The sequence below is a fragment of the Mustela lutreola genome, chromosome 4, assembly GCF_030435805.1.
Source record: "Mustela lutreola isolate mMusLut2 chromosome 4, mMusLut2.pri, whole genome shotgun sequence".
Taxonomy (NCBI): domain Eukaryota; kingdom Metazoa; phylum Chordata; class Mammalia; order Carnivora; family Mustelidae; genus Mustela; species Mustela lutreola.
The window spans coordinates 164,950,442-166,103,874 of record NC_081293.1 but is presented as its reverse complement, the minus strand read 5'-3'; the positions used below and the strand labels follow the sequence as shown (position 1 = coordinate 166,103,874).

The window sequence follows — 1,153,433 nt, the reverse complement described above, 5'->3', positions numbered from 1 at the left end:
AGTGTCCACTCCTATACCTGGCACGTATGAGGTATTTAGTAAATATTGCTTGAACAAATGAATCCATTGATTAGCCAGTCATTTCTAGGATGGGTTTGACATCATCTTCTCCTGACTTCTCTCTTCTTCACATTTGTCATCCATAAAACTGAAGTAATATTATGAAGAGGTTTAAGAGTAGCCTGAACATGACTCTCGCTCTGTTGCTGTTTTGTCAACACAATGCTGTCATAGTGCCCAGTGTTACTTTTAAGTTCTCCACGATCAGTGGTTTTTCAGAAGCGTAGAAGCAACTTGCATACCAAGCAGGAAGAGCATTAAGAAGCTGCCGGATACTGAACTGTGCAGAACACTGCATTACACTCTGAACATCACAGCATCTTATTTCCCTCCCTCACGTAAAAGGGCTAATTTGCCATCCGATAAGCATTCAGCTGGTTCTGCCACACTGTACCCATAATAGAAAGCCAGGAAGATCAACCGTGATACTGAATCTGTAGGTGCAATTCCATGCTCCAGAAGTAGTTTTTGCCTGACCTGAGAATTATATAATAAACATAGCTCTTGATTGCTTTTTTTCCTCAAAGAATTTCTTCATAAAGCTATGAAAAAATACTGTATTTCTGTATTTCATGAAATATTCACAGATAATGACATTTCTGCTAAAATTATGTAATCAGCCATTCCTAAATTGTGCCGTTATAATTAATGTTTATTTGAGAATCCTCAGAGAAGGACAGAAGATACGTCTCCAGTTTTGTAATGATCAGAGGTTATTCTCCTGGATGCTCTTCCAAACACCTGGGTTAACACATATGTAAATCAGATAATGCTAATGTGTGCATATTCATGAAGGTCAAGCTTTACTGTTCCCACAGCTGATTTTTTTTAAAAACTAATTTCCTCCTTTTGACAGTAGTATTACCAACAGATTCTTGTCCTTGCAGATCCAAAGATAATGGTAAAGAATAGCGACCTCCTCCCTTATACTTCCAATGCTTCATCTCTTTTATTTTAAGATACTCTTGATTGCTGGTTCCAGTAGTTTGATCTGATGTGTTGCAAAAAGCCTGATATCACACAAGCAACCTGGATTTTCAGGGTATCTTGTTTTCCTTCAGAAAACCTGGATTTCAATTCTTTAGCTACATTAAAGACAATCACTTCTCTTTTGAACTGTGATTTTCACATCCCCAAAGAAAAGATGACAGCTTGGTGACAGTGACCTTTATAAAGCCAGTTGCTACGTTTGCTATAAAAAGAAAAAAGAAAACAAACAAACAAGCAAAAAAACAAGACAAACAAAAATCAAAACAACAACCAGAAAATAACAAGTGTTGGCGAGGCTGTGGAAAAATTAAAACCCTTGTACACTCTTGGTGGGAATGTAAAATGGTGCCAATGCTATGGAACAGAGTATGGTAGTTTCTCAAAAACTTAGAAATAGAACTACCTTATGGCTCAGTAATTCCATATCTGTTTATATACTCCAAATAATTAAAAACAGCATACAGAAAAGATATTTGTAAGCCACATTTATAACAGCATTATTCACAATAGTCAAATAATCATTCATTAGTAGATGAACAGATAAATGAAATGTGATATATACATACAATGAAACATTTTTCAGTCCTTAAAAGAAAGCAAATTTGGACAAATGTTACACAGAGGTAGACCTTGAGGACATTATTCTAGGTGATATAAGCCAGTCACAAAAAATACAAGTACAGTATGATTTCACCTAGATGAGACACCAAGAACAATCAAATTCATAAGAAGAGACAGTAGAATAGTTGTTGGCAAGTCCAAGGGGTAAGAAGAGCTGGAGAGTTGCTGTTTAATGGGTATAGAATTTCAGTTTTGCAAGGTGAAAAAGTTCTGGGGATTGGTTGCACAACATGGTTATTGTTATGGATAAACTTGTGTATAAATGTGGGTAATGTGGATTACTTAACAAAGTGGATAAACATAACACTAGTATACTCTACAGTTAAAAATAGGTAAGAAATTAAAACAATAAGATATCACTACACACCTATTAGAATGGCCAAAATCCAGAACACTGACACCACCAGATGCTGGTGAGGATGTGGAGGGGGTAGGGGTAGTACTCATTTACTTCTGGTGGGAATACAAAATAGCACAGCCATTTCAGAAGACTGTTTGGTAGTTTCTTACAAAACTAAAATATATACTCTTCCCACATGATCTAGCAACCAATCTCTTTGGTATTACCCAAAGGCATAAAAAATTTATGTACACACCAAAAACTATATACAGATGTTTATGAAAGTTTTATTCACAACTGCCCAAGCCCAAATTCAAACAAGATGTCCTAAATTAGTATATCCAGTCAATGGAATATTATTCCACATTAAAAAGAAATGAGCTATCAAGCCAAAAAAAGACATGGAGGAATCTTAAATGTATATAAGTTAGAGAAAGAAGCCAATCTAAAGAGGCTACATATTATATGATTCCAACGATATGACATTGTGAAAAGGCAAAACTATGGAGACAGTAAAATTATCAGTGGTTGTCTAGACTAGAGGGAGGGAGGGACGAATAGGTAAAACACAGAAAACTTTTTAGATCAATGAAAACATTCTGTGTGATATTATAACAGTAGAAATGTATCATTATAAATTACATTATAAATTAAAATGTGTAACACCAAGAGTGAAGCCTAATGTGAACTATGGACTTTGGGTGATAAGATGTGTCAATGCAGGTTCATCAGTTATAATGAATGTACCCCTCTGGGGGTGGGATAAAGCTACACATATATGAACGCAGGTGTATATGGGATATCTCTGTAGCTTTCTCCCCATTTGCTGTGAAGCTATGATTCCTCTAAAAAATAAAGTCTCTCAACTGAAGAAGAAAAGTTATATAATTGTACAACAAATTATAAAACAGTTGTAAGAAGCAGGCCCCACCAGCGTGTTGAGAGACTATTTGCCACAGTAGTCTTCCTCTCCTCCTCCCCCTCTTCCTTCCGCCCCACCCCCTCCAATCTAGAGGGGAAGACTCTTGAATGCAGAAACCAAGAGAAGGAAGTGGCTTTTTCTGGAGGCCCCAAAGACAACTACTGCGACAGTTCAACCATTCTCTGGAGAATTCAACAAACAGCCAGTTAGAAATGGGTTTTTTTGCTTTTTCTTTCTTTTCTTTTTTTGCCTTCCTGGTCATAAAGGAAAAACCACAGTGATAAATCAGTCTGGTTCTCTTTCCTTTACAGGTGGGTTCCATTGTGAAGGAGGTCACATTTCTCTTCTGTTGAGCCCTGTAGCTCCACCCACCATGACCACAGCGCCAAGCGCAAGCGCTTTCTCTGTGTTGGCCCCATTTTCAGAGAGGATCTCCACCCACTAGGCCAGCCCTCCCCTCATTGCTTTCTATACTCTGAATACAAACAGCAGATTCTGAATCTTTCCCATTTCTGCCTCTCATCCCTCTGCCCCAGAAATCAAAGCTTTTCTCTGTACTAGGTCTCTCAGACTAATGACAAACTGTCATTAAGCTGTCATTCTGGTTTACACTAGGTTTCTGATTGTTGATTAGGACTTACCTCCAGAATAATTTCCATTTTAGAACATCATTCAATACCCAAACATAAAGTATTCATAAACCTAAGGTGAGACTCCCTGGCACTGTATTATATCCTGCCCAATTAAGGGACCAGGCGGTCTTTCTATTTCTAGGGCCTTTCAAATCATGTCACATGATTCTCAGCGGGCTCTGCTCTGCAAAGAGGCATCTTTACCCTTTGTCCCTGCAGTTGTTCATTTATTTTGTTTTTGTTTTTGTTTTTTTAAGATCGTATTTATTTATTTGCGAGAGACAGAGAGAGAGAAAGTGACAGGGATGATGAGAGAGCACAAGCAGGAAGGAGAGGGAGAAGCCAGCCCCCCCTGCTGAGCACGGGCTGTCCACTCAGGTCATGATCTCAGGGCCCTGGGATCAGACCCAGCCCCAAGCCAGGCTGCCTCTCCCTCTGCTGCTCCCCCTGCTTGTGCTATCCTGCGCTCTCTGTCAAATAAATAAATAAAATCTTTTAAAAAGTTGAAAATAAATAAAATGCCCATAAAGACACAGAAAAAAGAAACATGACTACACCGATCATTCAGTCAGAAGCTAGCCTGACTCCGAGGAAAAGAGCAACACTAATTCGAAAGCAGAGTGAGATTGGTAGAAACATCTTCTCAGAAGACTTTCCCCCTTTGAATCTATAGAAAAAATGTCCTGGGTGAAAGGAAGGAGAGTACTAAAGAGTGCATTGCTTTTGAGGCATGTAGCCTAACATCAAGTTTAGAAGGCAGTGGAGATTTTACACAAGTCATTAGGATTCAAGATAAAAAGTGTTTTCACATTTCATGTTGCCTTGCTGTCCACATAGGTATGGTTCTTCAAGCCTCTGCATATACAATGTTCATGTATCTCTGGGTTTAAAATCCAGTACTGTATTTAAACAGATTTTAATTTCTTCATTTTTATATTTTACTGTTTAGTGAATCCTTTAAATAAAATGATAATAAATTCAGCATATTGTTGCAAAATTTGGATAGATAATTGCCTCATGTACGCGTTCTCTTTTTTGATAACAACATTTCATGGCTGACTCACATGGAGTTTGAAGTATGCTAACACTCTCAGAGCTTACAGAGTTATTTTCCAATACTACCACTAAATATTCTACCCCTGTAACTGATTTTCACTGGTTTCTGCCAGTCCTAGATTTTTAAAATAGTATCTGAAGCATAAAGCAGTTGCCCAATCAATACAATTCAAGTTAATTTGTTTTTCAAGTGGAGAGCACCTATAAAGTGTGGTATAAGTAAAAAACAAAAGCTGACCTCTGTTCTCAAGCAAATTCCACATTCAAAAAACCAGTTGTTACCTGGAAGCATTTGAACCAAATTAACAATTACTGGTGATGACAATAAACTGACATGAAAATTGCCTGAATTCATCCATCTGGAGGTAAGAAAACAGAAAGAAGACAGTCATCGTTTTAAGATATAAAAGATTATTTAAAAATTATACCAAATAGCAAACGTGTTTAAAAATGTACTCTCATTTATAGATGAAGAAACAGAAGTGTTCATCCTTGATCAATACAGGGAGAGGAATAGGAAGTTTTCTGAAGTTGAGAGGTTTTTGTTTGTTTTAGGTCTTGGACTCCAGCCAATATTCCACTTCTCCATTTTAAATGCATCCCCAAATAGACAGAATGCAAAAAATAAGGACGTGAACAGACACCTAAGACTAAAATGACAAAAGAACAAAATAGGAACATATAAATGAGTAGCTTAAGCGAAGTAGTATTTTCAAGAAAAAATTTTGTGGATGGTAATAAGCCAGCATATGGCTACAAAGTACTGAATGTTCAGTAGCTGACTCTAAAATAATGTCATGGAAAACTTTCTCTTTATGGCACCTTGTCTTTTATTAAGAATTATGTGCCATAGGCCAGATGTAAATCTGACCTACCTTTTTTGTACAAGATAGCCCAAGAGAATGCTAGAAAAGCTAAATATCAGGACTACACAGAGCCAAAATTAGCTGAGCTTGGATAAAAGTATGAAAAGAAATACCACAAATTGCTAACAGTGGTTGCCACTAGAGGATGGACTTAAAGCTGGGGAAAGATTGGAATTACCAATTTTATACCATGCATTTTCTGCTTGAGTACTTTTAATTAGTTATAATGGTTATATGTTACTTTCATAATTTAAAAATTAATTATTAAAATTTTTGGCCAGATGTCAAATAATGCTACTTGTCAGTTCAAGCAATTTCTGACTTTGAGAAACAGCACTTACTAATGACCCACAAATTCCACTCCTGGATTCCTACCCTTTCTCCCTTCTGGTGGACATGCTGCCATGCCCACAGCAAAGTTTCAGAACTACTTGCCAGGTGGCCTCTTGGAGAGTATAGAAAAGGAGGAGTGTGGGTAGGTTGGGTTTTTTTTTTTTTTTTTTTTTTTTTTGACAACCTGTGTATTTGGAGTAAGGGAAGAAGCTGTGAAAATTATGAACAGGCCCTGAAACCAGATTTCCAAACTGAGCTTTTTGCCTAAGGATTGTCTGTCCCACATGGCCTCCCCAAGACTTTCTGGTTTGGTTGGGTTTTTTGCACTACAGTTTTTAGCACCCATGGAATTCTACCAAAAAGGTCATCTTTTTGCTTACATCTTTCTTTGAAATACAAATACCTTTGGAAAGAGTAAAGTGCTATCTCTATGCTATTAGTGGATGCTATTCCTATTAGTAAATGTTAGCTTCATTTTATGTCCTCAAAACAGCCAATTGATCCTAGAGTTGCTGAGTGGGGATATATGGTTTGTAAGCATATTGGCCATGGGAGATCTGGATGTTGAAGGGAAGACGTGGTACAGTAGAGAGCATGGAAGTCTGGGAATCACAAAAGAGACCCAGAAGTCATGAAGGAAGCGGAGTCATAAAAGAAGGTGGTCAATACCAAAATACTGGGGGCTACTTAGAAAAGCACCCAATGAGAAAAAATAAACTCCTTTTGCTCCTTTCATTTGCTTCTCCTCTTTCCTCTCCTTCCTTCCTTTTTAATTCAAATACTGAGCAAGAATTAGTGTCTCAAGCGAGTTATATACAATACTAACTAAATTTTGGTTGATGCTCCCTCCTCCATCCCTACACTCCCAATGACTTCCCACTCCTTCTCACGGCCTCCGCAAGCCATCGTTTGTGCACTGCCCAGGAAAAGGTTTGCAAAACAGCCTGTCAGTCAGAAGTACATTTGTCAATGGCATTTCTACAGACTGAATGTTTGTGTGTCCCCAAAACTCATGTTGAGAAAGCTAATCTCCAGTGTGATTGTATTTGGAGGTGGGGTCCTTGGGAGGTGATTAGGTCATAAGAATGAAACCCTCATGAAAAGCACCAGAACCCTTATAAAAGTTACCCTGGAGAGGTCCTTGTGTCCCCTCCCCCCCACTGAGTTTACAGAGAGAGGACAGCTGTCTATAAACCAGGAAGAAGGCCTTCACCAGACACCAAATCTGGCACCTTAGTCCTTGGACATTCCATCCTCCAGAATAGGAAGAAATACATTTCTGTTCTTGTAAGCCACCCAGTTCGATGTTCATTATAGGAGCCTGAATGGACTAAGTCAGGTCTGTACACCCAGATGGCTGGTTCGTTACCAAGATGGAAATGAAAGCCGAGAGGAAGAGCTGAATTGCCAGGGCTAGGTGAGGGGAAAGGCAGGGCTTGGGTGGAGGACTGGAGGGGAGAAGACTGGGCAGGCGAGAGGCACAGAGGTGGGGGAGCGTATGGCGCCCCCTAACAGGAAATGTTATCAAGTCTCTGTTTTGTCCTGTGCAGTCTGAGTCCCCTTCTCAACTGCCTACTAAATCCTCGGGAAAATATCTGCTCCTCATAATCGGAATTAGCCACCTTTTGCAGATAAAGTATGCAGTTGAGCAAGGTTAAGTGCAAAATAAAACAAAGGCTTCTCCTCAGGACTCCACTTACATGTATACAAGTACATATGCTTATGACACAATAAAAAGAAAGATGTTTCAATAGAATGATGACAATCTATTATTTTCTTTTCCGTCGTTATTATCATGCAGTTTTATAATACATAAATATTTTGTTTCCAAGAAAGGATTTTGAATGCAGTGTATATATACTCGTGCCGAGTGGAAGGTTCCTGCAAGGTACTCTCTCCAGCCTGACCTGAGTCACATCTCCTCTGCCACAGACTCATCTGATGCCCTCCCTGAAGGTTTTAGAGCTCTTCAGAACACAGTCCCCAGGCAGACTCAGGGCTTCAGAGACAAATCTTGGGTGTATCTGAAAGACACAGCGAGGCTGCCAGGCCCAGAGATGGCTGTGCCCTATAAAACCACAGCTGTGAAATTTAAGCAGCACCCAGCCAGCAATCGAGAACTCACATTACACACCATCAAAATGGTTGATAAAGTGAGCGAAATGAAAGAGTGACATTCTCTAGTCGTGTTTCCTGGTTTTCCAGCATGGTTTTTCACTTAAGGACCTCCAGCACATTTAAGGAGAACAGTGAAGATAAGTGAGAAAGTGTATAAATTGAGTTTTCAAAGCACTCAATTCAATAACATGTATCCTAGGACTAGCCAGGAAATATTTACTGAAAGCAGCAGGGCCTATAGGAATCCAGCTTTTGAAAACAGATCTCAAAAATCATTTAACAATTTTTAATCACCAGTTTACACTTACTTCACTTATGCTTCTGATTTCCCTGCACCTTCACCTCTTTCTTCCTCTCAGTATCAGTGCATTAAAAGAATAGAAGCATCCTGCTAAAGCCAAAATAGTTAAAGCATTCTGGCAGGCAAGCGTTTTATATGAAAACGAAATCTAAAGGCCCTGCGGAAACAGAGCTCATGTAGCTTCTTTTTGGGTACACACTGGTTTCTCTTCCAGCCTTTCTGATCCTAAGCTCAATTTTTATTTTACAGTTTAATTAACTCAATAATTTGGAAACTCCACTGTTCATCTAGCATGTTCAGGAGGTGAGAGATGATAACTCCAGTCTCCTGATGCACCAAGAAAAAAACATTCGGAGATCACAGAAGTTGCAGAGTAGTGGTTAACCCAGAGCCACACTGTCCAGATTCAGACCCCAACTCTTCCTCTCACTCCCTGTGTGACTATGGACAAGTTACGTTGCCTCCCTGCATCTCAGTATCCTCATTTATAACATCAGGATAATAAGCACCTGTTTTACAAAGTTGGATAAGTTGAGTAAATGTACATGAAGTGCTTAGGAAATTGTCTAACATATAGGAAAACCATCAATAAACTTGACCACTAACATTGGAGTATCAAATGAACTTTCATGGCATGTTAGGACCTCTTACATGGCTTATGTGGGGTTGTCACTGGAAGGTAGAAAGGGGCAGTCTTTACCTTCTTGACCCTTTGATTTCAACTTATAAATGAAAATAAATATAAAGGTGTTTCATAATAATAATGATTCCATAATAATAATGCACAAAAGTTATTATTTACTTATAAGTCAATGAGATTTAGTTATCAGTGTGAATACTGAAGGAGGAAAAAAGAACAGAAACTTCATTCTCGGCTGACAATGTGAATTTTAGTGCTGGAAATGACTTTTTACTTCTTTGCATAACTATAGCAAGGGTATAATCGTTGAAAGATTTCTGATTTTTCATAACTTTTGGCTCAACCCCAGTGAAGGGAAACAAATAGAAATACATGAGGATACATGATTTAAAAACTGCAGTGGGAAAAGAATTATTTATTTATATTTTAGTGAGAAAAGAATAATGTTTAACACTAGAAAAATCACCATTTTACCTGGAAGTTGAAGATCCTGCATACAAATGAGATAGAACCTCACCCCTGAGGATAAGACAGAGTGGGCCAGAGAAACAGATATTGGACAAATATGTAAAACGACACTTGGCAAACAGAAAAAGACAAAGAATGACTGCAAATGTTCTGTGGCTGGTCATCTGAGTCTGCAGTAGGGGGCAAGTACAAGTAAAGAGGAAAATATGGAGACATGTGACGGGCTACTGAAATACAGCTCCGTAGCTGTAGGAATGTGAAACATCTTTTTAAAAGCAACAGAAATTTTCCAAACATGCTGGATTCCCAAATATTGCTTACTAACAATATTGGATGCAATCATACTATTACTCTAGCAAAGAGGAGTAATCTCTGCAGCATCAAGCTTTCTTGCTCTCTCCAAACACGCACACATAAGACTTCAGGCTTAAGGGGATGACAAAACCAGAATGCATGGGAAAATTCCAGAGTTGAAGAAATCCAATGATGCTCATATGACTCTGTTTCAGGCTCTTTGATCTCCATGGGTCTACTCCATCCTTAGCCCATCTCTCTCACCTAGAGAAGAGGGACAGTGAAAACCCCTCATTCAAGAAGGACTCCAGGGCAGGACCCAATCAGTGAAGAGAAAGTATGTGACTTTCCTTACAAAGAGTGACACCAATTCAGTATGTCCCTATTCATGAGAATGTTGTTATTGGGAGCATTTCCTTGTAAGGATTCCTATTGCCAGTTGATCACCAGTACAAAACGCTTTATGTATAGTTGTATTTGTTGTTAATTTTCTTTTTTGTTTTTGTTGCTGTTGTATACTTCTTTTCTTTTCTTTCTTTTCAGTATTTCAGAATTCATTGTTTATGCACCACACCCAGTGCTCCACGCAATGCGTGCCCGCCATAATAGCCACCACCAGGCCCTCCCAACACCCCACCTCCTCCCCTCCAAAACCCTCAGTTTGTTTCTCAGAGTCCACAGTCTCTCATGGCTTGTCTCCCCCTCCAATTTCCCCCAACTCACTTCTCCTCTCCATCTCCCTATGTCCTCCGTGTTATTCCTTATGCTCCACAAGTAAGTGAAACCATATGATAATTGACTCTCTCTGCTTGACTTATTTCACTCAGCATAATCTCTTCCAGTCCCATCCATGTTGATACAAAAGTTGGGTATTCATCCTTTCTGATGGAGGCATAAGGCTTCATTGCATATATGGACCATATCTTCTTTATCCATTCGTTCATTGAAGGGCAACTTGGTTCTCTCCACAGTTTGACGACTGTGGTCATTGCTGCTATGAACATTGGGGTACAGATGGCCCTTTTTTTCACTACATCAGTATCTTTGGGGTTGTTATTTAAAAAAAAAAAACAAAAAACATGCATGGTGATGAAAATAGCTGGATGTAGTCAAGTTCAAATAGTCTAAACTACGCTCCCAAACTTTAAACTGACTTGAATTAAATGATGTTTTTAGAGCTTAAAATAGGAAGTACAAGTGTGGTATTATAATAAAGTAGATTTTAGTTAAAATATCTTAGTAAAATCTAAAAGTCAAATGTAAGCAAAATAATAAAACATCTAAATACTAAAGTAGTTTTCTCTTTAGTTTGATCCCATATTGATATTTTAAATGTACATGGCACCTTCATGATTATGAACTATTCATCAACATTCTATTCTCTCTAAGTTTTTGCCTATCTTAACTTAAAATAATCTTATAAATGTAATATTTTAAACTAAATTTTTCCACTTTCACATTTTTGCAATTCTTTTAATCTGTCACTGAGGTTAAGGAAACTTTAAAAATATTTTCACACCTTGAATGGGTAGCATTATTCTATTTATTTATTTATTTATTTATTTATTGAGACAGAGTGTGTATGGGTGCAGAGAGAGAAGGTGAGAAAGAATTGAGTACAGAGTTCGAATCAGGTTTAATCCCAGGAATATAAGATAATGACCTGAGCAAAAGTCAAGAGTCAGATGTTTAACCAACTGAGCCACCCAGGTTCCCCATGTTGCTCTTATTCATAAGGTGCTTTTACTCAGAGATAATTGATAACAGAATTATATTTATGAGGCCCCAAGGCCCAAAGTATCAAATGAGCACATTTACATTTTATGCAGTTCATTACAGAGTTTGGAGAGAATGGGTAAACACTTTCTCCATGAAAATAATTAAATAAGGAGTGGAGGAGTGGGGTAACTGGGTGATGGACATTGAGGAGGGTACATGTTGTAATGAGCACTGGGTATTATATAAGATTGATGAATCACAGGTCTGTACCCCTGAAACAAATAGTACATTATATGTTAATCAATTGAATTTAAATAAAATTGTTTTTAAAAGAAAAATAGAAGTTGAAAAATGATTAATAATAGTATACATTCATGCTATCTTGTGGTTCAGAACTTTGAGAAAATATTTTGACTTTGGAAACTTTTATGGTCAATGTCATTAGGTCTAAATAAAATTTATCAGGCCAAATTAAAGTATAAATATGATAAGAAACTTTAGTAATCAATCTTTGGTTTATTGAAGCTATCAAATTATTTATTCATGAATAACAGACCAATTTGAAAGACTCATATCTTTCAGCCATACATTTCCCAAATACGTGTGTGGAGGAATAGCAGTAATTGTTCAATATGCTGCTAATAACATTTGTTTTATTTTCACACAAATAGACTTTACATCAATTTGTTTCTCATTTTTAATCTTTTTCCTTTCTTGTAAAAAAAAAAAAAAAAAAGAGGAATATGTGCTTTCAGTCATCTGCATTCACGGCCAGGTTTTTTTATAGGTCAGTTAATTGGTGGGTCCGTACTATTACTTGGGATCATCATCAGTTCTTTCTTTTAGGCATTTATCTCATCAAGGTGTATACAGCAAATGGTCGTTTGCCAAAGTAATCAAGATTCTTGAGGGCAAATTAAATGTTTTCTTGTATCTCTAAGGAAAAATAGGATACCGCATGCAAAGAAATCAAAACAGTAATTATCTACAAAACAGTAAAAATTTAAAGCTAAATGATTTTAAATCCTACTAAGAAATAGCATGTGTGTGAATAGAATGTCTCCTTTTATGCAAAGATACTGCTAGACTTAGCTACCTCTCATTAAGCCTTGATATTTTAAAATTAAGGTTCTCCCATAGTTATGCAGTCAATAAGCTTCCATCTCTAAATATACTAACCCCTTGTATCCATGCGACCTGGGTCAGAGGAGACCAATGTGTACTAGTTGCAGATGGATAACTCACACAGGTGCAGTTTTTTAGATAATTGTGATTGGTGCTATCCTGGGGGTATGGAAGGGAGAAGAGTTTGCCAGACGCATAGAGCCAACTGGACATGCATGGCTCTCAGATGCTTGTGATACCACTGAGTGCATGAGGGCACGCACAGAGGAGCATACACAGAGCGTGCAGTGATGTATGTGCAAGAGCTCATTGGCTGTTGCTATGGAGGCAGCCAGTAATGGCGTAGAGGGAGCAAACTGAAGGACATAAAAAGAAATGACTGTGTTACATATACTGAGAAGGAAACCTGTGAAATCCTCTCCTCTCATTGGCTATTACTATGGAGACAGCCTTTGAAAGCCTCTAGGAGATGGAAATTAGATTCTGATTTAAACACACACACACACACACACACACACACACACATCTCATACTGGGGAGTATCAGCATGAAAATATTTAAGCCATTTTCCAGAACAATTGCTAACATAGAGCAAGAAAATCCCCCTGGGTACAATACTGGCATTATTGAATGATGATCAAGAATGTCATTTTTCCCTGCCCTGGTATTCATTTCAAAAAGTTATCTAACTCATCCATTTTTATCTCCAAGTTGTATGTCAGATTCTCATACCACTGGATCCCATCGACAGGTCACTCTTTGAAGCAATGAATGCAGTCCCTCGATGCACAGGAAGTGCTTAAAGACCTTGGAAAACTGATGTTTGGCAGGTAGACATATCTCAAGTTTTATCAGCTCTTCATACCTTGGGAAAATGTTTTTCAGTGGTGCCTTATTAACAAGGATCCTTGACACCCTGTTATGTGAAAAAAAAAAAGAAAAAAAAGTTGAATTTTAACAGGTGCTCCTGAAGAGTAAATGAAATCATTGCCTCCTAAATTATTCTCTTCTGCTTCTTTTGGGTGATAGCAGTTTGCCCTGACTCAATTACCAGAATAACCATCATCTCTTGAATCCTTTTCAGTGTTTCATTTGTTCTGAACCCCTGCTGTGTGTGGTAGCTAAACTACTTAAAATTTACATTTATCCTGGTTCAAAAAAATACATAGAAATATATAATTTGGTCTAAGGAAATGTATATTGGAGGAAAAAATATGCCTTTAGAATACGGAAATTAATAGCCACTACTTATATACCGAGAAAGATACCCAGCAAATTAAAAAGTTAAATGGCTATTATGTAAAATAAGTTAAAGGATTTTTTCTTCTTCTTTTTGTAACATAAACTAGGTAATAGAATGGGGAAGAGCTTTGGTTTGAATCTTCTAGACACTACATACTGAGACAGAATTATCTCTGTGGCTGAATTCTTCAGGAGGTATGAAACAAGTGTTATAAAGTGGACAATTGAAGTGGCTTAGAGGCTCATTGATTACTCTTTGCAAGGACTGTTCTAGTCATGGAAAGGGGCATGAGAGACAGTCACAGGTAGCAAAACTCTGTTTTTCTCCTGGAAACGTTAAAGTAAGAAATTCTACAACCAAGGGAGGCACACACTTTTATTGCAAAAGTCAAAATATTAGCAGAGGTATTAATTACTACAATTGTTATGGGTCACCCCCAGAGCTGGGTAGAAGGAATATGTCTTCTGCTGAGAAAGAGAGCACTAGAGAAAGTCCCAAATAACCATAGACTGTGCACCAATTCCCTGCAACCAAACATTTAACACAAAGCCTTCTGCCTTACAAACAAGGTAGTCTAGGGGAACTTAACTGAGTCCTCATTAAAAGTCAAGATGCTTGGGCACCTGAGTGGCTCAGTGGGTTAAGCCTCTGCCTTCAGCTTTGGGTCGTGATCCCAGGGTCCTGGGATCGAGCCCCGCATCAGGCTCTCTGCTCAGCAGGGAGCCTGCTTCCTCCTCTCTCTCTGCCTGCCTCTTTGCCTACTTGTGATCTCTCTCTCTCTGTCAAATAAATAAATAAAATATTTTTTTAAAAAAGTCAAGATGCTCTATCTAGAATTACAGATTTTCTTGGCTAGGAATCAGTCTGTATTTGGAAACGGTAAAGTTCTGTCTACGCCCTTGGTGTCAGAAGCAATCCTGAACCCAGTGTACCTTAACATTTGTCAAATACATCTGCTGCAAGCTGCCTACACAACAGTGTGACAAATAAAGAAATACCGGAACTATTAAGACGATAGATCTCATCTGTGAGACGGAAAGGTGTGCTTATACAGCATCTGAAATGTTCCTCAGTGTCTCACTTTTTTCTTTCTTTGATGCCTAAAAATGTGATTCAGGCTTCAAGCATTACTGATTTGGTATTTTCAAGCAGAGGGAGAAATCTGGTTCAATGTAAATATTAAATATTACTATTTACAAAGATCTTTTGAGTGCAGGATTTGACCTGAACTTTTAGCAAGATGTGAAGCACAGTGTCTCATTCCTTTGACCCTACACATTATCCTTAAAAATTCTATTTGCAGGGGTGCCTGGGTGGCTCAGTGGGTTAAAGCCTCTGCCTTCAGGCTCAGGTCATGATCTCAGGGTCCTGGGATTGAGCCCCACATAGGGCTCTCTGCTCCGTGGGGAACCCATCTTCCCCTCTCTCTCTCTGCTGGCCTCTCTGCCTACTTGTGATCTCTCTCTGTCAAATAAATAAATAAAATCTTTGAAAAAAAAATTCTACTTGAAGAATGATTTTCCTGAGGAGTCTAATTCTCTTGTTTTAGATTATTACACACAGAGATCGTTAATTTTTTCTAAGTTAATTGACCTTTCATGCTGTAACTTCAGTGCTACCACATAGCTCTCCAGTTGCAAGGAAAGCCCTCTGAGGATTATTTCCTCCAAGTTACATACCTGATATTCCTGTAATTAGCTAGTCAAAGAATGGGAGCCCCTGGGCTAGCCTCCAAATCCAAGCAGTCTAACTTTCTACGGGCAATTACTTTGTGATAAAAATATAACATTTATTTATACTCGATTGTGTTATTTTTATGAAAGATTTACTCATATTATGATATTGTATTTCAGCAGTAAAAATAGCAATGTTTCAACATTCCTACAAGTATGTTCCTCAGATTAGTAAAAAAAAGACCTAAAATGTGTGTGACTGAATCGAGTCCATAAGATGATGGCTGAAAAATATGTTCGATCTCACCAGCATTCAAATACACAAAATAAAATATGAAATATTTTTGCACAGCATAGTAAAATTGCCTGAAATTGCCCCAAATAAATAATCACATATCTTAAATATATTATATATAAATTATATATCTATAATTTATAGATTATAAAACTTAGGCCAACAAAGAAAATGATGAACACTCGATTTTAAAGATTACATCATTCAGATCAAACTTTAAAGGATTATAAATACTTGGGCATAATTTGAGAGCATCTTCATTAATTTGTAATAATCATGAATGTTAATCCCACTTTTCCGTTCCCTACTGATATAAATAGAATGTTCTTTTTCTCAAGTTTTGGAAGTCTGGAATTCTTCAACTATCGGAGTTACAATTTTACTACACCTTTTTTCATTGTTTTAAAAATGACTTGTTTATTTTAGAGAGAGAGAGCAAGGGAGAAGGGCAAGAGAGAATCTCAAGCAGATTCCGCACGGAGCCCAACACAGGGGCTCCATCTCACCACCCTGAGATCACAGCCTGGGCTGAAAGCAAGAGTCAGACACTTAACCAAGTGCACCCCCCAGGTACCCCTGTACATTTTTTCATTTTAATAGTTACTTATAATTTCAGCTTACCTTTGAGTTGGCTAGTGAAGTAATTCCTCAGAGGTTTAACTCCCTTTGCCTCAGAGTTTTAACTTTTCCTTCCTTACAAGATTTGACAGAAAGAGACCAGGTTGAATATGTCCTATATTTCCCAGTATAACTTCCATGTAACAGCATTTTTCAAATCAGCAGAAAAACTTCTTCTCACCATGTTTCTTCTTCAGGCCCATCCTTCTTCCTTTTTGAAGCCAGGGTTGGTTGAAATCTAAATTTGTACCGTATACTTTGGCTCACGTTGCATTTTCCCTTGGTAGTGGGTCTAACAGGCCTTAGCTCACCTATAAATCTACCTGTTTTGTGGTTGTATTAAAAAAAAATGTCCTTTGCCTTTTGGAACAGAGTATAACATAATTTAAACAGATACATAAGACTGTTTCTTTCTCTATACCCACTAAATTGTCCTCACAGTTGCTCAGAAGCACCGATTTAATGTAGTAACAACATTTTCCTAATTCAGTGCTCCTAGAAAACAAATTATAATATTCAGAAATTTTATCATACTTCTTACTGTACTACTACATTTAGATTTTCATAAAACAAATAATGTTATATGAGCAGAAACAGATACGATAAAATATCTGTGATCCCATACTAGCTTACAAGACACTTTTAGTTATTAAAAACGGATGCTCTGTATTTTCAGCAATTAAATTACTGTTTGAATTTCCTATTTAGATAGCCCCTTAGTAAAATTAAAGATTCTAAAGATAATAAGTATAATATATTCTTCTGCATTTTCAGTCAAAATGTTTTCATTTAGATGGTTTCTTTTATTTATCCAGAATAATACTCTAGTTTTGTCATAATAGGGGGAAAATATTATGTCTGCAGTCTCATTTACTGCTAACCCTTCCCTATTCACTGTTATACTAACCTGCCTGAAATGCTTTTTGGCTTTCTTTTTGCATTTGGCACATTCATAATCATTTCTTAGGACTAACTCAAAGGTCCTTAGGAAGCCATCATAACAACCAGCTTTGAGTCCCTCATTGCGCTATCTGTAATCCCCTAGGTCTTTGCACACTTCTTTTTGAACACCTAACATCTTTTATGGTAGTTCATTTCACATACGTCCACAGCTCCTTCTAGAGTGTGAGATCCTTAAAGGCAAGGTAGCTGGTACAAAATCAATACCACATAGACATTTAATGAAAAAAATATATCAAACCAGTAGTACTGAGATTTGGAACACAGGCAGAGCTATAAGACCTGAAAGGAAGCAGAATACTTCTTCCCCTGAAATAGGAGGAATGAAGTTGTACATACATAGGATTGCTCCTTCATGAAGGTGCTTCTCCATTTCAAAGGTAAGGTAAAAAATCTTAGGGAAGAAACAGGTTCTGCTGATTATGAATTTGTGTCCAAGGCACTACACAGTTTGGCTAACCTGCAAATAGAGAGGATAGATTTCACAAGATATTCTCCAAGAAAGCAAGAATAATAATCAAAAAAATGATTCAGAAAATTTGAGAATATATTAACTAAGGAATTAAAATAGAAACTTTAAAAAATTAGAGAATAACTCAGTGAGGTGATTAACATCCCATCCATCATCAGACTAGACTGTCCTGAGGAAAAACACACTCTGCTTAATCCTATTTTAGGAGCAAGGTTGAGAAACAAGTCTATGAAAATGAATGTCTGCACTTCCCAAACGTACAGGTATCTTCTTCTTCTTTGAGGGCACTGAGTACAGCCTTTATTTTGGCTGAAACTGGTGAGTGAGCTAGAAAGGTGTGATATGGTGATTTGTAATCAGAAACATATCTTCGGTGTTCATCACCATTTCTGGCAAGAGCTCCTGAAACCCTAGGAATTTCCTAAGGGCTGAGAACCTTACAGATGTCTTTTCTTATGTTAATGAGGTGGAAAGCCCTGGGGTAACCTAAGAATGTGGCTGGTTGCCCCTGGAGCCAACCCTGTGTTTGGAGGTTGGCACTTCCAGTCCCCCTCCATCCTCTATCCCTGGGGAAGGAAAAGGAGCTGGAGATTGAATTCAGTCACTAATGGCCAATGAGTTAATCAGGCATGCCCATGTAATGAAGTCTCCATAAAAACCCAAAAGGATGGGGTTTGGAAGGCTTCCAGGTTGGTGAGCTCTGTGGAGATTCGAGGAGAGGGGCTGAGCCTGGAGAGGGCAAGGATGCTCTGTACCTTTTCCCCACACCTTGTCCTATGCTTTTCCATCCAGCCGTTCCTGAGTCATATCCTTTCATAACAAGTCTGTGATCTAGTAAGTAAAATGTTTCTCTGAGTTTTTGCAAGCTGCTCTAGCAAATTAACAGAAACCAGGCAGGGGGTTGTGGGAACCTCTCATCTATAGCCGGTGGGTCAGAAGTACAAGTGATAAATAACCCAGGCCTGTGACCGGCATCCTCACTGGGCAGGGTTTGTTGAAACTGTAATCAAAGGAGCGAGACTGATACAAAGTGAAGGTCAAGCAAAGCTTTATTTCATGCCAAGCATCGAGAATCAAACCAACCGTTCAGGGCAGCCTTTCTTACAGAAAGGGAGACCCCACCCTGCCTTGCCGACTAACTTTTCTAGAGCAAAAACCATGTGGTTGAGCCTGGCCACACACAGGTGGCCAGTTGAATTACAATTCACCCCATAGTAGCTATTTGAACTAGCCTATCACCTTGGTCAGGATTGGCGCCCAAAAGGCAGGGCCCACACTCCTTGGTAGCTAGGGAGACAAGTTTGCACACTTTACTGACTGGATGTCTCCACCTGGCTTGACTCATCCCTACATCCGGGCTCTGTTACCTCCACCTGACCTGACCCGCCTTTGTATTTGGGCTCTGTTATCAGGGACTGGTAGACCATATTCTATGGTTTCCCCGACTTGCTTTTAAGTAAATTCCCCTGGGGCGGGGGGAGCAGGGTCAGTTTAAGTTTTACTGCATAAACAACAAAATAGCTGTTCAAATAGCTGTTCAATCAAGGTGGAGCCTCTCTGGCTAAATAGGCCCTTAGAGAAACCTCCAACTTGGAGCATTAGTCAGAAGGGCAGGTAACAACCTAGCATTTGACTGGCCTCTGAAATAAGGGGCTGGATGAGGAGCAGCCTTGCAGGACTGAGCCCTTGATGCTGTCTCTAGGTAGCTGGTGTCAGAATTGAGTTGAACAGTAGGACACCCAGCTATGTCCTGAGCATTGCTTGCTGGTGTGTGGGAAACCACCTGCCTTCCCCAACACATATTGGTATTGGGTTAAGAAACCCAAAGGGAGAAGATTCTAGTTCTAAACTGGGTTCTAAATTACTTCTTATTCCTTAAGCTAGTGAGAAGTCCATTCTCCAACACAAGCAATTGTAAAACTGTGCAGATGCTCAGATCAGAGTACACAAAGTGTGAGTAAAAACACACACAGACCCTTGCCCTCATTCTCCAGGTCCCTTCAGATGGATACTTCCTCTTCTGTAAATCAAACTGTCTTAGGTAGGTTTTCGTTATCATTAATTAACCTCTAGCTCCTTTCACATTTAATCACTTAATTATAGTTCTAGACCCAGGTCTAACTTGGACCAATAAAATACCCATAGATTTGCTAATTTAATCAATTGTGTGAAGATTTTAGTAATTCTGCTCTTAGAATTCCATGCTCTTTGTCCCAGTTCTGAGATCATCTCATTCTAGCCTTTGGTACACTGCCTCTCCTTCTCAGTGAATTAAGCTCATTGTGTCTGCACACACCGAATGTTACAAAATCTTTGCCAACACTGCAATTGTCAAAAATAAGTTCTTTAGGCCTCTATCATGACCATTACCCAAAATCAAGTCCATTTTTGCAGAAAGGGAAGGTTTTTGCAAAACCTGACAAGGCCCAGGTTAGGCAGTTTGTTCAGCAACCCTGAAGTATAGGATACCCAGTCATCATTAATTGAGGACTCTTCCAAGATTTATTTGTTCAAATTGGATATTCTTTTTTTTTTAAAGGTTTTATTTATTTATTTGACAGAGATCACAAGTAGACAGAGAGGCAGACAAAGAGAGATAGGAAGAAGCAGACTCCCTGCTGAGCAGAGACCCCCCGATGTGGGGCTCGATCCCAGGACCCTGGGATCATGACCCAAGCCAAAGGCAGAGATTTTAACCACTGAGCCACCCAGGCGCCCCTTATTTGTTCAACCTGGATATTCTAACCCTCGGAATTTTCTGATGTATCACAGAGACACTGTTTTCTGGGGCTCCAGAAAATAATACCTTAGCTGTAAGAGCTACCAAATATTATCTTAGAAGCTTCTGTATCATTTCCCTTGGAATTGTCCTTGAGCCTCTCATTTTCCCATAGCTACACTGTATCTTCAGAAAATCTTGATGGGTCGGCCCTGAAAATATATTAGAATCTAACTGCCTCTCACTCCTCCCCTTCTCCCTTAGTCATGCTGGCACTGATCTAGGCCACCTTGGATTCTTAAACCCTGAATTATAATTGCCTCCAAAGGGCTCTGTTTCTATCCTTTCTATGTTATAGTCTCTTCTCAACACAGAAACCACAGAGATCATTTTAAAACATTTGACTGCTCTGCTCTCCTCAAAACCCTACAAGGGTACTCCATTTCACTCAGAGTAAAAGCCAAAGTCCTCACAGTGGCAGTAAGTACTTACATGGTCTCCTTCTCACTTTACCTCCCACCTCACCTCCCTGACCTCGTGCTCCAACTCACTCCACCTAAACTGCATCCGGCTCCTTGCTGTTTCCCAAACATACCAGCCATTTGGTCACTTCAGGCCTCCAGGTAACCTGTGCCACCCACCTGCCATGATCCTGTACTTCCTTCAAATCTGTGTTCAGTATCACTTATTCAATCAAGCTACACCATGACACTGTTTAAAATGGCAACTTTGCTTTCTCCCCGGCACTAATGTTGCTCATCCTTCTCATAGCATGTATCATTTTGTAATGAACTAAATAATGAATGTGTTTGTTATATTTATTACTTGTGGTTTGTCCATCACATCTGTAGTATAAATTTTTGGGAACAGATCTCTTCATTTTATGTAACCATACTTGCCAACCACCTAAAACTGCACCTGGTACACAATAAGTCTACAACAAATACTTGTTGAATTAAAGAACTAATAAGTTGGTAACAGTGGGCACCTGGGTGGCTTAGTTGGTTGGGCAACTGCCTTCGGCTCAGGTCCTGATCCCAGAGTCCCGGGATCGAGTCCTTTATCGGGCTCCCAGCTCCATGGAGAGTCTGCTTCTCCCTCTGACCTTCTCTCTCTCATGCTCTTTCTCTCTCTCTCTCAAATAAATGAATAATTATTTTTTAAAAAATGAATTGGTAACAGGAAAATATTTCTTTTACTACCTGAATCAGTTAAAGATCCAGAGTTCAGATGTATGTAATAGAAACATGACTACTGCAATTTATAAAGGCGTTAATTTTTCTCATGTAAAGTAGGCAATCCCAGTTAGTGCCTTCTTTCTTTTCCTTATCTTTTCTTTTTGTTGTTGTTGTTGTCCAATACCCTATGATTTTTTTTAATTTAAATTCAATTAGTCAACATGGTACATTATTAGTTTCAGATGTAGGGTTCAATAATTAGTCAGTTGTATATAACACCCAGTGCTCATCACATCATGCTATTGCCTTATTTCTTATGCCTTCTTACCTCATGACCCTCAGCACAGGGTTCCTTTCTTACAACCTTAAAAGGGCTGCTTCTCTTTCAGTCACTGTCCACTGAGTCTGTGCCTTTTTGGATTCCTCATCCGATGACTTCTGATTATGTCTCACAAGCCAGAACTAGAGCACATGGCCATTCATAGCTGCAAAGAAAATTGAGAAGTGTCCATAGTTTCAAATAGCCATAATGCGGCCCATGACAGAAGACTGGAACCAACACGTGTAAATGCTTAGAACCATGCATGGCGAGTAAATGGCATGAACATATCAGCTATTGCTGTCACCTTTGTCTTTTATTTTTTAAATTCCTAAAGTCTTCTGTGAATACTAAGCCAATAAGGAAATCAATATATTATAATATGACTACATTGAACTAATGCTGTTAATTTATTAAAGCTTTTCATTTAAATAAAAGAATAGTTAAAATAGCTAGAATGAATTCGCTTTAAAGAGCACAATTTATGATAGGATCTTAGAGTTCAATTATGCAAAATATCTACAAATTAAATGCTTCTTTGTTCTGAATCAGGCTCAAGTTCATACAGATAAAATCATACTTATGTACATTTTCCAAACTCGGCCAATTCATTTATGTCTAAATGTCTATTGTGTGCCAAGCACCGCACCATTCTATGCACTGTCTTACACTCTTGGACAAAACAATAAATGGGCAAAAAGGTGTTTCCAGAGTTCAGATTTTAATGATCATAATAATAATAATAATAATGAGTTTATAGCATTAAAAACTCTGTCTGTACTTCCATTTCCAAATGACTTCCTAAATTAATTTATCTAATGCTTGACTAACAGAAAACTAAAGTAAGCAATTATTTAAAAGTAAGTTTGTGGCTCCTGGGTGGCTCAGTCAGTTAAGCGTCTGCCTTTAGCTTAGGTCATGATCTCAGGGTCTTGGGATAGAGCCCCACATCAGGCTCCCCTTCAGCTGGCAGCCTGCTTCTCCCTCTGCCTGCCACTCCCCCTGCTTGTGCTCTCTCTCTCTCTCTCTCTGTCTCTGTCAGTAAATAAAAAATCTTAAAAATAATAAGTTTCTTTATATCATAAAACTTAAAGAAAACTATCATGCAAAATACATTTTTCTTCTTCACTTTTACAGTAGAGCCAGGCTATTTTTTTCCCCATATTTCAATAGTGTACTTGCACATTTATACCAATTCTTAAGGAAGTTGTTTTCGTTTTTGCTTCAGTGTACTATTCATAACATAAGTTTCTCTTATAACATTCATGTCTGTAAATGTTTTAAACATAAAGAACTTCTTGGTCTAGGCTGGGGGAAATTATTTCTGAAATTATTTCACAGTCAAAAATATTAAGTACTGTTCCTTTAAATTACCCACAGATACATAGGATGGTTTGGCAAAATGGGGAGAAAATTGAAAAGGCTCACCACTGAAAAAAGTATCATTTTGAACTGGTCTGAAACCATTTTCTTTCTTAGGTTAGGTCAAGTCTAAAGAATGGGAAGCAAACATTTGTGAAGGAAATACATGATACATCTCAGAAATCCTGTGAGAAAACATTCAAGAAAATGTTTATTTCAAAATATTATGTTCCCATATTCCAGTGGGGAATGGGCCTTACAAAGGTCTACTTCCTGGTTCTGTGGGGCCTCAGAATCACCTTCTAGTCCCTACTTCTACCCTAAACTTTCTGGGAGTCATTCCTAACTAACACAACTGTCTCTACTTGGGCTCAGTCACTTCAGGCCTGAATATTTTTGCTCCCCATTATAGGTCTATTTGGTAGAGATGGTCAGAGTTATCTCTGTCCTGTTTTCAGTTATGAGCTGGGTGCATAGTTTCTTCTCAATGTTTTTCCCTTTGCCCATGATAGAAGCAAAAAGGTTTTTTATAAAAGGCTCAATCAAATACCTAGAATGACCCAATTATGTTATTTTATCAGACTTTAACCTTAAAGTAATATGTCAGAAAGTCTGAAAAACTGATTAACCTGTTACCTTTTCCCCAAATTGTTCACAAAATTGCAGTGTTTCAATCATAGTTATAAATCCTAAGCCTTTCAGACAGAGTTCAGTAAGAATGCTTGAAATAGCCATAATTCTTTTTCTTTTTTGTTCAATACAGTCATTGCCTAAATAATATACACATGTCTAGTCTATCCATTCGGCTTTGTATAGAAATAAACTTTTGCAAGATACTTCACCTTTTGGCACTGAATTTTGTGGAGAATCAATAAATAATATATATGTCCATATCTTTGCTGCCTATTTCAAATTAGGGTGTGTATGTGTGTGTGTGTGTGTGTGTGGTGTGGTGTGTTTAAGGGTAAGGGAAAACTGTTAGAAATAATGAGAAACTCATAAGACTACAGATTACACACTTAATATTAAAAATACATCACATTTTAATATTCAAATAATAACCAGACAGAAACTATATGGGAAAGAATGATCCCATTTATAAAAACAATAAAAAGAAAGTACCTAACTATAAATTATCAGGAAACATGCAGAACCTATAGGCCTAAGGCTTTAAAACAATACTGGGGAACATATAAAAAGATTTAACTAATTATAAGACACACACACACCCTTGTCTACAAAGGAGATAATGTTATAAAGATGTCATTTCTCCTGTAAATTACTCAATAAGTTAAATGCAATGACAAAACACCAAAAGAATTTATTTTTTCAACTGGACAAAATTATGCTAAAGATCATCTGAAAAACTAAATATGCAAAGACAAGTCAAACAAATTCTAAAAGGGAAGAATGAGAGAGTTTAGTCCTACTAACTCTTAAGACACAGTGCAGCTTCCATAATTAGACAGTTCAGAACCTGAGAAGAAATAGATCAATGGAAGAGAAGAAAACAAATAGAGTACAATTATGTAACAGGGTAGAAATGTTAGCTAATGCTAAGGTAGTAATCATATCGCAATATATAAATGCATCAAATCAACACCTTATATACCCTAAACTTGCACAATGTTATGTATCAGTTACATCTCAAAAAAATATATATATATATTAGTGGGACATAGGTAAAGAGATTTCCTTTATGTTAAAGTTGTGTTTCAAATCAATGTGGAAAAATTTCTGGATGGTGAAAACTAAAATTATAACTATAAGCAAAGTCAAACAATATGTAAGGAAAAAGTATTTGTAACATGTAAAAAGGGATTAATTTCCTTAATTTATAAAGAACTCCTATAAATCAATAAGAACAAGACAACAAGACGGTCATTTTGTGAGAAAGAGAGAAGAATATTTTCTTCCAAAACAGAGCAGGTAAATGGTACCTACTCAGGAGTATGACCAAAAAAGCCAAACTCAAACAAACCAAAACAAAACAACCCCCCCCTCCAAAGAAAACCTAAAAATTAAAACAAAGAAAGCCTGGGGTTGTGAGTAAAGATATTTGGAAGGGAAATGGGAAAGTGAGGCTTTCATCTTCCAGTTTGATCTTTCTCTACAGCATGGATTTTTCTATCATCCAAGGATTTATTTACCTGACATGCCAACAGATTGCCTGGGCAATGGAATTATAGATCAGTATTTATTTTCATTATTTTTATCTGTATTAAAAATAAAACCAAAATTATTTCTATTTTAACATTTTAAAGAAATTATTCAAAATTATCTATAATTTACTCTAGGATTCTCCTGTGTAGATAGTCACATATATGAGTTTCAGTTTAATTCTACCCCATAAGCAGGTAATTATCATTTGAAGTGTCCTAATCAGAAACATACACTTCATAGGTTGTGGGGTCCTTTGAGTAGCTCTATCCATAGCATACAATCCAGAGGCTATTATACAAGCCTTTCAAGTATCTTTATTTCCAATCAACACCAGAGTCTTTGTTAGAGGTTAGAAGTGAACCTCTAGTGAAATGGTGTTAAAGATGTATGCAGAATATTGTACAGATGTTCCCACCTTTGAATGAATAGCCTAGTACTTAGGAAACTCAATATTCTACACCTTTTAGAATAAAGCCTTGGTTTAAGATTATGAATAAATTATTTGGTGGCCTAATGAAAGATTCTGTCACCTGGCTGTAACTAAAATGTTAGTTACACTTGACATTAAAATATAGTTACATTCATCTATATTGAAGCTTATATGCAAGGTGTAGCAGAGTGCCAAAAATGATGCAATTTATAGAACAGTTGTATGACATTTTCTCAATAAATATTGCTGTGTAATGTTCTTATGTGTGGCAAATTTAGTTTTGCTTTCATTGTAACATATCACCTTATGATGAAATTGTGGAGGAGAAGACCTATAAAGCTCATTTGACTTTTACTGGAGGTCACTCTACATATCTACCCCAAAAATGAATTACTATAAACAATTAAATTACTTATATTAATTCTGAAAATTTATAATGGAGTGAGTAGGGTAGGAGCTTTGAGAAGGCAAAAACTTAGAAACAAACTAAGCATCATATTCTCCCTCCTAATTATCATACCTGGATCCCAGAAGTGCAAATGTAGAATTTGAGATATACAACTTAATCATGGCATTGATGTGGGTCTTTGTATTTCTTTAGCAAGCTTAAAGAGTTTTCTACCCCACCCTTCTTGTGTCCTGTGTAAATTACTTGTGTTCTCCTGTAAATTACTCAATAAGTTAAATGCAATGACAAAACACCAAAAGAATTTATTTTTTCAGCTGGACAAAATTATGCTAAAGATAATCTGAGGTCACTATTATATTCCCAATTCTCCACCTATTAAGCCTCTTTGTCAGGTGTATTATCATATGGACATAACCTAAAAGCTGTGACACAATCTGCTGACTGCAAAATATTCCGAATTCAGTCAAAATAGAGTTCTTTATAAGGTAAGTTTCTCTATTTTCATTCCACTTGTCCAAATGTAGCAATATCAGCCTACCTGTATTATCTGAAATAATAGTTGCACATTTGGACAAGATTACTTTATTGCCAGTTTTACTTTTGGGGAGTCACTTTTTAATTTCCTGTACAAAAATTTAAGACATCTAATCCTTTGTATCATTTGTTAGTTGACTCTTGGAATTTCATCCCCTTCAGATCTACTTAAAAGGATTTTTTACTTAACATTCAAGGTAATGTCAAGAAGAGTTCACATAAGGGCCAGTTCAGTTGGCTGAGCATCCAACTCTTGGTTTTGGTTCAGGTCAGGATCTCAAGGTCATGGGATCAAGCCTTGAGCACTCAGCAGGGACTCCGCCTGAGATTCTCCTTTTTCCTCTGGCCCTCCCCCAGCTTGCATGCATAAATTCTCTCTAAAATAAATAAATAAACCTAAAAAAAAAAAAAGAATAGTTCACATAAATTTGAATACCCAGTCTCTGTAAATCTAAATCTTCTATATATTTGATGGATGATTTTAGCCTTGGTATCACTCTAGCGTTACACATTTTAAAAATATTCAGCATTTCTCAGGCTCATATGTAGTGTCCTTTAACAAAACTCTAACTCAAAACATTAATATCATATTCTTTGATCCGCAGAAAGACACCATGCTCTACATTGTAAATTAACTCTTGGCTTGGAAAAATTACCAACCAAATTTAATTCCTTTCATCTGAATATAGTTCATTGTACATCTTGCCATGAATTGCACATGTGCTTCAAGATCACAGAATATCTGTAAAAACAGAAGCCTAACAATTATTAGAAATACAAAATCTGCTAAAGACCTCAGAGACATCTGCTTCAATATCCTATATTTAGAGGATTTCAGAAAAATTTAGTAAGTTGCTCAGATACCCAAAAAGTTAGTATCAAAGTTGAATCCAAACCCCAGACTTCCTGACTTGAACCATTTCTCCCCAAAGACACTACACAACTTCCTCATTCAATTGTCTGAATCATTAAATTTTTTTCTGAAACAGTCTGGAAAAACTAACATTTCATCAGCAAAATATGGTAAATTTGAACTAAAATCTAGATGGAAATTTTAAGCTCCATTGTTCAGATCTAGATAACTGCCCTAAGGAAGAGAAAAATTAACTCTTTGACTTTTTTTAATAACAACAAAATCAACAGCAAAAATCCTATCTCTTTTATACATTCTCTTTTATATTCCTGGATTACAGTTTTTTACTTGTCTTTGATCTCTATGAGATCACCATATAAAATTAGGAACTCTTAAGATCTTGTGCTGATTGAGCCATTCCTGAATCATCTTTTCCTTTTTTTCTTTTATTTCAAATTATAGAAATATAGTTGACATACAATGTTCTGTTAGTTTCAGGTGTAAAACATAGTGATTCAACAATTCTATACGTTACTCAATGTTTACCACAGTAAGTATAGTCACTATTTGTCACCAATGTTATTACAATACTATTGAGTAAATTTCTCATGTGGTACTTCTCATCTCCATGACTTGTTTTATAACTAGAAGTTTATATCTTTTAATGCCCTTCATCTATATTGCACACATCCCTGTACCCACCTCTCCTCTGGCAACCACCAATGTCTTCTCTGAGGTTAAAAGTCCGTTTTGTAGTTGTTTGTTTTACTTTTTAGATTCACATATAAGTGAAATCTATAATATTTGTCTTTCTATGTGACCTATTTCATTTACTATGATGGAACTAACATAATCCCAGAGTCCAAAATATACTGCAAATCTATAATAATCAAAACAGTATGGTAGTGGCACAAAATAGACACATAGATGAATGGAACAGAGTAAAAAAGCCCAGCAATAAGTCCACACTTACATGGTGAATCAATCTTTAACAAAGGACACAAGCATATGCAATGGGGAAAAAGAGTGTCTTCAACAAATGATGTTGGGAAAACTGGTCAGCTACATGCAAAAGAATGAAACTGGACCACTTTGTCACACCATACACAAAAAGAAACTAAAATGGATTAAAGACCAATATGTGAAATCTGAAGTCATGAAACTCCCAAAAGAAAACAGACAGTAAACTCAGACATCAGCTTTAGCAGCACCTTTACAGATATATCTCCTTAGGCAAGGGAACAAAAGTAAAATGAACTATTGGGACTAGACGAGAAACATCCTTTTCACAGATCATTCTTTGAATAATAATTTTGCGTCTAACGCTAAAACTGTTGATTTCCTTCCCTATCCCTTTTTTCAACTTTACATGAATTGTCAACGAACAGATAGGTCCATAAATAAATGAGACTGTAAAGTAGATTCTTCCATCTCAAAACCCAGATAATTTTTCAGTTTGATACACTTAATACTTTCTGGTAATCGCCAAAGAACCCAAATAGTACTGCATCCAAATGACTTGGTTCGATAGCATCAGAAAGTATGGTGATCCTATGATGCATGCTATCCAGCAAAAGCAAAGGTTTTACACCTGCCGAGCTATTTATGAAATCTAACAACTGCTAGAGCCATGCAAGGTGCAAAGTAATTTAGTTAAGGTGTACAATAACTTAGAATAGTCTAAACATTGTTAAATGTTGCTGATTAAATTTTAAAAGATTTAGCTTGGCATTTTCTTGTTTTCTTTGACCATATGTTTTGTATTGAGCTTTTTAGTATCTCTCTCTAAAACTCAAGGTATTTCTGCTATCCAGTCCGTACTGTCATTGAAATCCCACTTCTTACTCCTACTTCTCACTTCTTACTCTCATAGTGTAGTGTGTGTGTGTGTGTGTGTGTGTGTGTGTGTGTGTGTGTGTGTGTTTAGTTCAAGTACCAGAAACAAAAATTAACCATTTGCAAACAGGGGGCTTTTTCTGAGTTTCTATGTACATGGGATATGATATGCTTAGAGAAATGGTTTATCAAAGAGGCATGTTTACCATTGAATTGAGACATGGGGAAATAAAAAATGATTTAAAATGTTTTTTCCCTTCTTTGGGGAATCTCTGTAATCAGTTTCTATGAACTTTTCCTCATGTATAAAATAGGGATGCTAGGGGCATTGGGTGGCTCAGGAAGTTAAGCGTCTGCCTTCGGCTCAGGTCATGATCCCAGGGAATCAAGTCCCACGTCAGGATACTTGCTCAGCCGGGAGTGGTCTTCTCCCTCTCTCTCTCCCTTTCTCTCTCTCTCTCTCTCTCTAATTAATTAATTTTTTAATAATAAAATAGGCATGCTAAAGTATATAATCTAAAATCTAATTAGAGAAGATTTAAGTACCCATTTATGGTATTCCATGGTAATATCATCAGTTAATAATGTGGCTTAGCAAATTGTTAGCCACCAAATGCATCTCCCCTTTCACCCTGCATATCTAAACTCAGGTTTTCAATGAACATCACTTCCTATTGGCCTATAAATGTCTAGATATGAGGTTTTTCCACTATGGTGGCAGGGCTACCAAAGAAATGAAGCCATGGTCTCTTTAAATACAAAATCACAATGCATGTTTTACAATGAACACTGTGGTTAGCCCAATCAACTTCCTAGAAAATATTTAGGATTTTAAAGATGAAATAAGGTAACCATCCCCTAAAGTTGCAGTTGCCTAATACATTCAAGTCCCTCTTTCCCCTTCTTAGATTTAAAACTATTTCCTTTGTGTTGCTAAAACTGAGTTAAAAACTGACAGTAAGTCGGCATTATGCCATACCATATAATAAAACACTAAGTACAATATCATACATTGCTATTATAGAATTCTATAAAATCAATTATAGTGTTGTGTTATAGATTCTAGTGATAAAACAGGTTTTTGTTTTATTTTGTTTTGTTTTTTGGCTTGTTTGGTTGCTTAGCAACATTAGCAATATACACACAGGAACTAAACTATGTTCCTAAAAACTTCCCCCCTTGTCAAAAGTAAACACAGGAAAAATAGTGAAAGATTCCTTACTCTGTCTAATATCTGGAGTTCAGTGATGCCTACTTTGAAGAGAAACTTAAGTGGGACATTTGGCATTACATGAACCCAAAGTAAGTTTTTTGTTCTTTTTTTTTTTTTAAGATTTTACTTATTTATTTGACAGGGAGCAAGAAGGAAAGAGAGAGAAGCAGAGGGAGAAGGAGATGCAGACTCCCCACTGAGCACAGAGCACAATATGGGACTCGATCCCAGGACCCTGAGATCATGACCTGAAGGCAGACACTTAACTGACTGAGTCACCCAGGCGTCCTGCTGACACATTCCAAAAATACAATAACTGAGATATTGCTTTTCATTCTCAGATTTTCCACGTTTCTTGAGAATTTCTGAATCATTCAAGAAATCTTAAAAATCAGGTCCTATCTTGTAAATATGAATGATCTCAAAATATAAACAAAAGGGAAAGGAAGAGAAAATTTAAGGAAAAATAGTATTTTCTGGTCAAAGAGTTCTAAATAGCTATTAGTTATCAATCTTAGTAATTAACATCAAAGGTTGAATAATGAATAGTCAAGAAAATTTCAATTTTGATGTATCAGACTGCTCAAGCTGCCACAACAGAGTCCCACAGATGGGATGGCTTAAACAACAGAAATTAATTTTCTCACAGAAGTCCATGATCAAGGTGCTGGCAAATTGAGTTTCTGGTAAGAGCTCTATTCCTGGCTTGCAAAGAACCACATTTTCTCTGTGTCCTTCCAAAGTCTTTCCTCTGTGCGGGTGTGCAGAAATTAAAAGAGAGAGTGATATAGTGACAGAGAGCTCTGGTGTCTCTTCCTCTTCTTATAAGGACACCAGTCCTACTAGATTACTCCACCCCTACTATCCCATTTGCTTAATTACCTCCTTAAAGGCCTTATCTTCAACTGCAATTGGAGGTAGGGATTTAACACAATAATTTTGTGGGGACACAGGTCAGTCCATAATACTTGATATCTACTGTAAATCCCTCACAATATTGGTTTCTCTAATTCAAATAATGTTAGAAATAATTGGCATAAGATGTTCATTAATTATTCCAATCACAAGTATTTTTAATCAGCAGGAACATCTCCACAGTCTTATATCATGATTTTATCCTTTAGCTCCAGAAAAGGCAATATAGGAACATTATAACACAACCTTTTTGGCAAATTTATATTGAAATGAGAATTTGGCCACTCCCTTTTTAAAAATAATCTCAGTTCCTCTACTATGACCATGCCTTCCATAATTCCTGTTATTTCATGAAGAAGGATTATAAAATGATAGCATTGATAGGAAAATTTGTCCTTATAATAATGGTAACAGTACTGTAATTTCAGAGAAGCTAGTCTCAGACTAAATCTCTTACAGATACTTATCAAAAATCCTGAAAAAATACACACACACACACACATACACACACCATTTGAAGGCAAGATATAGTGATCAAATGTAAGCAGGAACTGGGGAAGAATTCAACACTTGAAAGAAGAAGGAACTGGCACTCGAAGAGACCCGTACTTTTACATTCCCCCCGCGAGGAGATGAAGCAATTAGAACATAAGAATTTGGGCCTTCCAAAGTAACTGAAAATTTAGGGGATTAGTCCAGGGGGGCAAAAAGGCCATAAAGGGCCACGCTCCAAAATCTTTATATAAACTACCTTTAAACCCTTGGGGAATCCCCAAATTGCATATGTTTTGGACAGCTACAAGGAGATGAGGAGAAAGCAACAGTTAAAAGGTTAAAAGAAAAAAAGTGAAACAAAGTGAGCAAGGAATCCAGCTGTTGGCTACCTCATGAAATTGGACTTTAGAGTTTGAGTCAAGTCAAAGTGAAATGCTATGTAAACACCTCAAGCTTTCCATTGAAATCCTAGAACAATCATGATTGTTGATATAAAGACTACTTTTAGGAATAAATTGTATATCCTAAGACTAAGGGCAAAATTAATTCCTAATATTATGGGCAAAACCTTCCCTAACAAAGTGTAAAAACCAAGCCTCCACAAGTTCATGGTGATCAGTCAGTAGCTAAATTGCCTGGTCACACAAAAATAAATATTTCCTTGAGAACTATAATGAAATCAAGATACAATGCATCATTTGCAATATCCAGTGCACACTCCTAAAGTACTAGACATGCCAAGAAACAGAGGAGTATAATCCTTAGTCAAAAGAAAAAAGACTTAGTAGAAAGAGATCCCAAGTTGACCTAGATGTTAAAATGGCAGACAAGGGCTTAAAAGAAATAATTATGAAGATGTTCATGACTTAAGATGATAAAAATAAGTAAACAATGGTCAAATCTTATCAAAGAAAAGAAACTATATTAAAAAAATGAAAATTCTATTTATTTATTTTTTAATGTTTTAAAGATTTATTTATTTATTACAGAGAAAGACAGAAAGCCTGGGGGCAGGGACTATAGGGAAAGAGGGAGAAGGAGAGAGAGAGAATCCCAAGAAGACTCTCTGATGAGTACAGAGCCTGACATGGGTCTCCATCTCATGACCCTGAGGTCATGACATGAGCTGAAATCAGGAGTGTGTTGCTTAACTGACCACCAGGTGCCTCTGGAAATTTTAGAACTGAAATGTTCAATAAGCATATGAAAAAGTGCTCAGCTTTATTAGTAATCAGGAAAGGGTGAATTTCAAACACAATGAAATACTTTCTCATATTCTTTGAAATAGCTAAAATTTAAAAGATGACAATACCAAACGTTAGCAAGGATTTAGAGCAACTGGAACTTTCAGATATGCCAATATAAGTATACAATGAAGCAGTCACTTTGTAAAAAAAGATTTGGCAGGTTTTTTTTTAAATAAAATGTATACCTATCTTATGGCCTAGCATTTCCATTCCTCAGTATTTATTCAAGAGAAATTAAAACATATGCATACAAAAATACTTGAAAACAAATGTTAGAGACACCTGGGTGGCTCAGTTGGTTAAGTGTCTGCCTTCGGCTCAGGTCATGGTCCCAAGGCCCTGGAATTAAGTCTGCATAGGGCTCCTTGCTTAGTAGGGAGCCTGCTTCTCCCTCTGCCTGCCTCTCTCCATGCTTGTGCTCTCTCTCTCTCTCTCTCTGAAAAATAAATAAAATTAATCTTAAAAACAAAACAAAAAAAATTATTAGTAGCAGAAACATCTCAAATGACCATCATTAGGTGAATAACTAATTATGATCTATTTACACGATAGAATACTACTCAACAACATGAAAGTAATATACTATTGTATAACATGAATAAATATGGAAGACATTATGTCATTTGAAAGAAGGCAGACACAAAAGATCACCTATTGCACGATTCCTTTTATATGAAGCTCAAGAACAGGAAAACTATTACTATAGTGATACAGTCAAAACACCAGTTATATGTGCTAACTGGAGACTGACAGGAAGGGGCACAATGTAGCTTTCCAGGGTGATGAAAATGTTCCTTATCTTGTTTGAATTAATGCTTACATGAATGTATTCATCTGTTGCAACTCACCAGATTGTAAGTATATTTTACCTCAAAAAAATGGTACCAGAAAATATCTATATAGATCCCTTCCTTATAAAATTTATCTCAACACCATCAGAGAATGTGAGCCTATTGCATATATATATATCCTACATGAAAATTTATCACTATATGTAGTTCTCCATGCCATAAAATATAAATACTAAATGTAGAAAGCAATAAAAATACAAAAAAAAAAAAAAAAGAAATTCTCCAATCTTACAGAAAGTGTTTACTTGGGAAAAGGAAACTACCAAAGATATTTTCTGTTCCTTGTTAAAATTCTTTTTGCCTTCAAGACTCAAATTTACATTCTAAGTGGAAGAGAATTCAAATTTGTCCACTCCTTTGGAATGGATCCTATGCCTAGTGAGGCAGAATAAATCCCTATCACTTGGCATTTTGTGCATATTTTATTGTATATTCCTTTATCCTAAAATCTGTAAGTTAAAAAGCAAATGCTGTAGTGACTCACTAAGAGCTAACACACCTTAATAGGAAAAGTTGTCACTAGAGATGCATGGTTAAAGAAAAAAAAAAAAAAGGATTGTATCATTCTAAAACAATGGTCCTCAACCCAAGCTGTACATTGGCATCAGCTAGGCAGATATTTAAATACTGTATACTAAGCCTCACTAATTAAAGCAGAATATATGAGGTATTATACTCACTGAAATATGAACTTCACACAGGCAGGGGTTTTTTTGTTTTTGTTTGTTTGTTTGTTTCTATCTTGCTCAGTCTTATATTCCCAGAGCCTGGGGATTTCTCAAAATTTGATGAATGAAGGAATGAGTGATAAGTTAGTTATTATAAGTCAAGGAAAAATTTTGGTCTTATACATAATGGCAGAATTCATCTAGATGGTGCATAGCACAGCAGTGCAAAACAGTTGTTTTACCAAAAAAAGTTTGACAATTTGTATTAATTTTAGCTGAAGATTATTAAGAATTTTTCATGCATCTCCTATGGGTCAAGAATTATGCTCAGAGTAAGGTATATAAATGTGAATAAAACATGGCCTGCATTTGAGAAGCTCCCAGTCTATTAGGGATTAGTGGTGAAGTGAAAGTCTAGCACGTAAACATTCATTAACTTATTCATTAATTCAATATCCATTCATTAAACTCTTATTATGTGCTATGCACATATGTGCCAGGATATGTAGTAGCAAATATGGCAAATGTGATACCTGTCCTCAAGGAGCTTACTGTTTAGTGACTTAATAAACAAAGAAATAATTTGTGTAAATATTATGAAGGATTACGAAGGTAAATATTGTTATAATGTGATAAAGAATTTTGGTCAGATGGAGGGCACTATTTTATACTTAATGGACATAAAATACCTCTTTAGGGAGGAAATATTTATGTTAAGACTTTACTGATGAGAAGATGACAAGAATGCAAAGGGCATAAAAGGTTTCTAGCAGGGGAAATAACATGTTCAAAATACTCAAGTTTGGAAAAAAATGTGGCATGGTTAAGAGCCCCAAAGAATTCAGTGGCTGGAATATAAACAGAAAGTAGAACAAGATGAAAGTAGAAAAAATAGGAATAATTCAGTAAGAGGTATTAAATTCATAGCCTGGTAGCCTATGGTAGAGAGTTTGGGTTTTATAAGGGCAATATGAATCTCTTAAATGATTTTCATCAACAAAATGGCATGACACAATTTATATATATATTTAATATATATAAATAGATTTCTTGGCCTGTTTATTTCATTCCATTTTACAGTATTAATGTATAGTGCCCACATAGCTCATAGGTATAGTTTTTATAGGAGGAAGAATGATTGGCCCCGTTCAGGTGTCTGTTCCAAACCCCTACTTTGAGAAAGTGCAAAACCTGGGGTTGTTTTGATTGAAAGCACAGTTTCAATACACCCACACATAAGAAGTAAAGTCACAAGACTTGTTTTTTACAAATTCCAGAAATGGGTAGGCGGGGGGCGGGGGCAGTGGGGCTGCTGTGACTAGGGAAAGGCAGTCCACTGTTACAGATCATGAGTGAGAAAGAGATAGAGAGCAAGGTAGCAAACACCTATGACTTACAAGGTGTTTGGGTTGGAGGTTACTAACTTCTGGGGGGCTTTCCTCTAAATGGTACTCCAGGAAAACAAAGCAAGAACTTTTGGCAGAAATCCCAAACTCAAATCCTATTTAAATGTCCAGACTCTGGGTGTGAGGAAGGTTGTCATTCTGTAAAATCCCAAGGCAGCCATTCAGAAAACCAAAAGTTGCTTTTCAGATGTTTCAAAAACTCAGAAAACTAAAAATTTTTCTTATCCCAGAGATCCACTTCTGTGGATCAGCATTCAAACTCATAAAAGAATTTTTTTAGAAGTCAGGCAGGCAGTTCTCAAACCATGAAGACACAGGAAGATTTTTTTAAAAAACATGAAAGTAATATTATCAAACTGCTCATTTAAAAAGTAACCCCAGCAGCAACATAAAGAATAGATAAGGAACAGAGACTAATTAGATTCAGAGAGGTAAATTGAATTAGGAAACTACTAAGAAAAATTACGAGTAAAAAATAATAAGAACCTTGTTTGGGACAGCAATAGCAACAGTAATGGAAAAGCACAGACAGATACCAGACACATTTCAGAGGTTGAATGGACCAGACTTAACATATAGGCAGCAAGGAAAGGTGAAAAAGAAAAGATTATTCCAAGATTTCTAGTTTTGACAATAGAGTAAATAGGATTGCTGATAACGGAGACACACAAAACAGGAAAAGAAACAAACAAAAAGGTCTGAGGGGGCAACATAGAGAATGAGGAGATACTGTAAATCCAATGACATAGCGAAAGCTCAAGAAAGAGTTGAGAGAGCAGGGCACATGGGTGGCTCTGTGGGTTAAAGCCTCTGCCTTCGGCTCTGGTCATGATCCCAGGATCGAGTCCCACATAGCATCCAGCTTTCTGCTCAGCGGGGAGTCTGCTTCCTCCTCTCTCTCTGCCTGCCTCTCTGCCTACTTGTGATCTCTCTCTGTCAAATAAATAAAGTCTTGAAAGAATGAAAGAAAGATAGAAAGAGTTGAGAAATCAGTATTTGAGAAGAACATGGGTAATAGAACTTTAGGATTGTATGCAGTCAATCAGGAAAATCATGTAGGGTGATTGCCTTGGAAAACTCCAGTAGCAGAGATGAAACAAGGAAAAAACTATAAAGAGCCATCAGAGCCATACAGGAAGAATAAGAGATAAGCATGGCTTTGAGTCAAGAAAGAGATTTACAAGTTAGAAACAACCATCAATATCAAATTATGCTGGGAGGAAAAGTGAGCAGAGAGCTGAAAAGAGGCTAATGTACTTGAGAGTCACATCATTGTTGACCTTCTCCGAGCAGTTTCAGCGGAGTGGAGGTGGAGGCCAGATTGTGGTAGATTGAAAAGCCACTGAGAGAAGAGGAAGTAAAAGCCTCACTTATGACCTGCCCTTCCAGAAAGTTGTGTATAAACTCGTATATATATCAGTATATAATAACTTATGCTATTAAAACATTTTATCACAGTGTGGGTAGGACTAAAACTATATTATTGATAAAGCTTCCAAATGAAGCATGGTTTCCCGACCACAGGTATATAGAGATCACCTTATTTTTAGGTGGGATAATTCTGTGGCCTGTTAGAGAAACAGATCCAATGATATTGTGTCTCATCTTTATTTTCATGCCATTGTCTTTAATGATTTCTTCCACCATCATTCCTTTTTACTCAATCTTGGCTCTCAGATACATGACCTTTTTGCCAATCTCATTAACGCTTTGCTCATTTTCTCAAGTTTCCCTTCTATTTGGATAATTGCTTCCTACACAAAACCCAGTCTTCTATTAACCGGCTCATTACCTTAAGTTAAAAGTTCAGAAACTTCTTCAAACTGAAATCACTGCACTGTCCCGAAAAGAAAACTACTTTTGAAGATGCTGACACATCTGTAAACCGAGACTTTTTTTCTGGATTAAATACACTGTTTCACAAATCCTTTGTATTCCATGTCAAGTTTCTGTTTGCACCTGTTTTCCTCTCTCATTGCAATGGTCGTTTACTACTCTTTGAGTCACAATAGTGGCAAAGCAGTAGAGTACAAAATGAGTTAATAGCTGTGTTGCTAGAGCTAATGTAGTTCAGAAAAGGAATACCATTAAAGTTCCTCTAGTCCTCTCTTTCAGTCGAAGACAATTAGGTTTATAAACATTTATATTCATTATTTCCATGCTAACTAGTTTTATCTTTGCATTTTCTAGACTTACCTCACTGATGCTGAACATTCTAAAAAGCCTTTACTTATTTGGATCAGTGAGAAAAGACCAAGAGATATGAATTGGGGAGGGGGGGGAAGATGTTAAAAATGTAGTAAAATAAACGCTCTGAATTCATTATGCTTAATGAGTAATTTAAATTCTTCTTTGGTAGTATAGGTAAATACTCTTCTCAAATACACTTTTAAAAGCATTATGTAATTTCCAGACATATATCACTTCAAATGGAATAATATCTTCTGAAAAGGAACCAAAATGCCCTAGTGTGCCCTAGCACACACTAGATGGTGGGCACTGATGCAGAGATACAGACTTTGGTTTGTGTCCTCAAGAACCATACCATGGGTTGAGGAGATAGGACAAGCCATTTATAGGAAAATAAATGGTAATATAAAACAGCACATTTTCAGTGAGAAATGAATAGTATAGGTACTAAGAGCTATCAGATTTCAAAAGGGAAGGCTACCATAACAATATAGAATAATTAGAAAAATCTCATGAAGGAAGTGCTCCTTGTGCTGGATCATGGAGGGAGAAATATAAGAGGTGGGTTAACAAAAAGGCCTGGGGAAGGGATTAGAGGTAGAGGAGACAATTTGATGACCTAAAGGAGAGGTAGAACTGCTTAGACTTGTTAGGCAAGTCTGGCCACAAAAAGGCTAGAAGTGTCTTGTGCTCTGAGGGGAGTTAGTGAACTTTCATGCTGTAAGTGAACATACCATGTTGTAAGAAGTCCAACATATGGAGCCCCTGTGGAGAGGTCAGGTAGAGAGCTGAGGCCATTTGACCCAAGCTCCCAACTGAAACAGGCAGGCACCTCAGTACCAGCAATGCGAGTGAGACCATCTTGGAAGTGGTCTTCTAGGATCGGTTGAGTTACCCACCTAATACGATTACTGAGCCCTGCCTTAATTTCAGAAATTTGAGCAAATAAATGATTGATATTGTTTTAAATCACAAAATTTTGTTGTGAATAAGCACCTTTTTTCTTCAGATGGGTTAAAAGTGTGACATAAGCAAAGTTTATCTGTGAGGACCTCTTGCTTCACTATTATTCACATTCCCAACTTTGTTTTCTCTCCCCCTTTACCATAAATATTTATGCTAAAAATCCATGTCATATAACGACTGGTTAATTTACTTTTTACAAAAAGTTCAAAGTGTCCCTTTTAATGTTATGTATCTTTTAACAAAGGAAGACAGGAATATCTTTAAGATGCAAGCGCTGAAAAGATGGGGGGTAAGAGCAGGTATGTAATAAAGAAGAAAGAAAAAAATACATAAAATCACATTTTTGTTTATTTTTGTTTTTAAGATTTTATTTTTAAGTAATCTTTACATTCAGCATGGGAGTTGAACCTACAATTCTGAGATCAAGAGTGACATATTTGGGGTGCCTGGGTGGCTCAGTGGGTTAAAGCCTCTGCCTTCAGCTCAGGTCATAATCCCAGGGTCCTAGGATCGAGTCCCACATCGGGCTCTCTGCTCAGTGGGGAGCCTGCTTCCTCCTCTCTCTCTGCCAGCTTCTCTGCCTACTTGTGATTTCCGTCTGTCAAAAAAATAAATAAAATCTTCAAAAAAAAAGAAAAAAAGAGTGACATGTTCTACTGACTGAGCCAGCCAGGCACCCCAGATATTTTTTTTTAATTGATAAAAGTTAATTACTATCTCATATGCCAGTTTATTATAGGTTGAGATCAACTTGGCAGATAACTATTTCCAAATAACTAACAAAAGCCTTTCTCCATCTGGTGCTTTTCCTCAAACATATAAAGTGAATCAAAGAACAAAACAAAAAAAATATATTTCTCTTCAACTAGTCTACCGCTAGTTCTCTTGAACTGGTGTGAAACCTCAATGGGAAATTTTCTTTAAAAAACATATGCTCCTACAATTAAGTAGCACATATTTTAACCTAGCACAAAAATCAAAGTAATATTTTCAGTTCCTGTAACTATCAACTATTTGGAATTAGGACACATTAAGAATTTATAATGTTGCTTATCATTTTCTGTTTTAGAGTCGCAGGCATTGGTAAGAAACTAAAATTCAATAATCATTTGTTATCTCTTTCTTTTATTTTTACATATCTTCTCGGTTAACAAATAGTCCTTGTTTCTATGGCCATACCACCCTGAACGCGCCCAATCTCATCTGATCTTGGAAGCTAAGCAGGGTTGGGTCTGGTTAGTACTTGGATGGGAGACAAGTAGTCCTTGATACTTTCACACTAAGTTGATCACTTAGCTGATTTAGGTAGCAAAAGAGGTAACCAGTCTGTATCAAATTTCCACTTACTTTGTTTTATAAATAGTAAAAAATTAGAATTTCACTGGTCTATGTCCTATTACTAGTAATTGTCAACTTTATAAGAATATAAATAATATTGGGGTGTCTGGGTGGCTTAGGCCATTCAGTGTCCAACTTTGGCTCAGATCGCGGTTCCAGGGTCCTGGGATTGAGCCCTGCATCAGGCTCCTCGCTCTGTGGGGAGACAACTTCTCCCTCTGCCTGCTCCTCCCCCTGCTTGTGCTCTCTCCTCTGCCAAATAAATAAAATAAAATCATATATATATACACATATATATGTATATATATATGTATATACACACACACACACACAATGTCTTTGTTTTTCCACTGAAGCCACAATACCTGGCATATAATAGATGCTAAATTTATTATTTTATACAGCTTTACTGAGGTATAATAAATATATAATAAAATGTATACATTTGAAGTGTACCATTTGATAAATTTTTATAAATTTAAAGTCATAAAACTATTACAAAAATCAAGATATTAAAAACTTACAAAAGTTGCCTCTTTCCCCTTTTTAATCCCTCCTATCCACTTCTCCTTACCCCACCTTTATAACCTCCTTATGTACATTCCGCCACTATAGGCTAATTTGCTTTCTGAAGTTTTACATAGGTAAAAATCGTATAGTATATTATTGTTTTTTGTCTGACTCTGACATCCAGCATGAATTATTTTGGGATTAATTCATGTTGTCATGTAAATCAACAGTTTATTTTTTGTTATTGTTGACTAGTATTCTATTGTATAGTTAAGCCACAGTTTTTCATTCATCTGTTGATAGACATTTGGGTTGTTTTCAGTTTGGGGCTGTTATAGACATAGCTACTGTAAACCTTTACACACACACACACACACACACGCACGCACACACATTTATAAAGTATATATATACACACACTTCCATTAGTCTTACGTAAATACTTAGGAGTGGGATGATTGAATCATATGGTAGGTATATGTTTAACTTTTTTAAGAGACTGCCAGACTGTTTTTCAAAGTGGTTGTGCCATTTAAGATTTGCACCTGAACTGTAGGAGAGTTCCCTTACCTCTAGGTTCCAGCCAGTACTTTGTATGGCCAGTCTTTTTAATTTAGATATTTAAATAGGTGTGAAGTGTGTAACTCATGTGCTTTTAATTTGTTTTATTCCTAGTGACTAATAATATTAAACACTTTTTCGTGTACTTTTTGCTGTCTGTACATCATCTTTAGGGAAGTTTTTCATATCTTCTTCCCCTTTGGTGAAGGAGGGAAGTTATTTGTTTTCTTACCATTCAGTTTTGGGAGTTCTTTATATATTCTGGATATAAGCCTTTTATGAGACATAATAATTTCAAATGTTTTCTCCCACTCAGTGGCTTGTCTTCTGATTCCCTTAGCAGTGTCTTTTGAAGAGAGGCAAGTCTAATTTTTGTGAAATCCAAGTTATTTTTTCCATTGTGAGTTGTACTTTATGTAATCTCTAAAAGATAACTTGCCTAACACAAGGTCAAAAAGGTTTTCCTCCAGAACTTTTAGTTTTAGGTTTTATATTTAGGTCTGTGTTCCATTTTGAGTTAATTTTCATATATGACATGAGACATGGGCTGAACTTCCTTTTTTTTTTTTTTTTTTTTTGCGTATAAATGTCCACTTGTTCCAGCATCATTTATTGAAAAAAACTATACTTTCTCTACTAAGTGTCTTTGCAACTTTGTGAAAAAAATCAGTTGTCTATACAAGCGTGGGTCTATTTCTGAACTACTCTTCTAGTCCATTGATCTACTTTTTTATCTTTATGTTTTACATTGTGGGCTCAGGACACTTAAACATATACTATACATATATAAATATAGACACTTACATGTAATTAGGACACAAGTTCTACCAGACAATACTTACCTTCATTAAGTACAATAATAGGTGGTGGTATTTTCAGTTCTATTTTAGTTTTTAAAACTGTGGAGCACACTCCATTGATTTTATGGTCCACTATTGAATATTAGCCTAAAATTTGGAAAACACTACCAATTTAAAAGATCTCTTTCAACCTCCATACCACTATAACTGTGACTCACTTTAATTTTCTGAACACTGTGAGATGTACCTTGCCATATGGCAGCTACTCAGATCCTTTTGAACAACATTTTTACATTTGGGACATTTCCTCTGGCATGAATGCCAGCCTAGAAAAGAGACTTAGACTCTGCTAACTATAATCTCTGGAGTGAACTCTCTATTCAGAGAAGTGCAAAACAATGAAGCAGAAGCTGCAGGGAATCCTTTGGTTTGTTAAGGGAGAGTGTGGAGGTGTGGGTATTTCAGTATTACAGTGACTGAAGTTCCATCATTTAATGTCCAACATTTGCCCTGTAAGCCAAGAAACAGTCAGTGGGGTTTGACTTAGATGCTGATCCAAGCTGTGTAGTCCCCAAATATGCCTCTTTAGTCCTTCTGGAGTGTGCGGGGCACCTAATATTCTTTAGTAGTATTTTCTTTTCTTTCCTGATGATTAATGATGTTGAGCACCTTTTCTTGTATCTGTTGGCCATTTGCATGTCTTTCAAGATAAATAGGTAAAATGTATTACTTAAAAAATGTGTTTCTTACTGTGTGTCGTGGTAAAAAAGAATATTGAAAAACACGAGTCAAATCTAACCTCTTCATTTAACATATAAAGAAGAAAAAATAAACCTAGAGCAATCAAGTGATTAATGTCCTGGTGGTTAATGAAAAGCTGAAATCAGGATGCAGAAAATCTCTTAGTCCTCTGCTCCATTATAAGAACATCATCTATCACCTGGAAGAATACTTCCCATTTTCTATGTAGATATCTTCCTATATTAGTCCGGTTTGAAAATTAAATGAATTCCATTAATATATTGCAAAAATGTTGTAAATTTTATCATTGCATTAGGTTTTCACATGTTCTAGTTAATGCTGGTCTTAACACGATTCTGCATGTTAACTCTGTAAAGAGAGGTAATCTGTGCTGTTTTAAAGAATGAGGATGAGAAACCAAGTTATCAGGGGTTTAGTGCAGTCATTTGAAAAAATGCCTCTTCCTCCCAGACTGGTTTATCCTGCTCAGTGAATACTGTTGTATTCTGACATCCCTTTTTCCAACAGCCATTTAAAATAATAATGAGAGGGTGCCTGGGTAGCTCAGCTGCTTAAGCTTCTGCCTTTGGCTTAGGTCTTGGTCCCAAGGTTCTGGGATCGAGCCCTGCATCGGGCTCCCTGCTCAGGGGGAGCTTGCCTCTCTTTCTCCCTCTCCCTCTGCTGCTACCCCCCCACTCTCTCTCTATCTCTCCCTCTCTCAAATAAGAAAAAAAAAAAAAAAACCTCAAATAATGAGAGAATTTTTTAAAAAATTAAGATATTTATGATATATGAAATCCTGTCATCACATGGGAGGCAAAGGTGTCGATATTTTCCTGCACATAGAATAAGCTCGTGGCACCAAACATACTTCCCGCAGAGAACCCCTCTTAGCAGCAACTGGAATGTTTTACTTAAATGGAAAATACCATTACCATTCTTCTGCAACTCTAACAGATAGAAAGCTTTTTCTAATACTATTAATCACACCAGAGGAAGGTTATAAACTTCCTTTTAAACTGTGGTCTATGACTGGTTGCCATAGTCCTCCTAAGAAAAGTCAATATTGGTTATATTGGCCTTTGCCCTATTTGAATTCATGCAAATTCAGAATAGAATCCAGCTTTTCAATTTCCTTCTTGAGTTGCTTCTCAGGAAAGTATGAAACCAAAAGGCACATTTAAATTATTGTACTTGGGCCTGGGTGGCTCAATGGGTTAAAGCCTCTGCCTTCAGCTCAGGTCATGGTCTCAGGGTCCTGGGATTGAGCCCCACATGGGGCTCTCAGCTCAGCAGGGAGCTGCTTCCTCCTCTCTCTCTGCCTTCCTCTCTGCCTACTTGCGATCTCTGTGAAACAAATAAATAAAATCTTTAAATTACTGTGCTCTTTAATTTGCTTGAAAAATGACAACTAGAGAGTCTTGAATAAGTTCCTTTTATTTGTTCTTAAATTAATATTCAATGTTAATATTATACCAGCCAGAATTGCTAGTTAAAAAAGTGAAAAGTTCCACGTGTCTCTTACAAACAAAGACCTTTAAAAAAAACTCATTAATGATTTTGTCAGTTGTAACACATATATTTGATGAGGGTGCAGTGAAATAGACATTCATATATACTGGTAGAGGTGACAAAAACTGCCACCACCTTTCAAACAAGACATTTGACAATATATGTTAAAAACTTTAACAAAGGGGTGCCTGGGTGGCTCAGTCAGTTAAGGGTCTGCCTTCGGCTTGGGTCATGATCCCAGAGTCCTGACATTGAGCTGTGGCTGGGCTCCCTGCTTGGTGAAGAGTCTTCTTATCCCTCTTTCTCTCCTGTGCCTGCCATTCTGCCTACTTGTGCTCTCTATCCCTCTGTCAAATAAATAAATAAAATCTTTAAAATAAAATAAAAACTTTAACATGTTTTCATTAAAAATTTGACCCTTTGATTAAAAAATTTGACTTTCAGAAATTTAGCCTATTGAAATGTATAATGAAATAGACAAACATTTGTGTACAAGGGTGTTCATCACAGCATTATTTGGAACATGAAAAAACTGGAAACAACATACATACACTATGTTTTGAATTGGTGACTAAAGTGAGAGGCTATTGATATAATAGATTACCTTACATCCATCAAAAATAATCCCATTTGAAATAAAGACATACAAGCAAAGAAAAAAAATGTTAACAGTTGCTATCTCCCAATGGTAGGTTTTCAGGTGACTTCTACCTTCCCCCGCCCCGCTTTCCTGAGATACAATTGACACCTTACATTGCGTAAGTATAAGGTGCACAATATCTTAACTTGATACTTTTGTAAAATGTAAAATGATTACTATTATCAAATTAGCTAACACCTCTATCCCATCACATAACTACCACTTCTTTGTGATGAGAACACTCAAGATCTTCTCTCTTAGCAATTTTATTTTACTCCCATCTCTATTTTCCAAATTTCCTTCAGTATACACCTCTACAAGTGTATAGAGGTTTTTAAGGACATTAAAATTCATTTGCATGTAGTAGCAGGGTGAGTTTGTTTTTTTTTTTTAGTACAGTTCAGTATAAATGAAATGTAATGCCTCTTTACAATGGTTGTAATTTCCGAAAATTTGCACATCTTTTCACCTCCCATATATATTAAAATATGGAAAGAGCCAAAACAACTCATTAAAACGTCTTTCTTCCCAAATGAAAAGCCCCCAAATAAGACCACGATAGCCTCAATTTATTACACATCTGTGTGTAACTTCATTATAATTAGTTCTTTTGAAGTTATCTGTATTTGATCTGTGTGTTTACTGCGCAGGTAGGAATACATCTTCCATCATTATATTCCACCGATCATCTCCATTTCTCCCCTCCTGTTCTTCCTATGTTCTAGAGAGTGTACAAGGCTTTGCTCTTCAGGGTCTTTATTACTGAGCAGGTGGCATATAAAAGTTACTTAATGCAAGCTTTATTTATACTCATAAAATCATTGGTTAGAAAGTTTTTGCAACATTTTACAAACATGTAACCAACAACTGCAGTTCGGGGGTACTCTACAACCCAATACAATCCTTTAAGAGCTCTCAGCCTTTCGAGCAGAAACGTCAAGAACTAATACAGCCGACATCTCTCTGGGGAGCAGGGATGGAAATCAACAACTATGCTCCTCAGGAATTTCCAAAAGAGAAGGGCAAGGAGGGGCGCTGGTGATGGTATAGGTTGCCAAACCCACTCAGGCACACTTCACGTAGACTAACCCACCAAATTAAAGGACAGAACACCCAAGCCCAACTTTAAAAGCACTCAGTTCGGATCCAAATTAAATCAGGGTACATTCCCTGGGACACCTGGGCCACCACAAAAGTTCCTGAGGGCAGGTGTTGAGGGTTCTCCATCTTTCCTTTTCTCTCCACTATTACCTTCTACCGCTTTTCCTGATTCTCTCGTTTTCCCATTTCCTATGTCCCTGGCCCAGCTCTGGCACTAAAGGCATTAAGCACGGGCGGCCGGTGAATTAAGTCACTACTTGGTAGACCGCGCCCGCCAATGAAAGCATCACTGCTTGGGTCCCTCGAAGTGCAAAATTCCTGTGCTGTCGAGTCATCTCAAAAGCGCTTCCCCGCGCTATGCAGCTAAAAAGAACCTATAAGTGACAAAGCACAGCAGGGGTACAGGTAGAGGACCCTAACCGCTGAGCGTTAGAACACAATTCTCAAGGGATGGAAAAGCCGGAAGACGCGAGAAGGCTGGGGGTAGAACCGAGCCCCTACTCAGCAAACTCAGACGCGCAAGCGCGTCGCTCACAGCGCCTGCGCACAGAATCTGGAGAGGGGTGGGGAGCAGAAAGGAGCTTTGGGGCCCAGCGCTCCCACTGCCTCAGCTCCCCCGCCTCCTCCAGCTGCTCGCGGTCCCAAACAACCGGGTGCGCCGCCGGCGCTCTCCATCCATTGGCCTTTAGGCTTTTCCGTTTCCGCCCAGCCCTCCACAGTCCGCCAATCAGCTTGAGCGTTTGGGAAAGGGGCCACCTCCGAGGCCGACGCTTTGGCTCCTCTGCCTCCCCCCGCTGCTGCCTCCGCTGCTGCCACCTCCTCCGTCAGGCAGGCGTCTGCGGGGGCCCGAGGGGCGGCGGCGGCAGCGGCGGCGGCAGCGGCGGCAGCGATATGGAGCCGGAGGCCGGCGGCCGAAGCAGTGCTCGCAGGCATGGGGCTGGGCCCCCGAGCACTCCGCCGCCTCGGGAGCAGGAGCGGAAGCTGGAGCAGGAGAAGCTGTCCGGGGTGGTGAAGAGCGTCCACCGGCGGCTCCGCAAGAAGTACCGGGAAGGTAAACAGCGAGCTTGAGCGAGGGGGGAGGGGAGGCCTCATCGCCCCCAGCCCCTTGTCACCTCTCCCCTCCCCCAAGGGGCCACCATTGCAACCTGAAGGAGCTGCACGTCAGCCCCTGCCAGCGCCGCTCTCCCAGGCCCGGACGCCCCCTTCTTGGTCGAGTCCTCAGTCGGCGTCAGACGCGCTCCTCCCGCCCCTTTTTCTTCGAGGGCCCTTCAGGAGAGTTCCAGGGCTGTGGAGGAACTGAGTCCCCACCCTTTCCAATCCCCTCTCCCCAGTCGGGGTGCTGAGATTGTTGTCACTACACACACAAACACACGCGCCCTCCCAGAAGAGGTGGAGGTCGCTCGTCGCGAGAAAGGTGAAGGTAAAACACGAAGGCAGGTAAAAGCCATTTGGGAAAGATCGAAGGAAGCGTGAGTTGCCACTCTCTCCCTGCGCTTGACCAGGCTGCGTGATTGGCTGCCCCGACAGACACCCCCCACCACCACCCCTTGCCTGTGGGTTTACCGGGCAGTGCTGGAGCTTCCTCGCGTTGGTTTCCAGGGCTGCGAAGTCAGCAGGCCTTCTAGCTGACTGGACCTCACCTTGTCAGAGGGGGGAGGGGCGCCATTCATAACCCCCCTCCGCCCTTCTCCAAAACCTTGATTTCGGTGGGGAAGGAAAAGATCTGGGGCAGGTTCTGAAAATATTGTTTAGCTTTGAATAGTCTGTGTAACCACCGAGCCTCCTAGGGACGCAGATGCCGGTGAAGCTGGGAACCTGCCCTATGGAAGATCTGAAGCAAAGGAAGAAGCTTTGAGAGGAGCGTTTATAGTGGGGGTCTGCAGTTATCCTCGGTGTTTTTAAATATAGGCTTCTTAACAGAGCTGTTTTCTAGGTCACTTGACATTGGAGATTCCCAGTTTTTTACACACTCAGGAGAAATTTCTTCAGTATCGAAATGAGGGATAGCCTTCTACTTGCTCTCACTTTAGCTTAATTGCAAACTGAAAGTCAGCAGTCTTCTAGTGTTAGTTTTATAGTGAGTTAAATTTAGGATTAGACGCAACGTATGTTACAGTAACATGTAGCATCATGTTACTTTTGATTTACAAACACTTTTCAATTACTCTAGAAGATTAAAAAGAAGTATCTTTTGTTCCTTTGAATGTAGTTGATGTGTTTCCTTTCTCAAACTTTTAATTCAAAGTTTTCCTCCCTTGGCAACTCAAGCCTAGCTTTTTAAATAGCTGTTTAAATAGTCATCCTCAAAGATGGCTTATAGTTATTGTTTAATAGGTGACAATAGAAAGAGACTTATCAGGCATAGTTAAGATGTTGACATGTGTTTTTTTAAAAGAACGCTTTAACCCCCAACCCACAATTTATTCAATAAAATGAGTAGTTGTCATGGCAACCATTGCATCATTCTTGATATTCAAAGAATGCACTTACATAATGGCACTCACTGTAGATTGGAGAAATCCACTGGAGAAATGAAGAAATAAATGTACACAATTTAATTTATCATGCTATTTTGTACAGCTCTAAGTCAGTACATCTTTTTAAAGAAAAAGTTGACTAGCATATAATTGTTTCCATTTCTACCTTTTTATAATATTATTAATTCATTGGTAAATGAAGAAGTTCCACTTAAATCAACACACTAGTAATGTGTCATCGTGTGTTCAAGTGCTGTTTATACTTGATTAGTTCCCACATGTTGAAACATGTCTTTATACTTGAATATTAACCAAGGGAACTTTTGTTTATAATGAGAATTGGTCATTGGAAGTTACCAGAGCTAGAAGAGATACATGTTGTTCATAAATGAATGATCTAGTGTGCTTCTGAGCAGGTCAAGTCCTGGCAGTCTGTAAACATTTGAGTGAGACTGTTCTTTAGGCATTTTAATGCCCTGAATTCCATCAATGATCTAGATTTCTCTAGGCTTTATTCCAGGGATACACAAAGCCCCACCAGTGAACTAGCAAAGTAAGAGATCCTAATGAGCATGCACTTCCTACTTTTATTTCTGACGTGTAAGTCAAATCTTAGTTGTGATTGGACAGAGATCTGTGAAAAGGCCATCTGTGGAAAAGTCTAATTATGTACATAATCCCAAGAAAATAATTTTTTAGTGTTCTCCTTTGAGGTTTTAGTATTATAATACTGGTGGTCCACAGTGTGCAAACATACAAGTTCATTTGCAAGTCACCAGTGGTCATAAAATAATGATGTAAGTGGAGCTTAGGTGCTAGGTCAGGTTATACAGGCCTATTTAAACAGTACCTGTAAGACAATCAATGATATAAACTATACACATTTTATAACAATATTTCTATTAGAAAATGCAGTGAAAATTCCAGCTTAGAATCTTGGAATGTTAGACTAGAAGGAACCTTAGCATTTATCATTGATTCCCAAATATGACTGATCATCTGTGTGCCATTTAGAAAATTCTTGTCTTCTACCTTTGGTAGATAGTTTCATAATCCTTGTCAATGGGGCCTGGAAATTTGCCAGCCAATCTTTGGAATGCATTCCTTTTACACATGAGTGAGCCAAATCCCAAAAATATTGAAACAATTTGCTTGAAGTTTGGATAGTTCATCATTAGTACTATACATAACTTTATGAAAATAATTTTTTCTTCCCAATTGCACACCTAATGGTAACTCCACATGTTGGTGAAATAGGAGGAAAATGGGAAGCAGGAATTTGTGTTAGGTAAAATGATGTAAATTGATGAGAATGGAGTAATCCATGGGATAGGTATGATGAGCTGAGTTGGGACTATATGAAGTATGGGTTTTGGGGCGAGAAATGGCAGGAGTGAGCATTGGATAGCAAGTGTACAGTTAGATAATGTAGTTTTCCCTTCCCTTATATCTGGTACTGAAATTGAAAATGAATCAAGAATAACAGTGAAAATAAGATTTTCCTGCTGTGGCAGAAAAAATTTCTCTCCATCCTTTCTAGTCCATTTGCCCAACTGATTCTTGTTGATGGGGATGAGCAGGCTTGGGGTTGGTGGTAGTGGATAGAATGGTAAAGACTAGCTGGTGGATTTAGTGCACTCTTTTTTTTTTTTTTTTTTTACCACTTTTGTCCCTCTTTACTCCATTTACTGCCTGTTCTCTGTCACCACTTAGAGATCCTTTGCCAATTTGTATAAAGTAAGAATTGGAGATAATGGTCAGTGTTCTCAGCAGTGCTGTTATCTTAAGTAGTTATCAAGAGGAAATGGTAGGGAAATACCTAGCAGTGGTGAGAAGAGGTGTTTGTAGTGTCAGCCATTTATAGCTAAGGGATAGTCCTTTAGATTGAGTTTATATAAATGGAAACATGTTTGCAGATATAGGTGTTTTCTGTCTTTGCTATACAAAATCTTAAAAATAACACCGTCATATAAGCCAGAAATATTTTAAATGTATCATAAGAGTTGTAGACAGCTTTTTAATGAGAAACAGCTAATTTTGCTTTCCAAACAGGGATTTCATTGTTTAATTTGATCTGCCTGATGAGTACATATCTAATTGAGAACTGAAGTAGAGCCATGTGTATTTTCAGTTGTCTTTGTATGTTTTTTCCCATAATCCTAGTCACATAATCCTGTTCTTAAAATGATTATTATTATGCTTGGCCATCTCTTTTTCCAAACTTAAAGTTTCATGTAAAAAAATGAGAAAATGTAAAGGCTGCAGTTGTTAGAAATAAAAGTATGATTTCCATTCCGTTCAGATTTGATTTTTTAACCCATCTGTGAATGTCTTTAGTAAATTTCATCAATTTATTCACTCTGAATACTCTGAATTTACTTATTCTGTAGGCCAAAACAAATTAAAACAGTTCATCACACAAACCCATGTAGCTTATAAGCCAATCAGAGAAAAGTAAAAATGCATAATAATCTGTTAACAGTGATATTCTTAAGGTCCCTGAATTATGGGTGATCTTTATTGTAGTTTCCCATATTAAAATCAGTGTTAGTAATAGCAATGATGATATTATAAAAGCAGTTAAGACAGATTACTGATACTGAAGCACAAAAGGAGAATACAGGGTATGTTGGTTCTATAGACTATGTCCAGAAAAAATTATGTTTTGAAGATAAATAGTTGTGAGCAGCATGTTAAGAAGCAACTACTACATAGTCTAGTTGAGATGTTTAATTTTATTGATTACTCACATTCTTCATAGTTTGAGAGAAGGGGTGAGCTAGAGTAACAGTTTAGGATAGTCTGAAAAATTACTATTGTGATTGTTATTCTTTAACAAACACATGAAAGAGAATTGGCAGGGAGGGAAAAACTTTAATTAGAAATTTTTTTTTTAAAGATTTTATTTATTTATTTATTTGACACAGAGAGAGATCACAAGTAGGCAGAGAGGCAGGCAGAGAGAGAGAGGAGGAAACAGGCTCCCTGCCAAGCAGAGAGCCCGATGCGGTACTCGATCCCAGGACCCTGAGATCATGACCCAAACTGAAGGCAGAGGCCCAACCCACTGAGCCACCCAGGTGCCCCTGCATTAGAAATATTTTTAAACTAACACCAAAAGGTCTAAAAATGAAAGAATGAATATAATATTACTGGTTTTCCTGAAACAAAGTTTTGAAATTGTTTTTAATATTAGGATAACAGACTTTTTAATTGAAATTTCTTAATTTTTTTTCCTTCTATGGCCTTCAACACTACTTTAAAATACTAACCAACTCCATGACCCCAAAAAACTTAGAACAGGTTTTCTTTCTTTCTTTTTTTTTCTCTTTTTTAAAGTGAAGTTTTACTCTGTTTTTTTTCCCTTTGTTTTTAGTCATGCCCATTCTGATATAGAATCAGAAAGTGCTGCTTTGTGATAGAATGTTTATTTAGTTAGCAAAATAAGTAAGGTGAACACTTTCCACAGAAGAGCTTTCTTAACTTTACACAAGGAGAGTGGGAATTGCCATTCTCTCAGGGAGAAAAAATGAAGGGTTTAATAATTAGTAACGCTAAAAGAGAACATTGATTGGTAAATAGTCATTTCAGTGAGAGGCATATAGTATATTAACTATTTGATTTTGTTATTATTGGTCATCATTGTAGTAAGGTATCTTTTTAGGGTTTTGGTTTTTTTACATTTCAAAAGGTACAGTAAAATTAAGTAGATCCTCTTGATTGGTGTAGAGCCTTTTCATTGTTTTGTGGGGAAAAAAAATAACAAATGCAATGGATCTTAGCCTTGGTTCCACATCATTATCATCTGTGGAAATTTGTGAAACATAGGCATATGTATTTGAAAGCTCCATAGGTTATATAATGAACAGAGGAGCTAAGGAACGCTGAACTCTAAAGTACTGTAGAGTAAGAAAGAACCGGAAGAAAGGAGATCACCTAGGAGACCCTTAAACTGATCTGATTTAGAGTTAATCATAGCATCAATAACAACAGTTATCATGAATACAGAGAAAGATACACCAAAGAATTTTTGAAGGTCAGAGTGAGTAGTTTCAGTGAAGGTAAAGGGGAAGGGTCAGAGATGATGTCAAGGTTTGTTTTCCGGGAAAATTTAAGTACCCATTTTCCTCTCTTTTGGAAATGTGTATGGGTTGGGATGGGAACAGGGAGAACAGAGTAAACAGGTTGGTTTGTCATAGGGTTGGTGTAATTATTTAGTTCGAAATATATCCTTTGGAAGTATAGGATTGGAAGGCCTTCTGTGGAAATTGAAGTTTGAGGCCATATGAACTGACCCACAGAGTGATGATAATGTGTAATTGAGTACAGATCCTTGGAAGACACCAGTGGTGTCCAATTTTACATTAGCGTCCCTCTTTCTGTCTTGTGCTCCCATACCACAGTTGTGCTTGCCTTTATTGTATTTATCCCTTACCAGTTCAGTTACCTGTCTTTCCCACTAACTTTAGTTCCTTGAGTAGGACTCTGCCTTTTGTTTTTGTATCCCTAGTATGTAGCATTATGCTTATAAATTTAAAGTACACACAAAAAGAAAGATGCTTATGTAGCTATTTCCAGATAGTTGGGTTTAATCTTTTTTTTTTTTTAAAGATTTTATGTATTTATTTGACAGAGATTACAAATAGGCAGGCAGAGAGAGATAGGAGGAAGCAGACTCCCTGCTGAGCAGAGAGCCTGATGCGGGGCTCAATCCCAGGACCCTGGGATCATGACCTGAGCGGAAGGCAGAGGCTTTAACCCACTGAGCCGCCCAGGCGCCCCAGGTTTAATCTTTTTATAATCATTTGTATTTTTAAATTGTAAATTTGGGGTACAGTTTTTTTTGTAAAGAATTTATGGTCATGGCTTCTTGTATTTAGTAGTTAGATTAGTTTTACTCTTCTAAAAATGCTTGAAATTATCAATGTAAAATATTGCTTTTCTATAGTTAAACTGTAAATAGTGGAGAATATGGATCCTGTAAAATGCCTTGTTCTTAACATTTGGTAAATGTTCGTGGAATCACCTTGCCTTATTTTACTGTATACTGTGAATTTCTCTGTTGTTTGCTACTCCTCTTTCCCTACCTATTGGTTCCTACATACTAGTGTCAGCCAAAGATTAAAAAAAATAAAAAAATAAAAAGTTTTATCCAAACACAAAAATGAGAACTATTAAGGTTATTGTATTGTGTCTGTGTGTGTTAGTATTAGAAGATGTAATAATTTTGTTTGAGTGTATATTTACTTATGTACTGTAACTTCAAAGATAAAAGTCTTTCAGCCCCAATATCAACCTCCTAAATTTTGGGGGTGAAATTTGCACTAATTGCAAAATGCAAACATCTGAGAACCACTGATATAAACTATACTAATTTATTATGCTCTAAGTGTGGGTATATTGATGCCCGTTGCAAGGGTTATTTTAAAATAGATGGCTAATCACCATGCATCTGATCATCCCCTTTTCTCATTTATAAAGCAATTTCTCTACTTAATATAGAAATTATTAGTCCAATTTATACAGAAATTAATTCTCAGAAGGTTGTTCATAAGTCCTTTGTTTACACTAAACAAGTAATCTCTGTGGTTGTACATATATCAGTAAATTTGTTTTATAAGGGAATAACAGATGTTGATGCCATTGATTCTGACTTTTCTTAATTTCTTTCCATCTCATGTATAGGATATATTCAGAGTTTTACATTTTGAATTAACTATTTTTATCATAAATATGTTTATAATAAGAGAATACTCCAAACACAAGATAGACTGTAGACTAAAATACATTTGTAGATACTGAGTTTTATCCATGCAGTGTTTTGTTTTTTAATTAAATTTGACTCTTCAGGATGCCCTAACCCTCACTAATCTATATATTATTTCAAGAGATGTTTGAGTTTACAGTCTTATCACAGACCTGTGGTTTTGAGCCATCACTGCACAGTGGCTTTATCTGAGGAGCATTAAAATAACCAGTTCGCACTCCTGATCAACTAATTTAAACTTCTGGGTGATTTCAGCGTGCAGCCAGAGTTGAAATCATTGCCAGAAATCTAACAATTAATGCAGTAGCATAGACTAAATAATTACATTTGACTGACAAAAGACCATTTGTTTGTAGCAAGTAGTGTCAGTGCTACTTGTTCTGGTGCAAAGCTTTGCTCATATCTGTGAACATTCATAAATTAAAAACTGGTAAAGAGAAGCAAGGTGGTGTGGTGGTTAGAAGCATGGACTTTGGCAGTTGACTGCTATGTTTGATGTGTACCCTTGAGAAGTTTACTTAATGTCTCTGTACTTCAGTTTCCTTATCTGTAAAGTAAAAGATCTGCCTCAGTGGGTTGGTATTAGAATTAAATGAGTTAATATTTGTGAAGTACTTAAAACAGTATTTGCAACATAGGAAGCATTAAATTTGTTACATACATGGTTTAAGAAAGTAAAACGTATATCTTAACTATACTGCCTGGGTGCATTTAAGGGCTATAACATTGAAGATTATTGGCTGGTTCCTGGAATTTCTACCAAGACTGCTCTGTAGTCTTTGTCTTCTTCAGTATTAGAATGGCTGTAACATGTTTTTTCGCCCCCACCCCCCCCACCAGCCCTGACTGCTTTGCTTCTTATATTTCTGTTTTTATAAGAAAGGTCTGACCTTAGAACATCACAGTATTGGGTTTTTTCCCTCATCAGAAAAATGACTAGTCATGACATGTTGGATATAAGATGCAGGTTTTCAGGTGTTCTATGTTTGAATCTCAGAAGCTCCTTCTACACCACACACCATGGATGTTTTGTTCCCCTTTAGGTGTGTCACTGTATAAGGTACTCAGGAATCCTGAGAAGCCTGGTTTAACTGTGTTTGTGAGACACTCTAGACCTGAACACTTGTCTTAATGCCATAGAGTGGCTGTTGAACTTGTTTTCACTTGGTCATGAGTTATCTGCTTATCTCATATTAGAGAAAATGATCTTTAAAGGTTCTTGAAATGTGAATTTGGTAATCTGGTCATCTATAGGTGAAGTATCTTACTGTCCATATTTGATAATGTACCGAAGTAAAAATTAAGTAGATTTTTAGTTCTGAATTTCCACAAGGTCAAGATTTGTTTGTGATACTCAAATTGTTTTTTTTTTTTAAGAGAAGTTAATGAGCCTCAAATTTAATGAAATACATATTTTTTTAATGTTTTAACTTTTTACTGTGCTCATGGCATATAATATTTTTAAATGAAACTTATTGAGGAACAATTTATGTACAATAAACTGAACCCATTTAAAGTGTACAATTCAATGGGTTTTGGCAGATGTATACTCCTGTGAAGCATTGCTACATTCAAGATACAGAACATTTCTATTGTTTCCAAATTTCCTTATGCTCCTCTGTAGTCACACCTCTCTCACTCTGTACTCCATGTCCACTGATCTCTTCTGACTATACATTTGTCTTCTTTTTTTTAGAGTTTTGTGACTATGGAATCATGTGATTTGTTTTGTATTCCATGTAAGAACCACAATAGTGCGGCATTGATCTATGACATTATGACTCAGAAGGGTAAATCACTAAGAATAATTTACATGCTATTCTTATCTAAATTTGGCCTCAGATTTACACTTAACAAAATTCCTTATTTTCTGTGCTTTATCTTTTTAAAGTGAGAAAATTAGGAGTTACTGAGAAAATTATATTATTTGTAGCATACTTATAAACATCAAATGGTCCTAGCATGTAAAAATGCATCTGTCTTTTTTTTAAGCATAGATAACACCATCTATCTTTTTTTTCACATAAAATAGCTCATCTATTTAAATAGTGGTGTTACCAATAATTTCTCTTTAAGCGTATAGCTTTTCCTAGGATATATGTACTGTTGGGTTTTTTTTTCTATTTCAGTAGAAAATGCCATTTGAATATTTTTTGTTTTTTTCAAATTTTTATTTAGAAATCCGTACAGTTATCAAAGAACTTAATGGATACAATTGCATTTCCAGCTGCAAATTTTTCTTTTGACAGTAACATAAAGTAAAAAATACATACATAAAGTGCATAAAACAGTGAAGCTTCCAGAAAATTGACTTTGAATCTATTGTTTTTCCAAGCCTCTTGTAACTCTTATTTTGAGAACATTATTTTGAAGTATTCAGATTTTACTTTTTTCATCACTATTATCCACTGACAGTTGTCAACTCTAGTTTTAATTTTACTCTGGTACTGAATTTATAATTTTGATGTTTTGTGTATTTTTTGAACATGGCAAAAATGTAAAACTTTTTCCCCCAATAATGGGGCACCATCACTAACTCCAATAGCTTATATAAGTTTTAAATCAAAAAGTCTTTGCCTTTCAATTTATACTTTCTAAATTGCCATCTTATGGTCTTAATAGACAATATCCATAAACAAGTGACAAAGTACTATAAGGATTGCAGATACATATATGAAGTAATTGTAAGATGATCAAGTAAGAAGCAGATGGTCCCTTTTGAATATGTGAATTCAGTTATGATTTGAAGGAAAGAAATTTGCTTGTAACAAATGGCAGGAGAGAAGTTAATTCAAAAAGGAAAAATAGTATCAAATTAAATAGGGGATTCCATTGGTTCACTTAAGTTTGGACCTGTTCTTGAGGTTATTTAGAAGAGTAAAGATGAATAACTGCTTAACACCATTATACTTGGTTCTTAAAAGACACCAGAGGCACCAGGGTAGCTCAGTTCCTTAAGCGTCTGCCTTCAGCTCAGGTTGTGGGTCCCTGGGATCAAGCCCTGAATTGGGCTCCCTGCTTGGTGGGGAGCCTGGTTCTCCCTCTCCCACTCACCCCGCTTGTGTTCCCTCTCTCGGTGTGTGTCTCTCTGTCAAATAAAGTCTTAAACAAAACAAAACAAAAAGACATTTGCACTCAAAGTAATAATATATATATATATATATATTTAAGAGTTTATTTATTTAACAGAGAGAGAGAGATATCACAAGTAGGCAGAGAGGCAGGCAGGGGGCAAGGGGGCGTGGGGCGTGGAGAGCAGAGAGCTCCATGTGGGACTCAATCCCAGGACCCTGAGAGCGTGACCTGAGCTGAAGGCAGAGGTTTAACCTACTGAGCCACCCAGGCAGCCCAAAGTAATAATACCTTAAACTGATCACTAAATTATTAAAAATGGAACTTACTTTCTTTCTTTTTTTTTTTTTACATCCTTGTGACTTATTTATTTTATAACTGAAAGTTTGTATCTTTTTACCCCCTTCACCCATTTCTCCCACACCCCATCCCACACTTCTAGTGACCACCAATCTGCTGTCTATATCTGTCAGCTGGTTTTTTTGTTTTTGTTTTAGATTCCATGGAACTCTGTCTTTTGAATTAATGAATTAATGTGCTATTAATTTTTTCCTAGTTGTTACTGTTAACCACTTTTTATAAGGAGTAGCTCATATTTTTTTTCTTTTAGTTGTCACATAAAATGTTTGTAGAGGTGAATTTAGTCAGTAATTATGATACTCTCTTGATTTTTAGGACCAATCTTCCAAAATAACTTGGTTCATTGATTTCTGTTACTGAACTTAGTTTGACAACTTAAATTGGCATCAGTTGTGTTTTAAATTATTAACTAGTTTTTTTTAAATTACTGTTTTAAAAAATTTGTAAGAATATAATAAATAGAAGTCATGTTAACAGTTCAGAATCTTATTAGGCAAATTGATGACTTTATCTTTTTTTAAAATTTTTTTTTAAAAATTTTATTTATTTGACAGAGAGAAATCACAAGTAAACAGAGAGGCAGGCAGAGAGAGGAGGAAGCAGGCTCCTGGCTGAGCAGAGAGCCTGATACGGAGCTCAATCCCAGGACCCTGGGCAGAGGCATTAACCCACTGAACCACCCAGGCGCCCCAATGACTTTATCTTTTAGATGAAGCAGAGCTTTAACATGATCTTTAAAACTATGTACTTGAACAAATGATTACTGATTTCTTCTTTATATTCATTTAGTTTGGCCATAAATATCCACTAATTATTAATTTTAAGTTAGGCCAGAGGACATATATGTATATTATTTTTTTAAAGATTTTATTTATTTATTTATTTATTTGACAGAGAGATTGAGATCACAAGTAGGCAGAGAGGCAGGCAGAGAGAGAGGGGGAAGCAGGCTCCCTGCTGAACAGAGAGCCCCACCCGAGGTGGGGCTGGATCTGTGGACCCTGAGATCTTGACCTTAGCCAAAGGCAGAGACTTTAACCCACTGAGCCATTCAGGTGTCCCAGGAGGACATATATTTTTAATTGTGCTTTCTAAAAATAATTTTTGAATTCTCTGTATTTGGGGAAAATGAAATGTATGTATTTATTGGAAATTTAGCTCTCCTTCCCTTCCTCTTCCTCCTTTATCTCTTTCTTGAAAAAGATACATTCATACTTCTAGAGGATGTCTAAGAAGTGGGCAAGAAAATAGATATTAATCACAATGATTTTGAGTCATCACAAATGCCAATATCCTTGTAAAATAATTATATGACTAATTACTAATTCATTGAGAACCTCTGATTGAGCTTGAATACTTAAGCATTTCTGATTCTGTTGACTAGATCTTTGATGCAGACCTCAGGAAGTTCTTAGTTCCTAATTTGCTATTGGTAATGAAAAAGTATTATGCTTTTAAATAATTCAATCTTTTAGATGTTAGTTGGCCTAAATTCTAAAAGATAACTAAAAATTCTTAGAATCAAGTATTAACATATTTTTTGTGTAAAAATTTTGACCACGTTAGCAGGAGGATTTTGATTATGGATACTGGGCACTGGTCAACCTTAACTGGTGTTGGCTTTTAGATCTCAAATCATAAATTATTTTGAAAATACTTTGCTTAAAAGATAAATACCATTATTTTGAATACTGTAAAAACAGAGAATGGACTGTTGTGGGAAAAAAAAGTGAATTTGCCCATTCTGTTTGTTTAACAAGCTTTCAAGAGTATTCTAGAAAGTAGAATTTTTTTAATAACTGGTTGGCAGTGTTTTTTCTTCAGCTTTGTAACCACTGTTTAACATAGTGTCTTCTTGATACATTCTTCTTGTATATGATTTAAAAGTTCTGGGTCCAGGATGCCTTACATTGGACATGGGGAACATAATCTGGTTCATATAGCATCTACCACATCTTGTGACATTTCTTCTTCCCTTTCTTTGTTGCCAGTGCTAGCTCATTAACTTTGTTATCCTGGGTAATGTTTTGATATAGAGTATTTTTTTTTTCAGCAAATCCACTGAAAGAATGAAAAATATATACAATTACATTGTTTAGTCTCAATTATATATAAGGGTACTACACTTTACTAATCATGCATCAGTTTCAGTATCATCATAGTTGGAGAGAGTTTGGAGACTTAAATGTTAGCAAAGACATAAAATTGAAAGTTCTCTGCAAACAGTTTGAGTTAAATAAGCTTCACAGACAAAATTTGAATCCTTCCTCAAAACTTCAGTGGAGCAGATACTAAGCTTTAAAACTGTACAAGATACTAATATTATGTACACAGAATTTTGTTGAATGTGGTAAACTATGGGTCTTAAAAGCTGAATAGTAGTAGGTTTCTGTATATGTGCAGTTGTCTTTGTATATGTACAGTTGCCTTTGCAACTCTAGTTAATTCTAGGGTAAATTGAATTTCACAGTGTACAGTGATACAGAGTTGTAGTAGATGCTTTTGGTGCCCCAACATAATGTACCCTTGGTCTTCAGCTGTGGCGGACAAACTGTGAGCTTAGAGATTTCCAGCCCTAACAAAGTTGCACTTTAACTGAGTGCTGCTTTCCACTATTCTTCAACACTGCTGGACCCCACTAAGGATGTCACCTTACTCAGTGCCTAAGTGCAAACTAGAAGTAGAGGTTCTCATCAACTCTCAGTTAATTGGGGATTGTAGCTGATGCATAAAATGTCCTAGCCTCCTGTCTTTTAGGTGCAAAATTCCAGATTCATATGCTTCTTTAGCCCACAGCAGCAGAACTCAATAGTGTACCTTTGTATTAGCATTTTTTTCCTGCCTTGGCTTATTCTCCCCACTCCCTCACTCCTGTTTCCTAGGATTCTCTCCCAAATAAACTACTTACACCCAGGTCTTTGTCTTATGTTGTATCTTCTGTAGAATCTAAGCTAAAAAGTCTTACAGAAAAGAAATCTGTTTAAATATGTTAAACATAGCTTTTCCCAGATATATTTGGCCATACAGCTTTTGTTTGAATGATTGTTATTACCAACAAATATAGTAATTTTATGTATTTATTTTTCATGTTAGAGCAGTGAAACTTAGAAGTTCAAACAAAAAGCCTTTTAGAATTGAAGATATCCATCTTAATAAAAGATAAAGCACCTCTAAAATGATACTATTCCTTAATGAACCATTTGATATCAAGTCTGATGAATAGTTAGGAAGAGTTAGGAACCATCATAGGTTTATTAATGTATCATTAATCAAAATATTTTTTTCAAAGACTTTACTTCCTGTAGTTCTATTAGAGATTTGGTAAATTACTCTATCTAAAAGATGTTGCTAAAACTGAGGAGTTTTTCTTTAAGAATTTAGGAAATCTGTTTGCCTGCTTGTTTTAGTGGATGGTTATTGCAGTTCACTATATAACAAATTGACAGCTAGCTCTGTCACTACACAAATATTACTGGTTAATGAAAATATTGTTGTGTAAATACATAACCCTCCAAAAGAGAAACCTTCATCCCTTTTGGGTTTACAGTCGGTATTCAGGCCAATATTGAGACTGTGATATGTAATCATTTTAACACTGTGTGTATAGGCATGTATGTACCTTTATTGCTGTTTCTCAGTTTAGTCAAACTAAAGGGCTAGTATTTTGATTTTCAACTCAGTCCTTCTTGGTCTCTGTGCTTACAGTAATAAGGTTTTTGAAATTTTGAGTAAGTCAGTCTTGATGTATTTGAACTTTTTAAATTATTTTTCTGTGTTAAAAAACAAACATTTCTTAAATGCTAGAATGTAATAGTCTTAACTGGGGAGAGAATTGGACTATGATCTTCAAATTTGGCTGTTTTATTTTATGTTTTTTATTTTATTCTGCCACCAAACAATTGCCTACATTTGAACATAAGGCAATAAAACTTAATCTTAAGACTAAGGATGTTGAGTGAAGCCACCACGATAATTTTTGTTTATCCTTTTGTTTATTCTTTTCCCTTACAATTATGATAATGCTCATTTATTTGGCCATAGCATTCTCATTTCATATTTTATCAGAACACACATTGCTCTGTCAGATTTCATATTAAAAGTGGTGACTGATTTAATGTTTTTAAAAAGGTGATGGCAAATATAGTCAGCTTATAATTTTTATTCAGAACATTTTATAAAGACTTGAAGCTTTGGAGGGGCTTCCAAGATAATTTCTCTAGCAGCATTTTTGCCCAAGGATAATAATTTTTTAAAGTACTGTATGCCAAGAGCATGTCCAAGTAAGTAAATAAAAATATTTAGCTTGCTTGCTAATTTATGTTACCATCTCACCTATCAACCCCTTTTTAATATAGAAAACTGTATGTAAAGATCCAAGAAAATAACAGGCAAGAAAAAAGCTTAAGTAACTTTACTCTGCGCTGCAAGGTCATATTGCCCAAGGGTAGCAAGATAATTAATGCTTGAATGCCCAGCCATAATTGTTCCCTCTTTGTGTGTTTTTGGTTTATAAACTAATAACTCATACCTATGTCTGCTTATATTTATTAGTTTGAGCTTCACAAATCCATCTGTTTAAAATGGTAAAATTTATTTGATTTAACATATCATCATAGTTAAAATGTTGCATCTTTTCATAAAGGACCTTTTAAAATTAAAAAGTTTAAGTTTCATGAAATTGGATTTCATGATTTTGCTTTTCTCATTTTTAAGTAATTATAGGTTATGTAGAAATAAACTTTTTAAAAGCCTTAGATATTTTTAAGTGAAATTAACTTAATTCATTTTTCCCCTTGTTTTTAGTGGGAGATTTTGATAAGATCTGGCGAGAACATTGTGAGGATGAGGAAACCCTTTGTGAATATGCTGTTGCAATGAAAAATTTGGCAGATAACCATTGGGCAAAAACTTGTGAGGGCGAAGGTCGTATTGAATGGTGTTGTAGGTGAGTGTTTTTATGAACTAACATTTTTGGTTTCTAATGTACTGTTTAAACTCTTAAATCCAAGTAATGCTTTGTATAATTCACTGCACCAAAATAGAGCTGTTTTTAAACAGATTATATCTTTTAGATAACTTTTCCCCCTTGACTCTCTTTCCCTAGGTTCATATTATTCATCTCTTTTTCATCAAAATGTTTTTCTCGGATATAACTTTTAATTTTGTTTAAACTTTTTTAAAACATAGCTCTAAAAATAAATAAAAGTATAATTTTAAATGCATTTAATATACTTAAACACTAATACATTTAAAATAGTTTTAACATTTAACTCTTCATTAATAAGTTATAGTATAGAAATTTCATAATTATATTTGGATTCAAGTATAAGTGAATATGTTTCTATAATTTAAAGTTTGAAAACATCTTAAAAGTGTTAAAAGCCTGAATTTTGATTGTATGACTTAGAGTGTTGTAGCACTTAAATTTATTTTGGATAATGTTTATCTTATCATAGTTTAAATTAATAGTATAAATTCTAACATTTAAAATATCAGAAAGTGAAATACTTCCTGTCAGTTCTCTCAAGGTGGTAAAATGAGGAGAATAGATATGTATATTGACTGAATTTAAAAATGAACTCTTAGGGGTGGCTGGGTGGTTCAGTCCCTTAAGCAACTGACTTTTGATTTTGGCTTACAGCATGACCTCAGGGTTGTGAGATAGAGCTCTAGGGCTCTGCACTGGGGGTGGAGTCTACTTAGGATTCTTTCTCTCTTCCTCATTATGCCCCTCCTCTCTCTTATTCTCTCTCTCTAAAAAAATAAATAAACAAAAAATTAATAAAAAATGAAGTCCCAGAAAACAAAGTATTTCCTTTTTATGTGGACAATAAGTTTATGATAACTTCTGGTTTATATTTCATTGTAGTTATTCTATCCAAAATTTCTGTTTTAATATCATTTAAAAGTTATGTAATAATGCGTATTTCATTCATTCAACAAATAATCCAGAGAAAAAATTAAATATATTTAATTATTTTGTTCATCTCATAATAATTTTTAATGATTGTCTACTATGTACTAGTCACATCATAGGCACTGAGAATACAATAATCCACCAAAATCCTTGCTGTCTTGCTCTCTCTTTCATGCTAATAGAGGCAAGAAACAATATATAAGTTAAATATATGCTAAGTCAGATACAGTAAGTGCTATGAGAAAAGTGAAGCAAGGAAAAATAGAACGATTTTAAGTAGGGTAGACAGGGTCGGCCTCACTGAAGTGATATGTATAAAAAACACGAAAAAAGTGAGAGACCAAGCCTAAGAATTCTGAAGGCTTTGAGGTACAGACTATTGCTGGGCTGTTTCTGAAACAGTAAGGAAACCAGTTTGGCTAGAGCAAAATATGAGGAGAAGAAGAGTGGTAGAGAGTAAGATAATGAACAGCTAGAGTCTGTAAAATTTTGTAAACCATTGTAAAGACATTGGCTTTTGTTCTGTGTGAATGAGTCACTGGATGTTTTAAGAAGATTAACAGGATTTTATTAACCTTTTATAATGTGTCTGGAATTCTTAAGAATTAATTGCTGTGTTAAGATAGACTATAGGAAGGGGAGGGTGTAACTAAGGAAATCAGGAAGCTAATGTAATAATCGAGGTATAAAGTTGTAGGGAAACAGTTTTTTAAGAGAGTGAGAAAGTGAATGGGCAGAACATTAGTATAATAAGATTAATGCTCAAATGAATATAATGATTCAAGAGAGGGGTAGGGAAATGATGGTATATATATTGTGGTGATTATAATGATATATAAATATGAGTTGGATGTGGGGAGTGAAAGGGTGGTATCACCCACCAATGGATTGTGGATGCCAAGAACTGTGGAGTTGGAGAACTGAAGAAAGGAGCCAGAATAGTAGGAAATAAGATGCTTGGAATTAAAATGTTTTGGGGTTTTTTCATTTGATTGGTTCTGGAGGGAAAATGGTTATAAATCTGACTTACCCACAATACAGATTTTCTTCCTCAAGCTAAGAAACACAAAATGAGATATACTGCTGAACCATGTATTTCTTTTATTGCACAGAGTAATAATGTAATCCAGTCAGAAAATCAGCGCCATCACTATTTAAGATCACCATTCTTGGCTTTTAGCAGCAGCACTGCTTTAAAATTAGTATTCAAATACACTAAGCAAACTCTCAGACTTTATTTTCTTAAATGGACTTTGATAGGTGGTACTCTCATAGGAGCATTTGCTTGTACCTTCCTTGAATAATGAATCTGCCTCACATTTCACTCTGTTTTTCCTTGGATTTGTGGTTTTTATCAATAGTTATTGTATCTACATGTGTTCTGAAAGAGGTCATTTTTAGGTCAAACTGCTGAAAAGGAACATTCATAAGAATTGAGGTCAAACTAAAAGAACAGTGGCAAAATATTGTAAACTAATCTTACTGTGGGATTTAATCCATGAGGAGTTTTATAATGTCTTTAAAGTTTAAACGAGCTTGAGGGAAAAGGCTTCAAAACAGTATTGAATTTTGAAACTTGATTTATCTGCAGTTTTAACTTGGGTTATATATAATTCATTTCTCTGTTGATAATTCTAAGAAAGCAGTGGTAATTTGAAAGCTAAAGTGGGTTTTAAAAAGGATCTAACAGAAGTTTCTTTCCAGTTAATTATACTTAAAACTTCATAGGAATTTGATATGTGAGTTAAGCCTTACTGACATTACCCTTCTAAGATTTTATTGGCTGTTTAGCTAAATGAATTCTACATATGATTTCCTGCCAAAAAAAATAAAATAAAATAAAATTTGACTTATAGGATGAAATACTAAAAACTAGAAATAAGACACAAACGTATAGTCATTATGTTTAATAAAAGAATTTGCTTTTTTAAGTCTTTGTACATAGAAACACATTGTTTCTGAATCATTTGCAGGTAAATTGCAGAAAACATGACTTTCATTCCCACACATCTCCTAAGAATAAGGACATTCTTCTCCATAACCACCATACCATCATCACATTAAGATAATTAACAGTAGTTTTCTCATTTCCTAAAAATTTTATTTCAAAAATTCAGATTTTTTTTAGAATTGTCCCCAAAATGTCCTTTTAATTTATTTTTCTAAAATTAGGGCTCTGCATGACATTTGGTGGTTACATTTCTTTAGATTCTTGTTTTTATTTGTGTTTTTAGAGAAATGTCAGTTTATGTGTAAAATATCCCACATTCTCTCTTCTGTGGTTTTTGGTTTCAAGATGGTTGATAGTACTGTTCAGAATATCTGTATATCCTTACCGATTTTTTTTTTTTTTTTGGCTTTTTGTTCTGTCTGTTACCAAGAGAGATATTTTCACGATACCATTTTCTCAATTTTTCTATAATAATTATTTGGTTCATCTTTTAGAGATTTCGTTTTTCTTTTGAAGTTCTAATCAGTTAACCTTTTTCTGAATTAAAAGAATTATAACAATTATTTTAAAGTCTTTGTTTATTCCAACATGTTTTATCTAGATCTTCTTTTGGCTATTTTTTTCTTTTGGCTGTTATGGATCATTTTCCTGCTTCATTGTATGTCTGGTAATTTTTAAATATATATATATGTGTGTGTACACACACACACACGAACACACAAACACTGTGTTTTGAAGAGACTGGCATAAATACTACTTTTCCCTAGTGATGGCATGCTTCCCCCTCCCTCCCCCCTCCATTGAGTGGCTGCTAGGATGGGAGACTGACACTTCGATCCATCAGGGGTTAAAATGGATCACATAGTTTCATTTCACCTCTGGCTTCAAATGCTTTGAGGGTGAGTTCTGTCTTGTGTATAAAACAAGAACATTTCTCTGGCAAGACTCTGAGACCTTAGCCTACAGAAGAGTGCAAAGAATTTTCTCTGCTTTTTAGTCACACTCCATGCCTCTAGTGCTGCCCCACTGCCTTTTTCATATTTGAAAATCAAGACCTATGTGGGGTGGGGCAGTTGCAGGAGTAGAACAGGGAGAACAATCTCTGCATTTGGGTTTCTTAAAGATTCCAGTTAGTCACACTATTCTAAGCAACCGTTAAAAGTTCTGCTGGTTTCCCTTTAATCAAGCAGAATCCTTCTACTATGGAAGACGTGATCCTTTACTACCCATGTACCTTTTCAACAAATGTACAAAGTGCCTGTGATCTCTTCTCATCTAGGTCTTTCTTTTAGTTCCTTTCGACCTTTGTATCTTTAGCTCTCTTAATTTCTTAATACATTGTTTTTCAGATTGTATAGTTCTTTTCTCCCAGTAACAGCTTAACCAGGTCCCTCTGAGTAGCTAACAGGTTTATTTGTTTATTAAATAAACTGTTTCATTTGGGTTTGTAAAATGTTTGTTCAAATTGTATCATTCTTTGCTTTTATTAGCTTCTGTAAATAAAAGCTTTTCTTTATGAACAGGGAATAATAACCTATTCTTCAGAAAGGCTGGGTAAAAATATACATACATGTATACCTAATTTTTTTTTGTTTAATTAGCAATTTTCTCAATAAGAAATTGGTATAATTGTTACAATTGTAATGAGTAAATTTTTTGGTTTTGAGGGCTTTTTTTTTTTTAATTTTTGCAATATCACTGTAGCCTCTGATATTAGTTATTTATTCAGTCTTCCATCAGTCTTTTGTTGTTGTTGTTGGGAGGGGGGGAAGATGTTCAGATTATTTTATATGTAGTCGGTGGGAGCCCCTTCCAAGCTGGATTCTATGTTCTGACATCACCTGTGCGCACTTTCTTAACTCTCTAGGACAATATGAATCTTTACTTTTGCTCTCTGAGACTTAGAATCAAACTATTTCTTCACAGGGCCCTACTTTCTTTTAGTGGGAAATGGCATTTAGAAGATAAAGTAAGATCTGGGCACTAGGTCTGCTGCTAAAGGACTTAGTTCTGAATAATATTAATGCATTTGCTTTTGTCCTATAGTTCACATAAAGTGGTTTGAAAATTACAGTGCCAGTTTTACATTTAACAATAAACTGGATGAAGTTTAAAATTTCTTTGCAGTTCTTTTGTCTTTAGAACATAATTCCACTAAGGGTCAGGATCCTATGTTTAAAAGTTACTTGAAATAGTTCTTTTGTGTATGGTTGTGTTCACTTTTCTTTCATTTTTATGAGTTTTCCCCTATTTTAATTTGTGGGAATATGAAACATTTATATGGTTCAAAACTCAAAACTTTATAAAAAGTTGTATTCATAAAATGCTCCCATCCTTTTTCTTCATTTGTTTTATCCTTGGTTTTTTTTTTTTTTTAAAGAATTAACCAAATTCACATACACATATATATCCACCTATTCTTCTGTGTTCAAGTGATATATGTTACATACACTGTTTTATACCTTTCTATTTTATTTAATAATATCTCATGAAGATCACTCTTTGGTATTGTACTGGTCAGGGTTCTCCAGAGAATTGACTCCTGTTTATGGAGGCTGACAAATCCCAAAATCTGCAGGATGAGTTGACATGCTAGAGACCCAGGAGAACCAGTGGTGTAGTTACAGTCTTAAACCTGGCAGGCTTGAAGCCTAGGAAGAGCGGATGTTTTAGTCTGAGTCTGAAGGCAGGAAAAATTCAGTGTCCTTGTGCTAAGGCAGTCAGGCTGGAGGAGGCTTTCATACTCTGGGTAAGGTTAACCTTTTGTTCTATGCAAACCTTAAAGTCATTGGATGAGGCCCACCCCGTTATGAAGGACAGTCTGCTTTACTCAGTTTACTAATTTAAATGTTAATCTCATTCATAAACATCCTCACTGGAACACTTAGAATGTTTAGCCAGATATCCAGGCACCCCTTGGCCCAGTCAAGTTGACAGCATAAATTAACCAATCACAAGTATATAGATATCTTCCTCATTTTGGTCAGTTATTTATAAGCTTTTCCTGTTACAAATACTGCTATAGTGGATACCCTAGTACGTATTCATTTTGAATTTTTGGCATTGTATCTTTTTAGTTTCCTGGATGTGGAACTGCAGGGTAGAAGAGCAAATGTATATGTGATTTTGTTAGATATTGTCAAATCACCTTAGATAACCTTAAATAAGGTTAAATTATTTTGCAGTTCCACCAGCAAAAAACAAGAATACCTATTTCTTCACAGTCTCACCTACCTTTTAAAGTTTTGCCAGTTTGATAGGTGGCAACTGGTATCTGTGTGGTTTTATTTTCTCTTGTGAGTGAGGTTAGTATGTTTCATATATTTAAAAATTACCCTTTTTTTGTGAGTTATATGTTTATGGTTTGGATACCTTTTTTTCCCATTCCTTTTGATTCCTTTTATCTTTTTTTTTTCATAGTTTTTTTTTTATATGATTTACAGATATGTGCCCTTTTTCTTTGACTCTTTATATCTTTTGCCATGCAGGCTTTTATTTTGCCATGTAGAAGAATTGTTTTTACATAATCAGATATGTACCTCTTTCATTGCTTACAGATTTCAGTTGTCTTAGAAAAGCTCTTCTGATTCCCAGACTATAAGAATTCCTAAGAGTAGTTTACTCATTTACTTAGTTTTCTTCTAGTAGTTGAATGATACCATTTTTTATGTTTAGATCTCTGACCTGTTTAGAATTCATTCTGGTATTTGTTGGGAAGTATAGCTCTAACTCCCCCCACCAAGTAATTATCCATTTCCCCAACATGATTTATGAAAAAGTCCCCCTTTTCTGCAGTGATTTGGCATGACATTTTTATGCCAAATTGGCCAACTATATGCTAGAGTTGGTTCTGTTTTAGGACTTCGTTGCTTTTCATTGTCTCTATTATTTAATCTATGTTACTCTGTAACATCATCCCCCTACCTCACCCCACCACCTGCACTTCCTTCTCAGGGTTTTCTTGATTCTTCTTCTCTCCTTTTTGTTTTGCTTTTTTGTTTTGTTTTGTTTTGTTTTTTGGCATGTATTTTAGAACCAACTCTTATAACTCAATTTGTAAGTTTTTATTTTTATTGGATTTATATTATATTTTTTAATAACTACAGAAAACTGACATCTTTGTAATGTTGAATCATGTCCATGAAAAAGTTATGTATGTATCTTTCCATTTGATCCACTCTGCTTTTGAGTTGTTCAATAGTATCTTACAATTTTCTGAATATGGGTTATGTGCATTTAACATTATATTGCTGTTGTAAATATGATCTTCCCTTCCATTATATTAAGAAAGGCTAATATATGTATATATATATTATATATATATATACATGTATATTATATATACAGACGTTTTTAATTTTTGTATGTTTTACATCTTGTTTTACTGAATCATCTTACTGTTGATACTGGTTTCTTATAGAGTCTTTTGGGTTGTCTAGGTAAACTCATCTGTGACTATACAGAATTTTCTTTCTTTCTCTCTAGTTTTTTTTTTGGTTTGTTTGTTTTTTCCCTTTTTCTTTAAAAAATTTTTTTGTCTTACTAACATGTATTATTTGCCCCAGGGGTACAGGTCTGTGAATTGTCAGGTTTACACATTTCACAGCACTCACCATATCACATACCCTCCCCAATGTCCATAACCCAACCACCCTCTCCACCACCACCCCCAGCAACCCTCAGTCTCTTTTGTGAGATTAAGAGTCTCTTATGGTGTTTGTCTCCTTCCCAATCCCATCTTGTTTCATTTTTTCCTTCCCTACCCCCAAACCCCTTACTCTGCCTCTCAAATTCCTCATATCAGAGAGATCATATGATAATTGTCTTTCTCTGATTGACTTATTTCACTCAACACAATACCCTCTAGTTCCATCCACATCATTGCAAATGGCAAGATTTCATTTCTTTTGATGGCTGCATAGTATTCCATCATACATATAAACCACATCATCTTTATACATTCATCTGTTAATGGTCATCTAGGCTCCTTCCATAGTCTGGCTGTTGTGGACATTGCTGCTATAAACATTCAGGTACACGTGCCCCCTTGGATCAATACATTAGTATCTTTAGGGTAAATACCCAGTAGTGCGATTGCTGGGTCGTAGGATAGCTCTATTTTCAACTTGCTGAGGAACCTCTGTGCTGTTTTGCCGAGTGGCTGCACCAGCTTCCATTCCCACCAGCAGTGTAGGAGGGTTCCCCTTTCTCTGCATCCTCGCCAGCATCTGTCGTCTCCTGAGTTGCTAATTTTAGCTATTATGACTGGCGTGAGGTGGTATCTCACTGTGGTTTTGATTTGTATTTCCCTGATGCTGTGTGATGTGGAGCACTTTTTCATGTGTCTGTTGACCATCTGGATATCTTCTTTGCAGAAATGTCTGTTCATGTCCTCTACTCATTTCTGGATTGGGTTATTTGTTCTTTGGGTGTTGAGTTTGGTAAGTTCTTTATAGATTTTGGATAGTAGCCCTTTATCTGATAATGTCATTTGCGAATATCTTCTCCCATTCAGTCAGTTGTCTTTTGGTTTTGTTGACTGTTTCCTTTGCTATGCATAAGCTTTTGATCTCGATGAAGTCCCAATAGTGCATTTTTTCCCTTGCTTCCCTTGCCTTTGGGGATGTTTCTAGGAAGAAGTTGCTGTGGCTGAGGTCGAAGAGGTTGCTGCCTGTGTTCTCCTCAAGGATTTTGATGGATTCCTTTCTCACATTGAGGCCCTTCATCCATTTTGAGTCTATTTTTGTGTGTGGTGTATGGAAATCGTCCAGTTTCATTTTTTTCATTTTCTCAACACCATTTGTGGAAGAAACTGTCTTTTTTCCATTGGACATTCTTTCCTGCTTTGTGGAAGATTAGTTGACCATAGAGTTGAGGGTCTATTTCTGGGCTCTCTATTCTGTTCCATTGATCTGTGTGTCTGTTTCTGTGCCAATACCATACTGTGTTGATGATGACAGCTTTGTAATAGAGCTTGAAGTCTGGAATTGTGATGCCATCGACTTTGGCTTTCTTTTTCAACATTCCTCTGGCTATTCGGGGTTTTTTCTGGTTCCATATAAATTTTAGGAGTAGTCGTGCCATTTCTTCAAAAACATTGATGGTATTTTGATAGGGATTGCATTAAATGTGTAGATGGCTTTAGGTAGCATAGACATTTTCAAAATATTTGTTCTTCCAATCCATGAGCATGGAACATTTTTCCATTTCTTTGTGTCTTCCTCAGTTTCTTTCATGAGTACTTTATATAGTTTTCTGAGTACAGATTCTTTGCCTCTTTGGTTAGGTTTATTCCTAGGTATCTTATGGTTTTGAGTGCCATTGTAAATGGGATTGACTCCTTAATTTCTCTTTGTTCTGTCTTGTGGTTGGTGTATAGAAATGCAACTGATTTCTGTGCATTGATTTTATATCCTGCCACTTGACTGAATTCCTGTATGAGTTCTAGCAGTTGTGGAGTGGAGTCTTTCGGGTTTTCCACACAAAGTATCATATCTGCAAAGAGTGATAGTTTCACTACTTCTTTGCCGATTTGGATTCCTTTAATTTCTTTTTGTTGTCTGATTGCTGAGGATAGGACTTCTAGTAGTACATTGAATAGCAGTGGTGACAGTGGCTATCCCTGCCGTGTTCCTGACCATAGGGGAAACGTTCTCAGTTTTTCCCCATTGAGAATGGTATTCGCTGTGGGTTTCTCATAGATGGCTTTGATGGTATAGAGGTATGAACCCTCTATCCCTACACTTTGAAGAGTTTTGGTCAAGAAAGGATGCTGTACTTTGTCAAATGCTTTCTCAGCATCTATTTAGAGGATCATGTGGTTCTTGTTCTTTATTTTGTATTGTATCACGTTGATTGATTTGCGAATGTTAGACCAACCTTGCAGTCCAGGAATAAATCCCTCTTGGTCGTGGTTAATAGTCCTTTTAATGTACTGTTGGATCCTATTGGCTAATATTTTGGTGATAATTTTCGCATCTGTTTAGCAAGGTTATTGGTCTTTAATTCTCCTTTTTTGGCAGGGTCTTTGTCTGGTTTTGGGATCAATGTGATGCTGGCCTCATAAAATGAGTTTGGAAGTTTTCCTCCATTTCTATTTTTTGGAACAGTGTCAGGAGAATAGGTATTAATTCTTCTTGAAATGTTTGGGAGAATTCCCCCGGGAAGCCGTCTAACCCTGGGCTCTTGTTTGTTGGGAGATTTTTGATGACTGCGTCAATCTCCTTGCTGGTTATGGTCTGTTCAGGTTTTCTGTTTCTTCCGGGTTCAGTTTTGGTAGTTTATATGTCTCTAGGAATGCATCCATTTCTTCCAGATTGTCAGATTTTTGGCATATAGTTGCTCATCATCTGTTCTTATAATTTTTTGTATTTCTTTGGTGTTGGTTGTGATCTCTCCTCTTTCTTTCATGATCTTTTTTAACTTGGGTCCTTTCTCTTTTCTTTTTGATAAATCTGGCCAGGGGTTTGTCAATCCCATTAATTCTTTCAACGAATCAACTCCTAGTTTCGTTGATTTGTTCTACTGTTCTTTTGGTTTCTATTTCATTGATTTGTGCTCTGATCTTTATGATTTCCCTTCTGCTGCTGGGTTTAGGCTTTCTTTGCTGTTCTTTCTACAGCTCCTTTAGATGTAGGGTTAGGTTGTGTCCTTGAGAACTTTCTTGTTTCTTGAGAAAGGCTTGTATTGCTATGTACTTTACTCTCAGGACTGCCTTTGCTGTGTCCCACAGATTTGAACAGTTGTGTTATTATCATTTGTTTCCATGAAGTTTTTCAATTCTTCTTTAATTTCCTGGTTGACCCATTCATTCTTTAGTAGTATGCTCTTTAGCCTCCAGGTATTTGAGTTCTTTCCTCTTGTGGCTGAGTTCTAGCTTCAGAGCATTGTGGTCTGAAAATATGCAGGGATTGATCCCAATCTTTTCGTACCAGTTGAAGCCTGATGTGTGACCATGGTATGATCTATTTTGGAGAATGTTCCATGTGTACTAGAGAAGAATGTGTAATCTTTTGCTTTGGGATGGAATGTTCTGAATATATCTGTGATGTCTGTCAGGTCCAGTTTGTCATTTAAGGCCTTTATTTCCTTGTTTATCTTTTCTTTGGATGATCTGTCCATTTCAGTGAGGGGAGTGTTAAACTCCCCTACTATTATGTCTTATTGTCAATGTGTTTCTTTGATTTTGTTTTTAATTGGTTTATATAGTCGGCTGCTCCCATGTTAGGGGTGTAGATATTTAATGTTGTTAGATCTTCTTGTTGAACAGACCCTTTGAGTATGATATAGTGTCCTTCCTCATCTCTTATTATAGTCTTTGGCTTAAAATCTTAAGGATTGCCACCCCAGCTCTTTGTTTGATGGTGCTTAGCATGGACAATTGTTTTCTACCCCCTCACTTTAAATCTGGAGGTGTCTTTGGGTCTAAAATGAATTTCTTATAGATAGCATATTGATGGGTTTTGGCTTTTTATCCATTCTAATACCTTGTGTCTTTTGATTGGGGCATTTAGCCCTGTTACATTCAGGGTAACTATTGAAAGATATGATTTTAGTGCCATTGTATTGCCTGTAAGGTGACAGTTACCTATACATTGTCTCTGTTCCTTTCTGTTCTATTTTACGCTCTCTCTTTGCTTAGAGGACCCCTTTCAATATTTCCTGTAGGACTAGCTTGACGTTTGCAAATTGTTTTAGTTTTTGTTTGTCCTGGAAGATTTTTATCTCTCCTTCTATTTTCAATGATAGCCTAGCTGGATATCGTATTCTTGGCTGCAGGTTTTTCTCATTTAGTGCTCTGAATAAATCATGCCAGTTCTTTCTGGCCTGCCAGATAGGTCTCTGTGGATAGGTCTGCTGCCAGTCTAATATTTTTATCATTGTATATTACAGACTTCTTGTCCTGAGGTGCTTTCAGGATTTTCTCTTTGTCACTAAGACTTGTAAGTTTTACTATTAGATGATGGGGCATGGACCTATTTTTATTGATTTTGAGGGGGTTCTCTGTGCCTCCTGGATTTTATTGGTTGTTCCCTTTGCCATATTAGGGAAATTCTCCACTATAATTTGCTCCTGTATACCTTCTGCTCCCCTCTCTCTTTCCTCTTCTTCTGGAATCCCCATTATTTTAATACTGTTTCATCTTATAGTATCACTTATCTCTCAGATTCTCCCCTCGTGGTCCAGTAGTTGTCTCTCTTTTGTTCAGCTTCTTTATTCTCCATGGTTTGGTCTTCTATATCACTAAATCTCTCTTATGCCTCATTTATCCTAGCAGTAAGAGCCTCTGTTTTTTATTGCACCTTATTAATACCTTTTTTGATAACAGCTTGGTTAGATTTTAGTTTTTTTATTTCTCCAGAAAGGGCTTTTATTTCTCCAGACAGGGTTTCTCTAATATATTCCATGCCTTTTTCGAGCCCTCTTAGCACCTAGAGAATTGTCATTCTGAACACTAGTTCTGACATATTCTTAATGTCCATATTGATTAGGTCCCTAGCCTTCAGTACTTCCTATTGCTCTTTATTTTGTGGTGAGTTTTTCCACATTGTAATTTAATCCAGATAAGAATATATGAATGAGAGAATAAAATACTAAAAGGGTGGCAAAGACCCCAGAGAAATGTATGCTAACGAAATCAGATGAGATCCCAAATTGGGGGGAGAAAAAAGGGGTTAAAATGTAATTTTAAAAAATTCAAAAATGCATACATATATATAATATATGTATAATATATGTACATATACATAATACATATATTTACATATACATACATACATACATACATTTATATTAGACTGGTGAGTAGAACTGAGCCAATTTGGGTTTATTTTGGTCTCTTGGAAGAAACTACCTCTCAAACATTTTAAAGAAAGAAAAACATATATATACCAAAATAAGAGTAAACATGATGAAGGGATGGAATATGACTGTAAAGATGAAGATAAAAATAAATTCTGAGAAAGGAATTGGTAAGATAAGTTGGTTGGAAAAAGAAAAAGAAAGTGGAGAGAATTTGCTCGGGCTTGAGACTTAGAACAAAGCCCTTTGGTCGATTTAGGGTATATTTTGATCTGTTGGAAGATATTGTATCCCAAAGGTTTTTTTTTTTTTTTAATAAGAAAAAGCCCTCTATGTATACAAAAAATAAAGTTAGATACAATGAAGGATAAAATAATGAAGGTTTATATAAATATTTTTTTTAAAAAAAGGTATTGTTAAGATAAACTAAGAATGTTAAAAAAGGAAAGAGGAAAAGTTAAAAAAAATTAGAATAAGTAAAAAATAAAATTAAAGAAATTTAATTAACTTTGCAAGACTAAAGAATCATGGGGAGAAAGCTATGAATTCCATGCTTTGCTTTCTCCTCCTCTGAAATTCCTCTGTTCTCCTTGGTCAGTGAGCCTGGTCATGGCTGGCTCTTCTTGCTCATCTTCTGGGGGAGGTGCCTGTTGCAGTGAATTTGAAATGTCTTTGCCCAAGGCAGAATTGCTCAGCCCTTGCCAGGGAGCGGGCTAATTAATTTGCTCAGGTTTGCTCTCGGGAACCTTTGTTACCTGAATGGTTTTCATAGAGCTCTGGAGGATGGGAATGAAAATGGTGGCCTCCCAATCTCTGGCCCGGAGGAGCAGAGAGCTCAGGCCCCCACTCCTCCTTGTGCCTTTGGAGAAAGGTGGTCTATCACTCCCGTCTCCCTGGTCTCTGGCCACGCTCCAAGTTCACCCGGCCTGTGACCGAGCGTTTCTGTCTCTGACACACAGTCCATTTGGAGTCTCCAAACCCAGCAGCTTCTTGCCTCCAGAGAAGGAAGGTGAGTCTCCCCAGATCGGACACTTGTGGTTTTCCTGCTCAACTGTGCTGTTTATGGTAACCCCAGGCTGAGAGAGCTCACTCAGTAGTCGGTTTCCCTGCTCTGATACCTGTGAGCTCTGCTACACTCAAGCCACCCCCATCCTTCTGTAACCCCGCGGGACCTGAAACCACACTGTCCCCATGAGGGCTCCACCCCCACTCTGGAGCGATGTCCCTCAGTGAAGCAGACTTCTAACAGTTCAGATTTTGTGCTCAATTGCTCCACCGCTTGTTGGGAGCCAGCCCCATCCCTGTGGTCTCTCTTCCTGTAGCTTTGGATTGGCTTCTCCGCAAGATCTACCTTTCAGAAAGTGGTCAATTTTCTGTTTCTAGAATTGTTGCTCTTCTCGTTGATCTCCTGTTGGGTTTGTAGGTGTTCAGAATGGTTTGATAACTATCTAGCTGAACTCCTGTCACCTGATGTCGTCTCAGTCTGCTACTCCTCTGCTATTTTGACTCCTCTTCTCTTTCTCTCTAGTTCTTTTGACCAATGCTTTTTTCTGTTGCATACTTTTGCCTTATAAATTTAGCAATCATGTGTTTGGTGTGTCACCATTAAAAACATTACTGGCTTTTTGGCTGATATGTATGTATAATTTTACAGTTAGGAAGTATTCACCAATGCCTATTTTACTGAGTGTTTTTATTAGGAATAGGTGTTGAATTTGCTGAATGTCCTTTCAGCATCTGTGGAAATGAATATGAGTCTCTGTAAATATATGAATGCAGTGAATTATATTAATGGATTTAAATTTATAGGTGAAGGACTTTTTGTTTTATTTTGTTCTGCTTTTATTGCATTATGATTGGATGATTTCATCTGTTTTATTATTTTTCTGTGACTCTTACTGTGGTTTTCTTCATGACATAATACATATGTATGGTAATTTTTATGAATATTCAGTGTGCACTCAAAAAGAAGCTATACTTTCTATTAGAGAGCAGAGTTTGTTATGTTAATAAGATAAACTTTATTCTGCTCCTTCTGGCTTTTCTGCTCTTGCCTAATATTCATTCAGTTGATTGAATTGTGTCTTAAAGTTCCCTATTGTTAGTTGTGTCTATTTCTCCATGCATCTCATGGAGTTTCTGCTTTGTGAAGATGGCTGCTATGATAAATGGCACATAAATATTCATAACTATTGCATTTTCTTTGGAAATTGTGGCCTTCAGCATTATAAAGTTTCCCGTTTTTATTCATTACCAGTCTCTTCATTAACATTTCTCAGTCATCTCATGGATGAAATTCATCTTCCAGTAAATCCTTTAAGAGCAGCTTGCAACTATGATGTTCCCTGAGTTCTTACATACCAAAAGCCGTCTTTCTATAGTTTTGTTACAAATTGCACAGCTTAGCTAGATAAAAATCCTTGAGTCACACCTTCTTTCCTTCAGCTTCTGAAAACAATGTTTCTCTGCTTTAGTCTTATTTTCTGTCTTCTTTCCATGTACTCCCTACCCTCTCCTCTTTTCCCCTTCATTCTCTGCTGAACTGTTTGGGAGTCAGTTCCAGAAATCAGAAGACTTTCATTCCTAGTACTTTAAATTGTGTCATTGCACTTAGTTGAGGCAAATTCTCTAGCTTTCTCTCTTCCTCTTTCTCTCTCACTTTCTCTCTCTCTCTCTTTTTGTTTCAAGTTTTTATTTAAATTCTAGTTAGTTAACATATAGTGTAATATTAGTTGCAGGAGTAGAATTAGTGATTCATCACTTAAATTTAATGCCCTGTGCTCCTCACAACAGATGCCCTCCTTAATACCCATCACCCATTTTATTTATTTATTTATTAAGATTATAGTCATTTTTTAGAGATTTATTTATTTAAAAATTTTTTAAAGATTTTATTTATTTACTTGAGAAAGAGCAAGAGTGAGAGTGAGTACACAGAGGGAAAAGGAGAAGTTGACTCCCCACTGAGCAGAGAGCCTGACGCAGGGCTCAATCCCAGGACCCCCAAGATCATGACCTGAGTCAAAGGCAGACGCTTAACCAACTGAGCCACCCAAGCACCACATAAAGATTCATTTATTTATTTGAGAGAGAATGTGTGTGTGAGCTGGGGGAGGAGTAGAGAGAGAATCCTAAAGCCAACTTCCAGGTGCATTGGGCTTGATCCCAGGACTGAGCAGAAATCAAGAGTCAACCGCTTAATGGAGTGATCACCTAGGTGCCCCCCCCTTTTTAAGATTTTATTTATTTGAGAGAGAGAGAGAGCAAGCATGAGTGGGGTAAGGGTCAGCAAGAAAAAAGCAGACTCCGCATTAAGCAGGGAGCCCACCACCTTAACCAACTGAGCCCATCCAGGCACACCACCCATCACCCATTTAGCCCATCCCTCTACCCACCTTCCCTCCAGCAACTCTGTTTGTCTCTTGTTAAGCAAAATAAGTCAGAGAAAAACAATACCATATGATTTCCCTCATATGTGGAATCTCCTTTTTTTTCTTTATCTTTTATAAAATTTTACAAGTTTTACAGACTCTCAGTTTGGATTTGTATGGTTGTTTTTTTGTCATTAGATTTAAGTATATTAGCAGGAATATCACATAGGTGGTATTGTGTCCTCAGTGTATTTCATCAGGGGGCATGTGAGATCTGTTCTGAACTGAGGGTTTTTTCCTTTCAAGTAAACTTTATTTTTTAGTGCAATTTTAGGGTCACAGTAATATTGAGCAGAAAGCACAATTCCCATGTACACCCAACCCACACATACGCACAATATCCTCCAGTATCAACATAGTGGTACACTAGAGTAGTACATTTATTGTAATTGATGAACCACATTGACATATCATTATCACCCGGAGTCCATAGTTTGTTTACATTAGGGCTTGCTTTTGGTGTTGTGTATTCTGTGGGTTTTGACAAATGTATAATGATAAGTATTCACCAGTATAGTATCACACAGAATATTTTCACTGCCCTAAAAATCCTCTCTACTTTATCTGCATATCCCTTCTTTCGCCATACTCCTGACAATCACAGATGTTTTTAACTCTTTCCATAGTCCTGCATTTTGGAATGTCAAAAAGTTGGAATCACAATATATAGCCTTTTCATATTGGCATCTTCATTTAATAATGTGCATTTAAGGTTCTTCATTGTCTTTTCATGGCTCAATAGCTCATTTCTTTTTAGCACTAAATAATAATCCATTGTTTTGCTATACCACAAGTTCTTTCTTTACTCATCTACTAAAGGACATCTTGATTGCTTCCAAGTTTTGGCAGTTATGAATAAAATTGCTGTAAACATCAATCTGCAGGTTTTTGTGTGGAAGTGAGTTTTCCTTTTGTGGGGGGGGGGGCAAATATCAAGGAGTGTGATTGCTGTATTGTATGGTAAAAATGTGTTTACTTTTTCACTTTGTATTCCCACTAGTAACGAATAAGAGTTCTTATTGCCCCACATCTTTATCAGCAGTTGGTGTTTTGTTTGTTTGTTTGTTTGTTTAAAGATTTTCTTTATTTATTTGACAGAGAGAGGTCACAAGTAGGCAGAAGCAGGCAGAGAGAGAGGAGGAAGCAGACTCTCCACTGAGTAGAGAGCCCAATGCGGGGCTTGATCCCAGGACCCTGAGATCATGACCTGAGCCGAAGGCAGAGGCTTAACCCACTGAGCCACCCAGGCACCCCAGCAGTTGGTGGTTTTAATGTTCAGGATTTTGTCTATGCTATTTGTGTGTAGTAGTAAATTGCAATTTTAATTTGCATTTCCCTAGTGACATATGACCTGGAGCATCTTTTCATATGCTTATTTCCTATCTGTATATCTTCTGTGGTAAGGTATCTTTTTTTTTTTTTTAATTTATTTATTTTTTTCAGCGTAACAGTATTCATTGTTTTTGCACCACACCAGTGCTCCATGCAATTCGTGCCCTCTCCAATACCCACCACCTGGTTCCCCCAACCTCCCACCCTCCGCCCCGTCAAAACCCTCAAATTGTTTTTCATAGTCTCTTATAGTTCACCTCCCCTTCCAATTTCCCTCAACTCCTTTCTCCTCTCCATCTCCTCTTATCCTCCATGCTATTTGTTATGCTTGTGGTAAGGTATCTGTTCAGGGTTGGGGTTTTTTTGTTTGTTTGTTTATTTTCTTAATATTAAGTTTTAAGAGTTCTTCATATATTTCAGATAGGAGTCCTTCATCAGCTATGCCTTTGCAGGGATTTTCTCTCAGTCTGTGGCTTGTGTTCTCATTCTTTTCTCATTCTCTCATTCTCTTCTGCAAAGCAGTTTTTAATTCTAATGAAGTCTAATTCTCAGTTCTTTCTCTCATGGATCTTGACTTTGGTGTTATATCAGAAAAGTCATTGCCAAGCCCAGGGTCACCCAGATTTTCTCCTAGAAAATTTATAAAACCCTTTAAGATAGGTTTGTGTTTTACTGTGATCCATTTTGAGTAAATTGTTGTGAAGGGTGTAATGTCTATGTTTAGGTTCATTTTTTGGTATTTAGTTGTCATTCCAGCAACATTTGGTGAAAAGACTGTCTTTACCCCCATTGCATTGCTTTGCTCTTTTGTTCCATGGATCTAGTTGCCCATTCTTTCACCAACACCACACTCTTCTGATCACTGTAACTTTATAGTAAGTTACAGGAAGTCAGATAGTGGTCAGTCCTTCAATATTGTATTGGCTATTCTGGGTCTTTTACCTCTCCATATAAACTTTAAAATTGGTTTGTTGGTATCCACAAAATAATTTGCTGTGATTTTGATTGGGATTGTATTAAATTTGTAGATCAATTTGGGAAGGACTGCTGTTGTGACTGTATTGTATCTTCCTATTCATATTTATGGAATATCTCTCCATTATTTATTCCTTTTTGCTCTGTTTTATTTCAGATTTGAAATATTCTTTCATATATGCAGTTGCTTACTAAATTATGTGTAATTTTCTCTTTTATTTTTCTCTTTTATGGCTGTTTTTGGCTCTGTGTTTTTGAGAATTTTCATTCACTTAAAAGTTTTGATTATTTTTCTCTTTCCCTCTAATAGAACCTTTTCTGGTTTCTGGGTTCATTGGGCAGGTAGGTAGATAGGAGTTTGTGTGGATTACTCTGTTCTTTAAATCCAAAGAACCTTGCTTGTTTGCCACAAATACAAGAGTATGGTTCCCTTAATAAATATTGTCCTCTTTTGGTCTGATATATGATTTTCTTACTATGTGTAGATTATAACATCTCATTATCCTTAATTGCTTCATTTTTTTCCTTTATCACCAAGTCTCCAGAGATACTTCCTTTTTTCAAGGTGCCTCTTTTCTTTCCCGGAAGCAGTTTTTTCAAGGCTCTTCTTTTTGGAGACATATACTTTTTGTGTATGTCTGTGTATGATGTCCTCTTGACCTTCCAGTGGCTAATGCTCTAGTTCACAATGTCCCAAATCTTTTCTTAAAATTTCCCACTCAGAGTTGGACCCCTCTCTTGGATGGTATATCTTACTGGTGTTAATCTGTTTTTTTGCCACTTTTAAGACCCCTTGATATCTTACCCTCTTTTTATAGAGTCATCATCTGACTGTACTTTGGGGGACTCCAAAGCCAGTTCAGTTGGCCTCTGGTTTTTATTTTCCATTTACATTTAAACATTTACATCTAAAATGAAGTGCTATTCTGGTTCCTAGTTATGCCATAGGCATGAACTGTATATGCTTTTATTGCTATACTGAAATATCTATATATTCTTTGGAAAGTATATAGGGAGATTGGAATTTAGATGGCTGATATTTTATGAGAATCTGGAATTCTAGCTCTGTAAGTATTTCGCTACGAAGTTTCTAGATAACTATGATGTTAAACCATGTAAAATTGCTATTTTTATAATTCAGGAATTCTTGAATATCAGTAGTTGTATATGGTGCTACCCAATAAAAAGGTAAGCAAGCTCTTTACTCTTGTGTTTCATGCCTTAGTGAAATGTTACATATTGGAGAGGCATTGTTTTTAGTATTCATTCTAAGGTTGTAAAGGCTACATTTTTTTATCAATTTTACTGAGGTTTAATTATATACAACAAAATGGCATCAATTTTAGCATACAATTCAGTGGATATGGACAATTTTTACACTTCTGTAACCATCACCACCACTGTATTTCCATCACATTAAAAAGCTCCATTCAGCACTTTTGCAGTTTTAGCCCCACCTCAGGAAATCTGTAAACTGCTTTCTGTCATTAAATTAGATGTCTGAAGTCTACATCTTTAAATTAGCCTTTGAATCTTGCCATATTTGAGGCTTGCTTATTCCAGTATCAACTAGTTTCCTTTCCCTGCTATATTTGTGTTGGCCTCAGGGCATTTTTACTTGTGAGTCCATCCATCCGTTTTCTACTGGGCACTTTACCTTTCACGTACCTTGAATGGGTGTCCGTCTCTGCAGGATCCATGAAGTTTTTTATTTTCTGTGCTTTTACTCATGCTATTCTCTTAGCCAGGAAATCACTTACCCCTAAACTAACATTCTTCCTTGCCTGATTTATTCCTACTCATATTTTTAATGTCAGCGTATATTACTGATTGGGTTGTTTATCAATTGTATTTTGTCTTTATCAATTTTGTTTTCTTTATTGTTGTATAATTGTCATCATTACTCTGAACTCCTTGGGGACAGCAGTGACTTCTTCAATTTGTTTTCACATCACAGATGTGCCTGGCACATGGGAGCTCTCTGTTCTTAATATTTAATAAATATTTGATTTATGATTAATGGGTTTTAACTCCTGCATATAAGAATTAAAACTAAGTCTACATAGGAAAAATTAAAGAAGTCTTTTTTTTTTTTTTTTCTAAAAAGTCTTCATAGTAGTTACTAAAAAAACTAAAGTTGAACGAATAGCATCCTTTAGGAGGAGAGGTGGGCATTAAACCGTAGTTCTGCTTGCAGAAACCAGTTTTAAGTTAATGCTTCAATTCTTCTTTTGCCATATATTTCTAGAAATTCACCGAGCAGTGTCTGTGGAGAAAAATAGTCTAGCTTTGTTCAAATATGATCTCTATGTACTAATAATGTGTTTTAAAGATCTAAAAAGAAAAATTTTCAAGATTCCATTCTCCTACATTTTCAGTAGCTTTGATAATTATATCAGTTGTTTTCACATGTGTATTTCCTATCACAGTGTAAACTCAAGGGCCAGAGCTAGATTAGTCTATTTTACCTTAAGATTCCTTTCTTTAATAGCTAATAAATATTTGATTTGATTCTTTGATTCATGTTTGTTGTCCTATTACATACCCAGGCATTTTACCCTACTATATTCACTCTAAAATTGTATTAGGTATGAAGAAAATTGTTTATAAAGTTGTATCAGTCATCAGTTTCTGATTCTCGATAGCAACCTGATGTGTTCTAAACTGTGTGATCTTAAAATGATACAGCTTCAAAAACGCTTCATTTTAATAGTGAAAGAATTGGGACAGGAATGATCTCTTCTTGATGGTTAAGAATACTTTCCAGGTGTTACAGAAACCACTCTTACATTCAAACTTTTGTTCTCTGAATGTTTACCTGTAATGACAGTACCATTTTTACCTGAACTAGATTTTTGTTCCCTTCTCTCACAGCAAATAAGAAGATTAATGATTCTTAATATGTTGACATCCTGATTTTGTTTTCATAAACCAGCAGGGATCTAAGAAACAACTATTAGGGTATCTGTCTATCACCAGCAAAGCTAGCTCAGAATTAACTGTAATGACTATTCTTTTTGTATGCTCTCACTGAATAGCAGAGCTATCTAAGCTTTTCTGGAGGAACTCAAGTTTTAGTTAAGAATACAGTTCAGCAAAACATACAGACACAGCAGTACCCTTGAAAACATACTTTTTTTTTTTTTTTTAATGAGAGAGAGAGCACACAAATGGGAGAGACAGAGGGATAGAATCCAAAGCAGACTCTGCTGAGCATGGAGATCTCATGCTCAATCTCATAACCCTGAGATAACCACCTGAGCTGAAACCAAATCAGATGCGAACCAACTGTGCGTCCCAGGCGCTCCAACATACTCTTTATTTATTAAATATAATCTAGATTATGCTTTGTTGTATGGTAGTTAAAAGTGCTACAGGTGCTCAAACTTAACCTGTATGTGACATTTTCTTTCTTTCTTTCTTTTTTAATTTATGCATTTGACAGAGAGAGAGATCATAAGTAGGCAGAGAGAGAGAGGGAAGCAGGCTCCCTGGTGAGCAGAGAGCCCCATGTGGGGCTGATGTGGGGCTCGATCCCAGCACCCTGGGATCAGGACCTAAGCCAAAGGCAGAGGCTTTAACCCACTGAGCCACCCAGGTGTCCCTCTATGTGACATTTTCAAAGTAAGAATTTATAATTGAAATTTCTCATTTTGATTAATAAAGGCTAATGTTTTCGTACTTTGTTTTATATTTATCTTTAGTGTTTTAAAATATAATTTCATTTTGCCTTGTAGTGTATGCAGAGAATATTTCCAAAATGGTGGGAAGAGAAAAGCACTTGAAAAAGATGAAAAAAGAGCTGTACTCGCCACTAAGACCACTCCAGCCTTAAATACACACGAGTCTTCTAAACTTGAAGGTCATTTAACCAACCTCAGCTTTACAAACCCTGAATTTATAACTGAGTAAGTATACGTTTTCTACTCCAGTTATTAACATCATCCTGGATAGCTGTATAAATAATGTAAAATAGTGTAATGATTTACCATAAGTAGTGGGCTGTTTGCTTGCTCCCCTGATAATAGATTAGGCTGAAAAATACATATTTGTAATATTACTAGGTGGAAAACTAGCATAAATTTTAAGGGATATCTGGAAAACTAGTGGTTCTTTAATAGATTATATTCAGGAAAAATGAAAAAGAATAGTTTCTTAAATGTAATCACTCTTATGGGAATCAAAGAATCAAAATAACAAAATCCATTTTAAACTGTGTTAAAGTCAGTATCCACTAATTAAAAAATCACAAGGAATAATGGAAGATTATTAATAGAGCCAATTGCCATTGTTTTATTGTTAATAGGAAAATCTGCCTACTAGTAATATATGTATGCGTAGGCACAAATTTTACTTATTTAGTAAGTAATTGGATATTTTCCAGTTTTATTGAGATAAAATATTGTGTAAGTTTAAGGTATACAACGTGACTTGATATATGTAAATATTGTAAAATGATTACAAGTTTGGTTACTATCCATCACCTCACAGTTATAATTTTTTTTCTTGTGATAACTTTTAAGATCCATTCTTTTAGCAACTTTGAAATATACAATGTAGTGTTAACTATAGTTGTCATGGTATACCGTTCATCCCTTTAACTTACATTATAACTGAAAGTTTGTATCTTTCACCCAATTTCTCTACTCCAGCCCTTATCACCCCCTCTAGTAACCACGGTTACATCTGTTTCTATGAGTTTAGCTTCTCTTAGATTCCATATATAAGTATTTGTCTTAGATTGTCTTTCTCTGACTTAATTCACTTAGCATAATGGCCTGAAGATCTGTCCATGTTATTAAAAATGGCAGGATTTCGTTCTTTTTTATGGGTGAATAGTATTTTGTTCTATATTTATATATATAAGCACATAAGTATTACAATCTAATGAATAGTAGTATTAAAATTATTTATATACCTTAGTACCAGAATTGTAGTATCAAGTAATACTTTATTAATCTCTTGAAAATGCTACACTTGAATAATTCTAGAAACATTCTTGATAGACACTGAAAGCTAACCATGAAAATAAAATGTATTAGCTTTTTAACAATTTAATTTTACAGATATCGAACATAGTGTTACCTCTGGCTACTTTGATTTTACACCATGTTGACAATACTCTCTAATCAGTTGTAAGCAGTTTCATTTGAAAACTAATTGAATACATTTGATTAGTTCAGTAGGAAAGGATTAAGGCATCTTTTTTTTACCTTTTTTCAAAGGTTACTACAGAGCTTACAAAGCATAGTGACTTACTGAACATCCTGTAACTCAGAGTGTTATGAACATTCTTTTTTTTTTTTTTTTTTTTAAGATTTTATTTATTTATTTGACAGAGAAATCACAAGTAGATGGAGAGGCAGACAGAGAGAGAGAGGGAAGCAGGCTCCCCGCTGAGCAGAGAGCCCGATGCGGGACTCGATCCCAGGACTCTGAGATCATGACCTGAGCCGAAGGCAGCTTGAATATTTTTTAAATGACAATATAAAAATATAGTTACACTGTTATCAAAGACAGGTACATCTAGAAAATATCAACCCTTGAGTTTCTATATGGTTCTTTTTTATAGTATTTTACTGTTGAGATTACCTTACTTGTATCACTGTCATCATATTTTTCTTTACTTCTCTAAACATGTTTTCTTTTAATTCTTGGAACATTTTTATAATAGTTAATTTGAAGTCTTTGTTAAATTCAACATTTGAGCTTACTCAGAGTAATTTTTTTATTTTACTATTTTTCCTGGGTATGGACCACACTTTCCTGTTTTTGTTTGTATGTCTCATAATTTGTTAAAAGTGACCCAGTGTATTTTTGATAATACATTGTGGAAACTCTCATTTGGGGTTTTTCCCCAAAGTAGGATGGTGGTGGTGGTTTTTTAGTAATTTGCTAGGGCTAGGGCTTAATCTGTGGGATCTGCCTTCTTTGCAGCTTGTATGGTATTGTCGTTTTTACTTTTTAGGCTTGTTTCCTCTGCATAGTATAGTGGTCATTGATAGCACAGGTTCTACCCAAATATCTCAAGCCAGATAGGCTTCTGCCCTCTACGAGTGGGTGTGTGTTGATTAGGGAGTGCTTTAAAAACTTAGGCAGTTTTCCAGACTCCCTAACCATATACTTTTCACCAGACCCTCTTGGAGCTCCTGTGCATGTTCACTTAGTCTCCAGATCATTCAAGGCTATGTGGAGACCTTATGCAGCCCCTATATGCCTTTCTCATTTTCAGGACTTTCTGGTTAAATTTTTTACTAATTCTCCAGTAGCTCAGCCCAACTAAAGCTGCAACCTCAGACTAGCATAGCTGCTGACTTTGTTTGTTTTCTACTTTTACTGATAATGCCCTGTGTGGGTTTTTGACCCTTTGCTTCAAATCAAGTTAGCCCCTTCCAGCAGTGAAGCTGTTGACTTTCATAACCATCCCTGTCCTTGAAGAATTTCTATATCAACTAACCAAGGGGGGGGAGGGGATAAGAGTGGCTTTAGGCAAATAGACCCTACTGTTCTTAACTTAGGATCAGCTTGTTTGAATGAATAAACAATTCTCAAATTGTTTGCCTTTGTTTGAGTATAAAACTCAAGGAGTTTCTTAAGGAGTGGATTTGCACTTCTACCCTGCCAGAATCAAGAAAAGAGAATCTGAAGCAGATCCCATGTTGAGTGCAGAGCCCAAGATGGGGCTTGATCTTGAAACCCTGAGATCATCACCTGAGCAGAAACCAAGAATCTGCTGCTTAATTGATTGTGCCACCCAGCTGCCCCTCCAGTTTATTTTAAAGGAGAAAAATTAGTTAGGTTTAAGTATTTGAAAGAAAGTTTCCAAACATGATTGTTGTGGGTCAAAAGTTACTTAGTATTGAAATTAAACATTGAAACAAGTTATCTAACCTGGCTAGGTTTAGATTTTCTTCATTCTAAAAACTCTGGACTCCTTCATATACCATCTGGACCCAGCACGTGTATGTAAACATTATTCCTCCTGCTTTTGCCATTTTTGCAGCCTTTATTCTAGTCATATAGAACTGTTTAAATTCCCCTAGTGGTACATGCTTGCTCTTACTTTCTGGCAGTTGAAAGAATAACATGTCCTCTTTCTGATAAACTGTTGCTGTATTATATTAGGCTATATTTGAAATACCTTGCATCCCAGACCTTAATTCAAACTTCCCAAAAGAAATGATAACTCTTTGATACCAATATTAAATGTTTTTATAAATAGTTCTATTAGTGTACTTATAATATTGTACTAAAACCACTATTGAATATTTTTCTTGTTACAAATGAAGTAAGATCACAGTGTAAAAAATTTGCATGTAAAGAAGACTGTGGCTGTAGAAAAATTACTGTTCAGTCGCAGTTAAGTTTAGGCACATTTCTTTCCAGTCTTTTTAATGGGCATTGTTTTTTACACAATAGAGACCATGTAGTATAAAGAATTTTGTTAACTGCTCTTCCCATGCTATTAAAACACTCATTCTGCATTATATTTTTTTAAATTATTTTTATTAATATATGATGAATTATTTGTCCCAGGGGTACAGGTCTGTGAATCGTCAGGATTACACACTTCACAGCACTCACCATATCACATACCCTCCCCAATGTCCATAACCCAACCACCCTCTCCACCACCCCCCCAGCAACCCTCGTCTGTTTTGTAAGAGTCTCTTATGGTTTGTCTCCCTCCCAATCCCATCTTGTTTCATTTTTTCCTTCCCTAGCTGCCCCCCCAAATCCCTCACTTTGCCTCTCAAATTCCTCATATCAGAGAGATCATACGATAATTATCTTTCTCTGATTGGCTTATTTCGCTCAGCACATACCTTCTAGTTCCATCCACATCATTGCAAATGGCAAGATTTCATTTCTTTAGATGGCTGCTTAGTATTCCATTGTATATATATACCACATCTTCTTTTTCCATTCATCTGTTTATGGACATCTAGGTTCTTTCCGTAGTTTGGCTATTGTGGACATTGCTGCTGTAAACATTGGGGTGCATGTACCCCTTTGGATCACTATATTTGTATCTTTAGGGTAAATACCCAGTACTGAAATTGCTGGGTCATGGGGTGGCTCTATTTTCATCTTTCTGAGGAATCTCCATGCTGTTTTCCAGAGTGGCTGCACCAGCTTGCATTCCTACCAACAGTGTAAGAGGGTTCCCCTTTCTCTGTATCCGCGCCAACATCTGTCATTTCCTGACTTGTTCATTTTAGCCATTCTGACTGGTGTGAGGTGGTATCTCACTGTGGTTTGGATTTGTATTTTCCTGATGCTGAGTGATGTGGAGCACTTTTTCATGTGTCTATTGGCCATCTGGATGTCTTCTTTGCAGAAATGTCTGTTCATGTCCTCTGCTCATTTCTGGATTGGGTTATTTGTTCTTTGGATGTTGAGCTTCGAAATTTCTTTATAGATTTTGGGTACTAGCCCTTTGTCTGATAATGTCATTTGCAAATATCTTTTCCCATTCTGTCAGTTGTCCTTTGGTTTTGTTGACTGTTTCCTTTGATCTCGATGAAGTCCCAGTAGTTCATTTTTGCCCTTGCTTCCCTTGCCTTTGGTGATGTTTCTAGGAAGAAGTTGCTGTGGTGGAGGTCGAAGCAGTTGCTGCCTGTGTTCTCCTCAAGGATTTTGATGGATTCCTTTCTCACATTGAGGCCCTTCATCCATTTTGAGTCTATTTTTGTGTGTGGTGTATGGAAATGGTCCAGTTTAATTTTTTCATTTTCTCAACACCATTTGTGGAAGAGACTGTCTTTTTTCCATTGGACATTCTTTCCTGCTTTGTGGAAGATTAGTTGACCATAGAGTCGAGGGTCTATTTCTGGGCTCTCTATTCTGTTCCATTGATCTGTGTGTCTGTTTCTGTGCCAATACCATACTGTGTTGATGATGACAGCTTTGTAATAGAGCTTGAAGTCTGGAATTGTGATGCCACCGACTTTGGCTTTCTTTTTCAACATTCCTCTGGCTATTCGGGGTCTTTTCTGGTTCCATATAAATTTTAGGAGTAGTTATGCCATTTCTTCAAAAACATTGATGGTATTTTGATAGGGATTGCATTAAATGTGTAGATGGCTTTAGGTAGCATAGACATTTTCAAAATATTTGTTCTTCCAATCCATGAGCATGGAACATTCTTCCATTTCTTTGTGTCTTCTTCAATTTCTTTCATGAGTACTTTATATAGTTTTCTGAGTACAGATTCTTTGCCTCTTTGGTTAGGTTTACTCCTAGGTATCTTATGGTTTTGAGTGCCATTGTAAATGGGATTGACTCCTTAATTTCTCTTTGTTCTGTCTTGTGGTTGGTGTATAGAAATGCAACTGATTTCTGTGCATTGATTTTATATCCTGCCACTTGACTGAATTCCTGAGTTCTAGCAGTTGTGGAGTGGAGTACCATATCGTCTGCAAAGAGTGATAGTTTCACTACTTCTTTGCCGATTTGGATTCCTTTAATTTCTTTTTGTTGTCTAATTGCTGAGGATAGGACTTCTAGTAGTACATTGAATAGCAGTGGTGACAGTGGCTATCCCTGCCGTGTTCCTGACCATAGGGGAAAAGTTCTCAGTTTTTCCCCATTGAGAATGGTATTCGCTGTGGGTTTCTCATAGATGGCTTTGATGGTATAGAGGTATGTATCCTCTATCCCTACACTTTGAAGAGTTTTGATCAAGAAAGGATGCTGTACTTTGTCAAATGCTTTCTCAGCATCTATTTAGAGGATCATGTGGTTCTTGTTCTTTTATTTTGTATTGTATCACGTTGATTGATTTGCGAATGTTGGACCAACCTTGCAGCCCAGGAATAAATCCCTCTTGGTCGTGGTGAATAGTCCTTTTAATGTACTGTTGGATCCTATTGGCTAATATTTTGGTGAGAATTTTCGCATCTGTTTAGCAAGGTCATTGGTCTTTAATTCTCCTTTTTGGCAGGGTCTTTGTCTGGTTTTGGGATCAAGGTAATGCTGGCCTCATAAAATGAGTTTGGAAGTTTTCCTTCCATTTCTATTTTTTGGAACAGTGTCAGGAGAATAGGTATTAATTCTTCTTGAAATGTTTGGGAGAATACCCCCCAGGAAGCCATCTAACCCTGGGCTCTTGTTTGTTGGTTGTTGATTTTTTTAAAAAAATATTTTATTTATTTATTTGATACAGAGAGATCACAAGTAGGCAGAGAGGCAGGCAGAGAGAGGAGGGGGAAGCAGGCTTCCCGCTGAGCAGAGAGCCTGATGCGGTACTTGATCCCAGGACCCTGAGATCATGACCAAAGCCGAAGGCAGAGGCTTAACCCACTGAGCCACCCAGGTGCCCTGTTGTGAGATTTTGATGACTGCTTCAATCTCCTTACTGATTATTGGTCTGTTCAGGTTTTCTGTTTCTTCCTGGTTCAGTTTTGGTAGTTTATATGTCTCTAGAAATGCATCCATTTCTTCCAGAATGTCAAATTTGCTGGCGTATAGTTGTTCATCATATCCTCTTATAATTGTTTGCATTTCTTTTGTGTTGGTTGTGATCTCTCCACCTTCATTCATTTTATTAATTTGGCCCCTTTCTCTTTTCTTTTTGATAAGTCTGGCCAGGGGTTTATCAATCTCATTAATTCTTTCAAGGAATCAACTCCTAGTTTCATTGATTTGTTCTACTGTTCTTTTGGTTTCTATTTCATTGATTTGTTCTCTGATCTTTATGATTTCTCTTCTGCTGCTGGGTTTAGTCTTTCTTTGCTGTTCTTTCTTCAGCTCCTTTAGGTGTAGGGTTAGGTTGTGTCCTTGAGAACTTTCTTATTTCTTGAGAAAGGCTTGTATTGCTATACACTTTACTCTCAGGACTGCCTTTGCTGTGTCCCAAAGATTTTGGACAGTTGTGTTTTCATTTTCATTTGTTTCCATGAATTTTTAAAATTCTTTCATTTCCTTTCTTGTTTCTTGAGAAAGGCTAGTATCACTGTATACTTTCTTCTCAGGACTGCCTTTGCTGTGTCCCACAGAGTTTGAATAGTTCTCTTCTCATTATCATTTGTTTCCATGATTTTTTTCAATTCTTCTTTAATTTCCTGGTTGACCCATTAATTCTTTAGTAGGATCCTCTTTAGCCTCCAGGTATTTGAGTTCTTTCCAACTTTCCTCTTGTGGCTGACTTCTAGCTTCAGAGCATTGTGGTTTGAAAATATGCAGGGAATGATCCCAATCTTTTGGTACTGGTTGAGACCTCATTTATGACCCAGGATGTGATCTGTTCTGGAGAATGTTCTATGTGTACCAGAGAAGAATTTGTATTCTGTTGCTTTGGGATGGAATGTTCTGAATATATCTGTGGTGTCCATCTGGTCCAGTGTGTCATTTAAGGCCTCTATTTCTTTATTGATCCTTTGCTTGGATGATCTGTCCATTTCAGTGAGGGGATTGTTAAATTCCCCTAATATTATAGTATTATTATCAATGTGTTCCTTTGATTTTGTTATTAATTGGTTTATGTGAGTGGCTGCTTCCATGTAGCGGGCATAGATATTTAAAATTGTTAGATCTTCTTGTTGAACAGACCTTTTGAGTATCATATAGTGCCCTTCCTTATCTCTTATTATAGTCTTTGGCTTAATATCTAATTGATCTAATATAAGGATTGCCACCCCAGCTTTCTTTTTATGTCCTTTAGCATGGTAAATTGTTTTCCATCCTGTCACTTTAAATCTGGAGGTGTCTTTTGGTCCAAAATGAGTTTCTTGTAAACAGCATATTGATGGGTTTTGGTTTTTTATCCATTCTGATACCCTGTGTCTTTTGATTGGGGCATTTAGCCCATTTACATTCAGAGTAACTATTGAGAGATATGAATTTAGTGCCATTGTATTGCCTGTAAGGTAACTATTACTGTATATTGTCTCTGTTCCTTTCTGGTGTACTACTTTTAGGCTCTCTCTTTACTTAGAGGATCCCTTTTGATATTTCCTGTAGGGCTGGTTGATGTTTGCTAATTCTTTTAATTTTTGATTTTTGTTTGTCCTGGAAGCTTTTTATCTCTCCTTCTATTTTCAGTGATAGCCTAGCTTGGGTATAGTATTCTTGGCTGCATATATTTCTCATTTAGTGCTCTGAATATGTCATGCCAGTTCCTTCTGGGCTTCCAGGCCTCTGTGGATAGGTCTGCTACCAATCTAATATTTCTATCACTATATGTTAGAGACTTCTTGTCCTGAGGTGCTCTCAGGATTTTCTCTTTGTCAGTAATACTTTTACACTTGTTCCCTTTGCTATATTAGAGAAATTCTCCACTATAATTCACTCTGGTATACCTTCTGTCCCCTCCCTTTCTTCTTCTTCTGGAATCCAAATTATTTTGATATTGTTTCATCTACTGGTATCACTTATCTCTTGAATTTTCCCCTCGTAGTCCAGTAGTTGTTTGTCTCTCTTTTGCTCAGCTTCTTTATTCTCCATTATTTGGCCTTTATATCACTAATTCTCTCTTCTGCCTTCTTTATCCTATCAGTAAGAGCCTCTATTTTTCATTGCAACTCATTAATAGCTTTTTTTATTTGTTTGGTTAAATTTTACTTCTTTTATTTCTCCATGCTTTTTTCGAGCCCAGCTAGCACCTTGAGAATTGTCATTCTGAGCTCTAGTTCTGACATATTCTCAATGTCTATATAGATTAGGTCCCTAGCCATCGGTACTGCCTCTTCTTCTTTTTTTTGTGGTTTTTCTGCCTTGTCATTTTATCCAGATAAGAATATATGAATGAGAGAATAAAATACTAAAAGGGTGGAAAAGACCCCAGAAAAATGTACGCTAACCAAATCAGAAGAGATCCAAACCCCAGGGGAGAAGAAGGGGGGGGATAAAATTGGGGGGGAATATATATATATATATATTTCCAATCTAATATATATAGATAGATAGATCTATATATATCTATAATATATACATCTAATATATATATATAATGTATCTATCTATATATCTATTATATATATATCTAATATAGCTAATATGTATATCTAATATATCTATCTATCCATATATATATATATTAGATTGGTGAATAGAACAAAGCTACCCACTTGATTTTGGGTGTATTTTGGTATCTTTGAAGAAATTGCCTGGCAAAATTTCAAGGAGAGAAAAATTTATATATATATATATATATATATATATATATATACACACACACACACACAATGAAGGGATGAATATGACTGCAAAAATGAAAATTTTAAAAAAAATTCTAAGAAAGCAATTGATAAGTTGGTTGGAAACAGAAAATATAAAAGGAGGGAATATGCTCAGGCTGGAGACTAGAACAAAGCTATGTGCTATATTATGGTATATTTTGATGTCTTAGAAGAAATTGTATCCCAAAATTTTTTAGGGGAAAAAAAACACCTATATGTATACAAAAAATAAGGTTAAATACAACAAAGTGATAAAATATGACTGTAACAATGAAAGTTTAAAAAGATTTCTTTTTAGAAAGGTATTGTTTAGATAAACTGTTTAAAAAACACTAAAAGAGGAAAGAGGAAGAGTTAAAAAAAAAAAAAAACAGAATGAGAAAACAAAATAAAATTAAAAAAATTTAACTTTGTGAGACTAATGGATCATGGGGGAAGAGCCATGAATTCTATGCATTGCTTTCCCATAGCTCTGGAGTTCCTCTGTTCTCCTTGATCAGTGATCTTGGTCTTGACTGGATGTTCTTGCTGATCTACTGGAAGAGGGGCCTGTTGCAGTGATTCTCAAATGTCTTTGCCAGAGGCGGAATTGCACTGCTCTTGCCATGGACTGGGCTAAGTAATCTGCTCATGTTCACTCTCCAAGCTTTTGTTCCCTGAATGCTTTCCATGGAGCTTTGAAGGATGGGAATGAAGATGGCGGCATCCCAATCTGTGGTCCCAAGGAGTCTAGAGCTAAGGGCCCCAGTCCTCAGTGCGCCCTCAGAGATAAGCATTCACTCCTGTCTCTCTGGTCTCTGGCTGCACTCTGAGCTTACGTGGCCCGTGACCAAGTGTTTCTATATCTGGCGCACGGCCCCATTTGGAGTCTCTAAGCCCAGCAGATTCCCACGGGAGCAGGAAGGTGAGTTTCCCCAGGTTTGCCACTTTTGGGGTCCCTGCTAGAAGAGCAGTGGTCCGACAATGCCTTGGATCATGGTTTAAGGTAACCCCGACCTGAAAGCTCACTCTTTGACTCTGTCTCTGTAGTCACCTTCCCTGCTCAGATACCTGGCAAGCTCTGCCACACTCAGACACCCCCAATCTTTCTGTGACCCACGGTACCTGAAACCACACTGTCCCCATGAGGACTCCACCCCTGCTTAGCCTTTGGAGCGATATCCCTCAGTGGAGCAGACTTCTAAAATTTCTCATTTGGTGTTCCACTGCCCCACTGCTTGCCAGGGAGCCAGCCCCTCCTGCCATGATCTATCTTCCCATCTCTTCAGATTAACTTCACATGTCCTACCTTTCAGAAAGTGGTTGATTTTCTGTTCCTAGAATTGCTGCTTCACTTCTCTTCTGTCTCTCTTGTGTTTGTACATGTTCGGAATGGTTGATACCTAGATAACTCCTGGGATCTGATGTCGTTTCAGTCTGCTACTCCTCTGCCATCTTGCTTCTCTCCTTCTGCATTATATTTCACCACAAAAACGTGTCGGTATATGTGTCTAAGTAAGGTGGTTCTGAGTACACAGTAATATTCAATTTGCCCAAAGAGAATTGCAGTCTCCTCTCCTCTCTTAGGTAGATGAAATAATCAAGAGTCACATGTTGAGTTATAGTTATTATATGGGAAAATACATATTCTTTACCATCCAAATCTACTTGGCTTCTGACTTCGGATAACAAGTTTAGATAGCAAGGGTTTTCTTTTTCCCAGTCTTCTCTTAAAGTGTGTATTCAAGTCATTCTGATTTCTGGGTGCAGGTAATAAGAACTTAGATGGCAAAAATACATAATTTTTTGTACTTATATTTCATGAAAAGCAAATTAATACCAGATGTCTGTTACTGTTAGAATCCCTTTTTAAGTCATCTATATCTCAAAATTGAGATGTGATAATTTTTGGATTTGGATAGAATGTGATTAGAAATTCTAGCTCAGATTGTAACTACCCATTCTTCCTACTATTAAGATATCTGTGTCCCAACCTGCTTTTGCTACCTTTTAAAAATACTTATGTTTTTTGAAAACATTCAAATGACCATATTCTGGGCCATAAAACACTTAACAAATTTTAAAAGGTAGATTGAAGTATTTTTGTCAGAACATAGAATAAAACTAGAAATCATTAGCAGGAAGAGACCTAGAAAATCCCAAAACATTGCTCAGCAACACATTTCTAATTAGCACACAGGTCAAAGAAGTCATCTTAAGAAATTTCAAAATATTTTGCACTAAATGAAAATGAAAATGTTTCTTACCAATTTTATGGAGTGTAATGAAAACAGTGCTTGGAGGGAAATTTGTAGTATGGAGTGCATCTATTAAAAAAGAAGAAAGATTAAAATCAGTACTATAAGCCCCTACCTTAGGAAAGTAGGAAAACAAGAGCAAAATAGGTCCAGAGTAAGCAGAGGAAAAGAAATAATGGAAGTTACTACAGAAGTCAATGAAACTGAAAACAGGAAAAGAGTAGAGAACGTAAGTGAAACTGAAAGCTGGTTTCTTAGGACATTAATAAAATTGATAAACTTTATCTGCTCTAACCAAGAAAAACAAGAAAGAGAAATACAAATTACTAATACCAGAAATGAAAGCGCTGCCATCACTACTGATCTCATGGACAGTAAAAGGATACTGTAGGAATATTATGCCCACAGATTTGATAACTTAGATGAAATGGACCAATTCCCTGAAAGACAAAACTCATACAAGGGGAAACAGAAAATCAGATCAGTCTATACATATTAAGGAAATTGAGTCAATAATGAATAGCCTTCCAAAACACAAAGCACAAGGCCCATTTGGTTTCACTGATATACCAAACATTTGGGCGCCTGGGTGGCTTAGTGGGTTAAGCCTCTGCCTTCGGCTCAGGTCATGATCTCAGGGTCCTGGGATGGAGTCCCATATCGGGCTTTCTGCTTAGCAGGGAGTCTGCTTCCCTTCCTCTCTCTCTCTGTCTGCCTCTCTCTAATAAATAAGTAAATAAATCTTTAAATATATATATGCCAAACATTTAAGGGAAAAACTGATAACAGTTCTGCAGTCTGTTCCAGAAGATGGAATTAGAAAGAACACTTCCTAATTGGTGCTGTGGGACCAGCAGAATGTAGTTTAGGGTGCCAAAGCAGTCTTCCCATTACCTGTTCTGAAGTAACATTGAAGTGTTCCTGACTGACTATATAAACATGATTAGATAATGACTGTATTGGGGGTTTAAGTTATGCTTTAGTTGCTTGTGATGGAAACATGTCTAAGGTGAGAAAGAGACTGGAGAATTCATCTAATTGTCTCATCATGTTTCTTTTTAATACGATCTTTGTAAGAAAACATCTTCCAATTAAAACTGTAAAATTATACTTTTCATATAATTACTAAATCTGTACAAAATCTGTACTAAAACCCCCTTTTGTCAAGTTCATCAAGTAGCCTTTCAATAAGTGAGCAGCCAAGCTACATTGTGTGATGTCATTTTGGGCTAATGATAGTTTTTCTCAGGTAGCACTTTATTGATCAAAGTAAAGAAATTGAGAGGCCTCAATAGTGTAGACTTTGTAAGGACTCAAATATAATGCCCTCTTTTTGAAGGATAATAGTTTAAAGTTTGGACATTTAGGTTCTTTTCTTTCTCACAGTTCTTTCATCTCACAATTAAGTATCTCTTTTTGCTTATATTTTTGTGTTCTTGGGATGGATTTCCAGAAGTGGATTTCTAGGTTAAAGAGTTTGAGTGACTCAGAGTACTCGTACATATTACTGAATGAATTTCCAGAAAAAAAGATACTACCATTACTTCTAGCAGCATAAGTGCCCACTTTGCCCAAACTCATGAGCACTGAGTATTTCTATTTATTTATTTATTTTGCTCTTTATTAATGTGATGGTATAAAATGGCAGCCTGTGTTAATAGGCACTTCTAACAGATACAAGTAAAAGAAGGAAAAGGAAATTTATAAAATAAAAGAAAGGAAAATTATATTAAATCAGGAAGATAAATTTCATTCTATGTAGTGCTAGTACTTGACATGGCATTGAAACTTGGCACGCATGCTGTTATTATACTTTCCAAAAATAATAAAAGACTTTTAATTAGATGGTCCCTGCTGAACCAAGAATCTTACCATAGGCCTTATCTCCATTCTGCCTTAGAATGTAAGATAAATTGGTCATGTACAGTGTGTGATGGAAGGAATATAATACTAAAGAAGACCTAATTACACATATTACTGCCAGTCTGGGGAGTTCAGTTTGTAACAAACAGTGATCTTGAATACCATTTTAATATTCTCTTTTTTCCTTAAGTTTTAATTTAGTTTCTATTCAATTTTAGCATTCATTTATTTTATTTTATTAGGCTTTTTAATATTGAAGGTTATTCTAGTAAGTAAAAGGTGTTACAGTGATAAAGGAAGAATTGGTAAAGTTAAATGTCTTTTGAACATAATTCAATAAATTAAAAATTTTAAGTGTTTCAGTTGTGACTTTCAATAGTGTTTTGTCTTTATTTTGAAATGTATTACATATTAATCAAAGTATATATATAAATGCAAATTTGAACCTGAAACTAAAATTCTTCATTTATTTTACTGAAATGTTAATAGAGTAAATTACAATTACACATTCCAGATCTGGAGTTTTAGTAATAGTATCAAAATATTAGGTCCCATTTAAAGCCATGTATATTATAATGTTTTAAAGCTATTTCTACAGAAACCATGTATATTATCAATTTTATGTTATAAAGTTTTCCTCCATAAATTTTCTTGGTTTAAAATAGATAAATTGAAAATTATGAATAAGCTGACTGCAAATAATCCTGCTTATTAGTTGCTCCTTTCTGAAAAGTTAAAAAGATAGTTCCTTTCATAATTTTAACACAGGCTCAGAGAATAACCTCAGGGAAATATCTAACATTCCTGTCTCCTTTTCCTTATAAAAGTAAAATATTACTGTATGGGCTTATAGCTACTAAAAAAAATATGGGAAGAACAAATGTTTTGTAAAAACCCCAAAGCTCTGAGTTTTCAGGTAAATCACCCAAAGTACTGAGAATGAAAGTAGTGGGGATTATATACGTTCAAAACATAATTTGGATAACAGCTCAATTGGTGAATCATCACAATACCATGATCTAGAATTCTGTAATTTTACTGTACATAAAGAAAAATGATGACTACAATATGTTTTCTACCAAAAGAGATTATACCTGGAGAGATCTTTGAGTAAATGTCCTTCCATAAAGCATTCACTGGGCACTTTAATGGCTCTAGTTAAGCCTCTGCCTTTGGCTTAGGTCATGATCCCAGGGTCCTGGGATAGAACTTGCATGGGGCTCCCTGCTCAGCTGGGAGCCTGCTTCCTCCTCTCCCCTGCTGCTCCCCTGCTTGTGTTCTCCTGCTCATGCTCTCAAATAAATAAATAAAATCTTCAAAAAACAAAACAAAACATACAGCATTCAAAAAATTGTTTCTATTAATAAGTTTATAAGATTTTATAATATTATAAGTTTATAAGATTCTTAATGTAGTTCTGTGCACTGTGTTCTCAACTATTAAATATTTAGCATTGTTTATAAACCCGGCTGTCTATTATTTTATAACTGGAATTGAATCTAATTTGATCAAAAAAATATATAAAGCTAATGAGACTTATATGGGAGATTATAGAAAGATAATTTAGGAAATGGAGTTTTCATTTTTTGCTTTAACTAGCAAATTACAATTTTCTAAATGTATTACCTAAAACCCTTCCTGAAACAAGTATCAATGAATGTTACTCATTTTGTGGGAGTGTCAGAGGCATGTGCTATCATTATGTACTATCTTATGAGTCTTAATGGTAATTTGGTGATTATTAATCAACTTCTTCCATATACTTCTCCTATCACTGCAATGTTGTCTTTAAAAAATATCTTCATCTTAATTCATGTGCTGTAAGAATGTGTCCTTTTATCACTCCATTTACTTGTGCCTTCCTAATAGCAATTCATTCCCTTTCTCTTCCTGTCTCTTAAATGCTGGTCCTGGGGCTCTCTCCTTTTCTCCGTTAGCTTATCTTCCCATGACAGATTAATTTACTCCCATAGCTTTGGTTAACACATTTATGCCAGTGATTCCAAATCTGTATCTCCAGTTCAGATCTCTTACCTGAATTTCACATATCTAGTTGCTTATTAGACATCTGTTTGTGCCTGTGAGATACCACGACTGAGCTAATTATTACTCCCCTTTCCTGCTCTATGAACCGCCCAAATCTATTCCTCTTCCACTTTTCCCTGTTTCATTAAATGTTATCTGGTTGCCTAAGCTAGAAACTTTAAGACTTATTAACTCCTCCCTTATCTAACTTCCCATATCTAGATAGTCACCAAGTCTTACTATCAGTTCTAAGTTCTCAATATGCTTCAGTCTATCTCCTGTCTCCACTCTCATGTCTTACAAGGGCTCTTGCAGTAGTCTCCTACTTCTAGTTTTTCTACAATCCATTCTCTACAGTACAATTTGAGAACTTTTTCTGAAACACAAACCTGATAATATCAACTCTCTCACTTAAAATTTTCAGTGATTTCCCTTGAAACAAAATCTAAACTTCTAACAAAAATAATCTAACATAAAAAAATCCTCTATGATAGACTTTTGTCTCCCTCATTTCTCAGTACTTTTTCTTTTTAACTATACAACTCAATAATATTGATCTCTCTTTTATTCGTGTAGAGTTCCAGTTCCTGCCTGGTATTATTCCTTCCGTCTTAGAACATTCTCACACAATTTGCCACCTCTAAATTTGCAGTTTATCCTTACACACTATCTTAAACATTCATCTTTCTCAGAAGAACTTCCTTTACTCCTAGAATTACTTGGTATCATTAACAAGGCCATATACTCCTGTAACACAGCAGATCTCAAAGTGTGGTCTGTGGATCTCTAGGAGTCTCTGAGGCCCTGGGGGAATAGCCATGAATTAAAAATATTTCCATGTTAAGATATTGATCTTTTTTACTATGTTGTCTTTGTACTGATAGTTCAAAAGCATTGGTGGATAAAATTGGAGCATCTTAGCACATTAAAGCAGTGACACCAAAGTATGTTAATAGTCATTGTATTCTTTACCATGCACTCAACATTTTCAGAAAAAGCCGTTTCACGTGGCTCAGTTGGTTGGGCAGCTGCCTTCGGCTCAGGTCATGATCCCAGCGTCCTGGGATCGAGTCCCATGTCGGGCTCCTTGCTCGGCAGGGAGTCTGCTTCTCCCTCTGCCTCTGCCTGCCGTTCTGTCTGCCTGTGTTCGCGCTCTCTCTCTCTCTGACAAATAAATTAAAAAATCTAAAAAAAAAAAAAAAGAATGTCATTGGGATGAAGCAGTGAAAGATACAAATATTATTAAACTGAACTCGTAAGCAGTTGTCTTCTTAACATGCTGTATGATGTGAAGTAAACAAAGTGTTTCCGCTGCATACTAAAGTAAAGCCATGATGTCGAGATGATTACCCAACTATTTCTATTTAGCCAAACTTCAGAAATTTGCAAAAAAGGGTGGGAAAAGGGAAAATGACTCTTCTCATCACATTTTTTTTTATTTTGGAAAATAAGGTTTTTGTTTAAATGTATATATGATTTTATTGTTGCTATTTTTATGAGTAAATTTAAAAATTCTCAACTATAATTTCTTTTTTGTTATAGATTTATTTATTTGAGAGAAAAAGCATACATACATGCTTGTGAGTGGGCAGAGGGAGAGAATTTTCAAGCAGACTCCCCACTGAACTTGGAGCCCCTTATAGAGCTCAGTCTCACGACCCATGAGATCATGACCTTAGCTGAAATCAAGAGTTGGGAGCTCAACAGAATGAGCCAGCTGGGCATCCCTTAGCTATAATTCCCAATACAATTAATATAAATAAATATAACCCATATAAACAACAGTTCTTCGGATTTGCTGTGATTTTTAAGAGTCCAAAGGGATTCTGAGACTAAAGTTTGAAAATCTCTGCTCTAACACATTGTATTTCCCTGATTTTGTTCATGGTTTGTCTTTCTGTGAAGATAACATCCATATTGCTTTGTGGGTAACTCAGCTCCTAGCATAGTGTCAGTGCATACTAGGCCCCCAATGAGTACTCATTAAATTAATGAATTCAACAAGCATATGTTGATTATGATCTTGCATATTATTGAAAATATGAGTCTGAAGGTAAGAAAGGAATTCAAAAAATCAGAAAATAGAGAAGTCTCATCTGCATTTGAAGACTTTTTTTGACTGATGGAATGACATGATACTATTTGGATAAACAGCATATTACCAGAATCAGTCTGGAGAAAGACAATAGAGTAAAAAGAGGAGAGGGATAAACATTAGTTAAGGAACTTAAGGGAATGCTCACATATAACAGGAACGAAAAGGAAGCTACAGTGAATATAAGAGTGCACAGGGATAATCATCAGTAGGCTACAGATTAAGAGGATCATTCATTGGAAGTTTCTAATGATACTCTAAAGTATGAAAGTGGGTACAAAGATTAAGATAGGATAATGTCCTTAGGGAAATTCAGATCAGTTCTACCCAAGTAACTATAACACACTTAGGTTATATTTTTAAATCTGTAAAGTTTTTTATTATCTTGAATCCCTGAAATAAGAATTTAACTGAATTTATTTGTGATGCAGGTAAAACAGCATTAACAAAATTAGGGAATGGTAAAGAGAGTAGCATTTGGCTAAAACCAAGGAAGAGAAGGGGTGTGTGTGTGTGTGTGTACACACACATACATATAGAGTTGGGTGGGTTGAAGAATAAATCATGTTTTTAGTGCTACAACTAAAGTCATCACCTCTGTATCCTTAGGAGGATCACTTTCTTAATAAAATAATCTATTTAGTACTTCTCCAAAAGAAATACTTTACCTTAAAGCTTTGCTCTTATTTCCCTTCATTTGCAGATCGGTCTTTCTGGTCCATCATTTTTTTCTTTAATTTCTTAAAATTACTGATTATACTCAGAGAATGGATTTTCCATTAGTTCATGCTATCCTGCATAGTTAAGTGGGATAACTTGATTTCTTGGTATTCAGCCTCAGAAAACATTCACTAATTTTATATGGGGTATTGGAGAGTGATGCTACCTATGTTTTGACCTTTTTTTTCTTAAATTACTTGCATTTTGATAAATGTAACTAATTCCTTATCACAAGATTTTGATACAAAAGTGTCAAGATATTGCATGGTAACTATCATGATTAAGGGTAGTCCTATACAGATTTTTACTAGTGATGCCATACCTATAATACCAATTTTCAGAGATTTTAGATAAATCTGGATACATTTCATGCTATACTATATTGAACATAGTTGGATATGTCTAACTAAGAAAATGAAGAATCATGCTTCAGTTACTAAAAAGGAAAGTCTGGACAAATTTAACCTGGTGGAATGCTTAACCATCAGTTTGTACTATAATTTTTATTTTGCTATGGTACCTATAAATAGAGTGACCATATGCCCTGGTTTGTCTTATACAGTGCTGCTTTATGCTTGTGATAGTGTTTACTTTTATTTTCAGAAGTGTCCAAGTTTGGACTATAAACTATATGGCAATCCTACCTATAAAACAAGGAACCAATAATATAGCCATAGCTTAGTTAGAAATATGCAATAAAGAGGGCATGTGATCTGGTGAACACTGGGTGTTAATATGAAGCTGATAACGTACTGAACACATCTGAAAATCATGACATACTATAAGTTGGCTAGTTGAATTTAAATTTAAAAAAAAAAGAAATATACAGTAAGGAGGAATAGATTTAGAGAACAAAGAGACAAGTAAATAAACATCATGACTTAGCTAATAGCTTCACTTCTCCCAAGCAGTAAGAACTGGGTGATTTTTTTCATGGCGTAGAAGAGCAAACAAACAGAAAAGGTAGAGACTAATGGAATTGAAAACAGACATTCAGTCTGAAAATCTATAATTAAAAGACAGAAATACTAGTGACCAGTAGAGTGAGGCATCATGTGGCCTCAGCAATCAGAACACCTAGCAGGTAAATTTTCAGTCATTCAAAAAAGTATTTGCTGAATGCTACTGTATTTCTAGCTGTCTGTGCTATGTAACATGGAAAATAGGAAAAAAAAGATTTTTTAAAAACATAGCATAATACTAAGATATATATGTAAAAGTACTAGATGGCTTTGTTTACATTTAATTCTTCAACTGTATATTTCTGTATTTGTTACTCTTGGTTGCTTTAATAGTAAATGCAGTAGTTTACAAGTATAAGGTGTTCCTAGAGCAAGCCATTATTCTCCATGTTTTGCTTTTAAATATTAATAATATTCAATAGTCAAATCTAATGGACTAGTTTGCATTTTAATTTAAATGAAGTTCTCTTAGGAGTGTAGGAAAAAAAGATCTTGTGCTTTTGAGAATCATTATGCCTTATTTTATAATTTATCCATGCAGGAGTATTACTCAAAAAAAAGTTTTGATACATGCAAATCATATTACAGTAGCAAAGACAAAGATGTAGAACAGATTAATTTTACTTAGACTCTAATGCACTAAATGGCATTATGCCTGTAGACCTATAACCACTTTGTGTGCATGTAATTCTTTTTCATCATGAAGAATTCCTGAAAAATGTTTAAAAAGAGTCAAATGAATTCATATAAAAGCTGGATAGTTATAAAAGGTCTTTTGTTCCCATTCTATTAAAAAATAAAATTCTTAATTATACCTTATCCTTTAAACAGAATTATTGACAATATATTTCCTGTATGCTATACCTGTTCTTTAATAATTATAAAATCAAGTAAACAATTTAATTTTAGCTTTTCAATTATATATCAAGTGGGTATAAAATTGAGAGGGTAGAAATTCACTGTGTTAAGCAGGCTGAGTGAATTTTATCTTTGTCTCAGTTGTGCTAAAACTGGTAACTTAGTTCCTTGTCATGTCACTGGTATTTTAATTTACTATCATTTACATAAAATACTGGACAGTGCAATAAATTGTGTTTAATTGATAATGGCATATATGGGGGAAAATATGAACCCCAGTTTTTAAATACCTTCATCTAGTATTATTTAACAATCTCTGTACTTTGCTTGACAATATCATTCTTTTGAGAAAGTGTAATTATAACATTATTTGAAAGCCATTCCTTGGAGGTAGGGGGAAAGTATGAATAAATTTGAAGGTTACTGTTAATTGTAAAACAAAGAAGGGAATTTTAAAACTTTCCTGAGCTCTAGTACTCATGCCTGGACAGAATCTATTGTTTGAGAGCTAGAGGAAAGAATAAGGTTAGTGTCTTTGGCTTTCTAAACCTTCTACCATGAAGTTTATGGGGAAGCTGCTATTTAAAGAGATACAATTGGAGCTGAAACTCTATAATCAGCATAAGAGCCTTCTTGAGTTTCAGCCTACTCCTTCCCTGACCTCTTCTGTTTCACCAGGCAGCAGCTGTTGTAGACACAGGCAGCTGATCACTGGATCTCATTCTCTTCCTCCTCTGGCTCTCTCCATTCTCTGTGCTTCAGGTGGCTGGAGGAGACTGACCTACCTTTGGATCTGCCAAAGTCAGAGCTGATTTCTTTAGATTAGCCACAGTGTTGCAAAGAATTCTGAAATGGTTTCCCTGCACCAAATTTAACAGCACATTATGTACTAAGTTTACTCTTATTATACTGACAGCAGCCAAATTCATCATATTAGATAACTGCTTGGACCAAAATGAATACTTCATTCCTCAAGTCATATTATTTCTGATTTTTTTATGAAGTGATATTCTTCATGTAGTACTATATATTTTTATTCTGTTGGGTATGTTTCCCATTCTCGATACATGCAAATCATATTACAGTAGCAAAGAAAAAGATGCAGAACAGATTAATTTTACTTGTAGACTCTAGTATACTAAGTGGCATTATGCCTGTAGATCTATAACCACTTTGTGTAAGGTAATTCTTTTTCACCATGAATTTCTGAAAAATGTTTTAAAAGAGTCAAATGAGAGACTATGGACTCTGAAAAACAATCTGAGGGGTTTGAAGTGGCGGGGGTGTGGGAGGTTGGGGTACCAGGTGGTGGGTATTATAGAGGGCACGGATTGCATGGAGCACTGGGTGTGGTGAAAAAATAATGAGTACTGTTTTTCTGAAAATAAATAAATTGAAAAAATTTAAATAAATAAATAAATGTTTTGTGAAATTCAACTAAAAAAAAGAGTCAAATGAATTCATATAAAAGTTGGATAGTTATAAAAGGTCTTTTATTGTAGTTCAGTTGTCACTTACAGAAAGACATGTGAAAATAATTCATAATATATTTTAATTATATAGCAATTACTACATTGTATTCTGGCTGTGTAAATTTAAGGAGAATAACTTTGACTTGATTATCACTGACACCCATGGAATACCTAGCACATTAATACACAGTATATATTTGAATAAATAAAAGAAAATACGAAAACTGTTGAGTAATCTAATACGGAATGTTGGAGCTCATTGCTTTACTTCTGGAGAATGTTTTAAAATTAAAAGCATGGCCTTAAGAACTTGAGATAAAATGTAAACTTCAGGTGGAATCCTTCTTTGAAATATGTATGTTGTCAAAGAACTTTGGATTCTGTCCTACCTTAGTTTTTCAAAGAAGTAGTTTTTAGACTTAAAATATTGTTGCCTGCATTAATTTTTGTCTAAAGCAACAGTGATTAAGGTCAGAGCACAAAACTTAAAGCTATAAATGTAAGTGTAGAGTAGTCAAGTAGTTCAGAATTACATTGTCTACCTAATTCAATCTCTAAACCTTTAGGCAATGTTTCTTTGCTTTAAGAACCATTTAAGAGGAGGGGCACCTGGGTGGCTCGGTGTGTTGGGCCGCTGCCTTTGGCTCGGGTCGTGATCTCAGGGTCCTGGGATCGAGTCCCGCGTCAGGCTCTCTGCTCAGCAGGGAGCCTGCTTCCCTTTCTCTCTGCCTGCCTCTCTGCCTACTTGTGATCTCTCTCTGTCAAATAGATAATAAAATCTTAAAAAAAAAAAAAAAACATTAAGAGGAAAAGCCTATTACTCTCAAGATCTCTGTACAATTATGGATTAACTCTAGGTTGAATATATCTTCTCAAAGGTAGAAACAATTTTCAAAACATGGGAAGGTCTGTAGTTTGACAGAATTCACAGTATTCAAGTAAATTAATCCACTCTATCATAAAGTCACCAGAGAACCTGTGTCCGGAGGCCAAGTTTTCTTAAGGCCTGAGTATTAGTTGAGAACTTAAGAAAATGTTGGAAAATTCTAAAAGCATTAAGTTGTTTACTTAGTTACTGGCCCAAGGACCATCATAATCTTCCTTACCACTGTAATTTTACAAACCAGTGTTCTAGTATATAAAACCCCATGAGCACAGATACTGCAGCTGTTTTATTCTCGGCTATAATTCTGGGGCCTAGCACAGTAGCCTTAAATATAAAGGAACCTAGTAAAGGAGTGAATGAATGAATTCTCTATTAAAAGGGACTGTAGAATTCATTTTAAGCAAAATTCTCCAGTAATATTAATCTCATGATTAATATAACTCTGACCTTAGAACATAGAGATGACTTAATTGAAATGGATAATGAAAGTTAGAAATGGAGAACTAATAGTAACAGTTATCCCTTGAACAACATGAGTTTGAACTGCATCAGTCCATTTACATGCAGTCTTCTTTTTATACGTACAGAACTATAAATGTATATGCTCTTATGAATTTATTAATTACATTCTTTTCTATAGCTTACTTTATTGTAAGAATACAGATATTATAATACATATACAAAATACATGTTAATTATGTTATCAGTAAGGCTTTTGTTCAACAGTAGGCTAATAGTAGTGAAGTTTCGGGGGAATCCAAAGTTGTATGTGGATTTTCAACTTGCAGGAGGGTTGGCAACTTTAACCCCCATGTTACTCTGGGCTCAACAGTACTCTATTTCCTTTGTTTTCATCCCTAGAATATTTGTTTTCAGTTCTCTATATTGAATTAGATAATGTTGGCCCAAAGTATTTTAAAGCAGTATGGATCCATAAATACATCAGATTATAGATCCCAAGAAGAAAAACAAAGAAAATATTAGAAGTAGAGTGAGGTTTTAAAAAGAGGGTGCTTTCCATCGGAATACATTGGTACTCTAATACCTCTGTCCTACTTGACTTCTTACCATTGTTAATATAAGACAGCGTATCCAGTTTCAGCCAACTTATATTTAAACATCTTGAATAAAGATGAGATGAGTTCAAGTAATTGCCAGGGAACTAGGACCTCATATACAACAGTGAAGAGGAAGAAACAAAAAGGGAAGGGGAGGAATTTTCAAAGCATAGCAGATTAAAGACTTCAAGAACAAGAACGGTCAAATATATAATAACAAAATGTGAAAGAAAAAAGACCAAGTAAAAAGCAACAAATGATTCTAGAAACATAAGCATATTTATTGTAGGGACAGTCTTATACATCTATACAAATTATGATTATAATGAATGACCCTATTGTCAAGAAAAGATAGTGCTCACTAAGTCATTTTTAAGAAGACAGGTAAGTCTGTAACAACTGTTAAAAGATTTCTTTTTCAGGGGCACCTGAATAGCTTAGCAGGTTAAGAGTCCCAACTCTTGATTTCGGCTTAGGTCCTAATCTCAGGGTTGTGAAATCAAGCCCTGCATTGGTCTCCATGTTTAGCAGGGAGTCTGCTTGAGATTCTTTCCCTCTCCTTCTGCCCTCTCCCCGTTCCATATGCTCATGTGTGCAGGCTCTTTCTCTCTCTAAAATAAACAAATAAATCTTTAAAAAAAAAAAATTCCATTACATAAAAAATACATTTTCATTCAAGCACTAGATCCTTGCCCTTAAAGAATCACAAAAATTGTGAGTTATTAAAAAGTACTGAAGTGATGGATAAAGAAGATGTGTGTGTGTGTGTGTGTGTGTGTGTGTATGTATGTATAAAAAGAAATATTACACAGCCATCAAAGAATGAAATCTTGCCATTTGCAAAACATGGATGGAACTAGAGGGTATTATGCTAAGCAAATTAAGTCCAAGAAAGAGAGTTATCATACGATCTCACTGATATGAAGAATTTAAGAAACAAGGCAGAGGATCGTAGGAGAAGAAGAAAAAAATGAAACAAGATGAAATGAGAGAGGGAAACAAACTCTTAATCATAGGAAACAAATTGAAGGTTGCTGGAGGGGAAAAGGGTAGAGGAATGGGGTAACTGTGTGATGGGCATTGAGGCGAGTATGTGTTGAAATGAGCAGTGGGTATTAGATAAGACTGATGAATCAAAGACCTGTACCCCTGAACCAAATAATACATTATAGGTTAATTAATTGAATTTAAATTTAAAAAATTTTTTAAAGTACTGAAATATGGGTTATCAGTAAGTTGTCATAAATAATAACATGAAATAGTTGAAATAAACAGTATTTAGAAATACCTTATTAGTTATAGTAGCTTTCCTGTCATGTTAACTGGTATCTTAAGACACAATTACTTAGGACAGGGTAGTTATTAAATATAAATCTGCATTTATCCAAGTTTTTCCAGATCTGATATAGTCATTTTTACTAGGAATAGAAATGTCAGATCTGTTGGGATTTTTTTTTTTTTTTTTTTTTTTTTGGTAATTCCATTGTATTTGCATTTTTCCATTATCTTCAATCTTGAATTTCTTTGCCAGGAATCTTAATAAGCTACTCTTTCATGAGGCTTAGCTTAAAAGTAATAATTCAGTACATCTGTTCACTCACCTGGGAGCAAGGAAACTTAGGATGTTGTGCTTTGCTGCTAGGAAACAAATAGTAGTGATAAGCCAGTGTCATTCCTCCATGTTTTGGAACTCCTCCTCATCCTTCAAGTAACCCTGCACAACAATTGGAAGCGTGGTCACTAAACACAGACACTCTGTGGGCTGTGTATCAGAATTTTCCAAAAGTTTTCCATACTCATGTGTGAGTATGTATATAGAGAGACAGAGTCAGAATTTATTTTAAGGAATTGGCTCCCATGATTGTGAGGGCTGGCCAGTGCAAAATCTACAGCGTAGACCAGGAGGTTGAAGACCCAGGCAAGAGGTGTGTTGCATCTTGAGTCTATAGGCAGTCTGGAGGCAGATTTTTATTGTTTCTTCTATTAAGGCCTTCAGTTTTCATGATAGAGGATAATTTGCTTTACTCAGTCTGCCAATTTTTTAAAATTATTCATTTATATATTTTTTAACTGTATAGAAACTCTTTATTATATGGGCGAGGGTCCTCAAGCCAGTGACACTTGGATTTCAGTTACACTAAGGATTTTGCTATTGGTATTTGCCAAACAGCCACAGACCCAACATGCCACTTAGTCCTGACCTCCCTGTAGGTTCACATACTTTATACCTGTCTGCCACCTGATTCTTTTTTTTTTTAATTTTTTAATTTTTTATTAATATGTAATGTATTATTATCCCCAGGGGTACAGGCCTGTGAATCATCAGACTTACACACTTCACTGTACTCAACATAGCATATATCCTTCCCAATGTCCATAACCCAGTCACCCTCTCTCTAACCCCCTCCCCCCAGCAACCGTCGGTCTTTTTTTGTGAGATTAAGAGTCTCTTATGGTTTGTCTCCCTCCCAATCCCATCTTGTTTCATTTTTTCCTTCCCTACCCCCCAGACCCTCCATGTTGACTCTCAAATTCCTCATATTAGGGAGATTCTATGATAATTGTCTTTCCCCAACAGGCTTATTTTGCTCAGGAGAGTACCCTCTAGTTCCATCCATGCCATTGCAAATGGCAAGATTTCATTTCTTTTGATGGCTGCATAGTACTCCATTATATGTATGTGTGTATATATATATATATATATATATATATATATATATATATATATATATTTTCATCCATTCATCTGTTGACGGACATCTAGGTTCTTCATCCATTCATCTGTTGACGGACATCTAGGTTCTTTCCATAGCTTGACTGTTGTGGACGTTGCTGCTGTAAACATTTGGGTACACGTGCCCCTTGGATCACTACATTTTTATCTTTAGGGTAAATACCCAGTAGTGCAATTGCTGGGTCGTAGGGTAACTCTATATTTTCAACTTTTTGAGGAACCTCCGTGCTATTTTGCAGAGTGGCTGTACCAGCTTGCATTCCCACCAACAGTGTAGGAGGGTTCTCCTTTCTCCGCATCCTCGCTAACATCTGTCGTTTCCTGACTTGTTAATTTTAGCTATTCTGACTGGTGTGAGGTGGTATCTCACCGTGGTTTTGATTTGTATTTCCCTGATGCCGAGTGATGTGGAGCACTTTTTCATGTGTCTATTGGCCATCTGGATGTCTTCTTTGCAGAAATGTCTGTTCATGTCCTCTACTCATTTCTGGATTGGGTTATTTGTTCTTTGGGTGTTGAGCTTCGTAAGTTCTTTATAAATTTTGGATATTAGCCCTTTATCTGATAATGTCATTTGCGAATATCTTCTCCCATTCAGTCAGTTGTCTTTTGGTTTTGTTGACTGTTTCCTTTGCTATGCATAAGCTTTTGATCTCGATGAAGTCCCAATAGTGCATTTTTTCCCTTGCTTCCCTTGCCTTTGGGGATGTTTCTAGGAAGAAGTTGCTGTGGCTGAGGTCGAAGAGGTTGCTGCCTGTGTTCTCCTCAAGGATTTTGATGGATTCCTTTCTCACATTGAGGCCCTTCATCCATTTTGAGTCTATTTTTGTGTGTGGTGTATGGAAATCGTCCAGTTTCATTTTTTTCATTTTCTCAACACCATTTGTGGAAGAGACTGTCTTTTTTCCATTGGACATTCTTTCCTGCTTTGTGGAAGATTAGTTGACCATAGAGTCGAGGGTCTATTTCTGGGCTCTCTATTCTGTTCCATTGATCTATGTGTCTGTTTCTGTGCCAGTACCATACTGTGTTGATGATGACAGCTTTGTAATAGAGCTTGAAGTCTGGAATTGTGATGCCACCGACTTTGGCTTTCTTTTTCAACATTCCTCTGGCTATTTGGGGTCTTTTCTGGTTCCATATAAATTTTAGGATTATTTGTTCCATTTCTTCAAAAACATTGATGGTATTTTGATAGGGATTGCATTAAATGTGTAGATGGCTTTAGGTAGCATAGACATTTTCACAATATTTGTTCTTCCAGTCCATGAGCATGGAACATTTTTCCATTTCTTTGTGTCTTCCTCAGTTTCTTTCATGAGTACTTTATATAGTTTTCTGAGTACAGATTCTTTGCCTCTTTGGTTAGGTTTATTCCTAGGTATCTTATGGTTTTGAGTGCCATTGTAAATGGGATTGACTTCTTAATTTCTCTTTGTTCTGTCTTGTGGTTGGTGTGTAGAAATGCAACTGATTTCTGTGCATTGATTTTATATCCTGCCACTTGACTGAATTCCTGTATGAGTTCTAGCAGTTGTGGAGTGGAGTCTTTCGGGTTTTCCACACAAAGTATCATATCTGCAAAGAGTGATAGTTTCACTACTTCTTTGCTAATTTGGATTCCTTTAATTTCTTTTTGTTGTCTAATTGCTGAGGATAGGACTTCTAGTAGTACATTGAATAGCAGTGATGACAGTGGCTATCCCTGCCATGTTCCTGACCATAGGAGAAAGCTCTCGGTTTTTCCCCATTGAGAATGGTATTCGCTGTGGGTTTCTCATAGATGGCTTTGATGGTATAGAGGTATGTATCCTCTATCCCTACACTTTGAAGAGTTTTGATCAAGAAAGGATACTGTACTTTGTCAAATGCTTTCTCAGCATCTATTTAGAGGATCATGTGGTTCTTGTTCTTTTATTTTGTATTGTATCACATTGATTGATTTGCGAATGTTGAACCAACCTTGCAGCCCAGGAATAAATCCCAGCTTGGTCGTGGTGAATAGTCCTTTTAATGTACTGTTGGATCCTATTGGCTAATATTTTGGTGAGAATTTTTGCATCTCTGTTTATCAAGGATATTGGTATGTAAGTCTCCTTTCTGGCAGGGTCTTTGTCTGGTTTTGGGATCAAGGTGATGCTGGCCTCAGAAAATGAGTTTGGAAGTTTTCCTCCATTTCTATTTTTTGGAACAGTGTCAGGAGAATAGGTATTAATTCTTCTTGAAATGTTTGGGAGAATACCCCCAGGAAGCCATTTGGCCCTGGGCTCTTGTTTGTTGGGAGATTTCTGATGACTGCTTCAATCTCCTTACTGGTTATTGGTCTGTTCAGGTTTTCTGTTTCTTCCTGGTTCAGTTTTGGTAGTTTATATGTCTCTAGGAATGCATCCATTTCTTCCAGATTGTCAAATTTGCTGGTGTATAGTTGTTCATCATATCTTCTTATAATTTTATTTCTTTTGTGTTGGTTGTGATCTCTCCTCCTTCATTCATGATTTTATTTTTGGGGGTCTTTCTCTCTCAGTCTGCCAATTTAAATGTTAATCTCATCTTTAATTTAATCACAGTGACATCCAGACTGGTGTTTGACCAAATACCTGTTTACTGTCACCTAGTCAAAATAACACATAAAAATAACCATCACAGAATGTCAGTGTCAATTCATGTGCCAGTAGAGTTTAATTTCTTATTATAGAAATAAAAATCTCAGGTAAATAGAAGTTCCGATATTGGCTTCCTATACTGCCAGATGATTTTTTAATTTTCTCTACTTTTAGGAACACTGTAGTGGGTGTCCTTTACAAATAACTTTAAGGGACACCTGGGTGGCTCAGTTGTTAAGCGTCTGCCTTCAGCTCAGGTCATGATCCCAGGGTTCTGGGATCAAGCCCAGCATCGCATCGGGCTGCCTGCTCAGCGGGAGGCCTACTTCTCCCTCTCCCATTCCCCTTGCTTGTGTTCCCTGTCTCTCTCTGTCAAATTAATAAATAAAATCTTTAAAAAAATAAAATAACCTTAATTGTTAACACTCACAGAAAATACTTATGAATGTTTCATTAAGTATATGAGCTTTCAGAAGTAAATCTCTGACATATAATAAAGCCTCATTAATTTGAAATTCATGATTATTAATATGTCATGAAAAATTCATCTTTGATGTAACTGGGATTTTTAAACAAACTATTACAGTTGGGATATTTAAACATTTAAGAATGGAAACTTCAGACTTTAAAAAAAAGTCATTATAGACATTTAAAAAACATTCTTTAATGATTTCACCATCTCTAAATTATTCGTACCTTTCATTTGCATATATGGTTTTACATTGGTGCTCTCAATGTGTGTGTGTGTGTGTGTGTGTGTGTGTGTGTGTATTCTGTTTTCACTGGCTGGGAAAACATGGGTCTGCTGTGGTCTTCCTATTTATTAGCTATATTTTAATTCATCAAATTCATGTTTGATATGTTCTGTCATGTCCTTAAAACTTAGTGATAATAGTACAAGTTGAAAGATATGAATATTTCAGTGTTCTTGCTAAATATTTCCATTTTGTTCTACAAAAAGTTATAAAAGTTTGCTACAAGTAATATTCAGGTCGTGTACTATAAAACACATTACATCACAAGAGAGAATCATTCTCATGGTTGGCATATACACTAAATTAAGTGAGAGTGGATGGTGTTGTAACCTCCTGTCTTACCTTGACAAAAGAGAACCCTGTCATCTATAAAATATATATATAAATACACACACACACACACACACGCATATGTATATGCATATATATTTTATATAAAAATATAAAATATTTTATATTTATATATAAAATATATATAAATACACACATTGCCTGTTTTATCCCATCCATATCAGGCATCCCAGGGGTTACCACTCTCTCCTGCTTGCTCTCTGGAGGCCCAGTGTTTGCTAACCTACCACAGTGACACTGACAAGCTCATCTCATGAAGGTGTAATAGAGGTTATAAAGGATCTCTAAAGTGTGTGTACTTCACACAGTCTGGGGTGTGTTTGCATATATTTGCACAGCCTGGTTGCTTCTCTTTGGCTCTGGAAAGTCTCTCTGGGCAGAACCAGGATGGGCTGCAGCATTCAGTTGTTTAATTTATGCAATAATATACTATCTCAATATTTTTTTATTTTAAGGAAGGTTACTTTTTCTGTAAATCACAAAGACACCATGTAGACGAGCACAACTCAGGAATTTTATCATTTTTCATTGTCATTAGTGTGACAATCATGTATGTAAACTTCACTTTGACCTCAGTAAGTACAAATTATTTTTATAATTTTTGCAGTCTGCACTTTTAGATGTATATTTGTATTTGTTTTTTTTTTTTTTATTGCTTGTGTGGGTTAATATTATTGGGTTTTAGTTCCTTTTAGCATTTCCCTCATTCCTTTACATCATTTTCCCATTTATATCTAAATATACCTACTCATAAGAACTTCACTGATGAATAGGAGCCATTGTTATATGCTTACAGTGATCACCATGATGGCAGCTTAAAGAACGTTGTCTTTAAGAGCACGAATCTTGTCATTCCTCTGAAAGCATGGCTGAGATCTTTTCACTTAATGCTTTATACCCCTCTCTGATCTCTGTATATGGAGTTTCTGGGTTATCTGTTCAGTTTCTTCAGATGTTTTGCCTAGAAACTAGATCTCCATGGCCATTCTCTTGTCTCCAATTATCCTGTCTTTTCCTGTCTCCAAGCTCATAAGTTACCCAGAAAAGTTCTATAAAATAGGTAATAATTGAAAGGGTAGTAATTGAAAAGGGAGTTTGTCAGCAAAATAAATTTGGGAAAATATTGAACTACAAAAATTAAATTGAATTTCTTTATTATAGAGTTATTATATATGTAAGTGCCTATAGTTTTTTAAAAAGAGAATACATTTCCTACACTCACTAATACATTAACAGAGGTGCATCCTTTAAGACTGTTTCAGGAAATCTGCTTGGGTAGCCAACAACACTTGTCTTCTCTTCCCTTGTTAAAGCTGACTTCCTCTACCTAATGCAGATTATTTAGTTTATAAGCAATCATTACTCACCACACTTAATCTCCCTCCAATATATTCTTTGTGCTAAGTGATAAGAATGTGTTGTAAAAAAGATAATCTTGATCAGAGTTAGAAGTTGTCTGTCTATTCTACCTATTTTTCTGCTGTTTCTTGAAGAAATGATTGAGACAAGGATAGTTAGAATTAATGCTTCTTACGTGATCCACACTATCTAGTAATTTTTACCTGCTTACTTGTCATCTATAAACTCTAAAAGTTGGCTTTAGAAAATTTTCTCATGTATATTTGACTCATGGATTCAAGAAGTGATAATGCTATTTATACATATACTCTAAAAATGTGTTTTGTCTTGTGTTTTTCCCTCAAAAAGATATGAGATAGAAACCCAGTTTTCCCTTTCCCTTACTTCAAACCAGCAGGGTTAATAAGGTCTAGAGCATTGATTTTGACCATTTTAACCATAAAAACTTTTTTTTTAAAGAAACAGTTTATGGTCTGGTCAAAGGGTGTAGAAGTTGTAGCCTCTCAGTATCTCTTATGTCTGCTTTGTTGGCCCTTGATTAGGCTCTAGAAAATATCTACAACTCTGTAGAAAGCACTTTGAAAAAACTACTGTTGTAAACTATACATTTGGGTAAATATTACCAGCTTCTCTTACGAAATGAGTAAAAAATTATACATAGAGAATACATTTCCCTCTTAATATATCTGAGACATTTAAGATGCTGTTGTTGACACTGGCAGCATGCCAGAGAGAAAATTATATAGGAAATTAAATCCTGTATTTCCTTACTAAACTGTTTAACCATGCAGGGTGGGAATTGTGGGGAAAAGAGTAAAGAAATACGATTTTATACTATAACTTGTTGAAAAAGAGAACAAAGACAATATTGAATAAAAAACAATGTGGGAGGGGCACCTGGGTGGCTCAGTGGGTTAAGCCGCTGTCTTCGGCTCAGGTCATGATTTCAGGGTCCTGGGATCGAGTCCCGCATCGGGCTCTCTGCTCGGCAGGAAGCCTGCTTCCTCCTCTCTCTCTCTCTGCCTGCCTCTCTGCCTACTTGTGATCTCTGTCAAATAAATAAATAAAATCTTAAAAAAAAAAAAAACAATGTGGGAATTTTAAATAGAAGGTTATTTGAACAGGCTATACATTTATGCATATAAGGGTTTTTCTTAATTTTAAATTTAAATTTAAAAAATTTTAAAAATGTTTTCTAATAATGAAATTTTAAGACTCTCTTTATAAGAGTCCCTATATAAGTTTTTATAAAGAAACCAAAAAATGAAAATTTACTGAGGAATTGAACATTTCAAAGAGCCATTAGGATGTAAAGGAAGCATATTCGTGCCTGGGTGGCTTAGTTGGTTATGTGACTGCCTTTGGATCAGGTCATTGTTTGGGGTCCTGGGATTGAGTCCTGTGTTGGGCTCCCTGCTTAGTGAGAAGCCTGCTTATCCCTCTTCCATTCTCCCTGCTTGTGCGATCTCTCTGTCAAATAAATAAATAATCTTTAAAAAAAAAAAAAAAAGATGTAAAAGAAGCATAAAAGATAAATTTTTTAACCGAAATTTTTTTTAAGATTTTATTTTTTAATTAGAGAGAGTATAAGCAAGTCAGGGGAAGAACAGAGGGGAAGGGAGAGAGAATTTGAAGCTGACTCCACGTTCAGCATGGAGCCCAACATGGGGCTTGATCCCACAACCACGATATCACGACCTAGGCTGAAACCAAGAGTCGGATATTTAACCAACTGAGCCATCCCGGTGCCCCGCCAAATTTTGTTTTCTAATCAGTATGTTTTATCACCTGACAGAATGTAAATGAGGAGAGGTAATATAGATATGCTGAAAATAGAAACTAGTCCAACAGTATTTTCCTTGTTGAAAAAGTCCTTCAGGAAATCATTTGCTTCCTAATAACCTCTTGACCTGTTTTCTAGTAAGAAAAAGCTAATTTTCCACAAATTTGCATTACTATCAGTAATATATGCAGCAGATTTTTTAGTTGTGTTTCTCTTAAGGTATGGTAATAGATATTTTTTTAATAGCTCAAATCTTTCCACAGTCACATTTTGCATGTGGAAAAAATAGCTTTATATAGAGTACATTTAGAAAAATGTGTCCAAATACCCCCAGAATACTATCCAGAGAACATACACATATTTCTAAAGTACTGTCATATACCACAAAATTTATTAAGACTGTTTAATATGTTATCATACCTACTGCACATTCTTTTTGAACATTCTTAATTTTGGTCATTTGTCTATTGTGGTTGAATTTGGTGTTAATTTTGTAGCGATGTTTCAGAAAATTATATGGCTGTGATGAGTCATAGATTGCTATGGGAAGAGTATGGAAAGTGAAACCTGAGAAAAGCCATCTGAGAGTAATAGGTGTCTTGTAAGGGAATTTAAGGAGCTCATCCTAACAGTGCTAAACAGGAATTCAGAGAAGGAATCACAAATACTAATATTTATAATCAATTCGATGGGGCCGCTTAATATTTCTAGTTTGTATCTTGGCTATACGTCAATACTAAGTACTATAAACTGAAGTAAGAACTAATTATACTTTAATAATATGGTCCAGCGATACAAGACTATGTCTACTTTAGTAAGTCATCAGAGTCCAGAAAATTTTTGGTAGGCAACTGAGGCAGCTTTCTGAAAGGGAGGAAGACAGAAAAGTTTCTGCTTAGTGACTCCTCCATTCTCATGAAGACCACCTGTACTTATTAAAATTGAATTTCACCAGATACCTTTTAATATTTAAAGAAAATCCTTATTTTGCTTAAGCTGGTTTAGTGGTTTTCTGTTCTTGCTGCTAAACTGTAGCAGATCAAGACAGTGATTCTGTAAACCTTGTCTTCATCATCACTACCTATACGTAGAAGTTCAGGATGATGCAAGTGGGAATCTGTGAACCATTCTGAATTGTATCAAAATGTGATTTGTGTGTTGTATGTGCATTGTTTCTAGGGGTGGAGAGAGCCATAGATTTCTTCAGATGCTCAGAGAAGTCTTTTACTCAAAAAGATAAAGAATACTGGTAGAATACTGTACCCCTTCCCTCCCCAGTGACAGAGTCCCTTTCTGTCTCTGTATTGAAACAGAGGCAACCTTTGGTTTATTATATCTGGATCTCACAGTGCCATAATTAAGCAAGTTTATATCCTATATATGGCATATTGAAAAGGGAGCCGCTTGGAGCTTTTCTGCTGTTAGGTATATAATCTGATAGATGTTTATAGAATTTGGCCCTTAAATATACTAGGTTGTAATTTTTTTCCTAAGAAGTCTTAATTTTTGTTCATTTGATTATTTACAGCTAGAAGTTGGTATGGACAAATTTGAATCAGTCAGAGGAGTGCTGTTTTATTCTCTCAAGATCTGATCTAAAACTCAGAATGGCCTTTGGAGGTCATCTACTCCAGCTTTTTATTTTTTTTTGATGAGGAAACTGAGATGGAAAAAAATCACTAAAATTTCTAAGGTCACTTGTTAGTAAAGCATGAGTAAAGATGGAGTTCTGTTGATTATCTGTCTGTAGAGTCTTTTTTATTGTATCTAACTTTTGATACTGTGTTTTGGTTTTTTTTGTTTTTTTGTTTTTTACTTTTAATTCAGTTAAGTTAACATACAGTATTATATTAGTTTCAGGCGTATAATACAGTGATTCAACAATTCTTTACATTTCTCAGTGCTCATCATTATATGTACTCTCAATTTCCTTCACTTATTTTTCCTATCTTTCCATCCATCACCCCTCTGGCAACCATTAGCTTGTTTATAGTTAAGAGTCTGTTGCTTTCTCCTTTTTTGTTGTTCATTTGTTTTGTTTCTTAAAATGAGTGAAATCATATGGTTATTTATCTTTCTCTGACTTATTTCACTTAGAATTATACTCTCTAGATGCATCCCTATTGTCACAAATGGCAGTATTTCATTCTTTTTTTTTTTTATACCTGAGTAATACTGCATTCTCTATAGAGCACATCTTCTTTATTCATACATCTATACTAATGGACTCTTGTGTTGCTTTCATATCTTGGCTATTATAAATAATGCTGCATTAAACATAGGGGTTCATATGTCTTTTTAAATTGGTGTTATCATATTCTTTGGGTAAATACCTAGCAGTGGAATTATTGGATTATGTGGTAGTTCTACTTTTTAATCTTTTAGGAAACTTCATACTATTTTCCACAGTGGTTATGTCAGTTTGCATTCCCACCAACAGTGACAAGGGTTCCTTTTTCCTCCACATCATCTCCAAACTTTGTTTGTTCGTTTGTTTTTTAATTTTAGCCATTCTGACAGGTGTGAGGTGATACCTCTTTGGTTTTTTTTGTTTTTGTTTTTGTTTTTTTAAGATTTTATTTATTTGACAGAGAAAAATCACAAGTAAGCAGAGAGGCAGGCAGAGAGAGGAGGAAGCAGGCTCCCCACGGAGCAGAGAGCCCGATGTGGGGCTCGATCCCAGGACCCTGAGATCATGACCTGAGCCGAAGGCAGAGGCTTTAACCCACTGAGCCACCCAGGCGCCCAATACCTCTTTGGTTTTTATATGCATTTTCCTGATAAGTGATGTTGAGCATCTTTGCATGTATCTATTAGTCATCTATATGTCTTCCACCAGTGTTCTTTTACTCCTGTAACATTTTATACACTCCTCTAGAATGCAGTCATTGCATTTTATTCATGTTACATAATTGCATGTGTGTCTTCTTCATTGCACTGAATTCCTTGGGTGTCAGGACTCTTACTGAACTTGTTATTGTATGCTCCTAACCAAAGACCGACAGGTGCAGTAGATATTCATTAAATGTTTGTCATATTTTAGATATGTATACATTTGAAGCTATTTTTTAATGATACTAAATTAGATCTTTGGATTTTTTTGTAAGAGATTTTAAATCTGTTCAGATAAGTAAATTCAAATGACTTCTAATACTAAGCAGTCTTTACTATATATGATTATGGCTTTTTATTATAAACTTTTAAAAATTGCCTCCCAATTTAAAATTTACATCACCAGAGTTGTTCAAAAAAATTCAGACCATGAATTTATTTAGAGAAAAGTGGTCGTACAATGGTGGTATCCTTGGTTGCCTGACAGAAGCAAAAATCAATACTTCTCAAAAATCTTCATATATAACAAAAATAAACCACTCAGAGTAAATAATTAAGCGTGTATGTGAACAAAGTGCCATGATCTAAAGCCAGCAGACAGCAAAAACAGATCTAGAAAGGCCTCAGATACTAGAATTTATAGCATATTTTATAAAATAAACTATATTTAAAAGGGAAAAGAGGGACACCTGGGTGGCTTAGTTGGTTAAGTATCTGACTCTTGATCTCTGCTCAGATCATTGTCTCGGGGTTGTCAGATCAAGCCCCAAGTCAGGCTCTGCACTGCGAGTGGAGCCTGCTTAGAATTCCCTCTACCCCTTTGCCATTCCCCACTCCCTCTCTTAAAAAAAAAAAAAAAATGTACTTGAAAATTTCTACAGGGACTAGAAATGTTAAGGACTTGTTAGCCCTTTCCAAAGCTAAAATTAAAAACTAGAACTTGTAGGGGGACCTGGGTGGCTCAGTCATTAAGCATCAGCCTTCAGCTCAGGTCATGATCCCGGAGCCCTGGGTTCGAGCCTGCTTCAGGCCCTCCCACCCGACCTGTTTGTGTTCCCTCTCTCCCTGTCTCTCACTCTCTGTCAAATAAATAAAATCTTTTAAAAAATAAAAACTAGAACTTGCAGAAAAAATAAAATAATTAAAGTAACTCAGTACAGAGCATGAATTGAAGAGGAAACTATTGAATTGGATGAGACAGAGTAAGTGAAATTATTCACAATACCATGTACAGACAGTATTCAAAAAATAGAATTAAGGGGCACCTGGGTGGCTCAGTGGGTTAAAGCCTCAGCCTTCGGCTCAGGTCATGATCCCAGCGTACTGGGATGGAGCCCCAAATCGGGCTCTCTGCTCAGCAGGGAGACTTCCCCCCGGCCCTCTCTCTGCCTACTTGTGATCTCTATCAAATCAATAAAGTCTTTAAAAAAAATCAAAATGCTGAAAGACACAGATAAAATGATGAGAAAATCTAACCTCTTATTAGAGTTGCAGAAGGAGAGGAAAAAAATGGGAAAGCAAACCCTTACTAAAAGAAATCTAAGGATGCATTTTAGGCAGACAGAAAATGAACCCAGATGGAAAGCCTGAGGTAAAAGAAGGAATGAAGAAGCAAAAAACTGGTAAATTTGTTGTAAATATAGATATTTATAAAATGGAATACACAGAAAGACTAACATTAGTTGTGTGTGATAGATTTAAGTATCCTGAAGCTTTTGTATGGTCTAGAAGAAGGCTACAGTTATTCAGTAGTTAAATATACATTTTCCTAAAAGAATAGAAATTGTAAAATTTTCAAATCAGCAAAATGAATGAATATACATACACACACATACACACACACACACACACACACACGTGTGTGTGTGTTAAAATTTTAAAGGAAGAATCTAAAACCAGTTCTTAACTTTGCCTATACAATGGATGCACTTGGGGAACTGTTAAGAATCCTAATTCCCAGACTTCATCCTACACCAGTTAAATCAGGATGTCTGAGATTTTAAAGTTCTCAGGGTGAAAAGAAACAGAACAGGTGAACAAATGGAAAAGTGTAAAGAAAGATAATAGATATAAATCAACATATGTCAGTAAATGACATCAAAATCTAGGTGGCTCAGTCTTTCAAGCATCTGACTCTTGGTTTCGGCTCAGATCATGATCTCACGGACATGAGATCAAGACCCTAGTTGTGGTCTGCCCTTTCATAGCTTGTTCCTCTCCCTCCCCCGTGCCGTACCCTCTGTGCATGTACGCGCTCGCTCTCTCTCTCTCTCTCTCACTCTCACTCTCAAATAAATACATAAAACTTATTTATGTATTTATTTGAGAGTGAGAGAGAGTATATCAGGCTCCATGACTACTGCAGAGTCTGCTTGAGTTTCTTTCTCCCTCTACCCCTCTCCCTCATGTGTACATTCTCATTCTCATTCCCTGTGGCATAGATGCGTGTTAAACATTTGATAGACATACTACACAGATCATACTGTGTTCTCAGTGTAAGAGGGCACGTGTTATTTTGTCCCATTCTCAGTGATACTAAATTAAATCATTTGACTAAAGTGGTATCTACCACATTTCTTCACTACAAAGGTTTTGTTTGTTTTTTAAATTTATTTATTTGACAGAGAAGAGAACAAGAGAGGGGACACAAGCAGCGGGGGTGGGAGAGGGAGAAGAAACAGACTTTCCCGCTGAGCAGAGAGCCCAATGTAGGACCAGAACCCTCGGATCATGACCTGAGCAAAAAGTGCCCAACCATCTGAGCCACTCAGGCACCCGTTGGATAAATTTTCATAAAACATTTTATAAAAGTTACATGTATGGGTGAAATGAATATTACTTTGCAGTTTTGAGGTGCACTTTCTATTTTTAGCCATTAGAGCAAGTTTGTTAATCATGTTCAAATGTTCTTCACTGCTTTTTAATGCTTGGTCTCTCAGTTCTTGAGAAGGTATTAAAAGTCATCCATTTGTGGCCGCCTGGGTGGCTCAGTGGGTTGAGCCTCTGCCTTCGGTTCTGGTCATGGTCTCAGCGTCCTGGGATTGGGCCCACGTCAGGCTCTCTGCTCAGCGGGAAGCCTGCTTCCTCCTCTCTCTGTCTGCCTACTTGGGATTTCTCGCTCTGTCAAATAAATAATTCTTTAAAGAAGAAAAAAGTCATCCATTTGTTTTTAAGAAAGCAGAAAAGAACGATCTCTGTAAATTGATTTGAAAGGAATTTTTTTTCATTTTTGCAAAACAAAACCCCTCAGGATGGAAAATCAGAATTAATAAAACCTCAGAGGATTTGGAAATGAGGTGGAGGATTTTAAGGAAGGGATGGGACATCTAAGTACACCTTCCTTTGTATCCCTGCTTTGTAGTTCAGACCTTTTAAAGTCTATAATGTTTTACATATTCAAAAAATAAAATTAAATCATAGGGATAATTAAAAACACAGAACAAAAAGAAGAGAAAGTAAGGAACCTAGTATGTATCAAGTAACAGAGAGGAAAAAAATTAAGTAGCTTCTGAATATAGCATTCTGACTATAATAATCTTAACAAGGCAATATTTTAAGGAAAAGAGAAATGCAAAGAAATCCTGAATTTTACTTAGTATGTTGCTGTACTACTGCCTGGTAGAGGCAAAAGGGAAGTTTTCTGTACAGAAGAGTGAGAACCAATGAATATATAAGCTAATAAGATTTTGAAAAATTACCATTTTCTAACAACTACAATAAAACAAACTTGATAATAAGCAAAATCTTTAATGGATGCTAAAGCCACTGGTGAAAATTACCAAGGAACAGGAAATTCATTCAGTGTTCACGCATAACCCCACAGTATACAGAAACCTTTATATTGGAGGTGCCTGGGTGGCTCAGTGGTTAAGTGTCTACCTTAGGCTTGGGTCCTGATCCCAAGGTCCTGGATTTGAGCCCAGTGCTGGGCCCCCTGCTCAGCAGGGAGCCTGCTTCTCCATCTCCCTCTGCTGTTCCCCCTGCTTGTGCTATTTCATTCTCTGTCAAAGAAATAAAATCTTTTTTTTAAAAAAAAAAAGTATAAAACAAATGTGAGTCAAATGAGTATATTCACTATTTTTTTTTAATTCAAATATAGTTGACACACAATGTTAACGTTAATTTCAAGGGGACAGCGTAGTGATTTGACAACTCCATACCTTAGGCTATGCTCACAATAAGTATGCTTCCCAGCTGTCACCATACAATGCTAGCACAATACTGTTGACTATATATTCCCTATGCTATGCGTTTTATCTCTGTAACTTACTCTATAAATGGAAGCCTCTATCTCCCACTGCCACTTCACCCATTTTATGCACCTCCCCTTCTCTGGCAACCGTCATTTTTCTGTATTTTGGGGTCTATTTCTGGTTTTTGTTTATTGATTCATTTGCTCTTTAGATTTCACATGTAAATGAAATTATGAAACTTTTCCTCCTCTTTCTGACTTACTTCACTTAGCTTAATATCCTCTAGGTCTATCCATGTTGTTGCTTTGGCAAGATTTCTTTTTTTATAGCTAATACTCCATTGTGTGTATGTATGTGTACACATGCACACATACATATATACTATTGTATGTATTATAAAATATATATGTATTTATTGATTATGCGTGTATACATACACATATATATGTATATGTATGTGTGTATATATATATATATAATCAATCACATCTTTATCCATTCATCTGCCAGTCAGAAACTAGGAGTTGCTTTTGTATCATGGCTATTTTAAATAACACTGAAATAAACATAGGGATGCACATTTTTTCAAATAAATATTTTCATCTTCTTTGAGTAAATACCCAGCAGTGGAATTACTGGGTCATATGATATTTCTATTTTTAATATTTTGAGGAGTTTCCATACTGTTTTCGCAGTGGCTAACCCAGTTTCCATTCCCACCAGCAGTGCATAAGGATCCCTTTTTCTCCATGTCATTGCCAACACTGTTCTAGTCATTTTGGCAAATGTAAGTTAATAGCTCAACTGTGGTTTTGATTTGCATTTCCTGAATTAGTGATGTTGAACTTGTTTTATGTATCTGTATGGCCATCTATGTGTCATCTTTGGAAAAATGTCTGTTCATTTTCTCTGGCCAATTTTTAATTGTATTATTTGGTTTTTTGGTGTTGAGATGTATGCCTGAGGAAATAGATAAACAAAAATGTCGATAGGACCCATGTCAAAGAGATTACAGCCCATGTTTTCTTTTAGAAATTTTATGGTTTTATGTCTCACATTAGGTCTTTAATCAATTTTGAATTTCTTTGTGTATGGTGTAAGAAAGTTGTTGAGTCCTTTTTTTTTTTAATTTAATTTTATTTTGTCAGTGTTCCAAGATTGTTTATGCACCACACCCAGTGCTCCATGCAATACATGTCCTCCTTAATACCCACCACCAGGCCCTCCCAACCCCCCAGCCCACCCTCAAACCCTCAGTTTGTTTCTCAGAGTCCACAGTCTCTCATGGTTCATCTCCCCCCCTGATTTCCTCCAACTCACTTATCCTCTTCTTCACCCAATGTCCTCTGTGTTATTCCTTATGCTCCATAAGTAAGTGAAACCATATGATAATTGACTCTCTCTGCTTGACTAATTTCACCCAGCATAATTTTCTCCAGTCCCATCCATGTTGATTAAAAAGTTGGGTATTCATCCTTTCTGATGGAGGGATAATACTTCATTATATATATGGACCATATCACCTTTTTGCATATAGCTGTCTGGTGTTCCCATTTATTGAAGAGATGATCTTTTTTCCATTGTATAATTTTTGCCTTCTTTGTCGTAGATTAATTGACCATTTTGGCTTGCATTGGTTTCTCAACTCTTTTCTTTTCTGTTGATCTATATGTCTGATTTTGTGCCAGTATCATACTGCTTTGAGTAGTACAGCTCTGTAGTAGTATACCTTGAAATTTGGGATTTTGATACCCTCAGCTTTTTCTTTCTAAAGTTCTTCAGGGTCTTTTGTGGTTCCATACAAATATTAGTATTATTTGTGCTAGTTCTGTGAAAAATGTTGTTGGTATTTTGACAGGGATTGCATTGAATCTGTACATTGCTTTGGGTAGTATGGAGATTTTAACAGCATTAATTCTTCCATGGGTATGGACTATCTTTCCATTAGTCTGTGTTTTCTTCATTTTCTTTCAACAATATTCAATAGTTTTCAGAGTACAGGTCTTTCCCCTCCTTGGTTAAGTTTATTCCTAGGTATTTTATACTTTTGGGTGTGATGGTAGATGGGATTATTTTCTTAATTTCTTTTTCTGCTACTTTTGTGGAAACACAGCCATTCTATATATTAATTTTGTATCATGAAACTCCACTGAATTTATTCTGGTAGTTTTTTGGTGTGATCTTTAGGACTTTTTATTTATACTATCATGTCATCTGCAAATAATGAGTTTTACACATCTTTCATTTCCTCGTGTGATTGCAGTGGCTGGGATTTCCAGTACTGTGGTACATAAAAGTGGTGAGAGTGGACATCCTTGTCTCCTTCCTGATCTTAAAGGAAAAGCTTTCAGTGTTTCCACCATTGAGTATGATGTTAGCTGTGGGTTCTTCATATATGGCCTTTATTTTACTGAGGTTTTTCCCTCCACACTGATTTTGAGAGTTTTTATCACAGATGTTATGTTTTGTCAGGCATGTTTCCTCCCTCTGTTGAAATAAGATTTTTATCCTTTTTGTTGATGTGTTGTATCACATTAATTTGCAAATAATATAGCATACTTGCATCCCTGAAATAGTTCTGCTTGATCATGGTGAATGACCCTTTTTTTTAATGGATTGTTGAATGCGAGATTTGCTAATATTTGGTTGAGGTTATTTGCATCTATGTTTATCAGTGATGTTGGCCTATAGTTTTCTATTTTGTAGTGTTTTTGTCTGGTTTTGGTATCAGGCTAATGTTGGCCTTGTACAAAGGTTTTGGGAATCTTTCTTCCTAATCAGGTTTTTGGAATAGTTTGAAGATTACAAGTATTAACTTTTCTTTAAACGTTGGTGGAATTCACCTGTGAGTCCATCTAGTCCTGGACTTCTGTTTATTGGTTTGGGGTTTTATTGGTTTTGTTTTTGTTTTTAGCTGATTGAATTTTATTACTAAAAAATCAGGGTATTCAGATTTTCTATGTTTCAGTCAGTTCTGGTTGTTTATATCTAGGAATTTATTTTTTTTCTAGGTTTTCCAGTTTGGGGCATATAATTTTTTATAATATTGTCTTAAAATCTGTTGTTACTTCTCTTTCATTTCTGATTTTATTTATTTGAATCATTTCTGATTTTATTTGAATCATTTCTGATTTTATTTGAGTCCTCTTTTCTTTCTTGATAAAATTGATAAGTCTTTAGCCAGACTTGTTTATATTTTCAAAGAACCAGCTCTTGGTTTTATTGTTTTCCTTTGTCAGGTCTCTTCAATTTATTTTTTAACTAATCTTTGTTATTTCCTTTCTTGTACTAACCCTGACCTTTGTTCTTTTTTCTTCTTTTTAAGTTTAAGATTAGATTGTTTGAGCTTTTTGTTTTTTGTGGTAAGCCAGTATCACTATAAATTTCCCTTTTAGAACTCCAAAGATTATGTGGACCACTGTGGTTTTGTTTTCGTTTTTCTCCACATCCCTTTGATTTCTTTAGCAACTCATTGGCTGTTGAGTAGCATATTGTTTAATCACCACTTGTCTTTTTTCCAGTTTCTTCCTTGTGACTGGTTTCTCATTTCATACCATTGTGGTCAGAAAAGATGCACGATATAATTTTACTCTTAAATTTATTGAGACTTGTTTTGTGGAATAACGTGATCTGTCCTAGAGAATGTTTCCAGTGCACGTGAAAAGAATGTGTATTCTGTTGTTTTTGGATGAAATGTTCTGTGTATATCTCTTAAGTCCATCTGGTCTGATGTGTTGCTCACAGTTTTCTTGTTGATTTTCTGCCTGTATAATCTATCCATTGATGTAGGTAGGGTGTTGTTAAAGGCCTACCGTTGTATTACTCTCAAGCTTTTCCATTTATGTCTTTTTTTTTTTTTTTTTTTTTTTTTTTTTGACATACAGAAGTCACAAGTAGGCAGAGAGAGAGGAAGAAGCAGGCTCCCTACTGAGCAGGGAGCCCAATGCGGGGTTTGATCCCAGGGCCCTGTGATCATGACCCGAGCCAAAGGCCAAGGCTTCAACCCAGGTTGAAGCTGGGTTAAAACTGAGCCACCCAGGTGCCCCATTTTGTTAATTTTTTTCCTGTATTTTGTAGTTCTTCTCTATTCCTCTTCTCTTGCTCTCTTTACTTGTGACTAAGACTTTCTGTAGTATTATGCTTTTCTTTCTCCTTACTTTTTTCTGTTGTAGGTTTTGGGTTTGTGGTTACCATGAGGTTCACATAAAGCATCTTAAGTATATCAGTGAAAACCAGGACTGTTTTAAGTTCTTGATAGTAGATTTTTTCCTTTCAGTTTTTTAAAATATATCATGTCTTCTCTGTCTTGGAAAGTTTCTCCTGAAAAATCAGCTGATCACCTTATGAGGTTTCCCTTGTATGTGATTTTTTTACTTCTTTCTTGCTTCATTTCTCTATCTCCAGCCTTTAACATTTTTTTTTCAGCCTTTAACATTTTAATTACTATGTGTGACAGTATGGACCTCCTTTATGTAACCAGCAGTGAAGCATGGTATTTTTAAAAGTAACAGTTATATCGGGGCACCTGGGTGGCTCAGTGGGTTAAAGCCTCTGCCTTCTGCTCTGGTCATGATATCAGGGTCTTGAGATTGAGTCCTGCCTCAGGCTCAATGCTCAGCAGGGAGCCTGCCCCCTCACCTCTCTCTCAGCCTGCCTCTCTGCCTCTCTGTCAAATGAATAAATAAAACCTTAAAAAAAAATAAAAGTAACATTTATCCATAATGGGAAAATGGTAATACCATCAAAAAATGAGATACCAAGAAATACAAATCCAACAAAAGATATGAGAGACAATTTAAAAAAAAAAAACTAAATAGAGGGAGAACTATGCCATGTCCATGAATTAAAAGATTCTCAGTATGGTAAAGCTGTGAATTCTCCCAAAATGATCTTTACACTTAGTGTCCTTCTCAAAAATCCCAGTGGGATATAGTGTACGCAGTTACTACTATACAGCAATTAATGTTAATTAACTGGAGAAGTGCAGATGACTCTTACAAACAATATGAAATGAAAGAATGTCACAGAAGCAAAATACAGTATAAAACTGTATTGTTTAGGGGTGCCTGGGTGACCCAGTTGGGTAAGCATCTGCCTTTGACTCAGGTCGTGATCCCAGGGTCCTGGGATTGAGCCAAGTGTCAGGCTCCTGACTTAGTGGGAAGCCTGTTTCTCCATCTCCCTCTGTTCTTCCCCTGGCTCATGCTCTCTCAGTCTCTCTCAAATAAATAAAATCTTTAAAAAAAAATGTTTTTAACTCTCTCTTCCTCTCCCTCTGTGCATCCCCACTGCCCACTCTCACACTCTATTTCAAAAAAACAAAAACATACTGCTTAGGCATGTGGTCATAGGTCGTAAGACTATAAAAGGAAATGCAGAGAATGATTACCATGAAATCAGGATAGTGGCTGCATTTACACAGAGGGATGAAGGATGTCCTCAGGGAGGGTTATGCTTTCAGAGTGTGGGCAGTGTTTCATTTCTTGACCTGGATGGTAATTACTTGGATGTCACTTTGTGATTATTCTTTAAACTGTACATATGTTTGATGAAAATAAAAAATTAAGAAGCTGGACTAAAGAATTTGAAATGGACCTAGGTACATACTGAGAATAAATCCATTATACTATTATGGGTGGTTGTATCATAATGTTGAATTAACTTGAATGATTTAGAATACTCCATCCAGATAGAAAATTTAATTTATGAGAACTTTTTAAGAGACCGCCAGGAATTTGCTAGCCAGTTTACCAGAATCTACTAGCATATAATTTAATATGAGGCAAATTCTGCTCTTACTATGTTCAGGAAGATCATTACTGGATTAACCACAAAAAAATTCCATCTGTAACATTAACAGCTAACAATATTTACCACTTTTGAGCACTTGCCATATAGCAAATATTGGTGAAGCATTATAAATGCATTATCTATTTAATCCTGGAAACAACTCATAACTGTGGGCACCATAATGGTCCCCATTTTACACAGGTAAAGGACAGAATCAGGTTTTGATCCTTATTTCTTGTTCTTAGTCCCTGCAATCCTTACTTGAGGCTGGGGTATCTAAGAGTGTATATGTTATTATTGTTACAGATATTCATTTATTCTGACTGGTTATGATTTGGGTATTCAAATTTGTGTTCAGCAGCAGATGTCAGCTAAATGCCAGGCATTTCTATGACCCCTATCTACTGGATCATTTGTTCTGTTTAGCAGCTTGGACCCTGTTCCACATATGTTTTCTGGTGTCTTTCTGCCTTGGAACCTAGTATATTGTGATATATCAAGTATCACCAAACTTAATTCAACTTTACATATCTTTTTTTGTTATATGCATCATCCAAGCTACATATTAAGCTGCTTTCTTGGGCTGCAGTACTGGAAATTACCTCTTTGAGCAGCTCTTTTCACTGGCAGAGCTGCTAGCTATCCCTTTCAAGAATGGACATTAATCTAGAGGGCATTATCAGAGGTATTGAGTCTTTTTATGGATAGGGAAAATGAAAGCCCTCTATACCCTGCCACATACTCTATCAAATGAGTCCTATTCATTTATTATCAAACGGTGATGGTAGTCATTTCTATAAAGTGTTGGGCATTATGCTCTTCATAAAAAATATGACTCTTATTTATTGCCAACTTTGTTATTTTGACTTACAGTAGGTTTTTCAGGAGCTTAAACTTCTGTCTATAGTTTTAACGTCTCCCAGTGGATCCAAAGGAAACTGGTAGCCAAGGTATAAGGAAGAGAAGCTGGACTGGTTCACTCTGCCCTTTATACAAGATTCATGTTTTCTTTCCTTTGTATTTTTAAAGGAAATTATCAAAGGAAATATGTCTAAAGTTTAATTTTAATTATTGCTTTAATATCTGAAAACTAGGACTACAGGCTTAGGTCCAATAAAATCCAGTTTCCTTTATCCTTACTTGCTGCTACATAAATTGATGGTGCTTTTAGATGACCAACTTTATACAATAGTAGAAAAAGAAGATATACAAAACCAGAAATGACTATTTTTGGCCATGAGGAAAGCTCTTGCACATGCATAAAAATTTTTCACAATTTTAAAAATACTATTTATAATGTTCTTTTGGTTCCTTTAAAATTTCTGAGACAAAGTGAAGGCCAAGGACATTGTTAAATTGACTAATGAGATTTGATTGGTGTATGCATTCTTTTATCTACAAGGACAGTTTTCAAAGTGTGGTCTTGGGATTTGAGACCCTTCCAGGATCTCTGTGGGTGAAAAATTATTTTAATAATATTGAGATGTCATTTGTCTCTATTACTCTTTCTCTCCTGAGTGTAGAGTGGAGTCTTCCAAACCACATGGCATGTGATGTTACAACAACATATACACAAAAGCCCTTATGAGAATTCTTGTCCTCTATTAAACCAGACATTAAGACATTTGAAAAAATAAAACAATGCCTCACTTTTTATTATCTAGCTAATGTAGATTTTTCATATTAAGAATATAATTTACATTTCTTAGAAAGCCTATTGTAGCATGTTAAATAAATGAATTAATGTTTTTTCACTATTCAATTTTAATTTCAGATATGGTATTATTGGTAACCTACAACCCACATGTATGAAAGGTCTTTAGGGCCCTCAGTAATTTTTAAATGTTTTAAAGGGATCTTGAGACCAAAAATTTAGCCAATGATTTATGTAATCTTTTTCTCAAATACTTGAACTTTTCCTTTGTTTTATCCTATAAAAGGTGAACTGAAAATCCTCTATTTTTAGGTTGCTACAGACCTCAGGAAAGATCAGATTACTTGATGTTGGCAGCTGCTTTAACCCATTTCTGAAGTTTGAAGAATTTCTAACTGTTGGCATAGACATTGTACCTGCTGTAGAGGTATGCATAGTTATGTTTTGTTTTGAAGATCTTACCAAGGAAAAGCATTGTCTTTACAGCCCTAAAAGAGCAAGAGTGTTTTCTATGAAAAAGTTGGTAAGAAATTTCTGTTCAGAAGCAAATAAATGTTCTGTGAAAATTTTTGAGCATTTAGTTAACAAATATGGTACTGGTCAAATAATACTGGTTTTTATTTGTTTCCTGTTTATCTGTTGTTTTAATCAGAGACTTTGGTAGATTGCAATGATTTCCAGATAGCTGTAAGATTGGGCTTTTTATTTGTTTGAGGTATCTTTTTCTGAAGTGTACTGTGATGTAGAGCCATTAAGGAATAATATCAAGAGTAGGGGCTTTTGATACAGTTAAAACTTCATGAAACCCCAGCTATTTGTAGATAAAACTACTTAAATGTTTCCTCTGTTTTTAAAATTAGATTATTTTTCTTAATGACAAATTCATGTTTGCCATTTACTTTTCATAAAGCATTAGGCACCAAAATTTTTTATAAATTGCATTTTTAATGTTATAAAGAGAATGTGTTACAGTGTAAATTTTTCACCCTGCTGCTATATTCCTGGCACGGAGAAGAGTGCCTAGTACATACTCATTAGCTACATGATGAATAAAAGAATAGAATCTTATTTCAACCTGGGGTTGCAACTCTGAGGCAGTTTTCTTATCTCTGTGATGGGGTTAGTATGGACTCTATTTCATAGGACAGTTGTAATGTCTAGTTAAGAAGTAATTAAAACAGCACAGTGTCTGTTACATAGAGAGTGTTAAAGAAATGTTTACCATTAGTATTGAAAAGTTCCGGAGATTAAACTTTCATATGAATCCTTTGAATTTTGGTGAAAAAATGCTAACAAACTATTACCATTATCTCTACTTCTGAAAGGTGGACAGATGTTCGCTTTATGGTAAAATAGCTGTTTTTAGCTGGTCACTGCAAAGAATTCCTGTGCCATCAGGACCTGTACTTTAAAATGCATTTGGCTTTGTACATGGATTTTCTTCCTTCCTCAAGAAACACATTAGAGATATCCTTTAGGGACTGCTGAAATGTGATAACCATTTGATCTAAACTTTGGGCTCAAATAAATACTAAACTTGTTTATATAGAGAGCCATGAACTTTAAAGTAATTGGGGAAGGCAAAAGAACTGCTATATATAAGTTCAGTAACAGAATCAGACTTTCACTTCCAGGCAAAATGGAGTAACAAGGATCAGATTGTTCTTTCCACCCTACCAAAAGCAACAGAAAGTGGACAAAATATAAGTAATTTACAAGACATTGAATATCAGGTGATAAAGAACAATGATCACTGAAAACAAATGAGTTGAGCCCTGCTATTGCACCAGCATTTGCCCTTCAGGGAGTTTCTAGGGTATGACACGGGGAATCCCAGGCATAGCCCAGCTGATTCTGAGCTGAGAGCACTAAACATAGATGGCTAGGGTCCAGAGAACACAGTACCAGTTATGTGATAGCTGCACAGAGGGAAAACTGTTGAGTGTGGAGGGCAAAGATGAGGACTCAGCTGAGTACTGGTCACTACATTACATGTGTGAGAAAACAACATGAGACTCAAACTGCACTTGAAAGGAGTGGAGGTTATAGTGCCTGGCACTCAACATAGGATGAAAATAGTACTAATTCCCATCAGGCATACTGGAAACCTAAACAATCACAGTACCTTAAGTAGAGTATACAGAAGAGTCTTACCTGAGTACTGGAAAATATTTAGCATTAAACCAAACTGTGGTCCAGTCCCACCTAACAAATCTCAGAAGACCCAAAAAGATCAGTGTCTCCAGGTAATTTAACTACATCCCAGAACAAAGCTTAAGAATATTCATAGCGATTCAATGCCATCCAGTGCCCAAAAACGTAAAAATCCACCATGTTAGACATCCAATAAGAAATAACAGGCTATGATCAACAAAGACCAACCCTGAATTGACACAGATGTTAAAATTAGGAAACAAGGACATTAAAATAGGCACAGGATGACTGTATTCTGTATGTACAAAAAGTTTAGAGACATAGGACATACTTAAAAATACCAAATCTAACTTCCAGAAAGGGATACTACCATGTAGGACATGAAGTACATACTAGATGGAATTAAGGCATGCTAGATATTGCAGAAGAAAAATTAAATTGAAGACATGACAATAGAAACTATCCAAAATTAAATACAAAAAGAATTTAAGCTGGAAGAACATCAGTGAGCAATGACATAATATCAAGTGGCCAAATACAGGCATAACTGTAGTCCCTCCCACAAGGCAGGGAGATTAAAGAAATAATGGCCTAAAATTTTCCAGACTTGATAACAAGCTATAAATATACAAATCCAAGAAGCTCAACAAACAAGAAACAAGATTATACCAAAGCACATGGTAATCAACCCCCCCAACACATAACACAAAATCAAGCACAGTGATAAAGAGAAATTCTTAAAAGCAACCAGACTTTTTTAAAGGGCATGTTAAAATAGTGAAGGATAATAATTTGTCACCAAGCAAAAATATCTTTCAAAAATAAAAACAAAATATTTTTCATGCATTCAAAAGCTTTAGGGATTCAACATCAGCCAGTTTACATTTCAAGAAATGTTAAGGAAGAAGGGCTTCAACCAGGTGCAAATATAAATCTACACAAAATGATGAGGAATATAGGAAGTGATAACTACAAAGTTGTTAGAAATGCAGTTTTTTTAAATTAAACTCTCTGAAAGACACCAGACCATTATTATGGGTTGAATTCTGTCCTGTTCGTCCTTGAAAACATATGTGAAGTCCTAACTTTCGGTGTGTTACTTTATTTGGAAATATGGTCTTTACAGAGATAATCAAGTTAAAATGAGGTTATTAGGGTGGGGCCTAATTCAGTATGATTATAATATTATAAAAAGAAATTCTGGCTTAGAAACACACATACAGGGAAAATGTCATGTGAAGGCAGAGGGGTGATGGTTCTAATAAGCCAAAGAACATGAAGATTGCCAACAGCCAGTAGCTAGAATAAAGGCATGAACAGATTTTCCTTCACAGCCCTCAAAATGACCAACCCTATAGACCCCTTGATCTCAGACTTTTAGCCTTTAGAACTGTGACAAAATACATTTCTGTTTAAGCCATCCAGTTTACAGTATTGTGTTACAGCGGTCTTTGCAAACTAATACATCCATTTAAACAAGAATAATATGGAGTGTGGTTTATAAGTTTAAAAAAAAAAGTCTGACAATAATAGCACAAAGGATGAAATTAGAGAAGGAAAATATACTATTTTAAGGTTTTTGTATTAAAGTGGTGAAATACTTGAAGGTAGATTATTAAAGATATATACATTAAATCCTAAAGCAATCACTGAAATAACAAAAGAGTTAAAGCTAATAAGCCAATGGGGTGATAAGATAAAATCATAAATTTATTTAATTCAAAAGATGGAAGAAAGAGATCAAAGGCTATAATGAAGAGGGGGCAAAGTAAAAAGGAATTACAGATCTAAACCTTAGTGTATCAATAATTACATTAAATAGGCTGCAAACTTGATCTCCTGGCTGAGGCCAAGGGAGCATGTATTCCTTCTGTGGCACTGTAATAGTCAGTGTCCCCAAAAAGGAGCTCATACCCCCTGTCTGGCATTTCAGTTTTTGCAACTGCTGCCAGGGTCTGTCTCTGCATCCCTGGCTCTGTTGGCCAGTAAGTCTTACACTTACGGGTCCCACAGAACTGTAATTAGTGAAGAAAATTCCTTAACAGCTGTGCCACCTAGGGCACAGCAGGAGGCATCAGACCAAGGAGCTCTGTCTTACAGTGAAGGAAAATTATTAGGTAATCATCACAACTACAGCCTGAGTGGCAGACTTCTAATTAAACACGTATCTTGGGGCTGACTGTAATCCTTTCCGGAGATTTTTATGGGTGGGCCCTATCTTTGAGCTCACTCTCTGCTATGTTCCCACATGCCAGTGTCTCCTGGAGGGGAGCTGTACACGCATCTGGTGCCCTAGTTTGTGTAGATGCCTTCAGGGAACACCCCTTGCTCACCTGGCTCTCGTGCCTGGGATGGGGAGTGGAGAGCTAGCATTCTTGGATCCCATGGGACAGTGGCACTTGGAGAGATTGTTCTGAGCAGACTAGCAGCCTACCACCCCCCCGGGCACTGCAGACAGCAGACTGAGGCACACTGCCCAGTCTTTCTGTGAAGGAGGCATCCTTGCTTGGTCTGGTTGGCTTTAGGGACCTCCTTTAGGCACACATTGATTGTCATACAGATCTGCTCCCAAGGCACATAGGCTGAGGACACCATCTTGCATTTTCCATTTGCCTTGCTCCATCCCATTACTATTACCCAGGAAAGACCCTGTACACTTGCCTGGAGCCCTGATTGCTTTGCCACCCAGGGGATACATCCAGATGGCCTGCTTCTCAGTGAAGCCTTACACTTGTTTTCCCACAGGACTGTAATATATTTACATGCTTTTAAAAGCTGAAGCCTGGAGGTCTGGCTTCCAGTCAGCCTGAGTCTAGGTGCTGACATCATCCCTTACAAGGACACTTACAGGTCTTGGCATATCCTCAACTACTGGGAGCTATTAAAAATGTAATAGGCTGCTTGAACAAGCATAAAGGTTTGAAAGACAAACCAAGAACTGAGACAGAGTTGAATAACAAGTTTCATCTCCTACATGAGGCCACTCCTTCAAACTGGAAGAGGCTGTGGTGTCATCTGCTATATAGAAACCAACACAGAGAGTCAAAATGAAGAGAGGAATATGTTTCAAATGGAAAGAAAAAAAATAAATAAAACTTCCAGGGGAAAAAAATTAATGAAATAGAGGTAAGTAATTTACCTACTAAAGAATTCAAAGTAATGGTCATGAAGATACTTACAAAAGTGGAGAGAAGAATGAATTAACACAGTGAGAACTTCAACAAAGAGATGGAAGATAGGAGAAGGTACCAAGTATAAGTCACAGAGCTGAAAAATATAACTAAACTGAAAAATACGTAAGAGGCATTCAACAGACTAGAAACAGCAGAAGCATCAATGTGAAGACAACACAGCAGCAAAAAAAAGGAATGGAAAATGGAGAAAATAGTAAAAGCAGCAAGTAAAAAGCAACTTCCTGCATACAAATGAACTCCCATAAATCTCTCAGCAGAAACTTTGCAGGCCAGAAGGGTATACCACTTTATGTTCAAAAGGCTGAAAGAAAAGATATTGCCATCCAAGAATACTCTACCTGGCCAAGTTATTCAAAAGTGAAGGAGACACAAACACCGATGAAAGAAAAATGAAGGTGACACAAAGAAATGGAAAGATATTCCATGCTCATGAATCAGGAGAACAAATATTTTAAAATTCTCTACTACCTAAAGAAGTCTACAGATTTAATGCAGTCCTTATCAAAATACCAATAGCATTTTTCACAGAACTAGAACAAACCTAAAATGTGTATGGAACCACAGAAGACCCCAGATAGCCAAAGCAGTCTTGAAAAACAGAAACAGGATGGGATTGGGAGGGAGACAAACCATAAGTGACTCTTAATCTCACAAAACAAACTGAGGGTTGCTGGGGGGAGGGGGTTAGGAGAAGGGGGGTGGGGTTATGGTGAGTGCTGTGAAGTGTGTAAACCTGGCGATTCACAGACCTCTACCCCTGGGGATAAAAATATATGTTTATAAAAAAATTAAAAATTAAAAATATATATATAGTAAAAAAATAGAAGAGGTATTACAATTCCAGATTTCCAAGTTAAAATACAAAGCTATGCTAATCAAACAGTGGAGTACATACATAAATATAGACACGTGGATTGTTGGAATGGAATAGAAAACCTAGAAATAAACCCACAATTATATGGTCAATCTTCAACAAAGGAGGAATTTATATATAATAGGAAAAAGAGACTCTTCCACAAATGGTCTTGGGAAAACTGGGCAGCTACAGCAAAAGAATGAAATTGGGCCACTTTCTCACACCATCCACAAAAATAAATTCAAAACAGATTCAAGATCTAAATGCAAGACCTGAAACCATAAAAACCCTAGAAAAGACGAGGCAGTCATTTCCCTGATATGGGCCATAGCAACATTTTTCTAGGTAACTCTCCTAAGGCTGGGGGAGAAAAAAGCAAAAAATAAACTGTTGAGAATACATCAAAAATAAAGTTTCTGCACAGTAAAATAAATGATCAACAAAAAGACAAGCTACTGAATGGTAGAAGATATTTGCAACTGACATATCTATTAAAGGGTTAGTATCCAAAATATATAAAGAACTTATACAACTCAACACCAAAACCACAAATATTCTTATTTAAAAATGGACAGAAGACGTGAAATTTCTCCAAAGAAGACATCAGATGGTTAATAGGCACATGAAAAGATACTCAATATCACTCATCAGGGAAAGGCAAATCAAAACTACAACAAAATATCACCTCACACCTGTCAGAATGGCAAAAGTCAAGAAGAAAAGAAACAAGGGTAGGCAAGGATGTGGAGAAAAAGAAACTGTCATGCAGATGGGAATGTAAACTCATGCAGTTACGGTGGAAGACATTATGGAGATTCCTCAAAAAACTTAAAAATAGAACTGCCCTACAATCCAGCAATCACACTACTGGATATTTACCCAAAAAATACACAACCACTAATTCAAACAGCTATATGCATCTCTGTTTATAGCAACATTATTTACGATTAAACTATGGCAGCACACAAAGTGTCCATCAATAGGTGAATGGATAAAGAATAAGTGATAGATAGATAGATATGCAATGAAATACTCGTCAAGAGGTTCCTGGGTGGCTCAGTTGGTTAAGCATCAGATACTTGATCTCAGCTCAGGTCTTGATCTTAGGGTCATGAGTTCAAGCCCCACGTTGGGTTCCACACTGTGAGTTCAAGCCCCACGTTGGGCTCCACACTGGGTGTGGAACCTACTTATGAGAAAAAGAGAGAGAGAGATAACCAAAGAGAGAAAGAATCTGTACACAGAAAACTATAAAATACTCATGAAAGAAATTGAGGAAGACACAAAGAAATGGAAAAATGTTCCATGCTTATGGATTGGAAGAACAAGTATTGTGAAAATGTCTATGCTACCTAAAGCAATCTACATGTTTAATGCAATCCCTATCAAAATACCATCAATTTTTTTGAAGAAATGGGACAAATAATCCTAAAATTTATATGGAACCAGAAAAGACCCCGAATGGCCAGAGGAATGTTGAAAAAGAAAGCCAAAGTAGGTGGCATCACAATTCCAGACTTCAAACTCTATTACAAAGCTGTCATCATCAACACAGTATGGTACTGGCACAGAAACAGACACATAGATCAATGGAACAGAATAGAGAGCCCAGAAATTAGACCCTCAACTCTATGGTCAACTAATCTTCGACAAAGCAGGAAAGAATGTCCAATGGAGAAAAGACAGTCTCTTCCACAAATGATGTTGGGACAACTGGACAGCTCTGTGCAGAAAAATGAAACTGGACGATTTCCATACACCACACACAAAAATAGACTCAAAATGGATGAAGGGCCTCAGTGTGAGAAAGGAATTCATCAAAATCCTTGAGGAGAACACAGGCAGCAACCTCTTCGACCTCAGCCACATCAGCTTCTTCCTAGAAACATCCCCAAAGGCAAGGGAAGCAAGGGCAAAAATGATGAACTATTGGGACTTCATTGAGATCAAAAGCTTTTGCACAGCAAAGGAAACAGTCAACAAAACCAAAAGACAGCTGACAAATGGGAGAAGATATTTGCAAATGACATGTCAGATAAAGGGCTACTATCCAAAATCTATAAAGAACTTACCAAACTCAATACCCAAAGAACAAATAATCCAATCAAGAAATGAGCAGAGTGCATGAACAGACATTTCTGCAAAGAAGACATCCAGGTGGCCAACAGACACATGAAAAAGTGCTCCACATCACTCGGCATCAGGGAAATACAAATCAAAACCACGGTGAGATACCACCTCACACCAGTCAGAATGGCTAAAATGAACAAGTCAGGAAATGACAGATGTTGGCGCGGATACAGAGAAAGGGGAACCCTCCTACACTGTTGGTGGGAATGCACCCTGGTGTGGCCACTCTGCAAAACAGCATGGAGGTTCCTCAAAAAGTGGAAAATAGAGCTACCCTACAACCCAGTAATCACACTACTGAGTATTTACCCTAAATATACAAATGTGGTGATCTGAAGGGGCACGTGCACCTGAACGTTGATAGCAGCAATGTCCACAATAGCCAAACTATGGAAAGAAATTAGATGTCCATCAACAGATGAATGGATAAAGAAGAAGTGCCATGTATATATATATATATATATATATATATACATACATACATATATATGGCAGCCATCAAAAGAAATAAAATCTTGCCATTTGCAGCAACATGGATAGAATTAGAGGACATTATGCTGAGCAAAGTAAGTCACTCAGGGAAAGACATAAAAAGAAACAAAATCTTTCCATCTGTAACAACATGGATGAAGCTGGAGAGTATAATATAATGCAAAGTGAAATAATTTAGTCAGAGAAGACAAATACTGTTTGATCTCATATGTGGAATTTAAACAAAACAAATGAGCAAATGGGGAAAAAAAAGGAGAGTGAGCAAACCAAGAAATAGACTCTTCACTATAGAGAAAAAACTGATAGTTAATCAGAGGTGAGGTGAATCAACAGTCCAAGAGACAGTGGGGATTAAAGAGTGCACCTATCATAGTAAGAAAATCATTTGGGGCATAATTGTGGAAATTTGGGTATGTACTGCTTATTTAAAATCCAGCAATAAATGTCTTAGACGTGACTTTAAAAAAGGGGGGGTAGGGGGAGGAGAGAGAGTTTCCAGACAAGCAAAGCTAAAGTTCATCACCACTTAACTGGCCATTGGAGACATGTGAAAGGAACTTCTTTAAGCTGAAAATAGAAGGCACTAGTTAGTATTTAAAAAAAAAAAAAAAATAGGAAAGAATACATCTCATTGGAAAGGTTTATGTATGGTAAATATAGTGGATTAATCACTTTAAAGTATGAAAATTAAAAGACAAAAGTAGCAAAAATAAGTGTGGTTATAGTAGTTAAAGGACACAGATTAAAAGATATAAAATGTGATGTAAAATATAAAAAACCTAAAATAAAAAACAAAAAAGCATAAAATATGGGGATGGATAATAATGTTAAGCATTACAGTGTGAACAGTTTAAGTTGTTTTCATCTTAGAATAGAGTGTTAGAGATCTGAGTTGTTATATCTAAGCCTCATAGGGACCACAAAGCAGAAATTTATAGTAAATACACGAAAGATAAAGAGACAGGAATATAACCATACCACTAATAAAGTCAGACCACTAAGAGAGAGAGCAATAAAAAGAAAGGAACAAAGTGGAACTACAAAAACAACCAGAAAATAATTATCAAAACAGAAATAAGCATGTATCTCTCGATAATTAAATATAAATGCATTAACTTCTTCAGTAAAGAAAAAAGTTTGTTGAATGGATAAAATAAACAAGACCCATTTATAGGCTACCTGAAAGACTAAATTTAGGTGTAAGGGGAAACACAGACAATAAATGAAGGGCTGGAAAAAGATATTCTATGCAAATGAAATCCAAAGGAAAGCTGGAATCGCTATACTTTTATCAGACAACAGACTTTAAAGCAAAAACTAATAAGAGTCAGAGAAGGTTATCAGCAGGGAGCCTGCTTCCCTCGCTCTCTGCCTGCCTCTATGCCTACTTGTGATCTCTGTCAAATAAGTAAATAAAACCTTTAAAAAGGGGGGGGGGCACCTGGGTGGCTCAGTGGGTTAAAGCCTCTGCCTTCAGCTCAGGTCATGGTCTTGGGGTCCTGGGATCGAGCCCCACATCCGGCTCTCTGCTCAGCAGGGAGCCTGCTCCCCTCGCTCTCTTCCTGCCTCTATGCCTACTTGTGATCTCTGTCAAATAAATAAATAAAATCTTAAAAAAAAAAAAAAGAGTCAGAGAAGGTTATCAAAAATGATAAATGAGTCAATCCAATGAGAAAATATAACATTTATGAATATGTGTTCCACATAAGAGCAGCTGTGTAAGGCAAATATATATTTAGATCAAAAGGGAGAAATAGCAATACAATAATAATAAGTGACTTTAGTCACTTACATCAACAGATAGCTCACTGGCCTGATGTACTTAATAGATATTTGCAGAACAGTTCATTTAAAACAACAGAATTCACCTGTGCTTAAGAATACAGATAATATGTCTTAGAAATACTTGTATTATATCATATTTAAGAGGATTAAAATCATATCAACCACCTTTTCCAACCATGGTATGAAAGGAAACATTACTTACACAAAACTAGAAAATTTACACATGTGGAGATTAAAAATGCTATTAAACAACTGGTAGGTCAAAGAAGAAATCAAAAGAGAAATAAAAATAATTTGAGACCAATAAAAATAGAAATGGAACACATTAAAATTTATGGGATGCAGGAAAAGCAATTCTAAGAAGTTCATAGTCATAAATGCTTACCTCAAGAAACAAGAAAAGTTTCAAACAACCTAACTGTACCTCTCATGGAACTTGGTAAAGTACAAAAAAAAGTCCAAAGATAGAAAGAGGGAAATGAAGATCAGAGCAGACATAAATGGAATAGAGACTAAAAAGACAAATAGAAAAGATTACTGAAAGTAAAAGCTGGTTTTTGGAAAAACTTAACAAACCTTTAGGTATACTCACCAAGAAAGAAAAAAAATGATAAACAATTGTATGCTAACAAACTGGACAATCTGTAAGAAATGAATAAATTCCTAGAAACATACAACCTATCAAGACTGAATTAAGATGAAATAGAACATCTGAACAGACTGGCTCCTACTTAGTGTGTTGAATCAGTAATCAAAAACCTTCCAACATGAAAGACCTCAGTGTGAGACAGGAATACATCCAAACCTAGAGGACAAAATAGGCAACCTCTTTGACCTTGGCTGCAGCAACTTCTTGCTACACACGTTTTCAAAGCCAAGAAACAAAAGCAAAAATGAACTATTGGTTCTTGATCAAGATAAAAATCTTTCGCACAGCAAAGGAAAGACTCAACAGAACCAGAAAAGAACCCACAGAATGGGAGAAGATATTTGCAAATGACATATCAGATAAAGGACTAGTATCTAAAATCTATAGAGAATTTCTCAAACTCAACACCCAAAGAACAAATAATCCAATCAAGAAATGGGCAGAAGACATGAACAGACATTTCTCCAAAGAAAACATACAAACGGCCAATAAATACATGAAAAAATGCTGAACATCACTAGGCGTCAGGGAAATAGATATCAAAACTGTGATGAGGTACCACCTCATGCCAGTCAGAATGGCTAAAATTAACAAGTCAGGAAACAGATGTTGGCAAGGATGTGGACAAAGGGGAACCTTTTTAGAATGTTGTTGGGAATGCAAACTGGTGCAGCCACTTTGGAAAACAGTATGAAGTTTTCTCAAAAAGTCAGAAATAGGGCTCCCCTCCAACCCAGTAATTGCTCTTCTAGGTACTCTTCCAGAGGATACAAACATAGTGATTTGAAGTCTGTATAGCAGCAGTGGCACAGTAGCCAAACTATGAGAAGAGCCCAGATGTCCATCAACAGGTGAACAGATGAAGGATATGGTATAAACAAAGGAATATTACTTAGCCATCAAAAAGGATGAAATCTTGCCATTTACAATGATGTGGATGGAACTAGAGGGTATTATGCTAAGTGAAATAAGTCAGAGAAAGACAAATATCATATGCTTTCACTCATATGGAATTTAAGAAATAAAACATGAACATGGGGGAAGAGAAGGTAAAATAAGATGAAATCAGAGAGGGAGACAAACCATAAGAGACTCTAAACTAGGAAACAAACTGAGGGTTGCTGAAGGGATGTGGTTGGGAGGATGGGGTAACTCAGTGATGGATATTAAGGACAATACTTGATATAATGAGCAGTGGGTGTTCTATGCAACTGATGAATCACTAAATTCTACCTCTGAAACTAATAATAGTTGTGTTTAACTATATGTTAATTGATTTTAAATGTTTTTAAAATGAATGCTTAAAAAAAAAAAAAAAAAAAAAACCTTACAACAATCAAAAATCCCCCTCAAACTTCCAAAAAATAAGAAGAGGAGGAAACTCTTCCAAACTCATTTTATAAGGAAAGCATAGATAGATTTTTTGAAGTTGAGGAATGTTCCCTCTATCACTATACTCTGAAGTGTTTTAATCAGGAACGGATGCTGTATCTTGTCAAATGCTTTTTCTGCATCAGCTGAGAGGACCATGTGGTTCTTCTCTTTTCTCTTACTGATTTGTTCTATCACATTGATTTGCAAATGTTGAACCACCCTTGCATCATCCCATGGATAAATCCCACCTGTTCATGGTGGATAATCTTTTTAATGTACTGTTGGATCCTATTAGCTAGGATCTTGTTGAGAATCTTGGCATCCATATTCATCCGGGATATTGGTCTGAAATTCTCCTTTTTGATGGGGTCTTTTCCTGGTTTGGGGATCGAGGTAATGCTGGCTTCACAGAAAGAGTCTGGAAGTTTTCCTTCTGTTTCTATTTTTTGAAGCAGCTTCAGGAGAATAGGTATTATTTCTTCTTTGAATGTTTGGTAGAATTCTCCAGGGAATCTGTCAGGTCCTGGGCTCTTGTTTTTTGGGAGGTTTGTGATCACTGCTTCAGTCTCATTACTGATACCAAAACCGGACAAGGATTCCACAAGAAAAGAAAAAAAAATTACGGGAACAGTGTCCCTAACACATAGATACAAAAATCCCCAACAAAATATAAGCAAACTGAATTCTGTAGAACATTAAAAGAATGTATCAAGTGGGATTTATTCCAAGGATGCAAGGATGGTTTAACATCTACTAAATCAATATAACACACCTTAGTAACAAAATAAAGGATAAAAATCATTTCATTTTGATAGATGTGGGAAAGGATTTAATAAAATACAACATAAAAACTCTCAACAAAATGGTTAGGGAGAGAACGTACTTCAACATAGTAGAAAGGCGAAGTATGACCAGCCCACAGCTAACATCATGTTCAGCTGTGAAAAGCTTTTCAGTTTTTCTGCTAAGATCAGGAACAAGACAAGGATACCCACTCTTTCCACTTTTATTCAGTAGAGGGTAAGTACTGCCAAGGCATTTAAGCAAGAAAAGAGGCATCCAAATTGGAAAGAAAGAAGTAAAGCTGGCACTATTTGGAGATAACATATACTATACCTAAAAATCCTAAAGATTAAAATCTGGAAACTGTTAGAATAAAGAAATCCAGTAAAGTTGCAAGATAAAAAATCAACACATTGTATTTTTATACATAAATAGTAAAATATTTAAAAAAAAAGAAATTAGGGCGCCTGGGTGGCTCAGTGGGTTAAGCCGCTGCCTTCGGCTCAGGTCATGATCTCAGGGTCCTGGGATCGAGTCCCGCATCGGGCTCTCTGCTCAGAGCCTGCTTCCCTCTCTCTCTCTCTGCCTGCTTCTCCGACTACTTGTGATTTCTCTCTGTCAAATAAATAAATAAAATCTTAAAAAAAAAAAAAAAAAAAGAAATTAAGAAAACAATTCCATTTATAAATGTGTCCAACAGAATAAAGTACCAAGGAATAAATCTGACCAAGGAGGTGAAAGACTTGTATATTGAAAATTACAATAATAAAAGAAACTGAATATATAAATAAATGGCAAGATGATCTGTGCTTATAGATTCAAAGAATGTTATTTAATATCATACTACCCAAACCAGTTCACAGATTCAGTGCAATCCCTATCACAATTGCAGTGTCATTTTTCACAGAAACAGAACAGTTTTAAAATTTAATTGGAATCATCAGAGACCCCCAAATAGTGAAAATGGTCTTGGCAAAGAAGGAACTGGAGGCATTACACTACCTGATTTCAAACTATATTACAAAGCTATGATGATTAAATCTCTAGGATACTAGTATTAAAATCTACACATAGAACAAATAGAATAGAGGGCCTAGAAATAAACCCATGTATATATGATCCATTAATTTATAACAAAGGAGCAGAGAATATACAGAGGGAAAGAGGTCAGTCTCTTCAATAAATGGTACTGAGAAAACTGGACATCACATGCAAAGGAATGAAATGGCACCACTACACACCAAAACTAAAAATGGATTAAGGACTTGAACATGGATCGGAAGCCATAAAACTCCTCTGAGAAAACTTGGGTGTAATCATCTTGATTATTAGTCATGGTGATATTTTAAATCTGATTACCAAAACCAAAGGCAACAAATGCAAAAATAAACAAACGAGACTACATCAAACTAAAAAGCTTCTACAAAGGAAACCAATAACAGCATGAAAAGGCAACCTACAGAATGGAAGAAAGTATCTGCAAATTATTTTACATCAGATGAGGGACTACCATCTAAAATATATTTTAAAACTCACAATTCAATAACAAAGAATAAACTGTCAATAGATTCTATTAAACAATTAATACCTGACTTAAAATACGTATTAAAGTCAACTTACATGATGGGAACTACCGTAATGAAGTGAATATACAGCACTGCATAATTTGCTGAATGTTACAACTTCATGGAAATGATTCAGAATAAATATCCTAGCAGCACAGTAGAGTCAGGAATAAAGCAATACTAGGCATCAAGATTGGAAAGAACCGAAACTGTCTTTATTCATATATGATCATTAAATTATTCCTTGGAATATACAGAGAAGCTACTAGAATAAATGAGTTTAGCAGGGTTGCAAGATAGGAGATCAATATACAAGAGTCAACTGGTATAGATGATATATATAGATGCAAAAGAGTGGATGAATCTCAAAATAATTGTATTGTGTGGAAGAAGCCAAGCAAATCAAGAAGACATTATTCTGTCTTACTCCATTCACATAAAATTTTATGAAATACAAAGTAAATCTGGGGCGCCTGGGTGGCTCAGTGGATTAAGCCACTGCCTTCAGCTCAGGTCATGGTCTCAGGGTCCTGGGATCAAGCCCCAAGTCGGGCTCTTTGCTCAGCGGGGAGCCTACTTCTCTCTCTCTGGCTGCCTCTCTGCCTGCTTGTGATCTTTCTCGGTCAAATAAATAAATAAAATCTTTTTTAAAAAAAATACAAACTAAATCTGTAATGATAGAAATCACATGAACAATTGCCTGGTAGCCAGGAAGAACAAAAAGGGTACCAGGAGGGGATTATAAAGGCTCAGGGAGGAAGCTTTTGGGGGTCTTAGGTCTATTCATTAAATTGATTGTCGTTTCATAGTTTCATGAATGTTTAATGACAAAACTTATCAATAAGTACCCTTTAAATATACTTCTGTGTCAGTTCTCCTTGTTTGTACATCAGTATACTGAAGTAAAGTTATCTTAAGAGGAGAAAAAGGTGGAGGTGCCTAGGTGCTCCAACTTTTGGTTTTGGTTCAGGTCATGGATTATAAGACCCAACCCTGTGCTGGGCTCCCTGCTCAGGGAAAGTCTGCTTGATGATTCTCTCCCTCTGCCCCTCCTCCCATTTGGCATGTACTCTCACACCCTCCAGTCATTTAAAGAAAGAAAAAAAAAATGGAGGGAGGGGAAGCAATGGGTAGAAGAAAAGCATTTTTCTTTTTTTGTATTATGTGTTACTTTCTCTAATAGTCCACATAATTATGTGCTCAGCTTGTCTACCTACTAGCAAGAATGAGGGAATAAAGTATCAGTCCATATCATTGTTAGTTAATAACTATTATATTAAAAGAACACTAATTTTTATCTAATTTTAAAACTTTTTATTCTGGATGTTTAATAGAATAAATGTAATACTAAAAATATTTTTAAGATGATTCGAGCTAATGGTTTAAAGACATTTTTCATGACCTTGAAAAGTTTTGGTGCTCTGCTTTTACAAATGCATAGTGCCTCTTTCATTATCCTTTTTGATTCATCTTTATTTAGTAGTATTGTTTAAAGTTTTTATATTGGACTTTGTTAATTATAAATGTTGAAGTGAAAGTAAATATGACTAAGTTTAGATAAATCTTTCTGGTAAGCTCTTATCCAAATTAAATTTCAAATTATTAGGCAGAAATATTTAGTTTTTTAATGAGGAGAAGAAATTCTCTGGGCTTGATTATAATCTCTTTGAAATTTTATTGAGTAAAAGTTTAGTTTGAATGTCTGCAAGTGGAATCACATAGAAGGGAAAAATTAAGAATTAAAGCTTGGATAATGTAGAAATGCTGTGACACAGTGTGGTATAAAATCTGTGTAATAGGGTGGAAGTGATCTTCAGATTCTGAATATGCCTTGTTTTTCCCTTTCTGCAGAGTGTATATAAATGTGACTTCCTGAACTTGCAACTTCAGCAGCCCCTCCAGCTTGCACAGGATGCTATAGATGCCTTTTTGAAGCAGCTGAAAAATCCTATTGATTCTCTTCCTGGAGAACTTTTCCATGTAGTGGTTTTCTCTCTCCTCCTTTCTTATTTTCCATCGCCTTACCAACGATGGATTTGCTGCAAGAAAGCCCATGAACTGTTAGTGTTAAATGGTTTATTGCTTATCATCACACCTGATTCCTCCCATCAGAACCGTCATGCTATGATGATGAAAAGCTGGAAGATTGCTATAGAATCCCTGGGCTTTAAACGTTTCAAGTATTCAAAATTTTCACATATGCATTTGATGGCATTTAGAAAAATCTCCCTAAAAACTACAAGTGACTTGGTTAGTAGGAACTACCCAGGGATGTTATATATTCCTCAAGATTTCAACAGTATAGAAGAAGAGGAATATTCTAACCCTTCCTGCTACGTTCGATCAGATATGGAAGATGAACAACTAGCATATGGTTTCACAGAGCTCCCTGATGCTCCATACGACTCAGATTCTGGAGAAAGTCAAGCCAGCTCTATTCCTTTCTATGAGCTAGAAGATCCCATATTACTTTTAAGTTAATATCAAAGCAAAAGACCCTTTCAGTCCAGACTTCTAAACTAATTCCTTACACTAATCAGAAATACTAACATGAACTCAGTACTTAAAACCTGGTTTGCATAGAAGAAATGCAAAGGTTTACAGAGTTTGCTATTTTTTTCTACTTCCGGATTTTAAAATTTATTCTTATATAGAAAGCTTAAAGTTTCATGCAGAGTGACTCCTGTCATAGCAGAAACCACTGTTACTTTAGCATTTAGCACTAAGATACTATAGAAAGGTACCTTTTTTCTTTAGTGCTGTTGTGAAAATGAAATGTAACTTGCTATGTATTTTTCTTTTTTAATCTTTTCAGTGTTGACTTTAAACCATTGCAATGAGAAAGATATGTAGAAAGCTGTAGCTTGCACTTTGATTACTCACAAGTTAAATGTGACAGAGATAGATTGGTTTAGTTGTTTTGTGATGCACTTATTCTCTTTTCTAGCTAAATTGTTATCTGTTACAGAAAGCCATTTTCTGTTCAGTTTTGTCTGGTGATCCAGCGTTTCTTCAACTTTCTGGAATTGATTTTTTTTTTTTCTTTTTTGCTCATTTGGCAGCATCAGACATTTGGGGAAAGATTTCCCCCAAGTATGTATTCTAATTTCATTAGTACAGTACAATAAACACCATTGCCAAAGTAGAATGTTCATATCTTTCATATTGTTTTAGGCCTTGGTGTTAAGTATATTTAACTGTGAGAGTTCACTCTTACCTTTTTTAATTTTAGGCTTCATTTACAAAATTTTCTATTTAAGCAAGGAATAATACTCGATCCTGACCTGAAACACCTTTGTGAAAGGGTTTGCACTTGTAAGAGTTTATGTTCTGTCTAGACCAACCTTATTAGGGTTCTCACCTTTCCATTAAGGAGGTGTGCTGCACTACAAGTCTGGAATTCTATAGAAAATTTTTAAATTAACCCTCTGCTAGCAATCTCATAAAATGGTTTTGACCTTTCGGTATTCTAGTTTCTATCAAAATTCTAGCAGAAAATTTTCTTTGAATATATAAACCATTAGTTGGCTGTGGGAATTTTCCCTTTCCACATTGATAAATGACTTTCTGTGTTTCTGAATCAGAAGCAAATGATTAAGGAGAAAAATATGTCCAAACAAGACAAGATTAGTTTAAATAGCTAAGAACATTTGGTCCACATTGTCTTGTCAGCCAGCAATTGTCATGTAAACTGTCGTTTTTAAGAGTGCCACTGTGTGGATTTTTTTTTCAAGTGGTTATTACATTAAAATTACCTCATACTGAGGTTTTTGCACTGAAGTATCACAGTTTCAGAATCCATGGTTAATGTTATGTGTGCGCGTGTGTGTGTATGTTCTTCAAGGAAACTTGCATTTTCGATAGTTGATCCTAAATTTCATAAACTGCACTTCTTTACTCTGGTAAAATTGATGTTTTTGTGCTTATTGTGAGTTGCTGTAGTTAACTTTGAATGTCAGACTTTATTTAGAAATACAAAATTACCCTTTAAGATATCAGTGTTTGGGTATATATACCCGATATTTCAAATTAAATTTCATGTTCTAAATTAATGAAAGTAACAGGATTGTAATTAACCTAAAAAGTCAGTTGAATGAATGCAATAAATATTGATTGCTCAAATATGCCAAAAGTAACTAGAAATGTTTCATTTACTTTCAATAGCCTCAGAGCCCTTAATAATTAAGATTTGACTTTTCTTTCCAATTAAGCACTATAGGTCCCATCTTTATCTCCCCCAAAAGAAGGGGAAAAAACCCACTCTATTCAGGTAACACAAAACTGTGTTTACTATGTTTTGGTAGTACCTCTTTTACCCATATTGCCCATTTCCTTTGATTTGGCTAAATATAATCTTAAGGGCAAAGAAAACAATATAGCTAATTAAAGTGCTTTGAAAGTAAATGAAAGCCGGGCTTTTGAGAGGCTGGTGTAAGTATGACCTTGGAGTCAGCCTTTGTGTTACAGCTAACATGTTGGTGCTATAAATTTTTCTGATTGTTTACAGATGTTGATTCTGCTTATGCTCCAAAGTGTGCATGATATATTTTAAGTAGTACTTTAAAGAAAAGTCTCTTTATAAAACCTACTCCCACTTAGTATGAATTTGTTTGGATTTATAAATGTCATTTGTTATTGTAAATTCAGCTTCAAATTAGGTTGGTACAGGATTTAAACTAATACATATTCCACCAAAGCCAGTTTAACATTTATGTGTTAAAATAGAAGCAGTCCTGTGGCTTGGTGCCAGAAGATATATGTAATGACAAGAGAAGTTAACAGAGCCTTTTAATACTGAATGGGTACTCTTGAGAATGATTTCATATAGATATAAATAAGTTTTAAGGGGTCTCCTGTCTCACAACAGGATTCTGCAAAATAATTTGGAGTTTCAGAAATAAATGATCATTTGATTAGATTCTTCAGGATCATGACTTGATAAAAAATGGTTTATATCATAGTTGCCAAATGGTGGGAGATGGCATATCTGAAAATGTATGTTTGTGTTTGTTGTATTTTTTCACATTTTGTGAACAAAGCACATTTATTAAAAATTTTAAATTTTCTAATATTCATTGTCTATTACTTAAAACCTGAAAGTGCTATGCTCTTTGACTTTTATACTAAGCGATTTCAAAATTGGGAAGCATTTTAAAATTTGACCTCCAGAAGCTAGGTTCACCTACTCAAATTCCTTAATTTCAGGAATTGATGCACAAAATACAGAGAGTTCAAGTGACTACGATATTGTTACACAGTGTCATGCTGTTTATCAAAGAAACGGGGACAACAGCCTCCATAAATTCTGGTTCATTGTAGGTCTCCTTCTTTCCTTGAAAGTTACTTTCATCAAAGATAGTTAAGTGTATTAGTTATTTTATGGCAGCAGATGGCTTTCTCATGATGTCAAACAGTTCTTAATCCACTGAACGAATGTTTGAACTTTACCATATACGGTATGCTGGGGAAACATTAGGATTGGGGTGGTCATAGTCCCCTGCTTCTGTGGAGCTGATGATCTAACAGAAAAGACAAGCATCCTATATAGAGTTAACATCTCTATCTAGGAATGTTTGTCTACTGAATTTGTTTACCAAAAATGAAACAGAATCCAAAAATTTTTAAAGACAACTGTTCGACAAATTATAAACACATTGTGGGTAAGAGGAATGTATTGTTCATCTATCTAGAAAAGTGCAAGCTACAAACCAATTCTGATTGTAAAAGGTGGGTAAAAAAAGGGGGGGAACCAAGCTGTCACTCCATTTCCCCCACATTTTTCTGAGCACAGTGCTAGAATGGTATTCCTCTTCAGGGGTCCACACACTAACATTTGGTTCCGTTTTGGTGTTACAAATTGTTAGGCAACAGCAAAGGTGGAAAACAAATTTTTCTTACTTAAACATTTATTACAAAGAATGTATTTTTAAAACTTGATTTTTCCAAAAAAACCTGAATTGCACTAATCTCCATAATTTCATGTCCATGATCCACTGCCAACAAAAAGTTCCCCAAGATTAGTGGTAGCCTATATTACACAATATTCAATAAACAAAGAAGCTAACAATTTCATTAAGTGAAACAAACAACAGCTAACAATTTCATTAAGTACCTCTAAATATTATAAAAGGAGGGAAGTATTGGGTTTTCTAAACCCTATTTTTCTTATTAGAGAAATTAGTATCCCAAAATTGGAAGACTTTATCTTTAACTTAGATTTAGATGTTTTATCATCCAAAATTTAAGAATGTGTTTAGTATGCATTTTTCAACTAAGAATCTTGTTAGATCTAGCGCTGTTGAGTGCCAACTTTGGTCAACTTCAGCAGTGTTCAAATTAATTTGAATTTTTTTAACCATAACACTTTTGTCCAATTAATAGAAGGCTATTGTACTTTTTGCCATATAAAACATTTGTGATTAATGTTCCTGCATGATTTTAGTACTCAGAAATATTGATAACTACTTAATATCATAGGTTTTAACAATTTCTAAAATTGGGTCCATCAGTGGTCCAAAATGTACCTTTTTTTAAATTAAAATTTAAACAATTTTAATATTTTAAAAATTTCAAAAATGTTTTTAAATTTTAAAATTTAAAAAAATTAAAAATTCAATTTAAATTTAAAAATTAAATTTTAAGTTTTAAATTTTAAAATTTAAATTAAAATTCAAAGAATTAGGTCATAGATATTGACTGCAGAATCGTTTCTCAAATTTGTCATAAATAATGAAAAGGCTATAAAGCAAATTTGTTCATATTACTGGATTAGAATGCCCATGTAAACCATTAAAATGGAACAGAGCATTGCTCAAAATATAAAACAATGCCAATAGTTTTTGAAGCTCTTTAAGGAGAAAAGTCAGGAGAATATACTTGCATACTTTTATTGCATATATGTCTCACTTACTAAAGGCAGCCACAACCAAGTAAATCATTCAGTGGTGTGCTGATAACATTCTGTTGGTCTTTGAGCTGGCATGGGGAAAACAGATATCCAGAAGAAAATGATTTGTAGGCACAGAGACACTATACGAAGCTATTGTAGAATCCACATTTAAGCCCTTTGTAATTGTTCCCTACACCTACAAATCTTTCTTACAGCTAATTAATGCCAGACTTCAGCTAGGCTTATTGCCCTATACCTAAGAAAAAGGATACAAATTTGGCCCTGGCCAGTATTAATTTAGTTCTTCAAACTCTTGTTCTGTAACACATCCTTTTTGGATGAGAGAATTTGCCGACACAGGTTAAATGTAGAGAAGATAAAGTCAGTAACAGCAACAACAACAAACCGACTCCTAATTAACACAGGCCTTTTCACTAGGAAGCCAAGAACTAACAACATTTCCCAAAACCAAGCATGGATGAACCAACCCTTCCCTGAAAATAAGATACATGGGCGATTGCTGACAAGAAGAGAGGCAGGTGGACCAAATTCCTAGAGCCTCCCTGCAAGAAGAAATGCTGAAGGAAACAGACCTAAGAGGGGCTACGGCTTAACTGTAAAAACACAGATTTGTTTTCTAAACTCACTGAAGCATTAGCACCAATTAATGTCCCAGAGAGGTTGCTGTGCAAACAGTAAGGACCTGGGAATTTTAATGAAGAAAACAATGATCAAGAGGAAACATGATCATTTGGAGGTTGTGTAACCAGTATTACCAAGAAGTATTACCAAGTATTACCACTGGGGACCCCAGTGGCATGGAGAATGGTGCCAGTTAGAATTAAAAGCTATGGAATGGGAGTTAGGATGTCATAAATCATCTTTTTAGTCTTGCCTGTGACTGGACACATAAAAACTGCTAATATCAATTTTATACTTCAAGAAGTCAAAACAAGTCCTTTTAATGAACAAATGTTTTTCTCCCTAAAAGCAACACCATTTTAACATCCTTGGTGTAGAGATAGTATTACAGACAAATATGGGGAATAATAATCATCTATAGATTAAGTTCACTTTCCAAAGAATGTGAAGCATGAAATTCAGAAGAGAGCAAGCCTAGGTATTTTAACAGGTCATTTTAGATTATATACAAATTTACTTAAGAAATAAACTTGGAGTTGTTTTGAGTAATGACGAATTTTCACAACTAGCCCTTGTGGTCCCTAAACAGTGATAAGGATTATTTGTGAAATAGGTAATTCGAGTTAGGAATACAGTTTGTGGCAGTGTTTAAAAGCAAAGTTATTTTGACCATTCACTCAATACTGACTCATAAGTTGAGATCTAACTACTGCACTATTACACTGGACCAGGTCCTATAAGGAATGGATGTGTGTTCAGGGCTGACAACGTAAATTTTTTAAAAAATGCATTAGCTTTAATATGAGGCAACAAAAACTTTAAAATTGCAGAATACCATACTGCACTGCAGCAGCTGGTGGTACATAACGAAATCTGTTCACATGACCTTTGACATTATGTTATGTTCATCACCAATCTAGATGCAATTTACTCAAATATGGATAGCCCTCATCATCCAAGTGCCAAATGTCAACAAGCCTGTGCACACCTTTGTACTAGCTAGTCCTTCTGCCTAGAATTTCTTCCTCTTACCTTGGATTTGTAGGAGTAGTTCATTTTTGTTATCCAGGTCTTAGCTTACATGTCACCTCCTAGGGCGTGCTTCCCAGTCCACATTATCAAGTAGTCTTCACATCATGGTAAATTCTCTGCATAACCAATTATCTGATGTTTATCTTTTTCCTTATCTATATGTGTGGCCAAGGCCCTCATCTATTCTGTATCTTCAGTCTAGCAAAGTGCCTTGCAACAAAGCAGGTGATCAGTAAGTATAAATAAATTTATATATTATAAATAAATTCATCTTCCCTTATAAAATCCAACTGAGAGGACGCAGGACCATGGCTGATATTTAGATTAAGCTTATGAATTTTGTAGGGTGGTCCAGTTTTGTTTATTAATACATTCTCAAAATTAGGATATAGGTCAATTTATACTTTAGAAAAGTCTGAATTGGTTTGTAGAAAATGTCACTTAGATCAATATTAAGTGATTTAGAGCCATAGGATTTTTCTCTCTACTTACTCCTGCCCATTTAAATTTGTTCTATCTTAATCTCAGATCATACTTCCTCACCACGTCTCTATCAATGCTATCCAATCCCTACCTCCCTCTCATTGACAATAAAGAATTGAAGCTTGTACACAATCATTAGCTTTGCTATATCTAAGGAAGATTCAGCGAGTTGACCTCTGTGGTTCCACAAGAGAAGTAGTGCTCCAGCCGCTTTTTAATTCATGTAAGGGATACAGTATGCCAACCACTTTGCAGATAGGTTTCTTCCACTAAACACTGAAATTTGGGGCAAATTTCTTCATAAGACCTGTTTCTTAATCCACAAAATTCACTTACAGGGTTACTTTGATAGTGTTACCAAGTTTCCGTAAAGCAAATAACACACTCTTATCACATAGTATGATCAGCACACAGTTTATATTATTTATTTTAGCAAATAGCCATTAATAGTCCTCTTCCTCTTTTCTTAGTCCTATTCTATGCCTCCCATGCGCATTGACCATCTTATCTCCACCACCCACCACCAATTCAAAATCTAATATCCACTCCTCAGAATCTTACTGAGCAATTAAATAGTCGGCTTTCAATTTTCTCATCTTCAATTTTCTCCCCTATGACATAATTTCCTCCCAGAAAATGACATAAAAGATACCCAATCCACTACAGCCTATCCTGCAAGATTTCAATGGAAACTACAAAACAAACCTCAACATAAGATTTTGTCTCTTTATAAGATGAATTCATCAAGAGGGGTAACCACTTCCTCAGGATGTTTGATTCAACTATCCATTAATCATCAAAGAGTTTCCATAAATATAAAGGACAGCAGTTTATATGAGGTAGCTGTTGGTTCACAACCCTCTCAAGAGCTTCCTGGAAGTAATCTGAAACAGGCCCTGAATCTGAAGGGCAGGTAGAGACCAAAGAAAGAGGCCACTCCAGTCTGGTAGGTGGCAGTTTTAATAAGCAAAGGGAACTTATTACACGAGGTTTGTCGTGGGCAGCAGCAAGACAAATGGATCCCTGCACCTGCTCACGAAATCTTGGGCGCTTATAAAAAGGCCTTAACTGGATTCAGTCATGCCTATCGTTCAGGTGTTCTCAACACCACCACATCAGTATCTCAAGGCTATGTCCTTGGAGCAGCCTGTGGTAGTGGGAAAGGCAAGCAGAATGCGCATTCCAAGAGAAAGGGAGGGTGTGAGGAGTCTCCAATCCCCCAGATCCAGCTCATAGATCAACTGGCAGGCACACCTTTTCGATAACCTTTCCCAACAGCAGTATAACCAAGTTATGTAAGAGAAGGAAGAGATTAGGGTTATTTCATCATTAAGTGGGAAGAAAACCCTTGAAACATAGTTCAGTTTCTAAAGGACTGACTTCTCTAGGTCCACAAAAGCACATTCACTATTGCTTTTATTACATTCCAAGTGATGAATAAAACTCTACATGGGAATACTTGTCTGAATCCACCAACTAACGTACGGCACTACAGAAGCCTTGAACAGATTGGAGAATTACCTGAAAGCCTAGATAATTACAAGACCAACAGAGAAGACCCATTTTTGAAAAACACTGTTCAGTTCTAAGTAAAGTCCTTTTGATAGTCATGATAATAACAAGCATCACTTATTAAGCAACTATTAAGCATTAGATACTATGCTAAGCGCTCTACAAACAATGCCTCGTTTTCATTTTCTCAAACAGCCTACAAAGTACTATTATCACTATGGTTCTAGTGAGGACAGTAGGTCTCCGAAATGCTTAGCACCTGTCTAAAGTTGCAGAGTTAGAAAAGTAGCTCAGCCACTATGCAACTTGAGTCTGACTGCAAAGCTTCTGCTCATTCACCACATTACTGGAATTGCCTAATCAACGTGGCTGCCTGAGTGAGTACATGTATTTGAAACTAGTTTCATAAACAATGGGCACAAAAGTGAATAAAACATGCATATAGTAAGTGTTTGCATTTCACTGTGTCAGGTATTCTTTTACATACTAAGTTCTGATACCCAGATAAATCAGATTATGCCTTCAAGAAGCTTCCTTCCATCTAATAAGACAAAACATATTCCTGAAAAGTATAACGTAGAAAAAGGGATGTCGAAATTGAAAGGGGAATCAAATATTTTCTCCTTTAAAAAGGTATGAGAGGAGTGCCTAGGGGGCTCACTTGGTTGAGCGTCCAACTCGGGATTTCAGCTCAGGTCATATCTCATGGTCCCTGAGCCCCGCAGCAGGCTTTCTGCTCAGTGGGGAGTTAGCTGGAGGATCCTCTCACTCTTCGCCCCCTCAAATAAATATTTTTTAAAGCATAAAAACCACAATATTATAAGTAAATTTTATCGAACTTCTGTGAGTTTTTTTTTCCTAAAATCTGTTCTAAAGCACTGAAAAAAAATTGTAAAGAAAAAGGGCACTTTGAACTATAACTGATTCAAATTTAGAGAGCACACAGATAAAATGACAAGAGATACTAATTTTCTATTGCTGCTGTAACAAATTGCCACAGACTTATTGGCTTAAAGAAATATATTATCTTACAGTTTTGTAGGTCAGAACTCTGACATGGCCTCACTGGAGTAAAGTCAAGGTGTTCTGTTCCCTCTGGCGGTTCCAAGGAAGAATCCATTTCCTTGCCATTTCCAGCTGGAGGCTACGTGATTTCCTGGGATCCTAGCTCTCTTCTTGCATCTTTAGAACCATCAATATCAGGTCAAGTCCTGCTCATATCATAGCTCTGAACCTCCTTCCACCATCAGCGTTTCTCTCTCCGAATCTAACTGCAGCTGGAAAAGGTTTTCCCCTTTTAAGGACTCGTGATTAGACTGGGCCAATGAGAATAATCCAGGATAATCACCCTATCAGAAGGTGTTTAACCTGAAACACTTGTGCAAAGTTCCTTTACCAAGTGAAGTTGTCTATTCACAGGGTTCCATGAAGTGGAAACTCTTTGCAAGGCCATTTTTCCGCCAAACTCACAGGCCATTTCAGCTATCACTATGAATGCAAAACTAGTAAAGAAAACACTGAGGAAAAAAACAATAAAAAGTCATATATTGACACAATTCAGTAATATCAAAGAGAACTCTTTTTCTTCCAAGAATGAATTCAGGCAAAGAATAATGTAAGTCACTCTATCCACTAATTAAAGAAAAAAAACAAAAACAAAACCATGGTCATCTGGATCCTGAGAAAAGCGTTTATTATATCCAATACCCCTTCATAAGTAAGCTTTTAGAGTAATAAAAGAGTCTTCTTAACATGACAAAAGAATCTACAAGAAACCTATAGGAAACCTCATAATGAAGAAACGCTAGAAACCTTTCATTAAGGGCAAGAAGAATAACAATAATGTATGCACCATGTTGCACCATGACTATTCAATGCACAGATTCGATGAAGTAAAATGTTGGCAAACATGTTTGCAAGCACTAAAAACATAGATGTAATAACAAAAAACTGGAAAGTCTAAAAATCCTTCAAAGGAAAAAATAGTTAACGTGAAACTTAGTACATTCATCCCATACAGTCGTTGAAAAAAATTTTAGGGGCTCCTCGGTGGCTCAGTTGGTTAAGCATCTGCCTTCAGCTCAGGTTATGAACCTGGGGTCCTGGAATTGAGCCCCACCTCGGGCTCCCTGCGCAGTGGGGAGCCTGCTTCTGCCTCTGTGCCTCCTCTCCCCGCTAAGATGCTGTCTCTCTCTCTACCTCTTTCTCTCTAAATTCTTTAAAAAATTTCTTTTTAAACCAAGCCCCACAGGGATCTCTGTGCCCCGTAGTGAGAACATCTCCAAGATAATCGCTAAAAACAAAACAACAAAAAAAGTTGAATTAACAGCAGAAGAAACACAAGCACACCAAAAACAAAATCACAAATTTGTATAAGAACTCCTATTGACACCTGGAAGAGGATAAATCAATGACTCACAAAACTTAGTATGATTAGGAATGACCAAATGGCAGCGTCCTACGTGACATTTCCCTGAGACTGTGATTCAGTAGGTCTGGCCTAATGCAAAGACACCTCCATCTTTAACAAGCTCCCAGGTGATTTCAGTGAGAGAGCCTATGGCCAGCATCTTGAGAAATCCCGACTTAGAAACAGTTTATCGAAGGAATATTATTTACCTGCAGGCTCCTGAGTGGCTTTGGCAAAGGACTGAAGGGGAACTTCTAAACTACACTACACGGTATGGTTTAAGTTGTTTAGATTGTGTAAATTAGTATAGTTGGTACATTTTTTTCTTAGCTTTATTTTGGATAGAAAGAGCACGAGTGGGAGGAGCAGAAGGAGAGGGAATTTTAAGCAGACTCCACACTGAATGCAGAGCCCACCGCCAGGCTACATTTCATCACCCTGGGATCACAATGAGAGCTGGAACCAAGACTGGGTTGCTCAACCAACCATGCTGCCCAGGTGCCCCAGTTTATATGTTTTAAAGTAATGAGAACAACCACCAGGAAAGAAAAACATGAAAAAAGAGAGTGAGGTGTCTTTAGTCCCCTCACATAAAACCTATGAGAAATCCAAGGAGGAAAACATTTTCACCTGGGTAATCAAGAAAGGTTCCTAGAGGAAGTGGCTTTTAAAATGATCTTGGAAGGAAAAGCTAAGATTAGAACGAGTAAAACTGAGGGAGAAGTATTCTAGATAGAGGAGTGTGATAAGAACACACAGGAGAAAATAAGGATTTTGAATTAGGGAATATTTCCATTTCATAGAATTTAGGGCACTGAAGAGAAATTATTAGGAATTAAGAGTTTCATAGTTAAGACACTATTTTTGGAGAATCTTGGTTATAGGGCTAAATATTTTAACTCTACAATTAGTGAAAAAAAACTGGAAGATTTCAAGCCTAAGAACCATGTAATAGACTAATATTCTAAGAGGGTTCACTGGAGACCAGGTGCACTGAAGGGCAGAAACTGGAAGCTGGATGCTACAGTCCTTTGCAAAAGAAATGAGCACGAATTGTGGCAGAGACATGGAGACAGGCAGAAGGAGGCCCGGCTCTGAGTAGAGAATACTGGAGGGAGAGGTAAGGAGAGAGAAGTTTGCCCTGAGAGGTTCTGCATTTGGGGAAGTATAAAATGTGGCCAGATTTCGGAAGCACCTAAAGATAGGCTTGGGGATCGGCTGCAGAGAAGTCAAAATTAACATCAAGATCGAGCTTAAGGGTGCAGAGAAACGAAAAAAGGAGCAAAATGGAGTTTAGAGAAAAACCTCTTCAGGAGGTAGTAGACCAATTTTTAAAACAATTCCAGCAAAGGAAAGAACAAGTAGTCGGATGTAGGATGAGAAGTAGAACACGGATCTCGGTCAAGCACACCACCACCTCTCCACCACGACCCTCACTGGCCTGGAAATTGTTTCATTTTTCTATTGGCTAGAAAAGTGGTTCCCAAATATCGCACTTAACCAGAATCACCTGGGAATGAGGACGTTAAACCAAAGACTACTAGGATGGAGGGAGCAACCCTACAACTTACTATTCAGTAGGTTTTATGCGGCATCTCAAATTCGGTGTATTTAAAAGTTCCCTCATGGTTTGGGGGCCATTACACCAGATAGAATTTGGAATAGAGGATGAAAGGAAAGGTAGCAAAGACCGAAACCAAATTAGCCCACATAAATAAAGCATAAATAACTTCCATAAAAATTGTTACACATTTCAAAGAAAACTATTAAATTCCTAGGATATATGGGAAAGTAATAATTAGAGGAGAAAGGCAAAGCTGAGCTAAATTTTTCTTCCCTTCAAAAAGTCAAAAGTTTGTGTTTTGTCTTTGTTTTTATAATTAGATGTGACAAAGATGAAAGAAAGGGTATTACATTTTGAGTATTTGTACGCTTCTCCCTTCCCCTTATTTCCTCACAAGGTTTCTGGCCCCTTGCTGAGCTCAGGGTATTAAGTAGCTGATCTAAAAAATTAGAGAAGGGGAAAACTAAAGGAAGCCCTGAGAGGCTGTACTGATCTGTAAAAATGAAAATGGCTGGGACGCCTGGGTGGCTCAGTGGGTTAAGCGGCTGCCTTTGGCTAAGGTCATGATCCCAGGGTCCTGGGATCGAGTCCCACATCGCGCTCCTTGCTCAGGAGGGAGCCTGCTTCTCCCTCTGCCTCTGCCTGCCACTCTGTCTGCCTGTGCTCGCTCACTCTCTCTCCCTCTGTCTCTGACAAATAAATAAAAATCTTTATAAAAAAAATAAATGAAAATGGCTTAGTAATGGAGAACCTACTCAGTGTCAGGCATTGTTCCAAATACTTGACATACATTAACTCATTTAATCCTCACAGCAAGCCTATGAATAAATACTACTTCCATTTTACAAACGGGGCTAGTCAGAGTTTCAAACAGAATCGAATTCAGACAGTCCAGCTCCAGAACACTCGGTCTTTAACCACTACCCTGTCCTGCTTCTCATAAGAAATACCAAACAGCTAAGCCAAGGAGTAAAGCCACGAGGACAAGAAACCAGCGCAACACTTGGAACAAGATATTTTGGGAAAGTACATGTGGAACAGAAAAATAAAAGATATCCAATAAGTTCTCAAAAATTAAATTTTTTTCAAAAATTAAATTTATAAATGAAATTTGCGAACTGATAGGGCATACTTTTTTAAACTACCAGCTTAGGAAATCTTGATTAAATGGTCAGTGTTCTGAAAAAATATGCATTACTAAAATAAACTCAAGGAGGAATAAAAATCTGAAAGACCAGTGGGCATAGAATATATTCTAGTAGCAAAGATTTAAAAATTAAGCAGCATAATAAGTGGAAAAAAATAAGTGATTATTATTATGTTTAGGGGGAAAAGTGCTTAATATTAAAAAATTTAGTGAGACGGTCAAATGCTTTAAAATGTAATATGTTTTCTAGGAAGTAATACTCAGAAAATAAAAACTAAATTCGAGAAGACCATATCAGCATATGCAATAATAGCTCCTTCCTATGTGGACTCCAGAGAAATACAAGAGAATATGTTTTAAATCATTTGATATAAATATAGGTACACTGAAAATTAGAAGGTAAGTTTCCAGAGAACTGTGAGCCCTCTTTAAGAATGGAAAGCAAACAATACTTTTTCAGTCTAAAAGACTAAAACGAAAAGACTCAGGGACCACAGCTGGGAAGCCGCAGCAGCAAAGAGAGATGAAGCTCCTGAGACCTGAAAGAAAGTCACCGCCATGAAAGACGGCAGATCCAACAAATGGAAGAACTTCGAAGCTGATGAAATGGAGTCAAAGGAGCATTCAGAACACCCTTAAAACAGCTATGTTTAGTATCTTTAAAGGAGGAAAATACCATAAAATAACCAAGAGGTCCTTAAAGGGTAGCAGATACTTCCCCCTCTCTTTCTGCCTGCCTCTCTGCCTCTGCAGGGAAGGAAGGAAGGAGAAAAAGAACGTAGAAGCCAAGGAAAAAATTTTTAAATAGTCTAAGAAATAAATTACTGGCCATAAGATTAAACCGAAGAATTCTTCCAGAAAAAAGCGCGAAGAAGAAAAGAGGTAAAAAATAGGAAAGAAACATGAAGATTAGATACAATTCCAACATAGTTCAGAAATCAGAGTTCCAGATACTAGAGAAAAAGAAAAGAAAATATGGAAAAAAATAATGCCAACATTTTTCCAGAATTTAAGAATGTTTAAAATCCTGTAATAAACTAGGATTGCTAAATAAAAATATGGGGTTTTTCTAAATGTCCACATATGAAATTTTGGAAGATTTAGAATAAGGAGAGTTTTCTCAAAGCTAGGAGAAAAGACATACAGAGGAATGGGAATCAGATTGGCGCCAGACTTTTTATCAGCATCTTTGGATTTCAAGAATCTATGCAAAGAAAATGCATTTTTTATTTTTATTTTTATTTTTTTAAAGATTTACTTATTTATTTATTTGACAGAGATCACAAGTAGGCAGAGAGGCCAGCAGAGACAGAGGAGGGGAAGCAGGCTCCTGCTGAGCAGAGATCCTGATGTGGGGCTGGATTCCAGAACTCTGAGATCAGGACCTGAGCCAAAGGCAGAGGCTTCAACCCACTGAGCCACCCAGGCACGCCGAAATGCATTTTTTAAAAGGTTATTTTTATTTTATATTTTTATATTTTTATTTTTTTTTAATTTTTTATTTTTTATAAACATATATTTTTATCCCCAGGGGTACAGGTCTGTGAATCACCAGGTTTACACATTTCACAGCACTCACCAAAGCACATACCCTCCCCAATGTCCATAATCCCACCCCCTTCTCCCAAACCCCCTCCCCCCAGCAACCCTCAGTTTGTTTTGTGAGAAAAGGTTATTTTTAAAATGTTAAATACTGTAAAATAAAAAAAAATTTAAAGACAAAGTTTTCTGTTGCCAAAAGTTTAGTTAATTGACAGCGGGACCACAGAATGGTTTCTTTCTGGTAAGAAAATCAGCCGTAAGAATTAAGAGCCTTAAAAATGTTCATATTCTTTAACCTATTAGGAATCTATTCCGAAAGGATGGTCAGAAGTGTAACATATCACAAGTGCAATAAACCTAAGTTGCAGAATTTGATCAAATCAAAAATATTCTAAATTTCCCAAATTAAGGAAAAGGTTAACTAAATCATGGCTGAGCTACATGATGCAATATTTGCCATGGTTAATACAGTGTAAAATGCTAACGAGAGAAGCTGCCTTAGTTGAAAGGGCAAGTCAAAAGGGGTTCGGACAATAATAACACCTATTATCTGACTTAAGAATTTGGGGTGTAAGGAAAAACACTGCTTGCTGCCATCCTGATTTCGGCTTCCTTCTTTGTAAAAGAGAATTCTGATTATTTAAAGATTTTTTTTCTTGATTTGAGAGAGAGGGAGAGAGAGTATGGAGGTGGGGTAGGGACAGAGGGAGAGGGATAAGCAGACTCCACACTGAGAGCTTAGCGGTGAGCCATCCCAGGACCCTGGTATCATGACCTGAGCTGAAGTCAGATGTGCCACCCAGGCGCCCCAAGAACTGTGATTTTTAGATGGGCATATAACTACCCCCAAATTTACCACTTCTCCAGATTCTATAAATACTAAATACCAGTCAAAGTGATGTTAAGCTGAAGTGTTTCATGTAAGTCCAAGAAGTGTCTAAAGTAAGGGTGGGGGACTACACTTGCCTCTTGTAGTCCCTCCTTTCTCTTGACTAGAATTCAGAAGTGATGGCTGGAAATGAAGCAGACATCTTGCACTATGAGGAGGAAGCCATGTTCTTAGTGGAAGGGAAATAAGAGAAAAGAAATCAGGATCTTTAACACCAAGAAACACCACATCTGCTCTAGAATACCTATCTCTAGACTTTTTATGTGAAAAATAAACTGGTATTAAGCCATGGTTGTTGAGCTTTTTGATATATGCACCTAATCCTAAAATCTGGGCTCTACCCTTAGAATTTCTGATTCAGTAGATCTGGAGGGTGGGGCTGATAATTTGCATTTCTAACTAGTTTCCAGATGATGCTGATACCTCTGGCCTAGGGAACCACACTTGTAGAACCACTGCACTGATATCAATAACCCAGTGGTTCTCAAAACTTGCTTTACATTAGAATCACTGGGGAGTGGGGGAGGCACCCAGCAGGGCAGGAAGAATCTTTAATAAAACACACCATCTACCTGGGACTCACTCCACAGAAGACTGGTTTAATTGATCTGCACTGGGCCTGGGTATGGGAGGTTAAGAATCTTCCAGAGGATTCTGAGGAGTATGCCAGAACTGAACACTGTAACATTTTCCTGCTTACTGTTTATAGTAATAATGAGACAGAAATACCTGTGTTCCCCCCCAGAGGGAAATGATATTTAGAAAGTTGCACTTGATGACTTGAAGCGGAAAGATTGAGGTTTAAGCCACTGCTCAGGACAGTGTACTTTCTCTGGACCTTGGTTATTTTACCTGTAAAATGATGATGGTGATATTTACATCATCAGCTTTTACAGAGATTGAATGATAGCACATAGGTGAAAGCACTTTGTAATCTCAAAGTACTACACAGAAATAACAAGGGAGTAGACCCAGCAGATCATGTATGAAGATCCTGAGTTGGTTCAGCTCTGGAGATTGGAAAGAAGTAGGAGGAAAAACAAGAAAGAAGATGGGAAGAAACAATGTAGGACTCCTCTGTGACTCCCTGCCAGAGAGGACTGAAATAGAAATCATCATCCATTTATCCTGCCCCAGGTTCTGCCTCCCCTCCTCCCTTGATTTAAGGGAAAAAAAGGTATTTCCACAGGTGTTCCTAGACTGACATAATTCCTCTGGGTGAGATATTCGGCCTGGAGCGCACACACCATGCCTGCATGGAAACGAGGGTTGAAGAATGGCTGTTCCTGCCATTAGGATCAGGACACTGCCATTGGTAACAGCAGCTGGAGCTCTCCTGTCACTGAGGCAGTTCCGAAGCGGCTGCTTGAGAGCCAGGTGTCTGGCTGAGGATGTGCCAGATGTCAGGAACTGGCCCTAATTCTTCTAATTTCAGGATAAATGTTGCCAGGCAGAGTGGTGTTTAGTTCATCTTTGGAGGGCCTCAGGTGCCAGGAGAAGGGGGTTGGACTTGATCCTGTAGCCTGCAGAAGTCACTGGCTTTAATCTAAGAAGTGACACAGAATGGCGCTCTGAGAGTATCAGTTACGGTAATGGATTAGACGGGGGTGAGGCTGGCTTTGAAAGGACAAACCGCAGAAGTTGCTTAAGTAATTCAGGGGTTAGGACCTCAACTAGGGTAGTGACAGTGGAATTTTGAAAAGAAATGATTAAGAAGTGGAGTGAATGAAGACGAACAATACTTGGCCTTCACAATGGTCAGGTTCTTCTAGTCGATACTGGCAGCCTTCAGCAACTAACGATGGATGAGAGCTCCCCTCTCCCTGGACTACTAGGTGGTGTCCTCGCGTGAAACCCAGTCTCAGACTTCATACAACTGCACAGATGAATATTTATCAACAAGCAGACACACACACACACAAACAAAACAAAACACTACACAAAAAATATTTCGTGCCACAGTACTAAACAGCGTTCTAGATTCGGGAGCCATTCTGAAGCTGTCAGTAGGCCACATTCAGAAGCTTCTTACACATACTCCATTTAGGCAAGAACAAAAGTGCCTGTACAACATTCTAGCCAGCCACATATCTTGAACACCTGTTATTTCCACAATGAAAAATTATTTATCATCTTTTATGTTAATTAACATACCTCTAGTGCAGATTAACAGTGATCATGGAAGCGTTTATGCATCCAACTTTATAGTGAAGATTCCTGATTAGTCTTTCAAATGCTAATTATCCACCCTGGAGTGTGCAGATGAAAGTTAACTCTCAAACACATACACATCTCACTGAAGTATTCTGAAGTATACTGACAAGATAACAAGCATCAAAGATAGTTTCAAGGTCACAAGGCTGTGGATCATGTTTGAGGAAGATGAAAAAGCACTGTTTTAATGAGAGACCTTCATGCTAAGGAACAGGAAACAGCTGTGGCTGATTTCAGCCAAAAACAAATTTATTGGAGGATACTGGGGTAGCTCAGAGGATGGCTGGAAACAAAGCTTGGACCTGCGTGGTCAGAGAGTACAACCAGTGACAACACACACTGAACTGATGGGAGACCGCTTTAGGGTTGCTGTAGGCATGTGCAGGAAGCTTTAGTCACTGACACCACTAACCCTGGATGCTGGAGGCCAGCTGCTAAAACCACTCTATTGTCCCAGGAGCCTACCTCGCTATGCTTCTGCAGTTACTCAGGAAGCATGGCTTTCTGTGTTTGCTTTTTTGAGTCCCACAGCTCCCAGCTGGTGTACATGACTGGTAGAACAAGAATGTAGCATTTCAGATTCAGCCACTAGACTCCTAAGGTGGGGAATTCTCCAAACACAGAATGGTGGTGGGAACACAAAACCAACCAACCAACCCACAAATTATATATGTATAAATAAATTTAATTAAAAGGAAATTGAATTAGAAGTGATGGCAATGTACTCAAGTAGAAACATCTAGTAGGTAGTTGGAAATGTGACAGGTGTTCTGCAAAGACAGTTACAGATTTGGGAATTGGCTAGTGACTGCTTTTAGAGTCAAGACAGGAGTCTGGACAGAGTCTCACACTTCTTATTTACATAGGAGGAATCTGAGTCTGAGAGTTCTTTATCACTATTGATCTGCTGCCTACCCCAACCCCCTAACATCTATTAAATGAAAATGAAGAAATTCACAGCAAAAATAAGAATAAAGTATCGTTGATATAAAAGTATAGATGATACTAACAGAAAATAAATGGGAGAGAACTAATGATTGTTGGAGGTCTATTGTGTTCTATCATTTTATTTAACACATGTTTAAGTAACAACTATTGTAGCACACCAAGTCGATTTAATCTTGAGCAAAACTGGACATGCCCTGGCATTTGAGGAAATGAAAGCAGACTAGGGTGCAGACAACTGGGGGAGTGTTGTGGGAGTCAAGCTGGAGGTAAAAAAAGGGCCAGGCTACAGAACTTGTCCATACCTGTTAAAGGATTTTGAGCTTTGTCCTAAAGTGGATAAAACATCTTAAAGTTTTAAGGTATTTGTTTACATACATGATTTCATTTAATCCCTACAACAGACAGCCCTGTGAGGTGGGTGTTATTAACACATGAGAAAACTGGGGTTCAGAGAGATTAACTGACCTAAGAGCTACAAGGAGCAGAAAATGATGGAAGAGATAGAAGACAGGCAGAAAGGGAGGGCTTCTTAGAAAGGGGAAAGGAATTCATAGTTTTTTGAAGGCCTACCTTCTGCCAGAAAAAAAAAAATACTATTTACACAATATCTTTGCAAGGAAGGTTTAGTTACCTTTTTTTTTTTTTTTTTTTAACAGACCAACACCGGTTGCACATAGAAAAGAGGAAGAACCAGGATCCAAACTCCAAAACCACCGGACTCCGCTGTTGTGAAGCGCTGCCTCCCTTACATTTATTCAGTTTGTTCGAGTACAAATAAGAATCAGGCCTGGGCGACTGATTAATCACAGACCGGTACCCCTAAAGCCAATAATACATTACATGTTAATTTTAAAAATGAAAAATTAAAAAATAATAAGAAGAACAAGGTTGGTGAACGTCTAAGGGGAGGTGGAAGAAGGGGAAAGGAACAAGCCAGGCTTGGGGAGCTCAGTGCTGTGTCGGTGGAGTGAAGACCCAGGCGGTGATTTTTTAAAAGGAGACTTCATTAGAAAAGGAGGGGAGAAGGGCTTTGCAGGCGAGCCTAAGGAGCTTGGGCTTCAGCTAGTCCGGCGGACACAAAGCCACGCATTATGCCATAGGTACCGAAGAACAGCAACGCCTCCTGCGGTATTTACAGCCCACGTGCGGACCGTCCCGCCGGTCCTGGCCCAGTTTCGGTCCAGCTCCCGGCGGCGGCCTAGAGGCCTCACGGTCACGGTCTACGTGATCCTTGGTGGTCCTCCCGCTCCCTGTTGGCCCGCCGATCCTAAGTCCCAGAAGGCGAAGGAAACTGGACTCAGTAGGCACCCTAGGTAGGGGGTGCGTGAGTGCTATCGCAACGCAAGGCACACCTGCCGCGGCGGCGGCGGCACGGACAGTTTGGGCGGGGAGGGGGCCGGGCCTCAGGGAGGAAGCGCGCTGCGCGGTTTGACCCCGGCGGCGTTCCGTACCGTCGTGGATTCGGCGGCAGGAACATGGCGGCCGCGGTCGAACCGGTAACGGAGAAAGTTTCCAACGAGGCTGGCCTGTGTTAGTGCCTGTGGCCTCCGGCCCTCGACCCCCCACTCCCCGGCGTGCCACCTCCCAGCGCCGAGTCGCATGCTCAGCCCCAAGGGCCCTCCCTTTACTGTATTGGCCCCAGAGCCGACTCGGGGGGGTTGAGAGAGCGTTGGTGGCGGCGGCCGAGTCAGGTAGGGGGGTCGGGGTGAACAGCGGGGTGGCAAGACCTGAGCACAGACGCTGCCCAGGGCTCTGCATATTTCGAGAGCCTAGCTCCGCACAGCCGGTCACCCGGGGGAGAGCTGGTGATACCTGACCCGGGAGTAGTTGACGGTGGGGTTTGAGGATGAAAGGTGGGGTGCTCCATATCCCCCGTGGTACCCCAGGCAGTTGGGCCCCCAGTTATGGTTGCCTTCTCCCAAAGTAGAGGGGTGGTAGAGAACAGGCAGGTTCTTTCTGGAAGAATTGCTCTTGTTGCCCCAGTACTAAGAGATTGAATATTTAAGTTGACATTGTCCTCGTTTGTAATGGGCCCAAAGAGTTAACATGAGTTCATAGAATCAAAGCACGGGAATTCCCCGACCTTGGGTGCTCCGTATGGTTCTTTCAGGTTTTGACGTCTCTCCTAGATGGGACGGAAATAGTTTCTGAGTCCAAAGCTGATGGAGGTGATAGAGTGTGTATGTAGTGGCTCTAGTGAGCCATTCCTTAGAGGTAGGTCACGGAAGAGAACTAACTGGTTTGGAGGAATTTGGAGGAATTAAGTGAAGGCTGAAGTAGGCGAAAAGAGAAAGAGGCCAAACATTCATGGACTCTTCTTAGTTCTGTTACTTATGAGCTGTGGGATATTACACTTTATTCTCTTACGTTAATAAGCATCCAATAACTGGCATTGTTATTAAATATAATTATTTCTGTATTAGTCTCAGTTTCTTACACAGGTGCTTGTTGAATATCTACTTGGTGCCAAATTTTCTGCTAAGACATGAGTACACAGTATTAAAGCCCAACTTTCAGAGACCTTATTGATGTAGTAGGGAATGCAGACCTTAAACAAATGAGAATCAGCATTTTCTTATTATAGAAGAAGTGCAGGGATCATATAAATGAGTCAGGGGTAATCTCACCAAGAAAGTGATTTTAGTGAGACTTGAAGAGTAGGAGTGAGCCAGGTATGAGGACCGGGATGGGTCTAGGAAGAGGGAAGAAGTGTACCTGCAAAGGGGATAGCAGTGATAGACTTCAGAATTGAAAGGTCAGTACTGCTGGAATACAAAGTCTAAGAGGAAAAAAGATGCAGTAGGAAAGCTATTCATATCCAGAGGCCTTATAAGGCGTTTTAAGGAGTTTAGGCTTTATTGCTTAAGATGATGGGAAGAGATTGGAGGGTTTTTATATAACAGAGTGAACTAACAATTTTTTTTTTATTTTACAAGGGACACTTCTTGGAGAGAGCCGTGGTAGATATAGGGAGACATTCAAGCATGACATGATGGTGGCCAAAATTGGGATTTTGACTTTGGGGATGGAAATAGAAACATTTAAGATATGTATAGGAAGACGAGTGGATGGGACTTGGTGAGGACTCAATATAGGTGGTGAAGGAGAGGAGGGTTAGAGTAGTATGCGGGGTTATATAAAACAGATTCTGGGAGTTCCCCTATGTCTATTGACTCTTCTGTGCTCCATTTTTCTCTCTCTGGCAAGTAATTTCTCATTGAATCAAGTAATGGCAGACCAGTTGAAAAGTCTGTGATGCTTTGTTGTTCTACTCTCTGATTCAGTTTGTCCTTGGAAGAAGTTCAGAATGTGGAAAGACTTGTAAATTAGCCATTTAGAAATATTCTACATGTTGATTTTGACAGTGTGGTAATATATATTCTATAATATGGATGTTATGGGTATAATTTACATGTTTACCTTTTTTCAAATTATTTGTTTGCAAGAAAGAGCACGAGCACAGTGAGAGTAGAAGGAGAAGCAGATTCCCACTGATCAAGGAGTCGGATGTGGGGCTCAATCCCAGGACCCCGAGATCATGACCTGAGCTGAAGTAGCCACTTAACTGACTGAGCCACCCAGGCATCCTTGTTTACCATTTTTCTAGCATTTTACCTCTAAGAGAGTTGGTGCTTTTATATCTGTCAGGTAGATTGATATATGTATATCATTAAGGAGAGAGAATAATTGAAGACATGGAAATAGATGAGATTGCTCATAGAAAGTATACAATGAGAGAAAAGCCTAGGCCTGGGATTGAACATCTAAGAAATGGATTGAGAATCAAGAGTCTGCAAGAAGACAGAGGAGGAGAGGTCACTAAATTAGGAAGAAAATCTGAATGTTGGTCTTTGAAAGCTTAAGGAAAGTTAGGTTTCAGAAATCGAGAGAAGCCTACAGTGTCAAAGGTTGCTTGAAGAAAGTGCAGGATAATAAGTAAAAAGGATGCATTGTTTTTAGGAGCTTATAGGTCATTTTAGAATTTGGCAGAGCAGTTTGTCGTATGGTGGGAACCATTGTTGAGTGGTGTGGGAGGTGAAGCAATCAAATAGTAGCTGTCAAAAGAGGATAGAAGATTGAACTTGGAAGAGAATATGGGGGTGCATGAAGATTGGTTTTGTTTCTGGTTGGGTTTTTTTTTTTTTCTTGTATTTTTAAAAAGAGCTTTGCAAATATTTAAGTGCTAATGGATAAGAAAGAGTGGGAGTTTGAAGAGCGAGGAGATTGTGAAGTTCTGAAGGGGTAGAGGGGAAAAGTTATCCAGTATGGCTGAAAGATTTAGTCTTGGATAGGGAAGGGATACCCTTCTTGCCCTGTATCAGCAGATGTCGGTAGAGGTGGGTTTGTGGTGTTGGAAACTCAAGTAAGCTCTCTTCTGACAACTCTGTTGGAGGCAGTCATCTAGTGAGAGTGCAGTGAGTGGGAAGTGGGTGTCAGAGATTTGAGAATAAGGAAGAGGTTGGATAGTCAAAAAGAATGGGAGAGTGGTGACCAAAGAAACAGAACGATGTCTCATGAACTGAGTGGCAGCCATTGAGCCTGGTGTGTGATTATTTTTTTTCTTTAGCAGTGTTCAGTTGTCTAAGTCCAGACCGTGCCAACAACCCTTTGAGGATCTATATTCCAGCGTATTTATTGAACGATTATATTACAGGAGTGATGTTTAAAAAAATGCAAAGCCCTCTAGATTTTTATCAATGTCTAACATATAGGCAAAACAGGTAAAGCCAAAATGTACCAAAGGCAGATATTTTCTTTAGCAGTGTATGGTATCTTAAGAAATGATTGGGTGAAAATGTAATTGAGGAAAATCAGGATACTTAAGTAGGCTTATTTGTAAAAAAAAAAAAAAAAAAAATCCTTGTTGAAGTAGAATTAGTAATAGTACTTAGAACATCCCAGAGACTTTAAGATTGTCACTCAGTAAAATTCTTCTCTAACCAAATGGCTAATTAAGGGTTAATTCCAGGTTATCATATTTCTGTCAAGTCTTTCTTTTAGTGTCCTACTATTTTTTTTTTTTCAAGATTTTATTTGTCAGAGAGAGAAGGCACATAAGCAGGGGGATCTACAGGCAGAGGGAGAAAAGTGAGTGAGAACTGGGCTCCCTGCAAAGCAAGGAGCCCAGTGCGGGCTCAATCCCAGGACCAGGGGATTATGACCTGAGCTGAAGGTAGACGATAATGGACTGAGCCACCCAGGCACCCCTCATGTTTCCTACTATTAAAAAAATATAATAAGCTGATTACAAACAAGTCATTTTTTGAATTTTTGTCTGGTTGAATTCTCTGTGGATATTTAGTGTGACTGTGAGCTGTTGAATGGATCAGTTCTGAAACAGTATACCAGAAACTTTGAAGAATTATCTGGTAGATAGGTAAAGCACTTTTTGACCACTGTCATGTTTTAAGTGCAATTTGTGGGGGCACGCAAAGATTAAAATAATTATCTGAGTTTTTTAGCAAATAATTGTTAACTTTTTAAAAGTAAAAGTATAAAGTTTAATTTACAGTAAATATTGGTTAGCATTCTCACTTTACAATTTTGACTAGAAAGTTCAGGAAGTGGTTTGCTACAGAGATAGTATTTAGATCTAGAAAGGTTTGATAATCCAAGTAATTTAGTAGTGCTAAAAGTACAGGGAAAATTATGGGTTAGCTTTAGGGATGCACTTTGATACAGTTAAGCTTTACTTCTGGTAAGTTTATTAGTTAAACAATGTAAAGACTAAAATTTTATAGCCTGTTAGAGCTGCCTTGTAAAAAGATGGAGAGGATTTTAGGCAGGTAGGAACAGTTGCTATTATTGGATACTGGTGCTTTTCAAATTAGACATAAATCATTCGGTTAGCTGCTGAGTAGTTTTAGATGGTGCCAAATCCATCTTCTACAATCTAAGCCAGGTTGGGAATCTCACATTTGCACATAGTAGTTGAAAAACCAACCACTGAAGTAAGAATGGCTTAGTCTTTGGAAAAACAGTTTCACTGATGGTGATTTAGTCATACTTCTTAGCATATGTTAAATAGAAGACGCTGTCATTTTTATTTGGATAAACTGAGTTTTTAAACCAAAAACAATTACAATTAAAATACGTGCAAGTCAAATTTAAAATTGAGTTTCCAGAAGAAACTTTATTTCTGACTTATTATTTTGTACAAAGAAGAGAGATATAACAGATAAATTATATAAAATTAACACTGACATATTTTTTCTTCTTTCTAGACCACTATAAACAAAAATTCCACCAAGAGGAAATGTTGAAATAGGAGTTACGGATACGTTGGATTTGCTGGATGAAAATCAAGCAGTTAATTTTTCTACCACGGGGAGAAAGCCCAAATTGCCAGATTACATGTGTAAATCACTGCGTTACTGCTTTAGTCATTGTCTGTATTTAGCAATGACAAGACTGGAAGAAGTCAACAGAGAAGTGAATATGCATTCTTCAGTGCGTTATCTTGGCTATTTAGCCAGAATCAATTTATTGGTTGCTATATGCTTAGGTCTTTATGTAAGATGGGAAAAAACAGCAAATTCCTTAATTTTGGTAATTTTTATTCTTGGTCTTTTCGTTCTTGGAATTGCCAGCATACTCTATTATTATTTTTCAATGGAAGCAGCAAGTTTAAGTCTCTCCAATCTTTGGTTTGGATTCTTGCTTGGCCTCCTATGTTTTCTTGACAATTCATCCTTTAAAAATGACGTGAAAGAAGAATCAACCAAATATTTGCTTCTAACTTCCATAGTATTAAGGATATTATGTGCTTTGGTGGAGAGAATTTCTGGATATGTCCGTCATCGACCCACTTTACTAACCACAGTTGAATTTCTGGAACTTGTTGGATTTGCTATTGCCAGCACAACCATGTTGGTAGAGAAGTCTCTGAGTGTCATTTTACTTGTTGTAGCTTTGGCCATGCTGATTATTGACCTGAGAATGAAGTCTTTCTTAGCTATTCCAAACTTAGTTATTTTTGCAGTCTTGCTGTTTTTCTCCTCATTGGAAACTCCTAAAAATCCAGTTGCTTTTGCATGTTTTTTTATCTGCCTGATAACTGACCCTTTCCTTGACATTTATTTTAGTGGACTTTCAGTGACTGAAAGGTGGAAACCCTTTTTGTACCGCGGAAGAATATGCAGAAGACTTTCAGTGGTTTTCACAGGAATGATTGAGCTTACCTTTTTTATTCTTTCAGCATTTAAACTCAGAGACACTCACCTCTGGTATTTTGTAATTCCAGGCTTTTCCATTTTTGGAATTTTCTGGATGATTTGCCATATTATTTTTCTCTTAACTCTTTGGGGATTCCATACCAAATTAAATGACTGCCATAAAGTATATTTCACCCACAGGGTAGATAACAATAGCCTTGATAGAATCATGGCATCCAAAGGAATGCGTCACTTTTGCTTAATTTCAGAGCAGTTAGTTTTTTTCAGTCTTCTTGCAACAGCGATTTTAGGAGCAGTTTCCTGGCAGGTAAGCATATAGTTTGTTTTATTATGTCAGTGCCTATGACGTGTGATTAAATGCTTGCTTCAAGAGTTAAATTATTAGAATCAAAAAGTGACGTTCCCAATTTCAAAAGGAGACTCTTTTGTGATGCTTGTTTTTGTTCATGGATTTGAAGTACTGAATGAATATTGACAGTATAATTTAGTTTTATCTCTAGCAAAGAGATACCAAAATGTTAGGAATACTCAGCAAGTGAAATGCTCCTGCCTTCCAATTGTTTATTAGTTAAACACTGAGAGATTAAAGATCCTTAAATATTAACATTTGAAGGGTGCTTAAAAATTGCACATTAATCCTACAGGTTAGGAAACTTGAATGCCTGAGAAGACAACATTTAGAGACTCTGGGACTAGCCCTAACCAGGTTACCCAGCTTCTCTAGTCCAGTGGTCTTTCACATTTCTTTTATATAGCCACTTCCCATTTATGTCAAAGGTGATTAGATATATAATGTATCAGGTTCTTTATTAGATGAGTGGCTCTCATAAGAAAGAAAAATTGAGTTTTACAATACATTTGCTGCCCATGATATGTTAAAGAAATTTAGAAGTTCTTTTGTAGACAAAGATATTTAAATTGCATGGTTGGAATTTATATTTATAATATTAACAAGCCTAGTCTTCTATTTGAATTTCATTGACTACAGGATATGTCATATATTGTACTGGCTGCTGAAGATTACAAGATGAATAAGAAATGTCTGTCTTAAGCCACAATCTCTAATGGGCTTGAGAAGAGGCAGCATGTAAATAATTAATACGGCATGAGAAATGTAATTTGAGTACATCAGATTAAGGTGTAGGGGGAAAAGTACGGTCCCCTGTGCTTGGTACAGTTTTCTGCTTTGGTTCAGTTACTTGCTACACAGTGATTTTTAGATGTGAGTGTTTGAAGGGAGATGTGGAGACTTGCCTGGGCATGGTACCTTTTTGTCCATGTGGGCTAGGGCAGAGAGCTTGTGTGGGAGTCGAGTAAATGATAAAAAAACATTGTGGGTGTTGCCTGAGGCTATCTTCCTCACTTTACTTGCTAGTTCCGGGGACTGTCAGAATCCAGATGATGATGATGGAGGATGATGTCAGAAACTCTTAAGAGTTCTGTTTCCTTCCTTCACCTTTTCCTGTTAGGTCCTTTTCCAGCCCTAACCAACCCCGCCCCTGCATCAGCCTCATTCATGCTTGACACCTTTCCAGAGCATCAAGTCCTGTGAACCAGTTATTGTCTAAGCCACCATATCTTTCTTATTTTCTTATACCAGTGGTCTTCAAATATTGTGTGTGCACCATTGCAAGTACACAAAAGCTTTCCAAAGACTAGGTCAGCAAAAATCAGAGAATCAGTTTCCAGCTTCTGTCCTTCCGTTCTATTCTTATTTTAATGTTGATGTATTTGAGAATGCCTCTCAATTTGGGTGTGGAGTGCTATCTCATTGTGGTTTTATTTTGTATGTCTCTAATGACTAATGATGTTGAGCATCATTTAATGTGTATTAGTCATTCACTTATCTTTGTTTTTGAAATATCTGAATCTTTTACCCATTGTAAATTGAGTTACTTCTCTACTTATGATTGAACTTTAAGGGTCCTTTTTATATTCTGGATAAGGGCATTGGTCAGATGATTGGGAAATGTTTTCTCCCAGTCTGTGAGTTATCCTTTTTTTTTTTTTTTTTTTAAGATTAGGCTTGCTCATTCTTTGTTATTACCTACATACATTATCTGCATAGTACTAAATTATTTCCAGACCTTTTTTCTTAATGACAGTTTGAAGAGTATAGGTTTTTAATTCCATGAAGACCAATTTATTAACTTATTCTTTATGTACTGTGTTTTTAGTATATCTAAGAAGTCTTTGCTTAATCCTAGGTCACAAAGATTTTTCTTCTATAGCAATTTTCTTCTAGTGGTTTTATTATTTCAACTTTTACATTTAGGTGTATGATCTAATTTGAAAAAATTTTTGTCTATGATATGATGTAAAGATCTAATTATTTTAAAATAGGACTTTCTAATTGTTTCGGGAAAAGACTATCCTTTTCCCTGTTGAATTGCCTTGATACCTTTGTCCAAAGTCAGTGAAATATAAGGCTTTATTTCTGAGCTTTCTTTTTTGTTCTATTGATCGGTGTGTCTGATCTTATACTAGGAGTGTGCTGTCTCACAAGATATTTTCTAATTACCCTTGAAATTTCTTCTTTGACCTTTGTTATTTAAATTGGTTGTCTGACAATGGGATATTTGAGGGATTTCCCACATTTCCTTGTTATTGATTTCTAATTTAATTACATCTAATTGGAGAACATAATTTGTATGGTTTAGTTCTTTTATTAAGACTTGTTTTGGGGCCTGGCATGTTTTATTCTGGAGAATACACCATGTTCACTTGAAAAGAATGAGCATTCTACTGCTACTGGGTAGAGATTTTATAAATACCAGCTAGGTCAAGCTGGTGGGTTTTCTTCCTAAATCTCTATCCTTGCTGATTTTCTGTCTATTTCTGTTAGGACTTAGAGAGGAATATTAAAAATCTTCATTGTAAGTGGATAAATTGTGAGTTTGTCCTTTCAGTTGTATCATTTTGTTGTTTCATGTATTTTTGTGGCTCTGTTCCAGGTGTGTATCTACATCTTTAATTACTATACCTTCTTAACATATAGACCTTTTTAAATCATAATAAACACCCTTGTTGAGTACAACAGAGACCTCATGGCTCACAAAACCTAAAATAGTATCTCTCTGGCTCTTTACAGAAAGTTTGCCAACTCCTATTGTAGGCCAGTGCTTCTCAACCTTTAATGTGCATTGAAATCATATGGGGGATGTCGTTATATTTCTGAAGTTTGAAATTGATTTTGGGAGACAGCTTGAACAGTTAAAGGTGATACAGAAACTCCTGGTCAAAAGTATACCCATTGAGTAACAAGGTACTAATTTAGCTTTTAAGACTAACATGCATCGTACCTGAGTTGTGTCTATTGTTAGTCGCTATTTGGTAACTGCTGCCTATGGTGTAGGCATTGCGTCTTCGATGCTGTTAAATTTTAGCTTAATTAATCTTCTATTTAAAGATTTCTCAAACTGTGCTCTGCCAGGTGTTCTGTGAGATGTTAATGAGTGTCCTCAGAGAAAAAGTGTCAAAGAAAGAAACATTTCCAAACTTAACCAGGAAATCCTTGACCATATTCCTCATTAACCACCTCTTCCCACTGCACCTGTTAACCTCTCTGTGAAACATAATTTAGGAAATATTCCATTGGATTTACATAAAGTCCCAACCCTTTTGGCTGATGAAAACATCAGAAATTTAGATAGTGAAAGGCAAAAAATTAAGAGTTTTGTAAGGCCAGGACTATTTTTGGCATCACATCATTGTTAATACAAGTAAGTCCTAAGCCCTATCTCAAATTCTTTAGATTTTGTTTTGTAGAACGTGAACAATGTTTAACAGTCCTAAATCATACAGATACTGATTAGCTTTTTAACAATATACCCATTTTTTTTTTTTTTTTTTTAGTTTATTAGTGATCAGGCGGTTGTCAGGGAAGTTTTTTTTTTTTTTTTTTTTTTTAAGATTTTATTTATCTATTTGACAGATGGAGATCATAAGCAGGCAGAGAGAGAGGAGGAAGCAGGCTCCCTGCTGAGCAGAGAGCCCAGTGCGGGGCTTGATCCCAGAACCCTGGGATCTTGACCTGAGCCGAAGGCAGAGGCTTTAACCCACTGAGCCACCCAGGCGCCCCATACCCATTTTTATTTTTAACAATAAACCCATTTCTTCACATTTCTGTGAGAGTAATTCAGATGTAAAGTGGTATTTTCCATTATCTCATTAAAATTTCCTTTATTGGATTTCTACTGGAAAAATAGTTCCACTGATTGGGTGGGTACAGACCCAGTGTGGCAGGAAAAAAAAAGACAAAGTTACTTAAACCTTTTGAGCACATCATTCAGCCAAAGATAAAATCAGTGAAAGTAGAGATAGCCTCAAATCAAGTGTAGCTAGCTAGGAGCAAAAATAAGGACCCTAAGGTGAGAGTCTTACCCTTAGCACAGCATTTTCCCCCTAATATCTTGTTGTGAAGTATAATATAAAGAGAACTTGGAATAAGTTGATGAAATGTAGAGTTGAATAATGTTCTGATATGGTAGTCTAAAAATGTAAAAAAAAAAAAAAAAAAAAATGCTGAAAGAATAAAGAGAGCAGTTGGGAATGTAGAATGATGGATTTCTTTGAGTTAATGACCTAGCAGGCATTTGGAATGAACAAAATATTTTATAGTAGGTTTTTTATATTTAAAAAATATGCTTTTTTAAAGTATATTTTTAAGCAGTCCAATGTACTGTTATTTTACTACTAGAGGAGTGAAATCAAACAAAAGCATAGGATTAATCTGTCTTGAGCACAACTGTAGCTTGGACTTTAATTTTCAAAGATGGGCTTAGCTACTTTTTCTTATTTTAAGCTTATTTGCATGTTAGTTTTGGGTTTTGCTAGTTTTACTTAGCTTAATAATATATAAATTTTTTTTAAGGAAAAATTTGCATTTAGTAATAGTCATGCTTTTTTGTGTATAATTTTGCAGTTTTGACAAACACAAATAGTTGTATGACTACCACTACCACAGTCAAAATATAGAGCAGTTGCATTACTCTTCGGAATTCCCTCCTGTTCCTTTGTCATCAAATCCCGGTAGCTGGCAACCACTGATCTGTTTTCTGTCCCTAGCCACTTTTCTCTTGCAGAATGTCATATACAAGTTGTACATTATATAGTTGTTGGGATCTGGCTTCTTTCACTTAGCATAATTTATATAGATTCATCTATGTTGTGTATATGTTTATTCCTTTGTATTGCAGAGCAGTGTTGCATTTTACAGGTATCTCACAGTTTAATCGTTGAGGGATGCTGAAATTAGTTTTTGGTAATTATAAAAGTTGCTAGAAACATTCATAGACGGGGTGTTTTGTTAAGGTAAATTTTTATTTTACTTGGTGTGGGATTGCTGGGTCATGTGATAAACATGAATCATTTTAACTTTTAAGAAACTACCACACTGTTTTCAGAGTGGCTGTACCATTTTGCATTCCAACCAGCAGTGTATAGGAGTTCCTTTTTTTTTTTTTTTTTAAAGCTTTTATTTATTAATTTGACAGAGAGAAATCACAAGTAGATGGAGAGGCAGCCAGAGAGAGAGAGAGAGAGAGGAAAGCAGGCTCCCTGCTGACCAGAGAGCCTGATGTGGGACTCGATCCCAGGACCCTGAGATCATGACCTGAGCCGAAGGCAGCGGCTTAACCCACTGAGCCACCCAGGTGCCCCTAGGAGTTCCTTTTGCTCCACATAATAACCAGTGCTTGATATTGTCTATTTGTTTTTGTTTTTTCAACCATTCTAATAGGTGTCTAGTGGTAATTCATTGTGATCTTATTTTCTATTACCCCAGTAACTACTGATGTTTATCTTTTTTTGTGCTTAACTTGCTATGGTAGGTCTTCTCTGGTGAAGTACCTATTCAGATCTCTTGGCAATTTTTTAAAATGTGGATTGTGTGCTTTCTTTATAGTCAGTTCCGAGAATTCTTTATATAGTCTAGATACGAGTCCTTTATCAGATATAGGACTTGGAAATATTTCCTCCTAGTGTGTGGCTTCTCTCTTACCGTGTTTTCTGAAGAGCAGAAGTTCTAAATTTTGCCACAGTCCACTTTATCAATTTTTATCTTTTATGAATCTTTTGATGTCCTACCTAAGAAATCTTTGGCTGCATTTGAATAGAATCCTAACTAATCCCACATGGATAGCTTTGTTCTTTGTTTTTCCATAGTTTTACGGAGTTTAACAACATTCTTAGAATGAGTCAGTAGTATCATTCTAAGTCACTTACATTAAAAATCTGGAATTTACCATTAACTTGTTGTGTTCTATTCATAATCTCATTCTAACTTTAAAATGGAACATTGCAGCTGTTGTTTCCTGCAATTTGTATTATGTTTATTGAATGTACTATTTGCTTTCCTCTTTTATCCTTGTTTTTTAAAAATATAAGTCAGTGAGACAGACTGAATACCACAGCATTTGGTATTAGTATTATTACTCAGCTATAAGTTTTTCAGAAATTGTGATAATTGATTATTCATATAAGAATAAAAGGGGAGGAAAACATCCAGATACCCAAGGAATATACCCCATGGCTCACTCTTTGGTTTAGAGATTCTCTCTGATATCATTCACATGAGATTTTATATGCCTTTCCTTGCCAGCCATTGTTATTTGCAGTTTCCATGGGAGTATGATATAACTTTTTGTGGAAGCCTTTTGACCCATACCAGAAAAACCATAATCACAGCTGATTTCTCTATAGGGAAGAGCAATGGCAATCACTGGGTGGGACAGATGGAACAAGATCAGCCTCACGTCCAATAAAGAGATGAAATCCACAGATGCAGCAGTTTCATTTCTGGCAAGATGGCAGGATCAGCCATATTATTGCACTTGGCATGGGGAACAGGGAGTTTTCAAACCTGCTGCCAAAACTAGAAGTGCACATGTTTCATAATTTTTTGTTTTGTTTCATTTCTCTTTCTAAAGTTTTGAGCTATTTTAGTCTAGATTGTGGGGGGGACACTAATTTTTTTTTTTTTTTTTTTTTAGCTTAAGGGCATTCTTTTAATTTGATGTTTTTTCATTTCTGCTAGAATACTATGAAACAGGAGTACTTTTTTCCCCCTAAAAAAACCAACAATGGTCCTAATTTTGTTTTTCTTGAAGTAAAAACAAGGTTTTTCTTTTTTCTCCAGATGATTTTCCAGCTTTTAAAAATGTTAATGACCACAGAGAATTTTTTCCATTTAATAAGATTTACTATTTATTAACTGTTGTCCATGTGCTCTACATCATTCTATGTACTTTCTGTGTTTACTTAATCCTTATGACACTCTGAGATGGGTACCGTTATTATTCCCATTTCATAGATAAGAAATACATGGGAGAGATTAGGAAGCTTGCTCAAGGCTGCAGAGCTGGTAAGAATCCAGGCAATCTGCCTTCACAGCACTTAACCACTTTACTTAGTTCCATGTATTTTTAGAGTTGGAAATGAGCATAGAGATTATTTAATGTAACCTCTTTATTCTGCCCATGGGAAAAGTAAAATTCAGTGGACTTCCTGTTTGATTCCCATACCACTGTTGTTTTACCTATATCATCTAAAAAATGTCTGTTTTTTTCTATCTGTATTTGAGATTACTCAAAAAAGATTCCTAATACATTTACTAGAGCCTTAACTATACATCAGTATCTCCTATATGGTAATAGTCATTTAGCTTTTTGTTGTCTTGCTCATAATGACTTCAATTTAAAAATGCTTCACTGCAAATTACAACTACCATTTATTGTGCTAGCCATGTTCACATATTTCTAATCTATACAACAAGCTCACAAAATAAATAGTAGTTCCTTTTTATAGATAGTGACTCAAAAGGTAAATTAATTTGCTTATGTACTCACAGATGGTAAATGGCTGAGCTAGGTTTGAACCAGTCTAACTCCAAAGCTTAAGTCCTTTGCACTAGACCCTATTGCCTCTGTATAAAGAAATCATTGGCTTTAAAACTGAGGTAGCTTTCTAATGTTCTTAAAATTTCCTCTACTGAGCAAATTTTTGGAGGTTGCCCATTGTTTCTTAAATATGGGCTTCTCATATTAAAGAGCATGTTACCTTCATTTATATATTGCTTTCTAATAATACATTTATATATTCTGTTTCTTAGTTGGGCTTCATTTACTTTTTTTTCTTTTTTTTTTTTTAAAGATTTTATTTATTTATTTGACAGAGAGAAATCACAAGTAGATGGAGAGGCAGCCAGAGAGAGAGAGAGAGAGGGAAGCAGGCTCCCTGCTGAGCAGAGAGCCCGATGTGGGACTCGATCCCAGGACCCTGAGATCATGACCTGAGCCGAAGGCAGCGGCTTAACCCACTGAGCCACCCAGGCGCCCTGGGCTTCATTTTCTTTAGACTTCCATGTGTACTATTTTTCAGACTGGTTTACTTAAGATGACGCTACGAAAATACTTCTAAACAATAATTTTATCTCTTATGTAAATGCCAGATTTTTAAAAATGAAATTCCAACATTCATGTCTGTATATTACATAAAGATTTTGTTCCGATTATCTGAGAAATTTTATGATATGAAAGTGTTGAATGTTTTGACCCTGATTCAAAAGCCCAGCTGAACAGAGAATAGCTAGTAACTACTTTTCTACAAAGGATATTACTTAGAGTTGTTTATTGGTCTGATAGTATGTTCAGATTCTGCCTGCTTTGAAATTTGCATCATGTCCTATAGTTTGATAGTGAGCTTAGTGTGATTTGGAGAAATGGAGGAAGAAACGTACCTATACTTAATAGTTTTGTTTAGGTAAATTGATCGTATTTATTACAGGGAGTTGTTTAAAATATGAGGAGTACATCAAAGTCACAAATGACTTTCCGGTTAAAGCTGTAAATGTTTGCATGCCAGTAAAATTGAAGCTTTCTGAAAGTGCCACGTGGATAAAACATCCTAAATTTATTTTTTCTCCCCCTGGACATATTTACCATCTGTTCAGTTAAGATTACTAATTCTTTGTGTTGCCAAACTGCTCACTTTTATTTATGTGTTATCTTCAGAGTATACTCAAAACTGTTTAAGCTTGCTTACTCAAAATAATACAAATATTTAATGTTTTCTGTTAAATTTGACTTAAAAATTAATGACAACATAAAATTATCAGTTTTCACCTAAGATCATAAAAATAACAGATCATCTGTTGTATATGAATTATCAGTAACCTTTTGAGTATCTGCTTATTTATTCCTATTAAATATTACTATCAGTGTTGTATAACTGACATGAGAGTATTGAATAACACCACTATCAGTTAACATTTTAATTAGATTTTTAAATTATTTAATAAGGCTTCCTACTGGAGTCATGTACAGACTGATTTGCAATTGAAGTTTATCATTAAATAGTTTATAATTTGTCAGTGAACTGCATTAATGCAATGTTTTTTCTAATGGTAAAACTATGATACAATTTCACAGTCAAAAACTTGGTTGGTTTATAAAATTCTTTAAGGTAATACAGAAGTCAGTAATAACCACTGATATTGTATGCATATGAATATTTAAAGAAAGGCTAGTCTATATATACCCTTGACATAATTTGATAAGTAGGGCCAAATTTAAATATGTCTGGGCCACTTTCAGAAATGGGAATTTCCATTCTCTTTAAGACATAGGGAAGATGGGAAGATAGCAAGTTAATGAATAGTCTTAAATAAAGGAAAATGGTTTGATTAAACAAAATGAAGAGTTAACATTTTTTTCATGGTACAACATTCTATTACATGTCAAAATTTAGTTCCTCACTCCAGAATATCAAATTCCTTGTTTAGAAAAATCTTTATGTATCTATGTCATGAAATTTCCTACTAACTCTTAGTACAGAAAGGCTGTGTATAAAACTGAACTTCTCATTCTTCTAGAAAGTATCCTGATTTTTGGAATAAGGCGCAGGGACTTTTTTTTTTTTTTTAGAAGGTGCTGTTTTTTTTTAAGAAGGTGCTTTTTTTTTTGTAATTCTGTTTTGTAATTATATCTCTATAGCAGAATAAAACATGCCTGTAAGATTGAGTAGAGCAGCTTTATTTAGGCAGAACTATTTTTTAAAAATATGTGCCTTTAATAAGTGAACCAAAGACAAATACTGCATGATTTCACTTATATGTGGAATCTAAACAAAACTAACAAACTGGCGGTTGCCACAGGGGAGGTGGGTAGGATGATAGGCAAAAGGGATATACAGGATTAAGAGGTACAAACTTCCAGTTTTAAAATAAACAAGTCACAGAGATGAAAATAGAGCATAGGGAATATAAATAATATCATGGTAATGTTGTAGGGTAACTACACTTACCCAGGTGAGCACTGAGTAATGTATGGAATTATTGAATCACTATGTTGTACACCTGAAACTAATACAACTGTGTGTCAGTTACACTTCAGTTTTTTTAAATGCCTTAAAAAAATGTATGCTTTTAGGCAACAGTGCACTTTCTCTTTAGAATCCTTACCACTGTTTATCACAGCTGCTTCACATACCACTTTTCTGGCCCTGAAGGTTTTTGTGACTTTTGCTATAAATTATAACATGGTGAATTATGTAGTTTCTTTCATTGCTATCTTGATCAGAAAAGTACTAGTTATATAAAGTTAAAGGTAGAAATAATCAAGTTGTCATATTGGTCATGTTATTTAGTAATTCTTTTATATGAATGGCTGACATAATGTAGAAGTAATCCTTTGATGAATTAAACCCCTAAAACAAAATGTTTTTTGTTATCTTGGAGCAACATATGCAATAGAAGGTATAGAAGAAAAAGAAAGTAATGAAATTATTAGTATTTGTAGGTAAGATGATTACCTGGCAAACCTAAGAGTTAACCGGGAAGTCAATTGAAAATGCTGTCCTACCAGTTGTGAGAATTATGCTGCATCTTTAACCTTGTAAACTCTGTCATGAAAAGTTGATTTGTGGATAGTTACCATTAACCTAGCCACTATAAAAACTATGTAAATTTTCTTGGAATTGTAGGATGTAGGTAATATAAGAAGAAATAAATGATGTATCGTGGGAGTATATATTTTTAATACATTTAGGTGACAAAAAACATGTAAATATACCAGAGTCAATGTCCTAGAAGTGCATAATCAGAAAATGTAATGGAAATCACTCCATTCATAGAACAACATAAAATGAAAAAGGTTTAAAAGAAACTTAGGATATTTTTACAAAGAAATTTAAAACTCCACTGAGGATTTTGAAAGAAGACTTGAGTAAATGAAAATATATATTATACTTTCGGGGATAGTAATACTCAACAGTGTTCCCTGTGAACATGTTTAAAACTGAAGAAGGAAGGTTTAAAGTTGAGCTGCACCCCTAGTACCATCAAAAGCAAAAACCGAAGCCCAGAACTTCAGAGGTGGGGTCTTTGGTAACTTAATTACCTCCCATTTTAAGAAGACACACTGAAGGAAAAGGGTGGAACCATGTCCATTACAGCGCTGTCATGAATTTGCATTCTGACAGTTTCCTTTGAGTGATGTGACTCGGATTAAGTGGTCAAACCTGGATTAAAATACTGAGTTGTAATGCCCCCAGCTCTTTGGAAGAAACGAACAAAAATCCACTTGGAGAAAGGTATCATCATCCTAGGCTTGAAATGGGTCCTGTGAGTATGTATATATATGTAGTTATATAATTATAGGACTCATTTCAGGCCTAGGATAATTTTATATATACACATATACATACATATATACACACACATATATATGCAAGTACATATATATACACACATGTATGTATTTTTGTATAGTGTTCAGATCATAAATATAACCAGGTACACACACAGCATCAAGAGCAATAAGCAGCAGCACCAACAAGCAAGAGATGGCCAGAAAGTCTTGATAAACCATATTTACCCAGTTGAAAATGATAAAAGCAAAGGTAGTATATAATGGTAGGAAGATGAAAACTATAAAATAGTAACAAGGCAGATTTGAAAAAAAATAAGTTTTAGAGTCAGAAAATAAAATACCTGAAATTCAGTGTGCAAGACTAATAGATAAAGCTGAAAGTGAGCATTAGTAAATTGGAAGGTACATTTCAGAAGAAATTACACAAGAAGGAGCACAAAAGAAAAACAGGGAAAATACAAAAGACTGACTCAAAGAGGATACAGTGAGAAGATCTCTATTTTACTGGAGTCCCAGAAGAAAGGAGGAAATAAAGGCCAAAGGAAATATTTGAACGGACAGGCAGACTAATGGAACAGAATAGAGTATAAGAACAAATCCCATAATACTTGATGTATGGCAGAGATGGCACTGTAGAGTAATGTGGAGTTGTTGAGATTTTCAGTGATTGGTAATTGTACAAATAGCAAAAATGGAATTGGACCATAAACAAATACTAATTACATTTGGATTATAGACCTAAAAATGGGAAGAGCAAAACAATAAAGCCTTCAAGGGTAATGTAAAACAATCTTTCTTGATCTTTGGGTAGAGGAAGATTTCTTTAACTTACACAGAGTGACATTACAATTAAAAACATGCTAAGCAAGGGGTTCCTGGGTGGCTCGGTTAAAATTTGAGACTTAGATTCTGCGCAGGTCTTGATCTCAGGGTTGTGAGATCAAGCCTGTAGTTGGGCTCTGTGCTTTGCTTAGAATCTGCTTGTCCCTCTCCCTCCCCCTCTGCCCTTACACCCTGTGCATGTACACTCTCTCTCAAGTAAATGAATAAAATCTTCAAAAAAAAAAAAAAAAGCTAAGCAAAAAAAAAACAAAAAACAAAAACATTAGGGGGGGGGAGCATTCATCATATAACCCACAAAAGTCAAATATACTGAGAGCAAAACAAAGCTGTAATAATAAAAAGGCAGCCCCATGGAAAAATTAGTAAAGTATTTAACACTTCACCAGAGATGAAACTCAGATTATCAAAGCGATTTAAAAATTGTAAGAGAACTTCATACTTATTCTGGTTTTATTAAAATAGAAAAGTAAATGGAATCTAAATAGCAATAGTAGGGAATCAGCTAATTAAAAATTTATACATATGATAGAAATGCCATTCTCTTTTTTTTTTTTTCTTTTCGACAGACACAGGGAGAGAGGGTACACAAGCAGGGGGAGTGGGAAAGGGATAAACAGGCCTCCCACCGAGCAAGGAGCCCTACGCAGGGCCCAATGATCCCAGGATCCCAGGTACATGACCCAAGCCAAAGGGCAGACACCCAACAACTGAGGCACCCAGGTGCCCCAGCAATGCCATTGTTTTTTTTTTTTTTTTTAAGATTTTATTTATTTATTTGACAGAGATCACAAGTAAGCAGGAGGCAGGCAGAGAAAGAGGAAGGGAAGCAGGCTCCCTGCTGAGCAGAGAGCCTGATGCGGGACTCGATCCCAGGACCATGAGATCCTGACCTGAGCCGAAGGCAGTGGCTTAACCCACTGAGCCACCCAGGCACCCAGGAATGCCATTCTTTACAAATGATTAACATTATACTAATAGGCTTATAGTACATTAGTGTACAGAACATTATCCTACTGTGATAAAAAAAAAAAAAGTGTATATAATGTGAAGTCAGGTATTTCAGAAAGCATGTGTGGAGGACGGTACATGCAATGATTTTAATCACTTATCAATTATATTTTCTAATGTTTCTAAATTGAGCATGTACTATATTTTATGCAATTGATAGCAAACAGCATACCCAAAATAGGGCATTATATCCATTTTTCTGTTATGAGAATCACCCATTTTTTATTATAATTCTGAAGGAATTAGAGAAATACATTTTCATGAACAGAAGCAAGCATATAACTATATAGTATGTGCAGTAGCAACACAAAGAATGGGGAATACTACTGGTATTGTGAAGCTATAGATCAGGACTGAGTGATTATCACCCATTTTCTTTTCACTTAAATGGGTCCTTTATTTTTTCTGGGTTTTTTGTTTTTGGGGTTTTTTTTGCCTCCCTTTTTCTCTTTTGCTTTTAGGATGCTTAAATGCCCTTTATGTGTATAGAACGTATATACACACACATACACTTTTTTTTTTTTTTGCAACTTTGAATTTACAGAGTCTAGAGCTTTTCAAAGGAAGACTTTATTAAAAGTTTAAGACTGGGATTCATTTTGATAGCTTTAGAATCTTAAATTTTCTATAAGATTTTATTTTCTTTAATTTTGGGCTTTTCACAGGAAAAAAACGAGCCCTTTCTAAAGTAACTTTTCCGATAAAATAAATGAGTATGTTATTTGAAAAGTGATTTAGAATATGTTGGTTTTTTAACAGGAAAGGATTTGTTTTCTGGCCTTTAGTGTCATACCAAGAGGGTTTTCTTTTGTTTTTTTAGTTTGGGTAGGATGTTACCAGGCAAATTAAAAAAAATAGGATGTGCTGTGTTTGTTTTGCCACAACTTTCTTTTTTTTTTTTTTTTTTTTTTAAAGATTTTATTTATTTATTTGAGAGAGAGAAATCACAAGTAGATGGAGAGACAGAGAGAGAGAGAGAGAGAGGGAAGCAGGCTCCCTGCTGAGCAGAGAGCCCGATGCGGGACTCGATCCCAGAACCCTGAGACCATGACCTGAGCCGAAGGCAGCGGCTTAACCCACTGAGCCACCCAGGCGCCCTTTTTTTTTTTTTTTTTTAAAGATTTTATTTATTTATTTGAGAGAGAGAAATCACAAGTAGATGGAGAGACAGACAGAGAGAGAGAGAGAGGGAAGCAGGCTCCCTGCTGAGCAGAGAGCCCGAGTTTTGCCACAACTTTCAAGAAACTTCCAGATTAATTTAGGTTTCATTGCTCAGCTTTATATACTTTATCTGATTCAACCTGTAATTGTTTTAGGTTATTTATTGTTCTTTTATCTTTTTTTGGAAGTGAGGCAAATGTATGTACATAAATATATATATGCACACACATAAGTGCAGTCACACATGCGGTATAAATATGCTTTTTTGAACTTCTTTTAGCCAACAAATGGAATCTTCTTGAGCATGTTTCTGATAGTTTTACCACTGGAATCCATGGCTCATGGTCTCTTCCATGAATTGGGTAACTGTTTAGGAGGAACATCCGTTGGATATGCTATTGTGATTCCCACCAACTTCTGCAGGTACAGTAATCTAGTATAATTAGTAATGACTACTTGACTCTTAATATTTTCCTAATATTTGTATGAATTTGAATATAAAACATGATTGCTCATTTTTTCAGAAGTATAGTATTTTCAAAATATAATGCATTGCAGTTTTTTTCATTTACCCCAAATGTTTAAAAACTTTTATTAGCTCTGCATAATGATGTAATCCTCAGGATTCAATTTAAATATTTTCTTGATAAATGTGATTAGCTTATACTTAGTTAAAAAAATGAGAAAATATGAATGATGCTTCCAAGGAAAGGTCCTACCCTTTCTTTAGAAAAAGGTCCTATCCTTTCTTTAGAAAAGGTTATCTTGTTTAAGAAAATGTCCTATGAAACAACATGGTGAAATTTAATAGAAACAACCTGATGAAATTTAATAGAGTCCTAAATACTAGTTCTGTGTTAACCCTAAGCAAATCATAACTTCTCTGAACTTCAGTGTTTTTACCTAAAATGCCAATGACAGGGATGTCTGGGTAGCTCAGTTGGCTAAGCATCCAACTCTGGATTTCAGCTCACATCATCATCTCAAGGTGGTGAGATCAAGCCCCACGTTGGGCTCTACGCTGGGCATGGAGCCTGTTTAAGATCCTCTCTTTCCCTCTGCCTTTGCCCCTCCCCCCCTCAAAAAATGCAAATGACACTACCTATTCTTCCCATCTCAGAGGAACCTATTATGAAGAGCTAATGAGAATATGAATGTAAAAGTACTCTGCTCACTGGAAAATGTTACCAAAAAGTTGGGAATGAAGTTAAACATGTATTTGTTTCATTGTAGTTTGATTCCAAAATAATTTTTGTCCTTAAATGTGTGGCAAATCTTTTTGAATCTGTAAATATTGCCACATTAAAAAAATTTTTATAGTAAGTACCTTTGAAATAGAAAAAAATAGTTATTTGCTGTTAATGAATTTTGATTACAAAGTATTCATAATTTCCTTTGTGATTTTTGGGGTGGGGAGAGGGAAGACTTGAAATAAAAAATTTATTTCAAATAGTTGTCATAAAAACCAAAAACAGTATTTGTAGTAAATATTTTTCTTTGTGTTAAGGGCTTTATAAAAAGTTGCAAATTCTTATGAGACGTAAAAGGAATAGATTTAAAAGGGTCACATAAAGTAAGATGTGACAGTTTAGCCAAGAGAATATGTGAAATAATAATTTGCACTAACTTTTGTTAATGTTTTGCTTATTCTTTTACTGTTTGTGACTGCTAAATGTTACATATACAGCACAAAGTGTCTTACTATTTTAATGAAAACTAGTGTCATTAGAATAGTACTGATAAAACTTAAAAAAAAAAAAGAATAGTACTGATAATATATGAAGCAAAATGTAAGGTTTTCAAAACTACTGAAAGAACTTCCTTTTCTGGGTAGGAGTGATGATTTTTTTTTTCTTCCTGAATAATGGTATTTTGATTCTGCTAGCTTTAAGACATGGTTTTTCATCTTTACTACAGTACCATTTTATGTTCGTTCTAGGATCAGATCTGCCTTCAGTTGTTCAGCAGTATAAGGCATTGAAACAGTATAACTGTTTCAAAATGTCATTTACCAACAATTTCTTCTGTCATTTGTGTTCCTTAGTAGAACTTGAATGCAACCTTATAAAGTCTTTTTCAATATAGAAATATAAAGCATACTGCTTCCATAAAGTTTTTTGTCAAGGAAAGAAAGTTCTTTCATTATAGTTCCCACCTGGGTGTTCTTGAAATGCAGGGTAAAATCAGTATGATCTTGCTTTTAAAAAGTCTTATTCAGTATCTGTCATTTGGTAAAAGAATATGAATACAGAACAAAGAACAGTCTTATCTACATTTGAAGATCTTTTCCCAGCTTTCAGTCTGGTGACTATTTTATTGGTTAGAGAAAAGTTATATAGAAATGTAACTTTTAGTAATTAGGCTCTGATGTTCAAGCTTAATTTTTAGTACTTTAGAAAAGAGGGTTTTAAAAAATTCTGCTATTTGGTTAGCAGCAGCTGTTATGATGCTTAATTACAAATAAAGAGTAAGAATGTGACATAGAATGTACACTCTTTAAACACCAAAATAATTTTTTTTCCTTCAGTCCTGATGGCCAGCCAACACTTCTTCCACCAGAACATGTGCAGGAGTTAAATTTGAGGTCTACTGGCATGCTCAATGCTATCCAAAGATTTTTTGCATATCATATGATTGAGACCTATGGATGTGACTACTCCACAAGTGGACTGTCTTTTGATACTCTACATTCCAAACTGAAAGCTTTCCTTGAACTTCGGACTGTGGATGGACCTAGACATGATACGTATGTTTTGTATTACAGTGGGCACACCCATGGCACAGGAGAGTGGGCTCTTGCAGGTAAATGTACCTCTGGCAATTTCACTGTTATAAAGATAGATCTATTTATGGAAAGCTACCCTTCACACTGCAGCATTATTTCCAGATTTCCAAAATTCTTAATTTTCTGCTTCACAGTTTACTAAGTATACAGGTGATTCTGTTTTGTTTTTGTTTTCTCTGGCATACCTGTTTAGCATAGTATTAGTAATCTCTAAAGGTTTTGAGAATTTTATCTTGTATTGATTGGAAGAAAAAATCTGCTTAGTCTAAGAAATTATCAGTTTCCCTTTAATATATTTTCAGAATTATTAAACTTAGTTTCATTTTTCAGAAGCTAATTAACTTGACCAGTACTTCTAAGTCTTTAAATGTTAGGAGTGCTGATTTCAATAGTTCTGCACATATACAGTTTATGTTAGAAAGCTTATAAGGATTAAGCAAGTGAGGTGATATGGTGAGAGTAGTGCTTAGGTCAGGAGACCTTGGTTCTTGTCCTGATTTTGTCTTAACAGTGTTATTTTTGTCAAGTTACCTAACTTCTCTCAGTTTCAGTTCTCTCCTCTGTAAAATGATGGGGTAATATTAAATCTTCTTGCTAACTGTAAAATGAGATCTATTTTAGATGTAAATTTGTTCATTGGGCTTCCCAACTAGAATAGAGACCACATAAGTCACGGGCTTTGTTTTGTTAATTATTTGCTTAGTGCCTAGAACAGAGCCTGGCAGATCCCTAGTAGGGTTCCTTAAGTAACAGACAGATGGAAGAAATCATTGAATGAGGGCGCCTGGGTATCTTTGTCCTTAAATGTCTGCCTTCTGCTCAGGTCATGATCCCAGGACCCTGGGATCCAGCCCTACATCAGGTTCCCTGCCTGGCAGGAAGCCTGCTTCTCCCTCTTCCACTCCCCCTGCTTGTGTTCCCTCTCTTGCTGTGTCTGTTTCTGTCAAATAAATAAATAAAGTGGTTCCAAAAAAAAAAAAAAAAAATCATTGAATGAATCATGAAAAAAAAGGTAATTTTATTTTATGTTAGAAATAGTTCTTTTAGAACTTAATTCTATCCTGCTTTTTCTTTAACTATTATAGGTGTTTTAGACTAAGAATACTTACAAATAATAAAATAGACAGAAGTAGAAATAGATACTCAGATCAAGGACGAATATAAGCAGAAGCATTCTGGAAGGACAGAGGTAGAGCTCCCAACATAAGAACTCTAAGTGGGGATGATTAAAGGTTAAAGTTGAGATGATTTTAAACCATCATGGTTTCCCTAATCACATGCTAGATTTGAAATAAGGGTTTTATCATAAAAATACATTGTAATTTTTGGTTTTGTGAATAAATTAATGGCTGTCTAGGAGTAAAAGCAAATATTTATTGGGCATATTTGAAGCAGCTACTATGCTTAGTACTCTATATACATTAAATTTAATCTTCACTTAAGCTTTCAAGTAAGTACTATCACCTCTATCATCTTCATTTTTCAAAGAATAAAATGAAAACCTAAAGTTGTTACATATCTGTGGTCATAAAGCTGGTAAGTGATGGAACCATAATTCAAATCCAGACCTGCCTAACCCCTTAAAGTGTATTTTCCCCCATTGTACCATGTGCTGCCAAGGCTAAAACCATTAAGGTAGAGAAAATTGGGGGCACCTGGGTGGCTCAGTGGGTTAAAGCCTCTGCCTTTGGCTCAGGTCATGATCTCAGGGTCCTGGGATCGAGCTCTGCATCGGGCTCTCTGCTTAGCAGGGAGCCTGCTTCCTCCTCTCTCTCTGCCTGCCTCTCAGCCTACTTGTGATCTCTGTCAAATAAACAAATAAAAATCTTTAAAAAAGGTAGAGAAAATTGCATGTTCTGGTTTAGTAGATATTTTTTATAGCACTGTTCACCCTTTTCCTAAACACTGTTGAAGAAGGTAGTCAACATCAAAATTACTTAAATATAGTTTGTAAAATCTTTTACTTGACCTGTAAGTTATTAATAATTCAATGTAGAAAACTTTTTAAGCCTTTTTGGCTATTTTAATTCTAGGTAAAGTATACCAGTCTGTGTACTTGGCCTTAGAGCACAGAAAAAAAGGTTCTAGTCAATTCAAAAATCCTGAAAGAAATAGCATTTCAGATCTAAAACCTGGGATTGATTATTAAAAATTTACTGTATTCCTTATAATACTGAACTCTTCCCAAATCAAATGGAAAAAGACATAATTTTGGTGGTTATGCATATATCCCTGGTTATTTGTAAGTATTTTAAGAAAATAATTTTAAAAGTAAGCTTGTTATATGTTAACATATAGAATATATTAATAAATAATAAATTAATAAATTAATAATAAACAAGGATTTATTAATATAAACATTTTTCAGAAACTTTGTATTTTTCCACTTAAATCTTTTAAAAATTTATTTCAAGTATCTTTTAAAAGATGGCTTTGGAAGTAAATTCTAGATGTATAGTTTCCTACTATTTATATCAACTTTTTCTTTTCCTAGGAAAAATAATAGACACCAAGTAACATATATATATCAGTGTTCTTAAATTTTCACTCACTGTGAGTTAGCAATAATTTATGAAGACTTATAAACTCCATAAAGTGTGGCTATATTTTAGGTTAATATCTAGCAATTATATTCTGGAATGGTATCTTTATAATATTTTTTTAATATATCACCAATGAGTTGACCATTATAGAATTCCTCTCTTAGCCAAGAAGATTTGTTCTTCTATGTGTAACTTTCTTTTTGGAGACTTAATCGTAAAAAGTAGAACACAATGAAGAAAGCACATGACCCTGCCTCCTCCAAGAAGGGCAGGTTCATCCCATAATTCAGCAACGCTCTACTCTCTCAGCTTGAGGCACCAAGCCCCCTTGGAGGTAACCAGGTTGAACTGGGGATAGAGGCTGAGCCTTCCTTTCTCTCAGTTCTCTCCCATGTGATAGAGAGCTTTGAGCTCGGAGAATTACATCTTTCTAAAAACCTGTAAAATAGGAAATATCATGTCTGGATTTTACATGGGAGTTAGCAAGTAAGAGCAGGTCCAGAACTAAGTACCACTGTGAGAAAGAGAATCTCTATTTGCCCTTATATCACATACCTTGACTCACAGTATTTCTTAGAATATATAGTAGTCTCCTTAATTTATGGAGTTTCATAAGATGGAATCAGTTATTTTAGCCTCTTTGTTTCAGAGTAAAAAACAATTATGATAATGACAAGAGAGAATTAAATGAAAAAAATGTAGATAATCTATAAAGCAGTTTATCACAGATAAACAAAGCCTTTAAAAAGCAGTCTCAATTACTTTAACTGCATCAGATGGCTGTTAGCTGAGATAAATGTAAGTACTTTGCATCTGGGCCAAAAGCCAAATGCAACATAGAACCTATTCATAGGAGAAAGCAGAGCAAAACAAAACAGGAGAAGAGAAATAGTTGAAAAGGCTTTAATGCTCCTTTAAGTCTCTTATTGATATCTAAAGAGCATGTATACAAGAGAATTAGTTTAGAATGTGCTTTTAGGATATTTATTGAAATAGTTGTAGAAGGCAAGTTAGACAATGATGTTTTGTGGCAGATGGATTTTGTATAATAGCTCTTGTAATCTCCGTCATTCTCTGATCTCTATGAGAAAATGAATAGAACTGGCAATAATGAAAAGTTAACATTTTACCATATAATGAAAGGTATCTTCTGGAGCTCTCTGTGAAGCAACACATTAGTAATACACAGAGACCATGCATTGAGATAGTGCCTCTGAAATGATAAGCAGGAGTCTAAGAACAATTCATGAAATAGCTTTTTCATTGTCAAAAGCCCAAGCTATAGTAGGCTGATGAATAAAAGAATATTAATTGTTCATAAAGAATGTGTTATTATGCCCTGGCTTCAGGGGTCACATTACTAATAGAAACCAAATACTAAAGGATTCTCTCTCTCTCTCCAGTGTCATTTTGATAGTTTAGCAGAGAATGATTGCTCTAGGTAGAGATGTGTATCTGAAATTGTTGGAGCTTGTGCCGTCATCTCCCTCAACATAGAGATTATACCATGTTAAGACTTTGTTCTGATCATTAAAGTAACATATGCTCAGTGTAAAAATGGTCAAAAATATAGGAAGGTGTAACAAAAACTACCTGAAATCCAAACACCCAGCAATAACCACTGCTGTTTTTGTAGATACACTTCCATGCCATGCTTTTTCTCCTAGTATTATAGACATTTTCTTGTCAATAGAATTTTTTTTAAATACCATTTTATTAGAATTCTCTCATAATTTCCATTCCTCCTGGTTGTTTCAGATTTTACACTATCATAGATAGCAGTGGGCAGAAGATCTTTGTATGTAATTTTTGTCCCCATTTCTGCCCTTTCCTTAGGATAAATTCCCTAGAATTGGAATGATTCTATGAATATTAATGTACCATTGAAACACAGCCAAGAGTAGAGTGAGTAAGGATAGCACTTGCTTGGGTCACAGAATTTAAGAGGATGCCAAAAATTAAATAGTCAAGATAGTATTTTAGTGCCATATATTTAAAAATCAAAATTAATACAAAAAGGCCTATTATAATGAACTAGATGTAAAACCTACTAGCTTTAAGATAAATATGCTTTAGACTTTTCTGGGTATGTATTTTTTTTTAATCCTGTGTTGTTTTCAGGTAATAAAATACATTTAGAGGTGCCTGGGTGGCTCAGTCAGTTAGGTGGCTGCCTTCAACTCAGGTCATGATTGCAGGTTCTTAGGATTGAGCTCCGCATCGGGCTCCCTGCTCAGTGGAGAGCCTGCTTCTCCCTCTCCCTCTGCCTGCTGCTCTGCTTACTTGTGCTCTCTCTCTCTCTCTCTGTGTCAAATAAATAAAATCTTTAAAAAATCCACTTCTTCCTACCACGATACAGGTAGGAAGAGTTTCTTTTTCCCTCAATAGGTGTCTATGTATAAGGCAAGGTAACATTAATTTATCAGTGATCAGTGATTTTCAAAAGACCCAACAAACTTTTTCTCTAAAGGGCAATGTATTTTTGGCTTAGTAGTCATAAGGTCCCTATTGTAACTGGTCAGCGCAGGCACTATAGAACAAAAGCAGCCATAGACAGAATGCACATTAATGTTATTTATGGAAATAAGAAGAAGAAAAATTTAAGTTTCTTGTATTTTCACATGTCACAAACTTCTGTTCTTTTGATTTTTAACCATGTAAAAATGTAAATCAGTTCTTAGTTCTCAGGCCGTACAAACACAGATGACTGGATTGGCCCATGAGCCATAATTTGCTGCCTGTGATAGAGAATATTGACTTTTCATTTTTTTCACTAAATTTAACTTCATAAATATAATTTTCTTAATTTATTATAACCTATTCCTTTTTCAATGTAACAAGGATTTTTTTTTTTTTTTTTTTACCCAAAGTTGAAAGTCTGTTTTTAAAAACTCTTCTGACGAGATACTTTGAAAGGAAGGCTCCATCTATTTTTTTGGCCTACATATTTAATTCTAGGAACTTAAACTATACTTAAGAGGAGGCTTCAGAAATTATTACTCTATTGAATTTTCTTTTGTTCACAGGTGGAGACATACTGCGCCTTGACACACTTTTAGAATGGTGGAGAGAAAAGAATGCCTCCTTCTGTTCTCGCCTTATTATCGTATTAGACAGTGAGAATTCAACTCCGTGGGTGAAAGAAGTGAGAAAAATCAATGATCAGTACATTGCAGTGCAAGGAGCAGAGATGACAAAGACCATAGATATTGAAGAAGCTGACCCACCACAGCTGGGTGACTTTACAAAAGACTGGGTAGAATATAACTGCAACCCCAGTAATAACATCTGCTGGACTGAAAAGGGCCGCACTGTGAAAGCCGTCTACGGTGTGTCAAAGCGATGGAGTGACTACACTCTGCACCTGCCAACAGGCAGCGACGTGGCCAAGCACTGGATGTTACACTTTCCTCGTATTACGTATCCTCTGGTGCATTTGGCAAATTGGTTGTGCGGTCTGAACCTTTTTTGGATCTGCAAAAGTTGTTTTAGGTGTTTGAAAAGATTAAAAATGAGTTGGTTTCTTCCTACTGTGCTGGACACAGGACAAGGCTTCAAACTTGTCAAATCTTAATTTGGAACCCAAAGTGGAATATTATTGAGAGTTCATACTACAGTTATCACTAACTTGCCATTTTTGTATATTTTTTTTTATTTGTGGAAAAAAAAAAACCTTGCTACTTCTGTAGCTGCTCTCACTTTGTCTTTTCTCAAGTAATTATGGTGTTTGTGAGATGTTGGGAATAAGCATTTTATCCTACAAGTATGTAAGGAGTCATAAATGCTCATGCTGTGTAAATGCATAACAGAGGTTAAAAATAACAATGCACTTTGAGGAATGTTTGTATATGCCTCTGATTAGAAAGAAAACACTTGTCTATGCTCTGCAGTGGCCAATGAAGAATTAATAATGCCTTATTTTCTAGGCATAGATTAGAGAACGTAGACCAGACAGCTTGTTTACTATTATAAGAAAACTTCAATTTGCTTACAAAAGTTTTTTTGTGTGTGTGGACAGTAGGTTTGAATCCAAGACCATTTGAACAATTACAAACTCTTTCTTAAAAAAAGGATAAAGGGAGAAGCCTGAAATGAATGCAAAAATGCGCTTATAGTCTACCATTCAGATGTCTTGGTTGTGGCCTTTTAATCAGTGTAGTAGTACCCAAACGATTGTTGAGTTCAAAACTTTCTTCATGTAGGTAACGATAAGAAGCTAGAAGCCTACAAATCGCTCCTTCCTGCATTGTTGGGGTGGAGGGAGGTTCTGAAAGCACTGGCAATTTTAAGAGTCTTTCTCAGGTAACTGTTTTAATGAACAATGTTTCCAGCTACAAATTCCTCCCATATAAATTGTCTTCCCTTTAAAAAAGTAAACTCTTAAAAAATTTAGCAATTTCTCATTGATTCAGGCTGTTTTCACTATTCAGAAATGATTTTGATCCCTATGGAATTAATGCTCTGCCATGAAAATTCTCTTTCAGATCTCTCATTAGTGATGACTTTTTTTTCTACTGAAGGTCAAAGGATTGGAAACAGGTCATTTTTTTCTTGTATACATGTAATGTATTATGTAAAAAAAAAAAAAGTATTCATATGGCAATTTTAGTTATGCATAATGGTGTGGTTGTAATTTTTAAAACTTAATTCAGTGTTTTGTCTGATTAAAGCAGGCACTGACCAGGGTATCCCCTAAGAGGTAGTTTACCTCCCATTCCCTTCCAGTAATCCTTACATTCTAAATTTTCTTATCTGAGAAGTAACAAGAGGGGAGTAGAATTAAATTAGGGGATAATCTAATCTTTGTTGTTTAAAATGTGACTTCTCACCATTGAAGCCATTTTTACAGCCTCAGAGAGAAAATAATGCCTCTACCATTTTCTACCTGGTGACTTGAAAATTGAAGTTTTTGTTAGGTAGAAGTCACTTAGTGTCAGGGAACTTGTGAACCACTATCTATGCAGCATTGTTACAGTCTGATTATTTCTGTGTTTTGAATATGATTTTCCTAATGCTTTGAATAAAATTTAAAAAATTAATTTTTCATTTAATGTGCAAAAAACAGTTACTGAATAATTTTAATATATTAAAAGTGATAGTCATAATAAATGCCCATTTATTAGAGTTCATGGTTGGTAACAAGTTGATTTGAAATTTTCCAATATTTGGTTACATATTTATATCAACATTATCCAAATGAAATACTGTAATGTTTCATTACTGTTCAGAATTTGTGTAGCAGAAAAGCCAGTGGTAAAATTATGAGCTTATAGCTACAAAAAAGTTAAATTAGCATTAAGTAAAATCTTTTAAATTTCCAAGCCAATATTGAGCAAATTAGCTTTAAATAAAGCATATATCTTTATTCTGAGAAAGCCAAATATAAAGGTATATTCTGTGTTCTTTATAACATAATATTAAGATGGTACTAAAAATCAGATTCAAAAGGTAGCAGACTTTATGGCCACAAAACTAGTGTTCTGATACACATTTTCTGTGACCAAAAAAAGTTCTGAACTAAAAATGTGACTCGAGCCAATTTATTAACCACAGAGAATACCCACTTTTTGAATTCTCCTCCCATACAAAAAATTATAAAATGACAGTTAAGAGGTGGCATCCTAAATTAAAGCTGCCATTTTAAAACATTAACTGACAATATAATATGGAGAAAAAATATTATAGGAAAGAAATTGATTGGCTACTCTAACTTAAAAGATTAAAAACTAGATGTGGCAATTAGTAAGGATAATTTTCTTATGGCTTTCATTTTATATACCATATGTTTATGAAGGAGTTACTGGGAATGATAGGAATTACTTCAGGGCAAAACTTTATCAGCCAACAAAAAATAGTTAAAATGGAGATTTTTTTAATATAATGTTGATTTAATTTGTTTTCTTACATGATACCTTTCTGAAACCACAAAAGCACTACACCCTAAAAACATCTCTTTAAAAACTATATACTGTTCTATGATGAATTAAGGGAGTCAAATTCTTTCTCTTCCTACAATTTTTCAGTTATGCCATTATTTCATTAAAAACTTTTGTTTTCGTTTTCTCTGACTAAACTCTTCTTCCCTGGGATATTTGGATTTATCTTTGCATAGCTCTCTATCTTGCTCTTCTTAATAAATACAGAATTGTACAGAAGACCATTTTTATGACCAGTGTTTTTCATAAGTCTATTAAAAATTGCATTGCTAATTAAAATGCATTTATATTTAATGCATTAGTGGGTAGGTTGTTTTTTTTCCAGTAAAATCTTCATTAGAATCTATTTGTCACTGTACATTTTGTTTGTAAATTTTGGCTTAAATATATTTGCTGTTTTGGGTACTGCCTTTTTATATGTATTCTTTCCCATTTAGAGTTTAGTCTCCTTCAAAGTAATGTTCTACATTACCTTTCCACAGAGGATAGCTCACATTGTGTATGCCAGAAGAAAATGGTTGATTTTAAGAATGTTGCTTGGTATATTTCATAGTGAATGCTCAAAGGATTTGGATCTGTCAGTATCTTTGAACATGTCCTCTATTGAAAACATACTACAATTACCCACAAATGTGCCTTGTCCCATAATAGAAGGTATTAAAAGAATATTTTTGACTGAGTGAATTTAGAATCCTAAGGAGAAATTGGAATAACTTGATTTTAATTTATTTCATTTTCTTATAATTTTAAGTGGCTATTATTTCATTAAATTAATAATTACTAAAGACTATTACAGAATCAATGAAAGGAAAACATTTCACATTTTTAAAAATATATTTTTCTTATTAAGTAAACTCCACACCCAAACATAGGGCTCACACTCACAACCCCAATATCCACAGACCCATACTCTCTATTGGCTGAGCCAGCCAGGTGCCCCAAACATTTCACATTTTTTAAAAGTAGTGTCAGGATTAAAGAAGGAAAAATGGGTTTGAATGAAAATATAGCTCATGTCGCAAAAAGAAAGCTTTTTGTTGGCTGAGTTCATTTTCATCAGGACTCTGATAAAATAAAGATTGAATCTTTCATTGATTTCCCATTAGAAATATATACACAAATTGGAGACTTAATCACAAATGGAAATTATTAAAAGGAAGTGATGAACAAAGAAGAAAGTTGACTGTGCTCATCAGTAACAACTAGACTGTAAAGTCAGAAAAAATTTGGCCTTTAACAAACATGTTCAGGCTAGGTTCAAAGCCAGGGAAACTACAACTATCTCACTTTTGGGGTATCTTCCCTACCTACTAGTTGTATTACATAAAGTATGAAACAATGACGTTTAAGTAGTAGTAATTTTGAGAAACTGTCTCATTGACAGTAATTTATATTTATGTGTATTAGGAAGTACTGTTGCTATTATTATTCTGTATTGACCAAAGCTGATTCAAAATTGAAATCCATAGGTTAGTCACTAAGTTTTTAAATATTTATACATAAAACCCATTTTAATTAATTAAAATATAAAATCGACCAGTCACCTTGTGTGATTACCTCACAGCATTTTTAAGTCTTAATTAGAATAAGTAAATAGTTTTAGTCAATTTTTGTTGTTACTATTTGGTCTGTACCTATAAATATTGATCTATCCCAAACTGAAGATTTCTGTTTTAAAGATTTTATTTATTTGTCAGAGACAATGTGTATGAGTAGGAGGAGAAGCAGGCTCCCTATAGAGCAAGGAGTCATGTGGAACTTGATCCCAGGACTCTGGGATCATGAGCTGAGCTGAAGGCAGATGCTTAACCATCTAGGCCACTCAGGTGTCCCAAGACTGAAGATTTTTAGTAGTGTGCCAAGGATTAGAGAGGAACATGGTATATCTTCCTAGACCAGCAATGTTTACTCCATGTAGAGCACACGTATTTTTATATCAAGACATAACAGTGTATTGATAAGCAGGATTTACATTAATTTTTAGTTTAAGTCAGAAGACTTCAAAGCAGTTTTATTTTTGTAGCAGGTCTTTTGTTCTATCCTTCTAACCCCAGGACATTGAAGATTCTTTAGTTATAATATTGGATATTAATGACACTCTATAGAGATTTTTTTTTTCAAGAAATCCTTTGTCTTCTGGATTAGAAATGCAAATAGCACGATGAATTTTCTCAAAACAATTTTGTTTCTGTATATATGGAATTTCAGTTGGGTGCCATTATATATATTGATTTCTTCTTCTCCAGAAGAAGGTATTAGTAAGGAAAATAGGGTGAGGATTTTAATTTGTAATCCATATCCACCTACATTGATACCCATTCTCACCTATTTCTCTTCTACCATACTCCTCTTTTTTTTTTCAAACACCTAACCTTTGGATTCCTTTCTACATAAAGCAACTAATTCATCAGTCACAATAAAAATGACAATGGCTATCGATTTTTTTTTTTTATGTTCTAGGAACTGTGCAAAGCACTTATTTATACATTATTTCATTAAGTCCTCACAACCACCTCTTATGATGGACATACTTTTATGAGTGAGTCATAATGGTATTTGTCTTTCTCTGACTGACCTATTTTAACTATTTTGTCAAGGGGCCAAACACCTGGCTATAAGCTCATAAACATACCCAAGAAGAGCAACTGCCAATATAAAGACCTTCAATTATTAATTGTACTAATATCACCCTCACTTTTTAGCCCCTCCCTTAGTTTTCCAGCAATCGTTGATGCTAGAGCCCTTCTAGGATTGCTCTGAACTGATCAGAGGTTCCTCTCCAGAAGCATCTTCTGTGAAGCTACTAGGCTACAGCTTGCTTCACTCTGGCTCCCCAGTTCAATATTCTTCTAACCATTTTGCCTTCTGGATGTGTACTGAAATCACTGGTCTGGTGAGAAGGCTCCTCCCTTTCTCCACATCTTGATGGTACCATGTACTTGTTCCTTTACTAGTAATTTAATAGGAACTGCAGGAGAAGATACAAAGGCATGTGTTCACTATCTTGAACTTGAAGCAAATATAAATTTCATTTTTATAAAAACAGTGAAATTGACATCCACTTCTGATTAGGATGTGAAATACAAAAGAACTTTGGTTCAGTGGAAGCATGAGAAAAATTCCAGATAAAAGCATACAATTTATTGGAGCTATTGCAGAGTAGTATATACAAGCAAGTCTAGGTGCAATAAATCTAAAGAGAAATGAGTTCTACATAAGCAAGCAGAGACTGGAGCAGCTTCTAGAGCTGGGGCACATGCCTGTCTGAGTGCTGAGGTCTTAGAAATGGAACTTCCATAGATGAGAAGATTTTGCTGAAGAAAAGAAACTGATTGAACTTTTGAGGATGTTGTGGGCTGGTGAGATGGACCTCAAAGGTCATTAGAAGATTGATTCAAAAAGCATGCCTCTTTGCACTAAAATTCTGCCAAGAAACTGGCAGTGGAAGAGGACTGAGAGACAAAGAGCATTTATGTAGCTTTGTGAATCACAATTGCCAGAGTTGGAATCACATTTGAATCTTAACTATCTAAAAGTGAAACAACTCTTATTCCAGTTTAAATACTAAAATAACCAAATTGTTCAGTCTCTTGAGGGATTCAGCATGGGAGATTAGGGACAGGGCTAAGTGAAGGTGAACTCAATCTAATTAAAGCTCCAGCCCAGCTCCAGCCCAGTTCAACTTGTGGAGAATTCTGAAGGATAAGTTCCTCACCCTAATCACAGAATGAAAGGCGTGCACTCCCTCAATAGACACAAACTTACACTTTACTCTCCACTGTTCTTTTATGTACAATACAGAACACATTTTTAAAAATTCTCGGACATTAAGAGGGGAGGAATTGGACCTATTATCAAGAGTAAGCAGTCAATGGGAAGGACTAGCCACAGCAATCAGACAAGAAAAAGGAATGAAGGGCATCCAAATTGGTAAGGAAGAAGTAAAACTTTGACCATTTGCAGATGGCATGATACTATGTTGACTCCACCAAAAAAACTACTACAACTGATAAATGAATTCAGTAAGGCCACAGGATACAAAATCAATATACAGAAATCCATTGCATTTCTATACACTAATAAGTAGCAAAAAGAGAAATTAAGAAAATAGTCTCAATCATAATGGCACCAAAAACACCTAGGAATACACTTACCTAAAGAGGTGAAAGACCTATGTGACAACTATAAAACACTGGTGAAAGAAATTGAAGATGACACAAACAAGTGGAAAGATATTCCATGCTCATGAATTGGGAAAACAAATACTGTTTACATGTCCATACTACCCAAAGCAATCTACAGATTTTTTTTTAATTTTTTTATTTTTTATAAACATATTTTTATCCCCAGGGGTACAGGTCTGTGAATCACCAGGTTTACACACTTCACAGCACTCACCAAAGCACATACCCTCCCCAATGTCCATAATCCCACCCCCTTCTCCCAAACCCCCTCCCCCCAGCAACCCTCAGTTTGTTTTGTGAGATTAAGAGTCACTTATGGTTTGTCTCCCTCCCAATCCCATCTTGTTTCATATTCTTCTCCTACCCACTTAAGCCCCCATGTTGCATCACCACTTGCAATCTACAGATTTAATGCAAACCCTATCAAAATACCAATAGCATTTTTTCACAAAACTAAAATAATCATAAAATTAGTATGGAACCACAAAAGACCTCAAATAGTCAAAGCAATCTTTAAAAAGAACAAAACTAGAAGTATCACAATTATAGATAGCAAGATATACTATAAAACTGTAGTAACCAAAACAGTATGGTAGTGACACAAAAATAGACACATAGATCAATGGAGCAGATAAAGAGCCCAGAAATAAAACCATAATTATACAGTCAATTAATCTTCAACAAAGCAGGAAAGAATATGCAATGGGAAAAAGACAATCTCTTCAACAAATGTTGTTGGGATAACTGGAAAGCTATGTGCAAAGGAATGAAACTGGACCACTTTTTTCACCATACATAAAAATAAATTCCAAATGGATTAAAAATCTCAGTGTGAGGCCTGTGACTATAAATATCCTAGAAAATAACACAAGCAGTCATTTCTCTGACAAGGGCCATAACATTTTCCTAGATAAGTCTTAAAAGGTGAGGGAAATAAAAGCAAAAATAGACAATTGGAAGTACATCAAAATAAGTTTCTGCACAGCAAAAGAAATGATCAACAAAAAGACAGCCTACTGAATGGGAGATGATATTTGCAACTGATGTATCTGTTAAAGCATTAGTATCCAAAATATATAAAGAGCTTATACAACTCAACACCAAAACCACAAAATCTTATTTTAAAATGAGCAGAAGACATGAATAGACATTACTCCAAAGAAGACATACAGATGGCCAACAGACTCATGAATTCATAAGAAGCTCAACATCACTCATCATTAAGGAAATGCAAATCAAAACCACAATGAGATATTGCCTCACACCTATCAGAGTGGCTAAAATCAAAAACACAAGAAACAATAAATATTGGAGAGGATATGGAGAAAAAAAGGAACCCTCATGCACTGTTGGTGGGAATGCAAACTGGTGCAGCCACTGTGGAAAGCAGAAAAAAAGGAACCCTCATGCACTGTTGGTGGGAATGCAAACTGGTGCAGCCACTGTGGAAAACAGCAAGGAGGTTCCTTAGAAAATTAAAAAAGAACTACTATATGATGTATAATTCCACTACTGGGTATTTACCCAAAGAATACAAAAACACTACTCTAAAAACATATATGCACCCCTATGTTTATTGCAGCATTATTTGTAATAGCCAAATTATGGAAGCAGTCCAAGTGCCCATCAATAGGTAAATGGATAAAGATATAATATATATACACACACACACATATATGTGTGTGTGTGTGTGTGTGTCTATGCATGAATATTACTCAGCTATAAAAGAAATAAAATCCTATCATTTGCAATAACATGCATGGATCTAGAAGGTATAATGTTAAGTGAAATAAGTCAGAAGAAGACAAATACTGTGTGATTTCACTCATGTGAAATTAAGAAACAAATGAAGAAAAAAAATAGACAAATACAAAAACACTCTTAATAACAGAGAACAAACAGATGGTTACCAGAGTAGGTTGGTAGGGGCATGGGTGAAATAGGTGAAGAGGATTAAGAGTATAAGCATCATGATGAGCACTGAGTGGTGTACTGAATTGTTGAATCACTATATTGTACACCTGAAACTGATACAACTAGGTGATGTTACTGGAGTTAAAATAATAAAAGAGACAATAAAAAAGGTAAACATTTTTAAAAAAGAATAAGCAGTCAAGAGACCCTTGTAGATTACCAACAAACAAGAATGTTTTAAAAAACTAAGGTGTGTTGAAGAATTTACAGGAAAGGATGGATACAATGGGCACAGAGGAAATTTCAGAACAAAACAGATATTCTAGGACTGATAAATATATTATAAATAAAAAATCCCTGGATGGCACTCATGGTGGGGTGTATAGTCCTTGCCATGGGATGTCATAATGAGTTAGAACCACAAAAAGGGGTGATCTGGTATGTGCTAAGAAGGGGAGACTAAGGATAAGGGAAAGAGGATAATGGGATATTGGTTACACAAGAGAGATTTATCAAATATAAAAATATATTAAGGATTATAGAAGCATATTTTCTGTTCAAAAGGGAATTGCAAATATGAAAATGGAGACATCTAGAATGATCTCTAAGATGTTGGGTTGGAATAGGAAGTAATTGATAGAGAAATTAATAGAGAAGTAAGGATGTTTAAACATTTATGTGTGCATGTTTTTATACATATAATTTTTAGCTTTGCCTGTAAGAGAGCCTGAGATTGCTAATGCCCCCAAAGTAATGAATAGACCTAGATCCCATATTGTGTCTTCTTAATATTATTCTCCCCTTAAAAAAAAACAGGGTTCTTTGGAGAAGTAACTGATTACTTCTTATAACATTTGCTGAAACAGCAAAAAACAAGATAAGCCTGGAATATCTATTAGCTTCAGAAAGCAATCGCTCAAAGAACATGAGGTAACTGTTAAAAAAAGGCACATATGTCAGCTTAAAGCAACTCCCAATGGCCAGATCTTAGATGATTTGAACATAAACAATGATAATAGCAGACTTTAAGCCATTGAGTAAACTAGGAAACTATATGCCCTAATGATGTAAATGCATACATACACAAAAGTTTCAAATTTCAAATTTCTCCTAGAAAAGGAGAAGGAAGAAACAAAGAACCAATAGGACAATAGAAAACAAATACCAAGATACCAGATTTAAAGTTAGCCTTACTGATAATTACATTAAATGTAAGTGGATTAATTCTTCAATTAAAAGTCAGAGATTGTCAAACTAAATATGCCCTGCGGAACAAAGTCACTCGTGGTTGAGAACCACCTCACTAGATGAAAAACAAGACTCAACAATATGCTATTTACCAGAAACATATGTTAAATATAAAGACACCAAAAGTTTTCAAGGAAAAAATGGGGAAAAGATGCAAATATTAATCATAAGAAGGCTGGTGTGACTATGTTAGTATCAGATAATGCAAATTTGAAAACAAAGAAATTTTCAGAAATAGAGATGTTTCAAATTGACAAAAAGACATACCTATTCAAAGGGCTTAAATGTGCTTGCACCTAATAGCAGAAGTGTTCAAATACAGAGGTGTTCAAATAGCAGAGGTATTCAAAATACTGGAAGCATAAATTGACAGAAACAAAGTAAAGATCTACAATCAAATTGGGAGATTTAAACACTGCTCTTTCAGTAATTGCCAGAATAACTTGATGATAATCAGTAAGATTATAGAACATTTGAACACTTTTAAAGACTTATTTATATTATTCTATTTTTTTATTTTATTTTATTTTATTATTTTATTTATTTTATTTTTAGAGAAAGAGAGAAAACATGCACAAAGAAAAGGGCAGAATATGGGGAGGAAGAGAAATCTCAAGCAGACTCTGTGTTGAGCATGGAGCCCAACAAAGGACCAGACTCACTACCCTGAGAGCATGACCTGAGCCAAAACCAAGAGTTGGATGCTTAACCAAATGAGCCACCCAGGTGCCCCTGAACAACACTTTTAACAAACTTGACTTAGTGATATTTTCAGAATAGTGCACTCAATATTCTTTTCAAGTGCACCCAGAATTTTCACCAAGATAGAACATATGCTGAGCCAAAAAACAAGTCTCATTAAAATACAATGGCTGTCCTCAAAATATTTTCTATGACCATAACAGATATGAATTAAAAATCAATCATAAAATACATCTAGAAAAATCCCCAAATACTATAAAATAACAAACTCCTCAGTAAATCCTGGGTCAACGTCACAAGGGAAATTTTAAAATATTTTAATTAAATAGCAAACTTCTTCAAAATACTTTGTTTTTATATCCCAGCTTTGCTGGTAGATTAAGCAAATGCTAGAGTAAAGCCAGCATTGAGGCAAGATTATTTACATTGTCCATACACCAAATATAGAAGTTCACTTTTAACTACACTTATAGGTCAAATGACATCTGGAAAGAGTTTGTCAATTAACATATATGGTAAAGGCATATTTTAGATAACAACCAAATCACAGAGATTTCTCCAAGGATATATAAGATATACAAGAAACCTGAGGCCATTTTTCGATCCAGGGTCCCTGGGGTTCCCCCTTGTGGAGGATTACAGAACCATGAAGGATAAAACCACCAATACACCAATGCATGCAGACCCTCCTCACATGGAACAATTCTCCCCATCTCTTGAAAGAAGACAATGTTTCAAAAGAATGCCTGGGCCGACTTTAAGAAACAATTCTTCCGCTTGCATACAGTTACTGAAGCCCCTTATGAATAGGACCATTTTATCAAGAGATGCAGCCAAGTTTCTTCTGGCACTTAAAACTAGACATTCCTACCATAGACTAGGGATAACAGCTTTGTCCTGCCTGAGATAAAAGGCTTCTAAGGTAAGAATTTCAACAAGATCCACAATTGCTTTGGAGTCTCCTGGAGGCATGGGAAGTACTCTGCCTCAGGTCTTTTCATCTGGCCCTTCTGGATAACACATGAATTCCACCATTTAACACCATGTCATACTTGCCAACACTTTGGTGGGTCACACTTGTTACAGTAGATTTAAAAAAATGTTTTTCAGCCCAATAGACTTTCTGTAGTCAAAAAGAGTTCAATAAAACCATTCAATTGCTTTTCTTGCATCCTTGGGCAGTCACTTACCCTTAATTTTCAACCTCCTGCCTGTAGGAGTAGAAAGCTAAAAAAAAGTAACAAGTGTTCTATTCACATTCTGTTATCCAGAAGAGAGGTGCAAAATAAATTTTAAAATTTCAATGTTCCTTTATTTTGTAAGTCAAAAAATTGTTTTGAGTGTAGTAGGTGTTAAAATTGTAGAAAATGGTGTTTAAAACTAGATTTTTGCAGATGGGGGTTCTAACTAGGAATGAGCTTATAACTTTAGCTATGATGTAGAAAGGAATTATTTTAGATGGATTATTTCAGATGGATTCTGAACAGGTTGAAATTTAAAAAAAAAAAAAAAAAGAAAAATCTACATCCAGACTTTCATAATGAAATTTCAGAAAAAAAAACAAAGAGAAATCTAAAGCAGTTCATTTTTTTAAGTATCTTCAAAGTGGAAAATGTATACTAATAAGCTCTCTTTCAGTAACAGCAACAAAAAAATCAAAGGACAAAAATTATATAATCAATATCCTGAGAGAAAATAATAATCAACATCTATACCCAGCAAAGATATCCTTCAGGAATGAAGATATTGTAAGGACATTACAGGCAAAAACTGACAGGATTTGCTACCAGTAGATCTTCAGGAAGGAAGGAACTATATTCTTTGGACAGAAAATGACACCAGTTAGAAGGCAGACTGTAGAAAGGAAGAATTCCAAAGACAGCCATATATAAGTGGGTGAAGTTAAATGAACACAGACTCTGTCAAGTCATAATAAGTCTCATGGGGTGTAAAATACAGAGAAAATGAAAAAAAAAGAACATATACCAATAATAGCATATTGGTTGATTTTCCTGTACTAGGGTTAAAATACGAATTAACTTGTAATTTCTGGGGCAAAAAATGGCATAGATTTATTCCCATAAAATAAGGGAACATTTTCAGATGGATAGAGGGGGAAAAAACGGAATAAAAAAAAAAAAACACAGTGATTCCAAAAGAAAGCAAGAAAGAGAGAAAAACAGAACATATAAAAGGCATGATACATAAAAATAAGGTAGATTTAAACTCACATTTACTGTTCTAAGACTTCTGAGGATAGTACATGGGAGTATGACAGAAGAAAGTAATAAATTTAGTCAAACGGCTTGCTTGTCTTAGGAGACAAGACATCCTTTTTAATAAGATCCCATAAAGTTTAAAAATCACTCTTCTTGAGTATTTCAGGAATCCAGAGCACCAGCAAGTCACTCTCATCTATCTTTTTTATCATCACCATGAACTTGCAAGTTAAGTTTTTTTTATCCCCAGTTCAGAGATGAGGCTTGCCTAAGGTTGCTCAGATAGTAAATGATAAAACAGGATTCAAACCAGTTCAGATTCATCCCAACCTCCAAACACATCTCACTATGACAGAATTTCCACCACTGAGTAAACACACAGTAGTCATGTTATTTAAATATAACCTAAGTTCTTAATTGCCTACAAGAACAGATGGACAAAAATTTTGCAACAAACCCCATTTTTAAAAAATTCGAATTCCTAAGATTTCTTAAGTTACAAATAAATAGATCCTTAAAACAAATGTACCAAACTTAGCCTACAGTCATATGTGCAGCTACTCATATTATAAGCATTTTGGGGATGCCATGCATCCTATATTTTTCCATTTTGTGGTCCGCAATGCATATGCATTTCAGTTTCTATTTGGATCTCCATTTAATTCTACTAAGACTATGCATTCATTTCTTGTTAAAACTAGACTTTTCATTTCTGAAATGATTTATACTAGAAGACAATGTAATTACATCAGAAAACATTTTAATTTGCAAATTTGTTTCCAGCCAAGATTTGTCCAAAATAAAATCTAATTTATGCCAAAGAATATCAAACCTGCTAATCAATTCTCTTTTAATGACTTCCCAGGAAGAAACTGATGCTGGCTATGATTCTTTACACAGCATGGTTATAGTCCAACCATCTTGCTTTTTAAAAGTATTCAATCTATTTTTATAAACTTTCAGAAATGAGGAATGTGTTATCTACCACAAAATGAGAACTTTGTTGCCTAAATGGTTAAAAAAAGAAAGAAAGAAAGAAAAGGAAGACTTTGATAGTTTTCCCACAGGTCACTTATTTCCAGGTCCATTCACTTTTATTTTCCTCTTTTTAAAAATTTCTAATTAAAAAAATTTAATTTCTAATGCCTTCTATTTTGGTTTTTTCACTGTATTTTAATATACAATATAATGCTGAAACAACCATAGCTTGTTCTAAGACTATTACAAGAGAACAAGTTGGAGAAAGAAAAACTGTCCCTAGAAAAAAATAAATGGATGACATGCTGGCCCTTAAACTCTGTTTCTAATGGGAAATCCCATGCAACAGACGAAAAATAACCAGAAAACATGAACTGCCTCATTAATTTTATGCCCAAATTCTATCAGCAATTGATTTTTAATGCCTATATTCATCATTTATGAGCTTCTACCATCCATTATATACACTTTAAATTAAGCTTTATAAGATGAACTAGTTACATTGTGAGGCTCACTGTATTATCTATATAAAGCATCCCAAAGAGGAATTCACAAAGAAACAAAAAGCTGATGAGCCAGTGTTGTTTTGTGATACAAATTACTAATTATGAAATGTCAAATGTGGCAGCTATAATTGCTACTTGATTTGAATTGACCTTAAAAATGGCAACATATCATGAAGATACTTTTGGAAAATGAAGATACCATTGCTTTCTTTGAGCGTGTTTTCACGGCATCTTTCAGCCAAGTTTTCTGACAATCCCAGTCAGGCCATCTGCATCACTAGGTATTTGTTGTCGATAGAAAGATAACAGATTTGGAAACTGTTGCACATCAAAACAAAGCAGATTAAAATAAGCCAAATATATTAAATTTCAAAGTGGAAGCTGGAGATGACGTTTCATAATCTAGCGATTCATTAAGGTTTGTAGAGTTCCTTGGAATAGTTTTAAAAAATAAAGAGAAAATAAGGTTTTAAACATGGTTTTGTAAGTTTACTCTCCACGTAGGGCAAAACTGTTAAGCCTAGCTTTGCCGTTACCAGAACTGAGTTAAAAATAAATTTCCAGAAGCCAGATTAATTTGGAAGAGATTTTTGAATTTACCACTAGAGAATAGTTAACACTGACTAACAGCCAACCTCTGTTGAAAGCCATGACATGTGTTAACCCATTTAATCTCCCAACAACCTATGAAGGAGATATTATCATTACTGATATTTTAGGGATGAGAGAATGTGTCAGGGAGATAGTCGAGCCTGCCTGCCTCACTCAGTAGGAAAAGATGGTTCTAACCTGGGTGTTCTGCTCTCCGAAGCCTGATTCTAACCACGGTCCTAAGCAGTCTCTGTTCAACTGAAGTGTTCGAATTGAGTGTAAAATGTCTTCTTTTGTTAAAGACAGAGAAGAACCCGGGGTGAAGTCCTAGCATATGCAGGAAGCCTTAAATAATGTTCAAAATGGAGTCAATCATTAACTTGATTGGTGGACTTTCCCTGGATTCTTCCCGAAAAAACTACCCTGTAGACTTTCCGCTTCTGACATTTAAATCCTTGCTCAGGGCTCTATGATCTCATTTAAAAAATTCTCCCAACAACCCTATAGACTACAGTGGTATATTTTCATTTAAATTAACACCTGAGGGGCACCTGGGTAGCTCAATTGATTAAGCCTCTGCCTTTGGCTCAGGTCATGATCCCAGGGTCCTGGGATGGAGCCCTGCAGTGGGCTCCCTGCTCAGCAGGGAGTCTGCTTCTCCCTCTTCTTCTGCCCCTCTGTTCCTGTTCTCTCTCTCTCAAGTAAATAAAATCTTTAAAATAAATAACGAACAAATAGACATGCACACAGGACATGGACATTTTGTAAATGAGGGCAGAGGACACAACAGATATTCTAAAAATGCCAAGGGCTTAATGTATTTCTACATCCTTTCATAGATTTCCTCATGAAAAGTTTTACCTTCAGAACTTGAGCCTGCAGGGCCACCTGGCTGGCTACATGCAGAGCATGTGGCTCTCCAGCTCAGGCTCATGAGCCCGAGCCCCATGTGGGCAGTCGAGTTTACCTCAAAATAAAGAAATTTAAAAAAACAAAACAAAAACAGCAAAACTTGAGGCCAGAGCAACATAAAGGTATTCTGATAACTAAGTTTTTCTAACATAGATAATACAGGAGACATACGGGAGAGTAATGGTCAGAGAATGCGGGAATTGGGATGGTTCAAAGACTGTTTTCCCAACTCAAGGGAGTCTGAAACTGCAGGAGTAGAACACAAATCTCATCAGGAAAAGGAAAAGCCCTCACCTGGGCTGCTGACCTGGCAGGATGAAATTTTTTAGCTGTACTATAGAAAAATTAGAAACAAGAGTCTGTACTCAGGGCCCTGTCCCCGGAGAACTGCCCTTCCCCAGGACAGCTCTCCTGTCTCCTGTGCCCACTCTTTGGGCAGCCCCACAGACTCTGATCTCCATGCCCCTTGGCCCTGTCTCAGTAGGACTAGTCCTTACCTCATTACATTGTGTCCTCATTCCTAACTCATTGTTTTGTGCACTCTAATATTCTCTGAGACAGATTCCAGTCCCACTGAGCTGCCTGCCTTGATGAGCCATTTTAATGCCCGCGATCAATGACTTTTTGTTAGTGCTGTTCATTGTTATTTAAGACAGCTCATAATGCAAAATAATAAAAAAAAAATCACAAATATCATCAGATGGAAAATCTTTTTGTACGGGGTAACATCTTTTCTGATAATCCAATTCTCTACCTCCATGTTTCCTTCTTCCACTGGTTATAAACCTGGTGTGTGGGGGGAGAGCAGATATCAAAGTCACCTAGGAAAAGTTTTTAAGAACCCATACTAGTTACCCTTCCACCATTCCTAAAAGAACAAAGAAACAAAACAAAAACCCACCACTCTTGTAAAGTATGGAGGATAGCGTCTATTTCTCTAATCCCTCAAAAATCTTAAATATAATAACAATTTCAAGATCCTTTGGAATTTATAGACCATATATATATATATTTTTTTAATGACTAGGAGGAGGGCTCTCTGCTTTTTTAAAAGCAGGTTATGTAACCAAGCTTTCCTGGCATAAGTAAAAACATCCTGTTTTATGTTAAGTACCATGACATAACAAGATGTATCAGTATATAGTTTTGTAGGCATTTTAAAGATTCATAACTAAATTAACAAAGAGCCTGTTAGTTTTTAAAATCTTGGCTAAAGGGGAAAAAGTAATTGAAGATTCTTCCTTTTAATGTACCAAAAATTGTTCAACAGTATTCTAAAGTTTTTCAGAGAGTAAAATTATTTCCACCTTGCTTTTAATTTGAAGAAATCTTAGCTCTATTACTTTAGATACAGATGTCCTTAATCATTTTTTGTATCTCCAAAGAGGTTTTTCCATCCAGAAATTGGAAGGCACTGCACATGTAGGCTGGATGGTCCTCACGTGACTGAGAAATGCAGGTGAGATTCAAGAAATGATGCTCTATTTGCTCTGTCCTTTCTTTCTTTCATCATCTCCTGCGATCTAACTGGAAATATCCACCATTAAAATTATATTCCCCTCCCCAGATCAGACACTTAGGGAATGATTGGGAATCTCTTTTATTAGTTGGCACAGCTTATTTTTATTTATTTACCATCTATATTCCATATATCTCCAACATATTTGAGGTGGCTAACAATAAGATTAGGTCCATTATGGAAATGAAAAGCAACCCCTTCCCTTTTTTCCTCCTAATCCCTCCAAATAATAGAAAGTTTGAGTCAACTTTGATTCAACCTTTTTTAAAATTATAGGAAACCATAAACCACAATAACATTTGATTATTTTATATTGGAATATCCCAGTGATATTAAGTACTTAGGCAACAAATATAGTGAGTAGGTAGGGGAAAGATTTTATTGAGAATTAAATGACGATGTCAGTTCCTAAGCTTTTGTTTCTCAGCACCAAACCTAAACTTTCTATTGTGTTACATGATGTCAAAATGCAGATTTTGCAAACTACATTTCTGCTTTGCCAGCTGGCTCCCTATTAGGCTCTGCCAACTGCAGTGTGTGAATGGGTCTGTGTTGGTAGTAGTTGTGTATTTGGGGTTTGTGTGTATGTGGTGAGTGCACGTAGTATGTGTATGTGGTAATGTGTGTGTATGCGGTGATATCTGTGCATATGGTGATGTGTGTGTACATGGTTGTGTGTTTTTATGTTTGGTAATATGTGTGTCTATGTGGTATATGTATATGTGTTTGTGGTGTGTATGTATGATGGTTATATTGTGGTGGCAGTAATGTGGAGGGGGTTGTGGGGGAGTGTGTTTGCATGGACAGGTGACAGAGGGAGTGTTAGACAGAAGCAAAAAGAAAAACTGCTTTCTTTCAGTGTGTTTCCTGTTCCTGGGAGCATCAACCCAGCAACATTTCTGTGCCCCAAGACGGCAGTTTCTTCCCATAACATACACTTGCACAACCATAACAACACTTCGTATAAGCACGCTTTCTCAGAGCTACCCAGGACCAGTGGCCTGAAGACCCCTCCTGAGAAATCCGAGTTTCAGTTCCCTGTGGCTTCTTCACCAAGCTTTTAAGTTTTCATACCATCCACCTTTTCCCTTTGTTTACCCAATCCTAGATGGGGAAGATGCTTCTTGTAGTAGCTTTCTTATTTTTTCTGTTTGCCTTTTGGGTCACATAATTAACTTCATACCTAATTGGTAATTTTTGTGTTATAGTCTCTCTGTTAAATGGCCAGTGTGACTGTGTCCTGACTAGATCTTAACGGATAGAAGGGACTCCGGCCATGTCCTTCATTATGTTCACTTACACGAAACAGTACGTCTTCTAAGACAGTCACATACTCTTCCTGAGCTATTAAAAAAATGGTCTCCTGATATCCAATTTTTGTTAGAGGTAATGTTTCTTTTAACAAGGAAGCACATAAAACAGTTTTACTCCCTTTTTAATTTTTGGAAAAATGCTTATTGTAAAGATTATAATTTGCATTCTTTGAATGTATGAATGAGTTATGTTAAACCCATGACTGCATGAGTCATGTATGGGTCAGAAAAAGCCCCATATGCCAGGGCTAATTTTTATATGTGATAGCTTAGTAAATAAAATGAAGACAGTGGTCCTAGCATCTTAAAAATTAAATCTAACCAGAAGACTGGTTTCTTTAATAATTTGCTATCAGAGTATTTAAAAACTAAAAATTTGAAAGGTTGGTAGAAAGATGGCTATTTCTCTAAAAAGAAGGTAATTGTGCCAAGAGTCAATGATTGTATTTTCTCATGGAGTTTTTCTGGCAAGCCATAGCAACAGCACTTCTTTTATGAACAAGTAACAAAATTATTTTCTCCCAGAGATTAGTCTGTGTATAATGGGGAGGCACAATTGCCTAAGCTCAGGAGTTTTCAGGACTAACAGGAAACACAAGCCAAGAGAGCCCAGCACAGGATGATATAAAGACCAGAATTGTAGGCTAGAAAGGACCCGATTTTGAGTTCAAAAAGAAAGTGGAAGCCAAATTTGCTTAGGATTGCCTTACCAGTAGAGGGAAGAAGATAGTAAAGGAATATACTCAAAGTACTACAGAGAAAAAACTACACAGCCAAGAATTCTGTACCCAGAAAAGTGTGATAGAGCTTAGATCTACCTAAAAAGAAATACTAAAGAAAGTCCTTCATACTGATAAGAGTGACTGAGGATGGTAACCTGAATCTACAAAAAGAAACCAGGAACACCAGAAATGGTAAATATGTAGGTAACTACCAAAAAAAAAAGTAGAAATATTCTTTCTTTCCTTCTTTTAATTACCTTAAGAGACATGAAATGAGATTATGTAAAGCAGTAATTATAACACTGTATTGCTGAGTTTATAAACTAAATTGATACCTCAATTTAAAAAGAAATGTCTATATGACAACAATAGTACAAAAAAAGGAGAAAGGAAAAGAGGCTGTATTGGAGCTGAATTACTTTATTTTACCAGAATAAAGTCTATATTAACCTGACACAGATCATGATGAATTATAACTTATATAATCTCTAACACAACCACCAAGAAAATAACTCCACAAGTGTACTTTAAAAAATTGGCAAAGGTATTTAAATGATACACTATATGATATTTGGCATAGACAGCCATAAAGGAGGAACATATAAACAAGAAATTCATGAAACTAGAAGGCAGATAGCAAAAACAGACATATTTCCAACAAAATCAATAATTGCATTACTGTGATTACACTCTAATCAAAAAGAGTTGTCAGACTGGGTTTAAACAGCACTGCCCTGCTATATGCTGTCTCGAAGAGACACAGTACATATGGCAAGACACAAATAGTTGAAAATAAAAGGATATTAATCAAGTTGAGTGGTTACATTAAGAAAAAATGAACTTTAAGAAGTCTTACCAAAAACAGAGATATTTTATAGTAATAATAGTCTACACATCATGAAAATAAAGCAATTTTTAATTTATACTCCCAATAAAAAAGCCTCCAATCAGAAGAAATAAAAACTGACAAAATTCAAAGGACAGAGAGACAACTATAATTAGAGATTTCAATGTCCCAGTGTCAGTAGTGGATAGAATGACTAGACATAAAAATTAAAATGGATATAGGAAAATTGAACACTATCAATCCATTTAACATGATATAGATTATAACAAGTTAAGATACATAAAGCAACACACCTTCCACCCAATAGAGAAAGTCATTTCAAGTACATGGGGAACATTCTCTAGGACAGACCATATGGTAAACCAGAAAACAATCTGAGTGTGTCCTCTGACTTCAATTAAGTTCAATTACAAAACAATAGCAGAAATAAGTGAGAAATTGCCAAATATTTGGAATTAAATAACGAGTTTATAATTAATCTGTAAGACTAAGAAGAAATCACAAGGCAAATTAGAAAATTTTTTAAGCTTAATGAAAAAGCACATTTCAAATGTATGGGATGAAGTTAAGACAGTAATTAAAAATAAGAATATAGGTCTAAATATTAAAAGAAAAGAAAAGAAGTATCAAATCAATAATGTAAATTTCTTGCATAATAATAATAGACAAAGAGCAAATTAAACCCAAAACAGAAGAAAAGCAGTAATGACTAGGAAAATAACGAGGAGGGAAATTTTCCAAACCCATTCAAAGAGGCTAGTTGTACCTTGATACCAATAACAAAGCTTTCATAAGAAAGAAGAAAAACAGACCAGCATAAACAGACACAAAAATTCCTAACAAAATACTACAGATTAAATTTAGCAACATATTAAAAAAAAAAAAAATCACACACCATGACCAAATGGGATTTATCTCAGAAATGCAAACTTGGTTAACAAATGAAGACCAGCTAATGTAATACAGCATGTTAATAGAATAAATGCAAAAACACCTAATTATCTCAATAAACTGAATAAAACATTCAACAAAGTCCAGCTTCAATTAATGACAAAAACTCTTAAACTAGAAGTAGAAGATTGCTTCCTCAGCCTGTAGAGGAAGTCTACAAGATTCGTTAATTGCCTCCCCTTCACTCCATTGGCAAGGCGGGATTATTACCCCAGGTTTTTGGGGTGACTGAACACATAAACCTGAACTTGAAAGATGAGATCATTTGCAGTTTATTAATCACATATGCTCACAGTCCAGGGGAGGAGGATACTACATGCCATTAAGAGCCACACAGTAGTTGCAGTGGGGAACAGAGTGAACAATCAGGCTTTGTAGTATCACAAGAATGAAGTGCCGCCATGGTGCCTGCAGGAGAATGTGATTGGCTTGTTTGAATGAATTCATGGGCTGGCAGGGAACTGAAACCCTATACTGAGAGATAAGATAAGCATGAACTTCTCCTGGCCTGTTTGATAAGGAGGACTGTTTAGCTGGGGACCTTAATCCTTGGCGACAGAATGAGGAGGAGAACTTGTGGTTAGGCAATTTGAGGTGTTCCTAATTTTACAAGATAACACGTAATGCTGAAAATGTTCATCTTTACATCAATAAAATAAAAACAAAAACAAAAAAAAAGCCACAAAAAAACCCCACAAGCCCCCCCAAAACCCAAAAGCACAACCATATCGCTAACATATACTTAATATATACTTATATATAAGATATTAAGTATACATATTAAGTATACTTAACACTTCACAGAGGAAGAATAGATGTTTTCTTCCTGGAATCAGGGGGAAAAATGGAAGGATATAAACTCATATAGCTCCCATTCAACATTGTACCAGAGGTTTAGCCATCATAACAAGGCAAGAGGACAATTAAAGTCATTCAGATTAGAAAGAAAGATATAAAACTCTATTTGCAGATTACATGGTGTTATATGTAGAAAACCCTAAAGAATCTATACACACACAAAAAACTACTAAAACAAATCTGTGTAGCAGGTTTTCAGGATATAAGACAAAAAATAAATTATATTTCTATGTGCAAGCTGTGAACAATCTGAAAACAAACACCTGCATTCACAGTATCATTAAAAAGAATAAAATATTTAGGAACAAATTTAGCAAAAAAGACATATACCTGTACCCCTGTGAACTTTGCTTAAAGAAATAAAAGACCTAAATAAATAGAGACACATAACATGTCTGTAGTTTGGAAGATTCAAAATTATTAAAATAGAAATTCTTCCCAAGTTGGTCTACGGAGTTGAGTCAAATCAATGTCAACTCTATCAAAAACTCAGCAAGAAGGGTAGCTGGGTGGTTCAGTAGGTTAAACATCTGCCTCTGGCTCAGGTCATGATCTCAGAGTCCTGGAACAGAGCCCCACATTGGGCTCCTTGCTCAGCGGGAAACCTGCTTCTCCCTCTACCTCTGCTTCTACCTGCTGCTTCCCCTGCTTGTGCTCTCTCTTGATTGCTCTCTCCCTCTCAGTCAAAATAAATAAATCCTAAAAAATATATATATTAAAAAAAAAAAAAAAACTCGGCAAGGCTTTGTTTTGTTTTGTTTCATATGAATGGACAGGTCAATATTAAACTTACATGGAAATGTAAAGAACCAGGAATAACCAAAACAATTCTGAAGAACAAAAGTTGGAGGCCTTACTCTTTATTTCAGAGCTTAGTATAAAATCACAGTGATCAAAATAACGTAATGCTGACATGAGAATAGACGTATAGATCAATACAATAAAAGAGAAAGAAACTTAAACATTTATAGTCAACTGATTTTTTGACAAAGTGCTAAGCAATTCAATAGGAAAAGTCTTCTCAGCAAATGATGCTAAAACACCTGCATATTCATAGGCGAAAAAGGTTAACTTAGACCCTTAGCTGACACCATACAAAAAAAATAAACCCAAAATGAATCGTAGACCTAAATAGGTGAGCTACAAATATAAAACTTCTAGAAGAAAATATAGGAGAAAATCTTTGTGATATTGAATTAGAAAAGATTTCTTAGAAATAACATGACCCATAAAAGAAAAAGTTGGTAATTTGGACTATAAATTTTTAAATTTAAATTTCAAACTTGCTCTTCAAAAAGTATCATTAACAATATGCTAAGCCACAGATTAGTAGAAAACATTTACAAATCATATCTGATAAAGGGTTTATATTCAATATATATAAAGAACTCTTAAAGCTCAGTTATAAGAATAAAAATAACCCAGTTTAAAAGTGGGCAAAAGGTTTGAACAGATATTTCACTACTAAAATATATGAATAGCTAGTAAGTCCATGAGAGGATACTGAACATCTTTAGTCATTAAAATGCAAAATAAAGTGAGATACTGTTCTGTACCCATCAGAATGACTAAAAAGAAAAAGACTGTAAATACAAGTGTTAGCAAATGCTCAATTAGCAAATGAAAAAAATCTGGAATCCCCTTAGATTGTTGGTGGGAATGTAAAATGGCACAGCCAATTTGGAAAACATTTTGGCAATTACTTCAAAAGTTAAACACTAACTACTATGATAGTTAACTTACAATTACCTAGCAATTTTACTCCAAAGTATCCACCCAAGAAAATGAAACTTTATACCCATATAAAGACTTGTACGTGAATATGCATAGCAATATTATTCATAGTAGCCAAGGACTGGAAATAATCCAAATGTCCACTGGCCAGTGAATGGATAAATAAAGATACAGTGTATTCTCATCAAGACAAGGATTCCTATGTTGCCTTTTTATAACCACAGTCTACTCCCCCTGCTACTGTACCTCCTCCCCCACTCCCTGCCTTCATCTCCTGTCTGCCCCACAACTACCACTAATGTGCCCTCCATTTTTTAAATTTGGTGATTTAAAAAATGTTATATAAAGGAATCATATACATAGCATGTAACCTGTTGGGACTGGCTTTTTATTTTACTCAGTGTAATTCCCTGGTGAGTCATCCAAGTTGTTCGGTATCTCAATAAACCATTCTTTTTATTTCTAAGTGGCAAATGTACCACAGTTTGTTTAACCACTCACTCAATGAAGAATATTTGGTTATTTCCCACTGTTGGGTTATTATGAATAAAGATGTTAGAGATATTCATTTATAAGTTTTTATATGAGAAGTTTTTATTTCTCTAAGATAAATGCACAACAGTATAACTACTGGACTGTATGGTAATTGCATATTTAGTTTTTTAAGAAATTGCCTAACTGTTTTCCAGAGTGGTTGAGAATTACTATCTTTCAAAAAGTAGTTCTGTTCATTGTTAACTCTGACCACACAACAGAAAGAAAAGGAAAGCCCATTTTTATTCAAGCTTAGGTCTCATTGCTTCTCTGCCTTTTGGCTAAGATCAAGTGTATTCAAGCTTAGGTCTTTAACAAGAATAGGACACTAGAATTCTATTAAGATCCTCTTATCATAATTAATTAATGAGAAAGATGACTGCAGTATGATGAAGTATCTTTGAAAGAAAAGCAATTTGTTAATAATGTAAATGAAGATTTAAGTATTTTTAACACTGACCTAGGAGCTCAGTATCAGTAGTACTTACATGATATATTGATGTAATATTTGGCATGGAGCAGCTTCTGAATATTTAATCTAACATTTTTAAATTAAAATACAGGAAATATACTCCATATGTTCCCAATATGAATGACTAAAAACATGATTGTTCATGTTGGTTTACTTTTATTTAAAAAACAAGCTCTCCGAGATATAGAAGCATTTTCTCTTCCCAAAACAAGATATACCACAACATTTGAGGTTGAAAAATAAAAATTTCAGAAGATTTCTGAATAATTTAGGACATTCTAAAACTTGAGACATAACATTCCCATTATGGCATTATTACTGCACAGCAAGTAATTTTGGCCCAGTCTGTTCTTTTGAAATCTGAAACCCAAAGGAGTTATGTGCAGAAGATGTTCATGATATTCATTTATAAGTTTTTATATGAGAAATTTTTATTTCTCTAAGATAAATGCACAACAGTGTAACAGTGTAACTGCTGGACTATATGGTAATTGCATACTTAGTTTTTTAAGAAACTGCCAAACCATTTTCCAGAGTGGCTGAAAATTACTATTTTTCAGTGTGCAAGGCCACTCCCACCTTGAAGTTTTCAGTTCATTAAGTATTTATCCCTTCTAAACCATATTTAAAAGTCATCATGGGAATCAACCTGCATGCACACTATTCAGTATTTTCTTCTTTCTCCATTTACCAGCTCCTAAGCTTCCCACCCATTCCAGTTTAGCATTTTGTGCTATTCTCTATGAACTCTATTCAACCACATCGGAGTATCTGAGTGTAGGGAGGTTATAGCTTCAAAGTCATTTGGTGGAGGACAGGTCCCTGGAAATCCTATTAACAATCACTGTGAGGTTTGCTGGATCCTCCTATAGAAAGATTACTTCCCATCCTTAATGACATTTCCACCACCAGTCTTCCCATGTTGGAGCTGCTACAGTGTTTTTCTCTGTTCCTATCACTTATCGACATTAATTCTCCCCGGTAACATTTGTATTAATTCACTATTGTCACCTAAACAATGAAAGTTTTAGTTACGTTATTTTTTCTAGATAGCCCACTAGTACTCCTTCCTTTTCCACAATTACACCCTTCATGGCTACCATTTCCACTGTGATCTCTCAGCAAAGTCTGTGGTGAGAAAGCTGGATACAGTTCCTGCCTTAATGGAGCTTACAATCTAGTGGTAGAAACAGACAGTAAGCAGATCATCACACAGGTAATTAACTACATTAATAGCAAGCATAAGGGAAAAAAATACTAGAAATGTGTACTTCAAGGGACTCATGTTGATGTGGCAGGAATTGTAGACTAGAAAAAAAAAAAATGATGTTCTTCCTGATATTTGAGCATGAGTTGAGTCAAATGGAAGAGGACAACTGTCACTTGAGTGAAAGAGACAGGCATAGGTTAGAATGCTCTGAAAGTCACTGGGCCCGGAACTCAGAGTCAAGAAGACAAAGTTGGGGAGGAGAACAGAAGCAAGACCCTGCTGGGTCTGGCGGGCTCCATATTACTAGATCAACGTTGGTGGCATCACAATTCTGGACTTCAAGCTCTATTACAAAGCTGTCATCATCAAGACAGCATGGTACTGGCACAAAAACAGACACATAGATCAATGGAACAGAATAGAGAGCCCAGAAATAGACCCTCAAATCTATGGTCAACTAATCTTCAACAAAGCAGGAAAGAATGTCCAATGGAAAAAAGCCTCTTCAATAAATGGTGCTGGGAAAATTGGACAGCCACATGCAGAAAAATGAAATTGGACCACTTCCTTACACCACACACAAAATAGACTCAAAATGGATGAAGGACCTCAATGTGCAAAAGGAATCCATCAAAATCCTTGAGGATAACACAGGCAGCAACCTCTTTGACCTCAGCCGCAGCAACATCTTCCTAGGAACAACGCCAAAGGCTACGGAAGCAAGGGCAAAAATGAACTATTGGGATTTCATCAAGATCAAAAGCTTTTGCACAGCAAAGGAAACAGTTAACAAAATCAAAAGACAACTGACAGAATGGGAGAAGATATTTGCAAACGACATATCAGATAAAGGACTAGTGTCCAGAATCTATAAAGAACTTAGCAAACTCAACACTCAAAGAACAAATAATCCAATCAAGAAATGGGCAGAGGACATGAACAGACATTTCTGCAAAGAAGACATCCAGATGGCCAACAGACACATGAAAAAGTGTTCCATATCACTCGGCATCAGGGAAATACAAATCAAAACCACAATGAGATATCACCTCACACCAGTCAGAATGGCTAAAATCAACAAGTCAGGAAATGACAGATGCTGGCGAGGATGCAGAGAAAGGGGAACCTACACTGTTGGTGGGAATGCAAGCTGGTGCAGCCACTCTGGAAAACAGCATGGAGGTTCCTCAAAATGTTGAAAATAGAACTGCCCTATGGAAGATGGCGGAGAAGTAGCAAGCTGAGACTGCTTCAGCTAGCCGGAGATCAGCTAGATAGCTTATCTAAAGATTGCAAACACCTGAAAATCCATCGGCAGATCGAAGAGAAGAAGAACAGCAATTCTGGAAACAGAAAAACAACCACTTTCTGAAAGGTAGGACCGGCGGAGAAGTGAATCCAAAGCGACGGGAAGATAGACCCCGGGGGGAGGGGCCGGCTCCCGGCAAGCAGTGGAGCAACCGTGCACAAAATCAGGACTTTTAAAAGTCTGTTCCACTGAGGGACATCGCTCCAGAGGCTAAACCGGGGCGAAGCCCACGCGGGGTCAGCGTGGCCTCAGGTCCCGCAGGGTCACAGAAGGATCGGGGGTGTCTGAGTGTCGCAGAGCTTGCGGGTATTGGAACGGGAAAGCCGGCTACAGAGACAGAGCTGACCGTAAGCTCACAGCTCCGTGTTACCTTGAACCGGTCGCAGGCTCGGTGAGCTCGGAGCGCGGCCGGAGGTCAGGCAGACGGGAGTAACTGGGCGCTGTTCTCTGAGGGCACACTGAGGAGTGGGGCCCTGGGCTCTCAGCTCCTCCGGGCCGGAGACCAGGAGGCCGCCATTTGTATTCCCGTCCTCCGGAACTCTACGGAAAGCGCTCAGGTAACAAAAGCTCCTGAAAGCAAACCCGAGCGGATTACTCACCCTGGCCCCGGTTAAGGGCGGTGTAATTCCGCCTGGGGCAAAGACACTTGAGAATCACTACACCAGGCCCCTCCCCCAGAAGATCAACAAGAAATCCAGCCGAGACCAAGTTCACCTACCAAGGAGTGCGGTTTCAATACCAAGGAGAGCAGCAGAATTCCAGAGGAGGAGAAAGCCAAACACGGAACTCATGGCTTTTTTCCTGTGATTTTTTTTAGTCTTGCAGTTAATTTAATTTTTTCTTTTTCATTTTTTTTTTTTTCTCGCCTTCGGGTAAAATTTTTTTTTTAACTGTTACCTTTTTCTTTTTTAACGATTTTTTACTAGTTTATCTAATATATATATTTTTTCTTTCTTACATTTTTCTTAGGTGTTTTCTTTTTTTAAAAATTCTTTTCTTTTCTTTTCTTTTTTTTTTTTTTCTTTTCTTTTTCTTTTTTTTTTCTTTCTTCCTTTTTGAACCTCTTTTTATCCCCTTTCTCCCCACTCACGATTTTGGATCTCTTCTAATTTGGTTAAAGCATATTTTCCTGGGGTTGTTGCCACCCTTTTAGTATTTTACTTGCCCCTTCATTTACTCTTATCTGGACAAAATGACAAGACATAAAAATTCAACACAAAAAAAAGAACAAGAGGCAGTACCGAAGGCTAGGGACCTAATCAATACAGACATCGGTAATATGTCAGATCTAGAGTTCAGAATGACAATTCTCAAGGTTCTAGCCGGGCTCGAAAAAGGCATGGAAGATATTAGAGAAACCCTCTCGAGAGATATAAAAGCCCTTTCTGGAGAAATAAAAGAACTAAAATCTAACCAAGGTGAAATCAAAAAAGCTATTAATGAGGTGCAATCAAAAATGGAGGCTCTAACTGCTAGGATAAATGAGGCAGAAGAAAGAATTAGTGATATAGAAGACCAAATGACAGAGAATAAAGAAGCTGAGCAAAAGAGGGACAAACAGCTACTGGACCACGAGGGGAGAATTCGAGAGATAAGTGACACCATAAGACGAAACAACATTAGAATAATTGGGATTCCAGAAGAAGAAGAAAGTGAGAGGGGAGCAGAAGGTATACTGGAGAGAATTATTGGGGAGAATTTCCCCAATATGGCAAAGGGAACGAGCATCAAAATTCAGGAGGTTCAGAGAACGCCCCTCAAAAATCAATAAGAATAGGCCCACACCCCGTCACCTAATAGTAAAATTTACAAGTCTCAATGACAAAGAGAAAATCCTGAAAGCAGCCCGGGAAAAGAAGTCTGTAACATACAATGGTAAAAATATTAGATTGGCAGCTGACTTATCCACAGAGACCTGGCAGGCCAGAAAGAGCTGGCATGATATTTTCAGAGCACTAAACGAGAAAAACATGCAGCCAAGAATACTATATCCAGCTAGGCTATCATTGAAAATAGAAGGAGAGATTAAAAGCTTCCAGGACAAACAACAACTGAAAGAATTTGCAAATACCAAACCAGCTCTACAGGAAATATTGAAAGGGGTCCTCTAAGCAAAGAGAGAGCCTACAAGTGGTAGATCAGAAAGGAACAGAGACCATATACAGTAACAGTCACCTTACAGGCAATACAATGGCACTAAATTCATATCTCTCAATAGTTACCCTGAATGTGAATGGGCTAAATGCCCCTGTCAAAAGACACAGGGTATCAGAATGGATAAAAAAACAAAACCCATCTATATGTTGCCTCCAAGAAACACATTTTAAGCCCGAAGACACCTCCAGATTTAAAGTGAGGGGGTGGAAAAGAATTTACCATGCTAATGGACATCAGAAGAAAGCAGGAGTGGCAATCCTTATATCAGATCAATTAGATTTTAAGCCAAAGACTATAATAAGAGATGAGGAAGGACACTATATCATACTCAAAGGGTCTGTCCAACAAGAAGATTTAACAATTTTAAATATCTATGCCCCCAATGTGGGAGCAGCCAACTATATAAACCAATTAATAACAAAATCAAAGAAACACATCAACAATAATACAATAATAGTAGGGGACTTTAACACTCCCCTCACTGAAATGGACAGGTCATCCAAGCAAAAGATCAGCAAGGAAATAAAGGCCTTAAACGACACACTGGACCAGATGGACATCACAGATATATTCAGAACATTTCATCCCAAAGCAACAGAATACACATTCTTCTCTAGTGCACATGGAACATTCTCCAGAATAGATCACATCCTCGGTCCTAAATCAGGATTCAACCGGTATCAAAAGATTGGGATCATTCCCTGCATATTTTCAGACCACAATGCTCTAAAGCTAGAACTCAACCACAAAAGGAAGTTTGGAAAGAACCCAAATACATGGAGACTAAACAGTATCCTTCTAAAGAATGAATGGGTCAACCGGGAAATTAAAGAAGAATTGAAAAAAATCATGGAAACAAATGATAATGAAAATACAACGGTTCAAAATCTGTGGGACACAACAAAGGCAGTCCTGAGAGGAAAATATATAGCGGTACAAGCCTTTCTCAAGAAACAAGAAAGGTCTCAGGTACACAACCTAACCCTACACCTAAAGGAGCTGGAGAAAGAACAAGAAAGAAACCCTAAGCCCAGCAGGAGAAGAGAAATCATAAAGATCAGAGCAGAAATCAATGAAATAGAAACCAAAAAAACAATAGAACAAATCAACGAAACTAGGAGCTGGTTCTTTGAAAGAATTAATAAAATTGATAAACCCATGGCCCGACTTATCAAAAAGAAAAGAGAAAGGACCCAAATAAATAAAATCATGAATGAAAGAGGAGAGATCACAACTAACACCAAAGAAATACAAACTGTTATAAGAACATACTATGAGCAACTCTACGGCAATAAATTTGACAATCTGCAAGAAATGGATGCATTCCTAGAAACATATAAACTACCACAACTGAACCAGGAAGAAATAGAAAGCCTGAACAGACCCATAACCAGTAAGGAGATTGAAACAGTCATTAAAAATCTCCAAACAAACAAAAGCCCAGGGCCAGACGGCTTCCCGGGGGAATTCTACCAAACATTTAAAGAAGAACTAATTCCTATTCTCCTGAAACTGTTCCAAAAAATAGAAATGGAAGGAAAACTTCCAAACTCATTTTATGAAGCCAGCATCACCTTGATCCCAAAACCAGACAAGGATCCCACCAAAAAAGAGAGCTATAGACCGATATCCTTGATGAACACAGATGCGAAACTACTCAACAAAATACTAGCCAATAAGATTCAACAGTACATTAAAAAGATTATTCACCACGACCAAGTGGGATTTATTCCAGGGCTGCAAGGTTGGTTCAACATCCGCAAATCAGTCAATGTGATACAACACATCAATAAAAGAAAGAACAAGAACCATATGATACTCTCAATAGATGCTGAAAAAGCATTTGACAAAGTACAACATCCCTTCCTGATCAAAACTCTTCAAAGTGTAGGGATAGAGGGCACATACCTCAATATCATCAAAGCCATCTATGAAAAACCCACCGCAAATATCATTCTCAATGGAGAAAAACTGAAAGCTTTTCCGCTAAGGTCAGGAACACGGCAGGGATGTCCATGATCACCACTGCTATTCAACATCGTACTAGAGGTCCTAGCCTCAGCAATCAGACAACAAAAGGAAATTAAAGGCATCCAAATCGGCAAAGAAGAAGTCAAATTATCACTCTTCGCAGATGATATGATACTATATGTGGAAAACCCAAAAGACTCCACTCCAAAACTGCTAGAACTTATACAGGAATTCAGTAAAGTGTCAGGATATAAAATCAATGCACAGAAATCAGTTGCATTTCTCTACACCAACAGCAAGACAGAAGAAAGAGATATTAAGGAGTCAATCCCATTTACAATTGCATCCAAAACCATAAGATACCTAGGAATAAACCTAACCAAAGAGACACAGAATCTATACTCAGAAAACTATAAAGTACTCATGAAAGAAATTGAGGAAGACACAAAGAAATGGAAAAATGTTCCATGCTCCTGGATTGGAAGAATAAATATTGTGAAAATGTCTATGCTACCTAAAGCAATCTACACATTTAATGCAATTCCTATCAAAGTACCATCCATCTTTTTCAAAGAAATGGAACAAATAATGCTAAAATTTATATGGAACCAGAAAAGACCTCGAATAGCCAAAGGGATATTGAAAAAGAAAGCCAACGTTGGTGGCATCACAATTCCGGACTTCAAGCTCTATTACAAAGCTGTCATCCTCAAGACAGCGTGGTACTGGCACAAAAACAGACACATAGATCAATGGAACAGAATAGAGAGCCCAGAAATAGACCCTCAAATCTATGGTCAACTAATCTTCGACAAAGCAGGAAAGAATGTCCAATGGAAAAAAGACAGCCTCTTCAATAAATGGTGCTGGGAAAATTGGACAGACACATGCAGAAAAATGAAATTGGACCATTTCCTTACACCACACACAAAAATAGACTCAAAATGGATGAAGGACCTCAATGTACGAAAGGAATCCATCAAAATCCTTGAGGAGAACACGGGCAGCAACCTCTTCGACCTCTGCCGCAGCAACATCTTCCTAGGAACAACGCAAAAGGCAAGGGAAGCAAGGGAAAAAATGAACTACTGGGATTTCATCAAGATCAAAAGCTTTTGCACAGCAAAGGAAACAGTTAACAAAATCAAAAGACAACTGACAGAATGGGAGAAGATATTTGCAAACGACATATCAGATAAAGGACTAGTGTCCAGAATCTATAAAGAACTTAGCAAACTCAACACCCAAGGAACAAATAATCCAATCAAGAAATGGGCAGAGGACATGAACAGACATTTCTGCAAAGAAGACATCCAGATGGCGAACAGACACATGAAAAAGTGCTCCATATCACTCGGCATCAGGGAAATACAAATCAAAACCACAATGAGATATCACCTCACACCAGTCAGAATGGCTAAAATCAACAAGTCAGGAAATGACAGATGCTGGCGAGGATGCGGAGAAAGGGGAACCCTCCTACACTGTTGGTGGGAATGCAAGCTGGTGCAGCCACTCTGGAAAACAGCATGGAGGTTCCTCAAAATGTTGAAAATAGAACTGCCCTATGACCCAGCAATTGCACTATTGGGTATTTACCCTAAAGATACAAATGTAGTGATCCAAAGGGGCACATGCACCCGAATGTCTATAGCAGCAATGTCCACAATAGCCAAACTATGGAAAGAACCTAGATGTCCATCAACAGATGAATGGATCAAGAAGATGTGGTATATATACACAATGGAATACTATGCAGCCATCAAAAGAAATGAAATCTTGCCATTTGCAACAACATGGATGGAACTAGAGCGTATCATGCTTAGCGAAATAAGTCAAGCAGAGAAAGACAACTATCATATGATCTCCCTGATATGAGGAAGTGGTGATGCAACATGGAGGCTTAAGTGGGTAGAAGAAAAATAAATGAAACAAGATGGGATTGGGAGGGAGACAAACCATAAGTGACTCTTAATCTCACAAAACAAACTGAGGGTTGCCGGGGGGAGGGGGTTTGGGACAAGGGGGTGGGATTATGGACATTGGGGAGGGCATGTGATTTGGTGAGTGCTGTGAAGTGTGTAAACCTGGTGATTCACAGACCTGTACCCCTGGGGATAAAAATATATGTTTATAAAAAAAAAAAAAAAAGAATGAGAACCCCTGGGTCTGGGGATTCTGAGAAAGACAAAAAAAAAATAAATAAATAAAAATAAATAAAATGATCACTTTCTATAAATAAATAAGCAAATAAATAAATGGAACACTCTTAGAAAATGAAATAAAGTAACATTCAAGCTTAGCATGGAGGAGGGAAAAAACAGAGGGAAGCCAGTGAGGAAACTCTTATAGATGCTCAGGGAGAAGGACAGATTTCTTGAATCAATGTGTTGGCACCGAAGAGGAAAAATACCTTAGAGGTAAAGCGAGTAAGCTGTGGTTTTTAGCCAGAGCAACCGATTGGTGTGGATAGGTTTAGGGTATATGGCTTCGGTTTGGGACATACTGAGTATGGGCTAGAATGTGAATTCCACAAAGACAGGTGTTTTTGCCTATTTTGTTCACTGCTACATCCCAGTGCCTCAAGAGACATTCAAGTGGAGATGTTCAATGGGCAGATTAACTATACAGATTTGTAGCCCAGAAGAGAGGTTTGGGTTGGAATTTGAAATGTGGGAGTCAGCAAGATGCTCTCAGGAGCCAGGAGAATGCCAAGCAGGAAAAGTGGAAAAGGCAAGATCAAATGTGGTGTCCAGCTGACTTGCTAACAGCTTTCTGCAGCATCCTGTGCTTGTCAAAGCATTCAGTGATCACTCCCTCCCATGTGAGGTGAGTGTGCCCCCACTTAGTCTATGCTCAGAAGGGGTCCTGACAGTGTGAAGGCCCAGTGACTCCCATGTGCTTTCAGCTTTGGCATGTCCTACAAGAATACTAAGCCCTTTTCCTGTGTTATAATTCCTCTCTCCCTACTTCTTTCAGGAGAAGTGGGTGGGAAGACATTAGGAAAATGATTAGTTCTAAAATGCAACATGGTCATATGGCTGAACTATCATGGAAGATAGAGATTTAATGCTTTAACATTTCCAACTATCTGGTCACGATTTAGGCCAACAGGATATACTTTTAGCCAGAAAGACATTTCTATGTTCTTTATTAACTCAGCTGCTTTCTCTACCTATCTGCATCAAAGTCTTTCCTTCTTCTAGTTCTTCGGAAAGAAGTCCTCTCTCCTATTTCTCCCTCTTCTTATGCACCCAGAGCAGAAAGAGATTTGATGATCTCCTATATACATTTGACATATCAGTTAACTAAATTCATTGTGGGGGAAGAAAATTATATTTACATGAAGATGGGTGTCATCAGCATCCTTGATCCTTGATGAATGTATACATTTTACATATAATTTCTCCTTAATAAAATATTTAATAAAATAACTTACACATATATAATATGTATATATTATATACAATTTATATATAATAAAATATATATTTTACATATAATTTCTCCTAAATAAAATATTTAATAAAATAACTTTTCATAGCATGACCATTGTTAAAGATGCAAATCTTTTCAAAACCAAACCGGTCAAAACCAGTTTAGAACCAGCTTCATTTTTAGAATTATTTTTTTTTTAGAGAGAGAGAGAGCACATGAGGAGGGGGAGACGGGGGGAGAGAGAGAGAACCTTAAGCAGGCTCCATGTCTAGCACAGAGCCTGATGCAGGGCTCAATCTCATGACCCTGAGATCATGACCAGAACCAAAATCAAGAGTCAGATGCACCAAAAATTACTTATCTTTTATAACAATTAATTCAAAAATGTAATTTATTTATTCTATCCAAGTCTCAATGTCATTTTCTTGGATAATGTGCTTATTTGAATGCAAACTGTCCTAGGTGAATCAATCTAAATCATCACCAAAATGGAGCAACCAAAAGTCATTGAAAGTTAAATTAAAAAAAAAAAAAACATAGAATCTTCTGCTCTGTGTCTACAATAATTAAACATTTCTTTCATAATCAAGAGAAATTATTTCTTTTCCAAAGATAGAGATTATAGACACATTGTTAAGGACCCACTTGCTGGTATACGAACACCTACAAATCTCTAGGAAATAAAGTTCATTGAATGAATGTGACGATAAGCATAACTGATTTTCTATCACAAGTTGAAAAGGTTTTAAAATTTTCCCAAATACTCTTAGCACACTCATCACATGATCTTAAAAAATATATACTGTTGGTCTAATGAATGCATTGTTAGCCCAGTGATCCACAAACAGGTTATTCTATAAAAATGGGAATAATAATGCTTGCCTCATAAGACTGCTATGAGAATTTAATAAATTAATGCTTGGAAAGCACTCAGAACAGCTTCTGACACATAGCAAGCCCAAGTAGCATTGGCTGCTCTGAATGCTGTGATCACTTACAAACATAGGTCATGTTTCTCTGTGTTTGAGATCTCAGGGTGGGGACCACAGCTATGTGGGAATTCGCTTTATTATTTTGGGTAGATCACATTGATCAAGAATCAGAAATTCTGTATATATATCAAACTATTTTTAAGGGACTATAAGAGCCACTTTCAAAAGACTTCTTTACACACAGACCTGCTTTGTCAAGAATGCTGAAGGTGCCCTTAAGAAAGTGAATTTCCCTCCTGTCACTACATTGCTCTGGCAGTCCTTTCCCTTTGCCTCCCGTGACAGCTGCTTGAGGACAGTTTGAGTGTGGGTTAGAAGGGAGTATGTTGCAAGAGCAGAGACGGCAAACGCCCTTGGCTAATACATCTTGCAAGTCTGAACATTGTTTATTTCCTTTTTCCATCATCAGTCATTCTTACCTTTCCTGACGTGGTCATATGCTACTTCTTGGTCTCCTTTCCCTCCCGTCTGTTTTTCCCTGTGCCCACTCAGAGTTTGTCCTGCCCCCTTCAGTGTTTCCTGGACTATCAGGTCAGGAGGACCCCTGGACTTGATCTCTGAACTGCTCAACCCTCTCCCTTGATTCCATATTCTCTATTCAGAACCTGTGGCAGTTGCTTCAGTGCCGCCCTCCTGTCTCTACAATTCTGCCTGTTGCTGGCTACACCCTAGCAGGAAAGAGAGCTGAGGAAATTGCTGTGGCCTCACAGGCTTCTGGATCTTCGATAAGCTGGAAGTCCTCCTGAACTCTTCTCTTGCGTCCTGTCCTGGATCGTCTTCCCCTACTTGAGATTTTTATATTAAAAAATCCAAAGGGGGCGCCTGGGTGGCTCAGTGGGTTAAGCCTCTGCCTTCGGCTCAGGTCATGATCCCAGGGGCCTGGGATCGAGTCCCGCATTGGGCTCTCTGCTCAGCAGGGAGCCTGCTTCTCCTCATCTCTCTCTCTGTCTGTCTCTCTGCCTATTTGTGATCTCTCTCTCTGTCAAATAAATAAATAAAATCTTAAAAAAAAATTTTTTTAATTTAAAAAAAAAATCCAAGGGATGACGAGCATGCTTGCGGATAGTTGTGAATTATTATTACCAATTTCAAAGCAGTTTTCTCCCCCTGTCTCTCCCCATATAATAGAATATTTACTGAAGAGCTGAGTTATTTTCTTTCTTTGCTCCCATGATGAAGAGGGATCCAACCTTGGCCAGAATGAATTGATCAAGTTTTTCCAAAATGAATCAAGAAGAAAAGCCCCTCAGTATGGCTCAATTCCCCAACGTGCACACCAGTGTAACCACCAGGGAGCGCAGTCCACTGGCCAGGTTTTCTGCCTCCCCAAAGTCACAAACTAAAATAAGTTAGATTCACAGTCCCACTTCTAGTAAGAGCTTTACTCACTTCTGTGGAATGATCCAAACTTAAGGATTATTGATGCTTCTGAATCTGCACTGACTTACGGCTGTTGAGCCAAATCTCAAGAGGCAAGGAGAGGTCTTTTCCGCTCTTCCATTACGCTTTAGCTGCAAAATGGTTAGAGCCCACTCAACTGAAGAGAATCTACCACTGATTTTCTCAGATGAGCCAACCAATGAAACATTCAGCAATACAAAGAAATGAATTACTGATAACGTGCACCAACATTGATGAATCCTGATATAATTATACCGAGTGGAAGGCAGACAAAATAAGAGTATATACTGTATTATTCCACTTACATAAAATTCTAGAACAAGCAAACTAACCTATGGTATAGAAAGTTGTCACAGGAAGTTGTGGAGGGACCACGAGAAAGAAAAGGAAGAAAGGATCACAAAGTAGCACAAGGAAACTTTTGGAAGTGATGGATAGTCGTCTTATTTTGACTGTGGTGTTGGTTTCATAGGGGTTCATGTGTCAAAACTTACCCAAGTATCCAGTTTAAATATGTACTACTTATTGTAGGTTAATTTTATTACCATAAAGCTATTTAAAAAGTATATATCCACCCCCAACTATTAGTATGGCATACAATATTACTAAATTTCCTAATATTAAACCAACATCAGTAAAATAAATCTCACATCATCACAAATATTAGTTTTTCAATGTGGTATTAAATTCTCTTTGCTAATAACTCATGTTTGCATTTTTTTATCTTTCATTTCTTTCAATAGCTACTTTATATTCAATATCAGATAATTCCACTTTCTGAATTCCTTATGATTTAGACCTATTGTTTGTCATGTTTGCTGGTTTTCTCTCATTAGAGCTTGGTTTTCTTACATTTGATAATTTTGCACTGGGAATTTTTATTTGTCTTAATCAAATACATAGGAATTCTGAAGCCTCAAGTAGGAGAGACTTTCTCTAGGATTAATATTTGCTTATGCCAGGCACCAGGGAGCAATTCCAATCCCCGACTCCTTATTTTTCAGTTTGCAATTTTCCTGCTTGTGGGTAATATAAATTCAATGCAGAGTATAAATAAAAAGCCCCAAATCACAAATGGATAGGGTTAAAAATTCTCATAAGAGATGATGTGTTTGTTTTTAGCCCAGTGCTACAACCCAGGCAAATTTCCTCTCAGCTGCTCTTTGCTGACTGTCCGATGTTCCTCTTGCACACTATTTCCTGGAGGTCATATAACCCCTTCAACAGGTTTTGACTTCATATATGCATTTCAAGTTCTGTTTCCTTCATTTTCACGGCCACAAATCTGACCCTTTCCTTTCCTTAGTAATTATAAATCCCAGCGCTCTGGATTTCCGGTATCACTGTTTGTTCTGGGGGAGTTAGGCCTCTACGTTCATTTGCTGCCCAGATGTCAACTTACAGCTGTTTCTTTTGGTTCTTGGGAATTTTCCTTACTTTCTTGCAAACTCAGCCATTTTTTAGAAGTGTATTTGTTGTTTAAGACCTATGTGTATTTCAGCAAAATGACTTATCAGATATTTGACCCATAAGAATGCTCAAAGTATGGAGTGCCTGGGTGGCTCAGTGGGTTAAGCTTCTGCCTTCGGCTCAGGTCATGATCTCGGGGTCCTGGGATCGAGCCCCACATAGGGCTCTCTGCTCAGCAGGGAGCCTGCTTTCCCCCTCTATCTCTACCTGCCTCTCTGCCTACTTGTGACTTCTCTCTGTCAAATAAATAAATAAATAAAATCTTAAGGAAAAAAAAAAAGAATGGTCAAAGTAGATCCCCACTCTTTCTTTGTATGAAACTTTTCTCTTCACTCAAGTGGACCTCTGTGTAACATCTAGTGTGGTCAGAAAACAATCAGGAGGTGACTACAAGTCTCATCCACATTTCCTAAGGCTATGCCATTGGGCTTCTTAAGATCCTTAAGACCTTTAGTATCGGTATTACTCCTTCCAGAATTTTCCATACAGCTGATTGTGGCCAGCGGGAATGGAAGGCACAGATACCAAATACTGATGGTACTCTTCTGTCTTGCTCAGGTAGGTACCAGTCACTAAGATTTGCACACTTTAATGACTAGTTATTCACTGCATCATGACCAGTGACTACTGGTGACTACACGACTAAAACAATAAACTCTATCTCAGAGGACCATGGAAATCCAGCTGGCTTTCTCACAGTAAAACATTATCTTTGCTTTAGCATCATTGTGAGTTTACTGAAATCTGAAATATTCTTAAGAGGTTGAACTGGATAAATCAAGTCAAGCTAAGTAGTTCTCATCAACCTGCCACAAGGTATGCAGATCATGTCTGAGCAGCTACCCTCCTAGTTCACAGGTCAATCAAAGTTTTCATTTCCCATCTATGGTGGAAAATCCAAGCCAGCAAAAGGGTCAAGACCAGGCTTAATGCTTGGCACGGTGCAATTATTAAGGGTAACAACTAAGTGCTACACCTGTTCTTAGTTACAAAGTCTTGATTTATTTTTTTCAGATTTTATTTACTTATTTAAGAGAGAGCTGGGGGAGGGGCAGAGGAAGAGGAAGAAGCAGACTCCCTGCTGAGTGTGGGGCTCCGCCCCAGGACCCTGAGAATAAGACCTGAGCTACAGTCAGACGTTTAACCAACTGAGCCACCCAGGTGCCCCTGAAGTCTTAAATTTTTTTAAGCCATTCTCAACTACCTTTCCGTGTAAGTCTGTGTGTGTGTGTCTTTTTCTAGGCCAGATCTAACCAGATACAGAATATTCCCATCTGAGAAACAACGGAACAAAGCCAAGGAGAGAGGCCACTATGCCCAGTCAGTGCCTATGTCCTGACCCTGCTGTGGCCCAGCCTGTCCTCTTCATGCCGGACTCTTCCTCTAGTGGTGCTCAAATTCTTGTGTGCATTAAGATCACAGGGAAACTTGCTAAAAATGTGTTTTAAAGGTCCTGGTTCTATTTTAAGACTAGTGAGAAACTGAGGGTGGGGTTGGGAGTGTTTAGTGGGTTTCTGAGGTGACCACACAGTTGGTCCCAGCACCACACGCACAGCAACCCTTCAGTCGGGGTTCTGGATGCTGGAATTACTCTTGGCCCTCTGATATTTGCTCACCTTGTTTGCCTGATCGCCTATGTATGTCTGTTTGAACTGATCTGTTTGACCCTGCCCCCCATTTCCTCTCCAGCTTTTATCCAACCCAGCTATAGGTCCTTGCTTCAGCTGCCCTACTTCTGAGCCGGCTTTATCCATGCACCCTGGCACTGTCCCCACAGCTCATCCCAACTGGGCTGGCTGAAGAGTCCAACTCTTGACCCCAAACCTGGATGTGGGTTTTCAGGCCTGACCACAGACAACTACAAAGTCTTTACCTGGCTGGTCTTGTGGGAAATGCTGGCCTCTCCATACTAGGCTTGGTGTATAGTCAATGCATTAGCATCCCTGAAAGGAGCTTCAGTCAAGGACTCAAGCCCTTCTGGCCAGCCAGGCTCTTATGTATACTTGCAATTCTAGCTCAGGCACCCTTCAGCCACGGTGACTTGGCGGAGGCCTCCTTATTAGAGAAGGACCCTGAAGACACTTTTCTTCCCCTCTCAGACCAAGCACCCTAAACTAGACTCCTAGCTTTTATTTCCACTCCTGCTTCCCCCTTAACAGGCACATTGTGCCATGGGGGAAAATGGAACTGGGAGAGTCTTCACTTCTCTGGTTTTAGCTTCTTTTATTACTGCCATAAGTGATTAAGGGCTTCACTGTTAGTTGCATTTTGCTCTGCTGCTTTAAACTGAAATCCTAACAGCTCAGCTCCCTCTCCAGGTCAGCCGAGCTCCGGAGAGTCGAGATCCCGAGCCAAAACAACTTACTTTTGGAAACTGGGAGATAATGTAATGAATTTGGGGTTTGTCAGTTTTTAAGCTATTAATTTGTTACACAGCATTAGATAGTACTATTATCTTTCTCACTTACTTTCTTCTGTATATTTGGACTTTGAACTGTTTCAAGTGGTTTTCATATCCATTACCCCCCTTCTTCCTAAATACAATACCTAACATTTATAGAAAACTTAACTTTATGCCAGGCACTGTATTATATTAAACAAGCGATATCTGAGTAAATTGTGACAACTCTGAGATGGATCCTTTTACTACCTCTGATTTATCGAGGAGGAGATTAAGGCTAAATAACTTGGCCCAAATCACATGTATACAGAGTGAAGTTAACATTCAAACCCTAGCTCTTACCACTGCAAGAAATTCTAGCCCAAAGAATTGATGCTACTTAGGTAAGGCCACACGGCAGCCTAGTACTGGAGGCAAAACCAGGACTCCGGTCCCGATTCCCTCCAGGAGTCTGAGATAACTGCCAAGGACAATGAACAGACTTGGAAATCATCTTCAGCGGCCAGCTAGGCAGAGAGACGTGCTGAGAGGGTTGGTGGCAAAGTCTTGTGTACCTCTGTGCCTTCATCCAAACCCTGGGGACAATAATCTGACTGATGACCTGGATCAAGTCTTCTCACATCTCTACTACTCACTTCAGCATGACAGGAGAGATAGTAAAGAAAACACAAAATAAAGATACAGTTGGGATTGTTTCAAGCCCATGGACTCCATGAGACGATGTACCCCACGGGGGTACCATAAAACTGCAGAGCAAAGAGGGATGGTTTTCTGGAATTAAAATTTCACCAATTTTAGACTTAAAAAATTGGAATTCATGGTAATTCTGGGGAGCACTGAGCTAAAGCTACACATCATGGTATCATAAGGAACTGTATTTGCCGTGTATTTACAGGATACTACTAAAAGGAAGTGCTTTGACTCTTTGAAATAACAAAGACTACAAATTCCTAAATTCTTTGCTGCACTTGAAATGCCCTCTAAAGGGGTTTGCAGAAAATCAGATTCTTAGTCCTTGTGTTCAGATCCTGACTTCAGAGACAGCCCGTGGGCCTAGGCAGCTAGTTCTTAAAGCACCACCAGGTGATTCTGATGCAGCCGATTCATGCACAATCATTTGGGGAATCTCTGCTAAGTCCACACCATTTATTATCTATTATTTATTAACAGAGACCTTAAGGACTTCCAGTCCCATAATAATTGAAATTTGGAAATGCTTTCAGAAATGCTTTGCGAAGTCTGTGGCTACCAGTGGCTCTCACTGGAACTTTATTGATTTATCACCACTGTCATTATATCAGACTAGTAAAATGTCGTTTTCAACTTGCACACCCCCATTCTGCACAGACCTTATCATGAGGACAGAGTTCCTGGAACTGGAAGACTCAGCCTCACTCCAGGCTCTCAAAACAGCCATTAATCAGTAGAATTTAAGAAATAAATGACCACACTACCTTCTATCTAGACGTCCTGGAAATGGTCTTTGTTCCAGTCCCACGCGTTGAGTCCCAAATCCAACAGCAGAAGCCATGCATTCTCGTCCTGACACAGGGGTCTCTCTGGTTCCTTTTTTCATTTCATCAGCGATATTTTTTGTGTGTGCTCTGATCCCAAGGGCTGAAACTCTATCAGTAAGCTAGCAGTGGGTCTTTTGAGCGTCCTGGCTTGACCTCTAACCTTTACTTCTGCAAGTTTTCCCTGTCTTGACTGATTACCTTTTATCATCCATCAGGGTAATTTCCCGAATCACCTGCCAACCTCTGCTGGGTCTATCTGTTCTCCCTCCCCCAATCCAGTTCAAGCTCTGACAGAGATTGTGGTTTTTACACTCTTGGATATCCCTAAACATACAGGTTTTCTGAGACAATCTCTTTGGCATATTTAAGAGACATTAAATCTCTTGGGTTATAATCACTTACAAATAAAACAAAAACTTCTGAACCAACTTGACAAATAAAATGAACTATCAAAATCAAACGCTCACATTTTTAACAGAATTTTAATATTCTGTTTTTAGGGGAAAACCCTTTGTATTTCATTCATCATGAATAATGGATGACATTTAAGATGTCTCATTATGCTTGCAACATACAAATATACAGCTTCTTAAAATGGCCTCCTGTCAAATACATATGATTTCTATTTGTCTGCTGTTAATGTAATTGACTAAACACCAGAGTCTACTGATTATGCTTTTCCTTGTAAACCACTTACTTTATAGGCATAAGCAGCTGTGTTTATGCTTCTGTGATTTTCGGGTTTCATTATGAAGTTTCAGCATGTGATTCAAGAGCCATAGGCAGTATAAGCACCCAGGCAGCAGCTGGCAACTTTTACCAACAAAGGGAATATTCCATCAACACTTGCATACGTCGTAGTGTAGCAGGATACACAGATGTGTATGTTATACCCCTGCAGCCACATTAACTGTGAGATGTGAACAGGCATATCTATGGGCCTGTGTCATCCAAGGTTCTGCCAGAGAAACAACCTCTTAATGACCATGGGACACGCAGTGATAGCCTCTCTTTCATTTCTGAAACTAGTATTTGTGTCTTCTCTTTTTTCTTTATCAGCTGAATAGAGTTTTATCAATTTTATTGATCTTTTCCAAGAACCAAATTTGGTTTTATTGATTTTCTCTACTAATTTTCTGTTTTCAGTTTCATTGATTTATGCTACAATGTTTATTGTCTCTTCTGGTCGCTCTAGGTTTATATTACTTTTCTCCCTCTCTTTTCCTGAAATGGAAGCTTAAATTATTGATTACAGATCTTTCTTGTCTACTGTTCATTCAATGCTAAAAAAAAAAAAAAAAGACCCCAAGACCAGCTTCCATGGCATCCGCAAATTTTGGGATTTTCCAGCTCTTTCCAAAGTTGATTTCTAGTTTAATTTCATTGTAATTTAAGAGCATACTTTGTTTGATTTTCTTCTTTCAGATGTGTTGAGGTGTGTTTTATTTGGCTTACCGGAATATCATCTATCCGGGTAAATGTTCCATGTGACCTTGAGAAGAATATTTGTTCTGTTGTTGGATGAAGGGTTCCATGGATGTCCCGGAGACATATAGATTGATGGTACTGTTCAGTTTAACTACATTCTTACCGATTTTCTGCCTGCTGGAACTGTCAGCTACTGAGAGAGGAGCGTTGAAGTCTCCAGTGATAATAGATTTCTCTATTTCTCCTTGCAGTTCCATCAATTTTTGCCCATTGTGATGTTCTGTTCGGAGGCAAGTGGACAGGAAGGATTGTTACGTGTTCTTGAAGAATTGACCCCTTTTGATCATTATGAATGAATGCTCTTTATCCCTGATAATTGCCCTTGCTCTGAAGTCTGCTTTGTCTGCGATTAGTCCAGCTACTTCGGCTCTCTTTCGATTGGTATGAACTGTGGCCTATCTTTCCCATTGCTTTACTTTAAATTATCTTTTCATTTAAAGTGGTTTCTTGTACACAGTATATAGTCGGTCTTGTTTTTGTATCCACTCTGTTTCTGTCTTTTAATTGGTGTATTCAGACCATTCACATATTCAGCGATTATTGATGGATGCATATTGATCATTTTTGTAACTGTTTTCTGTTCGATTGTATGTATTGTTGCTATTGTTGTTGTTTCTCTTCTTTCTTTCTTCTCTCCCTCCTCATCCTGCACCTTCCTCTTCCTCTTCCTCGTGTCTTTGTTTTCTGCCTTCTCTGATTTCTGCTTTTATTTTTTAATTAAAATTCAATTACATTAACATAGAGTGTATTATTAGTTTCAGAGGTAGAGTTTCATGATTTGGTTTCTGCTTTTAACTTACCATGTTTTATCATTCCATTCCTCTTCACTTTTAGCCTATCAATAATACTTCTTAATGTTTTTTAGTGGTTACCCTAGAGTTTACAATATATATTTTCAAGTAATTCAAGTCTACTTTCATATAATAGTATATTGCCTCATGGACAATGTGGGAGCTTTATTTTTTTTTAAGATTTTATTTATTTGAGAGAGAGAGAAAGAGTGAGCACAAATTCGGGGGGAGAGAAGAGGGAGAAGCAGGCTCCCCACAGCAGGGCCCCATCCCAGGACCCCGAGATCATGACCTGAGTTAAAGGCAGACACTTAACCGACAGAGCCACCCAACCACCCATAGTGCGGGTACTTTATAATAAATAAATAAAGTACTTTATGATAAAATATTCCTAATCCCTCCTGTCCACTATAATATTACTGTAATTTACTTCACTTTTTCATATGCTATAATCATCAAATACATTGCTGCTATTATTATTTTGAACAAACTGTTCTCTGTTAGATTAGTTAAGGAAAAGAAGACTTTATTTGACCTTTATTCCTTCCCTAGCATTCTTCTTTGTTTATGGAGGTCTAATTTTTTGCTCTATATGATTTTTCTTCTTTCTAAGGAACTTCTTTTACCATTTGCAACATAAGTCCACAGGCAGCAAATTCCCTTAATTTTTCTTTGTGCAAGAAAGTCTTTATTTCTCTTTCGCATTTGAAAGATGATACAGACTTTAAGGTTGGTGACTTTTGGTTTTATTAGGATAGCTCTAGAACAGACTTTCTCTAAAAGCATATGTCTTACTGTTAAGGCATGGCCTTATGCTGCCTCATCTGGATGTCCAGGGTGTTAACATTCTTTATGGGCTAGAACTATAATGTCCCCCCAAATTATTCAACCTTGAGCATCTTTGTTTAAAACTCTACCTCACTGCAAACACTCTCTGTGTAGTCTCACCTCATGCATGCTTAGGACACATAAACCATGCCCTACTCCACACTGCTCACTCCTCATTTCCTACCACACACATTACAGTGACTATATCTTCCCTAATTCAAATTTCTTCCAAGCAGGACTTCCATGCTTGGACTTTATCTCACTGTGCCATAGTTAATTAATCTTTGCCAGTCTGAGAGCCAGGGTGATTATGGGATATTATCTGATGATTTTTTTTTTTAGGGATCATAGTTTTATGCTGTACGTTGTCCAATAACTGAAAACAATGACCTCATATACTTTGTGCGGTTATATGATTTCTTACAGCTTGAAAACTAATCTAGGGCCAATTACTCTGTAATCGTTAGAAGCAGAAATGTCCCTTATTCATTTTTCTATTCCCCAATATCTAGCACAAATCCTGGCCTTCAAAGGCAATCAACAAGAAATCAATACAGGAATTAATGTGTCCATCAATGAATTCAGGGAAGCAAGAATAGAGTGGGAAAGGGGAAAATTAATTTGAGAGTGTTTGGGAAGCATTAACTAGATAGCAATGTACTCAAGCAAATTAAAAGTTTTAATGGATTCTGACTCTTAAACTCAGAAGATTCAAGAGTTAGCCTTAATATCTTTTGGAAAAGAAGTTATTCAGTAATGGCTGATTCTCCATTTGTCAGTATAATTCATGTTGAAAAGCCAGAGCCAAGATTACTGGTTTGCAATTCCTCTTACCTATTGTGTAATCAATAAATGAGTTCCAGGTAAATCAAGGCATATATGGATTTTATAATATTCAGATTTAGAAGAACTGTTGGATTTTGATACACTTGCGTATTTCTTATTCTACACTTTTCTACACTTGCATATTTCTTTAGTGTTGGAAACTAATAGGCTAGGGCCACATTTTGAAATCTTTTAAGTTTTGAGGAAATCCTTTTTAGGGATTTTTAAAAACTGCTTCCTATTTCAGATACATATTTCTGATATTTTAATCAATCAAGCAATTAATTATGTCATTAAAATATATTTATTATTACTACATGATAAAATAATCAACTTAGTTTTTAGAAATATATTTTAGAAAAAATCTTTTAACCAGGCTTATATTTGCCCATTTATTTTTTAAAATATGCTTAGCTGAGACATGTATAAAGCCATAAATTTTCTGTTTAAAATCATTTTTCTCCAAGCTATCTATTTAAATAATATCAGGTGGTTATGTTTTCAAGTTAGATTTCTAGGGGCTACCGTTAATTTAAATAAAAGCCATTTTATTTTTTACAGATCTAATTTATTTCTCAATTATCAAGCTTTGATGTAAATGTAAATGTAAAAGATATTTTACATTGAAAATGTGATCTTGCTAATATTTTCTGAAAATGAACTATATAGCTCCGTTACAGAAAAGTTTTAAATGTGATATTGTTATAGAAGAGAACAAGGCAGGATAACGTTTTATGTTCAAGCATAAGTCAGTGAACTATACTTAAAGGTGATAAAATATTTTATAATGAAGAAAACAAGACAGATAGTGACTTGTAGATAAGGAATCATCATAGAAGGGTAAACCCCTTACCTGACTTTAAAAATCTTCAAATACTTACCTATTATAAAATCTTGAGCCTCCAGTAATGGGAAAATTTGTCAAAAACGTTTTTTGTCTTGAATAATATTTTATTTTCAAGTAAAGACTGACAGAGACAGGAAAAGGTGATTTTGGGTGTTCTAGAAGAAATAAAAATTATTCATTTATAAAAATTGGATTTCAAGGAAAAAGCATATGAAGAATAGCCTGAAGAAGAGAAGGTGGGATAGGAATGTACAATATCCTTCAAAGGTATGTACGTGTGTTCAAAAAACTCCAGAGATAGATTCTAAGTACACCAAGACAGAGTAAATAGATGAGAAAAGCCTGAGCTAGAGATGCGATGTCTCATAAAACTCCTAGCACAGGGAAAATTACTGATCTTGACACTCACTGTCTTGCTTAATTACATTGCAAAAGCACAAGAAGATGTTTGATTAAAGTACTGAAATAATGCATAGACTGAGACAAAAATAAAGAAAAATGAAGATACAAGCAGTCCACGTGTCAGACATGTTTAAACCACCACAGCTTAATTTTGTAACCAAAAATGTCAAACACCATCTTACAACACAATATTTACAATAGATGTTTGCTGTAACATAGTTTGCCAAATGGAAGTAATAGCTGAATTTAACTGTTTTTTTTTTTTAATACTGTTGCAGAAAAAGCACATGAATGGCTCTCTTTTGGCATGCTAATACATGGTGGCCTTTAGGCCTTTAATTTTACCTCTTCCTGCTTATTCATTTCTCCTTGGAGTAGTGCTTTTTGGAGTCTCCAAAAGGAAAAAGGAAAAAAACAAAAAGAAAGACAAAGACATTTAGTTTGATTGTCTTATGGAAGTCTACAGCAGTTTGGAGACTATTTTAAAACATTTAATTAAAATATTGTTACATCTAGGTAGAGTAGTTATAATTATTTCTATTATCTTTTTATTCTTTCCTGAAGTCCCACACTTTTTACAATGATCATATATACCACCAAAGTAATCATGAGCAAACAAACAAATTAAGGGAACTCATGGGTCTATTTCATTCCAGTTAGGTGCTTTTATGGTTTCATTGTCCCTTTGATATTAGATTGTCACAACTTCATAAAAATCTCATATCAGTTTCAAAATTATTTAGAAATTCTAAATAAATTGCTTGTCTCAAATGTCATTATAATCTGAGCACCTTTGTCAAACACAGGAGCAAATACAACAGTCTATCCCAGGTTTGGGAGAGGAGGGAGCAATGAGGGAAAGGTTTTATGCTACAGAGAAGGGATACTTGTAAAGATCTTCCAAACATTTTAAGAATTCCAAACATTATGTGGATGGTGAAAAGGAGAGAGAAAACTGAGTTTAGAAAAATTCTGGAAAGAGTTGAAGTGATGGAGGCTAATAAGTGGTTTTGTAAGACTTTACATAAGATGTTTAGCATCCAAGGAATTAAGAAAATCAATTAAACCCTGATATAGTTATACAAGGTGGAGGGAAATGCTAAGTTGAAATGACTTAAAATTTTCAGGTCTTTTTTTTTTTTTTCTTACCCAGTGGTCCATCCAATACGTGCCCTCCTTAATACCCACCACCAGGCTCACCAGGTCTTATTTAATAAAGAATAAAGTAATCAACAGTAAGGAAAGGAGACAGAAAAGTGAAGATCATAGTTCTTGGTATACATATAATGTATAGAGGGGATTCCTTTTATGTTTATTCTACTTTTTTTTTTTTTTTAGGATTTTATTTATTTATTTGACCAACAGAGCTCACAAGCAGGGCAGTGGCTGAGGGAGAGGGAGAAGTAGGCTCCCTGCTGAGCAGGGAGCCCCATGCAGGGCTCAATCTCAAGACCCTAGGATCATGACCTGAGCTAAAGGCAGATGCTTAACAGACTGAGCCACCCAGGTGCCCTTGTTTATTCTATTTTTAATCAAGGACTTCTTTTTTCCTGAAAGAGATAGGGGATGATTTTGTTTGGTGAGTCATGGAAGTCTTACTATTAAGATAAAGAAGATATTCTTTCTATTAGATAAAGAGGATAGTCCTGGAGTTCTTTGTGTTGTCTTTGGAAAAGACGAAGGTTCCTGAGTGGCTCGGTTGGTTGAGCAATGGACCCATTTTGGCTCAGGTCCTGACGTCATGGTTGTGGGATGGAGCTCCACCTGGAGCCCTGCACTGGGCTCTGTACTTAGCCTGGAGTCAACTTGAACATTCTTTCCCTCTGCCCTTCCCCTCACTCCTGTGCACCTACACACACACAGCTAGTCTCTCTCTCTCTCTCCCTCAAATAAATAAATCTTTAAAAAAAAATGTGTTCTCTAGAGAATCAACACAAATTTTCTATATCTTATCGTTGTACATTCCAAAGTTTGTTTAGCAATGTACAAGTTCACATTGTGAATTTTTTCCATTAGTAACTAAAATACTCAGTACATGTTTTGTTAGTGTTTTAAACAATGAATCAGGGCCTAATACAATTTTGGTAATAATTTAACACCCCAGTATAAACATAATCTTTTAACTAACTAGGTAGGAAATGTATGCAAATACACAAACATTATTGTTAATGACAGGACTGCTATATTTCAGAGTACCCCTGCTTATTAATTCAATACAATACAGAACTGTCCCTTTTAACAGAAACATTATCCTTACATCATGAACTATCAATAAATATAAAAATACCTACATTATAAAATGACTTCTATTTAGACCAGTTCTTTCTAACCAAGGAGATTATTTACAGGCTCCATTAACTATGAGGTGTACATGCACTCCATGATTAACACTTAATCTAATAATGACATATACAGAGATTGAATTGCTGTTACTCTCTCACCAGATACTTCACCCACTAATACCTAGAAATTTGTGTTGTCCTAGATTTCTCCAGCTTACCCCTATCAGTCCCAGAGAGATTCAGGTATGTTTAAGGGAAGTTCAGGATTAACCCAGTGAGACATTCAGTGGTTGAAGGTACATGTAAATCCCATTTCACCTACATTTTGTGTGAAACCGGCATTGAGATTCAGAAGGTGAATATGAATATGCCATTGTTTTGCACAGGACTCGGTCTATTAATAGTCATGCTAGTGCCTAGAAATGCCTGAGGGCACTCACCTGGTTCAGAATGAGTTCCCCACAGACATCTGCTCTTTCCAAATCAGTGTTAGTATTAGACCTACCCTTGCTGTACTTGCGCACACAGTGGCCAGGGGGTCTGGTTTTATTAGGGTTGAGGATGGCAGTCTAGAGTTTTGTGGGCTCACTCTTTATGAGTGAATTTAAAACAGGAGAGCAGGAATTTAAAATGTAGGGAAAAGAGAAGTGGCTTAAAGGGTCAGTTATAAAAATCAACCAAGATCTCTATAACAAAGGAACCTCGGTGAAGGAAGGTGGCGTGGCTCTGGATCTAGTCCTGTGGCTGTCAATGGGTTTCTCTGAGATAGCCACCTTTGAAGTAGATGCCTCTTTGAAATGGATGTGTCCACAATCAAAGCTTAAGTCAGGCACTTTTATGATAAAACAAAACAAAACAACTGTCAGAGCTTCCATCACAGCCATCTAAATTCTAGCCAAGTGATGTTTGGGAATAAGAACTACACTGTCTTTAGGGCTCTTCACAAATATTCCTGTTCTCCTTACTTCTGGGTAAATGGCAAGAATGCACTTCCTCTTGAATTCAGTTGTGATCAGATAACACATTGGCCAACCAAATAAGGTTGGAAGTGATCAAGGTCATATTTTGTGATATTATGGTCTTTTATTTTTAAAGATTTTATTTACTTATTTGACAGAGAGAGAGATCACAAGTAGGCAGAGAGGCAGGCATGGAGAGGGGAAAGTAGGCTCCCTGCTGAGCAGAGAGCCAATGCAGAGCTCAATCCTAGGACCCTCAGATAACGACCTGAGCCTCATGACTTGAGTTTCATGACCTGAACCTAAGGCAGAGGTTTAACTCACTGAACCACCCAGGTGTCCCTGATATTATGGTCTTCATCTGTCTTACTACTTTCTCTTACTGGGCATTTACTACTTTCTATTATTAAGTACCATTAAAACTGGGCCCCCCTAAACACTGCAGCAAGAACTACTTTGTGTATTAATTTTTTTCTTTAGTAATGAAAAAATTTAAGGCTTCAAATTTTCCTCTAAGTTTTCACTGGGTCTCAAGTTTGACATGCAATGAAGTGTTCTTTTCTTGCTTTCTAAAAGTTTATTAATTTTCTTTTGATTTCTTCTTTGGGGTAAGGTTTATCTAAAAATAGATTATTTAATTTCCTGGAATTACAATATTTTTGGCCACTCTTTTTAATGTATTTCTGGTTTTATTGGATAATGAGAAAATAATGTGAACTAAATTTACTTCTTTAAATTTATTAAGGTTTTCTTTATAGATGTAACAGTTTTTATAAATCTCTCAAAAATATATAAGACAAAGAAATATATAAAACAAAATTTATTTTCTATTAAGGAGCTAGAAAATATGAACACAGACACACTATCCATTACATCACATTTTAAAATATAATTTTCAATCCTGTATTAAAGTCTCATCCTATAAATTTATTTTTTCAAAGGTCTCTGTATATCTGATAGGTTTTTTGCTTTATGTATTTATCTATGTTCTTTGATTCATATAGAAGTATGACTGTGTATTTTTCATAGATTGTATCTTTTTCATTGCAAAATTACTTCTATATTTTTTGTGTTTTTACTCTAAATTCTGTATTATTTCACATTGTCTATATTTTTAATCTATATCTCTTTTTCCACTCTTATATTTTCAACATTTCTTTAGTTTTTTAAATGTATTTCCTGTAAAGAGTTTACAACTAGGTTTGCTTTTTAACTCAATTTGATCTTTGCTGGCTGTCAGAAGGAAAAGTTCAGTATAGGAAAAAAAATCACTTATATTTAGTGTAGTTACATTTATTTTAGTTTTCTATCATATAGTCTTCTTATGACTTATTTTACATTGTTTTCTATTTTCTCTTTTGTCAGAATGATCAAGTTGTGCCTGATTCATTTTTTTCTCTTATTAATTTGAAAGATATTCTATTTTTAAAATTTTTATTAATATTATTTTCATCTTCTCTGTTCTTATAAAAGGCATATACTTCTCTACTACTATTTGAAAATAAGATGCCACACTCTATTTTTTCGACTCTTCTCACTTGCCCATAAGATGAGACCTTTAAATAATTTCATTTTCTGTATTACTTTGTCTCCTCCCCCAGTAGATGAGCACTTTGGCTACCCCATCCCTATCTCTTTCTACTCTACTAACTCTTGAGTTTTGCTGCTATAATTTAGTATATTTAAACTATTATTAGAATACCCCTTATTGTATATCCCTTCTGTGTCTATGGTTTTTACTTACCATTTACCTTACGGTTATTTTATCCATTTGAATTTCAATTGAATAAGTAATATTGATTTAATATATAAACTATTGTTGCTCATCACTGCTTTCTCATGTCTTTGAGTTCTCATATTTAAAATTCTGATGTATTCATTTATTTTTTGTTTTTATTAGTCTTTTCTTGATAATTTTCTTCTCTGAACATTTGCATATCCTCAAATCTTTACTTTGCCTTAACAAGTGAACAATTTCTTGGCTGTATATAGGACTTTCAGATTGAAATTCTTTTCTCTCAATAGTCCTCAGATACTATTCCACTGATTTTTGGCTTCTAGTGTTGCAATTGAGAAGTTCAAAGCCAGTATGATTTTTCTTCCCTTTATGGTTAGCTTGTTCTTTTTGACAGAATGTTTGGAATATTTTCTATGTGTCCTAGAACTCAGAAACTTCCTATGCTATGTCTAGTTATATTCTCTCCTCATCAGTCTGTCCAGGAATATGATGAACATTTCAATCTAAGAATTCAGATCTTTAGTTCAGGGGCATTGTCTTTCTCTTCAGCTTTCACAAGAGCCTTATCTTCATTTATGGATTTCCCTTCCAGCTGAAGCTGGTGTTATTTCCAGGTTTACTTTCCTGGAGATACTATATAATTCTCTTACCTTTTCTCTAATGCTTTATATCTCATTACATTTTTGTTTGTTGCTTTGAGATATTGTGGATCAAATTGTATCCCCTAAAAGATATATCAAGGTCTTAATCCCAAGGACCTATGAAATGTAAACTTATTTGGGAATGGGGTCTTTGTAGATGTAAATAAGTGAAGAGGAGGTGGGGCCTCGATCCAATGACTATTATTGTTACTGGGAAAGAAAAATTTGGAGACTCAGAGACACAAAGTAGAAGAAAGCCATGTAATGATGAAGACAGAGAGTAGAGTGATGCAGCTGCCAAGTCAAGGAATATCAAAGACTGGCAGCAACCACCAGAAGCCGAGAAGAGGCAAGAAGGGATCCTCCTCCAGACCCTTCAGCAGAAATATGGCCCTGCTGACTTTTTGGACTTCTAAAGCGACTACATATCTGTTGTTATTTGTTACAGCAGCCCTAGGAAATGAATGAAGATAATTCTTCTACTAGATGTTCCAGGTCACTAATTCAAGTCAACTTCATTTTATTTACTGAATCTCTTAATTAAAGAATTATGTTTTGTTGCCGTTTATAAAACTCAGAGTATTTTATGATCTCCCTTTGAATCTCCTTAAGTCATATTGATATTTTATAACTCAGGTTTTTAATTTGTTTTATCTAACAGCTCTCTTTCACTAAGTGATTTGTTTGTTTGTTTGTTTGTTTGTGGGGGGTTTTTTGCCTAATTTTCATTTCTGGATAGTAGGTTCCCTTAGATGTTATTTTTCTGTATTGACTGACAGAGCTCAGGGCTGATTTGAGAGTACACTAAGTGGATGACCACAGGCAAAGTGACCTCTCCCTCTGTAGGCTGATGATCATGATGGATGGAGCAGGCAAGGAGCCAGTCCTCTATTGAGGTGATGACCTCTCTACAATTTGGTCTTCCTATATGCAGACTTATCAAGGGCAGGATAGGTTTGGCTCACCCACACAGCAACTGCTTCACCTCAGGAAGAGTCAGGAAGACATGGTATGTTCATGGAAGGTTAATGTTTCTTTTTCTACCGAGGGCCCAGCTCTCTGAGGTCATGCTGTTCCCAGGGTCCTGTACTTTTTGGTCCTTACCTGGGAGTCTACTTCTGACCAAGAAGAAGAAAACTCTACACTAATTCCCTTTCCTATACCCCAACAGTCTTATTGTTGTTCCCAAAGTAATTTATACTACTTTAATTCTAAATTGTGAAGTGGAATAAATAGAGTCCAATGGATACATGTATGTGTACATTTAATAATAAATAACTTGCTATTTCTGGCATTCTAGAGTGGTTATTAGCTAAAAATCTTCAACATGAAGCAAGAATAGGAAACAGGTTGCAAAATAGCATGGAACATCTTCTAATTAGAAAATAGATAGGAAAATGTAAGCATGTTCAGTTAAGCATCTATTTAGTAAATGTGATATCTTAATCTGTCTTATAAATTTTGCCTCTTTAACATTAAATAATTTTAAGTCTATATAAACAAGGTAGCCTCTTTAGAATAATACAATTTGAAAATGAATCTCAAGGTTTTATTAGCTGTGGTCTTTATCACCTTGGTATATGGATTTTTAGAAAATAACTTTTTAAAATATATATGTACTTATTTAAATATCTAGCACTCATGGATAAGACGATAGCTTAACACCCAGTGTAAATCATTGAATTTTCTTCCTACAAACCATGATTTCCTTTTAAAAGTAACTTTTCATCTTTAGTTGGATCAAGATAGCAAGTTTCCCTATTTCTTCCAACTTTCAAGAAAGAAAAAATGTATTTCTAAAAATAATGAATTATTAACAACACTAGAAAACTTTTGAGAAACACCTGAAAAATAAAAAGCAGACAGGTTCAGATCTCTGGGGAAAAAATAGGCTATGATAACCCAAAACAAACCCCAAAGAAAAGACTGCTGTGGCTATAGGGTTAGTTTTAAGAAAGCCTCAAATTCAGAGTCAAAAGATCTAAAGAATGAAAGGGAGTCACTGGTAAACTTTAGGGTGGCCAAGTGGGGCAGCTGCTGCGGGAAGACTGCCCTCTTCCGTGCTTGCTACTGCTGAGCACTGTGTCTTCCGGCTGTGGGACTCTGGGTTTTATTGTTGTTGTTGTTTTAATAGATTATGGAGTCTAAGGATTTTTATTTAAGATTTTTATTTATTTGACAGACAGAGATTACAAGTAGGTAGAGAGGCAGACAGAGAGAGAGGAGGAAGCAGGCTCTCCATGGAGCAGAGAGCCCAATGCGGGACTCGATCCCAGGACCCTGGGATCATGACTCGAGCTGAAGGCAGAGGCTTTAACCCTCTGAGCCACCCAGGTGCCCCTCTGTTTTGTTTTTTTGGTGGTGGGTGGAATGGGAGCTAGCTGATAGGTACTATCTTCCCACAAACTAAAATAGGAACTATCTCTCTAGTATCAGGAAGGCAAAGCAGTACCTTAGTTTTACTACTAATTTTACTTCTTAACATCCCTACGGGAAATGAGTCCCACACCCAAAAGATAAATTTTAGCATTAGGCCTTGGTGTCTTTCACAATTACCAGAAGCAGGCTACCAGAAATAGAATAGCCAGACTGTCAGATTAAAGGAAACCAGGAGGTGGCACTTATTTATTATTTCTACTGATTCTATAGGAGGTTGCTCTCTTGCTAGACCAACACGCCTGGCCTCCTCTATACCAACTGTCCACACACTTTTCCCCTGACTTAGCCTATTGTTAAAGATTAGGAATTCCTGTTGGTTACTTGTTAATAGTATCCCTATGAATCTTGTGAAATAGAACAAAGGGATATCAGTATTAGTATAATCTGAAGTTGGTACAGCCTAAAGATGTTAAGAATGTTAAGAACTTGTCTGGGTGAGGCATTGATTATGCAGTCAAGAAATGCTTGGGGCACAGATCTTCATCAAAGCTTTATCTAATCAAGAGGTCTTTGCTTTCTCCTAAGGTCATGGGCAGCCACCAAAATCAATTAGTCATGCCCCTAAACATTTCTCTTTATGCCCTATGAGAGCCCTACTGCCGTCTAGTTATCAGTCTGCCCTGAAATGGGTCTCCTGACCAGAAGACAAATTTTATTTAGGACAAAGGACAAACGGTAACAGAATCAAGATTTTTAGTTTGACTAATCCCAATTCCCGCCCGTGCAGTTTGGCAACTTCCTCTTCCTGATTAAAGAACTCCCGCTAATATAACCACAACAATGATAAATGTACATAATCCCCCATCTCCACTATAGCAACATGTTTGTCCAGTGTAATTCTCTAGATGCTTTCCCTGATCTTGTTTAGATTCCTTATCAGATGATCTTTTAAAAAGAAAATGTAGTCTGAGCAGAATAAGGAGATTGAGTGAGGGAAACTGTGAACCTTAAGAATTAGCAGGATGATGTGGGGAAATAAAACGTAGAATGCCTCGGGGCACCTGGGTGCCTCAGTTGGAAGTGGCTGCCTTTGGCTCAGGTCATGATCCAGAGGTCCTGGGTCCTGGGGTCGAACCCCACATCTGGCTTCCCTGCTCAGTGGGGCATCTGCTCCTCCCCTTGACTTCTCCCCTGCTCATGCTCTCTCTCTCACATGAATAAAAAAATCTTAAAAAAAAAAAAAAAAGTAGTATGGCTAGATTTGCATGTTAGAGATAAACAATGCTCTGTGATGGATGATAATCATCTGGTAAATTTAAAAGACTCTAATGAAAATCTGGTTAAGTGTCATAAAACACACTGTTAAAGGGCTTTTTATTTATTGGTGCTCCAAATTCCATTTTTCCTTTTTAACAGCACATCAGTTTCCTTTCATTGTTTCTTCTACATTGCATCAGCCTTTATCAAATGGACACTGTGCAGGAGGATGTTGTGCTTTGATGATTTCTCCACTTACTCAGCCGGAAGGGTCCGGTCTGTGTTTCCCACTGGCGGGAATGACTGAGGCGATGACTGTCTTTCGTGCTGCCGTTGTGGCCACTGCTGCAGGGAGCCATATTCTAAAGTCTGAAGGAGGCAAATGACTTTCACAAGAGGGTACATGTATGGCAGCCAAGGCCACCATAACAAAGTACCACAGCATGGGTGGCTTAAACAATGCAAATTTACTTCTCACAATCGTAAAGACTAGAAATCCAAAATCAAGGTGTTAGCAGGATTGGTTTCTTCTGAAGTCCTCTCTCCTTGGCTTGTAGATGACTGTCTTCTCCATGTGCCTTCATCTGGTCTTCCCTCTGTTTCTCCATGTCCCAATCCTCTCTTCTTATAAGGACATCAGTCATTTTGGATTAGGGCCCCACCATATGATCTCATTTTACCTTACTTTCCTCTTTAAAGGCCCTATCTCCCAAAACAATCACATTCTGGGGTACTGGGTATCAGGAATTTGGGGGGGGGGGGGTGGACACAATTTAGTCTGTAAGAGTAGTCTTTTCCTAGTGGGTAGAGGGTGTTCAAACAGTGAAATCTGCTCCAAGTTTCAAGATGTACCAGAATCAAGAAGATGATCTATGGCAGGGTAGAAATTTTACAAGAACTAGGAAGCATGCACAAACTTCAGGCTTCACTCAAGCTGACATGGGATCCACGTGTCAGTCCTAACTCCCCACTTCATCCTTCAGGTTGGTGTTAAAAGGTTAGGGGAAGAGAACTATGTTAGCAGAAGTAAAGACTAGTTACTTTTCTTCATGTCCCAGATTTTACTTTCACGTTCCTAGACTTTCTCAATCTCAGGAGACAGAGCCCTCTCCATGTTGACCCCTCAACTTCCCTTCCTCTGCACTTTAAAAGTTTCTTTGGACTTTTTCCATCCTATCTCCTCTCTGCCTTCCCAGTGCCAACTCCTCTTCACCATCCATCACAGCTTCCAAAATATCTTCCGTCAGTGATTCTTTCTTATCTCCACTGTCCCTCCCTCACGAGGGAGAAACCACAAGACTTTCCTTCTCCACTGGGTATTTCTCCAGGGCGTACAAAAACAAGCTCAGAGTTCCAGTATTTTTAAAGTAAAACAGAACACAATTCCCCGAATTGTGTGCTATCCTTCCTCTTCACTGCCAGAGCCCTGAGGATAACTGAACACGAGAATCCATGTGTCAGTCATCCTCCTTAGTCCTGGCGCAGAGACTGGCACTGTTGACAATATATTCCTGAAACACTTTCCTCCCTTGGTTTGTTCTGCCCTGCATGTTCTCACTCTCCCCCTCCCCCATAGCTCAGGTTTTTATCCAGCTCTCTTGCACTGTGGGCCTCTCAATATGAGATCTCCTCTGCTCCCATGGCTCCAATATAAACCTCTGCTTAAATATTTACCAAATCAATATAATTTGCTTTGGCCTAAACTCCCGACCCACACTGCCAGCTGTTGCCTGTGCAGCTCCATCTGGATGGTCAGCTGGCACCTCCAACACAATGTGAGCAACACCAAATTATTCATTTCCCCAATACCCACCTCCTTTTTTAAACAAGTAAATTGCAATTTTTAAAGAACAAGAGAGAAATGTAATAAACTTATAGATTAAAGAGATAAGACACACATCAACCTTGTGGATCTTAGGTTGAATCTGATGCAAACAAAATGGTAAACATTATGGTATAATCAAGAAAATTTAAACTATTTGACAATATTACGGAATTATTGCTAGATTTGCTTAGGTGTGATGGTGGTATTGAAATTACGTTTTAAAACAGTTTATCTTTTAAGATGTATACTAAAATATTTATGCATCAAATTATGTGATGTGTGACCTTTTTCTTTTAAAACCTCTGCCAGGAAAGGGAGTATGGTTGCATAAGTGAAATAAGACTAACCATGAGTTCAAGTTGGTCATGGTCACACAGGGAGGGGGTCATGCACATAATCTTTACTTTGGTATTTGTTTCTCATAATAAGGGGATTTTAGAAATCAAGAAAAGATTTAAAATCAAAGCTAAGTTTAAAAAACTACACCTCCTTCTCACTCCCCTAATTTTGTTGACAGATCTTTTCTCTTGATCATTTTGCTGTCCCTCACCGTCTCTGCCCACCCCCAAACATACAGACACTGTATTCAGCTCACTCTGCTTTCCCTCCGAAGCATACCTGTTTTCTTTCTTCTCACTTTTTCCTAATCACCACCTGGGTTCAGAGGGCCTCATTCCCTTTTCTATAATAATCTATAATAACTTTTTCTCCTGAATCCTGATTTTCCGATGAGCAGGGTTTATTCTAACAAGAATAAAATAATATTCTAATTCCACTTGTTTTCCCAGACCATGACCTATACAGACTAACTTAGAGAAAACAGAACAATCTATGGGAGACTGGCTACCTAAAAGGAAGCATGAAAGGACTTCTGATCTTGGAATTGGTGGGAGTGAGAGTGAGGAGGAAGTCTGGAATTTGATTTGCCATTTGCCTTCCAAACTTGGGTTATATTTTTCTAATGACTGTTCAATAGGCAGAGATAGCTGAGTGTACTGGGTAAGAACCAAACAGCCTCCCAGTGGCAGGGCCTCAGTTCCCTAAGCAAATAATTGCACTTATTCCACAGGATCATTATAAGAATTAAATGAGATAATATGTATAAACTGCTTCAAATAGTGCCTGGTGCATAGTAAGTACCATATAAAGTCAATAAAATATAACTCCTTTGATGAGATAGCAAATCCTTCTGTTAATAGGAACTATTACATCTCATTTGTTTTTAGAATATTCACATTTTAAAAATAATGCTGGGTTGTGAGTTTTTTTCCCCCTAGGTCTCCAAAGACAGGTGAATGCCCAAGAGATACAAAAGAAAATCTTACAGGAAACAAAAGAAAATCAAGAATTCTCTTAATATTTTTATCCTAAAAATAATAAATTAGATTTTATTCAATATTCAGAGATAGTGGAGCTCTTATTCCTTCTACACGTGTGTCCATATAACAGAAGAATGTTTTAAAGGAGGGGTAAGCAGTGGAGGGTAATGGGATGTAACCATGAGGTTCATCCACGTTAGCTTTTGGTGTGATACAATGTATTATAGCTATGTGCCCTGGGAATGGGAGTTCACAGATTATATCCTAAAATTTTAATGAAATGAATAAACAGTTTAAAAAGATGTCTGCAAAGAAAACACTGAACAAAGACAGACCTAATAAAGTAAATACAGGCAAACAGTAAGAAAATGGCAGACCCTGATACTTCTATTCCTAGTATAAGCCCTTGGTAGCCATATTGCAAGGTAAAAATGATGATGAAATTAAATTTGACAGACAGAAATAAAGAAAGAAAGAAACTTCTTGAAATATTAGTATATATACCTACAATTGTCAAAGATAAGTTTCTAAAGTCTACAACATACAAAGTTTCCGTTTTGTGAGTCGATAAAGAAAAGATGTAACAGAGAAGATAAAGTCTTAACAGTAAATCATCTTGTAACCTGCAAAAAAATGTTTTGCAGGAAAACTATGTTAGTTGGAAATGCTACTTTAACTCAAATAATTTTTTTATAATTTTTTATTTTTTATAAACATATATTTTTATCCCCAGGGGTACAGGTCTGTGAATCACCAGGTTTACACACTTCACAGCACTCACCAAAGCACATACCCTCCCCAATGTCCATAATCCCACCTCCTTCTCCCAAGTCCCCTCCCCCCAGCAACCCTCAGTTTGTTTTGTGAGATTAAGAGTCACTTATGGTTTATAGCAGCAATGTCCACAATAGCCAAACTATGGAAAGAACCTAGATGTCCATCAACAGATGAATGGATCAAGAAGATGTGGTATATATACACAATGGAATACTATGCAGCCATCAAAAGAAATGAAATCTTGCCATTTGCGACAACATGGATGGAACTAGAGCGTATCATGCTTAGCGAAATAAGTCAAGCAGAGAAAGAGAACTATCATATGATCTCCCTGATATGAGGAAGTGGTGATGCAACATGGGGGCTTAAGTGGGTAGGAGAAGAATAAATGAAACCATAACTCAAATAATTTTTTAAAAAATGATTCTAGGTCAATATTACAAGCAAAGAGCATAGTACTAAAGCATATAGCAATGTAATTACTTCTATAAAAACAAGACATTGAAATTTAGTATTTTACTAATGTTTTGTAAAAGATGAGCAGCTGATAGTGAATTTTAAAATTTTAATCAGAGGTTCACTGATTACCTCTCACATTAGAAAGCTGCCAGATTTATATGTGGCAGACATCTCTCTTTTACAGAGACAAATCTGCTGACCAGCTGTATGATGACAGGTGGCTGTTAGGTAGGATGCTAGCCATCAAATGTTTTTAAACACATAAGCACACTTAATCTCCCTGTTCTTTAAAGGTTAAGAGAGGGAGGGAGGAAGGGAGGGAGGAAGAGAGAGAGAGAGAGAGAAAGAACACCTGATTTTTTTAAAGAAAACTCTTTCAAAATTAATTGTGTTTACAAACAGTATTTTGAAAATACTTCCCATGCTATGCATTCTTCAGGGCAAAACAATGTAATTTATCACCAGCAAATTTGTTTATTTGAACACTTTAAAAAATTATAAACAAGACTTTATGTTTTAAAATCTTTCAAATAAGGAATTTCATTGGCTTTCGAACCCCCTTTTTAAAAATGTAGAAAAATGTTAAACTGTCTATATTAGTTTATAAAAGCAAGTGATGGCATAATAAAAGATAGAAATTTACAGGTCAAATCTCAACAAAAGCCTTTGGCTCCTTGTTGAATACAACTGGAAGTGATTTAGTACATTTGATGATGAGCTTTTTCCATTTAGATCTAGAGTTCTTTGTTAGGTGTTCTTCCAGCTAAGGGACTATTAAAATCAACTATAAAATAAACTGAAATAGATCCAAGACTTTAAAAATAAAGACACATTTCAATCACACTACTCTCACTAAAAATATGAGTGTAATTGTAATCACTTACAACATAATGATATAATAATATTTTATTTATTTATTTTGTATTTTTATTTTATATATTTATATATAAATATATTTTATATATTTATTTTAAGAGCAGTAAGATATTTTGTACCATGAATATATATGTTGTCTTTTAAAAATAGTTTATTTAAAATTACTTCATCATTTAAAAATTTATAGTTTAGGGACGCCTGGGTGGCTCAGTTGGTTAAGCAGCTGCCTTCGGCTCAGGTCATGATCCCAGCGTCCTGGGATCGAGTCCCACATCGGGTTCCTTGCTCCGCAGGGAGCCTGCTTCTCCCTCTGACTCTGCCTGTGCTCACTCTTGCTCTCTCTCTCTCTCTGACAAATAAATAAATAAAATCTTAAAAAAAAAAAATTTATAGTTTAGTAAATTACTTATGGTATGCATAGTGTGTTTGTGTGTGTGTGTGTGTGTGAGAGATATCCAATTAATTAAAATCAAATTCTACTTCTGGCAAGACTGAGAAACTCCACAGACCCACTCCCTAGTGAAATAGGTAAAAATTATTATTTTTTAAATTTATTTATTTATTTGAGAGAGAGAGAGCACAAATGGGAAAGGCAGAGAGAGAATCTCAAGCAGACTCCATGCAGAGTGCAGAGCTGGAGGCAGGGCTCCACCTCAGGACCCTAAGATCACATCTTGAGCTGAAACCAAGAGTAGGTTGTTCAGTGGACCATGCCACCCAGGCGCCCCAGTGAAAATTATTTTAAAACAAAATTTAAGCCAGGGGCACCTGGGTGGCTCAGTGGGTTGGGGCCTCTGCCTTCGGCTCAGGTCATGATCCCGGGGTCCTGGGATCGAGCCCCACATTGGGCTGTCTGTTCCACGGAGAGCCTGCTTCCTCCTCTCTCTCTCACTGCCTGCCTCTCTGCCTACTTGTGATCTCTGTCTGTCAGGTGAATGAATGAAATATTAAAAAAAAAAAAAGTGAGGACTTAAAACAAAATTTAAGCCATTGGAATCATCTTAAGGGTGTATAGCAAATAAACATTTATTCAAGATCCACTACTATGCTATAACAGAGATCATGAAATTTCAACTAATACCTGCTTCTTTCCTATCCCTTCATGGTTCAATGAAACAAAAACTACTCTCCAGACTGGCACAAGGCTTCCTCTCCATCACATGCTGGCTAGAAGGCTATCACCCTAGGACAAGAAGGATGTCAACATTCCTCATCCTGTTATCTATTACTGAAGCTAAGTTCTGGATGAGTTCAACAAAGAGATGAGGTTCCCTTCTCCCACCTATTGCCCCCTGGTGGGATACACGCTCTATCTTAGGTGTAGCCTGCTAGGAATAGTAGGGCCCAGATCACCCTTGCCATGACTCATTTGTAGTTTATATATCAGTGGTTCCAAGCCAGGAGGGGCAAACTGAAAAGACCTGAAGCTATTGTCATTTCCTCCACTAACAATCAACCCCTACAATGAAGCATCATTCTGAGAAAAAAGTAACCATGTCCCCACCCCAGCTTAAGCTCTGTCTCAGAGATTTTGGTTAGAATGAGAATCAGGGGGTGCCTGAGTGGGTCAGTAGGTTAAAGCCTCTGCCTTTGGGTCCTGGGATCAAGCCCTGCTTCAGGCTCTCTGCTCAGCGAGGAGCCTGCTTCCCTTCCTCTCTCTCTCTCTGCCTGCCTCTCTGCCTACTTGTGATCCCTCTCTGTCAAATAAATGAATAAAATCTTTAAAAAAAAAAAAAAGGAATGAGAATCAGGACATAAAAGAGCTCCAAATTTCCTCCTAAAGTAACTGAGTTCATTTGTAATAGATTGCAGAGAAGTTAAAGCCTAAGTGTCCTCTCAAAAACAGTGAAAGTTGTGGGGAGAGGCAACTGGGAAGAGGTTGATAGATTCATTGGAGATAAAAACTAAACTATACATCACCCAGTTTGTCAGAGAAGACAGCTGGAATGAGGCATCTGGGAGAAGTCCTCCTAGGCTCAGTAAAAGTCTCAGCACTGACACCTGGCATATACCTTCAAAGGAGCCTGAATTTGATTGGATCAGAAGATGATGCAATTTACGCCCCAGGGCATGTGGAAAATATAGACCAATCAGCCAACAGTACTGGCATTTAAGAGATGGGTGCAGTCAGGAAGAAGACAATCTCAGAGAGCCCTGCCAAAACCAAAGGCTAATTATGGCCTACTCCGGGCTGTAGGCACCTGCCACCCCCTCACCTCCTTTCACTCTCACCACACTCTGGAGTAACATCAGGGACTTCATACTGAGGGAGGAAACGAACTTCACTAAAAAAAAAAAAAAAAAAAAAAAAAAAATCCAGCCAGACACTAAACAAATAAGCAAATAACAGGCACTAGTTATGTTGAGGGGGACTATTACCCAGAGTTGCTACAATATATTTTCTAAAATGTCTAGTTTCTAACAACAACAACAAAATGTGATCATTATCTTAAAAAAATGCATGTGACAAAAACTGCCTGTGAGACCAACCAGATGTTGAAATTAACAAAAAACTTCAAAGCAGGCATTATAAATATGTTCCAAAACTAAAAGAAATCATGATTAACAAAGTGAAGGAAGGTGGTGAACATTGAATAATGTCTAGAATTGTCAAATCACTATGTTGTACACCTGAAACAAATAGAACATTGTATGTCAGCTATACTTCAATAATAAAACTTTTTTAAAAAGAAGTAAAGGAAGGTATTATAACAATGTTACATCAAAAAGAGAACACCAATAAAAAGGTTAAAAATTATTTAAAAAGAAAAACACACACCAAATAGATGTGCTGCAGTTGAACTGCAATGAACTGAACTGAACTGAAATAAAAAATTCACTATATATAAAAAAGAAACCTACAGACCAATATCTCTCAAAAATACATACAAAATTCTTCAGCAAAATATTAGCAAAATTGAAGCTAAAAAAACATGAGAAGAATTGTACATTATTACCAACTAATACCCAGGTATGTGAGGCTGATTTAATAATTGAAAATCAATTAATGCAATCCATCACCTCAACTTCATAGAGACTATTTATAAAAAACCTACAGCTAACATCATACTTGATTGTGAGAAACTAGAAGCTTTCCCACTAAAATCAGGTTCAAGGCAAGATCTGTTTGAAAGTCACACCTTTTCAATATCATACTGGAAGTCCTTGCTAATGCAATAAGGCAAGAAAAAGAAATAAGAGTTATACAGACTTGGAAAGAGGACATGAAAATGCTTTTTTTCCATAGATAACATAATCATCTATGCAAAAATTCCTAAAGAGACAACAAAAAAACTCTCGTGATCAATAAGCAATTATAGCAAGTTTGCAAGATATAAGACGAATATACAAAAGTCAATTGCTTTCCTATATACCAAAACTAAAGAAGTAGAATGTGAAATTAAAAACAAACTAGGGTTTACATTAGCACCCACCAAAAACAAAATACTTAGGTATAAATCCAACAAAATGTATATAAGACCTTAAGATGAGAACTTTGACTCTAATGAATGAAAGCAAAGAAGAACTGTATAACCAGAGAGATATTCCATGTTCATGGACAAGAATAATCAATATTGTCAAGTTGTCAGGTCTTCTGAACTTGATCTATACATTCAGTACAATCCCAACTAAAATCATAGCAAGTTTCTTTTAATAGATAACAACAAAGTGATTCTGAAGCTCATACGAAAAGGCAAAAGATCTAGGGGCGCCTGAGTGGCTAAGTGGGTTAAAGCCTCTGCCTTCGGCTCAGGTTATGATCCCAGGAACCTGGGATCGAGCCCTGCATCAGGATCTCTGCTCTGCAGGGAGCCTGCTTTCTCCTCTCTCTCTCTCTCTCTCTCTCTCTCTCTCTGCCTGTCTCTATGCCTACCTGTGATCTCTGTTTATCAAATAAATAAATAAAAATGAAATATTTTTTTTAAAAAAAGCAAAAGATCTAGAAAAGCCAAGAAAATATTGAAGAGCAAAGCTGAAGGACTGATGTCATCCAATTTCAAGACTTACTACAAAGCTATAATAATCAAGACAGTGAGGTATTGACAAAAGAATAGACAGATGGATCTACAGAATAAAAGAGTCTATAAACAGACCTACCTCCCATAAATATACTCAACTGTACTTTGGCAAAGGAACAAAGGCAATACACTGAAGCCAAGACAGTATTTTTTAATAAACGGTGCTGGAACAAGTGACAACCACAGACCCAAAAGTGAACTGGACATAGACCTTACATTCTTCAAAAAAATTAACTCAAAATGGAATATAGACCCAAATGTAAAATGCAAAACTATAAAATTCCTAGAAGATAACATAGAAAAAAAACTTAGATGACTTTGGAATATGGTGATGCTTTTTAGATATTGTACCAAGGACAAGATTCATGAAAGAAAATAATTGATAAGCTGGACTTCATTTATATAATCATAATTTATATATCTATGTAATATACTTATAAAATGGATTAATACCCATTTTAAATAAATTAAAGTGGTTTATGGACAAAGGATCTGAACATGGTTTTCTCTAAAGAAAATGTATAAATGTCCAATAGGCACATGAAAAAATGTTCAATATCACTAGTCATATGATAAACACATACAAAACCACGTAGCATACCACTTCACACCCACTAGGATGGTTAGAATTTAAAAGTCAGATAATAGCAAGTGCTGGTGAGAATTTGGAGAAGCTGAACCCTAATACGCTGTTAATGGGACTCTAAGATGGGGCAGCCAGTTTGGAAAACATTTTTCATAGCTCCTTAAACAATCATACATAAAGTTATCATTTAAACCAGCAATTCTACTACAAAGTATATACTCAAATGACAACATATGTGCACACAAATCTTCATACACAAATGTTTATGGCAGCACTAGTCACAAAAGCCAAAAGGTAGAAATAATGCAGATGTTCATCAGCTTAAGAGGATAAATAAAGTGTGGTATATTCATAAAATGAACTATTATTCACCCACAAAAGGAAATCCATGCTGCTATGTGGATTAATCTTGAAGACAATATGCTAGGGAAAAGAAGTTAGTAACAAAAGACAGGCATATTATATGATTCCATTTATTAGATATGCCCAGAAGAGGCAGATCTAAAGAGGCAGATCTATATCAACAAATTGTATATTCGTGGTTGCATTGGGCTGGAAGAATTGTACTTTTTGAAAATGGGATAACTAAAGGATTATGGAATTTCTTTATGAGGTGATAGAAATGTTTTTAAAATTGACAGTGATAGGAATCTCAAATATCTGTGAAGATACTAAAACTATTGAATTATACATTTTAAGTGGATAAATTAGATGGTTTCTGTATCATATCTCAATAAAACTCTTTTTAACAAAAGATTGGAAATAACATTCTATAAATTTTGTTGCTGATACCACACAACCTAAAAAGATTGAGTCCCTTTATTAGATGATCTTTATGGATGAGTATATTAAAAATAGATTCTAATTCTTGGCAGCTGTATCATTCTTTATAAGTTATAAAGTAGCATCACTTACAATTATAGTTGTTTATGAGCCAGTAGGGGTTCTAATAAAGAGAGGTGAAACTCTACAGATCAGATTGAAACTAGTCCCATTTTCATTATATACAAGAAAAAACGGACATAGTTCTAAACACTATAAAGCCTCAACTCTTCCCTTCTCATTCCCTTTGCCAAATTCCAATGTCTTGATCAGGCATTCACAGACCAGTAAGACAGACTTGCCTATTACCAGTTTATTGTTCTCAGTGAGTAGCTGGGTTTTCTTTCTTTTCTTTGTCCTTTCTTTAAACTATATGCATAGTTGGTGGGTGAGACTATCATAGAGTAGAGGTTGACAAACCTTTTCTACAGAGCCAAATAGTAAATATTTTAAGCTTTGAGGATATCAGGTCTCTCTCTCAACCTCTTAACACACTGTTACACTACAAAAGCAGCAACAGACAATTTGTTAATGAATTAGCATGACATGTTCCAATAAACTTTAGTATGAACACGGACCTTTGAATTTTGTATTATTTTCAAGTGAAAAATGTTGGGAAAATGATACTCTTCTTTTGATTACTTTCAACCATTTAAAAATATAAAAGCAGTTGGGCCTTACAAAAAGAGGTGGCTGGCCTAATCTGACCCAGGAGCCACAATTTGTTGATCCCTGTCTCAACTATGACTGAAGAGAGAAATAACTAAAATAATAATAATAATTTAATAATAATAACTAGAATTTCTAAAATAATTTTTAACCTTTAAAACATTTATTTCTCCCACAGGTCCCACTTAGGGCTCTGGTAGAGATAGGGAAGAAAGTAATCAGAAGCATCGCACTGTGGTTTTAATATCTAAAACCTCTTAAAAAAAATAAGACCTCTTTAATAAATTACGGACAATTAAAATTAATTTTAGTGTTGACAGAAAATATAAATACAAACAAACAATTCCCCAAGCTGCTTGGTAATCTGTCTGACAAGCTTGTAAATTGAAAATTGATTTTCATCCTCTTCAACTGAGTGAATTTTATAGTCACTGGAATCTTGAAAACTAGACAATGGGGGGTTGGGGGAATTAACCAACCATTCCCAGGAGCCAACATCAGACACTTTCTTCCTTTTTTCTTTCTCTCTCTGTTTGATTTATGATCATTCATAACCTTAACAATCACTGTGTTACACAGATTGTAGCTAAGTAACATAAAACTAACTGCTTGGAAAGGGTGAAAAGTTAATGACCACATTATAATTTTACTTATTTACAAAGCAGTTTGACTGGATTTTCAAAATCAAACTGATACTAATTATCCACCACCCATACACACAGTGAGGGCCCAAACTTGTCTCTGGTTCCTGCCTGTCCTTCTGGTAACTTTGCTTCTAGTTGAAAAACTACATTTCCTTCTTTGGTCAGTATTGGTTCTAACAGGTTAAAAACCCAATGCAGCTTTTCTAATGAACACTTATTCTCAACTTTATACATACATACGTAGATCTGAATGTATACTGCTAGAAGACAAAGAACATCTTTCTGATAGTTTAACCACTGTGATAGTGTGAAGGATGTTTAGGTACCATAAGAATCCAGAAGAATGACAATTTTAGTAAGAGAAATGTAGCTGTTTCCTTTCTTCAAATTTTCTTTACTGTTTTGGTTAACTTAAATGTGTTACGAAATGCACTCATTTTTATTTAACACAAAAAGATTAAATGTTACTCATAATAGAAAAACCACTAAACTAGATAAAATTGTTATCTTTTCCAAATATAATTCACTACAGTCAGAAGGGAAATCATACTGATATACACCAGAAGGCAAATCAGGTTATGAATCATGTCATCTTTTGTTCTACTGAGGGACCTGGGTAAATTCGCATTCATTTGGTTTGATAATACTTATGCCTCTTTTCCAGAGGTTTACTGAAGTGTATTTCCACTGTCCTGGTATCATTATCTTTTTCTATCTTCAGTTTTTCTTTAGGCCTTGTGGACAAATTTAGAACAGAATGTGTTGTAACCATGGTGAGTCAGGAGTATAATCAATGTAAAGCAAATTATCAGAATTAGTTTTTTTAATGTTTACAGTAATCCCTTCAGTATATTGTGATATCATTATGAGAATGGTTAATGAGATTTTAGAGCTAAATGACCTCCAGTGGGAGAAACGCAAAATAAAAGTTTGATGGTTATAAGTTTATGAGTTAAGCTCAAGCCTTTCCGGGCTTCAGAAAAACTAACAGGGTCTACTGAATTATGAATGTCTTCCCTAGGCAAGTCAAGCTCTAACTTTAGGAATTTCTGTAAGAAAACAGCAACCTTACATTCTTTTCAGTCTGAAGCCAAAATATTCTTTTGAATTTTGGCTTCAAACCTTACATAATATTTCTAAAGCTACCAGATACCAAGCTCAGGGATGTTGCACAAATTTATTATAGACAGATTTTAAGTCCTCCAACACTGGCAAAGATGCAAATGGGCATACATTTAAGCAGTTAATTGAAACAGTCTCCAACTGTTCTGGAGATTTGGGGGGAAAAAAAACAGTTCTCTGTGATTTAGCCCCCTAATATACAAATGCCTGGGTATTCACACCCGGTATGTGTTCTCTCTCGACCCATGTGTCTGAGTCACTTGTAGTTGCCACTGCTGATGTACATGCCACAGTTTTGATAATGGCTCAAGAGAAATAAAGTCATTTGATAGTGGTTTCAAATCATTACTAAGAGTTCTTAAACTTTTTATAAAGCAGGGACTCTTTATTTTCAAACAAAATTATGCATGGAATTTCTGGAATGTAGATTTTTAAAAATAAGAGCTTTCTTTGTAAAGTACCTAAGCAAGCAAGATAGATTCTCTAAATTAGGGTTTACCTACCAAGGCCTGGCCCACTATCAGCTTTTAGATAGTCCACCAAAGAAGAACTGTTCTTACATTTTTAAGTTATTGGAAAGTATCAAAAGAAGGACAGTATTTCATGAGACATGAAAGGAATGTGAAGTTCAGGTTTTAGTGTCCAGAAAGTTTTATTGAAAGACATACATGGTCATTTGTCTGTTTTGTATGACTGCTTTTGCATTACAAGGGTGAACTTGAGTCATTATAACAAAGACATTATTGTCAACAAAGCCAAAAATATTCTTACCTAACTCTTCACAGAAAAAGTTTGCCAACCTCTGTTATAAACGAGAATATGTTCATCCACTTTCTAAAAAACAGGCTATACATCATCTAACTTTCCTCTTACATGTGGGTATGTTATCCACTGTACCAGTTGTAAATGTACCTAGGAATTGCTCATCCTGTCTACTTGAGAGAGAGGTTCATCATTGGTAAGTTGGGTATGTGACTGCCCAGCTTTGTGTCTGGCTCTGTGGAGAATTCTGAAAGGAAATACATTGTAACTCCTGCCTTCAAAGAGCTTAACCTAGGTCAAGAGAAGACAGATATTCAGTGCTACATTGAATCACATGTGAAACCACCCGTTTCTGTGGTTTCTATCAGGAAACCTTCATACTACCCTTGTGTGCAGAGAGCAAATGAAAGTGGGGGTTGGGCAAAATGGAAGAGGGGGCTTCTATTACAGAAAAGAAAGGAATTTCAAAGTGAAAATCAAACCTCCCTGTTCTTAAAGATTTCCACTTGTTGCTTGCCACCGCTCCCGCCCCCGCTGCCCACCCCCCACCCCCGCACCTTACCCTCCTTTGCTCTCTCTGCTTCCCATTCTGTCTCTCATGTAGAGCCAGCAGGGATTTTTTTTTTTTTTTTTTTTTGCCTTAGCCGCTACTAACCCATGCCCTCGAGGCCCCATTTTTCATCCACCCAGTTTGTCAAAATTTTATTCTTACATGTTCCCTAAACAAAGATGGTTTTCTCCCTCAGAGAACCTCTGATGCCACTTGTTAAATAATACTTTAAAAAAAAAAAATCACCTCAGGAGGGAAGAGGAGAAGGAAAGCATTCTTGGTGAGAGACACACGAGCAAAGGTTGGGAGACAGACATCTGGTAGTGAAGAAACAAGCAGACGAGAAAGGAGTTTGGAGAACAGAGGTTAAAGGAAGAAAGGTCAGACATGTGGGAATTCACAGTGCCTGGATAGATGTAATCTAACTTGTACATGCCTTCCTGGATGAGACTCATTAAAGAACAAAAGAGAAGTGCTATGAACACTGGGCCTCCTTTGAAGTTTGTGGCTGAAAACAGCCAGATTCCTACTGCTGCTCAAGATTCTCATCTAGGGAGTCAATGTTGAAGTTCTGAAGAAAAGCAGACACCTGTGGTGGTCCCGTACTTCACGGACTCCTCACCTTCTTGCCCTTAGCACATGCTGTCCCTATATATTATTATCCTGACTGTTGAGCCTGATGTATTGCTAAGACTCCAAGAGAAATGGAGACAAAGCTTGGCATAGGGCCTTCACCACTAGAGTGTCTGGTCCGCAGGCCTCTCCTTTCTCCTACTAAGGTGTCTGGAGTAATCTTCTCATTCACTGTCTCCAAGTTTGATGGCCAAACTCGACATGACAGGCACATGGTGATGGCACAAGGTCTGGGCAATGAAAATAAAACTTAGCAAAGAAATCGACACTCAGTGGAAGTTCGTGAGCCTAGGAGTGTCCTGATGAAAGCAGCACTTATGGAGTGTGGGTACTGAAGCTGGATCTAAGGAGACACACCTCAGAGTGTGACAGGAGGATGGTGGACTGACCTAAGCATAACATAGTGAGAGCCCGAACCTCAATGGTGGCCACGGTGATAGAGGGAAAACGTCTCTAAGGATTGGCGAGAGAAAAAAATTGATGCGACATAGCTTTAAGGGGATGAAGGCAAGGAGAGGACTGGAGGATTTGGGCCTGTGTGACTTGAAAAATGGTAGGGCCATTATCAAACATATTACTATTTTTAAAATACATGTATAATTTACCACTTCCCTACTTTCATCATGGAATCCAGTCTTCTTATAGAAAAAGCACATACATATATACACAGGGAGGTTAAATTAAGATAGAGATCTAAATTAATAGGGAAAAGGGAGAGTGAGGGTGATACAATCCTCTGCCTGAGTACTAAATTTAGCTCTGAGCTTCCTTGCAGCTGAGGCCAGTGGCTTCACAGCTGTGACTCTCTACCACTCCTTCCAGAGACCATCACCTGCCTGGCAGTACATTCTGGAAGAAGTCACACTGACCTTTACCGAGTAATGTCCAGTCATGCCTTGTTCCACTGCATGCCACTTTATTGCACTTCTCATACTTACACATTTAGCATTTGAAGGTTTGTGGCAGCCCTCCATCAAGCAAGTCACTTCATGTCTCTGTGTCATGTTTTGGAAATTCTCCCAGTATTTTAAGTTTTTTCATTATTATTGCATTTGTTACGATGATCTGTGATCAGTGATCTTTGATGTAACTCTTATAATTGTTTTGGGGTACCATGAACAATGTCCCTATAGGATGCCAAACTTAATAAAAGTTGTGTGTGTTCTGACTGCAGATGTGATAAAGTAGCAAGAGAACTAGAATGAGAATTGGAGCCTGAACATAAGGCAAACTTGCCGCAATATTGCAATAACACTAACAGATGAGGAGCTGCTTCTTGAGGATGAGCGAGCAAAGTGGTCTCTTGAGACTGAATCTACTACGGGTAAAGTTGCTTGTGAAGACTGTTGAAACGACAACAAAAGATTTAGAATATTACATGAACTTAGTTGACAAAGCAATAGCAGAATTTGAAGAGATTCCAATTCTGAAAGATGTTCTACTGTGGGTAAAATGCTATCAAGCATGAGCACCTGGGTGGCTCAGTGGGTTAAAGCCTCTGCCTTCAGCTCAGGTCATGGTCCCAGGTTCCTGGGATCGAGTCCCGCATCAGGCTCTCTGCTCAGCAGTCAGCCTGCTTCCTCCTCTCTCTCTGCCTGCCTCTCTGCCTACTTGTGATCTCTGTATGTCAAATAAATAAAATCTTTTTTTTTTTTTAATGCTATCAAACATCATTGCAGGCTATACAGGAATTATTCATGTAAGATTCAGTCAATGAGGCAAACTTCATATTGTCTTATTTTAAGAAATTGCCACAGCCACTCCAACCTTCAGCAATCACCACCCTGAAGAGTCAACAGCCATCAACACTGAGGCAAGACCCTCTGGATGGCTAATATTTTTTAGCAATAAAATATTTTTAAATTAAGGCTTATACACTTTCTTAGATGTAATGCTATTGAACATTTAATAGGTTACGGTACAGTGCAAACATAAATTTTATATACAGCGGAAAACCAAATACTTCATTCAACACACTTTATTGCAATATTCGCTTTATTGCAGGGATCTGAACCAAATCCGCCACATCTCTGGGATATGCCTGTAATAGACATAGTCTCAGTATGGTTCCTTAAAAGCTAGAGAAAAGGTTCTTTGTATGCAAGGTGCTCAATACAGGACTCTATCCCAGGACCCCGGGATCATGACCACGCCGAAGGCAGATGCTTAACTGACTGAGCCACCCAGGTGTCTCTGTGAAGGCCTTTCTAAATGAAATGTGGCTGATATGAATCAAGTAGGGGATAACAGTCTGCTTACCACTAGGACAGGGAGCCTAGCTGAGTAGAGAGGCAGGTCACAGGGTATCCCTTGCTGTACCGGAGATACTCAACCTGAGTTCTAGAGCAAAAAAGAAAATGCAAAGACCTGATCCAAGAGTGAAGGAACAAGAGGACAAAGTCTAAGAGTGAAGCTAGTTGACTGTGTTTCTTTAGGAAACACAGGTCCTTTCCCTGTCTTCTCTGGGATCTCATTGACAGAGAACAAATAATCTATTACTGTGACAGGACCATCACCAAGTTAACCCAAACTACCTCTCATTGCAACAGGAAACTATCACATGTGTCCTCTTCCCAACCTGTCCTTGGCACGTGGGAGAGGAAGGAACACCGAGGGTATGAGCATAGAGGGCAGGCCTGGGGCGTTTGGGGTCCTGGGGAGATGGCCAGAGAAGAGTAGGACCCATGGGAAATCTTCGGATGAGGGTAATCTATAGTCACAATTTCCCTTCCTTTCAGTTGTTACCATTAAAATGTTTTTAAACATATCCCTTCAAATTTTTCGGAAAACCACAACAAATCCTAAGCTGCAACAGAAAATGCCTGCCCTCAAATCACCCTGTTCTTCTTGTTACAGCATTCATCACACTGTAATTGCTTGTTTTCCTGTCTGCCTTTCTGGCTTAATGATAAATAAGTTTCGGAGGGCAAGACCTTGTCATCTCATTCCTTACCGTATCTCTGGCACCTATCATTTGTGTTCAATAAATACTTGTTGTATAATGTGGAACAAAAGCCTTCCCGTGTCTCTCTCTTCTAGCTACTTCTACTATTCTTGATCCTGACCCTATTTCTTCCTAGGCAAAGAGACTGTCTCTCATCCTGACATAAGAAGCTTGAAGATCGATTTTTGGAGTCCAAATTATTGTCTAGTATTTTGCTTTATTAATTGTCAGTAGGGTTGTATTAATAATCAGGACATACATCAAATATTCATTTCTCTTCAATCTTGATTTCTTCCTCCTTAGTTCTTTCAAAAGCTATGAAAAAAAAAATTCCTGTTTTATGGAAACCCTTACCACCCTTTTGCCTACATTGTAAAGAAAATTAATGACAACATGGCATTTACTGAATGTTTACCATATGCCAGCCATATGTCCTCAACACTTTGTAAGTATGAAGTAGCATAAAACCTTCCCCAATTCTAGAAAGTAGGTAGTTTTTACCTCCTTTACAAATAAGGAAAAAGAAACAGAATAATTTCAAGAGGTACCCAAAGTCCAAGGCTAGACATATGGCTGTGCAAATTGTATGTATATGGCTGTGCAATTCTATACCAATTGTTGTTGTAAGCAAAAAAAAAAAAAAAAAATTATTCAATTCTCTGTGCATTCTCTATGTCAAACTTGGTTACATCCTGATTCTAGGGAAATGTAAATGTATTTCTAGAAATAAATCTTTTTCTGAGATTCCTGGTTTCAGCTGATTTGTATTTATAACTAAAATCTTCATGTCATGAAAATCCTAACTTGGATAATTTTAGTAAAGCTCTTTCCATTAAGTTTGATAGGAACAAGGGAAAAATCAGGACAGATGAATGACATACTTGTGCTTTAGCCCAGGTAATGAAATGGATCCCTCAAACAGATAATAAGATTATATTTGGCAGATCAGCTCTAAACAGGTTTGGGGCTCTTGGATGGCTCAGCTGTTAAGCATCTGCCTTTGGCCCAGGTCATGATCTCAGGGTCCTAGGATCGAGCCCTGAGTCAGGTTCTCTGCTCAGCAAGGAGCCTGTTTCCCCTTCTCTCTCTGCCTGCTGCTCTGCCTACTTGTGATCTCTCTCCCTCTGTCGAATACATAAATAAAATCTTTAAAATAAATAAATAAATAAATTGCTTGAAAAAATCTATCGGAGCAGATGTTAGCTTGTCAATCAGAAATTCTAAAACAAGTATTAACTCCACCAAGACAAATTTTCACTAACTAGTTTAAACAGTAACCCCCCACTCCCTAACAAACACACACCCACTTAGGGAATCAACTGTTCTAAACAGTGCAAGTTAAAGGTTTTTTTGAAGAAAGGTCTGTTTTGTAAACAATCAGCTTGATTTCCATTTCAGAAAGCACCTCAGCAGTTTCTTAAATAGTGAACATACACATACTTAGTACATGATCCAGCATCCCACTGCTAAGTATTTACCCAAGATGATGGCAAGAATGTAGCAATACACAGACTGGTACATAAATGTTCACAGCAGATTTGCAAGAGTGCAAAGTTAGGGAAAAAACAAAAAAAAAAACACAAAAAAACGAATGTCCATTAACTGGTGAATGAACAAACAAATCGGAGATGATCCAAACAGTGGAATACAACTCAGCAATAAAAAGGAAAGAACTATTTATATACATTAATAACATGGACGAATCTCAAATTAGTTACACTGAATGCAAGAACCCAGACCAAAAAAAAAAAAAAAAAAAAAAAAGGACCTATTATATTATTCTATTTATAAAACTTGAGAAAATGCAAACTAGTCTATAAGGACAGAAAGCACATCAGTGGTTGCCTGGGGAGCCGGCGTTGGAAAGTGAATTACAAAGGGGCACCGTGAACACCTGTGGCGGGGGTGATGGTTATAGTCATCATTTCAGTTGTGGTGATGGTTGCACGGTGTATGTGAAACTCAAAGCTCATCAAGTTGTACGCAGTAAATATATGCCATTTATGTAAACAAACCCTCAGCAAAACTGTAAGAAAAACATTCACTCAAAAACTGTTTTAAAAATAATGATCAGCCATAAATTAATCACCAAAAAGGACTAAGTGCTAAATAGGCTCAACATTCTTTTTTTTTTTTTTAAAGATTTTATTTTTTTATTTGACAGAGAGAGATCACAAGTAGGCAGAGAGGCAGGCAGAGAGAGAGAGGAGGAAGCAGGCTCCCTGCTGAGCAGAGAGCCCAATGCGGGACTCGATCCCAGGACCCTGAGATCATGACCTGAGCCGAAGGCAGTGGCTTAACCCACTGAGCCACCCAGGCGCCCCTAGGCTCAACATTCTTAAAGCAAAAATGAACTCTGCCCTCTTATGTCATAGAAATCCTTCCAGTCTTACCCAGCTGTGGGGCTTTGCTCTACTTGGGCACAGACCAGTGCCCAGCAGATGGACTGCTGTGATCGTGGATGTGAGGCTGCTCTCTTTGTGTCGACATAAATTTTTTATTGAAATAGGTCTTGGAACAGAGGTCATTCACTGTGGTTGTGAGAAAAGAGATACCCTCACTTAAACAGGGCATTTTGTCCGCCTAAAGGGCTGTTTGAATGGATGCAACACACGTCGCAAGCTCATTTATCAAATAAGATAAATCTGTGAAAGCACTTTGTAAAGTGTAAAACACTGGAGAGGCGGAAAATTGTTACTGCTCCTGCTTCTGCGGCTATTAATTAATTATGACGGTGACTGGTGATTATGAATTCATTTGATCGATACAATTAGCTCATTTAGAAGACTCAAAGTGCAAGTGAACTGATGTATTAATGATAGAGTTAACACGAAACTGATAAAGGAATAATGAGGTATACACTCCGGCACACACCACAGATGAGCGGCCAGTACCGCTTTGTTTCTTCTCTAACACAAGTGTAACATTCCTACATATAGAGACGGGTGTGTGTTTGCAGGAGTGGGTGTATATATGGCAACCCCAGGGATAATTAAGATCATAAGAAATAATAAAAGTTAGGTACAAGCTCTGGTCAACAAAGGTCATAAGCACCTACAGGAGGTCAAATAAACCACTCTGAAAGAAGAACCCCTCTCACATATTTCTATGTGTTGGAGAGTATCCTCTGGAGGAAAAGAGATCTCAGAACCTCCTGTCTTACATTTCTCTCTTTCTACCCCCTGCATTTTACCTTCCCTGCTTTGTTCCTGACCTCCTCTCTTCAAACCCCTCTGGTCTGCTGTGCTCTCGTAGGACAAATCCCAAGTTCCATTTTCTCTGCCTCTTTCTCTTCCCAGGTTTTTTCTTTCCTGCAGGGATAATCTACGACGATCAAATCTTGACACAACTCCTTCTTTCACAAAATCTTTTCAGAGCAATGCCACAATGCTGTTTTGCTGGACTTTGTAGTTTTCTGTGCCTATTTTGAGGACATCATGCACACAAAGAATCTTTAAGTGTGTGTTTACTTGAACATTCCAAAGAATTTGAAACGAAAACCTCTTTTCCCAGTTCTTAGCTAAAGCTTTAAAAATAATAAATTCCAGCCTCTGGCTGGAATTATCCCTGACTCATGCCTCTCTTTCATTTCTGAGCCTGGGGAAGGTCTGAGGTGATCTCTTTTATACCTGATTCACCTTCTTAATTCACCATATAATGGATTTAAAAAAAAAAAAACACTATAATCATTATTTAATTAGTAGGAGTCTATGACCCAAAATTATGAACAATGTAATATGATGATATAAATATCTGCTTGGGTTTTGTGAATTTTGTGAATTCATTAACATGAATGTTAGTATGAAGAAATGAGTAAATGACCAGGTCATCTGTTAGCACTGGTAAGAATCCCAATACCTTCTTAGCCTCATATAAAGGAAGACTCCGCTCCCACATACTAGCACTATCTCTCTGGCCAGCCATGCACACTGCTTTCTCTGCTGAGACCTGATGACGGAAGAGGTCACTTTTGATTGAAGGAAGCGTGATGCTGGGTCCTAGAGGGCCGGCAGGATGCTGAGATCTTAATCTCTATTAGCATGGACTGGATCACGCCCAGCAGCAGAGACTGTAGGATACACCTCCCACCCTCTGAGCAACCCTCCCATCCATGGGAGGAAATTTTTTAAAAAGATTTTATTTACTTATTTGAGAGAGAGAGAAAAAACAAACCGGTTGGGCAGGAGGGAAGGAGCACAGCAGAGGGAGAGGGACAAGCAGACTTCCCATTGAGCAAACCTGCAGTGGGGCTCCATTCCGGGACCACAGGATCATGACCTGAGCAGATGGCAGACACGTAACCGACTGAGCCACCCAGGTGCCCCCAAACTCATATTTGGAATGGGAACGTCTATGTATTCAACTGTCCTTTGTTGTAAAGTGCAGCCAAAAGGCAAAACAGCTGAAGTGATAGCCCCTGTCCACTGTCAATAAAATCCACACACCAATCCCAGTCCATCAGATTTTCCTTCCAAATATTCATTTCATCAATTCCCATTACTGGTATCCAGCCCAGGCCCTGGTTTTATTCCTGTCCAGTTGCTCTAGAGCAAATGCATCTTACAGACCTGCCATGGGACAGGCACCTCCATGAATCTGTATTAATTCTCAACAGTAGCACTGCAAATCAGTTGCAAAGCTTTTACAAATGAGAAATGGAGGAAAGCTATTACTTCTGTCTGTCGGACACCACTTGGCATCTCCTCACCATCCTTTGGGGCATTGCCCTTTCCCCACCCAATTTCATGGATGACAGCACCCTTCCCCCTTCCCCCAGGCATATTTAGGTCAACCATGGAACCACACTCTCCTGCCACAGGGACAATCCAGGGCAGCCCCAATAGCAATGACACCGCCACCACAGCAGTTTCATGCTGGCAACTATTCCAAATGTTGTAAGCATTTGAAGGCGCTTCATCCTCACAACAACCCTACCACATAGGTCCCAGTATTTTTCTCCTTTATCAGATGAGGTGATGGAAGCACAGAGGTTAAGGTACTTGCCTAAGGTCCTAAGCTAGATCATAAATTCTTCTATCAGAATTTAATAATTCTAGGAGCACCTCGGTAGCTCAGTGAATTAAGCCTCTGCCTTCAGCTTGGGTCACGATCTCTGGGTCGTAGGATCAAGTCCCACATCGGGCTCTCTGCTCAGCGGAGAGCCTGCTTCCCCCTTGCCCCTACCTGCCTAAATGCCTACTTGTGATCTCTGTCAAATAAATACATAAAATCTTTTTTTTTAAAAAAAGAATTTAATAATTCTAGCTAAGGAAAGAGTCCTTTTCTCTTTGGTAGAGAAACTAAAGAGGGAGTGAGCACACAGCGACCAGTAGCCCCTTCCAGCACTCCCTAGTGAAAGCTACCCTGTACCCTGCCCTTCCCCGCAGAGGAAAAGAGAAATCTCTAGCTCTGTTTCTTGAGCCCCCCCCCCCCAGCTGCCTCAGTTCATGTTTTCCCCAGGCTTGGTTGATCCACAATCCCTCAGCTTTGGCAGTCAATCCAGTAATCGTCCAGTAGATCTTGTTTTTAAGCCTATATTGAACTGAGATTCAATTACCTGTCAGTAAATGATTACTGACTCACACAAGAAAAAGAAAACCTGGGGAGGCTAGCTGGTACCGCAGGGGGCACAGGCAGGCTTTTCTGATTCAAAAGCACCTGGCCATCCCCCCTGACCACACAGCCCCTCAGCTGGCCTGCCCACCACAAAATCACCAGTGTCCAGGTAGCCTTTCTGGAACATGGTTTTCATCCCTCTTCAATTTTTCCAACAGTTTCCCTCATTTCCAGACACATCAAATGCACATACCTCTGTCTCATTTTCAGTGCCTTCCAGATCAGGCCGCTCTTAAATTTGAAAACCCTCCGACTATCTCCCACCCAACAAGAATCTAGCCCAAATCCTGCCATTCACATTGCTCTGTGATTCCTTCACTCCAGTCCTTTCAGATGACGAAAATCATACTTACTCGTGACTCAGCTCAAGTCTTGCCCCTTTCCAGAAATCCCAACTACTCTCATCATTAATAATTTCTTCAACTAAGAGTACTGAAACCACTTTGTTTGGAAACCAATTTAACAAAACAAGTGGAATGAATATCTTTGTCGCCATATCTATAAATAGTTTTATTTCATTGAATAGCTACTCCATGAAAATACTGCTAATTGGGAAGTGTCAGTTAGGATTTATTTTTAAAAAAGAAAAAGAAAAGAACAATTGTAGAATAGTTTCCATTTTAACTAATTGTGAAGCTCATTTCCTTGATACTTTTTTTTTTCAGTTAAATGGCTCGTGTTGTATTTTTCTATTCAGTGACAAACACACCAGAATCCAGATAAAAACTCAACTGTGAAAAAACAGCACTATGATTTCTCCAAACATCTATTTCTTAGCTGAAGTGTACTTGGAAGTGTACAAGGAAGGATTTCAAAGCCCTTCCTGGAAATGAGGTATGCTGCTTCCCCGGCTGTCTTCAGGGAAGCTGGGCTTGGCATTCTCACATTCTGAAGCAATTCATCGCTTAGCATACTCAGGCATACTGCAATCCAATTAGTGGCAAATCACAAAGCCTACTGATGCCAGGATGAACAATCATCATTGTCCCCAAAAATGCTATTTATATCTCCCTTCTTCTGAAGCTTAGGCTATATTTCTTTTTCTTTTTCTTTTTCTTTTTCTTTTTTTCAGTAAAAACTACTTGCGCCCTTGACTTGGAACCATTTATATCGAACTTAAGATCTCCACTTTTCCTAGGTAACACTCCTATAAGCCTTGTTTGACTTGTTCTCTAATTCTACAATGTTCAAAAGTGATTTCTAAGAGGTAAATCAATAAAACATTTAGAAGACGATAGAGGAAACACTCTTATGCCTTCAGGATGGGAAAATGACTTCTTCAACAGAATGTAAAAAGTACTAATGTTAGGTAAAAGCCAGCTGTGAGCAGCAGAAGGAACACCAGAGGCAGAGTCCCAAGTTTTCAAAGCAGAATGATAGAGACCTGAGCTGCAGGCAAACTGGTGATAAACAGATTATACGTTAGAACTCGAGGGTTACAACATCCCTATGCTGTGGCTTCCAGGTATTAAGGCTGACATACCAAGAGCCACAGGTGCAGAGCATGAGCTCTTCTCCTCTACTTCTGCTCAGGGTAACTCTTAGACTCATGATAATGCATTGCTTTAAGGGCACAAGCCCACCTCCTATTGAGAAAGGTGGCCATGACAGTACCAGTACAAACGTCATCAATGGTTGACAAAGGGTGGAAGCAGCCTCCATCAGAGACGGCCCCACTGTACCTCCCAGCTCCTCCCAGCTCAGAAAAATCCAGTAACATCCAATCCCAAAACTGCTAGAGGCTGGTTCTACGTGGCAAACTTCCCTCTCTCCCACTTGGACAGTGTACTTCCACTTTAATAAACTGCTTTGTGCTTGCTACTTTCCTTCTAGCTGTCTAGTTTCTCACTCAAATCTTTTCATGGGGAATCCAATAACTGAGACCTCCAGTCACACAAGGCAGACTCTCCTACTGCTAACACTAATAGTAAAAGAAAAACTGACAAATTTGATTTTATTGAAATTAAAAATGTATGTTCTTCAAAAGACACAATTAAGATGAAAAGGGGCGCCTGGGTGACTCAGGGGGTTAAGCCTCTGCCTTTGGCTCAGGTCACGATCTCAGGGTCCTGGGATTGAGCCCCACATCAGGCTCTCCACTCAGCAGGGAGCCTGCTTCCCTCTCTCTCTCTGCCTGTCTCTCTGCCTACTTGTTATCTCTCTCTCCATTTGTCAAATAAATAAATAAAATCTTAAAAAAAAAAAAAACAGTGAAAAGTCAAACCACAGATGAAGAAGAGATATGTATATACATAAAACTACAAATCAGTAAAAAAAAAAAAAAAAAAATGAGCAGGTATCCTGAACCAGTACAGCATAAAAGAGGAAATCCAAACAACAGACTTGTGAAAGGTGACAAATTTTACCAGTAATCAAGGAAACACAAATCAAAAATGCAGCAAGATACTATTAATCACCTATCAAAATAGCTAAATTCAAGACTCAAAATAACACGTGTATAATGAAAAGTCTTATACATCACTGGTAGAGGCATTAAATTATTACCACACTTTGAGAAAATTTTTGGCATTATCTAAGGAAGTTGGAATATTCATCCTAGGGACTAGCAAACCACTCCTAAATATATAACTCAAGAGAAATATGTGCACAGAAGTGTCCATGGAAGCCTTCAAAATAACCAAAACCGGGCTATAACTCAAAGCAAGAGTAAAATGGGTAAATTATGACATATTCTATAATAGAGCACTCCACAGAAATGAAAATAAATACCTCCAACTAACAATATAGAAGAAGGAACAAAGAAGTCAGAAAGAAGGAACAGTCTAATTGTGCTTACATGAAGTTCAAGACTCAAAACCAAACCATATAGGGCAAAACCAAACCATATAGGGAAGGATAGTGGTTGCCTTTAGAAGAGAGGATTCTTGAGATGGACAGTTATGATCTGTGCACTTTTCAACGTGTTATGTTAAACTTTGTTTAAAAATATATTAAAAATCACTGGCACTAGCAATTTAAAAATCATTGGATTTCTTGGAACATTTTCAGAGTGTAATTTGGCTAAAAGGCAGGTTTCAAGTTTTTCTATAAGGGGAAAGCGAGAAATAAAGGGAGGCAGTTGGTCGATCAACGTTGAAAAGGGAAGCAGCCAGTACCGGCTCATGGAAACATACACCATGCATCGGCCTATCTGCTTCTAGGCCCATTAGATTTGCTGATGACTCAATCTTTACTTTTGCTTTTGTGATAATCTTCACAAAGTCACTCTCATTCCTATGATTTAAATTAACCATATAACCATAAACTGAATAATGAACATTTAAAACCCTATCTCCAGAAACGAGAAGCGTTGTCAGTTTTGAGATAGAAATGGCCATTGTTGAAAGAAAAATAACTTTGACTCTGAATTAAGATATCAAACTCAACACCCAAAGAACAAATAATCCAATCAAGAAATGGGCAGAAGACATGAACAGACATTTCTGCAAAGAAGACATCCAGATGGCCAGCAGACACATGAAAAAGTGCTCCATATCACTCGGCATCAGGGAAATACAAATCAAAACCACAATGAGATATCACCTCACACCAGTCAGAATGGCTAAAATCAACAAGTCAGGAAATGACAGATGCTGGCGAGGATGCGGAGAAAGGGGAACCCTCCTACACTGTTGGTGGGAATGCAAGCTGGTGCAGCCACTCTGGAAAACAGCATGGAGGTTCCTCAAAATGTTGAAAATAGAACTGCCCTATGACCCAGCAATTGCACTATTGGGTATTTACCCTAAAGATACAAATGTAGTGATCCAAAGGGACACATGCACCCGAATGTTTATAGCAGCAATGTCCACAATAGCCAAACTATGGAAAGAACCTAGATGTCCATCAACAGATGAATGGATCAAGAAGATGTGGTATATATACACAATGGAATACTATGCAGCCATCAAAAGAAATGAAATCTTGCCATTTGCAACAACATGGATGGAACTAGAGCGTATCATGCTTAGCGAAATAAGTCAAGCAGAGAAAGACAACTATCATATGATCTCCCTGATATGAGGAAGTGGTGATGCAACATGGAGGCTTAAGTGGGTAGAAGAATAAATGAAACAAGATGGGATTGGGAGGGAGACAAACCATAAGTGACTCTTAATCTCACAAAACAAACTGAGGGTTGCCGGGGGGAGGGGGTTTGGGAGAAGGGGGTGGGATTATGGACATTGGGGAGGGTATGTGATTTGGTGAGTGCTGTGAAGTGTGTAAACCTGGTGATTCACAGACCTGTACCCCTGGGGATAAAAATATATGTTTATAAAAAATAAAAAATTAAAAAAAAAAAATAAAAATAAAAAATTTAAAAAAAAATAAAATAAATAAAAAAATAAAAAAAAAAAAGATATCTAACTTTAAATTTTTTTCTAAAATAGTGAATATTGAAAAGTGAGTTTTCATAATCAATACATACTTATCTTAAGTTCCAAGAGCAGTATGTCTTCAGTGTTCTTGTTCTATTTTCCACATTCTGGGTAAGATGACTCAGCAACATTCGCTGTAATTAAAAACCTAATATAAATATAGGAAGTATACTCCATTATAAAAGTTAATGCAGAGGCAAATGGAACAAAATAAATTTTCATTAAAAAAAGTAATTAATAAGAACTTTGCTGTCTGTGTTCCTAAGTCTGATTTCCTCATTAAAATTATTCAGTCTTCCATTTTGGAACTTGCTTACTTTTTATATAACACAAAGAGCCATTATCATTTAATTAAAATTATGCCATTAAATAGCTGACCTTTCACTTCGCAAGACTGGGTGCGAAGTTTGACTCAAATTCCAAGTTTAAAGTGCACTTAGCTGAAGGCGGAGGTATGTCTGTAAGTCTCAGATTCAGGGAACGGGCTTTAACGCAGCCCGTTGTGAATTAAGGTTTTCTGCCTCAGTCACTGACTCACACTGTACGTCCTTAGGAACGATGCCCCTTGGAAGGAATTGCTCCAACTCTAAGTCACAAATTTGACTGAAAGTGTTAAATCTCATGATCACAAAGCTACTTAAGAAATATTTCAAAATACTGATTAAATTTGCAGTTCCACAGAATCATAATTTCCGAAAGTATTCTCCAAATCAAAGTCAAAGTTAAATGCATTTTGAAAATTTGCCAAACATGTAAACTTAATAACTAATACAAACTTTTTTTTTTATTTTTATAAGGTTAAGATTACTGGTCAGAGGACATGATCATTTTCCTAGCTATAAATATACAGTCAAGTTACTCCAAAGTTATTCCAAAAATATGAGTAGTAGGTTCTATTCTATGTTTTAGCTTCTTTTTTTAGATTTTTGGCTCCTTCGATACTAGGAGGTTTCCCAGAAAAATAGTTCAGTATATTTTTCTGTTTTCTCAATAGTAGTAACTTTTTGGTCTCCACTGAGGAATTATTTATCTTTATATGCTCAGAGTCATTACCATTTATTTGAAAATAAATTTATTTTTTTGTTAAACAGAAACAACAGGCCCAAAATGGAGTCACTTGCTAAGCAACCCCCGACTTTACTATGTAACCCAACTACAGTTTCACTATGTCCCAGGAGTGGAATCTGAAACCAATCAGTGTGGAATTTCCTGATCACACTTGGGAGACAGTCTACACGATAAGACCTCTGCCCTTTTCCCTGAGGGAGGGTGACCTTGTCTCAAACAACCCTTTCTTTTCTTTTGCTCATAACTTCCTTGTCCCATCTCATTTCTGCCCCTAAACACCTTCCACTTGGTAGACTCCTGGAAGCACCCTTCTATTTGTTAGTCATGAATCGTTGAATAAAGCCAAATCTGTCTTAAAAGTTCGCTAGGTTGGTTTTGATCTTTAATATGGATAATGTGAAAAAGGTAAAAACAGGTTAGGATATTGACAGAAGCTTAACCCACAAGAAATCTAGGGATTTGGGGGTTATGTCACCTTACCCCAACTTCATCACTCAACACCAGCTCCTTGCTTAAATCCTCTCGCGCTGTTATAATGAAATCCCCAATTCTAGAAGACTTCAATATAGTCTGGCCCCTGTCTGTCTGTCCAGGATCACATCACACCACACTCTGTCTGACCCTCTACACCCCAACAATGCTGCTTTCTTTCAGTTCCTCAATCATCCTGCTCCCTCCAAGTGCAGTGCCTTTGCACATGCTCTCCTCCTGCCCAACAACCATCCTTCCTCTCCCTGACAATCCGTCTTCCCCAGATTACTACAGCATTGTCACTGCTGCACGGGAAAGACTTGCCTGCCCCAGCAACCAGGCTGGATTCCTCAGTTCTTCACTCTCACAGTGCTTCTCACTCAGGCTGTAAGTGTATATCTATCAGTGTCATTATTTGATATTAGTTCTTTTCTATGAAACCATAAGCTCCATGAGAGCAGGAACTGCATCTGGTCTTACCTGCCTTTTCATCTCCTGCAACTAAAGCTTACTATGCAATAATCACTTGACAAATTAAGGAAGGAGTCCATCCCCTTGGTACCAATATCAGAGACAGAATCCTGGGCTGGTGACCAGAGCTATGAGTTTGTCTTACCTGCATATTTTTCTTGATACCCAGATATGGACCTGAAAGCAGTCTGTGTGGGCAGCCTTGCATGGGGTTAGCAGTTCCACACAGATCTACAGGACCTGATACAGATGTAGATAGCATTGCATGCAGCTCTCTCTCCTCATAGGATTTAGACAGACCCAGAACGTTTGTCCTAGTAACATGTAGATGACCTCAAATTACTGCTCCTCCTCTCTCAGAGAAAACACTGAGGGGCTTCCACGGACAAATAGGTCATTTGTGTCCTTGCATCTCTCTCTAGTGATACTGGAAGAAGGCAGGTGATGACAAAGTACTGTTGTGACATGTTTCCATTTCTAATTCCATTAGGTTCCAGATCATACACCTAAAAATACATATACAGAGTCAAATTCCAAGCATGCTACCAAGAACAAAGAAAAATTTAAGGAGGAGCAAGAGCTTATGTCTCATAGAAGGTGGAATGGGCAAATGGAAAGGAAGGGACTTGGAATAAAAAATGCTTGTTTTAAAAACAATAATGCAGAGCTTCCAGGTTGGTGAACATGTGGGGATTTGGGAGAGTGGCACACCTGGGGAGGGTGTGGAAACTCTGAGCACGTCCCCCCTCAAACCTGCCAAGCCCCCATCCCCACCCCACCCGCCCCCTGCCTCTCTTCCACCTGGCTGTTCTTGAGTTATATCCTTTTATAATAAACTAGTGATCTATATTTTATGCTCTTGAAGGCCTCAAAATCAAAGAAGCCTAAGTCTATTTTATATGTGACAGAACTGAGCCTTTTAGGATATTTCTATATCCCCAAGAAAATCTACAACTGTCAGATTCCAGAAATTCAAGCTACACTGATTCAGAGGATGAATCTCAAGAAGGCATCTTCTTCTGCGATATGATGGGTAGTAAAAAAAAAAAAAAAAAAAAAAAAAAGCAGTGTTGCTTTTATATTTCGCCCAGCAAGGTATGGGTGGATCATCTCTCTGCATCATTACCAACATTTGGCAGTGATTCCTCATTTCCCACTTCCCATCCACATTCCTGCTCACTGCCATCCACAAGATATAACACACCTTTATCCAAGAAGAGTCAACAGGGCTTACATGATCTACCCTTTCAGACCCGAAGTGAGATCCAGTGAGACCCAGGGGATTTATGGGTCTCCAAGGCTCTGGAGGAGACCTGTCTCTCTTCCCATCCTCTAAAGCCCAACAGTCTGAAGGAGGCTCCTGATGTTGATATAACTAGTACTCCTGGGAAGCCTCAGAGTTCTCCATTCATCTTCCAATGCCACCACAGCAACCTCATCAAGCACATCAGGTGTGGGATCCAATAGCCAAGAAGAACTAAAATGCACTTCATAGTCTCTGAAACACAAGAATGTGCCCATAGATAAGAGAGGAGTAGATTAGTTGGTGTCAAGTTGATGCTACTCAGATATCAAATGAATGAACCAATGATAAAGGCAGATATGTTAAAGATTATCATCAAAGATAATGAAGACCTCTTCACTGAGATCTCCTTGGGAGCCTCTGAGTACATGGAGGTGATCTTTGGCCTGATGTGAAAGAAGTAGATCTCACCAACTATGACCTCCTCATCAACTTGGGCCTCCCATATGATAGGATGCTGCATGGTGAAAAAGGCAGACCTGAGACCAGCATCCTGATATTTATCCTGGATATGATCTTCATGAAGGACAACTGTGTGTCACTGAAGAGGAAGTCTAGGAAGTACTGAATTTGATGAGGATGTATTCTGAGAGGAAGCATTTTGTCTTTGGAGGGCCCAGGGAGCTCATCACCAAAGATTTCATGAAGGAAAAGTACCTAGAATAACAATAGACAGTTCCCCAATGATCCAATTGGAATTTCTATGGGGCCCAAGAGCCCATACTGAAACCACCAAGATGCAAATCCTAGAGTTTCTGGCCAGAGTTCATGGTTTACTAATCCAAATTCTTTCACATGTCAGTCTGAGGAGATTCTGCAAGATAAAGAAGAGGAAATCTGAGCCACAGTTTCAGCTGAAGCTGTGTCTACTTCCAAGTCCACTGCACATTCTAGTGCAGCCAGAAACAGATTCTTCATTTTGTTTGAAAAGGTCAATTAAAGATCATAAAATTTAGGTCTGAGGTAGGGCAGAAAGGAACATATTCCTCTATCTCCTATTTTAAATGTTTTAAATATGTAACTTGAAAAGAAATTTTATCGGAAATATATACTTTTTATTTTTTGATATATTATTCAAATATTGTTTCTTTCAATGTAGATTCAATTAGTTTCAAATTCTCCAAGCTTATGAATGATATCAGACTCACATTTACTACTGTAAGAGTTTAGTTTTGTAAAAGAAATTGTGAAACCATCCACCTTATTTTGTCATCCAGAATGCAAATATGACATTGCTATAGGCATTTCTTTGGAACTGTAAAAGAAATCTGCTTTGAGATAGTTGGGATCAAGAGAAAAAGAGAGAAGAAAATCTAAAAAATGCTCATATCTTGACTTCCTTTCCTTTTTATTTCTTATTCCTTAAAGTTAAAAAATACATACATGAAGTTGCTTAGTTCTTTCAAGAATGTATGAGAAATAGATCTTAATAAACTGAACTCCCACTTACTGGGAAACACACATACGCACACACACACACACACACACACACACAGAATTTTAAGTTTCTCTTATGTAAACCTTAACAAACCTTTGGAAATACAGCCATGAAAAGACATTGGGTTAAAATAAACACAGCAAGTTTTCCTGGTTTCGTAAGTAAAGTAGCAGTTAACTTTCTTCCATGGTACAGCTATTTAGGAGGAATGCATTTTAATAATACCAGATGGTACCATTTATGCCTACACCTTAACAAGTACACCTAGCCATTTTCATATAGCATTCATTTTCAAAGAGCAAGGAGAAAATAAACTAGTAGCTAAAAGCAGAAGAGAAAGCTGTTGGATTCAATGAGTTTTGCATTTGAATAGTTGGTGTGAATCTTTGACTTTAAGTGTGTACTCAAGGAACATGAAAAGATTCCTATCTTAATTAAAGATATCTAAGGTTGCCAAAAATATTTTTTTTCTCTTTAAAGCCCAGAAATGCTATGCAAAATTTTCATTTGAATTACAGGCAAAATTTCAAAAGCAGTTTGCTTTTAAAAAAAAAAAAAAAAAAAAAACAATCACCAATCTCTTCCTCCAGTCTGCAGGGGAATAAAATGGAAAGACTTATCTGAACCTTCAGGACACATGGGTGGCCCAGTCAGTCAAGGGTCTGCCTTCAGCTCAGGTCATTAACTCAGGGTCCTGCAATCCAGTCCCAGGTGGGCTGCCTGCTCAGCCGGTAGTCTGCTTCTCCCTCTCCTCCCCACTCATGCTCTCTCTCTCGCTATCTCAGTCTTTCTCGCTCAAATAAATAAATAGATAGATAAATAAATAAATGCATTTTTTTTAAAAAGACTCTCTTAATTTTCATCTTTATTATCAATAATGACTATACCCTGCAGGATTTGAATTGTTTCCATTCGATCCTTGAAATGAGGTTGCCAATGTAAATAATCTATATTTACTTATTTCTCTCACTAGATCATGAGCCCTCTGAGGGCAGGCTAGTTATTCTAGCCATGACTGCATTCAGTACTCAAGATCAGGCATCCAGCAGGCGGGCAACAAACTTCCTGGTTTTGTCAGTGCATACACAGCTGTTCATGTTGAGAAATATTATATTTATATAATACATGTATTATTTTATATATTATATAAATTATTTTATATTTACATAAAATATATTTATATCATAAAACCTCTTCCATATATTCTAGTACTGTATATAAGTATTTAATATTTAACATATAGCATTCATTTGAATCAGACCAAGTACCTAAAACACACTTCATCCCCTGCAATTCTTGGTGCTGACTGAGATTTGCAGATGTCCAGAAGTAGCCTTCTATGGGAAGCAGGAGAGGCAGGAGCTGCCACTGACTGGAAAGGAGAGCTGTGCACCTGGAGGAGGAACTGAAGATTGTCATGGAAACATGTATACACACCCGGATGCTTTAAGTCTAGTGGGTCCACACCACACAACTGAATATAGTTTCCATACACAGAGGACACCTGATCTACCTATCATTCAGTGCACCTTGTGGAAGAATCATTCGTTATTTCAAAACAACCTGGAACTAGGCAGACAGTGGATTATAAAACAAGATCCTGCCCTTGGGGGCTTGTGTCCTAGAAAACTGGTAGTTTGGGGCAGAATTTAAGAAGCCCACCCCCCAAACCAGATGAAAAAAACAACAAACAGTAATGAACAGTCAGCACTGCCAATAGGAAAGGGTCCCAAGCTCAGACCCTACCTTTTGAGAAATATTATCTTAAACCAGAATCATCTGGAACAAAGTGAAAAAAATGCCAGGAATCAACATGCTGTTTAGCCTCTTGAGAAAACAGCATGGAAGAAAGAAACTGCTGAAGAAAGCCGACAAAATTCTGAGAAACAAACAAAACAAACTATTAACCCAACTTTGAGGGACCAGGCGGTCAGTGTGGCAATCCATGAGGAAAAACAAAAACACCCCAAGACGAATCTTTCTTGACTACAACCAGTGAAGAGAGACTGAGGCCAGGCTGAGAAAATCACACAGTGTGCTCTTTAAAAATTTCTACCAGCGGAAGAAAGGCAAAGAGGGTGTAAGGAGAAATGTTTCAAGGATAACGATCTTGACAGCCCATACAAGCTTGACCAGATGGGGGGAAAAAATGAGAGTAAGGGCGAGCTGGAGGCTGTGGAGTCAGTGCATCAGATTGGAAAGAGAGCCCTTCCCGGAAAAAATACAGCATCCAAGGTGTCAAGTGACCTCCGTGTGCCTTTGGAACATAACTTTAGGCTGAAAGAACAGACTGGATATCGCTGCCCACGCCTGAGGCTCCTTCCTTCCCCAGGCCTTCAGACCTTGGTATGGATGCTAACAACTAGAAAAAAATTAATGAAGTCTGTCTCACCATAAAAATGAATTATTTTTTAGGTAGTTTAAATTCTCCTCATCTGTTAGAGCATTTACGTGTCATAGAAATCAGCCATTTCAGAACTGTTGAAGTCTGTAACTTTCACAAAATGCTTATTATTTGGCTGTATTTTACAAACCCGTTAAAGAAAAAAGATGACATCTCAACTGTATTAATGGGAATTGCTAACACTTCATTAATGATGCCTAAATGCAATGATCATTTACTGAACAGAAGTATGAGAAATTTTTATCTCAAAAGTCATTATGGTTTTGTCATAAGTTTATGTTGACTAATTGTATACGTATTATTACACAAAGTCTATTTCTGTGGTACAAAAAGCTGTTTTACAATTATAAGCAATCTAATAAATGAATCTGAGTAATTTGATGGTAATATAAGCATCCAGCGATTAGTCTCTTAATCAGGCTCATTGCTTCATTGCAGTAAGAAACATAACTGTTCAGAAATACAGAGAAGTTTTTTACACCCATGGTTACAAACTTTTTCAGACAACCACAGGTTGAATTTTTCTACTTGTAGCTCAATAAAGGCAAAGTTAAGTTGCTTTATTAATTGAAGCAAGGATTCCAGCAGCCAGGGGTTATGATTGGAGAGTTTTAATAACTCTCCATTTCTCTACATTGTCAAGGGTATTCATTTAATTCTATTGCTTTCAAGTGCATGAAACTGACACAAGGGAACATTTTCTCTTGTTTTTTCATATTTCTCTCTTCCACGATGGAGAATGTTGTTTGTTGGTACTCCGTAACTCTCCATTCTGGCAATTATTAAATCTCAAAAGTTAAGTCAAATCTGATGCTCCAAGTACTCATTAATTCAAATTGAAATTTCATGTTGGGGTGGCTTCTTGTTCTTTATATTACTATTAGTGTGTATGTGTGTGTGTGTATGAGAGATAGAGAAAGAGAGAGAGGAAAGAGCAGCCCTTTATAAAACATCTGAAAACTGGAGAGTTGCTTAAACTTTGAAAATAAATTTCAAATTCTATGAAGTCATGGAAAAGGTCAGTATGTGTGTATGTTAATATGGAAAGATCTTTCAGACATACTGTTAAGAAAGCAAGTTGCAAAATGTATTATATCTTCTTGTTTGGATTTTAGTATCTTTAAAGAATATGAATCCTCTTGTATTAACTACCTGCTTCTACCTACTGGAAGGATAGATCCAGAACTCCTACTGGCAAAAGGACTGGAAATCAGCAGCATAAATACGATTCAACTCTCATCCCTGACACCCAGTCTCTCTGGGCCGTTCTACCCCCTTTCCCCCCCTTGTCAGTTTCCTTTACTTTTCCACTTACTATCCCTAAATGCTAAATGTTGGTAAGCCCCAGAACCTGTGCTAAGCTCCCTTCTCTTCACTCTCCATTAATGACCTCATTCAGGACCATGGCTTTCAATATCCTCAAATGTCTACAACTCTCAAGTCAAAATTTCTATTCCTTATATCTTCCAGAAAATTTTGAATCGTATAGCAAATAGGCCACTTAATGTAATCACATGACTGACTAATGGCATTTTAACCTTAATTTGACAAAAAAAAAAAAAAAAAAAAAAATAGAGGGGCACCTGGGTGGCTCAGTGGGTTAAGCCGCTGCCTTCAGCTCAGGTCATGATCTCAGGGTCCTGGGATGGAGTCCTGCATCGGGCTCTGCTCAGCAGGAAGCCTGCTTCCCTCTCTCCTCTCTCTGCCTACTTGTGATCTTTCTCTGTCAAATAAAAAAATAAAATCTTTAAAAAAAAAAAAAAAAGAACTCTTGTTTTTATCATTGAATCTTCTCTAGCTGAACAAATTAAACCACTATTCTCCCAGTTACTGAAGCCAAAATCCAGGAATTATCCTTGATCTCTCCTTTAATTATACCCAATATTCAATTTATCAAGGAATCCTTCTAGTTTTATCTTTAAAACTTTCTGTCCAGGGGCGCCTGGGTGGCTCAGTTGGTTAAGTGACTGCCTTCTGCTCAGGTCATGATCCTGGAGCCCCGGATTGAGTTCCACATCGGGCTCTAGGATCGCCAGGGAGTCTGTTTCTCCTGCTGACCTCTCTCCTCTCATGCTCTCTCTCTCTCTCTCTCTCTCATTCTCTCTCTCAATCCCTCAAATAAATAAATAAAATCTTAAAAAAAAAAAAACAACTTCCTATCCTGTCCACATCCATTTTCTTTCATCTCTTTGACTATAGTTCATACATAAGCAACTGTGGTATCTCATGTGAAATTATAAGACTTTTTGCTCCAGCTCATTTCCCTCCAGTCCTTGTCTCCCATGCTACCCAAAGTGACTCAACTTTTTCTCTTTCTCTGCTTAACACACCTCCAAAGGCTTCCCCGTCATTCCTGGAACAAATCCTTCCTTCTTATACTGGCTGGAAATCTCTACAGGCCTGGGCCCTGCCTCACTCTATGACCTCATCTTCATCGGTTTGACCCCTTTTCCTCTCAGTCCCATTCACACTGGCTTTCTTCTGTTTCCTCAAATAGACTGAGCACATTTCTACTCTTGCACCTTTCCTTTAGCTGTTTCTTCTATCCAAAATCTTCTTTTTTCTTGATTCAAACCTATAACAGAGACTAATACTCAGAAGCTGCCACTAACAAAAGCCTAAAATATCCTATTAATTTAGCAGTGTGATGGCAAGAACAGAGGACACTAAAAATCTGGTGACTCTTGCTACGCCACAGCAAAACTTTTTGGTAACAGTGTCTCCTGTGATAATTTAGAAGACAGATCATATGCCTTGTCATGCCAACAACTCTAAGAGAAGCAGGAAGGAGGAAAAAAAAAAAAAAGCCAGGACATCACTATGCATTTGTAGCTCCTTGCCACTTTTTGACAAGTTATTACAGGAGAGATAAGATCAGGCAAGGACTGGCCAGTTTGCAAGAGGTAAAGGGATCGAGTATCTATGGGTCTGGGGTTTGATGAGGTTGGAAAGTGTCTGCAAACTCCAAACAACAAAAGATGAGATTGGTTTTGCTCATATCCTTTTTCAAAAACCTTATGTGAATCCAAGGAGATAAAACAATGATCCTCAACTGAACAGAGTGTAGCCCCCAGGGAATAGCTGGCAATGTCTAGAAACACTTTGGGTTCTTGTAACTGAGAGACAGGGAACCACCATCAGTAGATACTGAATAGAGTCCAGGGATATTGCTGAACATCTTTCAATGCATAAGACAACCCCATCGAGTACGGACCTCACCAAAACCTGAAACCATGAAACTCTTACAAAAAACATAGTGAAAAAGTTCCTTGACGTTGGTCTTGGCCATGATTTTGTGGATATGACACACAAAGCACAAGCAACAACGCAAAAATAAACAGGGGGGACTACATTAAACTAAAAAGCTTCTGCACAACAAAACACTCCCCAAAATGAAAAGGCAACCTAAAGAAAATGAGTAAATATTTGTAAATCACATATCTGATAAGAGGTTAATATCCAAAAGTAACTCATACGACTCAATAGCAAAATCACCACCATTATCATCATCATCTTCTTCATCTAATTAAAAATGAGGAAAGAAAGGGCCTGGGTGGCTCAGTCATTTGAGGGTTTGACTGTTGATTTCAGCTCAGGTCATGGTCTCAGGGTTATGAGATCAAACTCTCAGTCAGGTTCTGTGCTCAGCTCAGAATTTGCTTGAGGTTCTCTATCTCCCTCTCCTTTTGTCCCTGCCCTGCTCCACATGCTCTCTAAATAAATAAATAATTAAAAAAAATTTTTAAGTGGGCAAAGGATCTGAATAGACATTTTTCCAGAAAGGATATTCTAGGGATGCCTGTGTGGCTCAGTCGTTTGAGCATCTGCCTTTGGTTTAGGTCATGATCTCTGGGCCCTGGGATGGAGCCCCAAGTTGGGCTCCCTGCTCAGCAGGGAGTCTCCTTCTCCCTCTCCCTTTGTGCTCTCTTCCTCTTCCTCTGTGCTCTCCTTCTCAAGCTCTAATAAAACATTATTGATCATAGTAATTTATAAATTACTTAAGTCTTCCTCAATTTTATTCTTCTTTCCCAAGGTGTATAATTTCCCGACTTAAAAACTAGTCAAGGGGATATACAGTAGCACAGACAGACATAAAAATAAAAGGAATTATAATATTTTTTTAAAAAAATAGCAAGCAGAGATGGTAAGGAAAAGAATCATAGGTAGAGCACAACATTATCAGGCATTTATTTTACTTCTAAAATTTATCAAACTATTGGGTTCAGAATGTCCAGAGAAATAGCTTTTTCTCTCACCTGTCCTAAGTCAATGTAGAGAACATCAAGAATCAGCATATTTTTCCATAGTCTCTCTTTACATTTTATTGTCAAGGACAAAATGGATAATAAATGCATACTGATAAATATTCTGACTAATATGTATTTACATAACACATTTATAAATAGTTACAAATCACTGAACGTCACCACAGGACATGCTGAAATTCTCACACATTTATAAAGTGAGAAAAAGTTGTTAAAATGAAAATGGGCCACTGGAGTAACCTAAAAGTACTGATGGCAGTAAAGGGCTTACCCCCTGAAGCTAGACCAGCAGAGTTGGCTTTGGACATAGCTTGTACTGGAAGTGAAGATGGGTATAGAAGTCTAGAGAAGAAAGTCTAGAGAAGAGGTCTAGAGAAGAAGAAGATTAATCTGAGTGGAAACTGGCTTTAGTAATTCTTTACTGCTTGGAATAGAAAACTAATAAAATGCTTGAGAAAGCTTTGACAAATCTTCGTAAGATAAAATGCAATTGTTTGCCCCTCAAAACTTAATACTTTACCTGTTTGAATACCTGAGGGATGAAAGTGGAGATTATCAGATTTTGCATCCTATGCTAATGCACTAAGTTTCTATTGCTAAGTAACTAATTACTGCAATGCAAAAACTCTAGCCAGGGCTGAGCTCTCATCTAGAGGTCCAACAAGGGAAAGATCCATTTTCCCACTCATGTGGTTATTGGAAGCATTCACTCCCTTGCAGCTACAGAGACTTGTTTAAAAACAGCAAGTGACAAACCATGAGAGACTGTGGACTCTGAGAAACAAACTGAGGGTTTTGGAGGGGAGGGGGTTGGGGGGCTTGGGTGAGCCTGGTGGTGGGTATTATGGAGGGCACAGATTACATGGAGCACTGGGTGTGGTGCATAAACAATGAATTTTGTTTGGAACACTGAAAAGAAATAAAATAAAAATAAAATGAAATGAAAAAATAATAAAGTAAATTAAAATAAAATGGGAAAATATCCCTTAAAAAAAAAAAAACTATGGTTAAAAAAAAAAACAGCAAGTGAAGAGAAGGATAAAGTCTACTGGGAAGACAGGATCTAGTATAATGTAACAAAATTATTATAGTGACATCCCATTATCTTTACCAAATTCTATTGTTAGAATCAAGTCATAGGTCCTGCAAGAAAAAGTACTAACACCAGGAAATAGGGATCATGGAGACCACCTTAGAGTCTGTTTGCCACGGTCTACCCTCTGGCAATCAATTATTCACATCTCTTCCACATACAACATTTTCTCTTTGTCAGCTTCCCAAGAGTCTCGTTGCATTAAAGCCAGAACACAAGGTCCAAACTCTCAACATCTAAAACAGACCCAGGTGCAGATTAGGCTCCTGGGTGTAATCTACTAAGTGCAGTTCCTGAGAAACAATTCTTCTCCATATGTAGATCCGTGGAACTAAAGGTATCTGTCCCGACGTACCCAGCAGGCAATAGTGGCATAGGTGAAGGAGAACGGCTAGGGACATTCCAGTTCATAGAGTGGGGAAATGGAAGGTAAAAACGTGTGACCAGCCCATAGCAGTTCAAAAGTCAGTCTAGCCCAGCAAGCGCTGAGAGTTCCTTTATTAAGTTTCAGTAATTCTCCATGGCTCTCAGCCCAGTCATCTGGGATCTGGTTCTGCCCTTTGAATCATCTTTCCTTTTTCATAAAAGATAGAAATGTTTACAGCCAAGTAGTTTCATCAGCCTTCTTGCTGACAGGAGAATGTCGTTGGGGGTCCAACAGCCTCCCTTCATTCTGTCCTCTTTCCACGAGAAATGGAAGTGTTTCTGCTGAAACGATTTTCTCAAGCATTTCAGTGTGTCTCCCATGGATTTCAATGGACTCACTCCATGAGATGAAAGCCACACCCACAGACCTTTCCAAGATAATCTTTTTTTCTACCTTTGGCTCCCACTGAGGTGCTTGAACAACAACCAAATGAAGCTTCCTAGAGTCCCTAGCGTTTCATGGAGACATCTGTCAGGAAATCCTTCATCTCTTGAAAAGAACTTTGTGTGATGGAATACTCTGACCTTTTGACCTTTCTGAAGATTAAACAAATGGTTGTACCATCATGTCCTCAGCTTTGTCTCTGGATCATATTGCCTTAACTCTAGCATCTATCATCATCTGCAGAGACAGAGAATTTTCAAAATCATCAAGTCCTGGTTCCTTGATGTTTAACAGTTCTTTCCACAATCTCTCTCTTCTCACACATTCTCCTATAAGTGCCTTCAGCACTTGGCTTGGAAATATCTTCAGCTATGGTTCTGCTTTCCACAAAACTGCCAGAAACAATTTTTCTAACTTAGTGCTGTGTCATAAGGAGAATCCCTTGTCCTCCATTTTTCAGTAACATGCTCCTCACTGCCTTCTGGAATCCTCTGACAGGGTCCTTAAAGCCCAGGTTTCTACTAACAACCAGTCTGAAGCAAATTAGGCCTTCTCTAGTATGACACTTAAAATTTCTATAGATTCCACATACTGTCTGGTTTCCAAGCCCCTCCTACATTTTTAGGTATTTGCTATAGCAACACCCCAGTTCCAGATGCTAAAATCTGTGTTTGTTTGCTATTGTTGCATACCTAATCACCACAAACCTAGTGGCTTAAAACAACACACACTTCTTATCATGTAGTTTCTGTGAGCCAGAGGTGTGGTCTTGACTTGGATCTTCTGCTCAGAATCTCACAGGCTATTATCAAGGTGCTGACTAGGGTGACATGCTCTTTTTTTTTTTTTAATCACCCAGTGCTCATCACAACAAATGCACTCCTTAATCCCCACCACCTACTGGGTGACTCTCTTTTCTGAAGGCTCAGATGGGGGGGGGGGGGGTCTTCCCTGCTCATGTGGTTTTTGGCAGCATTCTGTTCTGTTTGGTTATAACATTCATGGCACTTATTTCTTCAGAACCATCCAGGTAAGAAAAAGAGTGAGTATGTTAGCAAGATGGAGTATTACAGGATATAATGCAATCATGAGACTGACATACAGTCACCTGTGCCATGTTCTGCTGGTTAAAATCAAATCACAGTTTCTACCCACATTTAAGGGGAAAGGCTTACATGCGAACACCAGGAGACAGGGTTCAGACACCTCAGATCTTTCACTCTTTTCTGAAAGTCAATGTCCTTTTCCCTACTTCTCCCTCATCTCCTATTTTTCAACTAAATGAGAGCATTAGAAATCCCTCGTCTCTGAGACTATTTCTTCTGTATCCTGTTTCTTCAAACTGGAATGTTTTGGTCCAGTTCTAACTGTTGGCGCATGCCTGTGTTGCTTAAGCTCCTTAATACTCTGGAGTGGAAGTCAGCTCTATCCTCAACTCAGCTGCCTGTGCAAATATTGGGTTCTACTCTACCTACACAGATTCTTTTTATCTTCGGACTTAGCAGAAAATATAACTTTGACCCATCTGCTATAAGAAAGCTATCTATGGGAGGCTATAGGAAAGATAAGACAGAATCTAGGTTCTTCTAATTACATTTTGTTATCTGCTTGGTATGCAGTGATGAACAAGACATGGCCTCTGTCCTGAGTGACTGACAATCTAGTGAGGGAGACAGATATAAGCAGATAACGACCAAACGTCTATAATGTGCTATAGAAAAGATATTCAAGCAAAGGCCTTCTGGATTGATGAAATTAAAATAGTTTGCTGTGTCTGAATCAGATGTGAAGTGCATAAAGGTTAAGTTAAAAAAAATAAAGCGAGGAGAATTAAAGATGGGTGACCAGTTACCAGCTTTTAATTTTTCAAGTTAAAAGAAAACTGGGCCTTCTACTGCAGGCAGTAAAGAGCCACCAAATATTATTTTATATGAAAGTAAAACACTTTTTTTTTTTTTTTAAGTAGGCTCATGCCCAGCATGGAGCCCAACATGGAGCTTGAACTCATGACCCTGAGATCAAGACCTGAGCTGAGATCAAGAGTTGGACGTTTAACTCACTGAGCCACCAGGTGCCCATAAAGCAATTTTAATACCATTTGGGGAAGATAACTCTGGTAACTCCTCAACAAGGCTTTCCCCTTAGTTTAGAGTTATCTTCTTTTATCAAAAGCTAATACAGTAATCCAGATGTAGAAATAAAGAGGGAATCCACTCAAGAAGCATTTTAAAGGTTTGACTAACAGGTAATAGTCTCTGGATGAAGGAGAGGGGAGTCTGAAATAACTCTGAGCTGCGTCACGTAAGTAAATTCCTGAAAGATGGAACTATGGATCAAGATCAGGAACAGAGGAAGAGATGCAGACTTGAAGACAAAGGGTCAGGAAAGTGGAATCTTATGTGAAATTGGATATAGTATCAGTGTCTGTCTTCAAGCTATTTATACCATTCTCTGCTTAACCCACAAAGAAGTTTTCTCTCCAAGATAGGTTTTAGGAGATCTAGGAGGTAAAGGATAGAAACCAAGTGATATTCATTCATGTTCCAAGGGATGAAAGCTTTGCTATTCTGAACCCATAACATGGTTTTCCCAACCGGTAAGGCAAAAAAAAAAAAAAAAAAAAAAAAAATGCCATGACCTCCCTCATAAACAGTTCTGTGTTTGGATCTCTGTGTTTAAGTGTCTTCTGGACATATGAAGATGTAGTCAAAAATCAAAATAATGGCTTTTTGTTAATTACTTCTTATGTACAGTGACCATGAGGTCTCTCGTGGAAGCTTAATTTCATAGAGGAAACAGGTTGAAAATACAGCCCAGTTCAGAGGGAAATGATGCATCTTACCTTATACTGCATGAGAATGTGCCATTCTTAAAAATACTGGTGTGTAGAAGAAAGTTTCATATCCAAAGCCAATGCTAGAGTAATCCTGGAGAATACCATTTACACACTATGAAATAAAAATTTTATTATTAAAGCATTAAAACAACATGGCAGAACATTTGAAAAATAGAGAGGGAAATATGTTATCTCACTATCCTTAATTTACAACCTATTTTATATGTTCTCTTTGGTCTTCTGTACATAATTGCGTATAGTTAATAATAGCCTACATTCTGTTTCATATTTTCACTTAACATTCTATCTAAGGCATTTCTGTGTTGCCATGTGAGGTTCATTGTCATTTCTACTAGTCTCACAATCTTCCAACAAGTAGATCTACCCTAATTTACCTAGTATGATATTACTGCTGGCTATTTCTTTCTTCCAGCATTTTTGCCATTATAGATAATACTGTAATGAACATCTTCCTCAACAAGGCTTTCCCCTTAGTTTAGTTTTGCAAGATAAATTCAATAAATTGGCTTGCTAGTTAAAATCCTTTGGCTCTTGATTTATACTGCCTCACTGTCCCTCAGGAGGTTTTCATTATTCATCTTCCCACCTGCATAGTATAAAAATACCATTTTTCTTTTTTTTTAAGATTTTATTTATTTATTTGACAGGCAGATATCACAAGTAGGCAGAGAAGCAGGCAGAGAGAGAGGGTGAAACAGGCTCCCTGCCAAGGAGAAACCCCAATGTGGGGTTCGATCACAGGACCCTGGGATCATGACCTGAGCCGAAGGCAGAGGCTTTAACCCACTGAACCACCCAGGTGCCCCAAAATATCATTTTTTATTACACCTTCTCAACCATTTCCTTTAACTCATCTGAGTGAAAACAACTTATTTTGCCCTTTAGCTTGCATTTTCTGATTACTAGCAACCACAAACATTTTCACTGTCTCCTAAATTGTCCTACTTCTTTGGTGACATTTAGGTTTGCCAATCATACTGGGGTCCTGCTTTTTCCCTTATAACTGAATGCACTCTTTATATGTCATCTTGAGCTCTGAATATTTACAATAAAACACTTTTCTTTGTTGTTTCTTTGGTGCCACAATTTTTCAGAGCAATGTAATGAATTGTCAAATAGAAAAATTAATTGGGACACATCTAACGATATTTTTATACCATAACAGCATTAGCACAGTTAGTTCTTTATTTTAAATCACTGCTCTTACTTATCTTGACAGGACCCTACAAGACTACTCCCAGGACTTTTGCTATCCTTTAGAGCTGATTTATGCCATCATTTCAAATGCATTTCCTGTAACTGCCCTCAGTTTTTAAAAACAAGGTGAAAACCCGAGAGGCTGTAAAGGGAGCTATAACATTAGTTACACATTAATATAAATCAATCCACATCCTTAGAGATTATAACTTTTGAAATACATTTTAAAAGACACATAGAGAATTACAATGATTATCCTCCGAAAACAAATGCATCACACAGAAAATTTTATGAAAATGAAAAATAAGCATTTATTTTAGGTTGTAAGCAAATACTATCTTCAATGTCTGTCTGAGAGTGATCATCATCCCTGGGACACAGCACAACTCCAAGGTGATAGGGGAGAATTGTAGATTCTAGAGCTGGAAAATCTGAGTTCAAATCCTAGTTTTGCCAATTGGAAGTAACTGAGTGAAACTGACCTTCTTAATCCAGATCTGTTTCTCATGTATTAAATATAACAATAGGTTCCTCTATGCTCCACACAGGGAGCTTTGAGTACTTTATCCCACTTTCTTGTAACACCACTATAAGGCAGGAAATACAGACTTCATTTCACCAGGAGATCTCTGACGTCTCTATTGTTTTCCTGACTTACCTATTTAAACAGCGATCTTCCCTACACTCCACACTTTACCCTCCTCCATGGACACTCTTCCTCTGCTGCTCCCTCTGCTTATGCTCTCTCGCTCTGTCAAAAATAATAATAATAATAATAATCTTGGGGCACCTGGGTGGTTCAGTGGGTTCAGTAGGTTAAAGCCTCTGCTTTCAGCTTGGGTCATGATCCCAGAGTCCTGGGATCGAGCCCCGCATTGGGCTCTCTGCTCAGCGGGGAGCCTGCTTCCCCCTCCCCCTCTGCCTGCCTCTCTGTCTACTTGTGATCTCTGCCTGTCAAATAAATAAATAAATACTCCTTTTAAAAAAATTTTTAAAATAATAAAATAAAAATTAAAAAATTCTACATAATATGACAAACCTATTTATTTTTCATTTGTTATTTAATCAGTTAATGAGAGAACATTGTTGACTGGGAAAACTTCAGCAATATGCTCGAATTCCTCCTGTATAGTTTTAAAATGCTGTTTTAGGCCTGAGTGTCCAATTTATTCTTCACAATTTATTTGAAATTGAGACTACACGTTAAAATATCAAGACATGAGATTGTGCTTTGGGTAGAATCTTTGGGCCAGATGGTGAATCTGATGGAATTTTCCAAGCTGGACACCAAAGTCTGAGTCAGCCTGAATCTATGGGGCTCGAGAGTCTTCAAATCCAGTTTGTATATTATTCTGTACAAATCTATTAAATGAGGCAACAGTTTTTATCTTATAAATCCATGTGGGAAAAAGAACCATAAAAATACTTTTCTCTGTGGCTGACTAGAAATGGCAGCATTGGAAACAGAAAGCTAAATCACTTCCTAGTTCCACCACTTCTCCGCTGTGCGACTTCTAATGAAGGATTTACTCCCCAAGCCTAAGTTTCCACATTTGTAAACGACCATAATACTATCTACCTCGTGGGGTTTTGAGGACTGAACGGGATCCCCAAGGGAAGTACGCAGCACAGTGCCTTATGTGATGGAGAAACTCCATAAATGAGCTTCTCTCCTCTGCTCCTTTCACTGTGAGGTAGTGTAAGGATTTCAGAGGAGGGAGTCTGAATCCTAGCTTTCTCCCTACCAGCTCTGTGACCTTGGACATGTTATAAATCACTCTGTGCTTCCACTAACCCATCTGTATGATGTCACTGGGGATAGTGCCAGTAGGTTTCTTGTGATGACTCGGGGAGAAAATTCCTGTGCAGAGCTTATGCTTTGCCTGATAGATACTAATTACTCAGAGAGAGAGTTTAGTAGTAAGAGTAATAAGAGTATCAGTGTCCTTTATTCTTGCCATCACACTGCTAAATCAATAGGATATTTTAGGCTTTTGTTATGGCAACACTCCACTTCTGAGTATTAGTCTCTATTACAGGTTTGAATGACGAGGAAAAAAAAACATGTTTTGGACAGAAGAAATAACTAATGGAAACAGTCCGAAGGGCTAATCTCTCCTTAAACTTGTGATATTAGACACATGTTTAATGTAAAACAAAAGAGAAAGTCTGTTCTTAACAAAAATCTCTCATTTACATATTTGAGAGTGATATCATCACTTTAGGAAACACAGGAGATGCTGCGGTTGGTAGGATTTGTACCTTTCTTCTGCTCCAAATTCTTGACACAGGGTTACATATACCCTCTACAAGATGAAAAATATTTACTTAAAAAAAAATAAGACAGCATAAAATATTCAGAAAAATGGTTTATGGTACTGCCTGATGCAAATTGAGCAATGTGTTTTGTTTCTGGCCTGAAGAATTTCATGTATTTTACATGATGGCATGTGTCGCTGCTGCAAACGCATTGACTGTCAGTCACCTTCAAATAAGTGCCCTGTGATAAAACCAGCACATTACAGTCCTACAATTTCTCCCTGTTGAGAATTCTAAGCAACAGCTCCCCAGGCTTACCTTTGGGATGGAGGCAATTTTTACAGCGTTTAATTGCTATACGGCTTTCCCGTAGAGATTCAGGTTTGAGAGAGCCACTGCCGAATGAAAATATCTCACATACATCGGAAAGATAAAAGTGGTGTCAAAGTACTTAAGGTGTTTGGGGTTTGTTGTTGGATTTTTCTTTTTTAAGTAGCAACCATAAGGCTAAATTCAAATTATAAAACAGATTGTTCTTTCTGCCCCTTATCTAATGTCACCCAGGAAGTCGGGTTTCAGTTGCCTTAATCTCTTCAAGGCCTCTGAGAACAGACCAGTCCCAAGACTGTCAGAGAGAGTGGAAGTAAGCTCACATGCTCTGATCACACTTCCACAGATCCCTGCACAGTGCAGTCCCAAGCCCTCACTGGTCTAGGAGTGCAGCAATCTAAAATTGCAGTCACATCCTTTCATGTTACAAACTGGCTTCCAGTTCCTTCTTGAAATAGCGACACGCACTTCTGTGGAACAGCAGAGGTAGAAGGGTCCTGGGCCTGGCTCCAGTGGCCAGTCACCAAGAATTAATTCTTAAAATCTCAACCGCTACAAGTTATAGGTCACAATGCTACAAGTTATAGGTCACAACTTTAAAGTCTTTAAAGAATTATCCCCTACCAGAAAGAATATTTTCTTTCTGACTCTACTGATTCTAAATAAGCTCATCATATCTAAACGGGGCTCCGCAGCACAAGGTGCTGGACCAAACCAACCAGGCACAGCTAAGTGCTCTGATTCAACAATGGGGGATTAAACACAAAAAACAAAAAAGTCTTCCTTTTTTGTCTAGGGTCTAGGGTCTCCCTCTCTGGTATGGTATTGGAGCAAGCAGGATATATGGAAGTCGGAAGAGAGTATGAGTCTTCTAGCCAACTCTACCTGTTGCTGCAAAGCCCCATTGAGACCCATCATAAAGAGTCAGGGACCCAGATTCAGCTCAGACCTCCAGGCCCAACTCAGGGAGCTTCTCTGATGGGAGTCACTCAAACACTCTGTGCCTCATTTTCCTCCCCAAATAAGATGAAATGAGCCAGGATGATCTCCTGAGGTCCTTCTCATTGCTGATATTCTGTGTTTCTCTGACTTTTCTGATACCTAAGCTCTAGGCAAGATTTTGGGGGCTTGACCCGGAAGTACTTAGAAGAGCAACAATTCACTTTTTCTGTCTACCCAAAACAAATGATAATATCCCAGAAACAAAATAAGATTTAAAAGCAAATAAAACAAAATAAAGGGTATTAATATCGACCACTGTTTACACTTAATACTTATAATAGTTTCTGAAGGTCACCAATCACCACCTGTCTTCCTAAATCTCTTTTTCTCATTCATCTTTCTCCTTTATTTCCTTGAAAAGCTTAACCATCTTTATTTTGGGCTCATCTTTTGGGAAAGTGTCCCCTAGCCGGGGTCTTAGCCTTACTCTGATTCTCTTCACACCTTTGTGACTGTTTCTGATTTTAGCTTTCTCTTCTTTTCTCCCATCTTTAACTACATATTTACCAGGAAGTTCTACTCCATTTTCCCTGCTCTTCTTTCTGTATATGCATTTGCATACTTTCTAACCCATTAGCCTAGCTTTTTTATGTTAAAGATTCTCCTCTCTGTATCCAAAGTGTAAGTTTCTACCCTAATCACGTATGTCTAACTGTCCAGAAGGCAGATCTTTTTATATCCTGACACACATCTTTCTAATATATCCACAGTTTCATTTCCTTCTTCTCCATTTGCAAAGAAATACCCAGACTAGATCATTCCTGCAGATCTTTCATATTCACTAATAACACCACTCTTATCTCAAGCCTCTAAGCCCCAAAAGCTTTGGACATCTTTTTGTATTCTGCTGTGTATAAGGGGAAGTCAGACTGTGTGTGCTCACATCTCAAGATGCCCACTTACTGGCTTTGTGACCTGGGCAAGTTATTCAACCTCTCTGTGACTCGATTTCCTCTTTTGTAAAATGGGGATGATAAGAATACCTACCTCACAGGAAAAGTGCAAGAGATAAAGTGTTGCTCTGTTATAAAATGTATAGCACAACATCTTCCATAGGTTCTGCTCAGTAAAAAATAGATAACCAAGCAAACAAACAAACAAAACAAAGAAGTATGTTAATGTCAGGAAAAACAACAAGCTGTACAAGAAAGGAAATGTAACCATCACACACTATGTGTGGGATATCTGTGAATAATAATAACTATGTCTTAATGATGTTGATACTAAATATGGACTTAACTGAACACTGTGCAATCATTAACATTGAGAGGATGGAGAGACGGCGAGTATGTACAGAGTACATGCAGCTAGCAGTGTGAGTGTATATGTGTATGTATGCGTGAGTATGTGTGAGTATGTGTAAGATAATCTCTGTCTGAGAGAAGATTTGAGGCAAGTCATCATCTTCTAGAGTAGAAAGCCAATATGAAATGCCTAGAACAGAAACATCAAAAAATAGTGCTATATGAACCTTATTGAGAAATACAGATGTAAAAGCTAGGAGAAAACCATTGAATTGAAAGACTTGGAGCAGGAATCCAGGTTGGGATGAGGTAGTATCTGAGGGCTACTCTTTGTTCCTTAAAAACCTTATAGTAGTATTTGACTGAAACACTCTATCCCAATATTACTTTGATAAAAATAAAAAATTTTAGAGTAATTCATTAAATCATGGTTTATGTGTTTGGAAGTCATACAAATCCTGAGAAAATGTTGGTATTTGAAGAAGGTATCATTCGTACATTTTAATTTCCCACACTGAACCTGTAGCCTAAACTCAAAATATAAACTGATTCAGAAAATGGTTGAAGGAGGGGTGGGGCGCCTGGGTGGCTCAGTGGGTTAAAGCCTCTGCCTTCGGCTCAGGTCATGATCCCAGAGTCCTCGGATCCAGCCCCGCATCAGGCTCTCTGCTCAGCGGGGAGCCTGCTTCCTCCTCTCTCTCTGCCTGTCTCTCTGCCTAAATGTGATCTCTGTCTGTCAAATAAATAAATAAAATCTTAAAAAAAAAAAAGAGGGGTGGAGATGGGATGTTGGGTGAGCCAAGGAGGGCACGTATTGCATGGAGCACTGGGTGTGGTGCATAAACAATGAATTCTGGAACACTGAAAAGAAATTTTAAAAAAATAAATAAAATTTTTAAAAAATGGTTAGAAAAATTCATGATCAATTTATAGCCAAGACATTATTAAAAAAAAAAAAAAAAAAAGAATAGGGATGTCTGAGTGACAGCTTAGCCTCTTTAGGTATCATGAAAACAACCATGAGCTCCAAAAAATATCCTTTATCATTGTTAGGAACAGAAGGCCAACTCGAAACCTGACCTGCAATCCAACAAGTAGGGTTTCTACAAGTGTGGGTATTTATTCCAATGGTGGTCACGCCCAAGATGATTTTGGTAATACTGCCCAAAATAATCTTGGCAAATAATCTTTTCTATTTAAGCATGACACTTGTCATTTTAATTGCTTTATAGTCTCTCCATCAGATATCATTGCCACCAACATACTTGGAACAATATTTATGGAAACCAATTATTTGCAAAGCATATTGAATCTCACTGATTAAAACTACAAATTCAGCACAGATTTTTTAAAAATCCTCTAACATGTGCTGTCTAATAAATTTAGATGGGTTTGTTATTCTTCCCTAAAAAAACAATGAGATCAAAAAAACACAGTAATGGATAAAAATGAGGAATTCAAACTCTCTGCTTAATGATCGTTAGTAAGTAATGGTTTAGAAGATGATGTGTTAAAATGGTTAGGTGACGTTAGGATGGTGAGGAGGACTGGGAGAGATGTCACTGGAAAATGCCTTGGCACTGATTTCTGCTTTGTTATGGCTTGTTCCAATGACCTTCTGAATGCCAATCATATTGCAGATGCATGAAAACCCCATCCCTGCTATTGAGCTCTGAATGAGTGGGGGTGGCTCTCTGAGGAGGAGGAGAGCCAGTGAGATGCAAAGCCAAATGCTGGTTGGCAAAATGAAGGGTATCATCATAGAAGATACACAGAAACAGTTCTGCAAGTGCACATTCAAGCACTTGGCGTAGCTTTAGTTCTACCTCTTCAATATCTTCAAGAGGGAGAAAATAAGTTAATCAGAACAGTTATTCTGATCTGAACATGTGAATAAATGAAAATCATCTGGAACCAAAAACAAAAAAGGTGAGCACTTCTAAAATCAACACTAGTAGTGCCAACACAGAAAATACAACAGGCTTTGATGAGACTTCTTTTCACACTTGGGTTACAAGGCATGCTGATGAGCTCGTTTCCACAGCCTGCCATGAAACAAGTTTGTCTGCTCAAATGTTTCTTTCCTCCAGTCTAAGAAACTGAAGTAAGAATCTTTTCTCACACTGCTTTCTTGCCTAAAAGTCACACCATCTTGGTTCTTGATTCTTCCCCTTCTCCACCAGTGAAACAGTATGAAAAGAACTCCAAATCTGCTTCTGTGATCCCCACATTAAAATGTGCATGTGTTTTCAATTCAGGCTCATATTTAAAAGGCTTCTCTCAAGGTTTAAAAGAACGAGAATCATTAAGAAGGTGATACATCCATACTTAATTCTCCAACCTGTCTGCTCAATGAAATTGCCTGGGGAGTTTTAAAAGCGACTCATCCTAGGTCAGAGTACAGTAAGGGTATCCAAACTTTTCTGAGCTCCCCAGGACAGTCTCATGTGCACCCCTGGTGAGAAGTACTTCTCTGGAGAACTGGACACTACAAAGTTTATGTGTTTATCAACCTCACTGGGTTGTTCACTCCTAGAGCCGAGTGGATGGATTTGGTTTTTCTGTCTACTACTTTGATTTCTATTTTGTTCTAGTCTGTGCAAAGGTGAATCCAACAGAAGGATGCTGCATAAATCATTTAAGAAGGGCCTACAAAAAATAGATCTGCTTCTCATCCAGTCTCACTGGTTTTTCTGAACTATGAACAAACAAATAAAAAACCCTACTTTGTATCCATAACGGAACATTTCTTAGGTAATAATATTTTTTTAAAAACCTCAATAATGAAAATTATAATATATACTTTGGACTTTTTATTCCAGAAATTAAATTCTATTTTCAAAGAGCATCTTATTACTACCCATAAGAAGACTCTTTGGCAACAAAGACAGAAATTACCAGTTGAATAAAGGAACCTGAGGGTCAGATACCTGGTGTATTTCTGGTTGCTTTAGAATGTCCAATCCTTCACTATAATATTCAACAACCTAAAATTGGAAGGGAAAGGGGAGTTTAATGGCTTGGTCATATAATTTTGGGAATTTTATTTTTACCCTTATAATTACATAGCACAGCCTTATTATAAGAGCAATGAAAAGTCGGGCACCTGGGTGGCTTAGTTGGTTGAGCAACTGCCTTCGGCTCAGGTCATGATCCTGGACTTGCAGGATCCACTGCATTGGGCTCCCAGCTCCTTGGGGAGTCTGCTTCTCTCTCTGACCTTCTCCTCTCTCATGCTATCACTCATTCTCTCTCAAATAAATAAATAAAATCTTTAAAAAAAAAAAAAAAAGGCAATGAAAAGTCACCGAAGTCTCTTTCATACAGGAATAACATGATTTCTCCATGGGAAAACTGGAAGAGGACCATGTAGAAAAAGGAGTTCCATTTGGGGCTCCAGAATTTGAAACGTCTTCATGACGTCCAACGACATGTGTCAATTAGTCAGCTGGTTGCTCTGTGAGAGGAGAGGAAATTTGTAGGTTTCTATAAAGAGAAGGTAACTTTAATTAAGGACAAGATGGAGGGCACTTGGGAAACAGAAGAACGGGAAGCATGAGGAACTCCAATATTGTGGTCAGCTATGACAAGAGAGCAACAAAAGGGTGTGGGGAACCTGCAATAAATACACTTCTAACCCTCTCTCTAGGCATACCTCTATTTTGTGTATAAAACCAGCAGTGGAATTTCTTTTACCTTTTTTTTTTTTTTTTTTAGATTTTATTTATTTATTTGAGAGACAGAGAGACTGAGAGAGAACAAGCATGAGCAAGGTGAAGGGCAGAGGTAGAAGCAGATTCCCTGACGAGCAGGAAGTCCGATGAGGGACTTCATCCAGGACCCTGGGATCATGCATGACCTGAACTAACCGCAGCCACTTAACTGACTGAACCACCCAGGTGCCTCCAGAAGTGGAATTTTCTAAAGAGCATTTAAAGCCTATTGATGCAGACTGACAGCTTTCCAGAAAGATCATACTCACTTTCTGCCCCCTCACCAAGGCTATGAGCCTCGTCAACGTGGTTGGTAAAAACATCATCCCATTATCTCAGGCAACTGTTTGAAATCATTTGCATTAGGAAGCACACGTGACGTTCCTACACAAATGAGCCCGAGACTCTTAAATGCAGAACTGCATTGAGGATGGGACTATGTAGCCAATATCATAAATACACAATCAACTTGCTGAGTTAAAAGGAAATCAAAATTCCATCATTTGTTTTCACAGTGTATTTCTAACAAGCCCAAGTTCCGATGTCTGCTTCCTCCGCTGTGTGAAGGTCCCAAGACTGCTCAGCTGCTAAGCTCAGGCCGAGCCCCCAGCAAACATCTTTCCTCTGGCGAGCACAACCAGGAGGCTGCTCAGGGAGACTCAGTAGTGCTGTTTCCAAATTTAGCTTGGAACTTCATAATCATCTTGTTAAGTGTTTTCAATACTGCTTGGAAAATGTACAAGCAAAGCCTAACATATTTTTGTCAATCAATCAGTATAAATTCAGATGAATGTTTACTGATATGTACTGTATTTTCTGGTGACCCCAAGAATAATGCATCACACTCCTGAATATATTGTGATTAAGTAAAGCCTTCTGGCTTCACTGTCTAATATTACCATGACTAGATCAGGGTTTATTCCAACTGACATCTTTCTGGTATTACTATCTGTAATTATTTTTTCTTAAAGGAGATTGCAATCTCTTGAATTTATATTTTTAACTGACCCCTTTTGGGATATTATAGACTAAAGGGGCTTTTTTTTTTACAAGGACCATGGTTTTTTGGGGGTTTTTTTGCTTTTAAGATTTTATTTATTTATTTGACAGAGAGAGAGAGAGACAGCGAGAGAAGGAACACACGCAGAGGAAGCGGAGAGGGAGAAGCAGGCTTCCTGCTGAGCAGGAATCCAGATGTGGGGCTCCGTCCCAGGATGCTGGGATCATGACCTGAGCTGAAGGCAGACACTTAAGGACTGAGCCACACAGGTCCCCACAAGGACCATGTTTTAAAATTAGTTCTTGGGGCGCCTGGGTGGCTCAGTGGGTTAAGCCGCTGCCTTCAGCTCAGGTCATGATCTCAGGGTCCTGGGATCGAGTCCCGCATCGGGCTCTCTGCTCAGCAGGGAGCCTGCTTCCTCCTCTCTCTCTCTGCCTGCCTCTCTGCCTACTTGTAATCTCTCTCTGTCAAATAAATAAATAAAATCTTTAAAAATAAATAAATAAAAAATAAAATAAAATTGGTTCTTGCTGTGTAAATTATCTGTGGATCCTGTCACTCTGTCCAGCTCCCAAATACTCCCCTTAAAAAGTTAACATGACTGTTTGTGTAGAAATTAAGGGGTCTCCAACCTTTACTCCATCAAGGTGGTTGCCTTGGCCTGTTTTGAACTTGGTCCAGTCGCTGTATGTTGCTTCAAGTTCATACTTTCAGTACATACATTTGCTTCTGGTTGCTTTCTTCAGAGAGTAGGTAAAGACTTCTGCTTGGATTTGAATATCCCTACCACCCTCATGACCCCCAGGAAGGTTCTTTAACCCTCAGGTGCCTCCGTTTCTTCATGCACATGAGGGAAAAATACTACCTTTTTCACATTGAGTAAGCACTGCAAGTGTTAATGATTATCTTTTTGTCTGGTTGTTTTTGCCATTGTGTGTTGTGTTGTTGCTACTGTTTATTTTGGGTTTTTTTTTGGGGGGGTGCGGAGAAGGTTGAGCAATGTACCACCTACAACGTCTCCTAGTTTACAGCATGGCCACAGGAATAGTGACCCACTCTTTCTAAATTATCCACCTTGCTGACTCAGAGGCTGGAATCTTGGTGCATCCTGGCTCACCAAAGCAAAAGCAAGGCTCATGTGACCCTCTGGCACTCATTTCTAAGAGACTCCAAGTACACATACAGTCAGAAGTCCTCTGAGTGTACACACCAGTCAACACGTGCATCTCAGCATATAAAATTCAGTTCCCTGCTCCCAAAGAAACAGGAAAGCCACAGACTCTCCTTCCCCATTGCTCCTCTCTTCTCTCTCTCTCTCTCTCTCTCTCTCAGATACACACACACACACACACACACACACACCCCTTTCTGGTGGGACAATGAAGAGTGAATCTGAGGACAAGACCGAGGCTGGAAGGCCATTTGGAAAACAAATGCAACCATCCCTAGACATGTGAAGGGTGGGGTCAGGGTGGGAGACAGTAGGGAAACAGAAAAAGACATTTACAGCTGTTAGAAGCATGAACAGTAAGTACATTTTACATGTTTTTAACGTAGCTTCTCTAAAGCACACAAGACATTGGGCTATAACCTCCAAGATCCACAGGGCAGGGAGGGCTTTGTGGGAACAAGAACCACCTAGCTGGCCCAGCCCGCTTCCTTCATATCAACAGGAGGACGGGGAGGGAAGTGTGGATTACCTCAGTCAGCAGCGCTGAGGAGAGCATGTCGGGCTGCTGGTGGTGTGTGGACTGGCTCACCCACTGCCCCAAGCCCAGTGACCTGCTGGACAGGGACAGCTCACCCACATCTGACAAGGACATCTGCTCAGGGCAGGTAGCAGGTGGAGACTGAGAGTCGGGGTGAGAGGGAGTGGTCACAACCTCTCCTGGGCAGTTACAGCAACATCACAAAGGGACCAGCTCACCTGGGGAGGGGAAGGATCCAGAGTGGGGGTCAGCATCACTCTAGGAGGCCACCTAGACCCAAAGTTGGGCCCTGCAAGTGTGTCCTGAATTCTGAAACAAGCAGGCAAACAAAAATTCTTTCCTTGAAGTCCATCCATACCAATATTTCCCATTACAAGCCTTACTGCTGCCTCCATTCTATTAATAATAAAAGACAAAGCTAAGTTGTTCACTGGCTAATTTTATTCCTTGCTAACTCCCTCCACCCCTTCAGGCAAGGCCTGTCAATGAAAAGGTTTTCTGGCAGCTGCCCCAGCAGTCTGATGACCTTGCCCCTGTTTATACCTTTGGGAACCTCTTTAAAAGTCTCATGTGTTACTGGCCAGAGCCCTCCCTGACAGGTACACCCCTGTTTGCCTGAAACTCTTCACTTCAGTTACAGTCTGAAATTCATCTCCTAGTACTATGCTTTCTATTTAAAATGCAAATACTTCTGCATGGGTAGGCAGTCTATTCTACCTAAATTAGAATTGTTCAATCATGTGGGGTTTTCCTCAAAAGCCAAGAGACCAGTTTCCAGGGGAAGCTGTAGAATAGAATCAGTGAATCTCGGTGGCAAAGGTACTCGGAAAGGACATTCCCGCCCTCTTGCAACCCTGCCAAGCTGGGAATTAGGGGTGCTGCCTAAAGGATGGGGGTCTGAGGCTCCCAGGGCTATGGGAAGGAGTCCCAGGCTCCAAGACTGACTTTCCTTTTTAAGCAGGCCCAGATACTGTATGTATATTTTCTATTGTCAAGGGAAAAAAATCACAGGTTATGATACAAACACTAACCTATTACAATCAAACATTTTGAGCCAAAAATAATCATTGAAAAAGCAATTAAGACTTCACCAAAATCTGCAAAACACAGAGGGAAGACTCCATTCATAATATGCAGTAAAACACAGTAAGTTCTACTCCATCTGCCCTTTCCACTCCACACACACACACACACACACACACACACACACATCCACTACACTACAGATGCCCCTTCAGATTTTTTCTCTCACACTTCATACTCCTCTAAACTTCCACCCTAATCCTGAAAGAACCGGTCTTCTTTTGTTTTATCTATATTTTCTGTTCTGTCTGGATGAAAAGAAAAGTTGGCTGTCACTGTCATTCCTTGATAAACTTCTGCCCGAACTGTCAAGAAATAAATGTATCACTATAAGAGGAAAGAGAGAGGAAAGAGAACAGAGTTTATTTTTTGGTAAGACAAGAATGTTGATTGTTCTGTCTTCCTAATTTTCTATTTCTTTATGGTTGGTTGCTGTGCATTTTTTCTAAAACGCAAGACACAAATTCCAACCTCCTTGTTAGCATGAGAACAGCTTCCATTTTCATTTGGAGAACTACATGATGTTTGATTTTTACAGTCCAGGAAGCTAGTAACCACATAATCATCTTCGGTTCCTAAAATTAAACAGATAGATAAACAAATAAGCAAAAACAGGGGACTACATTTATTTATGGATCTATTCACAAAGTTCTAGTAGAGATTGTAAATATAAAAACTTGTGGAGTCAATGGCAATGGTCCATGGGAACAAAACAGGTTTTTTTTTTTTTTTAAAGATTTATTTATTTATTTTTAGAGAGAGAGAGTGTCGATGAGTGAAGGGGGTAGAGACAAAGGGAAAGAAAGGAGGAGAGAATCTCAAGCAGATGCCATGCTGAGCATGAAGCCCAACATGGGACTTGATCTCACGACTCTTACATCATGACTTGAACCAAAACCAAGAGTCGGGTGCTTTAACCAACGGTGACACCCAGGCATCCTGGAACAAAATAGTTTTTAATCAGGTTAAAAAAACATGTGTTTTAGAAGGAATTGACTTGATAAACAAGTCAGTTTGGTGGTGACAAAGAGTCGAGTGACCCTCTGGCACTCATTTGGTAGTCAACCAAGAGTCGCGTGCTTTAACCAACGGTGACACCCAGGCATCCTGGAACAAAATAGTTTTTAATCAGGTTAAAAAAACATGTGTTTTAGAAGGAAGTGACTTGATAAACAAGTCAGTCAGGTGCTCCTGACTCATTGTAAAGAACTGATTGACTTCCTTCAGATTAAACAAGTCCAGCATTATTACGTGATCTTAGGAGGAAGGTCAGAACCGAACCTTCTGGAAGATGATGCCATGTTGGATGTCCTGCCATTCCAGGAAGGTGGGTATTATAGAGGGCACGGATTGTATGGAGCACTGGGTGTGGTGAAAAAATAATGAATACTGTTTTTCTGAAAATAAATTAATTAATTAAAAAAAAAAGGTAGCACAACTTTCTAAATGACAAGCAGGTTCATAAAGGTGTAGTTTCTCAGGATGTTCCAAACTGGAATCCACGTCAATGACTTCTCCACTGTCAGGTACCTCACCCAGGGATCATTTTGGAACACAAAACCATCCCTATTTCAAATTACTTTTTTCTAAGCTGATTTTCCTTTGCCCAAATCTTCCTACTAATTATCTAGCTGTAAAAAATGTACTGTGTTCAACTCGTGAACCTCCTTCCATGTTCAGGAACAGGAAAAATATATATGGAGTGAGAGCAAGGTGGGAAGGAGAGTGAAAAGGAGGAGAAAAGAAAATTAGCGAAGAAAAGAAAATGATCGTTTTCTGCATTGCCTTTGTCCTCCACTAACACACAGTGCTTATCATCACCATGCCTGCGAGATAGAGGAAGAAAAGAGAAATCTTTGGAGTACTGATCTATCCACAGAACTGTAGCTGTCATACTTCTGTGGAAGATCCCACAATATTTATTTTCAGCCACAAGCTTTCTCCTGGTTTCGTATCTCTGCTTGTCTGTCTACCAGATTATTTCCGCTTGGAGATCTTACTGTCACTTCAGAGTAACCACATCTCAAATCATTTTAACAGGCTTCATTCTCAAACCAGCTTCCTTTTCCTGCATTCATATTTCTATTAATGATAGCAAAACTTTCGGGTTGCCTGGGTGGCTCAGTGGGTTAAAGCCTCTGCCTTTGGCTTGGGTCATGATCCCAAGATCCTGGGATCGAGCCCCACATCAGGCTCTCTGCTCAGCAGGGAGCCTGCTTCCTTCCCTCTCTCTCTCTCTGCCTGTCTCTCTGACTACTTGTGATCTCTGTCAAATAAAGAAATAAAATCATGAGAGACTATGGACTCTGCAAAACAATCTGAGGGATTTGAAGTGGCGGGGGGTGTGAGGTTGGGGTACCAGGTGGTGGGTATTATAGAGGGCACGGATTGTATGGAGCACTGGGGGTGGTGAAAAAATAATGAATACTGTTTTTCTGAAAATAAATAAATTAATTAAAAAAAAAAGGTAGCAAAACTTTCTAAATGACTCAGCCTAATCTCCTGGTGCCATCAATGACTCTTCCTCCTTTCTCTCCCCTTTACACCATTAATTTTCATCTTCCTGATGTTATCTCTCTTTCCTCCATCCCTTCCTTCCCATTTCTTCTTTAAAAAATTTTTGAGAGAGAGACCACAGGCATGAGGGGGTCTAGAGGGGAGGGGCAGAGGCAAAGGGAGAGAGAGAAAACCTCAAGCAAACTCCCTACCAAGAGCAGAGTCCAGCTCCCAGGGCTTGATCTCATGACCTTGAAATCATGACCTGAGCCAAAATCAAGAGTCAATGCTTAACCAACTGAGCCACCCAGGCACCCCTCTTCCTTTCCATTCTTAATCGTATCAGCCTGTTATCACTGCATGCTGCAATTGGAGTTCTAAAGATAAACACCTTCACAGTTTTTTTCTGGGCTCATCCTGTTCAAGATATTCTGTACCGAAAAGGAAAATTACTGAGTGGAATAAACTAGAGAAGAGGTAAAAATTGTAATGATGATAATGGTTAACGTTTCTTGAGCACTATTTGTCCAGTACTCCTTAAGAGCTCTTTTCATGGATTAATGCATTTAAAGCTCACAATAAAACTCTATAAAATGGGCACTATTTGTATCTTCCTTATAATAGGTAGAAAAATATGACAGTGGAAATAAACTTTTCATGGTGTACTGAGAGTCAGAGGATATAGGTTCTAGGTCTCAGAATCATTTTGTAAAATGAGGGGACAAAGCAGATAATGTCTAAATTCATTTTTCTTGAAAGTAATCTGAGATTGTACTTCACAACAGAGATGAGAAATTTAATATGAAACAGAAAGAGAACCCTGAAATTCTCCAAATTCTGTTCTATTCTCTAGGGGTCATTCATAAAGAAACAATTACTCATTTATTCAAAACATTCTTGAGCACCTACAGCTTACCATGACCAATGGACAATTATTGGGTCATTTTATATAGCCCTCTTATTTGTATTGACTCTTCCCTTATTATTGCTCAAGTCTTACCTGAGGCAGGTGATGATGGTCCAAAGAAAAGAAGAGCTAAGAGAAGGTAATGAATCTTCATAGCAAGGCCGCTCAGAAGCAACTAAGTGTCTCAAAAAGATAAACCGATATACATGAAGGTGTTTTTAGAGTCAGGATTCCTGTACTTAAGACTTCCCTGGGTGATGTGGACCTAATGTGTCTTGGTCTCTGTCAGATTTGTGGGGCTCCAACTCCCCACAACTCCTGTATATTTCCTATTTATTGAATTGTATTATGACATGTGTAAGCCCTTATTACATCTTTACAACACATTTTGCTCATCCATGTCCCTCTACACTGTCTCTGTGACCCAACATCAAGGCTTAACTGTAAGGCCTCTTATCACTTGAATTATCTCTACCTTGATGGCTCCATTAATGGTGGCACCCCCTTTCCTGGTACTTATACCACCTCTCCCTTTCATCTGTGAATCGCCTTTCCTAGTCTGGACATCATGTTCATCAAGACCAATGTTGCCTGGAATACTTTTATGAGGTTGTTAGTAAACCTGAATTTTCACAGTCTCTAATTCCCCTTCCTCTCTTTCTACATCCAGCATACATCCCTGAAGATCATCATGTGATTGTGCTAATGTTTCACTTTCATCTCCTTTCAACTGGGCCCTGGTGTTGGCTTTCCCACTTAGTGTGACAACCACAAGGAAAGGGATTGTATGGTCTCTGACCCTGTGCCTACATATACTGTAGAATAGAGTAATGCTCAGAGAAGTTTGTTGAACTGAAGTGACCTTTCTTCCCTACTTTATTTTGTTACTCTTTTAAGGACTACTCTTACTCCAAAGGGGCTGTTCATATCAGAACTAACACAGTCCCTCATGCCTCCCTTTTTCATGCAGATAAAATCTCCCCCTTCTTTCTTTACTGAACGTACTGAGCTATCACTTGTATATTCCTTCTCACCCTCTAGACCATCTAAAAATGTGTTTGCCTTTACTTCTATCCTTTTTTATCTTTTGTTGCAGAAGAAATAATCACTTTCTCCTTCAAAATCTATGTCACCTTCCCAGGCTCTCTCTCAAATTATTTTCTGCCATTTCCCTTCCCAATTCTCTACCCATTAGGTAGACCACAGATACATACAGATTGATATCATTCTGGGTCACAATTGCTTTAAGCATTTCTGAAGATGGATGTTTATGTTTAATGTTGGGCATAGATGGCTAGCATCACCCTAAGCACAACATAAGAGTCTGTCATAAAAAACTAGTGATAATTCTTTTTTTAAAAAATTTATTTATTTAACAGAGATCACAAGTAGGCAGAGAGGCAGGCAGAGACAGAGAGAGGAGGAAGCAGGCTCCCTGCTGAGCAGAGAGCCTGATGCAGGGCTCGATCCCAGGTCCTGGGATCATGACCTGAGCCGAAGGCAGAGGCTTTAACCCACTGAGCACCCCAATGCCCCAAAACTAGTGATAATTCTTCAAATAAGTTATAATTATGTATTTTTGTCATACATTTAAAAAAAAAAAAGAATTTAAGGCCGTTTACTTGCTATACACACAAGAGATTAAAAGTGAGCAGGTTATAAAACTAGGTTGTGAAAAATAAGATACAATTATAGGTAATTTAGAGATGGACCGCAAATTGTGATTGAGTTTTGTGAAGTAAAAATAAGAGAAACGATAGATATAGAAGTCACCAGATCAAAGTAATCTCAAGACAAAAGAACAAAGCTATAGGCATTACATTTTTTTATTTCAAACTGTTTTACAAAGCTATAACAATCAATACAGTATAATATTAGCATTAAAAAGAGACACGTAGGTCAATGAAACAGAATATAAAACCCAGAAATAAACACATGCATATTTGGCTACTTAATTTATGATAAAGGAACCAAGAATATACCAAGAAGAAAGGATAGTCTTATCAATAAATGGTGCTGCGAACACTGGATAGGTGCATACAAAAGAATGAAACTGGACCACTTTCTTTCACCATACACAAAAATTAATTCAAAATGGATTAAATATTGCATGTAAGACCTGAAACCACAGAAGTCCTAGAAGAAAACATAGGTAGAAGTCTCCTGGACATTGGTCTTGGTAATAATTTTCTGGATTTTAAACCAAAAACAAAGGCAACAAAAGTGAAAATAAACAAGTGATACTAGATCAAACCAAAAAGCTCTGCACAGCAAAGAATACCATCAACAAAATTAAAAGGGAACCCACCAAATGGGAGAGAATATTTGTAAATCATATGTCTAATAAAAGGTTAATATTCAAATTATAGAGAACTCATATAACTCAATAGAAAAAAATAAATAAATAATCCAATTTAAAAATGGGCAGAAGATCTAAGACATTTTTCCAAAGAAGACATACAGATGGCCAATGGGTCCAAGAAAATGTGCTCAGCAACATTAACTATCAGGGATATGCTAATCAAAATGATAAAGAGAGATAACCTCACACCTGTTAGAAGGGCTGTTGTCAAAAAGACAAGAGATGACAAGTGTTGGCAAGGATGTGGAGAAAAGGAAATCTTCATGTACTATTAGTGGGAATGTAAATTGACATAGCTACTATGAAAAACAGCTTGGAGGTTCTTCAAAAAGTTAAAAATTGAACTACCACGTGATCCATCAATTCCACTCTGGAATCCCAAAAGAAATAAAAACACTAACTTACAAAGTTTATGTAATTCCATGTTTGTTGTAGCATTTTCTATAATGGCCAAGTGTCCAGGTATTTCTATTTACAGTAAATGTCCCTCAATGGATGAATGGATACAGAAGATGTCATATTTACATAAAATGGAATATTAATCACACATTTAAAAAAAGAAAGAAAATCTTGCCATTTGCAAAAACATGAATGGACCTTGAGGGCATTATGCTAAGAGCAAAACAAATATCATTATGCTAAGAACAAAACAAATATCACATGATCTCACATATACGTAGACTCTAAAACAATACAAAAACAAAACAAAACCAAAAACCTGAACTCATGTAGATAAAGAAAGCAGATTGGTGGTTGTCAGAGGCAATGAGAAAGGGCTTACAAAGATGGTCAAAAGGTACAAATTTCCATTTATACAATAAATAAATTCTGGGGATGTGATGTAACACATGGAGACTACAATTAATTATACTTTCTTACATATTTGAAAGTTTATAAGAGAGTAGATCTTAATAGTTCTCATCACAAGAAAAATAATTATAAGTGTATATGGTAATGGATATTAAGTAGACTTATTATGGTAATCATTCTGTAATATATTCAAATATCAAATCATGTTGTACACCTGAAACCAACATAATGTCATATGTCAATTATATTTCAATATTTTTTTAATTTTAAAAAGCAATTCAGTGAAAAAAAAGCGGGGCTCTATAATGCCAAATAAGTCCCATGTTTTCAGCTAAGTATCTGATTCAATCAAGCTTTAACAAATGGAAAATCTTTAGCCTTTCAGAGTTAGAAATCCCTTTGAGAATTTAATGAAACGCAGATTGTCCACTTAGAAAAAAGAAGGAAGGAAGGAAGGAAGGCAGGCACCAGGTACATATCCACAGAAGTCCATATATAATGCAAGAGGTTTCACAGCCCCGCCTCACCTCCAGCCAATGTGTTAAGGATACATGAATCCCAGACTGAGGACCTCTGCTGTAAAAGAAACCAGATAAAAGAAGAAATAAGAACTCTAGGATGAGAGGAACCTAGGTGGCTCAGTCAGTTAACTGGCTGCCTTCAGCTCAGGTCCTATGATCAAGCTCTGGGTCAGGTTTACTGCTTGGTAGGGAGTCTACTTCTCCCCCTGCCCCCTCACCCCATTCATGCTTGCTCTCTCTCTTTCTCTCTCTTTCTTTCAGTGTCTCTTTCAAATAAATAAATGAAATCTTTTTTAAAAATCTAGGGTCAAGTGCTCACTTCGGCAGCACATATACTAAAAAAAAAATCTAGGATCAAAAATCTAGACAATACTGGGGAGTCAGAACCCAGGCCACCAGCTAGGGAGCAAGGGATCATGAAACAGAACACTCAATATGACTAACAGCCAAAGCATGGCCATCGTTTTACTCTCAGGATACCAGTTCACGTAGCCTATTATCACAAAGGAAATGTAACCCAAAAGGCAAAGAAGTCACAAAAGCCCCCCACCCCCTTATCCCTACCATCCCTAAATAAACTATCCAACAGTCACAGGACAAGAATAACAAATCCTTAATAGTTGGAAAACTTCATTACCCCATTCAAAATTGCTTTGTACTTTCTAAGACATCAGCCAATTCCAAGCCCTGACCATTCTGAGCCTTTGGAGGCAGGATAAATGGACTGGGGTGAGAGATCTATTGGAAGTTCCATAGGAAGATATAATGGTGGTTGGTGGGAAAAGGGAATGAGAACAGATATATGAGCAGGTACTACCCCCAGGATAAGGGAAGAGACTACATTTACCTTATATCTGTATTAGTTAGGATTAGATTTAGCTACGACAAATATAAATTTAAAATAATGACGACTTAAACTTATTAGAATTTATTTTATTCTACCATAAAGCCCAGAGGCAGAAAAGTAGGTAAGTAGGTAGGGAAGTAGGTAAATAGAAAGACAATACATTGATTGATTGATTGATTCAGAGCTGAATGGCGGTTTCATGATCCCCGGTATCCTCCTGTCCTATTGATTTATCATACTCAAGACACAGATCCAAGAGGGCGATTCAAGCTTCAACTATCTTTTTGCATTCTGATCAATGGGAAGGAAGAAACGTGAGGAAGGACATATTCCTCTTGGAGCCTTCCTGAGACTGCACATAATACTTCCACTTACATCTCACTGACTAGAACCTAGTCATATGGCCATACCTACCTGGAAGAGAGGCTGGGGAAATTTAGTCTTGATTCTAGACAGCCATGTGTTCAGCTATAAATTGGGAGCTTTACATAGTAACAAAGGGATAATGTATATTGAGGTAGCTAAGTCAGTATCTCTATCATCTTAAGACTCTCCTCAAGACTTTCCATCTCTCTACAATATAGAGATACCATGTCAATAAAAACAAATGGCGGGGCGGGGGGGAGGATTAACACAACTGTTGTCTTCGGATTTCAAGAAGCTTTATGTTCGTAAGCTTGGATTTCATATAAGCTTCTAGAGGGAGGAAAGGGTCATTCCCAAGGAAACACATCCAAATCCAATGGGAGGGGACCATGAAGAGACAGAAGCATGGAACTTTGTGTGTATTGCAAGACTACAAAAGTTAGGGTTCTCTCTGACAGGACATAATGACACATGAGAAAATACTTTTAATAGAATATAGTTAAATGTATTGACAGAAATATACAGAGTGTGGTCTAACAGAAGGGCTGTCAAGAATGTCAGCCCTGCCTGGTTACCATCTCTGCACAGATGCTCTCTTTGCAGCTGGCACTATAATTAGGCCCTCCTTTAACCCATGGGAGACTGTCTTGGCTCTAAACAATTTCTAGTAAAAATGTTCAGATCTACATTAGTATTTGCAGTTTTATTAGGATATATGTATTTGGAGAAAGAGAGAAGTAGAGGTGGTAGAGTGAAATGGTTAAAAGCACAGATTCTAGAGCCAGACTGTGTGAACTTGAATGATGAGTTCTCCAACCATGTGACCTTGAGCAAGTCATTAACCTCAGCATGCTTCAGTTTCCTTCTCTCTAAAATGGGGTTAATAGGAGACATCCCATGTTATTTGAATCTGTTTGGCTTCTGAATTAAGATAGGAAGGCACACTCCACTATCTACCTCATAGGGGTATGGAGTACAGTAAACAAGTTAATAGAAGACTGATGTTATACAACATGGAACATTTTAAATGCTGTGCAAGTGTTTGCTATTGTTAATTGGGGCTATATTTTACATGCTAGATGAAAGTCTCGGCACCCCAACATGCATCTGTCCTCCAGTGTCCTTCTGGTGGCAGGGGGCAAGGATAACCCACATGCTGGGTCCTCCCAGCTGGCTCTATCCTACTGCTATTAATGAGGTCATTCTCACTGGGTCCTTCTCTGAAAGGACACTAATGACAGAGAACATTTTTGTCCTTTAAGTAGAAGACAAATGACATGTTTCAGATCTTTAATAGAATGGTAAAACAGTAAAAAGACTCCAATATAGAAAGAACGGGTTAAAAAATAAAACTTCTGGTGTACCCAAACAAATTAATGCCTTACTCAGGAAGTCCCTTTGTGGGCAGGAACTGCATCTATTCAATTCACCAATGTACTCAGAAAGTATCACAGTGCTTAACATACAGTAAATACTTAATACATTTTTCTTGACTAAATAAATATTTGGTGAATGCCTAGAGATGTTTCAGAAGTTTACTTCGGTACTATAATTTAAGTCACAAAGAAGTAAGTAGGAACTTCAGGCTGTTTTCATGAGTTTTTTCAGGTCTAGCCCTGCTGCCAAAATCATAGACAGTAAATAGAAACCCACCTTCTCGCTACTCCTCACCACTGTCATCTCCACTAAGGAACATTTATGAATGGCAGAGATTCTCTTCAAATTCTTTGGTAGTCTTCTCTGGAGCTTTTTTTCTTTTAAGTTTTGTTTTCAAATTTAAAATCTATTTTGGGGGCACCTGGGTGGCTCAGTGGGTTAAGCCTCTGCCTTCTGCTCAGGTCATGACCTCAGGGTCCTGGGATCAAGCCCCGCATCGGACTCTCTGCTCTACAGGGAGCCTGCTTCTCCCTCTCTCTGCCTGCCTCTCGGCCTACTTGTGATCTCTGTCAAATAAATAAATAAAATCTTTAAATATATATATATATATTTTGATTATATATCTCAAAATGTTATAGATCATTTTTACTCTCTATGCATCAACCATTTCTTCTTAGTCTTACATAGCTTTAGCAGCTTAGAAATAAACTAGCAATTTAGAAATATTTGGTATTTCTTTTTTTTTTTGCCTCTGTAATAACATGCTTAAACTCAAAAAAATATAATTCATTCTTAATAATCACAATATATTCCTTGAGTTCAAAATGCCCAGGGATGGAGGGTGTTTTAAGATCTTAAAATAAATGAATGGATTAAAATATATTCATATACATTATATATATAAATATAAGTTACATGTATAAGTTATACATATATAAATTATGCATTATACATAATATATACAATTATATGTATATATATGTAACATTGTGACCTGGAGACAGCAGGGGTTTTTAATGAAAGATTTGATGCCATGATGCAGACAAACCATCCAGCTTAGGTAAACCTTAAAGAATGACGTTTCTGTGAAACAATATGCAAAGTACCAATTTCAAGGGCTTTATTATAGTTTCACATGCCTTAAATCAGATGAGGACCACCTCCCCCCACCCTATGCATTTTCAAATTGAGGCTTCATTAAAAGGCAATTTTTATATTAAAGAGGAAATAGAAATATTCTGCATTAAAATTTAGAACAGAGAACATCTAGCCATTCCGTACTTTAGTTCTGTATCATATTTAGTTAAGGAGTTAAGGTGGAGTGTAACAGGTAGCAATAGGGGCAGAGGTGTGGGAATCTAGAAAAGTAGGTAGATGAAAATCCAGTATCCATCATATTCTGAAAGGATAAAAGTTGAGCAAATATACCACTACTACTTTATTTCTAACCTCAGAAAAATCCAGCTGTTTGCAATTATATCTCTTTTCCTAATTTTAAACTGGTGGGGAAGGGAGGGCAGGCATTACAAAAATTTGTGACCATTGAATAAAAAATAAACTTTAACCACATTAGGCAAGTGGTTTCTATTTGGGTCCCAAGAAAGGAATTCTGAATAAATATCGTCAAAAAATTTTGACAAAGAAGTGGGAAAGGTGATAATTTTCAAACACGATGCCTGGTAAAGCTCTGGCTATACTCTTGTAGCAATGTCTGAAGTCTAATATAAATCTCTTCCTACCTTCAGTCTTCTATTCCTTTTAGTATTGTCCTGGATAAAGCTTTCATTCCCCCAGACTCATCAGCATGATGCTGTATAAATAAATTGTGATACATTCATCAAAAGAAGTTACAGAGTAGCTAAAATTTATAAACTGAGGCTGTATATATTTTCACAAATAAATCTTAAGCATAAAGTGTTCAGCAAAACAATTTGCAAAAGAACATATACAGTATGATCCAATTATATGAGGTTTAAAAACTATATAAATTCTGTGTTGCTTGTGGGCACATATAAATGAAATAAAAGGAAAAGCATTTCTACTACAATTGAGGGCAGTAGCTATTTCTGGAAGAATACATGAGGGGCTTAATACCTGAAATATTTTAAATTATCTGACACAAACTTGGCAAAATACTAGGATTTGTCTAAGTTTATGGAAAATATAAACATATCCTTCTCTACATTTTCCTGTTTTCTTGATATAATTTATAATTTTAGGAAAAATAAATAAGTTAATTGCTCAGATCAAGTAGGTACAAAAACAATAAAAGAAAATACCTCTAGGAAAAGAAAAGCAAGTAATTTATAAATATGAAGTTTAAAAGAATGAAATCGAAGCCATAAAGAATAAAACTGTTCAGTAAAATCAAGTGATTGCACTTTGAAAAGTCCCATAAAATAGAGGACATCTTTGAATCTTTTATTAAGACTAAAAGAGGATAAATAAACACCATTCATAATGAGGAAAGATATATATCTACAGAAGATATTGGGTTTTTTAAGATTTATTTATTTATTTATTTTAGAGAGAGAGTGTGTGTGAGAGCAAGGGGAAGGGCAGAGGTAGAGGGCGAGATTCTCAAGCAGTTTCCCCGCTGTGCATGGAGTCCCACACGGGGCTCAATCTCACAACTCTGAGATCATGACCTGAGCTGAAATCCAGAGTTGGATGCTTAAATGACTGAGCCCCCCAGGTGCCCCAACACTGTTTAAACTATAAAAGAATACTAAAGTTTCTAATATAAATTAATTGGAAAATATAGATGAAATGATATCAATTACATATTATATTATATATATTATCAAGTTGAATCAAATAGAGGAAAAAAGCTTGAATATAGGAATAATTGTAAAAAAAAAAAATTGCAAGAGTTGTCAAAGCTCTAATCTAAAAATTGGCTACAGTCCCAGAAGGCTTTATAAATTTTATTAAAGCTATAAAGGACAGATAATTACTATATAATATAAAGTCTTTCAGAGCATAGAAAAGCATGCACATCTTTCCATATTATTCTTTAAGAATAGCCTCACTTTATATCAAAAATAAATAAGAAGAAGGGCGCCTGGGTGGCTCAGTGGGTTAAAGCCTCTGTCTTCAACTCAGGTCATGATCTCAGGATCCCTGATCAAGCCCCGCATCTGGCTCTCCACTCAGCAGGGAGCCTGCTTCCTCCCCTCTCTCTCTCTGCCTGCCTCTCTGCCTACTTGTGATCTCTGTCAAATAAATTTTTAAAAAATATTTTAAAAAATAAATAAATAAGGATAGCTCAAAAATAGAATACTATAACCTCATTTTAATATACTATCATAAAATTTTAAATAAAATAATTATCTAACTGAACCCAGTAGCTTAGTTTTTAAATAATACATCAGAACTACAAGGGACACTAGTCATCCTGGGCTACTGAATATCTGAAAACCTTTCTGTTGTTTAAGGAATTCCCAGTCTTCCATCAAAGAGGCTACTCATATCACATATTTTCTTTCCCAGTTTTCCGTGAAGTTAAAGTGAGAGGTATACGACCTAGCTTTACCCATCAGATATCACCATTGCAGACTTAGGGTTGAAAGCTACTGACAAGAAACAGCAGAACTGCTCAGAACCCATTTGTTGAGCAGTGGAGTTTACATTCAAGTACAAAAATGGTGGGGCCCAAGGGCATGTTTGCCATCCAGGTTAGGTGATAAAAGTTAGGATGTCCATGTTCAGTAGTTTCTACAGTGTGTCTTTGCTGGACCAGTTCTACAAAATAATGGGAGACTTTGTTTTGGACCACATAGCCTAAAAGCCTGATTCTTTTGACTGCCCAAAGATTCCAGGAGTTCCTTGATAGCTTTTAATAACTTGTTTTTGTACTGTGCTTAGCATGAGTTGGTTTTGTTGCTTGTAACTAAAACCACATACTAATATGCTGACAAAGTAGAATTTATCCCAATAATGCAGAGATGACTTAATGCTAATAAATCAATTGATGTGATTCACTACATAAACAGATTAAAAAAGAAGATCTATACATTATACAACCTAACACCATTTGATGAAGTTCACCTCTTACTGATTAAAAACAATACAACACAAAATCTTATCAAGCTAGAAATAGTGGGAAATTTTCTCAACTTATAGAGAATATCTACCAGAAGCAAAGAGCAAATACCATACTCCATGTGAAACATTGGAAGTACTTCCACTTATGTCACAAGCAGAATAAAGATGTACACCTCATCAGGACTATTCAGCCATAAACAAGAGATCCCTCCCAACACAATTAGACAACAAATTATGTGAGATAAATAATAGAAAACTAATCAAACTTTCATTCTTTACAGGTAAATATGATTATTTATCTAGAAAGTCAAGAGAACTCACTGAAAAATTGTTAGATTTTTTTAGGGGGGTTAGTAACGTAGGCGGATATAAGATGGGTCTATAAAAAATTCTGTGACATTGTGATATACTAGTGATAATCAATTTTTAAATAGAGTAGAAAATTTTTCATTTATGGTAGCAAAAGAAATGTAAAATATATAGGAAGACACATCAAAAATGTTTAAAATGCATATGAAGAAAACTACAAAACTTACCTGAAGGATATAAAACTCTATTCAAATAAATACAGAGGTCTACCATGTTCTTGGATTGTTTTTTCAAGTTAGTCTATTAATTTAATATAATTTCATTCAAAATCCCAACAAGACATTTGTTTTGAATATAGTTTAACAAACTGATTATAAAATTCATGTGGAAGAAAAAATATTCAATGACTTTGAAAATGTCTGAGAAAGAATAAAAGAGGAATTGCCCAAACACTTATTCAAATCTTGATAATAAAAACAGGGTTGAATTTGCACTGAAATATACAAAAGCAAATCAATGAAACAGAGTGAGGAGTCCAGAAACTGCTCTTCAGATATATGGAAATGGAATACCTGATGGAACTGATGCTTAATATCTGTATAGAAATGATGAACTCTTCTAAATATGATGTGACAACTGGCTATACTTTAAAGTGGGGGAAAATTTAAATTTATTTTCCCTACTTAACATAAAACTAAATATCTATGCAAAAAGGCTTTGAAAAAAAAATGAGAAAAATTTTAAAATCTTGGGAAAGGAAAGGTCTTGCTATGCAAGTCACAAAACTCAGAAGCTTTGGACTGGACTACATTGAAACTTAAAATTTCTATAAGATAAAAGGTACCATGAAGAAAGTTTTAAGAAAGGGGAATTAAGGACAAACTAGCAGAAAATATTTAATAATCTAGAACAGATAGGGATGTGTATCCATAATATAGAAAGAATACACACTCATAAAAGGAAACTTCCACTTTTTCACTTATTACTCCATATACTTCTACACTATTTCCATATTCAATAAGAGTTGTCTCATATACTGCTTTATAAAAAACTAAAAAACATTTTAATGTAGGAAGTATATCACTCTTCACCAAGACTATCCATATCAGCTTTTTTATTTTAAATGAAGGTCTATAAAAAACACATTATTCCATCTATTCAGTTATTTAAGTTTAAAATAAAACCTACTTAGAATGAGGAAACTATGTAGTATATATGTCTGTTCTCTGTTGCAGCATCAACAAAAGAAAAGGATATTGCCATCACTTCTAGTCAAAACCAATGTAATATTTAATATTAATTTATTGCTTTATTAAATTTATTTGATTTAATATTATTAAATTATAATTCACAAATGCAAATAAGTAGTTGATAAACAGCAGTGCTATATCATCAAAGTAATCTAGGAGCCAGAAATAAATTAATGGTCTTGTCTCTTATTAACATGGCTGTTTAACTACCGCAGTAACTATCTTGGTAACATATTTCCACAAACTTTGTCCCTTGAAACAACAGAAATCTCTTCTCCCACAGTTCTGGAGGACAGAATCTGAAATCAAGGTGATGGCAGGTTGGTTCACTCTGGAGGTTCTGAGGGAGAATCTGTCCCATGACTCTCTTCTAGCTTCTGGTAGCTACTGGAAATCCTTAGTATTCTTTGGCTTGTGAATACCCTCCAATCTCTGCCATTGCCTTCACATGGCCTTTTCATCCTTGTCTCTCCTCTGTATCTGTGTGTCTCTGAGTAATCTCTTTTTCTAACTCTTATAAGAACATATGTCATTAGGATTTGGGTGTCCCCTAATTCTAAGATGATCTCAAGATCCTTAATTACATCTATAAGACCCTATTTTCAAACAAGGTCACATTTACAGGTATCAGGTTTAGGACTTAGACATGTCTTCCGAGGATACATAATTTAACCCACTAGAGGCATCAAGGCAGGATAGGCCCCAGGACTAAGAAGACTGGAGAAAGCTGAATGGAGGAAGTGGCACCTGGGCCTTGAAGTATGTCCAAGAATTGGAGAGCTCAAGATGAGAACATAGGATTTCACAGAATTAGGAAAATGTTAGAAATGGTGGGTCTGAGGGAGGGGCAGCATTAAGAAACAGTACCTCAAGGAGATAGTTGGAGGTTCCACTAGCTTACTAAGGCTGTGTCAAATTATGTTTAGGTACTATCAGGAAGCCAGAAAGGTTTTCTAAAACACAGAACTGATTAGATATATTGGGTATAATGCATTAAAGTTATTTATTTCTAAAATAACAAAATATCCACATGAGTGCTTTTTCTTTGAAATTTTTATTTCTATAAATTACTCTAAAATATTTTAGATAGTTACTAATTGGAAAAATGAATTTCCATGAAATATTACATAAAAACCAGTTGCCCAGAAAGTCTATTGCTTGAGCTGGGAGGTTGGGCTTATATATATTGCAGTGCTGCTCTTGGATAGGATTGCATGAAGAACAGCTCCATCTAATTAGCAGGTGCAGGGTAGTTGATGACCTTTTGGTAACTGGCAGTGGGAAAGAATGTGTACTCTTGTATCTGTGGGAGGCACTGAGGGTAGTAGTTAAGGACAATAGGTATTTAACAGTCTTGCTTCAAGTCCTTGCTTCAAATCTTAGCTCTACTTTTGTTCTTTTATTAGCTATATAATTTTCAGCAAGTTGCTCCATTTTCTAGTCTCTATAATAATATTTCCCACATCGTATGTTTATTGAGACAGTTAGAGGAGATGGTGTGTTCGTTTCCAGGGGCTGCCATTACAAAAGGCCATAAACCGGGTGCCTTAAAACAAGAGAAATTTATCATCTCATAGTTCTGGAGGCTAGAACTCCAAAATTAAGATATTAGTCAGACCTTGTTCTCTCAAAATCCATAGGGGAGAATGCTTCCTTGACTCTTCAACCTTTTGGTGTTTGCTGATAATCCTTGGTGCTCCTTGGTTTGGAGATGCATCACTCCATCTCTCCCTCTATCATCACTTGACCATCTTTTCACTGTGTTCCTCAGTTCTTCCTGGAGAATCCCTAACTCTGGATTAATGGCCTACCCTATTCCAAGATGACGTCATCTTAACTAATTATACTTGCAACTACCCTACTTCCAAATAAAGTCCCATCATAAGGCACTAGGAAAGCAGCTATGCTCACCACTATACCACCAATGTTTGTAAGGCACTAGGGATTCGGATTTCAACATATTTGGGGGAAGCAAAGTTCAACCCAAATGAAATGATTTGAAAAATCCCCTTGTACTCAACAAACAACCAACATTTGCTACTATCTTAAAGGCAGAAGAAGTTTTGATACAGGGTGACATTATATTATCTTGCCCTTGGCAGGCACTTGGTGAATGTTGTTGATGTGATGGTTTTTACATATTTTTTTTTATTTTAGGAATTTAAATAAACTGCCAAACTGCCAATCTAGAAAAAATATCCTAAGTAGAGGAAGTACGTCCTCTACATCTCTCGTATGGTCCAGATTACAAAGATATTTTATAGGAATTTAAATGCCAGGGAATAAACATACCTTATAACCACAGTTCTGCAATTTTAAAAGCACATGCAATGTAATTATGCTTGTTTATATTTACAGTAAAAAAAAATCTGACAACTCACCTTCCTTGAGGTAGGAGAGTTCTCTTCACCGTTCTTAGTGGCAGTCCTTCTAACACAGAGAATTAATAAGTATTTTTTTAATACTCCTGACAGGTTCTTCCATAAGCTACTCTTCTTCATATTGCAATACAACTGATATTGCTAATTTTCCATTTCTTAAAATGAAAAGGGAAAAAAAATGCCTTTCTTTATAAGCATTTAATAGTGAATTTAAAATATAAAAATCAGTGGGAGAAGTGCCAAAATTGAATTAAATCATAAGATTTACCAAGATAAAAATCTCCCATTTAGAATTAAATGGCTTTAGGCGTTCTGGAATCTGTTGTTAAGTATGAAATCAGTTCAATGATCAGGCTAAGAAATAGGTGTGAGGAAACCCTTCATATCAAAATCTTATTTTTTTTAACATACTTTTTAAAGCTGTATCTAGGACAAACTACAACTTTATATTGAAATTTTTTTCAAAACCAATAAATGACAAAAGACCACAAAAATTTAGGAAAGGTACACGGATGAAGGATATGTTAAATAAGCAAATGTAACCTTTGTATGCTAATTTTAAGCAAATACGTAATGGAAAGAAACAAATGAAACTTAGATAGAAGGCAATGTGAAAATAAAAGAATGTATTACTACCTTCTGATGGTAACAAATTAGGCACAGGGATTCAAGTAAAGAAACAGGAGCCAAGCAGGTCTGGCAGAACATTTTAACAACCAGACACTTCCCACAGAATGGGAATTCTAGAAATATTAAGGAAGATGAAGCCAGAGAGAAGGAGCTAGAAGATGAGGAAAGTGGAAAAAGGAAAATCCTAACATATTTACACTCACTATTTTTTAGCAATAATTAAGACACTAAGGCCAATGAGGAGAACCAAAGTTTAGAATAAAAATGATTGGCTCTATTAAAAGGGAGAGGACATTTTTGCTAAATATACCGAGAGGTTTTCTTCCTTAATCTTTGATCTCTGATGGAAGCTGTCAACAGACAGCAGAGTGCACGTAAATGAGGGACTTGGCAGATCTGGGTTATAGACTTCATTCTGTTTCTTCTTGGCTCTGTCTTCTCCGGTAAGCCAGGAAAGCTCTCTGGTGTCCAGGGTAGCCATTAATGATCTGTTTCTTCACGTATGGTTCAGAGTATGCCAATCTAAAATCTAAAATTGTATGCCTCTGAGTTTATAGATTTCTTCTTTTAATAGAGATTATTTTGTGAATTATATTGTGAATATACATGCATGTGTGTGTGCACACACACAGACATAAACACACACACACACACACAAATGATATTCAAAATATTTCAAACTAGTTCAGCATTGACTAATTGTACCAGAGGCTGGCTACAAACAACCAATATGGTCCTACCAATTCATGCCTCCTGAATATCAGCTCTGCAAGGAAAAAGATGAAAGCATAGATACGTTGATTCGAGTGGAAAGGTGCCTTGCTCATACTTTTAGTAAACCAAATCTATATTCACACCCTAAAAATGCAATCCCTGTATAACCATTCCCCAGGTCGTAACTTCCCTGTATTTAAGACTTAGGGAGCAGGAGGAAATATATATAGCTTCTGGAAAGGAAAGAAGGGAGGGAGAAGCATCTGCATTTCAAGATCCTGATTCCTACATGTAGCAGACTGATTAGACTATAGCCAGAACTGGGAATTGCTTAGCAACTAAATACTTGCTCCCATCTTCTGACTTATATAGGTACTAGAGAACCATTTGGGGAGAAAAAAAATCTTGAACCATAAATGAAATTCAGATTACAGATTTCAAAGACTTATCTGATGAACCAGAGTAAGATGAGGGGAGCTGAGGGAATTCAGGTGGGCCCTTGAGAAAGAACACCCCATTAGAGAAAGAAGAGTTTGGGATAGGGCCAGATCAGCATACAGCCACAGGCATTGCTCTAGAAGAAAGAACATGGCCTCTGGACTCTTCTGACTCAGGCTTCTGAACTCCTCCTTTGTGACCTTGGCAACTACTATAAAGATTCAGTGTCTTTATCTTTAAAATGGGGGTGGAAATCATCACAGTCCATGTATCACAGGAAAAATGGAGGTATTGCATGTAAAGCCTTTAGAGAGAATTTAACACATACTAACTGTTGTTACCTTGGAAGCCCAGGTGTATTTGGAATGGGAAACACTAGTTGTTTGTGCATCAGCTGAAAAACCTAACAATAGTAACAGCAACAATGGTGACCACAACATCATTATATATTCTGTATCATTTAGGGACCTTGCTCAGGGTACCCCACCCAGGCTCTACCTCCTTAAAGGTCTCGTTCCTCCTTAAAGGAAGGAATTTTTTTTTTCTTTTCCCATCCAAGAGGGTAGCTTGGGGTTGGAAAATTTAGGGACTTCTCTCACTCTGGAGGGAGAACATGAAGCTTTTGATTGAAAGGCTGAGGCCCCCAGAGCTGGATTATCTGAGGGAAAAGAGCTCCTAGCACTAAAGGAGGTGGGAGCAACCGACCTGAGGGAGTTAGGGAACAAGGAAGGAGCAAAAAAGGATACTTGTTTCCCATTCCCATCAAATTGTCAACTTTCCTAATTAAAAAGAATAAACTATTATGAAAGAAGAACAGCTTTGTAAAGATTTGAAGTTATTTTCTTTCACCCTCCCAAAAAGGCTGAAGAGCTAGCTGGCTGGGAGGTGAAGAAAGAGTTGGAAACCAGAACCATCTGGACAACCACTGAGGCTGCGTGGCACTGCCCGGGGTCCAAGTCACAGGTCAAGAGTATCGTAGATGAGGAAGGTTTGGGTTAAGTTAGAAGATGGAAACATGATCAAAGTCATACAGAACTGGGTGCCAGATCAGTAACCAGAGACAACACAAGAGATAGCTGCCCCTCAAGGTGCATCTGGTCTGTAGGCTCTCCCAACAATGGAGCCAATAAAAGACTGAGGCTATGATGGGATCCATCTCAAGATGTGGGGCTCAGCTTGCCCTAGAGGCTTGGGAAGGGAGCAGAAGCTTGTATGAGATCACCTTTTACAGACCAGATATTGATTGCTTCAATTATAATATACAGATATTGCTTCAATTATACATTTAGAAGTTGATTATTTTGAGGGTTTTCTTCTATGTCATTCAGTGATATAAAAAATGCCATTTATAGCCAAAAGTCACTAAATTGTTAAAAATGTCATAAGCCAATTCTCGGAATTAATAAGTCAACTAGAAACAAGTGTATGCTCTTATCGAGAGTTAAATATGCAGTTCGGGTGAGGATTTAGGGCCATTAGATATATAATCACAAAAAAAAAAAAAAAACCAACAACCTTTTTTTGCATGAGGTGATTCACTTTGGGTTTTGAAATGCAAAAATTGCCATCTTTATTATTTCCAGTCTACTCTGTATATGTATGTGATATGAGTTCACAAGTACAAGCAGTTACCATGGTAACCAGAGACCTTCCTTTCATAACAGATAAAAGTGAATAGTAATGTTTTAGACCCACTGTTTTTAACTCTGTTCCTTCTATATATGTGTCTTCCCCATTAATATTACAGCATTAAGATGATCCACAACACACTTAAACCCTTTGCTTTGAATATCAAGATGACTCAGCCACCCTGTCCTGTAAATAAGAAGGTTTTGGCATTTACAGATTACTCCTGTCAACTAAAACGTGGTTCAAGTGAGAATTACACAGTCCTGGCAGACATCCATGTGACCTAAGGTTTGGGTTTTTTCTGAGGATTTATAACCCTGACAGTTCATTTTGTGGGCCTTCTTTAAAGCCTGTCATTTAGCACAAATTGACATTTAAGCAGCTTTTTAAAGCTCTAGTATAAAAAATGTTAAAACTTCCTGGGTTTTTTCCTATTAACATCACCTATTATTTATTATCGTAGTCGGAGAAGCAAATCATCAATTTTCCCCTTTCAACATTTTTCTTAGGAACTGGAGGCAGTGGGGAAGATAGGGCAACCTCAGTCAGTTTTATTTCCTTCTTTCAAAAGAAAAAAATAAACTTCTTAGATTAACATTAAAATCTTTTGTACAAAAGACACTACAAAATGAAGAGAAGATACCACTGGGTGTTGTAATGCATTTAACAAACAGGATTAGTGTCCAGAATATATATATATATGTTTCTATTACATAATGTATAAATATTATACATATATAAGATTTTATACATAATATAAAATAGTACATTATAAAATATATATGTAAATCTATATATTTGCACAAATTATAAAAAAAAACTCAATAGGAGAAGGGGAAGGAATATAAAAGCACCAATTTACAAAAGAGAGAGTTTGAATGGCCGTATAAAAAGATGCTTAAACTTCTTAGTTATTAGAGAAGGTTGAACTAACACAATGAAATACCACTTTGTGCTCATAGGGCTGACAAAAACACAAAAGTCTGGGAGAGGAAGGGGGGTGGTTTAAACTGGTCTCTGCTCTCACATTTACTGGCCCTCACCTCCAATCCAACTGCCATATTACTTTCCAACCAAAGGGCCCCTGGGCTTGGAGGGTGTGTGGCTCTTCAGCTGAGTCGTGAAGTGGAGAGGTGAACCTAAGCACACCTGGGGGCCAGCAGGAAGAAGGCAGACCAGTAGCTGCACTTCTCAAGAAAGCTTGGCTTGTGGAGATCCTTGGTGGATCTCCCAAAGATGGGAGAATGAAACCCTTTGCTAGTATTTTGTTTTGGTTTCTTTTTAAGGATTGTATTTTATTTTTAACTCCAACAGCATAGAGCTTAGTTAACCGGAAGGGATCCACATTTATTACAAAGGGCCTTCCACACCTGGGTAGCTCAGTGGGTTAAAGCCTCTGCCCTCCACTCAGGCCATGATCCCAGGGTCCTGGGATTGAGCCCTGCATCGGGCTCTCTGCTCAGCAGGGAGCCTGCTTCCTCCTCTCTCTCTGCCTCCTTGTGATCTCTGTCTGTCAAATAAAAAAATAAATAAATAAAAATATAAAAATAAATCTTTAAAAAAAAAAAAAAAAAAAAAGGGCCTTCCATCACATCAGCGTGGAACTCAGTCTCGAAAGAGAAAGAATAAGGCCCCAGCTGACAAACTGGAGAAGGCACAGTTCCCACTTCGTCATTATGTACAAATATCCTAAGGCTCCCACCCCGTTCTTTCATTAGAGGATGAGGTCTGTGTATGCTTATTTCTTCAACAACATTGTGATTCAGGAGAATGGGTTTCTTCTTGGAATCAGAAAGTGCTTGGGTGGAAAACCCACAATGTTTGGAGAAGACCAGGCCATTACTTGTTCAGTATTTCAAGGTGAGAAAGATGAGTTAATTCTTGAGGGAAACAATTCTAAACTTGTGTTGGATTTAGGTGCATCAATTCAAGAAGGCACGGATAGTTAAAAACAAGGATATCAGAAAGGTTTTGGATATTATCTGTCTCTGATAAAGGAAGAGTTCAGCAGGCAGATTAGGAACATCTAGGAGCTGCTGAGCCATGGAAACGAGTACTTAAGACCTGTCTGTGACATTAAGAGCACAATTGAATTCATCTATTTAAAAGAAAAAAGAAAGGGGGCACCTGGGTGGCTCAGTGGGTTAAAGCCTCTGCCTTCCGCTCTGGTCATGATCCCGGAGTCCTGAGATTGAACCCCACATCGGGCTCTCTGCTCCGCAGGGAGCCTGCTTCTCCCCCTCTCTCTGCCTGCCTCTCTGCCTGCTTGTGATCTCTCTCTCTCTGTGTCAAATAAATAAATAGGATCTTTAAAAAAAAAGAAAAGAAAAGAAAAAAGAAAGATGTGCGGGTAAAATAAAGGCATTTAAAGACATTTGAAACCATTTTTTCTGAGTAATTCTTGAGTTAAAGCAAAAATCTAAAATTACTGATAAAATGAACAGCAGAGTCCTATACTTCCCATCTATGGCACACAGCCAAAGCAATACTCAGCAGAAATGTACATTCTAAATGCATTTATTAGAAAACAGGAAAGATAGAAAATAAATGCATTAAACTTTCACCTCATGATGAGAGAAAAACAACCAAACCAAACAAAAAAATTAGGAAGAAATTTAAGAAGATAAAAACAGAACTAGATTAAATAGAAAATAACCCCCAAAGTCAGACTAGATTAATTAAAATAAAATTAGTTCTTTGAAAAGCCCAACAAAATACACAAGCCTCTGGTAATTCTGATGATAGGGAGGGAGAGAGAGAAATAACACCAGAAATAAGAATTAAAACACAGCCAAAGACACAGATAATACTTCAAAAATTCAAAGAACTGTATCTAACACTGAGACCAATAAATTTAAAATTTTATAAAAAAGAATTGTTTGTGACATATAGATTACCAACTAATATCAGGGAAGATGTAAACTGAAAAAACAGCCACAGAAAAAACTAAAAACATAATTTTTAAAAATCTACTCTTCAAAAAAAAGCATCAGTCCTAGACCATTTTATGAATGAATTCTACATAACCTTTAAAAGACACATTTTCCCCCCCATGTTTTATTTAAACTGTTTCAGGCCACAAAATAGATACAAAATATCCTTACTTGTTCTATAAGCCTAGCATAACACCAACTTGAGTAAAGACTGCCCCAAATAGCCTTTTCTAAATCTTATATAAGATTATGAAAGTAAAAATATTTTTCCAAAAAGTACAAATCAAAACTATAAGAACAATATATCACAACTAAGTAAGACTTCTTATAAGAATAAAAAAGTGGCTAAATTGTTCAACAATAAGAAATTTATTAATTCCTTATAAATGGAAGAAAATCTACATGATTCTTCTAAAAGAAGTTGAAAAAATCACAAACCTAGGAATAGCATGAAAATAGAGTGTTCTGTAAGAAATTAATGTGAGTTTTTTTTCCCACTCCTTTAAACACATTAGTTAAGAATAAAAGATAGTTTTACCCCTTTTTAAGAGGACTGCCAAGCTATGGCCTTGGTTTTCCTCACCTGGAACTGGGATGGAGCTTTTTTTTGTCCCTAATTATTTTACTATCCTATTTATTTTTTTTTATTTAAAAAAAAAATTTTGTTACATAATGGGTTGATATTTTTTAAATTAAATTCAATTAACATATAATGTATTAATAGTTTCATAGGTAGAGTTCAATGATTCATCAACTGCATGTAACACCCAGTGCTCATTCCATCGTGTGCCCTCCCTAGTGCCCATCACCCAGTCACCCCATCCTCCTACCCTTTTCCCCTCCAACAACCCTTGGTTTGTTTCCCATGGTTAAGAGTCTTACAGTTTATCTCTCTCTCTCTGATTTCATCTTGTTTTATTTTTCCATCCCTTCCCCTATGCTCTTCTGTTTTGTTTCTTAAATTCTACATATGAGTAAAATCTTAAGATAATTGTCTTTCTCTGATTGACATATTTCACTTAGCATAATGCCCTCTGGTTCCACCCACATCTTTGCAAATGGGGGATTTCGTTTTTTGATGGCTGAGTAGTATTCCGTTGGGAATACCACATCTTCTTTATCCATTCCTCTGTCCATGGACATCTGAGCTTTTGCATCGCCTGGCTAGTAAAGGAGAAATCAGCACTAAAGTACCTGCCATCCTGGGGATCACCAAGCTCTAGGTTTAGGAGATCTTGTTAACCGAGAGTGTTTAAGCTAGACTGTCCAAGAGAAGACAGAAAAGACTTTTGACTTGTGGAACTTGAAAGGCAAGAACGACTTTACTGAAAACTCAAATATAGAAAACACTGCAGTTTTTAGAGAGGTGATGATTGGGTGAATTGGGGTGGGGATGATTAGGGTGGGGAATGACCTGAGCCAAATGGTCTGTCACTCTGGTTCAGAGTTGACAGCAATCCTATTGCTGCAAGGACAGAGGTCAAGGCTTGTAGGAGCTGAGCCAGCAGGACTGAAACCCTGGGTGTGTGCTGAGGGCTCCAGGCCTCTGCAGCACAGTGTGGTTTACGTGTGCACATATGCATACATCCGTGTGTGTGTACACATCCCTGCATGATGTTCTGGATCTGGCCTATCAGTTATCATAGTCAACACATAATTTTTGTGAAATACTTTTAAGACTATGAGAATGAATAAGAGAATTTTATCAGATGGCTAGCTATAAGATCAACACATGAAAGAGACTTGTTTTCCTGACTGCTGGCATTAACCACTCCCCAAAATCATGAGAAAAATATTCACTCTCACTAGCCTATTTTATATGTTAGAATAAACATCATTTAAAAAAATGTGTCAAACCTATGAGGAAAAAAAATCATAAAATCTTTTAAAGAAGATATTGAGCACCTGATTAAGGGGAAAACATACTATGTTTCTGGATATACTATTTTTCTAGTTTATAAAAGTAGGGTAGGGTGTTGTATCCAATACCAAAACCTAAAAGTAGCCCCTGGGTGGCTCAGTGGGTTAAAGACTCTGCCTTTGGCTCAGGTCATGATCTCAGGGTCCTGGGATCGAGCCCCGCATCGGGCTCTCTGCTCAGCAGGGAGCCTGCTTCTCCCCCACCCCTGCCTGCCTCTCTGTCTACTTGTGATCTGTCTGTCAAATAAATAAATAAAAGCTTTTATAAATAAATAAATAAATAAATAAAAGTAGGGTAAATATTTAACGTCTCTGAATCTTATTTCCCTTATTTATAAGAAGGAAACAAAAATATTACTGACTTAATTAGGTTTTTATGAGAATTAAATGAGTTAATTTATATAAAGTATAATTGTTACTAATAAAAATATGTCAGTTATTTTCAAATTAATCTATAATTTTGATGCAGTTCTAAATAAAATCTCCCCAAATTTTTATGATACATGAAAAAGATAATTCTTAAATTCAAATACAAATGTAAATGTTAAAAACTACTAATAGAAATGATGAAAATTTAGGATTATGATGGGAAACTTGATCCAACTTGAACATTTCAAAGCACATTTTGGAGAACTTCAGTAATAAAAAACAATGTAACATTAATTAAAATAACAGGCAAATAAAACTGTGGAAAGAACCAAGATGCCCTTCAACGGACGAATGGATAAGGAAGATGTGGTCCATATACACTATAGAGTATTATGCCTCCCTCAGAAAGGATGAATACCCAACTTTTGTAGCAACATGGACGGGACTGGAAGAGATTATGCTGAGTGAAATAAGTCAACCAGAGAGAGTCAATTATCATATGGTTTCAGTTATTTGTGGATCATAACAAATAGCATGGAGGACATGGGAGTTAGAGAGGAGAAGGGAGTTGGGGGAAATTGGAAGGGGAGGCGAACCATGAGAGACTATAAACTCTGAAAAACAATCTGAGGGATTTGAAGTGGCGAGGGGCGGGTGGGAGGTTGGGGTACCAGGTGCTGGGTATTATAGAGGGCACAGATTGCATGGAACACTGGGTGTAGTGAAAAATTAATGAATACTGTTATGCTGAAAATTAAATAAATAAATAAATGAATAACAGGCAAATATTTCAAATAATAGAGAATAGAATAAAGAGCCTAAACAGTTTCCTGTATCTGTAAATATGGGATATGATCTAAGAAAAATATAAGATTTGAGATTCATGGGAAAGAATGGACTATTCAAAGAATTTAGTTGGAACAAATAACTATCTATTGTATCTTTATCCAATACCAAAACCTAAAATAAATTCCTGATGTGGTTCCAAGTTAAATGAAAAACCACAACTATAAAAGTATTACAAGAAAATATAAGAAGCATGCCTCACTGGCTCAGTCAGTAGAGCATGTGACTCTTGATCTCAGGTTTGTGGGTTCAAGCCCCATGTTGGGTAGACAGATTATTTAAAAAACAAAATATTTTGTGCTCGTTTCGGCAGCACATATACTAAAATTGGAACGATAAAAAACAAAATATTTTTTAGAAAGAGAAAAATGAGAAATAATATGTAACTTTAAGGAAACACTACAAAATGCATTAATCAAGGTTTAACTGAGCATAACAGAAATTATTCCACCTTGCGTAAGCAGAAACATTTAAATACATAGAACCTAATGCTTAGAAAATTATCAGAAGGGATTGAAAGAACAAGATCTAAGTAGAACTTTAAAAAAGAATTTCCAAAACATCATTGTAGATCTGGCCCACCAAAATAATCAATAGCTCTGCTCTGATCAGAAAATTCCATGATCAGAAAACTGGGGAATCAACTAACTTTAAGACCACTACACATCAGCCTTCGCATCCTAGCTAAACGGAGCCCCCATCTACCCTGTTTCTTGACATCCTTGAAAGTAAAGAGCAAGAACTGAGGCTTCTTCTGCTGTCTCTGAAAACCAAATGCCCCTTCCATCAGGCTCATCTGTGGAAGCAGCTAGACTAGCTAAGGCATGGACCCATCTCACTCCCACCTTCTAAATCTTGGGGAGAACAGGCTTCTCCACTAGGAGTTAGTTCACGTGTAGAACTCAAGTTCAGACGGATTTTGTGAAAAGTAGCCTTTCTACATTCTAGCCTTTCTACTTTCCAGCCTTCAGGACAAAATAAGTCATGCTACAGGGAAACTGGAATCTCACGGAGGAGGTCAATTTGTGAGTCCTTTCACAATGAGAAAAATGGAAAACTCACAGTAAGAAAAGATAGGAAAAGATAGGAAGAGATTGATAGATGTACTACATGACCATAAACAAAGTAAAATCAACAACAAATAACAACAAAAAGAAACATACGGGGAGGGTGGAAATATTTGCAATACATAGAAGAGATAAACATCAGTGCTCGTAACATATGATCTCTGAATCACTAAGAAAAGCAACAGAGTAGCAATGTGAACACAGGCTCAGAGCAAGCAATGAACAGAAAAGGAAGTGTATACAAACAATAAATGTACTAATAAATATTCCTCAACCAACCACTAAGGAGTGAAATGCATATAACAACAAGGTAGTGTGATTTTTATCAGATTGGCAAAAAAAAAATTATTTTAAGTGGTAATATACACAGTTGATGGAAATATAAATTCAATGTTGCCTTTTTGGAGGCAATGTTGCCATTTAGTATTGACAAAATTTTAAATGCCCATGCCATTTAACTGAACGTTTTCACTCCTAGGAATCAGACTTACAGAAACCTATTTAACGAAGCATCATTTATGATTGCAGAAAATGTAGACAGCCTGAATGCTTTCAAAAGGAAAAAGTGTTAAATAACTTAGGTATAGCTATTCTCTGAAATAAATGTTTTTAACATCTATATTTATTCATAGTATCTTTAAAAACAGTCACAAAATTTCTGGGGCAGGTACACATTATTACTCACAATAACCAGTATTTCCCCTTTGTCCCAAGTCTTCCCCTTTCTGGGAGGAGAGAAGAAGAGCTGGAGAGATGTCACCCTACCCTATAAAAGGGTCTCTACTACAGGTGGGGAACCCCATAAACATGAACCTGGGAAATTATACAGAAGAGGAATAGGCGTTCCCTGGCTTCTCCCCTGAGAGACAGACAGACCTCTGTTCCCAAATATAAACAAATTGTCTCTGGGAACAAAAGGGAAAGGATGTGAAGCTCTTAATCTTTGGAATATAAATAAATGTCTCTAGGGGAAGGATAAGACAAGCATGTCTGAGCTTACAACCCTGGAATGTTTCCATATTTGGAGGAGGAAAGTTTATTACTTTTTGGAAGGGAGCAGATGGCGCCAGGTCTAACACCCTGGATGCGAGGAAGAAGTCGATCTGGGAAAACGGAAATGTTCTCTAGCCTGTTGTTTTCCTTCCCTTATGAAGCCAAACTATGCAAAAACATGACCCTAAGCAGATGAATAAAAAGTAAATTTATGATATTTGTACCCAGGGTAATCAAAATATAGAAACAAAATATAGAATCAAAATATAGAATATTAAATGAAAAGTAAGGACGATATATTAAATAGTATCTCACCTACGTGGAATTGTTAACGTGGCTATCTCTTAGGAAAGGAGAATGGATGTGAACAGTAAAGAAGGGAACTTTGTTTAAACTATATATAAAATTTTTGTTATTGAATTTGGGTGTAAACTGAGGGGCGATTTTTAAAATATCTTCTTTTCTGTGTTTTCAAGATTCCTTGCAATAGATATATGTTAGTTTTATAATAAAAGTCACTTTTTTATAATCAATTCATTCATCAAGTGTTATTTATACTTCACAACAGCCACAGATTAATAAGTTGTATCTGTTATCACTGAATTTATCATTCATTCCAAAAGGGAAATGGTGCACCATTATTGATAAAATGAGATTATCCTCTTCTGCTATTTATCAATGTTTGTTCCACAGTTACATTTTAAAATTTCATTCTTTGGGGCACCTGGGTGTCAGGTGTCTGCCTTCAGCTCAGCTCATGATCTCAGGGTCCTGGGACCGAGCCCTTATTAGGCTCATGTGGGAGTCAGCTTCACCCTCTCCCTCCGTGCCTCTCCCCTTCTTCCCCAGCCCCACTCATGCTCTCTCTCCCTTAGATAAATAAATAAAATATTTAAATTTTTTTCACTCATTTATCAACATTTATTTAGTATCTATTACATGCTTGGCATTATAACTGGCATTATAACTAGGTTATTAAAAAATAGTTGGTCCTTCTTGAACAGCTCACAATCTACTGAGGGTAAAAGACTTGTGTTAGAGTATGTTGTAATTCCTTATGATAAACAACAACATGTGAACTAAGAGTGGTATAGACCATGCAAGGGCAGCTCACCCTGCTTGAGAGGGGGAGTGTTTCATGAAAAGGTGACGTTTGAAATAAGGCCTGAAGAACTCCATTCTACCACAGCACAGCTGAAGGAAATCAGACCGCAAGGTAATTTCATATATATCAACCCAGGAAAGACCCTTCTGTTTGTGGCTTGATTTTTAAACCAAATACTACTTGTTATCTACTCCCAAATAGTAGATAACACAAATTTCTAACATATTAGAGAGACTGAGTCCATGAGAAAACAGAGATGCATCTGGCTGAACTGAGAGAGATTTCTGGAACTATTATTACAAGTTGGAGGTGTTGTTTAACTGTAGATGATTCTTAAGCCTTAAAAAGTAAGTCATGTAAAATAGATGTTCTTGATAAAATTCAGAGGAGAGTAATGTAATGATTAAGTTCTAAGCCTTAAGTTCCTTTGGTTTGAAGCGAAAAGTACCAGTAACTGTTATGTCCTCTCTTCATTATTCTGATAGAGATCTGAGGGGAGTCAGATGACACTGAAGGTTAACTCAGTAGATCTCAAAATGTGGTCCTCAGATTAGCAGCATCAGTATCACTAGGAACCTGTTAGCAATGTGAATTCTCGGTCCCCACTCTAGATTACTGAATCAGAAACTCCATGGAGGGGTCCAGCAGTTCATGTTTTAACAAGCCCTTCATGTGATTCTGATGCCCATGGCTTAATCAGGTTTGAGAACCACTATACTAAGGCAAGCTCTCAGTCATTCACATGCAACCAGTTAATGGCTTTAATTTAACCAGCTATCTCTTGTCTATGTACCGGCAGAAAGAAGGAAACATGGCAGAAAGGAGAATTTAAGAAACATTTTGGTATTTTTCTCAAATACATGTATATAAATAACATTTAGTAGAGAGCACATGGGTGAGAATACTCTTTTTATCTGAAAGAAAACCGCCCTACAAGTGGTGGGATGGATATTTTGGTCTCTATTGCTTCATGGGCTTCAGAGAATCAATGGAAGCCATATCTGGACAGTCTTCACAGTGACAAAGCAGGCAATCTTTGATTTGTTATGACTTGAGAAAAACGGGAAGATGCTCCTGGTTCAAACACTTGTCCAGCCAGAAGCCACATGATTAAAAGTGCACTATCAGAGACTAACTTCTTCCCCCTTCAGTGAAGCATTTCTCTGAATATTCTTAAAAACTCAAATACCCTCTGGAGGAATATACTTTAAATCATCACCAATCTGATTCAACCATGAATTCATTACCAACAATCTTTTCTTCTGAAACCAGAGCTCTAGGAAGTATACAGTACAGTACAGCTCTAGGAAGTGTACAGTAAGGCCCTGGTCTCTCTGGGTGGGAAATAATGCAGATAAGGAAGGTGGGGATGTTAGTCATTGGAAATCTATTTCCACACTTCATCCACTGTAGACTAATTCTGGCATACCATTAGATAAGCCCTCCACCCCTCAGTACCTCAAATTCTCAGCTGTTAAAAGTCTTACAAGTTTAGGGTTTTGAAAATGCTCAGCAATCTTTAAGGGATAAATATGTGGAGAAAAAAAAATCACATCAGTGTATGGAAGGTAATCATTCTGGCTAATTTCACTCATTACTCCCATTATTAGTGCCAGTCTAAAGACCATCTAGAGTCCTTGGTAAAATCAGAGAAGTCATTTGCTGGCACCCAAGTATCATCTCCTGGTGATAGCTTATTTTACCCAATGAATAAAAAGGTTGATTAAATTATAACCACATATTAATGGATGCTCAAAGCCCTGAATTATTTTTGTGGCAACAAAAGCATGGGGAGGAGACAAGTGCTATTTTCCAGTAACCTATACTACTCACACTGTTTAGTTTACCTGTTTTGTTTTCTTCAATATTCCTTTAAGATAAGAAGAAAGAATTCCTTATATTTTATTATAGAACTGAGTTTAGTGGTTAATTAATAACTTGGACAGCAGCTTTAAACCACTTTCCTGCCACTAATGAAGAATAAGATGTCTCGGGATTTTCTTTATATTCTTGGCAGCAGAGCTGCTGAAGAGATAAACAACCAGAGCTGCTAACATAAATCACACTCTAGGAGATAAACTGCCCGACCTTTTGGGGAACCATTTACACTTGTATAACACTGAAATCCAAGGAGCCCAGAACAGTTGGGGTAGGTTACCATGTACATACATTTTTAAGTATTTAATCTTGCCACTCATTAAGTGAGGAAATAGAAAAAAAGAGTTATGAATACACTCTCTTGGACCTAATACCACAGTAGGGAGTAATCAAATAAAGCCCAAACTTCCTGCATCCTGGTTCCATCCATTCCTCTCTCTCATCTTTTCCCTTTACAAGCAGAGTTTTCTCGGTGGCAAAAGTGCTCTTGGACAGCAATTTCTGATTCTCCATCCTTGCCCACACAACACAAATTTTGTTCCCCAGAAGCTGACACTCAAGGATAAATCCTAGAATCACCCTGGATCAGTGTCTTTCCCTGCTTCCTCCTCAGCCTATCAGATCAGCCAAGTCCTACCTCCAATATATACATGTCAAATCCAAGCAGTTCTCAACATCTCCACTGACACCCTATCTACCTGCCCCATCCCACCAGTATCTCTCACCTGGACCCTGTTTCTTCCCTTTCTCCCTACAGCCCACTCATTACACAAGAGTCTGACTCATCTATAACATAAATCAGATCTTATGACTACCGTGCTTCAAATCCTCCTGCAGTTTCTGAGTATAATTACAATAAATTTCAAATTCTATCATGGTCCCTTAGGCTCTGTCTCTTAATCTTCATCATGTTCTCCTTGTGGCCTGGATGCAGACATTCCAACTTCGCTGGCCCTCTGTTTGGTTCCTCAACCATGCCTACCTTATTAACTTCCAAGAGTTCTCTCCCAGAAAGATCCTCACCTGAATCTTTGCCCAGCAGACATCTTTGCATTATTCAAATCTCAGCATACAATTACCTCCTCAGAGAAGGATTTTCTGAAATGCCTGCCCATACCACAGCTCAGCCATTCTATCACCATATTTGTTTTAATTTTCTCTTCATCACTCATCATACATGGCATTTTCTTATTTATTAAATATCTGTCTCACCATACTAGACTATAAGCTTCATGAAAGCAGGGACCTTTTTCTCTTACCCCTTAATCTCTAATGCCCAGAGCCATACCAAGGGCAGAATGGTACTTGATATATATTTGTTGAATCAGTGAATAAACTCTTCTGACTAAACTCACTCTATAAAAGTTTCAGTCAAATATGTAATGCTAAGAATAGTCAATTCAACAATATTTTTATGTGTTACCAAGTGCCAGACACTGTTCTGGGGGTTTTGTTGGGGTTGGTTTGCATTAATCTACTAAAGTTGAATAAAACATGTTTTGATCATAATAACATACCAGTTAGTTGCCATTTGAAGAGAAGTCCAATGTGAGGAGCACAGGCACTTACTGACACTTACTGACACTTACTCCTGACATGACTGTTGGCACTGGGGCTTCACGAAAAAGTACAAGTTTATCATTGCCTCTGGAAAAACAAATCACAGAATACCTTTCCTTAGGATGGTGGAGCAGAAGCACATCTACAGATATTCAAGAGTAAGAAGACAAGGTTCAACTCCTAAGTCCGCCTTTTATAATATGTGTAACTTTGGGCAGGTTACCTTATCCCTCTGTGCCTCAGTTATACATCTTTTAAAGCTACAAATATTATTAACTTTCCTGCTTACTTCATAGAGTTATAACCATCAAAGAAATATTGCAACTAACAACACTACATTCTAAAGATGTATGTGGTTTAAGATTATAAACATGGGCATACTGACAGAGAAAGGCTAACAGTGGAACAGTAAATGATTTACAAAATACATTTACAACTTATGTTCAATTAATTCATGTTCAATATAAACAATAAGTCACTAAAAGTTAGAATAGTTGGATTTTTCCAAACACATTTGTTTACGATACATTTCCCAAACACATCCTCATTTCCATGGTCCTTTCCTTGGATTTGTCCCTGTACATGAATCCTCTTCCTAAGAAGGAGGTCCCAGTATGTGTGATGTCCATAGTTATTAGCAACGTCTCCTACCTAAAGAGAAACTAAACTCAAAACACAGACTAACCTCCAGTTATGACTGCAGTGACACGCTAAAATTCCCCCAAACTGTTTCAGAAACTAAATATAAATCACTGAGGATAATACCAGTCAGGAAGAAAAAGTGACTCACTGAATCCTTAATATGGATGCAACAGGCACATAAGTCAGTATAGTCCCCTCTGATAAGAAGGGGACTATAGTAGAGAATTCTTAGGCCCTTTTGGATGCCTCATAAATGCTCATAATCAATGAAATTCTCAACCCACATAGTTTTTCCAGCTACAGATTTGATAAAGAGAAGAAAGTACCATCTTAAAACTCTAACTTTAGTGATTTTTTTTTGCCAAGTAATCCTAGACAAAACTGAACGATATATTTTTAAATGCTTTCTCTTGACTATCTTGCCTTGGAGGTTAAATATGCTCTTGCTCTGTCTTTCCACTTGAAAGTCATTTGTATTTCATCAATTATTAGGCACCTATTTCATTTGACAATTTCCTGAAGCTCCTTCTTAATTATTTAAATACTCAGGAATATAAACTAAATAAGCTTGTGTGAACTTCCAGCTTAAAAAACCTTTTAACAATTTTCTCAGAGGCACAGATTTAAGAATTGCACCATCAAGGTGCCAGAAATGTGTAAAGAGAACAAGATTTTTATTTTTTTTAAGATTTTATTTATTTATTTGATAGAGATCACAAGTAGATGGAGAGGCAGGCAGAGAGAGAGAGAGAGAAAGAGAGGGAAGCAGGCTCCCTGCTGAGCAGAGAGCCCGATGCAGGACTTGATCCCAGGACCCTGAGATCATGACCTGAGCCGAAGGCAGTGGCTTAACCCACTGAGCCACCCAGGCGCCCCGAGAACAAGATTTTTAAACAGCAAAATAAAAGTTAGTTCCACTTTAAGTATCCATTCAGAACACTTTAGAATATAATCTAGATAATAGGGCTCATGTTTCTTTCTATCCTACACAACCAAGTTCATCCTCTTTAGCCTCACTCCTTCTAGACTTTGCACAGGTCACACCACAACACTGGTTACTGAGTGACCAGGGTGTATACAGAGGTTCTTGGTAAAAGAAGTGGGTAACTTCAAATCAAGGACTTTGATGCCTGCTGACTGCTGCCCATTTATGGTTTTGCACGAGGTTTCAGACAATGTCTCAATTCTGGGTTTGTATCCAAATTCCAGAGCCTGTGTTGAGTGTCTGTTGATCTGCGCATCTATACAGTCATAATCCATACCTGGTCCAGAATTAAATTCAAAGGACCCAAATTAATAAAAACATGAATGAAAGAGAAGAGATCACAACCAACACCAAAGAAATACAAACATTTGTAAGAAAATCTTTTAAGCAACTATATGCCAGAAAATTCAACAGTCTGGAAGAAATGGATGCATTCCTGGAGACTTATAAACACCAAAACAGAACCAGGAAGAAATAGAAAACCTGAACAGACCCATAATCAGTAAGGAGATTGAAGTAGTCATCAAAAATCTCCCAACAAAGAGTCTAGGGCCAGACAGCTTCCCCAGGGGAATTCTACCAAACATTTAAAGAAGAATTAATACCTATTCTCCTGAAATTGTTCCAAAAAATAGAAATGGAAGGAAAATTTCCAAGCTCATTTTATGAGGCCAGTATTACCTTGATTCCAAAACCAGACAAAGACACCATCAAAAAGGAGAATAACAGACCAATATCATTGATGAACACAAATGCAAAAATTCTCACCAAAATACTAGCCAATAGGATCCAACAATACATTAAGAAAATTATCCATCATGACCAAGTGGGATTTATTCCTGGGCTGCAAGGTTGGTTCAACATCCACAAATCAATCAATGTGATACAATACATTAATAAAAGAAAGAACAAGAACCATATGATGGTTCTCAATAGATGCTGGAAAAGCATTTGACAAAGTACAGCATCCTTTCTCTTTTTTTTTTCTAAAGATTTTATTTATTTATTTGACAGATAGATATCACAAGTCGGCAGAGAGGCAGGCGGGGGGGGGGGGAGCAGGCTCCCTGCTGAGCAGAGAGCCCGATGTGGGGCTCAATCCCAGAACCCTGGGATCATGACCTGAGCCGAAGGCAGATGCTTTAACCCACTGAGCCACCCAGGTGCCTCAGCATCCTTTCTTGATCAAAACTCTTCAAAGTGTAGAGATAGAGGGCACATACCTCACTACCATCAAATCCATCTATGAAAGACCCACAGCGAATATCATTCTCAGTGGGGAAAAACTGAGAGCATTTCCCCTAAGATCAGGAACTTGACAGGAATGTCCTCTATCACCGCTGCTATTCAAGATAGTACTAGAAGTCCTAGCCTCAGCAATCAGACAACAAAAAGAAATTAAAGGCATCCAAGTCAGCAAAGAAGGAGTCAAACTCTCATTCTTTGCAGATGATATGATAATTAATGTGGAAAACCCAAAGACTCCACTCCAAAACTGCTACAACTTATATAGAAACTCAGCAAAGTGTCAGGACATAAAATCAATGCTCAGAAATCGGTTGCATTTCTATACACCAATAGCAAGACAAAAGAAAGAAAAGTTAAGGAGTTGATCTCATTTACAATGGCACCCAAAACCGTAAGATACCTAGGAATAAACCTAACCAAAGAGGCACAGAATCTGTACTCAGAAAACTATAAAGTACTCATGAAAGAAACTGAGGAAGACACAAAGAAATGGAAAAATATTCCATGCTAATGGGTTGGAAGAGCAAATATTGTGAAAACGTCTATGCTACCTAAAGCAATCTACACGTTTAATGCAATCCCTATCAAAATACCATCAATGTTTTTCAAAGAAATGGAACAAATAATCCTAAAATTTATATGGAACCTGAAAAGACCCCAAATAGCTGGAGGAATGTTGAAAAAGAAAACCAAAGTTGGTGGCATCACAATTCCAGACTCCAAGTTCTATTACAAAGCTGTCATCATCAACACAGTATGGTACTGGCACAAAGACACATAGATCAGTGGAACAGAATACAGAGCCCAGAAATAGACCCTCAACTCTATGGTCAATTAATCTTTGACAAAGCAGGAAAGAATATCTAATGAAAAAAGATGGTCTCTTCAACAAATGGTGTTGGGAAAATTGGACAACCATATGCAGAAAGGTGAAACTGGACCATTTCCTAACACCACACACAAAAATAGACTCAAAATGGATGAAAGACTCAATGTGAAACAGGAATCCATCAAAATCCTTGAGGAGAACACAGGCAGCAACCTCTTCGACCTCAGCCACAGCAACTTCTTCCTAGAAACATTGCCAAAGACAAGGGAAGCAAGGGCAAAAATGAACTTTTGGGACTTCATCGAGATCAAAAGTTTTTGCACAACAAAGGAAACAGTCAACAAAACTAAGAGGCAACTGACAGAATGGGAGAAGATATTTGCAAATGACATTATCAGATAAAGGGCTAGTATTCAAAATCTATAAAGAACTTATCAAATTCAACAACCAAAGAACAAATAATTCAGTCAAGAAGTGGGCAGAAGACATGAACAAATATTTCTGCAAAGAAGACATCCAAATGGCCAGTCAACACATAAAAAGTACTCAACATCACTCAGCATCAGGGAAATACAAATCAAAACCACAATGAGATACCATCTCACACCAGTCAGAATGGCTAAAATTAACAAGTCAGGAAAAGATAGATGTTGGCTAGGATGTAGAGAAAGGGGAACCCTTTTACACTGTTGGTGGGAATGCAAGCTGGTGCAGCCACTCTGGAAAACAGCAAGGAAGTTGCTCAAAAAGTTGAAAATAGAGCTACCCAATGACCCAGCAATCACACTACTGGGTATTTACCCCAAAGATACAAATGTAGTGATCTGAAGGGGCATGTGCAGCCAAATGTTTATAGCAGCAATGTCCACAACAGCCAAACTATGGAAAGAACCTAGATGTCCATCAACAGATGGACAGATAAAGAAGAAGTGATATATATATATATATATATATATATATATATATATATATATATATATATATATATAATGGAATACTATGCAGCCATCAAAAAAATGAAATCTTGTCATTTGCAATGACATGGGTGGAACTGGAGGGCATTATGCTAAACGAAATAAGTCAATCAGAGAAAGACAAGTATCATATGATCTCTCTGATATGAGGAATTTGAGATGGTGGGGGTTGTGGGTGGTTGTTGGGGGTTGTGTGGGGCAGGGAATGAAAAAAATGAAACAAGATAGGATCAGGAGGGAAACAAACCATAAGAGACTCTTAATCTCATGAAACGAACCGTGGGTTGCATTGGGGAGGGGTGAGTGGAGAGGGTGGTTGGGTTATGGACATTGGGGACGGTATGGGTGAGTGCTGTGAAATGTGTAAGCCTGATGATTCACAGACCTGTACCCGGGGACATATAATACATTATATGTTGATAATAATAATTTTTTTAAAAATTGTATATGTAGTTTTGTTTGTGTATATATGTTTTAGGAAGGAGAACAATGGGTTATATTAGAAATTAAGAACCACCGATCTCCATTGTCTGTGTTCTTATGATTCCTACCTTCCTCCTAATTTGACTCACTGCCTTGCTTCAAACTAGGGCTTCAGCGTATGCCCAGATATAAAAGCACAGCCTCCCTCTGACCAGTTTGGACAGCCCTTGCTTATGTTTATCCATCATCCCCCAGGCACTTTCCTGATCTCATCCTTCTCCTGAATCTTCTCTCTTCTTTGCACAGCTTGCTATAGCTTTTGTTCTTGGTCCCAATGTCAATATGCAAATTCATGGTTCAACCATATACACCAATCTTAGACCCAGTTCTTATGATCCTATTCATTGTAAACACTGTTTTCTCTCACTGATTTTAAGTACATTGTCCTAAACAGATTTCAATCACTCACCACTCAGTACCATTGAAGATTTTTTTAAAAGATAGACATTTAGTAAGAATTTTAAGTATTTTGATACAATAAGCTAGCTGGCCTATTGAGTTAGTCAGGAAAAGGACTTTCCATTAAATGGTGGTGGTTTAAATATAAGACAAACCAATCATGACAGGGGTTTTGTACTAGCTATCATGGTCCATAAATAAATACTTGAAACCAGGCAACAGATAAGAAATAGTGGGCCCTCAGTTCTAACAGGTAATTATTGGGAAATGCCTAGCAGAATAAAGCATTAGAGTGAGCATTTACTCATTTTATTTTTTTTTAATTTTTTTTATTGTGTTATGTTACTCACCATACAAAAACTAATGATGTATTGTAGAGTGAGTATTTAGATGACCTAAAAATCCTACCTGTAGAGATGAACTATTTTGTATAAAACTCAAGAGGAAGTTTACCTTTAAATTCAGTAAAAGATTATACATCCTCATAGTTTGATTTCTGGCTTTCATATAATGCATAAACAATATTATATAGCTACAATTAGTATCTTTCCCAAAGATAGCAGCCATATTATCAGCCAATTAAGGTTGAATAATCTAAATTGCATATATAATATAGATTACATATATTTTTAAATATAACAATTTTCTTATCATTTTAAATAATGTCCCTGTAAGTTTTAAGCAGAATTCTCAGGTAGACTCCCAAGATTCCTATCCCCTAGTTATTCAATCAAATGCCAATCTCAATACCATTTTAGAGGGATTTTTAAGATGTAAAGCCCCAAATCAACTGATCTTTGGAAACAGACAATACATGGGTAGTCTTGACCCAATCACAAAACCCCTGTAAAAGCAGTGTTTTCTGTGGCTTGTAGTAGAGGGCAAAATCCCAGAGATGTGAGCATGAAAAAAAATTTAATGCATTACTGCTGGCTTTGCAGATGGAGGGGCTGCATATAAGGACAAGAGAGCAGCCTCTAAGAGCTAAGAAAGACCCCTCAGCCAACAGTCAGCAAAGAAATGGCAACCTGAATAGCTGAAAAGAACTAAATTCTGCCAACACCCTAAATGAGTTTGGAAGTAGATTCTACCCCAGAGTCTCTAAAGTTCCCCCTCCCCCATAGGCCAATGTCTTAATTTCTGCCTTGTGAGTCTCCAGGCAGAGAACCCACAGGATCCCCTACCATATTTCTGATCTACCCAACAACTCTGCTGATAAGTCGGTGTCATTTAAACCACTAACTGTGTGGTAATTTGTTACACTGCAGAAGATAACTAATATACTAATCTTCTGGGAACTTACATGCCATGCTTCTCCTGTATCTAATATTTTCATGCAACTTTGTAGAAAAACTCAAAATCTGGCTCATGAGGAGAAACACAAGGCTACCAGGTGGCCATAGGAGAGGTCTGTTGACCATTCTGAAGATCTTTGGTTGATTTACAATGAGTTGTTATAAGAAAATGACTCACTTGGCTTCAATAACAAGCCTAAGTAGAAGAATCAGCAGAACCAACTAACCAAAATGACTCTAACAATCATTTTCTAGACTGGGATGCATATTAGGAAGTTTTAGCAGAGGTGTCTGTTGAGATTAAATGCTTAATTTTAGAGCAAACAATTTTCTAATAAAAACAAATTATTGTAAAAACCAAAGAGGCAGAATTACACTGGATGATTCCATGGACACATGCAAGTAAATCCGTACCTATAGGCATGTAAAAATAGGTTTTAACACTGTCACCCAGCACATCTCAACATTGTTCAACCATATGTATCTTTCCCCAACTTTCTGCCTTTCTCTTGACAGAATACACATAATTGGGGGACAAGGAAATTGGTGGTCTCCAAGGACCACAATGAAAGTGCATTAATCAGAATTCCCCTGGAAAAGCAGTACAGAGCTGTTTCTACTCATAGTCGAAATAGCTCAGCATGAGCCTCCAATTAAAAATTAATCAAATGAATAAGACCCTGCAATACAAAACAGCACAAGAAAATTAAACATCTCCCCAGGGGAAAGCCTACAAGTCATAAAAAATTAAAACATAAAACTGTGAATATTTACAAATATCATTTACAAACTTAAGGTTGTTGGTGACTCATGCCCATGGCAAGATCACAGGTCCTCAGGGAGCTTGAAAACCTTTCAGGGGTCAAAGCTTTGCCTGCCTGAGGACACACCAGAACCACCAGTTGGAGGATGATGGGGAAGTTAATAAAACACAGACTCTCAGTACCCACCCCAGAGGTGGTGATTCAGAAGGTCTGAGAGGCAGACATTCTAGCTTGGGTAATTGCGACAAATAATCTGAAGGGATTCTGGTGGGCATCTAATCTGAGAAGCACACAGTAGTTGCCAGTGTCCTCAAAGTGGTCTAACAAGTCTGGGGCCCTCCCAGTGCAGCACACTGTCTATTACTCTGCTACTTATTCAGGAAATGAACTTGTATTTGTGAATTACTCAGACACTTTACAGTTTTATTTCCCAGTTACAAATGAGATCATCCTAAGCAGAACTTTTAGGATAAACATTGGTGAACAAAATTTTCCTGTTGCTTCAACAGATAAAAGAGAAGTGATTATATGCCAGGCACTGTCCTGGAGATTCAATGACAAATAAGTAAGAAATAGCCCCTGCTCTCAGCCTAATGATAGCCCAATGTCATTAATAATCAAACAGAATACAATATCATGAATGGCAGGATGGGAAAAATACAAGAAGGAAGGAAAGTGTTGTTAGCAGGATAAATATCACACACAAAACCAGAATTAAAAAGGAAGTTTAGTATGGTGGAGTAGAGCGTATCTGTGGGTATCTATCTGTGTGTGTGGACACATACAATGGGTGCTAAAGGGAATAGTGAAAGATGAGATTGGAGAAAAAGATGAGATTGGGACCAAATTATGCCTCTTTGAAAGTAAACTCATGCTGGCAGTGTGTTGGTAAACTTGCCTGAGCCATTATCCAACAGATTCCATTCACATCAAGACAAAGATAGTAAGACTGAATTGTATTACAAGGTGTGTTTTAAAGGCACTTAAGTCTTTTAAGAGCTCAACACTTCCTGATACAGCAATTCCTGTGTAAATTCAGAAAGATATAGGACGTTTTTTCCTTTTCCCATTTGCCTGACAGTTTTCAGGAGACATTGTCACAGAAGATAATTCATCTATAAAGACAGCTATCGTGTACCTTGGCATACTGCCAATATTGCCATGCTTCTAACTCACAATATTCATGGACTTCAGAAGTCATAGCTCAAGTGTCCATCCAAGGAAACAATCCCTTCTAAGTTTTACATATTCTTCAGTAGGGGTGGGAAAGCATCAAATGGAACCTCAATTCCCTTCAACTGGCTTGTTCTAAAATTAGGAAGCCATCTCATCTAGTTCAAAATAAAGTTCTTCTGGACTGGAATGGAGACTTGAGCTATAGTTCTAGAAATACATAATTTGGAATGGGAAAAATGTAGGAGAGATCATGCAATGTGTATAAATAAAAGAAAAAGTGTGAGAGTAAATGAAACATTTGATATGGCAAGAAGGAAGTAATTTGTGTCATTCAAGAGAAGGAGTGATGCTAATATCTAGACCAATAAAAGTAAAGACCCTAAGTGAATTGTGGTAGGCAAGAGATCAAGCATAACCCTTAAGCTGGACATATTTCACTTGCTTTTCCAGAGCAAATTTACTTTCCAAACTTCTCTTCCTTGCTCTCTATTCTGGTGACTGACTTACATGAATTGCATCAAAGGGCTGTATTATCTTCTGGCTTCCAGTTGGGTTCAGCCAATGGAAGGCACTAGAGGAACATCAAAGTGAAGGAGAGGAAAGTGAGACCAGGTATCTATTTGCTAGGCCATGGTTTAACTCTTTCCCTCTGCCAAAGGCCTCAACACCTGTCAGACAGACTCTCCTACAGCTGCTTTCTCTCTCTGGGGTTCTGGTAATTGCTCTCTTGTCTTGCTGTTTCAGGCCTTGGATGATAGTGGCTCCCTACTACTGCTAGCCCTGTAGTGCTTCATTCCTGCTGGTTCATTCCTTGCTGAAATCCTTCATTCCTTTGACCTTGCCTACAACTTTGTAAACAGTCCTTTCATTAAACTCTTCTCTAATACTCATTTAAGTGAGCCATTTATTTCCTGTCTGGATCCTGATTGATACAACCTGCCACAGACTGCATACTTCTTGTATTGACAATGAAGAGTTAGCCTGACTTTTGGAGGTGATTAAAATAATAACTGTTGTTATTAAAATTTACATAGAAATTATAGTTCACATGTGTCCTTTTCTCATTCTTTATCCATGACTTTTAAAACTGAGACCTCACCCACTCTACTGGCATAATAATATATATAAAATGAAGGAAATGTGGGTATTTTCTACCAAGTTTAATATTCTTAAAAATCCCAGAGCCCAGGGACACCTGGCTGGCTCAGTGGGAAGAGCATGAGAATCTTAATCTTGAGGTCACAAGTTCAAGCCCCATATTGGGTGTAGAAATTATTTAAAATAAATAAATAAATCTTTAAAAAAAAAAAAAAGAATTCAAGAACCCAAATGTTGTATAGTCCTTTAAAGTTTAATGAATTAGTCTCATTATATAAGTTGGCTCCATTTCCTTCATTTGGGCTCCAGGTTTTTTAAATTAGCCAAGACTCATTTTTCAAGCTTTGAATCCTATTAGAAATTTTCTAAAGGCAAATTGTCAGAAAAGTAGGATTATGAGTCAGAAATTAATCATAGATTATCTAAGATATCTAAGACCATATTTCAGAGTAATAATTTAATCAATTAAGAACATAAGTCTGCCAAACCAGTTTGTTGGTGTCATATAGATAGATTCTGACAATAGTAACTGTTTTCTTTCTTCTCAACCACTCAGTTCTTCTTTATGTGGACACAACCCAAATCTCTTTACTATGTCAGTAAGCAAAACATGCAGAATAATACTTTTTTTTAAATAGCTAAATATTGTCATTCTAAACACAGGAGGGCAAAGAGAAAGTATCTCTATAATAAAGTTGACAACCAATTTCATAAGATACTCAATTCCCAAAATAAATAAGTCCATGATGACTACAGACACAATAGAGTCCAGAAATACATGAATAATATTCAAGCAGATACTTTGTGCCATTATGGTGAGAACATTGTTATTGAAGAAAGATTCTTATAGTAAGATCCAGGAAGTGTGGTGGTCTTCCCTCTAAGGTAAGAGATGGTAGATTGGACAGTTAGAATTCAACTTAGATTACGTCTATCAAAGTTGGGTCCCCTCCATACACACACATACACACTATACACACATTCATATTATACCCAGAGAGCGAAAAGGCTTAAATCATTGAATATCAGAAAATTAGATTTATAAAATCCATATCTCCTTTTGATCTATGTGCATCAAAAATAAAATAATTGCCTCCAAAAAATCACACACAAAAAGACACTATCTCTTTTCATCACTGGAAGGCATATATTCCAGATGTAAAAGAATTAAATTTATGACCTGAAGATATCACTTAGCATAAATAGTACCTCAACTTCCCATTGAATGGCTTACCTTAAATTTAGCAAGCCAATCTCGCAATTCAAGATAAGGCTTTTCTTTTTTTAAAATATTTTACTTATTTATTTGAGAGAGAGAGTGATAGAGAGCATTTGAGGGGAGAGGGTCAGAGGGAGAAGCAGACTCCCCACTGAGCAGGGAGCCTGATACAGGACTCCATCCTGGGACCCTGGGATCACAACCTGCGCCCAAGGCAGTCACTCAACCAACTGAGCCACCCAGGTGCTCCAATAAAGCTTTTCTAACCATTGAGATATAGCTTCTCTAGAATGGAATGGATATTTGAGATTCAGTTCTAGAAGGAAATAATTTGAGGGAGGGATGTAGAGATGAAGGAGACTGTCCAATATATAAATACAATACATACAAGAGAAAGAAGAGAAAGCATGAGAGTAAAAGAAACATGATTTTTCAATAAGGAAGTTATTAGTAACATTCAAGTACAGCTTAGTAGGGGAACAGGTATGTACCAAATTATCATAATGAGTGGACAGAAAGGAAATGAAGATAGCGATCAAAGCCCACAGAAAGAAGTAAGTGGTAAAAAGAAGGAAAACAATCACTGCAGTGACTTGATTTATCTATAGGACACTATAAGCTGATTTGGCAGAACTTCATTCTTAATAGATTCAGTTATCTTAATAAGATATGGTCTTTGACATCTACTTCTCCTGATTAGCTCATGATGAATTTCCAATCATTCAGAATGTTTACTTAGGAAAAGGAAGTAACTCCATTTTGAGCTACTCGGCACCCCTAGGACCTAGAAGATAATGCCGGGCAAATGGATGCCCAGACTTCCTGCCTCAAGCCAGTCAGTGATCAAAAGGGCTTACTTAAGACCAAGAGAGGGTTTTTCATGTTAAAAGAGAGCTGTGTATTTTTCAGAGCAAAAAGGATAAAGCCAATAGATGGAAGAAACTGACTACATTAAAAGACCTGGGGGGGCGCCTGGGTGGCTCAGTGGGTTAAGCCGCTGCCTTCGGCTCAGGTCATGATCTCAGGGTCCTGGGATCGAGTCCCGCATCGGGCTCTCTGCTCAGTGGGGAGCCTGCTTCCCTCTCTCTCTCTGCCTGCCTCTCTGTCTACTTGTGATCTCTGTCAAATAAATAAATAAAATCTTAAAAGAAAAAAAAAAAAAGAAAGAAAGAAAGAAAGACCTGGAAAAAAGAGAGACACAGGAGAAAGTTCCCAGGGGCAATGGCCAAAGAGGGTACGAGAGCCTTGCCCGTACCTCTCCACACCACTTCTAGGAATTCTTTCCAGGCCTCCCTCTCCTCGTCCCCATCAATCTTCCTTTCCCCTCAACTTCCCAGTGCTTCCTTTTCATTTCTCTTTACCATTTCCCCTTTCCCTCACCTCACTTCTCTCTCTCATCTAGCCACAGTGTAGAAGTGAAATAAAAATATTAATGGTAATTGTCATAAAATTATATTAAGTTCTTAAAGTAAAAGCATCTAAATTAATTTTTTACATTGATCTCTAACTTTTTTGGTGTGTGTTGCTCTAGAATAAATATTTTTCCTCTGGGTATAAGGCAATATAAGAAAAGCCTCTTCCAAATTTAGACTCTTAAGAAAAGAATTTGGTTTTTGGCAGAGAAGGGTATAGTTTGTGGCAGAAAGCATTATGATATAATCATAGTTTGCAACATGGGCTCCAGAGTTAGGCAGACCTGCACTGCAATCAGAGCCTCCATTTACTGGCTGTGGGACTTGGCATGCTTCCTTATCTATGAAATTGTGCTGTTACCTTCCCCTACAGAGAGGCTCGAAGTTGTGGGGTTTTTTTTAAAGATTTTATTTATTCATTTGACACAGAGAGAGACTGAGAGAGAGAGAGAGAGATCGAAAGTAGGCAGAGAGGCAGGCAGAGAGAGAGGGGAAAGCAGGCTCCCTGCTGAGCAGAGAGCCCGATGTGGGGCTTGATCCCAGGACCCTGAGATCATGACCTGAGCCAAAGGCAGAGGCTTAATCCACTGAGCCACCCAGGTGCCCCGAGAGGCTCAAAGTTTTAAATGAGGAAATGGTAGAGTTTGAACCTAGTACCCAGCGCAGAGTAAACACCCCATAACAGTAGTCACTGTCCTTAGAAGCTACTTGACATGTCCTAAACTCTCTGGACAGATGAATTAAACCAAGAAAATATTCATCTAAACATGTAATTTTTTACAGCCTCAGTTTGGTAAACTTACCATTAGCATTATTCTCATTATGTTCATTCAAGGTTAAAAAAAAAAAAAGAGAGAGAGAGAGAGTGAGAGAGAAAAGGAAAGAAAGAAATGGAATCAAATCCACTCTGTTGCTAATTTAAGCCACAGAATTAACCAGGGATTGCAGCCAACTGCCCCAAGACATAGCAGTGCTGGAAAAGCAAAAGGTACGTGTACAGATTTGACAGTCTGAGAGACGAATAAGCACATCAATTTTAATTTAACCTCCCAAGTATGCAAGCTGTCACTCAAGATCATTGTTAGGCCAATTATCTGGCACTAAATATTGTTATGATTTCTGACATCAAATCCATAGCAGAACACAGTTTTAGAGTGACAGTTCAGTGGAAAATTCCCAGTACTTTCCCTCTGCAATCTGGGCTGGTGAGGTTTAATTAAACAGCCAAATTACAAGCTGCCTCAGAAGATTCTGTAACAAAATTGCTGGCTGGTCTTTTGTGATAAAGGTCCTGCAGACCGCTGCTTATGGTCACGTGAGCTCCCTTGGTTCTGAAAGGACTGGTCATTGATTCAGTCATAGAAGTCAAGGCTTTTTGATCACTGTCATTTCTGCTGCTTTCACTGACAATGGAATAAGGAGATTTAAAGTTTCGGTTGTTTGCCTACATATGCCCGATCCTGAGAAAGCACGCTGGAAGAAGGACCCATACTGTAAAGGCCGCACATTTGAAAATCTACTGAAGGCTACATAATGTACAAGTATAAGGACTTTGAGTTCTATATAAAGAACCATGTCATCTGAGAAGAGAGAGAGCTTGACTTCTTCATTGACAATTTGGATACCTTTTATTTCTCTTTGTTATCTGATTGCTGTTGCTAGGACTTCTAATACTATGTTGAACAAGAGTGGTGAGAGTGGGCATCCTTGTCGTGTTCCTGATCTCAACGGGAAGGCTGCAAGCTTTTTCCCATTGAGGATGATATTTGTTGTGGGTCTTTCATAGATAGATTTGATGAAGTTCAGGAATGTTCCCTCTATCCCTATACTTTGAAGCGTTTTAATCAGGAACAGATGCTGGATTTTGTCAAAAGCTTTTTCCGCATCAATTGAGAGGACCATGTGGTTCTTCTCTCTTCTCTTATTAATTTGTTCTATGACATTGATTGATTTGTGACTGTTGAACCAACCTTGTAACCCAGGGATGAATCCCACCTGGTCATCGTGGATAATCTTTTTAATGTGCTGTTGGATCCTGTTTGCTAGGATCTTGTTGAGAATCTTAGCATCCATATTCATCAGTGATATTGGTCTGAAATTCTCCTTTTTGGTAGGGTCTTTGCCTGGTTTGGGGATCAGGGTAATGCTGGCTTCAAAGAAAGAGTCTGGAAGTTTTCCTTCTGCTTCAATTTTTTGAAACAGCTTCAGGAGAATAGGTATTATTTCTTCTTTGAAAGTTTGATAGAATTCCCCAGGGAATCTGTCAGGTCCTGGGCTCTTGTTTTTTGGGAGGTTTTTGAACACTGCTTCAATCTTGTTACTAGATATTGGTCTATTCAGGTTGTCAATTTCTTCCTGGTTCAATTTTGGGAGTTTATAGTTTTCCAGGAATGCATCCATTTCATCTAGGTTGCTTAGCTTATTGGCATATAACTGTTGATAATAACTTCTGATGATTGTTTCTACTCCCTTGGTGTTAGTTGTGATCCCTCCCTTTTCATTCATAATTTTATTCCAAAACTAATGAAAAATACAGTTTGGTCTGGGCTCGAGCAAGTCCTTTTTGAGCCCTCCTCCCCTGGTTGCCTGCTCAGTCCCAGATGCTTGTGGAGTGAGAGAGGCCAGCTTGTGCATCAGTTCTGCTGATGAATGAGGATGCAAATGGGACATCAAGCTTCCTGAGTCAGCAGCAGATTGATCCCCAGGGAGTGCTCTGCAATCCTAGAGCTGTCTGTGTGCCTGGTGTAAGAGAATGGTTAAGGTTCATTCTTCTGTATATAGCTGTTCAATTTTCCTACCATCATTTATTGAAGAGACTGCCTTTTTTCCATTGAATATTTTTTCCTGCTTCATCAAAGATTATTTGACCATAGAGCTGAAGGTCTGTACCTGGGCTCTCTACTCTTGTTCCATTGGTCTATGTGTCTGTTTTTGTGCCAGTACCATGCGGTCTTGGTGATCACAGCTTTTTAATATAGCTTGAAATCAGACAACATGATGCCCCCAGCTTAGTTTTTCTTTTTCAATATATCCTTGGCGATTTGGGGTCTTTTCTGGTTCCATACAAATGTTAGTTTTGTTTGTTCCAGCACTTCAAAAAATGCTGTTGGTATTTTGATTGGGATGGCGCTGAAAGTATGGATTGCTCTGGGCAGCAGAGACATTTTAACAATGTTTATTCTTCTGATCCATGAGCATGGAATGCTTTTCCATCTTTTTGTGTCTTCTTCAATTTCTTTCATGAGTGTTCTACAGTTCCTAGAGTATAGATCCTTTACCTCCTTGGTTAGGTTTATTCCCAGGTACCTTACGGTGCTGGTGCTACTACAAATGAAAATGATTCTCTAATTTCTCTTTCTATAGTTTCATTGTTAGTGTATAAGGAAACAACTGGTTTCTGTGCATTGATTTTTTTTTATACTTTTTTTATTTTTTATAAACATATATTTTTATCCCCAGGGGTACAGGTCTGTGAATCACCAGGTTTACACACTTCACAGCACTCACCAAAGCACATACCCTCCCCAATGTCCATAATACCACCCCCTTCTCCCAAACCCCCTCCCCCCAGCAACCCTCAGTTTGTTTTGTGAGATTAAGAGTCACTTATGGTTTGTCTCCCTCCCAATCCCATCTTCTTTCATTTATTCTTCTCGTACCCACTTAAGCCATCATGTTGCATCACCACTTCCTCATATCAGGGAGATCATATGATAGTTGTCTTTCTCTGCTTGACTTATTTCGCTAAGCATGATACGCTCTAGTTCCATCCATGTTGTTGCAAATGGCAAGATTTCATTTCTTTTGATGGCTGCATAGTATTCCATTGTGTATATATACCACATCTTCTTGATCCATTCATCTGTTGATGGACATCTAGGTTCTTTCCATAGTTTGGCTATTGTGGACATTGCTGCTATAAACATTCGGGTGCATGTGCTCCTTTGGATCACTACATTTGTATCTTTAGGGTAAATACCCAATAGTGCAATTGCTGGGTCATAGGGCAGTTCTATTTTCAACATTTTGAGGAACCTCCATGCTGTTTTCCAGAGTGGCTGCACCAGCTTGCATTCCCACCAACAGTGTAGGAGGGTTCCCCTTTCTCCGCATCCTCGCCAGCATCTGTCATTTCCTGACTTGTTGATTTTAGCCATTCTGACTGGTGTGAGGTGATATCTCATTGTGGTTTTGATTTGTATTTCCCTGATGCCGAGTGATATGGAGCACTTTTTCATGTGTCTGTTCGCCATCTGGATGTCTTCTTTGCAGAAATGTCTGTTCATGTCCTCTGCCCATTTCTTGATTGGATTATTTGTTCCTTGGGTGTTGAGTTTGCTAAGTTCTTTATAGATTCTGGACACTAGTCCTTTATCTGATATGTCGTTTGCAAATATCTTCTCCCATTCTGTCAGTTGTCTTTTGATTTTGTTAACTGTTTCCTTTGCTGTGCAAAAGCTTTTGATCTTGATGAAATCCCAGTAGTTCATTTTTTCCCTTGCTTCCCTTGCCTTTTGCGTTGTTCCTAGGAAGATGTTGCTGCGGCAGAGGTCGAAGAGGTTGCTGCCCGTGTTCTCCTCAAGGATTTTGATGGATTCCTTTCGTACATTGAGGTCCTTCATCCATTTTGAGTCTATTTTTGTGTGTGGTGTAAGGAAATGGTCCAATTTCATTTTTATGCATGTGGCTGTCCAATTTTCCCAGCACCATTTATTGAAAAGGCTGTCTTTTTTCCATTGGACATTCTTTCCTGCTTTGTCGAAGATTAGTTGACCATAGATTTGAGGGTCTATTTCTGGGCTCTCTATTCTGTTCCATTGATCTATGTGTCTGTTTTTGTGCCAGTACCATGCTGTCTTGATGATGACAGCTTTGTAATAGAGCCTGAAGTCCGGAATTGTGATGCCACCAACGTTGGCTTTCTTTTTCAATATCCCTTTGGCTATTCGAGGTCTTTTCTGGTTCCATATAAATTTTAGCATTATTTGTTCCATTTCTTTGAAAAAGATGGATGGTACTTTGATAGGAATTGCATTAAATGTGTAGATTGCTTTAGGTAGCATAGACATTTTCACAATATTTATTCTTCCAATCCAGGAGCATGGAACATTTTTCCATTTCTTTGTGTCTTCCTCAATTTCTTTCATGAGTACTTTATAGTTTTCTGAGTATAGATTCTGTGTCTCTTTGGTTAGGTTTATTCCTAGGTATCTTATGGTTTTGGATGCAATTGTAAATGGGATTGACTCCTTAATATCTCTTTCTTCTGTCTTGCTGTTGGTGTAGAGAAATGCAACTGATTTCTGTGCATTGATTTTATATCCTGACACTTTACTGAATTCCTGTATAAGTTCTAGCAGTTTTGGAGTGGAGTCTTTGGGGTTTTCCACATATAGTATCATATCATCTGCGAAGAGTGATAATTTGACTTCTTCTTTGCCGATTTGGATGCCTTTAATTTCCTTTTGTTGTCTGATTGCTGAGGCTAGGACCTCTAGTACGATGTTGAATAGCAGTGGTGATAATGGACATCCCTGCCGTGTTCCTGACCTTAGCGGAAAAGCTTTCAGTTTTTCTCCATTGAGAATGATATTTGCGGTGGGTTTTTCATAGATGGCTTTGATGATATTGAGGTATGCGCCCTCTATCCCTACACTTTGAAGAGTTTTGATCAGGAAGGGATGCTGTACTTTGTCAAATGCTTTTTCAGCATCTATTGAGAGTATCATATGGTTCTTGTTCTTTCTTTTATTGATGTGTTGTATCACATTGACTGATTTGCGGATGTTGAACCAACCTTGCAGCCCTGGAATAAATCCCACTTGGTCGTGGTGAATAATCTTTTTAATGTACTGTTGAATCCTATTGGCTAGTATTTTGTTGAGTATTTTGGCATCTGTGTTCATCAAGGATATCGGTCTATAGCTCTCTTTTTTGGTGGGATCCTTGTCTGGTTTGGGGATCAAGGTGATGCTGGCCTCATAAAATGAGTTTGGAAGTTTTCCTTCCATTTCTATTTTTTGGAACAGTTTCAGGAGAATAGGAATTAGTTCTTCTTTAAATGTTTGGTAGAATTCCCCCGGGAAGCCGTCTGGCCCTGGGCTTTTGTTTGTTTGGAGATTTTTAATGACTGTTTCAATCTCTTTACTGGTTATGGGTCTGTTCAGGCTTTCTATTTCTTCCTGGTTCAGTTGTGGTAGTTTATATGTTTCTAGGAATGCATCCATTTCTTGCAGATTGTCAAATTTATTGCCGTAGAGTTGCTCATAGTATGTTCTTATAACAGTTTGTATTTCTTTGGTGTTAGTTGTGATCTCTCCTCTTTCATTCATGATTTTATTTATTTGGGTCCTTTCTCTTTTCTTTTTGATAAGTCGGGCCAGGGGTTTATCAATTTTATTAATTCTTTCAAAGAACCAGCTCCTAGTTTCGTTGATTTGTTCTATTGTTTTTTTGGTTTCTATTTCATTGATTTCTGCTCTGATCTTTATGATTTCTCTTCTCCTGCTGGGCTTAGGGTTTCTTTCTTGTTCTTTCTCCAGCTCCTTTAGGTGTAGGGTTAGGTTGTGTACCTGAGACCTTTCTTGTTTCTTGAGAAAGGCTTGTACCGCTATATATTTTCCTCTCAGGACTGCCTTTGTTGTGTCCCATAGATTTTGAACCGTTGTATTTTCATTATCATTTGTTTCCATGATTTTTTTAAATTCTTCTTTAATTTCCCGGTTGACCCATTCATTCTTTAGAAGGATACTGTTTAGTCTCCATGTATTTGGGTTCTTTCCAAACTTCCTTTTGTGGTTGAGTTCTAGCTTTAGAGCATTGTGGTCTGAAAATATGCAGGGAATGATCCCAATCTTTTGATACCGGTTGAGTCCTGATTTAGGACCGAGGATGTGATCTATTCTGGAGAATGTTCCATGTGCACTAGAGAAGAATGTGTATTCTGTTGCTTTGGGATGAAATGTTCTGAATATATCTGTGATGTCCATCTGGTCCAGTGTGTCGTTTAAGGCCTTTATTTCCTTGCTGATCTTTTGCTTGGATGACCTGTCCATTTCAGTGAGGGGAGTGTTAAAGTCCCCTACTATTATTGTATTATTGTTGATGTGTTTCTTTGATTTTGTTATTAATTGGTTTATATAGTTGGCTGCTCCCACATTGGGGGCATAGATATTTAAAATTGTTAAATCTTCTTGTTGGACAGACCCTTTGAGTATGATATAGTGTCCTTCCTCATCTCTTATTATAGTCTTTGGCTTAAAATCTAATTGATCTGATATAAGGATTGCCACTCCTGCTTTCTTCTGATGTCCATTAGCATGGTAAATTCTTTTCCACCCCCTCACTTTAAATCTGGAGGTGTCTTCGGGCTTAAAATGTGTTTCTTGGAGGCAACATATGATGGGCTTTGTTTTTTTATCCATTCTGATACCCTGTGTCTTTTGACAGGGGCATTTAGCCCATTCACATTCAGGGTAACTATTGAGAGATATGAATTTAGTGCCATTGTATTGCCTGTAAGGTGACTGTTACTGTATATGGTCTCTGTTCCTTTCTGATCTACCACTTGTAGGCTCTCTCTTTGCTTAGAGGACCCCTTTCAAGATTTCCTGTAGAGCTGGTTTGGTATTTGCAAATTCTTTGTTGTTGTTTGTTGTTGTTTGTCCTGGAAGCTTTTAATCTCTCCTTCTATTTTCAATGATAGCCTAGCTGGATATAGTATTCTTGGCTGCATGTTTTTCTCGTTTAGTGCTCTGAAAATATCATGCCAGCTCTTTCTGGCCTGCCAGGTCTCTGTGGATAAGTCAGCTGCCAATCTAATATTTTTACCATTGTATGTTACAGACTTCTTTTCCCGGGCTGCTTTCAGGATTTTCTCTTTGTCATTGAGACTTGTAAATTTTACTATTAGGTGACGGGGTGTGGGCCTATTCTTATTGATTTTGAGGGGCGTTCTCTGAACCTCCTGAATTTTGATGCTCGTTCCCTTTGCCATATTGGGGAAATTCTCCCGAATAATTCTCTCCAGTATACCTTCTGCTCCCCTCTCACTTTCTTCTTCTTCTGGAATCCCAATTATTCTAATGTTGTTTCGTCTTATGGTGTCACTTATCTCTCGAATTCTCCCCTCGTGGTCCAGTAGCTGTTTGTCCCTCTTTTGCTCAGCTTCTTTATTCTCTGTCATTTGGTCTTCTATATCACTAATTCTTTCTTCTGCCTCATTTATCCTAGCAGTTAGAGCCTCCATTTTTGATTGCACCTCATTAATAGCTTTTTTGATTTCACCTTGGTTAGATTTTAGTTCTTTTATTTCTCCAGAAAGGGCTTTTATATCTCTCGAGAGGGTTTCTCTAATATCTTCCATGCCTTTTTCGAGCCCGGCTAGAACCTTGAGAATTGTCATTCTGAACTCTAGATCTGACATATTACCGATGTCTGTATTGATTAGGTCCCTAGCCTTCGGTACTGCCTCTTGTTCTTTTTTTTGTGTTGAATTTTTATGTCTTGTCATTTTGTCCAGATAAGAGTAAATGAAGGGGCAAGTAAAATACTAAAAGGGTGGCAACAACCCCAGGAAAATATGCTTTAACCAAATTAGAAGAGATCCAAAATCGTGAGTGGGGAGAAAGGGGATAAAAAGAGGTTCAAAAAGGAAGAAAGAAAAAAAAAAAAACAAAAAGAAAAGAAAAAAAAAAGAAAAGAAAAGAAAAGAATTTTTAAAAAAAGAAAACACTAAGAAAAATGTAAAAAAGAAAAATATATATATTAGATAAACTAGTAAAAAATCGTTAAAAAAGAAAAAGGTAACAGTTAAAAAAAAAAATTTTACCCGAAGGCGAGAAAAAAAAAAAAAATGAAAAAGAAAAAGTCAAATTAACTGCAAGACTAAAAAAAATCCCAGGAAAAAAGCCATGAGTTCCGTGTTTGGCTTTCTCCTCCTCTGGAATTCTGCTGCTCTCCTTGGTATTGAAACCGCACTCCTTGGTAGGTGAACTTGGTCTCGGCTGGATTTCTTGTTGATCTTCTGGGGGAGGGGCCTGGTGTAGTGATTCTCAAGTGTCTTTGCCCCAGGCGGAATTACACCGCCCTTACCCGGGGCCGGGGTGAGTAATCCGCTCGGGTTTGCTTTCAGGAGCTTTTGTTCCCTGAGCGCTTTCCGTAGAGTTCCGGAGGACGGGAATACAAATGGCGGCCTCCTGGTCTCCGGCCCGGAGGAGCCGAGAGCCCAGGGCCCCACTCCTCAGTGCGCCCTCAGAGAACAGCGCCCAGTTACTCCCGTCTGCCTGACCTCCGGCCGCGCTCCGAGCTCACCGAGCCTGCGACCGGTTCAAGGTAACACGGAGCTGTGAGCTTACTGTCGGCTCTGTCTCTGTAGCCGGCTTTCCCGTTCCAATACCCGCAAGCTCTGCGACACTCAGACACCCCCGATCCTTCTGTGACCCTGCGGGACCTGAGGCCACGCTGACCCCGCGTGGGTTTCGCCCCGGTTTAGCCTCTGGAGCGATGTCCCTCAGCGGAACAGACTTTTAAAAGTCCTGATTTTGTGCACGGTTGCTCCGCTGCTTGCCGGGAGCCGGCCCCTCCCCCCGGGGTCTATCTTCCCCTCGCTTTGGATTCACTTCTCCGCCGGTCCTACCTTTCAGAAAGTGGTTGTTTTTCTGTTTCCAGAATTGCTGTTCTTCTTCTCTTCGATCTGCCGATGGATTTTCAGGTGTTTGCAATCTTTAGATAAGCTATCTAGCTGATCTCCGGCTAGCTGAAGCAGTCTCAGCTTGCTACTTCTCCGCCATCTTGACTCCTGTGCATTGATTTTGTACACCGCCACATAACTGAATTGCTGTGTGAGTTTTAGTAATTTGGAGATGGAATCTTTTGGGTTTTCCACATAAAGTATCATGTCATCTGCAAAGAGATTGATTTTGACATCTTTGCCAATTTGAATACCTTTTATTTCTTTTTGTTGTCAAATTGCTGTTGTGAGGACTTCTAGTACTATGTTAAACAACAGTGGCAAGAGTGGGCATCCTTGTCATCTTCCTGATCTTAAGGGAAAGGCTCTTAGCTTTTCCCCATTGAGAATGATATTCACTGTGGGTTTTTCATAGATGGGTTTTATGAAGTTGAGGAATGTTCCTTCTATCCCTATACTCTGAGGAGTTTTAATCAGCAAAGCATGCTGTATTTTGTCAAATGCTTTTTCTGCATCAATTGAGAGGACCATATTGTTCTCTCTTCTCTTATTAATTTGTTCTATCACATTGATTGATTTGTGACTGTTGAACCACCCTTGCATCCCAGGGATGAATCCCACCTGGTCATGGTGGATAATCTTTTTAATGTACTATTGGATGCTATTAGCTAGTATCTTGTTGAGAATCTTGGCATCCATATTCATCAGGGGTATTTGTCTGAAATTCTCTTTTTTGATGGGGTCTCTGTGTGGTTTTGGTAATGCTTGCCTCATAGAAAGAGTTTTCCTTCTGTTTCTGGTTTTTGAAACAGCTTCAGAATAGGTATTATTTCTTCTTTGAGTGTATGGTAGAATTCCCCTGGGAACTCATCAGGTCCTGGCTTGTTTTTTGGGAGGTTTTTGATCACTGCTTCAACCTCATTACTAGTTATTCATCTATTCAGTTGTCAGTTTCTTCCTGTTTTAGTCTTGGGAAGTTATAGGTTTCCAGGAATGCATCCATTTCTTCCACTTATACAATTATCATTTAATCATTTCAAGTCATCTGAAATTACCTCAAGCCAAAAGAAACTATTGTTTTCCACAACTCATAAGCCTGAAGGTCTGTGTCAAAATAGTCTCTTACAATAGAACTCCAAACTATATTTATGGATCTTAAAAGAAAGGAAAACTAAAAATTGGATTACATCTAATAAATTCACACTACCTGGTGGGAGAACAAGTCTGGGGGTCATAGTACACAGCACAGCATGCTGACTGGCAGGGGAGTGAAACAGGGCTGCAGGTCTCAGGAAACATTCATGAGTTCTTTAGTAAATAATTAATCATCTGTCATTTACATATTCATTGGTACTATTCAAATACTATAAACATGGTTTATAAATTAGCTTTTGAAAATAGCTTATTGGACTTCATTCAAATAAGCTACCCATTTTCTTTGTTTACATAATTAATATTTATATCAAACACATTTTTTTTTAATGCAGAGTTATCCCCCTACTCCATTCTGTAGGTCAGAATTATCACCAATTCCAATGAAGTCTGTTAATGAGGTGTTTGTTTTTGTGTAGAGTACTACTCAAACCATTACTGTACATCCCAAGTAGTTTATAGGGACTTTTTTATTACACAGTCAAGTACATTCACAGGGCCAACATGCCCTTGTCTGTTTACCATTTCTCTTTGTTTATTTACTCACTGATTTATGAAGTGTAATACACTGCAAAAACTCTGTTAGTAATGATGGGAAATTATTAAGGTTGTTCTGCATAGTATTTCTCATTACACTGTAACCGGAGTTCATAAAGAAGTCAATTATGTAAACTAAAGATAAGGATGTGTCCAAGTGATGACAAAAAAATAAAAAAATAAAAAAATAACAAACAAACCTTGGTAAATCCAGTCTAATGTCAGTTAATTCAGAAAAAAATTAAACTTGTCCAATGTTTGATTGATCATGTAGACTAGTGATTGGAAATCTTTGGGGGTCAAAGACCACTTTGAGAATTTACTGCAAGTTACAGACTTTCTCTACACAAAACCTGGGCCAAGGGAAGAACTTATGGTGGGGGGGGGGGCATGGTTTTTCACTTTTCAACCAGTCAATGTTCATTACTAGATAATCTCCAAATGCAAGGCCATATTTTTTTAGCTCTATATGTTTCTACCAGTGTATTTATTAAACAAGTTCTACTTTACCCACAAGTTCCTAATTATAAAGAAATTAAGTGCATGCCCCAGAGGCTTGCTTTATTCTTATTCTTACCTAAATGACTTCACAATTTCGATGCTTAGAATAGTAAGGCTCCTGAGATATCTCATCACTAAAGTAAGTGTTTTCAGACTCTCTTGGCCCTCTCAGGGTGGAAACCTCAAATGAGTGAGTCTACCCCTCCTCTTTTAGAATCTGAATCTCTTCCATGGTCATTGTTTTTCCCCACTCTGCCATATCTTCCTCCTGAATTCTCTAAGATTCTTAAGCAGGGAACACTGTAACTTTGACATCTTCTCTGAACATAGCCATCTCCTCTTTCCCTTAAATGAAACCAGGCTGTCATCTAAGGGCATTGCTTCCTTGGAAATCTTCTCAAGTAGAGGCATTCCTTCTCTCACATGTCCACATCAGAAAAGAATCAGAAGCCAAACAGTCCTCTGCGCTTTCCACTGGAACCTCAAATCATCTCCCCCTTCTTTCCATTGCTTTGAAGCTCATGCCAGTCAGCTATACTCACCACTCTACCTCCTCAAAGCTATCATATTAACTCCAAGTTATTCCCCTCCTTTTTTTTTTTTTTTTTTTACAAGATTCAATCCTGGATCCTGGATCAGAGTCATTTTTATCATCCCCACTTTTGTCATCATTCTTCAAGATGGTAACACCCACATAGATGACCCATCATACATCTCAGTGTATCAATTAATTTCTTAACTGTCTCTACCACAGGGATTTTTTTCTTCCATACCACCTCAGCCAGTCATTCCCATAACCATGTTGTGGGAATGATCTCTTCCATAATCTCAGATTCAGACATCTCATTTCTGGCCACTCCCTTTATCTCTTTGAGCTTACTTATTCTATTAACAATCTCTTCCACTGCTACAATTTTTAATCTTGACCTTTTATCGTTTGCTGAAATACCCATCTCCTATCTTCAATTAACTTTATCCAACCTTAGTTGCTATGGCCCATTACCACTAACAATCCCTTGACATGCTCTATCCTAACAAAACCCTGGTTGAATCTGAAAATGCACTTTTCCTGTGTCTTGAATGATGCTAGAGAAAATTATCAAATACAAATCTTAAATGGGCACATAACACTTCCTGGAATGTCTACTGTTTCCCTAGGAAGCTCACTTTCCCACTCTCTAAGACTATTATTTCAAATCTCCTCCCCTCACCAAAACCTACCATATACCCTCCCCTTTTCACTCTCAGTTGATGACCTTGACTTCTACTTCCTAAAAAACTAAACTTCATTAGATAGGAATTCCCCCACATCCTCACCTCCATATAGAAAACCTCCATATAGAAAACCTGTGTCACTACCTATTTCTCCACCTTTCCTCCCATTACAATAGAAAATGTATCATTCTACTCCTCAAAGGCTAATCTTTCCATTGGGCTTTGGAGCCCATCATATCGCTCCTTTAAGTTAGGCAATGTACCTCTTACAAATCACACAGACTGGTGAGGATGCCTACAGACTCGTGGATTCTAAATGCTAAAGGAAGGAATATTCTGTCTAAACTATAATCTATTCCAAACCCCAGTATACTGCCCTTAAATATTATATCTGGATCTAGTTGTGGAAATACCCCAAAACACAATCCATATGTACCAGCCATGCAGCAAACCTGGAGTCCTTGTTTCTCCACCTCAGTCTAGGTACCCATTTTGTATAGGAATTGGAAAATAAGCCCAGTGTCTCCTATAAACTGGGGACTGAGACACCAAGCTTACCTCCTTGTAAGGGTACATAAAGATTTTGAACAACACTTAAAATATCCTATCCCTGTTTTATAAAACAATCTGTCCACATCCTTTCCAAAGTCTTCTGATATTTGTTAGAATCAAGAATTTTAGGTCAATGATGAGATTGGAAATTATTTATTCATTCCCATTTTAAAGGCTCAGCAAAGCAGAGTTGACTAGGCTAAAGTCACACATTAGATAGTGAGCACTGTATCAGAATCATGTTCTCTAAGAAAAAAACTCTTTCACTGTGCTCCTTAAAATTATGGGCTCCATGGAGCAGTAAAACCCTAAAAATATTATTGTGTGAGCATTTGACTAAATGACTATGATATAGATTTATGGATCACCTGGTGGGTTTCTTTTTTTTTTTTTTTTAAGATTTTATTTATTTATTTATTTGACAGAGAGAGAGAGAGCGAGCACCATCAGGGATAGCAGCAGAGAGAGAGAGAAGTTGACTCCCCACCAAGCAGGGAGTCTGATGTGAGGCTCCATCCCAGGACATTGGGACCATGACCTGAGCCAAATGCAGTTCCTTACCCAACTAAAGCACCCAGGCGTCCCTCACCTAGTGGGTTTCACATGGATGCTCAAAAGATATCCATAGTAACAGACTAGAAACCAATGGCCAGTGTGTAAAAGTAACAATCTAGGAGTGGACCATCTTTGTCAATTATTTCTTCTGCACAGTAACCTCTATCATGGCCTGTGAAAAAATACCCAATTCTGAAGAATTTGACCTTAGAAGCTGCCTTAGACAGTTGGAACTCTCTGGAGATAGTCGGCCTGTCTCCTATTTGTTTTTATACAGACACAAGGAAATTTTTTTACATTAATTTCATCTTAAAACAATAATAAAATCAATTTCACCCCATAGTTCATCAGTCACCAATCAAACACACACTGAGCACCTGCTATTGTCAGAAGATGTGCTAGATACTGGATTTATAGACACAACTGTTATAAAGTCCCTGCTCTCAGGGATTTAAGATTCTAAATAGAGACCCTTAGAACACACTGGTATTGTGTATAGCCCTTGGAGGGCTAGCACAAGTAATAGGCTATGAATAAAAAAGTACTGAAGTTGATGAAGTATTTACTTTAAAAAATTAAAGTAATTTAATTTAATTAATTTAATTTAATTTAATTTAATTTAATTTGCCCTTCTAATAATTTTGTACTCATTTACTGGCATCGCCAGGCGCATTCCTGAGTAGGAATAAAAGGAGTAGAGTTACAATTCACAAACTGCAGATAATCCACACCCCATCTGGTGCTTGCTGTGACCCATCATGTGGATAAATCCAAGGGAATGTGTCAGCAAACGAAATTCATCTATCATGGGTCCAAGGAGAAAAGAAGTGTTGACCAGCTATAGCCTGGAGGTCTAGTGGGAAGGAGAGATATTCAGAGAGACAACAACTGGAGGGTACTCTGTTAGGTGCAATCATATACACCTATTGTATACACAGGAAACTTGGGGCATGCAGAGAAAGAGAAAGGATCAGGGAAAAAATGGTGCTGAAAGGAGAGGGTGGTGTTAGGATTAGAGGAAACTGTGCCAAGACATAGCTAACATGGCAGAAGCCTGATCAGGAAGGGTAGAACAAGGAGCTGGCTTGGGATGGATTGGACATGGCACAGGTTTAGAGTTCTTGATTCCATCAATCTCAGAATGAAGCAGAGTTGAGAATGTTAGCTATCTGGTTAAAATGGAGAGAATTGGCAAGGTTCACAGTCCAGTGTAGAGGCTGCAACTTCCAAAGATACAGGCCCACCAGGGGCCAGGCGGTATGCATAGCATAGCCAAAAATTTGGTTGAGTGGGTCAGAGTTCAAGACTCAGAGTCAGTATTTGGACCGATAATCTGGAAAGGGGCTTTCCAGCCATCACAAGGCATAGGACCACAAAGCAGTAGGGGCGGGATGTGAGTAAAATCAAGATAGGACTGTCTGGTCTCTATCCTGAGTTCCAATTTCAGTATGTGGTAGGTAAGGGCTAGCAGGTGTGTGCAACTCCACAGTGTCAAGGAGGGAAGAGGAAAAAAAAAACACAGTGACACCCTTGCCACTGAAAAGCTCACAGTCTAAAAAGGGAGAAAGAAACATGCAAGCATACAAGCACCAGAGATCCTGTGATAAGAAGTTCATACAAGGTGTAGAACTAGAGTGCAAAAGAGGGAGTGGACAATTCAGCCTGGGAAGTTTAGGTAACAGTTTCATGATGGAGGTGACCAATGAATAGACTTGGAAGATAAGTAGGTGTTTGCCTGGAAGATCTTGAAAGGAAGGCACCATTGGGAAAGACATTCCAAGCAAAGGAAGCAGCAAGAGCAAGAGTTACTTGGACCCATGGAAACCGTCTGGAGTATTGAAAGCCAGCATGCGGATGAAAGACCGAGTCTGGACTAATTAAATAATGTTTGCAACCAGTAAGGAAGCCAGACCTGTAGAAGGCGCAGAATGGGGTGAAATTTGTTTGGGCTTTATTGTGTAGATCAGTAAAGTTTTCTTTTTTTAATTTTTGTTTTAATAGCTTTATTGATAATATAATTCAAATTCAGTATGATTCACCTATCTGATGTGTACAGTTCATAGGTTCTTAGTATACTTGTAGATATTTACAACTAACACGTTTTTAGAACATTTTCATCACCTCAGAAAGAAATTCTATACTCTGTAGCTATCACCTCCATAACCCTAAGTCCTCTAAAAGCCCTAAGCAATTGTTAGTCTACTTTCTTTCTCTATAAATTTGCATATTCTGGATACTTTGTAGGAAATGGAATCTTATCATATGTGGTCATTTGTGACCGGTTTCTTTGATTTAGTATGTTTTCAAGGTTCATCCCTGTTGTAGCACATATCAGTGCCTCTTTAATTTTTATGCCCAAATAATATTCTATTGCATGGCTATACCCTATTTTTTATTTATTCATCCATTCATGGGCATTTGGATTGTTTCCACTTTTGGCTATTATGAATAATGCTGCCATAAACATTTCTGTCCACGTTTTTTGTGGACATAGGTTTTCATTTCTCTTGATCATACACATAGGCATGGAATTGCTGGCTCATATGGTAACTCTACATTTAGTCCTTCAAGGAACTGCTAGAATATTTTCTGAGGTGGATGCTTCATTTTATAATCCTACTGGCAGTGTATGAGGGTTTCAATTTTTTCACATCTTCATTGGCACCTTTTAATACCAGTATTTTTTATTCCTAGTCATTCTACTGGAAGTCAAGTTGTAAAGGTTTTTAAGTAGACAATAAAAATTCTGGTTGATGACTCTGTCATCAAGATGGAAAAAGAAATGAAATAAAAAGTAGGAATAGAGATAAAGAATTCTAACAGAGTGCATCTGTGTCTCTGTCATTAGCTACTTAGGAAAGATAAAAATGGTGCCATCGGTCCAACTACTTTCTCTATAATATCAGAGTCTCAATCAACTTCATGTTGTTTCCTTTAAGAATTTTTTATCCTAATCATAACAATTATTGTGGAAAAAATGGGTGTCAATTTTTGAGAATATGCTTCAAAGAAACCAATACTTCCCTACCTACCAAGTTTCCAGTCTGTTCTTCAGACTTCATACCCATCTACCCACCCTACACTGTGATACTTCTGTGCATGACTAGAGGCAGTTCAGTTTAAAATGCATTTGCAGGATGCCTGGGTGGCTCAGTGGGTTAAGCCTCTGCCTTCAGCTCAGGTCATGATCTCAGGTTCCTGGGATCAAGCCCCGCATCAGGCTTTCTGCTCAGCAGAGAGCCTGCTTTCCCCTCTCTCTCTGCCTGCCTCTCTGCCTACTTGGGATCTCTCTCTCTCTCTCTCTCTCTCGTTCTCTGTCAAATATATACATTGATGAACACAGATGCGAAAATACTCAACAAAATACTAGCCAATAGGATTCAACAGTACATTAAAAAGATTATTCACCACGACCAAGTGGGATTTATTCCAGGGCTGCAAGGTTGGTTCAACATCCGCAAATCAGTCAATGTGATACAACACATCAATAAAAGTAAGAACAAGAACCATATGATACTCTCAATAGATGCTGAAGAAGCATTTGACAAAGTACAGCATCCCTTCCTGATCAAAACTCTTCAAAGTGTAGGGATAGAGGGCACATACCTCAATATCATCAAAGCCATCTATGAAAAACCCACCGCAAATATCATTCTCAATGGAGAAAAACTGAAAGCTTTTCTGCTAAGGTCAGGAACACGGCAGGGATGTCCATTATCACCACTGCTATTCAACATAGTACTAGAGGTCCTAGCCTCAGCAATCAGACAACAAAAGGAAATTAAAGGCATCCAAATCGGCAAAGAAGAAGTCAAATTATCACTCTTCACAGATGATATGATACTATATGTGGAAAACCCCAAAGACTCCACTCCAAAACTGCTAGAACTTATACAGGAATTCAGTAAAGTGTCAGGATATAAAATCAATGCACAGAAATCAGTTGCATTTCTCTACACCAACAGCAAGACAGAAGAAAGGGAAATTAAGGAGTCAATCCCATTTACAATTGCACCCAAAACCATAAGATACCTAGGAATAAACCTAACCAAAGAGACACAGAATCTATACTCAGAAAACTATAAAGTACTCATGAAAGAAATTGAGGAAGACACAAAGAAATGGAAAAATGTGCCATGCTCCTGGATTGGAAGAATAAATATTGTGAAAATGTCTATGCTACCTAAAGCAATCTACACATTTAATGCAATTCCTATCAAAGTACCATCCATCTTTTTCAAAGAAATGGAACAAATAATTCTAAAATTTATATGGAACCAGAAAAGACCTCGAATAGCTAAAGGGATATTGAAAAAGAAAGCCAACGTTGGTGGCATCACAATTCCGGACTTCAAGCTCTATTACAAAGCTGTCATCATCAAGACAGCATGGTACTGGCACAAAAACAGACCCATAGATCAATGGAACAGAATAGAGAGCCCAGAAATAGACTCTCAACTCTATGGTCAACTAATCTTCGACAAAGCAGGAAAGAATGTCCAATGGAAAAAAGACAACCTCTTCAATAAATGGTGCTGGGAAAATTGGACAGCCACATGCAGAAAAATGAAATTGGACCATTTCCTTACACCACACACGAAAATAGACTCAAAATGGATGAAGGACCTCAATGTGCGAAAGGAATCCATTAAAATCCTTGAGGAGAACACAGGCAGCAACCTCTTCGACCTCAGCCGCAGCAACATCTTCCTAGGAACAACGCAAAAGGCAAGGGAAGCAAGGGCAAAAATGAACTATTGGGATTTCATCAAGATCAAAAGCTTTTGCACAGCAAAGGAAACAGTTAACAAAATCAAAAGACAACTGACAGAATGGGAGAAGATATTTGCAAACGACATATCAGATAAAGGACTAGTGTCCAGAATCTATAAAGAACTTAGCAAACTCAACACCCAAAGAACAAATAATCCAATCAAGAAATGGGCAGAGGACATGAGCAGACATTTCTGCAAAGAAGACATCCAGATGGCCAACAGACACATGAAAAAGTGCTCCATATCACTCGGCATCAGGGAAATACAAATCAAAACCACAATGCGATATCACCTCACACCAGTCAGAATGGCTAAAATCAACAAATCAGGAAATGACAGATGCTGGCGAGGATGCGGAGAAAGGGGAACCCTCCTACACTGTTGGTGGGAATGCAAGCTGGTGCAACCTCTCTGGAAAACAGCATGGAGATTCCTCAAAATGTTGAAAATAGAACTGCCCTATGACCCAGCAATTGCACTATTGGGTATTTACCCTAAAGATACAAACGTAGTGATCCAAAGGGGCACGTGTACTCGAATGTTTATAGCAGCAATGTCCACAATAGCCAAACTATGGAAAGAACCTAGATGTCCATCAACAGATGAATGGATCAAGAAGATGTGGTATATATACACAATGGAATACTATGCAGCCATCAAAAGAAATGAAATCTAGCCATTTGCGACAACATGGATGGAACTAGAGCATATCATGCTTAGCGAAATAAGTCAAGCGGAGAAAGACAACTATCATATGATCTCCCTGATATGAGGAAGTGGTGATGCAACATGGGGGCTTAAGTGGGTACGAGAAGAATAAATGAAAGAAGATGGGATTGGGAGGGAGACAAACCATAAGTGACTCTTAATCTCACAAAACAAACTGAGGGTTGCTGGGGGGAGGGGGTTTGGGAGAAAGGGGTGGTATTATGGACATTGGGGAGGGTATGTGTTTTGGTGAGTGCTGTGAAGTGTGTAAACCTGGTGATTCACAGACCTGTACCCCTGGGGATAAAAATATATGTTTATAAAAAATAAAAAATTATATTAAAAAAAAATATATATATATACATATTTGCAATTGCCAAGGTTTAGGCAATTGATTTCCTCTAGAAGGTGGGAAAGAAAGAGAAAAATCTAGCAATTCTCTGGTTTCTGGCTGGGGTGAGTAGCTAAGATTGTTCTTGTTACTAAGATGCAAAAAGCTGACCAGGAGAGGGGAGTTAGGGATAGATGAAGCATTTGGATTTAAGCACATTGATGTTGCAGTGTCTGGAGGACATCAAGGGGAAGAAGTTTGGCAGTAGCTGGATAGAAGTCCCCAAGGTTGTGGTTCAGATCATCTGTTTCAAATACTTAAACCAAATGGCACACAGAAGCTCAATATTTGTTAATTTAAAATGTCTAGAATATGTTGTCCAGCTGGCTTTGTGCCATAGTAAATTCAGTTTGAAATTAAGAAATTGGCTCAGCCAAAAGAAATTTGGAGAGATGTCTCAGTAAAAAATAAATTACAGCTATGTATTTCTCCAGTTCTCTTCTGTTCTTTACTGGTGATTTAGACCATGTTTCAAAATCCAAAACGAATTAGAGACTTCCTCCAATACCTGAATCCATTCTTTCAACAGAAATTTACTGAATATGAGGTACTTATTCAGGAGCTCAAGATGGCCACTCTTGAACAAAATAAGCATGGTCTCTACCTGCCTACCCTCCACTCTTCCAGCAGGGTGTAACTTCCATGGTTTTTCTCACTCAAAAGCTATTTATTTTTCGAGGAAGGGTAATCCTCTAGCATCTGAGAGTTGAAATAGATAGGAAGATTTTATTTTATGCATCTAATAATTTTTAAAATATATGTATTATTGAAGCATTGACATGTAGCATTATATTAGTTTTAGGTACACAACAGACTGATTCAAGATAATTTTTAATAACTGTTTAAACCACTTTAGAAAACACTTTTAAATGCTTGGCAGTTCTCTTAGGATATTAAGGTTCATGAATAGCATTTCTCAAATGGCCACAAATTGGTTTAAACCTTCAAAGGATGCATTTTTAATTTTCTAAAGCTAAATAAGAGGTTGAATAGCCTGGTTTTAAAAAATGGAAATTCATATTAATGCTACACACAAGACTATAAACACTACAGCATGGCTTGCTCCTGACTCAAAAAGAAAAAATAAATAAATAAATAAAGGAGGGCAGTGAGGAAATATTGATTTTCACAAGATTTTTCGTTTATTTAGTAGTGCAGTTTCAGTGATAAAAAATCACTAAAACCTTGGGGGGGGGGGGTGTGCCTGGGTGGCTCAGTGGGTTAAAGCCTGAGCCTTTGGCTCAGGTCATGATCCCAGAGTCCTGGGATCCAGCCCTGTATCAGGCTCTCTGCTTAGCAGGGAGCTTCTCTCTCTCTCTGCCTGCCTCTCTGCCTACTTGTGATCTCTGTCTGTCAAATACATAAATGTAAAAAGTATATATATATAAAAAATCACTAAAACCCTAGACTAGTCCATTGACACCTTTTTAATCAAAAATTAATAGCACTTTCCTTAATTTTTATTGAGGTACAATTTACATATAACAAAATTTACTAACTTCGAGTATACAGTTTATTGACCTTTGACAAATGCATACAGCCCTGTACCCTTCAACAGAATCAGGGCTATAGAGCAGTGCTATCCACTAGAAATTTTAGCCATGATGGAAATGTTCTGTATCTGCCCAGACCAATATGGAAGCCATTATAATGCAGCTTACAGACTGAGTTAACAGAATGAATAAATTTAATTTTAATTCATCTTAAGTAACTACATGTGACAAGTAACTACCATATTACACAGTGCATGGCCTTTCCATCACCCCAAAAATGTCCTACGGCTATCATCTTGCAATGTTGCTCCAGTGCCCTCTACTGACAAATCTTAGCATTACACTAACTAGCAAAGAACACTGGTAACATAGCCAGGAATAAAGGGGAGAAAATAACTCATCCAATGGGTGTATGTTTAATTGTAATGAATTCCAGTTTATCAGTTTTCTTCTTCACAGTTTTTATATCTTGCCTTAGAAAACTTTGACTAATGAAAGGTTATAAATATTTCTTATGTTATCAGAGTTTTTTATGTTAGAGTTTTATAGTTTTTAGCTCTTATAGCTAGGTCTATCATTCAGCTTTTGTTAAAATTTTTATATGGTGTGAGGTAAGGGTGGAAGTTACTATTTTTGCATATAGATATCCAATAACTTCAGCATTTGTTGAAGAAACATCTTTTCTTCCCTCCACTGAATTATATTAGCATATTGTCAAAAATCACCTCACTGTATATAAATCCATTTCTGAACTCTGGTTTATATGTCTATCTTCATACCCATTCGTATCTTAATTATAGTAGTTTCACAATAAATCTTGAAATCAGTTATAATGAGTTCTCTAACTTTTTTTATTTTTCCTCACTCATAAGCTATCCAGTTTTGCTTCCTCAAAATTGTTTTGGCTCTTTAAGGTAGTTACATGACCATATAAATTTTAAGATCAGCTTGTCAATTTCTAATTTTTAAATCTCCCACTCAGATATTTTATTGGAATTTTATTAAATCTATAAATCAGCTTGGAGTTCATTGACATCTTAATTATGCTGCATCTTCCAATCCATGAACATGCCATCTCTTTCCATTTATTTAAATCCTAAATTCTAAAATTTCTCTCAGCAGTGTTTGGTAGATTGCCTCAGTTGCTATTCTGGGCCTTAGAAATCTTGTAATTCTTACCCCTTCAGGTTCATCAGGAATTAAACTCTCCTCTGGCTTTCATCTGTTGTGGACATTTTCTATATTCTCTAATTATTTCTTTAAAAGTTATTTAGCAAGCTTTTATAATTATCTGCTTGGAATTTGTGAGACCACTTCACCTCGGTGTTATCAACAAAAGCAAACTCCTTTAAAATGTAAAGTAATAACTAACCAAGCTAGAATAAAAATTGGAGATCCTTTCTGCTCTAAATTCTCTTTTTCAGGGTTTAAACTATTAAATATTATCTACTCATGTTAATGATGCATGCTCTGTGTTAACAGCTTCAGTCAGCAACAATCTGAAATGGGAAGAATGAAATAAACAAAATAAACACAGTTTCTATCAAGGTTCTTATATTTGTAAGTTACCTAGATCAATAATTTGTAAATTACTCACTGATAAGAAAAGTGAAAGAGGGGAGTCCAAATAAATATTTTGAAATATTATCTTATGTGTTTTAGTTTTATTTCTCACTTCCAGTATTTCCTCCTGCCCTGTCATCTTTCTCTCCCATTTCCCTAGAGAGCAGCAAGAAGAAAGAACAAACTGCCTTCAGGTTTGTGTTGTCACAGCAGGTACAAAGCTTAAAAGAAATGGGTTAATACTCATTTTTGGGATACAAATTAGACTCTTCAGGCAGAGACAATATTTTTATTTAATTATTTCACTTTATTAGAAAATATTTGACTAGGTGATACATGCACCTAGTACAACATTTATAAAATACCGAAGAGTCTACAATTACTATGCTGTGAATATGCAGTGATACACTCCCTATCCCGCAGGAATTTTGCTTTCATATTTTCTTCTATGACTTCTATAGTTTTATTTTTTACATTAAAGTCTGGTTCATCTGCAAAGTATTCTTTCCAGTTTTACTGAGATATTATTGACAAAGAACATATGTAAATTTATAGTGTACAATATAATGATTTGATACACATACATGTTGCTAAATATTTACCACAATAAGGTTAGTTCATACATCCATCACAAAATGATCCCTTTTTTTTTTTTGTAATGATAACACTTAAAATCTATCATCCTAACTTTCAGGTATATAATACAATATCTAATTATAGTCACCATGCTGCACATTAGATCCTCTATTCATCTTAGACCTGGAAGTTTATACTCTTTAACCAGCATCTCCCCCTTCCTCCTACCTGCCTAGCCTTTCCCAACCATCATTCTACTATTTTTATGAGTTTAGTTATTTAAATTCCATATGTAACTGATACCATATAGTAGTTGTCTTTCTCTGACTAACTTACTTCATTTAGCATAACATCCTCCATCCAAGTTCCTGCAAAAGTCAGGATTTCCTTCTTCTTATGGCTGAATAATGCAAGAGAGAGAAAGAGGATATGTGTTTGTCTAGCATTTTCCTTTACCTTTTCTACCATCAGTGGACACTCAGGATGGTTCCGTGGCTTGGCTACTGTAAATAATGCTGCAGTGAACATGAGGGTGCAGATATCCCTTTGAGATATTGATTTTATTTCCTTCAGATACATACTCAGAACTGAAGTTGCAGGATCATATGGTAGTTCTATTTTTAATTTTTTACAGAACCTTCACGCTGTTTTCCACAGTTGCTCTACCAATTTACATTCCCACCAACAGTGCATATAAGTACCATTTTCTCAACATTCTCACCAAAACTTGACATCTCTGATCTTTTTGATGATAGCCATTCTAACAGGTGGGAGGTGCTATCTCCTTGATAGCACCTCCTTGGGGTTCAGATTTGCATTTTCCTATGATTAGTGAGGCTGAGCATCCTTCCATGTATCTGTTGACCATCTGTATTTCCTCTTCAGAATAATGTCTTTTTGATTCTTCTCTATTTTTTAAACAGATTGTTTTTCCTTTGTTGCTATTGAGTTGTAAAGGTTATTTATATATTTTGGATATTAACCCCTTATCAGATGGTGTGCAAATGTTTTCTCCCATTCCATAGGTTGCCTTTTTATTTTTCCAAGTATTTCCTTTGCTATGAAAAAGCTTTTGTTTTGCTATAGTCCCACTTGTTTATTTGTGCCTTTGTTGCTTATACTCTTAGTGTCATATCCAAAAAGCATTGCCAAAACCAATGACAAGGAACTTTTTCCTTATGTTTTTCTTCCAGTAGTTTTACAGTTTTGGACCTTACATTTAGGATTTTAATCCATTCTGAGTGAATTTGGGGGAGTGGTAAAAATTGTACAAGATGGAGGTCTAGCTTTGGCATATTCTTTGGCATATGAATATCAAGTTTTCCCGGGACTATCAGAGATTCTTTTCTCCACTGAATATACTTGACTTCCTGTCAAATATTAGTGACGATGTATGTAGAGTTTGTTTCTGGCTCTATGTGTTTATTTTTAAGACAGATGATAGTACCATGATAGTACCATGCTGTTTTGATTCCTACCACTCTATAGTAATGTTTGAAATCAAGAAGTGTGATGCCTCCCACTTTGTTCTTTCTCAGGATTGCTTTGGCTATTTAGAGTCTTTTGTGGTTCCATACAAATCACAGGATTGCTTGTTCTATTTCTGTGAAAAATGCCCCAAGAACTTTGATAGAGACTGTATTCAATCTATAGACAGCTTTCAGTAGAATGGAAATTTTAATAATATCAATTCTTCCAGCTCAAGAACATGGGCTATCTTTCCATTTATTTGTTTTCTTCAATTTCTTCCATCGGTGTCTTATATGTACGGATCTTTCACCTCCTTGGCTAAAAATACTCCTAAAAATATTTTATTATTTTTGCTGCTGTATTAAGTGGGGTTGTTTTATTTCTTTTTGAAACAGTTAACTGTTAATGTATAGAAACACAATTGCTTTTTATATGTTGATTTTGTATCCTGCAACTTCACTGAATTCATTTATTAGTTCTAACAGTGTTTTAAGAGAAGTCTTTAGGATTTTTTTTTATAAAGATTTTATTTATTTATTTGACAGAGAGAGAGATCACAAGTAGGCGGAGAGTCAGGCAGAGAGAGAGAGAGAGAGAAGCAGGCTCCCGCTGAGCAAAGAGCCCGATGCGGGGCTCGATCCCAGGACACTGAGATCATGACCTGAGCCGAAGGCAGCGGCTTAATCCACTGAACCACCCAGGCACCCCTTTAGGATTTTCTCTATATAAAATTATATCATCTGCAAAACAAGAAAATCTACTTTTTCCTATCTGATTTGGATGCCTTTTTTTTTTTTTCTTGCCTAATTGCTCTGGCTTGAACTTCCAGTACTATGTTGAATGGAAATGGTGAAATTAGACATCCTGTTCCGTTCCTGACCTTAGCAGAAAAGCTTTCAACCTTTCACTATTGACTATGATGTTAGTTGTGGTCTTGCAACAAAGAAATTTGGATGAGATATACCTCTTCCCTCCTTTTTTTTCATCATTGCTTAATTTCATGTTATTTCTGTTTTTAAGTGTCAAGCCAAGGGTAATTTTAACTTAGAAAATATGTTTCATAAAATTTACTAAAACATTCTTCAGAAACAGGCTCCTTTAATCCATATTTAAAGAATACCTACTATATAGCAGGCAATACATTTGGTATTGGGAAGATGGAAAAGCTTGTTTTGATAAAATTTTCACTCAAAATTTGTGCTATTTATAATATCTCTGGAAACACAAAATAGTTTTAACAGCTTTACCTCTAAGGAAGGAACTTTATCTTTAAAGTCTACCCTTTTTTCACTTTTTGAATTTTGTATCCTATGTCTGTGTATTACTTAGTCAAGAAGTTTGGTTTCTTTTTTTTTTTTAAGATTTTATTGATTTATTTGAGAGAAAAGAGACAGAGCATGAGCAGGAAAGAGGAGACAGACAGAGAGGAAGAAGCAGGCTCCCTACTGAGCAGGGAGCCTGATGGGGGTACTTGATCCCAGGACCACGAGATCATGGCCTGAGCGGAAGGCAGGTGCTTAACCAACTGAGCCACTGGCACGCCCAAAAAGTTTGATTTCTAAAATCCTATGCATTCCATAATTCCTCTAGAAAATAAGTTGTAACATGCAATGGGTATTTTTAAAATCTCTTTAAAAATGGTTCACGTTGTAGTAAGTTAACAAATTCTAACAAAATTTTCTGTTTATTCATCTTAATTTCTTCAAAGAAAGGAGTCTGTTGTGTACCTTGATTTGCCAACCACCATAGTTTATTATTGGTTACAGAGGATCTTATGACCACTTAACCTGTTCTTAATTAACCACAATAGCTCCAAGGGGAAGATTCTAGTGTATAGCATTCTTCTCTACTTGAAAATTAGCCTACTTTTAGTAACACAAGTTCTCCCAAAGCTCTCCTGTGGCTCTCCACCAAGTCCTACCTCCCATATTCATGTGGCATCTCAACCCCTGTGTTGATTGTGATAGTGATTATGAGAGCATTTTTCCTCTAATTCCCTTGCCCTGCAGCACTTATCTCCATCAATGAGAGCTATAGCTAGGAGGAATGTGGCTAGGTGCTGAGGAAAGCTGAAATGAATCTTCTGTGAATACTAAATATATTGAGACTAAGCACTGGAAGAACGCCTGATTAGCTACCATTTCAGTTGCTTAAAATGTTTATCACACTCGGGCTCTAAGAGAAAAAAGGAGTCATTTGTTCCAAGGTTGGTATAAAGGGGTAATGTAACACAGAGGGGTAAATGCCAAAGGCTTATTTGATTTGTGGTCAGTCTCAGAAAGGAGTTCAAATCTCACTACAGTGTGTTGAGGATTCAAAGAAGGCAAGAGGGAATAAAGAGATCATATGGAGGACCGCATTAAGACATTAAGAGTGGGATAGAGAGAACAAGCTAAATATGTTACACATTAAGAAGAAAGATCAAAAATATAATGACCAGGTATAGTCAGTGAGGTCTGAGAACCCACCGGCAGTTAAAGTAGAGAGATTAAAAGCAGAACTCAAGGACCAGTGAATGCTGGCTCTTTATTACTAATAATTCTGACTTGGTAAGACTCACAGAAATAGCAGCTCCTATTATTATTATTATTATTATTATTATTATTAATAGCAACTAGTAGTAATAGCAGTAGCAATTATATTGGATGAAACGGTGAGGTAGGGATGGCTCCCAGGTTTTTGATTGCATGCCTGGTAAACAGACATGTCTTTAACTGGGCTGAGAATACAGAAGGAAAAACAGGTATAAATGAAAGGAGGGAAAAAAGAAAAAGATGCTGAGTTAGAAGAGCCTGGAGAAGCAGTCAGCTGGAAAAATGCACGTGTGGCATATATGAATACTGGTCAGGGTGCCTGGGGGGGGCACAGTTGTTTGAAGGGCATGCTCTTGGTTTTGGCTCAAGTCATGATTGTGAATTTAAGCCCTACATGGGGCGCCACACTCAGTGTGGAGGCTGCTTGATATTCTCTCTCCTCTCCCTCTGCCCAACCCACTCATGCTCACTCCATCTCTCTCTCTCTCTCCCTAAAACAAATAAATCTTAAAAAAAAAAAAAAAGAAAAGAAAAGAAAAGAAAGAAAGAAAAGAAAAGAAAATTCATCAGGAGAGGGGTTGAGGTCTAGAAATATATCCTAAGAGTGGCCACATTTAAATGGTGGGTGACCTCATCAGAGTAGGTGAGAATTAAAGAACTAAGAGAAACGTGTAGAATGTAGAAAATGGTAAGAATGAAGACTAGAGAACTTACAGGGAAACTAGGAGGAGAGTGACACAGAATAAAGAGAGGGGACCCTGAGAGAGAAAAGAGCTGATCAGATTTCCTTCCCCATCAGATAAATCCAACAGACGTTCTGCCTGGAAATGCATAGGTTTGAGATCTTCCCTAGGACTTCAGGCCCAAGTATCCACGATGAACCTCTAGGTACACCTGAAACCAACCATCAGCCTTCCTGGAAGCCTCCATGATGGCGATGGTGCAGGATCAGAAAGTCCTCATCTGCATTCCTAGCTCAGGTCATTCAGGAATTCCACGGTTTCTATGAAGGAGAATAGAGTTTTTCCCACTTTTTAGCAGCTGGCCCAAGACGGCTTTCATATCTGTGGGAAACATTTCAGAAATCATGAAATCATGAAAGGCTGACAAAACAACCTACCTATTAACAAGTAAATGCAAGATTATAGTTACATGTTGGAAGTAGAAAGTTGGCTATCTCAAATTCTTCTACATTGTAGTAGTAGAATGCCTTATTTTTTACAGGTGAATTTTCTAGATAAATTCTACTACTGTAGGAACTAAACCTTTAATTTTAGCCATTTGTTATACAAACTCACTAAAATTTTCCTACCTTTCCAATACATAGTATACTGTACAAAATACAATCTTGCTTGTAAACTCAAGATCATTATTATGATCATTATTTATTATGATAAAAGATGGAAAGGATAAGAAGAAGTAATAGTTACTATACACTTACTGTGCATTACTGTGCATTTATTGCATGATGGGCCCTAAGCATCATACTTAACCTCATCAATGATCCTATACACTAGGCATTGTTATCTCCGTTCTACAGATAAAGACATTAGGATTTAGCAAGATTAACTTGTCCAAAATCAAATATACATTTTAGCTAAAATTTATATCTAGTTTTGTCTGATTGCAAAACCATCTTATTTTCCCTTCCTGTGCTTTCCCCTCCAATTTTTGTTTCTTATAGTTATTTCTTTCTGGGAGTTCCCTCAACTACTGTTTACCCCTGTAATTAAACAAGCCAGGTTTTTGAGCTTTTACCAGGTGATTTACCTCTCTTTTCCCATGTTACAAATGACCACTTTCAGTATATCAGCTTCAGCAGTAATACCTCCCTGAGCCTAGTGTCTGTTTCTTCTAAAACCTAGGCAACATGTCAGGGAAAACCAAGTTACCAATTTTATTAAGTCAATTAATTAATTAATTATTAAATTAATTAACATAATTTAACACAATGCTTAAGAATGGCTTCGCAACTCTCCTGTGAATTCTGTTTTCATCCCTCCTTAGAGACTTTTCTTTACTGTCAGATTTATGGCTGTATGCAAGAAAGTTAAAGTTAATCAAAATCTAATCTAAATGTTAAATTAATTACTTTCTCAGTTTCTCCAACAAGACTTCCCTGCAATCACTTGCCCATATGTGGGCCATCCCTATGGTTCAGAAAAGAGCAGGTACCCACGTCAAGCAATCAGACCCTTTCTTGGGGCTCTGTCTATAGTTAGCAGGAAAGAAATGCCCTTGTCACTGGAGCTATTACAAGATGGATTCAGTGCTTTCTTCTACTCTCTGGGGACAGAGAGCAGTCTACCACTACTGTAGTAGAGAATAATTGCCCCTTGCAAAGAGAGCAGAGACAGGCAATAGAGAGAAAGAAAAAGACAGCCTTGTGTCTGGATCCAGTTACTCCTAGCTCTTCGATTGCCATGAACTTATAAGTTTATAAACCTTTTCCTCTTTATTTGTCTCAAGCTATTTATTCATGTGTTTCCATCACCCATTACTAAGAGACTCTTGACCAATATATGTAAGCATTAATCAAGAATAGCAGTTCTTAACTTAGCCAAAGTTGCACATTAGAAGCATCAGGAGAGTTTTTAAAGTCCCAATGCCCAAGCTGAATCTAAACCCAATTAGATCAGAATTTCTGGGTGTAGGAACTAGGCATCAGAATTTTTATACAGCTCCCTAGGGGAGTCCAAAGTGGATCCAGGTTAAGAATCACTGCTCTGGAATAGCTTTGATTCTATGTAGTCTATCAAAAACCAACAGCAAAGGATGAAGCTTTGGAAACATTTTCATTGAAGTAAAAACCAAAAGAACAATTGCCATTATTCCCTGTACTATTCAAGGTATACTGAAAGTCATAATTGATGCAAGAATACTAAAAAGTGTTATATGAAGTTTAAAAATAGAATGTGGAGAGACACAGCTGTCACCTTTTGGAAAAAAACAGAATTTCCACATAGAAATCCAAGAGACCCTATAGACAAACTATTGGAATTAGAATCGGAAAGATGGCTAGATACAAAATCAACACATGTAGGAGAGGTCAATTCTCTCCAAATAAATATGTATGATCAATACAAATCCAACAGGACTTCTCACAGAATTTGACCAGTTCACCTGAATATTCACTTAAAAAAGTAAAAGATCAAGAAAACCAAAATAATTTTAGAAAGTACAAGTGAGGGACTTGTCTTACTGAATATAAATTTTATCACAGTCTCTTTTAAGTTGTATTTTATACCCGCACATAAACACGCACACTTTTATACCATTTATATCTACTTACACTCCAGAGATTAAAGGAGCCACAGATACAGTAAACAGCAAGCAAATTACAAACAATAGAAAGGCTAGAAACAGGACATCACAAATCCAAAAACATGATAGGTGAAAGAGGTAGAATTACAAATCAGTAAGTGGGGGGTGGAAAATCAATAAATGGTACCTTATATGGGGAAAAAGATCCCTACTCCCACAATACACAAAAGGTAAATTCCAGAAGGATTAAAAGCACTTAATTTAACAGAAAAATTTTGAATTTTAGAAAAACAAATGGGAAGTGTGCTTGTGGTCTTAGGATAGGGAAGGATTTCTTAAACAGGATTAAAAACACAAACTACTGGGACGCCTGGGTGGCTCAGTTGGTTAAGCAGCTGCCTTCAGCTCAGGTCATGATCCCAGCGTCCTGGGATCAAGTCCCACATCGGGCTCCTTGCTCTGCAGGGAGCCTGCTTCTCCCTCTGACTCTGCCTCCACTCTGCCTGTGCTCGCTCTCGCTCGCTCTCTCTCTGACAAATAAATAAATAAAATCTTTTAAAAAAAAACCACACAAACTACAAAGAAACTAACTGATAAATATGGCATCATTTAAATCTAAAACTTTTATATAACACAACCCACAAAAGAGAGATAAGCCACAAACTGAGAGAAGATATTTGTACTTGTGGAAAGTCAACAAAAGACTAGTATCCAGGCTATCTAAAGAGCTCCTACAAATAAAGAGGAATCCCAATTGAAAAACAGGCAGTGGGTGCCTTTTATTTGTTTGTTGTTTGATTGCTGTGGCTAGAACTTTCATTACTATGTTTAATAACAATGGTGAGAGTAGACATACCTGTCTTATTCCCGACTATAGGGGGAAAGCTCTCATAGTTCCCCATTGAGGATGATATCAGCTGTGGGTTTTTCATGTAAAACCTGTATTATGTTGAGGTATGTTCTTTTTTTTTTTTTTTTAGATTTTATTTATTTATTTGACAGACAGAGATCACAAGTAGGCAGAGAGGCAGGCAGAGAGAGAGAGAGAGAGAAGCAGGCTTCCTGCGGAGCAGAGAGCCCGACGCGGGGCTCGATCCCAGGACCCTGAGATCATGACCCGAGCCAAAGGCAGCAGCCCAAACCACTGAGCCACCCAGGCGCCCCGAGGTATGTTCTTCTAAACCTACTTTGTTGAGGGTTTTTGTCATGAATGGATTATTATGAGCAGAAGATGTGAACAGACATTTTTCCAAAGAAGACATGCAGATGGCCAATAAACACATGAAAAGTTACCCAACATCTCTGATCATCAGGGAAATACAAATTAAAACTACAATAAAATATCACTTCATGCCTGTCAGAAAGGCTAAAATCAACAACACAAGAAAAAAAAAAAAAACAGGTGTTGGCAAGAATGTGGAAAAAGGAGAACCCTCCTGCATTGTTGGTGAGAATGCAAACTGTTGAAGCCACTCTGGAAAATAGTAGGAAACTTCCTCAAAAAGTTAAAAACAGAATGTCCAATGACAGATGAATGGGTAAAGAAGATGTGGTGTATATATATATATAAAATGGAATATCACTCGGGCATAAAAAGAAATGAAATCTCAACATTTGCAACAATATAGATGGAGCTAGAGAGTATTATACTAAGCAGAGAAAGATACATGCCATACAATTTCACTCATCTGTGGAACCAACGTGCAGAGGGGAAAAAGAGAGAGAGGCAAACCAAGAAACAGACTCTTAACTGTGGAGAACAAAATGATGGTTACCAGAAAGGAGGTGGGGTGGGGGATGGGTTAAATAGATGATGGGGATTAAGGAGTGTACTTGTTGTGATGAACATTGGGTGTTGTTTCTAAGTGTTGAATCACTAAATTATATGCCAGAAACTAATGTTACACTCTATGTTAAATAAGTGGAATTGAAATAAAAACTTCAAAAAAGAAAAGTAAAACGCAAAGGTTAACGGAAATGGGTAAATCACAGATGAAACCCAATCAACAAATAAACATATGAAAAATATAAATTTAAAATGAGATATAATTTAAACATGTGAAATTAACAAACATTTAATAAAATGACAATCACAAACTTGGGAAGCATATGGGAATAAGAAACTCCCATAAGCAAGTGGGAGAATAAATTGTCAAAACCATTTATAACAATTTGAATTTGTCCTAAAACCCATCAATTCTATTAGGAGGAAGATATGCTTGAGATATTATAGCCCACATGGATCAAAAGGTATGTGCAAGCATGTTCACTGCACCATAATTTGTAATAAGGAAAAAAAGGGGGGGGGAAGAGAGAGAGAAAAATTTAAATTTATAAATTGTGGTATATTTATATTGGATACCATACAACAGTTAAATGAATGAACTAGAGCTAATGAACCGATGTACAGATAAAACTTAGTAGCATACTATTGACTCTACATAATAAAATATTCAGCTAACTAAAAATAAAAGGGAACTTTTTCAAACCATGAAAAAACCACAGCTAATACTATACTTAATCATGATTGACTAGACGCTTTCCCTTTAAAATCGGGAACAAGACAAGATGTGCTCTCTTGCTACTTCTATTCAACACTGTACTGCAGATTCCACCCAAGGAATTAAGCAAGCAGGCGAGAAGGAAGGAAAAGAGAAAGAGAGGAGAGAGGGAGGGAGAGAGGGAAGAAAGAAGAGAGAGAGAGACCGAGAGGTGTCCAGATTGGAAATAAAGAAGTAAAATTATCTCTATTCCTAAATGGCATGATCTTGTATATAGGAAATCCTAAAGAATCCACTAAATCAAGTATAACCAATAAACAAATTCAGCAGGACTGCTGGATAAAATATCAACATACAAAAATCAATTGTTTTTATATACACTTACAATAAACAATCTAAAAATTAAATTAACAAAATTTTATTTATAGTAGCATCAAAAAGAAGAAAATACCGAAGAATAAATTTAACAAAAGGAATGTAAAACTTATAATCTGAAAACTATAAAATGTTGCTGAAAGAAATCAAAGAAGATCTAAATAAACAGAAACCATCCCAAGTTCATGAATTGGAAGACTTAACATGATTGAAATGGCAATACCCACAAGTTGATATACAAATTCAATACTTAGCAGAATCCCAACTGACTTCATTACAGAAATCGACATGCTGATTTTTAAATGCATATGGAATTGTAAGGGACTTAGAACAACCAAAACAATATTAAAAAGAAGAACAAATAGAATTATTCTTCTCAACTACAGAACTTACTACAAAGCAATGGTACTCAAGAGTGTATGGTACTGGCACAAGGATAAACTTAAAGATCAATGGCACAGAATTGAGATTCCACAAATAAATCCATATCTCTAGAACCAAATGATTTTTGGCAAGGATGCCAAGACCATTCAATGGGAAAAGAATAATCTTCTCAACAAATCATGCTGAGACACCTGGATAGTCACATGTATAAGAATGAAGTCAACCTGGGACGCCTGGGTGGCTTAGTTGGTTGGGCAGCTGCCTTCGGCTCAGGTCATGATCCCAGCGTCTTGGGATCGAGTCCCACATTGGGCTCCTTGCTCAGCAGGGAGCCTGCTTCTCCCTCTGCCTCTGCCTGCCATTCTGTATGCCTGTGCTCGCTCTCCCCTCCCCAATAAATAAATAAAATCTTTTTAAAAAAAAAAGAATGAAGTCAACCCCTAGATCATATCAAAGATAAAAATTAATTCAAATGGATCAAAGATATAAATATGAGACCATAGATTCTTAGGAAATAGCAGAGATAAATCATGACCTTGAATTATGCAATAGGTTCTTAGATATGACATCAAAACCATGAGAGAAAAAAAAGAACAAACAAACTGGACTTCATCAAAATTTAAAATATTCTGTAAAGGATACCATGAAGAAAGTGAAGAAAAACACAGAATTAAAGAAAATTTTTGCAATTCACGTATTTCATAAGGGACTTGTATCCAGAATGTACAAATAACCTTTACAGCTTAATAATAAAAAGGCAAATAGCCCAATTTAAAAATGGGCAAAAAATCTGAACAGACATTTCTTCCAAGGAAGACACAAAAATAGCCATTAAACACATAAAAAGATTCTCAACATCACTGGTTATCAGGCAAATGCATATCAAAACCACAATGAGACACCTGCTAGGATGACTAACATAAAAAAGAGTCAGATAATAACAAATGTTGGTGAGGATGTGGAGAAATGAGAACTCTCATACATTACTGATAGAAATGCAAAATGGCACAGCCACTTTGGAAACAGTCTGGCTCTTCCTTTAATGTTCAAATGCAGAGTTGCCATATGACCCAGTATTCTATTCCTAGGTATATACCCATGAGAAATGAAAACACATATCCACACAAAAATTTATTCATAAATATTTATGGCAGCATTATTTTTAATAGTCAGGAGGTGGAAAGACCCCAAATGTTCATCAATGAATTAATAGATAAACAAACTGTAGTATAATCATACAATTCAATTATGGTCATAAAAAGGAATTACATCACACAAATTCAATTTTATGGTCATAAAAAGGAATGAAGTACTGATACATGCTACAAAATTGAGGAACCTTAAAAGCATTACACTAAGGAAAAGAAATCAATAACAAAAGACCATTTATTACATGATTCCATTCCTACAAAATATGCATAATAGAGAAACCTAAGAAACAAGGTATATTAGTGGTTGCTTAGGATTGAGGGGTAAGACAAAAAGGAAAAGACTGGCTGATGATAGCTAATGGGCAAATGTTTTCTTTCTTACATGATGAAAATGTTCTAAAAATCACTGTGACAGCTGCATATATCTGTGATTTTCCAAAAAAAAATTACACTGCATACTTCCATTAGATGAATTGTATGGTATATGAATTATCTCAATAAGGCTCCTAATAAGGAACTATTATTAAGTTAAATAATATTTAGGACATATTTATAGTATAGCATCATTTATTTAAAGTTTACAAATGCAGAAAACAAAAATTTTAATGTTTTTTTCAAAGAACACTACAAAGCTATAATCATCAAAACAGTACAGTACTGGTGCAAAAAATTGACACAGATCAATGAAACAGGATAGAAGGCCCAGAAATAAACCCATGATTATAAGGTCAATTAATCTATGCCAGCAGAGGCAAGAATATACAATGCAGAAAAGACAATCTCTTCAACAAATAGGGTTGGGAAAACTGGACAGCTACATGCACAGGAATGAAACAGGACCACCTTCTTACACCATACCCAGAAATAAACTCAAAATGGATTAAAGATCTAAATGTGAGACCTGAAGCCATAAAACTCCTTAAGGAAAATGTAGGCAGTAATCTCTTGGACATACATGGGTCTTAGCAACACTTTCCTTGATAAGTTTCCATATGCAAGAGAAACAAAAGCAAAATTAAACTGATAGGACTACATCAAAATAAAAAGCTTTTGCACAACAAAGGAAACCATCAACAACAACAAAAAAAGGCAACGTACTGAATGGGAGAAGATATTTGCAAATAATGTACCCAATGAAGGTTTAATATCCAAAATACATAAAGAATTTTTATAACTCAATAACAAAAAAACAAATAATCTAATTTAAAAATGAGCAGAGGATCTAAACATTTTTTCAAAGAAGATATAAAGATGGCTAAAAGACAAATGAAGAAGATGCGCAACATCACCAATTACCAGGGAAAAGCAAAATCAAAACCACAATGAGATACCACCTCACATGAGTCAGAATGCCTCGTATCAAGAAGATAAAAATAACAAGTGTTAACAAGATGTGGAGAAAAAGGGAACCCTCATGACTGTTGGTGGGAATGTAAATTGGCGCAAATATTATGGAAAACAACATGGAGCTTCCTCAAAAAACTAAAAATAGATGGGGCGCCTGGCTGGCTCAGTGGGTTAAAGCCTCTGCCTTCGGCTCCTGTCATGATCCCAGGGTCCTGGGATCAAGCCCGAATCGGGCTTTCTGCTCGGCAGGGAGCCTGCTTCCTCCTCTCGCTCTCTCTCTCTGCCTGCCTCTCTGCCTACTTGTGATCTCTGTCTGTCAAATAAATAAATAAAGTCTTAAAAAAAAAAACACTAAAAGTAGAAATACCATATGATCCAGTAATTTCACTACCGGGTATTTACCCAAAGGGGAAGAAAAAACTAATTCAAAAAAATATATCCGCCCTTATATTTACTGCGGCACTATTTACAATAGTCAAGATATGAAAGCAACCTAAGTGTCCATTGATATATGAATAGATAAAGAGGCTGTGATAAAAATATACAATGGAATATTACTCAGCCATGAAAAAGAATGAAGTCTTGCCATTTGCAACAACAAAGTACCCAGAGGGTACTATGCTAAATGAAGTGAGTCAGAGAAAGACAAATACTGTATGATTTCATTTATATGTGGAATCTAAAAAACAAATCAACAAACAAACATAAAACAGAAACAGATCCATAAACACAGAGAACAAACAGGTCTTTGTCAGAGAGCAGGGAGTTGGGGTGGGGGAAGGTGGGAAAAATGGGTGAAGGGGTTTAAGAGATACAAACTTCCAGGCCAAAATAAGTAAGTCACGAAGATGAAAAGTATGACATAGGGACTCTAGTCAAGAACGCAGTAATAACATTGTTTGGCAACTACATTTACAACAGTAAGTGTGGCATAATGTACAAAACTATCAAATCACTCCCAAATTACACACCCAAAGCTAATATAACACGGTAGGTCAACTGTACTTTATAATAAAAATTTTCAAAATAATAATAGTTTAGGCAGGAAGATAAGATAATGGGTTAGCTTTCGGAAAGATAAAAAAGAAGTGAGGGACTTAAACACACCTGTGATATTATGTGAAATATTAAAGCAAAAGCAAAATAATTATGTAAAAACTTAGTGGTTTTCCTTAAAATTTTTAATAAATCCCTTTTGTTAGCTTTAGTAAGAGCCAACTTACTAAAGCAGTAATTATTCTAACTGCTAAGTCAATACTGCCAAAGTTTCTTTAAAGAGAAACACAAACTCTATGAGGTACTCTACTTTGTAGATTTTAAACAGAAGTAAGGACCTGGGTCTGTGGTTAATGAGGACTTACTGTACTTTACGTCTTTTGATCTTCTTAGTCTCTCTTCCACATTCTTTGCAGTCTCTACCCTACTTTACTAAAGAGCTTTGACCAAAAATAGATGTAATACAATCTAATAAAATGTCTAACCACTGGAGTGATTTTCCTATTATTTTCAACCAGCCCAGATTCCAATACTTTTCTCCCACAAACGACTGGGGCTATGGGCTCACTCTCAGTCTGCAGGTATTCCACAAGGTCCTCTGGGTTCATGCGGAGCCACAAACTCCAACTGTGGGTACCAGCAGGGCTCTTGATCCAAAAGCTGTTAGACGGGAATGCCTGGGTGGCTCAGTTAGTTAATCATCTGCCTTTGGTTCGGGTCATGATCCCAGGGTCCTGGGAGGAGCCCCACATCGGCCTTCCTGCTCAGCAGAGAGTCTGCTTCTCCCTCTCCCCCCTGCTTGTGCTCTCTCTTGCTATCTCTCTCTCCCTCTCTCTCAAAATGAATAAATAAAATCTTTTTAAAAAAATAAAAATAATAAAAGCTGTTAGACTGAGAATTTGCTTTGCTAGATTTCTACGTTCAAGAACATGGGAATTACAACTCCTCCAGAGTATTTCAAGTACTTTTTGCAGAGTTAAAAATCCACTCTGGGGGCTCCTGGGTGGCTCAGTGGGTTAAAGCCTCTGCCTTCGGCTCAGGTCATGATTCCAGGGTCCTGGGATTGAGCCCCACATCGGGCTCTCTGCTCAGTGGGGAGCCTGCTTCCCCCACTTTCTCTCTGCCTGCCTCTCCGTCTACTTGTGAGCTCTCTCTGTCAAATAAATAAAAAAATCTTTAAAAAAAAATCCACTCTGGATCCCCTGTTACTCTGGTCCAGTAGTGTTAGTATAGAGTTCTTCAAAACTTTGTCATCTCATACTCTCTCCCTTGCCCCACTTCTCACATGTGTACTGTGGTTCTTAGATGCCACAGTGACTTAGCAGAAAAGACCATCCACACATTACAGATTTATAGATATAATGCCTGAAAAGTTTTGCAACAAATTTTCCCAGTTTCAGATAAACAAACCAAAACAAAATCTTCCCAGACAAAACCCACAGACTTGTTAAGGGACAAATATGAGAAGATAATATTTGCTTTTATTTATTTATTTATTTATTTAAAGATTTTATTTATTTATTTGACAGAGAGAGATCACAAGTAGGCAGAGACAGGCAGAGAGAGGGCGGGGGAAGCAGGCTCCCTTCCGAGCAGAGAGCCCGATGCGGAGCTTGATCCCAGGACCCTGAGATCATGACTTGAGCTGAAGGCAGAGGCTTAATCTACTGAGCCACCCAGGTGCCCCTAATATTTACTTTTAATAAACATGATTTAAAACTCTTTTTAGAAAACCACAAAAGTGTTTTTGAAGGTGTTCTTTTCATGGCCAATTTTTATTTTCATGAACGAGTCATTGGTTCTTTCCAGGTATTAGAAATAAACCCTGGGTCATTCTGGAAACACAGAGGATACAGTCACTGGGGGTGATTTAATATCACCACAAATATTACAGATATGACTTCCCTCCCAATTCCCTAAAAGATGTATTTCAAAATAGATCTCATTTGAGTCCACCCCTTCTCTGCTCTCAGCAAAACTGAAAAGACATTAAGCATTTGTGGGTTTCTAAGAATCCCATCTTCTCTCTTTGGATCATACAGAATTGTAAACCTTACAAGATCTAGAAAAATGAGGAGGATTTTCAGTCCTCAATCCTTCAGTCAGGTTCTCAGTCCATGTGGGTAGTGTCCCCAGCCATGGGAAGGCAACTAGTTTCAACAGTAATTCCGCCTCCTCCAGGTCAAGCTTCACCACTATCCACAGAGCCAAGTACTCCACAGTCAGAGCTTTCCATGACCTTCCAAAGCCCTGCCACCTCACAAGGTGGCAACCGTCCTTCCACAGAGGCCCAGCTATTTCCTTCAGACTGATCTGGAAACCTTCCATTTCCCTTCTCTGTATGAAGGGCAGGTCGATGGGATGCCACCGCCTACTTTAACTTTTCAACCTCCCACACACAAAAGTCTGTCTCAATTTATCTCCAGGCTGGGTTTTCCTTCACATTCCCCTTACAAAGCCCTTTCTAATACACACATACAAAGACAGTTCACCCCCCCACTCCCTCATTCCCCAAGGACCTTCCCTTCTTGGGGAAGTAGGAGATGGGGGCCACAAGGGAATTATACTTTTTCTCTGGCATATCTATGAGACAGAAAGAGAGATTTGTTTTAACAAACCAGGTTTATATAAGATACAGACAACCTCACAACATGTAACGGCCTGAATTTTGCCTAAAACTTCCACCATTAGATGCAGTTCTCTTGATTACAGCTTCATCTGCAGAAGTCCACAGTTCATTCCTTTACTCATTCAAAGGTGCAGTTTTAAGGGAACAGATGTGGGGTCCAGTTGGAGAGACGTGGAATTTGAGGTGCTGAATGGTGAGATGAAGTAGCCAATTAAGTATAGAGCCTGGACCTACATATAAATCAGGAAATCCTGTTCCAGTATTTAGAGCCATAGGCATGAATGAGAAGCTATGGACTGAAGGAGAGGATGCCCTCGGACCGAGGCCTGAGGCACCCTCCAGCAGAGCAGACAGTGGCAGCAAAACCTTAGGTAGAGGCATAAGTAAATGAGTGGCCAGAGAGCCAGAAAGCCCGAGCTCCGCGAAGCAAGATATGGACAGCTGTTTCAAGGGCAGCAGCAAAATGGGAGAAAGGCCTTGGAACTCATTCTCTCCCATTAAGAATTTAGTCACCATGATCATACTCAGGAGATTACTTTAGCTGATTATAGCCCAAACTGCAGAGAGCACATGGGCCCTGAGGGAGCTGGATGAGACGGGTATCATTTGGTGGGAGGCGAGAGCGAAGGAAGACTCCGGCTCAAGCCCTCCGTCCAGGTGGTCCTGGGTGGACAGAAGAGTAATACTCATCTACCCACACCTCTCTCTACATATACATGGGCAAAATGACAATCCTGCTGCCCAGGCCTTCCCCGCTCCCTAATTAGCTCTCACCTTCCTGTGGTTTCCACAGCAGCTCTGAGGCCTTTCTCTGGTAGGTACTGAGCAACAGTTTATGCTACAGCACACTCTGACACTTTTCCCTTTCTGAAAAAATAACTTTTAGATCTTAAGACCTCTACTGAAATACTTAGTTATTTAAAAATTAAAATTAATTTATATACGTGGTATAAATAACGGGCCCTAAACTTCTCATGAAAAGCGAGCATCTCTCACCCAACCCCTTCTGATTCCCAGTACTGTTCCACAGAGACCGCCCCATGAAAACATTTTATTTTGCTTACTACCTCAATATCTTTCAAGAATGTTCACATGCTGCTATTTCTTGATTTATCAACTGTGGGCCCTGTGAGTCTATGGGCTTTCTGCCGCAGGCGGTAAGGGTTCAGCTAACGCCATTGCCCACCTCCCCTCCTCCTGCCTCCCCATCTCTGAGGTTTAGATGACTACCTTAACTTCATTGATGGCTTATCTTCATAATCTTAAATAATTAAATTGTCATCCCTTGACTACACAGTCTGCACAAAGAAAATATTCACACCTCGACGCTTATTTCCACCTCATTTTCCCCTTCCCCCTCCCATCAATTGACAGGGACCTTTCCGATTTCTGTTTTGGAAATTGATATCATTTATATTCTGTTATGTAAGTGTCGTGTGTTCTATGCTTTTTAAAGATTTATTTATTTATGGGGCGCCTGGGTGGCTCAGTGGGTTAAAGCCTCTGCCTTCGGCTCATCGGGCTCTCTGCTCAGCAAGGAGCCTGCTTCCTTTCCTCTCTTTCTGCCTGCCTCTGCCTACTTGTGATCTCTGTCTGTCAAACAAATAAACAAAATCTTAAAAAAAAAAAAAAAAAAAACCCTCTCTCTAAAAAAAAAAAAAAAAATTTATTTATTTTAGAGAGAGACTGGGGGGCAGGGGAACATAAGGAGGGGGAGAGAGAATCTCAAGTGGGGCTCGATCTCACAACCCTGAGATCGGGACCTGAGCCAAAACCAAGAGTTGACACTTAACCAACTGAGCCACCCAGGTGCCCCATGTGTTATATACTTTTTAAATGTTGTTGTCTCATCTGAAGTGGTTTCAAAAGCAGGATATCAGAGCAGGGTCAATTTGCAATTGTGGTTTTGATTTAGAGGAACATTTTGATGTAGTCATGGGGATACAGCTTTATCAAATATAAGCATTCTCTATTTTTTTAAATAAAAATTAGAAATGTATACAATAGGCTTCCTTAAACTTCATGCCACCCCTGAACCAAAGAGGTGGGAATATCTATGATGCTTGATTTTAAGATCAATGCTTAGGGATATGCTAATTAGGCCACATCAGAAAGTCATGAATCTTTTGTCCTCCCCTACATTAATTTTTGTCAAGACCTATAGGCAGAGGAAAATATTGGAAAATTTAATTATCTCCTAAATTTGGGAGAGGCTAGGCAACCAATCTAAATAAAAATAATAGCAGAAACTCCCAAGAGAATAGGTCTAGCAATGTGAATGATCCTATGGTGGAAATGTAGTAAAATTGCAAAGAAAAATGCTTTATAAAAATGATATCTAGGGGTACCTGGGTGGCTCAGTTGGTTGAGTGGTTGCCTTTGACTCTAGTCATGGTCCCAGGGACCTGGGATCCAACCCCACATCGGGCTCCTTGGTGGGCAGAGAAACTGCTTCTCCTTCTCCCTCTCCTCCTGCTGGTGCTTGCTCTCTCTCTCATTCTCTCTCATGCTTACTCGCCCCCTTTCACTCAAATAAATAAAATATTTTTAAAAATGAAATATTGTCTGAAAACAAACAGTGTTAAATCTCCTCAATAAAACATAAACTGTTAAAATAAATGCTATCATCTTTAGTTCACCTCTGGTCTTCTTAGAAAGCTATAGATGAGTCACTGTTACATAAACCAGCCTACCATCAATTTAAGTGATTTCCTAAGCCCAAGAAGGGTGCCAGAGAATTGCCACCATAACCCAGTCCCATAATGCTTGAACACTTTAAGACAAAAACCAGTGTCGGATCTTGTACCACAGATTTTAATTTTAAAAAAATAAATAAATAAATCACTGCACTATATTGTAATGAATACATAATTCTGTAACACAGCTCCCTAAGTGTGTCTGATGGTGAAGCTTCAGGGTATTTGACAATTTGTTAATTCCATTGGCTCCTACTATGTTCATTACTGTTTTGGATAAAAAAAAAATTAGTTTCTCTTCAGAAATGAGAGTGGACATTCCCTTGTCAAGATACCTATCTGTGTATGAGTTGCCAGAACAGAAGAGGGAAAAAATATAAAACAAAGAGTACGTAGTTGTTAGAAAGAAAAAAGAAAGAAAGAAAAAAGAAGAAAAGAAAGTCTCTTTTAACTGGGCTTAAACATTTGATGCAGTAAATTTGCATAAGACCTCTCCAAAAGAACCTACTGTTGCCTCTGTTTAATCTTAAAAACAAAAATCCCTGCCCAAATCCCAGGTGAAGATTAAATTAAGAGCACCTTGGGCAGCCAAGTAAGCACCACAGCTAGCGCATCTGGGTTTGAGATCTTGTATCAAACAAGAACTGCTTAACAGGCAACTCCATGACAGCCTGGCTGGGACACTGAACTCAGCTGAGAGGAGATGATATCAGAAACTCCATGAACTTCTACTTTGTCCAATTAGGCCAATCCCACACAAGAAAACGAGGGCTTCAAGGTCAGAAAAGCAGAAGGGAAAACAAAGAGGAAATTGCCTTGACGAAATGAAGGTTCCAGAGTGAGCTTAAGCAAGGACAGTGACCCGCCATCAGGAGGTGAGCTGGAGAGATGAGGAAAGAAGACACATTCGATCCACAACGATGTCCTTCACTTTTGCTGGGCTGTGCAGGGGAACTTGACCACTGCCAGTAAGCTGCTGAGCAGAAGAGCCCTGGGTGGTCAAGAGCTCCTAAGAGGACCAGCTCCCTCTGGGCATCTGTGAGGGTTGGCCTCTGGGTCAGGTAAGGAGCTTAAGGAATAAGAGCAATTGATCTGGGAATTAAGGTAAAAGTAATCCTCTTAGTGACCTCATTAAGTTGCATTATTAAAGAAAAAAATAAGGGCAAGCAGCAGGCTTTCGTATATTAACCTAACACATGTAAATGTTTTACAGCCAAGTGGGTCCCCTAAAGGACCCAGAAATTCATCATCATCCTGTCCTGATGCCACAGTTCAGGATTTTCTTTCCCTCTCAAAAGGCTGCTATGGGAATCCACCTTTCCTCTACTCTAAGTGAGACAAAGTACTTAGGGTTAATTGAGTAGAACTATTCTCTGATATGTAAAAGTCTTGCTTCTATGCTCAGTGTTCACAGAATGACCAAAAGCTCTTATGTGCAAATTAAACCAACATAGTCTGAGTGAAAAGAGAAGTATGCAGTGCGAAGAAAATATATAAGGATGCCTTTCATTCCATCTTACAAAAAAACAAAAAATAGGCTCACCTACACCGCTTCTTGCTACCTACCTTGAAGTTCCCATTCTGATCCCTCAAACTTCCAGAAGGAATGGGCAGAAATAATTTTAGGAAATAATGTGTCTGTAAAGTATCCGCTATATAGGTTTGTCTTTCGCCAAATTCTGAACTGCCACATGTGACTTGGGAAGGAATGCCGTCCCAGGAAGTCATTAACGCGGTGGCCCTGGGTACTCCGTGCTTCAGGATTCATTTAATTCTTCATTCAAAAAATACTTTTATTGAGCACCTATGATGTGCCAGGCTCTGTTCTAGAAACTGAGAATACAGCGACATAAATGACAGACTCACTGTATTCATGGAATTTACATTCTCATGGGACACGGAGACTATAAGAAATAGTAAATATGTAACTTCAGATAATAAGTGCTTCGAGGAAAAACCAAAGTGAAGGAAATTGGTAGGGACGGGGGTGGGTGAAGCAGGTCAGTGGTTTTACAGAAGATGAGCAGGTAAGACCTCTCTGAGTGATAGTAACTAAGCAAAAAGTTGAATGTTATGAAGGAACAAGTCAAAAGGAATGTGATTTTATTAGAGGTTGGATGGAAGTGTACCTTAACAGCTCAGTCAGGATAGCATGCAACTCTTGATGCTGGGGTTGTGAGTTCAACCTGCACATTGGGCGTGGAGCCTAGTGCATAAACAATGAATTTTGGAACACACGCGCACACAAAGAAAAACAAACAAACAAATAAATAAATAAATAAATAATGTTTTTAAAAGACTAAAATTAAAAATAAAGTTTAATGGAAAGTCATTGCAGAGTTTTGAGCAAGAATGCAAAATGACCGACAGTATTTTTTAAAGGTCACTGCGGCTACTCTAAGGAAGGAATCCAGAGTGGTAAGACAGGATACAGGCAGACCAGGGAAAAGGACAATGACTCAGGGAAATGTGACAGCATGAATGTGATACATGGTCAGAGTCAAGATATATTTTGAAAATCAAGTGTAGAGCTGATGGATGAGATGAAGAAAAATGAGGGAACAAGGATGTCTCTTTTTTTTAAAGATTTACTTATCTAATTTGATAGAGACACACAGCAAGAGAGGGAACACAAGCAGGGGGACTGGGAGAGGGAGAAGCAGGCTTCCTGCTGAGCAGGGAGCCCGATGCGGGGCTCCCAGGACCCTGGGATCATGACCTGAGCAGAAGGCAGATGCCTAACGACCTAGCCACCCAGGAGCCCCAAGGATGTCTTTAAAAAGTTGGATCTCAACAATTAGATCAAAGCAAATACCATACAAATACCATATACTGTACTGGGGAAGAGGGGAAGAGGAACAAGTGTTTTGAGGAAAGAGAAGGCAGTCACCAATTTCGCCTAAGACATCTTAGGTTTGAGACGCCACTCTAGACTTCTAAAGAGAGATGCCAAAAGGTGGATGGTATCTAAACCTGGGGCTTAAAGTAGGAGCTGGAACTGACTGCAGATACAAATTTGGAGATCATCCACCATGTGTAACATGACAACATTAGAATAAAGTTTCCTACTCGGTCTTCCCAATGTTTGAAGATCCTCCAAAGCCATCTTTTAAGGGACCATCCCAGGCTTGTTCCAAGTGACCCTGCTTCTTGAGAAGTGGGAAGCTGCCTATTAGATCAAAGCAAATACCATATACTGTACTGGGGAAGAGGGGAAGAGGAACAAGTGTTTTGAGGAGAGAGAAGGTAATCACCAATTTCTAGATGATCTAGATCCCCTGATCTAGTCATAATCTTAGAAATGCCTTTGGGAGAAGTGTCCTTTACCCACCTGCTTACCGGGCCACACCTAGAGCCATGGCTCAGATGAGCATGCACTGGTGCTGTGATTACCTAGCTCCTTCTGACCTCTCCACTCTCCATTTTGTGTCCACACAGAGAATAGATGTATTAAAAGTATTCAGAGATCATGCACAGAAACCAAGGGCAGAAATGTAGCCAAGGGACGCCTGGGTGGCTCAGTTGGTTAAGCAGCTGCCTTCGGCTCAGGTCATGATCCCAGCGTCCTGGGATCGAGTCCCACATCGGGCTCCTTGCTCAGCAGGGAGCCTGCTTCTCCCTCTGCCTCTGCTGCCACTCTGTCTGCCTGTGCTCGCTCTCTCCCCCGGCCCTCTCTCTGATAAATAAAAAAAAAAAAAAAAAAAAAGAAAGAAAGAAAGAAATGTAGCCAAGACTCAAAAAGGACCTAGAACCAGGAACAGAAAAATCATCAGGACCTTCCATTTCCTACTTGGTTCTACACGCTCATGACCTCCTCACCTCTCATAGGCCCTACCCCCTAATAATCCCCTTGGGGGTGAGATTGTCCACAGACGAACACAGCTGGGAACACAACATTCAGATCAGAGCACCATGAATACATGCCCAGCCTAGGCCACTGGCTCTGAGATGGAGGATGAAAGGCACACATAGTAGAGCTGCTCAGCTGGGCCCATTAAATCAGCCAAAAATAAGTACAAACAAATGCTGAAGGGCCTACAACCATGGGATTTGTGATTGTTTTGTAGTATTATTGTTTCCAGAGTTAAATGATACATGCTGTAATTATAATCACTCACAAAGCCTATCTGTGACTGCATCCCCACTTTGCTTTCTGAGGAGAGAGATAATGATTGATTCACTTTGGGTCACCTGGTTCCCCCTCCCCATTATTAAAGGAGGTAGTCAAGGCTATTAGGATAAACCTGGAGGCTGGGGGTCACCCCTGTGGATCAGGAGATAGTTCTCAGAAGAAAGTGTGGGGTGGGGTGGTTATTGTGGGCTGGGCAGACACCGAAAAGGAGTCTACCTCTATTTCATGTACAAAGTGCTCCCTACAGCAAGAACTGCCTGAAGGTAAAAACTGTTCTTTTGTGAGAAAAATTGTCTCCTGCAAGAAAGTTCTGAATTTCAGAAGAAACTTAACTTTGAAGAAAAAAAGGAAAAAGCAATGCTCCTTAAAAGGGAAAGATAGGGAGCACATAGAGATGTTTAAATGCTATTAATCAGAGGATTTGGGTGGAATTTGATCAATGGTTCACAAGGAAATCAAGTGTGAAATGGAAAAGATAGCAAATCATTTCAGCACTAGGAAATTCATTTCTGTGACTCCAGAAACATCAGCTGCTACCAGCCACTCCTGCCAATGGCCAGGAGGCATGGATCTGAGCCTAACGAAAGATAAAGAGTTGTCTCTTAATGAAGGAAAATGACCAGGGGAGAAAGGTGAAGTTGAGACATAATTACAACCATTTCAAATTGAGTGAGTACACAAGTGATGTTGGTCCTTTACTTGAATGATGAATTTTGGATCGAAGTTATTACACTATTAAAAAAATAGATCATTCAAATTAGCTTTATGGTGGCAAGAAAATAAATTAATAAGATGCCAAGATGTTTTTTGCCTTAAACAAAGGATTTTGTTTCCTTTCATCACTTTTTGAGGAGATATAGTGACAATTTTTAGATTCGGAATGTTCAAACAGAGAAATGTTTATATGTTTATAATAATGTACAAAGCTTCATTTACATCTGATTTTTAATAGCTGATTGCATTTTTCCTTTGTATGTCACTTCTAGTGAAGAAATGGCTGATTATTTTACCTACTTATATAAATACAAGCAAACATGCATATATATATATACATTTTGAATACTATGATTATTAAACTCACTATGTGCTGATATTTAAATTGTATAAATAATACCAGATAATAAATCACAGGCAAACTGGATGAATAGATCTTTGAATAAATGGCATAACTCTGAAATCAATGCAAGGCACGTGCCAAAAAGCAATGCTTTTTGAATGATTGTGTTGGGAGCAATTAATTAATAACAGTCACTAATGATAATGAGGACATCTGGGAGGTACATGGTGTCCCACCAGATATATGCCAGGCAGGCAATAAAAATTTGCACAAAGAATCTAATTTAAAGAGAGAATTGCAAGAAAATGGAAAAGAAATAAAAAGCTCTTCCAAACACTTTATAAGAAATCATACTGGGACCAGACTCACCCAGTAGAAGCAGCTCTTCTGGGAGGTTAGGTTTTAATGAAAACCTGCAACCACCTCATCTTTTTTTTTTTTTTTTTTGAAGATTTTATTTATTTATTTGACAGAGATCACAAGTAGACAGAGAGGCAGGAAGAGAGAGATAGACAGAGGAGGAAGCAGTCTCCCCGCCGAGCAGAGAGCCCGATGCGGGGCTCGATGAAAGGATCCTGGGATCACGACCTGAGCTGAAGGCAGAGGCTTTAACCCACTGAGCCACCCAGGTGCCCCCAGGTTTTAATGAAAACCCGCAACCACCTCCTCTTTAGCTTGTGTGTTTTCCTCAGCAAAAATTCCAGAAGCAAAGCAATTCAAGGGGCTGCTACCTGCTCTGAAGGTGGGTTAGTTCCTCACCCCTAGACCTGCTGAATCTAATAGCCCAAACTGGAGCAAGAATCTCTATTTTTAATAGGCTCCCCCGGTGATTCTGTTGCGTAGTCGGGCTTGGAAACCCCTGTTGTAGAGAGGAAAACTAAAGCTATTGTGGACACATTGGTCCTCTGTCTATAGCAGGCCTTCAGAATCCTCGGGAAACCATCAGAAAATGCCCTCTGGGTTTCACAATTCCCACTCTTATCCCTTCCCTCCTCAGGTTTAAGATTCTCCCTAGAATCTCTCTTTCATCAGACATGCAGGAGAAGCTGTTTCTATCTTTGTACTATACGATTTTGTTTTAATTGTTGAAAACTGTCTGCTGAAAATTGGATCCATCCAGTGACATGAATGATTTGAGATTAAACTGGCAGAGGGCCTGGACAAATGAATCTCTCAATTATTTATTCGGGACTATGACACAACCACAGACATAGTTTCCCCTTCAGTAGGTGTTTTAAAACCATGTTGGTGCTGTTCTGAGTTTGAAAAAATACACACTGAATTCACGACTCCTTCATTCTTTCTTTATTGATCTTTTCAATTACATAAGCCCTCACTGCACCCAGTTGCCTAAGCAGGATTACGCCACGTGACAAACTGCTAATAAGTGAAGCACTGAAAAGACCCACCATCTGTCCACGTGGCTTTCAGATGAACAATCAAGGCAGCCCTCATGCTGGGCTATGCCTAAAGTCCCCTTCCATCTGCACGACTCCCAGCAGCCTCTGCAGTCCCCCCTGGGCCCTGCAAGCTGTGATAGGGCTGACTCTGGTGGAGAGAGCAGAACCGAGGGGTAGACAAAGACAAGGAGAGCATTCTGCTTTGCTGCGAGGCTCTCCTCTGAAGCTCAGATTGCAATTTGGATCTTTCTCTTCATGGGAGCAAAGTCAAGAAAGCCTGAAGAAGTATACTCAGGGGCTTCATGATCTTTAGACTTCCAACATGGCTCAAAGGATAAAAGCTCTACCTCTGACCCTCATACATGTTTTCTGAAGGTGACTAAGAACAATTCAGGCCACTTCAAAAGGAAGAAGATAAGAGAAGCCTACGGAATATTTGCTCCTGGATTTTATGGTGTGGTTCAATTAAGATGGAAAGGGGCAGACTTATCATTTACATAATAGACACACACACAGAGACAGGAGCATTTAGGTCACTGTTGAGGGGCAGGATACATAGTTAGTGAGACATTGGGTTTGTCCCAGGAAGAAAACAAGGAAGGCCACTGGGCGCAGAACTCCCACAGTTCTGTTTGTATGAGGAACAAGAAGCCATTTTCTACAAGCCTTCCTAAAGGAGAGGAGAATAAAGTTATAGAAACTTGATCCAAGAACATGAGGTCCATGTGCAAAGGGAAAGGAGATACAGGGACACTTATTTGCCTGAGTTCCAGTAAAAAAGCCTGAAATAAAAGAAATGAAATATAAAAGATATATTTCACTGAATTTTCAGTTAGGATCAGAACATAAAAAAAAAGTCCTCTGCAAAAAGTTAAAAAGGAACTCTGACAGCTTGTATAACAGAATCTAGAAGAGCTCAGTATCCCTTCATATCCCACTTCAGAGGTATGTGGAGCTCACTAGAGAGGAGAGAGAGAGCGCGGCCTGGCCATGAAGTTGGACCCACCTCTTTTTGGAAGAGAGGAGATGTAGGAGAGAATGTTACGCATCTGAGTCCCTCCCTGGGTGACGGATGACACTGTCACAGTGGGGGAAGGAAGAGTAAGCAAGTCGACACAGAGGGCTAGCTCCCAAGCACAGGCAAAACATCTCAGGATCTTCCTGAACTAGCTGCAAAGATCTGAGAACTGTGTGAGTCTCTGCAATTACAGATGGGAGCAGAGCTAGAGAAACACCTTTTTTTCCCCTCTATTATGACAGCATTATACCCTCCAGGATGGTATAGCCCAGGGAAATGGAATGTGAATTAAATGGAATGGAATTAAAAGAATGTGATGATATAATCAGAGATAACACCTACCTTGAACTAGCATGTGGCCTTATCAATGAGTAAAAGGAGACATAGGCCTATTTATGAATGTGTGTTTTAAATGTGTGTTGGCGCTGTTCATATATACACATATGTCTTGTGGTTGAGCTCATGTGTATGAAGTATATACACATATGCTCTCATACATACCTTCTTTGGCCAGAAATCAGACCTTGCTGATGGATATGAAGACAATCCAGGCAGCAAATGGTGATGCCCATTATTAAGAAGGAGAAACCAGGAGAGGAGTCAGACTGGGTCAGTGGGGAGATGCAAACAAAAGTTCAGTCCAGGACATGTTCTATTTGAGATAAAAATGCTATGTAGGCAGTAGATGGATACACTTAGTGTTCAGAGGAGAGATGGGTAGACATGTCAGACTGGATGTCCTCAGCATTTAAAGTCATGGCCCTAGATGAGCTCCCCTATGAGGAGAGATATAAAAGAAAAAGCACCTCAGAACAGAGCCCTGGGGTCAGGGCAGGGAAGGAGGGAGAGGGACAGGAGGCCTGGTGGCACAGTGGGGGAGGTGTCTGCCTTCAGTTCAGGTCATGATCTTGGGGTCCTGAGATCAGTTCCATATCAGGCTCCTTGCCCAGCGGGGAGCCTGCTTCTCCCTCTGTCTGCCACTCCCCTGCTTATGCTTGCTCTCTCTTTGACAAAGAAATAAAATCTTAAAAAAAAAAAAAAACAGACCCCAGGAGGGGAAGTCCAATTTTGTGGCTGGTTGGAGGAAGTGGAAGAATGAGAAACTGAGTTTTATGTTTTAACTCAACAGAATTTCATAGAATTGTGTTTCTCCAACTTTAGTCCTTGGGATACCCTGTGGAAAAGGGTTTTCTGATCAGATCAATGTAGGATAATGCCACACACATAGTGACCCCCCAACCCCTACTCCAGGAACTTCAGACTACTGTTTGCAGACTGTATTTAACTGTCTTTAACAGAGTTTCACTGTATTTAACAGAGCATTTCCTAAGTTAGGAGTTCTCAAATATAGTCCCCCAATGAGTAGCATGACGATCCCCTGAGAACCTGGTAGAAATGCAAATACTCAGTCCCACTAAGATGAAGACAATCAGAAGCTCTGGAAGCCAGACCCTGCAACATGATTACATGCCTGCCAAGGGCACTCATGTGTGGTTTGAGGACCAATGTCCTAAACACTAGCCCTTTTTCTATTTTTGGCCGATAATAGTGCTTTCCAATGTGTTTTACTTGGAAAATATTGCAAACTCCAGTTTTAGATTCTTGGTTTAACAAACCTTAAAGTGAGGGATTATAATTAAAGATTAAATCCAGTATCTTACCATTTATTTGTTTGTTGTTAAATCAACATGCCACCAGTATTTCTTTTGTTGTTGTTGTTGTTGCTGTTGTTAAGAGAGAAAGAGAGGGCCAGAGGGAGAGAAAATATCTTAGGCAGCCTCCATGCCCAGCGGGGAGCCAGACACGGGGCTCCATGTCACCACCCTGAGATCATGACCTGAGCTGAAATCAAGAGTTGTAGGCTTAACCCGATAAGCCACCCAGGTGTCCCAATATTTATATTAATTTAAATAAAGGCTTTATTTAACAAGAAGCAATGTGTGGTTATATATATTATATATATATATATATATATATATATATATATATATATATACACACACACACACATATATATATATACACATATATATAGTATGCTTTTTTTTTCACACACACAAAAGTAATCTTTTTACCTTCTTCAACTGGTCACATTATCTAGACCTGCCCTACACAGTAAGTTATCCATTAGCCATATGTGGCTACTTACAGTTAAATTGGTTAACATTAAATAAATTAAAAACGCAGTGCCTGAGTCACATTAGCCACATTTCCAGTGCTATCCACATGTGGCTAGTGGGTAGTGCAGATAAAGAACATCTGTTGAACAACCCCGATTTAGACAATGAATAATTCCTTCCCCCACTATCCATAAACACCTTGCAGTCAGCAGTGTAGAAAGGAGAGCCACTGAGATGTGTGAGTGTGACCTTCATTTCCCAGACAACATCTGTCTTCACAGGGAAGAATCGGTGTGGATAATGACGAGCACACATAAGAAAGTCAGGGGTCTAGAACTTTAAGCTCGAAAAATCCCCTTCATTTTCCTGCACAGAGTCTTAGGGGTTTCCCATGGCTGATGCATGAAAGTTCTCCACCTACTGTCCAGGAAACCCTCTTCAGTCTACGGCTTCCGATGTATTCTCCATTCTACTCCATCACCTCCAACCTCACCACACAAGACCCCCAGGCCACTCAGCACCTCGGAAATCACCTTTGGTACTTGGGAACCCCCCAGGTCCTGAACCCATGCTTTCTCGTCAGTTTCCCAAATTCCCTTGCAGAGTACACAAGGTCACATGACCTAGGATCTACCACTCGCGTCCACTCAGGGGAGATTTCAATTTGGAAGAAAGCAATTCAACTATGAGGCAATGCCAGGCACTACGTGAAAACATGCTGGCAGGGATGGGGGAGGGTGGCAAGAGAGGTCACCTTTCAGAGGCAGCAGCGGCAATAATGGAGGCGGGGAGGAGAAGTGTCCCCTGCTCAGAGTCAGCAAAGGAGAGCCCAGTCGTGGGTCAGCCTGGCAGGAGGGCCTCCACTGGAGCAATCCATGGATAATAACTTACATCTTATTCCTGGCTATAAAACATCCAAGTCTCATTCTCTGGTTTCTTGAAAATCCTGAGTTACTTAATATCCTTTAATAAATTCTTTTTCAGTCCAAATGATCCAGAGTGAATTCTTGTTGCTTGTAAATAGTGTCTGTAATACAAATTCCTACCCAAGTTGGAAAGAATTCTCTCCACAGCATTTACTGACCCACATTGACTATCTGACTTGGATTCTCTGCCAGGGAGGAGATACAAACACTTGCAGAACTCATTCGTGAGGGCCTTCCGATTCAGGAAGAGAATAATCAGCGAACCAAAGAAAAGGTGGCCAAGACAAGTACAAATGCAGCACTGTGGAGCTCTGACAGACGAAGAGGAGGAGGGCAAGTTGGCAAAGCCTTCAAGGAAAAGAGGACCCTTGAGCTGCAAAAAATAAACAGGGTGCTGACAGGCAGGCCAGCAAAAGGACAAGCATGATCAAGGTCAAGAAGGCTAGGATCATCTTCCTTATTGTGGGAAGATGGTCAAAGTGTGGGCTTGGGTGGGGAAAGAAAGGAGTCTCAGCATCCAGCAAAAATACTAGGGGAAACCTAACAGTAACAGCTAACCTCACCTGAGTGCTTCCTGTGTGCCCTTCTCGAAATTGCTTACATGGCATTAACTCATTCACTCCTCGCTACAACCCCAAGAGGGAGATGACAACCACACTTCTTTTACAGAAGTAAAAAAACCCGAGGCACAGAGGTAAGTGACATGCTCGAGCACAGGAACAGCAGAGGAGTGTTGTTACCCTCTAATCCAGCTCCCGAATCCACACGTGTAAGCACTCCATGCTGCTCTAGTGAGGGGAGAGCCAGTTCAAAGAGGACTTTATAACCCATCCTAAGGACCTTGGACTTGACTCTGGCAGCACTGGAGGATTTAAGCAGATGAGTGGAATGATCAGACTTGTGTTTTAGGACAAATGCCAAGTGTTTACAGAGTGGAGGACAGAAAGAGGGAAGGAAGGCCTGACTCTCCACTCCCTACACTCACACCCGCTCCCCATACATACGTATACACATACACATGCAGACACACACACACACACACAGCCCTCCTCCTAGGGTCTGCCATACAACCAAGATAACAAAAAGCAGAGCTTCAGGGGACATGATTCAAAACCCAGGAAGAAATAGAAACTTTTAGCAGAAAAGCTCAAAATGGATCTATATTGGAACCACAGCTCCCAACTTGGCAGCTTTGTGACCCCGGCTAAATTACTTAACCTCCTTAAGCTTCAGTTTTTCTACAGAATTGGAGAAACAAAATGAAAATCCCTATCACAAAACTCAGAGTGGGGTCAGATGTGTCCCCAGAATTCAGATTGTCTGGACTCTCGGACAGTAATGGGTTGTCCATTCCACACATTATGTAACACACCTAGCGAGCCTGAACACAGTCTCCTGTGTCAAGTCCATTATTCTTTCTGTGGAAAAATATATTTCTGCAGTGAAACATATGAATATTCACACTAAGTGGGATAAAGCAAAACTATAAATAGTCTCACATAAGTTCAAGTTCTGTTTCCCTATCAAAAGATTTCAGGTCACATCAGTTCTATATTCAAATGAGTTATGAAAAACTTGAGGTTTTCAAAGCTTTGGGGATTTCAGAATTGCAGATAAGGGGTTATGCCCCTCATTATAATATTTGCTTCAGAATTTCTGTAAGAATTAAATAAGCGAGGCATATAAAGCACTTAGAATCTGATATTCATCCCAAATGACAACAAATGTGAACCAGTGTCCCCGTTCCTCAGCCCAGGTGCCTCAACTCTGTCATATCAACAAAGCTCTCAAAGCTAGCGATATCTTCACTTGTGTTTTTTTTTTTTTTTTAAAGATTTTATTTGTTCATTTGACAGAGATCACAAGCAGGCAGAGAGGCAGGCAGAGAGAGAGAGAGGAGGAAGCAAACTCCCTGCTGAGCAGAGAGCCCGATGTGGGACTCGATCCCAGGACCCTGAGATCATGAGCTGAGCTAAAGGCAGCACCTTAACCCACTGAGCCACCCAGGCGCCCATGAGTTCTCATCTTTATTATCAGCCCCACTACCAATCATAATGCCCATTTCACTATTCTTCTTGGAAATCCTATCAAGTCTTCTTTGAAAATTCTCCAAGATGGGTTCCAGAGACCCACCCTACCCTCTTGCTCCCATGCAAAGACCTGTCTGCAAGACCACCCTGGAAGGTGTGAAGCTGGAGTAAATTGTACCATGGGACACCTTCCCCTGTAGCCATGATATTTTTTAGGGATAATATTACTAAAATCGGCAAAAGTAATCATGAATTGCAGAAGATGGAGGGAAAGTACCAGAACACATTAAACCTCAGCAAGGCAATGGTGAGCCAGGGAAATTTTATGGTCTGCACACCAGGGATAGGGGTGGCACTGCTGGGTCACCTGCCCCACCTTAAAGACACCACAGTTTCTGCCTCTTCTCCAATCCTCCATTCTGCTCCCTTGCCCAGAGTTCTCATGAATCATCATCACTATCACCATCATCACCATCATCATCCTTCTATGACACAGTGCTCTACAATTTACCTGGGACACTGAATATATTACCTTACAGTTGGGACCTACGTCGTCATCATTCTCTTCTACTAGGCATTGTATCCTCATCCAGCCAGGTAATTTCTATAAAATGCTGGTTATTCTTGTCAGCAGAGCCCTGGAGATAAGACCATCAAGCCATGTGGATGAAGACCTACCACACCCACAACGCAAGCCACCAGTGCCATTTTGTGTGTCTGCCTGGGCTGATCTGCAAGGCCTCCCTGGGATGAAGATCAAGCCCAACAGGCACAGTTTTAACAGACTGCCTGTCAGCAAAGAAAAGGAGAGATGCTGCATATTGGCATTTCCATTGTCATTCCCAAGAGTGATGGCCCCCAAACCTTGGCTGAGCATCACACACACCTGGAACAATTTTAAATCCAGGTTTCCAGGTCCCTCTTGAGAGATTCTGAGACCACAGATGTGAGGGGAAGGCTGAGAATCTGTACTTTGTTATGCTCCCCCAGATGACTCTGATACAAAGGCAATCCTGGGAATCACTGACCTAGAAAATCAGGAAACACAAATTATGGAAAGATAACTTTAAACATACCAAATTCTAATTTCTGGCAACTGTAAAATCTGTGTTCACACGGAGGGCAGAAAGGAAATGGCCTTGGAATATTAATATAAACAGCCATAATGACCATTGACTTCAGATAACCTTTATATAAATGACATAGAGACTTTGCAAAGGGAGCACAAAATTGTAAGATGTAAAGCCTAAATTTAGGCAGAGGGACAAATGAATATCGGTTATCTAGAAGATACATCTAGGCAGCTTTAGACGAAGGCTTGTTATTGGTTCTTGCCCTGCGTCTGTCTCCTTTAGATCGCACTGCCCTCCCCCTCCCGTCCCCAAGTGAAAGCTGCCTACAGTGGCAGGATGACACTTCAGAAATCAAATAGAAACCGAAAAATTACTTCTCTGGTTAGCATCTGTGTGGCAATATGTTTACTGCCTCTGCTCAGCCCTGAGCAACTGCCAGGGAAGCCAGAAAAGAGGGCAAGAGCTCTATTCATCTAATTACTTCAGCAGAAGAAAAATGTGTTAATTAACTGACCTTAATAATTCATATGTATCCGAACGGAGGGATCATTAGACTTGCGCAAAAGGCCTAGCATCTGAATAAAGAATCCTCAGAATGATCTCAGGGACAGCCTCATTTTGGAGAGGTGATCTATTTTTGTTTTCTCAAGAACAAATCTACCACCTCCAAAATGATTGAAGAACCTTCCTGCAAATTACGGGTTTGCTGTAATACCTTGATTCCTCCAATTTCCTCAGCCCCTCCGGGGAATGTAAAAATATTTTTAGAATCACAACAACCTAACACATTAATTGGATTTCATTATGCTCGCTGCTGATTGGAACATTATACAGTAAAGGGGAATGTGACTGTGTGTGTCCTCTACAGACTTCCAAAGCAGCAAGAGGAGAGACAAAAACAGGTCTCGCTTTTCTGGGGAGTTACCACGATCCCTTAAATCACGGTTCCCTACCAAATATGCTGCCGCCTGGAAACCAACCATGAAATTAGTCCCACAAGCTTCAGCTCTCGAAGTCACTGTAAGAAAGAGCAAGGACGCTGAAGATTTCATTCTCAAAGATAGGGGGACACCCCCAAGCAGGTACACTATTTCCATTTGCCTTTCTGGGGTCTTAGCAGGCAGAGGTGGAGATTCATGTCCGGGCAAAGTCATTCTCCAAGAGTGTTTATTAAATAGTCCGCCAGCACCATAGGCAGAGAAACACAGGGATGGAGGCTGGGAGTCTAGGTTGCAGAGGACAACCAGCGATGGGGAACAAAGAACAGCAGGAGGTTCTTCAGTGGGTCGGCAGGACGTGGTAGTGATGACAAAGATGTGGCTGGCCATGGCAGTAGGGGAAGAACACCTGCTCCTGGCAGCGATCCCGGCCTGTCAGGCCAAGGCCATCACTGCAGTGTATGCGCCCCAGCTGAGCCCCAGAGCCAGCAGTGGAGCCAGGTGGACACCTGCCTCACCAGCCAAGGGGACCTTGCCAGAGGCCTAGCTGGAGGTGGGAAGGGGCTGAGAGGATGCCAACCTGCAGGACCCCTGTCCATGGGATCCTGGGTGTTGGGGTGAATATCCACTCCCCAAATTTATACCCTGAGGTTCTAATGCCCAGTGCCTCCGGATGTGACCTTATTTGCAAATAGGACGTTGCAGGTGTCATCCGTTAAGACAGGGTCACACTGGAGGAGGGTGAGCTTCTAGTCCAATATGACAGCTGTCTTTGTAGAAAGAACACTATGTGAAGGGACAGACCCAGGCCAGAAGAATGCCATGTGAAGAAGGAGTTGTACTGCTATAAGCCAAGAAGCTACCGGGAGCTGTGGAAGAGACCTGAAAAGACCCTTCCAATGGCCTTCATAGAGACCATGGTCCTGCTGACACTTTGATTTCACATTCTGGCCTTAAAACTCTGAAACAACTTTCTGTTGTTCTAAGCCACCCAGTTTGTGCGACTTTATTACAGCAGCCTAGGAAACTAGCTCACAGGGCCAAGGAAGACGGTTTTGAGCTGATAGGAGACGGATCGGTCTTCTGACACTAAAATCCAGCTGTCATAGTCCAGAACCAGTTCCATGATCTTAGGCAACTTTCTAGCTCTTTGAACCTATTCTTCCACCTATAGAATTGGGTTGCTTATACAGTGCCAGTCTGTAGAGTTGTTATGAGGACTAAGTGAGATAATGCTGGTCACATGGTTAGCCTTGTGCCTGGCATACATTAAACACACATTAGGCATTCAGTGAATGTGTGCTAGCATCTGGTAAAGGGCTGCAGAATCATGAAGTGTGGGTGACAGTGGACCTCCATCTGTAATTTTTTGCTCCTAAGGTTTACTTTGCACACTGCTTGAACTGTGATATGCGTTTTCTACCATGGCAGCTAAAATTATCTACATGGCTGATCTACAAACATCACAATGCTCCTCAACTCCTTTCCCTATCTCAGCTTCACTAGATTACTCCTAGCTGGCAAATCATATCCTCCATCAGCCCCTCTCTCTCTGCATCTTCCTCCCTCCCTGCATCCCCATCCCCCACAGCCTTCCCTTCAGAGAAGATGACTTTCCTCCTTGCCCTTTCTATTGGCTTCACCCACCTCTAGCTATAAATCTTCTCTAGCTGCTCTGCCTGGAGCAACCTCCTATTATGGGCCCTCCCCTCCTCTCTTTACCCCCCTCTCATCCCACCTTCTCCTCAAAAACCCATCCACGTCCCAATTATAGTGAACGGAAATAGGAGACAAGTTCCCACTCACACCTAAACATCATCAACTACCTTCTAACCCCAACCCACCCACTACTGATAAAAATAAACCTTTGAAAAATAGAATGAATCAGTTTAATCCAACCTCTCTTCATTGAACCAAGAAGAGCTCTCTCTCCACACCCTGCACAGAAACACAGCATGTACAACACTGGGAGATCTGCGTGGGCAACAGTTCATGAGACAAAGCTGCTAGGAGGTGCCCTGAGCCCCCTCACCTTCCCTACCCTAGAAGTGTGTCTACTAAATGCTCCCAGAGGAAAAAAAAAAAAAAAAAAGACAGAGGCCGAACCCCCAATAATTCATCTGCAAATGCACAAAAGGAAAGCAAAGTCACATAGGCAATCCCCTCTTCCCTCCACCATGCTACTCACCAGGAGTCAGCCTTTTGGGATTTCCATGCCCCTGTTAGAGAGGCACCATCCCAACTGTAGGCAGCATCAAGTGCAGCAGTGCACAAGTTTATGGTGAGAGAAGTCCTTCTACTCTTTACCTAACATCTTGCTATTGATTAACAAGTAGATAGTGGATAAATCTGGTTTTTCCCTGCCAGTACCTCTCTATTTCTTTTGAGGGACTGTTCTTTTTTCTGTTCCATAAGAGTGTCATGATGCAATCAAGCAAAACCACACATACACACACACACACAGAGTAACAAAATTGACCTCATCTCCCTGACAACAGTGATTAGTCAATCTAATGGCGCATGATCCAAAGTGGACCAGAGTCCTTCCCTGTGGTGACACATAGACCTGGGGACAGAGAAGTGCCTTTTCCCACTGGAGCTGCTAAACAGAAAGGGTGTTTCCATGGGACTTCCATTAGCGATCTTCACCACACTGGGAGCCAGTCTGCAAGAAGAGGCCTATCCACAGAGGAAAGGTAGAGGTGAGAGATTGACAGAGACATGCACAAAGACCAAACAACAATATTTGAGACCCTGCATCCAGTCACGCTTCAAGCCACATCCACACCATACACTTATCCAATCCTACCAAGGATTGCAGGACCCCTTTTTTTATTTAATACACTTGGAGTTAGAGTCCTAGCTCTTGCAACTAAAAATGACATTGAAGAATTTTCAACTATATGGTAGTATCCATGTCTTACAATGGTCAGCATCTGTTCTGACTGTGTTACTGGTTGCCTAATGTTTTATCACCACTGCTTCTAATGTAAAAGTTCTGACCCAACAGAGTGGGTGGTTAGCAGTGTTTTCTAGGCTGTGCGGAGGCAGCCTCCAAACCCTGTAGGCTGGGGCTTCCCCCCAAACTTCCACCTCAACAGGAGAATGAGACAAGACCTGAAGACACTCTTCTCATCCCTGAGGTGTGAAGATGAGAGCAGCAGGGAAGAGTTGAGCTCTTTATTCTTCTTCACTGTGACAGCCCTGGCCTGTGTCAAGGGAGGATGCAAGGCTTTGGGTATGTGCCATAAGGAGGAGACTGAAGGACCGACCTGGAAGAGTCAAGTCAAGGACAATGTAAACGAATGTTCAGAAGAAAGAGTCCTGGAGAAAAATGAGACTCTCCCCCGAGGAAGATGGCACTGCATGAAAAGATGCTCAAAATCACTGATCGTCAGGGAAATACAAATCAAAACTATAATGAGATACTACCTCACACCTGTCAGGATGACTGAAATTAACAGGAAATAACAGGTGTTGAGAGGAAATGGAGAAAGGAGCACACTCTTACACTATTGGTGGGAATGCAAGCTGCTGCAGCCACTCTGGAAAACAGTATGGAAGTTCCTCAAAAAGTTGAAAATAGAACTACCCTATGACCCAACAATTGCACTGCTAGGTATTGACCCAAAAGATACAAACATGCTGACTCAAAGGGATAAAGCACCCCAATGTTTATAGCAGCATTATCAATAATAGCCAAATTATGCAAAGAACCCAAATATCCATCCACTGATGAATGGATAAGGAAGATGTGGTATATGTTACTCAGCCATTTAAAAAAAAAATGAAATCTGGCCATTTGCAATAACATAGATAGAGCCAGAATATATTATGCAAGGCAAACAAAATCAGTCAGAGAAAGACAAATACCATATGATTTCACTCATATGTGGAATTAAAGAAATGAAACAGACGGACACGGGGAAAAAAGAAAGAGGCAAAATCTAAAAATAGATTTTTAACTATAGAGAACAAACCAAAAGTTGCTAGAGGGGAGATGGGTGGGGAATAGGCTAGATGGGTGACAGTATTAAAGAGGGCACTTGTGATAAGTATAGGGTGTCATATGTAAGTGATGAATCACTAAATTCTACCGCTGAAACTAATATTACATGATATGTTAACTAACTGGAATTAAAATAAAAACTTAAAAATGCATACATACATACACATACATACATATATAGATATATATGTATACACACACACACACACACACATAAATACCTTCACAAAGTTTGCTGCTCTAGTGGGAATATTGTAGGTCCTCTCCCCCAGCAATGAATGTAAACAAAAAAGGTAAAATCCATTATTTTCAGTTTTTGTGCTTGTCATTTTCTTCACTTAACATCCATTTAAAGCATGGTATTCTTGACTAACTTAGAGACTACATCAAAGAAATTGGTCTAATCACAAAATCTAATCCAAGTTCAGAAACTGATAAAAATTGATGACTTAGGGTTGTTTATCCTTTCATTTCACTATTGAAAAATAAATACAAATACATGCTTATGGTCATAGATGAAAAAAGAAGAGGAAGTGCGGTTTCCCCTTTCCAGGAAGGCTGGGATATTACTGGAAGAATACAGAGCAACCCATGTGTTACAGACTAAATTGTGTCCCCCACCAAAGTTTGTATTTTGAAGCCCTAATCCCCAGTGTAACAGTATTTGGAAATGGGGTCTTTGAGAGGTAAGTAGGATTAGATGAGATCAGGAGGGTGAAATATTCATGAAGGGATTTGTAGAGACTGCCCTGTTAAGTACAGACTGGGAGCTTGCTTCCTCTCTCAGCCAAATGATGACACAGCCAAAAGGTGGCCATGCTCAAATCAGGAAGAGAGTCCTCACTAGAACCCAGCGAGGCTGGCACCTTGATCTAGAACTGCTAGCCTCCTAAATTGTGAGAAAATACATTTCTGTTGCTAAGCCACCCAGCGTATGGTATTTTGTTATGATGATCCAAACAGATTAAGACACTGTGAAACCTGGCTGAGTACATGGGGATTCTGAAAGGGATGAGGCCTCTCAGTGTTGAGAAGGCAAGCTGAGAATGTGTGTCACCCCTTCAGCCATGCAGATGTTCTCTGGATATTTAAAGTCAATGTTTGTTGACTCTATGGCATCCTCTCTATTCCAGCCCCATGAAGGCTGGAATACAACCACTCCGGAAGAGTCCACAAAAACTATCCCACACATTCTCAGTGATCAGTTGGATCTGTCCCTAGACTCCAGCCTCTGCCATGCCACTTTCCCCATGGTCCCTGCATGGTTTTGCCACCATCCTGCTGACCTCATTCCCCCAGGTGTGTAGGCCACTCAGAGGCTATCTCTGTCAAGGATGCAGGATATAAGGGTGGCCTCTCTCTGGGAAACACTCAGTTGCTGAGCCTCGCAAGCCCCAGTGTAACAGGCCTTGGGCCTTGATTAGGACCACTTAGGCTCACTCAAAAGCCTCCATTTTTCCTAACACAAAGTCTTCAATCTTCAGTAGAAGAAGTGTGTGTACACCCCCATGGCTTCTTATGCTAACTGATCCATCTTCTCCCCAGATCTCCTCCCCAAGGGAGAAGGCGACTCTTGCAAGTTAGACAGAAACTCCCCTTACACCTTTTGCCCAGGGCAGGGGCCAGCTTACCTTACATTAACCAAATAAGAGAACCCACTGCACTGAACCTTCAATTAAAGATCGGTCCCATGTGATTCCATTAAGAATACAGCTGTCGGGGCGCCTAGGTGGCTCAGTGGGTTAAAGCCTCTGCCTTCGGCTCAGGTCATGATCTCAGGGTCCTGGGATCGAGTCCCGCATCGGGCTCTCTGCTCAGCAGGGAACCTGCTTTCTCCTCTCTCTCTCTCTGCCTGCCTCTCTGCCTACTTGTGATCTCTGTCTGTCAAATAAATAAATAAAATCTTTAAAAAATATGTTTAAAAAAAAAGAATACAGCTGTCAATTTCAGAAGGAAGGAAGGAAGGAAGGAGAAAAAAGGTAGGGAGGAAAGAAGAGGGGGGAAAGGAGGAGGGAGGAAAGGAAGGATAAGAAAGAGAAAGAAAGAAGGAAGGAAGGAAGAAGGAAGGAGGAAGAGAAATGAAAAAAAAAAGAGAATAGAGAAAAGGAAAGAGAAGAAGCGTTCAAAGAAAGCACCCTACAGGGTACCTTGTTACACACGTGGAGGTATGAAGAGGAAGGCTGTCACTCCATATGCCAGACACAGCTGTATCTCTGTTCTAGTTCAGGGCTTGTGACACAGATACACCGTTACCCATCTGGTCTCTGCTATGTCGAGGCCTATAAATAAAATTTCCACTCAGGTAATTCTGGGAGAAGAGCTGAGGGGTGGTGTGAAGGTAGTGGCACCTGGCAGAGCACAGTGAGGACGTTAACAACAGCCAGTTACCTGAACAGTGTGTAAGACAAAGACTGACTTTTGAGGACCCCTCTTCAATAGACTTCTCCCTCACTGAAGACGCTGCCAAGGGTATGAGGAACTCTGAGAAACAGGACATTTAGGAGCCTCATCTCCTTTCTAGAATCCAAGAGGCACTTAGCCAGTGCATCTATGCAAGGAAGGGAGTCAACAAAGGGGGATTTGTCATCTTTCAAGAGAATGAAAAATGTGATGCATTGCTTCCTCCAGCTCAGAGGTAAGGGGAGGAGAAGTCCCAGTCTCAGCCCATCCTGTTACCTTCCTGAGAGCTTGGGCATGTTTGATTTCTGCCTCCAGGAACATCTGCTTAGAGCTTTGCCAAGTCCCATTTACATCCCTGGCTTCGCCCTTACATAGCTTGCTGTTTGGCTGCCATCGTCAGGAAGGCTCTGGGCAAAAGCAATGGCAATTCATGGACTATGTAGATGAGATGGCCCAGGGGTCTTGGGAAAGTTCGCTTAGTGGAGAAAACACAGAAAGCAGAAGCATACCCAGGGGAGGCATCTGTGCTCTGTTAATCCCCAAAACATCCTTACAAAGAAAAATTAAAGGCAAATTTAGTCCAGAGTTAACTAAGGGATATTACAAACAGAAAACATTACGGGTATGCTAGGAAAATGAACATTTGGAAGTTACCAAAAGAAGCCAGTCTCAGATCTGTATATCGTGTGCTCTAAATTATCTGGCAGGTAGCACTGGGACATTAAAAATTAAAATTGAAATGGGGGCAAAATACCCTAATGGAAATAAGCCTCGAAGATATTTTTTTTTATTTTATTAAAAAATAATTCACATCTGGGATGCCTAGGTGGCTCAGTCAGTTAAGAATGCCTTCAGCTCAAGTCATGATCCCAGGGTCCTGGAATCAAGTCCCACTTCAAGCTCCCTGCTCAGCAGGGAGCCTGATTCTCTCTCTGCCTCTGTTCCCCCTGCTTGTGCTCTCTTGCTCTGACAAATAAATAAATAAATCTTAAAATTATAATGATAATAATAATTCATATCCATATGGTAGCTAAAACTTTACAGTGTGACAGAATGGCCCAAAGTGGCAGGTTTGTGATTGAAGGCATTTGTAGAGTGATTCCCCCAAGTCCCTGGCAGGGGGCTGTTCAGAGGTCATTTTTTTTTAAGATTTTATTTATTTATTTGACAGAGATCACAAGTAGGCAGAGAGGCAGGCAGAGAGAGGAGGAAGCAGGCTTCCCACTGAGCAGAAAGCCCGATGTGGGGCTCAATCCCAGGACCCTGGGATCATGACCTGAGCCGAAGGCAGAGGCTTTAATTTACTGAGCCACCCAGGTGCCCCCAGAGGTCATTTTTCTAATCTGAGACTTGCTTGGCAGAGCAAGTGGTGGTTCCTGGTGCCCTGGAAACCCCATTCACTGTCTCTCTCCCTTCTCTCTTCAGGGTTTTCCCCCATGTGCCCTTGGCCTCCACCTGCCACCCTCCTGATGCAGCACTGCCCCACCACTGCCACCTCAAAGTCAGTTAAGATTCTTGGGTATTGAACCATCATCTCAAACCCAAAAGCTCAATTCACAAACATGCTCCTTTCTTCCTGTCCTCCTTACCTCCCAACCAGGTCTACTTCTTGGCCTTGTTTCTGGTAATAGCCCCTCTGTTGTCTCAGTCACCTGCAGCAAAACCATCAAGTTACTTTTTACTTTCCCTCCATTAACCCTACTGCCAACCCCACTGGGTAGAAAAGAATTAACCTCATGCAGAGAGAGGTCTATCCTTTGCTCTTGGCTCCTGAAAAGTGATCTCTAGGCCCCTCAGCCGGCCTTCCTGATAAGAATGTCTTTGCCTACCTGGGGACTCTCAGCCATTGTAGATTATCTAACAGTGTGATTTATGAGGCATTCAGTAGGAATGGGTTAGGAAGGATTTTCCAAAAATGGCCACAATGGTATCTTTTACCCCACATGCTCTTTGGATCCCTGAGCTGACCTTGTAAGGGACCTGACTATTCCAAGGCTGTCATGTTGTGATGAAGCCCGGATCACAATGAGAAGCCACGTGTTGGTCCTCCAGTTCATAGCTTCTGCTAGGTGCAGACATGGGAGTGAAGACACCACTGATGATTCTAGCCATCAAATTACCCCCAACCACTCAAGTCTTCTTGACTGGGGTCCCAGACATTATGGAGCAGAAGAGAACTGATTATACTGTGTCCTTCCCAAATGAGTGATACACAAAAAATTCTGTGAGTGTAGTAAAATGGTGGTGTTATGCCACTACGTTTTGGGCCAATTTGTTGCCCAGCACTACTAACTGATACACTTTTCTGGCCAGAGGTCTGGGTTAGGCTTCCATTTCTGGACTCCCTGCCATCTTGTATTTTTTCATCCTACCTTTGCCATACTGAATTGTCATTGCCAGTTTGCTCATCTCTACTCCACACTAGGCATTAAGTCTGTGAAGTCAGAGACCACATTTACCTCTATGGATCTGTAACTCCTCAGTGCTCTGCTCTCAATGCCCAGCAAAAAATAGGGAATCAGTAATAATTATCTGACCAATATCCAATAAGGTAGCACCACATGAACACCAGACAACTGGCCAAAATCAGTACACAACAGGAAAAAAAGTCTGGAACACACACCCAGAGAATCAAATGTATCATCTTCTTGTATGAAGGAAAGCACCTCAGATCAGTGAGGGTTGACAAGAGCCCAAATCCTCTACAAAACCAGCTTTCAGGGTGTGAATTTTTCATGAACAGAAGACAAGCTCTGCACTGGAAGAAAGACCCAGATAGCAGAAAGGCTCAAAGGTCAGGGCTATGATTCTGGATGGCAAATTATACTGCGAGTTTAGACCACAAAGGGATTGAGAGAGAGAAACAATGTCTAGCTGACCTTTATCTAAGGCCTGAAATTAATTATTAATCCTAGATCCTGACCCACATCTATTGAGCTGAATCCTATTTCAACAGAGGCATTTATGGTGCTCAAAAGATCTAGGGAAAAGGGCCAGGGTGTCACACTGGGGAATGATGAATGGGTCAGGAAGATTCACTTACTGGGTAAAGAAAAATTAAAGTTTGGCTAAGAAGCCAGGATTTTATTCTGGAAAACTCAAAAGAAATAAAAACATGGGAATTCCTTGGCCAAATTAAAACCTGCTAAAATAAGGAATACTATCTAATCTTATCTCCTAATTAGAAGTAGGAATCATGAATTACAAGCATGTTTGGTGTATGTGAAATAATGACCTGCCAACTCAACAGCATGTAAATAAATCAGTCAAGGGAGTTTAGGTACTAGAAGGAAGATTTCCTTAGAAAGAAAACTGGAAATTCAATTGAAAAAACTATTTTGACAGTAAATAATTATATATTCTGACATTTTTCTCTCTTCAATTCTCTGAAAGGGGTTAATTAAATAACCATTCTAACAAATCTGGAATAGCACAGTTGCTGAAAGGTAGTATAATCAGAAAGGATTGGGGTTCCAAGATGATTCTTTAAAAATTCACATCCACCTTTGTCTATGGGAATCACTCAAGCTGAGAAAAAGCCATGTCTTTTCTCTTCCCTCAAGCCTGAAGGGGTCCAAAATTTACTAATTCTTTGACTATGTAAAGCATGCACATGGTATGAAATTCCACAGGTATAAAAGGTATAAGCTAAGTTTCCCTCTAAGAGTGTTTTTTAAATGCCCAACTTTATTCTGGAAATTAAGACTCTCTGATGCTTTATTTTGGACCTAAAGCAAGAATAGCATTAGGAGTAATTTTCTGTGTTTGTACCAAGAAAAAAAATCTATTCAATCAATATGTAGTGTTATTATTACAGTCACTTTCTATTTTAGTTCAACTCTTCTTAATTAAGTCACTTTCCCTCCTCGCCATATTTTGAGACTTATGACCATGGCAAAATCCTACCACCTAGTGGAAAAACTCTCCATCCCTCACTCTGAATCCTTTTTAGAATTTAGAATACATTAGCTGTTAGCCATGAGCTACCTATGTAGGTCACTTTGAAAATTTTGCTTTAAGGCAATGAACTGTTTAAATGCTTTAATCAATGAAAGATGCTGTAAATTTTGGCCTCAGAGACTTAAGCAATGTTTCCATTTCTTAGAAAAGCAATAATTACTAGAGCTTGCAAAGATCTACTTCCACTGTTTGGATTTTTTTCAGTTTTGTATTCATTTAATGTTGATAACATCAAGATATAGGCATAAGTGGGTGACATCAGGTACAGTTTTAATCTCTTGGATGTGATAAGCATGATAAATTAACAGTCACATCAGTCTATGGGAATCACTCAAATCGAGAAAAAAGTAGGTCTTTTCCCTCAAGACAGTGAAGCAGGATCCCACACTTTCAGTAGATTTTGAGGTTGCAGTTCACAATGACTAGACAAGAATTCTATGTGTATTCATAGATAAGGATTTTCCAATATTTTATTTAGTTTGACTACTCCATCACAGGCAATAGTTGAAGGCACAAAACCTGATGCAGAGATGATAGACTGGGGATCCCACCAAGGCAACAGAGAAGGGAAGAAGAAGAGAGGGAATGAAAATGGTTTGTTTTCCTGATAGATTTCAGTGCATTCTAGCACTAAATCTGCATGAGTTGACACCAGAAGATCTTTGCAATTTTACATATTTTACTCCTTCTTCCAGGTGGAATCTTGGTTTTAGGTCATTCCATCACTGGCCTTGGACAGCAAAGAAAAAAAAAAAAAAAAAACACCTGCCAATAGGGACACAGAAATAATACTTCCAGAAGTCCATGGTCCTACTTTACATGTGTGATGCCTTGTCTGCTCATCTGTTTGAATATCCAGGTACCTGCACATCTCTTTTGGTATTTGATTCATTCATTTTTGGATTCCTACACCATGAAATCAGAGTGTCCCACTTCTCCAGACCATCTTCAACCTTCATGTTTCACACTCTAGAAATCAAATCAGCTTCCTACCCTATATGAGTGCCCTGCATCAATTCCTTTTTCTCCTATCTGCTCAGTCAAGGAAAATGTTGGCTGTCTCCTGTCAAAAAACTCCCTCTCTGTGTTTTTAAAGGACACCTTAATGTATTCTAGATTATCTTGTTTTAATGAGGAGGTGAGGTCAAATATATCCTCTTCTCTCTTCAGCTCCCATTTTTATACCATGCTCTTAAGTCACCAACACCAGTTCACCTCCATGTTCAGAATTTCTGTTCTGAAAAGTCTGAGCCCAAACTAATGTCATCTCCTCCTTCTCACTTTATTCCATCAGGTTTGGTCATTGAATATCCATATCAACAACTCCCTGGCATCCCAATTTCTCAATAAACATTAGAATTAATCCAGATTGAGATGTTTTGAGGATAAGTTCAATAGATGGATGGAAAGTAAGGCAGTTTGGAGCCTTGATTAGTCACCTTTTAGAGTGTATGCCTAGTTCATAATAAACCTTTTCTCTAAGAACTACCCTCTTCACAAAATATGGCCCCACACTCCAATACAGCCATATGTGAATGGACCAGAAATAGTCACCTGGTAAAAACTGAGCCACAGATCTCCTGGAAACTTGGAATGGGGTTCAAAGAGAGCCAGATTGTATCTGGAACTGAGGACATATGAACTTAGAGGCTATGATGCACAGCAAAGCAAAGACTGAGCTGCCGAGAAAGAAGAATGAAGCAGAGACAAAGAAACCACATAGTTCCAGAGGAAAGAGACTGAGGAAATACCCTCATTCCATCTGTTCTTCCTCATTCCTAAGTCTTCTCACTTCCTTCTGGAAAAGTAGCTTTAACACTTCATGTAGTGTGTGGATCTGTTGGTGGTGAATTCTTTCAGCTTTTGCATGTCTGAAAAAAAAAAGTCTATTTCTCTCTTGTTTTAAAAGTTATTTCTGATGGGTAGAAAACTATGGGTTGACAGTTGTTTCAATTTTGGTTACTTAAAGATCTTGTTTCCCTGTCTTCTCAATTTATAGTGTTTTCATGAAAAACCTGTGATCCTTATTACTGTACCTCTGTATTTAATTTGTCTTTTTCGGGACGCCTGGGTGGCTCAGTTGGTTAAGCAGCTGCCTTCGGCTCGGGTCATGATCCCAGCGGCCTGGGATGGAGTCCTACATCGGGCTTCTTGCTCGGCAGGGAGCCTGCTTCTCCCTCTGCCTCTGCCTGCCATTCTGTCTGCCTGTGCTCGCTCTCTCTCCCTCTCTCTGACAAATAAATAAAAATCTTTAAAAAAAAATTTTTTTAATGTGTCTTTTTCTCTGACTGCTTTTAAGATTTTCTCTTTATTACGGGTTTTGAGCAATTTGATTACAATATGCTTTATTCATGTTTCTAGTGCTTTGGTTTCATGGACATTGTTGGAACTGGAGATTTTCAGTTTCCATCATATTTGGAAAATTTGGAGCCTTTATTTATTCAAATATTTTTCCTTCTGTCCTTTGAGCTCTCCAACCACACAAATCTTAGACTGCTTAAAGTGGTCCTACAGCTCACTGAGGAATTCTGTTCTGTAAAACAGTTCTGTTTACTTCTGCCAGCTTCTCTTTTTGCTTCAATTTTTATTACTTTACCATCAAATTCACTGAAAAATGCTTCAGCAATGTCTAATCTGCTATTAATGAATCTAGTGCATTTTTCATTTCATGCCTTATAGTTTCATTCCACATGCTTTAATTTGGGTCTCTTTTATACTTTCCTTTTCTCTGGCTTTTTAAACATATGGATTACAATTCAAGGCAGTAAACTGGGACAATGGTAGGGCTTACCTTGTTTGTTTCTAATATCTAGAGATAATGGTCCTCCAATGCCTGATGCCCATTATCTTGAAGCCATAGTTGCATTTATCTTGGGAGCAGGGGAATGGTAAATCCAGTTCTAGTTCCTCTGTCTTGATAAGAAGCAGAAATCCCTTCTCCCATTTCCTAAGGCATAATATTTGACTTTTCCTTGGATTTCAGCATATATAGCCTATGTCTTTCAAAAAAATTCTCTTCTTTGCCTAAACAACAGTATCTGATACATTGAACAAGTAGAATTCATGGGGTTTCCTAACAACAACACACCCAAAACTATATTTTCATCTCCTATATATATAAATATTTTCATAGTGGGGGGTACCCTTTCTTCTCTTGATCTTGGAAAAAAACTCAAGGCAGTCTATGTGGGAAAATTCAATATTAGTACCCTCCCATGTATACCTAAATTCCTAAAAATGGACCAAGAGAGCTTATGGCAGAGGACATCTTACATCTCTGATGTAAGTGATAGATTGGCAGGGGAAATTGGGAAGTAAAAAATGAAAATAGAATATATAAATAAGTAACTACAAACAATTTAGTATCATAAGCTATACAGATCCATAATATGTTTTCAATTTTTTTTTATTAAAGATTTTATTTATTTACTTGACATAGAGAGATCACAAGTAGGCAGAGAGGCAGGCAGAGAGAGGAGGAAACAGGCTCCCTGCAGAGCAGAGAGCCCAATGCGGGGCTCAATCCCAGGACCCTGAGATCATGACCTGAGCCGAAGGCAGTGGCTTAACCCACTGAGCCACCCAGGAACCCCATAATGTGTTTTCAATTTTGAATCATTCAGAGGAGCTATGGAGAGCCACCATATTTACCCATAAAATATCCTTGAGTGCCACAGACAGAATTATAAACCAAATAAATCTCTGATCTGATCTAATATGGGTGGTCCTCCTTACCTTAATACAACCATTAAGGCCAAAGAATAAGTTGATATGGAGCCAAGGAAAGCCAAGAAATAGACAAAAAAAATCAATTCCGATTCAACTAAAGGTGAGTAGTGCTAACTAAAAGAATATGGAAGTGAAACTCTACCTAAGAAACTGATACTGAACAGATGTTCAAAAAGATTAAAAAGAGGAAATGCCAAATATATTGTATAACAGGAGCCAATTATGAGAAAAGAGTATGGATATAATTTGGACCATAACAATAGATGGGGGCTGGTGAGCCAACCACAGATAAGCTAAGTTTCCTAAGGTAAGGCAGCCAAGTCCTGCCTACACATCCATGGCTCCTCAAACACCACACTCCATTTTAAGCATTTTATTTGCTGAGGAACAAATGAAAATTGGAAAGAACCCAAGAAAAACTAAAAGTGATCATAGAAGAGCAGACTTTTTTTTTTTTTTTAGGACAATCTAAGTTAATTAAAGATAGGAAATCTGGTTGAAAGACAGTAAAAACAAAGAAGGTGCACAGATGAAATTTAGTTACAAAAACAGTACAAAAATCTTAACAGGAAGAGAGCAGGATGAGAACTGGAGGACAAATAATCAAACCTGGAAAAACTTATAATTCAAGGAACTTTGGAGATTAACAAACAAACAACTGGTGTGAATTACAGAGAACACAAGCCAGCTTTAAGGAAAGAGGACTTGCTGACCAGGTATTTCTTTTTCTAAACTTCATGGGTCAGAAATTGAACAGAACACTGACTAAAATGCAGCAAAACAAAGATTTTCTTTTCTCCAACACAGTTACAGTCTCCAAACCAGGGCAGTTTCAAGGTGGGCAATCAACCCATGCAGACACACTGTACCCTGTGTTTGACCTAATGCTTTCCTATCATCATCATGAAATTAATAATTTACAAAGGGCCTGTAATTTCATTTTATACTAGATCCCATAAATTAGATAGGTGATCCTGCAATAAACCCAAGACTATGAAGAATTTTGCCACTATTCACAAAATGTCTTTTTCCCTCACATCTAAGATAATGGATAAATCTAGAGAGAGAGTAAGGCAAGAGCGAGGACCATCCATTCACCTCTCTGCAAGAAACTCCCCCCTTCTCTGCAAGACCACCCCCACCCCTGCCACTGTCATACCTGTGGACTGGCTTTCCCCAGTCTTCCTTCCCCAGGACAATAAGCATAAGGTTAATGAGAATGTGCTTTGACAGCTTGAGCTGCATCAAAAGAGCCCATAGAACAATGAGTTCCTCCAGAGAGATCACTCCATAGTAATAAAGTCTTTTTCTGGTCAAGCAACATCTTTAATCTTTCCAGATTAAATCACCTTTCTTCTTGCAGATTCCACAATCTGTCCTTGGTGAGTAAAAAGCTACATTAGCAGAAAGGAGTGTAGGCCTAAAGGCCTAAGAGAATTAGGAATTTCTTATCCTGAGTAATATTAATAAGCAAGAAGTTGGAGGAAATACACATGTATGTTATATATTCTAATATTTACAACCTTTTATTCATATACGCCAAAAGTCCCCCTCTGGCCAGGCACTGTCAGGTACTGAGGACTCTATGATGGAACAGAGCATAGCTTCTACCCTCATGGTGGTTATGGTCCAGTCATATTAACATGTTCCATTTGTCTCAGTCCAGAATTCGTTCCTTATCTGAAGCACAGTAGAAAGATGTGGACTGAAGAAACAGATATGGAAATTATCTATATATAAGTGGCATTTAAAACCATAAGATAAACCCAGAAATAGTGTGTAGAGACAGAACAGTGGGCAAAACCCCAGGGAATGGCAACATTGAGAAAGGAGGCAGAGCCAGAGGGGCCCCAGCAGGAAATATAATGGAAACCCCAGGAGTATAGAAGGGAAACCAGGAGAGTGCTGACCCAGAGGCCAAGAGAGTGAAGAGTCTTATGAAAGAAATGTTCAATAAGGTCAAATCCAGGAGGAGATGCAAGATGGTGGAGGAGTAAGAGACCTAATATCATTGGTCCCAGGAGTTCAGCTAGATAGTTACCAAACCATTCTGAACACCTACATATTCAACAGATTGAAGAGAAGAAGAGTAGCAATCCTAGGAACAGAAAACCAACCACTTTTCAGAAGGCAGGATTCGCAGAGAAGTGCATCTGAAGCCATAGGATGATAGACCATGGGGAGAGCCCTCAGCAAGCAATAGAGCACAAAATCAGAACTTCTAGAAGTCTGCTCCACTGAGGGACATCATTCCAGAGCCTAAGTGAGGGATGGAGCCCTCGTGGGGACAATGTGGTCTCAGGACAGGTGGGGTCACAAAAGACCAGTTATGGCTGAGTGTGGCAGAGCTCCCATGTATCAGGGCAGGGAAGCCAGCTGTGGAGATGGAACCGAGGAGTGTGCTCTCAGCTCGTTACCTTAACGGTGATCAGAGACGCGGTCAGGCAACTGCTCTTCAAGCAGGGACTCCACAAGTGGCAGATCCAGGGAGACTCCCCCTTCTCCTCCCCCAATTACTCCAGCATGGGAGTGTGCTGCAGGAATCTAATGGGTTTGGAGACCCCAAACAGGGCCATGCGCCAGAGATAGAAACACTTGGTCACAGGCCAGGTGAGCTCGGAACACTGCTGGAGACCAGGGCAAGGGGAGTGACTGACTGCTCCTCTCTGAGAGCGCACTGAGGAGTAGGGCCCCAGGCTCTCACCTCTTAGGGGGCCGGAGATTGGGAGGCCACCATCTTCATTCCTGTCCTCCAAAGCTGTACAGAAAGCGTTCAGGGAACAAAAGCTACCAAGAGCAAAACCAAGCAGATTACTTAGCCTGACCCCTGGCAAGGGTGGTGCAATTCCACCTCAAGAAAAAACATTTGAGAACCAATGCAAGAGTCCCCTCCCCTAGAAGATCAATAAGAACATCCAGCCAGGACCAAGTTCACCAATCAATGAGAACTACAAAACCTCAGAAATATGGGAATACAGAATATAGAATTCATGATATTTTCCCATGATTCTTTAGTCTTTCAAGGTTAATTTTTTTTTAAGATTTTATTTATTTAATTGACAGAGATCACAAGTCGGCAGAGAGGCAGGCAGAGAGAGAGAGGGAAGCAGGCTCCCTGCTGAGCAGAGAACCTGATGTGAGGCTCAATCCCAGGACCCTGAGACTTGAGCCAAAGGCAGAGACTTAACCCACTGAGCCACCCAGGTGCCCCTAAAGATGGAGCTGGCATTTGAAAATGGGCATCCAGGGGCGCCTGGGTGGCTCAGCGGGTTAAGCCGCTGCCTTCGGCTCAGGTCATGATCTCAGGGTCCTGGGATTGAGTCCCGCATCGGGCTCTCTGCTCAGCAGGGATCCTGCTTCCCTGTCTCTCTCTCTCTGCCTGCCTCTCCATCTACTTGTGATTTCTCTCTGCCAAATAAATAAATAAAATCTTAAAAAAAAAAGAAAGAAAGAAAATGGGCATCCAGACTTCAGGGGAAGAGGGTATTGTAGGAGGATCCCAAGCTCACCTTGTCCCACAGATACACCTAGAGAACAACAACATTAGTGGAAGAGATGAAATCGGGAGCCAAACTGACCGAAAGGCAGTTTCTCAGCTGACATTTGAAAATGGGCATCCAGACTTCAAGGGAAGAGGGTATTGTAGGAGGATCCCAAGTTTACCTTGTTCCAGAGATACACCTAGAGAACAACATCAGTGGAAGAGATGAAATTGAGAGCCAAACTGAACCAAAGGCATGGCCACAGGACAAAGGGATACTGTAGGTACAGAGAGGGGAGGATCACACCCTACCCCAGGCACCCCAGGCACTGGGAACCTACACTGAGCTGATGATCCCCATAACATTTGACTTTGTAAACCAAAGGGGCTTAACTTCTTCAGTTCTAATGATTAGAAGGACTTAAACTTCTGGAACTTTAATAATCAGTGGGCTTGCCTCTAGGAAATCTGGAAGGTGATGGAACACTGAGTAATTGCCCTCAAAGAGACAGCACAACAAACAGTCCTGCTGAGATACAGCACGGAAGCAGCAAATTGAAAGACACATGGAGTGTATGGTGGGGGGAGGCTAGAAGAGTTGGGGGGATTTGTTTGCTAATCTCGGGGCCTGTGCTGGAGGAGCAGGGATCTTTGGGAGACTTCTATTAGAACAAAAATTAAAAGAATTTGCAAACACCAAACCAGCCTACAGGAAATATTGAAAGGGGTCCTCTAAGCAGAGAGAGGGCCTAAAAGTAACAGACCAGAAAGGAGCAGAGACAATATACAGCAACAGTCACCTTACAGGCAATACAATGGCACTAATTTCATATCTTTCAATAGTTGCTCTGAATGTAAATGGACTAAATGACCCAATCAAAAGATACAGGGTATCAGAATAAATAAAAAATAAGACCCATTGATATGCTGTCTGCAAGAATCTCATTTTAGACCCAAAGACACCTCCAGATTTAAAGTGAGGAAGTGGAAAACATTACCATGCTAATGGACATCAAAAGAAAGCTGGGATGGAAATCCTTATGTCAGATAAATAAGGACTATAATAAGAGATGAGGAAGGACCTTATATCATACTTAAAAGGTCTGTGCAACAAGAAGATCTAACAATTTGAGTATCTATATCCCTAACATGGAGCAGCCAATTATATCCACAAATTAATAACAAAACCAAAGAAACACATCAACAATAAGACAATAATAGTAGGGGACTTTAACACCCCTCACTGAAATGGACAGATCATCTAAGCAAAATCTCAACAAGGAAATAAAGGGTTTAAATGACACACTGGACCAATGGACATCACAGATATATTCAGAACATTCCATCCCAAAGTAATAGAATACACATTGTTCTCTAGGGCACATGGAACATTCTCCAGAATAGATCACATCCTGGGTCACAAATCAGGTCTCAACTGGTACCAAAAGATTGGGACCATACCCTGCTTATTTTCAGACTACAATGCTTTGAAACTAGAACTCAACCACAATAAGAAAGTTGGAAAGAACTCAAATACATAGAGGCTAAAGAGCATCCTACTAAAGAATGAATGGGTCAACCAGGAAATTAAAGAAAAATTGAAAAAATTCATGAAAAAGAAAGCACAACTGTTCAAAATCTTTGGGACACAGCAAAGGCATCCCTGAGAGTAAAGTACATAGCTATACAAGCCTTTCTCAAGAAACAAGAAAGGTCTCAAGTACATAACTTAACCCTACACCTAAAGAAGCTAGAGAAAGAATAGCAAAGAAAGCCTAAAACCAGCAAGAGAAGAAAAATAATAAAGATCAGAGCAGAAATCAATGAAATAGAAGCCAAAAGAACAGTAGAACAAATCAATGAAACTAGGAGCTGGTTCTTTGACAGAATTAATAAGATTGATAAACCCCTGGCTAGACTCATCAAAAAGAAAAGAGAGGACCCAAATTAATAAAATCATGAAAGAAAGAGGACAGATCACAACCAACACCAAGGAAATACAAACAATTATAAGAACATATCATGAGCAACAATATGCCAGCAAATTTGACAGTCTGGAAGAAATGGATGCATTCCTAGAGACACATAAAGTACCAAAACTGAACCAGGAAGAAACAAAAAACCTGAACAGACACATAGCCAGTAAGGAAATTGAAGCAGTCACCAAAAATCTCCCAAAAAACAAGAGCCCAGGCCCAGACAGCTTCCCAGAGGAATCTACCAAACATTTAAAGAAGAATTAATTCCAATTCTCCTGAAACTGTTCCAAAAAATAGAAATGGAAGGAAAACTTCCAAACTCATTTTATGAGGCCAGCATCACATTGATCCTAAAATCAAAGACCCCATCAAAAAGGAGAATTACAGACCAATATCCTTGATGAACATAGATGCAAAAATTATCGCCAAAATATTAGCCAAGAGTATCCAACAGTACATTAAAAGGATTATTCACCATGACCAAGTGAGATTTATTCTTGGGCTGCAATTTTGGTTCAACATGTGCAAATCAATCAATGTGATACAATACATTAATAAAAAAAGAACAAGAAACCATATAATGCTCTCAATAGATGCTGAAAAACCATTTGACAAAGTACAACATCCTTTCTTGATGAAAACTCTTCAGTGTTGGGATAGAGGGTACATAAAACAATATCAGCAAGGTTATGTATGAAAAACCCACAGCAAATATCATCCTCAATGGGGAAAAATTGAGTGTTTTTCCCCTAAGGTCAGGAACACAGCAGGGATGTCCCCTATCACCACTGCTATTCAACACAGTACTAGAAGTCCTAGCCTCAACAATCAGACAACAAAAGAAATAAAATGCATTCAAATTGGCAAAGAAGTCAAACTCTCACTTTTTGCAGATGATCTGATACTTTATGTGGAAAACCCAAAAGACTCTACTCCAAAACTGTGAGGACTCATACAAGAATTTAGTAAGTGTCAGGATATAAAATCAAGCACAGAAATCAGTTGCATTTCTATATATACCAACATCAAGACAGAAGAAAGAGAAATTAAGGAGTTGATCCCATTTACAATTGCACCCGAAACCATAAGATACCTGGAATAAACCTAATCAAAGAGGCAAAGAATCTGTACTCAGAAAACTACAAAGTACTCATGAAAGAAACTGAGGAAGACAAAAAGAAATGGAAAAATGCTCCATGCTCATGGGCTGGAAGAACAAATATTGTGAAGATGTCTATGCTACCTAAAGCAATCTACACAGTCAATGCAATCCATATCAAAATACTATCAATGTTTTTCAATGAAATGGAACAAATAATCCTAAAATTTATATGGAACCAGAAAAGACCCCGAATAGCCAGAGGAATGTTGAAAAAGAAAGCCAAAGTTGGTGGCATCACAATTCCAGACTTCAAGCTCTATTACAAAGCTTTCTCCCTGGGGGTCTAGTGGTTAGGATTCGGCACTCTCTATTACAAAGCTTTCATCATCAACACAGTATGGTACTGGCACAAAAACGGACACATAGATCAACGGAACAGAATAGAGAGCCCGGAAATGGACCCTCAACTCTATGGTCAACTAATCTTCGACAAAGCAGGAAAGAATGTCCAATGGGAAAAAGACAGTCTCTTCAACAAATGGTGTTGGGAAAACTGGACACCCACATGCAAAAGAATGAAATTGGACCGTTTTCTTATACCACACACAAAAATAGACTCAAAATGGATGAAAGACCTCAATATGAGACAGGAATCCATCAAAATCCTTGAGGAGAACATAGGCAGCAACTCTTCGACCTTAGCCCCAGCCACTTCTTTATAATAGCATCGCCAAAGGCAAGGGAAACAAGGGCAAAAATGAACCATTGGGACTTCATAAAGATCAAAACCTTTTGCACAGCAAAGGAAACAGTCAACAAAACCAAAAGACAACTGACAGAATGGGAGAAGATATTCACAAATGACAATATCAGATAAAGGGCTAATATCCAAAATCTATAAAGACCTTATCAAACTCAACACCCAAAGAAAACACCCAAAGAAAAAATCATCCAGCCAAGAAAAGGACAGAAGACATGAACAGACATATCTGAAAAGAAGACATCCAAATGGCCAGTCAACACATGAAAAGTACTCAACATCACTCGACATCAGGGAAATACAAAACAAAACCACAGTGAGATACCACCTCACACCAGTCAGAATAGCTAAAATTAACAAGTCAGGAAAAAACAGACATTGGCAAGGATGTGGAAAAAGGGGAACCCTCTAACACCGTTGGTGGGAATGCAAGCTGGTGTAGCCACTCTGGAAAACAGCATGGAGATTCCTCAAAAAGTTGAAAATAGCGATACCCTATGACCCAGCAATTGTAGTACTGGGTATTTACCCTAAAGATACAAATGTAGTGATCTGAAGGGGCATGTGCAACTGAATGTTTATAGTAGCAATGCCCACAATAGCCAAACTATGGAAAGAACCTAGAAAGAACCTTTCTATCAACAGATAAATGGATAAAAAGGATGTGGTATATATATATACAATGGAATACTATGCACCGATCAAAAAAAATGAAATCTTGCCATTTGTAATGACATGGATGGAACTACAGGGTATTATGCTAAGAGAAGTAAGTCAATCAGAGGAAGACAATTATCATATGATCTCTCTGATATGAGGAGTTTGAGAGGCAGGACAGGAGGCCATGGGAAGTAAGGAGGGAAAAAATGAAGCAAGATGGGACCAGGGAAGGAGACAAACCATAAGAGACTCTTAATCTCAGGAAACAAACTGAGGGTTGCTGGGAAATGGGTGGGGAGGGATGGGGTGGCTAGGTTATGGATGTTGGGGAGAGTATGTGCTATGGTGAGTGCTGTAAATTGCTTAAGACTGATGATTCACAGACCTGTACACCTGAAGCAAATAATACATTATATGTTGTTAAAAAAAATAAAAAGGTTAAATCCAACAAAAAAGTTCACTAAGAAAAAGTTTGGGTAATGGGCATTGGATCTAGCAATGACGTCATAAGTTCTATTACCTCAGCAAGGACAGTTTCCACAGGCAGCTGGGGTGAATGTCCAATTGCAGCAGGTAGTGAGGAATGGATGGGAGTTTCAACTATAATAGACCATGGGTATAGCCCACCATTTTGAGAACTCTAGGCAGGAAGAAGTAAGAATAAAAGAAATGGCTAGAGGAGATAGCAGGAGAATGATTTATTAGGGTAGGAGAGACTTACATGGGTATCAAGGAGCTAGTGTAAAAGAACAGACATAATAGAGAAATCATAGTACCAGGTTAGAAAAAGAGACTAAGATCAAAGACAGAAGGTGGTGCACATTGACATGAGTCTTAAGGAAAAGCCACAGTTGGGGGGAGGGTTGTAGGTAGGTCTGTAGAAAGAAAAGGTGGCCACTCAGAGAAACCCTCCTGATGGCTTTGGTATTCACTCTGAAGGTAGAGTGAACAAAAATCCCAGTTTGCTGGGGACAGAGGCTTTTGCAGAACAACTGGTCAGCCTATTGTGGGCTCAGGGACATGCCTTCCCTCTTTTTCTCTGGGTCATAAAATTGGGGTTATGCCCCCAAATGGTTATGCCTTATTTCTTGCTTTGCCATTGTGTGATGATCTCATCTTCCCACTTAGGGGTAAGCTCCATAAGGGTGGAATGTCTGCGTGGTGAAAAGACACTTCAGGAGCTGCATAAATTCCTCTGCTTCATTGTGAGATAATTTCCAACAGACCTGAAACAAGGTTACCTTGTGAAGACCTTCATAAAAGGGGGATCAAAGAGGCCACCTCTATGGCCTCTTTAGACTTTGGGAAAGTCTAATTTTGGACTTTCCCAAAATTCAAAAAAATTATGAATTCCCACCAGAACGATCAGAAAACCACTCCTTGGCATCAAACCCCACTCTCAGCATTTTGCTGTGAATTAGAAATATCACAGCCACTTTCCTTAAGTGCTTACCAGGTACTAGGTATCACTTTGTTCAATTATTACAGCAACCTTATTAGGTAGGATCACTCCCATTTTATAGTAAGATGACCAACACTCAGAAAAGGTAAATAGCCAAGGTCACACATTTAATGAGCACAGAATGAGATTCAAAAGTAGGTCCCTCAACTCTAAAACACACAGTCTTCACCGCTATCTAGGTGACCTTCTAGCCTAAGAGCCTTTACCCCAGACATAAACCCCAAGCTATCATATGTCTGAAGCAACCTTTCACTCTCTCATGGATATCTCAAATTTTATTTTAACTCTTGCCTTCTTTCTTCCTTTCAAAGTGACCTCCTTCCTCTGAAATAACCAACTGCCACCAGGTGTCCCTCCTCTCCTATTAGTGAGCACCACTTTGTTCTAATTGCAAATCAGAGGGCAATGCAAGCAAACTGGAAAGCCTTCCTAGCTTAATTCAATTACACAAATTCACATTATCAAGCAACATACTATACCCATAGGACACCCAGATGAGAGAGCAATGCAAAGGGTACAACACAAGCACACAAGGACAAGGCAAAGTCAGAGAGCTTCAAATCAAGTTCTAGTTGACAGGAGGAATAGATGGCATCAAACTGTTGGGGGTAATGATTATGGAATGTGATGATTAGAAGTCCTTTGTGACTTCTACAAGTAAATATGGAAAGAACTTGGGTTTTCTATCATCCATACTGAATGAAGGTTTAAAAATAGGTCCCAGATTGTACCTCAAAGGCGACCTAATGTCTTTTTCCTTCCTTGTTTATTTTCTGCATCTGTAAGAAACTGTTTCTGAGACCTTAAGTGTGATTCAGATGTTGACCCCAGCTCATTAATATTAAAGGAGTTTGGGGGAGTGAGGATGTGGAACAGAATATTTAAAATGACTTTAGGGCATTGGAAAAGTAGACATTTTTTGGCATTTAAGATGCCATAATTAAATTATTAACTGGTTTTTCAATTGCTTGGCCTAATCCCTTTGTTCATTAGACAATAAATGCTCTGTGGCAGTAGCACTCCACAATCAGGAGGAATATTCCTGATGGAACAAGCTTGTTACATTCAGTGTCTTTGAGGACTCATGCATGAATAATGCATCATGTTTTGAAATTTAGAAAGGGACTTGAGAGTCAGAGGAAACCAAAAAACAAGGAAAAGTTCGGTCATGACTTCCTTTCCTACAGCCCATGCCTTCTTCATCTATCTGGGCGGACACAGAGTGGCCCATGTCTTCCTCCATCTGCGAAGATTTCAAACACTGCAGCCTTGCCCGTGGGCAGTCTGTTTCACACCACGGCTGCTTTCTCTGCCCTCATCCCCTTCACATCCTACTCCTCACATTCCTGGCGTAAGAGAAAATGTCTACAGAAAAATCCTTATTATTTTATTGGCAAGACCAACTTTGAAGGAAAAAAAGAAAGAAGAAATGAAACAAAGGTAAAATCTTCCTCCAATTTCCTTCTGACCAATTATGTGACTTCCTATAAGTCCATTTTGATTTCTTTTAGATAGTGAGGGAAATTCAGGGGCGACATAAGCTTTGCCCCCAATTAACGCTAGCAACGGCAGAAAGTTCCACATGTAAGCCCAATTTTCATCTCTTGACACTTTGAAGAGTTCCATCACACTGTATCAACAGAGTCACAGCTCATTTCAACTCTATTTTTTTGCTCCTCCGCGCTGAGGACTGAATTCATCATTTGCCTCACATCATCTCCATGATTGTCACTGGTCTCAGCTGACTGTGGAGTATTTTGGTATCGATTCTATTTCTTTATCTCACCACCTGGGTAGAGTTATTTCTAAGTCCCTTGTAACTGTTACGTCAAAGGGGAGGGACATCTGACCATTCCTCAACAGCATTTTTAATCACTAGGGAATGTCAATAGTCTGTCAAAGGACCTATAAAATGTATTCAGCAGAAGATGTCAAAGACAGGAGGTTTTCATTCAAAATGAAAACAAGGCGGATTCTGTCATAATTAGCGGGGATGGGGCAAGGGCAGGTCATTCTCATGTCCAGCCAGGATGCTCCCTTAAGCGGCACCTGGAGCAGAACTACCTGTATCTCAACCAGAAATCTAAAATCTGAATCCTTTGTCTTTAGATCAAGGTCAAAGATACCACTTTCCAACGTACATGAAAAGACCAACTGTTGGACTGTCTACCTGTCTGGTCAGCTTTGTGTGTCTCATATTTGTAAGCCCACACATCATGGTATCCCAAAGCTACCACTTCAGGAATAATCCTTCTTTGCTCTCCTGGGGCCGGACTCCCTGTCTGGCTTTTCTTCGGGACCCTTACCTTTCAGGGTTCCTGGTTTCTCACTCACATCCGCTATCGGAACAGCTCTCAATGGCTCTTCAGAAAAGTGAAGTAGCCCCTTCAATTGGAACTTAAGCCAAGTGCAGTTGAGAAGGTCTGGCTATGGGGGAAGGGAGGGAAATAAAAAGTAGAAATTGGAATGTTCTTCTCAAGACATTAATAGGTCTTTGACAAGAGATCATGAATGTTCCTTGGAAATTAAGAATCACATCCATAAATGATCAGATGGCTCCCTTTTTTAATGTACAACTCATTAGTGACTTATAAACACTACAGAACCGGAAGAACTTTCTATCAAATTCCTCAGTTTTCACCAGAAGCAATACCCTCCTGTGTTACCAAGGAACAACCTAAAAGTCAGGGAAGCTGACAACATGAAAAGAGGTCAAGGCTACACTCTTATTCATGCATAGTACCAGAATCCAATCCCAAGTTTACTCCAAATCCGTGATCTGTATAGTCATTGGTCCAAACAGAGCACCAGAATCATCACAGCAACTTTTTAAAAACATGAACTCCCAACACCAGCCCCTGCCTGCCAGCTCAGAATGTCTGAGAGGAGGATCAGAACTCAGGGTTGTTGTTTCTTTTTTTTGTTTTGTTTTATTTATTTATTTGACAGACGGAGATCACAAGCAGGCAGGCAGAGAGAGAGGAGGAAGCAGGCTCCCCGCTGAGCAGAGAGCCCAATGCAGGGCTTGATCCAAGGACCCTGGGATCATGACCTGAGCCGAAGGCAGCGGCTTAACCCACTGAGCCACCCAGGCGCCCCAGGTTGTTGTTTTTTTAAGTCTTCCTGGTGATCCCCTCAGTGAGCACGCTGGAAACTGCCATCTCCTGTTTGTGGTTGCAGGCCAATACCACTTTCTCATGTCTTATTTGCACAAACATTCTCCCTCCCCACACCCCCATTTCCAATGATGGCAATTCACTTGTTCTGTAGAACCGAACTGAACACAAAAGGTTTTTTTCAGGCTGAAGTCATCATCTAATCCATTTTTTAAAAGTTATTTATTTGAGAAAAAGAGAGCAGAGAGAGCAAGCACGGGATGGGGTGGTGCAGGGAAAGGCAGGAGAGGGAGCAGGAGGCTCCCCACTAATCACAGACCCCCCTGCAGGACAGATCCCAGGACCCCAGGATCATGACCCAATCTGAAGGCAGATGAGTCAGTGACTGAGCCACCCAGGCGCCCCACATCATCTATTTTTAAGAAACCTCACAGGTTCTTGTGATTTAAAAAATTATATAAAGGATCCAGCACAGAGCCAGGAGTTTAGCCACACAACACATTAAATGCTTCCGTCTGTTTTCTCTGGCTCTTCATACTTTAAAAGCAAGAACTATGGGGGTGTTAACCAAATCTTTTGGTTTGAGGAACAAAATTTCGTTTGAAAAAAATCTTAAACATCAAGGCCTCTCCGAGTAAGACATTGAGAGAGCATATTATTATCAGGTGCTGGAAGTATTACCACTATAAGTAATTGATGTGGATGTGTTTGATCAGCTGTTCTCATAAGATCTATACGCTTATCAAAACGCTGTCCATCCCCAACCAAAAGTAATGTCCCACCTATCTTCCCAGTTTGGAAAATAATTTTTTACTAACATACCAGATGACATAGATCAGAAGCCCAGTGGGAGGGAGGACCACACCGTAGCCTCCTCTGGGATCCTCTGCAGCGCGGGCTCAGGGAAGCCCAGCACAGCCCACACCAGCAAGTGCGGCAAAGACGCTCCAATCTCACTCGTTATAGAGAATTAAGCTTGTTCTGACTTGCTTTTTCATCACATCTTTAAAAATCCTTTTCACCTTCACAGTAAGAAGAATGGTATTTCTATAATGTTTTCCCCATAAAAATTTTGACTAAGAAGCTTTTATCTTCACCAAGTAAGAATAAGGGGGCACACAGGTTCCAATAAGAATAATTTCATTTTTCCTCTTTTTTAAAAAATGATACACATCCGGACTCCGTGAAAAGATAGCTCATGGCCCTGACTCCCTTTCACAGCTTCTTCTGCGCAAACTCATTTACAAAGGGAATAGATTACCAGTCTTTTCTGACGATCTCTCTTTCCCTCATCCCCGTCTGAATTTAAATGGGGTCATTATATTAAGCTGGAATAAAATTATTTTATACACCCTAACTCAGAGAAATCTTGTTTTCACTGAAATTACCTTGCTAAGCAATAAAAATGGGCTAGATCCCAATGGTTCGTGCTGTACTTCTTTTTTTTTAAGATTTTATTTATTTATTTGATTTTATTTATTTATTTATTTGTTAGGCAGAGAGAGAGAGAAGGAAGCAGGCTCCCTGCTGAGCAGAGAGCCCGATGCGGGACTCAATCCCAGGACCCTGAGATCATGACCCAAGCCGAAGGCAGCAGCTTAACCCACTGAGCCACCCAGGCGCCCCTCGTGCTGTACTTCTAAGACATGCACACCACAACACTTCCGTTTTCCACGGGCTGTCACTAGTAAAATAAGCAATTGTTTTTATTATTTTTAACTCTCCAGGTTTGCTCTGTTCTTAGCCAAAAGCCTTGCTTTGCAGATTGGCATCCATCCACCGGCAGTCCCTAGACAGAGGGCCTTGGTCTTTTCTGGAGAAATGAGTAATGTGTGTCCCCTAAACTGGAGCTCAGCCGCCACGCTGGGAAGCTGGGGCCTCCTAGTTCAGGCTGCTGCGTGCCCCAGTGTGCTCCAGCGCGGCGTGCCCCCACGTGCCTCCACGCGTCAACCGCAGAGCGTGGGAGGAAGGGCTGGGCTAGGCTCACCTGCAGGCGGTTGCCAAGGCAGAACTCTGAGGGGCTAGAAGAAGGTAGAATAGAAAGTACATGGGTAAGGCACCTGGGTGGCTCAGTCGTTAAGGGTCGGCCCTGGGCTTGGGTCGGTGGTCCCGGGTCCTGAGATCAAGCCCCGCATCAGGGGCTTCTCTCTCTGCAAAGAAGCATCAGGCCTGCTTCTCTCTCTGCCTGCCCCCCCCCCCGCTTATGCTTTCTTTCTCTCTCTCTCAAATAAATAAATAAAATCTTTAAAATAAATAAAGAAAGGGCATGGCCTAGGACCTGGAGGCAGAAGGTGTGTGTAATCCTTCTATCTCAGTGGAGCCCATTGCCAGAAAAAAAAACCTCTCTCTCTAAGCCCCTTGTGAACACATACAGAGTCCAAAGAATGATGCAAATGTTCTTTTCTTTTCCTATCAGGATATGTCTCAGTTCAGCTGTCTTTTCTATTTCTTTTTCTCCTCTGCTTGCTCCCTCTTTCCACTGAACCCTGTGGCATGTTATTAGTGCTGGACAGTCAGACAGATTCCTGGGCTCCATCTCAGGTAGGCAAATGTGAACCCTGATGTTCATCAGACTAGATTATTTGGTAAACAATAAAACCCTCCTGCATTTATTGATCATCTCCTAGAGCACAGTAAATTTTTTGCTGCAAAGCCCCTCGCCCTATCATCCTTGACCAGATGAGATCAGGATACTAAGGTCTTAAACGCTGCAGTAGAAAAAAATATTTTGGCTTTAAGTCCCAAAGACTTAATGCAGAGGTTTAAATGCAGTGGGTTATTTCCACCATACCATACTTATTACTTTTAAAAATAATAATTACAATAACAACTCATACTTACTTTGTTTCTGCTAGTTTTCAGTGCTTTATTAAGCACTAAAGGCTCTGTTAAGCCTCCCAACAATATTAAGAAATAGAGTTAATAATTATCCAGTTTCACTGAAGTTATTTTTCCAAAACTGACAGTAAACAGTGGCAGCAGCATCCAAACCAGGAAATCAGGTTCCCCAGCCCATGTCTCAGCCGCCATATTAGACTGCTATGTGGGCAAAGAGTACAAAGATTCAGTAATGCAAGAAGAATTTGTTCTCAAGACCTCGTGTCCAGCATGGTGATGACAGTTAACAACACCGTACTGTATACCTGAAATGTGTTAAGAGGAGAGCTCTTCAATATTCTTACCTCTAAATCCCCCAAACACAAATGGTAACTATAAAAATGATGCATATATTAATTATTTTAATTGTGGTGCTCATCCAACAATATGTATATCAAAACATCAAGTTGTATACCTTAAATATATACGATTTTTATGTGTCAATGACAGCTCAAGAAAGCTATTTTAAAAGAAAGGAAAGGGGCACCTGGGTGGCTTGGTCAGTTGGACATCCAACTGTTGATTTTGGCCCAGGTCATGATCTCACGGTCCTGGGATTGAGCCCTGCATCTCTCTCCTTCCTGATAATTTATTTTGCCACAACCCAACAACGATTCAATAAGAATTTTCAGTACACACAAATTTTATATTAAAATATTCTATATGATATCTATCAATTTTAAGAAGCGAGTATGCAGGACAAATGCCTTTGAGTGCAAAAATAGATAAGTAAAATGTCTTGTGTTTATTTCATCAACTAGTGTTGTAAAATGTAAACGTGTGAGTTTGTGTTTAATAGTTAAGGACAGGGTTTTCATCAGCCTAAAATGAGAGAATTGCAATGCATTCTTCAATAAACTTGCACAATATATTTGCATTACATAAAAGATTTTCTAAGACTCACATGTGTTTTAAGCTCATTTATACCACAGCATATCGTAATACAAACTGTGTACCTGACTTTTTGAGCTAAAACAGGGCAGGTTCCAGATATTCCAAATATACAATTTCCTCCTGTAGTTTAGTAAAGACCACAAACTTATCAGATTTCTTCAAAATTAATCAGCAGAACACAGGGTTTTTTGCATGAGAAAGGAAGCCAACAAAGCTTATGTAACATATATATATAACCATACATTTCCTTTGTTCCCCAGTTGAACGTGAACTCTTCTAAAGTAGATAGACGGTTTGCACAAAGAGCTCAATAAACATTGGTTAAATAACTCGGGCTCTCTCTTTTGACTCCCACCCTACCATACACATACCAGTACTACTAGCAAATACCAGAAGGCAACTGGCTCTGAAGTCAGCCCAGCCCCTGTCCCTGAGGAAGTAAGAGTCAGAGTTTAATCACCTGAGCAGAATTTATTTTATTGAGAAGAGTCATCACCTGGTTCCCTTGAATACAGATAATTCACTGGATTCATCAAGCTGTCACAAGAATTCATAAGTGTGCTTGAGGTGCCATGAACCTCACTGGCTCAGTGAACTTATTCTGATGGCAAAGCTCCTTTTGTAAGAGAAGGTATAGGTGCGGAGCCGGATTCTCTTGCTAACCTTTGTTCTCCTTCATGTCAGCCACCCTTAACCCCAATGAAGCAGAAGGACCCTACCATAAAATGAGCCCTTTTCTGCCTAGTACCCCCATGGCGCTTGGCGTTGGAGTTGCTCCCATCCCTGCAGCAGAAAGTGGGCTCCAGGGTTGGGGTCCCGAATCAGATAGTCTGTTGCCTGCAGAAATGCGCAAGCTCAGTTCATAACCCTGGGCGCGCCTAGTCAAGTGTAAGCTCCGGGGTTAGCAGCTGCTTTTAGATGTTCATTTCTTTTTTTTTTTTTTTTTTTAATTTTATTTATTTATTTGTCAGAGAGAGAGCGAGCGAGAGCGAGCACAGGCAGACAGAGTGGAAGGCAGAGGGAGAAGCAGGCTCCCTGCAGAGCAAGGATCCCGATGTGGGACTCGATCCCAGGATCATGACCTGAGCCGAAGGCAGCTGCTTAACCAACTGAGCCACCCAGCCATCCCTAGATGTTCATTTCTTTAGTTTTGTTCAGCGTCCAGTTGATTGAGTCGCTTTACAATCAGGCTGTTGATTTTCTTAAGATCGTCTATGTCCTTTGCCTCAGCTGTTAGTCTTCTTGACACGTCATCCATCTTGTTTCCAGTTTGGACTTCAAAATAGAAAACAGACTGGGTTACACTGGTTTCCAGGCCGTTCCGTCAGGACTGGTTAGTGCCATGTTAGCTGAGTGCTGAAAGGACCCCGTGGCCAGTCCCCTGCTCCGGTCTCCCAGGCAGCCCAGATGCCCGGGAGAGGAATTGCTTAAAACTAAAGTTATCTACCAAGTGGATTATTTTTACAATTTGTTGTGGCCAGCCTAGACTAACTTTGGAAGTTCCGCACAGATTTTGGTCGAGAAATATCACCGTGAGCAACCAAGGGAAACCACCAGCTTGTCTCATTATGAGCACATCAGGGAAGTGATTGTTACTTTGTCTTTTTCAGAGACCTCTTCTCAGAAGGTTTTTGGCTTCTCATCAGGAAATGAGGTTTTCTGGTTTATGGCCTTTTTTTTTTTTTTTTTTAAGATTTTATTTATTTATTTGACATGCAGAGATCACAAGTAGGCAGAGAGGCAGGCAGAGAGAGAGGAGGAAGCAGGCTCCCTGCTGAGCAGGAGCCCAGTGCGGGGTGGGGGGGTGGGGTTTGATCCCAGGACCCTGGGACCATGACCTAATCTGAAGGCAGAGGCTTTAACCCACTGAGCCACCCAGGCACCCCTGGGTTTTGGTCTCTTTTGACATAGCTCTACTGGTTCTGGATTACCAGCCCATAAATGAATATGTAAGAATTCCCCTCAGACCATCCTGAGAACAGAGACAATATTTTCAAAATAAACCAAACTCCTGGTGATAAAGTCAGGTACAGAATGGAACACTTTGAGGTCTGCTGGTGAGAGTTAAAATTTCCAGGAAATGCAGCACAAAATCCACACTTAATATTTGAGCTGCTTGATTTCCATTTTAGGCAAGTTTTTCCCAAGCTATCTGTCAGGAACTAATGGTGGTAACATGCCACGAGGCTTAGTGAATAAACTAATATGGGAAGGAAAACTAGAAAGTAGAGCTTCCCCTTCCAGGTTTGGGACAAATTATTGTTCAGAAGCTGCTTCTTCCCCATGTTTGAAAAATTATACTGGATGAATTATGGTCCAAAACTTGAAGGAAGGATCTTATTTGAGATTTGCTGTAGAGCAAGATGGAATACCACTTGCTTCTGGGGAAAAATGTGAAACTAAATTCCTAACATATTAAATACTTTTCCCTCTTAGGAACCTCCTAGAACATTAGTCACAAAGAGAAGGAAGCAGCAGCCCTGTTGGCTAAACTGTGTTCCACAATACACTGATTCCAAATTAAATTTTTTTAAAAAGGGGGGGTTGCAGGTGCAAGAAAGTTACAGAAAAATTATATACTGACTTGCCTCTTGGAAACTCAGAGGAAGGTTAAAAAAAAAAAAAGAGCATTATCTAACTCAGCAATTCTCAGGTGCATTTGACCATAGGCTCCTTTTTTTTCTTCAGGCAACACTTAATAATATCCTATGTGCCCGGTATTCTCAGGAACACACTGCCTGGCCACTAGAAACTGCTACCAGGGGCATCCATAGTTATCTACCCTTGCTGTCTATTATTCCTTTTTAGGAGAGGGATTGTGACAAAAACCTAAGGCCTGTTGTTAGGGTTTTATTTTTTCTAAGATTTTTATTTATATTATTTGAGAAAGAGAGAGACAGAGATTGTGAGAAAGAGCATAAGCTGGGAGAGAAAAGAGAACCAGACGCCCTGCTGAGCAAGGAGCCCAACCTAGGACTCGATCCCAGGACCCTGGGATCATGACCAGAGCCGCAGGCAGATGCTTAACTGCCTGAGCCACCCAGGTGTCCCAAGACCCCATGGTTTAATAAGAAAGTAATCATCATAAAATAAGCCTTCTCTCTCATGTAAAAAGACCAGAGTTTTAAAGAATACAGGTTCCTCCACTTCAGAGAAAGGTTACAAATCTGCACTCAATCCCACTGAGAGCAAAAAGATTTCCTTGTTAAAGAGGAGCACAGGCCAACTTCATTTCTAGATGCCTGTGCCAACTCTGGTCTTAGTTTGAGTTAAGTTTTGACTGAAAACCAGAGGAAGTCCTTACTTTATTACTTCAACACAGGAAATGAAGGGCAGGGGAGCTCTGGAGCAGGACAGATGAGTGTTTGGATCCTGGTTCTGCCTCTGATTAGCAGGGTAAACATGGAGAGGTAAACTCTCTGGACCTTAGTCTTGCACTGATGAAACAGAAATATTAAATACTACCTCAAGACGTAAAAATTACGATAATGAATTTATGTGTCTGGCACAGAGCAACTGCCCAATAAAGACATCCTTTATTCATGTCTTCTTCCACTTGTTAATATGACTTTGCCCTCAATATAAAACACCAGCAGCAAATATAAAATAAACCACATTTATAAGGATGCTGATAAAGTCATGTTCTTTGAGGTAGGGCGGAAGAGTCTTTGGGCACTTATGACCTGTGGACCTTGGGCACGGTAGTTTAACTCAGTCACTGTCCCCGATGGGGGTGGCAGAATGATATTTGGAGCATTCATTTTGGTTGGTGTAACATGTCAGAAGGTAATCCATAGGCTCTCTATGGTCCAGAAGGTTCAGGAACAAACCACATCCAGCCGACGGTCAGATACAAGGGCACCTGGTCAGGAAAGTTGCCCTTGCAGCTTCTAAGTGCAAGAAGGCAAGGACTGGGCAAGAGAGAAGCGATGAAACATGATGCCTCCCCACCTGCCCCCACCCACAGGCTGGATAAAAACCAGGACGAGGGAGTTTGGGGGGGAAAGGGTGGGAAGCGATCAAAGAGTCACGTCCTCTGCCCCCCTACCCCCCCCCCATCCACCAGCACTACCTCTAATCCTGAATGAATTTAAATTAAGGGCATTTCAAAGACATGGGCTCCACTTCTCAGTGCCGATTTTCAAAGGCTACCCGGCCTGCAAAGTAGGAAAGGGCAGAAGGAATGACAGTGTGGTGGATCCCTGCAGGGGGAAAGGGTGTCAAAGGCCACTCAGGCTTCTCTCACGCTTCTCTCACGCTTCTCTCAGGGCTGGGAGGAAGCTGAAGAGAGTCCTGGATGATGGCCCACAGGGGTTAGCTGAGAGAGAACACTGGTGGGCTTGAGGACCGGGGGTGGGGGGGGGTGTCTTTTGGCTGAGGAGCTGTGTGGGACAGCCGTCCCCAAGGGAGAGGTCAGGCCCAGGCCAAGAGCAGGCAGGGCAGCGAGGAGAGCCCAGGCACTGTCAAACAGGAAAGAAGTGGTCTTACCGCCTTCCTAGCCTTCCTAACACTGCCTGGGGGGGGGGGGGGGGGGGGCCCCGCAGGAGGCGTGCAGAGCCCTCAGGCTACCAGCTGATTCCTGGGAAGTGAGAAAACCTGGAAAGGAATTGGAAGCCTCAGCATGACTCTGCTACAGACCTGAAGGAATAGAACCGTTTTACACTGGACCAAGAAAACCGACAGTCACCAAGGATAAGCCGCCAGCCATTTGACAGCTAGGGACTTCAAGTAAGAGAGTAAAGTCCTAGGAGGTGTTTGTGAACTTTGGGCACCATGGGCTTGTGTCCCCACGATCCTCCTGGAGCCGCAGGGCTCACTCAGGGCCACCGCACGCCCTCTTTCAGCATAGCTGTGAGTGCCAAAAAGCACGTCTCCTCCCAGAACAAAGTTAAACAACCAGCCGCAAAGTAAGAGCCTTTGAGTAATGAGAACATGTCGGTGGTACTTACCTATTAGAAAAATCACGAAGGAAACCAGTGCCAGGCTGACAATCAGCACAATTATCAACCCCATAAAAAACAGACTATGACTTCCGTTTCCTGAGTTAGTGCCAACATCCGGGATTTTCTCCTCGAGGGCTGATAGGAAACAAACAAAAACAATGACAAAAACTCCTCCCAGATGGCTTGTCCACAGACCTGAACTGTCCCCATGATTAGAGTGTAAGGGATACACCTGTCTTCCCCAAGTGATCGCCCTGGAGAGTGACTTAGGTTTTAAGAATGCCTTTGGGCTGGTGATCTTTGTGAATTTTTTACCTTCTTCAACACCAGTATTCAAAAAACAAGGAATCTCCTTGGAAAGTTCTTTGAAGATGGTTTTAACACTAAAGGAGCCGGACCCGGGGCTTTTCCTGGGCTGGGTAGAGGAAGCTACATACATCAAAGGCTCAGAATGTTGGAGGCTCTGTCTCGTCTTCCGCCAATGTGACCCAGGAGTAAAAACACAGCTGGCTGGGACACCTCTTCTAAGCAGAAGGCTGACTACTCTGGGAAGTCACCCAAAGACAGAGATGTCTCCTTGCATCATGGGGGTCATCAGTGAAGCCCACATCCATTTAAGCAGAAAAATGGCTCCAATGTATTTTCGTCTCTTAGAAGCATCTTTGCAATCAAGCTGCTCTGGAAACAAGGTTCTTTCAAATGTTCTGAAGTTAAATTGAGACTGCAACCATGCTTTTAAGGCAGCTTGGGTCAGCCAGAGCATGAAGCGTCTGCATGTGGCCATCATTTTGTAAGGCCCGTGTGCCTAGTGACACCCAAAGTAAATTCATTATGAAATAGAGAGACTTGGGAAGACTAATGACTTCCTTTCTGTATTCTCTCCTCCTTGGCATCGGTCCCACACAGAGTGCTACTTGATTGTAGCTGGGTGAGTGCCTTGTGTCCTGAGCCAAGTCACCCTACAACAACCTTTGCTTCCTAATCAAAGCGATGGCATAAGTTGGCATCGAAACACCTGCGTCTATTGAGACTGACCCAGTAAAAGCAGGTGAAAACCCAAACGCATTAAAATGAAGAAACAAGCAAGACCTCAGGAAGGATGGAAAAGGGGTATAAAATAGGTGTAAATGTGGGACAGAGTTTAGAACGGGAATGGAACAAATGGCCAGTGGAAAATTAAGGCCTGTGTTTGAATGTCACAGTTTAAGTTGGAAAAATGGGGCTCAGAATGATCTGATCGAGCTCGTTTACAATATTTAGGGAATAAAGTCTACATTTAGTATTTAGCAGATTTTTGTTTTGCTTTTCCCCTCCTTTCTTAAGCCTTTAGTTGGGGCCATTTGTAATCTGTAAGTAGAAAATTAAGTTGATTTCTTTGCCCAATAAAATTCTAATGACTTTTTAAGAGCTGGAGGAATGTGTGGAGCATTTTCCAGGAATGCACTATGAAGTCAGAGCTCTCTAGGGAAGTGGGCCCCACTGGTGATGTGGATGGGGTCCCCAGCAAGTGCAACAGATGCCCAGAGGGAGGAGCAAACCTCTTGGAAGACCTGCAGCCTCCAACACTTTCCTGGGAGAGACACTCCACAGCAAAGTCTCAGAACCCTTGAAGACGGATTCCAAATCTTGCTTAGGAGCCAAGAAAGCCCCTACCCCTGGCAAGTATTAAAAGAACAAAAACAAGAATTGCCTAATAATAAATAGCACTTCCGACATTGAGCTGTTCCTATTGCCCACCCTGCCCCCCTCACACACACACCCAGGTCCAGATTAGCATTTGCTATTTTTAGGTGGCCTGGAAGCCAGGAAGGGCCCTCAAGCCTGGGAGGAGGCACATACGGAACAGGTGCTGTGATCCTGTAGGACAGAGGTTAAGTTTGTTTAAGTCGTTTATGGAATCCACAATATAAAGTTTTCTGTCTTCAGGCATGCCTCCAGGGCCCGTGTCCTGGGAATGATTCATTGTTCCTGGAAGAAAAGAGTGACGTGAAGCAGAAGGCTGGGCCCAGGAGCCCCGGTCACAAGAACCACAGGCCACAGGCACATAAAGAACCCTCCACACGCATTCCTTTCAGCCAAAGGTCTAGAAGAGCTATGCTTGTCCAGAAGGAAATTTTTCCTTGTGGGGACTACTTCGTATCTACTCTTTTTGCCTGGCTTGCCAGGAAGCTCAGACTCAAGTGTGTGGCCCAGTCTGAGCCCTTTATACCTTGCTTCTCTGAATATCCTTCCCCTCCTCCGTGGATTCCTCAGGTCTATCTTCCCCGGGCCTCCTTTTTTTATTTTCTAAGTTATTTTAAAATATTTTTTCTTTTATTACATTGTTTATATTCTGGTGAAATGCCTCAAAACCTTTGCCCAAGAAAAGTATGTATAAACATATAGAAAAACAAAACTAAGCTAGTCAGCCTCGGGCCCAAAGATTCTGAGGGGAGAAGAGAGTATTAGGATGAACTGTCCTAACTGCATGAGGCTGTAAAACAAAACTGCAATTTTCTTTTAACTCTTTATTTTTTAAATACATTATTTATTTATTTAATTCCTTTTTAGTATTTATTATTTATTTATATATATATTTTTGAGAGTGGGGAATGGGGCAGAGGCAGACCGGCAGAGAGAATCTCAAGCAGACGCCACAGTGAGCACAGAGCCCGACACAGAGCTCGATCCCATGACCCTGAGATCATGACCAGAGCTGAAATTGAGAGGCAGATGCTGAACCAATGGCACAAAACTGCCATTTTTGTATTTTATATTCTCCCTCAATATGGCATATGAGTTTCTACCTTAAATGTACCCTTTAGCCCTGAGCTGCTGGCTGGGAGTCCTCAAGATGAAATCTTCACAAGCTTAGAAGCTATAGACAGGAACCCTATGGCGAGCTGGAGACCAGACTCTGGGACATCTGAGGTCTCTTCCTTCTGAGTTTCCTTAGATCAAGGTCACTTACATAATACAGAATTTCAAAAGCGAGACTTACATTTTCTAATGACAGCACCACTTCAGACAACCCCGAAAAGCCTGAATGGATTAAAAAGGTCTATTTTAAGCTGTCTGTCCAGCACAACAGAGAAATGACGGCCCTTTAACTACATGAAATACAGAGCTCTAGGAAGACAAACTCAAATTACTATCAAAGCTGTCTCTTTCACAGTTCTCTCTTTTCATAAAATGAGTCTGATAGTGATCCCGGGCTTTTTGATCTGAAGGGGATGGTGGACATGCTCTGGTCTGGCCCCCATCCTTTCCTCAGTGAGGATATCGAAGCTGAGCTGGGGAATGCCCGAGATCATCCATTTAGTTAGTTGCGGAGCTGGAAGCGGGCCTCTCGCTTCAGAGTTGCCTGCGTCGTCCCTCTCTTCTCCGCATCCCTCCCTGACCCTCTTTCATACCTCAGCTCAAACCTCTCCCCTCCTCTAAGAACCACCCTGCTTCTCCTCTGTGCTTGTGCTGGATGCAGTTACCTTCTTCCACCAGAACACTTACCCTGTTTTACAACGTTTATTGTTCCCATCTTTGACTTTCCCAACTGACAGAAAACTGTCAGTTTTCTGAGGGTCAGCACCGAATTCTCCCAAGTGCCCGGTGTCAAATGTATAAGCCAGTGACTTAAGTGGGAGTAATTAACATATTTTATTCAAGAGCTGAAGCTCACCATTTTCAAAAGAATTTAAGGCAGTTAATAATAAATACACTAATGGAAATAAAACTGAGTGTAAAAATCCTCATGTGATATCTAACTGGCCTCTGGTAAACTCAATAAGCTTTGTGCCTGCTGATAGGAAGCAACACACTACTTTCCATAAACATTTTACACTTTTCCTTCAATAGCCGTTACAGAATGAAGAAAAATAGGAGAAACCAAATTCGGGGGTGGGGGGGAAGATGTGAACACCTGTAGAAGATCTGAAAAAAGAATCAGCCATTTACTAACAGATTAAATTATATTCTAAAATATTAAAAAACCAGGAATTTTCCAGTGATACCTGAAACCCACTAGGATTTATGAAAAAAAATATGCTCCTGAAGTCCTAAGAAAAACAGCGAGCTCAGAATGACCTGGGGCGCCTGGGGGGGCTCAGTCAGTTGAGAGGCCACCTCTTGATTTCGGCTCATGGTCTCAGCGTTGTGGGATCAAGCCCCTCATCCCACTCCATGCTCAGCGGGAAGTCTGCTTAGGAGTCTCTCACCCTCCCTCTGTCCCTCCCACCACATATGCTCTCTCTCTCTAAAATGAATAAATAGATCTTTTTAAAAAATGCCATGGACTCATTAAACTTTTGCTCAACCAAAGTTAAAGACTGAACAAGGTGTTTCAGTTACCTTGAAATTTTAATTAACAAAAATACGTAATTCTCTGGGTAGTTTAGCTACTACTGAAGCACACCTTAGATACTGAATTCCAAATAGACCCATGGAGCATTCATAAGGGAATGACATGGAGTGGTCATTTTTTTAAAAAGCAGCAGCAGCATATAAAATAAAGGAGCCTTAGAGCTCAATCAAATCTTATCCTCTCACAGGTAAAACCGTGACTGAGGCATGGTCACAGATTTCTCTTCTTCCAGAGATATTCTATGTGTTATCATCTCATATATTCTACTCTCCCCGATACTAAAATTTGATGAAGACTAAAGGTTATATGTTTCACATCATAAGATCATCATTCCAGCCATGGCTCCTATTTTAGGCTTGGTGACTGACGCGTGGTTCATTTTTGGATCTCTGACTTAATGTCCTTGAGCCTTAGCTTCCCCTTTAGGAATGGAATTCGTATTGCTCAAATCTCAGACTGAAGCTTAATTGACGTTTACAAAGTGGAGGGCCAAATAGAAAATCACAGCCACGAAAGCTAACCCAAGAGCCGTGCAGTTAATTAAATCTCCAAATCATTAGCCTTGCTACTGCTGACTACAAAGGTGACTCAGGGCAACATGGAGTCCAAAAGCACTAAGGCAGCAACTTAAGCTATGAAGGGCCCTGAAAGTAAATTTCTTATTCAGGATTAAGTCACAATATAAAGAGATGCCGTTTTCATGTATTTTTAAAATTAACTACAACATGCAAATGGAAAATAAAGACCTGTCCAAGAAAACAGAGTTGGGCGTCTGTGGTTCACGGCCACCAAGTGCTCACCAATGACTCGATAAGTAAATGGATACAGGATCACATGGCCCTAAAATGAGGACCCACAGCTGTTGGCATCCAGTTGTTGCTATCTGTGGCTCCTCCGTAGAAGGGCAACAATCAGCAGGGCTGGTTACTAAATTCTGCATCACCCCGGCTCAGCCTTCCTCCCTAATCCTGGTGTGCAAATCTGCTCATTAAGGTTGACCAAAGTAGTATCCTTTTAATGGAGCCCTTTCTGATACCTGGCACTAAAACATGTAAGTAATTTCATTTTCCTCCAGCTTAGATCAATGCTCAAAACTGATTCTTTTCCTCATTTAAGGACTCTTTCACTACCTACAAATATTCTGACAGAATAGTTGTCTATGAAAAATGGCTTTGCTCTTTATTTTTTAACCAAAGGTGCTCGGTCTCAAAGCTCGGAAGTAACACACCGATATTGCTTGCCACAGGATCAGAACTGTTATAATCGGGCATAACTCAAAGCTAACAGGAAGCTTTATTGAGTGAGTCATGGTAATTTGTTCTTTAATTCCATTTCAGAGTCAGTGCCTCTTCACATTCAGGAATTAATTTTTTAAATCAAGTTTAAATCATTTCTATCAAAAGTTAAAAGCAGAGTGCATGCAACAAAAAAATCCCAGGCTCAAGAATCATAATGAGGTCGGCAGAGTAATAACATGCAAATTACTTACAAAAATGTGAGCTTTGACTGCTAGGCGGCCAGGAAAAAAAAAAAAAAACTAATCAGAAGCAACTGCAACAAAACTTTACAAATTCTGTGGTTCTTTGTTTGCCTTCCTTCAGCGCACAGGTGTTCCTACAAGGCCCAGAAACCCCAGCTTGATGTCGGTCTATATTTAGTGTTCATTTAGCCAAGCAATGTAAGATGCCAAATACTTTTTTCAAAATGTCTGAGCTTTTTGTGAATATATTGCTGAAACCATGCTTTGAAAATAAAAAGCCACCATGCTTTGATTCAGTTGGTAACTGATGAGGTCCTTATTGGACCAAAGTTAAATGTCCTTATTTGGCTGGTGTGTGTGTGTAAGCAGACACATTTCTAGCGCCTCGGCCACGGTATGCGCCCATATATAAATGTCCACTAGCAGACTAGAGCTGCCATCCTGACAACTACCTCGCACAGGACTCCAGACCAGGCAGAGGATGGCAATCAGCAAAGACAGAACAAGGTTGTGATATTAACTAGGGGCATGGCACGTCAGAGAGTCCCTAGGGCGTCCAGTCACTAGGAAACAGGATTGGGAGGGGGAGATTTTGTGGCTCCAGACCCACCGCAGGAGAGGGAAGCACTTTGTCTCATCCACCTCCCTGTCTACTGGAAAGCTTTATTCACTCTGAGTTTTTAGGCATCCTCCTTTCTCAGGAATGTCAGGCTTTCTCTTGTGTGGCTCCCTCATGAACACGCCAAGGAGCTTCTGCCCTCTGCTGTACATAAAAGGAGCTACAGTGAGTCCTGAGGTCCCTGTGAGTCCCATTTGAAGGCCACAGGGACAGACTCTCCGAGTGGGATGCGGAGGGCTGGGTACTAAAGGGATACCCACCTTCCACTGCCCCGTCTAAGACAGACATTATTTGTCCTTGAAACATTTTGTATGTCAGTGAGAAAATACTGGCTTCACAGAACTTCCTTTACAGTTTACATTCAGTACAGACCTCACCCTACTTTTAGGGGAAAGGAAAGCCATTTTCTTAGGCTTCATCTGTACCAGCGGACCAATTGATGCAGAAGACATAACTCATAACTGCCTTCTCAGAACTATATTGTACTTTAAAAACCTATGCCAAATTCCATGAAAAATGAAAATGTTTGCTGTTAATTATCAGCCTGTTTTTTAAATACTCCCCTGACAACCTGATCTGTCTTAAACCATCAAATCTTTGAAAAAATAATAGAATGGCCTCATTTTGAGCATTTACTGTTTTTCTCTCTCCTATAGTCTTACAAGCCTGTGAATTATCGATTCCCTCCAGGGATGAGGAAAATGGAGCCTAAGCAATTCCTTACACCAAAATCTGAGTAAAACCATTTTTTAAAAAAGATTTTCTTGTTTTTGAGAGACAGAGATAGCAAGAAAGCATAAGTGGGAAGAGAGAGAGAAAGGCTCCCTGCTGAGCAGGGAGCCCGAAGCAGGACTCCATCCCAGGACCCTGGGACCATGACCTGAGCTGAAGGCAGACATTTAACCAACTGAGCCACCTAGGTGCCTCTGAATTTTTAAACCAGTGAAGGGGCTGAAAGTTTTTATAGCTTATGACCAATTGTCTCCCAATTCTGGAGAACTACATTAAGAGCAAAGCAAGAGGACACACCGCATTTTATCTATTACATACTTGAAAGAACACATTAGGAATAGTTCAAAGCCACAAGAAGAAAATGGGTATTCTCACCTGAATTGTTTAATCTGGGGGCATTTTTAAGTATTTGATTTTTATTTCAAGTAATTTATTCTATCTAGATTCAATTCCCAGAAAATTCAGTGGATGCCACTTGAATCATGGAATGCTGGTTGTTCCAAAATTAATGCTTGAGCCTCAAAGAACTTAGTAGGCAGGGGCCATTTTAAATTCCTTTAAAACCAGCAAGATTAACGAAGAATCAAGGAATGAACTTGTCTGTCATATACCATTTTACTACTTTCAAGAAAACTCAAAGATTTGTATACACTGAATCCCCATTAATCCTTGTTGAGCAAACATCCATAAATTTCATGAAAATGTATCCACCTATAAACCTAAGAAGCAGATAAACACTCACTCATCTCTTCTTCCTCCTAAAACTCCAGCTAAAAGGTAGAATAGATATAAAGATTTCAAAACCACAAGAAAGAAAATTGGAAGAAACAATACTGAACAATATTTTAACAAATGTATTAAATATGCAAGAGACCGTGGTTGTTAGCCTGCCTTCACAGGCCTCCAGAGGACGATCACTGATGAATGAGGGAAACTGCAGAGTCCAGGCGGGCTCAATAATTGGCGGCAACACTAAGTATGAAGCTAAACACAAGCAGGTCATTTCATGAACATTGGAAAACTACATTATAGAAATCTCCCAGAAAGAAAAATAAATGAAAAATAAGGAATCCAGCAGCTTTAGTTATGTCATGGGGTTTGGACACAAAGAAAAGTGTGTATGTGTGTATGTGTGTGCGTGCAGTTGGGATTTTTGGCTTGGGGAAGGTGTAGTGCAGGGCAGGGTCAAGAACCTACGAATTTTATTTTCCAGATTGCCAGGGGCCACCAAAGCACAGTATCACACAATTTTATAACACTAAAAAACCTCTAACAAAAAAAACAAAGAAATCAGAAATAAATACTGTGCATCACAACACTTTAATTAGAATAGAGCAATGCCTTTGAAACTCTTGATCTACCTCAAGTCTTATATACCAATTCATACTACCTTTCAGACATGTAGTACTCTCAAAGTAATCAACCTCCCATGCACCCATTCCTGAAGTTACTGAAGGAAGTGTTCCACTTCAACAATTAAGTAATCTAATAACCAAGACACAGGGTCCAGGAAATACAAACTCCAATCAGAGAGAAAAACAAATACCAGGATGATGAAGTCTCAGGAAACAGCTGTATACATGGGTAAGAAAGAATTTAGTTTACACTGAAACAAGTACACAGTAGAGCTTTGACCATGTCAAAAATAGATTTAAAGTTTTACCTATTTGGGACGGTTTTGGAAGAAGTAGTGATGTGTATGTAAAAGCAAGACAAAATGTTGAGAATGGAAACAGAAGCACAGCGAACTAGTTCGGGAATGAACACAGAAAAATATGGTCGCTGTAATACAATGATGCCAATTTAATGAAAAAATTCTGGGGGAATGAGAAAAAAGTAAAAAAGGCAGAAAACTTCATCTATCAAATAGGATACTGTCAGATGTTTCTAAACATAGCAAATTAAAAAATAAGCAGTATAGGCCCCACTCAGAAATATGAAACCAAGGTGCTAGGAAAAACCTCAAGGCTGAAATGCCCCCTAAGAAATGGAAAAGGATGGTGCCAGGAGCTAACACTTTTCCTTACAATCCTTGCGGTACTATTAAGCTATGTATATAGATCGCTTTAATAAAAATTCATTATTTAAAGATATGTATACATACAGGAAATTGAAAATTTAGGGGGGAAAACACTACTTGCAATCTCTTTTCCACAATTCTCAGCTACTTGGGAGCAGAAGGAGGTGACAGCATGCAAACTCAAATTCTGGATTCCAAGGTGGTCTTCCTCTGCACCGGATCTGAAGGATGGGCTGCACACTCAAAGCAACCAAGAGCATCCCCACAGGCCAGCCGAGTGCAGCCGAGGGGCCCCATCAGACCTCCCAGAGATGTGGAAAATGCAGGAGAGGAAGAACGCTAGTTTCGGAAGTACGCTCACTGATTTTGGTTCTTCTCTACACTGTACGTGCTTCCCCATCCCTCCTGCCTCTTACTACTGTTCTCTGCACTAATACCAAAGAAATCAGTAACTAAAATCCCAATGATATGCTACAATATTACTCTAATTTTCCCAGTGACACTGCTACTTTTTTTTTTCATTTACTTTCATGTTGTCCAGATATACAGAGTAAGTTTTCTTCTCACTCTTTCCCTACTAGCTTGGTCATTTTGAACTCTACTTCAGACCCAGAAATGTTTCTTCTATTAGAAAAGAAGCACTTTTTTATGTGAAAAGATCTTTATTTCAAAATACAAGAATATAGCAAATAAAATGTGTTAGTACCCTCAGAGGTCAAGGTTAGCAGCCTTTCTGGCATATGCTAATTGTTCAGGAACTCCCATAGCTGGAATGAATAACCTTTAAGTACATCTGTAAGGTCTATTCTGTAAGATATAAATTCTCTATGTTGATCCCAGTGACAAAATTAAATTAGGTTCCATTTAAAAATTAAAATATAGCAGCTTTTCCAGAAGAACTAGCTCCCAAAACTGTATCCAGAACTCACCTGTTTAACATCTTAACTTAAATACCATGTATATTTACAACATTATAATCAATATTTTTGGACAACCACAGTATAGGAAATTTAACCTTGGGTGATAATTTTCCTCATTATGAAATCAAATGAAATATCATATTTTTACGCTCCTCATAAACAGAAAATGACCAAACATTACACTTTATTTATGTTTATGTTTACAGAGAATATTCAGTAATCAGAACTCACCATTTGTAATACTGTACATTAAATTATAATATAACCCCTGCTACAAAAGCTATCTATGCTGACCCTAGATAAAAACTATCCCTAGTTTAAATACATTAGGAATTACCAAAGGGGAAAAAAAAATTTAGAAAGTGGTCTTCCAAATGCTAAAAAGCTAGAAGAATTCTCCAACATCTGCTCTCTTATCTCGACATTTGCTTCGAGCTTTTGTTCGAGCTTTGAAGGCTGCAGAGTTATACAGGTGCTGAAATGAAGGAAAGAAAAACACATGTGGATCACTAAAATTTAAGATACTCTGATAAAGGATGAATTAAAAATCACAAAGCAAAGAAATGAGCTAACTCAACCTTATCAATTTTAAAAGTTTATAAAGCACACACAAAGAACAAGGGGGAAAATTAACACATAATAGATGATATTTTGTATTAAGAAAAAGTATTATTCAAATATGTAAAATACCAAATTCTACCAAAAAGTTTTTAAAAAATGCATCAACATTTAATCTGATCAAAGAAAAAAACAATTCATGAATAAAGTGAACAAAATACCCAAAATATCCAATTAATTAAAATAGCAAGGAAAAAAAATTAGGCTCCATCTTAATGCCAATTAAACTAACAAATGTTTTAAATCCTAAAATTCAATGCTGTCAAATATGTAATGGCTATGTGCCTTCATTCATTGCTAGAAATAATTAAAAATGACAGAATAACTTTAGAAGGTAATTTGGCAGTACATATGGGAAAAGTCAGAATTGACTCTGTATTCCCATGTACAGATTTCTTCTGAGAAAAAAATTCAAAGGAGAAATATATGTAAAGATGCTAATATTAAAATACTCATCAATTATATGATCATAACAATGATTAACTATAGAGAGTCTATAGAAATATAATTAAACACTTCAGGGGCACCTGGGTGGCAGAGTTGGTTAAGCTCCAACTCTTGGTTTCGGCTCAGATCGTGATCTCAGGGTGGTGGGACTGAGCCCCACAATGGGTTCTGCGCTCAGCATGGAATCTGCTTGAGATTTTCTGCTCTGCCCCTCCCCCAAATCGCACACTTATGCATTCTCTCTCCCCAAATAAAATTTTTAAAAAGCATATTTATGTAAGAAATATATATATAAACATATATATGAGATAAACATATATATTTACAAACATATATATATATATGATTGAGCACTTCACACCCACTCGTATGGTTATAATTTAAAACAGAACAAAAACAAAAAAGCTAAAATAACAAGTGTTGAAAAGGATATAGAAGTTGAAATTATCATACACTGCTGGTAGGAATGTAAAATGGTTCAGGACCAACAGAAAATGGTTTGGCAGTTCCCTAAAAAATTAAACATATAACTACCATATGACCCAGCAACTCCATTCCTATACCTAAAAGAATTAAGAACAAGTGCTCTAATGAAAACTTACAAATGTTCATAGCAACATTATTCACAATGGCCAAAAAGTGTAAACAAGCTAAATGTCCATCAAAGGATGACTGGATAATCAATAATACTCCACACAATGGAGTATTATTCAGCCCAAAAAGGACCGAAGTACTGGTATGTGCTAGAACATGGATGACCCTTGGCAACATAATGCTGAATGAAAAAAACCACACAACAAGTCACATGTTATTTGAGTCTATTTATACAAAATATCCAGAATAGGTAAATGCAGACAGAAAGCAGACAAGTGGTTGCCAGTAGCTGTGGGGGGAGGGAAGGGGGAGGGAATGGGAATTGAATGCTTAAAGGTATAAGCTTCCTTCTGAGGAGATGAAAATATCCTGAAACTAGACAGATAGCTGTACAACATTGTGACTGTACTAAATGCCCTGAATTATACGACTGAAAACAGTTTGTTACGTGAATTTCATCTCCGTAAAAACATAAGAATAATTATAATTTAAGGATTTTTGAAAGGTTAAGTGAAATTATAAGTAATGTCACAAACTCTCTAAGCCTGTTTCCTTAATTTGCAAATGAATCTGGTACTTATTAAGTAGGTTTAGTTATCTGATACAAAAGAAGCACTATGTAATATTTATTCTTTCATAGAAGTTAACAGAATAAAGGAAAACAAAAAAGGAAAATTTCTTTATTAATGGGATTAAGAATAAAATTATTCAATACAACCCCTCTGGACTCTAACTGCAATGAAGTTTCTACAATTTTAATACAGCTGTTGTGTCTGAAACAGCATGAGGCACTCAAGGCCCACAGACTCCACTCAACACCTATCACCTGGTAGAATCGAAGCATCAGCTCTGCTTCTCTTCAATGCATTTGGTTCTGATGAGAACAAAAACAAAACCTACCCTTTCAAAACGAGAAATCTTCATCGTTTTAAGTGTTGCGGCATCAAGCATCACCGGGGGTCCAAGTTCAAATACATTACGAAGGAATTCATTTGACTTCAGTAAAATAGAAAAGGTAATAAAGCTCATTATTAAACATCAGCTCTTTTTTATACAAAGTGAAATGATTAACAGAAGTAATGTGAAGCTTATAAATAAGAACACAGGTCACTTATTTTGTTTCTCTTTGTAAGACTAAATTGTTTCAAATGCCTTGAATCCAGTAAAGTTATGAGAAGAGCAACAGCGCTCTACAGAATTTATAGATGTTCCACCGGATTTATACAATACAAACGGAAGAGTTTCATACTTATTGAATTTTACTTTAAAATATAAATGTAAAGTTAATTAATAAAATGTAGTTTTGTATCATGCTAAATGCATTCTGCATATCCTGCTAACTTCAAAAGCCCATTCAGTGAACTACATTCAAAACTGCTCCCTAATTTAAAAGCAAACACACAGAAAAGAAGTCACTCACTCACCTGCAAATGATACTGCATCCCTGATCCAAGAACTTCCTTAAAGGTGTCATAGGTATGTTTTTTGACCCAGCAATCAATATACATTCGTTCAGGGCCAAATTTAACAGTTTCTGCTGGAAAATCCCGTTCCTAGACAACAGAAGAACCAAAATTTTAAGAGAAATTAAGAGGACTTAAAGAGATCCTACATAAATACAATTTCTAAATAGACACATTTACGTGCTGAGGTAAGAAAACAATATGGTTTTAACTGATACTGCCATCCCTGAGATGTGAATAGACTAGAAATTACTATCCTAATAAGGGTGTAGAACTTAATCTAGTTGTCATAGACTTGGCACAACTGAGTTCAAATAAATCTTACTGGCAAACCACATTGTTGCGAATGTCTTTAAATTTCAGTAGCACTCAAGAAACCTCAGGAAACAAACTGAGGGTTGCTGGAGTTGGCAGAGTGGGAAGGATGGGGTGGCTGGGTGATGGCCATTGGGGAGGGTATGTGCTGTGGTGAGTGCTGTGAATTGTGTAAGACTGATGAATCACAAACCTGTACCCCTGAAACAAATAATGCATCATATGTTAATTTAAAAGAAAACTTGAAGGAAAAAAAGTTATCTCTACCGGTCTACAAATGGGAGGTGAAGTGGGGAGGGAAGAGGAGGTGGTATCAAAGATAAGATGCCCCCACACGCCAGTGGTGAAACCGAGGGGAAGCAGGGTCAAGAGAAGACAAACGGGGTTAACAGACCAACCAAAAAGAAGGGGACCAGCAACCAGGGGGCTCCAAGGGTTTAAGACCAGGCTTATTAAGAAAATGAGAGCAGGTACGCCTGGGTGGCTCGGTTGGTTAAGCATCTGCCTTTGGCTCAGGTCATGAATCCAGGGCCCTGGGATGGAGCCCCACATCGGGCTCCCTCTGCCTCTTGCCCCTACTTGTGCTCTCTGTCAAATAAATAAAATCTTAAGAAAAAAAAAAAAAGAAAGAAAGAGAAAATGAGAAGGAATAGGTGAGTTTAAGACTTCAGAGATGGAATAATTTTGCCAGAAGACAATTTTATAAAGTATAACCCTGAGAGAGAATCAAGTGAATGAAAATAAAGAAAATGGAAGTAAAGATCATGAACAAATACAGGATAGGGTTTTCCAAATGCACAGAGGAGTCACACAGACTAGAGGCAAAACTTGGGGAGGAAAAACACTGGCCACTCCATTGTTTGATGAATCATGACTATGAAAGAGCAACCAGGAAGAGAATAGCGGGTCACCGGAGACAGGATAAAGAGACGGAACTTAATCACTCCAATTGTCTTCCCCACACCTACGTAGCCCCCTTCTTTCCCAGCAGACACAGCATATAACATGGAAGAACAGAATGCAAACTCCAGACTTACACAAGTATACTACTCATTGGCTTGTCATTTTGCCGAGTAATTTAACCCCTTTGGGTCTGTTCCCTTGCTTGTCAAGTGGGGCTTTCCTCCCCCTACCAGTTATTACAAGTGTTAAGACAAAGTCTGTGTTGTGAAGCACATACAGTAGCTGATCTGTTACAACAGCTCAAAAAACCCACAAGGGTTCTACTATTTCAGCCTTCCTTATTTCAGAAAACATGAGACACCAGGAAAGAACTCCCTCTAAACTCAACTGCATCCTTACCTACTCTTCTCCTAAATCTCTCTAGTTCAAGGCAAATCATACTGTTTACATCATACTCTCAACCTTTCATTTATATTTTAAAATGCTCCCTTCTCCATGGCTTTCTTCTCCCATAAAATGCATCCAGCATCTTAAACAAGACACAGTAACACACACTCCCACAGTCCAGTGGTCAACTCTCTTCCCCTTCCAATTACAGTCGTATTTTTAAAAAAAACAGTCAAGACACCCCATCTCCACTTCTTCACTTCCCATTCTCTTTTCAATCAATCCCCATTAAGCTTTCCTGCCATCATTCTACTGAAGCTGCACTTGTAAAGGTCACCCACCAATGACCTAACTGACAAATCCAATGGACACTTTGACTCTCTCTCACTTGCCCATCTGCAGTTCTTGGCCCTGATGAAAGATAGCACAGTGCAGTGAGTTCAAATTCCAGCTTTCCTACTTACTGTTCTTTATGTCTTTAGTAAACTCCTTTTTCCTTAAAAAGTTAATTCTGTTGCTTAAGTTATAAAGGAATTAAAATAAGAAAACTGTATGTCAAGGTACCTAACCTATTAAATGCTTGCTAACTTGAGAAACACATGGTCTTAAAAGAAAGACTCCTGAATGAAAAGAAATGACAGGCAGCAATAACTATGCCTAAAATGGAGAATTCTCCTCTATAGCAGTTTAACAACCTCCATCCATCCAGGAAGCAGGGTCCTTCAGAGAAAACTGGCTTCCAGTAAAAGCAAAGAAACCGCAACACTCAACAAGGCTGGAAGGCCAGACCTTTCTTTGGTGGGTACACTGAAGCAGAACTGGAGCACAGCAAAGCCGGTCAAAGGGAATGGGAGGAAGAGAAATCCTGAGATGGAGAGGAGAGGGTGTTTAAGGTCTGGGAGGGAGAGCACCACAGGTCAGAATTATGAGGCAAAGAAATGGCTTTTACTTTTTGTACTGCTGGGCAAGAGTGACGGGCACACAAAAGACCTGTTAAGGCTGCTTAAAGATTTTACTTATTTATTTGAGAGAGAGAGAGCACACGCACGAGCAAATTGAGGGGTAGAGGGAGAAGCAGGCTTCCGCCAAGCGGGGAGACCAATGAGGGGCTCAATCCAAGAACCCTGGGATCATGACCTGAGCCAAAGGCAGATGCTTTACTGACTGACCCACCCAGGTGAGTAGGTTGCAGTCATTCAAGAAAATGGCTCAATTTGAGGATACCACCACACTAAAATTTTAAGATCAAAAGGATCAATTGTTAATACAGATTTCTGCTCAAGTTCGGGATTTTACTCTGTGTTTTAGATTATAAAAACCAGAGTAAATATAAACTACTATTCTAATTAGAGTTAGCATTAACAAAATGTTCAGGTCCCAGAAGACCTCTATACCTATACCCTAGGTTTTACTTAGATTAAAATGAAGAAAGTAGGGAACCTGGGTGGCTCAGTGGGTTAAGCCTCTGCCTTCAGCTCAGGTCATGATCCCAGGGTCCTGGGATCGAGCCCCACGTCGGGCTCTCTGCTCAGCAGGGAGCCTGCTTCCCCAACCCCCACCTCTCTCTGCCTGCCTCTCTGCCTACTTGTGATCTTTCTCTCTCTCTCTGTCAAATAAATAAACAAAATCTTTATTTAAAATAAATAAATAATAAAATAAAATGAAGAAAGTAGTTCTTAAGTAGCCTATGTATGAGAATCATTGCAACATTTCAAAACTGGACCTGAATGGGGTCTTAGCATCTTTATTTTTTTAATTCCCATTCTAAGTTTTCATATACATGTCAGGCTGATGACTCTTTGGTGACATACTAATTCTTAAATGAACTGCCCTATCAGATAGCAAGTATCTGAGATATTTATTCTTATATCCAAGAAATCATTCTTATCTAGCTAAGAAAAAGAAAAACAAAAAAACAAAACAAATACTTTGGTATTATCCACAGTAAAACTGCTTTTATCCTGCAGTTCCTTTTAACCATGCATTCTATCCAAATCCCTGAAAGTTTCTAAATCAATTTATTTGCCAGACAGATTAAAACAGGTTAGAAGACTATAGAAGATACTCAAGCATCAGATGATTTTAAACCCTTATTTAAAGGCTGGATTTCATCATTTCTTAGCCTTTTGGCTAAGACCTAGTGTAAAGGCTGGATTTCGTTATTTCCGTTTTTAGCACTCAGGTTTCCCAGACAAAGATCTTTGTTTAAAGTACTGAAGGGTAGGCAATAATTTACCATTCACAAAAAATACCATACTAAATATCTATGTGCACCTTTGCTTAAATGATGGCAAGTACAACAAAGTGAAACACACTTTTTTAACTATGAAATTGTCATATTTTTTAACCTAAAAAAAAAAAGTACCTTTATGCATCAGAACTAAATTTTCTTTTGTTTAAAAAAAAAAAAGTCATCTCTCTGTATGTAGTTAAAAACCTTGCTTAAACGGAGGAAACCATTTTGCCCAAAACTGAAGTTCAATAAAAAAATGACCCACAACTGTCCAGTTTAGCCTAAACCAATCTCATCTCAAAACAAATAGCACATGCCTGGCTGGCTCAGTTGGTGGAGCATACAACTCTTAATCTCGGGGTTATGAGTTCAAGCCCCATGGTGGGTGCATCGAATCTACTTTAAAAAAAAAAAAAAAAAAAAGTAGGAAGGAGCGGCACCTGGGTGGCTCAGTGGTTAAGCTCAGGTCATGATCCCCGGATCCTGTGATCAAGCCCCAAATCAGGCTCCCTGTTCAGTGAGGAGCCTGCTTCTCCCTCTCCCACTCCCCCTGCTTGTGTTCCCTCTCTCGCTGTGTCTCTGTCAAATATTTTATAAATAAATAAGTAAATGAAAGTAGCCATTATAGCATTAAAAGACCTACCTCCACTGCCCTCAGGATGTCTCTGAACACCGACCGCTGCTTTCTCTTGTCCACTTTGGCACGGTGCTTGTTTCCATCCGTAGCCAAAGCCCTAAGCATCTGGGTCAAAGAGTCCATGTCTTCGTAAAAGAAGTCCTGGTCAGGAAAAACAATTTTGTTTAGTTCATTATTGGGTCTTCCCCCCAACCTTTCCTAGTGCTAAAAGAGAACACTCTACTTTGGAAAATACCCAGCAGGGGTAAAAACAGCACCACAAATCTCCGAGCTCTTTAGAGATCTTGGCGCACAGGAATACATTAATGCATTTATAATATCATGCAGAAGTTTTAATCCAGAAATGCTGACTACAAGATGATATACTACCACTAAACAATTAACATTCCCCCCTCCAAGTATATCCAGATACATTCAATAAATATTTAGTGCGCTCCTACCATACTCAAGACATTCCTAGGATTTCAAAGTAGTTCAGTGAAACTGAATACCCCAAATACCAACATAGCTTCTATCCTTTGGCTCTTCAGTCCCCAAAGCACACAACCCCGGAATTCCAAATATTCTTATTCCAAAAGTACAAACTATCAGTAATGCCTAAAGCACCTAACTTCTAATATACTGGCCATATTTCAAAAATGCAATACAATTTAAATCTGGTGCACAACTTAAGTAATTAAATTACTCAAGCTAAGAAGATATTTTAATCCCTTTTGAAGGGAAGCCACAAAATGTATTACTGTTTGCTATTACCTTGATATGACTCCCCTCCAGCACAAAATTATCCAGCCCAGTAATATATCAACAGTGTAGAGATTGAGAAATCCCACTATAATTGACCTCTGCCATGAGTAAAACTCAATCTAGTTTACAGTCTGAGTCAATGAGTTCAATACAGTATTAACTTGGAAAATTTAAATACTAATATTATAGGGAAACATATCCATAACATGTTGGGGCATTAAAAAGAAAGTAAATTTAAGACATTAAAAAAGTCCATAAATAGCTTCCAAAAGCCAATTTACTAGAGTTTAGGGTAACTCTACAGTAAAACTATACACCCAGGGACAAATGAGCTCTTGGAGATACAAATAAACACCTCAACTCCTATCAGTAAGAAAAAGAAAACAGCATAATCATTATCACAGAAGGGTATGTGTGTGCGTGTGTTGTGTCTGTCTGTCTGCCTTGTTCTTGCAGCACTTCCCATGTCAGGTTAGGTGAGGACAAAAAAGGAAGAACTGGGGAAGATCTGTCTAGAATATATTTTGGTACAGTTTCCTGAGTCAGCACATTATGTGGCTCCCAAGACCTGTAACTCTGCCCAGTAAACAGTCTTTGTTTTATTATAGGTTATCCCAGAGAGCCCCTAAAAGGCCACTACCAAAAGATCACCACCAGGAGGGGGACGTAATCCTCACTTTAATGAACAGTTACTGTAATAGCTACCACTTACACTGTATCTATGTTCTCAACAACCCCATGAGGTAGTTACTACTTTATTCTCCATTTTAAAGATACTGATACCGAGACATAGAGAAGTCACCCAACATTATCCAACTAATAAGGGTGGAAAAGAGATTTGAACCTAGGAGCGTAGTGTAGAGTGCACTCTTACCCATTTGGTTGTAGAGCAAACATGCATAATAAACCACAGAGAGCTCTCACAAACAATTCCCAATTCTTCATGTCAACTTATAATTATGTTAGCAAAAGGCTCTGAATATTTCAATGCCATGTATTTGCTTCCAAAACCCTAATTTAAATCAGCCTATATATTCATCAACACATGGTTTAATTTTTTGAACACTCCTTAACTACCCCCACCAAAGCCACACACTCACTCCTTTCAAAAAGCTTACTTAACAAAAATAGCAAACAAAACACTAGGTTCTGTTTTGTAACCAAGGTCACTTCTGTCCTTAAACAAATAGTTACCCAAACTTGTTCAATTTTATCTGAGTTCTCCGAGCTCTCTCATATGATTTATTATACCCACAGAATATAAGCTACGTGGGCAACAATAAAAGTGTATTTACAAATTTTTTAAAAAATTCAACATGTATAACTTGAACTGCCTTATTACTTTACTTTTAAAATACACTTTAAAGGAAAAAGAAAAAGAAATTACCATTTCTGGCCTGCAGAAGAACAGAAGATTAAAAAAGTGGGACATCTGGCTTCTATGCCTTGAGGTTAGGGAGGCATTAACTAGCGCAATAAAATTAAATTGATTGCTAAACTTGAGGCCAATTTCTCACATAAGTAGATTCATTCGCTACTGAAAGCCTTAATAACTTCTTTTCATTCCCACCCTGCTATCCTTCAAAGAAAAAGAGAGAGGCCGGGGTAAGCCTAAAAAAGACACTTCCCAGATATTTTTAAACACAGGACTAGAATGGAATTATTCATTGTTAAATAACATATTGAATTCCTGGAAAGGTTTCATTCCAGAAATATAATCTTTGTTCTTACATTAAAAAGCAGCTAATAAGTAAGCCAAGGTTCACAAGAGAGGATACAAACCAGGGTGACCAAATGTTCCAGTTAGCTTGAGAGGAAAGGTTTCCTGGAACACAGAACTTTCAGTGCTAACCCCGCAACAGAACAGGCGAACCGGTAAAGTTGGTCAGCTATCACAAACTCAAATATTTTTGAGAGCCAAATTGAGGTAATAAACATCCATGGACGGACAATAGGTAGGGAACTGCAAAGCACATAATGCCCAGTCTAAAGGGTGATGTTTGCGTTCAGCTTTGGCTTAGAGAGGTTAAACAACAGTGACTAAACTCATTAGATCTCAAACCTATGTCACCTAAGTATGTCATCCATTTGTCTGACATTTATTATAAAGCACTCATGCCTGAATCACCTTAATATGCCCTGTGTCTGAGACATCCAAGCAGAGCCACACAGACTGTCATAGACAACTCTCTCCACAAGTAACAGTGTCCCTAAACTTGAGTTCTACAGACAACAAGAGTTACGTGTAATAAACTACACTTAAATGTTGCTCTACCAACCCCTACCGGTTTATACTCTTAAAATTTTTATACCACCACTGCCAAGAAGCAGAGCAATCAGTCACTTGATTCTCAAGCTGGCCATACTCCAAAGTTATCATCCAATTCTTAATTATGAATATAATGGTAGAATAATGGTCCTTGAGACACAATCTTTTCCCTCTGTTCATCAGACACTTACACTCTCCATCCCTCTGGCCAATTCAAACATAAGTGCCAACGATTCACCAGCAGCTATTCTCATGTTGACATCATCAGAAGAGAGGAGGCTTGGAAGTTTATGGAAATGCCTAAAAAACAGTTAGTCATTACTGTGTGAACATAACCAATCATATCAATAAATGCTGTTTTTATAAAATATGAAACTAAGAGTACATACATCTCAAGCTTTTTCTTCACTTCACTGATTGGGCATATAGTCAATAATAATGTCCATGCGAGAAGAGCGCTGATATGAAGCATTGTATTAGGGGTGCTGCAAATAACATTAGTGTCTTTGTCTTTGAGATAGGACTTGGTGAAGATACTTTCCAAACATTCCAGAGTTGAATACAGCTCCTAATGCATCAGAACATGAAGTAAGGTAACCACTTTAAATTTGAAATATGCAAGTATATTAATTAATTAAATTTGAAATGTGCAAGAGTAAAGGGTGTTCTACTTACAGTAATGTCTTCTGTAGCAATAAAACAGCAAACACCAAAGCAAGTTGCACACTAAAAAGAAAAAAATAGACATTAATGTTGGTAATTTTCTTATTATTTCCGTATTTTCCTGCTTTTATAATTCAGTGTGAAGATTTTCTCAATTACATGATGACACTGCTCCCAAGCACAGAATAAAAAGAGAGGGGTGCCTGGGTGGCTCATGGGTTAAGTGTCTGCCGGGGGCCTAGCATAGAGAGTCTGCTTCTGCCTCTCCCCCTGCACAGCCCCCTCTCTGCTCATACTCTCCCTCGCTCTCAAATAAATAAAAATCTTTTTCAAAAAAAGAATATGAAGAGATAAGGAATACAAGATCAAGAGTTAACGGAAGTGGATTTTAGCCCAAGCTCTGCTACCAAATCAACAATGTGACTTTAGGAAAGTTACTCAATCTCTCCTGGGTCTTCCTTCTTTAATCCAGCAGATCCTTTTTAAACTTCCAACTCCAACTCAAAGACAGAGATGAAGTTTGCACATTGGAGATAAAGAAGCCTACTCTTCTTAAAAAACCTTTAAACACAAAGTTTGTTATAAGCTTTTAAGCATTTAAAACCATTTATATTCATTCATCTCTTTTTATACTCTACTATGAAAACTTCTAAAAGAAATCAGTTTCCAAGAAATAGCAGAAATCTAAAATTTAATTAACTATCCTCAAACTTGCCACCTCAAAAGGGGTCTCATTCATTCAAATTCCACTTTTTTCTGCCTATGTTGAAAACCAGTCAGGAATCCTATAATTCCCTTTTGTTAGGGAAAAAAAGAGGTTAGACAAATGATGACATTACAGGACTACCATGGTTTAAGTTACCTAATAAAATGGAGCTCAGAATACAAAATTTATATACAATCTGCTTGCAACTTTACGGGAACCATTAGTTTTCAGAACACTGCTCTAAACAAATAAATCATAGGAAAACAACTTATAATTTGTGAGATTTCTGTATTCTCCATTTCCCTTTTTGCTAATTTTCACTAAAATCCTCTCATGTTGTTCTAAGTGGCACTAAAGCGTGAAGTCTTTAAGTCACCATTCATACAGCCAAGTTCCTGGTATCATGAGGACATTTGCAGATTCATCTGCTCGGTGTCACTATTTTATTTTCATTATTTCAGCCTCGTAAAACTGGATATCGCTAAAATTAAAAAGTAGTCGAGGCATTATTCTCGATAACAGAAACTTTGTGGGTTTTTTTGTTTTTTTTTTTTAAAGATTTTATTTTTGTATTTATTTGACAGGCAGAGATCTCAAGTAGGCAGAGAGGCAGGCAGAGAGAAAGGAGGAAGCAGGTTCCCTGCTGAGCAGAGAGACCGATGCGGGACTCGATCCCAGGACCCTGAGATCATGACCTGAGCCGAAGGCAGAGGCTTTAACCCACTGTGCCACCCAGGCACCCCGATAACAGAAACTTTGAATCTGTAATCCCTCATCCTAAACAAGCAGCAGAGGCAAAGCCACATCTCTCCTTTTGATGCCTCTAAGAGAGAAAAGATAGCTTAAAAACTAGAACTGCCTTCATTCCTTCTGCTAATATGAGGATTGCCAAGTACTTTTTTAAATTCACAGCAAGCATCAAACATATTATTTTTAAAATGACAACGAACACACATGCAAGGAAAATTAAGGGTTTACTACAAGTATCCACGCAACAGTGTTTTCTGTCAAACATTTCAAAAATACCCCTATAGTCCTGCATGATTTAAAAGCTTCATGAAAACCCAAAAAAGGGGGATAAAAATATAAACAACAAAAGCTTAATTAGCTATTTTTGGGACTATGAACTGCTAGAGGGCAAGAGATTCCTATGAAGTCACCAAAATTCTACTTTTTTTTGCCTCTGGGGAAACAGCTTAACTATTCCCAGCCTCCATATAGTTTGTAAACCAAGGAACCAGCCACTAAAGTGATGCATTCTGGCCTGAGCACCTGTCTTTTTTCTTTCCCCACCTTGCCACCATAGTTGCCATAAGGAGGACCTAAAGGTAGGACACAGAGTTGTGGATGGACACCCAGGGACTCTGCCAACTTACACAGTGATATGAGCAAGAAATAAATTTTTATTAAGTCCCTAAGATTTCAGGGTTTATCTGATAGAAAGATCAATGTCATCTAAATGTAATACTAAATAGTCAGTAATACTAAAGAGAAAGCTAATGTGAAAAGTCACTATTAAAACTATTAGAAAGCCTCGAAGCTGAACTGGTTTCTTGTTAAAAAAAAAAAAAAAAAACAAAACAGCTTAACAATCAAATCTAAAGTCAACTGTCATGAGTAATGAGTATCGAATAATCAGAGAATGAAACATGGTCTTTCAAACCCCATGACATGACTAGAGTATCTCACAAGTTACAGATTCCTATGAAATAAAGCTTTCAGCTTTTTCATAAGGACTTCTAGGCCACAACAGCCAAGGTTTTTTAAAAATACCTATTACATTTCTTAGAATAAAAAATGACCACCCAATAAGCACTTTCTATATCATTTAAGTTACAACAAAAATTATTCTTCAATCATCCTGAAGAACTCAAAATAGTATTTCCTATCAGCTTATGACCTTTGATTTCAAAGACATCGAGATGTGTTCTATCTGGGATGTTCTATGGTATCTCAGAAAATTTAAGGAAACAATTGTCAATACCATTAAGTCTGCTCAAAGTAAAAGATAAATGCAAATAAAATGTTAATTAAAAACCTATTATTTTAAAAATGTAACCTTCCTAGACCATTCATCAGAGTATCTGGATGTCATGCCTGGACAGACTTATAAAGTAAAAAATCATATACTTACAGTTTGCCTAGCCTGGATACTAGCTGTTCCATCACAAATTATTTTCTTTAAGACTGGTCCAAGAGTTTTTAAAACCTCTTCACTTTCAATTCCAGGGCCCAACTGAACACAAAGAACAGATGCTAATGCTGCAGCCGCACGCTGCTCATCACTCTTACCTAGGAAAAAAGCAAAGGTACAACCATGAAAAATTGTTCTGAGAGAACTTATTAAGACAGCAATTTCCCACATTTGTACAATTCACCAAAATATTATTTACCGTTCATACAACCCCATAATATGCTACATGAGCTGCAAACCTAGTGACCTCAAACTCTAGAAACCAACCTCACCCTACAACCACCACTTATTAGCCAAATAAATGACTTACAACTCTTATTCTCAAAACGTATTTCTTCAGCAGTGAAATGGAGATTAACACCTGTCTTAAGGGAGCACTGTAACAATTCAGCAAAATGACGTGTTTCAAGCTGACCTGATCTTCGAGATCTTTCATGTACTCATAGAACAATGCTCAGGTAGACTCTGAATTAGTTTCTCAACCATTTCAGATGGATGCAGCCCATGAAGTAAACTAAACCTTCAAGGTTTCTCCTTCCCCAATTTTTTTTAAAACAAGTAAGGGATTAAAAATAAAGGATTCTTGGGGCGCCTGGGTGGTTCTGCTCGATAAACATCCAACCCTTGATTTCATTTCAGCTCATGATCTCAGGGTACTGAGATCCAGCCCCGCATCCAGCTCCACAATCAGAGGGGAGTCTGCTTGCCCCTCCCCATTCTGCTTACATATGCATGCTCTTTCAAATAAAATCTTTAGAAAGAAAGAAAGAATTCTTTAAAACCATACGAAAACTGCAGATACCAAATTATTACCTGACAAATTAAAAATCTATTAAAAAAGCAGATTGGAACGGAATTTTTAAAGGTCATCTAACCCAACTACCATTAATAGGAAACAGTCTCAAAAAAGTTGGCTCTGCTATCAACTATACCACTAAGAAGTTATATAACCTTAGACCAATCTCACATTTCCTAGACCTTTATTCTGTACAATGAGAGAGATGGAATGGTTGGCATTCTATTGCAAAGCTTTCACCTGAGGTAAAATGAGAAATACAAGAAGATAAAGGTAATAAGCTCATTCCATTTAAAAAGAGCAGGTGTGCTTCCCACATTTCTGGTGCTAGAAATATTTTGTTAATAAAGACCTAACCATAGGTCTTTATGATAAGGTCATTATTCTCATAATGTTCTTACTTGACAAAATAATTAAGCTGGCAGCCCCAGACCCTTGTAATTTTAGTGGTTCCTAAAAGTGAAGTTTGTTAATATTAGACTTAATCTTCAAGGTCTCTCTTCATTTTTAAAAGTTCTATGATTATAATATGACTTCCAGAATCTCCATTACAAAGTTCTAGAATTTAAACATTTCAAGGGATATCCTGAAAATGATGTCATCCACAGGTATGACTGAGGTTTTTAGTAAGTGCAAGGGAAAATGAGCTATGTGATTATAATACTTTTTAAGTTAGGAAAATGAAGTAGGATGGCTTTTTTAATACCTTTGTTAAAATCTGACACAAGCTTTCAAGATTTTCTTATACATGAAAATGGCAATCACCTGTTCCAATATAAACAAGGATGACAATCCATCACAATCCTAGTTTCAAGCTGTTTTTACATAAACAAAAACAAAGCTTCTAACAAGTCTCATTCTGAATTGAATAAGCATAGTGTATTCCTTGACAACCGTAAAGTTAAGAGTGAGCCAATCTTCCATTTCCATTAATAAATATTACTGCAAAGAAGGTGGCAAATTCCTTTTTAGTTCTGTGCCTCTGACTCAAAAATAAGTATATTACCTTTTTTCAGGCAGCGTTCAATGCTGTCAGTCAAAGTCATTCTTCTTTCCAGAATAAATTCATAAAGCATTTTTGAAGCCAGTGCATTTTTAATGCCTTCAAGAGCTGCCTGCCTTGTCTTCGCACTATTTAAAACAAATCAGAAGATCAATTTGGTGTGTACCATAGGTCAACAATGACTTATAAAAACTACACTATTTCCCTCTCCATTTCTCTTTATACATTTGTAGATTCTTTCTTTCTATAGAATTGTTATCAAGCTCTTAACCATTTTTCAGTGTAATAAGGTGAATCCACAATTCACCTCTTTACACAGAAGACATATTCTCCCGTATTACATATTTAAGCAAACTCACAATTTTTTGATACTGCAAAAGTCTGGACTTCGCATTTGCATCGTTAGGGCTCTTTACTTCTGTTTAAGTCAGCTCTAGAACTACTATGAAATAAGAAAATTTAGCTTTGCTATTTTTCACATCTGCAATAAAATTAGTGGGCAAGAGGCTTAAAGCAAAGTTTAGCTGTTCTTTCCAGCTGAAGAGTAACTTTTAGTCCAACAAACCCATTTCAATTGCAAACAAATACAGTTATATGCTATTTATTATGCTAGAATAATGACTAATCTAAGACAATCTAAATTCTAGTGGCATGTTCCGATCTGTTAAAAGTCCAAAGGAATAAGAAACACTTAAAGATCGAAAGTAAACAAATCAAGCTTTAGAAAAGTATACTGCTAAATCACAGAACTGCATATAATATACATAGTGGCTGATCAGAATCACACAGAACAAAGTTTCCAGTATCTCCTACCTTTTATCCAGGGTCAAATCAATGAATCCCTTCAATTTGTACTCTAAATCTTCTTGAGTTCCTTCCTCATCAAGGACTTCTGGTCCTAAGGAATAATATAAACTTACCATTGTTAATTTAAGTAGGAAAAAAGCAGACAGAAAACAGCAATAGTGTGCCTTAGCTATAAGAATTCTTCTACCTAAAACATCTTTTTATCTAAAGTTGCAAATTTAAATTTAAAACTCATACCATCTTCAGCAAAACTGGAAGGATCGCTGTAACCACTGCAATGGCTCATGGTTTCAATCGATGCATCCTCATCACTAAAAGGTTGAACATTCCGATGCTGGCCACCTAGTAGGCAAAAGAGGGTGGAAGTAGATGACTGTGCTGCCATATGCTCAAAAAGCTCACTTGGGAATTTTTATTTATTTATTTTTTTTTTTTTTAAAGATTTTATTTATTTATTTGACAGAGAGAGATCACAAGTAGGCAGAGAGGCAGGCAGAGAGAGAGGAAGGGAAGCAGGCCCCCCTGCCGAGCAGGGAGCCCGATGTGGGACTCGATCCCAGGACCCTGAGATCATGACCTGAGCCGAAGGCAGCGGCTTAACCCACTGAGCCACCCAGGCGCCCTCACTTGGGAATTTTTAAATCTACTTAGGAGAATTTTGGTAATGAAAATCCAACCTTATTTAAAAGGGATGATTATGCTACAAATAAACATACTTAAATATTCTAAAAAAAGTCAATTCACCTGTTTTTCAGACTACTGTTTTACAATATACATCAACTTCAGAAATGTATCAAAAACTGGTATTATGGTTGAAAAAGTATTTCCAAAACATGACTTCGTTAAAGACAATAAAAATATATCCAGAAATAGAGTATGAAACAATAGGTCATAAGAGTAAGTATATTGTTCAAGGAGAATGACTGAGCCTAGTAAACATAAACATGGTAAATGGATTAATTTTTAAGCTATACACCTTGTGTGAAGAAATAAGACATTAAGAGATGGTAGTTTTAAAGATAGCTTGAATTAAGCAAGAGGTGGGGGGGGACACCTGAGTGGTTCAGTCAATTAAACATCCAACTCAGGTCATGATCTCAGGAGCCCCATATGGGGCTCTGGATGCTGGGGTCAGCACAGTCTTCAGTCCTCTTGAGACTCTCTCTCCCTCTGCCCCGCCCCCCTGCACATACATACGCAAACACACACATGCAGTCTCTCTCTCTCAAACAAATAAATAAATAACATCTTTATTTAAAAAGGTGGGGGGGGACCCCTGGGTGGCTCAGTCGGTTAGGCGGCTGTCTTCGGCTCGGGTCATGATCCCAGTCTTCTGGGATCGAGTCCCATCTTGGGATCCTTGCACGGCTGGGAGCCTGCTTCTCCCTCAGCCTCTGCCTGCCACTCTGCCTGCCTGTGTGCTCTCTCTCTGACAAATAAATAAAAATAAAATCTTTAAAAAAATAAAAATAAAAATAAAAAATAAATTAAAAGGTGGGGGAAGGAATAAAACAGAAATTTTGGTTTTTGATATAGTAGAAAAGCCTGTTAGATGATTCACTTTTAAAAGAAAGGTTAACATATCCAACAGTTTAAAAACATCAGGGCTGTTACTAAAAAATAAAATCTTTTTTTTAAAGATTTTATTTTTTGAGTAATCTCTACACTCAACTTGGAGCTTGAATTGACAACTCCAAGATAAAGAATCCTATGCTCCACCGACTGAGCCACCCAAGCATCCCAAAATATAATCTTTTTTTGTAACTAGAATCTTTCCTCAAATTAACTTAAAAAATAAATCCACGGTGCCTGGGTGGATCAGTGGATTAAGCCTCTGCCTTTGGCTCAGGTCCTGGAATCGAGCCCTGAACCGGGCTCTCTGCTCAGATACTTCCCCCTCTCTATCTCTGACTGCCTCTCTGCCTACTTGTGATCTGTCTGGCAAATAAATAAGTAAAATCTTCAAAAAAAATAAATTTAGTTATATTTTGTTTTGCAGGAATTTAATAATAAAGTACTGCTCTGTCATGAATTACATTCAGCACTGAGTTACAGTACGTACCAAAATCTGTCTCAAAAGTGACTTTGAGTCACCTGATTCACCTTTGAGTCCAAGTTCGCTTATCAGTAAAATCAAAGATTGTACCAAATATCACCAGGTGCCTCTGTTCAAGAAATTCATGTCACTTATTCCCTTAAAAAGCGGTGGTTTGTTTGTTGTTTGTTTGTTTTGTTTTTCCAATCCTCTGTGTTTAAGCTTCCTAAGTTTAGTATTTGGGGGGTATATTTTTAATGAAGTTTTTTTTTTTTTTTTTAAATCAAAATACAACCTGGCTAATTTTTAAATCAACACAAGATGACAAGCAGCCTTCAAATTTGCTTGCTATTCCAAAGGAATAACTTTGCTAATAAAGGTAGGATGGCATAAAGAATAAGCTAAGAAGCCAGGATACCATAACATATTAATCAGAGTGCTTAGGGCAGGAATAAACAAATAAACCAAGACCTATAACATCATACTCTATTTCTGGATCTACCTTCATTGTCTTCCATGATTTGAAGTCATGGGAATAGTTTAGAGCCATCTGATTTCTACTAATACACATTCACAAGTCAATTCATATTTTTTACTTTTCATATTCAGTCTACTTCTAAACTTCCAAGAAGAGTACCCTTAAACACCTCTTACTCAACTCCTTTCCCTAAGTCTCAGTTTCCAACTCCAGGAAAGAGAAGTTAAACAAACAACAACAAATCAAGAAAAAGAACCCTGTATGAATGCCTGATATCTAGATCAAATTCACCCACTGTGTGATCCCAAGTAATATTAATTAGGTGGCACTCTAGACATAAAGTCCTTATATCTTCAGAGTTTACTAACAAGGTTTTGTTCTTTCATTTTAAAAAAAAAATGCTCTCTTTAAATTAAGTGCAATGAAAAATAAGCATACTTGTCAATTTTATCAGCTTTCTAAAACCCTGCATAACTTAAAAGAGAAAGAATTTAAATGGAAAATCAATTAAAGTGATAAGAAACATGGTTATCTTTTTATTGTACATGTTAAGATCTCATTTGAATCCCATCTCTACTGGATGTCATTTTAAAAATACCAATAAGGTAAATGGCTTTTAAGTAAGTACAAGTTTGTGACAACATTCCATCCCTTCTACTCCGTTATTATTTATCCCTTTATTTAAAAAGTAATACATCCACATGGAATCAAATTAACGTATTAAAAAAGTAAATCCCACTGCATAACCCACTTACCAGAGGTAAGCACAGATAACAAGTACTAGTGTAAATTTCCAAAAATATTCAAAGCCTGTACAGTTTTATACACTCAACGAAGAATTCTTTTCCATTCGTTTGAATATGCTAAAACTCAGTGTTTAAATTTACCTTTTCTACTGAAAATAAATTTAAAAAAAAAAAAGCAACAGCAATTAGGCTGATGAGAAATGAGCAAAGAGGAGAGGGGAAATTTGAAAAGTAATACCCCACCACCACCTGTGGTTATTCCTTAGCCCTAGGAAGAAAGGAAATTTCAGAGTTTCTGAGGGGATAAAGATTTGTTTGTGATTCGAGGAAGCCATGAGTAACATCCATTACAACTTTTAAAATGACTGCTTGCTGCTTCACCATCATCTGCTCCACCAACAAAAGGTAAAAACTTAAAGAAGAGTAAAATGAATAAGGACCTCCCAGACAATTCAAATTGACTTCAGAGGAGGAAAAGCTAAAATACAGAAAAGAATAGAGGTACCCTCTATTCACATTGACAATCAAATGCTACAACAAACTAATTTTGTATTTTACATCTTGATCAAGAACAAATTTCATGAGTATCGAGGGCATACAATAAAAATAAAGAGCAACATAAAAAGGGGGAAAACTGCAACTATAATAATTGATTTCTATTGTCAATTATTAAATGTTTACTACAGAACATAAGTTTTCATGCTGCTATAAATCCTACAGGAAAGCGTTTTAAACGCCAGTTTCGTATCATCTTTAACAAGGAAAATGGACTATTCATTAATGAACAGAGGCGTATCATTACGAGGGTCGATATTGTGTTGACAAATACATAATGGTTAGTACTAGTTCTGACGGGCTAAAGTCCGAGAATTCCAATGTTTAACTTCAAAATCTCGACCAAAAAATTACTAAATGAGATGATTTCATTAATACTCGATTTAAGTTTAGTGGTGTTTCATAAGACTTTCCTTTAAGTCCTTTTCCCCTAACCCTATAGTTAGTAGTAGAGAATCAGGAGTTCACTTAAGCACCTACCCATCCAGGAAAAGCTTCAACTTTGCAATGAGAACACAAAAAAAAATCTAAACTTTTGGCCAATTGCAACCTGAGTTCCCCACCACCTCACCCACCCCGGCCTCAGGGGACAGAACCTATAGAAGAACGCTGCACAAAGGAGAACGCGGTTTCTGCCCCCCGAGAGAAGGTCGCTGGAGCACCCCCCGCAGACGAAGCGGGGGCGCGGGGTTTCTGGAGGTGCCAGTTTGTAATAGAAATGGACCCTAGGCTCGGACAGTGGCCCTGAGCCTCCACGCCTCCGCCCAGCCAGGTGGACACGCGGGCTGCCCAAGGCGGCAACGGGATGGGATGCCACACCGGCGCCTCCGCGTCACCCGGGCCGCAAAGCGCAAGGGCGGGCCTCGTGACGCAAGAGCCGGGCCAAACGCGCAGGACCCTTGGCATTCCCCAGAACTCCACGTTGGAGTCGGTGGGTCAAAGGCAACCACAGATAGAAAGACGCAAAGCCTCTCCCGGCCCCACCCTCCGTCAGAGTGAGCTCTGAGGAGCAAGCACCAGCTTCTGAGATTTCCTCTCCCGCCCAACAATCCGTCACCCCGGACCCGGATCCACTCTCAGGCCCTAGAACTTATTCGCGCCGCCCCTCCCCGCCCCCAAGGCCGGTGCCAAAGAGTTCGGTCCGCAAGCCAGATCCAAATCGCGCGAGGTACTGCCCCCACGGCACGCTGGGAATTGTAGTTCGCCAGTCAAGCAAAGAGCCCGGCCGACACATATGTCCAGAGGAATGGAACTACAAATCCCACGGCGCCCGAGGATGAGACTCGCAAGCCCGGCCGGCAACGGGGATGTCGGCGGCGGGGATACCCCCTTACCTGCTGTCGCCGCCGTCGCTGCAGCTGCCCCTGTGCCGCTGCCACCACTGCCACCGCGGTGGGGAGTGTTCCGCTTCTTATTCTTCGGCATCGTGGGACGCCCGGTGCCGCCTAAACTCGGAGCTTAGCGAGGATCAGCCGATGGAGCTGCACTTTTTACTCGTGCGTCTGTGCGGCGGGCGGCTAAGAGGCGAGTCTTCAGCTAACAGAGGCGAGAAGCGGCGGGGGTACGAGCGGGCGGTGGCAGCAGCAGAAATCCCCGTGAAGAGCTGTGAGCGGAGACGATACATGTTTCTCTCTAGCGCGGGAGCTAAGGCGGGGCGGGCTGGGCCACGACGCCTTAAGTAGCAAGACCGCCGCCTGTCGTCACCATCTGTGGGCGGAACTCGAACTCTCATTAGCCAATCCCTATAGACTCCCCACCGGAGTCCTACCTCCGGCGACCGATGGATGCTGACTACCAATCCCATGTCGCAAATCTTCCAGCGGCGACCACGGATCAACGCCTCTCTGCCGCACTGAATTCTGGGAAATGTAGTAAATCTTCGGGGGGAAGTTCTCCTGTCTCCGCCCAACGGGTTTTTCTGCGCTCTTTTCTCCCTACTCTTGTCCCCTCCCCTGCTTCTCAGCGGCCCCGCCTCGGAATAAACTGAGTTGTTCCCAGGCGGTGAGCAATGAAGCGAGTATGCCTGATGACGAAGGCCAGCTTCCAACTGGGAGCTACGCAATTGGCTTAGCTCATCTTTATCTCGCGGGTGGCGTTCTTCTGTTTAACCTCTCCCCTGCTTCCGTCCAGGCACACCCATACCCCTCCTCGGGAACACCTCCAAGATTTTAGTTGTTGAATTAGCTTAGTGATCACCACTACCTATAATTGAGGGGCTGTGTGCCCCCTACCTCCAAAAAAAGGCGTGCTTTAGTCGTGTAGTTCGTCTCTTTCTCCTAGTATAGACCAGAAAGATCTGGTGATTCAATGTCACAGGAGTCACATTTCTAAACAAAAATGAGTCCTTTGACAATTCGGCCAGTTAGGAGGTCAATCTGGGATAAGAGTTGGTTTCTGAGAATTCAACAGCTGGTAAAACAAACATAAACTATAAATACCAATATCGCAGTGTTTTTTATTTTCCAAGGCACTCTTAGGTATGTCTTCCCTGTTACATTTGTCATGTATTTGGGACCTGTCATTAGGTTCATGTATTATGCCCAAACTCACTGACTCACCCCAGCGTAGGTGGCTAATCCCTCACTCCACCTCTCTCCTGGGCTCCTTCTCTTATTTTCTGCTGCTTGTAGCATATTTCCGCCTGAATGTGCTGCCAGCACCTCAATCCAATATCACTAAAACAAGAACTGTTTCCCTCTTCCTGTGCCCTTTGTGTGTTCACAGTACTACTATCCTCTCTGTCCAAATTCAAAAACTCAAACTTCCTATGTGGTTCCCCACTCTCTTTCATGTTCCCCAATCAGTTTTATGATAAAACTCTAAATTCATGCACTATTCTCCAGTCACACATGGCCTCAGTTCAAACCTGGGCACCTAAAGGGATCTTCCAGTCATTTCACCAAGGTATCACATATGATAATGCTGTCAGGTTTATTTATGATCCCGTTTTACTAATTCATTAGTTTAATAGTTGCTCAAAAACATTCCTCGGTTCCATTACCAATATGTTCAATGCCAAACCTCTTAGCTTGGCCTGGACTCCCTTTCCAGCTCCATCTCTCAGTGCTTCCCCATACACATCCCATTCTTCAGCCATGTGAATGAAGCCTTAGGGAAGCCCTAAACAGAACTGTTTCTTCCTCCTCACAACTCAGTGCTCTTTGTAATACTCTGTTGTCACTTACTATATCCCTACAGGTCACACAGCCCATTCAACGATGCTCTCCAAGGGGCCATATTTCAGGATGGCTTTTACGTTCTTTAATCCTAAGGCAGCAAGTAAGCCACATAGAGCATGTAAACCAGGTCAGGATGAAGATTGGTGGACACAGCTCGCATGATTTCCTTCCATCATCCCTCCCATGACTACACATCTGAAGTCTAGCGACCTTGGGCCACACTGAGTGAGACAAACCCAGGTTAGAGGAACAAAGAACTCCATACCTTTTATAACACTAGGCTCTCCATCATACAGAAATAAATAATACTACACTTAAGGCAATAATTTTGCCACAGTGTAATAAGCCCACTGACATCCATACAGGCTGGATGTCCAGGCTCCAAGCTTTGTACATGTGCTCTGCCTGCATTTGGGAGCATGTTCCTTTTATCTGCATCCACGTTCATGTCCACTTAGAGGCTTTTCTGGGGCAGGCCCAGCCGTGGCCTACACAGGATATGCATACACGTTTTACATTAATTTATGAACATCTGTCATCTAATAAAATTGTTGGCTCCCCCAGAACAAGAAGCTTGGTCTCATCATCTCTATTCCTCACAGCACATAAAAAAGTGTTATCTTCATAATTATAAATATTCAGCATATGTTAAATGAATGTTTAAGAAATAATTGTTGACTATATTTCTCTAGTTCAAAAACAGGAAGAAACATGACATACACTGAAGATACCTCAAATTATGAACTCTGAGAGGTACTTCTGATAAAATCAGAATGTGTATACACATTAAAATATAGTGAGATGATTTTATCAGAAGTACCTCAGACCAGTACAAGTGCCAGAAAGATTTAGTCACAGTCCTCATAAGACAGTGGTCCTTAACTCAACATGTTGGCTTTACAACATATTTAAAGAAATTACAAGACTCCCAACAACACTGAGTCACCAAGTGACTACAAATAGCAGGAGGAAAGGGGAAGAGGACACAGGGCTTTTTCCTTGTCAGGATTTGCCTTTTCATTCTCCAGTGACTTCTGCCTAGATCTCACAGGCCAGACTTTTGTCACACAACGATCCCTGACCCAAAGGGAGTCTAGAAGACAAGTATTTTCAGCGGGGCTTATTGACAATCAAATCTGAGGTTCTGTCAATAAGAATAAGGGGGAGATCATGGATGTCACGTAAGCAGCTAGCAGGGTCTCCTTCATGTATTATGAGGCAAAGATTTCCCATGCTCTAATAAATATCACATATTTGTTAACAACTTGACATTATGTGCTGCATCTCAGCTCTTAGCAGTAAAAAGATGTTTCCTCCCCCTATAAAATACAACCTACTCAGTTTAACATTCCAACAGACATCACTATCACGTAAATAAACTCATTGTTGCGAAAATAAATTGTACATTAATCTGAATGTGTGGACACACCTGAGAAGAGTTCCAAGCTCTCATGGGATCTGTATATTGAGAAATATGGCTCAAGAACAATTAATTAACACAAATAAGACTTGGTATTCAAACTTCCTCTGAAGGCATAAACATAAAAGCCTGTCTTTGAATGACTTTAGTCATGGCTTCCTTGGGATTCTTTGCATAGCATTAAGCAAAATTAAATGTCTCCCAGATCCAGCTGAGACTTACCATAACCTAGTTCCTGCCTGTCTCTCCCAACTCATCTCTCATCACCTAACAACAGTCATATATGACAGAAGGGAAGGGACTGTGTTGTTAGAAGTTCTTCCTCTTACCCTCTTCCTCTTACCTCTCAGCCCCTAGCCAGAGATCTTCTGTTTTGCCATATGGAACTCCTGGCAGGTATCACAGCTCATCATGCTCAATGCCTGGCTACCTCTCCCACTCCTCTCTTCACCCACTACACTGTGCCTAAGTGTGTCCTTTGCCATCTCAGATTATAAAGTTCTTTCCCCCTTAAGACTTTTGTAACAGCTGTCCCTCACCCCTGAGTTTCCACAATTGCCACTCAGTTCTCAGCTCAAGTGACGCCTCCCGAAGGAGCCTCCCTACTCTCCATTCAGACATGGTCCCCTCACCCCACTTACCACCACCCTATGTACGTTATTCTCCTAAAGCACATCTCACCACCTAATGCTTCTCAGGTTCAGTCATTATTTTCTTTTGGCCCTACTACAATGTCAGAATGATGGTAAGAACAGATATCATTCTATTCACTGTTTTATCTTCAGTATTGGCTCTCAGTAGATATTCATGTTTACTGAACGGATAGATGGATAAATAACTGAACGTCACTCCACCAATTCCTCTCATCCTTTAAGTCACAGATCCTGGGCCTCCCTCCCCCAGCCCATCAGATTTAAATGTCTCTCTTCTATGTTCCTATAGTGCCCTCCTTCGAACAGCATTAATTACATGTATTGTAATTCTTGATTACCATTTCCCCATCAGACACAAAATGGGCAAAGTCCAAGATCATCATTACTAAATCAGACACCAGAGCCTGATAAGTACCTAAGCTTTACATGTAGCATCTTTGTGCAAATTAGAAAGAGAAGCCAGGGCACCCAGCTTGATGGGTGATAATGAGCTGGAATTCAGCCCCCTCTCTCCCTTCATCAGGGAACAACCTGTCCATTTGTACAGAGTGGCCCTCATAGATAATACTGTTTAATTCAGTGAGGGGATGGATTTCCTCTAAATCAGAGCAGTTTTCTTAAAGATAGAAACTGAAGTGGGGGAAAAGGATGATACTAATAATTATCAGAAGTCCCCTCTGTTGCTCGTGCTGTTATAGGTTTTTTTCCTCTTTTTTACCACTTGATTACAGTATGATTGATAAACAAAAAGCTCTACTTTTTGATGGATACAACCTGATGAGTTCAGAAATAAGTATACACCAGTGGGACCATTACTATAATCAATGCCATAAACATATCCATCACCTCCAAAAATTTCCTCCTACCCTGTGGGTAAGTGTGATAAGAACACTTAATTGTAGGTTCACCTCACATATCTCATACACTTCTTACAATGACCGTATGCGTGACAGATTAGTTGTAACATTTTGTGGATGAAGAACTGGGCTCAGAGAGGTTTTGTCACTTTCCCATGGCTGTACCATTAGTAAATAGTATGTCTGTGATTAAAGCCCAGGCCCATCTGTTTCCAAGGTTGTCCTTGGCTGACCTCGGCCACATGGCAATCTGAACGCTTCTTCCCAAGAGTCATGGGTTATGTATGTAGTCTTGCTAGGAAAGGCCATGTGGGCAGAATCTTGTCTTGTTCCCTGCTTTTGTAGTGTCCCTAGATGCCTACTGTTGTTGACTGATTGTTTGATTGTTTGGCAGATTTAGAGTTTCTGATAATTCAAAGACTCTGGCAGAATTATATTTTTAAATAACAATGTCATTCAACCAAATAATGTTTAAAGTGATTATCATTTGTTACGTTTTAGGTATGTTGCTTTCTTTATCTGTTTGCAAGTTTTGTGTTATTGCCAGGGAAGATGATAATACAACATGATAAATATGCAGTCCCTGTTTATTTCTTTTAAGAAGGGATACAGTGGGGTGTCTGGGTGGCTCAGGTGGTTAAGCATCTGCTTTCAGCTCAGGTCATGAAGTCCTGGGATCGAACCCCACATTGGGCTCCCTGCTCAACAGGAAGCCTGCTTCTCCTTTTCCCACTCCCCCTGTTTGTGTTCTCTCTCTCTCTCTCTCTCTCTGTCAAATAAATAAATAAATGAATAAACAAACAAACAAACATCTTTTAAAAAAAATAAGAAGGGAGTGCCTGGGAGGCTCAGTGGTTAAAGCCTCTGCCTTCGGCTCAGGTCATGATCCCAGAACCCAGGGTTCTGGGATCATGACCCACATCGGGCTCTCTGCTCAGCAGGGAGCCTGCTTCCCTTCCTCTCTCTGCCTACGTGTGATCTCTGTCTGTCAAATAAATAAATAATCTTTAAAAAAATAAGACGGGATACAGTGGCAAAATTAGTTAAAACTCCTAAGCCTCCAAATATATATTTGTTTGCCTTTTTTCTTTTTGTTATGTAGGAGACATATCTCTTATTGGTTCTGAAATTGCATACACTTTCTCTAATGAAATTCCTGAAAAATAAAAAACAAGATTGTCAGTTGTCCTCTCAAAAGAGAATGTTGCTTATCTCACAAAGGTGTGGTTCTATCAATACTACAGTATAAGGCTCTATTAGAAGAGGACTGTGAGGCATAAATACTATAATATACATGGCCAGACAGTAACGTTTATCACACGATGTACTGAAAGGGCTTTTCATGAAAATAGCATACATATGGATTTTCTTTTCTTTGAAGAAAAAGCTTCAAAGAAGCTTGAACTCTTTCATTTGGATATCCTCTGATACAAAATCAATTTGTTCTCTGCTGACCCCTCTATCCTAAAACCTACAGGGGCACCTGGGTGGCTCAGTGGGTTAAGCCTCTGCCTTCGGCTTAGGTCATGGTCTCAGGGTCCTGAGATCAAGCACGGCATCAGGCTCTCTGCTCAGCAGGGAGCCTGCTTCCCCCACTGCCTCTCTGCCTACTTGTGATCTCTCTCTCTGTCAAAAAAAAAAAAAAAAATAAAAAATAAATCTAAAACCTACAGTTGGTTCTCCTTCCCCAGTTCCTCTGGTAGCACCAATCTTCTGGCCAACCAACCAGAGAATCTTAAAATCAAAAAAAGACCTGAGGTCATCTACTTTAAACTCCTGTCTCATCTAGGAAATGCTTTGGCAACACAACTGAGATCCTGATCTCTAACTTAGTCTACCAGGATTCAAATCCTGACCACTTGAATGGATTCTTGAGCAAATCACTTCACCTCTCTGTGCCTTGGTTTCAAAGAGAATAATAACAGAGCCTATTGTATTGACTTGTAATGAGGAATACATGAAATATTACTATGTAGAGCACTCAGCCCAGTGCCCAACACAGAGTAAACACTCAATAAATGTTAGTCTTTAATATTAGGATGGAGATATTTACCCATCTTTTCTTAAACTCTGCCAGTGCTAAGAATCACACAACTTTCAAGGCAGATCATTCCAATATTAGAGTTCTCATTTTAAGAAGTCCCATATTCCTTCAATAAATATTCATCAAGTGTCTGCAATGTACAAAATATGATGCTAGAACCTGAGAACAAAGAGAGGAGTAGAGAATAGTGTCTGTCCTGACAAAGTTCCCAGTCTATGCAGTTCAGCACCAAGTGGCCTGTGGCTATCCTGCACCCCCTTGGAAGGGATACTTCAATGTTCCGCAGGTATGTTACCAATGAGATGCTTCAGCTTCTTCAAAGCAACTAGTTTACAGGCTCCCCAGGGAGGCCAGTCCTCTCTTCTGGAAGAAATCACCTTCCTTTTGTGAACCTCCATTTCCTTATGTCTAAATAGGAGTAAATAACCTTGCCTATTATGTCACTGGATTGTTGTAAAAATAAAATGAGATCATTATATCATCCTTGTAACCTGTCAGATATTCTGTAAAGATGAGATATATTCCATGTGTTAAGCCAAAGAAAAAACATGACTCTTCTCATGATAGAATTATAGGTACCAGTCAGCAAGGCAAGGTTTTAGGTCTTTAGGTCTTTAGGTCTAATACCTAGACCTTGGTCTATACCAAGACCCCAAATCAGGTTTACCAGCAAGGAGAAGACCAGACTGAATCAACAAGGCATCCAGCACTGCTCCTGAAAATCTAATTGGTGGCTACATATTTTGTTGGAAAGTCATCAGGTTTTAGATCCAGACTGACCTAGAGTCAAAAGGCCTTATCTTCCACTTACTAGCTGGGTGATCTTGTGCAAGATATTCAATTTATGCCACAGATCCATTTGTAAATTAGATTCTCTCTCCTGGGAAATTCAGAGTTAGAATGTAGAGACATTCAGAGTTTGGACTAGTCTTTTGAGCAGAGGGGATGTGATATCAAGGAATATAAATTAGCTATCATCTGCCCACCACAGACTTGAAAAAACAACGAAGTTAGTCTGCAGAGAGAAAAGAACCAAACAGCACTACTGTGAGAAGCAGGGACAGAAGTTGAAACTTCCCAGCTCCCGATGTACTTCCACTTTCAGAGAACAGAACTTCCTAAGACTCAGCGGAATTTGGGTTCCAGGATCATCCCTGAACTTTTAAAGTAAACCGTTTCTTTAGGCTTAAGTTAGGTCTAGGTTTAGGCTTAGTCGGTTTCTATTTCTTGGAGGCTGGAGTAACTGATAGCTTCTTCTTGGCACTTCCCTGTTTCCTTGAGTGATTGTTTCTTGGAGACCCAGGAAACCATTCAGTCAGTTGCAAACAGGACTTGCAGAGCCTAATCCTCTACTCTCAAATGAAAGGTGGTGGGAAGTAGGAACAGATTCTCTAACACTTTAGAGGCATGTTAGTATTTTAGCATTTCCCTAAATTATGGAGAATGAGTGAACTGCCAAATTTCATTCATCATCAGTGATATTTACCATGAACCATCATCAGCCAAAAGAATTCTGAAGAGTTAGTTTAAAAACCTAAACCAAACTGAACTGACCTTAACAGGTTTATTGCATTGAAATATTGATATTAGATGTTCTAAAATTATAATTATTTTATTAAAAATAAAAGAAAATTGGCTACTGAACACATGGCTATAAGACTGAAAATTTTATTAATAAGATACATTTAATAATTATATTGTCATTCCATTTAAGAAAGACTTTCGTAGTTAATTTAAAACAGACACCATCGATTGCCTACCCCAAATCTACCCAGCTCTCTCTCCTCATTCACAAAACTGCAATTTTGTCCAGATTTCCAACCCCCTTTGAGTGGCCATGTGCTTCAGGGAAAGATGGACCTAGCCCCAGCACCAAGCACTGGGTCATGAATGATCCCGTGACTGATTCCTCCTATGAATGGTTGGTTCAGTCTTGGACACACAACATAATTCTAACCAACGAAGTGTGAGAGTTGAGGGTTTGTCATGAAGACTTCTCTTTTCCAAAAGAAATACAAACAAAAAGGTGGTCTTCTCTTTCTCTGAATATTGTCATTTGAGACCAATGACAGGAAACAAAGCTAACATACCAGGAACTGTAAGAAAAAAGGATTACAGAAACTAGATGAGATTTCTGAGATACTCAATTACCACGTAGCATCACCTATCACCTCTAGACCACTCACCATGTGAGATAATAAAAGTACTTAATATTTAAGTCAATTTTAACTGGAGATTTCTGTGACTTGGTGCTAAAAGGATCCCGACTAATACTGCTATGTCTAACAATCTCTTGAAAATGATGGTAGCATTTGGCAATTTCTAACATTCTTATATGTGTTTAAAAGGGAGTTGAATAAAAATAATTCTTCAACTATTCCCCTACAACCCTAAAAATTCCATATGCTCCAAGAAAGAAAATGTCTTTGAAATCCTCACTCCTGTCATCTGCTGTTTTGTACTTAGAATGTACCAACATAGTGCCACTGCCCACTTCATGCCGCCTCCACAGAAGTCTGTCCAAGGACACCCTGTTAAAACTCTTTATTTAGAGAATTTCCTTTCCTTCACTCCCACTATCATTGTATGAGAGTGCTTTCTGGGCTTCTCCCCCTAGTATCCTTTTCTTTCTCCCTCTTTGCCACTAATTAAGAGTGATCTTCCTTGGGGCGCCTGGGTGTGGCTCAGTTGGTTAAGCCTGTGCCTTCAGCTCGCATCTTGATCCCCAGGTCCTGGAACCAAGATCTGCCTCAGGCTCCTTGCTCAGCAGCAGGCTGGCTTCTCTTTCTCTCTCTGTCTACTGCTTCCCCGCCTGTGTGCTCCCTCGCTCTCTCTGTCAAATAAATAAATAAAATCTTTTTTTAAAAATGAGTAATCTTCCTTAAGGCAAACCCTGTCACTATCCCCATGCAGACTTTCCAAATCCCACCTTTGTCCCTGCAGAATGGACCGTCCCCTCCGATATGGTAAAAAGTGCATTTTCTGGAGTCAGACTGTTAAGATTTGAACCCTGGCTCCACCCTTTACCAGACGCAAGTTACTGAATCTGTGCTTTCAGTTTCCTCTTCTATAAAGCGGCACCAATCAATAGTGCTTTTAGAATTATTGACATAATTAAATAAGACAATGCATGTTAGCACTTAGCACATGCCAGGCACATAGTAAATATTCCATAAATGTAGTAATGCTGTGATTATGATTACAGAAAATCTATGGCTTCCATTGCACCAACTTCTCTATATTTTTCTTTACCAGGCTTTTGAGTTACTTGCATCTAATTCATTTTTGTAGCTCAGCATCTAGCACTGGCCTAAAAGGTAGGTAGGCACTACACGAACAGTTTTTGATTGAATGTCTGTGTTACTGCCTAACTCGTAACCCTTCATTGGCCCCTGACTGCCTTTAGTATAAAATCCATACACTTTAACACGGTTTACAAAACTTCTAATACCTGCCTCCTATACATCTGTCTCACTTCCTCTTCTACATACCAGCTAAGCATGATCACTCATAGCTTCCCGAAGAAACGTTTCCTTCAACTGGGAATGTCCTCCCAGGCCCTTTTCTAATCTGGTAAATTTTTTTTGACATCTGAGGCCCAAATCAAGTATCTTTTCCTATAGTCTTTGCTGACCATCTTAAAACTGGCCACCAAGTCCAGAAACACAGGCAAACACATAATAGTTTTGTTGGGATTATTACATTATAGGTTAAAATAATCTATCTGCATTTCCAAACTTCATGGCAACGCTGTAGCTAGAACTGATCCCTCCCGCCTCTGTGCTCCCACAGTATCTTTTGCCTCTTTCGTGAAGCGCTGACTACCGGGGATGCAACACACAGAGGCCCTGCGTTATTGATCTGTGTCCCAACCACTGAACTCTGACTGACACAGGTGAAGCACGCAGAAAATATTTGTCAAATAAAAAAATGTCAACAACTATTATGGCTCATCTATGTGTTGGGCAAGGAAAACTGCCACCCACTGAATCACTGATCATGAACATCCCTAGCGCACAAATCCTGCCTGCAATCACTTTCATCCTTGTTGCATCCTTGAAAATGAAGTAAAATGCTTGCCACGTGCCCTGGTGATGACAATGACTTCCTCTTCTTCTTCTTCTTTTCTTTTAAGATTTTATTTATTTGATAGAGAGGGGACACAAACAGGGGGAGTGAGAAAGGGAGAAGCAGGCTCCCCACTGAGCAGGGAGCCCGATGTGGGGCTCAATCCCAGGACCCTGGGATCATGACCTGAGCAGAAGGCAGACACTTAACAGCTGAGCCACCCAGGCACCCTGCCCTGGTGACTTCATACTGCATTGCTTATATTCAGTTTTAACTCGTGGTTAAAACATGTCTTCTTTGAAGGAATATTTGCATGTTTTGAAAATGAAAAAATTGGGGCGCCTGGGTGGCTCAGTGGTTAAGCCACTGCCTTCGGCTCAGGTCATGATCTCAGGGTCCTGGGATCGAGTCCCGCATCGGGCTCTCTGCTCGGCAGGGAGCCTGCTTCCTCCTCTCTCTCTCTGCCTGCCTCTCTACCTACTTGTGATTTCTCTCTGTCAAATAAATAAATAAAATCTTTAAAAAAAAAAAAAAAAAAAAAAAGAAAATGAAAAAATTAAGGAAATGTGGTTTATAATTAGTCAATGTTATTTGATGCCTTCACGAAGAAAAGTATCAATAGAGTAAAATGAGTAAAACATTTCAAAATAAATGATACACTAACATATGAATGTTCTTATTAATAAGAGAAAATTAAAATTTTACAAAGAGCTATTATCTAAACTGACCAGATAAATGCATTAAACCGTGGGTGACCTTTTAACTGTCTAGCCATAGGGAAAGTGTTAAAACTCATGTTTATATTGTTAAGTGTTCAATTATTTTTGAGCCACTCCATACAGTACTATGGGTATTCTAATCTGAGGTCCAAAAATGGGATTTAGATGTGCTGTGGACTCCCTGAAATTATATTTTATCCCATATTATAATTTGTCTTTATGTAATAGTATGGAATCAACAAAACTTTTCATTAACAGATTTTACAGTGATATTAATAATTACTTAATTTAATCTTAAGTTTAATTTAGGATTTAATAAAGTCATATATCCCTTTTAGGTCTATTAGTAGACACTAAAAAAAAAAAAACATGTCGTCATATTAAGTATACTTCATTCACTGCAATCCCTATCATAATACCAATGGCATTATTCATAGAACTAGAACAAATAATCCTAAAATCTTTATGGAACCACCAAAGACCCCCCCCCCCAAGAGGCAAAGCAATCTTGAGAAAAAACCAAGCTGGAGGTATTATGCTCTCTGATTTCAACTATAAAACAAAAGTATAGTAATCAAAACAGTATGGTACAGGCACAAAAATAGACCCATAGATAATAGCATAGAATTGGGAGCCCACAAATAAACCCACATTTATATGGTCAATTAATCAATGACAAAGGAGGCAAGAATGTACAATGAGGGGGGCGCCTAGGTGGTATGTCAGTTAAGTGTCTGCGTTCTGCTCAGGTCATGGTCCCAGGGTCCTGGTATCCAGCCCTGTATCACTGGGCTTCCTGCTCAGTGGGTAAGCTGCTTCTCCCTTTCCTCCCTGCTCATGCTCTCTCTCGCTATCTCCACCACCATCTCTGTCTCCTTCTCTCTCTCTCTCTCTCAAATAAATAAATAAATAAATAACTTTTTAAAAAATGTACAATGAAAAAGACAGTCTCTTCAGCAAATGGTGTTGGGAAAACTGGACAACAATATGCAAAAAAATGTAACTGGACCACTCTCTTACACCATATGCAAAAATCAAATCAAAATGGATTAAAGACTTAAATATAAGACCTGAAGCCATAAAATTTCTGTAAGAAAATACAGGCAGTAAGTTCTTTGACATTGATCTTACCTACATTCTTTTATATATGTCTCCTCTGGTAAGAGCAACAAAATAAAGAACAAACAATTAGGACTACAACAAACTAAAAAACTTTTGCCCAGCAAAGGAAACCATTAACAAAAGGAAAGTCAACCTACTGAATGGGAGAGGACATTTGCACATGATTTATCTGGTAGGGGTTCATACCCAAAATATATAAAGAACTCATACAACTCGGTAACAACAACAACAACAACAACAAAAACCTGGTAAAAAAAAAAATGGGCAGAGAAGACATACATATGGGCAAAAAGCACATGAAACGTTCAACATCACTAATCATCAGGGAAATGCAAATCAAAACCACAAGATACACCTCACACCTGTCAGAATGGCTATTATCAAAAAGACAAGTATTGGCAAGGATGTAGAGAAAAGGGAACTCCAAGCACTGTTGGTAGAAAGGTAAACTGGTGAGGCTACTATAGAAAACAATATAGAGGTTCCTCAAAAAATTAAAAATAGAACTACCATACAACTAGCTTTTCCCTTTCTGGGTATTTATCTGAAGGAAATGAAAACACTAATTCAAAAAGATATACATACTGCTATGTTCACTGCAGCATTACTTACAATAGCCAAGATATGGAAGTTACCCAAGTGTCCACTGATAGATTATTAAATAGAGAAGATGTGTTATGTGTGTGTACATATATACATAATATTCCAACATATATACATAATATTCCAATATTACTTCACCATATAAAATAATGAAACATGGATGGATCTAGAAGACATTGTGCTAATAAAGTAATTCAGAGAGAGAAAGACAAATACCTTATGATTTCACTTACATGTAGAATCTAAGAAACAAATGAACGAACAGAAGAGAAACAGACTTATAGGGAACAAACTGGTGGTTGTGGTGGGGGGGGAACAGGGGGATGGGTGGAGGGTAGGTGAAATAGGTAAAGAGGATTAAGAGGTAAGAGGTACAAACTTCTAGTTATGAAATAATTAAGTCCCAGGGATGACAATGTGCACTCAATAAAATCACGATAACTTTGCGTGGTACAGAGGGTAACTAGACCTATCAAGGTGACCATTTTATAATATATAAAAATATCAAATTACTATGCTGCACATCTGAAACTAATATAATACTGTATGTTAATTATCCTTCAATTTCAGAATAACGAATACACTTCAACTCCAGCTGCTGCAGAGCTCTTACCAGCATTCCTGCTGTAGGACCCAGGGTCACTGCTAGCGCATAGAGAATCTTTTCTATCTTCTACAAAATTTAAAAAGTCACCAAGATGCCCTTCCTCTTGGAGAGAGGGAGGCAGTCCTCCAATGGGGAGCATTGTTTAGTATGGGAAATGTGATTGGGTTTCAACCCCTTGGCACCTCCTCAGCTGGATACCTTTGTGTATCACACAAACTATACAACTGCAAACAGTAGCCCCACTTGGGTGCCAATGGAAGTGAAAATATACCAGGACTCTTTCGTACATCTCCTATAGAAAATACTTTGAACAAAGACTGTTTTATATATTCTTGCTCGGAATTTGTGTTTGTATTTGATTCTAAGATCCACATTTTTAAACTATTTAACATCTCTGAAACTGATGTTTCTTACAGTGCTATACCCAGTCAACCATTCAATAAATTTTATAAAACGAATACACACACACTCACAAAAAAAAAAAAAAAAAAAAAAAAATTTAAGGAAGTGAAATAATTCTAAATTCTATTTTTATATTTCACTCAGAATAATAAGTCATTTTCTACTTGAAAGATGATACCCTGTAGATCTATCAAATAGAGCACTTTTTCTTGTCCTCTGTTTTCAAGGACTCCTTAGACTAAAATAATTCCTCCTCAACCTCAAAGCACCTTGTTTATATTCTTCTTGTGGCCTTATGCTATTCTGCTTTGCACTGTAATTATATTTTGCTTTTCTTGTCTATAAAATCCTACAGGGCAGGGCCTGTGGACCTTTGTCTTCTCTGCTATGTAGGGCAACAGCATGGTCAAGTAGAAGCAAATTGGCCTCTGGAGACAGGCCAACCTCCATCCAGGTCTTGGTCCTGCTGTCGACTGGCTCTATGATCGTGAGCAAGTTATTTAACCTCCCAGAGTCCCATTTCCTTACTTGGAAAATGGAGGTAACATGGGATTGGTCTGAAGGTTTAAAACTGAGTTGAGTTAGAAAGGACTGGCACTTTGCAAGTTCTTTGTAGCAGACTGCCACTATTTTTCAGCATTCTGGCAACAGGCAGATTCACATTCAGGTTTGGCCACTTATTATAATGCCTTACTACCAGTTACTTCTGGATGCCTAAGCTTCTAAGCACCATGAAGGTAGGATGCTATCTGTCTCATTCACCGTTTGTCCTTAGCATCTAACACAGAGCCTGGCTGGTGTTGAATGAATAAAAAATGAAGATAATCCCTTAGAGCACTATTGTGAGAATTAGAAAGAATGTATAAAAGTGCCAGTCACAGTTACAGTGCCTGGTACATAGTAGGCACAAATAACTAATTTTTGACTTTCAAAACAAATAAATATGAAAAAAAAATAGGATACAAAAAATGCTATGGGCATTCACACCCTTGTATTTAGCATGTAATTACTGGAATAGGCAAGAGAGGACATGGCTAAATGGCTGGCTTGATGACTAATACATTCTACCATAAAAATGTGCTCATACCTCCAACACAACACTATTATAGGCAGCAAGAGTCACTTATTTGTTTAGTAAATACTTACTGAGCACTTAGGAAGTGGAGGATACCAAAACGGATAAAATATTTATGAACAAGTACATCTATGTCAGGGACTAACATGGAGGTGCTTGCTTTCCAAGACTCTGAGGCCTTAGATGACTCAAGTTTCCATGTAAAATAGATTTTAAAAGATCACAGAGAACATACAGGACACTCGATAGCCCTTTCCTCTTTATTTCAAATACTACTTCCATAACTGTGACCTGTCTGCTCCCACCCACTTAGACAGAGGGAGGTAGCGCCTCTGATCTTTGTCATAAATAAGAGAGTATAGGAGCCATGACTCTGGAGGTCAGGACAAGGGAGGTTCCTACTGCCCTGGATATACCCTCCCATTATTACAGCACCAAGGGAAGGAAGGCTGTGTAGAAATGAAGAATGGGTGGAGGGAAGGTAAACTGTAACCATGAGTCTAAAGATAAATGATTATACCTCATCTGTAACCTGGCTCCCTGGTGATCTCACCTAAATTTTCCTTACTGATGTGTGTCATTGTTGTTCACCAAGACAGATAGGAAAGTAGAGTTCATAAGCCATACTGGAGTAACTATCGATCAAAGAGGAGGAAAAAGTCCAGAGCTGTCATGCTGAATTAACAATTTAAATTTCATCATACATCCTTATATTGATATCCTTAATTCAAAATATAATAAGACACAGAGTTATAACAATGCTATAGGTCTTCATACAAGCCTTTCCTGGCAGTCTAAGCAGTAACCTCAAGACCTATCCTTAAGCTTCCTCAGCCTCCTGTATCCCCTCTAAGCCTTTAATGATGGATGCAGATTTCTGGCCACAACAGGGAACACAAGACATAGGGAGCAGCAGCAACACTACTTGAACAGAAAATTTTCTAGGACCAAATATGCAAGAAGGAAAGAAGGGAGGGTAGAGAGAAGGTGGAAGGGAGGAAGAAGAAAGCCAAGAGATAATAAATCAACCTAACAAGATCTAGCCATATCAAAGATTAATTATGTAAAACACTGAGCTAAAGGAGCTCTGAGGAATGGCCCTTCACCCTCATCAGTCTTTGGGGGGGGGGGGGCATTTGTATTAACTAGCTGAGAAATATGATGTTAGGGGTGCCTGGGTGGCTTAGTTGGTTAATTGCCTGCCTTTGGCTCAGGTCATGATCCCAGGATCCTGGATTGAGCCTCACATCAGGCTCTCTGTTCAGCGGGGAGCCTGCCTCTCCCTCTACCTCTGCCTGCTACTCCCCCTGCTTATGCTCTCTGTCAAATGAATAAAATCTTTAATAAACATACAAACAAGTAAGTAAATGCTAAAGGGGGAAAAATGGCAAGTGTAGTCAATTAAAAGAAAAAAAAAAAAAGGAATATGATGCTGACCTATAAGAAACAGGATGCTGAGACAACATTCTATTTCAAACACCAGACCTCAGGAGGGCCCAGGGCCACTTTTGGGGGTACCAAGCTACAAACAGGTGGTCAGCATCTGACATCCTCCTTGCTCTGTTTGCATAAAATATCTTCTAGTCTTCCTCTTCCCCTGGGGCAACTCCAAATGGAAGAGACAGAAGTGGCACGAGCAGCAGCTGGGAGGGGTGTGTCTGTGGGAGGGAGGCGGGGAGTTAGCCCCACTCTGGACATGCATTCATCACTGTGTGTTCTGGGTAGGCCAGATGTTAAAAGACTTCTCCGGTCTTCCAAGGGCAACAAGGATCAAAGCTAAAGTTCCTGTCATGTGTGACAAAAAGGAAATTTTTCTTGTTCCAGGTTCTCCTTCCGGGTACTTGGGAGAATTCTTCCAGAGCACTGGCCTGCTTTGCACATCTGCGCAGCCCACTATCTGTCCCCATCGAGGAGTCCAGAGCCCAGAGCCAGGCTGCCCTTTGGCTCTCAGCTGGTGACAGCTCCCTGTGTCATAACTACCCTCCCTGGGCTGCTGCCAGCCTTCCCCCTCTGCTTCCATACCTGAATCCCTCAAAGCATCACGAAAATCAGAAGGCCTGTGCTGACCGAAAAGGACATAACACTACAGAAAACAGTATTTCTCCAAAGACGAAGTGGGCTCCAAGTCCTCATCCTGCCCTATGGTGCATCTGCTCCACATTTCCTAGTGTTCTCATATTTTGCTCTCCTTGGTTCACTACTCCTTCTACAGAATTAAGGCAGGCCGACCTAAATCTGTTTACACAAGAGAAGTCCTTCAGCCCCTGCAGGTGCCGTCAAGCCTACTACACCTCCAATCTGTACCTGCCAACATGAGACAGAGGGAGAGACTGAAGCAGCAGGAAGATACTGAGAAGAAAGAAGAGGAGAAAGATTGGGTGTGAAACATCAGAACCATACTCTCCATCTCACAGCAGTCTCCTGATGGTAACATTCTTTCTTGATTTTTTAATGTAACAGTTTCTAATCCATAATAAGTGATCTTCTCACAGGAAAAATTGAAGGACTGTCTGTTACAATTTAACCAAGCTGAAATTTTGTAACATGAGGCCATACAGTATGTTCTTTTGTAGAAAAATGCTAGGCCTGCCTTATCCCTAAAGAAAAAAGAACATAGTGAAAAAGAACACAGTGAGACTGCCTTGTTTATTACTAAGGCTGCTAAAATAAATTGATTATTGTGAGTCCCATTTTAGTATGTCTGAGTGAGAATTTGTTGAAGCAGAAGGTGCATTATGGGGAAAATGCTTAGGAAGTGAAATTAGGTATTTCATACATGGAACAGTGGCTGCTCAGAGAGCAGAAAACCCCTCAGAAATAATTTATCAAGTGGTGATGCAGCCAACAACAATGAATACAACTCTTCTTCCAAATGAGGGAATGGTTCTAGATAGCTGTCACTGCAGATGACAGCAACATTATAGTCCAGACCTTGGAACTATTGCATAACTAATGTTCAAAGGTTTATAGCCCAGAATGAACATTCTGGAGAGCAAACAATCTTTGATTCAACATTATCAAAAATAGAATATTAAAGCATAATCACAGGGTAGACATACACCATGGCCAAAATGCAAAGTGATGCTGGCTTGTGCAAGAAAGCTTTCTATAGGCATGAGACATTCCAAACACCAGTTAACACTGAACAGGCAAGTCTGACATTAGACAAGTGTGTGAGGTAGAAAAGCCACAACTAGTATAAAAACAAGAAAAAAGAAAAGAAAGATAAAGAAGAGTGGTAATAAACAAAAAAGTTCAACAGAGTAATTCCAACTTTTAGTAGATAAGTCTTCCAAGGGCATTTGTAAATGATGTACAGGCTCTTTGACAGACAGGTCAAGTTATTTTTTCTGAAACTATAAACATTTGTTGGGAGACAGTTTTAGAAAGTTTTAGAAAGGAGGAAGCAAAACTGCCAGGTTGGTCACATGAAAACAATAGCTTCTGAGGAGAGGACTGACATGATGTTGATGATTCTTATAAGATTAATCTACTAATCAGAAGAATGAATTGAAAGGGGATGGGCAGGGTTGGGTTCAGGTTCTGTGCGTCTGAAGCTATTATCAGCTTAAAGAGGGTGTAGGTCGTTTTGGGGTTTGTTTGTTTTTTTTTAAGATTTTATTTATTCATCTGACAGAGAGAGATCACAAGTAGGCAGAGAGGCAGGCAAATAGAGAAGGGGAAGCAGGCTCCCCGCCGAGCAAAGAGTCCAATGCAGGGCCCGATCCCAGGACCCTGAGACCATGACCCGAACCAAAGGCAGAGTCCCCAACCCACTGAGCCACCCAGGCGCCCCAAGAGGGTGTAGGTCGTTTTTATTAAGAAAAAGAATATATATTTAAGAATATAAAACTGCTGGTGCCATACCCAGAGACTTTGAATGGACCCATACAAGGAAAGAGGCCTGAAGGTTAAACTTCTGTATCTTCACAATAAGCTACCTTATGGGTAAGTGATAGTTTAACCCCTATCTGACCACCCAAGCTGGAAACCCAGAAGTCCTCTTTTTTTTTTTTTTTTAAAGATTTTATTTATCTATTTGACAGAGAGAAATCACAAGCAGGAAGAGAGGCAGGCAGAGAGAGAGGAGGAAGCAGGCTCCCTGCTGAGCAGAGAGCCCGATGCAGGGCTCCATCCTAGGACCCTGAGATCATGACCTGAGCCGAAAGCAGCGGTTTAACTCACTGAGCCACCCAGGCGACCCAGAAGTCATCTTTGACTCTTCCTCGCATTTCCTCTTCAGTCACCAAGTCATGACCATTTCATTTCCTAATTATTTCTCAAATTCATTTCTTTCTTCATTCTTTTTTTTTGAAAGAGAGAGCAAGCATGCAAACAGGAGGGAGAAGGGGAGAGGGAGAGGAAAAGAAAATTAAACAGGTTCCATGCCCAGCACAGAGCTCAAGGTGGGGCTGAATCTCATGACCCTGAGATCACAACCTGAACCAAGATCAAGAGTCTGACACTTAACCTACTGGGCCACCCAGGCACCCCTCTTTCTTCATCTACCAACAGCATCTCTTACCTACTCTACTGCAAAGAGCTTCCTAACAGGTTCCCTGTTCCCATTTCTGACCCTTGTCAGAAATCCTTAACCCTAACACTCGGAACTCTATCTAATCTCTACCTAAAAATTAAATCTACGATTTCACATATCTATTGAGTACCCTTCATTAAAGCCCCAGTTAGGAGAAAGCATTAAGCCTCCTTAGCATGACAAGCAAGGCCTTCATGACCTTGTCCTTTGTACCTCAGCAACCTCAGCATTCAACTCTTCACAGTATCAACAACATAATGCCTGCATTTCTTTGTAAACACCTTTAAAGTTTTCATATCCAGGCTTTCAGTTCCTGGCTGACCTCTTAGCTTAGAGTCTCTGTTTCTCCTCATCTTCCTCCTTTCCACCTCCCTTAAGGTACTCCACACACTATACTGAGGACTTGTTTCTCTCTTTTCGTCTCCTCTCCAGCCTATCATTAACTCAGGGGTAGGAGCGATGTCTGACTCATGTTTGTATCCCTAGCACTTAGCAGAATGTAGGTCTCGTTAGATTATTTTTGAATGAACAAATTAATGATTGAATCAATCACTATACGAGTCATTCTCTCTGACAAAGGACATAGAGACAAGAAGAGTAGAGAACTAGACTATGCCCGTTATTGTGGATAAGAGAAAGAAAAGAAGGCAATTAAGCATAAGCTACTGAGAATATTAGAAAAGTAGGAGGGCCCCTGAGTGGCCCAGATAGTTAAGCGTCTCCCTTCGGCTCAGGTCATGATCCTGGGATCCTGGGATCGAGTCTTGCATTGGGATCCCTGGTCAGTGGGGAGCCTGCTTCGCCTCCTGCCCCTCCCTCCCTCCCTCTCTCTCTCATGAATAAATAAAATCTTAAAAAAAAAAAAGAAAGAAAGAAAGAAAGAAAAGTAGGAGGATTAACAGGAATTGTGTCATTTACTTTCTATTTATCGTTAAGTTATACCGTTTCTACAGTGAATGCATACTACTTTTTAAATAAGAAATAAGTTTGGGGCACCTGGGTGCCTCAGTAGGTTAAGTCTCTGCCTTTGGCTCAGGTCGTGATCTCAAGAGTCCTGGGATTGAGCCCCACATCGGGCTCTCTGCTCAGCAGGGAGCCTGCTTTCCCCCACTCTCTGCCTGCCTCTCTGCCTACTTGTGATCTCTCTCTGTGTCAAATAAATGAAATTTAAAAATCTTTTAAAATAAATAAATAAGAAATAAGTTTATTAGGGTACATGCTAAGCTGCTTAAAACAGAGACCCCAGAATGCAAGCTGGTGCAACCACTCTGGAAAACATCATGGAGGTTCCTCAAAAAGTTGAAAATAGAGCTACCCTATGACCCAGCAATTGCAGTACTGTGTATTTACCCTAAAGATACAAATGTAGTAATCCAAAGGGGCACATGCACCCGAATGTTTATAGCAGCAATGTCCACAATAGCCAAGCTATGGAAAGAACCTAGATGTCCATCAACAGATGAATGGATAAAGAAGATGTGGTATACACACACACACACACACACACACACACACACACACAATGGAATACTATGCAGCCATCAAAATAAATGAAATCTTGCCTTTTGCAACGACATGAATGGAACTAGAGGATATTATGCTGAGTGAAATAAGTCAATCAGAGAAAGACAACTATCATATGATCTCCCTGATATGAGGAAGTGGAGATGCAATGTGGGGGCCTTGGGGGGGGGGTAGGGAAAAAATAAATGAAACAACATGGGATCAGGAGGGAGACAAACCATAAGAGACTCTTAATCTCACAAAACAAACTGAGGGTAGGGAGAGGGTGGTGGGGTTATGGACATCAGGGAGGGTATGTGCTATGATGAGTGCTGTGAAGTATGTAAACCTAGCTATTCATAGACCTGTATCCCTGGGGCTAATAATACATTATATGTCTATAAAATTTTTTAAAATTATTTCAAAAATTAATTAATTAAAAAAAAACCCAGAGACCCCAAAATAAAATGGTTAAAATACAGTATAAGTTTATTTCTCTCTCATGTAAAGACCCAAAGGTGATTAGTCCATGGCTAGTGGAGCAACAGTGCTGTCCTCAACATGCCAGCCCTGCCTCTTGACCACCAATTTCTAAGGCTGCTTCTAGTCAAGAGTGCAACAAAAGCGGAGGATAGGACAAGAGCAGCAAGTTGCTCCCAGCTCCTGGCCCAACAGTCATACCCAGTTGCGAGGATATTGGGAAATGTAGTCTCTAGTTGGGCATTGATATGCCCAGCTAAAATTCAGAAGAGTTTCATCCATAAAAGGGAAAAAGAGAAAGGAATACCAGGGATGACTAGTGGTCAGATGGAAAGTGTTCTGTTCTGTTGGTTCTCTACAAGAGAGAGAAGAAAAGAGAATGATTTAGTAAAGCAGTAGAAGCAAAGGCCAGATTACAAGGAATTGAGAGTTACTGGGTACTGGGAAACTGAAGATTAAAAAGTACAGACCATTTATTCATGTTCAACAGAGAACTGAAGAAAAGAAATAGGGTGATGACTAGAAAAAACTACAAACTTGAACCAGATTTTGTTTTGTTTTTCTTGGGGAAGGAATAACCCGTGCTTGTCTGAAGTTGTCAGTGGAGATAAGGATCAAATGCTTGAGAAGACCTAAGCCTGCATATGGCAGCTGTGCAGAGTCAGAAGGCCTCCTCTCCTGAAGCTGAGGGAGGGATGAGAGGTCAGTCTGGAGACAGTGATACTGAAGTGGAAGGTAGGGGTAAGTTTATCCTACCCACCAGTTCTCCAGCTCTCCCTCCACAGAGTCCCAAGCCCCAAACTTTCCTGCCCCTAATCCTACCCAACCATCCCCCAAAATATCACCTGTTACCCAGTACCATTTCCTACTTTGCAAAGTCAATGAATCACCTAGACAAGAGTTTCAACAAAGACTTCGAGAGATACTCAGCCTCCTCTTCAATTCATTTAGTTACACACTCTTTATTCAGTACAAAAGATTACTCTCTACATTCTGTCAGCTAGGGGTATAGAGGTGGACAAGACAAAATCCTTGCCTCCGTGGAATCTGACTTGGAGGACAACATGTACATTTCAACTCTAACCTTCTGAAGACAATGCCTGGCATTTGCTGTGTTACCCAGTTTACTTAACAGTAAAATTTTCTGGGAGGGGAGAAGACAGGGAAACAGTGTGACACACAGGGGACACACAGTCACACTGAATCTATACCTGTTCTCTGGTGGCTAGAACATAAATCTAGAAAATAAATCTACAGGACTCATACTTAGAAAACGGAGATAACACCATGTTTATCTTTAAGAGATGTTACTAGGTATTCAAGCCTCTATACAGTACCTTGAATGACCATAAAGAGCCAGTGGTTCTACCACCTTGATTCTCCACAGGAGCACATGCTTCTCTCCTTCTGTTCTCCCCTTCTCAAACCATTCTTGGCCCTCTGTTTGCTTTTAATTTTCTTCATGTTCTCCTGCATACAATCACCTTCCGACTTTCGTTTAAACTCAACAGGCCATTTGTAATCACTGCTGGGCAGTGGAGAGTACAGGTTAAGAGGACACGTGGACTTCTAAGTGAAAGGCTTGAGTTTGATCCTCAGTCCTGCGCAATTTCACTGATATCTTTGAGCCTCAGTTTTCTCATCTGCAAATGGACATAACACCTACCTTGTGGCTTACTTCTGAGAATTAAATGGGGTGTCTGTGTAAAGTTCACACACTGTTAGACCTAGCTATTACCAAAAAAGGTTATTTGTTATTATGTGACAATGCACCCATATAAAGAAACTGGCATCAGCCCAAAGCCTGACTGGTTCAGGCTGTTGGCCCAAGTTAAAAAAAGTAATGAAACAGCATTAAATACTGGGATGACTGATACATTCCTTCTGGAACACCCTACTGCTATACAGACTTAGAATGAACCAGCAGTCAGCGGTTCTAGGGCCTCTGGGGTTGGCCCTATTAGTAGTAATAATACAAAATGCTGAGTCATCCTACCCTCCCCCAGCAACCACCGGATTTGGAGGGGGTGGGGAGCTGTTAGGGACTGAAATCCTCTCTGGCAGGCTGCTCAGCAGAGCATTCCAGGGCCTACTTGGCCCACTCTGATCTCCTGACCCACTTGCAGCTCACCTTTTCTTTTGTCTCAGCCCTATTTATGATCTCACCTCTCTGCCTACTGATCCAACCGGTTATTTTCCTCCTCTGGGCACAAGCCTCCTGACCTCAGTTCTGGAGCCACAGCCAAACAGGCAGGTGTTCCTACTGATACCTGGGAATTTCCACTTGGGAATCAGGGGATGCCCTGAGCAGAAAAAGGTGCTTTCTTCCTGAAAACCCTGCTCAAGTTTTTTTCTAAAAGAGTTAAATGAGAGGAAGGAGAAAGCAAATAAAAAACCTGCTTCTAATGGACATATAGATGAAGTGAAGCAAAAGGAAAAAAAAACCAGACATGTTTTCCAGAAGATAGATGGATGCAACTACTTGATTAATTTCCTAACCTTATCTGTGCAATCTAAGGGTGCTGCCAGAGTTATAAAGATGGCTTGCCATCTCTTCTCTGTCATAAATTCTTTTCCATAATAATATCAATTTTGGTAACTAATCGACCCTTGCTCTGTGCTATAGGCCTGTGAGATAAATGGTTTGTTCTGATTTTCAGGCTTCAGAGCCTTGCAATAGAATGCAGATGTCTTGAGTTACAGAATTGGTCAACAATACTGTATTTAAAAAAACAACAAAAAAAAGACCACATGGAAAATGAATTTCGGCATCTTTGCTTACTGAATAACCTGTACTGGCAAACATACTTGCCCTTTAAAGTCTTGAGTATACTGCTCCTTGTACCCGTGTATCCTTCTAAGTCCCCACTTCCTGTTTCCTTGGTTGTGAAATGCTGTGTGGTTACAAGTCTGATGCACAGGAACTGAGTGGTCAAAAAAGCCTCCTCTGTCCCCACTTCTGCAACCCTGACCACAGACCCTGCAAGTGACAGGAGGTGGAAGTTGCCCGCAGGTCTGAAGAGCACTAACCACTACCTCTACCACTTCCTTCCTTCTTGGGTTTCAATCTCTGATAACTGTCCCCTGCCCCTCCTCCCATCAGGTGATGCAAATGTAACCATCCCCTTGTGGGGGCGTGTACAATGTGGCTGTGACATCTTACTCCTATCCACACTGATCACCAAGGGTGGCTGTGGCATGGGGGACTGCTTGCTGCCTCGCTGCTCTATGCCTGACTCTCCAGAGGGCCATTGAAGACGCCTTCCCAACAGAGAAACAGTGCCTTGCTAGAATAGGAAATATGCACCCTACCTCTGCTCTCTGCTTCACACAGGGTACTCTGCTGAGCCATTCCCTGATCTTGAGATTATTCTTCTTGGCTAACAATTTAAAAGACTTGCCATCTGCTCACGAGGTCCTAAAAGTTTTGATTTCAACATCTGTGCTAAAGATCAAGTCCTGAGTTTCATTCTTAATTCATATTCATTTGCAGACTAATTTTTTTTCAGGCCCTAGGTCTCTGTGCTTATAATAATTCTCCTGGTTGTTAATGAAAGGGCCTGACACAACTCGTTTTATTTAGTTTGGGTTTTGTTGTGAATTATTATTGAGAAACAGGACAGAATCACAGAAGGAGAACTGATGACTTTTTTTTAACTATTAGGGGTTATGCTAATTATTTTTATTAATGTTTTCTGATTATAAAACTATTATATAATGTTTTACAATATATGAAAAATCCAGGAAAGTTTAAATCACCAAGATAAAAAGGACAAAAATCTTACCACCCCCATGGTAGTAACTGTCCACATTTTGATGTATTTCCTTCCAATCTCTTTTTCCCACAATTTTAGTAAGAATGGGAAGGCTATTTTTATTACTAGCACCCTTCAGCAAAGAACTGGGGCTGGGCTGGTGGGGAGGGAGGGACACACATATTTGCTTGTGTTTCCAACAACTCCAAAAGACAGGCGTTGCTGAAATTATAGAAACTGAGTCCTAGAAAGGTGTTAATAATTTGCTTGAGTGACGATTCAAATCTACATCTCTCACTCCCAGGGCAAAACTTTTTATGAAGTGGACTCCCAACTGAAGCCTTTTCGTGGATTTTATGGAGAGAATGAAATGTTCAGAGAGGGATGCTGGTCTTCCTGAGAGTCAGATCTATCCAGTGTATTATTAAATCAGAGCTACTGAAAGAAGTGTCTTCGTGTGTGTGTGTGTGTGTGTGTGTGTGTGTGTGTAGCCATTTTCAAAGAGAGACTGATTTCTCCGAGAATCCAAAATATCACTGTTATTGTAAGCTGAGTAGAAAGAAATGGAGAGAGTGCTCTGAATCATCTCAAAGCAGCTCAGCAGTTCCGCTCTACCAAAAGAGAAAGGAGAGTAAATCTTTGACAGTCTGGGCCACTTTCAACACAGCAAGAGCCTGGCAATGTCTTGCCTTCCAGGGACTTCCAGCTGCAGACAAGTCATGACAGCACCATCTAGAGCTATTGGCCAGATGTGAGTAAATGACATTGAACACAGAAATGGAGTTGTAGTTCTGCTAAAAACCTTTGGACTGAGATAAAAATATATATTAAGCAATCACCATGCTAACCCTCCCTGTACAAGATCTGGGGCATTAAGACAAGTACATACAATAAATGGCTTCCCTGCCCACGGAAGAGTTTCATCCAGTCAACAAATATTTATTGAGCACCTACTATGCACCAAACACTGTAAAGATAAGATAGGTCAGTAAACAAAACAAAGATCCCTGCCCTGAAGCACTGGCTGCTGGGTGGGAAAAGATGGACAAGACACAACAAACGTAACTGAGATAAGTTGTGCAAATTCCAGAGGCCAGGATTTGGGTATGAAGTGCAGGTTTTACTGGGGAAACTCCTACATGAAGGGTTAACAAGAGGCATGGGGTCCCTTGACCTGCTATTCATTTTATATTCACTTGTTTCCAGTCTGAGAGTTTGCTTTTATTTTCCTTTTACATTTCATCTTATTACTTTTTAATTTGTAAAATGTTTACACTCGTCATTATCTTTAAGGAAGTGTCACCTCCACCTCCATCTCCTCAGCCCTTTTTCCTCCCCCTTGTACAAAATCATTTTCACTAATATTTTTACTTATCCTTTCAAGGCCTTTGTATTTGGCAAAAACAAGCAAACATTCTTTTTTTTATTATTATGTTATGTTAGTCACCAAACAATACATCATTAGTTTTTGATATAGTGTTCCATGATTCATTGTTTGCGTATAACACCCAGTGCTCCATGCAATAAGTGCCCTCCTTAAAACCCATCACCTGGCTAACCCATCCCCCCCACCCCCACCCCTCTATAACCCAGTTTGTTTCTCTGATTCCATAGTCTCTAATGATTCATCTTCCCTTCTCCTTTCCCCCATCCTTTCAGATAGTTACAGGCCGTTTCCCTCTACATTTTTAAAAAACATTTAACCACCTGTTTATATCTTTTGTCCATTGTGCCTTTCTCAGTAAAGTACTTTGGAAACTTTTCTGACTCCAGTAAAAAAACAAAGGCCACAAGGTAGTCATAATAAATGTATATATCAACTTGGGAGAGGACTGGCATCTCCTTGATGCTACCTCGTCTGACCAAAGAAGGTGGGATGTCTTCTTATTTGTCTCTATTTGTGTTTCACGGAGCGTTTTACAGTTGTCCTCTTATCTGTTTTGCACATTTCTTTGCATCCATTTGGTAAAACCACAACAGGATGGAAAAAAGCCCATGGTCATGCTGACTGGTCTTACTTTAAATTTATTACCACAGACCTAAAGCAGTGTCTTCCTGCTCCCTAGCAGGTAACACTGCCCTGTCTTTCAGCCTTCAGCTCCTCCCACAGCTCATTACACCCTCTCCCCCCACCCCTCATTCAGCTGATGGTCTTGTTTTCTACCTCTTTCAGAAAACAAACCAAAACGGAACAAAAAATCAGAAGACAACTTCTGGAGTTTTTCCTTAGGATAAAAACGCCAGCCACCCAAATTCCAATTTTTCAAAAACTCTCCCTCTGGGGGGGAAAAAAAGAAGAAGAACATAAAAAAACCAACAATAGTAGAAATCCAAGGGCAGCAGTCACTCCATAGCCTACCTCAGAAGCCCAGACTTGTGAGAATTACATGGAAGAGGAGAAAGAGCAGCGGGGTCTTGGTGATAGTAGACTTTAAGTAACACCAGGCTGGGTTCACTGACAGCAAAGACAGGCAGAATACTGGTGTAAGGCAATGAGCTGGTTAAGTCTCCTCCACTGGGCCCCCAGGGGAAGGGCGGACCTTACCCAAATGTGTGTGCTCCCTCCTGAGTGCCACAGGTGGACTGGAGGATGCCTGGGAATGTCAGGTTCACAGCAAGAACGAAGGCCCCCTCATCATTCCTATTAAAGTCTGGAGGATGTATAAGGGCTTAGTTGCCATGGCTGAAGCTTCTTTTGAATCCAGTGGATGGGGCTGAAGGCCTAGAAGATTGATAGTCATACTGAGAAAACAAGATAAACACCAAGCAATTGATAAGCAAGACAGAATGATAGAGCTTATTTATATTTACACACTGATGTATCTACTAAATTAGGCGTAGAGACAATTCAGAAATAGAATAGTGTATAATAAGGTACTGATCATAGGATGCCAGGGATAAATACAAAAATGCTTGAGAACAGAGAGATCTCACAGCTAGAGCCATCAGGTCATGGATTATCTTGAGAAACAGCAGCAGTCTAAAGCTAGATTTTTATCTCCAGCATAAAGATTGTTAAGGAGGCTCCTGCCACATAGATCTAAACATGAGCAGGACAGAGGATGTACATTGGTGACCATAGATTATCTAATTGACATGATTTTTAGGAAGGTCTCAGTTTAGCCAGCAGAGGGCAAAAGAACACAGAAACCATTTCAAGATTTATGATCCTTGGAATATTCAGAATAGGATTGTATAGGTGTCTTTGCAAAAATAAACAACAAAAACATGACAGGGGTGGGTCTTTTGAAAGATCATATTTAAAAACAGCATGTCTAAGGCAGTGACTAATTACTGTTGACATTGCAACAAAGTCTTGCTTTTTGTAAAAAGTCAGAATTTATTTAAATGATGCATTTCCTTATAGATCCTTAAACACTGACAAAAATAGGGGAATATGTTTAAATAATTTAACCTTAATTTTAAGAAATACTTTTAGTTGAAAATCTCACAGAAATAAAGTCTCTGAAACTTTAATAAACATGCATAGTAGTGATTAATTTTACAAATCTCAGAAATGTATTTCTTTAAAGAATGTGATGCAACTGTAAATATAGAATACAGTGACGTGTATGTGTGTGTGTGTGTGTGTGTTTTAAGATTTTATTTATTTATGTCACAGAGAAAGGGAACACAAGCTGGGGGAATGGGAGAGGGAGAAGCAGGCTTCCTGCTGAGCAGGGAGCCCAAAATCGACATAGGGCTCCATCCCAGGACTCTGGGGATCATGACCTGAACTGAAGGGAGATTCCCAACGACTGAGCTACCTGGGCACCCCTGCAGTGACATTTGTTAAATGAGGTAACGAGTGTCAAAATGTTAAATGGATTGTTTATTAAAGACAATTATGCATTTAGCCTATGTGGTCAGTAAGAATGGAGGTAGGAAGAGGGGGAGAAGAAACTGCCCCTTCCAACAGAAAGAGGGCAAAAGCAGACTTAGACCTCAACAAAATCCTGAGGCCAGTGGCCTTATATCTGTTCCCTCCAATCTCCATCCACTCCTTTCCTGCTGCTCACCCGGACAATTGCAAAAAGTATATTTACTATTCAAATGAAGTTTCAAGCCCACATATTCCAGACCCAGATAGAGAAACTGCAAAAGATTTTCCCCAGCATATTGTTAAATCACTTACTTTGGGGGTGGTAACCAAGTATCAAATTCACTGAGCAGGAAGTGTGAGAATCAAGATTCTAGCTCTAAGGTGAACATTATCTGGGTAAACCACTGAACCTCTTCAATCCTCAGTATTTTTCATCTACAAAATAAAGGTGTGAGGCTAGATGATCTCAGATGATCTCAGAGATCCCTACCAATCCACAGATCCTAAGTTTGTCCCCATTTTATACTTCTCCATCTTACCTGATATGTGAGCTGGTAAAACTATAGGATGCTAGTCTCTGCTCAAGAAAATATGCAAATTAAGAAAGAACTCTTAGGACACCTGGGTGGTTTAGTCGGTTAAGCATCTACCTTCAGCTCAGGGCCTGATCCCAGAATCCTGGGATTGAGTTCCACAATGGGTTCTCTGCTCGGTGGAGAGCCTGCTTCTCCCTCTGCCTGCTGCTCCCCCTGCTTGTGCTCTCTCTCCCTCTCTCTGTCAAATAAATAAAATCTGAAAGTGATAAAGAAAGAAAACTCTTAAAAACCCTGAGAAAAAATAATCTCTACCACTAGAATGTCAGATCTGAAAGCGGGATACAAGGAAATTCACTTTATTTTATCTACTGAGTGGAAGATTTTATGCCATTCAAAGCACACTTTTTTTTTATTTTTAAAAGATTTTATGATCTAATTTTTATTTTTGTAAAGATTTTCTTTTTAAGTAATCTCCATACCCAACATGTGTCTCAAACTCACAACCCCAAGATCAAGAGATGCCTGCTCTACCAACTGAGCCAGCCAGGGGCCCCCAAACCACACTTTCAGAGGCCAGCTTCAGGTCAGAAGTCTGCTTTTACACATCTCAAGTCTCACTGAACTGTAATCATCAGGGCTCCCAGGTCACGGAGCAATCAAAGCACTGACTAAGGGAATTAAGAGCAGGCAGGATAGCCAGTTTAAACACTCTTCCATGCAGTGGTGTAGAGAAGCATTATTTCCTACCCAGACTTTAAACTATCTGTAGCGGCTGAAAAGCATTTGGCTCTAAGTAACAGAATAGCCAACCTCAGAAGCTTAAACCCTGAAGAACAAGAAGCTCCAAGCTTGGCTCCATGGGTGGTCAGTGGCTGCCAGGTCAGTAGTTTCCTCCACAGAATTAACACCTGATGGTTACAAGGTGTCTGCCACATTCTAGGCAGCACAGCCCCTAACGGCTCCAGAAACAGCAAAGGATGAGTAGACAGATGGAACTTTCTTCTCCTGAAGCTTTTGCTCTTATGCTGGGGGGGGGGGGGGGGGATCTTTCCCCCAGCCTAATTGCTCTTATATTTCATTGGCCAGAACTAGATTACATTTATTTCTTAACAGTTAAGGATGCCAGGAAGTCCAAGATCAAGGCGCCAGCCGAAACCAAAAATCCTACACGAAATACTAGCTACCCAAATTCAACAGCCTAGTAAAAGGATCACACACTCTGATGAAGTGGGATTTATCCCTGGGATGCTATGATGGCTGAACATACACAAATCAATAAGTGCTATATACCACAGTAACAGAATTAAGAATAAAAATCACATGATCATCTCCATAGATGCAGAAAAAAAGCATTTCTTGTATAAAAGCACTAATCCCATTACAAGGGCTACACCCTCAGGCCCTAATTACTTACCAAGGACCCTACTCCAAATACCATCACATCAGGATTAGGGGTTCAACATATATTTAGTGGGGGCAGAGGGCATACAGACATTCACTGTCCATCAAAGAGTTTTACCATTTCATTTTCTACCCTATTGCTTTGCTTATTGTGTTTCTTTTGCTCTTCTGTTAAAAGAGTCGTCTCTGTGTTGAATCAACAGCCAGGTTATTCCCAGGCAAGTGACTGGAGACATTTCCTTGGGAAAACTCTCTGGGAAGACAAAATGCACACTGTTTCTGAAGCAGCCCAACAGAGTGCAGCACTGCACTGCTCACACCCTCCCAGGGACAGAATGGTACTGGTTGTCAAATTAATTTCTTCTTTCATTCACAGTTCATTCTGGGCTTCTGCCTGGTCAAGAATTTAGAGCCAGAACCTTAGACAAAGGGATTTAAGCTGCATGCTAAAAAAATGTCAAAACTATTGTGTGTAAGAGAGCTGTGCATTTTTTTTTTTTTTTTTTTAGAAAAAGATGCCACCAGGATTACAAGATAGATTCTCCCCATGAGTGAAATCTGTTTAGTAACTCATCAGAAAATCTTCAAACTACGAGTGAATTCTCATATTCTCTTCCATAAGCCATTAGACCGTGTCTTTCTACTTTTTGGACTGTACAGTAACACAATACACTAAAATGAGTGGTCTGCAAATTTGGGTAACCTATTTTTAACTTTAATTTTTAACTCCCCATGAAAACCTTAATGATGAATAAGGGCCACTTTTTGGGAAAGTTGCTTATTCCACAGAACACAACTGTTATGCCTCATGTTAAAGCACGAAGCGCTGAATCAGAAGGTCACCTTCTCTAACAATCTTTCTCGATTTAAAAAGAAACACCCAAAGATGACAAGGAGTGGCTTCATTTTCAAGGTCATCTAATGAGAGAAAAAGAGTTGCTCTAGGTTAAAGCAGAGCTTTTTAACTAAAGCAAGATCCCACCATTGGTACCCAGAATAGCCAGGGGTTTACAGAGCAATTGCTAGAATTACCTAGAAATACAGAATCATCTCCCAAGGGGGAAGTTTTTGTTTCTAGGGGATAAGACACAGTCTCTGAGGGAGTAACAAATGAGAGGCAAGACGCAAAAGGTCTAAGGCATTTGTCATTATCCTAAGTATAGTATTTAAGCAACAAGCAAAAATGTGTATGTACATTTCCATTTGAGGGGATAAAGCGCCCTTTGACCCCGAGCATACTCTGCAGTCCAACTGGCTCTTATTTCTTAAAAAGTGTACGTATAAATATATGTATCTCGGTTTGTGAAGACCTGTCTGAAGTCTGAAGTTACAAAACATAGGAACAAATACCCAACCCTTCTTGTGATTAAATTACAGGTCTCTTAGCTGCTGGAGGCCTTTCAGAGGCAGCTCACAGCCTGGAAAAACGTCTAATTCCTGTTAGACCCTTTAGGGTCCACAGCTGTTGCCTCCTTATTTTGACTAAAGGTGATTGCTCATGAATCCCCAGGTCACATAAGGATGCTCACCACTGTATTAAAGAGACCCCGGGCTCGGTCCTGGTTGGGGTGAAGGAGCTTCCTGTGTGCATGTGCCTCTTCTCAGAGGCTATAGCTTATCAGCGTGAAGCAATGCTGAGATGTAACTATTAATGCAAGATTCATTGTTAAATGTTTTTTCATCTTGTGTAGTTTATTTTTTAAAATTTTTATTTAAATTCAATTAATTAACATATAATGTATTATTGATTTCAGAGGTAGAGGTCAGGGATTCATTAGTCTTATATAACTCCCAGTGCTCATTATATCATGTGCCCTCCTCCTTAATGCCCATCACCCAGTTACTCCAACCCCCCGTACCACCCCTCCAACCACTCTGTTTCCTATGATTAAAAGTCACTTATCGTTTGTCTCCCTCTCTGATTTTGTCTTGTTTTATTTTTTCCTCTCTTTCCCAATGATCCTGTTTTCTTAAATTCCACATATGAGTGAGATCGTATGATAATTATCTTTCTCTGATTGACTTACTTCGTTTAGCTTAATACACTCTAATTTCATCCACATCATTGCCAATGGCAAGATTTCATTTTTGATGGCTGAGCAATATTCCATCTTATATATGCCACATTTTTTCCATCCATTTATCTGTCAATGGACATCTGGGCTCTCTCCACAATTTGGCTACTGTGGACATTGCTGCTATAAATATTGGGGTGCATGTGTGCCTTTGGATCACTACATTTGTAATTTTGGGGTAAATGCCTTTTTTCAGCTTCTTGAGGACCCACCACACTGTTTTCCAGAGTGGCTGCACCAGTTTGCATTCCCACCAACAATGCAGGAAGTTTCCCCTTTTCTCTGCATCCTCACTAAGTCTGTCATTTCCTGACTTGTTAAGTTTAGCCATTCTGACTGGTGGGAAGTGGTATCTCATTGCGGTTTTGATTTGTATTTCCCTGATGCCGAGTGATATGGAGCATTTTTTTTATGTGTCTGTTGGCCATTTGTATATCTTCTTTGGAGAAATGTCTGTTCCTGTTTTTTGCTCATTTCTTGGCTGGATGGTTTTTTCTTTGGGTGTTGAGTTTGATAAGGTCTTTATAGATTTTGGATACTAGCCCTTTATCTGATAGGCCATTTCTCCCATTATCTGCTCCCATTTTTGTCGGTTATCTTTTGGTTTTGTCAATTGTTTCCTTTGCTGTCCAAAAGCTTTTTATCTTGATGAAGTCTCATAATTATTAACTGTTTACATAAGTTTATCATACAGGCAGAAGTTTATCATACAGGCAGAAAATTACAAAAATATTAAGAGTGCAGCTCAATGAAGAATTCCTAGTAAGGAGACAGATCATAGGGGAATTTACTGAAGGAGCAGTCACCCTACAATTAAATATTTTAGGGGGAAGGAATGGCCAGTGAAGAGATGACTGTGAAGCCAAAGTAAGAAAGCTTGACATATGTCCCCCAGAGTTTAAAGAACACAAAAACTGGTACCTATTCTCAACAAAAAGGTATAAGGTGAGGGACTGGCTAGAGCTGCCAGTGCAAGAAGAGAGCAGGAAAGTGGAAGCCTGCAGCACTCATACCAGCTGTGGACAGGGGCACCCATTTCCCAGACTGACATCACAGACCGTCATCACAAGATCATCATCCTCACAGGCTCCCAAAAGGATGCCCATTAGGATAAGGAGAACCCAGGTAAGGTCTCTGGAATAGGACGTGGGGATTCGTAAGAATGTAGAAAGTTCCATACTTGAGTCAGAAAATAGTGTAACTAGAAGGCCCATGGGGGGATGAGAGGGGAGAGGTGTGCCCAGAAACTCCTCAGCAGAGAAAGGCCAGCACTTTGCTTATCCATAAGAAGGGGTATTTGATATCAAGGATAGGAATACACATAGCTCCAGCTAAGTTAAAAGACAGGCTATTCTTTTTCTGTCATCCTCTTGCACAACCAAACCTGGGGGAGGCTGAAGGATGGAGCAGGGAAGCAGAAGGACAGACCTCCCCACTGCCAGTCTGTGGGACTATAGGTCAGCCCTGAGCTGAGTACAAAGGGTGGAGGTGGGGATTTGATTAGTTAAGATAGGAATTTTTAATACCTGAAAACAGGACTGCTTAGATAATGAAAAGAGACCAGAGATGGATATCATTTGCCCAAGATGGTCTGCAGAGCTGGAAAAGAAAATCCAACATGGTATGTTTGAGGACACCTCATCCCATAAAATGGTTACATAAGTTTGACCATCCATAGCCAAGAGATGAGAAGAAGTCTACTGGCTCTCCTAAGAGATGCAGCCTGGAGGCTTTGAAATCTGAGGCAGGGTTTCGGGTGAGATAAAGAAGTCTTTTAATTAAAGTCAGCAAGGGTAAGAACAAGGTGATATAAGATCCTCCCAGAAACTTCAAAGCAGAAAAGATTAAAATGACAGCTTGGACACCTTAACCATCCTAAGAGTAGACAGAAGAATTTATTGAGTATAGTCTAAGTTTTCTCCAGAAGCTAGAAAAAATAGTCTTCTTCACTGGTTATCACTTACCTACTGGGCCCTGTCACACCACACCAGGAGTCAAATATTTCATTGCAGGGACCTCATTTTTGGAGGGAAGTTGCCCAAAAGTAATACAAGAATTTTAAACAGCGAGGAAGGAGATTCAAAGCCCTGAAATACAAGCAAGTCGAGGGAACCTGGGATGTTGAGTCTAAAGAGACTCAAGGAGTCCATTTCAAGAGCTGTGACCGGCGTCATGGTGGCATGATGATCACTATGTGCGCCTCTAGATGGCACACCGGCTACTTTATGAGCAGTTTGAGGGTGGCTGGCATTGTCTTCAGAACCTTTGTGTCAAAGTGACTCTTAGCTGTCTTTTAGGGGAGAGGTTTAAGACCTAACAAGCAAGGCCATTCTAGATTGGGGAGCTCCCTCTCCCTTGAAATAGCCAGTGTCAAGGAGAGAATTATTCTTCACACATGGAACTGGAACTCCAGACTGAGAAGCAGGCAAGCAATGGATTTGGATATTAGAGGCTTTGTTTTCCTAGGTCTGTCTCTCAAGGAAGAAAAATGTTCAGAGTTGGCTCTCACTGGGGCAACGAGAGGGATTCTGACTTCTAATGCATAGTAAGGTTGGTCAGAAAGGAAGAAAAAAATCAATAGAATCCCGTATAATAGAATTCAAATAGCATTCCATGTAATAATTTCCAGTTATTTTCAAGGCCCTCAAATTTTCCCATATTCCCTGTTGATGTCACCAATTTGGAACTGCAAAGTGTTTCTGTTCCGATGGCTCTCTGGGTGAACAGTGAACAGTAGTGAAGAGTTGGGGGTGAATAGTGGTTAGTAGTAGAGCAGAGGTCCTGAAGTATCAGACAGAATCGTTTGCTTTTCTCATTAGCCACTCCACCAAGTTTGGGTATCATCACTGAAACCTGGGGACATAATTTTGAAATGTGTAAAAACAAGACCAAAACTCTTTGGCAAGTAACATCTTAAATCTCACATTCATCTAAGAAGTCTTGCCTCCTACTCCCTCTCTTTTTTCATAGCGTCTGTGATACATTTTAAGAATAGGCATGAAAAATAAACTGCTTTCATGCCCTTTCAAAGAATCATTTTGAAACCTGACTTTCAGACTCATGGTAGGAATTTTAAATGGACGATCCACCCTAATCTAAGACTAGTCTTTTACTACAAGGATGACAAGGGACACACTACAAAGATTATCATACAATCTTTGAGTAGTTTTATTTTGATTTGTGGTGGTGATGAGTTTAAAATGGTCCATTCAATGCTTTCTTACTGAACACACATTTTGGAAGGCAACAGTTAGCTTAGACGTAGAAGCAATTCATGGAGGGGAGCAAATACACATGGATAAGGAAACAATAACTACGGATAATATTTACTGAATGCTTGGTATGTGCCAAGCCCTGCTCTAGTATTTTATTCACATGCATAATCTCATTTAATCATCACGGTAGCTTAATAGGATAAGAAATACTAGAAGTTCCCTCTTATCCATGGGAAATAGATTCTGAGACTGCCACTGGATGCCTAAAACCAGAGATAGTACTGAACCCTAGATACACGATACTTTTCCTGTACCTATGATGAAGTGGAATTTATAAATTCAGCACAGTAACAGTTCAGTAACAATAACAAAATAAAAAGTAGAGTAATTATACCAACATACTTAATAAAAGTTATATGAATATGGTCTCCCCGTACCCAATATCTTACTGTACGGTACCCACCCTTCTTATGATAATATGAGATGAGTAAATGCCTACCTGATAAGACAAAGTGAGGTGACATAGCGAAGCCAAGACTGACCTTCAGACAATTCATCAGAAAGACAATCATCAGTTTCTGGACCATAATTGACCGTGAGTCACCGAAACCACAGAAAGCAAACCTGCCAATAAGGGTAGACTACTGGATCATAATCTCTCCTTGTTATCAATAAGGAACCCAAGGCACAGAGAGGTTAAGTGACTATTCCAAAGCCAAACAGCTTGGAAGTATTGCCCCCTGGATACAAGCCTGTTCTTTTGTATTCATTCACACAATAACATAACAATTTGATGCTCCCAGTAACAGGACACAACCAGTTTGCTCTGATATATGCAGTTTCAAAATTTCTCCACATATCTACACCTCCTCCCGACCAGCCTTTAGCCTTTTGAAAACAGCTTAACACTAGGTGGTACTGATTTAATGAAAATCTTGAGAATGAATTCAAAGTTTTTAGTTAATATTTCTGAGTGTACACTGTTGTTTGACATTTTAAAACAGCCAAAACATTGTCTGAAAAAATGGTTGAGTTATATGATTTTTCTCTTTAAGACAAATGTAAAGTCCAGATATGTTCATTATGGGCTATAATTAATTTCACTGTTCAGTTTCCTCTAAAGATGATAGATTTTTTTCCTGCCTTATAACACCCACTCCTCACTGCTGGTTTCAATCTTGGCAACATTTACATAAAATACTAAACCAGTCTCCTCACTCTGCCCCTCTGAGACTTCCTTCCTCCCACCTGACCCCTCCCTCTCCCTGGGACCCAGCATGTGCACAACCCAGGGGTTGTGCCATTTTAAATCATCAGGGACAAGTTACAGTTAAGACTCAGATTTCTGAAATAACAAACTGTCATTAAAAAAAAAACAAAAAACAAAAAAAAAAAACAGGCTGTTAGGGTTAGATTGCTATACTTAGGATAGAGAGGTTTATGACTGAAAGAAATGGAAGCTCAGCAGATCTCAATGCTTGCAGAGCCTAGGGCTAGAGTGAAAATATTGGTGAGGATGTAGAGAAAAGGGAACTCTTAATGCACAGCTGGTGGGAATTTACATTGGTGCAGTCACTCTGGAAAACAGTATAGAGGTTCCTCAAAAATTAAACAGAACAGAACTACCAGATGATCCAGCATTTCCACTTCTGGGTATTTAGCTGAAGAAAATGAAAACACTGACTCAAAAAGACATACACACCATTATTTATTTCACTGCAGCATTTTATTTATTATTTTATTTATTATTTCACTGCAGCATTATTTACAATAGCCAAGACAGGGGAGCACCCAAAGTGCCCATCAATGAATAGATGAATAGATAAAGAAAATGTGATCTTCAGCCATAGGACAAAGAAAACTTGCCATTCATGACAACATGGCTAGAACTAGCGGGTATCATGTGCTAACTGAAGTAAGTCACAGAAAGACAAATATCATATGATCTCTCTAACGTGGAATCAAACAAACTGAATTCAAACAAACGTGAATTCAAACAAAACTGAATTCATAGATACAGAGAACAGAGTGGTGGTTACTAGAGGCATGGGGTGGGAGGTGAGGGAGCAATGGGTAAGATGAAAAAAAGGCAGAAACTTCCAGTTACAGGTAGAGCATGTCATGTAATGTACAGCATCGTGAGTACATTACCAATGCTGTATTGTGTATTTGAAAGTTGTCAAGAGGGTTGATCTTAAAAGTTCTCATCAAAAGAAAAAAATTATGTAGCTTATTTGGTGATGGATATTAACGAGACTTTTTGTGGTAATCAATTCACAATTATAGACAAATATAGACACATCATGTTGTATACCTGACACTCATATAATGCTATATATCAATTATACCTCAATAAAAAAAGAAAAAACTTACTTTTAATTCTTATTTCAAAATGTTATATTAAAATGAGAAGGCAAAATAGTGATTATAATGAATGACTCTTAAAAACTATTTATTGGGGTACCTGGGTGGCTCAGTGGGTGCAATGTCCAACTCTTGATCTCAGGTCTTGATCTTAGGGTCATGAGTTCAAGGCCGACATTGGATATGGAAGCTACTTTTAAAAATAAAATTAAAATTAAATCAAAATAAAAGCTATTTTTTGTGGTAAAAACTCATAACATAAAATTTGCCATCTTTACCATTTTTTTAAAAGATTTTATTTATTTATTTGACAGAGATCACAAGTAGGCAGAGAGTCGGGCAGAGAAAGAGCGACTGGAGGAAGCAGGCTCCCTGCTGAGCAGAGAGCCCGATGCCGATGCCGGGCTCAATCCCAGGACCCCGGGATCATGACCTGAGCCGAAGGCAGAGGCTTTAACCCACGGAGCCACCCAGGCGTCCCCCATCTTAACCATTTTTAAGCATACTGGACAACACTCATAACTATAGCCACCTTGTGCAACAGATCTCCAGAACTTTCTCCTCATGCAAAACTGAAACTATATATATTGTTCTATACCCTCTGAATAACTTCCCTTTTGCCCTCCTCCCTGCCCCTAGCAAATACCATTCTACTTTTTGTTTCTAAGAGTTTGACTATTTTAGATCTTCACATAAGTGAAATCATGCAGTATTTGTCTTCCTATGACTGGTTTATTCCACTTAGCATAATGTTCTCAAATTTTATCCAGGTTGTAGCATGATTAGTGATATTTTAAGTTATCTTTTAGAAATATTAAATTTCACTAACTTTTTTATAAAAATAAGATTATTTACAATTTTTGCCAGCCATGGAGGTAAGCCACTCAGATCTCACTTCAAAGGGAAAATGGCCACGAAGTACACAGTTATCCATGGCCCTTAGCCACCCCTTCAGGATCCGCCTCAGTGCGCAGTTTGAGGCTCTGCCATCTCAAGGGAGCTTTCAGTTAGAGGCTACGAGACAGGGAAACGAGGGGTTAGTCATTTCTGTTTAATCTAGGACTCCCCTACTGGCAATCTTTGTACCAGAGATCCCCGCTGGTCAAGACTTTCTCAGAACTATATTGCAGTCAGAGGCTCCTCCTACCCAAACTTACTTCCTTTCCTCTCCGTAGGTATCAGACCTACATTGTGGTCTGAATGCTTTCCTGACCCATTCTTGCTCCCTTTTCCCTTGATCTTTAATAGACATTTCCCCCCAAAAAATCCTTTGTACTTCTGACACCTGTTTCCTAAAAAACACAAATTGGCACAATTTTCTAGCATTTAGTAACCGTTTAGTTGACAGCACAGAGAATTGGTATTGCATTTTATTCAGGTTACATCTAGGCCCACATACATACAATATTTAACATCATATGAATGAATCTTGCAAACCGTCATTGTCCACCATTTGCAGTTTGTGTGAACACCATGCTCTGGAAACACAGATTGGAACATGAGGAGAAGCAGGAACACACGGACACTTGGGCACTACAGAAAAATGATATTTTGTTGTGCAAGCATCTACTACATTCAAGTTACCTGAGAGGAAGTATTCAAAAGTTAACTAATTTGTCTTCTCTTTACTAAACATTTCTGTTACTCAAATTCTCATACTGAAGCAATATCCATCTCCAATATCTGTAGTGCTAAAGCACACTGACCTTCAGGTCATTCAGATGCCAATGACTGTTGTTTAAAAGTACTTGGGGCAAAAGGTGTGGTTAAATATTTCACTGGGTTCTGAATAGTATTAACCCTGAAGATAGATGCATAATGTCACAGATTGTATTAGATGAGAGCCAAGCTCCGGATCCTGTGACAAAGAAACTTATGTGTTTTCTGTGCCTGTGAAATACTGGTGTCTAAAACACAGAGTTCAGGAAAGGAAACCGTGTCACCTGGATCGAAAGATGGTGCTGACATTTTCTTTTCTTTAAGATTTTATTTATTTATTTAACAGATAGAGAGAGATCACAAGTAGGCAGAGAGGCAGGCAGAGAGAGAGGGGGAAGCAGGCTCCCTGCTGAGCAGAGACCCCCCCCAACCCCCCCAATGCGGGGCTCGATCCCAGGACCATGACCTGAGCCGAAGGCAGAGGCTTAACCCACTGAGCTGCCCAGGCGCCCCTTATTATTATTATTATTTTTAAGATTTTACTTATTTAATTGACAGAGATCACAAGTACAAAGAGAGGCAGGTGGGGTGGGGTGGGGAAGCAAGCTCCCTGCTGAGAAGAGAGCCTGATGTGGGACTCGATCCCAGGACCCTGATGTGGGACTCGATCCCAGGACCCTGAGATCATGACCTGAGCCAAAGGCAGAGGCTTAACCCACTGAGCCACCCAGGTGCCCCTAAAGATGAAGCTGACATTTGAAAATGGGCATCCAGACTTCAAGGGAAGAGGGTATTGTAGGAGGATCCCAAGTTTACCTTGTTCCAGAGATACACCTAGAGAACAACATCAGTGGAAGAGATGAAATTGAGAGCCAAACTGAACCAAAGGCATGGTCACAGGACAAAGGGATACTGTAGGTACAGAGAGGGGAGGATCACACCCTACCCCAGGCACCCCAGGCACTGGGAACCTACACTGAGCTGATGATCCCCATAACATTTGACTTTGTAAACCAAAGGGGCTTAACTTCTTCAGTTCTAATGATTAGAAGGACTTAAACTTCTGGAACTTTAATAATCAGTGGGCTTGCCTCTAGGAAATCTGGAAGGTGATGGAACACTGAGTAATTGCCCTCAAAGAGACAGCACAACAAACAGTCCTGCTGAGATACAGCACGGAAGCAACAAATTGAAAGACACATGGAGTGTATGGTGGCGGTGGGGGGGGAGTGGGAAGAGTGGAGGGGATTTGTTTGCTAATCTCAGGGCCTGTGCTGGAGGAATAGGGATCTTTGGGAGACTTCTATTAGAACAAAGGGGCCAGCAGGTGCAGATTTCCAACTCTCACTCCCCTCCCCAGCCTATAAACACAAATCAGCACAGCACAAACACTCCCCACCTAGCTTGCTAACAGCAGCTCCAACCCTGCACACTTCTATAGAGCTTCCTTCTCCAACCTGGCACCCTCCCATAGCAAACACCTGTCCCGAGGGCTCTCCTGAGGCCACCCCCTACAATAAACATGGCAGTGTGCAAGTAGCGCCAACAGGGGTCAGCATCACTCCAAATTGACTCCTGCCCCTTCAAGATATAGTAAAGGGGATTCTTTGAGTGGAAAGAGTAGCAACCACAAAAGCAGTAAAAATAAGTCAAGGGACTCACAAAAATCAGTCAAGAAACTCACAAAACAGAAAGATCAAAAGTATGACTCCCTATACTTAAACTGGGGGGCAGGGGGAGGCAATAAAGAATGGACTCAAACTTAAGCAACCATCAACTTAGTATAGACTGCTATATGCAAAGATGTTATATATAAACCTGATGGTAACCACAAATCAAAAATCAGTAATGACTATACAAAAAAGAGAGAGAAAATAATCCAAGCATATCACTAAAGAAAGCCAATTTATGGTGAGAAGAGACAGAGAAGAACTACAAAAACAACCATAAAACAAGTAACAGGGACACCTCAGTGGCTCAGTGGTACAGTGTCTGCATTCTGCTCAGGTGATGATCACAGGGTCTTGGGACTGAATCCCACATCGGGCTCCTTGCTCAACGGAAAGCTTGTCTCTCCCTCTGCCTGCAGCTCCCCCTGCTTGTGCTCCTTCTCTCTCTAACAAATAAATAAATAAAATCTTTAAAAAAAAAAAAAAGTAACAAAATGGCAATATATACATACCTATAAATAATTAATTTGAATGTAAATGGACCAAATCCTCCAATTAGAAGTTTTAGGGTGACAGAATATTTTAGACCTAAAAGACCCACCCTAAAGACCGACCCACATGCTGCCCACAAGAGACTCATTTCAGACCTAAAATCAAATGCAGATTGAAGGTGAAGAGATAGAAAGCATTTATCATGAAAATGGGAGTGAAAAGAAAGCCAGGATAGCAATAACTACATCAAACAAAATGGACTTTAAAACAAAGACTGCAGCAAGAGGCAAAGGAGGATACTATATAATAAGAAGAACAATCTAAGGAAATATAACAATTGCAAATATTTATACACTCAACATGGGAGTACCCAAATACATAAAGCAGTTAATCACAAACACAAAGAAAGTAATTGATAGTAATACAATAATAGTAGGGGACTTTAACACCCACCTACATCAAGGGACAGATCATCCAAACAAAAATTGAACAGCAAAGAGTGGCTTTGAATGACACATTTGACTAATAGATATATTGAGAACATTCCATCCTAAAACAGCAAAATACACATTCTTTTCAAGGATACATGGAACATTCTCCAGAATAGATTCTCCAGAATAGATTTTGCAGCATCATTTACAATAGTCATGATATGGAAGCAGCCCACATGTCCACTGATAGATGAATGAATAAAGAAGAGGTGGTGTGTGTGTGTGTGTGTGTGTGTGTGTAACAGAATATTATTCAGCCATAAAAAGGAATGAAATATTGCCATTTGCAATTACACGGATGAAGCTAGAGAGTACAGTGCCAAATGAAATAAGTCAGTCAGAGAAAGACAAATACCAGAGTATTTCACTCATAAGTGGAATTAAAGAAACAAAAAATAAATAGTGGACAAGGCAAGAAAAACTTTCAAGACAAATTACCAGAAGAGACGGAGCTGCTGAGAGAGAAGGAGAGAGCTCTGGAAATCTTCAGAGGTATACCCTCGAGTATCTGGCTGAGTATTATTCTTTGAGTGTTTGAAAGGAAATTACCCAAGGCCAGGAAAAGAACCACTGGAAATGAGAAGGCCCAACAATTCCCAGGGGTCACATAGGGTGGGGAATGGTTTATTCTGTATAATCCTGAGGGGAAAGATTTCTTAATACATGGGGCATTGTGTAGACTCCTCAAAAGTGTGCCAGTTTAGCAGGAGGGCTAAATTATTTCCTGACTGAAGGCAGCTCTAGACTTGCCTTAACAAAGAAAGCTTAAAGACAAAAGTTAAAAGGATCTGATAGGTTCCAAGTAACTTAACTGTGTGCTGAGACAAAATCCAACACAATTTGAAGGAATACAACAAAAACCAAACACTCAAAAATATAAAGTTCGCCATGTCTAACATTTGATCATAAATCACCATGCAAGCAAAAAAAGCAGGAAATATTACCTATAACCAGGAGACATTTTGATTTTTAAAAACGAGAAATGAAAAACATGATGACTTAGCAAAGATATTGAAACAGTTATTATAACTATTCAAGAAGGTAGAAAAAAATGACCATTATGAGGAGAGAAATGGAAGATATTTAAAAGACATAAATGAGACCTGTATAGGTAAAAAATATGTCTAGATGAAAAATATACTAGATGGTATTAATAACAGGTATGATGCTGCAGAAGAAAAGATAGCTAAACTTGAAGAAAGGACAGTAAATCTATCTGAGGTGAGCAGAATTCCAAGATGTACTCCCAAGATTTCATGCCCCTGGTGTACAAACCCCACATAATCCACATGACTATGAATATGATACATTTTACCTGGTGATTATGTTATACGACACAGATGATCTTAAGAAAGAGAGATTATCCAGGCAGACTTGACTTAAGCACATAGGCTTTTTGAAAGCAGATTGTTTCTCTGGCTGATCACAGAGGGGAGTTACAGATCAAAGCAAGAAAAGTATTTAAAGCACTGTTACTGGCTTGACAATGGAGGAGACCATATGATAAGAAATGTGGGCAGTCTCTATTTCATAAGATCAGCTATGAACTGAGGGGCAGCAGAAAAATAGGGACCTCAATCCTGTAAGTCCAAGAAAATGAATTTTGTCAACAAACAGTGAGCTTGGAAATGGATGCTAAGCCTTACATGAGAACCTCATTCCCTGTCAATACCTTGATTTCAGCCCTGTGAGATCTTGAAGAGAGAACCCAGATACGTTGTGTCAGATTTTTGGCTTATAAAACTGTGAGTTAATAAATGAATGTTATTTTAAGGCTCAAAGTCTGTGGTAATTTGTTGTATAGCAGTAGAAAATTATCCATGAGTGGGGCACCTGGGTGGCGCAGTCAGTTAAACATCCGACTCTTGGTTTTGGCTCAGGTCATGATCTCAGGGTCATGACTGAACCCTACATTGGGCTCCCCACTCAGCGCAGAGTCTGCTTAAGACTCTCTCTCTCTCTCTCTGCCCTTCTTCCCCATGTGCTCTCTTTCTCTCTCTCAAAATAAATAAATAAATCTTTAAAAAAAAATTATCCATGAAGCAAGAGAAAAAAGACTAACAAACGACACAGCATCAATGATTGCAAGCAATATCAAGGATTCTAGTGTATGTGTAGTGGAGCCTTAGAAGAAAGGGGAAGAGCATAGTTAAAGATATAATGGCCAGGACGCCTGGGTGGCTCAGTCGTTGAGCGTCTGACTTCAGCTCAGGTCATGATCTCAGGGTCCTGGGATCTAGTCCCGCATCAGACTCCTGCTCAGTAAAAAGCCTGCTTCTCCCTCTGCCCTGCCTCCTGCTTGTGTGCATTCTCTCCCTTAAAAAAAAAAAAGATATAACGGCCAAAGTATGTAAAACATTTAGCCCAATTATGCCTAATATATAATATGTGAAATTCTCACCATAGAAAATGTACTTTTATTCAATACTTCAAAAAAACTGGAGTTGTAGAAAATAGTTTACTACTTAATTTATTGAAAGAGGTTACTAGACGAAATGTATTGAACCTATAAAAATCCAGTATGTAGATTTTATAGGCTCAGTGCCTAAAAGTTGATCATAAAACCTGACCTGACATCAAGTATTTTCTAGGAAATTTATCAGTAGATTTCTGACTTTACAGAGCCTTATTTCATTAACAAATATCCAAATTAGCTACTAGGTAAAATTGAAATAATTTATTAAAATCAAGATCATCTGAGTGCCTGGGTGGCTCAGTCATTGTGTCTGCCTTTGGTTCAGGTCATGAGCCCAGGGCCCTGGCTGGGATCGAGTTCTGCATCGGGCTCCCTGCTCAGTGGGAAGCCTGCTTCTCCCTCTTCCACTACCCCTGCTTGTGTTCACTCTGTCACTGTGTCTCTCTCTGTCAAGTAAATAAATAAAATCTTTCATAAATAAATAAATAAATAAAATCAAGACCGTCTGCCAATCAGTCATTTAAAAATATAGAACTCTGGAGCACGTGGGTGGCTCAGTTGGTTAAGCAACTGCCTTTGGCTCAGGTCATGGTCCCAGAGTCCTGGGATCAAGTCCCACATTGGGCTCCCAGCTCCTTGGGGAGTCTGCTTCACCCTCTGACCTCCCCTCTCATGCTCTCTCTCACTTTGTCTCTCTCTCTCTCTCTCAAAATAAATAAATAAAAATCTTAAAAAAACATATATAGAACTCCAATGCCATTGTAGGAAGCCTCTATGATAATACCTAATGATCTCTACTATCTGATATTCATGCCCTTGAGTACTCCCTCCCAGTGCTGTGGAATGGAATTATTGGCTCATTTCTAATGAATAGAATATGGCAGGAGTGAGAACAAGCTGCTTTTGAGAGTAAATTATAAGAAGACTGTCTTCTCTTTGGGGCTCTCTCTCTCTCTCTCTCTCGTCACTAGCCTAGAAGGAAAGCCAGTTGCCATGTTTTGAGGAAACTCTGTGGAAAAGCCTAATTGGCTAGTCTTTGAACAACCACATGTGTGGCCTTCGGAGTGGATGCCAGCATTACCATCAGTCGACCTTTTGGATGAGACTACAACCCCAGCTGATAGCTTGGTCACACCTCCTAAGAGACCTGAAGCACCCAATTAAGCTGCACGCAGATTCTTGACACACAGGAATTCTTTCAAGCCTCTATGAGTTGGGAAAACTTGTCAAACAGCAGTAGATAACCAATACAGTTTAATTATTCAGCAGTTTAATCTTTTTCATGAAGGGCAAAATAATCCTACTTGCTACTTTGTGTACCACAGTATTTTCATGGATCAGTAAACAAGTCAATGTGTAGCAGGCTATTACATGAAGATTCAAAATCTGTAATAATTTGGCACCATAATATATTCAAATATTGTTACCAGTAGGAAGTATGATATAAGAGAATAGAGTTTACCAGGAACCAAAGTAACACTTGGTTCATTTTATAATCTCAGAGAATCATTAGGTTCTTTTAAAAATGTTCCAGAGAGATATCTTTAATTGCTGGTGCTATGTTCAAGTTAAATAACTTTCTACCCACACAAATGGGTAAAATTATATGACTCACTAATTCTCCCACTGAACAGAGCTCCACAAAACCTTTTGGCCATCTGGCAAAGATAGTACCTTTGGGACTAATAACCTAAGGCTCTCGGGGACCTAATAATCATATCAGACTAATATATATAGTTCTTACTAGCTAAATAATATCCATGCTAGAGATGTAAGATAAAGAAAATGATGATTAAAATAGCATTGGTTTAAACTTTAAAGCTTATAATATTATTGTCATTTACAGTTTCATTTGTTTCTCACCAAAAATCTTGTGTACTAGATATTTTTATCGTAAGTACTTTTCACAATGCTTATTCTTTGCTATGTATCTAGGACAGAGTTTGATAACTCTAGAGTTCAAAGACAATTTGACACAAACAGAATAACTGTTGGCTCCTGAAGCTACAAAATGCCTGCATTAAAAAGTTAATAAATCTGGGACGCCTGGGTGGCTCAGTTGGTTGGACGAATGCCTTCAGCTCAGGTCATGATCTGGGAGTCTCAGGATCGAGTCCCGCATCGGGCTCCCAGCTACACGGGGAGTCTGCTTCTCCCTCTGACCTTCTCCTCGCTCATGATCTCTCTCACTGTCTCTCTCTCAAATAAATAAATAAAATATTAAAAAATAAAAAGTTAATAAATCTAACATAATGAGAAAAATCCTACTATCCTACTGCCTTCCCAACCCACCCTTGGCTGGACTTTGTCTTTTCTTCTATTCCACATTGTTTAAGACTTTTTTTTTCTTTTTTGGAGGGAAGGTTTACTCTAGCTTAATGAGCCAAATTCTTTGAGCCAACAACTACCTTCCTTACAAGCGCATAAACAAAATTGACCATATTTGTTATGGGAAAAGGCAGTCCAAAGACATGGTAATGACTGCCTACTGTGGAATTTTCATCTCCTGCAGAAATTTATGGCCCCATTCACCACCACATCATATGCCTCCTAGAAAAAGAAGCAATGGGTATTTCATTCCTGTCTAGAAATTGATGTGTAGCCAGGGGTAACATGTGCACATTCACATCTGCCTCAAGCAGCGTGTAAAATGTGCCCATGAATCAAAGATTCTCTAGTATTTTTAAATCACAGAAAGTCAGAACTAGCTGCAAAAGGCAGGCTTTGGGAGTTGGGCTGCACTTCCCTGAAATATGTGTCTTGATCTTTTGTTAATCCATTTCCTGGACTGGAAGTCCTCTAGAGGTTCTTTTGACTCTAATGTTATATTTGTGGACCAGCCAAGTTCATTTAAGGAACCTGCCTAAGCTGTGTTAACTATGTGCTGAATCCTTGATGTCAGATGGTATTTTTCATGGGTGCTTTGGATTATGACACACAGTGTACACAGTGGGATATTACAATATATCTATGGCTGGCAAAGAGTCATCAAAACTAGTTGAAAAATAGGAAATAGTTGCATGAAAAGAAAACATTTAAATAACATGTCTAGCAAAGACCACTAGCAAAGACCAAAAGTCGCAATTTCTATTTTCCCCTATTTCCTTTATATTAGAACTTCTGATTTTAAACAGCCATCTGAAACAAAGATATTTCTTGGTAGTTTGCTGGTAGATATGGTCATTTGTCTAAGCTCTAGCCAATGAGATATAAGCAGTAGTGTTATGTGTAGTATCTTGGAAGAGTCCTACTGCCTTAAATGCAGACAAGATGGCTGAAGCACAAGAACCGTGAACCTAAACCATGAGATGGCACTTGCATACCAAGAATAGCAGGCCAACAATATAGAGGGGACCTTGATCATAGATACACGGATGCTGTCTCTAGACAGTCAGCCCTGAACTATCTCCAAACTTCATTTGACAGAGAAATAAATGGCCATCTTGTTTATATCACTACCATTTTAGATTTCCTGTCACCCACAACAGAATTAATATTGGTAACAAAGCAAGAATATTTGTAACCCATTTTAATAAAGTTATGTAGGTGTGTATGCATACATGCATGTGGACATGTGGTATGTTAGGTCCAGCCACCCAGCATCCACTCTCCCATTTTTAAATCATTCTTATTTCCTTTTATTGAACTGCCTCTCTATCACTGTGTGAGGTCATGATGGGTGGTCACGAACACATTCTCTCTTTAATGGATCCAAGGGGGGTCTCTAGAGTCTCCTTTCATCTGGTTCTTCTTTTCACCTCCCTGTTTTAGGGAGAGGGAAGGCGGAGTGTTCTAAAGCTCAGTCCTAAGTCCTCTCCATTTCTTGACTGTGCTCTCCCACAAAGGAATTTATCATCCACATCAGCATCTGCTACATCTATAAACAGAGGGTCCACAAAATACATCTCTAGCCTGAACGCGTCCATTGAATTCTACACGCATGTATCAATCAGGACTCTGGCAGAAATGAGTGATATGTTCAGACTGGCACAACTTAAGTGTGTAGACAGGATACAAGGAAATTAAAAGAGGTAGAACAGTGTTCTGTAATTAGCAAGAATGAAGCCAGAACCTGGAAAGACAAGGCTTGCAGGGGAAGGTGTCTGAGGAGAGCTGTGACCTTTGGTTCAGGGACACAGCCTTTACACAGCAATGAGGCTGGGATGAAGCCAAGAAAACAAAGACAAAAGTCACTCCTTTTCCTCTTTTGATCTCCTGCTAGTGTACCCCACTGAACTAACCTGATCTGAAGCCAGAGGCAAAGGAAGTTTTGTTGATGCAGGTCACCCTCCCAGGGCTACAAGCAGTGGGGAGGGAGATCTGGAGGCAAAGACAGAAAATGTGTGGCACAACCCATATATCTGGTTACCTACTTAACATCTTTTGATGTCTCAAGGCACCTGAAATTCAGCATGACTGAGAAGAAACCACTCATGCAACCCCTCCCAAGATTTAGCCATCCTGGTCATCTTTCACTGTTCCCAACTTAGGAAATGACACCATTAGCAATGTATTTATGGAACCAAAAATCTGGAAATTATGCCTGGTCCCTCTTGCCCTGTCCATTCGTACTCAAGTCTATCACCAAGTGCAGCTAATTTTATGTAGCCTAAATTCCACAAAACAAAACAAAATAAAAACCATTCTCTCCTAGTACTTAGATTCTTTTTTTTTTTAAGATTTTAATTTTACTTATTTATTTGGCAGAGAGAGCAAGAGAGCACAAGCATGGGGAACAGCAGAGGGAGAGGGAGAAGCAGGCTCCCTGCCCAGCAGGGAGCCCAATGCAGGGCTTGATCCCAGAACCCTGAGATTGTGACCTGAGCTAAAGGCAGGAACTTAACCATTTGAGCGACCCAGTTGCCCCCAGTACTTTGATTCTTCAGAACAAAGGTGCAAGCCAGGAATGCAGGCCAGGCCAAGACCACTAGATCCCTATCAATTATTAACCCTGTTCTTCAGGCTCTCTTCAATCTCATGAGACTCCTGGATTCTTCCCACAAAGCTTCTTTTTGGTCAATTTAGTGAGAATTAGTTTCTGCTGCCTCAACAACAGTCTTAATGAATAAAGTAAAATGTTTAATTAGGAAGCTGAGAAAGTACTTTCTCCTGAAACATGTCCTCACTCTTTACAACTTACAAAATGTCTGAAACTGTTCTCTATCTTCAGCTATCTTCTCCAAAGACAGGCATTAAAAGATAATTCTGTAAATTAAAAAATGTAAAGCACAGCTATGTATAATTCAATCATAGCATGGCCCATATGTTACCAATGGGCATCTCTCAGAGTTTTCTCTTTGGGTCTTTTGTCTCCATGTTTTCTACCATAAGCACTTACTACCTTTGTAATTGAGTAAGTAAACATTATCTTAAAAAGTAAATAAATTATAGTGTACTGATGCTGGAATAATAGTAAAAATGCTTTAATACTGCATAACAGGCACATAGCAAGAAAGCAGCTACTACAGAATTGTATTAAAAAACAAAACTAAGATTTGGGTGTTTTAGTGATATACACACAGTGGCTGAGGTCATTCATTCAACATGTATCCATATATTGAGTGTCTGTTTATACTTCCTTACTTATACTTCAAATAGGTTAATTGTTGGACTCATAGACTATACTTTCATTATATGTCTATGTACAGAACATAGTCTACACAGGTCCTACAGATATAAATGAAGGAAGATTTTCATTCTTAAAACACTTCTAGTCTTGTGCAAAGTGACACAAAGTATGGCATGGGAACCCTTTGCATCAGAGTCACCTGTGGCAGTGGTTCAATGAAAATGCCTAGGTTCTTCCCCAGGAACCAGAGAAAATGACAAAGTGAAGATGAGATTTAAGCCTGATTTTTTAAAAATTATTTTTATTAACATATAATGTATTTTTTGCCCCAGGGGTACAGTTTTAAGCCTGGTTTTAAATGATATAAGGAAGGAAGGAATTAACTGGCCAAAGAAACAAAGATCTGGCATTCTAATTAGTATAAGACAAAAAATATTTAAGAACATAATTCTAGAGCTTCCCAATTTAGTAACTTGTAAATAATGTGTCATAATAACAGTATTACAGACTTACACTTCTGCTACCAAGACAGCACACATGCTTCAGTTAAGAGCTGAATGCTGGGAGTATTCATGGCCTGAAAAAGTAATTAATATATTTATTAATTATCCTCCTGTGCATACTTCCAACAGCTTAATTGTTTGACTAACAGACTGTACCTTCATTATAAGTCACAGTGACCAATAATAAACTGGATTTTTTTTAAAGAGAAAGAAGCAGGCTCCCTGCCAAGCAAGGAGCCTGATGCGGGACTTGATCCCAGGACCCTGGGATCATGACCTGAGCCAAAGGCAGCAGCTTGACCGACTGAGCCACTCAGGCATCCCAATAAGTTGGGTTTTTATAGCTTTCTTCAAGTTAAAAATGCTCATATTTCACACCTGAGAAAAGTTCCACTTATTCTATACTAACATTGCCTTTGAGTTAATAAAACATCAAGAAAACCTACATGTAAGTTGTTTTCCAAAAATCTGCAACCAAAGTACTAACAAAATGATTACTTTAAAATCATAGCTCCCATGCTGCTTTTACCTTGCCTTAATTGCAGTTAACTCATTCATCCATTCATCTGTTGATTGATTGATAGATTGAGTCATTCACTCAAACATTCATTTACACAGAACACTGTATACATGTGCAAGAGACTGGAGAGTCAATGATAATTAAATCCTCCTTCAAAAAAAAAGTTTGCAGATAAGTTCACAGATAAGATGAGAGGTAGTATATAATAAATGCCACCAACTGAAACATGCAAAGTACTAAGAGGACTCAAAGGTGAGAAAGCTGGCTGCCACTGGGTTTCACAGGACAGCTTTGCCACTGACAGGTCAGATAATGAGGGAGTAAAATTGACAATCTCAGCAGTTGGATATAGGAGTGGAAGCATCAAGCAGATGCTTGGGGTCTGCGTAGCAACAACAGAAGCCAAAAAGAGGAACAGCTTTTTAATGGGGGGAAAATGAGTTGTTTAGGACCAAGTCTAGCATGTTGCTGGGATATCTAATGAGATATGAAAGCAGGGAATTAGGAAAACTAGTCTCTGGCTCTGGAGAGGGTACAGGGCTGAATATCACGGGGTCAAGGATGGAGTCAAGGCTCATGGCCAACCCAAGTTTTGTTGTTAAACCTCTTTGATCTTTGGCTGCCTCCTCTGCAAAGTAAAAATGCTGTGTTAAACCCAAGCTCCCCAAAGCATGGTACACTTCAGGATTTTAGATGGTCCACAGAGAAACCTCATTTTACTATTTTATATTTATTTTCAGGTGTTTTCCAAAAAAAAAATATTGCACAAGAAAACCCTGATTTCACTGACATTATTTCTTTGGCTAAATGAAGAAAAAAAGGCATCTTGGTTTTTAAGGAATACTAAAATATATTGGCAATAGTCTGATAAGGTACAAATTGTGAAGACAGTTTGCAAATGCTAAGTTTGGGAAGCTAAATTTTGGGTTGTCTAGAAGGTGTTTAGTACTAAATATTCCTAAATTCTATCTAAAATCATAGGTTTGATGGTATTTCCATAGGTGGAAGTGGAGGGCTAGACAAGATTGACAAGAAAGAGTATGTGAAATGAGAAAGGGGCTCAGGGCAGAGCCTGGAGGATCCTGCACTGAAGGGATGAAGAAGGGAGCCGGAAGCAGCATGGGGCAGTCCTGTCTGAAGCCTCAGTTGGAGGTGGGGGTGCTGTAAGTAGAGAAGGAGGCAAAGAGGAAAGGCAAGGAGCTGTGCCTCTGTTCTTAACTCTTGGAAGTGAGATACAGGGAGATTCTACTGTGTAGAGGGAGCAGAATGTGGAGGAGACAGCCAGTTACTTGTACTTCACATGCCAAGCAGAAGTACTCTGATCCTATGATTCAGTAAGCTGAGAGAAAAGGAGGGTGACATTAACTGCACAGAGTAGAACAACAAACTCAGTCACACTTTGACTCAAATGTCCCACACTCTGTGTCTGCACCTACTCTTTTATGTGTGGGCAATTCATTCGAACTGACATTTAACTGGTGTCTAACCACTTCCAGAAACTATTCAAAGTAGTGGGGACTTAGAAATGGATGAAATACAGTTGCTGCCCTAAAGAGCCTACAGTGTGGAAAGGAAGGCAGACATGCTTACAAATAAATTAGAACTCAGTGTGAAGGGTCCAATCATGAAAGTACGTTCAAGGAACAGCAGTACGAGAGAAGAGAAAGTGTAAAACTCCACTCTGATGAGAATGGGAGAAGAAAAGGGGACAGTCAGAAAAGACTACCCAAATATAGATGACCCTAAGTCATAAAGGAAATTTTACATTACCAAGCACTCTAAGATTTATTCATTCAAACAATATTTATTGAATGCCCATTACGCGCCTGGCACTATTCTAGACACAGAAAGTAAGAGTGATTTTAAAAACTGAAGAGAAGGGATGAACAGAAAGTAAGAGTGATTTTTAAAAATCCCTGCTCTTATGGAATTTACAAGCTAGTGAGGGAAGATAAGTAACAAATCAGCAAAAAAATAAATAGTATGTGAGATGGTGATTAAGTGCTATCAGGAAAAAAAATGATAGGAAGGGAGGTTAGAAAGGGCTTAAGGCAGCGTGAGCTGTTATTTTTCTTACTCGTAAGTTTAAGACATGCGTGAGCTGTTATTTCTTAAAAGAGTATTCAGGAGAAGCCTTAGTAAAAACAGGATCTTTGAGCAAATCCCTGAAGGAGGAGAGGAAACAAGCCGTGTGGATTGAGAGGAACAGTATTCCAAGAAGCGAGAACAGCAAATGCAAAGGTTCTAAAGTGGAAGCATGCCTGGCATGTTTGAAAAGCACTGGGCAGCGTGAGCGGGCACCAGGGAGCCACAGAGAATAGGTCAGAGAGTTAATAGAGGGCCAGATCAGGCTTGAATATTTTAAGAGTGAGATGCTTTAGAAATCTCATCCAGGTAGGTATGTCCAGGAGACACTGGGCTCTTTGAATCCGGAGTTGAGGTAAGAGGCCTGAGCGGAGCACAGACCTCTGAGATGGTCCACAGACGGTATTTAAAGTCATGAGCCTGCATGAGACCACCAAAGGAGTGAATATAGATGGCAAACACAGGTCTGTGGACTAAGCCAAGAGCTTTCCAGTGTTTGGAGATCATGACAATAAGAAGGAACCAGGAAAGAAACAAAAAAGAAACAGTGAGTAGGGAAAAAAGGGAAGCCAGAAGAGTACAGTACCCTTGAAGCCCAGGGAAGAATAGTCTCAAGAAGGAAGGGGTGATCAACTGTGTCACATAGATTAAGTGTGGTTAATGGGTCGAATAAAAGGAAGACTAGGAGGTGGCCATTGAATGAGCAGAGTAGAAGTGCTTATTGATCTCAACAAGCCAAGTTTTGGTAGATTGGGCAAGCCAAACTGGAACTGGGGAGCACAGACAAGTCTTTTGAGAGTTTTGCCCAAAAAAAAGATGCAGAAAAATGGGACAGCTGCCAGAGGGAGATGTATGGTCAAGAGGGTTTTTAAAATTTAAAGGTTGTTTTTGTTGTTTAATAGGGATAGCACAGCCTGTTTGTATACTAACAGGTATGATCTAAAAGAAAGAGAAAAGTTGGTAAATAAGAGAAGAAAACTGCAGAAGCAATGGGTCTGAATAGAAAAAGAAGAATGATAGACAACTATGCATAAAAAAAGGTTTGGTCACTGACACATTTAAACTAATAGAAAACCCCCAAACAATCATTCATATGTTATTCCTCAACTCAGGTTTCCTCCATGGGCACAACTGCTTGTGTGTATGTTTTTTGACATTTTTGTGTACGGTACACAACTTGTTCCTTTTTGGTGTGGTATTTATATACAGGGCTCGATCAATGCAGGGAAAGTTGCTCTTTCTTGACAGCCCTGAATCATACCAGTATCTCTAGTAGAATGGTCAAAGGGCCTCTATAAATGAAGTTTGTGTTAGTTTTAGGAAACCTTAATTAGGGGAAATTTCCATTAACATGGAAGGGAGGGACGTGTTTATTTCTGTGAATTGGGAATTGTCTTGAGGCTCCTCTAGTCTTCACTTCCTTCCCCCATCAGAAGCTTCCCAGAGCCTGCATAGCATATACAAGGAAGAATCACATATCAGACAGAACACACACAGGGATCTGACTACTTGAGGGACACACTAGCATTGCGACATCTAAGAGAGGTTTGTTCTTTTCAAATCAGTTTCTTGAGGAGAAATCTGATGCTAGTATTGCTCAAAACATCCATTCATACCCTATGGCATGTAGAAAAAATATTCATCCTTACAGCAAGGAAACTGGGGAATGTCTAAAGGAATTTATAGCCAATTCTATTGTTGAGGTTTTTAACAACTTTTTTGAAATCTAATTTATATACCATAAATTCACCCATTATACAGTTATGTCAATGACTGTTGATAAATCTAGAGTTATGCAATCATCACCAAAACCCAGCTTTAGGACGTTAGGATGTTTCCATCAAGCCATAAAGCTCCCCAGGGCCCATTTACATTTAATCCCCACTACCCTAGGCAACCACAGATCTTATTTCTATGCCTAGAAATTTTCCTTTTCTGGATATTTTCTTTAAATAGGATCACACAGAGGTGCCTGGGTAGCTCAGTGGGTTAAAGCCTCTGCCTTCAGCTTAGGTCATGATCCCAGAGTCCTGGGATTGAGCCCAGCCTCGGGCTCTCTGCTCAGCGGGGAGCCTGCTTCCTCCTCTCTCTCTGCCTGCCCCTCTGCCTACTTGTGATCTCTGTCTGTCAAATAAATAAATAAAATCTTATTAAAAAAATAAATAAATAGGATCACACAGTATGTGATTCTTGTTCCTACCTTTTTCACTGAGCATTATGTTTTTGAAATTCATCCATGTTGCAGCAACTATCAGCACTTTGTTTTAACATATCACTGAATAGTATTTCATTCTATGGGTATATCACATTCTGTTTATCCATTCATTAGATGATAGTCATTTGAGTTTTTAGTTCGCGGCTATTATGAATGCTATAAACATTCACATGCATGTCTCTGTGTGGATGTTTTATTTCTGTTGAATAAGGGTTTTTAACTGTACAATTCAATGGTTTTTAGTACAGTCACCAGAACTGTGTAACCATTGTCACTATCTAATTGCAAAATATTTTCATCATCCCAAAAAGAAACCCTATACTCATTAGCAGTCACCCCTAATATCCCCTTCCTTCCATCCCCTAGAAACTACTAGTCTACTTTCTAACTACAGATTTACCTATTCTGGGCACTTTATATAAAGGAATCATACCATGTGGAGCTTTTTGTGACTGACTTCTTTCACTTAGCATAATGTTTTCAAGATTCACCCACATCACAGCATGTGTCAGTGCTTCAGTCCTTCTCAGTGGCAAAAAAAAATGCCAGATTCTTTGGATACAACACCCCTTATCCCTATCTCAGCTGATATACGCATCGGGGTTGTTTCCACTTTGGGGCTATTATGAATAATGCTGCTATGAACACCTGTGCACAAGTTTTTGCATGGACATATGCTTTCAATTCTCAGTTCTCTGGGTTATATATCTAGGAGTAGACTTGCTGGGTCATATGGGACCTTTATATTCGACTTTTTGAGGAGCCGCTAAACTGTTTTTCAAAGTGGCTGCACCACTTTACATATCAATCAGCAATGTATGAGGGTTCCAATTTTTCCACAAGCTCACCAACACTGTGAATTGGAAATTCACTTTTTACCAGCATAAAAGGGGTTAAGCAAACCTGTGATTTTTTTTTTTTCCTACGTGAATAACACAGCGACATCCCTGGGTTGATCTTCCAGAATGAATGGCTGGGTTACTCCTACAACTAAGGAGAGAACACTCTCAAATGCAGACAGTGATCCAGGGCTAGATCTCAGAAAAAGACTCCCTTGTAGTGAGCTAATCAAATAATAACATCCTCATAGTAATAGCTACCCAACAACAGCCTTGCAACTTTCCAGAAACTGCTTATTAAACCTCAGGGCATTATATGTACTTCATGATTTCCCTACCCAAATGAGTAGTTTCACTAACAAGTTCTAACTGGTAAGGTAGAACTTTTGTCTCATCCAGGGAGGAAATCTGTGAAAAGAAATGAAATGTGTATGTGTATATACATACATATATATACTACTACAGAATTCAGCATTGTTTTATTTCCCACACTAAAATGTCTAGGCTGGGCGCCTGGGTGGCTCGGTGGGTTAAAGCCTCTGCCTTTGACTCAGGTCATGATCCCAGGGTCCTGGGATCGAGCCCCACATCGGGCTCTCTGCTCAGCAGGGAGCCTGCTTCCCCCCCCCCTCTCTCTGCCTGCTCTCTGCTTACTTGTGATCTCTGTCTGTCAAATAAATAAATAAAATCTTTTTAAAAAATTAAAAAAAAAATAAAATGTCTAGGCAGAGAGCCAAAAACCTCAAAATAAGCTTTCTTTCAGTGCAAATAAATAACAATGAATAATTTAAAAATAGTTCATTATGTTGAATTATAATCAGTAATACCTAAGTATGAGATTGTTATGTTATATATTTTATACACCGTTCAATCAACTGCTTTAATTACAATTTTAGTTATGTTTTCTATAATAATAAAAGAAAAATATCACACGTCACTAGTGGATTATAACAACAGGTAGAATAATGTTAAGTAACAATGCATCCTTGAGTGTGAATCCATAGGGAAAATTTACATATATCATAGTCTAAGAACACTTTAGAAAATATCACACCAATATATATTTGAACAGAGTTGTAATACTATGCAAGTAAACTAGTAAACAAACCAAACAACCCCTACTTGATGAAAACAGCAATTCAATGTCAGCAAAAAACTTTGCAACACAGCGAGAGAGAGGGAAAGAATAAGAGAGAATAGAGGGAATCTAAAAGATAAAGTCTCAGGTATCAAATCCTAGAACAAATAATCTTAAAAATGTTCTCTTCTCCAGATATGCTTCATAACTCATATTTATATTAATGTACTGTAATCTGTATTGCTATATTTTTATTCATTTTCATTGATAATTGGAATTATTAAACTTCTTTTCTTAGTGCTTAGCAAATGCAAAATGTTAGCAAATCCAATCTTAGAATGTATCATGGAAATGGCCCATTTCTGACAAACATTATGTCCACAGGGCTTGTATCAAATGACTATGTTTAAGAAGGACAAAAGTGTTCCAAAGGTCCTCTGACCAACAGTATAACCTCATGTGTTGTGTACCACAGGCACTCAATCAATAGAGGAAGAAAGACTGGAGAATCAGCTAAGCACATTTACAGAAATCAAAGATTATCCAGAAATCATGTGGGTTTTTTTTATTTTTAAATGAACAGAGACATAAAAGGGCTATCCTTTTTTAATCCCTTAGAGTCAACCAGATACAGGATTTAACCAATCTCAGAATATATTCCTCTTCTGAAGTAGAGAAATAGACCCCATTATAATAATGTCATTCATACCATATCATGCCAGGACAGCAGATGAGTCATTGGGGGGGCCCCTACCTGAGAAAGGCCATGTCAAACCTGACCCAGCTCTTCATGCCTTCCCTGCAACTATGTCAAGGGACTGTTCTGCATGGCCTCGAAGATGGTAGGAGGAAGAGCATCTGCCACACCACCTGCTGTTTCTGCACAGAAGAACCCCCCTCACCCACCCTGGGCTACAGCAGAGTCATCCAGGAAAAATACCCTACCCTCAGATGTGAGCATAAAGGAGTGGGTGGCTATTTAAGGCCTTTTACTTTGACTCACTGTACCCCTAAAAGTCGAGCTCTCTTTTAAGAAATTAGTGCCAAGAGGGCTCAATTCTGATGACTGCCTGAATTAAAACCTGTTACAACTAGGGAAACTGGGGTAAGCTGCTCCTGCCAGTATAACCCTGGAGGGCTTCTATCAGAGATACCAGTATTAACATAAATGACCCTGTTCTAGCCTGAGGCTAGATTTGGGCATGTGGGACACAGAGACTTCTGAAATTCCCCAAAGTCCGTTGGGATGTGGCCTGCTTTGTTTCTACCTTCCCCTTGACTTAATGTGACTGACCCTCATAATCCTTCTCTTTGAGGATTTTCCTTTTCAGCTTCCTGCCCCAGGAGTCATCGTAGAATAATCAGTTACTTCAACCATCTGTAATAGCTATCTCTCTCACTCTCTCTCTCTCACACACACACACTTAACAGAGAAAATAAAAAGACCTCAAAGACCAAGCTGCAATGAAAATGGCTTAGACAACCTGAAGACCCATGATACTAAAAGGTATAATAAAATCATTCCTGAAATATTTAATGTAACTAATTGCTAATAATGAAGATGCCAGGAATTCATCAGTGTATAAAAGAGATAAAATCCCTACTAGGGGAGAAAATAAAGGAGAAAAAAAGAATAAAGATGGGGCATTGAGTGGACTGCAGTTGTCAGGGAAGATTTCACTGTGGAAATGCCACATTTGAACAAACACCGGAAAGAGATGAGTGAGTCAGGCAGCACCAAGAAGAGCGTTCCAAGCAGGAGGGCAGCAACTGCAAAGTCCCTGAGTTGGGACCGTACCTGGCATGTGCAAGGAGCGGCAGGGAGGCCCATGTGCTGGCATCAGAGTAAGCAAGCAAAAGAGAGGCAGAGAGAATGAGGTAAGGGGGGGGTGCAGTTCATATATAGGGTTTCTTAGGGCCACGGAAGGACCTGGGTGGAATGGATACTCACTGGAGCATTTCAAGCAGATGAAGGACCCTGTTGAGAGCACTTTGTCTGTGACTAGTCACACACAGCACTCTCATAGTTGGCCTGACGGTACCAAACTGAGAAGTACAGGTGAGTACTGGAGAAGAGAAAAAGAAGTCAAATAGGCTGAAGAGTACTAGTGGACCAGCGCTGGTGGTGAGGGATGTTGTGATAAGGAGCACAGGAAAGAACATAGCGTCCACATTTGTTGGCAAGAAATAACAGCCATCACTGAGATGGAGGGTATATGAACACAGGTGTTGGAAAGCATTCACATTAGAGCCAAACTCCCAACCTATCTCAATAACCCAGAGGGTTCTATAGCCCAGAAAAATTATAATTTGGGCTCATAAACAAAAGGTTAAAATATGACCAAAAGATTTACTTTATTATATCATGAGGTCACATGATCTTTGGGAAAACACTGCCAGATGTGTCCCACCACTTGTATTATCTGTGTCCCACACTAGCAGCCGCTTTTAATTAAAACTGTAAGCTGCTTTACACATAAATATATTGGTGAAATATTAAGCACCCATTTTATAATCAGCCCTTGGAGTATTTCTAAATAGACAATATATAAAGGAAGAAGACAAAGAAATTCCAAGGTCCCGTGCTGGGTAAACACAGAAACAGAGATTTCTGTATAGCAATGTCAGACCAACTGACCAATAAGCACTGGCTCTTGTCCGTGAGGTAAAGTAGAGGATCTAGGACATAAAGCCCCTGGAACAGATGGGGGTGCTGGATATTGTGATAAGGTGTCTTTGGGAGGGGCTTATATCTTCTCTGCTTATTGGATTCCCAAAGAAATATTCACTCACTGTGATTTTTTTTTTTTTCTAAAAATGACAAGGATGAAGTAAAACATTCTTCTTCTCTAACGCCTCTAACTACATGAAGTCACAGTTAACAACCGGATGTTTCTTTTAGACTTTTTTCTGTGCATATAATTCCTTACTTATAAACACATATTTTATATGTTTCCACATTACACACAGAACAAAGTTATTTCAACAATGAAACTGTAGGTATCCTTTACATACTGTTCTACCCTTTTCCCCTTACTTGCCTCTTCATTGCTTTTTCTCTCCAGATTAGGTTGTATAGATCTGTCTCACTCTTGTTTTAACAAATTTTTTTAATGTGGTAAAATATACATACAGTTTAGCACATGAACCTGTTTTAAGTGTACAATTCAATCATGTTAAATACACTTAGAGTATTTTGTGCCTCATGCCTAAGAGATAGGTCACACATGGACTTTGGAGTCAGTCTGCCTGGGTTCAACTCCTGGTTCCCAAACAATCAGCTCTGTGGCCTGGAGCAAGGCAACAGTTTCTACATCTATAAAATGGCAGTAATACCACTATCTATCTCATAGGAGTGTATCAAGTGTATATCAATACTTAAAAGTACTCAGAAAAGGGCCTAGCATTTGAGAAGATTTAACTATGGAACAGATCATATTGATAATAAGTATATATCCTAATATATCTAACCAGTTCCCTACAAATGGCCAGTTAGTATATTTGGGGGGATAGCTCCTCAGAGGCAGCTGGAAAGGTGGGAGAGCCACATTAGCTGAGCTCTGGGACAGAGGGTGCTTTTGGCACATACTGGAGAGGAATAGTAAAGGTCAACATGCTACAATGAGCGGGGCGGTTCTAAACAAGGAAGAATGCCCCCATCCCAGCACAGAAACACAACATTACCTTTTCATACTACATTCCTGCTTCCTGTAATTTTTTCTCCACAGATTGACTTGCACCCAAACAAAATGATAAATGTAGAAGTCTAGTTGATGTAGTTTTGTTTGTAATAGTAACTGATGGGAAATAATCCAAATGTGCTTCTCCACATGGGACTAAATAATTATTAAAGTACATTCATACGGGGCTCCTGGGTGGCTCAGTGGGTTAAAGCCTCTGCCTTCAGCTCAGGTCATGATCTCAGGTCCTGGGATCGAGCATCTCATCGGGCTCTCTGCTCAGTGGGGAACCTGCTTCCCTTCCTCTCTCTGCCTGCTGTTCTGCCTACTTGTGATCTCTGTCTGTCAAATAGATAAACAAAATCTTAAAAAAAAAAAAAAAGTACATTCATACAATGGCATGCTATACAGTGGTTTTAAAAGATTGAGAAACTGCCCATGTACTATTAAGAAAAGATTTCCAATATATATTAAGTGGAAAAAAAAAAGTTTAGAGTGACATACAAGGTATGCTAGCATTTCTGTAAAAAGGAAGATGGTAATTAAGAAGCCACATTTACATATGGCTTTATTTGTGTATATGACGTAGGAAAATAAATGGGGCTACCTGGGAAAGGGTTTACAGGCAGAGGTGAAAATGTGGTGGATGGGATTAGGGTGGCATTCAGAATTTTTAATATGTGCCTTCTTCTAATTTTTTTAAAAATATTTAGAATCCGTAAATACCATGGCTTTTTTTTTTTTTTTCTTTTTGAATTAAGGAATGAGGTAGGCTTTTCTCCAGCATTTGTGGAAACTGGGACAAGAATAAAAATACAGGTCTACAAATGTAAAAGCTATAAATCAAGCTAACAAACTGTTAAATAAAATATGTTCTCTTCCCCTACCTTGACAAATAAACTTTCTTAAAGACAAAAAAGATAAATAAGGGCAAAATTTGAAAGTTGACATAATAGGGTTGCCTGGGTGGCTCAGTAGGTTAAAGCCTCTGCCTTTGGCTCAGGTCATGATACAAGGGTCCTGGGATTGAACCCCACATCAGGCTCTCTGCTCAGCAAGGAGCCTGCTTCCACCCATCTCTCTCTGCCTACTTGTGACCTCTGTCTGTCAAATAAATTTTAAAAATCTTAAAAAAAAAAAAAATAGAAAGAAAGTTGGCAAAATATAAAACACATAGAATTAAAAATTATTATTATGCATATCCACATAGCTGAGCAATGGTTTGGTGAAGTTTGGAAGAATAATAAAATAAAACAAAATAAAATTATATTAAGTTTAAAAATTTACGAAGTAATTTTTGAAGATTTATTTATTTATTTGAGAGAGAGAGAGCGGGGGGTGGGGCAGCAGGAAAGGTACAGAAACTCAAGCAGGCTCCCCACTGAGCACAGAGCCTGACATGAGGCTCCATCTCAGCTCCATCTCAGGATCGTGGTCTAAGCTGAAACCTAAGAGTTAGACACCTAACTTAACCTACTGAGCCACCCAGGCATGCCCACAATATATTTTATATTTATTCTATACATCTTTTTCTTGCACATCATTTCAATATAAACATACTATGTAGTCATAGTCAAGATTTTTAAATAATTTGAGTGCTACTGACAGTAGTAACAAATTAGAAATCTTTCTTGAGGGCACCTGGGTGGCTCAGTGGGTTAAGCCGCTGCCTTTGGCTCGGGTCATGATCTCAGGGTCCTGGGATTGAGTCCTGCATCGGGCTCTCTGCTCAGCAGGGAGCCTGCTTCCCTCTCTCTCTCTCTGCCTGCCTCTCCATCTACTTGTGATTTCTCTCTGTCAAATAAATAAATAAATAAATAAATAAATCTTTAAAAAAAAAAAAAAGAAATCTTTCTTGAGTATTTAAAGTTTTTAGGGTTTTTTCCCTAAATTAGTTTGAATTTGAAGAAACCATTCTGCTAAAGCAGAAACAACTGGAATTTTTAAAACCTTTTTAAAGCAGTACTTACACTGGAAACAAACTATGACATCTGATCTCATGTTCAAACATTATAATGGGGTCTTTACTGCAGAAATGATAACATAATATTTAAATTTCTCCTATAAATCAATAGCACTCAGTTGCCCTTCTCCTCATCTCTCAATGCAGATCTATATAGTATTTCTTAAATTCTTCTCATTTCTAATTTTTAAATGTTAAGATATTATAAAGAAAACTAGAAATAGCATACTTCCTGCAATATCCTACTTCAAAGAATTCAAAATCTTAGAAATTGCCCATGTCTTTAAGTATGAATACCAGGTTTCTATTAAATTGGGAGACATCAGTTAAAAAAAAAAAAAAAAAGTAAAAATGCCCCTGTAGGGTGCCTGGGTGACCCATTTGGTTGGGTAACTACCTTTGGCTCAGGTCATGATCCTGGAGTCCCACATTGGGCTCCCTGCTCGGTAGGAAATCTGCTTCTCCTGTTGACTTCTCTCCTCTCATGCTCTCTCTATTTCATTCCCTCTCTCTCAAATAAGTAAATAATTTTAAAAAAAAATGCCCCTGTAATCCTTAAAAACTCAGTCATTATTACAGAGATTGATGATGTGGTGAAAAAGGAACTGTGAAGTGCACTGACACAGGTGAGGATGTGGTCAGTATATGCAGGCAGCAACAAACCATTCTTCTTTCAAAGTACCTCAAATCATAATAGAACTGAAGAAATAATGGCAAACAAGTTTCCGGAACTGCTAAAACCACCAAGGAAAACCCAAACCAACCATCTAAGACAGATGGAGACAGATGGATAGGGCTAGGCAATAAAACTTTTCTAAAGAGAATGACCAGGGAAAGAAAAATCTCCAGTCTCAGAAGAGAAGGTAATTAATCCAATTATTTCAATGAACTTGAGCTTCTTGCAACAATGTTTCTAGAACATTCATGTGACTGTGATCTTGACAGTATGCTCATTTATGTATAATATAGCAGCAAGGATCTGATATAAAATTACAATATTCTAAGCATACTTTATTAAAATGCTTTATATAGAGTAAGAATTTTATATTCCTATTACTCCTTTACTTATTACTCATCTTAAAGTTAACTGGGTAAGAAAAAATGGTTATTTGGGAGCAAGAGGAAGAAAGAAAATGAGGGAGACCACCTATATAAAAAGAGGTTTGGATGAGGTGAGCACTGTTTGGACTGATTATCAGAGTAGACCTATATTCATTCATAATCCCTATGCTCACTTCTCATAGCACCAGAATCACATTGTGTTGCAAAGGCCTTTTTATTTGATTGCCTCACAATTACACCATAAGCTTCCAGATAAGGATGGTGACCACTGTGTTTTCCATTGTGTCTCCACCAATTACACAGGGTCTAACAGACAGTAGGTACTGGTAAATGTTAACCGGCTAGGTGGATGGATGGATAAATAGGTAAGTAGGCATGTGGGTGGGTTAGCTCATATGTCAAAGGTGTTAGGGAGTTGCACATCCCTTGGCTACAGTAGATAGGAAAGTTTCTTCATATCCATGGGAAGTTGGACTACCAATGCTACAGCCACAAACATCTCTCAGATACCATTAACCTCTCCAAGGTGTTTACCTAATAGGTGTTTACCTAAAGTCCAAATATTGAAAGATAAATCTTAAAAAAACCAAACCTAAAAACTGGAAATCATAGCAACAGCAATCAGACAAGGAAAAGAAATGAAAATGTAAATGTACCTCCTTCTCTTAATTGGCAATACCTTTCAGAGATAACTCTGGTCAGGGATTTGCTGCCAGGATGCCTGGGTAGCTCAGTATTCACAAATCTATCAACATGATATACCACCACATCAATAAGAGAAAAGATAAAAACCATATGACTATGATCATTTCAACAGATGCAGAAAAAGCATTTGACAAAGTACAACATCTATTCATGGTAAAAACCCTCAGCAAAGTAGGTTTAGAGGGAACATACCTCAATATAATAAAGGTCACACATTAAAAACCCACAGCTGGGGGTTCCTGGGTGGCTCAGTTGGTTGAGCTTCCAAATTTTGGTTTCCACTCAGGTCATGATCTCATGGGTTGTGGGAGCAAGTCCTGTGTTGGGCTCCAGGCTCACTGGAGAGTCTGCTTGGAGATTCTTTCCCTCTGCTTGCATGCATACTCTCTTTCTCTCTAATAAATAAGTAACTAAATATTTTAAACAAAAAATAAAAACTCATAGCTAACATCATACTCAATGAGGAAAAGTGAGAGCATTTCCACTAAGATCAGGAACAAGACAAGGCTGTCCATGTGCACCACTTCTATTCAATACAGTACTGGAAATCCTAGCAACAGCAATCAGACAAGGAAAAGAAATGAAAGGCATCCAAATTGGTAGAGGAAGCAAAACATGCACTATTTCTGGATGATATGATACTGTATATAAAAAACTCTAGAGTCTCCACCAGAAAACTACTGGAACTGACCATGAATTCAGTAAGGTCACAGGATACAAAATCAATGTACAGAAATCCATTGCATTTGTATACACTAATAAGAAACCAGCAGAAAGAGAAACTAAGAAAACAATTCCATTTATAATTGAACCAAAGAAAATAAAATATCTAGTGATAAACTTAACCAAGGAGGTGAGAGACCTGTACTCTGAAAATGACAAACTATTGATGAAAGAAACTGAAGACAACACAAATGGAAATATATCCCTTACATATAGAATGAAGAAATAGTGTTAAAATGTCCATACTACCCAAAAACAATCTACAAATTTAATGCAATCCCCATCAAAGTACCAACAGCATCTTTCACAGAACTAGAATAAACAATCCTAAAGCTTGTATGGAACCGCAAAAGACCTCAAATAGCCAAAGCAATCTTGAAAAAGAAAGAAGCTGGAGGTATCACAATTCCAGATTTCAAGTTATAGTATCAAGCTGTAGTAATCAAAACCATATGGCAATGGCACAAAAACAGACACATAGACCAATGTAACACAACAGAGAGCCCAGAAACAAACCCACAATTATATAATCGATAAATCTTCAACAAAGGATGCAAGAATATGTAATGGGAAAAAGTCTCTTCAACAACTAGGTACACCTGGTTATTCATTTTGTGTAGTAAGAGAAATGGATCAAGATTAGAATATTTATGGATTCAGAGGTGGTATCAAAAGGGCCAGCCTTTGGCCAGGGGCATGGAAGGAAAAATATCAGAAGATGGGGGACAAAGAGGTCTAGGAGAGAGAATGTAGTTAGACATACAGGCAAAGGCACCAATTATTAAGATCTGTGTATCAAATGTTGGCATCCACCAGACAGGGTCTATCATAGAAAAGGCGATAAGCAATCAAGTAGATAGAACAGTCAGGCCAGTTGATGCTTTTGTCATCAACACTGGGATCAGTGCTGGCATTTGGCCACAGTGGCAAAGATGGAGGTAAATATCTGGGCCAATAGCATGGACTTTCACTAACCAAGACCAATCTTGCTACTGGTCATTCACTTTGAATGTAAAGAGAAAAGGTCTAAGGTTAATTACTGGTACTGCTGAATGTCCAGCAACAGAGACCACCACCGAGCCTCTGATAAGGCATCATAACCCAAAGAGATTAACTAGCTAACTTGGCAACAAACTAACTACATTGGGCCCCTTCAATCCTGGAAAAGCCAGCAGTTCAGGAATACATGCATGTTCTGGCTACAGATTTGCCTTTCCCACCTGTCGGCCCCAGGCAACACCCTCAAGGGCTTCGAGAATATTCCATCCACTGGTAAGAGATCCCACATACCATGCTGTCAGATCATGGGACCACGTCACAGCAAAGGAGGAGCAGGAGTTAGCCCATGATCCTGGGATTGCAGCACGTGCCGCATTCCTCGGAAGGAGCCAGCTTGAGAGTGTTGAAACTGCCTGCTGGAAGCACCAGGTCAAGAGCATGACGCTGAAGGGACGGGGTGCCAATCTCTGGAATAGATTATATTCCCAGGATGGAAGAGCTTTATATGCTGTCTCCAAGAGAAAGAAGAGATGGACCAAGAAATAAAGAGTGGAAGCAGAAGTGGACTCACATGCCACTCATCTCAATGACCCGGCCACAGGGGCTGTCACTCCTCAGTTCTGGGCTCTGCAGGGTTGGGAGACCTAGCACCCTGAGCAGCCACACTTTTGCCAGGGGACCTAGCAAGAGTCACCCAGTCATCTTAAGCTCCCTGTGTCCAGGAACCAGCAGGAGGGAGAGAACTTACTGCAGTAGCTGCCTCTCATCATCAGAAGGAGGTAGGCCTGTTGTCACACAATGGGGACAGGCAGGAATATGGGTGCAGCCCCCTTGGGCACTTAGGTGTAGCTGCTCCAGCTTAAGAAGGGCGTGGTGACCAGAACCTCGGGCTTCTCGGGGGGATAAAAGTGTAGATAGGTCACAGCACCACGGAGGCCACTGAGGCCAGCAGAAGTGGTAGCTGAAAGCGAAGGGAACTTAGAACCAACAGCAAAGTAGGAAGACAATGAAGAGCCGTTCGTCTGCTCACCGCCCCCTTCCAAGTCTCCCTCAGGAAGAGAAGCCCACGACGCCATAGAAGAGCTGAGAAGAACGGCACTGCCAGTGGGTTCGGAAGTGAGGCTCCTGCGCTGGGAGAAGATGGTAGTCACAGAGCCGTGTCACCCACCTCCGCTTCAGCACTGGGAGTCCAGTCAGCCGACAGCCTCCGGCAGTCCCGTCTTCGTGCCGCCCACGGACCCTGAGCGAGGCTGGCCGCGGAAAGCATGGCATGGCAGCCCCAGGCCGGAAGAGGCGGTGTCAGCCCAGAGCTCCTCACGTGATTGGCTGCGGCTGGGTAGGCCCGCCAGCTGCTTCCGCCCACTTCCTTCCCCGGGTGTGGGTCAGGAGTAAGCCTTGAGCAACCCAAGCTCCATCTTAGCGTTTACACCTGCAGAACGTACCTGAAACGAGGACTGTATCAAGCACAGCAAGAATTCTTTCGAGTCCCCTTTTTTGCCTTCTCCCATCAGCTTTCTTCTTAAATATTAACTGTTTCAGTTTCCTCTGGTTAGAGCTTACCCAAAGCACTCTCTCTCTCTCTCTCTCAATGCTCAGGCCACACAGCCTCAAGTGGGTCCCAGACTTCAGGCCCAGCTGGCAGAGAACCCTTGGGCTCCGCAGCCACAGAGCCCTCCCCCACCTCTTCATCTCTCTCTCTAAGTGTATTTCTTCTTTTTCTTCTTCCGCAGTCACTGTCAATCTGCGGGGGGATGGAAAACTCTGGACACTCACATGTTATATTTTTGGGCCAATGAGACACATCCTATCCATGCAAATTAGTGCGAACAGTTTAATAGAGTACCCGGAAAGGTTCTTGCGTTTTAAAAAAGTGACTATCCACAGAATGCTTCTCTAATGGAGAATTTCCGGCAACATTATTTAATAAGGTTGAGCCTTCCCTATATCCTTCCAAATGCACCATTACTTTGCCTGCATGCAGCCCCTTGGCTCCCTAAGAGCATTAAAACAACAAAAATAACAAATGACTGAGTTCTTATTACATGTTAGCCATTGGGCTGGGCCTTTTACATTCCTTTAAACCCCACACCAACTTCATTTCAGATAAATAGCTGAGTCTTGGAAAGCCTAAGTGGCTCCCCAAGGCATGCAGCTTGGAAGTGGTAGAGAAAAAAATGCACTGAGCTATTTTGACTGCAAGCGCCCAGCCCACTGGAATTGAAGGAAAGCCGCTCCCAGCTGGCACACAAGTGCGGTGCCATTAGCAACAGCTCAGCAGCACGCCACAGAAATCAGCACACACTTTGTTGTTGAATGATGTTCAAAAGGCATTTTTCACCATTTAGGGTCTGAAATAATATACCAGACTGTGAAGAAAATGTTTGGGTGGGACATTCTTGGATCAAATTTCCAAAATTTCCTGTTAATTTTCATAACACGCTTTAAAGCGAGAATGAAGCCATCTACATGTATGAGTGCTGAGTTAGAAAAAAGCCCCATTCCCCCGCCCTTTTGGGGTGGAGCGCTGTTATTTAGCAATTTCACTAGATATTAGTGATGGTCAGTTGTTTTAGAGGAGCACTCAGATGGAACAAAGATGCCATGGTCTCAGCCCTCCAAGGAACACAGTGCTTGAGCCCCAGTGAATGGGTTTGGTTCATTGACTAACAGTTGAGGAGACACAGCCAAAGTGCCTAGAAGCCACCTCCCCTCCAGTTCAACATTACCTTTCTTTGCGAATTGCAGTTCATCCAGTGGTGAGAAGGAGAATGTAGAGAAGTGATATTGGGGTCCATTACACAACCATTTCAGTAAGTACAACCCCCTGGTATCTCCTTGTTTAAAGTGGCAGAGATTTAGGAGCAGGTAGAATGGCTGTGATCATGGGACTAGTCAAAATATTTCAACCATTATTGCATACTATGGACCCAGAGAGGCCAAGTACAGGGGATTCCTGGCAGTAGGCGGCAGGACACTACAGCCTTGGGGTGGCCTGGTATGCACCAGGCAGATTTCCCCAGAGGACGGCAGTCCTTCTCCCAGAGGGGCTCATGCCTGAGCCTACTCATAGCATCACTGATGGTGAGAAGCAAAGGGAGGATGGGAGACATATAGGACAGCCTCAGGCATGCTGGAGCCTTGACCAGTTACAGAGCTATTTTCCTCTAGTGCTGACCAGGGCTCCCTAGGGCTGAGGCGGCTGGAGTGATAAAAGGGCATTCTGGGAGCTTTAGCCAGTGTCTATTTACCAATTGATAAGGAGAATTTCTTTTTTAAGGTTTTATTTATTTGTGTATTTGAGAGAAATAGAGAGAATGAGCAAGGCAGGGAGGAGCAGAAGGAGAGGGAGAAGGGAGCCTGGGGTCATGACCCGAGCGGAAGGCAGACACTTAACCAGCTGAGCCACCCCGGAGACCCAGGAGCTTTTAATGTTGTACTAATGCACACTGCTGTACTGGTAGCAGCTCTGGAAGTGACACATGGACGGCACATGGCAGCTTCCTGGACAACACTGGTGTTATGATCAGAAAAATCCTTGAGCTACTGATCATTTCTTCCAGGGACCAGTGTTGTTCAGGAGTTCTGTGGATGCCTGGGGACTGACTGAAAACACTCAGCTAAAACCTTCCCTATGGGCAGAAATATTCAGGGCAAATGTAATCCAGGGCTATGTCTTTCTTTTCTTTTCTTTTCTTGTTTTTATATTTTATTTATTTGACAGATAGAGATCACAACTAGGCAAAGAGGCAGGCCGAGAGAGAGAGGGAGAAGCAGGTTGCCCACTAAGCAGAGAGCCCGATGCGGGGCTCGATCCCAGGACCCTGAGATCATGACCCCAGCCGAAGGCAGAGGCTTAATCCACTGAGCCGCCCAGGCGCCCCATATGTCTTAATCTCTAAGTAAACCTGAAACCTGTAGGATCCAGGACATGCCTGTCATTGTATCAGTTCCTTCTTACAGACCAGAGATGGTAAATCGGCATCATCTCAGTTGAGTGCTGGTGGCTACCTGATGCACTGTGTCAAGTGGGATTCTAAAGTTACACCCAGTCTTTGAGAGAAAAAGTCCCATTGATAGAGTACTGGTGACATCTTTTAGATCTAGGCTTTCTTTTCCCCCCAGCTTTTTGTGTGTTTGTCATGGCTGCTCGTTGCCACGTAGTAAAGACTATAGACACCTTTTCAGAGTAATACTCATTGAAAAAGAAAATTAAATAAAAAGGAAATCAAATATGTTAAATACAGTTAACTAAAAACTCTAGGAAGTATTTAAGATACAATAATATATGTGCATCTTTATTATTGTATTCAACAAGATCCAGTGGTGAGCCCAGAAACCATTGAATTTTGAAATACTAATGAGTATAGATGATATTTTGAGATGTCTACAACAGCTGATTGCACTATGAATATATCTGTGGTTTCTATCATCAAAAGCACTGCAAATTCTACAATGATGTGTTGCCTACATTCATGGTGGAAGGAAATGCTATGCTTCAGTTTAAGGTTGGTGAAAATAAAGACGTCATCTTTTCCCATTCATGTTCAGAGACTCTTTGAATTCTAAATATGGATCTCTTGGGAGAGGGCTCAGGGACTCCAGGTTTTTAACCCATAACTGAGACAGCCACACAGACCCATCTCCTGGTCTGTCATGTTTTTCTCTAGGGCATCCAAGACCAGTATTCACTGAAGTCCAGAATTGTGCACACCAGTATTTAACACCTGTTTACCTAAATACATATCATTCCATGACTCTGGAGGGTAATAGTGGTGGGGCGCCCAAGTGTTCTGGTTTTCATCATGGCCCAATTCCCGGGAAAACAGAGAAGTCTCCCTATTGTGTTAATTCTCTACAAAGTTCAGGTTGCCCCAAGGCCCACGGAATGGAACTGCAGACACCAAGGATTCAGGTACTCTCATGACCTGACAGGTCCCTGTTATGGTTTGGAAGTCTGGAGGGCATCACCAACTACTCTGGGTGTGGTTAAGCAAGAAGAGAAGGGACTCCAATAGAATCTATGCTCTGGATATGGCAGTAAGAGCTCATATCATGGAGAGGAATGGCTGGCACATCCTTCTTAACTGTGTTTGTAAGAGTTATACCTTCTTGCACGTTGATGGATTTATAATTATCTCCTGGTAAAAATGAAGACCGAAAACAGACCATTTTCCAGACAGAGACCTTTAAATAAAAATCAGCAGTAGACTTTCACAGTGGTGTGAGTGTGGTAAATCAGGACTAATACTTTCACAATATGAAATGAGACTCAAATTCATCATTACCATGTATTATATTTGAATTGTAGCTATTATTTAAGAGGAGGAAAAAAAGGAAACATCTTCTACCTGGGACATCAAATGGTGCTGCTGTGAGAGATTGTCAACCCAGCTTTCTGGGATAGTTGCCAATAAACACTCAGAAATTTTGTTGCCTCTCATCAAGCCCCTCTGAAACTCCAGAAGCAGTTGTGGAAAATATATGCTCAGGCCTTGACCTCTGAGCTGTCTGTCCAACATTTTATTCCTTGACCTCAAGTTTGCTTGAAATCACCTGCACCGTTAAGTTCCCCCTTCAGACTGTTCATTTGACTATTTCATTCTCTGGGCCGTGAGATATCGAAGACTTGCCCAGCAGTGTGGCATTCAAGACCACAAGCCCCATTTGGCCTCCCGTGCTCTGAAGACTCTGTACTAGTTATTAACAATAGCCCCTAGAAGTCCAGAATTGGCTTTGTGTGAGCTCTGCTTTTGCCTCTAGGCTTGCTGACCACTACCCATCCACCAACTCCCAGTGATGAGACAAGGATAAGCCCCTTCATTTCTTTCTTTCTTTCTTTCTTTTTTAAGATTTTATTTATTTATTTGTTAGGGAGAGAGAGTGGGAGGGAGAGTGCAAGCACTAGCAGGCAGAGAGGCAGGCAGAGGGAGAAGCAGGCTCCCTGTTGAGCAAGGAGCCCAACGTGGGACTCGATCCCTGCCAGGGATCTGACCTGAGCCAAAGGCAGACGACACTTTACCGACTGAGCCACCCAGACGTCCCAAGTCCCATCATTTCTATTTAAAACCTTGGAAACTGGAAAAAGTTCTGTCAGGTCGGGTCCTTGATGCCTAATAAGACTGGAACTTGCCTTTCCTCAATTAATTTCTGCCTAAATCACATTTGTAATCCAGTCAACACTTCCCAAACTCAAAGTCCATAAAGAAGTGAAACCAAAAATGAGCTAAATGACTAACATCAATATATGGAGCAGTAGGCTGGGAAAAAATAATCCAGCTTAGTGGTGATGGTGATGATGATGATGATGATAATGGCACACTTATTAAGTGCCTCATACATTCTAGAAACTGTTATCTCTGAACTTTCAAATCTATACTGTTGGCCCAGAAGTCTGTCTTTATTTCTGTGTCATGCTGCTTTGATTACTGTAGCTTTGTAATATGTTTTGAGAGTAAGAAGTGTGGAGATCTCTAACTTTGTTCTTCTTTTCCAAGATTGTTTTGGCTATTTGGGTGCCTTGAAATGCCATGTGAATTTTAGGAAAGATTTATTTTCTATTTCTGCCAAAAAAAAAAAAAATACCATTAGGATTTCGATAGGTGTTGCATTGTGGAAAATATATTACATGCTTTAAAAATATATTCTCATTTATTTCTTATGATATTTGGGAGATAGGTACTATTATTATTTTCCAAATACACATAATAAAATGGAGGCATATAGATGTTATGTAACTTGCCAATGGATCCACAGCTAGTGAGAGAACCAGGTTTAAACCCAGACAGAGTCCAAATACCATATGTTTCATGATCATCCTGAAAAGACTGAGGATTTGCATAACCTGAAAAGTTTCTATACTTCCACTGTTTAAGAAGTAAGGAAGAACTGAAAGGAACCAGCTAATTGTTCACCAGCATCTATTCTCCCCTTCTTTACTAATAGGCCTCTGAGTTTAAGTGGCCCACACCACCACCGAGCGTGTCCCAGTAGACCCTGCAGTTAAGCAGCCACAAAGAAACACTCATGTACTCTGTGTTTCTTCCCCTTGTTCCTCCTGACTAGGTTGGAAGCCCTGTCCAGGCATGACCAGGCAGCCCTACCAATGGAGTTCCTCAAGACTGTGGGGAGAGAGGCAAATAGATCCTGAGGTAAACCAATGTATCCTTGGGTCTTTTTGTTACAGCATCATAGCCTAAACCCTAACTCATGCTATTAACTTTGGGTATGTTTCACTTGGAATTTCTGTATTTAGGAGAATGAGGTTTTCAAACATTTGAGACCGGAAAATAGCTTGATGATTTTTTTTTTTAACCTTTTGGGTAATTTTTAAGTTAAACTTCCCCATCTAGTACCTTTATACAAAGATTTGGTGCTGAAATTAGGGCATGTGCTTTGAATTTATTTTCTAGTAATAATAATGAATGTTCATCTAGCTAAATTATCTTGACTTTGTTCCTAGGATCATCTGTTTTTTCCTGTGGAGTGCCCTGGTTGGAGTTGGGGATTGGGCCAGAACCCAGGGTAGGGCCTAGCCAACTGGATTATCTCAGCAGTGAGATGGCCCATCCGCCTGCAGACACCCACTCTGACAGCTCTGACAGACTGACATTGTATGTGTTAGCATGGTTGATGTTCTTCACAGAGAATGCCATGCTAGGGTCATGGATAAGCCTCAGATCTTGTATGTGCCCAGGTGTAGATTTCACGTGATATTAATCAGAGCTATCCTTATGGAAGGTAACGTTTGGAGCCATTCATCTGAACAAAGACTTTAAAAAGCTTTTTTTTTTTTTTTTTTAAGGAAAATTTCAAACATATTCATAAGTAGAGAGATTAGTATGATGAGCGCCCTTGTCTGTGAATGTTTTTATGTAGATGAAGTCAAGTTAAAAAGAACATCAAGGGCAGCTTTGAAGACGTAGAGAATTTGAGAAAGAACAGACAAGGGAGGTCATGATAAAAGGGAGGAGTTCTGCTCAGACAAAGGCTTTTTATAAGATGGTGACGAAAGAAACAGGGCAGCTCACCTTGCCCTAAAAACACTTCAGCTCCCTCCAACAGAGCTTAAGAATTAATCATAACAAAACTGTTAATATCTACCTTACCTTTCCTATGCGCTGAATATTGTTTTATAAACTCATTAGGTAGCCATTAGTATTATGCCCATGTTACAAATGAGAAATTTGTGACTTTCAGAAGTTAAAGTTAACTTTCTCAAAGTCCCATGGCTGATAAATGTCAGAGCCAAAATTTGAAACCAGGACCTTTTTGACTCAAGAGCCTCTTACTCCTAACAATATGTTTATGTTTAAGTATGGTTCATGGGCTTTGACCTAACATCACTTGGGGCACTTGTTAGAAAGGCAGACCACCCTAGACCTAGTGCATCAGAAACTATGGTGTATGAGATTATGAACAGGCATCTGAAATCAGATTTTTCAGTCCATCCGAGTTTGAGAACTGTGGCGTAGTGACACTCTGTTGAGGTAGTCTCAAGACCATCAGAGGTTCTCTGAACTTTTTGATCCTGTACCAATAAGATGTATTAAAAGATGCTTTCTCAGGATATTCTCATTCTTTCTCTAAATTATATACATTCTTTATGTTTTTAGAAGTTTATTTATTTAAGAGAGAGAGCACAACAGTGAGCAGTGCCAGAAGGTGTAAGAGAAGCAGGATCCTTGCCCAGCAAGGAGCCAGATGCGGGGCTTGAGACCAGGACCTGGGATCATGATCTGAGCTGAAGGCAGATGCTTAACCGACTGAGCCACCCAGGTGTCCCTATGTACATTCTTTATAAATTACTCTTTATGATTTAATACATAGACACTGTTGTTCTAGTGTATAATGTATACCATAAATATCCACAAATAAAAATTTTAAAATATTCCAAGTGCATGCCCTCTATTCCTCTTTTAAGGACATCGTTCTATAGTCAGTGCAATATGAATTTGTTATCCCATTTTATCACGCCATCCATATCAGGAGTCATAATGGGAACTGGCCCTCAGACAGGGATTATAAATCAGAAACTTCATGTAGAAATACAGGTCTCTGACTTCTTTTGGAAACAGTAGATTTGACCCCCTTGGGCCTGAGTTTGTGATGCCATCATTGGCAGGGGCTGCTGAGGAAAAAAATGAGCGGGACCCCAGCAGTGAGTCCCTCATGGGGAACATGCAAGGGTGCAGTCTCGGCCTTGCCCGCCTCGCTTGCTTGTATTAAATAGGGACCCAGTGGACATTTCAGGCCTTGATGTCAGATCTACTGCAAGACATGAGGATTTCTTATTCTACCCTCACATGAAGACAGTCCTCATCTTGGTATGTTGTATGCTGCCAGATAATTTTAACCACCAACCTTAACTTTTAAAACCAATCATCTTAGCTCAACCCATATGAATTTGCCATTTCACAGGTTCCAAATACTACAAATAAAAGAATTTTACAGGGTTCGACCTAGTTGTAAATCTGCTTTTGGAGTGCACCATGGTAAGAGTTTGCTTTAATAACAACCCAGGTTATTTCAGTGGCTGAGGTAATGAAATGCTGCTGAAAGAAAGAACTGGACTAACTGAGGCATTGAGAAAACATGATTAACTGGGGTGCCTGGATGCTTCTGTCCGTTAGGCATTCCGTTTTTTATTTCGGCTCCAGTCATGTTCTTAGGTCATGATCTCAGGGTTGTGAGATCGAGCTCCGCGTCGAGCTCCACTTAAGATTCACTTTGTTGGGACGCTTAGGGGGGCAGTAGGTGAAGTATCTGCCTTTGGTTCAGGTCATGATCCCAAGGTCCTGGGATCAAGTCTCATAAGGGGTTCCTTTCTCAGAGGGAATCTTGCTTCTTCCTCTGCCTGCTCTGCCTGCCACTACCCCTGCTTGTGCTCTCTCTGACAAATAAATAAAATCTTTAAAAAAAAATCAAGAAGAAATTAAAAAAAAAAAAAAAAGATTCTCTCTGTCCCTCTCCCTCTGCCCCTCCCCTGCCTCTTTCCCTCTCTAAAAACAAAATAAATAATAGACAAAAAAGACAAAACCATGATTAAATAAATAAATAATAGACAAAAACCCCCACAAAACCATGATTAACTTTGTCACTGGTTTCAAGGGAGACTCAAAATAACCATGTTGTCACTTTCTGAAGAAAATAAAAGAATGCAAGGATGAAAATTATTTTATACATTAAGCCAGATTCTCTCCAGAGCTGAAACCCCTCATTGTTTTAAGGTAGCGACATGATGAGGCAAAAAAGCCTCTTTCGTTTGTGCCTCAGAATGTCTTTGGTAAAAGGAGACACTAAGTTTCACTCTGAAGTTTGTGTTTCTCCATTTGTAAGTGGACTACCACAAGGTTGTCTTGAGGCCTGCCTCTTTCTGGCCTCATGTCCAAAAAGAACATAGTTCCCAAATCCGGAAGACCTGACAATAGATTTTTATCAAGGAATTGGTTTTTCTAGTCATAAGGAATTTTATTAGGAGGAATAATTACCTCAAAAAGAACTGATAATGGTTAAAATTTCACATTGTACAATTTGTTAAACAATAAAAGAGATCAAATTGTCTTGATCAAATTTATATCCACAAATATTTGTCTAGGGAAATTGGATTTGATAAAAACAATGGTCACAAAAGAAAAATTACAATATCAGAAGTTATAATGTATACAATTTGATGAATGTATTAAACACTTCCTGTACAATTTATACAAAACAGAAGTGAATTCTTTGGAAATAATTTAAATAAAATAAAAGTAAAATGTATTACAGACAAGTTCACAAGACAGATAGGAAACTGATCAAGGAATTAAACTGCCTTAATGGAACTCACTGCAGAAAATGTATTCCATCTGTATTCATAAACATGGAGTCCAAGGGACCACAGTCAAAACATCAACCACCTGGGGGCACCTGGGTGGCTCAGTGGGCTAAAGCCTCTGCCTTCGACTCGGGTCATGATCCCAGGGTCCTGGGATCGAGCTCCATTTTGGGCTCTCTGCTTAGCAGGGAGCCTGCTTCCTCCTCTCTCTCTCAGTCTCTCTGCCTGCCTCTCTGCCTACTTGTGATCTATAAATAAAATCTTAAAAAAAAAAAAAATCAACCACCTGGTGTAAATGGTCAGGACCACACTCGGGGGAGAGAATGCCCAGTTCCCACTAGAGAGCAGCTTCCCAAACCCAGTGGAACTTGGGCACATGTGTGGAGACCTTTTGGCTGATTTTGCTCAAACTCTACAGCCTACCACTTAAAACAACTTCGCTTGCACTGGCTACTTTCCAGCTACCTACCCGACTTTCCCCAGATCTCCTCCATTTAGACCAGGTGACTTCCCCAGTCTGGGTTTCCCAGTTCTCACCATCTTCCTTGCCTGCCAGGTCATCTTAGAGTGGTCTACTTCCTACCGTTCCTTCAAGACTCAGGCCTAGCTCCTCTTCCACATTGCCTCCCATGTAGCTTCCATCTCCTTGCAATCCAGACTTTGTCCCTTTGAATAACCTTCTACCAAAGTCACCAAAGACCTCTCCATTGCCAAATGCTACAAAAACTCTTAGATTGACTTCTCTGTCCATCAGTCCCTCCTTCTGGTAACCATTTCTTCTTAAGTTTCCATGACATAGGGCACAATGAGGCTCCACCTGGTCAAGAGCAATGCCCACAAAGGGATGCAGCTGTGGGCCATTATCAATCTACACCCAGGCCAGCTGGCAGAAGGAGGGCCTCGATCCTGAAGGAGGGAGCTGGAGTGTCCGTTATATGCCTCAAATTCAGCAGGTCCAAAATAATAGGCATTTGGTCCTGACCATTCTACTTCCAAAATTTTCCAGATTTTTGTTGCCTTAGTTGAAGTGCTCATCAGCATCTGATCAGATTGATGTTCTGGTCTCTCTCTTGGTCTGCTTGACCTACTCTAGTTCCTCCTTTATACAGTCAGTTTATTTATTTATTTATTTTTAAAGATTTTTATTTCTTTATTTGACAGAGAGAGATTACAAGTAGGCAGAGAGGCAGGCAGAAGGAGAGGAGGAAGCAGGCTTCTGGCCAAGCAGAGAGCCAGATGTGGGGCTCGATCTCAGGACCCTGAGATCATGACCTGAGCCAAAGGCAAAAGCCTAACCCACTGAGCCACCCAGATGGCCCCAGTCAGTTTATTTTTTAAATGTTTTCCCCATTTTTATTGGGAAACAGTTGACACACATCACTGCATAATTTTAAGACATATAACACGGTGGTTTGATTTATACATATTGTGAAATGATTCCCACAAGGTTCAGCTAGTATCCATTATTTCATATAAATATACTAAAAAGAAAAGAAAAAAGAAAAAATTCTCCTTATGATGGGAACTCTTAGGATTTGCTCTCTTAACTTCCTGTGTATCAAACAGCAGTGCTAACTATAGTCTTCATGTTGCACATTACATCTCTAGTGTTCATTTATTTTATATTTGGGAGTTTGTATCTTTTGACCACCTTCCTCCAATTCAACACCATGCCTCTTGGAACCACAAGTCTGCTCTCTTTATGAGTTTATTTTAGATTCCACCTGTGAGATCATACAGTGTTTGTCTTTCTCTGTCTGACTTACTCCACTTAGCATAATCCCTTCAAGGTCCATCCTTGTTGTTGCAAATACTAGGATTTCCTCTAGTCCATTGATTGCTTGATGATACCCCATTGTAATGATGCATTTGTACATACTGCACTTCTTTTTTTTTTTTAATTTTTTTTTTAATTTATTTATTGACAGAGAGAAATCACAAGTAGATGGAGAGGCAGGCAGAGAGAGAGAGAGGGGGAAGCAGGCTCCCTGCTGAGCAGAGAGCCCGATGCGGGACTCGATCCCAGGACCCCGAGATCATGACCTGAGCCGAAGGCAGCGGCCTAACCCACTGAGCCACCCAGGCGCCCCATACTGCACTTCTTTATTCATTCATCCACTTATGGACACTTAAGTTGTTTCCATGTCTTGGGTATTGTAAATAATGATGCTATGAACATGGGGGTGCACATGTATTTTCAAGTTAGTGTTTTCATTTCCTTTGGATATATTCCCGGTAGTGCAATTGCTGGATCATATGGCAGGTTTCTTTTTTACTTTTTAAAGATTTAATTTAATTTAATTTTAGATTCATTTCTTTGAGAGAAAGAGAGTGAGCAGGGGGAGGGGCAGAGGAAGAAGGAGAGAATTTCAAGCAGACTCCCCACTGAGCATTGAGCCCAACGTGGGGCTTGATCCCATGACCTCAAGATCATGATCTGAACCAAAATCAAGAGTTGAATGCCTAACAGACTGAGCCACCCAGACCCCCATAAAGATTTTATTTTTTTTTATAAATATTTTTTAAAAAATTTATTTGACAGGGGCGCCTGGGTGGCTCAATGGGTTAAAGCCTCTGCCTTCGGCTTGGGTCATGATCCCAGAGTCCTGGGATCAAGCCCCGCATCTGGCTCTCTGCTTGGTCGGAAGCCTGCTTCCTCCTCTCCTTCTGCCTACCTCTCTGCCTACTTGTGATCTCTGTCTGTCAAGTAAATAAATAAAATCTTAAAAAAAATAATAATAAAATAAAAAATAAAGAATAAAAATTTATTTGACAGAGAGAGATACAGCAAGAGAAAGAACACAAGCAGGGGGAGTAGGAGAGAGAGAAGCAGGCTTCCCACTGAGCAGGGCACCTAATGCAGGGCTTGACCCCAGAATCCTGGGATCATGACCTGAGCTGAAGGCAGATGCTTAATGACTGAGCCACCCAGGTGCCCCTAAAGGTTTTATTTTTAAGTTATCTCTATACCCAACATGGGGCTTAAACCTACAACCCTGAGATAAAGAGTTGCATGTTCCACTGATTGAGCTAGCCAGGTGTCCTTCTTTTTTTAATTTTTGAGGATCCTCCATACTGTTTTCCATAGCAGTTGTACATATTTATAGTCCAAACAGTGCACAAGGCTTCCCTTTTCTCCATATCCATACCAGCATTTATTATCTCTTCTCTTGTTGGTGTTGGCCATTCTAACAGATGGATATGTCTGCATTGTCAGGTGATAACTCACTGTGGTTTTAATTTGCATTTCCCCAATGACTGGTGATGTTGAGCATCTTTTCAGGTGCCTATTGACCTTCTTTGGAAAAATGTTTTGGTCCTTTGTCCATTTTCAGCTTATTTTTTAATCTTTTTCTTATTTTTTTTTTAAAGATTTTATTTATTTATTTGACAGAGAGAAATTACAAGTACACTGAGAGGCAGGCAGAGAGAGAGAGAAGGAAGCAGGCTCCCTGCTGAGCAGAGAGCCTGATGCGGGGCTTGATTCCAGGACCCTGAGATCATGACCTGAGCCAAAGGCAGCGGCTTAACCCACTGAGCCACCCAGGCGCCCAGTCTTTTTCTTATTGTGGTAAAATATACATAACACAAAATTCATTGTTCTGAACATTTTAAAATAAATAACTGAGTGTTGTTAATTAAATTCACAATGTTGGGGGAGCCTGGGTGGCTCAGTTCGTTAAGTATCTGACTCTTGATTTTGGCTCAGTCATGATCTCAGGGTGGTGAGTTCAAGCCTCACGTGGGCTCTGCACTGGGTGTGGGGCCTGCTTAAGATTCTCTCTCTCCCTCTGCCCCTCCCTTACCCACCCCACTGCCTGTTCTCTCTCTCTCAAAAAAAAATTCACAATGTTGTGCAACTATCACCACTATTTCCAGAACTCTGTAATTACCTGAACAGAAACTCTGTAACCATCAAACAGTAACTCTCCATTTCCCCTTTCTCCCTGGGAACTGATTTTTTGTTTTTCTAGGAATGTTTTTTAAGGAAGACACTAGTACACCATGTGTTGCTGTCCATGAAAATATCCTTAAAGTCCTCTTCACTCTCCCTTCTGTGCTGAAGATCCTGCTTGCTCTCTGAACCCTGTAATCTCTCTCCAGTCTTCTCCTAACTTGCTGCCCTCTGGAACTCTCACCTTCTCCTCATATACGATTACACCAGCTTCTAGCACAAGGCTTTCTAGAGCCCACACAGTTGGCAGTGTAGTCCAGCTTTTGTCTCATGACGAGCAGCCTCTTGGCATTCTTGGGAATAAAATTCTCCATTCTAACCCCAGAAAAATATGATGTCCCCACACATTTATTTATAATATTCTTCTCAGAAGTGAGAGTGGAGAGACCGAATGCAATATTGGCTTGGGGCACCAAGAATATTTCCAACTCACAGCCTGGCCTTCTCCCAGTTCTTTTCTCATGGGGTTGCTGAAATTCAAACTGCACTGGCAGCATCTAAGATACTGTAGGACTTTAAACTGGAATGGACCAGCATGTGATGCTGAGACCAAGGCCTGGATGATAAGAAGACAGTAATATAAAGAGTCTGCCCAAGAGTGTACAGAGAGAGGATGTGTGAAAACACTGAGGTGGGAAGAAGCGTTGTCTGTTCAAGGAGGCCTGGTTGCCTCAAGAGTAGTGGGCATGCAGGAGAGCGGCAAGGGATGAGGTTGGAGATGTGGCCAGGTCCAAATCAGGAGGTCTTTGGGGGTCATGTAAGAAGTTTGCACTTGATTTCTTGTTCAATGAGAAGCCATGTACACGAGCTCTGACAGTCTCATGTATGTAATAGAAAACTTCACTTAAAGGGTTTAAGCAATAAAGGGAATTTATTGGCTTGAGTAACTGAAAAGTCCAGGGGACTGTCTTGAGGTGAGGGCTCTGGTTTCATTTCATCTTGCCTTTTTTCTTCTCTGAGAATCCTTGGCCTACTTTCTCTCAAGATGGCAAGATGGTTTTTGGCAGCAACCGGGGTACCTGTTTCTTTTTTTTTTCACAAGGAAAGGGAGAATCTAGCTTCTGTAAGGCAATGAACAGACTCCCTCACAGTCACTCTGATTGGCTCAGCCGGGACCAGTCCCAGTGGGCACCTCTCTGCACCACCCGATCTCTGCAGTGAAGCTCTAACTACAGGCAGTTCTCCCTCCCTCCTGTCGCCAGGGCTGTGGTCATTCCCAAATGGCATGCTGCTACTTAGTGAGGGTGGAGTGGTCCCCCCAAGATCATTTGGAAACAATTAGGGAATAAAGAAAGGGGAAGTAGGTGCTGGTAAGTAACCCCCAAATTCATTATACTGTGGAAGGATTGTTCAAGATCACTCTAGCTGCTGTGAAGAGGACAGACTGGAGGAGCCATCACAGAAGGGGGGAGGCTAACTAGTAGACGGTTGCTGTGGTTTCGTCCAGGGGTGGCACAGACTGAGGAGAGGCATTTGGGGGAAAGAATTGACTGGACTTAATGATGGACTTGATGATAGAGGAGGTAGTTGTGACCAGATTCTGAGAAGTCTCAAGTGCCAGGCTTTGGATGTTATCTTTGTAGGTTGATGGAGGTGTTGGAGTGGGTTGCCTTTTGGGAAAGTAAGAGATTAAGAATTTTTGGTTTTCAATGTCTTTCACTTTCTCTTCCTCCTTTAGTTTTTGTTTGTTTGTTTGTTTGTTTTAGTTTTTACAATTTACCACAGCATATTCTTTTGCTTTTCTAATGTTTTCCAAGCGATGAAAACACCAAAATGAAAATCTGTGATTTCATTAGATTGATTTACTGCTCATCCTGTATCCAAGTCAACTGACTGAAATTATCTTCAAAAAAAAAAAAAAAAAAAGGCAGCTTGTTTTCTGTAGCCTAATTTTATAAGCCCAAAAGAACCCAGCTTCACTTGAATCTCAGAACACTGTGAAATTAATATTAACTTAGCTGAATGTTTTCAGTTTGAATTAATATGCTTGTGATGTCATTCAATCTTGCAAATTGCTATCATCAGGAAGTGAACATGTTTTAGCTTTTCAAAGTATCAATTATGAGGCATAAGAGTTCAACTGCAGCTCTGGTTTAATCCTCTGGCTATCCATCATCTAAAGCGTATTGAGAGTTGAATTAAACTTCAAGGATGTAGGATGGCTATTTTTGCAGACTAGGCAAACAATAGCTGTAGTTTGATGCCCTTGATGAAAGTGGACTGGTGTGTTAATTCTGCACATGAAGTCAGCAAAGCACTTAACATTTTAAAGAATCCATTCTTGTTCTGATTCAGGTTTGAGTCTGTCCCTTCAAAAAGAATTGCTATTCCTCCATTCAGTAAAGAAGTTCAGGACTTGGCTTTGTTTCATTTTAAATTCCCATGTATTATTTTGTCATCAAAATACAAAATACTTGGTGGGGTTTTTTTCTTTTGGACAAATCCCCATCTCTCTGTTCCTCGATTTTCTCATCATCTCTTTACCCTTGATGAGATGAACATTCCTGACTAGAGAGCTCATAACATTATTTTGAGGGTCAGGTCAGATGATACATGGAGAAGTTGTGCAGACAGCTAAATTCTACATAAAATGTTTCTTTTCTGGTCATGCAACATCTATTGTCATAGCAGTTACTGTTAGAGTCCTTTTGCACTACCACTTCCTCAGCCTTTGTGTAAGGTACAGAGCAATGCGGAAGGCAGGCTGGAAGTGCCAGGCAGTTTATGCTGTGGGAGCAGTCCTAGATCTGTGGCCAGTGGGGGTTGGTGGATAAATAGCCCATCTCTTTGGCCCTTTGGTGGTAGTGGTGGGTGGAGGGCCACTCCAAGTGTTCTATGCGATCCCCTAGTCCTCAGTAAGGTTGAACTCCAGTTCTCTTAGCAGTAACTTCTTCATTAATGAACACTTTAGTGTTCCTTCCATTTCATTTTTTACTTCCTATACTGCCATTTCCTGAGTTTACCTGTCAAGTAAATGATCTGCACTCAAGTTTTCTTTTAAGGTCTGTTTTTGGTGGAACTCAACCCAAGACCCTAGTTTTAATGGTCTTTCAAAAAATATACAAGCAGCTAGCTCACCACTGATATTCTAGAATTCTCTGGCTTTATCGCCCAGCCTTAGTTCTGGATTGGGATGGAGTCTGTTTTGCCTCCTGACTGCCAGGACTCAAAAGTATTTACCAGTAAACTCTTCAAGATGCGGTTTCCTAGTAACTTCGACTATACCTACCGTCCCCTGAGAGACTGTGTACCTTCTAGAGGGGCCGGGTGATACATGAGTCAAGCAGGCAGAGATGAAATATCACCTTTATTACTAATAAAAATGCTGTTGGAGAGCATGGCATACAGTTGTGGGCACTGACAATGAACCCCAAAGTTAAGCAGATTTATCCACATGGTCACAGACAGCATTGGGTAACTGCTGGCTTCTAACTTCACAGGCAGAGTCTGTCACTCTGAAGTTTGCAGAATGGAGGAGCAGAACAGGGTGTGCTCTCTCGGCAGACTGACAGATCTGAACAAGAAAAAGAAGGAGAAAGGGGCTGAGTCATAGCTGCCTCGTTCTTGTTCCAGTCAGAAAATTCATTTTCCTCCCTCATAGCAGTGACAGGGGGCAGAAAGAAACTGAGAAAGGTATTGTAATGGATTCCTTTTCTTCTGGAAACAAGGTGCTAGGGAAATGGGTTTCCTTTTTCCAACACTCCCAGGTTTTTTTTTTAATTATTAGCTCATTGGCCTTAACCGTTAAATTCAAAGCCAACCAAGAGTGTGACCATCTCCTTGGCAGGAGATCAGCAATCTATCCTGACAGTACTGCTTCCACCACGAGCACATCCCCTTGCTTTCCCCATCCGAATGGCTGAAGAGCATAGCTATCGCCCTCAGAAGGCAGTTCAGTGACTGAAGTAATTCTAGGACCATGCTGAACCCTAGCTGAAAGTTCCTCAGTTCACTTTGCAGTCCTAACTGTGTCTAACCATGTTGTTTGGACAGTCAGGGGCTCTGAAGAGATTATATGACAATGTAAAGATACCTCAGTAAAAAATTTTCAGTAAAATATTGATGTCTGCCAATTTAAATATAACCCCTGTGAATTCCCCAGGGAAAAAAGTTGAAAGATTAGATTCTCTTTTATGCTTGAGTTAAAGATAAAGACATTAGAATCTAAAACTCATCCTTCTTGATTCTGCTCATTCTGAACCAGATGAGTTAGTTCTTCACGCCTTGGACAGCCACTGTGGGTCTTTCAGCAGCATGGACAGGGTCTCACTAGAACTACTGGTGTGGCTTTTTTCAGAATCTTAAAAGTTAAATTATAACCAAGTTTCTAGTATACCTCACTTTTAAAAAGGAAAGAATTAAAAAAGTTTATTTGAGAGAAAGAGAGAGAGATAGCAAGCTGGGGAAGGGGTAAAGGCATGAGGGAGAGGGAGAGGGAGAAGGAGAATCTCAGGCAGACTTTGTGCTGAGAGTGGACCCTGACTTGGGACTTGATCTCACAACCCTGAGATCACGAGTTGAGTGGAAACTAAGAGTTGGATGCTCAATCGACTGTGCCACCTAGGCGCCCTGATATACCTCACTTTTAAGAGTATCATCAAAACAGCTAACACCAACATAACTAAACAAAAGAAAACAAATCAATACCAAGAGCTTCAAGTAATTATCAAGACAAAATGATGCTCCCCAAACCCTGTACCTTCCATAACAGAGACTCAAGGATAGCTTGATTTCCGCTTCAGCAGGGTGTTGAAGATCTTGACCAGTGAAGTTAAACTGCATTGGGAGGAATCTCCCCCAAGGGGTTACCACTGGTAACATGCTTCACCATTCCTGTGAGGAAAACCAACTGGCAATTCTCTCAAGGTGACCTATGAGATTGTAAGAGATCAGAATATGCCACCCCAATCGTTGCCACTCTGGCATAAGGATTATTTTGAACTGAAGGCAACTGAGATAAAGTTGGCATAGGATGAGCTCTCTGTGGTACCCTATCTACCTGAAAACAAGATCATAAATTGCCCAAGGTATCTCCCCCCTCCTCCCACCATCCCCCACTTTTCATACCAGGAAGGGACTAACACCCTTATCACCAGAGATGAGATGGCACCTCTTTGAGGTCTATACAAACCTTACCTACCTTACTAGCCCTTACCTACCATTAATTTGCCATGTATTTCCCTTCCTGCCATTTGCTGCCACTAAAAGCTCAGTCTTTTTCATATGCCTTGACAGTTCTGTTTAAATGTACCCTCTTTTGGTATAAGAGCACTCAAACTTAGCTGTTTCTTTGGGGGTTTTCTATTCTTTCTGAAAAGCCCCCTATGTAAAACTTTTTAAAAAACATTTTATTTATTTATTTGAGAGGAAAGAGAGAGAGAGTGGAGGTGAGTGCAGGGGGAGGGGCAGAGAGAGGGAGAGGCGGAGAATCCCAAACAGAATCCATGCTGAGCACAAAACTTGATCTCATGACCCATTAGATCATGACCTGAGCTGAAATCACAAGTCAGACACTTAACCAACTGAGCCACCCAGGCACCAGTTTAAAACTTTTAATATCAAATAACTTTTTTTGGTTAAATTTTTAAAAAAAAATGTTCTATTTAGGGGCGCCTGTGTGGCTGAGTCCGTGGAGTCTGCCTTTGGCTCTGGTTGGGATTCTGAATTCCGGGGATCAAGCCCTGAGTGGGGCTCCCTGCTCAGCGGAGCCTGCTTCTCCCTGTCCTTCCTCCTGCCTTTCTGTCTGCTTGTGCTCTTTCTCTAGCTCTCTGTTAAATAAATAAAATCTTAAAAAATAAAATAAAAGATTCTATTTATTTATTTGCCAGAGAGTGCACAAATGGGGAGTAGCAGGTAGAGGGAGAGGAGACTCCCTGCTGAGCAAGTAGCCTGATGAGGGACTTGATCCCAGGATCCCAGGATCATGACTCTAGCTGAAGGCAGCCGCTTAACTGTGGACTGAGCCACCCAGGTGCCCCAATGTCAAATAACTTTGTGTATTTTTTCTCTCTCTCTCTTTTTTTTTTTTAGATTTTATTTTATTTGACAGATAGAGATTACAAGTAGGCAGAGAGGCAGGCGGAGAGAGAGAGGAGGAAGCAGGCTCCCCGTTGAGCAGAGAGCCCGATGTGGGACTCGATCCCAGGACCCTGAGATCATGACCTGAGCCGAAGGCAGCGGCTTAACCCACTGAGCCACCCAGGCGCCCTATTTTTTCTCATATTAATCTGTCTGTTGACAGTTTATTTTGCAGAATCAGCTGAAGAACCTAAGAGGGGAGAGAAGTTTTCTCCCCTGTAAGGTATTTACATTCTTGCAAAGAAATATCCAGGGATGGCAAGCCCAATTATGAGTCTGCTGTGAGAGGTCTTTCTTTCCCATCTTAAATCTTAAAAACCTTTTTACTTTTCCTTTCCCCTCTGAGCCCTCTGTCTACAATATCCCCTGCCTGATCTGTGGGAATCTAGACTCTAAATATAACCACATGGTTTCCACACTGGCCTGTGCTGTTGGTCTTTGCTGTGGAATGACAGGCCTATAAAGCCTTTTTTTGAAGGGTAGCTTCTCTTTCATCCCCTCGTTGGTTTCACCTGGAAAACATCCTCAGCAGATTCCTGAACTAAAGCTGCTATGATCATTTCTGCAGCTGAAATTTCTAGGTTGAGCTATGAATCACAAAACCCCCAAAGTAACAGTGGGGAGGTAGATATTTATTCCATTCAGATGAACGTCTAGGTCATCGTTCAAGGGCTGGTGTAGCCTCAAGATAGGGATCCAGGTTCCTTTGACCCTCTTGCTCCATCACGCTTGGTTTGACCTCCCTGTCCCATATGCAGACATCTTTGGCAACAGAGCAGGAAGGGATGAAAGGAAAGCAGAGAGTGCTTTGTCTAGTATCTTAAGGAAGCTGTCACACTCGACTCTTCTGCTTGCATCTCATTTACTGTCATGTAGACGAGGAAGTGTCCTGAGCTGCTGGAGAACCTGGGAAATGTAGTCTTCATTCTAGCTGTCATATACCCAACTAAACTTATTATTCAAGAAATGGAGAATGAATATGGGGGCAACTGGACTACCAGATTAATTGTACCGGTGTGGACAGATACCTCTGTGGAGCCCTCCTCAGCAGTCCACCTTCCCTTGCTTTTGATTGGTCCAGGCCTCCAGCAGTATTTCCCTCCATTCTGCCTTTGTCAGCAATAGTGCATATGTTCTGGGTCTTGACTTCCCCTCTATGCCTTTCAAAGTGGAACCGCTGGATTTGTCACAGTTTAACTTACCTCCTAGTAAGTTAAAATTCCCCAATAAAGGCCTAGTGTTTCTACAGTCTGATGCCTTTTTTTCCTTTCCTTTTAAATCTTTCTCTTCTTTCTGGCCTAGACATGTACTTACCTGACATTCTGTTCTAGATTTCGTCTAATGGGGTCTTCTGTTTTGAGAGATAAATCACTAGGTCTGCTTGGCCAAAAGCAACGGTTGTTCAAAAACAAACAAACAAACAAACAAACAAAACAAAACAAAAACAAACACAAAACCAAACCAAACAAACAAAAACCTTGGCCAGGGGGGCCTTGGTGGCTCAGTCAGTTGAGATTCTGCCTTTGGCTCAGGACGGAGCCCAGCACTGGGCTCCCTGCTCAGTGGGAAGCGGCTTCTCCCTCTCCCTCTGCCTGCCACTCTGCCTACTTGGGCTATCTCCCTGTCAAAGTAAATAAATAAAATCTTAAAACAATAAAAACAACAACAAAAAAACCTTGGCCACTCTCACCTTTCTGAGTTAGATAACTAGCATGCATTTTCTGATTAGGCTAATAGCCAATCCGGGCTTGGATTCCGTTTATCACTGTCCTTATTAGCTCTCTGTTATGTTTCATGTTTTCTGGTTACCTTTATTTAGTATTAATTTTCAGAATTTCTCAAGCCTGCTCCCTCTGGGCATAGATAGCACTTGTATCTCTATTTACAATTCTAGTGACATCTGGAAACCCGTTCAATGATCCCTTGAATAGTGTACTTTCATCTGATTGATCCTCCCCTTTTGAATTGTCCAACCTTTCAGGGTACACTTTGCATCAGTGTCCCAATTTTTGAGGAGTTGCCAATAGTTCTTGACAAGTAGTCTCTATTTTCTGTGTAGCTCTAAGAGAGTCCTTTGCCAGTAGTGGTCTATATTCTTGCTCCCTCTGAGAGTCAGCACAGTTGGCTGAAATTTTGCTTCTATTCTTGTTTGATTTTTTGGGGACCAAGTTATTATTTCTGAGCTAAAAAAAACCCCACCCCAAACCTCCAAAACATCTACACATTTTAAAAATAACCTCTTATATCTTTTCCCTTTTATCTGTCCTTCAATTTCATTTTTCCTTTTATATCCACCTCATCTGTTCTTTAAGATCTCAACTTTATCTCCAAAAAACCTTTCTCCTTCACAAGCTTAATTATTCTTAATTTTGTTCTCATTCTTTCATTGCTCCTGTTTTAAAACTGAAGCATATTCTAGAAACACTCTACACACTTCCTGAACAAATCTGATTCCTAGACACACAAGGTTCTAGGCATAGGACTGTCTTCTTTGGTTTTAAAACAATTTAACTCAATCGTGTCTTTAACTTAGGCATTTTCCATTATAATGGCTTTTATTATTATTATTATTTTTTTGCTTAAAAAAAAAAGATTTATTTATTTTGGAGGGGGAGGGGGCAGAGGGAGAGTCACTCTCAGGCTGACTCCCCACTGAGGGCAGAGCTGGAAGTGGGGCTCTCATGACCCCAAGATCATGACCTGAGCCAAAAACACACAGGTGCCCCCCCCCTTTTAAAAAAGGATTTTATTTATTTATTTGAGACAGAGACAGCAGAGGGAGGGTGAGAGGGAGTAGCGCTCTCCCCACTGGGCAGAAGGCTCAAAGTCAGGACCCTGAGTTCATGACCTGAGCCAAAGGCAGACGCTTAACCAATTGAGCCATCTAGGAGTCCCTCTGCTTGGTGTTTCATAAGAGATCTGTGCAGAAGTCTGCAAAGTTGGAGGCTTTGAAAACTAAAGCCATGGTCAGAGCCTCTAAGATTTATATCCAGTCACTTTTGGATCACATGGCAGGGGATGACTTTTTTTTTTTAAGATTTTATTTATTTACTTGACAAAGAGAGAGAGAGAGAGAACACAAGCAGGGAGTGGGAGAGGGAGAAGCAGGCTTCCCGCTCAGCAGGGAGCCCATCTGGGGCTCCATACCAGGACCCTGGAATCATGACCTGAGCTGAAGGCAGACGCTTAATGACCGAGCCGCCCAGGTGCCCCTGGGGGATGACTCCTGAGACTCATGACAGGTCACATGACTTCAAGATTAGTCTTTGGGCACTGCCTACAGAGGCTGGTATTAACTGTTGGAAACTACAACTTCAAACTCCAGTACTCTATAGCACACATGCTATGTAAAGAATGTACTGTAAAAGAAGTGACAGCATTAGAAAATCTTCACTTTGCAGTCACTAGAAAAAATAATAAGTAACAATTACCAATGAATACTGAGTGAGTTAGATAAAAGATCGATGGGGAACTTTATAATGATGCACTGACTGACAACACCTGAGTGGACTATCAGCTCTAAAATCTCTAAAAACTGGTACTAGGGATATTATGTGCCTGATGTGATACAACAGCAACAGTATTTCTTATAAATAATTTGTGCAAATAAGTTTTTGAACACAAATTTACTGGAACTTAAGTCCACCAGTCAGCAAGAAAAATGGGTGATAGAGGAACATGTTAAATGACACAAAGAGCATCTGATCATCCACATACAGAAAGTGAGATAATGGGCTTAGTTTCTTTAACAAAAAAGTGACATTTTAAGAGGAAGGAGGCACAAACTGTATAGATTATAAGACCCTTAAGAACCATACCAATCAAATGCAATATATGAATCTCACCTAGGACTCAATTTTTTTTAAAAGATTTTATTGATTTGAGAGAGTATGAGCATGACATGGGGGAGGGGCAGAGGGATAAGGAGCAACAGACTCTCCACTGAGCAGGGAACCTGATTCAGGGCTCGATTTCAAGATCCTGACATCATGACCTGCTTTGCGAAGGCAGCCACCCAACCAACTGAGCCACCCAGGTAGGTGCTCCATGGGACCTGATTTAAACAAACCAACTGTTAAGGAGTTTTAGATTACCCAAATGTTAACAACTCACCACATTCACTTTAGCATCCTCTCTCTATATATTCACATTTGTTTTCTGAGAGTAAGTTGCAACCAAAATGCTCTTTTACCTGTAAGTTTAACTGTGTATTATCTAAAGACATGGACATTCTCATAAATAACCACAGTACAATTGTCAAAATCTGGAAATTAACACCAATTAACAGTAGCTACCGATCTTATTAAAAGTGTACTCTTTGTCCCACTAGATCTTTTACGGCAAAAGAAAATTTTTGGGGGGTCCAGAATCTAATACAGGATTGCATGTAGTATTATCTTTTTAGTTTCCTTTAATCTAAAAGAATATTTTAGTTTTTGTTTTTCATGACCTTGACTTTTGAAGAATAAAGGCCAGTTATTTGGTTGACTGTCCCTCAACTTGGGTTTGATTAATGTTTCCTTGTTATATTCGTGTTAATGCATTTTTGGAAGGAATCCTCAAACATGTTTTGTCTTCCTCAGTGCATCTAATTAGAAAGCATACAGTATCTGTCCTGTAACTGATAATACTGTAAAAGGACATCTTGAGAAAGCTAGGGAAAATTGAATACATAGGATATTAATAAGTTAATTTTGTTAGATGTCATAATGGCATTATGTTTATGTTTTTAAAAAATGGTACTGATCTGCTAATGATAGATACATTGTAGAAGACGAGGCTTGATGCCCATTTCTAGGGAGTTTGATTACTCTATGCAGAAAGCAATAATGATAGTCAGATTTATACTTTTCTGAAATTGCTTCCAATCTGTGCGTTCTCCAGGTCTTTGACCACTTTTCCTTTCTTTTACTGGATCCTCTTTTTGGTCACTCTAAATCTTCCCCAGTGTAGTCAAATTCTGTGACTTGTTGGATGAAGAAAGCCTGTGGCGGAGGAAAGTGAAATTACGCTGAAACTAACTTTATAAATAATTTGAACATTTCATTTCTTTGTGATTTACGCGTCTTCTTTATTTAAAAAAGAAAAGAATTTTTTAAAGCAGTCTGTTCACCTAATGTGGGGCTCAAACTCATGAACCCCGAGATCAAGAGTCACATGCTCCATCAGCTGAGCCAGCCAGGTGCTCCAAATGTCTTCCTTATTATAAATAATTGAGTCTAATGAAATTAGATCCTTTATAATGATTATATAGTAAAACTTTATAGACAAAAATACAAAAAGTCCTCATTTTATTTTTTGGAAAGTACTTTTTAAAATTTTATTTCACCAAGGAGTAATCCTTTGCTGATGTTCAAATTTAAACTATTCTTCTGTTTAAATTCTTCAAATTTCTATTTGAAATTTGAAATTTGAAATTCTTCTAGAATTTCTATTCTATTAATCGTCTCATAAGAGAAAAAACACAAGAAGTTGCATTGTCTTCTAGTTTTTCTGTGGCATTTTCTTCTAGTTTTTCAAACTCTCATGTAGTAGCAACTGATTCAAAATACTGCTTTGTTTCAAAGCATGCAGTTTAGATATATCTTCACTGATGATGGTAATATTTCCATTTTGTTCCTGAGCTGTCAGGTCACTTTCACTGTCAGACAGTGTACATAGTAGAGTGTCGTTTTCATAGGTTGGAAAATAATACCTGAAAACAACCACAGATATAATGAATAACCAAACTATAACTCATCCACAAAAGTTTCTAGGCAGTTGACATTAGTATAATTAGTATAATTCTGCTGGGTTTCCTCGCCAATAATTTCAACGACATTTTGCAAACATGGTATGGGAGACAACTTCTGAATTACTTTTACTTTGACCTTTACTGGCTGATACCAGCCTTAGCTGCATCCTTGCTAGCTGCCCATTCAGCCTCTGTTTGATATTCCCACAAGAGCTCACTATCTGAAAAGGCAGCTTACTCCAGTATTGGGCAGCTAGTTGTTAGAGATATTGCCATGAATGAAGCTAAAAATGAACCCCCTTCATTTCTATTCAAAGGTTCCAGTTCTTCCCTAGAAGATTACCAAAACTCAAATATGGCTACTTTTTCATACATGAGTCCTTTAAACACCTGATGAAAACACTGTTTCCTTTGAATGTGTGTGTTTTCTTCCCAACCTAATCACTACTGGTTCCTTCATCCTAGGTGAATAAAAATTAAAACATTTATAGAATTTTATGTCTATTGTTCTGGCTCCTTTTTCTGGACACACTTAGGAGTTAGTTCTGGAGTTATCTCTAAAGATTTCAACTTATTTAAGAATTACAGGAACAGGGTCTCAGGCAATCCAGGACCAACTTTGTCTCTCACAAATCGGGACTTTTCTTTCTTGCATTCTTTTTAAAGAAGATATTTATTTATTTATTTATTTATTTGGGAGAGAGAAAGAGACAGAGAGAGCAAGGGAGTGTGAGAGGGGTGAGGGATAAAAGGAGAATCTCAGAGATTCCATGCTGAGTACAGAGCCTGATGTGGGGGTCGATCTCATGACCCTATGATCATGACCTGAAAACAAGAGTTGGGACGTTTAACTGCATGAACCACCCAGGTGCCCTGAAATCTGGGATTTTCTAGAGGAAAATCTAGAGCTTTGGGGCTAGTATTGGGGGACGGGGGGGCACTTATTTAACATTTCCTAAGAAGAGAGAAACCTCCAGGCGGCTAGAACCCTACACCCTCTCCAAGGTTCTCCCAGCTGAGGTTGTCCAGACTGCTATGAGAACCAGCCCAGATGGCTGAACTAGCAAAGGATATCTGGGAGTCTGATACCACCTCCATAGTACAGATCAGTGGACCAACTGCTTAACATTTATAAAGTTCTGAGATGCAAAATATATACCAAAAGCCCTAATAGTTGTGTGCTCTTTGACAGAATAATTTTATTTCTAGAAGTTTATCTAAATGAAAAATGAGACAAGTGTGCAACAATGCAGGCATATGGATATTCACTGTATTACTATTTATAAGAGCAAAATGCAAGAAACGACTTCAATAGCTAGGAAATTAGGGTATATCTATTGAATGGGATATCTGACAACCATTAAAAATGATGCAATTGATATGTATTACATATAAAAAAATGTATGCAATAATCTGTTAACAAAAATATAAAGAAAAAAATCTTCACTTCTATACTTACATCTTTTTCTTCATACCACAAAAATACTAGAGTTGGTTATACTTATAAAAGGGGATTCCTTTAAAAATACGGTTTTTTGAAGATTTTTGCTCTTTTTAAAAACGTATCTTTCTCTTTCATTAAGGTCTGGAGAAACTGAATAATGGAACAAATAAGGGATATGGAGCAAAGAAGTAGATGATTGGTTGAGTAGTACTCACTCTGGTTGATCCCACGTCTTTCTTTCAGGAAGCAGTGATGTATGTTTAGCTTCTTCCATATGCGTCCTTAACTCTGCTTTGGATTTGAATTTCACATGGCAGCCATAACATTTACATTGGTGAATTTGTCTCCGGATGAAATTGACCAGTTTTACTTGCTGGTAGAAATTTAATCCTGAAATAAGATAGTTTATACAATCATCAGACAACTGGTCAGGCCTATTTCTGAATTGTTATAATATTTTAAAAGAGCCAATTCTTTTTTTTTTAAGGTTTTATTTATTTTTTTGAAAGAGGAAGAGAGAGTGAGTGAGCATGAGCAGGGGGAAGGGCAGATGGACAAGCAGACTTTGTGCTGAGTATGGAGCCTGAAGTGGAGCTCCATCCCAGGACCCTGAGATCATGACCTGAGCCAAAGTCGAATGCTTAACCATCTGTACCACCCAAGTGCCTGAGTCACTTCTCTGTATTAACCAACCTGAAGAGGCACTACAATTATAAAGAATAATAGATACCAAACAATAACAGCTAATACTTATATAGGGCTTATGTGCTAGCCACTGTTCTAACCAGTTTCCACTCATTATTACATTTAATTCTTGCAGAACTCTACCACATAGGTAGTATTATCATATCCACATTATCTATTAGGAGACTGGCCAAGGTTGCACAGCTAGTGGGTGGTAGAGCCAGCATTTGACATACATACATGTCTGTAAGAAGAGCAAAGTAAAGTAACACTTTCCAGAGTCTAGGAAAGTAGTCAGTCAGTAAGCTGAGGTGTGGGAAGTGAGTGTTCTACTGCCTTTGATCCATTAACAAGTCAGTAATTTACATCTTCATGCCCCTAATCTTTCCATCATACTTATACTGAAAATGATACAATTGGGTCCATCTGTGACAAATAATCTAGCTACACTGTCAGGCAGTATAGTAGCTGTTTTATATATATTGTTCACTCCCTTCACATTCTGTTGACCTGAGGCATTATGTCACACAGCCAGTAAGTGCTGGAGTACTAGTCTGACCTCAAAAATCCATGGGCTTTCTCTTAGCCGCTTCCACTTTATTTATAATAGATACTAATCATTAGCTTGTATTTTATTTGAAGGATTCATGTATGTAGGAAAGAAGAAAGACCATATGAAATAAAAAACCATATTTGAGTATTACAGTTCAAAATGGTTGTGAAGCACTGCTTCAGGCAGTCCCATTGAGACCATCTGTGGAGAGACACATTTGGCTGTGCATTCTCCAATCACGACTCCTGAACAAGGCATCATTTACAGGAGTGTGTATAAAAACGCAACATCATGGAAAACAACTTCTGAATCAAACTCACCAAGTTCTGACTTTATTTTGAGGAGATCAAACTCGTGAGCATCCTAAAAAAGGAATGAATATCTGTGAGCATATAAATTATTTAATCTTTCAGGCTGAAGTTATAAACAGACGGCTTATTCATAGGAGTTTGAACACTGTTGAAACTCAGTCTCAGTTCATCATGTTCTGCTTTTGAAGTATTCGAAATATAACTGCTTCCCCCAACCACATCCAACTACTTTTTAAAGCACAGTCCAAACAAGTCATGCCAATCAGTTGAAACATTTTAATTATTCACAGTTTGTATCTACAGTTTTCACAATTTACTATGTATGCATTCTGCAATCTGACAAAGTGTCCTCAGTCTGTGGTAAAATGTGGCCCTATTTACTGTATTGTGTGCCTGGACTACAATTATGGATATAGGTCCTCTGCTACACAAGCAGATAGGTAATTTTACAAATCCGCTTTTCATTTTATGCCATTAAGCATACTGTTTAATGCAAATTTCTCTTCAATGACATCTTCCCATAAATTTTATTTCTTTTGATTTTTACAATGCAGTCTTCTTCTGTTCCACTTGTGCAATCGTCCATCTGGGTAAATGTTTGAACTTAAAAGCTTACAGAGAATAAAGAACATCTAACTTCCTATGAAGGCATTCAATGTAACATCAGAGGCCGGATAATTAGGAAATCCATGGTACTTTATGACTGGAAGTGACTGAGCAGAGGGCGAGGACACAGGTCAAGGATGTTGCAAAGGAAATTTCCTATACAAAGTAGGGGTATTAAGACTCCTTTCAATTCAAAGATATTAGGATATTATTAATTAAATTTAAACACTGGAAATTATACACACATACTATTAGCTAACCTGTTTCAGAGAAAACGACTCTCTGCTTTCTTAAGGGTAAATGCTCATGGCCTTTCACATACATTCTATTTTTTTTTTAAATGGAACTAAGAAGAGTGTTTCTGAATGAGAGCAGGGAGAAGGTGGGTGAAACAGGATAATCTGCGTTACTGTTGGCAGAGATGGCTGGGGGAGGGTAGGGAGAGCGAATCAGAATCATCCAGTAATATTTTTTAATTATAATCACTCCTCTACCTTTAAGCTGCAGTACTGTCATGACTCATTAGATGTCCCCCCTCTTCACCTGCACTGTCCAGCTGAGGATCAGAGTTGTTGGGAGTGTGTCATCTCTCAGATATATTGGGGTGAAAAAAGGTTTAGAACTGCCAGCTTCAAGCTTCATTATAACATAAAAATGGCATCCAGAAGGGAACACACGAACTGGAAATACCCTCAAATTTCTTCCCTCCAAATTCTTACAACTGCAGGAGCTGCACAATCATATCCTGTACCCTCAGCCTCTACACTGCCCATGCCCCACTGCCCATTTCCCTCAAGGGCTTCAGGAACCCTTTCCTGCTTTCCTTATTCAGTAGCACAGGAGGCAGTGGAAAAAGATGCAGAACCGTCCATATCTTGAGTACTGTTACTCATGGTTACAGGGCCCACATTGTAAGCTAGAATTATCTCATAAACATCTCAGAGGTAGGATGGCCTCAGTGGTCTGTGAAATCCCACTCCAACAGTTTGCACAGGTCTTGTGCATTATACTAAATTGCCCTGAGTTCTGGTTCTTCTTGATGGATTGGGCCTGTCTCTTCTGTTTTGCCTATAGCACTTTCTTTTTAATAAAAGATTTATTTATTTATTTGGCCGGGGGTGGGGGGAGGGCGCGAGTGAGCACAGGAGGAGGGGCAGAGGGAGAGAATCTTTCAAGTAGACTCTACGCTGAGGGTGGTGTTGAACTCGGGGCTCGATCTTACAACCCTGAGTTCATGACATGAGCTGAAACCATGAGGTGGATGCTTAGCCAACTGAGCCATCAGGTGCCCCACTTACAGCACTTTTCGGAATAGGATAATGGCAGACTAAACATAAGCTGATAAGACTGCAGTCATGATCAGTGTCCCTGTTAGAACAAAACAAAATTCAAATGAATAAAAGTATCTCACCTCCATGTGGATACATAATTTCTCAATGGTTTCTGCTTGCTTTTCACAAAATAGGCAGACAGCAGAGTCAGGGCGTTCTTCCCAATCAGACCAGTCACTGTGTTAAAAAGAAAACAGCAAATAGAGAGATTCCCCTCATTAAGAGGGTGTACTAAGCAGTCACTTGCTATTACTTCCTCCCCCCTGGGAAACCCTGCCACTCTCTTTCAACTCTGACATTTTTGTAAAGATTGTCACATCATATTATGACTTTTTGATATAGTTTTGAAATTCAAAGCAGCACCATGAAATTAATATAAATAGTGAACAGGTGCTGCTCCATTTTCTTCTATTTGCTTCTCTTCTGAGCAGCTATTTTACTACAGAATCAGATTAATGTCTTTCTGACACAACTAGGTTTAATTCACAAAGGAGGCACATCAGTAGATGCGATGCTCCCTCTCATTAGCCACAACCACTAAGTACACATGCTGTGAGGTGCGATGCTGGGAGTGTGTCTCTGCATGACAAATGGTGTGTTTTAAAAAGGCAAACCATGTATCCTTCATGTGAGAAATACTGATCATTTTAAGTGTTAAATCTGGTGATAAACAGAGAGGTCAAAAACCACACAGGACCCATGTTACCATTCCTGTCTACTCCCCATCCCCTGACTTATTTTGAAGACACTATCAACTTCTTGTCCTAAGCCTGGAAAACTGAAATCCCAGGAGAGAAATAAGGTCAAGCATCTTTGGAAAAAAAGAGGATGAGTAACAGGGAATCCTTTAAGGTTGAAAAGAACACTTCCCAAGTTTGTAATTCCAAGGAAAGAAGCTGTGAATATTTTAACTAGGTCAATGCGATGTACATGGAACAAGGTTAGTTCCGTGACATTCTCTACTCCAATGACAAGCAGCATGGAGAGTTCAAAGTTTGTGTAACTTCAAGATCTGGGCACCAACCAAGTGAGCAAAATACCAGTGGGATGTCTCTTTCTCTGCATTATTTTTTTACTTGTGTGTTCAATTAACAGCTTTTTAAAAAACTTTTTAAAATTTTATTTTTATTTATTTATATATTTATTTTTAAGGATCTTATTTATTTATTTGAGAGAGTGATAGACAGGACAAGCAGGGGTGGGGGGATTGGGGAAGGGAGAGGGAGAAGTACACTTCTTACTGAGCAGGGAGGCATGGGGCTCGATTCTAGGACCCTAGGATCATGACCTGAGCTGAAGGCAGATGCTTAACCAACTGAGCCACTCAAGAGCCCCTAAAGTTGTTTTTTTAAAAAATTAATTTATTTATTTTAAAAGATTTTATTTATTTATTTGAGAGCGAGAGAGGAGGAGGAGGAGCAGAGGGAGAGGGACAAGATGACTCCACACTGAGCAAAGAGCTTGATGTGGGACCCGATTTCATGGCTTTGAGATCAAGACCTGAGCCAAGACCAAGAGTCAGATGTTCAACTGTGTCACCCAGTCACCCCTCAATTAACAGTTCTAATGGCAAAAGACTATTTCGCTGGAGTAACAGTTGCTTTAGTGATTTTTATGTCAAAGTTACTTGGAATTCAGGTTTTTGCACTATTACATGGATGGATGATGACAAGGAGAGAAAATTTTCTTCGTTTCTATTGTCTTCAGAATAATCACTTTAAACCAAACTATAGAATTGTTTTCCTACTCTTAAAACACAGCAATTAATTAGCAGCCATAACAAATCTTACTCTTCCTGATGGTCTAGCAACTCCCGATCATCTTCCAGTTGAACTTCCTCCCACGACTTTCCAAGTTCCTGTTGTGGGAAGAACAGAGAGGTTAAGGGAAGATGGAGGGAGCAGGAGGAAGAGGAGAAAGGAGAGAGAAAATAGACACAAAATTAAAATAATAAAACCCACTCAAAACCACATACTCACTGGTTTTAAATCAGTATAAGTAGGATTTATTAAAACAGTTATTTCAGTGACAAGGAAGGATGTATCCTAAAATGCTTTTAATAAGTTTTTCTTTTTGGAGAAGCAGTGATATTCTTTCAATCAAATTCCTTTCTCTTAAATGTAAACCAGTTTCTCAACCCTGGATGCACATTCGACTCTTTTGGGGACCTTTTTTAAAAAACCAAAAATATCTCTTGATGGAGCCTGTGAGACACCCACGTAGCTGGACTGTTTCTCCCTGAGGTCCCCTAGAGTCTATTTTTCAAACAGCAGCCACAGTGATCTTTCTAAAGGATGCTTCCTTGTTTGTATAAACTCTCCTATGGCTTTTTACCAAACTTAGAACAAAATTCAGAGGACTTATCATGGTGTGAAAGATCTGCATGTTCTGCCCTGGTTCCTTCTTCGTTACTATGCCCCACCCCTTTTTCTCTGGCTCAATTTGCTCCAGACAGATCAGTGTCTTCACTATCCCTTGAGAGCAACAAGCTCACCTCCATTGGCTACTTCCGGACTTGTTGCATTTTCTGTCTGAACATTGCTCTCCCGCATAACCGTGTGGCTCAGTCGTGGGGGCATCTGCTTAAATGTTGCCGCCTCTTCTGACTCCTCGGTCTAAAACAACACCTATTCTTCCAGTCACTTTTTATTCCCCTATGATATTTTATTATTTTACTTTTTAAAAAGATTTTATTTATTTATTTGACAGACAGAGATCACAAGTAGGCAGAGGGGCAGGGGGAAACGGGCTCCTGCTGAGCAGAAAGCCTGATGCGGGGCTCGATCCTAGGACCCTGGAATCGTGACCTGAGCTGAGGGCAAAGGCTTTAACTCACTGAGGCACCCAGGTGCCCCGATGTTTTATTATTATTATTTTTTAACATCAATCACTTCCTGAAATCAGTTCTGTGTATCTGTATGTTTTCTCATTTGGTATTCGTTTTCTCCACCAGAGTCCATGAGGACATGAACTCCCCAACAAAGCCCATGAGGACATGGACTTTGTTCATTGTTCTATTTTTAGAGCCAGGCATATATGGTAAGTACTAGAAAATACTTTAAAAACTGAATTGTAACTGAAAAAGTCTAAAAATTCAATACCAATTTAGATCCTACCTCAAAAGGTTTTTATAAGGTGACTAAATAAATTAGTTCACATAGAGGCAAATCTCAGAGATATTGCAGGTTTGGTTCCAGACTACCCCTGTAAGGCAAGTTGAATAAATGTTTTGGTTTTCCAGTGCATATAAAAGTTATGTTTACATTATACTGCAGTGTATTATGTGTGCATAATATGTGCATTACGTCTAGAAAAACACTGTATCTACCTTAATTAAGTATTGTGAGCATTACCAAAATGTGACTCAAGAGACATGATGTGAGTGAATGCTGTTGAAAAAAAGGCACAGATAGAGTTGCTCAATCCTTCAGGACTGCCATAATCCTTCAATTTGTAAAAATCCATGAAGCACATAAGTGAAGTGAAATAAAACTAGTTATCCCTCTATATAAAGTACATGGCAGCAGGCAATAGTAAGTACTCAAATATCTACTTCAACGCCTTTTATCTCTTACAGTCCATGGAGAAGTTGCACCCATGTAGGGCTGGGTCTGGCAAACTTAGCCATAGTTTCAGCAAAACTTTATGGAATAATGAGCAGGAATGATTTCTTTTGCCCTAACCATTTATCTTTTCTATTCCTGAATCATTTATTTCTCCTCCTTATTTTTTCTTCTTTCTCCATCCAATTTCCCCACTGTGCCATGCAAAAGCAGACAGTGCACTAAAGAAGGATGTAGAACAATAATGGGTACCTTTCCAAGCAGCTAAACTATGGTTACAGTCAAGCCCAACCTGAGCTGTTAAAAATACAGACGTTCTTGTTTGATATTTCTCTTTTGGAAAAAAATAACTAAAATTCACTCTCAGTTTTGAACTTTTTTCTTTTCTCAAAAAAGGTATTCAATTAACGAAAAACAAAGAACTACAAGGTCCATTATGATTTAGGGGAAAAAGAAAATCTATCATTTGTCAACTTAATGAGAGGTGTTGAGGCTGTCATTATCTATCAGCTAAATGATGCATAAATTCAGACATGCAGAGATTTACCATAATGTCATTAGAGATAGTAATTTGGACTCTATAATGTACTTCCCAGAGTGTCATGAAGTGTCTGAACCTCATTATGGACATCAGGAATGGCTTCAACACTGCCAACAGGATCTCTGTTAGTTGGAATTTTTTGTGATAAAATTAAATCTTTCATGGATTACTTGGTCTCTCTGGACTTATACTTAAAGGTCATTGCTGCAGGATATTATTCAAAGAAGGGCCATCTGTGGTATTACCATTTTCAATGATAGGGACAAATGTTGTTTACCAATAAATGTTTTGGCCAAAGAGACATAAAATATCTTTTAGTGTCAAACTTCCAAACCCAAATAATTATTTTGCAACTTTCTGAGTATTCAGTATAACATGGAGGGATTTTCCTAGGCAACAGCACTAACCATTTACCACTTGAGAGGAAAATGGAACTTGGTGTTCATTAGTGTATTAAGAAACAAGTGGTTTGCATGTGACACTGGCCCAGATTTTCCTAGAATGTTCCATCTTGTGTAGTCAAATATATATGATTTATTATAGGAATAAGACCCAAGAAGAAAAAAAAAAGGCACAGACTCTCTAATTAAGATGCTGTGCTTGCTAATGAATCATGTTCGGAAAGCAAAGATTTCAAGAAAAACAAAGTTTGGAAGGCGTATCAGTAAAGATGTTCAGCACACCCCCTCAAACCCTTACATCAGATGGTTTATGATCAATGAGAGAGTGGGCAAGAAAAACAAGACAGAAAAAAGAAATCTCCTTCACCTAGTAGCATCCCCATCGCTCCAATACACATACTTGTACGTACTTACATGAAAAACCCATTATAAACGGAGAAAAAGAAATGCTTTAGTTTTTATTTTTTCGAGTTTTTATTTAAATTCTAGTTAGTGAGAAGTGTTTTACATGGTGGGGCACTTGGATGGCGCTTGGTTGGTTAAGTGTCAGCCTTCAGCTCAGGTCATAATCCTAGGGTCCTGGGATGGAACCCTGTGGCAAACCTGCTTCTTCCTCTTCCTCTGCTGTTCCCTGCACCACACCTCCCCCACTTGTGTTCTCCTCTCTCTCAGATAAATAAAATCTTTAAAAAAAAAAAAAAAAAAGAGAGAAGTGTTCTAAATGTAAATAATTTCATTAGAAAGAACTATACTAAAACTATAAAAACAGGTTAAGAGCCAACTTTTGTTACAGCTAGCTTTGTATATCTTCAATAATAAAAAATACAAATAAAAAATGATAAAACCACTGCAAAAATAATTTCCTTTAGGAAAACTTAGGGCTTGAAACATGAATGCCTTAGGACTCGGTAGCTGACGGCTCAGTGATGATGGCAGGGGCATCTGAATGGGAAACTGCCTGTGAAATTGTCCCCTTGACCATCTCCACTATTCACCGAACACTTTTGTTTGTGAGAAAACAGAGAGAACCCATAGTAGGTAATCTAGTCTCTGCATAGTGACTTTTTATGAATTTGCAAGTCTATTATTATTAAAAAACTGATATGAATTATTAAGTATGAAAATTATCTCACCTAAGGAAAAAAAAAAGGAATCTGTCAATTTGGTGAGCTCAGAGGAGAGCCAAAACCACTTCTGTGCCTAAGGTCTCCCACCTTAGATGACGATTAGAGTCCAGGAAATATCCTGGATGCTGCCATCACTGCTGAGTGGAGATTCTGCTCCGAGTGGAGAAGAGGAACTCTGCTGGCACTTATCTGCTACAGGAGAGGTTCAAGCATTAACTTTGTATACCCCATCCCGAGGTGCTGAAATTATATGCTTAAGTGTCTGTCTCTCATATGGCCTCTAAACTGAGTAGTAACTTAAATCAACCACCTTAACTTAAATCAACCACCTTGTCTGTAATATTTTTTTTTCCTATTCCACCAATGTCTCGTACTGGAAGGCACTCAAATGTGTGTAGAATGTATGAAGCCAATGGAAGTGCTTCTTGGAGGGAAGAGGACGTGAGAAATGGATACAACAGCTCTTCACTCTTTGGCTCCACAGTCATCACTCATGTCAGCCTTGTCCCTCAGAGGAATACACAGTGAGTATCTGGGCAGCATTTTTTCCCCACCTTTTTAAAACTGAAGCAATGTCACTATTCACTGCTTAAGCAAACTTTTAGAAGAATTTATTCTTCATATTATTTTTGTGAAATATGAAGTATTTTCATTAATGGGGTCTAAAAGGAAACAAATGATGCTGAGCAATCTCTGACCCTCATTTTTCTCTAGTTATGCAGTATTTAGTATTTGGAACAGTATTTATATACTCATTCTATATATTATACCTTTTATCAACAACAATACTCAGGATGGTATTAAGGTTGATAGTTCTGGTAAGTCCTTTTCTATGTAGGAACACTTCTACATCCTTAGAGACTTTCTTAGCTTCTTCAATCCTTTTCTTTTTTAAAAAGGATTTTATTTATTTACTTGACACAGAGAGAGAGAACACAAGCAGGGGGAGAGGGAGAGGGAGAAGCAGGCTTCTCGCTGAGCAGGGAGCCCGATGCAGGGCTCTATCTCAGGACTTCGGGATCACGACCTGAGCCAAAGGCAGACGTCCAATGGCTGACCCACTTAAGCGCCCCTCTTCAATCTTTTTCTAAGGTAAGTTTATTTAATTTCCAAAATGCTGAGGCTAATCATAGCACATTTTAGGCTTTGTTTTTTAAATCATTCTTCTTCTTGTGGGTTATTTACTTCCATGGGAAAGCAGACAGGGCTAAGAAGGCTAAGGTTGTGGGTCAGAGCCCTTGATGAGCTTATTAAAGTCAGTTTTACTTTGACCCAGACTCACTTTCTAGTTTAGTACAAAAGAGAGTAGGCAGGAAGGTGGTGAAGAGATCATTACCAATTCATCACCATTACTTGACCAAAACTGAACCAAAAAAGTAAGAGACAGGTACCTCATTTCAACTGAGGAAAAAGTGAAGGAAATTGATATGGAGAGGTTAAGAATCCTGTTCTAACTATGTGACTCTGGGAAAAGATCCGTGCTTAGTCTCCAAACCTATAAAAAATGGGGATAATGATAAAATCTGTGACACATGAATATGGTTAAGAGTAAATGACTTAATATACATATCCAATACAGTGCCAGGCATATAGCAAGTAGTCAAATGCTGCTAGTTAAAAGAAAAAATTGCTGATATTAATAGTCTCCTAAAATGAATTAGTTTTCATTTTATATACTATTAAAGTCCTTATATTCTCTTGAAACACTCTTCTTAAGCTATGATTCATGCCACATCATATCTGGACACTCAGTGGGCAGTATTATCTAGCCTGTTCATCTAGAGACAGCTAAAATAATTGCAAATAATTTCAGTTTTGAAAGACTTACTATTTGATGCCCAGAGAATAGAGCATCGTACTTTTCTGAAATGCCAGCAGAATTTGAGTGAAGCGTCTTTGAAGTCTCCTCTAAAAGGTAAATACCTCCAGCTATATATATAATGTTCTGCTAGTCCTAAACTCTCAAATATTATTTTAAAAGATGCCCACGAGGAAGTACTACTAAATTGCTTCCGTGTAGCTGATATTTCTTAGAGCTAACACTGAGGTCCACTCCCTGTTGGATTGGGCTGGGCCCTGAAGCAGTGTTTGTTCTAGGAATTAATGATTGAGTGATTTCAAGAGAAGACTGAAGGACTCAAAGGCTGGCTTTGCCTTTAGCTAGTTGTAAAACATTTGCAGCAGATCATGGCAACTTCTCAGAGCCAACCTTCAAACACATGTCAAACTTGCTTCTCAAGGGGAATTTTATTTTAACAGTACAAGGATTAGTTAGAACAGACAAAAATTCCAACCCTACAGCAGACCTTTCCAACATATTTCAGGAGATGCTTGTTTCTGTCCAATTGATAAAATGGTTGATTATAAGCAATTATGCCTTCTGTGGCCATGAGTTTGATTTCTAACTCATTCCTAATGAGAGGAAAAAAATAATTGCCACTGCTTAAGAAAAGTGTCAGAAACAACTCTCTTTCTCCTAATACAAGTGGAGAGTTATGTAACCCTTTTCTTTATACCAGTGGATTATTTCACTTGTTATGTACACCCCCAAATTCAGCAGAATAGGGCAGGGCCAGTAGCACTGCCAGTCACTGTGGCAGTCAAAATCCCCACTTCCATTTCTAAATACACCCCCCCCACCACCCCCAGTGATACATGCCTCCTACCGAGTACCTTCTCTTAACGAAAAAAAGCCCATGAAATGGTACTGAGGTTTCTAGGAAGGAAACCTTTCAATGCATTTAAAATCCTTCACATGGTAACACCATTATCACATTCTATTAGCCGAAAGGTAACACCATTATCACATTCTATTAGCCGAACAAATCAAAGTCCTCTTGCCTAGGGAAATTACTTGGTTTCTCTAAAACCTCCATCAAAGATAAGCTGGCTAAGGAGGATGGTAAGTTTGGTTTTTTGTTGGGAAAAGGAAGATTTTTTTTTAATGGGGAGAGAGGAAAGAGTGAAGAGATTTTTTTTCTCCTCTCATTAAGAGAAAATCTTAGTGAGGCTCCATGCCCAGTGTGTGAGCCTGACTTGGGGCTTGATTTCACAATCCTGAGATCATGACCTGAGTGGAAATTAAGAGTTGAACACCCAACAAACTGAGCCCCCAGGCACCCTTACAAAGAGGCTGTTTTTAAAGAGTTATCTAGCATAAGATACTACCACATGCAGAGGCCAAAAGATGTTTCTTGAGTAGAATACAGAAGTCTCTGGTCTCAAGGTAATAAATACCATAACAAATAAGTAAGAGTATGTAGATACTCAAATACTTTGTTTATTATTACTTTTTTTTTGGTCCAGATCACTGTGAATTCTAGAGATATGACATTTCTACTATATAAACATCTGGCAAATTAAAGACAAACCGAATCAAATTATGCTTTGTAAACTAAACACTATGAAGCTAATCACTGCTTGGAAGTGTCCCTCGATTACATTTTGACCTTTATACTAATTGCTTGTTTAAATATTAGACAGCCCTTAGAAAGATTTTTGTTTGTGGAAATGCAATCAAATTTTAAATTATGAAGAGAAAGCCTTACCAAATAATTGATGACATAAAATCGGTCATATTCTCTGTTCTTAGGATTAATCCTCCGATGCTGTTTTTTCCTCATATGATCTTTAAGTGTATTTTTGTCCCTGAAGGTTTTCTCACAGTACAAGCACTGCAAGCTAAAAAAAAAAAAAAAAAAAACACCAAAACACAAACACTGACAGATTACACATGTCTCCTGGAGAGCCGCTATAAAAGTCCTTTATTTTCAAGTCTTATGATTATTCATTTTAGGTCACAGAATCTTCAAGTGGGATACAACATCACTGTCAGAACCTCTTTTACTTCATTCATTCAGCTTTGTGGGATGCAGGCTTGGTTTATTTTGTGGTTGGCTACACTGGCCAACTTGGCTATGCAGTCAAACTGTGACAAAGATAGCTAATACCCAAAAGCTACTTTGGCGTCTTCTAATCAAATTTTCTCTTCTAAAAATGAAAATGTAGTTATGTTCTTCAACTAATTACAATGATAACTAGCACTGGTTGCCTCCATTGAGTACAACAAATTAGTCCATGATTTGGCACATTCTCTGAGTTGATTTGCAGGGATTAATACCTAGTTCCAGTACACACTAGCTGGTCAAGTTACTTGCCTTCTCTATTGACATTCATTTTCTAACTAACAAAACGTCTTTCTCAACCTAGGTCTGACAGTGGATACTGCCTGTAACTTCTCCCTATCAGTCATTAGAGTTCTATTTTTTGGAGTCACACAGATTACGTCTATGCTCCCTTTTACATGAAAATTCTCAAATGAGTGAAATCATTTGTTTTAATTTCGAATTCTTTTGCCATAACTACTAAACACCCTTTGAACCATTTCTTGTGCCAGAGAAATAACTGTATTATTTAACAGCAAATAATTTATGGCATTAAAAAAAGCTCATGCTAATCTTGCTAGAAAGCACATCTGTTATTATTTTATAAATGAAGGATCATTTAGTAAGAGTAAAAGGACTTGTTTTAATGTAGTGTTGATATCAGAATTTGAACTTGGAACTTTTAATATTTCTTTCTTACTTAATGTCATTGCTCTGAATGTTGTGTGCTGAGATTTCATTTGGAAAAAAAAAATACAGGGGTACCTCGGTGGCTCAGTTGGTTGAGTGTCTGACCACTGATTTTCACTTGGGTCATGATATTGGTCATGCTATCAAGCCCTGGCTTGGGCTCCACATTTAGTGGGGAGTCTGGGAGTCTGCTTGATTTTCTCTCTCCCTCACCTTCTGTTCCTCCCCCTGCTTAAGCTCTCTCTCTAAAATCCAATAAATAAAAATTTTAAAAACAAACAAACAAAAAAACCCCAAAACTTGGTTTTGAGAGAAAAAATATTGGGTCCTCTCCTAGAGAGAAATGTTGATCAATTTCTGAAAGGCATTTTAGTGACCTAGTGAATTTCCTTCCTTATTTTACAAGTTAAGCTCTAGATACGCACTAGATATCCACAGTCACCAGAGTATGAACTTAGAAAAAGTGGAGTGTTATGATATATAAATGTGAGTAAGTACTAAAAGGTCAAAGAATGGATAGAGTTTATCTCACATAAAGCTGAATAACAGAATATTTTGACAATATATTTACTACATATGTGAAAAATTATACTGAAAAACAAATGAATTACCAGTACAAAATTAAGAAATGTGGAGATACTAATGAGGAAGGGCATGTATGAAAATTCAAGGCAATTAATAATGTTCTATTTCTTTTTTAAAAAAAAGATTTATTGAGAGAGAGAAGAGGAAGAGGACATGTGCGCACACCCATGTGCATGAATGGGGGAGTGGGAGGGGTGGAGGGAGAGAGAATCTCAAGCAGACTTGACCCTGAGACCATGACCTGAGCCAAAATCAAGAGTTGGGATGCTTAACTGACTAAGCCACCCAGGAATCCCTGTTCTATGTCTTAGGCTAGATGGAGAGTATATGCTTCATACCCTATATAGCATATGTTACATGGTATGTACATTGTTTGGTATTTATGATACTTTTTCTAAAAACAGTAAAAGACAATATGATCAGAGAAAAAGAAGGCTGTCATGTAAAATGTGAATGCCTCTAACAGGAGAAATGAGAAAATTCCATTTTATTATTCACTTCTATTAATTAATTATAAAAAATTCACAACAGACAATAAAAAAAATTGCCAAGAGTCCAAAATTAAAATAGCTTCAGCTTGTGTTTCATGAAAAAAAAATACTTACTTGTCCAGCTTTTTCTGTAAAGTGCATAGAAATTCATTGCAGTTTACAATGTTGTCTGGCAATCCAATGTTGAAAGCATGTTCTCTGGCCATGTGGTTTAAAAGAACAGATCTAGGAAGAAATTTGAGCAATTCATATTATTTACAAATCATCTAGAAACAAATCAGGTTAGGGATATCAATTTTATAATGACAACACTAATCAGAAGTACATGCAAAGGTTAAACACTAAAATATAAATTTGGGCTATGAAAGAGCCATATGTTATAAAGTACTTAAGTACACATATAATCACAATAGTTCTTTACAGTGAGTTAAAGTTCCATTATCTGCCAGTGGACAGGAATATACTCTAAAGATGAATTGGGTTTCTGTCCTTTAAACTAGTACATAAACTGTGGTTTGCCTACTTTTCCAATTCATCATGGGAAAGAGGAAGAGACAACTGCCAAAAGGAAATATGTCCTGCTATGTACATCCTGGGATCACAGACATTTAGTCAGCCCACTATCAGACACAGACCAGGAACCCACAGTAAACACATCTAAGAATATGTAAGGGTTACTATAACCTGAATACACCATGACCAGTCTGTTGCTTAGTTTATGCTGAAAAGGAAAATTTTAATTTTTCTAAGTTTTACACAGCAAAAATGCCTATGTGTAAAATATATTATCCTACTGGATCTTTAGCATAACTTTATTTTTATTTTTATTTAAAATAAACAACTTTATTTTTATTTATTTTATTTTTTTTAAAGTTTATTTATTTATTTAAGTAATCTCTACACCTAACATGGGGCTTGAACTCAGGACCACAAGATCAAGAGTCCCATGCTCCTAGTGCTGAGTCAGCAAGGCACCCTCGTTATCACAATGTTAGTTCATAACATGAAGGTGACAGTTTTGGGGAACTCATTAGTACACAGACCATTAAAAGACTATACACATTGACAATAATACAGTTTATCTAGCTTATTTAGACACTTACGGTGGCCCCCAAATCACTATTTTTTTAGGGTTATCATTTTTTTCCTTTAGAAAATAAAGCAACCAACCCTAAAAATGTTTGCTGATTTTTTTAACTATGTAGGAGTCCCATTTATTAATCTCATAGTTAACATACTCTTTTGGCTAACCACTTAGCTATTATCAATAACTATGAATAAAACTAGTAGTTCATAGAGTACTTCATAGTGCCTTTTGGCACAAATTTTTCTCTATGCCAACTGCCCTAGAGAAGAATCCAATCTTCATTAGTGGTGTTTTAAACATCAGCGCTGCAACCAAACCATTTTCTAAATTCAAATTAGTACCCTCTCCTCAATGTTTTTTAAGTAATAATGTCAGTTACTGTGCTAGGCTTTTTTGTTAATACTATAGACTGCCTTCTTTGAAGAGGGCAGAAAATGTTATTTTTCTGATTGTCCACTCTTATGTTGCCACTAAAACTATTCCCAGTTCCTAGAGGTTACAACTTCATGACTTGTATTTAAGTCATGTACATTTGTAAATATCAAATGCTGTATAATGAGAAATCTCTCTCTTTGTCTTTAGTTCCTGGCACGGAGCTTCTAAAACCCTTGGAATTTCTCCTTGATAGGATTATCTTTGTTCTGCTGACAAGGCCGCTCAACCCAAGACCATTAGGTAGCTTCATAATGGGAGTGGGTCAAGGAAAAGACTAACCATGTGATTACAAGGTGGTGCTTTTGAGCCTCCAGAGAGGGGAGTGATCTGGATATTCGATGACTGAAACAATGCTCATATGACGAAGGCTTATTAAAAATTCTGGACATCAAAGCTCAGTGAAGATTCCTGGTTGGTGAATACTCTGATGTGCTGGGTGAGTGATACATCCCGATTCTTTCGCACAGAAGCTCTGAGTTCAGGAACCTCCCAAAACTTGCCCTACATATCTCTTCACTTGGCTGCTCCTTTATAACAAAACTGCAGTCCTAAGTATACTCACTTTCCAGAGTTTTGTGAGTCATTCTGTAAGTTACTAATTATGCAAATTGGTGAGAATCCTTGAATTTTTGGCCAGTTGGTCAACTGAACTTGTGGCTGGTAACCAAAAAGGAGGCAGTCTTGCTGGGCATGATGCTGCTTAACCTGCAGAGTCTTACGCTAACCGTGGGCAATTGCTTTAGAATTGAATTATAATACGCCAGCTGGTTTTGAACCCAGTTGGGAGTAGTAAAGAATTATCAATACCCCAGTTTTGTTTTGTTTTGTTTTGTTTTTTAGATCTTTATTAGTTTTAATATTCAAAAGTGAAACATTGAAAACTGCTAAAAGTTTAGTGTTAACACTATAGAAGGGTGTGTCTATAGTAGTTTGTTGTACATGGTCTTGCCTGTCAGCCAACTGAAAACGTCCTAAAACATTAAACACAAATTTATTTGTGGCATTTAAGGAAAAAAGAGGCAAACCAAGAAACAGATTCCTAACTATACAAAATACACTGATGTTCCTGGAGAGGAGATGGGGGGATGGGTTAAATAGGTGACAGGATTAAGGAGGGTACTTGTAGTGATGAGCACTGGGCATTGGAGTGTTGTATGTAAATGATAAATCACTAAATTCCACACCTGAAACTAATAATACACTGTAAGTTAACTAACTGGAAATTCAATAAATACTTGGAAAAAAATAAAAGAAAAAATGAAAAAATTATTCCCTTAATCTGCTTAGAGCAGCTATAGTCCATCTTTAATGTTAAGCGTAGTAAAAAAATTACTGCTGATATATAAAAAAGTCCTGAGCTAATCCACAGAACTTAATTTATATAACCATTACGAATGTTTTGATGTGTTTTCAGATGAAAAACAATAATATTTAAAGACATGGATGAAGGCAAACCTGTTCCCGAAAAATTCCTCATTGCAAAACATACAAATACCGTGAAAATGGTTATCATTTCTTTCTTGCTGCTGTTGTTCCAGAATTTCTTTCTGTAAAGTAGAAACAGATACTTAATTTTATTATTATTTTTTAAGATTTTATTTATTTATTTGACAGAAAGTAAGAGGGTGAGAGACAGCACAAGCAGGGGGAAAGGCAGGCAGAGGGAGAGGGAGAAGCAGCTCTCCGCTGAACAGAGAACCCAAAGTGGGGCTCAAATCCAGGACCCTGGGATCATGATCTGAGCCGAAGGCAGATCTTAACCAACTGAGCCACCCAGCCATCCCTGATATTATCTTTAATAAGTGTACAGTTAGCTAATGAAAAATGTTATAGTCTGAATGGGAGGAATCTGGGGAAGAAGCACAAAGGGAATATATGAATATTGACAATATTTCAAATTTCTCCATTTCTGTCCTTGTATCAAAACTCCAAGTCTATACTGTTAAATGCTGACAGAACACTCCATTTGGATAGCTTTGCAGGAAACTCAGAGTCACCTGGGTCTCATCATCCTTCCCTACCCTGGCTTTACTCCTGTTCTTATTAGTTAACTCCCATCCTCACCCTCTTTCCCAAACAAAAATATGGTAGGGTTTTTGGTTTGCTCCTTTTGGTACCTCTCAGTTTAGTCTGCAATCAAGTTCTGACAAATTTTTCACTTGAACTATCTTTTTTTTTTTATTTTTTTATAAACATATAATCTATTTTTATCCCCAGGGGTACAGGTCTGTGAATCGCCAGGTTTACACACTTCACAGCACTCACCATAGTACATACCCTCCCCAATGTCCATAACCCCACCCCCCTTTCCCAAACCCCCTCCCCCCAGCAACCTTCAGTTTGTTTTGTGAGATTAAGAGTCACTTATGGTTTGTCTCTCTCCCAATCCCATCTTGTTTCATTCATTCTTGAACTATCTTTTATATTACTTTTCTCCACCATTCCCAATGCCATCGCCCTGAGTCCGGTTTTTGATCAGTCATGGGATTACAATAAATAAGTCTCCTAGAGGGTCACCAGGATCTCAATCTTTTTTTCATCACATCCATCCTTCTTTTTGTTCTGAGGCAAACTCTTAAGCATGGTTTTCCTATGCTATTATCTTGTTATTCTTCAACTCAAATAATTTTTTAAAAAGATTTTATTTATTTATTCATGAGAGACAGAGAGAAGCAGAGGGAGAAGGAGGCTTCCCATGGAGCAGGGAGCCCAAATAGGAACTTGATCCCAGGACCCCGGGATCACACCCTGAGCCCAAGGCAGAAGCTTAACCGAATGAGCCACCCAGCTGCCCCCAACTCAATAATTTTAAATATGCTTTGGTAACATTTGCTCCAATCAGGGTGGTTCTACACACCATCTTTCCTTGAGGTCATTTTATTTCTCTTTGATTTTTGCCTGTTATGAATCCTAACCTGTAACTTAAGATTCCCATTTCTATCATGATTTCCATTTCCAGACTGCTATATGAGAGTTACAAGCTCTGGCTCTGAAACACTGAGTAGGCTTGGATTTGAACTCTGGCACTCTGTGGTACTCAGTATTTAACTTTTTCAATCATCAGTTTTCTAATTTTTAAGATGAAAATGGAAATATTATCTCAGAGAATTGTTTATAGGATTAAATCAGATAATTTATGTACAGGGTTCAAATTGTGCATGGGTCATTAAATGTTGGATATTATTGTTAACCAGCCAATGTCAATTTCCACTGTTTATTACCATCATCTCTTTGTTAACTGTTTGCTTGCCTTGTCTTCTGAAGGGATATGAAAACTCTTTGGAGTAAAAATTAAGTCTTAGAGTATATACCCTGTGAAGAATATATAAATGTTGAGAACTTTAAATTGTGGTAATTCATGATGCAGAATACATCTCAAAAAACTTTTTAAAGGGCTAAACATGAGTTGTAAATTGTAACCTCTCGTCTCTGATTAAAAATTAGATTTTTAGGGGGGAAAATTAAGTCTTTATGCTGTTCTTAGAATGGCATACAGCTTCTCTTATAACATGGAGCTCAAAATAGGAACTTTATAAAGTTTATTGGTGATTCTATGAATACTTATAGAATAACATAAAAATTAGCTAATAACTAGAAAGTTAATAAATTCCATGTGGCATTTCTGGAAATGTATCACCAAAGATCTAGAAATACTAATCCATTTGAAGAAAAAAAATTAAAAAGTTACCATGATAAAAATCAATTTCATGAACTGGTTCTATCTGTGATAGAATAATGAATATCACACTTATCCTTCCCCTGTAAACTACTATAAAATAACTTGCTTCATCTATTTTATCTGTTTTCAGACACTGGATAATGGACAGTGCAGGGCTGCGATCCGTGAAAGAAGAAAATAATACACTTCCTGTTTTTTGCTGGGTGGTATTTTCCAAACTGCAATATAGGGAAGTGAAACCCAAATGAGGTGTAGCTACCTCACTGGATGGAGGGGGAAAAAAAGAATGGAGTTCAGGACACTATAGTGAGCGCATTCTGTGGGACAAGGTACTAGAGAGAAGAAGGCTGGAAAGAGGGAGCTCAAGAAACCTGTACCAGGATTTTTGGTCTTTGTCCAAATACCGAGCTGTACATGTACAAAGTAGGACTCTGTAAGTCCTGACAGAGGAATTTCCAGGGGCTGTGAAGCTGAATGGACATTCCAGAGGTTACAGCATTGGGATATATTGGAGTTCCGACATGCAGAATAAACAGCTTGCTCAACAGTTTAGGCATACAGCAAATATAAAAGAAATTCTTTAAATTTACGTGCTGGTAGCAAGTAGATAGATAAAAGCTAGAGAATTAAAAGAGCTAAGGTAGACCTATCAGACCATCTCAAATATTGCTTTTTGAGTTTAAGTGAACCTTGCAGCAAAACTGAAATGGATAGAAGTCAAATAAAAGAGGTATTGTTAAAGGAAACTGAACTTTTCTAAATATGCCTGGTTTGACTAAAATTTAAAAAAAAAGAAAGAAAGAAAAAAAAGAAAACACATTTCCAAGCACTATATCAACAACTTCGTTAGCAGAAAAAACAAAAACCCTAATAAAGCTTTTGATAAAGAACCCTATCACTACAGTAAGGCCGGGGCCGTACATGTACTTTCTCTGCCTATTCCTGTTTTTAGTCCACAAGACTCAGTGCTCATTAAAAGTCACCATTCTGGCTCGTACTTCTCAAGTTTGTGATGATATAACCCAATTTGGCTAAAGAAAAATCTCACTCAACTTCGTTGTCTCCTTGGTTTTGGCTCAGCACAAACACAAAAGATTTGTGAGTCTAAACCAGAGGGATACTACACCATTTAAGGTTTTCTTTGGCCAAATATAAGTTTTATCAACTGACCCTGAATTGCAAAACTCGAGTGGAAACATTAGAAACATAAATTGATTCTTCTTAGGAGAGCCTAATTTACACTTTGGTATATTTGAGGCAGCATGGGATAGACTGGACAATAAGAAAAGTCACTGTAATGGCAAGTAACTAAAACCAGGCTGTTCTGTTCTGGAACCTCTCTCCTACAGTGATGGTGGGTACTGAGGACTCTCAGCTAAGTTCATCTGCACAACCGACAACCATAGTAAGAGATGAAGATTCCAGAATGCCCTTGTACTCTAGGCTCAGAGATGCCCTAGCAGGTTCCATACAACTCCTTTAATTTTTACCCCAGTTCATTCCATTAAGATCTGCCTTTTGTCTATGGCACACACTCCCCCGCCCCCCCCCCCCCCAACAAATGCTTTTTGAACTCCTTTCCAGACCTTCTTCCAAGGGGAGCTACTTAAACCATTTGTTGCTCTGCCTCTGCTTTCTGTTTATTTTATTTGCTTAAGACTTTTCTCATTTTTATATCAACAAGTCTAACAAAGACTAGCTTTATTTGGATTCTCTGCTCTTCCTAGACTTGATAATTTTAAAATAAGAGAAGTCTTATGTAAATGAAATAAGCAGAAAGAAGATGGTTAATTAAGAAAAAATAGTTTTTCTTTTCTCTTTCTTTTCTTTTTCTTTTGTAAAGCTTGGTTTATGATTAGTTCTAGCATATACTTTAACTCACTTTCAAACAAAAAAGTATAATATTAACAGATAATCCACAGCAAGCATCACAAAGATGTGCAAATCAAAGCCTACTAGCTTTGTGGTTTTATTTTTCTAAAAAAAAAAAAAAAAAAAAAAATCCCATGCTGGGTACACATAGTCGATTTTATTCACGCATTTCCAGAATGGAAGGATGAAGAGAATGTCACAGATGTTATATGTTTGAACTTCTCAAACTTATCTGATGAAATCAGAAAAAATTTTCATTACAAAATAGGCTTGGATAAAGACCACAGTTATAAGAATATAAGATCAGCTTATGTATTAGGCAAAGAGTCATAATAACAAGCTGTATTTTTGTCTAATTGGTTTAAAATGTCAAGAATGGCAGGAAAGGGGTCAGTGCAGAGTCTTTCATCTTTATTCATAAGCTGAAGGCAGAGGAAACATTAATGAAATAGCAGATAGAGCAGATGGCCCTCAATAGTCAGAGGGGATTGACATATATAGGTAGAAAATGAAAATGTGAGTTAGGCTGAAAGTTACAAAATCAGCCAATTTAGGAAAAAGCAATTTAGAAAAATCTCAATTCAGTTAAGTATTTGTGTACAGGAAAGCAGAAGCTGATGCTTAGAATGACATAACCAATGGAGATAGCTTATGTTACAGTCAGGAAGTAAAACTAAGGCTGATGTTATTAATTATAGATACCAAAAATGTTCTCTAGATACTGACATTTCAGATTCATAACAGACTTTCCAGCTGAATGGCTGTATGAGTGACTAGGAGAGCAAACAGCACACTCCGAAGGTTCCTTCCCGATCCAGCCCCCGGGGGCAGTAGCAGAGCAGAACATGTCAGGCAATCTCAGTTTAGGAGCCCAGCTAAGCTCCTTCAACAGAGAACACAAAAGTTGTCCCTAGTAAAGTCAGAGCGGTAGCCTAGAGCCTCCAAAGGAAGGCAGCAGGATCTCCTAGTCCTCCTGCTTTCTACTTTCGGGACAATGGGTTTTCTCTGAGGTCTTTGGGATTATTTCATTTATACTTCCGCCTTAGCCCAATAGTTATTTCAGGCTGCTATGAAACAATGTGGCATAGAAATGAGAGTAAAAGAAAGAAAAAATTAGGATGGGCACATAACCTGAAGGTTAAAAAATAAAAATAACACACGCCTACATATGCACAAATTCATACCTAAGGGTGGGCCCCAAATTTGGCTATCAGTTTTCTTAGAAAAGGGAAACCAAGCCAGCAGGGGTTTGTGCTGATTTTGTCCCTTATTCCTCAGAGGTAACCTTTATACCCTTGACATTTCTTGAGCGGCTGGAGTGTCCGTCTTACTCAGGATGAGCCCTCTGACAGCACCTGACAGCTAATGTTAATGAGAGAACTCAGGATGGAGGCTGCTATGCCAGAAAGTCCCACCGCATGCTTAGTGGCTCAGGACTTTGAGCCACATGCTATCAGCCTTACCTCAGAAAGAGGGAAGTGGTGGTTGAGTTCCACTCTGTGGTCAATGACTCAATCAATCAGTCTTAATGAAATCTGGGTAAAAACCCTAGATACCAAAGCTCAGGTAAGCTGTCCTAGTTGGGAATACTCTGCACTGTCACACACTGATGTGCCAGGAGATGTGCCAACAGATCCCTGGAGATGATGGAAACTGTGCTTAGGGCTTTGCCAGACCTTCCCCCATGTATCTCTCCTGTTGCTTCTGATCTGTATCTCTTTCTATAACAAAACTGTAGTCCTAAGTGCAGTGCTTTCCTGAGTTCTTAGAGCTGTGGGGCAGTAGGACCCCTCAATTTGTAGCCAGCTGGTCAGAAAAGAAGATGCCCTGGAAATCCACCCCCACTTGTGGCTGGTGTTAACGTAAGGACAGTCTTGTGGGAGACTGTGCTTTGTGAAGTCCGGCTTAGCTCTGGGGAGCTAGAAGTTATTGATAATAAGTATACAATGTGATTTAATGGACAAAATATTAGAATAAATAGACCAAACAACATGGACTGTTTCTCATAATGATCCTCAAAATAAGTTTACTCTCATGCCAAAGCACATTCCAAACTCAGTGACGTGCAGAGGGGTTGGATGAAGGTTGTTGGGATACAATATAGATGCCTGCTTCCTCCTCACTGGAGGGTGAAAGTTTAAGACTATCTAGAAAAACTACTCAACTCAAACAATGTTCCCCGAATGCAGTTTTTATAAGGTAATAATCTGGATTTTGTCTTTTCAGCAAAGCACCTAGAATGCTGCTTTTCTAGCTCTCACTTGGATGTAGAGCCACAGGCCTTAAAATGTAATCAGGAGGGACGCCTGGGTGGCTCAGTAGGTTAAGCCACGGCCTTCGGCTCAGGTTGTGATCCCAGGGTCCTGGGATCAAGTCCCACATGAGGCTCCTTGCTCGGCAGGGAGCCTGTTTCTCTCTCTGACTCTGCCTGCCACTCTGCCCGCTTGTGTGTGGTCTCCCCCTCTCTCTGCCAAATAAATAAATACATAAAATCTTAAAAAAAAAAAAAAAAAAAGGTAATGAGACATGTGGGTTGATACTGTCATAGAAATTGCAGAGTCCTAAACATGGATTGGATCTTGCATGAAAGTCATTTAATGCTTAGCCAAAATGACTCAAGAGAACAGCCACAAACTAGACAAAAAAAATCCCTAAAAAAATTCATTTTTAATCCCCATTTCACCTTTCCAACACCAACTACTGGTCTCTAAAGTTGTATTTATTAATCAGGTCACAATTTTTAGCATGGATTAAATTTTAAGTAAGGTGTCACCAGTTGCCTAGTCCTGATTGGATGGGTAGGTCGGGGATTGTGAGAAAATTATCCCAATAACACCTAGCAATGAGTGACATAATCTGCTAACATTTCCACAAAGACAAACTTCTGGCAAAATATATTCCAAGATAACTAAGTACAGCAATTTATTATACTTATTGCTGACAACTTGGTTAAAAGATGAAGATTGAGTACCAAACAAGTATAGGTTTTAGAATTTATTTATGACAACTAGTTAGTTGATTCAATTGTTTCTTCAAGCCATGCCTTTCAATAGACAAATACGTGTATCTCTTTGAACTCTGCGAAAGGAAAAGCATCTATCTACTTTAACCCAAAGTGGCACTTAATCACTAAGATATTAATTAAAATAAAGGAGAGGGAGGAGGAGGAGTTCTGCTCTGCTACCCTGCTGAGGATTAATAAAGTCACAGAGGGGAGCCTGGTTGACTCAGTAGGTAGGAGCATGCGAATATTGATCTTGGGGTTTGAGTTCCATGTCTGGTGTGGAGATTACTTAAAAACAAAATCTTAAAAAAAAAAAAAAGTCATGGAGAATATCCTTATAATGAGAAAAAGTTGGAAAAATCAAAAAAGGAAAGAAAAATAAAATCATTCCTTATTTTAAATCTAAAAATCTATATATTTGTAACCACAGGACTGTACATTTTATTTATTTTTAATTTATTATTTTTAACTTTATTTGTTTTTAGATTTATTTATGATTTTAGAGAGAGAGAGCATGCATGCATGAGCACCGAGCCAGAGGTGAGGACCGATCCTGCAGTGCTGAGATCCCATGTGAGCAGAAATCAAGAGTCCAACAGCTAAGAGACTGAAGCACCCAGGCACGCCATTTAATTTTTTTTACGTTTATTTATTTGTAATCTCTATACCCAATATGGGGTTCGAACTCACGACCCTGAGACCAAGAGTTACCTGCTCTACTGACTGGACCAGGCAGGCACCCCTGAATTGTACACTTTAAAAGGGTGAATTGTATTTCTGTGAATGATATCTAAATAAAGCTGTTATTTTTTAAAGGAAAAGAAAAAATCTGAAGCCCCAAGACATAAGACAAACTGAATTCCAAAGGAGATAAACCTCTCTCAGGAGGGACAGAGACACAAATTATTTCCCCTTTGAGAAAAGGAAAAAAGAAAATAGCTTAAATTTTACAGAATTTTTAAAGGGTAAGTCCCTGTGGAACCCTAGCCACAAAACGGTCCAGCTCTTTCTTTTCTACAGGTTTCCTTTAAGTTTTCAGGAAAAAGATTGGCAGTAGGGGAAAGAAATATGAACAACAGCCCATCACAAGTGAGCAGGCACAAAACCCACTTGATTTCTAGGACCTTTCTTTAGCATTCAAAGCAAAAGCCAGAAGCTGCTGGGGGAAGGATCAAATCTTTCATTGCTACAAAGCATTGGTTTTCTGCTGCTAGGGAGAGGGCAAGAAATGCTGAGAAATAAAATATCATTCCTGAGTTCTTTCTGAGTATACAACAGTGTTCAGTGGTATAAGAGCTGGATATGAAGACAGGCTCAGGAGACCCTAACCAGCAGTTTGCCAAGCAAGTTCTATAACACAGTTTTTCTTAGAACATTGAAGCAAGTTATAGGCATGTATTCTGGTATTAAAGGATTTAAATACTAAAAAAATAATAAAGACATTTGAAATTTATGGAAAGGATGGTTTTTCTTTCTAAAAGACGGAGTAGGTCTGGCCACAATCTGTTGGGATGACAGCAGGGAAAGGAGACAGCAAAGGTCCAGGGTGCATTTATTTTTTACTTCTATGAGGGGTTACAAAAGATCATCCCCTCAAGAAAAGAGATGGTGGCATGAACATTTAGGAATATTAATAGAGTTAAAACCTTGAAGAAGAATCAATCCTGGAACAGTTTAGAATTCAGATTTACTTAAGTTTTCAGCCATCAATATAAGTTCAGGGTAAAAAATAAAATAATAAAACATCAACAAAATGGAAGTTTAAAAGAAAAATAATAAATATTAAAAAGTATGTTAGATGCAGAAAAGGGTCTGTACTATTGATATAAATGAGTCACAAAGTACTAGCTTTCTTTTGAAGAGACTTGGTTACAGTACCAGAACCCAGACTGCATACCAAATGGCAAAGCCCCCTAATACAGATGGAACACTGATCAGCCTTTTCTCTTTAAGAGTGTGAACATTTGCAGCTCTTATAGCACTGGAGCTTCTGGGCTGGCACTCCTTTGAGAAACTGACATCAAGTCCTGGAGAATGGTACCTCACCTATTTTTGGTCATAAAAAGGAAACCACAGAAGTTTGTTTGGTATTTCCTGTTCCCCACACCCGCACTGTCCCAAAGGAGTAAATGAATTGAAATTAACACATAGAAGGTTTTATATTGTTTTTTGGTGAAAACAGGTGACTTGAACATTCCAGCTGGCTAAAACAAATGCCATTTACTCAGCAAAAATTTCCCAAAGGTTAACTGAAGTTTTGGTATTATACTGGGCACTGTGAACTATACCTTCTTTTTGGTCACAATCTGTAATTCAGAATTTAAATCTTTCCCACTCACTGAGAAAAAAGTTCTTATAAATTGATCAGTGAATATTAAGGTTTTAATGTCTACTTTGTAACTGATAGCTAAAGTTAATAATTCTCTATAGAAACCAATTCTTCTTAAGTCACTTCAGTCACTGGAATTACTCTTCAGTCACTGGGGCACCTGGGTGGCTCAGTGGGTTAACCCTTTGCCTTCGGCTCAGGTCGTGATCTCAGGGTCCTGGGATTGAGCCCCGCATTGGGCCCTCTGCTCAGCGGGGAGCCTGCTTCCTCCTCTTTCTCTGCCTACTTGTGATTTCTCTCTCTCTCTGTCAAATAAAATAAAATAAAATAAAATAAAATAAAAAGTCTTTTTCTTCCAAAAGCATTTTTTTTCCCCAAAAGCATTTTCAAAGCATTGATTTATCTGCAGCTCCACTCTAGAGGCTTACTTCAGATATCAGCTTTTCTAAAAACTCTTCTCTTCCCCTTCAGAAAATCCATGAGATTTTGGAGAACAGCCTTCCAAACAGAGCCAATAGCAGGTGCAAACATCAAGTGATGCTGGCAAGAGCTTGTGTCTAAGGAATGGAGACAGAGACATGGCCATGTGGCTGGATATGGTGACCAAAGTTGGGGAGAGAAACAGGCACCAGACCCTTTGGGATCCTGGTAAGAGCTCCAGGATTTTTATTCTAAATAAATTTGAAAGTATTGGAAAATTTCATTTACTGGAGTTATATGAAAATGAAAGAGTGAACGTTATATAAACTATTGAAATGGTCTTCAAATCGTTTCAAAGTCAGGAAGGATAAAAAATAACACCATCCTCTCTTGTTCTTTCTGCCATTTCTCATATCTTCTTATAGTAAGCATGGTATTTTCATTTTGATCTCACTCAGAGTTATGGTGAAGGCTTATCACTTCCTTTCTCTAATGTAAAAACTCAAAATGAGGAAATTAAAGAAAGCTCAATAAAACTTCCACCAATTTAAGGAATGGAGAGCAAGTCTGATTAACAAAGTAAAATGGAAATGAATTAATTTTGTGTAAAGATACTGACGTAGTTTCAACCACATTCAGAACAGAACTTGCCGGCAACTTACTTAAATATTTTAGAAGCCCTCTGAGCAGGGGTTAAGTAAAAATCTATATATTCACCAAAGAATTCCTTTTTAAGTGTCTAAAAGTGCTAGATAGCACCAGGAAAGACTAACCTGTCTGCCAGAATCTGATGACTTGGGTATTTTGAGTTCATGTTCGTAATATACCCATACAATATATTTAGTGTGCTTAAACAAAAACACAGATCCATATGTAGAGGCAGGAATAACTGTATTAATGCAAGGATTATCAATGACACAATACCATTTCTTAAGATAAATCAACATTTTATGAGAGCTGATATGAAGTTAACTTTGACAATAACATTAAGGATCTTAATAAACTAATGAGAAAAGACATGTCAATGGCTAAAGCAAGACAGTAAAGCAAAAAAGCCAGAAAGAAATTTCTTAACTCGTTTATGATATACTCCCACAAATCCACGAGGTTTGATGTGACTAATATTCCACCTTCTTAAAAGACATCAGCACCTCCCACCCCTTCTGAAACAGCAATGATAACAGAAACAACCATCTGCTTGCTACATAGGACAGAAAGCATTTTTCTTCTTCTTGGAGTCGCAATGAGGTGGCTTTTTGAAGGGAAAGGAAGAGACAAGAGACAGAATTAACTAGTAGAGAAAAAATTACATAAAAGTAACCATTAACAGGGAACAGACCATTACACTGAAAAAAAAAAAAAAAAAAAAGAAAAGCAGAAGGACAGAAGAAAAAGAACTGTAAGAATTAAACACATGCCAATTAGAAAAGTCTAATTTTCATTTGTACCGAAGATATGAGGGAATCTAGCATAGGCAAGAAGAGGAGGATTTTAATAATGGAAAAGTGCCTACAGGAGACTGCAAAATGCCCCCCTCTTACACTGGAAGAGGAGAGAGCACCAAGGGCATGGCTCAGTACAGTATAACTTCCCTAAGGAAGCATTTTCTTGGATAAACTCAAGGTCAGATATACCTTTATGTTTCTTTAACAATAGGGAAAACTCTGAAAACATATTATCTTCAAGTTTTAAAAGAAAATGTAAGCAGTTTAGGTCCAAAGAATTAAGAATTTACTACCTACCACTGACTTAAGATAATAAACTAAGAAATGGGATTTTTTTTTTAGATTTCATTTATTTGAAACACAGAGAGAGATCACAAGTAGACAGAGCGGCAGGCAGAGAGAGAGGGGGAAGTAGGCTCCCTGCTGAGTAGAGAGCCTGATGTGGGACTTGATCCCAGGACCCTGAGATCATGACCTGAACCGAAGGCAGAGGCTTAACCCACTGAGCTACCCAGGCGTCCGAAATTAGATTTTCTTAAAAAAAATCTTAGCAGTAGATACGAAACACTATTACTTATTTACATACATATCTATGTTCCCACTTATCCATTTTTATTCATTATAACAAAGGTCAATTTAGAAAATGTCTCTTTTGCTTACAGAAGTAAGATCAGGGGCAGTGGGGTGGCTCAGTGGGTTAAAGCCTCTGCCTTCAGCTCGGGTCATGATCTGAGGGTCCTGGGATGGAGCCCCCATAGGGCTCTCTGCTCAGCAGGGAGCCTCCTTCCTCCTCTCTCCCTCTCTGCCTGCCTCTCTGCCTACCTGTGATTACTGTCTATCAAATAAATAAAATCTTAAAAAAAAAAAAAGAGAAGTAAGATCAAACTAAATAAAGGATCTTGGTACAACTGAAAAAAAGCATGGTGCACCGGGTTTGGGAAATAGCAGGAGTCTGGAATGCTTCCCTTATTATTTTATATAGTATATAACTGTGACCTTGAACACTTCTCCTAACAATCTTGACCTTGTTTTTTCCATTTAAACAGAAATAATTTAATTGTCTTACTGGTTTCATAGAGCCAATATGTATGAAAAATGGTATGTAAATTTTTAAGTTCTGTTAAAGGAGTTCAGAGTGGTAAACTTTAGGATTGAGTTTAGTATAATTTCAGACTGGGTTTATATTTATTTGCTAAATAGAAACATTAATCTGAAGGCTAAAATTGCTCAGTGGTCATTTTAGCTAACTTGATCTCTGTTGGTTGTTAACAATGTTAAAGTTCAATGGGAAATATCATATTATGTTTGGGAAAGTTGTTCTAGATGCAATCAGAAGGAGTATGCTACAAGGGTAGGAATTATGCCAGAAAGGTATACATGTAAACTGACTTTTTTGCTTTGAAGACACTAATAGAAAATAATTTAATCTTTTACTAAAAATCTCTAAAATATATAAAGAAATGTGCCAGGAAGAAAAAAAAATCTTAGTAGGAGAACCACAATTTCATTTTGTTGTTGTTTTGATTGTGTGTGTGGGGGAGGTGGAATATATAAAGTAGCGTTAAAATAAAACATTTTTTTTAAAAAATGTAAAATTGTCATAAAATATTTATAGTTGTCATGAATGACTGCTTAAGGTGATACGATAGTGATTTTTTAAAAAAGAGAAACTTCTAGGCAGTTAAATGGATATCTCTCCTTATCCCAATTTAATTGAAATTCTATACTGAGAGCTTATGAATGCCACATCTTTTCCCATGGGCCAACTGAAAAACTAGTGCTTTTTAATACTAAGGTGTAACCAGTGATTAAAATGTCTGCCTTGCTATCTTATATCTCTTTTAACAATCAGGGAGATCTAACTATACAGTTTTATTGACCCACCTCACCAATACTTGAGGATTAAAATTCAAGTTAAACCTTTATGAAGAAGGTTCAGGGAAGATACAAAGTAAACAGGGCAATCCTTAAGAGGCATTTATTCCAACAATGAAGATAGATTTCTGAATAACAGTAATTGAAAAGCCAAATAAAATCGTGTATTAAGAGAACTCTGAAGACGTTATTAATTCTTACAGGTGGCATCTGGAAGCTTTTTTGGCAAATGTGGCATTTAAGCAATATCTTGAGGGGTATTTTATTTATATAGGTAGAATGGTGGGGTGGCATTCCTGGTTGATGAAACAGAGTCCTGAAAGTACCTAACACATTTGAGTAAATGTGAGACAAGTAGTGTTTCCACCAGACTGCATTCTCTACAAGGGCAGGAAGTATGGCCCATTTCATCCACTGCTAGAACAACAGCATTTAGAACACTGGTACAAGATAAATATTTATTAAATAAACTGAACACTGAGTAACTGAAAGATAAAAGACACCAGAAATGCAGGCTTAGCTCATAAAATCTTAAGAATATGTAGATGATAAAGAACACTGCAGGTTTTGGCAGAATAAAATTATCTGCTATATGTTTTAATATTAAAATATTAAATTATATTAATATTAAAATTCTGGAGGCAATGTCAATTGATTGGAGAGGTGAGTCCACAGGCAAGGTAAGATAAAAGTTATGAAGATTACAAAGAAAAGTATGAAAATGGGGGTCAGAAGCGGAACTGACAGGAGTTAAAGATAACCCTAGAAATCTCCAAATTGAGTGACCAGAAGAATGTAATGGTGGTACCATTACATAAGCAAACAGGCAAATCATAAATTTTAGTCGAGAAAGCAATAAGTTCAGTTTTAGGCACATTCAACTTAAGGTGTTGACTGGAAATCCATATGGAGACATTTAGTATAAGGAAGGAGAGTTAGATTTGGGGTTTAAAATTTTCTTTTAATTTTTAAAAAATTTTTAAAGATTTTATTTATTTACTTTAGAGAGAATGAGTGAGAGAGAGCATGAGAGAGGAGAAGGTCAGAGGGAGAAGCAGACTCCCCAAGGAGCTGGGAGCCCAATGCGGGACTCGATCCTGGAAGTCCGGGATAATAACCTGAGCCGAAGGCAGTCGTTCAACCAACTGAGCGAGCCACCCAGGTGCCCTAGATTTGGGGTTTAGAGGTAAACCAAGATGAAAGCTGTAGATGAACTCAATCAACAGGTATTTATTCTGACTGCCTACTCTGCACCAGCACCAATATTTGAGCCTTCAGTGTAGTGGTAATAGTTATGACATGAGTGCACAGTCTAGATGGGGGAATGATCTTAAGAAACTTATACATACCCATTGAAGAAAAAAGGGGCTAAAGGGCCACTGGAGGATATTAAGGCAGAATGATGAGATCAAGGAAACATGTTTGTTTGTTTATTTCAACAATTATTTTTAAAAAGATTTTATTTATTTGAGAGAGAGAGATTGTGTGTGTGCGACAGGGGGAGCAACAGACTGAGAGGGAGAAGCAGACACTCTGCTGAGCTGGGAGCCTGATGTGGGACTCAATCCCAGGACCCTGGGATCATGATCCCCTGAGCCAAAGGACAAAGGCATGACCTAAGTCACTCAAGCACCCCCATTTTTATTTCTTTTTAGAAAGATTTTCTTTCCTTTGAGCGTGGGGAGTTGGGGGGTGGGTGGGAAGGGACAGAGGGAGAGACAGAGAGTCCCTGAGCGTGGAGCCTGATGCGGGTCCTGAGATCATGACCAAAGCAAAAACTAGTCTGACGGTCCTTACCCGACTGAACCACCGAAGTACCCAAGGGAACATTTTAAAGAAGAAAGCTAAAGAAAAGAAGGTATACAAACTATTAAACTCTCGAGAATCTTTCCTAATCTGCAGTTCCTTTCTGAGCACAAATTAAAAAAATCAAAGAAGTGTTAAGTAGGAATCAAGCTTTTCAAAAAGAAAACTGGGAACACACACAAATCTCACAAATGTCACAAGGAACCAGTGAGGTCTACAAGAAAATGGAAAAAGAAATATGGTTCTAGCCTTACATCTGCTATGGTAACCTGAAGTGAATTCTTTAGATTCTATATTGTCCAACTACTCACATAGAAATAGGAATTTTTTAAAAAATGGGGGAAATACCAACATGAACTTAGCATATATTGAGTACTACTTAAGAACATTTAAAGAAGTGGCAAAGTCAATTTGAACTCAAATCATACAGAAGTATTTAACTAAATGCTTTATTGAGAGTTTCAAATGAGATGGGAAATATCAAAGAATATAATCCATATGTGAGTTACCATTAATGTAAATCGGAAGAACAAATGCCACGTGAGTTCTCCAGTTTGAGCGTCCCTCCCTCATGGACTTGAACTGAGTTCACTTAAACATGGATTACATTATATATCCAGTATCATAATGTAACTTAATTGGTTTAAATTACATTTTTCAGAAGCTAGATTGAAACTCTGATGAAGAGAAATTCTTTGATAAAATACAATGGCAAATAAGAAAAAAACTACCAAGCTGTGGCAGAGTGGGTGACTTAACCCTCTGGGTCTATGATTCCCCTCCTGCGAGTTCTTAGAGGGAGAATAAGGACCAAGGACCAAGGGCATAAATCTCTTCCCAAGTTCCAATACATGATGACAAAGCACCTTTTAGGAATGGTACACCAATTCATATTCTTGAAAGTGGCTGAAAAAGTTTTTGTCCTTGATGAAAGATAAAAGGTATACTATTGCTTTTGCTCAGAATTGTTTCATTTGATTGTCTGGACTTCTTTCCGGAAATGCCTGTTACTGATAATGTAGAACTCATTATACATAAAAGAGAGATATCTTGTCATCAATGCAAATGAACATCATCCACACCAACTTCATGCTTCCATAGTTTAGAGCATAAAACTGATGAAATGCTTGACTGCAAATTCAACCTGTCTTCCTGCTATTTGGCAAATCTTTCCTTGTTTGATCCTCTCGCCATGATTCCCAGAAGCAGCCTATTGTAAATCTCCTGTTTTCCCTAAATTCCAATCCTAGCCTGAATCCCTTCCCTATACAGATGTGTCAAACGCTGAGCATCCAAAACAGAGCAATTCCCAGAGTCTAGAATAAGAGTAAGGCATACGGGAAGCTAAGTACTTACTACTAGACTGGCACGGCACTCTTCTAAAAGGCACACATTTGGTTTAAAGCCCCATCTTGCTTCTTGTTCACTATGTGGTCCTGGGCAAAAGAGTCTTTCTAGGACAGAGTTTCCTCATGAAGAGAACAGCATTTAAATAGCTACTTCAGAGGGCTGACGTGAAGCAAGGACCTAAGACAAGGAATGGCATATGGGTGGCTCTTAGTAACTGCTAGCTTCTTTCCACGTCTTCACGTTGTTCTGCTCTTTGCCAGAGTTGTCAGCGTTAAGTGGATTTTTACACAGCTATATTTATCATCTTTTCTCCACTTCACTCCCATAGACAATAGGGAGACATCGATAGATCTTTATCACTAAAAAGTCAATGTTCCACAACTTAGCTCCATCTCATCTCTCTAAATCCATCTCCTACTCCTCCTCCAAAAATCTTTCTACCTTAGCCAGACTGGATTTAATCAAGTTTCCTGACATCTTGAATACTTAGATCCACATGCATTTTTCCCTCTCATTTTCACAACTCTCCAATTGCCCAAATCCATTTCACTGTTAGGATACAGTATTATCATTGTTATTCGCAACCTTTATTGAGTGCTTTCTATGTGGCAGATACTGTTCTAAGTATATTACATGCAATATCTACTTCATCTTCACAAACCCTATAAGATATTCTATCATCTCCAGTACTGAGACAAGAACACATATTTGCCTTTTTCCTCTAGAGTCTATATACTCTCCTAATCACAGGAGCCATGCCTTGCATTTTTTCCTTTGTATGATTATCTAGTTAAGCAGGAATTCAAGAATATATACATATATATTTCACATTTTGTTTAGCTGCCATAATACTCACTTTCATCAAATCTATCACTTTGTCAGACTATAAAGTTAGTAAGAAGGTATGATATGATTTAATAAGAAACACACATTTGGGGTACCTGGGTGGCTCAGTGGGTTAAGCCACTGCCTTTGGCTCAGGTCATGATCTCAGGGTCCTGGGACTGAGTCCCACATTGGGCTCTCTGCTTGGCAGGGAGCCTGCTTCCCTCTCTCTCTCTGCCTGCCTCTCTGTCTATTTGTGATCTCTCTCTGTAAAATAAATAAATAAATAAATAAATAAAAAAAAAAAAAAAAAAAAAAAAAAAAAGAAACCCACATTTGGTCTTTTTCCTTGCACATAGCTCCTAAAGTCCTAAGTGTTCAGAGCTATAAAAAGTGTTTTTTGATATGTTAATGAGTGACTTTTGGAAAGCACACAACTAACCTAAGGATGTGAGGGATGCTGCCAGTGGAGCCAACTGTGTGATTAGAGGGTTACAATTTTCAGCAACCCCCTTCCTACCTAGGAGAGAGGACAGAGACTGACAGTGTTCAGTTACCCAAGGCCAATGAATTAATCAGTCATGTCTCAGTAATGAAGCCTCCACAAAAATCCCAAAAGGACAAGCTCTGGAGAGCTTCCAGGTTGATGAACCAGAACGCCACCATGTGCTGTCTTGCCGGGTCCCAAACTCTACAGGGACAGAAACTCCTTTGCTTGGGATCTCATCCCATGTATGTATCTCTGCATCTGCTATTGATTCATATTCTTTTGATATCCTTTGTAGTAAACTGGTAATGTTGTTAGTAAACTGGTTGCCTAGAGTGAGCTGCTCTGGCAAATTAATGAAACCCAAGGAGGTGGGGGTCACGGAAACCTCTCATTTATAGTCCATGGGTCAGAAGCACAGGTAGCAACCTGGACTTGCAATTGGCATCCAAACGGTAGGGCAGTTTTGTGGGACTGAGCCCTCAGTCTGTGGAACTGGGTACTATCTCTGGGCAGATAGTGTCAGAATTGAGTTGAATTGTAGGACACACAGCTGGTTTGGAGAATTGCCAGTGGTTTAGGGAAAAAGAAAACAAACATGCTGAAATGGGTGTCAGAATCTTAAAAGATCACCTAAATTTTAGAGATGTAATATTTCTGGGACTGTATCTATCTGCTGACATACAGTAAAGATTCTGTGTATAGAGTAATAGCAATGGCTGAAGTAGTAGGGTTTGATATAAAGAAATCCTTGGGGCACTAGGATTATGTCAGTTTGATCATTCTTGATTAAGGCCACTGTGAGCAACAGTGAGAAAACCCAAAGCAATAAAAAATTATGAGTAAGTACAAGCAAATAACCTCCCCCTCCAAAAGACTGCAAATTCATCCGTGTTTTGTAGATTGCTTAAGACACTACAATAGAGAAAGAAGAAAGACTTTAGAAGTCCCGTTTCTTTACTGCGTTTGTTGCCATAGTAAAAGCACAACTTTTTTGACATATAAATCAACATTCTCCTCCCTGTGTGAGAAATAATCATTTGGAGTGTTTACAAAATATAAGGTGCTTCAGGAGGCTTCCTTAAATCCTATGACACTGATGGATTATTTTCTTTTTCCATGTCTTGAGAATTTAGCAGAAAACAATGAAATCACAGCTCTCTGTCATAACATTATTTAGCCAAATCCAAAGACACAAGGAATATTTAAAGGTAACCACTAAAGGAGGAATAAGTCATTTTCAAGTAATAGTTGAGGTTAAATCACAAATAATGGAAAACTGTAGATTTTTATTTTTTTAATTATTTATTTATTTTTTACTTTAAATGGAGGTGGGGGAAATGATTTTTTTTTTAAAAGATTTTATTTATTTATCAGAGAGAGAGAGAGGGGGAGAGAGCGAGCACAGGCAGACAGAATGGCAGGCAGAGGCAGAGGGAGAAGCAGGCTCCCTGCTGAGCAAGGAGCCCGATGTGGGACTCGATCCCAGGACACTGGGATCATGACCTGAGCCGAAGGCAGCTGCTTAACCAACTGAGCCACCCAGGCATCCCAAAACTGTAGATTTTTAAATAAAATTATTAACTTTAAAAAAAGAACAAATTTCTGTTCAACTTATTATGAAAATAAAAATGTTCATACTTATATATGTTGTCACCCTTTTTAAAGACCAAAAATGCTGAGAGTTTCAAATTAGCTTGCTTATGATTAAAGCTGAAAATGAGAAAGGCTACTATGAACAAACCATATGCTTAATTCATAAAGGGGTATAAAAGAAGTGCATAGCACATTCCAGTGAAGAGGAGAAAAAAAAAGTTAATTAATTCAACTCAATTTTAGCTGAGGGCATTTTTCCACGACTGCTGAACCCTAGCATGTGCCAGGCAGCTAAAATTACACTAAAATGTGTAAGCTTTGTTGTTATTTTAGAGATAATCCAGGAAGCCAAACAAAGTAAAAAATTCTCACTGCATTTTTAACATGAACGCTTTAATCTTCAATCAAGTGTATACTTATCTTCTGTTTTAAGATCTTTATGTATTACCTCTTTTGTGTATGTTTGAAAGTTGTGTATGTTTGAAAGTTTTCTCCTCTTCACTATAAAAAGTGAAAACAAACAAAAAAGAACAAAAGTGATTTTACATGTATTTCCAAAACATTGTTCATCCTCTAAAACCATTCTTACCAGTCTCTCTTTCTGAAGTTCTTCTCTAAGTAGTCGATCTTCTGGTAAAACGTCACATAACAAAAAGTAATTGTCTTGTTCTTCTGTTGAGAGATTAGGAGAATAAATAAGGTCTATGGCCCTACCACCCTGAACCCACCGGATCTCTTCTGATCTTGGAAGCTAAGCAGGGTCCGGCCTGGTTAGTACTTGGATGGGAGGACAATAAATAAGAAATGGTATTTATCATTTTTTCTCCAGAAGGATTTATTCCTTTAAAAAACATACATATATGTATGTCCACTGGGATCTCTCTTCTGGCATATAGTTCTGCTTAGCCATACTGAAGTTAGGCAACATAAAGAGAGCAATTTAATTTTAGCTACCACGAAAGTGAGAGAAATCTAATTTAAGGAAGTAAGGTTATTTCTTTGAATTTTTGGATTGTAGGGAAAATAATGGTAGCCAAGATGTATACTTACCAAGTGGAGCTGTGGAATTGATTCTTATCACACTACAAAAATCTGTAATGGGCTGTTCAGTGAACCTTTTCCTCCAATATAAAATGTACCTTAGAATAATCAAAAACAAAGGATAGTAAGAAGACCCAATATTCTATTTACTATAGAGTGATAAGGTTTTATAAGACCATTTAATTATCCCAAAACAATAAATCAAATGTTGACTGAGAACTGCTAGAAAATTTGTAAGTGGAAATGCAGTAGAGCACTGTAGAAATATGAAATAAATATTTAATGAAATGAAATTACTCTGTAAAGGCGTGGACATGATTAAACTTTACTATCCCCAAATTCAATAAACAGACATATGGGGAAGTTAAAATGAATTATTCTTAGTTGATAATGAAGTTTTTCTGAAATCACATCTATGTTGATGTGAATTTAAAATGCAACAATGATTAAATAGGCTTTATCACACATTTTCCAATAAATTGAAAAGTGGGGGGTTATCTTACCCATAAAAAGAACTGAAGGCAAAAAAAAAAAAAATGCAATGAGATGTCAGTCTAAATTCAATACCTATATGACAAGATAGAAAAATTTTGTATGTGCACTCTGTGGCTGAAATGAGGCAGATTTTTTGAAAAATAGCCAAGCTTACAATTATATCTAATGAGTGGAGTTAGAAGCAGGACCGTGTGTAAATTTTGAAGTATAGCCTAACACTCGGACCTGCACTATCTGATGAAAGAAGGAGTAAGATGACAGGATTCAATGACCTGTTCATCTTCCTGTTTATCTAACAAGATTTATATTGGCAATTGCAATCTCATTTATCAAATAGTACCAAGACAAGAAGGTAGCCTCCTTCATGGGGAGAAGAGACATGGAAAGGTTGACTTTATAGCTGACCGTTTATCAGGCTATATGGTTGATACATAAAGAACAACAACAACAAAGAACAGCCAAAAAAACTTAGAGAAAGAAAAACCCCTGAAGGGGATAGGACTTATCGAAATAGATTTAGTAACAGTAAAAATTTGGACATTTTAAATGGCTTGGTAGAGCAACCAGCAGTGTTTTGTACATAGTAGGTTAACAAGAAATATTTTTAAGAGGTAGAAGAGCATTTAAAGATTCCTGTAAGTTTCTCTTAGTAGCCTTCAACTCTCACTGTTTTGTCTCCTTTTAATTCTTCTTTCCCTTTTTCTTAACATTAATGTCCTAGCCCCATGGTGCTCTACAGAAAGGGGTTCATGTATTTTAAAAAAAGAAAAAAAAAGTGCTTGGGGAGAGGTCTGAGAGGAAGAGAGAACTGTGACACAGAAAAATATAAACAGATGACAAGGCTGAGTTTAGAACATATAAGGAAAAGAAGTAAAAGAGTAACATATGAAAATAGAACCATGTTTTAGTTCTTCCTTCTTATGTACAACCATACTGTTGACCTGGATGGTTAAATAAGGGGAGAACTCTTTCCTTATAGATGGTGTAAGACCTTATTTTAAGAGATCTAAAAATGACGTATCTGAGGTTCCAGCTCACCCTCAAACCATAACCTCACCGTAACTATGGTGAGCTTGTTGGCTTCCACACTAGAAGTGTCAGATGCAGAAGGCAAGTGTGTATTGGAGCCATCAATGGGGATGAAAAGAAGAAAAGTACCTACAAAAGGCGGAAACATTCTTCTCTGGTCACCGAGGGCAGACTGCACTGTTCACTTATTAGTATCCTAAACAGCTTCTCTTACTCTCTTTTCATTCCCCACAATTTACCACTAAACCAGAGGAGAGAGAAAAAGGGGGAAATAAAAGGAAAGAGAAGACAACATAAAAATGATGCTCCCAGCCACTCTCCCTATTTTCCCCTCAGCATTTTTCTATTGTAAACTGGTACCAGGGATGAAGAACACAGAAGAATCTCTATTAGAGATGCCAGGAATAGAAGATGGATTGTTCTTCCAAACCATACTACATAGCCATCTATTTTCTGACTAATCAAATTCATACAGCAGAACTGGGTGCTAAGATAATGGACTTAAACAAAAACCAGGACAGTCAAGTTGGATACAGAATTTTCATCATGGCTATTGCTACAATACACCATGGAGAGGTTCCTCACCTCGATTACTACTCCAGTGAGGCCACCTGGGGGATATTCAATGTTAGGGGAACACTTAATGTGTCTCTTCTTCAGGTTTTCTTACTTCTCTAGTGTATTTATTTATTTTATTTTATTTTTTTTAAAGATTTTATTTATTTGTCAGAGACAGAGGGAGAGAGAGCGAGCGAGCACAGGCAGACAGAGAGGCAGGCAGAGGCAGAGGGAGAAGCAGGCTCTCTGCCGAGCAAGGAGCCCGACGTGGGACTCGATCCCACGACCCTGGGATCATGACCCGAGCCGAAGGCAGCTGCTTAACCAACTGAGCCACCCAGGCGTCCCTCTCTAGTGTATTTAAAGCTACAGTTGCAATCATTCAATATTTAAAGGCAGCCAAGAAATGACATGTGATATGAATTCTTTATTTAGAGGACAGTTATCAAAGCATTTTATACTTCATTAAAAAGCCATAAGAGTAATTATTAGGTCATCAGCAAATACTTTTTTCTTTTGAAAGAATTTCAATCATGTTTCATTGAATTGTTTCCCAAAAAAATCCTTCTAGTAGTCCTGCCTGCCCAACCTGACTGTAATTGGTGTACTTTCTGACAGGGGCATAAAGATTTGAGATATGGTTGTTAATTAAGTAGTACTGAATGACTGGAACTTAATATAGAAAGGGGCAAGAATTAAGGAGTTACCATTTATCTTCTGGAAGAATTTTATTTACTGTATAAAGCTTGTAAATGGTTCAGTGTAAATAACTATGTTAAATGGCTCAAAGGAAAGATTTCTATTTTTGTTTTATTCTGAGAAAGTTTTACTGTTAACTTTTTTCCAATAAAATGTTAAATATATTTAACATGAAAATTTATAGTTTCTTTCCTATAAAGAACAAGGTAAGTATCTCACCTATTTTTTATCATCTTTATTACTTATTGTACTCCAAAGAAACAATTCCTCTCTGAGAAGCTATATATGTACACATACATATATATATACACACACAGACACATGTAAATCTATACATATACACACACATATACCCACCCCTGAAACTTTTCCGACATTAGGAAAAAGTCATATAAGGTTGAGAAGATTCCAACTTAACTCTCACAAGTAGTTAATGTTTGTATTGTTTTGGAGAGGAATTTTTAGTTTTCCTAAATAGTAGGAGGGTATTATCTAAAGGAGACTGGATATATCCAAAAGCATTTCTTTTTTCTTTCTTTTTTTTTTTTTTTTATCCAAAAGTATTTAAAAGCAAAAGTTTATTCACATACGTTCTTGGTCAATTTGAAGTAACCACCAAAGTGAAGCTTACTGGGAGGACAGTTGACAAGGAAAAGCCAGGTTTCCAAATTTAAAATTACATGTTAACCACACACTTTATTTAGAAAGTGTATACATATGTATATATACATATATCAGCTAAGTATCTTTTGCTTTTTAATTAAAGCATCTACTTTACTGCATAACTGTATTGAGAGGGTGATTGATTTCAACATTTAATTATTGACTCCTAAGTCTGAGACTTAGTAAATAATTTGGTTTTTCTGCCCACATACAGATGAGATTAATATCAATGATAAAAAAGAAAGGTTTGTACAAATACAGCTACTTAGCTATTATACATCACACAAAGGGAAAAATATAAACTGAAATTTAGATATTCCTCACAGATTTTGGAAGAAAGATAAATCTCCAATTATCACTGGTAGGTCATCATATTTTTCTCCAATTCCTGAGGAAGAATTTGCATTTACATAATAAAGTGGGGTAAGAGAATAGATTTACATCAAAGAAAGGCTGAGATATACAACTTATCAAAGAATAGTTCATGTGATAGTCCTGTCAATGGTTATTTGGTAAGAATCTGAAGATCTTTAACTTAAAAAGTATCTAAAACAAATCCAACAGACCTGACTACATACAACTAGAAATCATATATGAGAATACTCCCCAAATACTCACATACACACACATACATATATATATAAAACACAAATATTTTAACTCAAAATAAAGATTAAGGAATGGGAATGAGAAGTATGAAGTGCTTCCTCTGAAATTATGTAGAAATTAGTTTATTCTAGTAGTTGGTAGCATATCTCATTCATAACTCTCCTTCACTATTCTCTTTCTGCTTCCTGACCAGACAACACCAACATCTAAAAAAGCGCAATGCTGAGTGGATATGAAGGGTTATAATAATACAGAAAGCACTCAAAAGACATTCTGTATTGGTGCTAGGCAGTTGAGAAGAAGATGAAGGGTTAGAGAATAATATTACTCCTGTGGGCTTCCCAACTATTTCAACTTAAAAACAAACTCATTCTCAAAGTTTAGAGTATTTAGGATCCCAAATTAAATTTTCTCAAAAGTTATATTTGATATATAATAATTGTGTTTTCAGACCAGCATAATACCCATAGAAAATTCAAGCTGTAGTTGTGGAAAACTAAGATTTCAAATATATATCTTTTGTAATCAAAATATAATGAAATTTTTGGCTACCATCTGGTGGATATAAAAGATGTCCAAGGCACTGGCCGGTCCTATACATGTCCTGGTTTACCTAATGCTCAACAATCTTAAGAGAGTTGGTATTATACCCTTTCACTGCTGAGGAAGTTGCTGCTTAGAGTGGTTTAAGTAGTCTGTTAGAAGTTACATGGTCAGGAAGTCATCAAGTCTTCACTCAACCCTAGGCCTGACTGGTTTCACAGTTCAATCTTAGTAATATAGCTTGCTGCTTTGCAGGACCCATCATAAGAAAGGAATTGCTTGCTAGGAATAATGCGGTCTGGCAGATACATAGTTTAGATGCAGAGATATTACAACATCAGGGCTACTTCAATGTTTTGTACGGAAATCAGGGCAGAATATCTAGAAGTGGGTCTTGGCCAGATATACCAAAATGTATGCTTTTAGTAATTGTACAAAACCAGTTAATTAGGGCGCCTGGGTGGCTCAGTGGGTTAAGCCGCTGCCTTCGGCTCAGGTCATGATCTCAGGGTCCTGGGATCGAGTCCCGCATCGGGCTCTCTGCTCAGCAGGGAGCCTGCTTCCTCCTCTCTCTCTGCCTATGTGTGATCTCTCTCTGTCAAATAAATAAATAAAATCTTTAAAAAAAAAACAAAACAGTTAATTACCATGGTAATGTGCATATGAAAAATGCTTCCAAGTGTCAACTAATAACAACATGAACATAACTGCATTTCTCTTGGACAATCACTTCTAGGAATTAAGAATTAGAAAACAATGAATAACTGCTTATATTACCTGTCTCTTGGTATGGATATTCTAAGTCAGCTGCTCATAAACTGGAGGTTAGCTCACTTTGGGTCCTGGCTATGCCCACGGTTGGCATTTCCTCAACCACTAACCTCTATGTCTCTGCTCTTCATCCTCTTCATCTTCTTCCCCTCAGTACTCATTCACTGACCTCAAAAGCGATCTAGCTTATACCACTTTGGTTTGTTGAGTAACTCTTTACTCTTTTGGCCTAACAGGCTCCAACCAAATGTCTCTGTTTTCCCAACAATTTTTGAAAAATAATATGAATGTTTATATTTGCATAGGAATATTTTTATAAATAAACTTATCTTTAAACTATGTTTTTCCTTTATGGAATACTGAATTTAATTCTTTTAGGGACAACGCAACATTTACCTTTGGAAATCAGCAACCAACTTGACATCAGCTATGACCATCTTATGTTCAATAATCATGTGCTTCAGAACTTTGTCTTGTTCATCCATAGGAAAATGTTCTTCACAGAAAATACAAGGCACAGATGGAGAACCTTCTAAAGCGGTGATGCCACCTGGACTTTCTGGCAGGGAAAGCGGCTCCAGGATACAATCCTTACTGTCTGGGAGAGAGAAAAAGAAAAAACAAAAGCGAAAAGAAAAAAAAAAGAAAAAAGCTGAAATCAACTCTTCAGGATCATTTCTCACCTCCTGCATTAAAAGGATCCTAAAGATATTTACGTCTTTCCAAAATGAAAAATACACAGTGCCAGAGTACAGGATACTTTATTATCCTTTTAAATGGATTCTGCAACCTAGAAGCAGGGAGTGTTGCAAAGCAAGCTCAAGCTCCCCATTTGCAGGCTTGAATGGGGGAAAAACCCATTTGTCAGAGCAGCTGTTCAAGCATTCTTGGACACTGTCCAATGGCAGCAATTCTGGGGGTACTTGCAGGGGGACTGCTGCAAAATGCTGTGTTAAGGTTCTATGGCTCGACTGTGACCTATGGCTGATAGTCATCACATTATGGTAAGTAAACGGTATATACTGAGTCTCCAGATGATACCAAGCCAGTCTTTTAATCTGCTTCCTGTTGCAGCTGCAAACTCTTTCCTGTTTCTGATTACTTGTCAAGTGCAAAGAAGATAGCTCTCATATTGGGTTGACACAGCATGTGCTGGGTGGCCCAGGTGACAATTTTTGATGTTGACTTTTGTCTACCATTTGCTTTGTTACACAGTTACGTACCATAACTCAAGTTCTTGTGAACAAAGAGATGAATGCTGACTTACTAGACATACATAGTAAACATTTTTCCTGCTGATACTATTCATTTTCCTAACATCATCTATAGTATCTTTAAGAGTAGAACTGTGTAAGGTCTGTAGTTCTGAATTCAGGACTCAAACCACAGCCAGTTGTGTCAGGAGCCCTCTGCAGTCTTCCAGAAGGAAAAGGCTGCACCCGTCACCTTATGCAAGGTACTGAGTAGTAACTAACAAGGCAACTAGGGTGAGGTATTTAATATCTGAGGAAGGGCAGGGAATCTTCTTCATAAAGAAAGAGAGCTACTCCAGGGTGCCTGGGTGGCACAGTTAGTAAAGCACCCAACTTGGTTTTCAGCTCAGGTCCTGATCTCAGGGTCCTGAGATCAAGTCCCATGTTGGGCTCTGTGCTCAGCGCAGTCTGCTTAAGACTGTCTCTCCGTATTCCTCTGCCCCTCCCCTCAATTCTCTCTTTCCTTCTCCCTCTCTAAAATAAATAAATGTTGCAAGAGAGAGAAAGGAGGAAAGAAAGTAAGGAAGTAAGTAAGTTATTCCATAAAAAAGTCTTTGGAATTAGTGTACTACTAATTTTATTTCTTGTTTTTATATTACTTTACCTTATTTCTAAAGGGCTTCTTAATTGCCTAATTCACAGAAACAGTCACTGGTGCACTGATAACCAGGCCTTAGCACTGGGTAAGCATTCATTCACTCCACAAAAATCAGCTGAGTAGCTTCTGAGTACTGGTCTTTTCTGCTTAATGTTGCATGACAGGATCCTTATTATTAAGGCTAAAGTGCTTGCAACTTATTTGACAATACAAATAAGTCGAAAGGATAGAGACGGAATGTATAGGGTTTATGCGAGCATGGGGATAGGAGAGTCACTTAACTGAGCTGGATGAAAGGGTGTCCTCAAGGACATGTCCTCAATACATGATTCAAAATACTCTGCTCATGTTAAAGTATGCTAAATTAAACTTTTATCTTAGTTCCATAAAATTATTTAACACAGAAAAGGTGAAAATAGGATATATATGACAATGGAGAGACTATTTAAAATATACAAGCACTTCAAGAAGCACTATTAACAAAAGTGATGTTATCAACTATTACATTTATTAAATTATGCAATGGAAGCAAGGGATTCTGGAGTTCTATAGTTTTTCAGTTGTAGGTTAAATTATGTAGGAACTTAAACCCTCATGTTAAAAATAAGACGGGGGAAGAGAGGTAATATACTTATGAAACTATATTTTACATTCACGAGAATGGGACAATAAAAGACAACACATATTCTAAATAAAGGTACCATCAGTGAACATTAGCTGTCATCTAGAAAATAACAGGTACCATCCTACACCCTTCCCCCTTAAATTGAATGATGTGTATGTAAATTCATTTTGTCTGACTACAGAAAACAATGTATTAATCATCATCAATAGCAAGAGCTAACATTACTAAGTGTTTGATATTTGTAAATTACCAGCAGAGGCCTTCAGGGCACTTTCTCAATCATAGCTACCTTTCCCAATTAGTACTATTATAACCCCCGTCTTACAGATGAGACTACTGAGACTTAGAAAAGTTAAATCAAGGGACCTAAACACAGTAAGTTAAGACTAACTTCAAACAATACACTATTCTGCCCCAGTTCCAAAAGTCATTTCCCCAAATCTGTTTTTCTGTATATATTCAGTGCTATTTTGAATTCATATGTGTTTATAAGGCACACCGAATTTCTGTGTATTCTGCCAGTGTCCTGTAGTCTCCGCAATACTACTTCCACCAACAAATCTCAGTTCCCCCACCTCCTCCAAAAACCACTGGGTACAGTTTATCTCCATCATTGTCTGTATGCTTTCCCAGAGTTTCACTATAAATTCTCTAATGTTCTTCCGTGGTTCATCTCTCCTCCCTTTTGTATGTTCAAAGTCTAGTTTCTCTTTCTTCAAATTATTCTTGAGAGAATGAAGCTAAATGTTCACACATCCTAGAGTCAAACTGCTTGTGGTTATTATAAAGACATATAGGAACAAAATCATATATATGCAAATTTCATGTAGGAAGAACTTGTGGTTTAGAAGGTGCTATGTTGCTTTGGGAGCTCAAGTTACTATGTAATCCAGAAAAGAAACAAAAATTTTTACAGGCTTATTTATTTATTTGAGAGAAGGAGAGAGTGAGCATCTGCACAGGGAGGAGGGGCAGAGAGGGAGAGAGAAACTTTAAGCAGACTCCATGCTGAGTCCGGAGCCCAACTTAGGGGCTTGATATCACAACCCTGAGCTCATGACCTGAGCCAAAATCAAGAGTGAGACACTCAATCAACTGAGCCATCCAGGCACTCCCAGAAATAAAAATTTTAATAGAACATTTTGGACAGCAAGATTTTAGTGTTCTGACTCCTTAATCATTTATTATCATGCTCAAATTTACAACAGCATTGATTAAAAGAAGTAATTTGTTTACCTACTTGTCTTTCTTTTTCCCACTTTGGATTGTTAATCCCTGCAAGGCCAGATGAGTCCTGGTCATCTTTATTTATCCGGCATGTATACTGTGTCACCGCACCAGGACTGTCACCACCACTGGGGGTTCATTTGTGCAAGGCACTGTTAAGCACTTCATATGTGCAGTATTAACTTTATACGTGTAGTATTAACCCAGTCAACCCCCATTATAGCCCGAGGCCAGAGATTCCATTTCCTTCCCTATTTTATAGTTGAGGAAACTGAGATACTGAGACGCTAAGTGCCTTGCCCTAGATAGCTAGTAAGTGGTGGAGCAGGGTTTGAATCCAAGTGGTCTGGTTTAAGCATTAGACTGAAGAAGTTGGACCTTTTCCTATAAGAAGTAGAGCCACTCCTATGTTTAAACCACTTTGGGAAGAATGGATGAGAAAGAGACAAGTCTCAGGATGAGGAGATCGGCCAGCTGGGAAATGACTGCAGAGCCCAGGATGGAGGCAGCAATGTTAGCAATGCTTCGAGGGGATGACGAGAGGAGAGGCTGCAGAGATTAAACTGACAGTTCCTTATTACTGGTTGGCCATAGGGAGTGAAGACAACTAGGATGCCTAGAAACTCTGGCGAGTTTCTGAATGGGGAGGCAGTATGAATTAGAGGTGCCAGTCACCAATCTAGAAATGTATGTAGAAAAGCAGGTGTTTTTGTTCTGAGAGAGGGATGGATAATAAGTTAAGCTTTAGATGAACCCACGTGACCTGCTCCAAAGTTAGATATTCCTGGCATGGGTCCTGGACAAGGGCAGCAGTCACTGGAATTTCACGTGATGCATTTGTGTTATTTCCTCTGTTTGCTAGCACCCCAATCCCCCAAGTCCTCTTGAGGGTTTGACTCACTCCATCTCTCCATGCCCAACAATAGCAAATATTTCTGTTGTAACATGTGTCTCTAGGACAGTTTGGGAACTCCTCAAGGTCAAGGACTAAATTTTATTTTCATATCTCTAGTGTAGACTATAGACTGCCTGAACTACAGAGAGTATTGGATAAATGTCTGAAAGGACTCAGTTTCTAGGTAAGTCCCATTTCAGGGAACACTTGTGGCTGTCTGACTTTAGGGAAGTGAGAGAAACAGAGAATAATTACATCCAAATCCTTAGAGCTGCGGGCCTTGGTATAACGAGCCCGCTGGTAATAAAGAATGCAAAAATTACACTAAATTCTAAGGTAACAAGTATTATTGAGTTCCTTTTTTTTTTTTTTTTTTAAATTTTCATGCATACTGGCCAGTAGACAAGAGACAAGAGGCATTTGGAATGCAGAGTAAATTATACCACTCCATCAGAGGATGTTTCTATGGGAAAGGCCTGAATCTCAAGTATATTTTACCTTACAGTAGTGGTTTCCAAATCTGTTGACATTACATCACCTGGAGGGCTTTTAAAAAGTAATGATTTTAAAACTTTGTTGTGGACTGAGGAAATGTACTCTAACCAAGCAGTAGTTCCTAAACTGAAGTCTGAGGATCAGTGGTTCAAAGGATGATTCCATGGGGATTATGGACATCTTGATTAAATGTGAGAGTATGATGAACTCATGGAAAAGTCTATAAACAAGGCCTTGTGGCAAAGCTTACCTGGTACTGTATTCTGTCCTAAGGAGAGCTTCTCAAAACACTACGCACAAGGTCAGCAGAGATAACTCAGTAAGAGTTGTCCAAGAGATTATTTCTAGCTGCCACCATAAGAATCATAGCTACAGGGCCGCCTGGGTGGCTCAGTTGGTTAAGCAACTGCCTTGGTTCAGGTCATGATCCCAGAGTCCCTGGATGGAGTCCCACACTGGGCTCCAGCTCCATGGGGCATCTGCTTCTCCCTCTGACCTTTCCCCCTCTCACTCTTTCTCAAATAAATAAATTCTTAAAAAAAAAAAAAAAAAAAGAACCATAACTACAACTTATCACATGGTTAAAAAAAATACAGAAATATAGAATTCTTTGCTACAGGGACCTTGAACTTGAAAAGGCAAAAGGAAAAAAACTTACATCTAGCTCCTTTCAGCAAAGAGGCAAAGCATCTTGGAAAGTCTGCTTTGGCCCCAAATCTGCTTCACACATTCGTTACAAATTAACAACAAATTATCTGCTCTAGTTCTCACTTTGAACAGCAACTCTGTTCAGATGAACTGTAAAAAATACCATCCCAAGAGAACTGAATTTTTGAGGAGATCCTATGCTGATTATAAATAATTTTACTGACTGGGTAAATCCCCGAAGTGCCAAATTATTACTCTAGGATCCTGCTTCTCGAAGTTTTAATGTGCTTACAATTCACCTGGAGACTTTGTTAAAATGCAGATCCAGATTCAGGAGGTGTGGGGGCCAGGGAAACATGCCAATCCAATCTCTTGATGCTATGAGCGTAATTGAAAGATAGTCTCAGGTGCTATGCTCTGAAATCCTACTTGCACTGAAGCCAAGCTTCCACAGGCTGGTCTCAGTAAATGATTAGAGGCAGCAGAAATGGTAATGCAGACTGGTTCCTGGGAGACATGAAATTTCACTGACATGTGACATTGGCTGGAGGACTCCCATCAGCTTGTCAGAAACTTGCTTACAACTGTGCCGCAGTCTGACAGTCTCCTCCACCACTTCTCCTTCCTTCTTTCCTTCACAGGAGTCAGACCTACATTGCTACCTCCTCCAGCACGCTCTCCTTTCTCCTCCTCTGGTATCTCCCCCCCAAATCTCTTACACGTCAAATCCCATCTTAGTGTGTGCTTCTTGGAGGACATGAACTAACAAAGTAGGTCTAGGAGGTGAAAAGGCTTGAAATTCTGCATGTCTGAGCTCTCAGGTGATGTCTGTCTGCTCATCCACAGGCATACTCTGAGTAGTAAGGTTCTACTGAGGGAACAAAACCAGTCACAAACTCATAATACATCTGTGTGCTAAAATGACAACCCTAGACTTTATAGTGTATCATTTCTGCCAGGTAGATAAAAGCTGCTGGTGCTTTGAAGGAAAAATAAGAAGCTTCTGAGGTTTCTGTCCCTCTTAAGTCAAATGAGAAAAGCCCTTATCAACAAATAATTGATGAGATGTTTTTCAGCATTCCTTCAAGGGGAACTGCACAACACCTCACACATCCCTTCAAGTCCTTTAAGGAAGCATCCACACTTGGCTTTGCACACTACCACCACACTGCTAAAACTCTGAAGGGGAAAAAAAAAAGCAGTATTTTGGTGATATACTCGTAATGTGGTGATACACTCAACCCAGATCAAGTAAGTTTAGTTGCTACTCTTATCCCACTCTGATAATCTAATTGATAATCATAAAATCTGGAACAAAGATGGGCAGGGTATTTCTGTTTTTGTAGTTTTAACTTAGAAAATGCTATAAACAAACACCTAATTTCCAAAGTAAAGATTTCTTTTACATTTGTTCTTTATTTATATTAGTGTAATTTACTTGATGATTGCTTTCTTTAGTATTTTATCAAGTCAGATAATATTTTTCGGGCCTGTTCTCTAAGCTTTTGATTTGACAAATATCATCCCTTTCCATAGGACTCCGATGCCAACTTAACCTCATTTATTATGTCTTAGTTTTATTCTGAAAGTTAAACTCCAAGAAGGTAACTTTATTTCTAAGTTCTTGAGGGTCCTTCTCTTGTAGCTAAAAAAAAAAAAAAAAAAAAAAAAAAAAGAATCTCTACTTCCTATCTGGTTTTTTTTTGCCAGTTCCTTAATTTCTAAGTGTGCACCCCATACAGATGCATTTGGAAAATGGAGAAGACTAGGTCTGGTCTTTTTTTTTTTTTTTAATTTTTTATAAACATATAATATATTTTTATCCCCAGGGGTACAGGTCTGTGAATCGCAGGTTTACAGGTTTACACACTGGGTCTGGTCTTTTTAACTATAACCTATCTCTAAAGCTCAGAGTAAGAATGTAAGACCCTTGGGCACTTGGGCAGCTCAGCTGGTGAAGCCACTGCCTTCAGCTCAGGTCATGATCCTGGAGTCCCAGGACTGAGTCACACATCGGGCTCCCTGCTTGGCAGGGAGTCTGCTTCTCCCTCTCACCCTCCCCACTTTCATGCTCTCTCTCTCTCTCACTCTTTCTCAAATAAATAAATAAAAATCTTAAAAAAAAAAAAGAATGTTAAGACCCGTATTTAACTACGCTTGGGCTAGTAATTCATTTTGTAAATTACTGAGACTTCGTATTAAAAAGATTAATTTACTATACAACTACTAAGAGTAGAGGAATATGGGCAAGGGGGGGGTGCACTTAAGTGAGTGTTATTATACATTCTTGACACCACACTGAGACTGCTGCGGAGGCTGTGCTGAATTCGTACACTCAACTATAGCTGGTGGGTTTGCCACAGCCTTTGGTATGGAAAGAGGGTTATAAACACACTCAACCCTTAAACCTGTGCTTACAAATTTAAGAAGCAAATTTAACATGAGCAAAAAGCTATAAAAACTTTATTACAACATTGCCTATAAAGCAAAGTAATAGAAACAACCTAAGTGTCATGCAAATGAAAACCAGTTTTTAAAAATATGGCAGGGGTGCCTGGGTGGCTCAGTCAATTAAGCACCTGGCTTTGGCTCAGGTCATTATCTCAGGGTTCTGGGACTGAGTCCTGCATCAGTCCAGTGGGAGTCTGCTTGTTTATTTCCTCTTCTACTTTAGCCCCTCCTCTATTTGTGTTCTCTGTTTCTCAAATAAAATCTTTAAAAAAATAAACTATGGTGTATCTGCGCTGTATGTCATGCATTTGCTAAATGACAATTATGAAGACAACGGAGAAATACTGTAAAACATGTCTGATATTTGCTGAAAAGAGCCTAATCCACAATGAATTGCATACAATTCCTCACACACCCATACATGTTACATATACTCACAAAAAAGACTTAAAGAAAACATCTGAAAAGAAAAACAATGAGAGATTATGAATGCATTAATGTACCCCCAATTTTCTTTAAAACTGATTTTTTTTTTTTTTTGAGAGAGAAAGCCAAAAGCATGGGAGCTTTGCGCAGGGGTGAGGGAGGGGGAGACGGAGGGAGAGAATCTCAAGTGGGCTCCACACTCAGCACTGCGGCCAGCACAGAGCTTAATTTCATGACCTGAGCTGAAATCAAGACATGGATGCTCAACCAACTGAGTCACCCAGGTGCCCCAACACTGAAAAATTTTAAATAAAAAGCAAGTTATCTGATGAGTTTCTAAATGTGACTGTGACAGATAAAATGAAGAGAAAGAAATTAAGCAAGTATAATTTTATTTGGCCACTTTCTAAGTTTTGACATTTAAGATGAAAAATTTTGATTAAATTTACCATTTTAAAATTGAGTGCCTACTATGCAGAAAGTATATGTTAGACACTATCAAAACTATGAAGATTATTAATATAAAATCCCTATCCTGAACAAGTTGCTAGAGGTAACTATGAGACAACTACACAAATTATATTAGTCAACATATGCAAAGTTCACCATAGGAATCAAGGGTTAAGGAATAGTGAGGGGAAAAAACAACACAAATCAGGAGAAACAAAGGAAATTCTTCATAGAGGATTCCTAAAATGGTAAAGAATTCCATCAAGTATATATACGTAGTTAAAAAGCCAAAATAGCCAATTAGTGCTAGGGCCTAAGTAAGAAAAAGCTGCAAGGGTAGATGGACCACACGTTGGTGGGCCTTAGTGCCAGTCCAAAGAGTTATATTTAATTTGGAAGTTGTGAGTAGATTCAGAAGGTCTTTAAGGAAGTAATACAACATATTAAGTCACAAAACAAGACTTAACAAAATGAAAACACAACAAATATATGGGATGCAGTAAAAAACTAGACTAATAGGGAAGCTTACAGTGGTAAATGCCTATGTTAAAAAGAAGAAGGATCTCATGAACAATCTCACTCAAGGAATTAGTCAAAGAACAACAAACTAAACTCAAATTAGCATAAGGGAGGAAATAATAAAGATTAGGACAGAATGAAAATAAAATACAAAGTCAATAAAATTAAGAATTGGTGTTTTGAAAAGATAAACAAAATCGACAAACCTTTAGTTAGAAAAAAGACTCCAAATCAGATATGAAAGAAGGGGAAATTATAACTGATACCACAGAAATACAAGGAATTGTAGGAAACTACTATGAATAACTATATGCCAGCAAAATGTATAACCTAGATGAAATGGATAAATTCCTAGAAACATACGACCTGCCAAACTGAATCATGAAGATAAAGAAAATGTAAATAGACCTATAAAGAGGTTGGATCACTAACCAAAACCTCCAAAGAAAAGCCTGGCAACAGATGACCTCACAGAAGAATTCTACCACACATTTAAAGACAGTGCTATTCCTTCTCAAACTCCTCCAAAACATCAGAGGAGTGAAATACTCCCAAATTTACTTTATGAGGCCAGCATTAGCCTGATACCAAAAACAGACAAAGACATTACAAGAAAACTACCAGCCAATATCCCCAATGAATACACATGCAAAAATCCTCAACAAAATACTAGCCAAATGCAATGGCACATTAAAAGAATTATATGCGATAATAAGCAGGATTTATCCCTGGGATGCAAGGATGAAAATTAATCAGGATAAAAACACTCAACAAACTAGGAAAAGAACATTTCCCCCAACAAAATGAAGACCATTTATGAAAAGCTCACAGTTAACATCATATTCAATTGTGAAAAACTGAAAGCTTTCCCTCTAAAGTCAGGAACAAGAAAGGATGCTCACTCTTGCCACTTCTATTCAAAAGAATACTGGAAGTTCTAACAAGAGAAATTAAGCAAGAAAAAAGAAATAAATTATCCAAATCAGAGAAAAAGTAAAACTATCTGCAGATGACATGAATTTATATGCAGAACACCATAGATTACACACACACACACACACACACACACAACTTATAATGAATAAAATTCAGGCAAGTTGCAGTTTACAAAATCAACATGGACGAATCATTTGTGTTTCTATAAACTAACAGTGAATCTTCTGAAAAGGAAATGATTTCATTTAAAATAGCATCAGAAAGAGTAAAATACAGGGTGCCCATAGCTGGCTCAATTGGTAGAGCACATGACTCTTGATCTTGGGGTGGTGAGTTCAAGCTCCACATTAGCTGTAGAGACTACTTAAAAACAAAATGTTATAAAGAAAAAAAAAAAAGAGTAAAATACTTAGGAATAAACTTAATCAAAAAGGCAAAAGACTTATACTGAAAACTACAAAAACTGTGAAGAAAGAAATTGAGATACAAATAGTCAGGAAGACAAACTCTGTTCATGAACTGGAAGACTTAAATGTTAAAATGGCCACATTACTCAAAGCAATCTACAAATTCAATGCAATCTCTATCAAAATCCCAATGGGATTTTTGCAAAAATAGAAAAAAACAATCCTAAATTTATATGGAACCACCAAGGACTCTGAATAGACAAAACAATCTTGAGGAATGAAGAGGAACAAAGCTGGACACATCATACTTCCTGACTACAAAACATATTACAAAGCTACAGTAATCAAAATACATGGTACTGGCATAAAGACAGATATATAGAGATCAGAGAACAGAACAGAGAGTCCAGAAATAAACCCACACATTTGTCAAATCATCTTTGACAAAGATGCCAAGACTACATAATGGGAAAGGATAGTTTCTTCAACAATCATTTGTTAAAGAACACCATTTGTTGTGTAAACTAGATATTCATATGCGAAATAATGAAATCATTTATCTCCTTACCTTGTAGCACACACAAAAATCAACTCAAAATGGACTGAAGACTTAAATGTAAGCCAGTCACAAAAGGACAAGTTCTGTACAATTCTGCTTATATGAAGGACCTAAAGTAGTCAAACGCAGATAAGCAGAAGGTACAATGATGGTTGTCTGGGGACAGAGGAGGGGCAAATGCAGACTGGTTGTTCAACTTAGTATAGAGTTTCAATCATGCAAGGTAAAAAAGTTCTAGAGATCTGCTGTACAACAATTACACATATTTAAAAATACTAGAGGTACCTGGGTGGTTTGGGCAGTTGGATGTTGCCTTTGATTCAGGCATGGTCCTGGGGTCCTGATTTAGAGTCCCATGTCAGGCTCCCTGCTCTGCAGGGCAGTCTGCTTCTGCTTCCCCTCCTGCATTGTGCTCTCTTACTTGCTCTCTCAAATAAATAAATAAAATCTTAAAAAATATTGCGCATTTGGTTTCATAAACTCCTATTAAGCAGTGCTGCGCAAGTTACTTAACCTCTCATAGCCTGTTTCCACACCATAAAATGGATTAAGCATGATGAGAGCACTGATAGAGTTGTTACGAGGGTTAATTGAGGAAATTAATGTAAAGCACAGAGATGACTGACACACAAGCTTGGCAAACATTAGGTCCTATTGTTACTACTGATAATTATGAGTAAGGCTGTAAGTTTGAGGATAGGCATTATCTACATTGGTATGTATTAGAAGTTCCTGTGGACTGGGGCACCTGGGTGGCTCAGTCAGTTAAGCGTCTGCCTTTGGCGTGGGTCATGATCCCAGGGTCCTGGTATCAAAGCCCACATTGGGCTCTCTGCTCCGTGGGGAACAGGGAGCCTGTTTCTCCCTCTCTTTCTCTCTCTCTTCCTGTCTCTCATGAATAAATAAACAAAGTATTAAAAAAAAAAGAAGTTCCTGTGGATTAATTCAAAATACACATTCTATGGCCCTAACATGGACCTAAAGGATAAAATCATATGAGGATGGAGCCCACGTTTCTAAAGCATAGGATCACTTTGTAACTATTTACTCTTAGGTTCTGATTACATTGTTGAAATTCAGAGGCTTCTGCATTCTCTTGATTACCTTGTTATTTCTGTAGCACATTATAATAAAAGAAAACTCAATGAGATTTTTAATATCGAGATAAGGGTAGTTGAAGAAATTTATACTGATAGCCACAATTTTCTGAACACATGAGGTCTCAAACCATACTGAAAGGCAAGAGCTTAAGGAAAAATAGAAGAGACTTTGAACTACTACAATGGAAAATGCAATTTAGATACAACAAGATAAAAAAGAAATCATAGTAGAAAAGCCCTGAAGGCCCAGCTAAGGTTAGCTAGAAGTCCAACTTTGGGACAACTTTATTTTTCAGTAAAAGATTTGTATTCTGTGCCTAAAAGCAGCTGATTTTTCTTAAAACATGTATATTTTAGGTTGTCAAATCATGCATCCCTACAGAAACACATATACATATATACATAATGATAAGATTCTTAAGTAGGCTATTTTAGAAACATCTAGCCCAGTGCTGTCCAATAGAACCACCTGAGACAAAGGAAGTATTCTGTATCTGCTCTGTCCAGTATGGTCCATTACCCACATGTTGCTACTGAGCACTGAAAATATGGACAGTAAGACTAGGGCAACTTTAATTGTGTTTAATTTTAATTTAAGTAGCTGTAAGTGATTATTGGCTGTCATATTATATAGGGCAGGTCTAATTAGTGCTGAAGTTCTTAATGTTGGGTCCACACGCACCTCGGTGATTCAGAGTCTCAGGTCTATGGAATTCAATGTGAAACGTACAATTCAAAATTATATGTATGTGAAGTTTTCTGGGAAGAAGGTCTTTTGATTTAATAGATTCTTAAAGAATTCTGGGGACTCCCAAAAGTTTAAAAACTACCTATCTTGTCAATATATTTCTATCATTTCATCTAACATTTTTATTTATGATGTGTATGTGAAGTGTCCTCATGCTGGGATTTCAAGCAATCAAATAACTAACTAAATTAATCACTGTTCTGCAGTAGGATTTAAATTATCTCACTTTGCAGCCAGAGCAGGAGGAGAGAGCCTGACGACAGAAGAGGCATAATTATAATGGGTATAATGTAGAAACTACAGACAAATCCCCTGGCAAAACTATTTTTTTTAAAAAAACTGGTTATCACAGTGCCTAAAATCCCTGCCATTAAAGTCAGTGCTTTGGACTACTGTTTCTGGAAGTAAAATGTTATCTTTTATATAAATACAGGAATTTACTATCTGACAACAGTCACAATTGTTTTCTTTTTTTTTTTTTTTTTTCACAATTGTTTTCTTTATCTATGGTCTCTAGTCCAGAGAGTCTCTAATAGGACCAGATTCTCACATCTTGTCTACAATAAAGATTTGAGAAAAAGCAACATGTTTTCCACATAGAATCTGGATCAACAACTCTCTTGCTCCCCAAAGATTTTTTTTTTTTTTTTTTTAACATTCCTGTTCTATAAAGAAAAACTGTTTCAGGTGTTAAGCTCTACAGCACATTCTATCACCTAATTCTTTTTTTTTTTTTTTTTTTTTTAAGATTTCATTTATTTATTTGAGAGAGAAAGCACACGTGCCTGGGCTGGGGTTGGGGGGTGCAGTGGCGGGGACAGAGGGAGAAGGAGAAGTGGACTCCCTGATGAGCAGAGAGCCTGACTCCTACCGCCTAATTATTTCTAGTGAAGCAGGTCTGTTCAGTTTGTATGCAAGCATTATCAATACCAGAGATGAGTCAGAAAAAAGACTGGATGACAACATGTGGATGGATGACAACCATTCTGCTATGAATCTGGAGCTATTACCATGTCCAATCTTTCTAGAAATACTCAGAAATTGCTTTCTTATGTATCTCCAAAGTACTGTTCATCCTATTAAATTCCCTAAGGATGGCTCAGAAGTTGCTTATTTGTAGATTTTCTCTTTTTGTCTAGAAAACTCTCAATTAGCTTAGGAGCTACTAAAATAGAGCTTAGGAGCAAACCATATAGTAGACTAAAGGTTGTAGAAATAGGTTGATTTCTACCCTACTATGGCTAATGAGATAACACCATTAAGTTCCTTTTCCTTATTATACTATGAAAACACTGCAGAGAAATTTTGGCTGCTGCCTCCCCTCCATGCTGCATTTCTTACTTTCAAAACTACCTAATAGTGAAAACGTAATTTAAATAAAAACTTGAAACAAAAACAAAACATAAAAAAGTTTCCTCTCAGGCAACTTTGGTGTAAAACTGGGAAACTAAACGGTATGCTGGTTTCATTTCTTGGCTATAGAGTAATATGTTTCTGGATTATTCATGATACCTTCTTAACTATTCCATTAAGAGGAGTTAGTAGTGTCTAATGCAGTAGTAACAATAACGTCACTTATTACTTACAATGTTTCCAAACAGCAGCAGCTGTTAAAATTATAAATTCATAATATTTTAGAAGGAAGTAAATCCTAGGAAGATAATGTAAATGGATAAAAATAAAGCCTTATTAATATGATAAATGATTAATACATAGATTTAAATCAGACAAGATTATTACTGTTAAAATATGCTTTAAAACATACATGGTTAAATATATTCTGTACTCTGGAAATATTTTAACTCTAATGTTTATTGATATGAAAGATTTAAAATCCAAAAGAAGTTGGAATGGAGAATAAATGATTGCAGTTTGTTATATGACTACTTCAAATATTTTCTCACACCCTACTACTTCTACTGTGCACTATCAAAGACATTTCAGAGTACTTCAGTGCAAAGCTAATAAAAGTTCTTATTTGATAGGAACAGGACCAAGGATGCTGGAGGTCTAAGTGGAATTCAAGGCTGGATACATATATATTTCATTCTAAGAAATAATGGAAACAAATGGAACTAAGTTCTCAATTTTATCCCCTTCTACCAACAGAAGATAGTAGTCGGGGGTCAGACATTAGGGATTTGGGAATAAAAATCTGGAAATAAATAAAACAGGCATCACAATTATGACCACATTTAATGGTAAATTTAATTAACTTGAATAACCTACTGCAAATAATGCTGGTGATCCTGATAGGAGGGCCCATGTAACAGACACGTAACAAAAGAATTTTGGCAAGAATGAGAAAAAACAAATTGGTGAATGCTTTTATATAATGTAACTTATGGCGGGAAGGATGGAAGGAAGGCAGGGCAGATTCTAATTCAGAAAGATCTGACTGGTTATTGGCCTGACTTATGCCAATTAACAACAACTGTCTCCAGCAGAGATTACACAGTATATCCAGAGGGGTTGTGTTTAACCTGCTTTAATTGATTTAATTTGATAGGCAATTACTTTGGAATTAGTATTCTTGTCAATATTTTAATGAAATGGGTTGGCAACTTGAAAACTCTTAATCACCAGATATTTCCTATTAAGTATAATTAGTGTTTTTGATAGAACCACAAACTTCTGAGTTGTGAGACTATTATAGCTATCTCTATTTAGAAAACTAAAGAGCTATGACATCTTTTCATTTTAGTGTTTGATTACTTAATTCATCAATATAAACATTTAAAATATAATAGTTTGTTTTTATGAAACAGGTTAAGAATAGTTTTTTAGGCACAGAGAAATATTAATAAATATACTTTTCAATAGTACCATATAACTAGATTTAAAATCTTATTTTAAAACACTTGAATTCCTACATAATTGAGATATAATAGATATACTGAGAAATATGTTAGACATAAGACATATATGAGATATACTATAAATACATATATTTTTATATGTGTAGATTTGAGATATGTATGTATGTATGTATGTATGTATGTATTAGATACCAATTAGTTCCTTGAAAAAAATTGGTTTTTGTCTTTCCATTGACTGGGAAGTACTCTGCTTCTTTGACAACTCTACCAATGCAATTCACCTTTTCGTTTATGTCCCAAACATATTAATAATTTAGAATAAAGTCAAGTGGTAGTTTCAAATCAGTATCTATGTTGAATGAATTTTTCATGTGGAGAAAAGTCATTGAATATGTTTTTTGCTCTCTGGACAAACAATTCTGCTATCTCAAACAGTAAATACCACAGATTCTGAAATTAAGATAACATGCTAATTGTTTTTTAATCTTTGGGTGAGATGTTAAAATTATGAATCACTAAATTCAATTACTAATTTTCTTCTTTGAAGAAAACCTATTATTAATACAGTGGGCCTTCACAGTGATAGTACTAACTAGATTATTCAGCATTGGTTAAATCAGCTGCGATTCTGATGGATCTTAACTGTTAAAATAATAAAAGACCTCTTTGTAACAGTCTCCTCAACAATGAAGCAGCTCTGTAATCGCAAGGCTCTAAATATGAGAAATTCATTGTATCACTCCATTTTACAAACATGTTTCCCTAGAAAGTAATTCTCTATTCCAGGCCACTCACAGGCTTAAAAGACTGTGCTAGATACTGAGGAACAAATGAAGAAAAGAATGACCCCGCCTTCAAGAAACCTGAATCTTTTCCACTAGGGAGACTGGTCAAACCCAAAGATACATCTCATACAACTGAGAAACGTCACAAGCACCAGAGGAGAGAAAAGAACAAAGCAAAAGGGCAAGGTAGCCTATATCCAGTAAGATTCCAAAGCACTGAATTCATTTACTCAGTTCCAATCACATGCCAGCCACTTGTGCAGTTGTTTGGCCTTAGTTTGAGACATTTTACAAATCCTTTTCTGCAAGTTACTTGGACCTTCCAGGATTTGGGCTTCTTTTATAAAGACATAGTTATAAAGACATAGCTATGAGTAGCATTCAAAACTTCTGCAAAACACCTGTGTGTCATTTGTCTAATGACGACCTCTCTTGTATCTTCAGTGTAATTTAGTATAAATCCCATCTCCATGATACAACATAATCTACAAATGCGTGATCATACCACAAAACCACTTGACTTCCAACACAAACCATATGGGAATAAATGATGTTGGTTAATAAAACACACAACAGATTTTTGTCCTAGCATTTCAGATATAGAATTAAATTCCTAAGTTTTATGTCATTAATTACAAATATTAATCGAAAAAGTGATATAATAAATCTTGTTATCTCTAAAACAATTTGAAGTCAGTTAACATTAATGGTCCATGTTGCCAATTACTCATCCAACAGTAAACTGAGTTCGGCTGGCAGTTAATGTGACTAGCATAGGTTTCATTGGAATGTCCAAAGGCAACCTGAATATCTTTAGTTATTTTTACTTTCAGGCAGTGATTCTCAAACCTGATAGTATATTATGAATCAACTAGGGAGCTTCTGAAATATGCTGACGTTTTTTACACAGAGATTCTAATGTAATTACTCTATGGTAACCAAGACATGTTTTATATGAAGCCACAAATTACTGTTCTAAGAAAAACCAGATATCATAGTCATTCTTTATGACTTTATAATTTAGTGTAAGTATAAAAAAAAACTAAATATTTTAGGGAGGAAGAGTAAAAAAAATCATTTCTGGTTTTGGGAAAAACATCTTTCCTATGGGTTAGAGTAGGGATATTTTGTGATAGACAAAATTATATTTTATAGAAAGTAGGCTGACTAAAAAAAGGACTTAATTTATGAAATGTAATCAGACTAAAGCCTTTTTGATAAAATGTTTCTTTAGTTTGAGTTGGCTCATACACATTTGATAAACTAAAGAATAATGTCAGCATAGCACAGCAGTTGTATTGGTTTTTCTTTTTTTTTAACCAGTTGTAGTGTTTTGTTCCCTACCACTCCAACCCTAGTAAAATAATGATTTGAATTCATCAGGGCATTATTTAAAGAAAGTCTAAGCAATATAGAAAATTCTTTAATAAAACTCCTGAAAATTCCAGGAAGGAGGGGCTTCAAAAACTCCTACCCTAGAGGTACCTGGCTGGCTTAGTCAGTGAAGCATGCAACTCTGGACCTTAGGTTTGTGAGCTTGAGCCCCACGTTGGGTCTGGTAAGAAATTTCTTAAAAAATAAAATTTTTAAAAACAACAAAAAAACCCACCTGCTACCCTTTCTACTTTTTTTAGCTAGACAAGGAAGCCAAGGATGCAGAGGAGCAAGTCGAAAAGGCATTTGTTCCTGTGTTTAGAAAATGCCTGATTAGGGGCACCTGGGTGGCTCAGTGGGTTAAAGCCTCTGCTTTCAGCTCTGGTCATGATACCAGAGTCTGGGGATCAAGCCCCACATCAGGCTCTCTGCTCAGCGGGGAGCCTACATTTCCCACTCTCTCTCTGCCTGCCTCTCTGCATACTTGTGATCTCTATCAAATAAATTAAAAAATAATCTTAAAAAAAAAAAAAAAAGCCTGATTAACAAAGAGGGTCTCTTCAACAAATGATGCTGGAACAAGTGAACATCCACATGCAAAGAAAAGTGAATCTAGACACAGACCTACATCCTTCACCGGTTAACTCAAAATGTAACATAGAACTAATAAAACACGAAACTATAAAACTCTTAAAGATAACAAAGAAGAAAACCTTGATGACCCTCATTATGGTGATGCCTTTTTGGGTACAACATCAAAAACATGTAAGAAATAACTGATGAAAGAAATAAAACTGATACCATGAAAGAAATAACTGATAAGCTCAACTTTGTTAAAATTAAAAACTTTTGCTCTGCAAGACAGTATCAAGAAAATCAGGATAAGTCACAGATTGGGAGAAAAGATTTACTAAAAACACACTTATAATCAAGGACTATTACCTAAAATATACAAAGAACTCTTAAAATTCAACAATAGGAAAACAAACCTGATTAAGAAGTGGGCCAATAATCTTAATAGATATCCCCAAAGAAGATATACAGATGGCAAATGAGCATATTAAAAAAACGCTCCACATATGTTAACAGGAAAGTGCAAATTAAAATAAGATACTACTACACACCTGTAATAATCCTGAACACTGACAATACCAAATGTTGGTGAGGATGTGGAGCAACAGGAACTCTCATTCACTGCTTCTGGGAATGCAAAATGGTACAGCCACTTTGGAAGACAGCTTGGTGGTTTCTTATAAAACTAAACATGTTCTTACCATTCGATCCAGCAACCATGCTCCCTGGTATCTATCTAAAGGAATTGAAAGCTTATGTCTATACAAAAACCTGTAAACAGATGTTTACAGCAGATTTGTTCCTAATTGCCAAAACCTGGAAGCAGCTAAGATGTCCTTCAGTAGGTAAATGGATACACTTTGGTACAATCCACATACAGAATATTATTCAGTGCTAAAAAGAGCTATCAAGCCATAGTAAGACATGAAGAATCTTCAATGCACATTACTAAGAGAAAGAACTCAATTTGAAAAAGCCATATATAGTACGATTCCAACTATATGATGCTCTGGAAAAGGCAAAGAAAAAAATAAATGGAGACCATACAACGATCAATGCTTACTAGGGGTGGGGACAGATGATTAGGCAGAGCACAGAGGATTTTTAGGGCACTGACAAAACTCTGTATGTTAATGACGGATACATGTCATTACACATTTGCCCAAACCCTTAGAATGCACAACACCAAGAGAAAAAAAACCTAGGGTAAACTATGGACTTCCGGTGATTTTGATTCTTCAATGTAGGTTCAACCTTGGTTAAAAAATGTACCATTCTGGTGAGTGATGTTGATAATGGGAAACTATTCGTCTGTGGGATTGGGAGGAATATGGGAAATTTCTGTATCTGCTTCTCAATTTGTTGTAAACCTAAAACTGCTCTAAAAAAAAAATAAAGTCTTAATAATAAAACACTTGATTAGTAGAATAAAACACTTGATTAGTAGAGTTTACACACTGAGTCAGTTGTTTAATTCTGAAGAAACCAGTCTTCATTTGGAGTAAATGTCACATAGTGAAAGAGGCAACATGAATTCTTGAATTTAAGGAAGCAAAGAATCAACTGGACTGTGATTCTGAATGTAAATCCAGTGGAGATTTTTGCTACTCTTTTTATTAGGACTGCTCTGGTTACAAAGTTGTACCGGTTTTGAGTGATCTGTCCCCAACCGTATTCCCTACATGAGATATATTTTTATTGTCTGATTTTGTGGAATACAAAGTTTTTCAGGAATGGATCTAAGGTTCCTGGGGCAGAAACACCCCTATGGTTTGTATACAGTGAAGTATTTTTGGGCACAATACATTGGGAGAGAAGAAGGCATCTACTGGCTAAGTCTAATAATACAGCTCAGCCTTTGGACTTTTATAAGTCCTTAGTAAAAGAAGGTGGGGCAGGGAAAGAGGGTAGTCTAAATACTGAAAAAGGGCTTCCAGTGTAGCATATTATAGGTTCCCAGCTAATGAAGTCCTAGAATCAAAACTCCACTTTAGAGATAAGAAAACTATGACCTAAAAGCTTTTTTCTACTTCACTTGTATGCCTAGTAAAGCTTTAAAAGCCTTCTTATATAGGCCAATGCTCATTACGCCAGGTAACTGGCTATTTTAACTGTTTTGGCATCATGTTATAACCAAGTCAACAAGGAGGCTTTGTCCTTCCCCAATGCAGTTCATTTTATTCTGCAAAACAATGAGGAAATAGTGCTTTTTTCTTTTTTGTTTTTTTTTTTTAAACCCAAACTGCTTCATAACCAATTTTACTGGAATGGATCCATTTTGAATTCCAAAAATATTCAGATGTAAAATTGCCAAAGAGAGAGATAAAAATATTAAATGGAGAAAGATAATAAAATATTACCCAACAGTCCCAGTTTGTAAGATCTGGGGTAATGACTCATGGAATAAAGCACTGATATAAAAAAAAATGTAGTCTTCCAAAGTGAAGAAACTCAAGAAATTTAGATTAAAACAAAATACTTAAATAATATTTGAAGTTATTAAGTGGCACTTAATGAAACCTAACCAGATGTTTATATAAACCACATAAAACAGATATACAGTAATTATCTTTAAAAAATTGAGAGTAATTCAAAATAAGCAAGCCAAGGAAAGATTATATATACTGACAAAACAACAGCAACCCGTCCAAAGCTTTGGTATGTTTTACTTTGATAGAAGCATACATGATTCTTCTAACTTTGGATTTGAATTTTGGGTACACAAAGAGACATTTGGAAACAATGATGTATAAACTATTCTTTGTACTTCTCTCATTATAGAATCATTCCAAATTTCTAGTGTTCACGATCTTATGTGGGATAAAGTTCTGTATAAAGAACAGAGAAGAGGCTCCTGGCTGGCTCAGTCAGAAGAGCATGTAACTCTTTTTATTTTATTTTATTTTTTTAAGATTTTATTTATGTATTTATTTGAGAGACAGAGGGTGAGTGTGAACTGGGTGGGGTTGGAGGAAAGGGGTGGAGGGAGAGAGAATCTCAGTACAGGGCTTGATCTCAGGATCCTGAGATCAGGAACTGAGCCAAAATCCAGAGTCGGCTGCTTAACTGACTGAGCCATGCAGTGCCCTGCACATGCAACTCTTGATCTTGGGATTGTGAGTTCAAGCCCCAGGCTGGATGTAGAGATTACTTAAAAACAAAACAAAACAAAACAAAAAAACACAACCACAAAAAACAGAAAGGCAAAAATGTAACACACTATAAATCCTTAAGGAACATATAAATACACTTTCATGTCAAATTGTCATCATGCAATACCTTTGCCTTTCCAGAAATGGCACTCAAAACTGCTCAGACTTGGGTCTTACACTGGGCCAGAGTTTCAAAAAAATGCTTAGCTTTGCCTATGAAAGGAGAGACTGAGTTCCTGTTGCTTGAGAATTTCAATCATCTGTGGGAGCATCTAGAGAAATCTTGGGGAGGATCTATCTGGGTGAAGCTGCCACCACTGCTATTTTTTAAAGTACAATGGGCTCAGATCCCCTTTGTAGAATGAGGAAATGTTAACAGTAGAGAAAACTGCTTTCCTCTCTGCCTCTTAGATATGGTGCCTCAAAACTCCTAGTCCTCTTCCAGTCAGCTGGCAAAGAGAGGTACATTAAAGAAAAGACTAGGAAAACAAGGAAGGGGGAAAATGAAGAGGACTTTTAGAAGCAGGCACAAATAAAACAAAAACAAATAGAAAAACAGCGAGCAAAACTAATCAAATGTTAGCAATTATTCAGAGTGCTCTTCATTGCCCTTCTCCTCCTCCTTCTTTATTCCCCAAACCTCTTCTCATTCTCAGCTCTGAATCTGTAAAACTTTAAGGCATTTAAGAAACAAGACTTTCTGAACAGAATGTAATTATTTTCAAAACATCCTACAGTTAGAACATTACAGGGAGAAGTCTCACTGATGAAACGGACAAAAAATGAGATCAGAATCAAGAAACTAGGTTTCCAAATCCCAGCATTCCACAGAACAATGATTATTGATCATGTATGAAAGCCACTAAATAAAATACAAAAATGCAAAATAAGTTACTTGGGTTATATAAAACAAGCTAATGGGAGAGTAATCCTAGTCAACATGTCCAATATTCCTGTATATTAAGGTGATATAGTAGTGGTCAAAGGAGTATCACAGAGCAGAAAGGTGCTTCACTCTGAATCTCATGGACAGCTATCATTTCTGCTATGTCCTAAAGCAGTAATTTACAATGGAAGAGGAAGATATTGTTATAATTTGAGAACCTTCATAAACCACTCCTCCAGGTGGAAGTCACTGGGATGAACAAACTTGTACTCAGAGGAATAAAGAACAGGAAGCCTATGAATATCAAAGATGTAATTCTTACATTTATAAAAAGATAAATATACTTTTTTGGTGCATTAAGGGATTAATAGAAAACTTCAAGGATGAGTCTGTGTGATTTCCAGTAGCTCCAAAAGAGAAGAAACAGAACTATAAAGAGCCATGAGAGATTTTAGGAAACAAGGACACACATTATGGGCATTGATAGTTTTTGGTGAAGCAATTGTTTTAGAAGTGCAACAGAAAGTGCCAGGGCTTTCAATAAGGTTTTCAATGTTTCACACACCTCAGTTTTCTAATTCTTTTCAGAAGTCAGTTTGTTGTGATATACTGGTGAGGTTTTCAAGTACTGGAAATTTCAGAAGTTGCAGCAACTCTTACCCACTGTGCTAAAAAGTCTTTGTTTTTGGTTTGTGATTTTATAGCCAGTGATAACAATGGACCATTGTTAGTGATTGACTGACCAGAGAGTAATTATCCAGTTATCTTAGGAATTAAAAAAATAAATGTAGAAATGTTAATAATAGGAGGTAGAGTTGCCTCTCTGTAGGGCAATGATAATACTAGTCACAGTTTCTACTTGTCCCTATTACTTAAAGGTTAGCAGAGCACGGTCAGCAATATACCTGCCTCTGGTAGTTTCCTTCTACACCCTTACTTCTCCATTGCTGATCCTTCTTTTCTACAGACAGGCACCCAGTAGTGTTCTGGGAGTTCCACCTTTTCTTCCAATTTAAAACATAAGGAAGAGCTCACAACGGTCATCTGTATTTCTTGGCTGACCGATGTAATATTTTGATTCAAAGTCTCACTAGTTTGACTAAGCCAGTTTTCTAAAACAAAATTTTTGAACTACAAAAACCAAGATATGTTTCACTACAAAACTTTTGAGAGAAATGAAGGGGAAAAATACCAATACCATCTTCCAGAAATAACCACAATTAAATTTATGATGATTTCCTTCATCTTATCCCAACATATATTTTTATTAAAAATCCAAATAAATGCTTTCTTGGTACATGCTTTTTCCCCACTTAATATGCCACCATGTCTTCAGCTTTAGGAACTCTTTATTTTCTTTCTAGGGAAGCATAATCTGAGTAGGGCCCTATTTCAAGTGTGTTCTACTCTTGGGTAGGGATGCAGCCTCTGTTCAAGTTTCTTTTAACTAGAGGTAGGCTAGGGCTCAGAGGAAACAATCAACATTTTACCATGGTTGGGGTTTTTTGTTTGTTTTTTTCATTTTTAAACTTTACTGAATAATTTATTTAAACTTTCTGCCCTTGTCCTACTCTCTCAAGCATGAAGATATCTGTTAATACTTTCATTATTAGGCACTTACCAAGAGCAACTACCCCCCTTCAATGGACTAGAGTTACTATAAATAATTATGTAACACAAATTAAATTACTGAGTTTGAGTAACTGTTATAAACAATCTATTGTTTGTAACTAGTGATAAGTGACCCTAGGGAACCAAGGACATATCCACGACTAGAGTAATGTGGTTCTCAAAGTGTGACCCTCAGACCAGCAACATCATTATCATCTGCAAACTCCTCAGAAATGCAAATTACTGGGCCCTAGTCCAGGAAGGACCAACTAAATGACAAACTCCGAGAGTGGAGCCCAGAAGTCTGCATTTTAATAAGTGCTCCAGGTTAAGAACCACTGGCCGAGGGATCTAACACTGTAAGATCTTCTAGAAAAATTCTTAAGTTTTTCGTAGTAGGCAAGGGGGACTGATGCAAAAACAGGACTAGTGGAAGGCAGGGACTTGGTCAGGGAGAACTTGCTGTGTCGTAACAATGTTGGGATTTAGTAAGTAACTTAGCTTTCTTCCTAGAGGGATTAGGACCACAATCACCAAGTCCCAGACCTATGTAATCAAAATCTGCGGTAAGGCCCAGAGCAGGACCCCCAGGTGGTGCTGACATAAACTGATCTTCAGAACCTACTACCCCAGCCTACATTGTTGCCTAGAAAGGATCACTGCAGCTTCCAGGATGTGGTACCTTCCTGTCTAATCCAGTTACCCTCAAACTCTAAGATAGGCTTTATGTTTTCTATCAAAAAGGGCTATTTTTATTGGTATTACCCAATTTCCTGCAACTGAAACCTGGAGGTGAGAATCTGACTGAGAATTATTATTATTATTATTATTATTATTATTATTTAAAGTAGGCTCTGTACCCCACACTGGGCTTGAACTCATGACCCTGAGATTAAGAGTTGTGTGGTCTGCCGACTGAGCCAGACAGGCACCCCAAGAACTACCTTTCTGAACAGTAGCTCTGAAGAGCAAGGCCTGAATCTTCAGGGAGTCTGAGAAGCCAAGAGGCTGGTTACAAAAATGTATATATGCACATATATTCCTCAAGGAGAAGAATTCACAACTTTTACTAGGTTCTTAAGGGTATCTGTGAGGCTCATAAAAGCTTAAAAACCAAACCAAACCCACAAAGAGCCCATCTGTCTAGGAAGCAAATGGTTCCTACGTAAAAGTGAAATGAACCCTGCATAAAGTGCTGACCTTGTGAATCTGGGTGTTAGGCACACACACAAATGAAAACTAATGGCTTGTACTGAATAATGCTGAAGAGTGAGACAAATCTGAGGGGTTATCCACTGTCCCGATGCGATGATCTAATATTGTAAAAGCTGGGACTTTCATTGGAGAGGTTTTACTTTCTTCAAGGCCAAACTGATGAAGATGATACTTTGTTTCCTAGCATTACGCTAGGAAATTTATTTAGTATCTGTTTTAATTATCAGAAATATCCTATGAGGAAGGCAGTTTTATTATTAGGTAGTGAGAGAATAATAAAGTTTAAAAAAATATTTACTTATTTTAGAGAAAGAGAGAGTGCACACCAAAGGAGGGGCAGAGGGAGAGGGAGACAGAATCTCAAGCAGACTCCTCACTGAGTGCCAAGCCCAAGGTGGGGCTTGACCTCATGACCTCAAGATCATGACCTAGGATGATATCAAGAGTTGGACATTAACCATCTAAGCAACAGAGACGCCCCAAGAAAGATAGAAGGTTTTAAACTTATCTCAATAGGTCAGGGACAACCAACAGTGTCAACAGCTTTGTTCAGTCACAATGCTGCCAATAGTTAAAGTCAACCAATCTGCACACACTCCTGCTTCCGAGACCCTGACACCCCCCTGACTTCTATAAGTCCCCAAACCCAAAATAATCAGCAGCCTACTTTGTTGAGTAGGCCTATGTTTTCATAAGTACAGTTCTCCACTGTCCAGCAACAGTAAATTCAGCGTTTTGTTTCAGGTATTGAATAGTGAATGACTTCTTCCAGTAAGTCAAGAGGATTGGGATACAAGCAGTCTGACTCCAGACCCTAAACTTTTTAAGTCATTATAGTCACCCTAAGCAAATATCTTAGTATTTGGATTACGATAGTTTATTTGGAAAGCCTGATTTCATCCTCCTTTTCTTGACCATAGAAATGTTATTTAAAGACAGTATATGGTGGGGCACCTGGGTGGCTCAGTTGGTTAAGTGCCTGCCTTTGGCTCAGATCATGATCCTGGAGTCCTGGAATTGAGCCCTATGTTGGGCTTCCTACTCTGCTTCTCCCTCTCCTTCTGCCCCTCCACCCCACTCGTGCTCTCTGTATTGCTCGCTCTAATAAATAAACACAATCTTAAAAAAAAAAAAAGACAATAAATGGTAATTTATTATTGCACCTAATTTTAGTCTTCTATGGAGACTGTGAACATGTTAAGTCCCTATAAAGTTAAGCAGTATTATCCACCAACTTTTATAACTCCAAGTTTCCATTTTTAAAAAACTGAAACACATTTAAAACATAACATTCTCTTAAATGTTAAGCTGCAAAGAGTTTCTAAATATAAATAACAATATATTTTTGTACTAAGACAAAATATATCTTAGAAAATATACCTTTTATATTGTTTACAAAACATTCCCAGAAATAATCACATGGAAAAAATTTTTTCTATCATTCAACCTCCTTTACTGATATATTTAAATACTTAATAGCTTTCAAGGTATTAATAAAGAAAATAAAACATGTGCAGTGTATTTTTTGTAAATAAAAAATTAAGACAAACAGATAATCTCTAAAAAAACCCTGAAACTAAAAATATTGTTTGCCATGGGAACTCAAAGTCCACGTTCTCTTGGTAATGACTATTTCCCCTACGATGTATGTTCTCCCTTTGGCTTTCTTTCTGAGCTTTAATATAAAGCTAAAAATTCTCGGCCAAAATGTTGGCCATTTTAAGATCCATAAATCTGGGCAAGCAGTCACATGGCTCAATAATAATCTTTTTTTATTTTATTGCTTTTTAAAATGTCTCAGTAATTTGGAAAACAGAATATAAAGGGAGATGAACTCTTCTGAGCCTGCAAAACTAGAAGGGCAGATTGTAGGAAGGAAGAGAGCTATTAAATGCAAGCAGGCTGAGAGCAGTGTACAGAACTCATTGTAAAGAAATATAAAGTAATGAGTTAGGCAACACCAATTTCTACAGAAAATGAGTACACCCCTGGTACTCATATGCTACAAGACAGTGAACAAAGAATAAATGTTTCATAGAAGACTTGACTCTAAACTTTCAGCACAGTGCTTAAAAAACTAAATAGAGGGGCACCTGGGTGGCTCAGTGGGTTAAAGCCTCTACCTTGGGCTCAGGTCATGATCCCAGCATCCTGGGATGAGCCTTCCATTGGGCTCTGCTCAGTGGGAGCCTGCTTCCCTCTCTCTCTCTGCCTGCCTTTCTGCCTGCTTGTGATCTGTCTGTCAAATAAATAAATGAAATCTTAAAAAAAAAAAAACAAAAAAAACCCAAAAAACACCTAAATAGAATTCTAAGGTGTTTACTGCCTTGGTATAAGTCAAAGGATGTTGTTTAAAAATGAAATAACTAACTTTATTTTGAACAAAGATTTAGAACAGTTTTCTACTACAGAGTATTCAAGTAAAAGCAAGCAGAATGACACAAGATCTTTGAGTAGAGGCTTTGATATTCAACAGGATTAAACAAATGAGCACTGGTGTCTTTTAATGCAGAACAGATTACGAAGAAACTCATGAAATCAGACACAATTCTAAAGGGACCACAAAGGTTAAAGAATGTAAGGGCAGGGTGTATCCAGTACATGTGATAATATTCAGAAAAGCAGCAGCAGGAAAACAAATGGGGGAGAGATTAATACTAAAAAATGAGATTTCTTTTTTCATCTTTAACACAAGTTATCATTCTTTTCTCCCAGAAAAGAATGGTTGTCAATAAGGACCCAATGAAGCAATCACTTTTCTTAATATGAAAATAAAAACAACCAGAAAGGAGACCTAGCTAGTCATACCAGGTGTCACCCCTTAGCTCTTCTTGGGATTTAGTAAACTTTGCATCCTCTCATTTTTTATAGGTGTAACACCAATCTGTTGGAACTGTTGGTTGTTAGGTAAAACAGACTTTACAAATGGTGAAATGAGAAACAGTTGGTCTCCAGGTACACTTATTACTAGTTTTAAAGGAAACTGTCGGAGCTGAAGCTTCATTCCAATCACTCAAGCACGTGGCTGAAACACAGACAGCCTTTAGTCCAGGGGAGGCCCAGTAGGGAATTCAAAGACTAATGCAGTGCCCGGAAAAACACCTTTAAAATTTTGTTGTTGTTGTTGTTGTTTGTTTGTTTGTTTTGTTTTTGTTTATTTTTAATTTTTTATTTTTTATAAACATATAATATATTTTTATCCCCAGGGGACCTTTAAAATTTTTGAAGCTACTTAATGGCATGAAATTTTTTGGTGGTTAGAATCTTCCCAAGCTGCCTAAGCAAACCTATAAGCAGGAGAACCACTGAGGCCAAGTTTGAACTTAAAGACCATTGTTAGGGTTTATGATGGTCTGTCATTACAAACTCTAATCCCTTTCACACACACATTCCTGTGATTAGATCTGTCTGACATTAAAATGCCACCAAATTCTGAAAAAAAAAACATTAAGACTAAAAGAAAAAAAAGTTCCAAGTTTGTAAGAAGTGAACCTCAGATGAGAAAAATGCAATCACTCTATGCTGTAACTATTCATTGCAGAAGTCAGAAAAGGTAGAACAGACACCAGAGTAGGCACAACTTTCTGGTTCTATCACCTTTGCTCCCTACTCAACCTTCTGATTTCATTCTCTTCTTGTAATATGAAAATTAAAATTTATCTGGTAATGAAGGGTGAGCCCTTCCCAAAAATAACTACCATACAAAAGCAAGACTGGGGGGTTTATTCAAGAGTATCTTTGTTAATTTGATCATAGGGGAAAAAAAAAAAATGAACTGATATCCAACAATAAAAGAATGATCAAATGAATCACAGAAATTAAGTAGATCATTAAAAATATGTTTTAAGCGATTTAATGGTATGAGAAAACACTCAGGAAAAATTATACAAAATCATATTTATGTTATGATCCCTATTTTTAAAAAATACGTAACATATTTTTAAACAAAAGAAATTACCAAACAAGGAAAACACAAAGATAAGCTGGATGAGGGAAAGGAATTCCTTCTGTTATCTTTAACTACGCTAGAAGCTTTATGCCCATATCCCAGGAAATTTGCCTAGGACAGATGCATTTACCCACATGATAGTTTTTTTTTTTAAAAGATTATTTATTTATTTATTTGACAGGCAGAGATTACAAGTAGGCAGAGAGGCAGGCAGAGAGAGAGAGGAAGAAGCAGGCTCTCTGCCAAGCAGAGAGCCCGATGTGGGGCTCGATCCCAGGACCCTGGGATCATGACCTGAGCCGAAGGCAGAGGCTTTAACCCACTGAGCCACCCAGGCGCCCCATGATAGTTTTTTTTTTTTTAAAGAAAGCTTTTTCCTAATGTATTTATAATTGTTTTGTATTTGGTATTGTTGAATTCACATTATCTATTGTCTTGGTAGCTAGGGCTTTTCTAGGAGGGGCATACTAGAAGTCGAAGGTCTAAAGTGCGGACTACTCAGTTTGAGCTGCTACTTCTGTGCATGTGCCAGCACATTTAAATCTTTCCCTGCCAATTTCTCTAAGAAAAGTTCTGAACATTCAAATCTCTCTAAAACCTTGCCTTTTCTCTCTTTCCTCTTTTAAATAAAATTCCCTTTGGACACTGTAAGTAAAAACATGAAAAGCAAACAAAGAAAAAAAAACCTCACTGAGTATGTCTCCGGAATTATAGTTCTTTAGTAACTTTTTAAGTAGTTGCTTAATTCAGAATATGCATCTTCTATAAAAGTATTAAAAGGAAAAAAAAAGCTTTGGGGATGCACCTGTGGCTTAGTTTCTCTTCTATTAATTTAAGGGTTATAATACTCTATTTCTAGACTTTATTCTGTGCCAATTAGAGTTAGGTGAGTGTTTCAAGAAGAAAAATGATCTTCCTTCTGAAATTTAAAATACAATGAATAAAATACAATGAAAACAAAACTCCATCAGTTAACCTTTTATAATACATTGTAGAGTAATCAAACTTGGTTCAGTTTAATTCATGCAAAAATATAAAAATTCATTTTATTTTATTATATTTGGGGATAATGAAACAAAATCAGAACATCTGCTGGCATGTTAAATGTCTTTCTAATTAAATCTAGCAGTTGAATGAACCAATTCATTAATAATAAGGCTAGTTTATTATCTCATTAATACAGATGGTTAATATCAGGAACAATAAAAGAATCTCAAAAAGTACAAAAACAATTGCAAAGTGGCAAGGGCATCAGAGGGAACAGTATTTGAAGCAAAAGAATACCCTGAAAACAAAAAACAAAGTAAAGTAATTTAGGAATATTTGATATAGAATCGGTAGGTAAAGTATGTGTTGAATATGTTGATATTCCTCAAGACATGATCTTTGCAGTCCGTGACTTATGCAACCCCTTTGAAAAATAACTGCTCAACATAATAATATTCAGAAACCCGGTAAACTCCTTATACAAAACACTGTATTGTTTTCTGAGACGTTTCTAGATAATTTAAAGCACATTATACTCCATTACCCCATGGAAAGAATGTAGAATTTTAAAAAAAATTCTCAATTCTAATCACATTTCCCTGGTACTTTGAATTTTGGATGAGTGTGGAAATACAAAGAAAAATTTTTAATAAGGTCTGAACAATTTGGTCCAAGAATTATGATAATTAAGTATCTCAAAAAAGCACAAAAACACTCTATCCTATCCCCTAGCTTAATACTTCATTAATAGAGTTCCCTGGAGATTTTCTAAAGTGGCTAACATATCCTTCCTCAAAGGCAGAGATATATTCTTCCTCATTCCAGATCCCTTGTATATGGTAACTTCATTTAAAGGATTTTTGTCATTTCTGCATATAAGACATTACAAAGATAATTTTGGGTTACAGCGATAGCTGAAGTTACTACAGCTGAGAGAATGGAACAAAAAAATTTAAATCAAGTTTCAGAAAATCCATAATTTGTTTATCATGCTTATAATATGTAAACATCTCCATTCTAAAATATTTATTGAAAATCTACAGTATACTAGGCACCAAGCTAGGACAAAAGACTACAGAGAGGAAGACATGGATCCTGTCCCCAAAGCACAGGTAGAAACACAAGCAATTATGGCATATTATAGATACGGATATGTGCAAGGTACAAGGAAAATCCAGGGTATGGAGGGCATTTAAGTCTGCCAATCAAAGTCTAGGAGTTATCTGAATTAAGACTTTAAGGGCAACTATGAGTACTATATGGGAGAAGGAAACCTAGTTGGAACAGCAGAGAGACCATGAACACTTCAAGGAGAAATATAGCTGAGACAGCATTTCAGGGAACTATAAATATTACTAATATTTAGAGATCTGACTGCAGTAAGGAAGCCATAGCAATGGTTCTGGTGGAATATAGGAGGGTCTGAATTAGGGCAGTGGTGATGAACAGGAGTGACTGCCCAGTGCTTATCAGGTGAGTGACAAGAATCATTCTGATGCTATTGTTTCCTTGGACTAAGAGACCTCGGGATTTCCCACCAGAAGAATCTTACTTATCTTGGTTTCTGAATCCTGTTGGGTATTTCTGTTTTTTTTTTTTTTTTTTTTTTTTTTTTTCCACTATGTCCCATAGCCTGGCTTTCAAATTGGACCTGACTACCAACAAGTGCAACTCCTTAGGTTCCGTTCCAATATCCAGGCATACAGATACTTCAGTTTCTGCAGTAACCAGCAATTTTAAATACCTTCAGTTTCACCCTGCTTCTCCAGGTCAAATTTCTGCCCGATCTCTAACCTCTCTCTTACATCTTGACATGACAAAGTAAACTTGTCCTTTTTGCAATTCTCTATTACATCTACTTCCTATTTTTTGTTCTCTAAGTTATGGACTCTGAAAGATTCTTGCTTTTACTGACTGCATTTGACGCATTATGGGATACAGAGGATGGATTACTACCAGCAGAAAAAGCACTCTTTAAAATACTTTCAAGAAGGGGGCTACCTGTCATCACTCACACAACAAAACATAAGAAACACCACCACCACCACCACCACCACCAACAACAACAACAAAATCCCCCAAAAACCAATAACCCATGTGTTTTTAGAGTCTAAGTCATTACCTGTTATCATTCTTAATAGCAATTACTTAGCTTTTTCTTATGCTTGTTAATAACGGATAAATAAGGACTAGGAAAAATTTCTTTTCATTGGTTATAACCTCAGTCAGACCCTCTTCACTGCCATATTTTGTCTTAACACAAACTAGAATTCAACTAACATTTCTAATCATTTTGGCAGAATCCATCACAAACTGGATGTGATGTTGTTGCCTACTACTGTACTATTCACCTGTATATCAGTGAGTGGTTCCCAAGCTTCAATGTACCTCCAAATCACCTGAAAGACTTGTTAAACCAGAGTACTAAGCTCCATCTCAAGCTGCTCATTCAGTAGGTCTGGGGTGTGGCATGTGAATTTGTATTTCCAGGTGATGTTGATGCAGCTGGACAATCATGTTTTGAGAACCACTGTCATATACTCACAAGGGGGTATGAATGCAAGGAAGAAAGTGGTATCCCAATTATGGTTTACCACCCTTCCCCCCAAAAAGCTTCTCTAAATTAGACTGCAATTCTGGTCAGATAGTTTAGAAGGTTAAGTCTTGATCATGGGAAAGATTCCAAAGTATCAATTCTTCTTAAGGAAAGAAAATAATAAATGCAACTGTGTTTCATGGCTATTTTAACAGAGATGCTCTGTGGGAGAGCTTAAGATGTTGCAGTTTCATTAGCATGATCCAGTGTTGCTATGGGGACCAACTGGAGAGGAATCATCAGTACACAAGAAAATGAAAAGAGAGGAATTGATGAAGTAAAACAACAACAAGAACAAACATTTCTGAGAAAATAAAGCCAAGTCGCATTGCCCATTTTCTGGCATTTACATAAATTAAGGTATAAATTCTCCTTTAACAATGAGATGTAGCCACATACAGATAGTACCATCTTTAACAGATGCACAATTCCTCTGCAATTCAGAGAGAGAAGCAAAAACAAAATCTTTTGAAAGGGAGAAGAAGGAAATGGCATTAGGGGTTTTTATTAAGCACAGTTAGGCATGATGACTGCGAGACCAGTGGCTGTGCAGAAAGGAACATTTTGCCCACTTGGATCCAGTTCTGCACAATAGGGAGATGGAAGACTCAGGCAGATAGGACACATAGCTCTGCAGACTGAGAAAGGGAGAAGGTAGGTGAATGGCCTGTTCTTAAGTCTGTTAAAAAATGGAACTAACAAGACCCAGAGAGGAAGGAAGAACCTGAAATAAACATCAATTCTTCATCTAAACCATCTTGTATCTGCTTTCAGTCTCCCTTCTTCAAGTCTTTTATTCCATCAGTTCCTAAAATTAAAACCATCCTATCTCCTTATTTTCTTCCTCAACATATCTGAACTTTTCTAGCTTATACTTTGTCTACTTTTTTTTTTTAAGATTTTATTTAATTATTTGACAGAGAGAGACACAGCAAGAGAGGGAACAAAAGCAAGGGGAGTGGGAGAGAGAGAAGCAGACTTCCCACTGAGCAGAGAGACTGATGTGGGGGTTGATCCCAAGACCCTGGAATCACAACCTGAGCCGAAGGCAGATGCTTAACAACTGAGCCACCCACAAGCCCACCCGACATCTATCCACTTTTTAAAATGAAGTTTAAAAAAAATTTTTTTTGAGAAAGAGAGAGCATGCATGTGTGAGTTGCGAGGAAAGGCAGAGGAAGAGAATCTTTAAGCAGACTCCCTGCCCAGTGTGGCAGGACTCAATCCCAGATCACAGCCTGAGCAAAAACCAACACCCAGACACTCAACCAACTAAGCCATCCAGGCATCCCGTCTATCTACTTCTGTTATCCAACTTTATTTTTTACCATCCCTCTTGTTGTCTATGTCCTTTTTAACACCAACTTGGAAGAAATTCCTAATCAGAGCTTTCCTCTCCTCGTCAGATGCCACATTCATTGTCCCAACTTTAATGATTTTTAACTGTAATCCCAGATGCCTCAGATCCCAAGGAGCTCCACTGGGTATGACGGGAAAACCAAAACAGATAGCTCCTTGGCCTTCCCTGACCCTCTTTAGCCACAGAGGCCTAGCTTTTATAGGTTTTATATGTTAGGATTTTGCATAAGATAATCTGGAAAATAGTTCCATCACTTAAAAAAACTTTGAGAAATACTGCTAATATACTAAATCATTTGCCACTCAACAAATTGTTGTTACTGGTACTATTGTCTACATGTACATGTTTTGTTTCATAAATTATACTGGGAGCTCCTTAAAAGTAGCTTATCTGTCTTTTCCCCATTGTGTTTAGCTCAGTGCCAAGGTAAAGCAGTGCATTCTGTTGACGGATTCATTTTATTTTTTTAGATTATTTATTTATTTATTTGACAGACAGAGATCACAAGTAGGCAGAGAGGCAGGCAGAGAGAGAGAGGAGGAGGAAGCAGGCTCCCTGCTGAGCAGAGAGCCCAAAGTGGGGCTAGATCCCAGGACCCTGGGATCATGACTGGAGCTGAAGGCAGAGGCTTTAACCCACTGAGCTACCCAGGCACCCCAATTGATTCATTTTAAAATTTATTTTGTAAGTGATCTCGTAAAATTCATACTGAGGTGACAAATTCTGAGATGATTGACATAATATACTGCCTATGAGTAATAGCTCACATAAAAAAAAGCATCTCTTGATATAAGTTAGTGTGTAATGCAAAAGAATGGATTGATACATGATTTTTTTTTTTTTTTAAATCAGCAGCAAACCCACAGGACAGACTTTTGAGGAACAGAGACCTTTCCAATGCCACTCAAATCAGGCCATCTAAATTTGCAGTTAATTTGTGAGACTGACCCAGCTTTGTGACGTTATTGATAATTTCTCAATCCCATTCATGCCTTTTGGGTTTACATAACTTTTTTGTATACTGATGCACAACTATACGAACTGGTTCATTTTGCTGAACTACATGTACTGCACTTTATGTTTTTCTTATCTCATTATTTAAGAAATATGCAGCTAATGAAACATCCATTGATATGGTTACTTCCTTGGAATTACAACTGCATTTGAGATGCAAGAGGCTAGCTTATTGCAACTGAAGAGAAGAGAAGGCCACCAAGTGGAATACTGAACTGAGAACAAAGTGCCTTTGTCACCATAAGACCCTGCTGTTCTTCATGCATTTCTTTAAAAGGGTGAGTGGTAATATTGTTCCTGTGTCCAGTACAGAAATAGAGCTGTGTTTTTGTTAATCACTGAGGGGAAAAAACAAAACAAACTCAAAACTCTTTTCTTGCAAAAAGGTACATTACAAATATATACAGTGTCTCTAGGAGAAAAACAACTTTGCCTGATTCCTGAAGTCTGTTAGGAGAGAAGAGCAAGACCAGAATCTTCCTCACTTTCTTCCCTCTGTCTGCTTTCCTTCCGTTTCTCTTCTTTCAACCTATATGAAAACCCTAATAAGAGAGAACGTAGTTGGAGCTTCAGTGAGCATTCTCTCTCAGCTTCTAGCAGCTACAGTGGCCCTCAGAGACTATGGATCCCAAAACAATGTACAGGCTGGCTGCTGTCAGTGTCTTGGAGTCAGGGTGAAGGGGCAACAGAAAAGGAGAAGTGAAGACTTGAAGAATCAGGAGCCAAAATGACTGGGAAAAGAGTGGTTACTAGCACATCAGAATACCAGAAAAAGGAATAATTTTTTTGAAGGGAAGACTAAAAAAGAAGAGTGTGGAAAAAAATTGTTTGGACGTTGCAAACAGAAGCATTTATTCAAAAGATATACAATTTGAGCTCTTCTGCACCAGTAACTAGGCATTCAAAGTAGAAATGAAATAACAGGAGGTTACTTTAGGTAGGTAACAATAGATGGAGCACATTATATTTCATTTGTGAAAACTGCTTGTAACTGCCTTTTGAAATTTTTTTCTAATCATATAAATAACTCCATATAAAGAGGGAGGCTTTAAAATGCTAAATTATAATTATGTTTAATGAATATACCAAGATTATAAATGTATATATCAAGATTATAAAATGCTGATTAATGTTTTAGAAAACACATCAACTAATCACATGACCATAAATTCTAATCTAGATACTTTACATTTTTCATTTTTTAAAGACTTTGTTTTTTTAAAGTAACCTCGACTGCCAACATGGGGCTTGAACTTATGACCCCAAACCGAGATCAAGAGTTGCAAGCATGCTCTACCAACTGAACAGACAGGGGCTCCTAATCTAAATACTTTAATAAAACTGGGCAACTAAATGACATCATAAACTTAGAGACCTTTGGTATCTTCAGCAGAAAGAGGTAATAAAGAAAACCATATACATATACATATATGGCATTAAAACAAACCTCAAAACATCTGTTTAGGGAATATGCTTCTATTCTCTTTCTACTTTATCTCTGTATATATAAATTCATTTCTACAGTTTTTCTGCTTTAATTCTAAAGAAGCTGAGGTCACTGGTACCCAGAATGTCAATGGGTCCATTATGATGAAAAGAGCTATATTATTATCTAAATTACAACACCAGAAAAAACCCATTCCAACCTCATAGATTGCATAAACTGAGAACCTAGGAAGAAGAAGGTTTGTTAAAAGAAGTATGGGTGACAATCAAGAAATGGGCAGAGGACATGAACAGACATTTCTGCAAAGAAGATATCCAGATGGCCAACAGACACATGAAAAAATGATCCACATCTCTCAGCATCAGGGAAATACAAATCAAAACCATGATAAGATACCACCTCACACCAGTCAGAATGGCTAAAATTAACAAGTCAGGAAATGAAAGATGCTAGTGAGGATGCGGAGCAAAAGGAACCCTCCTTAACTGTTGGTGGGAATGCAAGCTGGTACAACCACTCTGGAAAACAGCATGGAGGTTCCTCAAAAAGTTGAAAATAGAGCTACCCTATGATCCAGCAATTACACTACTGGGTATTTACCCTAAAAACACAAACATAGTGATCCAACAAATGTAGTAATCCAAAGAGGAATGTGCACCTGAATGCTTATAGCAGCAATGTCCACAACAGCCAAACTATGGAAAGACCTAGATGTCCATCAACAGATGAATGGATAAAGAAGATGTGGTATATATATATACAATGGAATACTATGTAGCCATCAAAGAAATGAAATCTTGCCATTTGCGATGACCTGAATGGAACTAGAGGGTATTATGCTTAGCAAAATAAGTCAATCAGAGAAAGACAACTATCATATGATCTCCCTGATATGAGGAAATGGAGATGCAACATGGGGGGTTTGGGGTGTAGGAAATGAATAAATGAAACAGGATGGGATCAGGAGGGAGACAAACCATAAGAGACCCTTAATCTCACAAAACAAACTGAGGGTTGCTGGGGGGAGGGGGGTTGGGATAGGGTGGTGGGGTTATGGACATTGGGGAGGGTGTGTGTTATGGTGAGTGCTGTGAAGTGTGTAAACCAGGTGATTCACAGACCCGTACCCCTGGGGCTAATAATACATTGTATATTATTAAAAAAAAAAAAAAAGAGGGGGGACCAAAAAAAAAAGTATGGGTGAAACAGAAATATAAAAATCCATACATTTCAATCAGGTTTAATACCTTATTCATTGTAATAGGAAATACATGTTATTTGCACAGACAGACTCTGACAGTTTACATGTTTACATGTTTCTAAAATTGCCTTTTGGGTTCTAATTAAAAATATTACATTGTGCTTAATTTCTAACATGAAATGTGGAGGAGTGATAGTGAAAGAGGATTTCAGGGTCAACAAAACTTAAGGTACTTATCATTGCATTCACAACCATTTTAGCTATTCATTCTGAAACTTACTGCCAATTGTATACCATGTGTGCTTCATTAATACTGACTCGCCACAGAATTTCTTTTCTTACCTATACTTTACTCAGATGTTCAGCTACATAAGGAAGAGATTACTGAGCCAAATTTTTAAAGTCTATCAGGAACCTAGAAAGTTATCTAAGTGACTCCATCTCTAACACCAGAAAAAAATTAAAGCCCCCCAAAATGAGGTCTAGTATAACCAAAGAATATTATGTATAAATAGCCCATTAAGAAAAAATTTCAAGAGATTATTTATACGTTGAAATAAAGAGTTACTACTGATGTGTATCTTTCTTAAGATGTACCCTGATGCTGGAAAAATCAGCAGGGAAATCAAGAACATCTTGAAAAGAACAAGGTTGAGGGTCTTACACATAACTGATTTCAAAACTTCCTAAAAAAAACTATGGTAATTAAGACAGGGTGTTACTGGCATGAGAAAAAAAATCAATAAAGATGAATGGAACAGAACTGAGAGTACAGAAATAAACCCTCACATTATGGTCATTAGATTTTTCACAAGGATGCCAAGACCATTTAGTTGGGGAAATGATGGTCTTTTCAATAAATGGTTCTAGAAAAACTGGCTGTCCATAGACAGAGCTGGACCACTTCCTTATATCATACACAAACATTAACTATATATGCTATTCATTCACAGCAGAGGTATTTAAAATGACAGCACAGGACAATTTTTGGTGTAGTATGATGTTAATGTACTAAGGTAAGTAGATTACAGTACTGCTTGCTAAAAACTAGTTGTATGACTTATGCTTTTGGCTTTGCAAATTGTTCATCTCCTAAATGTAGCTGAGGAGATAAAATGAAATCAAGTATTAAACAATGCTCTAGAAAATACAACTTGCATATGACGTGAGGAGGACTATGGAGGGAAGCTGATGTAGTTATTGGCTCTTCAAGGACATTAGCCTCCAACTAGCCGAGAGTCAAGAAAAAAGAAGATGGAACAGGGGTGCCTCCGTTTCAGCCCTGGACATACAGCAGACAGATGTCTAATTCCATCCAAATGTCAAGTGTCAAGTCAGGAGTAACACTGACATCTCTTACTGAGCATGCAAATATAAAATATAAGAGCAAAGCAAAATCAGTAATAGAAGAAATAACAGGTATTGGCAAGAAGAAAAAGGAACCCTCATACACTGTTGGTGGGAATGCAAACTGGTGCAGCCACTCTGAAAAACGGTATGGAGTTTCCTCAAAAAGTTAAAAATAGAACTATCCAACGAGCCAGCAATCACATTACTGGGTACTTACCCAAAGAATTCAAAAACACTAATTCAAAGGGATACATGCATCCTTATGTTTACCGCAGCAATATTTACAAAAGCTAAACTATGGAAGCAGCCCAAGTGTCCATTGACTGATGAATGGATAAAGAAGATGTGGTGCACACACACACACACACACACACACACACACATACACATTGCAGTATTTTTCAGCCATAAAAAAATGAAATCTTGCAATTTGCAATCATATGGATAGAGTATAATGCTAAGCAAAATAAGTCAGTCAGAGAAAGACAAGTGAAACAAAATAAATGAACAAAGGGAGAGAGAGAGAGAGAGAGAAACTAAAAGACTTACAGAAAACAAACTGATGGTTACCAGAGGGGAGGTGGGTAGGGGGATGGATGGAATAGGTGAAGGGGATTAATGAAAGTACTTGTCATTATGAGCACCAAATGATGTATGGAAGTGTTGAATCAGTACACTGCTCGCCTGAAACTAATATTACACTGTATGTTAACCAGAATTAAAATAAACACTTAAAAACATATATATCTCTATCTATCTATCTATCTATCTATCTATCTATCTACATCTATATATTGAGCAAAGTGTATCACAGCCATAATCTCCATATGGGAGATGACATAAGAAACCAATAATGGAAATGAAAGGTTAAGAAGAGGAAATGCTGGGCTATATTTTGGTATTGGCAGAGTCAGCAAAAACATTTCACAGGAAAGGTGAAGATGATCCCTAATTTTAAGTCTTAAGGAATGAGTAGAGGCTGTAAGGCAGGAAAAAGATACTTTAGGCAGAAAGAATATATGAGTTATGGTTAGACTGGTCAAAATGATAAACTTTCTCAAAATATGCAGAGATAATGGAAGTGGATTATTCAAGTACCTCTGCGCTTTTAGAATGACCAGCCATCACTCTGAAGATTACAAGGTATCCCAGTGACTACAAATAAAACCAGTATAGCAAGGTTTATGAGATTAAGAACTGCATTACTAGATTACTTTTTAAATTTCTTTTTAGATTTCTATTTATTTATTTGACAAAGAGAGATCACAAGTAGGCAGAGAGGCAGGCAGAAAGAGAGGGGGAAGCAGGCTCCCCAACAAGCAAGAGCCTGATGTGGGGCTCCATCCCAGGACCCCGAGATCATGACCTGAGCCGAAGGCAGAAGCGTGACCCACTGAGCCACACAGGAGCCCCGCATCACTAGATTCTTGACATGGACACTACAACTGATATACAATTGCTCTTCAGAGTCAGGACTCAGGGGATCCTGAGGGAATATCATCCCAGAGAGCAGCTTCAACTATAATGTATAGATTGTCATCAAACACTACTAGTGTGCTATCATTTGTGCACACACAGATACTTGCACTACCAGTAATCTCAGAGAAGTGGCCTCAATTCTCAGTACTTTATTTACAGTCTGGCTTCCAAGTTAATTTCAAGTAGGAAAATCAACTCAAAACAGGAAGAGTTACACTTACAAATTCAGAGCATTGTCCTACATGAATTAAGTGTTAATCCACAAACTCTTTCAGACTACTTTGTTCTAATTTCCAAATGCACACACTTTATTCGATTTCACAAGGTTTCTTTTGTGTAGTTGAAACCCTGTTCCTTTTTCTTGCAATTCATGTTGTCTGTCTTCCACTTGAGACTTTAATCCCAATTATATTGACTCACAATGGCAACTTAATTCCACAAACCTCATTATTCACTAAATCACTAAAAAGTTTTTTTTTAATATATGACCTTTAGAGGGCAAAGGCTTTGAAATCACTGTAGTTAAGAGGGGCAGGATCCTTTCTGGAAGGGGGTGGGTGGCAGTCCCTGGACACTGCTGTTATTTTCATCAAGGGAGCTAAGAGGAGAAAACTGTGGAATACTTTAAATTGATACCAATTTTCTTTCCTAATGAAGTGGAAACTACCATTATAATAGACAAGATTTCCCCCCTCCAAAATACCTATTTGAAGCAAATATACTTGCTTTTAGGGAGGAATATCTAAAATAAGCTGTATACTGATCAAATGAAAGATTCTTTGAATGAGGAATGATCTATGGTTGTCCTGATTCCAATACATGATACAAAATAGTGCCATGATGGTATGTTTCCTTACTTTCAGGAAAAATTGAGATGTCATGCATGTTAAAGAAAATTTAAAGAGGGACGCCTGGGTGGCTCAGTTGGTTGGGCAGCTGCCTTCGGCACAGGTCATGATCCCAGCGTCCTGGGATCGAGTCCCACATCGGGCTCCTTGCTCTGCAGGGAGCCTGCTTCTTCCTCTGACTCTGCCTTCCACTCTGTCTGCCTGTGCTCGCTCTCGCTTGCTCTCTCTCTGACAAATAAATAAATAAATAAATAAATAAAAATAAAAAAAATTAAAAAAATTAAAAAAAAAAGAAAATTTAAAGAAAAAACAGTAAAAACATTCATAGGCAAGGAAGTAATGTTATAATAAATCATCAAAATAGGGGAAAAAAATAGGAGAATGGGGAGATGAAAGGAACAATCTAAAAAACTGTGATCTGTTATTAGAACCAGATGGTATTCATCAGAGACTTCAGAGGTAACTGAGTTACTCACAAAAAAACTTGCAGTTTATCATTAAAAATAAGTACCCTACTGCAAAATTCAATACCTCTGGATACTCGATGAGGATGACTTGGACTTATGTCAATGGAGTTAGATCAGATGAAGAATCTGCAGTAGATCTATATCTAAGTTTTCATTAAGAGAAAAAAATATAACAACAAACCAGCATTTCACCGTTCTGGTTAATCAGGCCAAACTTCACTCCAATTAACACATCAACATTTAAAAATGTTTACAACAAATTAAAATTTTTGTTACACATACACACACAATTTTAAATATATACAATCACTCCTCCCAAATGATGTGCGGTCTTGTTGGAAAATTCTTATCAGATTTGTACAAAATCTGAAGCTTAATTATGGTAAGATCTGCCATGGATCAAAAAAATATAGAGTTGCAGGAGTATATGGCCATTGTTAATTATGGAAAAGACAGCAACTTTCATTCTTTCTTTCTTTCTTTTTTTTTTTAAAGATTTTATTTATTTATTTGTCAGAGAGAGAGGAGCGAGAGCGAGCACAGGCAGACAGAGTGGCAGGCAGAGGCAGAGGGAGAAGCAGGCTCCCTGCCAAGCAAGGAGCCCGATGTGGGACTCGATCCCAGGACGCTGGGATCATGACCTGAGCTGAAGGCAGCTGCTTAACCAACTGAGCCACCCAGGCGTCCCAAGACAGCAACTTTTCTTAGGAAAAAAAAAAAAAAAAAAAAAAAGACTTCTTAGAAATAATTAAGAAAAACATAACTTAAAAAAATTACTTTCATCTTGGGCGCCTGGGTGGCTCAGTGGGTTAAGCCGCTGCCTTCGGCTCAGGTCATGATCTCGGGGTCCTGGGATCGAGTCCCGCATCGGGCTCTCTGCTCCGCGGGGAGCCTGCTTCCCTCTCTCTCTCTCTGTCTGCCTCTCCATCTACTTGTGATTTCTCTGTCAAATAAATAAATAAAATCTTAAAAAAAAAAAAAAAAAAAAAAAAATTACTTTCATCTAGAAAGTAAAATTTAAAAGTTCAAATTCCCACATGACAAAAGCCTTGTGAGCACTCAATGGATAGGCTTAACTTCTCCATCTGGCCTCCTAGATTATTCTCCTAATTCTGATCTCCCCTCTGAGGAGGGGCTACCTGTAACAGAGAAAAAGAAAACTCTCAGCTACCTGTGGTACAGATTAAATTAGTGGTGACAAGCAATGAGGAGTCTTGAATGAGGATATACTTTCACTTTGTGCTTTTCCCATAGGCATGGACAAATCCTAGCTGGCTTTTGAGCTGGAAGGTGACATGATACGTTATACATTTTAGGAAGACTTATTTACCTTAACATCTGGTTTGAACTGCTTAGGGAACATACTCCATTAACAAGAGCCTCTGAACTACTGGTCTTGCCTCTGTACGTGCATCTTCATATTAGGACTGCCATGAGGTTGTTCTTAGTCGGTCAATGTGATTCATGTTATTCACTCACTTAAACATTCCCCATCATGTAGGAGATAATGCAAGTTCTTTTGCTAGATCCACAAACTCCTTTTTAATACAGCCCTGGCGCCCTGTTCAGCTTTGTCTCTACCACATCATTTTAGGTTAGGATAATACATACTTATAGGGCATCTTCAAGCCTTTCCTCAAGTAGCTTCATCTATCAAAAAGGACTACCTCACCTGGCAAAGACCTTGGCCTATGTATCATCACTCCTGGAGAAGCCTACCCAAACCTCCCTGATAGGTTAGAAGCACATGTGACAGTTACCTCTTTGCTTCAGATTCTTTTGCTACACTTCTGCATTATTATCCTCTACTAGACAAGTGTCTCCTTCGGGGCAGGAACTTTGTCTTATTCTTTTTTTGTGCCTTCAGAACTTAGCACATAATTACTACTCAACAAATGCTCAATAAAACCCAGAGCCTAAGAAAATCAAAAGTGTCTTTTTGATCTGTAAGGCAAATTGTCTGTGTGTGTTCTTGTTTTTAATTAGGGAGATTCTCCTAAATGCTTCTGGAGACCATTTGGCCTGAAGGAAAACAAAGATACAAATTGTGAAATATCCACATCCTTATAAATACAGGCCTGAGCACTAGACAGCCTCTTGGTTCTTCTAAGATGGTTATCAAATGTAGTCTTGTATTCCATTTTATCTCCCACTACTGCTCTCTTTACTCTGAAGCTTTAAGCAGTTTCTGAAATGTGCCTGGATGACACCTGGCTTTCACCCCCTCCCCCTGAGGTGCAGGTACTCTATCTATCTACATGCTTGCTGGAGTCTGTCCTAATCCTCTGGTCTCTCTCACTTCTTCCATGAAGGCAACAATGATTATCCCTTTCAAGCAAATTTTTTCTCTATCCATTCCACTATCCACTGATGGGAGCTTAACCTCGTCACTGGTATATGTGTTTCTTCTCCATTTAGACTTCAAGCAAGACAGAAACTATGTTGTCTTTTTTTTTTTTTTTTTTAAAGATTTTTATTTATTTGTTAGAGAGAGAGAAAGAGAGAGATACAGAGCGCAAACACAGGCAGAGTGGCAGGCTAGAGGCAGAGGGAGAAGCAGGCTCCCTGCCAAGCAAGGAGCCCGATGTGGGACTCATCCCAGGACGCTGGGATCATGACCTGAGCCGAAGGCAGCCGCTTAACCAACTGAGCCACCCAGGTGTCCCCTATGTTGTCTTTTTAAACTATTTTCAAAAGTGACTTATCCCAGTGTCACTTCCAGCTCAAATACTCATAAATATTTAGATTAACTGATACGTGACTGACAGTTAAAAGGAGGAAGAGCCCAGTCATACTCAGGATAGAAGGGATGGTCAGGGTAGAAAGGCACTAGTCAGTAAATCCAAAGGTGGTCATTTCAAGCATGATATTATTATACCTCTGCTTTATTTATATAACCCTCTATATTTTATGAACTCGGGGCGCCTGGGTGGCTCAGTGGGTTAGGCCGCTGCCTTCGGCTCAGGTCATGATCTCAGGGTCCTGGGATCGAGTCCCGCATTGGGCTCTCTGCTCGGCAGGGAGCCTGCTTCCCTCTCTCTCTCTGCCTGCCTCTCCATCTACTTGTGATTTCTCTCTGTCAAATAAATACATAAAATCTTTAAAAAAACAAAAAAATAAAAAATATATTTTATGAACTCATCCCCTAAACACCTCAGTATTAAACTGCCAGATAAGAAAGATTATTATTTATATCATAATTATAAGAAAATAGAAGTTTAGGGAGTATAATTTATTTAAAGTTGTACAAGTAAAACATGAACTGGATTCTTGTCTGTAAGTTTAGTGTTCTTTTCACTATAGTATGCTTCCAATCTCAGGAAAAGACCAAATTTCAGGGGCTGTAAGTATAAAGGACAATAGCTATCCATCAATAAACAAAAGGACTTAGCAGGTACTATGTACAGTCTGAGTACCTAAAATAATAAAAGAGGAGGAAAGTAAAAAAAAAAAAAAAAAAAAAAAAAGCCCCAGCATTTTTAATAAGCTCTTTCCAAATCCTTGGTGATGACTTTCTATAAAGAGTTTAATATTCATAAGAATGAGGTCAATGGATAAGTCCCAATGTCCATGAAGTCAAACAAAAGGTACTATGTGCTGTCTAGAGTGCTTTAAAAAGAGAGGGGGGAGGACATCCCTCCCCTCCCCAACTTATATGAAAAAAGGCACTCACCTATGCACACACTCCTTGGCTAGGTCAGGAAGAAGGTAATCTGGAAAAGAGGGAGTATCTTCAGTATGTATAGTGGACTGAATGGTGACTCACCTGGAACCTCAGATGTGCCTCTATGTGGAAGAAGGGTCTCCGCAGATATAATTAAGGTAAATATCTTGAGATGAGCTCATCCTGGACTAGGGTAGGCTCTAAATGCAACGACTGAAGCCTTTTTAAGAGACAGAAAAGGAGAAGAAAAAAAGACATAGGGAGGAAGGCTATATGAAGACAGAAGCAGAAATTGGCGTTATGCTGCTAAAAGCCAAGAAATGACTGATGCTACCAGATTCTCCTTTAGATGCTTCAGAGGGAATGTGGCCCTGCTGACATCTTGACTTCAGCCTTTGGGCCTTCAGAAAGGTGACGGAATAAACTTCTGTGGTTCTAAGCCATCAGTCTGTGGTAATTTGTTACAGGTGGCCTTTGGAAACTCATATAGTATATATCAGCTGAACTATTAGAATTAAAATTTCTCTCTACAGCAGGTAATGGGATTCTCCTAGATAACTATATGATTTAGGTTAAAAGAAGTGTGTAGCTAATTCAATCTATGGTTCAAGAATGGCTTCACATAAAAAGTGACATTTAAGATTTTAAATATGAGGGGTGCCTAGGTGGCTCAGTGGGTTAAAGCCTCTGCCTTCAGTTCAGGTCATGATTCCAGGGTCCTGGGATAGAGTCCAGCATCAGGCTCTCTTCTCCTCAGGGAGCCTGCTTTTCCCGTTCTCTCTGCCTGTCTCTCTGCCTACTTGTGACCTCTGTCTGTCAAATAAATCTATAAAATCTTTTTAAAAATTTAAAAAAAGATTTTAAATATGAGTATAACAGAGAGAGAAAGGGAGGAGGCTTACATTTATAACGAGGGTTATGATATTTATAAAGTGTAACCTATGCAGGATATAACTTAAAAAAATGTTGCTCATAAGTATATGAAAATGTGTTTGAGGTTCTACAAGTATGTGTGACTTTTGGAGCAGGGTCCAAAGATCAGCTAACAGTACTAATATGACAATAACTTTTGATAACTACCCATATAGAAGATGAGTTCAGAATCTGATTAATGTATTATCACAAGGGATATCAACAAACATGAAACTTTAGAAAACAGTGGCAATATAAAGAGAACAATTCAGTTCTTTCACTTATACACTGCTTGCCTAAATCGGTTTATTCTGAAATAACATTTTAAGTGAGACTCCTGAAGAAATGGAGATTTGCCAGCTGGCTCTGAATACTGCTAACTAGAAGTGAATAACAATGGTCCAATGAATCATTTCTAAGCTGTTTTAAGAAACCTTTCACTAAAAAATTCCTCTACATCACACGAGTTGTGGATTTTACATCAAAGAGCTACTTGGATTCATCATTTCATTAATAAACAGTAATTCAGAAACTTTGACATTTCTGACAATGATGCTACACACATGCAATTAAAAAAAAATCGCAACCAACCTACATTCTTCAAGTCAATGAAAGTTGATAGAGGAACGTGAATTAAATTTTTATAACCTTAAATAATGTATTAAATAGCTATGGTTACCTGACTTAATAAGAAGCACAAGCTTGAGTGCCTCGGAACAGTAGGTCAGAGAAACCCGTTACTTAGGAACACCTTCCTTTTCCATTGTTCAATATTCAGATATTACTTCAAATGTTCTAAGAAAGGGATACTAAAAGAAACAAAAGATTTAAAGAGTTCTCCTATTATGCTCAAGGGCTGGGTTTTATTTATTTATTTCATTACTAGCATAGACATTTTCCAAAGAACTCTGGCATTCTGAATATAATGGGGGGAATTCTCCTTAGAGGATGCTGCATCTCCCCGAAGCAGAACAAATAGTTATGCTTTTTGTCTCTACCCTGTGCCTACTACTCTGTTTATTTCCCCCCCACTTAGGACTTGGAAGTAAAATAGGAAAGCCATAAAAATGAGTGACAATGGTTATTCCTACAGACACAAGGTGAATGATCTCTTCTTGAACATGTTTACAGATGAACTCTTTGGGATGTCTAAGCTCCTAATAAACATGATCTGCTTAAGAGGAAAATGACCCAGACTAGCATTTCCCAAATCAAATTCCATGGAACACTAGCATCCCATGAAATGTTAATGTGTGCCAGTTGAGAAAAAGATAGTGTGGTCAAATATTTGGAAAACTGCAGTATAATATTTATCACCTCTTCACAAAAATTAGCACACTAAAGTCCTAAAGCAAGGAAGCTATCAGTTTAAGTCAGTAACTGTAAATTATTTGATCATAAAATTCTTTGCATGTGTAAAAAGCTATTGTAATACTTTTGTCTTGTGATTCTATGAAGTCCTGAAATATTGTCCCTTAAAAACATAAATGGCATGCTACATTAGCCCTACCTACTTCGATCACATGGGCAGACAAAAACAATGAGAACACAATTTTCTATGAGTATCTCTCAAAAGCATGACAGAAAAAAAAAGATTTTTTTCAGTCAATTACCTAAAAGTCAAATTAATTTATGTTTTAAGAATGTGTAAATTCATATGGTTGGATATACTTGGAATTTCATGTAATAAAAGGAAAACAGGATTGTGCTATTTACAGAAACAACTATAACTAATGGTATCTAAAAATATGACATTTAATGGGGGGTTATTAACATCATAATCAGTTCTATCAATAAACTCTAAAATGTTTCACAAGGAAAAAGATCAAGAACAGTAATCTTTCTCTGAGGCATCAAATTCCATGTAGTCTAAGGGTCATGAGAAAGAAAGGGTATTATTACCTTATACTTGAGAATTATATTACAACTGGCTGATTATTCAGGATTAATGAGCCCAGGGTTAGGAGTTCAGTGGCCATATGGGCAACTGTAATGAGATGTCTGGAGCTAGGCCTCTGCCAATACTGCCAATCAGCATGGTAGGGGTCCCTAAACCCACCAGCAATTTGACTCTGCCCCAGCAGGGGACCATCTCAAGCCAGAGGCTCTACACCAACCCCAGTCTTGACCTCATCTCCATCTGGGTCCAGGATGCTAGTCATTGAGCATGTGACTAATAGGTGGGAAGAGAGCCTCAGCTTGTATACCTTTTCCAGTAACTGAGTGCTCAACCCACTGCACTGATTCTGTAAGCTGTGATCTGATGAAGCCTCACCCAGAATAAACCTCTTAGCTCGTTTCTCTTAGGTCTTTTAATGGCTTGAGACCTGTCCCTAAAGCCCAGTTTATTTGTGATGGTGTTCCTACTACTGAAATACATTCTCTCCTTGACTAGACTTTGGTTTCCTGAAGGCTCCTCTCAATTCTTTTCTTGATTAGGCCTCGCCAGCCTAATTTTTGCAAGAATCCTGCTACATCAGTTCAGAAAGACTCTCCCATCCTCCGTATCTGATAAGTTCCTCATCCTCTACTATCCTTCAGGTGGTATCTCATTATCTAGTATCTCACCCTGGCCTGCCTGCCTTTAGCAAGAATCTCATCAAGTCTGTTTAGCCAGATTTCTAATTAGTAATTTTCTACCCCCCTGACCCCAACCTGCTCCTTGGCTAAAAATTCCCGTCTTTCCTTTTATTTGGAATTGAGCAGTTCTATACCTGTTTATATGTAATTGATGTCTGTTTTATCATCTTTGTGGCATTCTCTGTTTCTGGACCTTCCTTGGGATGGGGCCTAAGCAGACACTCAACCTCTCAAAGGGAGAATCTTCATATGCCACCTGCTGTGTCCCAGCATTATTTTTCTAATCTCAGAAATTTCTTTACAGCACTGAGCAAACACATGACTTCATTAGCAAAGGCATATTAGTAAATTCTAGTGTGGGTCTTCATTATCTCTTGCTTTGGCAAATACCCGCGCTTCCTGACTCATCGTTTGCTCTTCAATACATTGTTACCTGATTAAACTTTGATCTTGTCATTCCCTTTCTTCATCTGCAGAGCTGTGGGCTAACATTTGAGAGTAAATGATCTAGTCTCAACTCACCTTTTCAAACTTTTCACTGTTCTCATTTACCTACTATTTTTTCCAAGCAAAATGAATGGACTTGCTATCTCCCAAATATGCCCTTAGTTTTTCTATTGTTCCCTCCCTTTGCCCAGCCACGTAATAAATGCTTTTCCTTATTTCTCCATGTCCAAATCTTATTCAACTTCAAGGCAAAGCACCACCAGCTGATCTTAATCTCTTTCTTATTCAACTCTGTCTTGATCACTCTGATGGTCCTTAACATTTTCTACCTTGTAATAGTTATTTAGATACTTCTTATATCTTCCCTATTAGGCTGTAAGATCCTTGATGGCAAGACCTATCTTGTCTTTACCTTTGTATTCTATAGCATTTAAAATACAAAAGCTTGCATGCTGCATTGCTTAATAAATATTTCAGAACTAAGTTTCAGTTCAATTAACAACTTTCAGATTCAAACTGTTTATTTAAAAAATGGAAAGGTGAGGGGATAGAATGAGATGGGATGTGTCCTACTGATTTAGCCATAGTCTCACAGAATGACAGACCCTAGCAGTTACCTATTGCAGTGGTTCTCCACGAATTTTCTACCTTGATACCTGGTCAATACACCTACACACTCACATGTGCAATGAATTCTTAAGGGAATACCCAGATACACTTGTTTTCTTTGTACACAGACTCTAGGACAGACATAACTGGGCTCCCTAGCTATAAACCTACCTTCTCTTTATTTGATATTTGAACGACGCAGTTGAAAGGATGCTAATGTAAACGAATCACCTCATTTACAAACCAGGAGATCTTAACCATGAAGGCAAAAAACTTCTCTAAAATCAGAGTCAGTTAGAAGCATTAGTAGGATTAAAACTCAGGTCTCTGGCGCCTTGTCCAGTGAGCTTCCTATGAAGCAGTATGAGCTATGATCAACGCTGCTAGAAATAAACCTCAGAGTCCTAGTAGGTTATTAGCAGTACTTTTCTTTATGTGGGTGCATATTTATAAAGCTTCCAAACTTTTTTTCACTTTCTTTTCCTACCCTTCCTCTCCTCCAGTTGTAGAAATTAGGTGTACGGTGCTTTAACAAAGATAGTTTAATTGCTGTTACGTTACTATTCAACAACTGTTCCTGCTATTAATTGCTTTATAATGATAATTACAATTAGTAGTACAAGATATTTTCTTTTCTAATTGGCTATTACTGGTGAATAGCAGCTTGTTACATAACAGAAAATTGTGTTAAATAACCACAATTACCATTCTGAGATCCTTCTCTTAAAAAACAAATCTCTAAGTTTTTGGATAAAAACACTAAATTTTTATTTATTTATTTTATTATAAGGCAGGGCCTCTGTAATTACTTGTGGGAGGATATATCTTTCAGTTAAGAAAAAGCATGAAATGAGGTGAGTGTTGGAGAAACCAGGAACTGGAACATGCACTTCCTTTCTTTTAAAAAGAAAAACATTTAAAAGCTTTCAGCTCCTTAGTAAATGGATGCAAATTGCAGATTCAAATGTATCCACTTCTTCCCACACTGTGATATGGAAACAGAAAGGACTCTCCAATTAGCTCTGATGAAATATGATTGCAAAGCCCCACCAATCACATGGATATTTCCCATGGGTTATGGGATATAGGAACATATCCCCAGAGATAAAGTCAGGGGTTCTTCATTTTGCCTCATATAGGACCCAGGATGGAGACAATCCATAGTCACCATTCAACCAACACCAAATGACATCACAGCATGGCACTGTAGAAGATGAAGTGATCCCAAGGGATATGTGACAGTCTCTGCCCCTAAAGGGTTTACATATTATAAAACCAAGAGTATGTCTTGACTCAAACTCTAATGTTGGTTAGTTTGTAATGAGTTAAGTTATATCCAGACTTTTCTAGTAGTAGTAGTCATAATAACAATGAGGTCAAACAACTTGCTTGAGCTCACACAGCCTGTAACTGACAGCTACTTTTGAATCCATTTTTTCCATTCCAAAGAGCTGTCGCAGCTTCTAGTGACAGATCTTCATCAGCAGCATCATTCATCCCTATATTCACTGCTTCACTCAACCCCCCCAAAAGATACGTAATTAACTGCAGCATTTTCATGATGGAATGGAGATTCAGAGGTTAAATATTTTTTCCCAAGTTCACAATGCTACAAAGCAGCAAATTCATGATCAGAGTCCGACTTTGAATACATTTTTTCTTTCCATACAGTTCTACTCAATGTATACCATATTGACTTATATCACTTAAAATATTCTACCACTTCTCAATTGTTGACACCCCCCTCCCCAAATGAACCAAAGGTTTAAGCCTGTTTATTTCTAGAAACTTTACTTGGTCCCTAGAGCCAAAGATAGCACCTAACCCCAGTTGCCTATCTTGCAAATAAATGACACTAGTCACAGAGTATTGGCTGAGATGAAAAGAGAGACAGAAGACTGATCAGTTAAATCCAATGCCACTCTTGGAAAAAATGGCTCTGCAGACATCTGGGTCAATGAGGTCATTTAGAACACACTTGTTTCAGTGAGAGATGGCAATTTTTTAAGATGCTGTCAGTGAAAGGCCAATCCATTCAGAGTCTGATGAGTTTATTAAATAAATCATAGCAAAACTGAACCCTAATTCTGTATCAAAGTTCTCCAAAAACAACTAACAGAAACATGTAAAGAGTCAATCACTGGAGATGGTAGTATCCTGCTTTGTTTCTATTTACTCATAGATTTATGTTTAGAAGAAAGTATAATTTTTATTACACAAATCTGGTCAACATTTTCTTCAATTTTTCAAGATGGGAAGTGTATGTGTTGTGGAGGATGGCACTGTGCTTTTGCATGAATGTAAGTCTTTGTTGACACAATGAGAAGTGTATGTAAATTCCGTGTCTGCTACTCCAAGTAATCCCTCAACAGGAGCCTCATTATCAAATGGAAAGACCCATTAGAGTTGTAGTACTCAAAATTATTACCTATATCACCTCTGGCACACATGCTAAAGATGAGCTCATACCTGTATCTCAAATAAGTCACCATTTATTGAGGACCAGCCCATCTCAGTCACCAATCAACATTTCGGCAAGACAGATTTGATTATTACACATTTTAAAGATGAGAAGTGGAGGTTCAGAGGTTGATTAATGTGCCTATGGGGGGGTAAGTAACCAGGATCTAATCTTACATTGGCCTGACCTCAAAATGTACACACACACTCTTTTTCCTATACTATACTGCCTTTCTAGAGTAACATAAGCTTTGGGACGTATTTATATTCAAGGAAAGTCTGTTTCAGACCTTATCCGATGGATTTAGTTTCTATGAACGTCATTATATAGTAAATAGGATAAAAGGTCTATTTTGGTTACTGTGCAAGCCACTCTTGCCTCAGTTTCCTCACTTATAAATGAAAAAGGGATACAGGGGATACTATGAGTATCTACTTCAGGTATGTTGTTAGGATGAAATGACATAAGACCTAGGACAGCATTTGAAACAGTACTTGGCACAGTTACTGCTCAACAAATGTTAGCTATCTGAATCAGTACCACCATTATTTTAACATCCTCTTTTATAAAATTTGTCTTAATATTCTACAAGCAGTTTCCACATATTTTTCATAGGAAAATAAATGATGTGCTAAAGGAAGCCTCTTCAGAATCTTACACCAAATCCACAGGGTGAGGTTTCCATAATTCTTTTTCTTCCATAACTCCCTCTAGCCTGTACCTTGCAAGGCCATCCCAGTGTGCAAGATTATCTGAACGTCTTGCTGACTCTGAATGTGGGTATGTGCGCAGACAGCTGGGGATGAGGGGGAAGCACTGTGTAGGGATGAGAAAAGGTATAAAGATAATATAAAAGGCTTTCAAAGCACATAGTTGCAATACTAGTACGGAGTACCAACAGACACTAATGACTCCCAGGAATGCAAGGGCAGACTAAGCAGCTATCACCAACACATTCCTAAGCTTCTCCTTGGTTATAACACAATGTAGATTGCTTCCTAAGTACATACAGAATCAGAGGGTAGGCAGCTTTCTAGTTCATTCAGGCATACCTTGACACTGAAAACAACTAATATAAATTGAATTCCAAGATGGTAAAAGGAAATAATGCCAGGCTGTCAGAGATATGTAACTGAATGAAATAATCACAACAACTCTGCAAAATAGGTATTATATTCATATTTTCATAAATGCAGCAGCATATGCAATAAAGCTATTCACAACTATTAAACATCAGAGTTGAAATTCAAATACAGTTTTTCCAAGATAGGGTCTAGTTCTCTTCCCACTGTCATGTTAAATGTATGCAACTAGACTTGAAACTAATGCTGGAAATACGATGACAACCTGTGGAAAACCAGATAACTGCCAGACAGATGATGGTTCACTGATTCCAATTTCTATGCAGCAGCTCACTCAGGTATGGGTTCAAGGTTACAAGGGAAAGGCATGAAGTATTAAAAAAAAAAAAAGTAATCATTATCTATACAATACTAACACTTCACTTAAAAAAAAGACTAAAAACTACGTGAAAATGCTAAGTATGATTCCCTCTGACAGAAGATCATATTCATGATGATATATTCTGCATTTCCGAGTTGGTGTGCATAACTTCCACAAGCATAAAACATATACTCATTTTTTTTTACATCAATTCCTCTGTGTAAAATAGCAGCCATTCTAAGTACTGTGAATAAATGTCAAACAGATTCTAACCATTAAACTATTAGAATGTTTACTTCATGCAGCTCAGATAAGCATTGGAGGCATAAAGGTAAAATAAGACAACTCTTGCCCTCAAGAAGTTCACAGTCTACTGGGAAAGGCAAAGCTGATCATAACTAACTAACTACAGTGTGATATGGTTAATTGTGATAATGGAGATGTGGTAAGGAAAGCAGGATGACTGAAGATGAGGCTGGAAAAGTAGATTTGAATCTTAAATGCCACACGGAGAATTCAGACCTCATTATACAAGCACGAGAGTCACACTGAAGATCTCAAGTGAGGATGCATGAACGCATTCGTGTTTTGGAATGTGGATTAAAGGAGGGAAAAATCAAGAGTCAGTGAGATCACTAGGAAGGTTTTGCAATCATCCAGGCTGGAATTCATTTCTGGTTAAACAATGATTAACTACTGACAAAGTGCCAAGAAAAGGTCTTGGAAGACAAAACTGAACATGTCAAAGTTTCAAGAACACAGTTTGGAGGATGGAGGACACAGACAATTCAGCACCAATGGTGAAGGTTAGAAACAGAAAAGGGGCTAAAGAGATGAAGAACAAATTCAAAAGATATCAGGCACAGAAAAATAAGGCTTAGTAAGTCATCACATTTGGGACATGAGGGCAAGACAGAAATCAGGGATGCTTCCTATGTTTCTAGCTAAGGTCTGCTGCTATTTATTGAAATAGCAAATATAAAAATGAGGAGTTCACACCACCAGCTACCCCCACTCTTAGAGAAATCACATATTAGTTAATAAGGTCTCCAGAGGAAGTACATTATAAATCCAAAATAGCATTCCCATGAGTATCATCTACTGAGCATGCATTTGCAGAGAAAAAAGTTAACTCAGTTAGAGTATTACAATATAGATACACAGGTTATGACTGTCAGAAAAAAATCACCTCCATCATAAAGATCTCCTGTAAGTACTGTCAGTTAATAAACTATATGTGTTATCTTACTGCCTGTGACTAAAAACAGCAAAAGAAAAAATATCAGTAATACATCTCTAAGTGTGATTTACTATCTGTTCTTAATTTACTATGTGTTACTTAATAGACTGTCTTGTATTTACTATCTGTTCTTAATTTTAGAAGAAAATATGAAATCCCAGTTACAGTTCAAATCTATGCAAAGCAGTGTTGTGCAAGATCAGGGACTTTTCTGGAGAGGGATGGAACCTCAGAAGTCTGGCAGCAGAGATCTCAGGTAAGGTACTGTACCTGCTTGCACACTACTTGGTGACATTGGAATAGAAATCATCAGTCCTAGGATAGTCAGCACACAGACTGATATTTTAATTAGACTGAGAGTGAAACCTCTTAAAAAAGACAGTTTTCATCAAAATCAAAAGCTTCTGCACAGCAAAGGAAACAGTCAAAAAAACAAAGAGGCAACCCACGGAATGGGAGAAGATATTTGCAAATGACAGTACAGACAAAAGGTTGATATCCAGGATCTATAATGAACTCCTCAAACTCAACACACACAAACAGGCAAACATATCAAAAAATGGGAAGAAGATATGAACAGACACTTCTCCAATCAAGACATACAAATGGCTATCAGACACATGAAAAAATGTTCATCATCACTAGCCATCAGGGAGATTCAAATTAAAACCACATTGAGATATCACCTTACACCAGTTAGAATGGCTAAAATTAACAAAACAGGAAATAACATGTGTTGGAGAGGATGTGGAGAAAGGGAAACCCTCTTCCACTGTTGGTGGGAATGCAAGTTGGTGCAGCCTCTTTGGAGAACAGTGTGGAGATTCCTCAAGAAATTAAAAATAGAACTTCCCTATGACCCTGCCATTGCACTACTGGGTATTTACCCCAAAGATACAGATGTAGTGAAAAGAAGGGACATCTGTACCCCAATGCTTATAGCAGCAATGGCCACGGTCGCCAAACTATGGAAAGAACCAAGATGCCCTTCAATGGACGAATGGATAAGAAGATGTGGTCCATATACACTATGGAGTATTATGCCTCCATCAGAAAGGACGAATACCCAACTTTTGTAGCAACATGGACGGGACTGGAAGAGATTATGCTGAGTGAAATAAGTCAAGCAGAGAGAGTCAATTATCATATGGTTTCACTTATTTGGGGAGCATAACAAATATCATGGAGGACAAGGGGTGTTAGAGAGGAGAAGGGAGTTGGAGTAAATTGGAAGGGGAGGTCAATCATAAGAGACTATGGACTCTGAAAAACAATCTAAGGGGTTTGAAGTGGCGGGGGCGTGGGAGGTTGGGGTACCAGGTGGTGGGTATTATAGAGGGCACAGATTGCATGGAGCACTGGGTGTGGTGAAAAAATAATGAATACTGTTTTTCTGAAAATAAATAAATTAATTAAAAAAAAAGACAGTTTTCAAGAAACTAATGATTTCACAGGGAAAGACATTCTTGAGAATCTAAGTAACTGCTTAACAAAAAAAATACAAATATACTTTTAGTATCATTATTTCCACCTAAAACTTTCATCATACTTTGTAAGCTTTGAAATGAATTTGAATAAAGTTACAGAATAATACATAAATTATTAAAGGGATTTTTAATGACAACCTTACCTTATAAGAGTGATATAAAAATCAACCATTAGTTCTCCCATTGACTGCTACAAATTAGTAAGAATACTTGTCAGCTACGAGCCAAGATGAGGAATTTTTTGGTTACAGATAATTCTAATTCACTGCTGCTCAATACAGTTTGAAAACAAACTGGAACATAAAAGTATGCTTTATAGCGCTTACTCAATTCAATCCAACAGTCATTTAAACATTGGTCCTTGATTAATGATTTCCTCACACTGGTAAGCACAGGGAAAAAGAACACTCATATATTACTGATAGTTGTGTATACTGACATCTTTCAAAGAGAAAATCTGACATCTTTCAAAATTTTAAACCTGTGTTACCTTTGACCCAGCAATTCCTTAAGAAATACACACCAAGAGGGAGAAGGACATGTAAATAAAGTTATTCACTACACCTACTACATGTTCATTAACAGAGGAATGGTTAAAGTATGGCACATTCATTTTATGGAATAAAATGACTGGCACAGTCCTTAGAAAAATGAAGCAACAAATACACTGACATGGAAGAGTGTCTATAATAGATCATTGGGAAAAAGGAGGCTGCAGATCTTTGAGCTTACAAACAATGATCCGTTTTTATTTTTCAAAATTAAAACAATACAGATGTTGTCATGTAGGAATACGTGAGAAAACACACAATGAACTTTTAAAAGTTGTTATTTTGGGAATGAACTGTGTGGTGGAGGAACCTTCATTTAACTCAAAGGCACTGGCTTCAAATATTATTATGAAAAAGAAATTTTTAAAAAAGATTTGATCTATTTATTTGACAGACAGAGATCACAAGTAGATAGAGAGGCAGGCAGAGGGAGAGGGGGAAGCAGGTTTCCCACTGAGCAGAGAGCCCGATGTAGGGCTGGATCCCAGAACCCTGAGATCATGACCTGATCCAAAGGCAGAGACTTAACCCACTGAGTTATCCAGGCACCCCTATTATGAAAATTTTTATAATAACTGAAGATGTTTAAAAGTTCTACAATGTTTTTGAAAGAAATTCCCAATTTTCTTTTTTATGAGTTAATATGTGAGATAAATTCTTCAAAGATTCCATCTTTAAATGTTAAACAGATAGCCAGACCTCTGGAACCTTGAGAATCTGGAAAACCTTACTAGTATCTTACCATTCGGTAAAAGCCCCCAAATGAACTGCTTAGGGCATAGGCATAACTATTTAAAGTGGGAGCCTATCAAAGAATGCTTTGGGAGAGGTATTAAAATAATTTCAGAGCTAGGAAGTTCCACTGATGAGCAGTGGGAAGAAATTGCACTTTATCACTGTGCTGCTGAGTAAAAACTCAATACTATATGTCAATTTAATCGTGAAAACAAAACCAAAGTAACCCCCCAAATATCAAATAAGGACAGAGAACCTTTAAGCCCCAAACCATGTCCAACAGAAAAAGACAACTTGTACTAAATTACACATCAAGCCAAAAAAGAAAGGAGGTGGGCGGGAACAGATGCACTAAAGGTAAAAGAATACGGATCGGAATCCTCAAAACAATCCGCCATGGCAGCCTCCAAAGTTTGATTTTTGATCTCTACAGCGGATCAGAGGGCAACTGAAAAGACACGTAGAGCCAAAGTAGTTGCGATGATTTTCATAACCACCTTCAAATTTTCTCTGAAGCCCTGAGTGCAAAATACTACTTCCTTTCCTCTTTTTCTAAGGACTCGGCCAGGGTCCACAGGCAACCCTGGAGATGGCCTGGGGCGATCAGAGAGGCTGTTGAGAAACACAATTTCCCTTCAGAGGCCGCTCCAGCCAGCAATTAAGCAAATTTGTAGAGTGGAGAGAAGTGACCGGTCTGCAACTGGAAATCCTCCTCGCAAACCCAAATAAAACACATCGCCCGAGGCCGGCGGAGGCGGAGGCAGGGTACTGGAGGGGAGAGAGCTGCTGATCCAGGAGTCACAATCACACATGCGCGAACAGGACTGGACACACACCCACCCGGCTCGGAGCGCGAAGCTGCGAGCTCCACACGGAAGACAAACGCTCAGGGAGCTTCCTCGGCTTCGCGGAAAGCCATTCTATTCCATTTTCTCTTTCCTCCCCAGAGCGTTCCCACCCGGGAGCCGCCTCGGACCCCACCCCACCGGGCTGGCCCCGCCCGTGGCCCCCTCGCGCCCAGGTGGCTTTAGAGCAGGCAGGCTCCCGCGGCTTGCCTGGCGATCGGCTGCACTCCTGATCGCAGAGAAAGGGAGACAGACCATTTACACTTCAGGGGCACCGTACTCACCCTCATAACTGACACCCGCGACTTTGCTGTGGTTGCCCTCACAGTCCTCCTCCCCTCCGGCAGCAGCCCCCTGGGTCTCGGGGGCAGCCATTACGTGGCAGAGGAGAAAAAGGAGGGCCGCCAGGCTGGTCCGGAACCAATGGAAACGCGACTGGAGGCGAACTCCCCATCAACGCAGGGTTTCCTTCAGGTCCTCTCCTCGCCTTCACGTCCTGGGCCAATAGGATGTGGAGAGCGGTGCCTAATCCCCGCCCCCAGCCGCTGATGCCACGCCCCTTTCCGGGATGGCGAGGCCCAGAACTACAATTCCCAGTGTGCTGCACGGACCCCGGGACAGGGAGGGCTGGGAGAGGCGCTGGCGGGCGGGGGTGCGCCGGAGAGTATCCTGGCTTGTAGCTTAGTTCAGTGAATCAGAACAATGACTGTGCCGCCGGGTTCCCGGGAGCGCGTCGGAGGACTGTGAGCAGCCGCCGCCGGGAGAGCGGCGGGCGGCGCAGCCTCAGCTGCGCGGTTGTCAACGCCGGGTTCGGGAGCTTCCAGCGCAGACCCTGCCCAGCGCCCACAGCTCGCGCGGAGCCGCCGGGTTCCAGCGTTGCAGCCGCTACTCGGGAACTGTGCATTGTTGTGAGCCGGAGAAGGCGCGGGGATTACAAAGCCCAAAGACCCCGGGCCCCCCTTTAGCCATGTGGATACCTACGGAGCACGAGAAATACGGCGTGGGTGAGTCTCCGCGGGGCGAACTTTTATGCCTCTCTGGCCCGAGCGGGTGCGCATTTCGCGTCCTTGCCCCTGCGCCCCTCTGGCTCCGCGGGGCTGGAAATGCCTAATCCTGGCATCGCGCTGCGGGTTTGGGGCTTTGCCGAGCCAGCTCCGGGCAGAGGGGTGTGCGCCGGGGTCTCGCCCCTCACCGCCCCATCGGCGCTTCCCGCACCGGCTCCCGGAGCGCCGGGACGGCTGGAGGAGCGCGCGGCCAGCCCTCCCGCTGCGGGCTCTGCCTGCGGAGTTTGAAGTGGCGACGGGGCGTGTGTGAGTCAAGTTGGAAGAGGAGAGCGAACGGCGCTCCTCTCCCTCGTTCCCCTTCTTCCCCGGAGAGGGCAATGGGATGCAACGATTCCCCGGGGTGGAGAGGGAGACAACAACTACTGCGCATAGAGAACACCCCCAAAACAGAAGGGAGGCGCAAAGCCTTTTCTTCGGCTCCACATTCTCAGAGTGCGGAATGTGGCACCGTCCTCAAAAGAGCCGTTCTGACAGACCGAGCCCGACCCCAGCTTCCTTCCTTCCTCCTATCCCGGGTTCCTGGGGTGCGAGTGTTGAGGGGCTGGGGGATTGGTAAATTTCAACATCTGCGCCTCTTTGGTCTTTGGAGGGGAACGGGTATTTCAGCAGTGTTTTTACTTCTGGCCACCCTCTCGGCCGGGGTAAGCGCGTTGGGGGTTGGTGGAGGACAGCTGTGGAGTGATAACGGGGAGGGGGAAATCGGAAAGCCTGGGTCTTCGAGGCGAGGAGACAGATTTTAGGAAAGGACTACTCTGACACTGGCGTTCGGAAGAAAAGGAACAGGGTAGCGCTCGCGGTTCTGTGCAAAGGTGAACAACAAAGGACATTAATGTTGACTGATGAATACAGGAGTCTCCCTTCCTTTCCCTCCTCCCATTTCAGGCTGATTACAGTTCCCGTTTTTGTTGTTTGATTTCAGCTGGGTCTCCCCTTGACAGTTAGTCCTTTTAGGGTTGTGGCTATTAAGAAGCCAGGCTTTCTGACAAGCCTGCAGCGGCCAAATGCAATTATAACCTCTCAGAAGGTTTAACAGGCTGGAAGCGTTTTGGGTTTTACTAACAATCTTTATTTCCTATAATGCCCCGTCCTGCTGATTGCTGTACTTTTTTTTTTTTTTTTTTAATTTGGGTACAGAGCTAGTGATTTAGACAATGTGTAGGTATCTGCTTATGTTCTAAATTAATTTTCCTGTAATTAAAAAATTTTGGCAAACCTTTCCAGGGAATCGTAGTCATAGGGGATTTTTTTTTTTTTTTTTAAACTTCCCATAGGGATAGGACTTTGGAGTCCACTGAAAGGACTGTATGATTAAACAAAGTCATTCCTGTATTTTCATTAGCTTTCATTCTGACTGTGGCCGTTCAGCAAGACAATAGTTTGTCCTAGACCCACCTTTGGAAAGGGGCTCCAGTTTTCCCTCTCTTCAAAGTGGGGAGAGGAACCTTTGCCAGGCACTGTACTGTCAAAGAGTAGATGTTGGTGGTTATAATTTTCCTTCTGTCCCCTACTCCCACTCCCTTTTTGGGTAGATTAACCCTTGCTAGGAAAAGATACTGCCTTTGCTGAAATGGTGAGGGACTGGAGTGTCCCCCTTGTCACTCACTGGGTTTAACACTCAGTGCAGGAAGCACAGATCCATCCAGCAACACTGTCCCGCTTGGAGTCGATCCCAGATGTTGCTTTCTTCCAAGTGTTAAATTATACAGATTATGGATGGGATTTATTTTCTTGATTTCTTTACGTGCCAAGTCACAGCTGGGTGCTGGTATTGATTAGTTTTTCTCTCTCCTTTCTTTATAAGCCTTGGGCAGAGGCTTAAAACACACTCTGGGATTTCCTGGAATGGCAAACCGGATATTATCGGTCAAGTGTTTTGGGCTGCAGCAGACACCTTGCTTTTGGGTGGTTGTGATTTGTTTGCAGAGAAGGGGGAGATGGAGATGGAAGGGTAAGCACAGTGTTGGGAAAAGGAGGTTGAGTTGAAGGTGAGGATAGAGAGGGGTCTGCTCATTTATACAGTATCACACATACAGGAATGTTAATCTTTTATCATTAATTTTTGAGCATTTGGCTTATGAAATGCTTAGCTGTTCTTTAGAATCCATCTGTTAGGCGTGTGCATTTTGTGTATGTGTGTGTGCGTGTGTCTGTGGTGAAAATTTTGCTAGGATACTTAAGTGTAGACTTTATTTCTCACCATGGAGAGCACTATTTGCAGCTATCTATGCTGCAAGTTTTTTTTTTTTTTTAACCTTGGTTTAAAAAAAATACATGTGCTTTTCTCATCTAGTTCTTATAAATACTAAGGAAGAGATATTTTATGGGCAAAAATGTTTGGTTGTTATCAGGTGTAGTAGTAATTCAGTTCCTCATTCTTTGAAATAAATTAGTCTTTGTAACTTGTAATAACTGAAGTTTTACTGCACATTGTATATTTTTCCAATGATACTTCTTAGCCATCATCAATTATATATGAGATAATTATATGTCTTTATATATTTCTGTTTTAGTTTCAAACAACATTGTTAATATAGAGAAAATTAAATTTCATACCTATAGTAAGATGTATCAGATAGAAATTCCTTTTCAAACCTGACATATGGGCATTCTTGATCCAATTGATGGGTGGTCTTAAAATAATGTATACTTATAGACCTAAGTGTTCTGATTCTAGAGAATTAGAAGGTATAGTGATAAAGCTATAGTCCTGAGGGATAGGGGAACTTGTCTCTTTAAAACTATATTACTAGGCACAATGATAGACATATTTTATCTTGGGAAATTCTGGTTAGCTCTTGGTCGTAGGCTAGACACTGCTGCCAGCAGTGTGACCTTAGGTAAGTCATTTAACCTTTCTGAGTGCCTGCCTTTTGGACAAATGATATCCAAAGTCCTTCCCAGTATTAATTCTTGAGAGCTCTTCCAAACAATTGCGTCCTTTGGTTAGAAAAATACCTCCATGGTGTAGAGATTGTTATAGGAAAGACACTTTTGTTGTGACCATACCACATGGTTTTTTAACTAATATCAAAGGTAAGCAAAAGCTACTTGGCAGGCTGCCAGAACCCAGGTGATAGTTACTCATTTCAATCTGTTTGATTCTCTTTCTCTAGGAGGAGCTCCTTGGGCAGTGACAAAAGCATTCTTGATAGACACCCCCCTTGCAAATTTCCTTAGGATCACTATCTGCTTCCTGCATGCCCTCATCAGTCATACCTCCCTTCCCTCCCTCAAAGGGACGGGAATTAGTCACAGGGAAAGTTACATTATGACCATTGAAGATACATTTCTGTATTCATTTGTTCAGTATCCATGTATGCACAGGTTTCCCAGGTGAGCCAGAGCGCCTTACTGGGCTGCAAACTGTGTGCCTCTCAACCCCAGCCAGATGTTTATCATGTGTGAGCTTAGAGGGAGATTATATACTGGATAGGTCAGTGCAAAAAATTCACGAGCCTTCCTGTATTCTACAGATCTTTAGGATATCTTTTCTTTGAAAAAGTGTGCTTTAATGGTAGCTTGTGTGGGAGAGTTATGAGTGAGTGTGTCTGTCCTCTTACCTGTTTTTCAGTTTTTTAGCTACTAGTTTCTTGAAATGTTTCCTATTTGCGGTATCATGTGTCCAGATAACATGTATAGCTAAATAGTGATGTGCTGCCTGAAATTATTTGTGGCACTTAGAGCCTGGCACAGCATTCTTCACTTTAAATGGGAAGCAAAGAGGAGTGATTTATATCTCCAGGCAAAGCATCACTGAAGCAGAGCACCTGGGTGGCCCATTGGGTTAAGCCTTCTGCTCAGGTCATTGTTTCAGGGTCTTGGGGTTGGGCTCTCTGCTCAGCAGGGAGCCTGCTTCCCCCTCTCTGTCTCTGCCTGCCTCTCTGCCTACTTTTGATCTCTCTTTCTCTGTCAAATAAATAAATAAAATAAATAAAATCTTTGGGGGGAAAAAAAAGTGCCACTGAAGGGCTGTGCAGAATGGCAGCTGATATTCTTGAGTCCCTCTCTTAGGGGAATAGCCTCTAAACGTGTTTCCCTCTTTTGGCCATTCTCCTAAGGGAGGAGGATTCTTTCACGAGGCACTAGAAACCCAGAGATACTACCCTTCCTCTTTAGTGTTGTTTTTTGTTTGTTTGTTTTGTCATTTTTTCCTGGAGGCAGTGTGGTTGGTTTCCTGTGAAGGAGATTTACAAATTTTGAGAAACATTAGGCTTTCCTATCTCCAGCTTTACTCTTTTGGAGACTACATTTTCAGAATTATCTTTGATTCAGGATGTCCGAATTTCTAGCATAATGACTTCGTGCTGTGAGCATACATGGCAGGGAAACATTACACTCTAAAGAATCCCGACCAAAATGCTGTAACTGTAACATATTAATACAATGTTTTATAGCTGAAGAAAATACTGTGAAGTTATTTTATTTGGGTATACTCTCTGAAATAGAATGTTAAGTTCCATCTAAGGGATGAAGAAGCAACTTCATAAGAGATTAAGTGACTTAATGTCAGTGACTTTTAATCTTGGCTAGGAAATATATTGAATAGGAAATAGATTTATCCAATTAATCCATAATATCATTCATAATAGGAAATACATTTACTTTCCTCATTTGATGTGTATACACAAATACCATCAGCACCAGCCCACACGCATAAGAATACAACAATATGTGCTCATATTCTGTGTGATCTTCTATTCTTTATCATAAAAAAAAAGTTTATGTTAACTTGACTTTAATGACTTCTTTTTTTTTTTTTTTAAGATTTTATTTATTTATTTGTCAGAGTAAGCACAGGCAGACAGAGTGGCAGGCAGAGGCAGACGCAGAAGCAGGCTCCCGCTGAGCAAGGAGCTCAATGTGGGACTCGATCCCAGGACGCTGGAATCATGACCTGAGCCGAAGGCAGCGGCTTAACCAACTGAGCAACCCAGGCATCCCAACCTAATGACTTCTTAGTGCATCCTGACTCACAGTTTGAAAAGTACTTTTGAAAGCACAGTTTGAAAAGTCCTTCCTAAGGAAGGACTGGAACTTAGACTTTTTTGGGTTTCTGGTCAAGTTCATTTGTGACGTTTTTTTTTTTCCTTTTGTTTTGATTTTTTAAACAGTTAGATGTTTGTGTTTATTTTTGACTTAGAATTTAGTAACCATACATAACTTTTTTCCTTCAGTGTTGTAAAAATCTGTCTCTTTATGTACTATTTCTTATTATAGATAAAACAAATATCTAAAGTCATCACATGCATTGTATAAGTTGTCTCTTCAAGTTCATGTGTAGTCTTCCAACTAGGATCTTTTTGACAAGGATTGGTATGCACTACTTAGTGACCAATTTTGGATGTTTTCTATGTGATTTCCTTTGAGGATGATCTCTGGCCCCTGTAACAAGAACAAAGACAGTAAACCTACTGAGCTATATTGTCAGTTATAGCATTACCACCCATCATCGTTTTTTGCTTTTTCTCATGTTGCTTGCTGATTATTATTGGAAGAAACAATGCAGGTTATATAACTATTTTTTTAAGGCACCTTGATGCCTTAATTTGTCTTTTTTTTTTTTTTTTTTTTTTTTTTTTTTTTTTTTTTTAAGAGAGAGAGCATGCACACGGGGCAAGGGGTGTTGGGGGAGAGAATCTTAAGCAGGCTTCATGCCCAGCACAGAGCCCAACATGGAGCTTGATCCTACTATCCTGAGATCATGACCTGAGCTGAAATCAAGAGTTGCCTCTTAAACCCCTGAGCCACCCAGGCACCCCTCGCCTATGACTTGAAACTGTAGAAGGTACAGCATATAGAGAAGATGCAGTTAATGCACAGATGAGAATAATTCTTTCTGCTACAACATGGAGATTATCAGCAAATTCTTTTTTAAAAAACTCGCTTTGTTGGAAATATGAGCAGTATGAAACTTAAAAGCACACATATTCTTGCTTGTGGAGGAGGGGGGGGTGGCTTAAAAATGAGAAAAGAGAGATTCTTGCAGTAGATGACTTGGGAGAGTGCTGGAACCAGGTTAGCAAACCTTGTATGGTAAAATCCGGACGGATCTGAGATGGTTAGCAGATGGGAAGCAACAAGGCTTCGTGATTGGATATGAGGAGTTTGGGAAAGGAAGACGTTTAGGGTGTTTCTCTGGTTTCTGGCTACAACAATGGGTAAAACATATGAGACATTTTTGTAGGCGTGGCAGGTTTATGGTGTAAGGTGGAGTTTCCTTTGGCCACCTTGATTTTACCATACCTGTCAAATGTTCAGGTGGCCTAGCTGGTAGGTAGTCAGCCAGGAGCAAAGGAGGGAGGCTTTTGAGAAGAGAGTGTGGTTACAGAGATTTTTGGTTTATGTGTGATGATTGAAGTGGTTGACCCAGATAAGACTTTATTCATTGTATTGACTTTGATTACGTAGTCTGCTTGCTCACTCTAAATTTTAAAGTGACAGGCCGTAAATTTCTAAAGAGCAGTCGTCTTGGAGCACTTTATTAATATGGAATAGGGTACTCTAAAGGAAGGAATATTACCTGTCCAGGTAGAATAGGTAGTAAACTAAATTTTTATGGTCTGTTCTTGCTTCCCATTAGTGCCTTGCCTGGCTAAGGCATCAGTTGCCTCTATTTCTGTGACAGTTCTCTCCCAAGCAAGTATCTCATGCCAGATTGTGCATGTTTGTGAGATTTCACCGACAGGATGTTGAAAAACAGAATGAACAAATATTTTAATAAGCAAGATTTATACATCCCTCAGACAGCATATAAGTGCATACACATATCTAAAAATGGGGAAACCCTCAGATATCCAAAGCAGGGTATTAGTACATACAGATTTTATGTGTGTGTGTGTGTGTGTGTGTGTGTTTGTTTGTTAAATAGATAATACCTCTTAGGAACCACAAGGTCAACTTTAGACTTCATTAAGTTATACTACTGCCCTCCTGAAAATTATGTCATTTGAAGTAAGGGATTCCAGCTTAAGATGGCATTGGGCTCCCTTCCCCTAATGTAGACTGTCATAACTTCCCACTGAAATATCCATAAATGCACATAAAGAGGCAAACATTGATAATATTAAAAATCAAGTCTGACATAAGGCCTGTTGCCGCAGTTTGGGAGTAATTTTCCCAAGGCAGGTGGAATTGGATTAAGGAAACCCATTGGTGGTTTCTTTCTGCTTTCCGTCATTAAGAAGAACAGCTTCAGTGACCTGGGCAGAAGGACTATCATCTCTCCCTGTCACCAGCTTAGAGGTCAGGTTAGTACTTTCAACTTGAAGTGTTTCCTTTCCTGCGTGAGGCATCTATGGGCCTTCTCTTTCCACCTCATCTTTATATTTCCATTGAGAGATAACCATTTCCAGAAACAACTGGGATGGGAAGGGGGTCGGGGGGGTGGGTAGCAAGGAGTCTATGGAAGATGCCACTCTGTCTTTGAGAAGTATACTGGGGTCTCTATAAGAAAAGCTATTTCCTGGGTGCTCTTGAAGAGCTGTAGTAACAAAGCATGTTGGGTATTGTAGTTTCGCCTGCAGTCTCTTGGCGATGAGTAGTGGGATAAAAGATGAGTCACCTGCATTGCCAAAAACCATGGCATATGGAACGTGAGGGCTTATAGCTGGGAACTTGGCTCAGAGCTGTGCACATCAACCAGATTTTGAAGGAAGGCCTGTAAGGGGGAATCAGTACATACTTTTATTTTCAGCCATGTTCAAAGCACTGCAGGGAGTTTCAGAACCAGTGGTCACATTTGTGTCCCTAAAAAGAAGGAAAGCTACTAAATCTGGAAACAGGCATGTGTCACTTAGTAATAAACTAAAACATGACTTTCTCAGCTGGGGAGGAAGAAGGGAAAGCAAGACATTCACATAGGGAGGCTGTTGGAAATTGCAAGTACATATGTGTATTACCCACCCCTATTCATGTCCGAGGTGGGTGTGCCAGGAAGAGGAGGCTGGTGGGGTTTTTCTGGATATGAAGTTAGCAATTCTTTCTCTTGATGAATTGGATAACCATTCCTCTGCCAAGTTGTGAATCATTTTCATAAACCAAGTAATTTATTTATTTTTATAAGTATTAGTTGGACATTAACCTCAAAATGTCTTCTTGAAATCTTTAAGCAGAAATGTAGAGATTGGGTTCTATTTCTTTTTCTTTTCTCCAGAATAAAGTATCTTGTTTGTCACTGTGTAGGTAAACATGTTCAGTAACATGGGCATGTGTGTATGTGAGGCAACCAAAAATGGCCCTCACCTGGGTCCTGGGGAGAGGAGAGAGCCTATTGGTAATTCTCCTGAAGTGTCCAAAGTTGGTTGAAGAGTCTGTTGGTGGTAGAGCTTCCATGATGGCAAGCCTAAGAGGTTACCTAGGCTCTCAAAGAAACATGAAAATTCAAACATGAATGGGTGGTTATAGAATGAATGAAGATAGAAGAAATTGTTGAGATTTTTCTCCAGAAATCTGGATAATAAACACTAACAAAAGATAGAGGTATTCCTACAAAATTACACACATAGAAAGTTTGTTGTTTCTTCAATTTGCCTTTTTTTTAAAAAGAGAATTGTATTTGTATTAATTTTCACTGAATACTCCTAGCTGTAATTTATAGAAATTGATTCAGACAACCAAATATTTGCATTCTTGGCTCCATGTTAGAACAGTAGGTATAACTTATGTTAAAAATACAGTGATGAATGTTGAAATGGGAAAGTGCTTAAGTGAAGAATGGGGATACAAAATTACAAAATTTGCTGTGTTATTATAACCAATTGTTTCAGTTGAGAAATGGCGGTTTGTTTTGCCTTCGTACTTTTAATAGTTTCCAAATTAACTTGCATTTCTTTTACAATTAGAAATAATGATCTATTTTCTTCTATAAGCTGACCAGGATTAGAGGTTAGACTGATGGAAGCGGAGTCTGAAATGCCTGAATTTATTTTGTCATTTATGTCTAGGAAGTAATCTGTTCCAGAGTTTCAAAGTGGCTTCCTTGGTGTACCGTCTTGATTATTGTGATGGCTCTGCCCTGTTCATGCTTCCTCAGCCCCAGTGAATTTGTGCTTTCAGATGACCTTGAGGTAGAACTCTTTGAAAAAGAGCCCTAATCCTTCTTTGAAAAAGAGCTTCAGACGAACTCACCTAAGATAAAAATGCTGTTCTCTCCATGATGTATTCATTTAGAGAACTTTGAATGTAGGTGTCACTGCTCGCTTTCCCGTGTTCTGTGAACTCAGTGGGCCCTGGGATCATTTATGCAAGAGAAATTCATCCACAGAGTCAACCACTCAAAAAGGTTTTAGTTAGCAATCGGGAATAATTTCTTATTCATGGATGTTACAGACTGAATGTTTATGTGTCCCCACCACTCAAATTCATATGGAAGCTCCTACCCCCAGCAAGGCTATAATTGGAGTAAAGAGGTAAGAAGTAACAAAAACAAGGGCACAAAGGTGGGGACCTGATTGGATAGGATTAGCGTTCTCTTAAGAAGAAACCCTAGAGAGTTTGCTTGCTCTCCGTTCACATGCAGGTCTTAGTGTTTGAGGACACAGTGAGGCGCAGCCAACCACCAGCCAGGGAGAGGTCTCTGGCCAGAAACTGATCCTGCCGGCCCCCAGAACATTATGAAAATAAGTTTCTGTCATTTAAACCACCTCATCTATAGTGTTTTGTTATGGCAGCCTGAGCTAACACAATGGATCTAAACAGTTTTGGGTACTACGAACAGGGACAAAGGGAATAGAAGCTGAATCCTGGACCTCAGTATGACAGATGTAGTCAGTGTAGATCCTTATCCTGGCTGAAGTCTGAGCCCCCTAGCCCACCCACAGAAGCATGGAGTTAGCTGAGTCAGACTGTTTGATGATGATGATCTGCTCTGGGCTTATGTTTATTTGAATAATGGCAGTTTTGCAAAGGTGCTTACATTGTCTTAAGGGATCAAACCACTTCGGTTGCCAGCAAAGCTTCCAAATAGAAAGCATCTGGAGAAGTAGGATCTTGAGATGATTCTTTTCTTCCTGTTGTAATTACTTATAAAGAACCTGAGGTGATAGGTCTGACTATTGAGGCTAGCATTTGAACAGGTAGATGCTGTTTGTTATACGGAAATTTGGTTGGAGACATCACTTTGGTATCCTTTGTTTTTGAAAGGCCTGGGTGGCTCAGATGGTTAAGCATCTGCCTTTGCTCAGGTCATGATCTCCACCAGGTCCTGCGATCGAGCCCCTTGTGAGATTCCCAGCTTGGGAGGGAGTCTGCTTCTCCCTCTGCCTCTCCCCTTGCTTGTGCTCTCTCTGTCCCTCTCTCTCAAACAAACGAATAAAATCTTGAAAGAAAGAAAGAAAAAAAAGAAAGACGGGCAGGCTTGGATGTCGAATGCCAGCTCCCTGAGGTGAATAAAGCAATTATTTGGGGAAATTCCCCCTCCTCCTATTTTCTATCCTTAAATATGTTTTTCCTGTTAGCTGGTAGTACATCCCTCTAAGAATTCACTTGCTACCTATTTTGTTTTCCTTAGTGGTAACTATAAAGGAGTATCCTGTGACTCATTGATGACTTACAGTGGATGATTATTTATTGAGAATGTCTGCTATTTATAAGGCAGTGTGCTAGCTTGGTGGAGCATATAAGGAGGTATAGATCTGGATCCATGAACAAGTAATAAATTGAGACATGTATCATATTTTTAATCTCACTTAGTTTATACATTTATTCAAAGTACGTGTGATCAATTTTTAAAAAATTCAGTAAGGTTCCCCCCCCCCCAAAAAAAATTCAGTAAGGCAATGCATAAACAGAGAAATCAGTGTGAAGGTTAAGACAGTTATTTCCCCTCAAGCTTTCAAGTGCAGATAAGGACTTGGGATGGTGGTATTTTTCACTTGTGAGCCTGAGGAAACAGCCCTGTGGAGGGAGTGTCTCATATCCTGGAAAACTCAGAACTTGTATAAAAGAATAGGAGTTTCAGTTTGAGATACTCTGCATAGAAGTGAGTCACCAGCTGCCAGGATTGTCCAATATAAACACCTGAGCCATGTTGTACTTTAAATAGCTGGAAAACCTTTTTCCTCTTCCTACTGGGCATTTTCCATGTCCCACCCACCATGTCCCCTTACCCCGTCCCCCAGCACAACCCTATCACCTCACCCTGTTAAGTACCTTAGAAAATGGTTTGCTATTTCTTGTAGTTTCCTTCTAAGATTGGGCAGAGGAAGAAAGATAGATCCAGTATTTCTCGCTCTTCTTCAAGAAAATTTTGAAGCAACAAATAAAAACCATAGTAAATGTGTAAGTTACAGAGAAGTAAGAGTGGGTAAGCAGAGAAGAAACTTAAAAGATGGAATGTTTGTATGCCTGTGGGATTGGTCCCATGCAAGCACAATGAAGCCTTAGTGCCAGTCTGGAAAGAATGAGTGATTTGTTCAAGGTGACCCAGCTGGTACATGGCAGAGGTGAGATTTGGACACACTGTCCAAGTCTGGAGCCTGTAGCCCCTTCATGGTACCACCATCTTCTGTGCACACAGTCAGGCCTACAGCAAGTCTGGGGACCTAGCCTCAGGCTTTGGGGTTCCATGGACAGTGGTGAAGACATTGGTCACCATTCTTGACTTTTTAAATGAGATGCTGGTGTTAATACTAGAAGTCTGCGCAGTAAGTATGGGTATCCCCTACTTTGCAAAAGTTCACCCTACACCACTTCACTTTTATGACAGACCTATAGTAGTACCTGTTTTTGCAGAGTATCCAAAGAGGATTGTTGTTTTTACAAAAAAAAAAAAAAAAAGGGCAGAAAGTGAAAATACCCTTCAGCATCTGTTTTGCAGAGAGCTGTTGGAGAGTGGCACCACTAAGCGCTTCCCCTGGAACCACATTCAGCCTCTCAGCATCAAGCCACCTATCAGAAAAGGCTGAAGAGAGGTTATTTTTTTTTTTTGAGTCTGGGAATGCTTGTAAATTTTTCCATGTAAATTTATGGTAATTGCTTCTTTGTCTTACGCATTTTCTTATGAACTTTCTTATGAAAGTTTTCATAGGATTGCTCTACTTTAGGATAGCAGGGGAAACCTGTACCCACCTTGTCCTTTTGTTCTAGCAATGGTTTCTGGTGGTGGTGGTGGTGGTCAGCCGCACGGTGTGCTGTCTGCCTGTAGGTGGGGAGTAGGATACAGCACAGTAGTACTGGAGAGACCACGCGATGGGTCAGGAGTTGATGGTGCCAGAGGGGTGTGGGGAAGGGGGTTTGAGAGGCAAGGATGAGACCATGCTGTGTAACCAGAAGGAAAAGAAGTGTGTATCCATGAATGAGGGTGGACCTTAGCCAAGCCTCACCAGCAACAAGGAGGAACCGTGGAGTAAGACCCCAAGTTCTCAGTGAGCAGGGGTGTGTGTCTGGAGACTAGAAGAAGGAGAGGTAAAAGGAAGGGAGCATCAGCATTGATGACCAGAACCACGGAAGCCTTCATCTGTGAGGCTGATGCTGGTAGCTCTAGCTTCTCATGGACGCGGGCATCTCACTCTGCCCCATCTGTGCTTGGGGAAGCCTCATGGTGCAGAGCCAGTGAGCTGGTGCCTTACACAGCCTTGGTGTGCTGGAGAGGTACCCCTTGTTTAAATTACTGCAGTACCTTCTTAATATGTCTCCTACGTAGTCTCTTCTTTCTCGAGAACATGCTCTGCATTAGAGTGCAAGTGATGTGTTTTTGCAAAGTGAATTTTTGTTTGGTGGTGTGCATCTAGAGAAACAATACCTGTGGTGTTTCCTTTGCAGTTAGGGTAGAGTCCTTTCATGGCTTACAAGGCCCTTCTTAAATTGGCTTCCATCTGCAGTCCGGTCTAGTGTCAGATGGTTCTTTCTCCCATACCCTGGGCTCCATCCTAGGGAACCCCTTAACCTTTTCTCAGATTCCAGGTCTCTTTCCTTGTTGGAACTCTGCCTTCCTTGACCACCCTCTTTCCCCTTCTTTACTTGGGAAGCCTAACTGTGGTGTCTTTAAGAGTTTCCATTTCTGACTGCTCACAGAAATGAAAACTTGTCCCCCGTTCCTCATTGTGCCTGCAGCTGCCTCTCTCAGGACCCTTCTTACTGCTGTTCGACACTGTCTGCCATTGCTACAGGCTCCTGAAGCCTTTGAAACCGGAGATGCTGTGCTCTTCAGCTTTGATCTCCCTCGATAAATACAGAACTAGCTTTGAGTAGGCCCAGGAAGTGATGAATCAGTGAATGAATGGTCTTAGTCCATTCAGCTTGCTGTAGCAAAATACCACAGATGAGGTAGCTTTATAATCCACAGAGATTTGGTGCCGGCATGGTTAGGTTCTGGGGAGACATTCTTCTGGACTGCGGACTTCTTGCTGTGTCCTTACCTGGTGGAAGGACCTGTGGAGCTCTTTGGGGTCTCTTTTGTAAGAGCATCAATCCCATTGATGAGGCTTTACCCCTGTGACCTAAACATCTCCCTAATGCCCCACTTCCTAATACCATCACACTGGGCATTAGGATTTCAGTATACAAATTGGGGAGGCAGATATGAACCTTCAGACCAGAGTGAATGGGTCCTTGGAAGAAGGGGAGATCTCTAGGCTTAGTGCGTTGTCATTATTTGTTAGGTTTCTGTACCAGGTTGCATAGAAAGCATAAACCAGCCTCTGAGAAGATGAAGCGACTAGACTGGCAGGAGAAATGCCCCCAACATCCGCCAGTGTTAGTCCGGGGGAAGACAGATATTTGTCAGAGAAGTGACAGAATTTGTCGAGAGTCTAGGAAACTACCTATGTAAATTCTGAAACATATAGCACTGTTCTGTTTATTTTGTGACCATATAAAATTGGCATTAAAAAAAATCCACATAGAGAATAAAAACAAAAAAGGTGTGAGTGCTCTTCCGTGACGAGATCCACTGCTAAGCACTTAAGTCTGTGAAGACAGGGCTGGATTTTTTTCTGTTGTATCCTCTGTGGTTAGTATACTGTTTAGTACATACTTTATAATATGTATATAATATGTATATAATATGATTTATACTATGAAAAACAAAATAGATTTTGAGTCTCTGTGGGTAGGTCTCAGTTGTTAAAGGACTGTTCGCAAGTCAAGTCTCCACAACAGCACATGGCTGGCTGCCTGACTCTGTTCACATGCCAGATGATGCTGGGGCACATCTGTTTGTCACATAGTCTGGCCACCACGTGATTAGCAATTGTAGAAAGTCTTCTGGCTAACACTGTATCTTAGACTAACACTGTATCTTAGACATTTTTTTAAAATTTTTATTTTAATTTGGGTTAGTTAGCATATAGCGAAATGTGAGTTCAGGTGTGCCGTATACTGATTCAGCACTTCCAGACATCAGCCTGTGGGGTCAGGAGGCAAGGGCGCTCCTTAATCCCCATCACCTGCTTCCCCCCCCCTCCACCTCCCTTCTAGTTGACCAGTTTGTTCTCTACAGGTAAAAGTCTGTTTAAACATTTTAGTGCTTCTTTCTCGTTTTTTTTCTTTTCCCGACTTGTCAGTGATTCAGCTTTGCAACAGAAGTTTCATGCTGCTGCTTTTTCAGAGTAAAAGTATCCTAAGATTGCAAGGCACTTATCAACAGAGAAAAAAATCCCCCCAAAACTGCTACCCAATATGCACTTAGCCTTTGGTGAGAAACAGCCCTGTCACTGTACTGTAACCAAAAAAATACAGAGATCTATGGCATGCTGAAGAGATACACGACACTTGTCATTCATAGTTTCTCATTTTTAAAAAATTTATTTATTTCTTACAGAGAGAGAGAGAGAGAGAGCACGCACAGGGGGAGGAGCAAAGGGAGAGGGAGGAGGGAAGCAGACTCCCCGCTGAGCTCAGAGCCTGTGCTGGGTTCACGTTCAGTCTCACAACCCTGAGATCAGGACCTGATCAAATGCAGAGTCGGTCACCCAGGTGCCCCGCCCCAGCTTTTCTTTCTCTCTCTCATCTTTTTTTTTTTTTTTTTTTTTTTTTTTTTTTGTGAGATCAGCCTTATTCATGAGAACATTTTATTAGAAGCCATCTGTTGTGCCCCGTTTGTGTGGCTGCAGGTTGTGTTCTGCACAAGGTGGCTGGGTTTGGGAATGTTGCCTCTGACAAGAAGGGATACTCTCTTTCTGATTTGCGTAGTAAGTAGTATGATAAGAGGTAACAGGAACCCTGATCCTTGTTCTTAATTGATATTGAGCAGATAAAATTTTGAAAATATAAAACAAAATTTATTAGGGTAAAATGCCGTTTTTATTGGCTTTATATGTTGGGGTTCTAGCCAAGAATTCATTGAAAAAACAAAAACAAAAACAAAAACTTGACTGTGAAAACCCAAGTTTGAAAACCACTGACTTGGCAGAATGCCTTGGAAGGAGACTAGAGTACTGCAGCTAAATTTCTCTTACCGCAGGCTTTGAAATTACTGTCCGAATTCTGTTGATGAGCTGACATCTTCCTGCTTTCATTGGCATTGGAGAAGTCTTCTGGCTTGGGGGGAAAGAATTATCATGGAATTACTGCAATTGCCATGAGATACAGTTTGCGCCATTTATATTGATGCAGTAAAGCTTTCGTGTCTGAAAAAAGCATTTGTTTGATACCGTCATAGTGTCAAGAACCTAATTCAGAGGGCTCATGGGGGTTTATGAGAGCAGGAGCCTAGGGTTCTAATTTTGGCGCTTTCATAGTAACTGTATGAACTGTATGAGGGTGTTTATCTCTTAGGGACTTCTTAAGGTCTCATGTAAAGTGAGGTTTGGATGGAGGGATTTCCAGTATTCCTTGAAATTCTAGACTTCTGTTGTAAGTTCGAGATTTCCTTGGGGACTCTGACTAGATGTCAGTGGAGCTGACTGGAGTATTCTATTTCTGAAGTGTTTCACTTTGTGTTTAGGTAACTGAAGGTGAAGTGAGACCTTTACTCTTTCTTGTGGTCGCTTGTGCCAGACCATTTACTGCATTCACACTTTTATGTGTTATCTCAAAACTTTTGGGCAATTCCCTGTGGGGTTTGGTTCTGTGAATTTTGTTAAGTGTTTGATAAATATCACATTAAGCCACTCTATTCCCCTAAGTCTTTCTGTCCCTAATAGGCTTTTGCCAGGGTTATTAACTTATTCAAATAAATAAACTAAATCCCGTTGTCTATTTTCAAGTCACATTGTACCAATTCAAAGAAAACAAATTGGTTGAGGGCATCAGATTCAGACATAATTTATTTCTGAAAAGGATTTTTTCTTTTTTAGTTGTGAAAAAAAGAGCTCAGGGATGGAAATATATTACACTTAACTGTCAAAAAGAAAAGAATCATCCTCGATCTCATTTCACATCCAAATTATACCACTCAGAGGCCACACTGTGCAAGACTGGTCAGATTCCACTGACTGGTTGAGATTACTTCTCTAATTGGAAAAAATTAGGACTATTAATCATTGTGACACAAGGCAAAATGTCCTCATGTCATGACATCCTTATTTTCCACCTGAGAAAGGGTGGCTTCTGATAGCAAAGCCAAACCCTCCTTTCTCTTCTCTCCTTCCCATTTCCTCTCTGGCTGTGGTTGTCTGGAGTAGATCAGACAAAGAGTTGCAAAGAGCAGAGGGCCTAGAAATGGAAGAAAGCTTTCCTTCGTTTCTATTCCACAGAAACGGGTGTGATAATAAAATGGGGTAGAGGTGGAAGGAAGACCTCATAAGCTAGGGAATTATATCGTTGCATAGGCTTTTGAAATTATTTGCATTAGGTAATTGATGGAGATAAAGTCTTTTTAGGCATGGGGACATCAAAGTGATTGAACTCTGAATTTTCATTTGTTCCTCCTAAATTCCCTCAGAAGGGAAATGGTTTAAGCACTTTGCCAGGATTTTCTCAGGAGGATAATAATTTTCTAACTATAGAAGTAATTACGGTTGTAACACATGAATTATTTTGGTATTGAGTTTTGTAATTTCTTAATATTTTGGCATACTTGAAATTTATTTGGACAATTGCACATTTTAAGGAGGATTTAAGAGAAAAAGGCAACTAACTGACAAATGCTGAGGTATCTCATAGTTAACTTTTAAAAACATTTAATTCCCCGCCCCGACCTCATTAACATCACTTAAAAAAAAAAAAAAAAGAGTAATGGGGGCTCCTGGGTGGCTCCGTCCATTAGGGGTCTGACTCTTGGTTTTGGCTCAGGTCATGATCTCGGGGTCATGGGATCAAACACTGCGTCGGGTTCCACAGAGTCTGCTTGGGATTCTCTCTCTCCCTTTGCCCTTCCCCCTGCTTGTGTGCATGTGCATGCTTTCTCTCTCTCTCACACATTAAAATCTTAAATAAAAAGAGAAAGAAATACATGAATGTGTACAAAAATGTATAATTAGGGACCCCCTTCTGATTCTTCTTTCTTTCTTTTTTTTTTTTTGGATAGCCATGGCTTTTTGCTGGGAGACCTTTGTTTCTCTAATAAGTCACATCTTCTGTAGGTCTCTGAAACTCCGTCACCCTCCTGAGTTCTTGCAGTACTCTAAAGGGGTTAGTGGCATTTTTTTGTGTGTTGTATTATTTTCAGAGGGGAAAACTATTACGACGTAATTGGTGAACCTTAGGTCCAAATCCTGCAGTTTTTCTGTGGCTGTCTCATTAAGCGCACTGGAAAGATTCTTGCATTTCTATTTCTACATTGGTACTGATATTAATTTGATGTCTAATTGTTAATGCAACCATATTTTGTGATGATCTAGACTATTATAGGCAATACCTCATTTTTGAATAGTAGTAGACAAGTACTGAAACTCATTTATGTGTCAGGCACCATGCCTGGGTTGTGTAGACATTTCGTTCTCTGCTTAAGCCAACTGCATGGTACTGTTTCACCCCAATTTTACGAATGAGAAACTGAGGCACAGAAGTGTTACAGAACCTGCCAGAGATTTCAAGCTAATGAGTTGTGGAGCTCTGATTTTCTGTCACATTCCAAACCCCAGTGCCTTTACCACTGGGTTACAGTGTCTCCCTTGTTGGGTTTTTGTTGCCAATTCATTTTGTTTGGGTTGTTGGTGGTAGTATAGGAGTTGGGGGTATTGATTATCCTAAAGGTAAGCTGTTGACGAAATCCATAGTTATAATTGCAGCACATGTTACTCCTTTTGAAACCAGCAACTCCATTAGGATGAATGAGTGTAAGCTGTTCACTGACACAGCCAAGGCTAATGGTTGGACAGCTTGTGATTTTGAAACCTTTGCATTGGACTGGGCCCTTGATCTAACTGAGAGTGTGCATGATGTCCCAATGAGGTTTTCCAGGTCAACCCGTCACCGCCCCAGAGCTCATCAGAAGGCAGTTTGGCCTGAGACTCAGCTGAACAGGGGCTGCTTCACAGGAGCCTGGTGTTGGGGTTCCCCAAGTGTGCAGCTGGGATGGACACATCTACCAAAGTGACCCCTTCCCTCAGCTGCAGCCCCTGATAGCAGGTACTTTTCCTCCTTGTGGTAATCACCATCTGTCAGGTCATGTAGAAAAGGCTGGATTCCATTTAGCAAAGGCAGTGTAGGACAGTGCACTCATAAGGGGGGAAAGGCTGTTAATGAAAACAGAATGCACAATGATAGAGACCTGCCAGGTCTTTGGATGGGGGCAAAGGGAGGTCTCTATGGCAGTACTGGGAAGATGTAATGATAACACCATCCTGTAAGGTTAGTATCTTAGTCAGACTGAGGGTTTCTTTTAGTTCAAATGACTTTTGCCCCAGAGAGCTGACTGAGGATGACCCATGTTCCAACACCCTTGTGAAGTCATCTTCGGGTCTGACAGAAAATGACTCCAGTGCTTAAATTATATCTTTTCTGTGTGTAGAATAATAATACCCTGTTCCATGGATATGGGGCTTTTTTAAATTTGCAGTGCCTTCTCACTTGTCCTGTTTGATCCTCTTAGCATCTTAGAAGTAGATAGGAGAAGATAGTTTCCCATTTTAACGATGACACAGCGAAGGCACAGGGAATAAAGTCGTCAGCAAAGCACAAATAAAATGTGACAGGTCAAGACAGCCCAGCTTTGCTGTTTGTTTGAAGGACTGTCTCAGTTTGTTCCTTTGTATACATATTTTCTCTGTCTGCAGGGCTTTGACCGTTTACCCCATGCTTGCTACATGTACATGTCTGAGTAGTGGACCAAACCAGGTCCCCATGTGTGGCCACCACATGTAGATGAGAATATCAGTGTGCCAGCCCATACTTGGTTACTGTGTTCCCCAGACCAAACACAGCCTCCACAGGGCTAGAGCTGTGAGTGCTGGTTACTCTATAGTTCAGTATTACTGGTTTCCTATGCATTCCTTAGCATTTTATAGCCCATCTCAGTTTTATTTAAAAATTTTCTATGTACGGGAATGTTGCTAAGCTTTAGTTTCTTGCTCCGTAAACAGGGATAATAATACCTACTTGCTTATTCACAATGTAATTATCATGATCAGGTGAGATCATTCTTGTGAAGCCATGGAAATGATAAAGGGCTTTACAAGCATAAAGAATTACTATGGATGACCTTAAGGTCAGGATGGAAGTCAGCTCTAGTTGGAATAATTTTTCGTGATACCATCCATAACTCCTTCTCTCAAGACCTGCTACGAGCCCCCACGAGGAGTTATGGGGGTCACACAGGGTTTGTGAAGGAGCAGACTTGTGAAGCCCCTCGGGAATGGTCTGGCTTACACTTCTGGGAGCCATTGGCCAAGGCCTATGACCATAGAACAGGGCGCCCCTGTCAGGAAGGAGTCACCCGCTGATCTCCATGGAACCAGGTGTTCATGAGGTGGGCCAATGCCATGCTGCCTGGAACTTGCCAAAATGTGGATTGTGGCTTATGCCTTTTGCTCAAAAAGGAACAAAGAAAAACGAAAGACACTTTGGAGTATATGCTTTATTAAACCTCAAGTCAGATGTTTCTTTTGTGATGCTCCTGTGTGACAGTGGGTGGAGTCTGTCGTGCACTGTGGAGAGATTGCCGAGAGCGCTGTCCATGTGAAGTGCCCCCTGATCGTGCAGGAGGGAGGCAGGGAGGGCTTGGGAAAACTGGACCCTGGCCGGAAGTTCTTAGCAAGTGATGGTCACTCATGTGACTCTATCTGTGCATATTCTCTGATCTAGGAGTTCCTCCTTTGTGCCAGCCGCTGTGCTAGGTGATGCGTCAACACTGGGGAGAGTGGGGTTTTTGGATCTCAGGAAACTTAGAAATACAGTCCTCCACGAAGTATGTGTTAGGTATGTGTGTTAGGCAGTGTAGCATGCTCTGGGTACAGAGATGAACGGCAAATTCCAAGGAGCTCAAGTCTGCGTGGAGAAGACAGAAGGGATCACTGGCTGTGGTCCTGGGAGAGGCAGGGGGCACGGAGGAAGGTCTCCTTTGATCGGGGCAGGCACGAGTGTCCTGGAGATGGTAATACTTGGAAAGAGTGGCAAAGTAATTGGAGGAGTTAGGTGGGTGGAAGGACTGGGGAAGGACTTCCCTCGATAAAGTATAAGTAAAGGCAAGTAAGCCTAATAGTGTGTGCACAGTGGCTGGGGATCTACATTAGATTACTCTGAAAAAATTATTATTCTAATACTCCTGTATGTAGGTGATGCATTATCTAATTCCATTGTAGGTCTGTGGCTCTCAGCCTACCTGAACCCTTCACCCCTCACTCCCAGGAGTGTTGGCAATGTGGTGTTTTTCATTAATAGAGTGATTGGGAAGCCCTAGTGGCATCGTTTGGACCCAACTGGAAATACTAGTTGGCTTCCCGAAGGAAAGACGCCTCTGTCCCAAATGCCTATGGTGTCCTCCTTGAGAAATCCTATTAGGCAAAATCCCATGATGAAACAAGGAGGTGAGCACGCTTGCTATTTTGAATTAAGGCACGAAAGACAAGGCCTTGGTTTGTGGGCCCTCAGTAGGGTCTGGAATGACTTTTCTGTAAGTGACTTTCATTTGAAATTTCTTTTGCTTTTTCTGATTTCCATGTCTTATGGCTGTTCTGTCGTAATTCTAGATAATACCTTAGTAGAAGACATATTTTTTAAGAGGAAATAGTTAATTCTCCTCCCGTTCTTGAGTGGGGGAGCTCCATTAAAGAAACAGCCAGCTCTTTCTCTGCTGCTTCCCTCCCTTCCTCACTAGATTGCCAACTGGCTGGCTACTTGGAGAGAAGGTGTTTGGTTGGCCTGGCTCAGTCCCTCCTTTCCAGTGGTATCTATCCCTACAGAGAGTTTGCCCTCTGATTTGTGAGGTCAGTGGTGGTGTGGGAGGCCTGCATGTTTGTGACTTAAACTCATTATAGGAGTGTTAGCTGGGCTGTGTGTACAGTGATGTGGTCTGTGTACTGCACAAAGGGAGCAAGTGGTGGCTGGAAGCTTGCCAGAGCTCCGCTGTCCCCAGCCTGCTGTGCTGGGAGCTGAGCTGTTCTTCTGCTCATTTGAACAAGAGCATTGTATAGACCAGTGGCCGCCATGTTGCACAACTCCAGAGGGTACCTTGGTATTCTCATTGTGTTTCTATGTCTGGTTTTCTAGGTCTTGTATGTTCTGCCTTGATAGTGAGCAGGATGTGTACATCCAGCTATGCTGTTCTGTGTGGGGCTGCTTGCTAGTAAAGCTGACATTTTGATCCCCATTGGTTTGACTTGCTTCCTGTTTCATTCCAGTGGATGAAAGGGGTGTTACTTACTACTTTACCTGGTCCTCTAGTTTCTTTAGTGAAACAAGGCTTTTGTGGTCTGTGAGATCTAAATTTTGTCTCTTACACACACAGTTGGCACGTGTTTGTGATTATAAATTCACAGCATAGAAGAGCGTAGAGTTTGAAGCTCAAGTGTCTCTTCACCTCCCCCACTCTCCTTTTTATAAATTACCATTCCTGATGCTTTGGGGAGAGTCTCAGATTCTTTAGCGTTCTGTCTTTTTAACAATGTGACCATTGGGGTGCTCAGGTGGCTTGGTTGGTTAAGCGTCTGACTCTTAATTTTGGCTCAGGTTGTGATCTCAGGGCTATGGGACTGAGTCAGGTGCACTCAGTGGGGGGTCAGCTTCTTTTCCTCTCTTTCTGGTCCTCCCCATGCTCATGCTTGTGCATGAACACACATCCTCTCTCTCTCTAAAATAAATAAATCTTGGGGCATCTGGGTGGCTCAGTTGGTTAAGCAACTGCCTTCGGCTCAGGTCATGATCCTGGAGTCCCAGGATCGAGTCCCATATCAGGCTCCCTGCTCGGCGGGGAGTCTGCTTCTCCCTCTGACCTCTCCCCTCTCATGGTCTCTCTCTTTCAAATAAATAAATAAAATCTTTTAAAAAAATAAAAAAATGAAAAAAATCTTTTAAAAATGTGATCACATTATATAAGTATTGCAACTTTTAACATCATATTTGTCCATACATGTACATTATAAATTTAGCTTTTAAAAAGCTAATATATTTTAAAGATTATTTATTTGAAAAATTTTATATAATAACTGTAATACTTAAAGTTGAGGCTCACCATGTGTCTGCTTTGCTCTAAGCCCTTCATATGTCTCATGACAACCCTATGGGGATAGATACTCTGAGTGCCAGAGGTACAGAGAAAGTGAGGTACAGAGATCAGGTAACTTGTCTGAGGTCATGCAGGGCAAGGATGTAACTTTGGTGTTCAAAGCTAGGTGTCCTGGCTTCAGAATGGGTATTCTTAGGTCTATTTGATAGCATATGGTATAAAATTCAAAAGGTGCAAAAAGTTAGTGATCGGAGGACAACTGAGGTTCCTGTCCCTTTTCCCAAAATTTTCTTCTGTGGGGCAGCCCTCTGTCAGTTCATTGGGAGCCCCTTGGGTACACATGCTCACGCTCCACTGTGCACCCATTAACATAAGGCAGTACATGGACATACAATTTTTTTTTCTTTATATGAGTGAGACACAAGTACAGCTGTTGTCCATCCAGGTCATCTCTGTGATGCTGCTTCCCATCACCCTCTATTTAGCCTCTGGTAATCACAGTTCTACTCTTTGCTCTATGTGTTTGACAATTTTAGATTTAGATTTTAGATTTTAGATTTTTAGATTTTTCATGTAAGTAAAATCTTGCAGTATTTATCTTTGTGTCTGGCTTATTTTACTCAGCACTGTATCTTCTCAGTCCACTCATGTGGTCACAGATAGCAGGATTTGCTTCTTTATTAAGGTAGGATACTCTTCCATACCACGTTTTCTCTATCCATTCATCCCTTAATGGGTATTCAGATTGCTTCCATATCTTACCTTTTCTTTTTAATAGTTGCATACTACTATACTGTAGGAATGTATCATAATTTATTTAAACACCTCTCGTTGTGGTTTCCAATAGCACGCTATTCGAAACAATGCCACCTCAAAGCTGTTTCTGTTTGTTATATGCAAATATGTGCAATCATGTAATGACACGGGAATATCTGTACAGTATATTCCTGGAAGTAGGATTGCTGGGTCAGAAGGGGTGCACGTGTAAGCTTCTTATGGATCTTGACAAATGATCTTCCCACAAGTCTGTGCCATTGTGGGCTCCTCCCAATATCTTTGTTTCCTCAGTCCCTTGCCAGCATTGAATATTATCTCAAATATTGTATTAGTTTGTTAAGTGATAGCAGTACACGAAAAGAGGGAAATCAGCGGTGTTTGGAGTTAGTTATCTTTAGCTAATCAGTCTTGATAGTATTCATTTGCTCAAGAAGACTGATGTGCAAGTTATGCAGCTACTCCCCGTTTTCCTAAGAAATGTCTTCCATTCTTTTCTTTTAATCATGTAGTTACTATGAAGCTTTTTTTTTTTTTTTTTTTTTAAAGAGTTTTTATATATTTGACAGAGACAGCGAGAGAAGGAATACAAGCAGGGGGCATGGGAGAGGAAGAAGCAGGCCTCCGGCTGAACAGGGAGCACCATGCACGGCTCCATCCCAGGACCCTGGGATCATGACCCAAGCTGAAGGAAGACACTTAATCACTGAACCATCCGGGCACCCTAGGAAGCACATTTTAATCAACTTTAGGCAAACCACCTGCACCATGTCATCAACACTGGGAAGCTTCCTAGACGGCAAGCAGTAACTGATTTGGGAGTCTGGACTTAGTGTTCTGTAATACACAAACCAGCTCACCATGCCAGCCCTTCCTTCCAAGGTGTTAGCAGTGTATAGCCCCCAAGTGCTGGGGGACACTGTGGGAACTCCAGCTGCTCCAGAGAGGGGTGCCATTATCAGGACAGTCAGCTCATGCTGTCATCCTGGAATTGAGACCGCTCCAGGAGTGACTCTGGGGCTTGTGCTTTAATCGTCAGTGCTGTGTTTTGAGAGTTTTCTAAGGAAAAGCCAGTGCTTGGAACTGTGCACACGCAGATTCCATTTCAGAGTGTTTGGGCTCCACATGATCAACTCATGCTTACTTTCAAGCCTGAAAGAGCAGAATATCTGTCTGATCTGCCTGGCGGATCTCAGATGGTGTTGTGTGGAGTAAAAGGCTGCTTGCAAAAGGAAGGGAGGATTTTGTATTGGGTTGAGGGGTGCTGTGCCTCCATTTCCTTGAGGCCCCAAGGCCTCTGAGTGGCTGTTGGGTGGTTTGGGAGGGCAGGGGTCCCCAGGAGGTTTTCCATGTTGAGGTCCTGGCCGGGGTCTGCCGCAGCTCTGCCCTGTGCTCCGTGGACACCCTGTCTTCTGTACAGTCAGTTGTCTACGAGATGAAATACAGATCCACGGTACTTACCACTGTCCAGTGGTTGACTTGGAAGCAGTCACGTTTTGAGTTGTTACTTTGGAAATTTGTTTTCTACTCATGTTCTATTTTAGCCTTTTGGACTTACTATTACTACAGAACAAGTTGCTGATGTTGTCCCCCCCCTCCCCCTCAAACTGAATTGACAATTTGTCAGCTTGCTGACAACCAGCCAGAAGTCCGTACAATAGGGAAAGCCTAAATGGAAACTCTTTATGCTCGTACTAAAGTGCTCGAGTGTACATTCAGTATTCATCACACCGTTCAGGTGCCTCTCTCCCCGCACATGTCTGATTGTGAGGGTTTGCTGCAAAGCTCTTCTCATCTCCTAAATCTTGACAGTAGAGCTGCTAGTTGTATTTCCACATTTCTAATTAAGTTAGGTTTTCATAGAGTGTGGAAGAAAGGGTTTTGAGGTGACTTTGTGTGTCAAAAATCATGTTGTGGGGTGCCTGGGTGGCTCAGTGAGTTAAGCCTCTGCCTTCGACTCTGGTCATGATCTCAGGGTCCTGGGATTGAGCCCCGCATCAGGCTCTCTGCTCAGCAGGGAGCCTTCTTCCCTCTCTCTGCCTGACTCTCTGCCTACTGGTGATCTCTCTGTCAAATAAAAAAAAAATCATGTTGTGATTCTGGAAAAACTTCCTTCCTTTTGAGGCACTTGGATGTTCCTTGAAGGGGTATTTTCCATGCCAAGTATCTTAGATTCACCTCTGTGTGTGTGTGTGTGTGTGTGTGTGTGTATCTAGGTTTAAAAAAACCAGCTCTTGTGTGCAGCATTTTTCTGGCAGCTCCCTAACAGGTAGTGATGTGTTACTCCTGTGCTACTTGATATCTGTGAGACAGGGTTCCTAGAGACTTCACTTAGAAGTCTGTCTCCTGTGGTCCCTTTGATGTCTGTTTTTCTTCCCAAGTAAGGCTCCTAACTTTTCAGCATTTCTTATCATAACTCTTGAGGACTTGGCTAAATTCAAAAACAGTTTTAAAAAATGTTGATTCCTTTTATCGTCATCAGATCATTTTATGTCTGAAGCTGCTGTATCTTTCAGATAACCTTTATAACGGGTATGGCGCTGATTCCTTACGGGTTGGTGAGGGTAGTGCGATCCTCTCAGAAGCTGATCTGGCAGTCCGCTGCATGTGTGCATGTGTTCTGCTCCACTTCTGTGGTTCTTAACTGAGGATGAAAGGGTCGATTCAGGAGAAGGAAGATGGAAAAAGAATTTGTATTTTTCAGATCACTTTTTTAAAAAAGACACAAAACCGGTCATTTCTGCATAGTTAGCTGCTACCAGCAACCAAGCGATGTCCTTCTCATTGTAATTCTGGCAGCTTCTTTGTAAGGCTCCTTCTGGGTGTATGAGAAGGGTCGGGTGGTCTTTGAGGAGGGATATGAGGATGAACCGTATGTTCTCAGTTTACCTCTTGTCGTGCATCTCTGTGGCTTCCTTCTGCTGGGTGTTTTGGTTCCTGACTGAGCTGGAGAGGTTGGCTGCAGAGATGTTGAAGAGTTTTACCAAGTGAGTCCTTCGAATCCAAAGGGAGACAGAGATACTACTCCTGCTCATTTTCTCTCTCAGCTTCCTCCTCCCCTTGCTGGCACTCATCTTCCCTCCTTGATTCTCGTCTGAGGAAGCTCTTGACTCATTTAAATTATGGAATGACTTAGGACCATTAAAAATGCAACAGACAAAGGCCTCCCTTTGTAAGTGCATAGGTGAGTGATAGGGCCAGACTCCTCATGTCCTGCAGCGGAAACACTACCCGCTGTCAATGTGCATGCTGCTGTAACACATTGTTGCATTTCGTCTCTAACTGTGATGAGGGGAAATGTGGCCAGAAGCAGCCTTCAGAAAGCTAGTTGGGAATGAGAGGCTGCTTCTGGTGTCATTAGGCGTTTGGGGATTTTTCTCATCTTGATGCTGGATACTTAACACACTTTGTTTATTGGATTGACCCTCTGCAACCAACCATTCTACTGTAGCCAGGAAAGTCCCAGGGGACGAGTGTCATAGGGTTTGTTGTGTGCATACTTGCATATGGACATGCACACACACAGCAGGTGACCACTGGTGGGCCTTCATGCCCAAGAGACTGCCCATGGTCTCTCCATAGCAGGAAGCACAGCATTTCTGTGAAGTAAACCTTAAGCTGTGGTGATCAAGATCGAGAGTTCCCCAGAACGTGCCTTTTTTTTTTTCCACCTTATCAAAGACCTTATTTCAAATTTCTGTGGGAAAAAAAAAATCAATATTCCCCTATTGCATTTGACATATCATCTATGAATTGACTTCCAAAGAAAGTAGTTTACAAATGTACTAGAGGATATTGTATTTAACAACAATAGCTTCTATGAAATGAATAGTTCTATTTGTCAGGCACCAGGGTAAGTGCTTTTAAATGCATTATTAGCTTGTCTGCTTTTCACAATAACCTTGTGAGGTAGATGCTATTATTATCATCCCTATATTTTAGAAGAGCAATGTGGGGCTTAGAAAGATTACCTGCCCAAGGTCACACGATTCTAGTAAGGGGTGATATCGGGCTTTGTGCCCAGGGCTGTCTGATTACTGAACATCAACTCTGAAATTCCTCAGGCAATGCTGATGGGGTTCCAGTGTCTAAACAGGCAGAACAGGCACCACTTTGCAGGGGCAACATAGCTTCCCAGTGTCTCTGCCTAACGACTTGTTATGGCTGTAATTGCATGCCCTGGAGCTGAATTGTCGGACAGGGATGACTGGAATTGGAAGTTGGTTGGCAGGAGAATTATTTTCCCTCCTATCCTCACTCTGCTTCACTATCCCTGTAACCTAGGGCAACTTAGGTTACAAAGGACAACCTTACCGGAGAGCTTATTATAAGGCTAGTCATACCTAGATGATCAATATCTGTGCAGTGCTTTCATTAAAGACAAATACAAACAATAACCACGGAACTTGTTTTTATTTTTAATGTGCAATCTCATTGCTGCATACAGTACTCTCACAGCAACACACTTGGTTAAAAGAAGTAGGTACTCAGGAGACAGCTTACTATAATGAGTCAGTTTCACATTGTTACTGAACAGGACTTTGTGGTTAGAGGACTCTGGGGGTTAAAAATTGCAGTAATTAAAATTCAGTAATTGGCAGGTTTGCACAAAATACAGGTTTTTCTGTTTTGATTCTGGAAGAGCCAGATAAGGACATTGTATGTATGAGTTGTGTGTGTGTGTGTGTGTGTGTGTGTGTGTTTCCCCACTATATTTTTTCAGTGTCAACAAATTGAGCCATTAAAATTTTGTATGGGGGGAGGTGCCTGGGTGGTATGGTTGGTTAAGCAGCCGACTGGAGCCTAGCTCAGGTCATGGTCTCAGGGTCCTGGGATTGAGTCCCACATTGAACTCCCCACTCAGAGGAGAGTCTGCTTGAGGATTCTCTCTCCCTCTGTCCCTCCCCACAGCTCATACTTGCGCTTTCTCTAAAATAAAAATAAATAAATCTTTTTAAAGATTTTGTATCATTATTCATAATGGGAAGGTAAATGAGAGGTCACGCAGACAGATCTGCATTACTACTGCAGGAGGGAAGAACAAAGCTGCCAGCCTCATGCTGTCTTTGGAGTTAGGGCCGAGTAGAACACTGTGGGGTCAAGAGGAGACCTTTAGACAGGAGTGCACAGACCCATAGGCTACTAGTGAGTAGGTGAGGGGTCTGGGTAGATTTGAGGGAATCAATTTCCAGAGCTCAACTTCCATATATATTTTTTCCTTACTACTAATTGTCTCCTTGCCCACCTTCCCTTTCCTCAGTAGGTCTTCTCCTGCTGAGAGTAAGGCCCATGCATCCCCAGTCATACTAGGGTCCTCTTAAGACCCTGAGCTAGAAAAGCTCCTGGGCCCCAAACAAAGGGATGATTGAAATAATGGTGTTGGTGTTGATGAAAATTAATGACTCTAATGACAGGATAACAAATACGTATGCATTTCAGGTGGCATCCAATTCTTTATTTTCCACAAATTGAAAGAGGACTTAATGGAGTTGTCAGTTGATCATTAAAAATAATTTTGATGATAGATCACCCTGATATTGTTTCTGTCATATGTTCCAAAAGGAATTCAAACTATTGAGGAACATTATTACAACACATTTAAATTTCCATGTAGTTATTTGTGTGAACAAGTTTTCTCAGCCTTTAGATTAATAAAGGGGGAGGGGCAGATATGAATAAAATTGATGAATTCTGTCTCATTTCAGCAATATTCATCTACAGATGCATGATTTCATTGGAAAAAGTATTTCATTTGTTCAGTCCTTAAGTGGTACATTTCAGAAGCCACTAATTTTTATTTTTAATAATCATAATATAGTATAAAATATAGTATATAAAATATAGTATATAAAATAATATAGTATTTGTGGTTTTATCATTTGTATGTGACTAATAGTATAAATCCAGAAGAAAAAAATTATTAGGTCTTATGGTCAAGGGAAACTAAATGCACATTTATGTTTTTATGTGTGTAAATCTAGAAAGACACTATGGCCATAAAATAATTTATATGTATATTTTTTAAATTTTCTGTGACCATTAGATGTTTACACACATAAAACATTTTTCTGTGACTTATGCACATGTGTTTATACTTAATTTGCAGAGATATTAGAATGCTTAATAAAACTTTCAAATAGTACAAATATTTTACACTGAGACTAAATTTGGTGGGGGAACTGGGATGGAGCTATAAAATCAAACAGAAATTTCTATTTCTCAAAAGCTTTTTAGTTAGTTTTTTTTTTTTTAATGAAAAATGTTAGATGACAAATAGTTCTGGTGTTTTGATTTAGTTGAATTCAGTTTAGAGAATCATGTTACAATTCAGTTTTCAGTTGTCATAATATGATACCTTGGCAGTTAGATCCTCTCTATTCAAACTTGAGCTGAAAAATTTCAGATGTTAACTTAAATGTGTGTGAGGGGAAGTGTAGTTGTAATTCTTTTAGTAGGCATGTAAGCAAAACCACTGGGAGAACATGGAGAAAAAGCATCATCTAGTGAGAACCAGGTACCATTCATCTGGCAATACAATATGGAAGAGACTTAAAATCAGGAGGGCTCTGGAGCCTTTTGGGGCCACATGAACAAAGGTGTTTGGAGGAGCATTTTCTATCCTAAGGTGGTGGTGAGAACTTTTAATTGTAGTAATAATAATTTATTATTTAAATGTCTGCCTTTATTCCCTATAATCATGATTTCTTTCATATATATGGAGGCTTGTATATGTGGGCTGTGTGTGTGTGTGTGTGTGTGAGTGATCTGGTATGCTAGTGAAGAGAAGGTTTTGGGTTCTTTTGCTGGACAAAGGTGAAAAGCAGTGAGCCTGGGTTCCCTTGCATGCATTTCTGTGCTGGAAGGTTGGCAGCTCATGATTAAATTGAGCAGTGAGTTGGATGAGCTTCTGACTTGTTAAAGCCATTAGGAGAGAACATATCTAGAGAAAAGATACTGTGTTTCAAGGATCACAGCTGACTTTTCCAGATCCTGTGTGCTTGTGTGAACAATTTATATGTAGTAGGAGCCAGGTCGGATTGTGTACTAATGTCTGATGGGATTTCACGGACTCTTAGAGCCAACTGAAAAGCTGAAGGTCTTCAGCTGGTCAGGGTGGGAGTTGGCAGATGGTGTGGTCCTGGCCCTGGTTCAGACCCCACCTGGCAAGCCCAGGCAGGGCAGATCGCAGGTGGAGAATCAAGAGGGAATCCGTGTGTGCTAGGGAGGGGTGAGGAAATGTGCAGAGGAAGGAAAAGCCTGCCTTGGAGGGCCAGAGTGGTTGTGTTGGAGGTATGCGTTGGGGCCCAGTCCCCTTGTTGTCAGTCCACACAGATACCCCACTTGCTCTCTTGACTTATTTTGGTCATCGCATTGTTCCATACACTATGGCCTTTCCTGGGGGCCATCTTCCACTTGGAAGTACCACTAGAAATGTCTTCCATGGTGTTTTGCTGGGCCAGTGCCAGCCTTTGGGCATTTCCAGGCTTTGTCTCAGCTGGCACAGCCGTGACTGGGGTATCCAGCCGGTCTTTGTAGTGTGTTCAGAGTGTGCGGGAACCTTTGGGAGCCGGTGATTCCTAAATATTAACTATTTGGAGAGCCACACGAGATCCCAATGGAACCCTTTAGAACTAACTGCTGACTACCTTTAAAAGAGCCGTGCAGGCTTCAAAGCCACTTCTGTTTTGCTCTGTTATTAATCTCTTTAGGAGATGATTCCTTTGGGAACTGGGATAAGAGGACCTGCTGCCTACAAAACAGCTGTCTGGCCACTAAGTCTTTAGAAAGAGACAATGGAAAATAATCTAATACAACCAGGCCCATTGTCCGGAAGTGACATTTCCCTCCTTCCCTTGAGTTGAGACACTTGTGTTGAAACATGGAAAAGCAATTATAAATTGGGGGCTAGGGAGGCACCATCCCTTTTGTGGTTCCTTTCTCACCCAATGCCCAAGGGAGATCATGCTTTTTCGCGGTTTGTTTGCTCCCTGGTGTTTGGACAGAATCCTATAAAATCTTGACACTAAATTAATCAGGCAAATGTATAGAACGTCGGAGGGATTACATTGGATTCTGGGTAATCATCGGTTGGCCTTTGAGCAATTGACACGCCAGATGTCTTTGGGGTTGGTGAAATGATAAATGTCCATGGGATCTGACTATTGTCATAAAGGGCTCACAGGAGATAATTAAGCTTCTTTCTGGTTCCCAGGTTTTGTTGCTATCTGAGACTGTGTCTTTTAGGGTAAAGTCTACCTATATAGGGGTCCTTTGGGACTACAGGCTGTCATTTTTACTGACGCATCTGTGGAGCAGAAAATAAGATTGCACACTTTGTGGTCGAAAATGTGGGGAAGCATGTAAAGAAAAAGGACCCAAATCCATCTATGATGCCATTACCAGAAATAACCTATTATTCTTCAGTGTTTCCTTTGTGTCTTTACATTTTTTAAATGCATTTGATGCATTCTTTTTGATAACAGGATCGTATAATATTTACCATTTGGTATTATGGTTTTTCCACTTAATGATAGATTGCAAGCTAATGAATTTATTTCTATTACACAAGATAAATACTTGAAAATGTGAATTACTATAATTTTAGGCAATTAGTGTAGTCTAGCTTTAGAGGAGCAATTGCCCTGATTTTTACCTTGGTTTATAATGCTGGCAGTGAGTATCTAAAAGTCACTCTTTTTTTCATACAGTGGAAATGAGGAATACCTGGCCTTCATCTGAGATCAGGTCTTCTAATGGTTCACTTTTCACTAAAGATAGAGGACAGGCTGTACCAGAAATTTGGGAAAACTTATTACAAAGACATAGTGCAGGACCTAAGAGAGAGTGGCACATGAAAGTGAGCCCATGAAGAAGAGATAAAGCCTCTGGCTTTTCTTTTTCTTGGAGTGTTTCTCTCTCTCTTTTTTGTTTTTTGGTGGATATTTCCTGTTGGGCTGAGTGAATATTAGCCTTCTAGATGGAGGACATTTTCTTTAAGTTGCTGTAAAGAATCCTGAAATTCACAGCACTGGAAACTTACTGGAATATTTGCTTAAATTTCGTTTGGATAGTGTTATAGGCTGAATTGTCACTCCCTGAAATTTGTATGTTCAAGTCCTAATCCTTAGTTCCTTAGAATGGGACTGCATTTGGAGACAGAGCCTTAAAGAGGTGGTTAAGTTAAAACGAGGCCTTGAGGAAAGAAGGAGACAAGCTGTAAGAGACTCAATGATAGAGAACAAACTGAGGGTTGATGGAGGGATGTATGTAAACTAAGTAAAGTTTAAATAATAAAAAAAAAAATGAGGCCTTTAGTGTGGGCCCTAATCCTACTGACCGGTGTCCTTATAACAAGAAGAAATTTAGACACAGAAAGAGACAGAGGGGTATGAGTACAAAGAAGGATAACCATGTGTAAGACACAGCAAGAAGGCAGCTGTCTGCAAGCTAAGGAGAGACCTCAGAAGAAAATAATGCTACAAACACCTTGATCTTGGACTTCTAGCCTCCAGAACTATGAGAAAATCAATTTCTGTTGTTTGAACCACCCACTCCGTGGTATTTTGTTTTGGCAGCCCTAGCAAAATGAATAAGGCAGCAGAAGAATCATTTGACACATTTGGGGATATGTTTTCCAGCTATAATAATAAATGGAGAACATTTCCATGGGAGTGTGAAGAAATGACCTTAAGGGGGCAGGGCCATAGGACAGAGAGTGGGGAGGATTTAGTTGGATCCATGTTTTTGGCAAAGCTCTAGCTACTAGATGGTGTGGTTGATTCATTGTGTTCCCTTACATTATTGTGCTATCTCACATTATTTAACATTATGTGATTTTCCATGGATCAAATATTATATTAAAGATAAGGGAAGAAGTACTAGATGTTAAAAAAAGGGGGGGGGGAATCCCCTTATTTACATGATGATATTTAGTGAAATAAAAGAAGGATATTGTCAGAATTTTTTCTTATTACTATCATTTATATAGTTTTTCTTTTCAAAAGGTAGTTTGTTCTAGGTTGTAATTGTATTCATTAGTTATTTCTTTATGGGAAATAAGTTAATTATCTTTCCATTTAAGGAGAAAATGAATATCAGAAGTGAGCTATTCAGCCTTGCCAATGTGATAAGAAAATGCAGAAGCTTACACCGTTGAAGCGTGATCATCCTGAAATATCTGTGCTACAAAGGAGGGCTGGGGACTGCTTGTGAAAGTTCTTCTAATATTTAGAATTGAGGATATTTACTATGCTCTGGAGAGTAAGTTGTGGGTGTTGAGTAGAAGTGGATCTGACCTATGTTCATGTCACTTTAACCTGTATATGTGTGTGTGTGTTCCCACGTGTGCTTGTGTGTGCATACGTGTGTGGATTTGTGTGCTGTGTTTAGGAGATATTTCACATGGATAAATCCCATTTTAAATGCATGGCAGTGGTTGCAAGGTAGTGTCTGATTAGATCATTGTGCTAGAAAAATACTCTTTTAAGCACATACAGTCCTTCTTCTGAGTGTATGCTATCCTCTGAGGCAGTAGCTGACAATATTTTTGTGTATCTCAGTAATTATTCATAGGGAGTGTTTGGCTTTAAAAATCTGGTTTTAAAATTTCTTAGATTACTTGAGTACTTTATCAGGTTTTCTGGATGCCTGGGATTTCCCTTTTAGTACCTAGTTAAGAATATTTCTTAAGAAATCGTTAGTAAAAGGTATGAAATATCCTTTCCCTCTTAGGGTATTCTGAATATTGCTTGACCTTTGTGTAAATAACCAAGGTCATCATTATGAAAGCAATTCTTGTGCTGGAATGTAATGATGTCTTTTGGAGCTATTGAGTTAAGTATAGTTTACTCCTACAATAAACCCTAAATATATATGATTTTTGAATGTTTTCCTTGCCTTTTATACTTTTTCCTTCTATTTTGCTATCATATCATCACCTCTAATTTTCTTTGCTGCTTTGTAACCCCTTTGCCTCCTTGTAATTTGCTGTGTCTGCTTTGCTTGTGGAAATGGAGATTATAATAATTGAACTTAACAGTGGTTGTGTATAAATGAGCTGCCTGAAAATGCTCAGAAGCTCTGCTTCAGAAAAAAGTCCAAATGGAGTGTGTGATACCTTCTTGAGTTGTTGACCTGCTCAGATTAGTACACTTTTATAGGGTGTCTGTTGTAGGTGAATTCTACCCAGTCCCGGCACTGGGCAGTGCCATGAATTCTGGCCGGCGAATCACAGAAGTGATTTGTTTTCCTGCTATCTTGTCAGCCCTGACCATTTTTGCAGCTGAAAAGCAAAAGTTCTGTTTCTTTCAGTCTTGATTTAGTACCTTCCAACAGAGACCATGATTCTTATCAAAGGCTGCGAGAGAAAGGCATGGCGAGTCCACAAACGCCTAATTGAGGCTCCTGGGACTCATTCTACATCCCTTTGCTATCAACAGGATGTGTTTCAAAAATTTCCTCATGGAGTCAACTACAGAATAATTTATAATACTCTCACCTCCCCCAAAGTGCTTCCATTAAAAGAGCAAATATCTGGTTTGTAGAATTCTCCATTTAATCGTTCAGAGTTTTCAATGATCTTGCTCTGAGTGGCATTTTATTTTTGGTCTATAAAATTTCATCCTTTTATCTTTGTTAACTACTGATGTTGCTTGGAAAACCAGAGCGTCAGAGTAGTGGTGATAAAACAGATGGATGTGTGTCTTCTTGAAAGGACCACCCAGGGTGCTGATTATTTTTCTTAGGATTGCCATGCTTAGCTTGCAATTTTTCTTGGACTTCTGACTTAAAACTGGGACAACAGATGTACCTGATTTTCCCCCTCAGTGATTTACAACATCAGATATTTACTGTCCTACAAGAAGTTTTAATTTTATAATGATGAAATTAAGACACTTAAGAAGATCTTAGAGATTATTTAGTGTAATACTTCTACCCCCCACCCCCAAGAAAAAATCAAGGCCCAGCATAGTTCATTGAATTTAAGTTGACTCTAGTTGCATTTGAACTAGCAGCTGAGGAGATAGTGAAAAGGCTCAGAGGCATTAAAATGAACCATAAGAGTGACCTAGGATAGTTCTGATGATTGATATCTTAAAGTAAATTCCTTGACTATATATGACCCATCTCACTGCAGTTAACTGTCTTTGCTGCTCTTATTTTGCCATGAACGTTTTAAATGAATAGGCTGGTTTTCTAATGTTTGTTACAGCATTAGCAAATTCTGAAATCAAGCGAGTTTTTGTTTTTGTTTTTTTTAGCCATGCCCTTTGTTGTCTTTCACAAGACTTTCCTCTTCTTGTAAAGGTGGGACTGGCCACTGGACAGCTGTGCACTGGGAAGTTACTGGCAGCCTTGGCCTAGACTGAATTCAGGCCACATGGCCACTGGCCAGAAACTTATTAGCCAGTTTAGCTCCTTGACCACCTGCTTCTGTTTTTCTGTTTCACTTGCAAATGGAGGTGGTTCTTTTGGTACAACATAATTTAAAGAAAAAATAAAATTCCTTGGAAGACCTTGGAAAGGGGAGGCAGACGAATGATCAGAGTTCCTGGTTTTGTTCCCTGAAGAATAACAGCTCTTAACTGAGATCCTGGGACTTTGGTCCAGCTATATATAGGCCATTAGACTGAATGAAATTTTGTCCACAAATGAGTTCTTCTATAATTGAGAACTACTGGAGATGTGTATGATGGGAACTTTGAAAATTTAAGCCATTTTGCTTATTAGATTTTAAAGCAGATATAATTATCGGAATTTATTCTTCCAAGTAACTGTTAGGACCTAAGAGAAGTTACTTTAAATATGTAATCTGTTTTTTAATAATACTTCCATTACTGAGAACAGGATTTTATTACAGCCTTATAAGGTCACACTTTTTTTTTTTTTTTTTTTTAAACTTTAAGGGTTGTAGTTGGGTTGCTTTATCCCATTATCTTGAGGGAATTGTGATTTGAATGTACTCTTAAGGGTTTTGATTTGAAATAAACTGTGTGCTCTGAAGACCTCTTAGGGATAAGGTTGGGCCAAAGTAAATTATGAAGTCTTCCAGAGTGGTTGCTTAGGAGAACAAAACACTTATTCTTGGCAGTGTTTGTTTTGTTTTTCTCTTTAATGGCATAGTTCTATTGGCCAGATCATCTTATGTTTCTCATAAGCCTTTTCATTTCCCAAGATACCTGGTTCACGTTGTACACTGATCAATGGTGTTTAAAGGGTTCTCACTTTCAGACATAATACTGAAAAGCAGCAGCAACCTAGCATGTGATTTTTTCCTCTTGGAAAGAGAGAAAAGCTAGGACAGAAATGGTAGGGAAGAGTGGCCTGTTGACTTACTCATCAGTTGCAGGAGTGATATTGTAGGTTGTGACTCTGCCACAGGTCCCAGAAGGTGGCATTGACTTCAAGGGTAGGAGTCACAAGGCATTCCAGTGCTTAGAATAGGGTGAGAAGGTGAAGAGGACGTTTAAGTATCAGGTTTCTTTGATCATCTTTGATTTCCAGATGCTCTCATTTACCTTGGTATACTTCTTCTTCTTCTTCTTTTTAAAGATATTTTATTTGAGAGAGAGAGAGCCCGAGTGGGGTGAGGGGCAGAAGGAGAAGCTCCCCACTGAGCAGGGAGCCCGATCCCAGGACTTAGGATCATGACCTGAGCCTAGGCAGACTCTTAACTGACTGAGCCACACAGGTGCCCCTACCTGGGTATACTGACAAATTTAATCTTATGCTTAATTCAGTTCCTCGGAGAAAGATACAAACTTTTTGATTTTCCTCATGTCATGTTAAGAAATGGACTTGATGTTTAAATATCCAGATAAGAGAATAGAGTAATAGTTCTCTTATTGGGGTTTATTGTAACCCAGGGAAAGAAACCCAGCTTAAGAGACACATAGTGGACAGTTTTTGTTTGTAGTTGTAGATTGAAAGCCAAGTTGATATGCTGCTTAATATTAGTATTAATTAGTGTTAGTTTTAATTAATATTAGTATTAATATTAGTATTAATTAGAGTTTCTGCTGAGGTTAATACTTAAATATTTTTGTATTCCTTAATAGATGGTTCTGTGTCTCATGAGGTTTTAAGAACATGTCTATCACTAATAAGTGACATTTTCCCCAATAGTCTATAGTGGAGCTCAGGCAGACCCTAGTTTATATTCTGGCTTTGCCACTTATTGGGTGTTTGAGCCTTAGCTTCCTTATCTGGATGAAGGACTAATGTACCCCCCTCAGGATGGCTTACGAGAGCTAAATGAAGTAAAGGATGTAATGCATTTAGCACAATGCTTGGCATACTTAATGCTCTGGAAAGGTTTTTTAAATTCATTGTAAATATTGAGCATGAGTCAGGCTGTCTGGACAGTTCTAAGTCTGGTTAGGTGAGATGGAGATCTGCCTGTTTGATTTTAGATAGAGCACATAGGCTTGGAGTATATTTGTATGAATGAAGTAAGGCACATGTAGTATAGTTCCTGGCACAGGAACTGAATTCATAATCCAGACAGGTTAGAGAACAGCAACTGTGATTATTGTTATTTATCCCATTTTCTAAAAGTATACCAAATGCGTATCTTTTTAATATGGCTATATATATATATATATATTCATATATATATATTATAGACTATATATAGTCTTTATAGTCTCTCTCTCTATATATATAATATGGCTATTACATATATATATATATGGCTACGTGTATATATATACACTATGGCATATATATATATGTCTATGTATATATATACATACATATATAATATGGCTATATACATATATAATATGGCTATATATATCTCTATATATAGACTATAAAGACTATATATAGTCTATAAAGACTATCTATATATAGATTATAAAACAATAAGAGGTTACTAATATGGCTATATTTAGACTGTAAAACAAAAAATATATATATTTACAAAAACACTAAGTGAAAATGTGCAGGGTAATATTACCATGATCCAAATATAAACTCATTCTGGTGCGCCCATGTGGCACAGTCCGTTAAGCCTCTGACTCTCGGTTTCAGCTCAGGTGGAGATCTCGGGGTCCTGAGATTGAGCCCCTTTTCTGCTTAAGACTCTTTCTCCCTCTCTCTGCTGCACATGCTCTCTTTCTCTGGTCTGTCTCAAATAAATAAATCTTAAAAAAAAAAATAACATAGACGCCTTCAAGGTAGGATCTTTGTGTGTTTTATTTGTTGCTGTCTCCTCAGTGAAAAGTGTCTGACATATAACAGATGTTCAAAAAATTGGAATGAATGTGTAAATGTGTACTAAATGAATGGATAAATGTGTAGTAAACCCATTTCAGAATGTGGCTTGCCCATTCCTTTGCAGTCCTAACTGATTATGAATTTTTCCATGGCATAGTGGTTAAGAGTATGAATTCTGGCCCTAGACAATTTCAGCTCATATCTATTTACTGGCTCAGGACTTTGGAGCAATTATTTACTTCTGTATGTCTCAGTTTCCTCATTTGTGTAATGGGGTGTAATTGTACCTACCTCATTTGTTTTATTATGAGTACTAAATTAATGAATATTTATAAAGCACTTAGAGGAATGCCTTGCCTCTATTAAGCTCTATGTAAATGTTAAATGATTAAATTAAATGATGAAGTATTAAATGGTTAAATATTAATTAAGTAAATAAAAGGGACTTCTCTTTGGCTACCTACCACTGATTGTACTAGGAGTGGACATCTAACCCAGAGACTGACCTTGGCTGACATTGACATGATGTTGGCCAGCTCAAAAAGAGGAGGTAGGTCAGATCCCTCTCCCGGGAGGTATGCGTGGGAACTTGAGAAATTAAGCCAATTAGTTGTGAGAAAGTCAGTTTACGACCCAGAGAGGAGATTGGACATTAGAGGATGCATGCCACAGGGGGTGCCATGGGCAAGGGTAGCCGTGAGAGTGGAGCATGTGGTACAGAGAAGCGGAAGAAGTGGAGAGATTGGAGGAAGGCTGTATATATGTCACATACACTTCTTGTTCCCCCCACCCCTCATCTTTGTTTTGTTGATATTGTAACTTGAGTGAAGCTCTGTTCCTCTGAGACAAAGGACCTGGGGTGACGAGTCATGCACATCAGCTTGCTTGGCATGTCTTAATTTGTTTCCCTTTGGTAAATGATTTTTTGTTTAGGAAAAAACACACCTTTTCTAGGATGTGGTATAGAAGTGGCCGTAGCTCCAAGAGAGGACAGATTCACATTTGGCCCCAACACACTCAGTGTTTTATTGCTTACAGTGTAACAGCACAGAAGTCTGTTACAAAGCAGTATTGACCCCTTCAGTGAAGAGTTAAGTATCTGGGTTAATTCAATAGTGCTTGGGAACATCAGATGTTAACATGGAAGTGACTAGATCAATAAGAAAATGTTAAATTGTGTTTAGTATGGCTTAAGGCAAAACAAAACAAAACTAAGGTAGGGAAGCATTTAGTTTGTTTTGGGAAGGTTTTCTGTAATTTTAAATTGGGTGAGATTTAGGCATTGTATGAATCAGAATTCCTTTTTTTTTTTTTTAAGGTTTATTTATTTATTTGTTTATTTGACAGAGAGAGATCACACGCAGTCAGAGAGGCAAGCAGAGAGAGAGGAAGAGAAGCAGGCCTCCAGCTGAGCAGAGAGCCCGATGTGGGGCTTGATGCCAGGACCCTGGGCCACCCAGGCGCCCCCAGAATTCTTTTTAGTTGCAATGATAAAAACCCGACTGGAAAATGTTGACTGATGTAACCAGTAGTTCAAAGGTATGGCTGGCTCAGGGCAAAGCAGTATTCAGGAGATTAGATGGAATTTCTTAGAACTTGTTGCTTTTGCTCCCAGTCCATGTGGCTGGGTCTTTTGGACAGAGAAGGGAAGAGACCTTCTTCCTCCCAGTGTCTGTCCACAAAACTAAGTGAAAGGATGAAAGTCTGCTTGGGTCACATGCTTGCTTATAGATTTACCACTGTATCCTGGAGGATGTTGGCTGTGATTGGTCCAGTCTGGGTCACATGTTTCCTCTGAGGCACAGGGGCTGTGTTCTCCTGAGTGACAGCCCCGCCAGAGTACGTAGAGTGGAGGAGGGGAAGTTTTCTAGGGGAGGAGTGTTGGCAGGAGAGAGATTTCCACTCCAGGGAAATGAATGGCAGAGTGTTTGTTATTCAGGAAACCACTCCTCCAGAGCTCTACTCTCTCCATGCCAGATAAATGAGGTTTCACACTATTTGGAGTTACTTGCTCTCTTTGGAAACATGCAGAATAAAAATTGTGCATTTAAAAAGAAAAAAACAAAAACACTGCACTATCACTTTTTAAATCAAAATTTTAATATTTATTCTATAATGGAAATGGGTCCTTTTTTTTCACTAGCTTTTTAACCACCATAATAGTAACAATGTACTCCATTTCTACCCTCCAAATCTTAATAGGAAAGTTGGAAACAATCTGGATGGGGAATAGCAACCATGGGTTCAGAATACTCTTTAGTTTGGATGCTCAGGATGAAGGCTTTTTGTCATCGTTTACTTACAGTCACAGTGGAAAGAAATTCTTGGCATTAAGGTCCTCTGGTTTTGTTATGCCACATTAACCGAGATGTGTAAATGTCATAAGTGAACTATTGATACTGCTTAAGTGGTCTGGAGAGATTGTTCCAGAGCTCAAGTGTTTATGCCCAGGAGAGCTTAACCTATCTTCTTCCATAAATAAAGCATCCCTTATATCATGTAAATTAGCCCAATCTCTCTAGACAGTCAGCATGGACTGCATTTTGTTTTACCCTAAAAGGCTCTACTGCATGAAATTCGAATACAGAATTAATAAGATGCTTTTGTGCTTCACAGGTTGGATAAAGACAGATCCTGGGATCAAAGCGCAATCCACTGGTAACCCTTTCTAGTCTAATGGGAATTTATAGGAAATAGCGCCTTCCATCAGATTTTCCATGCTAGACGTGAAAGATGTATTGAGCTTTCCGTCCCGTTCACACGTGCCTAGCCAGATTGTTCTATGCTGTTCGGTACCAGGTTAGATGGTGTGGTAGAAGAATTGGATTCTACCACAGGCTTATGTCCCATTCAGTTTTCTAAACAAGCCCAACAAATCCACTAGCTCACGGAAGTCTCTTCTTAGCCTTTTCCCCCATATTGGATTTGTATGGGTTGTAATAAATATGTTCAGTATTCTGGAGATCTGTGTGTATGGAGTATATTTGAAGAGCAACTGTCCGTCTCCTGGTAGACATCATAACAGAAAAGGAAACAATGAAAATGTGCCACTGATCGGCCTTTTGTGTATGTGTCGGCTTTCAAGTCCAGTTTTTAATTATTAAAATCGGAAGACTCACTTGCGTGATTAATTCTTTCTGTGTACCTGCACAGATCAGGGACCTGTGTGTATCAGAGTACAGGAAGTGGAGGATCCCCATGGTGACCCTGATGGTGGGCCTTGGGTCTGGCCTTATAGGACTCGGAGTCTGCGGTAGCGTGTGAAAATATTTGCCAAGCCTGCATTCTCAGCAAAGTCTGGTGAGCTGTAAGCTGATGAATGCAATGATAGGTTCTTTAATCGAGGCTGTAGCCAAGTACAAGCAATTTGTTTAGAAAGATAAATGGACAGAAAGCTAAAGTTTAACAAATTGATTGTTGTTCCCCACTGATGAAACATTCTGTTTTCTTTCCTGCCTTGGCCACTGACCTGGGGCTGGGGCTGTGATGGTGCCTGTAAAGGAGACCACCCAAGGCTGTTCAGATTTCTGGGTAACCTTTGACTACCATGTTCAGATTTTTGATGGTTTACTAGGAGATTAAGATAGTTTTCAGAGAAACCAGACAGGCTGGTAGGTTTGTGAGAGCCACTCCTTTTCAGCTGACTGAGAGAGAATTCTACAAGTCTTCCCAGCTTGCCTCAATTCTTTTCCCCAGACAAAACTTTCCCCAGTAATCTCCAGGAGCCTGCAGGGGCTGTCTGCTGTCCGAAATCCAATGACCTGTTAATGCTTTTAGAGCTAGAGATCACCCTGTCTTGTTGGGTTCTCTGTGAGGCTCTACATTTGCCTCCCCAACTCAATATTATCCCACTTATTCAGTCTGTGGAGTGTCTTCTCAAGAAATATTTTATTATCTTTTTTTTTTTTTTTTTTTTTTAATTTTTTATTTTTTATAAACATATATTTTTTATATACATATATTTTTATCCCCAGGTCTGTGAATCACCGGGTTTACACACTTCACAGCACTCACCAAATCACATACCCTCCCCAATGTCCATAATCCCACCCCCTTCTCCCCAACCCCTTCCCCCCGGCAACCCTCAGTTTGTTTTGTGAGATTAAGAGTCACTTATGGTTTGTCTCCCTCCCAATCCCATCTTGTTTCATTTATTCTTCTACCCACTTAAGCCTCCATGTTGCATCACCACTTCCTCATATCAGGGAGATCATATGATAGTTGTCTTTCTCTGCTTGACTTATTTCGCTAAGCATGATACGCTCTAGTTCCATCCACGTTGTTGCAAATGGCAAGATTTCATTTCTTTTGATGGCTGCATAGTATTCCATTGTGTATATATACCACATCTTCTTGATCCATTCATCTGTTGATGGACATCTAGGTTCTTTCCATAGTTTGGCTATTGTGGACATTGCTGCTATAAACATTCGGGTGCATGTGTCCCTTTGGATCACTACATTTGTATCTTTAGGGTAAATACCCAATAGTGCAATTGCTGGGTCATAGGGCAGTTCTATTTTCAACATTTTGAGGAACCTCCATGCTGTTTTCCAGAGTGGCTGCACCAGCTTGCATTCCCACCAACAGTGTAGGAGGGTTCCCCTTTCTCCGCATCCTCGCCAGCATCTGTCATTTCCTGACTTGTTGATTTTAGCCATTCTGACTGGTGTGAGGTGATATCTCATTGTGGTTTTGATTTGTATTTCCCTGATGCCGAGTGATATGGAGCACTTTTTCATGTGTCTGTTCGCCATCTGGATGTCTTCTTTGCAGAAATGTCTGTTCATGTCTTCTGCCCATTTCTTGATTGGATTATTTGTTCTTTGGGTGTTGAGTTTGCTAAGTTCTTTATAGATTCTGGACACTAGTCCTTTATCTGATATGTCGTTTGCAAATATCTTCTCCCATTCTGTCAGTTGTCTTTTGATTTTGTTAACTGTTTCCTTTGCTGTGCAAAAGCTTTTGATCTTGATGAAATCCCAGTAGTTCATTTTTTCCCTTGCTTCCCTTGCCTTTTGCGTTGTTCCTAGGAAGATGTTGCTGCGGCAGAGGTCGAAGAGGTTGCTGCCCGTGTTCTCCTCAAGGATTTTGATGGATTCCTTTCGTACATTGAGGTCCTTCATCCATTTTGAGTCTATTTTTGTGTGTGGTGTAAGGAAATGGTCCAATTTCATTTTTCTGCATGTGGCTGTCCAATTTTCCCAGCACCATTTATTGAAAAGGCTGTCTTTTTTCCATTGGACATTCTTTCCTGCTTTGTCGAAGATTAGTTGACCATAGAGTTGAGGGTCTATTTCTGGGCTCTCTATTCTGTTCCATTGATCTATGTGTCTGTTTTTGTGCCAGTACCATGCTGTCTTGATGATGACAGCTTTGTAATAGAGCTTGAAGTCCGGAATTGTGATGCCACCAACGTTGGCTTTCTTTTTCAATATCCTTTTGGCTATTCGAGGTCTTTTCTGGTTCCATATAAATTTTAGAATTATTTGTTCCATTTCTTTGAAAAAGATGGATGGTACTTTGATAGGAATTGCATTAAATGTGTAGATTGCTTTAGGTAGCATAGACATTTTCACAATATTTATTCTTCCAATCCAGGAGCATGGAACATTTTTCCATTTCTTTGTGTCTTCCTCAATTTCTTTCATGAGTACTTTATAGTTTTCCGAGTATAGATTCTGTGTCTCTTTGGTTAGGTTTATTCCTAGGTATCTTATGGTTTTGGATGCAATTGTAAATGGGATTGACTCCTTAATATCTCTTTCTTCTGTCTTGCTGTTGGTGTAGAGAAATGCAACTGATTTCTGTGCATTGATTTTATATCCTGACACTTTACTGAATTCCTGTATAAGTTCTAGCAGTTTTGGAGTGGAGTCTTTTGGGTTTTCCACATATAGTATCATATCATCTGCGAAGAGTGATAATTTGACTTCTTCTTTGCCGATTTGGATGCCTTTAATTTCCTTTTGTTGTCTGATTGCTGAGGCTAGGACCTCTAGTACGATGTTGAATAGCAGTGGTGATAATGGACATCCCTGCCGTGTTCCTGACCTTAGCGGAAAAGCTTTCAGTTTTTCTCCATTGAGAATGATATTTGCGGTGGGTTTTTCATAGATGGCTTTGATGATATTGAGGTATGTGCCCTCTATCCCTACACTTTGAAGAGTTTTGATCAGGAAGGGATGTTGTACTTTGTCAAATGCTTTTTCAGCATCTATTGAGAGTATCATATGGTTCTTGTTCTTACTTTTATTGATGTGTTGTATCACATTGACTGATTTGCGGATGTTGAACCAACCTTGCAGCCCTGGAATAAATCCCACTTGGTCGTGGTGAATAATCTTTTTAATGTACTGTTGAATCCGATTGGCTAGTATTTTGTTGAGTATTTTCGCATCTGTGTTCATCAAGGATATCGGTCTATAGCTCTCTTTTTTGGTGGGATCCTTGTCTGGTTTTGGGATCAAGGTGATGCTGGCTTCATAAAATGAGTTTGGAAGTTTTCCTTCCATTTCTATTTTTTGGAACAGTTTCAGGAGAATAGGAATTAGTTCTTCTTTAAATGTTTGGTAGAATTCCCCCGGGAAGCCGTCTGGCCCTGGGCTTTTGTTTGTTTGGAGATTTTTAATGACTGTTTCAATCTCCTTATTGGTTATGGGTCTGTTCAGGCTTTCTATTTCTTCATGGTTCAGTTGTGGTAGTTTATATGTTTCTAGGAATGCATCCATTTCTTCCAGATTGTCAAATTTATTGCCGTAGAGTTGCTCATAGTATGTTCTTATAATAGTTTGTATTTCCTTGGTGTTAGTTGTGATCTCTCCTCTTTCATTCATGATTTTATTTATTTGGGTCCTTTCTCTTTTCTTTTTGATAAGTCGGGCCAGGGGTTTATCAATTTTATTAATTCTTTCAAAGAACCAGCTCCTAGTTTCGTTGATTTGTTCTATTGTTTTTTTGGTTTCTATTTCATTGATTTCTGCTCTGATCTTTATGATTTCTCTTCTCCTGCTGGGCTTAGGGTTTCTTTCTTGTTCTTTCTCCAGCTCCTTTAGGTGTAGGGTTAGGTTGTGTACCTGAGACCTTTCTTGTTTCTTGAGAAAGGCTTGTACCGCTATATATTTTCCTCTCAGGACTGCCTTTGTTGTGTCCCACAGATTTTGAACCGTTGTATTTTCATTATCATTTGTTTCCATGATTTTTTTCAATTCTTCTTTAATTTCCCGGTTGACCCATTCATTCTTTAGAAGGATACTGTTTAGTCTCCATGTATTTGAGTTCTTTCCAAACTTCCTTTTGTGGTTGAGTTCTAGCTTTAGAGCATTGTGGTCTGAAAATATGCAGGGAATGATCCCAATCTTTTGATACTGGTTGAGTCCTGATTTAGGACCGAGGATGTGATCTATTCTGGAGAATGTTCCATGTGCACTAGAGAAGAATGTGTATTCTGTTGCTTTGGGATGAAATATTCTGAATATATCTGTGATGTCCATCTGGTCCAATGTGTCATTTAAGGCCTTTATTTCCTTGCTGATCTTTTGCTTGGATGACCTGTCCATTTCAGTGAGGGGAGTGTTAAAGTCCCCTACTATTATTGTATTGTTGTTGATGTGTTTCTTTGATTTTGTTATTAATTGGTTTATATAGTTGGCTGCTCCCACGTTGGGGGCATAGATATTTAAAATTGTTAAATCTTCTTGTTGGACAGACCCTTTGAGTATGATATAGTGTCCTTCCTCATCTCTTATTACAGTCTTTGGCTTAAAATCTAATTGATCTGATATAAGGATTGCCACTCCTGCTTTCTTCTGATGTCCATTAGCATGGTAAATTCTTTTCCACCCCCTCACTTTAAATCTGGAGGTGTCTTCGGGCTTAAAATGTGTTTCTTGGAGGCAACATATAGATGGGTTTTGTTTTTTTATCCATTCTGATACCCTATGTCTTTTGACAGGGGCATTTAGCCCATTCACATTCAGGGTAACTATTGAGAGATATGAATTTAGTGCCATTGTATTGCCTGTAAGGTGACTGTTACTGTATATGGTCTCTGTTCCTTTCTGATCTACCACTTGTAGGCTCTCTCTTTGCTTAGAGGACCCCTTTCAATATTTCCTGTAGAGCTGGTTTGGTATTTGCAAATTCTTTCAGTTGTTGTTTGTCCTGGAAGCTTTTAATCTCTCCTTCTATTTTCAATGATAGCCTAGCTGGATATAGTATTCTTGGCTGCATGTTTTTCTCGTTTAGTGCTCTGAAAATATCATGCCAGCTCTTTCTGGCCTGCCAGGTCTCTGTGGATAAGTCAGCTGCCAATCTAATATTTTTACCATTGTATGTTACAGACTTCTTTTCCCGGGCTGCTTTCAGGATTTTCTCTTTGTCATTGAGACTTGTAAATTTTACTATTAGGTGACGGGGTGTGGGCCTATTCTTATTGATTTTGAGGGGCATTCTCTGAACCTCCTGAATTTTGATGCTCGTTCCCTTTGCCATATTGGGGAAATTCTCCCCAATAATTCTCTCCAGTATACCTTCTGCTCCCCTCTCACTTTCTTCTTCTTCTGGAATCCCAATTATTCTAATGTTGTTTCGTCTTATGGTGTCACTTATTTCTCGAATTCTCCCCTCGTGGTCCAGTAGCTGTTTGTCCCTCTTTTGATCAGCTTCTTTATTCTCTGTCATTTGGTCTTCTATATCACTAATTCTTTCTTCTGCCTCATTTATCCTAGCAGTGAGAGCCTCCATTTTTGATTGCACCTCATTAATAGCTTTTTTGATTTCAACTTGGTTAGATTTTAGTTCTTTTATTTCTCCAGTAAGGGCTTTTATATCTCTCGAGAGGGTTTCTCTAATATCTTCCATGCCTTTTTCGAGCCCGGCTAGAACCTTGAGAATTGTCATTCTGAACTCTAGATCTGACATATTACCGATGTCTGTATTGATTAGGTCCCTAGCCTTCGGTACTGCCTCTTGTTCTTTTTTTTGTGTTGAATTTTTACGTCTTGTCATTTTGTCTAGATAAGAGTAAATGAAGGGGCAAGTAAAATACTAAAAGGGTGGCAACAACCCCAGGAAAATATGCTTTAGCCAAATTAGAAGAGATCCAAAATCGTGAGTGGGGAGAAAGGGGATAAAAAGAGGTTCAAAAAGGAAGAAAGAAAAAAGAAAAAAAAAAAAAAAAGAAAAGAAAAGAAAAGAATTTTTTTTAAAAAAGAAAACACCTAAGAAAAATGTAAAAATATATATATATATATATTAGATAAACTATTAAAAAATCGTTAAAAAAGAAAAAGGTAACAGTTAAAAAAAAAAAATTTTACCCGAAGGCGAGAAAAAAAAAAAAATGAAAAAGAAAAAATTAAATTAACTGCAAGACTAAAAAAAATCACAGGAAAAAAGCCATGAGTTCCGTGCTTGGCTTTCTCCTCCTCTGGAATTCTGCTGCTCTCCTTGGTATTGAAACCGCACTCCTTGGTAGGTGAACTTGGTCTCGGCTGGATTTCTTGTTGATCTTCTGGGGGAGGGGCCTGGTGTAGTGATTCTCAAGTGTCTTTACCCCAGGCGGAATTACACCGCCCTTACCCGGGGCCGGGGTGAGTAATCCGCTCGGGTTTGCTTTCAGGAGCTTTTGTTCCCTGAGCGCTTTCCGTAGAGTTCCAGAGGACGGGAATACAAATGGCGGCCTCCTGGTCTCCGGCCCGGAGGAGCCGAGAGCCCAGGGCCCCACTCCTCAGTGCGCCCTCAGAGAACAGCGCCCAGTTACTCCCGTCTGCCTGACCTCCGGCCGCGCTCCGAGCTCACCGAGCCTGCGACCGGTTCAAGGTAACACCGAGCTGCGAGCTTACTGTCGGCTCTGTCTCTGTAGCCGGCTTTCCCGTTCCAATACCCGCAAGCTCTGCGACACTCAGACACCCCCGATCCTTCTGTGACCCTGCGGGACCTGAGGCCACGCTGACCCCGCGTGGGCTTCGCCCCGGTTTAGCCTCTGGAGCGATGTCCCTCAGCGGAACAGACTTTTAAAAGTCCTGATTTTGTGCGCGGTTGCTCCGCCGCTTGCCGGGAGCCGGCCCCTCCCCCCGGGGTCTATCTTCCCGTCGCTTTGGATTCACTTCTCCGCCGGTCCTACCTTTCAGAAAGTGGTTGTTTTTCTGTTTCCAGAATTGCTGTTCTTCTTCTCTTCGATCTGCCGATGGATTTTCAGGTGTTTGCAATCTTTAGATAAGCTATCTAGCTGATCTCCGGCTAGCTGAAGCAGTCTCAGCTTGCTACTTCTCCGCCATCTTGACTCCTCCCCTCCAATATTTTATTATCTTGTTTGATATTTGTGAAAGCCCTTTGGGAGAGGTTGAGAAATTTTAGAAAGAAGTTTAGAAAGCTTAGAAAGAAGTTTAGGAAGCTCTCTGGCAGCAGGAGCCTACATTTGCAGATGAACTGAGACCTGGAGATGTGGCTCTGGACTCACCTAGTTAAGGACCATTTGTTCTGAGTGCCAAGTGCCCCGTGATGGACAAATGGAGACTTGCAAAGAGGAGGCACAGCTCTTGTTACGTAGAAGCTTTCGGTCAGGCCAAGAAGAGAAGCTGGACACTGTTATATAAAGTATGTGACAGTTTATTTTGTGGGGAGTGGGAAGGGAGAGTTGTTCGGTGGGATAAGGAAGGCTTCTAGGGCAGAAGGGTGTCACACATGTACTGGATTTCAACGTATGGGAAAAACTGTGCCAGATACAGGACATTATTGTCAGGGAGATAACAGAGCAAAAGAAATCAGGAAGTACAAGGCTGTATTTTGAGAAGAAGAAGTAGGATAATTTGACTGGAGTGAGAAGTTTGTTTAGAGAAGCAGAAAGGAAATAAGTCAGAAACTCTGGTTGGGATCTAATGATGGAGGACCTTGATGCTAGACCGAGGATCTTGGTGGGGCCAAGAACATGGTGGAGGGGGAGGGAGGGACCAAAGTGATAAAGGCTGGGTGGTGACCATATAGGTGGGAGCTACCAGGGATGGGGAAAAGGGTTAAGGAGCTGTTGCAGAGGTCTACCTGGTAAGTCCGTGGACAGGGATGGTGGGAAGAAATGTTAATGGCAGAGAGAGAGGGAAGGAAAAAGGTACAGCCCCAGGATATGATGGGATGGTGGTGGGTTTTTATAATCTGTAGAGTGGTATTGACTTGGAAGGATACTGGAGCTTCATTCGAAGAGAAGATAACACATTTCTGAGACACACACGTTTGTGGTAATATACCGGGAAGTAGAATATCAGAGGGCGTTGGTTATACTCAAAGAGCTAAATTGTGGCTGACCCTCTCTTTGGCTTCTGTAACATCCTCCATAGCATCTGGTATAGATCAGGACCCTTTACCAATACATAACGAATTCAGTGATGAGATTCTTTTAGTGGGTTTGTAGTAACTTAAATGAAGCTGGGCTGAATCCTATTTACACCATAGTTATAGTAAAGGAGACCAAACCAGGACTATTTATTTATTTATTTATTTATAAAAAAAATTTTTATTTATTAGAGAGAGAGGTAGAGTGCATAAGCAGGGGGAGAAAGCAGGCTCCCCATGGAGCAGGGAAACCGATGTGGGGCTCGATCCTGAGATCATGACCCAAGCTGAAGGCAGACAGAGGCTCAACTGACTGAGCCACCCAGGCGTCCTTAAACCAGGACTATTTAAAATCATTATGGAGGGGCGCCTGGGTGGCTCAGTAGGTTAAAGCCTCTGCCTTCGGCTCAGGTCATGATCCCAGGGTCCTGGGATCAAGCCCTACATCAGGCTCTTTGCTCAGCAGGGAGCCTGCTTACCTTCCTCTCTGTCTGCCTCTCTGCTTACTTGAGATCTCTGTCAAATAAATAAATAAATCTTTTTAAAAACCCTCAAAATCGTTATGGTTACATATGATTTTTAAAGCACTGTCAGAGAAACATCCTTTTATAACTAAACTATTGAGATGCCAATTAAAGATAGTTTTCAGCCATTTATTACAAAAGATTCCTTATAGACTTTCATTGGGCAAACTTTTGGACTTTTCTAAGTTTATTAAAATGTGATAGTTTCTTAGAAATTTTCAGGATTTGACACTGTTAACCTTAATAGAGAGATTTTTTATATATACATAAATAGGATTCAGCATTCTAACAGAGTTTCCAAATGTTATTTTGAAATGTAAATGCATACTGTATGTATTTATTCATATACAGGAATATAACTGGTCACTTAAAGATCTGATGAATCTTAAAAAAACAACTTATAAATTATATCAAAACGGTGTAATCCATTGTCTTCGGGAGTCCCAAAGTTTACCCAAAAAGCATAACAAAAACAAATGAAGGTATCACTTACCCAACCTTATTAAGTACCAAACTCACTGTTGTATCTCTGTTCCAACTTCATTTGTCCACAAAGTATTTATTGAATTCATATATGTACTAAGCTGTAGGCACTGGAATACAGACGTAAGTAAACCTGTCCATAGCACCAAGTCCACCTAGGTTTCTAGCTAGAAACGTGGGCATGACCCTGTTCCATTGCTTCCTAATAAGTGTGTTTCTGAGATCAGCATCATCAGTGTCATTGGGGAACATGGAGATGAGACCCAGCAATCAGTTTGAACAAGCCTTCCCTCGGGATTCTGATAAACGCTAAAGACTGAGAGCCTCTGTCTCTTAGGGCTTCCATGGAGAGAACTGTATGTCAGTGTTAATAGTTCCCTTTTAACTATGTATTTTATTTTATGCACTTAACATTTTGAGAAACATTCCTGGGCCTCAACAGATTGCAAAAGCGGTCTATGCACGTAGGATCCTGTTGGCCTGCCTACCTCTCTTTCTCCCCCTTCTTTTTCTCTGTAATCCATCAGTTCACCAAATCCTATGGATGCTCTTGTTGAGGTACCTGTCAAATAGTCCCTTCCTTCTGTATTCCCAATGTTATTAACTTAAGACTCAGTTCCTTCTTTAGATATTGAAATCACCACCTAAAGTGTCCTGCCTCAACAGGCTTGCCACTCCCCCAACCCATCCTCCTCACTGTCGCCAAAGGAAACCTTCTTCCTATGAATCATGTAACTCCTCATTCGTCACATGGGATCAAATCCAAATTCTTTAGAATGTCTTTTAAGAAGTTTTCAGGGTCTCGACCTTGTCTACATTTTCAAGCTCTCCTCACTGTATTTAGCCTGAGCAGAAAATACCCCACAGTTCTTTAACTGGACCATGACATCTTCATCTTTCTGCATTCCAGCCCCTGGAATATTCCTCCCTTTCTTGCTTGCCTGGAGAACTTATATTCACACTTAAGTTCTGTAGCCAGGTGGTCCTTAGCAACCCAGGCTGTGCGAGTGGCTCTGTTCTCTGAGCTGTTGTAGTGTTTTCCCTTCAAATAATCATTCCAAAAATGATCCGTTACATGTGCTGCCAAAGCGAGCATTCCAAAAATTATTTGACCGCAGAGTTCATATTTTCAGAATCTTTGCTACCCAAGGAAGACCTTTCCAGCAGATTACTTAGGTGTGTGGTTGCTACAGGAGGGTGCTTGTTCTGGAGAGCGAGCCGACAGCTGGTACAGAACCTTGTATGGCATCATTTGGGGGAGGGAGGAGATGATGTCTCCAGTGGCCGCCACAAGGAGGGGGTGGGATGGGCACTCTGTAATTACTCTCATTGTCTCGTTGCCAGGCTGCTGGGGGCCAAAACACATTTGAGGTGTTGTGGTTTGAGCTCTTGTCTCAAGTGATAGGAAATGAAGATGACTGGGGCTCAACCACGGTGAATAACTTTAAAAACATTTGTGTCCAGCCTCCCAATATAAAAGTCGAACACCATCACTATCAGAATCTAGGGAGATAGGAGAAAAGTGTGAGGGGAAAGAATTTATATGTTCTTCTATTTCATAGTGAAAGTTGCTCACTATAAATTCTTTTAGTTTTTTAGAAATTTATTTATTTGAGAGAGAGAGAGTGCATTACGTGCAGTGGGGGGAGGGGGCGGGGGAGAGGGAGAGAGAGAATCTCAAGCAGACTTCGGTTGAGCTTGTAGCCTGACGGAGAGGGCTGGATCTCAGGACCCTGAGTTGACAACCTGAGCCAAAATCTGAAGTCCGATGCTCAATCGACTGACCCACCCAGGCTCCCTTCACTATAAATGCTTAATATATGTTTTAGTGGCTACATGAAATTCCACTGAACGAATGTGTCTTCGCTTACATAACTCCACTGTAATGGCATGTTAAGGTTGTTGTCCATTTTCTTCCTTTATAAATAAAACTGCATTGACTCTCTTGAATTACATGTGTGTGTGTGTGTGTGTGTATGAATAATCTTTAAATAATCTCTTTAGCCAAATATATAATTAAGGATGTCAGTAATTATTCTTGAATTCTTTTTTATTTTTTTCAGTTTTTATCTTAAAGATTTATTTTTGAGAGAGTATAAATAAGGAGAGGGGCAGAGGAGGAGGGAGAGGGAAAAGAAGAGAATGTGAAGCAGACTCTGTGTTGAGTGCAAGCCCATCATGGACCTCGATCTCACGACCCTGAGATCATGTCTTGAGGCTAAGAGTTGGATGCTTAACCGACGGAGCTACCCAGGCTCCCGAGTTTTTATTTTAATTCCAATTAGTTAACATGCCGTGTAATATTAGTTTCAGGTGTGTAACATAGTGGTTCAACACTTCATATCTTAGTTGGTGCTCATCCTGATAAGTGCACTCCTTAATCCTCATCACCTATTGAACGCACCCCCTACCCCCGTAACAACAGTTTGTTCTCTATAATTAATGATCTCTATTTTACCATGAAGCATTTATTAAGAAGTAGAACAATGCTGGATAATTCTCCCCCTCCACAGTAATATAGTCTCCATATCTGCTACTTGGGAAAACGACATCATATAAAGCAACATTTAAATGATTTTATATGCTTTTTATAGTCTATTATAAAATGTCATGCTTTGTGAGATAAGAGAGGAACATGCTTTAGCTTTCTGGCTCATTAATAAAGTGTAGTTGTAATTAACCAAATATTAAAAAATGAGTATAGTTTATAATTCTTTGCATAAAATTTTTGCCAAGTTAAAATGTAAGCTCAGATGTAATTTTCTTTTTTTCTTCATTACCTCACTTCTAAGAAACTCAGACATTTTTATGGGTTGTGGATGAAGTATCTCATAATTGCCTGTTAAGTTCCAAGGGTACAGTTCTTTTGGATTAAGAGGATGGGGGAGGTTGGAAGGAGAGAGCCTACTGTTTTCTGGGTTCTGTGCTAGATGCTGTGACAGAGAACCTCCTTCTCCCCCAGCCATCCTGAGAAGATGACATCGAGATCCCCCATTATAGAGATGAAGATGCCAAGGCTCAGTGAAATTACCTTGTTTCAAGGTTCTGTGGCTTGTAAGAGACCCACGTCCGTTAGCTTCCAAAGCCCATGTTCTTTTAGTTACATCTAGGTGCCTAGGGCCCATGAACCCTGTGAACAAAAAAATGGACTATGATTTTTGTGTGGAGGGATGTCATTACTCTAGAGCTGGGCTGTCTCCATGTGTCTCTTTACAATTAAATCTAAATAAATTTAAATAAAAGTTAAGATTCAGTTTCTTGGGGTACCTGGGTGGCTCAGTGGGTTGAAGCCTCTGCATTAGGCTCAGGTCATGATCTCAGAGTCCTGGGATTGAGCTCTGCATCCGGGATCGAGGGGGAGCCTGCTTCCCCCTTCTCTGTCTCTGCCTGCCTCTCTGCCTACTTGTGATCTTTGTCTGTCAAATAAATAAATGAAATCTTAAAAAAAAAAAAGGTTCTGTTTCTTGGCCATACTACATTTCAAGCACTTGATAGTCCCATGTTTGTAAGGGTTACCACATTGGATAGTGCAGATAGATCATTTCTATCACATACAGTTCTATTGGACCGTACTGGTCTGGAGGCTGCCTCTGGGGAAAGTCTTTACAGGCTCCTGTCCACTGTCTTAACAGAATCGCTGATAAACATATAAATACTTCTTTGGGACTTTGACTTACACTAAATCTTAGCCAATCACACCCTCATATCTTTCTAAACTCTAAGATCTCCACTGTCCATAGTCCTGGGCCTTTGACTGAAAGACTGAGAAGGCTTGCATAACCCAGTGCTTGGGGATTGCATCTTAATCATCACAGTAGTTGATACAGTATATTACCTCAAAAACATTTAAATAGGTTAGACCATAAGAAGGGTAGTGATTTCTGTTTCTTTGCATGAAAAGTTCCAAAGTGTCAGTCTGCCAGCTACAAATTATTTTAAATTCAATTAATATTTTCTCGGCAGAGAGTCTTAATTCAGTCTTAATTAATAAACCAAATACTGATACTAATTAATTAATAAACCAAAATGGGGAGGAATTAGTGAAAACTGAAATTCAGGATGTACTTTGGTGAATTTTGAACATATTAACATTAAAATCCTCAGTAATCTGTCTTCAGGAAATTTTTGGACAGAGGGAATAGACTTTTTAAAGGACTTTTGGGGGGGATACATAAAAGCAGTTGTAACTTACTGTCTGCATATTTTCTTATTATGGCATTTAGAAGCAGTAGGACTAAAGAGGTCATTTTGCCAAGTGAGGCAGCGTTGTGAAAGGAAAAAGTACTGTTCTGTGGAGCTCTAAAAAGCTATGCAACCTCCCCGAGCTTAGTCAATTTCCTTATCCATTTCTCCATCAATAAATCGGAAGAATGCCATCTGCCTTGCTTGTCAGAGACATTGGCAGCGGCTCAAGTGAACTCACGGATTTGGTAGGGCCTGGGAAACAACCAGTGGGGTGCACATGTTAGCCTGGCTTCGTTTCCTGGGGCCCCTCTTGTCTGAACCAGTCGTGAAATCTGAGCAACAACAAGGTACTGCCCGAGGCCTGGCTCTCCCAGCACGTGTTCGGCTGTTCTGCGTCTCTGACAGTGAAGAATCTTGTTCTTAATAGAGGGTCAGTAGAGATATGATTGACGTGATGAAAAATACTTTGTTGGAGGAGGAGGAGCCCTAGTGCCATGAGCTGTCTTCCTTTTATGAACTCGTTCACCCTGAGCCAATATTCCTGGGAGATGAGAGAGTCTTTATCTCTTGGAGGAATAAATACCAGTCTCCGTCTCAGCACTTCTTCACCAGAGAGAACAGTTGTCTTGATATGTAGTAGACAATACTCTATGTATCAGTTCCTCGCCTTAGTCGTGAAAGGGGGAGGTTATTGAACACTTTACTAGTGAAGTCCAGAAGGACATTGTGACAAATGCAGAAGTCATTGTGGGATTTCATATTAATCTGCATTTCAGAAAGCAAGTAGGAAGACAGAAGAGTCGTTCAAACAATATGCACGCAGTATGGAGATGTTGCCCGTAGCTGGGGAGGCAGCAGACTCTTGAGAGTTTCTGTCGTTCTCATTACTTTCTTCAGGTGTAATGTCACTTACCTGACCTAAGTAAAGAGTCCTTATTCTTTTTACCTTAAAAAAATACATATATATACATAGGTGTATGTGGTGTATGTGTGTGTGTGTATAATATGCCACGTCGTTAGTTTGATAGTGGCAAACTATCAAGCTGATAGAGATCATCTATATCACAGTGTTATCTCTGTCACAGTGGTTCATTTTTATTATTGCTAAGTTTTTAGCCTGGATGCTGATACCACTGAAATGCTGTTGCTTTCCATCCTGTGAAGGACCTAGTCTGCTGCCTTGCACACATTGCTTGTTGGATCAATAGCTGGAGTTGGTAGAAATTGGAGGGTGATCTCTTTGTTTTGCCAGGACAATGTGTCCTTCACACACATCCCACATTCTATATTGGAACTGGCAATTAACTTTGCAGTTGGAATAATGTTATAAATAATGAGTTGGTTCCCAGAATGGCCCACCAAACTAAATTAACCCATAAAATGGTGCAGCTGATAGAGAAACAAATGTGTTAGGATCTGAAGGTGCTCTCAGAAACTGACTTAGAGCTGAATTTTACACAGTCAATAACTTAAGTTGGTAAGCTGGGAACTGCTTACTCTTTTTTTTAGATATAAATTCCAAGTAACATCTCTGTTAAGCTTTATTTCTGACTTCTTAGTGTAGGAACTTCTTCCCTTCATAAAAACTTTAACCTGAAAGCTCAAACAATCGAAATTAGGTGACTGGTGGAAGCTGAGCTAAATATAATGTCTGCTTTATTTGCCAGAGTCTTGCTAAAAAGCACTGTGGCTTTTGGATTTCTTTTCTTTTGATTAAATGCAGTTTAAAAAATGGTCTCATTTTATTGATTCATACTGGTTTTCCTTTGTTGTAAAGAGAATTCTCTAAAAACTCAACAAGTTGGTATGTGGTGGTGGTATCAAAGGCATAAGTCTAAGAATTTATTGTGCTACATCCTGCAAAGGTAAATACCATTTATTGTAAAATACTGTTGAAGTATAAAGACTATAAGTTAAATATTTCCTGGCATTCCAAACTCTGTAGTCTTTAAATTACTATTGAAATAGACACTGATACCTTATGTGATCCCTGATCCTCTTTGTGTTATGGTTTTGAAATGGTCAAATGCAAAAATGTGTTTAAAATCTTACTACATGATACATGTTTACCCTCACAGGATATTTGCTTGAATAAATGTTGATGTTTTCCTATTTTACTCAAGGACTTGAGACATGTCCTTTAGCTTGGTGGCTGCAAACTGTGAAAGTAGTCCCGAGAGTCAGTCTTTGGTATGTTTTGAGTGAGGGAGGAGGTTTATTTGGTGACTTAAAATCTGGGACAGGGTCATTAGGAGGGCCTATCTCTCTTCTCTTTATTTTTAGTTGAATGGAGGAAAGAGAACCTTCTTATTAATGCAAGCGGAGAAATGCTGCACATGTTGTCTTCCTATTGGAATCTGTGACTTGACCCCCATCACACGGCAGCACTGCGTCTTTAGGAGGTCTGCCGTGTGGCATGTGGGGCCAATTATCATCACCATGACTATTTCATTTGATGGGAAAATCTGTAGTAAATCAAGAATATTAAGTGTGTTTGTTAATATTGACGTCTTTAGAAGCCAGCTGTGCCGAAACTGTTTATTGCTTATATTTATAAAGTTTATTAAATGCTGATCCTTTGTCATGGAATGATCTTATTGTCCATTTTCTGAGCTTGTACTTACGTAGTAAATGGAAGAGTTGTTTTTTTCTTGAGCCTTTTTTTTTTTTAAATTAAAGTTGAGCATGTGCCTTTATATAAATAGAGCATTTGAGAAAATAGCATTTATTATTCCTTTGTATGCCTTTTAATGGATTTTAGTTTCTCTCTCCGTCTCAGAGGCAACTGGGCATCCAGTAATTGCATTTTAGCTTCAATCAGCAGGAGTTCATTTTCTAAAAAAATAGCAGCAGCTTGGTGCTGTAGGTAAAGATAGGTGGCTCTTCGTTTTGCATTTGTGTGTGAATGCTGTTTCTCCCGTCCTACTGAATCTCTAGCCAGACCCGGGTACCTTTTCAATAATAGATCTATGTGGGTTGTTGGGTCATGGAAACCTTTATGTTAAATTATACCTTTCTGTCCTCTGTCACTCTACTTCTTGCTAAACTTCCCTCATTATGGAAAAAAGACATTTCATCAGATAAAAACAAAGCAGCCAAGCTCTTTGTGAGACAAGCATTCAGTGACTCACGATAACACAACTTCATGTTTGCTGGATTTAACCGCAGCATGAAAACTGGATTTGGGAAAGGATGCTACACTAGAGCATATGACTCAGAGATGCATACTGATGATGGGCTCCAGACAGAGGGTGTCCATCTGAATCTCGAATGTGCCTGCCTTCCCGTGGAATTGAAAATCCAGTGCATCCTTCTGCAGCTGTTTTTACCACCCGAGCTGGGTGATAGTAGAGGTATAGGAGGTATGCTATGGGGTCACTCCCCTTTTACTGCTAAGTGATAGCTGCTGGATTTTGAGTAAGTACCTCACGTGCATTGGTTTATTTACCTCCTACAATCTTCTAAGGTAGACACTACGATTGTCATACACATGAGGAAGCTGCCGTGGCGAGAGGCTAATGTAGCTATTGAGTCTCAGTGGCCAGCTCAGGGTCAGGTGCTACAGCCCCAGGCTTGAGCCGCTGCATTGTCCTGGCCGTGGGTACACATCTTTGCTGTTGGAACACGGCTCCAAAGAAGGGTGTTGCATCACCTGTCCTAGGAATTGGCCCCAAGTGTAAATCAAAGTAGATGGAATGAAGTTACTCTCCCCAGAGTTCAATGTCACGTGCTTGAGAGGTATTGTGCTTAGTGGAGATCAGGAAGCAGTGCTCCCACCCCCACTCACTGATTCGGAAAGACCCGTTGTGAAGGGACATGTGTGACTGAGACAAATGGACCTTGCTGAGTCTGTCAGCATCTCCAAGCCACCGGGAGCCAAGTGGTGCCTTGTAATTAAGTTGCGGAGACGCCGTCGATCTTGTAAATGTTTTAGAAGGAAGTGGCTAGGAAATGATGTCTGAATGTTTGGAGGCCTGGAGAAGGAAAGTGCCCTCACGCCTGGGGGCTTGGAAAGTCCCGGGGAAGTCAAGCTGGGGCTGAGAGCTGTGCGCAGCGCTGGAGCAAAGGACTTGGAGTTGTATGGGAAACTCAGAGCAAGAGTGACAGAGGTGAGCTGAACCCATGTTGGAAAAGCACCTCAGGGAAGAGTGGCAGCTAAGCTGCTCAGCAGCCCAGCATCTGGAGGTTTGCATGGGAAGCAGGGATGACTTGCTGTTGAAACGGTCGGCTCTGTTTCTGTTGTTGAAGGAAATAATTCACAGTGTTCCATAAGGGGGAGAAGCAAGATGAGGCAGGGTTCTCTCTCAGGTGAGGGTGGAGCCTGAGAACCACCTGACTCGAAGCGTCTGGAACTGGGTGCCTGTGGAGAAGGACTCATTCATGAGGTAGAAATAATGGAGTCAGTTGCGACTCTTTACCTATAAATTACGCAGTCACTGGGTAATTTGTCCCCTGATATTTCTGCCAACTATAATAAAACAATATGCCTTTACCCCTGCAGTTGTAACATGTGATGGACATTTTGGGAAATGCTTGGTTATAGAGGTAATGTTAGGGTCTTAGGAGGAGAAATTCCTCAGGCAGGCAAGTATTTCAAAGCTTTGGAGTACGACCTATGTTCATACAGACTTAGACTCCTACTCGTTTTGTTATTTTAGGCAAATCACTCAACTTCTCTCAGTCCGCATTTTCTTTTCTAAAATGTTGGGCAATATAATAACACAGAGTGCTTCTGTGAGCATGAGAAATGGTGCCCGTGAAGCACTTCACACCTTGTTTTGGTCCACAGTAAATGTTGAGTAAATGTCAGCAGCTGTCATCTGTCCTCTGTCCTACCCATCAGCTGAGCTTGAGGCAGCTGAACCTGGCCCAGAAGCCTCCTCTGGGGGCTGCCCTGAGGGCGTGTTTCAGAAGGCTTAGAGTACTTGCCTGTTGATGCCTGGAGCAGATCCGGTGTCTTGGCCTGGAAGCGCTTTCTGTTTTCTTTACCAGTAGCTTTCATCCTTCTCCCAGATGTCCTGAGGCCAGAGAGTAGACATATCAAAAGTAATATCTTCTAATGAGGCCTAGGTTTCTTTTCACAGCTTATGTGAAGTCTTCTTCTGTCCAGGTTAGAACAGATGATTTCCCTTTAATAGGCTTCTTTAATCTTCTCCAAAATAAGGATACATTATGTTTTCTTTTTTTATAATGTTCTCTCCCTTTCTTTTAAATTTGTTTTATTTCTTTTTCTACACTTTTTTTTTTTTTTTTTTTTTAAGATTTTAGTCACTCACTTAGCAGAGAGAGACACAGTGAGAGAGGGAGCACAAGCAGGGGGAGTGGGAGAGGGAGAAGGAGGCTTCCCGCTGAGCAGGGAGTCCGATGCCAGGCTTGATCCCAGGACCCAGGGATCATGGCCTGAGTCAAAGGCAGATGCCCAGCCATTGAGCCACTCAGGTGCCCCATCTACAGAGTCTTTAAGAAGATCCTAGATTCTCACATACAGGGGGTTATCAGACCTACGTTGGCGTGGTAGCAGAAAAGTTATCCCATGTGCTTTAAATCGATACTCTGAAAGCCCCAGTTGCCAAAAAGAGCCAAAGGGCTCAATGCTTGAACATAGACATAGTGATGTATTCAAGTGAGAAGCTAAGGATCCGTCATGAGGGAGGGGCGGCACTGACACTCTCTTGCAGAGCCTGGTGATGGTCTTGTAGCTGCATCATCCCTTATTCCATATATGTTAAGAAGTCCTAGCTCCCTGTACACTGGCATGAAAAATTTCCACGGAGAGTCTCTGTATCCACATGCCAAAAAGAGATGTGTTAGCAACTGGCACTTACTAAGACTTTGAAAAAAAGTGGATTACATAAGTGGTGTTCCAAAACTCAGGTACAGAGCAAGACAAGGCCTTTCAGCAGTCAAGAACTTGGCCCCAGTAGCCCAGCTGATTGGGTTGAAGCCCACTCTCCAGCTTTGTGATTGTGCGATCTCAAGCTAGCCATTCCACCTTTGTGTGCCTCAGTTGACTCCTTGTAAAATGAGACTTCACTGCGATCTCCGAGGCTTGTCTTGAAAATTAACTGAGTTCACATTTATAAGGTGTTCAGAATAATGCCTGACACTATATAAATGTTTGTTAAATACTTAAATACTGAGAATTGATGTGTCATGTGTATCTGAGCTGATTGGTCTGTTACTGCAGAAGACTAAAATACTGGCCAGCATTGGTTAGGTCGATTATCTGATGGATTTCATGAATGCATGAAATCAAAGGGCTAATAATTTGAAACTGAATATATTTCGTTGATGAACTGTCTTCATTCCTAAGCATAATACTTCAGATCCTCATAATAACGTGAAGCCACGTATATTTTTTTTTATTCAGTTCTGAGGCATTCTGTCTCTCTGTATGCACTTGAATGCCTGAAAACTATCCGTGTCTTAAAAATCAGTGGATCAGGGCACCTGGGTGGCTCAGTGGGTTAAGCCTCTGCCTTCGGCCTGGGTCATGATCTCAGGGTACTGGGCTCGAGCCCTGCATCAGGCTCTCTGCTCAGCAGGGAGCCTGCTTCCTCCTCTCTCTCTGCCTGCCTCTTTGCCTACTTGTGATCTCTCTCTCAGTCAAATAAATAAATAAAATCTTTAAAAAATAATTAAAAAAAAAATCAGTGGATCTGTTGAATGTTGCCACTCCTCCCCCAGTAAGGCTTTATTTGATGAATGCTGCAATGAAAGGGGGAAAAATTTTTTTGGTTGTCTTTGAACAAGGAAATATGATGATTCATGGGTCCACATGAAGGTGCTGAATCTGTGCTCTGAGAAGTATAAAATCAGTGTCTGGGACTGAGGCAATGCTCCACCTGCCCACTGAGGGCGGGAGCCGCATGCGCGGTGGCCAGAGCCTTCTCCTGAGCCCCAGGGAGTTGGACTTCCGGGCCACACAGAGGCTTCCTTGCAGCTCCAGACCCCGGAGTTAGTTACCCCTTAGTCCAGTACCTGTGTGTCCCAATATCACTGAATTGGATTTGTACTGACGTGAACTTAGAGGTAATTGCTGTAAGAAGCCTCGACCATTTTAAAATCCAGGAAGAATAACTGGGGCAGGAATTTGTAACCAGGGAGCCTACGAACAGAATTCCAAGGTCTCTGCACTTGAATGGGGAGAGAAAAAAAATCCTCATTTTCACGAATCCTGAGCTGAGATTTAGCATTTCCTTCTGTTATGAATGTAGACAGGTTAGTATTTAGCATTTGAAATTACAACACCCGTGAAATATGTCACTAGACCCTATTATTCAGTGGGTTAATAAAGCATACATGCAACTACATCAGGATTTTTTTTTTTTAAAGATTATTTATTTATTTATTTGAGAGAGAGAGAAAGATCACAAGTAGATAGAGAGGCAGGCAGGGAGAGACAGAGAGGGAAGCAGGCTCCCCGCTGAGCAGAGAGCCCGATGTGGGGCTCGATCCCAGGACCCCGAGACCATGACCCGAGCCAAAGGCAGCGGCCTAACCCACTGAGCCACCCAGGCACCCCCATCAGGATTTAAAAAAAAAAACATTTTGATAACTGCATTGCAATATATTTGTGTTCCTTTGTAATCGTCTTTTATGCTTTGAAAAACATTATTCTGAGATGAAGTCGATAGGCTTCCCCAGATTGCCCGCCGGGGTCCAGAGTACAAAAGTTAAGAACCCCGTTTTCCAGTCCTTTGCTTCTGTATTAGTTGCACTTCTCAGCCGTTCTTCTGTTTTCTTTCCCACCATGTCCCTTTGCCCGCGTTCTGGGGAGCTGAGATGTAGACTTCGAAAGGTTCAGTATCTATTGCGTCACTGGCATCTTTTTTATATTTTTGACTCTGGCAAAGGAAATTCTTTGTCTGTATTGTTTGTGATTTATACATCTTAGAGGAGGAGACTCTTTTTAGGTTTTCTGCCTCTTTAGTACAACGCTGTCTATGTAAACTTCCAGTGAAAGGTGTTGATCCAGTGATCGTTGGAGAGCTGGTGGCTGTGAAAGCAAGCCACAGAGAGGACCTGCAGCCTTGGGAGCGGGGGTGGGGGGTGGGGTGGGTGGGGTGGCGGGGGAGCTGCTGCGGAGCAGGCAGGAGAGACTGTGCTTGTCCCAAGGGATAATATGAGGCCCGGGGTTGGGGGAGGAGCCGATGGAGGCTGTGAAATGAGTTGGGGAAACAGGACATCGGGTGGAAAAATAAGGAGATGAAGAAGTAATTAAATTGAGGCTTTCTAGTCTCCTCCTGAAGGAAGCTTCTCCATATCAAAATCTACTTATGCTCCTGGGAACTGTTCCTATGTAGTTAAGGATGGATTCTTCACCCGTGTCTTCAATTACCTGAATTCAGTTTGTAGCCTTCGTGATTCAGGGCTTTCTGTGAAGGCTCCCTTACCTCCCAGATAACTCCCTATTTTAGTTCTAGTTGTTGCCAGAATCTTGTGATGAGCAGTGTCCGCATTTTCTATCGAAGAGAGGAAAATAGGCAGACTCTTGGCTTGTAGGAAATACTGCCTATGTTTGAGGATTAGGAGGTGTTGCGCCAAAGGTAAAAACCGGTGCAAGGGAAAATATTTTTAGGTAAAATATTTAGTAACAGAATGTTGAGTCTTTGTTAAGCCACAGGGGAAATATTACAGGGAAAGTGGATGCAGAAAAGAATTTAAAGTGATAAGATAAGCATACACTGATATATCTATAAATAGCTATGCTGAAATACCAGGTCTAGGGAATTAAAAAAAAAATTATTCTGGTAATAGGAGAACCTGGGCTTGGATTACCTTGAGACTCCAAAACATGTTTTGCTCACCATTTGGGAAACACAGGTTTTTTTTTTTTTTTTTTTTTTTTTTTTTTTTTTTTAAGATTATTTATTTATTTATTTGAGAGAGAGAGAGATTGAGCATGAGAGGGGAGAAGGAGAGAGGGAGAAGCAGGCTCCCCATGGAGCTGGGAGCCTGATATGGGACTTGATCCTAAAACACTGGGATCATGACCTGAGCTAAAGGCAGTTGACCAACCAACTGAACTATCCAGGCACCCTGGGAAACATAGTTTTAATGAATGGTTGGATTTTTCTGGATTATAGACTCTAAAAAACCCAACAATTTACTGCTCACATGTGTATTTTTTTTTTTAAGATTTTATTTATTTATTTGACAGACAGAGATCACAGAGAGAGAGGAAGAAGCAGGCTCCCCACTGAGCAGAAAGCCTGATGCGGGGCTCGATCCCAGGACCCTGGGACCATGACCTGAGCCAAAGGCAGAAGCTTTAATCCACTGAGCCACCCAGGTGCCCCACATGTGTATATTTCTTTTTTTTTTTTTTTTTTTTTTTTTTTTAATTTTTTATTTTTTATAAACATATATTTTTTATATACATATATTTTTATCCCCAGGTCTGTGAATCACCAGGTTTACACACTTCACAGCACTCACCAAATCACATACCCTCCCCAATGTCCATAATCCCACCCCCTTCTCCCCAACCCCCTCCCCCCGGCAACCCTCTAATGACAATACCATTCAGATTGAGGGTAATCTGAATTAGGGACAAGAGAGTATATATAAATGTTACTAGACAAGAACTATATTGCCTTCAAATACTTTTTTTTTTTAAAGATTTTATTTATCCATTTGACAGAGATCACAAGTAGGCAAAGAGGCAGACAGAGAGGAAGGGAAGCAGGCTCCCTGCTGAGCAAAGAGCCAAATGTGGGGCTCCATCCCAGGACCCAGAGATCATGACCCGAGCTGAAGGCAGAGGCTTAACCCACTGAGCCACCCAGGCACCCCTCAAATACTTTTAAAACTAGATTTAATAGAACAAACTCTAGTATGTTACTAAGGGTTCTCCTTTAAAAACTAAATCGTACATCTTAGTCACATGCCACTGTAGGTAGATGTGTTTATAAAACGCTTTGCGGCTTTTAAGTAAGTCTCTTAAATGTGTGGAAAGTCATTTTTATTTGCATTACTGGTTTCCCTATTGAATCCTTAATTTAGAGGAAATGTTAAAATTTTGGATAATGTTAAACTTACCTAAATTATCACAAAGTGTTAACCGCAAATGAAAAAAAAAAAATCAGATGGGATAAAGGAATATGTAAGCCTCTTGAAAATATTGGTTTTCAAAATTTTTTTCAAAGTCTTCTGTCACACAGACAATAAAACAATTTAGGAGATGCTGTAATTCCTGCCTTTTATTTGGCATTCCCGACGTCATGGAGACCAAGAAGCAAAGGTGATCATGTTTTGGCAGTTTATTAAGGAAAGCCCAGGCTAACCCTTTGTGGGATGAACAAGCTCTCCTGACCTCTGTAGCCTTGAGCTGGAGACTTTGATACTCCTTCCCATGCCAGCTGTAAAAAAAAACCCTTATTTCACAAAGTTTGGCAAAGCATTTAAGGTCCAACCACTTCCCAAAGCCGAATCCATGTGTAAAGTCACCTTGGGTTTCTGCTACCAAAACTGATTTATGTTATAGTGTATAGTGTTATAGTGTTATAGTGTATATGATATATAGTGTATATATAGATATATAGTGTACTTGATAAGCACTGCCCCATTGTGATTTTAGATGTTGGATTTTGGATTAGCTCCGTGGGCTTCTGGCTGTGGGAGGTACATTTTATCCCATTAGAATGTTATAACTTCTAGTCTATTTCTCTCATTTTCTTTTTGGAAATAAACATTCATGCACATTCTAACAAGTATTCAGTTTAAGAGAAGTTAGATGACATGGAATAATTATCATAAATTAATTTTCACATACTTGATCTCATAACCTCCCTGCACCATTTTTATTTTTTTTTTTTTCTTCCAGTTAACTAAGTTCTGTGACTTGTTTAAGTTGTGACCTGGACTTTTGAGTATAAGAAGTCAGTTGAGTATAAGCATTTCCATGCAAATCATGTTTCTAAAATCATCCCTAGAATGTGTGTATGCCTAGTGGAATGCAAAGCTTACTGGAGAAAGGATGAAATTAGGTGAGCCTGAAGGAAGTATAAAAATCCTGTTTAATGACCCCGTTAGGTTTTTATATAGATTAATGTTATTAAATGAGGAATGGTAAGCCCGTCTGGACTGTCTCATCCTCTGAAGAGCCGGTTCTGGCAGTATTAACCGGGAAGACTTCTATTGTGCCTCTACGTAGATAACATTGCATTATTGCAAGCCCCAAGGCCCTTTTCCTGAACAACATATGCTTGCATCTGGCTCCATTTTATGTGAGCCAAACCAATCTTAGGTCTAGTACGGCAGTTTATTAGTGCATATGCCTGTGTGTGTGTGTGTGTGTGTGTGTTGTTTAAGAGGGGTTTTAGGGCCTGGAGTAATGAGACATGGCCAATTAAAGCCGAGTGTTGGTTAGGGATGTGGCTCAGTGATCACAGTCTAACTCTAAATTCTTGTTTATCACATGCCCTCAATACAGACCTCAAGTAGACCAGTGTCTTCGATGCACTTTTGCCTTGCCTTTCTGCAGGGCTTACTGCTGCGTGTTCCCTCTTCTCTCTGGGGCTGCTACTTTTATTCCTCCTCATGGTGCCCATTCCTGGCTCTGGTACCTTCTGCTTCCTCCTTTTCTCAATGTAAATCTTGTTGCATTGCATTGGGAGCTGCCCTTACAGGGGCACAAGAGAAGTTCTGGGTTTATAGGTCATAAAGTGTAGCACCTTAAAAAGTTTTAACAAGCAAGAGGTGTTTCAAAACCCAGAAAAAAGATCTCTAATGATGAAATCTAGGCCTATGGAAAAGGAGGTCATTTTGGGTTGGGAACCTTCTTGTCACACCTTTGTGCTCTCCCTGTCCTGATAGGTTCTTTGATGTTTGCAGGCACCCCTACCAACACGCTTCAGAGGTATGGAGTGTTGCTGTAGGGTGTGATTACGGGATACCTCTGTTGGAAGGGCAGTACTGTAAAACCACCAGTGTATTTTCTCAGCCATGTCAGAAATCTGTGTAAAAGGAGCATTAGATGACTAATTTTGGTGACAGGATGCTGAACCACAAAGCCCTGTGGTCACTGCCGTGGCTACTTGCTGTCCTAGCATCCTGGAGAGACCCTGGTCCTCCTAGACCTGACTCAGGCTGCAGCTGTGAACTGGGGGCCTGGTGCCATCCACATGGGCAAATGCAGGAAGTGCCAAATGGCCTGGCAAGTTCTACTGTGGCCTTTGGATTCTCGCTGAGCCATATGGTGCTAAAATGTCAAACTGTTCCTGAGTGTGGGCCACGATTGAAGAGCTAGATAGAGAAAACACACTTTAGATAATGGATCCACTGAGGCTTTTATTCTCCAGCTACTGACTTTTTCACTTTATCACTTTGCCCAACATTTACTAGGTAGTGTTTGGTTGATAGTGGGCTACTTACATTGTGGGAGATACCAAAATATGCAATAAAATAATCAGATGTTTCTTATAAAGATTGTATCTCCCATGGTTTCTGTAAATTGCACTTCATAAACTGTCAGTAGAGGGAGGTGAAATGTATGAGTGACTTACACATAGAATTTAATGGGTGGAAACTCTCAGAAACTGAGGAAAGATGAAGAAACTAAGTCCTCCCCAGAAGACTGTAGCATCCTTAGGTTGCGTTCGCAGAGATCTTCCTAGGAACTATGCCTTATCCCCTTTTCCATTGCAGCTTTGTGGTGCTATACTCTGGCAATTGCCCTTGTAGATGAGTTGACATAATGCCTTGAGACGTTTACAGTCAGTGTAGAAAGAGAAAACACAACAGGGACTTATGGATGATCCCAATCAAAACATTGTACAAGTGCTAAGTGATTGAGGCCAAAGGGAATGTGGAAGTCCGAAGGGAGAGAGGAGGAGACGAGTGATGTGGTTCAGATGAGGTTAGTCCTGGCAGACTTCCAAGAGGAGATGGCTGGGCTTGGGTTTGGCCCATGTAGCTCTCCTCAGTCCCAATTGCTGGGTCTTTACGGAAACACATTTTTCTCATAGCAAAGGATATCTGACTGGTTGGAAAGAAGAGATATTTATACTCAGAGTTTTTGCGCCTTATAGTTTAGGGGGTCTTGGACTTTTTTTTTTTTTTTAAAGATTTTATTTATTTATTTGACAGACAGAGATCACAAGCAGGCAGAGAGACAGGCAGAGAGAGAGGAGGAAGCAGGCTCCCTGCTGAGCAGAGAGCCCGATATGGGACTCGATCCCAAGACCCTGAGATCATGACCTGAGCCGAAGGCAGTGGCTTAACCCACTGAGCCACCCAGGCGCCCCGGGGGTCTTGGACTTTTAGATGTGTCGCCAAATACACAGAATGTAGCACTATATCACATTCAACGTAGACCTAATGAAAAAGACAAGTCATTTCATGTACTGGATAGAGGTGCTATAGCTTGGGAGATTTTTGACTCTAATGAATCGTTGCTGTCTTTTCAATTTGAGTAACTCCTTCTTGGGACACCGGGTTGGCTCAGTCTGTTAAGCATCTGCCTTCCGCTCAGGTCATGATCCCAGAGTCCTGGGATCAAGGCCCCCCCCTGCCCCTGCCCCCAGGCTCCCTGCTCGGCAGGGAGCCTGCTTCACCTCTGCGTGCCCTTTCCCCTGTTCGTGCCCTCTGTCTCTCTCTGACAAATAAATAAATAAAATCTTAAAACAAAAACCAAAAACCTCCTTCCTGTCTTTTTTAATAAATTTTCAAAAAATTGCTTTGGTTTTACTTATCCATACTTGACCACATGTAAGCTCAGCTATTTGAAGGCTCTAAACAGCTGTGTTCTCCTGGCAGTGTTGTGACCTTTCTGGGGTTGGGTTCGCAGGAGTGAGCCTCTTTCTGTTGCCACTGGCAAACCTTTGCAGTCCTAGGGGGATTTGCCTTTTTTTTTTTTTTTTTTTTTTTTTTTTAAGAGAGGAGGGGGTATTGGAAGGACAGAGGGAGAATCCCAAGCAGGCTCCACGCCTAGCACACAGCCTATGCGGGGCTTGATCTCGCATGCATGAGATCATGACCTGAGCCGAAATGAAGAGTCAGATGCTTAACCAACTGAGCCTCCCAGGCACCCCAGGAATTGTTTTGAGTGGCCCAAAGGAGGTGTCCTTTATCTTTCTTTAAAACTTTTTATTTTGAACTGATTTTAGAATTGCAGATGGTTTTCAAAAACTGTACAGAATCCCCTCATATCTCTCATTCATTCCACTTTCCCAAATGTTAACCTCTTAGAGAATCCCTGCTTATCTACCCTTAGAGAAAGCCTCACCTTTGTACACAGGAAGGCCTATGTAAGAATCTGCTTGGCTGTGTGGTGCATAATGGACAGTAAATAATAACAAGCAAATAGAGAAATACCCCGTGTAATTTTTACGTGAGGGAATGTCACGTCATAGTAGAAATAAGTGTCAAAGGCACCATGTTGAGGAAGTAAAACCAAGTGGAGGAAGGGTGTATGATGTTGAGGTGAGAGCCAGGGCAGAGCAGGGCGCTGTGTGTGCGTGTGAAGTAACAGTAGAAACACTGGCACGTACGTGTGAACGGTCGCACGGAAAACTCAAGCTCCTGGCTGCTTCTCGGAGTGGTCAGGACTGTGTGTGAGCTGTCTGTTATATTTGGGACATTCAGTTTTTTAAACTGAAGGGTAGGCACTCCGTGGTTCCCTGTATCATTTTCTAAACTTTTCCAGTGACTAAAATGTTGAACTTCACACTTAGGAAATAAGGATCATGCCAAATTCCCGCCGGGCCGTTCCCTGGAGATGCCCTAGCGGTCCGTTTTCCTGAGAGAGAGATGCGCCTTCACAGTTGAAGGGTGAAGGAGGGAGGCAGCCGTTGATTCATTGATTCTTCTCTGTGGCTGAGACCGTCACAAGGCCTTTCATCTTCTGTGTCACATTTTCCCCACTTAGTTTCTGTGACTGCCTTTCCAGGCCTCATACAATATACAGAAAACAGAGAGCCTCGCGCTTTCCCATGAGGACACTAGACACAGGGAAGCAGGGCTGTCTGCAGCTCTGTCCTCTGCCAGGGCTGGGGTCCTGGCAGCCCACTTACTGGCCTCGCGGCCTTGGGGGACTTACTTAACCTGTGCAGTAGTTCCGTCATCTGCAGATGGGACGCGGGAATCAAACCTGCCTCTGGGGATGTTTGCAGGACTGAGTTACGCGTATCGAGCATGTTCTCTTCTCTCCCCTCTGGCTCACAGACTCCTTTTATTTGATTCCCACAGGCTCAGATGACTAGAAGTCTTAAATTTGAGTTAGTTTCCTGTACTTCTCATGAAGGAGCAGAACATGCAGTGACCCTGGTCCCCCATTGGCAACACCACTGTCCCCTCTAGGTAGAAATGCCCGCCGTGGAATGTAGTTCCTGGCACCCCCTTATGTCTCCTGGGCACTGAGGCAGCTGGTCAGGGTCATCTATCAGCCAAGCCACTCCACCTGGTGACGGTGACGTCACCTGCCCAGCCCCCACTGGCATTTGAATTTGCCACCTTGATTTTAAAAGGTCTGTAGTGATGCGAATAGGGAACTGGATTATGTGTCAGTAATTGGGGCCCTCCAGAGAAACAGAACTGGGAGGAGATTTTGTATGTATTCTATTCATATTATATCCCTTACATATATGTAAGGAAACCCTTGGGCAGCAGTTGATGGCACAATCTTGAGGCAGAATTTCTTCTTCAGGGAAATCTCTCTGTGTGCTTTGAAGGCCTTTCAACAGTTTGGACGAGGCACTCCCCACATGATTAAGAATGATCCTCTTAACCTGAAGTCACCAGCTTGTTAGATGGTAACCACATCTACAAGAGTCCTCCACAGCAACATCTAGGGTAGTGTTTGGTGGCATAACTGGGTGCTAGAGCCTAACCCAAGTTAACAAAAGAAACTGACTCGCAGATCATATCTGTACAAAACGTCTGTAGACTTTTTTTTTCTGTCCTGAATAGTAGAGGATTGCAGTGGCACTTAGGGTTTTTGAAGGAGTTGAATATAAGAAACTCAGAGAACCTCTGAGCTCTGCAGATAATGCTGCCATGTCTGGGCTGGGATCTGTGAGGCAGCACGCTGGTGATTGATGAGGCAGGATGCTCCCTCGGGTCGGGGGCTGACAACAAAGCTGGGTTTGGTCCTTCTGGCGATGCCGTTCAGGGTTAGGAATAGTCCTGAGGAGACTCTTAAGGGAGTTTGGAGGAAGACAGGGCATTTAGGAAGGGCTTGGTTTCTTCACAAGCTGTAGAGCCTCCTGCAAACCAGGTACACAGGCCTGTGCTCTTCCTGCTCAAGGTCAGGTATTAATACAGGTTCTGAATACATATCACAACCATTTGCCTCCTGTGGCTTTGTGCATTGGAAGGATGCCAACAGGGCTTAAAAGGAATTTTTCTGGAGCCTCCTTTGTTTCTCCTAGATTTGTGCAGAGCTGTTATAGAAAGGCTGAAAGGCAAAGACCGTCCTTCTGTGTGTGTTTGTCTTTGCATTGTTTTGTTTTGTTTTATAATGCATCAGGTAAGATGATTTTGAGCTTAGTTTCTTATTGTTGGTGGGGAAGTAGGGACATTGAACAAAGCCTCGATACTCCATTTCAGCATGATCTTTTAGAATTTGCAGCAACTTTAAATATTATTTGTGTTTTATTTCCATGAAAAATTACACTGGCTAGAAAATCTGAAATTAATCTTTTTTTTTTTTTTTTTTTTTTTTTTTTTTAAATTAGAGTGCATGAGCAAGGTGGAGAGACAGAGGGAAAGGGAGAATCAGACTCCCCGCTGAGCAGGGAACCCAGCCCTGGGCTCCATCCCAGGACTTTGAGATCACTCAGGTGATCCCCTCAGGTGCCCCAATCTGAAATTAATCTTAAGGAAGGACACAAAGACTAAGAAATTCAGCCTCAAAGTTTGATCTCAAAGGTGTGTTCTCTTTGGAACATACCGAGACACTGGCACCGTAGAGCAGACATGTAGGAGTCCATGGGTTCTGGTGTGGTCCGCACACTGCCGCATCAGAGTGAGGGACAGTGTCCAGTCAGGAGGTGGGTGAGGGGAGAGGCACCGGTAAGTCTCCATGTCAGAGTTTCTTATACTAGGAGAGAGCACAGAGCCTTGGTTGGTTGTTTATTCTACCTGTTCTACTTTGCTGCTTCATTGGAACCATACGCATTAGTCCTTGGTTTCTTTCTTGAGAGAATTCTAGCTGTGCTCGTGTTTATTCTCGGGCTCCGTCACAAGCTACTGAGAGGGAAGAGCAGTGAATTTGGACTCGGGCTCTGTGGTGTGTCTAGTCTTGGCTTCACTGGTGCTTCAGCTTCACAGCCTCAAGGCAAGTCACGTGGGCCTGTTTCCCCCCATCTCAACCACAAGGTGCCTGAGTGGGATGGTAACTAAAATTCAAGGGATACTTCATTTTACTTCCTCTCTAAACTGTGTCTTAGTGAAACTTGTAGCTCAGTTGGAGCCTCTCACAATCCCTTGATTCCTCGGCCCTTTCCCCAGCTAACAACCACTCTAGATTCAGTGCTGCCCATGGCCTGTCACATCGGTCACTCTTGTCAGTACTTCAGCCGTCTTGCTTTCTTCATATCCCGGGCTCTGCCATCGTTTTGTTCCTCCTCAGTTAGGGACCTCACTGTCCTTTCACTCTATCTTTATTGGTCCTCTTAGTTGTGTGGCCTTGACTTTGTTAATATATTTTTCAGGGAAACTTTTAATCATCACCGTTAGTCTGTAAAACCTGTAATGTTTTGTCACACCTGGCCTAAGGTACCCTCCTGCTGCTGAATTTGTTACTGTGATACTTTTCCCAGCTCCCTCTTGGTTTCGGTTAAACAAGAGAAATTCCATTCTCTCACATTCAAAGGTTAGACTTAGATATGGCCCTTGTTCTCTGCTCTTTCTTTGCCACAAATTGTTCTTTATATTTAAAAAATGATAGTCTTGATGAAACCTCTCTGCAAAGAACCAGTGGGCATGCCTGCCATTGGGATTACTGGTTCTTGGAACCAGAAACCATCCCCTTTTTTTTTTCTTTTCTTTTCTTTTCTTTTCTCTTCTTTTCTTCTTCCTTCCTTCCTTCCTTCCTTCCTTCCTTTCTTTTTGTAGCCTGCCTTGCTCTGGGAATTAATAATATTTTTGTTCAAGGGGATCACTCCTTTTGGAGTGTAATTTTGTGCTCCTGTTTAATAGGTGGGTAGCTTCTTTTGTCATTTGAGAGGCCACCAGGCTCCATGCCATGAGTGATTGTTTCCCGAATTCCAGTGGCCCTGGTTTGGGATGTGCAGAGTGGCCCTTGCAGGCGGTGCTGCTGGTGCCACCAGCTCTCGGCAGAGTAGGCAGGTGCGGTGGAGTCGGGTACGGACAGTGGTGCTGCGGTGTTCTCTCTTGGAATCCGGGCATGTGATGAGCTTTTCTAATCTGTTTGAAGTCAGGAACCAGTCAATTTCCTCTTCTGGTAGGGTGTTCTGCCATTCTCTCTCTCTCTCTCTCTTTGAAGATTTGATTTATTTAATTATTTGAGTGAGAGGGAGAGAAAGATTGCAAGGACAGGTGAGAGAGAGAGAGAAAGAGAAATAGAGAATCTCAAGCAGCCTTGGTGTTGAGCATGGAGCCCAACACAGGGTTCAGTCTCAGGAACCTGAGATCATGACCTGAGCCGACACCAGGAGTTACTCACTCAACGTCTGAACCACCCTGGTGCTCCCGTATTCTGTCATTCTGGTGTTCCCACTCAGTTTCCACATGTGTCACCCGAGTATGTATATTGTAAAATTCCTCGACAAATGCCTTCTTGGTCATTCTGCTTTAGCTCTGCCAAACAGACAGTAGCTAAAGCAGAATGCTCTATATTCAATGTCGAGAGTAAGGGCAATAATTGTCCTCTGTATTATATTCAAGCCAAACCGCTGAGAACATACCATGTTCCTTTCTGGACAAAAGATTTTGTAGGAGGATGTTGACAAATTGGAGTGGATTCAGAAGTGAGCAAGTTTTAGGAACCAGTCTTATGATTGTAGGGAGGGAATGATTTAGTCTAGAGGTAGTCGATGTTAATGGCTAACAGTTTACTGAATGTTGATTGTGTGCCAAACACCGTGCAAAGGACTTTACAGGTGTTATTCCATGTAATGCACACATAAAAGTTCTGGGAGGCAGGTATTGTTGTTAGCCCGATTTTACAACTGAAAGAACTGAAGAACAAAGGATTGTCACTCAGGTCAAGGTCAACCACCTAGAACATGGGGGCCTGCTCTGGGACCCCCAGTGTCCAGAGCCTATACTCCTCACCTCTGCTTTAGAGAACATTTTTCACGTAAGAGATTAGCCCAGGAAGAGGGGTTAGGCCAAACCTATATAAGATATTATTATCAGATTTGTTTTACTGCACTGAAGAGACCAGTGATTATAAGATACGTCCTTATTTTGTTTGCCACTAAGAAAAAATTCTGCCAATTAATATTGACACACAATTAATGGCAAAGCTCCTTCTGATTTTATAGTTGTTACAGTGTGAAGAAAGCATGACTTAGATGGAAAAATGTTGTCCTTTGTTCTTCTAGATGGGGGACAGAAGGACCAAGCGCTAGGAAGACTTTGGTTTAAGGCAATGGTTCCTCTCCTGTCAAAGCAGCTGAGAAATAAAACCTCCTGTGTCAGAGGGCTTGACACAGAGCAGCAGCTCAGTGTAAAGTTGCTCATCGAGTGAGCACTGAGACTGGCCAGAAGATTTTTCCTGGGTGACGTAAAGGGAGTTACGCAATTGGGTGGAAGGTGACATAAATGACTTTGTAGGACCCTTTCAAATCCTCACATTTTTTATGTAGTACAAATGTAAAGGGTACCACGTAACAGTGACATAAAATAGACAATGTGCTTAGCAGTTCTCTGTGCCTGGCATCCCTAGTGACCCACCCTTCTTTCTTCCTTTCTTTTCTCTTTTCTTTTTGTCATTCAGAAGTATAGCTGGTAATATTCTATTTTACTTTTCTCTCTGGTAGAGTCCGGATGTTCTGGCTCAGAACTGGAGGCGCACTACACTTGCTCCCACCCCATCTTCCCTACTGTTTTGTTTCCCCTCCAGATCTCACAGCTGAATCCCATTGTGTTTCCCCATTGGAAAGGAATTACGAGCTATCATAAATGAAAACTCAGCACAGTGCGCGCACACACACTAGCCTTCTGGGAAATGTCAGTGCTCTCTGGCTTCTCGTTTCTCAAATTATCCATTCATCTCTGCTTTTTAAAATGCTATTCTACCTTCAAGACCCCATTTAAATGGGATCTCCGAAAAGCCTTGCATGACCACATAAACTCGTGATAATTTGCGTCTTCCGGACTCCTATTTTGTTTATATCATGCTGATGGCATTTACAACATTTGACCTTGCACTCTAATTATTTGTACCTGGTCTTTTGTCCTCCACCTGATTACAAGATCTGAGGGCGGAGACAAATCTTTGCCACATAATCCTCCCACTGAGGGTTTGATCCATGGCACATGATGAGTACATACATAAGTGAGTAAGTGAATGAATTATTGAATTTTGTAGCAGACTTACCTTTTCATAAATGTCTGGATTAAGCTAATAAAAATTATTCTGTGTTCTCTGAGTATATTGTACTTGGATGTGGGAGTGGGAATTGTGGCATGATTTTAGGCTGAGTGATTTACAAGCCGGCCCCAGGACTGCAGATGAGGAATGAACCACAGAAAGAAAAATCTACAAGCAGATAATGGCTTTTTTTTTTTTTTTTTTAAAGATTTTGTTTATTTATTTGACAGAGAGAGATCACAGTAGACAGAGAGGCAGGCAGAGAGAGGGAGAGAGGGAAGCAGGCTCCCTGCTGAGCAGAGAGCCCGATGTGGGACTCGATCCCAGGACCCTGAGATCATGACCTGAGCCAAAGGCAGCGGCTTAACCCACTGAGCCACCCAGGTGCCCCAGATAATGGCTTTTTGTGTGTTGCTAATTCTTCATAGTTTCTATACTTTAAGAAATTTTTAAACACTTCCAGTAGACATAAAATGAAACAAGGATCCCCCCTGCCCTTTCTCTCAGTTTCTTCGGAGATGTAAAATTTTGCAAGCTGTTGATTTAGGTTCTAAACCACAGTGAGGTAAAAAGTTACAAGAGAGTCTGTTTAATTTATAGTGACATCTTTGGAAATTGGCCCAAAGAATTCTTTCAACCTGTGGCGCTGGTATATAACAGGAGAGAGAAATCTGATTAGTTCTTGATTGTTGCTTAATACTTGGTCTTCCCCCGGGGCTCCTGGGTGGCTCAGTGGGTTAAGCCGCTGCCTTCGGCTCAGGTCATGATCTCAGGGTTCTGGGATCAAGCCCCGCATGGGGCTCTCTGCTCAGCAGGGAGCCTGCTTCCCTCTCTCTCTCTCTCTCTCTCTGCCTGCCTCTCTACCTACTTGTGATCTCTGTCTGTCAAATAAATAAATAAAATCTTAAAAAAAAAAAATACTTGGTCTTCTCCTTTTGGCTGAAGATTTAGATAATTATCTGGGGGCAAAGTGGCCTGAAATTAGGATGCATGTGAAAGGGAATTGACAAGGATGGTTGGGATGGCTGGTGTTTCTTATGATATTCAATACCCATTAGCCTTGTCCAATATTCCCGCGAAAGCAACAAGATTCAAATTTCCACTATATTTTGGGGTAATTTGGAGTGGTTTAACTTTTTGGTGGAAGGAATATTTAGAATTGTATATAACGCTTAGAAAAGAGGGAGTTAGAGAAAGCTGTTGGGTCTATTTTTTTTTTTTTTTTTTTAAGATTTTGTTGGTTGAATTTCTAGTCTAAATGTTCTTTAATTCCTTGTAGTCTACATGCCACTTAACCAAGACAGCAAGCTATCAGTTGAGTGGGTGTAATACTGAAGGTTTGGATTGATGGCTTTCTGTTGATTGAAGGAGATAAATTATATAGCTAATAAGAGCTTGCATTAGGGAATACAATTTAATAAATAAGTTTGGCTGTAATTGCCTATTGGAATAAATTTAATGCGTCCTGTGTAATTTTTCCATTTATAAAATAATTTTTTCTCAAGTACCTGTTATATATGTGGTACTGTTTAGGGAAGGAGAGGGAGAGAGATATACTGAGATTTAATGCCCTAGTTTTGATAAAAGCATAAAGAAGGAGAGGAAGCTTAAATAGATACTAAAAAGCCATTTACTTTCATGGTTTTAGCTATTTTTAAGCGACTAAAGTTTACTCCATTTATATCAATAAGCTTGGCTCATATTTACTTGAAAAATGTACTGACTTTTAATTGAACAGTGTAACAGAATCAATTTAAAGGGACCCCTCAGAATATTATGTCTTAGTTAAAGCAAATTATGTCTTAAAGCAAAATTGATCGACCAAGGATTTAGAAAGTAAATTATACTGAAAGGACTTTATTGATTAAGTAAAGATTGTATTTGTATTTAAAGTCTATTTGTGTGATTTTTTTTTTTAAAGAGTGAAATAAATTTTACAGCATTGGGAGTAAATACTTATTAAGAAAATTACTGTAGTAAAGGTTTTTTGTTTTGTTTTGTTTTGTTTTTTAAATCATGACATATTACTGCCACTCTGAAAATTGGAGTTTGGCTCATTGAATCAAAGGCCAGACATTTTCGCATTAAATATGATAGCACACATGAAGGTTTTTGAAATATACCTTGATAATCAGACTTATTATTTAAAAAATTTTTTTGGTTGTAGATATATTTTCTATTTTAACTTCCAAAGTTGTTTTGAAATATTAGTACAGTCATACAGTTCATTGGATCAGTTACTGTGATTCATTAGTTCAGCCTGCCTTGTCCAAGTTTGATGTCTTTAGAAGAGATTTCTTTAGGCATTAGGAATTTGGTGATTTTCAATGGTAGATTTACCCCTCGCTCAAGCTGTTGGTGTCACTGCAAACGTTCTGTGCCTGAGGGAGGAGGACTGTTGTTATTGTAGTAAAGGCTCAACCCATTCTATTAATACCCTTTATCTTGAGACTGAATTATAAAGGGCATGGGATTTTGTCTAATTAAAATTAAAATGGTTCTCAATCATTGTAATGGAGTGAAGAATTCAAAGTAGTATGAGCTGTATGAATAGTGCATTTATATTTTTCTTAATGTCAAGTTGACATTACGCAGAATAGGGTTTTTTTGTTTTGTTTTGTTTTTCTAACTTAGAAATCCAAATCCTGGTCTCCACTATGGTACAAGTTTCAACAAATAATAACCTGACAGCATCTGATACATTATGATATTTTCTTTTCTATTCTGTTCCTTTCCATTCAGAAAATTGATTTCATAAACCATTTCAGGAACTATGAATGAGACGTAACTCACAATGTGAGAAACTCCATTCCAAAGTAATAAACACCTGACTGTATATGATGATTCACCCAAGAAAGCCGTCTTTGTCCTCTATAAGCACACATCTAAGCAGCCTTTTAGTTTTTTTAAAGATTTAAAGAAATCTTTTAAGGATTTAAAAGAATTTTTAAACTTTTAAAATAAGAGAGATAAAAATCTCTCTTATTTGAGAGAGAGAGTACGGACAACCATGAGGGCAGGGGATGGGATGAAGAAGGGAGGGAGAGAGAATCTCAAGCACATTCCACACTGAGCATGGAGCCCGACGTGGGGCTCGATCTCACGACCCTGACTCCACGAGTTGGGTACTTAGCCGACTATGCCACCCAAGCACCCCCAAGTAACCTTTTTGTACCATACTCCTTTTCACTGAGGCAAGGAAGTGCCGAATTGAAAGACCTAATTGTAAAATTAAACAAGAAAGGGTGGTTTATTTACTTGAGGAAGTTTAAGAAGGCTCATGACAAGAACATTGATGGAATGGCAAGATAAATTCTGCCTCGACCAGCCCCAGATTCCATTTTTGTTTTGGTCTAGCTAAAAAGAACGGCACCTGGACATGCTTCTGCCTTTCAGAGACTCAGTGCCTCTGCATGACCACCTCACCCTCGCCTGGCACCTTCTCTCCCTCCAGCTCCTGAAAGGAGAATTAGGCCTCGTAGCCCCATTCTGGGAATTAGGGTGGAATGAAGGTCTCAGAAGTAGATAACTCTGGAATTTAGGGTGTGGGGTGATTCTGGAATTTGGGATCCTAAATTCTAAGGAACCTGAATCCTAAATGGATTCATCCATTTCCCTTCACGTTGTCCGTTGAAACATGCGAGTGAAACCCAGAACTTCTGACCTTCAGGACTGGCTAATGCAGGCCTCCTGCTTAGTGAATTCTGCAAGGGCTGTGGGTCTGTCAAGCCATGGGCCAAGTGCCTCAGGGGAAGCCTAAACCAGGAGTCCTTTTCCCTAAAGCCAGAGAATATTCTGCTCATCTTTCGCTGACCATTCTCTGTGTATCCCATGCCACCTCCTACTTGGTAACCAAGGACATTGAATGTAGGTGAAATAGCAAGACTGAAGTCCTTAAAAATTTTTTTTTTCTTTTAAAGCTTGAATCCACATGAGTATGCATGCCTGTGGTCTGTAGCTTCCTCCCTTAAGGTCCTTTCAGGGGAGGGATGCCATCAATCTTTGTGCGGTTTCTAGATACCATCTCCGTGTGAATGTTTGTTGATTCTATTTTTAACATTGCATCCTTTGTAGGATCTGCCACCAGGCTGGGATGACCACATGTCCTGTTTTCCCCCCAGGTTTTTCCTGGTTAAGTTCCATTCTTTTGTTCGTGATAGCTAGAAATCCTTTTGGGATGGCAATCTGTTCTTTTAACTGCGTTGAACCGAATTTCAAGTTAACACTGTGCTTTTGAAACCGTGTGGTTTAAACCTCCTCAGGAATCCCTGTAGTTAAGACAAAACAACCACAGAGAAAATGACCTCAGGTTCTGAAGTAGGGGGCCAATTTACAAGGGGCAAGGGATCCTATCAAAGTGAAACTCCTAGACTAAACACTGTGACAGTCCACTGTTTTCCTAATGGTCTGAGGGACTGCCAACCTGTGCTCCCTTTCATCTTAGCCCTGAATCCAGATATTAATAAATGCTTCTGAAATGAGAGTTTTACAGATTTCAGGCCCACAGATGATAAGCATATGAAGGCCCCTTTTGTCTGAGTTAGTCTGCTGCCTCCCAGCAGGACATTGGCTTTCTTTCCAGGGATGGAATTTAAAAGCATCTCCTCCATCCCCATACTAGGGTATCAGTTTGAAACCATACAATTTTCGCTGAGGGCACTTAGGTTTTTTTCCCCTTTCTCCTCTCTTGTGTCACTTGGGTCATGTTGTTCTCTCCTATCACATCTCTGATTATGTCCCCCGTGACATAGGATTTTTTGGTGTATTCCTCATTAGCTAGCATGGTATTTGGTTCATTATAAGCACCTGATAAATGTTTGTAACAAAAAGTAAGTGAAGGAATAAATAATGCATATACCACATTTTAACTGTTTCTTGAATTGCACCAGGTATGCATTCATTCTGTCATTCATTCATTCAGTCAAAAAACATTTATTGAGAGACACTGTATTAGGGACTGGGGCTATAGAGAGATAAAGACAGTTACTACCATTGGAAAGCCCATGGTTTATCAGATGTAAAAGTTCTCGGTTTCTTCTTGTCTTATGAGAGCTGTGGACAATTAAGTACTTTATGAAGTGAATGACTCACCCTGATGTTTGTCCATTAAGTCAGCATCCGTGTATCCTGCAAGACTTGCTCGCCGGCCCAGGTAGACAGACCACGTTACTGCTTATACGCGGTGCTCTGGTCATTGTAGGCTGTCCATCAGTCATGGATCCAGCCCATCTGAAAACAATCTCAGAAGCTGTAAGAAGAGCTGATCTCATCAGTACACCCCATATAATTCATACTCAGAGTTTTAGATTAATTCAGAGAACAGAAGACAGCTCCCAACTACAAGAAGCAGAATCACATTTGTTAGTTTTAAGACCTGTCTGTGGGACATGGCACGCCATTTCTTTGATAACATGGCGGTTTTCACTATTACAAGCCTGTGTATTTCAAAGCTAACTTGACATTGGGAAGGAATGGCTCTATTTATTGTCTAAAATACTGGAAGTCAAATGGATTATTTTGGGTAACTTTTACTGATGTAATGACTGGACATAAAATAAAGACTCTGTTCCAGAGATCGTGAATTACTGTCTGTGTGAATTCAACTTTGCAGGGCCATTAATACTATACTGCCATAGTGAACAAAGCTGTTACATTTCAATCAGAAATTACTGGCTCCTTTGGGTAGGACACCTCAGTATTTTTCTCACCTCCCATACACTTTAGTTTTCCCCACAATTACTAACATAAAGCATGGCTTCAGTTTATTTTGAGAGTAGACACCAGCTTTGAGAAAGGGCAAGATTGAATAAAAACAGACTCAGAGTATGTTACATGAGATTCCTTTAGCTTTTGTGTATAATTTGGGCTAGAGTGTTTTTTTTTTTTTTAAAGATTTTCTTTATTTATTTGACAGAGAACGTGAGAGGGAACACAAGCAGGGGGAGTGGGAGAGGGAGAAGCAGGCCTCCCACTGAGCAGGGATTCCAGTGCTGGCCTGGATCCCAGGACCCTGGGATCATGACCTGAGCTGAAGGCAGATGCTTAACAACTGAGCCACCCAGTCGTTCCTGGGCTAATGATTTTGATATCATTCCTCATTGGCTTAGTTTTACTGCCCAGAGAAATCCAGCTGCCTTGCTTAGAAAACAAACCGACAAAGCTATATTTTCATAATTACTGGGAAATTGTTGGAACCGTGATACCTTATTTATATTAACTATCCAAAGGTGTGCATGTGAAGAAGGGAAACCTAATGGAGGTCTCTTAAACATGATGTAAAGAGAGCTTTTGAGATTGCCTGTCTGTGGTGGAGCATGGCAGCTGTGTGTCCCTGAGCTTTAGGACATGGCACCTGTAATGTGGCACTGTGGGCCTTTAAGACCACTGCTTTCCCACGGGTGGTTGTTCTGTCGTCACACCCCCTTCCCCCTTCCTGGCAGCTCCGCTAAACCTGGGGTGCTGTCCCAGGCCTGTGGCTTCCTGGAATGCTCTTTCCTTCTAGTTCTGCCAGGTGACGTCCTCCTCAACCTTCAGACTCTGCTCAAATTTCACTTCTTGGAGGAAGCCTCCCATGACCTCTCCAGGCAGAGTTAGGTGCTTCCAAGTCTAGATGTAATCAAGGCCCTGCTCATTGGATCAGGATCCCGGAGGACTCAAACACTGAGGGAATGGCTTTACTGAAAGCCAAAGACTGAGTATATGCATGCATTTTCATTTTCATTTTCTTCCATATAAAAGGTGTGGTAGAGAAGAACTGTTCCATGAGTTAGGTGACAGGACTCTCCAGTCTGCTGCTAGTTTGAGGAACTTTGGGGGAAATCCTGCTTCAGAAAAGAGGAATGTTGCCCAGTCTGTTTACAGGTATCTACATATGGGTGGGCTAAAAGCTTCAAGGGGTGTTTTGTTTTGTTTTGTTTTTTAGATTTTACTTATTTGTCAGAGAGAGAGAAAGGGCATGCAAGCAGGGGGAACAGCAGAGGGAGAGGGAGAAGCCGACTTGATCTATCAATCGCAGAGACCTGGGATCATGACCTGAGCCAGAGGCAGATGCTTAACTGACTGAACCTTTTTTTTTTTTAACTTTTATTTTAATCTTGAAATAATTAAAATTATAGACTCACAGAAGGTTACTTGCACATGAAGAGTTCCATGTACCCTTCACCTCACTCTCCCAAAGCTACCTTATTTAGCTGCCATCCAGGATCAACACTACAACACTGATGTTGCCACTTTACTGTTAACTTGACTTCATGCTCTGCTCAGTTGACAGGTGTCCTAGTGGGTGTGTGTGTAGTTTGATGCACTTTAATCCCATGGGTGGGTTCATGTAACCGCCACCATCATCACAACAGAGACTGTTGAGCCTCCACAAAGGACCCCCCTTAAGCTACTCCTTTATGAGTGCGCCCGTCTCTGCCCTGTCTCTGGCTCTTGCCAGCTACTTCTCTGTTCGCCACGGCTAAAATCCTGTCATTTTGAGAATATCATGAAAGTGAAATTGTACTCTATCTAATCTTATTAGATGGGCTTCTCTCCACACCCCCCCCCCCCCAAGCATAAAGCCTTGAGATCTCTTCAGGTTGTTGCTTATATCAGTGGTTGATTTCTTTTCTTGCTGAGTCCTGTACCATAGTGTATAAACCAGTCTGTTTAACCATTTATTCCACTGACGAGCATTTGGGTTGTTTCCAGTTTGGGGCTATCATGATGAAAGCTGCTCTACAGGTTTTTGTGTGCATATATACATTTTCATTTCTTGGGGATAAATGCCTAAGAGTACAGCTATTAGGTCAGATGGTAAGTGGATGTTTAGTTTTATAAGAAACTGCCAGGCTGCTTTGCAGAGTGACTGTGCCATTTTACACCTTCCCCAGCCGGGTAGGAGAGGGCCCAGTTTCTAAGGTGGCCGTAATTTCACCCTCGCAAAGTCCTCTGAGGTACAGGATTCAGAATCTGTGAGCGCCGGAGAGAGATAATACTGCCACCTTTCCTTCCCAGCAGATATTAAGGGGCTGTCTAAGTTGTGTGTTCCTGGTGCTGTTTGTTTAACTGAATGTTTTTAAGTAAGCAAGCCATAACCACGGTAGGTGTTCTTTGCAAAGCACTTTCATGCGTACTATTGGTTATGTAATAGTGGTTTATTTTGTTGTCGTTCTTCAGTGTGTCCATGGGCAAACATTTATTGGGACCCTGCTTGTATCAGACAACACAGGGGACACTCTGGTCTAATGTGCAGATAGAGACTTGGGCACGATGGAGCTAGTGTTGAACCTGCAACTCTTCCCCTTTAGCTGTGGGTATTTTTCTGAGCTTTTGGTTCACATTTAACTTGGAGACGATAATACCTGCTTTGCTGGGCTGTCGGGACACCAAGTAGGATAATAGCATGACTTCTTGGATGAGGGTAGATACTCAGAGATCCTCTGTCTTTGAAGATTTCAATATATGCCTTTTCGATTAATTTTTATATTGATTAAAATTGCTGATGTTTTCATTAGCTCTAGTTTTACAAAAAAGAGAACAATCCATTGCTGATTCTTTTATAAGAATGGTGACAGTTGGGGTGCCTGGGTGGCTCAGTGGGTTGAAGCCTCTGCCTTCGGCTCAGGTCATGATCCCAGAGTACTGGGATCGAGCCCCCGCATCCGCATCCGGGCTCTCTGCTCAGCAGGGAGCCTGCTTCTCCCTCTCTCTTTGCCTGCCTCTCTGCCTACTTGTGATGTCTGGTCTGTCCAATAAATAAATAAAATCTTTAAAAAAAAATGGTGACAGTGTTGTCCCATTTCTTGATAACCTATTACGTGTAATGCCATAATTGATAAGCATGTCTCGTTTGAACTTTGTAGCAGATCTCTGATGAGGTATGCTTGTAATACCCCCTTTCCAGATGAGGGAAACCAAGTCTTAAATGCTCATTAAGTTGATGAAGATCAGTCTATCTTGGAAAGCTGTCTTGCCTCTAGTGCGCTAGTCGAATTATTCTATACCTGTTCTTTAGTATCAGTTGCTTTTTGAAAAACGCAGTTCCCTGCAAGATATGCAGATGGTGACGGGAGTGCTTGATCGCTGCCTTCATCAGGAGCCAACCCACTGAGAAGTACTTTCAAGCTTTGTGTATTAGTCAGTGTAAGCGGGCGGGGTGGGGGGAGTGGCGGCTGGAGTGGCTCTGTTGGTTAAGCATTTGCCTTGGGCTCAGGTCTTGATCCTGGAGTCCTGGGGTCGAACCCCTGAGCCCTGAGTGGGTCTCCCTGCTCAGCGGGGCCTGCTTCTCCCTCTCCCTCTGTCTGCTTCTTTCCCTGCTTGTATACTCACGCGTGCGTGTGCACTCTCTCTCTCAAGTAAATAAATAAAATCTTTAAAAATAATTTAAAAATATTAATAAAGTCAGTGTAAGCAACCACACACACATAATTACCTTGTATTTCAGAGCGAAAGAATCTGACTAACCTTAGTGTGTTTTAAATAGCTGGCTTAGATTTTGAGAGGCAAGATGATTACTCTAAATGACATGATCAAGAAGCCTTGGGGTCACCCTGCGGGGGTGAGGGGATGCATTGTCTCTGAAACATATGATTTTTCCCACACACTGTAATTTCAGTCATAAAGATATTATAGAAAGTAGTAGATACTACAATTACCTGAGTGTGAACTCCCCCATCTCTTCATCAGGGACGTAACTTTTATAACGTAGAGTTCAGTATTGTTTGTAGTTTCAAATTTGTTGGAGCTTGGATTTTCAGATTTGTTGTTTTTCCACTGGGCCCTGGTTTAACTCAGTGCTTTAGGGCCATGCTTACCCATGAAGCTTCCCTGTGAAAAGATGTTGTGATATTTGGGAAACCAACCTCATTTTTGAATGAATATCACTTCTTACTCTGTTGATTTCTTATCACCTTCCAGTATACAAATAGATTCAAATACAGCCTGTGTTTTAGAAGCTTTAAGCAGGTTATAGTTAGGAAAGCGATGGAAAAAAGGAAGCTCAATTATATATGAGATGTATCAGTAAATATATCAGTTTAACGAATGTGGGTTTTAGGGCACCTGGGTGGCTCTGTGGGTTAAAGCCTCTGCCTTCGGCTCAGGTCATGATCCCAGGGTCCTGGGATCGAGTCCCACATAGCATCGGGCTTTCTGCTCAGCGGGGAGCCTGCTTCCTCCTCTCTTTCTGCCTGCCTCTCTGCCTACTTTTGATCTGTCTGTCAAATAAATAAATAAATTATCTTAAAAAAAAAGTTTTAATGAATGTGGGTTTATTCCTTGAATTAAAAACAAGGAAATAGAAAAGGTGTTTTCTTTCTTTCTTTCTTTTCTTTTTTTTTAACTGTATTTAATGAGTAGCCCCTATGGGCCAGGCACTGCTAGGTAGTTGATAATCCATTATTTTATCCTTAAAATGGTCTTATGATGTAGTTGATGATATTATTCCCATTTTATAAATGAGAAAATGAGATTTCCTGAGTCACATGGCCAGTGAGTGGCTAGACCTCTCTTCAGTTATTGTTCTGTTTCCAGGCCCTGATCTTCCCTCTGATACTGGGGGAAGGAATAATAGGGCTGGAATTTGTTCCTTGGCTAGAAGAGGGGTTATTGCAGGTTAAGTATCCTTTAGTGTGGCTGTGAGGTCTAGGTAGCATACTTGTCAGTTGATTTCTTTTCTTTTTTTTTTTTTTTTTTAAAGATTTTATTTATTTATTTGACAGAGAGAGATGACAAGCAGGCAGAGAGGCAGGCAGAGAGAGAGGAGGAAGCAGGCTCCCCGCTGAGCAGAGAGCCCGATGCGGGGCTCGATCCCAGGACCCTGAGATCATGACCTGAGCCGAAGGCAGCGGCTTAACCCACTGAGCCACCCAGGCGCCCCTGTCAGTTGATTTCTTATTTAAGTGTAAATGCCAGAGTTTGCCCATGTTAACCATTTCTCACTCACCTGATGGGTTATGTGTATGAATAAGCTGTAGAGATTGTTGTTTTTTGATGTCGGTTAGAGTGTTTTCTCCATGATCTGGAAAACTAATACCTTGTTCGCATGGTAAAGTTCTTCCTGATGATAGTGTAAGGACAGAACAGTGAGGGTGCCTACTGTGCCACCTACCTTTGGATCGCCCTTTTATTACTTCTGGAAAGATTCCTTCTAAGTAGATACATTTCTTATTATGGTTTGGAACATATTTCTTAGTTTTTAAAGCAGATTTCTTTCCTCATTACAGCTGATTTAGGAGTGAATGGAAATTTAGTTTATCTGCCTTGAATTCTAACAGGTAGACATAGTAAGTTCAAGTTCATACTGGATCCAGAATGTAAAATTTACCGTGAGTATTCCGGGGTTAAGAGGTTACCTACCTTTATAGCAGCTAAAATTCCAGATGTGATTTGCTTGAGTTAAAGAAATGATTGATGGTGTCTGGGTTTCATTAACTAGGCCTTTATTTTGACTATAAATCAAAGGTTTATTCATGGTACTTTTTAAAAAGCTAGCCATACCTTCCTGTCATTCTTTTGTGATGCTGAAGTTTTTATTGCTGCATATGACAGAATTGCAAATGACCTTGCTTTTGACTTTGTCATTAGAGAAATATAAGATTTACTTTGTTTTTGATAACTTAAAGACAAAGATAACTTCAAGACATATTTTGGTCTTTATAATGAAATGGAAAGCTAAAGTACATAGAAAATAATGCAAAAAGGATTAAACGAAATATAAAAAAGAAGTGCACACTTCTCTGTCATCTCAGTAAATGCATTTGGGCTAAATACTACAGGGTTCAAATCCAGATTGGTTTTTTTTAAAAATCCAGCCAAGGGCTGCTTATAAGAGACGATCTTGCAGCATAATGACCTACCTCTAAAGTAGACAAATTCTGAGAAATAAACAGTAGAATGGTGGTTTCCAGGTGTTGGGGATAAGACAAAAAAGTCACGAAGATCTGCTTCATAACAGTGTGAATATACTTCACACTACTGACTGGACACTTAAAAATGGTTAAGATGGCACATTTTATGTTTTAGTTTTTGCCACAATTAAAAAAACGTAATGACCCACCAAAACTAAAAATAAAAAGACAGATCCGTTAACAATGGCAAGTGAGAATCAAGTATGATATTATTAATATGAGACAAAACAATTCAATTAAGAATTTTTTGCACTCAGAAATAAATGCAAATCAAATACTAGTAGAACTGGATGGAGAAGCTGAAGAAATATTGTAGTGGTGGAGAACTTTGATACTCTATTCAAATGGAAGGGAACTTCATCTGTGCTAAATAAGAAATCAGTTATCATTTGGCATCTGGAATGTCATCAGTGACTTTTGTGGGAGCAGTTTCTATAGATGGGTATGGTCAGAACCATATTCCTCATATAGAAGAATAATGGGGAACCAGAAGGAAGGGACCTACAGACCCTAAAATATCTTTATGTTGGTCTGTGAGTCTTTCTGCTTGGAGTTATTTTCTCTGCTGATTGTTTGCAAGTCGGGATCTAATTTGTGAGTGGCAAAGGTCTTCAAACAGTATTTTCTGTTTTCTCGAGTTCAAGTGGTTGAAGAGTTCCTAGACAAGGATGATGAAATTATAGAGGTGGTAAGCTTGGAAGAGAAGCTTCTGAAAATTCAAGGGAGAGAAAGAACCTCATGCCAAGATTGTGGACAAAAAGGAGACAAAACTTTCTCTCTGTGGATTTGTAGGAGAATATGATCAACACTTTGTCGATGGAGAATGGGAATGAGCCTTGTTAAGGAGTACTAGAAGCCTGTGTTCAGCAGAGCACATGAGAGAATTCATAAAATCTAGTCACAGCACGAAGTGCAGCTCTCCAGGAAGCAGGGAGAAGACTGCTTGAATTCAGAGATTATTGAGAGATTCAGAAGATACCATATGTAATGTAAAAATACTATTCGGGACAGGAAGGAGGCATGAGATTGGGAGTCAGGCAGATCTAGTTCAAATCCCGGCTTTGTCATTTTCTGCATTATGTGATGGGCAAGTTATTTAATTACAGTTTGCTTACGAGGATATATATAAAATAATAGCATGGTGTCTGGCATATAGTAGGTACTCAATAAATGAGAGCTGCTAGTTCATAAATGCATGCTCTCTAAGGTGATTGCCTGAAACCAAGGCCAGAGCGGAGTGGTACTGGAATCTGAAGCCAGGTTATTGGACTTCAGAACCTATGCTTTGTCCCTGCCCTGCACTGTGTCTTTATCAAAGGGCTTTGTTCCTTGCGTGGGATGCAGTTGCTTGGATCTGACATGCATGTTGCCATAGATGCTGTTCCAATAAGTAGTAGGTTCTAGTGCCAGCCTTAATGTGTCTGTGGTGTCTGAGTGCCAGCAGCACTGTAGATCATAAAGCCACTAGTACTGAGAGCTGGAGGCGATGTTGGTTTTTTAATTTGGGAAGGCTGGGAACTACTCTGTCCTTTTGTCCCGTCCCCCGCACCCCTGCACCTGGTATTTGAGCTGTTAGTCATCTACAGCAGCACAGGGAGGGAGACAGAGGCTAAGGCTCTGGGTTTCAGTAGGGGGCAGGTAGACAATTCTAGCAAAACCCCTGGGTTTCAGGCAATCACCTTAGAGAGCATGCATTTATGAACTAGCAGCTCTCATTTATTGAGTACCTACTATATGCCAGACACCATGCTATATATTTTATATATATCCTCGTAAGCAAACTGTAATTAAATAACTTGCCCATCACATAATGCAGAAAATGACAAAGCCGGGATTTGAACTAGATCTGCCTGACTCCCAATCTCATGCCTCCTTCCTGTCCCGAACAGTATATCTACAGTACAACTGGGGTCCTGCAGTTCATTCAATTCCTGTCTTCCTCTGCCATTCCCTACCACCCCCCCCCCACCCCACCTTTTAAAAATTTTTTCTGCTCTGGTTTCTGATTCTTGTTGTGGGGTGGAATTCTGATCTCCTCTCCTGCCCTGGGTCCTTGCTGATCCATGACATAACTCCCTGGATGTTTTTACTGCCAACAGTTGTTGGACACTAACAACAGTTAGGGAGCTAACTGGAGTGACCAGCTCTGGCCCCATTGCTGTTTCTTTTTTACATCCAGTCTCATTAGGAAAAGGCAGAGGTATGTAAGGGCTGTTGGTGGGCTCTTAGCATTTAGACTTCCAGAGAAAGACACATCTACATTTAGGGGGAAGGGAAGGTCTGGTGCATCTTCTGGGTTAGTTGGGCAGCATATCAGTGCATACAGCCAATGTGAAGTTCGGGAAGCAGCAATAGAGGTGGGGTGACCTGACAGCTTCCCTGGCTTTGTTCCCTTCTTGTCATTGCCTTTTGGGTCACACAGGCCTGTTTGGTTCATGGGTTGAGGACAGGCTCTAGTAATTAGGAGAAAAGATAGTCTGGCATCTCAGTCTGTATTACAGAGAGGTAGAGGATAGGAAGGGGTATTTGAAGTAAGCAGAGAAGTTCTACTGGCTGCCCAACTGTGAGGCTTAGGAGGAAGGCTTTTTTTTGCAACTACTTCTCTTTGTAATGTAGAGTCATTGAATAATTGTTAATCTATTTTTACACAAAGTGGGAATTTTTTTTTGATGGCATATTTGGGAACACGGAAGGGCAAAAATGTTCTCAAATTACTCTGAAAGCTCATTTGTTTATTCTAACCAACATCTTGCCCCTCTCTCTCTCTGAATGATTTTCATTTGAAGAAATCCAATTAAATCTGGTTAACTGTGGCAATAAATTGCTCAATAATTCCCATAAATTCTCTAAAATTCAAGAAGGGGAAAATTGAGTGTGGTGTAAGTAAGCTTCAGGGATTTTGAGAGAAATGATTCCTTCAATCTTGGTTCTGTGGTTCTGTTGTCATTCTTTTGTAAATAAGAGGTCTGCAAGCAGATCAGAAATTTATGTGGAAAGTGGATGATTTGGTGAGGGCAATGAGAGTTTCTTTATGTAATAGCTCTGCATCTTGTGATGGAAATCTCCCATGGATTTTTCTGACTGTGGAGGAGGAGCTTCTATCTACTTAATATGGTGTGAAAATAAATTCTAAAGGTAGTTAGATGGAGCGAGGCTTTTGATAAGTGCAGTGATGGCTTTGTTTGGATGTCCAGGATTGAGTCAGAGCAAAAGAAGAAGCAGGTCATGAAAGCCTACTCTTGGACCTAAGCTTCTATTTTGAAGTAAAGGCCATATATATAGTCAGTTCTGCTATCATGCAACTTCTGTGTCCCTAAAAATCACTGTGCTGCTCAAAATTGCACAATAAAAACCACAGCACTGGGGCGCCTGGGTGACTGAGTGGGTTAAGCCTCTGCCTTCCGCTGCTCAGGTCATGATCTCAGGGTCCTCAGATGGAGCCCTGCATCAGGCTCTCTGCTTAGCGGGGAGCCTGCTTCCCCCCCTCTCTCTGCCTGCCTCTCTGCCTACTTGTGATCTCTCTGTCAAATAAATAAATAAAAATCTTAAACAAACCACAGCACAGAGATAGAAAATAGAGTTAGGGACTCAGCATTCAAAAATGTATTCAGTGACACTTTAGTAAAAAGGATAGGAACCAAGTAAAAATGGTAGCATGGTTTTACACATGTTAATTGGGTAAGAAATACATAAATACTGTAGTGAATTTTGCTTGAAAATGGTCTGAAGTTGCTTATGAAGGTGGGTTTCAGGGGGCTGCAGTTTGTGAGTATTAGTGAATGGTGGGCGGTAGGTGGTGGGAAGCCATCAGAGGGAAGCCAGCAACACGAGGGGCTTATCCGTCTGTTTCAATAGGCTTCTATGTCCTATAATCCATAGAGACAGCAAGTTGGGAGTTGGGAAGCAGCCTATAAGGAAATGACTGCTGATGGGGATGAGGTTCCCATTTGGGGTGATGAGAAAAGTCTGGAACTGGAGAGTGGTGACAGTTGCAAGAATATTGTGAATCTACTTTGTGCTACTGAATTGTGTACTTTAGTATAGTTAAAATGGGGGCACCTGGGTGGCTCAGTTGGTGAAGTGTCTGCCTTTGGGTCAGGTCATGATCCTCAGGTCCTGGGATTAAGCCCCGCATTGAGCTCCCTGCTCAGTGGGGAGTCTGCTTCTCCCTCTCCCTCTGCCCCTCCCCCTTGCTTGTGCTCTCTCTCTCTCTCTCTCTCTCTCTCACTCTCTCAAATAAATAGAATCTTAAAAAAATTAAAATAGTTAAAATGGTAAATTTTGTGTAATATGTATTTTACCCCTGCACGCACACACATATAAAAACATATTTTGAGTTTGTTTTCCTGGGAAGAGTTCTGTTCTTCGTACTACAAGGGACGTGTAAAAAGGGCAGCCAGGTGCTGTCTTAAAGGATTGCTGCAGCTCAGGGGCGCTGGGGTGGCTCAGTGGGTTAAGTGTCTGTCTTCAGCTCGGGGCATGATCCCAGGTCCTGGGATGGAGCCCCACCTCAGGCTCCCTGCTCCCCAGGGAGTCTGCCTGTCCTTCTCCCTCTGTTGCTCCCTGCTTGGGCTCTCTCTTGTGCTCACTCTCTCTCTCTCTCTCAAATAAATAAGATCTTTAAATAAAGAAAAAGGATTGTCACAGCTCACTTGGGAGATGAGGTAAACAGAACAATAGGTTACAAGGCAGAGTTGAACTGTGCTGTGGAGGAGGGGAGAACAGTAGGCTTCAGGTGTCCAGAGAGGAAGTATACCTGCCCTTCTGGAGAGATCCAAAAGGCTTTCTTACAGGCAGCACATAATATGGTCTCACTGGGTCTGAACTAAGTGTCACCTAGGAAGCTCTAAAAATACCTGTTCTCAGGCCTGGCCCTGTTCAAATTAGATCAAAATCTTTGGAGGGAGGGGCTTAAAAATAGGTGTTTGTTTTTTTTTTAAAAGAATCCCCCGATGGTTCTCTAGCAGCTGTGGTTGAAAACCATAAGTTTAAGGACCCACTGAACATTTGACAGGCATGTTCTGGGCAGAGGAAATTACAGAAGCACATGTCCAAGTGGGAGAACCTACATTCTTTTTGACTAGACGGAGGATATGAGTGCAGGAGAGTGGAGGTGCCTGGCAGAATAAGCAGTTTAGGCAATTTCACAGAGTATCTTTAATGTCAGTGTGAGAATCTATAGTTAATTTTGTCTTCAGTGGGGAGCACTCGCATTTTCATGGGCCAAGAGGGATAGGTATCGGTACTTGTTTGTTAGATAAGTGCATCTGGCAGCATTTTGAGATCAAAACGATCTGCTTTATAGATTGCTGGAGATAGGAGGCCTGTTAGGAAGGAGTTTTAATGAACCAAACTAGAGGTTCACAGAGTGGAGTCTGCAGACTCCTGGGTGTCTCCCTAGATTCTTCTGGGGGAGGGTCAGCAAAGACTAGGCCTTCTTCATAATAACACTAAGATGTTACTACTAGCTTTTTTCACTGGGTTTGGTGTTTGTATTAATGGTGCAAAACCAATGCTTGAAAAACTTTTGGCGCCTTAGCAGAAATCAAGGCCATGGCATTAGCTGTAGTCATATTTTTCACCTTGCCGGAAAAAATACCAGTTTCACTTAAGAATGCCCTTGACGAAGCAATAAAAATCTCAGCCCTCGGGTTCACATCTCCTTAATATTCTCTCTGACAAAATGGAAAGCACTCATAAACTACTTCTGCACACTAGAGAATGTTGGTTGTTGGGACGGAGAGCCCTTCCACAAATGTTTGGGTTGCATGATGAACTAGCTGCATTTATCAGGGAGTACTCATTTTTCATGGGAGACTAATCGACATATTACCATCATTCAGACTTGGTTATTTGGCAGACACTTTCTTGGAAATGAACAACATGAACCTGTTACTTCAAGGCATTTGACAGCAGTTATTGCCAATGATAAAATTTGTCCTTTCAAGCAAAAATGAGAATTTTGAAAAACCTCTATCTGTCACCGTGAACTTACTAGCGTACTGATACTTTTTTTTTTTTTTTTTTTTGGTAAAACTTTTCTGATGTGATTTTGTGATATTTTGATGTAATGAAGTGCATCGAAGTTTGGAAGATGAAATTACTAAGTGAGCCAGTATTTTCCAATATTATTCATGGGAAGTGACTGTGCCATGAAGATTGACCAGGATGGCTGGTATATTCATGCCCTCATTTAGGGAACACCATGAGGTAGGCTGGATTTTCAGCATCTGGCACCTGCTTGCTGGATGGTCACATTTAAAGCCCCAAACACACAGATGTTTTGAGCCCAGTGAACTGAGAAAACAGTAATACTTTTTATTTTCCTTTGTTAGGTTATTTTAAATGAACAGCTTTATTGAGATAAATTCATATACTATACAATTCACTCATTTAAAATGTGCATTTTGGTTGTTTTTGTATATGGACTGAGTTGTGCAATCATCAAGACAATTTTGGAAGATTTTCATCACTGTCCCCCCTCAAAAAACCTTCATATCCATTAGCAGCCATTCCCCTTTCCTCCCAAACCCACAGCTCTGGGCAACTAGTAACTTATTTTCTTTTTCTCTAGATTTACCTATTCTGGGCATTTCATGTAAGTGGAAGACACTATGTTGTGTTTCTTGTTGGCTTCATTTACTTAGTATACGGTGTTCCGAGTTACACTGTGTTGTCTTCTATATTGCACTTGATGATGTGTTCAAGGTTTTCCATGTTGCAGCATGAATCAGTGCATCTTTCCTTTTGAAGGCTCAGTAATAGTCCGTTGCATAGATTATACCATGTTTTTTCTAGCAAGTGTGCAGAAGTGTGTGTATGTATGTATGTACGTATGTTTTCAAAGGAATTAATTTCAGTTCCTGTGTGGTTAACATACAGTGTTGTATTAGTTTCAGGTGTTGAATACAGTGCTCATTGCTAAGTGCTCGTGGTGCTAAGTGTGGTCTTCATCCCCTCCCCCTATTTCACCCATCCCCCTTCACCTCCCCAGCAATAGTACTTTTAATGCTGTAGGGGAGTCCAGTGAGGGTACTGGTTGTGGGGAGGGTAGATAAAAAGGGGGGGATGTTTTGCTTTTGGCTGAGTCCTGACATGCAGTTTTCTTACCCCTTCAGATGTATCCAAAATAAGCTAAGCTTATTGTCAATTTTCTATTTGGGGAAGACTTTTATGGAGTTAGATATAAAGAAACCAACTTTCAAAGATTTTTTTTCCCTTTCTTACTTACCTTAATAGTCATAATTTCCTTTTTTCGTCTCCTTTTTAAAGTCATTAATGGTGCCAGACGTTAGCCCCCTTTGGGCTGCCGGCCTCACTGTCAGAAGCCCCGGACTTCACATAGCTCCCCTCTCCTCCTCAGTCTAGTGCTTACCGGGGTCACTCAAGACTTCCCTTTCTGGTCTCAGATACTGGGCTTTGTATTTGAGAACTCAGGGACAAATCGCTTTGGTTTTGAAACTGCTAGAACTGGCCAACGCCCCACTTTTGCCTCGGGAATTCACTAATAATGGCTCCTTTCACGGTAGCCTCTGACCTAATTTGTTGCTATTGTTTATTTGCAAGCTCGTTTTTATTGAATATGCAATCATATAATTTTTTTCCCCCGTATTGGTAATCCCCTACTGCCTTCCAGGGATCTTCCCTGTGGGAAATTTGTGGTTTGCTGAGTTTAGAATCTGCTCTCTGCAGTGATAGCCGATTGGGTTCTTAAGGCCAAGTTAAGTGCCCCATGATGGGGCACAAAAGCCAATGAGGTTCAGAGAATTGTGTATAGGTTTAAAGGAAAGGTGGACTGGTAGTTGGAGCTAAAGAAAAAGATTCAAGAAAAGAGATTGTGGGTGGGAATACCCTGGTGGTTCTTCCCATGAAATCTAGTAAAATCCATATTGCTCACTCACAGTTTACTCTGAGATAAATCTTCTTGGCAAATGTGGAAAAAAGTTTTCACCCAGATTGGAGCTGAGGAGAAATATAATGGCCTTGGGAAAATGTTATACATGTTACGTTGACTCTTCATCTCTCCTTTTCATGAATGAAGACACCTATACAGCAGTTCTCCATTGTCCTTGGGGGTATTTCCAAGACACTGCCAATGGGTGACTAAAACAGTGGGTAGTTCAGAACCTATTATACTGTTTTTTCTATATGTACCTATGGTAAAGGTTAATTTATAAACTAGCCACAGTAAGAGATGAACAATAGTAACTGATAATCAAGGGAACAGTGATAAAAATACACTGCAGTAAAAGTATGTGAATGTGGTCTTTCTCTCTCTAAATATGTTATTGTACTGTACTTACCCTTACGAGATGAGAAAATGGCTACCTGAGGAGATGAGTGAAATGAGGTGAGTGATGTAGACACTGTGATGTATGATATAGTTAGGCGACTGTTGACCTTCTGACCATTCATCAGACGGAGAGTCGTCTCCCTCTTGACACTGGTTGACTGCGGGAAACTGAAACTGCAGAAGGTGAAACTGCAGGGGAGGGGAAATTACTGTACTTAATTAAAATATCTAGTTAAACCTAGGTGAGACAGGCAGGTCATAGTCTGTCTGGAACAGACCTCACCCTTGACTCTATGGGGAACCAGAGCCTGTCCAGGTCAGGACACTATCATGTGAGTTTTGAGAGCAAATATCCAGCAGTTATAAGTTTTCTGAGTAAAGACTTGATAAACACTAAGAGTATTGAGTGAAAAATTGTGAAAGATGGCTAAATATATAAAATAAAAATTACTGACTGGAATTAAAATAAAGTGATAACAAATGATGAGTATAAATGCCCCAAATAGGTGGAAATTCAATATATGGTAAATGATCTCAATGTAAACTGGTGATTTTCAACCAGTTCATAAAATTAAGGTGTTTTTCTCAGCCTGATATAGACACCACTGAGGCCAGAACTCTCACAGATGTCCTGAAGACGAGCAGACCGAAGTAACCAGAGCTAAGGAAGTCCCTTAGCCCCTCTACACAGAAGGCAGTGTCCTCGTGTCCACCAGGGCTCACACCAGAAGCCATTACTGCCTAGGCTGAGGTGGTTCCATCGTTCCCCAATGTTCTCACAACCCCTCCTTCGTGTCGTCTTTTCTACTTGAATGCAGCTTTTGAGCTGTGGCAGGACCAGTGCCCCAGAAATGATGAGCTGAAAGGGCTGACTCTTCTGTACCTCAGTGACATCTCCTGCTGTAGGTGTGTCTCAGAAATGACCAAACCCCTTTTCCCATGTGGCTCCCCTGAACAACGTTCTGTACTCTGCTCTATAAAGACCTGAGGGGGGTGTCAGAAGGGCAAGGGGGGCTTACAGGAGATGAATAGATGGGACACAGGCAAGATTTCTCTGCTGAGGTTTAGGTGCATCCTGAATGGCCAAGATGCTGGCAGCTGCACCTGCACATCTTGCCGTGGGGAGGCAGGTTGCACTGACCCTGTGGGACGGGAGGTACACGCGGCCTCCAGCTGACCACCTGCCTGATTTCCCGGAGTGGTGGACGCTGGGTCTGTGGTGGGAGTGTCTGAGAGAAGGCAGTGGGGAGTAGCTGAGCTGAAAGGCTGCAGTCAGGAAGTCAGTACAGGCAGGGACATGGTCGCCCCTGGAAAACACGGCCCCCATCTTCTTGGCTGAGAGATTTCTGGATGACAGTTGTCCCCTGCCACACACAAGCACGCGCGCGCGCGCGCACACACACACACTCACACACACTGTGTGTAATGGTTGTGAGATTTGACCTTTCCCTGCCTCATCTGCTGACCAAGGTGGCCCGGAGATCCTGTTTTGCCACATGCTTTTTTCAATATCAGGGCCCCAATACGTGGGTAATAATGTAGAAATGTTCCCTATCCTATTTAACTTAGTATCTTGCATATAATAATTGAGTCATGTCTTTGAAGACTGAGGCTCTGAGATGGATGGGGGGGGGCACTCAGTGCACAGAAAGAGGAATGTACGTGGACAGATGTTTGAGAGGCAGACCACACTGCACGTAGCCGTCTGAGATGCTCATTTCCTTAGACTTTCATGCTAATAATCTTCATTGAGCTCTGCAAGTGTTAACAATGTTTTAAAACAAGATTCTTTAATATTTAAAGTCCTTTTTAACCTTTATTGGAATTATCTGTGAATATATTACTTTTCTTTCTTTTCTTTTTTTTTCTTTTTTTACACATTTTAATGAAATAAATCATCATCAGGAGACTTGGAGGCTGGTATTCATGTTTGGCAGTCCTTTGGCTTCTCTGGGAGGGCATCCACAAATGACTTTGCTTTTGGATACAATGCTATGCTTAAAGATGATTTTTACTGCAGCTTAACAGAAAAAAAATTGTGCTCTATATAGAAGCGCACCCTGCTTGTTCACAAATATTGTAACGTGTGTTCAATAACCAGTCTCCCTAAATTTTTTTAAAACCTGAGGAGCTTGCTTTTCGGCTGAGACACAGTATCCTTAAAAATCAATACATTCGTATTTTTAGTTCCCTAGTTTTACCTTGAGAGAGCCGGTGGCCCAGGAGTTTTTATCATGAGAACTGGTACCATTTATATGAAAGTTGGATTGCTTGACTTTCTATAGCATTTTCTTTGAAAGAAGTCTTGTTTTTTATATTTTTAAGTTTACCAGATGTATTTTCTTTCCTTCTCTTTGTCTCATTTGGGGCTGCAGAGAAATTGAGTTAGCCAGGGCTCTACCCCTCAGTGCAGCCTCCTCCGTAATCCTAACTGGAGGAGGACATCTGATCAGCAGAGATCTTTCATCCTGTCTGTAGGACAATCGAGAAAGGGTCCCCTGTTGCTTACTCTTATTCTTGTGTTATTTTGTTTTGTTTGCTTGGGGAAATGGTAGTGGGAGGAGGGCTGTTTGGAGCCTCTGCTAGATGCTCATGGGTACCAGTCTGCTTGTTTTGCTGGGGGCGGGGGTGTGTGTGTGGAAATGGGACTGGACGACGTTGGCCTCCCAGCCAGGCCATTTGGATTTCACCTGTGGCCTTTAAAGAAAGAAACGTTTCCTATGGAGAGAAATCCTTCAAGAAAGGCAAAGCACTTTCTTCTCATATCCACCTTTCAAAATGAGATTCAAACTGGAATATTTTTTTTTCCTTTTCTCCTCCTTCAGTAAATAAAACTGGGCCAAACACTGAAAGTGACTGGTCTCCTTTACCTCCCTGGTTCTTAGCAATATTTAGAAATAAGGAGTCTGGCTTTATTTACTGCAAATTAAAATCCCCTACATTCTACTAGATTCCATCCCTAAGAGGCAGGATTACAGCATCCATTTTTATGGTTTCTTCAGCAATTGTTGGATTTCTGTTGGCATTGAAATGCATTCATGTGGGCATTTTGACATTTGTCTGCAATAAATAGAAAGAATGTAATTAAAGGTCAGCTCCTGAAATGGGTTTTTAGTTTATTTTGATATCTGTGGAAACTTATGGGTTTGGCCAGTGTTCTTTTACTGACTTAACTTTTAAATGCCCTTTTAATTATCCAAGTTTCATCGGGGTCTGCAAATTAAAATAAATGCCTTGTTCCCAAGAGAGTGATCTAATAGTATCCTCAATGGTCTAAAAATAACTAGTGTAATTACTGGTGTAAAATATTCTCATTTATGCACTGAGGTAGAAATTTCAATTCTGAGGGAGAATAGGGGTCTCCCTGTCTTGTGGTATCAAGTTTACAGGCAGAGGAGGATTCTAACTAGGGATTTCTTTATTTCTGTCCCTTTCTGTAGAGTTTCCTAGAAGGCTATATCTCACTTCAGTGTTGGGTGTGACACCTAACATATTATGGAATGGAATTTGGGATAGTTTCTTTATTTAGAGAGTGGCATTTATTTTTGCAAGCTCTTCAGAATTCAGACTAGCTTGCAGTGAAATAATATCAGTTTATGTCTAAGCATGTAATCTCAGAAATGTTTATGTTATAATCTTAGAACTTTGCAATAAATTATACTTAGAACTTAGATGTATATGTGTTTGTTTTGTTATATTTTTTAAGATTTTGTTTATTACCTGACAGAGACGGAGAGCGCACCTGCGCACAAGCAGGGGGTGGGACAGAGAGGAGAAGCAGGCTCTCTGCTGAGCGAGGAGTGTGATGTGAGGCTGGATCCCAGGACTCTGGGATCATGACCTGACCTGAAAGCCAATGCTTAACCGACTGAGCCAACCAGGCATTCCACATGTGTGGGGAGATTGCTGATTTCTCTTTTATTTGCAGTCCTGCCTCTGTGAAATTCAGGCTAAATTCCTTATGCCCTTCAAAGCCTTCACTATATCGTTTTAATAAGGTCTTACTTCCTTGGTTCCGAGAAATGAGGATAAACTGGGCAGCTGGCTGCTTGCCACATATTCTACTCCTTGCCCACTCTGTGATATTGGCTCATTCCTTCGAGGATTTCTTTCCCCACCCTTCCTGCACCTTCATTTTTCAGAATTCCACGCATCCATCCTAGGCTACTTCCATGAAGTTTTTCTTGATTCTTTCAATTAAATAAAATACAACTTTGCTTTTATGGTATGTATCATTACATCCCCCAGACACCAGCAGTATTAGTCTGCTAGCACTACTATAACAAAATACCAGAGACTGAGTCACTTAAACTACAGAAATTTGTATTTTCACAGTTCTAGAGGCTGCAGGTCCACGATCAAGAGGTCAACGGGTTTGGTTTTTCCTGAGGCCTGTTTGCCCAGTGGCTTCTCTTCTCTCCTCAGATGGCCTCACAGACCTCCCTGACATCTCTTCCTCTTCTTAGAAGGACACCAGCCAGATTGGATAAGGGCCCACCCACATGGCCTCATTTAACTGTAATAACCTCTTTGAAGGCTGTCTCCAAATAGTCATATCTAAGGTATGGGGGATTAGGACTTTAGTAGTTCAAAACAGTGGCTATTTAGGGCGCCTGGGTGGCTTATTTGGTTAAGTGACTACTTTCCGCTCAGGACATGATCCTGAAGTCCTAGGATCGAGTCCCGCATTAGGCTCCCAGCTCCATGGGGAGCCTGCTTCTCCCTCTGACCTTCTCCCCTCTCATGCTTTCTCTCTTTCTCTCAAATAAAGAAATAAAATCTTTGGGGGAAAAAAGAAGAAAAAAGAAAAGCAGTGGCTATTTATACATATTATGTGCTTTTTCTTTCCTTTCCCTCATTTGAGTGTGAGGTATTTGAAGATAGAGCCTTGTATAAATGGGCTTATCAAGTCTTAGTTTAAATGCCTCATACATAATAAATGGTCAGTAAATATCTGTTGAATTTAATTTTAATTAAATCAACTGTTCAAAAATTTAATGTAGTTATTAGGCTCTTATGGAAATGATTTATGGCCAAAACATGACACTTAAGATTTCTTTATGGATTTAGCGAAATGCCGCCAAGTAATTAATAAAATAAAACATTGCCAGACTAATATGTTACTCCTCTTTTTCCTTCAGACTTAAGTAATGCTCATTTTGCATACATCCTTTCTCATTCTTATAAACTCAAGGTGAAAAGAGAGGTCAAGATTGAATTTAACATACCTTCCTTTCAAATCCAAGTAGGAATCCTAACTGCCTCAGGCAGTCATTCTCTGCATTCAGTTGGCACAAGTTGAATAATGCTTGGGTGTAACTCACCCGTTGGTTCAGTTCTTTGGGATTAGTGACGTCAAAGGCCTTATCAGGAAGCCATGCTCTGGGGAATTAGATATTCCTTGGAAATACTTTTAAGGTTATCACTGGTTAGACTAAAAAACTGGTTGTTCCCATTTTGAAAACTTAAGAGATTCCTAGCATTTCTGCCATCCTCCATTGTGCGTTATTCAGAAGCTCTATCAAATTACACATCTTCACGTTAGAGGAAAATCTTTGCTGATGTCCAAGAAAATGTCTTGTTTGGCCCAGAGCCTCCTCGGCAGCCCCCTCTGTGCCTGTGCTTGGCTTAGAAAGATCTGGTTAAATATCTCAACTTGACACTCGAGGTCCTGCTCTGCTCTCTGCTGGTCTGATCTGTTGTGTTTCGAGTTGTCCTCCTCAGCATTTGGGATCATCAGTCCCTGGTGCAGATTAGAGTGTACCCTCAGCCTTTCTGGCAAACAGCTTTGATCAGAAAACTGCCTAAAAGAAAAGGGCATTCACTGTGCCTGAAGGACTTGTATACATGTATACCTCCAGGTACCAGGTTCTTTTGGGTTTCATGGCCCCCTCCCTCCCACTGCTGTGCCTGAATGTTGGGCTCTCTTCTCTTGCTGAAGATTGCATATGTGTCTTAGTTGACCAGACTGCTATAACATAATACCAGAAACTGGGTGGTTTATAAGCAACAGCCATTTATTGCTCACAGTTCTGGAGGATGGAAATTCCAAGACCAAGGTGTTAACAGAAGCGGTGTCTGGTGTTGCCCAATTTCTGGTTCATGACAATTATCTTCTTGATGTTTCCTCTGGTAGAAGCAGCAGGGCTTTTCTCTGGGCTCTCTTATAAGGGCGCTAATCTCATTCATTAGGGCTCTGCTCTCCACCTAATAACCTCCTAATACCATCATCTTGGGGATTAGGATTCAATATTCGAATTCTGTAGGGACACAAACATTCAGACCACTGTGTTTGGGAACTGCCAAACAGAATCTGCTGTGGAGTACATTGTTCATTATGGGTTTTCCCCATCCTTCACATAACTATAAAGCTTATAAGAAATTTATCTAAGAAGGTCACCTGGGTGGTTCAGTGGGTTAAAGCCTCTGCCTTTGGCTCAGGTCATGATCCCAGGGTCCTGGGATTGAGCCTCCCATTGGGCTTTCTGCTCAGCGGGGAGCCTGCTTCCTCTTCTCTCTCTCTGCCTACCTCTCTACCTACTTGTAATCTCTGTCTGTCAAATAAATAAATAAAATCTAAAAAAAAAAAAAAAACTTATCTAAGAATTTGGTGGCTTTGTGACTTTGCTTCAAGGAAGCTTACTACCAAATTTTAAACCTTGCCATGGTTATTCAAGTTAACTCCTGGAGTTATAATGTTTGCATTTCAATTTTCCTCCCACAGTGATTTTTAAAAAAATTTTTAGATAATTATACACTAGTAAGAAGTTTAAAAAAATAATACAAAGAGGTTCTATATACCCTCATGGTTGGTGTCTATTTTTTAAAATCTGTTTTACATTAGAGTTCTAGATTTTCACATTAATCTTTCAATTTGCTTTTCTAAACTTAATGCTGTGTTCTTTATTGTAATTTTCAATAACTTATTTAGAGAAAGGTTGAAAATAAAGCTGGTAAATAAGGATTCTGTCACCTTTGAGTCAACGTACACAAGTTTCAGATCACCATCCAAGGTGATAGGGGCAAGTAGTTTTTCTTCTTGGATATAAAATTAGAATAATGTCTCCCATATGATCTCCGACACGTTTCTGATAATGGCCAGTATTTTCCCATTTTTTTAATGATCCCAGAAGATTATTAAACTCCTCTCTAAGGGATAATTTAAATGCTGCTTTACTCCCTTTCTTGATTCCTACTGGTTAGTCTTGAACCTATCACCTCCAACATTACTGATCTCACCCTTGTTTAAAATGAGCCCATTTACTGCTTATTAAACAACACTGTTTAGTGTTGTGTTAATTATATACTACCTTATTTTGTTTTTAATTGTGTTCTCCCCACCACATAATAAGCATTTTGAAACTTCTGCCTTCTAGTTTTTTATATTCTTTCTACATTCCTTAGTAAAAATTCCTTAGCAGAAACACAGGAGGTCATTTGGATATTTTTCTCCTAAGAAGTGGCACTTTATACTTGTTCTTTCTAAATTACGCTATCCAATATAGGGGGAGAAAGCAGATTTCTTATGATGACTGATTCTCAGAGTTTGGTAGATAGTCAAGGTTAATTTTGAGTTTGGGTGCCCCTTGCAATCAGAGAGCTGGATCTCACAAGCCACGGCCCACAATTACGTGCAAAAAAAGCTGTAAAGGTTCTGAGTTGGGATTTTTTTCCCCCACTTCTTCTTAGAGTGCCCTACTCTAATGATTAGTTCATGAATGGAGAGAGCACAGCTTGGTTAATGAGGCATTCTGTTTCAGTAGTGTACTTAAAAGTAATTCAGTAATAATTGCTGCATGCTATGATTCATATTCCAGAGCACAGAGTAGCAATAACACATCTGTTGTGGAAGTATCATTAGAAGATGGAGAGAGCATTAACCTACCTAACCCCCGTTCTCTAAAGACCGAAATTCTAGGAAAAAATTCAGACTGAATTTTCCTGCAGAGGCGGCCCTACAACACTGCCCTCAGCAGGGAGGGGGGGAGAGTAGAGCATGGAGTATAGGAGTTTGAGCAGAAACTTCGGGATGGCCCGCCGGTCCTTGGAGAGTTGGCCCTGGGTCCACAGGGATAGGTAGGACTGGGTCCTTGGTCTCAGGAAAAGAGAAAGATGTTCAGGACTCTTCTTAGGGTCAAAGCAGTCATGGGTTTATCATTTTAAAAATTCTATATAGGTCATTTTTTACCAGTCTACCCTGTAGTAGGAGCAGCCTTTGGTTTTAAGGGTGAAGACTGAATGTTCTGCCAGTCTGTTCCTCCTGGGTAAGCAGGTCTTCGGCAGAGGCCAAGGAGTCATCCTTTGGACTTTCCCACAGGGCTCCCAGGAGCCTGGTGCTGGGACTATAAAGGGAGGAATGTATTGCTATAAATTTGTGGCTTTGACTTCTCTAGCCTCAAGTTCCCATTCATCTTTCAGTATCCCTGCACCTACAGTCTTGTTAGAAAAATTCCCCTTTGTTTTTCCCATTTGTTCTCCAAGTTTGGGGATTTTGATCTGACAATTTAAAAAAATTAATCATGTGCTATTTTCCTAAAACACCGTGGGGAAAAGTGGATATAATGTATAAGTATTATAAATGGAAGTGTTCTATATAAGTGGAGTTGATTTTGTAGATACTTGAAATGAGTTCTTTGTTGTAAGAGGTAAACGCGGACATGTGTACAGCTCAGCATTACCAGAGGCAGAGGCCAAGATATCTATGAGTTTGCTTCCTTTCAGTAAGAAAACTTGAAGAAAAAAAAAAAAGATTTATTTTATTAATGTACAAGTTTTTATTAGAGTAACCAGAATTCTTAGAGGCCGGCTCACTGTGTAAATGTTAATTTCCAGTACTCAAAGTGTTTGGAATGTTTAAAGGCACCTTTCTAAGCATTTGACATACATTAACTCAGTTATTCCTTAGAACATTTCATAAGGTCCGGTCCCTTTCCGAACGCCACACAACTACAAAACTGCACGGCTGGGATTTGAACCCTGGCAGTTAATTTGCTCTGGAGTCTTTTCTCTTAACCACTCTGCTATGCTTGCTTTCAGAAATCACAGTGTTTCTAGTTTTCTTTTTCTTCCTCACTCATGGAACGGTTTCTCGTTTGCTTGGTCACTAGTCTCACATTTACTGAGACCTGCTATCAATTAGGTGTTGCGGTCAAGGATATTTCCTGTCCTCAAAAACCTCAGCCTGGCAGTGGGAGATAGATACATAAACCACAGATGAAGGAATTTGGGAGTAGAAGAGACAGATCCACTGTGTGTGTGTGTGTGTGTGTGTATCTCAGGAAAGGCCTCAGGACATCAGCATTTAAAGGAAGGGTGAAGAATCAGGAGGGCTGGACAAAAAAGATTTTAAAAAAAATCATTCTGCAGGTTTAAAATGTGGAAGGTTCTGGACTGAACTACAGATCTATTTGAGGGCAAAAGGAAAAAATAATTGTAATTGCCAGTGTGGGAAAGGCAAAGAAGTTATGGTTGGATAGTGAGATATTAGGGTTAAAAAAATACCTAGGAAGAGGGGTTTTGAGGGATTTCATTGTGTGGAAAATCATAACAACAATAAATATCAAATTCAACCAAGAGAATTGCTTTGGGAAGTTGGCACTGGGTCCTGACTTTTCTGGGGCTGATTGGTAGCCTTTGTAATAAGCTATTTTATTGGCGCCATTTGTCTTTTGACATAAAAGTACTTGATGCTAAGCAACCACGTGTAAAAATCAAGCCTCTCTTCTTTATAGCAGATATTTCACCCCTCTGGGGACCAGAGCTGTGGCGGAGGCAGGGTCACCATCATCTTGATTCAAAAGACATTTTGAGGTTGATAGTACAGATGAGCTCCTTAACTAGCTTGTGAAATGTATCACAAACCTTATACTGGGAGAGGGAGTTGAGTTTACACTGAAGGACTGTTTGCGTGTGACAAAATTGTTTGTTTTGAGTAGATGACATTTTTTCGGGGGTGGGGGTGGGGGTTGTTGACTATAATTCTCATCTTTAGAAGTGGTGCCAAAAGTGGAAATCTTCTCACTGTGTGGGTCACCCCACCCTGCCCTTTTGTAACACACCCAGACTCAGTTCCTAGGAGACTCTTAGAATAGATGAATGGCTGTTCCATAGAAACTTGGGAGTATTGCTTTGTTCGCTTGGTTATTTAAGTCTGAATTCAAACATCAGAGTTTGGAATATAAACCATTCTTTAAGGGTGGAATTTATTTTAAGTGCTTCCCTTAGCCCTGATCACATATGGAAGAGAGAGACAGACACAAAGAGAGAAGAGAGAAGGAGGGAGGCAGGAAGAAATCAGGATATTTCACTAATCCCAATTTCTGACCTCATGTTTCCCTTTGGTAAACACTTGTGTATCTACTATATGCCAGGCCTGGGGGATATGGGAGTGAATATGTGGGGTTCTTGAATTCACTGAGCTCTGATTGTAATGGGGAGAGATAGATGTGCACAGGTAATTCCATTGCACTTTTATATATGCAATCCTGGATGGAGAGTGGGAGTCTAGAGGAAGAGCTATCTCTTTTCTGTGGTAAGGCTTTCCCAGTGGATGGGGACAAAGGTGGGGCTCTTGGGCTGGATCCTAAGAAAGAAGCAGTTCTTCAGGTAGGCTTGGTGGGGTATGATGGAGGTGTTCAGGCTTATATAAAATATTGGAGCATCCATGCCCACTTGGCTATGTTGGCTGACAAATTGACTTTGAAGAGCTGCTGTGTCTCTTCTTCTCAAAAGGAATGAATAGGGGTGTTTGGGTGGCTCAGTTAATTGAGCGTCTGACTCTTGCTTTTAGTGTAGGTCATGATCTCAGGGTCCTGAGATCCAGCCCCCATCTGGGCTCCAGGCTCAGCAGTGAGTCTTCTTGTCCCTCTCCTTCCCCCTCTGGTCCTCCCCCAGCTCATGCTCTCTCTCTCTCCCTAACTAAATCTTAAACAAACAAACAAAGAACCCGAAGGGAAAGGATAGCCTGGTATACTGTGTTAACCCAGGATCCAAATGCATGTCAATCCTATAATGAATCTCACGGGAGTGCCCAAGATCTTAAAAGAGCATGCTGTAGATAGATAGAGCAAAGAACACTCTCTGGTTAGGCAACTAACTTATCTTTGGGTCGAATTATGTGTAATTTTTTTCCTAGGAGATATCTAATTTTAATAATTGCTTTACATAGTCAATAATACCTGAATTGTAGCTATACCAAAACATTTGAAATGCTTCATGCATAATGTTCCTTATTAACAGTTGGAAGGAGGTATGATATTTGGCATATGTAGGCTTGAAACACAGCTCATTTTCACTGCCAGAATTTATTTTTGTTAAACTATTTCATGGAGTCTAAAAATAAAGATATGGTTGTAAAATTATAATAGCCTAGAATTAAAAGGATAAAATACTATTTGTGAGTCTTTGTTTTGCAAATATTTATCAGCGTTTAATATGTGCAATAATTCTATGAAAATAAAACCTGTTCATTATTTTTCCATTGATTCTTAATTTTTTATCTTACCTATTATTATACCAGTAGTAATGTCTTAATCGGCTCCAATACCGCCAACTCTATTTCTAAGTCTGAGTGAAGGGGTCGTTTTGTCTTCTGCTGTGTCCATCTAGCTGGTTGTCTGTTTAATTGTATCTGTGACTTTCCTTTGACCCACATACTATGGGTTTTCTGGGCCAACTTCATACTTGGTTGATTTGAAAGGCAAGTTTTTCTGATTGATGTAGGGTCTATGAACCTAAAAGAAAGTCGTGTTTGTTCATGAATTCAGTCAATCAATTTATCAGTTTTAATGAATGCCCCCCATGTGCTGTGATAGTTGCTTAGTGGTGAACAGAACTATCCCCTTTCTTGACCTCATGGAACTTAGAGTGAAGTATTGCAGACAGGCATTGAATGAGTCAACAAACAAGTCAGTACATAGTTATCAATTGTGTTAAGGAATACAATAAACTATTTTTTCTTGTTAAAGAGAATAAGGGGCTACTGTTAAAGAGAGGCATGTGTGTGGTGGGTCCTGCTATAGATTGGGTTGTCAGGGCTGCTGTCTGCTCTTTCTGTGGACTGTTATTTATTTGCCCTTCTAGGCTGTAAATGGTGATAGCAAGTTTTAGAAATTTAAATATGCACTTTTTTTTTTTTTAAAGATGTTGTGATGTGTTTCTTCGTCTATTTAAAGTTCAGTCTGTGTTCATTTGGACCTAGTATTTATCTTATTTCAAATTGTGGGATATGCATACATATGTACATGTTAAATTATTCACCACTAGGAAATTACATATAAATATATATATATATATATATATATATAATTTAATTGTAGTATATATGTAATTTTTAGAATAAAAACACAATTTCCTTTAGCAGTTGAATTTTTCAGAGAATTTGAGCAGAGGGATGGATGTAGGTTATCTTTCTATTTTTTAGTACTTCTGCCTTTTAATTTTGGCATTCACTCCCATTCATTTCTAATAATTGTGCAGTATGGAAACATTTGAGACACAGGGCAGAAGAAGAGAAAATATTTCCTGAGAGAGCATACTATTTGTATGGAGTATGTAAAGCCCCGTGACATAACAGACTTTCAGTGCTGACGGACACAGTGCAATCCCTTGAACTCCGCTGAGGCGTTTCTGAATTAATAGGCCCAGAACTTCTGAAAAAGCTCTGTCCATGCTTTCACCTGTGTGATGACTACAAACAATACTACAAACTGAGAATCGCAAAGGTATGCGTGACTAGGCTTTTCACAGTAAAAAATGTTCAGAACATCTGTAGTTTATAGAGGGCTCACAGAACAACCTGAATCCTCATCCCTTTACCTAGAGCTTTTTACACCTTCCAGTATGTTTAGACCTTCCCCTGGTTTGTAGAACCAATTCTTTTCCCAGCCAAGGAAGTCTAAGAATCCTTAATTGGATGGTTTGATGACTTAATAATACCAGATAGCTTCTACTACTTGTTCTTCTGTGATTGGTTACTCCGGTTCCATTCACTCCACTTCTTCTCTTTTCCTTTGGACAAGAATTTGCTCCAGTTATGGTCACCAGGTGCTGGGTTCCAGTCCCGTGCCCTGCCTGGTGTGCTCCGTCTGATAAGTATTTCATTGATTCTGTATTGGTGCTCTGCTTTCTGTAGTCAGACACTCCCCCACACACCTCAGGACTGAATCCAGCCCCTGAGACCCTGCTACTCTGCCTCTCTTATACAGACTATGTACTTATCTGTGGTGACACCAGTTGACTTTTTTGTGTTCTCCAATGCTGTGGTCTATGATCCATTGCTGGAATGTCTAGTTGCTCATCTCTGTGCCATCGTGACTTATGTCTTTCTCTATCTTCTCACTGGAAACTTTACTGATCAGCTACATCTTGGTCTTTGCTTTTGGCCAACACCAAATCTCACCCACGCTGGAGTACCTCATTGACATTTAATATTGTCTTGGCTATAAGTGGAATTCAAAAGCATTAGAATTCTTTGTGTCTGAATAAACATTTATTGAGCACCAGCTGTATATAAGGGAATGCTTTATGTTGTGACAAAGAGGCAAGTGAGACCTGATCCCAATTTCTAGAGTCACATAATCAGTTGAGAGAACAAAATTAGTACATGATACATGAAGGGTTAAAGTACATCCCCCATTGCCCTGCCTAGCATTATACATACACAGAGATAATTTTACTTAATTGTAGAACTTGCTCAGAGAGACCTAAGCATACCCATGCTTTTTTACTTCTGGATACACCTAAATTCATGAATTCATTAAACTTGCTTATTCAGTCTTCCTAAGGGTATTTGGTGAAATATTTTTGTTGCAAGGTTTGTTTCTTAAAATTTCTTGCATTTATTTTGTCCCTGTCTACTTCAGTGAACTTGATAAAAGTATTTCAAGTTATTATGCATGTTTTAGAAAGAATGAAGCCATTTGTTGATGGGGTTATCACTGTAGCAATTAGGAGAAAAAAAGACTTCTTTGAAATATTTGCGGAATTCTCTATTCATGGGATTCATGAAGCCAAATAATTTAAGAAGTGGCTTGGGTCACTTAATTAAATATTCTGTTTCTTTTTTTTTTTTTTTTTTTATTTTTTTATTTTTTTTTAAAGATTTTATTTATTTGACAGAGAGAGATTACAAGTAGGCAGAGAGAGAGAGAGAGAGAGAGGGAAGCAGGCTCCCCGCCGAGCAGAGAGCCCGACGCGGGACTCGATCCCAGGACCCTGAGATCACGACCCGAGCCGAAGGCAGCGGCCTAACCCACTGAGCCACCCAGGCGCCCAATATTCTGTTTCTTAAGAGATTAAAATTTTGGGGTTTGGGGCACCTGGTTGTTCAGTTGTTGAAGCATCTAACTCTTGATTTTGGCTTAAGTCATTATCTCAGGGTTGGGAGATACAGCCCCCAGCTGGGCTCCACACTGGGTGTGGAGCCTGCCTAAGATTCTGTCTCTCCCTCTCCCCATGTTCTTCCCCACTTCCCTCTCTAAAATAAATAAATAAATAAATTAATTAATTAATTTTGGGGTTTGACTCCCTTTTGTCTCCTATTCACTGTTTCTCCTTTGATTTTTTTAAAAAAAATATTTTATTTATTTATTTGGCAGAGGGATAGAGAGCATAAGTAGGCAGAGCGGGAGGCAGAAGGAGAAGGAGAAGCAGGCTCCCCCCTGAGATGTGGGGCTCGATCCCAGGACCCTGGGATCATGACCTGAGCTAAAGGCAGCCGCTTAACCGACTGAGCCACCCAGGCGTCCTCTCCTTTGATTTAAAAGTGAATGTGGGGACGCCTGGGTGGCTCAGTTGGTTAAGTGGCTGCCTTCAGCTCAGGTCATGATCCCAGGATCCTGGGATTGAGTCTCACATCGGAACTCCAGCCCAGTGGGGAGCCTGCTTCTCCCTCTGCCTGCTGCTCTCCCTGCTGTGCTCACTCTCACTCTTTTTCGCTCTCTGACAAATAAATAAATAAAATCTTTAAAAAAAAAGAAAGTGAATCTAAAGTTACTATTTCCTAAAGCAGTTGAAATCCCTTACCTTCCCCCATTGCTTTCTTTTTAAGCCTTTCATATATCTTTAGTAACTGCAAGTCTTTGTCCATTTCTAGATAATTCAGCATTATTGTCTCCCATTATTGTTTGCCTTCTTTGACTCCAACTTGTCTTTATTTGTATAAAATAAGTCTACCTTTCACTGTATAGGATTGGAACCTGATTGATAGTAAGTAGAGGGATTTTTTTTTCCAGTATTGCAAATTATTCTTTTGCTGTGAAGAGTTCATAATACAGTTCCTGTTAAGCTGTGAAGAGTTCATAATACAGTTCCTGTTAAATCATTGAAATACAGTGGTAAGAGTTGGTCATTATTGTTTCAGAACTTTCTTGTTGCTGATTTTGTCATTTTCTATCATATACTTTTTAATTTTAATTCAGTTGATTAACATATAATGTATTATTGGTTTCACAGATCACATACATTTTTAAATCCCTAAATACATGTTTTATTTTAATAGACAATTGTCATGTTTCTGTGTTTCAAGTTAGCTACAACTAAGCTGGTGTAATTTGCAGTGTTCTTTTCTAAGTTTTTAGTGCTGATAAAGATTAGAGAATTTCGAAGTGTGAACTCAAAATCTTTGAAAGTTGTTTTGACTTAAAATGATCTCCATATGATAAGGCTTTCAGTTGAAGAGGAATGGGCCTTGCTGAAATGCAGTTTTATTTCTCATCTCTCCCTTCATCTATATAGCTTGTCACTGTATCACAAAAGAAAACTCCCTATGGCTCATTCCTGAGCTTTGACCTGATAATATTGCATTTTTTTTTTCTCCTTGTGATGACTATTAATTTAACCTCAACAAAGCAGTGTTATTGAAGTAAGGAGCACATTACTCTAGTAGGAGTAAATGAATTACAATTTTTTTAAAATAGAAAGATAAAGAAACAGTTGAGGTATATTTTTATATAAATATTTTCCAGTCAGTTGCCAGTATTTCAATATGTTTTTCTACCTACTTCACGTAAATGAAATAGTCTTAACGATATCTACGCTCAGTATATTTTTCTGAGGTAGAAACTAAATTTACAGTTTTTAAATTCAGCAGTAACCAGGGCGCCTGAATGGCTCATTTGGTTAAGCGGCTGCCTGGGGCTCAGGTCATGATTTTGAGGTCTTGGGATGGAGCCCCAGATAGGGCTCCCTGCTCAGTGGGGAGCCTGCTTCTCCCTACCCCCTCTGGTCTCCCCCTTGTCCCTTCCCTGTTCATTTTTTCTCTCTCTCATAAATAAAAATAAATTAAAAAAAATTTTCAGCAATAACCATTTTAGACAGTTTTGTGGTTTTCCTTTGATTTTCCCTTATGTTTCCGAAAGCCATTATTATTATTATTATTATTATTATTTTAAAGGAAGCTTCATAAAGCTAATTTCATACTAGGTGGGTATCAGACATTCTGTTCCTTAAGAATTAGGATCAAAATCACTGGATATTTTTTGCACTAGTCTTTGAGGTGATGTATTACAATAAAAAGAATTTCCTTACAGAAACTCCTTACTGAGTTTCTCATTTAAAAGAAACATCTTTTTTTTCGCCGCCATCCTGCTGTGTGCTGCGCGCTGTTAATTGACCATGTCTTCTCACAAGACTTTCAGGATCAAGCGATTCCTGGCCAAGAAACAAAAGCAGAATCGTCCCATTCCCCAGTGGATTCGGATGAAAACTGGTAATAAAATCAGGTACAACTCCAAGAGGAGGCACTGGAGGAGAACCAAGCTGGGTCTCTAAGGCGTCCCACATCATGCGATGACACACCTAATTGGCACCACGTATTTAATTAAGCTACTTGAGGATCATGTGTTCTATTCCATCACCCTGTAAACACCTTTCTGCCTGGCCAATAGATACCATTTATCAGCGAAAGATTTTTCTGTTACTATAGCTCTGCACTAGTGGGTTGGTTTGGTAATAAACGTGAGGCCTTTGAGCTGTAAAAAAAAAAAAAAGAAACATCTTTGCAAACTACCAGCTTTACTGTAGAGATGTTTAAAACAGGTTCAACAGACATGCTTCTTAAAATTATTGGTGCACATGAATCAGTCAGGAGGGCAGTCCCCACTAGAGTGCAAAGTGGTAGTATTAATATGATGCTTTTTTTCTCCCTTTTTTGAAATGTACAATGACTTTAATTGAACCAGCAATATTAAGTAGTGGGTTATTTCTGTGAAGATTAATGATGGTTGTAGACCAGCTTAAGTGATACTTTTAGCAAGTTAGTTGCCTTGAGAGAATTCATTACAGTGTTAGTAAGAACAGTGGTTTGTGGGGAGTGGGAGGTGGAGGGGGCACTGAGAGACAGCAAAGATGGTAAGAACCACTTAATGTTTATTTATAATCAGTGATTATTAAGCAACTCCTGGATAATATTGGACCCACTTATGTCCTTTGAAAGTAACAGTGTAACTGTCTGCCTACTTAAGAATGCAGCCACATACCTTTACCACATTTGGGTTACTTTCTTTTTTGTCTTCTACTGTAATTATCTCCACAAGTGCCCAAATCTTCCATAATAATGTCTACATGCGAAAGATAGAAATGGTAAATCCTTTGTCATTAAATGATTCCTCAGGATGCCTTGAGTTTGCAGGCTGGTAGGGATTTCAGCATTCTGTTCCACTGTCTTCCAAATGCCTACTGAGAGAGCAGCACCTCTCTGACATCCTGAGGTGTGTGGGGGTGTGATTTATTGGTACTCAGAGTCTGCTGTCTGTGCATTTTATTCCGTCTTCTTGGGGAAGGCGGCCAGTGCAATTTCAAAACTGGAATAGTGATTATGGCTTTCTGATCTAGTGCTGCCTGTCGGGCATGTTAAAAAAGAAAGGCAGGGAAGTTTAATGCAAATCACGGTCTCTTTGAGGCAGGGTCATCTTGAGCTGTTTCACAGTGCAATAGCCTTTGGAGAAACTGTTTTTAGCGCTTGGAGTGCTTTCAGATGTTGTTTTGAAGAGACTTGATGCTTAGGGCCCAAAGTCCTTATGCAGGCCCAAGGACAAGAGGGAGCACGGAGTCTTCCTGTTGAGGTACACAGAGGCTGTCACTCCTTTGGCTAGAGTTCTCTGATCCTTGACATCAAAAGTATGCACATGTCAGATTTGCAGACAGCTGTTTTGTAGCCACATAACTGAATTTCAACTTCTGCATCTGTTGGAAAGTGTAAGATATCTCAGAGGGTTGTTGTGGGGATGAAGAAATAAAATGTGAACGCCCTAAAATCATGCTTCATACATGGTAGACAATAAATGTGCATTTATTTCCCCACCAAAGACAGATCACTGTGTCATGTGTACTCCATTGGTGGATGAAAATGAGGCACAGTGTGAATCTTTATACTGTGTTAGGGAAGAAATAGTTCATGCAGTCCCTGGCATCTTCATTTATCAATGTTCCTACACAACCAGCCTTGGTGAAGGTGTGGTGTTAGCAGAGAGTGGGCCTTGACTCTGTTCATGACACGCAAAAACATTCAGCAGTTCTTGGAGTGGACACTTGAATATTTGGTTGCTTTGTGAGTTAGTGAGAACATCACACCTAGGACAGAATGCAGTGTGGCTTGCTAATGTGGTCAAAAGGGGTGACAGATTGATGTGGTTGCTCCAGTGATAATCCAGAAGAGAGAAAACAGCTTATAAAATGGACTATACTGATGCCTTTAGAAGGCACAGGGAAGATTGTGGGTGTCATGTAAGGACGATACCATTCATTTCAAACCTCAGTAGCACATGTGATGTTAACTGGGGTGCTTAAATGGGTATAGTCTTCTCCTCCAGGTGAAGAAAGACCTGAGAAATAAATACCCTTGCGAATCTCTTCTTTCTTCAGGGCTGGAGGGTTGGGGTGGGGATAGCGGGGGTGGGGGAAATGGGTGGCGGGCCGGGTGGAGTTTGTCTTTTAGATTATCTGTAGCACAGGTGTTCTTAGATTCAAGTAAATCTAATCAGCTCTGGAAAGGACGAAAAGTGATGGGTCTGTAGTCCAGAGTTCAGTCTTCTAGAGTAGCCCTGTCCAATGTCAGTCACACATATTATTTTAAATTTTCCAGTAGGCACACTAAAAAGTTAAAAAAGTAATAAAAGTAAAAAAGGTGAAATTGATTCTGTTAATATTTTATTTAACTCAATATATGCTTAAAATATATCCTTTTAATATGCAAAAGCATAACAATTGAAATGTTATATATTCCCGCTTTTTAAGAAGAAAAGTCCTAAGAACCCAATGTGCCTTTTACATTGACAACATATTAACAAGCATTATTGAGTACTTAACAAGTGTCACTGTAAGCTCTTTATGATTTTGTTTTCTTTAAATTCAAGTTAATATACGGTGTAGCACTGGTTTCAGGAGTAGAATTTAGAGATTCATCACTTACATATAACACCCAGTGCTCATCACACGTGCCCTCCTTAATCCCCATCCCCCCACCACCTCCCCTCCAGCAAACCCTTGTCCGTAGTTAAGAGTCTCTTCTGTTAAGCTCTTTAAATGCATTACTGTGTTTAATCCTTTCAGTTACCTTAAATGGTAGATACTAGGATTATTCCTATTTTATAGATGAAGAAACTTGGGAATGAGAAGTTAAGGAATCTTCGTAAGATCACAGAGTATCTCATTGGCCCAGCTAGGGGAGTCTCAGACCATCCAGCTCCAGAATGGGTGATGTTAACCCTTAGCGTTTCATGCCTGTTAAATCTGTCCTTCAAGTTAGGAAACTGAATGGGTGGAAATTTGCCTTTGAAAAGAGGGATCAGCACTTGAAATTGACGTCATCCAAATTGGCATCTTGGACCGCAAAAGTCCAAATAGCTTATCAGAGTGGTGGTGTGGTGAGTGAGCTGCCATCACAAAATGTAGAACTGAGAATCCTGAGGGTTTCCTCTTCATTTTTCTGACTTTTCTTCCTCCTTGCAAAGGGTTTAGCACTCGTTGTTACCTCACTGGAACTGTGATTTTTCTTTTTTTTTTTCCTGATTTTTTTTTTTTTTCCCCCTCCAGGGTTGGTGGGTTGGGGATGGAGTATTCCAATTCTCCTGGGTGCTTTTGCTTTTCTGTCCCTCGTGCTACTGACCATGTAAACTGTGATAAAACCCCATTGTGGTCTTTGAATACTATTTAATTCCTTTGCATGTGCTTCACAGTTAACATTTAATGAGCTTAGGCAAGATGGCCTGGGCTCAGCATAAACCCCGTCCAGATCAGTTAGATGTGACTTTGGAGCTGGGTTTTATTGACATTTTACATGCCAAAGTTGGTTTGGGAAATTGCATGTTACCACATCCTTATTTCTGATTCTAATGGGGGAAGTTGACATTTGCCAGATTTTTAGCAACCACTGTTTTAACAAGACAGACTTCTGTCTTTGACACTGCTGTTTTCCCCAGCCTTGAGTTTTGACTGGTGAGGAGACATGCGATTCAACAACTATTGAATGAATGAATTTTGGTGCTTTCGGTTCTTTTTTTTGTTGTCGTTCTGTTTCATTGACTCTCATGTAGAAAACACAACTTCTCTCAAACTTACTTAACACAAAATAAAAATAAGAAAAAGGAAATAAAGAAAAAGGAAAGAGAGAGACAGGCAAGAGAAACATTAACTAAAGCATTACTAATAGTCCCCATATATAGAAGAACGTTAGCTATGGTGTGCTAGTTTTTCTTGAGTTCACTTTCTGCCCATATTTATTATAGAAATTTGAACATCTATGTATATACAAAGGTAGTATAAAATACCTGCATATGTTTTCTGAACCTCAGGAATTATACACATTTTGTCAATCTTAATTATCCTATTTTTCCCTGTTTCTGAAGAATTTTAAGTTAAGTCCTAGATATGATGTTATTTTACCTCAAAATTCTTCAGTGCGCATTTCTGAGAAGGACTAGTTTTAAAAAGTAATTATCATTTAATCATTACACCTAATATAATGAACAATATTTTCAAGAGTTAATATTAACAGCCAGTCCATATTTCTGGTGATCTCAAGAATGTGTTTTTATAGATGTTCCCTGCCTCTGCTCCAGTTTAGGACCTAAACAGACTTCACATTTTATAGTGATTGTTGGGATTCTTAAGTTTTTTAAATTTATTATTGTCCTTCACTCCCCTGCTGCTGTTGTTTCCCCCCCTCATGCCATTGACTTGTTGACACAATGAGCTCATTTGTATGTTCAGATGTGCCATATTGCTGTTGGCTTTCACATGGCGTACACTTTCCTTTCACTTGCTCCTCTATAACCTGTAAATTGGATATTCCATCTAGAGATGTGATTAGATTCAGGCGTGTTCATTTCTTTACTCCTTTGGCAAAAAGAACTCAGGGGGGACTCACTTTTACCTTCCTTCAATGAGGACGTGATGCCTGGCTGCCGCTCTTTGAGTGGATTTAGTCAAGATACGTAGGTTAGGAGCTCCCTGCTGTACTGATGTTAGGCTCAGTCACTGACCAATGGAATCAAATCAGATGTGCTACACATACCCTTGGGCCAGCCTTCTTGTATCTTTGCAGTCACCATCAGAAACACTTCCTTTGGTTTGTTGGCTCTTCAAATTGGGCCCCAGATTAAATATTTGTGGAGGGGCACCTGGGTAGCTCAGTGGGTTAAAGCCTCTGCCTTCGGCTCAGGGTCCTGGGATCAAGCCCTGCATCGGCTCTCTGCTCAGCGGGGAGCCTGCTTCCTCCCCTCTCTGCCTGGCTCTCTGCCTACTTGTGATCTCTGCCTGTCAAATAAATAAATAAACTTTTTAAAAAAATTTAAAAAATAAATGTGGAACAGGCTTAAATCTACTCCATAGTGAAGGACATGAGGTCAGATCAGACAGGCAGGCAACATTGCTTACAACTCTCACTCCCAACCTATCAACATCCTGGAGAATGAAAATGAATAAAAATTACTTTAAGCCGCTGAGTTATGGGGTTGTTTGTTATATAGCAATAGCTGACTGATGCACTCATAAAGAAAAAGTTGGAGACGTTTAAATTGTCTCTGCTTAAGGCAGTTATACTTCTAGTAAAATTTGTACCAGAAGCTATGAAAATATTTTAAAGTTTAGCATTTGAAGAGATTAAGTTTCATCTGACTGGAAAATTCATTTTTAAAATTTTCTTTAATTTTGTTTATTTTTTATTTATTTGATGGAGAGACAGAGATCACAAGTAGGCAGAAAGGCAGGCAGGCAGAGGGAGAGGAAGGGAAGCAGGCTTCCCAACAAGCAGAGAGCCAGATGCAGGGCTTGATCCCAGGACCCTGGGACCACAACCTGAGCCAAAGGCAGAGGCCTTAACCACTGAGCCATGGAAAATTCATTTATATGGAAAATATCCCAAAGCCACTACTTAACAGTGTGATACACAGTTCTTAAGAGTTGTATGTCCAGAAAAAGAGAACAAGCACTTTCTTTAAATAAAGTCTGCTTAGCGTAGCTGAACAGTTGTACCAGACCCTGAGTTAATACACTTTCATCAGGTTTCACACTGCTGACAAGCAGTAAGAAACAGTCACATGATGCTGTGGGCTGAGAAAATGTGTTCTTCACGTCCCACAAATAAACTGGTGCAGGAAATTTTAAGACCTGAATAATGAAAATGAAACAAAACTCTGGTTTTCTTAGAAATCCCCCCTTTCTGTCTGCGCAGAGTAAAGTAACAGATTCAGATAGAATGCCAAATTCCGGGGATATGACTTGCTACCATTTTATTCTGCCACTATTACTAAACATTTCCCATGTGTGGTAGGCTTTGCACGGGACATTTCACCATTGTCACTTCAAGTAATAACCTAAGAAATGTGTGTTATTACCATCTGCACTGTGGAAAATGAAAAGGCTAAACTGTAAAGGGCATAAGTAACTTGATAAAGCTGTAGAATTAGGAAGTGGTCAGGCAGTGATCTGAAGCCAAGCTGCCTTACTCCAAACCAGTGCTCTTACTCATATCCTATACCATAAAAAAATACTTCTCGTATCTCCATTTATTTAAAAAAAGATTTTTATTTATTTATTTGACAGACAGAGATCACCAGTAGGTAGAGAGGCAGGTGGGGTGGGGGTGGGGGTGGGGGGGGAAGCAGGCTTCCTGCTAAGCAGAGAGCTTGATGCAGGGCTCAATCCCAGGACCCTGGGACCATGACTGGAGCCAAAGGCAGAGGCTTAACCCACTAAGCTACCCAGGCGCCCCTCGTATCTCCATTTTGACATCAGAAATGACTATGTAGACATTACTACAGACCATCTTCCAGTCTTTTCTCCTCAAATGGAAGAGATCCAACATGGTCACATTTAAAGACATGCTTCATGGTCTCCCTCTTAACCCCCAAATGCTTACATGCAGTCCAGCTATCAGGATGCCCACAGAGCAATTTTAAACACCCTTCAAAAATCAAGCAAGCTTGGAGATTAAAAGTCCATACCTGATCAAAGATTGATGGGATATATGAAGAAGACACGTGTTGTGGGTGTGAGTTCTGTCACCAAGTTCTGACTTGATTCCGTTGGTCAAAGTAGGTCAGTTACTGAGCTAACATCAATGGAGCAGAGAAGTGTACCTCTTTTGTGAAAGTGGAGAGGGGAGAAGTTTGCCGAACAGTATCTAATTTATCCTAATAACCAGGGTAATGGTATGATTATCTAACGTGGTTTGATGTTATACACAGTTTTCATCTTTGAAAACTCTGCCATTAATCCTGCCTTTCAGCCTGCTTGCTCTGTATACAGATGACCAAGTTTTTTTACCCATGATGTTTAGGTAAGGGGAGATAAATTTTATTTGAGGATTTAAGGCCTCCTTCTAGAAAGTGAGGCATTTTCATGGCTATTTTGGATACTTGGTAATCTTTTTTCTTTACTTTTCTCTGCACAATTTGTCTCAGAAAGGATCTGTGGTATTACGAGGAATTTGACTTCCGGGAGTAAGGAGTTGACTCGGCATGTAAAGGTAAAACACTGGGAAATAGAGGTTAATTCAATTTGTTGTAGTAACTGGGTCATGTACTACACTAGTAACTCTAGAATTTCCAGATTCTAATCTTTTATCTTCGACCAACTCACAGAACTTCCAGGGTTAAGTTGCCTAATCTCTGGGTGCTTGTAAGTGAAACCGGTGGAGAGGATAGACGGGAAAGCCTGAGACAATTGTGGTGGTTTTCACTTACCAGATAAAATTATTTTCAAATACTTTAAAATTTTATTAATATAAAATTCTAATTCCCAATTCCTAATCATTCTACCTCAGGTGCACTGAAATTTACCTTAGTGCAATTGATGGGGAAAAGGTTTTTAAAAAAGATTAGTGTTGGGGTGCCTGGGTGGCTTAGTGGGTTAAGCCTCTGCCTTAGGCTCAGATTCCAGGGTCCTGGGATCAAGCCCTGAATCTGGCTCTCCCGGCTAGGGGCGGGGAGCCTGCCTTTCTGTTTACTTGTAATCTCTGTCAAATAAATAATAAAATCTTAAAAAAAAAAAAGATTAATGTTATGAACCTACTAAAGAATAGTACATTGTAAAAATTAGGAGATTTATTTTGGGGGATGTAATCAGTACTAATTATAATTAGTGCTAATTTGAAGTGTACTTAATCTACTCACAAAGCATGCCCAGTGGACTTTGAATTCACAATTTCCATAATGAACTGAAAGTAAGAAAGTGGCTTTTATTTAAGTATATTTCACAATAAATGCTATTTCCGTAATTCAAATTTATTTCTAAGTAAGTCACAAGAGTAGGATTTTTACCCTGTTTACGAAATTATGTATTTTCCAGATGCATGAAAGGCACTGTCCATCTCAGATAGTTGCTTTTGATATGAAGTGTCTTAGCAAGTCATGTGGTGGCTAGTATTTTTCTTTCCTTTCTCTCTCTCTCTCTTTTTTATACAGAGCCTTAAATGTAGTACAAAATGTAATGTAATCTAAGTAGGTGATAGAGGTGGGGTTGCCACTATCCCTAAGTGTCTTCCCATCTCCATTAGAGTGAAGTGTTTCATTTAACAATACATTCTCTGTAGGATTTTCCAGTTTCTTACAGGAAGAGAAAAAATTTTGCAATAAACTGCAATTGTGATGTTTGATTCAATGGGAAATGCCAGCCTGTTGATAGATTTCTAGTCGTATCATTTCCCAGTCTAGGGGGAAGAAAAGAGATTTCGTACCACAGAGCCCACCACCCTTATTTTTTTTCTACCCATTCTTCCTTTCCCTTTGACTTTCCTGTGGAATTATCAACTCTCTACCTGGAGTGTTTTTGATCCTTTAGATCACAGATGAAGGTGTAGTGGTGACTCTTATTTCTACTACTGATACTACTATAATTTATGAGAATTTCAGGGTCAAAAATTACTTCTTCGATATTATTATTATTATCATTTTTGGAGCCCAGTGCGGGGCTTGTACTCATGACCCTGAGATCCTGAGACTGAGAACTGAGCTGAAATCAAGAGTTGGACACTTAATCAACTGAGCGACTCAGGTACCCCAAACATTATGTATTAGAGATCATACAACGCATGGTTCCAGTAGCCTAGATTTCCTTTCACTCCAGTCATGAAATATGTTTTTTTTCAAAGTAGTTTTTCATGCATGGTTCACTATTTCATTACTGCTGCTATTATTGCTATTTATTTTCTTAAAAAAAATATTTTATTTATTTATTTGACAGAGATCACAAGTAGGCAGAGAGGCAGGCAGAGAGAAGGGAGGAAGCAGGCTCCCCGCTGAGCAGAGAGCCTGATGTGGGGCTCGATCCCAGGACCCTGAGATCATGACCTGAGCTGAAGGTAGAGGCTCAACCTGCTGAGCCACCCAGGCGCCCCAATTATTGCTATTTCTGCTACCATTTATTGAGTGTTTATTTCATGCTGGAGACCCGTGGCCAGCTCTCCATATGTATTCTTATTTAGTTTCTAAATGAGACTCTTCTGCAGTAAGTGTTATGACATCCATCTGACACATAAGGATTCTGAAGCCCAGAGAGGATCAGCAGTTTGCCCAATTTGTCACATGTTTGGTAAAATAGAGAGCAGGGTTCCAAACCAAGTGTGTCTCCTGGTAGAGCCTGTACTCAGGAGCACTATGCTAAACGCCCCATTGCTCTGTAATCCACCTCCTTTGGTCTTGACATTTGGATTAGGGAACCTTAGATAGTTTTCCCTCCTTTCACTCTCAAGTCCCAAGTTCCATGACCATCTTTCTTTTTGGTCCATTAAAGAAAACTTCCATTTGTTACTTATTTATTAATACACATGTACTAAACATCAGCTGTGTGAAGAGTGCTTACTATGTTAGGAAACAGAGCTCTAAATATTTGTTTCTTGCTAGTACAGTCTACAAAGCGTTTGCAGTAGCCGATAAAATGCATACAATCAGAGAAGTTAAAAATATATCTCAGAGATCATCAGGATAAAATGACTTCCCTTCCGGGGGCTGTCTGGAAGAGTCCCCACTTGAGGGTCCTGCTTCCATGTTCTTTATTTGTCTACCTGGTCTGTTCGGCAGGACATAATGAACTCTTGTGGCCAATTTCCATCTCAGACTTCCCCCAGAGGACTCTGCCCTCACCCTGAGCCCTGGAAGCAGGCCATCCTGATTCATGACCACAATGACCAGCGTCTCCTGAAGATTTCAGAGTGTGCAGAATATTTTCACATGGATTGTCGTGTTTGTTCCTTACAACCCTGACAAGCAGTGGTCATGTGGAAACTGAGTCATATAATACAGCTTACCCACATTCCGGGAAGCTCCTCTGAACCTCACTGCTTCCTTGAATTGTCCCCCGGACTTCATTTCTCTCTGCCATGGGGTTCTTCTTCCTGATTCAGTTCTTGTAGAGGCTGTTGCTGGCCCCACCAGTTAGTGGGAGACCCTCCTTGTGCCCTTTTAAAACTTGTTTCATATTGTTAAACACCAGCCAGAAAAGTTACTTAAATCTGCTTTCTCATCTCTTACACCCCATAAATCACACAATGTGAGGTTTTAAATGACATAAATATAAATGCGGAGGCCTCACGGTATCTCGCAGTCTGTGTCCAGTGGCTAGTATGGTATTCAGGGGATGGTGTACTTGTGGAGCGTGAGGAAACTAATAGAAGATGTGTTTTCTGACAGTGGTCATCTCAAATAGTTGGATACGTTAGTTGTGTAAGTATTCCTGGAACTGAGGAACCGTGTTATCTGTGCCTGACAGAGGTGAAAACCAAGGTCGGCCGGTAGGTCTGTCTTCCTTTTCACCAAATGGGAAGTGATGTTCCTCCAGGTCGCTGCAAGTACGCGACTAATTGCAACCTCTTCTTGAGCAACTGAAGCTGGCACAGGAAATCAGAGATATTATGACTAAAGAGTGCGTCAGGGAGAAAAATGTTCTGAAATGTCACTTAAACAACCAAGAGGCAGAATGGCAACATTTCCCTATCAATGGTAGAAAACATCCTAAGTGAAAAAGGATCCTCAAAAAATTTGTTTAAAAAAAAAAACAAACCATTTTCGGTTCCTTTGAGGTTTGTTAACATTTACCCTTTTAAGTAGAGTTGCCAGATTTGGCAAATAAAAGTATAGGACACCCTGTTAAATTTTAATTTCAGGTAAACAATGAAAAAAATTGATAGGCAAGTCCACTTCATATACAATATTGGAGACATACTTACACTAAAAACTTCTGTTATTTTTCTGAAATCTGTATTTCTGTGGGCATTCTGTATTTTATTTGGAAATCCTGCTTTTAGGAAAGTATTGATCCACATGTAGGTCAGTTTGAGAATGTTGTTTTTTAAATGTAAATAATGTGTATAAAAGCAAATTGGTCTAACTCGAGCTCTTCTGATATAATTTGAATTAGCTAATAAAGCATAGGAGTTTAAAAACTGACCTTTCTGAAGTCAATGCAACTAGATTTAATTAAAAATGAAGGTAAGGAATCCTAGAAACAAGAAAGTAGGATTTATGGTTCATGTGAATATCTGTTTTTCTTTACCTTTATTTCACCATTGTTCCTAATTGGGCCCTCTGGAGACTCTAGAAAATAATGGTGTTACTAATGATAGCCAGCCCCTCTTAAGATCAGTTATGTGCCAGGCACTCTTGTAGTGTTTGTTTTAGTTTATTTAATCTTCACAACAACCTTTTGAGACAGGTGCTTTTATGATTTCTGTTTGTTATCAATTAGGAAACTAAAGCACAGAGAAGCTAATTAGCTTAACCAAAGGAACATCTCTTCTTCAACCCTTGAAGTCTTGAAGTATTTTTCTCTTTTGTAGTCTTAAAGTTTCCATGTCTTTGATTCCTTGTAGGACAAAGTATCTAGACTCCTTCCTATCTTCGTTCACCTCTGGGTTGGCTATGGTTTGTCAGTGACCTTGAATGTATTACGGTCAAAATTTAAAAGTACCTTTTATGGTACCTTATATAAAATTTGTAAGCAGAGAACATTGGGATGTTTTAATGGCCTTTTTACTGGATGCTGTGGTTCTAATGGTGGTCCAAGGATTATATGAATTTTTATTTTAGTAATTTTATTTTTTGGTGGTGAACATACTTTCACATAACTCAGTTGACTCAAACTGAGTTCTTCTTCAAGTAAAACTTGAAGGTTCCTTATCTACACAAAACGCAAGCAAGACTTTTCCAGTTTCTGTGCAATTTGTTTTTAAAGAAATGTGTAGGAATTCACTTGTATTTGTTTGATTTTTTAGAAATTATTTCATTTTATCTCACTCTTCCTGGCTGGTATCATGGCATCTAATAAATCATAATGGTAGTAATGAAACGTACTTAGAACAGAGATCCAGACTCTGCAGGAAAACATATACATATGAGTATATGAGTATCTCCTGTGTGTGTCCCCTTGCTTGGACTTTCCCAGCCTCTGCTGGTCTTTCCATTTGGCTTAAGTCGTTGACAGGGTGATATCAATGTGTTTTCTACTCTTTGACCTTCTTGTCTTAAGCAAAAGCTTGGAGCTATGATACAGCATTCTTTGTTAAAATCTGACAGACTCAGGTGCCTGGGTGGCTCAGTTGGTTAACCGTCTGCCTTCAGCTCAGGTCATGATCTCAGGGTCCTGGGGTCGAGCCCTGCATTAGGCTTTCTGCTCAGTGGGTAGCCAGCTTCTCCCACCTCCTCTGTCTACCACTCTGCCTGCTTGTGCATGTTCTCACTCTCTCTGTCAAATAAATAAAATAAAAGAACCCGACAGACTCTTAAATCGCCTAACTTTGATGAGCCACAATCATCCTGCCTAGTCAGATATATTATCCCTAAATCACCATGTCATTCTGTGACCTGCTTGCACCTGTAAAGTTTCTCCCCAAATAGTGAGATTCCTAATCGTTTGCTCTTAGGAATGAAAGTAGCAGAGAGCTAGTAAGAAGATGTATTTACCTGGGGAATTATAGACCATTTCCATTGCATGTGAGGAAAATAGACAGCTCTAATGGTGGTAGATACAGCTGGGGGCAGAATGGGAGACGCAAGGCACTTCTTGTTTGTTTTAAGGAAAAGGTCAGATTTAGATATACCAATGAAGAAAGAATCTTCTACCATCTCTTTAAACCAGACGAAAGGTAAAATTATGTTCATATATCTGATAGCCCTAAAATTTCAGGAAGAATCCAATACATTTATGTATCTGGAGTCGATCATCTATCAGTATGCCATTTAGTGGAAAACAATTTTCTGTATTTGTCAACATAATCAATAATTAGCATCGTATCTGTGCAGGTGTGTTCAATAAATGTAAGTCATAATTTCACTCACATTGGCTTGTGCTTTTAATGTGTAACTGCCATGAAGTGATTAACGTTTATTATTACTCTCTCTCTCAGACTGCTTTGACATTCTTTAGCTACCTTTAATCCATTAAGTTTACTGATTATAGTTCTTAGTTCCCAAAGGTGTTAAAATGAATCATATTTGATAAAATTTGAAAGCATTATGGGGAAAATTATAAGTATTACTCATTGCTTTCCAGTATCAACATTCAGCCTAAAATGTTGCAGCAGTACTGCAGACGAAACTAGCATGTTAAAATACACACATATCACACATAAATAAGTAAATTATAGGAGCCTTGTTTTCGTTTTGTTTTGTTTTGTTTTTAAAAGATCTTATTTATTTATTTGACGGAGAGATAGAGAGCACAAGTAGGCAGAACGGCAGACAGAGGGAGAGGGAGAAGCAGACTCCCGGTCAAGCAGGGAGCCTGATGTGGGACTTGATCTGAGGACCCTGGGACTATGACCTGAGCTGAAGGCAGCTGCTTAACCAACTGAGCCACCCAGGTGCACCTATAATGCTCTTTGAAGGCAATCTGTCACACGCCATAGTTTAAAACATAATAGTATAATACATAGTATCCACAATTCATTATTGAACGCTTACAAGTGATTTATTAATGAAAAACTTTTTCCAAAAACTTCATCCATCTTCCGCACAGAACAGATTCATAATTCTGTTTTATAAACAACATATATTTTTAAGAGTCATGTTAGTTTCTATAAATATTTAAAGTATTTTCATAGTATCAAAAGTACAAAATGAAAACAGTTCTAATTTGGTTTCCTTTCATAGGAGTTGTTTTTCCCATTATGGCCATGTAAATACTACTCCATTTTTATTCTTAATATTCTGAAGAATCCCAAGTACACTGCATTTTTTTTTCTTAGTAAGATATTTAGCAACTTCTTTTTTTTTTTTTTTTAAGATTTTATTTATTCATTTTCCAGGGAGAGAGAGCATAAGTGGGGTGATGTGGGGGGAACAGTGGGAAGAGGAAGAAGCAGGCTCTCTGCCAAGCAAGGAGCACAATGCTCCCTCCCAGGACCCTGGGATCATGACCTGAGCTGAAGGCAGATGCTTAACCATCTGAGCCACCCAGGTGCCCCAATATTTAACAACTTCTGTACCATTTTTCCTTTTTGGATAACTCAGTTGACCATGTAATTGATCATGTTGGGGATGGAGGAAAGATATATCTCGAAAGTTACTTAAATCAGAAAAGCATATTGCTTTTGGTTTTTGAACTTCTAGCTACTGATTGACATTAATCTTATTTATTGGGTATTGGTTTGCAATCAGTTGCTCTTCCCCTGTCCCACTGACTTTCTCTCCCTTTTCCCCATTTTGGCTTCACAGTGAATAAAATCGAACATGTCTGACTGTTTTACTTAATATACATACCTTGACATTTATGTTTAACAGATCTCTTAGAGAAAAGAATCTCTAAATAAGATTGTCTTTGCTTTATGTATGAAAATTATTCTTGTGCTTGTCAAGCTTTAAGAATTAGTGTATTTTGTTGTCTCACAATTAAATGTAGTTTTTTTCCTGAAAAAACAAAAACAAAAACAAAAACAACCCTTTATAATGTTTAGTTTTTAACCTAAATTATTAAACAGAAAAATGAGACTTATGTCCACTTGAGTAGTTAGTTCTAAGCTTCATTTCAATTTTAAATGAAAAATGAATTTTTTAAAAAAATCTCATTTTGTTTCCTAAAACCTTGAACGCACTTTACCTAGAATTTAGGGCTTATTTATAATCATAAAGGAGTAATAATCAAACTTTCCAATAAGATGAGTGTTTAGGGAAATGTGAATGAAACCAGCCACCTGGAGAATGTCCAAATATTGCAAAACATATTTTGAAAATATCAAGTGGGCCTTAGGGTGGAATTCCATAAATAGTCAGAAAAGCCAGATGTCTTTGATCATCAAATAGTCTGTGGAAGTGTGCCAAGGTGTCCTAAGCTTTCCTCATCTGGCGTGGTTTTTTTTTTTTTTTTTAAATAACATATTTAATATGAAGATGAGGTCCAAAAATTTAAACTATTTTTGCCAAATCCAGTTTGTCCTTATTAACTCTGATTGTTCAGATCCTAAAATAATGAAGAATCTGATTTCAAAATATTTTAAAGACCCTCAATTCTCTTCCCTAGTCAGCTCGACTCAGCAAATATGTATTATGTACCTGCTATGAACAAGGTGTTAGGCTTGTTTCCAAGGGATATAAAAGTATAGAAATCACACTGTTCACCTCGAATTATTGGGAACTGTTCTAACAAAATAGTTTTATGTAGTGTATTTTATAGAGTTTTCTAAATGAATACCTAAGAATACTGTATTTTTAGCATATAAATCAAGAAATATTTTAAGAATTTTTATTCACTCTGACAGTCTCTAGAAGAGTATAGGAAAATGTCACAGGTTGTATTTCTCTTTGACAAAGTAATATTATGATCTAGCATAAGAGGAGATAAAATAACAGATAATGCAAGGATATAAGGAAGTGATAATTATATTATCTATGAGTTCAAAGAAAATCAAGTTAAGAAATCAGTAGTCACTGCATTTATTTGGGTACTTCCTTTGGACTGGAAGACTTTATGCCGGGTGTGCTATTCATTTCTCTGGGGAACTTTCTTTCCCTCCCCCTCCACCCCGATACACATAAAGGCAAAGTTTAGCCCCACTCACATGTACATGCTCACAAGTTTCATTGTTGTTCTGTGTGTGTATGTGAGAGGGTGGTTGAGTCCATGTAGTAGAAGTACTTTGTAACAAAAATCTTAGGTTAGAAATTTAAGTTGTCATCCCACTTTTTGGACTGGGCTAAAATTCCATTGTTCGCTGCCAAATTTGAGAACTAGTTAAATTTAATTATATAGTATCTAATGAGTTGTGTCTGAATTTCCTGTTAAATTATATTAATCTTTAGAGGAAAGACTTTGTCTTAACATTAAGCTTTCTTACTGACCTCCAAGTTCTTCTTTATGCTGTCCTTCCCCTAGCAACTGTCTACTACGCAGCCATTAGTGCTGTTCCATCCAATGCAGGGAACTGCATGGGAGTCTTCAGTAGTTCTCTTCTGTTCGCAAAAAAAGCATTTCTTGGTAACAGCAAAAAGTCTGTCTTCCAGCCTGGACTCCTTTCCTTCCACTGCAAAAATTTTTTCATGAGGGGCCTCTGCATTTTCTTTGTGGTTGCTGCTATTGTATTTTCTACCAGAATGTTCCTTTTCCCTCTTTTTCTAATGGGTGAATTCCTTCTTATCATGTAGGGTTCTAATGCAACTGTTAGCTCTTCTGTGTCTTTCCTTGGCCCACTGTCACAGTATTTTATTCCATGATGTGTGTTCCCATATTTATTAGAGCATGTTGTTTCAGCCGGAATCCAGTCAGGGACAGTAACTACACCAGTTATTTGAACAGTGATACTTTTTTTTTTTAAGGTTTATTTATTTATTCGATAGATCACAAGTAGGCAGAGAGGCAGGCAGAGAGAGGGGGGGAAGTAGGCTCCCCGCTGAGCAGAGAGCCTGATAGGGGCTCAACCCAGGACCTTGAGATCATGACCTGAGCCGAAGGCGGAGGCTTTAACCCACTGAGCCACCCAGGTGCCCCTGAGCAGTGATACTTTAATATAAAGAATCGTTAACTAGGTCTAAAGGTGTTAACAAGGAAACCGACAAGGTGAGAAGAGAACATTGAAGTATGAGGAAGGTTGCAGCTGGAAGGAAGAGGTTAGGTTATTAAAACTTAGAAACAACAGAACTGAAACAGACTGAAGAGTTGGGTGCTGCTCTTGCTGAGTTCAGAACAGGGCCGTGTGTGCCTGGGATCCAGTGGCCAGCTGGTTGGTACTTAGGTGATAATGGCTTATTAACTGACTGAGAAGGATAATGCAATATCTTCTTTGAGTTTACTATAAGCTTTTTAAAAAAAACAATCTTTTTTTTTTCCCCCCCAAGGATTTTAGTTTATTTATTTATTTGACAGAGAGAGAGAGAGAAATCACAAATAGGCAGAGAAGTGTAGAGGTGGGTGGGTGGGAGCAGAGAGCCCAATGCGGGGCTTGATCCCAGGACTCTGCGATCATGACCTGAGGTCAATGCAGAGGCTTAACCCACTGTGCCTCCCAGGTGCCCCTACTGTGAGCTTTTTGATGTTGGTATTGTATCTTGTTTATCTGGTACTCCCACACCCTGAAGTTTTTCAATCTAAATATTTTTATAACTTATTTGATAGTAATACCTAATCTAACCTGTTGATACAATATACATGTTGCTGGAGAAATATTGATTCTGAATGGGCATCTGTTTGGGAAAGTTAGATTTAACCCAACTGCTTTTTTTTTTTTTTTTAAGATTTTATTTATTTATTTGACAGAAAGAGACACTGTGAGAGAGGGAACACAAGCAGGGGGAGTGGGAAAGGGAGAAGCAGGCTTTCTGTCCAGCAGGGAGTGTGTGGGGCTCCAGAACAATGGGATCATGACCTGAGCCGAAGGCAGACACTTAAGGACTGAGCCACCCAGTGCCCCCCCCCCCAACTGCCTTTTTGAAAACCTGGAAAAATGCTTTATTACACAAGGCATCTGGCCCAATGGTTTAGATAAGGGATCTGGATTGCAAGAGCATGTCTAATGGCCTATATATTATATATAATGTCTTTTTTAGGTGTTAGTAAAGATTCAATGAAATAAAAACAGACTGTTGACTGACTTGCTGTTCTATTATTTTTCAGGCTGATAATCTTGTCTTGGCTAGTTTTTTTCTTTCTTTCTTTCTTTTTTTTTTTTTTTAAACATGTGAGACTTTTTAAAGAGGTAACAAATTTATGAGCTCTTTGTAGTTCCTGAATGCATAGAGATATTCTGGTTTATTAGAGTTTTGCAAATGAAAATGGAAGCTCTTTTGTTAGAGCCTTTGAGAAAGAAAACAGAAGATATTTCCAATTCCCTGTAGCTATGGTGCTGTAGCAGGTTATGACTCAGGAATTAATTTTCATGTTGGTTTATAGTAAAGGGAGTTGAGCAGGATGAAGGGTATATATTTCATTCAACTTCTGAGAGGCAACTTCTACTAAAATTATAGAAAGAGGGATAATTTGGAGTTTCTACTAAAATGTAGAAAGAGGAGTAATTTGGGGTTTCATTAGTCTGATCTTTCTAACTGAAAACTAGGAGGTAAGACTCTATACTTCCTTTGACAGGATTCAGATGGTAACTCCCTGCCAGGTTTATTTCTGTCAGTATTATGTACTGCTCCTGGTGCTTCTTCCCCAAGTTAGTATACTTTTGGTTTTCTGTGCTATGGGCAGGGACATGCCAATATGAAGATAAGAACTTGGCAGGTAATTGTGGATAAAAATACATTCAAAGCGTAGAAAATATTTAAGAGAACTTGAATTACTTGAATTCCTTTGAGAAGACTTGAACTGCTCTGAGAATGTAATATTTTGAGATAGAATCATTCCTGAGTTCCTTCCAGATAAAGAAAATAATAGAACTGGGGCCCCTGGGTGGCTCAGTAGGTTGAGCGGCTGACCCTTGGTCAGTATCAGGTCATGATCTCATGGGTCATGGGCTCTGCACTCAGCGGGGAGTCTGCCTGGGATTCTCTCCCTCTGCCTCTCTTCCCACTCGTGCACCTGCACTCACTCACTCTCTCAAATAAACAGATCTTTTAAAAAAAGAAAAAATAGAACTATAACCATTTTTAAAAAGATGTTTCTGTTTTTGGGTGCCAGAATAGTAAAAATTTACAAATTAAATCTTGTAGGGTCAGTTAAATTTCAAACTATCCTTCATAATAATGCTAAGGAATTCTTTCTTTAAATTTTCTTGTGCTTCACTCAACATGCATGGATTTTTCTGACATTCTTAACTATGCTCCACTACACAGGGGCTGCAGAAGACAGAGATGCCAGAGGTTCCTGACCTGAAGGTACTAAGAACTGCTTTCAGGAGAAGAAAATAAAAACGATTGGGAACTAAGTAATACTGATGAAGTAAATAATACTAGTTGAGGACAGTAGAAAAAATTGTGGAAGAGCAATCACATTCATTGCCAGTATCAGATATCAACAAAATTGCCAGATATTTTAAGAGGAGGGTCCCATTGTGGGCTGTGGTAAAGTCGAATCATAGCCAGTGTTACCATTTGAAAAACAAAGTGGCTTTATAGAACAAATTGTTTTTTCCTTTTGCATATAACCCAAAACTCTGTTGGTTTGGTTGAAAAGAAATCCAGTGTAGCGAGCCATCTTCTGCCCAGTGCTTTACTTTAAATCTTTGTCTACATGAGGTAAACAGTAATAGTTACTCCAAGGAAAAAAATCAAAGAAGTGTGGGCCATGCAGCGACATCCTCTTTCTGCCTTTATAGTTTAAAAAAGAAAAGCCTGAAGGTAAATGCCATTTTTGTTTTTCTGTCTTTCCTGTTCCTTCTTCTTTGCCTCTTTGACTGTTCTGGTACGTGGTTTCTTTCCTGGGGAGTTTTCTGTTTCCTCCCACTACGTTGTCTACTCTTAACCTGTACTCTGACATGAACCCACACGTGTTTCTGTCATTGCACATCTGCCACCACTACTAATAATAATAATGTCTTGGGCTACTGTAGCCAGTTACCATAGCCTGGATGGCTCAAGCTACCTTGATTTCGCAACAAACATTTCTTTCCAGAGGCTGGAGATCCGAGCTCAGGTTGCCAGCACGGTCAGGATTCTGGTGTGAGCCCTCTTCTGGGTTTGCAGAGGGCTCTCTTCACATGGCAGAAAGAGCTAGTTGGCTCTTTGGCTTCTGCCTACAAGGGCACTAATCCTAGTCAGGAGACTGCTAGGTACTGTTTCCTTCCATTTTATAGATAAGGGAATTGGAGAACTTGAACTGTTTTCTCTTCCAACAAGAGGGAGAATTGATATTGAAATCAGTTACTTTTCCTGCGGAACCCCAACTTTTACCAATGACACTGTGCTGCTTTCCTCTTTAAACTGGGAGTCTCTTGATAGTAGGAATTGTGTCTTTCATTAATAATTGGTCAAGTGAGTGCTTGAAGAAGAAGAGCAAAGGTGTGAGCATTATAAAAGTATTTAGCTTACATAGCTACAGCTAACACATTCTTGTCGGAAGAAAAGCATTTACGCCATCATCCCTGTGATGACAAAAGCTCATTGTTATATTCATTGCCTGACGGTAGTCATGTCAGGCAACAAATAATCATTAGGTGCTCAGCATAGCTGGTCACTGCTATTCAAGGTACTTGAGAGTGCATTTTATTTTAGTTTAGTTTTTCAACAATGCATTTTAGATGTCAGGCATGTTGCTCTGAAGGAGACACGTTTTATTTAAGTGTGGAATTAGAGTTAGAAGTTGGGAAACCATCCCGATGATGTCATTTATTAATATTCCTCTTTTTGGCTTTTAACTCCTTCACTTGGGTACTCTGAGGTCAGTAAGGAAGTGATACTCTGGTATGTCACTTGAAGGGTAACCCAGAGATAGAGATCCTGCATCTGTCAGAGGCTCTCTGAATCCCCAGGAGAGATCTTGAATACAACCAAAGTGTGATTACCTACGGAGTGCAGGGCATTGTGGGAGGCTCTTGGAGATGCAGGGAAGACTAGGACTCTCTAGGAATGGTGGTCTCCCTCTGGCCATTGTGGAGATGCCCGGGAGTTTCTGTCAGGAAGGGCATGGTTTCCTTCAGGTTGCCTTGTAGGCTTCTCCTTGCCTAAGATGGTTTTGTGACATGTCTAGAGTGGTGCCAGGCACTTTATGTGAATTGTTTTTTAAACATTTCACGTTAAACTTATGGGATGGATATTATTGCCTTTATCATAGAGATGAGGAAACTGAGGCCTAGAGGGATTGGTAACTTGCCCACATTCATATACTTAAAAGGGATGCTGCTGGAATTCATACCCAAAGCCAGTGCTCTTAACTACGGGGATATCCCACCTTTCTATCTAACCCAAGCAACCTGGGAAAATAGAACTACCAGGGTCATTACAAGGTCATTTAACATCATTTGATCATTTCAAGGACACAGTGAGGGATCCAAGATACCCTTCCCGTTTCACGGTTGAAGAAACTGACCGTGAGGGGTTGCAAGATTAAAGTTGTAGTCTTCTTACTAATGGGCAGTACTGTGCTGTGAGTAAACCGGTCCAGTTCTCCTTGTCTGACTCGCCAGTAGCAATAAACAGGAACGATATAGCGTGCAGGAACCGAGATCTGGAGTTTATTATATTTTCCTTCAGTGCATTTTTCCTTTCCCTTGTTGTGTGGGACATGGATGATTTTCTTGGCCTTGTATATATGTAATTGCTTATCTGCTTTGAGATGTAATCGAAGTACAGTGATTCATGTGCTGAGACTGGACACTGTTGTGCTGTCGCCTAAGTCCTTCCACATCTTTCACCAAAAATGCTAATAATTAAATTGCTGGTGGCAACAGAGAAGACGCAGTTGTACGAGGTGTCTGCTGTAGTTTCCCCCAGCACTCAGGTTGGAGAGGTCTAAGAGTTTCCAGGGATTTCAAACAGTGGCCTTTGAAGGCACGTTTTGTACATCTGTCCTTCTCTGGGGAGCTTTGCTCTTCCCATGGGTCCTGGAGGCGAGTCAGAGCTCTCCATTCCAGAAGAGCTGTCAGGAAACCTGTACCTGCCTTTTTCCTGAAATTAATGCTGCTTCCCAGCAGCAAGGGCCCCAGGACATTACCATGTCATTGACACTTTTTTTTTTTTTTTTTCCCTTTGCAGCCCTCTGGTTATCACTCGATTAGAATGCAAAACACTATTTTCTCTCTCAGTGTATTTTCCATTTTTCAAGACTTAGCTGAAGTACCTCCTGTGGGAATACCTCCCTGACTGACTCATTCCCATCTACTCCTCCTGCCTCTTCAGAATGGCTCCTTTGCTCTGGCCAACCACACCGGAAGGTGCACCCCCTCCAGGACCTTTCAAGCCAGCTTCTCCACAGTAGGATGTTGGTGTGTTTTGTTTGGTATCATGGCAGTATCCGGTTTGATTCCAGGAATAGGAATCTTCTTCTTTTTTTTTTTCACTGCATGTTTATTTTTTCCTGGTCATGAGTTTAATGATGTTCATTGTGTAACATTTTTTTTTTAAGATTTTATTTATTTATTTGACAGACAGAAATCACAAGTAGACGGAGAAGCAGGCAGAGAGAGAGAGGGAAGCAGGCTCCCTGCTGAGCAGAGAGCCCAATGCGGGGCTAGATCCCAGGACCCCGAGACCATGACCTGAGCCGAAGGCAGCGGCTTAATCCACTGAGCCACCCAAGTGCCCCTCATTGTGTAACATTTTTAAAAGAGATAAAAACACAGTATGTGAAATCACCCATCAGTTCACCACTGTAGATAACCAGAGTTCATATCGTGGGCCATTTGCTTTTACTCTCAGGTGTGAGAGGCAGTGTGTGTGTGTGTTCTGTCCTTGGGCGTCCGATGTTTTATCATTTTGGACATCTGATGTTTTATCTTCTGGTAGCGCTATGGCAGTCCTGTAAATCTTTTCTGTTCTTTGTCAGAAGCCCCATTTTGGATGCCTGGTGTCCTATCACATGGTGACTGCAGTGGCGCTCTTCCTTAGTAATTCCACAAACACTGTTTCTTCTTGAAACAGCTTACATGATAACTTGAAGGGAAAACAGTATCATGACACAAAGGATTGGAGGCAAAATTAGTTTTGCAATGCACCTTGGAAATTATCTAGACCAGTGACTACAGATTCAATTGTGCTTTTAAGATACTTTTAAGTATCTGGGGAATTTGTTAAACTGCTGTCATCCTGGACCAACAAAAACAGTCTTGGGGCTAGAGCCTGAAATTAGTAAGTTCCCAAGGAGGCTTCTGTGGGCAGCGCAGCACCATTCAGTGGACTAGAATTTGGGAGCCAGTTCAATGATTTATTCATCAACTATCTTTTGAGAGCTTCCCGGGAGACCTGCACACACACCCCCCAGTCTCCTTCCCCGACCCCACTAGGCTTTGGGAATACAGTGATGACCAGGGTAGACATGGTACTCTCCCTTAGGGTGTGTATTTGACTAGGGAAGACAATGAAATACCAAGTAAGCAAAAATAATCATTGTATCATAGTAAGTAGTTTTAAAAGTAAGGCACGGAGAGAGAGTCATTTTAGATCCAATGGTCAGGGGTATCTTCTCAGAGAAAGGCACAAAGTCTCAGGGGTCACAGACTAGGAAAGAACCACTCACAGAAAGCGTGTGGGAAAGGGGCGCCTGGGTGGTTCAGTGGGTTAAAGCCTCTGCCTTTGGCTCAGGTCATGATCTCAGGGTCCTGGGAAAGAGCCCCTAGTCGGTCTCTCTGCTCAGCAGGTAGCCAGCTTCCCTTCCTCTCTCTCTCTGCCTGCTTCTCTGCCTACTTGTGATCTCTTTCTGTCAAATGAATAAATAAAATCTTAAATAAAAAAAAATAAAAGAAAGAAAGAAAGAAAGTGTGTGGGAAAGAGTCCCTAGGTGGAAGGAAGCCTGCCACACACGGACCCTGACGTGAGCAAACGCTTGGGTGTCTTCTGGAATTGAAGAGCAGTATGTCTGCAGCGCAGTGAGACAATGGACACTACAGAGGTGGGTTCAAGGTTGTTTTGACCCAAGAACCCCTGCTAGTAACTGGTGGAATGAAGGCCGGAACCTACTTTCTAGATTTCGTGTCCCATCAGTCTGTGCCTTCTTTGCAGCCGGTTCAGTCTGCTTAGGCTGCTGTAGCACAATGCTATAGACCAGGGGGCTTAAATAACATTTATTGTCTCACATTTCTGAAGGCTAAAAGTCCAAAGTCAAAGTTTCAGCAGGGTTGGTTTATGCCGGGGCCTCAGGTGTCTCCTTGCAGATGGCCGTGTTCTTGCTGTGTCCTCACATGGTCTTAACTGTCCTTGGGCATCCTTGGTGTCTCTGGATACATACAGATTTCCTTTTTTTTAGGATTCCCTAATTATCTCATTTCACCCTAATCCGTTCTTCTAAGGCCCTGTCTTTAAAGACAGTCACATCCTGGGGCCCTAGACATGGGGGCTTCAACATAGGAATTTGTAGGTGACAAATTCCCCCATTTGTCGTGGGAGTCAGTCTAACAAAGGAAACACCTCTTTGTCACCTGGGGAGGGTATACTAAGATAGTACAGCCAAGAGGGGAGTCTGTACTATGATAGTAAAATAACGAGTTGAATTTTTTAAATTGAAATGCCCTGGACAAAAGAGAGACTGGCTTAATGTCCCTACTACCTCTGTTACAGTTGGAGGGGGTAGGAAGCAGTATGGAACTGGCTTATGACATTTTTGCTCCATTAGCTGGGACTTTCTGCAGTTTCAGAACTTTTCCTTTCCAGAAGATTCTGTATCTGCCAGGGTTTTTTGATCCAGCTAATAGAGAATCTACCCTAGCTGGTTTAAGTGAAATTTATAATGGGATATTAGCTGTTTTATAGATTCCTTGAAGGGACATAGAAACATGCTGTCGGTGACATTTCTAAGAACATTTTCTAGAAATACCCCAGGGACTAGCCTGACAAGAGAATGACTGCTGCTGCCACCTCCAGGGCCACATTGCCTCTGCTGTGACCCACACAGCATCCACACCTCTGTGTCACCTATGCCAGTGGAATGGATGTCCTGCGCTTCCACTCACAGAGTTCATTTCCAAATTGAAACTCACATTCGAGTGGCAGGACCTGGTCTCATGGCTGCACCCAGACTGCAAGGGGGGTTTCACAGAATGGGAAGCTGTCAAAGATAGTAGCCCTTTCCTCTTAAAAAAAGATGAGAAAGAACTTATTTGGGGAGCCCACAAATGAAATTATGACAGTGTTCTCTTCAGCCCACTTTTCCAAGTTAGGCTCACATTTGACATCTCCCAGTCCTACCGTGGCAGAATGGTAACACATGAGCAGGGACTGTGCTCATTGTCTGTTACATCTTGGAGAGGGTGTGAGTGAGACACACAGATCATAAAGTAGGAGATGAAGCATGGAGAGATCTTAAGAGTCCCACCAGTAACTGCCCTTCCCTTTCATAATTTCATTACATGAGGCAGAGGGATGCAAAAGGCTGCGAAAGAAAGGCTGGCCCATAGCAAGTGCAGACCCAGCATTCAGGATCCCCTGGGTTCTGTCTCTGGGCTCATCTTGAACCATAGCTGTGATCTTCAGGAGGGTCTTTTCTGGTTGGGTCACAGTGGAAGGTATTGTAGATGTCTTCACCCATGTGGTTTATTTGAAACTGGGGAATTCCGTGTGCTCTGTGTCCTTTAGGTGGACTCTAATAATTCTCCTGCACGTGACTGCTCCATCTTTGGATGGGGGTAGGGGGTCAACTGTGTGCAGATGGCACAGCCACACCTGAGCGTAACACATGATGTCAAGGCAGGAGAGCTATTGTACCATCAGGAAGGACACAGCTAAAATCAGAGTATATACTTCCCTGTATGCATGCATTCACAAAGAATTGTTTAAAGTCGACCCTCAGGCATCAGTCATGCTGTCATTTCTGGCACTGAAGATACAGAAGAGGTAAGGATGTATTTAGCGCACCTTGCTGGTCGCTACACTATTTTCCTTAAGAAGTGCTGTGTGAAGCACCATCTAAATAGACACATGTCGACACCTGTCCTCACTTTGGAATAAAATACAAGATTTAAGAATTAGCCTTGTTTTTACTAGAGGCAAGAGAGTTCCTTCAGAATGTCTTACTATTGTTCATAGTGCTTTTTCACACTTTCATGACTTTCTTTATGTACTTCTCTCTTTTGGAAACTTTGTTTTACCCAAAGTGAATTTCAAGGGCAGGAAGAATGGATATTCATTGTGCTTTTCTTTCAACTTGGGTAGTTTTGAAATTTAAAAAAAATACAAAGTTGGGGGGGGAGAGAAGGTGGTCATTATTACCAATATTATTATTGGGCAAAATACATATTAAGAGGGTCTTACAGTAAATATTTATTTGGTAAGTGAGTGAGTAAGTGAATGAATAAAAAGACAAACATACCTTGGAGCCAAATAAGAGTTCAAGGTCCCACTCTGCTACTCACTAGATGTCTTATCATGATCTCTCTAATCCTCAGTTTCCTTATGGGCATACTGTATAATTTTAGTTACTGCATATGCCTGTTTTAAGCGTTAAGTAAAAGAATCTCTGTAAAAAATATGAAATGATGCTGGTCTGGCCTCAGTCAGCATTTCTCTCAAGAGTTTATTCTCCTCTAGGAGATTCCCCCATGAAGATTAACATAACAAAGACAATGGGAAGTTCTCCAACAAAAGAAACCTGTTGACATTTTGAAAATTATGTACACCATTTTTGGTGTGGGTGGAACATTATTAACATGCTCCTAGAATATTTTTTCCGCATAATAAAATTCGGGAAAGGTTACTACAGCGGACGATCAAAGTTACATTCATAACTCTTTTTTTTTTTTTAAAGATTTTCTTTATTTATTTAACAGAGAGATCACAAGTAGGCAGAGAGTCAGGCAGAGAGAGAGAGAGAGAGAAGCAGGCTCCCTGCTGAGCAAAGAGCCCCATGTGGGGCTTGATCCCAGGACACTGAGATCCTGACCCAAGCCGAAGGCAGCGGCTTAATCCACTGAGCCACCCAGGCGCCCCTCAGAAGTGGCCACAGAGCACTTACCAACAGTTTGCTGAGTGCTGATCCTTGTTTGGTATCAGATGGAAAGATCGGGTAGTAGCAAGCAGGTGCTGGGAAGGCGAGTGGGTAACAGACTCAGGGCTCAGCTCCCCTGAAGAAAGGCCTTGTTTGATTTTTACTCTTGGGCATCTGCCTTGAGCTACCTCATGGACCAAACCCTGGAACTGCACGACAGCCTTTCCCAGTGTGGCTGTTCTTCTCTTCGTGACTGTGAACGTCTGTGGTTGAATTCTGCAACTGCCAAGTCTTGTGACCACCTCTACTGCCCTCGAGGGCATTGAGCAAGCCAGCCCAGGCAGGATGCAGCTGTTCTCCAAAGGGTGTGCCGCAGTCCCTTCGGTCCTCCAGGATGTAACGTCGAATCCATCCCAAGGGGTCATTACTGGAAATGCTCATTTACACATGTGGGATCATCATCCCTTTATGGTAAAGATACCCAAATGTGAAGGCGGTGGGAGGGGGTTGGTAAGAGGAGGGAAAAGTGAGTTGTTTTCCATTCCATCCTTTCCCTTTTATGTTGGAAAGTGTTCATTTGTGTGAAATAAAGGAATGCAGAAGAAGGAAACATGGTACAGTAGGACATGAGGGTTTATTCAGGGTTCTCTCGATGCATCTTAACCTAGTGAACTCAGGCTATTCTCTTCCTGTTAGATTTTGCTTTTGACCTTTAAATGGGTTAAAAAAATCAAAGATGAAAGTGCACCTGCTCATTTTCCTTGTAGTTCCTCCTGGAAGGATTTAGAAATAAAAGCATCTCTCTGTTGGAGCTGGCAACCCTTTTAGCCACCACCTTGGGTATGATCTCGATTCTTTCCATTATACCAGGGAAATTTTCTAAGGTTTCTCTTAAGAATGTCTTAAAAACTTTTTTGTTGGTTCTTAAATGTATTCTTTTCTTACTTGGAGTTGGTGTAGACTCTGACAGAAGTAGTTGTGAGTGTTTCTCTCTGTACAGTGTGCTGCGAGGGAGGTGAGTGAATGCCAGTATCTGAAAAGAAAAGATTTCTCAAGGTATGAAACACAGCCATTGGAAAGGGTCCAGATCCCCGTTTCTGGAGCTCCTTATCAATCTTCCTGTCCCATGGCTTTCATCTTTTTTTTCTTTTGATGTGTCTGTGTTTATGTTAATTTTTATATTAAGAAAGTACTGCCTTCGTCAACCATCCTTGCTAAATCTAGTGGAGAGACTTCTTTGAGCAGACGGGGTTGGTTAGCCATGGTTGTATATCTAGAATTCTCTTTGATTATATTCCCTCCTGAGTTGGGAAAATAATCATATGTCACTTTTGATGTTAAATGAAAATGAAGGAAAACAGGGGCTCATCATCCTAGCTTGGTTTCATGAGTGAAAGGGAATAGGTTCCTAAGTTCTGCCATGATGATTTTATGTTCATTGAATTGAAAAAAATTCTGAAATGCCACAGCATAATGTTATGAATGGGAAATGACTACAGGTGTGTGTAAGAACATTTTGGGGACTTTTGCCTCTGAATGTCCTGAGTGGCTGAAACAGGGATGTCCTCCTGAGTCTTCTGACACATAGGCCAGGTCAGATTCAGAAAGCCCTAAACTCCTTACAGTGGAGCTTAACCTTTTACCCAAATCAGTGTTTCCCTCAGTTTTGATCTGTGACTTAAGAAGAGCTGTTTTTCTCCTCTCTGAACTGTAGCTCCCTGCCTGTACTTATTAAGAGGACAATGTGACCCTTGCAGATGTGGCTTGAAGAGGAAGCGGAAATAGGCTTCGACCTTTGTCCCTGTACACCCAGAGAACCTGCTCCTAGATTTGGCTTCTTTTTCTTTCCTTTTCTCTCCCTTTCTTTTGTCCAGCTTATTTCATTGTCTTCTTGCTCATTATCTGGCCATATTCTCTGTAAGACTGCAAACAAAAAAACTATAATCAAGGCTCTCGCCTGACTGAAGCTCTGAGAATTGGTTACATGAAGGCTTGACTCAAGGGACTCAATATTTAATGTGTTCATGATTGGGTTAATGAAACAGGGAGCAGGTGACAAATTTAGTTTATGGAAGCCCCGTGCATGATAGTAGGCATTTGAAAGGGCGGAAAAGAGATGGCAGAGATTCTAATCAAGTAGGGTGGCTTAGATGAAAGGTCACCAATGAAATGTAATGTGAATTATGCTAGGATAATTCATATTATGAAAATAATTTAGGCATATTATATTGTGTCATCACTTCTTATTGCTTTTGAGCCTTCATGGACTAGAGGAGGCGGTACTTCATATTCCTTATAACAGAAGTTTTAATGATTTATTTAAAAAAAAAAGGAATTACCTAGTCTGTGTATTATAAAAATACATTTACCATAGCAGTGATGAAGATAGAGGACTATAAACAGAGGTGTGGGGGCAAAGATAAGGTGCCAGTACTGCTCCTGGGATTCTTTCTCTGCAGGTTCCCATCTAACATTTTCTAGACATTCCTACTTTATATAGTTCATATAGTATCTTCTCTGTTGGTAAAACTCCACTGGTAAAAGAATGAGTCTGCATTCCCCCAAATAGATATTTTTACCTACAAGTTGTATACACATAGTACATCCTCTTTTTAAGCATGATATAAAGCACTTACAGAAACATTTCTTATAGGAAGATATGGAAGCAAAATAAACTTTGCCATTTAATATTTATTAATACTATAAAAGCCTTTAGTCAGATAACACAATGATACCATATTCATGAGAACAGTGTGCTTAAATATGGTTCATCATTTTTAATCTTAGCTTTTTCATGGCATAGCCAGTTGAAGGTTGGTACTTTATTATCTTTGGCCTCATTGTTTTTATTATAGTGTATATACAATATTACGCCCATTTTTAAAGTATGCACTTTGATAAGTTTTGGACTAAGTTGTTTTGATATTTGATTTTAATGGCTGATATCTAATGTGCAAAATACAGTTTGGTCGTGGTAGAGCATTTGACTGCAAAATAGGGTTTGGTCATATCCATTATTCAAAATAATGGATATAAGGGGTGCCTGGGTGGCTCAGTGGGTTAAGCATCTGCCTTTGTCTCAGGTCATGATCCCAGGGTCCTGGGATAGAGCCCCGTGTCCTGTTTCCTGCTCAGCAGCGAGTTTGCTTCTCCCTCTCCTTCTGGCCCTGTCACCCTGCGTGCTCTCTCTCTCTCACAATCTCTCTCGAATAAATAAATGAAATCTTTAAAAGAAAATAATGGGTATAAAATTTATATTTCAGAGAGTTTTCTTGACTGTATCAGGCTTGGATTGCTTGATTTGTGTAGCCCTTTTATTTTCAGATCCGATTAGATCTTTGATTTTTACCTGTAACATATGTTTGATTAAAGTAAATCCATGAAAGTTTGATTTTTACCTTTTTTTGTTGTTGTTGTTGTTTGTGTGCCTGCGTTTATGTTATCAGCGTTATCCTGAATCTGTGTTTTGATTTCAAGAATATTTTTAAGCATTTGCCAGTTTTGAAAACAAATTCGCTTACACTGATGTAATCTTGTTTGTAAATCCACTTAGCCAGGCACAGGTGCATTGCTGTCTTTCACAACAGGCTCAAAGTGAAGAGCTGCGGGCCGTTGGCTCTGTGGCGGGGGTTGGGGTGGAGTTTCCCCTCTGCTCTCTGGATGTCCTACAGTTCTGGTACCATGTGACTTAGAGAATGCACCGGGCAGATTTCGGAAAATGCACATTAGGAGAGCTTAATTTATTTTTAAGGTAGAAACGTTACTTATATGTATTTTGCACATGCACACGCATGCACACGCACACACACGGGCAAATTCTTCTCTGTTGTTGTGTGCCTCAGTGGCTCATCTTGTAGACCTAACTCGATCAAGAGTTGTCGATTTGTTTAAAATAAAGTCACATAACCCTTTCTAAAAATAGCCCATTACGGAGGACCAATTATGTAAAAGTAAGCGACGTCTGCTGCTGTTGAAGCGGTGTGAAAGAGCTGGGATCTCCTCTGCCTTACTGCTTTCCCACCTGCCATTCTCCTGCCTCCTCCGCCCAAGCTCGTGCAGGGCGCTTGGATTGAAGGCAGGAAGGAAAACAGCTTCTCAGATCTTACCATCAGATCTCACTGGGCTTCTCCATTGCTGTCTCTTCGTCTTTAGCTAATGGACCTTGACGTTCTTGTTAGTGATCATTTCCCTCTTTGCCTTTCTTTAGGAATAGCTTAGAGCCACTTCGATCTTTTGTAGACACATATGGTGTTGAGTTCCATCTGTTCCATCTTTTGCAATATATGGAAATGCAGGGAATACCTTTGGGGCTTCAGGCCCCCTCCTGGCTTTCTCGTACTTTCGTCCTTTTATACTCTTTTGCTTCATATATCTTTGATTCATATTTTCTTTTTATATTAAGCAAGTTAAGTTTCTTTTGACTTTCCATAATATATATAGCTTGAATTACTTTCATCTCTTTTGGAATAAATACAAGAGCTTTGAAAATCTATTTTATTGTTCAAAAATTAACCATAATATTTTTGGAATAAAAGTTCTAAATAAATTTAAAATAAGTGAATTCAAAATGTAGTGAATGACTTATTTAAAAGTTTTTGGGAGCAGATACAGGTAAATCCACTGTTGTATGAAAACTTTTTTCTATCCACGAGAACTGTAAAATACAAAATACAAAATATATAGTGTATCTTACTACTTTGCAAATTTTTTTTTGATTCCCAGTTCAGAGGCCAGTTTACAAAAGAGGAACATCTGGGCTCTCTGGTTTTAACTTGGAAGTCAGTTAATAAATTTATGACTTCTGTGTTGTTTCTGGCAAAGAGGTCAGGATTTTAACACTAGGATTACCAGAGAACGGGGGTTCTTTTCTCTGGAAATTGGGGTCAGTTGTCATGGGGACACATTATCAAGGTATATCATGATAGATCTCATCATTTTGGAATTGGGAAGTAGGATTAATTAACTTCTATCCAAGGAATTTAAGGTTTTGTCACCCCAGACCTAAATGCTGAGGGAGCCATTATTTTGTGACCCGGTTCAGAAGTTGGGGTACTGATTTTCTGAACCTCACTATTCTGAATATGTGAATTTGTTCCTTAGTCCCTCATTTCTTCAGAGGAGTGCTTTCTTAGCTAGGCCTTGAGACTTCACAACGAGGATGCTGGAGAAGCTCAGAGGATGACCTCCGGAACATTTATGGTTTGCCTGTCCAGCAGACAGGGCCAGCTCCCATTTTCATTTGCAACTTGTGCTTCTCTACCCCTCCCCTAGGTGCCTGGGTCAAGTTCCAGGCCAAATGATTGACTCAAGGGGTGAGAATTACAGTATGCCTTTACCTTGGACCTTTGTCCCACAGGTTCTGATAGACATTTCTAGATTTGCAGGATTTCTTACTTGCATGCATACCATTGAGTGGGAAAGCAAGGGAAATCCTCAATAAACTGTCAAAACAAATGCTCATACTGTGTAGGCTAAGTTGGGTAGAGGCAAGTGTTTGCAAAGAGCACTTTATTATTATCATGTTGGTGACATTGTAATTAAGCAGGATGATGCCTTGGGTTGTAGTAGTTAGTGGTGCTTGGTTCCCTGAGAGGGGTCAGGGAACTTCTGAGAAACGGGGGATTGGAGTGGAGATGAAATGAGTGGAATGATTTCTTCTTTTTTCTTAGAGAAAAATCTGTTTAAAGATAAACATATCTCATAAAAAGGAGATGAGCAAGGGTGATTTTACTTGTCTCTGTTTCGTCTTGTGGTACATTCTGCAGCAGTGAAGTCTGACTGTGGCACCTTGCTTGTCCTTCCCTTGAACTTCAAACCCTTGAACTTGATCTGAGAAGTAGGTTATAAATAGCACCCTAGGGTCTTGCATGTGGCCAAATATTGTACTATAATTAGTAAGGTTTATGGCCTGCCATTGCCTCTCCAGAATGATGGCTGGTCAGTAAGAATCAGTGCTTTTATTAGCTCTAGGCTTTGAATGGGAGAACATTGAATCTCATTATATATGAGTCCTTTGAAATAACAATAATTGAAATAAATAAACACAAAGTAGGTGGAACTGTAGCATTTAACTGGGCATTCACTTGGTTTTTTAACTCTTATAGGTTTGGCGATATAGAAATGGGGATCATGGGTGTGTTCTGTCAGTTGATTCTACAACGGACAAACTATATATGTTGTATAAATTATGCAAATTGTAGTGGGCCTTAGTTTGTAAAACTATAAAATGAGATTGTTAAGGGGAAGAATGAAAAGCTTCTTAATAATATTGGGGAGGAGTGTGAAATCATTGCAGGGACATATCAAAGGAGAAAGGTGGGAGGGGGTATGTGTAGGAGTCCAGCTGCTTCTATGAGGAAGCAGCAACCATTACGGGTAGTGGGTGAGTGGGAAGCAGTGAAGCTTTTTGTAAAACAGTCCAGGGCTGGGTCTAGGGCATCAAGACAGAATGTGGAGATACAGATGGTAAATTGGTAGGTTGGAAACTTGTCTGGTGATCCATCACTGAAATAAGATAGCTTTATAATGCATTTCAAAGAAATCTATCATGGGAATCTGTAATATAGTCTATGTCCAAAAGGGAGAGGGTTAGAAAATAAAGAATGTTGAAAGAAAGTTCAAAGTTCTTTTGAACACAGCTTGTGTTTATAGAGCTTGCTTTAAGAGGAAAATTAGGCTTTGGATATTAAAAGATAGTTCAAAATGTATACATACATATATATGCTTCTGTATTAAATATGTCTATATTTCATAAGTAAATACTTATGACTATAGATCTATAAATATTTGTATGGATATGTAGAGATCTGTCTATCTAGATCTTATTTTAGGTTTTAATTAAAAGTAACTCTTCTGAGAAATAGAATCATCTTGGGAAGATGTAAGGTATTGTTTTTGGTCTTTTAAAAAAATGCTTGGATATTTTTCATGGTGATAGGAAATCATCTCGTATAATAACATACTGTTTGAACAGCTCCTGAGGTTCTTTTCCTTTGTGCCCTCAAATTTTTATTGAAAAAAATATTTGCAGCCAAATATTAAATTAAAGGTGCAAATTAAATTTTTTGTTATTATTAGAAAATGCCATGATTTTGACTCATCTTTTTCTGGCTTCTCTAAAAAAAAATGATTGCAATCATTTTCAGATATCTTATTTCAGAATTAACATCAAAAAGTATCAGGCCTATATATTCTCCTCCTAACCTTTCCTTCACTCTTCTGGAGTCCTCTTCTCAATAAAAGAGGTCATTTATAAAGAGTTTCTAATCCAGTGTCATTGATACTTTTCCATCTTAAAGTATAAAATGTATGCAGAAACTTCAAGCCTTTTTTAAAATATCAAGTGCCATTAAATTTACCCTCCATCGTGTGAGTAAATCCTATTGCTGAAGTGTCCTACCTCCTCCTGTCTGAGAGTTTTGAACCTTCTACCCTGAAAGCCATGAGGAATTTCAGCTTCTTTCATGGAATCTTTTCTCATAGCTCCTCCCCACCCCACTTCTGCTATTCCATTGCCCTACCTTCCTAAACCTTAAAAATAGCACCTTAAAAAAAAACATTATACACTAATTGTTCTATGTGTCACCATAGTATTATATGGTACAGTAACATTATACAGCATTAATATTATATATGTGTACCTAATGTTATCCCCCACCCCCCAACCTGGCTCATGGCCATATTTTACTCTTAGCCCAGTTGGCCATCTTATAAAGGATGGATTTTCACAATTCATCTGTATAATGCCCAACTGGAAATTACTAATTTTGAAATCCTGAGTTAAAAACAGCCCGTGGATGTTCTAGCTTCAGAATTTAGATTTTAGTAATACTTGGCAATTTGAATTTGCTTGACAACCTGAAATCTTTTTTTTTTTTTTTCAGATTGGTTTATTTATGTGTGTGTGTGTGTGTGAGAGAGAGAGAGAGAGAGAGAAAGAGAGAGAGAGAGAGCAAGCATGAGTGGGAGGGACAGACAGACAGGGAGAGAGAATCTCAAGCAGACTCCACACTATGAGAAGAGCCTGACACGGGGCTCGATCCCACAACCATGAGATCACGAGCTGAACCAAAACTGAGAACCAGATGCCCAACTGACTGTGCCACTCAAGTGCCCCAGAAACATGAAATCTTATGTAGACTTTCAAATCAGTGAAAAATCAGAATTGAGAGTGACTGTTCCCTTATTGTGAAAAAAGTATACACTCAAACCTGGAGTTCTCTGTTTTGTTTTTATAATTCTCCAGTGAATTCCAACACTTGGTTTTTGTTTAAAATGTATTATCAGGAAAGAAAAATAAAAATATTGTCAAGAATACTTTTATAAATCATTCATATCAATGACTACCTTTAATTTTCTATATAAATATTTATTTAACAATGTGGAAGGCCAAGCTGGCATCCAATACGCAGAAGTATTTCTTTCGGGACCAGTGTAATGTTATGGAGTTGACCCTTGGACAATGCAGAAGTTGGGGCACTAAGTCCCCATGGAGCCCAAAACCTGCATGTAACTTTTTTGACTCCCCCAAAACTTAACTAAGAGCCTACTTTTGGCTTTACCAATAACATAACTAGCCAATAAACACATGTTTTGTATATGTATCATATACTTTACTCTTAGAATAAAGTAAGCTAAATAAAAGAAGATGTTATTAAGAATATCATAAGGAAGAGAAGACATATTTACTGTGCTGTACTGTATTTATGGAAAAAAAAAAGCCATGTGTAAGTGGACTCTGCAGTTCAAGCTGTGTTATTCAAGGATCAACTATAGAACATGTGGATTAAGCAGAAACTAAAAAGGCTTTTGGGAAAGTGAACACCAAGTTTAGAATTATTCTGACTTGTGTCCAGTTAAAGTCAGGGAATAGACCCATTGACCTTAGCAGAATTACCGCCATACTCTACTTTCTGTTTATCTCAGTTGAAGGCCTTCCATAAAAATAAAACAAAAACAAGGCCGGCCCAAAGATGAATGGCCAGTATTCTGAAGACTTTGAGGAGAAGCCTCTTTAAATTCTGGGGGAAAATGCCAGATTTTATTTATGATGGCAGATCACTCATTTTATTTTATTTTTAAAATTTTTTATTTTTTTATTTTTTTTTGAAATTATAGATTAATATATTTTTTTTAGATTTTAATTTTTTATTTTTTATAAACATATATTTTTATCCCCAGGGGTACAGGTCTGTGAATCACCAGGTTTACACACTTCACAGCACTCACCAAATCACATACCCTCCCCAATGTCCATAATCCCACCCCCTTCTCCCAAACCCCCTCCCCCCGGCAACCCTCAGTTTGTTTTGTGAGATTAAGAGTCACTTATGGTTTGTCTCCCTCCCAATCCCATCTTGTTTCATTTATTCTTCTTCTACCCACTTAAGCCTCCATGTTGTATCACCACTTCCTCATATCAGGGAGATCATATGATAGTTGTCTTTCTCTGCTTGACTTATTTCGCTAAGCATGATACGCTCTAGTTCCATCCATGTTGTTGCAAATGGCAAGATTTCATTTCTTTTGATGGCTGCATAGTATTCCATTGTGTATATATACCACATCTTGATCCATTCATCTGTTGATGGACATCTAGGTTCTTTCCATAGTTTGGCTATTGTGGACATTGCTGCTATAAACATTCGGGTGCATGTGCCCCTTTGGATCACTACATTTGTATCTTTAGGGTAAATACCCAGTAGTGCAATTGCTGGGTCATAGGGCAGTTCTATTTTCAACATTTTGAGGAACCTCCATGCTGTTTTCCAGAGTGGCTGCACCAGCTTGCATTCCCACCAACAGTGTAGGAGGGTTCCCCTTTCTCCGCATCCTCGCCAGCATCTGTCATTTCCTGACTTGTTGATTTTAGCCATTCTGACTGGTGTGAGGTGATATCGCATTGTGGTTTTGATTTGTATTTCCCTGATGCCGAGTGTTATGGAGCACTTTTTCATGTGTCTGTTGGCCATCTGGATGTCTTCTTTGCAGAAATGTCTGTTCATGACCTCTGCCCATTTCTTGATTGGATTATTTGCTCTTTGGGTGTTGAGTTTGCTAAGTTCTTTATAGATTCTGGACACTAGTCCTTTATCTGATATGTCGTTTGCAAATATCTTCTCCCATTCTGTCAGTTGTCTTTTGATTTTGTTAACTGTTTCCTTTGCTGTGCAAAAGCTTTTGATCTTGATGAAATCCCAGTAGTTCATTTTTTCCCTTGCTTCCCTTGCCTTTTGCGTTGTTCCTAGGAAGATGTTGCTGCGGCAGAGGTCGAAGAGGTTGCTGCCCATGTTCTCCTCAAGGATTTTGATGGATTCCTTTTGTACATTGAGGTCCTTCATCCATTTTGAGTCTATTTTTGTGTGTGGTGTAAGGGAATGGTCCAATTTCATTTTTCTGCATGTGGCTGTCCAATTTTCCCAGCACCATTTATTGAAAAGGCTGTCTTTTTTCCATTGGACATTCTTTCCTGCTTTGTCGAAGATTATTTGACCATAGATTTGAGGGTCTATTTCTGGACTCTCTATTCTGTTCCATTGATCTATGTGTCTGTTTTTGTGCCAGTACCATGCTGTCTTGATGATGACAGCTTTGTAATAGAGCCTGAAGTCCGGAATTGTGATGCCACCAACGTTGGCTTTCTTTTTCAATATCCCTTTGGCTATTCGAGGTCTTTTCTGGTTCCATATAAATTTTAGCATTAATGGATGGTACTTTGATAGGAATTGCATTAAATGTGTAGATTGCTTTAGGTAGCATAGACATTTTCACAATATTTATTCTTCCAATCCAGGAGCATGGAACATTCTTCCATTTCTTTGTGTCTTCCTCAATTTCTTTCATGAGTACTTTATAGTTTTCTTAGTATAGATTCTGTGTCTCTTTGGTTAGATTTATTCCTAGGTATCTTATGGTTTTGGATGCAATTGTAAATGGGATTGACTCCTTAATATCTCTTTCTTCTGTCTTGCTGTTGGTGTAGAGAAATGCAACTGATTTCTGTGCATTGATTTTATATCCTGACACTTTACTGAATTCCTGTATAAGTTCTAGCAGTTTTGGAGTGGAGTCTTTTGGGTTTTCCACATATAGTATCATATCATCTGCGAAGAGTGATAATTTGACTTCTTCTTTGCCGATTTGGATGCCTTTAATTTCCTTTTGTTGTCTGATTGCTGAGGCTAGGACCTCTAGTACGATGTTGAATAGCAGTGGTGATAATGGACATCCCTGCCGTGTTCCTGACCTTAGCGGAAAAGCTTTCAGTTTTTCTCCATTGAGAATGATATTTGCGGTGGGTTTTTCATAGATGGCTTTGATGATATTGAGGTATGTGCCCTCTATCCCTACACTTTGAAGAGTTTTGATCAGGAAGGGATGTTGTACTTTGTCAAATGCTTTTTCAGCATCTATTGAGAGTATCATATGGTTCTTGTTCTTTCTTTTATTGATGTGTTGTATCACATTGACTGATTTGCGGATGTTGAACCAACCTTGCAGCCCTGGAATAAATCCCACTTGGTCGTGGTGAATAATCCTTTTAATGTACTGTTGAATCCTATTGGCTAGTATTTTGTTGAGTATTTTCGCATCTGTGTTCATCAAGGATATCGGTCTATAGCTCTCTTTTTTGGTGGGATCCTTGTCTGGTTTTGGGATCAAGGTGATGCTGGCCTCATAAAATGAGTTTGGAAGTTTTCCTTCCATTTCTATAAAAATTTATTTATTTGACAGAGATCACAAGTAGGCAGAGAGGCAGGCAGAGAGAGAGGAGGAAGCAGGCTCCCTGCCGAGTAGAGAGCCCCATGCGGGGCTTGATCCCAGGACCCTGGAATGATGACCTGAGCTGAAGGCAGAGGCTTTAACCCACTGAGCCACCCAGGCACACCAGATCACTCATTTTAGAAGGAATGCTGAAACAGACATGGTGACAAGTAAAGGGAGAGGATAGTAGCCAATTTTGAGTTTTTCCTCTCTATCAGACATGATACTAATTGTTGAGGCCAGTCCTTTTTTAAAGTAAGCTGTGCCCAACGTGGGGTTCCAACTCAGGACCCCAAGGTTCCGAGTCACATGCTGCACCAGCTGAGCCAGCGAGGTGCTCTGAGGCAAGTTCCCTAACATCCTTCAAATAGATAGGTTTGAGGATACTTGTAACCTGGATCAAGATAGGAAGCTCTGATGGAGTTCATCTCTTACCCTGTATTACACAATTAGTAGTGGTTAGGCTAATATTGAGATTTAGGTCTGTAGGCCTCTAAATACACAGACTCTTTCCAGCACATCTGGCTTGACCTCACTGTAATTAATTTTGAAGCTCTGTTTTTAGGTATGTTAATGTTTAGGATTTTTATATCCTCCTACTGAACTGACTCTTTTACCTTTATGAAATGACTTTATCCATGCTAAGATTTTGTGCCCTGAAATCTACTTTATTCTGGTATTAAGATAGCTACTCCAGTTTTCTTTTGGTTAATGTCACTATCTTAAAGTTAACTTGTGCCCTTCTATGTGAATAGCTTTTCTTTCAGCAGTATGTAACTGGGTCTTGATTTTTTTAAAAATCTGACTATCCCAGCCTTCTAATTGTGATGGTCAGATCATTTGCATTTAATGTAATTGTTGATATGTCTATATTTTTATCTATTATCTTGGTGGTGTCTATGTTCTATTTGTTCCATTTGTTATTTACTCATTTCCTCTTTTTCTCCCTTCTTTTGGATTATTTTTTTTTAATCTTATTTTATGTCTTCTACAGGCTTAGCAACGTCTGTTGGCTTCTGTTGGGACGCCTGGGTGGCTCAGTCGGTTAAGTGTCTGCCTTCAGCTCAGGTCATGATCTCAGGGTCCTGGGACCGAGTCCCACATCAGGCTGCTTGCTCAGCAAGGAGCCTGCTTCTCCTCCCTCTGCCTGCCACTCCCCTTGCTCCTGTTCTCTTTCTTTCTGACAAATAATAAATAAATAAATCTCTATTGGCTTCTGTTGGTTATTTAATGGTTACTTTATGTTTTTAGCGCACATCTTTAACTTACACTATACCTGTAAGTGATCTACCATTCTCGCATAGGATAGAACTGAAAATACTGTACTTCTCTTTCTTTCCTTCAGAACTTTGTGCTATTGTCATACATTTTATTCATAAATACATTTCAAGCTGTGGAGTACATTACTCTTGTTTTTGTTAAAACGGTCAACTTCCTGGTAAAGTACTTAAATGATAGCAAATTAAAAAAAAAAAAACGTGTTACTTAAATGACAGCAAATTAAAAAAACAAACAAACATGTTATTAGCATTTCTGGTGCTCTTTATTCCTTTTCTTCTTCAGTACATTTCATATGCCTGAAGGATTTCCTTGAACACATCTTGGTGCACTGGTGATAAATTCTTTTAGCTTTTGGATGTCTTAAAAGTCTATATTTAACTTTTGTCTTTGAGAAACTTTTTATTGGATGTAGAATACAAAGTTAATGGGTATTTTTTTCTTTAAGTGCCTTAAAGATAGTTCTCTACCTTCCTCCGACTTGCACTGTTTCTGACATAAAGTCTGCTGTCATTCTTTGTTCCTCTATACATAATGTGTATATCTCTCATTATGCCTTTAACTTGTGCTATCACAATTTTAAGCAGTCTCTGTTGTGGGTGACATAGTTTTGTCCATGTTTCTTATGCTTGGCCTTGTTAAGTTTATTGGATCTGTGATTTGTGTTCTCATCATACTTGGAAAAATTGTCATTATTTATTTAATGCATCTTTTGTCCCTGCCCCTCCTTTAGAGTCTTAAGTTACACATGAAATGGGCACTTGATGTTGCATGGGTCACTGATAATGTGTTCATTAAAATTTTTTTTCCATTTATTTCATTTTGGGTAGTTACTATTTTGGTCTTCAAAATTTATTAGCCCCTTTTTCTGCTAATTCCATTAGTGGTTCTCCCCCCCACACACACCTAATGCATGGTAGTTTTCATCTCTAAAATTTTATTCAGTTCTTTTTAATATCTTTTCAATGTCTCTACTTAACTTTTGAATGTATGGAATGCAGTTACACTACTATTCCAGTTTCTTTGCTAATAATAACATCTGTATTAGTTATAAGTCACTTTTCATTGGCTTATTTTTCTTCACACAAAGGGCCATATTTTCCTGAATATTTGCATTTCTTGTATTTTTTTAATTACATATTCTAATAGCTTTTACCATTTTAGGTGGAGATTTTAAATTCCTATAAATATTCATCACCTTTATTCTGGGATACAGTTAATTTAATCCTTTTGGATCATTTGAGATTTTTTTTTTTAAGGACAGAGTAGTGGTTAGTCTAGGGTTACTATTACTCCACTGCTAAGGCAAACCCCTTCTCTACCAAATGCCTCATGATTTATGTTTTCCAGTTTGACTACTGGGAATGGGCCTTCTGTGAGTTTCAGACAGCATTCCTTCTAAATCTTCAGGGTGGTTCTTTCCTGAGATTCACGTAGTTTCTTTATGTGCCTGCACTAACCAGTATTCTCCTGAACACTCAAGGCAGAACTTCTGCAGACCTTCGCAGTTGTGTTTCTGGGTAACTCTATCCTCTTCTACTCTAAGCTTCCTTGGTTCCCCCAGAATCCCAACTCTTATTTCCTCAACTCCAGGAGTCTGCTAGGCTCTATCTGTGCTCTTCCTCAGTGCTCCTTGGCCTGGGCATTATCCCAAGGCATTAAGCTGGGGGCAATTCTAGAGCTGACTTCATGTGTATCCCTCTCTTGAAGATCACTATCATTCAGTGCCCCACATGCAGTGTCTTGAAAACCGCTGTTAACTTAGATTTTATCCAGTGTTTTGGTTGTTTCAGGCGGCAGATTAAATCTTGTTCCTATTACTCCATCTTGGTTGGAAGCAGAAATATTAGGTGCAAATTTACACTGAAGTATTTATTTTTTTCTTCTTTTTCAGTTTGGCAGCTTGATGGGAGACTATTTCCCTTTATCTTGGTTTTTACTTTTTCATTACTGGCTTTTTAAATTTTTTTTTTTAACGAAGGAATATAGTTTCCCTTAATGTGTTTTTTCAACTGTCTGAATTTTCTTAAGTGTTTGAAGTGGAGATGAATGAGACCTTGGGTTCTTGATACTAGCCCCAGACTTGGACAAAAGCTAACCGGTGTCCAAAGATCCCTGATGGGTGGTGTCTGTTTTGTTGATTCCAGGGTTGTGTGAGTGATGATTATTTGCATGGATGTAGGTGATGTCTACCTTTTATGTTGTTTTTTGTAGATATTAAAGTATAATGGCCTAGGATTGCTTTTTTTTTTTTTTTTAAACAACTCCTCGTTAAATTTCCCAGAATCTAGCAAATAACAAGTATATGCAGCACAAAAAAACATGCTCAAATGAGATGTAGGTTTTCAGTTGGCAAGTTCTTCTATTTATTTTAAGTGAAGTTGTTATTCAAGGGACACAGGGTGTTGAACAATGATTTCCCTAAGCAGTACTTCCATATGCCATGAATGTAAACTTAAAAATGGTGGCTTAAAGGGAACTTACTTTCTTTTTACTCTGTGGAAAAAAGTGCTGTTACTTTCTTTACTTCACATTAGAAGGCATGAATTTTAATATACAGTTTTTTTTAACTTTTGGCAAATGACAGTTGACCTATAGTCCCTTATCTTTTTAAATGATAACATTTGCTATGGCCGTGCTTTTGATGTCTCGTAGGGCTTTCTTGGTTAATAGTGCTCTCTTGAACAAAATGGCATGCTTTTATCAGCCAATCTGATTTAGAGACATGACTTTTGAATCTACTCGTTCTTACGCTGTTATGAAAAGTAGTATGTTTCAGAGTAAAGAAAAATGCTCTTGTTTGATAAATATTATTAAACAATTATTATCTTTTAGACCTGGGCTATGTTTGGAATGTGTATGGATAAAGACTTGGTGCCTGTCTCCATTGATGAGTGCATTCGTTATCAATCGATAATATAACATGTTGTGGTAATCATTTGCTAGTCTCTATTTGTTTAATAAGTGTTTCTTGAGAATCTGCTGTGCATCAGATACTGTACCTGTCTGTGTATTCAGAGCAGTGAATAGTTACCTACTTCTCTGGAGGTAATATTTTAATGAGGCGATGAGGAGGTGGGAGCATAGGAAATAAAATAAAGGTAAATTAGTGTAATGGGGTAGATCTTCACAGTGGGAAGGGTTTATTTTCATTCTGTAGTCAGAAAGGCCTTTATTTGTGAGGTGACATTTAAACAGAGACCTTAAAAAAGTAAGAAGAGAAATCATGCAGCTGTCTGAGGAAAGAGTGTTCTGCAGAGGCAAGTATAAAAACTAGCAAAGGAGAGTGTGCTGGAGTGTGTGTGTCTGAGGAACCACAAAGAGGCTGGAGTGGCCAGTGGAATGACCAAGGGGAGAATGGCAGGAGGTAAGTTCCCCAAGGTGGGGAGGAGACGGAGATGGGATGGGGAACCATATCACCTGGCCTTTATTGGCATGGTGTGAAGGATGTGAGCTTTCTCTTTTTTTAAAGATTTTTTTTAAAGACTTTATTTATTTATTTGACAGACAGAGATCACAAGTAGGTAGAGAGGCAAGCAGAGAGAGAGAGCAAGGGAAACAGACTCCCTGCTGTGCAGAGAGCCCGATGCAGGCCTCGATCCCAGGACCCTGGGATCGTGACCTGAGCCGAAAGCAGACGCTTTAACCCACTGAGCCATCCAGGCGCCCAAGGATGTGAGCTTTCTTTGTGAGCTGGAGGCAAGGGCTTGGGAGGATTCTGCAGAGAGTGAGATTTGATGAACTCTGGTGTTAGAGGTACCTGTGGGTTGCTGTCCTGTGAAGCAGGGGAAGAAACTTTGGGGGTGACATGGGGTTAGTTAGAACTTGTTAAAGTAGTCCACGTGAGATTCTGAAGAGCTTGAGCTGGGATGCGGGTACTTGTGCAGTGAAAGTGGTCAATTCAGGTTGTATTTTATGAGACTGATGCACTACCTACTGCGCTGACGAGGCACCTTCAGGTTGTATTTTAAAGAACGCTTCCTTGGGTTTGCTGAAGGATTGGATGTCTGATGTGAACAAAGAGGAGAATCATTATCCAGGATGGCTTTAATGTGTTTGGTCTTGAACTGTTAGATGAGAGTTATGTTTAATGGGGTGATTAGGAATGGGGATCAGGGGATTTGGAAGGGTGCATAGGATTTAAGAATTTGACTTTGGATCTGGTATATTTGAAATACATATTAGACACAAGTAGAGATATCAGGTAGATAATTTGATGTATGAGTGTGGAGTGAGAGGAGAAGTTTGGGCTAGAGAACAAATTTGTTATGGCATATTATGATGAAAGTAGGAGGAACAAACTGATGTACTTTGAGCACTAGACAAAAATAATATGGAAGAGCATCTAAAACAGAGCATACTCTATGCAAATGAAGAATCTGAAGTCTAGGAAAGTAGAGTGAGGTGCCCAGGGGCATGAGGTTGTTGGTGAAACCCATGCCACTCAGCTCTTCATCCATTTTTTCTAACCCAGCACGCAATCTGTCATCTGTGAAGTTATAGTAATAGAATGGGGGGAAGTCCCACTTATATAAAAGCCAGAGATAATAAACAGTGGTGATGGGCCCTGTTTAAGAGCACAAATTCTGGGGTGCCTGGGTGACTCAGTGGGTTAAAGCCTCTGCCTTCAGCTCAGGTCATGATCCCAGGGTCCTGGAATCAAGCCCTGCATCATGCTCTCTGCTCAGCAGGGAGCCTGCTTCCCTTCCTCTCTCTCTGCCTGCCTCTCTGCCTACTTGTGATCTCTCTGTCAAATAAATAGATAAAATCTTAAAAAAAAAAAAGGCACAAATTCTGACACACTTCCTAGGTTCTAATCCCTATGGGGCCTTGGATAAATAATCTAGCTTCTCTGGGCTTCAATTTCCTTATATGTAAATTGATAAGGTTGATAATATTCACCCCATAAACTGAGAAGATTGACAGGATATATGTCAAGCACTTCAAACAAAACCCTGCTAAATGTTGTCCAAGATTCTTCTTTCAGAATGGAAGCTAAGACCTTTTCTTAGAACTTCTAGGGAACCCAGAATTGGCTTGATATCTGGGGGTACTCAAATATTATGTATAAGCCCTAGTGAAGTCAGACATTCTCATATCCCTTCAACCCGGAGTTGTCTGTTCTCTCCCTGGCATTTGGATCTACTGGAGCTTGTAATTGGTAACAAACTCTGCTCTTTTGCATTATTTTGTTCTTAAATTGATTATATTCTGTGAGACTGGCTTATCTGCCTTTTTATTAAGCATTCATGATTTTGTGACACCTCATTTTCTCCACTGATGGCTTTTATGAATGCCTTTCTTTTTTTGGGGGAATGCCTTTTTAATACAGATCTTAATCTTGCCTTAATGTTTTAGGCAATGTCTTGGTTATCTACACTGTAACCTCTCATTGGTGTGTTGTTACATTATCAGTGCATCATTGTGTACAGATAAAAACAAGTAAGCTCTTGTTTTCAAGTCCCCATCCTTTGTGGTTAAGAGTTGATTTGTGGCAGTTTCTTGAGGGTAGAATAATTGAATATGATTTATTAGTGAAAATGTTAAGCTTTTCAGAGAGAATGAGATTATTGATTGGAATCTTTTGATTATAAAGAAGGTTTGGTATCTAGTTTTGCTCAAGACATGTACAAGTCACTCTCTACTTCACTGGGTAGCTTATAATGTCTGCTTATTTCCTTCTTGTGCCTGACATGCTAAGTGTTAAGTAAAGTGATTTATCAGATGTGTTATTGTCCATAAATGGTTGATAATTTCTATAGCAAGCAGTAGAGCAGCAGCAATTTTATTTTGTATAGATTGTGAATTATCAACTGAATACCCCCCCCCCCCCCATGCTGGTGTGCTTGCGCTAATTTTTGTCATGTGCTGTTTGTGGAATTTTTATTTAGCACATTCTCATCTTCTACCCTTTCCCCATGTAACAAGTTTTATTTATCTTTGTTGTCCTGGATGTGAGTTTTACTGATAGTGTTTGATGAGTTCTTGATCCTTTCTCATTGTCTGTGGACCAGTATCCTCTTCCACATTTTTGTTTTAAAAATATTTATTTATTTACTTGAGATGGGGGGAGGGTGCATGTGCATGTGCATGAGCTGGGGGGAGGTACAGGGAGAGGAGCAGATGCCCTGATGAGCATGGAGCCTGCCCTGAGCTGAAATCAAGAGTCAGTTGCTTAACTGACTGAGCTGCCTAGCCACTCCTCTCTTTCACACTTTCTGGCGTGATCTTCCTTCCTGTCATAAGGCAAATAAGAACTGAGTTTGGGGCCTGGGGTGTTCATTTCTTGGTCACCGATTTCTCTGGACTACAGTGATATCTGTTCCAGTGAGTAGAGTTGCACTAAAATGATAGATAAACATTCTCAGAGAATATTACTCTCTATTACCTTGCAACTGGTTGCTTGTATTCCATTAGGGACTAGAGATCTTTTACATTGGCAGTGTGCTCTCATTTGAGCCTACAGGCTGGCACTCTTGATCCAGTAAGCTAGAAGTAGGTTGCATGGTGCAAAGAAGGGCAGTCTAGGGCTTCTCTTTGCCATTGAATCATAGAATTTTAGGGCTGACAGGGTCACTGAAATCTTGGAGGTCTGGTTCTTCATTTTATTGATAAGTAAAGGAAACTCATAAATGGGAATTGTCTTTGCCAACATGAAAGTTCATAGGAATACAGGAACCTTAACTAAAATGTCATTTGAGTCCTGTATTGCACCCATGTTGAAACAGAACAAGAAGCAGAGCGTCAGTGTCGAAACAGTACTGGGTTTTCAATTTGAGGATGGGGTTTTTATGCCCAGTTCTATTGTTACATAGTAGTTGTGATTTGGAATAAGTAACTTCTATTGTTTTTGATGTTCATTATGCATTGAATAGTCAATTTATCAGTGACCCTCCTTTTATCTAAAATTGGTTGTCTATTCATATACATTGAGTTGTGCCATATTTGATACTTAAAAGGTATCAAGGCTCAAGGTTGTAATTTGGTAAAAAATGTTGACTAATATGGAAATATAGTATGACCCCATTTTCTTCTCTTCTCCCGTTTCCTTGAGGTCAGAGGAAATATATTTTTTAACTCCTATAATTGTATATTCTTATCTGCTTTGACAGCTACACCTCAGGGTCTCGCCTCTCCTGAAAAGAATTACAATAATTGGGCATTCTGTGACCTTGCTGTCACAATAGATGGGTACTGGAGACTCTGGAAGGATTTTTATCAGCAGTGTTCATCAGTGTTTCCCTGTTAAACCTAAGGAAAGTAGTTCATAAGATGTCTCAACTAATGGTTTCAACTTGAGGCTGCAGCTCAGGCTGAACTGGTTATCACTGTCATAACTAAGAAATACATGGTTACTGTTAAAATGTTAAGAAAGATAATAATAATTCTAAATCCACTACCCCAAGAGAACTGCTTTAAGCATTGTATATACTTTGTCTTTCATTTTATTTTATTTTATTTTATTTTGTTTATTCATTTGACAGAGATCACAAGTAGACAGAGAGGCAGGCAGAGAGATGGTGGGGGGGGGGGGAAGCAGGCTCCCCGCTGAGCAGAGAGCCCAATGCAGGACTCGATTCCAGGACCCTGAGATCATGACCCAAACAGAAGGCAGAGGCTTTAACCCACTGAGCCACCCAGGCACCCCTATACTTTGTCTTTTAAAATATGTGCTTATAGAATCTCATCTATACAATTGTACGTACTTATTGCAAGTATGTGTAATAACTGGTCGCTGTTTCACAGCATGCTCCTTTCACTGCATGTTACTTCTTGATCACTTTCTCATGTGCTTGTGTTTCCTTGTGTAACATTATCCTTAATGGTGGTATTTCTTTGTCAAATACAAAAAATCAAACCCTTACTGTTGGATGTTCTAAAACAAAAGTGCAGAGTCTACCTGTGGTGTAATTTCCCCTATTTGTGTCACTTAAATATATGACCTTTTTACCTAGAATTCTAATCATAAGATAAAATTTGATAGCACAGAAACTGGACATTTAGTTGCTCTCACTGGAAAATCCTGTTGAAGGATTTCTATCTAATTGCTCCTTGTTATTTCATACTGATCTCATTAAATTTTCGCTTTAAAACGTTTTGACCTCACTTTAAATGGGCTCAGCATACATGTAAAGAGAGGATTTTCTCAGCTACTGGGCTCCATACCAAAGGTGTAAAAGCTTGCCTCACTCACTCTTACTTCATTAATGAAAGCAGCAGTATGAATATGGTAGTTTTAGTAGAAGACACCTCATGTGTGATGGGGACTGAAAATTCAGATGTTCATTGGTGCTAGTCATGAAAGGGCAGGGCCGGGTAATAAATAATAGGGGTTATGCGTTATGTATTTCATCTAAAGGGGTCATTTGTTGTGTAAATCAAACTAAGTTGTGAACATTGGAAATGAGGATTCTGAGTTAACAGGATTTTCTGATTTTTCTAGAAAAGCTGGAAATTAAATTTATTTATGAAAAACTCCTCATTCATACATGTTGGCTATAATTATAATTGTTTTACAACACAGTGCTGAGGAAACAGGAGGCATCTGTAGATTTAATGTAGTCCACATACAGAGGTAGCCTGGGCGGGGGGCAGGTCTTCAGCTCTTTGGGAATCTGGACATCCTTTGGAAAGAGAAGTTTTGCTTTCTATGCTCATTTTTTCAGGGTTACTTTAAGGGTAGGTATGATATATAAAAACCAGAAGATTTTAAGTAGGAAATTACTTAAGGAAAAAGAATGAGTAACAGTTTAAAACTATATTAATGCATCTCTAAGGCCCCCAAATGAAATTCTCTTTTAAAATCTTCAGTTTTCTGTATAATACAGTAAGTACTTGATAATTCCACCTTATCAACAGGAATTGTGGCTGCGTTCCTCATCCTGTACGTAATCCGTAAATAACTTTCCATTGAAATAATAATGTGAGAATTGGAGACAGTTCTGATATCACTCATACTTAAGTGTGGAATACATTTGAAGTGCTTATTTCAATAAGGTTGATGATTCTGGGGGGATCTTGGAGATTCACTGAGCCCGAAGCAATATAATATGTCACAGTATAGGAATGTTAATACTCCTAGCTTCTCTGTCTGCTTCCCCTGTTTAAGTCCCTTTCCTGTTATTTAGTCTTTGTTGTACAGAGACTAACCTACCTCTCAGAGGAGAAGGACCAGCCTAAAGTGGACATGAACACCTCTGAGTGGGTGAACTTGTTGGTAGGCACCATTTTTAGGCCTAGAAGCTAGTCTTATTGGTCCATTTGGTCTTACATCTTGCTCTTTAGAAAACTCCTACTGACTGGAGTAGACATGATCCCTTTTATCGTCACACAACATTGGAGATGGTAACTAAGGAGCAGGGATTGAAGTCTGTTCTAGCTAGTACAGAAGTTATGTCCTTTCCATAGAACCAAACAGGGTTTGACTTACTTTCCTGATTGAGGATTATCCAGATTCAACTTGGGTTTTGCATTATTGTTACTTTGTCATCTGGAAGAGATACATGGTTCCACTGATGTTGATTTTCAGGATACACACGCCTGTCCAGAGTGTACCTGAAGTTCTATAGCCAGTAGTGGTTACTGGCTATAGATATCTCCAAGCTGTTTGTTCTTGGCCTCACTTGACATATTGATCTAGGTCCTCATCCAGTTGTGTGGCGTGATGACATCAGCACTTATCACCATTAAACCTTTTCTGTTGTTCCTCCCTACAAAGTTTTTGAGGAGTCGGAAGTCCCCAAAATAGAGATGGCTATTTTTCAAAAGGACTTTGATCTCACCACCATATTTTTCTCTATCTGCATTTATATGGTTTGGGATCTTCACTCAGCAACAATAATGACTTCACAGCATTTGTTAGATATAAGACACACTCATTTTATAAAATTCAGAGAATGTAGAAAAACAAAGAAGACAGTTACAAATCATCTCTAAATCATCATACCTTCCAGAAATAAAATATTATCACTTTTGGAGTATTATGCAAATTTATGAATAGAAGAATGAATGACTAGATAGGTAGGTTGGTGTGAATAATTTTAAAATAGTGTGTCTATGCTGTACATGCTGTTTTAGAATCTAAAGCATTACATTTAATGGAATGAAACTGGAGGGATTTTTAAATTTCTGAGTAATTTTTTTCATCATGTAAGACTGATGATTCACAGACCTATACCCCTGAAGCAAATAATACATTATTTGTTAATTATAAAATTTTTTAAAATAAAAAAAAAGATTCAAGAAAATTAAAAAAAAATAATATCTAGAATAACACCTCCAAGATAAGAGAAAGAGTTAAGAACCATTAGGAGTTTGGGGTCATTATGGTACTGCCACAAAGCAACCATCAGAACAGCTGGAAGGAAAAATACTGAAAATATAATGTTTGTATGAAGATATGGGACAACCAGAAGTCTTATACACTCTGGGTGGGAATGTAAAGTGACAGAGGCCCTGAGGAAATTGTTTCTCATAAAAATAAGATTTTAGGACCCCAGTAATCCACTGATATTTACTTCCTAGGATTGAAACCTCATGTCTACAAAAAGATTTGTGAATAATAAGTACTTAGAAACAATTTCCACAAACAAAATGTGATACATACATACAACAGAATTGTATCCATCGATAAAAGGACTATAAAGATACATAACATAGATGACTTGTAGACATTACATTAAGCAAAGAAGGCAGACACAAAAACACACATATTACATGAGTCCATTTATATTATGTTTAAGAGCAGTAAACTGTCTTTGGTGCTGGAAATCAAAACAGTGGTTGCCTATGAGATGGTTGGAGGATAGGCTGAAAAGGGAACTTTCTACAATGACATCTGCGTTCTATATTTTCACTGGGGTATTGGTTAAACGAACGTATGTGTTTGTCAAAACCCATCAAACTGTACACTTAAGATCTGTGTACTTTATTATGTATAAGTATACCTCAACTTGAGAATTGTTTAAACTAACTAAATTTAAGCATCTTACATATTATGGATTGTCTTCCTGTGGAAAAAAATGAGAAGAATGAACAAACTGGTGTTTCCTCCCACTGCCCCTTATGTTGCTTGAATTCATTTTTCTTTTTTCAGGTTTTACAGCATTCATACTCAGATCTGCAGTCATAATCCCCTAGTTGTTCTATATTTAAATAGATTCTGTGCTTGCCACGGGTCCTTTTGCCACAGTTTTTCCATTTCTAAATTCTTTATTTTGATTCATCTCTTGTTTATCCAGATTTCATGGTCAAGTAGTTGTTTTTTTTTTTTTTTTTTTTTTTTTTTTTTGGTTTGTTTATTCTAAAGGAATACTCATGGATTATCTATTTCCTCAGTTTTTTAATGTTTGCAAATGCCTGTGTTTTGCTTTTGTGCTTGAACCACAAATTAACTGTATTTAATAATACAAAATTCTTGGGACATATGTTTCTTTTTTTAAACACATGGCCCCATTATCTCCTGACATTGAACATTATTGTGAAGATGTCTGTAGTCACACTAGTTATGTGGTCTCTCTCCCTCTAGTAGATGGCTTGCTTTTTACGCTTGATGTCTGAAGTATTTTTATTCTTCTGTTCAGCAACTTAAGCTATTGCTTCAATTCTTTTGTATTATGTATAAATTTTCCCTGGCAGGAGAATGCCCTTTTGATCTGTGGTTTTGGATCTCCCTTTGTTTTGGAGAGTTTGGTGTGTTCTAATTCTTTGTACTCCAGTTTTGTTTTAAAATTTTTAATTCCAGTTTAGTTAATGTACAGTGTTGTATTATTTTCAGGTATAAAATACAGTGATTCAACAACTCTGTACATCACACAGTGCTCATCACAAGAAGTACTCTTTAATTCCCATCACCTGTTTCACCCATCCGCCATCTACCTCCCCTCTGGTGACCACCAGTTTGTTCTCTGTATCTAAGAGTCTGGGTATTTTTTTGTCTCTTTTTGCTTGTTTTGATTCTTAAATTCCATATATAAGTGAAATCATACAGTATTTGTCTTCCTTGGACTTTATTTTACTTAGCATAATACCCTCTAATTCCATCCATGCTGTTGCACACGGCAAGATTTTCATTTTCTTCTTCTTCTTTTTTTTTTTAGAACTGAGTATTATTATTCCATTGTATGTATATACCACATCTTCTTTATCCATTCATCTATAAATGGATCCTTGGGTTGGTTCCAAAATGTGGCTATTGTAAGCAATGCTACAGTAAACATAAGGGTGCATATATCTTTTCAAATTAGTGTTTTCATATTCTTTGGGTAAATATCCAGTAGTGGAATGACTAGATTATATGATAATTCTATTTTTTATTTTTTAAGGAAATTCCTTGCTGTTTTTGTGTGTGGGTGGGTTTTTTGTTTGTTTGTTTGTTTGTTTACAGTGGTTGCACCAGTTTGCATTCCCACCAACAGTACATGGTGGTTCCTTTTTTTTTTTTTTTTTTTTTTTGGTAGTCCAGTTTTTTAATATGAATGCTGCTTTTCTCTTTCCTCTCTGTGTGTATGCATGTGTTACTTCAGGAACAATAGTCATCCTTACATTTGATTATCTTGGCTCACCATGTGTTACCTTCTCTCTACTTCCCTTAATTTTTTTTTATCTTTTCCTGTCCCATTCAGCATGATTATCTCTAACATTTACTCTGTGCCATTAGATTTTCATCTCTTCTATCCTTTGCTATTTCTAATTTGTTTACTAGCTACCTAATGTTGTTTTATTTTCTATGAATCTTCTCATTTCTACTATCTTCTTTCATCTTGGCCTTTTGTTCTACCATCTAGTCTTGGAGTCCTTGTTTTATAGACTTTGTAGTTGTATGAAGTTTTCATAGAATGTGAAACCCTCACTGAAAGTCCTGTTTCTAAGGTGATGTTCCTCACAGTCTTAGTTCCACATTTGATGTTTGGTTGTGAGATCCTTTTCTTGTATTTTTTATTTTATTATAGCTTTTAAATTTTCCTTATTTCATCTCATTCATGCATAATGGAGGACACTCTCCACAGTGTCTTTTGTTCTAATCAAGTAGATGTGAATTCACCTGATCCTATTTCTCTTTTATCCAGGAATAAATTGTTTCTCAGATCCCTACATACAATTTGAAGGCTGGCTGGCAGCCTCACTATAGTACTCCTTTTTTTTTTTTTTTTTTTTTTTAATATTTCATTTATTTATTTGACAGAAAGAGGGAGAGGGAGAAACAGGCTCCCTACTGAGCAGGAAGCCTAATGCGGGGTTCCATCCCAGGACCCTGGGATCATGACCCAAGCTCAAGGCAGATGTTCAACTGACTGAGCTGCCTAGGTGCCCTTTTACTCTAGTATTCCTAATCCAAGGGCGTGAGAGTGGGGAGAAGTCAGGTGGAACAGAGTACAGTCTTTGTTGGACGATCTGGACCTGGGGTAACTAACTGTCCTGGTGTTTCTGGGACTTTCCTAGAGTTAGCATTCAAAATCCCACATCCCAGGAAACCCTACTAGTTCCAGGCATGCTGGGTTGGTTGGTCACCCTATTGGGATATTCTCTTTTGTATGCATTTTTAAATGACCTAGGCCTGTGCCCGTGCCCGCTCTGTATAGCCATGGCTGATTCATTTCGACCCACACTCTGCTTCGTATCTGGAATGTGGCCAGCCTGGGGCACCCAGGAAAGTGTAGGATTCTTGCGCCAAGCATTTTTATTTTTTCCTCTGTAGGACTTCCAGTTCAGCTTCTCTCCAGTTGAGAATGTTTAAGTGAAAATGCTCATTCTTTTTCCTCATTACCACTTCTCCAGCAGGATAACCTGGGGTAGGACTCAGGGCTCTTATGCTGCAGTCTTGTTTCTTGCAGTGGCCACGTTTCAAAAGATGGCACGTACCAAGTTTCCTTCCTTTTTTGTTCCCTTTTTAAAAAGATGTTTAAAATTTCTCATTAGCCATTTGCGGAAGTACTTGTAGTAATCTTGTTTGATTATTGTTACCTAGCCCATTATCACACTTCTGTTCTCTCAGTTGGCCACATGATTTATCCTCATCTCTTCTTTCTCCTTCTCCCTTCCTGCCCCCAGATACACACATGAAACAACTTCTCTCTCTCCCTCCCTCCCTCTCTTTCCCTGACCCCTTGACATATATGCAAGTGAAAATATAAGGCCCTTTAAGTAAAAAAAATAAAGGTTTCAGAGGGAGCTCAGAACCCAAACCCAATCAAAAGCACAATAGATGAGCCCATGAATTGAAAATGTGCTCCTTTATTGCAGGATTTATAAATTTAGATGGCATCATTGAAACTTCTATTTCTAGGGATCGCTTCACACTGAGCACTTTATTTAACACTGAAACATTAATGTTGATGTGAGTTTTATGTTGAGCTTACTCATTCTCTTTAAAGATTCAATTTTTTTTTTTTTGAAGTGTAAAGAAGTTTATGATTCCCCCAACAGTGGAGTAGTGGCTCAGATTTCCCAGGACTGTATTTTTGAGGCCATGAACATCGGGAACCAGTGGCACCTAGCTGTCCCTGTCCTCCTCAGAGCTGCTTTAAAAATCCTGTGACCACAAGAGCTGATCCAGCAGTCATAACCCATAAAGTCCAGAAAAAAGAAGTCCCATCTTCACTGATACTATCAGAGAAACAGCCCTTTGCTGTGATTGATACATGCTACAAGAGGATCAGTCTTGAAGTTTTGACTGAAGATGAGAAAGCTTTGTGAGTAAATTTCAAAAAGAAACTTAAGGCACACCTTGAAAAGTACTGCTGAATTCAATAGTAGGATGTAGCACGTGCATTTACCTTAACCCTCCCACACGTGTTTTTTTTGTTTGGCTTTCCTTTGTTTGAAGGAATGGGATTGAGATTATTCAAAAACCCATTTATAAACTAGTAGTTTTGTGCTTTCTCAGCATTTTCTTTAAGCCTCAAACAATAGGTAACAAGAGAAATGATCGTTTTTTTTTGTTGTTGTTTCTGTTTTTTTTTATTTGACAGAGAGAGATCACAAGTAGGCAGAGAGGCAGGCAGAGAGACAGAGAGAGGAGAAAGCAGGCTCCCGCTAAGCAGAGAGCCCGATGTGGGACTCGATCCCAGGACCCTGAGATCATGACCTGAGCCGAAGGCAGTGGCTTAACCCACTGAGCCACCCAGGCGCCCCAAGAAATGATCATTTTTATATTGGCTTTTGTTAGCCCATTTTTTTCTAGTCTAGGAAGATAAAGAAGTTTGACCTATTTTAGAATTCTGTTGTATTTATCTGTCTGTCTATTGTATTTCTTCTGGAATCATTTGCCTTCTATTGAGCTTACCAGAAATACACGCATATAAAAATTGGGGAAAATTTTAAAAATATACCTCTATATCGTCTTGGGCTGTTTACTCAGATTTATGACTGCTGAAAAAAGCGGATGCATTTAGTAACTGGAGTTACAAACAATTCGGATGAGTTTTATTTTACTTACATTGGTGAGCTGAATAAATGAGTGCTATAACAATTCACTTCTTCTTTCCTTTGGGGATATTGTAAGAAAAGATTTTTTCCTCTTGGAGATTAGAATGTTTTCTCCTCATAGAAAGCACAATATATTGGAGAAAATTATTCAGCTGATACTTAAATGTTCCTTTAAAACTGTGAATAAAAGGCAGTACAGTTGTTTTACATTACTTGCATCCATTCTCTACCCATCCTCCCCCCTGTGTAGGTGAGAGTGAGGCATTGAGGAGGGGAATGAGACCATAAAGTCAGTCATGTAGGCTCACAAGGTATGACTGGAAATACAATGTAGTCTACCTCCAGCCACTTCTGGACTTGCTGTTTTATATGGTGTTCACATACTAGGCAGGAATCTGACTGCAACACCATATCATGTAGTGAGGAATTCAGAAAAACACCGATCCTCCCAGAGTACTTTTGTGCCTTGCCATGAATACCAAAATACCAAAAGACTCTTTTTAAAAGTAAAGCAAGCGGCCCCCCAAATGGAAAGCAAGAACAGCCTTCATGTGAGACCTCACTATAGTAATCTGTGAAAGATTTGTTCTAAAAAATTAGCTTAGTTGCATAAATCGTATCTTAATTATATGTGATGTTTATAGCCCTTCCCTTGGGATTTCCAGTTTAAGGCAAAGGACCCATTAAACCTAATTAGTTATCAATTGTTTTGGCTGAAGATGGTATAGTACTTCTAATTTCTCTGTTTGAGAATATATTTTTGTACATTTTCTTCCTAAATATTTCATAATTTTAAGGCAGTCAAGATTTGATCAGAATAGCAAAATACTGACTTTTCCTCCCAAGATGATGTACACATTGTCACCCATCACACTTTTCTTGCTGTCATTTTTTTTTTTTTTAAAAGCTTGCTATGACCTACTTAAAGGTCTTATGACAAGATTAAAACTCCTGGTGAATTTCTTGCTGCAGACTGCAGTGAATTCACCATTTATGCTTGTGTTTTCCAGTCTTGTTCCTATGGAGATAATGGCCAGCCTTGTCATGCAAACCCACTGCCTTCTTTTTTTGGTAGACATGCTTTTTGTTGTGAATCTCAGGAAGGAATGCCATTTGATTCAGTTGATTTGAGTTTTTAATGGCCACCATACCTACCTCTTGGCATCTTGGCAGGAGACATTTTAATGAGATGTTCACCTCACCTTAATTCTGATTTGTTGGTATCTGCCTTCTAAGTCTGTATTCTTCAAAGATTAATCTAATAGTTTCACAGATGTTCTTGGAGTGAAGTAAGAAATTGCCCTGTAGCAATGAGATTAATTTGTAGAAGCTTGAAATGATGAACCTCACAGAGCAAACTCTCTTTGAAAAGAAGTCCATCCATTAGTTACAGTTCCAGATAAGCAAAGGGTGAGGATGAGGTGTGAGGAAGAGGTTCTGACTTGGTTATAGGTTAGCAAGCAGCACACACCATGGGAGGTTACGTGTGCTTTTGGAAAAGTTTGTAGACAGATGTCATCCATTTTTAACAATATAGAGCTTATATGAAGAAGGCCAAATGACAAGAGAAGAAAGGAAGATGGAAGGGGCGAGGAGGGAGGGAACCATGAACAAGAGAGTGGAATTAAGCTTTCCTAAAGAGAAACCATTTGGCACACTATTTATTTATTTATTTATTTATTTATTTGTTTATTTATTTGCGAGGCATTGAGAGCAAGAGATAACACAGAGAAAGAGGGAGAAGCAGATGCGCCCCTGAGCAGGGAGCCCAATGCAGGGTTTAGTCCTGTGACCCTGAGATCATGACCTGAGCTGAAGGGAGATGCTTAACCCACTGAGCCACCCAGGCGCCCCCATCCCACTTGCAGTAGGTGAGAGAGAGGAGCTCCAGCTCCACGGATTCCAGCAGACAAGAAAGGGAGTCAATTGACTGTTTGCAGGATGACCCCCCTCATTGGGTCAGCAGTGAATTGGGTGAAGGGCACCCTTGCTTGCTAGGATCTGTTGAGGACAGAATATTTGTGTTCTCCCCCAGTTTCATATATTGATATCTAACGCCACTGGGATGGTGTTTGGAAGTGGGGACTTTGGGGGTAATTAGGTTCGGAGGGTGGAGCCCTCATGAATGCCACCAGTGCCCTTATAAGAAGAGAGCCGAGAGCTGAGAGCCAGCTTGCTCTCTTTCTGCCCTGTGAGGGTGCAGTGAGAAGTCGATGGTGTGCAGCCTGGAAGAGAGCTGTCACCAGAGCCTAACCATGCTGGCACCCCGATCTCCCACCTCCTTCCTCCAGAACTCTGAGAAGTAAAATTTTGTTGTCTAAAGCCACTCAGTCCATAGCAGCCTGAACTGGGACAGGAGCTGAACCTGCCCCTGCTGAATTCAGCAGCCTTGAATCCAGGGTCATTTTTGCATGGCTTTCATGGTTGCTGGCATCTCCTATTTTATGTCATAATTGCTGGTAGGTCATGGCCGTGGTTGTGTAATGTCTCTGCTATTTGTACAACGTTCCTGCTCTTTCCACCTCTGCTCTGTTCTGGTTTGGTGACAGTAACTGAAGGGGACAGACAGGCATGGGTTCCCCGTGATGAACTGCCTGTCACAAGAGAATAGAAGCCAGTAACTTCTCCCTTAAAGTGCTCCAACCCTTGCCCAACATTGCACCCCTGAGTATTTGTGTGGTATGTGGCCGCTATTCTTAGTGACATGTGGCGGCTCCCCCAAACTCAGACTAGCTAAAAATGCTCATTACCCTGAGAAATCTGAGGTGCCGACTGTTGCTGGAGCAGCTGTTGGCTCCAGGAGTTCATCGTACGAGCAGAGTGTTCCTCATCCCTCTGCGAAGGTTTCCTTTCTAGCAAGTTCTGTCTGTGTGGCTCCAGCCTTTCACATCTCTTAGAGCTCAAAGTCCCAAAAGATGAAAGCTCTTCTTTCTCATCAGCTCTGGCTGAAGTTGGAAGGAAGAATCTGCTAGACCTTCCTTAGTGCCTGGCTAGAGGGGGTGTAAAATGTGAGGGGCCTTTCCCCTCCCAAAGTACAGGGACTGAGTGAAATGGGTAGAAAAGATAAAAGCACACTGCACAGTGTCAGTCCACCTTGTTAGGGTTTCATGATTTTTGTGGTTTCAGAGTGATTTTAGAAAATACTTGGAAACTATGAATCCATTCTTTAGCTGCATTAATGGAGGCAGCATTAACACAGCCTAGTGGATTCTGTGTGGTTGGCTTTGAACAGGGATTGTATTTGTACAGCTGGTTTCATGTGTCTCAGATTTGATCATTCACTGTTCAGACTCATTCTGGGCTCACCTCTAGCCCACTCGATGTTGGTGTGTGTTCTCCTTAGGAGACAGATACCTGGAACTTGCTGTTTCATGACCAAATGCTAACTTGGGCTTAAAAGGGCCCCTCTTCTGCTTTCTGCAAAACCAAAGTCTTGGTCCCATCTGTTGGTCTGTGTGAATCCGAAGCCAGCACTTGAAATAGACACACGACATGCCAATAGCAAAGTCGTTGACACCACTAAGTTTTTCCTGAAAAGGTAGTGGTCTCCCAGTCAGCTGCTTTGCTTATGTTATGAAAGCAAATTCTACAAGTCATTTTGAACCAGAAAGTGAGATTTTAGACATTCAGATCTATTTTGAAACATTACAGCTACTTGATTATTATGAATGTTTGGAAAAACAGTGAATCCTGGCACTGTTTAGTTTTGGCCATATTTCCTAAAAATAATTTCTGTGATGCGCTGGTCGTTTACCCTTGTACTTTGAGGGATTAAATGGGATCACATTGGTTCATAATCGTATCTCTTGTCAACATAAGCAAACAAACTACCCAGTGAGTGCAATTACTGTGTTCATTAGCAGTGCTGTCTGTTGGAATTAATGAGTTTCCACGTTAAGTTCAAGAATGACTGTTGGCTGACATTTTTAGATTATCCAAATGAAAGTGACAGGTTCTGTCCTTCGTGTTAGCACGGAAGTTCAAGGGTTAGTAACAGTTCTCCTCCAATGTCAATTTGACTTTGCACAAGATGTTGCAGACACCCAAGTGCTGGTCCTGTGCTGAAAATGAATGATGACATTTTATGAATTATTTTTCCCTATTTATTTTTGCCCCTGGAGGCTGCTTAGGATTTTCATTTTTACAAAACAGATTCGTATCGAGGACCTATCTGCGAAAGAAGTGGTTTTGTGTTGCATAATCTGAGAGGTCCAAATGCTGTTTGTCCTCCTGTGGTCACCTGGTGAGTCAGATGTGCTGGGGTGGGAGAGTAGACGTATAATCTTCCCTCAAAAGCTTGTAGCTGAAATGATTATGCTCCCTGAGAGTGGCCATTTAGCCTTTCTGTGCGGGCACATTCATAACAATTAGCTTATCACATTAGCTTTAGATCTTGTGGGCCCCAGTGTTGGGACACAGTACTAGGGAATGAGCAGCACAATTACAAACTGGTGCAACACCAGCTCAGTGACAGATTCTTCAAGGGCCGTTGGAAGGAGTGAGATGCCAAAAGACAAAGAAGGGAAAGCTCAGACTGTACCTTGCTTATACCGTTAACATTGTAGGATCAGCCCTGCTGGGTATCTTTTTTTTTTTTTTTTTTTTTTTTTTTTAAGATTTTATTTATTTGACAGACAGAGATCACAGGTAGGCAGAGAGGCAGGCAGAGAGAGAGGAGGAAGCAGGCTCCCCACTGAGCAGAGAGCCCGATGCGGGGCTCGATCCCAGGACCTGAGATCATGACCTGAGCCGAAGGCAGAGGCTTAACCCACTGAGCCACCCAGGCGCCCCAGCCCTGCTGGGTATCTGATGTACATTCTAGGTATTCTGTTGAAAAATCTTAGCCCTGGCATTATTATTTTTAAAACAATGAGAAGTCTGAAAAAAAAAATCACAAGCCCATGGGACAGAACTGTGGTAAGATTCAGTGTGGAATGTGTGTCCTCTGTGCTGAGAGAGGAAGGAACTAAAGGGAGGCAGGGAGGCAGTTAAAGCCTTTTTGTGTCAGACGGCAGAGCACTGCCGTGACTAGCTGTGCAGAGGATGATCGGAGGTGTTCATTCTTTCCGGAGTTTCCATTTCACTTCATCTAGGGTCTTTCAGAAAGCTTTCCTTCTGGGTTGAAATTGCTCCCATTGATGTTAGCCATGGGATGATTCTTTAAATGAAGAGGTTAAGTCGATCTTTTTAAGGTATTATTGGGCAATTACAAGCCAGCTGGTGACTTCTGCCGAGATCGTGCCAGTGAGATGAGGTAGTTTTATGCTGGGAGCAGGGGGGTGGGAGTTTTCAAACAAGTTCAGATGGGTCCTTCTGATGCAGGTGCTCAGCCTCCACGCTGCCAACGAAATGCTTTTGCTCTTGGGAAAGTTCTATGTTTCTGTAGAGGTTTGTGAAGACGTTGGAACCTGTTTCTTATTTTTGCTGCCACCTTCTTAGCCTAAGAGTTAGCCCTTGGAGAGCTTGGACTTGGAATATACTCCTATGTTTGGACCTTCTTCAGGTTAATCTTTAAGAAAGTTGATGTGCTAATTCTACCGCCTTTATCCCCCCTCTAGGATCTGTACTTGCTCTAGTGAGACTTACCTACATGCGGGTTCCTAAGTGGCTTGCTCTTTTTTCCCCTTTCTCTCTACAATCCATTTCATCAGTTAAAACTCAAGTCAGGTGTTGTGTTTCTTTTAGAGGCTTTATCCTCCATCTCCCGGATTTGTCAGTAAGCCTCTTGTCTTTACTGCTTGGTATACACCTTAATGGCATCCTCCTCAGACTGCATCGTCACTGTTGTGCTACACGTGTCCTTCTCCTCCCTAGACTGTGAGTTTGAAGAAAGTACTGTGATTTACTGACCTGTGTCTCAACCTCTCAGCCTGGCACTCAGGCGCTTAAGAAATGACTGTTGAGGGGCACCTGGGTGGCTCAGTCATTAAGTGTCTGTCTTCAGCTCAGGTCCTGATCTCAGGGTCTTTGGATTGAGCCCTGTGTCAGGATCCGTGCTCAATGGGGAGTCTGTTTCTCCCTCTCCCTCTGCTGCTCCCCTGCTTGCACTCTCTTTGTGTCTGTCTCTCTGTCAAATACATAAAATCTTAAAAAAAAAAAAAAAAAAAAGAAAAGAAATGACTGTTGGAGGGCATTTGGGTGTGGTGAAGGGAGTCAAATTAGCCTTTAAAAAAAATCGAGGTTTTTAATTTTATTTATCTTTTATTTTTTTCCTTTTCCTTCCCTTCCTGAGCATGTGTCTATGGCCCCCTAAATGCAAAGCTCTTTGGTCTAGTGCATGTTCCCAGTTCATGAGTGTCCTGTTTTTTTAAAGTGCATTTAGTCTTCTGCTTTGATCAAAACACTAACAGCCACACGAGCTGGACTTAGTTTATTATTTGCCTATCAATTTGGTAGAAATTATTTTTTCTTTTTCTTTTTTTTTTTTTTTAAAGATTTTATTTATTTATTTGACAGAGAGAGACCACAAGTAGGCAGAGAGGCAGGCAGAGAGAGAGAGAGGAGGAAGCAGGCTCCCTGCTGAGCAGAGAGCCCGATGTGGGACTCGATCCCAGGACCCTGAGATCATGACCTGAGCCGAAGGCAGCGGCTTAACCCACTGAGCCACCCAGGCGCCCCAAAATTATTTTTTCTTTAGTCAATAGAATCCATAAAGACACGAGTAAAGAAAGGTAGCTTGCCTGTGTACAAGGTTACTGTGTCTGTGTTTAAGGATATGGCACTTTAGAACTCTATGAAAGCATCAGGGCTTCCAGAATATTTGTGGGTTGAATTATCTTACTATTTTCAACAGTTGCCCCCAAGTTATAAACTGCCACTGAGCAGCACATGAATCCATCCAAGCTCATCCTGTTCTCTGCAGGTGCAGCTGAGCTACTTTGGCCGTGAAACTCTAACCTGAGCAACACTGTTTCCAGCTAGAGCCCATCTCCCTGCTTCATCCACTTGGGATCTTTTGGACTCTTTTTTTTTTTTTTTTTTTAAAGATTTTATTTATTTATTTGACAGACAGAGATCACGAGTAGGCAGAGAGGCAGGCAGAGAGAGAGGAGGAAGCAGGCTCCCTGCTGAACAGAGAGCCCGATGCGGGACTCGATCCCAGGACCCTGGGATCATGACCTGAGCCGAAGGCAGCAGTTTTAACCCACTAAGCCACCCAGGCGCCCTTTTGGACTCTTTCATTGGAGGTCCTGTTGCATTTCTCATATCAATTCAAAGTGCTGTTGAATTGTGATAACTGGGAGAGTCCTAGCCAAAGGAGTTGGGTTCTAGAACAGAGGTAGGAACCCTATTGTGTAAATGGCCAGGTGGTACATATTGGAGGCTCTGGGTGCCCTACTGTAGTCTCTGTTGCAGCAAGTCAGCTCTTCCAAGCAGACGTACACAGTGCGAGCATCAATGAGTGTGGTTGTGGTCCAAACAAAGTTGACGGATGTTGAGTTTTGAACCTCTTGAAATTTTCACGTGTCACAAATTTAAGCTCTCTTTTAGATTTTTTTTTAAAAGATTTTATTTATTTATTTGACAGAGAGAAATCACAAGTAGATGGAGAGGCAGGCAGAGAGAGAGAGAGGGAAGCAGGCTCCCTGCTGAGCAGAGAGCCCGATTCGGGACTCGATCCCAGGACCCTGAGATCATGACCTGAGCCGAAGGCAGCGGCTTAACCCACTGAGCCACCCAGGCGCCCCAGCTCTCTTTTAGATTTTATACTAAGCATTGACAGATGTAAAAACCATCCTTTCCTCATCGGCTTACAGAAATAAGTGACAGGCTGGATATGGCTGGTGGCGCCTCTTTTGTTGACCCTTGTTCTAGGGGACAGTTGTAAAGGTGGTAATGGGGCCTAATGAAGCAGCCCCTGTGTGTTAGATAACATACTCTGTGTTAGACAAGGTTCTGGGAACTTAACGTTTGGTGGGGAAGACTGATACTTGTGCACATACGGGGGTGAGTATGGTGAGGATTTTGCTCTGGGTTTAATGGGGATACCAAAACAGGGCACTGAGCCTTATGGGTGGGGAGATAGCTGTGTGCATAGGACTAAGCAGGGAAGGCTGCCTGGTGGAGGTGAATTTGAATTTAAAATGATTTAGAATAAACCAAGTAGGGAATGAAGCCAAAGGCTTCTCCCAGTGGAAGGACTCACAATGAGACAGTGGGAATTAAGAAACAGCCTCCTGAGTGGGAGGAACTACAGGATCTGGTATTGCTGATACAATTAATAGATGATGAGGAAGGAGGTCCCCAAATAAAGCAGGTATGAGCTACGCCACAAAGGATGTGAACTCTGTTTCAGCAGTTGCGGGCTTGGGCACTATAGGGCTATTACCTGGAAGAGACCAGCCGCCTGCAGTGGGTCGTGCTGACACCTGCATGGGGGGAGAATCCGAGAGGCCGAGACAAGTGGGAGATTGAGGGTGGCTGAAGGAGGAGTCTGTCCTAGTGCTGGACTGCATTACCCTCTCCGTGGCTGCTCCGATAACTAAGCACTTTGAGCTAAGATGGAAAGGCCAAGAAATACCCCCAAATAGCTCAAAGAAACAGTGTGTTGCTAGCATCCACAATATAGATCAGAAGCTAGGAGCCTGTGTTTATTGCCTGTCCTCAGCCAGTGGGGTCCCTGAGCTGTTAGCGATTTCATGTGCATGGAATAGAGCGGACTGGGAAGTTCCGTCAGAGTTAAGGGAACTCAATGAAGAGAAGGTAGAAACGACCTTTTCTATCCATCCCCCACCCCCAGCCCCCAGCCCCCAGCATGGTGCCCGCATATGGGAGGTGCTGAGTGGACGTTGAGGATTTGGCTTATATCAGCATTTGGAAGCCATCTGTACTGTCAGCACTGTCACTGAGTACTTTAGGTGGGCCTCGAACATTTCTCTTGATTAGTGCTTTCGCAGTGACCAGCTGTGTTATGCAAACCAGTTTCTAAACTTGGAAATTTGGTTATTTTGTAAATGTATTTAGTAGCATGAAATAATGAGGAAGGAGTTATATTACTTTGCTAATTTTGTGAACGATTCTGTATCACTTGGCTAATTTTCCATCATAATTTTCCTGCTAAGTACAACAGGTCTTGCTTGGGAGCAGCCCTACTCATGATAACCTATGGAAACACCCAGTGCCTGTCAAGGAACAGGAGAGGAGAAATTATGTTATTTTGAGCAGAGGATGACATGGTCTAAGTTTTAGAAGAATCACTCTGGCTGCCAGGTGGAGAATTGACTGAAAGTCAAGGTTTTGGAATCGGGAAGAGCTTTGGGAGGCAGTTGCAGTAATCCAGGTTAGCGATGATGGTGGTTTGACTGGGCTGCTATTAGTGGAGAGGGAAGAGATGGCGGGAATCCAGACGTACTTCACAAATAGGTGACAGGGATTTGCTGGTGGGTTGGTTAAAGATGTAAGGGAAAAGAGGCAAGGGTGTCTCCTGGGTTTTAGACCTGAGCAGCTAGAAGGGGAAGTGCACTTTCTGGAGACACAGGACTGAGAGTGGAATAGGGTTGAGACTGGGAACTTGGGTTGGGTGGGGAAAGAAGATTAGGAGTTCAGTTTAATGCAGGTATCAAGGGAGAAGTCTCAACAAGACAGATCTACTTGGGAATCCTCAGCATTTAGATGATATTGAAGGTCAGCAGGCTGAGAGAGACTTCTTGTGACACCTGAATTATTTACTCATTACATTTTAGGGCATGATTATCTTTATGAAGCCATTTTATTAGAAAATTGAAAGTGTCATGTCCTTGATCATGTCTTTTCAAAGATACATAGTCTTTCTTGAAAAGCAAGTCAAGGTTAACCAACATGTACATGATAAATATCGTCTTTCCTCTGAAGAGCATAAGCAAAGCAGTTTAGGAAGAAAAGCTATTGACAGGCAAATGACTAACAAAGCAAGGGAAAGAGACCCTTTGCAGTACTGGCATCACTTGGTCTCCTGGCTAGAAATTAGCAACATTAAATATCAGAGTTTTATTTTTTAATGACATGAAGAGAGATGGACTGTAGATTAAAGAGGAAGTCTGACTTTGAGAATTATTTTTGTTAGTTCCTGAGAGACATAGTATGAATTGATAAGTTGAAGATTTTCCTTGCAGATGTTGGAGTTGCAGAGATGATGTGGTCTAAGTTCTCTCCTGAGGTCACCATTCAGGGCATGGAGTACAAAATGCCTATCTCTCTCTCATTAGTATTCTAGTGGGTGGATTCCAAGAACAGAGTTTAGGGAAGAAAAACAATATCCTTCACCATTACCGATTTTAAACATCATAGAAAGCACAATACCCTAAAACTTCTCCTTTCTGATTCAGAAGGTGTGATGCTGTCTGATACCGTCCTTTCTTATTGAGCTGTTGTCCCAGGAGAAGCAGATGTCATATCTCTATGAGCAGAGTGTAACTTGGCCCCATTGCTTGGCCTGGTTTTATCGGATGCTCTTTAGAACTTGAATGGAAGTAAATGCCAAATCTTCAAGGGGGGAACCCAGAGGGCTTGCCAAAGTTCTCTGCATGGACTGTGCTCCAAGTGCATCTCCTAGGGTCAGTGCTGCCTCTTATGCATTTCCCTCGGCTTCCCATAGCAGCTGTGGACATCCTGTTGTAAAGGCTGCTGAGAGAAGCCTTCTGTTGGGTAGAAACAGTGTGCAGACTTCTGGTTTCCAGTGCTTAGTAGGAATTTGCATCCAATCAATCACAGAGGTTAGAAATGGAGGAAATAAGCATTTGGTCAGGGACCTTCTCTTGACATGACCTGCCCTGTCCAGTGAGTATAGCGGTGGCAGTGGCACGCGTGCTGGTCGCCAGCCATACCTGTCACTGTGTCAGCAATCCTGTCCTCACCTAACCTGATGGGGCACATACTGTCTTATCCTAGTTTCACAGTTGGAGGAAACTCACCAAAGCAAGGGTCATACCTTACTTGAGGGCACATGGTTTGTAGGTAGCAGACATGGGTTTGGAGCCCCCCACTCCCAACCCTGTGCAGATGTACAGGTCATTCTTCTTGCCACCGCTGTGGCAGCTGTTCCCCTCCTGAGGAGCACTGATGACCACTGGGACATCCATCAGCCAGACGGGGATTTGGACCCTCTTAGGTAGGGCTCTCAAGCTTCCTGCCTTGTCTGGGCCAAGCCTTCCTCCTCTGCAGAGGACAGATGACAATACCTGCTGCAGAGAGATGCTGAGAGGAGTCACCATCATATGTTTGTGGCTTAGTCCAGAGAGTGGTACCCAGTCTGTGGTAGATGTTTAATAAACACGTACTGAGTGGGTGATTATAATTTGCTAAGCACATGCTGTAGCCTCCTCTGGGAGAAACCTGGGTGGGGACAGAGCAGAGATGCTTGTGAAGAGGGAAAGGGGACATGTTCAGTTCTAAGTGTTCCTCGTGCTATCATGATACAGAATGGTGCTAAGTAAAGCATGTCCTCACTGATGGCTTCAGGGCTTTCTCAGCTTACAGTTTTGATATTACTTAGCATAAATAATCAAATGCATATTTTACAGACACAGCATTTGGCATGCCCTTAACGTGGTATTGGGCTTTCCAGGCTTGATTTAGACAGCTCTGTGTTCTGTTGGACACTCCACTGGGTCAGTAGCCCACTTGGTGTATTTCAACTGGGGAAGCAGGGAGAATGTGCTCTGCAGGACATCTGGAAGAAAGAATTTTGGTCTGAATTTGGAAAAAATTAGAGACAGCCTGAATGCCCACTGATAACTGTTTGCTTCCATAAACGACAGTACTTCCCACTGTGAATCTCAGGCATTATGTTGTTGTAAGGAATTTCTCTAGTATTGTGTTGTTGAATGAAAAAGCAAGTCACGGAGGAACATGTATAAGGTGAGTCCGAATTTGTGGAAACTAAACAAATCAAAGTTTAACGGTAATGGATAAAAACACTGTGTAAGGGGTGCCCGGGGAGATCGGTGGGCTAAGCATCTCTCTGTGGCTCAGGTCATGATCCCGGGGTCTTGGGATTGAGCCCCATGTTGGGCTCCCTGCTCAGCGAGGAGTCTGCATCTCCCTCTCTGCATCCTCCCAGTTGTGCTCTCTCTGTTTCTCTCAAATAAATAAATAAATATTAAACAAAACAAAACAAAACACCACACTGTTTTAGAGGGAGAAGGAGAGCAAGGGAGGGAGAGAAAGAAAACAGGTGAACAAACTGTTCATTGCAGGGAGTGGGATTGAAAGAAGGCGGCCGGAGAAGAGGAGATGTTCCTTTTTTTTTTTTTTCCAAAGAATTTATTTATCTATTTGACAGAGAGAAATCACAAGTAGGCAGAGAGGCAGGCAGAGAGAGGAGGGAAGCAGGCTCCCCACTGAGCAGAGAGCCCAACGCGGGGCTCGATCCCAGGACCCTGAGATCATGACCTGAGCCGAAGGCAGAGGCTTAACCCACTGAGCCACCCAGGCGCCCCGAGTAGCTGTTCCTTTCTTACTTTAGATGTTTTTGTGTTAATATTTCTTAAAGCAAACATACATTAGCTGATATTCTAAAGATTGATTTAAAAAAAGGAAAAAAAGGTAAACGTATTCATCCAGTGTTGTGTTGTTTTTGTTTTGTACAGTCCTTTCTGACAGATAGGAATGGTTTGAGAATCTTACTCCCTGTGCAGTCAGTAAATGAAAAAGCTTAGATTTTAAGGAAACTGATGACAGATGGGGGGAAATTAGCTTACTGAGTAGATTTGGGTGCATTTATGGAAATGATGGGATCCTTTGTGGATGACACAAAATGTTTAAACTGACAGATTCACAAAGTGTATTAGCCTAACTAGCCTGTTGGGAGATACTAACCTGTACTGCAAGGGAGTTTTTATTCAGTTTACATTCGAGAACTGTATGAAATGTACGCACTACTTCTTTCCTTTCTTGACCTACTCAAAAGAGAAACAGGATTGATGTTTTCACTTATTTTTCATTCGTATCTGCCCTCTTCTTCATGTAGGTATAGGTCCTTTGAGAGCAGATATATTTATAACGTTTTATATCTCCATGGCTCACTTCACCTATATACAACATGGCTAATAACTAACAAGTAATTTTCTGAACAAACAGCATGAGTTTGCTGAAGTTCATGCTTTAAAAGCTCATGATACTCATTCTGGCAGTTTGCTGATTTTTTTTTTTTTTAAGATTTTTATATATTTATTTGACAGAGATCACAAGTAGGCAGAAAGGCAGGCAGAGAGAGAGAGAGGAGGAAGCAGGCTCCCTGCCAAGCAGAGAGCCCAATGCGGGGCTCCATCCCAGGACCCTGGGATTATGACCTGAACCGAAGGCAGAGGCTTTAACCCACTGAGCCACCCAAACGCCCCTTTGCTGATTCTTTTTTATGCCCAGATCTAGAGGGCTAATTTCTGAACCAAAACAACTGAGAAATCGTATGATGGCTTTGGGCATCACCTTTTGTCTAACAGGTGCACATTGGTGTTTGTCTCCCGATATGGGCAGGACATGGTGATGAGTCCATCTCCCAGCCTCACTTGGCCTCCAGCTGAGGTCTAGTTGGTGAAATTGAGCCTTTGAAATTCAGCTCAGAGTCCATCCAGCCCCAGCTCTGGGCTGTCTGCTCCACAGCCTGTGCAGACCCGGTAAGAATGTGATTCTGTATTCTCAGCTTCTCCTTCTACTGGCCTCTCCAGGGAGAGAGGTTGTCTTGAGGGAAGGTGTGAAGGCTAGCTAGTTCAGACCCAACTTAGTAACTATACCAGCCTGCCATTTCTATTCTTCTTTGTTATGATTGCAGTGAGCACATAGACCTCTTTGCTTTGAAATTTCCAAACTTCATCAGGGACTCGGACTCTCCATTCAACATCTCTCTCCATTCATGGGTCTTGACCCCAGTGAGATCCCAGCGAGGCCCTAGGATTGTATGCCATTCTCTGACATGCCTTTTTCTTCCTCCTGGAAGAGCTCTTCCCCTTCCAATGGTGGGAATGCCTTCTGTATCTTCATGGTCTTTATCTTAGAGCAGTGACTCTGAGTCCTCCAGGTTCTAATTCTTGATATTAAAGGATAGCCTTAGGAGTTTAGAAAACATTATCCCAGCAAAGCCAAACTCTGTCTAGTGAAACCCTTAATTTTCACAGCTATTGACTGGGAAATGAGCAATCTTGTTTGAGAAATAGAGGAGCATGTCTCCTTTGTTTTGTTGTCTCTTGGAAGCCACACAGCTGCCCCAGTGGGTGGAGGGCTTCAGAGCATAGGAGGTTACTGGGAATGAGAAATACAGATGATAATACGTAAACATACTCTCCAGCCATAGAGCTAAGTGTGAACCTATAAATCCAAGAGACCTCCACCTCCCCCACCCCAAATTTCCTGATGTTAAAACTTAGTCATGACAGTATTTGAAGGTGTGGAAGAAGAAAGTGGGGCTGTAGGGAGAACTACATGCTTTTTGATTGTAGGAGCCAATTCTAAATCCTTAAAAACTACACAATTTTATAGGCCCTCGAGTCTTTAGGACTTAAATCTGGAGATAACATTTGTCTAAAGGCAGGCCCTTGTGATTGGCAGCTGCCGCCCCCTTTCCCTTATGTTTTACCTCCCTGCCCTGTTGCCCAGCTTTTGTTCATTTATTACATTTCATTTAAAAATTTTACTTGTAGGGTACAAGTGCCTCTTTGGCATATAGAAGGCAAAACCCATTTCAGCCTAGTTTCTGAACCCTATGATCCTACATAGATGGCGCTTGGGTTTGGGATACTAAAATTTGATCATTTAAGACAAAGACTTCAATAAATGACATCAACTCCTTTTCAAAAACAAATGCAGGGGCGCCTGGGTGGCTCAGTGGGTTAAGACTCTGCCTTCAGCTCAGGTCATGATCTCAGGGTCCTGGGATCGAGCCCCGCATCAGGCTGTCTGCTCAGCGGGGAGTCTGCTTCCCCCTCTCTCTTTGCCTACCTCTCTGTCTACTTGTAATCTTTCTCTCTGCCAAATAAATAAAAAAATCTAAAAAAAAAAAATGCAAATTCAGAAATTTGTTTCTCAAGGCCACTAGGTGCAAGCTGCAGAGTAAATGAAGGGCATCAGGGATTCAAACTGAGATGGTTTTCGGTTCCGTTGTTGTTGTTGTAACAAACAAATGAAAGGACTACCACGTCTAGGGAATTGTATGAAGCTGCACTTGTTCTCCTTGGGAGTTTGGGATTGATGCACATGACGTCTCCATCTAGCAGGACCCCACTAGTCTTTGGGAAACTGACAGAATGATCTGTTATTTCTACACGAACTGAAAAAGTTTCTTAAGGCAGAGAAAGGGAAATAACAGCTTGATGGAGGGATGGGTGGGTACCTTTTCACTTCTCTGTTTTGATGAGATCTTGGTTAATATGTCCTACTTGCCTGTTGCGTTTTGTCAGAATTGGAGCAGCTGGTGGGGAGGAGATAACTTGAGAAGCACTGAGGACCTTTTTATATCTGTCACCCAGCTTCAGACCCAGTGTAGGAAAGTTTTTCCCTGTAATGTTTGGTATTTTTAACTGTAGCTCAATTGTAAATTGGAATTTCCTGGCATAGTGTAGATTAGTTCTACATTTATCTCCTAGGGAAACAAAAAACGACCTTCTTGGACACCCCTGCTTTTAAGAACTCAGAGGAAAATGCAGAATTTTGTTAAATTGTATTCTCTAGTAGACAGATCTGCTACTCCAGATTCACTGAAAGGTTTAAAAAAGACACAAACCCGTAGTACACAGAAAGACCTTGAAACTTAGTAACTGAAAATACTTTCAAGAAGTGTCTTAATCTTTTACTGAAACTTCACCCAGCTGTAAGAGCTAGAGTTAGGGGAGATGACAAGGACATTAATTTATATTTACTTGTTTACATTTTTGTGTTTAGATTTACAAGTTAATAAGTTCAAAATTTTTGAGCTCATTATTTTGGAGTCTTGATAACCTATAGTTACTTTTCAATTCATTCATTTTTATTTAGAAATAAATACATTATTCATTTATATAAGTTGCATTTTTTAAATTTAAGAATTCACTCTATTTACCTATGTTTATTAACGTATAGTAAATCGTCAGTGCTTTATAAGGGTTAACCAACATATAGCTGTCACCAGAGACTAAAACAAGATACTTTTTTTTTTAAGTTTTATTTATTTATTTGTCAGAGAGAGAGAGAGAGAGAGCATACAAGCAGTCTGAGTGGCAAGCAGAGGCAGAGAGAGAAGCAGGCCCCCTCTGAGCAAGGAGCCTGATTCGGGACTCGATCCCAGGACCCTGGGATCATGATGTGAGCTGAAGGCAGCGGCTTAACCAACTGAGCCACCCAGGAGTCCCTAAAACAAGATACTTTTAATTATAGTCACTAATAAAAGAAGAAATAGTGATATCTTCTCACGTGTACTTTTTATGGACTTGTAACTGATTCTAGTATTGCTTAGGAATTTGAGGTGCTAATTCTTCTGATTTTGTTAAATGGAATTACTTTAAATTCCCACACACCAAGGGAAGAACACATTCCACGGTCATTTTAATTTTGTATGTTGAGGTTATTTTGGGCAGTTTGACATTATCTTCCAAAAAAATAAATTTTTTATGTTGCTTAAAATTTTTTCCTCTAATCTTATTATATTTGGGCACTTGTTATTTCACCATGCATTGGCTGGAATATTAAAGGCAGTTACTTTGTACGCAAGCCTGAAGGGCATTCACATTGTCAGATTTAGTTCATGACCAGACTTGAGTCACCTCCAGTGATACTCAGAAAAATAAAAACAAATGCAAAATTATCATTCAGACCAAGGAGTTGCAATAGATGGCTTGCTCCTAATTAACATTGTGAAATAAATGACTGGTTTTGGCTCTAACACCAGACCTGTTGTCTGTTTTTGAAGATATTTTGGAAAACTTAGCTAGTTTATTTGGTGAGTTTCACTGTATAAGGGGAAAGAATAAATATTTACAAAGATTTTTAACCCCGGCCAAGCACAGTGATTTCTAAACATTCTTTAAAAAAGAGAGAGAGAGAAAGAGAGAGAGAGAGAGATGTATTTATGTGAGAGGGATGTGGATGGGGGGGCATGTTGGGTAGTTTAAAAAAGTTTCTTTTAAATAGTGCAACAATTTGCTAACAAAGAATTCAGATTTCAATTTTTATAGACAACATCTGGGATCAATAGCCAACATTCACAGTAAGAAGAAAGGCTTGGGAAACAGTTCCTTCGTTAGCTGATAAAATTGGAAGAAGGCACTATCCCCAGAGAAACTTGGTGCCCTCTCAAAACCCTGAGGAAGGATTTAAAAGTTCATTTATAATTGATAAGTGCTGAATTGGTAATGCTCATTTTTATCCTGGTTCCCTGATTTGGCCATTATAGTTTCATGAGTTTTTCCTTAACTTGTCATTAAAATCTCAAAGATAAACTGGCAGCATTTCTTTTTAATATCTTTTAATTTTAAAAATAGTAATTGAGGGGGAACAGAAAGGGTTCATAGAGAATTTATAAAGTGGAAATAATAAGGTTAGATGAATTTCTTGGATAAAATGAGCCACAGGAATACCGGGTTGGCAAGTACTCTATAATAGAATGCTGTGATCATGCCTATAAAGCTCTTCTGGCCATACCACTTTGCAAATCTAAAGGGTGTCCGGGCTGGTCACCCATCAGATCCTTGCCTACGCCGGTATGCATTCTCTCAGCTCCCACTGGTCAGGTAGCTGTTGTGTCTGCACTGGGTATTGGGGTGGGAGTGGATTGAGAGAGAGAGGTGTTCTTAACGTGAGTACGTGATGAGTATAATGTCAGGGAAGTGATAAAAGGAAGAAGATCAAGATGTATTCATAATTATGCAGTTTGTGTTGGGGGCACTGAGCGATGCGGGTGGATCACCAGGTCGTGGCAGGGTGAGGTGTGGTGGTCCTCTCTAGGAGACCAGGATGAGAAACATGCTATTAGGAAGGAGCTCGCTTATGCCCATTGTCTCTCCACATTGGCCGGTACCTCTCCACCTCCCCCAAAGTGTATCTGCTCTGCAAAATCTCTCCCATCCCCTAATGTTCATGGCATGTGAAATTATTTAAGCTGCTTAATCCATTAAGTAGAATTTTTTTCTGGTCTCTCGAGAATCTACTTATTGGTTCTAAAGAACCAAGTTTATAAATTTTATAAAATATAAGTCACCTGTAAGTTAGAGATACGCGATAGTTTGTAGTCACGGTCTTTTTAAAAAATATTTTATTTATTTATTTGAGAGAGAAAATGAGAGGAGAGAGAGAGAGAGCATCTAAGAGAGAAGAAGGTCAGAGAGAAAAGCAGACTCCCTGTTGAGCAGGGAGCCTGAGGATGGACTCGATCCTGGGACTCCAGGATCATGACCTGAGCCGAAGGCAATTGCTTAACCAACTGAGCCACCCAGACATCCCATTGTCTTATTTTAAGTGAGATTTTAATAATCAGCTCTAATATAGCATGTGACAGAATTAATAAATAATGGTAGCCATTGTAAACATCAGTAAAGCCTAAGATCTTTGCTAAAAAGAAGCCTTCTGGCACAAAATTATTAGGGAGGTGTGTTAATCTTCTCCAGAGAAATGGAACCAATAGGATTCTGTATGATTTCTGATTTGTTATATATTACATATATGTAAAACATATTAATATATGGCTTATTCTAAGGAATTGACTCATGTGATTATGGAGGCAGAGAAGTCCCACAATGCAGTCTGAGAACTGGAGGTCCTTGCTGAGGGCAGGAGAAGCCTGATGTTCCAGCTTGGCAGTCAGACAGACAGATGGAATTTGTCATTCTACCTTTGTTCTTTTCAGACCCTCAGTGGGTTGGATGATGCCCACCCACCCACACTGAGAAGGGCAGTATGTTTTACTGAATCCACAATTCAAATGCTAAATCTCTTCCAGAAACACCCTTACAGACGCACCCAGAAATAATGTTTAATCAGGGTACCTGGAGTCCCAGTCAAGTTGGCCATTAGCTATCATAGAAGGCTTGATTCCTTCCATGAAATAAAAGTTTTGGAAATTTTATCATGATTCCCTTATTAGGCACCTGTAAGTGCAATAGCGACCTAAAAGTTTAATTCAGACCTGCAGATGGCTTTAGTTACTGACAGGACCCATCCAATTTTCCTTAAGAATGTTGGGTTGAAATAATTAAAAAGCTGTTTTTGAACACACAGACACACATACACACATATTTTCATTGGTTAGGGAAATAGTACCGGAAGAGGTCATGTGGTATACTGAAAACTAAGCAAAAATACTAATTTTTTTCACTTTCTGAAACAAGTGAAGGCTAACGTTTTATTTTGTTTGATATAGGTAGGTATCTCAAGGATGCCTGTGGTAGCAGTGGTATTAATTTTATGCCTTGTGCTTAAAAAAATCAAGACTAAACTCAGGATATTGTGTCCACTTCAAAAAGGATCCATTGTAGGTTTTGACTGCAATTAAGATAATTCATCTGTGTCTGAATAACCCTATGAAAAAACATCAGAGTTAAATGGCTAAGTTTGCAGGCAAGAATCATCAATAGATGCTATAAAATATGATGAAAAACTGTGTATCTGCAGAGTTTCAAAGATACCTGCTAATTACAGAGGAAAAACTAGTAACTCTAAGTGGTAAAACTGCCTTAACCAAGTGATCAAGGTTAACATCCCCAGCAAGGTTACACATTGCCAATGTATTTTTCCTGATGAGGTACACTGAGCAGGGCTCATCATCACTTCCATGTAATTCTTGCCAAATTTGTGGATCCTACATTTAATCATGAGGAAATATCAGACGAACCTAAATTTAGAGACATTGTGAAAAATAACTGGGGGGTATTCTTTTTTTTTTTTTTATAATTTTTTTATTTTTTATAAACATATATTTTTATCCCCAGGGGTACAGGTCTGTGAATCACCAGGTTTACACACTTCACAGCACTCACCAAATCACATACCCTCCCCAATGTCCATAATCCCACCCCCTTCTCCCAAACCCCCTCCCCTCGGCAACCCTCAGTTTGTTTTGTGAGATTAAGAGTCACTTATGGTTTCTCTCCCTCCCAATCCCATCTTGTTTCATTGATTCTTCTTCTACCCACTTAAGCCTCCATGTTGCATCACCACTTCCTCATATCAGGGAGATCATATGATAGTTGTCTTTCTCTGCTTGACTTATTTCGCTAAGCATGATACGCTCTAGTTCCATCCATGTTGTTGCAAATGGCAAGATTTCATTTCTTTTGATGGCTGCATAGTATTCCATTGTGTATATATACCACATCTTCTTGATCCATTCATCTGTTGATGGGCATCTAGGTTCTTTCCATAGTTTGGCTATTGTGGACATTGCTGCTATAAACATTCGGGTGCATGTGCCCCTTTGGATCACTACATTTGTATCTTTAGGGTAAATACCCAATAGTGCAATTGCTGGGTCATAGGGCAGTTCTATTTTCAACATTTTGAGGAACCTCCATGCTGTTTTCCAGAGTGGCTGCACCAGCTTGCATTCCCACCAACAGTGTAGGAGGGTTCCCCTTTCTCCGCATCCTCGCCAGCATCTGTCATTTCCTGACTTGTTGATTTTAGCCATTCTGACTGGTGTGAGGTGATATCTCATTGTGGTTTTGATTTGTATTTCCCTGATGCCGAGTGATATGGAGCACTTTTTCATGTGTCTGTTGGCCATCTGGATGTCTTCTTTGCAGAAATGTCTGTTCATGACCTCTGCCCATTTCTTGATTGGATTATTTGCTCTTTGGGTGTTGAGTTTGCTAAGTTCTTTATAGATTCTGGACACTAGTCCTTTATCTGATATGTCGTTTGCAAATATCTTCTCCCATTCTGTCAGTTGTCTTTTGATTTTGTTAACTGTTTCCTTTGCTGTGCAAAAGCTTTTGATCTTGATGAAATCCCAGTAGTTCATTTTTTCCCTTGCTTCCCTTGCCTTTTGCGTTGTTCCTAGGAAGATGTTGCTGCGGCAGAGGTCGAAGAGGTTGCTGCCCGTGTTCTCCTCAAGGATTTTGATGGATTCCTTTCGTACATTGAGGTCCTTCATCCATTTTGAGTCTATTTTTGTGTGTGGTGTAAGGAAATGGTCCAATTTCATTTTTCTGCATGTGGCTGTCCAATTTTCCCAGCACCATTTATTGAAAAGGCTGTCTTTTTTCCATTGGACATTCTTTCCTGCTTTGTCGAAGATTATTTGACCATAGATTTGAGGGTCTATTTCTGGGCTCTCTATTCTGTTCCATTGATCTATGTGTCTGTTTTTGTGCCAGTACCATGCTGTCTTGATGATGACAGCTTTGTAATAGAGCCTGAAGTCCGGAATTTTGATGCCACCAACGTTGGCTTTCTTTTTCAATATCCCTTTGGCTATTCGAGGTCTTTTCTGGTTCCATATAAATTTTAGCATTATTTGTTCCATTTCTTTGAAAAAGATGGATGGTACTTTGATAGGAATTGCATTAAATGTGTAAATTGCTTTAGGTAGCATAGACATTTTCACAATATTTATTCTTCCAATCCAGGAGCATGGCACATTTTTCCATTTCTTTGTGTCTTCCTCAATTTCTTTCATGAGTACTTTATAGTTTTCTGAGTATAGATTCTGTGTCTCTTTGGTTAGGTTTATTCCTAGGTATCTTATGGTTTTGGATGCAATTGTAAATGGGATTGACTCCTTAATATCTCTTTCTTCTGTCTTGCTGTTGGTGTAGAGAAATGCAACTGATTTCTGTGCATTGATTTTATATCCTGACACTTTACTGAATTCCTGTATAAGTTCTAGCAGTTTTGGAGTGGAGTCTTTTGGGTTTTCCACATATAGTATCATATCATCTGCGAAGAGTGATAATTTGACTTCTTCTTTGCCGATTTGGATGCCTTTAATTTCCTTTTGTTGTCTGATTGCTGAGGCTAGGACCTCTAGTACGATGTTGAATAGCAGTGGTGATAATGGACATCCCTGCCGTGTTCCTGACCTTAGCGGAAAAGCTTTCAGTTTTTCTCCATTGAGAATGATATTTGCGGTGGGTTTTTCATAGATGGCTTTGATGATATTGAGGTATGCGCCCTCTATCCCTACACTTTGAAGAGTTTTGATCAGGAAGGGATGTTGTACTTTGTCAAATGCTTTTTCAGCATCTATTGAGAGTATCATATGGTTCTTGTTCTTTCTTTTATTGATGTGTTGTATCACATTGACTGATTTGCGGATGTTGAACCAACCTTGCAGCCCTGGAATAAATCCCACTTGGTCGTGGTGAATAATCCTTTTAATGTACTGTTGAATCCTATTGGCTAGTATTTTGTTGAGTATTTTCGCATCTGTGTTCATCAAGGATATCGGTCTATAGCTCTCTTTTTTGGTGGGATCCTTGTCTGGTTTTGGGATCAAGGTGATGCTGGCCTCATAAAATGAGTTTGGAAGTTTTCCTTCCATTTCTATTTTTTGGAACAGTTTCAGGAGAATAGGAATTAGTTCTTCTTTAAATGTTTGGTAGAATTCCCCCGGGAAGCCGTCTGGCCCTGGGCTTTTGTTTGTTTGGAGATTTTTAATGACTGTTTCAATCTCCTTACTGGTTATGGGTCTGTTCAGGCTTTCTATTTCTTCCTGGCTCAGTTGTGGTAGTTTATATGTTTCTAGGAATGCATCCATTTCTTCCAGATTGTCAAATTTATTGCCGTAGAGTTGCTCATAGTATGTTCTTATAATAGTTTGTATTTCTTTGGTGTTAGTTGTGATCTCTCCTCTTTCATTCATGATTTTATTTATTTGGGTCCTTTCTCTTTTCTTTTTGATAAGTCGGGCCAGGGGTTTATCAATTTTATTAATTCTTTCAAAGAACCAGCTCCTAGTTTCGTTGATTTGTTCTATTGTTTTTTTGGTTTCTATTTCATTGATTTCTGCTCTGATCTTTATGATTTCTCTTCTCCTGCTGGGCTTAGGGTTTCTTTCTTGTTCTTTCTCCAGCTCCTTTAGGTGTAGGGTTAGGTTGTGTACCTGAGACCTTTCTTGTTTCTTGAGAAAGGCTTGTACCGCTATATATTTTCCTCTCAGGACTGCCTTTGTTGTGTCCCACAGATTTTGAACCGTTGTATTTTCATTATCATTTGTTTCCATGATTTTTTTCAATTCTTCTTTAATTTCCCGGTTGACCCATTCATTCTTTAGAAGGATACTGTTTAGTCTCCATGTATTTGGGTTCTTTCCAAACTTCCTTTTGTGGTTGAGTTCTAGCTTTAGAGCATTGTGGTCTGAAAATATGCAGGGAATGATCCCAATCTTTTGATACCGGTTGAGTCCTGATTTAGGACCGAGGATGTGATCTATTCTGGAGAATGTTCCATGTGCACTAGAGAAGAATGTGTATTCTGTTGCTTTGGGATGAAATATTCTGAATATATCTGTGATGTCCATCTGGTCCAGTGTGTCATTTAAGGCCTTTATTTCCTTGCTGATCTTTTGCTTGGATGACCTGTCCATTTCAGTGAGGGGAGTGTTAAAGTCCCCTACTATTATTGTATTATTGTTGATGTGTTTCTTTGATTTTGTTATTAATTGGTTTATATAGTTGGCTGCTCCCACGTTGGGGGCATAGATATTGAAAATTGTTAGATCTTCTTGTTGGACAGACCCTTTGAGTATGATATAGTGTCCTTCCTCATCTCTTATTATAGTCTTTGGCTTAAAATCTAATTGATCTGATATAAGGATTGCCACTCCTGCTTTCTTCTGATGTCCATTAGCATGGTAAATTCTTTTCCACCCCCTCACTTTAAATCTGGAGGTGTCTTCGGGCTTAAAATGAGTTTCTTGGAGGCAACATATAGATGGGTTTTGTTTTTTTATCCATTCTGATACCCTGTGTCTTTTGACAGGGGCATTTAGCCCATTCACATTCAGGGTAACTATTGAGAGATATGAATTTAGTGCCATTGTATTGCCTGTAAGGTGACTGTTACTGTATATGGTCTCTGTTCCTTTCTGATCTACCACTTGTAGGCTCTCTCTTTGCTTAGAGGACCCCTTTCAATATTTCCTGTAGAGCTGGTTTGGTATTTGCAAATTCTTTCAGTTGTTGTTTGTCCTGGAAGCTTTTAATCTCTCCTTCTATTTTCAATGATAGCCTAGCTGGATATAGTATTCTTGGCTGCATGTTTTTCTCGTTTAGTGCTCTGAAAATATCATGCCAGCTCTTTCTGGCCTGCCAGGTCTCTGTGGATAAGTCAGCTGCCAATCTAATATTTTTACCATTGTATGTTACAGACTTCTTTTCCCGGGCTGCTTTCAGGATTTTCTCTTTGTCATTGAGACTTGTAAATTTTACTATTAGGTGACGGGGTGTGGGCCTATTCTTATTGATTTTGAGGGGCGTTCTCTGAACCTCCTGAATTTTGATGCTCGTTCCCTTTGCCATATTGGGGAAATTCTCCCCAATAATTCTCTCCAGTATACCTTCTGCTCCCCTCTCACTTTCTTCTTCTTCTGGAATCCCAATTATTCTAATGTTGTTTCGTCTTATGGTGTCACTTATCTCTCGAATTCTCCCCTCGTGGTCCAGTAGCTGTTGTCCCTCTTTTGCTCAGCTTCTTTATTCTCTGTCATTTGGTCTTCTATATCACTAATTCTTTCTTCTGCCTCATTTATCCTAGCAGTTAGAGCCTCCATTTTTGATTGCACCTCATTAATAGCTTTTTTGATTTCACCTTGGTTAGATTTTAGTTCTTTTATTTCTCCAGAAAGGGCTTTTATATCTCTTGAGAGGGTTTCTCTAATATCTTCCATGCCTTTTTCGAGCCCGGCTAGAACCTTGAGAATTGTCATTCTGAACTCTAGATCTGACATATTACCGATGTCTGTATTGATTAGGTCCCTAGCCTTCGGTACTGCCTCTTGTTCTTTTTTTTTGTTGAATTTTTATGTCTTGTCATTTTGTCCAGATAAGAGTAAATGAAGGGGCAAGTAAAATACTAAAAGGGTGGCAACAACCCCAGGAAAATATGCTTTAACCAAATTAGAAGAGATCCAAAATCGTGAGTGGGGAGAAAGGGGATAAAAAGAGGTTCAAAAAGGAAGAAAGAAAAAAAAAAAACAAAAAGAAAAGAAAAAGAAAAAAAAGAAAAGAAAAGAAAAGAATTTTTAAAAAAAGAAAACACCTAAGAAAAATGTAAAAAAGAAAAAATATATATATTAGATAAACTAGTAAAAAATCGTTAAAAAAGAAAAAGGTAACAGTTAAAAAAAAAAAAATTTTACCCGAAGGCGAGAAAAAAAAAAAAATGAAAAAGAAAAAATCAAATTAACTGCAAGACTAAAAAAAATCCCAGGAAAAAAGCCATGAGTTCCGTGTTTGGCTTTCTCCTCCTCTGGAATTCTGCTGCTCTCCTTGGTATTGAAACCGCACTCCTTGGTAGGTGAACTTGGTCTCGGCTGGATTTCTTGTTGATCTTCTGGGGGGAGGGGCCTGGTGTAGTGATTCTCAAGTGTCTTTGCCCCAGGCGGAATTACACCGCCCTTACCCGGGGCCGGGGTGAGTAATCCGCTCGGGTTTGCTTTCAGGAGCTTTTGTTACCTGAGCGCTTTCCGTAGAGTTCCGGAGGACGGGAATACAAATGGCGGCCTCCTGGTCTCCGGCCAGGAGGAGCCGAGAGCCCAGGGCCCCACTCCTCAGTGCGCCCTCAGAGAACAGCGCCCAGTTACTCCCGTCTACCTGACCTCCGGCCGCGCTCCGAGCTCACCGAGCCTGCGACCGGTTCAAGGTAACACCGAGCTACGAGCTTACTGTCGGCTCTGTCTCTGTAGCCGGCTTTCCCGTTCCAATACCCGCAAGCTCTGCGACACTCAGACACCCCCGATCCTTCTGTGACCCTGCGGGACCTGAGGCCACGCTGACCCCGCGTGGGTTTCGCCCCGGTTTAGCCTCTGGAGCGATGTCTCTCAGCGGAACAGACTTTTAAAAGTCCTGATTTTGTGCACGGTTGCTCCGCTGCTTGCCGGGAGCCGGCCCCTCCCCCCGGGGTCTATCTTCCCGTCGCTTTGGATTCACTTCTCCGCCGGTCCTACCTTTCAGAAAGTGGTTGTTTTTCTGTTTCCAGAATTGCTGTTCTTCTTCTCTTCGATCTGCCGATGGATTTTCAGGTGTTTGCAATCTTTAGATAAGCTATCTAGCTGATCTCCAGCTAGCTGAAGCAGTCTCAGCTTGCTACTTCTCCGCCATCTTGCCTGGGGGGTATTCTTAAAAGCATCAAGGTCATGAAACACAAAGACTGAGATACTATTTTATGGGAGGAGATTAATGGAATATAACAACAAAATGTAATGTGGAATCCTGGATTGGATCCTTAACCAGAAAAAAGAACATTATTTGGACAGTTGGTGAAATTAGTGTCTCATCTGATCTGTAGTTAATAGTATTATATCAACATTACCTTCCTGGTTTTGGCAAGTGTGCTATATTTATTTAAGATCTTAATATTTGATGAAGGCAGGTTAAGGATGTATCAATTTTTAAAATTTTCTTACTATAAATCTGAGATTATTTCACAATTAAATGTTAACCAATGGATTTCATTTTGTTTTTCACATAAGAATAAATAGAACTGTAAGTGTGTCAGTTTTGTGTGCATTTAAAACTCACTGGGGAAGGGTGTCTGGCTGGCTCAGTCTTTGGAGCATGTGACTCTTAGAATTGTGAGTTCGAGCCCCATGTTGGGAGCAGAGATTCCTTAAAAATAAAAATCTTAAAAAAAAAAAAAGTTACTGTGTTTTGTAGGAACCAAAGGATACTAGAAATATTCTTTCTCATGATATGAACTTAATGAAACAAGTGCTAAGTGTTACCTTCACCATCGTATTTCTAGTGCCTACCATGGAGCTGGCATACAGAAGAAGGTGGCCACTGGCTGAATAAATGAGGAAATAACACACTTTGGGGATTTCATTACATTGTATATTCAATACATTTTTTTGAGTCCCCACTGAGTGTCATACATTGTTCTAGGCCTTGGAAATAGAAAGGAGCTGAAACACCAGAGGCGATGAGTGTAACGGAGAGAGGTACATGGCGTAATCCTTCCTTGAAGAAGATGCTTGAGTTTGTTTTTTTTTTGTTGTTGTTGTTGTTTGTTTTTTTAAGAACATCTGGTGGGGAAAGGCGATAGGTAGCCAGAATCTCAGATAGAGGGAAAGGCATTGGCTTAGGCAGATAAGAGGTTCATTGTGACTGTTGCACATGGTTTATAAAGGACAAGTGTATAGAAGGGGTTTTTGAAAAAACTTGGGACTTTGTTTTATTTTTCCATTGAACTGTTCCCTGGCCCCTCATTTTCTAAAGAAATTGTTGGTGACTGGTTTTCAGTGGCCAAAACCAGTCCGAAGTAGTGTTTGTTCAAAATTGGAAACTGGCTTAATTATCAGAGAAGGTGGGGTAATAAATAAGAATGTAGAGTTTGAATCTCTGCAGATGGGAGTCATGCAAGTTGCATGACTGCTTGAGAAGTCAACATTGGGAATGGAAGTCAAACTTCAAATTGGAAAAAGAAAAGCCTGTGGAGGAAAAATTAGAAATTCTTGTGCTTTGCTCTGTGGGGGAGATGAATGACCAGAGATGAGACAGGACTGAGTGTTAGTTTGGACAGAACGTTGGAAGAGTCTGTGCGAGAAGCTGGGTTCTCCCCACTTTGGGTTGGCCTGTGGGTCCAGAGGGCATAGATGCTGGGGCCCAGGTGCCCTTTAGTTCCCCTGCCTGTTTTGTGACTCTGGGTATTTAGGACTTGGAGAGAGAAATCAGAGGGAAGAAGAGGCACAGAAAGACATAACAGATTATTTTTTTCTCTTCCCTTATACAAAAAAAAAAAAAAATCTAAAAAACAAAAAAGTCAGGAAACTTAATCCTGTCTTTCAGAAATTCTCCTAAATAGCATAATTTTCATATTAACCACCTCACACAGGGGAAAAAACCCACATTATATATAGGTGTATATAATATGTGATATATATACACACGTATATATGTATATATTATATGCATTTATACATCCTATATATATCATCTATTTATGTATATACACCACATATTTGCTGGTAGATTTAATATGTTTCCTTGGAAAATGGCATTTTGCTTCATAGTGAATATTCTTCATTTGGATATTGGGGAAAGCACTGATTATTTCCTGTTACTTCATTCCACTCTGTGACACGAAGCCCATCTTGTTATTTTTCCTTCCTGATGCAGTTACCCCTCAGACAACTGCTGTTGAGGCAGAGTGAATGTCTGGAGTGAAATTTCCTTCCTGTCCTATGTCTACATTTTAGGAAAATCCCTCTTTGCTCTCTTACTTTCCATACCAGTCTCTTAGCCAAAGATTTCCTGTTTTATCAGCCTTTTTATCTCCCTCGACTGGCTAAGCCTGAATCTTTCTAAGTTTAACTGGTTAATAATGATTTCCAAGAAGCTGTAATAACAGAATGAGTTTTTGACTTACTGTTGTGAATGTATTTTTGCCTAGGACAGACTCAGGTCCAGCCTCCAAGTTTCTGGTTAGCAATGCTGATGAAAATATACTATCCCATATTTCCTTACATTTTTGTAGGCTTACAAATCCCATTTTCATACATTTTTGTGTCCTCGTGATATCTCTGTAGCAAGGTCAGGTAGGTGATGTCATCCCAGGATGGCAAATGGGAGGACCCAGGACCACATGGTTCATAAGCAGTGGAGCTACGCCCCAGGCCTCCAGCTTTCTTTAACTTCATTTCCCTTTGCTAAGTGCTGGGATGCTTTTGAGATAATTGTTTAAACTCTGTCTCTTCCCTCCTCTTGGCTGGCACTTAGCCAAAACCATAACCTTTTCTATCATCTTAAGTTGTTTTTTAAAAGTACTGATAGGCGGATGAATAATTAGTTCTGAGTTTTATTGTTTGACCTTCAGTTATACTTGTAGCCACTTAGGCAAATGCCTTTGCATTTGTAGCATTAAAACCAAGGTGAAGAATATGTCTGTGACTCCGGAGAATAAAACCGGTTTGTTTACTGCTACAGCGACAGTATCTTCAAATTTTAAGGTGGAGTAATTCCCTCCTGATATCACTGATTTATTTCCTTGGTTGCCTTTCTCCTCTTCCTTTTTCACTGTCTCTCAAATGGGAATAGAAACACCTCCATTGGGTGCCTGGATGGCTCAGTCGGTTAAGCATCTGCCTTCAGCTTAGGTCATGATCTCAGGGTCCTGGGAGTCCTGCTTGGGATCCTTGCTCAGTGGGGAGCCTGGTTCTCCTCCTCCTTCTGCCTGCACCTCCCCCTGCTTGTGCTCTCTTTCTGTGTCAAATAAATAAATAAAAATCTAAAGAAAAGAAAAGAAACACCTACATCATAGAAGATTAGAAATAAAAAATTTTGCTAAAGAATTTAGCAAAACCCTTAACACATTGAAGTAATGCAATAAGATTCCTTTCCTTCTCCCTTGAAAATACATTTTGCAAAGAAGAAATTGTGAATGGGTAAAGCTGTAAAGCCGGTAGCAGGTTGGACTCCAGGAAGCCCACTCTGAGCCGCAGATTAGCTTGTGGGGTGTTTACCAAGGAGTGTTCTTGAAGTTCACACTCATGGAGGGGAGTGGAAGAGAGTGGAAGGAAGCAGGACAGGGCAGAGGGAGAAGTTGACCTGTGAGGCCAGCCCAGTGACAGCCTTGGTCCCTTGAGCTAGAGTGACCCTTCACAGTTGTACCGAGTTGGTAGCAGCAAGATCTCGTCTTCTCTCTCCCATTCGGTCTGTCACCAGATGCAGGCCACCCTGGGAGGAGGCCATGACCTTGAGCCAAGCAGCTTTCTTTAGCAGAGACAATTCCAGAAGGGGGCTGGCAGCCAAGGACGGCCTGCCCTAATGCTCTCAGCAGCTGGGAGAATAGGTCATGCATTTCTGAAGAAGGATGTTGGTGTTGCAGCAGCCACCACCAGACTTGACGTTTACCTCGAGTCCAAATGGGAGTGGTTCAAGCAGAAGGAAGTTCTGCAATCCCCGGGAGAACTATCCTCTTCACAGCCAAGGACACCAATCCATTTTCAGGTGATCTGTGGGAAGTGTCGGAAGCGAATGGATTTTACTCCGTGCACTTTGGATTTCTAGTCACTCAAGTCAGAAGGGAGTCATGTGACATGTCTCACGTCTGACCACGGTGACGCTGGCGTAGGAATGGAATCCTGCTTATAAGTCTGCCCACACTTGTGCCTCTCGGGTGTGCCTGCAAGGTGTATGAGGCCTGGGGGCACGGGCCGGTTCCCGAACAGAGCCAGATCCCAAGCTCACAGCAAGTCTGAGGATGAGAAGGAGGAGCACAGCATTTCTTTCATTTTCTTAGCTCATTTTCAGCATCAAAGCAATATTCTGGAGCTACCCTTCCATCTCCACCCTCGCCGCATTTCTTTTCTCTTTTCTCCCTCCTCTCTCCTCCCTGCCTTCCCCTTTCCTTTTTATTTACTTACTTGAGAGAGAGAGTGGGGGAGGGGGCAGAGAAGAGGGAGAAGCAGACTCCCCTGCTGAGCGGGGATGCTGACACCTGGCTCCATCCCAGGACCCTGGGATCATGACCTGAGCCAAAGGCAAATGCTTAAGTGACTGAGCTACCCAGGCATCCCCCTCCCACATTTCATCTGAATTTTTTCTCTAGTCTTTCTGGGCCATCTGCTCCCACAGTCCTGCTGTCATACTGATAGCCAGCCTGGAGTCCCTTGAGGTTAGGAATGACCGCTTGGCTCCTAACTTGTGAAAGGCAAAGAGAAAAAAGTACCTGGGGAAAGACAGTTCTGTCCTATACTAGTGATAGTACCAGTAGAAATCTCCAAGTGACTTCTGTCTGCTCTCAAGCCCTATTCCAGACAGCTGTAAAGAAAGAAGAGTCTTTGATTAGACTAGTATCTTGGTTTTCCCCACCATATTATATCTTTGCCTATAGGAGGATTTTGTACATGTGCAGAGGAGGTGACCCCTTATCTCCTTTCCCAGTTCACCATTTCATGAAATAAAGTCCCTGGAAAGAATTTCTCATTAATTTCCTTTCCCTTTTTAGGTTTCTCCCAGCTCTTATGGAGGTCCTTCAGAAATCCTACTTCCTTCTCCACTTTTCCATTTGTGCTGCCCCTCCTACCAATGACACTCAAAACTGATAAACCGAAATGTAGATACATCCGTGACAAGCCAGAGCTGAATGTACAATGTGAAGTGAATGTGGACACAGGCAAGAACCAGTTTTAAATATGCTGTGAGGAAGCGTTTCTTTAGCGTGCCTCCGTGGTCCACACCTGCTTCCTCATTGTCTTCCATTACTGCGGTGCCTCTGGATTTTACAACTGCTCCCATCAACATGCTCATTTGGTTTCTGGTGCAGTCATAGCACATTTTTTTGTGGCGAAAACCAGCAGTTTCATTTTTGTATTAAATAGATTCTGTGGGCTAGTCTCAGAATTTGAGAACAATAGCACCATGGTCTCTGTTGTAAATAGTCAGCTCCCGAGTGACCTTTCAGACCATGACCTGTTCATGAGTTGGAGATCCTATTATTAAAAAGATGAAGCCCAAACTCTCACTTTGAGAGATGATTTTCCTTCCTTTGTGTCACAAGGGACAAAGCATTTCCATTATTTTATTTTATTTTTTTACATTATGTTCCATTCATCTTAGATTGTCAGCCCACAAAGGGCAAGGGGCAGCCTTTGCCAGGCTTGAATTGTGGTGCGCAGAATCAAATAAATATTACTTTGACAATAATGATGAACTTGTTATTGTCTGTGTTGTAGAGCTACGTGATTGACTTAGAGTAGTTTTTTAAAATCATTTTTTCTATTTTTGCTTTTAAAAGTCCTAGAACTCTGTGATTGAGTTTCTCTGTAATGCTTAAAAGTTTTTTTTTTAATTTTTTATTTTTTATAAACATATATTTTTATCCCCAGGGGTACAGGTCTGTGAATCACCAGGTTTACACACTTCACAGCACTCACCAAAGCACATACCCTCCCCAATGTCCATAATCCCACCCCCTTCTCCCAAACCCCCTCCCCCCAGCAATCCTCAGTTTGTTTTGTGAGATTAAGAGTCACTTATGGTTTGTCTCCCTCCCAATTCCATCTTGTTTCATTGATTCTTTTTCTACCCACTTAAGCCCCCATGTTGCATCACCACTTCCTCATATCAGGAAGATCATATGATAGTTGTCTTTCTCTGCTTGACTTATTTCGCTAAGCATGATACGCTCTAGTTCCATCCATGTTGTCGCAAATGGCAAGATTTCATTTCTTTTGATGGCTGCATAGTATTCCATTGTGTATATATACCACATCTTCTTGATCCATTCATCTGTTGATGGACATCTAGGTTCTTTCCATAGTTTGGCTATTGTGGACATTGCTGCTATAAACATTCGGGTGCACATGCCCCTTTGGATCACTACGTTTGTATCTTTAGGGTAAATACCCAATATTGGGATTTCATCAAGATCAAAAGCTTTTGCACAGCAAAGGAAACAGTTAACAAAATCAAAAGACAACTGACAGAATGGGAGAAGATATTTGCAAACGACATATCAGATAAAGGACTAGTGTCCAGAATCTATAAAGAACTTAGCAAACTCAACACCCAAAGAACAAATAATCCAATCAAGAAATGGGCAGAGGACATGAACAGACATTTCTGCTTCAAAGTTTTAAAATGTGAATTTGTTGCTTGCATGAACAAACAGTATCACTGAAACTAAGGTATGAGTCCCTACTTCATAGAACGGTTGTGTTTTTTATCTTCTTCATAGAAAATATTTCCAAGTCTATATGAGGATGTTTTTCACAGCCGTTAAATTTCAGATAAATTGTCAATAGGTACTAAACAGATTATTAATATTTTATAAAGGAATAATAGGAGTGATTATATGCAGCAGTTTATGGTATGATTTTCAAGATGATTATGTTCTACATTTAACACTTTGATTTTACATAGATATTTTTAAAAGACCTGGTTATAACTTCAGTTTATATGTATGTTTGTTAATCCAAAATTTTTTTTTATGTAATAGCATGTGGACAGTAATGAACCTAATACCATATGGTAGTTTGTATGTGCTATTTAAAATTATACTCTCAAGTCTCATGACTGAAACAATAGTATTGGACCTTTACATTTTTAGTTCTGTGAAGAGTTCATTCTCTGTGATCTTTTCTGTAGTTACTAAAGTTGTTCAGTTTATACGAAAACTAAAGGGAATCAAGGGATCAAGCCAGTGTGTGGTCATGTTCAGTAGACCCAGTATTACTGGGGGGGGGATATGCCCCTGGAAAGTATACACTGAGGACTTTTGTATAAAGACATAGCTTCTTTAGAATAACAGGGGACAAAGTGGATTGTCACCTATTTGTTAAAAAGACTGGTTTCATGCAAAAATGCCTAAAGAAACTTAAAGGGATTTTGTTGGAAAGTTGTATCCACAATGGAATCTAAAAATAACACATAGTATATTTGGTGGAAATGCAAATTGAGGTTTTGTGAAAGCCTGTGTTATCTTGTGAATCTTTGCTTTGCTAAACAAGTTTGCCTGATTTATGATACATCACACACGACCACTAATATAAATGGGCCCTTCCTTTTTTGAAATCTTTTGCTTCTTTGCTCAGAACGGCCGTTCCCGGGGCACCTGGGTGGCTCAGTGGGTTGGGCCGCTGCCTTCGGCTCCGGTCGTGATCTCAGGGTCCTGGGATCGAGTCCCGCATCGGGCTCACTGCTCAGCGGGGACCCTGTTTCCCTCTCTCTCTCTCTCTCTGCCTGCCTCTCTGTCTACTGTGATCTCTCTCTCTCTCTCTCTCTCTCTGTCAAATAAATAAATAAATAAATCTTAAAAAAAAAAAAAAAAAAAGAACGGCCGTTCCCTTTCAACTTTCTCTTTTATAACCTGAAGTGTAAATAATATAGTGATCATCCATCCATTGACAAGTTTACTTCTCTACAAGGTGGAGTTATTTGTATAACTTGAAGATTGAGAATGGCTTGCCATTTTAGAGGGTAAAGTTCAAAGTCATGCCTGAACCATATCTTGAAAAAGTGCCACTCTGTTATGTGATCTGCAGTTTAATATCTACTTTTAGGTGTTGTCAGCTATAGGAGGTGATGCTAATATTCTGTGAATCTCCAAAACCTGGGTGCCATTTTTAAGTGGCTTTATTTATTCCATGTGTGTGTTCATTCTCTGTTCCTGTACTCAGATACTCGTATATACTGGGTCTTGAAAGTGGATTAGAAATAGTTCCTGTTCTCAGGGCACGTGGGTGGCTCAGTGGGTTAAAGCCTCTGCCTTCGGCTCAGGTCATGATCCCAGGGTCCTGGGATCAAGCCCTGTGATTTCTGTCTGTCAAATAAATAAATAAAATCTTAAAAAAAAAAAAAAGAAATAGTTCATGTTCTCAAGTAGACACAGATGAATAGAGTGGTGTAATATTATATGGTGCCTTACCTTATTTAAGTTGCGGTCAGAGTATTCTTGGAGCACAGATGAGAGAGTCATTGATTCCCCTTGAAGCGAAGATGAGAAGAGGAAAAGGATGGCATCAGGAAACCAAAAGAGTTAATCTTGGAGCTAGAACTTAAACTAAGACTACTCGTAGTTCGCAGTGTATAAGCAGTGGGATTGGCAACCCTCAAAAGGGAATAATATGTATAAAGGCACTGAGGCCTGTAAGAAAGAGCTTGCTGTGATTTGGGGTATGACTGAGCAGAGGACACCTTGTCTGCCTCCTTTGTTTTATAGCACAGAATGCTGGATGACATGAAGAGGGCTAATAAAAGAATGTCTACAGAAGAAGTCTGGGGAGTGTGAGAGACACAGTTCAATAGAAGAGAGACTCCTGAAAGTGATATGTCTATGGTCACAGTGAGGGGATGGTGACTTCCCTAGAGTGGTTTCAGAGCGGAATGAAGGCTGGATTGAGTGGGCTGAAGCATGCAGGGAGGAGGGGGAAATGAAGTCCATGAATGGTACTAACTGTTCAAGGAGGTGATGAGGACCAGGAGAGAAATGCAGCCTTGGGAGTTACAAGGACATTTATGAGTGGTCAGAGCTATAGAGAAAGCTGTGCTGGGAAGTCCATGCATTTAGATCTCGAAGAGGAGCAGTGTGGAACCACGAGGCTTGTGAGCGGTCAAGGTGACTTCATCAATACAGAAAGGCAGTTCTGGGTACAAGCTTGCTCTGAAGTCTTTTAAATTGTTATCAGTCTACTATCTGTTCAGTTCTAATCTCTTATAAGAAGAGGTCTCTGGAAGTTAATTGAGATAATCCATCAAGATACACAGACCCTGGATTATTTTTGAGCAAACATCATCTAGCCCATCAATATGAGGTCATATGGTATTTATGGTTATAGTTAGAGAGTGACATCACAAATTAGTGCTTATCTAAAATGTTCTAACTTGGTTACTCTACAGTTATTTTCATCCATCTCATGTACTGTATTTTGTCCTGTGTTTTGATCTCAACTGTTAATTTTGTTTTGAGATGATCAAAGGGCTTCAGACCTCTCTAAAAGCCCATTACTTATCGGCATGTCCTGATTTTTGACAGATTCATGCATTTCTTCAAGCTTTTAAAATACATTCATAACAGTAGCACTAATTTATTTTGGGGATTGGGGTTGTATCTAAACCTCACTCTCTCAGACAGAATTATAAAATTCACTTTCAAAATTTTGATCTTTTAAAAATCAAAGCATTTATTATCTTTTTAAATTTTTTTTAATGTGAATTGAAAGTTGATTACTGTACGCTGTATTGATCCGGAGATGTCTTTTCTTTTTTTCATGTATTGAGGTGCATTTTTGTTATTTCTCCATACTTGTCTCCTTTTTGACTCAAACATTACTCTCCTGGGGAGAATCATTGTGCTTCATTCTTTCTGTAACTCGTCTAGGTACCCAGAGGTGACTAACCTACACACACTTCATCTGATATTAACATCCTAGTCCTGCCCCGCCCTGTGAAATGTTTCAGAAACTAGTCAGTCTTTAACCACTAGGTAAGGCTAGTGACATCCTACCCACACCTCTGGACACCCACGCCCTATTTCAGGAGTTAAGGCATATGGGAATTGTCATGGTGGCTGTGTGTTTAATCCTAGGAGAGGAGTCTAGTCATGACTAAATACAGTGTTACTATTGATTACTACAAGAAGATTGCTTTTATGCCACATACTTGGCTAAGCCCTGGGGCCATGTTAGCAAGTAAATAGATGCACTCTCTTCTCTTTAGGAGCTTATAGTCTAGGAAAGAGAAATCTCCTTCAAGCAACATAATAGAAAGTCTAAACCAAGCTGGACAGCAAGTAGGATATGTATTCCTCATTTGTTAGTGAGCACATATGTACTGAGTAACAACTGTGGGCAGGCTGTCTGGATGAAGAGTGAATATAGCAGTAAGCAAGAATGACACAGATCTTGTGAGGAAATAATCTTGTCACATAGGTTATTGAGTGATACTCTTGATATTTTGTATTGTTTTAGTAAATTCCGTATCTTTAAAATTTATATTTGTAACACTTACTTCACCCAGAAGTTGGCAAAGTATGTAAACTTTAAGATTGACGCTCTTCAAAAATATATAAAATTTAAGTATGACAGCAGGTTTTAGCTCTCAAAGTGTACTTCCTCTTCACATCATTTTTCCTAGTCAGTGACATATAATAGTGAGCAGTATAATTGGCTATAACGTATATGATTATCTTCATATATTCTATAACATCTCTTACAGTTATTGCCAGTTTTCGAGGAACTGTACCCTATGGCCTGTCATTGGAAATTGGAGATACAGTTCAGATCCTGGAGAAGTGTGATGGTAAGTGGGCTAATGAGATTGCTTGAGGTTGTATGACCAACCTCCTCACCATTGGACAGTTCATAATGCTTGCAAATTCTTTCCTTCTGTTGATTTTTAGGATTTTTCCAGTGGTCACAGTGAGCCATTTTTGACAAAGCTTATTTCTTGCATCTTCAGTGTTTGGCTTATGGAAGAGCATCATTTGCTGTCTTTAAGCTGATACATTTTTCCTGACATTATTTCCTTATATTCACTAGATCCCACCATAGAAAACATTTGAGGCTACTGTATTTGTGGGAGTTCATGACTCCTTGCCAAACTAGACGAGCTTTCTCAGAATCTCAAGGGTCTAGTAGGTCCCCCAGGACTGGAAGAAACAGAGGTCCAGAGCAGAAATGGCTTCTCCAAGTTTAGGTAATCAGATACCTTGGGGAGGACTTCTGCCAAGGCCAGCTCTACTTTAGTCCTGCTGTCTTCTTTCCTGCCACCCTGAAACTTGAACTAAAGTTGTTCAGTGCATTTGAAATGTTTGTGGAATATATTGCAAGAACTTTATGGTTATTAGTTTATGCAACATGTAACTGATTAAATCAAGATAATTAATATGTCGTCAAGTGTTTCCAATCGTATTCCATGAAACATCCTTAAGCTCTCCTACTCGCAAAGATCCCAGTTGAAATGACTATTTTTTTTCTCGTTAATGAGATGACCACATTTTAAAGCCCTATAAGTATAACCAAAACTACACATTTTCCTCCTGAAATGTTATTCTTAATAGGAACTTATAATATGATAACATTCTGTCATGTCAAGATTCATTAAACTGTGTTCCTCCAAACCAAACTGTCAGATTTACTTAAAAATCTTACATTAAATGGTGGTGATACATGAACATTTATTCTGTGTACTGTGAATGATATCTTTAAAGATATAATCAGGTCTTCCATGTTATTGTCAGATCCATTTTGTCTGTTTTTACTTTGTATACAGATAAATATAAAATCTGTTTTGAATAGGTGCATGAAAATGGACTCCATAGCTAATGGAAGCAGTTTTGTAACCTAAAAACAGTTGACAAAGACCTCTCTATGAGACTTTTGCAGTTCTCAAAAAGTTTTGGTTTCTGTTAAAATGATTATTTAAGAATGGATATATTTCTTGGATATTTTAAGGGATCTCCTTAATCCTGAGATAGTTTCTGCTCAGTTCATTTTGCTTTCTTCAAATTGATTTAAAAGCTGTTAGGCATGGCATTTTATAATATATCTTATAAGGAACAAAAAATGTTTAAATATTTGTATTGAATATTTATATAAATTTTTACATAATATTTTATATAAGTTTTTAATATTAATACAAAGTTCAAATATTTATTTTTAAAAATTCAATTAATCAAGAAAGTCTAATACTACAAAATATTTGTTATATGGTAATTTATTACCAATAAACAAAATGGTTCTATGCTTGAAGAAACTATAAGTTGAAAATAATACATTTATAGGGGTATATATTTACCATAAATTTTCATATATATATATATATATATATATATACACACACACACACACATACACCTTATACTTCTTTTAAACTATAAAAAGATAACATTCTTCTTTCAGGATAGTGCTATAAAATACTGATTCAGAATTGCTTGGAGGTTGAGTCATAGGCATTTTATAGAATAAAAGTTAGGGTGAGCTCAGGTGCTAGGACATTTTGCTGATAAGAGTACCCATCACTTTTCTTTCTTTTTTAAATTAAATTAAATTAAATTAAATTTATTTATATGACAGAGAGAGATCACAAGTAGGCAGAAAGGCAGGCAGAGAGAGAGGAAGGGAAGCAGGTTCCCTACTGAGCAGAGAGCCTGATGTGGGGCTCGATCCCAGGACCCTGAGATCATGACCTGAGACAAAGGCAGAGGCTTTAACCCGCTGAGCCACCCAGGTGCCCCCTGCATCACTTTTTTTGATGGATGAAGTGCAAATTTACCCTATGACTGTTGGTTGAGCCCAACCTATACTTGTAGTTGGGCAAAGAGAAATTGGAAACATATTAAATCTTGTGCAGATTCTTGAAGTTCCCTGAGACAGATTCTCACATAAATTATCTTGCCCAAAATAAAATAATCTGATAAGTAGCAAAGCCAGGATTTAAACCCAATACTCTGATTCCAAACCTTGTGCTTCCACTATGCATGTTTCTATTTTCCAAATAAATCTCCATTACAATTTTTTAAACAGTTTATTAATAGGATTCTTAAACTAGTAATCACTTCAGCCCAGTCCAACTCCCATCTTGTTCATACACAGAATATTTATTTATAAGGTAAAATTCCATCAGTAAAGGACAGACTTATTTGTAGTCATTTCTTTTCTTTTAAAATATTACAATGGTTTATCAAAATAATGACCATGATTATTTCTCCACAGGGTGGTACAGAGGATTTGCCTTAAAAAACCCAAATGTCAAGGTAATAAAAAATACTACTCATAATCATAATTACGGGATTTTTAAAAAGTTGTTTTACTTCATGTTACAATTGCAATTACAGTTGGGAGTCTTAGTTGAAATGCCAAATGGCAATACGGATTTTCATAATTTGGGAAATTCCTTTGAACTCGGATTATCGTTAAGATGCTACTGAAATGATAATCCTACGTAGTCCTTGCAGTTTGTACTGAGAAGACCTTAATAAGCTCTTTGTATATAAACAAAATCTTTTTGAACTGTTTAAGAGAGAGTGAAATTAAAATTAAAGCAGGGGAAGTAGATATTCCAAAAGAAAAATTGAATAAAGGTATTTAATCTTGGAGTTTTCTGTGATATCATTTGCAAAAGAGTGGTGTGGAGAAACACGTGGATTTCAGCAGCTTAATAAGATTCCCTTTTGGGTTTGGGCATGTGAAACATGGAGAAACCTATTATAAAGCTCTCCCTGTTTTTTACCATTCCAGACAGAAAACTCAGACTCATATCCTTCATATGGTCATATACATCCTCAGGAATTACAGTAGGAAGTAGTATGATTTTTGTTTGACCTTTTATTTGTATGCTTTATGACCTTGACACACGTCCTTACTATTTATTATCTGTATTTGTCTCCTTTGTTCTAATCTCTCCAACTTTCATCCAAACTTCCCACATTCTGCAATATTCTCTTGCATGTCATGTTCATTTCTTTGTTTAATTCTGGCTTTATTAGGATTGTAGATAAGAAATTGTATCATTGCTTATTCTAGGGATATAATGTTAGTGATCTAAATTCTTCCGCCTATCTTTCTGCTTAACCACACCTTTTTCTAGATCATCCAGCTATGTTTAATAACTGTATTTCATTTATTTTTGGTCATTCTAAAGGAGAGCCTGAAGGACAAAAGAATGTAGAAATTTAATTTTTTAAAATACTTTAGCCCTCATTTAAAGTTATTTTTGGACATCTGCAAGGCACATGCAAATGTAGCTTCAGTACTTAATTATTCATTTGGAATAATTTTGAAAAAAAGTATTATTTCTGCCAGTCCTCTAACCTCAAGTTCTGACTCTTTCTTATTAATTATAATTACTCTGTTTGTTAATCCTACCATATTGGGTTAAAATTTGAAGGAAAAAAATATGTATTTTTTAACATATGTGTCTGTTTACTACTGTTGTATGTACAGAGTTTGCTTATTAAGTTTTATGTTATCCTTGGATCCGCAGAGGTGATAATGTATTCAAATGACATTTGCTTTCCTAAATATTTAATTGAATTTGTCATTTGATGATACATCAAAAATCATTCAGAGGATATTGTCATTTAATGGACAATAAAATTGATGCTAATTTTTTTTATGTTGTTTCTTTCAACTTCGCATTTAGAACAAAGGAACAATTTCCTTGTCCTATCTTTTCCCTACAGTAAAAAGCTTTAAGGTAGCATGCTGTCTTTTGTTTAATTTTTGTTCCATCGGTATGCAGCCTGGTGATTAATTGCTGCTGTGTTTCCATCAAAGATCTTCCATAACACATAATATATGATTTGTCTCCCAATTCATAATGTTTTTTTTTTTTTTAACGTGTATATTTTAAAATAGACATGAGTCTATTGTTTCAGGGAGAAGAAAAGGAACAACTATCAAAACAAACAAAAGCTAATACAATATTAAAAAAATGCAATATTTTAAAAATTCTTATTCTCTGTAACATGTCTTCTCTGCAGAATTCCTGAAAATTTAAAGATTTTCTATTTTATAAAGAATATACTTTTGAGTGAGATTTAATTTTTTTAAATTATTTTAGAGAATCCCTGAGTTTGTAAACTGGTGAATAGTAGGAAATAAAAGGAATGAATCCAGTGCGGTAGAGATGTTGTTTTTCCCTGTTCCTGATACTCTTCAGGTTGTATGACTGTATTTTACATATTTGACTTGTGCAAACACTCCTGCGTTATCAGTCAGCTAGCGCTATAACCTCCTGTTTTCTCCCACAGGGTATCTTTCCTTCCAGCTACGTTCACTTGAAAAATGCCTGTGTGAAGAACAAAGGGTAAGAAATGAGTTTTATTAATAGTGAGAGGATTTTCACAGAACCATTGCTTAGTTGAGAATTTGAAAGGCTTAGTAATTGTCTTGACAAATGAACTACAGGAGATCATGCCATTGTCTTTGTGGTTTGATAAAGGTGGATTACACAAAGGCAGCTGGTAGAGAAAATGTAATACTCTCCATCTGGATGTGCTGGACTGGAGAAGAATCTAGGGCATCACAGGTCTCTCATTGTCCACAGATCATGGAATCAGCCTAATCTGAAGCAGAAGGAGTTGGTTCTTTTTGGTTTCCTGCTGTATGGAGAAGCATGGCAGCCAACTCATGGAGTGCTGAGTCATGTTTCAAACCCCAGGAATTTCCTAGATTCACCACTGATTATAAGCAGCCAAGTCTGACTGTTTTCTCCTAATTCAGGATCATACCGTATCCTTGTGTGACCATTTCATAAAGCCACTCTTCTATTTTAGGAAATGGCATTTCTGTTTATTGTTTGATTGAACTCATTCATCACCCAAGATCTCTCATACATTTTAGAAGGTTTTCTAGTCGATTTGCAAAAGGACTTGAAGGAGCTGTCAGAATAACAGATGATTCAAATAAAATATCATAGTGTAAAACAGTAGAACTTGCTTAGTTAAGCGGTTATCATGAGCAGACCAATCATTATCAGTAGGCCGTGGGTTTGGACCCAAACATTTGCTGCCAGTGCCACAAGGAATACTCACTGGACCATTGAATGATTGTCATTTTATGACAGAAGAAACAATGCAGATTCAGCCATAAAAATTACATTTTACTTCAAATAGAAAAAAATAGCAGTTTACTTGGATGACTAAAGCACATTTTAAATAATAGTAAATGAGATCTTCAAACTTGAATTTTACCAAAAGAGTTCCAGGGATGCTATTTACGTAGATGATTATTATATCCACTGTCTATAAAGGTAAAGTATTAATCTTAGTGCATTGAAATAACTTCTGCAGGTGGACAAGAGTCTATGATATAAATACCCTGAGAGTTACTTACATAGATAAAACTGGAGGAGATCCTTATACTTTGTATCCATATACGCAGAAACATACACATACACACACATATATGCTACTTTAAACAATATTACTATTACTAGCAGTAGCAGTAGTAATTATTTAAACTAGTAGATTAAAATCATAATTCTGATATAAATAATTACAACTGCTACTACCCTTTTTAATAAATGGGTGTCCTTTGGGAAGGTTGTGTAGCTGTAACCCACCAGAAATGAATCAAGGAGAGTAAACAGTCCTTTCGGAGTTCTCCTACGAGGCTCACTCTGACACTGTCCAGCCCCCCGCAAGTGAACCAGAGGAAACCATAGAAGATACTTTAGCCACAGGCTCACTCTTTGTTCTGATCTTTCTGCTCTAGTGATCTGGGCTGGACAGTGTGGAAACCCCAGGGTCTCTACCCTGACCCTTAATGGTGTCCAGCTAGGTAGACTCATGCAGCCAGTTCTCTCTGCTGCCGTTGCCCCAAGCCCCACCCTACGGCTTGAACTCTGTGGATCAAAGGGCCACTCAGCCCCAACGGAACACCCAGAACAAGGGAAATAGAGGATGCTAGCAAAGACGATGTCCAGCATCATTCCACCCAGTGGAAGTCCTCCCTCTCAAAGCAGAATGGGGTGGGTCATTATCAAAACAAGTGCTTTCTTTTATTTATTTATTTTTGTCCTAGACAGTAACTGGTACGTGTCTGGCCCCCTTCCTTGAGCCTGAGGAAGTTTAAATAAGGCTATAGATGTCTCAAATTTTAGTTGTGTAAATTTAAGACTTGGTTGTCGGTTCCCCATGTGACACAAGGCATCATGAACATTAAGTAGCAGGAGAATGTTGGGGGTAGAACCCAAGCTTGTTTTCTTTTTTTTTTTTCCAAAGATTTTATTTATTTATTTGGCAGAGAGAGAGAGAGAGATCACAAGTAGGCGGAGAGGCCGCCAGAGAGAGGTGGGGAAGCAGGCTCCCTGCTGAGCAGAGAGCTCCATTTGGTGCTCCATCCCAGGATCGAGACCCAACCCTGAGATCATGACCCAAGCCGAAGGCAGAGGCTTAATCCACTGAGCCACCCAGGCGCCCCCAAGTTTGTTTTCTTAAAAAGAAAAAAATTTATTGGAATTGGTTGAGATCCTAGATTCTAGGACCGTTAACTGGAAGAAAACTTAAGCCTGAAAACATTTGAGAACACGTATTACCAGATAATTGCTTTCCCAAAGAGGGACTTCTTTGGGATTTTGATGTAAACATCTCTTATTTTAGGATCAGCAGCCTGATGGCCCACCATGATTAAGTAGCTGCAAAGTATATCTCAGGATAACTGAACAAAATGTAATCAAGGGCCACTACTTACAACTGTTTGAACATTGACTTTGGTTTTGATATAATTAAGAGGAAACAGCTGCCTCACCAAAAATGGTGATTTTGTCAGGCTTCTTAAAAATTTACATTTTGTTTGAACAAATCCCAAATCAAAGTCTCACAGATGGAACTGCCCTTTTGTTGGTTCCTGGGTCTTCAGAGCATTGTCAGGCTGATGGGGGTCCTTAAATTAAATTACGGTTTATGAACAACGAGGCCACTTCAGTAGTGTTTAATTGCTGCGTGAGGTCATGCCACGTTTTAAATGTTAAGTAGGGCGTCGAGTTGTCCTGGAAATTCATTGTTCCCTTCTTGACCTTACATCTGATCATTTTATAATCTCTGTCTCCAAATATTCATCATGTAAATTGCAATGGCTGCTTCAAAAGCAAAATAAAGGCGCTACCAATTTGAAAATGTCACACATAGACTTGATAAAAGGTTCTGTGTGTGTTGCAGTTCCTATACTACTGTTTACTTTCTTTCCTAGTTTTAAATCCCACTTTTACATTTTCAGCTGTGTTTAAGCCCTAGAAAGAAGGGAAGTACAGAGCAAGTACTTTAGCAGCCCTATGAAATGAGGAAATGAGCCTCTGTTGGTGAAGGTTTTAGTTCTCTTACTTGCTGTCAAGAAGGCTTTACATACGACAATTATACACCCTTTGGATATAACATCACAAAAGAACAGAGCAGTTATTAGCCTCATGCTAAGAAGTAATTTTCCCTTGATCATCTAGACAACCTGGTTCGGCGTCTCAAATGCTGTTACCTTGTACCTGTTAGATGTTGTCCTTGAAAAAATACATACATGTTAAGAAAATAAGTCCTATCAAATAGCTGGTAGCGTTCTTTTGAGATGTTGTGCTGATATAGCCACTTAGGCATTTTAACCTGCACACACACTGAAAAGAATTTGAAAAACCAAATTTGAGATGAGGAAAAAAAGGTTGTTTTATGTCAAAGAGAAATGGAAGATAAAGGAAATTTGGATTTTATTTTTGTCCATGGCTTCATGCAATATCAGGACCACTTACATACACTAGGAGATGTTTATGTGAATGTTTTCCAAGTATAGTGGTTTGCTTTTAGAGAAGAAACAGGAATGGTATAGGACCCTAATTGGAGAGAGGAACATTGCGCAATGGATATTGGAACATCTGTGATAGCAAAAGCTTTTAAGTTCAATGATGCATGATAACATTACTAAGAGACTAAGCATTTTTCATGGTCCCATGTACAAATAATGAAAACAAAGTGTTGATAAGATCAAGTGAGTGGGGACGCCTGGGTGGCTCAGTGGGTTAAAGCCTCTGACTTTGGCTCAGGTCATGATCCCGGGGTCCTGGGATCAAGCCCAGCATTGGGGCTCTCTGCTCAGCAGGGAGCCTGCTTCCTCCCTCTCTCCCTCTGCCTGCCTCTCTGCCTGTGATCTCTGTCAAATAAATAAATAAAATCTTAAAAAAAAAAAATAAAGATCAAGTGAGTGTTTAATCTGTACCTTGGTGTCTAGATATTTCTAACACTAAGTTAGTTTGCAGCCATAATACCCTGATCATTGAAAAAGTCTGTTACTCCCTTTGAGTCCTATGGTCATAGTGCTTGAAAAGCAAAAGCTATCTCATAATTTATGCAGACTTGGTGACCTCATGTTACATGAAGGCTTTTGGGCTTGAGAGGTTAAATGAGTTGTTTTTTAGTGGTCACACTGTGGCTGGAGCAGAAGTCTTCTGATACTGTTTCTTCTGACCACACTCCTCAAACTTGATGTGGATGAAGTGGCTGGACCTTTTGGTATTATTCTGCCATGACCCACATAACATTCCTCGCATGGGTCTCTAATCAGATCCTCGTTACAGTCTGCAGAACCCAAAATAATAGACAGTTTTCTTTCCCACTTTTATCTTTCAGAGGATTTCAAAGAAGATTGTTATCTATGATAATTGCATGTAGACTTTGTTTTTCTCTTTAATTTCACAGACAATTTGAAATGGTTATTCCCACTGAAGACTCCGTTATAACAGAAATGACATCAACATTAAGAGACTGGGGAACCATGTGGAAACAGCTCTATGTGGTAAGTAACTTTTTAGTGTCATAATTTTTGGATAGAGAATTATTTTAAGAAAAACTTGAACAGGAGTTAGCATCGACTAATTGTTGAGCACCTGGTTTAAGGCACTAGGGGTCCTCCAGATGTTAGAAATACAGAGCCTAATAAGACATAATCTTGCTGTAATCCATGTGTCCACTAAACATGGGCTCTCTAAGTTTTTTTTTCAAGATGCAGGAATGTAAAAGATGATTTTTATGGCATCTCATCGATCAGAATGGTTTACATGGAAATAATTAGTGTCAGGCTTTCTGAGTATTTTTAATTTTCAAGGAGAAAAATTTATTTTCAGTGCAATTGGAGTATCGGTGGTATTTTATTCTAATTTTCTATAAATGATTCAATATATGGAAAATGACAGACTCCTTAGGCCAAATGAGCCAGAATATTTTAAATACACAAGAGAAAGGAATATTTCCTGAAAAAAAAAAAAAAAAAAAAAAAGAGGTCAGGTCAATGTCTGGAGAGTATGCTTTTATGTATTTATTTACCTGTTACAACAAATTATACTTATTGAGAGCTTACTGTGTTGCAAACCATGGGGAGGTACGCCATATGCAATGCCTCATCAACTCCATACACCCACTCAAGGAAATGATGACCGAGAACATCCCCAGCTTACAAAGAAGGAACGTGAGGCAGAATGAGGTTCTTGGCTGTGGCCTACGCAGTGGGAAAATGGCTGAGCTGGGATTCTGATGTGAATCTAGTGCCCTCACTTTGGGTCTCTGAATATGCACACATTTGGAGGTGGTGAAGCTTTGAGGAAGATGAATGCTATTTCTCCTTTTATTTTCAAAGACATTTATGGAACAGCTTAATCATTTGAAGGGAGTGCGTTCAAAATATAAAGGTGTACTTAGCCTGACAAAACGATTTGAAACAGCTTGTCAAAGAGAAAATCCCAATTAGTGAAGGACATTGGCACAGAATGACAGTTTTCATTGTCTGTTACATATAAAATGCAATAGGATATTTCACTGAGGCAAGAAAATCTTAAAAATAAAACCCCTTTTGATGTTGGATTTAACTGACCACTCCCTCCTGGAGCTGGTGGCTTTAGGACTCATTACGAAAATCCACAAAACAGTCTTAGATGAAATGCCGGTCTGAGCTTTGCTGGAATGAGGTAAATGCAAAGTCAAGGTAACTGAACTCAAGGGATCTGTGCTGAGAGGTTACAGAGGAAATGCAGATCTCCCTTCCAGATTTTTTTTTAAAGATTTTATTTATTTACTTGACAGAGATCACAAGTAGGCAGAGAGGCAGGCAGAGAGAGAGGAAGGGAAGCAGGCTCTCTGCTGAAGAGAGAGCCCAATGCATGGCTCCATCCCAGGATCCTGAGATCATGACCTGAGCTGAAGGCAGAGGTTGACCCACTGAGCCACCCAGGCACCCCTCCCTTCCAGATTTTTGAAAAAATTTATATTACGAGGAATATAAAATCCAAGTATTATTTCAACTTAAAATAATGTATATAATATGTGGAAATGAAACTATTGGAAATGTTCACATCATTGCATCTTAAATACCCAACAGAAGAGTTATGAAAAGAATGGCAGTGTAAGCGTCCTCCATTAGCAGAGATAGAACACCAGCACTTTGCCTTTTATGTGGCAGCTTGTGGGGAACAAAGTTGAATTTCCTCTTGATTCTGCCTCACCTAGCTATTTTTACCTGCTTTTCAGGTTGTGAACATCTATTTTGGGGACATACTTGATTGGTTTGAAAATCTGTGTGTTGTAAGCTCTAGGAGTAACTTTTCCACCTCCTCATGTCCTGAGTAATGGACACAGAGATAGAATGATTTAAAAGTTCCCCTGGATACTGGCATTGTAGTCAGTTATGTTAGGGACAAATATGAAGTTGAACCTGAAGGGAACAGATTTTCGACCTTGAGAATGAGGCCGACTCGGCTGTGTTGGGCCTTCCGGGTTCTCTTTCCCTTATACAGGTGTTTTGAGCCCAGTGTTTTGATTCAAGTTCATCCTTGCTCTTTTCCAGTGGTTTTAAGGTGCCTGGCTTCTCCACTGGCAGATGTTTGATGAGGATAAGATCTTGTAAATTGTAAGAATTTTATGAGATATACTTAATATAAGTAGAACATTTAGCTTAAAAGCTCATGGTAAATACTTGAGAAATGTTAGTTGCTCTTTTTCATATCATTGGTAAGAGTCTAAATAATGTTCTTTAAAATATCACTTAATAAAATACCGGTAATATAATCACAAAAATCTTAGGAGAAATTCAGCAGCCATCCTTTACTTAAGTACTTCTGTGCATGCCTTTGGCTGGATATTTTAGAACTTTCTTCCCTGGTGCTCTGCCAACTTGTATTTATTCTCATGTCTTTAGCAGAGATAACCTATTCAGGGTCCCATGCTAAGTGGTAAAACCTGAGTCGAAAGGTAGATCTGCTGCCTCCAAACCCATGCTGTTTTCATTTTGAGGCAAATGGAAACTTCCCATTCTCTAAAATACTCACAATTAGCTTTTTTTCTACATTTTGCACTTATTGCAGGAACTTTCAGATACTGTTTTATTCCAAGGCTTGAATATTATATTCTACCCTTTTCATTTAATGTTAAACCAAGAGCATTTTTCATATTTTCTAAATAGTCTTCATAACTCTTCAGTATTTACAGTCCACTTTTTCAAGACTCACCATTTTATGACCAGCTGTCAGCCCAGACCTGATACATACCTGATACTTTCCCATGAGGAGGGCTGGTTTGCTGGTTAGGGCTGCGGTATGTCAGGGTTCCTGTGTCCCTTCCCTAAAGGGAACGCTGACCAGCTGGTTTCATTTTTACGAAGGATCCAGCTTCCTTATCGTCTTAGCATTCTCTTCAACTTAAGTACTAGAGGAGACATCATTAGAAAATGAAGTCCATCCTACCGCACAACTGTAAAACACCGTCGTCCCCAAGAGCAGGGCTGATGGCTTTTCCAACAGAGCTGCCTCTTCATTTTGCTGCATAGGACTTGACTTATTTTATATCTTCCTTATGTAATTTATTTGACTCGTGTGGACCTTTCCATTGGCCACTGACCACCTCAAGTCTTTCTTGATCTTTCCTTACTGTTTCACATGACTTAGATGGAATCTAGCTCTCAAGATCCACAAAATGACCTCCCATAAATCAAGGATCCCATTCTTCTCCAGCTGCTGGGCCTACCCGAGGGAGACCCAGCATCTGTGGTTGGAGGATCACACCCAGTGGAGACCATGGACTCTGAGCCGTGAATTACCAGAGTATTGCATTACAGTGTGCCTGTCGTGACTTGTATGGGAGCGTATAACATGAGTAAAGAGTGAGAGGTAATAGTAGAACAAGCATAGTAGAGAGCTTTAAATGTCGAGAGCACAATTATTTTTATCTCAGAGGACCAGGGATAGTGTCATGGAGAAAGCTTTGCTGTTCAGCCAGCACATTTGTCTTACCCGCACAGTACATTAAAACACTCCAAGTCACCAAGTCTTGATAAAGTAGAAGACATGTTATGACTTTTTTAAATGTTAAAAAAAAAAAAAAAATGTGTTCTGACCGAGCATCTTTTCCCATCCCACAGAACTTCTGCTATTTCTGGCAGTTTCTCACTGCAGAGGGCTTCAGATGTATGATAAATCTCAATCCTTTTATACCACTGTTCATGTCCTCTACTAATATTTTAGTAGAAAGTAAAAGTATAGCTTCTTGTTAAGAAAGAGGAAGGGCTGGGGTGCCTGGGTGGCTCAGTGGGTTAAGCCTCTGCCTTCGGCTCAGGTCATGATCCCAGGGTCCTGGGATCCAGCCCTGCATCGGGCTTTCTGCTCCGCTGGGAGTCTGCTTCCTCCTCTCTCTCTCTGACTGCTTCCTTGCCTACTTGTGATCTCTCTCTCTGTGTCAAATAAATAAATAAAATTAAAAAAAAAAAAAAAGAAAGAAAGAAAGATGAAGGGTAGATACTTAGAAATAGTTTTGCCCTCCATGTCTCTAGGTAAGAGATACAGGCCAGCTTTGGGTAAAGAGACAACGTTAGCAGAAGGCTTGTCCTGGACCAACCCCACGGCAGTAACAGTATTAGTAACTGCCAACACTTGGGTGGTATTTATTCTAGGTCGGGCATTATTCTAACAGTTTTGGTGTATTAACTTATCAATCTTGACAGTGACCCAATCAGGTAGTTATTATAATATCCATTCTATAGATAAGAAAATACACACGAAGAGGTTAATAAGTTGCCAAAGGTTTATCAGCGAGTAAATGGCAAACTTGGAATGCAGATTGCACAGCCAGGCTCCCAAGTCTGTGTTCTTCATCACTGTGCTGACCTCCCTTCACCAACATTATCTCCAGGCCACAAAACAACTGTATAGGAAGGTAGGACTGTCTGTTTCACAGATGACAGAACTCACTCACCAAGGCTTTAAAACAAATAAGTAGCAAAAGCAGCGTTTGAAGCTGGGAGTTTCACCCATCTTCCTTATGTTAAGTCGCCTTGCTTGACAAATTTCCCAGGAGAGTATTGAATCTACATGAATATTTAACAAGTAAGAAAGAAAACAGTGTTTGTTCATAGACGTCTGAATAGTGACCAGATAATAGCAGTGAATGGGTTTGAGAGTTCTCTGTGTAGAGCCAGCTTGTGATGGGAAATACAGTAAAGCAGGAAGACCAGCATGTAAGAAATAATAAGAATATCATAGTGTTTTCTGTTGAAGCGGGCTTTATTGTATGCAGCCACTGTTGAGAGAAGAGAGAAAAGAATGTGAGTAAGAGTTATCACGGAAGGTTCCTGACAGAGGTGGATTCGGGTGGAGCCTTGAAGGACAGCAGAATGTGGATGGAGCTAAAGAAAGGAGGGTTGGAGGTGGAGGAGGGGCAGTGCTCCGGGCGTGGAGGCGTGGTGAGGACTCCTGGAAAGGGAAGTTGGATTCTTGGACAGCACCTGGCCGTGCACCTGGCTGAGAGTGTAGAGCGCAGCGGGCGTATTCGAGTGTGAGGGGAGAGGGACCCGTTCACAGAGAATCTGCCCACCGAGTGGCAAGCACATGGAGGCTGAGCTGGACTTGTCCCCCCTCCCCGCTCACTCTGGGGACTGACCACCGCTTCCATGTTTGGGTACTTCCCAGAGAAATGAAGGCGATCTCTTCCATCGGCTGTGGCACATCATGAATGAAATCCTGGATCTGCGCCGGCAGGTGCTGGTGGGCCATCTGACCCACGACCGGATGAAGGATGTGAAGCGTCACATTACCGCCCGCCTGGACTGGGGCAATGAGTGAGTACCGTCCCCCATGGTGGTGGTGGTGGGGGCCGGGGTGTCTCTGGTGACAGATGTCACATAGGTGTGAGTCACTGTGTGGTAATAACACCGAAAACACCATATGGGGTTTTTTCAGTTTTCTCCTTGTGGGGACTTAGGGAAGACGGTCATCGATGGAGCTGAGAACTGGATCCCCTCAGGCTGGGGAGGGCACCAGGATGTTGTTTGTTCTCTAGTGGCCTGTGAGGTCGACAGTGTGCACGTTCTTGTAGAATATGAAATATTTACAGGGATCAACCGGATAAGGCTTCTTCTAAATAGGTCTTATTTAAAAATAAGCTTTAGGTTTGGCATGTGTATTTGCTTTTAATATATACCCCTTCCGTATTGTGGTAATATGTCACCAGACTAATCTGGAGGGAGACGCTGATGTTAACACTGCCTATTAAGTCTTTTTTTTTTTTTTTTAAAGATTTTATTTATTTATTTGTCAGAGAGAGAGCGAGCGAGAGCGAGCACAGGCAGACAGAGTGGAAGGCAGAGTCAGAGGGAGAAGCAGGCTCCCTGCAGAGCAAGGAGCCCGATGTGGGACTCGATCCCAGGACGCTGGGATCATGACCTGAGCTGAAGGCAGCTGCTTAACCAACTGAGCCACCCAGGCGTCCCTGCCTATTAAGTCTTAAAACAGGTGCACCATGGGGGAATTGATTATTGCCCTTGAATCCGCCTGTGTGTAGATATTGGCCCCTTTGAGGAGCTGCTTTGGAGAACTCAGTAAAAAGTAGACCAAGATTTATTCTTAAATAAAACTATGACTAATCTAAAATAACCTCCAAACACTTCAGTTAATCTCATCATTTAAAGCTCTGATCAGGGCTGATATTGTACTAAGTATGAATGCTAATATGTGGGTGAGAAATTAGAATACACTTTGGCTATGATCCTGGGCTTGTTGCAAGAAGTCAAAAGGTCTCTCAGTGTCATGGTCTTGTCCTCCCTTCCTTTCCCCTCTCAGTCCCCATTGGCTAATTGGACCTTCAAAGGATCTTAGGGGTACAGAATAAAAGAAAAGCCAGCAGAAAAGGGGGAAATGGCAGGACATACACCACAGATGAATTCACCTCTTATTGAATCTGGAAAAATCGATTTGAAGCTAGAGTGCAGCTTCTTCTGACTGCAGGAAGTTGCTCTCTCAGAAGCCAGTTTTGATTCCTCTGAGATGAGATGACTACAGTTATGAGCACATGGACCTACTTTAAGCCTCATGCTCACCTTGAGTACTTGGGCTATTTTGTTGAGTAAGATGTGCCATTCATCTTTTACAGATGAGCAGTATGATAGCCCCAAGTTATTTACCTTTACAAGATTGATTCCGTGGGGGATTAAAAAAAACAAAAAACAACCGTAGGTGGGGAATGGCAACAGGACATTAGACTAGGAATGCTGCTTTTTGAGACATGAGGCGAATTCCTGAGCCCTTCTTGACTTCACTTTTCTCACCTGTGGAAGGAGTACGTTGAACTAGAGAAGGTCTGTGGGCCGTTTCTGCTCCAGGACTGTATGAGTCCAAACACACAGCATTTCCTGGGGAAGAAAACATGGCGGCCATTTGCACCAAGCCTCCCGTCTTGCTATGTGAGATGAGGCAGAGTGGGTGGGGGTAATTTCAAGGCTGTTTGAAAGGGACTCATGCTGTCTTTCCTGTGTTTCTTTTTCATTTTGAAAAAAAATATTTTGAGTTTTCACTGACTTATATTGGCTCTTAGTCATTATGCTGGTCCTTCTTTAAAGATGAGTTTGTAAATAGGAAGAAAGTTGGATGAAGTAGCTTATCAAAAATAGCATAGAAATATAGAGCAGGCAGAAAGATACTTTTTCAGTTTTAGGAAGGAGATGATGACAGAGAGAAAAACATTAATTATGACTGAATCATGACTCCGTTTTGACTCATGTAAATTCTAGCTTTACTTTGGGCAGTTCTGTGGCTAATTTATGGTAAGTTGGGAAAACATTGATGCATGAAAATGAACAATATAATTTATATAGCTCATCCTCAAATTCATGAATTTTCTAAGGTCTCATTCTGTTTTCTTTGACCACTTAACTTAAAAACAACTTACAGCACACAGATTGTGCATTTACTGGCTTCTTGTAAGTATTAAATCAGTTGTCTTATTGAGTAGTGCTAAAAGAAAAACAAATTCAGATAATGCAAGAGAATTATCTCTAGATAATTAAATTATCTAGATTAAACTAGATCAGATTTTTCTGCAAAATTATCTGTCAGCATGTAGATCTCTGGATGACCATAAATTAAGAATGTTCAATCTCATGTTGTGTATCATGAGACCATGTAACCAGTGGTAAAGAGAAGCCCTCTGCATGTGGGAAGCTTGGGAGGAAGTGGAGGAGGAGCTATTTCCTTTTGTTCCTTAACAGAGCCATGAAAAGAAGTATCCACACCTGGAAGTGTCACACAGAGTTAAAATAATGATACCTGTTTCTGTTCTCCATAGAGTCCTGTGTTGTCCTTTGACTTTTCTCACTAAGATCATACAGGAGGGAGAATCCATTCTTTCTTTCTTTCCAGTGACTGAAATGATAAAGAGTGTGCCCCTCCCTTCCCTGCTCTGGTCTCCCATATCCTGAGCATTTACTCCTTTCTCCTTTTACCTCATTTCTTCTTCCTGATATTAAAACACTGCCTGGATCCTGTTCTGTGAGCTAGGAAAATCTCAAACACTGGGAGAGGTATCCTAAGGATATACCTAGGAATGAACAAAACAAAATAAAAACAGAGGAAGCTCTCTTCATACAGCTAGGACCCAGGAAGCCAGCAGAAACTGAACAATTACAGCTTTAGGAGAGAAAGACTTGCAAGTTAAAGGTTCCTGGGACCCCAGGACCAGGAGGTTTCTGGACTTCACACCTGCTCCAGAGCCTTTGCGGCTAGAGTTGGAGTTTTCTCATTCTCCAGTGATGGACACCAGTTGTCCTTCGAATATCTTTTCTTCCTCGTGCCATATGGCTGATGCTCTGACTTTCCAGGTCCAAATTCTCAAAGAAGGAATTTCATTGAAAGCCAAAATCTACTATTCCTGTCTAGACTGAGGTTTTCTACCAGCCACTCATAAGCTATTGGCCAGTCCCTGGATTATTTGTCCTTAGGTCAGGTGTCTATCTGTTAAGCCAGTCATGTGTGCCTGGGGTAGGGGAGATGTCAGATGACTAGACTGCCTCAGCAATTCCTCATGACACCCAGGATAGGACAGCTTCTCAAAGAAGGAGCTGTGGGTAAGGTTGGTGCCATGATTCATGTGTAGTTATATATCCTCTTTCCTTTGCTAGATAATCTTTCCTCAGCAATACCGTCCTGGTGTCAAATGATGTCTTATATTGGAGTGCAGTGGTTCTCTCTTGGGAGGGGGCAGAGAATGGGGAATAGACCCTATCAGAATCCCTGGTAAGGTAGACCAAGGGGGGATGTATTAGTCTGCTAGGGCTGCCATAACAAAATATCATAGAGTGGGTGGCTTGAACAACACATGTATTTTCTCACAGTTCTGGAGGCTGGACATCTATGATCAAGGTACCAGCAGATTCAAATTTGGTGAGGGCTGTCTTGCTGGCTTGAAAACAGCTGCCTTCTTGCTGTGTCCTCACATGACCTTTCCTCTGTGCTTATGTGGAGATAGAGAAATCTCTGGGGTCTCTGCTTCCTCTTATAAGAACACCAGTTCTATTGGATTAGGGCCCCACCCTTATGACCTCATGTAACCTGTATTACCTTATTATGGTCCCTGTCTTCAAATATAATCATAATGGTGTTGGCTGTATTGGGCTTCCATATAAAGGAACACATTTAATCCATAATAGGGAGATATGGGTACTTTGAGAACAAATCACAATGCTGTATGTGATTTGAAAGTTCAAGAAAAATTAGAGAATGGGAGTATGATTTGTATGTTTCTCAAAGAGAAACATAATTGAAGAAAATTAAGCTTTTTCACATCAAAGACAACTACTGCCATTATAAGAACAACTGTCCCTCAAGGTGGCTGGGTCAGCTTGAAGTAAGTGCCAAATTAATGAGTTCTATTTACAAAACCTCTAATGAAGTTTGGGGTAAGGTATGGGATTTCAGGATTTTTTTTTTTAAATACACAAGGGAGAAAGCTGTGGTTTTATAACTGGAAATGCCATGGCAGAAGGCTTCCGTGTTAGAAGACGATGTGAAAGGGACACAGAAAAAATTATCATCAGAGAATTACAGTGAGACATGGAGTGGGATAACTGAGGAGAGTCTGGGAGAGAAACAGTATCTTGGCCTTGATCTACAGGGCATCACAGAGACATCGTGACATTTTTGGGATGGTCGTGGAAGCTTCAGGAGATGAATGATACAACATAGATATCATTGTAGTCAAGCAGGCACCCTGGAGAGGAGGATGTCACCAAGGTCCCTAGAGGCGAAGTGGCAGTTACACTGATTTTCCTCCATCTGTGGTAGGACCTCACAAATCAGCCACCACACTTGCTCTCACTGAGGCTAGATGTATAACCTTAGAACAGTTCTTAGTACAGTAAGCCACATGTCAGCTGTGTCCATCTGACCTGAGAGATTAAACCATTTCACTACCCCAGGCCTAAAACTGTACTGCTTTAACTTCTGTCCCCTGCCTTTCCTGAGTTTCTTCAAATGACCGACCCCAGAACTTTCTGTAACTGAGGACTACACATGTTGCCAGAGAGTCACATTAGAAATGTGTCTGCCATAAGTGACTCTTAATCTCACAAAACAAATTGAGGGTTGCTGGGGGCAGGGGGGTTAGGAGAAGGCAGGGTGGGGTTATGGACATTGGGGAGGGTATGTGCTTTGGTGAGTGCTGTGAAGTGTGTAAACCTGGCGATTCACAGACCTGTACCCCTGGGGATAAAAATACATGTTTATTAAAAAAAAAAAAAAAAAGAAAGAAATGTGTTTGCTTTGGATGTAACTAGCTATGTATTGTAAGGTCAAATCCTAAAGGCTAGACTTCCCTCTTTCTCAACTCTTGATTTCTAGAACAAAAGTATGTCTCACTCTTGTTTCTGCCCCGGTCTAACATGGAAGAGTTTCTGTGGTGATGGTTCTTGGGGCTTCCAGTGGCAGGGGCTCAGGACCTGCCCATCCCCTCGATTGACCTGCCTTTGTCACCTTTCTAAAGTTATGCCGCATGTCCAGCCTGGTTATGTTGGCTTCTCCAAATGTGGTAGCCAGTTAGTAGAAGTCAGAAGACAGGAGTGAATGAAGGATGATGGGAGACATATCTGATTTCGAGATGACACAGTAAAAATGCTCTTCTTTAATATATTCTATAGAATTGACTTTTCCCCCCATTTTTTTTCTGTGTTTTCTAGACAACTGGGACTGGATTTGGTGCCCAGGAAAGAGTATGCAATGGTGGATCCAGAGGACATCAGCATTACTGAGCTCTACCGACTGGTAGGTACATGGAACCTTGGCTTACAGCCTCACTGCTAATTTTGTGGTTTCCATGGCATTCTTCATACTTGATTGATTTTATAAGAACAGGATGTTCCAAGTTTAATTTGGAGCAAGTCAAGAGAATTGAGAGCTGAGGTGACCATGCCCCAGGTAAAAAACTGGGGCACTTCACCTGTTCCAGAATCATATGATGGGCACTACTGAGCTCTCAAGTCTTAGATATTAGGAAGTAAATCCAAAGAAGTTCTAAGTTCTTTTGCACATCTTTGTATATTTTGTTAGTTTAGTGATATGCCCACAAATCCTATATATTTATCTGTTGTTTTCCAGTACAGTGCCGAGGCTAATGATATCCACTTATTCTTCCCCCAAATGTTACCCCCACTCCCTGCCCCCATTACCACCATATGCAAAATCCATCAAAAGTGTCTCCTCCATTGTCTGCAACTGCTGATCTTACCCCACCCCTTCTAGCCCCTAATCCATCCTCAGTTCTGAAGTCTGTGAATGATTCTAAGATGTTTGATCATATTGCTCATCACCTATCACTTGAGTTTTTCCTAGGTACGTGGTAAGTTAAATCTGGTCCAGTCTGCCTTGTATTTAGCCTTATATCCTTTGGTTTTGGTTTTAGTTTTTTTAAGATTTTATTTATTTGACAGAGAGCACAAGTAGGGGGAGCAACAGACAGAGGGAGAGGGAGAAGCAGGCTTCCCGCTGAGCAGAGAGCCTGATGCAGGGCTCAATCCCAAGATCTTGGGATCATGACCTGAGCCAAAGGCAGACACCTAACCAACTGAGCCTCCCAGGCGCCCCTAGCCTTTTATTCTTAATACTTGTGTAAAAATTACCTAATTTCCTGATATCTAACTAAGCTCTTTTAAAACCCCAAATCAAAGATTATGGCTGGTAAGGGCTTTCAAAAGCCATGATGCCAGTGTAATTTTACTTCAGTATGGTTTCCCATGCATCTTACTATAATGTTGAAAGGAACAGCACCTATGGTAAATAGTAGACTCATTTCTGGAAGACCCTGCCTCTTTTGGATAGCTTCCCAAGTGTACAGTAGTCTTCATAGAATAGTGGGGATAATCTTGACCTGAGATGATCTGGGTCTGAGAAATGTGGGGAAATCACCGGTCAGCCCATCAGAGCTGATGTCTGAGTTTTAGAAAGCAGTTCTACCACTTTCAGTTTTTTCCTTCATCACTGCTCTCTGCTCAGATTATTTATCTGCACCTTATTATGTCAGTTGGAATTAATTCTGCCTTCTGTAGAGAATTTCCTTCACATTGAGCTTCTTGAGAGAAATGTTTCATGAGGAAAAAAAAAAAAAGAAGAAATGTTTCATGAGGCACACCTTTGTGGCATCAGTGCTAAGCAGAAACCACAGTTAAATGTCAGTTGGAGGGAGGGAGAGAAAGAGGAAGGAAACAAAGTAAGAGCATCTCAAGTTCAAGTTACCCCTCATTCTTTGCTTGTATAACAAGTAAAATCTGGGTAATTTATTTGTGAGCCCTGTCCTCCAGTGGAGTGTCTTTGTTGCAGTTGTTTTCTTTAAGGGACTGAGCATCAAATTTGTCTCTTTTTTAAATCACGCGACTGGAAGTTTCTTCAGGGTAGGCAGTGTTTTATACTTCCTCTGTCATCCCCAAGATAATCTCGTACAATGCTTTGTACTTCATAAGTCATCACTCAGTGTTTTTGAGGTCATCATGGTCTTATGAAAAGACCATGGGTGTAGATCCAAAAAACTGGATTTCAATTCCCTTTTCTCAGGCGTGTGGTCTTGAGCTTATCACTTAGTCTCTCAGAGATTCTGTTTCTTCCCCTGTTAAGTAAGGAAATAATTCTTACCATGTTTGTTAGGAAGATTAAATAAGAAATGCCTGTAAGTGACCTTTCCTTGACAGTTAATGTTTGCAGCGCACCTAAGCGTTCAGTCGATTTACATTCCTTGCTCAGCTTTATTTCATCCTTATTAGAGAGGCAAGTGGCAAGAATAATTGATACCTTACACGCCAGATCTTAAGATTAGATCTGCCTGTGTTCAGTGAAATAAATAGTAGAAGCTTAGACATGATAGAAATTTATTTCTTTCGCAGGCCAGGAGGCAGGAGGTTCTGGGCCTGTGTCTGGTTTCATGGTGTCAAAAGTGATACAGACTTTTTATTTTTCTGCCAGACAGTCCATGGCTTCCATCGTTAAGGATACTTCCAAGTTCAGTACAGCTGCAAGAGCTCTGGCCATTACATCTGCTTTCCAGCAGTAGGAAGGAGAAAGGCTTGAAAGGGCTGGGCTAGAAATTCCACACAATATTTGCAGTTACATTTCTTTGGCAAGAACATAGTCACATCCTGTATTTAGTTAAGGGATGGCATATACTCGATAAGCAACTAACAGTGTCTGACACAAGTAGATTTTAGTTTTCCTAGTTTGGTTTTGTATGTGTGTGATTTTATCTTTGTTCTTCTGACCTGATGTCTTATATTGGATGGCAAATTGATTCCATCTTTTTCAACATTCCAATTGGTTAGTGATGACCGCTGGGAGTGCTATGTTGATACGATTCTGGGGTCCCATCCGGGTGGCTGTCCCTGGGGCAGGGGACTCCCACTCATGAGCACGGACTTCCAGGCCAGGGTGTTTTTCATTTTTAGAGCTCAAATCCTCACCCAAGGTGTTCATTTGTGATTTTCCTTGAAAATTTAGTTTCTCCTAATAGTGGTCATATTTTACTGTTGATAAAGCAAAGACAGCAGCCCAAGGAAAACCCAAATTATTATAAGCTGCAGAAGAACCTGTTCTTGGCAAGGCAGCTTCCGGTTCCTGTTTATGTCCTGGCCGAGCAGTAATCAGATTGTCCATCGCGCTGCTCTTTTTCTCTGGGCAGCATAGAAGTGACTGACTATAGTGACTTCACCGGTGAAGTTCACAGGAACCACCGCCAATGCCTTGCCGGTCGTCATCGTCAGCGTCGTTTTTTTGGTGTTTGTCGTCACTTACAGTTCAAGGGCCATGGCATGCGTGCCCCGGTAGGGGATGTTTAATTGATTGTTGGCACTTGTTGTTGTTGTTGTTGTTTTTCTTTTTTTTTTTTTTTTTAATTTATTTGTCAGAGAGAGAGAGAGAGAGCGTGAACACAGGCAGACAGAATGGCAGGCAGAGGCAGAGGGAGAAGCAGACTCCCTGCCGAGCAAGGAGCCCGATGTGGGACTCGATCCCAGGATGCTGGGATCATGACCTGAACCGAAGGCAGCTGCTTAACCAACTGAGCCACCCAGGCGTCCCTGTTGTTGTTTTTTTTAATATGTCTTCTCCATGTCCTATTTGAAACACAGACGTTTGTATCTTGCTAAATCCATACTGCATCTTTAAAAGAAGAAAAACAGTCTTGCTTTAGGTTTTGGATAGCCTTGTTAGCAGATCTTTCTCACCTAATTATGTTCATCTAAGCAGTAAAATGTGCTAAACCTCACAGTGTTAACATATGTCCACTTGGAACATTTGGTTTTCTGCCAAAGGCCGGATCCCAATCCTTCTGTAAATAAAGAGAGCCTTAGCTAGATTCTCTGTTTATCTGTGCACACAGAGTATCTTTTTATAAACCTTTCTTGATTTTATAAGATCACGTTAACTAACTGCTTTATGATCCTTAGTGGGTGGACCAGAGATTCTCAAACAGAGAGCAGGGGACATTTGACCATGTCTGGAGACATTTTTGGTTGTCACAATTGTGGGTGGGTGGATGGAGGTGGGGAGAGGTGCTTCTGGGTCTGATGCATAGAAGCCAGAGAAAGCTGCTGGACATTGTACAAAACCCAGGAAAGCCCTCACAACAAGGAAATATCCAGCCCAAATTATCAGTAGTTCTGAAGCTGAAAAACCATGATATAGGCAATCTACCCAGTAATTGATACATTATATGAGGATTAAATATTTATATCCCTTCAATAAATCTTTGGAATGAATCTCTTTCTTTTTCAAATCAAAGGTTTAGTTAAACAATAAGCACATTTAGAGTGGCTGGTAGGTGCCTTTGTAAGCATAATTCATTTCACAGATGGATTTTTGTCTGTTTGTTATAACCACCAAATTATAGCCCTTAAAGTGTGAACATGCCTTTTTAATTTTGTTTTTGTAATAATATTTTCACAGAGATATTTTTAGCCGTTCCCCATAGTAGTGAGTTACCAGGAGATAAACAAGTCATCACAACCTACTTACGTCCACATCTTTTGCAGACCTGGAAGAATGGTGGGCGGATGAAGGGGAGATTTCGGAGCCATTTGTGATGACTTATATCACATGTGGATAATCAGGCTTAGGACAGGCATGCATGCAAAAATCCAAGGTTCGAAGGCAGTAATTTTACAGAAGATGCAGCAATGCATTTTTCAGTCAGCATTGATTTGCATGTCTTTGCATATGATCTCAATCAATAGTTTTCAACCCTCATTGCACATTAGAATCACCTGGGGAGCTTTTAAAACTATCACTCTCTGGACCCCTATCCCCTGGAAATTCTAATTTAATTGTTCTGGGATAGGTCCTGGGCATAAGTATTTTTTAAAAGCTCTCCTGGTGATTCTAAAGTGCAGCCAAGTTTGAGAACCACTGATCTAGATATATTGAATTCCTTGCATGAGTAAAGGAGCTAGTTTTTTTTTTCTTTTTTGCTCCATTTTTAATGAATGTTTTGACTGATGCTAGCTAGGAGCTTTGCATTGTTTGAAATAAAGATCAGAGGTTTCTAAAGACCTCCTTGAGGTCCTTTATTTAAATAAGGTTTTTATACCTGTTTCTCCCACTCTAGTCCATAATCTTCATTCATTTCCTCATAGTACTTTGAGCTGTTACTCTCAACTTTTAAGTATATCAGTAAATAAGTTAGCATTTTCAGAAAATAAAAAGCTTCTTTGTGAATTAAAGGGATGTAGTTGTATGACCGTATGATGCTTCTTTTGCTTTGGTAAAAAAAGAATTTTGAAAAGCACAAAATAGAGCAACCTTCTCAGAAAACAAGGCAGAACTATGCTTTTTATTTTTCCCCTATGGCTAGAATTTTCTCTGCAGGAAGGTTTTTCTAGCAATCATCAGTAACACATAACACAAAGCTGAAATGCACTTTACAAGAAAGTGGACTCTTCACTTTCGCAGAGAGCTGTCCGTCGTACCTGTTGAGTATACAGTGATTACAGATGCATTTGCTTAATTGCGTTTTTAACTGTTTACCTTCTGAGTACTTCAAATAAAAGATAAAAGCATGAAAAACTTCTCGTAATCTCTTCCTGTTGCATTTACAATTGTAAATTTATATGGTGTTTTTTCCTTTCAAATCTTCGTCAGTCAGGAATTGTTGAACTAAGAAACATAAAAAAAAAAAAAATGGTTCATGTAGAAACAGGGTTATGTGTCTTACCCCTAGGAAAGGATATTACCCCATTACTGTGGAATTAATTCCTGAACTCTCTTTTTTTTTTTTTTTAAACTGTGAAGTGAGCCAGAAGAGGTGGCCATTAGTAATCTGTATTAGGAAAGCAAAATTCCTCCTCATTCTCCGCACCTGTTCTGCGAATACACAGTCCTTTGTATATGTTTTCCCTGTGCTCTTACTCTGAATCACTTCTCCTTGAAGGTGGTCCAAGAACTATCTGGACCGTGGACCGTTTGTAACTGGTCCAAGTACAAAAACGGTGAGCAAAAGTTTAGAAACCATCACAACATTCTAACATTACCATGACATTTTTATTGTATGTTATCAAAATAATCTGCCTATAATAGGTTAGGGGGAAGAACAACTGGGTTTTTTTCCAGCACCTTGCTGGAGAACCTCTGTCCTACATTATTCCTTGCTCCTGCTTCGTCTTTGGGTCTTGGCCAAAGTGTCACTTTCTCAGGACACCTGTTCTGACTGCCCAGATACAAGTCAGATCGCATCCTTCCAGAACCTCATGGTAAGCTGGTTCTTCCTCTCCATTTGTCACAGTTGTGGTTTCCTGTCTGCATGCAGGATGATTTTGTTGCTGTCTGCTCCCCCTGGTAGATAAGATCCGTGAAGGTGGGGGCTATTTCTGTTTTCTCATCAGTGCGTTCCCACTGCTTGGCACAGAGGAGATAGTTAACAAGTGTGTGTTGCCTGACTGGTCTCCCCCATGTTCTGTTCACCCCAAAACTATCAGTGATTCCTTTCCTCCTTCACTTCTGTTAATGCCCGCTTCTGATCCTGCCTCCCAAGTGTAGCCTCTGCTAGGCAGGAATGAGATGTGGACATGATGCTGCTCCTCCTTTTAGCCAGCTCACCGGCTTCCCCATCTGCCTCCCTATAGCTCCACGGCAAGTTAGAAACATTTTCTTGCTCTCGTGATTGAATATCACCACAGCATGTCTCAGAAAACTATCATAATTTTGCAATTTTGTATACTTTAAAAGGACTTTTAATTATGAAAAATGTGAAATCATGGCTACATTGTTTAACTACTGTCAGTGAAATGACCAGATACAGTTTAGTCTTTCTTTCTTTTTTTTTTTTTTTTTTTTTAACAATGAGTAATAATTTGTTTTCTCCCTGGAGGTTGATAAGGGAACAGTAGAATCTTTTGAACTTCATGCTGCCTGAACCTACTCAGCAAGTTGCTATCATTTTAACATTAATGATTTAAAACCCAATTCTTGGAGCGCCTGGGTGGCTCAGTCCGTTAAGCATCTGACTCTTGATTTCAACTCCCGTCATGATCTCAGGGTTGTGAAATGGAGCTCCACGTTGGGCTCTGTGCTGTGCGTGGAGCCTGCTTACAATTCTCTGTCTCTCTCCCCCTTTCCCCACCTCTCCCTCAATAGATAGACAGACAGATAGATAGATAGATAGATTAGATGATAAACCAAATTCTTAAAGCAAGATTCCTTGATGGTCTGCAGACTTCATGGTTTCTTATTTTAAGAAGTTGGAAGAAAATTTGGAGTGTATCATCCAACCAGATGCCAAATCCACGGGGCGGGGGGGTTAAAAAAAAGAAAGGTACCACCAGACATCATAATCATACGATCGCTAACTAGTTTGTTGGATCACATTGTTTTCTTCAGTCCATGCTGATCATGTTTTTGTTGGGGCGTGTTATTCAGATGGAGCACCGACATCGGAAGAAAGACACCCCAGTGCAGGCCAGCAATCACCACCTCTTTGTGCAGATGAAGAGCCTCATGTGTTCCAACCTGGGGGAGGAGCTTGAGGTCATCTTCTCACTCTTCGACAGTAAAGAGAATCGACCAATCAGGTAACTGCATATGGAAACATGCCTAGGATTTCTGCATGTTGCAATGGTGAGCATTTGTAATTGGCAAGCTTTGGAATATAGGACCTTGTATACTTTCCCTCTGTGAGCCACAATTTTCTCATTTGTAGACCTCTGTGAATTTCTAACCTGCCTACCCTGTGGAGGTTCCCATGAAAGTTAAATGGGGTGATGCATACAGAAGTTCTTTGAAAAACTCAAAAGGGGTGTAGAACCATGATAATTATTACTAAATGAAAGTATGTCATTAATATCAGGTCTGTTATTCGAGTTACTTTATATTGATAATGCAAGGAAGACAATATTTCTAAAGTGCAAATTTGGTTTGCTTATCAAGGTCAACACATTGTATTTTTCAAATTTGCAGTAAACAATTGCATTATTGTTGTCTTCCCTGTGTTAGATAATATCAAGAGACGGGTAAGTACTTGGAAACCGTCCCATTAGAGTTTCAGAGCTGTGAAATGGTAAGCTGTTTCAAATATACTTTTTTTTTTTTCCCCCTTAGTTCTCAGTGTCTTCTCTTAGGGCAAGTTTTTAATATTTAGGAAAAACCTGTAGTGGATATTTTGGTTGTTATTCAAAAGCCTCCACCCTTGTTGAGATTTTTTTTTTTAATGTTTCAAATTTTTTGGTATTTGCTTTAAAGTTGAACACAATGCATGCCACCTTTTACATTAAAAAATTAAATTTAGAATTAAAATTATAACACACAAATCACACATGACCCAACTTTACCATGTTTTAAAAAATGATGCTTATTAAAATGCTGACAATTTTAAGCAACTCTGAGCCACATACATTGTTAAATAAATACAAAATAATTCTGGAGTATTTCTCTCCTGGTTAAAAAATACATATATATTTTTAGGTAGCAAGGACAGAATTTATAAGATGTGTAATTAACAATGATAATAGTTTCAAAATCTACTTTATACGCTTTTGAAGGAAATCAATCGTAAGTTAGAAACACAGACCAGTAGTGCTAAAAAGGGAAGAAAATAAAGGCTTGAAAAACAGATCCAAATTGCAGCTTAGCATTTGCTTTAGAAATGTGAAAGATTATTTAGAGATAATACTTGCTAACATATTGACGAGTGTCTTAGAGAGCTTGGTTTCCAGATAGTTTAACAAAAATTCCCCATAACATTGTCTATATAACATGTTGTCTCTAAAATATTTAACAAACTATAGGAAAAGTAAAAGGGAGGCATGAGGTCATTCTTCTACTCATTCCTGTTAAGCTAAGGTTTTGAAGACTATGTAAAAATTCCCCTTTGCCACTAATGTTCACATTGCATCACCACAGGAACGTGTTAATTTAGAATTAAAATTAGCTGCTCTCTTAGTTTTGTTTTAAACATTTTGAAATCTCCTAAAATATCGTTTTAGGTTTTAAGCAACAGAATTCCCCTTCTTTTATTCCTATGTGCTTGATGAAAGTGGGAAAATAACCTGGGTACAGGATCCCCAAAATATGTTTTTGTGGTCTCCAAGTTCATACCAGGAGTTGGGCCTTTTTTCTGCTCTGTGACGCAGCTGGGCTCCCCTCTGTGCCCGCCTCTCCCTTCGCCTTCCCCCTTTTCTTCTTCTTCCCCTCTCCCTGGCCTCTGTCACACACACTTCTCTGATAATCCACCTGAGAAGTCATGGCCCTAGAAGACATCAAGCCTAAGTCCTTCTTCACTGCTTCTACATCGTAATCATCACAAAGATGATGAGCAAAAGAATAAGTAAGAATAAATAGATATGCTTACGAGGTGATGGAACAGTTTCAGATTTATGTTCTTGCTTTCTGAGATTTTGGGCAGCACAGCGATTATTCCTTTAGGGAATTTTCAGAACCTTGCTGTGAGTAACTTTGGTTCCATTGATGGCACAGGGCAAGTCACCATTACCCTTTGAAGGGGACTTAGGATACGCAGATCTGGAGACCGGACTTGACTCTGGTCTTGGCTGTTGACTGCAGCTGCCCTGACCCCTTCACTTGCCTCTGTCTTTTCATTCATCTTGGAACTGGTGACAAATCTGGCTTCTCTTAGGGCTCCCAGCCTAGCTTATAAGTGTAAAGTATTTTGCGTCTTTTCAGAAAAAGGTATTACAAAGGTAAGATATGATTTTGAGACCTTGTGTTTCTTCTTAGGCCTAACAGTGTGGGATGTATGGGTATTTTAAAACCAACTTGCATTTCTTTTTTAAACTTTTTTTTTTCTTAGAAAATTACAGATGTGAAAAGGTAGAATAGTATCATAAAGCCTCAGGTACCTGCCTCCAGCTTCAACAGTGATCAGCTCAAACCTGGTCTTATTTAAACCACACCCCTTTCCAGTTCTCCTCATTGCCTCCAGGTTATTTGGAGGCAAATACCAGATACCCATTTTCAAATGTGGGTATATCCCTAAAAAAGAGGAATTCCAAAGAAATTACTACCTAAGAAATTAATATTCCCTTATTTTTTAAAAAAGATTTTATTTATTTATTTGACAGAAAGATGTCGAGAGAGGGAACATAAGCAGCGGTAGTGGGAGAGGGAGAAGTAGGCTTCCCGCCAAGCAGGGAGCTAGATATGTGGCTCGATTCCAGAATCCTGGGATCATGACCTAAGCGGAAGACAGACACTTAACGACTGATATTCGCTTAACGACTTAATATTCCCTCATGATCAAGTATCCATCTCCAGCCAGCCTTTAGTTTTCCCATATTGACTCATACAATTTTACAAATTCTTTATCTGGAATTAGCACTTATCTGGAACCCTTATCTGGAATCTGGAAATCAAGCCCAAGTATTACAGCTGATTGATAAGTTTCGCAAGTCACTTTTTAGCTAGTTTCCCTCCCTCTCTCCCTCTTAAATTGTCCTGTTAATTATTTTGTTGGGGAAACTGATAATTTGATTTTTTTTTCTTTTTCTGAGTTCCATGTCCAGTCCAAACAATGTAAATCTGTAGACAAAAGGTGGTATATTTAAGTGAATGCTTTTGTTGTTAACGATCATGACTGTTGGGACGCCTGGGTGGCTCAGTTGGTTGGGCGGCTGCCTTCGGCTCAGGTCATGATCCCAGCGTCCTGGGATCAAGTCCCACATCGGGCTCCTTGCTCCACAGGGAGCCTGCTTCTCCCTCTGACTCTGCCTTCCACTCTGTCTGCCTGTGCTCGCTCGTTCTCTCTCTGCTCGCTCTCTCTCTCTGACAAATAAATAAATAAAATCTTTAAAAAAAAAAAAAAAAGATCATGACTGCTATAATATAGAAAAAATAAGACACATCCCAAGTATAATATTTATAGCATTGATCCTGACCATTAATCACAGGAAGTTACCTTGTCCAGGTGTAGGTGGCCAGGCCAACGTGGGCTAAGCTGGTGGAGGTGTGGTGAGGAGCAGTAGATGTTTGTTCCTCTCACAAGGCAGACAACTCTTTGGGACTTTTTTTTTCTTTTTTAAGCTTTCCTCCTCTAAGAAGTAAACAGCCAGCATTTACTGAGCACTAACCATTTTCCAGACTTCACCCTAAATGCTTTAAAAATGTCGTCAGCACTGATACTGTAGGCGAGGAAACCAAGGCACAGAAAGTTTGCATAGTCAACCGGGGTTAGAATTTGAGAGACTGATAGTCTTTTTTTTTTTTTTTTCTTAGTATTGTTTATTTATTTGACTGAGAGAGGGATCACAAGAGTCAGAGTTAGAATTTCAGAGACTGATAATCTTTTTTTTTTTTTAAGATTTTATTTATTTATTTGACAGAGAGAGAGATCACAAGTGGGCAGACAGGGGGTGGGGGGAAGTAGGCTCCCCGCTGAGTAGAGAGCCTGATGCGAGGCTTGATCCTAGGACCCTGAGATCATGATCTGAGTCGAAGACAGAGGCTTAACCCACTGAGCCACCCAGGCGCCCCAGAGACTGATAGTCTTAATAATAAGTTGTTATAAATTATTGATAATGATAATACTAAACATAGGGCCTTAAAAATGCTCTTTGCTACAGAAATTGGTTTTCTGAATTGAGTCCATCTCAAATACTTTAAGAAAATCAAAGTAGCATTGACTCTTACTGTGTGCCAGTGATAAGTAGGTTAGTAGTACTTGGAGATGGCAAATGCAAAAGGAGACAACATATGAAAATCCTCCCCTTCTGGTTCAACTCAGTAGAACAGTGACCCACATGTATCTCTACAATACCAGGAAGGGTATGTTTTCCACCGAAAAACTTAAATTGTCCCTAAAGTTGGGTCATATTTAGAAAGCCCATTAATTTTCTCTCAAAAAAAATTTCTACCTGGAAGTCCAACCCAGAGCGACTCTGGCGGGGTACGCGGGATTCAGTCCAGGCAAAAAAAAAAAAAAAAAAAAAAAAAAAAAAGTCGAATAAAATCTGGAAGCTCATAACGCAAAGACTGCAAAGCTGGGATCTGACAGAGACTTGCCCGCCACCGCCAAAGACAGCTGGACGGCAGCGAACGAACCCAAGGGCCTCGGCAGTTATCTAACCTAGACTCTGCCAATCAAAATACATCTGTGCCACAATTTGAAGATCTGTAAAGGAAGATATATGTCCAAGCCTACAGAATTCATGTCCTTGAACAGAACTGGCTCAGTGATGCTGTTTGAAATATAAATATCAGGAAAAAAAACTGAAGAAATTATCACCAGAGTGTGGGGAAAGCAGCAATAACTACAGATACAAGGGCATCCTGTAAACTGAAAACCTCTTCTGGGTCACCCCTCTATGGATTGTTGAATGCTCACAACTGACCTCATGAGCAGGAACTGGATACAAAGAAGAGGATACAGAGGGGAGGAACAACCACATTACAAAAGGATTTGGTGAGGGGAGGAGTCAAGATGGCGGAGAAGTAGCAAGCTGAGACTGCTTCAGCTAGCCGGAGATCAGCTAGATAGCTTATCTAAAGATTGCAAACACCTGAAAATCCATCGGCAGATCGAAGAGAAGAAGAACAGCAATTCTGGAAACAGAAAAACAACCACTTTCTGAAAGGTAGGACTGGCGGAGAAGTGAATCCAAAGCGACGGGAAGATAGACCCCGGGGGGAGGGGCCGGCTCCCGGCAAGCGGCGGAGCAACCGCGCACAAAATCAGGACTTTTAAAAGTCTGTTCCGCTGAGGGACATCGCTCCAGAGGCTAAACCGGGGCGAAGCCCATGCGGGGTCAGCGTGGCCTCAGGTCCCGCAGGGTCACAGAAGGATCGGGGGTGTCTGAGTGTCGCAGAGCTTGCGGGTATTGGAACGGGAAAGCCGGCTACAGAGACAGAGCCGACAGTAAGCTCGCAGCTCCGTGTTACCTTGAACCGGTCGCAGGCTCGGTGAGCTCGGAGCGCAGCCGGAGGTCAGGCAGACGGGAGTAACTGGGCGCTGTTCTCTGAGGGCGCACTGAGGAGTGGGGCTCTGGGCTCTCGGCTCCTCCGGGCCGGAGACCAGGAGGCCGCCATTTGTATTCCCGTCCTCTGGAACTCTACGGAAAGCGCTCAGGGAACAAAAGCTCCTGAAAGCAAACCCGAGCGGATTACTCACCCCGGCCCCGGGTAAGGGCGGTGTAATTCCGCCTGGGGCAAAGACACTTGAGAATCACTACAACAGGCCCCTCCCCCAGAAGATCAACAAGAAATCCAGCCGAGACCAAGTTCACCTACCAAGGAGTGCGGTTTCAATACCAAGGAGAGCAGCAGAATTCCAGAGGAGGAGAAAGCCAAGCACGGAACTCATGGCTTTTTTCCTGTGATTTTTTTTAGTCTTGCAGTTAATTTAATTTTTTCTTTTTCATTTTTTTTTTTTTTTCTCGCCTTCGGGTAAAATTTTTTTTTTTTTTTTAACTGTTACCTTTTTATTTTTTAACGATTTTTTACTAGTTTATCTAATATATATATATATTTTTTTTTACATTTTTCTTAGGTGTTTTCTTTTTTTAAAAAAAATTCTTTTCTTTTTTTTTTTCTTTTTTCTTTCTTCCTTTTTGAACCTCTTTTTATCCCCTTTCTCCCCACTCACGATTTTGGATCTCTTCTAATTTGGCTAAAGCATATTTTCCTGGGGTTGTTGCCACCCTTTTAGTATTTTACTTGCCCCTTCATTTACTCTTCTCTGGACAAAATGACAAGACGTAAAAATTCACCACAAAAAAAAGAACAAGAGGCAGTACCGAAGGCTAGGGACCTAATCAATACAGACATCGGTAATATGTCAGATCTAGAGTTCAGAATGACAATTCTCAAGGTTCTAGCCGGGCTCGAAAAAGGCATGGAAGATATTAGAGAAACCCTCTCGAGAGATATAAAAGCCCTTTCTGGAGAAATAAAAGAACTAAAATCTAACCAAGTTGAAATAAAAAAAGCTATTAATGAGGTGCAATCAAAAATGGAGGCTCTCACTGCTAGGATAAATGAGGCAGAAGAAAGAATTAGTGATATAGAAGACCAAATGACAGAGAATAAAGAAGCTGATCAAAAGAGGGACAAACAGCTACTGGACCACGAGGGGAGAATTCGAGAAATAAGTGACACCATAAGACGAAACAACATTAGAATAATTGGGATTCCAGAAGAAGAAGAAAGTGAGAGGGGAGCAGAAGGTATACTGGAGAGAATTATTGGGGAGAATTTCCCCAATATGGCAAAGGGAACAAGCATCAAAATTCAGGAGGTTCAGAGAATGCCCCTCAAAATAAATAAGAATAGGCCCACACCCCGTCACATAATAGTAAAATTTACAAGTCTCAATGACAAAGAGAAAATCCTGAAAGCAGCCCGGGAAAAGAAGTCTGTAACATACAATGGTAAAAATATTAGATTGGCAGCTGACTTATCCACAGAGACCTGGCAGGCCAGAAAGAGCTGGCATGATATTTTCAGAGCACTAAACGAGAAAAACATGCAGCCAAGAATACTATATCCAGCTAGGCTATCATTGAAAATAGAAGGAGAGATTAAAAGCTTCCAGGACAAACAACAACTGAAAGAATTTGCAAATACCAAACCAGCTCTACAGGAAATATTGAAAGGAGTCCTCTAAGCAAAGAGAGAGCCTACAAGTGGTAGATCAGAAAGGAACAGAGACCATATACAGTAACAGTCACCTTACAGGCAATACAATGGCACTAAATTCATATCTCTCAATAGTTACCCTGAATGTGAATGGGCTAAATGCCCCTGTCAAAAGACACAGGGTATCAGAATGGATAAAAAAACAAAACCCATCTATATGTTGCCTCCAAGAAACACATTTTAAGCCCGAAGACACCTCCAGATTTAAAGTGAGGGGGTGGAAAAGAATTTACCATGCTAATGGACATCAGAAGAAAGCAGGAGTGGCAATCCTTATATCAGATCAATTAGATTTTAAGCCAAAGACTGTAATAAGAGATGAGGAAGGACACTATATCATACTCAAAGGGTCTGTCCAACAAGAAGATTTAACAATTTTAAATATCTATGCCCCCAACGTGGGAGCAGCCAACTATATAAACCAATTAATAACAAAATCAAAGAAACACATCAACAATAATACAATAATAGTAGGGGACTTTAACATTCCCCTCACTGAAATGGACAGGTCATCCAAGCAAAAGATCAGCAAGGAAATAAAGGCCTTAAATGACACACTGGACCAGATGGACATCACAGATATATTCAGAATATTTCATCCCAAAGCAACAGAATACACATTCTTCTCTGGTGCACATGGAACATTCTCCAGAATAGATCACATCCTCGGTCCTAAATCAGGACTCAACCGGTATCAAAAGATTGGGATCATTCCCTGCATATTTTCAGACCACAATGCTCTAAAGCTAGAACTCAACCACAAAAGGAAGTTTGGAAAGAACCCAAATACATGGAGACTAAACAGTATCCTTCTAAAGAATGAATGGGTCAACCGGGAAATTAAAGAAGAATTGAAAAAAATCATGGAAACAAATGATAATGAAAATACAACGGTTCAAAATCTGTGGGACACAACAAAGGCAGTCCTGAGAGGAAAATATATAGCGGTACAAGCCTTTCTCAAGAAACAAGAAAGGTCTCAGGTACACAACCTAACCCTACACCTAAAGGAGCTGGAGAAAGAACAAGAAAGAAACCCTAAGCCCAGCAGGAGAAGAGAAATCATAAAGATCAGAGCAGAAATCAATGAAATAGAAACCAAAAAAACAATAGAACAAATCAACGAAACTAGGAGCTGGTTCTTTGAAAGAATTAATAAAATTGATAAACCCCTGGCCCGACTTATCAAAAAGAAAAGAGAAAGGACCCAAATAAATAAAATCATGAATGAAAGAGGAGAGATCACAACTAACACCAAGGAAATACAAACTATTATAAGAACATACTATGAGCAACTCTACTCCAACAAATTTGACAATCTGGAAGAAATGGATGCATTCCTAGAAACATATAAACTACCACAACTGAACCATGAAGAAATAGAAAGCCTGAACAGACCCATAACCAGTAAGGAGATTGAAACAGTCATTAAAAATCTCCAAACAAACAAAAGCCCAGGGCCAGACGGCTTCCCGGGGGAATTCTACCAAACATTTAAAGAAGAACTAATTCCTATTCTCCTGAAACTGTTCCAAAAAATAGAAATGGAAGGAAAACTTCCAAACTCATTTTATGAGGCCAGCATCACCTTGATCCCAAAACCAGACAAGGATCCCACCAAAAAAGAGAGCTATAGACCGATATCCTTGATGAACACAGATGCGAAAATACTCAACAAAATACTAGCCAATCGGATTCAACAGTACATTAAAAAGATTATTCACCACGACCAAGTGGGATTTATTCCAGGGCTGCAAGGTTGGTTCAACATCCGCAAATCAGTCAATGTGATACAACACATCAATAAAAGTAAGAACAAGAACCATATGATACTCTCAATAGATGCTGAAAAAGCATTTGACAAAGTACAACATCCCTTCCTGATCAAAACTCTTCAAAGTGTAGGGATAGAGGGCACATACCTCAATATCATCAAAGCCATCTATGAAAAACCCACCGCAAATATCATTCTCAATGGAGAAAAACTGAAAGCTTTTCCGCTAAGGTCAGGAACACGGCAGGGATGTCCATTATCACCACTGCTATTCAACATCGTACTAGAGGTCCTAGCCTCAGCAATCAGACAACAAAAGGAAATTAAAGGCATCCAAATCGGCAAAGAAGAAGTCAAATTATCACTCTTCGCAGATGATATGATACTATATGTGGAAAACCCAAAAGACTCCACTCCAAAACTGCTAGAACTTATACAGGAATTCAGTAAAGTGTCAGGATATAAAATCAATGCACAGAAATCAGTTGCATTTCTCTACACCAACAGCAAGACAGAAGAAAGAGATATTAAGGAGTCAATCCCATTTACAATTGCATCCAAAACCATAAGATACCTAGGAATAAACCTAACCAAAGAGACACAGAATCTATACTCAGAAAACTATAAAGTACTCATGAAAGAAATTGAGGAAGACACAAAGAAATGGAAAAATGTTCCATGCTCCTGGATTGGAAGAATAAATATTGTGAAAATGTCTATGCTACCTAAAGCAATCTACACATTTAATGCAATTCCTATCAAAGTACCATCCATCTTTTTCAAAGAAATGGAACAAATAATTCTAAAATTTATATGGAACCAGAAAAGACCTCGAATAGCCAAAGGGATATTGAAAAAGAAAGCCAACGTTGGTGGCATCACAATTCCGGACTTCAAGCTCTATTACAAAGCTGTCATCATCAAGACAGCATGGTACTGGCACAAAAACAGACACATAGATCAATGGAACAGAATAGAGAGCCCAGAAATAGACCCTCAACTCTATGGTCAACTAATCTTCGACAAAGCAGGAAAGAATGTCCAATGGAAAAAAGACAGCCTTTTCAATAAATGGTGCTGGGAAAATTGGACAGCCACATGCAGAAAAATGAAATTGGACCATTTCCTTACACCACACACAAAAATAGACTCAAAATGGATGAAGGACCTCAATGTACGAAAGGAATCCATCAAAATCCTTGAGGAGAACACGGGCAGCAACCTCTTCGACCTCTGCCGCAGCAACATCTTCCTAGGAACAACGCAAAAGGCAAGGGAAGCAAGGGAAAAAATGAACTACTGGGATTTCATCAAGATCAAAAGCTTTTGCACAGCAAAGGAAACAGTTAACAAAATCAAAAGACAACTGACAGAATGGGAGAAGATATTTGCGAACGACATATCAGATAAAGGACTAGTGTCCAGAATCTATAAAGAACTTAGCAAACTCAACACCCAAAGAACAAATAATCCAATCAAGAAATGGGCAGAAGACATGAACAGACATTTCTGCAAAGAAGACATCCAGATGGCGAACAGACACATGAAAAAGTGCTCCATATCACTCGGCATCAGGGAAATACAAATCAAAACCACAATGAGATATCACCTCACACCAGTCAGAATGGCTAAAATCAACAAGTCAGGAAATGACAGATGCTGGCGAGGATGCGGAGAAAGGGGAACCCTCCTCCACTGTTGGTGGGAATGCAAGCTGGTGCAGCCACTCTGGAAAACAGCATGGAGGTTCCTCAAAATGTTGAAAATAGAACTGCCCTATGACCCAGCAATTGCACTATTGGGTATTTACCCTAAAGATACAAATGTAGTGATCCAAAGGGACACATGCACCCGAATGTTTATAGCAGCAATGTCCACAATAGCCAAACTATGGAAAGAACCTAGATGTCCATCAACAGATGAATGGATCAAGAAGATGTGGTATATATACACAATGGAATACTATGCAGCCATCAAAAGAAATGAAATCTTGCCATTTGCAACAACATGGATGGAACTAGAGCGTATCATGCTTAGCGAAATAAGTCAAGCAGAGAAAGACAACTATCATATGATCTCCCTGATATGAGGAAGTGGTGATGCAACATGGAGGCTTAAGTGGGTAGAAGAATAAATGAAACAAGATGGGATTGGGAGGGAGACAAACCATAAGTGACTCTTAATCTCACAAAACAAACTGAGGGTTGCCGGGGGGAGGGGGTTGGGGAGAAGAGGGTGGGATTATGGACATTGGGGAGGGTATGTGATTTGGTGAGTGCTGTGAAGTGTGTAAACCTGGTGATTCACAGACCTGGGGATAAAAATATATGTATATAAAAAATATATGTTTATAAAAAATAAAAAATTAAAAAAAAAAAAAAATTTCTACCTGGACATGTCTCTGAACGTTAGGCCTCTCATGCAAGACAACTCTTGCTGTAAGTAATCACAAAGACTTAGTCAATCTCTGACGCCATCTTGCTCACATACATCGACCATGTTCTTCCTGTCCAGCTTACCTACCTCAGTTGCTTGTGTAACAGCACCAACCCAGAGCTCCCTGCACATAAACCTACATTGGACTCCACGCTCAGCAAATATAACATACTTTGATTTATTGGCGTTTTGTACAGTCTTGACATTTACATAATTAGTAAAAAATGAATTTGATAAATTAAGTTTTATATGAGTAAAGTGGTTTTAGAGAATATTTGTCTGGTTGAAAGTTTGTAATTTCTCTACTCTACAAGGGTATATAGCTGGGAAAGTCAGGCAGTCATTTCCCCAGATATCCTCCGTAATTTTGTTTTATTTTCTTCTTTTCTATTCTGTTTATTTAACAAAGCACTTCCATAATGCTTGTGATGTGCCAGGCACTGTTCTAAGCTTTTTAAAAAATATTTACTTATTTGTCTCTTGTAACAACCCTATGAGGTAGGTACTGATACTATTCCCATTTTTTATAGATGGGGAAACTGAGGCACAGCATGATTAATGGGTGACCCAGCTAGTATGTCGTGTGGCTGGTATCTTAACTTGCAGCCTCGTCAGGTGTCATTACTCTGAGTCATTTTCCTATATCCAGTCTCCTCATCTTTAGGACTTACTATACCCTGTTTTCTTCCTCAACCAAGTTTTACTCACCAGTGTGTGGTAAGGGGTCTGTTGAGGATTTGTTTTTTTAAGAAACCAGGGTGGGAGAGAAAATGAGCTTGTTGACAGGAAGGATCCAGTAACAAAAGAGAGACTGCCCTCAGAGGAGAGGGGAAGTCTTTGGTGGTGGGATGCATCAGGAAATGGGCCTGAAAGTGCAGGTGGAGAGATGAGCCGGGGCCAGAGAAAGGGACGAGTTTGTGGAACGGTGTTGGTGTGCATAAACCGAGCTATAGGATTGGGATTATCTGGAGTCTTTGTTCATATATATGTGTGTATACATATATATATACTAGTTAACCTTATATGTTACACTTGTCTCCTTTGGCTTGCATTTAAAATTGGTTTTTGAACAGTTTGGTGACAAATACTCCCAGTGTTTGTGTTCTGCATAGGCTGTTCAGCTCTGCATGTGTGTGCTCACTCATATCTTCCCTGTGAGGAGATGTGTCAGTTAATCTACAACAGACTGTAAATTAGATGGGCCAATGCAAATGACATCGTTCACTGGCTGACTACTTCCCTTATAACTTTCATTACTTTGTTTACTGATGTATTCTAAGGCTTCATTAATTAAAGCTGTAAATTTGTTTCACGACTAATGTATTACTGTATTTCATTCTCATCAGAGAATTTGTTTAATAGGACCTAAGTGCCACAAATGGGTACTTAGCTTAGTCCAGGGCTGCTCATGCATGCACGCTGCTGGCATGGGCTTTTATTTGAGAAAATAGCAGCAGGGTAGTACTCCTGGAAAGTCTTATTCTGGTAATTAAATTCCTAAGGTCTTTTCATAGTAGTTAAATTCAGATAAAATTTATTTTCTGCTGGTACTTTAGTCACATTCTTTCCTGAAGTTATGTATTTTTCCTACCATCATACGTGGTAGGAAATACATACAAACTCTTGATTTTCCATGAAATGCCTCATTTCCATGTAAATTTTATGTTGCCCACTGTCACCTTCTTTTTTGATATATCATCCTAATTCCGTCATTTATGAGAAAGGCAAGTCGTGAATATTATTGGTGGGGCCCAGGGCTTTTTAATGTGAATTCATATAGAACTATGAAATATGTCTGAATGTATCTCCATCCTCAAGACACGTCTCTTCCCATATCTGGTACAGGCAGCACTATATAGTTTATAAGTGGCTCAGGTCTGGTGTCAGACGACCTAGGTTCAAATCCTGGGTTGTTTTTTCTTTTTAATTCAGTAGCTGAATCAGTCTGGTGCATTAATTCATTTCTCTTATAGCTGTTAATTATCTGCTAAATGAAGATGATAATAGCACTTTTCTCTCGGGTTATTTGAAGATTAAATGAGATCATAGATATATTTCATAATGTAATGCTTGACACGTGGTCATTGGTCAGTAAATGGTAGCTATAAAGATTATGATTTTCAAATACCCAAATAGGAAATGTACTTTAACATAACCAGAAATGATAAATAGTATTTGTTCCTGAATTCTTATATTTTATGAGTACTTATTGTTGTTTTGTTAGGTACAAGTTATTATAGTTAGATAAGATTCAGAGAGACTTCCTGGTTAACAGGTAGAATGGCATCAGGGGTATGATTTGCTTTAAAATACTTAAGCAACAAAAAGGGGGGGAGAAGCAAATGGAGAACAAAGTTAGAATAAAGGGATAGGTGGAACTAGTGTGACATAATGTCATGACTGTGGATTCCCTGTGGTAGGTCTATAGGTTCTTGGTTGAACTTTTAGCAATTGGGTGTATATAGTTAATGAGTTACCTACTTCACATATTTTATGCACGGAGGCAAAAAAGCAATGAAGAAGAAGATTGGTTTCTTAGTCTAGTCTAGTTGCTAGTTGCATGGATGTCTTGGTTCCATTCTGACTGTAATAATATTCCTGGGTTTATATTAACTGACAATAATATCCTTGATGATGGATTTGACAAAACTTGAGAGGAATGTTTTGCTAAGGTCTAGGACATTCAGTATTTTATAATATGTGCATTGTAACATTACCTTTAGAGCATAAACTTTGACTCATATATAAAGCAAAATAGCAGCTTTTAGAAGATGAATCAAGATTCTGTGAGAGGAAGTACTTATATGTTCAAGAAAAATTTTATGTCTTCACTAGGACCAGCGTCCCAGAAACTCTGAATTAGTATAGGTTCCACCTCTCAAAAGTGAAGATATGCAGCAGTTCTGTGAATGGCATATTACTTGTTCGTTCATTCACTCATTGCACAAGTTACATAGGAGTATTTGTTGGTGAGACCTTACTGGAGATTCAAAGGTGAATCTTGGAGCAAATGTCAGAGGGGATCCAAGATGCCTTGAGAGGAAGGGCGCTGCTTCTAACGTGGGAAGAAGGGAGGTGAGGGCAGTGAAATGGACAGAAAATGTTGAGATGAAAAGACTGGGTTTGTGGCCTTGGTCTTGTATAAGTAACATGGGGAAAAAAGATCTGTCATTGGAAAGCAAAAGAGAGAATTAATTGGAGGCTGAAAATGATTTACAGGAACAGGGTGAGTGGACACTGAACAGAAGTGTGATAGGAAGCGAGTTAGTGCAGAATAATAGAATTGCTGTGTGTGGTGTGGTCTCTCCGAAGAGAGACATCTGAAAGGGGCAGTGAGTCCTGGCTCTCAAGTTCTACAGCTTTTGCCAGAGGTGCTCAGGAAGTAGGCGTCAGAAGCAGGGGTTGGGGTTTGGAGATTGAAACATCGCAGTTGGAAAAGAATGAGAAGATTGGGAATCTGGCATCATGATGAGGAGAATCAAAGAAATGACAACCCTAGCTTCCGATGGGTCTCTTCAGAGGCAGATGCGATCTAATAATAGCCTTTTCATTTTTTAAAGGAAATTAAAGAAGGGGTGTTTTGTTTTGTTTCTGAAAAATTCAGGTACTGGGAAAATTTTTCAAGAGCTTATAGAAGTCAGCTTTCAGAGACAATGGCTACTCAGCCCAAACTAGGAAAAATGTGTCTGAATTGTGTGCATTGTAGTACATTGTATCTATTGTACGTAACCCAGTTAAGAGAGCGGGAAAGATTTTTTAATTCTCTGAGCACTATGCTAGAATTTCTCATATCATACATCATTTGCAACTTATTAGAGTGTGATCACATAAGTTCAGCATTGATATTTTTATCATAAATGAAGAGCATTTATGGTTTGTGAATGCTGAAAGATAGCTGGCAAAGAGCTCTTCTTTGAGTGTGATGTTACGAAGCTGACTCAAAATTGGAACCTCTCCAAAGCACAACAACAATGTAGAGAGAGAAGGTCTGGCCATACATGCAGGGAACACAACTCTGCTTGGGAACAAAAATAGATGAAGAAGGCGTTCAGAGCTCCTCCTTGGATTGTGGCAACATCAACTACTCTACGGCCTGGAGCATTTCCTGCTGTGTCTAGACGTGCTGGCTCACATCTTGCTGTGGGTGTCTGTCCATCCATGACCCACAGTGACCTTCCCTGGGCCTCCTGTTTAAAGGCACTACTGCTCCCCATTCTCCCTCTTCTTTTCCGTCTTCTAATTCTTCCAGCAGGTGCATGAAAACTGGGGCCATTGTCACTTTGGAGTAAATCAGATTTTGTGGTTTGCTTCTCCTTTGGTCACACTTCTGTGTCACATATTAAAAAAAAAAAAACAAAAACAAAACAGGGGTGCCTGGGTGGTTCAGTGGATTAAAGCCTCTGCCTTTGGCTCAGGTCATGATCCCAGGGTCCTGGGATTGAGCCACACATCAAGATCTCTGCTCCACAGGGAGCCTGCTTCCTCCCCTCTCTCTGTCTGCCTCTCTGCCTACTTGTGATCTCTGTCTGTCAAATAAATAAATAAAATCTTATAAAAAATTATTTAAAAAAAATAACAACAAATAATTGCTTTAGAGATGTGGTGATGTCTTTCATCAGAGACCTTTTAAGAAATGGGCCAGGAAGAAGATCTAAATTAAAACAGAAGAAGCCAAGAAATAACTTCATTCATGCTAAGAACACTGGGGTAAAAGCGATCTACTCTTTTTCTCCATAGAATTTTAAGAGCTATACAATTCCATTTATTTTTCCAATTGCAAATTAATACCTGATTCTAATGATAAGTGGCTGGAAATTCAAGATGGCAGAAAACTGAACACTCAGTGGATTCAGAACTGGCTTTCTCTCTTTTAGCCCTCCCCACTTATTCAGGCTCCTTTTTTTTTTTCTTTTTTTTCAAAAGATTTTATTTATTTATTTGACAGAGAGAGAGGGGGGTAGATCACAAGTAGGCAGAGAGACGAGCAGTGGGGGCTGGGGGGAGAGCAGGTTCCCCGCTGAGCAGAGAGCCTGATGTGGGCCTCCATCCCAGGACCCTAAGACTGTGACCTGAGCCAAAGGCACAGGCTTAACCCACTGAGCCACCCAGGCACCCCTCCTTGTCTCTTCTTACTGAGATTGTGCAATCTTGTAGAATGTGACCAGAAGGCCCTTTTACCCCTCTTCCTGTGTTTTAAAAAAATGATCAGCTTGGTGGTCTTTTCACCTAGAAGCTGCCATCTCTGTCTTTCTTGCTCTGTGCTATGTTTGCTGCTTATATGGAATTCAGATTTCATTTTCCTAAGTTCCCCACTGAAGAAGTTATGGTCACACTGAGCAACCCATCTCGCAAGGACTTTTTTGGTGCCATTTCTGCTGTAAGATGGTTGAACACTGACAAAGGAATTGTGAATGATAGGGCCCTTATTAGCTCCTTTTCTGAACATAAGACTTTATCCCCTCATCATCTTCTTGTGTCCACTGGTGGGTGTTGATGTGGTTAAAGGAAGCTTACAAATCTTCTGTTGTTGAGACAACACGTTGTAAGATCATGCCGTTATTGTCTCATTTTTGTTGTCATCCTTCTACTCCAGTGGGCATGTGCCTATCAGTGAGAGGGAGAACTCAAGCTGTTGAGGGCTTCTGGAGTGTTGATGGTGTTGTTTCATGTTACTCTCTGTGAATCAGAAGCACACTCTCAGACCTGTCCCTATGGGAGCGTCATTTGCAAAATCTGTCATGCTAAAAAAATGTGAATAAAAACTGGCAGACACATATACAGTGCCTTTTCCTCAGTATTTCTCTTTAAAGATTTTTGACTGAGAGTTAAACAGAGACTGTGTCTTCTTTTTATGTCCACTGAGCATGATTTCACACTGTTGCTGTTGAGTCATTGATGATCATTCACTGAGCAAACAATTACTGCTGTCCTTCTCAGAGCCAGGCACTGATCTGGGCAAGTGGGGACACATCAGTGAATAACCCAGGGGAAAAAAAAATCCTGTACTTCCAGAATGTAGATTCTAATGCTACTGAAAATACTCTTAAACTTTAAGTCAAGAAGTATTTTTGAAAGATAGTTTCTATACCATCGCATAGTATTTTAACCAATGTAGTGTTTCCATTTCACAAAAATATTTGCAGTGTCTAAAGCAATGCTTCCTAATCTTTTTAGTCCCTTTGGCTCCTTCTTCAATTTAGGAAAACTATAAACCTCTATGAAAGTAATGTACCAGTTCTCATTCACATTAATATTTGTATATCGGTTTAGCTGCCTTGTTTAAAAAAAAAAAAAATCACTTGACCTTCAAAAGCCCAAGTGCATTTGTCATCTAGCTCACGAATACTATTTAATAAGGATTTAGATAGTTTTCAGTTTTTAAACTTGTAATGAATGCAAAGAATCTGTCAGTAAGTTGTTGAAAGGAAATTGGATTTTTTGCTTGTTTTCTTTAAAATAAATATCTTTTTGAGATAATAAATGCATGAAAGATGTGTTGTACTTAGTGGTTTTATAGGGCTTGACTTACTTCCAGTTTAATTATTTATTCTGCTTTCATTTATGATTTCCTTGCAAGGAACTGCATGCTTCAAACCAGAGTATATTTAAGCTTAGGGTTGCTCTATTTTCAAGATTTCTTATTACAGATGCTTTCCCTAACAAAGAGACATTGTTAGAAAGGTCAGAATAATTACCGTGCATCGACTGGAGTGTTTCCTCCCTTGTGGTGTGTCAAATATACAATATTTATAATGATCAAATTATGTAAATTCACAGAAGAATAAGCATAAGATATTCTGCCTATATAGGCCTTCTTATTTCATGGTTCCTGTTTCTGTTGACAAGATCCTATCATTGCCTACTTTTTTTTACTTCTCTGAGAAACTGGTTTTCTATTGAAATTCTTAATGAGTTCTCTAGAGATGGTGCAGAAAAGTATTTCCCTGAGTTGCTCAAATAGTATAGCTATTTCTAAGGATTTTCTTGAATTCAACCTTGGGATTTCTGGAGTCTCAAGTCTTTTGAACTTATAGTCATTACTATTTTTCTTAAATCAGTCAATGCAATCATTTTTTAAAATTCATCAGTCAGTGATGGATAGCACAGGCAATATGAAATGGCAGATGATATGTATATTACTTATTTATAATTTTAAAAAGCATGGAATTTCTTTTTTCGTTGAGTTATACTATTCTAGGAAGAGTTTCGATTCAGATAGCTTTATTCTCTGAAAGAAAAAATAGCATGAAATGCTTTTCAGTCATCTTAAGTAGTAAGAATCAGCATGATGTTCAACATTCGCAATAGATTTGACTATTAGTTTAAAAAATAATCTCCCCTTGTCTCATTCAACTGAAGAATCCTTTGCTGACAAAGCCATCACATCAGTTGGTTGCTTAGTCTCTCACCGTCAAATATTTTTAGGGTGAATCTGGGCATGGACATTACTATTAAAAACAGAAAACTGAAGACTCTGTCTTCTCTCTAGGTGAACTCCAGAAACCTTGGTAGCGACAATCACTCTCTTTCCATTTCCCTGTAATCAGAAAAAAGCTCATGACCCTAAGGTTGCTTTAGTTTTAAACTTAGAAAGCCCATTAATAGCTTTATTTAGGAAGTCTTGCTCGAAGAGTTACTTTCATTTATTGCCAAGGAGAAACTGTCCCTTGTCTGGTTATGTGGTTGGGAGAAGAACAGTGAAAAGTCTTTGGCCTGAAGGTACGGGCGTGCATTGCCTGTTTTCTGGTATATGTGACTCTTGTAAAAGACAGACAGCAGTTCTAACTCATTAGGGCCTGTATATTTAGGTCAAAACAGTGGTCCTTACACATAACTGGACTTTTAAACATGCAGGGAGTTTTTAGATTCATCCTGACCTAGTAAGTCAGGATGTCCAGGGGAGGGCCTGGGTTTTATACAGCTCCCAAGAGCATGTTGTGTGCACCTGTGTTAGGAGCCCCCAGAGGATAAGGCGGGCAAGTGTCTCTGTTTCCCACTGAGCATTCCTTTCATTTTTCCTCTGTGCCATGGTGAGCACTGAAGCCCTTGGTCCAGTGGCCAGCCCAGCCTCCACCCACCTCCCCAGAGTCTTGCCTGAACCGTGGTAGCACCAGCCCATGGGGGGCATTAGTCCACATTTAGAAAGTAGCTTGGGCCTTCCTGTTTTCAGTTGTCCTTTGCCACTTGTTCTAGGAAAGAACATGGTAACAGCCCCCTCAGGCTGTTGGCAGCATCTTATACTGTTCATCAGTCAGAAAGCATGTGACAAAATGCAGAAGCAGTGAAATAGAAGCATGAAATCACCTTATGTTTGCATTCTCTTGCCTTGTGGCTCAAGGCTCTGGGGTGAGTACTGCTGAGACACCCACTCATGGCTCCTCACTCTTCCCTTTGTCCTCTCGCTCCCACTGTTTCCGCCTTGGCTCCTGGCGCACCTCCCTTTGCTTCTGCTCATCATAGAGTAGATATTGTTATCCTTACACATGGCAAAGTTAACTGTAAAACAAGTGACTTCGCATTTTCAAAGGCACTACATGGGCAGTTGTTGGTCAGATGGTTTCTTAAAGTGTGAGTGTAAAAGAACCAGACTGTTCAGGGTTTTTCTGATTAGTTTACCAGAACATGAGCATCTTAATGTTTTCTCTCGTCTGCTACTGTTACTCTTGGGGGTCCTCTATTTATTTTAATGAGTTAACTGTTCAAGTGATTTTAGAAAAATTCTTTATAATTTTCTATAGATTGGTCGGTCTAGGCTACTAATCTTTCATATCACATGTTCTAACTCAAGATATTCCCCACTCATATGGTTTTGGACGAAGTACAGCTTGTGTAATTTTCACATTCCTGAGATCACCAGGCAGTTTTGCTTCTTACGAGTTGGGAACTATAGAGAGGTAAACATGAATCATACAGAGAAAGAGAAAAATCTCCTTGGCATTGGCCAGTCCTAACTTCAGGTGCATTGCTCTTTGAAGCCAACTGCTTATCCTAGGAACACCCTATGGGAGAGGCACTTGATAGGATGACTCAGAAGTCTGGGAGCCCTCTCCCACATCTGGCCTGCAGGCCTCCAAGACCCTAGGCAAGGCCTTTCCTACAGAAGGGCGACTGCTTCTCTGTGGCTGTGTTAGGCAGAGGGACAGGAAGAAGGAACATCCTGTCCTGCTGAGAATGGGAACAGAAGCCATCAGAGGGCCCCACATCCCCACTGCACACCCCACATGATCTGACCATGGGTAAGAACTTTTCTATCCAGATCTGCATGGAAATAACACTCTTCATTATCAGAGATCTTTTTGAGTACGTCGGAATGCGGTGGCACAACTGAGCAGGCACACAGATGTAAACTCCCTAAATACAGATACATTTCTGGCTGGCTTGATTCATTCATTCATTCTGTCAGTCAGTCATTTATTTTCAGTTTCATGCGTTTTCGTTATTATTTTTTATTTTATTGAAAATATTCACAATACCAACCCTCTGTTCATATGACATGGTTAGTCTTACTCTGCTTTGTTCACGATAATCTGTTCTTTTACATACTGCTTAGTATTGTGGTTAAGACCCAAGATTCTGGATTCAGGCCCTGAATAATTGATTTCCTGGCTGCACCCTTGCTGATCATGCAAGTTTGGCCAATTTACCTAATACCTCCCAGCCCCAGATTCCCCATATGCAAAGTAGGGTTGGAGGTGGTTCCTACCACATGGGGTGGTTGTGAGAAGTAAGTGAGAAAATCCATGTGAAGTGTAAGTCATGGTACCCAGCACAGGGTAATATTTACTTGTACAATTTTTCTCTTGGGCCCAGGATGGGGATGCTTGTTTACACTCTTATTTCATTATCTTGGTTTCCTTAAATCCTTGTTAGAAGAAGGCAAGTCATAGATAATAAGTAATTATGGGTTTTTTTTTTTATGCTTTATTTCCAAAAAGAAAGAATCTGTCTTTGTTGATTTATAATATAAAATGATTTATAATGGCTTACACATGGAATTCAGGTGGGCACCAAATTTCTCTCAGAAGTTCCCTCTGGGAGAACATGGTAGTATATGGCAAAGTCAAATGAGGATTGTTTTTTTTTCCTGGCTGGTAATATCAGCTCACATTTCTCAGTGTTTCTGGAGTTGTTTCTATTTACTTATTCCTTAGTGATCAAGGACACAGTATTCTCATTTGGAAATATATAATTTCACTGTAGATTTTTCCATCACTATATGTTTAATATAACAAAGATATAAAATGTACACGGGGACAAGGCTAGAAGCATGATCTAAAATATGGGGTGCCATGAAGTTATTTAGGTGACTCTCACATCTGGTGGGGAGGTGCCCTTGATTGAAATGTCTCTTTGGAGAATTTCATGTATTTCTCACCATAAAGTAAAGGACATTATGGGGAAGAGAGGGAAACTTAGGAATGCAAATAAATCTCCTCACTTATTGGGATTGTGTTGTATTTTTTTTCTAAAAGATTATATCTGTTCAGTCTTTAATTAACCACTGAGGAAGTACCAGGTCATCGGCTAGCAGCTGGGGATGTAAAGGTTAATGATGATCACCCCATACTCTCGTTCTTGACAGTGTATTAGCAAGGAACACACACACCTGTTATGATTAGGAAAAAAATGTAAACGATGTAATTGAGATATTCACATCTTACCACGTCAAAAAGGACTCTTTTTAAGCTCACAAAAACCAACTGTGTTTTCTAATTGGAGAAGCCACCCTTTTCCTTAGAGTAGAGTCTCAAAAATGCCTTTGTGCGTGGCCACAAAAGTTTGTGAGAGAATTGTAGAAGATGTACCAGAGTGCGACGTCGGTGATTTGTTCAGTTTTTCTCCCCCGGCCTTCAAGACATACGTTTTGGTATTGTCCAAACTTGGGGTGGGGATGGGGTGGCGGGATATTTATTTGTAATTCAAAGATTCTGAAATGTTTTCCTATAGGTCATCTTCTTACCTCTGAAACCATTTACTGGTTAAATAGGTCCTGTATTACCAAAGCTAAAGAGAACTTGATTTGAGATTTGAGTTTGTGTAATGACTTGTCATTAACTAAATAAGATTTTTTTTTAAATTGGCCACAAAGATTTTTCTTTTCCCTTTTAATAGAAATCTGTATTTGTTTTTTAAGATGTTATTTATTTATTTGACAGAGAGAGAGAGAGATCACAAGTAGGCAGAGAGGCAGGCAGAGAGAAAGGGGGAAGCAAGCTGTCTTCTGAGCAGAGAGCCTGATGCGGGACTCGATCCCAGGACTCCAAGACCATGATCTGAGCCGAAGGCAGAGGCTTAACCCACTGAGCCAACCAGGCACCCCAATAGAAGTCTGTTTTTTTTTTTTTAAATTGCACTTGAGTTATTTTTCCGTAGTACCCTTTGTCAGTCTATTTTTTATCTCCCCTTAAGGTATGCTTCAGCGAGGGGATATGTCATTGGCTTAGTACATATTGATATTCTTTCTGAAACAGGATATGATATAGTATAATACTTGCATAATCAGGATTCTGTCTAGACTGGTGAAATTAAAATAGTGACAGAGCAAAAGGAATCTCTTTCTGAAATAGAATACTTTAGGAAACATGACTTTACCAGAATATTGATGAAGCTTGCAAATATGGAGTGGTATTTTATATCAGTATTAAAGTTAAGGTTTTCATATCTAGAATGCCTTGTTGACTTTTGTATATTATCTTATTGGTATTCATTATTTTAGACTGGCCCACCAGAAGATAAAGGTCAATATGATGTAAACATTCCAGTAGGGATAAAGAGGAACCTCAAACATAAGTGCATCTCAACAATATATAAAAATATAAAGTAGCAGATGCTGTCTGTGGTACAGAAGAGGGGAAAATGGTCACATTGCCTGTGTTTGGGGCTAAAGTATAATCCATAAACATTCTTTGATGACTAAGACGCAAAACCAAATTCCAGTCTTAAATCTCAAGAGAGTCGATTAACTAAAGCCAAATTCTTAAATCATTTTGGAGCTCTGCATTTGTTTAATAAAATAATTCTATTTTCCTATTTATTTTTCTAGGTATGTTTCCTTGAACAAATTACCAAGGAACTATTTTAAGCCAGGGACTGCTTTGAAACCTGCTAAAATATATTTCTGCTGCTTTCATTCCCATGAGGCCAAGAAGGGTGTGGGGAGAGTGACCCTGTACTCTTAGGACCAGCCTTGACCAAATCAGTGGGTGTCCCAAACAGATGGACGGCTTCTCTCTTATCTCAATATTCTGGAAATATTTGCTCTTTATTTCTATAAAGCAGAGAAAAGACTAACCTTATAGCATTCATTTGAAGTACAAAGGTTTTGAATTAACACATGGGATAGAATCAATTCTCAGGCGTGCACCGGATCTGTGATCTTGGACAATATAATTTACTATTTCTCAGTTTCCCCGTCTATAAAATGGGTATAATAGTAGTTCTGTCTTTATAAGGGCATAATGAGGATTAAATGAATCAATTCCCATTAAGTCCTTAGCAGAGTGGCCATCAAATGGTGACTTCTTAACAAAAATAGTATTACCTAGTATGATTATTTAAGTATCATTCATTTATCTGAAGATGAATTTTTACACATTTACTTCAAGCATATCTTAAATTTGAAATAGTAGTGAATTTTCTTCTGCTGTGAAGAAAGCTTACAGTCCTCCTTGAAGTATAGTAAATGACGGTTGGGTAATAGAAATTTAACTCTGCATCCTTTTGGATCTTTCATTCCCAGACTGGCCTTCAGAATTGTAGCATGTGGGAACATTAGCTTCACTTGAGAATTCTCGCAACAATTTGTATTCTCATCACTCAGACCTCGTCAGCCACTGCTCTCTGGAAAAATACCCCCAAACCCCACAGATAATAGGTATGGGATGACCCCCCAGAAACGTACATTGGTTGCCCTTTCTCATATGAGAGGGCAGGAATAGGTATCATGTAAGAATAAAGAAAAACATGGTAAGCCAGGTAGTTGAATCTGTTACGTGTATCTATCTAGGTTTAAATCACAAAAGAGAATAAAAATGTTCCAAAACAGTCATAAATTCTTATCCATATGCTTCCTTAGAGATGTGGTTATGGCTCTTATTTCTTCTCCTGCACGAGACAAGGGAGATTTGCGTTGACAGAGCCAGTATTTAAGGCAAGGGTGGAGTGGTGAATCAGCATGGTGAGTTAGTCCGAGCCTCACTAACGCCCCACACTCTCTTTCCCTGCTTGGTCCTCAGCCTAAAGCAAATCTAACCTTGGCCACACTGTGTGCTAATACCCTGGTCCTGCATCCTGTAGGTGTTGGCTGTGTTTCCTCCCTGAGGTGGGCAGCCATTTGATTCTGTCATAGGCACGAGGATATTGAAATTCAGAAGCTCATGGTTGCTGGTACATTCATTTTTCTCTGGTTGATATTCTTTCTATTTTACTTACTTATTTTTCTGTTTATTTGAATATAAATGGGTATATTTGAATATAAATGGGTAACATTACCTTGGATCTAAATGACATCCACAAATATATTGATTTGAATTAGTAGCTGATCAATAGTATTTGTGTTTGTTTTTAATATGGTGACCCTGTATTTTCATATGCAAGTTCTGTGGGGAATTTAAGGTCTCCTTTTTCTTCATGAACCAGCGCAAATTCAGGTTTCATTTCTTGGACCTTCTCTTGGTGCTATAGATGATATATTTATAAGAGCATAAAATATTAAGCCTTCTGCTTGATGGTTACCACTCCTTGTATGATGTTCATTAAATACATGACACACAACATGAAAAACAATACTCTTAGGTACAAACACACAAAACATGGTAGGTCCGGTTTTTTCCTTTCCTGCACTTACTTAGTTCCACTTTTTGGAATAGTAAGAATGTGGTATCACTGATATAGAAACCTGTTCTTTTAAAGGTTACTCTTTTTGTTTGCATAGATATTTATGTTTTCTGCTCTTGCTGATTTGCCAGTATTGTCAGAAGTGAAGTAAATGTTTATTGTCTTGGGTGTGCTTCTAATTTACAATAGCAGTTTGACATCAGATGAAGGACCTAATATGTTTTGAGTTTACCTTTTAAGATGAAGAGTAAATAGAAGAGTGATAAGTCCTTAGATATTAAATAATTTTCAGTATATTAAACTTTTTTTCTCTTGTAGTGAGAGATTTTTCCTGAGGCTGAATAGAAATGGACTTCCCAAAGCCCCAGATAAACCAGAACGACATTGCTCTCTCTTTGTGGTAGGTGGATCTTGTTTCTTCTCGGAGGCGGATTTTTCCAGCTGTACTTCATGTTTCTTGAGGAAATAAATTATTGTGAGAGAACATAGTGACTTCCCTTAACCTTTGTAAATAACACTCACAGTACAGGAGGGCAGGGCTGCGGGCCTGGGTATTATGGAAGACATGTGCTGTGATAAGCACTGGGTGTTATACACAACTAATGAATCATGGAACCCTACCTCAGAAACTATTGCTATATTATATGTTGGCTAATTGAACGTGATAATGTAAACCATAAAATAAAGTATAAGTGCTTGACAAAAACAAAACAAAACAAACACACTGAAGTACAGTTAGTGCCCAGAATCTTGAATACCACCATTCATACACACATCTGTGTTCCTTTGGTTTATGTTGGAGCCTGTTACACTCTGCATGACATAGAGCATTTAGGATGTACTTAATTAAATGGTTAAAGAATGATTGAGTGAGAAATTTAAAAAAGACTTTTTCTTTAATGTATTATTTGACATCAGTAGACTTACCCTGTAAACTTGTAGTGGTATTTTTATTTTATTAAGTTTTTATTTAAATTCCAGTTAGTTAACACAGTGTAATATTAGTTTCAGGAGGACAGTATAGTGATCCAGCACTTCCATACATCACCCAGTGCTCATCACCACAAATGTACTCCTTAATCCGCATCATTTATTTAACCCATCCCCCCCAGCTCCCCTCTGATAACCATCAGTTGTTTTCTGTAGTTAAGAGTCTGTTTCTTGGTGTCTCTCTCTTTTTCCCTTTGCTCATTTGTTTTGTCTCTTAAATTCCACATAGGAGTAAAATGTGGTATTTGTCTTTCTCTGACTTATTTTGCTTAGCATAATACTGTCTAGCCCTATCCCTGTCTTTGCAAATGGCAAGATTTTGTTCTTTTTATGGCTGGCTAATACTCCATCAATACTCCATTTCGTGTGTGTGTGTGCATGTGTGTCTCACATCTTTATCCATTTATCTGTCAGTGGATACGTGGGCTATTTCCATAATTTGGCTATCATAGAATGGGCCTTTTTTTTTTCTTTTAAGCATCATTTGACATCCATAGACTAAGAGTGTTAATTTGATCAAGTGGTATTTTTAGAACAGGATTTGAATTATATGCTTCTGTTACAAAATTCCATTAAGAATGTCTGCATTATCTTTGTCTTCTGTTAATTGTAGAACTAATGTGCTATGACCTTTAATAATTCTATATAACTTGTGAGTTTTAAAATAATCCCACTTTTTTTTTTTGATAGGATTTAGGTAGCAGTGAGCTAAGAAGGGACGTCTATATCACTGTGCACATTATCCGAATTGGTAAGTCTAACACTTGCCGGTGTGATAGGTGTGATAGAACAGGGGGAGAAATGCTGAAAGGTCTCTGTGTTGGTGTGATCTCTTTGCTGTCTGGATCAGAAAACAGTGAAAGCCAGTTTGGAGTCTGAGAATCACCACATTTGGGATTGTTCCCATGCCTCCCCAAACTCACGGATGTCTTCCTCATGCATAGACTTTGTTTTCTTCCCATAGAAGTCATTAGGTAGTTTGTTGTGCTTTGTTTTTATCGGACTCCATAAACATATTTGACTCAAAATTTCTTATTTGTCTTTTTAAATTCTAATTTCTGTTAACAGCATCAATTAAACTTCTTTAGGATCTGGATTTCCTACAAGTTTATGAAAATTTTATATACTAATTGGCATTTTCCAAAGTGCAGAATGCTACAGAGCATTATTGCAAAAAGTGCTAGACAAGTAAAGGGTTATGAAACCCTGAATGCTATATATTTTTTCCACTTTTATAATATCATCAGCTCATTAAAGGGTCTCAGAAGTCCTCCAGGGAAATATTAAAATGCTTCTCTGACTTTGTTGGCCCTAGTTTTCTCCAAATTCGATTTGACCATGGAAACATTTGCATAATGTAACATTTATTATGTAATAAATGTAACAGTTATTAAGATCTTGCAGAGCACACTTTGGGTGTTCCACACTGAACTTGCACAACAGAGCCAGAATAAATTCACTTGTTTTTACTCATAAAATGCCCCTAAAAGCAGGTAGTTTATGGCAGAGGTGCTAGGTACGATGAAGTATGACATATCCTACACCGTTTTTCTATTAAAGCTAACCAGCTGATACTGGGAACTGGTTCCCACTTGTTCACTGCCTGTGCTCCATTCTTTGCTTGGGAATACTTCTACCCCATAGTCATGTCTTGCCATGCAGTCCTGCATAGTGACTTTTATTTCTATAGTCTTTTCTCTTTTGCATCTGATAGCCGTGTTGTGTACTGAGAGAGACTATAAAAACACGTTGCCATCCTAACATGGATTTTCCATATATTTTTTCTTATAAAAGTCAGTTCTGAAAACCCAGTTTCATTGTATGCTCTTTTTTGATTTGAGGGGCTGTTGAAATAAAAAGAAAAAGAAGTAAACTTTTTCATTTTAATTTTCTTCTTATAAGTGAGTATATATGGGGAAAAAATTAGAAAGAATCTTTAAAAATATTGAGAAAGTTGGAATGTGTGCTGCTGACTATTTATGAGAGAAAGCTTTTAGGCTCCCAGAGGGGCTGGGGGCAGTTTGTTAGATAATTCTTTGAGAGTGTGTTCTTTTCATTCAAATTCATAATGCCGTTTGTTCATGTAAAATGTGGTTTTAGATGCCTTCATGTGAATGCTGCATTGAATGTAATCTTCTACAGTATCAAGAGAAAAAACTCCTTTTGCTTTCAGAACTTTCTAGAAGATATCTGTAGGTTTTGGGTGGTAGAAACACATGTGGCAGGGAGGCTCCAGGCCCTGCTCGCCCAGGGCCTGGAGGCCCCTACTGCCTCGGAAGCCATGTGCATGTTACCAGTCACACAGCTGCCTTTCAAATAGGCAGCATTAGATTAGTAATTGCATTTTTTTCCTAAGATTTTTATGATCATTAAGCCACCAGAATGAACGTTGAATCGGAAATTACCTGTTACCCATTTCTGCCCCTGAGCTTTGGTCTCAGCTTGACACTGAGATTACTGCAAGAGTTGCCTGATGATCGGGTCCCTTTTACTGTTTTGACACTTTGAGACTGGGAAGAAATTAGATTAAAGGTAAGAAACTCTGAGAAAGGGCAAGGCTTCGTCTGCTGCAATGAAATTAAGGAGCAGAGGATTCTTGTCTATCAGGGACAGATACCTCTTCTTCTAGAATGTCCCTTGTATCTGCTTTAGTAAGAAAAGGGCATGCTGACCCTCACTGGCTGCAGAGAACGGGAGCAATGGCACCTTGCCTCAGAAACTGAGCCTGGATCTTTGATTGTTCAGAGGAGGATGGGGAAAAAAAGAGAAATAAATAGTTCCATATCCTCCTGGCCACCCTACTCAAGGTTTTACTACCTCTCTGTTTCTCCTTTTGGCTTTTAGTTGGTAGCTAACACTGTTTGCTAAATATTACTAAATATTTTTTAACCTTCCCTATGCCTACCTTCCTTTCTGCTTTGAGAATTTTCCTGGAAATCTGACCAGAACTGTGAACTTTTATTAATTCTAGAATGGGGAACGCCAGGCCTGGCATCAAGTAGTCTTTGCAGCACAGGACCCGACCATGGTTTTGGTATCCAAAGAGTGGTGCCTGCCGACATAAGAAAGAAAACTTGAAATTGAGGATCTGAGGACATGAGGGGTGTGAGGGCCTAGCCCAGCGATCAGAGAGGGACTGGAACCTCCCTGCCGCCTTCTCAAGTTGCAGGGGATGGCTGCCTGCACCCCTGTATGGGGCTGTCCTCCCCCCAGACACCTGCAGTTCTAGCCAAAGGGGGTAAAAAAAAATCAGGGTGCTAGGCCTGCCCTGCCTAAACTTCTGGGAATTTAGAGCTAGAGGAGTCCATGGAAGTAATCATGATGAGAGTTTCAGGGGTTTTGTTTTTATTTTTTACAACTAAATTTCTTGTGTGATGTTAAGTGATTTTTGAAATACTCCACTTGGGAATCTTCCAGTCATTCTGTTGTCTTGCATTTACCAGGGAATGATTAAGCAAGAAACATAAATTGTGATGTTGGTAGAGATAGGAGGATACATTTCATCCTAATGCAATCTGTAATAATAATTAAAATAGAGATACCGTAGACTTCTTTCCCCCCTTTCACGAGTGATCAGAGTTTTAAATTTGTGACTTTTGTGAGTAAAGTATAATTTGTTGTTAAATTCAAGTATGACAGGACAGTGTTTGATTTGCCAGTGTAATTTATGTTAAAACGTGGGTTGAAATTTAGCTACATATTAAAGCATAAGGTCATGAAAATGTGATTTTTTAAATTTTGTATATCTAAAGAGCAACTGGCCTGTTTTCTAGTTTTGAGTCTAATTGATAAAATGAGATGTTTTCATGCTATTTGTAAGCATTTCCCTAAAAATGATGCATTGGTGGGGTAATTTTATTGTATTACTGATAAATAAAAGCCAGTTAGATATTGCCACCCCACCCCACCCCACCCGCCTTGCTTTTCTGTGGTACTCCTTTACCATCGGCTTTGGGAAGTGCTGGAGTCCTCTAGATGTGCTATAGGAGAATTTTGCTCAGATGGAAAACAACTTCTATACCCGTTCGTTGCCAAGCATCTGGAAACAGATTTGCATATTTTTTCATTATTTTTCCTCACATTAACTTATTATGTTTCAGCTTCAGAATCCTATCTGCTTTCTGTCTTCAAAATTATCCATTGGCAAATATAATAATAAATTAAAACAGTATCTCCATAACATACTTAAAAATATATAACAATTGAAACAAGGTGAAACTGTGTCAGAGTGAAAAGCATCCCAGGAGATTTTAGCCATTGGCTGAATTCTAATCAGCCTGAGCCCTGGGTCAGGAAAGGGACCTGCACACTCATTTGATCATCTTTGCTTACTTGTTTTAGCTTCAGGGAATCTCACATTGCTTCCTTTCAAAGGTGAAATATTTGAAATAGTTCTTTAAGTATGGAACTTTTCTCAAAAATAGAAAAATGAAATGGCACCATTATTGGCATTTATTGACCCAGACCTCCTGGGTTGTCTTCATGAATCCTTGGGGAAGGGTTCCCAAACAGAGGATCAGCTCCAGTCTCCATGTTTCGTTGGTGACAGCTGGTGCCCAAAGTTTCATCGATGAGCCCGAGGTCACACAACAAGGTGCCTGGAAAGGAGAGTCAAGAACTGAAGCAACATCTCCTGCACCCTTTCATTGCCCAGTTCCATTGGTTAGGGTCTCTGTATCCGCTGAAGGTGCACTGGTCGAGTGGCTGCATGGGTTATGTTTGCTTTTCCATTGAACAGGTCGAATGGGAGCAGGAGAGAAAAAGAATGCCTGTAGCACCCAGTACCGGCGACCCTTTGGCTGTGCAGTTCTTAGCATTGCCGACCTTCTGACTGGAGATACAAAAGATGACCTCATCCTGAAGGTGTACATGTAAGAAGCACGCCCATGGATGGGCTGGGGCGGGAGTGGGGGCACGTGTGGATGCCATGTGGTGAAGGTCACTCCAAGGGGGTCATGGGAGAACAGGGGGCGGGGTTGAGTTCATGAGCCACCCCTCCCAAACTCAATGTGGAGACTTGCGACGGGCGAGCCCGTTCAGCAGTCAGAGGAACTGTGAAATCAAGAACCCAAGAAAACAAACACATTAGCATGGGCTGGACCATCCATGTCACAGAATACCACCTCTGAATATAAGAACCGAACCTGTCCTTACCCTCAGTTCATTTGTTCTTGGAAAACGGACATAGTTTTTAACACAAACTAATTAGAACTCGGAACAGAAGGGGCAAGTAGGTGATTTCCCTTTTCTTTCATGTATTATGAGTTTGTTAGCTCTGCCCAACAAAGTGCCAGGAAGAGGAGGGAGGCTTAAGCCACAGGAGGTGATTTTCTCAGTTCTGGAGGTGGCAAGTCCTCGGTCAGGGTGGTGGCTTGATTGATAGCTTCTGAGAGCTGGGACAGACAGTCTATTCTGTGCCTTTCTCTCCTAGTTTCTGGTGGTTTCTGGTTGTTTTCAGTGTTCTGTGATACTGCCCAGCATTGCCTTCATCTCTGTGTCCATATTTCCACCTGTTATGAGGGCATGGTTATATTAAGTTGGAACCCTACCCCAGTGACCTGATTTTAACTTGATTACTTCTGTAGAGGCCCTGTGTCCAAATAAGGTCACATTCTGAGGTACTAGAGCTTAGGACTTCAATATTCTTTTTTGTTGTTGTTGTTGTTGTTGATGTTGTGGGGAGATATTTAACTTCTGGCACTCCACTAAGAAAATCACTTTATGTACTCCAAATCAGTTGGTTGATTTTTTTTAAATGCACATGGTTTCAGACCACCCTGCCCTGAGCATCTCCCCAGAGGTTTGAAAATTGAGAGTTGCCATACTGTAATTCCTTCACTCTGGGTTGAGGGAATGGGTAGGGGCGTGGGCTCATTCTTGTTTGGAGACCATACGGCTGGCCACCTCCATGAGCGAGCTTGTTTGAGTTTCATTTCTGTCTGTGGAGCTGATAAACCCAACATATGCCAATAGTTTTCCTATGTTGGGTTCATATGAGTGGCCCACTGCCTGTAGGACATAGACTTCAAATTGATTTTGACCACTGCTGGAGGGTTTCATGGATTTATCCATTCTCCACCCAGTGCCCCTGGGACCTATGCCACATATTTGCTAATTAGTTGACAAAGATTTGTCTGTAGCCTGTGGTTTAGGACCAGCAATTCTGTCTGTTCTCTTTTAAGAGGGATAAAATCTGTGACCTTGATTTTAACTTGCAAACTTTGGGTGAAACTAGCAGGTAGTAAAACTCACTACTCTTTTTATCATGTGGTGGCCCTCAATTTCCATGATAATCCTCTTTCCAAACTCTCCTGATGATCATTAAATGCAGTGGTTTTGAAATAATTCTGGGGAGAATGGCCACCATTTATAGTGTGCTTACTACGTGTGAGGAACTGTGTTAAGCATTTTCCATGTATCATGTGACTTTATCCCCACAACATACCCATGAAGCAGGTGCTGTTGGCTCTGATTTCCACGTAAAGGGACAGAGAGGCTAGATGATGCCCCAAGTCACCGGGTTCATAAGAACAGGAACCAGATTTGAAGTCAGGACTGACTCCAGAATTTGAGATGTCAAAGGTCCTAAGCTTTTGGGTGTTCACCACCATCCAGTAGTGTGATAATGATGCTATTGTGTGGCCTTGCTTTTTAAGAAAACTACCACCATCCAGTAATGTGATAATGATGCTATTGTGTAGCCTTGCTTTTTAAGAAAACTAGAATTCCTTATAAACAGTCTCAGGCATGTGTAGCAAGCACTCTATCTTGCCTTTGGGAAAACAGGACCGATGGTCACATCCTCCCCCTCATTATGCAGCCTGCTGAAGAAGACCCATGAAATCCAGCTCTGCCTATGGGAGACGCTCCCTCACATAACAATAAATTGTGGTGCTCTTTATGCTTGTTATTGTCTGTTTTTTTATAAGCATCAAATAAGGTTTTAGATGATTCTTGCTGGAGAAGAGATCCCCTTAAAAATGCCAGTTCAGCAAATTATGAATCTGTTTCAGGAAGCATGCCAGCTGATCCAGTCACTGTGGGTTAAGACTAAAGTGTGATTTTAGTAGAACATTTTAAGGAAGTGCCTGTTAGAAACAATTTGGAAGAAATTTCTGTTTGTTAGTGTGACCGAATCCCTAACCCATCTGGGTCTCAAATATGGAGCAGTAACAAATACCTCATGTGAGCCCGGAAGCTATTTCAGTCACATACTTGAGCTTGATTTTGCATGGAGTTCTGTAGGTTAAAAGAATGAATTCTGGAGTCGCTTCACTAATAGGAAGCAGGCCATCTCTTCCTTCCCCACTGAGCTGAAATAAGAAAATTAGAGGCAGAATATACTAAATGGCAATTTGTTGTCCTGCAGCTGAACAGGTGGGATGGTTTCATTTCATCTTAATTTCCTTGCTTTCTAAGATTCAGTGCACCGTCTGGTACCCTATTGTTAAGTGGCCCAAAAATGACCTTCATCGTGTTCATCCTGGAAAAGCATATGGTGATGAAATAAATATGTAGTCAAATTGTGAACTGTCAGCTACAGATGAGATCACAAGGAAAAGGAATCTACTGTGGAGCGTTTTGACCAATAGTATATAGAATCTTCATATTCAGGACCCTTGGGAGGGAGAATATGTGGTTGATAAAAGTTAGTTGTGATTTACAAACATACTCAAATGAGGGAGGCTTTCCCCCACCCCCAACCGGGACAGTCACGCAGTAAGGAAGGATGACCAGCCTCAATATTTAGGAGCCATCAGGAATTGCCAAATAAGGGGACATCCATCCATTCATTAATCCATTGTGTGCTTTTTAAGCACCCATAATGTTCAAAGTCCCAAAGGGGATACATATCAACAGGTCCTAGATCCATTCCTCAAGGACCTTAAAAGTTAACTAGGTGAACTATAGCATGTTTAACAAAGATGGCATGAGCTAGCAAGTGACAAGAGCTGAAAGAACAAGGTAAAGATGGCTGTGAGAGTAAGAAGATAGAAAGATGCCCTTTTGCCCAGAAGAGGAAAAGCTGGGGAACTTTGATTACTCTTTAATGCAAGGGACAATTTGAATGACCCCCTTGCAAGTTGTGTTAACCTCAGTTACATTTTGCTTGTTTTGCTATGTCCTGATGCTAACCAAACTCGATCATGTTCCTGACACTTTATTTACAGTAGGTAGAAACCCATGAATGAGAACTTACATTCATGGAGCATGGAGTATATGCCTGGCATTATCCTAGGCCCACGCTTATTTAATTGTAGTATATTATCCCCCTTTTCACAGGTGAAGAAACCAAGGCACAGGGAGCATAAATAACTTATCCAAAGGATGTAACTCAGTTAATAGGGTTCAAATCCAGGGAGTAGGACTTTTGGTCTGCACTGCCTTTCATTGTGTGCATCATCCTCTGAGATTTTGAGGTAAGGAGGACTTCATAAATTGTGAGCTCATCACAACTCTTTCTGGCACGAGGTAGCTGGTCATGCATTTACCAGACATGGGCGTCCTGCTCATCACAGGGCAGTTATGCCAAAACCGACCAGTTTAGGGACATTCCCAAGGAGATATAAGGAGGTACCATACGGTGGTTATTCCAGAAAGAGCAGGTGTGCTAGTAAGGTCATTGTTTGATCTGATCCATTATCAAAGCTTAACAGAGTGTTAATTTTTTCTAGGTGTAACACAGAGAGTGAGTGGTACCAAATCCATGAGAACATCATCAAGAAACTGAATGCACGTTACAATTTGACGGGCTCCAATGCAGGTGAGTGTGTCCCTCCACTTTTCATTTCAGGCCTTTTGTTTTAGGTATCTGTGTAAGAAGCAAATGAACTGCCCTTTGTTTTTCTCTGCATTTGCTTCATAACTTTAAAAATGTGCAGCGAACAATCTGGTGCGTCTCCCTGTCCTATGAAGGCTTGTAGCTGTAACTCTGTTTAAAAAATGTCTTCTGTTCCGGTTTGAAACAAGGCAGAGTAACTGAATTTGTTCAATAATGCCAAGTCATGGGGCCTCTAAGTTGTTACCAGTCATTAAAACCCAAATGACAAATATGCCTGGGTTCCTGAGTGTTGTGTGGAGTAGGTCTGATGGATGGAAATTGACCAGTGAGGTCTAAGAGAAACCTGCTTCCCTGTCTACAGCTGGGAGCAGTGCTGGGAACAAACATGCAGGTTCCTGTGTTGAAATTGGCTAGGAAGATGAACCATGTTGACTGCAGTGTCACCTACAGAAAAATGAAGGCACACTTGTTAAGGGAACTGAAGTATATAGCATTATAAGTTATGTATGATACGTGCTATGTATTTGTCTTTGAGTTTGGTCAGAGGACCAAACTGGGTGACTCTTCTTTGCTCCCCATCGCCTCTTCCAGCCCATATTGAAGCAAAATAAACTAGGTAGCTTTGTGGTTTCATTGTCATTAAAAAAAAAAAAAAAAAAAAAAACACTTCAAATTAAGTAATGTATTTGATAACTGAATGCATTGGGTTTTTTTTTAAGACTCATTTTTAAAGTAACTTGAGTGTAGATGTTTATGTTCTAGTCCAGCCTGCCTGGTAATTTAGAATAAGAATCGAAACTCAAACCACCTTCTTTTCAGACCCTGCCCATCTTACTAGGCCAAACTGGCCCACAAAGAAGAAGTAACTGCAGACAAAAACTTTTTTGGTCCAGTGAGAGCCCTAAGCATCTACAAGTCACACATGTGGCAGCATTCAGGTTGTAATGAGGGATGAGGTCAGTTTCTCCTCCCTTTCCCAAGAGTTGGGGAGGGAGCTTTGGTTCTATCTACTCCTCTCCAAGTCCTCCAGCTACCACTGAATAAACAAGAGACTTTGAGCAGTTGAGGGCAAAATCCCTAAAGCATCAGGAAAAGATGGTGGTAGTAGAACACAACATGAAGATACAAGACACTTTATTTTTTTTTAAGATCTTATGTATGTATTTGAGAGAGAGAGAGAACACAAGCAAGGGGAGTGGCAGGCGGAGGGAGAAGCAGGCTCCCCACTGAGCAGAGAGCCCAGTGTAGGACTCGACCCCAGGACCGTATGATCATGACCTGAGCTGATGGCAGACACTTAACCCATGAGCCACCCAGGCTCCCCAGAAGTGATAAGATAGTTTAGAAGCTGGGATGTAGACTTGTCTTCCCTTTTTCTGTGGAATTAAAATAGCACTAGTGTATGGACCAAAAGATATAATTTAAATGTACCCTCAGTAAGATGGCAGAGATACCACGTTTTTAACACTAATTTTCCCATATTCTTCAGTAGACTTCTAGCTAAATCCTGGTTCGTTCTAAGCCTTTCAGGGTTTCGTGATACCATGGACTGTTTTTTATCATTAATTACCCTCTAACCCTGTGCTGTCCAGTTCATTGGGCACTAGCCATGTGGCTATTGAGCACTAGATAGAAGGCTTACAGCCCTGGGATCGAGGTGTGCTGTCATTATAAAATATATACTGGATTGTGAAAACTTGGTGCTTTAAAGAAAATGTAAAATATCCCATTAATAATTTTTATATTGATCACATGTTGAAAGACATCATTATGGAGATAATGGTTAAATAAAATATATTACTAGAATCAAGTTTCTTTTTACTTTTTTAGCATGGCTACTAGAACATTTTTAATTTCATTGGTAGCTCCAATTGTATTTCTCTTAGATAGTGCTGTCCTGGACTTGATTTAAAGGTTTTGTTCAGGGTTGCTGAGGTGGCTCAGTCAGTTAAGCATCCACCTCTTGATTTTGTCTCAAGTCACCATCTCAGGGTCATGAGATTGAACCCCACATTGGGCTCCTTGCTCAGCACAGAGTCTGCTTGAGATTCTGTCCCTCCCTTTCCTGCCAGCCCGCACCGACATGCTTGCTCACACATGTGTGCTCTCTCTCTCTCTCTCTCTCTCTCTCTGTCAAATATATAAGTAAATCCTTAAGAAAAAAAATAAAGGTTTTGTTTCAGTTCTTTTCATGCCTCTCCCCAGGAGTCCCACTACTCCTAATTTGCCTGCAGTTACCACCTATGTGAATAAACACATGTAAAACTAACCCTGACCTTGAGATTTTTTTCTCGTGCATTACCTTCTCTCCTTATCATCACAGATGCGGTCTTGACAGCATGTGTTGGCCTGCTCCAATAGATTTTTTTGCCCCCAACTCCTATGGACTCCAAAGCCTTTCCTCTTTCTACTATGCCTCATGTGGAACGAAATTCCTCTGTTCTTGGATTATTTGAATATATCATTGTCTAGACTCTGATGTGATTCCCAGTTGCCTCTTTAATCATGGTAAAGGTCTCAGTGATGGGCTTTGATGTGTACACCTCCAGAGAGAGGTATATAGAATCCAGATTCTATATCTTATGAGGTCAAGGTTCCAGCTTTGCCTGTGGAAATCGGATGTCCTAGGTTTGAATCATAGTTTTCCTGGGACGATAGTAATACCGTCTTCTGGGGGTTACTGGGGAGAAAGACTATGCAAAGCGTGTAGCACAACACTTGATACGTTTAAGTATCTGTTCATTGTTAGCTATTACTGTTTACTCTCTTTGGAGCCATCATCTGGAATATTCTACCTTTTTCTTAAGGCAGTTTCATTTTTGCCGTGGGTCCTGATTTGATCTCCGTAATGAAGACTTTGAGAATGACATAGGTGGATTATTGATAGGTTAGATCCTTGCACCAGGCCTTCCTACTTCGTGTCTTCCGTCTTGTCTCTGCTGATTTGATTGCTAATACCTCTTCCTAGGACTTTTCAATTTAATTGTTGTCTTGTAATTATGTAGATTAATGTAATCTTCCAGGAAGGACGGGCGGCACCTTCTATTTCCTGGGGAAGTTCCAGGTGTGTGCTTGTGGACATGCTCCCCACATTCCATGTGCTTTGCCAGTTTCATTGACCTATGGACCGCTTATCCTGGGTGGAATCCTGAGTGAGACTACCAGTCAGTGACATCTAAACCACCTTATTCCGAGTGCTCCCTTGTCTGTTTACAACCATCGTACTGAAACGACAGACCACTTGCTGCATCTTTGGTGTGGAAGGAGCCATTGTACTCACAGCCCTGCATAAAGGATTTCACCTTTGGCAGAATCCATTCTCCCATTTTGTCGCCTGCTGTGCTACTTTGATTACTAGGCAGCCAGCTGTAGGTTCTCCATACTTGGCTTCTTCTGGGGAGCCCTGGTTTCCTGTTCTTCTGACCACCCCTCTCCATTCTCCTCCTTTTCCTTCTGAGCCCCAGCCAGTTGCCCACTGCCAGCATCTCTCTGCCTTCCACTCTGGTTTTTCCAGTGACGTTTCCACCTGTCAGTGTTGGTGGACCATTGTTCTGTGTCACCTTGATCTATTCTCCTTGTAGAAAGACAATTATAAGAAAGAAGAGAGACAGTCAGGAGCTATTTGGCATCGCTATTGGGAGAGAGGCCCTCAAATGCCTTACTTAAAAACAGCGGGGGAAGTGCAACTCTTGATCTTGCGAACATGAGTTCGAGTCCCACTTTGGATTATAGAGGTTACTTAAAATCCTTAAAAACAAAATAGTGAAAGTAGCAAGGGTACACAGAATTGAAGATGGAAATTGGGGTGCCTAATGTTCAAACTATTAGATATGTTGGCTTCCATTGTTTTCTCCTTGAACCAGGGGATTGTTGACTAAATGAAAGCAGTGCAGTCAGATGTTTTCAAGAGAATTGAGTGCATTCAACCAAGTATTGTTTTTTTCCTGCTTTCCTCCCACTATTCCTTGGTCACTGGTACTAAAAAAAGAGGAAAAAAAAAAAGAGTAACTTTGAATTAGTTTTGGGTACAAATTCTACCAGCTAATTTCCAGGCCCTTTATGCTTCATTGATGTCCTCTATCTCTTGTAGTTATAATCTTGACTGTTTGTCTAGCTAACTAGGTTTTTATCCCCCTCGAACCTAAAACTTACATTGCAAAGGTACATTAACCTCTACCTTTGAGTTTAGAAACTGGGAGAAGATGGCAAGTGATCCCTTTAACTTTTAAAGATGAAAAAAATAATAATTGAATGAACGTATCTCTTTGGTTAGATTTAGTTAGGTTGAGTAATTTGAAATTTCCAAAGTTGTGCTCTGTGGGAATTTTAAATCCTAAAAGTTATATTGTAAGAATTTGAAATTCTAAAAATATTCATGACATGAGCCTGGCTTAGGTTTGTTGAGCAAATGGTTATTATAAATGTCACCTCCAATAGACATTAGCAATTGAATGCTAGGAATGTGCACTGAGACTGAGCCAGTGTGATTTACTGAAGCAAATTCAGTTCTGTGACTTGAAGTAAACTGTGTAAAAATCCTTGGCTCTGGTTCAGTATGTCCTGAAAGAAACTTCAAAATCTTTCATATTATCTGTGTATTTATGAAATCCTATTTCCTGCAGTTTGCACATGTAGTTCACAGCTAGAAGAAATCATATTGACTAGTCAGGTCAATTTCTGCAATCTTTTTTTTTTTTTCTCCTTTCTTTTTAACCTTCGCAAGATGAGTGTACACAGTTGCATTCCTACCAACTATACATTTTAACCCCCCACAGAAAATTCAAAGGAATTACCTAGATGAGGAGCCCATAGATGCAGGGAGAACTGCTTAACTCTGTGCAGGAAGGGAGCAGTGTTCCTTCTTTGGTGGAGGTGAAAGGAGGTTTGTGATAGTTAGATTGCATTTTGGGGTTGAATATCCTACCCTTACAGGGCAATGCGGTCATTTAATTCAGTATTATTGAACTACTAGAATTCTTGACGATTGTATCAGTGCTCCTGATTTTTGAACATTGCATTTAGAAACTTTACTTTCTAATATTATTAAAAGAAAATTGGTACTTATTGGCACCACCTGTTGGCTAGAAAGGTGGGATGTGAACTTTTTGCGCACTGTTGAAATTCCCAAACTATTAAACCATGCTCTCTTTTTTATTCTTTCAAGGTTTTTTATTTTCAACTAAATTTCCTTCCAGAAAATTTGCATGAGTAGTACAAAGAATTCCTAATTTTTCAAAGGTTAACATTTTACTACATTTGCTTTATCCGTGTCTCCGTATTTGATCGTGCTCTGTCTCTCTCTATAATCATTTATAGCATTACTGGATTGGTATAATTCTTCTTTTTTTTTTTTTAAAGATTTTATTTATTTATTTGATAGAGATCCCAAGTAGGCAGAGAGGTGGGAGGGCAGGGAGCAGGCTCCCTCCTGAGCAGAGAGCCCGATGTGGGGCTCGATCCCAGGATCCTGGGATCATGACCTGAGCCGAAGGCAGAGGCTTTAACCCACTGAGCTACCCAGGCGCCCCTGAATTGGTATAATTCTTAAGTTTGCTTCAGTGCTTCTAATGTTTATAGATGTGTGTGTGTGTGTGTGTGTGTGTGTATACAGCATACATATAATACACACACACATATACAAATATAAATATATGTATCACACAAACAACACATACATTTTCCCCCTGAACTGTTTGAGAACATTTTGCACTCATGATTCCTCTTTCCCTCTGCCTACTCCAGGACATGGCAACATAACCAAAGCACAATGATTACAATCAGGAAATTAACATGATGTAACTCTCGTATCTATAGATCTTACTCATATTTTGACAGTTTTCTCGACATCCTTTATGACAAAAGAAACCCAGACTGTATGACATGCATTTGTAATATCTTTTCAGTTTCCTTTAATCTAAACCATTCTCTTTTAATGACAGTAAACAAAAAAGAGTTCAAAATATGGTATTAAATTATGCTTTAAGGTATTTTTAAAGCTTCATGCAGTATAAAAAAAATTATAAACTAATGGAAGTAGTGATTAGAGCTTGATTTTATTCTTCAAATTACTTATACTTTGCTAATCTAGATATAATCACTAGCAATAGTGATTGGAGGATTTGCTATGTAGAAAAAATTTGCAAGTTATAAAAGCAAGTATTTGAATAAAACAATTAGATGTTAAGTTATACTCCTATAGTATGTTCTCTGTGCATTTTTAAAAAATTGTTTTCAGCCAGTGGCTCACTATGTGCTTTGTGTTTTGAAAAAATTACAAGTTAATGATAATGATTATTATTATATACCAGTAAAAAAACAAACACCTTTTTAAACTTGATGGAATCCTTATGTATACCACTGAAGTGTTACCCAGAATCATAAGAACATTTTAAGGTTAAGATTCTCCTCTGTTAAGGAGGAAATGTGAATTTCCTCTGAATGGTTTCATCCACTCCTACAGTTACAGTTTGCACTGCCTGCCAGTGCAAACCTCCATCCCTCATTTCTGGTCAGTAAATTTCTTTTTTGGTTACGACTCACTGAAAGTAAACAGTTTCAGATGTCTCTTCTTTCTTTTAGTTTGATGTTCCATAGCTTATTATGTATTCCTTCGGTCTTATTTTTGCTGTAACTCTTAGCCATGGGCTAACCACTTCTTTAAAGAAAGCATGAAAGTCTTCCCAAAACTTTGAAATGCCAATCTGTGGACTAGCAATTATAATTACATGAGTATTTGCACATATTTATACCTTTTGCATGATAGACCATAGGCATCCCAATTGATAGGGTTATCTAATCCGAGATCTCATGAAAATGATCATCAGAAGGTGAGCCTAGAGTCAGACTGTTTGATTATCCTCAGTGGTGCCAAAATCACATCCTCTATGAGTTAAGTTGATTTAGGAAACATTCAGCAATAGGCACATTCAAAAACTGAATAATATGGTGTGAAAGTCAGAAATAGAGGTGTGACTATTATGAAAGAAAATTTATTTTCTTTTACTTTATCTTTTTCTTCTCTCTCTCTCTTTTTTTTTTTTACTGCAAGTTGGCTTTGAAAGTATATCTGAAAGATGAGATACATCCACAAATTTGAGCATTGGCAACATTAATAATATAGGGTCTAGAATTTCAAGATGACAGTTGTTAAAGGACACTTGTCCTTTAGTAATCTGGTCCTGCTGAACAGAGCGTTTAAGCAACTAGGCCCCTCGATCATGTAATTCACCATTTAGTAGGCTTTTGGTGCTGCTGTCACAGCTCTCATTTTATTTCTTTATCTAATCTGGCTTATTTTGACACTCTAGCATCTTCCTTGTGCTTCTGACTTTTGCTTCATTCAGTCATTTTCCAAGAGTGCTATTTCACTTGACAACGCTCCTGCTAGACATATGGCTTCCTTTCTTTCCTCCACCCCAGAGACTGTGAGATCCTGTCTCTGACCTCTCTGTAAATACCTCCTTTAATCCCACCAAGGTTTTACTACTTGATGCAGCCAGGATCTACTCCTAAAAGTTCTCTCTGGCCTTGAGTTGGACCTACATTAGATGAAAGTTTTACTGTATTTATTTTAAAAGTCAGTTATCTTACAATGCCTGGGTGTCTCAGTTGGTTGAATGTCTGACTCTTGATTTTGGCTCAGGTCATTATCTCAGGGTCATGAGATCGAACACCGTGTCAAGCATGATGCTGGACATGAAGCTTGCTTAAGATTCTCTTTCCCTCTGCCCCTACCCCACTTGTGCGTGTGCTCTCTCTCTCTCTCTCTCAGGAAAAAAAAAAAAAAATAATAATAATAATAAAAATAAAATAAAAGTCAATTATCTTACCTTATAGACTCCACATATAATATTCTAGTACCCAAAGTAAAACTCTGTTGATTGATTTTGTAAAATCAAGCACATAGGAAGAAATAGAAGTAAATATTCTTTCTCTGATAATAATGAGGTCCGAAATGTTTTAGAAATAAGCAGGTTTTACTGAAGATGATTTTATGAAAGAATCTAGTAAAACCATCTTTTTCAGGTTTTGCTGCTACCTCATGATGTTAGTGATTATGTACTTCAAGTTTAGAAGTCCTAACAATTGTTCCTACCTGCCCCACCCCCATAGCTCCTACCTCCCAAACACAATGTATGCAAATACTGTCAAGAAATAGTGTTTTTAGGGGTGCCTTGGTGACTCAGTTAAGTGTCCAACTCTTGGTTTTGGCTTAGGTCATGATCTCATGGTCAGGCTCTGCACTCAGCAGGGTGTTTGCTTGAGGATTCTGCCCCTCTGTCTCTCCCCCACTTGCTCTCTCTCTCTTTCTCTAGAATAAGTAAATCTTTAAGAAAATAATGTTTTTAGAGTTTTACTGCAGAGGAGCAGCTTCAGGGGCTACATAGATGCAATCTAAGCTGAACCAGCTGTAACTGGTAAAGATCATATATTTAAATAAGATTTGAATGTTTTTCCAAGCATATATAGCATATAAAGAGATACTTATTCAAGAGTCAGACTAAATCTTGATAAAAGGAGAGTGAGTTGGAGACACTAGTGCCACAACCCACTTGCTCATTCCCACCTGACCTTTCTCCATATGATGGATGTTCTTCTCCAGGCACATGTGACTAAGAAGATGGGACTCCTTCTTCCCTGAACTCTCAGGGGATACCATTTCTGATTTGAGAGGTAAAGGCACCCAGCATTTTTCATCTCCCTTAGCTCTGAATTGCAGAGGCTAAATTTCTGGCAGAAGTGGCTGTGAAGTAGGGGGTCTCCCTTCTTCTGCCCAACCCCCACTTCTGGGACAATGGCTCTGCCTGAGAAGCAGCAGGCCAAGAATACTGTGGCATCAGTTGCCTGGGCCCCAGCTTGCTCATTGGATGAAGGTACCACACAGAGAGCAGCAACTTGAGAACACCAGAGATTACTGCCCCAGTGTAGGCCCTTATCCATGAGGCAGAGGTGTCACTCTAAAGAATGGACCACTGTACCCATCTTCAACTCTGGAGCAATGGATCAAAGATTTGGCTGGGGGGAGAGGCAGTTCATAAAGAGAAAAATTTCAGAAATCCTCCTGAAAGGAAATGACTTTATTTGAAACAGAGTAGGGAGAAATTTGAATTCCTGAAAGTGGAGACTTGGGAAAAGGGTTTTTTGGTTTGTTTCGGGTTTTGTTTTTTTTTGTTTGTTTGGGGTTTTTTGTTGTTGTTGTTTGTTTGTTTTTTAAAGAATGAAAGGTGCCTGAGTGGCTCAGTTGGTTAAGCAACTGCCTGCAGCTCAGGTCATGATCCTGGAGTCCTGGAATTGAGTCCTGCATTGGGCTCCCTCCCTCTGCTTCTCCCTCTGACCCTCCCCGCTCTAATGGTCTCTCTCTTTCTCTCAAATAAATAAATAAAATCTTTAAAAAAAAGAGTGAAAAAAAGCAAACAGAGCCTCAGAAAAAATATACCATCAAGTATACCAATATATACAAAATGGGAGTACCAGAAGGAGAGGAGAGAGAGGAGTAGGAAAAGTATTTGGAGACATACTGGCAGAAAACTTCCCAAATTCGATAAAAATCATTAATCTGTATATCCAAGTAGCAGTGACTTCAAGTATGGTAAACAGGAAGAGATCCATACTCAAACACATCATAGTAATAATGCAGAAAGACAAAGAATTTTTGAAAGCAGCAAGAGAAAAATTACTCATTGTACACAGGGGAATCCCAGGAAATAACTACTGACTTCTCATAAATACAGTAGCAGTCAGAAGGCAGTGATGACATTTTCAAAGATTTGAATGTTTAAAAAACAAGCAATATAAAACAACAACAACCCATTGAAGTGTCAATCAAGAATCTTATATCCAGCAAAACTATCTTTCAAAATTCTAAGCAAAATAAAGACCAGACTGAAAACAAAGAGTTTTTTGCTAACAAATCTGCTTTATAAGAAATATAAAGTTCTTCAGGCTGAAGGCAAGCGACGCAGAACATAATCCAAATCCTCATGAAAAATAACACCATTAGGGATACCTGGGTGGCTCAGTAGGTTAAGCATCTGCTTTCAGCTCCTGTCATAATCCCAGGATCCTGGGATTAAGTCCGGCATCAGGCTCTCTGCTTCTCCCTCTGCCTGTCACTCCCCTTACTTGTGCTCTCTCTCTCTCTCTTCCCATCTAACAAATAAATAAAAATAATACAATCAAAGGTCAATTATTCTTTTATAAAAGACAGTATAGATGGCTGTTTCTTCTCTTATCTTCCCAACTCCATACACAGTGACATTTTCTACAGTATCTCAGGTCAGACGCTCGGGAGTCTTCCATGATTCCTTGTTTTCCCTCATACCCCCACATCTAATATACTATGAAGATATGACTTCTTGTATGCCAATATGTAGGTTTTTTTTTACCACCTTTTTCCATCTCTGTTTTAACCATATCCGCATGGCCTCCATTATTTCCTGCCTTCATATCTCTAGTATACTTTAATTGTGCTCATCAGTTCCACTCTTTATCTTTCCAGCCCATTTTGGCCAGATAACACTAAGAAAACTTTCTTAAAATGTAAATTGGATCATGTTTCCTTTATTTAAAATTCTCCAATGACTTCTTTTGCATTTAGAATAAGAATAATTAATTATGGCCTTCATTAATTATGGCTGCTTATTTTTCTGGCTTCCCCTGCACTATTAGGAATTTCCCTGTCTTCACAGGTCGGTGCACATTGACTACTTATATTTATCACTTATGTCTTTGTCAAATCTCTGGTAATTGAATATTGCTCATGAAAGACAGATTTGTCCCCAAAGCCTCCATAGACCTTCATCATTCCAATATCCAGGAGATTTGTAGCACTTGGCTTAATCTAGTGGTAAGTGGACATGCCTATTGAAAGGAAAATCGTCTTTGCGTATGGCACTTAGAGAATGCTGAGCATTTTTCTGATGGAAGGTAATTTGTTGATATTCATGGTAGGGAGGAATAAGAACAGAAACAATGATCTTATATAATGGTAGGGGCAGTGGTAGTTGTAGTAATAGCAGCCAACACTGTTGAACACCCCCTTTGTGCTAGATACCACCCAAAGTGTTTTATGGAGTTGGTATCATTATTATCTTGATTTTTACAGATACGGAAACCAGAGTACAGAGAAGTTAATATTTGACAGAGTCATGAAGCTGTATGTTATACTTCTTACACACTTAATCACAACATGTATTTATCAAATATGTGTGTCATTTTTTAATTTTTGCATTGCTGTACAGTCACAGCTACATGTTATTTGGTTCACTGGTGGTAAAATGGCTGATCTAGTCTAAAATTAATTTTGCATGCTACTTATAAATCATGCTGTGCTTGGCATTTTTTATATAAAAGTGCAGAATTTCATGAATTTAAAAGGAGTCATCTTATGGAGTGAGTTAACTTCAATTCCTGTGAAATTGGAGCTACCAAATAATCAACCATGTTTGATTTAACAGATACGAAGCCTTTCTTTCCTCTACTACTGCTCTGTAAGGGGAGCTTTATCGTGAAAAATACATTATTTTGTGACACACCCTAGATTAATTAATGTCTATGCCTTTGTTCAAAATTAGATATCAAATCATTGTAATTGGCTCTTAAACATCTAGGCAGATAAAAATGTTCAGTTTAATGATTGCTCCTTTTAATAAGAGGAACAGTTCTCCCTTAGCGGTTTCAATTTTGGTACTTAGATTAAGGACTGGGAAAAAGTAACTATAAAACATTATTGATACATTTTGTGAAATAGAAGCTGATTCTTCAGCTTATATTCCTATTTGTTTTTCCAAAAAATCTTCCCTGAACTTTCAAATTCCCTCAGTCAGTAATGTTTCCTTATTTTATTTTTTTTGTTTCCTTATTTTAATAGTCATATCATACTCGTAACCCATTTTGCTTTACATTTTATTTATATGTGTGTGTCTTATGTTCAGTATGAGATTATCGTGTCCTTTGAGTAGGAACCCTACCACATATATCCTTATATCCCACCTTCCACCCTCCTCTCAAGCTGAAAGTTACTGGTATGCCCAAAATGGGCAGTTTAAATTGTAGCAGTACTAAGCTAGTGTACAAATAAAATTTTATTTTTTAAATGTAATTAAAAACTTGTTATTTGAGTGTAGTTGATACCATATTATATTAGTTTCAGGCGTACAACACATAAAATTTTAGTTAGAAGTCCTAGCCCCAGAGATAGCAGGTATAAGGTGAGAACAGAGAAGTCAGCTGAAAAGGAAAAGAATAGAAACAAATATACTGCTCTGTGAACACACCCTGTGTCATGAATGACCATTCCTGAAAGGATAGGGTAATCCTCAGATAATTGGAAAGGGTGAGTATTTGATGAGTCTCTCCTTTGTAGTGATGAGTAGTTTCCTCATCTTAATGCATTATTTCTTATTCTTCTGCTGACACCTTTATCCAACCTGTTGGTTTTTGTCATTAAGGGACACAATAAAAATAGAATCTGGAGTTTCCTTGATGGAAAAATAAGTGGTATTGCTATGGATTTTTGTGAGTTAGTGCCTGTGGATCACCCTTAATCATGTTTTTTGTTTTATTGAACGTATACCCATTCTTGAACGTTGCATGTTGAGTGTTGTGGGATATTTTTTTCTCTTTATTTATTTATTTATTTTTATGGGGAAAAAAATGATGATTTAGGAAGAGCCAAGTAAATTGTGGTGAAGCCCTCAGTTCAATCGGCCTTTCCAGTTCTTGACAATCTGTGAGCTTTTGGTTTGAAGAAATCGAAGCACCTCAAAATGGCGGAACCTTCCTCTTTCCTCCAAACTGGTGTCACTCAGCAAGACAAAGGAAATCATTACACCTAGAGTTTTAATCTGTATCTTCTAAAGCTCCAGAATGAAAACTGCCAAACCTTCTAACCAAATTTTAGGACAGGTTTAACTCTTAAATACATGTCCCCCAGCCCAATAGTGTTTTGTCTGATATCCCTCTGTCATTTCCTCCTTTCCTTCATTCATCTACAAGCTGGCTCTTCCCTGTTTTCCCCTAATTGGGTCCTCTCTTATCCTTTTGCATTCTCCAATCTCTGTGGCACTTACTGTTTAAAATACATTGATGTAGTTCTCTTTTCATGTTTACATATATCCTTCTCTAACACATATTATTTTTCTATCTTGAATTTTCTTTTTTAAAGATTTTATTTATTTATTTGACAGAGAGAGGGAGAGATCACAAGTAGGCAGAACAGCAGGCAGAGAGAGGGAGGGGCTGGCTCCCCGCTGAGCAGAGGGCCTGATGCGGGGGCTCGATCCCAGGACCCCAAGATCATGACCTGAGCCGAAGGCAGAGGCCTTAACCCACTGAGCCACCTAGGTGCCCCTATCATGAATTTTCTTAAGCACTGTCTTTGACTGAATGCTTTTCTTTTTTCATTGTTTTATCTTCTGTTAGGTTTCAGCTTACATTAAAAAAAAAAAAAAAAGTCACTGATGGTTAAATGAATTCTGGCTCCCATAGGGCAAAACCAGAATTCTAGTCACTTTACTAGTCTTCCAGCCCCTACTCCGAATAGCATAATGTCTTTGCTTTTCATTACTAGTCAGTTCTTTTCTTCCTTTACATATGCCACAAAATGTTGATGGTGTCTTAGATCAGATCCTTTGATGAGAAGTCCTAGTGAATTGATCTTCACTTGCAAAAAAATTACAGGACCTCAGGAATTTTGTTAAATCCATCTGATTCTGTATTTGAAAGCATCGTTTCTGGTATTCCAGATTTGAGCAGTGTTCTTCCCAAGAGGAGGGGCTGTTCTTATGTACCATGTCTGGCACACACTGCTAGTCTACAAATATCAGCTCCTGATGATGTTAATGGTGATGGTGATGGTGTGGGTGAGTGTTTTGAAGGCAAAAGGACAGAAGTGGGTAGAGAACAGAAACACCAGTAATGAGGTGGGGGTAGTGGGAGAGCGTGAGTCAGGAAGAAATAGCTGCTAGGACAGATGGATTATAACACATGTTAGTTTGTCTTCATCATCCTGCCTCTGTATTTTAAAAGGAACCAATAGCACCACATTAAAATATCCCAAAGCTGCACCGACTGTTTCACTGTCAAACCATCCAGACCACTTATACTCCCCTCTTTCATTCCTTGTGGGCACTGGTGGGCAGGGGCTCCTCCATTGTGTTACCTTCAGTCACCCAACTCAAATGGAGTGGGGGCAGGGAGAGGGATAAAGGAAAGGTAGGTAAAAACGGAATGAACATTTAATTAACATTCCTGAGTACCTGCCAAATTTAACCTAATTCTGATAATAACTCTTTTACACATTCTCCTGGACCCACACACTGAAAAGTATGAGGACATAATGATGCAGTCCTGTCCTTTCCTTCACTTCTTTAATCTTTGACGCTTGGGTATGCCCCATCTAGGTCAGATTTGATCCCCAGGAAAGGCTCCATCTTCTCTCTGACCTAATGCTTTTTTTTTTTTTTTTAAACAAATTTTCCTGATGTTTTAACCACTTTATTGAAAACCGAGCGAACTAACTAACAAGACACTGCTTTTGTTGTTATTTGTTCACTCTGTTGAGGGAGAACGAAGGGAAGATCCTAATGTAGATGTGTGCTGGATACACTTTGCATTTCTTTTTTATGCCAGCATGATTGTTGTCATTCTTATGGTTCATGTTTGAGATAGTATTGAAGTACTATAAATTATGAATGGGGAATGATAGCTTGCACGTGGTAAGTAATGATATAGAGAATCTTTGGCACACAGATTTATTATCCTCTTGAGTCCACCATCCAAATACATTTTAAAATTGAGTTCATACTAGCTGTTTACTCAAAAAATACAGAAATATGGATTCAAAGGGATGCGTGCACCCTGATGTTTACAGCAATATCATCAGTAATACCCGAACTATGGTAAGACCCCAAATGTCCATTAACTGACAAATGGATAAAGAAGGTGTAGTATATTGATATACAATGAATATTCCTCAGTCATCAAAGAGAATGAAATCTTGCCATTTGCAAAGACATGGATGGAGCTTGATGTATTACACTAAGTGAAGTCCATCAGTCAAAGACAAATACCGTGATCTCATTCATGTGTGACGCTCAAGGAGGAAAACAGATGAACATATGGGAAGGGGGAAGAGAAAAAAGGAGAGAGGGAAACAAGCCATAAGAGACTTTTAATCATAGAGAACAAACTGAGGGTTGATTGGGGGTGGGGGGAGGGTCTAGATGGGTGATAGGGATTAAGGAGGGCACTTGTGATGAGCACTGGGTGCTGGATGTAAGCAATGTACCACTGAATTCTACTCTAGAAACCAACATTGCACTGTATGGTAACTACCTAAAAATTTTCATTAAAAACAAATAATAAAATAGATAAGAAAAAAATTGAGTTCAGTTTAGTGATGACTGGAAGTTTTAAAAATAAGTCTGCTTTGATCGGCTTCATTTTCTATCACTAATGTAAGTAACGGACTTTCTTTTTGTTCTTTCTTGTTTAAAATAACAGAAGAAAAGCAAGAGGGAATTAAAAAACAGAAGTAGCCTCTCAGAAATACACAAATATATTCACAAAGATGACATTAATTTCCTTTCTGTACTTCTTTTGCCTGAGATTTGGGGAAAATAAGAAAAATTTATCATTCATCTTTTATATATCCCACTCTAAGGATGTCACTATAATTGGGGTTTAAAAAAAGATAATTTTACTACTTTACTAACTAAATACCCTTTTATTTGTCAAAGTGGCCTGTATCCTGCTAAATTCCTCTCAGAAAATAATGCCATTAGGAATTTCTAATGCACATAATATTAATATAATCTTGGTTTTGTTATAACTACCTTTGTTACTTAAGTTTTTTAAGACTTATTTGTTTGTTTGTTTTTTGAGAGGCGGAGAGTGTGTGCATGAGCAGGAGGAAGGGCAGAGACAGAGCGAGAAAATCCCACGCAGACTCGTTGCCGAGCGCGGAGCCCTTTGCAGGGCTCAGTGTCATGATCCTGAGATCACAACCTAAGCCAAAACCAAGAATGGACACTTAGCCCAGCCAGGCATTCCTGTACCTTATGTTTTAAGAAATTCTCTATGAATATCCCTAAAATCCTTGAATTATTACATGACTTTATCGTTGTGTCTACTTTTATGGTGTTTAGTAAGTATTCATAGGTTTTATAGAGTTAAAGGAAATGAGAACTCCACTTTTGAGATCAGTGTCTTCAAGGGCCAGGTAGCCACTGACAGTTGCTGGCACGCGTGTTCGTGCAAGGACATTTCCTTCTGGCGGGGGTTGCTGGAGAAGAGGGTGTAGATGCTGCAACGAAACTTCCTCTTCTTGGTGTTCTGCTCAAGTTTTTTCCAGTTGCTATGAACCTCCTAAAACACAAGAAAACTCAGAGAGTCAAGTAGGAAAAATGTTTTCTAGAAATTATTCCTATAGATTTTTAAAAATTTTGTCTGCATAGTAACCTTTCATTTGAAACAATGCTATTATAGTTATGGGCTTGTTGAAGCAAGTTCAGATTTCCATTCATGCTATTTCTGTCCTTCTATTTTTTACTCTGGTATCTCTCATTTATTTTAGGTTTAGCAGTTTCCCTACAGCTATTACATGGAGACATTGAACAAATCAGAAGAGAATACTCATCAGTATTTTCTCACGGAGTATCTATAACGAGGAAGTTGGGTTTCTCTAATATCATCATGCCTGGTAAGTGACTTGAGATGGACCAAAGGTTGACATATGCTTATTATGTCTGTGTTTGACACTTAAGAAATTTTCAGATAGTCAGATTTGAAGAGTTCCAATGGATCGTGCTAAAGAAGGAAATGAGGTATATGATAATAAATAAGCAAAGATTTCTTAAAAAACAAAATCTTTACATTTTGATTATTTTGGGGTGGATAACTTAGAGGGCCATGCTACATTCTTTATGACCCTTAAGAAGAAGGAAAACTGAGGTAGGAACCAGAAAATATTTTACCCTTGGGTGGAGAATGTTAGTGAAGTCACTTAGGGGAAATCCTTACAGGTTTTGATAAGAATAATTGTTGTGCAGCATTTCGCCCTTCTTGGAGGATTTTTCTAAGTTGTGTATATGTAAATAAGCAGCCATATGCAAATACATATGTATTTCTACACCTTTCCTACTTCCGCTTGAGATCTATTCAGATCTCTCCTAACAATCTGAAAGGACTCAAAAAAAGCATCTAATTTTAAGCGTTTAATGAGAGTCACGCTGTTCAAGTAAATGCCAAGTGGTAACATTTCTCCGTGCCCCACCTCCCACCCTCTACAACCAAGAGAAACGTAGACCAGATGAAATACTCTGAAATTGTTAACAATATTTTTAGAAACTAGATCAGGTAAATCTCTGGTTAAATCTCGTACGTGGAAGCAAGCGTGGGAAGTTGCATTGGACAAGGCTCCCAGCACAGCTGTGAGAGGGATGGTGAGGCCGCTGCGCATGAAGACCTCATGTGACGCAGAAATGACCAACATTGCCCTGTTGCAGCATCTCGTGATCTCTTCATGCAAATCTGTTCATGCAGGGAAGGCTCAGCAAGAGCCTGGAAATTTCCCGAGATGACCTGACCTGGCTTAGGGACCGGCTGTGTCTGAGCATCTCATGCTACTGTTGTTGAAAATGACTGTTTATAGAACTGTTTACTTGGTGGTCTGTTACTCAGTTGCTCTCACACCCCATCATTATTTCCTTCAGTTGCTATAAATAACTGGTATTTCCTTTGTAACAAAAAAATAAAAAAATTTCATGCCACCAGGAAGCAAATTGATGGGCAAATCTAATATAAAAAACATATTTTCAAACAGAATGCAGACAGCTGCTGGAAGAATTCCTCAGCTTGGTCTCTGGGCAGTATCATTGACAAGTGGAAAAACACAAAGCAACATGACACTTCACCAGCTGAATAATGGTCTGGGATGTGCTGTGCTCATGTCCCTTTTGTCTGGCTTTAATGATGGAAATGAACTTTGAGTGGAAGAAGGCTTGCGTCTATCCCTCTGCTGCACCACCGTGGAGTGGCGAGGTTCTCCCTGCTCAGGCAATCAGTCTCCTGGACCCCAGTCTGCCGTGCCCGGGATGCCAAGAGATTATTTTAAAGTACTTGCTTCTTTTTCTCTTCTTTTCCTTCCGTGGCTTCTTCATCTTCCAAATTAGAGGAAGAAGGGAAAGGCTCATGTGTTTACATAAATAGCCGACAGCAACTTTAAAACTCAGTGGAATTTTTTTGCACTGGCAAACAAGCACTCATTGTTCCGTCTCCCTTTATTTCAGAATGTTGACTTGTCAGTTGGTTCTCACTGGTGGCCATAATGCAGACTTGTGCAGAATTCTTCCGTGAGAAGGCATACTTTCGAGGCCAGGGTTGCACTGACCGTTTGCTGGCATGTTTTTTTAAAATTTTCCTTTCCCTTTCTAGACTCATCCTTCACAGTTGATTCGTGTTCTGAGAGGGGTCGGGACAGGGGAGGCCTGTGCTTGGACCAACGGTGCAGGCTCATCAACGTAGCTACCGAGTCTCTGCAGAAGGACTTATCTGTGGTCTTGACACTGACAGGAGCGTACACAAAACTCCTGTTGAGGATCATAGCATGTCATCGGTGCCAGACTCTTTCTGGAATGAGAAAAACACAGAAACTGAAACTCTGCCCTTGGTCTGGCTGCTGGAGGGGCATGTGTCTTGAGCTCTCATCTAGTATGAGGCGGTGATCTGGCCATGCACTTTCCAGCCATCATGACCCTTCCCCGTTGTTATGGGTCGGTCTTCCAGCACTTTGTTTCTTAGGGTGTCTAATTTTCAAAGAGGACAAGTTACTTCCTTTGAAGCTCTAACACTGCTCCCCACAAACCACGCAGCTCTGCCGGAAGTTCCATCCTTTGCTCTCTGAGCCCTTGACAGGGAGAGCAGCAAAAATATTTCAATCCCTTCTCTCCAGTAGAGCTATAATTAGAGCCACAAATGTAATTGTAACTTCTCTAGTAGACACTTTCAAGAGTGAGAAAGAGTAGAGATTAATTTTAATAATGTATTTTATTTGACCCACTACATTCAGAATATTACCATTTCAATAAATAATTCATGTAAAAATATTCTTAATGAGTTATGGTACACTCTCTTCTTTAACCTCCATCCTTGAAGGCTGCGAAGTCTTGCCCGTCTCTTTTCAGCCAAGTCACATTTCATGTACTTAGTCGCCACATGTGGCAGCGGTCACAGTATTGGACAGCCTGCCTCTAAATGTTTTAACAGACTGTACTGAATATCGGGAAGCACTGAGTTTCCATCCACTAGACATTCTGGAGCAAAGCTGGCTGATGTGTCTGGAATGTCATGGGAGATCAGGCTGAGCCCACCCCTTGCCCCGCCCCCGAAGATCCATTCTTATTCTGAGTTTATTGTTCTTTCTAGGCGAAATGGTCCTTGCTTTAATCATTGTTTCCCTACTTCATCTTCCCCATTTGTGCCGTGTTCCCTTGGAGGCTTGTTCCCCTGTACCAGCTGGTTAAACTCACTCTTTGTTAAGGAACCCTTAATTAAATCCTTCTGGTACATTCAGTCTTTCGTAGGAGGCCTGTGAAGCTCCTAACCCTGAAAGGAATTAAGTAAAAGTTGTGGAGTGTTAGAGGAGGGAGGGGTTGAGATTTTCTTTTAAGTATATTATTATTCTTTATCAGTCTCTGACAGAGACATTCATATCAACAGATACACAGCAGCATCTGAGATAAGGCTTCTTTTGGGGGAAGCAGGTGGGAGCCAGTATGATAGGATCTTCCTTAAAAATACATCCTAAGGAGTGCCTGGGTGGCTCAGTGGGTTAGGCCTCTGCCTTCTGCTCAGGTCATGATTTCAGGGTCCTGGGATCAAGCCCCCCATCAGGCTTTCTGCTTGGTGGGAAGCCTGCTTCCCCCCATCTCTCTGCCTGCCTCTCTGCTTGCCTCTCTGCTTACCTGTGATTTCTCTCTCTGTGTCAAATAAATAAAATCTTAAAAAAAAAATCCTAAATCTAACCAAACCTCACTATTCCTCCGTCCAAGTCACTGGGCCTCCATATCATATATGTGTAACCACTTGGCTGAGACCTAAACCCCACAATCATGCTAGGGGAGGGCATCATGGTCTTTCAACCAATGAATACCACAGTGATCTGAGAGAGGTGGAGGCTTAGAATCTTCCATGTTATCGCTGAGGTTGGGGTTCCAACCCCAAATCAGAATGAGGAAGGGTCTGCTGCCTCTAAAATGTTGAAGTCACAGGCCATTACTCAAGGGTGTAGGACTTACCTCAGCTGGCCTTACCAGAAATCCATGCCTCATCCTAGAGTGTGATGGACATCAGGGAGCCTCAGCCCATCCCTTCTCCCGTCTTGACGCAACACTGTTCTGTCAGGCCTACCGTGGGTGCTGTTGTAGTATTCGCTATCGTTTGTTTAATGTACAAGCAAAAATTAAAAATTTATGTCCCCCCAAAGTTCACCATCTCAATACCCTTCTAAAATAAAGCAAAACAAAAATGAGAATGACAGGAAAAAAAAAAAAAAAAAAAAACAGAGAAGACATGAATAGATTTCACAGAAGTCCACTCTATGTGAGAACGCCAAAGTTTGGTTCTCAGCCCATCCGTAAATGTTTCCTTTCTGTGGTCTGCTTTGATACCCAGTTACATGTGATCTTGTCCCTGCCCCCCCACCTGTCATTGTATCGTGAGGTGGTAGAATCTTGGGTACAGATGGCATATTGTATTAGTTTCTTATGGCTGCTATTACAGATCACTACAGACGGGATGGCTGAAACACCACAAAAATACTTTCTTCCAGTTCTGGAGATCAAAACTTTGTACAGGTCTTACTGGGCTAAAAGCAAACCCTATTAGCAGGGCTATATTTTTTCTGGTGACTGCAAGATAGAACTTAGTTCCTTGCCTTATCCAGCTTCTGGAGACTGCCCGCGCTTCTTGGGTCATGGCCCTAAATCATGCCAATGTCTGCTTCCCTCATCACATCCTCTTCTCTGATTCTGGCCCTCATGCCTCCCTCTCTCTCTTATAAAGACTCTTATAATTCTATTGAAGACTTCTATAAAGTCTTCTTATAAAGACTCTTATAATTCTGATAATCCAAGAAAATCTCCCCCATCTCAAGATCCTTACTTAATTAATCATAGCCACAGAGTCCCTTTTGTTGTGTAAGGTAACATATTCACAGATTCCCAGGATTAGGACCGGGACATCTTTTGGGAGTGCAGGGGGTGTCATTTTTCTGCCTGCTGCACACGTGAAGGGTCATGCAGCCCAACCAGTGTATCCATTGCATGAATTTCTTCCTCGGGTTCCTGGTGATGGTTTTCTGGCACATACTTAAATATTGATAATGGCCGAGAACACAGCATATCTCAGAATGACCTCTGTCGTGTTGGACCAGTTTCTCTACACCTTTTATCCATTGGGTTGTGTTTTTCTGCTTGCAACCTCAACATTTTTTAATTCAGTTAACTGTCTTGTCACCGTCATTCCTCCTCTGATGGGTTCTAAGCCCTTTCTCTGTATTATTAATGATCTGAATGATACTGCTCCTATCTGTCCCGGTTCTGTAAAGATGGTCTCTAGAACTGAAATCAGTACTTCAAGCTTGGGCTGAGCCATGCAGAATAGACTAGGACTCATCCCTTCCTTGCTTAAGGCACTGGTCTGGCGAAGAAAGTTGAATTGCACTAGATGATTTGATGGCCATTCTCACACTGTTAAATTACACATTTTCATACTAAAAAATGATTTTATTTTAATATACATTGATGATATGTTGGACACATTTCTTAATTTCTACACATCTGTTTTCTTATTAATAAAATAGAAATAATAGGGCCTTCTTAAAATGTTGATGTGAAAGTTGAATGAGCTGTTGCCTTTATAGCACCTGGCAAAGTACCCAGCTCCCATCTATCTACTACCACGTCCTCATCATTAGTATGATCAAAGTTCTTAGTCTCAGACCCATGTTGACTTTTTTTTTTAAAGATTTTATTTATTTATTTATTTGACAGAAAGCACAAGTAGACAGAGCGGCAGGCAGAGGGAGAGGGGTGATGAAGGCTCTCCATAGGGCAGGGAACCCAATCTAGGACTTTATCCCAGGACCCTTGGGATCATGACCTGAGCCGAAGGCAAATGCTCAATCCAGTGAGCCACCCAGGCACCGCCCCCCCCCCCATGTTGACTTGTTTTTGATGAAGGGACAGAAACTTTTCTTGTCCAGTTCCATAAATGTTAACAAACATCCAGCGCAGATTAAGGCCCCCTGATCAGCCCGTAGCTGAGAGCAGTGGTTTACTTGATGTGAGCTTACGCTACCGGGCTTTACACAGGGAGTTCACAGCCCAGAATCAAAGATCATGGTTCTCAGCTACTGGTAGAAGCCTCTTGGCTCTTGAGGTCAAGCCATAAATCAACCCCATTTGATGCAGTCACTGAACTCTTTTGTATTTGGTCCCACTGTTGTGACCTTACATTTTTTTCTGTCTACAGTGATATTTTCAGAAGCCCTCACATGGGCAGAACCTGTGGGCCTGCTGAACAGAAGAAAGTGTTCTGCCCATCAAATTTACAGTGTTAAATTTGAGAGGTGCAGGGTGTTAATAAACATTGTCAGGAAAGTAGTTTTTCACACTAGTGCTGTGACTCTATTTCTTGCTCACTTTATGGTTGCTCTCTTCATTACCCAAGATGCTTTCTTAATGCCATTTGGGCTTATTAGTTTTCTCCAGAGCTGACCTCAAGTGTATTGATTTTAATTAGCACATGTTTCAACTGTTTCCTGCCGCCTATCTTGGCAAGGTGGGTACCTTGCGGTATTAGAACGCAGCAAGCTGCAGAATTCCTGGGGAGACGCATGTAGAATATCATTTGGGAGAAATGTTCTCCTTGCTCTGTGTTCTCTTTTCAGACACATCCTACTTGAGTCTAAAAGGTTTGCAAGAGAAAAAGGCGTTGCACATTTATGAATGTGTGTATTTCTGAAGTTCTTCTCTAAGTCAGAGACACAGCCTAACATAACAAAGTAGTCTTCTTGTCCCTCCTACCCCTATTTTAATAACACAAAATCTTGAGGCCCAGAGGTTTATATTACCCTGTTCAGACTTCAGTCACATGGAGCAGAGAGCAGCGTGAGGGAGAGAGAGAGAGACTTGGATCAGATCTTTTATTCCAATCTTCCTGCAACTCTGAATGCTTTAGGCTTCTTTGAACTTTTCTGAAATCAGAAGAGATGGAAGAATTCAGCTGTGGTATAAGCGAAACAGGCTTTGGGGATCGATTCAGGAAGCCGATGCCATTTCCAGCCTTGCTCCTTGATCAAACTACAGCATAGTTTCCTCAGATCTCTCATCTCCTCAGAGGTCTTTCCTCACATGACATCCCCTCTGCCGCCGTTCAGCAGTCCCTATGCCCCTTCTTGGTCTTACTTTTATCCCCACCACTTCCTATTATTATTCAACATGCTATATATTTGACTTCATTATTAAAGACTTCCCCATTCCTAGAATCCTAGCTGTGGGAAAAGGATTTTTGCTTTGTTCACAGCTGTGTCTACCTGACCTAAAATAATATCTGGCCCATAGTGGGAGCTCAGAATATCTTTGCTGAATGACTACATGGAGGCAGAATTTCCTAACACTGGCGCTACCTTCCTCTCCCCACCACCCCCGTTCCTCCTTCAGGCCTAGCCTACAGCCTGGGGAGAACTGGTCACCTTGCGAACCTCCCTCATCCTCTCTTGCCTTTGCTAAAGTCAGAGTTGCCATTCCTTTCAAAAGTTGAGCATGGAAGGCCCCTCCCGAAGAAACACTCTTCATTTTGCAGGACAGTTAATCCCATGTGGTTTGGACTAGCTAATGACTCATTCTGAGAACTTCCTAAGGTAGATACCCTGTAGCTATACTTCCCATTAATCAGCGTATGCTGTAGTCTGTTCGTAAGCAGAGCCGCTCATTACGTGTCACCTACTCTAAGAAGCAAAGGAATTGAATTCTTGTTAACAGACATCTTTTGCTCTCAACTACCTTGAACTGAGTGTTGCTTTTTCATCTGCCAAATCTGTTAGTGGGGAAACTATTGTCAAGAATTTCCTCCCAGACATATTCTTGAAAGAACACGTGTGCAGACCATTAGCGTACCAGGCCTATTTTGATTTGATTGAAATTGGTTGATTCAGAGGACAGAGCCTGTGAATGTACCATTCGTTTTGTAATGGGATTATTAAATTGTTAGAATGAGTTTATATTAAGGATGCGTATGTGTATAGTAATGAATGCATATAATAACAAAATCAAACAAGCTTATAAAAATTTACCGGGCCATTCTGTACAAATTTAAAACAAAAGAGATGGTTCAAACAAAACAGTTATAAAGCGTATAGATCTAATTTTAAATCTGGTGAAACACATTGGTTTCCTCCAGGAATTCCAAGATCGTTGCCTCTCCAAATCGATTTGTCTGAGACTACTAGAAATGCATAAGCCAGAGACCACTATATCCGTTAATTCCCATGTATTTTTTACATGCTCTTTGTAAAGGGTGGTTTCGATTTCATCCTTTTTGGGACTTACTCATTTTCTCTCTTTTATGGGCTATCTGTTTCCCGGTCAGCTTGGGTCATTCATAAATGATGCCATCATCAAAAGTTGGTCTTCGTGGAGGAAAGTGACCAGTCACACTGGTATTCCCCCATGGTTTTGAAAGCTAGAATATTTTCTTGAACACGCTTTGGTCAGGAAGTTTTCTAAATCTCCCAGTTGTGGGCTTATTTGTATGGTTATTGTTCCTTCTAGTGATCTGTGCTTTTTTTATGGAGAACTTTTTTATTAGAGAAAAAACAAAGGGTATTGACAGTGATTCTTCTAATGTTTGAAAACTATGTTAAGTAAAAGTGAATTCAACTCTGCTGACCTTACCAGTATTAATCTTCAAAAACTTTATGGTAATGGTTTGTTTACTTCTTTCTCACTTCCCTAGTCACTCACCACTTACCCTTAATTCTTACAGGAAAGGAAAAACATTCTTTTAGCCTGTTTGCCTAAGTTTGCTCCTTGGCATCAAATTTCTCTTTTTTCTTGGAGCAGTAAATTTTATAAGTCACCAATGGAGAAAAAAAAATAAATGGCATACGCACTCATAGACTATGTCAGTTTGAATCTTATTTGTTTTATAGCGTTATGGTAAGGAATGTGAAGCCAAGTTTGTCTGCATAACTGAATTATTCTACATCTGTGTTCATAAAGCACTAACCTGGATTCTTTCAGCAGTGAGATCATTTTGTCCACGAATTTTGAAAAAGATTTAAATTGTAACTCTACCCTTTGCAGTCCTGTCATTTTATTCCATTTGGGTATTTCTTCTACTTTTAAAGTGTTGTGTCTATAAAGTATTAAGACTGGCTTCTTTGAGCCACCCTGCTAGGCTGTCATTTTGTAATCACACCTCATAAATGAAATGAGGAAAATATTGAAAAATGGTGAAACTTGACAACACCTTCCTACGCAATCCCTGCACTCACCTCCTAACCGAACATTTTTAGTATTGCAAATTCAGACCAGCAGAAGCTGGCCTTCACTTCTCTTGCATATTGGCAATGAGGGTGGGGACCCTTAGATAGAAGTGTAAGTATAATATTTTTACTTTTATATGTATGCTATCACAGTACATTTTATGGACTAAGGCTTTTCTTGATTGTGTATTTTACTACACTTCCTAGTTTCATACTCACGTGTGCACACACATGCGCGTGCACACACACACACACACACACATATATAAACATGGTTTTAATTTTCCTACTAGGTGAAATGAGAAATGATTTATACATCACTATAGAAAGGGGAGAATTTGAGAAAGGAGGGAAGAGCGTGGCCAGAAATGTGGAAGTGACCATGTTCATTGTGGAGAGTAGTGGCCAGATCTTAAAGGTATGTGCCTGCTGGGTCCTTGATGGTAAAACAATCCCACGTCATCATTTTGGGTTCACCTTCAATGTCATCAGTTAATTTCTGGTTTGCATTCTTTTCGATCTGACTTTTCTCCTCTACCCTTGTGTACTTTTCTTCCCTTTTTCTCATCACTGAAATACCCTCCAGAAAAGCAAGTAGAGAAACAAAAAGGTTTTACAGTTGGATTGTTTCATGAATTGTGGCAGTAATTTCCTCACAGCAGCTCTTCTTTAAATGTCGCGTTTTTATTGTCATTCCGTTCTCCCTCTTTCGTCTGTCCTAGTTTTGGAGATGAACACTTGGTCTTTGGCGACTGTTTAAAAACAATAAATAAACATTCGGGTGCATGTGTCCCTTTGGATCACTACATTTGTATCTTTAGGGTAAATACCCAATAGTGCAATTGCTGGGTCATAGGGCAGTTCTATTTTCAACATTTTGAGGAACCTCCATGCTGTTTTCCAGAGTGGCTGCACCAGCTTGCATTCCCACCAACCTGGTGATTCACAGACCTGGGGATAAAAATATATGTATATAAAAAATATATGTTTATAAAAAATAAAAATTAAAAAAAAAAACAATAAATAAAAACTGCCACATTTCATCCCATGTATTTTCCTTTTGATCAAAATAGGGCCTGACAAGTGAGCTGTTACTGATTGGGGTGGTGATACCAGGTTCCTGTGTGCAAGAAGTGTTTTGTGTGAGCCTTGCAGCTTCTTGCATTTCCCAGGGAGGCACAGAACCGGCTTGTGACAGCGGCAGGCTGAGGACTTTGCCGCGTAGTTGAACTCCAAATTGGGCGTGCAGTTGCCCATCTCGTACTTGTCCCCAGGGTCCACCCCCAGCACAGTAGGCCCTGGGAGATGTGCATGGGCATTAAGCAGAAGCAGCCGCTGGCAGAAGCAGGTGTAAAACAGCCCTGCAAAGGACGGGGTGGGGAGGTCATTCTCCATGAAGTGCCGTTTGGGGAGCAGGCAGATAGAGCAAAGCAATTGCTCCGCTGTTTTTCAGATAATCTCTAAATGAAGCTGTCTTTAACCCGCGTGTTTCCTTTGTTAGGATTTTATCTCCTTCGGCTCTGGAGAGCCGCCAGCTAGTGAGTACCACTCCTTCGTGCTTTATCATAACAACAGTCCCAGGTGGTCCGAACTGCTCAAACTTCCCATTCCTGTGGATAAATTCAGGGGCGCGCACATCCGCTTTGAATTTCGGCATTGTTCCAGTAAGTGTTTCTTGGGGCTGGCTTTGTTGTGCTGGGGTAAGGCGCTTGCTGAGCTGTACTGACAGTGTGGGCTAACCTGCAGACAGGGTAACAAAGCAGAGACCTTCTAGAGGGAGAGGTGAAGGTCAGTGGAGTCCTGAGAGGTGAGTGGGCTCACTTCTCGAAGAACCAATAACCTCTGTGGAAACATTCAGGAAGGAAAAGGAGGGAAACAATACATAGGGAAGTCTGCAGGGTTCTCCTTAAATCATTCATTTTCATAAAAATGAGTTTATCAGTTTCATAGTCTGGAAAGATGAGACAGAAAGGGGATTCACAGAATCAAAAACTTGTCTGACTCAGGGGAGCTTAGGTAGTCCTAACCCATCTGCTGTTCTCCAGCCACGAGCTCACCCAGCTCTCACACTGGCTCAGGGGAACCCAGGAGGACCTTTCTGGGCCTGGGAAGTCCCCAGGAGAGCTTCCGATTGGCTCAGAGTGATATCTGATTTGCCTATATCTGCATCATCGTGCAGTCTCAGTGTTCAAATGACAGGTAATGTCAGTCAAATAGGCCTTAGAGATGATGTGAAGTAATTGCTTCGTTTTACAGAACTGAAAAAACCCAAAATGGAGAGATGATCCAGGATTTGCCCATATGAACACCACTGTCCCTAAAATTGTCATTTCTTGACATCTCTACTTTAATTTTTTTGCACTCTTTACCACCCTCTCAAGCCCCCACTCCCATCTTCTGGTGTCCCTGTGTCTCTGAAGTATAACTTGGACACTACCAGAGGAATCACTACTAGAGAAGCAGCAGGCTCCTCTCTAGTCTGGAAAGAATGGGCCATTGCCAGTAGATATGCGGTGACCTCTCCTGAGTGCCGTGTAATTCACCCAGGATTCAGAGAGAGGACGACTGTCTATTGCAAGGATGATGGCATATTTTGGAACTGGCTCAGGGAGCTCCAGTAATTATTCTTTGGTGGATGTTTCAGAATGTCGGGAGATGACTAGCAAGGTCTTACCATTCTCCCAAATTTAACCCAAATTCCCAGAGGAGGGTTATGGGAAGGATTTAGAGTGGCAAAACGGAAAGCACTTGGAATGATGCCGTAGCATACCTTCCCTAGTCTTTGTTATAAATTCTCAGTCGAGCTAATACAAGCTTTGAGCTTTAAGGTAAAAAAAAGAGAGAGAAAAGTAAAGATGAAATGAGAGAAAAGGAAGAAAGAGCATTTGGAAAGATTTATTTTAACTCAGAACTTGGAAAATGGAAGAAAGGCAATTTTCAGGAAAACCCATTAGATCTGTCCTCTTGTCCTTATATTTCAAACATTGTTCACAGTGTCAGTTTGGGTTTTGAATATTCATTGTTAAGGTTCAGAAGAAACAGCACAAGCATGAAGGAGAAAAATCCCCATAGTCCCATAAATTGAATAATCAGAGCAATTACTTAATCACATGAGCTCCCAAATATTTCTGTGTGTCTGTGTGTATTTTAAGATTTTATTTATTTATTTGAGAGAGCAAAAGCAGGAGAGAAAGCAAGATTTTATTTATTTATTTGAGAGAGAGAAAGCACAAGCAGTGGGGAGGGGGGTGTGCAGAGAGAGAGGGAGAAGCAGACTCCCCACTCAGCAGGGAACCCAACACAGGGCTCCATCCCAGGACCCTGAGATCATGACCTGAGTCAAAAGGCAGATGCTTGACTGAGTCTCCCAGGTGCCCCTGTGTAGGTATATTTATTTAAGAAGTATGTTTTATTCATAAAACACATGTTTCCTGAACACTTCCTATGTGTCCAGCACTTCCTTGGGCATTGGAGATACATGAGTGAGCACAACAGAATATCTCCTCTCATAGAGGTTTCCTGCTAAGAAGGGAAGACAGACAGTATCTGAGCAAATAATTACATGGTAGTGTATCAGGCTGTTCTAAGCTTAGTAAAGAAGATTACACTGGAATTAGGTGCTGGAAAGGGATGTTGCTGTGATGCTGTTTTACAAAGGGCAGTCAGAGAGAAGCTCTCCAATAATGAGATGTATCAGCAACAAGCTGAAAGAAATAAAGGCATGAGCGTTTGGGTGTCTGGGGAAAGAAAGTTATAGGCAGAGAGAACAGTAAATATAAAACACCTAAGGTTGAAACATGCTTGGCAATTCAAGGAATATCAAGGAGGCCAGAATGAGCAGCTGAGAGAGTTTGGAGATGAGGCCAGAGACGTAGGGAGGGAGCTAGATCCCACATTGCCTTGTAAGTCATGGGCAAGACTTCAGACTTTGTTTGGAGCAAGGAGTGCCATAAGAGGATTTAGATTAAAGATGCACTGGTCTGCTTTTGTGTGATGGGTTGTGGGTGGGAACCGAAAGACCAACAGACTTCAGCAGTCCTCCGAGTTAAAATGGTTTGCATTAGAATGATAGTAGGTCAATTCTTTTTCACAGATTTATTGATAGACCAGACTTGAAGGAAGGAGAAGAGTCAAGGATGACCCCCAAGGTTTTGGCCTGAGAATGAAGTGATCATTTATTGAAGTGGGGAGGGCAACAGGAAAAACCTTTTTGGAGAGCAAAAACCAAACATTGCATGTGAAATCTGTGAGGTCTCCTAAACATTCAAGATGTCAGATAGACCATTGAATGCTATCCATGCTAGAGACTTAAACTTGAGAAGGAGGACACAGAGTTCAGTGGTGTACAGTAAATATTTAATAACCAGCACTTGAGCTGGGGGAGAAGGGAGCCCTGAATTAGAGGATTTGCTGACTTCCATTGAGTAAATACCCCCATCATGGCCAAATTCAAGCTCCCAACATGACCGTCACTGAACTTGGAGTTGGGAAAAGATGCACATTGCCAACTCTTGCAAGCCACGACGGGCCAGCTCCAGCATATCACTGATGACCCTGATTCTCAGAGCCGTGACACCAGATGTGAACTTAAACAGTAAGGTTAGATAGGAAAGGGAAGTCCAAGAACGGATCTGTGGGGTACTTCCACATTGAGAGCTTGGGAGAATGAGAAGAAGCCACTAAGGAAATTAAGACAGAATAGCCAATGAGGTGGAAGGAGAATCCAGGAATAGAAGCCAGGAAGTTAATTGAAGAAAGATTTTTTTTATTTATTTGACACAGAGAGAGAGTTCACAAGTAGGCAGAGAGGCAGGCAGAGAGCGGGGGTGGGGTGGGGTGGTGGTGGGAGGAAGCAGGCCCCCTGCTGAGCAGAGAACCCAATGCGGGCCTCGATCCCAGGACCCTGAGATAATGACCTGAGCCGAAGGCAGAGGCTTAACCCACTGAGCCACCCAGGCGCCCTGAAGAAAGGTTTTCAAAAGGAAATTGATCTGCTATGTCAGGTGCCAGTGATAAATCATGTAAATGGAGGACAGAGTGATCATCACCCAGTTTGGCATCATGGAAGTCATTGAACCTGACAGGTGGTTTTAGTGGATTGGTGGTGATGAAAGCCTGGTGCGAGTTTGTCCAAGAGTGAGGTGGAGGAAAGGAAGGGCAGCAGTATGTACAGACAGATCTTCCCAAAACTTTGCTATAAAGAATACAAGTGATGGGTGTCTGGGTGGCTCTGTGGGTTAAGCCTCTGCCTTCAGCTCAGGTCATGATAAAGCCCCACATCGGGCTCTCTGCTCAGCGGGGAGCCTGTTCCCCCCCACCACCCTCTGCCTACTTGTGATCTCTCTCTCTGTCCAATAAATAAATAAAATCTTAAAAAAAGAGACTACAAGAGAGCAGAGAAATGGGATGGAATGGTGGGTCATGGGAGGGATTTTTTTCTAAGTTGGAGTTCTAAAACATGTTTGGTGCAAATGATTCAGTAGAGAGAACAAACTGATGTGTAGAAGAGAGAGGGGACAAGTGTAGGAGCAGTGCCCTTGAGGAAGGGAAGCATGAGGTCCAGTGCTCCGGGTTAAGTGGACAGTTTGGGCAATAGTGCAGGAGGGCCCATGCAGGTGGGGTAATGGGCGGAACGTGTGGGGGTCCTCTGCGTGTCTGCTGAGAGTGAGGACCATGCTGAGGTTTTGGCGGCTTGAGAAGGGAAGAAGATGGATGAAATCCCTGGTCTCAAAAGTCAAAAGGTGAGATGGTAGGAAAATGCGGCAAATCTGCCCAGCTCAGGGCCCATCTGTGGTTAATGTGTGTTAATTAAAGTGAGATTAGTGTGGCGCAGGTGTAGACTAAAGTGCAGGTTGTGTTTCAGCCCGGTGTAGTGCTACCTTATAATAATGGGAAGTGTGGAGGCATAGTGGGTAGACGGGATTCACAGTGGTTAGAAGGATGGAGCCTAGAAATGGGAAGTGAGGCTGGAGAGGCCTGGGGAAGGAGGTCAGTAAATCGGAGGTCCCAGGGCACAGTTGTTGGATTTGGGGTATCAGGGCGGACTGGAAAGTTAGGAGGTAGAATCCATAAACGTAGGGTCTTTATTAGTAAAAAGAGGGGGTCACATCAGCTTATTAATGCTGATCTAGAAGCTCAGGGCAAAAGGCCATGGACTTTAAACTTTGGTGTTTATTTTTCTTTTATAACAAAAGACAAATTCAGGGAAACCATTGCCTTTTTTCTTACCTTTGCTAATTTTATTCATTCACAGACTCCTGTTACCTTCCAAATTAAATACCAAAAATGACACAAAAAGATAGTCACATTAACTTGGGAAATTACTTCTAAGTACGTCTTTTCCCCCAAATCTTCAGTTCCATAGCCAGCACTCTCATTGATGTAGAAATCTCATCCTACAGATCTTCACTGTGATTTTCACTTAATTTCAAAGAACAGTGATATTTTCCCAGTTTCTCTCTGGGGTTGAAATTAATGACTTTAGAAAAAAATACTTTGCTAGAATCACATTTTCGGGGATGTCCTCATGCTAGGGGCCAAAACCACCAAGCCAAAATTACTGTTCTCTATGTGGAGTCCCACTTCCCCGTGGTGAAATGGCAGAAGCAATCGTGAGGGAATGATATGTTGCTGAAGTCTCTTGTCTGATCCTCAAGGTCACCATATCTAACTTCTCTAGCTCAGACCTTACTGCTTTCCCAGAGCTGAACTTTTCTATCAAGTATAATGCTCCACTTCCTCCTCTGTGTGGGAAAGAATAACCGTCCCACCCAGGATAGGCTGCAGGCCCAGGAACTTGCTCCTGAACATCTAAATACAAGGAGACAGTCAAGTTGAACCAACCAGTTGCTTTTTAATGCTTTCTCCATTTTTGGAGAAGAAGGAAGTTGGTAGAAAGAATTGGAATGGTTCTCAAGATCTAGAGCAAGTTCCCTAATATCATGTGATGTCAGTTTCCTTCTCTGTACATAATTGCCAATGACCCTCAACCTTTCCAGCCCTTGTAATTCTTCATTAGGCATATGAAAACCTCATGGCCCCATGTCCAGCTTCCAGAATACTACTGTAATAGGCTCTTCTTAAACTACAGGTAGCAGTTCATGTTGTTTATCCACATGTCTAAGATCCCAAGGAAGTAGCTTCTACAGGGCTCTCTGTCCTCATCACACATGTAGACACAGGGAAAGTTCTGTCATAGGCCAAGCAGAGCCTAGAAACCACCTTTGCATCAGTAATAAGCAAAACATCAAATTTCACGTCCATTCATTCACTTGTTCATGGATTTAACATATACTTACTGAGAACCTACTATGTTCCTGGCACTCTTTGAGGTACCAAGTTTAAAATAAAATAACATAGAAGAATCCTGCCCTCAGTGATGCTTATGGCTGGGGCTGAAGGATAGGAGATGAAGAGAAAAAACAGACAATCCAGAAATTTTTTTAAAATGTATTTTCGGATAGTGAGTCCCGTGAAGAAAATTCATCAGGCAGTGTCCTTTGCAGGCTACAGGGCAGGAATACGGGTTGGAAGGTGGCTACTGTAGGTAGAGGTCTCATCACAAAAGCGCTCTCTGTTATGTAGAGGAAACTGGTGAGCTTGGGTTGTTTTTCTTGATCATGCTTGTTGGCAGTCCAAGTCTGAACACAGGTGTATAAACAGGCATTTTAAAAAGCAAATAATTCTTTCTCTCTTTTCTCACAGCAAAGGAGAAAGGAGAGAAGAAATTGTTTGGTTTCTCCTTCGTCCCCCTGATGCAGGAAGATGGTAGGACTCTTCCAGATGGCACTCATGAGCTCATCGTGCATAAGGTAACATCAGTCAGATGCTGGCGGCGGGCTGTGATAAACAGGACTGAATTATTAACTCATTATCTTGTTATCACTCTGGAAAAGAGAAAGAAGTGACTGAAAAGAATACTCGTTTGGAAGATTGCTAGGAAGGAGTCTTTTTGAAAGGATGGTCTGTATATTCTGTGTCATCATGAAGCCTGTTTTAAAGATGATTTATATCTTTATCTTAACTTAGGTGTAGATGTCTGGGTAAGTCTTTGTGTTGACCTTAAAGTCCTTTCTGTTGCTATAAGAAGATTCAGTAAACTTGAAAATAGGTTTTTGAATATTTCCAGTACATACATGCTTTCCTGTCTAGAGCCATAGTGCCCCAGGAGTAAACCTAACAGGGTGATCGTTACATGTTTCTGGTCTGCTGCTCTCACTAAGTTAGGTGGTCCTCTGTCCTAACAATGTCAGCAGTTGTCACTTTCTATTTTGTGCATCAAGAATCGTCATAAAAACATTGGGAACAAAGTAGACTGTAGTAGGCAATGAAAAGAAAATCAGTAAAACCAGAGCTCCTTAGAAATTATCTGGGAATACTAGTACTAATAAAGTATGGAAGAGAAATACTAGCCACTGTAAAACACAGAATTAAAATACACAATTTCCTCCAAAAACACTTCTCTTTTGCATTTCTCTGTTTCTGTGATCACATGACAGCCCAGGCTCTTCCCAGCTCACCCCTGCACTAAGTGGTCCTGTCCCCCTGGCTCTTGTCTCCCTCTGGTCCAGGTTTCATCAGCTGTTGGGGTGACCCATCTAAGGCACCGGTCAGACTAGTTTACACTGCCCAGTTTAACCACCCCCCCCAAAAAAAAAACTCCTGATTGCTGAGAAAATAAATCTCAGACCCCTCAGGATGTATAAAGCTTCAACTCCCAACCACATCACTTCTGAAGCCTTCTGTTCTTGATACCATGACCACCTCCAGCTCCTTCTAGCTCCTGTTCCCACTGGCTGCTGGTTCTCTCTGCTCTGACTCTGCCCTTGGCACCCCTAGAGATCTGCTTTCCCCTGCCTCTCCTCGTGGCTAACTCCTGCTCACCCTTGGAGGCGCACCTTTAGCACACCCTGCATCAGAAGAATGGTCCTCCCTCCCCGGCCCCCACTCCCTGTGTTCCTAGCTGGCCAACTACTCTCCTGTGAGTTCTCTGGATATCTGGACACATCTCTTATCATGGTACTCTTAATACTGTTCCCTAATTATCTGATGCTCCCTCCGCTTACTCCAGTGGATTTAGGAATCCTGTAAGAGTAACACCTGCGTCAGGGGTGCTGGCACATGCAATGTGCCAACAAAGATTCCCTGAATGAATGAAGGAGATACAAACAAAACTTTCCTTACCTTTGAATTATTGCTAAGAAAGTGAATGTCAGTGCATAACACATCACATCATTTATGCTGGTACCTGCATGGATATGTATGTGCATGTTTTCTAAATCTTTTATTTTCTAGTTATTTGTTCAACGCATTTGTTGGCCACAAATGACAGGCACTGTTCTAGGTACTGGAAATGTGGTGACCAAAACAGTTCAAGTCTGTTCTGTTTCTGGCACTTATGTTCTCTCTACTTCAAAAAGGAACTTAAAGATGCTTACAATGATAGAATACAAAGAAAAAAAAATCTTCAAGTAATCAATAAAGCAAACAGAGGAACTCAATCGGCTTATCTCACTATTAGGTGGGAGGTGCCTTTTGTGAGATACATGACAGGCAATGTCTTTAGCTACAATTTTCCAAAAGACGTAATGGTATTTTGTGTGAGTGTTTGTGATGCTACCTCTGTGTGACATTAAATCTTGACTCAGAAAAGGCAGGGCTAGGTTAATTAAAACTGAGCTCCAGTTACCCAATAATGTATAGAAGGATGAATCCCTTTTATATGGTACATCAAGCATGGGCTTTCTCCCCTGTGGGTTAGACAGTGTTGGGGGCAGGTGCTAACTGTCCAGTCAAGTCCAGGTTGACCCCTCCAAATGAATACAAATAAGACCAAGATTCATAGTTGGTGTTTAAAGACTCCATATACTTAAAGTGCCAGGAGGACAGGTAGCAGGCCTTGCTTCTCTACAGAAGCACTTCGGAGTTCAACTGGCATTGATTCCCAGACAGAGAACCATTCTACTCTGATACCAGAGGACTGTTGGGTATATTTTGGCAAGGGTAAAACTTTTCCCATAAGCAGAGCTTTGAATCTGCTTAGACCCTTGTACAAGTTTTCATGGAGTATTCAGAATTCTGATCCATAAAACATAGGAAAATGTATTTATTTGAGCTTGAGTAATTTAAAAGGCAGGTGTTCCCAGTGATAATTCTCAACCACAAAGGAGGCTCAGGATGGTGTCTGTCTAATTTGGGGCAGACCTGCTTTGAGGAGACCCATCAGGACGCATCAGGCCCACAGAAGAACCCTGAGTAGCTGTGTTATCTTGTGTTTAAGGTTATTCAGTGTTGCTTTTTTGAAGAGGTGTGGGATTCTCTCCAAGTATAACAACTTTTGTTTTTAGTCTAGTAGGTACCATGGTTTTCTTTTTCATAGTACTGAGCCAACAAGTTCAGTTTCAGCCTGAGGCCACTTGTAGTATAAGTATTATAAAAACATATTTTGAGCATAATGCTTATCCTTCTTCTGCCATGGCAGGAAAACTCACAGCCTGCTGATAATTGCAGCCTTGAATTTACTATTTTTTAAAAAAAGTAGGAAATGGTGGGGGGGAAGGAGGAGGAATGGTTTTAAATCATTGAGTAGAAAAGATAGCCCATTTAATAAGTAGTGTTGAGATGACCATGATGGGTGTTGGGGGAAAAGAAAGAGCTGGATTCCTACCATGCTTCTTAGACCAAAACAAGTACCAGATTAAAGGTTTAAAAAAAAAATACTTGTAAGAGCCTTAAAAATACAACTGAATATTTTTACGATCTTATACTATTGAGGAAAGGAGAGGCTTTCTAAGAATGGCTCATATGTTAGAAATTAGGTACAAAAAAAAAAAAAACCTTTGACTACGTAAAATTTCAAACTTATTTCTCTTTTTTTACTTTTTTTTTTTTTTTAAGATTTTTATTTATTCATTTGACAGAGATCACAAGTAGGCAGAGCAGCAGGCAGAGAGAGAGGAGGAAGCAGGCTCCCTGCTGAGCAGAGAGCCCCATTTGGGACTCCATCCCATGACCCTGGGATCATGACCTGAGCCGAAGGCAGAGGCTTTAACCCACTGAACCACCCAGGCGCCCCTCAAACTTCTTATTGATAAAAACCATCATAATTAAGGCTGAGAGACACATGACAAGGTCACACAGTTGCAACGCAGCTTACAAAGGGTGATTGTTCCCAGTTGGCCATGAGTTACTACAGATCAGCCCCAACAAGAGCTGTTTACAAGATTTTACCATTCTGCCTACCCCCCCACTTCCCCTCTACTTAGCAGAGAAACAGAAACCAACAGACAGGAACTTTCTTAACTTCCCATGCTCTCTCCTCTGCCACCTGCAAACTTACCGGCATCCTTCCCTTCCTTCCTGCTTCCTGTCTCAGAGGATGGGCCAAGACTCTTCTCCGAGCCTGATTTTTTCACCTGCTTCCTTCAGGATCCCCCTCCCTCTCGACTCCCCGGAGACCCGGCTCTTCCCATTGTCCCCTCTTCCTCCTGCAACTCTAGCTGTTTCCTTTTCTTCTGACTGTATTCTCTCAGATCATGCGCCCGCTCAAGCCTTTTTCTTAAAAACAAAACCAGCAAAAACCTTTTCAAATGACCACTCCCTCCCCCTTCCCTTCCTGTCACCCTCCGTCTCCATGAAAAGCTGGTCTTCCCTCATAGTCTCGACCTCCTTGCGTTCCATTTGCTCTTCAGGCTGTTTCTGTGCCCAAAGTTCAAATGAACTTTCTCTGTTGAAATCACTAGTGCCCAACCTGGGTCACATAACCTTTGTTTTATTACTTAGCATGAGAGAAATTAAAAATTAAACACCTTAAAAAAAATGAAACACCTATAACATTTTAAAAATTAGAAGTAAGCTGATACGCTTAACACAGAAACGTGCCATACTGAACAGAAAAAAGGACAAAAAGTCTAAGGTAACTTCATAGGTGGACTTGATCTTGGCACTGAAAGCTATTAGTGGGACGTCCAAAAAGCCTCTTCAGTCTTACGAATTATACCAGGACATGGTCAGTCTTCCAAAAGTGGCTAAAGCCACTGGCCACTTTGAGAATCTTTTCTTACTTCTTTGCAGCATGTAACACCATTGATGACCCTTCCTGAAAATCCCACATTCTTTGGTCTGTTGGATGGTTTTCTCCTGAGTTTCATCCTTCTTTTCCCTTTGAGGACCCTTCTGTCTTTTTCCTTACACCTGGGTGTTACCATGGATTTCATCCTTGGCCATCGTCTCTGACTCCTGTGGTCTCGAACCGTCTCAGCTACTTCCATGGGTTCGCTCATCACCGCACCTCTGTTGCTGACGGCCACACCGGACTTCCAGGCCTGAGCTTCTACTAGCCTCCTGACCATCCACAGCAGGCTTCGACACAGACACCTCAAATTCTGCAGCTCCCCATGGGAGCCTTCCTTTTCGGTTTCTCCTGAGAGGTCTAGAGCAGTTCCAAGGCTTTTTTGTATTGAGAAATCCCATGTTCCAGACTTACTAAGGTCTTTATCATTGTCTGAATATACCTGTACTTAAAAAAAAAAAGGTGGGGGGTTGGGTGGCTCAGTGGATTAAGCCTCTGCCCTCAGCTCAGGTCATGATCTCAGGGTTCTGGGATCGAGTCCCGCATCGGGCTCTCTGCTCGGCAGGGAGCCTGCTTCCTCCTCTCTCTCTCTCTCTGCCTGCCTCTCTGCCTACTTGTGATCTCTCTCTGTCCAATAAAAAAAAAAAAAATCTTAAAAAAAAAGAAGGTTATTTTTAAGATATTTTAGACTTACAGAAGATTTAGAAAAAATAGTACAGAAAATTCGCATATACCCTTCACCTAGCTTCTCCTTATGTTAACATCTTACGTAACTACAGCATATTTATTGAAACTAAATTAACCTTTGTGCAGTACCTGAATTTCACAAGTTCTTCCACTACCATCATTTTTCTGTTTGGGAGTCCAGTCCAGCCTCCCACATGGCACTTCATTGCCCTGGCCCTGGATTCTCCTGTATGTGCTTTCCTTCTCCCAGTACCTTGATAGCTACCATTTCGTCCACAGAATATGCCTTTTCCTGCCTTGCCTGCTGGGTGCGCCTCTTCTTCTCTATGAAAGTCAGGCAGCCCCGTCCCCAGCCCCTGGAACCCAGCCCCTGGAACCCGGTGGCCCTTATCACAGCTTTGTCATGGGTATTCAGGTGCAGGGGTCAGACATTCCATGCCCTCAGGGACAGGGACTGTGTTTATTTCCTGGGTACATTCTTAACACCAAGTTAAAGGACTGACAAATAAGAATTTAATAAACTTTTAATAATATCCTCCAGAATGGCTAATCATACTGAGAGAGTCCCTAAAAGAAGGTGTTATCCTACCACAGCTGTTTAAATCTGGTTGTGATTAACTGGTCAAATACAGTTCCGACTGGACTGTTTAACTTACTGTGTTTTTAAAATTTAACTCCGTACTTTCTGCAGTACAAAAATTACAGACCCCTTAAGGTGATTAACGTATGACGAACTTCCGTACCAGTGTATTTCTGCATAAAACTTAGATGCTCATCGCTTGGTCACACAGTTTGTATTACTGCAGGCACCATGTTTCTGGAACACTGCTTGTGACTGACCATTGCAGCTCTCTGTGACATGTCTAAGACATTGGGTCAACAAGCTGGCCTGGATGTACCATCCATTGCTCTGCCAACTGGTTTTAACCCTGGGCAGAGGAACAGACCGTAAGCTAAGAGGTATCCTCTTAAAGCTCATTGAGACAGCACCACGGCTTCCCAAAGCCTGCATTTAGTTCTTCTCTGAGAGTCTGAGCACATTTCTCCTGTCAGGTCTGATTTCAGTCTCAAGTGTAGTAAAGCAGAGGGCTGGTTCTCAATTCTTCCTCTCTAAATTGTAATAAATTAACTTCACGCCATTTTGAGGTGACTTGCACAGATCCCAGCCCATCCGAGGAAACACAGAATATTGTCCTTTACTGGGGCAATGACATTGTTTTGTTCCTGTAATCTGGTAGTGGCCTCAAGAGGCTATGGTCTTGTTTCTGTCATTCTCATGTCCTCATTGCCTTGTTCCACGTCTGCCCCGGATGTGATGGAAAAAAGTTGTCCTTATGCCCATAGCAGTTGTTGGGCAAGTGTCCCCAGAATGCAAGTACTTTGTGTTTAACCGCTCATCTAGTAGAGGGGTGTAACTGGATCTTGGTTTGGTGACGAGACCACGCCTCACGTGTGTGCACTAGAGCTTTGTGGAAGGCCGGAGCATCACAGGGGTCAGTCTCAGACTCACAGGCCTGCGGACACGCAACCCCGACTCTTCCATATCAGTATTTCCAAGTAACACACAGGCAGTGCTGCACATCGTTTTCCAGCTTCTTTCGGTGACTTAACGGACTCTTAGCTTCAGAGTCGCGGAGTGGGGTTGTTCATTTCCATTTTCTCTCCCCCTTACCCTGCTTCGGAGTTGTACTCCCAGCACAGTCCCTTCTCCAGTCTGGCTGAAGAAGGCCTGAGGGATTTACTGCTGACCCTTCCTTCCTCACCGCCTGGCTTTTGCTAATCATCCGTGCATGGCCTCATAAAAGGCGGGGGAACCTTCTTGGCTTCAGTGTTTGCTGATACCTGCCTCTGCCCTAGAGGCCGACTTTCTGGAACACCACTTCTCTTCAGTGCTCCCCAACCCAGTTTCTCTACAGTTGGTTCTCTTTCATCAGATGAAATGACAGATGATCTCTACCTCACCTGTTAGGTCCCTAAGCTCCAGTGTCGTGCCTTATCTGCTCCTACTTGGCCTTGCTCCCCACTGCATCCAGGGCATGTGACCTTCCTCGTTCCATTCGTGGTTTCAGAATGGAGCCCAGCCGTTCCTTCTGTAGGGCTCATGGGCGGATTGGACACGGAGCCATTTCAGCTTCACAGACCACTCTGAGCTGCCTCCCAGGGTATCTCCCACACACAGACCTTTATTTTAGAGAAGTGAACCTTTTGGGTTTTCTTAGCCTTACCCACCATTCAATATGTTACCTATAAATCAGTAAATGTTTACTGAATTAGAGCAAAACTCAAAACTTGGTTAAAACAACATTTGAAGGAGACACTGTTCTGCAGTAGTTTTGAACACAAACCTGGGTTCAAATCCTGACTCTGACACTTACTAGTAATGTCATGTCGAGCAAATCACACAGCTCCTCAGGTTCCAGAGTCCTGCCTCTTGAGGTTGCTATGAGAATAAGAAAATGCACATAAAGTGCTTTGCAGGGCCTTATGTGGAATAAACCATCCTAAATGGTAATTGCTTGGATTGCTTTTAAAGTCTCCAGTGTTTGTATTATGTGTTAAGGATGCATGCTGGGAACCTCAGAGAACAATAAAAGATGTGCTGTGAGATTTTTCCGTACAATTTCTCAAGGCCACTGCAGTTTTTCAGAAATAGATTAAAACCTCCAAATCTAACCCCATACCTAGCATTATCTCCTTTGACTCCTATTGGACCCCCCCCCTGACACCCACCCACCCACCTAGGGAAAAAAAAAATCAGTGTCAAACTTCTGGCAAATGTTATCATCAAAAGGTTCATTGAAACCCAAGAGTGATTATGTGCTTTTCTTTACTGAGTAGATGGGTAGAATTCTCTTCACCAGCTCTTCCCTGATGAGTACACACACACACACATGCACATGCACATGCACACACACCCAGTATTCTTGGCGGAAGATCTTGAATTAACTTTTGTGTCCTAATATTTATGTTAATGGTTATGTTTACACTTGACTAAGAGTGATAGACTTGAGCTGTGACAATTGTCAAGGTGTCAAACCTCTGACAGACTCGGATGCTGAGGTCTTGATTTCCCAGGCTGGAGGAGAGGTGAGGTAAACCGTTGCTGGTGGCGCTCATGGGGCCACAATGAGTGACCCAGGAGAAGGCAGCCAAGTCTTCTAGTCCCAGTGCTCCCTAAGGACATGACACAGCCATCATGTCTTCAGTCACAGAAGTGGTCAGGCCATGACTACCAGTGGAGCTACATGACTGTAGCAAGCAGAAATGCTAGGAACATGCCAGAAGGGCTCATGAACTAGGCCATTATTTGATGGGTGGGGGAATAAGAGCTCTATCTATAGGAGCAGAATTTCTGTGAACAGATGGAGCATAGCATACTAGGGCCAGCTCCAGCTCCTGAAGAGAAGGCTTGGAAATAGCTGGACAGTATGTCTGTTGTGTCACAGTAAGTGGTGGTTAGACAGATGGAACACAAGTCAGGTGAGGGCCGGCAGACCAGACCGTGTTCCTGATGCCATAGACCAGATCCAGGCAGAAAATGGAGGCAGTGTAGGGTGCTGTGAGTCATGCTATGACTTGGGGTGGTCCAAGGCCTGACACCAAGAGCAAGACGGGAGGGGATAGTGTTCGAGGGTTCCAAAATGTTACTTTGCCTAAGCACTTTTTCTGAAGAAGGCATTTGAAGTGTTCACTTGGCAATGATTCTCTAAACCATATACGTGTCGTTCATGCACTCTGCTGTCTCCATGAAATATCTCCCAATAATAAAAGAAAGCATTTGGAGTTGTAACACTAGAAGAGAATTATAGAGGCTGTTTATCGTGTTTATAGGTACTCTTGTTACAGGGCAGGTGTGCTAGTAAGAACATCTTGTAGTCATCTGATTTTTTTCTCTAAATGTGTTAGGTCTTTCCTAAAGATTTATTATTTAAAATTTAAAAAATACTTTATGAATCACACACAGTATTCTAGAATGCCAAGGGGATTTTGTGCTTAAATTCTTACCTGTTACCAAGATGCTAGCCTTGAGGATATTTAAAGAAATAAAGTTTGTGTGAATTTTAAAACTTACATTCAAAATAACCTGTTATAGTAGTTCTATATCTGTTAAAATATTTTTCAGAACTGTAGTTTAAAGTCACTTTTAAAGATTTTATTTTTATTTATTTATTTGAGAGAGAGAGAGAGAGAGTATGAGAGAGAGCATGAGAGAGGAAATGTCAGAGGGAGAGGCAGGCTCCATGCTGAGCAGGGATCCCAATGCAGAACCCGATCCTGGGACTCCAGGATCATGACCTGAGCCAAAGGCAGTCATTCAACCAACTGAGCCACCCAGGTGCCCCTAAAATCATGTTTATCATTACCAAGAAGTATAGAGTTACTTTACAATAAAAACACAATTCTCTCATTATCTGGGTGTTGTTAACTCTTAATTCTCTAGTATATATCCTTCTAGATATTTTTCTGCATGGATTTTTTTACTCAAATGATATTATAGAGCAGTTTTAGGTTTATAATAAAATTGAGAAGAAGATATAGATTTTTCATTTGCCTTCCTATTCACATGAATAGCCTCTTCCATTATCAACCTCACTCACCAGCATGGTACCTTTTTTTTTTTTTTTTTTTAAAAACCTACATTGACGTATCATAATCACCCAAAGTTCATAGTTTACCTTAAGATTCGCTCTTGATGTAGTACATTCTGTGGGTCAGACAAATGAGTAATGACATATCTCCATTATAATATGACGGTGCCCTAAAAATCCTCTGTGCTCTGCCTATTCATCCCTGCCTCATGGCCTCTAGCAACCACTCATCATTTTACTGTCCCATAGTTTTGCCTTTCCCAGAATGTCCTATAGCTGGAATCATACAGTCTGGAGCTTTCTCAGATTGACTTCTTGTACTTCTTTCACTTTCACTTCTTTCACTCTGTGTGTCTTTTCGTGACTCCAGAGCTCATTTCTGTTTAGCACTGAATAGTGTCCATTTTCGGATGAACCACAGTTTATCCATTTACCTGCTAAAGGACATCTTCGTTACTTCGTAATATTCACATTTTGTACACTACTTTTTCAGTTAATGATTTTCTAATCATTAATGTTTTTAATCTCATCTAGAACTTAAGTCAGTATATAATTTCAAAAACAAAACAAAAACCTCTTTTCAGATTTGATCCAAATCTGGGACCAAATGTCATATTTAGCTTCGGTGCTAGTTCGTCTAGACCAATCTTTTTTTCTTAAGACATTGGACGTGAAGAGACAAAGCCAAGCATCCTGCAAAAAGTGCTGCCTTTAGGATTTTTCTGGATGCTTCCCTGTGGTATTGTTCAGCATATCATTCTGTTCATTGTGTTGACTGTGAAGTGGAAGTGAAAGCTGCTATTGTGCTAGATTCAGTTCAGCATCTGTAGTAAGAATACATTATGGATGCTGTTACGTGCTTTTGCCCTGTCCTGCATCGGTATAATATCAACCTGATCCCCCCCCCAACCATGTACATGTGGTTATATTTGCCCCCTTGCTTCTGGGACGTCATAATCTATGTGTCAGTGCATTGGTGTCATAAGAATGTCCAATTCTTATCTTTTTTTTTTTCAAATAATCTTTACACATAATGTGGGGCTTGAACTCCTGACCCTGAGATCAAGAGTTGGATTCTCTACTAAGTCAACTAGGCATCCCAAATGTCCAATTTTTTTATCCAACGATTTTCCTGCCGATTTTAGCATTCCCAAGTGACAACCTTTAACTAAAGAGTTACATTAGGGATATGAAACTATATATTCTAAATCTGTAATTCCTTTTACATTTGTTAGCTGGTGTCTTCTGTGAAGTAGGGATTTCTTTCTCATGGTAGGACTCTTAGAGAACCCTGAAAAACAGTTTCCTTTAATTGCCAGTTTTCGAAATAAGGAGGCGTTCAGTAGCAACCTCAGATGAGATGTTGGAAGAATTTAAACATTTTTTTAAAAATGCTGTGGTCACTGCAAATATGATTTCTTGTGTACTTCCTCTGTATTAGGCACTGTGCAAAAGGCTTTATGGAACCTAACTCTTACGACAATATACCGAGATTTTAGAGATAGAAATAGTGATCTTGCATGGCCAGATAATGTGATAGAGCTTCTCCTGGGAGAAGTAGCAAAACTGGGAGAGGGACCCAAGTTGGTCCCAGCCCAAAATCCATGCTTAATTCCTTCTCTCTCTGTCTTTGTTGTATTTTACTTAAAAGCCAAATTCTATTTGTAATCCTGTGTGGAATGTTTCCCAGTTCATAAACAGTAGAAATGGAAATGATGCTTAGTAATTTTCATGAGGTCTCTTATCCCTCCCTTTTATATTTTGTTTTTAATATTTTTAACAGTGTGAAGAAAACACAAATCTTCAGGATACTACCCGCTACCTCAAACTTCCCTTTTCCAAGGGCATCCTTCTTGGAAATAATCATCAAGCCATTAAGGCCACAAAGGAGTCTTTTTGGATAACATCTTTTCTCTGTTCCACAAAACTCACACAAAATGGTAACGTATAATGCTGTTTTATTTGAAAGCCCTTGTACTTAATCACTCCTGTGAACTTTGGTAGACACGTTTAATAAACACCAGTGTTATATTTAAGAACTTTGCACTAGAAAAATTGTTGATCCTTCTGTGTGTGATCTCCAGTGAAATGGAAACCTTTGCGACCCAATGGTCTGTTAATGCATCTAATTTAAAGATTTCAAAATCATCCCAGTATTGAAACCCAAGTGCACAATGCTTCAAAACCCAGCCGCTTTTTAAAAAGAGGAAGAGGGAGAGACAAAGAATACGACCATTTAATCTCTCTTGTTTTATAGCTCCATAAACAGTGCTAATTATAGGCTTTGGAATAAGGCTGTTTTTCGTTTAATTAGCTGGATATTGCTTTTCTATTCTACCATACTTTTTATGTCAGTGATTGTTTACCAAGTTATGATTAATAAAATAGGCTCTTCTCCTTGGAAAACCGTCATGAAAACATCATCTGTAATGAAGGAAGGAAATGAAATATTTTTTAATTCTTCATGGTTGCCATATAAGGCTTCTGGCTAGTGTTCTGAATGCCATATTAATAAGTCAGATTCATTATGTTGAGAATCACTTCATAATAAGGTATTGAATCTCATAAAGTGTTCCTGTGCCTAAACATCGGTACGTGCGATTAGTTCTTTCTGCTGTCACAGAACAGCATTTGTAGAAGGAAACATATTTCTTCTCTTAGTACATGGCATCAGAAAAGAAGTAAAATGTCACATTATACTATTAACCTCTTTTAAGCTACCTTTCAGTTTCTCTTGCAGTGCTGCTATATATATGTAGAACTTTGGCAATGACCCTTTCACATTTCGTTGTTGGTTTGTTTCTCCCCTTCCAAAATTATTTTTGGAGAAATAGTTTTCAAAATCAACTGCATATTTTTAATACATTTGGTTGAAGGTAGCCATCACCAAGTTAAGAAACATCAAGAGTTTATACGTATTCAGTGATGAATGATTTTACTTAAATAAAAACTTCACTGACAGAACCGGATATAGTTTATAAAGCCTTTACCCCACCTCAGGTGTTATTTTTTATGGAGCCAATCATCCCTACAGAGATTATGAAGATAAGAAAATCAACCTGCTGTTGACTCCTTCAGACAGAAATTGTACTTATTCTGTGTGGATTGGTTGTATGTCTGTTACAGAGCCTAGGTTCACATTTAACCAGTTGCCTCTGGTAGAATAATTTCAGGTTGTATTAGTTACCTCCTGCTGTAGGAATAATTACTGTAAACTTACTGGCTTAAAACAACAAACATGTATCATTGAACAGTTTGGGAGTTTTCACTGAACTAAAATCAGGATGTCAGTGAACCTACATTTGTCCTGAAAGCTCTAGGGAAGAACCCGTGGCTTTACCTTTTTTAGCTTCCAATGGGGCCACCTGCGTTCCTTGGCTCACGGCCTCTCCTACGTCTTCAGAGCCAGCAGTGTAGCACCTTGACATGGCTATGACCATCTTCTGGTCTTAAGGATCTTTGTGATTACTTTGGGCCCACTAGCTATTCCATGATAGTCGCCCATGTTTTAAGACCTTTAACTTATCACATCTGTGAAATCTCTTTTGTCGTAAAAGGTAAACATATTCACAGGTACCAGAGATTAGGACATCGACATCTATGGGGCCGCTGTTCTGCCGACCACACAGATAATCCTAGCAATAGCTTATCTCCCATCAAAGTATTTGGCCAACTTAACCTTTTCTTGTTCTCGGGTTTAGGTTGGTAGACAGAATTGTGTACATAAAACAGAACCAAATCCTAAAACTTAGAAGTTGCTGCTTTGTAAAAGTGGAGAACATTTTCAGGTAGATATGGGTAAATAAACATACTTAGAAGTCATTATATTAAATATCTCACTATATGAAGGACAATGTTTGTCTCCTTTTTGGACACTGATAAGTGCTTAATTATCATTTGGGTTTGTTTAACCTTGTCAGTGTAACACAGCTGGGAATGAACCAGGCGATAAATACTGTGTTTCAAAGAGATGAGACGGAGGAAGGAAGTCAGTTGATCTTTCTGGAATTTATATGCTAAACACACGTTTCTGTGTAGAAGTAATCCAGTTCCAAATTGGAGTTAAATTGCTTTGTATTCGTTTTACTCAAATTGGAAAATAGACAAATCCCATTTCCATTACAATTGGGCATTTAGCAAGTGATCCAGTCTCTAGAAATAGTTTCTAACAGCAGATTTGCATTTCACGATCCCTAAAGTGAATCTCTGCACCCATTCTGCACTCCAGTATTGTTCAGGGCTAGTGTTCCAAGGCCGGAGTACCCTGCCGGACATCAGGGACAGCCAGATCAAGGAGATACTTTAAGCTTCTTGAAAGTAGGGATCAGAGAATAAATGGTTTTGCTTATTTGTTTTCTTCCTTGGGCTGTTAAACACAACTTTTAAAAAGGTTTAAAAACAGTGCTTAAATTTAGCTTGACAGTTAATTGTACAGTTGCTGACTTGCCCACATCCCCTTCTCCCCGAAATAATGGGTGGTTCATTCAGTCTCTTCCTGAGAGTGTGATTTAAAAGTAAAAAAAAAAAAAAAAGTAGGGATTATGTCATCCACCTATTTTCTAGCTCTTGGTAGGTCAAACCTACAGTATACTCTTAAATGCTTTTTGAATGGAATGCTTAAAATTTGCATTTTCAGCAATAGGCCATAGCTCCTAATTTGCAACTTACCTATCTTCAGACAGCAAAATAGAGACCTAGGCGATGACAGTTCTGACTTAATTCTGAGCACTTTGTACACATGATTAATTACACCCAGAGGAACATACGGCTTTACTCTTCCTTTCCTCCATTATGAGCACTCAAGAGATTCATCAGACTTTTCCTGGGAAAGGTCCACAGCCCCACCTCAATCTGATTGTCTGGACCACCGTCCTCTCTTCTCCAGCTCTCCTGAGGACAGTGCTGTTCCTGGTTTCCCACCGCTGCCTCTGGGCTGCCACCTCCTTCGTCTGCACACACTCCTCACACTGGGCTAGTAGGCCCTGGACACCTTGCCCTGAGGGGCAGGAAAGAGAGGAGGGAGACTGAATGAGAGCTGGAGTGGAGGTGGAGTGGGAAGTGAGGAGTAAGTGGCAAGGGTCATGCGCTGTGGAACTGTGAGAGAAGATGCCTGGGCAGGAAGGCATCATGCGGTAGGATGCAGGAAGTAAGAAGAATGTGGGAGGGAGGCCGCAATCAGACGGGAGAAGAATGTGGTGCTCCCTCTGACGTGGCAGGTCTCCCTCTGTGGAAATACCTACTCTTCTACATGTAACCAGTCATTTTTAAAAAGGTTCCAATCCTACCTCCACGATGTCTGAGTTAGTCATGAATATTAAACACTTGCAGGTTTTTCTGCTATGGAAAATACCAGAAATTTCTCTTTACAAGTCATTATTTTTCAAATTCCCTCATTTTTTCTAATTCTAAACCATCCTCTTATCCCTGTTTGATGTAGATAAATATTTCCTTTTAAGACTAAATTTCTCACTATTAAGTCCTTTGTGAAGTTTTTCTCTTTGAATCTGGCTGAGGTGAAGGTTGCCTCTCTCTCCTCCGAAGATTCTTACACTTTTTCTCATCTCTCTTCACCACAGCATCTTTCTTTTTCATCACAACTACTTCTTCCTCAATTTCGTATTTTTGATTTCTTCAGATTTTCGTTACCATGTTGGTCTTTCTGTCTTTAAGCAAGTCCCATTGGGGTTTCTCCTGAAATGCTTTTAAGTGGAGTTCACACCATTAAGCCTGGGAGGGCCTTCTTGACTTCTTTCTTGGTTGTTCTATTCTTCCAGCCCCACTGAGCCCGGGAAGCCAGCTCCGCCAGGTTCCCTTGCTCTGTGAGCTCCTGCACATACACAAGCCTTGTCGGTTCTTACCTGCTGTCATTGGCTCCAGACGCCACTGTCTCCATGCTCGCTCTGGATACTAGTGAAGCTGGCCACTATGTTCAGGAGCCTTCCTAACTTTTGCCCAGAAAAGCCGAGGGAAGGATTTTTTCCCTCACCAGAAGAGGTTCTCTGAGGACCCGCGTAGACGCGGGCCCATGTCTTGTCAGTTTTGGAAGGGAAGGAAAAGGAAGACATGGGCCCTGCACCTGCCCAGAATCTGGGCTGGAAGATGACCATGATGTCCAAAAACTGGCCCTCTCAAGTCCTCGGGCTTCCTAGATGACCCAGCAGTTGACCAGACTTGTCATCCTTGTGCAGGGGACCTTCTTGTCCTGCCAAGTTCGGGTCACATTGTCAAGAAGACCTCCATTGCCAGGTAGAATTGGTTGCTGGGCAGAGTGCTAGTGCTGGGGGCACAAGTATGGATAAAGCAGGTTTCTGACCCTCAAGAAGCTCCCACTTTGGCAGAAAAGGATTCAACAAATATTTATCAACTGCCAGCTATCTGCCTGCTCTGTACCCATGCATGTTGGCTTTTTCTTTCTTGGAGTTTACAATCTAGTAGGCACAAAGACAACTGAAATAGTGAGGTCAGCGCCACTGTGAGGTGAGAGCACGAAGCAGCGATAGTTAGCTCAGTCCAGAGGTTTCGGGAAAGAAGGGTTCCTGGATGAAGCAACAGCTAATCTGGGAACTGAAGGATAAGTAGGAGTTTGTAAATCAAGAGCACTGGGAAGAGAGAAATAATTAGAATACACTGTAATACAATAAATGCCATCTTAGAGAGCTAGTCATGGTCTGGGGGAACCTGAAACTTGGATGACCAGGAGGGTTAGGCAACATGTATAGGACTCAAGCTTTTACCACTGAAACACTTTCATGTGAGAGACAATTCTCTGCTAAGGTGATTAACCTTCTTTTTCTCGTTGGAAAGGTGATATGCTTGATCTCTTGAAATGGAGAACCCACCCAGACAAGATCACAGGCTGTCTCTCTAAAATAAAAGAAATCGATGGCTCAGAGATAGTAAAGGTATATGGTGTTTCGTTATCTCTCTCTTGGGAAATTCATGGAATAAAGAATATTTGGAGGGGAAGGGCAGATGATATTTTCTTTATTAATTTATTTCTTTATCTTACAGTTTCTGCAAGATACACTGGATACATTATTTGGAATTTTAGATGAAAATTCCCAAAAATATGGGTCTAAAGTATTTGATTCTTTGGTGAGTTTAAATTCACTTCAATTATATCCTAACAATTTTGTCTCTTGGTCTTGACTTTCATAAGGCTCTTTCTGAAATGTGCACTGAATAGCATAAGTCATTTAAAAAGAACCCTCCCCCCCACAAAAAAAAAAAACAAAAAAACATAATTTGCATTTGGTTTTATAAACCTCAAATTTCTTTTTAGGTTCACATAATAAATTTGCTGCAAGATAGCAAATTCCATCATTTTAAACCTGTAATGGACACTTATATTGAGAGTCACTTTGCTGGGGCACTTGCATACAGGTAAGGCCTTTATCTTGTAATTGGTTTAGAAGCAGTTCCTTTTGAGCCTTTCCACGCAGAACCAGCAATATAGGAAAATTTAAAAGGGAGCGTAGGGAGAAATGAACCACAACAACTGAAGTGTCTCTTGAGTCAGTCTCTTCCTTTCTCACACATCTTTTTTTAATGGCTGCAACTTACTTTGATTAAAAGGACCTGGAAAAAAAAAAAAAAAAAAAGCCTTTCTGAATTCTATTCCTAAAACTTAAACTATAAAATGTTTTCTTCTTGTCTCCATTTCATGTGGTATTCTTTCGTCTGAATGCCTGGTTATTTCAGCCTGGCTGCCAAGAACCCCAATTAACCGCCACATTCCTTGCTTACTCTAGAAGTCTTTAAGAAAGAGATGTGAAAGGAAAACAGCCTTGGTCATCGTATCTTTTTAAATCCCTTCATTCATTTATCTGTTAATATTTACTGAGTTCCTACTGCCTGCCTAATGCATGCTGATTCATGTGAAGCCATTAAGCAGGTGAGCTGTGGTCTTGACCCTTTGATAGGAGCTGCCATTTTCACAGCTCATCCCTTCCTATTAGCTCAGATTATTCTGCAGGCAAGGCTAAAGTGAATGAATAATGACAAGCTGTAGCTCTTACCTGCCTCCCTACAACCCAGTTGATACTTGCCAGAAGGTAACAGCGTCTCTCTTTCTCTGCTATGTATAACATCTTTCTGGTCTTTCACCCTGCTTAAATACAACCCTGGAATGTTCCCCAAAGTTCTTTCTCTCTGTTCTAACACTGCCATCGCTATTCTGGTATTTTTACCTTATACTTGAAGCACCAAGACCAAGTACATGCATAATCATTTATTCCCAGAAGTGTGGTTAAAAAAAAGATGGAATCATGTTTTTGCCCTTTGCCCCCCATCATGTGATATCTAAAAGATAAATAATCAAATAAGCATTTGATCCTGTTACGTTGGGTATTGCCTCTTTTTTTTTTTTTAAAGATTTTATTTATTTATTTGAGAGAGAGACAGTGAGAGAGAACATGAGCGAGGAGAAGGTCAGAGGGAGAAGCAGACTCCCCGTGTAGCTGGGAGCCCGATGCGGGACTCCGTCCTGGGACTCCAGGATCATGACCTGAGCTGAATGCAGTCGTCCAACCAACTGAGCCACCCAGGCGCCCTGGGTATTGCCTCTTAAGGCATGTGAAGATTTAATACTCCAACATTTCAATGAATGGCGTATCATCATGATTTTTACAGAGAGTGAAATATAATATCAGGGATAGTTAGAAACATCGGCCTGACTCTGCCACTCGGCCTAACTTTTGGGGCCCTAGTAACATCTCACCACTTGTGACTGAAATTTTCAGTGGAAGCTGGAGAGGAAGGGTGTAATTTCTAACACTTCATGTTGGCCAGGAGAGCAGGATAATCATTCCTAACAAGACAGATAAGGCCTACGGAATCTTCTCGGGCTATGGGTGGTCAGAAACTCACTGACATTTATATCTTCAAAATAACATTCCTGGCAGCACCTGCCTTGTGATACATCCATGCGTTCTTCCCTGACTGAGAGAAAAGAGGAACATTGTTAAAAATTGCTCTGTTTCCTAGAAACCAAGAACAGAACAAAGGTAAAGGTAGCAAGACTGCAATCTTAAGAATTATTGGTGTTTTTTTTTTTTTTTTTAATTCCAATTTTGTTCCTTATAAGAAAAAACAAACTTGGCTGTTTTGGAAGTTCTCTTACTAAGGCACTCTGATGAGAAGACTTGTTCTTCCCACGGGTCCGAGAATTGGCTAGATCAGTCCATGGGCATGTGATGTGGAGAAGGGAGTTGTTGCCTTATCCTTCCCCACACCCGCTTTGGCCTCCAACTGAGCATTTCATCCAGCTGTTTACATGGTCACTGGGGAAGAAATCCCAATTATCAGTTATCCAAGATGGACGGTCAGACTTCCAGGCCCTTTCTTGGCCAGAGTCCTTTTCTCTGGTGTTTGTGTTTATCCATTGGGAAGCTTTGCCAGAAACAGCAGGGTCAATGGGACATGGCCATATCCAGGAGAATCTCAATGGGAGGAAGTATTTCTCTGTTCAGCTTCAGAGAGGGGTAGTGATGTTGGTGTGCACATTCCTCATATCATGAGATGAAGTGGTCTGACAGAACGCTGTGAGGACTTGGGAAAAGAAGCCTCCTCATGATCAAAATGTTGGATTTTTGGCTTTCAGCTGAGAACTCGACCAAGTCCACCTTCTGTCTCTCTTCCCCTGTGTTTCAGAGATCTCATCAAAGTCCTCAAGTGGTACGTGGACAGGATAACGGAAGCGGAACGGCAAGAGCACATCCAGGAGGTGTTGAAGGTAAAGACACGCCGGTGATAGCAGATAATGTTATCAAACAGAGCTGTTGCATGGTGACGCCTAAACTAATTGCTTTCCTCTACACAGACAGTAATTGGCGATGATATAGTACTGGCATTCCAATTCAAGGATGTTAATCAGTTTATGCTCCTCCAGAGCTGATGAAATTTGAAAGAAGCTTTGCCAGGCTCACCCACTGAAACTGCTTGGGATTGAATCCTTGTACCTCTGAGCTCCAGAACCCTTGGAGTGAAGTCTAGGGTTGGCAGGAGTGGAGGTCTTAGGACTGAAGACCACGGATGGGCAGTTCAGCTTGCAGTTTCCTGGCTCTTGCCTTCAACACCCTGACAGAGGCCGTTTGAGAACAATTTGTCTGACATTTTGAGAGAGAATAGGGTGGCTTGAAGACCTGAGGTTTTACTGGGTCTCAGGGTTTAATGCTGCCCACATGTCTGGTCCCTTAGTGCTCTGATGGAGATGCTAACACTCCATGTGCAAATGTGTTCATGAGGAACGGAGGTTCTCAAAGGAATTGTCCAGTAGCAGGTCTGAGAGTCCTCTCATGTCCTGTCGTTGAGTGCCACTCCGTTTGATGTCAATAGACAATACGATGACAGGTATGCACTTTGTAAAGCAAGTAATTTCCTAATTATAAATTTATCACGTTGGTCTGATGGAAGGTAAAATGCTAAGTGGCAAGAGGACCTGCCAGGAAAGCACAGTAATTGTTGAGAAGCAAACAGGTATCTCTCTGTTAACTACATTTTATTTTATTTTATTTTTAAGATTTTATTCATTTATTTGACAGAGAGAGATCACAAGTAGGCAGAGAGGCAGGCAGAGCGAGAGAGAGAGAGGAGGAAGCAGGCCCCCTGCCGAGCATTGAGCCCAACGTGGGGCTTGATCCCAGGACCCTGAGATCATGACCTGAGCTGAAGGCAGAGGCTTAACCCACTGAGCCACCCAGGCGCCCCTGTTAACTACATTTTAAAAACCACCTGACGATTGAAAGCATCTCAGGCTCCTACTTCTTGAGAATTAGAAAGAATTTTCAAATTAGCTATACATTTTCTCTGATTAGCATCAGAGAAAAATGGCACTTCCCCCACAAGTAAATTCTGTTCAAAAACCTCCCGTGGATCTTAGTGTTTAAATCAATAATTTAAATTTCTGATGTTGTCCCATGGTTTTTATGCTGTGTCATTGTTAAATCCTCTTGCTTTCCTTTGAGACTAATTTTTTAAAATATTTCACTTTCAGGCACAAGAGTATATATTTAAGTACATAGTGCAGTCTCGAAGGCTCTTTTCCCTCGCCACCGGTGGACAAAACGAAGAGGAATTTCGCTGCTGCATTCAGGAGCTCCTTATGTCCGTCCGTTTCTTCCTTTCTCAAGAAAGCAAAGGGTCGGGAGCCTTATCTCAATCACAGGTAATGTTTTTTCATCTCTACTTGGGAAAGCAAAAACGAGTCCCATTTATTCGTGTTTACATAGCAGCGGGATGTTTTCCTCATGAGCAATCCATCTCTCCTGTTGATATACGGAGTGCGAGCAACTTTGCAGATTTTAAAAAGGTCCCCTAGCTTCCGAGCAGCAGCACAGCAGAAGTTAGGTTGCCTTTCCTCCAGCTGCTCTCACTGTTTGTGGGGAGACTGTTGGTCTGCAGCAGCCTGGATTTCAGTTCCCAAAACAAGAGCTGGTGTGTGGACACGGCGTCACCATCCGCCTTGAGGAAGGAAGCTTCCTGGAGCCGACTTGTTACCGTTCTTTACCCCAAGCCTTGCACCGCATTTTAATCTGTCCACTTGAGACTCACTGTATGGGACTTGGCTAAAGTGGCATGTTGTTTTGTTTTATATATCTTGACCCTAAACGTCCTGGCTATGATCTTACTTGACCAGTGCTGGGCCGCTGTTGCCAAATGCTATTACTTGGAGAAGCTCCACGGGTTTTGTTTAAGGACAGGGTTTATCCACTTTCCAAGTAGCATGGCTTTGAACGCGTGCTGAGCAATCATTCTCAATACCTTACTCTACATTTTCTTAATCCTTCTGATACACTTTTAGTTCTAAAGACTTGGTTAAAAACCTCTCAGATGGAGAAGCAGCCTCTTTGCTGCCATCCCCTGGAGACTAGAGATTTATCATCACTGAGAATTAGCAGGGGAAATGGGAGATTAGAAGACAAAACTAACTAGATCCCTTGGAATAACATGTTAACTTGTGCCATTTGACATTTGGAAAGCATTACGTGTAATGGGGAAAAACCAGAAATGTACCAACCCTCTAACGACAGTGCTGTGCTTTTTTCTGACTTGTGGTGCCTGTTCTGGTTGGTCTCTTCTTTATACACATGAACTAATTCTTACACATGGGCAAGGATACAGTACAGGCCCTTTTAATGACATTTTGACCTCTGTTGCCAATAGCACAATCCCCACGCTTGAGGAACTTGCCAGATACCTCAAAGTCAACTTGCCCACTAGCCAAACATGACTTTCAGCAGTTGATACTTAAAAAAGATAATCCAACAAGCTAATCAAGTATTCCTTTAGATCAGAAGTCTCAGAAACTCACTACTTTGATGAAAGCTACTGTAGTTGAGATTTTTTTATCTTAAACCTTTACTGGTTAATAGGGACAAAACTTTTTAAATTCACATCTGAAAAAATACTCTCTTACTTTTAAGAGTAAGTTGAAGTCATGGTTTTTCAGTGACACGCCTTCCTAGGGACTCAAGAGGTCTTTTCCCTTCTATAAAGTTAGGGAAATAATCTTTTTCCTTCGTTATGTTTCCACTGTGTCTTAGCAGTTGCCCTGAGATGACCCAGGCACATGTGATGTGATCATTTTCTTTTAGGCTGATGCTAAGAGAATTCATAGAAAATGACGAAGTGGTTAGTTTTCTTTATTAAGCAAAGAGGACTGTGTCCTCCCTCTGTGTTTTGGGAGAAAGGGAATACTCTAGAGCTTTTTTTTATTCCAAGTGCCCTTTTGACCTCACACCTTCATGGCTCTCTTTTCGGAGATTTTCTACTGCTGCGTGACAAGTAACCAAGTGCTTAATGGCTTTAAATAACATCCACTTAGTCACAATTCTGTAGATAAGAAGGGTTAATTGGATTTTTTATTTACGGTCTCCTATAGCCAAAATCAAGGTGTTGGCCTCGATGGCTTCTTCAGAGATTCTGGGGAAGAATTTACTTTCAGAATCTCCCAAGTGTTTATAAGAATGAGATTCCTATTTCCTTGCGGCTTATCAGCAAGGGGTTGGAGGAGAGGAGGGGTGTTCTCAGCTCCTAGAGCCCATTTGCATTCCTTGGCTTGTGGCCCCTCCATCCTCAAAACCAGCAACAGTATGTCCAATCCTTCTCATGCTTCAGATCTCTCTGAATCCTCCCACCATGAGCTAGAGAAAACTTCTGCTTTAAAGGATCAGGGTCATGTCATTAGGTCAGGCCCATATGGACAATCTACATATATTTTTTTAAAGATTTTATTTATTTATTTGACAGAGAGAGATCACAAGCAGGCAGAGAGGCAGGCAGAAAGAGGGGGGAAACAGGCTCCCCACCGAGCAGAGAGCCCAATGCAGGGCTCCATCCCAGGGCCCCATGGCCATGACCCAAACAGAAGGCAGAGGCTCAACCCACTGAGCCACCCAGGTGCCCCAAATTTCCATATTTTTTAAGAACAGCTCATTAGTAACCTTCATTAAACCGGCAAAATCCTTTTTTTCCATGTAACATAACTTAATCACAGGGACAATACTGAGGAGAAAAGATCTTGGGGTCATCTTAGGATTCTGCATGTCCAGAGCGAGAGATATCCACTGGTCTGAGTCCAAAACCCAGTTTCCTTGCTCTCTTTTATATTTTTTCATTGTGGGCTCTGACCCAGGGCAAATGTTGTCTTCTGGAGGCAGAGCAGCCATCCCAGAAAGCCTTCCTGTTCGATCAATTTATAGCACCCCACAGATCAGGCCATCCTCACCCCTCCGGCATGCTCATTTAGTCTTCCTGCCCTAACCCTGGCTCACTAATGACTCTGTCTCTGGGAGCCCGGCCCCAACAGGACTGCCATCCCAGTCAGGGGTTGGAGCTGTGGCTCTTGGTTTCCCCCTTCCACGGACAGATCCCTTCCCTGGATCCCTAAGAGCAGAAGAGGAATGTACCACCCTGCCCCAAATTCCTAATAATTATCTTTCTCTATTTGTCTTGGCTACCAAGAAGGTCAAAATAAAATTGGGCTTTTCTTCCTATTTGCAATAAAAATCCTTAGCTTAGATATCTTGATACAACTATCTTTCTGTCCTTATCACAAGGTGCTTGTGCCTGTATACTTTTTAATACACATATCTTCACTGCAGTCACATTCAGATCCGTTTTTGAAGTAAAGAGCTATAAATAAAGAAGTAACATAAATGAAAAGATTCCTGAGGAATATCAATGTAGTTGACTTTTCAGTAATCAGAAGGCTGGGCTCATTTGATTGTATCTTATTTCTTTAACTTCATCTGTATGACTCAGCTCTTTGTAGAGCGAAATGAAGGTTATATAAATATAGTCTTTAACAGAGAATACCAAGTTATTAATTTTAAATGCATCCGAGTAAACCTCTACTGTTTAAGAGTCAAGGAGAACGTAGCCGTTGACTGCAGCCCCTGAAGCATTTTGATGGTTCTGGCGTCAAAAACGGGTCTTGGCTCTTGCAAATATTTCTGCTGCTGCTGTACAGATAAATGCCAAAACCCATGAATTTGAGTTTGACTCTGTATTTGAATCATCAGCACATGTAGACTCGACCTACTTTTTGCTGGTGTCAGATCTCATCGGTAAGCCAGCTAACACTTGAATATTAGCATATTAGAAACATGTGCCTCCTTCCCCCTGGCTTGATAGACCGGAGGCTGGTTGACGCTTCCTTCCATTGCTCTCCTTCTGTGGAATTCAAAAGACAGGGTTTGTTTTGATGTACCATCCTAGCCCAATTTGTGTCCCTTAGGATTTGATACTAGCACTTTTTTTCCCTGAAAAAGTGGTTAGCAAGCTTCTTCACTTACATAAAGAATATTATTCCTAGTACACACAGTTCTGGGGTTGTAGTAAATCTCAAAGCAACCTAAAGGTTTGTTATAGTGAACTTTTGATCTTACAGGTGATAAAACTGAAACCCAAGGAGCTAAAGTGACTTGTCCAAGGTCACAGAGTTGATTAGAGGCCAAGCCAGTAGTACATAAAATCTAGGTCTTCTGGTTCTCTTTTTTTTTTTTTTTCTTTAACCATAAGTTCAGTGCTTTCGGGAATCAACATGTTTGGTTTCTTCAAGGTAAATGAGATTTAGATGAGCACTTGAGAAACCTCTAAAAAGAAAGGAAATATAAGTGATGGCCTTCCCGGCCATGGTTGAGCATTCTTTCTATTTGATCATGCTGCATTTTGCTGATTTTGTGCGATTTTTTGCCAATCCTTTTGCTAATGTCAGTGATTTTCCAGAATTTCCCAGTTTTATTATATGGCACCCTTGCACATTTTAAAACATGGCTTTTTTTGTTTTTTTTTTTTAATTGCAGCCTTTTACTTTTAGGTACTGGATCCATCTTACTTCATTTTTTTAATCATTCAAAATTATTTGTCACAGTCTTAAACTCATTGACATTTTACAGCAAATTTCTTGGGGCATATCTTGGAGTTGATTTAAATCTCTTCCTTTCAAGGCTGTGTTTCTGAGCTCCTTCCCAGCTGTGTACTCTGAGCTGCTGAAACTCTTTGATGTCAGGGAAGTGGCCAACTTGGTACAGGACACCCTGGGCAGTCTGCCGACCATCGTGCATGTGGATGACTCCCTACAGGCCGTGAAGCTGCAGTGCATCGGCAAAACCGTGGAGAGCCAGCTGTATACCAATCCAGGTAAGGTGGTGAGTCTCGTGAATGAAACATGTTCTGAAAAGCCATTGCTTACCCCTGGTAATCATAGGTCAGCAGAAGCAATTAGAAAGAGGAAGCAGAAAATTCCTTTCTCAAAAGCATTGTGTGTTTGGATAGCAGAATAAATGTATTAAGTGGCCAAATATAGCAGCATGGCTGTCAAAGCTTTATTTCTAGAAAGAATGAAAACCCTGATTGAATTGATTCTGATCATAAACTGGTGGTGATGTCAGGCATGCTTATTTTCTTGTTACAGGTTTTATTTTATTTTATTTTTTTTTAAGATTTTATTTACTGGGGCACCTGGGTGGCTCAGCTGTTAAGCGTCAGCCTTCGGCTCAGGTCATGATCCCAGGGTCCTAGGATCGAGCCCCACATTGGGCTCCCTGCTCAGCAAGGAAGCCTGCTTCTCCCTCTCTCTCTCCCCAGCTTGTGTTTCCTTTCTCTCTCTCTCTCTCTCTCTCTAATAAATAAAATCTTTTTAAAAACAAGATTTTTATTTATTTATTGGAGAAAGGGTATAGTGAGAAAGAGCACGAGCAGAGGTGAGGGGCAGAGGGAAAAGCAGACTCCCCCTCTGAGCAGGGACCCTTTCAGAGCTCAATCCCAGGACCTTGGCATCATGACCTGAGCCAGAGGCAGACATTCAACCAACTGAGCCACCTCGATTTTATTTTTTTTATTCAACAGAGTTTAACCTTTTCTTTCAGAGAGGCTTACAGGGACCTGATATGATCCTTATTTGTCTCTTTGTTCTTAAAATGTTTCCATCGATTTGTGTTCTGAAACTGAGTGAAAGTTTTGATGTATTGTCATTTTTAATTTTATTTTATTTATTTATTTTTAAGATTTTATTTATCCATTTTACAGAGAGAGATCACAAGTAGGCAGAGAGGCAGGCAGAGAGAAGGAGGAAGCAGGCTCCCTGCTGAGCAGAGAGCCCGATGCGGGACTCGATCCCAGGACCCTGGGATCATGACCTGAGCCGAAGGCAGTGGCTTAACCCACTGAGCCACCCAGGCGCCCTCAATTTTTATTTTATACTAGTACATGACCAGTTACTGAATTGGTTTTGTCATAATACCTGTTATTAAATCCCACTGCCTTTTTCTTCTAGTTTTTCTTGAAATAAAATATTAGCCTCATTTTCTAGCTTATTTTAAGAAGTTTCTATCACTCTCACTAAATAAACTTCTAAAAATTGACTCTCTTGAGAATTCTCTTTCCACATGAATGCATATGTGTGTATATTTTTGAAATAAGGTTTTAAATATAATTTTAAAAAAGCTTTTTTTATATTATTTTATTGTAAAACATTTTAAACATACAGACAAGAATGGGGTGTAAGATAGTAAATCATTAATAAATCTCAGTAGTATCGGGTATTTGCTTTAGATCTTTAAGAAATCAGTTACTAGAGATATTTAGGCTCTCCTGCATTTACTGACTTACTTCAGAGAAATTCCCACTATCAGAGATTGCTGTTTGTATTTTCTCTGCCTTTATTACAAATCTATAAAAATATATCTTTTTCTTATCTTTTCAAATATTTTTCATCTTTAATCTTTGTATGATGACATTATGTTGTATGTCATTCCATAGAGTGCTTATTTTTGACTAATAGACTTTTCTATTTATCCAAGCTGTGAGATACATCTCTAGTTCATCCTTTCATTCTTTTTTTTTTTTTTTTAATGGATGATATTCCATTCTGAATGAATTTATCTTGGTTAATTTATTTTTTCTCCTATAGATGGACTATTTGTTTCTGTGGGTTTTTTTTCACCCTGAGATTATATTTCAGGAAATAAAAGAAATTTCAAACCTTCTAATTTTTCCCGAGGGAAACATCTCCTCTTGGAGAAAAGCTGTTTCTTGCAGTAGTTTTGTGAACTCTGCTCCTCAGAGGCATAGGAGTTCTTCTTCAGTGATCAGGGCCTCCCCCAGGATTAGGAGGCAGGGGTGCAAAGTATAGGGGATAGAGGTCCAGACCAGGTACTTGGTGTTAGTTTTCTATTGGTACTGTAACGGCTACTACAAACGTAATGGTTTAAAACAACATAAACTTTGTATCTTACATTTCTGCAGGGAAAAATCCAAAATCCTTCTCCCTGGGCAAAAATGAAGGGGATTAAGGTGTCCGCAGAGCTGTATTCCTTTGTGGAGGGTCTAGGAAGGATCTGTTTTCTTGCCTTATATAGTTTGTAGGGGCCACCTGCATTCCTTAGCTTTTGGCCCCTTCCTCTGTCTTCAAAGCCTGCAGTGAAGCATCACAAGATCTCTCTCTGACTCTGACTCTCTGAAGTCTCTGCTCAAAGACAGGCAGAAAGAGCAAATTCTCCATTTTGTCTCCTTTGGTTCTATTCAGGCCTTGAGTGCATTGGATGAGACCCACCCATGCTGAGGAGGGCAACCTGCTTTACTCGAGCTTCCAATTCCAATGTGAATCTCATCCAGATATGCACTCACAGACATGCCCAGGATAATGTTTAAACATTTTCACTGTCTCCTCACAATTCTACTCTTCCTGTTTCCTGAGGGCCACGAAAGGGTCTAAATTTTGGAGAAGACCAATTTGGCAGTGGCAGAAGGAGCTGACCTGAGGTATAGAGATTGAGGAGGAAGCATCACCAAAAATCATAGTTGAGCCTAAGTTTTATCTGTTTGAAAATACATGTAAACATCAAGGCCCAAATTTAAACTGTTTCCTTATCTTTTTTTTTTCCCTAAACTTTTCAATACTGATTGGCATGTGCAAGCACACTACTGAGGAACAGTTGAAAGCCATGTCTTCTCATTTCTTACACTTCATCATCCACACTGGTGCTGATGTTCAGGGGAAACCGGGCCTGGGATGTGTGTCTTGGTTTCATTTCCATGAACAGCTGCACTCCTTGCCGTGGAGGATTGCGAGTAGGGGCATTCCCCTGGCGGCTTGGGCGAGGACCTGCAGAGGGAGTCACTGTAGGCCAGACCCAGAGAGTGTGTGTGTCCTGTTGTCTTCCCGTTTTAGCTGCATTGATACATGAAGACACAGAGCTCTCTGTTTCAGCTGCCCCTCGTATCCAGTGGACTCGTGCTGTCATTCATTCATTCAGCAAATGTGTATTGTGGGTAGAACCCACACCAGATGTGATGTTAGAGATGTTTATAGCAAGGGAAACAGCCAGTTCTTGCCCTCAGTCTGCTGCTAGTCTACCATGAAAGCTGACTTTGAGCAGGGAATTAGACTGATAAGGTGCAGCTGTTGTGATCTGGGAAGGGAAGAAGGTGCTGTGTAGCAAGGAGACCTGAATGCGACTCGGGGTTCATCCCACCTACTTCACCTGAGTTTGTGGCCCGTGCCCTGACACCACTCTCACATCTGTAACCTTCTCCCTCTGCCCTTTATCTCCGCCTCTCCTGAGATGCTCTTGGGCCTCCACACCCTCTCACATGTGCCAGGCCCCCTGCCCCCAGCCTGCCACAGGTCCGTTCCACACTGTCGCGTTGTCTGCTCTCCCTTGGGCATGGCCATCCTCACCTCCCTCTCCCATCCGTCTGCATAGCCAGAGTTCCCTAACGGAAACTCACACCAGACCATGTTGCTCCCAGCAACCTCGCTCACATCCCCTGGTTGTGCTCTCTTTTGAGGACACAGAAGAGAACTGATCTCTCGGGCCCCGTGACATCACCCTGCCCACCTGCCTGGTCCTGTCTCTTAATGCTCCACTTCTGCTTGAACCCGTGCTCTCCTGCTCCTCTCCGATCCCAAGTGATCCCCGTTCACCCTGCTGGGCTCAGTTCAACTCTCATTTTCTCAGGCCTCTCCTCTCTGCCGTGCATGCTCAGATCTCTCTCTCGTGCTTATATTGCTTTTTGCTTCTTGGAACACCTGACGCAGCTGAAACTGTATAAAGAATTGGGTTTTAGTCGTTTCGAGTCTGTCTCCAACCCTTGCTCCAGAAGGAAAACCTCCGAGGGCTGGGACTTTATCGGTCCTGATCACAGTGATTCTCTCCAGCTTCCAGAACTGTGCCTGGTGCATGTTCCATAGAGGTTTCGCGAATGAAGACTACATAGTGGGTCACACATTAAGGATCAGGGCCGAGCACCAATAGGTGCTAATTCAGTGATGTGTATATAAAAAGAAATTTTACTGGAGGGGTTCCTGAGTGGCTCAGTGGGTTAAGCCTCTGCCTTCGGCTCAGGTCATGATCCCAGGGTCCTGGGATCGAGCCCCGCATCGGGCTCTCTGCTCAGCGGGGAGCCTGCCTCCCCCTCCCTCTCTGCCTCCCTCTCTGCCTGCCTCTCTGCCTGCTTGTGATCTCTGTCTGTCAAATAAATAAATAAATAAATCTTTAAAAAAAAAAAATCTTATTGGAAAAGGATGCGCATGAATAGGACAACAGAACAGCTTGGGCAGTGGGACGGCCCAGACCAGAAGCAGAGCACGGTGGATAAAAGGAACCAAGTGGTCATGGCATCTAGTTTGCTTTAGGAAGGGTGCCCCGTGGTCGAGGCCTCCAGGGTAGGATGAAATTGGCTCAGAGATCATCTTTCGGCCTCTCCTGTCGTTTCCCTCTGTGGTCCTGACATTGTCTATGTGAGAACAGAGCCCCTGCATTGTGTGCTGTCTTGCCGTTCTGAGTGTTGTCTGTCCTCCAGTGTATGAAAGGCTCGTTTGCAGGTTTTGTTGTCTGTGACATTGGCATTGAGGTTACTGGTGGCTTTGATCACCAAGGCCCAACCTAGCTCTGAATTCAGGTGTTCCGCTGTGCCTGGGCCTGATTGCTGCCCACCTCCTTTATTATTTACCCCCCACCCCCGGCCGGGGCTGCCTGGCTTGTGTCCAGCCCATGCCGCACCCCAGTGTGGGGAGAGACCGGCAACCGTTCCTGGCAGTTCAGTTCTCCTTGACCCTGCTCCTGTATGGACAGATGCTGACATCCAGGTTCCATGTCTAAGCCTCTGCTGGTACAGGAGGTAAAGACCAGTTTGTGACTTCCTTCAAAATTAACCTCAAGCAGGAAATCAACCAGCTTTTCACAGCTGCTTCTCCTCCTTCCCAGCCCCACACCCCCCTGAGAGTTACTCAGGGGAGTGGGCTTTACCACTCAAGTGGATACAGGCAAAATGAAAAGTAAATGAGAGTCACTCCTTTATACACTCAATGAGATGCATAAAACAGTGAGCTTCATCTGAGATGTGGGGTGTGGGGTGTGTTGACCCTTTCAAGGACAAACTGCCTAACGGATTCTATTATTAAATGTATGTGGAAAGTTAGTGTGTGTTCAGTTGTGGGTTTTTTCTTCTTTGGTCTTGCTTGATGAGTCCAGGTGTTTCCTTTTAAAGGTAAGAATTAGCATTTTAACCAGTCAGCTTGTTTGGCATTTACCCACCGATTGTATCATTTGCATTGGCTGACATTGCCCTGGTAATGGGGAAAAAGCAAATCTGTTTAGGTAGTCATACATTTCTTTTTATGCACACCACACACGAATTATTTGTCTACCTTACTCCCTTTTTTGCAGTAGCTATTCTCTTAACAGTTGGTTGCAAATTAAATTTTTAGAGATCAAATTCTGCTGGCTGCAGGAACGTATCAGATGAGCTTTATCTTCCTTCCTAATTAATCATCACCAGGCAGTGACTCCTGTCTTGTAATTTTTTAGATTCTTTTTCTTGGTTCTTTTTGTCAAGTAATTGATTTATAAATGAGTATTTAAGTTTCCTGGTCAGGCTTACCATTTCAAGGAACCCTGCAATGAATTATTTCACAAGTTTGGATTTTAATGTTCTGTGTTGCCCAAAGTGAAGAATGCCTGTGCCTTGTGTGGTTTGTTTTAGTGGTAAACCTAAGGCCAAAACGCCTTGTGTTGATAAACCAATAAGAGAAACCATGCAAACCCTGATGATGGCACTTTCCCAGTTGTGAATATTTTGCATTCCCTATGATTTTTTTTTAAAGATTTTATTTATTTATTTGACAGAGAGAGATCACAAGCAGGCAGAGAGAGAGGAGGAAGCAGGCTCCCTACTGAGCAGAGAGTCCGATGCGGGGCTAGATCCCAGGACCCTGAGATCATAACTTGAGCCAAAGGCAGCGGCTTAACCCACTGAGCCACCCAGGCGCCCCGCATTCCCTATGATTTTTATTAGGGTACAGAATTATATATTCTTTTACCTATGCAAGTATCTTATACTGGCTAGGAGTCTCCTACAATGTTGAATTGATTGGTGAGGTTGACCATCCTTGCCTTCATTTTTATCTTAAACAGAAAACATTCAATCTTTCACTCTTAAGTATTGTGTTAGCTAAAGGTAGGCATTTCAGGTGCACCTGGGTGGTTCAGTCAGTTAAGCGTCTGTCTTCATCTTAGGTCGTGATCCCAGGATCCTGGGATCAAGTCAGGCACTCTGCTCATCAGGGAGTCTGTCTGTCTGTCTTTCTCGCTCGTCCTACCAACCCCCCCTCCCGCCAATTCGTGCTCTCTCCCTCTCTCAAATAAATAAAATTTTAAATTTTTTTTTAAAAAATCAAAATAAAGGTAGGCATTTCCTTAATGCTCATTATCAATTTGGGAAAAATACCTTCTATTATTAGCGTCCTGACAGGTTTTTTTCGTGAATGCTGAATTTTGCACATTATTTTCTACATCTGTTAATATGGTGAATTAATATTGATTGATTTTCAGATGTTATACCAAACTTGCCTTCATGATAAACTCTTTTTATCATATATATATATATATATATATATATATATAACTAGATTCATTTTGCTCAAATTTTACAAGGATTTTTGCATCTGTGTTCATGAGAGATAGCAATCTATAGTTTTCTTGTCTTGTAATACCTCTGGGCTAATTTTGACATCAATAACGCTGGCCTTATAAAAAGAGTTAGTTGTGTTCTCTGTTCTATTTTCTGGGAGAATTTTTGTAGACTTGTGGTGATTTCTTCCATAAATGCTTCATAGAATTCATAGAAGTCACCTGTGCATGGCATTTTTCTTATGTAAAGGTTCTTAACTACAAGTTCAATTTCTTTACTGAGTATAGTGTTATTTAAGCCGTCCATTTTTTCTTGAGTGAGTCAAGTTGAATTATAATTTATGCAACTATTTATAAGATACATGAGTTTTAATAAATTAAGAATAATCCCTCTAAATTGTTGCACTGTTGACATCTTTTTATTTTTATCTTTATTATTTTTTTAAAGATTTTATTTATTTGATAGAGATCACAAGTAGGCAGAGAAGCAGGCAGAGAGAGAGGAGGAAGCAGGTTCCCTGCTGATCAGAGAGCCCGATGTGGGGCTCGATCCCAGGACCCTGGGATCATGACCTGAGCTGAAGGCAGACACTAACCCACTGAGCCACCCAGGCACCCCCCTTGACATTTTTTTAAAAGCCATGTGGATCAGGGAATTTGCATTTGCAAGTGGGCACATCCACAAATAATATGACCATTTGGGGCACATAATAGACAATGCTTTTGTGTTCATGACATCCTGGTGAAGAGAAAACACTCAGGACAATAAGCATCATTACTTGTTACTTTTCCAAAAGATTGAAATAAATACTGCATGAGTCCGTTACCTCTCTGTTTCAAATACCTATTTAATGACAAAGTAGGGATAAATGTAAGACTTCCAGTAATGGAGGAATGATACTTGTACGATCAAAATTCACTGTTGATGGATTCAGGGACTAAAATGTGTTTGTAACCTCAAAATCATACTTGTGACACTCTCCTGTTCATTTGTGGCCATGCACAGAGCAGTGAAAACTTGGGAGTAACAGGATGCATGCATTCTCGGCTGAGATGGAACAGGCGGCGCTCTGCCTTCCTTTCCACTCTCACGCAGGGTAACTGGAGGATGGAGCAGCAGGGGGCAGTGCAGCCCAATGCGAGAAGCTCCAGCTCTGGTGCCACAGGATAGTTTGAATCCCACCCATGGCCCCTCCTTACTGGGCTAGCCTCAGGCAAATCACTTAAGGCTTCTGAACCTTTTTTTTTTTCTCTTTTGTAATATAAAGAAAATTGAATATGACTGGATGAGTTGTTTTTAAGATATAATATTTTTTATCTATGTGGTCTGTGTATTTATCTATGATAGATTATTTGCTGTTTCATTGTTCCCAGTGACTTCTTAGAATTTACCTAGCATGAATAACAAGAATCGGCTGTTTATCTTTCTCCCCTGATGAGAGTATGTGCAAGTACAATTTTCAGATGTTCAGCAAACCTTGCTTTTAAGATAAGCCTGTCTGGTCGTGAAGTACTACGTATTTTACGTGTTGCTAGAATTGATTGGCTAAAGTTGTAAAAAGCATTTTTGAATCTATGATTGGTAAAGGAATTTTTTTTAAAAAATGTGGAGTCTCACAAGTTTAGGAGCATGGGAGAGGAGATAACACATAAATACCAACATTTTTTTACCAAGTTGAGTGGTAGCTGACAGCAGACAAGAGAAGGCTGACCCACACAGGTGTATGGAGTTGGGGTAGAGTCAAGGAACAAACTAGTTTACTCCACCGAACTGCAGACAGCTCAGGGCGACTTCAGAAAGGATCAGGAATGAAAGATACCAGTTTGCCAGGGGCACCTGGCTGCCTCTGTTGGAAGAGCATGTGACTCTTGATCTTAAGTTGGTGAGTTCAAGCGCCGCTTTGGATGCAGAGATTACTAAAAAAAGATAAATACGTTTTTTTAAAAATACGAAAAATAAACAGAAAATACTAGGGATCTGAAGATTAAGGGGGCTAGAAATACAAAAATTGGATAAGAAAAATTCTTAGAAGAGTTAGCACCCTGCCCCTGTCCCCTTCTCTAATTCAGCCAAAAATGGTTAAATTCACTATCTGAAGGAAGTGAATGAGGTATGCCTAGATTCAAGAGATCAGCCACTCTAAATTTGAGACTGAATCACCACACCCTATCGCTGTTAAACAGAGAGACCCCTACCGGCCCCTTCCTTTCTTGATTTCAAATGACTAAAAGATGATGGTTTTGTGCTCCCCCATAGAGGAGATTATCAGATTCCTCTGTAGAGAAACTGACCAGACCAAGAAAAGACATATCAGATTCTGAAATTTGGGGGTCCCCTGATGAAACATCTGGATGCCTTCCCACCCTGCTGTGAAGCTTCCCCAGTACACAAGCTTGCCAACAGGCACACAGTTGTGGTTCCCCCCCAGCCCCAGTTAGCATTTTGGTGCCTTGCTTATAAAGACAGACAACCAACAATCATCAGATACTTGTAGAAATACCTTTAATGTGAAAGCAGAGGCCAAAATGCAGAAACAGAAAAAAGAACTTGAAAGAAAATGATCGTTTGAGGAGATAAATAAATAAATAACAGAATTGTCTCTGACTAACTCAGAGAGAGAAAATCCATGAAACATGCTATAAAAGGATATCATTCAGAGAAATAAACAGGAGTGTCTGCATAATGAAAATACAACACCTCTTCTTTGAAAATTATTAGGAATTTCATGCTGGGAGCACAGAGCATGAAACCAGGTGTGGGGCTGTTCTGAGCACAGGTACCTGTGTGAGCACATACCTGTGACACCAGCCTTGGACATAAGAAAGAACTCTTGGAGATTAAATAAACGAGAGCAGGAATAAGAAAGTTGAAGAGTTAGAAGATAAGGAATTTGGACAAAAGGATGAAAAAATGCTCAAGAAGATGGTTTAAGACATTCATGATATAAATGTAGTCAGAATTCCAGACAGAGGACAGAAAAACTAGAGAGAGGGAAATAATCGTACAAGTATTTCAAGCCAAGTTCCCAGAGCTGAAGGACATGAGTTTATAGATTTCAAGGGCCAAGGCAAGGCAAACAATTAGAGAATTTTGAATTATCAGGGATAACTTCCTGAAAACTTTCAAAGAGAGAGAAACCAAAGCAAAACAAAAATGGGGTCATGTGCAAAGCATTGGAAATTATAATGGTAGCAAATGCAAAATGTTGCTTTAGCCAGAAATTGTGATAGGATTTTTTTTTTTTTTTTTTTTTTGAGACTGGGAAGAAGAAAAGAGGCTAACTCTACTGTAGTAAGAAGTCAGTAGATGGTCAATCTCAATGAAAAATCAAGCATGCCATGTAGATATTGGGAGGTAAAACAAATAATTCAAAAAATAACCCATTTCAGCACAAGAATCAAAGGCTTCTGGAGTGCAGGAATCATGGATTTGGGAAAGGAACCGCTGTTTTTCAATATCTGTCATGTACCATTTACAGACATGTGTTAATCCTTTAACAATTACAGTTAGATTAAAGAGTAGATAAGAATTTGAGTGGGGTCAGCGTGGGTCTGCACAGATGTGATGCTAACGTTTCTTCTCTCTCCAGATTCCAGGTACATCCTCTTGCCCGTCGTGTTACATCACCTCCACATGCACCTGCAGGAGCAGAAGGACCTGATCATGTGTGCACGTATCCTTAGCAACGTATTTTGTCTCATCAAGAAAAATAGCTCAGTAAGTAAATACAGGTCAGAGTATGTAGTTCCCATCAAATGACTTTTGGAAATAAAAATGCTCAAAGTCCTCAGAGAAACCTCACTAAGCGTAACCCTCTGAGATTCTCACTTTTATTTCCAGCTGGGTTGGACATTTTGCTTTTGTTCTGAAATAATTTTTTTTCATCTTGTAGGATTGCTGTAACCCCAAATAACCTGGGTTTCCTAAACTTGTATTTTGAGAAAGAACTGAATACCCAGTGAGAAAAAATTAGAACTCTCAAAGCCTCCCACATGTATCTTTAATCTTGATATGCTGAATTCTCTGTGGCAAGAATAAATTACTGCCTGTGAAGTGAAGTCTTTTTGGACCCAGTCTGTGGAAGGCTGCATGGTGGTGGTCCGAGCTTGGAATGGCTCTCGGACCCTGCCCTGCAGAAACTGTGGAAACAGAGGAAAGCCCCGGGAGACCGAGCGTATCTTATACTATAGTTATTACTCAGCCCCAACGGTAATCACTAGAGTGTTGTGGATTTGGGAATTCCTGTGCACATACCTGATGCTTGCTGCAATGCTGTTACATTATAGAATGCAGGGCAAATAGAGAAAAATCACAGACTTCCTTAGAATTGGGGACAAGTCTTTGAGTATTCATGTCCATGGCTCATGGCTCACAGCCGATGTGAAATTCACATGTAAAGGATGTCCTGTTCTAGCTCTGGCAGTTTACAGGTGTGAATTGACGTATACTCGTCTTTGACAGCTTGTCCAGAGCAGTGTTGGGAGTCCCGTGTCTCTCCCTCCTTGCTACTACTCTGCTACCGTCTCCCCATGTTTGTTCCTCGTACTTATGATCGCCTTCTGAAGCACTCAGTGTTGAGCTGGCATGGAACCCCAGTGGAAGGAACAGAGAGAGGGCCCCAGGCCTGTGGAAAAAGAGTTGGTACTGGAGAGGAAAAGGGCAGAAGCTGTGTTTGAAAATGTAGTAAGAGAGCAGTGCCTGGGTGGCTCAGTGGGTTAAGCCTCTGCCTTTGGCTCAGGTCATGATCCCAGGGTCCTGGGATTGAGTCCCACATCGGGCTCTCTGCTTGGCAGGGAGCCTGCTTCCTCCTCTCCCTCTCTCTCTCTCTCTCTCTCCCCCTGCCTGCTTGTGATCTCTCTGTCAAATAAATAAATAAAATCTTTAAAAAAAAAAAAAAAAAAAGTAGTAAGAGAGACCTGCCCAGGGAGGGAGGACTGATTTTTGCACATCCCCAAGATCCTAGGCCCCAAAGTCCAGCTGGGACTGGGAAGAAGAGTGATGACAGGGAAAATGTTAGTTTTGCTTTAAAACTTTCCTGTATAATTCTGCTGAGTGAGGGGATTCACTGCAGAAGACTGAAAACAACTATCAACAGTAGCGGAAAAGACTTTTTAAAAATCTCTCCTGTCTCTTTCAGTTTGGAAATTGCAGTCACCTTAGACTTATCTGTTAAGGAATTCAGAAGAGAAACTCTGCTCTGCAGGAGAAACCTTGGTAGTTTTCTTTCAATTGTGAGAAAGTTTATCATGAAACCCTGGCCAGAGAGCTGTTCAGACTCCCACTTTGTAACAAAGTTTTTGTTTGTTCCGCTGGTTCTGTTTTTGGAGAGGCAGTCTTGGTAGAGAGCCTTTGGACACAGAGTTTTGTCTTTGCAGGTGTAATAAGAATCTAACTCTATTAAAACATACAGTCAGTGCAGAGTAGTTTGGGTTTCTCTCTCAGGTCCTGGGGGCTTGGATACAATTTTGCTTTAGGGAAGCAGTGCCCGCCGTGGCCACTGATCTTAGATCCAGTCTGGAGCTCATGGTGCTCGTCTATACTGCACGCTGTTTGCTCGTGTTACATGGAGAGTTTTTTAAAAATCATTCTTATGGGAATAGTCATTTGCACTAAAAAGGGTTTTGGAAAATGACCTTTGCAACTCAAGTGATGAGAAGAGGATATGTAAGCACAATCTGAAATCGAGACTGTTAAGAACATTGGGAATCAGGAGGGGCTTTCCGTCAGCAATCCGACTCAGAGAGGCGAACTGCCTGGGCCCCATTACATGCTGTGTTCATGCGTAGCTGGTGCTCTTAGTGCATCTGGTTTGCTTTCCAGGACGTCACCCCACCTTTCATTTGTGTGTCCAGCAGCCACTGCACAGCCTGCTCTTGGGTAAGCTGTGAACTTCTCTGTAAAAGAAGGTCATTGACGTAGGTGACGTAGGTGAGGTCCAGTTCTGTCAAGTTCGCTAGTCCTCCGATTTTTTGATTCTGTGTTTGGAAATGTGGGGTTTTTCCCTTCTTTTCCACTAGAGAGATTAATATGTATATGAAGCCACCATTTCCTGAGCTTTTTATTTTTTTCCCTTCAGGAGAAATCAGTGTTGGAGGAAATAGATGTGATAGTGGCCAGCCTGCTGGACATCCTGCTGAGAACCATATTGGAGATCACCAGTCGACCTCAGCCATCTGGCTCCGCCATGAGGCTCCAGTTCCAGGATGTCACTGTAAGAGCATAAAGCAAATGGCCCCGAATAGAGCATAGCTGTGCTTGTAAAAGCTTCAGTCACTTTGAGGGTGGGTTGCTATAGGAAACTGGGAAATCTGGCTCTGGGAGAATGACCCTTGTGTATTTCGAAGATACACGAAGTTAACTTGCATTTTGCCAGGGAATGAAGATAAGAAACACTGTTTGTTAAAAGATCTTGGATTAAGATATATTTAATTTCAGAAAGCCAAATTTGTTATTAGTTCTCACTTTTCTCAATTTAATTAGCCTGTGATTCTGTGTTCCCAGTCCTCTTGGTACTTTTCATTCTCTTTTTATCCACCAAATTGCTTGAGGAGAGGAGACTAATGAAATAGAGAAACAGGAGTCAGGTGTCCTGAGTTCTAATTCTGGATTTCTCACTGTGGATAGTAAGGATCTTAATTTGGGGATGCCTTGGTTTCCTTAGGTATGAATTGAGAAAGTTTGACAAGGTAATTTCTAAGTAACCTTCAAGCTCCACTATTTTATGAGTATTATATAACATGATTTATAAAAAAATTAAGAAACAGTATATCTGATAGTTTATGTATGTGTATGTATTTTTATTTTTATGTGTGTGTGTCTATAGAGAGAGATGGATTGATGATTGGGTGGATAGATTATATTTAAAACTCACATTCAGTTCACCAAGAATGGTTTTTTTGTTTTTATTTTTTTTAGATCTGATTAAGAATATTCTTCCAAATATCCAAAATGGCTGTAGATGCTATAGTTTTCATATATTTACAAAAATGTCAGCTTTTGCCATTCTTAATATAAATCATCCACAGAAGAACTTTTGTCTTAAGAATGTTTGCTCAGCCCCTGATGAAAATAATTTTTATTTCTACTTAAAAAAAAATACGAAGTCTGCCCTGACTCTCCTACCAAGTTCTCCTGACTGTTTCAGGACGGCCACGTTGTGCTGAATTTTATTTTCTCTGCTTTTAGAGCTGAGATTAACCTGAAGAAACCAAGCTCTGAGTTTGGGAAATAAAGTTAAACTCTCTCTTTTGACCAACTAAGTTAAAGATACTATGAAAACTTTCTAATATATGTAATAGCTCTATTGCCTCATTAAAAGAAAAGATAAGCCAAGCATTTGAGTTCTCCATTTCACATGGAAAGTGGTACCTGCATCATGGGTTCGGCTTTGTGTTTTTAGCGCAATGCTTGGTCCAAAGTAAATGCTCAACACATATTGTTGCTGCTTAACACTCCTGGGGTTCATTATGGATTTGAAGGTTTGGGGGTTTTTTATGTTGAATTTTTTTATTTTGTTTTTTCATTTTTTTTTTTTTAGTTAAACTTGTTATTTTGTGATAATTATAGAGTCACATGCACTTGTAAGAATTATTACAGAGTTGTAGGAAATATTACACAGCTTTTACCCAGTTTCCACAATAATAAAAATCTTACAGAACTATCGGACAGTATCAAGACTAGGATACTGACATTAATAAGTCCAGACACAGAATATTTCCGTGGCCCCAAGGATCCCCCGTGTTGTGTTTACAGTCAAAACCACTTCCTTCCCATCTGCACCTCCTCCTTAACCCTGACAATCCCAAACCTGTTCTCTGTTTTTATAATTTTGTCTTTTCAAGCATGTTACAGAAATGAAATCATACAGTAAATAACCTTTTGTAATAAGCTTTTTTTCTTTAACTCAGAATAATTCCCTAGAGATTCATCCAAGTTGTTTTATATATTTATATATTTATACATCTTATTCTTTTTATTGTTCAGTAGTTTCTATGTTTTGGATGTACTACAGTGTGTTTAACCATCACCCATTGAAGACCACCTGGGTTGTTTCCAGATTTTGGCTATTACGAACAAAGCTGCTATAAATGTTTCTGTGCCAGTTTTTATGTAAGCATAAGTCTTGATTTCTCTAGGATAAATTCCTAGGAGTGTGGTTGTTGGATTATATGGTAGTTGCAGGTTTAGTTTAGTTTAGCTTTTTTTTTTTTTTTTAAGATTTTATTTAATTGAGAGAAAGAGAGAGTGCAGCACACTCAAGCGGGGAGAGGGGCAGAGGGAGAAGCTAGATCTCCACTGAGCAGGGAGCCCCAGGTGATACTCTGTCCCAGGACCCTGAGATCATGACCTGAACTGAAGGCAGACGCTTAACTGACTGAGCCACCCAGGAGTCCCTGCATGTTTAGTTTTAGTTTTAGTTTTTGTTTTATATTTCATTTGCTTATTTGAGAGAGAGAGATTGAGACTGAGAGAGCGAGCATGAGAGTGAGGAGGGTCAGAGGGAGAAGCAGACTCTCCGCCAAGCAGGGAGCCCAATGTGGGACTCAACCCCGGGACTCCAGGATCATGACCTGAGCGCTCAACCAACTGAGCCACCCAGGTACCCCACATTTTTAATTTTTTAAGAAACTGCCGAACTGTATTCCATAGTGGCTGTATAACTTTACATTCTCATGTACACAGTGTATGAGTGATCCAATTTCTCACTGCCCTCTTCAGCATTTGGGGTTGTTGGTTTTTTGGTTGTTGTTGTTGGGGGTGGTGGTGTATTCTGTTACATAGGAAGTAATATCTTACTGTGATTTCAGTTGGCATTTTCCTAATGACCAGTGATGCCGAACATACACTTTCATATACTTGTTTGTCACCAATATATCCTCTTTGGTAGAACATCTCTTCATGTCTTTTTCCCATTTTCTACCCAAATTGCTTTTTACCATTGAATTTTCATGGTTCTTTATATATTGTAGATACTAGTCCTTTATTGAGTATGTGGGTTATAAATATTTTCTTCCTCTCTATAACTTGTTTCCCCATCCTCTTAACAAGGTCTTTTGCCAAAGTTTTTATTATTGATGAAGACCACTTTATCAGTTTTTCCTTTCATAGATCATGTTTTTGATGTCAAGTCTAAGAATTCTTTAGTCCAGCCCTATATCCTAAAGTTTATCTCCTAAGTTTTTTTTTTCCTAAAAGTTTTAACAGTTTTATATTTTATATTTCAGTCTACAAACCATTTTGAGCTAATTTTTGCAGAAACTGTGCCAGATAATCTAACATTCTATTATCTCTATATTGACATGTATTAATTGTCTTTTTTCATTAAATTTAAGCTCTTCCTGGTCCTTGGTATGATAAGTGATTTTTAATTAAAGTCTGGACATTTTTATAAGACTGTGAATCTTACTTAAGCCTTCTGTTTTAGCTGGCTTTATGTGATACCACTTGGCAGGGGAAAGGGAAGGGTGCTAACTCATGATGGCCAGAGGTGGAATTTCGTGTTCCCCACATTGTCTTCACTAACAACATCGGGCATGAAAGCACCGGCTCCCGATTTGGCTTTCTCTAGGGAAGATATTAGGGCACCCCTTACATAGCTTTGTGAGCATGGAAGTCTAAGCTCACCCTTTGGTGTGGGTGAGACCAAAGTCCTTTGTGGTCTTCACCTGGAGTAGAGCAGTAAAACTTTTGTCTTGCTTAACTGTCCTTTACTTGATCTTTTGGCGAAAGAGAGTAGACTTTTGTTGTGTGTAATTGTTGGTGTAACTGGCCAGCTTCTTCAGCTCCAGGTGTGAGATACCCAAAGCAGAAAGAAAACCCAGAGAATGTGGTACTTTGTCCTTCCTCAGCTCCCAAGGACCCTGGCCAAACTGCTTTCTTTTCTCCACCTTCAGACTCCTCTTCTGTTTGTTCTGTATCTATTAGTGAGGTTTGTAAAGTAGTACATAGCAGGAGGAATAGGTAAAAGTATATCTACTCCATCTTCCCCAAAGCAGAAAAAAGTTCTCCTTCATTATGATTTTGATGGTGACATTTTAATGGCTTCCTGGCAATGGAGCTCTAACATAGTCTTAAAATGGTAATAGCCTAGCAAACTTCAGAGCAAATGTTGGCTGTGCATAAGGACTTGCTGAGATTGGAAACTAAAACACATTTTCAGACTGCTTTGTATCCAGAGGCAGTTGTCAATGACAGATCTCTCTGGGGTATGCCTGGCCTTTAGGCCTTCACAGTATAATAATCAATGCAAATTAAGAGACTTGAAGGCAGTGAAATCAGGTTTGCAGAGGACACTGGGGGTAGGGCCAGCAGGATGTTCCTCCATTGTTCCGAATTTTAGGAAAATCACATAAGGAGAAACTTTCCCCAGCATAGCCATGTTGTACCCTCCCCCGTTTTGCAAAAAATCAAACTCTCTCAAGGTATGTGGTTTGAAATTTGCTGGGAAACATCCATTTGGATTATTTGGCTCCTTTGGTTTTATGCTGTAAAACATTTTTTTCAGGGGAGTCAAGCTGATCTGCTTTGAATCCTCTTTTGCAACTTTATTATCTACAGGCTCTTGAGCAATTTACAAATACCTCTAAGCTTCTCTTCCTTTGTCTTTAAAACAAAAGGGGGGGACTTGGGTGGCTCAGTCATTGAGCATCTGCCTTCAGCTTAAGTCATGATCCCAGGGTCCTAGGATCCAACTCCACATTGGGCTATCTGCTCGGTGGTGAGTCTGCTTCTCCCTCTCCCTCTTCCTCTCCCTCTGTGTGTTCTGTCTCTCTCTCTCAAGTAAATAAATAAAATTTAAAAAGCAAACAAAAACAAAAACAAACCAAGATAATTGGACCTCTCTCAAAGTTAGTGTGAGGATTTCATCACATGTATAAGGGTTTAAATAATATCAGTTTACTTCAGTCATTATTGTGGTAGCAGCAAGAGTCACAGTAGTGCTATTATGACTGCTGAATAATTATACTGTTGTATAGTGAGGAGCATGCACTGGTCATTTACAGAATCAGTCCTCTGTAGGCACTGAAGACTTAATTTCTTTACCATTTGCTCATGGAGAACAGGCTCTTTGAATAAGGTCTACGTGGTAGTCCTACATTGAACACTTCCAGTCCTTGCAGAAAGTGCCCGCAATAAGTGGACATCCCGTGGGTGAAAGCAGTTCCCACAGCATGTCATGGCGGAATGTTCCAGTTCTCCTGCAAGTCACATGACTGTCACCCTGCCTCCCCATAACACTAACAGCAGGACTGACTTCTGCTGCATCATAATTCTAGATAACAGTAGCCTTATTTTTACTATTTAAAGAGATTGTACTTTTTGTTCCTTTACCAACTGTTCTTTAAATTTTAAAATGCTCTCTCTTGCTAGAAAGAAAAAATAAAAGACCATTGTAATCTGTTCCTTTCAAAAATCTAATTGTATGTGGAAGCAGATTTAATACAGCAGCATGAACATGTATGGCCATTTGCTCACACCCTCAACTAATTGGACTCCAAAGTTCCTTGCAGTTTATAAATGCGTCTTTCTTTGCCCGTAATTTAGTTTGGCACCATTTATGGTACAGGTAACTCAAGTCAACATTGGCCATGTCTAAGAAAGATACACTGGTCTAAACTTTCCATGTACTGTGGGCTTCTGGTTGGGAGAGGGAAAGGGATGCAGAATTTTTTAAGAAGTTTCTGGAAAGGGCGCCTGGGTGGCTCAGTGGGTTAAGCCGCTGCCTTCGGCTCAGGTCATGATCTCAGGGTCCTGGGATCGAGGCCCGCATCGGACTCTCTGCTCAGCAGGGAGCCTGCTTCCTCCTCTCTCTCTCCGCCTGCCTCTCTGCCTACTTGTAATCTCTGTCTGTCAAATAAAATAAATAAAATCTTTAAAAAAAAAAAAAAGAAGAAGTTTCTGGAAAAAATAGTGCATGTGTGTAACAGAAGGTTTCATAAGGGCCATTTTTGTATGAGAATACATGCACTCCCAACACTTGTTGTTTCTTATCTTTTTAATTTTAGCCATTCAAACAAGTGTGAGGTGATACCTCATTGTGGTTTTGATTTGCATTTTCCTAAGGATGAATGATATTGAGCATTTTTTTGTATGCCTGTTGGCCATCTGTATGTCTTCCTTGGAAAAATGTTTATTCAGGTTCTCTGCCTATTTTTAAATCACATTGTTTGTTTTTTGTGTGTTGAGTTGCATTATTTATGTATTTTGGATATTAATGCCTTATCAGATATATCATTTGCAAATATTTTCTTCCATTCAGTGTGTTGTCTTTTTGTTTTATTGATGGTTTCCTTTACTGTGCAAGTGCTTTTTATTTTGATATAGTACCAATAATTTATTATTTTTATTATTTTTTTAAGATTTTATTTATTAATTTGACAGACAGAGATCACAAGCAGGCAGAGAGGCAGGCAGAGAGAGAGGGAAGAGGAAGTAGGCTCCCTGCTGAGCAGAGAGCCCGATGTGGGGCTCGATGCCAGGACCCTGGGATCATGACCTGAGCCCAAGGCAGAGGCTTTAACCCACTGAGCCACCCAGGCACCCCCCGCCCAATAATTTATTTTTGCTTTTGTTTCCCTTGCCTTAGGAGATATACCTAGAAAAATGTTACTATGGCCAGTGGGCATCTAGGCTTCTTAACAGGTTAAATATGCTTTGAATTCCTAAATAGATTAAGTGAATACATAAAATGACATTGCAGAGTAGATATTCAGATTAATAACACATCAAAAATGTGCCAAAGATTAGATACTAGGATAAGTTGTTTGTAGTCTGCAGCAGATGTGACAAATATAGATAATAACCTGGATTCAAGGAAGTGTTCCTGTGTACACTGACTGTAAATACGTAATGAAAGTCTATTGTTTTTTGAACAACTCTTCTTATTACTAAAACTATTGATACTAAAACTAGAATAATACATTATTCTAACTTCAAGGCATGTCACTATTCACAGGATGGTATATTTTAGGAGTAAACATTTTAAGAATATTAACCTAGTCACTACATTAGAGATAGTGTAGCTAGAATGTAGAAAAACTAAGAAATGAGAGATTCAGTGGGTTTCTACTAAGTGGATTTGCATTTTTAAGTTGAGACTTACTGGAGAGGTTAAAAAGTCAGACATTGGTTATCAACTGATAGATTTTTATATGCCTATTTATATTTGAAATATAACCTCAAACTCAGGTATATTTCCTCTATGAAATCAAATCAGTCTGAGCAGGTAGGTAGAAGAACCAGAGATACATCCCAGCTTCACCGTTTTCTAACTGTGAAACCTGGGATAAATAACTTAACCTTAACAGATCTTACTGTAAAATGAAGTTAATAGTATCTACTCAACAAGGCTCTAGTAAGGAGTGAATTTGATAATAAAAAAATGCAGGGATGCCTGGGTGGTTCAGTGGGTTAAGCCTCTGCTTTCAGCTCAGGTCATGATCCCACGGTCCTGGGATTGAGCCCCACATCTGGCTCTCTGGTCAGTGGGGAGCCTGCTTCCCCCTCTCTCTCTGCCTGCCTCTCTGCCTACTTGTGATCTCTCCCTCTCTCTCTGTCAAATAAATAAATAAAATCTTTTTTTTAAAAATGCAGTAACTTACACATAGTGCTATTCCATAAACAATAATGTTGTCCTAATGTCTTTTTTAAGCTTTATTAAGATGTATTACATCTTAATAATGATGTAATATCTTATTACATCTTTATACATCTTTATTTATGTAAGATGTTTTGACATTCCAAAAATTGCATATATTTAAAGTATACAACTGCTAAGTTTTGACATATGTGTATATACCTGTGAATCATCATCAAGATAAAGGACATGTCCATCAATCGGAAAAATTTCCTTGTGCCTCCCTCTCTTTCCTTCCTCTTGCCCTCCCCCATACTACCTCATCCCCAGGCAGCCACTGCTCTCCTTTCTGTTACTACAGATAAATGTGAATTTCTAGAATTTTATATGAATGGAATCATATGGTACATAGTTACTGTTAGGTTTTTTTTGGGGGGTGACATTTCTACTTTTTCCTCTCAGTATAATTATTTGAGTTTCTTCATTGTTGTTTTATGTAGCAGTATTCATTCTTTTTTAATGCTGAATAGTGTTACATTATATGGATATACTATAATTTGATTATTCACTCACCCTTTAGTGGACATTTGGGTTATTTTTGGATTGGACTATTCTGTTCTATTTATCTATTTTTTCTGTTTTGACACCAATAACAATATCCTGACTACCAGAACTTTATAATAAGTCTTGAAGTCACATAGTATAAGTCCTTCAACTTTATTCTTTTTGAATGGTGTTTTGGCAATTTCAAGTCCTTAACATTTCCATATGAATTTTTAAATCAGCTTGTCACTTTCTATGCCACAAAAGACCTGATGTGATATTGATTGGTATTATCATGAATATGTATATTAATTAGAGAAGAATTGACACCTTAATAGTATCAAATCTCCCAATTTATGAACATAGTATTCTATTTATTTAGATCTTTAATTGTTCTCATCAGTGTTTTATGATTTTCAGTGTGTGAATCTTTTGTCCTATATATCACTAAGTACTTAAATGTTTCAGTAGTATTATAAATTATGTTATTTTGAATTTCAGCTTCCAATGAACCATTTCTCATATGTAGAAGTAAAATTGATTTTGGTACATTGATCTTATATTCTGAGACATAGATTAATTCAGTTAAGTAGTTCTAGTAGCTCATTATAGATTTGATAGCATTTTTTGTGCACACAGATATGTTAAGTATGGATAAAGAGATTTTTTTATTCCTTTCCAGAATATATTCCTTTATTATTTTTCCTTGTTTTATTGTATTGGCTAGAAACCAATATAAAGTTGAATAGAAGTGGTATCCTGTTTAAGCTTTGCAATGTCTGAAAAATCTTTTTCTTTTTGAGAGATTTTTTAGGTAACGATCTTGATTGATAGTTGTTTTGTTCTTTCAGTACTCTAAAGATGTTGCTCCAAGGTCTTTTGGCTTGTATTATTTGTAATGAGCAATATCTTGCCCTTACCTTTGTTCCTCTGTATGTAATGTGTCTTTTTTGCACCGACTGTTGTTAATATTTTCTCTTTATCTCTGGCTATTTTATTATAATGTACCTTAGTGTATTTTTTTCATGTTTCTTGTACTTAGGAATTGTTGAAATTTTTTAATACATAAGTTTATAGTTTTCAGAGAATCTGAAATTTTTCCCCTTATTTTTTCAATTACTTTTTCTATGCCCTCCTCCTCTTTGAGTTCTCCAATTACATATATATTCTGCTACTTGAAGTTGTTCTTTAGTTCACTGATGCTTTTTCTTTTATTTCCTTTTTTTTTTTTTTTTAAATTTTGGAGAATTTCTACTGTCTTCAAGTTCAGTAATCTTTTCTTCTGCAGATGTCTAATCTGCCACTAGTTTTACTAAGTAAATTTTCATCTCACACATTAAAGTTTTCATCTCAATTTGGGTCTTTTTGTTTTCTTTCATGTCTGAAATTAATATGTTCAAACTTTCCTATAGCTTCCTGAATATGTAAACTATGGTAATAATAGCTTTTTTTTAAAAAAAGATTTTTATTTACTTATTTGGCAGAGAGATACTGTGAGAAAGGGAGCACAAGCAGGGGGAGTGGGAAAGGGAAAAGCAGGCTCCCCCCTGAGCAGGGAGCTCCATATGGGACTCGATCCCAAGGCCCCGGGATCACGACCTGAGCTGAAGGCAGACACTTAACGACTGAGCCACCAGAGTGCCCCAATAATAGCTATTTTAATGTCTTTTACTGCTAATTCTATTATTTATGTCATTTCTAGGTCTGTTTTTATGGATTTTTTTTCTCCTCATTTGTATCATTATTTTTTCCTGCTTCTTTGTATTCCTGGTAATTTTTCATTGAATGCCAGACATTGTGAATTTTATGCTGTTGAGAATGGATTTTTAAAATTCCTAGAAATATATTTGAACTTTGTTCTGGAATGAGGTTAAATTTTTTAGGAACTATTTAATTTTTTCCTATCTTGCTTATGAACTTTCTTAGGTAGGGTCACAGCAGCATTTATTCCAGATGTAATTTTTCCCTTCTGCTGAGAAAAGATCTTTTTTAGTATTCTGATGCCCTAATATGGCAAGGTTTTTCCAGTCTTGCTGGTGAAACAAGGATACTATTCCCAGTCTTGAGTGAGTACCAGGTAGTATTCTCTTTTCTTTTGGCTTGTTATTTTCCTAGCCTTGGATCGTTTCCTCACACACATGCACTAAAATATAAATCATTGTGCCCTTAAATTTTCCATCTTTTGTGTTAAGTACCACAGGTTTCTTTGTTCATTAGCAAAGTATTATGTTGAGCTTAGAAGATAGATTTCTGCTAGCCTTTACTTGTTAGTTCTTAAATACTTGCCCCACCAAGTGTGTAGGAATAATTATTTGTTATATTTGTGTTACAAACGTTTATCCTCCTGCAATAGGTCAGTCTGCTTCTTTGGTTACCCTGACCTGTAATTAAGTAGTATCTCCAGGCCTCCTTTGGCAGCTGGAAGGGTTATATACTTTTGACTTTCCTGATTTAGCTGCCTCTGTTGGAAAATCCCAATTATGAAAGCTTTCAGTCCCTGATTTTACACGTGAGTCTATAACCACTTTCCATGTAAATGTAAAGCAAAACAAAACAAACAAACAAAAACAACAACCCACCAATTCTCAATTAAAATACATTTTTGTAAATTTACTGTCTGTTACCACTGATTGCTTCTTCTGTTGTGTTCATATTGTTTTAAATGTTATTGTTCTCATTAAAAGTAGACTTTTTTTTTCTGAGTGCTAAATGTTGCATTAGAGCACAAATATTTTAAGTTAGATGCAAGTGATAGCAATTTTATAGGTCTTTAAATCTAGGGATGCTATTTTTTCATTATTAATTTTTAAGAATGGACTTTTTAGGAGTCAGTCACATAGCACCCAAGCAGAAAATGATGACAGTTAAGCTATTTTTAAAAGGTGTTTGAAACCAACATTGTGATGTATGGCTTTCTCTATACCCTGCCAGTTAGCAGACCACCACTGAGATGAGTTGGAGGAGACTTTGAATTCAGAAAGGGAGCTTGAGGTACGGGAGAGTTTTGGAGTTAGAAAGACACGTAGATAACTTCAGCTCTTCCACGTTTTAGTGGAAGACTTTGAGCAAGTGTTTTAGCCCACGGAATGTACAATTTATCTTCTTTAAGTAAATATTATACCCCCTACCTCATAGCACTGAAAATGAGGCTAAATGACATAATGAATGAAGGTATAATAAATGCTCAGTAAAATGACCTTACCTCCTTTAAGTGCGTGAAGTTTCCTAGTGAGAAGCTTCCATGCAAGTCAAAACAAAACAAAACAAAACAAAACAAAACAAAAAAACCCTCCTAATTTGAAAATGCATATATACCAAGTAACTGGTATTCATCACAGGGAGAAATTTTAACTATAATATTATGGTTACTTTAGATTTAAAAGACTTCATAGAGTGACTTAAATCATAGTGGTGTTTTTTTTCAGTGTTCTATTTGAGGGCAGTTCAAAGTAAGTTATTGATGTTCATTTCATTTTTACTCTTAATAAAAAAATATGCTTTTTTTTTTTTTAAATTAGGGGGAGTTTGTTGCTTGTCTCCTATCCTTATTACGACAAATGACAGATAGACATTATCAACAACTTCTTGATAGTTTCAATACAAAGGAAGAATTAAGGGTAAGTAACTTTTTAAAAAATTTCCTATGTCTTTGTAGCTTTCTTTGTTCTCATTCATTATTGTTAAGATAGTTCCCTGACAGTTGTTTTACCTGTTTGTGTTAAATTCTGAGCTGTTTTTTCTCCCGTTCATCCACATGTCTGACTATCTATCTTGGCTCATTAAGATTTCAACTACTCAAGCAAAGCATTTAACTTTTATTTTATACAAAGACATAGGATTTGAAATTTTGTCAGCAAAATTCAATAAACTAAAACAGAATCACAGACTTAATGAGACAAAAGCAAATAGGCTAACTCTAGTTAGGTGGACTTGGAAATATTGCCTTTAAAGAAGATAAGGGTGAATATATAAATATATTAGCAGATTTCATCCCTCTAAAACCACAATGAGGACTTGTGGCTACAGTGTTCTGACTGGAGAACAGGGTTGTGTTTGATATTCTCTGTCAGCTACAGTCCAATCAATATGCTGTGCTAGTGTGACAGGCTGACATTAAATAGAAAATATTGATGCCAGGTTTATAAAAATGCGATCTTTCCTGAGATTTAGGGAGCTCCAGTGCTTCCTTCACGGTGTTCACTAAAACCTTAGAAGTTGATTGTCCTCAGCTAGAAGAATGACCTGTCATCTGTTCTTATTTACTTTTATTTCTCTCCCATCTCTTGAGTTTTCCAGATACCTTCATAGGTACACCATTGTAATGGAAGGGATTCTTAACATAGCAGTGGGGGAGAATTATAGGATAGGAGGAACAGTCACACTGCGAGATTTGCATGACCGGAAGCCTTCATAGCACCTCAGAGGAAAACCTGTAGATGTTTTTTTAATATAGATCATGCACAGGGATCACTTATCTTTGATCTGGAAGATGTTGCATGACCTTAGAAGCATCTTTCAAAGTTACATTGGAGCAGTTGGCAAGCTGAATCATGAAACAAAGAAAAGGTTTGGGCAGATGTACTCTCTCAAGCAGAAAGTCAGTTGGCATAAACCCATGCCTAAAAAAACGTTTTTCATGTTTATTTTCAACCTTGAGTTTAGAATTAAAAACAGATAAAAGGCCTTAGAAAGCGCCCACTCTATGCACAGAAATTCATGTGGTTAAAAAGGAAGATAATTGTGTAGTCATTAACTTCAGAAGTTGAATATTTAAAACAGGTAAGGAACTATTAGGTTTTACGTAAGAAGTCTTGACTTCATGTTTTAAAATTTCCCATAGGAAAAGCTACTACTCATTTTTACAGAGCCTGGGAATAAAACAATAGCAGAGGAGCACACATTGAAAATCATAATTAATCTAGGTATTGAGTTTTATACCTTATTATGCATGTTAATAATAATAAAGCAAATGGAAGTCATGAATAAAGTGTTTTATGTGGCCTTTCCTCATTTCAGTCAGCCCACACCATTTCACGATTTCCCACTTCAAAATTAACTGGGCCTTCGGGCCAGGAAAATTATTGAGTGCTCTTAATTACTTCATCTGTTCTTTAAGCAGTATCGATTGAGAAATTCAGGAAACTACTGGTTTTGTTATGTAACCAGGTACAAATTGTCCAGTCCCTGTAGGGGGAGAAATCAGACAGGTAATAGGCATTGACCCCCCAGGTAGCGAACTCCCAGGGTAAGCACATGGTGCTTGAGAACATCTGGGAATTGCTGCCAACCCAAATTCATGACAGGAGGAAAAGTCCCCAAGGGAGGTCTCAGCTGAGAACTAAGAGATGAGTAGGAGTGTTCTGGACTTACCTTTGTCTAGGACATTTAGATCTCTCAGCTAAAATGATACCAGGATGTGCTAACTGACAAAGCACTCTCTATGCCACCTTTGTAACAGTTATTCAAACCCAGAATGTTTTAGTTTTATTTGTTTGTATGAATCCCCAACCCCTAACTACTAGATTATAAGCTCCTTGGCGTGTGAAGCTTTGGTTGGTTCACTGCTGTATCCTCAGATCCCAGAACATACTCACCACCATTGTAGGCACTCAAGAAACATTTGTTGAAACCATAAGAGACTCTTAATCTCACAAAACAAACTGAAGGGGGTCGGGGGGAGAGGGATAGAGAGAGGGGGGTGGGATATGGACATTGGAGAGGGTATGTGATATGGTGAGTGCTGTGAAGTATGTAAACCTGGCGATTCACAGACCTGTACCCCTGGGGCTAATAATACATTATATGTTAATAAAAAAATGTGTTGAATGTTTGATAGAATATAAAGTATGAAGAAGAGAGTTGTAAGACAAAAGGCTGTGTGTGGGCTTTAAGGACATTTGGAAATTGTAGATGGTTTTAAGGAAGAAGGGAGAGCCATGGTCCCATTTGAGTTAAGAAAAACCTGCTGGTTGCACTATTGAAAATGAATTAGCCAAGAGAGGCAGAACGTATACGGGAGGCAGAACCGTATAAAGGATCTGATGCAGTCTGTACTAGAAATAACTATGGCCTGAAAGTGAGATGATCATGATGATAGTAGATTCTGGGGACATTTAGGAAGTTGAATTGGCAGGTGCTGGTCACTCAATTTATAAAGAGGTGGAGAGATAAGAGCTGAAGATGACTCCCAAGCTCTTTAACAACTGGCCAGTTGTTGGTGCCATTCACTGCAAGGGGAACCCCAGGAGGTGTGGGTGTACAAGTTAGGGAGCAAACATAAATCTGGTTTCAGCTAGAGTTTGGTCACCCGAGAGACATCAAAATGGTCATGTCTCATAGACAGTGTCTACAGTTTAGGAGAGAAAGCTGGACTGCAGATGTGGATTTGGAAATTGTCATTGACATCATTGGGAGTAAAGGTGATCATTCAAGGAGAGTGTAGACTATGTAATTGAAGGGATCTGAATAGAATCCAAGCATCAAGGAGGAAGAAGTGTTGAACACTGCTTGCTGTTGCAAGGAGGTGTGGTACGATCCTAAAAGGATCCTTTAATTTTGTCAATGAACTCGATGAGCAATTTCAGTGCATTGGGGAGGGTAGAAGCCAAGCTGTCATGAATTGAGGAATAAAAAGAGAAAAAGCCACAGTAAACTTAATACCATGTTCCAAGGAAAGGAGGATCAGGTGTTTACTAAAGGAGAACTTTGGATATCATAGGAATATTCAGGATGGAGGAGACGTAAGCATGTGTAAATAGCAACAATTAGAGCTGGTAGAGGAGAAGCTGAAGGTGCAAGGAAGAAGTGCACGAGGTAGGAAGGTTCCCTGAGAAGGCAGCAGGAGGGGACGGAAGTAGCCTTGACAAGGAAGATCATTTTCCCAGTGTAAGAATGGGAGTGGAGTAACTGGGATGAAGGCAAACTCAAGGTCACTTATTTTATTAAAGGCTAATTAGTCATCAGATTTTAATCCGTATTTTAAAAGTTCAGAGGTCACCTCTTAACAGATCTATTTTTCTTAGTCTCCTTTTTCTTCAAAGCCAAATACCCGCTTATGCTACTGAAAGCTACATTACAGGATCTTTCAAAGAAGAGTAACACCAGTCCACTGTCCCTTATGCGAAGTCCTTAATACCATTATTTTAGAAATTAGAAGCTTTGACATTTCAGGAAGATAATGTGTACATACTGTATATGGTATAGGACCTCTAGTAGGATTTGGGATAGCCACTATAATTTAACATCTTAATATTTCTGCAGTTAACAAATACTCTAAGTGGGATTAAATGAAAACTAAATAATTCAAGTCAGGTTTTGCTGCCGAATGGATTATAAAACCAGAATTTTTAGAATACTTTGAGATTTTACTCTGGTAGTAAAGAAACTGAGGACTTCTAACAGCATACCCTTCTATGAAACAACACATGCAAAGTACTGTTCTAAAAGACTGATTCATATTAACTCATTTAATCCTCAATCCCCTGAGGTAGGCACCATTATGATTTCATTACAAATGTCAAATACATGATTCAGTAGACATCTATTGAGCACCTTGGCTAAACGTTAGGGATATCAACACTAATCAAACAATCTCTCTTAATGCTTTAATGTTATTAAGAGCGTCTAAATCATTAGGTTATAAATGAGTGGGATGTATAAAAACAACAATGGCAGTCTTAGAATACCTCCTCACCCTCACCCCTACCTGCACCGCCATGGGCCTTGCAGTGCTCAACGCTTTTCCTGCCGTGCCTCATTTTACTCCCCACTAACCTGCCCCAAGCACCTTCCACACCTGCAAGGAAGTAACTGAGGGGGCCTGGAATTCTATTAACACTGGGGCTCTTTGCTCAGGCAGCTAAACTCAGCTTTTTCTTAAACTTTAATGAGGTTTGTTCAGCCAAGATCTTTGCCGTCAAATTACATAAAATTTCATTTGTCAACTTCTTAAAAAGTAATAAGGCAGTTCCAGTCATGAAGTGGGAATAAAAGGCCAAATTAATGGAAGGAGAGTTATTTGGAGGTTTTGTATCTACCTTTAGGTTAGAAATGGAATATATATAAGGGAACTGTATGTAAGGAAACATGCAGCTTAGTAAAGTGGTATTTAATGGAAAATTGTAGCTGATCCTGGGATTAGACACCAAAACCCCCATCTTACCTACTGGTTAAAAGTGATAAAGTATGTCCCACTCCCTTCCACACACGTGCATTCTCATCTCCAGATGTAGCTACTGTTGACACATAAGGCTATATCCTCACATAGTATTTTTTTTTAAAGATTTTATTTATTTATTTGACAGAGAGAGATCACAAGTAGATGGAGAGAGAGGCAGGCAGAGAGAGAGAGGGGGAAGCAGGCTCCCTGCTGAGTAGAGAGCCCGATATGGGACTCGATCCCAGGACCCTGAGATCGTGACCTGAGCCGAAGGCAGCGGCTTAACCCACTGAGCCACCCAGGCGCCCCTCACATAGTATTTTTTCTGATCTATATATATTCACACATTTTTAATGGACTCCTATTATTCGTATTAGTTGCACTTTTTCACACAGTAATATGGCATGAATATTGTAGAGCTCAGTATATCATTTATTGCACTGAATCACACTATATGGATGTTAATAATTTAATCATTCCCATTTTTCTGGGCATTCAGGATCTTTCTTATATTTGCCCAGAGAAGGTTACAGCAGGGAACATTGTGACACACATGTCTCTGTGGACTTGGGCACTTATTGCTGTAGAACGGATTCCTGGAAATCAAACTGTTGGATCAGGGGATATATGCATTTTAAATCTTCCTTGGTACTGACATATTATACATTGAAATATTCTTTTTTTTTTAAAAAAGATTTTATTTATTTATTTGACAGAGAGAGAGATCACAAGTAGGCAGAGAGGCAGGCAGAGAGGGAGGGGGAAGCAGGCTCCCTGCTGAGCAGAGAGCCCGAAGCGGGGCTCAATCCCAGGACCCTGAGATCATGACCTGAGCTGAAGGCAGCTGCTTGACAGACTGAGCAACCCAGGCGCTCTGAAATATTCTGATAAATATTTTTGTTGTTTATCTCTAGCATCTCTGCTTTTTTCTTTCTTCATATCAATTCAAAGAAAGATTTGGCCTAGCATTTCACAGTGGTTTTCTAAATGAAAACAAATTTTAAAAGTACGGAGTTCCCATATCTATTAAGGTTATTGGTGTTTTAACTCCATTCTTGTTTGAAGAATCAGGATGTCTCCAGTTACTGTTGGAGTGGCTTCTGGCATTTTGAACAGCGTGCCTCTCCTGGGTCCTCAGGGGCTCTCTGTGAGTGGTTTGAGTCACAATGTCAACACAACTGTGTAGGAGCAAGGACCTGAGGGCTGGTACTCTGCATTGTATAGACCTTTCCTTCTTTGGAGCATGGCAGTATTTTAGAAATGAACAAAAGCAAATACTAGGAAGTGATTAGAGTTGTTGGTTTTTTTCCTCCTTCTACAGTCAGTAATGTTTTATTATACACCCACCTTCTGCTGAGGGCTAAAGCTTTGTCCATATCCGTGGTATTTCTTGTACATGGAGAGCAGTGAGTCTCCTGTTCTTTGTTGATTGTGACTTTTCACATAGAACAGTGGGGATCCTGCTTTAAGCATGTGATTATACCTGTTCTGAAAGTGAAGTATGGCACCTTGACAGCCTTTCATTGTCGCCCATATACTGGCCCCCAGCTTTGAAAAAGCCCATCTGATCAAGTCACAATCCAACTTAAAAACCCTGAGGACTTCACGTCACCTGTGGGACAAGGTCCAGTCTCTGCCGAGTCATCCCCGTCCTCAGTCTACCTTCCATCCTCATTATCCTTCACCCTCCTCCAAACCCCTTTCACAACAGCCACTTAAAATTACTCGCATATTCCTAGCCAACTATACAGTTTTTAATTCCTCAGAATCATTTTTTTTGTGTGTCTCCCTGAAATGCCTAGTCTACCATTACTCACTCGCTTGAATTGCTTTATTTTACCCCCTATTAATCCCTCCCTGATTTTACTTTACGATAAAATCCAGCTCAGGAATCACTTTCTGTACAAAGTATTCACAGAATATGGCGGCCCCTAGCCCCACTCTTTCCCACCCTCCCTGATAGCACCCTGCGCTGCCTTCTAAATGTTCTTTCCTTGGATCCTTGATGACTATGTTCTGTGAGAGTAGGGACCATGTCTTTGTGTCCTAAGCACAGAGCCTGGGACAATATATCTCTGTTGAATGAAACAATCCTCTTAATAATGTCTGCATACCTCATAAATCATCTTTTTCTGTACATTTATTCCAATTTATAGCCTTTATAGTATTATTAAAAAAAAATAGTTCTCTAGCTCTTGAAGACTGAAGACCACTTGGGGGTTAGTTTTTCATAATATGCTTACATAGTCACCTTTAAGGTTATGAATTTCAATGTGATAATAATTATTCACACCCTTTAATTAAATTCAAACCCCATACCAACGCTGTTACACATTTGAAATTTGTGGCAAGTTTTTAAAACAATATTTGACTATACTTTAAATTCTAAGTGAAGAAAATGTGTTCCTAGGAGGCTCTGTTCCCTTCCGTTGCTTTTGACATAAGGAGACCCTGTCGTGGCCTGATGCTTTCTTTTCTTGAGTTCTTAACTCATGTTTCATGAACTTGGAATTCCTCCTCCTGTGTCTCACTCATTCTGTTGTATAAATTTCATTTCTGTCTTCTGCTACGCTGATACCACAGAATGCTGTGTCAACACCAAGCAGTTTTTGGTACAATATCGTCAGGAAATGAGTGTAAAACAAATTTCATCCTCTCACCCAACTGCCTAAAAACCTCTCACTGCCTTACATTGCCCTCAGGATAAATTTCCACATCCCTTACCATGGAGCAGGAGTGAGATCTATTTACCTTTTTTTTTTGATCTTCCATCCCCATTTCTCGCCACTCCCCAGTGCAGTCCAGGCAACCCTGGGTTGTCTCTTGCCTTTAAGGCCTGCTGGTAGTCTTCCCTCTGCGTGGAATACCTGGTCCTCAGACTTCGCCTCGTTTGCAGCACATGCATAGATCTGTGTGGTGTTTAGATTAACGTTCTTCTCTCCCGCCAAACTGCACGCTCCCTGAAGGCAAGCATCCCGTTCAGACTGCTGTGGTAAGACATGTAGCAGACACTCCATAAATAAATAAATACATAAAAGAATGTATCTTTTTGCATTCAAATAAAATAAAAAGAATGTATCTTACCCCACTAGGTGTCCCCAGCGTCTAACACAGTGCCTGGTACATAATAGAGCACTCAGTATTTATGAATGAATAAATGTTAGTGATGATTTCTAAAGTCATAAAAAATTGCTCTTGCTTTCTTTTCTGTTTGACTGTGGGCATTCTTATTGTTTTGGTTTTCACATGATCTTCCTTACTTGAACCTCTTGCACTGAAGAAAAAAGTGCTTCTATAAAGTACTACCTCGCTGTTCCTTTATCTGTTTCGTACCCTGATCAGAATAAAAACAGTAATGCAGTTAAGTTACCATATTGTGCTATTTGAAGTAAACAAACAAAAAAGAAACTGCTCCCAGGCTACCAATTTTAAAGTAGCAGCACATGAAACACCTCCTTGTTGCTATCCAAACAGGAATATTATTTTAGTAATGTTCTTTTTTTAAATTATAGGCAAGATCTGTTTGTTATTGTTATGTTGCAAAATAATTTCATATAGACATGCAAAAGCACCCATTCAGTGAAATGATCAGAGCTGAGAAGTACTTAGGGCAGACTGGGAAACCGCAGTGGATTTGAGGAGGGCAGGCAGGGGGTGTTGAAGAATCCAGCATTCGGGTATTAGTGCTTTAAAAGACTGGAACTGAGTTGGAATGAAACCCGTTGCATGGCAGCTGAGGGTAAATCCTTGCTGAGCTCTATCTCATAGGAGGGTCACAGTAGAAGGTGTTTATGTTATCCTCTGACAAAACATCGTCAGATTGCCACAATGTGTTGGGTTCTATAAAGATAGATGAAGCTTGCTTGCATGGATACCATAGGAAGCTATTTGAAAGACTAAAAGGTTTTCTTATGGGAAGCAAAGATTTATGTCACTACATGGGTGTTGGCCCAGTGTCGCACACCACCACACCTTTTATTCTGTGAGATTAGTGGGAATAAGAAAACATGATGGCACTGAAACAGATGATCTATGTTCAACTCTTCCACCTGGGAATAACTTTCCCTTTGACCCGAGCACTACAAAAGAGCAACCAAAGTTGTCAGCCCAGAAGTTAGATGTCCTGCCTGCTGTAGCCAGTTTTTCAGACAATTCTGCCCCATGTGGCGGCTGCTGCTGCTGCTGCTGCTGCTGCTGCTGCTGCTGCTGCTGCTTCTTCTTCTTCTTCTTCTTCTTCTTCTTCTTCTTCTTCTTCTTTTTAATTAACGTATAATGTATTATTAGCCCCAGGGGTACAGGTCTGTGAATCGCCAGGTTTATACACTTCACAGCACTCACCACATAGCACATACCTTCCCCAATGCCCTGTGCAGCTTCTGTCACTCTCTCCTACCTCCCCCCATACACACACTCCATTACTAAGGGTGCTACCTCCAATTTCCAGTTCTCTAAAAGGTTTGAGGGATAATGATGAAATTTCAGTATTTTTTAAAAAAAGATGAAATTTCAGTATTTTAGAAATTAAGCTATTCGTAAGTCATTGTGAACCATGAGAAGTGACTCCCACCTTCATGATTTTTTTTTAAACATCTATCTAATTTGAATCTCCCTGATGGCTAGTGATGATGAACATTTTTTCATGTGTCTGGTAGCCATTTGTATGTCTTCATTGGAGAAGTGTCTGTTCATATCTTCTGCCCATTTTTTTTTATATGATTGTCTGCTTTGTGTGTGTTGAGTTTCAAGAGTTCTTTATAGATCCTGGATATCAACCTTTTGTCTGTACTGTCATTTGCAAATATGTTCATCATCACTAGCCATCAGGGAGATTCAAATTAAAACCACATTGAGATACTACCTTACACCAGTTAGAATGGCCAAAATTAGCAAGACAGGAAACAACGTCTGTTGGAGAGGATGTGGAGAATGGGGAACCCTCTTACACTGTTGGTGGGAATGCAAGTTGGTGCAGCCACTTTGGAAAACAGTGTGGAGATTCCTCAAGTAATTAAAAATAGAGCTTCCCTATGACCCTGCAATTGCACTCCTGGGTATTTACCCCAAAGATACAGATGTAGTGAAAAGAAGGGCCATCTGTACTCCAATGTTTATAGCAGCAATGGCCATGGTCGCCAAACTGGGGAAGGAACCAAGATGCCCTTCACAGACGAATGGATAAGGAAGATGTGGTCCATATACACTATGGAGTATTATGCCTCCATCAGAAAGGATGAATACCCAACTTTTGTAGCAACATGGACGGGACTGGAAGAGATTATGCTGAGTGAAATAAGTCAAGCAAAGAGAGTCAATTATCATATGGTTTCATTTATTTGTGGAGCATAACAAATAGCATGGAGGACAAGGGGAGATGGAGAGGAGAAGGGAGTTGAGGGAATTTGGAAGGGGAGGTGAACCATGAAAGACTATAGACTCTGAAAAACAATCTGAGGGTTTGTTTTGAAGGGGCTGGGGGTGGGAGGTTGGGGGAACCAGGTGGTGGGTATTGGAGAGGGTATGGAGCACTGGGTGTGGTACAAAAACAATGAATACTGTTACACTGAAAAAATAAAATAAAATAAAGGAAAACTGAAATTAAAGTGAAGTAAATTAAGTGAAGGAAAAAAAGAAATCTATATAAGCAAGTGCAGCCAGATAGGAAACTGAATTCAGATATAATTCTTTCAAAGGTAAATTCAGACATCCATTTTGGCAGAGAGTATATATAGTCATTCTGGGAAGCCGAAAAGAATGAACTGAAAAACTTTCTGGAATAAGTTTTAGAATTCATTAAGAAAAGTTTCTCAATGTTTTAGTATGATAATGACCTGCTTTCTAAAAAGAGGGTTAGAGGGACGCCTGGGTGGCTCAGTTGGTTAAGCAGCTGCCTTCGGCTCAGGTCATGATCCCAGCGTCCTGGGATCGAGTCCCACATCGGGCTCCTTGCTCCGCAGGGAGCCTGCTTCTCCCTCTGACTCTGCCTTCCACTCTGTCTGCCTGTGCTCGTGCTCGCTCACTCTCTGACAAATAAATAAATAAAATCTTTAAAAAAAAATAAAAATAAAAAAAATAAAAAGAGGGTTAGAATGTGAGGTGTTTCCCCAGATTGTCTGACCTGATGTAGAATTCATTTGGGAAACTCTGTCTGGTGATTCTGCCTAAATGACAAAGATCTGTCTGGCCATTTAAAGCCAAATGACCCAGAGGGCATATTTTCACACGGCACATAGTACATATGTACGTGTGTTGATGCCCAAGAAGCCAAAATAAATTTGTGTCACAATATTTATGGATTTGATCAAAGCTGTTAGAGTATCTTTTAAAAAACCACACGCACACACACACGCATACATGCACACACACAGAGCTACCACGTTTCTTATATTTTCAGATTCTATCTTCTGATGATATGAATGACAACCATAATCTTGTATTCAAGCAGCTTACATGTTTAACATAATGTGTTGTTGGGTTTCATAAATAAAACTCTCATGTGTTGGGTTCTTTTTTAAGATTAAGCAACACCATACTGTTGCCTTCCATCAGATTGGTAGAGAGATATATTCCTAGCACTACTTAAGGTTATCAGCAAATCTTTGGGTTTTCTAGTTAATAAATCAAAATTCAAGCTAGACTGAGCCAATCTCATTCTGATTGGGCATGCTTTATGTCGTTCAGTACATGTAGCATGGGGTCTCCTTGAGTGCCCGTTAAGTATAGTATACTACAGCGTTTGAGCTGCTGTCAGTTGAAATGTATTGAAAAGAGGTATTTCTGTGTCTTGCAGTAGCTTCTTGTCAAGAGTGTTTCTAGGTGATCAGTTGAAAAATAACATCTCGGGACGCCTGAGCGGCTCAGTTGGTTAAGCAGCTGCCTTCAGCTCAGGTCATGATCTCAGGGTCCTGGGATTGAGTCCCACATCCGGCTCCTTGCTTGGCAGGGAGCCTGCTTCTCCCTCTGCCTCTGCCTGCCACTCTGTCTGCCTGTGCTTGCTCTAGCTCCTCTCTCTCTGACCAATAAATAAATAAAATCTTTTAAAAAAAAAAGTAAAAAGATAACATTTCAGTAAATCCCATTACCCTCTGGCATGACAGCTCTGTGAAGAATTCCTTGACACCATCCTAGCTACTAAGCACTCAGCACTGGGCTCAGTATAATACACATCCTTATTTGAGTGTCTTCTACATAGCACACTCGGATGCTATAAACCTGCATGCCTACCATTGACGCTGTATCCTCAGAATGCCCTCGAAGAAACATGGGTGTTCACTTAAAATGCTTTTTAATGAACAGAACTTCGTGATTTTTGACACCCACCTAAAAGGGAGAACTGTTGATTGTTCTCTCCATCAGAAAAGTTCTGATGTAGAGGACGCTATAATAGTAGAAAGAATATATCTGTCTGCTAATCAACTATCAGTTCCTCTTTATTTATAAAATCTAAATGTTTAGAGCTTGTGAAGAGGAATGAAAGCTCATCCCCACTGAGTATGAGAAAGAAAAGGAAAAGAGAACATTTGGGCAGGGTAGCAAGCTAGTTGGGTGGTGAGAAGGGGAAGGGTGATGATTCCTTCTCCCGGTGAATTAGGGAAGCATGACTTCCTTCTCTGTAGTTGCCTTGGAAATGGCAACAACGGTGTTGTGTGTGTGTGTGTGTGTGTGTGTGTTTAGTGTGTGAACAGTTACAATAACTCAATAAAATGCTCTGTTTCCTCCCTATCCAAGGATTTCCTGCTACAGATATTTACTGTATTCCGAATATTGATACGCCCAGAGATGTTTCCAAAGGACTGGACTGTTATGCGCTTGGTGGCTAACAAGTAAGACTTTTAAGTTGATGATAACTGCAGCTTGTTATATGGAGGGGAGGAGGTACAAATGATTCTTCTAGTTTGATCTCCAGTTGGAAAGTTTGTAAGTCCTGGGATTCTTTTTCTTTGTCTCTGAACTAACTTCTCCCATTTGAAAAATATATATATTACTATTTGTTTTAAACAGGTGAAACATTAACATAGTTCAGAAACCAAACAATACAAGAAGAGTGTACATTGAGAAATCCTCCTCTCACCTATTTTATTCATCCCTTATCCCCAGCCTATAGTTACCACTTTTATTACCTTCTTGCATGAACTTCTGGTGTTCCTTTATAGAGAGCCTGGCAGGTAGCTTAATATATACACTATTTTGCATGTTGTTCTTTTTTTTTTTTTAAGATTTTATTTATTTTATTTGACAGACAGAGATCACAAGTAGGCAGAGAGGCAGGCGCAGAGAGAGAGAGAGAGAGAGGAGGAAGCAGGCTCCCTGCTGAGCAGAGAGCCCGATGCGGGACTCGATCCCAGGACCCTGAGATCATGACCTGAGCCGAAGGCAGCGGCCTTACCCACTGAGCCACCCAGGCGCCCCTCATGTTGCTCTTTTGCTTAAAAATCCTGGCACTCTTTCCACATTAATACGTAGAAAGCCCCTCATTCATTTATGTTCCTTTTTTTCTTTTATAGGCATATAATGTTCTGTTGAATCGGTGTACCATCATTTATTTAACCAGCCCTGTTGCTGGACACTTGAGAATTTTCTAATCTTTCTTAATTCATTTTAACTCAGCAGGATACATTAAGCATCTACCATGTGCTCAGCACTAGGAGTAAGATATGATCCTCAAGTTGGACACATGAAGATTGAAGTTCCTTTTATACAGCCAAGAAATATGGCCAGTAGAGAGCTGAAAATAATGCTGTCAGCAAAATTTAGATCTAGAGAAGACATTCGGGGAGATATTGACATAAAGTTGAATCTCTGAAGGTTGGCAAAATTAGCTTGTATTAGGCATATCCAGGGGGGAAAAAATGATCAGAGTCAGTACTTGAAGGAGTAGGAGCCAAGAAAGGAGATTAGGCAGCAGCCTGAATGTCAGGAACCTTCCAGGAGAGTGTCATGGTGGTATCTGGTCTCATGCTTCCTGTCTCTGTCACCTCAGCATACAGAATGAAGGTGAAGTTCTTTAGGAAACTGAAGTACATTATGACCACACTCATAATGTACTGTTTCATAAACATTCTTTCCTTCAAGTCTACATTTGCCTGCTTCTCCTTCTTCCTCTTGTCCAGCCCCAAACATCCTCATATTCAAGATAAAGGTTGGATTCTCCAGGTATCTATCTGTAGACCAAAGATACCATATGTCCTCCCCAGATGCCAGGTATGATGGTGGTAAGAGCCCCAGGAATGTAGGGTTGGATTTTGATAAGATACGCCTAATATGGCTTCTGCTGCAGTATACATTTATAGATGTGGAGGTGTTAAAACGAAGTGTTAAAAACTTGTGAAGTAACAAATAGTATAATATGGCATATTATATTTTACATAAGTACAGAAGCAGCTTTTCCATGTTCAAGACTAATTGAAACTCTTGAAATAGCTCTCTTTAGAATTTAGCATATTTAGTTGGATATCTGTGAGTAGAATCAAGTATCTTTTCATCTGGATATCCGGCTGCCATAGATTTAAAGGAAGCTATTGGTCATGTATCTGGCCTTATTACCAAAGATCTAACATTCTAGGTACGTGCAGAGGGCTCTGAAGTGGTCCAGGGAGCCAGTTGGGAAGAGGTCCAGGCTGCTGACATCACTATCACACAACATCATCATGTGGTCATTATGCCTGCCCTGTGTGCAGAGGGATGTTTTGACTTGAATTAGAATATTCAATGGCAAAAATTCAAACCAAAAATAAATTTGACATTTTGTTCCTTATCCACACAGGCTCTGCTTGAGCTTCCTGAAAACCGTGACAATGTGCCTTTTTAAAAATTAAACACTGTCTCTTTCTCTCTCTTTCTACCTACCTAAAAATCTCTACTTCATTTATAAAGATTCATGGTCACACAAATGGGTAACAGACTTGGAAGTATAGATTCTGCTTTTGAGTAAATACCTCATGTTCAAGATCTTTATCTACAGCGTTAACCAAACAGGAGCATGGGTTAGTTTAGAATGAGCTCTGTGTAATACGTCTAAGCAGAAGATGCTCCCAAAGCAAACCCAAGAAAAAGGCCATCAGCCTTTGCTAAATGCAGTAACATCATGCTCTTGCCACTCCAGTCGGTGGTGATGAGAAATGGGCACTGTTTTTCCACTGGTGATGGCAAGTCCGATCCAATTTGGAGAGAGGACTCCAGGGTCTGGTAGAGAACACCTGCCAAGTTGGAACAGACACTGTTCTGTGCTGCTCTGCTTCCCACTCTTCTCCCCATGCAAACACCCTAGCCATTTCCCATTCAAATTATGAAACCATGTAAGATTTTTCTTGCCTTATGAATGCAGTATTTTCTAGAATATACTAGAAATCCATAAAAAAGTATTAGCCACTACTATACTGGTTAAAAGGTAAATTTCTGAAAGATGTTAAAGATATTTGAAATATGTTAAAGAGAGGGGCGCCTAGGTAGCTCAGTCGGTTGAATGTCCAACTCTTGACTTTGGCTCAGGTTGTGCTCTTGGGATCAAGCCCTGTTTGGCTCTGCTCAGCAGGGAGTCTCCTTCTCTCTCTCCCGACCCCCTCCCCTCCTCCACCCCCCCCCACGCACACACACTTGGGTGTACTCTAGTCCACTCTTGTTAACTTATATTGAAAAGAAAACATTATCATTTGCTAAACTGTAGAAGCAAGGGCTAGATCCACATCTCTGAAGCTTACCACCTTTCTTCCATGGTGCTTTTTTTTTTTTTTTTTTTTTTAAGATTTTATTTATTTGACAGACAGAGATCACAAGTAGGCAGAGAGAGGAGGAAACTAGCTCCCTGCTGAGCAGAGAGCCCGATGCAGGGCTCGATCTTAGGACTCTGCGATCATGACCCAAGCCAAAGGCAGAGGCTTTAACCCACTGAGCCACCCAGGTGCCCCTCCATGGTGCTTTCTTAGACAAACATTTGATCAGGGCCCCTCAAAGAGGCATTTTTACCCAAACTCCCAATTGTACTGCCCACTCTGTGCTTAATACGTGTCAAATTGATAGTAACTAGCTGAAAAGTCACCACTGCCCTACCCTTAAATGCAACTGAATAGCTCATCCCTCAAAATACGTATTCTTTGATGTGTTGGTCCTTTCTTCCCATTTTGAAGTAGGTTTATTTTTTTTTATGTTTTTTTTAAAGATTTTATTTATTTACTTGTCAGAGATAGAGGGAGAGAGTGCAAGTGAGCACAAGCAGACAGAGAGGCAGGCAGAGGCAGAGGGAGAAGCAGGCTCCCTGCTGAGCAAGGAGCCCGATGTGGGACTCGATCCCAGGGTGCTGGGATCATGACCTGAGCCGAAGGCAGCTGCCCAACCAATGAGCCACCCAGGCGTCCCTGAAGTAGGTTTAAAGCCTTTAACTTTCATCTGTAAACTATGTTGTCCAAGTCCTGTGGCTTGCCTGCTTTATGTGAAGTTCTACCAAAAGCTGTGACCAGACACTTGATGATTAGTATGGTCTTGTGTTTATTTCCACCTGAATGTCCAATATTGGGCAACACGGTAAGACTGTCCAGCCTAACTTGCTCAAGGATGAGACATGTGTCTCTCTTGCTTGTTTGCAAAGCTATATTATGCCCACTGTTAAGTTCTTGGTAGATGTTTCTGATGAGAACAACTGCTCAATTTGAGAAAGAAGGAACATAAGGGAGATGAAAATTAAGTACCAAAAATACAGGACACTTTGAGACAAGCTTCTCTCCACCCCCTTCCCATACACATTGCAAAATATAGTACAAAAATAAAGTCACAGCTTTATACATTTTCAAAGAGATAAATCTTAGACTTGCTTACTGAGGAAGGTAAAATATTCTGGCCTTACAGTTGAAAGTTCAGGCCCTTATTTTCTTTATCTTGTGTGCATGTTGGCTTCAAATGTAGCATACATTTTCTTTTGTGCTTTTGCTCACCAAACACTGAATTATGTAGTTGACTATTACCTTCAGCTAATTTAGCTTTCAAATGAGAGGAGCGTTGCAAATAGGTAATTTATGGATCCAAAGATTCTTAGGGAAGGTCATTCATTTATTTACTGACCCATCGATTCAGCAAATATTTTTTCAGTGTCTAAAGTATAAAATAAATGCCGTACAGATAGAGCATAGTTCTTTGAAGATGTTTATGAAAGAAAATTTGTTCTGAACTGGAATTGGAAGCCTCTTTCATTAGGATATAAAACTTGAGCTGAAAGCCAAAGGAGGAGTTAACAGGCAGACAGCAAAGGAAGAATGTTCTTATCAGCAGGAATAGCTTATACAAGGGCCCTGTGGTCAGAGTAAATATGGCACATTCAAGGAACTGAAAGACTGTTAGTGTGGCTGGAACATGAGGCAAGAAGGAACCTGTAACGATGAGGTTAGAAGAGGAAGATGGGGCCCAAATATAGGGAGTAGAGAAACATTAAAAGAAACCAAGAAGAGGGCACTTGGTTAAGCATCTGCCTTTTGCTCAGGTCATGATCACAGGGTCCTGGGACTGAGCATCACATGGGGAATCCCTGCTCAGTGGGGAGTCGGCTTCTCCCTCTCCTGCACTCTGCCCCAACTCATGTGCGTGCTCTCTCTCTCTCTCTCTGAAATAAATAAATAAGTTTTTTTGTGGGGTTTTTGTTTGTTTGTTTGTTTTTTAGAAAAGAGGGAGAGAAACCAAGAAGGACCAGTTAGGAGCTTAATACAGCAATCCAGCTAAGATGTTAATGGCTTGAACAGGTAGATTACAGTGAATGTAGTAAGACTGATATTGAAGATCAAGGTAACATAATTTACAGATGATGGGGTGTGGATGGCAGAGAAAAAAATGGAAGATTTGCCTTTAGAATTTTGGCCTGAACAGAAGGATGAAGGCTGGTGCTATTCACTTGGGTGGGGAGATACCAGAGGAGAAACTTTGGGGGTGGGGCAGGTGAAGAGTCTTGGGTAAAACAGGAGTCTGGAATGCTCCTAGATATCTTAGTGGAAACAGAAGAGGAAGCTAAACCTGCTTACATGGAGCTGAGGGGAGAGGTTAGGGCTGGAGATGCGCCTTGGAGGGTCACCAGCCTATGGATGGTATTTGAAGCCATAGCACTGAATGAGAGCACCAGGAAGAGAGCAGATTAAAAAGAAAAAAGTACTTAGGACAGGGCTGTAGAGCATGCTGCCATTTTAACAGTCAAGACATGGAGAAACATCTAGCCAAAGAGACTGAAAAGGAGCAGCCCATGATTTAAGATGAGAGCCAGCAGAGTACCATGTCCTGTGAAGAAGGTATTTATTTCATGAGGGAAGGAGTATCAAGAGCTGCTGGAGGTTGGAGATGATGAAGACTGACAGTTGCCCCCGGATCTGGCAGTGGAGTGGAGATAGGGATGACCATAACATGTGCTCTTCCAGGGCACTGATGGAGGAGGAAGCCTTCTTAGAGTGAATTCAAGAACAGCTAGGAACTGAGAAAGTGAAAACAGCTCTTTAGAAGTTTTGCTGTGGAAAGGGGCAGTGAACTGGGGATCTGGAAGGAGTTGAGGATGAGGACTCTTTTTAAGATATGGAATAACATAGTATTTTGGCTTACAAATAGGCATGGCTCAGCAAAGACAGAAGTACTGATGCTACTGAAGAAAACAGGAATAAGTGAAGGAACAAGTTGGGCAGGGGAAGGGAGTGGGGTTGGGACAAGTGCAGGATAGCAGTGTGCCTGTTGAGAACTGCCGGTTCCCTCTGCATGAGCAGCTTGCCTTGGAAAGGCAACCAACCACATCGGCGTGCACTTTAGTTTAGCTGGCATTGCTTTTTGCGGTATAACTTTCTCAATGAACGAAGTGCCACACTTAGAGTAGCTCTGATCTTGTGCACACAAAGAAAGCTTGGCCTTAGCTAGAAGCCTTGGCCCAGGAACAGGAGGGAAGACAGAATATGCGATGAAAAGTGGGGAGGTTGAGCAGCTAATCTGCTGAGTACCCATGAAACACCGCTAACCCCTCTTTTTTGCTGTAGGTGGTGGTGTTTTTCTATTAGGGTAATAATCCTTGAACAATTTACTGTCTAGGGAGAGATAAGATACTGATTTTTACCCAGACTATCCATTACCCAGATGAATGTGCCGAACTTAAATAGCGACAGCTAATATTTACAAGAACCTCCCGCGTACTCCATGTCCTGGTGAGTTGTGAGGAGCTGGCAGGAAGAATGAATCCAGGAATGAGAGGCTTCCTTAAGATCTGAGCCTGATGGGCTAAAACTGAGCCCGTTGACACATGAGTGACTTTCTGCTGGTACTGCTCACTGGAGAAGGTCAAGGGAGTTTTTAAAATCCCTAAATCTCTCTGTTTCAGTCTTTTCTTGTTCTTCCTCACCCATGCGGCATGCTTCCTTGACTAAAAGCACAATCACTCCATTTCCTGCTTCCATTTTGGCTTACACTGTGCCCTCGCCTTGGAGCACCTTCAGTCCGTTCTTCAAAATAGCTTTTAAAAAGGCATAAAATGTTTTACCAGCTTCTCATTTTAGAATTACCTAGTACGCAAATAAGTACAACAAAGCGTAGGTTTAGATATAGTGGTGAGGCTACAGTCATTCAGTAAAACTGACTGTGGGCTAGGCCCTTGGTGAAGCAGTGGTTCACAAGGCCAGATCCCCCAACATCACTGCTCTCCAAGTTCCAACCCTTGGCTGTCTTCTCCTCCATCTGTGACACAGTCCCCAAAATGAGACAGGTTGATCACATGCATTAGAATTGTCCCATTCAGGGTGCCTGGGTCGCTCAGTGGGTTAAAGCCTCTGCCTTCAGCTCAGGTCATGATCCCGGGGTGCTGGGATCAGGCCCTGCATCAGTCTCTCTGCACGGTAGGGAGCCTGCTTCCTCCTCTCTCTCTCTCCACCTACTTGTGATCTCTCTCTGTCAAATAAATAAAGAAACAAACAAAAATCTTAAAAAAAAAAAAATTGTCTCATTGGGCCCCCTCTGGAGCTCACCAGGCCATCGGCAGCGGTAAGGCCCTGAAGTCTTAGAAATCCCCCAGGTGATTTTGTCAATCACGCTAAAGCTTGTGGACCACTAGCTTAGATCAGTTCCCTGAATGGCCTTCAAGGATTTGCCTTTGCCCCCAGTGTCTTTGTGTTGATTTCTCCCACCCCTATTCATCCACCAGGTTGTAGGGAAGTTGTTGTTCTCCACCATTAGAATTCCATAGGTTTTCAATGTGTAAACATTAGTCTTGTTGAAACCCAGTTTCTCCACAAGCTGCTTCTCCAAGTCCAGGTCTAATCTGTGGAGGCGGCCTTTTACTTAAGCATATTATCAGGTCCAAGTAGTTTACCACAGACAAATTAAAAGTAGATGAGATTTCAATAGCAGGGAGATAGCCTTGCCTCAGAACTTTCTAAATGCCAGAATGAGGTGGCAGCTGAAAATCTTGAAGCAAAAATTTTGGATTCCTGTGCACCAGTTCCTCTTTCATGTGTAAATTTTGTGGTGCTGTGCCCATAGATGAAGGTTGTGGGAAGTCATCCTTGTGCCTACACTTCTGTGGCAGCCATCAGTCATTTGACCATTTGTAGTAACAGATTGCAAAGCTTTCTTGGCTATGGAAGTAGAGTGTTGGGATTTGAGATGTCCTTATATTCAGAAACTGAGTCATGAGTAAAAGAATAAAACCAAAGGAGCCACATGGTTTTGGAAAAACTGGAACAAGTAAAGAAAGATCCCTAAACACCCCAGGTATTGACCACAATGAAGGAAAAATAATGTACAAATGCCTTTAGCTGGCTTGGAGCCTGTGTGCCCAGATCCTGACTCAGTGCTGAGTTACTGTACAAAGCTCTGGGAGCTGCCTTCGTGACTTGAGCTGAGTGTTATAAGCATAAATGCAAAGCATTTGAAGTAGACTCACTTTCCGTCCTTCTAGTTCTGAGAAGTCTTGTTTTTGGAGGTCTTACCTCTCAACATATCAAACATATTAAATAGATCCCCACACCGCATTTTACTGAAGAGAGAAAGTGAAAAGCAATTTTTACATTTTGCTTTTTAAGTTATTGGCCTGTGAGTGAGTCGTTTAACTCCGTTTGCTTGTGATTTCTCAGCATTTCTGTATGTTTAGGAATTCCTGTGAAGTTGTAAAAGGTAACCTATCCTTTTTTTTTTTTAATATAATAGACGTCACCTAAATATGAAATTGGACAAGCAATGAAATAAGTAATGTTGTATTCTGTGGACATGCAATGAACTTAATTTTAGTTGTTATTTTGCAGTTTTAAAATTTGGTCCCATAACATTTTTTCAGGTCTTTGCATTTTCCAAAGCTCCTCCAAAGATCATGGTCCTATGCCCTGTACCTCTTGGTGCCTAAGGATGACACCGCCTTCGTGAGAGGACAAGGTGTTCAATCTAGAACAAGGACTGCATTCCCCATTTAAGAACTACCAAATATAATGACTGGCATGGAATTCTAGAAGCCAGGAGAATGTGAGGCAGAGTTTGTTGGAATGTTTTTCTGGCTTAGTCCTCTGAAGAGCCTTGCTCTTCAAAGGGTGGACCAAGGATGACCAGCAAGAGCATCCCCTGGAGCTTGTTAGAAATGGCAGGGTCTCAGGCCCCACCTTAGGCCTACTGAGGCAGAATCTGAATTTTAACTTAGATCACCGGGTACCCACTAACGTCTGAGAAGCACCACTTTGTCTAGAGAAGTGTTTCTCGGTTCGGGGTGCACCTGAGAATCACCTGGGAGTCCTGACACTCCTGCTGTCCAGGCTGTACGCCAGTCCCTTCATTAACATCTCTGGGGGTATCTCTCTGTATTTTAAAGGCTCCTGGGTGATCCACAGAGCCACTAGGTTAAGACTCACTGGGTAACAGTGAGGCCAATAAGCTGTGGATGTTGTTTGTGTGTTTGGGACCCAACATATAAATAACAAATGGGTCATCTTTGCTGTGGAATAACCTTCTTACTTGGAAGGTTGAATGTGTTGGCCGCTTTCCCGGACATTAGGTCCAATAGTCTAAATCCCAGATATGTCCTGTTTCACTACCACTGGATGCTCATCCAGTTATGGTTATGGGCCTGCTATGGTTATAGGCCAGAAAGTGTTTTTTTTATGTGATACTCCGGCATAGTGGGACTGGGTATATTTCTCCATTGAATACCAAAGCAGAACATCTGTGCTTAGAACCCTGTGTTAAGGATGAACTACTTCCTCCTTGCTAGCATTCCATTAAGCTTTAGTTTCCTAATGTAAGTTTTAGAGAAACTACTTTGGGAATTTTAATGATTTCTTCAGTTATCATCATTGATTTTGCTAGTGGCTATGGAAAATTGCCACTTAATACTGTTACTTGCAGGTGATTTATCTCTTTAATAGGATAGTCACTGATGATGTCTCCTGTTTGAGGTGGGAGTGGAGATACCACAGGACTTTTCATTTTCATGGGCTTTGCTTATACTTAACTTTCACAGTAAGATTCTTTGAAAGATGTAATTGACATACATAAAATGTATGTCTGTTTGAGGTGGGAGTGGAGATACCACAGGACTTTTCATTTTCATGGGCTTTGCTTATACTTAACTTTCACAGTAGGATTCTTTGAAAGATGTAATTGACATACATAAAATGTACGTGCTTCCTCATGGTACAGCAGGTGCCTGAGGAATGATGGTTTTTCTTCTTCCCTTTCTTTACCTTGAGCTATTCTCATTCAGTCATCCAACCACTTAGTCTCATTAATATTCCCCTATCCCAGGAGAAGGCGATCATAGTGAATTTTCCAGCAGATATCGATAATGAACCTTTATGTGTTTCAAAGACTGTAAATATTCTTCTAATTAGTAAATATCCCTCTAGTCCAGGTTTTACCAATAAGATAATCAAGGTGTGAAGTTGGTGGGGTGTTTTGTTTTATTGGAGGTCATGTGCTGAGAACTAAAGTCTCGCAAACACTCCTCTGGGCATGCGTCTCAGCAGAGGCCGAGGAGGTTTTCAGGATCAACCATATATATACCATTAGTATATAGTATTTTGGAGAATGACCTGTGTTGTTTCAATGTAATGCTGTATGTAATATTAAATGAACCAGTTGAATGTCGATTCATCTTTCCCTAATTTCTCCAGCCCTGAGATGCCCCATTCTCTGAATGGCCTTACCACCCACTAGCAGTTTCACACAGCTTACTGCTGGATTATAGACAATTTCACAGTCTGTAATGGTTTCTTTTGTGGCATTCTGTCACCAGGAGAGAGGGAGTCTGCCTTCCATAGCTCTTGCCTGCCCCATAATATCTTAAATGGGGGAGAACAGAGAGAATATCTCTCATAAATTCTCAATATATTCTCTCACTTCATCCATTTCATCTTTGGGCTCCAGTTTCTTGTTCTGTATTTTTTTTAAGTGTGGCTTTCTTCCATGTTCATCAAATGTGGAACACTAAACTTGGATTAATCATTTTGCTTTGTTCAGAAATTAATAAAAGCACTATAAAACATCAGGAGATTGATATATTTCTGCCTGAGTCATATGATCTCATAGATTTGGGTATCATTTTACAAAGAACCCAACTTCAGTGATGGATTTTTTGGAGGGGGGGGCTGGTGTTCCTTTTTCCTGTTTCAAATACAAGTCATCTAAGATTGTTTCACGTTGGGGGCACCTGGCTGACTCATTCTGTAGAGCATGTGACTCATGATCTGGAGGTAATGAGTTCAAGCCCCATGTTGGATATAAAGATTACTTTAAAGAAAATTTTAAAAAGTTAGCACATGGTATTCAAGTAATATTGTTCAACATGCTTCCTAAAGGTTTTCTTTTCTTTTCCTTTTTTAAAGGATTGATTGATTGATTGATTGATTGATTTTTTGGGGGGGTGGGGAGGGGAGCAGAAGCAGAGGGAGAAGGAGAGGGAAAGAATCCCAAGCCGACTTCACACTGAGCACAGAGCCTGACATGGGGCTTGATCTCAGGACTCTGAGATCCTGACCTGAGCTGAAACCAAGGGTTGGATGCTTAACTGACTGAGCTACGCAGGTGCCCCTGAAGGTTTTCTCCTTCTACCTTAATTGTTTTTTATTCTTATCTAATACATAATTTTCACTAATGTGAAGTTTCCAAATTAAAATGTTCTTTCTTTTTTTTTTTAATCACTAGTGTTATTATTACAACAGTTCTATACCTGTCTGATGCACTTCGTAAGAACTTCTTAAATGAAAACTTTGATTATAAAGTAAGTATCCATTTGGATGACTCTCCTGTCTGAGCTGAGGTCTTTCACCTTCTACTTGAGGAAATCACCTAACATATTTTCTTTCTCTTAATAATAGGAAAACATATTTATTCCACCTACCCCAAATTAATCTTGGACTATATTAGCTTTAATGATGAATATTAGAAGTTTTCATTATATTTGTGAACAAGATAGGGCTATAATCATGCTTACCAACCTAGTGGAAATCATAGTGCTTAAGTGGACATAGTTTCTTGTTGTTACTATAAATTTTCATTCTTCTTTCTTGTATGGTCCTCATGTGTGACAAGGGGAACTTAGAATATGTTTTTAGGACTTTTTAACGTAGAGTTTATATGAAGAAAATGTTTACGAAGTAAATGCTTCAGTCCCTTTACTTCTCCATCATCACATTTTTTTTTTTTTTTTTAGAATGAATTAATGAAAAGAAACAAAATAAAAGATTGGTAAAATTCTTTAAGGCAGAACTTTTGGTACATCTATAATATAATTTGGTATGCCTAAGAATTCTTAATATACTGTTTTCTAAATGGAAGATGATAAATGGTAAACAAGGATGGGCAATGCCTGTTTTGGCTTCCTTTCTTAATGATGTTTTCAGGTTTTGGCATCTGTATTTCCTATTCTTTTTAAATAACATTTTTCATATTCAACATTGAATAAACTGTCCCTATTGGATAACTAGAAAATACAAAAAAAACACAAATCAGTGAAAACCAATGGAATTTAAAGTTTGTATACTATGTCTTTATATCATACCGTGCAATAATAAATATATGAAAATTTCATGATTACAACTCTGCTGTTTAATATTTAGTTGTTTCTGCTATTTTATTCTTAGAAATTACTCTATGTGCCTTCTTACAATATAAAATTTGGCATATATCCTTAATTATTTTTTGGATATATATTTGTAAGTGGAACAATGAGTTAAGGGTTATGCCAATTATATTTGATTTCCTATATATCTACCAACCTAAAATTACTGACTAAAATTCATATTTTAGTTTAGTTTAGTTTGTGAAGTATCTGTTCTTGACTTTTTCATTATTTTGCTCATTCTTATATTTTTTGTTTATAAGAGCTCTTTATACATAAAAGATATTAATTCTTTATGATGTTTCTCCTTATTATTTCCAATTTTACTTGGTGTCCATGAAGAAATAGTTTCCTTCCATTATGTCATATGTTTTTGGTTAAGTTTATTTCTGGGAATTTTATTCTGATCTCTTTCTGGTGCTGTTTTTGGTATAAGAAACCTTAAACTCAAAAGATTTGTCCGGGCAGGGAATTTTTACATACTGTCTGAATTTAAAGCAATTAGCATACCCAGAGAAGTGTATGCCTTTTTTTTTTTTTTAATTCTCCATTAAAAGGAGTTCCAAAAATGAATTCTCGCAGGAATAAAATAGCCCAACTTATACCTCAGACATATTATAAGAGAAACAAAGGATTTAACATACACCAGGGACCTTAAGAAACCTGGGGTATGGCCCGGAAGCAGTATAGAAATAGATAGTATTTATTTGCTTTCCCTCTTTGTTACAGCAAATTTCAGGCATGTGTAAAAGCAGAGAGAATAGTGTGATGAACCCCCATGTACCCATATCCAGATTAAACTGTTATCCACACGGGGCCGATCTTACTTCAACTCTACCTCCATCCACTCACCACGTTTGAAGCAAATCCAAGATATGTCACTTAATCTGTCAATATTTTTGTAAACTATAGCATTTAAATGTTTTGTTCTTGTTTTAGATTTGGGATTCTTACTTTTACCTTGCCGTCATTTTTATCAACCAGTTGTGTCTTCAGTTAGAGATGTTCACACCTTCCAAAAAGAAGAAGGTGTTAGAAAAGTAAGTACCAATGTATAATTGGGTGGGGAATACGAGGCAAATCAAATGTTATGCCTTTAAGAGGGCATTTGGTTTAAATGATTCATAAATTAGGTATCTGTAACTGGAAATGACAGTGGAGAGGCAATGAGCAAGAGGACAAGCAATCTTTTCTGGAAATTTTGAACTTATTTATACTTTTTTTTGGGTGAGGGAGCTCCATCTTTCAGAAATTAGTGTGTTATAGTAGCAAATTAATTAGAGGACAAATCTATTTCATTAAAGGATTTATATAAGGATTTGCATTAGAAGCATCAAGACATCTACATTAACTATCTTTAATTACAAATATAGTGTCTTTTAATTCAGAAGAGACAAAAATACTTCTCTGTCCCAAAGAGACACAAATACTTCTTTGTTTTGAAGACTTTGTATCAGATTTGCTTTCTGTTTTATTTCAGGTATGGTGACATGCGCGTCACAATGGGTTGTGAAATTTTCAGCATGTGGCAAAACCTTGGTAAGTAATGGAAAGAGAAGCCACCTCCATTGTGCAGTTTGTCACTGTACTTTTAAGTGTATAAATGAAGAAGGACAACGTATAAGTGACAGTGTTTAGATCAGTAAAGTCATCCTTAGAATGTAATTGATATTTTGGCATTGAATATGGTTATAACTAACTTTTTAAAATTGGTATCTGTCTGAAAACTCATCTTACCTTTGTGTGTTTCATTATTAATAAATGATAAATTTTATTATCTAGCATTGCTCCAATAATACACACGTGTTCAGTAATGAGCTAACCTTTCAGAATTTGGGATTGTAACAACTCAAAATTTCTAGTACTCTGAGCTGAGTCTATGAATCATAACATATTTAGAATTAAATTTATGAAACACCGACTCGTGCACCAGAACTCTTAAAAACACCATGGATCTATATCATAAAGAGTATATACAAAGGATTTTAAAGCCTCTGCAGTTGCTAAGAAACTATTAGATTCAATCTGGTTAATCCGATACAGCAGATAGAGTGTACTGCTCTGGCAAATTGATGACCCAGACCTGGTTGCTTGGAGAAGAATAATATTTGGAAAACAGATTGTTTTACCATCGCATTGGCATAGGGTTTCTTTCTAGAGATTCCAACTTTTTAAATTTTGTATGCTAACTATGCAAGTTTATAGCATTCATTTACTATTACTGCATGGTAAACTTCTTATGATTCATTAAAGTGATGGGCCTATTTGAATTGAATATGTAATTATCTAAAAGTATCTCTCCTCTTGGACTCACCCAAGTACAACTTGGAAATGGCAGGATTTGTTTTCTGTAAATGAAAACAGAACCATTAGCGTTTTACTTCCATTTATTTACAGAGTGATTTTAGACCAATATATGCATAGCAATATTCATAGCAATTTGAGGAAGACTTGTTATATAAAACTGAGCCCAGTGTTCGGTACTTGCTGGTAATTTCAGAAAATAAAAGTGAGTTGGCATTTTGAAAGCAACCTCCAGCTGTCTAAGGCCAGCCAGAAGTCCACGATGTATCTTTAGAGTCAGCCCAAAAAGAGCAGGAGTTTGTCTTATTTGAAGAGTACTCATTTCAGTCTTTAGGTTTTGTTCATTCTCTGTGTTGTTTTTCAAAGCCCTGTAGTGTCTATATTGCGTTTGGCATTAATTTAACAAGATGTTATTATGCCAGTACTCTTTAGAACATTGGTTCTCATATAAGCCAGCAGCAGCAGCACCTGGGAGCTTGTGAGGAAGGGAAATCATCTGGCTCCGCCCCAGAGCTGTTGATTCTACTGAAACAGAATCACGGAGAGAGTGGGACACAGCTGAGTTTTCACAGGTTCTCCAGGTGGTTCTTGGCTAAAGATTGAAAAGCACTGCTTTAGATACTCTCCCTTTTCTCTGTTCTCCCAGCCCTAGAGGCTAGCTCTAGCTCAGTTATGGCAGTCTGTTAGAAGGCTCCTTAGGGGCACCTGGGTGGCTCAGTGGGTTAAAACCTCTGCCTTTGGCTCAGGTCATGATCCTAATGTCCTGGGATCGAGCCCCGTATTCGGCTTTCTGCTCGGTGGAGAGACCACTTCCCCCACTCCCTCTCTGCCTGCTCTCTGCCTACTTGTGGTAAATAAATTAATAAAATATTTAAAAAAAACATATATGTATATGTGTGTGTGTGTGTATATATATATATATATATATATATATATATATATATATAAAGAAAGGCTCCTTAGACTCAACTATGGATTCCAGCAGGACCTAGTTCAATACAGGGTGGGTATGAATTTTCACTACATTCTTTGGTTTTCGGGGTATTACCCTAGAGTTGTGTCCTGACTTTTCTGAGACTTCCAAAACACAAGGTGAATTTTAAAGGTCACTGCTATTGTGCAACAACTAGAATGGGGAAATGTTCAGAAATGTTGAAGCCTCTCTTCCAACATCCAAATATTCTTACAAAATGATAAGAAAAATTAAGTATTCAAAGTACTGTTTTAACACCCCTTTTAGACCTTAAGTCAGCTTGTTACTTAGAAATATGAAAATCTATTTGCTATAATTTGGTTTACCTATAAATATGTCCTGTTGAGTATTTGGAATGCTAAAGAAGAATTTATTCAGATAATTACAGATATCCTTTTCTTAATGGAACAGGACAATACATTTAATTGAATAGTTCATGAGGCACTGGCTCTGTGCACATTATTTGGAGAGATACAAGAAAAAATGGACCATACCTGCACAGAGCTTAGTGTTTAAATCTCAAATTTTAAACTTTTTGTCTGATTTCTGTGGACAAGAAAATCTTGATAAAAATAAATTGTCAGTTTTAGTAAATCAAGGAAGCTTTATGACTTCAGAAGTCAAGAGCCTCCATGGTTTTTAGTTTGATACAAAAAACATTAACTTTTAGAAAATAAATTGCAAAGAGGAAATAATACTCAGAGCACTGAATACATTTTTTGCCACTTGAAAATACCCAGTTAGTCTAATACACAAACACAAACAGAAATTTTACAGAATAGTATTTTTAAATCGGATTTTGGTCATCAGTACTTACCTAGAAGTGTGGAAACTTGCATTCTTCAAGTAGAAACAGGGTTGGTTTTTACCTTCTGTTGAGAACAAGGAATAAAGGGTACATGTAATTGAGTCTGCTTTTAAGCACAGAGCTGTACGATTTTCAAATCTTATCATTATATCCCCTTGAATTACCGTTGAGCAATGGATCATGGAGTAATTACAGGACTACCATACTCTATTCACAGTGACTGCACCGTTTTACATTCTCATTCACAGTTCATAAGGGTTCCAGTCTCCACGTCCTTGCCAACACTTGTTCTTTTCTCTCTCTCTCTCTCTCTTTTTTTGAGAGAGAGAGTATGTGCACAGGTATGTGAGTGGGGTGGGGCTGGGGCAGGGTGGAGCAGAAGGAGAGGGAGAAGGAGAATCTTAAGCGGGCTCCACACCCGGCACGGAGCCTGATGTAGGGCTCAGTCCCACAATCCTGAGATCATGACTGGGGCTGAAATCAAGAGTCAGGTGCTTAACTGACTGAGCCACCCAGGCGTCCCACGTCTGTCTGTCTGTCTTTCTTTCTTCTTCTTCTTCTTCTTTCTTTTTTTTTTTTTTTTTTGGCAGTAGCCATCCTAACAGGTGTCAAGTGACATTTCCTTGTGGTTTTGATAAAATAATTTACTTTTGAAGAGTAAAGACCAAGTAGTGAAAAGTAAATACCTTTTCTTAAATGTGTTGTTCCTCAGTATTTTCATTTCCAAGCAGAAGGACTAAAAATGCCCTGTCAGGAGAAAGGGGAAGGCACACAAATTTCATACATTAGTACTATGCTAACAAAATAGTCTACAAAGAAAGAGGCTAGTCTTGACTACTGTGTCCCAGCTTTGGCATTCATTGTGCTTCAAGGTTAAGATTTTTCTTGCTATTTTTAGTGGAACTAACATTCTTACTAAATATAAAGTGGGCCCTTTTTTCCACATTTGCAAACACAGCGTCTTGTAACTGCCGTAAAAAAATCAATACTTCCCTAACAGGCTGTTCTGTGCCCATAAATATAAAACTCCAACAGCCCAAGTAGCAGATGCCCTAAATACTTCAAAACAAGACCATGTGGCTGACAATTAGGGATGGGGAAAGTATACTAAATCTTCGGTTTAAAAAGAAATCATTTAAGTAAAGTTTATTTTGCTGTTGTCATACACAGCTCCCAATTTTGCTTTGCTGATCAGGGAGGAATTAAGTTTTACATGGCGAGATCCTGTTCAGGTTTACACAGGTTCTGTGTTGCCAAACTGTGTTTTCAGCAAATAAGTCTCTCTTCATGCTTTCCTGTACAGTGATTTAAAAGTGGGTGTGGCCTGTCTACTATCAGTAGAAAATTGGGCTGTAAAATGTAGTAAATGGACTTTGTCTGGATTATGATTGAAAGAAACCAACTGTAAATAACATGTTTTAGGACAATCAGGAAATTTTTTTTTTAAAGATTTTATTTATTTATTTGACAGACAGAGATCAAAGTAGGCAGAGAGCCAGACAGAGAGAGGGGGAAGCAGGTTCCCCACTGAAAAGAGAGCCCAATGCAGGGCTTGATCCCAGGACCCTGAGATCATGACCTGAGCCAAAGGCAGAGGCTTTAACCCACGGAGCCACCCAGGCGCCCTGGGAAATTTTAATATAGGCAAGCTTTAGATTGAGGAATTATTGTGTGCCATTGTTAGAGGTAATAAAGGCACTGTGATTATATATGTATAATATATATATATATACACACACATATATAATCACAATGCCTTTATTACATATATATGTTATATATATATATATATATATTCATTCCCACCTGTTAAAGATGCTTACTGATTTGTGTACAAGTAGAATGATATGAAGTCTCAGACTTGCATTAAAGTACCCTAGGGGAGAGAAAAACCTTTGGAGTGATAGGTAAAACAAGATTGGAAAAAATGTTGCTAATTGTTGAAGCTAGATGATGGGTATGTGGGGATCTGTTTTAGTGTTTTTTATAATTTTGCACCTGTAAGATTTTTCATAGTAAAAAAAAGTGTTTTATTGAGCTATAATGAACATACAGTGTTCTTTCAGCTTCAAGTAGACAACATAATGATTCAACAATTCTGTACGTTACTCAGGTTAAATGTAGTCCTTATGTGGCCCCAAATAATACACATTACAACCTTTTTAAAAGAAAAAAATCAGGTTGTAAAATGCTTATAAATAGGATCTTTTTTCTTTTTACAAAGGAATTAAAAAATACTCAGGGAAACAATGATAAATAAGCACCTGCTAGTGATCTTCTTCGGAGAGGCCAAAGGATGCCAGGCTCAAGAAAGATTAAAAATGTAGGTAATGATGTAGCAGCTCTGAGTCTCATTTCAACAGGCAAGGGAGGACTACTTGGGCTGGCAGTAAGTTCCATTTTATTTTGTCTTTCTTGCCACTTCTATTACCTCTTCCCCACACATACCCAAAAGCTATGCACAGATTTGGTGTCTTACATAATCTCGAAACTGTGGGGAGGGCCTCCTGGTTATTGGTCTCATGTCAAGGTGACCTTTGTCCTGTGTTCCTGGTGCCTTCAGTGCGTGGCTCGGCAGAGGGTACAGCGCCTGTGGTAGACTCCGCCTCAGAGACCTGCAGCCATCCCCTGGGGGCAGGCTCCCAGACCGGGTGTAAGGCCTGCTCATCTCAGGCTGGGCCAGAAGTCTCCTTCCCCCATTTCTCTCTTCCTCTTTCTTGTCAGGATCTCTTGAATAAGCACTGAGTGGGTTAGGGTTTTACAAATGACAGGAAGAGTGATTGAGTTCAAGTTGCTTCTGCTTTCTGCCCTGACAAAAATAACCAAGGAAAGCAATCGCAAAAGCTGGTTGCTAGCTCCCTGCTTGAAATGTGTGTGTCGGGAGGATGGGGGAGACACAGGGAGAAGAACTGCGGAATGATGCTTCTCTATATTCTGCCACAGTGCATTTGTCCATCTTGAAAGGATTCATTCTTTCAGAGGAAAGTGCATAAGGTTAGATTAATAAGGAAGTGTCTTCTCATGAATAAGAAGGAGGTGTGCTTGCTCAGATGAGGAAAACTCAGGAGTCCCTTGGGAGAGATAAAATTGTACCTGGGCACAGAGGAAGGTAGGAAAGCAAAGGAATTCTAAGCCAAGTTTATTCCTCACACATAATGGGTATGGATAAGTGATGAAGAGACGGTGAGAAACAGGTTACTTTTAATGAAATCTCAGAGAGAAAGGAAAAGACAATGTGGCCTCAGAGTTTGGAAAGAAGGAGACTTTCAGATAAGCCGGGGCCTGTGACTTGTGTCCTGCTATTGTCCCACAGCACTGAGGAAAAGGAATGGGAGCCACATCCTAAAGATGGCAGAACTGTCTCTAGGTACTTTCAGTCACAAAACAATGACTTCACAAACACCCTCTCTCTAATCTCATCCATCATTTTTTTCCAGTTTCCAAATTTTCCCTTTCCTATTCTTTCTTTTGAAAGCCCCTCTAGGGGTGCCTAGGTGGCTCAGTCAGTTAAGCATCTGACTCTTGATTTCGACTCAGGTCACAACCTCAGGGTCATGAGATCAAGTCCTGTGTCCGGATGCGCAGCACAGAGTCTGCTTACGATGCTGTCCCTCTCCCTCTGCTCCTCTGCCCTCCACCATTCACTCTCTCAAAAAATAAAAAATTAGGGGCGCCTGGGTGGCTCAGTCAGTTAAGTGTCTGCCTTTGGCTCAAGTCGTGATCTCAGGGTCTTGGGCTCTCGGCTCAGCAGGGAGTCTGCTTTTCCCTCTGCCCCTCCTTGTGCTCTGTCTCTCTTTCTCTGTGTCTCAAATAAGTAAATTAAATCTTTTTTAAAAATTAGAAATAAAGTAAGTTAAAAATTAAAAGCTCTTCTAAAGTTAATATAAATGTGAAGTGTATATTTGCACACTGCAGTTGTGTGTATCTGAGCACCCTAACGCCTTCTAGTACAGAAAACAAAAGAGAGAAATTGATCATTAATGTGAAAGTATGTAACTCCAAAATGTGCCAGTAACTCTGAATGACATGATTTTCTGGGTGTATTTGACCCTTACTATAAAAGATGAGAGGTAGAAAAGAATAATAAGGGGGAAACTATCTTCTTTGATGACCCCAGGGCTCTTGTGCCCAGCTTCCCGACCTGTTCTGTGGATTTTAAATGAACGCTTTAAGTGTCTTATGCTTTCAGCCTCGATGGTCAAGGTTAGCACTTGAGAAATAATGTGTTTTCCATTGTATGCGGTGTTCTTATCATCAAAGTAAGACTGTGAGATTGAACATAGACCATTAGTGTAATGGACTGAACTCAATGCTCATCGGCTAGATGAGCTCTCTGGTGTCCCTCCCGCTCTCTACCTTCCTTTTCAATGAAGTATCGGCATCATGCTTTGTGTACTTTGGTAATACACCATTTTGAGTTCACCATTGTTATAGTGCAATCTTTTTAGAAAATTGTTACATACTTTTTTTTTTGGTTGACCATTTAGTATTTTATTTAGGCTGTGTATTATGTTTCAAAACATAAAAAAATTTATATGGAGGGGGGTCGGGAGAGGGTGGGGGGGTTATGGATGTTGGGGAGGGTATGCGCTATGGTGAGTGCTGTGAAGTGTGTAAACCTGGTGATTCACAGACCTGTAGCCCTGAGGCTAATAATACATTATATGTTTATTTAAAAATTTAAAAATTAAAAAGAAAATTTATATGATGCAGGGACCACTTTTCTTCATATATAAAAATCTACTCTACTCTTACCACCCAGAGATAACCTTCATGGTTAACATTGGGGGGATATAATCTTCTTGATTATTATATGTATTTTTTTTTAAATGAGAGAGGTACCTGTCCATACTGTATTGCACCTTGGCTTTTTCAATTAATTCTCTTGAAAAGATTTGCCTTTTATCCTTCTTTAACCTCAGCTTTAGTGACTGCATACAAATTTTAATGCGTGACAGTATTGTAGTGTACATAACCAATTCCTGATGATTTAACTTCTGGTGTAATTTTAATTTGTCATTTTTAATTTGCGATATAATTTTTCATGGTATCTTAGAACTTTTTCTTAAATTGTGAAAAAGTAAATCCTTAATTTTTTTAATAAAAAATGGAGAACTATTAATCAACCTATGAAAACCTAGGGTTTGTATATCTGCTTAGAGAAATACTTTATTGCCTGGAGAGACAACTATAATTGAAAATACTTTTGGCAATCATTTAAAATAAATTCAATAATATTAATTTTCTGAACTCCTGCTAAGATTAAATATACTAAAACTCAAATGTGTTATTCAATTTAGGAGAACACAAGCTTCATTTTATTCCTGCCTTGATTGGCCCTTTCCTAGAAGTGACCTTGATACCCCAGGCAGATCTCCGGAATGTCATGATTCCTATTTTTCACGATATGATGGACTGGGAGCAGAGGCGGAGTGGCAACTTTAAACAGGTAAGTGGATGAGCTTCTCAGAGCGGTTGGGGAGAATTTCAGTTCTTCTCGAGCATCTCTGAGCTACCAGATTCAACTCCAAGTTGGGAAGTGAGAGCACTGAGTGCTCAAGGGACTTCGATTCCAGCCTGGTCTGCCTTCTCCCCTTCGTGTGACCTTGGTCACTTCTCCAGTTCCGTATTCCCCTGAGCCTCCGGGGAAGCTCTCACATCCTCTTCTGCTTAAAAATTCTGTGATTTCCAGGGTTTCTGTTGAAGAGCTGGCAGAGACTTGATCTGTTCCCAGTTGGACACGACACAGAGGAATCAGAAGGCTAACCGTTCTTAAAATCATGGACCTGTCTGGGGTCTGCGCATTGCATTTGGTGAATGGCTGGGCTTTGAGCATTTGATGCATAGTATGTTTTACCGCTTTTTGCTTGAAGTGCTGATAATTAGTTTAACCAGGAAAGCAGTGGAAATTCTTGCATCTAGATTTCTAGATGAGCCTATTAGTTTCATTGACATAGGTTCTGAGAGCTCTGCTCCAGTTTTGGAAAGAATAGAAGTTCTTTATTACAAAACTATATTACATAAGAAATCAGCTGCTTTTTGTTGCGCCAGGTCACTCAAGTTGGAAATAGTCACCTTCTTTCTGTTCAGGTAGTCACCTCACTGAGCTGTACACAGTCACCTGTGTGAAGGATCTGCTCCCCTACCCCCCACCATGCTTTTCCACATGCAGCCTTTCTCAAATTTTAGAAATGATGATCAACTCTGGGAGTGAGTGAAGGCGACCACAGACCCCTCCTCCTGCCGGAAGCATGCCATATCACCTGTATCAATACCTCATTTCAAGAAAGCGAATAACTGAATGGAAGGCTATTTTAAAATTGTATCTGCCTGGGGGAGATCCACTCTCTTTCCTTTGGTCTTCATAGCCTTATTAGAATTTGATTCCAAGGAATAGCTTAGTCCTTTGACAAAGTCAAGTATCTCTCCCAGTCTGTAGTTGCTTCCCTCTCTCTGGCCATGCAGGGGTGTTTCACTTTCTGTCTCTCTGTCTCAGACAGATGAAGGGCTATTTCTGCTTTCCTGATGATATTCAAGGCCCAAGGGGTTTACATTCTTGAAGATATAAATGTTTTGATGGCAGGTTTTCAGGAAATATGTCCTTTCTCTCTCATGTAGCTTATTGCTGACTTAGAATATTTCCATGGATCTACCATCTGCACATGGATAAGGCAAGTTCTCAACTGGAGCAAAGATTTAGTGCAACCTCAGACTGTTTTGAGAAAGAAAATAGATAGAAAACACATCAAAGATTTAAATTAATGTCTGTGGGTATGTTACTTTGCTAATGTTCTTACACATGAGTGATTTTTTTTTTTAAATAAGTAAGTAGGACTTGCCAGTTTTTATAGCTCTTAAAAAAATTTCAAGTGTTTAAGCTGGGCTGTAAACATGTGTGTTTGAGTCAATAAATAGAAGTCTTTGGTGGCAGCAGATGATACCCTCTGGGAGTTTGAAGTCACATTGCTCCATCTAAAGTAGCCGCCTAGAATTCCAAGGGGGTGTCTGCTATTAACCACAGCTTATGATAATGTTGCTTTCACAAAATTTACTGTGTTTTTTTTTTCCCTTGCAGATAGAAATACGTTTCGGTTTGCCTAGGGAACCCACTTGTGAAGGAGAGGAAAGGGAGTAATATTTGGGTATGTTTCAGGTGGAAGCCAAGCTCATTGACAAACTGGACAGCCTGATGTCTGAAGGCAAAGGTGATGAAACGTACCGCGAACTCTTCAACAGTATGTGAGTAATGCGTGTCTCCCCAGTCGGTTCCCTTCAGAGGATTTGGTGTCAGAGCTGAGCGCCCGAGAGCTGCAAAGGCAGCTTGGGTCTCTCAGGAGTGCTTTGTCTTTGTGGAGTGTGAAATAAAGGATAATTGCCTAACTCTGGTGAAGGATCTTAGTATGCTGATGATTAGACCCCTTTCCTCATTTTAATCTCTGGTTAGGTCAGATCACTTGTGTTACGTAACAAATCTCAATCTTTTCAATCCTAAGAATTAAAGCCAGGGATGCAAAATAATGATTTTAAGTAGGGTTAAGAGTGGGAAGACGGCAGGGCGGGGGGTGGGGGGTGGGGAGACAGTGACATAATTATCAGGTTCTTGTGCATTGCTCTCCAAAGCAAGATATCCTTGGCTGATTTCTTGACAGGTTGACTAAGCTAAGAGCTGGCCTCTGTTTCTCAGTACTTGATTTGATTCATTGATACTGATTGGTCACTCAGCATTATTAATTGCTTTCTAAATGTTTCTTGCTAGAGTATCACAGAACCAAGTCATTTTTAGTGAATTCTGTGATTTGGATTTGGATGGCAGCTAGAACGACTGCAGAGTGCTGTAGGGGACTTTGAGGCGGTCCTTGCCAATAGAATGTGATCACAGTCCAGGGTGAATTGCTAAACCCAGTTCTCATCACTGTGTGAGATGGCCAGAGAGGACATGTAAGAGTGTTTTAGTACTTTAGGGTTTTCATTCTAACACTTGTTTTCTCTACAGTTTTCTATGGATCTTAGCCATTTTCAGTCCAACTATGTTCATAAAGTATTTCTTTTTGAAGGCAGGGCTAGCTCCTTATGCCTGGGAAATGTTTACAGTTCTTTCAGAAATACAAAAATCATTCAGCGATACGTCTTTCTGTTACAGAATATGCTCTGCCTTGTGTATGTGCCCAGGCATCACGTCCAGCCATTCATGCTTCAGAATTGATAGCCAAATGCCAAGTTGTATACTTTATGATCGTTACTTTAGAACAGTAGATGTATTATTAGTATCCAGATTTAGAAAGCATTATTAGTGACTGGTAGCTTTCAACTTGCCTGATTCAGAATCATCCCTGAACCTTTTAAGAAAATTACATTCAAAGGAAAAGCCAAGAAGGGTACCCAGATTTCTTGGGATGGTGGTGGGTGATGATAACATAGATTCTTTGTACTGACTCCTGAACAAAATCATTTTCTTCTGGTACTGCAATTAAACTGGAACTTTTAGTAATTCTTCACCAAGCCCTCGTTCATTCTAGTGTACAAAGCGCCTATGTTTCATGACAGCTGGAGTTTAGCAAGAACTCTGATTAAAGCCTCATCCAGGGTAATAAACTGCCTTTGAAAACTGCTCTCATTTCAGTTACCAGTCCTTGGTTTGAACAAAGAAGTAAAACGAGAAAGCACTCGGCGAAATGAATCTCAGGAGATTTGTGATTAATTATTTATAATAAATTCACAAGATTAATAAATACATCATTTTATAGTGCCTCTTCTCTACTTTAATAAAGGCCTAGAGCTTGCAATTTGGAACGCTTGTGTCTAAATGAGGCTTTGAAATAGAAGATGTATCTTGACGTTAGCATGAAACCAATAATTAATATATTAAGCCTCTGTAGTTAAGACTGTTTTAAGGTGCCTGATTCATTCAATGGAGATTATTTTTCTTTTGTGATTTTTAACATATTATTAGAAATGTTACTATAAATATTTTTCTTTCATGCCTTTCCTACCAGCATATTGGGTTTAAATAAAACCTAAAGTGATAATTAAATATCATTACTACCTGGGTTCAGAAAAGAAAGTGAAAAGCCAGCCATGTTTCAGGAAACAATGAAGTGCTTCTTTGGCAATAGAAGTCACCACGAATTAGTATAAGCACAATGAGTCACTGCACACATTATCAATTGGGAACACATTCCATTATGGTACAGATTTTCATTTGTTCTCTGTAGTTCATATCTAAAACTTCTTCAGTTTTGTTCAGAAGCTGAAAGTAGCTTCCTCCCTCCTGCAAATGTAGGAGTTGCCCAAAGAGCCTCCTTAGAAGGAGACTTGAAATCTGTGCATTGGTTTCCTTCCTAAGAGCTAGCTCACCTTTCCCCACCCCATCCCCCAACATTGTCTTCACGGACCCATACTCCATCTTTTTGAATAAGTAGAAGTCAGGATTTGTTATTTTTGATAATGCTCGAAGTGCAGATCATTGACACCGGTGTGCTCTCTCCAGCATAGAGTGTCAGAACTAAATTTGGCTTCCCATGGCTCTGCTTGGTTTGGTTTTATTTACCGAGTACCTCCCTGGGGCAGGTGCTGTCCTAGGGCTGAGGACACCACAGGGAATGTGCTGTGGGAGCACACAGTAGGGTGCTTTCTGGATGAGCCACCATCCCTCTCCCTCCTTTCTTATATGTTGCTCTAAATAATTAAGTAAGGTCATTCCAGAGGTCTTTATTTGGCAGTCACACATTAAATTCTAGTTTGGAGGCCAAGCAGTGGATACATGACATGTATCTCAGGAGTCTGGCTCTTCTTTTTGGATTAAGAAGAGCATGGACAGACAGACACAGGTGTTTCCTGTAGGAGGGATGGCCTCACCACCACTGTGTGGTGATGTAGGTAGAAGCAAATTTAGGGTCAGATCCTACCTCCCCCTGTTGATGCCCTTTCCCAGAGTAAGAGCTTTCTGAGTGTTATGTCATCCTCTAGGACTCTGGTTTACCCCTCTCTCCACTGGTAGGGAGGCCCACTGCCTATCAGCTAGCAGTAAGAAATCACCCTTCACTGTTCTCGGGTGAGTTCCCCGTGTACTCAGCATGGGCACACGGGCCAAATAAAAACACAGTCTCCCTGAAGTTGGCTAGACTCTTCTCGTCTGGCCGCGAGGCTCCCCTTCTCAGTTTGTATCAGATAAACTGGGAGAACCAGCTTCCCGATAGAAAGAACAAGCCTGGCTGCAAGAGCAGATGGATCGGGTTCTAGACTTGGTCCTGCCATTTGGGTCTGGGATTCCTGAAGGTGAAGCAGGTGCTGCGGAGCTGTGCCTCTTCTTACAAGAGGGTTTGTGGAGCTCTGATTTCTGACTGCATCAGGAGGCTGTGCAAATTAATGAAATTCATGCCTGCAAGAGAAGTCTCCCTATATTTTTAGAATTATTACTTAACTTGAGTTCTTTGTTTTTCAGCCTATAAAGTATATGAGGTGTGGGCTGTCACTTGGGGAAATTTCTACATCACCCTGCGCTGCTTTGGCAGGCAGATTTGCATTTGAGGACTTGGTTCGAGACCAGTTTGGCATTTAAGCTTGAAACAGGGGCCGCTAAGAGGGTTTTTAAAAGAAAACTCACTTAAAACAGATGAGGGGACCATCCCTGGCAGATGAGTCAGGGCAAGCTCCATCCCATGGTGTAGGGCTTCTCTCCCTCCCCCCCCCCCCACCACTTAATCCAGGAAGCAATTCAGAATAACCCAGGAAGCGAAAGCTCAGGGTTACATAGGGAACAGATGAGGAGACAAGGCAGAAGGCTGGGCTCTGGAAAGGCAACAGCAAGAGGAAGTCGGGAGAGAAATTGGAAAGAACATAGCACGGGGAAGGAGTGAGGGAGAGAGGAGGGCAGGAAGCTAGTTTGGGCAGAATAGCTTTTTTTCTTTAATGTTTATTTCTCCTTTAAGCACAATATGTGATTGGCTTAGGTTGTGCTCGTGAGAAGTGTTTTCTTTCTCTGGTAATCCCAAAACCAAGATGAAAAGGAAACGATTTTAGACAGAAAGGATCTTTCAATGTGGAGGGGTAGGGAAGGATGTGCCTCTGTTCTTACTTTTATCTTTTGGGGAAAGTTCAGTCATAAAGACTTTGCCAAGTGTATGCTTAATTTGCCAAGAGGCAGGAGTGAAAGTCAAACAGATCCTAATTATTCTGGTTGTTGTGATTCTGTGTTTACCTAGTGCCTCTGCTCCAAGGTGCTTAAGATTAGGGAAAATGTAGGAGGAGAGTTGTGGTTCAGTACTTGTCACCAACCTGCTCTAACAGCCTCATAGACAATCCCCTGTGATTAATGACAAAATGAATGAAACTGTTGAGTGAGTGCACAGATAGTACAATATGTATTGAGTGGGCAAATGTGAAGGGAAAGGAAAAAACGCAAAACGTCATACCGTCTGTACAAGGATTTTCCTCTAGCAGTTGCATTGCAGTAAAATTGCCTGGATGAAGATGCATTCCACCGAGAGGTAGGAAAACATTTTTATGTGAATAACAGCAAGATCTTATTTCAAAGTAAACTTAGAGGTCCTCTGTTTTCCCTCTTCGCGGTGTTATTTGCTGTGGTAAGGCTCACTTCTCTGCTAGTGTAGGAGAGAAGCTAGGGGAGAATGTCTTGGAGCTCTGGGGTGCTTGTATAGTTTGAAAATATGATCATATGCATGTGTTCGTATTTTATGACTTGGATAATCTAAAAATCAATTTGCTTTGTCAATGCTTCCTGGATTAGAATTCCGCTATTTGGTCCCTATCCTAGGTAAGACATTGTTTGCAAATCGTGCTACTTGTGCGATGTTGGAGTGGTTGCTAAGGCATTTAAGGTACTGATGAAAGTAAGATGGTTGTCATGGTGACTGATAAAAATAAGTGTTGAAAATGCCCTGCATTCTTTCTTTTCCAGTCTATTAAAGAAAATTGAGCGGGAAACATGGAGGGAAAGTGGCGTTTCATTAATTGCCACTGTAACTCGTCTGATGGAGAGGTTGTTAGATTACAGGTAAGCTGAGTCCCCTGCTTCTCGGGTGCGCTGTGCTCCAGCTGGGAAAGCAGAGTCAGGATCCAGTCAACTTTCCGCTGGAGTTAATCATCAGCCCCCAGTACCTTGTGCAGTAGGATAATGGACTTATCTAGCTGGTTCGGAGTTTTTTGTTCATTTTTTCCCCCTTTTTCTCTCTTTTGTTTGGTGGATCGTTCTTTCAAAGCCTTAGTGAATTGAGAAGGTTCTCAGAGTCCCATGAGTAAAGGGACCTTTTTTGGTGTTTAGACTCAGCCGTTGACACCAGCAAATGTTTCGTTTTAGGGTGAAGTCAGTGTAAACGAGAATTGTATGGTCAGGCTGCTTTCATATGAAAGGGGGGTAAAAAAAAAAATGAAAGGGGAGGTGGCATGCGAAGTGCACACTGTTACCTTTCTTAGATGCAATTTTTTGATTTTTAAATGATCTCAACTGTTAAAGCAGTTCATCCCCTTAAATGCGTGGTGTTTTCCTTTTAAGAATGAAACCCTAGTTCTTGTTGTTGATGGCCAGGCTTCCAGTTACTTCCCACCCCTCTGGAAGAAGATGTATAAGAACACATCTTCACCCCTCCTTCTGGGGGATGGGAAGGGGAGCCTGTCTACTGAGAGGGAGCTGCAGAAATGGTGCTCAGGAGTGTCTCACCTGAGACCCTGCAGCCTGGGGTGGCTCCCCTAGTCCCCAGAGCCCCCTTCTCAAGGGCAACTTGCGAATTGCCTTGGGTCTCTGACAATACTTGCCCCTACCCTCCCCCAGTCCCACCCCCATGGAAGAAACTGTGTTTGCCCCTAGGAAGGAAGTTCTAAGTTTTGACTCTTGCTTTTTGTTTTTAGGGACTGCATGAAAATGGGAGAGGTAGATGGCAAAAAGATTGGCTGCACAGTGAGCCTTCTGGTTAGTAAACTATTCCTCTCTTCCTCCTTGTATCCTAATGTTTGATTCACAGAATCGTTCTGTTTGTTCACAGAAATACTATTTCGATTGTTTTTAGTTTACAATGTGTTTTTATCTGGATGCTTCTTAGAAGAGCTTGGAAGTGTTTTCAAAAGAAGCACAGCGAGCTTCAGGTTGAATTAAATCCCCCAAAATGCTCAACCAGAACATCGCAGAAGGTCCCCAGCGCGTCGCCTGTCTGTGGCTGTGTGAGATCAGAGAGCGATGCCCCCTCCCATCCTGTGGCACTTTACCCTCCGGGAGTCTTTTATGGCTCTCCTAGAAAAAGGCACAACATCCCTGGATAGAGCTCTTTCTACTTCTGTGTAGACAGTTTCTGTCCTTGTTTTTATATTCATTCTACATCTTAATGAATATTAGTCATCTCTTCTTTGGTGAACAAATGACAGTTTCTGTTTAACACACTAATTTTCACTAACTTGTTTGCAAATTAAGTGTCTAATACCATTCTTGTGAAGTTTTGCATCATAACTAAGATAAGCATATTAATTGATCACCCAAAGAGGACATTTTTTAGGAGTATAATTAAATATTATGTAAGGAAAACAGGCTACCCCATGATTGTCCTGGAACACTCAATTGTATTAAAATGTCTCCTCCCTAAGTGTTAAATAGGATGGTATCCTCACCGCAGAGCTGAAAAATAACCATACATAGAGACATTCATTTTTTTTTTTACATTTTAATATCGGGTATATTGATGCTCTTGAAGTTTCCCTTAGTCAGATATGAAATACAGAAATATGTGACTGCTTTCAGGTCTAAATGTGTGAGAGCCAGGGTTTCTTTTTCGTATGTTGCAGAAGAGCTGAAACCTCACAGCTGTTCTGAGTCCTTGTGCAGACGTTCTTCTGACTCTGATGGTCGGAATCCCTCACACGCCCTGCGGGTCTCTCTTTGCCGGCACCTCAGAAGTGTCTTTTGTCCCCACTCTCATCTGTCTTGTCCTCGCTCACCAGCTTCAGTCTTACAAGTCTGCTTTGTTTATTCCCTTCACAGCCCCTCGTCGAAGCACAGGACTTCTCCTTTGTTACCAGTTACCCTAGTCCGTGTCCCTCACTGCACTAGGCTCGCCTCCAGGTAGATGCCTCTGTCCTTCCTGACCACACCCGCGGCTTGTTCCTCATTGTGAACGCCTGTCCCACTTTTCCACCTCCGAAATCAGTCACTAGAAATAGTGAGACCTGAGAGTCCTCTATCTGGCCCCATCTTGTGGTACACTTTTTGACATAATTTTTGTCATCAGACCCCACAGTGACCTCAGGCCACCGGACCAGACCCCCGAGGTCAGCCCAACTCACCTCCCATCGGAGTTCTCATGTCTAACCTTTGAGCATCATCATTACCACTTTTAAGTCTCCTGCATGTGTTTTCCCAGTGTCTTGCCTGCTGCTGCCAGCCTTTTACACATTCGAGAGCCTCAGCCCAAGCTGCCTCTGTATCCCTACCTGGTCATCAGTGTTTGGGCAGAAGACCCAGTGCTCTGTCACTTTTATTTTATTTTATTTTATTTTATTTTATTTTATTTTATTTTATTTTATTTTTTTAAAGATTTTATTTATTTATTTGACAGAGAGAAATCACAAGTAGATGGAGAGGCAGGCAGAGAGAGAGAGAGGGAAGCAGGCTCTCCGCTGAGCAGAGAGCCCGATGCGGGACTCGATCCCAGGACTCTGAGATCATGACCTGAGCCGAAGGCAGCGGCTTAACCCACTGAGCCACCCAGGCGCCCCGCTCTGTCACTTTTAGTCTTAGTCCATCAGCTTAACCCTGGCTTTTCCCCAAAGCTGACCACAAAGTTTCATAAATAACCTCAAAGGACAACCTGTACTTTTTTCCAGAAGAATCTCCTTCCCTTGTCTCCATCTTCCTCCACAGTGCGCTTCGTGTAGAGGTTAACAGGTACATGCAGACTCCAGGTTCACTTCCTCAGTTGGTGTAGCAGAAGAGATTGTTTCTCTGGATGAAGGAATGAATGCTCTGCCTAAAATATGTGTAGTCCCCCAGTAGGAATAAGCTAGAGACCTAATAAAATCAGTGGCCCCAGTAGGATTCACTTGACACGAAGAATTTATCCTTTTGGCTTTGCATTGACCAAAAACAGTCTTTATAGAAAATGTTAGCTTTTTTTTTTAAAGATTTTGTTTATTTATTTGAGAGAGAGAGTGAGACAGAGCATACACTGGGGGAGTGGGAGAGGCAGACTCCCCACTAAGCAGAGAGCCCAACATGGGGCTTGATCCCAGGACCCTGGGATCATGACCCGAGCCAAAGGCTGAAGCTTAACCGACTGAGCCCCCCAAATGTTAACATTTTGAAAGCTATTCTAATTTCAGACTAGTATGAGAACGCTTATTATCAAAGCCAAATACATAACTTTGAAGCTAATCTTTTTAGCTTCTAGTCCATATGGAAAGTTCTTGATGTTTTCTAGTAGTAATATGGTTCTCTTCAGGTACTCACTTCCTCTTAGAGATTTTCCTTAACTCTTTGGAAGGGTTAATTCCAGATTGTCTTCAGGAGAGCTCTGGCTTCCTTCACAAGATTGAAGTTAAACTGTAGTGTTAAATTGGTAAAAATGCATAATGTTTGACATGACTCATACTAGGAAATGTAATTATTGTTTTGTTCTTTGTGTCACAAGTTTTGCCAGACATATGTGAAAAATTCTCATCTGTTGACTGGAGAGATTTTTCTTCTTCTTCTTCTTTTTTTTTTTTTTTTAAAAGGAGAATTATTCATTTACAGAGTGATCACTTATTTTGTTCTCAAAAAAAATGCTGCTTCTTACCAAAAAGCTATTAGAGCGAATCATCCCTTAATAATGTAAAAAGCCTGCTGTGGGGTTGTTAGACTTGTGTTTACGGTACAATAGTTCTTGCTAATTAAAATGATTTTGGCCATAATAAGAGAGATGCGAATAGCATTATTTACTTAGATTTTTAAGGAATGCCAAGATCTATAGGAGACAAGAGGAAAAGGGGAGGATAATGGCATAAATTGGAAGAAAAAAAATTTTATGATGCATTCAACTAAATGTCAGTGCCTCAAGGTAAGAAGAGTTCTCATACTGAAGAATAGACAGTATCAGGTGGTGGACAGAAGGTACATTTGACAGAAGGTCCTCGGGCTTGAAGCCAAGTACCATTTAAGCAGCCACATTGGCTAGTTTGGTTCATCACCAGAGCCCTGTCTAGCTAGTCCGTTTAAAAGATTTTTAGAATTCCTGATCTTTCCCCCTTAAAGAAAACCTGTCACTCCTTCAGGCCAACAGAATTATCCCCTTATTGCCTCTCATTTTCCCTTCTTCCCCGTACCCGCCAGGATCAGTCAACAATAGTGATGGTAGTTCAGAGGGCTTGTGCAGCGATTTCGTAAGGCACAAATGATCCACCAACAAGAAGTGCCCCATTTAGAACCTCACAGCAGCCTGCTTTTGCTGGAACCTCATGTCATGTACATTTTTCTTCCTGTTTACTAAGTTCAGTGAGGTCTAAGGTATTTTGTACGATGTGGTAGAGGAGTACATGTGGGTGTTTATAGCTTATACCCTTAAAAACCCAACATAATGGGTCCAGGTAAGTCAGAGTTGAATTTTTCATCAGTAATGTTAAAACATTTTAGGGAAGATTGGTAAGCTTCAGGTACTTTCTTAAAAAATAAACAAAATATTTTCCATAAACATGCCCCTCTAATAATAGTTCGAAATCTATTGTTAATAATCCCTTTACTGGAAGTATTGAGACCCCAGCACAAGCTAGAAACTCTGAATACTACCTTACCAAAAAAGAGCATTTTCATTTATCCTCTTTTACATGATTTTTCAGGGAAAGAAAAAAAAATGCTTTTACATTATTTTTACTCATCCTTACTTATATAGATCTTAGAAACTTTTTTTTCTTCAGAGCAAAATATGTTTGAAATTTGAAATTAAGCTATGCTTTGAATATCAGTGCTCGGGTTTAACAAGTGGATTAATCACTGTTATTTTTAATATATTTTTAGTTGACTAGGCAGTAAAACCAACAAAAAAATAATAGAGTGCAAAATAAATGTGAGTTGCTGGCAGTAAGGTTCCCCAAGCGTTACCAACTTACCCAATAAATTGCTAGGTAATGTTTAACATAACGATGCATTAAGAGTATAGCGCTGGGCCTCCTTCCTTAATTTTTAAAAAGACATTCGTATGGAAAAATGTGTCCATTCTTGTAGTTCCAAACATGGAACTTCACAGAGTAAAAAGCAGCTGTTTGCAAACCTGATTGTTGAGGAACAATCCATACTTGTATTCTTTTTTATAGAACTTCTATAAGACTGAACTAAACAAGGAAGAGATGTATATACGCTACATCCACAAACTCTATGATCTGCATCTCAAAGCACAAAACTTCACAGGTAATTCTGTCCTTTGGCTCCGGCTGGGGAGAGTGGGCTGGACACTGGTGTATCGTACATGGTCTGTCCTTTGCTTTGTATAATTAGAGGTGGGAACTCAAGCATTTGTCCTTTATAATGGAAATTTTCCATTGGATCTATTTTTCTAGGTACTCCATTTTAATTTATTGGCTTTTTTACTCTATCTCTCAGCATTGTTTTTTGGAGGTTGCTTTTGGGAGTACAAAATATGTATCTCACTTTTTGGAGCCTACTTACAGTTGGTATTTTACCACTTCTAGTTAAATAATGTTATGTTGTAGCTCCCCTACATATTGTGTATGCATACATTGGAAACCCCACCAGATAATGCCGTAATTTTTACGTTAACAGTCATACCTATTTTATTTTTTAAAGATTTTATTTATTTATTTGACAGAGATCACAAGTAGGCAGAGAGGCAGGCAGAGAGAGAGGAGGAAGCAGGCTCCTGCTGAGCAGAGAGCCCGATGCGGGGCTCAATCCCAGGACCCTGAGATCATGACCTGAGCCAAAGGCAGAGGCTTTAACCCACTGAGCCACCCAGGCGCCCCCACAGTCATACCTATTTTAAAGAATTTAGAGGATTAAATGGTCTGTCTTTGTTGCTCATATATTTACTGTTTGTGTTGCTCATTCTTCCTTCATGGAAGTTCTCAGTTCCTCTTTGTTATCATTTTATTCAACCTAAAGAGTCTTTCTTTAAAGTAGTTCCAGTGGTGGAGGGTGCCTGGGTGGCTCAGTCAGTTGGGCTGCTGACTCTTGGTTTCCGCTCAGGTCACACTTGCACAGTTGTGGGATCAAGTCCCGAGTACGGCTCTGCGGTCGTGGTCGGTGCAGAGTCTGCTTCAGATTCTTTCTTTCTCAAATAAATAAATAAATAAATAAATAAATAAATAAATAAAATCTTCAAAAACAGAACAACAACAAAATAGTAAACCTAGCAATGAAGAATTCTCGTTGTGTTCCTTCGTCAGAGAAGTCTTCGTTTTGCCTTTACCCCTGAAGGATACATCTGCTGGTTATCAAATTCTAGGTGGATAGTTCTTTTGTTTCAGTACTTGGAAAACATTGCCCTGCTGTCTTCTGGCCTCCATGGTTTCTGATGCGAGATCAGGAGTCACCTAAATTGTGTCCCTGTGTATAATGTGTAAGGTTGCTTTCAAGACTTTATCTTCAGTTTCTGGCAGTTTGATTATGATGTATATGGTCATGGCTTTCTTTAAGATTATCCTGTCTGGGTCCACAGTGTTTCTTGAATTTATAGACTTATTTCCTTCACCAGATTTGGGAGGTTTTCTGGCATTATTTCCTCAAATGTATTTTCTGCACTGGTCCTCTTTTGGAACTACAAGTGACATGAATGTTAGGCCTTTTGGTATTCTGTAAATTCTTGGGTCTCTGTTCATTTTTCTTTCCCAGTTTTTCTTCTTTCTTGTTCAAATTAGATCATTTCTGTTGATCCGTATACAAGTCGATTGGCTCTTCTGTGCCATTTCCATTCAGCTACTGAACCCTTCCAGTGAAATTTTTTGTTACTGTATTACCCATTTGTAAAATTTCTTTTACTTTTTTCTTTTCTTTCTTTCTTTCTTTCTTTCTTTCTTTCTTTCTTTTTTTTTTCTTAGTTTCCATTTCTTTATAGGGAACTTGTATCTTTCTGTTCAAGAGTGTTCACTTTTACTTGAAGGAGCGTGGTTATAATAACTTCTTCATAGTATTTCTGTAAATCCAACAGCTGAATCTTGGGGTTAGCCTCTGTTAATTGCCTTTTTCCTTTGAAATTTTTTTGGTTATCCTGTTTCTTTGAATGTCAAGTCATTTGGGGTTGTTTCACGAACGTTTTGAATATTATGAGACTCTGGGTTCTGGTGAAACCTGGAGAATATTGAGGGTTTTTTTAATTTCAGCAGATAGTCCAATTAGATTCAAACCTCAAGTCCTAAACCACCTTCTGAAGGTTGTGATTCCAATGTTAGCTTAGTTTTCAAAGCCTTTCCATACTGTTCTGGTCTGTCCCACATATATGTCACCTGGAGAGAGCCTGGGACCTAACCAGTGGTCTGTACCATAGTTCATGTCTCAAAATCTTTGTTATATTGATTCTTGTCTGTTCAATATACGTGCAGCTTGCAAGTGAGCTCAGGACATTGTACGCAACATTTAAAAATCCCTTTCTCTCTGTGATCTTCCTCACTTTTACTATCTCCCAAGGACTCCTTTTCCTAGCACTCTCACTTAATCTGAAGCAAATTAGTAAAAGCCAAGACTTGATCCTCCCTACATTGGGATGCATTCCCGACAGCTGGTCTTCTGGGGGCCAAGCACCAAACATAAAAAAACCCATGGACGCCTCTGCTGCCATGATGCCCACACTGTGCACTCTGCAGCTTTGCGCTAGTTCCCAGGACTCAAAGGAAGCTAGAAGGGTCAAAAGGACTCCAAACCCCAGGAGGGTTCTCTTCTCAGTCCTCTGACCAGAGGAGCTTTCCTGGGGAGCTTTTTATGTCCGTTTCCCTTTGTAGTTCCAGGAGACCAGGACAGCGAAGCCAGGAGATATGAAAGGCGAAAAAATAAAAACCGCAAACTCACTATTCTATGGTCATTCTTTCAGTATTGATTTTCTTACTCTGCCCACCTTCTCTCATTTACTCTTCAGAGTCCTCCAAGAGTTGCCTTATATATCCTGCCTAGGGTTTTTAGTGGGGGAAGATACGATGCAAAGAGCTCACATATCGTAACCAGAAAAGAACCCTTTAACTGAATGTAGGAACTATAAATCTGAGTCTTTTGCCGCACTGTTCTTCCCAGGAACTCCTGAATTGTGGCCTCTTCTCCAGCTTTAAAAGAAAGTGATCCTTTCTGAAATGGTCCTTGTGTGGCCAAATTTTAAATAATGCTTCCAGCTATAATTTCCCTGTATCGATTAATGCATCTCTGTTTCTCAGTGTGGAGACCTTGATGTGCTCTTTGGTATCTCTGAGCCTCCCTCAAATAATCAGTCACCATTTTCTGGTGATTTCCCTTCTTAACAATCTCTCAAAGCCACGTCCTTTTCACTGTTCCCACTCACTCTGCCTCAGTTAGGCCTTCATCATCTCACACCTGGGCTGTTTCCTCCCCCCCGACACCCCGCCCCGCTCCCCGGCTGTTTCTTAATTAGCACCAGAACAGGGGACAGAAACTACAGCCTGCAGACCAGCCACCTGATTTTGTAAAGAAAGTTTTATTAGAACTCAGCCACACCCACTTACGTGGCCATTGTCTGTGGCTGCTTTTGCGCTTACAGTTGCAATGACCATATGCCAGATTATAAATTATTATAACTGTAAATGTTTTACTGCCTGGCCCTGTAAGGCAATTTTACCAGCCCCTTCTCCAGATATAACCATTTTCAATTGGTACAGTTTCTACAGAAAAAAGAAAAAAAATAGTTCAAGCTCTTTATGCAAGGTCTATCATGGTAAAACCATTACCAATCTGTGCAGCCTCATCTTACCACTCGGGGCTACATTCCCTGTCTTCATCCTTCAGGGCATGCGTCTTTACCATCTTTTCCTGGAATTCTTTTTCCTTTTCTTTCCCACAGCAACTCCATGCCCCGCCCCCCATCCCTCTCTCTTGAGCTGAGTTCATGGTTCCAACTCTTTTTCATCTTTTTCAAATTTCATTAAAGCACTGACCACATTGTTGTTTTGTTTAAGATTTTAATTATTTATTTGTCAGAGAGCACAAGCAGGGGGAGAAACAGGCTCCCCACTGAGCAAGGAGACTGATATGGGACTTGATCCCAGGACCCCGAGATCATGACCTGAGCTGAAGGCAGCCTCTAACCAACTGAGCCACCTAGGCGCCCCACCACATTGTTTTTAATAGTTATATAAGGGGTGTGTTATGTGTGTATGTGTTTGTGTATGTTTCTATGCATACACAGGTAGGTAGAAGTATCTCCAGTTAAAGGGTGAATTCCTTGAAGACAGGGATGATGTTTTCTTCTTCTTAGTGTTCTCATTTTAGTACCCAGCCATGTGAGATTTTTTTTTTTAAGATTGTATTTATTTATTTGATAGAGATCACAAGTAGGCAGAGAGGCAGGCAGAGAGTTGGGGTGGGGAGCAGGCTCCCGCCGAGCAGGGAGCCTGATGTGGGGCTCAACCCCAGGATCATGACCTGAGACGAAGGCAGAGGCTTTAACCCACTGAGCCACCCAAGCGCCCCCATGTAAGATTCTTTTTTCTTTTTTTTTAGAGAGAGAGGGCAAATGCATGAGCATGGGAGTAGTGGGGGTGGGGCAGAGGGAGAGAGAGCATCTCAAGGCCTGATACCCAGTGTGGAGCCTGACACTGGGTTGGATCTCAGGACCTGAGATCATGACCTGAGCTAAAACCAAAAGTCTGATGCTTAACCCACTAAGCCACCCAGGCACCCCTACAATGTGAGATTTAAATAAATGCATCACCAGTAAATTTACTCAGTTAAATTTTAAAACCTACAGAAATTTTTCTCCTTCAATATTGGTTATATATATCTTCACACAGAGGTGCTGATGGTTTTGATTAAATAGACTAAGATTTTGGAGGTATGTTGTCTGAAAGTTTAAATGACCATTTTTATAGTAGTTAGTAGCCACATTTTGAGCTAGTTTTTATAGCAAAGAAAACCACCTAGTGGAGTTATTTTAAAGTCCATTAAAAAAGAAATGAGGGAGGAAACTAAGGACAAGCTCTTCCAGCTATGTAACTGTTCTCTGAAACAGAGTCCAAATCTGTCTGATTATATTTTAGAAGTGGGCAAATTGGTTTTCTTTAATTTGTTTACTGAACTTGCAGTATTTATTTTCCCCAAAGTCATAAGAAATAAGTCCTCCTCACCTACCACATTATACTCATTTCTCCTCTGTCCTCATTTTTGTGTGTCCTTGAAGAAATTGAAATTAATGGGGAAACTTTTCTATCTTTAGAGCATTCTGTTTAAATGGCTTTAACCCTTTGCAGCCTTTTGTGACGGTGCTCTCCATTTGTAATTTATGCCTTAACTTCTCATGTTTTGTTTTTTCTTGTCACATGTGGGTGTCCTCACTATACTCTTGTCACGATGATGGAGCGAGATGGCCCATGTTTAATTATGTGGCGGTGCCTTTTGTTCAAAATTCTAAGTACTTTTTTAAAAACTGCTGGAAATTTGCGATGTGATTCATTCTTCCCTCTTCAGTACATACTGTTGTTGTCTTAAGATGCAGAAGTATAAATATCCGATGTATTGCAATAAAACATCTACAGTTTGCTAATGTGTTTAAAATCTGTCACAGTATTGTCCTATGTTGGTCACACCTCAAAGGGTATATCTGTTTGCTTTTGTGGAAAGTTTCTGTAGCTTCCTTCACACACCTGACCCCTGAGAGATATCATCATTTTCCTGAATCAGTTTCTGAGACAGGTGTCACGTACTCCACGCCTTTCCATGTCACCATTCTTGTGATGCCTTGCCAATCCCAGCTTGCCCTCCCAGACTCGGTGACGGCATACCCACTCCCCATCTACCCCTCGTCCCTGGACTGCCCCAGGGCAAGCATGATTTGGAAAGCAGTTGAGATGAGCTAAAAATGCTTTGTTGCCTCCCACCCTTGTAATTTTTTTTATTATGGTAAAATATACGTACCACAGAATTTACTGTCTTACCCGTCTTTAAGTGTACAGTCCGTTGGCACGTCGTGAATTCCCGTGGTTGCACAACCATCCCCGCTCCGGCTCTCCAGAACTTTATCATAGGCGCAAACCAAAACCGTGTACCCATGAAACAGTAGCTTCCCATTTTCTGCTCCCTCCAGTCCCTGGCATCCACCATGCTACTTTCTGCCTCCAGGAATTTGACCTTCATAGCTCTTTCAGTCACCACCTGTGGGCAGCTGAAGGCTTCAGCTGGAGGAAGGGGTGCTTGGTCATCCTTTTCACTGTGAAATGATTAGCCGCAAGGATATTTTTTTGAAATCTCAGGTATTGGGGGAGAAACAAAAGAAAACTGAGAGACAAAAGTGATCATTCCAGAGCTGTGTATTAAGAGAAAAAGGAGCTATTCCACAGTACAGGGCCAAATCTTGAAGGAGAGAATCTTTGAAGGCCTGCAGGTGTCACCTCTGTGGTAAATGAAGGGAACCGTGGATTATTCACGTAGACAGAGGAACAAGGACACACACAGGGCTTTGTTAGATGCTGAGCATTTGTTATAAGGCTGTATGAGGAATGAAAGATCAGGAAGTCCTCTCAGGAGGCCCCAGGAAACTAGAAGCTCCTCAGACCCAGCGCCCATCTCACCGTTATTATTAGCATTCCTGTCCCATCAAAACCAGTCTTCATGGCTGGCAACCAACGGTGTGGCCATTCAGCTCTGTTTCTGCAACTGCCCAGTTAGCCAGCACCCTTTAGCGGATACTCTCCTCTGTCCGCCTCACATTCACCTTCCACAAGATAGAATTTGGCAAGTGTCCATTAAACGGAAGGTGCCTCTGTCCCTGTATGGGCAGCTTTCTTGTACCGCTGCCTCCGGATAAGGAGGCATTGTGTTTCCTTCAGCAGAAGCCTCTGATGGGGCCAAGGGACTCCAGCCACGGAGGCTGGAGGCTTCTCAGGAGAAAGCGCTGAGCTCCATCTTATGTGTGCTGTGTGGAGGGACACTGGGAAATGTGAGCAGAGGTTGGTAGGGACCAGATCGTGGCCAGCCTACTCTGTCCCTTTCTGAAAGCTACATTTATTGTTAGCTGTTGCAAGTCACGGGCTGCTTGGAACCAGGGGAGCAATACGATCCTTTGCAGTTGAAAGGTCAGACTGGTAACAGTGTGCAGACTGAACAGAGGAGAGTAAGGGACTGCTGGTGGACTATGAAAGCTTTTGCAGTTATTGAAGCCAGGAGACTAAGCTCACCAAAGGTAATCACAAAGAAAAAAGGCCAGAGCCTGTGCCTCACAGGACTTGCACAAGTAAAAGGCAAGAGAAAAGGGATAGGGACCCAGGCCTTTCTTATTACAACTTCATGTTACACACTGAGATGACCACATTGTGGTAATAGCACTTAACCTGCTACTTGGGAGCTTTATGTATAGTTCCTCTTAAGGCAAATAAATGAAGACTAAGAATGACCATTTATTGATATTGTGTTAAAAGCTACTATTACATTTTTTTAAAAGATTATTTATTTATTGAGGAGGGAGAGAGCTCGAGCGGGAGGGGCAAAGAGAGGAGAGAGACTCTCAGGCAGACTGCACTGAGCATGGAGCCCCACGCAGGGCTGGAGCTCATGACCCCGAGATGATGACCCAAGCTGAAATCCACAGTCGGGCACCCAGCCGACTGTACCGCCCTGGCACAAAATACTACATCTTTAAGAGACATACAGGGATGGTCATTAAATGGATTAATAACTTAAGGGTTCGTCTACTTTATTCCGTTTAATAAATGAGTTGGCCATTACAATATTAAAGGAAAAAAAAATAATTATTGTAGTCCTTCATCAGTGACAGAGGAACTCTGGTTCCTATCGATCTGCTTGGCCATAGTTAAGATTCAGGAAGAGATCTACAGAATGGCAAGTATTCTCTTAAGGACACTACCTATGAACTGTGCCTAGCCTGCGGATTACTATTTCCATGTGTGTATACAGAATACCACCACTTTACATGTTTTCCCAAGAAATCCCAACTGCACCAACACGTAATGACTTCAGTAACCATTACTAAAGATTCTGGGGGCCAACTGAGGGTTGTATCACACAATGCACAACAGTCCTCTCTCTGTAAAGAGAGAACTTTTTCAGCCTTTTATTATCAAGAAGAATTTAATTACCATTTCTTGTTTCCTAAGCACACCCTTTGGAAGATGCCTGTAGCCTCCCCCAAGGGATTTACCAGTGAACATCCCCAGCAGTCAAAGGCATGTCTCCCTGTTCCTCTGAATGAGCTCCAACAATATATCCTCAAACATTTTTATGATGCCAGCAGCATAGAGGCGTCGTAGAAATAAGGAAGAGGGATGGGAAGGAAGAGAAGGCAAGAAAGAGGGAAAAGAGAAAGAGAGAAATGGGGGTGGGGTGGGGATGAATATAGGGAGCCAAAAGATGAAATGCAAATCTCTGAAAATTCCATCTTCCAGGGGGAAGTCATCACTTGTGAACTGGCTCTTGCATCTGTTGTGAACATTTTTCTTCATTATCATGAAATTCAAAAAATGGTTTTTGCAATTTGCCCCAAGCCAGCTGCATTTGAGGGGAAGCTGTTTGGGATCCTGTCTTGATCATTTCCTTCCCACTCAACTTTCAGAGGCTGCATATACTCTCCTATTATATGATGAGCTGTTGGAGTGGTCGGATCGGCCCCTCCGGGAGTTCCTGACCTACCCCATGCAGACAGAATGGCAACGCAAGGAGCACCTGCACCTTGCTATCATCCAGAATTTTGACCGAGGCAAAGTAAGTAGCCTTCCCCACCCATGGTCTCTCTCAAGGCGGTTGTGTTGGTGTCATGTTTCCATTCATTCATAGTTTTTTCATGTCCACCTCCTCAAGCCAGGTACCCTCAGATTTTAATGAGGATTAAAAATACCCAAGAGTTTGCTAAAATCCCCAGGTCCCACCTCTAGGCATTCTGACTGGGTATGTCTGGCATGAGGCAGGGGATTTTGTGGCTTCAACAAGGACTTGACATTGCCGTGTGTACAAATTTGGGGCCATACTTTGAGAAACACTGGTCTGGAGGTTTTGACACCTACGCATTTGATTCTCTGAAAAACCACCCCTCAGCTACCTCCCCAAATTAGCATGCATTCTGCCCCATTCCACTTTTTTGGTAAGGGAAGATAAATGAAACTGACTTTGTTTAAAGAATGTTACGGCATCCCATCATATATTTAAAAGATCCCACTGACCTGATGATGCCATTCAGCCCATTACCTCACTCCACTCTGTCTCCCTCCTCAAGGGCTTACAATACCCTTTAGGAAAACTTAAGGATCTGACCACAGTTGTTTATTTGATTTGAACATTTGGGTGCTTTGGTGATACGTGTCTTAGATTTAAATATATCTCCCAAAATGCCAAGGTTAAACAGGAGACGAAAATACAAACAGCGGCTGTCCTTTTACAAAACATAATTGCATAACTTGATGCAAGGAAATTGCCTCTTTCCTATCGTCCTTTATTATGTATCTAAATACCCTGACATATGATTTGTTACATTAATAGCAAGGAAATGCCTTTGTGTCCTCCTCCAGTGAAGTTTCCATCTATAAGCTGTTATAAAATCCTGTTGTGCTTGTTTTGGCCCTTCAAAGGGGTTTTTCACTAGATCGGGGGTTACAAACGATGGCCCATGTGTCGAATGGCTCAGCCCCCAGCATTTATGCACCACCCACATTCTAAGAATTGCTTTTACATTTGAAAGTGTTTGAAAGATATGGCAAGAAAAAGAATATCTGACAGATGAAAATTACATGAAATTCGCATTTCGGTGTTCCTAGATAATAATGTTATTACAGCACAGACACGCTTATTCACTGTGCCTGCTTTTGTGCTTTAATGGTGGAGTTGGGTAGTTGTGACAAGGACCGTGTCGCCCACCAAGCCCGAATTATTTACTGTCTGGCCTTGTGTAGAAAAAGTTTGATGACCCTTGGGCTAGAAGAAAGAATTTTTGCATTTCTGCCGAGAGTAACCAGCTGGGTTAGATCCTCACAATTTACAAGTGCAGTTGAGCCAAGCAAGGGCTCCAGCATGCCAGCTGTGGATAATTGGGCCTTAGGGGTCAGTGGTAATTCCCCCCTTAGCACCGAGGGCCCGTTTATTCATCTACTTGGCCATTGTGGAACTGTAGTTATTTCAAGATGATGATTCTGACATGGTTCCAGAAAATGTTTGCACACCATATGTTCATGCCTGTTGTGGTGGATTGTATTTTCTCACTTCCTAAAGATTTTTAATAATTTACATGTTAATTGCATGCTGGTATCAAGCTTAAAGTGGCAGTGGTACTATTCAAGGTAGACTGTAGAGATTAAGAAGTTAGACCTGGTGTTCTGAAAGCAGTCCCACTCTGTCCTCTGGGTGGAAATGAGTGAATGTTGTGGGACCATTCATGTTTGTATCATTTGTTTGTCCACAGTGTTGGGAGAATGGCATCGTCTTGTGCCGGAAGATCGCGGAACAGTATGAGAGTTATTATGACTACAGAAACCTGAGCAAGATGAGGGTAAGGAGCCTGGATGCACGCCCATCAGGCAAAGGCATACTTTTGTCATTCACTTTCCAGTATCGTTCTGTAAAACTAACTTTGTGATCATCCCGACCTGTCGTGCAGAAAGCTTGTTTAAGGGAAGTCTTTCCTCTGCAGCGTACTCAGTGTTAAAACAGAGAAACAGCGAAGGCTTCTAATTAGTACATGGAAGTGAGCCTTTGATCTCTTCTAAACATCACGTCTGCAGTGTGCAATCTAATCCATGATTGATTCTTTTCGTTTGCTGAGAAGTCTCTGTGCTGTTTGAAGAGACGCTCGCTTGTCGGCAGATCTCTACCACAATGTACCATTCTTAGACCCCAGTCTGCACAAACAGTAGACGTGGCTAGCTGACCCATTTCCGACCACTTCAAGGCTAAATTCTACAGATGTCTTCTTTCTTTAGCTGTAAAAACATGTGTTATGTGCGATACCAGAACCAAGGGCTTGGTACCCAAGAACCCAGGGAGTTCAGTATTCTGTGCTCCTGAACCAAACATTTTGTCCCTTCTTTTCTTTTCAGGTTCAAATGGGTCCCTCTTGCTCCCTGAGTCCTTACTCTTCAGAGCCATGATCATTTTGTGTCCTCTTATCACACTTAAGTTCTGCAGGGTTTCTAAAATAGAAAGATTATAATGTTGCCTTTTAATTCTGCAGTAGGGGTTTATGAGATGAAATTGTCAACCTTTAACAGCTCGTAAAACCCCATACCCCACAAGTAGCTCACTCAGCCTGCAGGAGCTGGTATAGTATTTCATGCCAGAAGTTCATCAATGTTTCTCCTAACATGAAAATCAACGAAGAAAAAAAAAAAACAAAAACCTTGTTTCAACTTCAGTCCATCATGCTAGCTCTGGCAGGCACTGCGGTTCTATATAAAAACATGTCTGTGCTTCTCTTGGCATACACCCCCTGTAACAGAAGCGAGGTTACAGTGTTTACCCGGGAGAGCCCTTGGGTACCATAGTCACTCCGATTTTTATAAACCGAGAGCATTACACTTCATGCCAACTGCTCTTTGGGGTACTGTTAGTGGGGGCAGGGGGAGGGGGAGAAGTTTTCAAGAGCAATATTAGTCTTTCTCTATAAACCCTGGGGATGATAATACCATGAATGGAAAACCATAAGCTTTATGTGCGTCATAGTGCCGACATTGTTAGAGATACACTTAAGAGTTTTCAGCCCAGACAGCACTTTGCATGATGGGTCTCCTCGGGTTTGGTTTATCCCTGTCCAGCCTGTGCAAGCTTGCACCTTCCAAATGTCCTGAATTACCATGACCAAGAAGAACCAAATCCACAGGTGAGTACATCTAGTGCTAGAATTTTCCAGAAAGATTGGGCCTCTAATAGTTCATTCATTTTTTTAAAAAAATTCATGTTCATCTTCATTTAATTGTGAAGAAAATATTTTCTTGATAGGCTTTGTGCATAGAAATTATTTTCTTTGGTGAGAACGTGGAATAATATTTGATCCTTTAAAGGCAGGGTCAGCAACCTGTAGCCAGTGTAACTGGCAGGACTGAGCGGTTATGACAGGGACCATATGGCCTGAAAAGCCTATATTCTTTATTCTCTGGCCATTTCCAGAATCATTTTGCTGATCCCTGCCTTAAAGCATAAAAAGGGAGTTAAACCTTCTTTTCTGAAAACTGAACACTACAATTAAGTTCTTCTTCATAAAGAATAAATATCCTCTTCTAGAAACAGGGAGAGCTGAAGGATGAGGTAAAATTCTTAGAATTCTCTTCTGCTTTCCTAGATGATGGAAGCCTCTTTGTATGACAAGATTATGGACCAGCAACGTCTTGAACCAGAGTTCTTCAGAGTTGGATTTTACGGGAAAAAATTTCCATTCTTCTTAAGAGTAAGTTAATACACTATTTTTTTTTTGTGGTTTTTAAATTTTTTATTTTTTATAAACATATATTTTTATCCCCAGGGGTACAGGTCTGTGAATCACCAGGTTTACACATTTCACAGCACTCACCAAATCACATACCCTCCCCAATGTCCATAATCCCACCCCCTTCTCCCAAACCCCCTCCCCCCGGCAACCCTCAGTTTGTTTTGTGAGATTAAGAGTCACTTATGGTTTGTCTCCCTCCCAATCCCATCTTGTTTCATTTATTCTTCTTCTACCCACTTAAGCCTCCATGTTGTATCACCACTTCCTCATATCAGGGAGATCATATGATAGTTGTCTTTCTCTGCTTGACTTATTTCGCTAAGCATGATACGCTCTAGTTCCATCCATGTTGTTGCAAATGGCAAGATTTCATTTCTTTTGATGGCTGCATAGTATTCCATTGTGTATATATACCACATCTTCTTGATCCATTCATTTGTTGATGGACATCTAGGTTCTTTCCATAGTTTGGCTATTGTGGACATTGCTGCTATAAACATTCGGGTGCATGTGCCCCTTTGGATCACTACATTTGTATCTTTAGGGTAAATACCCAATAGTGCAATTGCTGGGTCATAGGGCAGTTCTATTTTCAACATTTTGAGGAACCCCCATGCTGTTTTCCAGAGTGGCTGCACCAGCTTGCATTCCCACCAACAGTGTAGGAGGGTTCCCCTTTCTCCGCATCCTCGCCAGCATCTGTCATTTCCTGACTTGTTGATTTTAGCCATTCTGACTGGTGTGAGGTGATATCTCATTGTGGTTTTGATTTGTATTTCCCTGATGCCGAGTGATATGGAGCACTTTTTCATGTGTCTGTTCGCCATCTGGATGTCTTCTTTGCAGAAATGTCTGTTCATGTCCTCTGCCCATTTCTTGATTGGATTATTTGTTCTTTGGGTGTTGAGTTTGCTAAGTTCTTTATAGATTCTGGACACTAGTCCTTTATCTGATATGTCGTTTGCAAATATCTTCTCCCATTCTGTCAGTTGTCTTTTGATTTTGTTAACTGTTTCCTTTGCTGTGCAAAAGCTTTTGATCTTGATGAAATCCCAGTAGTTCATTTTTTCCCTTGCTTCCCTTGCCTTTGGCGTTGTTCCTAGGAAGATGTTGCTGCGGCAGAGGTCGAAGAGGTTGCTGCCCGTGTTCTCCTCAAGGATTTTGATGGATTCCTTTCGTACATTGAGGTCCTTCATCCATTTTGAGTCTATTTTTGTGTGTGGTGTAAGGAAATGGTCCAATTTCATTTTTCTGCATGTGGCTGTCCAATTTTCCCAGCACCATTTATTGAAAAGGCTGTCTTTTTTCCATTGGACATTCTTTCCTGCTTTGTCGAAGATTAGTTGACCATAGAGTTGAGGGTCTATTTCTGGGCTCTCTATTCTGTTCCATTGATCTATGTGTCTGTTTTTGTGCCAGTACCATGCTGTCTTGATGATGACAGCTTTGTAATAGAGCCTGAAGTCCGGAATTGTGATGCCACCAACGTTGGCTTTCTTTTTCAATATCCCTTTGGCTATTCGAGGTCTTTTCTGGTTCCATATAAATTTTAGCATTATTTGTTCCATTTCTTTGAAAAAGATGGATGGTACTTTGATAGGAATTGCATTAAATGTGTAGATTGCTTTAGGTAGCATAGATATTTTCACAATATTTATTCTTCCAATCCAGGAGCATGGAACATTTTTCCATTTCTTTGTGTCTTCCTCAATTTCTTTCATGAGTACTTTATAGTTTTCTGAGTATAGATTCTGTGTCTCTTTGGTTAGGTTTATTCCTAGGTATCTTATGGTTTTGGGTGCAATTGTAAATGGGATTGACTCCTTAATATCTCTTTCTTCTGTCTTGCTGTTGGTGTAGAGAAATGCAACTGATTTCTGTGCATTGATTTTATATCCTGACACTTTACTGAATTCCTGTATAAGTTTTAGCAGTTTTGGAGTGGAGTCTTTTGGGTTTTCCACATATAGTATCATATCATCTGCGAAGAGTGATAATTTGACTTCTTCTTTGCCGATTTGGATGCCTTTAATTTCCTTTTGTTGTCTGATTGCTGAGGCTAGGACCTCTAGTACGATGTTGAATAGCAGTGGTGATAATGGACATCCCTGCCGTGTTCCTGACCTTAGCGGAAAAGCTTTCAGTTTTTCTCCATTGAGAATGATATTTGCGGTGGGTTTTTCATAGATGGCTTTGATGATATTGAGGTATGTGCCCTCTATCCTTACACTTTGAAGAGTTTTGATCAGGAAGGGATGTTGTACTTTGTCAAATGCTTTTTCAGCATCTATTGAGAGTATCATATGGTTCTTGTTCTTTCTTTTATTGATGTGTTGTATCACATTGACTGATTTGCGGATGTTGAACCAACCTTGCAGCCCTGGAATAAATCCCACTTGGTCGTGGTGAATAATCCTTTTAATGTACTGTTGAATCTTATTGGCTAGTATTTTGTTGAGTATTTTCGCATCTGTGTTCATCAAGGATATTGGTCTATAGCTCTCTTTTTTGGTGGGATCCTTGTCTGGTTTTGGGATCAAGGTGATGCTGGCCTCATAAAATGAGTTTGGAAGTTTTCCTTCCATTTCTATTTTTTGGAACAGTTTCAGGAGAATAGGAATTAGTTCTTCTTTAAATGTTTGGTAGAATTCCCCCGGGGAGCCGTCTGGCCCTGGGCTTTTGTTTGTTTGGAGATTTTTAATGACTGTTTCAATCTCCTTACTGGTTATGGGTCTGTTCAGGCTTTCTATTTCTTCCTGGCTCAGTTGTGGTAGTTTATATGTTTCTAGGAATGCATCCATTTCTTCCAGATTGTCAAATTTATTGCCGTAGAGTTGCTCATAGTATGTTCTTATAATAGTTTGTATTTCTTTGGTGTTAGTTGTGATCTCTCCTCTTTCATTCATGATTTTATTTATTTGGGTCCTTTCTCTTTTCTTTTTGATAAGTCGGGCCAAGGGTTTATTAATTTTATTAATTCTTTCAAAGAACCAGCTCCTAGTTTCGTTGATTTTTTCTATTGTTTTTTTGGTTTCTATTTCATTGATTTCTGCTCTGATCTTTATGATTTCTCTTCTCCTGCTGGGCTTAGGGTTTCTTTCTTGTTCTTTCTATTTAATTTGTTGTTATACTTCTAAAATAGATATGCCACTCAAGAAAACCAAGATGTTTGAAGACATTTTGTCCTTTTAGAACAATAAGAGATTTTCCTTTAATGTTTTTAGTGTGCAGACACTGTACTAAATCTAGAATACCTTGTTTTGAATAATTTCCCAAGTTATCAAACAATGGTTTTATTTTTTTTTCTAAATTTCTAAATGCACTATATCTTATGAGCAGTCTTTGGTCACTATAGCTGCTCCCCTGTGGGACTGCTGTTTACTATTCTGTGCAGTCTGTGATGTCCATAGAGTTAGCAGCAGAGAAAAATGTCAAGGCATTGCAGGTGACATAAAACACTGCAGTCTCACGTCCCGTAGAAACTCCCTCCAGAATCACGTAAAGAGCCCAGTTAGTGGTTTTGTGAAAAGGTAAATGTCACCCAGCCAAGAGATGCTATTTATTGCTAGTATAAACTAATTCTACTAAAGTAAGTCTTCTAGACACTAAGGTACCTTGTGGATCATAAAATACTTGACTCTGTTCTTACCATTTTTTACATTGTGCCAAGTCGTATGTTACAAGCTTGAAGGCTTATCTTAACCCTTCATGGTATAAAATCTTACTTACACTTACTTATATGAGAAGAGAGGAAATGTACCTCCCCACGTAACTGAGGAAAAGTTTTGGGAATACTTTAGAAATTGAGTGAATTCATTCCAAACTCTAAATCTCAGCATACAAATGCTTTGGTAACTGTGTTGCCCTGTATCCTGCTGTAACTGCCAGCACTTATGAATACGTATAAGACGGGGGTACTTGGAGGAGGAGGGAGAAGAGGAAGACTGGACTTTGTTATTTGTTTAATAACTTTAACTTGTCTCCCTTTTAGAATGAGAGTTTTATATGTATTTGTTAATTCATATATTTACCTATAAAGTTTGTATGTATATACATGCACACTAAATATAGAACTAGAGCCCACATTTTCCAAACACCATGAGCAAAAATTCATTTTAGTGTTACATTGAGCATAAACTCAAATGACAGGTTGGTTGAAGGGACTGTGTATTTTGGTGCCATGCAGACGTGAGTCAAATCTCCTTGTTGGGTTAAAAGGGAGTCTGCATGTTGGTGTAGATGGTCACAAAGCTGACTCTGCAGATGGACCTGAGGACAGAGGAAAGCTTGATTCTGGATCAAAAACAGAGATAAATTTAGGACACTTGCTGACTTTGAAAGACTGAGTTTTGAAAGTGGACATTCTAGGCCAGGGCTGTCATCAGCAGCCCCCTTCCTAGTGTACATGGCCAGGATCCTTGTGGTGGGAGAAGGGGGCCAGTCTAGCACAGAGGGCTGGAGACCCCACAGGAAGGTCCAGACGTGACTCTGGTGCAGCACATCCCCTTCCTTTCTTGGCTCAAAATCAGGCAAAGTAGAAGATTACTTTTTCTTCCTCATGATACTCAAGGTACAGTGTTTACAATTCATAATATTGCCTACAAAAGTATTTTAATTTCTTTTAAAGATCAGAAGAAAAAAGTGAGGTTTTTTTGGCTGAAGAACTTGTTATAATGTATATTAACTTGTATATTATACATTAGATTATGTATTTATTTGTCCCTATACCAAATCAGGCTCTCAGTATGACTTTTAATACATTTTTATAGAGGAAGGGGCCTGCAAAAGTCATATTGTAGTCATAATGTGGTCATATTGATCAAATTCTGAGTTCAGCTAGCAAGTGCACTGTGAAGTATCTTAGACTTAGACCCATTTATCTTATAAATGAAACCGTGATAATTAAAAGTGTAAAGCTTTTTTTTTTTTAATCAGAAGTAGTTTAGGAGCCACAATTTTAAAGAGAATTTAGCAAAGTAGAAAACTGAATTGGCTAATAAAATAAATTTTATTACAAAGTCGATTGGAATAAATCAACCTATGTTAATAGTCTTTTCAAAACAGCATTTTCTGTTGGGTTTTTTTTTTTTTTTGCCATTTTTGAAGAAAATGGCATTTTCTTCAAAACGAAGAGAAGGGTCACCCTCTATTGGTTTCTAAAGGGCACCACACTTTTCAGAATTATGGGGCTGGATCTCTTTTTAGGAAATCAGATTCTAGTCTGTCCATCAATTAAAAAACAAGCAAATATCAACATTAAAGATTTCCTCATTGATAAATTCCAAGATAATTTTTGAAGTTGCAATAAATTAATACATTTATATAAGCATATGATCTAAATAGTTTTTTTTTTTAACCCTTACGAAAAATTGACCCTCTCTTTATGCACAGGGTATCTCTGAGTAGTGATTTGTCTGAAGAGAATGACCAAGGTCAAGGATGAGAGATTGACTTTTCATTGTATGCTCTCTACTGTTTGGGTTTTTGTTTTGTTTTGCTTTGTTTTGTTTTTACCAGAGATATGTATTTCCTTTTCAGTAGAAAAAGACAATTAAAAAAATTTAAGTGTGAACAAATGTGACCCAGCAATTCTACTCCTAGGTATATACTCAAGAGAATTGAAAACATATGTTCACACAAAGAACTCTACACAAATGTTCATAGCAACATTATTCACTATTGCCAAAAACTAGAAGCAGCCCAAATATCCATCAGCTGGTGATGAATGGATAAACAACATATGGTATATCTATGCAGTGGGATATTTAGCAATAAGGAAGGAATGAAGTACTTACATATGCTACAAAGTGGACGAACCTTAAGTACATGTTAAGTGAAAGAAGCCAGTCACAAAAGACTACATGTTGTATGATTCCATTTGTATGAAATGTCCAGAATGGGCAAACCCATAGACACAGCAAGTAGATAAGTGGTTTCAGAGGTCGGGGGTTGGCGGAGGAAACAGGGAGCGACTGCGCATGGGTACGAGTTTCTCTTCAGGGTAATGAAATGTTCTCACGTTCAATAGTCGTGATAGTTGCTCTGTGAATATACTAAAAACTTTCAAAAGGGTATATTTTACGGTATGTGAACTGTATCTCAAAGCTGTGATTTAAAAAAAAAAAAATGTATTGATGGGGGAAATGCTTCATTCCTTTTCATTTCTTGACAACTCCATTGTATCCCCAAATTCATTTCAGGATGACTTCCTAACACTGCTGAATGATTATATGCTTAAAGTAACCCCTGGTTTTATAAACTGCTATAATATGTAAGCATTGCCTTAAAAAGGTTGTAGTTATTAGAGTACTTGGATATTTATTTGGGGACTTCTGTAATATGCACCATAGATATATGTGCATGGTCTTATTTTATCAAGCAAATTTATTATCTTTTGAGTAGAATAAAAAATATATAGCATCAGAAGGTATACCTTCTTTTCTGTAGAAAGTCTTAAACACAGGATTGTGTGGGGGTCCTGATTTCTAGGTAGTCCGTCTTTGCCTGTGTTACCAAAGGATCGTGACTTGAGGGTTTGTGAGGATTGGCAGCAGTTTTTCAGAGCCCACTCCCCGCTGTTTCCTCTGCTTGCCTGCAGCTGCTTTTTCTCAGCTGCAGTCCTCAGCCCCCTGCCTCTAGCTCAGATTTGTTCCTCAGGGCATTTGTTCAATCGTAGGAACCTCATCAGGCTGAGAAATGCTGAGAACCTTGGGCCTTAGCTAGCTCCTCAGGCCACGAACCGCTCCCTCTTTCTCCTAAAGAGAGGTGCTTTTTTTTTTTTTAAAGATTTTATTTATTTATTAGAGAGAGAGAGAGCACAAGCAAGCAGAGGCAGAGAGAGAAGCAGGCTCCCCACTGAGCAAGGAGCCCGATGCAGGACTCGATCCCACAACCCTGGGATCATGACCTGAGCCAAAAGCAGCGGCTTAACCAACTGAGCCACCAGGGCGCCCCAGTGAGGTGTTTTAAGGAAACCTGCCGTCCTTTCCAGCTCTCTAGCCTACCTCAAGGACAACCTTCACCATTTCTACCTGAATAAGAGATAGTCCCAGCCCACAGAGTACTTACACATCTTACCAAACAAGCGAACAACAACAACAACAAAAATTTTTTAAAAATGTGTCCAACATTTGGCAAATCCCTGAAAATCCTAAATCTCAGTTTGGGCCAGTAAATAAGATTCTTGGCCACAGGAAGCCGAGCTGGGTTGGTGATGGCAGAGAAGCTTCCAGTGCCAGGCCTGCTGAGAGCGGGAATGCAAACTGGCTCAGCTTTCCTTTCTTCCATGGCACGATCCAGTGTGGAGGCCCATCTCTGCAGCTTTCATAAAGAATGCAATAAAATGCATTTTTGGAGATCGCATTTACTTTCTTTCCCTCCACATTGAGAATTTATCCACTAAACTCTGCTTATAGTAAAAACAAAACAAGAAAACAAAACAAAACAAAAAAAACCTTTAACACATGCGCTCATTAGCATTTAGAGGGAACATGATTCATGGTTTGGTGCTCTGAGAATCTGATGCCTCTTTACACCTTAGCACATGAACTGGGAGGAATGGCACATGCTGGTGGCTCTGACCAAAAGCAATGGAGAGCAAAGTTCCTGATCCTTGCCCCTCATTTTTCATATCTGGGCAAATTTTTCAGATTGTTTTGCTTTTTTTTTTTTTTTTTTTTCTGTTACTGTGTATAGATGTGAGGCATGTGCTCACTTCCTGCCAGGGTCTTCTTTCTTGGCTTCTCTCTGTAATTAACACACTCCATTATGTCGCCCTCATTTCTTTGTTTATTTCGCCTCCAGAATAAGGAGTTTGTGTGTCGAGGGCATGACTACGAAAGGCTGGAGGCCTTCCAACAGAGAATGCTGAATGAGTTCCCCCACGCCATCGCCATGCAGCACGCCAACCAGCCCGACGAGACCATCTTCCAAGCGGAAGCTCAGTGTATCCACACCTAGACGGGCTGCACTGCAGCTAGAGCCACGGGCCGTTAGCCGCAGAGCAATTTCCTGCAAGGAAAGCCTCTGGCCCCTTTGCTGTGTTCCCACTCTCTCCCTCTTTCTCACTCATCTTGATTTTAGCTTAGCGCCTTCTGAACAGAATTATTCTCATTATTGTCACAGTGTCAGTGGAAAGGAAATCCCTTAAGGATTCTGGTAAAGAATTTTTTTTTTTCCTTTTAATTAAAACTTCCCTATCTTCCCTATCTCCACCCTGCTTTTAAAGCTTCTTTTAGTGATTTCCCTTAGAATAATTTTCCTCCAACATATCCTGTGGATGGCACCTATCATTCACCCTCTTTCCCCATTTTTATTCTGGAAGGAAGTGCAGAGAAGGAGGTACCTTAATATCTTCGGGGAATTCTTGGCCATGGCATTTTGGACAGCCTTTGATGAATGCTATATAATTGACACTTCAATTATCTAAATACGAACAACTCAACTGAAATTACCCAGGCGCTGGAGATAAAGGGAATTCACCCCGGCACTCCTTCGTGAATGCTTCTCTCTCTTCCCTAAACTTAAGATCTGGGAGAAGACAAGAAAGGCCCATTGATAATCATGGATACCATTTCAAAGTAGAAAATAAAATGCAGCAGAAGCAAGAAATTAAGGGAAAAGGTTTTGCTATCCTTCTTTGAATGAGAAGAGAAGAAGGTAAATATACAAGTAAATAGGATACCTCCTTTTTAAAATTTAGATTTACATTCAATAAGCCAACACACAGTACATCAGTTAGTTTTAGATGTAGTGTTCAGTGATTCCTGTGATACCCCTTTAATGTACTTTTTAAAATATCAACCACAAAAACACTTTGCTTATCAGTACAAGCTTTGGGAGAGTGATACCACAAGTGTGGGAAGGCTGGAGACACAGATCATCACACAGGTAAATATAAATCACTGTCAGAACTGGCCATGTCCTTGGTCATGGTTGCATGGATGTTTATACATTATTTTACAAACATTAAATTAAGAGGGGCCATGCATGGACTAAAGATAAAATGGTCTCTTAAACAAGGTTTAGAATAATATAATTTTGAGTACCTAAGATCCAAGCCATTCCGACCCAACCCCCAACTAAGAAAAGAAAGAGGAAGAAAAATCAGCGATAAATAAATTCACAAGGTATGGACATTTTAACCAGATACTTTGTCAGAATCACCTACCTAAAACTAGTTCAAGGCCGGTAGTTGGAGAAATGATTTGTTGTGAACTGAGTTCTTGGCATCTTCTTGGCGGTTTTTAAAATGACTTTGACCCAAAAAAAAAAAAAAAAAAAAAAGACTTTGACCCAAGAGAAACAGCAGATTGTTGCCCAGCCTCGGTTCTCTGCCACAGCTCCGCTCAAGCCGGATTTCCTTGGCGTTTGCCAAGTCGGGTTTCCTCCTTGACTTTTCAATCCTAGATTTGCAGATCTATGCCGTGACTCCTATCCCGGAGAGCCAGGAGGTCCTGCAGAGAGAGGGCGTACCAGACAACATCAAAAGTTTCTATAAAGTGAACCACATCTGGAAATTCCGCTATGACAGACCATTTCACAAAGGCACTAAAGATAAAGAAAATGAATTCAAGGTACCGTGCGTTCTTATTACATACAGTTTCCTATGAGCTCTTTGGAACAAGCCCCACGATAAGTATTTACACAGAATAGAGTCAAGTGATAGAACCAGAAGGGACCAGAAATCATTGAGTCTCGTTGATCTCAAACTCAACGGTATATCAGAGGGCCGTGGGATGCTTTTCTAACCAAGCCGAGTTCTTAGCTCAGGAGTCCTGACTCAGTAGGTCTGAGCGGAAGGCCTGGGAATCATCTTCTTTGTGACAGTGCTGGTGGCCCTCAGACCAATCTCTGAGATGTCACAGTTTAGCTTAGCCCTGTCACTCATTCATGTTGAACCAACTGTGGGGATCACAGGATATTTGTTCTCAGATACAGTAGTCTACAGTGAGTAGAAAATGCTTGACAGACAGTGGGACGAAGATTCTGAGACAGGAAGCAGTTAGGTAGACAGCTATTACCTTGGAAGATTTCCATGCGATCTCCTGCTTTTTCTGGTTAGAATGGTGTGTCATTAGGACTTCTGAGAAGACATGGAATGAAAGCAAACCATAGACTCCCTGCATGTATGGAGTTGTCCATTCTCAGTAGCTGCAAAAAGCCTTGCCCTCTGGAGCTCTCTTGGGCTGGCTCACAGCCCTACTGGGGCATTGTGCCGAGGGTACATTATCTCTTCTTTCCCTGATATCAGTGACCAGTGAGACCAGGTAGACACCTGGTTAGTCAGTATTGCCCCCTACAAAGAATGCAAAACAGACCTATTCCTGTGGGTTAACTGGCTTAGCTCCCTTCATCACAGAGTCTCTACTTAATCTGGGAAAGGTACTCCTCACACTATTAGCAGAGATCCTCTGATGTTAACTGTCCTCGCTGCCTCTGCCTGCATGTCAGTTCCCAGCAGTAGCTCCAGGAATGGGGCACAGCCCGGCAATCAGAAGGGGAAGCTGGGGTCATTCTGCAGTGCTCGCTTCGGCAGCACATATACTAAAATTGGGGTCATTCTGCAGGGTCACAATGGGCCTCAACCCAGCGCAGTCCTCTTGTGCAGGGAGGTCGGATGGGTTACCTATCAAGACAAACTATTGGAAGACCATACCAGGATGTCATTGAAAAGATTCGTGATCACTTTCTAGTCCTTTTGGAAATTTCCATTTTTCTTTGTGTCCCACAAAACCAGTTAACAGTCATTAGTTTATGATAGAGTTTTCATTGCAGTTGTGTTCACTGAATAGAAAGTGTGAGGTCCACTGGAGCCAGGCACATTCTAACTACCCGCAGACCCTCCACTACGATCCACACCTTCTAGAACCTTCTCCTTTGTCCTTTCTGCTGCAGCACATTTCCTCATGGCCATCACTTTATCAGTGGTATAGCAGTCCCCTAGAAAATAATGATAAATCTGGCTCCTTGTTCCTGGGCTTCCAGCCCTCGGCATCTGGCACCAAAGTGCCCCTCCGGAAGCTTCATCTGTGCCACAGCCCACTCACCCACCCTCCCTCTGGGCTTGAGCAACCCTGAACTTCTCCTCTCCATCTCCTGCTGCGCCCTTTCCCTTTCTCCAGCCTCTTGCAGGCCTCTGCGCGGGCTGCTTCCTGCTGCCTGCCGTGCTGCCCCCTCCCTCTGCCTGGCAAACTCCTACACACTCTTCAGCATTCCGCTCACGTGTCACCTCCTCTGAGAAGTGCTGTCCTCCCCCCACCGGCTGCTGTGCCTGCCTGCTTCCTTCTGCTCTCCCCCAGCACTGCAAACATTCCTTTCTCTTTGCCCTGAGCCCTTCCCTGGCCACTCACCTTCCTGTCACCACTGTCACTGCTGTCACAGGGACTCTGCCATATTCCTTGCAGTATACTGTGGCTGACACGAAGAAATCCCCCCATTTTCTGTTGTTCTGGAATAAGTGGCACTATTTCAGGGATTTTGTGAAGTTTCTTATCCTTTTGAGAAAAATGAGGCATAGATCCAGAAATGGGATTGACAGAAGAGAAATCTGTCATCCACAGTGACTCTTACCAAGGACCAAGGCAGCTGTGGCTTCACGTATTATGGGGGTGCTCTCCTGGCCAGAGGAAGCCTCAGCTCTTTAAATACAGATCCTCCTGGATGATGGCAGTTGAAATGGGCATGAGAAAATGTGGCATAGTGAGGAAGTCGGAAGTTCTAGTAGGTAGGGTCTGGGAATTGGAATGTACCCCCCCGGGGGGGAGTCACATGGCCTCCTTGATGCTTAGCCTCTTCCTCTTTAAAACAGAAAGATGGATCTGTGTGATTCTTCATGGACCTTTCCTCCTTGAGGATGTTATTACTCTAAACCTGTGTTGACTGGCTGTTGATATTACCCCTTCCAGATAAAAATGGAAAGACCTTAAGGAGTGAGGGGGGTTTAAATTGGAATTTGAAAGAACCAGCAAAGGAAGTAACATGGTAGCCTATTACTCTATTTTAAGCTTGCTGTGTGAAGTAGACCATGTAGTCCATGAAGGAAAAATTGTCCAGCAACACAGAACAGGAATGATGAGCACAGCGTCACTGGTATCTTACTGTGACAGCTTCACGAGTATGAAGGGATTGCCCACAGGCTAAAAGGGATACTAAAGAAAAGCCTATAGAAATAAGCAAGCCTGACCAAATTGAATGGCTGATGTTAGTCATAGCTCAGTAACTAGAAAGAAAAGACACTTGGGGACTTACTTTGTTTTGTATTCCGTAGAGTCTCTGGGTGGAGAGAACATCATTATACTTGGTGCAGAGTTTACCTGGAATTTCCCGCTGGTTTGAAGTGGAAAAGCGTGAAGTGGTAAGCATCAGAGCTCATTCTCAAGTACGTTCCCATCACACTTGCTCAGCGGGGAGTCAGGCCATCTATTAATTGCTTCTGCTATTGACTCTGAGTCCCCAGAGGCACACAGAGTAAGGTTGTGAATGCTTATGGTATTGACCCCTGTGACCAAGGCTTGAAGGGGAACGTGACTTATCCTAGTCCAGCCAGCAAGAGGCATTTCTCAAAGAGAACTATGACCACAGCCTGGAAACACGGCAGGCCCTTGAGTCAAAGAGCTGGAATTCGAATTATTGTAGGCCACTGGGAAGAGGTTCTCTACCTTGCCTTATTTAATCATTAATCATCCTACCGAAACTATAAGGTATGTATCCCCCTCTTCTTACAAGTTTTGACCAGAAGCTAAAAGCATAAAGACGTTGAGAAAAGATAGACTGGAGCCCAGATTGTCCAACCTTGAAAGCCAGTCCCATCCATCTCTTTGAGCTCAGTTTCCTGACAGGCAGTGTGAAGCTGGTGCAGGGCCCCAGCTCGCTGTCCGACGCGCGGTAGCTCCGGGCTGCTCCTGATGGCAGTGGAGGGAAGGCGGCTTCATGAGTCTCACTGAGCCGTCCTGGATGAACACCAGCTGGAAACCAAAGGGTGTTCTTCTAGAACCTGGAAACCACAGCACCCAAGAACCCTTCAGCTTGTTAAAAAGGCCCCAGTTTGGGTGCTGATGGCACTTGTATCGGGGTGAGACCTAGCCTGCTGCCTGTGTCGCTCCTCAGGCTGGCAGCACCTTGATGGCAGCAACCAAGCACCGTCCTCCCTCCCCGGCTACATCCATCTTGACTGAAACCAGCCCTGAGACCGCCGTATCCTGTACCCGATCAAAACCTTGAGAGTTGTGAAAATATCACTGAACCCCTTTCTCACTGAGGTAACAAGCCTCCTCTGTCACAGAATACATAAGAGCAGCTCCTGCCCAAATGGCCTTCCAAGCTTGGAAACTGCTCATCTTGTCATATTCAGTGAAACTGAGGATTTAGTGGCATTTTCCTTTTACAGTGCTGAAAAATTCCCGTGGCTTCCTGAAGAAACGGAACTCAGTTCAGTAGACTGCCTCAATGTAGTCCCGTTCTTGGAGGGTCTGAGTCAAGGGTCCCCAAAGCTGGTTGCTTCCATGGTATACCCTGGTACCTTCCATGGACTAGGGGAGGCTGCTGAACAATCTCAAAGTCTTACTATGCTTCCTGCTGAATGGGCCCAGCCCACAGAATGCTCTTAGTCATCTTGGACTGCATTAATGATGCAGGGAGCCTCTCCGGCTACTTCGTACCCAGAATGTTAAACTCTCTGAGGCCTCACCAATGGTCCTAACCCTTGAAACATTACCCCCTACCTCCCCCTCCCTTTCCCCCATCTCTCTCTCTCTCTCTCTCACACACACACACAATATTCATAAAAAGTACCATGCTGATGATTAAAGAAGCATGACAAAATACAACCTTTCAAACATCAGCTGCCTACTTTATTAGAATATATAATCTTCCATTCTTTCAAACAGAACAAATTAAATTGGACTACTTTGTTCTCTGAACACAGCCCACTCATAACAACCTTATGTCTTTCTCTTGTTCCCACTGCCTGAATGTCCTCACCTTCTACTAAAGTTACTGATTTACTGCTTCATTGCATGGTGTATAAGGCCCTCAAAATCAGGGGCACATAGTAGGTACTAAGTAAATGTATGCCAGCCTGAATTGAAATTCCTATGTACAATGCCAAAATCTAAAAGATTCTGAAAACCAAAAGATGTTTTCCTAAGTTCAGCTCCAAACTCCATTGGTAATAAGCCTGACCTGATCTGATCTTTATTTTGCTTAGTATGAATATTTGTATGTCTTACTGCAGAAATGTTAATGCATTTGGTTAAAGAGAATTTCCCCAGACCCTGTTTGAGAATTACATAATAGATTCCACGTGCTGTATATTACATTTCTAAAACCTGAAATTTTCTGAATTGTGAAACATCTGGCATCAAAGGTTTTAGATGAGATTATGGGCCTTTATTCTCTAAATCATAGCCCCAAAATATATTATCCCATTCTTTGAAAGATAACAGTGCCTTCAAACTACTGTTTTTTCAGTAATTGTTCTTATTGTCTTGAGAACCAACAAAAAAATCAACTTTTCCTGGTTAATAAGTAAGCTCATTTTAAAAATTTTAAACAAAATTTTAGAAGTTCAAAAGAAAGGCGTGATGACTTTTTAAACTCCAGCTACAGATAATGAGAATATTTTCTCATGTCACATAATATCCATCAGAAAATCATGTGGTTCTACTTTCAGAATATATGCAGAATCCGACCCCTCTTCACCAGTCCCCAGTAATAGCGCCATCTGGTGTGTGATTTCTGCAATAGTGTCCTAAGCGGTCATGTGTTTCTACCTAACCCCCTACAGTCATTATGTGCACAACATCCAGTGTTGCGCTTTTTTTTTTTTTTTAAGATTTTATTTATTTATTTTGACAGAGAGAGATCACAGGTAGGCAGAGAGGCAGAGAGAGAGAGGAGGAAGCAGGCTCCCTGCTGAGCAGAGAGCCCGATGTGGGACTCGATCCCAGGACCCTGAGATCATGACCTGAGCCAAAGGCAGCGGCTTAACCCACTGAGCCACCCAGACGCCCCAGTGTTGTGCTTTTAAATTTAAGTTGTATCATATAAACGTAAAGAAAAGATATTATGAACATGATTTACCCATCATTTTACTTAAACAACTATCAAAAAGACCAGTTATGTTTTACCTGTTTTATACAGGATTATTTTAAAGTAAATCTCAGACATCATATCATTTCATCTATAAATAATGACGTATATTAACTAAAACACATAACCACAATATCATACATGATCCCATCTAAAAATCAACAGTAATTCCTTGACATAAGATATCAAGTCAGCATTCACACTTCACCAAGGGTCTGTTTATTTTATGAGTTTTGGTTTTTTTTGTCATTTGTTGTTTGAATTCAGATCCACGTAAGGGCCATACATTGCAATGGGTTGGGAGGTCTCCTAAAGTTCTCTTGATCTATAGGTTCTCCCTGAATTTTTTTTTTCTTCCTTGCAATTCGTAGCCTGAGCCTTTGGGGTAATTTAACGTGTTTCTTTGTCCCTATATTTTTTTGTAAATTGGCAGTTAGATTTAGAGGCTTGATAGAATGTTGTTATTTTGGATTTTTTATTTTTATTATTTTTTTGCAAGAATACTTCATAGGTGATGTTACATGCTTCTGGTTGTCTGTTTCTTGTTGCTGTGTTGGCAGCCACCGATGGTGATGGTCTTACTCTATCAGGTATCAGAAAATGGTGCTATTTTAGCATTCCCTCTTTGTTTATTCATTGGAACACTTCTATAATGAGAAACGTTCCCTCATCCACTATCTGATTACCCTGAGGTATAGCAAAGGAAGGATAATATGCTACAGAAGTAACCAGAGAAGTTTTTGTTTGTTTGGTTTCGTTATTAGTATCACTAGTAATTCATGGGTTTATTTTTTTAATCCATTGCAGTTATTACTCTTATTAATTTTTCAAGCTGTTCCATTTGCCTGTTGGGAGCCTCTTCAAATTGACTTTGGAGTCTTTCTGATAATATCCCAATAGTTGTTACAGAGCTAACACAAAGAACTGGGTTGTCAAATCAGATGTGGGAATCAGCAGCAAACTTTCCTAATAACTTTAAGGCAATCAGGAGCCTCAGATGAAGCGGAGAGACATCTGAGACCTCAAGCCTTGTCCTCCAGGTCTGTCTTCCCCACATCAATAATTATTTGGAATAGATGGAGTCTCCAAGTAGGATTCACGGGATTCCTCATCCAGGGAGTACATTTTAAATTATGAAATATTCCATTTTGTACTTCAAAGAGTTATAACACTTTTCTGGGACATTCTGTAGGAAATCATGTCTCCTGGCTTCTGGATATTATTAATATAAGCAGTTTTCACTGAGGACACAGATACTATCTCATCCTCCTGGCAATTTATCTTAGTCTATTTACTTGAAGGTTCAGTTGACAAGGGGATAAGACCCAATCACGGGCCTTGTTTTCTATCCCCCAAGGATATTTTCTCCTCCATTAAAGAGAGTGAATGAATCACGGGCCAGCTGCTTCAAGGTCTTCCTCCCAGCTGCCTTCTTGGCTTAGTGGGATGACTAGGTACTCCATGCTCATTCACACACTCCCTACCCCAGACCTTAAAACAACCATTTCTCCAATGACTCCTGCATCTTTGTAGTGGAAAACAAGATTTAAAGATCACAATCTGGGGACTAGATGAAAAATAATTCCTCAGTGAACATCTTTTTACACAATATTCTTTGCACACTTCTTGGACCGTCTCCTTAGAATAATTTCTCTAAAAGTGAATTGATCTATTAATGAGTCCACAATTTAACCTTTGATTCATGGGCCAAGGATGGCATGTACCACCTTATGTCCTATCTGGTGGGGATAACTGTTCTTGGGAATACCCATTTTCCCAACAACCCTTCAAGACTGGGTGTTGTGTTATTTTAATCTTTTCAAATAATTGATAAAAAATTGTCATACTAGGGTTAAGTTTTCTTTTTGGCATTTGTTGAATGCTAGGTAAGAATATATATTTTTGGTATATCTGGGTGGCTCAGTTGATTAGGCACCTGCCTTTGGCTCAGGTCATGATCCCAGGGTCCTGGGATCAAGTCCCCACATCGGGCTCCCTGGTCAGGGGGTAGTCAGCTTCTCTCTCTCTCTCTCTCTCAAATAAATAAATAAAATCTTTTTAAGATTTTATTTTATATCATTAAGGTAGAGGTCAGTGATTCAACCATCTTATATAATACCCAGTGCTTATTCCTCATGTGCCCTCCTTACTGCCCATCACCCAGTTACCCCATCTCTCCACTCCATGCCCCTCCAGCAACCCTCAGTTTGTTTCCTATGATTAAGAGTCTCTTATGGTTCGTCTCCCTCTTTGATTTCCTCTTCTTTTATTTTTTTCCTCTCTTCTCCTATGATCCTCTGTTTTGTTTCTTAAATTCCACATATCAGTGAGATCATACAATAATTATCTTTCTCTGATTGACTTATTTCCCTTAACATAATATCCTCTAATTCCATCTACATCGTTGCAAATGGCAAGATTTCACTTTTTCATGGCTGAGCAGTATGTGTGTATGTGTGTGTGTGTGTGTGTATATACACACACACACACACACATACACACATACATACATCTTCTTTATCCATCCATCTGTTGACATATATATATGTATTACATATATATATATAACATCTTCTTTATCTATTCATCTGTTGATGGACATCTGGGCTCTTTCCATAGTTTGGCTATTGTGGACATTACAGCTATAAACACTGGGGTGCAGGTGCCCTTTGGATCACTGCATTTGTATCTTTGGAATAAATACCTAGTAGTGTAATTACTGGGTTGTAGGGTAGCTCTATTTTCAACTTTTTGAGGAGTCCTATTACTGTTTTCCAGAGTGGCTGCACCAGCTTGCATTCCCACCAACAGTATAAGAGAGCTTCCCTTTCTCCACATCCTCACCAATATCTATGGTTTCCTGACTTGTTAATTTTAGCCTTTCTGACCAGTGTGAGATGGTATATTATTGTTTGGTTTTGATTTGTATTTCCCTGATGCCAAGTGACGTTGAGCATTTTTTTCATGTGTCCGTTAGCCATTTGTGTGTCTTTGGAGAAATACTTGTTCATGTCTTCTGGCCATTTCTTGACTGGATTATTTGTTCTTTGGGTGTTGAGTTTGATAAGTCCTTTATAAATGTTGGATACTAGCCTTCTCTCTGCAAAGACATTTGCAAATATCTTCCTCCATTCTTTCTTTTGGTTTCGTCAACTGTTTCCTTTGCTGTGCAAAACTTCTTATCTTGATGAAGTCACAGTAGTTCATTTTTGCCTTTGTTTCCCTTGCCTTTGGGATGTGTCTAGCAAGAAGTTGCTGTGGCTGAGGTCACAGAGATTACTGCCTGTGTTTTCCTCTAGGATTTTGATGGGTTCCCATCTCACATTTAGATTTTTCATCCATTTGGAGCCTATATTTATATATGATGTAAGAAAGCGATGCAGTTTCATTCTGCATGTGGCTAATTTTCCCAACATCATTTGTTGAAGACACTGTCTTTTTTCCATTGGGTATTCTTTCCTGCTTTGTCAAAGATTAGTTGACCATAGAGTTGAGGGTCCATTTCTGGGTTCTCTCTTCTGTTCCATTGATCTATGTGTCTGTTTTTGTGCCAGTACCATACTACATTGATGATTATAGCTTTATAATAGAGCTTGAAGTTATTACACAACCAGCTTTGGTTTTCTTTTACAACATTCCTTTGGCTATTTGGGGGTCTGTTCTTGTTCCATACAAATTTTAGGATTATTCCAGCTCTGTTAAAAAAAAAAAAAAAAGTTGATGATATTTTGATAAGGATTCCATTAAATATATAGATTGCTCTAGGTAGCATAGACATTTTAACAATATCTGTTCTTCAGTTCATGAGCAGGGAATGTTTTTCCATTTCTTTGTGTATTCCTCAATTTCTTGAATGAGTGTTTTATAGTTTTCTGAGTACAGATCCTTTACCTCTTTGGTTAGGTTTATTCTTAGGTATCTTATGGCTTTTGGTGCAATTGTAAATGGTATCACTTCCTTAATTCTCTCTCTTCTGTCTCATTGATAGTGTATAGAAATGGAACTGGTTTCTGTGCATTGATTTTTATATCTTGACACTTCCATGAATTCCTGTATGAGTTCTAGCAGTTTTGGTGTGGGGGTCTTCTGGGTTTTCCACATAGAGTGTCATGTCATCTGAGAAGAGTGAGAGTTTGACTTCTTTGTTGATTCAGATGCCTTGTATTTCTTTTTGTTGTCTGATTGCTGAGTTTAGGTCTTCTAGTACTCTCTTGAACAACAGTGGTTATAGTGGACATCCCTGCCATGTTCCCGACCTTAGGAGGAAAGTTCTCAGTTTTTCCCCATTGAAAATGATATTTGCTATGGGTTGTTCATAGATGGCTTTGGTGATATTGAGGTATGTTCCCTCTATCCCTACACTGTGAAGAGTTTTGATCAAGAAAGGATGCTGTACTTTGTTAAATGCTTTTTCTGCATCTGTTGAGAGGATCGTATGGTTTTTGTCCTTCCTTTTATTAATGTAGTGTATCACATTGATTTAATTGATTTGCAGATGTTGAACCAACCTTGAAGCCCTATAATAAAGCCCATTTTGTTGTAGTGAATAATCCTATTAATGTACTGTTGGATCCTATTGGTTTGTATCTTGGTGAGAACTTTTGCATCCGTGTTCATCAAAGATATTTGTCTGTAATTCTCCTTTTTGATGGCGGTCTTTGTCTGATTTGGGGATCAAGGCAATGCTGGCCTCAAAAAACAAGTTTAGAAGTTTTCCTTCCATTTCTATTTTTTGAAACAGCTTTAGAAGAATCAGTATTAATTCTTCTTTAAATGTGTGGTAGAATTACCCTGGGAGGCCATCCAGGCCTAGACTCATGTTTGTTGGGAGACTTTTGATGACTGCTTTAACCTCCTGCCTGGTTATGGGTCTATTCAGGTTTTCTATTTCTTCTGTTTTAGTTCTGGTAGTTTATACAGCTCTAGGAATGCATCCATTTCTTCCAGATTGTCAAATTTGTTGGCATATAGTTGCTCATAATATGTTTTTATAGTTGTTTATATCTCTTCAGTGTTGGTTGTGATCTCTCCTCTTTCAATCATGATTTTATTTATTTGGGTCTTTTCTGTTTTCTTTTTGATAAGTCTGGCCAGGAGTTTAGCAATCTTATTAATTCTTTCAAAGGACCAGCTCCTAGTTTCATTGATCTGTTCTACTATGCTTTTGGTTTCTGTTTCACTGATTGCTGCTATAATCTTTATCATTTCTTTTCTCCTGCTGGGTTTAAGCTATATTTGCTGTTCTTTCCCCCAGCTCCTTTAGGTGTAAGGTTAGGTTGTGTATTTGAGACTTTTCTTGCTTCTTGAGAAACTTGTATTGCTCTATATCTCTCTCCTGGACCACCTGAAATAATTGTGTTTTCATTGTCAATTTCCTGGCTGACCCATTCATTCATTAGTAGGATGCTCTTTAGCCTCTATGTATTTGAGTTCTTTCCAAATTTCCTGTTGTGATTGAGTTCAAGTTTCAAAGCATCGTGGTCGGAAAATATGCAGGGAGTGATCCCAATCTTTTTAAACCAGTTGGGACCTGATTTCTGACCCAGTATGTGATCTGGTCTGGAGAATGTTCCAGGTGCACTTGAGAAGAATATGTGTTCTGCTGCTTTAGATTGGAATGGTCTGAATATATCTGTGAAGTCCATCTGGTCCAAAGTGTCATTCAAAGCTCTTGTTTCCTTGTTGATTTTCTGTTTAGATTATCTGTCCATTGCATTGAGTGGGGTGTTAAAGTCCCCTACTATTATTGTAGTATTACCAATGTGTTTCTTTAATTTTGTTATTAATTGGTTTATATAATTGGCTGCTTCCATGTTAGGACCATAAATAGGTACAATTGTTAAAGCTTGTTGGATAGATACTTTAATTATGATATAGTGTCCTTCCTCATCTCTTATTACAGTCTTTGGTTTAAGGTCTAATTTGTCTGATATAAGGATTGCCACCTCAGCTTTCCTCTGATATCCATTAGCATGGTAAATGGTTTTCCACCCCCTCACTTTCAATCTAGGTCTCTTACAGATAGCATAGTGATGGTTCTTGCTTTTTTATCCACTTTGTCTTTTGGTTGGGGCATTTAGGTCATTTACATTCAGAGTAACTATTGAAAGATACGAATTTAGTGCCTTTGTATTACTTTACAGAGTCACTGTTTCTGTATATTGTCTCTGTTCCTTTCTGGTCTATGTTACATTAGGGCTCTCTCTTCACTTAAAGGATACCTTTTAATATTTCTTACAGGTCTGGTTTGGTGATCACAAATTCTTTTAGTTTCTATTTTTCCTGGAACCTTTTTATCTCTCCTTCTCTTTTGAATGACAACGTAGCTGAATAAAGTCTTCTTGGCTGCATATTTTCCTCATTTAGCACTCTGTATATATCATGCCAGTCCCTTCTGGCCTGCCACGTCTCTGTGAATAGGTCTGCTGTCAGCCTAATGTTTCTACCCTTGTAGGTTATAGACCTCTTGTCCTGAGCTGCTTTCAGGATTTTTCTCTTTGTCTTCAAGATTTGCAGGTTTCCCTGTTACATGGTGGGATGTTGACTTATTTTTATTTGAAGGGGGTTCTCTGGGCCTCCTGGACGTGAATGCCTGTTTCCTTCCCCAAAATAGGGAAGTCCTCCACTATAATTTGCTCTAGTATACCTTCTGCCCACCCCACCCTCCACTTTCCTCTTCTTCTGGGATCCCAATTATTCTAATATAGTTTCAGTTTATTGTATCACTTATCTCTCGAATTCTCCCCTCATGATATAGTAGTTATCTTTTTTCAGCTTCTTTATTATCCATAATTTTGTCTTCTATATCACTAATTCTGTCTTCTGCCTCATTTATCCTAGTTAGTGGCTCCATTTTTTATTGCCTCTCATTAATAGCCTTTTCTATTTTGATTTGGTTAGATTTTAGTTATTTTATTTCTCTAGAAAGGAATTCTCTAGCATCTTCTATGCTTTTTTTCAAGACCAGCTAGAATATTTGTAGCTGTTATCCTGAACTCTAGTTCTGACATCTTACTTATATCCATACTGATTAGGTCCCTGGCAGTAAGTACTGCCTCTTGTTCTCTTTTTTGAGGTGACCTTTTTCCATCTTGTTATTCCGTCCAGAGAAGAATAGGTGAACAAGAGAACAAAATGTTAAAATGGCAACAACGACCCCAGAGAAATAGACACTAAACAAATCAGAAGAGAGCTGAAACCAAAAAAGATAAAATAATAATTTTTTTTTTTTAAAAAGAGAATATAATCAGACAAGTGAACAGAACAGAGCAATACATTATATCCTTAGTGTATTTTGGTCTGTTTGTTAGAAGAAACTGCATCTCAAAATTGTAAAGAAAGAAAAACATACATATACAAAAAGAAAATTAATTGCAACAAAAGGAGTTTTTTAAACTCCATTTAAAAAATCTTTTTAAATTTTCATTTTCAGAGTTACATTCTGTACTTCAAAGTACTTAAAAGTACAGAATGTAACTCTGAAAATGAAAATTTAAAAAGATTTTTTTAAAGGAGTTGATAAAGTAGGAAATTAATGGAAAAAAGAAAGAGAAAAAAAATTAAAATTGAAATAGTAAAGAATCATGGGGAAAATACCATGAATTCTATATACTATTTTCCCCTACCACTGGAGTTTTGCAGTTTTCTGTGATCAGTAAACTTGGTCTTGGCCCCTTCTTGGGGAGGGGCCTGTTGTGCTGATTCTCAGGTCTCTTTTCCCTGGGTGGTATTATACCACCCTTGTCAGTGGCCAGGGTAAGTAAGTGGTTCCAGACTTCTCAAAGTGGCTTTTGTTCCCTGAAGGTTTTTTGCGCTGGCTTTAGAGGAGGAGAATGAAAATGGTGACTTCCCAATCTCCAGTGCCAGAACCCAAAGCTCAGGGTCCCATTCTGCAGTGCACTTTCAGGAAAAAGCAGTCAGTCACTCCTGTCTCCCTGGTCTCCACCCACACTTCGTGCTCACCCAACCTGTGACTGAGTGTTTCAATCTCAGGTGTGTGACCCCTTTTCCAGTCTGCAAACCCTGCAGACTCCTACGATACGTACTTGCACCACTCCTCCCCAGGGGAGGAAGGGGGTTCTCACCACAGTTCTGCTGCTTGCTGGGCCCCTGCTCAGAGAGCAGTCACCAGACTGCTGCTGTTTGTGGTATATGGCAGCACTGAGCTCATAGCCCACTCCTAGGCTTTCTAACTACAGCTGGCTTCCCTGCTCCGATGCCTGGGAGCTCTGCCTCACTGGTCGCCCGATCTTCCTTTGACTCCAGGGATCCTGAGACCACACTCTCCCTCATAGGATTTTGCTCTGCTTTCAGGCAGGGACGTCCTTCACCATAGCAGACTTCTTAAAGTTCCAATTTTGTGCTCGCCTGCTATGTCACTTTCTAGTAGCTCCATAGGCTTTCCCCTCCCCCAGTTTATCTTCCAAAATATCCCCTTGGATTTGCTTCTCAGCACCTCCTACCTTGCAGAAAGTGGTCGCTTTTCTATTTGTAGAATTGCAGCAATTCTTTTCTTAGATCTCCGGTTGAGTTCACAGGTGTTCAGAGTGATTTGATAGATAACTAGCTGAATCCCTGGGACCAGAGGAAACTATGGTTTCCTACTTCTCCGCCATCTTGGACTATTCTCCCATTTTGTTTTCTTTTTAAATTTTTTTTCATATTAGTAGCATTTGAATTTATAAAGATGAGCATGATTTTTTTTTACCATTGGCCAAAACACATATAAAATTTTCCATCTTAATTATTTTTAAGTGTACAGTACAACAGAGTTAACTATGTGTGAATTCTTACGCAACAGATCAGTTTCATCTCACAAAACGAAAATTGTATACCCACCGAACGTTTCCCCTCTTCCTCCTCCCCAGCCCCTGCCAACCCCTGCCCTGCTTTCTAAGATGTCTTTTTAACTTTCAGTCCATCCAAGTCCTCAGCCTTTTACTTTCTGGTTCAGCTTTTGTGCTTATAAAACAAATGTTTATTGTCACAAATAGTAAATACCCACTTGCCAGTGCTCAGTTAGGGAGCATTGCTACTAGCACCCTAAAGGCTTTTCATGTACCCCTTTCTAGTGACAACTCCCTTTCTCTTACATCACCACTGTCCTCACTTTTATGGTATCCATTCGCTTCCTTGGTTGATTCTCTAAGTTTGTTTCTCTAAAACAAGTCAATTTAGTTTTGCCTGATTCCAAATTTTATGTAACAGTATCATAGTGTGTATATTCTAATTTGGTTCTGTCACTCAGTATTATTTGTAATGTTAGTCCATGTTATTACTTGTGACTGAAGTTTGTTTGCATTGCTAGGTGCTATTCCATTGTGTGAACATACCACAATATATTTATGCATTCTCTTATCAACAGACAGGGGTTTTTGAGACATTTATGACCATTTTTGTACACACATTTTCTTCATACACATCTAAATACATCTCCTACTCCACTTTTTTTTTTCCAGATATAGGCCTACATAGAACTGCATGTAGGACCATGAAATATAGTAAAGAAATCATTAACTTTAGTAGATAATGCCAGACTGTTTTCCAAAGTGGTTGAAACGATTTGAACTACCAACAGCCAAAATTGAGAGAGTCTAGTAACACATTCTCACCATCATTTGCTGTTGTCCTTTTTTTTTTTTTTTTTTGTCATTTAGTGAGTGTTTAGTAGTATATTACTGTGGTATCATTTTTTATGTTGTTGATCACAAGTAAGGCTCCACACCATTTTATGTATTTACTGGCCATTTGGATTTCTTCCTTTGTAAAGTATCCATGTAGATGTTTTGATTACTGTGGTGGTATTTTTCATGTTGTTGATTACAAGTGAGGTTCCACACCTTTTCATGTATTTACTGGCCATTTGGATTTCTTCCTTTATAAAGTGTCCATGTAGAGGCTTTGCTCATTTTTTCACTGGGTCATTTGCCATTTGCCATCTTGTTTTTAAGAGTTCATTATATATTCTGGACATAGGCTCTTTGACGGTTTTATATGTTATAAATATCTTCTCCTTTCTTGCTTATCTTTCCTTCTCTTCATAATGCCTCCTATTGAATGTATAATCTTAATTTTGACATAGTCAAATTAGTCTGGTACTTTTCAGTGTTGTTTGAAGATGATGTAAGTGACCTTTAAATATCTAATTTGTTTCCTTAACTGAAAAAAACCAATATTTAAATGTGCTTATTGTAAGCTTGAATTCTTTACAGCTAAGAACTTGGCAGACCTTCTCTTCAAAGAAGAGACAGTAATGGCCACAATGTTCAACATTTGAAGAACACTTTCATCATTTTCACATTTAGGTTCCCCATATAACCTAGAATTTTTAAATCATTATAATTCTGTTTGGCTCTCCTTCAACAAATAGATCCTACAGCATATACGATTATCTTATTTTCCATAACTCCCAACCGAGTACCATCCTGTGCCACCTTATGGTGCTGTTATATGTGCATATGGGGTCCATATGGGCATATGCCCCATCTTTCCAACTGGGCTGAAACTCCTTGACATCAGAGGATTTGTAAATGCATCTTTGTATCTCCTGTGATGCTCTGCATTAAGTAAGCAACTAAAAAGGTGATAATAATATGCAGGGCCCCTGAATATTTAGTCCTTCAAAAGAAAAGAAAAAGGAGTTTTAACAGACATGAGATCCTCGGATTTTCTTTTAAGGATTATACGGCTTCTTGCAGTGCTAATATAGGGGTGATGGTTGTTGATTATCCCTGCCACGTTTCAGGCACTCAGTATAATCACCTTCACTTTCCAGACCTTTGAATGAACAACTGATTTGTCTTCCACATCCTTGTCTAGTCTATAGTATGGCCCCTGGTGGAGATACTGATTGGAGCCAAGGGCAAGCACAGATAATTCAGAGCATGGATAATCTACTTTCTTCTTAAATGTCACAAAATCCAAAATATGTTTATGTGCATTTGCTTCTCAGGTAGAAATGAGTCCTCTGGAAAATGCAATTGAAGTGCTGGAAAATAAGAATCAGCAGCTGAAGACTCTGATTAGTCAGTGTCAGACAAGACAGATGCAGAATATTAATCCCTTGACCATGTGCCTGAATGGAGTTATAGATGCTGCGGTTAATGGTGGAGTTTCCAGGTATCAAGAGGTAAGGATTAGGTATTGTTGTTTGAAAGTTTTTAAATTGATTTCTTAGGGGCTCAGAAGTCTTTTTTCAAAACAAATACACAAATCCCCATGCTAATATAGGGTTACAACTGACACAGAGTCCTTGGTTAAATAGAGGAAACAGATAGTCATTTGCGATGCACAGTTAGTTAACACCATTTTCCGATCTGTGGTATTTTGAGGATAAGAGGATAAAGTGTGTGTGTGTGCGTGTTTTCTTGGATAAATAAAGTGATCAGGTTATAAAAATTACTTAATAAATGTCAACCTTAAACCATTTTCCTGACCAAGGAGGTTCACAGGCATAGACATGTCTGATCTTGTTTAGAAGATACTTTAAATGGGCTTTTCATCTGCCCTTGTGGTTTTAAACAGAAAGCCACAGCAGCCTGGGAGGTGAGAGGCCACCATTTTTGTCACACTGAATCTTAAAGCACTTTATTTTAGGATATAATGCTTATTGATTTGGATTTGCTGTTTGCTTGCTTTACCAAAGATACCTATTTACACAATTGCTGCTCTCCCTTAAACAATCCTTTCCTTGTATTCCCTTTCTGACCAGATGCCCACAGTAGGAGTCGTTCCTCCTGCCCTACAAATGTGGTCGACAGTGGTGTTTCTTCCAAGATGCCAGGCCTTTAGAAGCAGCTGTGTCTCTCACTTTTTAACTTTCCTGAAGTAAACTGACTCTCCATCCTTTTTCTAGGCATTTTTTGTCAAAGAATATATCTTAAGTCACCCTGAAGATGGAGAGAAAATTGCACGGTTAAGAGAGCTGATGCTTGAGCAAGTAAGTTGGGGACAGAAGCCAGTCACCTGCTCTTTCCTGCCTAGATATGCATGGTTACCCAGAGACCCATCTCCCTGGTTTTCTGTATCAGTGTTCTAATGGAAGCGGTCAGCCAAAGGTTATAGATTCGTCTGTAATGTATTCCAACTTGCTCATTTTCACTTCTACTCTCCAGTTCGATGCAAAAGTAAATTTAACAGTAGTAAATTATGGCAGCCCCTTATGAGAGACAATTTCATGTAGTTTCTTGGAATACCGTTTGAACATTCTTTCCCTAAAGGCTTGCTGTAGGCTTGGTGCCAACTTTTCACTCAAAATTTTGGGTTCACGTAAGTTCGGGCCAACTGAAAATAAATGAATAGGTAAATGAATGAGGGAAGGAATGAGATCCTTACTTAAGTATTCCAGCGAAGTGGCAATCAATAGACTTTGCTTTAAAACAAAGACTAAGCCTATCAATGATAGGATATGGACAAAATGAGATAACAAACGCATCATTTTCTATTCCAAAAAAGCATAGTTTGTTTTTATTTATATAGTTCCAGCAAGCACAAAGAACTAGAGTCATCTCTTGCCTGCTGTGTTCCTGCAGCTAGCTCTCGGCCTGAAAACGGTTTGAAAACCTAGGTGGGAGACATGGTAGTTAAGAGGCTGAGGTAAATAGGAAATAAGAACATTTAACACGCCTATAACAGTGGAATACATATGAAAAAATGTGACCAAAGCATCTCCTTCTACTTGATAATACCAAATTAATCAACAAATATGGCATGCCCTTTTGGGTAAGAAAATGATGAGGTTGGATCTGATTTTCATCATTTTATGCTCTGCAGGCTTAATCCACAGAACTTAATACTGGGGAGTCAGAAGTGGCCATGGGCAGGTACCATGGCAGCTTCTGGAAAAAAGAAAGGAGTTACTTTAAGGCGACCTGCAAGGATTTTTTTAGTATATGTGCTGCCGAAGCGAGCACAAGGAAGGAAATGGAGAATAAGCTAAGTTCTCGATGTGGCCCTGGGGCTCATGTAGATACTAGAAGTGAGCAAGTTAGTTTATCCAGTTCTTAGGATTATGGAATGACTGTGGCCTTTGTTGATTTTCAAAAATCAGTATTTAACTTGAGTACATCTAGCGAGTGGCTTGCCTCACTGCAGGACTCAACTGGTGTTCAGTCTGACTTAATTCTTTCCCCTGCATTAAAATTAAAAGGGCCAAGAAGACTCTCTAGAAAAATAAATTGGGAACTTTTGTTTCCTCCACATCCTGTCTGATGTTCATAGGGCCTTGTGGAAAGAGCCTTGGTATAGGATACTTTAAACAAATCATTTTTTTAAAGATTTTATTTATTTATTTGATAGACAGACATCACAAGTGGGCAGAGAGGCAGGCAGAGAGAGAGAGAGAGAGGAGGAAGCAGGCTCCCCGCTGAGCAGAGAGCCCGATGTGGGGCTCGATCCCAGGACCCTGGGATCCTGACCTGAGCAGAAGGCAGAGGCCTTAAACCACTGAGCCACCCAGATGCCCCGGTATAGGAGACTTTAGATCTCTGTCATAGGATAAGCGGTACAAGTGACTGCCATGTGACTTTGGGCGATCACACCATCTCTTTGAGACCATAGCAGTGGGGGATTAGGCTAGCCAAGGCCACCGTCCTAGGCTGGACCTCTGTGAGGTGATTCAGATAAACTACCTGGGGGCCTCGGAGATGCTCTGCCCCAGTGACTCTTCCAGAAAGGACTTGTTGAGCCAGCTGCTGGGAGTGGTGGCCATCAACAGACACTGTAGGTGCTCTGGTCCTTCAGCCATTGCCTCAGCTGCTGAATGCCACCTGGCCCAGCATCACCACCTTCCTGGCGGTCCCACATCCAGTGACTGAGAAAGAAACAGCCCGGCCATCTGGGCCCAACACAGCACAACTCTCACAGCCCGGTTGAGGCCCAGAGATCCCCTGGTGTGGGCAGAGGCTTTGCTTTAAAACAAAGACTAAGCCTATCAATGATAGGATATGGACAAAATGAGATAACAAACGCTGTAGAACCAAAGGACCATCCACCTTAGAGGATGTGGAGAGAAGCCAAGGAGTGATACTGGTACTATAATGGCTTACATCTCTAGAGCACTCTACAGTTTACAGAGCTAGTTCATACATGGTCTTTGAGGTGGGGTCACCCAACACAGCACAACTGGGCCCAACACAGCACAACTCTCACAGCCCGGTTGAGGCCCAGAGATCCCCTGGTGTGGGCAGAGGCTTGACATGACTGCCATGTTCCCAGATTCTTTTTAGTCAGTCCTGCTTCTGTGCCTCCTTCATGCAAACAGTGATGCCAGGTGACTCCTCAATAAACATCCTCATCTCCATGCCAGGGTCTACTCCTGGGAGAACCCAACCTTTGATGTGATTTGGACAAAACAGAATTTGCCTTAAAGCGAGTGTTTAAAAACTGGATTCCTACCCTGAGGTCAACTCTTCCACGCCCTTTTCCCTTCATCAGACCCTTCCTTTACCCCTCAGACATCCACTCCACCCTCACTACTACTTGTTTTTTTCTTTCTCACTACTCCCTTTAAAGATGTCCTTGAGGTCTGAGGTATTTTTATCTTTATGTAGATATGCTGGCAGTGGATAGGGGCTGCCACAATCCTGTCCCCCTACAGAAGGTGCTGGACACTTTAACCTACCAGGTTCAGTCCTATTTGACCTGAGCTTTCAATCTTAAATCTTCACAAGATATAAAGATAAAACCCAGTGTGATAAGACCCATGGTATAGTATGCTTTTCTCACAGTCCATGAAATTTGTTTTTCTGACAACTTTAGTACCGGGGCATTTTTTTTAAATGTAAAAGGCAGCTGACACTCAAAGGAATGAAGCAGTATTCATAGTTGAAGAACAAAAAACACTTGAATGTTTGTGTTTATTTCTTTTGGGACTTCACCACTGGAAACCACCCCCTCCCTTTTTAAGTAAGAGCTGCTCCTTATTGCATTATAAGTGAACCAGAATAATCGTTCTTTAACAAAAACAAAAAGCATAGCAACTATGATAGAATTTCTGTTCCCATTTTACCTGCATGTCTTCCTCAACAAATTTTGGAAATCTTGAGCTGGGAGGCAGTGGGGGGGAGATGGATAGGCACAGCAGAACCTGATGGAAGAGAAAAGAGTATCGTGGAAAAGGGAGTGTCATCCAGAGAAGAGATCCCTTGGGGAGCAACTCCTTCCCAGTCCTGTGCAATGTAGACGGGGGCCAAGTGACACAGAAGTGCTTAGAAGGGAGAGCAGTGTGGAGATTCCTCAAGAAATTAAAAATAGAGCTTCCCTATGACCCTGCCATTGCACTACTGGGTGTTTACCCCAAAGATACAGATGTAGTGAAAAGAAGGGCCATCTGTACCCCAGTGTTTATAGCAGCAATGGCCACGGTCGCCAAACTGTGGAAAGAACCAAGATGCCCTTCAACGGACGAAATAGATAAAGAAGATGTGGTCCATATACACTATGGAGTATTATGCCTCCATCAGAAAGGATGAATACCCAACTTTTGTAGCAACATGGACGGGACTGGAGGAGATTATGCTGAGTGAAATAAGTCAAGCAGAGAGAGTCAATTATCATATGGTTTCACTTATTTGTGGAGCGTAACAAATAGCATGGAGGACAAGGGGAGATGGAGAGGAGAAGGGAGTTGAGGGAAATTGGAAGGGGAGGTGAATCATGAGAGACAATGGACTCTGAAAAACAACCTGAGGGTTTTGAGGGGGCGAGGGGTGGGAGATTGGGGGAACCAGGTGGTGGGTATTAGGGAGGGCACGGATTGCATGGAGCACTGTGTGTGGTGTAAAAAACAATGAATACTGTTACGCTGAAAAGAAATAAAAAATTAAAAAAATAAACTGGAAAAAAAAAAAATAAAGGGTTGTTATTCCAGATCTAAAATATACTGCAGGGGCGCCTGGGTGGCTCAGCGGGTTAAAGCCTCTGCCTTCGGCTCAGGTCATGATCTCAGGGTCCTGGGATCGAGCCCTGCATCGGGCTCTCTGCTTGGCAGGGAGCCTGCTTCCCTTCCTCTCTCTCTGCCTGCCTCTCTGCCTACTTGTGATCTCTGTCTATCAAATAAATAAATAAATAAAATCTTTATTTAAAAAAATATATATACTGCAAAGAAACTTTGGGTAGCAGGAAAATCAAAAAGACTTCAGTTTGAATCCCCATTTGTCTGTTAGTACATGCTGGATTGTTCTGATCCGCACCTGTAAATGAAGGATTGCTCCTCTGTGTGCTAGAGAGGATTAGCTATAGCAGATACAGAGTGCCTGGTACAATGCTTGACCCCTAGCAGGCACTTGGTGGAGTCCCTCATTGATGTGGGTTTTTTCCTTGTCTCATTCTCAAGGCACAGATTTTGGAATTTGGTTTGGCCGTGCATGAGAAGTTTGTACCTCAAGATATGAGACCCTTACACAAAAAGCTGGTCGACCAGTTCTTTGTGATGAAGTCAAGTTTAGGGATTCAGGTACGTACCCTAAGTGTCCATAGGGGGCAGTCTGACCACTGCCGGTTTGCTTTTTGTTAGAGGGAACACGATGTATCCAATAGTGACATCTTTTGGTTTTTCTACCAAACTGCACCATCTTACCATGGAGTCCTCCAGTATTAAAATTTTGCATCATCTTCTATTTGCCCTGTTCAACTTTTATGAGAACAAAAAAGGGCGAGAAAGCTTAATAATACCAAAACTTAACTTTTTTAAACTTACATAAAGATTTCATAACAATATGCTGAAATACCTTACAAGTTATTTTGCCCCTACGATGGCTCATCTAAAATATTTCCTTCCCTCCCTCTCTAGGAGTTCTCTGCTTGTATTCAAGCCAGTCCAGTCCATTTTCCTAATGGAAGCCCCCGCGTGTGTAGAAACTCAGCCCCTGCTTCCATGAGCCCAGATGGTACCAGGGTAATTCCTAGACGCAGGTAAGTCATATTCTGAATTATCTTACAATTTGGCATCCCCACAAGATGATCTGGAATGATTCTCTCATTTTTTATGGCACAATTTGTCAAATACGCTATTTCTTAATGAAATAATTAACCCGCAAGGCAGCTGCAGACATCTGTCACTGGTAAAACAGCAACAGCATGAGAAATAAATAAACTCAAACATTTGATTATATTGAGGCAAACAGGAGACAACAAAATGGGATGTATATTTTTTTTCCTTTGGTTTTATACCACACCAGCATGCGATTAATGTACAATTCAGAGACTGAGTTAATGACCATTTTTTTTCCCCCAAAACAGCCCATTAAGTTACCCAGCTGTCAACCGATATTCTTCCTCCTCACTGTCCTCACAAGCTTCTGCTGAAGTAAGCAATATTACAGGGCAATCAGAAAGCTCTGATGAAGTCTTTAACATGCAGGTACTTGATTGGCTTTTTAATCGTCTGGTCGTGTGTATTCCTTTTCTGTCTCAATCATGAGAGTTTCTGTTCAGTCTGCTGGGCTCATGAACAGATCTGCGAGCAAGAATGTTGAGTTAAGGACAAAGCTTTAAACACTCTCACTGCTTTGTTGGTCTCTGGACCCTCCAAAGAGGTTTCTCCCAAAACTGCCCACTCCACTCTCAGAAGACGTGAGCAAAAGCGGGAAAGCCCAGGCACACTGTGCAGGGCTGGCATTAAAACCTGCCTCTGGTTTGCGTCTTCAGTTTGGGACCCTGGGAGCCTGTCACCACACACTAGCTGCCTCTTAGCCTGGCAAAGTGGCCTTTTTGCCTCAACATGGCCTTTTTGCCTCTCAACATGGTTGAGAGGGACGTTATAAAATTCCTCTACCTCTGTTCCTGTCAGAAAATTTTCATAATAAAAAGATTTTTACTGAAGAAACAAAATAGTTTTTAAGGACATTAGTTAGGGTAACTCCTGCCACACAAAATTCTATTCAGACCCTACTAATAATAGAGTATTCACACTGATTAGCAAGAAGCAGCTAAAATTTCCCTCTCCGCTGTCTTTAGAAAAGGGGCATGGCACCTACTGCCAATTTTATGCCTTGAACACATTTTTGAAGAAAACAAGAAGGTGTCTTCTGCTCTTTAGAAGCATTGCCCTATCTCTGTGGCCTCGGCTGGGAGTCCTTCCACGTGTCCCTCAGTCGGCAAGGGCACTGCTACCTGCTCCTTGGTCCCAGGGTGTCCCGGAAACTAACGTGAATGTGTTCCGTTAGCCGGAGTCAAAATCTCAGATTTTTTTTCTTTTCGGAGTATTTTGTTTTTAAATCTCAAATTCGTGATTAATTCAGACTGGCTTCCTTATCAGTCAGAGATTTTTCTCTAGTTCTAAATGGCCTTTGCTTTTCGTTTTCATTTCGTTTTGTTCTGTTCTTTGGCTCCTTTGAAAGGAAAGGGCAGGGATTTTGTTTTCAGTATGTCCGTGTTGTGTAGAGTCTCTAAGCCGTGGGTGATAACAGCTCCTGTGTTTTTGCAGCCAAGTCCATCTACCTCAAGCTTGAGTTCGAATCACTCTGCTTCTCCTAATGTGACAAGTTCTGCCCCCTCGAGCGCCAGAGGTCAGTGGCAGGGTGTGGGGTTGACCGAGGGTGCCGCGTGGGAGCTGTGGCCCTCGGGTTCCTGAAGGATGGCCAGCGGCCACGGCACATGAGCCCTGTCCTCCCGGCAGGTCTAGCACCTCACCCTGACGATCCTTCCTTTTCTTCTCTTCCCAGCTTCCCCCTTGTTGTCTGACAAACACAAACATTCCCGAGAAAACTCTTGCCTGTCCCCGAGAGAGAGACCGTGCAGTGCCATCTACCCAACACCTGTGGAACCTTCTCAGGTAGTCCTTGGGGGACGGAGATCCTAGAAAACAAGCCGATGTCTGGAATTGCTTACATATCTCTGCAGAAAAACCCTGTACCTGCCAGAGGCAACCAGATGGGCTTTGTTAGACAACAAGTCGATCTGAGTGAAGAGTGAACCTCTATTCCATGCCTGTTATTCACAGTTTCCATTGGAGCCATATTTCTGATACAAATACATAGGTTGTTGCCTGAGCAGTCGAGCGGAGCGGAAAATGGGAAATGATTTTTCCCTCCTTGACCTAGCTCTCTAGTTCATTGCTGCTATTTAAACAGGGCAAGGGGTAATTAGGTAAATGAGCTGGAGTGTCTGTGTGTGTTTGCGTGTGTGTACCAGGAATTTCAAGCGACTTTCTCCATTAGCCAAAGACCCTGGAGAAACATGATCCGTCCAGCAGCCTTCCTTTTGGCCGCTGCCTAGTTTGAGAGAGCTTCACTTGATTCCTTTCTGAGGTACCCAGGAGCACAAGGACAATTTCTGTTCACCTTTGCCATTCATTAATGTGTTGAGAGAAAAGCAGTTGGGGGCCCAGGCTTTCCCTATACCCCAAGGAGTAAAGGCCCATGGTTCTCAGCTCCTGCCAGGACTTGATGTTGAAGTGATCCTGATGTAGGAAAGATGTTAGGGCTCGAAGTGGATGGCCAAGAAGGAACTTTTGAGACATCTTGGGTGCAAAAAGGTGATTTTATTAAAGAACAGAGGTAGAAAGAGCTGCCCCCCAGGGCATGAGGAGTAGCCCATTATAGACTTTCAAGTTGGGAGGGACTTAGGGATGGCGTAAGTCTCTGAGGAATTTGGGAGCAAGGTTTCCAGGACTTTGAGGAGACTAGCTATTGTTGGGAAAAGGTCATTTATTACCATCTAATAAAACCTGAGTCATGAGAGATTCAGATGTATATCGTTGGGCGATATGCTTGTGGGATGATTGCCAACATGTATCTGTAGGGAAGGGGTTAGCGATACAGGAAGTTTCCAAAAGAATTGCTATGTGTTAAAGTAGACTTACAGGATCCTAGGGGCCAGGGGTCGGGGCAGGGATTAGGCTAGGATTGCCTTTTGTCCTTAGCAAAGTGTCAACATGGAGGCAGTTGAGTTGCTAGAGGACTGTTCCTCCGCCTATTTCAAGGATGTTGTCAGTGGGCTGTAGGTAGTAAGGAAATTTAGTGATTTTTCTCCTGCCTTTGTTTCCCACATCCATCCCTCTTCGTCCAGGTGAGGGCAGGGCCAAGGGCTCGGCTCTCTGGGCACTTCAGGGGCTGTGAAGGGTGGCTTCCAACGTGGAGGTTCTTGGGTAGCCCTGAATTTTGCCGATGGTTTGGGAATAATTTTGGAGCGGAGAACAGTACTCATTGATGTTCCGGCTAATTTTTCTGTTTTTCTACACCACCCTGGCAGAAGTCTGTAGCTGCATCTGGAAATGGATGAGAGCGAGTGGGATGTGGCTTGATTGGTTTATCTTTGCTGATTGTGTAATCTTCCCGAAAGCCCCAGGATGCCTGCTCTGCGCAACCCTGCTGTCTCGCAGAAATTCTCTCTGAGTGCGTTTGGCTGAACCAGCTCACCAGTTTTCCTTCCCTTTGTCACTTGCTGTTGCGAGGGAATTTCACACTTTGTTCCATCTGCTCCAGGAGCACGCGTGTTGCCAGCATGGGGGACTCTGAAAGCCTTCCTTGATTAGCCTCCGGCTTTTCTGCTTTTGGTAAAATGTGAAGCAGTGTGTCATTGCCAAAACCCCGATAATACACATGGCTATGGTGCATCTACTTTTAAGGTCCTGCCCTTTTTCTTTTAATGTATTAGGTGGAACCATGTAAAACTGGCATCTTCATGGGTTTAAAAGCCACAGAACATTGTCCATTTCGTGTTTTTAACCTAGGACTCAACACATGTCCATTCACTAGAGAGTTTTTGAGCGAATATCTCTTAATTCTTATGTTTCATGCTGCCAGTCTAGCGTTCTTATTTATAATAAGAGCACCACAGCTTAACCGCTGCTTACTGGTTTTTTCCTCCATTGTATTATGAAAACTTATTTACCACTTACATGTAAAATCGAATACAAACTTCTTAAACTTAAAACTCGTCTCCCCTTTTCCCTTAAATATAATTGAATTCTTGGTTCCCAGGCTCATCATGTACCATATAAAAATTATTTTGAACCAAAAGTTTCAGTTATGAGACAATCATCTCATTTTCTAGAAGGTCTCCCATTACGGCATAGATTGCCATAGAAACAGACTCTTGTGCTTTTGCAGAGGCTGCTGTTTAATCATATTGGAGAAGGGGCCTTGCCACGCAGTGACCCGAATCTTTCTGCACCTGAGAAAGGTGGGTATAAAGCCAGCCCCTTCATTGCCCACCCCTCCCCCGGCAGCTGTAAGGCTTTGTTTTGTCCTCATTTTCTCCAGTCTATTGTGTGTCTTTGTGGAAGTTCAGATCTCTGGATCTTTAGTGGTCAGGACTAATTTGCCCTTCAGGGAGTTCATGAAAGACAGTCTTTCCTGACACATCCTTTCAAATCTGTTTTCTTGTAGAATTGAACAGCAGAATCTGAGCAAGTTAGGAACCCCTCGGTTAAATGGCTTTTGGGGTCCCATCACCAAGGCAATGCCTATGCTCCCTGAAACAAAGCTGCTGAGGAGGCGACTTGTTCAGCACAGTGAAAATAGCACCTTCCCAGATGGGTTCCCTGGTCCCAACCTTGTTTCCCTTATAGAGCTCGCTCTGCCAGTTCATCTGTTGTTTGTGGGGACTCCTATACTACTACTTCGGAATTGCAATCCAGTGCATAATGGAGTGTGCCCTGCCTCAAGGTCATACAAAAAAATGAGAAACCCATGCATAGTGGTTAATAGCTAATTAGCATCGGTGACAGGAAATGAAGAGCAGATTCAGTGTGACCCCCTCCACCATGCGGGTGGGGCCAGCAGCAAGTCACCCATTTGCCTCGTGCGGGGTCAAGCCTCAAAACTCCGAGTGGTCCTGTAAGCCCAGGACTTGAGCCACTAATGAAATGTTCCCATAAAGTGCACTTTAATTGTCCTCATTAAGAGCTAAACTGTGTTGTCCTTGGATGACACGGATAGATTAACATTAAAACTTTCCTTGGGAGACTGAAACTAGTGAGATGGTAGCTGAAATGATTTTAAAACACAAATTTTGCTTTAATGTTACATGTCGAATGTTAATCTTTGCCTGGAGAGCTTAGCGTTTTTCTTCGCCCTTCTACCAAGGAAAACCACAAAGCCAATTTAAAACGAACTGAGAAAAATTAATTTTTAAGAGTGGCAATTCCATCCCCTGAAATTATTTCGAGTAAAAGGTTGAAATCCCAGATGTGTCCATTAGATGGCAGTGTCTGTCCAGGGAGCAAACCACTAGCAATCTTGAGACTTGCTTTTGGAAACCTGATTTCCTAGCAGCTATTTGTAATCTTGTGTGTCTTGCCCTTGCTTCTAACAGGAGCTGTTCCATATTTCTGCATCTTACTGAAGCATGGAACAGACAAATTTAAAAAAAAAAAAAAGGGAATGATACGGTTTGTATTCCAAATTACTTTTTTTGAGGACTTAGGACATACTTCAGTCTAATCCATTGATTTTAGGAAGAAGGGTCCTTTTGCCAAAGATTTGGTCTACAGGATGGTGTGATTCACACTGCCAGGTAGTTGAAATATTAGCCTATTACTGTCTTCCCCCTTTGGGGGTGCCACTTGTCCAGAAGTTTCCACTAAAAACTGACTTATAAAATACTTCAGCGACTGTGTCCTCCTGTTATCTATTATCTAAACACATTTGTAATTCTCAGCAAGATTCCACCGTTCTCCTGTGGAGATCTGTAGTTTTGTCTGACTGCTGGAGGGGAAATAAACAGACATGCTAGCACCCAATTAAATGTCAACTACTACTGTGAGGTAGAAAATTAAAGGTTTAGTATTTAGGAGGCTTTGGGGTTTTTTGTTTTTGTTTTTGTTTTTTAATCCAGTTGATCTTTTCATTCCGGATAATTTCGACTTTCTTCTAAGACCTCAAGTGTTCAAAGGGCAAAGTGGACCATGTGTTTTTAGCTGTGTTATTCCCTTCCAGCTGTGAATCCCACCCCTAGCAGCTGGAGCCTGGACAGTGGGAAAGAAGCCAAGAACATGTCGGATAGTGGGAAAATTATCTCTCCCCCTGTCCCTCCAAGACCCACACAAACTGGTGGGTATTTGAAGCATTTGAACAGTCACTTTTATAAAGTAACTTTTATGACTACTCCAGCTTGTCGTGAATTCCTCAGAGAAAGGTAGGCATGTGCTGTCTGAGGTAAAAACCCGAGTAGTTTAATTCATTCCCAGTGTTTTCCTTCTTTCCGGAATTTCTTATGACACTAAGTCAGACTGTACTCTGTTCCTCATGAGCTCCACAGACAGATGTCCTCCTGCTAGGCACTATCCTTAAAATTTGGGGAGGTACCCTACGCTTTGCCAAGCCCTTAGGATTTTCTCTGTCCTTTGCTTGAACCACCTCATTTTTATCAACCTCTGCTAATTCAGCCACTTTACTCTTACTCGGGACTGATGCCAGAGTTCCACATGGCCCTGAAATAGGAACTGACTAATGGTAACTTTGATAAGCTTGTGGGGTGCAACTAATCTCACATCCATTGCTATCCCTTGTGTAGAGAGGTCTGTATCCAGGAGTGAGTGAAATTTCTCAGGGTTCCTGGGTGGCTCAGTCCGTTAAGTGTTCCACTATTGATTTCAGCTCAGGTCATGATCTCAGGGTCGTGGGATCGGGCCCCACATCATGTTACATAGGGCTCTGCGCTCAGTGATTGCCCGAGATTGTTTCCCTACCCCTGTGCCCTTTCCCCACACTTGTCTTCTCACTTGCATGTGGACACCTTTTTTTTTTTCTTTTCTTTCTTTCTTTTTTTTTTTTTTTTTTTTTTTTGACAGAGAGACACAGCAAGAGCAGGACACAAGCAAGGGAGTGAGAGAGAGAGAAGCAGACTTCCTGCTGAGCAGGCAGTCTGATGCGGGGCTTGATCTCATGACCCTGGGATCATGACCTGAGCCAAAGGCAGATGCTTAATGACTGAGCCACCCAGGTGCCCCTAAATAAACAAAACTTTAAAAAAATGTGAGATTTCTCAAGGGGTTGATTCAGGGTGCTGCAGCCCTTCAGGTGATGGTTTAAGAAGCAAATTCTTAGGCTCAACTTAGAAGATCTGAGATCTGAATCAGATCAGAAAATCTGAATCAGATCTGCATTTCCAGGGTAAAGATTTTACCAAACCCTTCTAGATTTTGAGAACCACTGAAAATTCTTAAGAAACTTTATGAGCTGATAGCAATAACAGACCCCCTTTCTAACTGAATAAGCCATTTGCTTGGTAACCTTGATATGGCACAGTTTTTAAGACCTCCTCTGCTGAATCTGCCTCTCTTGGTGATGGGGAGAGTCTTTTCAACATGTGCACACATCTAGAGTAGTTCTGGAGTTTACAAATACAACTGGCCTAAAAGCAAGAGCAAATACGACATTTTCTTCCCAGATTTTTTGGAGTTGCTCATTTAGGTTCCATTTGCTGTATTTTAGCATCTCATCTTTGTTTTCTTTTTTCTTTTTTTTTTACTGACTTTGGTTTTTTTTTAAACAAACTGTGTGCTACCCAGTTTGTTCTATACTTGTCAAAGCTAAAAGTCACCAACAGGTTTTGAAAAGAATGTGAGATTTTTCAACAGAACAAGAAATAACTAGGCTTCATTGATAACCTACATCCGAACACCACTGTGGCCCAAGACAGTTAAGACTCTTCAGCCAAGTAATTTGTATCTTATTCATGCTGTACATATATTCAAGGAGCCTCCAGTTTAAACTGGTTGTATCACTCATGTCAGAAACTTGAAAAGCATTTTCAGAGGAACAACAGTATTGATGGTAGGTAAGAGCCTAGGCCCAGTCAAACTTGGAGGCAAGGATACTGATGGCACTCTTTTAGGTCTCTGGGGGAGAAGGCCTTTCTAGAAAAGCTCTGTGGACAGACTATGGCTGCAAGGGCTGCTCTGGAACCACGTGGTGGGGTCACGGAACGCCCGGCTCAGGAGGAAGAGGAACCTGTGCTGTGGTAAACCTGGACCACACACAGCGGTGGCAGTAATACAGTTCCCAGTCAGCACTCTGTTTCTCTGCTCACACAGGATTTTCTTCTGTCAGCCCCCACCGCAACCCACAGGCTAACACTAACACCGGTGTTTGAGAGTAGCAGGTGCTGCACACCCCCACGTGGCCACAAAGGGCCACTCGCCCTCGTGCACGAAGGCACAGGTGACCTCACCTCTCCCAGTCTCGCCTGGAAGGGCTGCCCTCCCTTCTGCACTGATTGCTCCCCGGGTCTGTCCTCACGTCATCATCTGTGCTCACTGTCGCGGGATCTGTAACTGTCTGTCTTTATTTCCTCCAGCCTCTTTCTAGTTTTCTCAAGAGTTGTAAACCTCACTTTGGCAGCTGGGAGAAGGGCAGCTGATCACAGAGCAGCAAACCCTGAGCTCAGTGAAACCTCTGTAGTGGAACTGGGAAATCTGACTTACCCTCCTCGTGTTGGCTGTGTCACGGCAGCTTTCTGTGTGTGTGGTTGTGTTCCAGGGGGCTGGACCTGACTTCTGAGCACACAGAGCAGGGCCATCATGGGCTGCATCCCAGCTGTAGGGCTAGGAAACCCAGGGGGAGAAATAGAGAGACAGCACCTCTTTGCTGAAATAACAACATCCATAGAGCACCACCCCCACCCCGCCCCCCACCGCCCTGCCCCCCACCGCCCCAGGACAAAGGGAAGACCTGAGTACAAGCATGAAGGGGGAAAATGGAAAACTTCTCACTTCTTGTTTGGATGTGGCCAAGGGTTTTCTGTTTGGGGAGTACTGGATGTGAGGGCAGGAGGCTGGTGTAGTTTATTCTCACGGACCCCTTCTAACCTGCCTAGGTGGCAGGAGTGTCCCCATTGCTGCTCAGAGTTGGCAGCTATTTTCCAAAGTCTCTCCCTGGCACATCACACCTAAAAGCACCTTTTGAAACAGATCAGGCAGTGGAAAAGCATCTGGGCTTCTGGAAAATGCGACATTGGACCAGTTCGAGTTCCTGTCACTTCTGTATAGCATTATGTATGTGCTGGTGACTTTTCACTAATTCTCCCGTGTCTTGGTGGGGAGTCTGATTCAGACAGGCATCATTTAGTTTCTCCCCTATCTCCCCACCCCTTGCCTAGGAGGTCTTTAGGCACTAGACCATCTATATGGGTTTGTACACAGAAGGCATGTGCAGCTAGTGAACCTTCTGGTTTTTCTCAATTCAAAGTATTTCTCTCTGTTTACAGCTTCACCAGCAAGACATACAACGTCAGTGTCCCCCTCACCTGCTGGGAGATCTCCGTTGAAGGTACAGACTCATATTTAGACTCAGGCTAGAGACTAGCCCCACATTCCTCCTTCTCTTACAATTCATCCGTGGTTCATCACTGAGCTGCTTTCATAGGTATAGACCAGGCAAAGAACACCTAGAGAAGGGGTGAACGAAGATTGGTAAGAAAACAGGCTTTCCTGTCAGGGAGCCTCCTCCATGAGTGCAGCCCTCTGTGTTCAGATTATTGGCCTCATTCCCCAAAAAGTGGCCATGAAAATGTATGGACTAGAATCTCCGTATACACTGAATTAGGAAAGAAATATGGTTCTACTGAATTTCCTAGGATGTTTTCAGTCTGGCCTTCTGATTTCAGGGACGTCAAAAAAAAGAGAAAGAAAAAAATTTAAAAACTCAGCCATCAAACCCAGTTAAAGAGTCTCCTGGGCCTTTTTGCTTCTGTCAGCCCCAACCATTTGACAAAGTCAAACCCGACTTTCTCTCCTTCCATGTTTTATACTAATGTTTTCATTTACATTTGAGATACATACTTCATCATGAAAAACAAGACAGTAAAAGGAGTAAAATTTCTAGGAAACAAATTGAAAAGCTTTAAATTGATAGGTAAATGTGGGCTATTTAACATCTCTAAACATACAAAATCCCTCACGAAGGTAAAGAATAATATTTAGTCTCTGTCCAAATTGAATCAGACTGGCTGTAGGGATTGTCAATATCTACAGACACTGGTGTTCAGAGCCGCTGCACCAGAGGCAAATATGGGGTTGAAGTGGGTGTTAAAAGAATGATTTTGAATCTGAGTGAGGATTTACATGCTCCGTGTCCTTTTTGTTAAGGTATTTCTCGCTAATGTGAAAGAAAGAGACAAATTAGCTTCTAAAAACACACAGGGGCAGGTCGTGATCCAGTGCATCTGTGTTGCTAAGGATAGTTGCTGATAGAAACTGAGACTCTGGAAAACAAAAGCCCCAAAATGGAGAAAATTGCAAAGAAGTGTGATTTCATTTGCATTGCCAACGTTTCTGATGTAGAAATTTGCTGGAGAGTGCAAATTATTTGCTAGTTTGGTTTTTTGGGGTTTTTTTGGGGGGGAGGTTGTGTGTGTGTGTGTGGTTTTTTTTTTGTTTGTTTTTTGGTTTTTTTTTGTCATTCTGCAATGCAGCTGTTAATCATAGCGTACCCGTGACTGCGTTAGCTTGGGCAGCCATAGACTGTCACATTGCTGTGATGGGAAACGAAAGAACATGATGTTTCCATATCTTACATTTGGCCTCACTCGCAAGGAGCTCCCACATATTGCTATGCGATTAACATCTGCATTTTCCAACTTGATTCTGTAGAGTAGTAAGATGGCAAGTCTACGAGACTGATTCTGTAAAAAGAACTGAAGGCACGAAAATATTCAGGCAGCTACCAAACAGTCCCGTTTGGCAAGGTGGCATATGGTTTCTCTCTCTGCAGAACTGGTGATGTTCTTACCGGCCAGGGGTAGCTCTGCAGCCATATCTACACCAACAGGGTTTGGAGAGAAAACAAATAGCCTCCTTCTGTTATGACTCCTGTGTTACATTAGGGGGCACAGTGCTACCAAGTTATGAGCTTTGCTATGACTAGAATGCAGTTTGTTGCCTTAACTCAGTTTTTCAGCAATTAAATGATGGAGTTAATCCTGTGGTGAAGACTTGAGCTTACCTGCCTTATTTAAACTTGCAGTCTGATTTTTGACAGTCAACAGCAGTGAATTTGGATCCCTTAATTGGCAACACTTCATTTTAGGCTCCTGCTAAATGAGTTTGTGTCTCCCTGCATTATTTTGTTCAAAGAGAGACCAAGGTAGAGGTAGTCTAGGATAGCGTTTCAGAAATCCTCTCCATAGGGTATAGTTTTAGAGGCCATTACGCAATAAATGAAAAAGTGGTCTGTGGTCAGCTAAGTTTAGAAAACCCTAGGCTGAGGTGTCCTTTCATTTTCTTGATTGTAAGACTGTAACATGCTACTAGGCTTTGAATGTACTCAAGGAGCACACAATATGCAGCATTTCCAGGTAGAACCCTGCTCTCACAGAGCATCAGTTAGGACTCCTTTTCTGTAGGACCCCAGTTGGGGAATTAGCAAATTCAGATGCCAACAGAGTAGACCGCTAACATATGTGAACAAAGGAGGCTGGTAGAACACAATGTGAAGACCAGAGTAAACTGAAGAATTCATGCCCCATCTCCAGGGGAAAGCCCCTCCTGTTTCAAAAGATTGTCCCCATTAAGAGAAAGCAAGCCGTTGTTGCTAGAACTTCTATTTTTTTTTTAACGTAATGCCAAAAATGTTGGGGTTTTTATGAGAAATCTTCCGATTTTACAAAATTAGTAACCAAGTCAGTTTCTTTAAAAATGTGCCAGAAGAAACAGGTCTCATTTCAGTCTAGAGCCGGAGAGGAGCCCGAGAGCTGCGCTAGTGCTGCTGCTTCAGCTCAGGGGTCAGGAATGGGAGAGAACTGAAGTGCAAGCCTCGAGTGCCTCACTCCTCCTCTGGAGGTCTTTGGTAGGAGGCCCACCCAGGTCAGGCTGCTCTCGCTCCTGTCCTCCAGTTCTGCCCATCCCTGCTGAGCTAGAAGGGGAAACGGCACCGCCCAAGCTTTCTGTTGTTTCTGCGGGTTCCCCATCTTTCAAATGATGGGACTACTTATATACCTCTGAATTTTCTTCCTGATTACTTTTAGCTTTTTTCTGCCCCGAAAAAAAGAGTAGATACGGGCAGCAAGGTGAACAAACGGAGGGGATAGCAGGTGAATGCCAGAGGTCGGTGTTGCTGCGGAGAGGACACGGCCTCCGATGTGAGGCCGGGTTGTGTGCGTTAGTCCCAAGCAGGGCTGCCAGAAGTAAGCGCCACAGTGTGGGCGGCTTCAACAACAGGGACGGATTTCCTCACAGTTCAGGAGGCTGCAGGATCCAAAAACAAGGTGTCGGGAGACTTGGTTTCTCCCGCGGCCCCTCTCCTTGGCTTGCAGATGGGTCGCCTTCTCCCTGCTTTAACGCGGTCTTTGCACCTTTGGGGCTTCTCTACCCAAATTTCTTCCCGTAAGGACACCAGTCAGATCGGACAAGGGCCTACCGGAAAGGCCTCACTTTTAAGGTCGCCCCCACCGCCTTCAAGGCTCTGTCTCCACGTAGAGTCCCGTTAAGAGCGCCGGGGATGAGGGCTGGGGTTCAGGGCGGGAGGCTGGCGGGCAGCCCGGGACAGTGTTGATGACTCTGGCGCGTCTCCCCTCCGGCCTTTCTCTCGCCTTCGAGCAGGGCTCCGTGCAGTCTTTCACCCCGTCTCCGGTGGAGTACCACTCCCCAGGACTCATCTCCAACTCCCCGGTCCTGTCGGGCAGCTACAGCAGTGGGATTTCTTCTCTCAGCCGGTGTAGCACCTCGGAAACCTCAGGCTTCGAAAATCAGGTGAACGAACAGTCGGCGCCGGCGCCGGGGCCGAGCTACAGCGGGTCGGAGGAGCCGGGGCGCAAGGAGAGCAAAACGCCGCCGCCCTACAGCGTGTACGAGCGGACTCTGCGGCGGCCCGTGCCGCTACCTCACAGCCTCTCCATCCCGGTCACGGCCGAGCCGCCCGCGCTGCCCCCCAAGCCGCTGGCGGCGCGGCCCGGCCACCTGGAGAACGGGACCCGGAGGACTGAGCCCGGCCCGCGCCCCCGGCCCCTGCCCCGCAAGGTCTCGCAGTTATGAGTCCCTTTGCTGGGCCCCCGCAGCGACGCCGAGTCCTGGCGGTTTACAAGAGAATAGGGAGTAGGACGAGGAGACATTTAGTGTAGGCACTTTAATCACTTACTCAGATTTGTCTTTCAATGAATGGAATTAACACTTGCTTATTAATATGTTGCACAATATTAAAAGTTACTGATCTCAAACGCCAGATGTTCCATGAAGTATGGCTGACTTTCCTTACAATGTCTCTCGTTTGAAAGTGGTAAATAGCGTTGAAGACTTCTTTTGTATCTTTTTATGTTCACCTTTTTTATATAGTTTCATCTTAAACCAATAGGCTATTGTCGAACAATACGGCGCGTGATGATGTTGTATACTTTTTACTGAATACTTGATACTCCGAGAAAGCTTACTAAAGTCAATGCACATCCTAACACAATGATCCTTGCTTTAGAAGACTTCTGTACATAAGGGGAGATTTCTGTCTCTTTCCGTGAGCAGACTGATCAGTGCACACCAACAGTTACAAGTTAAAGCAGGCTACTCAGACAATATACTTAAGGGGTTGCAAGGACTAGGACTGCAAGTTATTTTGTTCCTGAAACAAAGTAACTCTTTAAGGTTGCTTTTGACATCTGACCACCATCTACTGTCTTAAAACTCTACCTTTGTGAATCGGTTGGTAAATCCTTTAGTATCCTGACATCATGGCATCTACTACTGTATTTCTTTTCAAGGTGCAATTTACTTTCAGAGTTCCAATCCGCTAGATTAAGCAAAAGACACCAGGAGAAGTGTTTACTTGAATCTTGTGCTTCCGTACTTGATAGTTTCCTCCGCAGCATTTGTCATTGAAGAAGAGCAGATGTTCACGTGTTAAATAGGCACAAATTAATGTGTCCCATTAACAAGAATTCAGGAATCAATATAGGACAGTATTAAATCAATAGCGTAAATGAAGAAAAAAAACCTTGGAGAAAATATATTAGCATGATTAAATGGCAAAAGGACTTTCAAAAGGTAAGGGCATTAACTTTCAATCCTGCGCCAAATAGAATATTCTTCACAACTCTCCAAGCTACTACCAGAGCTTGTCTTCTTGGAGGATCCTGTTTTTTGAAGGGTGAGAAGGCCGTAGACCCCTCTGGCTTGAGTATTGCTGCGCAGCATCTCAGATCTAGGTAGGGATGCTAAAGCCACAGTTGCAGGAGTGTGAAAAAAGCACCTTGTATGTAGTAATGTATTTTGTATCTTTGTTTTTTTCTTTTATTGACTGTTTATAACACTCAATTGACAATAAATATGAACTGTATTTTAAATCATACTGTTAAATATTTTCCCTCTTTTGTTGGGAAGCTCATTTTAGTTTAACCGTGTTTGTTTTTGTTGATAGCTTACCTGGAAGGCAGTGACCACTTTTTTATATTCTCTTAATGAAACCATTCAGCAGGTATATGCTGTTGAGGCTGGTTATAGAGGTTTTCTATGATAAATGTTCAAGTATTTTTGTACATAACTGGTTAATTTTAATAAGAGATACCATTATGTGTAAAAAAAAAGTACAAATAAAAGCAAACAGTTGTGGATGCAGTATGATTGTTATAATTATGCCAAATACTTTATGTATGGAAAAAGAATATTTGTACATATGTGCTTTTAACAATAATTCTGCCATATTGACTTTACAGTTTTGAATGAATGTCAGAAAAATTAATATATGTTAAAATATTTATGTTTAGTGGAAGTATTCATTATTGAGAAAAGGAACATGAATTTTAGCTTTGTATCTTGCAAGTTTTGCAGTCGGAAATTTCTGGACTAGCTTTTGCTTTTGATGATAACACTTTGTGTTTGTAATCACATTCTTAAAAATATATACACACACACACATAGGAAGCTCCATATTCCTGTTGCTTTAAAGAAGTAAAGCCTTCCATTTAAATCAGTTGACATGCATAAGGTAACAAAGCTTCTTTGATTTCCTTTTCCTTTGTAATTTAATAGATTGTTGACTAGTGCTTGGGCACTGTGTAAATCAGTGTTATTTGCTCTTGAAGCCATTTTTTAAAGAAGTTTTTTGGCAATGAACAGTTCAATTTATCATGTGTGTATTTCTGAAGCAGCTATATAGCAGAACATTTCAAAAGATTCTGTTAGCTCAGATGTTCATGTTGGTTGCTGCTGAATGGTAAATATTTAATAAAATTACCTGATTAATCTTAATATTAACTGTCTTTATTCCTGTTGTCAACGAGTCTTTACCTGCAAAAGAAGCTGTGTAAATCTCTTGGTCGGATCGTGTTGACTGATGTTGTTAGACTCTTTGGTTGATAGATCCTGTTTTGGTGTTGTCTTGCCTTGGCTGACACACGTCTCCAGGCAAAGCTTATTTATACCTTGGAGAAAAAAAGTTGAAAAGGTAATGGTATTGGTAGTAACCAAAAGAGAAGTGATTTACCTGGATACTAGACTAATTAACCTAAGGAGAGCCATTTTTTAAAAGTCAAGCCATCAGGGTGCCTGGGTGGCTCAGTCAGTTGAGCTGCCAACTCTTGGTTTCTGCTCTGGTCATGATCTTGGGGTCCTGAGGTCCCGCCCCCGGGCTCTGGGCTGGGCGTGGATCCTGCTTGGGATTCTCTCTCCTCTCCCTTACCCTCTGCCTCTCCCCACCCCACCTCACTCCCCCACCCACATGCTGGTGCTCCTGTGTGTGTGCGCGCACGCATGTGCACGCTCTCTCCAGAAAAAAAAAAAAAATCCACATTTGTTTACATTGGAGTACTTTGACATAGACAGGTAACTGCCAGGCGTTAGGAATAACGGAATAACTGCCTTTGTTAGCTCTGACAAACTCTATCCACAGGCCAGCTTTTCTTCCCGATTTTCATGAAAAGATGGGAAATGTATTTGACAAACACTGGAAAACCCATTGACTACAAGATTTCTGTTAATAGAAGCTGGCGTTTAATTTTGTGAGATGTGTCTATGCTGTGTTGGGTTTACAACATTTATGTAACTCAATGCTAAGCGAGCCATTGTCTAAAGCCTCCAACCCATTAAATACCAAAACCCATTTAAAGGCCATAGTCAATGTCCTCCTGATTGTTTCTCAACATTAACTAAGTGATTTTAGAGCATTTTTGGATCATTCTCATTACAACAGCCCATAAGTATTTCGATTCTACAAGCATAATTACAATATGAATAGCTCTCCTTCCTACCTAAGTAGTCTTCTCTCCGGATTGTTATTGATTGTTCTACAAAACACAACGAAGAGAATAACAAGTTGCACAGCCTTGCCTTTATTTGATCTTAACATATTAAAATGTGGCTGTACCAAAATGAATTTTTAGTTCTTGATTGAAATAAGCTTTGTCCTCATTACCTAAGAATACCTGAAAGAGAATCAAAAAATTGGCCAAATTCCAATCCCCTGACACAATGATTATTATTTTTACACATCCTTTTCCATTTATTTCTACATATATTTAGTGCATAGTTCTTCTCCACTGTTGAGTGTGGCTGCCCAAGTATCACCAACATAACCTGTTGCTAATGCAGGGCTGACGCCTTGCCACTAGTGAGGGCATCACAGCTCAGTAGAGCTTTGGGTTGTGTCACGGAGAGAAGGGCAAGATCAGACTTCCGGGAAATTTTAGAATTTTGTTTAAGGTGGGACTTTCATCAAGCGGGCATTGTTTAAAAATGGGTAAACATCATGATATAATTGTTCAGATTTGATGGAAACAGCAAGGCAGGAATTTTGGGTTGAGGGGTTCATGAAGTCTTAGGACATTAGCTTTCAGTCGATGCTTTGTACTGATGATTTGATAGGATCTGTTGAGAAGTTCCTATTATGAACAATAAAGTTATTTCCCTCACCAAGAGATTTGTGGTAAGCTTACACTAATAAGCATTGGAATATGGGGTCCTGCTCACGCGGACAACAGCTGTATGAGGTACGTAGTTTCAGTTCTCAACGTATATGTTTTACTCAGTTATAATCACAGTAAACCTGGACAAATTATCCTTATTTTGTCTTTATATGTAGTATGTATTTGCATATAATATACATGTAAAGGCAAAGTATAATAATTCTTGGGCCGTGCCCCTATTAATTGACATTATATTGTTTTCAAGCAGTGGCTCCTACAAATAACTCCACTTTGACTCTTCTTACACACAGCTTTTTCCGTGTTTGGATTATTTCCTGACAATGTATTCCTACACTGAAATTGCAAAGGCAGAGAAATGATGATTTTTACCATTCTTTTGCATATTGGCAAATTTATTCCCCAAAGTGTTCTACCAATTTTAATGCCACCAGCAATATCTTTCCAAGATTGGCTATTGATGCAGTATTTTGTGCTATGTGGGAAGAAAATATTGCTGCCTTACCCAAAATTTGAGAAAATGTTAATAAGTCTTTCACACAATCTTTCGCTAAGGAAATTGATATCCTTACAGAGGAAATGAAAAAGAGAGATGAGAAGACAGAAAAGTAACAAGCTAATGTTGATACTCTGACAGCACCTACTGAAAATACTTCATCCCAGAGAAGAGATTGCTAGGAAAATCCTTAGCATTTTGAACACAAGCACAGCCTCACTTATCCAGAGTTTTTCCCTGTCATTCACAATCAGGGAAGGAATAAAAAACTGAGCCGTGAGGACAGTGACCTAAACAGCTGTCGTAAACGCCACAGTCAGCTGAGTGACGTGTCCGCAGGAAGATAAAGCTGATATAAAGTCTGTGTGTTGAGTTCAAAGGAACTCAAGAGTCCATTCTGACTTTGTAAGAATGTTGAGGCATAGAGGAGATGGGCTCTAGAAAGCTATGCAAGTGGAGGGGGAAAAAAGTTAACTCCAGTGAACAAGAATGTTTTGTAAAAGTAAATGTAATTATAGCACACTGTGTGGGTCAGCTACATATAATATTTACACAGTCATGGCAAAGTAAAACATATTGATCTAATCCCAAATTATAATAGAATTAGACTGGAAGGGTGAGGGTAAGGAAGGAATTTGTATGTGCGGAGAATACAGGAAGTTCTCATCGTCTATAGAGGTATGTCAGTAGTCAAGAGGAGGAAGAGATCGTCCTTAGTCCAAGCCTCTGTTCTTCTAGCTGGGCTAAGAATTAAGTCTACGTGAGACGCAAAAAGTCATTTTATCTATGATCCAGAAGTTTTCTCCCAAAAATACCGTAAGAGAGCAAAGACCATCGCTGTGCAGGTGGTAAGAATATATAGTACCTCCAGGCAGGCACTACTGGAAAGGGACTTGCCAGCACTAACAAGCAACAAAGGTCCCTTGTGGGCTGGGACCTCTTATGACAGCTTCCTGAGCACTGGCAGGTCTGGACAAAAGAGTGCTGCTTAGCAATACAGGTCTCAGGGATGCCTGGGTGGCTCAGTGGATTAAAGCTTCTGCCTTCAGTTTGGGTCCTGATCCTGGGGTCCTGGAATCGAGCCCTGCATCAGGCTCTCTGCTCGGCAGGGAGCCTGCTTCCCTTCCTCTCTCTGCCTACTTGTGATCTCTCTCTGTCAAATAAATAAATAAATAAAATCTTCAAATAGACAATACATGTCTCAGATTCCCATTCTAGTTGACTGGCCACCAAGGTGCATCCCAACAAGGTCACACTCCCCAATGGTGAAGACCACAGGGAATGTTCTCACTGGTCACAAAGTCAAGCTCTTTGACACAGGACAAGATGAAAAGAAAAACTTTTTTCTTATGCAACATTAACAACTTTAGCTCACTCTTGGCTCTCTTGGAGCCATGCTAATACGGATGTGCCACGGGGCTGGAGATTGTGTGTTTTATCGTGTATTTCATTACACAGAACTTTTTTTGAGGTTTCTGGTGACCTGGTGCCGATCTAATGCATTCTGTGACCAACTCATCCTAACACGGGAGCCTTTGGGTTAGGTGGTAAATGCTCTAACAGCTTTTAGTGCTTGACTTGGCTTTTTCTTTTCCTTTCAACATGTCCCATAGCAAGAGCCTTTACCTCTGATGCACATAACCCACCATAAAGTTTGTCTAAATAGACGCTGATCAGAATCACTGGATTCGCCTGTCTGTGAAGCCAGTCTGAACAGTCGGCTTACAGGGCCCGTGCTGCCTTCTGCCCTATGGTGGGTTTTGTTTTGGTTTGGTTTTTGTTTTAAGGATGAATGGCATAAAAGACAGACAAAAAAAAAACAAAAAAAAACAAAAAAAAAAAACAAAGACCATCTCTGAGAGGAAATGGATCAGGAACCCGACAGTACTCTACCAAATTTTTACCAAGAGTCCTTAAGCCCAAGGAACTAGTTCCAGTACTTTATCTCCTAAGCTTAGAGACAACAAAAATCTCACCCCTCTTGCTCCCCCTGACTCCACAGAGGTGTCAGGAGGCTGACAGAAGAAGCCTTACCTTCTGGTTTTATGTCTTAGTTCCCAGAGTTCAAAGCTGCAGAATCTTCAGAGCAAATGTCCAGTGGAAGTTTATCTTGCTGACTGTGTCAGGTGAAGGGGAGGAAGAAATTTTCGTTGGTCCGGGGTTCTTCTAGCTGGGCTAAGAATTAAATTTATAGGACATAGATTAACAGGAGAAAATAAACCAAAGTTTTTATTACATGAGCCATGGAGGCCCAATTATGCAATTGAGACCTAACAAGGACCAAAGTCTTTATACGTTTTAGACAAAGAGATAATAAATCTGTGAGGAACTGACTGGACAAACAAAACTTAATTTGGGGACCTTCAACTGGTAAGGAATTCTAAACAGAATTTAGGCTGGGGTAGTAAACAAGCAAAAAGGAACAAGGGTTGTTTACACAGACTTCTTGGCTCCAAATTTCCTATCTTTGGTGATAAGGATGTCTCTCTACCTCCTGATACAGAAAGGGTACCTTTCACAGGGGAGATTTATTTGTGGCTTTTGGGGGAACAGAGGAGGGTCTGAATGACCTTACACAGACTGTCTCTTAAGTTTTATTTGAGGTAATCAATATGCCAAAGTAGCACATTTTGGGCAGACTGCCCTTGATCCCTGAAATAGAAAATGCTTAAAATCTAAAGGCAGGCAAAAGATAGAATATAAGATACTTTTTTGTTTAGAGATATTAGGGCAAACATTAAGAAATAACTTTTAAAATTGAAACAATTGTCTTTGGGGAGTAAAAATGGCTGGAAACCGAAATAACCTAGATGACTCCTTTCACAGTGGCTTTGTGGAACTACGTACATATATGACTGTGGTACATTTTTAAGAGATTGAAAAAGCTGTATTCTAAAACATTCTGATACCACCACCCTGGTTTCATGTTCCGTGGCTGATTTTTTCCCTCCTTTCTACTGCTAATTAGGATCCAGAACTCTTTGGGAAGCCCATACTGTGTTTGCAACCAGGTGTCTACTTAAAGGAGTAGGGGGCCAGGTAGCAGGAAGTGAAGGGGAGGAGTTTCTGGATCCATATGAAACCCCTCCCTGAGCAGAAGTGATTGGCAGGAACACCAACACTTTTTTAATCCCATTGGTGAAGTCATTTGCAATAGGTTTAGAGCTTAGGCTCCTCCTCTTTGTTCCTCAGTGGGAGCAGGAAGCAGCCTGCAGCAACAATTTTGAGACAGGATTCTGAAAGGACTCTGCAAGTTTTACCAGCTTACAGGTTCCTGTTCTGTCAGTTGTGTGAGTTTTTTCATTCTGATAAACGTACACACAGGTCTGTACACACATCTAAGTATAATTTCCTTGCGAACAGGCAACAGTCCCAGGTTATTTCCCTCCAAGAGGGGAAAAACTAGTTAATACACACTGAGTGTTAAGTGAGCTTCAGGTCTATGGAGAAGTAGTTTGGCTGGAGGGGGTGTGTGTGGGGGGGTCTCCTGGTACTCCTTTGTCCTCACAGTAGATCAAACTCTTGCCTGACTACCCACAGCCTAAGCAAATCCTTATTCCCAGCCCAGGAGAAGAGAAGTTCTCATCAGGATAGCAAACTCCCCACCCAGGAGTTAATACCATCTTACCTCCCTCCTCCAAACCCTTCCTTACCAAGAGGAAGTGAGAGGGAATCTGGTGGTGACCTTTGACCCCATTTAGCACAGTGATCTGATGCCTGGGCCGGACAAAATGAAAACAAATACAACTCAATACTAACCCCAGACAGCAAGGTAGCTTTCTTTTTCTGTCTTTCTCACCTTTTTATTCCTTTTGGTAAGGCAACTTTCTAAGCCCAAGAATATACAAAAAGTTGGCCGACTTCATGGTATTAAATTTCGAAACTTAGGTAAGTCAAAGAAAAATACAGCCAACACGAAAGAATAGACAAAAAACATTTGCACTAAGTCTGACAATGTTCATAGCTTTATAAAGAATTCATACGTATTGATTTTATAAAATAATAACAAAGACGCTCTTAAGAGGCACAAGTGTCAGAAAGGAAGGGAGAAGATACGTTAATAGTCAAATAGGTAATTTATAAAACATGAGGAGTAAACAAACATGGGAAATTAACAAAGCCACTAATGGAAGAAAAAACAAAGTAACATTTGTTGCTTATGAAATTAGCTACGTATATAAAATAGCATTCAATTCTGGGAAAAATATGGCAAAAGTTGTATCCATTGATACAGCTGGTGGCACTAAATTAGGATAACCTTTTCAAATATAATTTGTTAATATGGATCGAGGGTCTAAAAAATGGTCATGTCCTTTGAGCCATAACTTCATTATTAGAAATCTATGTTAAAAAAATATTTCAAAATGTGACATGCATATATGGAGAAACAACAAGCAAAAATTTCAAGTCATAGAAAAAGTAGTATAGAGATGGTTACAGAAAATAGAACACATCCAATCAACAGAATGGTATACCCTAATTTTTAAAATATGTCCGAATACGGGTCACAAAGAGAAAACCCTAGTAGTGCATGAAATGAAAAAAAGTTTTAAAACATATGCACACTATGATTACAGGAACTTATTTTTTAATTTAAAGTAAAATGTAAATAAATAAATTGAAATACAGTTGACGATGTTACATTAGTTTTAGGTATACAACATAGTGATTCACGGTCTCTGTGGGCATGCTACGTTCTCAACAAGTATAGCCACCATCTGTTACGATACAACCTATTACAATACTGTGGACTTTTGTATGCTGTATCTTTTATTCCCATAACTTATTCATTCCGTAACTGAACGCCTGTATCCCCCTTTCCTCTCCACTCCTCTTTGCCTATCCGCCCCACACCCCTCTCCTCTGGCAACCATCAGTTTGTTCTATGTATTCATGGGTCTGTTTCTTTTTTTGCTTTGTTTTTGAGATTCCACATATAAGTGAAATCAGATGGTATTTGTCTCTGACTTATTTCACTTAGCAATATACCCTCTGGGTCCAACCATATTGTTGCAAATGGTAAGATCTCACTGTTTTTTTATGGCTGAGTAATACTACATTGTGCATAGATCACCCAACTTTTTTAACCATTCATCTTTGGAGGGACACCTAGGTGGTTTCCTCATCTTGGCTATTAAAAATAATGCTGCCACAAGCATAGGGGTGCATCTATCTTTTCAAATGATTGTTGTTGTTTTCTTCGGGTAAATACCCAGTAGTAGAGTTACCAGATTGTACGGCATTCCTATTTTTCAGTTTTTCGAGGAACCTCCGTACTGTTTCCCACAGTGGCTGCACCAATTTCCATTCCCGCCCACGGAACATGTTTTTAAGTGCATAATTTTAAGCAATATACCAAACTGATAAACGTTGTTTTAAGTAGTGAAGTTATGGATGACAATCTGGCTTTAATTTTCGTTTTTCAATTTTTAAATTTATTATTCATAATTTGCCAAAAAAGAGAGATAAGAAGGCCAAAGAATAGCCAACTCAGAGTATTTTCTGAAAGTGGGAAAATCCTGGGCAAGAAGCCAGGAGCAGCCTCAGGCATGGATCTGGTAAATTTTGCTGATTTTCTCAGAAGAGGATGGGGTGGACTGATCCTCCCACCCCAAGGAGCAGATGCTTCCTCCCCTTCGTAGCTCTGGGAATGGACTGTGATCAGGACCAGTGGGGATGTAATGCAATAGAATAGGGAGAAATAGAGCTCAGAGGTGAGAAAACCGGGTTGGCTCACAATGGAGTCACACAGCTCCATGGGGGTCAAAGAAAAATAGAAAGAAAAGGACGAGTATAAGCAAAGGAGGCCAAGTGCTTGGGGAGGGGAATCGGAGACCCAGAACAGCAGAGCAGAATCAAAGTGCATTGAGGCATGTGCTTGGAAAAAGCGGAAAACGTGCAGGCAAAGACTGAGGGAGTTTCCTGGATGCCAACGTTGCTCCGTGAGAAAGTTTTTTCACACATTTTTCAGGAAGAGAGAAACAAGAACAAGAGGATATATTGTCTGTGTTGGCTTTGATTTCCAGCTGTCCGAACCTGGGGAGAACTTTATTCTCTCTTCTTTGAGGGTATAGATGTGGTCTGTGTCTTTGTATTGTTGGTGAGAGTGGATGCCAGAGTCATCCCAAGAATCCTTTTTAAATTTTTTTTTTTAAATGAGAGAGAGAGAGAAAACATGAGTGGGGAGAGGGGCAGAGGGAGAAGCTGACTCCCCACTGAGCAGAGAGCCTGACACAGGTCTCAATCCCAGGATCCTGAGATCATGACCTGAACTAAAGGCTGATGCTCAACCAACTGAGCCAGCCACGTGCCCCATCCCAGTATCTTTACTGGCACAAGTAAAAGGGAACAGCCTCACAACTCTCTCCCACCACCCCTTCCAAGCCCTTGTCCTGTTTCATGAAAACTGCAGGTCTGGGAAGCAGAGGAAAAGTAGAGGTAGCAGCCCCGTTTGGGTGGTGCATGGTGTGGCCGGGGGACTAAGGCGCAGGGCCCTCCAGTACCCCTGGGGCAAGGAGACGGGACGATTACAGAAATGAGCGGTACCACTCCCCTTCAGTGTGGGAGTCAAAACCATTTACAGGAATGAGTGGAGCACTATCTCCGGGCCTCCAGGATACAGTAGGATACAGTTACTTAGTCATCATTTTTTGTAATTTTGTGCATTTCGATCTGCTTTCCTCCTCCTCTTCTACCTCCACCATGCTTAACCATAATTTCACAAACTTAGGTGAAAGGCCTGGGGTTCATTTTGAACCTTAAGCGCTGGCTGTTTCACTGCTGTAGAAGCCCGTCGAACGTACTGAGCAGAGGCTGATGAGGAGGTAACGGCTCCGAGAGACTCATTTTCTTTTCTCCCATATTCCTGCTACTGGTTTTTTTTAAAAAAAATATTCCTACATTCTTTAAGCTGGTGGAAGGCTATAGGTTATTCAGACAATTTGTTCAGGCTAGAGACATAAAATATCAGAAACACAGCTCCAAAAGGAATGGGGGGGGGGGCTGGGTGGCAAAAGCAGAAGCACATTTACTCGAGGGGCTGAAACGGTCTTTGGCCTCCAACTTGACCATGAGCAATGCCCAGCAGCTGCCTCAGCCAAGACTGAGTACTCACTGAGACTGAGTGGGTACTCCCTGCCTGCCACCCGTCAGTGACATGTAACATGGAGCAGAGACAGTCACCTTCAACTGTACCTAAGCAGCGAGCACAGGTGGTGAATTCTCTTATTTGGCCCCTTATCAGGGGTTGACAACATTAGCAGAACAAGTCCCTGTCCTTCCCCCTAGCAGTTTTATCAAAAGTAGATTTGGGTGATCAAGAAACATGTATTTAGGGCCTACTTAGAACACATAGGCAAAGAATTATAATTATCCCTATGTTCCAGGAGTTTGTTCTTAATTAAGAAAAAGGAAGATATGTATATTCGCTGGGAAATAACATCACAAAAAATGCCATTATGGACGTGAAGAAGTGATCATCACAAAATTAGTGGCACAGCCCATAAATGCTGACCTCATAATGCTATACATCCCATTCAACACGTAGGTTCAAACCCTGTGCTTGACCTGCTATTAGGATGATTTTCTTGAAAACATTGGAATTAAGTTTGTCTGGGACTAATGATCCTGAAGCCCTGTTTTGGGTTTCCTTATTTTGAGAAAAGAGCAATCAGCTAAATGTCCTGAATCTATGACATGCTTGACTATGATATGAGCAGGCAATATTCCAAGTGTAGTCTGGGGACACAGAAACTAATGAGACAGTATTTCCACCTTGAAAGAGGCTCCAGACTGAGGGGAAGAAAGAGAAACAGACAAACATTTAAACACTGTGATTCTGGCTCTTTGACAAAGTATGTATCAACATTCCTCTTGAACCAGAGATTTTACTTCTAAAAAAAACTTATTCTGGGGTACCTGGGTAGCTCAGTCAGTTAAGCAGCCAGCTTGGTTTCTGCTCAACTCATGATCTCATGGGGTGTGGGACGGAGCCCTGTGTTGGGCTCCTTGCTCAGTACAGTCTTTTTTTTTTTTTAAGATTTTATTTATTTACTTGAGAGAGAGACAGTGAGAGAGAGCATGAGCGAGGAGAGGGTCAGAGAGAGAAGCAGACTCCCCGTGGAGCTGGGAGCCCGATGTGGGACTCGATCCCGGGACTCCAGGATCATGACCTGAGCCGAAGGCAGTCGTCCAACCAACTGAGCCACCCAGGCGCCCTGCTCAGTAGAGTCTTAAGAGATTCTCTCCCTCTGCCACTTCCCCCACTCTCTCTCTTTCTCAGATAAATAAATCTTTAAAAAAATAAAATTAAACGAGCTCCTGGGTGGTTCATTTGGTTAAGTGTCTGACTTTGGCTTATGTCATGATCTCAGGGTCCTGGGATCAAGCCCTTTGTTGGGTTCCCTGCCTAGCAGAGAGTCTGCTTCTCTCTCTCGGTCCCTCTCCCCACTCATTTGCTCTCAAGTAATAAAATCTTAAGAAAAATCAATAAAATCTTATTCCAAAAACTCTAACAGAAATGTACACATTTATGTGTAATCATTTCAACATTGATTATAATGATGCAAAAAACTATTCTGAATGGCCAACAGCAGGGAATGGAATAAAATATCTATACATTGTAACTCTCAACAGCTTTTGAAAGATTTGATATGTATGTCTATTCATTGACATGGAAAGATATTCACAACACTGCTAACTAAAAATTTTTATGACTGGGGCACCTGGCTCAGTTGGGTAAACCACTGCCTTTGGCTCAGGTCATGATCCCGGAGTCCCTGAATCGAGTCCCACATCAGGCTCCAGCTCCACAGGGAGTCTGCTTCTCCCTCTGACCTTCTCATGCTCTCTCTCTCTCTCTCTCTCTCTCAAATAAATACAATCTTTAAAAAAAATAAAAATTTATATGACAAAAATAGCATATACATTATAAACTCATTATCAAATAATTATATACACCTATATATGCTTAGATATTCTAGAAAATATGCCAAAAGGTTAGTATCAATTAAATCTGGGGAATTATAGGTTGGTTTGGGTTTTCTTTTCTTTTCTCTCTCTCTCTTTTTTTTTTTTTTTTTTTGCTTATGAGTATTTATTTTTCTATGATTAATTTATTTCTGTAAATAAAAAGATAAATAGCCAAATAAATATATAAGGCATGATAAGGATTATAAAAGAACCAGGAGGAGACTACTATGGTGGTGCTAAGGCTTCTAACCTGGGATAGGGGATCAGGGGAGAAGTGGTTAGGGAAGGCACCACAGAGGGGGTAGCCCTTGATCAAAGACTTGAGGGAGAACCAAGAATGACAGGGACAAGACATTCTAGGCAGGACCCAGTAGCCAGTAGTGTTTAGGGGATGGTATGAGGAGGGCTCTGATTGCAGGAGTATTAGGTGGCAAGAGTAGAGACATGTTGCTAAGGAGGTGGCAGGTTATGAAGGGCACAGTCTTCCACTCCAGGGAATTGGGACTTTTTTTCCTAGTGGTAGTTAGAAGCCTCTAAAGGATTTAAAGTGGAGGGAAGGCATGTTCAGACTTAGATTTTAGAAAAATTGCTGTAAGATTACTTGCAGTGGTGATGAGCATGGACTAGAAGAATCAGCTGGAGATCCTATGGGTTTGCAGTAAAGGCAACCTGACTAAAGGTAGAGATGCAGAGGAACAGGAAGGACAAATAGATCTATCTGCAATAGAAATACTAGAATGCATCTGCGAGAGAAAGAGTTGGCCTACAGGGTGGGGGAAGGTGTTCCTAAATATGGGAACAGGATCCAGGGGACAGAAAAGGGATTTTTCTTGAACAGGAAGAAGGATGCCTCTTCCTCCAGGACTCCTGGTGTTGAATACAGACTAGCATTTTTAGCGGTATAGTGAGATTTAAAGTTCACTCTCAGGGACCCTATTTTTCCACGTAGTGGGAGAAGAATTATTTTCTGAGAGTAAGGACGGTGAGCTGGAAAAGTAGGCCTGGAGATCGTGGTAAATTTGGGCCAAATTTGTTCAAGTTGGTGAGGTCTGAACACATTTAAGTATTGGGGGCAGTGTGGAGGGCTTGCTGTGACTGGAGATCACAAATTTGTGATGATATCAATTGGAGTTTTATGAATTTCTCTAAGAGCATTCAGTGGCCAAAAGCAAGCTCCCAGGATGGAAGGGGAAAGTTGGCTTCCTGCTGGTTCACACAAGCGGAGGACTAGCAGGGCATGATTGACCACCAGGTTAGGTTAGCCAGGAAAGGAAGTCAAAACTGATGGGTTTCTGGTAGACTTGGAAGGTGAATGGAGGTTTGGATGGAAAGAAAGAAAGAGGGAAGGTTGGAACCATGAGAACTGGAAGGAGAGGAAGATGGGCCAAGAGAACTGGTGACGATCATTTCTGAGTAGTTCCAAGGGATGAGCACTTTAGAGGGTGCAGTACAAGTGGGTGGTTCGTGTCGAGGGGGAATAAAAGAAATCAAAACACAGAGCTATATATAACCATATGTTCACTATAATGTAGCCAGCTACACGACCCCTGACGCAATCTTCACTGGAGTGTGTGTGTGTGTGTGCACGCACTTCAGAGAGAGAGAGAGAG

At 39.2% G+C, this 1,153,433-nt stretch overlaps 8 protein-coding genes and 3 long non-coding RNA genes across 21 annotated transcripts; 4 read left to right on the top strand and 7 right to left on the bottom strand.

The window, feature by feature from the left end:
- Positions 1-47,443: 47,443 nt before the first annotated feature.
- BMT2 (base methyltransferase of 25S rRNA 2 homolog) lies at positions 47,444-153,248 on the top strand. Its single transcript, XM_059171610.1, has 5 exons — positions 47,444-47,754; positions 63,183-63,324; positions 85,524-85,694; positions 133,510-133,624; positions 150,031-153,248. Exons 1-5 carry the CDS (start codon positions 47,595-47,597, stop codon positions 150,658-150,660), a joined length of 1,218 nt encoding a protein of 405 aa, XP_059027593.1. The 5' UTR covers positions 47,444-47,594; the 3' UTR covers positions 150,661-153,248.
- A 17,351-nt stretch (positions 153,249-170,599) lies between these two features.
- On the top strand, positions 170,600-201,005 carry TMEM168 (transmembrane protein 168). Of its 2 annotated transcripts, none has more exons than XM_059171609.1 (5): positions 170,600-170,764; positions 175,676-176,933; positions 191,567-191,709; positions 193,814-194,088; positions 199,641-201,005. In XM_059171609.1, the coding sequence occupies exons 2-5, from the start codon at positions 175,806-175,808 to the stop codon at positions 200,186-200,188; spliced, it is 2,094 nt and encodes a 697-aa protein (XP_059027592.1). In that variant the 5' UTR covers positions 170,600-170,764; positions 175,676-175,805; the 3' UTR covers positions 200,189-201,005. The 2 variants fall into 2 exon arrangements, with proteins under 2 accessions (XP_059027592.1, XP_059027591.1); XM_059171608.1 differs by lacking the exon at positions 170,600-170,764 and adding an exon at positions 170,885-171,142.
- Positions 201,006-449,121: 248,116 nt separating this feature from the next.
- LSMEM1 (leucine rich single-pass membrane protein 1) lies at positions 449,122-463,511 on the bottom strand. Its single transcript, XM_059171605.1, has 4 exons — positions 460,004-463,511; positions 456,018-456,146; positions 454,185-454,313; positions 449,122-450,510 (listed from the first exon to the last, which is right to left on the bottom strand). The coding sequence occupies exons 2-4, from the start codon at positions 456,139-456,141 to the stop codon at positions 450,380-450,382; spliced, it is 384 nt and encodes a 127-aa protein (XP_059027588.1). The 5' UTR covers positions 456,142-456,146; positions 460,004-463,511; the 3' UTR covers positions 449,122-450,379.
- Positions 463,512-464,452: 941 nt separating this feature from the next.
- IFRD1 (interferon related developmental regulator 1) lies at positions 464,453-486,454 on the bottom strand. Its single transcript, XM_059171604.1, has 12 exons — positions 486,213-486,454; positions 481,302-481,406; positions 481,071-481,155; positions 480,261-480,385; positions 478,399-478,556; positions 475,571-475,621; positions 475,285-475,463; positions 475,087-475,195; positions 471,889-472,023; positions 467,369-467,497; positions 466,845-466,940; positions 464,453-464,760 (listed from the first exon to the last, which is right to left on the bottom strand). Exons 1-12 carry the CDS (start codon positions 486,301-486,303, stop codon positions 464,671-464,673), a joined length of 1,353 nt encoding a protein of 450 aa, XP_059027587.1. The 5' UTR covers positions 486,304-486,454; the 3' UTR covers positions 464,453-464,670.
- LOC131829641 (uncharacterized) lies at positions 486,347-486,826 on the bottom strand. The gene has a single exon (XM_059171607.1). It carries the CDS (start codon positions 486,680-486,682, stop codon positions 486,347-486,349), a length of 336 nt encoding a protein of 111 aa, XP_059027590.1. The 5' UTR covers positions 486,683-486,826.
- A 27,209-nt stretch (positions 486,827-514,035) lies between these two features.
- LOC131830424 (uncharacterized) lies at positions 514,036-555,263 on the bottom strand. 2 transcript variants are annotated; one of them, XR_009353151.1, is made up of 4 exons: positions 555,154-555,263; positions 538,127-538,190; positions 514,448-514,644; positions 514,036-514,357 (listed from the first exon to the last, which is right to left on the bottom strand). It is a non-coding gene; the product is annotated as an uncharacterized LOC131830424 (long non-coding RNA). The 2 variants fall into 2 exon arrangements; XR_009353152.1 differs by having other exon boundaries at positions 514,448-514,624.
- A 16,778-nt stretch (positions 555,264-572,041) lies between these two features.
- Positions 572,042-580,218, bottom strand: LOC131829638 (uncharacterized). The gene is made up of 3 exons (XR_009352939.1): positions 579,680-580,218; positions 573,453-573,586; positions 572,042-572,267 (listed from the first exon to the last, which is right to left on the bottom strand). It is a non-coding gene; the product is annotated as an uncharacterized LOC131829638 (long non-coding RNA).
- A 50-nt stretch (positions 580,219-580,268) lies between these two features.
- On the bottom strand, positions 580,269-685,291 carry ZNF277 (zinc finger protein 277). Of its 4 annotated transcripts, none has more exons than XM_059171598.1 (13): positions 685,103-685,291; positions 671,518-671,557; positions 625,791-625,988; positions 620,037-620,125; positions 619,576-619,658; positions 599,754-599,845; positions 596,891-597,001; positions 594,675-594,807; positions 587,285-587,352; positions 585,575-585,671; positions 583,567-583,609; positions 582,225-582,399; positions 580,269-580,526 (listed from the first exon to the last, which is right to left on the bottom strand). In XM_059171598.1, exons 1-13 carry the CDS (start codon positions 685,191-685,193, stop codon positions 580,340-580,342), a joined length of 1,407 nt encoding a protein of 468 aa, XP_059027581.1. In that variant the 5' UTR covers positions 685,194-685,291; the 3' UTR covers positions 580,269-580,339. The 4 variants fall into 4 exon arrangements, with proteins under 4 accessions (XP_059027581.1, XP_059027583.1, XP_059027582.1 ...); XM_059171600.1 differs by having other exon boundaries at positions 625,791-625,992; positions 685,103-685,197; XM_059171599.1 differs by lacking the exon at positions 671,518-671,557 and having other exon boundaries at positions 625,791-625,992; positions 685,103-685,289.
- Positions 685,292-685,441: 150 nt separating this feature from the next.
- On the top strand, positions 685,442-1,140,687 carry DOCK4 (dedicator of cytokinesis 4). Of its 3 annotated transcripts, XM_059171595.1 has the most exons (53): positions 685,442-685,822; positions 890,213-890,296; positions 892,711-892,751; positions 894,750-894,805; positions 899,178-899,274; positions 904,427-904,575; positions 909,961-910,045; positions 917,171-917,322; positions 942,759-942,840; positions 944,121-944,181; positions 948,169-948,301; positions 952,106-952,194; positions 968,789-968,914; positions 978,055-978,179; positions 979,263-979,425; positions 985,466-985,572; positions 996,891-997,047; positions 1,001,912-1,002,009; positions 1,002,119-1,002,202; positions 1,002,390-1,002,490; positions 1,004,759-1,004,840; positions 1,006,101-1,006,271; positions 1,010,557-1,010,749; positions 1,021,113-1,021,240; positions 1,023,600-1,023,734; positions 1,035,161-1,035,259; positions 1,047,526-1,047,620; positions 1,058,920-1,058,995; positions 1,060,775-1,060,875; positions 1,061,316-1,061,374; positions 1,069,221-1,069,369; positions 1,071,074-1,071,159; positions 1,075,667-1,075,693; positions 1,075,838-1,075,933; positions 1,076,785-1,076,845; positions 1,081,207-1,081,300; positions 1,089,627-1,089,775; positions 1,091,463-1,091,549; positions 1,093,335-1,093,439; positions 1,101,285-1,101,426; positions 1,102,890-1,103,056; positions 1,105,750-1,105,836; positions 1,119,523-1,119,699; positions 1,120,426-1,120,509; positions 1,124,905-1,125,024; positions 1,125,361-1,125,482; positions 1,125,810-1,125,930; positions 1,126,996-1,127,077; positions 1,127,234-1,127,343; positions 1,129,622-1,129,694; positions 1,131,452-1,131,565; positions 1,134,723-1,134,784; positions 1,138,054-1,140,687. In XM_059171595.1, the coding sequence occupies exons 1-53, from the start codon at positions 685,786-685,788 to the stop codon at positions 1,138,483-1,138,485; spliced, it is 5,913 nt and encodes a 1,970-aa protein (XP_059027578.1). In that variant the 5' UTR covers positions 685,442-685,785; the 3' UTR covers positions 1,138,486-1,140,687. The 3 variants fall into 3 exon arrangements, with proteins under 3 accessions (XP_059027578.1, XP_059027579.1, XP_059027580.1); XM_059171596.1 differs by lacking the exon at positions 1,075,667-1,075,693; XM_059171597.1 differs by lacking the exon at positions 1,131,452-1,131,565.
- LOC131829636 (large ribosomal subunit protein eL39) lies at positions 798,129-798,537 on the top strand. Its single transcript, XM_059171603.1, has one exon. It carries the CDS (start codon positions 798,183-798,185, stop codon positions 798,336-798,338), a length of 156 nt encoding a protein of 51 aa, XP_059027586.1. The 5' UTR covers positions 798,129-798,182; the 3' UTR covers positions 798,339-798,537.
- Positions 1,121,873-1,145,168, bottom strand: LOC131829637 (uncharacterized). 4 transcript variants are annotated; one of them, XR_009352935.1, is made up of 6 exons: positions 1,144,888-1,145,168; positions 1,140,727-1,140,860; positions 1,134,762-1,134,902; positions 1,133,941-1,134,060; positions 1,123,579-1,126,026; positions 1,121,873-1,122,900 (listed from the first exon to the last, which is right to left on the bottom strand). It is a non-coding gene; the product is annotated as an uncharacterized LOC131829637 (long non-coding RNA). The 4 variants fall into 4 exon arrangements; XR_009352938.1 differs by lacking the exons at positions 1,121,873-1,122,900; positions 1,123,579-1,126,026 and adding exons at positions 1,128,032-1,128,777; positions 1,128,929-1,129,059 and having other exon boundaries at positions 1,144,888-1,145,148; XR_009352936.1 differs by lacking the exons at positions 1,121,873-1,122,900; positions 1,123,579-1,126,026 and adding an exon at positions 1,128,032-1,129,059 and having other exon boundaries at positions 1,144,888-1,145,143.
- Between the last annotated feature and the right edge of the window lie 8,265 nt (positions 1,145,169-1,153,433).

What these genes read in the sequence shown, in the direction of transcription:
- DOCK4 (XM_059171595.1), top strand. Translation starts at nt 685,786, where the DNA reads ATGTGGATACCTACGGAGCACGAGAAATACGGCGTGG. An exon ending in GCCTGTGTGAAGAACAAAGG is followed by an intron (nt 894,806 to 899,177) that starts GTAAGAAATGAG and finishes TTAATTTCACAG; the next exon opens with ACAATTTGAAATGGTTATTC. An exon ending in CTGGGAGATCTCCGTTGAAG is followed by an intron (nt 1,134,785 to 1,138,053) that starts GTACAGACTCAT and finishes GCCTTCGAGCAG; the next exon opens with GGCTCCGTGCAGTCTTTCAC.
- ZNF277 (XM_059171598.1), bottom strand. Translation starts at nt 685,193, where the DNA reads ATGGCTGCCCCCGAGACCCAGGGGGCTGCTGCCGGAGGGGAGGAGGAC. An exon ending in TTGGTTGCTGATTTCCAAAG is followed by an intron (nt 620,126 to 625,790) that starts GTAAATGTTGCG and finishes GATTATTCTAAG; the next exon opens with GTACATTTTATATTGGAGGA. An exon ending in TTTATGTCATCAATTATTTG is followed by an intron (nt 587,353 to 594,674) that starts GTAAGGCTTTCT and finishes TTCCCACAACAG; the next exon opens with GAACTTGGAAAGTCGTGGGA.
- LSMEM1 (XM_059171605.1), bottom strand. Translation starts at nt 456,141, where the DNA reads ATGAATCATTCCCAGGACACGGGCCCTGGAGGCATGCCTGAAGACAGA. An exon ending in AGGATCACAGCACCTGTTCC is followed by an intron (nt 454,314 to 456,017) that starts GTATGTGCCTCC and finishes GTTTCCTATCAG; the next exon opens with CCCTCGAGGAGAAAATCCCG. An exon ending in CTTCGTGATTTTTCTAATAG is followed by an intron (nt 450,511 to 454,184) that starts GTAAGTACCACC and finishes TCTATTTTGAAG; the next exon opens with TCCAAACTGGAAACAAGATG.
- BMT2 (XM_059171610.1), top strand. Translation starts at nt 47,595, where the DNA reads ATGGAGCCGGAGGCCGGCGGCCGAAGCAGTGCTCGCAGGCATGGGGCT. An exon ending in CGTATTGAATGGTGTTGTAG is followed by an intron (nt 63,325 to 85,523) that starts GTGAGTGTTTTT and finishes TTTGCCTTGTAG; the next exon opens with TGTATGCAGAGAATATTTCC. An exon ending in ACATTGTACCTGCTGTAGAG is followed by an intron (nt 133,625 to 150,030) that starts GTATGCATAGTT and finishes CCCTTTCTGCAG; the next exon opens with AGTGTATATAAATGTGACTT.
- IFRD1 (XM_059171604.1), bottom strand. Translation starts at nt 486,303, where the DNA reads ATGCCGAAGAATAAGAAGCGGAACACTCCCCACCGCGGTGGCAGTGGT. An exon ending in ACATCCTGAGGGCAGTGGAG is followed by an intron (nt 467,498 to 471,888) that starts GTAGGTCTTTTA and finishes TCTGTTGTCTAG; the next exon opens with GAACGGGATTTTCCAGCAGA. An exon ending in GGATGCAGTATCATTTGCAG is followed by an intron (nt 466,941 to 467,368) that starts GTGAGTGAGTGA and finishes ATTTTACTGAAG; the next exon opens with TCAAATGAATTCCTTCGTAA.
- LOC131829641 (XM_059171607.1), bottom strand. Translation starts at nt 486,682, where the DNA reads ATGGGATTGGTAGTCAGCATCCATCGGTCGCCGGAGGTAGGACTCCGG.
- TMEM168 (XM_059171609.1), top strand. Translation starts at nt 175,806, where the DNA reads ATGTGTAAATCACTGCGTTACTGCTTTAGTCATTGTCTGTATTTAGCA. An exon ending in TAGGAGCAGTTTCCTGGCAG is followed by an intron (nt 176,934 to 191,566) that starts GTAAGCATATAG and finishes AACTTCTTTTAG; the next exon opens with CCAACAAATGGAATCTTCTT. An exon ending in AGGAGAGTGGGCTCTTGCAG is followed by an intron (nt 194,089 to 199,640) that starts GTAAATGTACCT and finishes TTTTGTTCACAG; the next exon opens with GTGGAGACATACTGCGCCTT.
- LOC131829636 (XM_059171603.1), top strand. Translation starts at nt 798,183, where the DNA reads ATGTCTTCTCACAAGACTTTCAGGATCAAGCGATTCCTGGCCAAGAAA.